Source organism: Zonotrichia leucophrys, chromosome 4, assembly GCF_028769735.1.
Source record: "Zonotrichia leucophrys gambelii isolate GWCS_2022_RI chromosome 4, RI_Zleu_2.0, whole genome shotgun sequence".
In the NCBI taxonomy this organism is placed as follows: domain Eukaryota; kingdom Metazoa; phylum Chordata; class Aves; order Passeriformes; family Passerellidae; genus Zonotrichia; species Zonotrichia leucophrys.
Window position 1 is genome coordinate 35,603,451 of NC_088173.1, and position 1,153,433 is coordinate 36,756,883.

Below are 1,153,433 nucleotides of genomic sequence, written 5' to 3' on the forward strand. Positions count from 1 at the left end.
AGCTGTGTGTTAGGGATTGTGTGCCAGAGGCTCTGAAAGCCTCCACACAGAAACAGTCAGCTTCTCCTCACTGAAACTGTCAGCTTCTCTGCAGCTGGAAGTGCTGCTCCTCGTGTCACAAAAAGCTGAGCAATGCTGAAACAATTAAACAAGCTGCCCAAGGGACAAACCTTGCAAAGAGGCATCCCCTCAGTCACCCCAGGACTTTCCCCATCTCTTGCCACCCCACAGAATTGTCTTTGTGCTCCACCCTGGACCTCTCTGTTGCAGCCAAAGCCTGTTGCACAGGGAGGGGACAAACGAAAGTATCCATCCCATTGGTATACAGGCAGATCAGGAGGGTCCCCTCCCATATGGTGACCTTAAAGCAAACCAGGTGTCTCTTACTACCTGGCTTAAACACCACTGGAGTGTAGAATGAAACCAGGTATAGACAGCTTCAAGTCCAGAGTTGACATTTTTGAATGCTAACCAAAAAACCAGCAGCACTCAGACTAGCCAATAAAAAGCATTACTAAGAGTTGCTTTTCTCTCCTAAGCCAAGTGGAAAAACCAGTGCCACAGAGTTGCTGATGATATATTTAGCAGTGAGTATCATCTCAATAAACACAATCCTTTCCCAATTAAGAAACACAGTCCCCAGTGAGGCTCAGCACAGACCTCGTGGAGCCACAGTGTGCATTGGTTTGAGCCAAGTGCTGGTCAGGTGTCACATCAAGCCAACTGCTACACCCAACAGTCTCTCAGTGCCCCCAACAAAAATGCCAGCATTAAACTAATTAGCAGTATGCTCTTGCTTTTATACATCCTCTGCAACCAGCAGGATAAAAGATAAATAAGTTGTTAGCCTCTCCTAAAGGCTTCCAGGCTATTTATTTATAGACTCATTTATAGGTGCCCTTCACAGAAGCATCTGACCTTTTCATAATGATTACTGAACCTCTCCCATAAAGTCTGTGCATAATGAGACAGCATTATAGTGCCCATTTTAAAGAGATGAGAACATGGACTGAAAGCAAGTAAATGAAATGATTTGGTTGTGGATGCAAGCTGTTCCACAGACACATGCCAAACAAAGCCACTAATGCTCCACCATCTCCTTTCAAAGCCACTCCAACTGCTCTAGCGCTGCTGGAAGAATTTTGTAAGGCTGTAGCAGCTACAGATCAGCACTGGACCCAACAAAGGCAGAAGTATGATGCTCACAGACAATCCATCCCCTCAAACACCGGCAGCACTTTCGGATCACTGCTCCTCTTTGTGGAAGGGACTAGGGTGCCCAATCCACCCTTTTGAGGCTGGCTTTCCTTGCAGCCCTCCTAAATTGCTTTTGGTGCATTACTCAAGGTGGGCCACGGTTTACTCTGCCTGGAAGTTAAGGCACATTGGAGAGTCAGAGCAAAGCTTCATTTTAGCCATTCAAACAAATCCATCACTTACAATATTTACCTTTCATTTGCCACCAGTGAAACAGAGGGTGCTGTACTGATATTTGCCCATAAGTACCAACTGCAAGTTTGATTCCTTTCTGCACTGCCATTCTGGAAATTTTTCAGATTTTTTTCCCCACTGATGAAGATGCCATCATGTCACCAAAAAAAAAAAAAAAAAAGCAAAGAAGCTACTGCTAGAGCTGCATCTAGTGACAAATTGAACCTCACTATTTCTAGAGGATTACTGGTTGGAAGCCTGCCTCCCAGGGCACTAAGAATCACCTAATGAAACCAAAGATGTGGGAAAACTCAGACTTTCATTATCAGAAATGAAGGAGGCACTTAAGATCAGCTGCAAATTAAGCACTGTCATGTCCTAATTTTGTGCTTTGTGCCACAGAAGTAGTTGACATCTCTGCTAAAAATTGCTCAGGAAATAGAAGAAACATAAGGGACCACCCTAAAAACTCCTTCCAATTTGACATTTATGCCAGAGTAACTTCTGTCCTGATTCAGATTTTAAAACAAATAACCAAACTATCTTTAAAGTCTCTCCACTGATGAAGAACAGAAGCATAGGCAAAACATATCTGTCTTCTGAAGTTAATTTGTTACCAAGTCCATTGAAATGTCCTCAATCCTGCTCTTGCCCAATGTTGAAGGGATGCACTCCTGATGAACATTTTTCTTTTGAGCTGTGCTGTAAACAACCTCTTTTCCTATACACAGCATCATAAAATACTAGAAATAGGTAAATCTGGCCCTTTACTTTTCACACCAAAACAGCTTCCAGTTTAGCATGAAATATCCCCTCTCCTGTCATGTCCCAGAGTGCCACATTTGAGGCATCCAGGGACTCAGCAGCAATGATGTTACAGACAGCAAAGAATAATTCCAGCAAAACACATCAGGCAGCTTGAGGGCAAACACTTTATGAAGGATTTCAAGACCTCATGGGAAGCTATTTCTCTGTCCCCATATAGTGTGTACATGTTATTAATGGATTTTTATCTTTGAAAGGAAAGAACAAGAACAATAAATGTACAAAGAAACTGAGAAGATTATTACTTTAAAAGTATAACCAGGTGATCAAAAGCCCTTTTGAAAGGATGTCTTCTGTGAGATAGCACACTTTTCCTAAGAATGCCAGGCTCTGTCAGGTTGTCCATACAGTCAACATGGCAAATTCATGGTGGTGCTGACTGAAACTAGAGACAGGGATAAGAAGATAGGAGTGAGTTCTTCAAGTGTCCATTTCTTAAGGCCCATTTAAAGTCTCAGGAGATTGACTTCCATTCAATGCAAGCAGAATTTCAATTTTGAGATAAATTATGTGTTTAAAACTAAAAAAAATCTGTTATTTAGGTTAAATAAAGTTCTTTCAACACCCTGGGGTTGTCTTTTCTTTCAATAAGAGGTTTTTTTTTTCCTTTCAAAAAGAACCAGAGGTTTTAATTACCTTGTTTCCCATTTTTGTCCTGTAAACCAAACAACCAAAGAATGTTATTCATACAGTTTTGTTCTACATTAAGGTTTCGTACTAATGACACTTAAGAGCTGGGATTTCCATCCCATGTGGTTAATGACTGGATTTTATACTGTACTATTCTATATAAAACAGCTCCCAGGGGCATTACTGTACAAGTAACTCCAGACATCTGCGCCACATTAACTAAACCAAATTTTCAAGTAGCAGCTCAAAAGCCACATACAGGACACAGCCCCTCACCTTTCATTGCAGCCTGGAATCAGTGAGAGAAACAGCATCATGATCCTGGGTTACTTTATATTGTCTATAAAGTACTTGGTTTTGTTGCTTTTCTCTTCTTTTTTGGTTTTGTTTTTGATACTTTGAAGAAAGACAAGGGCAAGAGAGGGACACATATAAAGCAATTTTAGTGTCTGTGCCCTCACTGGGTTACACAAAGATTCAGTGCTTGCTTTCAGCTTTATTATTATTATTATTATTATTATTTTAAATAAGAAAAACCTTGCAGGAGACATGGAAACTGTCAGGATTATTTGTTCAATTGACATGATGCCTCTTGGGCTAGCTTCTAGTTTCAAGCTATCATTTTGGCAAATAAAGATTAGACTATTTCCCCACAACAGTGGTGTGCTAAGCCACCTTGTAGTGCCTGCAGAAATGGAGAGACTAATGAAGGAAGAAAACATCTTTGCTATCTAGACCCGATCACAAGTGTACCCTTTGCCAGGATGCCTGGTGAATATGTTGCTGCTCTGCGCTTTTTGCAGATTCTGGAAAGTCTCTACAAGCACAGGAGACTGTGCTGTAACAAGCAATATCATCACTAAAAGGCAGAGAGACTCTCCAGAGGATGTTTAAGAAGTGCCTGGATCTCACACTGAGTGACGTGATTTAGTGGTTCAAGGGCTACAGGGGCAATGCTGAGGGCACAGTTGCACTTCTGTACTGCTTAAAGCCTTGGATTTGGTGATCTCTTCCAGCCTTGATGTGTCCTGGGGGCATCAGGCACAGCATCACCAGCTGGGCAAGGGAGGGGATTGTCCTGCTCTGCTCTGGGGCAGCCTCACCTCCAGTGCTGGGGGCAGTTCTGGGCGCCACAATGTAAGAAAGGTATTAAAATATCAGAGATTGTCCATAGGAGGGCAATGAAGATGGTGAAGGGCATGAAGGGAAAGCCATACAAGGACTGGCTGAGGTCACTTGGTCTGTTCAGCCTGGAGATGAGCAGGCTGAGGAGAGATCTCAGTGCAGTTACAGCTTCCTCATGAGGGGAAGAGAAGGGGCAGGCACTGATCTCTGCTCTGTGGTAACAGTGACAGGACCCAAGGGAAAGGCCTCAGGGGAGTTGTGTCAGGGGAGTTTGAGACTGGATATTAGGAAAAGGTTCTTCACCCCAAAGATGGCTGGGCACTGGAACAGGCTCCCCAGGGAAGTGGTCACAGCACCAAGCCTGACAGAGCTCAAGAAGCATTTTTACAATACTCTCAGGCACATGGTGTGAATTTTGGGTTGCCCTGTGCAGGGCTGGGGGTAGGAATTTGATTATCCTAAGTGGGTCCCTTTCAAGTCAAATATTCTATGATTCCATGATTAAAATCTCAAAAATATTTTTGGTGGTTCTTAAAGGGTATTTATTCTACAAAGAAAGATTTTTATACTTCTATACTTTGCTTTTTTTCATTTACCTTGAGGAGACAGTGTTTTGCTCCAAATGATATGAAAGCCTGCCTGTGGGAAGTGGTGAGGAAAAAGGATGAAGCAAAGCAAACCCAGCCTTTTCCTACTTTCTAGATTTTCTGCAAAAGCCATTAAACAGCAGTAGCTGGTCTCCTGAGTCAAATAAGTCCAGGCTAAATCTTAACTGAGAAGAGCTGCCTTGAGCTGCTGTCACACACAGCAGCAGTGCAAACAGCATATCTGGAGGTGGTCACATGCTTACGACCTGAATTTGCTACACATTGCTAAATTCTACAAGCATCCCTTACCTCCATTTCAGCCAGCAGCACACAGAGGTGCCAAGCCACCTTTGCCTTTCCTTTGAGAGATGTGCTCCTGCTCTTGATCTCCAAGGTCCTTGCTGGAACAGCTGGGGACACCTTGGCTCATCATGGGAAATATGGACCTGTGCTGCACAGAAAAAATAGGCTGAGGGTTGGTGATGGCACAGTGTATGACAGACACCTCTTGCATTCAATGCACAGCACTTTAAGGGGGTGAGGAAAGCCACAGCTCAGCATCACCCCTCCAACCCAGGCTTGGCAAACTGCAGTACAATTACCCTTGCTATAAGGTTGGGTGAAGGGTTCCAACCTCCACCAAAGTGCTGATAAGTCTATTCTTAAGTTTTAGGCAGCATTGCAGTGGTCAGAAAGGTTTATTCTAGACCCAATATTTCACCTGTGCCAGAGCAGTACAGTATTTCTTGCTTGTATGAGCATTTCAGTGTGACTGACTTTGGGTAGCAGGGAGCTGAAGTCATGCCAGACCTGTTTCATTCTGACATTTATTTGTGCAATGAAATCCAAGGATCTTTTCTTTTCTCTTTTTTTCCCCTATGTGCTTCACTCAGTAGCCTCTCTGTGACATTGAAATCCATCAAGCTGCTGGCCCTGGTGTACCCATTAGATTGTACATGCCAACAGTGCCAGGGCTCCCTGATGGAGGAAAGACAGCAGTGAGAGAAAAAAATATATGTGGCCTGAGAAAGTAAATTTTAATTTCTTCCCCATCTTTCTCTGATTTAGAGTAATATTCTCTTGCCCTTAATCACGCTGTGATACAGTAAGCTCCCTCTCAAGGAGGAGGCAATGAATAAATGCCATGCATCCAGAGGCACTTTTCCTCCCATTCATTCAAGCACTGCAGGAGATGCCCAAAGCAGTACCTCTAACCTGCCCAATGGAGAGAAATGTCCACATAAAGAGCCATTTCCTCAATTAAAGAAAATTAGATGGACAATTAGAGAGGAGTCTCTTTCCTGCTCCTGATTACTGACAGACTCAAAAAGCCACACAGCTCCAGGGTCTCGAAGAGAAGCCAGGCAGCCCTCTAACATTTCCCATGCAAGCTCCTATATCTCTTTTTACTGGATGATCTCTTTTTGTGGTGGATCCTGTAATTTCAGAGCCTTCCTGCAGCTGCTGCTGAGTACCCAGCAGAAGGAGCTTTCCTTGGGTGTGAAAGAGAAAGTTCCAGTGGAGGACAGTGCAGAAGGGACCCCTCATGTGTGCTGCTGGAGAGAGAACAAACATCAGTCCCCACTGTCACAACTCCTGTTAGCTGCCAGCAGTTGCTCTGCTCGCTTACAAAGTGCCACAGAGGAGGGCAATCCATACAGGTAGCGTTTGAGTGCAGGGTGGCAATTCATTGCCAACACTCATTGCTCCAAGCACTACCACCTGAACCTCACCATGAACTTAAGCTTCTTTGACCAATTTTCAAGCCCATCCCTTCTAGGAATGCCACTAATCCTCACCTCAATAACATTCCCAGCTCTTCTACTACCATCCCTAGACAATTCATGAATTACTAACCCACTCTCAACCCTCCAGCTATGGTTTATCAACCTAGTCACAAAACAACTAATAATACCCCTAGAAAAAAAAAGGACACAAATGAGCCCTAATTTTAATATCCCTCATATTCTTCCTTCTACTAATTAATGTTCTAGGACTGCTACCCTACACATTTACCCCAACCACTCAACTATCTATAAACTTAGCCCTAGCCTTCCCCCCATGACTAGCCATCCTCCTAACAGGACTGCTGTGAGGCTAGAGGCTCGGCTGCTAATTCATCTGAGCCTTTCACATGCAGCTCTAGGTGATTTGTGCTCAATTCAGCTCGAACTTCATTCATAGTCAATGGTCCAAAATAATAGCAAGGTGAAATAGCTGAGAGCAAGTGCTCATTTCCACTGAGCACCATTAGCATTCCTGGGCTCAGCCCGCTGCAAACACACATGGCTTGTGTCCAGTGACACTGGGTATGTACAGGGCTGCTCCAGCAGAGTTCAGCTCTGCTCTTTTTCCAGTTTGAGACAGCTAATCCTAATGACACCCAACTCTCCACTCTCCTTAGGGCTGCAGAAAAGTCAGGCTATGATGGGGAAAGATGTAACACTTTAAATCAGAATACAGATACTCAAGCTTTTCTTTAGTTGCCATCAAATTAAGGGTCTCCTCAGTGCCCAGGGATATCTGCTGTCCACCACCTGAATTATGGTGTTTGAATTCTGGCACAATCAGCAGAGACAAAGGTGACAAAATACAGAGCAGGGTGGGGGAAGGAAAGGAACACTCTCAGGCAAGAGTTAAATTGAGCAAGAAGGCTGAAAACAGATAAATGAGATTTATCTGGAATAATAAACTAATGGGGAAGAAGAGAGGGGAGAAAAAATAAAAAATGAGCAGCAATGGGGTACACAAAAAAAGACAGAAATAGAAGGTGATCAGGAGGCACTGAAAAAGCTGAGACATACATGGAAAGAAACAAAGGAAGAGACAATTTAGAAAAAATTGGATAATAAACCATTCTTTTGACTACTGCCTTCTCCCTCCCTGAAAGCTATCTGGGGTTTTGCATGCAGCTCTGTTACCCTGACCTTGCATTTAGGCTGTTATTTTAAATTAAACACAAAATTTAAATCAATTATTAATTAATTTAAATTAAACACAAAAACTCACAGATATTACAGGGCACATTCTAAATACTCTGTAAGAAAATATCTCATTCCAGGCAAAGCACATCTGTTTGTTTGTCTGTTACCACAAAGAAGTAGTTCCAGTGTGCACAGCTTTCTGAGCACATGGCATTTTGCAGGGCCAGGCAGCTGGATCTCTTTACAGCTTGTGCAGCAGTGCTCCTTCTGGGTAGCAAAGCCAGATGATATCACTCTCCTTTCCAAGCAGCTACTGCTCTTATCTACCAAGGCAGAGCTGCAAACACCAGCCCCACCTTCCAAAGCTACTTTTATTAACCTTGTCCCATTTGCCAAGTTTACTCTGAAAGAATGACTGAGATGTGATGGAGAGTAACCAAAAGGCAGTTTTCAAGCCCTTTTTTATTATAGATCTTTGCTGATTGAGAAAACTCAGGAAGCAGCTCTTCCTTCAGCTGGGGTTTTTACAGAACTGCTCTTTCTTGTGCAATCCCTGCTCATCTTTCCCTGAGCTTAAATACCATCTTTCTTCACTGACAGAGACTTTTTGCTATACTTGGATAGACAAAACTTCTAAGAATTGACATGCTTGTCAGATTTGTTCAGATTAAGAATGACTGGGAAGGAAAAAAAACCTGAAGAGGATTACTACATGCACCCTATTTCCTTTGGAAACCAAGCTAAAAGCATTAAAGATAGGCTTAGAAAACAGTTACACACATTAATCTCTGATTGACCTTCCTGATGCTATCAAAACTGAGAGCAGTGAACCATGCGTTTCCCATTTGATTTGTTGTGGTTTTGTTCAATAGGTTAAAATCTAGGACATGTCTTGAAAGACAACTATGTGACTGGGGCAGCCAGAGCCCATCTGCTTGATGATGCTGTTCCATACCACCTGTAAGCTTTCCTCAAGCACTTACCCTTTCCCAGTGGCAGAGGGGCTGCCAGCTCCAAAGGGTCACAGCCCAGTGACACAAGTCTGACTCACAGAACAGGAATTGTCACTATTGCAAACCAAATTCATGGCTCCCCTGGCATCTCATGTCATTAATAGGGCTAATAAGGATTTGCCTGAGTCAGGTTCAGAAAGTCAGGGAAGAGTTTAAGGCACTTGCAGATGTTAAGTGCTTCTTGCACCTCACCAAATTTCTGCATGCATGATAATTCTGACCTCTGAAACAACAGACTGTAAACACAAGAATCCAGGGACAGACAGAAGGGCTGAAGCTGCACAAGTCAAACTCACCATGCCAGACACCACTTCTGTGCACAGGAGCCTGACAGTCAGCTCTGCTACATCTGCTGCTCAGCTCCAGCACACTGCTGCCTGTGCCAGCAAAGCACTTCCCAAATTCTGCCATTAGCACAGCCCAGGAACTGTGTCCAACAGGCAGCTTCCATGTGGGCATGCAGCTCAGCTGAAGGACTTTAACAGTGTGGACAAGGTCAAGTCCTGCCAGCTGGCCTGAGAACTAAAACCTGCTCTCTGCTACTGCTCAATCCATGAGTGCAGATGTTGCCCACAGCTGATGGAAGCCCTGACAGTGCTCACTTCCACACATGCCATCCACCATTTACTTTCTACAACTTGAAACACTGAAATGCTGTCCCATTCTTTAAGGATCACCATCCCATACTGACCTACCCTTTTATCACATACGTGAAGCTACCCAAAACCACACCTCTATCTGAGAAAATAATCTCTACAGTTGGTAGTTACCAATCCTCTCCCAGTTCCTCCATTTCCAAGTGAGGTGGCTAATGTTTTACAGCTGCTTTGTCTGCTATCATTGCCTCTATATTGCTGAATTTTAATCTGATTTGCACACGCAGGGGAAGGTTAGCTGGTTGTGGTTCAGAGGAGTAACTGCACAACCAAATACAGAGCTACACACCACTGGCTATTGCTTACAGAGAGCTCTAAGAAGTCATTAATCTTATCAAACAGAAAGTGAAGTATTTTGGTATGTTTCAGGAGAAATTCTATGATGCACCCATAAGCAAATGCCTGATTTCATAGCTCATGCAAATGCATTACCTCATGTAATTTCACTGTCCCAGGTGATATTTATACCATTAAGATGTTTTGTCTTTATTTTTATCATCTCTTCTGAAAACAAGTCATTATTCAATGAGAAGTAACGTCGTTAAAAATTTGTATTCCTGCATAGTTCCACCTCGTTGGCTGGCTTCACTGAGGTCTAATAAAACGTAAGTTTTCTTACTGTCACCATGCTGCTGTACAAGGTTGCTTCACTTCAATCAGGGTATTATTTTGGTGGGAGCAGTATGGGGTCTCACTCTCTTGACATCTGACTGCCTTTCTCATAGGAGCTTAATTGCTTCTGTGCACTGTAAAATTGGCAAAAGAATTCTAAAATGATATATCAAAGCAGAGAGACAGCAGAAAAGGATATCTGAGTGTGCCTGAGCTCATTTCTTCAAGACTTTTTCAGAAGGTGAGGAAGAGTGTTGTTTCTCAGTATCATAACAGCTTATACATTACACAAAGTCCTTACCATGGCCACAGGAGCCCTGCACAGCTCTTGGCTCTGTCAGTGTCATTCTGCACATCCAAACCACCACATCCCAGACCTACAGTGCTTTTCAACATCACTGATCATTAAGGGCATCTGCAGCATGAACTGGCTAGATTTTGAAATCAATGCTCAATAGGAATTCCCTCTTCCAGCTGAAGAATCCATGTGGCCCAAAAAACATGAGGAAAAGCAGATGCTAGGAGATGTGAGGGAGGACTTTGCAGTGTCCTTATCTCTGTCTGAAGTCACATGACAATAGGTGTTGAGATTTGAGCACTTTCAGAGCCGGGAGTTCATTTTCCAGCTAGCTCTACTGCATTTCAAAATTAGTTTTGTTTATCCTGGTGCTAACATGAGTTGTGAAAATGAGGTATGTACTTATCCAATTTCAGTGATGAGGCTTGTCAGCATGCACTCCAGGCCAACCCAGAAAAGTTGTCAGGCTGCAAATCTGTCTTACTGACTTCTAATAGCAAACTTTGCCCATAGTATTTATAATACTAGCTCAGCTATCAGAGAAAAAGCACATTTTTTGTCTCCTGAAAAACTGAAGGGCTCTTGGATTTTGTCTTCCAAAGGGAAAAACTGACAGATAGAATGCTGTTCAGGCTGATATGTAAACAGCCCTTCCAAAAAAATTTTGCAAGAGCAAATGTATAGAAACTGTACAGAAGAAAAGTGTTTCTGTTGGCTCTTCAGTCTGAGCCGTGGCTCTGTTTCAAGGCTGATAGACCACAGGAGAGCTAGATGCTCCTGGACTGTTTTGGCATTAAAGATGTGGCTAAGATAAATAGCCAAGCCCTACAGAAGACTGTTTCCACAGCTCACCCAGCCTGGCAGCTGGGCCTTGCTAAAACCTCAAAGCATAAAAAATTGGCTCAGGCCACCTGCCCAATCCAAAATTCAAACACTGGAACCAGCCTAGGCAATTAGGGAGAGGCTTATCACCAGGCAAAGGCTGTGTGCTGTATTCTTGCAGCAAAAAGAAAACCAGCTTTGTGAGGAGAGTATCTCTAACACTATTAATTCGTGGAGGGAGGAAGCCTGTGTAATCACCTTCTTAAAGAAAGGCAGGTCTGAAGCACTGAGTTTCACATTTTTTCAGAGATTCAGCAATAGCAGTTGCCCTTGGTCTTAATGAGGTGAGGAAGATGGGATTTCTCCAGTGCTGTCACAAGGGCACGGATCACTGACAATTCCTGTGGCCAAGCACAATTTCTCTATTTGAGCATTTTTAAAGAATTTTGTCCCCTCACTACCCATCCTGCTAAGTGCACGTATCAATGCTGCTGCTGAATTAATTTACAGTCAAGATCCTAAGAAGTTCAAAACAGTCAATGTTAGCATTTTAAAAAATTGAAAACCTAACATAAACAAGTAGACTCAAATTTCCTTTAGTTTGGGTGTGGGGGAAACCAGAACGCTTTTAAACCCGACCAAAATTTAAATGCACATATAAGCTATGAAGTTCTTGACTAATTCAGAGGGTAGGAGGTAACCAGAAAAGACAGAAGAGTGGGTAGGACGGGATTCTCATTCTCTTAAGCCATATAGAGATCAAAGATAAAATAGACCCCGAGAAGACAAATCCTGAAGGTCTGCTTGGAACACTTCCATTGAGCAGGGAAACACCTGGATTAATGTTGTCTATCCCTTTCTGTCCCTATGACTGCACAGCCGAGGAATGCCATGCTGACAAACCCAAACTCCCAGGGCACTGAGGCTTTCTCCAGCTTCTAAAGTCAAAGAGAGACAAAAATATGCTATGCCACAGCAGAGCAGTAGTCTAAGTAATACTATAACAGCAGACATCTTTAAAGGCTTTTTAATTTCACTGGTGTCTTTTCTATCCCAAGAAAAATACAAGCAACCTGATTGTCATTACTAGTGCTTATGTAAACTGCTCTCTCCCTCCTTTCCCAGCCATTTGGAAAGTCTTTTTTTTTTTCTAAGTATTCTCTATTTCTTTTGCTTAGACAAAAAAGAGCTGTAAGCCTGCTGCAGGAAAGACAATCTGCTGTGGGCAACCTGTGCCTCACTGCAAGCAGCAGATAAGAAGGAACAGCAGCTAGATTACAATAAAAGTTCATGAGGTTTCACTCATTCCCCAGGACACTCAGTGCAGGACCATGTTCCAAGAGGGAGAGCTGATGTCCTCCTCTGCACAGGAGGTTATAGCAGAGGAGCCCTGTGCAGCCACAGCAATGCCTGCAGCAGAGCAACATCTCATGTGCCTACATAGGTCCAGGTGTGATTTCTGCCTGGTTACTTCCACTGAGAACCTAATTCAACTCTATTTGGCACTGGCACAGCTCTCCAAAAAGCTCTGGGTAGAAAGGAGACACTGCCTAACTGGATGTGTTTTCATGTGCACTTTGCTTCATTTTATAAAGTACCACTAATGTTGAAGCCCAGACCCTGCAGCTCAGCACATTTAAATCCTCCTGTGGGAAGGCCAGTGACAGAGCTGGTATATCACCTTCTTGCTAATGGATAAAATCCATCATCCAAAGTAATTTAAACCATTCAGGATGGTCAGGTTCATCAAGACAGCAATGACTGTGACTAAGAGCCTATCTGAGGCAAATCTGAGGCAATCACACTCAAAGCTTTTTTTGCATTTTTGCTGAGGGAGAGGCAGAATGCCAGGATGTAGGAAACCAGCTGCCCTGGAGCTCCTGTCTCTCTCTAAGGCTCAAGGCTGAGGTTCTGGTGCCTGATTAAGGCACTTCAGCAAGGTAGCTGAGACTAAGCTGGACAGGCAATATTCTCCAACTTCAAAATGTTTGTTCACCAGCCTGCAGCAATCCCGAGAAAGGATCTGGAACTTGTATGGCCAGTGACAGCCCTTACACTGACCTTCTCATTGCTGGAGCTGTGGCTCTGCTTTTGTGTGGGTCACTGAGTCCAGCCCTACAGTCACAGAGAGCTAAGGAATCATGGAGCAATATTTTTTTTAGTCTCCATTAACCAATAACATGAGGCAACATGTTGGATACTGATAAGTGCAATTGCAGTTTATCTCTGGTTGAGCAGCATATAGAGCCTCCAGGCTTTTTGCTCCTTTTGCATTCCCCCTCCAAAATCAGAGAACAACCCATGGTCAGCATTGTTTGAGGTGGTGGGGATCAGCTCCCCTAGCAGCTCTCCTCAGCGGTTCTGGTTTTCTGTCTCCTCATGTGTTTTCTTTTTCTAAAAGGACAGGTAATTACTCAGGACCAAAAAATCTATGTCAAAACAATCAGTAGTGACATCTTGTTGACTCCAGAGAAATTGCTGCAGAAATTAGTCTGACTTCACTATTCTTCCTTTCCCTGTAACAAATGGGACAACCTGTGTAGACCCTGAGTGGAGGCAGCACCAAGCTGGAGCCCACTCCAGTCATTCCTGCGGGGTTTAATCCCTCTGAGATGACATTTTCCCCATGGGATTCTCCCTGTCAATGTCTCCCTGCCTTTCTCCTCCTTCCCTGTCCACAGGATGTCATGAGATCAAGAGAATTAGGGTCATAAACAAGCAAAAAAAATGCAAACCCAAAAACGTTTTCTTTCTGAACTTGTGAAAATACACACATTTCACCTTGCTGTCTAGCATATGTACAGAGGAATGGGGAGGGATTTTAGCAGAGAGCTTTGACAGATAGGCAAATAGATCTTTATCCTTCCTCTAAATGCTACTTCACTCTGCACTTTCTTTCCCCAAAACTCCTCATAGTCTAACCTAAACCAGTCCATTGCAAGAAAGGGAAGAGCAGAAAAGGAATTGTACTGGTAAATGTTAGTTTGGCAAATAAGCCAACAAAAAAAGTGTGAAGAAAAATATTTTCTCCTGAAGCAGGGGGGCCTGTTCATCATTTACCTCATGTGTTTACCCTTGGGCTATCATTATATTAGCCACATTTCCTGACTGAGCTGGAGCACCTGGTAACTATAGTAACCACATTTTCATATCTGCCCATAAATTCCCTCAGTTCTAATTAGGACACCCATTTATAACAGCAATAACAACAGAAATTACAGCAGACTTAGCACAGATGCAGTCACCTCTCTCTCCCTCATGACACAGAAATGACCCCTATCTGAGTAGTTCTTATACCATAAGATGTCATTCATGGCACAAAGCCTACTTTACTTGCCCCTTCAACCACTTTGTGTCCATCTGCTATGCTGCCTGTACCTTCTCACTTTCCAGAAAGCCTGTTCATCAGTCCTCCAGCTCAGACAAAAGCCAGCAAGCTTCACATCAGGCTGCATAAACCTGTTTTTTCTTGAGAGGAGAAAGAACTCACACCTTGCCTACAACAAAATCACACTCACAGCACTCTTGCCGATTTCACAAACAGTAGGTGGATATTTTTATAAGCAGAAGGCCTGAACGGTTCAGTTTACAAATTTACCTATGCAATCCAGAGAGTTTTGAAGAGAGGATAAACCATGTCATCCAAAAAAAATGAGAGGTAAATGATAAAGCAGCAATGTACAAGAAATCAAGACCAAGTAATAAACAATTCCAAAGTTCAATGGCTCAGTGTATTTCACCACAAATTATTTCCTTCTCTATGAAACAATAAAGCTTAATGAACAATTTGAAGCCTGCTGACATGATTTAAAAAGATGGATGGGCCGGTAGGTAGCTGAGAGTGTTTGCTTTATTGTTCACAGAGTCACTGCTCAGAAGTACATTTGTCTTGGAGTCCATGTGAATTATTGTCAAAAAAGTGACAAATCTCTTTCTCAATTTAGGCTATATCAGGTAGGCCTTACATGACTTGCTTTTGCTAGAAGAAAAAAGAATTTCATTTGTTTATTGGCAAAGATAAGACAATAAAGCCCATCTCTGCACAGGTCGAGCAGCGCTGCTTTGGCTTTAGATTTGGCAAACTTGATTCCATTAGAACTTTTTCTCTTGCTAGAAAAGCACACCAATTATTATAACTTATCCATCACTATCAGTTAAGGATATTTTCTCATGAATCCTTGTCCATTTTTCCTCTACATTCCCTGGAGGTTGAAGAAACTGGGTGAGAAAACACACTGGACCTTGGACTCCTTGGACTGTGGTTGCAAAAAAGCAGGCAGAGTTTGTTCATTGCATTCTATTTTATAGCTTAATCTGCTCTTTACACCAAGTAATAACAGCTTTCAAAGTGAACAGTGCTGTGATGAGAAAATGTAAAATTTAGTGAATTGCCAAAGATTCCAGTTATTTTCCCATTTAGTCATCAAGCACTGTTTAGAAACATGGATAAAAAACATGATAATGATGAAATTCTAATATAACCACAAAAATTGGTTTAAGATGCTGCCAGATGTGAAGCACAGTAAAGTTCAATGCCATGTATATGTTTTTTCACTTAATAAGTGAAAAGCAATTTCACTGCCAGACTGGATTAATTTTTGCCACCTCCCTCAGTTTGTGAGGTGCTGTTTGGGACTTGGGTGGAGGGTGCACATTGTGCCACTCGTCACTGAACCCTCATTTCTCCATCAATTTCTTATTTATGCAGGCTGTAGTCTGTTAAGAGAGATGGACATTTGCAGTGTGCAGGATGCATAATGAGGTTCCAGTCTCAGTGGAAGCCTCTAAAACTGCCCATCATACTTCTCTTACTGGCTCTTCCCATTTTCATCAAGAGGGAATGCTTTCAAGCTGTCAAAATCTTTCCAAATGACCCTACAGTAACCACTGTAGCCCAGAGTACTTCTTGGCTTGTTAAATATTAAAAATAGAATGTGAAAATCATGTTTAATTTGATTTTCCTAGTTAAGGAAAGCAAGTCTTTGACAGAAAAATAATTGCCCTGAAAGTAAGAAAAAAGAACTAATTAAAAGTGAGATTAAATAAAATGTTCCTATGTGATCTCTTTAGCTAGTTTCTTTTCAAAGACATGCTTTACCTGGCATAATGTGTGGTTTTCGAAACCCCCATGTAAGGTTAAGTATTCCTTGGTAGTTGCCTGGAAACAATGACAATGACAGTTTGTTCTCATTAGGGACAAATAGTGCAGAAATGCTGTTACAATTGTACTTCTGAACATTTAAATAAATTAATTTGTTTTTTTCTTTCCAGAGATGCAAGTTCTGAAATATTACCAGAAGTGCTGCTATGAAATAGATTCCAACTTACATGCATGAGTATGTACATAAATTCACTTGAAATTGCCAGTATTATTGTTATTATTATTATCATTATCACTACTATCATTAACTAGTGCTGAGCAGAATACAATCATTTTGGCTTTGGATTGCTTTTGTGTTTTGTTTTATTCCTGGTCTGTACACTACTTTGTAAAAATGTCCTCTGGAAAACAGGAGAGAAGCTTTCAAAGCTGCTGCTTGGAAAATCACCAAGAAGTGCAGAAACCAACCCAAAAATAGCTACCATGCTGGGAATTGGGAAGTTCTTCTCAGGAAGGAAAGCCCACAAGTTCAGTTCTTGCTTTGCAGTTCACTGAAACCCCTACTGCCCTGGGCTCACCTGGAGACAGGCTTTGGGGCTTCAGGCTCACAGCTGCCTGGGCAGGGCAAGGCCAATCTGCACAAATGTTCCAATTTAGGTGGCCTGTGGGGTCACCATGGATCCCATAACTGTGTCAGATAGCAAAGCTGTGGCCCCAGACCCCTGCATCTATTTTCTCTCAAGGCTTTCCTGCACGGCCAGGAGATGCCATGGTCAGTCATGGGAAGCACAGAGCAGCCAAAGCACCTTTACAGAAATCAATGACAATATGAATCATCACAGCTGCAATCAGAAAAGCTTTAACTAGTTCAAACTAAATGATAAAACCCAATACATTTAGGATTGGGAGGACAGCATCTTTTCTGAAAGTATTCCAAGCAAATATTTCATCATGGGGACAGAGCAAGTGGAGAGGTAAACATATTTGTGATATTTAAGTGCCATAGTTTGCAATCCTGCATGCTCATTCCACATTTTATCTGCAGCTTGCCTGTTACATAATTTTTGGCTTGGATTCATATAATCAATTTTGAATTGATCTGATGGAGGGGAATTCTGTGGTGCTACAAGTAGCAGACATCTTATATGTGGCCAGAGTCAGGAAAAAAATCAAGAGATCTACAGATCTTCACTGGAAGGCACTGCTACATTTAGTAACTACACTAAATTTAATGCTGTGTTTAGCAAAGTCCATTCCATCACATTAAATTTTCTTCCTTTTTTACAAGAGAGATGCAACACATTAAGAGGAGCAATTAAGAAAGAGTAAAAGGGGGAAACATCACATCATTGGGTTAACTTTTGGTATTTTTTGTTTTGTGGATTTTTTTCAAAAGGAAGACCACAGACCACATGAAAGATGATTGACAGCAGAGAACCATCTTCCTGGTTGGACAGAGCTGCATGAAGCTGCCATGAACACAGGTTAGGAACCTGTATTCCTGCAAAAAGGGAGGATTTATCCATTTTGTTTCCTAAACCAAGATAAATTCCACTTTATGGAAAAGCTTACAAACAGCTGGATTAGCCAACCAGCTGGAGAGATATGACCAGAGAAGAAGCAGATGTAGTAAACAACAAAAGAAGTTTGTCATCTGGCAATGCTGGGCATAAGAGAGGAGGGCAGACTCCATTTGGTTTAGGGAAATGAAGACAAAAGCTATGCCAGACAGGGAGGGATGCAGGCAAGATAAACATTGGCAAGAACACTTTCCACAGAGTTGTTTGTCTTCTCCACTGCTGCAAAATCAGTTTATAACCAAGTCAATAGAAATTGCTGAAAGAGAGTATGCAAGGTATTTTCCCAGAAGCATTATGTTTCCAAAAAGCATGGGGCATGAGGGGAAACTTTTGGAAAGAAAACATATTTTATCTTGATTAATAATGACTTTCAAATAGTTAATTTATATTTTTGCTCCAGTTCTGATATTCTCCTGAAGAGGACTGCAGAACTGAACATGAATCAGAGATGTAGGTACAAAAACTTTGTGGAAATAAACAACCACATGCAGCAAACTGGCTCATGCCTGTGCCCTCTCAGGCTGCTAGTCATCATTATGAACAGAAAATAGCTGTAAAGTTATCTCCTTTCTCTCAGTTACTATTGGAAATCACAATATATTTTCAAGCCCAATTCCATGCATGCTTGTCAGATGGCTATAAGGAAGATTTTTCACACAATGCAGAATTTGAGACATTTTCAAAGCAGTCATTTGCTATTCGCAATGTGTTACATTGAAGTTGCATCTGTCTTACATATCTGTATCTCTCCTCTCTGACTGGAAGACTGAAACTTTCTCCACAGAGAAATTGTAAGAAATGAATAAACAACATGTTCCCCTGACAGCAACCCCTGCTTATCAAGCAAAGTACTTCTGGTCCTACAGTTGCAATGGTAGTTTGCTACGATAAATTCTAGGCTCTTGCAGAGACTTGGCACAAAGTACCACTAAGATTTGAATCTGCATCATCTCACACTTGACTCATTGCCAAAAGCAAAATTTTTACCTGTGGCAAAAACCAGCCTCAGGTTAAGGCAAAAGGAGCTGCAACAGAACTGCAGTGAGAATATGCAAATGCCATTTTGCAGCATTTTACCCACTCCAGTGAGAATACTTCACTGCCTTGTACAAGACAAACAGACCAACCCACTCAAAGGAAAGAGTTCTTTGCCAATTTGAAAGGTGCTGTAGTTATAAATGAAAATTGTAGGATTGACTAAATAAAAAAAAAAATTGAAAGAGAACACATCCATAATTCTGTTAAATCCATTTTATGGCCTGCTCTTAACTCTGATTCATCCTGCCCAGGGACAAGCAATGGGTACTTTTAGCCAAGTGTATCATCATTGCCTGCAATCCTTTTCTTTACACACATTAAAAGCATACTTTTACATAAGTAACTAATTCACAGCCCTTTCCTCAGATTCAAAGTCATAAGGCAGATGGATGGACATATGTACAAGCGCTACTAACTGCTAATGGAGCCATTTGCACTCAACAACATGACACCAGCTTGGGATATTTTCTAGAAGAATTTATTTTTATAAATAAAACCTTGGCATCCTGAGACTGATATAATCCTGCTTTCATGAAACCTGCGTGAGACATTTAAAGGGACATTTCATCCTTCTCTGCTGAAATTTCAATAATACCCTTTCATCACAAAACCCACTATGCTGACATGGAAATTAACTATATGACTGAACTTCAAAACCCACTATCCTTTAACTCCTTTTTTTTTTTTTTTTAAACACGGGAGAACAGACTCCTGAGAGAGGTATTTGGGTTTTACTCAAGAAAATCCCTACATTGTCCAAAATCAAATTGAAATGGTATGAGAGTAAATGAGCAGGAAATGTAACAATGAAAGACCAAAGCATTAGAAGTCTTCTTCCAAAAGATGTCTCTATAGGAGGAATGGAAAAAAGTACATACCCATACATGCATTTTTTTTCAAGGTCCATCCCTATGGGTATCAGAGCTTTCCATATATGTGAAAGGACTATAAATTCAGAGCTTCAGTAAGAGGAATCAAGTCTCCATTAGGGAAAGAAAGATTCATGCTGGGGTCATTCTAGAACTAAACCAGGCAGGTGGTGAAGTGATGCTGCAAGAAAGCAAACAGGGTGATCTCCTATTTGGAGCATTAAACTGGCAGATAGATTCTGATTTTAGGTGATGGTGATGAGCTCTTTTCCCAAGGGTTACCTGCAACAAAGATCTGTTAAGGCTGTCAATGCATTAACAATCTTCACAGGAATTGTCTCTGCCTTTGGCATGTAAAGCCTTCCCTTTGACAGGATCATTGCATCCTGTTCATATATTCATTCAAAAGCTAAGAACTCTTTTCCAGGCTCCCATGTAAACATTTATAGCTAAGTTTAAAGAGAGTTTATTTTAAAAAATCATTCTTTCATAAATATTTAGAGTTTTTTCAACATTTACCTAGCAGTATCAATAAATAAGTAAAATTACTTTCCCCCCCAAAAAGAGATGATATACAAACTTTACAGTAGAGCTTTAGCTTATTTTTTCCATCCTTGACTTTTTAAGGATTGTTTACTTCTCCCAGGTGAAGCCAATATATAACTACAGGGGGAAAAAAGTGCACAAGGAAAATACTTTCTCAGCCATTGGGACTTTTTCACTGGCAATTCTCCTTGTGTTTTCATCTGTGAATTTTCTAAGGTAATGGCCAATCTGAAACCATGTGCTGAAGTAACAATTTCATGATAAAACTAATCTTTCCAATAAACATCTCTCTGAAACACTCCACTATTCATTTCCAAAGAGCCAGAAGGATTATGATAGTGATTTGGATATCTATCTTTTTTAAATTGCCTTCCAAGTCTTCCTTATTCTAATGTAATGCCCAGAGTCCTTAGCAAATATGAATTGCATCTAGAAGGGGAGGAAAAAACCATAGCAAAAACAAATGTAACCTTAGAAATCACTGATCTAAGTAGGTTCATTTCTTGTACTAAAAACCATTTGAAAACTAATCTACTGCATGTTCCTTCCTTTCAGAAAATGTAAATTGATCTTTCAGTTTGAATACCTGTCAAAGTACAGCCACTATAATGTTGATAAGTCATTTTGCCCATCAGCTGATAATGTCTGATATACTGCAAAATCACACATAGCTCCACAAGAACTGCTGGGCCAGTTTACTCCAAACCAGGGTAGGGGGAGTTCCCTCTTGGAGAATTTGGCAACAGCATGAGTGAGGAGTGCCTTTCTCCCACCAGCACCACCTAAGTGTTGTGTGAATACATCATAAGAAAAGATTATTAAATCAGTTGATGGAATTTCCCAACAAAGTCCTTCCCTTCCCTTAGAGGGAGGATATTACCAGCAGCTCTGAACCTAAGGATGGCAAATTTGCTGAAAAGCATTTGAGAAGTCACAGCAAGTGCTACTGGGACATTCTGGACAAAGTCACAATGGTGCTGCTCTACCATTGTGACCCACCTCAAAATACAATAACATTTAATATCCACTCTGAAAAAACAGGATAGCACAATGGATTACTTTACCAAAAAGGACTATAAAAAAAAAAAAACAACCCCTAGATATCCTTTTATTTCAACTACTTCATGTAACAGGCCCATTCAAGGTTGTGGTTTATGCCAGTTTCAATAAATCAGACACTGTTGTGAAATAAAAGGCTTTTGGGGAGGCATGGAAGGATTGGCTAACTGCTACCCTTTTTGCTTGTTTCTAAACTTAAGGTTTAGCACTCAGCCTACCCTACAATTTTATGTATTTAATGTAAGTTTCTAGGGGATGTAGCTTCCTAAATGGGACTCTTTTTCAGAAAATACTGAACAAAAGCAAAATTGCCTTGGATTTTAACGGAGCTGGGAATTCACTCTGTGAGCAGCAGTTTCCCCTGACTTTATTTTTGAAGTAATATGTCCTGAATAACCCTGGGGTGTGTGCTCCTTCCAGGAGTACTGGGAAAGCACAGCATCTAGAAAGCAAGAGCAACTCATTTACTAAGAGTACAGATCTCTGCTGAATACTCAAGATTACCTACAGGTTTAGTGAAACTTTCAGACCATCACAGCAAGGTGAGAAAAGTCACAAAAATTCATTTTCCAGATTCAGTACCTTATTTCTCCTTTGCCTTTTATTCAGGAGCCAGTCTTTCCCTCACAAGTGCCTAATTTTTCCACAAGCACTCGCTACCTCTGAGAAATTACTTTCAGACTATTAACTGTCACTAAACACTTAATCTCAATTATTTGTTATTTCAGTGCAACTGGTCTGCTTAATTACTTGCTTCTGTCTTTTTGTGCCCTCAACAGATGGCTGAGCATACTCAAATCAGGAGAATAACCAAGTTGAAAAATAACAAAACCTTTCTTCTTTTTATTTTAGCCAAATGAAGAGTGATGACATGTTTAAAATCACCACTATTTAAATATTTATAGTTAAGTTACATACTCACAAGACAGAATTTTGCATGAGCTTGTCCTGTTCACAAAAGCAGATGCTCTGCATGCAAATGCTTTATGCTGTGCTGAGGTTTTTCCTGTTTCCCAATACTACCTGTGAATCCTGAGCAGAAAGAGAAACCCAGCAGGGAGCAAAGGGCAAGTTTTGGGGGGCACAATTTCTCAGGCAGGTGCACAAAGCAACAGGTGGGGTTTTTTTAGCCTTGAGGATGACAGAAGGAACAAAGGAGTTGATCATACCCTTGAAGATTAAACTTTTAGCCCTAGAAACCAAATCTCACAGGTGTTGTTTGGGCCTGAGCAGATGCTGCAGCTCTGGCTATAGCTCAGGCATGATCAGCTCTGCAGGCAGAGATTTGTGTCACCACTCAGATACCCCTCAGTAGGGCAGAGAGCTGTTTGAAAGGACTAACATTACTCAACTTCTCACTAAAAAACACCTAATTTTTCCATTTCTGTCTGACTTTTTTCTTGAGTGGTATTTAGGGGTCTGGAAGTTACCTGAACACCAAATTCCTTCCCCTTTGATGAGGGAATACATGAGAGCTTCATAAAGGGTGGTTTTTCCTTTCCTAGAAATCACAAAGATCTCCTAAAAAGCATGCACAGTTTTTGTCTGACTGACAAAAATCCCATCCTACAGGACAAAACTAACATGCAAAAAAGCTTTTAAAAAGAAACAAACAAAAATAAAAACCCACTCAAACCAATGAGGAAATAAAACATAAACATTGGTGCTATTGCAATGAAAGGTTTGTGTGTGGACAAGCTACCACTGCCCTGCAAGGCAGTTTTGGAAATGAAACTTTTAGCTCTCAGTTGTTGTATCCTGTCTCAAGTGAGTGAGGAATTCAACTATTCAGCCAGAGAGTTATTCCATGAGGGTTGTGGGATTTTCCTCCCACTGCTCTGCTCAGGCTCCCTGATCTCATGCACTCACTCATTGATGCCAGTTGGGTATCTGTTCTGGTTTGACATTGGCACAAGGCCAAATGCCCGCATGAAAATAGACCTTCTCTGGTGTCTGCTGTGAGATTTTGACCAGGAATAAACAAAGCAGGCTCTCACTTGAAAAAGAAGAAAAGTTTATTAAGTAAACTACAAAAAAAATTACTAAACTACACACAAAAGGAAGAAAAAGAAAAAAACAAGGAAAATGAAACCTCACAAAAACACTCTCCTCCTCCTCCTCTCCCCCAAATTCCCAATACAATAAAATCCAAAATCAATTCTGGGTCCAGCACCACCCTTTAGAATGCTCAACTTCAGTTCCTCAAGAGGAGAGGGAGTCCTTCCATGTGTCGTGGTGGCCTTTTCCGTCCTTGTTCCGGTGCTCTCACCACCGGACCAGAATCAGGGCTGCTTCCAGGGTTGTCCTTCTAAGGAGGCTGTGTCCAGTTCCAGAAAAGCTCAATCTCTCACCTCTGGGACATCTGTCCCCCCCATATTTTATATACCCCCTGGGGCCGAGGGGTACCCACACTGAATCTTCTTTGGCTCTGGGACATTTCTCCCCCTGGACTCAGTCTCTGTATTCCAGGGAAACATAGCTCTGTCCATGGCTACACAAGAGTCCAGCATAAAATGCCACTCCCTCTTCTCCATCTTTCTAACATCTCTCACTCTCTCTCTCTGGTCCAGATCTTCATCACTCGCTCATCTCCTTCGTCCTCCTCCACTCTTATCTCTCATTTAGGAAGGGTTAATGTTCTGTGAAGTTTTCATTGTCCAAAAAAGGGTTAAAAACTCCTCCAAGTGGCTGGACTCCTGGCTGCACCCCCCCCACCATCTCCTCAGTCCTCAGCCGGGCTGCCTGCTACCAGCACATGTTTACTGCTTTCAAGGTAATGGCACACAAACACCGGCTGCACTCTCTCTGTCTGTCTCCAAGGTGGGGGGGGGGGGGGGGAACAGGCTGCCCATTGCTTCCCGGCATTTCTTTACTTCTTCCTTCCACCCCTGGGGGGGGGCAGGCCTACCTCTCCCGGGCGGGGCCGGGCCGCATGGCTTTTCCCCTCCCCCAGCCCAGCCAGCAACTGGGCCGGGGGAGAGACTCAACTCCTTCACCGCCGGAAATCCAAAGAGAAACTGCCAGGGGGAGAGCCCTGCTTTTACCCTGTGTTCTCGGAGGTGGATCCCATTGCCCAGTGGTTGGGCCAGATGGCAATGTTCAAATCTGAACACTCATTGGCCCCATCCACACAGCATCCCAGAAATCCTGTTTCCGGGTCAAACCATGACAGTATCACATGCTCTGTTTAATAATATGCAGAAACTGGTTTTGCTATTTGCTTTTGTTTACTTGTTATTTTGTTATTTGTCTGTTATTACAAAAGTCTAGCTTTTAGCCTGGCATTCTTTAGTCTTTCTCAGGTGCTCACTGCTTTTGCCAAATGCAGACCCAATTCCTTCAAGGAACACCCTTCTCCATCCTCTCCCCCCTTCTCCTTTCTCAATCACACCGAAACTAACATTGTCTCTAAGCTTCCCTCTGCTTTCAAACACAGTTTCACACTTTCTGTCTCAATTCTTTTACATGCTTGTCAATCCCATTTGCTCCTCAGCGTGGATAAGACCAAACTGGCTTTGCTTAGAAACAACAGGCTTTTTTGGGAGTTATACTATTTCCTGAATATTGTTCAGATTTCCTGCAGACTGAATTGACTGCAAAAGGCATGCAGCTATTTTTAAATCTTCTCCTTTTTTTCTCCCACATTCTCATCTGCTCCAGATTAAAACTCAAAGGGATTTAGAATAGATGCTTCCAGCTCATCATCCCAGTCCCTCATACTTTAATACCTCAGGTCACCTCTGTCAGGAGCTTGAAATGTTCCATGTTACGTGTTCAAGTTTAACTTCTTACTCTCAAAAACTTCTCTTCCTGAAATTCTAAATATATTATCTCTGTTTCTCCCAAACCTCAAATTTCTCAGACACAGAGCCTGAAACCTCCCGGTGGGAACATAACTGCCAAAGTTTTGTGAAAGAAACCAGGTCCTTAGAGAGTGGGATTCATCAAGCAGATCATTAGAGAGGGAGTCTGTAAGATATTTGGTTCCTCTAGCTGTGAGAGAATGGGTGCAATGCAGGTCTGGATGGTATAGCCAGCATCGCTTTCAGAGAAGAAAATGGGCTACTTCTTCAGTACCTCAACAGGCTCCAAGTCACACCTAGAGATAAATCTCTGAACAACCCCAAAGTCCAGAAAACCAGCCTCACCAGGGAATCCCTGCCAGGTGTGCTCAGAATGTGCGTGCAAGTGTGCATTTATGTACAGTACACACAAGGATGGCTGTGCATGACAGGGCTGTGCACAGGAACCAGAGTGAAGTTCAGTGAGTCAGCCCAGCAAGATGTGCTGAAAGGGATGAAGGAGTGGAAGGAAATATCTGTGCAATGAGCAGGAAAATGTAGGAGCTGATGTCTCTACACTTTTCCTATGTTTAAGTACTCAAAAATGGTGCCAGCACCGGCCTGTGCTTGCAGTCGTTTTCTCTCCATTCTTCTAAAAGAACTAAACAACCCTGTTGGCTGCTGAACCAAAATTCCATTTTCTCAACCACTCTTCACTGCCTGTCAGTCCATTAATACTTCCCAGGTATGACAAGAACTAACAAAACCTGGCTAGAGGAGTTAGAGGGACCAGAGTAATGGCCTCAGACAATGCAGCCTCTCATTTGTCTATACACAAAGTATTGTTAACCAAGCTTTGAGAGAGTGTGGGCTTTGAGACAATTTTTGAACACAGGGTATTCTTTCTGATACTGGAAGGAAAAAACATAAAATTCTAATTTACATGAGCAAAGGTAAAGGGATTCTGAGAAGGGCGTATTTACAGCACCTTGTGTAAAAAAATTGAGGGGAAAAGGCACAGCTGGCAGACAAAAGGAGATATGCTGCTGCTTTAACCTAAAAGAGACTAGAAGTTTTTGAGGTGCTAGTTTTTATCCTTTATGACTTCTCTCACACTGACAGGATGCTCAGGCCACCCTGTAAGCAGTTTTTGCTGCCCTGTGAAGGCAATGGTCCCCTCCTGATCCTTCCCAGCTGCCCAGCACTGGCCAGCACCTCTTCAGCAGTGCCCTGGCATTACCTGGTCTCCGTGAGGAATAAGAGGTTACTTGATAACATCTCACAAGCAGCAGATTAAAAGCGACCTGAACAACGGCCTATTATCAGGGACATGACATTTGTGGCCCTTTCTCCTGCATATATAAAGAAGATATTAATAAAAACAGGGCAGGGACTGATGTAATGCACAACAAATCCACTAAAATCAGTGAAATGAAGCCAAATGGGATGGACTGAGCATCTGGACCTTTTCCAGTGACTTTTCTTTTTGTTCATTTTCCTGTAAAACATCTGCAACAAAAGGAAAATATAACCTGAATACAGGTCAGCTGCCAAACTAATACAGACTTCCCATAAATGACTGGAAGGATTTACAGACATAATCTGTGTACAGCAGAACTCAGCATTGCCATGGAAACAATTACATTCAAGGAGCAAAATGCAATTGATACCATCCATTCGGAAAGCATTTAAAACTTGTTATGCACTTAGAGTACAAGGAAATTAGTTTGCTAATTAACACACTGTTCCCAGCCATTGTGATTTTTTTCTTTAGTGGTGAGAGTGGTATTTGCTGCTTTGCTTTCCCTCCTAATGCTACCTCCAACAAACACATTTAGCTTAAATACAATATTTCAACATTCGTTTCAAGTCACGTAATGAAAGCTCAAACTGCAACTAGTCTTTATCCTTTCTTTTTCAGCCAATGCCTCCAATAGATCCTTTTTAATCTCCCCTAATGTTTCTAATGTAATGAATCCCATATATAATGACATTATAATGGTTAGAAAGTGCTTATGCAAGCCTTCCCAAAAGAAATAGACTTCAGACTCCTTAAACAAAAAGCTCAAACAACAATAACAAACCCCCTCCAATAAAAACACCTTTTAATTAGCTGCAGTTCTCAGGGCACTGCTTGATTACAAATTATGATTTCTAATATCCCAGTTCTGGTTTTGCATGAGGTCAGTCACTTATTTCCCCAAATTTGCAGCAGAAGAGCCATTTAATGACCCCAAATGACACCTAGCACTTGGAAATTAAATGCTGCTTGCATTTTAATAGAAAAAAATTCTCTCCCTTATGACAATTTTAGCATAAGCTTCAAGAAACCATAGGCTACTAGGAGAGATGAATCGTGTGGATGGTGCTCTCTCTTCGTGCCTCCAAGAAGAGGGACTTGGGTGTATCACACCTGCAAAATTCCAGCATAGCCAGTGAACATACTTCAGGCCATGTGAATTCAGTGCTATCTGTAGCTCAGGAGATCTTGTTTCATTCCACTGTCCTGCAGGCATCTAAGCAAGCCACCTAAAAGGGATGTGCCTTTGCTTAAATGTCTCCTTGAGCCACTTGACAGAGATGGAACTCCAGAGAGCAATTCAGATCTCAGCTGGGCTCATGGGCTCTCTGGAGGTTCTCCTGTCTCTGCTACCTACAGAGAGACTGCCACATGATTAACTTCTGTGATGGGGGCTAAGTCCAACCTGAAAGACCACATTACTGAAATAAATAATATTGTCTCCCCTTCATTTTGTGAGAGACTCAGGCTCTGAGAGATGCTGGGAGCTGAGTTTTATTAAGCAAAGCAAAAGGAGCACATGTTCCCAAATCTCTCATCCCAATAAGTTTTGCAGGAATATAAGACCTGCTATCAGTCATTCAGTTACAAATACAGGTTTTTGGCACTAGCTGAAATGAAACCAAATCCCAAACTACTTTTATTTCTTCTTTTTCAGACTGCCACATCCCGTCCTGGGCAGAACAGTCTGCAGCAGCTTTTTAATCTGTGTGCAGAGTAACAACATGTTTCATTTCTTTCTTTCTCTCATGTCTCAGAGCTGCTGTCTGAGCGAGCATAGACCACTTCCAAGCTTCTCTCATTCATACACTGGTGAGCTGGAGACAGCTGCATTAGCCACAGTGCCAACAAACAGCACCCTTAGGGACAAAAGCACCCTTCAATCCTAAATGCTGGAGGTATCCTGTTAGAACAACACACCTCCTACCTGAAATCGTGTCCCACTCCTCACTACAGGGAAAGAAGCACTGCCATGGGTCACTAAACACACCACTTCCAGGGGTACTACTGGCCCCTAAATGTGTTTGGAATTGAATAAAATACTCAGGTCTTCCCAAAAGTCCATTTTGCATGCTGGAATCAAAAAAACATATCCAAAGTTAAACCTACACCTAAGAGTTTTGCTGGACTGAGAGTTTGGTGCTTAGAGCACTAAGGCAGTCTTTTAACAATTCCCAAACCAATTTGAGCTACTAGCTTCTAGGAAATGAGCCAAACTAAAATCCAAAGCAACAACCAACATAAAAAAGAAAAGTTCACTTGCTGCACTTGGCTGTACCACAAAGCCATAATCATCAAGGCAGCTTTCAGGGTTATACTAAAAGACAGGAAAGCAAATCAAGTTCCTGACCTGCACAAAATCCCCTTTTGATAAGAACTGTTTGCAGAATCAGGACTCAAAGCTAAAGAAATTCAGCTATTCAGTCTTAAAACCATAAACTTTCGAATAGCAAACAGAACTACAAGTAATCCTGCAATGTCTAACCATAAGATTACAGATTAGAAGCTTAGCACCAAACATGTGATTCTGCTTTGAAGAGTCAGAAAAGGTGGACTGAAAGTAGTCTAATAATTTTCCTTTTACCCCTGCCACACTGCAGGAACAGACAAGGATGATCTCCCACGTGTTAATTTCAGAGAATGGAGGAAAACATATAACCCCCCTTATAAAATCTTCATTTTCTGATTCATTTTGAATGTAACAGAAAATGAAGCTTGCCTCACAGAGAGACTTGCTGGTTAATGACCATATCATGATTGTCTGTTCCTCACTATACCTTGGTTGTGCTGTCTCGTCCCAAATTTATTCCAAGATCCCAAAAGTTTAATCTCCCATGGGGGATATTAAATGCAGTTCTCCATCCATCATGCTCCTAACCAAACAAAAATAAACAAGTGGAAAAAAAAAAAAAAATCCTGAACAAACCACCACCCCAACAGCCCCAAAATAGGACAATAATTTTACTTCCAGCCATATTATCCTTCTGCTGAGATGCTGTTCTTTGAAAGACAAAGTTTTAGCTAATCATAAGGCATTAGTTATGATCCTGTAACTCTCCCCATACACGAAAAACCCTTGAAGAAGACTAGAGCATATTTGCAATATATTGTGTCTCTCTTTGGGAGTCAAATGCTTCTCAGAGGTAACTTAATCACCAATTGTCCATAAACCTGGTGTCAAGTATTGCCACTCAATTTAATTTACTTGCCTACAAAGACTGCCTTCCTGGGGATATCAATATGCAAGATTGGAAACAGCTGGTGAAACCAGAGGAAGAAAACAGACAGAATGAGAGTACATTAGGTATTTAACTTGCTTATGAAGTACACTCATTGAAACTACCCAGGGAAGGCACAAACCCCAAACATGGAAGCAGACCTAAAAGAGAAAACAGCTAATACAGGAAAAAGGAGGGATGCATTTAATGCCTCAGCAGCTTGACCTTTACAGTAGAATAACCACAAAGCACAATATCTTGCCTCAGGGAAGAAATAACGTGAGCTCTAAGCACAACCCAATACTCTGACCAGGAGCCTGATGACTCTTATATGCTAGAAGGCTGAAAAGGCCATTACAGGTCAACCAAAAAGTCACTGAAATGTTTACATTTGACCTTGCCCTTGGGCTTACTTGCAGCTATGGGGCCTGAATATTTATTTCTCTGTATTCTGTAGCCTAGGGGAAAAAAACAAATTTCCTTGCTTCCATCAGTCTTATAATTGGCTGCAGCATATCCCAGAAAGGCTGCACTATGGGCTGCTCACTACACACATCCCTGCCAGTGGCAGCTGCACAAACAACTCAGAGGGAAGCATAGCCATCCAAACTCAGTGCCCTGGTCAGGGAATTTGCAACTCACCAGCTCTGTGGATTTCAGTAATATGTTCCCATCATAGGACAGAGGCAGGTTTTTAATAATTTTCTTCTCTCCCAAGGCAGAATTATTAGAGACCTGGAGCAGGGGCAGCTCCAGCTAGTGCTTTTAGCTCATCTGTAAAGCGAGTTCTGTGTTCCTCTGTGAAGACTAAATTAATGCCAACATGTCAAGCCTGCAGCAGCTCTTATTGAAAAGCTTCAAGGAAGGAGTCCTAAACTTCAAGGACAGAGAAATCATCAAGATTTCTCTAGCACCAAGAGAAGCTCCACCAGCCATTTAAATTTCCCCCTTTGCAGCTGCAATATGGTGCAAAACACACACCTGTTGAGCTCCTTACCGGTGTAAGGAAGAAGAATTTTCTGTTCTGACAATGGAATTTGACAGGAAGGCTGAGCTGCACTCACGGAGCCTGGCACAGGACAAGGGTGGGCTAGTTCTGCAAAGGACATATGGCAATAAACTGGCTCCAGGGCATGGAGGAGATAGAAAAAGTTGAGCACAACACTAAAAACATGTAACATGCCACCTGCTTTCTTGGGACAGGACTCAGGTTGATGGGTGGTGACTATTCTGCTCCCTCCTCAGCAATTTAGAAGAGTTAAATTTTTTAGGACAAGAAACATCTGGGAAAGGTTTTACTCAATTCCAAGAGGTGAAGAGATTGAGTTGATTGAGAGGTGTTCAGGTCTCCACAGCCTTCCTGAGCTGCAGCTGAAGGAAGCACTCCACCCATGGTCTAGTTCTCAGTGGTTCAACTGGACATGCAACTGAGTTTACAAAATTATCTATGTTCTCTTTCCTAAAATTCAGATGCTGAACCTCAGGTATCTGCTTAGGCTCCCTCTAAGGTCACTGAAGAAACAAGACAGGGGCATCCTCCATCCTCAGGTTGTCGCTACACACATTTTATGGCTGATCAGCACAATTTTCAAGGCACCAAATTGACTTGCAAGCCTCAGTATCAGGGACATCTTACAAGGTGCTTCAGAAAACAGCTCTCAAAGTAAAAAAATTTGTCCTAGCTGGATTCTGGCCAGCTTGATGTCCTCTACATGGCAGGAAGTCCAAGGGCAGAGTATCCTCTCCCAGGTAGCTGGTGAATTAATCACTCTACAGAGAGAAAGCAGCATTTATTCCTGAGGTACCCTGGGTTTTCATTTCATTCTCATAATCCCAGTATTCATACAGTCTCAGAGCTTCACACAAAAGGGACAACAGTGGTTGAAACACAGGTCAGTCACCTGAATGCTTTGCCTGCCACCAATCACTGCTCTTTGTTTCACTGAAGAAAGAAGACATCTTTACAATGAGACTTCTGGAATAAGTAGAAAAGTCTCACAATAATATTTTTTATTAACAGTTTCAAGATGTGATAGGAGTAAAACTTCTTCAGCATTTAAGCTGCAGAATACTCTATCCATAAATGGGCTGAATGGCAAGATATACATGATGAGATAGGTCTGAGGATATTTAAAGCTAGAAGGTCTGTAGTTATCACAATTATCAAGTTGACGACAGCAGGATGGAAACGGACAACTCTGCTTAAGTGGACACCATCTATTACCACCTTTATTCTGTGAGTTAAAAGTCAACCTGATCTGCCAGGGTGGTGCTAAACTAATGCACATCTAGCTCTTGAATATTTGAAAACAACCATTTCTCATATTATCAGCTATTGATTGCTCCAGAAAGTAGTTTGGTATCTCAAGGCACACATTTGCTGAATTAATATTTTAACTTGCTTTAATGCAATCATAGTCTCTTTACACAGGGGAAAGGCCCTTTCCTAGCCCTGTATACCAAGATCATGAAAGTCATCTATGCACAAGGTTACAACAGTGTCTGCACTCAGCCAGTGTCCTTCTCCTCCTCTTTCTCCTCTTTAACTATTTGAATTGAAACCATACCCTCTCAGCCAAAAACTATTGCACTTTCTTTGAAAGACTCAAAATATCTGTTCTATGAACCCTAATATTCATGGTTAATAGATATCTTCAGTTATCTTTTTAAATCATTTTAGTAACTAATTCACAAAGGTGGAATTGAAAACAGAAACACACAAAGCAAGCCACTGTTAAGAGTTATTAGAAGTATCAAACATTTGAAACCAAAGAAGAAACCTTAGGACTTAGGTCTCACTCCTGCTGCTCAGGATAGTGTGTTTGGCAACAGAAATTGCCCTGTCCTTCAAGAAGAATCCCTGTTATTCTATCAGAAGCAGAAAGGAATAAAATATCATGACAGCCCCTCTACATCTTCAAGAACATTAATTCGAGGTTTGGCCTTGGTTTAGGACTATCCTTGGTCATATCCCTACATCAAGTTTTTGTTTACCTGAATGTTCTTGAAACTCCTTCGCTGATTTTTGTCTTTTCTTCCATGTGATGCAATATGACCATGAACAGCGTCCATTGATATTTAAAGATCTTTCTTCCTCCTCATCATTTATTACTTGTTCAGTGAAAAAAATATATTCTTTGCTCTGTGAAGTAATGAATCCTTCACATTCCTATAAAATAAAACAAGAGCTTCAGTAGTTCTTCTGGCTGCTCCCTAAATTTCACTACCAGAGCCCATCTTTTATTCCTCTTCACATAAATCACCCAGCTGATGGCCGAACACACACTGAAGGCAAACAGGAGATAGGTACCACAAGCTTCCTTGCAAGCTGCCTGCAGCTTGGATCAGCCCTCAATGTTAGCTCACAAGTAACTTCTGATGAAAGAAAATTCAAACCTACTGCCACTACAAGTGGTATAAACACCTCCATTAGCCTTAGTTTCAGCACAGCAAACTTTGCCCATTAAAGCAGTGTTGGGAGACCTTTCAACACTCACTGCCCCAAACTATTCAAATTGTCAGAAGACCCTCACAATCTGTATGGATGTCTCTCTCAAAACCCCTGTCTCTCATCCAGCAAGCCTTGTAGAGGGCACTCTGTGTCTCTTCTGTGCTTGGGCTGGGCTCTGGTGGAATCGGCTCTGGTGGGCACAGTGAGTCCCACAGAGTCACAAAGCAGCCCTTGCTCGTGCTGGAGCATAAAGAGCTCAGTGGCTGCTAAACAAGGAAACACAAACATCTTAGCACTGCTTTTATTTAATTGGCTTAGGATAGCATAAACAGTCTGTGGGAATATATCTCAGGGTAAAGTTAGCAAAGCCTTCAGGCAACTATAGCCAACAAGGGAGGAACACAGCCCAGCACCTCTGCACTGTGAGGGATAACCCATTAGGCCAGGACATCAAATGCTCATTTTGCATTTCAGCCCTATCCTCCACAAGAGAGGGTGTGGAGAGCAGCCTTTGCCCACTGCTAACCCATGCTGCTTGGGGTTACCACAGCAAATGCTTTCGTGCATCTCTGCTCTGTCCTCACATCAAACTGGGGTTGTCTGGGGACTGAGAAGAAGAAGTGGCAGATTGCTGCCTCAGCACAGCCAAAGGCACTTATCACACCCAAGGGAGTATGATGATATACAATCAATTCTTCTCCAATATTTGGGGGCAAAGAAATGAAGAACAACGAATGAGAGAATATACCTTCCTCATTAATGCACACCTCAAAGTTATCTGTAACATACACTTGCATCTACAGAGGATAAACTAGACTTGCAATCCCTTCTAAGAGAGCAAGTCTCTAGGGAGCTTTTTCTTTTGTACTCTAAGTAGATATCTATGGGAGGAATCACTCTTTCATGCCTAAATGTTTTTGTAGTATCATTTTGCAACAGGATTGCCAGAGTTACATTATTATTGTTCCTGAATTCTTTTCTTTCTTTCCTAGAATATTCCTCTGGGCAAGCTGTGGCTTACTTTGGACTTTTACAGAAGACATTCAGAGGCAGAGGAGATAAAAATCCAGTTAACTTAACAGGCAGTAAAGTGTAGCACTGAAAAACAAGCCTTAAGGAATGCAATAGTTAAGCCAGCAGAAAACAGCACTGTTTTCTGTAGCAATTTAGGACCTTCGTAAAAGTCAAGGGAGTCTAATAATGTGCAGCAATGGAGAGGGATGTAAAAGCAGGACATCTCTAAGCCCTACAAATAGCCTCATCCAGCTCTGTGTTTGTAGGCAAGGTCAGCCTGCCAGGCCAGCCAATACCCAACCTCAGCAACAGGCACACACCTGCCAGGCAGGCTCCTGGCACTGTTTGCCACAATGGGGTGAGCAGTGCCATCACCCTCCTGGCCCCACTCCTGCTGCATGGATCCAAGCAAGGGAGGGGGAAGGACATGGCTGCACAGCCAGCAGAGCAGCTGAGGAACAGGGACCAGGAGCTGGGACTTGTTGTCCATCAAGTTGTGAGCCCATGACATCTGCCATGTCGTGGGTGATTAGAGTTGTATCCAAATCTGGCTTCAGCTTATCCACTTGAGCTCAGAAAAGATGGTTATTTTGGTGAAAGCATTTTGTAAAGCCTTCATGGTGCAAACAGGGATGATGTGGACATGCTAAGATACTTTGAAAGGACAGTATGGGTAGGCACAGCAGTGACATGGGCCTCAACAAGCCCACCCAGACACCCTTTAACATAAATGAAACCCAAACTACTAGGTAAAAGCTAACTTGGGCATAGATATATATGATGTGAAATCCAACACCTGTACCTCAGTGTAAACCAAACAGCAGAAGATTCCAATTTAGCTGCTGGTCTGTCACTGACAAGTTAAGTGTCCTTGAAAAAGTCACACCACTTTCCTAGACCTGTTTAAACTGCAGAGCAGGTACAGGCAAGGCAGTCTGCTATAATGGGACCTTGATCTTGACTGGGATTTCTGATGGCTCAATAATCCCAATAATATACATTTCAGAATTACCTGGAGTCATCCTCAGGCACTTTACACATTGCATATGTATTTATTCTAATTTAGGCACCTACATGTTAACTGTAGGTGAAGGCATCACCTTATGCTTTTATTACCCAAAGTCCAAAGAAACTGCACATCCTAAAAGCCACCTCATTGGATGAAAGAAGCTGAAACACAGAAGCTGGTAGAATGCCTTTAGCTATAAATCTGCATGGTAAAAACTGGTCTCTCTCTCCTCCAGTCTGTTCAAATTGGCTTTTATCCATATGCTGAGAAACCCTGCTCCATACACAGTTTGAGGTAAAACATCCATGGTAGGCACTTGGAGCCTCCAGGAGCATTGATAACTGAAATAATTGGCATATTATCACCAGAGACTCAGAAAAGTCACCTTCCAACTACAATGGGTTGCTTCTGACAAAAGTCAACTGAGGCACATCATATCATTGTTGCTCATTAGCTTTTCATTAATGATAAAATTTCTGATTTCAATATTTAATACACCTCAGAGATCACAGTGTATAATTTAATGTGCAAGCAGATAACTTGCTGATCAAGGCACATGTGGTACATGTTTTGCATTAAGGAAAATTATTGCACACTTTGGTTATTAACACACACACAAGAGAAAACTCTCTTCTACCAGCAAAGCATTGTCCTCTCCAGATTTTAGCTGAACCCTCTACATCTCATTCCTTTTGCATGCAGTATAAAAGCTCTGTCATCCCTACTTGAGCTGTTTTCCATCCTCTCTCCTTGCACATGCATCATTTCAGTATATCCTTGTTAATGGTAAAGCAGCCCATGCTGAGGTTCCTGTATCACAATGCCTCCCAGTATTAGCTCTCTCTCAGCAGTTTATGGCTCCATACCTGAATCCACTCCTTGCTTGGAACTTTAGGCATGAAGAGCAGTGATTTGGGCAGGAACTGTGCTTTGGGGATTTCTGCACTTTCACAGCCAGGCATAAAGGCACCTGGATAAATGGTAGATACAAATTGCTTTTGGACTGGGATATTCAAGACTTTGTGGAAATGGACATGAACATCACCGTAGAGTTTGGCTAGGGCAGAATTCCAGGTAAAAACCAGAGACAGCAATTCAAAACCATCACTTCACTCCAGGGAGCAGCAAAACCCAGGTAGCAAACCTCACAGTAATTCAAAAACTGGATGGGTAATTTTTCACTTTCCTGCTCTATTAATTCACATGCTTTTTTTTAGGGTGAGCAAAGAGCTTAGTCAATGGACAAGTGTTCCCAAGCACTCAACAAAATGCAGGGGAAGGAAGCAGGCTAGGGCAGCTAGTGCTGAGTTATAGCCCAGCAGCATTTCAATAGATCTCACTCCTATTATCTGGGCTATATAACTTACAACTGCTGCTGAACAGGGTGATAAACATTCAAAAAAATTTTATTTACACTGTAAAAATTGGACAGAATATCAGCAAGCTCTGGAAGTCCAGATAAAAGGCTAGTTTATTCCTGGAGGTAACATTCCTCCCCTAAAAACAAGGATTAGACATCACAGGGTTTATGCTGAAACCATTCTGCAACATTTTTCCCGATCACTACCCATTAAGAAGCAGGTAAGCCCCTGTGAACCACTTAGCAACTTTCCCCCCCCAAGTATGAATTTGTAAGATTTATCAAGACCACTGTATGCCTGAGATCCCAGAAGGTACCAGCAGCTTGAAGAGGTTTTTATATTTCCTCTCTGTCTTCAAGCTCAGTCAAATTAATAGGACTATATTGGCTCAGCCAATAACGCTGGCAGAAACTGAACTGGCCATTAATGATTTTAAACAGAAGCAGCCCCTGGGCTAGAAGAGGTCCCAGTGGAGCACTGCTCCAAATTTTAGCAAAAGGCAAACTTTTTGTAAATGTTTCACAAACTTTTTTTTTTTACCCTTTCACTGTCAATTCCCCCCAATTGCTCCCTGTGGGCAGCAGTATTCCTTACCTTCTCTCTGCGTGCAAAGTGACTGATCACAAAGAATTACAGACATATTGTCCCTTTTCCTTCTTTCTACTAAGATATTTGGGAAACTTTTCTCTCCTGAGGATAGCTATAACCGAATGTTCTTCACACATGATTTCATATGACTATTAATCATGACAGGATTTGTCCTTTTATTATCACACCACTTAAACTTCCTCTCCTTTTAAAGCCAAGGAAAGGCAATCTGTGTTCAGGAAAAAAAAAAAAGAGGAGAACCTGGCAACTCAGCAAGTATAAGAATAAAAAAAGGAGGGGGAATTAATTTCCAAAACCCAGGGACAGGTTTACAACAGCTCACTAGTCTGGATATTTCCTTTGTATGCCATCTAATTTTGGGTCAGATGAGGGGAACAGATCTGCTGTTCTTTGTTTCATATGCTGACAGTGCTGGGAAGCAGGCCCTAAGCTGTCCCACTCTGTGCCACCAGAGCATCCTACCTATCATATTACGAAGTCAGGTCCTTGTGTGTGGCCATCCCCTGCCCTCTCCTACCAGTGACTCCTGAAGATTTTGCTGTGCCATGGCATGGCTGTGATGCCAGACAGGGTACATTCCTGCTCTGCCTGGTTCCTGGGAGGGGAGAATCCCCCCTGTCTTGGTCTGACTGCTCAGGGTCAGGGGTTTCTCTCTCACCAGTAATGCATTAACATAAAAGTTGATTTTTCTAAAGTAAGGCTACGGGCAATGCTCCTATACCAGGCAATCTTCCCATAAACCTCAACACTCCTTTATTTGTGTGGGTCATGCACCCAGATTGAGCTGCCACAGAAGGAAATATGCCTGAGATGGCATGCCTCCAACCTACAATGGAAAAGACAGGGAAGCACAAACCTACATGTCAAGGCAGAGCTTGCTAGAACACTCCAGGCACACAATCCTGTCCTGGATTGCCAAGCAAATTGTATTCTATTTGCCATCTCTATGGCAGTTGTCTTCTGTTAAGTGGACAGTTTTCCTTATCTCTTCTACACCCAATCCTTCCTCCAGGGGGCAGCATCTGCTGATAACAGGCTATTGAATGTCACTGCATGACTGATAAGAACTGTAGCATTCCATTGTGAGATGCTCCGCCCAGAGGGAGGAGCCAAGCATTGCTACCCGGATATAATCTTGAGCTTCTGGAACACCAGCATGGCTTTTCCACTGGATTTCCCAGAGGAACAGCAGCTGCCTCTTCTTCCACTGGATCTTCAGAGGAAGACTACACCCTTCTACAGGATCCCTGCTCCAGCAGAACCACACCTGACCACAGGAACTGAGCAGCCACATTTCCAATTGGACTGCTACCAATACCCTGACCCACAGGGCGTCAGGTTGTGTTCTGACTCTGTCAGTGTTGTTTTGGTCTACTGCATTGTTTACTTTATCTTTTTATTTTCTTCCATAATAAAGAACTGTTATTCCTGCTCCCATACTTTTTGCCTGAGAGCTCTTTAATTTCAAGTTTATAACATTTCAGGGATAGGGAGTTTATATTTTCCATTTCAGTGGAGGCTCCTGCCTTTCTAGCAGACACCTGTCTTTCCAAACCAAGACACATATTTCTGTCCTGCAAGAACAGTGAGACTAGAAAACCCAGAGATCCCGATTCTTACCTGAGTTTCCGGCATTCAACCATTATAACTGCAGAGGCAACAATCCTTACCTACTTCAGGAGTAGCAGAGGGGATCTGATAAGTCCAGCTACATTTCAGACCAATGCATCTCCTGCCAGTCCTTCCTGGTTTTCTGGAATGCACCACAAGGATCATTTCCTCTAGCACACTTTGAGAATTGATGGAGGTACCTGCATTAAGAGCTTCAGTCCCTCTACCCTCTGCAGATTGAGGGTTACTCCAGCCCGCTAAATCCCATGGATAGATGTGTTACATTCTTCCCACACCTTGCTCAACTAGGAGAACATCTCATTTATTATTAGTGACTCTATTTCCATCCTACTAGGATGCTAGAATCAGAAAAGTAATTGTCCCACTACAGCTACCAAGGTCTCAAAACCAAAGTCCAGATCCATCCAAATATTCAGGCATCTACTTTCCACTGACCCAGCAGCAGCTTCATTCCTACAGGAGACAGAGGCACTGAAGCCCAACAGTGTAACCAGCCATCCTCCTGAGCCATCCCTCCCTCCAGCTGTGCCAGCTTAAGTTCAGTGTTTTGCATGTGTCTGCACAGCAGCAGTCTTCCAACTAAACCACTCTCCAAACCTCTTAAAGTCAGAGATTTTAGGTTTTGAAACCTTAAACGCAACAAGTGCACTTCACAACAGCTCCTGTGGGTATTATAAGAAGCAAAAAAATGCTTTTAAGCTCTCTTAAGAGAGAAGAAAATGACAATGAAATTGAGAGGAAATGGAGAAAAAGATAATCGTGCCACAAGTTGCTGCTCTCATCTCCCAACTACTTCCAAGGCAGCAGAGCCCAGGCAGCCGGCAACAGCTGCCACCCTATTAAACTTAACAATTTACAGGTGCTCAGAGGGAGCACTTGCGAGCAATTAGCCGAGCAAATTCACTTACTTCAAGATGCAGGGCCTGCTCTGGTGCCTGTGCCAAGGGGAGCGCTGCCAAGTTCCTCCCGACCAGGGGCTGGAGAGGGAATGCACAGCAAGCTGGGAAAGCCTTGCTCCGCACCAGGATCCTGCAAGGGATTTTACACGGGAAAGTCAAATGGACTTTTCTCACTCTGCAAGTGCTCTCTGTGTATGGAGGGGATCGGTCCAGTGCATTGAGCCTGTAGGAAGAACATCCCCTGCTCCCTCTCTGGCCTTCGACCTCAAAGCCTTCCATCCCACTGTATTTTTCCATGCCTAGTATAACGGCCTCTCCTTGCTTCTATTACTTGCCAAAAATGTTAATCAATAGCTATGAGCATTGCCTGGCCAAGACACGGCCACAGTGAGGCCACATATTATCAATTCTTTGCTTACTTGAGCTGGAAAGAAACGTGGGTAGTTTGCTGCCCACAGTCCTCTGTAACTCAGTGGAACTACTTGCATTTATTCCTTCCTGATGAAAATCCATCCCAGTGATTTAGGAATCAGACGAAAGAAAACTGGGATGATTGTTTCGACTGTGGAATAAATAAATAAGAACACTTCATGCTATGGTCTCTCTCTTTGTGCTACTCTTTCTCTTCCAGTTAATCTCATTATTACAAATTAGGGAGTTTCTCTTGCAGTCAAAAAGGTGTATTCTAACACATACAAAGGAAGTAAACAAAGTATTTTGCTTCAGATCTCAGCTGCAGTCAATTTATTTTTTGAGCCTCTTAACTTAAAAACCGTAAGACTTTGGTGTCTTTGCCTGTATCAAAGTCACACACAAATTGAAACAGCCCCTGCTCACATCCACTCAAATTCAGTAACACCACTGCTCTCATTTTGCAATGACCTGAAAATACTTCTGTATTCTCTTTGTTTCTACCTGCTTTATATTCACATCTTCCAATTAAACAGCAGAAGAATTCAAAGTGCCTTCTAATTGAGGGTAATCCAAAATGAAAGCTGGCTTGAAGGCTGAAATCAAAGAGCTGAACAGGATATCTTTACTTACACCAAACAGTCCCACGATAGCATCTAGGAGAAATGATGGCTTTTCTCCATAAAAGCCAGGGTCACACTTGCTGTATAGGAATACAGAGCCACAGAGCTCAGTGCAATAAAAAATGTTGGAGTATAATCCTCAGCTACTGAAAACTGGCATCCTACTCTTTGGTGTGTGCTCAGTGACAATGTTCCCAGTGCTCAGAAATATCCTTTTCCTCTGAGATTTCCTCAAGTTGGGCAAGTGTGGTGCCTGAGAGTAATATGAGAGGGACTGATGTTAGAAACTCCTTACTAAACCAATGTTTTATTTAACAGGATAATTAGAGCAAATATCACAGAGATTTTGGACAATGTTGCACATTTAAACCAGCCTGGAAACACTTAAATTTCATGTTTAAAATTGTCAGCACCCAGGGAACTGGCTGTGATGTTGTTTTAAATGTCTTTTTAGCACCTTTCAGAGGAGCCTGGTTCTTGGTCGCTGCGCAGTGGTGATTTCCTCAAGGTACAGTATGCTCCAAGGGCAAGCACCTCTCTGAAGCCAGCAGGGACATGGGCTGTTAGCAGCAGCAGAGCCCCCACACAAATCCATAAAGAGCCAAAACTAAGAATTTCATCTCCTTGAACTCCTACAAACTATGAAGAGGACAATGACCAAGACCTACATAAGTAGATGCCTTCATTAGACACCTGAAGCTACTGGATGGATCCAGGTGAGGTGCATGGGAACTGCTAAATTCAGCAGTAATGCTGCCTGGCTGTGGAATAACAGGAAAACAACAAGTGAAGATTTCTGCCCTTTCTGCTGTGACTTACTCAAAGAATTTTGGACTGCCTTAGCCATGGCCAACAGTCAGTCACATACTGCAGGAGCACTTCCATGTGCTCCAGCTCAATTTATTATGAGATCCAAAAATCCGATGATACTTTCTCATATTGTAACTCTTAACTGAGTGGTAACCCTGAAGCTTCACTTCCTATTTTCATTCTAGCTGCTGTTTATTGGCAGTATCCCAGCAAAAATCCCTTGCTTTATGACACACCAATTCATGCCTAGATTAAGCTTTAGGCCGCTTGAGGTATTACAGAAAGATAACATCCATTGAGAGATGTGTAGGATTAGTCACCCAATAAACAACATTTTTACCAGCTGAGCATCATGCCCTTGTCAGACTGTGCCTTGTGCATTGTATTCTCTAGTCGGCAAGTGCTTTTCTGGGATCAATTAGAAGCAGCATTAAAGGCAAGAAAAAAATCCTTACTGAGGAATTTCACCACTAGAAGGATTTCTTGGCTTCAAATCAGCTATGTTGTTAAAAACCAGGTATGCTTTAAGGAGACCAGCAACTCATATTATTTGAGTAGACATCCTCCTAAACTTAACTGGGCACTGCAGTTTATTGCAGAGCTCTCAATGCATGATATAATGTGTGTGCAAATAGCAGAGAGCCAGGAGAGGGTGCTCAACAATAAGCAGAAGATCCTGGACATTGATCAGGCCCTGCCAACAGGGATATTCGCACAGCGCCACTGACATGGTACTGACATGGAGAGCAAAGGACTTCATTCATATTTTCAAAGGGATTTTAATCTAGGTCTTCAAAAAACCAGTTTTGAATACCAGCAAATCCACTGGATAAGATTTTTAAAATGTGGGATTCTGCCTGTTGGACTTTAAGCATAAAGAATTAAGATTTCACCCAAATTTTGTGTGTCCTGTCAGCAAAGCCTATGAAAGTCTCAAGTCAGTCCACAGAAAAGATCAAGCATGGAGATCTTGAGGAATCTGAATTAGTGTAATTTGTGCTTAAGTTGCTTGAGCAAAAATATTCTGTCCTAATCCCCAAAAGTATGGAGATGCTCAAGGTTTTTGATCAAGCAAAGTTTTCACTGCTTTTCTTTTTCCAATTTTGAACAAATCACTGCCAACTAGAATAAATCTATGGTTTTCAACATTTGATAAACAAGGTGGTACTTTTTCAGTACAGGAAATATCACCTATTTGTAGGGAGTTTTTAAAATAGAGAAAAAAAACCCCAATTATTGCTTCTGACATTGAAATATCTGATTAGAAAGAATTACTACTATTATATTCATTGTCTTTAAAAGTTATTCTTCAGCAAGAAAGGCAGAACCTTAAATGTGCACACAGCTCCTGCAGGAGGCAGACAGGAACCAGGACTCCAAGTAAAGGTTATGTCTCTGCAATGTTGATCTGTGAGGCTGAGCAGGATGGGAATCTGGAGCTATGGGGTTACTAACAGCACACCTTTATCTTGCTAACTGCAAAGGTTATTTTGCTGTCTCTCTTGTTTCTAGCACAAAAAGCTATGGGGGATTATATTTGCCATAGCAGAATAAGACAGGAGGGGAAAAAAAACCAACAAAGGACATGTGAATTTATCAATTAAATTTGAAGCAGGACTTTTGCATGGAGTCTGCTGTCACAGCTGCTCAAAATGGAAAAATGGTAAAAATTCAGGCTCTCTGGACTGAGTAAATAACTATAATTTAGATTTAAACTACATAGGAATCAAAAGTTGAGTTTATTTTCTGATTCTACAGCCCTGCTTTTCCTCATTGTTTCTTCTTGAGCCTCCTACTGTTTATAAAATTAAAAAATCAAGCTGAGCTGAATGTCCACTGTCTTCACTATGATTGAATCTCTTTTTCTGTGCATGTGATTGACAGCAACACCAAAGAATGTTTTCCTTAGCTAACCAGCATCTGGCTTCATTTCATCTGCTTTTGCATGGGATCTTTCAGCCCTTGAGAAGAACACCACTGGGAATGACCTACTTGTTGGTAACCTCCTAGTAACCCAGACAGTTATTCAAACCAGTTCTGCCAGATAAGTGATGGAAGAGTTTCATCCATGATGCTTGGAAGATAGCTCTGGAAAATGGCAAAACACCACTTGAGCCTATCTGACAAAGTCCCTGTGCAAGGTTAAGGGTCCATCTGCATTTTATTGTCTGTGCAGGGGACATAGACATTGTTTTCAACAGCAGTTTTAACTCACTGTAACTTTCAAGTCCTCTGTGCCATCATAACTGTTTTATTTACATGTGTGGATAATAAGTGCACAGATAATATCGGTGCACTATCTGAACAGCATCCACCTTCACAGAATCTCATCTAATGACTTTTGAAGGCATAGACTGCAAAATCTGGTGTCTGTACCAGACTGTTTTAAACAGCATAAATAAGACCCAGAAGTGAAATAAGTTCCTATTACATATGCTAACCAGCCATTGTCTCCCAATTAAACCAGTTAAGGGTCAGGAAAGAAAGAAAAAATGCAAAACCGATAACTTAACATAAAAAACAAAACAAAAATCCAACCAACCCCCTAAATCCAAAATCCAGGAATACTGCATTCTCTTTAGTCTCTATCATTTTTACTTAAGGGATCTCAGCTGATATTACTGCTGAGTGTTTTAGGAAATCCAGCTATTTAAACCTTTACATATGAACTTCCTCATATATGCTGAAATATATCCCTATAAAGACAGTGGTGGTGGAGTGAAAGGCTGATTTCCACAGAGAAACATTATTATGCCTTACTCAGAGATAACAGAGCTATCGCTGGGCTAACAGTACACACACAGCAGCACAATTACACTGGAAACCAAGGGAGTCAGAGCTCCTGTTGCTTTGGCAGCCCAGTGCACAGGCAGAGGACTTGGAAACTCTGAGGAAGAGGGAACTGAAGGCCAACCACCCTTTTTTTTTTTTTCTCTGAAGAGTATCCAGAAACAATTTGATTCAAAGTGCCATCAACGCTTGAAGAAAGTTGGAAAAGATGAGGGAAATATTAATGGCAAGGCTGTATTTCAGCACCTGCTCTTGCTTTGCTTCAGGTGTATTTTACTGGGCTAAATGTTGTGGTGTGAGAAAAGTCCACAGGAGCACAAGGCCATACAAGGTCAGAAAAGTGAAACAGGGAATGCAATTTTTGAGCTGGGGAGAGCCATCAGCACAGAGTGTGGACATGAAAAACTGACAAGGTAAGATGGTGGTGGCAAGACAAGACTCAAGGAATGGAAACTCTGCAACAGCAAGAAACAACCCTGGTCCAAGGAGCAATGGAAGATGATGTCCCTATCCTACACCTTGGCCAGTAAAGACTTTGGATGTTTAACTGGAGTAGTAAATGGGTTAATGTTCAGACTGAATAGTTCTGTTAGGTCCATTAAGCTCTAAGGAATGCTTTATATTTTCCACTTCTGCATATCCTGTTTGTACACAGGGTAACCCAGAGAAAGACAATTATGACACATGCAAGAGAACTATATACAAGTTAAGCAGAAAAGACAAAAATATGCCAGACTCATAAATAGCACATTCTAGATTTCTTGATAACCTTCAGACTTAATCAGATAGCAACAAGTCAGCTCTGTATTTATATCTTCCTGGCAGAAGGCTGGATCAGTAGTAGATGGATATTTGCCATCTGTTTTCAAAATCTCTGAAGATCATCTTAAATACTCAGATCAACAGGATCCTTACCTGGTTGCTAATGTTGACAACCACAATTCTTTGATGCAAAGCTTTAATTGAATTAGATGCTTCAGCAGTCACTGATTCATCATTCTAATACTCAGAGCAACTCAGATGAAAAATCTGCACGTTTCCAGTCCTTCAGAGGTGGCTTTACTAGGAGAAGGATTCCGTCCATCCCAGAAGCTATTAAAGATACAAACATCATGGCACTGAATCATTTTTATGTGACTGCTGGAACACCAGCCTGAATTAGGGCTGTATTTACATAAATCAGTGTGGTAATGGTCTTCTCCACCTTCTTTTTTTTTTTTTAGTTAAAAAGAGAACAAGGAAGTGGAGGAAAGAAGAGAGATATTGAAAAAGAATAGGAGCTGCAGTGACATTTAATGGAATAATTTTGTGCTGCTACAAATCAGTGTCTAACCACTAATGACAAGCTATGCATATATATATATACAAACAGTTCTACTAAAAAGAAAACCCAACAACTCTATTCCAATCACAGTAAAACATTTAATATCCAATGCTTTCAATGCAATCATAAAAGCCTTAAGCCTTTCAGCCTTAATTTGTAATGCTGGACTCATTACTTATAAGTGCTCTACTCTTCTTATTGTCCTGTGGTTGCATTTCTGGGGTAGCTTTGCTCACACCATGGCCAGGTCCTTCAAAGATGACTCAAATATCAAGCAGAGGGTGAAAATTTCCCTCCTGTTCCTTTTACATACACTAAAAAAAAAAAATTCCAAAATTTGGCTTGCTTTCACTTCTTTTTCAAGGCAGGATAGTCCCCAGCAGCTCCACCTGGGAACAATCAAAGCCCAGCCACCAAAACTTCCCACTTAGGTATCTGAAAGCAGATGCGCTGGGCACTGAGCCATTTCCAAGTCTGGCCCACCACCAACTGCAGGGCTATTCATGGCAATATCATTCATAACAATAAATGTTTTTGAAGTGCTTCTCATTAAATTATCCACACAAGCTGATGGTAATTCCTCCGTGATGTGGAACAATGCTTTGCAATGCTAAGTGCAGTGCAGAGGAACATGCAGGCTTCACACAGATTTTTGTGGCAAGCTGCATGCCTTGTTTCCAACAGCAAGACTCTGAGAATCATGAGTCTGGGGGCTGAGGGGAAGGATCATTTCTCTAAACTTGTTATCTAAATTTCTAAATTCTGCCCCTTCTCTGCACAATTTTTTGTGAAAACCAAAAAAAAAAAAAAAAAAAAAAAAAAAAAAGCTCCAGCAAACATTAGGCCCCTAAATACCTCTGGTTTGGGCACTTTCAATAAGTATAAACAAGGAAGACACTATTTGTCACAGGCTCATGGAAATGAAGTGTGGAATTCCTGTCGCCTCCATCATGCCTTAGTCCTCTGCACTCAATAAAGCCCTATTTCAAGATCTTGCTATAGACATAAATGCTCAGCCTCATAGCATCTCTAGAGGGATGTGTAATGATATATGCTCGCATGAAAACCTCTAAATTCCTTGACTGCAAGGAGTTTTATAGCTTGCAAGTATGGTACTATAATATACTGCATGTCATAGCAGGATACCAGAATTTGAAGTGTTGCTACCAGCCTCGTCTAGCATAACATATTGGCCCTTAATCTGGTTCCCCCATGAGGAGCCCTACTATCATGTCCACATGTAATCAGACCTGTGCAGCTGCCTGCATGTTCTTTTTAATTGGATTGAAGTTAATCACAGTAGGATTAATTTGAAGAGATCAAGGAAACAGAGTGATATTTTGTGGAAAGCAGATGGTTTCTTCTGGATGGAATAAAGCTCTGAAAGCCATAGGAGGTGTTTAACTTCTCAGGTCTACCAAGATTAAAGCTCAGGGATTCTGTAACTTAAATATAATATATTTAATTACATTTATGCCACGTCAGTGAAAGAAACGTTTGGAAACTCTGTGGTTTTCAAAAAGAAGTGGCTTACTGACAGATACTGGCATCTGATGACCATCCAGCACTCCTCTGAAGGGAGAAATGAAAACACACATCCAACACTGGCATAATTATTCCCAAGAAAACTAAAGTTAAGCACTACTGTTTTCATGAGAACCTAGGGAATCCTGTCTCTCCAAATGGCATAATATGTGTCATCATAAAAAATTAAGCATAATAAATGGACTGGTAGTTCAGCACTGACTCGTGATTTTGGCTGTTTCCTCTCTGCCCTCCAAACAGTCTTTTACAGGAATTCCATATAAAAGCACAGAGTAAATACACATCAGTTAACTAGAACTTAACCAACCACCTAACACCTTGGGAACTTTTAAAAATCTGGACTTAAAAAAGTTTAAACATGCTTAAAGAAATATTCATTAACAAGCTGCAATTCTTTTTCCATCTCTTACACGTGCATATAAAATACGTTGGCACATTCCCATCCTCAAACACACACAGACATCCTGATTTCTCTACAAACTCAGACCTTGCTGAAGCACCATAATTTGCATGTGACATACATGTTAAGCAGGAAAGAAGCATGTCACTACAATGAGGATGCAAACTAGATGAAACTGAGCCAGGAATAGCCAGAGCAGGTCTGCAGAGCAAGGGAAATGGGAATCTCGGGAAAACACATACAGGTGAGGCCCTCAAACTTCAGAAAGGAGAGTTTACCAAACTTTCATTTCTAAGAGCACTGAACAGCAATGGTTACTCAACTAGATTTGCCCTTTGGAAACAGAACCTTGACTTACTTGAGAAGTCTGCCCACTTCAATGAAATCCAATTATCTTATGTAGTGCTGTTAAATAACATAAATTGCTAGTATTAGCAGGGTCAGAATACCATTAGGGTGAAATGCATTCCTTCATCCAAAACTTATAATCAGAGCTTCCACATGAAACTTTCCTACAGATGTGTCCCCTCATCTTTCACTTACATTAAGTACTGCAGCCTCCCTTATTATAGTAGATAAGAGCTTCACAAATGGCCACAATTTTGCTTTCACAAAAAAAAAAAAAAAAAAAAGGTATGAGGTCAGTAGTTAGTATTCCCTACATAGAGCCAAAAAATAAGAGAGTTGAAATGGCAGTGCCAGAGCAGATCCTCACCTCTTTCTGTGCCTGCAAAAATGAAAGAGGGTGGAAGAACAGCAGACTCTGGAAAACGAAAATGGAAAGTCACCTGTAGAGAAGGTGGCACAGCATCAAGACCACCAAGTTACTTCTGTACACACCAAGGTTTGCAGTGCACACCCTACTTACAGCTACAGATAACTTTACCCAGAGAAGGCTACAAGGAGAATTAAATCATTGAGATGTATTTTAATCTGCTTTAAACATAACATAACTATTCCTTTGCTATAAGCATGTCTCATTTAAACCCCGGGGTCTAGTTCTCCTCCTATTATATGCATTTATTAAACATTTCAAAATCTGCTAGTGCTGAGAGGCAATTTAGGGCAGGACCTCATAGTGATTATCACTTAGTGCAAAGGAGCTTATTACTTTACACCCACACTAAGGAACAGTCACTAGAGATATGGCAGAATTTATATCAGCTGAAAGTAAAGCTTAGTTATGGATATTAATAGATACACCAACATATTTTCCAGTTAGATTTACCTAACTACAAACTTGTTCTATTGTAAAGTTTTGCTTTTCATCATGTAATTAGAGGTGATATATATGATGCTGAAGGTAGTAACAACATTGTATATATTACCTTTTTGACATACTAAGAGATATGCTGCTAATAGCTACCTATATTTACCCTGCAATTGTTATAAGTCCTGCAGGAAAACCTTTGGTTGTATTACAATTTAATTACATATATGAAAAAGAATAATTAGGTGGTTACCTTGTAACTAAAACATAATTACAAGGCGAGTGTGCAGATCACTTTGGGTTTATCCCACAAACCACAGCCCTTCTACTCACAGTGCCCAGAGCAATTAATTTGGAGGGTACTAGGATCAGCAGCTAAAAACATGGTACTTCCACTCGGCCCTGGATGCAAACAGCTACTTCAGCTGCCAGCAAACATCCTGTCACCCCCAGCTCCTCTGTTCATTGGACTGCATGCTCTCTGGGACAGAGCGTGCTGTGGTAAAAACCTCTACTTTGCACAGCTCAAAGGCTGAGGACTCTAAACTGGCAGTTAAAATTTCCTTCAATGGTACCTTTCCATATTTATGAGTTCTTCTAAAATTGTGGCCCACAAAGTGTATCATTCCCTGTAAGTTGAAACAAACTGGAGCTGTTCCTAATGACAGTAGAGAGGCTTTCTCAGCAGATCTGCTTGTAGTCAGGCTGCAAAAGCTCTCAGAGCAGGATGAAAGAGTTAATTAGAAAAGAAGGATCAGAGTGAAAAAAAATAAGTAGAGTATAAATGAGTGATTAGGGGAAAAAACCGAGAGATCAATTTTATAAAGGGAATTGTATTTAAATGCCAACTTCCTCCAGTTGCCTGCATAATTCATGTAATACCTCTAGCCCATACATGTCAGTTGATATCTGTACCTGTTTAAGGACATTAATCACACACCAGAAAAGTCAGTTACTGTGTTAAAGAAAAGATTGGATAGATAATTAAAATAACAGATACTGAGCAGGAAGAACATTGACTTTGATGCCAAGATACCACAGACATAGGTGGATGGAGAATTTGACCTTCATTCTGTACCAGAAAAAAGCAGTGTCATTTTAGAGGATGATATTTTATATATAGTCTCTGGGCAAATTTTTTTTCTAATTTCAGTTAAAAAAATTAAAATTAAACTAATTTGAAATTAATAACTTTTCAAAGTTGATTTTCCTGAGGAAAAAAATCAAAGTACTTTTAAAAAGGAAGTTTCATAGCATGAAAATTAGGCATCCAGTGCTATTACAAGAAAATAAAATAATTGAAAATGTCCTTTTGATTTCTCAAAAGCTTTATGTTGAAACAACAACAAAAAAGAAAGAAAAAATAAAGAGGAAATCCCACTGAATTCAATGAGCATTAAGCCACACCTTTTGGGACAGTCAATGTGTCCCAAGTCTTGCAACACCCACAGATAAGAAAAATAATGATAAAAAGTATCTCTGTCACATTGTCAGTTTCTTACTTTCCACAACGCTCCCATTTTATTTGTCAAATACATGAGTTAGGGTGGTTGGTAGTGCCAGACCCTGAGCTGCCTGTACTCTCTGCAGCCTGGGAGTGGACACATGGCCTGGATATGCTGGGATGCTCCAGCCAGGGCTGGTACCCAGTGTCCTCAGAGGATGCAGCTTGTCCTGCAGCACCCCAATCTTCTCATCAGTGCAGAAAGCCAGCTCAGGTGTGTCTCAGAAGCAGGTGTGTTTCACAGAGCTCCCTAGGTCCTCGCTCAGCTGTTCCTACAATTTGCCATCTCCTGTGCCCTGCATGGAGAGCACCAGGATCTCTGCACATGTGCAAATACAATAGGACAGAGTAAGAACATTTAGTAGTCAGTTCTGCATGCTGCAACAAGTTGCTTCCCCTTGATTGCTCCTTTTGTGTTAAGAGCTTGTCCTTCACACATCTCCGACAGCTGAGAAATTCGCAGCTAATCAGTGTGCTAATGAAACGGTTGTTCTGTTAATAAAAATTTTTAGAAACTGGCAAAGAAAGAGGCAGGTTTACAAATGAGCCTGCCTCTTCAGCTAGGGCTGCCATTCAACTCAAGAGCCACAAAGCAGCACTTCAGCAGTGCTTCAACTTTACTACTTCAACAGTTCACTTCTTTCTCCGCAGGATCATAAACCAATTAAAAACGTTACAGGAATTTACCAAGAACAACCAAGTCAATCCTATGGTTATTATAGTAATAAGATCACACCTGAGGAGCCCAGGCCCCAGCTGGGAAGGGAGCCTTCTGTGCCATGGACTGCCCAGCACCCAGCAAGTGTCCCCTCTTCTGACAGGGACAGTCCACACCTGCTGGGGACTCACCTGTGCATGGTGGTGCTGCCCACGGAGCCCACATGGTGTTAGGAAAATTAATCCACAAACATCAGAGGTTCATGTCTAAAAAGGAGACAGAGGAGTCCCTTTACTTTATTTGAATAAAGGGAGAGCCTATGGGGCATTGCCCTGGGACCTCTCAAATTTTTGAAGGATGCAGCCTCCTTTTTATTCCAATTTCCTGGCTGCACTTCCCTTCTCTCTTTCCCCAATGCCTGAGGTACTTTACAGGTACAGACTTCCCGATGCGCCTGATAACAAAGATTTCCTTCTAATGTAGAACCCTCCCTTTTAATTTTTAATTCGGCTGGAGTTTAGGAGTTTTTCTTCCCATTGTGTTGTCATTACAGTGCAAGAGTTCTATTGTCATTACATTGCAAGGGTTCCATATTGCTAGAGTTTTGTACCTCCTTGATGTTTTCTTGCAGGCAGCTCCTCAGGCACTGACTCTTCCTTGTCCTCACAGCAGCCAACTAACTCCAGTTCCCCTCAGCCAACCAATCCACTCTTCTATAACACTCTTCTTATTATTTGCTACAGCTGCAGCCTGCTAACATCAGGCCTGCTCCTAATCCTTAATAATTGGCTCAGCTGCAACTCTTTAGGGGGTAAGATTACTTTCTATACTACCTTTATTTACTTATGTTCTATCCCCCTACACCACTGTTTCTTTCATCTTTCAATGTCTAATTTCATTTATCAGCAAACCTGAAGTTTATTAGTAAAAGCAAATATCTTTTTCCATTCATCCATCAGTGGAATCATTCCCATTGTTTCTTTTATCTCCCAGTGCTAGTTGTATCTACAAGCAGACCCGCAGCTTATTTGTAAAGACAAATCCGCTATTCCTCTCACCAGGATGCAGGGCAGACACATCACACGGGCTCTCTGCAAGCCCATCCAAGGCAGGCTTGGAGATGCACTCCCCCTGCTTGGGGTGCTGGTATTTTCAGCCTGCCAAGCAGGAACTGGGTCCTTCAAGCAATTTCGGGCGGTGTTGACACCAAACTCATCACAGCCACAAGTCTGAGGCGGCCAAGACAACAGGGGAGAAATGAAATTGAAGAATATGCATTTGCACTGTGACTGCAAAGTCCTTGGTGATTCCCTGAAGAAATGAGACTCCAGACGTGGGAATTGCTCCCTTGACTACAGATGGGAAAATTATTTTGGTGAATATCACAGCTGCACAGAGCCCAGCATCTTAATATTTAAAAACATGGGGGAGTAAGGGAGAAGCAAAAAGACGGATGGAAAACCAGGAAATGAAAAAGCCGTGTAACCACAGAGAAAACAAAGAGCAGGTGAGGGCAGCAGAAAATCAGTTTATGCCAAAATGATTATCAATGACTTCCCCTTTATTTTTTAGGGGGTTGGGGATTGTTTAAAATGCGTTGCTGGGTTTTGCTAATTCACCAGAAATTTCCTCTGTCTTACTGCCCTTGATGCCAGAGAGTCCCTGGGCAATGACAGAAAAGCTCATCTTTGTCCCACAAAGCAAAGCTCTCTCCTTACCAACATGGTTCCAGTGAAATCTCTCTCTGCTAGAGGACTTGACCAGGACACTCAGGCCACCTGGACAGCAAGATTTGCTGAGACTTTGACACATGTGGTATGTCAACCCCAGGCAGCAGGCATGTAGGACCAGGGAAATCCTATTCCCAGCCTGACTCCTCTGACAGCAGCTCATGAAGCATTCAGTAATCAAGGGACTACATGTCCTACCAAAGTCCTTTGGCAAAGAAAAACAGAATTTGTACTTGGTATTATTTCAGATGTGAAGTTATAAGCTGCTTTTGTGCAGTATTAAGTAAATAGTTAAGGACAAAGCAGTTTTTAACAAAAAGAGGTAGTGAGATACTCACGGATTAGCTTTGCACTTCAGCAAGCCTCAAAGAATTGTCTATAATATATCCCCATTCTCAGGATGTAGCTTTTTCTTTTCAATGAGCCTGTCACCTCCTGTCAGCATCCCCTCTGCCTTCCTTCATCCTCTTAATTAAGGACTGTGAGCTCTGCCTTTGTTCTCTGCATTCGGCTTTAAGCTAGAGAAATTAAATCGAAGGAATCCTCCAGAAGGCTTTGTACCTGCACATGAAGGTGTCATAAATAGCTTGTTAATGATTTAGAGAAGTGACTAATAAGTAGCTACATTGGGTAACCTTTCAGCATGCTGAATATTGTGCTAAGAACGTAATCATTTCAATAGGGGATAGTTTAGTACTGGTATGGAACCAGGCAAATTGAAACTCATACCAGCAGTGCTGTTCCCCTGGGTCTCTGTGACCGAGAGCCTTCCCCCCAGGTGTCAATACTGGGGCACAGCCAAGGATGAGGGGCAAATTAACTCAAGGGCCAAAGCCTAAGGCAGATGTCAGGCCTAAACTCATTAAGTTTCCTTAGCAGAAAACCCTGTGAACAAACCAATCCAGTCCAATACTTCAGCTAAAAATACTTGTCATCCTCAAGGAATGCCCCCTGCAGTGGTTTTAAGCCCAGCTGGAGATAAAACACCACACAGCCTCTTGCTCAGCCCTTCTGTCCTTCACCCCCCCTCTGATGGAATGGGAAGGAGAATCAAAACTTGCAGGTCAATGTAAGAACAGTTTAATGGCTGAAAAGAAAGTAAAATGCAATAATAAGGGTAAATAACGATAATAACAAAGGGGAAAAAAATTAAGTGATGCAAACACAATTTCTAACCATCTCTGATGACAGATCCCACTTCCCAAACCAAGATCAGCCACACTTCCAGGTAACTCCCCCAGTTTAGGTACTGGGCATGACATTCTATGATGTGGAATGTCCTTGTGGTCATTTTGAGTCACCTGTCCTGGACATGTTCCCTCCCAATTTCTTTTGCAAACCTCCTCACTGGCAAAGCATGACACAAAGAAAAAAAACAAAACCCAATTATTGACTTAAGATAAGCACAACTTAGCAAAAACCCATAGCATCAATACCATTCTCATTCTGAATCCAAAACACAGCACTGCAACATCTCCTGAGAAGAAGTTAACTCTATCCCAGCTGTGTCACTCGGATATTTTATGAAAAATCCACCTGAGAAGATGAGAACCCTCAGTTTCTCCATATTTTGCTGCTCTGGGATGTGATTTGGAGAATTGTTTACTCAGCATGTGAATGGTTTTTACTTAATGAACAATCCCAGGCCAGTTATGTCAGACTCTCTGAGTCTGTCATGGGTTTTTACGATCATTCTTTTTGAGCCTTTGGTCTGTCTCCTTTCTCTTTCTTTAGTATAGTTTTAGTATACCATTTCTTTTAATATAATATAATATAATATCATATCATATCATAAAATAATAAATCAGCCTTCTGAGAACTTGGAGTCAGATTCTCATCTCTCACCTCGTCCTGGGGACCCTCACGACACCACAACTCAGCTGAAACCAGGGCACCTCCATAACTAATAAGTACAATAAAAATTAATTCCTGAATTTAGTGCACCTATTCTGCCATTAAAACAACATTTCTTATCTTTCTTTGCTTGCAGAAGGTGCAACATCATAGCAATGCACCAGAAAGTTATCAAATACCTTATTTTCTAGCTGTTTCTGCCAGAAAACCAAAAAACTTCAAACATTGAGCAATGACAAGACCTTGGTGTACTTACTGTTCACATTCACGGCAGATTTTCAGAACTAAAGTTTAAGGCAAAAATGTAATTAAGCAAATAATAAAAAATTAACAAAATTACTTGTTTGCAGAAGATATATCCCTACACCCACACTCCTCAAACACATTCATATCTCATGCCTGAGGGGAATACATGCATTAACAGAAGCTTCATTTTTATGGATTTTGTGCATTAATTGGGACTGAAAAATGTGCTGCTGCGCCTGGCCACATACCAATTTGGGACATAGTGAGACTACAGTTGCACCAGCATATGGTTCCTGTCACTTCTGGCAGGAAAGTGCCCAGCTTTAATTGCTACCTAATAATATATTACCTACAAATTTGGTAGGATTTAGGATACTCATGTCTAAATCTAACTCTGTATAGAAGTAACAGAAGTATTCTGGGAAGAATGAGCCCACTGAGAGCTCTGTGTCTATGTCATTAACAGACGTGACACTGTGCACAAAATAAAATGTTCCTATGACTAGTGACAAGAAATCATAGTGCTTCTCTTTCCAGACAGGACAAGAAAAGGGTTTTTTTCAACCACAACTGCAGATTTTACAGCATCAGCAAACATGTCACAAATCCTTACCCTGAACCAGACTCCTTGCTCTGAATCTGTCTAACAATCTGTGACGAAACATCTAAATTTTTCCTTTTGAAAAGCTTATACGTTTGAAAATATCCTTGAAATTTTCTTCTTTTCAAATATTTCAAAAGTCTTATTCAAAACAACACAGTTCAACACGGACTTTGGCAAAACATATGTGTCAGGGAGAATTGAGGTAGAAAACATCTGAATATTTATTTCTTTGAGCATTTCCCACTCCCACTTTTTCTGGATCTTTCAGGTCACCTGCCAAATCTCCAACTCTCTTTCTTTTCTCAGACATTAACCTCAGCTGGCTAAATTATCCCCACAACTGTGCAGCCATAGATTAGGGTTTCCAGCTCACAGCTAATAGCTCAGTGGTGTTTCTGAATGTGTAATGGTTGAATTCCAAAGAGTGAAAAAAGCGATAATCTTCCTCTGGAAGCCTGATCCAAAACTACCAAAAGGAATGGCAGGACATTTCAGTGTTAAAATCCAGGGCACAGAATCCATTCCAATCTAAATATTGGCCTCAAGAGAAAGCAAAGTGAAATACTTTTTTTGGGAGACATAGTGATTTTTTGGGGGCTTTTGGAGATTTTTGCCTTGGGACGCTTACTTTGTTGTCTTTTTTAAAATTTATTTTCCTTGTAGAAGGGTGTTGGAAACCAGATTACAATTTCATGCTTCAAATACAAATATAAAACAGCAAGGAAGAAAATATTTGAGTTACAGCATGAAAATATCATAAGGGATTTTCTTCTTCTTTTTTTTTTTTTTAATTATATGAGCCTGGAATCCCATTTAATGGTCCCTGAGACTCACACACTCAAAGGCCACTGGCAATGTGCTTACAAGGCATGATACAGGGGCTCTTTTTCTGCTTGAGAATGTTGCTTGCTCCTTTGTTCCCACCCAAGTCATGTCTTACCAGCCTTGACTAACCTTCAGCTCTGTAACACTGATACATCACATTTACTCTCTGGTGTGCTTTGTAAACCTTGAGACCCAGCTATAAATGGGAAAACATGACTCCACTGTAATTTCTTCCATTTGTAGGAAGATGAATGTGTATGGCATCAATGTTTCTTGGCTCTCTGACAGCAGAGCTGTCACCTCCTGATCTGAGGCAAGTTTTAATGGCAAAAATCAGTAGTGCTTTCTGACTTGGTGCTCAGAGAGAAGCATTAGTGAGACAGAGCTCCAAGTACTTTTTGATTAGTGCATTTCTCCAGGCAAGAGTCTGATTGAGTAGTAATTTCCAGGCTGAAGCCCTTTGGACCAGAGGGGCATCCTTTACCCGTCAGAGTAAAGTCAGTGGCAACTAATTTCTTGAATTCACTGGGCTGAGACCTTTCAAAACTCTGCTTCATAGAACAGATACCTACAATCTAGTCATATGCAACAAACCAAACCCAAGAGCCTAATTTTGACACATTTTCTTATTATACCAAGACTTTTGCACCTTTACATTCAGTGATACCTGTGCTTTGTGGGAAAATAGCATTAGAGAGCCTATTTGTAGATTAATGTTTAAAAATACAAATGTTGTTCGCAGTGGAGGTAAAGAAGTTCCACTTTTCAGAACATACAATACAGAGACAAATCGACCACTTGAGGTCAATCTTACCAATTTTAAGAGAAAGATAGTGCAGCTCACTTCAGCCTACATTTCTCTCATTTCAGCAGCCATGGTACACAGCTTATGCAGACACGAGTATAGCTAATTATTGCTTGATGTGCCTTGCAAAGGTAAAATCCCTATGGAATTCCCTGGGAAAATAACCCTTTTAAAGAATAGTATACTGGTCCTTTTTACAAATTAAGTCATTGGAAATTGTAATGTCTGGCAAACACATGAGTTTTTCTGATAAAGGACCATGGTAACAGAGCAGACAAGATGTAAAATCTTTATTCTTCCCGGGGTTTTTTATTGTATTTTTATTTATGCATTTTCTAAGGTCAAATATATACTGTGCAAAATCCTTTACAAGCCTATTTAGCATCTGTTCCATACAGTCTGTAAGAGTCTGTATCAATTTCTTGCTTTGATGTATGTAACAATGCTTCATAGTGTTTACTGGACACATTTCTGAAAACAAAAAATCTATGATTCTACTACAAACATTTGTTTCACTTTTCTGTAAATAACAGCAGCTTTATACTTTCCTGTAACTGAATAAATCACTGCTGAAACCCAGAAAAAAAAATCAAACAGAAACAAACCACAAAACTAAATCAAACGAAATACTTACTGCTTTCTGTAGAAAATAGAGACCAGGGCTGGGTTTGTTAGTGAGTAGTTTGTTTTTGTTTTTTTTTTTTTTAACATTAAAATGGATAACTTAGGAAAAAATGCTTTTTTGGCTTTGTATTTTTAAAATTCTGACATGAAAATGTAGCCACAAAACCTCCTCTCACAAAGCAATTTGATTTCACTTAAAATTTCATCTTTGAGAGCAGTTGTCAGTATATTGTGAGAGACTGTGTAAGTTAAAACCTGCTGAAAAAAATATTAGGAGAATAAAGCAAAATTTCTTGCTTTTGTATCCTCCCAGCTTGACTGTATTACAGCCTGGAGGTGCAGGAGCTGTCACGTGAGCCTGTGTGTGCTGTGATGTGCTGAACAGATTCCTCCACTAATGAGAAGCCATGAGCACACTCCCATGTCCTGCTGCATTTTACTCAGCCTCATCTCTTTGCAAGCATCTCTTCTCATCATTTCTCAGCAGCAATTTCTTTCTTTCTCAGAGGAGGATGGAGACAGCTTGGTGGGTGTTTGTGGGCGTATGGCTTCTGAAAGCTGTATATTGTAGAGAATAACACTCAGCTGCTTATCTTCCCTGTCTCAGTCACTTTTTAAACAATATGAACTATAACTTAGGGAGGTACAAAGATAATTGCACAGAAAAAACAAAGAAAGCTGCAGCACTGGAAAAAGAAGATAAAAATCACAGACACTGAACATACAATACCTGAAGAAATAACATGCGTGCCTGACAACATGGACAAGTTATACAAGCCCCCCCCACCTCTGTCTGAACAGTAAGTAAACCCTGGGAACTTAAGGAAAACATCTAGAACCTCAATCCCAATCTCCTCCTCTCATCATTTAATTTCAGATTTGCTTTAACATCTGATTGCAGTAGATGATTTCAAATGACCCAGTAATCCCTGTGTGTTTGGGTTTTCTAGAGTGAGAAAGTACTGAGGGAAGCTACAGAAGGGATAGCTTCTGCCTTTCACGGGCCTTTAGCTCAAGCACAGGCTACAGGCATGAAACAAGTAAGCCCTCCTCAAACAATTATACAAGACAGGACTTTGAGTTCTTGCTGAGAGAAATGCCTGTTATAGGTCAGTCCTGCTATCACCCCTCTTCTAGGGAGCAGCAAAATCCAGTTTTTCTTCTACAGCCAAGAAGCCACCTGCCAGCACTGCCTTGCCTGTCACCCTCTGCTGCTTCCTGAAGTTTGCAGTTTCAAATGAGAGATTAACAGACCCAAGAAGATCAGCCTTCCCCACTGCTCTGATCTGAAGAAGGGAGTACCAGCCTGGACCAAGCTCTAGGCTGCTTTGCTGCTAGTTCTCAAAGCAAAAACCTTTCAGGACAGCTCTGGCACCTCATGGCTGGACCACAGCCCCAGCACTCTCACTTTGGGAGAACTCAGCTCTGAATTTCCATGGTTTTTGGGATGCATTTAGAGTCATTAATGAATTTCAAGGTTGTGGTTTGTCAGCACCCCTTTTTTGAGCTACTACACAGGATGGCATTTCTCAAAGCTTGCCATGCTGCTAGGCAGCTTTCTGACTGCCTCTCCCCAGAGCCTGCTTCCAAATTGGAGGTAGGACAAATATGTAGGGCAAATAAGAATTTTCCCATAGATGGAGGACAAGCAGGTTGAAAAAGATTTAGCTAGAGGCTGCCACAAAGGCTGTCACTGGGGATATGTGGCTGCGTGTGTGGTGTTAAAGCTGTGAAAGCTGAAGCCTGTTCCAGCATCACTGAGACGTCTGCCCTACAGCTAACTGGTGGCACAGGTATGTGGGGAAAATGGCTGAGATAATGTTCTCTGACACACCTCACCATGCAGTGTAAGATCTCACCTTGATTACTGGCCATAACACATCACAGCTGAGGTACCTGGTGGCTCATGCAAGCACTCCCCATTTGTTTTGGTTCAGAGTAACACAGATTCATTTAAATCATCCTCAGCACTGAAGCAGATCAGAAATTTTGCACAGGTTTTGGAGACACCACGGCTGTGAGGACAGGCATCCCTCCTGAAAGGATGAGAAAGGAAAGGTAAGGATCAGATAGTGGTACAACTTCTTCAGAACTCCCAAAGGACCCACATGAGTATCTTGTCTGGATCCTAAAACATCAGGGGCCAACAGTGTTTCAGGGACCTGGAGTTTGCCCAAAGAAGGGCAAGAAAGCTGGTGAAGGGTCTTGAGCACAACTGTTATGAGAAGCAGCTGAGGGAACTGGAGTAGTTTAGCCTGAGGGAATCCTGATTATATCACATTTCAACTAGGAAGTACTTAGCAAAACTCAACTGAGAGAGAGAGGGAATAAAGCAATAATCTACTTGGTGGAGACTGGCCACTACTGGCAATGAGTGATCTGTAATTCCCTCAGGCCCAAAGAGGCTCCATTTGGTGACAAGTTCCATAAGATGGGCTGGGTTTATTTAGCTTGGAAAGAGTCCTTGAGCAGTTGTAACTTCCAACTTCTCAGTCCGTCTTTTAAGCTTATAATGAAATCATTAAACAAGCAAGCAATTCCAGCCTACCTGAAAGACAGGAGGCTTCTTTTCTGCCTCCTCTCCTCAGCCCCTTCTCCAGAGATTGCTCCTTTCTTTCATTTCTTGCCTTTATGTTTCCTGGTGAATCACACTGTGAGAAATAAGTGGTTTGTTATCCCTTGTATTTTTCTTCTCAACTTTTCTTTCAAAGTTACAAGAACCACAGGAAAAAGAAAAGAAATCACAACAGCTCCTTCAGAGAAATCAGTTTCACATGTTATGAACTATAGGACAAGGTTTCAAGAGAGAAGGTTCTTCACAAAGCAAAGAACTTGCCATCTACCCTGAAAAAAGGAGGTCATGGTCTTTGTCTGTGAGACAGCCCTCACACAGACCTTCACAGAGAGAAAAGACCAGTTTAACCATCTCTCCATGATATTGAAAGGGAGAAGAAAAAGTTGTTTTACAGATCTGAGTAAGGATAAAATAAAGGGTTTGCCTGAAATTCAGCTAGGAGATACAGACTGGAATAACACTCCCTCCCTGCACAAAGCACCTGAAACTCAGGAGACCTCAGATGAAGAAGTGTTGACTTTGTTTGAACAGTTAGCTTTTCACAACTCTAGTGTCAGTTTTTCCAGTAGATTGTTTGGTGTTTGGTTAGGGGTTTTTTTTGTTTGGTTTTTTTTTGTTGTTGTTGTTGTTTTTTTGTTTTTTTGGGTTTTTTGGGTTTTTTTTAATGTTTGTGAACTTTCAGTAGTTAAAACATTCTATATAAAGAGTTTCCATGGCTGAACTATATAGTTCATAAAAAAAAAAAATCTCCTGGAATTTCTTTAAGCCTTTGCATGATAGTTTTTCCTCATTCTAGTCTAATACTTGAGGTTCTGGAAGAATCATAGAACACTTGTTCTCTGCCAGAAACTCATTTCACGGTCCTCCAGCCATTGCTTTTCCATCATGAAAAATCCTCAATTGCTTGATCATTCCCTGTGCTGAGGGTCTTCCATATTTTGATTGTCCTTGATATGTGCAGATATCCCTCTCCTAAAGAGTGAGTCATCAAAAAATGTCCTTTGGAACTTTTTCCAGTAATGTTACTCAAATGTAAGGCTGCCAGAAACATAGTGTTCAAGAGGTGGGAATCATGAATTTATAGTGCAGTAATAATGACTTCCACCTTCTTGTCTACTCCTTCATAATAATTCCTAATCTTACATCTGCTTTCAGTGCTGCTAGTGATCATTAAGCCAATGTTGAGGCACCACTGTCTGTTTTAACCCAAACATTTTCCTTTTGAAGGGCTAGAAGGAAGCTGGTGAACCATTGCTTAGTGAGCTGTTAGGGTGGGTTTTTTTCCCCAATATCCTCAATTTTGTTTTGTTTTTTCTTTTACACTGAGTTTGTTTTTTTTATTATCCAATTACCCAGAATTGTGATGATAATGAAATTGCCCCCCATTCACAGGTAAAACACAGAAGGATGAAGATTATACAGGGATTTCAACAGAACAGAGGGCAAAAGATGGGTCTGTCACATCCTCAATTTCCCTCAATGTGAGAAAGCCCTGTTCTTCTCAAGCTGCCTTCATGTGCCTGTATACCCTCAGTGTTTGAGGGGGGTCCACACAAAAGCAGCAATTTTTCTTTGCTTCCAGCAGTGGGAAGCATATATACAAGAGGGCAAAAAATCCCACATGTAAACACAGGGGTGGAAGATGAGATCCAAGAGATTTTAAGGAAGGAGGGACAGCCAAACAAGTCCTTAAAGTGCCAGAAATTGTTTACAAGGAGGAGGCTTTATGTCCTTCATGCCAAGATGTTCAAAAGCATCCATCAAAGCAGTTAGTCAAGCTAAATCTAAAGAACCACCTAAAACCTTGGTATCTTGTAAGCAGCTGGCTGATGAGAATAGAGTAGGGAGTATGGAGTATGGAGTCACTTGAGCCACAGGAAGGAGTCATAACTGGAATGGGGAGACCAGGAGAAGGCTCTGAAGGTGAGAATTTGAGGTTTTCTCTTTCACCTGGAGAGCAGGTGTGTGTGCACTGCCAGCATCCCTGGCAACGCTGCTGTGGGCTGGTATAAGATCCCCAACTAGGGAAGGACAGGAATCCTGCTCCTGCAGCCTGGCCATGGAGAGATCAGCAGCTGCGCTGGTCCGGTGCTGCTGCACACCTTTGTGAAAAATCATTAGCTATTAATATTGAAATTAATCTTGCTGCTGGGCCAGCTTCATGTCCAAAACCCCCTTCAGATACCTCACTAGAAAAGATGTGACAGCATTTGGGGAAGTAATTGAAAACACTGCGGCCTGGACACAGGTTTGAGAAGCATATGGGCAATATCCTGTGAATAATTTCCATTTATAGCTGTTATTTCAGACCAGATCTTGTCTATGGAATTGCAGCTTCTATTATCTCCTTTTCTCTCCTACCTTCTCAAAACTTCCCATCTGTTTGGCTCTCAGATTAACTGGGCATTTTACTACAATGGGCAAGCTCCTCCAATCTATTATCTTTAAAGGAAATTTAGTTAGTAATTTTGATTTGCTGGCCTGCATGCTAACTCTTAGTTTTCTGCTGTGTACTACATTTCCCAAAAAACAACCTGCTACATGCCACACACATGGAGACTCCCATGAGATTTCAGGATGTGCAGGTGCCTGTCTGATACAGATGCCAAGGAGCAACGACCCAGATATCTGCTGGGAGAGCAGCACAGCTGGTTGTGAGCAGTCCAGGAGACTTCTAGGGGGCGTTGAGGACCTTGTCCAGGTATTGGACAAGCTAACCAGAGGAGAAGCATTACTGGACCTACACTCATCAGTGTAGATGAGCTCATTAGCAGGATGAAGACTCTGATGTCATCTTCCCAGATTTTGTAAGGCCTTTTACATGTTCCCCCTTGACACCCTTATATCCAAATTGGAGAGTCAAGGGTTTGAAGGGTGGGCTGTTCAGTGGATATGGAATTGGCCAGACGGACAAAACCGGAGAGCTGGGGTCCACAGCTTGATGTCCAGATGGAGACTCGTGACAACTGGTGTCCCAAAGTGCTCTGTTGTTCTACAGGTACTGTCTATACCTTTATCAGTGGCACAGAAAGTGAGATTGAGTGCCACCTTAGCAAATTTGCAGCAGACACAAACACAAAGCTGAGCAGTACAGTTTACACAAGAGAAGGAAGGGGTGCCAGCCAGAGGAACTTGGACAATTTTGAGAAGTGGAAAATGAGAAGCTAATGAAGTTCAACACATGTAAGTGCATAGTGCTGCAGCTGGGTCAGGACAATCCCAGACAGTACAGACTGGGAGAACTCACTGAGAGCAGCTCTGCAGAGAAGGACTTGGGGGGTTTGGTGGATGAAAACCAACATGAGCCAGCAGTGCATGTGTATGGCCCAGAAAGCAACTGCATCCCGGGTTGCATCAGAAGAGGCAATGCCAGCAGGTTGGGGAAGGTGATTCTGTCCTTCTGCTCCACCAGTTCAAGACCTAACCTGAAGTATTACATCATGTCTGAGGGTCCCCAGCACAAGAAAGACAGGAATATGCTGAAGTAAGCCCAGAGGAGGCCATGGAGAAAATCAGAGGTCTGGAGAACCTCTCCTGTCAAACAAGATGACAGAAAGGGTATTGTTCACCTTGGAGAAAAAGTTCTGGAGAAACCTTACAACAGCCTTCCAGTACCTAAAGGGGTCCTATAGTAAGAGGGAGAGCAACTTTTTACATGGACAGAGAGTGATAAGAAAATGGGAATGTTTTTAAATTAATGGAGGAGATATTCCATTTAGGTGTTAGGAAGAAATTCTTTACTTAGAGTGTGGTGAGGCACTGGAACAGGTTGTCCAGAGAAGCTGTGGATGCCCCATCCCTGGAAGTGCTCAAGGCCAGAATGGATGTGGCTCTGAGGAACCTGATCTGGAGGGTGATATCCATGCCCATGGCAGGGAGGTTGGAACTGTATGATCCTTAAGGTCCTTTCCAACCCAAATCATTATATGATTCAATAAACTCTGCTACTGTATGGCAACTGCAGTCCAGAGTAAAACTGAAAGTAACATGTCACTGATTCTTGATCACAACCATTTTTCAGAGCTGAACTAAAGGCTCTATCCAGCAGAATAATTTCTGTCTTGCTTATAGGCATATTTATGAAAATGTTCCTTAGACAAAACCAGGGATGTTTCTGTATTTTCTAAAGAATATAAGCAAAAACCCATAAGCAAAAAAAGCTCTCATCCATATTGGAAATTCCTATCAAGGACACAGTCTAGCCCAGGACAGAAACAAGATTAGTAGCAGATTCTTATGTCTAGAGGCAGACAAACACTTGGTTGGAGAAGAGCCCAGGGGCTTAACTAAACTGACTGAAATAAAATAAAACAGTCTTGGGAGATTCTGTAAGTTGGGGCTAGACTCCATTTTGAACTTCCTGCTCTGATTTTTGTCATGGTGTAAAATTTATGTTGCTCTCATACTCATTGTCCTGGGAAAAAAGACTTTCATAACCAGAAGTGCCTTCTGCTACATCTGCTTCCTCTGGTACCACACAGTTGCCCCAAGCCTACAAAATATATTGCAGCCTGTCTTTTTCATCTTGTCTATGGGTTTCCTGACTAGGGAATGTGCACAGAGTCTGACAGAGTAAGACTTTGAGACGCTTTCACCACAAACTCAAGTGGTGCCTACATCCCAAGAGAGGGGTGCAGCACAGTCCCTTCCAGCCTGGGCATGGGCTGATTTGATTTTCTATGTAACACAGCCTAGAGGAGCCACTTATGGCCTGCAGCTCCAGACAATCATTAAGTTGTTAGTGGGTTGCCCCAGCATTGCACTAATTGATGATTAAAGTATATACAGCACATGGCTGAGGCCTGGCATGTGGTGAGGCCCATCAGCTGCTCTCCTCCAAAGCCGCACCAATTTTGTTACATGCATTGTTCCAGGATGTTAACAGCTGCCGTGTTTCCTAATCAGCTGGGGCAATCTACACAGTCTCTGGCTGTCTTTTACATCCAAACTCATTTGGTTTTCTGCTATGCTGCAATGCTACTGGAGACAACCATCCTTCAAAGGTGCTTTCCACACATATCATGTTCCTTCTTTACCAGTTTTAGATGAAAAGGGCAACACACAGCTGTATGGGCTAATTAAGAAAGTCCTTATATATTGCACTCAGCTTTGTTTCCTAACAATTCTCTTATCTAAGCCTGGAGATGATACAGTAAAATGTTGATAATGAGAAGGGTATCACTGAGCATGGGTTTGACATGGAAAAGATGAGATTTAGTCCTGTGTAATGCAAGCAGACACACAGGGATCTGAACACCAGCTTAACCCAGCACTAGTTGATCTTTTTACACACAGAACAGAGGAGGAACTTGTCACATTGCCGTGGGTAAACTTGCATTGCTATTTTATAGCTCACCAGCTCTGAAGGGATGTCTGATAACAGTGACCTCGGATGAGAGGGGGAGCTCTCCTTCATTCTGAAATACTGCCTAATTGGGGCTGGAGTGCCTCATGACATAGCCCAAGCAAATACATTTGTATCAATAAATGCTCACCCATAGGCAGATGGCTGGAATTGCACAGTGGGGTTCCTTCTTGTAATCTGCTGCCACTGAGCCATTTGAGTAGGATCCAAAACCTCTTCAAGGCAATAGGAGTTTTTTCAATTAACTTCAATAGCAGTTGGGTAGGATCCAGGGAATTAAGTGACCCTGGAGATGTATTCTGGGTGCCTGCTGATGCTCTCCAGGGGGGGATTTTCAACTCCTTTGGGGTTTTTTTTCAGGCAGTTCTGAAACAAGAGAATTTAGTTTACATTTTCCGAAATTTATACTGCACGAATGTCCTATTCCTGTTGAAGTGAGAGGAATTTTTGCCATTTATAGGAATTTATACTTATGACTGCCATTTACTCTACCCCAGGAATTTTACCAGCTCAGGAAACTGCTCAGATTGTCAAACTGATTCTTTCAGTACCAAACAAGCAAGGCTAAAAATAAGTACTTAATCATTGCTCTTGAAATGCCCCCTAAAACTTCCCTAGTATCTGGAAATGTTCCGCCACTCCATTTCTTGGGGGTTTATAGCAACCCTACCTATGAGATCTGTTAACAACAGCCTTTCCATTCCTCCCACGCTTGAACTATTTTAAGACATTCTGCAGTACAGCTCAAGTCTCCATAAGTTTTGTGTTAACCTGGTCTACACACCTCGGACGTGGAGTGTGGCTATTTCCTGGCTCAGGTTTACTTCTGACAGAACAGAAAGACTTACTAAGTACTGCTAAGAGCTATGTCATGGGCCACTGACAGTAATGCAGCTTTGACAAATTTATGTGAAAAAAAAAAAGCTGGGGAGAAGGCTTGGTCAATGGTGAGCAGAATTAAAATGGTTCTTTAAGGTGACAGCTACAAAAAGAAAAGTAAAGCACATGCTGAAGCCCAATTCCAAATTTTCCCTTTTTTTAAAGTAGAATACTCAGAATACCAAACTGAGATTTTTGGATTTACAAAGAGAAAATGCTTTAAAAATTCTCTTTCAGAAAACAAGAATTTGAGGAGGGTTTTATATTTGTTCTTGTCTTTGAACCTGAATGCATATACTGTCCATTTTTAATTTGTAAACCTCTGGAAAGCCTGCACAGTCCTCTGGCTCTGGCTGGAAATAGTAGGTCATGCACACTTCTTCCTCAAGTCCACCTTTGTTCTGTGCCCTTCAGAGAGGGAGGAACACTGCCTTGGAAAGAGACATGGGAGATTCTGTGGCCACAGACCTCTGGTAACAGGACCCCTACAGACCTCTACCAATTTGAGATTCTCCATCAGTTCAAGTCCCTTCTGCTTGTTGAAGGCTAAATATTAGCAGAATGATACAGAAGAAGTTAATTTTCTGTTTGCTGATGTCATCAGTGATCTCATAGTCCTGGCACACAAGTACCTCTGTACTGCTCCACAGAATCTGAATTTGAACACTCCTAGATGTGTGGTGACAGACAAAAAGGCCTAACTTTGTAAAGAGTCAAACACTAAAAGGAGATTCTTCTGGAAGGCAATTTTGTCTTTCGCTAGCTTGTCCAATCAATCTCACCCAATCTTCCAAACCACATCTGAGCTATTGAATATATTTCTGTGCTGTAAACGCAGGATAAAGTCAGCGTAAAAATCGAGCCATCAAGTTAGCTAGTTCAAAATATTTTTCTGCATTTTGTGTTGACTGGAATGAAAAAGAATTTATTTTTGGAGTACCAGATCACAGTAATAAATTTCTAAAACAAAACTCCTGCAAAACACAATTATTATTCAACTCATTTTAACAATTCGATAAACGCAGTGCAATGACTTCCGTTAGCTATTCCCCCAGCCAAGGTCTACTACATCATTAAATATTATTGAGCTGGGTCTGCCATTTTACTTGAAATTATGCGCCTGGCATTTTAGTCTATGGCCATAAATGCTGGAAATGTCAGTTATATAAGCATCCATCTTTTTCACTACTGTCTCCCATCAAACATTAATGGTAGGAGCTTTAATCCATTCTACACAGTCCCAGATATCTACATTTGCTAGGAAAGGAACTGTAACAGAGTGCACTGACAACTCACAGTAAGTAATTACTCTCAGAAATATCTCAGTAAACTCAATTTGCTCCCAGAAGTCTTTTAAATTATATCTCGTTAGAGTGCAATGTTTTTTCAAATGACAAGGTCACACAAAAAAGCAAAACTCTATTTTATCTTTATCAGAGCTTTACTCCCCCCACCATAAAACTGTTATAACACATAATTCCAACCAGATAGAGATATTGTGTTTTACTGTTGGAGCTCAGGAAAGCCATAAAGCAAGCAGAATTGTTGTTTACAGTCACAATAAATTTGGAATATCGTATAGCATTCTAGGTGAGGCAAACACATCTACTGATGTCAGCTGAGTAGGAAGAAGTAATTTTTTACTATTATTTTTTGAGCCTTGCTGATAAAATAAATTTATTTTGGAGTTACACTAAAAAAATTTCATGAATCAGAAAAGATTCATCTGCAGCTATATTAATATAGCAGAACATACACTTTATCTCACCACCCTACTTATCTGCCTTGGTGACTTTACAGCAAGAGGTTATAGAAAAGCAACATGGATTATGCAGTTGACCAACACTTCTAATTTTATTACAAGTCTTGATAGTTAGCATTCTTTCTTATAATCCCAGTATGAAGCCATGTAATTAGGAAAGTTAAAAAATATTACACCACAAAAGCGGCAATATGATCGCATTTTTTTGTGAGTACTAAAGTTGCATCTTGTATTAACAGAGATTTCAATTTAACCAAAGTAGAAGCAGCCAAGCAGACTCTTCATTAAGTACCTCCTTAATTTTGTTCCCATTTGAAAAACTACGCCCTTAAGTGAATTTGCACTTTTATTCTTAAATCCAAGTTATCTGGAACATTAAAAGAGTGCACCAAATTGAAACCAAGCAGCACTGCTCTATCTTAGCAAGCAACTACCTCCAAAGAAATTCTCCAAGGAGAATATCAGAGGATAAGAGTCTGTCAACACAGAAAATGCACAGCCTAGTTTGAGAGCCACTACACAGGGGATGGGATACACCACCATTCTGAAAGTCTTTCCAGAAATGTACCTAAATGAACACACTCACAGCAGAAATCAGAAAAACAGAAATAATTTTGGAAAAATAGATATCCGCATAGTAGGGGATTTTTGAGTCCTTTTTGTTCCTGAGTATATTTTACAGGAGTCATTTGGGAGAGACTTGCAGGAAATTTAATGGGCCTAGCAGAAAGACTGTCATAACAGTCAAGAAATATTCTAAGCAGCAGCTCCAATTCTATAAACTTCACCATCCTGCTTTTTAATTATTTCCTTTTTTTAAAATATGACAATCACAGGCTGAGAATTGCAAAAGGATACCTCTAACAGACAAGCCCATCCTTCCCAGAAAGTTTACCTTCTCTGAGCTCTGCCAGTGAAAATAGGAGCCAGTTTCTGACAAGGGATCTTCTAATGTTATATTTCCTTGCATTGCTAAGTCAGGACAACATATACGGGAAATACCTAAATTAATACCTTAAAGTAGAGACCACAAAGCTATAAGTTTAGCTTGATACTGGATTAGAAGGGCTGAAAAGGTTTCTGAGAGTGAGAAACCTTCTTCAAAGGTTTTTGAGAGTGAGAAAATTAAATTATTCAATTAAATTGCACTGATTTGATGGAAAGTGAAACGTGAGCTTTCTAAACACACCACAACTCCACAGTATGGTCAGTAACATGAGCTCAGGCAAAAAAGCACCCATCATCAATCCTTCAGGCTCTCAGTGGGTTTTCTGAACCTAGGTTTTGCTGCTCAGTTTCTGACAGCTATAAACCCATACCTCCCCAATGGGGGAGGCTGCAAGGACCCAAATAAAATCTTGTTGACAGGCCATGACTGCCTGATTGCCTCTTGCTGCTATGATGGCATCTGTTGATACTTGCTACAGGTAGTAAAATATAAATTATCTTGTTTCCTCAGAGCCAGTAGTGGCTGAAATAGAGGAAGGTCTGTGTATGCAGGGGAGGGTGGAAAGAATCAGCAGAGAATAAAAACTCCATCTTAAATGCATTCTTTTAGAGGTCTTAAGGGAATATAAGGGTGCCCACTGGGATGACACAGCACTATCTGTTGAGAAACCTTTTCAGAGTGGTTCTCTGGACATGTTAGCCAGTGAGAATTATGAAATCCTCTTTGAACAGGACAATGAGGGAGTCAAGAGCTGGGGTGAGAAAAAATTTCTCCTCTCCCAATATTTCTTTGATCTTCACTAAGGATTTCTGTCTATGAAGAAACTTGGGGATGCAAAGCCTCAGACAAGTTTTTAAGGGATGTATGTCCACACACTAAAAATATCCTGTGAGGCACCAGAGGGCAGCTGCTTGGACACAAAGCAGAAATCACAGTGGAACAAAGCATCTTGCCCGTTCTGAGCTATCTCTGGACATCAGGGCACAGAGTCAGACTTGAGACTTTCTGTCCTTCAATCCCTCACACATGACAGTGTCTATGGATCACTTGGTGCCACAGTTAAAGTCATCCAGGAGAAAAAGTTAGAAAGAATAGAAAATTAAAAATTATCAACAGAGAATGTATAGATATAAGGTAATTTCCTATATCCTTATACTATTTAGTCTATAATTTGCATTATCAGCAAATACTGTTCCAATCTCATCTCTGTTCAGTTCTTCTATGTAGAACAGCATTAATAGAGTAAACACCTCCAAGGATTAATTTTAACAATGTCTGACCACGCTACCCTGCTCATAGCTTGTCACTTGCTGAACTCTGTGCTGACAACTCAGCAATGATTCAGACTGTTCAATAAAACCTGAAATAGGTCAAATCTGCCCCTGATCTGCATCAGGTAACCTCATGAATTGAAGTTTACACCCCTGCAGATGTGGTCCACATGACTTCATGAAGAAAGCTGTGTCTTTTTATTCCAGACATAAATTTGGCTATCAGCAATAGGGGTGCTTTGATCCATATCAGCTAGGAGTTTGATCCCATGACTGCAAAAGACCTGAGCTAATTTATGTCACTGGAGAAAACTGGGGCAAATGCCTATACCTGTAAAACCATAGTCTGAGCTCCGTCTTTCTCCATCATCAAACATTTAAAAACCAACTCATAGTCTGAATTCTCTTTTTTTTTTTTAAATTTTTTGGCCCAGTTCTTTAGATAATACACACAAAGTGCTGATATATTTTAAGAAGGTTAGAACTAACTGATAAAAAAGTTAAACAAACAGAAATGGAAGCCAGATTTATCTCTTTCTCTAGAAATATGCCTTGTGTTTGCATTTGTTCAAGTTTTTTGCTGAGTTTTGACATTTAGCTCAGACCTTCATTGTCTTGCCCCAAACAAAATCAGAATTTTCCAAAGCCAAAACAAAAACAACACATTCAAGCTCTGCACAATGACTTTGGCTTGAGGAGAACAAAGGCTTTCATAAACCCCACAGCTTTCAGTAGAAAAGCACTAGGATGGAAAATTTTCAGCCAGCCCCTGCCAAATAACTGCATCCTTTCCTTCTGACATTTTTACCTGGCTGGTAACGCTTCACTCCACAGTGAATCCCATTGATTTTCTCTGAGCAAAGCAATGTCTGTGCAGTCAGCACTGCCAGACAGTGATGCCTGAGCCATGCCACCCTGGGAGCACAGGCAGGTAATGCCAGGCTCTACAGACTCATCAGGAAGGATTTCCTCTTGGTTTCTTCTCTGCTTTCTAAAATTGAAGATGAAGGGTTAGTAGCTCGCCGCTGCCTTAATTTATCCGAGCACAAAAAGCGTTTCTAGTGCTTCTAAGATTCTTCAGCTTATCAGACACATCATTTCTACCTCTGCAGGCTGTAATTTGAACTCAGAATAATGGGAATAATAATGACAAAGAGATATATGTGCTTCCATTTGCTTTTTCTTTATACTCAATTTATAATCAGCAGATTATCCAGAGGTCTTGGAGGATCTTCTGAGACTATCCAGAGGGTGGTGGTCTCTGTATCCTTAAATTTTAAAGATTTCTAGATCTTTAAAATCCTTGAGTGTTCAAAATCAAACTGAATTCATACTCTAAGAACTTTGAGTTAGCTCAGGCCCAGGTTGTTAGACTTGGAGCAGGACTCAGTGGGGTAAAATGTTATGCATTCTGCTCAGTTTAAGAGATCATCCTAGTCCCTTCTGCTTTAACAATGTACAAATCTGTGCAGTGATCAGCAGCATGTAATCAAGCTTTGGCTACCCTTCCTTATTCTCCTAGTTGGATATTTTATTGCAATTCTGCAGAGATATTAAAAAAAAATCCCAAAACCCAACATAACAGCAAGCCTGAAATCAATATGATTAGATGAAATACAAATGAAACAAACCAAATGACCAAAGCTGCTGCTTTTCCCCCCATTTTTTACCTTTTCATTACTCCTGCTCTTCTTATTGTATAGATTCCAATACAGAACTTTTCAGAACCACCAGAAAACTGAAATTATCCTACTATACAAAAAGCTCTGCCACAAAAGTCTAGGCTCTGCTGTTGCTATATCCCACTCTCAGATATCCTTGCACAAATAAGTCTTTCGACAGAGCATTTTGCCATCCTTTTGCCATTCTCACTGTGAAAATTACCTCCAGGCTTTCACCAAACTGAAGGATAATCAGAATTTTTGTGGGGCACTGATAACAACCAAACACAGTGAGTATTTCATGATGCAGTTTTGACTGTGGCTTGTATTTTACAAGTGCATGGAGAAAGATCACAGCCAACTTGTTGCCCTTTCTCACCTCTCTGCATTAGTCAGACAAGTCACTGTCTTCATGACCATGTGGTGGAGGAAATCTGCCACAGCCTGCAGCAGGTTTAGCTGCTGTGAATCAAACTGGTACAGGGAAAAGCTGTAATGGGATTATTTTTCCCCTGATTTTCCACTAACCAGCAGTGTCAGAGTCAGAGCAGTGGTCAGGTAAGTGTTCATGTAACCACTTTCAAACAAATCCCATGGACTTTTACTAAACTCAGAGAAAAAGCTGTTGATTCCTACAAAACTTCATCCAGATTACATCCCACCACTGTAACAGGATGCTGACCCATAAACCACTACAAATGAAGTTGAACTTGTGCTACTTTGTGTTGCTCTAGTTAAGAATGGGTTGTCATGACTTTAATGACCAATAGGACACACAAACCACCATAAATTTTAAAGAGAGTGATAAAGCCAATCTTTACCCTTTTAAATAATCTCCATCTTGACTAGCTGTCTGGTCTATTTTCTCCTTTCCAGTAATATTGAGGGGCCATAAACAGAAAGCAATGAGAATAGCCAGTAAATTAAAGTGCAGGCAACTGAAAAGGTCAAAGTAGTATGCTTTATTATTGTCTGCCTCTGAGTATGTGGCGTGGCAAAATTCATACAGCAGTCTTTCAAGAAAATAGAAACAATGAGAAATCAATCAACACACATTGGCTATACTAAAAATTATGAGATTAAAACCAAATTTATCTCAAAATACCTGCAGATATTAAGAAAAAAAATATCTTTTCTCTCTATTGCCTTAACAGATGGGAACTCAGAGGCAAACAATGGAAGCTTGCATCTATTTCAGCAGTGCTGCTGAAAAAAAGTGTGATTGCACCCCCAGCTGCAGGTTGCTCACTTTTCTCATGGATGTCCTGCCATGTATCAGCATCAAGGCAAAAATCCACAGCTCTGAGTGAGTCTGCTGTCGGTGATGGCTTTGTTGCATTCAGTTTCAACCAGTGGAGGAAAATGCTAGATCTCAAATGGGATCTCTTGGGTTTCTGGCCTATGCATCTCAGGAGTACCTGGCATGGCCAGCACTGGTTTTTGAAAGCTGCTTTAAGCCAGTTGTCATAGCAAACATCACACAGGATACTTTGGTACCATTAACTGGGTAAAAAATTCACTGCTCCCTTAGTGAGAACAGCCTGTCTGCATTAGGCCCTCAAAATGCAGCTGCAGAAGGACACTTTCCTTTAATTACACAAGCACATAATTAGGAAAAGGGCTAGCCAGATGAAGTGTATTTCCAGGAATCTGCTAATTTTGAATGTGACTGTGAGTATAAGTATAGAAAAAGAATTAGAGGGAGTTGGCAGTTTTGAAACATGTTATTTGTGATCAAGTCCACCAAACGCTAATGAGACACAATGTCTTGCCTGCAGCACAGGCTGATTTATTTTTTTGTCATGTAATTATATATTACTGTGGCAGAACATATTTTCCACAATGATTTTCTTTCCACCTATCTATCTACCTTTCATGGGGGAGTGGACTAGCAATTTGCAAAAACAACCTGTCTTTAAACAATGATAAAAAATAAGTAGTGTCTGGTCTTACCATTTCTCTTAAAAGCCTGACTAAATTTCAAGCTCACAAGTTTTTCCTAAAGTACGATATGGAAACTGCTTTCACAGCTGCTGGATTAATCACCACCATAATTTTGTTCTCTTACAGAATCAAAAACTGCTCTATTTTCATGCTGCAATCACAATCTTGTGTCACAAAATGGCACCACTATTGTGAGCATTCAAGGGTGTGAAATGGCCAGAGAAGACACCTGTGCCTGGTGAAGCAAATAAGTAGTGCTTACATCTCACTAGATTTCAAAGAGAAGGGAGTGTAAGTCCTCAGACACACCACAATGTCTCTTCCTTCACATGGAGGAAAAAAGGCACATGCAACTTTTATTATGTTGTTAAACACACGGTCTTTTGTCATACTTTGGTCAGATGCAGAGATAATGTCACCAAATTCTAGTCCCTATACAATGTTTCCCCTCAGTTATTGCTGTTACCGATAATGAAATATCATTCAAAAGCACAGTTCTGCACTACGCCTTGCTGAAAATGAACTAGCAATCTTGTCTCAAGATTAAATACTTTGGGGGTTTAGCTCAGGAGAAAAGCTGTCTGTGGAAGACACAATCCAAACCTGAAGGAGACACATCAGAAAGATAAAGCAGCACATAGATTTCTAGGGCTAGGAATATAAATCCTATAAGTATTATGTCAGAGGTCAATCTGACTTTCCTGTAGTCCCATTGCAAAAAGCCTTGACACCAGTCTTCCCCAGCAGGGGTCAGCTCCCTCTTGGCCCTATTATCCTCAAAAGTGCATCCAACAGGGAATACATCTATGAAGCTGCAGTATATTTTCTGGAGACTTTCACAAGTTTCCATTTGTCCTCAGCTGTCATCTCCTCATTACATGGAATACGACAGTTCCCAGAAAGGATACATCCCTTTACATCCAGCACTAGATGAAAAGCAGAGATACAAAAACATGCAGACCAGCACAGGAGGGTTAAGGTGAGTAGTAAGGCAATTGTCATTTTTGGGGAAAGGTACCAAAAGGCATTTTTGTGCTCTCTTTTATATCTTAAAACTTCTCCATGCATTCCATAATAATAAATAAGGATCATAGATAAAAAATATGAACTCTGGGTAATGCATGCTATCTCTTTCTATTACCACATATACCGTGATTATGCTAAAAAACGCATGCATGTAACTTTTTGTGATGAGGAATAACTATTCCCTCATAAAATTCTAGCTAAATTAAGTCTTTGCAACCTCTTATCTGAATCACACCTGAACACAAAACTGTGGTTTTCATGCTATTAGACCAAAGAAAATCTGGACTGATCATTACTCTAGGATCTGCCACTGGCTGGCCCCAGGTAACAACACTGGCCTTGCCACTCACCTTGTTAAAGCCAGACCTCTGCCTCTCTGCTCAAACAGATGCTCTTTCCAAACATCCCTTCTCATCCCTTCTTCCACCTGAAATTTCAATGCCTTGAAGAGCCAGCAGGGCTTTGCTGGAGCTGCTGGCTACCTATCCAAACAAATGAAAAGAATTATCATGGTTTGGATTGGAAAGGACCTTAAAGATCACCCAGTTCCAATCCCCTGCCATGAGCAGGGACACCTTCCACCAGACCAGGGTGCTCAAAGTCCCATCCAACCTGGCCTTGAGCATTTCCATGCATGGGGCATCCACAGCTTCTCTGGGCAACCTGTTCCATTGTCTCACCACCCTTACAGAAAAGAATTTATTCCTCATATCCAATCCAAATCTCACTTCTTTGAATCTAAAAACATCCACTGTGTTCTGAATAAGTGACCATCCCCAGCTCTCCTGTAGACTTTCTTTAAATATTATAACACTGCTATAGGGTCTTGCCAGAGCCTTCTCCAGGCTAAATAACCCCAACTCTCAGCCTTTCCTCACAGAGTTGGTGCTCCAGCCCCCTGATCATTTTTGTGGCCCTCCTCTGCACCTTTTTTAACAGGTCTATGACACTCTTAGGCCTGGGAACGCCAGAGCTGGATGCAGCACTGCAGGTGGGTGTCTCACCAGAGTGAAGCAGAAGGGCAGAACCAGGTCCCTCAACCCGCTGGCCCCGCTGCTGTAAATGCTGCTCAGAATGCAGATGGCTGTTTAGGCCCTGAGTGAACATTGCCAGTTAATATTCAGTCTTTCATCTACAGATTATCATTGTTAATAATTAATCATACATTAATAATTATTGTTATCAATATTTCATGATGCTGCTGAGGAAGGACATAGTGAGTAATATAAAGTCAGGGCCTGTCATGACTGTTGCATACATTTTCTTCTTTTAGGTTGAATTCTAGCAAGGTAATAAGGTGATAGGAGTAAGTGGTATTCCTAAATAAGTGATGAATCAACATCTTTCATGGGGTAAACTGTGCCCAGCTCTTTCCCTACCTATATGACCTATAAAATTTGCTTTATTCCCCTGTATGAAAAGGATTAGCTCACAACCTCTCTTCTTTCTGGTTCAGGATTGACAGGAGATCATCGAAGGCTGTGAACCAATAGGTCACAGAAAGAGAAAATCTGATGGGAAATTCTCCCAGCCTTAACAGGGTGGAATACAAATTCAATTCTATCCCAGCAATTAAAGCTTTAATTTTATCCCTTTGAAATCCCTCACTTGGTATTTGTCAGAGATTTGCAGAAAGTTACCTTCTTCAGACTGAGCAGATTATCAGAGGCTGCTAGAAAGAGACAGAACTTAGAGCATGGCTCCCAACAGAACTTCCTGCTCTTTTCCAATTGAGTTTCTTGTCAGTCTGTGACTTGTATTTATCTTCTTTTCCTGCTTATTAAAGCTGCCATACTTATGACTGAAAATACTAGGAAAGGCTTTGGTCTAATCAAAGTAAATCCCCTTTTCAATCTCCTTTGCATAGGCAGTTGTTCATCAGCAGAGAGCAGAGCCGGGAGAATGTGACTGAGGAAGAAGCAAAGAAAATGCGTTTGTACTGGCTTCCAGGAAGGTGATTTTTACCAATGTATTATATCCCACTGCAAGAGGCTGCCCCACTCCTCACAAGTTGTTTGTCCTTGCTGGTTGAAATCTAAATACCCAGACATCCTTACTGAAGAACCATTGCTGTATATATATATATTCCATCTGGGGCACCCTTGGGGTTCTCCAGAAGACAACAGGTGAGAAACAAACATGCTGCAAAATGCTTCTGTTGCAGACCAGGGAGGTGCCACTGCTCCCAGTACCAGCTGAATCATGAGGATTGCAAGGACACAAAGCAGGTAGGCACTTCCCAGAGCCTGCAAGCTGATGCATTTACGGACACATCCTGAAGATGTGCCCCTTCATGAATGAAAATTGGGTAAAAGAGCCATACTTACTCAAAAGAAATGAAAACTACTAATCTTGCTTTTATATTTTTAAGAATTTTTTTCAAAAGGTTCTGGTGTTGGTGAGAATCAAGGCTTTCCTACTGTGATTGGTGGCAGAATTACACAGGCATTTGGGGGTCTCTTCTGTAGTCCTCAGAAAAGAAGAACCAGCCTCACAAAGGTTTCTGCTTAATTGGAATCAGGTCAAAACTTTCCCTTTCTGGGTCAAACACTACTTTCTAATTCCAGATGTGAGATGCAAACAGTGCAATACTTCTGACAGCCTCAGAAACAGGAGTCTTTCATGTCATGACTTGGCTTCATCTGAATCATTCAGCTCGGGCTAGTTCAAGTAAAGGACAAAGCAGAGACTTGATCCCATACCCCTACACACACTGTCACAGAAGGCACAAAGACTCACTGCACATAACTATGCAGCAAAAAATTAGCAGTAAAAAACTTGAGCAAATCCAAAACCTGTCCACAAAGCATTTCAGTTTTAATGACAAGAATCTGTTTTGACAAATTCTCTATCACAAAAAAAAACCTGTCTGATAGAGCCAAGGCAGCAAAGCTGCTGTGTTTTTCATCATCTGAGATGTTCCCCTTCTGGAAAGCACATCTGCTGAGATAAAAGGATAATTCTGTTGTGTTGGTATCTTACAACAAAGATCTATGTGAAAATTTCCCATCAAAACCTATAGGGCAAACTGGGATTTTCATTAAATAGGAAAAAAAGCACAAATTTCCACTAGAAAAAAAAATCGCCCAAACCAAACACACCAAGCAGAAAACTTCTCAGGGGCTTTGCTACTCTAGTGTTTCAAAATAAAGTAAGTTCCTTCTCCTCCCGGAATCCCACTCTACCCTGTTGGCCAAGCATCCCAGTTGATCTGTCCATCTCACAGATTAGGGATTATCCCTTGGACCTCTCTCCAAGGGATAATCACTGAAAAAGTACCTCAGAGAAGGCTGCCAGCACAGAAGAAGAGGGATGTACAACTTCAGGAAGACAAAACCAAAAGTGGGAGTTCATCAGCTTATGTTTACTAGCATCATTTTAGATGTCTTCTGAGCTCATTGGAAAACTAATTCCTCTCTTATCCCTTCACTAGTTATTTTAAAGTTGTGAGCAGAATAGGTAGTGGAAAAAGTATTTCAAGCATCAGAAAAATGGACTGATAAAGATGTAAAGGGCTAGTGGTAGATTTTTTTTTTTATATGTTTCTGCCTTGGAGTTGGATTCATTTATGTGTTCCTTCCTGACTTGCAAGCAGTTTACTGCACTTTTCTATGCTTGGCCATTTATTCAGGCTGAGCCGAGTGCCAATTCTCCTTCTCAGTCCTGCATTCCTACATCACCTACTTCTTGTGTGAGCCAGTATCCACCAAGAAATGCTCCCTTATGAAAAGCAGCTTCATCCTGGTGTGCTCCACCTAAATCAGGGATCAACAAGGAACATTATTCCTCACCAGGACCTCACAAAATATTGTACAAAGACATGGGTTCATCTAAGCTTGTACATAAGGACCCTGTCTCTGGTGCTACTGCAAAGAATTGTGTCTGTCAGCACTTTTAAGGGGATGAAAATCCACCTGATGATCAATCCAGCACACCAGGCAGGGGACAAGGCACAAACCTGGGGGGAAAAGGGAATGACCTCTCTGTTTCTGCCCCCTTTGCAGGTGATGTTTGCAGTCAGCATCATTCTCTTGCACTCTGGCTGTCTTCAGCTCATCGCTTCCCCAGACCAGGAACTGCAGACACTGCATAAAAAAGCTCAGTGAATTATAATTTTTGCCTTTTTTTACATTTAAATGAGATTCATGTTTAAATCAGACTTTGGAGAGAGGTTCAAGGTTAATTTTTTTTTTTTTAAATCCAAATGTGGCTCTCCCATCCTTCATTTCGACCTGCAAAGATACCTCTGTTCTGCATTTTCTGGCAGTTCTGGCTTTATCTTCACCAGCTATTGAGTTGCTTTGGACGTACTTAGACTGTCGTCAGCTAAGAAAGTCAGCCTTAAGAAACAAACAAAAAAAAAAATACCCCCAAAACCAAAACCAAGACAACAACAAAAAATCCCCCCACAATAAAACAACAAAAAAAGGGAAACAGACAGATGAAACAATGCTGATCTTGGGCCTTTTTCTACCCCAGCCACTGATGCAAGGTCAGCCTATTCTGAGAGAACAGCTGTCCAATACCCACTGGGGGCAGCTCTGCCATTAACTATTTCCTGACTGGTTAATTTACCTAAAGTCACCCTGCTCACTGGAGGTGCTCTGCTGCATTAACCAAGCCCTCTGCTGCCATCAGCCTCTTGCCCACAGCCACCAGTCCCACACCAGTCTGGGCTGTGACACCTCTGCATCCATGTGCCAGCAGCAAGGATAGGGAGGTAAAGTCACCCAACCCAGCTGCATTTTCCTGCTTGATGGAAACCCTTTTGATTTGCCCTAATTTCCCTAGCAAGCCTAATGAGAGTATTTTGTTAGAAAAAGGCAGGAACCCGACCATCTTTCTCTGAAATGAAGAGGCCATAAATGGTGAACAAAGGATGTCCCCCTGCCCATGGAAATCACCAAGACAAGCTGCACATACAGGAATGCTCTGGCCACAGATTCCCTAACTCTGGGCCCTTACAGCCACTGCTGTGATGAAGGCATGGCACAGCAGGGAAAGTGTGCTGTGAAAGTGTGCTGCATGCACCAGATCCCTTGGATTTGGTTCAGCAAGGGAATAGATTTACTTTTGATTGCAAATCAGGCTAAATTAGGTTATCTCCTTCATCCTCAGTTTCTCTCCTCTCTGAGAAAATCTAATAGTCTCAAAAATAAAAGGAGAATTATGCCACAATCTTGAAAACTCCAACTGTATGGCACTGTCACAGGTCCAGATGGTTGCTGCTATGGCACATGGAGGACAGTGAGGTAGTTCAAGACAGCCAGCATGGCTTCAACAAGGCCAAGTCCTGCCTGACCAAAGTAGGGGCCTTCTGTGATGGAGTGGGACAAGGTAAGAGCTACTGATGTCACCCCTATGAACTTCTGTGAGGCCTTTGACATGGCTCCCCCATCACATTCTTCTCTGTGAGCTGGAGAGAAAGGGATTTGGTGGGTGGACTGTTAGATGAGGTCAAGTGCACCCTCACCAAGTTTGCAGACAACACTGAGCTGAGTGGATGAACAGCTGAAGGATGGAATGCTAGGAAAAGATATTATAAAAGAAAGGCCTTATAAAATCAGGCCTTGCTCTGCTGAATTAGCAACAGGCTTATAAGTTCCCATAAGGAAAAATTACTGGAATGAAAACAAGTTAACATAAAAAACTATTCTTGTAGAAACAAGACCAGCAAAATCAAGAACAAAACACCTGCACAAACAAGAAATCTGTCCCATATGAACCAGTGAAGAAAATATGTAAACATATCTAGAGAAAGAAAATTTGATAGACATATTCGGTAGCCCTTACCAGTCAATGAACTGAGTTTCACTGTATTGCTTACCAGTGAGGTTTAACACAGTGCCTTTGGATATTTCCTATAAATATGAATGATGTGAATAAAGAATTAGCTCTTTCTGCATGAAATAATAGTCATAGTAATAATAATATTAATAATAATGATAATAATAATAATAATAATATTGAATTAGCTTCAGCTAAAAAAAATAGTAAAGAATTCGCTTTATCTGCATGAAAAAAACTATGTCCCAACTGCTTATTAATGCAACAGAATGCCATCCAAAGGGACCTGGACAAAGCCAAGAAGTGAGTCCATGAGAATGTAATGAGATTTAACAAAGCCAGAATCAAGGTCCTGCAGCTGGGTTGGGGAAATCCCAGACATCAACACAGGATGGGGGATGTACAGATCTAGAGCAGCCCTGCTGAGAAGGACTCAGTGCTGGGGGATGAGAGGCTGGACATGATCTGGCAATGAGCACTCACAGTCCAGAAAGCCAAACGGGTCCTGGGCTTATCCAAAACAGTGTGGGCAGCAGGGAGGGAGGGGATTCTGCCCCTCTGCTCTGCTATGGTGAGACCCCACTTGCAGGGCTGCATCAGCTCTGGGGTCCCAGCACAGGAAGGACATGGACCATGGAAATAGTCCAGAGGAGAGACACCAAGATGATCAGAGTGATGGAGCACCTCTCCCATGAAGACACAGAGAGAATTGGTATTGTTCAGCCTGGAGAAGAGAAGGCCTTGGGATGACCTAATCATGGTCTTCCAGTACCTGATGGGAGCCTACAAGAAAGATAGAGAGACTCTTTGTGAGGGCATGCAGTGACAGGACAAGGGGGAATGGATTCCAACTGAGGAAGGATAAGTTCAGATGAGATATGAGATTTTTTACAGTGAGAGGGGTGAAACACTGACACAGGTAGCCGAGAGAGATGGTGGATGTCCCAGTTCTGGGCACATTCAAGGTCAGGTAGGATGGGACTCTGAGCAACAAGAACCTGTTGGAGATGTCCCTGCTCATTGCAGGGAGGCTGGAACTAGATGACCTTTAAGGGTCCCTTCCAATTTAAACCATTCTGTGACTCTTCTACAGAGACAGTCCTGGCTCAGCCACAGGGAGAGGAGGAGAGCTGGTGGCCAGATAATTTTGGTGGGTTATGGCAGCAAAAACAATGAGCACCTATGAATTAAACTACTGTAATAATGGATTCCTTCTTAGGTAGAGCTGAGCTTAGTCCAGCAAAATGAAGTTGCATAAGACTTAAATATTTAGACTGAAAAATGTGAATATCTGTGCTATAATAAAGAAGCAATTTATGTGAAGGGAAATTGCATTATGCTTATTCAAAGTCAAATTTATTTCTTCCCCTTCTTATTAAGGATCTAATTTTAAAAATCCCAGCCTCAGGTCAGGGTTATACTTATAGGGCTGACTTCATATGTGGCAGTGCAGAATTCAAAATTCCTACAAAATTCCTTGCTTCAGTCAATCAACAGCCCAAGTCCCCTGCTTGGGCCAGGATTTTTTTTTTATTTTTCTTTTAATTAAAAAATAGCCAGAGGGCACAGAAGGCTTAAATTACTTGCATAGAGAAAAATACTTCTCTAAGAAACCTATTAGGAGATATAGCTTGAGAGCAACAGAAGCCCTTCAGACTAAACAGAAGTTTAATTTTTTTAAGGTAATGGAGAGGAGGAGATATAATCTGGAGAGTTTTCTTCAGCTCATTTTGGTCTGTCATTTTCTGCCCTGAAGCCATAGTTGAGTTACCTCTGAGGAGATCAAGTGAGAGTGGGTTTGGGAGAAGAGTCAGTCACTTAGCAGAATTGGGGCAGGACTTGTCTGTGTGGATCTAGGCCAGGCTGGGTTTGTCCAAAATATGCAGACCTTGGATTCAAGTCAGTTCCAAAAATACAACCCAATGATAGCTATGGCACTTTGGTTTGTACATCAGCTGGCATTTTTATGGCACACGTATTGTTAGTTGGCATAGAGCACGTGCAAGCTCTAATGCAAACAAGAGTGGCAAACAACCTCCTCTGCCCCCTAAAAAAATAAAAAGGAAAAAAGCAAAATCCCAGAATCACACATGCCTTTTGGATTCCTGGAGCTGCACAGCTCTGAGGACCTGGAATCCCCAATGCCTGCAAGCACAGTGACCACAGGCTTCGGCATCCTGTCTGCCCAAGAGGGAGGTGCAAAAGCCCTGTGCCATCTGAACACAGACAGATTAGAGCCAAAGAGGACTATGATGATAATTTTTAGCTGGTAAATTGGGAGTCAGCAGCACCAGATTGTGTTGGGTCAGCTGAAGCCAAGGGCACTTCAATCACAGTCTGCATTTACAAGGGAGTAACAAAGTCCGCATTTACAAGGGAGCTGGGGAGTGCATAACTTTCCCTGGCTAAGCTGGCATGCATTTCCAGCAAGACAGGCTCTGACAGACAGGCTGTTCTGCAAATTCTGCAATTTCTCTTAGGGAAGCATCAGAATATGGCATACTCTACTCCACCCCTCCCTCTCCTAATTTCCTCCTGATATCCCTCATTTTCATGTAAATGACACAGAATCCTCCTGCACTTCACACAATAGTAGCAAGTCAGGAAAAAAAGTGCCCAGGAATGGTAGATTAGGCTCAGAATTATCCCTCCTTTGAGAGGCAATGACCGCATAATAGTTTTACACTCTAGTTAGGCTTAAAAGCAAAGCACGAATTAGAGAGCAGATCATTTCAGTGACCAGACACGAGGCTTAAATGACTGTGAATTTCATGCAAAAATATGGATATGCTCATTTAAATACTAACAAGCTGTTGTCTTGGCCTATCTGCAGAATAGCAAAGGGATGGATGAAGTCTCAAACAGCAGCTGTGACTTTTGAACTAGTCTTCTGCAAATGAATGAGGGAGACAGTGAGTGGGACAGACCGGCCTGATATGGGTAATACTGAAGGAAAACATAATGTCACACAGAAGGACGTATTTCTCCCTCATCACCAGGACAGTAATTTCTGTCTTCCCAATTTTCTAAATGAGGACTTCCCTAGCTTTGTGGCAAGAGCCCTCTGCAGATCCCTGGGCATAGATGAAGACTAAGGAGCACCAAGTCCTGACCCTTGTTTTGCTAAGGAGTATGAAGTACTCCTTCAGGTAAGCTGAAGAGAGACCAAAACAAAAGGAATTAAAATTTTGTGTTGAAACTGTTGCTTACGCCTTGTGACACTAATAGATTAGAGCAGACTCTCTTTGTCAATGTGTGGTTCAGCTTTTGTCTTATCTTCTCACGTGTGATCAGTTCTGAGTCAGCAGCAGGTGAGTTCCCACAGGCCAGGAGCACAGGCTGCAGTCCCAGGCTGGGAACATTTCCTTCCCACTCCAGCATGCTGGAACTGAGCAGTGAGCAAGGATTGAAGACAGCAAGGAGCTCACAAGCCAGGGTAAGCACTTACAGGTTGTGACTTTACCTGGATCTCACAGTCCGGCCCTGGACCAGGAACCAGTGTTGCCAGCTCAGAGAGAGGATGAAGTTGATCCAGACTGCTGCTGACACTTTTATTCCACTCCTTTTGGACTTTCCCAGTTACAGGCAGCAGCGTAGTGTGGACAGCACTGATGGCTGAAAAAATAAAAGAGGCTTGACTTCACTAGGTGTAAAAATATCTTGGCACAACAAACAAGAAGAAACCTTTACTGTGACCCTACCAAGACTTGTGTCCCCTTGCCAGAATGGATAATTTACACTGGATATAATCACAAGTAAAGCAGCCCATTAGAAGAAGATGAAAGCTACTACATTCCTTAAGTGAGTTCATGTTTTGTGCTACTTGCACACCAGTTGTCTGGGAGATGGAGCAGAAAGTTGGGTGATGGCAAACTTTAAATCTCTCTTTCAGGTGAAACTGCCACCACAGCAGCAATGGTTTGTGCTGGAACATTGAATTTCACACAGAGAGAGAGGAGCTGCACCACAAGCCCTATTCAAAGGCACTTGTAAGAAGCTGTCACCTTTTTATTGTTAGTTACCAGCTCTGATCTTGCCCAGTTGACCTTAACATTCACCAATGTATCAAAATAATATAGATCTGACCTGGCAAGTTTGATCCCGTGACTGCCAAAGCTGGATTCTCCCTCCACACCTCCTACTGCTAACAACCTCTGGGATATAAAGAGCATTTTCAATGCCTCAAAGAAGCTTTTTCAATACAGAAAAAAAGAAAAAGGATTTCTCAAGCTGAACACAGAAACCCTGCAATGGGCTGAAATGTCTTTCATTTATATGTATTTTTTAACTATGGCCTTTAGCCATCTAACAGACCCTGTACAGATGAGGTAAGCGTTACCCTTTCCAGACAGATACCTTGCCATCTCTCAAGCTCTCTGTGCAGTCTCCAGATCTTGCCTTTTTAAGGCCTTGAACCTGCTATACGGTGGAAATGAAACCAAGCTCATCTCCAAAAGCACAGGGCAGCCCCTTGTGCAAGATGAGGCAGAAAATGTGCTGGCAGCAGCCACTTTAGAGACCCATGGCACACACCTTATCAGTTAGAGAAGAAAATGATATATTCTGCTGGGTTAATTAGGAGATTAAGAGAAGGCAACGCAGTCATGTTTCCCTGCTTGTTTGAGGGAGTGGAAGCTGGAGAGAGAATTTAATGTGGGGTTTCACTGCAAGAGATAAAAGTGACAGGGACATAATAAATATAACACCTTCTGCCTGAGTTGCTGGGAATACAGCATCCAGGAAAGAGAGACAGAGTGGGTGAAGTACAAATCAGTCCCAATTCTCACAGCAATCATCGCCACCAGAATGCATTCATGTTGTGCCATTTTCCATCTTGTTATAATCTTTGTCACAAGAATGAGGTTATTGGACAAGAAGGGCTTTTCCATATTGGGTTTAGCAGTATTGCTCCCATTTCCTTGATCTTTTCAATATTCTGCAATTGATCGGTTTGCCATCTCAATTTTCCCTTGTTTACAGCCTCTGTACCTTGTAGCTGACCAGACAATTCAAGTAGATAAAGGACCACTGAAAAATCCCTGCCTTGTAGCACTCTCTTCTGCCAGAGTAATCAAAGATCAGGGGTCACATACTTCAGCTGGTGTAAATAGGTGTAGCTTGAATTATGCCAGTTAGGTTTATCCCCTGCTACAGGCATTGAGCAAGCAAAGTCCATTCTGCAGTCTTTTCAGTAGGTCTACAGAAATGCCAAAATAACTAAGATTACATAAAAAGATGCAGAGTTACATTACCTTGTTCTTTGTGTATGGTACTTTTGGAGAAATAAAAAATTCTCAATAGATTCTGCCTAAAAATTTTACAAATAATGAAGAAGAAAATCTTTAAGAGTTAAATTCTTTACAGCAATTGCTGAATTCAACTTTGCCTATACTGGATGCAGAGTTCTGAATCTCTTCTTGGCAGTGCTGAGTGCTTTGCAAAGGCACAGAATCCTACTTGTTAAAACCTGCCACACCTTAATGCTGCCATTCCATCTATTTCACTGGGTCTTTAAAGTACTCCTTCTGTCTGCAACTCCATTTTCCTCCTGTAAAAAGGAAATAAAGGTTTTTTTTTCCTCTTGTTTACCTACATAAGGAATTTTCCAGGCAGAGTCTCCAAACTCTAGCAAGCCTAACATAACACGAAGTCATTTCAGGCTTGCCCCATTGCAACCTGAAACCCTACCCACTACCAGTGTTAACAGGAGTTGTTAACAAAAGCTTCTCCTTTCAGGAGCCAGCACTGACAGAGCCCCTCTGGCAGCACAAACTGCATCCCCCTGCTGTGTGTGCAGCACCACAGGGATATCAGTGTCCTGTGAAAGCAGTTCTGCCCAACAAATTTGCACAGGGAGGGCTCTTGGATGCCACATCCTCACCAAAATTGCCGCCACAGCCCTGCGCACCTTTCAGGCAATGAGAATGTCATTTCAGCCCAGAGAGCAGGGGATCCAGAAGCTGCCCTGGAGCTCAAACCTGCCAGCTGATGTTGCAATTATCAGGCAGCTTGCAAAGACTGTATGGAAATTTATAGCAAAATAAGCAGCTGGGGAGAGCAAAGCACTCCCTGAGTGGGTGAGACACTTCTGCATTGATTGCATCCTGTACGGACCCAGAACAGCAAAGGTCATCACAGAGCTGCTCTACTGAGGCCTCTTGTATTGTCACTCTGCAGAAATGTGCTTTCTCTTTCCAGTCCTACAACAAAGTATTAAAAGGGTTACACTGTGTAGATGTACAACATCCTTTCCACCACAGGATAAAGCATAAATGCTCAAAAAATTACAATATCTTTGAACCTTCCAGATCAATCTGATTGAACCACATACATCACTTAAAGTTTACAATACACTTCCTGACATCAAAGGAGGGGGGGAAAAAAGCATAGCCTGTTTTTTAAGTCAGGCTGATGAGAAATACTGCTATGACATCTCCTCTATGCAGTTTCAATAATTCAGTGATTTTCTTTTAAATTGCAGTATTTTGTATATTTTAATCTCGTTTTATTTGGCTGCCTTTGAATTTGTTTCCAGGGAGCTCTTGTGTTAGATTCCTGCTGCTATTTTTTGGTAGTGGTGGTTTGGCATTTTAGGTTTTTAATGTCTATAACAAACCTGAACTAGGAATGATTTGGTGTCATATTAGTAAAATCAATTGCTTGAAGCAGATTCAAAAACCAAAGAATTACCCCCAAAAATCACCTCTTATCACTTTATCTGAGTTATTATGGACAATTTCTTTTCCTCTAGAGTGAACTTTTAGATAATTTTCTTTATGCCTAACCAGCTCACATCCATTGAATAGCAGCATATAATTTAGGATCACTGCAAAGACTTGCCAGAAAAAAGCTGCTTTGCTTTCTCCATCAACAATGGCTTAGTCACAGGGGAAGTCCTTGATTTAGAGGACTTATTTATTACACATATTTACCTCTTGTAGATCAATTTATCTGCCTTGATATCAGCTGGGCTATGCCGCTTTTCATAAAATCATGGAGTGGTTGGGTTGGAAGGGACCTTAAAGATCGTCTGTTTCCAACCCCCTGCCATCAGCAGGGACACCTTTCCCTAGACCAGGTTGCTCAAAGTTGTCCAACCTGGCCTTGGACATCTCTAGGGATGGGGCATCCACAACTTCCCTGGGCAATCTGTACCAGTGCCTCACCATTCTCACAGCAAATAATTTCTTTCCCGTATCCAATGTGAACCCACTCTCTTTTAGCTTGAATCCATTCCCACTTGTCCAGTTACTACATGCTCTTGTAAAAAGTCTCTCCCTGTCTTTCCTGTAGGCTACTTTCATCAGTTAAAGCTCAGTCCCTGGGTTTTCCTTTAATTTCCTAACAGTTTCAGTAATGTGCAAATTATACTAGAATACTAAAGTAGCACAGCTTCTTTTCTAACCCTGTGCAGCAAGCAGAGGTCACTAGGTAAGCTTTTTCTTCTTTGCTTTCTGAATTTTAATTGTGGTTATTTCACAGCCTGGGTCTAATTTCCAACACTAATTTATAATGAAATCTCTGTATTTTGCTTAGCTCCTGGCTTTATATTTCTTGCTTGCTGGGTTGCACTGGATATTGTTAGTGGACTCCCTGCTGAGAAACTCCACATAATTGCAAAAAAAAAAATTTCAGTGCCCTTCCCCAAGGGGTTTCCAGGTAGAGTCAGCTAGCATCAGACTTCTACCCCAAAATGAAATGCCATTTCTTCTTTTTGCCTCATTTTTGTTTAACACAGAGAACAAGCTAAATGCACGGACCTTAAAGAATACCTAAAGCTTGCAATAATCAAGGACCTCATTATAAAAAGAGAGTTGGCCAACTTTGGGATCAGAGCAGATTGCTGGAATAGTCACTAAAGGCAACAGGATGTATGATGGTGACATCCAGAAGGACCATAAGCCATTAGAGACAGTCAGCAGTCAAGCAAGCTGACTGCATGAGGCACCCAGACACTTCCATGCAATCCCCCACTGACAATTCCCTGTGTTTGGGTTCATTTGCTAGCACAGAGGCTGGAGCCAAACCCCTTCCCCATCTCCATTCCCTGTGGGAGCTAGGAGCAGCCAAAATGCAGGCAGCAGGGTCCTTTCTGCGAGCTGGGAGCTATTTGCTGCAAGAAAAAATATCACAAGTTGGCTCCAAACCAAGGACATTTCCAACATCAGCCCTGCAAACTTCACTTAAACCCAGCAAGTGCAAGCCCAACCATCACTTAAAAATGTTTTCCACAGAAGCCAGATAGGAGTTGTGGTTATTAATTGTTGCAGTGTTGTTGTGAAGGTCCCCAGGACGAGGTGAGAGATGAGAATTGACTCCAAGTTCTCAGGAGGCTGATTTTTATATTATGATATTATATTAAAAGAAAATTATATACTAAAACTAAAGAAAGAGAAAAATGAGACATCAGAAGGCTAGAAAGGAATGAAAATAAAAACCCATGAGACTCAGAGAGTCTGACACAGCTGGTTGTGATTGGTCATTAATTAAAAGCAATTCACATGGAACCAATCAAAGATGTACCTGTTGGTAAGCAACCTCCAAACCACATTCCAAGCAATCAGATATTTGTTGTTTACATTTCTTTTCTGAGGCTTCTCAGGAGAAAAATCCCAGCAAAGGGATTTTTTCATAAAATATGACAGTGACAAGGAGTAGCAATGTCACTGTCTAAGCAGGGATGAGATATCCCCTTCACCAGCCTCTGCAGCGTGACAGGGCTGCAAGGCAACCGGGAGCACTCGACAGAGCACGCAGCCACCTCACACGTCACTTGTTCCATCTCCATCATTCCTTCATGGGCTCTAAGTTAAATGGATTGTTGTTGGAGCTCCAGCCTAGCCATCCTTGCATCTGCTAGCCAATGGAATTATTCCCACAAGCAAGGCTGAGCAGCCTGGCTGCAGGATCCTGCCTTTTGCTCTAGCGCAGCACCACCATTGTGTTTGATTTATGGTTAATATTCCTGTCAGCACCACGGGCCTTTGACACTCCAACCACATTACTCAATTCCACCTACCGCTGCCAATAACAAGCGCTGAAGTTTCAGTTCCCAGCAGTTTGATATGTGAAGCTGAAGAATAGTTAGATTATCACCAGTTATGCAGGCAGCACATTTGACAGACTTGCAATGATGTTTTCAGCTGTCAGTTGTTGCAGCTACAGTGCGGAAACCACAAAAGGGGTATACACTGAATATGCACTGCAAAGACATCGACTTTGGAAGAGTCAGGCTTCTGGATAAATACTTTTTATAACATAATTGTGGCAACTCAAAATCATCACCTCTTTTGTCTTGGCAGAGAGGTGGTTTTCCACATGCAAATTAGTTATGGTAAGCTTGTCTCAAATCAACACTAAGAGAACGTTTTCAGCAGTGATTCTGTGTTGGAGCAAACTCTCACATGACAAATGTCTACAGCTCACCTCTGCAGGCAACACTTGTAACTGAACTGCAATATCTGGTAGATTAAAAGAAATAAATCTTTTCCCATTTAAAAGATTTGCCGATATAAAGGGAAATCAAAGTTATAGAAGTCAACATTTCAACTAATATGGACACATCTGCAATTTCTCAAGATGGTTATTGTTGGGGCAGGGGGAGAGGAGGGGCTCATGCTGCACATATATTGACTCTGATTATTTTAATGAAAGGGTAATATAGAAGGCTGTAAAAGACACACATTATCCTGATTAACAAATTCTTCAAAAATAGCATCATTTCTTTGAATACTACCTTTAGGGAACACAATCCACAGTTTGTTTGCCCATACTATAAAATAAATAACATTCATTTTTTACTGCTAGTCACTGTCTTTGCATAACACATGTTGGTAGGTTCCTGTTTCACTGAGCTGTCAAATGTACCCAACTACTACTTTCATGTAATTTTTTCCACTTGTCTGATAAAACTTGGAACAAATATGCAAACAACAGTAGCTCAGGGGAATTAACAAGGACACAGCAAGCTTCCCCTGGGTGCTCTGCTCCCATAAAATTATTTTGCAAGTATTAAAAAAACTGAAGCGTATTTTATTTGAATACCTACCAAGCCGAATATGGGAAGCTGTGTTTAATTTCTGAGCTTATTGAAGGCATAAACACAGATATTTGTCTTTGGTCCTGAAGAAATTTGGACCATTTCAGCACAGACAGTAGAAGAGCCAGAGAATTGCATAGTAATTGCCTAGCAGAGTATTCCCCACCCCCCCCTTCTGCTACTAATCCTGCAGCACAGAAGAGTTATCCTGAGTTAGGCATAACCAAACATTAGCACAAACATCCAGAGTGGCTGTGGGATTTTATTTCTTGGAAAAACTCAAAATTCATCTGGATAAGACTGAAGAAACCCGCATTTTATGACCTATTTTGAGCAAAGGGTCAGACCAGAGATCTCCAGAGACTACTTTCAAATTACATTATGCCCAAATTTTAGGACGATTTTGAACTCAAGAGGGCTCTCTGCTACCACTTCCATAAATGCTGGAGAGTCACAAATCATCCCCATCCCACAGTGAGCATTCCAAGACAGGTAGATAAACAGCCTGTGCATTACTCTTCCTGAGACATGTTTTCCCCTGTGAGGAAGTGCTCTGATTTGCTTCAGATACTCAGGAACAGAACCTTAGAGAAAAGGCCCATAACCAGCATTATCTCACATGCTATTTGCTCACTACAGTGTGGATTTTAGATTAGGACACTCCATAAAGGTGAAGGTAAGTTTCCTATTCCTAGTTTCATCCAAACTAATAAAGAATGGGTATTTTTAATTTGTGAATGATTGCATGCATTTCTTTAGCTGCTGCAGTGAAGATTTTTGCAAGAAAGAAAAAAAGAGGCAAGCTGCTTTTTCAGGCAGCATTTCAGGGTTTTTTCCAAGATTTTTCTTTTTGATGGTCATCAGAAAAAAGCCCACCAATTTTATCACAAAAGAACAAGGGAGCTTGGGGCACAGTAATAGAAACCAATGTTTGGGATTTTAGGTTTTGTGCTAATGGCTCTGCCACCCACAGCATTTTGACCAGCAGGCCCTGGGCTTGTGGCACCGCTCATGTGACTCCATCAATAACACACACAGTGGGAGATTTGCACAGTGGGGACTTACCTCTTAAAAAATAAAACCAAAAATCAAACAAGAGCAGCTGATGCACCTATTGATATTGAAAACAACATGAAGAGCAAACATGCTAATAGCACAGGCAGACAGGTGTTCAGCACAAAGAATAAAATAGTGCAGCCCTCTGTTGAGCAACGTGTATTCAAGATTTATTGATTCTATCTCTTACCAAATGAGAAATAAGTGAAGCAAATCAAAGCAGAAGCTAAACGGAGCAGAGCAATGTGAAACCTGTGCGGGATGAGCAGCTCTGTGCCCACTGCCTGAGGCAATCTGCTGCTGAAGGATAACGTGCCAATGCTAATCAGATGATGGGTTCCCCTTCCCATTAGGCATTCTGCTAACTCAACAGATAAGCATTCACTCTCCCATGGCTCCTTTAGGAATGCCAGCTCAACTTGGGAGGCAGCCCTGCTTCCCTTCTACATTTCAATATTCTTGCTATTATTCCTGGGTCTCAAGCGCAGTCCTGGAGATGCTGACACCACCACCACTCCCCACCCCATGGTGCTGAGCACCAGCCAGCCTGCAGCAATGCACTGCCAGCCTTCCAAATGCTGCCAAATGTCTTGCCCTTTCAGGGAAAAATATGGGATCTTGCAGAGCATGGGCTGCCAAAAGAGCGTGCGCTGGTCCCTGAATAGGTATAAGTTACAGCAGGGACAGTAGAGTATGCAGTGATCAGAAAGGTACAATTGCTTCTTTGACAGGCTGAAAACCTTTCCTGTGCTCAGAGCCCAAAAAGTCTTCAGGCAGCTTTTGTTGGTCACATGCATTTTTGTTTTATCCAGCACTAAGGCACTAAAAAAAACAAAACCAAACAGCACCAAAAAGACAAAACAAAACCACAACAGACAGTGGAGGAAACACAATTGTAGACTGTATCAGTTTCAAGGCCATGAATTTCCCAGTTCATCTTATTCAAAAGTAAATACAGCACGGTTTTCTGGCAAGGAAAAGAGAGGAATGCTCTCTTTGGGACATCTCATGGGACCACAGAGCAGGAAGACACAAAACAGATTTTCCCCATGTTTTATGTTGCCTGCTGAATGGCTGGGCTGGCTCAAAGATCCAAAGCTCTTGGAAGTCAGTGGTTTCCCTAAGGCTTTGAATACATCCCAGTAACTGATATGTAAAATAATGGTCCTGAGGGGGGAATGATGTACAGAGTAAAAAAAAAACCCTTCTGCATACTGAATAGGATTGATTCATTCTGGTATGTGCTCGATCATCTGCTAACAAAAATATAAATGTGCGCTTGTGTTTATATTCTCTATTTAAGAAGATATATTCCAGAATGAGTAATGTTATTCAACTGCCGAGTCAGACATGCCACTCACCATGTCAGATATATCACATACAAGCTCTGACACATTGCCTGCTAAATGAGACAGATTAGCTCTTTCTCTGAAGACATCAGCCTTTAACTGGCTATATTAACAACTGGGTCAGGCAGGCAGCATGCTCAAAGTTACCACCTGCAGATTCACAGAGATAATTTACTAAGTTGCATCTTCACAGAGTGCCTTTCCCACCAAAATCTAAAATGAGGTAAGCTGACATAATTTGCCTACCTGGAATCAAACTCATTGCTGTGCAACAGCCTTTAATGGAGAATGCACCACTTACGAAAATTTGGCTTTCTGGGGACACACTAAGTGTATGACTGGGTGAAGTCACTGTCAGAAAATGTTATGGTCTACAGTAGTTGCACAGGAATAGTATTTTTAATTTTAAATTTAAATCAGCAATGCTGATTATTACTGTTCAAACAAAGGAGACACCAGCCAAACTGCTCAGGTAACCAGGGATTCAGCACTATAAGAGCAGAAGTGCTCTCTCTAGCATAAGAGACCCAGCATCAGCTTTTTGTATCAGACACATTTCTGGAAAATTTATCAAGGAAGCAAACAAAAAGATTCCCCCCAGGCCAAGCAGAACTCAGACAGTTGGTCACTGCTGATGGCTGTACTACAGGGTATGGTACTTATTTATCCATGTGTTTAAATACCTATTTCCTTAGAGCTCAGCCTCAGACTTAGATGGTGCTTTAGTTCTTTAGGGAGCACAAAATTACCCACTACATGAGATGACCTGGGGTTGATTTATTGCTGATATTAGCTTTTTGTGAGTGAGATAAGGGGGATTATAGGATATTATTCCCCACTTACCTTTACACCCATTTCTAGCAGAGCCACTGCAAATACACCTTGGGAAGCAGGCAGAACGGAGAGACTAGGAATGAATAGGCTGCCCAGCACCTGTGTTTCTCAGTTCTGCATGATTACAGGTGATCATCTCCTTTTTTGTACCTATCTAATATAAACTACCTAATAAAGCATGCTTTCTTTGCTTCCCAAGCCACTAGCTGAAATTAACAGTTACTGCCATGCAAACAGGGAACATGGGACTAGTACTTTCCTATACATTACCTTTATCCCATTCAAACCATCCAAGAATCTGAGCTCTTCATGGAAATACCTGCCAGATGAAGCCCACCTGATCCATGCCAGCACACTCCCTTTCTCATGGCATCAGGAACTGATCATACCTACCCAAACAGTCCCACATGCTGTGGCTGTTGCTTTGTGAGGAGCAGGAGAGAGAACTGTTCCTCATCATCCCCCCAAGCAGGAGGGAACAGATTTGTAACACCTGGGAATTAAGTCACAGTCCCCAGCACAACCAGGGCATTGTTTTGATCTTGCAAAACCAATGAAGCATAACTGTATCTGCTGTGCATTAACACAATACTGATCATGCTGGAAACCATCAAGAGGCTCAGCTGAAAGGTGCTGAAAGAGAAACTGTATGTTCATTTTAAAGAAAACAATCAAATATATGCTTTTCGAGGAGACTACAGCCCTTGCTAAAATTTTCAGGGCTAGCACCAGGGATAGGACTACTCAAGATAAGATTGCACCAATGCTGATGGACCCATTTCACTCTCAACCCTGGTGTTTAGAGGGGACCCACTCCAGCCACCCCATCTCATGTCAGCAAATCTCTCCTAGGTCACACACAGCATCACCTGTGCTTGTTGCCACTGTCTGCATCTCATCAATTAATGATCAGCTGAGTTAATCAAGAGTGAATAAAAAGTTGCAAAATGGTCAGATCTAGAAGATACCTATGCCAGTTGCTCCCACAGAAAAGCATGGGAACAGGGAGAGGTTAAGCCCTTCAGTGCCTCTGTTTATACAATTGCTTAATAGAAGCTGAGCTCCATGGAAAATCTAATTCATGGTCTATGGTTTAATCTTGTCCATTTATTTCCTTTCAGCAAGTAATATCTCTTTTGTTATTTTAATTTAGTCTTTGAGGTTTAGTCTTTTACGTTAATTTTAATATTCACTCCATAGAAACAAACTGGTATGTCAGCTGTTAAGCACATGAGGTTCCAGCTAGAGAGTTTTATAGCTGAGGTTTCTCTAAAACACAGAACCCTGAATAGAGGCATAGTAAAAGCCATGCAGGTGAAGTGAGAGAATGGAGAGAATGCAAGAGATGATGACAGCACAGTTTTGTGATGAGGCCAAACATTGCTAACACAAATAGCACTTGCAACTGCAGCAAAAAACCAACTGCACTCTGCTTTTCTTTTCGTTGCTTTTGTGATATTTGGTTTCTTCCTCCCAACAGCAGCACAGTTAAAAAACTTCCAAAAATTCATTTTAACACCTCTTCCTTCCCAGAATGGCAGTGAAGAAAACACCAAAGTGTTTCCAGCAGCCTTACTCTGAAAGTAAGTGACTTTCATGGATGCCTGGCAATCAGCCAGTGTCAAACCACAACACCTGGTCACTAGCCCCATTTATCTTGCCTGCAGAATCATCAAGAACGGTCTACCATGTTCCATCCATTTTTGTTACAAGAGTTGGGGAAGGAATCTGTAGAAATGAAGAAAGTACAAAAAGGGATGGCACAGGTGCCATGACTTCTTTTAACACCACTGTTTTTTCAGTCAAACTACTTATCATAAGTCAACTTTCATGGCTCTAAGGGTGGAAAACTCCATAATCTTCCTACTGCAGAATTTGGCTATACTTTTTTACACTTTTTCAGGTGCATAAGACTTTATTTGCTTCACATCCAGAAGATGCAAGTGATGCTTACAGTTCTGCATCTTCATAGAGAGTTGCATAGCCTACTGCCAAAATGAGAAAACCCTTTCAATCCCAAATACAAAATTGTTGGCATTCCCACACAGCCCAAGAAGCAGTGCCCATGAACATTTTCCTTGGGTTTCACCATATATATTAGGAATGAACTGCAGGTCAAATAATGTAGCAATTCACTTGCCAGTTTAGCAGCTTGAGGCTCTGCCTCAGGGCCTTTCACACCAGCAGCTATTAACTACAAAGAAATGTCACCTGTGCTGGTCATTATTGTTAATTACAGAATTCCTCTATTCCAGCATCCCTATACTAAAAGCTTTTCCTATCAAACTCCTTCCTCCACCATTCAGGACCAGGTTACTGTGATTGTCACACTCATAGTGCACTGTAGAATTTTAGTTTTCAAAAAACCAGACTGCTGCAATTTTATCTGCACTGGCTGCAGTAATACCAACTAGACAAATGGCTAAAGCCCTGCCCATTGCTGTTTTGCACTCTCTTATTTTCCAGAGTTACCTGGGATTCAGGCTGCCCACAGTCCTGAGGTCTGCTCACCTGAGCCCATCTGGGGCAGATGAGAACTTAGGATCTGGTTAAAACACAGGATGGATGGCATTTATGGACTCATGCAAGACTTTTACTCAAATAGCAAGGGTGGCTTGAAAAGAAAGGAAAAGGGACAGTAAATCTTCCATGTTCAGAGCAAGCTACCTACATCTCATGGAGAAAAGTTTTCTATTCCATGTGATCTGTGAGCTGCCTAATGTGCTGTGCTTGTGTTTACAATACAAGCAGAAAAGGGCTGAAGCAAAAAATGGGATGAAATGCACTTTCCACGAGTAAATAAAAGCTGGAAACAGCCACAGGGTAGCACAGAGCCCTGATGCATACAACTACCACAGTAACTGATATCTGTTTCAATTTTGCAGGTTTCCATTAAACCAGGAAGGCCCCAAAGACCATCATCTTTCCTTAGCCAAAGACAATTTTGATTCATAGCTTTCAGCTCACCCAGATGGAAGATTTTAAAGCTCTTCTCACTCCTGAGCCATTTCTCCACAACACTTCTGCAGGAAGGGAACCAAAGTGGCTGCTACTCAGCAACATCTGCATATGCCATAAGCAAAAAATATCCTCCCACTTCCAGCAGGAATTGCTGCAAGCTGCAACTATCCTTACAGATAGTTATCCTTAATTGCCCCTGGAGGATGCACTCACTACTCCTTAGGTATCAGTCAGCAATTTAAATCCAAAGTTCTTATTTCATAAAAACTTGATTTGTTCTGGAATCTGTAGTTTCTTTAGGAAAAACATTCAGGAAACATGTCTCTTCATAAATCCAGTCTAAAAGGTCCCTGGGAGCTAATATGATTGCACATTGTAACAAATAATTTCTAATAATTTATGTCTATTATGACATATGGATATAACAGCCAAGGAGTTATCCTGAAAACTATCTGAAATGTATGTTCAGCATGCCCTTCACTTCTTGAAAGTTTTATGTGCTCTATTACTGTGGGGTTGGATTCAACAGGCTAAATAAAGCTTCCTCTTGGTTGTCCAAAACTGAAAGGTAAAATAACACAGGGGAAATAAGCAGTTCTTTTCTACACAGCAGCACACACAACATTTTTTCACTGAAAAAAAAAAAAAAAAAAGAGCTACAGCAGTCAAGCCTCTGGGTCATTCTCCTCTCTGTGAAAAGACTAGTTAAAAGTATATGTTAATGTTCCCTGACAATTTTTCTTCTCTTAGCCTCTCCCTTCCAGGGCTTTCATTATGTTCCCCCTTCCATGTAGTTTTAAAAGGTTTCCTTGTTTGACAATTTTGCTGAAGGCAATTATGTTACTTGCTTTCTCCTGAGCTCCATATACAACAGCAGAAGTGGTACACTGTACATATGGTTAAGATCTGTTTGAAAAACACTTGCAGATTGCTATCAAATCTTGCTGTGTGGCTTGTCATTTGTGTTTAGCAGAATCTGTGAAGGAGCTCTAACACTGCTGTGGGATAGTCCCTTGTTTGAAACTGAAGAGAAGTTCCTATTGTTCAGCAGAAGAGATGCTTCTGCATTAAACTGAAATAAGAAATACATATTTAGAAACCAGGAAGGAAAATATACATCTTGGAATGACAGCACATCTTCATTGCTTCATTAAGTGCTCATGAGACAAAACTATTCACCTTTCTGATGAGAAAACCTTTCTTCTTTTTGTTTTTTAACTACAAAAAAGGCATACTCAAGGTCATAAGGGGCTTCATCTCCAGGGCACTCCCCTCTGTGCATAAGAGTTTGACATTCACCTGCCATTACCAGACTGCAGTACAAATCCTGCTGCAGGATTCAGCTGCTGTGGCTAAATCCATCCATTTTGCTTGCTTTGGGCCAACATACAAGTAATTACACAAGCAGAAGAGTTTCTGACATTTCTGAATTCTTTCATTGAGCACATTTCTCCAGCATGTGGATCCCCTGGTGTACAGTTGTACAGCTGAGCTCAAACTTCAGGTTTTCTCGTTAGTGGGGCACTGATAAGGTCTGAATCCTCTACTTGATCTAATAGTTTCAGAAAGCATGGAGAAACAGCATGGTCAAGACTCCTCCTCTCTAAAATTAGGTTGAAATTAGCTAATAAGTTAAAACATTACCAAGGTGGAGCTGTAATAGGGGATGGATTCACAAGACAGCAGTGCTGTGACTTCAGAATGAGTCACACTCTCCTGCTGCTATCCTGTGACCATCCCAAATAACACTTCAAGGAGGGATTCTCTTTCTCAACCACCATCTCAAAATATCCATTCTACTGGGGAAAAAAACCACTGTACCTACAATATAAACACATCTTTGCACCTTTTTGGGAAAATGTAGTCAGTCAGAATCTTGGCATCACCCTGGTCCACTATAATCTCGCAGGTGGGAATGTGACACAGACATCCCCACCTCACCTCACTTGAGCCCAATAAAAAACCTGAGTGAATTCAAAAGAATTGAAGGAAATACAAGAACCTAAATTGCTTAATTTCAGAGAGTTTGAAATGATAAATTCAATGGCACATTAGCTTTTGTGTCATTTTTTGCTTCTTTTAAACATTTGCTTTGTCAAACTGGCTTTCCCTATCAAGGGAATATAAAATTATATGCAAGTCATTTAGGTACACAGTATATATTACCACAACACAAAGGACATTTTGAAATCTGAAATTGGATGAACTTTGCAAGAAAAAAGCCAGCTTGGGGAAAGTGATTTCTATGCATCACTGCCAAGTTTAAGTAATATAGTAATGACATGGGACTGGACACATAAAACACCATCTGGATAATTAAAATATACACAAAGGTGGTAGGCAGACAAGTAACATCTGAATGGTAACAGAGTAAAATGGTAAAAAAATTAACCCTTCATGGAGATTTTGATGTCAAAATTTTTTTTTTGAGACAGGTGTTACAGAAGAGTAGGGAAATCAACTTCTCTAAGACTTAAACCAGGTGCAGGTCACACCAACATTTTAGCTGCAATTCTGTAGTGCATTTAATGCTCATGTAACTTAAAGCATAGGCTCTGTGCTTGTAAATCCTCAAATTCACATATAATATGCTTAAGTGTTTTTCTTCACTTCAAACAAGTGTGTTGCTGTCTCTCCCATCTCTTGTAAATCACGCTGCATTTTCCTCATCTCTTTACATCAGTGTATATGTAGTCTCACATATGTTAGTCTCAGTGGAAGCTGGCCTTGCAATTCAAATGGTGCAACATGGCTCTAACACTATAAAATCAGGAACAGAATTATTACAGTTGATAAAAATTTTGTCAAGTTTCTAATAACTCAGTTCTCCATCCCAGACTGATCAGAAGGTGGCAGTATTTCAAAACATTACTTTTCAGTTTTACCAGCGGGGCATTTATTTTTTAATTGACTACTTGTTCATAATGAATTTTATTATTTCTAACATTTAAAGGTCAAGAGCTGTAACTTCTAGTGGCTGAGATGCAGTGGAAACAGTAACATGCATTAGGCTGCAATTTTGAAGAGAATCTGGTGAATCCATTCATATGGGGAGACATAGAGGGCTGCATTTACTTTCTAACTGCTTTTATTTGCCATAAAATATTTGTTAGATGCTTTTACAGAAACGACCACTTCTATGAAAGATAAGATAAGCATTTCCAAGGTGTCCAAAGCTTGTTCTTGTTTCCCAAAGTAGTCCCTAAATTCAACAATGTTGCTGGGAAATATTTTGCCTGATTTGTACCCTGCACCTTCCACATATTTGTATGAACTATATCCTTGGACAGTTCAAGCTGCCACCCTTTGTTTTAACAACAATCACACACATTATGAACTGCTCTTCCTAAAACTGAAAAGGTCCTACTACTCTCGTGTTTGAGCTGCCACTGCTTTGTCTTCTACCCCTGTACGACACAAAGTGAATTTTAGCAGCCACCACCCTTTAGCACCTCCCACTTTACAAGCACAGAAAATTCACACTCTGCAGAAAGACATTCACTGAACAGCTTCATAGCAAATCCAACTGTGGCTTGAAGCTCCAAATAACAGCTCTGGATCACCCAGCTAGTGCATTCAGCAAAGGCACTGCAAACAAGGTGTGAGTCCACAGTCTGGCTTCCCCATGTGCCTTCATGCTCCCCCAATGAAGCTGTCTGATCAAATTCAAAAGAAGGTGAGAGAGAACAGAAAGTCTGCCTCCACCTGGCAAGTCAATCAGCAAAGGTTCTTATAGAGGTGGAAAGGATGACAGAAGAATCTTTGCCTCCAACAATATTCTTCCATTATTTAGTTCTGCTCACTTTTAACAGGGTTTTGTCCATTAACTCTAGAAATACCATTCCAGAGTACAAAGGAGAGGGGGTAGAAGTTGCAGACTGAAATACAGTTGCTCTGCTTTCTTCCTTGTCTTTCTATCTGCACAACTACAGGAATTATCCAAAAAAGAGGAAACATTTTGTTGGTGATTTGTTGAGCCTACTTGCTGTGTCAAATCATCTGTGCCAAGATGTTTAAGGAAATTAAATACCATAAAAACCACTCATGAGACTAAAACACAGTTAAAATATCCAAGCCAACAAAACAGCAAGCTGAAGTAAGAACTAGGAACACTACAGTATTCCTAAATCAGCCTCAGATTGCCATAGACTTAAACTAATATTCCCCAGTATTCAGGAGGAATTTGTTTGGATTTACAAAAACTGTTTAAAATAATAGAAACAACTAATATTATGAGTTGGAAGACACTCACAAGGATCATCCAAGTCCAGCTCCTACACAAAACAGCCCCAAGAATCACACCATGTGCCTGAGAGCATTCAATTACTATGAATACAGATTGTCAGCTTCCCCTGAATAACACCGATCAAACTGACTATATTCAACATTTTGGGATTACCTGGAAAAACAACTTCAAATAGTGGATGTTGGATATAGTTTAAATTTTACTCACATTAAATCAATGCAAACCAGAGATGTTTAGTGGATTTACTCAATGTATACAGGAAAGGGAACTAAAAGGAAGTTCCATCCACCTTTATTTTGATAAGGGAAAATTAGGCAGGGAGAAATGGATTTAAAATGCTGAATGATTTACATCCCCAATCAACAAGAAAATGAAATTCTGTTTCTATTTCTTCAGAGCAATTAAGACTGCCAGCTGCCTGGGCACAAAAACCCAAGAAAGCCCACTATCTCCTGCTAACGTTTTATTATAGTCACTGCCTGACAATCATTTTTGTCAAAGAGCCACGTTCTGTAAACACTTGTGAGTGGTCTCCACTGCCTTGCTTTGCTCCTGTGGTGAAGCATGAAGTGAAACAGTGATGCAGGAGTATTACCACAGTTGCTTTCTCTTCTCTGACAATAGCCAGGCTTCTTTGGAAGGACCTCCGTGTTGGCAGGCTGCTTTTCATTACAACAAGGCAGCCAATTTTGGGTATCACATGCAGCTGAAAATTTGTGAGTAAACTGCCACTACTTGCAATAGGAACTGAAAAGGCTTTGACTTGCAGAAGGGAGTATCACAAGCCAACAGGAAATTCTCTTTTATTTAGGTGGACTGGAGAGAAAATGAGGGTTCATGGCCTCAAATTGGAGTGATCCTTTGTTCTGTTATCTTCTTATACAAAAGTGGGAGAGCCAAACACATTTCATTTGTACTCAGAGATGAGAGTTACCCCCGTGCTCAGTTATAGTGGACAAAGCTCTATTGAATTGCCCAGGACAAAAGCAGTTTGTATGAAGCACAGATTCCCCTTACAATGCCACCTGCTTTCTGAGGGGACAACTTCTGCAAGTACTTAAGCATCACTTTGCTTAGTGCTGCAGTGTTTAACTGGTGGAGGAGCTGACTCTTACTTGCACAGGGAAGTCAGGCACACAAAAGTCAAAGCCCTGTTTGCTTCTGCCATTGCTTAGAGATTTTCTGTACGGCCAAGGACACACAGCAACTTACCACCTCTTTCCATGTGCCAAGTCAGCTGAGTCTGCACCCACAGGAATCCCCAGAGCTCTACAGATACACCTTTAGGAACCCAGATTCATTAAAATCCACCTCTAAACGTCTAAATAAAACAAACCTTGTTAGGGGTGATGTGATGCCAAAAGCCAGGTGTGTTTGGAAAAGCCCCTTAGTTTCACAAACATTCTGCTTCATGCCCAGGGAGGAGTTAAAATCCTCTCTGCAGAGTAGTTGATGCTAGAGCGAGTTTTCCTCCTACTGGTTCCCAGCATACTGATTTCCCAGAGAGGGATGTGCTTGCCCTGGCAGGATGCAGACTGGAAGGAAGCAGCTCTGCAGTGGCTGTGCCAGGCGAGGCGCTGCCACACACAGCTTGACTGTGCTGACACCAAATGCTCTGATTCTCCTCCTCAATAGCAGGGCTAATAAAACAGCAAGGTGAAGTCTCTCATTACACAGGCAAAAGGAGGTAGGGAACATGAGACATCTTACTGGGTGGGCTTTCCTATTTGCACCTCTTTCTGTTTTACTGGGTTTGAGTTTGAAAATGGGTTATATTTTGCCTGCAGCAATTTCTTTTAATAACTGCAATTACTCTCTTCCATTGTTCTGACTCTTACAAGCAAATTAGGGAAATTCAAAGGCAATTTTCATGATTGTTTGTTGTCAGGGGCTTATGAATGGCTCTTCTGTTTCATTGGGATGTTTCATTAAATAAATAATGAGTGTGGCACAAGAGTCATAAACAGTCAGATAGGGATCAGTTAGTTTTAGGGACAGATGCCACTTGGTGCTTGGGTGAGCATGCAGGAGACACAGCAGGGCTCCCTCCAGCTACATATATTTAACAGCTTCCATGTTTCAGAAAGGGCAATTTTGCTCTCCTCACATGCGACTGTGCTTCTTTAAAGATCTCATTTCGCACGTTTCTCACACCCTACCCAGAAATCCATGAAAAGAGGGGGTAGTGTTGGGAGATTTCACCTCCCCTCTTCTCTCAGTGCTTGCATAGCAGGCAGAGAGAAGTTGCAGGCCACAGCAAAGGGCAACCTGAATAAATAACACCAGGACTTTGTGCCATACTGTGTGGGAAATAACATTTACAATGTGAACTTACAACAACAGCAAGACTACAGTTTTGGAAAAAGTCCAAAGTCAAAGCCACCAAAAAAGACTCAAGCAACCATTTATCCTGCTCAAAATATCATGCAAATATGTCACTAAGTGGCATTCATCAATGACAGAGGATCAAGAACACATGCCAAATCATTTCATGTTCAATCTGGCTGCAGGAAAGTGAATGTACAAGGCAAACTTAAGCTAATAACTTCCAAATGCTCCCCCATCTCTGAGTTTTTTAGCATAAAACAGGACTAATTCCCACTCCACTAATATGCATATATTCCTCTGATGACTGTTAAGACTAGCCAGGTATAAAAGACAAGCCTAATGTTTTTAGTCTGGTTTAGTTTTTCAAACCTCTGATCAACAGTAATCATATCAAGTGAAGTGGGAGAAATCTCAGTCTAAGTTACATAAAATTAAATTGGATTCAATACATCCAGCATTGTGCTGATGTCCTAGTGAACTGTAGGGACTCAACAGCATCAGGTATCTTAATAAATGTTCCCACTGGGCACTCAAAATTAGCCATGAGTCAGGCATCTGCATGATCCTGAACTTAAATCAGTTCTTGCTGAATTACTTTAGTACATACTTTTTAATGTTGATGAAGGCAGAGAAATGAGAAGTCTCAACAAAATACCTGTTACCTGGCTAACAATTCACATGCAGAATCTTCTCTGCTTATCTAGTATCATTTTTGCATCACAGATTTTGTGCAACCCACCTTGGCTACAGACAGAAATCAACCATTTGCCTCCTGAATGATTCAGCAGGGAGAAAGTCAGAGACAGTGCTAAAATATCTGTCAGACCCTGTGGTCATAAGGTGTTCTAAGAAGTCCTTCTTCACAGACACAGACTGGCAACCCATATAATACAGAGCTTCTTCTCAGAGATCTATGCTTATGAGAATTTCGAAAAGCCCAGGGCAAAAAACCAGCTCTGACAGAAGGAAATTAGCAAAGCTCTCCTCCATCTTCTTATCCCAAGGCAACTTGGGCCTAGTTCTGGAAATATTAATCTATTCTCAGTAGCTCTTGTCACATAAAGACTGTGGAGCATAACCTAAATAACCACTTTTTATAACTTTAACTCCAGTATTCTGAATTTTATTTATTTAGTGCCTTTGCAAGAGGCAACCATGTCCAGCTTGGTCTATAAACTTGCTCAGCCTCATGCCCTCCTGAACTCTCCAGGACTAAGAAAAATTTGCTTTTCACCCATTGGGAATAAAGGTAGAAGCTCTGTTCAGAAAATAGCTATATACGTGCTCACTCAAAATAGTATATAGGTTACTGATATCTCTACAAAAACAAAGAACATTTGTACAAAAAGGAAACTGATCTTGTGACTCCTGAATTTTAGCTATGAGGGTTGGAATCTCTCCTTGTAGCAGTATCTCATCACATCTCATACTCAGAGACCACAGAGACCCTACTGCTCACAGACTGAAGAGGTAAAAGAGCCCTTGCAACCTCTCTCTTCTACACAGCCATGCCAAGAGAAAGGTGACTGTTCATCAGGGATCCTTAAACTTTTTACCACTTAATTTCTAAACTTGTCATTAACTTTGAGATTATTCTCTACTTCTCTGTGTTATGAAAAAAAATTGCAGAAGGAAACAAGAAAATGAATTGGTCTGTCATTTATTCAATTTTTTTTCCCTAAAAACCTAAGCCCACATGAAGCAGAAGAGAAAACTCTAGACAAAAACCACCAAAAAACATCAGTAAAACTACCCAGGAACATTAAGATCATTCCATATCTTTGTTTTCTTACTCTCTGGTAAAATGAATTTATAAATTGAATGGAAGGCATAAAAATAGTCAATGCTTTCTAGAGCCATTATTGGAAACACCTAATGACAAACATCTCTATTAGTAAACAAAACCTGCAAGTCTTAACTCTGCAGCCTTATGCATTCTCATGTTGGCTTTCCCATCCCTGGTCGATAGAAGCTTGGATTATGATAATTTAAAAAAATTACAGTGTTTACTGTAAGGAATCATAAACAGGGGTAGAACAGAAAGAAAAAAGTAGGGCTGTGGAGCTAAGGAGAAATAATGACTGTAAGCAGCCTGGACATAACCTTTCTTTATTCCAAATGAGATCGTTGCCCGTTAAGCACAATTTTAAATGGCACGTGCCTGCCATCCCAATATGTAACATCTGAACTACTAAAATGGTACTTTCAATACAGAGCTTTATCTAGCAAAGGGTCTGATCCAAAGCCACTTTATGTAAGGAAATTTTCCTGCTGATTGGAACAAATAAAGCCATGAAACAAGGACAACCACTACAAGTAGACAGAAATCTAAGAGGAGATATAACAGTGGTAATCATCTACATAAAAGGTTGAAGGAAAAAGGAAGAGGGCAATTTATTCTCCACTTCCAAGGTAGACAAGATAAAAATAACAGGCTTAAGTTACAAAAAACCCCTACATTTCACAAGAAAGAAAAAAACAACAATTTGTTAGCAGCATGGCACTGGACTTTGCAGCAAGATGAAGCAACTCTTTCTTTCCCTACCTTCAGAACAACTACCAGACAGCTCTGAGGAGTGGCTGAGGCACACTTGGTTCTGCTTGGGCCCTGAAAGATCCCTACCTGCCTCAGTTCTGGCAATTCTTCCACCTCTGCAAACTGCAGCAGCGGGTTGCAGGATGAGAAACCCCAAATCCTTCCACGGTCACCACTACCTAAACCTCCGCTGTTTCACAGGGATAATGCAGTTATTAGCATGACTCTTATCCTGGAGTGTAGGAAGAGGATGATCATTGTGGAAAGCTACTGGAATCTGAGACAAGTGGGATCCTTGCCACCCCTGCAGCTCCCCCACTACACCCATTGCTGCTTCTGATAAAGCAGAGACGCACACACACACATTGTAGGAAAAGGTGTGGGATTAAAATGGACATTTGGCTAACAGTAAATGAAATAGACAGCAACATATTCAACACTATTCAGGAGATTTGGAGGCCTAATTCTGACTGGAAATGAGGCAGCCACTGCACAGTGCCACTTCTGAAAACAAGACCTGTATCTCAGGTGACATAGGAACCCTTACAAATCCTATTGCACTTTTAAACTAAAATAAGAGCCAATATACTGCCATTCATAAGGAAATTTTACATCTCTTTTTACAGTCCTACTTGTCATTTGGGTGCCAAACATCTAGATTTCATAAAGAGTTGATAAAGAGTTAATGTGCATGTTAGTATATAGTAAATCAGTTGTTACAGAGTCCAGCCATTTTGCAGGCTGCTTCTAAGTTTGGCCTGCAGCCATCTATGGCACCTTCAACTGATGAGCTAATAACCTCTGTAATACACACCATCCTCTACTTGAGCCACCTATGCTTTCAATCTATCATTTATTACCTTTTCTAAACTATAGATAGACCCTTAATATAAAGAATGACCATTTTATGTTTGCTTGCCTGAATATATACGAGCACTCAGCCACATCATTAAAATAATTTTACTGCTAAGGCATACCTAATATTCCAAACAGACAGAGCAGAATTTAAATTAGGAGGGGAAAAAGAGATGGCGATTCCTTACAGAAAGGTTTGGAGATGTGACAGAAAAGAAGAAAATGGATTTGTACAAAATAACAAGTCCAAAAAAATGTGAACTTTATTGGAAAGTTTTCTGAGCTTTGATAGACTCTCAGCTTGCTTTTAGCTTTAATTATGGTTTTGCATTATCCTTGCAATTTCTGCGCTCTCCTGACCATGGGAGCAAAAGTATGGAAATACCACCACTCACATACCAGGTGTTTTTATGTCAATGCTAAAGCCTAAAAAAGCCAGGTTTCTATTTCATAAGAAAGTACACTCTTCCTACTTCCTAATTCTAAACTGCATCAGATGAGGGAGAAAACGTAATTAAGGCAACTGAGAACAAAAGAAGAAGCAGCAGGTTGTGTTAAAAATCCTAATCAAATACATGCACGTACCTTTAATTTTTGTAAACGTTCAGGTCTGGAGTCGTGGGATAGGAGAGGGAAACCTCTTTTGTTTTCTACAAATATATGTCTCATTTCATGATTAGAAAGAGAGGTCCAAATGCATTACTCAGAGGGAATAAAAACTGTTCAATGCCCTCAGTGCTTTAAAATGGCACTTTCCATAATCATGGTGCATAAATATCTGGGTAAGCTTTGCAACCAGGCACAGGGACATGAGAACATGGGAGGGTACTACTGCTCAGAGAAACAATGGACCCTTTTTTTGAGTCTCCCTTCACCCACCTCAACACAAATAGTCCTTCATTGCAGCTGGGATATTACCCCATATTCATGACACTTTTCACTTAAATTCAGCTTTATGCTAAACAAACACTGCATTTGTCCCCAGCATTTACAGAAAGATTTTCATCTTACCTGAAGACCAGCCCACAAAATTCCTTTTTTTGGGTGGCATAGTGGTGGTGGGCATCCAGCTATCCTCTGGTGGGGAAAGGGAAGCTCTTTCCTTTCACCTCTGGCAGTCTTGGTGGGAAACTCAGCAATTTAACTTGCTCTCTTCTGTGACCCCCTCCACCCTTGCAGCTGGAGAAGTGCCAAGCCTGAAAAAAAAAGAGAAAAGACATTATTCTGAGAAAGTGAGAGACACAGGAGCTGCCCCAGAAGCCCTTGGTGGGGGCTTGCATGCCAAGTATGAGATTTGACAGTATCTCCCCTTTGCCCTTCAGTTTACCACCTGCTCTGCTCTGCTGGAAGGATTCAATTCTTTTGCAAAACACAAAGCTGTGAAACTTCAGAAATTAAATCCATGCAATGAGATCCTCTTGCCTCCTTTTTCACAAAGCTGTCAAAATAATGATGTATTCATGGTGTTTTACTTGATGTGTGAAACTTCCAGCTCACAGATATGAATCAAAGCATTCTGTGCTATTTATCCTCTCAAAAGGATTTTGAGCCGCTTTCTTTTAATAGATAGAAACTATAATTTTAGAAGGTGGGTAGTGAAACTTCTCTTTACACTTGAATGGACAGCTCAAGGTGATAAGGGAAGTGCTTGGGAAGCACAGCAAGCAAAAATGTTTTATGTCCTGTTACACCATGGCCATTCCACAGCTTGCCTGATTTAAGGGAGAATTTGAGGAGGAAGAATGCAGAGGATATGTGCATACAGCCATGTATATCCAGCTTTGTTCTCCTCTGGGAGAGGCACACTAATTGCTACGTCACAATCCAGAGCAGGGAAATGGCAAATCTGTGCCATTCTTTTGTGTCTTTGTCTCAGCCAGACGTGGCACCACAAGCTCAGCTGTGCTGCCCAGCTTTACTGCACTGAAGCAGCCATCCCCTCCAAGGCAGTGGCTTTGGGACCCCTTTAGCTCACAGGCAGGTATTAAACAAGAAGCACTTCAGCAGAATTGGTTCAGCCTGACCTTGTTAGTAAAAGATCTGTTTCTGTTCCTCAACGACCTTTAAAACACATCAAAAGCCAGTTAAGAGTTACACAGGCTTTGTATGGAAAACATACTATTTCTTAATTTATTTATGCCAGATTAGAGTAGGAAAATATCAGGCCAGGCATACAAAATGCATGATGAATTGCAAAGTCGGGCCAAAGTTCCCCACTGGGTAAACTGGCCCAGACACTTTGACTTTTTGGACTTGGATGGATTTATAGTCAGCTCAAGACCAGACCATACTGCCACAGAGATGAGAAGCCATGAGAATGCTTTTCCTTTTGCATTTTCTCTTCTGCTCAAGTTCATCACCACTGTAAACCACATGTGGGACTGCAAGTGTCATTTAAACAGCGTATGTTGCAGGTGTCATTTAAACAGAATTTAAACAGCAACTCAGATGAAGATGGACTGAACCAGGTTTTGGGTACCACTCCACTGTGGATTTGTATTACAGGACTGAATAATCAAACAAATTGTACTCAAAACCTATAGAAATCAATCAAGAAGCTTCTTTGTTGGGCAGCAGGTTGAACTTTTTTTTAATGTCTTTTATAGAATTTGGACCTACTGAGCTTCAATAATGACAGAAAAGCCTACAACATCAATGATTTTAAAAATACCTGTCATGTGACTTTTCTACAAACTACTCATAAATGTAAATATTTTTGCCAAATGTGCAATTCTTATCAACAATTTTATATTCCAGAAAAATCTTTTAACACAGCTGTAGAAGATGCAATGCTTTTTCTTGAGATTTCAAACCTCCTGAGCAACCAATTATGTTGATTGAAAATTGGTTGTTTCCTTCACCAATTTCCCACCAATCAGGATAACATCACTGCACAGGTTCCTAATCAGGATTCATTCAGGTGGATGCAAAAAGGTTTATGAGATCTTCTCTTGGATTACTTTGTGCTATTCTTTAGGATAAGAGGCTTGACTTTCAAAACAAAATAAATCAGCTCATAAGAGCAAATTATATAGGAGTGATATAGAGAAAAATGTAATGCACTTACAGGAATAGTTACCCAAGGATAGAATCTTCTGCAAAGCATCTCCTTAGTGCAACCTTTTATGGAACAGTCCTGTAAAACTGAAAAGAAAAAAAAGAATCTTCATAGGACTTCTCAGTCACATCACATCCTTTGAGAACTAAATTCCACCTATGGAATTTTACACACAACAGAAACATGCCCATTTATTTCCCCTAATTAACTCTGTTGGCTTTGTATTAATTTAAGTAGGATCTTAATGAATGTCATGAAAACCGTACATATTTCCTCCCTGTCTTCAGAGACTCGAGTTTAACAAAAAATCCTAGCATAACATTTAACTTCAGACACAAGGGAAACTACTGAAATGACTGCTCAGCTTCTACCTGAATTTATTGGTGCTCTTTCAAATGCCAATGCTGATGGCTATTTTTCTTTCATAAAAGATGGGGCAAATATCTTGACAAGCTCCTGGAGCTGGTAAGCAGCTCCCAGGCATGCCTAGGGCAGCAGACCAAGTTAATTCCGTGCCTGTCATCAGACCTTGCAAAATTGGATGTCATGCGCTGAAGCAAGTTATGGCATCTGCAGGGCAAATTCCTGCTGGAGATTGTGTTTTGCAGCAATGTGACATGAGACACACTGGGAATTACCCCCAGTCTGCACCTTGCATGCTTTTCAGTCCCTCCCTTTGTGCAGCTCCCAGTATAGAACCTTTAGCAAATTCATAAGCCCATATGACCTTGAATTTTTGGAAGTTCATTTCTCCAAGTATTCCCTCTCTACCAAGATTAAGGGCCAGGCACTGATATTAGCAGTCTGCTATTTTCTAGTGTTATTAAGTGCAAAAGACTTGATTGTTTTTCACTTTTTCAGCTCAATTTAAGACTACCCAAAACCAGCAGTAAACTTTGACAGGGCAGGAATTACTGACTCCTTCTTGGAAGGCACTGTACCAAAATGGACATGGAGGGAATTCCTTATAATGAAGATATCCTCAGTGGAAAATCTATTTATTTATTGAGCAAATTAAGAAAAAAAATCCGTTGGAATGCTTTAATGATGAACCACTTTGATTCATGCTGTGCATTTTTTTGTATGATATTCTCATATTTGATACTGGTTTTTCTCTTCACTTTCTGTATCTAGTCAGGCTGTTGCATGTTCTTTTTTATTTTTTTTCTTTTTTCTCAACTTTAATTAACTTGGCAATCCTTTTTTTTTTTTTGTTGTTATGAAATATGTCCCTTTCCTGTGAAAGCTGATTAACAAAATACAACTTGAGGAGTTAAAGACATAATCTAAGAAGTAGATCACAGGTATGAAAAGTATCCAGACTAGTACACACACATACTGACAGAAAATTAAAAAAAGATTAAAGAAAGTATTTATTATCCCCTGGATGCCAGGTATTATAGTTAAAGTACTGACAGCATAACTGGCCTCTTGTTATCCATGGGAAGGCAGCTCGTTCTCCTCATTTTGAGCATATTTATCAGAGTATTCTTTATTCACTGCTCAAAAGCAAGGTATGAATAAATGTATGGATGTACATCAGTGTCAACACTAAATCATTTTCAGCATGACAGAAACAGTATACCCACAGAGCCATCCCCTGCTTTGGTTGGCATGACAAATTTTGAAAGGCTGAATTTCAGGGCTTAATAAGAAAAGAGAAACTGTGAGAGAGCAGAGGATGAAAAAAGGGAAAAACCATCTCCAAACCCAGTAATTCTCTCTCTCTGCAGAAGCAGCTTTATAATCATGCATTTTCTAACCACATGAACACCTCCCCAGGAGCAATGATTACATATGCCTTTTTTCTTTTTTTCAGCTGGAGCATTTTGAGACTCATATTGAGAACATGACCCTAAAGCTGTCAGTTGACTCCTTCCACCCAGCACAGTCCCAACGCTCTGCAGATTTACAGAGGCTATCACTGCAAGCTTACATTGTTGATTAGTAGGGACAATTTAGGCTGATAATCTTACTTCATTGCATTCATAAGGACTGAGTCATGGGGGTCTTTTCATCTGCTTTTCATTTCCAAGAACCTGAGAAATTTTACCACATTCAGTGACTTAATAGATGATGTGGCTCAGAACTACATTCCACAACAGCAGAGCACCCTGGAGATACACTCACTTGTCATAATATATAAAGCTTCTTCCAAATCCATTGTGCGTGGCTTTACACTGTTCACTGCAGACCTTGAAGGAAGAAAAGACTCTTTTCTTGTCTCATTGCTCCCATGATGACGTTTGAAAGCCGGCAAATGAAATATTGGAAAGGAGTCTCGGAGTTCTGTTATATATTTGTTTTGCTCTAAGAAACAGAGTGGAAAATGGCTTCACAGAAAGTTACTTCAGAGCAGAATTATGAATGCTATTTACAGAATACACTAGGCATTAATATTTGACTTGTACAGGTATGCTTGCTAGAAAAGAAAGGTACACATCTCTTGTACAATGTTAATCAATACAACATCCCAAGATATGAATTTGCAGAGTGAGACACCTGTGCAGAAATAAAGAGGAGCTCAGCTACCAAGTTCAACTGCAATGAGAAACAGATCCCTGACAGCCTGGCTGACCAGCTCTTGTGCCTCAGCATCAGGCACTCACATGAGTTTCAAATCATCTGTAAGCAGGCATGCAGTACTAGGCATCCATAGTCTCTTTTCAGGGAAAATAAATTAGTGAAGATTTTTCTGCTTGGCCGCTTGAGTTTTCGTCAGTCTTGGCTTTTTTGGGAGTATAATTAGAAAACTCAAAAAGAATATTTTTAAGAAGATTTTTTTTTGGAAGTGAAATGAAAGAAACAGCTCTTTCCCATGTATTTTCACACATATTAAGCACACAAAATTGGGGCTGTTGTCTCTGTCTTTTTTGGTTCTATTACTATAAAGAAATGAAAATGCCCTATCTAGCAGCAGCATGAAACTTCTGAGTGCTGTTAACTCTGCAAGAAACCTCCTTCACTTATGATTGAATGATATACATAGATTTAACCTCCATATATGGTAGTGCAGAAGCTGAGTGACATTTTCATTTTATATCTGTGAAATTCGACAAGAGAGGCTCAAGTTAGTCTACATATTTTCTAAATGCACTTAACTTGGGCATTTCAAGAATGTAAAATTCCCCTTATCTTTAGAATTTCAGAGAGCATCTCATCCCCAGTATTAATGCCTGCTTCTCCTTTCTATGTGAATGCAACCATTAATATTAAATGACAGTAGTGGTTAGGAACAGACAGGGGAATTAATGTCACTCAGGTGATGTTATCTCCTGAACACTGTTTCACTTTTCAACACTCAATGTGCAATCTCTGCTTTTCATGTTTTTACTTCCATTCATATATGGTGTAAATGTATGCATAAGTCTGATATTGCAAAAGTATAAACTGAACTCTCTCCCCAGCCCAGAACCCTGCTGTGTGGGACCCATTGTATTGATATGCACAGCTGGATGACTGGAATACAGACTGCCATGAGAATAACATGGAATAGCCAAACCCACAAATGATATCCAAGAATTTAAGGTGTCACACCCCTGCTCAGTGGCTGGCAGTATGACAGCCCTCCTCATCTTCCCCCAGTTAGCTAAAATACCAAGATATGGAATAATGGACACAAGCAGGAAACCAAGAACACCAGTTTGTCCTGTTGCACACTCGGCTGAGATCTCAACTGGCAGTGTAATGGTGAGATCTCCAAGAAAACTCTCCATCTCCTGCCTCTGTATGAAGCTGTAATGTCTCTAAAAAAATATGATTTACCCCCTGGTCATCAATCAATGAAAGATACTTTGGAAGCAGCCTGTAGACTTGGCAGGACTAATTCTGAAACTACAGATGAGCAGCCCTCTGTTCTCCCCAGCCAAGCCAGAGGCACTTACTTTGGTCAGGGCCTTAATAAATCTCACCTTCTTTCACACACCCCAAAACTGGTTGCCATGCTTCTGCCTCTCAGAGTCACTCCCAATTGTGACTCTAACCAGAAAACATTTTGGTTCTTAGATGCCAGCTAAGAAAACACTTTGGTTCTTAGATGCCAGTATTTGCATCCCCATGCATATGTTACAGACCATCATGTACCAAGCTAAGGGTCACCATCACTGAGAGTTTGTGAAAGCATCCTTACTCAGTTGTAGAACTTGTAATTCAAAAAAATGTCATTCTAAAATATTACAACATACATAAAGAGTGCTCAATTAAAAAACCAAACCTATAAATGTAGCAATTTGTCACAATACTCATATTTTAATTGGATTCATCTGGGGTTTGTAAGTAACCTGAAAAGCAGAACACTTTAAATTTGATGATTACTTTTCCAGAAATCAATTAATTAAGGGAAAAACAAAAAACCCTGTACAGAAACCTTCAAGCCAGCAGACCGGTGGGCTGTACAAAGGCACCACTGTGCTCCATCTCCAGCACACTGTTACAACCTGTGCCACGATTCCATGGGTGCCTTGGTTTGCACCCACGGAAACAGACAAACACTTGAGATAAACACCAGTGTGCACAGCACACAAACTGTACAAACACACAGAAGTTCCCCCTCTCTCCTATTTTCCTCCTCTAGAATGTATTTTCAGCTGGTATTTCATACACACTGCTATATATGTGCAGTGTGTATGACATGGTGACATTTGCTTCTAACAGCATGAGACTTTTGTTCTCATTTTGCTTACCTGTCACTTCCTCTTAATCATGCAACTGATGCAGCTACATCCTAATACAACTAGAAGGCACTGCCAAATGCTTAATAATTTGCAGACTTCCCTCCCTTCACTGCAGTCTTGGAGTGCAAGTGGCGCAGAAGAAGCATGCTTGAACTCTCTTGACCTGGACAGCTGCTTGAATAATGGCTCAAAAATTAACACCAACTAAAAAAAAAAAAGTGTTGAAGGCAAACTTTTGGCATGTGTCCTTCTTTGTTCCTTTGCAGATTTCAACTATCTTCTTAAGAAAATTAATATAGAGTAGAATAAAATGTAAAGATGAGAAAAAAAGCACAAAATTGTGTATAAAAAAACTCCTTTTGTTCAATGCACTCACAGATGAAAAAACCTTATTTGATGTTAAGATAATTTTAAGGTTCTAAGTAATGTTCAAATGGGAATAAACACAGGTCAGAGTGGTTACTGTATTGCCTTTAGCTCTGGAGCATCAAATCATTGCCCATTATGATTGAGCCAAGCAATGACAAACAAAAAATTCTCAGTTTTTCCATACTTACTTGCACTTAATTCAGCCCAGAAAATTACAACCAATTCAGTTGCTTCTGATTAAAATACACCATGATCAAAGCTGTTCCCAAAAGTTTTAGTTTGAAAATTTCCAAGTCTGACACTGCCACACAAGCACCCAGCTTCTACACCTGAAAAATGTCTGGAAAGCTGTGTTTCCCCAGTGCCAGTGACAGCAGCTGTCCCAAAAGCCCCTTGCAGATGGCCTTCCCAGGTGACACACCAAACCTAACACCACAGTAGGGCCACCCTTATGCTCTGAGCCTGCCAGTGGATGATAATCCCAGGGACTCTCCATACCTTTTTTCCAAGTGTTTTGTTTCTTTTCTACAGATATTGAGGATACTGGTGACAAATTCAGAACCTGCTTCCTGTAGCAAGGAAATGTCACAGAAAGTCCCTTGAGCAGTATCCTGAGACCATTCTTATACCCCAATCTACTGCCTTGGATCCACAATGAGCTTGGGCACACAAAATAAGAGATGCCTCACAGATATGATCCCATGGGAGAATGAAACTAAGGCCAGATGCCTAGAAGGGTCAGGACAGGTACAATAAAGTACATTTCAAAAATGTCTATTCACTTATGAATGTTACTAGTCACATCAATGCATTAAATACAATCTCAGTCCCCTAGTCAAAGCTGGATGTCAATTTTTCTTCTCCCAGGAAGCCAGACCTCTTCAAAGCAAGGAATCAAGCATGTGACACCACGCAGTCAGGGACCCTGCAGCAATGGAGGCTGTAGGGCGACTCAGGTAATGCAAGCACTTGGTAAAATTTCTCTCTATTCTTTTTTATTTCCCGACATGTTAGTTTGAGTTTCCAGTAGAAGAGCATCAATGGCCACATCTGAAACATCTCCTCAGGTATGCTAAATGATGGGGAGCTGGAGGGGACACAGCTAACTCCAAAGTAAAAGGTTAAAAGTGCTGTTGCACCTATCAGTCATGTCCATATGCAATTGCTGATATCAATCTCCACTGAAAAGTGGCTGCAGAGGACCACAGGCAACATTTCCAGCAGCAATTGGTACTGTCAGCCTTGTCTTGGCTGCTGCAAGACCTTTAGGAAGGCAGTTAGTGCAACTGCATCAATGCTTATGGCATTTTATCAGCTTTAAAATGTGTTCTGGATAACTAATCATGCTAACAGAGAAAGTAAATATATGGAAGATTGATCAGACTTTCACAAAAAAATGTGTGGCCTCCTCCACAGACAAGCCACCATCAGGCAGTTTGAGAAGAATCAAACACAGCTACTGCCCTTCTGCCATGAGCCTTGGCAAAAATGGGATCAAAATACTTCTTTCTAAAGCAAAGCTCCTTCCTTTACTTTCCACTGTTGTTTTATCCTCCTTTGCCATGCTCTCTTTTATGGTCCTTTACTTTTCAATTAAAAAGACTTCTGTTCCAAGCAGAAGGACGAGACACAAGTCCCACCAGACGAGGCACAAAGCCCAGGGTGCAGCAGCAGGGCACGACAAGGGCAGTGCTGGTGACTGGAAGGCAGACATGGGCTCAGACTTGGGCCACAAATGCAGTGTGCCTCATCCCAGCCAGCGCTGAAATTTCACCTGGCCCTTTGTGATTTGGACAAATTTTTCTTCTTATGCTGATAGCGGTTATGGGACTCTGAGCAAAACCAAATAAGCAGCTAGAAGGCTTTCCTGTTAATAAACCTGACTCTTTTTTTCTTGCTATTCTGATGCCACCCGAACACAGGCATGGTTATAAATCACAGGGAAATGTGCTATTAATCAAGGAGCAAGGATGTTCTACATGAAGAATGTCCATGCACAGGTAGAGCAGCCTCTTGTTTTATTTGTAGCTTCTTCCTCATAAAGAGGGCAAGTGAAAGGAGAAACACACAGTAGGCGAGTCCTAAATCCCAGCCCCAGACTTTTCCAGTTTTCTCTCTCTAGCACAGAAATGGAGCACACAGGAGCACTTTTCCCACCACTGATAGGTGCCACTGACTAGTGGCTCTTACAGTCTGATTAAGGGTGAAGGTGTGCAGTGATTCCCACATACCTGGAAGGCCCTTTTGCATGGTGCTATTGACATAAAGGACTGTGGTTCATTCAAAAGCAAAGCTGTAAGCAATCTCTGAAAGACAGAATTCTCTTCAAGTCTTTAAATGTTTTGTATATGTGTGTGTGCATCACATGCGGCTCTACATTTAATTCCAGGCACTTTTTAAAATATGCTTTTAAAAAAAAATAACATTAGTGGTAGTTTAGATGAGAACTTTGAAGCTACCAAGGCACATTTTAACGGCAAAGACATCTTCTGCAACTTTATATCACTCTCTAAAGTACACCTTTCTATTTTGTTGTCAATTATTCTCTTCTGCTTCTTGGAAGATGAGTAAATGGCTTTGGTGATTTATTCCCAAATGCATTTATAAAACCTGTCCTGGTAATAAACAACAAAACAGGTATTTTCTGATGTCAGCAAATGCTTATACTTATCAAAGGCCCAGGAATATATTTTTCACTTTTCCATTCAGAAGTATTAAAAACTATACTATTACTATTATTTTTATTTCACATAATTATTTCTAAAATATATAATGTTTAGATATCTGTCAAACAACTGGAAGTTAATTTTTCATTTCTTGATTGGGAAAGCATTTCATACCCATTCCAAATATATTCACATGGATGTACATAGTTTTTATATTAATCCTTGCAACTGCTTCTAAAATACACTTTTTGTCTCCTCTCTTGACAAAGAAGCCAGAATATGGTTACATGATAAATTTTCTTGGCATTCACCTTTAAATCTTACTGAGCAAATTCTAATAAAGCTATTTGTTATGAGGTAGTTTACTTTGCAGGAAATTTCATATCTAGTTGTATATCTTTCTGAGACTGGCCAAAAAATCTGAAGCCTCGTATGGATCTTTTAATATAAACTCAGTGATAGTCTAATTCAATAAATATTTAGCCTGCAGTCATTTTCTTCTCAGATTCTCTCTGCCATGAGAAGATTATATTTAGAAAACTGTTAAAATATGACTGACATTTCAAAGAATCCTTAAAAATATATTCATCTATATTAACTGCATCACATTAAGACAAAAATGAGCTCATGGCAAGTGGCAAATTCACCATCCTCTACAACAAACAATTACAGGAGTGTGGAGCATCTACAGAAAATCACATACCCTACAGCAAAGCAGGATATTAGATTTGCCTGGTTATAAGTAAGCCATCAGCTGGCTTATGGCTACACTATTTATGAGTTATGCTGTCTTTCAAGATACAACTCACATTTTGCTTAATGCCAAATGACACATTCAATTTAAATCAAGATATGGCAGAGAAAAATCTGCCCCTAGTAACTGACTCAAGTATTTAATTTTTTTTTTTTGTGGGGGTGCTTCTTATTCTGAGTATGGGGAATTTAAAAGCAGTTCAAATCTTTCATTTCATAAATCTGAGATTTCTTTACTTAGGGTGAAGGAAAATCACATCACTGTAAATCTCTCAAGATGAGCTATCAGATCTGCAAGCAGCCAGGGGAAGGATTTATTTTTAAAAAAGGGATGATTATTGCTGATATCTGTGCTACAACTGGGGAAAAAATATTTAGGGATGTGCTCACTTGTAGCACTCTCATTACCTCTCTGTCTGTGTTCCTGGTCCACCAGCATCAAGGCTTGTCACCAGCTCGTCTAAAGAAGGACACCAGACCAGAAAAGAGGGATATCAAAAATAATCAAGACTGCCTGTATTAAGAAGAGACTACAGATACAGACAGCTGAGCTTGGAGGGAAAATGGCAGAGGGGTATTTTAAGATTCTTGATATTCTTGATCTGTAAGATCAAGAAGATGAGTATGAAGCTGCTTTTGTTTGCTGCTTTTCCTATCAGCCAGATGGAGGCATCCAGGGAAATGACAATGCAGCAGGTCCAAAAGAAACAAGAGGTACTCCTGGCATACAGCAAAATAGGATATTACAAAAGCTGAAAAACAAGTGAATTAAAAAATGGATTAGCCAAATTTCTGGAGTGCAGGTCTCTTAGGTACTAGTAAACACATTGGCCTGGTTGTAACCCCTGGTCTAGGCTGATCCTTCACTAGAGACAGCCAGAAGCTGGGAAAATATCCAAGGGATGGGTCATTCTCAACATGCTCTGCTTGTTAAATTCCCTCCCTGAGCATTTGCAAGGGGACCTTGCTTTTAGGGTTTTCTGTGCTCTGAATGTGTTCCAGGTGGTCTGCTGGGGCTGGGTCATAAATTGAGATATGCATCTGTCCTCCTTGCTCATACCTTTAGTGCTTTCCATAACAAAAATTATTTCTGAATCTGCTTTAAGGAAGCAACTGGCCCTACTTCTGTGCAAACCATTCTCACACTTGTGCTTCTAGTTATTAAAGTAAAAAAATCCATGGAAATGCACTGCCTATATGAGCCCAAGAGTCAAGAAACTGTCCAGTGGCCCATTTCTAAAGTCACAGCTGTGGCAAATCAAACCTGAAAGATGCTGCAAGAAAAGAATCTTTGGCTGAAATTTGATGAAATTCATGTGATCTGATGAAATTACCACAGCACTCCCAATGAACTTAAGCATACAAGTTAAAAGGAAAAAAACAAGTAAGGAATACAAAAGAAATTTTCAGTGTTTTTGTTGTCACTGAGATTTGTCACAATTACACTTGAAATTCAAAGTAGACAATAGGCAGAAACCTTCCAGTTTGTATCAAGACTGAATCAAAAAGCCATCCAGATTTATTTTTTTTATAATGTCACAAATCTCTTTCAAAGTTTTAAGCACCGTGTGCCTATCAGCCATCTGCTAGTGTTGGATAGGATGAGTAGGTAAATAAATATTTTAGTGGAAATTCAATTAGTGGCTTGTTTTACCCAGGCAAAATAAAATATCTTCATAATACCATGAAATACAGCCAGTTACAATGGGCAACAAGCAAATACTTGCACTTAAGGGACTGTGGCTCGATTCCATTATCTGCCAGGACAAAGCTCCTGCTACTGTAAAGGAAGGAAACACACCAAAAAAAGAAAAAAAAATCAACGAAACAACAAAAAAGTCACTGCCTAAACCCCAAAGAAAGAAAGACAGACAGACAGACAGTTAGTTGCAAAGAAAGAGTGCAAAGCTGGTTACAGTCCTGGAGCTTGCCTTGGAAGTGAAAGGAGATTCCAAACATTACCTTGAAGGAATTATACAGGATTACAAACACATCAAAAGCACAATCTGCTGGAAAGGAGAGAAAAAAAGATAATCAAAATAGTCTGAGAAATGCATTTTCTAAATCAAACCATGAAATAAGTCCAGTGGTAAGCTATTCCAATAGATCTACTAGGCACTTAGGGGAGTACATCAGCAACAGAAACACACTCACAAAAGAATATAGGTAGGAAGGGGTCAAACCTTAAATCAGTGCCAGTACATTGACTTTGGAGGAACATGACTGATATTAATCATTATGAGGGCTGACCCAGAAAAGCTCAGTAACAGCTGAAGAATTCCCAGTAATTCTCAGGAATCCTGGCTCCATAAAAATGAAAAAGATCAGGTATTGCCTATAGAAAATGTGTGTTCGAGAGCACAGGGCACACACAGAAACCACCCACGCCATCAGGCACATGCAGCATGCACAGGGAGCACAGGCTCAGGAAGAGGTACAAACACAAAACATCCACTTGTGGGCGTGTAACACACACAGGGGACGCAACTCACACCACTGGATCCTGTGTGAAAATTGACAGCTGCACATGTGTGTGCTTCCCATATTCTCCAATGCCTGCACTGACAGGCATTTTCCACAGATAAATGCATTCACTTTAAGCCTGCTCATCTAAATGCCTTCTTCTTTCTGTTGCCCTTTGCAGATCTTCAGACAGGGGGTACAGACCCTCAAAGACATGGAGATAACTGGAGGAATACTGCCAATGTTTCATATGGGGTAAATGCATGTGATCAGCTGCTTCCACCTCTGTACCCACAATGTCACCCTAGCAGTGTTACATTCCACCAGAAATCATCTTTTCCTTACATGCACCAAAACAGCTTGAAAGAACAGGCTTGCTAAGCTAGCCACTGTTCTCTCAGCTCTTTCTGTACTTCTTCCATGCAGGTCAGCAAGTCTCAGCCACTCACAATTTCATGTAAGCTGGTAGTTACCATACATTTTTTGTGACGAGAAAACTAAAAAGAAGACAGGATATCCATAACTGAGGACTACTCTCACTTGAAAGGCACCCCTCGCGCCTGGTAAAACAGATATCGAGCACATCTTGTGACAAAATTCATCTGTGTCACTTCTCTAATAAAAATACAACAGTTGCACAGTTCATTTTACAGCGTGATTGATAAATCAATCGAAACGTTTCCTGCAGAGCTAATGGCGCCTCACACAACTTCTTCAAACTTTTCCAAGAGAAAGTGCTGATGCTACCCTGTCTGCTCAAGGAGAGGACTAAACAAGTTTGGCAATAAACCTGGACAACCCAAAGAAAATTCCAGCAGCAGACAAGATCCTTGAAGAAGCTTCAGCCAAGTGGGTGTGCTTGCTGGACCTAGTGGGAATCTGGGTCTAGTCCCTGGCTCTGCTGTAAACTTCTTTTATGACCTTGGCTAAGCTCCCTCAGCAAGCTGTGTTCTCAGTTGGTAATGAGATGCTGAAATAGGAGGCTGAATGTCTGTTGTGACATGATCTTGCGTGCAAAGCAGGGAAGAAGAATGAGAAAATGTTTTCTGCCTGGAGTATCCAACTGTACCATGAACTATCCCTTGCAATGTGCAGCACAGAACACATGTTGAGGCTTTGATGCTGGTCATGGTCCACTGACTGTATTTTAATACAAACAATAATGAGCAAAAACCATTTTTCAAAGAGTCTTTTTCTGGTTGAGTGTAAAAATTACAAATGCAGTAGACAAACCCTCAGTGTTCTTTAAACATAACTATAAAATTACTTTGAAGTAGGAGAGAATGGTTTATTATTTCAAAGTGGTGCAGCCTTAAACACTGGGAAAATATTCCCCATATTTCCCCTCATTCTCTATACAATGGTATACAATGGCAATGAATGTCATAAATCTCATTTTAAATCTAGTGGTATGTACACATAAAAAGCGTTACATTCATTCCAAAACCACAAAAGATTGCTCTGAATGAAGCTCAGGCTAAATATATTTATATGCAGTGATAAAGCCTTATTCTACATTAAAATCACTCTGACAGTTTATGAATTCAAGGTTTCACCAATGTAAATAGAAGAAAGTCCTGTTATGATAAAAACAGAATTGAAAATAGAGCAATGATGGAATAAAACTTTGAGGTAAATTAAAGACTCGATAAAAGTCTTCCATCCTCAAAGAAAGGTACAGTGACAGCAGTAAAATTGTAAGTCACTTCATGTGGCTACATTTCCTGAGAAACTTTTTTAATGAATTATCCTTTGAGAGTCATAGTCAAGCGCACACACATAAGAAAAGATGATATTAAAGAGGAAGGTAACATGGTGTTGCTTTTCAGTATTGCTGCTCATGGTCTTTCCTGTGTGATTCCTACTAAACAAAAGAGCCACACTGCTCAGATCTCTTTCAGCTCTGAAAGGTGTTGGTGTGATCCTAACAAGCTCAGCTGACTGTGGCAGGCTGCCAAGGATGCTTGGCCAGCAACACAGCCCATGGTGAGAAGAGCTTGAGATCTCAGCAGGCTGCCTTTCTCCTTTTCCCTTAGCCCATCTCCTAAGACCTGAAGTGCATAAGACAGAAAATCACACCAAGCCACACTGACACTGAGCCTGAAGCATTGCCAAGCAGCCCCTCTGTGCAGCCTCAAGTTCCCACCCTTCCCAGGCACAATTCTTTTCTGCCCTATATGCCACAGCAACATATTTCCACTCCCAGTGCTCTGATCCAGCCCTTACTTCTGTAGCTGCATCTTCTCTTATAATGAGTCTTGACTGATCCATTGCTGGTTGCCAACAGCTGGTCACCTCAGACATCCCAGTACTCAGACACTTTCTCTTCCTTCTCTTTTCCCTACAAGTCACATTTCAGCTCAATTCCTTCACTTCTCTCTGCTCTATCCAGCCTATGATCTGGGCTGCTGTTCTAACCCCTTCTTCAACTGTGACCACTGCAAGGGTTTTAGACTCAGCTTTCTTACTCTTTCTCCTTTGGACTCTTTTTTCTTTCTCTTTCAGCAGAAATCCCCTTCCTACACACTGCTATTCCCACTGGAAAAGCCTAAATCCCCTAGACTCATATAGGACAGAGAAAAGATCATAGTGTTCCCCAGAGCTTAGGCTAATCCACATCTGGTCCTTCCCAAGAAACATCTGTCTACACACAGAGGGTAGGGGAAGGGAACTCTCTACTCCCAAATCTGGTATTTGCTTATTCTGCACCTTAGGAAGAGATGGCATGATAGAAAACAGATTTCATTTGGAAAATAAAAGAGCTAAATACTTCAGAGTAGCAGGTAGCCCAGTAAATAATTCATTGATACTCTGTGATGCCCTTGTTCCAGGTGAATTCCCAAGCTATGATTTTTTTTGGCCCAGAGTTTTTTGGCCTTCAACTACCCTTTAATAATCTATAAAAAATGAAACTCTAACAAGAAAAAATGACCAGAATAATGAAAATCAGGTGACCACAGCTGGACTCAAGATCTCTTAACCACATGCGCTGGTACCAATAATTATTTTTCTTTTCCAGAAAAAAATCCCTTCCTACTGAAAAAGCCATGCTTCTGGAAAAAAAAAAAAAAAAAGAAAAGACCCAGAACTGTCTGACACACAGGCCATAGCTGGAAAGAGGGAGCTGGATTTTCTTTTCTGTTACCTTTATAGCCATTGCACAATCTCTAGGCTGAGGGATTCAGGCAATGGAGCAGAGCATCAGAAGTGTCTGCAAAAGGAGTCTGAGGAGACACGTGAAGCGCAGAGGGGAAAGTAGAGAAAAAGTAAGAGCAAGAAGAGTGGGTCGGAGAAAGAAGTCAAAAATGAAGACAAAGAACTAAGAACAATGCAAAAGCAGGCAGATAAAGGGAAAGAGGAGAGGAGCAAGACAGAAAATCCATCTTGCCAGAAACAAACATTTCTTATCAGTTATAGAAAAGTGGTACCTCTGCAAAATCCAATTTCAAATGTCAGAAAAGAAGTGATAGAGAAGGAATGAATCACCTACATAAAGGTACAAGGTCCTTAATGATTGAAATTCAACACTGGGAGGTGCAGAGAAGTCTGAAGGACATGGGGTTTTGAAATGAAGATGGAGATAGCATTAGGAATGGGAAACCTTTCATCACTTGGGGTAAGGTAGTGAGTAGACTGAGCAGCTCTGAAGCTCCATTCATACCTCCCCAGGTCATGCAGCTGTAGTCTGACTGCCAGTGACACTCTCCGGTGTTTTTACACACAAGAAGCAGATTAGTGACCTCAGATTAATACTAAATCCCACCTTGCTGGTTTAGAAAAGCCAACTCCTATTCCTCCTGTTGCCTTAACAGATATATCTACTTGGCAATGTCATATTCCAGGGAATCTGGATTCAGTTCATACCCTGTACCTCGTCTCTGAAAGGAGATAAACCTCATAATTAGGTTCTTATTAAGGCCCTTAAAATATGGTACTTAAGGGCTTCCCTAAGGCTAGGATTCCATTTCAATATTTTCAGGTTCTTGCTTGTGCACAATGAATTGTAGCTGTATAGAGAGTACACTACTACCCAAAAAGGGATGAATATTAATAGGAAGGAGAGAAAAAGAGAGGCAGCCTAACAATAGTCACTGAAATTCTTTGTTACATATATCCAAGGCAGGGAAAGCAGACCTTCTCTGGTGAACTCTACATACAAGAAAACCAAATAGCAGAAAATATCAGCTCAGAGAATTGGTGGCATACAGTAACCAAATGTAGAACCAACAAAAAATAAATAGAACTTAATACACAATTTATCCAATGACAGAGGTTGTGGTTTGGGGATTTTTTTACAAAAATAAATAAGTCTGCAATTTTATGTCTCATATTTGAATCTAGATGAGAAAAGGGAGGTATATTGAATGGAAATCACCCCTTACAGAATCAATCTGCATGAACATTTTAAGACAGCAGGTAACAGTTACTTGGGACACAGCTACACAGCTTCTGAACCAGCTATAAGATCAAAATATATCCCCATATAAGAGAGATGAAAACTTTACTGCCTACACTTCAAAACTCATAACACCAACAGTGTGCAGTTTGCTTTTTTTACCCCCTTAAACTAGTTGAGGGTTTTTTTTTTTTCCTTGAAATAAGCAAAACAGCAGAAAAATCTACATGTGGCAAAAATCCATGTCACCACAGCATAGATTGCTGAATGGCAGCAAACTGGCTGCCTGCCGTTCACAATAAATGCACCATCTGCAGGATGCTGGAATATCTCTTCTGGCCTAATTTTTGGAAGATGCCTAAAAAAAGGGACAGCACAACTTGGAACAAACTCTTTGTCCTGTCCAAGTGGGATTTTGCCTGTGGGGAAATTCTGTGCTCAGCAACACAAAAAACTTCTGGCGGCTCGACAGACACCAGCAAGGCAGTGTTACAAAGATGACAGCCAACTGTGCCCTTTCATTGCTGGGCCATCATGTAACACACTATCTCTATGTTATTTAAAGCATGCACAAAACACAACTAACACAGAGCTTTCTGAGACACTGATGAAATAGCATTTGTTCCTTTCAAAGCTTCTTTGACAAGACAAGAATACTTCATAATGGGGAGGCTGTCACTATGGGATCATGGCTTTCCAGAAGTGTAAAACTCCCATTTCTGAAACTGCAGACCTGTCACATACCAGACTTGAAATTTCATGGCAGTTTATGTTGGGTTTTTTTTCTTTTTTTTTCTACATTTTGTTTTAAGGAACAGAGTTCTGCTCTTCTTTTGCTAAATCCAACCCAAGATTTAAAAATCTTATGTTTTTCACTTATGACCCAAGGCTCTGCCTATTGTGAGTTTTAATGAATAAAGCAGATGTTTTTCTGCCAGGCTGACAGGGGTTCATTATTTTCAGGGCTTTTAAATAGAAAGAAGAAAACCACTAAAACAAAACAAGCAATGTTTTAAGTTACCCAAATATGTAAAATGTTTGTGTGAGCTTTTAAAAGTTTTATCGCCTTGGGTCAGACTGGAATAATCAGGGAATTTAAGCTGTGACTTGTCACCAATTTGGGCAAATGTGTCCTACTCAAAATGACCATAGTGCTTGCAATTTTACTTGCAGTGGGACTCAAGCTCTGCAGTGGCACTGGATCAATTTACATCAGTTAGAGCACTCACTCTCACTGTGGATATGAGCAGCTGCCATTCATAAACTAGGGGAAGTGCCCACACTTGAAAGGAGGCAGAAGGCAGGGGTTTTTCTCAGGAAACACAGCCTCATCTAATACATTTGATGTCCTATTTTTCAGTCTCCAAGCTTGCCAGCAAGTGACAGGAACCATAATAGTGTGTGACAAATTACCAGAATCAAATGTGGGCTTTGCTGAGTGTTATGACACAGTAAACAGGTTACTCTTAAAGCTGTAGTTTTAATATTAACTAAACAAACTTATCTAAAAACACTTCCCATCCCTTTCAGTAGCTTCAGATGCCTTCAGTCTCCATCCACCTTCTGGATACCTGCAGGGCACAGTGCAGCTGGTGGTTCACCAAAGCATCACCTGGGTGATGCATGATTGTATCAAAACTCTGGTTTACAAATAGTTTCCCATGTGAGAATTATCAGATTAGGTGAGCCAAAGGAAGCCCTGGCAAAGGAATTCCCTTCAAGAGAATGCCAAAAGAGAGCATGTGCATTTACCTTCCAATACATGTCCTTCCTACAGAACTCCAATTAGAGTTCCAGAGAAAATTACTCAAACAAAAATCAAGGAAGGTCTCAGTGATTTAGCCCTGACACAGAACTCAGCACATCACAGATGAGGGAATAAGTCCTGCCTTGGCTCAGCCACTGTGGTAGAATTTTCCACTAACACAAAGGCAAGTGAGTAGCATCAAAGCTACTGAGGTGTTTGGTTGGAAAAGCACTTTACTGCAACAAGAGAATCAAGTCCTATGAACTTCTTAGCCCTGATGCTGCCTATAGCCCAAGATTAGTTCTCTAAAGGTACCTTGAACTTCTTACAAAGTCAAAGAAACTTGGCCCAAGAGCTGCTACTGCTGCTACTTTGCCAATAATAACAACTATTTTCTAGTATGAGTGCAGTCCTGCAGTTCAGGTTTCCAAATCCCCCAATCAGTGACTTTCTAAACAATACTATAATCTACTATAATCCCCTGAGAGTGCCTGCAGGAACAAATATTTGAATACTTTGAAGCAGAAAATTTCTCTTTATCCACTTTCTAAAGCTTTCTAAGGAAAAAAAAAAAGGTCTGGCAATCTGTGACTGAGGAAAGCATTTTGCCTCTGGCTAATCCAGTTTATAGAAAAGATGGACTCTTTCTGATCCCAACTTCTCCCATGGATTTGTTAAACTAGCCTTTTATTTTCTTCCACTTTGGCAGAGTGCAACTCTAGAAGTATTCTTCAGGCTCCTGATAAAGTAAACTTCTCCCTCTTCTCACTGACTGATCACTGTAGCTAATGCCTCTCTAATAATTTTAAAGACAACCTTGTCATAGTGAATGCTGTCATAAAGAATTTTCCCAGGATTTTTTTTCTACTGAGAAGTAAAATTATAACCTAGAAGGATGATTAAATCTTCTCTCTTCCTAGATAGCTTAAGGTAATACCAAAAAGAGATACCCTAAGCTAGATTTCTGTTCAGCCTTTCAGAGTAACCAAAGCAGAACTTATTTTACTCAGCAGTTTCAGAAAAGTAACATATTTCTCCTAGGAGGTCTCTGTGGATTTCTTGGTTTCATCACAATACTTGTCTGAAATTATTCCAGGGTGCCACAAGCACAGGACTGAGCACATAGAGTTCCAGGGAATCAATTCAGAAGCTGTAGCAGAGAGCAGAATGACTGAGGGAGATTTAGCTCTTGTATAAATTAGCTGGCCTAGGCCCCTTCAGTAGGGACTGGAGACACAGGCTCCTCATCCAGTCCTAGCTTAGGGTGAACTTCCTTCTGGAAGAGTCTTCCTCTGTTTTTTCTCTCTTTTTTTTTTGGCCCACAGAGGGCACATGGGGTTAGATAAAGCACACACCTCACAGAACTAATCTTAAACTAGATAGATCTTCATTTTACAGCCCAGCTAGGTTGTAGAGCCAATGATGGGCTTAGTCAAGAAACAGCATTCCCAAGAGATGGAAGCAGAGATGAACAAGCACCATGAACAAGAACAGCAAGGGCCCTTTGTATTCATTAAAAAGCTATGTGTGTTTCAAAAACAGCAATCTTCTTTCTGGAGGGGTGTACTAACAGTACATTAGCTGGAAGTGGACTTCAGTACCTCTACCCTCTGCTGTTTTAGTCTTCAGTCTCTAAGAAGCTTGGCTTAAGAATCAAAATTGCTAATTATCTATTCCTACATTCAGAGAAACTTCAAAGCAGAATAAGCATCTTTGTAATAACAATTTACAGATAGCATTCACTGTGGATGTCAGGGACACTAAATGTCAGGGAGCAAAAATATAATAAACTCATCTTTACAGGGAGAGAAGGAAGTAGAGAGATGCAAGATCAAAATCTGAGTCAGTTGAAATGGCAGATATTCGAAAAATATCAATTATTTTTCTCAGGATATATTATGTATATAGACTTTTCCTACTCATGCAGGGGTTGGTGGCTTTAGGGAGAGCAGTTGGGTTTACTTTCCTCAAATTAGGAGTGTTCTTCATTCTGGAGTAGACAAAAACTGAAAGAACTTGCAATTTTTGAGAACTGGAAACCCTAAAGGGTAGCAAGAAAAGCACTTCCATAGATTGACAGTTTTTCTGACTGCTTGGCGGTGGGGAAGGTACTAAAACACCTTTGTCAGAAATATGTGGAGCAACTTCAGGAGGGTAGAACTGGGGGGAAATTAACACTTTTATCCTTAGCCAAAATAAAAAATTGAAAGAAACAACAATGAAATACCTCGGATGGACAATAGCAAGAGCCTAGATAGAGAAGTAACAGTGGGTTTGCAGGACAAAGTATTGGCCTTAATTCCTCATGTCCTTCTCAGTGACACATCTAGAAGGAGAGAGAGATAGAATGTGTTAATAAGGGCTTGTATCTGACACCTGGGAGAAGGCATTCCACTGCCACAAATTTGGCCAGCTATTAGATACAGACTGGAAGAAAGTCTTATGTATAAAAAAAACTTCAGCCTTTTATTCAGGAAAAATGTAAACACCAAATACTACCCATAAAATCCCAGAAGTTTAAAGAAGAAAGATAGATTTTAGTTGGGGCTGGAGAAGGAGTTAAGGAAGAAACAGAGAAAGAAAAATCAAGATTGGTTTTCAATTTGTTGTAATAATTCCAAAGTTTCCTGCAATGGGCTTTATGAAAATACAGGGTTTTAGCAGGAAATTTCCTACCTACTGAAGTGTGATCAAAGATAAGCACCATTTTACAGATGAAGTCCACATTAACAAAACAGTTGGGAGAGACTGTGAAACCAGAGGCTGTGAACATGAGTGATGGAGGGAACGATTTTCAAAATCTCAAATGGAAATAATGAGCAAAAGCTCTCAGATGAAATTGAGACAACCAATGTAAAAACTGAGTTCCAGGGAAAACACACTGATAGTGAGCTGAGACACTTTTTTTTCTCCAACTTGATAGCCCCAGATGAGCACGTCTTGGCGATTTCCCAAAGTCCACATTGAGAACAGGATCTGCTAGCAACTAGCAGGCTCAACTACACCTTTTAATCTGTTAAGAACTGCTTCAAGACCTCCAGTTAAGTTGTGGATGATCCATCATGTGGTGCATGTAACACTGCAAGGAAAAAGACTTAAGAAGCACTATGGAGAGAACAATCCTACACTAAGAGGGGTGAAGAATGGGGCAGTCAATAAATCCTTTCCCTCTGTAACTTTTGTAATTAAGCAGAACACATTGCTCATTCTTGTGATTCAAACATAATCCTGCTGTTGTCTTGACCGTACAGGATTTGCAGATTCTAACTGTTTTAATGACAATGTACCAAAGAAAGGTTTTTCTTTGCTTTCACAGACAAATCCAGAATCCACATCAGGAGGGAAAGAATCCAGTGGTGTGTGAGGGGTTTTGGCCTTATAATTATCATTCCAATTCTAGCATATTCCTTTGTTTGAGTTTTAGTGAAACAGCTTTAAAGCCAGAGCTAATGTGGAGGGGAGGAAGGAGGGGGATGGAGAAAAGGAGAACTCACTGCATTTTCAGCTGCAGAGAGAGAAGCAGAAAACTGTCTAACACCATGCAGCTTCACTGACTCCAATATTTATTTGCAGAGATGCATACATCTATTAGAAAGCATAGATAAAACCAGAGAATGGCAATAGTCTGCCTTTTGCCAATGAGTATTTACTTGTTATAGCCTTTGCTAACACGTTTGTAGTAAAAGCAAAGCCCTAAAAACATACCTACCATCATATCAATGGTTCTCTTGAACTCATTTTGTCCAGCTTCTCAAGATCTGAATGAGTTCTGCCTTTTCCTTTTCTCCCCAACTTTCAAAAGTGCCAAGTAAATCTGGGTCTTTTTTGTTTTGAGGATTTTAATAGTCAGGCTTCCTACGTCACATAGTGCTGGGATTCCCACAGCAGCAGCTTGCCAGAAGTCTGCCCAGCTCCATGAACTGTTTCCTACTCTAAATCATTGTAGCATCATCAACTGGGGATGGAGAGGAAGAAAAGGTCTTTCTTAAATCATCCTGAAGCATGTCAAATGCCAGAACCAGTGTGTTTGTGCGAGATTGACCAAGAAATGGTAAATACCAATGTGCTTTAACACCTTCTGTGGATTCCTGCAGATGTCTCTCACTACACAGAAATTTTAAGATCTGTTTACTGGGAATTCCACTTATAGGATAGCCTGTATATATAGCCTGTATACATATAGCCTGATAGCACACATAATCCACAGTCAGAAGAGAAAAATGCCTTCATTCTTATCTATGCTTGAGCAGAAGTGTAGAAATAAGGATTTTCCCTTTATATTTTTCCGTCTATACCACAGAGATGGCAAGTCTCCTCAGTGAGAGCCAACAGCTCCTTCTAACACCTTTGGCCAACCATATTTTAATGCCCCTGATTGTATAGCCCTGATGCAGCTTAGAAAACTAAATGGTTATAGGCCATATACAACTGGATGACAGGCTACTCCTGGGGCACAGACCAGGAATTCTCCATCTCTGCTGATTTGTAAGGCAGCTGAGGACTGCTGTAATGGAAAACACTGTTTTGCTTCTAAAAGGCATCAATAGAAAATGAAAGATTTGATACTTTTGAGAACAGAGCACTCCCCACCTGCCACTACCAAGGAGTTTGCTTTCTGACGTTCAGTTGTTTAGCAGCTGCACAAACATCTTAAGTGAAATGTATGGCATTATTTTCTCTTTTGAAAGTTGGCTTAATCTGATCAATAAACTATCACAGTTACAATTCACAGAAAAAAAAGTGTCTTGAAGCAATATCACAAAGTGATAGGCTCTTTTAAGATCTTATGCCAGATTCTCCATGTAAAAGCAGGCTGAAGGCAAATACTGATACCACTAAAAATGCTTTAGACAGTCAGTGATCCTTTTACTTGAAAGGTAGATGCAAAGAGTTTCTGCTTAGGGAGGGCTAAAGTGCTTAAGTCTTATTAGGGAGCCTCCAACTTTAGGTAACTTGGCTTGAGAGAGCTGTAAGCAATTTTTGGAAGCACTGAAAAAGTGATTAAGTGTGGAAGGAGAAACATGTCTTCTGTTGTGATGGCTCTGCAGCCAGCAGAATGTGAGGTAAAAATTCTCACTACTGCAAGAAGGGTTTCCCTTGGGAACATCAGTGCCCTCAAGCTTCAGAGGACCAGGACACTTGCACCACTTCCACTGCAAGCCAGCACCTGGCAGTACTTGCTGTAGAGACTACTGCAATAACACTTGGGAGGCTCTGGAAAAATACACAGAGTTGAGAAAACACCTGTTTCTTTAGCACAGATGGTACTAAAAGAAAAAGGGATCTTTCACTGTTGATTTTTCCAATGCTTGCACAAAAAGCCTCCAAGTCCACTGCTCTGAGCCTTATTTTTCTGTTCCTCAGTGCAGAGTAAATGGAGTACTCTCCATGCAGTGCCACTGAACAAACTCCCAAGTCATATTCTGAAGACATCAAGATATTTTATATGATGACTAAATTAAACCTAAACTTAATTTTCTTTCTCCTGTGCCAGCTGCTGAGCCCAAATCTCCACAGCCACAGAAGGTAACATCTCAATTGAAGCTTCTCCTCCGGGAGCGTTGCAGACAGCCATGGATCATGGAGGATTAATCCTAGTTTTCCTACCAACACTGCTTTTATCCATTTCCTCCCTCCCAGCTCAAGAAGTCTCATCCTGAGAGAAGAGATTGCAAACTCTCCGTTCCTGTAATACTCTTCCTGTGTATTGGTACAGCACCTAACACCTCAGACCTCAGCTGGTATTCGTGTTCATTATAACTACTACTCAAAGTTTGGCTGATGGACTGCAGAAAACTGAAAGCTACTTTCTCTTCACCTGAAAATATCCTAAATCTCATGCAAATGAGGGACAGATATATTTGTTTATCTACAGAAGCAAGGACTTTAAATTCCAAGAAAGTGACAGTAACTCAGATAATACACAACCACCATCCAAAATTATGGGTTGAGTTACTGCCATTACTCTTTCACTAATCTGTAATATGCAGAAACTGTAAATTTAATGAGCTTCATAATTATTTTGTTCTTAAAAATTCTTCCTTTTTGATAATGACATTATTTCAAATGATATTTTTTACACTGTGTCCCTAGTCAATCATGTCAATTCCCTGAAAGATGTACCTCTAGTGAAATAGTAAAATCCAGAGAGAGGATGAGAAGCTGATTTATCTCAAGGACTTTGCACCTTAAATAGTCAGTAAAATATTAAACATCCCTATCAATAACAAATGGACTGTATTATAAGCTTCCTCATAACTGGAGTTCTTAGGAACAAATTGACATCTTCCTGAAACAGTGTCAAGAATTTCATTTAATCCTTTTTATAGCAGTGACCATCAATCTATCTTAATGTTTATTGTGGAGAAAATAATTGTCTTTTCTTTTTGGCAATGGTATTTCATTATAGGCACTAGATAAATAACTACAATTCAAAGCAAAATAAGACGAAAATGTGCCTGCATTTTTTCCCATTGGTTTCTTTTCTTCTTCTTGTTTAATTTAATGATGAAAAAAATTATAATTAAATTAAGGTTGATTCTTATTTAAATGCGCATCTTAAAGCGAAAGCAGAGAAATTACTTTCTTTTTCAAAGTTGTTATATCCCAATTGATCTTCCACACATTGGCATTATTATCTGATTGTGAAGATATATGCATTTATCAAAAGCTAGAGCCATCTGTCTCAATTCTATGTAATTTCATTACATATTCATCATTTATCTAGTCTGACTATGTGACATGAGACCCTACTGACTAGCAGTTCTATACTTATTATCATTTCATACTGTGTTTGGATGGACACAAGGCTGTCGACTTCCATTAATCCACTTTTGATGTAAAAATCATCATCTTGGGATAAGCCTCAGAGATCCTGCATAATCAGGCCACACTGCTGCCTAAGTGCAGAGGCACCAACATTTTTATAAAAAAGCCTGCAGCATTTATTCCTGCTCGTCTTTTACAACGTGCAGATGTTGCCCTGCAGATGTGTTGGGGGAATGGAAGGATAAATCCCAGCAGACCAGCACACCTGAGTGTGCAGGAGGCACACAGTGCCCAAAGGTGACAGTCACTCTGCCAAGCATGAATGTGGGCAGGAGTGAATGGGTGCAAGGAGTGATTTTCTAACTTCAGTCACAGTTGCTGGAAGGTGCAGCATAAATAGAGAATAAGAGTGGAATCAACCCATTGAAAAGCCAAACTTCAGCCTATCATTAACACCAAACTGCTTGGTCATTTTGGAGAGGACTTTGCAGAACCTGTTGTCTGTGCAACAATATTTTGGAAGCTTGACAATGTAACCTGCCATCTTCTTAACCTTTCTAGTCATATAATGCAGACATTCCTTTTGCTCCTCGTGTCCTTCACGTGCTGTGAGCCAGGTTCTCCCTGGGCACAAACAGCTGGCACCAGCTGATAGCTGGGGCTGCACATGCTCCCCTGCTCATCTACTGCACTGAAACAAAGAGATGACAGAGAGAACCAGGGCAGTTCATTATTCACATGAATGGACCTGAACTTGGATTTTGAAAATTAGGTAAATTTGAAAATTAGGTTAAATTGATGGTAACCACTGCACAGGCAATTATTTGTCTATCCACATGGATTTACTTTGACTGTATCCAATTCCAGGTTTCCAACTATTTCTGTGAATGTTGTAGTGAGCAAACTACCAGGCAAGAGTATGTGCTTAAACACACAGATATTGCAGAATACTAAGGTGGAATTTGGTGTTGTGAAGAGGAATATTCTCTGGAAATCTCATTTTAGAAAGAATCAGGCCCATCCTATCTAGAAAAACAAAGATAGGCTATGATTTGTCTGTCAAAAGGATATATATCAAAACATATCTCAAACTGCACATTAGGCTCGCTTGAAATTTATGAAGCATCCACAGGGATGGTAAGAGACAAGATTTTATTCCCAATGGCTAACTCTCAGCTCTGCTGCTTCTCAGAAATTGGTTTTCATTGCTGTTTTCCCATCACTTAAATGGGGATGAGAGCACTCACCTTCATCTTTAAATTGCTCTGATCTCTACCAGACAAAAAAGTTCTGTATCACAAATCAACAGCAGTAACAGCCAGCTCAGTTACACGAGTGACAAAGACTGATTAACTCATGAGCAGGAAAAAAGGGCTGCAGTTGACAATGCGCCTTGTCACTGACCAGAGGTCTGCTTGAGCAGCTCAGTGCACTGAGAAGGAGCCTAAACTCCCAGAACAGCTGTTGAACCCACTGGCCAACCACTTGTGCTGGATGCAGGGATTTGCACACAGAAAGAGAGTGCATAAGTGCACATGTGGTAAATTCACATCCCAGCTGATGCAGCCTCACCATCTTCATGCACATGAAGACCTCATGCTGCCAGTTTCTTACCCAAGGAATCAGAATATTTTAAGTTAAAAGGGACCCACCAGGATCACCTAAGTCAAACCCTTGGCCCTCCACACATCAGCCCCAAATATCACACCATGTGTCTTGGGGCATTATCCAGGTACTTCTTGGAGTCTGTCAGGATGCTGCTGTGACCATATCCCTGAGGAGCCTGCTCCGGTGACCAACCATTCTCTGGGTGAAGAACCTTCTCCTAATATCCAGCCTAAACTTTCCCTGACACAACTTCAGGCCGTTCCCTTGGGTCCTGTCACTGGTCACCAGAGGATCAGTTCCCTCTTCTTCGCCTCCTTCCAAGGCAACTCAACACATTTTAATATGTGGAAATCAGGACCAGGAAAATCTAAGTGATGCTGAAAAGAGTGATGGATCCTGCTCCCAAACCACAATGTGGGAAGCCACATTTCAGCCCCCTGAAAGCATTAGGTCAGCAGCGAAAGGAAACTCCCATCACTACATATGCTAGATGGACCCAAAAACTAGGATATGGGTTCCGTGGAGAAGAATTACCTGATCATGGACAAGTTGGCTGCATGTTGTGGCATGTGATCTGACTTGATATGAAGCAGTATGAGGTGTCTGATCCCAGAGCTCAGTCAGAGAAGACAGAGCTACAGGGTGAAAACCAGCACCATGCCCAAAGCAAACCGATTATTCCTGCGGGAAGCAGTGCAATGCCATGCACAGTCCTCAAGATCTAAGCCTGCTAATACATCTTCACATGTCAAGGGTCTCAGGGCTCTCTAGATCTATGGCAGCACTGCTAGGAGACCTCAGCTTTGCATCAAGCTCTGGCAGCAGAGCAGACAACACCAGCCTGGGGCTTCTGAGTACCACAATGCACTGTACAGCCTACAAATGCTATAAATCACTTGGATGCTTTGGATGGGTAAGAGTTTTCTCACCCACAATCTTTCTAAAACCAACTTCCTGACCACTGGAAGCCATTAAACACTCCATAACATCTCAAATTAACTGTAACAGTGTGTTCAAGGGCTAGTTTGGATAACTAAAGTACTTTTCCTCTCCGTACTGTGTAGGGAAAATGTTTCTTTCTGTGTTTTCTCAGATTGATGCAGGTCCACTGAATGGCCCTATTCTTCCAAATAATGGTTGCCTTTACCTCAGCTCTTTAGGTAAATTTTCATGACTGAGCAATTCCTCCTCTGCTCAGAAGGGGCTCTGCTATCTTTTCAAAGTACTTCACATTTCCAACTGTGAACAAAGCATGTTCTAACATTTAAATTATTTAACTCAATGATCTGGTTCACTTCAGTTTATCCCACTTGTGCCTGTGAATACACACTGCATATAAAATGTCCTTCCTGTACCCAAGTCAGAGATTCTGGCAATGAACCCCCCTGTAACTGTGAGCTTTTGTCACATGTCGGTCAGAAGCAGGAGGGGAACATGTGCCAAGCACCATCAGAAAGTTGGTAATTTGTAACTGCAACTGCTACCTCTTGTCTTCAATTCAATTGCAACCTAAAGATTTCTTTTTCTCCTTTGCCAAGTGTCCCTGTTAGTTCTGATAATTATAGTGAATACTTCCTAAAAAATAAGCCACCTACACAAATCTGCCCTCAAAATAAATGCTGGGAACACATTATAACATGTCCCTGTCACTTCATGGGTATCTGTATCATCACTAGATTTATGTTCTAATGCTACATTATTACCTATTACCATAGTTGTTAAAACCTTACTTTTCATGCTAATGAAAATGATGAAAGACAGGGGGTTTGACATAAATACTGTAATAAGAACCATATTAATGTGACAGACGATTGCTCCTCTGTGACAGACTATGAAATCCTGTGCAAGAGTTACAGAAGGTTCATTTACATGTCTGCTCATCTGTCTCTCCCTACAGGGAAGCAAGGGACTCATGCTGAACAGAATGAGAATCAGAGGATGGCAAAAAGGCACAAATGGTCATCCTAAAAAGAAATGCATCCCAAGGCATATTTTTCCTTTCTCAGGTGACCATAAGCAAAAATGTAAATTACAGGACCTAAGGTCAGACACCTAAGACCTCTTTTCAGGCATGTAATTACATTTCTCCAGGCAAAACTTCCAAAATTTAGGACAGAAGCAGCACTGCCAGTGAAATGGGATTTGTGCTCCTAATTCTGTTTCCAAGTTGCAGCATTTTTCTTCCACTAATTTGACACAAGCGCTACCACTCCAATTCTTCCCACAGTTTCAGAGGTTGCATGTATGTTCTCCTTCTGAGGAATATGTGCTTACTATCCACAGAGAGAGAGCTGGGTAACAGGCAGAAAGGGAGCCAAGGCAGTTTTATATTCCCAAGCACAGATGATCAGGAGCAGGGCACTGAAAAGCAAAGTGCAACCACCCACTGGCCATCTGCCTCCCGGAGCACTGGGTTTAGTCACAGAACACACACAAAGATCATCATGCCCTACACCAGCGACTCCCTTTTGCTGATCACACTCATGTTTTTTGGTCAGTTGTGTCCCCACACTGATTTCAGCCCAACCACTTACTTGGATTTGAAGATTATAGTTTTATTCCAGCTCACAGTGCTCCTGGATCTGCTAACACCACAGTAACTGTGACATTGGTGCTAAATTCATACTACCCCATCAGGAGACAACAATTCTCCCTATCCATTCAAAAAACCCCCAAAAATAAAAATCCAACACTCCATAAATTAAAGACAATAATAATCCAGAGTTCCTTCTATTTGCTGTCCACTAGTGAAGCATTTTAGTTACAGAAACACTTATTTTCTTTTTAGAGCATCTCTCCTTGCAAAGGGAAAGAAAATAGCAATCACATAGATAATTTATTATTAAAACTCTCATTTACTGATAACATGCAGACCAAGATTGCTTTTCCTATTTTTAACAAAGTAAACATGGTATCTGTTAGAGGAACTCTCTGAAGGCTCTTTGTCTTTTCACATCTTTGCTGTCTCTCTATTCCCTCTTGCTTAATTTAGATTACCTTACTCCAAACTTGACCATATTAGCATACTTTTCTACACTTCAAATGTTTGTTTGTTTGTTCTTTGGTCCTCCTTGGGCAAGTGGCTAGGACTGATTTCTAATTCATTTTGAAAGGTGAATTTACTATTTTCCTCAGTGAGAAACGTAACTAGAAAAATTTTAAAAAATAATTAAAAAAAGGTTTTCTTTCATCTGTTTCTTATCCTTGAAAAAACAAATGAAGTGAAATTTCTAAGGCTGATTGTGGCATCACCTTTCACTCTACAGTTTAGCACATTTTGCTTTAGCAGCAGTTCAAAAGATCACTATCCTACATCTGATGCCTTCTGCTCGCTACAAATATCTGCAGTACAGCAAGAAGTTAAAAACATTAAAATATTGCAGCACACAGGAACCCCCAGACCCCATAAAATCCACACTAGCATGCTTAAGCTGAAACAGCATCACAGAAAATTCCCACATTCCATTTTCTGTGAGTATGTGAGAATTTAACATGATCAGTTAAAGCTGAAATTTAAGCTTTTCTAGTTTTCATCTACTTTCAACCAAATGTGTCTGTATTTTAAAGCTTTCCTCTGCAGGGTGGCAGGTCTGAAATTTCAATGTGAAAAGGGGCAGAGGCAAAATATTTAGCAATAAACTAGCAGCCTCTGAGGTTCTAGCAAAACCCTCAAAAATATCACTGCAGTTATGAGATGCCATACATTGGTAAACAGTGAGAGACAGAAATTGGCCCCAAAACTGTCAGAAAAAGATGGGTTTTTTTCCTGTATGGCTTACTAGCACAATCTGCATGAAATCAGGTAGGAAAGCCTAATACCAAGGGCCTGCTCTTTACACCAAGTGTGCAGCAACTCTGTCATGAAGCAAGGATGGAAACTGAGTTTTGAAAATGCTTGCTCAAGGTCACAGAGAACACCCTCACATTTTTCACCCATCTCATTGTGCAGTGTTTAACCCATCAGGCCATGTGCCCTGCAAAAGGAGTTGTGTTGATTGTGTTAAATATTGTATTTGTGTGGCACCTTTGTTTCCAGTCCATTTTTTCTGAGTACAGAAGAGACTGTCTTTCATGTCATGAGCTTCCCTCCTCTGTGGGATGCTGCAAAGTCAGCAAGCCTTGATAAAGCTCTGAAGTAAGGACCTTTGCATGACTGCAGGGTTAGTTTGGGACTCCTGACTCTTGTGCACTGGGGAACGGAGCCCTGACAATGATTTATTTGTCAGTGCACTACACTGACAGCCAAATCAGACAGGGAGCAAGTAAGAAATAAAAGGGTAGAGTGAAAATATTTGGGATTGAAATTGTTCTGAAAATTCCTCATAAAAAAAAATCAATTACAACAAAAAAAAAATATGTTGTGTAGTGGCTAAGGCTACGTACACTGGCCTACAGCAAGGAGCAAAGTCATTTATCTTCAAGACAGTGATCACAGAAAAAAATAGGAGTGCCCTTTCTTTTTCCCCACTTGAAAACCATAAGCAAATTGAGTTGCTAATTTGATTTCACAACTTCCAAGAAAACACTTCAATTACTGGCCCTATAAGTTTGTGATACCAATTTTAAAGCAGCTTCCAAGGCTCCCTTCTCAGACAAATTGAGTCATGAGTTTAAAATTACAACTCAAAAAACCAAACCAAAACCAAACAAAAAACAACCCAAAACAAATAAGAACCCAACCACCTCAACAAAACCTAACTGAAAAATAACTTCAGAAAATAGCAGAGAGGAAAACTGGGGCCACTGCAGACTGAGGCTCAGCTGCTCTGAAATATTTAACAAAGCACTTTCTCAATTTTCAACCATTCTGTGAGCCAACAACCCTTTCTGGGAAGGTACTGACTGCTCTTTCAGACACAGATCTGACTCTCTGCTTATACAGATGGGGAAATAGTGGCTGCTTTCACCCTCTGGAAAATTAGCAATAATAGAAAACCTCTTGTCTTTGTGGGAGAAGCAACCCAGGCAATGTGACTTGTTGCAGACTTCATCTCTAAATGTCTTTTCAGTGTTTTCACCCTTACTGCTGAACCAAGCATGTGAAGGATGTTTCTGCTCCAGTCAGCACATTGCACGTCTCTGCCAAACCTCTTAACTCCTGCTAGCCCCCTGCTTACAGTCTGGAGCTCTTTAGAAAGAAAAAGAACTCTGAATAACGATGTTCTGATTTTTTTAAAAGCAAAATATGGGTTCTCAAAAACTAATAGTACTTACTAGGAGCTTTACACTATTTAACTTAGAAAAAAAGTTGTCTTCTTAATTTTCAAGCAAAAGACTTACAATGTGTAACTCAATGCAGCAGTTTCTACTTCTCATTACAGTTCTTCTTAAGTTAAAAGTTCAAATACCAACAGTGTTTATCCTTCCCAAGCACAGGAGCTTAAGGCAGAAGTGACCCATGAAAGAACCTTAAATGAGGTTTTGCCCTGAAAAACAGTCACATATAATCAGGATCTTCTTATTGAACAAATTGGCTCACATCATGTATTCAGACACACCTGCTCATTTCATTATGAAAAACTGATTTTTAATCAGTATTCTCTGAAAACTATTGGCACAACTCCCTGGGAATGAACTACATAGTCTTTCATGGAATCACACAAAATCCTTTGCATTTTTCTATCCATCTTTTTGCTGCTGACTGTAAGTATCCTAAAATTACAAGTTAGGCTGTAAAATTAGGAAACTCGCTTCACGAAAAACCAATGGAATGAAAAGCCCACACAATAACAACAACCCTAACAAAAACAAATAAACTTCCCAGTTTCCCAACACTCAGCTCCATCTCTTACAACTATGAAAGTTCAATATTTCTTCATGAAGAACAAACCAATTTTAAAGGTGCTGAGAAAAGAAAGAAGCAAAGAAGTAAAGCCCTTCTTTCTTACATTTTTTCCTTTTTAAAAATCTTTATGTTCAATAACAGGTGATTTCCAAGCATCTCTTTGGAGGCTGCAGACTTTGGTGATGTGATTCAGAAAGACAAGAAAATGGATAATAATTTGTATAGACTCTATGGCAGAAGAACCATGATAAATCCATGAGAGAGGGGAACACCATGCTCAGAGCAGTGCATCCCCAAGGAGGCCTGATCCCCAAAGAGAATCTGCTGATTCTGAAGCTACATGTGAGTGTGGCACTAAACAAGTAACTTTCAAAGCACAGGCACTTTTGGTGAAGGAAAACCAGCTCCTGTGATGTTGCCTATGAAAATCCATGAGCTAAGATAACTCCTGTAGGTAAAGGACTTGCTCTGGTATTTCCCACCTACAATATTTCCAGCCTTAAATGATGCTGCAGAGACAATCAGGTCTGAGCTCAGCATTCCACCAAAGTATAGTGCCTAAAATAGTAGGCCAGGCATTATATACCCAGCAGACCATGGAGAAGAAGCAGCATCTCCACAGGGTCTACTGGCTTTCAAGTGGCATCTGAATACTTTCCTCCCTGCTGTGAACAGCAGACCTGGAAAGAAAGCAAGGTGGGATGGCTCCAAGCCTCATTGCCCTATAAACGCAATTTGTAGTAAATTCTACTGAAATAAACACACCCAGGAGCTGTGTTACCTTTTACAGTAGTTTTTTTCTGTGCATGGAAATACTGTAAAATAAACCTTTTTTGATTAGAAAACCGTTTATATAAAATTACTATGTTTATATCCAGGTCATGACAGAATAATGCATTTGACTAAAATAGTTACAGTAAATTTTTACACTATAAAACGTTCTGCATATCAGAAGAACTGTAAGTTTCCTCCCTTTCATATTTGTGAATGTCAGTGTGGAAGCTAAAAAGCAAGCAATCTGAGCAGATGTGGTGTTGATCGGGCTCTGCTCATTCTACAATTTCACACTTTGCTATCCTAAGTCAGCTGGGAGCCTAAAGAAACAGCCTTAAAGCTGAAATTCCTTCAGCATGCAGGTGTATGGCATGTGGGATGTACAGTTCTTGTGTCACGTTTATTTTTTTCCTTTTCTTTAAATAGCAAAGTGTTTGTAATATGTACACACACACACAGAGAAAAGCCCAAAGAGATGCAAACCCTTGATGAGCAATATGAAATAATTTCTGTCCAAAGGATCAATGAGCAATTTCAGTCAGCCTCACACAAAAATGAGAAAAAAGTGTAGTCCCACCGAGTAGAAATATGGAAATATCCCTGCTACTGGTGAAATAACTGCAACAATACTCTTTCCAGGCAGCAACACAGCTTTCACATGACACTTCAGAATTTTAATAAAGATAAGCATAGTTAACCTGCACAACAATTTACATTACATGTACCTAAACTTTCCAACACACAGTCTGATTGCCCAGTGCTGTCACTACAAAAATGTAGCACATGAACTTACTGCACTCTGATAAATGTGGCCACAGAACATTTGGAAAATTCCAGAAAAGTGATTTCTTGTCAGGATTCTTAGGTTGGCACTGCACTGATGGGAGTTTACAACTACCAGACAAGCAGAGATGGTGTAGACATGGTGCTCACCTCATTTCTAATTATTAGGGCATTTTGGTGACCTGTCTCATTTGCTTCCAATAAGCTAGAGGGAAATAAATAGAAACAGACTTCAAAAAATCCCAGAATATTAAAATCACTGTTAAATTATTCACTGCATCAAATGAGATGATGTGTCAGAATAAAATCTGTGAAAACTGTACTTTGGTTTGGAAAGCATTACTATTGTAGGGTTAAGGAGGAATTCTCTATCTTAACATTTAATTAAAATTAATGGGAAATGTTTAATTAAATTAAGAAACGTGAGAGAATTCCCTTAGGCAACAAGATCTGTGATTACAGTGTTGCAGTAAGACTAAACAAGGTTTAACAAACTGCAGGGCACGCAGGGCCAAAGCCTCTGGACTATTTTTAACATGTTATAGAACATTGGTAATTACAAATAGGAAGTGTTAAATATACTCATGCCAGGTTCACATGGGGAATCGCATTGAACAGCTTCTGCTACTACGGGGTGATGCTCACTCAGTTTTAGGAAAACACCCACCCACATCATCAGCATCTGGATTCAGACTTGGGAGACTGGAATTCCTACTAAGACCCTGGGAGCAGGCTTGACATTACTATGAACAAAACAGATCCAAAGAGAGAGTCCACCAGCTTCCCAACACTCAGATTCATCTCTTACAACTATGAAGGTTCTATATTTCAAATTTATGATTCCCTACAGTGAAGACTATACGTGCATTAGAGGTAAAAATGCCTAATATCGGTGGAACGGAAAGCAAATTGTGAAATGTTTATAAAGCAGTTTAAAATCTAAAATCTAGATCAGTTATTAAAGAAAAAACATAAAAAAGCATAAGCAAGCGCATTATAAACAGATGGATATATAACAAAATCAACAGCAAACAGAAAATTTACAGATCAAAATATCTGATCAAAAACTTCTTGCATTCTCCTTTGGTCAAGTAGGTAAGTTTCCCCTGACATAAGCTGATAGAACCTCACTAACACTACAGCTTTCTGTCCTCAAGTCCTGTGGATCCCATACAGACCCAATGTCATCTCATCTTCACCCCGGTACATGTTGAAATCACCTGGAAGCCACTAATTTTTGTGATGACCAAAACCACCACGATGTAAAATACCCAACCCAAACAAAAATATATATCTGAAACCTAAGCAAAACATTTACCCAGGTAAATACACATTTAGCACAGAGATGATCAAAGATTTGTATCCCACTGAAACACTGTACAAATGAGTGCTCTACAAACTAGGGAAGTATTGCCGAGCAAAGCTATAGCTATGAATCCCTTGATCCATTAAGGGCAATCATTCACCTCTCCTTTCACCAGAATTCTGCCTTCTCTGTCCTTTCACAAGTACTCATAAATCACCATAACACCAAACAAAACCCTGCTGCACTAAATGCAAAGATAACAAAAGGAAAAGCATTTTAATGAGACCCATAATTATGCTGTAGTGTAAAATTCCTGAAAATTCTTTCAATTATTTTCCATTCGCTCATCTTCCTCCTGTGGTCTGTTTGGGGCTTGGATTTGGTTGTTTTGGCTGCTTCCCCTAAACAGTCTGCTGGAAGGGCCTCCCAGCTCTGGAAACTACATCCTTTTGATACAGGAACCTATTTAGCACCTTAGCACGAAGTGCTAAGGTCAGCTGACAGTGCACGAAGGCACCTTACTCAAATGGAAAAAAATGAGTTCCAGTTAGTTCCTTTTGGACGGATAAATACAGGTGAAGCATGTGGAATATCTGAAAAAAATTGTAAAGTGTGTTTGATTATCTAGTTCTGTGTTCTTTTTTCCACCTCCTCCTCTGATTTCCTACCTGCTTGGTTTTTTCTTCCTTCAGTGCAGTATGTAAATGAAAGAGATGTTAAAGCAGTAAGGCTACATTCAGCTTTCAAAAGTACTTCACTTAAAAAGTGGTAGATTGTCTATGCAGGGGAAAAATATCTATCATCTTTAAACAAGAATTTGCAATCATTGTCTCTGGTTAAAACCTTACACTGAAGAGTTACTTGAATGTACAATAAGCAGGTACAGTTATTTTGTAACAATAAGAAGAAGGAGAATTAAATTTAATGTCTGCCTCCAGCAAAAAGATCCTGAAGTAGCACCATTTTCTGCAGAATTACAACAGTTGCAGAACAAACTCTGCTACTCTAAAGAACAGATTTGCTTTTTTTCTTTTTAAATAAAAACATAATCATTTGTGTTCTTCACCTGGACACAGGTATTCTTCATTCTTTTGTTCTCACTCTAGACCACATTCAAATAGGAGGAAAAGTACAAATGCCTCTTGAACTTGGGACAACAGGTTATCAAGATCACAGAATGTCCTGCTGGATTTGAGCATGCAGTAATACTTGAACGACAAACTCACTTCACCCTCAGAAACTCTCTTTTAGCTATAAAGTCCGAGGAGCAAAAAAAAAACCAAAAAAAAACCTAAAACAAAACAACCCAAAAAAACCCCACCCAACCAAAAAACCAAAACCCAAAAAGCCAAAACAAAAACCATATTAGCAGGCCCATCAAGACCATCCACAAGGATGTTTGGTACCTCCAGGTCCTTTGAGTTTGTAGGATCTCATCAGAACACACTGCACAGGGTAGCTTTGTCAAATCATCACTTACCTTAAGTCAGACACTGTTCAAACATTACAGCTAGGCCCCCAAAGCACTCCTGTCTAGATCAGGGGTACCCTGTGTGTTTTTAGGGTGCAGTCAGACCCCCCCTGACTCAGTGCAGGGTTACATAACACGTAAAGCAGAACAAATTCTCCACAGGTTTCCACAGCACAGACCTGAGTTTGCTGCCATCGCTTTTGGCAGCCTTCTTTTTGACTCGTGCATTCCACCATCCCATTTTGTGACTTGCAAAATAACCTCCCACCAATACATAAACAGCCATGGTTTGTGCAAGAATTGTGTGCAATAAATTTTCAGCCTCCATGTCTGTCCTGCCTTTGGTGCCTACATGCCCTAGCTAAATGTTAGTTTTGAGACACTGTGCCAAAACTTATGGAACTGATAAATTATTCTACTGAAACAGCATAAGACAGGTATGCTGTCCTGATGGTTCAGGATACCTTTGGGGCACTGTGCTGGCTAGAGAACCATGACTTAGTCTCAGCTTTGAACTAATTTCATATCATCTCCCCTGCATTAGTGGGAATCAAATGTACTTATTGTTCCAGCTATAACCAAGGAGAACTGCTGCTACTTCTTGTCACACAAACACTAAACTCTAAGTCATGGTAGAATCTGTTCCAAACACACCTCTCATTTAAAATGCTCTTATATTTCTATCCCTATTAATAGGGATCAGATTTATAGATGGGTGGGGTTTTGTCTCATGGCAGTGTGGGGCTCCTGAAAAGACAGGAGAAAGCAGCAGCATCTTTGTAAGAGGAGAGGTCTGTGCCTTGCCTCATAAAACCTTGGGTTCCTAAAGCATTAACTTTCTTTGACAGCGTATTTCCGGTTTGCGCAGCTTTAAGCTTAACTGTCTGTCAGAAAATTATATAAATCTGATTGCCCCTGTCACAGCCAGATCTGCTTTAGCTCTCAACACTTCCCATAAATGATGTTACTTATGCTTTAGAGATGGAAGTGGTGCACTGGCAGTACAACCAGCATCTCATAATGGAGCCTGATGCAGCTCATGCCAGCTTTGCACAGCACGGCATTTCCTTGGGAACACAGTAACTGTGCAAAAGGCAGAAACAGACACCCAGAACTCAGGAGAGTGGACCTGGGTGGGGTCAGGAACCATGCAAAGCAGGAGGGAGAGGTTGCTGAAAGGCCCAATTTGGCCAGAGAAGTGTCGTTGTAAACCCAGAACAGCTCCATCTGCCTAAAAGGGGCAAATTCCTGGAGAGGGATCAGCTGGACTAAAGCACATTCCTGTGGTGGCCACGACACAAACCATGGCCTTTCCAGCTGCTAGGCCTAGAGAAGACCTCCACATGTTGGCTGGCACAATTTCTGCTCTGCAGCAGGATCAGACTGATGGAATATTTGTCTTTCCAGGTAAAGTCAAGGTATGCTCGAGCATGTACATAGATCACACTAGGAGTGTGCCTCCCCACTTTTTACAATGTTCTGCTCTGTATTGGCAGCTCTTGGATACAGGAACCACTCAGTACCTGGCCCTTGACTTCTTCCCCCATCCTCTTCACAAAAATAGAGCAAGGCTCCAGGAAGGTCCAATTAGCTCTCCTGCCTCTGAGCCAAATGTTTATACACATTCTCACAGAAAAGGTCTACAGCAGAGAACAGCCTTGTTCATGTTATAAAGACAGAGTCAAGAGGGGGAAAATAGCAAGACAAGATCTAGAGTAGATTCATGCAAAATTTTCCATGTTTTCCAAAACATACAACAAATGTTTCAATTGAGGTTCAAACTATTTCTTTTTTCCCCAATGAGATCTTAGGTCCTGTTGCACATATATGTTTTGACAGCCTTTAATGAAAGAACCAGATGTTACATTTCTACAGGGTCTTAAATATTACCTTATGTAGGCCCCACAAATCAAAAAATCTTGATAAAAACCTGATTGAGTGACATACATAGGCAGAATGATCAAATTCAAGACTTTTTGACTGATGAATCTGTTTGAATTTGTTTTGAGGTTTGTCTTGTCAGAGGGGCCATCACATAGGAGAAGTCTCCTTCAAACAAACAAGTTAGTGATGAGAATTGCCACACTGATAACCATTCTATGAAAGTTTCTTTCTAGGAATAAAAATAACATTCATTTTTATCACATGCTGTATCTTTTAGCATAATTTTCCATCTTTGAGCAATGACTTGAGTATAAAATAAAACTGCTAATTTGCTACACTTGAGTTTTTACTCTCACAACTGCCTTAAGCCATATCTGCTGAAGCCTGTATTTTGCATATTGGCATATGCAAGGTATTACTGTACTGGTTCTGAGGGCTGTAAGTGCTCAAAAATGGTTAAGGTTCCCCAGTGACAAGCAATACCACATGAATTCTCCACATGCTGGCAGAGCATCTGCTAAAACCAATTAGGTCATTACTCAACCTCTCAATTTTTTTCTTTAAGATGGGAGAAAAAAATATAAACCCTAAAAGTTTCCCATATTATTCCAATAAAGCCAACTCTTTTACCATATAAACCCAGTGAAATTATTGGAATGATGCCTGTCAACAAAACCTTTACATTAAAACAAGGATGAATAACATCAAGATGGCATGTAGGTGAGAAAATATTTCAACTCAAGACTACTCTACTCATTTTGAACAGGTTCTTGGACTCTTTTTAGGCTGTATTTAATCCTGTAAGTCCTAGTGCATTTGAGTGTAATAAAACTGAAACCTTGATTGTTATCTGCATCTCATTTCCCCACCTTAATTTTGGTCTAAAAATAATAGTTTAGAGCTCTAACAGCTCAAATATTTCCCCATTAGCACAAAGCTAATTCCTGAGCTCATTCCAGGGGCAATTAAGCTGGAAAAGCAATTAAGGTTTCAGAAATCCCTGACAGTGGGAAAGGTTCAACCTAATATGCAAAAGTACATGAAAACAAAACATATTTCAGGGTTATTAGAAGAATATGGCCTCAGACTGTGGTGAAGAGCTCACAAAAGCAGATTTATTAATAGCCTTGCTGTGGGAAGTGCGTTCCCACCTCAGGTGTCATGTAGGTCCTGGAAAGCAAACTGTCAGCTCAATGCAGAGTTAGCCCATGCCACAAGGTCAGCTGAGGAAATTTCTTGCTTGAGAGCAGCTCTCTGAAATGCCTGTGCATTGCCTAGATCATCCATTGAGCTCAAGCTGTGCAACCTGCCCAAGAGATCCTATCCTTTTGCAATGCTGCCCTACAGAGGTTCCCTTCTTCAAAAGACCTTGCTAATGGCACAATCTTCTGGTCCTCAGACCCATCATCATCATCTAAGCTACATCATATGAAAATTATGGGGTTTTGCCCATTCCTCCCACTCTTCCTTACTCACATGCTCCTCCCCCCTGAGGAGGATGAGATAGGAGGGTCTGGGAAGAAGACTGGAACAGAAATGGGTGGGGTTTACGTCAGAAAAGTCATCTGTATTCCAATAATCATCTGCATGATCTAAGAGTGGGAGCAGAAATATGAGGTCTACAGGAAAGTCCTTGGGCACCTCACACAAAAAGAACTATTTTTTTCCCCCCTGAAGTTTCTAACACCTACACACAAAATAATTGACCTTCAACCTCATGTAAACTTCCTCACCAGTCAGACTGAAGTAAATTTGAAGGCTGGAGTCAGTTAAAGCCCCTTTCCTTGAACCTTGCAGTCAGCCTGAACTTTCAAGGTAAACTGAGATGGCCACGTGAGTGAGCTTTTTTGAAAGTGTCAGTATTTCTCATTAGGAGCCAGACTAAGAAACCAGTGAAATATGCTCCACTCAGCACTTTTGCCCTTCTGTAGTAGGCTCCAGCCAGCTCCTGGAAGGGAAGATACAAACACCAACAAATCAAAACCAGAAAGACGAGAGCAGTTTTGGACTTCGGCTGCAAGTGGTGAAAGCGTTACAAAGCACAGGCAACAGAGGCATGTAGGATCAAGAATTCCTCATAATGAATTCTCAACACATCACAAAAATGAAGAGAGGAAGTTTACCCCAACCCAAATCACTCAGCAGTTCAGAAAAACCAAGTCTGTGTGAGAAAAGAAAAATACTTGCAAGAGCGGTGGTTGGTTTTGGTGATTTGATTCTTTGGGTTTTTTAATCAACAGAAGCAGTCCCAAATCCTAAAACCTTTGCTGTTGGTGTCAGTATTTGCTGGTGGTTCCCTCTGACCAGAAACTGACCCAGGCCAACCAATATTTTTCCTGGATGCCAAGCTGCAGCAATTTTCATATTGCTGATGCCGTATTCCTTTGCTGGCTCCAAGACTGCTAAAGGCCCCTCCAGAAGTAGGCAGTTATCATCTAAAAATAATCATTCCCAGCATGCATCCTTGAATTGAGCCATGTTACAGCACATGGCAGAGAAGGCAGATGCCATCTGTGAACCCAAGCCAGTTCATGCCAGCTGAGCCTCCAACAGAATTGCAACTCCCTGTCCCAAAACATGACACCCTGTACTGCAGGGTTCCCTTTGCAGCACTCATTATAAACAGTATTTAAAAACAGAAGAGAAAAGCTTATAGCCTAGATGATGGCATATAACAAATTAGTTGTGCTTTTCATCTTCTTGTTATATCTTTGCTAATTCAGGAATCTTTGCTCCTGGCACTGCTGTGCACAGATTTAAAACATTCAAGCACATGCATGTGCCATCTCTCCTCATCTTGTTTGCAGCTAAACTGCAGCTTGCCTTCCCATACCTATTAGCCTAAGAAATACAATCAGCAGGAAGGCACCTCCATGCTCTCCTCACAGGAATAAAGATGTTTGAACAGCTCCTGGGTATGCATGGGTGACCAAAAAGTGCAGATCGTGTTGTCACTTCTTGCTCAAGTCAGGTTCCATAGAAATGACTTGAATGAAGATGCCAGCCTGCTTGGCAAGGATAATAAAATTGATGAATAATGATACATCTTGTGTGATAGCAATTTCATTCACTGAACAGATTTGACAGTACAGTGAGGTTATTATGCATTATTTTTAGTACTAGAAATCAATAGCACTATTGTCCTTTTCAGTTCAATTTGATTTAGATGAAGCTCAGTGTGCAGAGAATAATGAGGAACACTGCCTCATATTAAATGGAAACAGAAATCATGTTCTTAGCAGGGTGTGTTTTATGATAAGGTGATTGTTCTGTGAACAGCTTCTTATTTCAATATTTTGGATGTTTAAATAGTGTGTGCTCGAGACAGATGGAAATCTTCTAGGCAATATATTTCCCCTGCACAAAGATGACAAATTCTTCTGTGAGGAGAGCTACTGTCAATATGGTTCTCAAAGACTTCCTGTGGAGATGGACACTGGACTCATGAGGGAGGAAGACTCGAATGGAGAATAATTTTGTCATGTGGGCATCTTTCCTAGCTTGAGTCTGAGTTCCTTGTTCTAGCAATGGCTTGGGGAGCCTGGGGCTTCCATCATGGGAATGAGTGCCCCAGTCTATCCTAGTGCCTCATACTCAGTGAAGAACTCGGCAAGCCTGTCATTTTATCTTACTGAAGAATGGATTTTTCATAAAATCTCTTAAATGTCAAACATTTTTTCAAGGCAGAAAAACTGCTTTCTCCTAATCAAGGGAAGCAGCAGGACAAATTTTCCTTAGAGAGCTCTGTCAGAGGACTTCAGTTTTCATCTGTTGATGCAAGCAGTTAAAAAGGTCACAATTCCTCCCTCCACAAAATAATGCAAGTTGCCTCCTTTTCTCTCATGAACAAAATAGATACAGTGTCTTTGTGCTGTAATGCTGGGTGACAAATTGCCCAATCATACCCAGATTTTCTGAAGTTCTAGAAGATTTACTTGTCTCCTACTCAGCCTTTGGTCCTGCCAGCTTTTGAAACTGCACTTGTGCTGTACAAAATTCTGCTCTGCATGAAAAACAGATGAATGAAAGGCCTCCTGGTGATGATTGCACTGATATGGCTTCTATTACATTAGGTATATTTATTAAATTAATTAAATGACAATAACAGCCCCCTGCCCCACTGTGCATTACTTCAGGGCTGACTTCCTAGGTAGATTTCCTGAAATTATTTCCGAGGTAGCTTCTCTACCTAAGTTTATAAAGATCCAAGGGAGCCTTCTGACATCTGAGGACATGTGGAAGAGTGGCAGGACAAGCAATGCTTCTGCCAGAAGCTAACTGGATGTGACATATCATGCCACATAAACAGGGTCACCCAACAACATGCATTGACCTGCTCTGCCCATGCAGCCCAGTCAAGTGGCAAGGGATGGCTCTAGTCCATAAGCTCTGCCAAGGACAGCGTGAGATGAGGGGATTTCCACAGACATTGAAAAAGCTGCAAAAGGAATAAAAGTTGTGGCCAGAGTTAAAACTAGGCTGGCACCTTGCATTCAGGGCTCCCCTGGAAGTGATTTAGAGTGAGCTGCAGCACTCATTTCTCATGTTAAACAAGCAGACCCCTTGTGCCAGTAGATGGCACTCAGTTAATGACCTTCACACACTTATCAGGGAATTCTGCAGTATTCTGCACAATTTCTGCAGTAAACACAGAGCCTGCAGCTCTTTCTGTCTGCTCTGGGGAAGAGGCAGCATTTTGTTGACAGGAGACACTCAGCTCCATCCTTCACTCCACACAGGATTGAAGTTCAGCTCCTCTCTATACTGTCCTAACCTGTGCTGGTTGATGATCCCACCCATTTGCAGCCCATTCCAAGGCACAGACAGGAGAATTCCCTGCTAACCAGCCACCCCCCTCCTCACATATCCATCTGCAGCACACAACTGATGCAGGACCATTTTGTCTTGAAGACAAACAGAAGGGTGGGTAGGGTGGACTTGAAGAAGTTGTACAACTACTGTTCAAAGGAGAAGGTGGCAACTTGCAGAGTAACTCTCTTCTAGACAAAAAAAAAAAAAAAAAAAATCACATCTGAAGAAAATCTTGGTTCTAAGAGCAAAGCAGGGTGCTGTAAGTTTTGAGTTACACATGGCCACCACTCAACAGCAGCACACCCTGAAACCTCCATCTCTCTTTTGCAAGAACCCAGGCCCCACACACCAGCAGGGCAACATCTTGGCAGGGCTCTTTCTTACTGGAATCCACAATCTACAACAAGATTTCAGTTCTGCCACACAGATTCAGAACAAAACAGCTGATCCTTTTGAAAACATGACACGTAGCCAGAGTCCTTCACTAAAAAAAAGCAAAAAAAAAAGCTTTGCCACAGACATACTCTTCAATAAAATTGTCAGTTCTACCAAGGCTTTTCTCAGACACTCAGCACACTGTTGAAGGACAACTTCATGGCAATTTTAATTCATTGGGATATTGAACTTGCAACATTATGATATTCTTGCTGACATCATCCTAATTAAGACCACTTTTTCCCTCCTAAGAGGCAGCCTTGACTATGGGCACCAGCGGATGCCTTCAAACAGAAGGCATTTCCTCTGAAAACAGCATTCTTGTGTCACAGAACAGCAGCCATCTCACTTGTTTGCTTACAACACCTTTCTCTTTTGGATTAGAAAGTAGCAAAGGATCCTCCTTCACTTTGATCCCATTTTGCCATAGTATCATGCTTTACTTTCGTGTTAAGTATGTAGGACAGGAAAAAAAAAAAACTAAAAAGGAAAAATGAAAGAAGGCTCTTGAAAAATAGGACACCGTGAGTGCCTCCACTGGAGTGAATATAAACTAGACACCCAGAGGCAAGAGGGGGTGACAGTTTCCACATGCTCATGCTTTCTTTTTGGTTATCCCAATAAATAGCCTCACTTTGATGTCCTTCCCAAGCTGAGGTGCCCAATAGCAGACTGCAAGCTGCATCTCATCAATTATGACAGCTAAATTCTCCTTTAAGGAATAGTCACAGAACTCAACTCAGGGCACACAGAGCTGAAATTCCAGATCTATCACAAAAGGATGAGACAATTTATTGATTTCTCAGTTTGGAAAAAGACAGCCCCCAACCAGAAAGCTGATTTTTCTCCATCAGAGACTGAAAACATTTGCTTCTGGTAGCTATAAAGCTTTCAAGTAATGAGGCTTCAGGCTGCATTACCAATCATAATCCATTAAATGGTATACTTAATATAGGATAAAAAATATACAGGCATTCAAAGGAAGTTTAACAAAAATCTAACCTATTCAGAGTAACTGAAATTCTGCTAAAGCTTTAATAAAGCTTGAATTTATTCAACCCAAGTCAGTGAAAAGCTACAAACAATGTTGTTTAGAGCAGGAATGAAGAACTTTTTCCATTAGACAGCAGGTGCCTATTCGAATTTTCCACTGCTGTGAATATATGATTTATGGTTGGAGTGACAGATTCAAAATTTGGCCTGGAGAGTGACTGCTGCACATGAATTCCACTTTGGAGAAGTAACTTCAAATTCTTAGTACTGGCAAAGGCTCTCCCCCTCCCTCAGTCTGCCTTCTGTGCATGTGTAAAATGCCCTCTAATGAGCACAGATTAGATCACAAGCTGAGCATGTCAACAGCAAAATTGTTGTGAAAAGGCAAATGTCTAAGACAGAAAAAGGAGGCAAGTCTCTGTGGTGCAAATCCTTATCCTTCTTCCCTGCTCTGCACTAGTTTTAGCACTGTGTCTACTTTTTGGAGCCATAATGCAAAAAAGCTCATCACCAATATCAAGCAATCCAAAATAAGTTATTTAAAAAGAGTTAGAAAACTTGCATAGAAATATGCATCTCTGCAGATATTTTAGTAAGAAGCTATTTTTTCATATGCATTTTTCCACAAACATAAGCATAAAAAATGATAAGCCAAAAAATTCGGACATTTTATACACAAACACTAAAAAAAAAAAAAACAAAAAACCCCAAAACCTCTGCATCTGCCCATAAGAACACAAGTGCTTGACCATACAGAAAAAGACAAATATAATTGGAACATCACTATCAAACATTGCAGTGGACCATGAGGCTGTTAAAAAAAACGAGTTGGCAAATACAAAGAAAACTGCTTCTGGCGTTCCAATAAGAACTTTGGATTCCAGAGCCCCTTTCTGGAGAAGTTACTTCTTTCTCCTGTGTAACTCTGTGGCTTTGTCTTTGAGATACATGAGGGCAGGGGCTCTGTAAACACAAGAGAGCACAAACCCCAGGTGTTTTTACAATTGCTTCTGCAGCTGTGCAAGCTGCACTGAAGTGGTTGGTCAAACCTCAAATTCTGGAGCAGTTTCAGCCTTATTTTCTCTAAGAGTTGCTTTTCACTTCTTACTTGCTATTGATTTTGAGTGACCTTAGTGTCCATTTGTGAAAGAGCAATGATGCTTCTCATCCCACACCCATTTGAAATGGCTGATATCAGCAGGCTTTATACAACTGTAAAGGAGATACATTGCTGGGAGCTTTTATTTGTGGATTTGTGCAGTCAACCAAGTGGCTTTTCATGGCTTCATAATGCCCCTCTCAAAAATTATTTGGGACTGTTTGGCTGTAAGAGCACATATGCTAAACAGCAGAGCAATTTGTATAGACCTCTGGGCAGTGTCAGAGTGATTTAAGAGTGCCTGGGTGCCACACAGAGCTGCTGCTGAGCAAATGGACCTTGATGGTGAATCTGGCTGCACTCTGGTTTTGGGAACCCCTTAGCTGCCCCTAAGGTATAACTGGGATAAAGATAGCTCTGTGCTCTCAGCAGCATTGTCTTTGGCCAAGCAGTATCCTATTTCCCTGCCTTCCCTCCAGTTTCAAGCAGCACCAAGCTGAGAGGGGCTGCTCCATCACCCACAGCTGGCACATCCAGCAACAGGGCAGCTCTAGGCAACAACTTCAGCTGAAGGAATCTGGGGCTTGTGGTGGTTTAACACCAACAAAGTACCACGCAGCTGCTTGCTCACTGTCCCCTCACATACACCTGTGGAGAGGAGAATCAGAAAGAAAAGGTAAATCTTATGGGGTGAGAAGAAAACCTTCACCACACTTTGCCCCACAATGGAAGCATATATAGGAGGGATAGCCCCTTTAAGTAGCTTGTAGGAGCACAATGAACCTTTTGGTTTAGTTCATGGAGCCCTTTAAATTATTCACTGAAATGTTTCTGCTCCCTGCCTTCACTGGCTGTAGGACACCAGCCCTAAATCCATACCTGACATGGGCAGTTCTGAAAATGTTCTGTTTGCTAAACTTTTCTAATGAATGGCTTATATCCTTTGTCCCACTGCAGAGTTTCTGGTACAGACAAACTTTTTCTCTTAGTATGTCAGGCCAAAAGCTTGGATAGTGAGTTTGTCTCAGAAACAACTGACTTGCAATCTTCTTTGCTGAAGGTTATTTGTACCTACTGAATGCAATGTCCATGTTGCAAAATTTGACAGATGAAACCTGTTATGTTGACTTTTTAAAATTAGTTTTCTAGAAGAGGTTGAGCAAGCAAAGAGGCACTTAAATTAGCACTTCACTGAGCTAATATACTACAATTTTACTGAGGTAATTAAAGACAGAACAATCTGACAATCACATTAAGGTCATGAGTAAAATCAAATCAATACATCAAGAAGTTCAAGTGATGAAATTATCAACAGATCAGGATGTAAAATCTAACAACACATACAGGCAGCAAGGGCTAACTTTTTTGTTCGAACCTTCCTTGGAAGAGGGCATAAAAATTTCTTCCTAGTTTGAAGCCTAAACTCCATTTACAGCATGAAGTTCACTGACCTGATTGAGGAAAAGCAAAGATTGAGGGTGTTTATGTCCTACAACATGACTTCAACGTCAGTCTGGTCTAAAGTTCTTGCAAGCAGCTTTAAGCAAGCACCATGTTTTAGCCACTTTTCTGCCTTCTCTCATTCCCTGAACTGAATCCAGGAAGTGTTTTAGAGTGCTGCATCCTTGTGGATGGACTCTTTTATAATTCTAGCAAAGCCATGAGCTCCACTAAACTCATCCAGACAATTGCAAAGAACATCACTGATAAAAGAATGACCATACTCTGACTTCTACTATATGTCAGAACAATTTCTCTCTACCTTAACAACTGACTTCTTGTCCTGTCTGTGGCCTGCCAGACATATGTCCCTGACTAAAATATGCTTTGGAAAATATCTAGGAGGAGTTCTCTTAAATACACCCCTCTATGCTGGGAAGTTCTGCAACCTCCTACTCAATCTCTCCTCTCTTCTTCCCTAAGGGATCAAGATAATTTTAGGGCTACATTCATTTTATCATCTTCTGATGCATGGGATAGACTGTCCATTCTTTCCAATAAAAGTGAAGGATAATTATTTTCTTCTTTTGTACCACAACAAAATATTTTAAGCCGCACACAGTGCAGTTTCCAAGCAAAGGGTATGATAGCTGATAGTTACCACAGAAGTAAAAGTAAAACCTTGCTAGCACTGAAAGCTTTGATTTATCAATTTTACTCCTTGCTTGCCTGTGCATCACTGACATGATTTTCATATCCTTGCCTTCCTTTCTCAGAAGTAACAAAAAGCCTTGCAACCACCACAGCCCTGCAGTACTGATGCCCTGCACCACTGCAGGCATAAAGGCATTCATTGCTTTGCACCAACTCGAGATGCCAAGTCAAGACACCAAATAAGCCTCCGTGAAAATGAAGGGGATGGACTTCTGCAGCTATTTTCTTGTGAGAAGGAAGAAAGAGGGACCATAGAAGAGTGTGTTGATGAAGGGGGTGTTTGTCTGTCCTGGTCATTCTGGTCATCTCCTTCTTATAACCCATGATTAATAAATAAGGTACAAAGCTGTTTGAAAGTAGTTCACAGAAGAAACAATAGATTAGGTAAGACCAGTGTGCCCACAAGTCCAACATCTTGTGTCTGATAATGACCAGTCACAAGATACTCAGAGGAAACTGAAGAAATACTGCTGTAGACAAGTTTGGCTAAATTTATATTCTGTAAAAACCCTCCTTTTTATCCCAAGTTATTTTTTTAACCTTGAAGTGCAAGGTCAAGTAAGTCTTCCATGATTAATTCTGCACTGCTCATAAACTTTTCATTTTTAGGACTCAGAAAATCTCCTCCTTTCCCAGCACTCTTTTTAAGTCTACAACAGCTTAGTCTGGTGCAGATCAGAATGTACTCCTTATTCTTAAACCAACTCACCCATTATTTTTGGTAAACCCCTGCATTCACAGTGGAAGCCACTATCTCAGAATACTTAAATTCTTAAGTCACTTTCTGAATGGTGTGCTGTTTCCTGAATGCATTAGCACACAGAGAACTGGTAGTTGACTTATATTGTCTGTCATGCAGACATTGCTGTCTGCTACAAATATACTACAAATTATGAACATGCCTGACTTCTAGATAAAAAATGAGGAATTAATCCGATGAATGGCAAGTTTGGTTCATGTCACGATGCTCTTGGTGTTATGATCCATCATATGAAAGATTAAACAGAGGTATGCTATGAATCAGATTCATTTCAGTCAGGGATCATGATGCAAATCTTTTCACTGAATAACTGTCCCCTGCCTGCACTGCAGTGGCTTTCTGTGCTTGGATCTACTTGCTCGGGTCATGTTTGCATGTCCTGTTTCTGATCACATCACAACCAGCTGTGTAGCTAGCAGACAAAGCAAATGCTATACACCTCCCATTGACTACAGAAATAACTGTTCCTTTCAGCAAATCAAACACAGGGGCAACAGATATTAACCCTGCAAGTATCCAGCAGAAATATTTTTTAATTTAAGGTGGGACAGGATCATAAATAATTCACAAGGAGTTATGACTTCATATTATCTGAGTAATATATCTGGGGGAAAGGACTAGAATCAGTGGTGTGGGTTATTCCCCTCTGAGATCTGCAATAAATTTCTTACATTATAATCTGTTGTGAAAAATATCCTGGTTGTCACGCTCCATACACTGGAGGCATTCTAAGTGGCCTGCCACTGACTCCCCATTGGATGATAACACTGTCCAAATTTCTCATCATTTCACACTTTCACTCCATAGCTGTGTGCTTGTTACAGCCTGCTGCTATAAAAGTGATTTTTAATGGAAAAGATCTGACAGAAACTTTATGCTTTCTTGACAAAATTTTTATTGGGCTGAATACTGGAATATTACTGACGTAGTTTTGGACAGGCAGCTATGAACTGGGGAATTGCTCTGGGAAGAAGGTGTGGAGAAAGCTTTTATTACTATCCTTATATCCCTGAAATGAAATGTCCTCAGAGCAGAGGAAGGAGCTACAATGCTGCTATCAGAGAATGCTATGATCCCCTGGGGCTTATCACCACCTGCATTATCAGGAAGAAGAGAAGTCACATATTTTTTCTCCAGAAGTGTAACACCCTCCCCAAAATTTCAAGACCCTTTATCACCATAATACATAACTGCCTCCCAGCCTTGTAGTCACCCCAGCTGCCACTTTCCGAGTGGGAATTGGGCAGAGACTAAAGAGTCCTGAACACATGGGCACACACCCCTTGCCCTCTCCCCAGTGAAAGTGGGATTCAGTTCCTGTTGTACCTCCTTGCCCTCAGCCACCTGGAGTTCCAGTGCAGGGCTAAATCTCATGCTCTAAAGATAAAAACTGAAGCCAAGGGTGAGGCCAGGCAGCACAAACTCCAAATTACTGACAATCAAAATCCTCTCCATGTCTTTGTCCTCTCTCCCCACAGCCACATACACTTGCTCAGTTCTTTGTTCTGACCAAAGTGCTTCAGAACACCAAAGACCAGAAAAGACCAAAATCGGGAAAAAAAACCCTGGAAGCAGTAGGGTTGTAGCAGTCATTGGTTAACTTGCTCAGCTGCAATGAAATGCTGCAAACAGCAGCACCTCAAAGCATGCACGCTTAATTGCAGTCAAGCTAAGTAACAAACCTCTGAGAGTTAAACCCATTCCTTATCATAGTCTGACCTTCAGAAGTTCTGACTAACTCCAGCTGACTTCTGAGAAGTAGGACGTTATTTTAGTTTCACCAAGAAAATTTTAATGTAGAAGTCTAACATTCATATGCAGCCCCAAGATGTTAGGTCTGGATTTGTGGAAGTATTTAAAGGCTTAAAGATGCAGATACAGACAGCAGCAGAATTTTGAAAAATTCCTAAGTACCACATATTATGAAAATCCTCTGAAAATCACACTGGCTAGATATCTCCATCTTGAAGTTGCTAATGCTGAAATGACCAAAGTTCACTGTCCCTCAACACTCTCCTACAAATACTGCTGAAAATCTGGCCTTAAGTAGCCCAGGGCTTTTTAAAAGACTTAGAGAGTTTGATTCAGACACTGAGAGGGATTTACATGGCTATAGGACATGTAGGTACTTTGCTGTCTTAAATCTGGCCCTTGGTGTACATATTGCTCTTTTCCTGTATTTTTAATAAAGTTGTCCTTTTCTGTAGCTACAAGTGGGATGAAAATGCCAATGCCACTTTTGCTGGCATCTGTAAGCTGAAAAAAAAAAAAAGATAAACACTTAAAAGAGCTTTTTGATAAAGCCAGATCGACAGTAATTGAAATTATGTGCTTAATCAAAAAAGTACTGCATAAAGCAGCAGACTGTATAGAGGCCTCTCACTGTTCATTAAGTATATGTTGACCTAGTAGAAATCAGTATCTATTGAAATAAAGATTATTAAAATTTATAAGCAGAATTTACAACAGCGAGCCATCCCTCGAGGGGCTACCCACTTATATATGAAAAGTATCTTTCACCAGCAGAAATATTTCAGAAATCTCACCTAAGAAATTAAGAGCATGCAAGTCTATCCCTCAATTCAGAATATGACTTTTTGGTCTAAAGACTTCTAACATATCTCCTGAGACTGGCAAAGGACTCATTCGCCTTGCTACAGCATTGGCTCAGCTTTGCAGGGTAAGGATGACCCATGGCCATTCAATTCCCTCCATGTGGTTCAAATAGCAAGAGCACAGTACAAATTTACTTGAGGAATCCTAACACAGCTTCCAAAAGAACAAACCAAAAAAACCAAACCAAAACACACCACAAAAAACAAACCAACAAGCCCCAAACAAAAAAAGCAAAACAACCCAAATATCCTCTTGCTAAATTATTATTTCCCTCTTATGCACTGGCACAAACCTGTTCATCTCACATGCTTTGCCATACTGTGTGTTACAGTAACATAGAATTTCTGGCAGGTACTAGAGGCACTTGTTTGTCAATAGTCAAGCTACTGATATACTACATTTAGTACCTATAAGTAAACAGGGCTGTTTACTGCACTAAAGGAATTTTACTGCATTGAAGGAAAATTCTCAACTGCACACTGCCCACTGGAAGAACTGAACACTTTGGGCTGGCTCTTGCTGCCCCTAGTGGCCCTAAAAGCTGTGACAGCAACACAGCATTTGCCTTGTCCAGAATAAAGCCCTGCTCACTGGAACAGCAGGGAAAATCAACAACGAGATGTAGCAGCAGCTGATCATGTCTGAAAAGCCTTCACTCTGTGTTACAGCACTCCATGGGTGTCAAGCCTCCTTGCAGTGAGTTAGTGGTGTGAGGTTTTATGGATACAAGCAGACCAGTCAGGCAGCAGCCCCTTGGACACCTGTCACCAGGAGCCCAAAGTGGTGAAAGCCCAAGGCCCAGATTTGCTTTCCTGACAAGCTGTGTCACAACAGTTGCTTCATGCTGCCAGCATTTATGTGTCACTGGCAGGTCTGTCTGGAAAACAAAAATTCTATTTCATCACAAACACTCAGGCTCTGACATTTGGTTCTGTTGCACAAACAAGAGGATATGAAGAAGTTTCATGGAAAAATTCTGAAGCAACATGCGAGCTAAACATGCTTTTCCAGATTAGCCAAAACAACTTCCTGGGATATGAAAGACAAAAAAGAAAAACACACAGCACTACAAATGCAGCTGAAAGCAGTCCTGCTGACTGTCCACAAGCCACTGATTCAGCCACTTTGTCCCCATTAGTGTTTAAGTATCCGTTGTGTCCATGAAGAAGAAACCCAGCAAGACAGACTGCAATAAAGTTTAAAAAAATTCAAGTCCCTGTTCCAAATTATAGTAAGCAGATGTTTACCCCTGGCAGCTGTGGGTAAGAACGCCAAGTAAATAGCTGTGCAGAAAGGCTTTTCTCTTACTGTCTCTGGCCAGATACATCATATTGGATCTGGCCTTGAAAAAATTCTGATTCTGAGTCTCATCAACCCCTTGGATTTGAGAGAGGATTTTCTCCTCTTCTAAACACCAACTGGAACCATTAAGAAATGTCACTTAATAGACTCAGAAGCAGTAAGGAAGAGAAACCAAGGCCAGCAAAAATCTCAGCAGCAATATAAAAAGAAAAAGAACAGCAATTCAAGGGAATTTATGTTTTCATTTATTATCATAGTACCTTTCTCTACTCAGAGGGAGATTGAAAATAAATGGCATGCTCAAGTGAAATACAGAATGGATCAGGTTTTTGTGCTGTGAATATAAAATTGTGTCTGCTTTAAAGTAGTCTGGGAGAACTAAAGCTTTAGATGAAATTCTGTTTTCATTTTCACATGAAGATCCTGCTACAATGGCAAGAGGATATGCACTTTGGAGATCAGAGAAGACAGCTCTAGGGTGATTTACTTGAAATGAGTTTACTCACCCCTCACCAGTCAGCCTACAGCCAGTCTACGGGCTGAGAAGTGAGGTACATTAGAGAGTGCTGTCCTGATGGGCTCAAGCTACAATGCACCAAGGTACAGAACCCCTTACTTAATTCACAGATGAATCAAAAACTGCTTAAAAACATGGAAGCAACTGCACAGATATAGACCAAACATCTTCCTCAGAATCCCACCTCTGACAGCAGCCAGTGTTGATGATTAAGAATGTAGATGTGGGCACTTACTTTGTCTAAGAGAGTTTTCTCCTAGTAATGGCCATGCACAATTTAAAAATTTTCTCATTAGGAGGTGACATGGGGACTACACTCTTTACTGGTCACATATTGACACAAATTTCTCTAATACCAACTCCATAGCATCCTGAGGCAACAATGTGCATGCAGCATAATTATAACCTGGTCTAGAGAAAACCTTCCTTGTATTTGGTTTTGTCATTTCTCTTCCCAGCTGGTGAGTCGTAGTCAAGTCAGTCTTTTGAAGGCATTCAGAATTGCATGGAGCCTTTACCACCTGCTCAGCCAGGTTAATGCACTAGGTGAGGTTATTTGTGCATGTTTCACAGGCTAAAGTTCACCTAAACACCAGTTTGTCTGTCAGAGCGAAAGGGCTGAGTGGTGTGGACAGGTGACCTCTGCAGACCTTTAGCTGTGGGCTAGCTCCTTTGGGACTAAGGAAGAAGCTTGAGACAGCAGGGCTTGGTGTGAAGGGGCAAAAGGTCTCACACTGGTTTCCCATTGCCTTACAGCTTGTGTTTTTGCGGCCCATACTATGGAAAGTGTGATCTCTCTCCTCCTCTTCTGCTGGTTGGCTGAGTCACTCATTAATTACCCTGTTTCTGCCCCAGAATAAAAACCTTTGCCCTTTCATGGCTTGCAAATGCCCTGAAACACATTCTGCTGTAGAACCAAGAGGAGTGAGTCAGAAAAGGCTGAATTTGATGCCCCTCCAAGGCTTCTCCAAGAGCCATTTGGCGGGAAAGTTGACAGGTTTTCAGGGATAATGGCAACTGTTGCAATGACAATTTGTGTGCACCACTGGCTGAGTCATTGGCTGGCCATTTTCATTTACTAATGCTCAACAACCACTTTCTAAAGTTACTGAGTGTTATGTTGTGTTGTTGGAAAGTTTAGTACATGTCATCATGCCATGAACTCCTGGGTCAGGCTTTGTACTGTGATAAGAAAAGGAGCAGCTCAGAAACAATCAACACAGGCCAACAAATTGAGTCTGTAATGCTTTGAGGAGAAATCAGCCCATACTGAGCTCTGGACTGCTGTGACATGACACCTGCTGAGATCCTAAAAGACACCATTTTGGGGGATCTGTGTCCTTCTGCCATGACCTTCTATGTATGAAATCCACAGAAAGGATTAGCAATCCCTAAAACACCAACCATTAGCAACAAAAAGTATAGACTGCTTGACTTGTGTACAATAACCCTTAAAACCATGCTTAAAGGGATGGACATCCCAAAGACACTGTGCTCCTTAAATCCCTGCAATTTCCAGGGCAAGTCTTGCCCCAGTACATATGAAATACCACTAAGATTTTAACTTATTTTTCCCAGGTAACTTCATACACTTCCTCTCTCCAACTCTTCTCCACACCTTGCTCTCCTCCTCACCCAAAAAAAGCTTTTTAGAAGTTTCATTTCTTAATACAAACTACTACTCTTTAAACACATCTTAGTTTTAAGTGCAGAGCCTCACTGGGTGGTCTAAATAGATGTAAATGGAAAGAGCAGGGCAGCAGGTTGGGGAGGGAGGCCTGCAGTAGGGCAGTAGGTCTGGCAACCCCCATGCACCACCCCTGAGCCATACAGAATTTACTGAGTCTGGAATAAAGATCTGATTACCATGATACATAGCCAGCTGTGACAGGACACAGGAATACAGGAAAAGGTACCTATCCTCAGGACTGAAGAGAAAACTGTTGTTCAGAACCACTTTATTAATAACCCCAGAGCACCCAGGAAGAGTCAATGGTCTTTTTACTCCTATTCAAAATTTGGGTTCTATTTCACAGGAGTAAGAAGCAGAAAACAGAGTGTAATAGCACAGACTAACTTTCACCTCTCCCACACTGCAGCAAAGGTTGCTTTCCTCAATTTCCATTTCAGAAGGCATCCACAGGACCAGCTGGGCTTTCTGCCTCATTGTGACCCTGAGATGCTGTGGCTGATTTAAGAAAATGAGAATGATGTGTCTTTGTGCAGCAGATCAATAGCAGAACAGAAAGCCCAGACCATTGCCTCCCGATCCTAGCAAAAAAAACCTACTGGCATTCTCACTGGCTTTTCCTCCTTCATGTTTCTGCAGAGTTGTAAAGTCCTTGCACTGATTCACATCCATCTGTATTTAGGTGGTTTTTGCCAGCGACAACTATTTGTGTTCCAAACCACAATGCTTTGCACTGAAGAAGGTATGTCTGGAGTTTTTTATATGAGCAATCAAAATCCACCCTCATACTTCTACCAGATAACACTGACTGGAAAGTAAACCTGGTATTTTGATATGCTTGATGTGTTTGTTTTTATAAAGCCCACACAGACGTACATGGTAAATGACAAAGAGAAAGTATTTTCCCCCTGCTTTCTGCCAGGTAAGCAAGACTTCCCTCTTCCTCAGTAAACAAGTTGTGTTATGATCAGCATGGGAAATGCATATATGGGTTTTATAGCTTTGGTGATTTACTTCCAAATCTTTTGTTATTACATTAAAGTATTCACTGCAAGATAGAATGGTTAATATTTGTGTTTGATATGCTTGCTTTGTCTAAATTAAAGAACAGTTTGTTGATTACAATTTCAAACTCTGCAAATGAAACTTCACACTCCTGCAAATTCATCTCCAGTTGTTATGAAAATATGTGTGTTTCACACACTATACATACAATAACCAGACATTGTATAGGAAAAAAATTCAGACAGGTCATAACTGAGAACACAGTCCAAAGTAAGACTAAATTACTAATACAGTTAAATACACCTATCAATTATATTAAAACTTACTGAACCCACCTGTGCATGAGCAATTCTTGAAATTAGAGTAATTTTAGAAGTATTATAAATTAAGTTGCTTTAAGGAGCGAGGCAAGTCACTGTCATGACCAGCTGGAAATAGTAGTATGAGCTGCCATTTCACTGGCTAGAAACCTAAAAGCAGCAGATCCTACAGGGCAGATCCTATCCTCTGCTGTCCAGAAGAAAAGGTCTACCTCCTGCTCTTGTCCTGTCACAACACCCTACACAGAAGATCTATCCCCTAGCAGATGTCAAAAGAAATTTCATCCCCGTGCTCAGGCTCTGACCCTACAATGAACTTTCCTTACCTGTTTCAAGTCCTCCATCACCAGATGCTGGCTGGGAATGAGATTTTAATGAGGTCTGAGCCCCTCTGTATGACAAACTGTCTTTCAAACTGTTACATGATAAATGTCATTGTCAGCGCTCTGGATTACATTCCTTAAATTACATGACAAAACCAGGCAGCATGGAAGGAAGATGGTCATATCTGTCAATATGTGTGTGTACAATTGAGTCAATCCTACTGCTTTGTAAAATTTCTTGTTCTGATGGGAAGGACAGGAACCTGAAACTATAAACATCTGTTTGTCTTGCATGACTACAGATATGGGGAAAAAACCCGAGAGATATTAGAACCAATTCTTATTTGGGTGGTGGAATAATGTGCATAAAAAGGCCTCTGTTTTAAATCCTTTTTTTCATGGATGACATCCATCGTTTAGGCCATAATTAGACTGGAGTTGCACCTCCTGCTCCCCTGACTATTCACTCACCAGGATTTGCTGTGGTTGCATTCACATTCATTTTCCACTCCCTCTCTATGGATACTTCTGGCAAGTGAATTTCCTGGCAAGGATATTATGGAAGCAGCAAGTTTTAATTTAACATCAGAGAAACACAGACAGAAAGTGCATTTTAAACTCATAAACACTAACTATGCATAGCAGAAACTTGCTTTAAAGAACTACTCTCATTATACTCTGAACTCAGTAAAGCGCTGAGGAACATACCTGTAAGCATTTTATGAAGTCCCTTTGAGTTCTTTGTTTTAATATTTCCTGAACTGGAACCTCCATCTGGGGAGAGAAACAATACCTTGCTCTAAGTGATGTGCCTAATAAAAATGAATCAGCACAGCTTGCATTTTGATTGCCAATTACTTGCAATCAACTGCTTAGAAAAACTCACAGGGAAATGCTTAGAAATATTCATTAAAAATATTTGTGAACAATTTCAAGTTTATACCAAAAAGAATATAAATAAGTTCAATTGAATATAGGAAAGAAAATGTAAAATTGTTGCCAAATCAGCCATGAGGTGAGAATTCAGGTACTTCATTAGTTTCTATTCCACCAGTGATTTACTTAGCTCTTACTGTAAGGCTATACAAACTAAAAATTCACCTTGCTGTTTGAATCTCTAACACTGCAATTAATACCACTGGCTAGTTTTGGAATATGTTCCAATAAAATGTTTTATTTGAATGCATCTATAGTCACCATCAAAAAACTTCATTAAGCCTCAGTTACAACTGCTACTCAGAATTGAAGTTAGACAGAATGTATCATAAATACTGAAGGAAAAATTAAGCCTATAAAAAGCATGGCAAGTAATAGAAAGGGAAGCAAGATAAATATTCAAAGCAATTTCCATTTCATGCACACTTCTGAATAACTATGAGAGTGGAAAGCACCAAAAATGCTAAAACAGCCATTAAAAAATAACTCTGACCCTTAAATCTGGCCCTCAATCAAGCTGAAAGAACATGCTTACTCAGCATCTTTGTTATGAGAGGATATTTAAAAGGTTCAAAGACAGAAACATTCAAGTTACAGTGAAAGATGAGAAGCTTTGCAAACCTAATTCTCTTTTGGGTCCTAAAAATCTTCCCCTGCTTCTTGAAAAGCTGGATAAAAGATTAGGCAGAAATTAAAAGTTAAATTGCCCAGTTGTTCCAGACACCTCTTGTTCAAAATGCATTTTTGAAAAAAATTAAACTTTTAAGGATGAATTTCTTATTTCATAAGAATTGTTGCAATTCCTTCAAGGAAGGATAAGAGAAAATGGAACATCTTCATGGGCTTTCTAAAGTCTGAAAAATAGGGGCTTTTTCTTTCATGGAAAATGAGTACCACTCTGCTCAGGGATACTGGATGATCTATTAAAATCACTGTCTAAGCAAACAGCTGCTGGAAGTGTGTTTTGTTCAGTGGTCATTCCACGTGAAAGTCACCCCATCAGCTAAACTGGCAGCCTGGGCTCCCCATCTGCTGTTGCTGATTGAGCAATGCTTACAAAACCGCCTCACTGGCATCCAGCTGTGCAGATTTTAGCTGACCTTAAGGGCACATCTCCTTTCTCTCCAAGTTACTAACAGAGATCAGCCCACCACCTATTCACCATTGATGGACAGAGAGGAATAATTTGTTAAATGTAGGGATGGGACCTGTGCCACTACCTCGGAAAGGATTTTTCCAATGGATGCACAGGAGGGGTGATGTTCAGATGTCTCTAGTTCAATCACAGAGTAGAAGTGAATAGAAAGATCAACAAAAAGGTTTTATTGCTGACTCCTAATCTTCCCATTGTCTGCTAAATGTAGCAGGTCATAGCACATCACAGTTCCTTGTCATGCCAAAACGACTGTCAAATTCAAGGCATATTTTACTACAAAAGTCAAAAATACTTTCACTGCTGCTCCTAGTGACTTTCTAATTGTTGTCTTACAGTTTGGCACCATTTATTCTTCTATTATTTCTTTCCTAAGAGTAAAATACCATTTGTATTAAGTAGGTGACAAAAATGTTAACTTCTTTTAAGGAAGAGAATGAAATTAGGAAGAAAGTGAGTTGCATAATGGCTGTATTATTCATGGGAATGCATACCTAATTTATATAGTGCTGCTAGTATGCCACCTAAATTTGCTGTAACTCCAATTAAGCCCATTTAAGTAATGAAAAGAACTGCTCTACTGTGTCTGGTTATTAATTTCATGGTGTGTTTTACATATCAGAAAGAAAAACCATATCCCTAACTAGTATGGTCATTTTACAACAATTACTAGCAAAACTTTCCAAGGTGCAAAAGTCCTTCCAAACAATATTACTTCTAGATCCTGTGATCAGATTTCTAAGTACTGGACAGAAGCTTTGGGCAAAAATATCACAGATAAATTAAATCTGCATGAAAGTATTTAGCTGTCTGTCTGGAGGAGATGGAATTTTTAGCCACATTAACTAGCCCCCGAGACAGAATTTTCTGCAAAAGATCAAGTCTGGAAGTGTCCCTATATTGGAAATCCATAAAATCAGGTAACAGCTTTGAAAAATTTAGGCACTTGAAATCCCTTAGAAAATAGAGAAAAAATAATTTCAAGTTTTTCTAACAGGATTTTAAATGAGGTTAAACAATCTCAGTTCAACACAACGAATACCTCTCATACTTGGGAACCAGTTTTGGAGAAGGGGTAACCTGTGTGGTTTTGAAAGGTAGTATAAGCAGAGTAAAAAATCATTAAATGATCTATTAAACCAATGTTAATTTCTGCATTTTAACCAGCTGAAAGCAGGCAACTCCCACGCTCATCATCACAATCAAGTGGCATAAGCCTGTATAAGATGAGGTCCAATCTCATCAAGGACAGAGAAGAACTAAAAAAGTAGCTGCAGAAAGAGTGATAAGGAACTCTCCATGAAGCTAATGACTCCAGCCATGTAGGAACTCAAGCAGCTGTTATTTGTATTAGTAGTATTCACTCACACCAGCATTTGCAACTCTATTTTCAATCCATTAGTTCATTGCTAAGTCTTGTGCAATTAATTCTCTTTTACTTTCTCAGCTTCTTGTCCCTAGAACTACCTTTAGCAGGCCATTTCTCCTCTTCCTAGCTACCAATAGATAAAGTAAATCTATTGAGTACAGTTAACAACAACGTTTTGGAAAGCTTGAAACTTTCTCTACCAAATATTTCACCACAGTAAATATGACATCCAGCAAGCAGGGGAAGGAAGAAGGTAAAGATAGGATTGATGGAGTGGAAGCTAGTTATGCAAAGAGTTGGGATCTTCCCACCTGCATGTCTTGTCCATTTGACTCTGCTTAGACAGCCCAAGCCCTTCCAGGAGGGTCACAGGAAAGGGGGATTTGAGGGTCAGCGCTGACACATTGCCAGCCCTTATGTTCCTCAGGGAAATGAAGTCATCAAAACCAGAGAGACACAGGCATATACAGTCCTCATTGCTTAACACTTGATATTCCTGGGTCACTACTTTTCCTTGTTGGTAGGGTAATTTACAGACACTGAAATTGTCAAGCAGCAAGTAAGAGCAACTTTGAGTTTTGGCGGCTCAGAGGATGACCTTGGTACTTGACATTTTATTACCAAAAAGAGATGAGGCAAGCCAAGGAAGGGGAAAAAAAATCTCACAACATACCAGACCATATTGGAAAAGACTCTACAAGTCCACATCCTAGATATTTAGGAACTGGGAGGCTGAGAGGGCAAAAATGGATGTATGCCATATTTTTCTAGACCTTCTAGTGTGCAGAAAGGCTCAAGTTGTCAGGTTAGCTTTCAGTCTTACCCACTGTCCTCAGAAAAGTGTGTCCTCATACAAGGCACAGATATGTTTCTGGCTAACTGATTAAGATTCCTTTCCTGTAGTTCAAACCCTCCCTGTCATAAATCATTTAGCTTTGTTTTTCTCTTGTCCCTTCAATCAATGTTTGTGTATGCATGCAATTCTCTCATTACTTGGGTAGAGAATTATGAAAAAAGAGCTTTTACAAATCAGAGCCAGTGTTCTCAGGCATGATCTTCCGCTGGCCAGGTCCCACAGCCTTCAGTTTGTTTTTACTGGAGCAAGGACCACCTCCAAAGTACTGCAGTTTATCTGTGCCTGGAGGGGAATTGCTCTAGCCCTCCTTTCAGACAGGTTGGCAGGCTGAGATAGGCAGCAATATCAGGCATACCCCTCCAAAGAGGGACTCACAGAAAAAAATCCAGCTCTTCTTGCACTACCTTCCTCACCCTGCCCACATAGTGCTGCCCAGTGGGTCAGGAAATACAGTACCAGTAACAGACCATGGGCTTTGTGTCAAGGTTGCCAGGCCACAGGAGAGAGGCATTTCTGGCTTCCATTTTTTTAATGAATCTTCACTTTTTTATCCATATAATAATATTATATTTTGTCCATATAAGAAAAATAATTTTAATGAAAATTAGAGGATAGCAGAGCCAGCTCAGAAGAGGATGGGATGACAAATATGGATACAGCCCATCAAGAATGTGATCATCTTAGAACAAGGTCAAATGCCCAAATCTCCCAGAGTCTGAGTGTGAAGCTGGGACACAACAGCTAAGAAGGGTGATCACAGCCAATACATGAGCATAAGACCAAAAACACCTGAAATTTCAATGCTCAGGGCCACAACCATGTGCCAAGAATCTAAATGACATTCCTTGTCCACTTCAGATATTTAACCTCTGCTGCTCCTTTGGCTGGGCTCCAGGCCTGCCAGCAGCATGGCAATGACTGAGACTGCTTCCATCATCTGCTCTGCTAAGCCACTGTTAGCAAAAGTGTCACAGGACAGATGAGAGGGCAAGCTCAAAAATATGGTGCTGCAGTCAAGTGGTCACTGCAATTGCAGTTGCCAGAGGAAACAGGTTTAAAACAACACCGTCACAACCACGTGGCCATCAAATGCCTTATTTTGTACACATAGGCATCAAAAACTGCAGTGGGTACCTTAAAGAATTAATTAACAAAATTCTGCCCATATTGCCACACCTCCAAGCATCCCCAGTCATTCCCCAGATATTGCTAGCCAAGAGAAATGAAAGGTAGGGATGACTGAAATATAAAGGGGGAAAAAAATCCTAGTTATATATTAAATGCTGATTAAAACTCACACTCTAGTAGTACGGGAGTGAAAGCTAAGGTCAGTCAAGCTGTTAAGAAATGTGATTGTCTTACGTTTGTGCCAAGAAAACTTTAAACTAAGCAACACTACTTTGTAGAGTATTAAAGAGAGGCTGCAAATCGGATACACATGTTCATCACAAGATGAATGGATTATAAATAGACTTTTAAGATGGCAATAAAATCATTCATTACACTTTTAAAATGAAAGGATGGAGTGAAAAAAGCAACCAATGTAATAATTGCTATGAATATTCACAGCTGGCAAGCAGCTGGATTTCAAATGGGCTTTCTTTCCCAAATGCCAAGAGTACTTAATTCATTGCTGTGAGTGCCTTTGTGAATTATAACTTCTTCAAACACTGTCTATTAGGGTGATATACACAGCCCCTGCACATTCTGTGTGCAGAACACTGTATTAATCTGTGAAATAGCAAAACAGAGAGGATGGCTATGACCTACATCATCAGAGCCATTTCTACAGGCAAAACATTGATAAAAACATTTCATCAGAGATAAACCCACTTCTGGAACATTTCTGGAAACGAAGTTGCTTGAAACCAAAGGTGACCTCTAGTAAAATTAAAACCCTGCACCCACGCTTTGGGAAAAAATACCTTATTTGTGAAGTCTGTGATCCTGCTGCATAGAACAATCACACACAAACCCAAATTCTCACTTGACCAAAGAGAACAGGATTAACTCAAGCCAGCAAAGCCTCAAGAACTTACAGTGATGTTTTCTCTCCTTGCATTAAATGTCTTTTTACATCTACTGCTGTAAGTATTAATCAGTGTCTGTAAATGTGAGTGGTACCCAAAATGTATCATCTTTCTTCCTTAATAGCCTGAAATAAGCTCCATGTACCTGCTGGCAAAGGTCAGTCTTGCAGCAGCAGGTGCAATATCCCCAGGAGCAGAGTTCCACTGAGTGTTCTGGATAAGCAACAGAACAGATGGCTTTGGGCATCTCTAGACCTAAGGAGTCTACAGAGTCATCTGCCACAAATAACATCACAACTGTGCTGCTGTGGCTGCAGTGCTCTGAGAACACAGGAGCATGATAAAGTTTGCAATTACAGATCTCAAGATCTATGTCCATACTTTCCAATAAAACTCCCCCATTCTTTTTCTGCTGTGAAGGATAATAGATTTAGCTGGCCCTGAACTGCATCAGTGCTAAGATCAGAGGAACTCTTGTGATTCCTTCCAGTCCTAATTTCTGTGAATCTCTGACTTTTAAACCACACCACAGAATACAGCCTTAGCATTCCAGGATGAGGAGCGTTTAATAAGGCGTAGGATTCCGAGGTTCTAAGGAAAAAGCAGCCCAGATCAAAGAATTACACCCTCCTACTACACAAAGTCCCTGTGGGCTGATATAGGAAAGTTACTGTGGCTGCTGAGATGATAACTGAAGGGCAGGGCAGGCACAGGCTGTGCCTGTGTTATTTCATCAGCCACAGCAGGGCTTGGGCATCTGTGTTCCACTGCAAACACCAGTAAGAGCAGCAGCTGCCTTAAAAGCTCTATTTAAAAATAGAGCATACAGACGCATTTGTAGTGTGGCAGCACAGTATTTTCAGGAAAGATACCAAATATAAAGCTATCTTTGAGGAATAATAAGACCCCAAAATAAAAAAGGAGTAAAGCGAGTGAGGCATCATCTGAAACCAGAGCCTAAGTTTACATTTATTCAAGACACCAAAAATATCTCTTTTTTTGATTGCTAAAAGCTGCCCTAAACCAAATAATTTGGGTATTGTCCTTAGAACCTTCTAACTGGTGTAGCAGTCCATCTGAATAAAACAATATGAATTTATCATCACTATATTCAACTGGGAATCTTTGACCCAAAACTACTGAGTGAAATTACCATCATTTTCATAAAGAATTCCATCTCTGCAGGTATTGAGCACACAGAGACACACTCAGAAGCAGACAGTGTACTCTTCATTGTTGAAGCAGAAGAGCCTTGTGGCATTGCCTGTTACTGCCTGTGGTATTTACACATTCATTAGCATTGTTCTAGGGTGCCCTGTGCTCTTCTGCTTTTTCCTTGCAGGGCTGTAGCCCGTATCCCCATGCTGCTGGTGCAAGAATTACAACACAGGCAGCTGACTTGCTCACATTCACATGAGAGGACTGCCTGAGCATGAAGCTAAACCTGGATCTCCAAACTGCAGACAAGCATGCTAATGCTGGCTGGCTTCCTTCCTTGGTAACATGTTTGTGTAAAACTTTGTCACTGAGCTGGTGTGGTGATGGGAATTGCTGCTGTGTTTACATATACCTTGGGCTATCACAGTTTCCCTGTCTGCCCATCAATCCATTTCCTGGATAAGAAATGGTTTAATATCTGTTCTGCAGCAGAGATAAAAGCTCCCAAATAATCAGAATGGAAATGCTTCTGTGAGCACAAGAACAACTCTGAGTTACCCAGAGAAGAAGGAAAGACTTTCTGTAGAGTGCAAGACTCCAGGACTGAGTATTGAAAGTAAAACAGTAAAGACAAGTGAATTTAAATTTTTTGGCATCTCAGAGCTAAGGGAGAAAGGCAACAGGTTCCCAGACAGCATGAGCCATTGGAGAGCACTAACACCACACTGCTACAGTCACTTCTGGATGCATTGCTTTCCCTCAAGGTCAGCTTGGATATGGCTCACACTCTTCCCAAGCCACCTTCCCCAGGATGTACTCTCACAGGATTCAGACTTCCTGAGTCAGAGGTGCATATATTAGCTCCATAAATTTCTTCAGTTGTTACTTTTAAAACCACATAAACTTTCAGCATTTATGTTGAGACAAAAGTCCCATGGGAATCTGAGTAAGACAGTCCATATGATGTATGAGAATCATGGCAAGAGGAGGGAGTTTTATTTTTCTGTAACCTAATTTGTAACCTCCATGTTGCAAACAAAGCCTTAAAAATGTTACCACAGAGGCTAATTCATGAGCTTTAAAAGGACTCATCTATTCTCTATGGTAAAATATTATCCTTAGCTGATTTTTTTTTTAAGTTTTAAACCCAAATTACTCCAATTTTCCAGTTTCTAGCATGATACCAGGCAGAGAGCCTTTGTTCCTAATACTGTTTCTTAACTCTGCTCATGCTAGTCTATACCCTGTGGTATGTGGTAGTAAGAAGGGAAAAACCAATTCAAAGCTGAAAATACATCAAAAGCCATATACAGCCACAGGATAGACAGAAATCAACAGAGTCCAACAAATTGTATTTGTACTGTCAGAATTTTCTTCAAGCTTAACTCTATTTGGAAATCTTACTGAAACCTAAGTATGAAACACAGTCTGCTCCTCTGTAAGACAGAGCTGTATTTCATAGTAACATTTTTCCTATTAGTCACTAAGTTCTTTGTAATCTACATAATTTTTACAGCATTCCTTTTTTTTTTAGCCTCAAAAGCTGACCTTAAAAGTGACAAAAACACCTGCTCTGGTACTTAAATGATACAAATTTAGGTATTTTCTCTTCATGGATCCAGCATCAAAACAGTTCCCTCTGCTTACATACTACATGTCAGTAAACAGAAAACTAGAAGAAAAACACATACTTTTATGCCTCTTTTATATCATTTTCACAACTGAATTTCTTAGGGGCTAGGAAATCTAGGAGCCAAGCAAATCAATGTTATGACACAGACCTTTCAACAAAAGATAGTTTGAACTTATCCTTCAGGCTCAGACACATTTTTTAATTTTCTTTGCTAGAGAAAACTGAAGACTGACCATTCCTGTGTTAGAAAAGACAGATTTTTTGTGATCTTCTGATGTACTTTAAACTGACAGTGCACATACATGCAGCAAGATGTGAGGTACAGGTAAGCAGCTGAGACAGCTGGCTGGTTGCTTACTTGGGTTTGGGTTTTGTTTTAAAGAGAAAAAAATGCTCCATCAGAACAATTCTAGTCTCAGGGTCTTGCAACAGCAGCAGCCCAAGTTATGGGTGTGTGAGCTTTCCTCAGGTTGTTTTTGGTTTTTTTGCTTGAGTGTTTATTTTAAGGAAAACAAGCTCATTAGAACAGCTGACGGAAATTAGCACCATGGCAAGTTCACAGTGGAAAGTGCAGGTCAGTAAAGCAAATTCAACCTGACAAGGGAATCAACAAATGATCCAGGGAAAGGTATTTTCTCAGCTACAAGAAGAAATAAAATGCTTTGTTTGGAGCATTGGTAGCACAGCTATTTTGGTGATTAATGAGACAGATGAAGTGTGGTGAAGCTTTTGCAAGGCTGAAAACTTTAACTTCTTGATTCCTGCTAATTCAGTACCCATAAACACCATCCTCTGCATGGAACCTAAACTGTCAAAATACCACTGAGATGGATGGCTCCTTTGGGCAAGCCTCAAACAAGGGAACTCTGGCTGGCTGGAGACTGGGAGACTGACTGTGGTCCTTCTAGAAACCCTTATCCTTTCTGTTCTTTTAGAAAGAGAAAAAATATCCTAAAAAAACACCCTGCATGTAAAATTCTGCTCAAGGAAAGATGAGCTGTGAGTGAGAGATATTAGATCTATTGCTTAATACAGCATTGGAGAATGTTAATGCATGGGACTTGGGAAGGAACATGCACAGAATACAAAGAGAAGCACAAGACTGTTCAGAACACCTGAGGATATTTTTAAGGGCACTTCAGCACTGCATAGATTATGGAGGCTCTCTTCCCCTGAGCCTCCCACTGATAGATTATTCTATGCCAGAAGGAAGGGGGACACACTATGAACACTGCCAAACATTCCATGCCTAAACCAGCATGGTTTATTTAGAAATTTAGACTCCTTGAGCTTCCTACACAGTCAATGAAGTGAGATTTCTGCAAAAAAACCAAAACAGAGTGTTTGTCAAAGTTCCCTTTACAGTCAAAGGAGAAAAATTACCCTAATTTGTTCACAAGAAAACCAAACTAGTTGATTAAACCAAGTGGTTTAATGCAGTTAAACACTCTGCAGTTCAACACACAAGCAACTGTTTCAGCATACACATCTGGGAAGACAAGAAAGGAGCTCAAATATTTCCAAACAGCAGGACAGAACATGGTCCAAGGTAGACATATCAAAATATAGTGGTACCACAACTTCCAACTTTTGCTTGCCTTTTCATTGGTAATAACCCTTCTCTACCTTTCTAGGTGGGATGGAGAAGGCAAAAATGTACAGCTTTGGTCATTTCCAGCTGAAGCACCCAATTCTCTTCTCTATATCAGTCTCCAGCTCTAATGGCTGGTGTACAATAGGTAATTGCTAGCCAGGGTGGTACTTCCAGGAGAAAGTCCATAATACCACCAAGAAAGCTAAACAGGACAAAATAATCCGCACATCCTTTTAAGATTTATGAGGATTGCCTCTAACACATGGTGTGAAGACAAAAGTAGAGATGACTGCAGAGAAAACATTTGTCTTCTCTGTTGCAAGCTTGTCCACTCTGAATATTAAATATGGATAGCTGAGCTCTGTTTTTATTTAGCAACCTGCAGGACATCTGCCTAGTGCTCTTTAACATATTTAACCTTCCTCAATGCTGCAGATTTGGAAAGGCAAATCATGTTATAAGTGTGCTCAACTACAGTCATGTCCTGTCAGAATCAAGAGTCAACTATCTTCAACACATACTCAGTTGCTCCACTTGAGTGTATCAGTTACATTTCATCAACTCACACTTTTAAATGTCCTTAGGCTGACACTTTAATCCTCAACGTGGACACAGTGGTACCCAAATGGGACATGCAGCTCCTCATTTTAAGGGAAATTAATCACCAAATGAAAACAGAAGTGGTTTCCAGACTCAAAAGGCAGTCCATAATTTGTTGCGGCATTGTTCTCAGAGGTGCATAAATAAATTAAAAATACTTCATTTTTAAAGGAGAAGGGTTAAATTTAAACCTTTAGCCCCCATAGGACCTCTGGAAAGAGACAGGTAGTAACATCTAGCAAGTCACACCAGAGCACAATCACTCTGAGGAGCACTAAAAGATGCAGAGCAGATAAGATCAAGTTCTACATCAATCTACTGTTTGGTAGGTCCCAAATAGAACATAGAACAAAGTCCCCCAAGTTAACAAGCAAAACAAGAGGAAATAAAACTTAGGAAGTAAAAAAAAAAAAAAAATTTCAAAATTCTGCCTTAAACCTTCTCTTAGTTCCAATATGAAGCCAGTTTTGCAATAGAGGGACTGAAATTACCTAGAAAGATTAGGTAGACCCTGGATTTAACAAAGAAGCAAATGAAAAGGAAAAGGGTGCATTGCACTGAAGAGGTCTGAGCTATTATCAGAACTTTACTAATGGCAGATACGTGATCTCCCCCCAGCCATTTCCCTTTCTGGTTTTTGTCTTCTTCAGTTGATTATTTATTAGTTGATTTTTTCTCCAAGACTGGGCTTGTGTTTTTTCTAAATAAACAAAGCAATTTGCAGTAGAGTGCCCTGTTTCCTTGCAGACTACAGACCCTACCTTAATAAACTGATTATATATTCATATTAATGAGAATCTGTTTTATCTGCCTGTGATCTCTGCACAATGGGCCATGGCCCATTCCTAATGTCACCCACACTGAAATAATAAAGCAGATATCCTCAGCTTTCAAAGTAAGAACTTCAAAGGTGAGAAAGTAAAAGCATGATTTTCTAATGTAATCAAGAAACTGCACCGGAAACAAAAATTATGTAAATCAGCAACTTTATTCTGCATTAGCAAATGAGAAACTGCAGACTGTAGAGGTTTCTGGAATCAGCTGGACTGTTACTCAACTGACTATGAGCAGAACAAAGTCCTAGCAGCTTAAGAAGCTGTGCTTTAGGAATCAAAAGAGAATTTCAGAACCAAAAGAGAGGAAAATACTTCCTGCAGTTGGTTTACCTTTTCTTTTTGTCTGCTAAAAAAAAAAATAGCAACAAACAGCACAAATTAATAATGACTGACATGTGAAATTAAAAAAAAAAAAACAAAACAGGAACACTAAGAACTGCCAGTGTGTTGTTGATGAGTTCAGTAGGGGCATTTCAAGATATGAGATCCCTAACCAGAGCAGAGGGTTGCTGAAGATCAGCATTACCTGAAAAACTCTATTACAATTCTGCATCATAAATAAAAACAAGACTATTTTCTGCAGAGAATCTGACCATGAAGAATTGTTGCTTTACATGCAAGACAATCTTGTCTCCTTAGCCTAACTTAGGAGTTAAAAGTCTACTTGCAATAGGCAGATACTCATTCCAGCTTGCCAGTTTAAGCAAGAAATCAACATTTGCCTTGTTTTTGGTAACCACTTAAACTTCAAACATTGCACTTCTCCAGAGGTTATTGTAGCAGCCAAACTGCACCTCAGCTTTTAAGGAAGCCAGGGGAAGTTCAGCAGTCCTACTCTGTGTGTGATTCAGTACTGCAGTTGCAGAGACTTCTCTCCTCAGATGAGTTTTTCTTCAGTGCTTTCTTGATGCCTGCAGGGTGCTTCTTCCAACAATCTTCTGACTTTCCTTACTCCTCAAAAGAAATTCACCCAAACACAAAGCCTTCAGTTCTCAGCAATTCCTGCAAAGGGACCCACAAGATTCTCTGAGCATCATGTGGGTGACCAGCAGCCCGTGGCCTTTGGTTCATGTACAGGCATTTTGGGGTGTGATCTCTTCTTTTCTTTGTGGTGCTTTGCCTGGAAGCCACTGAAGCCATTGCAAGCTCCAAAGGGAGGGAGATCTGAAATACCTAATAGCAATTCTTAAGCACGGGCTTTACTGCCAGACAGAAACACTCTCTCTTGGTCTCTTGCTGGTTTTCCTTCACTACTCACTCTTGCTTGCACACTTAATGTTTAACACCTTGCAAAGTGTGTGGTTGCTCAAAACAGCAAACGCTTTTATTGGACTTTTCCTCATTTGTAGGTTATGGCATTTTCTGTTGTCTGGATTACAACCAGTTCTTGAACCAGGGAAGATCCACAGGGACAGAGGTTTCTGGCAGTTCTCACATATTTTCTTATTGTTTTATAGTGAGCCATGGGTTTTGGCAGGGCCAGAAGGCGCTTGAACTTTTTAAAATGTTGTATCTAAAGGCATCATATTTGAGAATACGATTTATATGCAAGTGTCCTAATAGGAGTCCACAACGTAGGCAGCTTCTGTCATTCTGTCCTTTCTCTTAACATCTGCCAACTTTTCAAAAGCATTCAGAAAATAGAAATAACTATATTGCACACAAAAATCCATTACAGCCTCCTCCTGCCTGTAAGAGTGTGGTAAAGTTAGCAGAATTCAATTAAAGTTTATAGTGCACTATACCAGGAGGGTGATTTTGATGTAATCACAGACAAAATCAGCTAGGAAGGTTGTCATAATGGCATCAAAGACATGCAGAGACAACACAGCTAAAGAAGGATTTTTGCTGTGCATTCCAGATCTAAAATACATCTCAAGCTACCCCTGAAGGCCTCTGCTTTGACCTATTACCCTGATAAAGCCACCTCAACAGCAGGAGGAAATATTCTACTCAGACTCTGGCGTTTTAGATGCTTTGTCATAAACAAAAGGAAATCAAAGACAGAATTTTTTTTAGATTTTCCCATAAGATTCTCTGAATTAACATCATGATTCTGATGTAAAAGATTTTAATTAAAGCACCATAAATTAACATCTAAATTCCCTACCATTTGTGATAAATCTCATTAAAAATATAAGGCTGCCTTTTGTCTTCCCTACTACCTCCTGGATTCTGGCTTCCTGTAGTCACTGCCAGAGGAGATAAGAAGTATCCCTGGACATTTTTTTCCTCTGCATCAACATGTAAAATATCTCTTCAGGTCTTTTCAGGGACTTTGCAGATTCAGGGATAGCAAGATCAGAGCCATATACAAATGATATACACAATTAAACACAACCTTCAAAGAGAGGCTAAAACACCATGGTGATTTACTGATTATTTTCAAAAGTAATAGGTCAGACATAGATGGCATTTTTTTCCAAAAACACAAGGACAAAACATAGACAGATTTCAAAGAATGCCAGTTTCTAGTGATGTTGCATCCCCTGATAATCTTGCCTCGCCACATGAGGACTGTTTGGGACTGAAGGTCCACGGATAAGACACCTACGTGCATATAAATATGTGAAAGAGCTGTGCACTGGCAGAATGATTTCCCACAGGATTTTTACCTATGCTTTAACTTGAATTCAGCTTCCCAGTGTGACATAAATGTTACCAAGGTCCCCTGCACAAGGAGGCGATCAAACACATGCCTTTGGGGCAGAGGGAATTAGCCCTGGAGTAACACCCAGAGTATCCCAAATGAGCAAGAGGAGCACAATGGGCTCATGCCCCAGTCTGTGTGCTGTTTGCTATAAGAGCTCTTGGCCAGTTTATCTGTTATATCAGCATAGCAGAGTTCAGATTTTTCTAGAAACCTTTAAATGGTTCAATTGTTTTGGGGAGGACGGCAGAAGATCAAGAAGATGGATTTTATTTCTTTTTTCTTTCATAAAATCATGAAATAGTTTAGAAAGGAACGTTTAAGGTCATCTGGTCCAAACCACCTGCAGTAAGCAGGGACATCTTCAACCAGATCAGTTTCTTCAGAGACCTATCCAGCCCAACCTCAAATACTTCCAGGGGTGAGGCATCTAAAATCTCTCTGTTGCTCTCCTGAGCAAACTGTTCCTGTGTTTTTTACCACACACGTCATAAAAAATTATTTCCTTACATCTAATCTACATCTACCTTCTCCCAGTCTACAATATTACTTCATGACTTATTGCAACAGGCCCTACTAAAAGCTTTGTCTCCATTTTTCTTACAAGCCACTTTTAGGTATAGAAGGCTGCTGTGAGGTGTCCCCAGAGACCTCTCTTCTCCAAGCCAAACAACCTCAACTCCCAGCCTGTCTGCAGAGTAGAGGTGCTCCAGCCCTCTGACCAATTTTGTGTCCCTCCTCTGTTGTCATTATAGCACCAGAGTTCTATTGTCATTACATTGCAAGGGTTCCATATTGCTAGAGTTTCATACCTCTTTGATGTTTCTCATAGGCAGCTCCTCTAGCACTGACTCTTCCTTGTCCTCACAGCAATGAAGTGACTCCAGTTCCCACCAATCCATTCTTTTACAGCACTCTTCTTACTGGCTATAGGTGTGACCTGTTAAAATCAGGCCTGCTCCTAATCTCTAATAATTAACTCAGCTGCAACTCTTTAGGGGATAAGATTACTTTCTATACTACCTTTATTTACCTATATTCTTTTCCCCTACACTCCTCCAAGAGGTCACATCTTTCTTGTACTGAGCACCCAGGTACTTTCTTGTACTGAGTACTCCAGGTGCGGTAGAGGGGCAGAATCCCCTTCCTCACCCTGCTGGCCACACTGCTTTTGATGCCACCCAGGATATGAAATCCACTGAACAGTATATACATCAAATCTCTCCAGTTCAGAGAGAAGGTTGATAATATTCTATTTCTTGCCCTCAGTTTCTGGAGCAGCAAGGATTTATAAGAATTTTTTTAGAAGCATCAGAGCCACTCTGCAGCCCATCTGTTCAGAAGATAAACATAACACACTGAGTTGGGCCAAAGGTCTGTCTGGGCCAGTCTCCCCACACTGACCACTACCAAAAGCAGATGTCAGGGTAAAAGGGAAAGAATGGATCAGTCATATGTGGTACTTCCCCCCACTAAGAAAACTCTGGGGAGCCACTTGTCTCCTGCATGAATTATTCAGCCTTCCAGAGAAACCATGACATTTTTAGTACTCATAGCATCCTTTTACAAAGGCTTCTAAGGCATAATTAAACCTCACATCAAAACTATATCTGTGTTTTTAGAACCTGGACCAGAGGTTCTGTCATCTTTCCCATAACACCCAGTGTTTCTTCCCAACATCATACTCCGAAAAATTCCCCATCAGGCCCTGACCATTCTCTGAAACTTTTCCAAGTCGCATCATGTTCTTTTTGAGATAAAAGAACCAAAATGACATTTCAAAATGAATGCCACAGTTTTGTACAGTACCATGATTTTGTTTTCCTTTCTATTCTACTTTTAAAAATGCCAGTACTGCTGGGCTTTTTGACTTCTGATCTGATGTGTTCAGGGAACTCTGCCATAAGCTCAGGTCTGCCTCCCAGGAACTTAATGGTCAGTCGAGAACCCATCATATAATACGTGAAACTAGGGTTGTTTTCCCTCCATGCATCACATAACATTTATCTACGTTTAATTTGATCTGCCCATCTACTGCCCAGCCACTGAGTCTCATAAAGTCCTTCCATAAATTTCAGTAAGCCTTCATCTTTACTATTCTGAATAATGTTTATTGATAACACTAAATCATATCCTTAATAACAGTTCTTCCCTTTTCCATTTCATTTATGAATATATTGAGAATGAATAGATGAATATGAACGAGTATCAGCACTGATCCCACCACCAACCCTTTGGAGCTCCACTGGAAATTTTTTATTACTGTGAAAAAAGACCACAGAGTCCTATTTCCTTTTTATAATTTTTAAAGGTTCCCTTTGTGTTGCTAAATTAAGGGTCACGTATGTAAGCCTTACATGCTATAAGATTTCAGATCTTTCTGAAAGGACTTGCAGACATCATTTCACCCCACCTTCAAGTGGGGAGAAAATAAATTATTCATTTTACCTTAGTTATGAAACTGTTTGAGGCTTTTTAGTTGTTTCCTGAAACAAATCAATTAGATCTAAGAAAATATTTTCTAATTCATCAAATAGAAATTATACTTACTTAAACCTCCACATGGAGCTTTTTAAAAAATAAATTAAACCCACAAAGCCATGAACTGACATCTTGGCCCACATCTAAAATTAACTAATATAAGACCGAGGCAGTCTGCAACTTCAGCAAAGACTTGTCTTTTTTCTTGTGTGCACAGAACTGTTCCTTGCTTCCTTTTTTACTGTGCTTCAAGGTATTTCCAAGTGCAGCATTGAGTTGGATGTTACACAGTAAAAAAAAAAAAAGCCAGGCTCAAGAGAAGCATTTATCTCAAGAGGAGTTAAAAGAAGATTCCCATATATCAAAACATTTCAGCAAGGCAAAAATTTACATTGACCAAGGCAGCAAAGACAAATCAGTCTGACCCTCCTCCTCCTGTCCCACATCAGGATCAATGCCAACAGAGCTAGAGCAGATAGAGCTCCAGCTGTGTAACTGTCTAGGGTTAGGGAGATTTTCCTGACAATCCAGGATTTGCAGTCATTATGCTCAACCTCCTCCTGCTATCTAATTGTTATATTCAGTTCACACAGAAAACACGTTATCTTCCATGCTTACATGAAAACACTCATCGTTACATGACACCAAACAGCTAAACAGTGGGAAGGTTGACATCCCCCTCCTCTCCCATGTGTCTGGAGCCATCTCAAACAAGCACCTCAGCCTCAGCAACAACAGCACTCAAACCTGGGGGGTTGGAGGGGGTTTCATCCAACCTGGTCTAGTGGAAGCTGTCCCTGCCCATGCCAGGAGGGCTGGACATATATGATTTTTAAGGTCCTTTCCATCCCTAGCCACTCTGTGATTCTATGAGATGCTAACAAGCACCTATTTAATATCAAATTTGAAGGAAGCCCTAAGGGATCTCCACACTGTAAGCAGCAGCAGGAACACAGATAGCTGCACTTAAACCATGTTCCTGGGTGTCAGCAAGGGCAGTCCAGTGCAGTGCAGTGAGGTTGTAGCCAGCAGCACCACTGAGAGGGAAGCCAGAGAATGATCAGAGTGATTTTATGGAAGGCGGATGCCAGGAACTGTCCTGCAGTCATGAGAAAGATCACAAATTCCCCTGTAATTTGTCCTGATGTACATATCAGCTACCAGCATAAGACTGCATTACTATGTTGCGTTTTTGGTTGTGCCAACCATAGTCCCAAAGGACTGTGTATCAAGTTACAGCCAGAAGAGTGCAAACCTTGTCTTTTACCAGTTTCAAGACAAAACATCTTTCCTTTTTATTGCCCTTCATCACAAAGTCAAAAAGAAATATAAATAAGTTCAAAAAGTTTTGTTTGAATTGGATATGTGCAGCTTCAATTTCGTAACCAAAATAAAAAAAAAAATGCTGATTGAAATTCCCCGGCACTTGTTTACTCTGAGGAAATTGGGTTCGATTATCCTCTCGCTGGCACTACTCTGAACTCTCAAGTAACTCTGTTGAAGTCAATGGAGCTGTACTTAAATATATCCTCTGGGAACAAATTAGATCGGTGATTTCCATAGCGTGCAAATTTCCAATCTACTTCTACACGATTAATCATACTTTTAACATCTGTGGATAATTTTTTCTTCCCAAACTAACCATCGTAGCGCTGGCCATTACTAGCCTTTCACAAACACCTTTTAGACAAGTTTCACACCTACAGCTCATCAACGTGGGAGGTGAGATATCACAGGCTCCACAGAACCTAGGTTCCTGAGTCTTTAAACTCTGAAAATCTTACACTGAAAAAATCATGTATTAAATTAATGAAAAGTAACGGCAGTTCTCCTAAGGTTCTTTCCCGACCCGTCACTGTCAGATTTTTAATATATTATAAGGGAAACCAGAAAATTTCAAGGCAAGCATCAAAACTGTAATTAAGAGGAAATGCATTGGTTATTTATAGCTGACTATTCCCATTTAGTAGCCTATACTAATTTACTTTTTATTACATCAATCTCTTTTTGTTAGGAAAGAAAAGAGAAAGTTAATCTTAGCATTAATACTATCAGATACTGGGGAGGGGAATAGTTATAATAACTGCATCTCTGAAGATGGAAATAATATTCAACACAGCCATGTGAATACATTCAGCAAATTAAAGATTACTGGCCACCTTCAGCATGGCAAGTGCCTATATTTAGTTGCCATTATGTGCTTAGATTGTGCCATCTTGGTAAAGCATTGAAGAAAGTTTTGTTTTGATTAGAAGAACATTCTTTTACAGTCTGCATAATCTACCATTATATTTTGCACCAGTCCCTTGAATAATATTCAAGCACAAACCACAAAATTCCATAATTTTTTTCTTTTTTTTCCCTTTTTCCCTGAAAGAAATAACTACACCTTCCCTCTCCATCTATATTCCTTCTCCCACCAGACAGCTAATAGCCACATCTATCCTTTAAGGAAAAAAAAAAAAAAAAAAGCAGGAGACTGTCTCAGAATATCTTCACACACCTTTCCTCTTATTTCCCCTCTCTTTCCAAAGGCAGCGGAAGGAAAATAAATATGCCTGAGATTAATTCTTATCACCAACCCTGCAGGGCTGTCATTTTAGGAGTTCCCGAAGCTATTTCTTCTGGCTCTTCCATCTGCAGACTCTGGAGGTGGCAATAAGGAAAAGGAAAAAAAGCCAAAGGCTTATTCACCAAACAGCAATTAAATATCAAGTGGCAGTGCCTGCCATTACTCGCAGCACCTGGCAGCAAAAGCTGAGATTGCAGCAGGACAGAGGTTTGCTTTCCAGCTCCTAATTGCTTTCTACAAGCCTTTCAGAGAGTGACAGAAGACTGAACAGTAGCTGGTACCTTAACCCCTTCTTTCTAGCTGTAAAAGCCCTCCTCTTGGCTTTCTCCTCCTTCTCCCCTCCTCTGGTTCTCTCCATGGCTTTCCCTGCTCATGCAGGAAATCTCCTCTCACAACCAGGCTAGGGCAGGCACTGATGCCCTTCCATGGACTGCCAGGCTGTACCAGCCCCTCTCCAGGCCTGGCATCATCACATGTGCTCGAGGAACCTCAGCAGGAGTCTGGAGATCCTTCTGCTGAAGGCAGAAGCCAGCCTAACACATCTGTCACATCAATGCTTTTCATAGCTGCCCTAATCCTTTGCCACGAGAGCCCATCCGTAGGCCTGTGTTTCTATCCTAGGCTGAGGAGGTAAGAGAGGCTACATCTTGCACATCTTTTCCCAAGCATCAGGATATGCAGCTCTGACACTTAAAAAATGCCAGGAACTGTTAAATCCCTCAGTAAGACTGCTTGACTTGAGGAGAAAAAAAAACAAGACCCATAAGTCAGAACCAAAGGAAGACAGGCAGGGTTCAACAGAGATCCTGTGAACTGATGTCACAGCATTTCACTCAGTCCCAGACAACTCCTCTCCATCCTCCCAACACAACAGGTTCCCAGCACTACTGGGCACAGAAGAATCTTCCTTCTGGCTACTGGTGTAAGCCTACGTGGGCTAAATGCTCTGCAGTAGTGGTGGTGTAAGGTGGAGCAAGAGGTTCCCTCTTCACTCTTGAAGCAGGCTGAAACGGTCTGAGGTTTCATTTAGTCATCAGCAAGATCCTGAGAATTATATACTGCAGGGACAAGTAAATGAAATGGTTAATTTTGGGATAAACCCAAAATGAAGAATTCAGTCTATCTGTGCTGGGCATTTCTGTTGGGAAGAGAAGACAGGGGTGTGGGAGGGCAGAGGGGAGAGAGGGGATGACATGGGTGCCATTCAACAGCATCTGTGTTGAATGGTCCTACAGATGATCTGCAGGCCTGGATTGTCTGGCTGAATGTAAGCTGTCACATCCTGTCTTCTCCACTTGTCTAGTAAGCAGGACTGCCTGCTCTTCCTTGGGAATATTCCAAAACCACTTTGGGTGCATCCAAGAGGAAGCAGGCAGTAAAGGAAGGCAGGGCTCAAAGCAAGAGTTGGGCATGGGAGCAAGACTAAACCACAACGGGGAAGTTCCAATGGAAATTTTCCTGCAAACAAATCCAGATGTCAGCCCTCCTCAGGTACCAAACATCAGATTAGGTTCAAGTACATAAATAACAGTCATTCTCCCGAGATTTCTCTCTGCACCAAGATCAATTTCCAGTTGCTGTCATTACTTTGCTGCTGCATCTGAGCAGGACAGTCAGATTTTTAACCAACTCTGGCCCCTAAACAGAAAAAAAGTATCTGCCACGTGATATGTATTTCACTTTGAGAGTGCATATTTTGTTCAGCATTACCAGAACTGGAAAATCAAGATGGAAATTTATCTTAAATAAAGTCTATACCAAAGTATTTTTATATTTTCCATAGTTTCAAAAACATCTGGGTGGCTTACATGCCACTTCAGAAAGGTTAAATGAATAGGGGAATTTGAAACACCTCAGATTTCTTCCATTTTATCTCATCTCCTTTATCATCATTTCTGCAATGACTCCAAAATCCCCCTGACATTCAGAAAGTGCTCAAAAGGGCAAGAAATGTTTTAAGACATCACTTCTTGAAAATCAATTGAAACCGAGTGAACAAATGCCTTGTTTTAGCTTGGACAGTCATTCAGAAATGTTCCTGGCCACAACTCTACTTACAGATTTATAATCCAGTACATTCCCAAGAATGAGCATAAGCAGCTGGTGAAATCAGATTAGTCAGGCTCACATCTCTGCTTCTCATTCCAATGGTATCACTTGACCATGACCTCTAGGATGGATGTGACAGCTACATTCAGCCAAACAATCCAGGCCTGCAGATGATCTGAAGGACCAGATCCTCTGAAATTCATTAGCCAGAAGACACTATCTTTTTCCCCCATGCAATTTCTGACAACCCTTGTGCTATCGCAGACACTACAGAGAAGCAGATACCCCAATATCTCCTTTTTGAGACAACTTGAATACAATTCAACATCTAAATAAAATCTCCCATGTCACTCAGGAGAAAAAATGTGGTGAAGAAAAAGGAGGAACAAAAAAAAAAAGAATAAAAAAGCCACACAAAACCCACCACAGTGAAAGAATGACAGCAGAGATGTGCTTCCTTACAGGAAAGCACAAGCAGCAAAACATATGCAACCACTCCAGATTGCAAAAAATGTGTTCTTGTTTCACATATTAGATTTAACATTGAAAGTTAAAAAAATGGACTGAATGCAGCTTATGGAGTTTAACAATCTGAGGTAAGAGCTAAACAACTGAAAATCACATGCATCCATCGTCAATTCATTAAAATAAGCTATTACAGCCAAACATTTCCTAATCAGATAATTAGTAGCCTCTAATGCAATTAAGTTTACACAGCCGGCTAGCATAATTAAGACACCACTGCAACAGAACCATTATCACAGAATAAGTGTCTTTTGTCTGATTTTTATTTTTCTTTTGAATGCTCTAGCCAAAATTCAATGTCCAAGGGAAACATGTAGATTCCATTGAAATGCTAGATGCATTTCCATGGGAGATCAGAGGTTATTCTCAGAGTGGAAAATGAAAAAATTCATCCAAGTGATACAGGAATATTTTAAAACTTTATTGTAATCAGGCTGTTCTACAGTTTTGTCCAGGCCGTTGGCTGAATTTACCATCTAAATGTCTGCCCTCCAAAGAGTTGGCATCTCCTCTTGGGCCCCACACCAGGGAAAGTCTTACAGTGCTAGGAGGCAGCCCAGGGACAATTTATGGAGCAGCTCCTTGAGGTGTGGGACCTGCAAGCATAGAAGCTGTGTGTGCAGCTAGAGAGCAGACACCATGAGCATCACATTGAGGGCTAAAATTTACCAGCAAAAATCTCCCCACACTAACAGCACACAGAAGAAAGCAGGCAGCTTCTGCCACCTGGACACATGGAATACCACTTTACTCAGTTTCTGAACTGAGGAGCACTACTGGGATCTACAGTAAAAAGGGAATTCTGTACACAGCCTCTGGGCTGATCAAAGTTTCAGGTCCCACAATTTTGTGTTCCTGACTTTCTCACATTCCCAGTGCTTCCCATCTATCAGATCCTTGCAAATACAATCCACTGCTGTGCACAGCCCCCTTCAGCCTGGGCTGCAGATTCACAAGCACAGCTGGCTCTTGTTCTAGTGATTAGTTCTGGACTATATTTTTTCTTCTGTGCAAGGACAGCATCTGCATTTTAAGACTTGTGTTCCTCTCAAAGGTTGTTTCATGGTGCATCAAGACAACCTACTTACCTCTGACTGACTAAACGAGGAGAAAAACCCTCAAAAAAGCAAACATGAAAGCCTGCATATTCTACAGAAAGTTTTCTTTGAAAGTCAAATCCTGCAAGGTCCCCAGGCAAACTGAATATTTGTATTCAAGTCTACAACAGCATGCCATAAAACAACCAACCTCTTTCACAGAGTTTTTTTGTTTTGTTTTTTTTTTTTTTTTGTGTGTGTGTGTGAGGGGAGAGGGTCTATTCCTGAACCTGAATTCATTTGTCTACACCTAGACAGGTAGTATACCAAATATTTGGGGAGATGGAGCCCATCCTACCTACTAATGTTGTCAGAAGGTAAACTGGCCCACCTTGTTGCAAGCCTTCTGCCCAGAATCTCTCTGGAGATGGACCTGTAAGGTGCAGCAATCTCTGCTGAATGTGGAAGCCAAGATGCCTAGCCTAGAATAGATGCCTTGCTGGCCTAGGTCTTAGGTGACTTGCACACTGCTTCAACACAGGAGGACACGAAGACTGAATTAGGGCAGGTGGCTGGTGTAAGGTGGGCAGAAGCAGCCTTGTTGCAGAAAAACACCCATGAACTTGTACAGGCGTCTTTGCACAGTGACAAATAAGCATTATTGTCCTATTGACTATTTGTGAAAAATATCAACATAGTTTTTACACTGTAGAACTATTGAGGTTTATTTACATCCCCGAAGAGCTGAATCAGGCCCAGCTGCCACCCATGACAGTGCAGTTTAAAGCTGTGGAATGCTGTGCAGTGCAAAAGGAAATAAGTTGGACCTTGGTAAAATGCAGTCCTCAAAAGGAACCAGAAAAGTTGTGATGTCATTGGAACAAGGGGAACCCACAAACAACCCCCTTTTTAGCATTTTTAAGTCACTCAAACCCAAATGAGGTGGAACTGAGCTGGATGGAAAATAATCACCTTTTGTATGGGTTGTCACATGTGTAGCCAAAACACTAAAAAGAAAAGATTTCCACCAAGGAAACATTTGCATTGGATTCACAGCAAGAGATGGGACCAGAGTTAAAGTGACATCAGCACCTGCAATTATTTAAATTTAGACCAAAGTAAACCAAATTAAGCCACACAACGTAGTACTCAATAGCTTTAACATAGTTTTTCTTGTATGGCACTTGAAAAGCTGAATGATCAAAAGAGGAAGATAGGTCTTGTGAACTCTTGTGAACATACAAAGATCTTATTCAAGAGGCTGCCTAGATGGAGGAGCTCTCAAAAGTCACTAAACTTGCCTATCTTTCCTTCCCTGAAAAAATCTAGCTAGGCTGGGGAAATCTCAATGACAACAGGACAATCCTATTGTTCACTAGGAGAAAATATAAGCACAACTTACATTTTTTGTATAATTCAGAGGTCTTATGAATGATGGGAAATGAGCATATGGATATAAAACAGCCACCCAAATCTTTTTCCATATCATATTTTCTCTGATTAATACAGGAGAGATACAAATCAAGAGCAAAGCTCCTCTGATCAGCAGCAAGGACAGCATGCTCCTGTCAGGTCTGCTGTCGCTTACCACATGTTCTGGTGCTGAGTGTGGAGAAAAGAGTCACCCTTTTCTACAACAGCTGGCACTGTTCTTGCTAGAAAGGGCTCATTTAGGGACCAGCATCTGAACATTGCCTTGGAGGTCAGGTGACTCCTTCGGTGGGGCTGGTACACTTCCGAGAAGAAAAACTACCAACAAAACGAGCAAACAATAAAACCCCTAACAACCTACCTGCCCCAAAACAAAAAAAAAACAGAGCTGCCATAACTACTGGGTTAGTTAAAAACAGCAGGACCCTAATGAGAGTTAATTTCATTCACTTTGTTCTGGCTTCATTAGCAAGTGTGTAGAAGGATGGCAAAAAGCCAACAACTTTTCAAGCTGTGTACCTGTCTGTAAATCTGCTTCTTCTCTCCAGGAGCAGGCCTCTCCTACTAAGACAGCTTTCTGTCCTTGTGTTCCATTAGAACTGATTTGTTGGACAACAGTAGCTGTGGGGAGCCTTATCCAGCCTGCTTTGCAGCCCCGTAGCTCTTTTGGATATTAGCACAACAGGGAGCCAATAGAGCCAAACAGCAGATCTCTTGCTGACATCACTACTACCTGCTTGATCAGACTAGAGAATCCCCTCACCACCATTTCTCCAGCCAACTTGGTTTTAACTCTTCAAACTGTCTATTTAGGATCTGTTTTGGGGTGTGGAAGGGACAAAACACCACAGCTGTCTTCCTTTAGTCCTGGTATTTGTCAGCTCCATTTTTCCTGCAAGCATGATTTAGGTGGGCATTCCTCCGCTGGAAGAAAATTCCAGTTGTCAGAATTTACAAGTCTCAAGAAGACAACAGTGCTAGTTAAAATGAGCAGGGGCCACAATCTGCATTGTTTCTTTATCTGTGGAGTTTTTCCTAGGTTTTTTCACCTGAAACTGTGATAACTTGAAAGAATGTGCACATTTCATCTGGCCCAGTGAGTAACAGAGATCTTCTGTGCGTTTACCAAACCCTCAGCCCTACAGGAGTTAGGGCACATCTTATGGAAAAGAGCCAACCTCTATTCAGAGATCACATTAAAAGATTCCAGAGGGAAATGCAGCAAAGAAAGGAGGAAAAGCTGTTCCCTACCCAAGAGGAATGAATGCTTGCTTCCTGTTTCCTCCTGCCTGCAAAGGGAATGCAGGGGATCTTTAAGCTGATTTCTCCTTTCACCTATCTTTCCATTGACCTCCCCAGGACCAACGAGAGGGCACAGAAGCCCTTCCATTATCCCTTAACACAGTGATTTTCTGAACCATTATTTCCCAGATGGGCTTCCTAATTTTGCAGCCTGATGCACATGGCAATGGTGTTTTACACTTTTCCATGCTGCGGAAGCAGTGGCATTTACTTCTCCTTTCCAATTACCTCTTTCTGCTAAGCAGCATTCTCTAAGCCTTAAATGGTATAACCTTCACCAAATAAAGAGCACTTGCAAGTCCAGCTCCTGATTCCTCCAAAGCATACAACAACTAATGCTGCTACCTAAGTTCTAATATTGATCTTCTCCCTCTAGCTAAATTTGTAAATAAGAGACTGGAAAATCAAGATTTTAACAGGTGGGAATAATTCCTCTGCATTTTTGTACTTGTTTTCCTATCTTTTCTCTCATCTAGCAAAGCATCTGACAAGGATATTTTTTTAGTATTTCTTGCTTCATCTCAGCATGTGGCAAACTCCGAAGAAACAGCTGAAGTTTCATGTGAGAAAATGTAAGCAATGTTTCAAACACATATTGTGTCAACACCTTCCTCCGTCTCAGTAAACCTGGGCTAAGGCACTCAATGCAAATCATCTCTCAAGCTGCTGAAAGAACTTTAATATGTTGACTGCAGTGCAGGCTTCCTCAGATTTGTAAATACAGATTTGTTATGCTTTGTTTTACTGCGTGCTTCAGAGGGAGCGTGCCCACATGCCTGCCAAATAAATACTACTGCTCCCTCTCATACAAACATTGAGAGATTAAAATTAATTTTGTTTCACCCCAAAGGATCACAGATGCCTGAATGATTGATTAGCCTCTTCACATTCAAATCCTTTTTATATTCAAAGAAAAATAAAATAAGTAGCTCTAAAACCTCACAAAAGCAGGATCCTTTACCTATATGAGATTTTGCTGCCCTATCTCTCCCGATCAGGTTGGGTATGATAAAGTTCCTGACCATGTGTAGCTCTTGTTCTGACAAGACAGCTTGACAAATCCAATCATATTCACAGGAGTGTGTGTGACACACAACACCCACAGGAAACAGCTCTCAGGTCAGAGACAGGGAAAAGCTGCAAGAGCAAGCAGGCAAGGTTAGGAAGAAAACAAAGAATCATGTTTTAAGGTTGAATAGGACTCAGCAAAGAGTTAAATTTGATTTCTAAGCCCCATCCATGCTTCCTTTACAGCAGACTTGGAAGAGTGTGCTGCATTACAAACAAACTTCGGCAGCAAGCCCTGAGCCCCTGCAGGCTGCCCTCCTAATAACAAGCACTCTGTGAACTTCCCAGCCTGCCTTCCTGCAGCGTGCTCCCATCCACATCCTCCAGTGCCTAATTAAAGTAGCTGGGCTCCTGCTGCCCTCTTTTCCACTGCAGAGACATCAATTTGGAAGTCATTCTCCTCCACCACATCACAAGCTCTCAGTTATGTCTCAGGAACATTTCATTTTCCAATCCCTGCCCTTCAGCTAACTTTGGTTCTAAGTGGCGAGCAAATTCAAACGCTGCTGAGGGAGCAGGGAGTCAAACAGCCTGTGCAGCCAAATGAGCCCTGTATCTGTGGCAAAGATAAGCCCTGTATCTTTGGGAAACTGCTCCCATGTATGGCTCAGGGACCTGCTGCCATTCAGAAGGGGGGTTTGCCTTCCCTCATCCTGCCTACACCTTTGGACAGACCTGTCACCCTCTGATCTCACAGCAGTCTGTGTTTCCAGTATTTCTCCAGGTTTGCTGAAAGGCAGGGAGCAGGCAGGCCCACATCTGCTCGTGTGGTACCAGGCTCTGGATTAATCATTTCAGCAAGGATGGTTTTGTATGGTGCAGACCTTGCAGGGGCAGACAGACACACACTGCCATGTGGTCAGCAGCTGTTAAGGTATCATGGCTTGCTTCAAGAAACATTTATTTCTTTTTGCAACCAATCTGGTCTGTTTTAGCACCTTTAGTCTGAGTTGGAGAAGGCAGTCAGTGTCACCATGTTGTCCCCTCCACCTTCTGGATGACAGTACAGCTGGCCAGTTACTGAGGGCTGGATCTCACAGTGGCAACAAAATGCTACCAGTGCTTCTGAGAAATGGTGTGGTTCATAATTTTCAGAAGGGAATAGAACTTACTTGCCACCTTCCTGCATGAAACTGCATGCGCAGGAGTCACCTTAAGGCATTTTCAAGCTAAAGCTAAAGAATTCAAGCTAAAGCTAAAGAATTCATAGTTTAGCAGCCTCTTTCTCATAGAAATGCTCCTTCTGGGCCCACAATTTAAGGTCCACATTTTCCAAAAGCGCTTAAACACTATTTTTCAGGTTTTTCCCTGTGTGGCAAATTCTCCTCTCCTCACTAGGCCTGAATATTTACCTGCAGGTATCTGAATAATCAGAAGAGTGAAACCTACTGCACATACTCAGGTTGAAATCTTACTCCAGACCAGGTGGGGAAATACAGCTGCAAGCCTCAGAATAGATTCCTCTGGCAGTTTCTGGATTAGAGTTATTAAATTATGTCTTAGGGTCTCTACTTAATGAACTGTGGTGATATATCTAAAAGGGCATTTTGCAGTGGCATAACTTCAAAACCCAAAACATGACAATAAACAGAAAACTGCTATGCCACAGCATAGAGTGACAGAAGATTATCAACTTGACTTGCTTTGTTCTTTCCCCCGGTGGGAGGGATTCCACATACCCCGGGTGGTATCCACTTAATAAGTAAACAAACAGGAGTACAAAGGGGTTTGATTGAGCTACCTGAAATTGGAAGGATGCGCCTCTAACCCTGTGGTTCAGTGCTTTAGTTGCAGCCAGGAGAAAAACTCCCTTTGATTCTAATGGGAACTAGCATAACACTGATGCTGTACAAATCTCTTCCTAGATCTTGTAATATGGTGACTGCAAATCATATAAAATCTGCAGATCCAGTATGAGAGAAACTGCACTACATAAGGCAGTCTTTTATTCCATGTGTTTACAATACCAAAGTATTAGGATCATGTTTTCAGTCCAGGAGTTTCTGTTAACCTAAGTTATATGACACAAAATCATTATTTAGAAATCACACAGCAATTTGACACGGGTAGGAGGGGGCTCAGTGTCCGCCTAATGGTCTCAAACAGCATGAACAAGAATTGATGAATAGGAATCATTAGCTTATTAGTTACACAGCATTTCTCAAAGCACCAAGGAACTCTACCAACTAAATGAAGACAGCAGACTATAAGACAAGGAAAGGGAAAATAACGAGTTTTAAAAAGAAATTTAAATTATTCAGAGAAATCTCAATCCTGCTGCCTGCAGAGAACACCAATTACTACTGGTTTGCATGCACACAGCACACACATTCTTGTCCTAAAACAAAACATGTCTCCCTCAAACTCTGTCATCTTCTTCGGCTAATGCCTTATTCTGTACCACCCCAGTATGTTCAAAATTATGGGCACACTTAATTGCATTACTGCACAGGAATTCAGGCTCCAAAAGAGAGATTTGTCTCATACAATGATCTCAATGCTCTGAAGGAAGAAACATTCAGAAGAAGCAAGCAGTGTCAATGATTGTAAGTAAAAATTTCAAAAAAGCCCAACAAAATACTTTTAGCATAATATATCCCCCTCCACCCCCCCAATGAAACAGAGATATCTGAAATCAAAAATAGGCACAACATTATCTTCCTGTTTTGGACTACAGTGTACAAATATATAACCCTGGATTGCAGGAAAATGTTTCCAGCTGAATCCAGGATTTGGAGTCTTGGTGTAAAACTGAAAAACAAAAAGTAAAAAAGCCAGTTCACCAGGTCACAGCAGGAAGAAATGCCATTGTCCCAACTCCATTATAAGCAGCACAGGGGCATCCAACCCAGCAGAGCTCAGCTGCCTGACTGGATCTCAGTTCTCAGCTACTTGCTACCAGCCCTCCACAGGCAAAGAGGTAAGATCTATTTGGGTCACCTGCCCCAGAGCAGCTGCAGTGGCACCTTGCAAGCAGGGCATGTAGGTGTCTTATCCTTGGATGCTTCGTGGCCGGGGAGATGAATGCACAACCTGAGTTTAATGTCAGAGGGAACAAGGGGGAGAAGAAAACCTGATAAGCAATGCAGCAGATGCAGAAGGATGGTCTCCCTGCCAGAAAGAGGAGATACCCAGCAGTGCCTCCCACAACAGGTACCTGGCCCTGAGGTGGAAGCCAGAATCTGAGCAAGAAGAGAAGGCAACAAGCAAAGCTGTGAAAGCTGCCCGCACCTCCACTAGTTTGCCTCCTAGCAAGGGCTCAGCTAGTAATTGATTTTTTTGGTTGAATAACTGGACTGGAAACCTCTGAAAGTGTTGGTATGTGAGAGCAAGTGCACAAAGATGCTGATCCTAAAAAAACCCATTAGTTTTGCACTAAAAATATTTCTCCTCAAAAGTTAATGTAAAAAGTAAGAAAATATTGAGCTTCATCCCAAAATTGCCTTGTTTGCTTTTTAAATTAAAAACTAAACAAATTAAACCTTGAGATGAAATAAAAATATTTTGAAACTCAATGCCATAATCTTTTGTTCTGAAAATATTCAAATCATGTGGGAATATTTTTTTCTATTTATGTTTGCATTTCTGTTTCTGATAGTCCAGAAATGTCATGATCTTCAAAAATTAAACTGCCTAAAACACTTGCTTTGTAGTTTTCACTTACTTAAAGCAGCATCAAGTACAACAGGTAGATTGTGTGAGATAGCCCAAAGAGAGATGAAGGTGCATGATCAGAAACCCTCCAGGCTCCCTCCTGCTGAGACCTCTCCAGTGCCAAACTCCCAGTGCCTTCACTCATGCTGACTGCAGTAACCAAGGCAGCAATGGCAATGACAAAACAAATGGTCAGTACAGGGGAGAATTCTCATTTCAGGCAAAGCTTGGAGCATCTAAATAGAGCTCAGCATGTGCTTTGTGTCTGCAGTCTTAGCACAACTGCCATTCTGATTTCTCATAAATAGTCTAAGTGCTCACTTTCTCAAGAAATGTATCAAAGGCTGTAAAAGAAGGTGCTAGAACACTTAACTGCCAGGGCCCAGGCAAACCAGTATCATTGCAGTGTATATAAAAGTCTCCTGGGGGATAGGTTGGACATAAAAATTCAGTTGGATCATTAGGAGCCGATGATTTAACCGAGAAAGCAGTATAACTCTCAAAGCTGGCAACAGAAAGGCATAAACTGAGTTGGAGGAATTATTTAATGACTAGTAGACCAATAAGGGAGGTATTTCATTGCACTGTAAGATTCTCCACATCATAAGGAAACTGCAATTTATAAAATATGAATTGTTAGTGTTTTTCTACCCTGCAGCTAATTCTGGTCACGTCAGTGGCCTAAAAATCTTAAGAAAAACAAGCACAAACTGAAGTCAGAGGAGGCCAAAAGCCCTGAGTATTAAGCCTCTCTGGTACCAATCAGAGAAGAAGACTTTGGGGCCTGTGTAAGCTCTCTGTAATTTTGCACATATGGGAACTTCTTTGCCCCCTATAAAACCTGAGGATGTAAAGGACACCAGTGTCTGGCGCCTGAAGGTGCATTCAAGTCCCCAGAGTCACTGGGATGAAAAATTGTGCCTTGACTCAACCAGAGCCTTGTATCTCATTAATCTGCATCCCAGGACATCTGTTCCAGTTTCTTGCCCAAGCTGTGCTGCATGCACACCTCAGCAAGCTGGGCCCTGGGTTGGTGCCATGCAGATGTACAGTCTGGGCTGCCTCACCTCTTGTCCTGGGCTGCAGGAGATAAGAAGTGTCTGCACTACTCTTCCTCAACTTCCCCATCCCTATGCACAGAGAAACTGGCACTGCTGCAGAGCACTGATGGAAAAAGTGAATGAGGTACAGGCTATACCTAGTGCATCACACTTAGCACATTTAATTAAGACAAAATTATAAAAGCTGCCTTTTTCTTAGACAGCTGCAGAAAATAAATGCTCAGTCAGCTCCTGGTGGCTTTCAATGTGAATATAAACCCAAATGTCACTTTAAGCCTTTGACAATGCTACCCCAGAAAAAATCAAGTATGCAAACACATAAAAAGGCCAAATAAACAAACAAACAAACATCAACCCCTCATTTTTTTTCTCCCACCTATATATGTACCAAAGATTAGCAGGACATAGCAGCATTTTCAGATCCTGTCCTTTTTCTCTCTATTCCAGAGGACCAAAGGAAAGAGCAATCCCAGTGGCAAGAGCTCCTGGGTGGTAAGACAATAATGAATTCCCTTGCTGCTCACACCACAGAATGAAAGAAGGATGCCACAAGAAATGGGAGCACATTTGGTCATGAGAGCCAAGTAGCCTAATTTGGCTACAAAAAATCATGCTGGAGTCCTTGGTTTTGGAGCTCCATGGTGATTTCTTAGTGCCTGTGATGCTGTTAGGTTTTTCCACGGCCCCTTTTGAGCCAGGTCACTCTCTGCATGTACATTCTTGACTCACAGCAATGGGAGGCACATTGAGGAAGCTGAATGTTATCCGATGGTGTGAGGGGGAAGTTTCAAAAATGGCCAGCATTGATGCACTGAGTCCTGTTGAAGTTACTCTGAATTTCAGAATCAATTCACTCATTAAGGGAGATGAGCGAATGCAAAATGGAAAATGGTTCTCTGGGAAGAAACCTTGGACACAAGACAGTCAGACTACCAAGAACTAGAATATAGTCCCTTCTGAGCTGTTATATTTTCCCCCTGTCCTCATCAGGGAGGATTCTTGGAAGAGAATAAATTGTTCCTAAGAACCTTAATGGGAAAACCCAAACAATTCTCTTTGCAAAACACGTTTGGTTCATACTCTTTCAGCCATGCAAACATTTAATGAGTTCTGTGAAGTCTTCATTCCTGGCATTTTGACGCTACCAGATGCAGTCTTGGTAATTGAACCATGACTTAGATTCCCAGAAATCAATATTAAAATGGGAATCATGTGAGCACTAGAGAGACCACTAATGTGAATAAGCATACAGAGCACAAAATTACCAAAGTACTAACAGCAATATGCATGTGACAAATATAGATCTTGGAAGATTAGATAGGAATATCTCTATTGCTTATAGGAGCATTGATGATGACAAGTCTAAATGGAAAGGTTCATTTTCTACATGGTCCTTTATGCTAAATGTGTCTGTTTTGCCATTTAGTCAGTAGTTCTCTTCCTAGAACTGAACATTTTTATTTGGGAGCCTAAAGCATCATTAAGGACTGTATGGTTTTAATTCTCTGCAGACTGAGATGCTACTTGCTACCATTCAAAAGTCAAATGAGCTAAAATCAGAAAAAAAAAAGATGGGCATTTGTTTTTTACAATAACAATGAGGATCTTGCCATGTGCCTACCTGAAAAAATATGTTTCTTCTGGATGGACTTCCTGGATGTTTACAGCTTCAAAGGTGGGCATGCTTCTGTCCAACATTGATTGAGAGGTGCATTCTGCCAGGGAACTTTCCTGTTGATTGCAATGGGAATTGTTATCAAAAGACTTCCAGTTAAAATAAGTATCGTTAAAAATGTTACTTTTTAACATGAAAATTTTTCTTTTTAATAAACTTAAAAAAGGATAGGAGAAAAAAGTTTATGAAAGTTTTCTGTAAAACATTTAGAGGTACTTCTGTTAATTCAAAACAGTCTAAACGGCAAAGATTGTTTTAGAGTAAACAAATGCTTAAATTCATTGTTATGACTTTGTTTACTGAAGTGGAAATGTCTTGTACTTCACAGGAACAACCTATTAACATTTGGAACAATAATTTGTTGCCTTCCTTAAAAATCCCCCAAAAAAATCTTTAAAACAAACATTAGGGTTTTTAAGTACATCCAATGACAGTAGAACTCCATCTTCTGCTGGAAAATATATTTAAGAAATGAAATGCACCTGTTCCTTTAGACTATAATTTGATATATCCACGTGGAAAATTAAAAATGTCACTCCTGCCTCAGAAAGGCATATATTGCTATTATCACACATTAGGATTGAGTTAGAATCCCAAAACTCCCAGTCAAGACCAGACCACACAGTAGAAGATTGTGCTAAAATACAAAATTGTACATAATTCTAGTACAAATTTTATGGTGATTTGCTGCTAATTTTTTCCTGTGCTACAATGTCCACAGGTTTCTTATGTTTGTTAAGTTTGTGTGACCAAGGGAAAAACTAAATTAAGTCAGTACCTAACTGGAGTAAAAATCTCTTGACTCAGCAGTTGTTTCCTGTTTACCTGAGCTACTATATTGTATTGTAATTTTTTCAAAAAAACATCATTAAAAGGGATTTCCTAGTTTTTTTTTTCTAAATGATACAATGGAAATGGCCTCTGGTTTTGGCTGGGCTAGGGCTAATTTCTTCGCAATATTTGTTGTGGGGCCGTGTTTGGGATTTGTGCTGGAAACTGTCAATAATTCAGTGATATTTTGGTCGCTGCTGAGCAGCTCTTGCACAGCATCGAGGCCTCTGCTGCCTCTCACCCCACCCCACCAGCGGGGAGGCTGGGGCTGCACCAGGAGCTGGGAGGGGAGCACAGCCAGCACAGCTGATCCCAGCTGACCCAAGGGATAGTTCATCCCATATGGCATCATGCTCAGCACATAAACTGGTAGGAGCAAAGGACATTTGGAGTGCTGGTGCTCTCCTTCCCACATAACTGTGACATGTAATGGCACCATACTTTCCTGGAGATGGCTGAACACCTCCCTGCCCATGGGAAGAGGTGAATGAATTCCTTGCTTTGTGTGTGCAGCTTTTGCTTTACCTACTAAACCACCTTTATCTCAACCCACAGGTTTTCTCACTTTTTCTCTTCTGATTCTCTCCCTCATCCCACTGGAGTAGGAGGCAGTGTGCAAGCAGATGTGTGGAGTTTGGTTGCCAGTTAGGGTTAAACCACAACAAAAAACTCTTCAAAATAATGTGAAATCTCACAGCTAAAGGACACTTCAGTTGTTAGTTATTAAGATGACACTCCAGGTTCTGGAGCATCAGAGAAAACAGCTAATGATTTAGTTTTTCCTTATCATGGTCTGACTCTGTTCTTATGGTCTGGTCTTACAATTAATTAGCAAATATGTTTGAATGAGAGGAAAAGCACCTTCCCGTCCACATCTGCTGGATGCAGCCAAAAAGCACCTGGATGTTGCAGACTTTGAAAGGCTTTTTAACCTTATAACAAAGACACTGAGTTAATTTGGCCTGGATTTTCACAAATATGTATCTACAGCTAGATTGAGAGGTGCCTTGTATAAAACTCCTCCAGCTACTCAAGACAGAGGACATTGCTGCCTGGGCAGGCTGTGGTACAAGAGTAAGCTCCATCACTGTGGTACAAAGTGCCTGGTGTAATCCCTCTCTGGCTGACCTAAGACAAGTCAGTCTCAAGACAGCATAGGTTTTGCTGCCTACCTGCTTCTCTATGCTATATTTTTTAGCATATTATACAGGGAAACTTTCAATTGGCTTTCATCATTCTCCTTTGGTGTTTGTCAGAGTTTTCTAATAAATAATCTTTTCTGTCTTTGTTTGCCCTAGACTTTTCTTTTCCTCTTTTCTATTATTATTTTTTTTTTTTCATTTTGGAGTGAGGGGAGAGCGGGGTGTGTGTTTGTAGTGCCTGGTATTCTCATTTTCTTTTGCTTTAGAAAAACTGAGCACAAAGAACAAAACATTATTACTGTAGTCAATTCCTTCAGTATAGCTATTACAGCTATCAAATATTTGCAGTTCTGATACAAATTCATTGCTTTTGCTGCAAGGAAAGATCAGGCCTTGCTGGAGTGAGATTGTTGTTCCTGTTGCTACATACTGGTACAGTGTGGTTTTTATTTAGTGATTTATATTAACAAGGAAGAAAAATGGGCTTGGAACTTTCCAGTGACCAGACTGAAAGGAACACAAGCTGAAATATATTTTATTATAATAGTATCAGCCTGGCTCGGCGTTGCTTGCCTACATTGTGTTAATATGCAGGCAGCAGGTGAACTTGAAATGGAAGCACAAACATCTCTCCTTCCTGTAAACTTTTCATACTTTCCACCACAGTTTTAACCCAGGATAGCCACTTTGCAACTGAGGAAAAAACAACCAAACAATGAACCCCATATGAATAATCAACATATCCACAAAACAAAGACTTATGGTTCTGTGTTCTCTGTCAACCCTTGCCACATTCTTTCCCTTCCTCTACCCATGGCAGAGATCTCTGACCAGATCCAACAGGATACACACCTTCCCTAGTTCTCTGCCATCTGTAAGGAATTTACAATTGCCTGTCTCAGATGCTGTTAGGATCACTTAGGATCACAGAAGGGTTTTGTTGTGAGACAAGAACAGAATGGAGGGCAGGGAGGCCTGGCTTGAGGCCTGGCTTGGTCTGGCTGGCACATCCCAGGCAATGCATCCAGACAAGGGTTCCCATTGTGGCAAATTGTGTGCAGGGGCCACCAGCAGTCAAACAAGGCACCCAAGTCATGGGACAGATGGCATCATCTACCACCAGAACCCCCCCATCTGCCTGGTCTGAATAAGAGTGCTACCCAAGGCTAGGGGAAGAGGAATGAATCACTGCAAAGAGCCCACAAGGAAAGGCACCTCAGCTACCATGCTGAGGCCAGCTCCAATGGAATTGAAGGCAATTCCAGCAGTGGAAGATTGCTCACAACCCACCAACTCACAGAAACCCAGCGACTCAAAAGAACAGAAAGACTGAGGATGGGACTATTTAGCATTAGAAGCAAGAGAATAATTTCACCAATAAAATAAGAGAAACATGCTTCCTTAACTCTCTTGTTTGCTGAAAGGTATAAATAGTAAAAAGTTCTTCGCAACCTCAGAATCTCCACCACTGAGAAGCCCAGGGTGAAGAAGGACCAACAGGATGCCAATGGATCTGTGGGTGGTGAATACCTTCTGCTTTATCTCTGTCTCTCTGTTTCTCTCTCCCCCTCCCATTTCCTATTTCTTTCTATTTCTCTCTCACACATTTTATTGTTAAATAAAATCTGTACTGCTGACTTTGGCATATGTTCTCATTTGCACCTTTATTTGGGTAGAGACATCTCTCAACAAATCAAATCACTTTACTCTCAAGTCCAGATATTCCCCTCCATACTGTTGCAGAAATCATAATCCATTTGCCCTGCTGAAATTTAAACACGCAATGCTGGCGGAATTAAGACAAAAAAATACCTCAAGCTGTGTGACAGCAAGAACCATAACCACAACTGATGTGCAAAGAGAGTATCGCATGTTCTCACATTCAAATTTGCCACAAGTTTCTCATGCCTGTCAATCTTGTTTTGATTAGAACAGCTTCCAGGGCAGTCCCTGAAGCATTTGTAAATGAATCCTTCAAACAAACAAATATCTCACTGATGCCAGTAGTCCAGTTAAGTCCATTTCTCCTCTATGGGAATCTCTGTGAGCTCTCAAACAACCCAAAGCCATGGCAACTCTGACAAGACCCACATGAAATCTCTTTTCCAAGCTGTTTTGGGACTGAATAAAGGATCAGATAGATAATAATATTTTAGAGCTTTAATCAAAAAACAGAATAGGAAGTGCCTGATCAGGGAAGATTAATTGGGTTATATCCAGATTATACAGCTGATGCTGGGGAGAAATGAATTGTGCTAACACATGTGCTGGGAACATTCCTCCTGCCCTTCCTTGAGCAACCAGACATAGAAAACTCTTAAAGGTGTTTCTGCAGCTTTCTACAGAGTTGGATCTGCAGGCCTGAGTAAAAGGAGGGTGCTATAAAGAAAATTTAAAACTTCATGAAATTCCGTTCTGGAGCAGACCATAAAAGTAGAAATGGTGAGGGTGCAGTCCTTGACAGATTAGAGCTGATCACAACATATGAGGAGCAGAAGATTTGAGACCTCACCTGGAACTGCATCAAAGAAAGAACTTTGACACCATGAACAAGGACTCAGCACAGTTACCTAATTATGTAACTCAGTTTGGAATAAAATTACCTAGTTGACTGGAGCCTCCTCCTGAGGACATGCTTCAGGTTGGTTGCTGCCTACCCCTTCTGCCCAAACCGTTTCCCTGGCAGGTGAAGCTGTGCTGTTGCAGACTCTCAGAGTGGTCCCAGACAGCACAGGGAGGCACAGGATTAAGTTGCTGCCCCCAAGATAATTGCTCATGCACCAGAACATCATATAAATAACAAAAAAACATGCCACCAAGTTACTTCTCTTCTGGCAACCCAGGAGCTTTGCTCATGGTTCTGAAATCCATTCCAAATGCCATGTAGACTTTTAAGGCACTTATATCCCTCATTGGACATCACTCCTGATGCATATTCAGGACTGATCTTGAAATACAAGCCAAAGCTTATACTAGATGTGAGCCTAGATATTTGTACATTCAGACTGGAACCTCTGAAACCACAAGATGAACTGAACAAACTGTCCCATTCCAAAGTCTTCTACATATTTTATCTCTGGTACTAGACATTCCATAAATACATTAGAGTGTAGAGCCATATGCATGCAGCTTGTAAACTACAGAGGAAAGAAAGCATTAGAGAAGGACACATCCTTGATCTCTGACCCAGTCCACCATTCACTGGGCTGTTTTTGTCCCTAAGTAACTTTCAAACTCCCAGCCTTGGTCTCTACCACAAGTTCACAATTTCCAAGTAACCTGTAAAAACAGCACACAGAAAGAAAAATGGGATATAAGCAGTGACAGGAGATGAAAAGTATGTGGTGCACAAATCTAAGAAAGGATGGTCTAATGTTCTAATACATTATTCTTCTCTGTAAAATCTAAATAGTAAACTGAGCATTTGTGCTAAGCAACTATGAAACCATGTACTACCCTAACAAAAAGATGAGCAAGGTGGCAGAAATTTAGACTACCTAGGGAGGAATACATTGTACTTGTTGTGTTTTAGTGGGTGCGATTAACTTTCAGATTGGCTGAAAACTTAGTTTGCTGGAGGCTGAGGAAACACATGTATCAAGCTATCCCCAAAACACAGAATTTGCATGTTTGTACAGCATCTTGACTAGAATGGGTAAATGACAGAAAACTGTATTCATCAAGTAGGAGGGAAAAGGCCTGTTTGATACACAGAAATTCAGAACACCCTTAAGATTGCAACTCAAAGCATACCATTAATGCAGGCATAGCAAGCACATAAGTAGCAACAAAACAATCCATGGGGATATTGAGAAGGAAATCTGAAAATGCCAGGATTTTTTTATTATTGTTACTATTCAGTTTCCTAAGCCTTCAAGTTACTGACAAAATTTAATCCCTTAATTAAATTAGATTAGGTGTTACAACTAATTTGGAGAATGCAATCATAGGAGTCTGTCAGAAGCGAGGGTTTATTGCTGGCCAAAGGACTCACAGGGAAGGAACCTTGCTTTGCTGGAATTACACAGCATCTGCAAAGTGCCAACAGAGACTGTATTTCAGACTTCAACACATCAGAGTAGAACACAGACCCAGCACCATGTCCAGGGCAAGTCTCTCATCCCACCATGGGATCTGGTAGTATAACTTTAACTGGTCAAAAATCATGGCTGCTGATTCTCTGGAAACTATTTTCCACAAATACTGTTTCTATTGCATTTACTCAAAGCCTAAAACTCAAGAAAACTTGAGGAAGGTAGAAGCTCCCTAGGAACTTCAAATTGATTAGCAAAATGGATTTTCTGGTTCCCTCTAATTCCTATCACAAAACAAACACCAGGATTTCTATTGAGAAACTAAAATAATATTGGACAGGGAGGAAGGTGTCCACAATTTCTTCCCCGTATTGATTATTGTTCAGAAAAATATTCTTTGTCAAAGGCCCCAAATCCTCAATGAATTGCTTTTGATTCACCAACATTTCAGTGACTGCCAGACGCTTCAAACTTAAGAAATCAACACTTTCCAGTAAAACTTCACTTTTCTGTGGAGGTTCTGGCTCCCCAGAATTACAGAGGTTTTTGTGAGAAAACGTGATGAAATGGCTCTTTGATGCCGATCAAAGAAAATCGATTGGTGGATATTTCTTACTGAGACCACTAACAGAAACACTATCAAAATCCATTCCAACAGCTTCAGACACAGCAGAGAGACCAAGAGCTAAATAAACAGGCCACGAGATTCCCCATTTTCCTTTTGCAGAGTGCAGCACGGCACAGCAGCTGTCTTGTCCTCGCTCGCACAGTCCACTTTGCCTCTGTTGTTTGTGTGAAAGCAGGGAGTGAACCTGCAGGTCTGTTGTTCCAGCTTTCTCTGCGAGGAGGAAATTGTTTGACAGTGCCATAAAGCCTGCAGCATTTATTTTATGTCTGCTATCTACGCTCCACGCCTCTCGGTTAAAACAATGACTGACCTTGATAACTAAAATATGTTGGTGAGAGTAACATGGTTCAATCAATGACCTCAAACAGAGCCCTGGCAAGAGTTACTTCATATGCACAACAGACTAAAGGGGTAGAAAAAATAATGACATAAACCTCCAAGTTCTGCCTTTTAAGCTCCATTCCAGAATAGCACATTGATGTGCCTCAGAGATGCAGTGATTAGATTATCACTAGAGAATATGGTATTAGTTTGGGGAGTTGTGCAGACATTATTATTTCTTTTATGACAGCAGTTAAGGAGTTCAAATCATGCACTGTGAGACTTGAAATGGTGATTATACAGAAAGAAGGAAGAAGAAAAATCCCCACCCAGGGAGTTTACATTCTAAATGATTCTCAGATACACTAATTATTAGGTTGCCTGACATTTAATCAATCACTGAACAATTTAAATGCCTGACAGAAACGAAATATCTGTCTTTGATTTAGTATGAGCTGATTTCTAGCAGGAAAAACTTAAAACTGAATAAACCAATTATTATTCCCATTACCTCATCCTGAGTGACTCTCTGGGATGATAAAGCCATCTTATTGGACTTACAGCTGAGAAATAGACTTCTAAGGCATAAAGTTCTCCAGATGGATGCTTTTGGGGAATTAGTTGAATAAGAAAGATTTAATCCATCCAAAAGTCAGTATACTTAAATACATGATGAACATAAAAAACTTTCTGCTAATCCAAAGTGACAGGTACTAATAGGGTACTTAGTAGATTAATAGCTAGCAGGCTATGTTTGGGACCATGCTGTTTATTTCTATCGTATGCTTGAACGGATGCAGAAAATAAACCCAGTCCCTTAGGCACATTTAATTCAAGTGGACAAAAATGCATGATTGTACATCTAATCAGGCAATTGAACCTGTAAGTTTATCTTTAAGATGCCAAATTCCTTCCAGCTCTTGGGAGAAAAAGTCATAAACCAACTCTGGAAGAACTTTCTAATCACTGCATGTGGGGGTTTGCTGGTTTTCATTGCACTACCTTTTGTCAAAGGGAATTTTTCAGCTTCGGGGCACTGTCTTTTCAGGTCTTAATTAATATTGTGCACAGGTGCCATGCAGGATAATCACAGTCAATCACACAAAGGGTTATGAGTCTCTGAAGGACTGTTATTAAAGACAGTCACATCACAAAGCTATAGGCTAGAAGGATGAAAGTGTCACACACTATCCATTGTGGTTGGGGCTTCCCAGGTCTTCAATCTTTCCTTCTACAGAAGGATCAAATTTATTTAACCAGAGGCCCAATCCTTCAAAAAAATGGGGAGATGGGCAAAAATGCCTGAAAAGACTCTCTCTCACTAACACTCTTCTTTGATGTACACTGCAAACAGTGCACTTGATGAACAGAAGATATTCCTCACACTCCTGCAGTATTTTTGCAATTACAGTTTGGATGAAGATAGAGTCCAAACACCAGCCTCTGAAGTCCCCCAGGTTGGCACCAGAATTTGCAGGGGACTGGTGAGTAAAATGTAAAGGCAATGGTACTCTCTGTGGTTAAGAAAGAAGCACCTCTCCTTTTCTCTGACTGCACATTAGGATTCCAAGTCTAAGACCCTGCACCACTTACAGCACATGCTTTCATATGGTCACACACTACAGAAAATATTCAGTACAGCAATTTCTTCAAAACTGGCAGTCTGCTCCCTGCTAGCACTGCAGCTTGACAGACTCCCCCAAAAAGACTGAGCCAGATACTGCAAGATCTTCCATATTTATAGAACTAAATCAGGCTTCCCCTGTTGTTGGAAGAAGAGTTAGTGGGAGGATGCCTAGTGCATCTCAGCAAGCTCTTCGGAAACTGCAAGGATCAGTCTCTCTAGGCTGCTCTGCTCTCTGGCAGGCTGCTCTGAACAGCTCTAAAAATCCTTGGGAAATAAAGGAAACCAACATCTTTTCTTTTCTCTAGGTACCATTTCGGGTCTTCTGTTCTCAAAGGATATTTTTCTGCCTGCTAAGAAAGTTTGTCCTTGAAATCAAACTAACAGATTTTCCATGCAGTGGGAATTCCTATTTCAGCACACTCTGAGCAGTACTCATGCAGTAACACCAGAGGATGCAGAGAAGACCAAAGCAAAGAAATGCCAAAGATCATAATAACAACCACAAAAAAAATTCACCCTCAAAATCTCATTGTAAGCAGAAGCAACATTTGTAGCAACACACCAAAAGTTTAACTACCCCAATTTTCTGTATCCATAAGTGGTGAGCAGAAGACATATTAAAGGGAAAATACATTCATTTGTTAATAATTTAAAATGTTTTAATTTGCGCTGAAGAAACTGAAATGGAAGTAGTAAAGGCCTTATCTACATTAGGATTCCCTCTATGGTTCTCTAACATTGGTGCAACCATTGCATGCTGCCAAGGGTACATTTTTAAGTCGTGGAATCATTTAGGTTTGAAAAGACCTGTAAGATCACTGACTCTGAATAAATATACCAAGGTGGAGATCACAAATTGACCAAAAAAATCTATGCAAGATGCTTCCTAAAACTAGAAAAGGCATAATTGGTTTGCCAAGGGTCATGCTGGAGATACAGGATAGATGAAGGAGTTGAGCATTTTTTTTTTCATAGGTACTGTTATACTGCATTGCCTGCCAAATCATGTCTCCTTCTCAGCCATAATGGAAAAGTGAGATACAGAACCATAAACAAGAACCGTGGAACGTGATCACACTGCCATGAAAAGGAGCATGAGGATGAGAACCTCTTGACTTCTGTCAACAGAATCAAAGCAACAGTAAACTAACAAGGAAACAATAAGGCATTAACAAGTCAGGTATGCCATGCTTTCCTGGGCTTGGGTTTTTCAGGTGTTTATAAACTAGACACTACATAGACAAAAAAAAAAAATCAACAAAACAAAATAAAACCAAAGAACTACCTCTGAATATCTGCCAGATTAGTAATATGGAAGCAATTCTTTTTGCTTACACTGAAAAAACAGAGGAGGTAAGTAAAGAGCAGAAAAGGTTTTCCGACAGGGTCATCAGAGTTCAGGCATGAGCAAGGGGAAAGAAAGCTCAGTTCCTGCATTAGAAAAGCAAAATTCTCACTGTATAGAGCCACAAGTGGCATAAAAGTATAATAAAACAAAACACAGCTGAGTTTTCATCAGCTAGTATTAACTAGAAAAGAAAAGCAAAGCTACTCAGGAAAGCTTTTCTATTTGCTGGACATAACACAAAGAAAGTAGTAAGAATTGCTAGTTAAAGAAAAATCAAACAGTCAAACACCTCAAAGAAAACAAAACAAAACTGTGACTGTGAGGGAAAAGTCTATTATTTCCTTTTTTCAGTAGATACCATATTTTAATCATCATTTCAGGACAACCCCAAATTTTGAAAATTTGTATACTTAGTTCATGGAGGAGAAGTAAAGACACATATACTCTTAAGGAGGTTGTAGCAGAACTACCCCAGGTATTTATAATCAACAGACTCAAGACTCTGGAAGCAAACTCTGTCACTGAAGTAGAAGATGCAAAATTCCATCTCAGCAGATTTCTACCTCCATGTTTCTCAAATATTTCTCCTTACAACGAAGACTATGATCATTTAATCCAGTGCTCAGTGTCTAAAATCTAAGTTGTTGAAAGGCATCTTTTCTCAACTTCAAAGGTTAGATTTATTTTTTCTTCAGAGGGTCCTACATTTTCATCAGTGAACTAGAGCCCCCCAAACAAAAATTTACTTACAGAATGTATTAACAAGGAGTTTCCAGGTAAAACTGTAACAAATTCCAAACACACCCTTAAAAATGTATCATTTTCTGCTGCCCCATGTTCAAGTGCACACCACTAATCACACGCAAAAACCTGCTTTTGCAATTTCCGGCTAACAACCGTATTCTAGCAATCTATTTGTGCAGATGGGCAGACAGGATGGGGTTGCAGAAATGCCCAGGACTGTCTGACAAACAAAGATTTCTATAAACAGGTGTGTGCTGATTTTTTCTTTTCATGGTGCATAAAATGAGGGAAATTCATGCAAAAATTAAGGCAGCCTGTTTTGTAAATCACACCTTTTAGAGTCCAAAGTGTGAACAGTCCTACTCCACATAGAGGCATTCATCACAAAAGATTTGGAAGGAAAAAAATTCTGTAGGTGGGAGAGGTTTCTATATTTGCAGATCTAATCTTAGTGCAGCTGTTTTGCAAGAGTTTTCCTACATTTTACTCTTGCTTCCAAATTACCTCATAGAAGAAGAGACTTTCTTTTTTCCTGCCTCATTGATACACCATGTTTTATTTATCTAAACACATAGGAAAAAAGCACACCACCTTTGCTAGAAGATGAAACTCATCCTCTTCCTTCCAAAAAAACTATTTGGTGAAGGGACAAGGTATCAATTGTACCATGACACCACCTCAAAGGAAATCAGCAAGTACAGCTCCTCCTCAATGATAATCCACTCAAACAAGGACTACACATTAATTAGGAAGAATTAAATATGTTCTAAAGAAACTTGGTCCAAACTGCCAATTAAATGCAACCTGAGCTTATTAACATTTTCACAAAGCTAGGAAAAATTGGTTTCAATCAGCTTTATTCACCTTCACAGTCCTTTTTCTGTTTTGAGTTCTGGCCAGAGATGAGAAACAAAGCAGCAAAAATGCTATTAAAGGGGCAAAATGCTGTTCTTGCTGAATTTATAATACACAAAGGGTTCATTACCTCAATCACTCTCATTCTCAAAATGACCAGTCTCTACCAGGCCATACCAACCTTCTCTCTAATTCTAATTTCTCTTAATTTAGGGAAAGCTTTGATATAAATCATCAAGCTATAGCTCCAAGTCTCCCTCTACGAGGTTTTAAATGTGGGAAGACAAAGAAGAAAATTGTTCTAGTACTTCCTGATTGCTTTTTAAAGCAATTTAAAAGCATTGAATGGTCTCTATTACCAATTCCCACAGAAAAGAGTAAAGCACTAGAACTACAGCTCTACTTTCCTTTCTTTGGGCTAGAGAGAAGATGTCAAAAGAGTGACTGGGCATCTCTCACCCTAGGGGCATTAGGCAATGCTAACACCTCTCCTATGGAAATGAGTGTAGCAGCATTCTGCTTACAAAGCTGAGAGACGAAACACATCTTTGTGTTTTAAGTCTATAGAGATCAGGAACTCATAAAATCTGTCCCCCTGAGTAACACAATTTCACTCACTGAACCAAGAAATGGTATCGCAAAAGAATAAAACAGAAAAAAAAATCCCCTACAACTTGATCTGAGAGATTTTTCACATGCAGAATCTTTTCTTTTAGTTCCATAAATTCTGTTGCTGAACATCCTCACTCCTCAAACTTGCTCCCTTTATCAACAGGGATTTCTCCAACATGAACTTCTAGTCTCTCCCTGAATAGTGGCAGACCTGTGCCTTGACAGAAATTTTCTGTTTCATTGTCACAGCACAATTCCAGCTGGCAAAGCGTTCAACTAGCCACAATCACAGCTCTGCCAGCTCAGCATGACATTGTTTTCTCCTCTGTCTGGAAAAGCTGGTAACGGACCAGAAAATGGATTGATGCAAAATAGACCAAATCCCAGCATAAAGAAATAGCAAACATTAATTAGATCAGAACAGCTTAAATGTTCTCTATACCAGACTGTAAATTTGTTCATAATTTGATTTATTACAATTTGTTGAGGAAAAGTTCAATTGCTGTGTGTTCAATCAACCTTGGATGGTCAATTGTTATTATCTCATGTTTCCCTTCATTGTCTGTTACACTATTTGAATTGTCTTCAAAATTAAACACATCTAAAAATGTCTAAAGCCACCCAAACCCAAATACTATCAGAAAAGTAAAACAAACAACCCAAACAGTTTCACTTTAAAACAGCCTGGGAATCACAGCTGCATGAATCCCATAATGGGATCTGAGGCTTAAGAACTACAGAACACATGTTCAGGGACCTAGGTCCCCATTGATCACTTACATGACAGGATATAAGAATCATGAAGATCAGGTTCTGCTGCTAAATGCAGCTATCCCAGTTATTGAAAAGATGAAGGGGTTGTAAGATCGCCATAGGCTTTCCTCAGAGGGATCCACTTGTTTAATTGTTTGAAGTAGGACCACTTTTTTCTATCTTTAGATGTTTTTGTGCAGAAGAAATAAAAATAACTTCCTTCAAACAAAACAAACAAAAAAGGTGATATAATAATTCTATACATGTGGTAAATTATTGATGTCACAAACACATTTCCTAAGAGTTTTTGCTATTCTTCAGTGCTTAATTTGTGAGGATTTGTCAAAAAATGAAACACTTATAAATCTCTGATGAGTTCTAAGTTCATCCCCAGAAAATCAGACATGTCCCACTGGCTAAAACCCAGGATTTTTTTGCTTCACAAAACATTTTACATTCCTTACACCAATCTTATGCAGACTCTCTGCAAGCCAAAAAGCAACACTGTGAATTTAAATGGCCCTGGAAGTGATTATTGCTTTTTTTAATTGCTGTTCCACAGCTGGAAATCTTACCAAGGTCACCTCAGTAAAATTATCCAAGTGACTGACAAGAAAAACAGAAAGAGCTAACTACAATAACTCCAAAAAAACCCCACCCTGAGAAATCTCAATTAAGTATCTCAATCTACTGGAGGTACTTAACATAGCAACAGGCTTCAGGAACTCAGAAGACAGAAAAACAACACAGTCTGAGGGGAGAGACTCAACACAATAGAAACTGGCAGGTGATAGCAGCTTCATTAAAGACACAGCTAATTTGTATTCAAGTGTCATAGTAATGAAGCTATCCTCCAAAACTTCAGTCAGTAACTCCAGTAAGGTTTGTACAGAACTTCCTAACCTGAAAATTTTGCAGTTTGACTCATTCCAAAGCTCTGCATGGATTTTCTAACGATTTCCTTCTCTAGGAGCATGCCATATAGAGACAAAAGCAAAAAAAAGATACAACACAAAATTTAAGTGAACTTTTTTTTTTACTTCACTGTAACTGCATTTCCTTGGAGTACCAGCAACACAATGCTTCCCAGTGCAAAAGGGATTTAAACATACTAGAGAAAATTAACCTGTTATACTTACATTGAAAGATAACTTGCTTTTTCTCATGAACCATATACTGTTGTCATCATATTGCAAAAGTTCTCATACCTCCTCACAGTACTGACTCCATCTCTCTTCACAGCACAACCAACAAACTCCAACTCTCCTCACCCAGCTAACCCATTCTTTTGTAGCACTCATCTTTATTGGGCACAGCTGTGGCCTGTTAAGGGCAGGCCTGTTCCTAATCTTTGGTGATTAGTACAGCTGCAACTCCTCAGAGGTGAGATTACCTTCTGCACTGCCTTTATATTCTTACATCCTATCCCCCCACAATATACAAAATAACACTGTGCATTAAAAAGCAGTTCCTTAAAAGCTGAAGGCTTGAAGGACACTGAGTGCAAATGTTACATGCCCTAAGCACAGCTACGGAGTGGCAGGTCTGGAGCTGCCAAACATGCATAGAGTAGGTCAGCATTTTTGTTCCAGTGAGGAGACCCACAGTTTGGGTTCTGTATAATCCTGAATCTCACAATAGGGTTGTTCTACACACACTGGATGCATATTGCTCTCCCCTTACGCACCCCCTGAAGTCAGTGCAAGTCTTTACTCTTAAGTCAATGACACAGTGGCTAAGGCTGTGGGGCTCATCTCTTTGTAAACAGCTCTAGGACTCTGGCAATAAGAACAGAACTTGAAAGCTCATTGTGGATGGATTTGATAGCACAAACACTACTCCATAGTTCTATACTGTGTCTCTCCTTCCACTGGGGTTATCATATGATGATTATTATTAGGAAAATAAAGTCCCATCTCTGAAGCAGAATGTGTCCAAACAGGCTGTTATGATGAACCTTCCACAGGAAAAAGGTGAATAATTTCTTGGAACTCACATACTGTGTATCAGACAGGAACATATGAAAAATACATGTATCACTGCTGCGAAGAACCCTTTGTTTTGTGCCATGGTTTAAAAAAGAGCTATTTTTATCCAACCTAACTTCTTGCTTTTCCATTCAGTTTCATCATTGACTTGAGCCCAATTCAAGAAAGAGCCATGCCTATCTTTGAATTCAGAGGAAAGACTGCTCTGTCTGGAAGTCCTACTGCTCCTGCACGAGTGTGCCTTGCTCACAGCACATATATTCAGTTCATGTATCTTATTTATTCATTTGTTATTCTCTCCTGTTTTGACCCTTATTGCTCTCTGGAGGCACCAAATGTACTTGCAAGAGAAAATAAGTTTCCACAAGAAAGGCAGCAGCAGCTCTGGGTTTCTAGGTCCCTGACAGAGAATTTAAACCTACCTGAATCAGATGTCTAGTGAATTCTGTAACAAACGAAGTGAAACTGTTCATGTTCATTCCTGTTGAAATACACGTCTAATTTAAAAATAGGATCAGCCTGATCTTTGGATCGTCAGGGTTGTTTAGAAGAAGCCTCCCTTGCACTTCTCACTGCAAATCAAGCATTGATTTCCTTCCTTCTTTAATTTTTTTATCTCCCTCTGAAAGTTACTTACAATCAAAATAATAAACAAGTAAAACTCCATTACTCTGGTCTCACTCAAAAAATCAGACAGAAGAAAGGCAATGGGAAACCCAAGTCTTTGGTGAGACTGAAATTTCTCAACAATTTCCCAGTTTCTCAGCAGTAACTGACAGCTAAGAACAAGTATTCAGTGACATTTGGAAAATAATCTGATGCAACTTCACAAACCAACCAGCTTTTCAGCCTACCATTTAAAGCCTGTTGAAGCCAGTGGGATCGAGTTGGATTAGTGGAAGACATTTAAATCTCACATGAGATTAGCTTTCCTTTATTTTGCAGTTCCATAAACACTCAGGCAGCCACTTCTCTGATCCCTGCAACAGGCATGCCTTATAGAGGGGTGTTGGTCTCTTTTCCCAATTAATAAGTAGCAGGATGAGAGGAAAACTGCCTCAAGCTGCACCAAGGAAAATTTAGCTATTGGGAAAAATTTCGTCAGTTACCATCCCTGGAGGTATTTAAAAGACATATAGATGTGACACTCAGGGGTGTGGTTTAGTGATGGACCTGGCACTGTTTTGTTTATGGTTGGACTCAGGGACCTAAACAGTCATTTCCAACCTGAATTATGACATGGTAACAGATTGAGCCAGCTGCCTGGCACCCCTTTTACACTATTTTTCAAAGAGCTCTTTCACAGTTCTCCCTCCCTTTCGAAGGGGCTGTTTTCACTGACAGGGAACACCCTGAGAATGACACAGCTCATCATGCTATTCACAGGCATGGCCAACATGCCATGTCAGGTTGGTTTTGCTCTGTGAAGCTCAACTCCAGCCTCCCAAGACCTACTGGGGAGTGCTTTGCTTCAGGATTTGGCACTGTCACAGCTCAGGAAGCCAGGACTCAGCAGCAGTATCCATGCCACCAAAGGAAACAGAGAGCCCTAGCACAGACACAGAACCATCTACACAGTGCAGCTACAGGAATAGCTTGGGCATGGATTTGGCCAGGCCAGTTAGAATTGCGCCAAATATTTTCAGGACACAAGTAGGGCATTATCAGGACCTGTTGGTGGGTTTGATGAGGCTGTCCAAAATGGTGAGAGAGGAAGATTTAGCAAACTGTGAACTGAGCCATGACCCTCAGATTTACTGTTATGCTTGGGAGTACACCACAACCTATTTTACTTAATAACAGGGACAGAAAATGAGAACAGTCAGCTGTTGCAAATTTTGACTCCAAGACTCTAGGTGTGAGCAAAAGCCCAAGAAAGGGGTCTGAAGTCATCACTGCTATAGCTGTAGATTCTGCACCAATAGAGTGCAGAATCACTTGCTGGGATGGGCCTAGCCATCCACAAATGCAGCCATATAAGTGGGGTTTTTGGCATTTCTCCATGGTCTGCTGCAGTCTGAGCTGACTGCAGTCACCCAGCTTCTTCATGCACTGGATCTTTGTGCAGATCTGGGCAGTAGCCTGGGGGGAAATTGTGTTCTGCCCTCACTGACACATGGCAGGGAGTAGCCAGGTGCAACCCAGAAGCCTCCCAGGCCTGGTGGAGCCAAGGTCTCAGGTATTTCCTAAGGCAGTTGCGAGGTCCATGAAACACACTGAGACATTTTTCTGCCTCTGCCCAGAGCCCTGAATGCTGAGATCACAGCTCTGCAGCCAGCTCTAACTCATCTCTTCATCTCACAGACCCTCCCAGCCAGCACACTGTGCCGCAGCAATAGCAGGGCCCACGAGCATTCCTGACCAGCACTCATTTTTCTTCAGAAAGATGCTGGAGCATAAACATCATTCAACATGAGCAGCCTTTTCTTTCCCTTCCACAAAGAGGCATTTAGCTAGGCTTGGCAGAGGGAGGTAAGCCTCCGGGAAGACATTATCCTGACAGCAAACACTGGTGACTGGCTTTGTGTGTATGTATGTGTGTGTTTGGCAGACTCTGGATGCTAAATAAATATGGGTTATTAATAAAGTGCTAGCTGGAGATGGAAAATAAGATTGAATGCTTCGTCTTCCAAGAGCTGTTTCAGGATCTTAGGGGGGAAATAAAGAAGTAAGACAATGGAAAATGGAGAGCCACAGGGGAAGAAATGGGGTGGAGAAGGGAATTCAATAAAGAGGAAAATAGCAACAAGGAGGCGGCAGTAAATTTGGTTGGTTGTAAAAGAGGCTCAAGCAAAAAAAGGGGTAACAAAATAGCACTGGTATAAACAAAATGTCAACCACCTCTTGCCCTGCTGTGATTCAAAACACCATATGAAAACACACTACATTGGCCAAGAACACTTTGGGAAAGTGGAGAAGGAGCAGGAGGCAAGCAAATAATCCGAAATGGAAAAAAGAAAATGCGAGAAATCCAGGCAAAATGTGCCCAGAGAAGGAGCCCCCATAACACAGGGGGCTTTAAAGTGCTGCAGGACTCTATAGAAATGAGAAGAGCCCCAGAAGGGCTCTGCACCAGCCTTCACCCCATTGACATCCTACTCAGCCCAACCACAGGTTTCACCTTCTCTTCTGTGCCCCAAGTCAACAAACCAGCAGGTTTTCCTTCTACTTCGCCATTTTTATGACCTAGTCCAACTTACACACTGCACATCATCCCTCCTAGGAGCTAACCACGCCATGGTTACTTCTGTGGCAGCGCTGTACTGTCAAACAGTCACACTACAATAACCTAACTTTGCAAATTTCTAATAATAGCATTTAGTACTACAACAATCCTTAAACTTGGACTGTGTGGATTTTAACCTAACAAGTCTTTACATTTTATGCTTCTTAATTAACAGCAGGGCTACTTTTCTGGATCATCACATGGTACACTGCTATATCTATCTTTACATAGGTGTAATTTCCTTTTATTTTTTTGCCAAGCAACAAAGCACTTCATTAATTAGGTCTCTTGAGCCTACTTCTCTTCTACTTGTGCTACAATAATCCTAAAGCTGTCATACAATTAATAAAGACTACAGCTCAGAGTTACTGTCATATTTTTGACCATGGCTATAGAGTGTTTCAAATTTGGCTGCTTAGACTTAATGGTGCCAGTGAGCAGTCTTGATTTTAGAGACAGCATCTACAACTCTCCTGGTTTTAGTGGCGGGTTTGCAGACATAAATAATACAGAATCTCCATCATTTACATTCTTTTTTTATAGGAGTGGAGACTCTTATCTCCGAGGGCTCCCGAAGCCTAACCTGCAGCTATTTCTTTAATTCTCACCATCATAAGTCACCAAAAACCCTTTATTTGGAAAAGCACATCATCACTATGTTTCAACTTTACTCGTGCAGGCTTTGATCTATCACCTTTGTTCTTCAAGATGAGATAGAGATTGAAACAATCTTTCAACACAATGGCATCAGAAAAAGACCACATTTTAAAATAAGCCTATTAATTCCACACCACTCAATTCACACGTGACATAGGTGGGCTCACTGCCTCATTTTACAGAAATCCACACATGCTGCCTCAAAGAACACTGATTCAATGGGCCATGAATAACTTATCTGCATATGCACACGGAGGCCAGGACATGTGGGAGGCCATGTTGTTGCTTCATACACTGTGAAAAAACTCCATAAACTGGTCAGCTGTGTTTGTGTGTCAGGGAGATGCCACAAACCTATGCCAACCATCCGAATTCAAACTACTCACTGCCACCCAGCAAAGATAAAGGGTATAAAAACCTAAAAGGTAGGGCAGTAGGAAACCTTCCTACTGCCAGCCTTACTCTGGAGCACCATTACCAGCAAGGGCTTAGTAAAAAACTGTTCACACTCCAACAAATGCTGTTCAGAGAGAGAGAAGGTATCAGTCCTTTGCCTTCCCCCTCACAGCAGGAGTGCATAATACCCCTGTAAGGACAACACAAAATGGGGCCCTTTTTAAGTGGCTTTCAGCCTTAGATCTTATTTAAGCACTGATTTCTACCCCCATTACTGATGTTTTCTTCTTCTCAGGTTTGAGACCTTTGCATGAAAACCCTATGATTTAATTTTTCAAGCACTGTATGATGCAGTATGTACTTCATGGCTCTTAATTTAAAGCATATTAGTGGGTGCTTATAGTAGGCTTGTGGAGAAATATGAGCTGATTTTACAGAATTAGGTGAATTTGCACCTATTTTGATAAATACATCAGCTGAAATAAAATATATTAATAAGGCAAGCATTCATTATCCTGTGCCAGCTAATGAGGTGGTCATTTGTATTTCAACTAGTTGTGTCTATTTATGACTCAGAAATCAGTTTTATGCATAACAATTCTGTTTGAAATGACATCAAAAGCCTGAAATCAAGGCATTGCTGCACACAGTGTGAAGGCGACAATGACAATTCTGTTTTGTTTTATTATTCAAAGAAAGAATTTCCAAGAAAAATGCCACTGGAGGCTAAAACACTATTAGAGATGTCTAGCATACAAAAAGCTCAATTCTGTGAACACTAAACAAGGGGCTCTGCAGAAATAACTGTTAGCTGCAGAACTGACTTCAATCTTTCAGGCAAAACACTTGAAAAAATTTTGCACAAAAAACCAAAACTCTCATTGACAAAGGATCTCTTCTGCAGGCTTTACTTACAGTTCTGTCCTTTGTCCAACACAAAGACAATTTCTCTCTTCAACAGACAAGGAAAGAATAGCTCAAAGCCCATGAAAAAGAAAATCTCCCCCTCATCTCAATTAAGTATCAGGGTACTTCAGCATCACTATGTATAAATATTTTTGAGCCCCTCTTGTAAGTGGCATGAAGGATTGCAGCTAGTCTTTGTGCAACAGCCTTGCCTTCCTTGGTCCTTTTTCCCTAGAATCATCTGTATTTCCTGATGGGTGAAGGAAATCACCATTGCAGCTTAGAAAGCCACATCAGCAGCCTACTCACTCCCCATGCTCCTGCAGCTGCTTTTCCTTGGTGCCCCCCTCTTGTTTTTTAGGGCTGGAGGAATAGGACAATATCTCCTGTTTTTCTCTACTTCTGTTGGTTTGCTCTTTAGGAAGGGAAAGAAGGCTTTTATGTGTATTTCTCCAACCCAGAATGGGCAGCAGAGACCTGTTATCCTGCAAAGTCCAGGCCACAGCAACAAGGGTGAGTGTGGAGTGCCCCAACCCACCATCCTGTTGAGCACTCCCTGCTTGCACTCCTGAACAGAGCTAAGAGCAAACACCCAAGTGAGGGGTCTGAGCCAGGCAGGTAGCCACTCCTGCAGGGAGGAGAAATTCTGCTGGAGCAAAGGGGTTATTGACATGAGTATAGTCTGCTCCTGTGACACAGAGCCTGCAAAGGGAAGAAATGTGTGAGACCACTGTGCACGTCACACACAGCCATTCTCAATTACCCTCACACCTGAGGACAAGCTGCTGCCATCACCAAAATCTGTTTCACTTCAGGCATTTTATGTTGCACTCTTCCTGCCAAGCAGTTCCTGCAACCTAGGGATGAGATCCACTTTCCTCTCTTCCCTTTTGTTGTGTTTTTTTTTTATTATTATTAATCTGTTTACTTTAAAAAGCATGCATATCCCACAGAGTGACATGCAAGAAAAAAATTAAGAAGATTGCTGATGCAAGACATCCTTCTTCCAGGTATTCCACCTCAAATTTCATCAACTTTGGAGCAGATGCTGCCTGCAGTGGAGAGCAAATCTTCAGATGATTCATGGCTGGGGATTTCTAGCTGCCACTGCTTGTCACCACATTGCTCAGAGGAGCTTATAAGCTTGCTGAAGGCAATAAAAAGCTTCCTAAACCCTGCTCATTCATATAGTTTCTACTTTGGTAGCATGTAAGAATCTACAGCCAACACAACACAAACAGAATGAAATTTTCTCTACACTTTAGCAAAAGAGTTTTTGGTGTTGGAATTCAAAATGTATACCAAAGGTGAAAAGGCTTGGTATTTGCTCAAAAGGATTCCCTGTCTGGAAAAGGATTGGATTTCTTTGTCAAATCCATTCTCTTTAACGTGCTGTGGCCTAACACTATTCTTAACCAGCAGTGCTGTTTCTTTGTAATAAGTCTTGACTTTAAAAATCTCCACCTATGCCTGTGAAGGAAGCACAGCCTGATGGAGAAAAGCTGGTGACAGGCTCATGGAAGAGGAGCCCTGCATGGCACAGAAGGCTCAGCCCAGTCAAATGCTGTGTCCATGCTCCCCAGAGCACACCTGTCCACAGGGTTTATCCATGCAGACAACACACAAGAGACCAGGAATCAAGGGCAGAGGCAGAAGCACACTCATGCTGAGTGATCCCCTTGGTGGAGTCTCCCCTTGGAGACCCCGTCAGAACAAGGGATCCTTTGAAAAAAACAAAAAGAACAAACCAGCTATCAAGCTCACTGCTTTGCATATCTCAGGGGTCTGATCCAAAGCAACTAGTGGAGCCAAGTCAACCAGCTGCCTTTGAAAAGAGGTATTATTTCAAACCCCCTGGGGAAAAACATGTTCATCCCCTTCATAGTGATCTCAGTAGGCAACTGCCAGGGCAGCTGTTTCTGCTTATTCCTCCCCATTCCCCCAGATATACTGAAACCTTTACAAGCAAGTAGGTTCTCCCTACTGATGGGAATATTCATATTATGAAACATATCTCACAAAAGAAGGTTGAACACGAGAAGCAGAGGAATAGCAGCACCTCAAAACATTATTCCTGGGAAGAAGAGCATAGGCTGTATATGGGCTCTGCACGAAGCTGTATCTCAGAGTACAGAACATCTTGGGATTACAAAGACCATCTGTTTGAACCCAGTCAGAAGTTAGAGCAGACACAAAGGCCAGGCTTTCCTACCACTATAAAAACCTCAGTCTGTGCTCAGGACTCTTTTAAATGCAAAATATCAGCTAAAATATGATAGCAACACTGATCTTCTCTGTACCTTTAATCAGCTAACAGAGCTTAATTCTTTTACCTTCAGTCTTCTCTGAACCAAAATGACAGCCTCTCTTCCCTAATCCTGGGTACTGCTACCCTTAAACAACTGAGCCCAGCACAATCATCCCGCAGCCACATTCTATTCTCCTCTCTGCTGCACTGCTGGGTGACCTACAAATTCCCAGCTTCTCTGACCCTGGGCCACAGAAGCTTATCAGGCCTAGCCCTGTGTACTCCTAAACACAGCAATGCAGTATGCTGAAATCTGTACCTATCCTTCTGCTCTGATTATAAAACCAGCTTCTCTAAACCTCTGCCTGGAGTTCTGACAGCAAACACCTCACAAAACACGGTCAGTGGACCTCTGCCATAGCAGCTTCCCATGAGAATGTGCACCAAAAAATTTGGATGCAAAGTAGCAGCATGTGACCTCTGAGGCAGTGCCTGTGCAGTGTTATCAGAGGGATGGTACCACTGCTTACTGTGCCAACAAATATGTCATTCAACAAAGACTCAGCAGAAGAGTCTGCCAAGTACACCCACTCTCAGAGCAACACCACCAGTACTTTGTACAAGATATTAGATCAATTGAAAAGAGTGCTTTTTCTTCATGTGCTTCCTATCTCAGTCTTGGGCTTATATCTGCATTATCTGATTAAGTGACTGCTAAATAACTCAAGCTGCCAATATAGGCTCAGGAAAGGTCTTTATCTTGATCTGGAAGTGTTGAAGTAATCTCCAAATATGAATTTCAACAATGAAGAGCATTATTCAAGGCATAAATGAAGCTGTGTACTAAATCAAATCTAGTTACATCTGATAATGTAAAAAGAGAAAAATCTTCAAAGAAGATGCAGCAAACTCTCCTGCATATTGTCTCTTCTTAGCAGTACTCAAAGCAGGTAACAAAACTCAGTCCAGTCCATGTTGCTAGTGAGGGAAAACAAATTATAGGAAAAGGTTTGTACGCAGAAAAAGGAATTATATCCCCTCAACCACTCTGAATCAGTTGTTTTCTCCACCTAGGGAGAGCAAGTCTCTAAATGTCAAATCATCTTCCAATGCAGGCTGGGAGAGGAAAAATCCCTAAACTCTCCTTAAGAATATGAAAAAAATTCTCCAGAACATAAGTTAAAATATTCTTATTACCCATAAAAATGCAATTCCCTTTGAAAGAGCATGAAATGATGAAACACTATTAAAATATTAATGGGGCACTAATCTGGAAAACAGTTTCATTAGGAGAAAACAGCATTCATGGGAAAAAAAGTGTTTCTTCTTATTGCTCATTCTGAAAGGAATTGGAAGCACAGCTGAACAACTGGTTTTGAAAACATTTGCTCCACACCTAGCCCTAAGTCTCTGCCTGCAAAGACATGGGAAAGCATTTGTTCTGTTTGTGAAAGCAGAGTGAAGCTTTTATCCACACATTTTGGCAATGGTCTCTGGTTACATAATCATTTCCATATGCTTATCACATCTGAACAAGAGCAAAACAGCACGGTACCAACTGGTTCTGTTTACATTATGATTTAGCCTTATTTGGGGTTTTTTGGTGGGGATGCTTGTCAGGGGCAAGTGAATGCTTTTCAAAGTACCTTCCACTCTCTAACACCAAAATCAAGGCCATTGCCAGTGGGAAAGGCAAAAATGTGGATTCATTAATAAAAAAAAAAAAGGTTAGAGCAGCATGAACAGAATGCTGGATAATATAGAAGGAACTGGCAGTTACACCAATGTTTACAGAGGTCTGACACAGCTCATGGTAAGACTTTGTTTTCAGTTACTTACAGCATTGAAAAATTAACTGGTTGGCCAGCAATTTCCTTTGCTTGGTGTATATCCCAAGCTGGGAATTTTTTGTTTTGTTTTTCTTGGGAATGGGGCTTCAGAGAAAAGAAAACCTGTTCCATTGTTTCTAAAAGTTGGAAACATTTTATTACAAATCCCACATTTGTTTCTTTTGAAAATAAATAAGCAAATCAGATTTGAACAACTTTCTGACTGAGCTGCAAGGTTGGACCTCACAATTTTGTGGTTCAAGTTCTGAAGATAAGAAGTTTTAATTGATGTCACAGGAAAAAAGATCCTGTGAAGTAACATATTTGCTTGAGTTTTAGAGAAATTCAGCAACATCTTGTGATTTTCACCCAGCATTCATCACTGCCCTGTGGAATTTTTGTATTTTGTAGTGATATATATAATCATAATAAACAAAGCTAAGAAAATTACGAACACACTTTTGAGTCAAGCACTCAAAATCTAAACAGTGCAAGTTTAAACTTCTTAATGCAACGCTTGATAAAGCCCTTTTGTGACACTGCCTTTGCTCTACAAGGTACTATTACAGCTAATTTCTGTTCTCTAGGACTTCTGAGAGCACCACAGGCAATGTTTGCCACTGTGACAAGCACTGAGGACTGCAGTTAACCCATAAGTCAGGCTTTAGGAAACAGCAGGAACTTGAAGGACTACAGCTCAACGACACCACAATAGCTCAGGCCCAGAAATACACTCTTTTCAAACTACCCCAAAACAAATCCTTTCCTTTTGATTTTTCCCCAAATAAAATTATAACCTAAAAGGCACTATCTCAGAAAGAAAAGACTTTGATTCTCAGCACAAATAAACACAGAATTATGATTGTCCAGACTCTGAAGAGCTGAGTGTAAAAGTCAAAGCATAGCCAGGAGCAGAGAAGTGCTCCTGCACTGTGTAGCTTGGATTTTGGAGGTGACCACAGAGGGAATGCTCAGGTAATTTGGCTGTGTCAAAGCAGGAAGAGGATAAAATGGAATACCTCACTTACTGCAAACATTGGCGTTGCCACCTCACTCAGAAGTGAGGTAACACCTCAAAACACCTTTTTATATAAATCCAAATTATACCACCCACCTACCACGCTAGGTTAACTTCAGATGCTCTACAAAACAGATCATAATCCACAAAAATGATAAAATATTTTCTATGCAAAGATGGTGAAACTGAGCAAGACAGCGGTTTCCTAGGGCTAGGCAACATCAGTAGACTTCTGACATGGAAATGCCCAGTTGATCCTATAATCAGCTCAGCCTCACATAAGCTTCAAGGAACACTTAAAGGGCTGGACCAGCTCTAACATGTGGAAAAGTTCAAATCACTGCCATGTTTTCTCCAGCTCCCATCCAGCTGGGACAGCCACAGCAGCAAGAGGTACTTTCCCCGGACTGAGCACAACTGGATATAGAAATAAGTAGCAACAATCAGATACAGCTACAAATGAATTTCCTTCCTGTGCTCTGCTCTGTTAACATGACTAGCAAAAAATTTTGGAAAGGATTAGAAGTGTTTGCAAAATGTTTTACACCTAATGGCATACATCTCCTGCAGCTGTCTTTATAGGACGAAATAAACATACAACCAAAATCTTCTTCATCAGTCTCTCTGAGAAAGCATTTTTCCAGTCTGAAAAGGGAAGATCATGTTGTCTCTGGAACATATTTTCTGTTTTCATGTACTCCTAAGACAGTTCTTAGCACTGCACATAAAAGAACAGGCTGAATCCAGCATTGCTGGTGCTGTGAACTAAGCAAACATTTTGGGGATTTTCATTTCTACCAAGCAAAACCACTTAATTATGGCAGCAGAGGTAATGAAGAAAAGAAAGCCCATTATCAGAAGGCTGAAATTTACTCAACTGGAGTCCACACCTGCACTGGAAAAATTCCAATGATCTGCAAATTGAGAGGGTTGTAAAGTCAATACTAGAAAAAAGCACAGATGTAGAAAAAAATAAAAAGAAGAGAGACAATCCTCACAGAAATTACTCAGTTATGTGAGAGAACAGCCCTGTTCCAGAAAGCTGACCAGCCAAACAAACCTGGTGATAGAGGGAAGAAGTGCATTGCTAAAGGTTAGAGCTCCAGCCAGTGCAGAAGAGTGACCCTGGGGCTTTTAGTTCCCAAATCAGTGATGCTGATTTGATTCCATCAATTCATATCCAGAGGAGAGGACTAGAGCAATAGTTTGCATACTGCCTGCTTGTATAATCTACTGTAAAAGGTCTTGTACATGATACATGATTGAAATGCATCCATGTACAAAAAGTATTGTGTGAGAGGTCCATCAGGATCCATTTGCAGACCCACTGCACTCCTGGGAGTGCTGCTGCTCTCTGGGGCTCATATCAGGGAGGTCACCAAGAGACTGGAGGATTACAGAGTGCTGGTGAGGGACTCTGAATTGCAGAGGGGGCTTTTTTATCAATCCTCCCAATCAGAGGGAAGGGGCTTGAAAGGGCCAGTCAAATCTGGCAAGTAACAAATGGATATAGGACAGATGCCACAGTCAGGAGTTCAGCCATGGGACTTCCTTGGAGAAACCTGGCCTGTTAGGGGCTGATGAGGCCCCATCTGTCAGAGAAGGGAAAGAGCATCTTCTTTCATAGGCTTGCCCAGATGGTGAGGATGATGAGATTTAAAACTACAGTTTCTCAGGAAGCTGAGCTTCATCCCATCCTACTCCTACAAGTATGATGTCTGTGACAGTGAAAGATGCCCAGAGCATGGAGATGATCACAGGTCAGCAAGGGAGCACCTGAAGCACAGCCCATTGGAATTTCAGCAGCTCCAGGCAGTGAGTCAGCCTCATCCAAGTGCCAGCTTACATGCCTCCATGCAAACACATTTAGCATGGAGAATGAACATGAGGGGTTATAGACGTGCGCACACCTGCAGGACCACGGCCTCATGGAGACATGGTGGGATGCCTCCTATGGCTGGAGTGTTGGAATAAAAGGTTATGGGCTCTTTAGGAAGGACAGGCAGAGGACACAAGGAGGGCATGTTGTCCTCTATGTCAATGACCAGCTGAAGTGCATGGAATTCCACCTGGGGATGGATTAGGGGCTGACCAAGGTCTTGTGGGTCAGGTCTGAAGGGAGGGCAGGGACAGGTGACATTGTAGTGAGGAGCCGCTTCAGGCCACCCACTCAGGAAGACTGAGCAGATGAATCCTTTCCAGACAGAGAGGAGCAGCCTCATGTCCACCAGCCCTGGTCCTCCTGGGCTACTTCAGCCACCTGGATATCTGCTGGAGGGACAATGTAGCAGGGCATGAGCAATCCATGAGGTTCCTGGATGCACTGGAAATAAATTCCCTGTCCGAATGACAGAGAAACTAACAAAGTACAAAGCCTGGGAATAATCATTATCACAAGTATACAGTGTTTAAATAAGAGCCAAACCAGCTCAACCAAAGCTGCATGAGTAAACATGGATGGAAGGAATGCAGTGAGAGCTGTGTCCTGTTTGACAATGAATTCCCATACACATCACTGCACATGGTGAATGTTTAGTATTGGAAGCAATCTGCTACAGAGAGAGGAAGAAAATCAAAAAGTATTGACACTCAACAAGTTCAGAACTTTCCTTCCTGACCTTGGTACCACAAGCCAAGGTAGACTTGGGAGCCAAGCAACAGAGACCAGAACCTTTCACAAAGGATCTTATAATAGGATGAACTAATGCATCCTAACATCTCAGAATGCTTAAAAGTCTGGCCCTTCAAATAAATACAACAAGAAACTGCACATGTCCTTATTAAAATTAAACACATGCTACACCTTAGGGAAATGAGGGTGCTGGAAGAGGTTAATACACATCCTTCAGCAGTCAGAGTGTTGTGACTCCTCAGCTGCAAAGGCAGATGGCAGATACCTGCCTCTTGTACAGTCAGCCCAAAGTGTGTTCACTGTACCTGAAAAGCCTCAAGTTCCTACACAATAAGCCAGGCACAGGTCAAGCTCAGCATGATTAATGAAAAAAAAATCTGCAGCTTTTCCCTGACTGTTTAAACATCAGTCTTCAAAGCCCTGTGCTTTCTACCACTTTGTTAGATCCATAAAATAACCACAATTAGGCAGCAGACATGTGAATAGCCAAACAGCACCATTCCAGGTAAAAAGAATCACACAGGTTTGGTGGAAGAAGCGAGGCCCGAGTCACAAAAACTCAACAATTACTGGTGCACCCTTCCAAAGGGGTAAAACCAGCACCTTCCATTTTGTAGTAGATGGCAGAGACAGACCTCAATTCCCAGAAGTTTATTGTGAACTGGAAGAAACTTCATTCATGTCTATGTATCCTGGAAAGCAGGAGCTTTGATAGGGACTTGTGGTGCTTCTCAAGTCCCTTCCCAGGTGATGCTTTTTCTGCCTGTACTTTAAACAGTGTTTATTTAGACATTGGTTGACAATGGCAGGGGAAGGACCAACTGAGCCTGCCTTGCTTTGCACAGAAGAACACTATGATCTCCCATGAAGATATTTGAGGGGCTTTCCTGTACTATTCCTTATTCCTACACTTCCAAATTATCCTGTCTCAAAAGTGCCAGGCTCCTAAATTAAACCCTTTAAGGAGATTATGGAGACAGGAACTACATTCAGCCCCTTGCCCTCTTTCAGAAACCTAATTAAATGGATGAAACTTTCTTCCTTCTCATCTGTGATGGCAATAGCAGGGAATTTTACACTATTAGTTCAACATTTCAAAACCTTTTGAAACCTTTTTCGTTTCTCATTTTTTTTTTCCCCAAGTAGATATTATCACAAAATCATACTCTAAAACCTTACTGCATTTTTCTACTATGGTTTAAGGGAGGCAATTTTTAATAAAAATGTGCATTAAAAAAAAAAAAATAAAATCTCTGCACTTGTCATATCCAGCAAACTTCACATTAAAGGGAGAAAGTTGAAAAAGACTATTTCTGCCAGAATATGGAAAGAGTGTTAAGGCTTCCCTCCTTAGCACCGATGCATGTGAAAATAGAATCAAAATCCTGAGCCTTCCTGACCTATTTGAACTATATAAATGCCCTTATTTTCTGTTATGGAAACAAGCTACTGTTCTCCTTTGTTTGGTGAACTTACATGGAGGATTCATTCTCAAATTGTTTTATGAACAATTATATATTCAATATTCAATATTTTTAGGGCTTCATGCAAGAAATAGTTCCAAGACTTAACATTCCACAGAGACTCCTCTACTTTGAAACTATCCATGATTTTTAGTTTCATATAATTAATGTTTCTTCATTTCAAGTCAGTTACTAATATGAAAGATAATTTGTGAAATTAGGCACTCCATTAAAAACACTGTTTTTTCTTATCTCTCCCAGGATATCAATACTAAATTCACAGTCAAATGTTCTTTCCTTTGTACTTTGATAAAATACTCTATTCACCCTCTTAGATTATTCTGGAAGAAGTATGTAGTAGCAGTTCACTTCAATGCTACTTTTTTCTCTAAATATTAATTTTTCCTAAACAAACTTACAGAAATAAATAGACATTGAAAAAAAAAAAACAAACTCGGCAAAGAGCACAATAGAGGATCACTTAAATGTTGCTTGAACAAAGACAATTAAACCAAAAAAATAAAACATTCAGGGGTTTCCCATCACAGTAAAAAATAAGTATTTTTCATAAAACATTGCTTTTGTTACTTGCAGGTTTCATCAGTGTGGGGTGTCTGAGTGACAAGGAGAAAACTGCAGAGCTCCAGAGAAACAAATCAATAGTCCAATCCCCAGCAGATACAGTTTCCATGTGCCTCAGGTAGGGATACTGAATTCTCCAAATTAGGACAGAGCTGCAATTTTCTGCAAGAGTTTCATGGGCTTAAAGCACCAGGGCTCTCGATAGTGTTCCTGAAGCAGAACACTCTTTTTATAAAGACAGAGTATTTCAAATTTCAGCTTCTTCCCAGCCAGGGTGAGTCTTTGCATAATGATTTCTGTTTCTCTGCTTTATAGATTAAGTTGTGAACAGTATCTTAGCACACTGGGAAAAAATGCATTTTTTCAAGCAAAGCATTTGACCTTCAGTTACTCATTTTCTTTCAGTAATTTTTAGGTTTAGACAATATAAGCATTCTTTAAACCCATATAAGCATATTGAGAGAGGATATAAAGGCTGTATTCTGAACCCTGCTCTCTGTGAAGTCTGCTGTTCCTGGAGGGACTTCAACTCTTTGGCATCTAATGTCACCAAAACCTGATAGTTTTCTGTGTACTGCCTTATAAACTGACCAAACCAAGCACAGGAAAGAGCACTTGCTGACACATAGTGACTAATTCTTACACTTGGTTATTTATTAGCACCTTCTTCACTGAAGATTTAAGCAGATTGATGGTTGACTCTATTGGTTGCAATAAGGTGTATTATAGGAATTTCAACAAATTTCAGTAAATGAGTTTGCATCTAATATTCATCTCCTTTTTTGTTTTGAAGTATTGCATATTGAATCAGCCCTGGCACTAATGGTAAAGCTACCTTTATAAAACCTGACAAGACACACAAATTATTCAGGAAAGTAGATTCCATTTTCAGGTATGACTTCAAATGACCTTTCAAGGTAAATTTAAACACAATGTGAGTAAACATCTAATAATATTTTTTTTTTTTCCCAAGGAAGCAAGGAGTTAAGATACAGGAAATTTTTCAAGCCTCAGATGAATGTTTAGACAACCCTGAAATGCTCAAAACCGACTGTTCAGAGTCCAGATTTCTCTACAGAAAACTGCTCTAAGTCCTTCAGTGTCATTTTCCACCCAAACTGTCAAGTTATCAAGAAGACTCCCAGGAAGGTCTTTCCTATTCCTGCATTACCCCCTGCTATGACTGACAACCTAGGCAACAGAATAGAAATTACTTTTCTGAAATCCTTCAGAATTCAAAAGAAAATAATTATCAGTAATATAGGGTGACTCCCAGCTAGCTCTAAATAAGTCAAAATACAGGAACAGATAGGGCAAATTCTACTCCAGGTGATGCAAAGAGAGAGTGCCCAAATAGGTGGGAAGCTTCTGACCTCAGCAGCAGCAAGGCCACAGCAAAAACACTCAGCTGAGTTTAGAAGGGATATGGACACAGCATGAAAAGGCCTGAGGAAGGCAATAAAAATTAGGTATGAAACAGGTAAGGAAAGTCTGCAAGGATACACATGTCTAGGCCACTGCTGAGATGTTGCTGAAGACACAAAAGGTTGCTGCAAAGGAAGTGACCTATTCACCACAATCATGGGAGAAAGGTCAAGAAACCACTGCAGAGATGTATGAGGCCCAAGGGAAAACACAGCATCAATAAGTAAATTAAAGCTCTTCAATAGCCAGACTTTGAGCTGGGGAGTTTAGGAGGCTGGTTCAGACATTCAAATGTGCACAAAGGCAGGAGGAGTGTTGAAGAGACTCGGAGCAGGAGAAAGAGCATGGATGTGCAAAGACATACCCAAAGAGCGAGCAGTGCAAAGATAGATCCAGCAAATCAGGTCCAGACTTCTGTTCTATAACATTTTCTGCATGTAAAAAGCACAGCTTAAACAAGAAAGTTTCACTGGATTGTGTAAGCAAATCCTCTCAAAAATCAAACCATAAAAACATTTGAAAGCCCTTTGTTTACATAGCACTGTCCCCACACTAATACCATTGAGATTTACAGTCCTACTGAGCATCCCTCATTATTACAAAGGGTTTTCCAATTGTGACCACAGGCTCAGTTTGTTCTGTTAAATATTTAACCTTGGACAACAATTAAACTGCCTTTTGAGCTTCTCAAGTTCAGAGTGAAAGTGAATTGTTCTGGTGGAACACAAATAATTAGGTCAGGAAAAGATATCACAGTGAATGCACGCTCCTATTTACCATGCCTTCCTTGAATAGCCACCTCATTTAATAACATCAGATTTAGCATTTCCTAGTTATAAGCACTGTGCATGCTGCCATATGCAACATTTCAGTACTGCTCACTCCACCACTGGGCATGGCCCTGTGACCTTCCTGCTTGCCTACTTTATTGCAGTTCTACTGTTCAACAGTGATGCTAGGTTTTTTTTAATCCATTATATTAAGGTTTTCCTAGTAAAATCCTGCTATTAACTAGTCTTTTTCCACAGCTTCTGTACTGTAGATAAAGTAGCAAACTGTCCATTAAATATGTCTGATATTGCTGTTTCCCATCTTTTCTTTGTCACTTTTTCCACGTTTTGCTAACACCATCAGGTTAGTTAGGAAGTGAAGGTATGAGTTTCAACCCGTAGTCTCTCAGTCGAGGAAGGCTGATTTGTGACAGAGCTCTTAACTGTGACTTGACAAATTCAAACCAAAGGACCTGCTTGTGATGGTGATAGCAATCCACTGTCAAACACAAAGAAATCAGTGCAATGGGGACAAAAACTCCATGGATGTAGGAGAAGATATTTGGACTTTTCCAGGTGAGAAGCTACCTTGTAATTACAGGCAGTTTATCAAGATACAGCCTTGAATAGAAATAGTGCATCTGAAATGCACACAGAGAAACCAGAATTTATTTTGGACAATATAGTTCAAACATCTAGATGTTAGTCTGTCAGCCAAAGCCCTGAGATTGCCAAGCCACTAAGTATATAAAACACAAGTTAAAAGCCAGCAGCTCATGCTCAGTGACCACAGTTCTCTAACCTTCTCATTCCTGCATTCCCACTGGGGACAGCTTTCCCACCGTGCAACAAACATAAATCTTGCACGTCCCAGTGGCTGAAATGCTTAGGCTTGTCCTCTCAACCCATTTGGCATCATAAAGTTAAGGAAGCATCACCAGATGATGTCATAATCACCCAGGCCTTTTCAAGGATTGCAGAATTTTAATATATTGGTATACAAATGAGTAGCACAGGCATACAGAAAACATTTTGAAGACCCTAGGGCATAAATACTCATAAGCTAATAAACACATGCTGTAATTTAGTTAGATGACACATTGACGTTTCAGAATCTAGTTTTCAGCAGTGGTAGTGCTATTCACATTGATATAATAGATGCAATATTTCCCATATACTGAGAAATCCAGAAAGACTAATGAGCAATTCAAGCAATGCTCTGAATCAGGCCTAGGACAGACATACAGATCACTTTCATTGTACAGAACCTCCTCTCTAAAAAAAAAAAAAATTAAAAAAAAAGAGAAAATTTTCCAAGCTTTAACCTACTGAGAGACACAAAAAAGTGCATCCAAGCTTTACCTCACAAGCATAGGAAGGACATGGACCTATTGGAGGGAGTCCAGGGGAGGCCACCAAAATTATAAGAGAGATGGAGCATCTCTCCTGTAAGGAAAGGCTGAGACAATTGGGATTGCTCAGCTTAGAAAAGAGAAGGCTTCAGACTGACCTATTTGCAGTCTTCCAAGAAGGCTGAAGGGAACATACAAGAAAGATGAAGAGTGAAAAGAGCATACAGTGACAGGACAAGGGGGAATGGCTCCAAATTGAAAGGATGGGTTTAGATTAGATATTAAATTCCTTACTGCAAGGATGATGGGATAAAGGAACAGGTTGCCCAGGAAAGTTGTGGATCCCCCATCCCTGGATGCATTCAAAGCTAGGCTGGATGAAGCTATGAGAAACCTGATGTAGTAAAAAGTCTCCCTGTCCACAGCAGAGGGGTTGGAACTAGATAATCTTTAAGGGCTCTTCCAATCCAAACCATACTTTGATTCTGTGATTCACTTGCAATGCCAAAGTAGTAACATCACCCAGGTACGGTGCCCACATTTCAGGCCTTGGTGATGAGAAAAAGTGACATAGTAAAAGTCAGCAGCTTCATGTAACACTGAGTATGATATTTAAATATAATATTTCTTTTCCTTGCTTGCTCTTAAAATAAGCCTTTCACTAAATTAAGAACTACAGCTACAAGCCAGATGTATTTTCTTCATTAACATATTTTTTTCCATTGAGAGAAAAAACACAGGGCTTTACTTCCAGTTGTTATTTTTTCCTTACACAAAATCATGCCTGGAGAAACAATTCAATCACTGCATCATTGTATAGGGGTGTTACTTTTATTAAGAGATTTCTCAGAAGTCTGGTAACATTTATTGTTTAAGGGTCATTCCTTTACATGCAAAGTGCATTAATCGCCTACTCCAACTTCATCATGTTCAGAAAAATCACAGCTGGGTAAAATCCTCAGCTGCTAAAGCTCTTTTGTAACAAGATGTTAATTACTTTATTTTGTTGAGGGGTGAAAGCTTAATTAATATGGATTTGTAACCCCCCATTTGGCACTTTGGAACAGAATTTGTAGTATTTCTTTCAATCATCAGGGAGTCAGGCTATGCCATACACTAGGGAGTAGCATAAAACAAAGGCAGAATCCTTTTGGAAGGCGTGTAGAAGTAGAAAAATCATACAGAAACAGAGTGGTCTCCAGTACTCCTTTCCTGCCTCTCACAAAACCCATATAGAATGTGGATGTACACTTTGGATTACACTCTCCACAAACATAAGTAGCTTGTTTTTACTGTCTTAAGAGAGTAGTGGCAATTTATATCCACTCCATGTCTGAGCCAAATAAGGGTATTGAATGCTACCTGTATTTACCCATTCTATAATTTTCTCCCTTCATCTCTTTAAGCATCCTCTATGCAAATACAACAGGAAACTACCTTATTCCCAAGAAGCCACTCCTTTACTTTTTCACTTCTCTTGACAGATCCATTAGTGATCAGGCAGAGTTTACCCATTATTAGCTGGAGGGTCTCAAGGGAATAGTGTTCTGTGTGATCATTCCACATATAAATCCTGACAAATGAACTCTGGATGATGCCATGGCTGCCTTTTTACTGGATTTGCTATAATCCTTATGCTGTCTTCTTCATGTGTTTAGTACAAAATTCACCTTTCAACACAAGGACATTAGAGGTATAAGGAGGGGAAAAAGATTTTTAAAATGAGCACAGTGCATAATGTTGGATTTCAAGCGAAGAATTTACATGCAAGTCACACATGAATGAATAATAATAGAAAATGACTGCTGGCCATACTGTTTGCATTCTTGGGGGTTTTTTGTGGGTATTTTTGCTGCACACCCTCAACAATCTGTTGCCCAACTGACCACAAGACTTAATATTTGGTCAACAGGGTGAACACTGGTGCCAGTGGAAGGTACAGTGTCACATCCAGGCAGCCTAGAAATGCCAGAAAAACTTAGTATGACTTTATACACCTGTTAATTGTGTTTGCACCCTCTGTAAACATTTTTGTACTCTTCAACGCTAAACTGCCCACGTGTAATCTTACTCTTATTAGCTGTTTTGCTGCCTCCAAGGAGTTCTGTTCCTCCACATGGAAAGATACATTATACTTTCAAATGATGACCAGGGACAGAATACAGATGCCACCCCACGCAGACAGGGTAGCATTATCTCCTGTTTTCTGCAGCTTCAACTCCCAAAAAGTCCTTGGTATGAAGAGTAGGCAGGAGAATTTTTCTTTATAAACTGAATTAAGTTCAGCAAAAGGGGCCAAATTACATAAAACCAGGACTGAGTGAATATCTTCCTCATTTTTAGCTGAAAGGATTTCACACAGGTTCCTATCATTCCCTGGAGAGACTAATGAACCTCATTGTTAGGAAATCTTACTTGACATTTTCTTTAATTCTCTTTCAGCCTATTTCTATGAGTTACTTCACCTCAGCACAGCCCAAAAAGCAATTCTTGACCTTTCCTCCACATTAAACTCTTTAATTTCATTTTAGAAACACTTTTTCAGAGGCAAGTTGACCTCTGGCAAACATACACACACAGAGAATCAAGCCTAAAAGCCAAACACAAATCATTTCAGTTGAAAGCGCAGTCTGTGCCTGACTGTAGGTTCAGACCATCAAGCCTCCATCCTCACCAAAAGCACAGGTTCTTTGAGGAACCATGACCCTTTCTCACCTGGCAGCACTGTGGGAGGCGTGTGGAGGGTGGATTTGCAGAAGAAAACAAGAGAGCGAGTCACCTGCACAGCACCATCTATTTAATGGGAGTATGAATTACTTGTTCAGGACTGTAATAAGGAGGCACACACAAATCCTTTGAAAAACAAGATATTTAACCATACCAAATACATTTTGTTTGAGAAAGCAGTTAGATGGAAGAACTCCAAACTGCTATAATGAGCATCACAGTTTGTAGCTCAGAACTGTGCATCTGGGTTATTTAGCTAAAAGGCAGCTGTCTGAAGTCACAAATGGACAGACCTGATCAGAATAGCTGTGTCATCCCAACCAGCACAGAAAGAACTAACATCTGCAAAATGAGAATTGGTCCCTTATTTTTTATGGGTTCTTTTTCCTCGAGTCTTTTGTCTTTTCCTCGCAAGAGACAATTTATCAGGTTTGTTTCATGTCAAATAGAGCATTATGAGCTATATCATGAGACAGCAAGTGCAGCATAACAACCACTTCTGAACATGACCTTTCTCATACAGGTACAATTTATAATGTATACACAATTTAAGAAAGTTTTCTGGAACTCATACTTCAGAAAGCAAAGGTGAAAAGCGTCACCATGGATAGCAACTCTGCTATTTTTAAAGAATATATTTTCTGTGATAGATCTATTCTACCTTAACTGAACCCTGTGCAAGCTCCAGTTTTTACCAAGTCCATGTGCTCATTTCATTAAAAAACATTTTTATTTAAAAATATTCTTCTTTCCCTAGTATTCTCCCCTCAAACCATCAATATTTCAGGATGAAGACTGTATTTTTGTTGTATATTTAGATATAGTACCTGCAAAAAGGCATCCTTGTCACACATTTTCCCTTACAGTACAAAAAAAGCAGTGAAAAGCCTCACAGCTTTACATTTGGTGCTATTCTTCAGTCCTCTACCTAGACAAAGCACCTGTTTTGAGACACTTTCTGAAAACTCCTTTTTAATGAGTTTTCTCATTTCTATTTAAAAGCTAAACACTAGATTGGTGATTTATTTTTCCCTGTGTTAGTCTGCACGTGTGTGTGGGAAGGGTAGTTTCTGTGGAAAAAAGGCCACCAAATAATTCTGCCTCCAAACACTGGAAGTTTATAATTTGAAGTAGAATCTGTGCTTTACTTGGGGCTATAGCAAGAATTTTCTCTCTTAACACTCAGCAGAGTAGTTGCTTACCATTCTTATTAACCAAGACAAAAAATGCTGTCTTGCTATCATTCCCTGGGTATTCCATGCAGTTTCCCATTATCATGGCATTTCTTCCACCACAGGCTCTGTGATCTGTGTATCTCACAGATACTCTGACTAGCTGCTACAATGGCTTTGTAGGGATTTCTTTCCATTCTCAGGAGAAATTTAATCCATAAAGATACTTCTTGATAGCTCACTTGCTTCACTGCAAGCTTTCCTTAACATGCAACTTCACTTCCAAAGAATTACCTGCTCTATCATTTCTATAGACTTTATACCTAAAGATAGCAGTGTCCCATTTTTTAAAATATTCCTCCAACTTTCCAAAAGAGCTGGTATATCACTTCCTTTAATTATAACAGGTACTTCCTAGTCTCCTCAGGAAGGCCACATACATTTGAGGTCCTGTTGGTTGTGTCTCTGTGTCCCCATAAATTGAGACTTCATCTTTTTAAACTTTTTGTTATTTTTTCTCTTATTCTTACCAACTTGTGTCCTAGTTTTGTCCAGAAACTTTAACTTCTCCTTGAAAAGGTGTTTCTCCCCTCAACAAGTCTGCACTTCTTAGCTTTTCCTTGCCTTTGGTTTTAAAACTCTCTTAGAATGTTTTTTTAATTTCCATTTCAAGCACTGTCTGTCTGGCTCTGAATTGGCTCTCTCCCCCCATATGGCCTCTATCCATTCCAATTTTTTTCCTAGTTTTCTAATGGATATGATATTCTTCCGCTATACTATTTTTCTTTGAGCCATGACCTGAGATTCCCCAGCTCCATCTGTCCCTGCACATGACACGGGCAGCATGGCAGAGAATGCTGTCTCATAGACTCCTGTTTCAAACCTACAACCTAAAATCATACTATCACATGCAAAAATTCATCATTTCATACAATGGGAACACACTGGAAGCACAACTCCCAGCTCCACTACAACATGACCCAAAATCTGTGCCTGCCATGTTCATACACATATCAAGTGAGTCCTTGCATGCACAGCTCACAGTGGCATTAAACACCCTGGTGCCTGCATCCCTCATGGATTCCCAGTTTAATAACTTATCTCCTTCCAACAGCTGAGATTTGTCTCTGGGTGTGTGTCCACATTACATGGTAATGTCAGACCATCATCCTGAGCTGTGGTTACTCGGGCAGTCTCCTCCTCCTCACCTGGCTGCCTTCTTTTCTGGAGAATTTATTCATTGCCACCAGCACAGGACCTGAAAGCTGAATCATCTGAGGGTTGGACTGCTCCATGATGCCTTCAGGTCTCCTTCACATGTTTCTCAAATTCTCTGAATTTCTCTTGTTCATCTCAGCTAAATCAGAAATATTCTGAAGGCCATGAGCTGCTGAGCACTGACCTAAAGCAAATCCCATCTACCAAGAAGGCAGGTTCCATTCAGGATTGTAGCAGTCACCCAATGCCTTGAATGAACCAAATTCATTGATATTTCTTCATAAAGTAGTTTTACTGCAACTAGGCAAATGGAAAAGTTCAGTTCAACCACTTCATCTTTCATTAGTTATCCTTGTGATGCCTTAGGTTTTAGCTTTTATATTTTTCTGATTCTGTGCTGCTTTGGTGTGCAGTTCTGAGCTTCATATTAAGAGAGGGTAAGCTATCTTCACAGGGTAGGTAGACAAAACAATTCCTTCTCTAGCTGGGGACCAAGGACAAATGATCCAAATTTCAGGCCCAAGAGCATAAACAACAGTGGACCAAAGAGAGAAAAACAAGGATGGACTTGATAAACTAAAGCTATAATTGGACAATTAACTCCAATATGCAAATGGACCAGAATTTATAAAAGTGAGAGAGCTCATGACCAGTTGTCCATTTTGTGACTGTCTTGGGTGTAGCCCGGGCTGGATTCTTGTGCTGCCCAAGGTGTACCCACTGAGGCCTTTTAATAAATATCTAATTTATTCTTTAACTCCATCTAGCCTCTCTTTTAGGTCGGCCTTCTGAAGACATCACTTGTCAGGGGTTACTTGTAATCTCCTAATGGAAAAGGTGTTGCTTCTCCATATACATCACCCCTATTCCTTGCTCACAGGATTTTATTCTTTTAAGGGTGCATCTTTCCTTTCTGAGACTGTCACCCTGAGGGGAAGTCACATGGCCTTAAGAACAGGAATTAAGTGAAAATTTCTCAGATACATATATTTGTGGTCTCCACAGCAACGGAGTAATCAAATCAGTGCCCCCTGTGCTATTTTGAAAGGACACAAATACTGCTTGAATAATATGTGTCTGTACATTATGTGTGTAGAAAACCACGTTTGTTTGGTTTGAAATCAATGCTCCTTTAGCCTCCTTTCTTCAAGATAATTAGTCTTACCAATAATACCAAAACCTCAACCTCCTTCCTTTGCCTTTTTCGTTTAACTGCTCTATTCCTACTCTCAGGTATGAATGGAGTTCTTCCATAAATCTTAACATGCACAAGTGAAACAAGCCCCATTTAAATCGGTCCGAATTCTCCAAAGAAGAGAGAGTTTTGAGGTCTGGCTCATTTCTGCTAATATTTTCAAACACACAAAAACAGGAGCATTAGAAATTATATCAGAAATCACATAATGAGTAAGGTTAAATTAAAAAAGAAACTTTTGAGGGAAGTGTGGGCTGGGATTCTTATGACAGACAAATGTCAGTTTTCACCAGAGAGGTGTTTGATGAATTTTTTACCTTATCTGCTAAAAGCATAAAATTAACTGTTCTGCTCAGAAAACTGAGCATAAAAAAATTACACATGATTATTAAACCTGAGATATTAGCTAAAGTGAGAGATAAAATCAAAACACAGGGGTCTTTAAAAGGAACTATTTTTGTCGTATTTGAACATATTTTAGATGGATAAATGCAATTGATATAATTTACCTAAAAGAGGAACTCAGTTTTCAGAAATTTGGAATTCTTGCCATTTCGGTTTCTCTGGTTGGCCAATGGAAAAAACCAAAACAAACCCAACAAAACAAAGCAAAAAAAAAAAAAAAACAAACAAACCAAAAAAAAACAACAACACAACAAAATAAAACAAAGGGACTCAAAAATCAATAGTCCTTCTGTCAACACTGATCTTAAACAGTGAGAGCAATGATCTTAAACAGGAGAGCTGGCATAGTGTGGAAGTAAGCTGGTATACTTAAAAGTTAGTAGATGCCAAAAGACTTAGCATGCAAGAAGGAACACTTCTAAAATTACCCCTTTCAGGCATCAATATCACTGCTGCATGGCCTTGCTAATCTCTCCTTTCCAAAATCACAGTCACCTACTTTAGATCACTGCAATTAGCACCAGATGTTCATTTACACGTTCAGAGATCCAGGTTTGTAAACTGAATACTTCTGTGCTATGATAATGTCATTTTAACACCCTTAGCAGGCTTCTTGTTTCCTACACCTCCCTTTTTTAAAACCTGCTGATAATTTTATTCCAAAAATATTATACCCAGAGCTCTAGAATAAACTTCAGTGTTTAGTGATAATTGTTGGTGTGACCCAGGTTCCTTAAGGCAGGTGATCATCATCACAACACATCCTAGGTACCAAAAACATCTACTCACAGCTGACAAATATAAGACAGATCTGGGAGACCTGCCCTTTCTTGGTAGCAAAACCTACTCAGATAAAACAAACTCTCTCTGTTACACATGTCAAACACTTCTCTGCAATCTTGCATAATCATAAGGCTGAATCATATTAATTTTTCAAGTTACAAGAAGCTGAAACCTCAGTACAATGCCAGGGGCAGATTTTTTTTGGCAGAAGACACGAGTGTTACTATTTCCAGATTTCCTACAGGCTGAGTCCTGGTGTGCTCCAGCACTTCTGCGCATTTTAGGATAAACTATTTGTTTCTGTAAGATTCTAGGCTGAGTGTTTCAGACACCCTTTAGTGGAAACTGAGGATGTTGTCTCACACTGCATCAGAAGGTGTTTTCATATAATTTAAGAAACCAATTAAGACACTTCTCAGTTGCTCTGTTAGGGATTTTTAAAGTTTAGTTTCTACTCTTCATTTTTTTAGAAGTCTCTTCCAAAAGCTCATTTCCCCTACCTCTTCAGACATTCAGTGACACAGAAAGCCCCCAGCTACTACACTGTCTCATGGGTAAGTCTGCAGAGATTAACGCTGGGCAGTACAGAGTAGACACAAGACCCTTTTAGGTCCCTGTCAGCTCTAAGATTATTGACAAAAGCCAAGGTCCCTTAGTGGGGGCCCTTGTGAGGAACAGTTCACAATACCCATTTCTCAAATCAACACATGAAATGACAGGTATTTGATGACAGCTTTAGGACATAAGAAGAAACTTTACAAAATCAACAACTTCAAGTTTAACATCATATTCCAAGTACCTCATATACAGAAGAGGATGTTCTAGAACTGTCTGCACACAGTCATGACAAGAGCCCCTCATGCTTTGGATTGAGAGGTGTGACTGGAGTGGGCATTAAGATGAGCCTCAGAACATCTCAGTATACAGAATATTCAGCTCTCTTGATTTGATTCAAACTACCTCTAGGAATCAAAAGTGAGTTTCACTCAGGCCTGGATAGGAAATAAAGGTTTCTCAAAAAAATAAGCAAGCTGAAGGAGCTCTCTAGAGAGCCCCAAGAATTACCAGCCTGGGAAGTCAGTCACAAAATTAGATGTTTGTAGAACTGGGTATTTCTACCTGAACAAGGAGACACAAAACATACAAAAGGAGGAGAGGGTTGATGATCCACCACACTCTTTCAAAGGTATGAAAGTACAAAGCTAAAGAATAATGTGGAGGTTTTCACTACAAATAATGGGTCATGCTACAGTAGTGAAAATGTAGGCTTAATATCAGTTGAAACTTAACGTTATGCAATAATTTCATAAAAGAAACAAGAAATAGGTTTCCTGACTGGCACAACTAAAATTAGACTTTACAAAGGATCTTCTCATCAAACAAGCTCAGCACTTGAGAACTCCCAGCTGATCTTCTGGAAAGCCACAAAAGCCAAGTCTGAAAATGCTGGCACTGTTTAATTACTCTCAGCAGGGACTGCATTGTGCAGGCTGGCCCCAAATGTAACTATCCAGCCCACACAAAACTCACTTCTCCAGTGTTTTACCCCTATAAAGAAAAACAAAACACTCAGTAAATTGTGTGATGGCACTGTTTCTTTTTCCCATCAAGATGCTGACTAAGTTTGATTAAGAAGAATGTGTGTGCGATGGAGAAAAAAACATCTGCTATAGTTTTAGATTGACTTTGCAATAACCTGTTCAGTGTGAAGATTATAATGATGAATTAGGTAATTCATTGCATTGAAAGCATTATTATTACTGAAAGTATCTTCTCAAGAGAAGCCAGCACTGTGAGTATGTATACCTGTTATTTTAAGTTTTAAACCAACGCTGGCCAAAAAGATGCACCTTCTCAAGGAGTTGTTCAGATGCATCACTCTTTGCCTTTGTGGCTCTGCACACAGAGGCAAAGAACACAAGATAGAACGTGATTGTAGTAAACTGTCCCAAAAGTTTGATAAAAATAGCAGGAAAGGTCTAAACCACAAGCGCTGAGTCCCATGCCCAACCTCTAGCAGCAGCTAATGCCAGGCTTCTCAGAACAAAATGTAAGGAAATTTTTTGGATGGATATATAGGATGGCATCTTCCCAACTTTGAATAGACAGATGATGATACCTGTTATAGAAGTTCTTTCCCTCTTCCAAGTGTCTTGTTTACTATTTTATCTTACCAGTACACAATATTGTTATCCCCACAAAGCCCCAGTTTGTCTTTAATTCTGTTAAAAATATTACCTATCAGCTTCTTGACAAAATGAGTTTCATAAGGGAAATAAAAAGAAATTACTGCCTTTATACAGGGTTCTGCCATGTTTGTTACAATGGCTTCCTGTGTCAAAAATTCTGCTGGCCTATGCACAGCTTTATAACAGAGAAGAAAATCTTTCCTGGAGGAGGTAAATCCTCTCTGGGGAGATGCTGGAGGTTTTTCAGCGGTCAGCTCCTAGGCTGCTCATATCATCTTCCTGGCACAATGACAAGCCTATGACAAGAAGAAATCAGTCTGTGATACTCGTTTTGGGGGCTTTTTAATCTTGGAAAGCAAAAGGCTTAGAGCAGTTTCTGAATTTTCTGGGCTTTTTAAAGGTAGGTATTTCCAAAGATGGAAAAGCTAGGTGTGTTCATGCAGAACCAACCCTGTGATGCTGGACCACAGAAAGGTTGTTACAACCTGCTACTTTGCATTTATTAGGAGCACTTTTATCACACACACACTAATGAAAAAAGGCAGAAGGGCCAGGCACTCTTCAGATAAATAGGTAGTAATTTCAAATAACAAACCAAAGAAACAATTAAAAGGCTTTGGCAATAAAAGCTTAACAGATGATGCACCGACAAACCACTACAATTACAAAACATATTTTCAGCTAATATGGTTAGCATAATGTAGTTTGCAAGCATTAATGTAATACCAAACTGGCTGTAAATCACTTTATCAATTATTGAACCACAATAAAATATTTATAAATGGGCTCTTATTATCAAATGCAACTGTGATACTTTTAAACTGTGGCAAATGTAAAGGAATGTTCTTATTTTTTTCTTAACAGAAACTTGTGGAGTGTTAATAAATGGTTTGGCTTTAAATCATGCTTTGCTTGCTTTGCATCCTCAGTAGTTCTGCATTAGTGGAATAACACAACTGAACACTGACTCCATTTTTCCACAGCCTGTGCAATAAAACAGTCCATTTATTGATGTGAATTAGAGACATCATGTATAAAAAGTCTAACTGGTTTAAGAGATTTCTTCCATGGAGACAACTGGGATTGAGGACACTGCATAAAATTGTCAAATGATCTTCTATGAACTCTTTTTTGTCATGTTACAGTAAGAACTGGCCTTAAACCATGCATTTTTATTTAATTTTGGGGCAGTCATCAGAACGAAAAGAACATTTTTAATTAAATGTGTGTCTGAAGCTAAATCCAGTTTCCAGAAAAGCCAAGTGTTTGGCAAATAGCACCCTGAAAAGCCTTACTGGGTCCAGGGTGCTTCCCTCAGCCTATCTGACTATCACCTGACAAAAAAATTCACAAAGCAAGGATGCAAAGTACACAAGGTAAACCTGGACCTTCATTCCAAAAAGGAAACTTTGGCCAGAAGTCTGTCTCCCAAGAAGCCTTTCCAAAGGCTCTACTGAAATTCCAATAAAGAACAAAATCATTTTGAAGCCTTGAGAACCAGCACCACTGTCCAGCTACAGAAGAAACTATTATCAAGGGAAAATGATAATAGCAGCAGTTAATCAGGTGTCTCCTGAGTCCCTGAATGGAAATCACATGCTTCCTTTTTAATGCTACAAGGTTAAAATGTTGAGGTTATTCTTTTATAGCACAAGATGAAGAAAGCAGAGCAGCTGGTATTACATCGCCCTTGATGCTGCCGACAGCAGGACAAAAATGAACTACATTACCAAGCTATACTCTTCCAAGCAAGAATTACTGTGGGTTTTAGTAGGAATCTGCTGATGTTTTCAGCACAGGGAGTGTGACAGGGCTTTACTTATCCTTCTCTCAAGCCAAGGAAAGCGTATTTTGGTTCATAAGGAGGGTATGCTAGGAAAGAGGGCTGAGGTGCCCAGTGATACACAGGTAAGGAGCCACTATAGAGATGCAGGTCTGACAAACACCTGCAGTCATTGGCACACAGCCACACAAATTCTTCCTGGGAGGGTGAAGCCTTTAGCCAAAGTTCAAATACTAATCGCAAGGTGACACTGCCAGAAAAGGTGTTGCTGAGAACTACCTTTGCTGATGCCACTACAGCCACAAAATTGCAGCTGTCAGAGCACTTCTGAGCTGTAAGCCACCTAATCACACTCTGATTGCATAGCCCAAACATCATCTAGAAACACTGAAGTGCTGCAGACAGCCTTGTTATACTTCATAGAACAAATTGCTAAATACAGGTCTACTTGATAGGGCCAAATCTCTACATTAGAAAAGCCTCTGTTACACTCCTCCTGCCCTCCCAAATGCCAGATGAAAAGCACGGTCCTCTCTTACAGAGGCTCAGGAAGCTCTCTGAAACATGGGGCAGACATTGTCTCTAATTTATGCCCATTTGGCTTATCAAAAAAAGAGAGCAGTGATTTTACTGAGTGCTGGTTTTGTTCAACATTTCCTTCAAAGCATAAAACCTTGGAAAACCACAGTTGATGTAAGAAGACATATCTGAGGTTGTCTGTTGCAGAAAAATGCTGCTGTTGAGCTACTGCCAGCAAGGTTCCTACAACCCACCGCATCAGCAGCCACCTCTCAGCACCTGCCAGCTGAGCTCGGGGAGGGTCACAACAGGGGACAGGGCAGTGTGCAGGAATGCTCCCTCTGGAAAAGAGCAGCAGTCAGCAGTCTCTGAGCCAGCCAACAGAAGGGGTTACAGATGTGCATTTGTCCTGCAACTTCCCAACCAGCACAGGGATAACTGGGAGCCTCTCTCCAGTACAGGTCCATCAAGTGATTCTTTTCTGAAGGCTTTCCCTGGCTCAATTGGCTGTTACCAACCCAAACCAAAGCCTGGGCTGAGGGAGGTGACAGCACTGTCACTGTAAACTCTTCCCTGCAGGGAGAGCAGCAGCAGATCACAAAGCTGCAGGAGATGGATGAAGGGAAGTCTGTTCAAGCACAACCAGAGCAGCCTAGCCCTGGCAGGATTGCCCAGCCCATTCTGCCTGCCAGCTTCTGGAAGGGTGTCACATCTGCTGGGTACATCTCACATTTGGGAGTACACAAATCTTATGAGTAAAGTAAACCTCCTGTTATTTTGTGCTTTGGAAAAGCTTCCCTTAGTGTCCCCCATTACAATCTCCAGCCAAAGAATCACATTTTTAAGGGAGATAAGCAAGGCAAGCACAGAAAACACATTTATGGCCACTTCATTTGATCTCTTCAACACTGGGGCTAACTCAATAATCCTTCAGTTTTGTTGCTAGACAACAACATGTTTTTCAGAATACCCCTCAACATGATCAAATTGTGTGGGTGATAGTGAATTAACCTTGTTCCTAAGGTAAGTTCTTCCAATAGTTCAGAATCTTTGGATGAAAAACCTCTAAATGTATTTAGCTTTGGTGTCCAGCCACTGAATTGTCATATTTAGACAGCACTTTCAAAGCACACAGTTATGAATTAACTTGGTTTCTACTGAAAATCATCCTGAGGCAGAATGGCCACACCTCTCTACCAATTACTCCTTCTCCCAGTCTGTACTTACACCTGGGATTGCTCCAACCAAGATGCAGCACTGTGGAACTTCTTGAGGTCAGGTCCCTCTGAACAACGCCCCTTCCCTCTGTTGTGTCAGCAGTTATGGTAAAACAAATCATTGCCATTCTGCCTTCATGCACTAAATGGTAAAATCTAAACTTTTCAGGTAATTTCACAAGAGCTGCAGTTTCTCTGCAGTGGCACAGCAACCTCAGGATGGGAGGCATAATAGCCCGGGACAGCAGGACAAATGTAATACCCGTACATTACAAGTGCAGATGTGCCCTGCCGCTCTGCATAACAACTTTCACTCAAGCAACCTGACAGCTGAGCAGCTCCCAAAACAGCCCAAATCACCAATGCACAGCGCCTGCCCAGTTACAACAAATGGGCTGAAGACATTGAAGTGTCAGTGTCATTCTTCATACAGAGAGTCTGCAGCTGACACAGCTGACACAGGTGCTTCCAAGACATGTTTTCAGTGACTGCCATCTCCCCTGTCATTGTTTGCCCTTGCCAGCACAGGGGGTTTGGGAGAAGGCTGATACCTGTCAGAGAATGGCATGCTGCTCATAAGCCCCAGTCAGAGATTAACCCACCCCATAATCTTTTGATAGCTAACTTGCTGCTGCAGTGTCTTCAGGCTTGTTGTGGGGAAAAGTAAACCAAAACAGAATGGGCAGGGAGCATACTGCCTACCACTACAAGGACAGCACCCATCCAGCCTTTAGCTTGCATCAAGAAGGAGATTCTCTTTAGAAGCTGAAGACTTAAAAAATTACTATCCTTGCAGTTCATCTCCTTTTTATTTGGATTTGCTTGTTTGTTTTTTTAATTAAACCTCTGGTCTGAAATCCAACTTTTTTTCTAATACAATATTGTTGTTCCACAAGCATCACAAAAACAACTGTCTGCAATTTCCTAAGTGGAACAAAGAGTCCTTTCATTTTCCTTTAACCACTTCTGCAACCTTTGTTGAAGAACTCATTACAGAAACACTTCTGAATGAATGACAGGACCTAATAACATTCTTCATCTACCACCAATACATGAGTGCGACTAACATTACTTAATTTTTCTGCAATAGTAGAGAACCCCTGCCACAAAGTTATGCTAACTCAGCCTGGTCTCCTCTAGTTATTACAGTGACACTTTAAATGCAGATCTTAAATAAACCTAACAATTATCTACTGTTTACCTAACAATGGCTACATGATAGGCACGGTACACAGTAAAGACTTTGCATACTTTTCACTGCAGAACAGCCCCTGCTTCACTAGACAATTATTAAGTCAGAAAAGTGGCCTTTTGTACTTAATGAAAGTACAGGAGGCAAAAAAAACTGATTAAGCTTGGTATTAAAATGATCCCAGCCTAGTGGTTTTTCATTTTCTACTTCTACTTTTACTTTTTTTTCCCCTAGCAGCTAAAATAATTTTTTTTTGTTTGTTGGAAACATTTTTTTTAAAGAGTTATTGCTTTGCCTCAAATGCCTGAAGTTTAGAGAAAAACGCCAACAAAAAGCATAAGTTTAAAAATAAATCCTTTGGAAACCACTGGTGCTTCAAACAAGCTTTAACTCACAATCTGGGAAGGAACCTTGGTCACCTTTCCTTTTCTCTAAGACCTATGTAGAAATGTTCTGGCATGGACAACTCATGAGGGAGGCATGTGGAAGTGCAAGGGCTCTGCTGCACCCAAACTTATTCTGCACGGTGATGCTTAAATCCAATGTCTCAGCTAAAAAAAATAACATGCCATTGAAAATAAGTCATCCCACTTCCTAAACAATAAACATTTCTGAGAGAAAAGATGTGTTATACTTCCCATGCTTCAAACAACTCAGTAATGTTTTAAGTACATAAACAAAGCTTTTTAGAATGCCAGTATTGAAGGCACATTTTCCTGGCTCAGAGTAATCCCATTTCTTGTCTGCTCATGTTGTGATAAGTCTAAACTGCTCTAAATTAGGAACTCACTGTGCCATATTTATATGCCTTGGGTTGGAAAGTCTATAATAACCCTTTGAAAAAGAAATACATACAAGTTACTACATATGTGAAAGAAGCTTTGATTTCCCATTTTCTTTCCAGTCTTTCCCAGAATACCATTTTCTCCTCATTAACAAGTTTTTATCCAATTCACCTCACCTCCTACCCTTGACACATTGCTCCTGTTTCATTAGGTATCTGCTACCTTCATGTTTTATATGATAAGAACACGAAACAACACTTTACAAAGAGACAGAAAAAGTACTTCCATGAATAAAGAAACCAAAATAACATCTGTAGCAACCCAATGTCCTATACAAATAACAAGAGACTGACCACTTTGAATGTTAACCAAGAGAAATCTCTCCATCCCAACTGGCCCTTTTTTTTGTTTGGTTTTTTTTTTTTTCTTTTTCACTCTCACTCATCTACAGGTAGATATGGCAGGATGTTCATTAAAAACAGAAACACTGATATTCAGCTACTGATATGGCACAGGGTGGATCAAGCATTCAGATATTCAGAGTTTGTGACAGAACACTGTTAAGGAAACTTTGATACACACATTAAAGACCACATTCAAAATATTCACTGTTCCTTGTGGATCACAGTCATGGATGTTATCCATGTCCAAGCCCTCCCACTGTCACTAAGCTGACTGATCCTTAGACTCTTCCATCCAGGTCTCACTGAATCTCTGAAATGCCAAGCAAGTACTTTTATAAACCTAGCTTTATTCCTTGAACTATCATCAGCACCTGGAAATCAGCAAAGCTATAACATAAGTAAATCTACACTAAAACTCTTATTATATTCAAATGCCTTATTCATAAAGCTTCACAGTGCATTCTAAAACCTTCACATCACACAAAAAAAAGACTGTTCAGAGTTCCTCAAGCTGTCCTTCAGCCATGCTGCCACTCTGAAGGGTTAGATGTGTTTCAAATATACAATGTGTAATTGTCAACAATCAAAATTGTTATTAAATTGGTTTATGAACAAAGAAGCCTTGAGACCATGCAGCTTTGCTTTAGTGTTAAAACCAGGTCTGCATGAATACAGAATTCTTCACAGAAAACAGCACATTACTGGAAAGGAAACAAACAGCTAACACACCATAAAGGATGATACTCCATTGTCCCTGCTTGGATTGTGCCTAACAGCTGGAGAGCAGTCTTGTGGAATAAAGATAATTGTCTACCAGCAAAGAAAGAAGATGCATACAGGCAGCATCCACTAGCCCTACATGTCTAACTGTTGATTTCCCTTTCTCTCACTGTGTAAAACAAGAATATAATTGATCAACTCACTTTTGTGTTCAAAAAAGGTGACAGAGAAGAAGAGAAAGTAGGACTGTATGGAAAGTCAAGTACATATTAAGTGGGTATTACCTTTGAAAGCTCGAGGTGCTTTTGTTTTTAAAAAGCTGTGAATTCTGAACACAAGTGACTGGAAGTAAAGCAGTGCCAGCTCAAGGAGTCACATCTATGCTGTGGTCATTTCAGAGCCATTTTCTCACAACCTAGAACAAACAATTCTGTTCCCACAGCTGTTAAACCACAACCTGCCTGTAAAGGGAACCTTCCTGTCTGAGCATTCAGGATCTACTCTGTCAGTCACCTTCCCATCACCAGAGACTGTCAGTACTGGGACAGAGACCCCTTCACCATGGGAGGCTCCAGTGATGGGTGCCCTGCCTGACTCCTGCACTCCTCACACACACACACAGTCAGACAGGCTTCCTTACTCTTTGTTAATGGGTCAGTGACAGGTCTTGGCCCCTTGCCATGGGCTCCAGTCACTTCCTGACATCCTCAGACAACCTGCAGCTCGCACTCCAGCTGCACATTGAGATATCTGCACAATGTGCATTCCACAGCAATGGAATATTCCAGAGCAATGGCCCAGCCTAAGGAACTATGCCACCCACAAATGTAGAGCCCTGGACATTCGCAGGTCAGCTTGGGACAGTGGGGATGGAGGACTCTGCATCTTAGGGCTCTGATACTATTAGATGTTACAAAAGGTGAGTCCAAGAAGAGATGTCCTACAAGAGAAAGCAGGAAAACATGACATTTAAGAACAAAGAAAAAAAAGAAAAAACCTCCTTTCTTGTAAAAATGGTAAAAGTGGCATAGACTATATTTAAGTATTTCAGTAATTCCTCACTGCAATATGGGCCTTGTCACTGTCCTTGTTCTTAACATTTATCTTGTTCCAATCAGGAATACAAATATAGATAACTGAGAAAGAAGTTAAACATGTGATCTCCCTTTAAGACTTTATCACCCAGGATGCAGAGCAATTTCTAATGCTGCAAGACCTTTGTGATGTGAGCTTTAAAGCCCTATTTAGCTTTTCTAGCCACATGCTCCTCAACACTAGAAAAGCCAAGCACTCTACAGCACTAAAGCAGATATAGTTCCAATATTATTTTGAAGCAGAGACTTCTAAATATCCTTCTAGAGTAACAGCCACATTGTACATTTCATTGTGGCACCACTCCACTTGAGATTACCTTCAGAGTCTGCCTTGCTGACAGTATGAACAGTACCTCTTCTTCGCAGATACCTCCATGCTGCTATTCCGAGGCCTGTGTAAATCTCTAGGTCTTGTTTCCAGAGATGCAGATTTTACCCCACATTCCAGGGCCTGATGGCTCTAGGTCTGTACTAGCTCCTTCCACTTCCTTTCCAAGAAGGGTTTGAAATGCAAATGGAATGAAACCCTCTGTCCTACACCTTGACCACCGCAGCAGTACCTCAGAATCACTTTTAAATCTATTTAGTGTAAAGGGCTGATGAAATGGTTTAATATCTCCTGGTTTATAGGGCCATGCAGCACAGAATACACACTTAAGAGACATCCTGAGCTCCCATGGAAAGAAATAAGCCCAGACAGTCATGGAATCTGCACCAAGGCACTCAGTGGAGCACATTGCCCTAAGTGTCCTGTCCAAAATCACACAGATATGCACTAGCCACAAGCACATCTCCAGACCTTCCAAGATGCCACTCCTATTCAGAGATGCTAAAGCATCTCATGGAAGCGTTCCCTCCAGGAATCATCGTTCTCTATTGTGCAGCTTTCAACTCACTGACAGTTGAGAGAGTCTCTGTAACACAGATAAAAGCGACAAGGTCACCCAGGCCTTGATGTGAATCCTGTAATGAGGCACAGGGATGCCAGTATGCTTTCTTAAGGCTATTTAAGAAATGGAGATAATCAATTATCGTCAGCTCTGGAAATTCGGCCGATACAGAGGATGAAAGAAAACTGCTAGAGAAGCACAAAGATCTCCACTGCACTGTTTTTCAAAATTCTTTGAAATAGTTTCATTAGAAGTGGTTTTTTCTTTTTTTTTTTTACTCCTATAAAAACAATGAAATTCCAAATACTACTTCTTTAAAGACAAGATGTCAGCATTGATAGGAGATTAATCTGGACATTCAGAAGTAAGGATACTTGCAAACAACTAAAACCAAACCAGCCACTTTTCACAGTAAAACAGGAATAAAAGAAAGGGCTGCAGGCAATTGGGCATTGCTAAGACATAGAGAAAAATTATTGCCACGTTTTTAAGATATGCACCTTAGTATAAAAAAAAAAAAAAAAAAAAACACCAAAAGCAATGAAACAATCCCAAGAAAAATCTGCTTTAAATTCTTTTGACATTTATACAAAAAAGCAAAATAAAAATTTAATCAAGGAAGGAAAAATGCCAAGGGTGATTCCACCATGACTAAATCCCAGGTACACATCCTCTTTGTGGTATACCCCTTTCTTGTTGCAATGGGTAAGTAAAAATGGAGTTCAATTGAAAGCAAAACAAAAAAAAGCTTTCTGAGGTTTTGTTAATTTGCAAAGCTCTCTTTAAGTTGGTCTGTGTTCTCACAGGAAGTTTATTTTAATGTATGTTCAATATGCGGAACTTGTATGTATGATGCAAAAGTATTAATTCCAGACTATTTTCCAATTCTTCTTAGCAGTGAAAACAAATAAGAAATAAGAAAAAAATAGTCTATGGTTTTGCTACCCTCCAAGTTGTTAAGATAAGCAGGCACAAACTTAGCAAGGCAGTGGAGCTGAACCCATTTAAACTGTCTCAAACTCAGCTCCTCATACACACCTTAGCCAGTGCAATTGCAAGGGAATGTTTCAAAGTGGCACTAAAAAGGAAGCACATTTCTGTGGTAAAGCCAGCCTGAACAAGGCAATAGAATTCCTGATTAACACTCCTTTGAAAGAGGTGCTGAGGATTCCCAGACCATATCCAGGACAGAAGGTATTTACAAATAAGGCCAACCCTTTTCCTGAAACAAACATTTCAGGACATCAAGGAACTCACTGCATTTGGAAGGAAAGTTTTAATGCACTAAAATTTACAGATGCTATCAAACAGAAACATTTTTCCTGTATAATTCCTTTCGCAAACACAGAAAACTGAGCATTTTGATCCACCAAATTTCCATGTACAAGCTGAACAGGGGAAACTATACCAGGACAATAGGTTGTGAGAAGTGCAAGATAAAATACAGCTTCATTCTTCTTGATCATAAAGGCTTGACTTTGCTGTGGTCTAAGCACATAGGTGTCACCGCCCAGTGAAGAGCCTGACTTTTTAGTTGTTGAGCCAATCAGCTGCAGCTTGGTGCAAGTTTTTCCCAGAATATTTTGGCAAGCAGACTGACTGTAAGCAGCTCTGGTCACTCTGCTGTCAAACAAAGCCTCCTGTGATGCTCCTCTCAGAAATGACAGAGTCCTTTTTGGAGACTAAACCAGTGCTTGTTTTTATCTGCAGTGCCAACACATCTGTCTTGGACCGAGCAGTCCAAACTGAGCACTCTGGACAATAAAGTCTCACGATGATCAACAAGGAGAAAATCAGATAGGTGTGCCATGTTTAATGAAAAGGCAAACAGCAAACAAAAATTTTTGGAAAATTCTTGATCACAATTACCCTATTTTAACTACTCTCTGATGGTCCTCAGGCATTTAATTCCTTTAGGTTCCTTGAGAAATTCCAGCAGACATTGCTTGAACCAGATCAATTGGCATATCTCACCAGAATGCTGCAGCTCTGCTGAAACCCTCATCCTGCTCTTTTATTCCTTCAGAATGTGATGTGCTCCATGAGTGATTGCAGCTGGGCAAAACATAGACCTGCAGGAAGGGACAGCTCCTCCCTGCCAGCAGCAAAACTGTGTGAACTCAAAGTTCTCCAACAAACTGCAAAACCTGTTGGGAACTGAGGGTGGGTCTGTGAGTGCTTAGCCCAGACTGATCCTGAGCTCTCATCCCTACTTGGCTGATTAAACACAACTGGATCCTTCACAGCTACTTAACTTCACCAGGATAGAGTGAATAAAACCCAAACAGTCATTGTGTTTTAATGCATAAGGTTTTGAGAACTAAACTATAAGCACAGAACAGAGCTCCTTTATTTTGGGGTGCCCTAACAAGCAAAAAAATTGACTTTTATAAAGCCTTTGCAATGGAAGAAGAAAGTTACAATACATCAGTTAAACAGAGAAAGAAACATTCCTTGTTTACTCTAGGAAGAAACAGGATTAATGTGTTCTAACTCATGATGTCAAAAGGGAAAATTCATAATTCATAAATTCTTATAAAAATTATCATCCCATGATAGATGTTAGCTTGTAGATGACAAGCTTTATTGCTCAAAATCCTCCTGAAATAAGACATTAAATTGATATTTAGATCCAAATCTGTCCTGTTTTGCATGCACTGTTTTATACATTAAATAACTGGTTTCACTGCCAGTTTTCTTCCAAGGATGGTCTTTGCTGTTCACAGAATGTCACACCTTTCTTTTCATATAAATACCATGTAATTTTTATTTATTTTTGTTTTCACAGACATTCTTTTCTCTATTAGAGCTGCTATGCTACATATACTCAAGCCTTTCTTGTTAGATCAATCAATATTTTATTTACAAGAAAAATGCCTTATTTAAAATGTGGGAGAAGCAAGATGATTGCTGAAACATTGCCCATAAATAAACTGCTGAAGAAGCCACCTGAATAGGAAATTTTTCTCTGTGGAATGCTGTTCCATGAGGAGTGCTGCTGGTGTTGTAACCAAATTCAGTGGATGAGCATGACTTCACACAACTGCACCTGCCTTAGGGGCCTCCCAGCCTGTATCATAAGCAGTGAAAATCCATCTGCTCCAACTAAAACCATGCAACAACCAGCATGAAGAGCTACCTTGGCATTTTCCTTACAGCTCTGCAGGAAATAGTGTTTCTACCCTATGACCCTCTTGAATTTAGATATCTTCTGTCCTGTATCTGAAAACAGCATGGATGGTTTTGAAAGGGCCTTTTTTGTTTCGAGAAAAGTTGTTTTTGTGAGAAGGTGTTAATGATGGGGGGCAGGGGGAGATCAATATAGAAAAGAAGAAGGAGAAAATAAAAGAGTTAAAGAAAAGGGTCAAGATGTATTTCCCAGACCAGCAGGTAGCTTAGCTGATGACACATTCCCTTTCATAAGGCAGTAAGAAAACTCCTATGAATTATGTGCTATGACAGCATGTAACTTTCCTTCCCATACCCCATACAATTACCTTACTTCTTTTGACACTCCAGAAGACTCGTTAGTTTGGGCTTGAAACATTCTTTGGAGCTTGAGAAACTTCTCATCAAAAGAACTTTCAAAGACAGTACCTTCCAGGTGTCAATTCAAAACCATCTCATCAGAAATTTTCCAGTCAGTTTTAATTCTGCTACCTTATAGTGCCGGGAAGAAATGATGTAGACATTACTGAAATCAATTATGCAAGATTAAAGAGTCCACTTAGTGCCTAGTTTCTCCTTCCCATAAAGGTCCTTTGTTGGAAATCAGGTTACTTCCAACTCATTTCTGGAAGCTGGAAAGATGGAGTTCTTTAAAACTCTCACTACCAGAACTTTTCTCTAACATTCGGCCCTTTTTTTTCTATTTTTTGTGGTTGTTTCCTGCATCTTCTCCAGTTTTTCTGCCAATTTCCATGGTACATATTTGAGTACTTAAATGAGAACTTAAAAGGAATTTGTTATTAGGGAAATTGAACAAGGTTTATGTTTAGGTAATTGTAATTAGTAAAGAACTTTGCATTAGGTGTAACTTAACTTAAGCCTTCCAATGTGCTGCACTGCAGTGCACTTCTCACCTTACAAGTACATCCCTCCACATTTTCCAGTGTTTACTCAAGGTGTTTCATTAGCTAGCAGAGAAGCTCTTGGCACCTTTTGAGACACAGCTTTGAATAATGTGAATAGTTTACATTGGAGGATCTGCTTTCTCCAGATTTTAATCTGTTTGGTTTTTAAGATCTGTCCTACTTTTTTCAAATGTAGCATGTCTTCATATTTGTGTTCAGACTCAGTACTGGGAGTCCTGTTTCAAGTATTTATCAGAAATTGTGACACAGGAAAAACTATACTCTGTTTCTTAAACCAGTGTCTCCCTATTCCATTGCCCTAGTTTTCATATCAGGAGCAGACTTTCTAGAACTCACTTCCTAATTGTTGGATTCTATTTGCAAGTAGCTGCATGAAGAGGATTATAATGAAATATTTAAGAAACTGTAAAAGTGCTGATGAATAGTGCCATTTCCCCCTCTGAACTACTACAGGCAAACACAGTTTTTGATGCACAGGTTCCCCTTCTGGCTGGGGGCAGCAGTAGACCAGGAGAAGCAGCAAGGATGCTTTTCCTACACTTAGCATAACAGGAATATCTCAGCCTCTCTTAGAAGGGAACAATTGAACAAGAAGTGATGTTACTGTCTCCTTCATAAAATATTTTCTGATATCAAGGGGCAAGACACAATTGAATAACGAACTGAATTACATAGGATGTGGCACCTGTGCAATTCTGTAGCCTGGTCTTAAGAACTGAACTCTCTTCTGTTAGAGAATGTAGTAAACCATGAACAAGCAGGAATGAGTGGAAGATGATTTTGTTGATGATATTCTGCAGGAAATGGAGTTAGCAGCATCTGAGAGTACCCAGCAGTGAATCCCACTGCCTCTGCTCCCCAGATTTCAGCCAGAACCATAAGAGGGGCTTGTAGAGGTAACCTCATTTCACTTGCTAAAAATATTTTCAAAAATACTGCCTGAAATTTTTCAGGGCTTTACATTCCTACTTCTGCTTCTCTACTACAAGCAGTATGTTTCCCTTCTCGGTGATTTGATAAAAGGCTCTAATCCTGGTGGGAGTTTCAAATTTGCCAATGGAATGGAATACTCACACATGCAGTTCTGTTATTCTTGTTGTCTGCCCTGTCTCTGCTATTCTCTGAACACTGTGTGAAATCTTGGGAACTGATCTAAAAGCAGTTTGTCTTTGGAAGCAGCAATAATATTAAAAATTTTGATCATTAGGATGCCAAATGCTTTTTAGGCAATTTTGGATGATCCTTGTGCCAACAGGTAAAAGGAGCACTGCTCAGTAGAACGTGTATTCAGCTAGCCTGAGTAGCAACAGAACGTCTAGGGCTTGAGAGGGAGATGAGGCTCTGCAGAATGGTGTTGCAGAGCAACCTGAGCAGATGTCACCTGAAAAGTGAGGACTCTGGGATCTGGACTTGTTCTGTAAAACATCAGGTGCTTAGTTAAAACCACTTGAACGAGAATCAATGCAGATAAAGAGCACAAATGGTGTGCTGAATCACCCTCTGAAATGGCCAGAAAGAAACAAGACACAAAAAGCAGCTCAGTTTTCTCTATGGTAATGGAAGAATGAGCAGAGCAAAGCAGAAGTGCTCCCACTGCTAGCTAAAGCAGTTAAGAATGCAGCAATGGATGAGTAAAGCCTCAGCTCACTATCCAATCCTCCAGAGACACCTTGGTGAGAGACAATGCCCTGCTGATGCCTGGCTACCTCAAGGCATCGATGGTATATTTACCACAGAGGCACAGAGGACTCAAGCAGCAGGGTCTATATAGCTCAAAAGCATCAGCCTCAGAGCTCTGGGAAAAATAAAGGATCAAGATATTCATGTAAAGAATATTCTAATATCTATATTCTTAGATTAACCTCAGTATATGATAAAAGTTCAATATATTTTTCTTTTCCACAACTCAGGAACTGAGACTCTGGGAAGGATTCCATTGACAATTCCTTCTCATTTTCTCCACTGCTGCAGTAAATGGCTGTGAGAAAATTAAGCTCAAATGGTAAGTTCCTCTTCAGGGCTTAACTCTGTGGAAGGCCATATCTTCCTATGAAAAGGAAGCCTCTCTGACATCCACAGCCAGAAGTGTTAACATCTTTCTCCCCTCATTCACAAGATAAAGAGCCCTACAACCTCTAAATGCATTGCAAATGGACTTCACTGTTTATGCTTTATCTTTATGCCTGGAGGAGAATGCAGGCCACAGCATCTTGGTGAAATGACCTTTAAAATCTTATGCTGCAGTGGAAAGGAGACAAGATGCCCCAAAGCAAAGCTTAGAATCCTCTGGCTCAACCTCTAAAAGTTCACCGTGGCAGAGGGAATAGAGGGCAAGAGAGAGTGCAGAAATTTGCAGGGGAGCTGGGAAAAATCAACTGCTATGTCAGGATGTTCAAGATGGGCTCCCCACCACAACATGAAATACAGTGGGGGATGTTTTGAGTGGGCTTGGGTTGAGAATATAACTTTCCTCACAGAAGATGAAGAAACTTCAGACAGAACTGTTTGTTCACCGAAGTATTTTTCAGGCAGCCAAACCCAGGAATTAAAATCCCCCTGAAAGTGGAAAAGACTGTGTCCCCCACCAGCCAAGCAAGTGCTGTGCTGAAATGAAACCCTGTAGGTTTGTACATGAAACCCTGAGGGAAGCTAGGAAGGATCTAAGAGGACTGAGTGTGAAGTGAGGACAGTTTTCTGAACTGGGTCAGTCCTGGACATGAGAGTCACAGCTATACTTCCCTGAAGTCCTCAGGGAAAAAGAAAGCCATTACTTAAAGAAGCAACATCTTTGGTGCTTGCATTCAGCCGGCAGCTTTTTGTAATGACATTTTTGGGCTCTGATCCCTGAATTACTGTGAAGTTTTGCCTTCAGCACCTAAACATATTAAGAGGCTGTTTCTGTGACACAAGGCAGCTGAAGGCTCCATGAAGGACATCAGGATTTCAGAGGGCTCGGTGCAGAGATCTCTCTGCAAAATAGGACAGAGACTTCTATAAATAGCCCTGGGCAATCAGAAAGCTTTGGCCATTACATATGTTCTCTATACTAAGTCGTCAGCAAAGGTTTCAATCAGCATAAACCAAGGTTCAATAAAGGGTTGAATCAAAGGCCTAGCCCTATAAACAGTCAATTTTGTGCCATGAAAGATGACATTTATTGAACTCCTATTTCTGTCCAAGCAATCCTATGGTGCTTGAATTTTAATCCATTTCTCAACGGATGATTGGAGCAAGCATAAAATAAAATGTCTGAATAAAACAGAAATATCAGTCATCAAATCTGCTGTCAAGGTTTCTTGCAGCCAGTGCAACCACAATAAAGCTGAGGGTTATGTCAAAGTACACTGGAAATTTGCTGCAGCCAAGCCATTTGTAAGCAGTGTTGTCTAATAATGGCTCAGGTTTCTTTTTCACCTTACAGAGGACGGTTTCAGAGCGTTATTGCAGTGGCATAGACTTTGTTCCCTCTGTCACTGTAAAGCTCCATTTGTAACAAGCAAGCTTAGAGTCTCTGAGACCATTTTCTACTGAGAGTTGTCTGGCATTTTCAATTTCCTATGGAGATGTGATCAAACCAACAGAAGTTGCCTATAGCATCTATTTCGCCAACTGACTCTAAGAGGGCTGCAAAAAAAAATGTAACATGTAGCAATCATGGCACAAAAAGATCAGTGACTGAAATATTTGCAGCTCTTAATAACCTGCAGCATTCAACACCCTCTCAACTACAGTACAACTGCATTATCTGTCCTGCAGAAGCATTGCACACCCACTGCATATGTCCTTTATACTCTACTTTACCCAGCTTTAGGGTCAGTTCATGGGTTATTCATGCAGCCCCACCAAAAGCACAGACCTACCAAGCTTTCAAAGTGGGACAGATTTCTAGAGATGTCTCTGCAGGGTCTGTGGAAAATCCTGCTCCAATTGCTGTGACTCTGTAGCTGCTAGGAATTAGCACTTGTGAGTAGGGGTCTGTTTGGACGAGGCCGGGAGCAGTCAAAAGCTGGGCCCAAATACTGCATCTTGCTTTCTCTCCCTGAGCCAAAGAAAGGCTTTCCTCAGGATGTTCATTGCAGTCTGCTGTAATGGTGCATGCAAATCAAACTCAAGTCATCCATCCCTCTCTCCTGAAACCTACTCCAGACACACAGGTTGTAAGAATTTGTGTCTATTTAGCGCAATACAACAACAGGTTACTGGAAAGCATGAGTGCATCTGATGTGCCTAACAGCACCAGCTAACCCTGGCACATCCTTAGGGAGACCTGTCAGAGAAACTCTGCTCCATCACTCTCATGGGCTATTTCAGGGCCCAACAAAGAGGCCTGGAGAGAGCAGTGCCTGCACAAAAGGCTCTCGTACAAAAAGGATGCCATGGGCCTCCCTCCTCTTGCCCCAAAACTGAAAGAAAACTGACCCAGCAGCGCCTATTGGGTTGGACAAGCCCAGCAGAAGAAGCTGCCTGAGCAACACACAAAATGGCACCAACCAATCTCTCTCAGCTGTGCAGCAGAGTAAGAAGGTAATGATCCCATTTCAGGAATACCAACAGCAATTACGCATTTGACATCAGTGACATATCAGACCCTTCAATTCAAAAGGCAGCACCGATTGCAGACCCCTATCATTAACAACCTGGAAGTTATTAATCTATTTAATTGCAAGTGTAGCTTGGTGTCTGAGGACAGGACTTTGATCATTAATATTTGATAAGCACGGACTTGTTCATATTATGTTTTGGAGTCAAATTGAATTGTTGAAAATTGATGGGCAACTCTTAAGCCATCTCTTGCATTGCCTAAGGGAGTTTTTTTACCCTCCAGTCTTAATGTCCTATCTCCCAGCTCTTATCCTGGAACAGCATCCTTGCATTAACCTAGTGCAAGATCAATATTTCAGCATTCATTCTCAGAAATATTCTTGCTTATCACCTGACCCTCCACACCAGAAAAACCCCAAACTAACCAACCCAAAAAAGAAAACCCCAAACCAACCACAACAAACCAACAAAGGTCAGTTGAACTCTGCCATGAAAAAATACACCTAGAGTAAACACAATTCAATTTTCAAGCTCCAGCAGATATGAAAATTCAGCATTGGATATGAACTGAGATTAAGATTCAGTACCACATAAATTTGTATTAATCAAGAATAAGTTAACAGGAAAATAGCAAAGCAATCAATTGTTAGTGTGTCCTTATGGGAACAGCCTTATATAAACTTTGTGGAAAAGGTTACAACAGACCAGCAATGAGTGCCCTGTAGCCTGTGATGTTCATTCAGAAATCCAAAGCAGCAAAGAAGAACCACAGGCAAGGAAAATCTACATGTGAACTTTTGAACTCTCCAAGTAGGCACTGTTATCAAGGGAAGAACAAGTAAGGATTTGATTTTCTGGAAAACAACCAATTTTCATATGGGATTGAGAAATTTCTCATTTCAAATAAGAGAAACAAAATTGAGTTCTGAAGCTATATTGCAAAAGTCAGAGGTAGAACTAGGACCCAAATATTAAGACAGTATTGACAGAAGCCTTCCCTTTTTAAAAAACCATCAAAAGGTGGTACAAATATGATTTTCATCTCCTTTCTTTTTAATGTAATGACCACCTGACTTCCCAGTTGCTTGAAAGAACCATTACTTCCTGCATTTTTTATCCTTTTATTATTTTACTGCACCACATGGTTGCACACATAATTAAGGATTTAAATAATGAATAGATATTAGCATTATGTAAATCATCATCATCATTTTCCATTAATGGGAACTGGTGGTAACTGCCTGTGAATCACAAGCATTAGAAGTCACACAGACTTATACATTTTTAAATTTGAAACTATATGCCTATTATAAATTACAATCAAAGCAGCTCTTTTGACTACCCTTAGATTGTTCCCAAGTCAATCTGTTGCACATCTGTTAGCTAAACTTTACGTCCAAGGCCCTTAAGAAAATATGGAATATATTAATATCTTGAATTAGGAGAGCACAGAGTGCTCAAACTGTGATTATCCTAACCAAAATTAAAACCTCCAAGTTAACATTATGTATGTCTATTCAAATTACATTTAGCTAAGGTCAGTTATGAAAAACAATTGCCATCTCACCACTTACTGCTTTCATCTGTCTTTTTTAATAAACTCATTACTGAGCTATAATTGGAGCGGTTCACTTAGGCCAGGTCTGGAGAGCATTGCTTTTCTTAACTCTTCTTGCTCTGCGTATTTCGTCTGTGGCTTGGGGCTTAATGCACTGACACTCCAAATAATGAATTCAACAACCAGGCAAGACATCAAAGTCTATTCTGAATGGTACACTGCACGGTTTTCTTGTTCTACATAAACCCGTTTTAATACCAGCGTCAATAAAATATCTAAATCAGCAGCAGAGGCTAATAGGACACCCTTGTACATCCCCCTGGAGCACTCAAGAGTCAGCAATGAGGTTCACTGTGCAGCCATCCACATGCCTGAGATATTAGTGATGACTGTTCTTAAGCTGCATTTCTTGTAACATAATTTCACAGTTTATGGAAAGAGACCAGAAAATCCAATGCTAAAAACACTCCACTGTTGGTGAAAAGATGATTTGGAGGACACAGTCTACAACTGGAGGCTGGGCACCTCATCTCCTCTGTCTCTTCAGCTTCTCCCAGCACAACAGTGCTCCTGCTCTGTAGGATGAGACTGGCTGTGGAGAAGTTCGTTGGGAGATGTTCCATGTTCCACCTATGCATGTTTACAAATGCTACTGTGGACATACTAATATTATTCTGCTTAGAGCTCCTTCATGTCTTTCAGAATTTTTTGTCCCTGCTACACTTCCTCCCCATTATTCAGTCTATTTTTCAAATATCAAAAACCAAGATCTGAATATTTCTAAAAACACACATTTCCTGAATATCAGACTATGAAATTAACTTATTGTTAAAAGAAATTATATCGGTCAACAAGCAGGCAAGTAGCAAAAGATTTGCCTAACCTGTGTTTTTGCTGAGAAATGAGAGAGAAAGTAAATATTAGTTTGGAGTGCTATGGCAAGGGTAACTTGGCTGTATTGTTCACGACATGTAATGCCTGGCTGCAGACTGATATGAAAAGAGAATTGAGATAATATTACCTGTTCAATGGCATACATGATATATGTTAGTGCCTCAAATCTTATCTCAGATCTGCTTTGATAAAGCAGGACAGCATTTTGAAATCAGAGCCACAAGAACCATTACAACAGCACTGAACTGCATTACTTGCTGAAACAAACTTCTTGCCCATCAACTCAGCAATCCAGTACTACTACAGGTAGTACTACAGGTTGGCTTTATACCTGTGGCAGATGGACTCGTCTACATGGCATCAGAAAAAGAAATAACACCCAGAGAAATTAACAGGTTGAGCTAAGGAAAAGCAGATATTGAATGCTGGGTCCTAATTTAGGCTGCTGCTTCTCCTGACAGAACTCCCATACCTGATGCACAACAAAACACCAAAGGCAAGTTAAGCAATCATGCTCCAAATGTTACACAGGATTGACTGCCAATAATGTGCTAATTCTAATTGGGAATATCAAAACAAACATTTGCAAAATGTCATTCAATAAGCCAGTGCTCCATAAGCCCCTACTGAGAGTTAGGATCTAGATAGTTAAGACTTTCCAACTTAGTTTAGTTCGTCCTGCTTAGGTGAAATTGCCACATTAGTGATTTTCAGCAGAAAACAAAAGCAGACAGATGGTAATTCATAACTTTGGACTTAAAAGAAAACCCAAACAGAGAATTTTAGTGGTTTATTCAAAACATAGGTAAGCCACTTGAATTATTAAAACCCAGAAGATATGACTGAAGGACAATCTATAGTGTAGGCTGTCACATTTCCTGATTCCTCATAAAGAGGTTTGTCCCCTTTCTCCTTTTTGTAAACCTTTCAGGCTTTTGTCCACAAAGATGGTGAGACTGGGCTCTGTGTGTTTAATGCTTCCTTTACCCAACACATATAGACTCAATACTCATGGTAGAATCTATCTGCTCTGTATTGACCACCCCATAAAGAACATTCACAATAACTTCCACCAGTCCAGGAAAAGATCCTGTAGGGAGGGGACAACCCCGTCCATTTTATTTCAGAAATGGACTGGGTTTTTTTCTGAACAGAAACTCTGCTAAGAGAACAACTGCAGTTCTCACTTGTCTGCAAACTCGTAGAGTGAGAAAAAAAAAAGAGGTCTTTGGCTTCCACAAGATGTAAGTATCTTAAATGTCACTGAATCCATGCCAGAACACAGCTCCAAGGTGGCCTTTGGCTGCAAGAGGAGCAAGATCAGTAAGTGGCCAGTCCTTTCAGAACAGTCCTCTTGAGATTGGCCATTGCCCTTGGCACTGGTCCCAAATGAAAAAGAGAATCAGCCCTCTCCAAAAAAAAAACAGAGGCTGCTTCAGCTCCAGAGAAAATCTCATTATCAGCATGGTCAGACACATGCAGGCAGTATGGAAAGTTCCACTTCTCCTGCAAAGGAGAGCTAATGGATCTGCCCTGAAGGTCTCCTGAGGGAAGAGCTGTTATGAGAACTGGTAATAGTCACAGCCACATCACCTCATTCAGAGGGTTCCAGTACTTCTGTTTCTGGACCTGGAATTAACCCAGGACAGCAGAAATGGAAAAAGGAATGTTAATAAACCTGTCATCAATATGAGATGCATTACTGAGTCCAGGGAGCCCCACAGCAGCAGCAAGGGCCATCCTCCCCAGCATCATACATCTAAATTGACCTTTCCACACATACAAGTTAGGCCTCAAAAACTACAGCAAACAGCAGAAAGAGAGCAAAAGAGGTCAAAACTACCCACCAATGTTAAGAACTCTGAAGTAGCAGGGGAGTTGTTAAATGAAAATGCTTGAGCAATCTTGGCAAGCAGACTCAGATACCACTATACAGAGGAAAGAAAGCAAGTTTGGACTGGCATTCAGCTGAGACATTCCCAATATTGCATGGGACTAATAATTTTCTGTATGAATTTTTATTATTCCCTCAGAGTCATGGAAAGAATAAATATGAGGTTTCATTTCACTTTAATGATTTTCAGAACGAGGCTCAGAAGAGAAAGTCAGAAAGCAAAAATTAGTGTTTAGTTATCTCTTGTAGTCTGCTCTGTGATACTGCTTCTAATCCCCAGTTCTGGTGAGGAGTTCTGTGAGCTAAGTCATCAGCTTGGAGATGGAAAGGGCCTGCCCCACGTGTCATCTGTTAGGTGGGCAATGGACAGGCAACAAAACCCAAGGGATTAAACTTGTCAGCAGCATTTGGTGGATTGAGCACACCATGGAGGATACTTAGATTGCCTTAAAGTGTTTCATTAAGAGCCCTGGATAAGTAGAACGGGAAAGACAATAGTATTTAGGTGACTTCAGAGCAATAAAATCAGGATATAGGTAAACCAGATTTTTCTTTACACTACCCAGGTACTGCAAAACTACTAAGACCAGCTGAAGTACAGATTGTAAATGGAATATTAAGGTTATGGTTTTAAATACGCCTATCATGACTTTTGGTGAGATCAGAAGGTGTTTAGTGATGGATGAGTACTTATCACTGCATCCCTGGACAGCACACAATCAGGCAAACAATTAGGTTCAGTCCTCCCTGTTGAATGTGCACCAGTGGTAAGTGAAGAATTCATAGAAACAAAGTGAAGTCCCTTAAGAGCTGTGAGAAAAACCTCAGCTGGTGACAGAGAGCACCACTCAACATCTTTTATATTTAGGACAGCTCAAACCCAAGGCCTTTGAAGATGAACAAGTAGATTTAAAAAATTAATTCATTTCACACAGAATTACTCAGATTATTTTCACACAGAATTATTCAGATTACTTTTCCTCTAACACCAGCGAGTCCAAAGTCTGAGTAATTCCCCATAGTCCAGGAATCTCTGGGACAATTTTCAGGCTCTGAAAGATCACAGAAATTGGAGGATATGGCAGACTAGGAAGGAGCTGAAAACAACAACACCCCTCTCTTCCAATTTCAGTGCCTTCCCTTCCCCTGCCATTCCCTCTGGCAGGGGCATGCAAACAATGAGTGTGGCACATGCAGCACTCAAGGAAAGCTCAGTGCACTGATGGCTGCCTTTTCCACAAGCCAGATACATGGAATTTGATCTGATGGATGCAACACATCAATGGACGGTTTGGGTTTTTTTTTGACTGAGTTGACAGAAACAAATGAGCAGGTCATGTATTCAATCTCTCAGCAGCACAGGAACGCTTCATTTGCTATAAAAGTCAAAAACAGTGACCTGGTTAAAGGTTAAGTGTTTTTCTAAAGGTGAAACACTGACAAAAGCAAAACATCATTTATTTTTAATTAACTACCAGAACGGTATTTGATTCTTCTCTAAGCACAGCACAAGCACACTGTATCTGCTTATCTCTAGCAAAAAGGTATCACTGCCTTCAAGTAGAAATCTAGTGATCTGGAAAGTGTTCTGCAGGCAACACTGAGCAGAGTCACTGCTGATGGAGGAGCCCCTTGTCCTCTTCCCAACCATCTCAATTCCCCAGGGTGAGCTAGGCACAAGAGTGGCGACAAAAAGCATTCCACGTGCTTAACTAAGAGCTTCCCCAACTTTGCTCCAAGGCCATCTCTGTGGCAGCTGTGTGAGAGTTAGGGCCAAGTGGCTGAGGTCAAGTCCCATAATGGGGCAAGGGCTGTCAGGCTCTCACATCCCAGCTGGGTGGATGCTCTAGCACTAAACACAGAGGCAGGACCCATAAGCCAGCAATTTGCATGTGTCCAAGATGAATCACCTCTGACAAGAGATGCCAAAAGGTTCATGTTTAAAATCACCAGCTGCCCAAATCTGCAGGGACACTTGCAAGATGGGTACATCTCACACTCAGTCTCTTGTTAGGGCTGGTTCAGAACTTGGGTCTCCCTAACCCCAAGCCAGTCCATCCTAGTGCCTGACATTCAACATCTGGCTAAATTTTGTCAGCCCTGAATTTCAGAAGCATTTATCCCTCCAAAACACAGCCAAAGTAGATAAACTAATGAAACAAAGTAATATTTTTGCAAATCGGTATTTTCTATTTCACTAAATATATCCCAGACTGCTCAAACTGTGACAATCTCTTCAAATGTTGCTTATATCTCCTTGGGAGAAATATCATTTTATATTCTTGTCATGAGGCAGCAGATTGTGACTTAGACCTTGAAACTCTGCAGCAGGCTAAAAAAGCAGGGTATTCAGTATAGATGCATAGGCATATGCTCAAAACTCTACCTGAAATTCAGACTCAACCAGGTGATGCTCAAAATTACTTTTTATAAGTTTAGTATTAGAAAATATAAGAGGTAATTCACTGCACTATACTGCATATTGGCCACAATACTGATAAAAATCACAATGGCTTTTAAAAAGGGCCATTTTCCTTCTGTTCTCAGCATTCTAACAAAGAAAATCTTATATGCAGATTTTGATCTACATCCCACCTAAAACCAGCTGCAGCTTGCTATCCCTTCTTATTAAGAAAATGCTGTTCTGAAACTTGGCATTCTTAAGACAGAATATAATTTTTTTGAGAAGTGCAGCATCTTGAAATCTCGCAGAACATTCCCATCTTTGAGCATGAAGCAGGGGACATTTCAAGTCCCACGATGCAAGGAGGAACAATCTAATCTAAATTTCTGTGACAATTTGCTTGCATTCAGACAAGATGATTTCCCTAATTTTGTCAGACCACATGAATACATGAAATGAGCAGAGACAGACAACAGCTCACATGAATATTGCAGCCACAACCTGTGATAAAAGGTGTCCCAAACACATCTTTGTCACTGGCTGCATTCAATTTTAAATATTTTTCCCCTAAACAAACCTTGTCTCTTCTTCTCTCTCCTCTTATTTAATTAAAGCTTCTCTTTTATAAAATCTTCAGATGCACCAAGGAGTACTCCTCTCTGGTATTTTATTGTCGAGCAAGAAACTACTCTTGGTGGTTTCCCAGATCTCGTGCCAATGTAACCATGGAGACCTTGCCAGCTGCTGCAACATCTTGAGGAATTTTGTCTCTCTTACTATCTTCCCCCGTAGCAAAATCATTATCCAAAACTGACTGCAAGATTTTATTTATTTTTGAAACACTCACTAACTTACATGCTCATTATGCCAACAGCTGGATATGTTGCTCATTATTAAATAGCAGTATTTGCTATTTATGTAATAAGACCATGCAGAGGAAATGCACAGATGTTATCAGGGAAATGCCTATATTCTAAAATGTCCAAGGGGTAAGACTCCATTTCATAAGACACCCCATTTTCATAAAATAGTACCTAAAAATAGAAATGCTCAGTTAGCTGAAACAAAATGCTGCCTACATCCACTTTCAGATGATGTCACAGCCACTGAATGAGAACAACACAATCTCTCAAGTCAAGGGACACAAAAGTATTGCCAGACTTACACTTAACTGGTGCACCTACAACCAAAGAAACAGGTCCTGTTTACCACCATCTCTTTTCAACATTCTTCATTTGGTGAAGGTCAGAAGGAAAATTCAAGCAGGATGGTAAGAGGAAATAAAGTTGAGGAAAGGAGAAAGAGCACCATTTATTCTCTTAGACCTTAACTCTCATACTTTTCCTCTCTTTCTGTTACAGATGTCTCACCGAGAGTCTGATCCCATTACAAGGCAAAGAAAGAGAAGAAATGGAGAGGGAGAGTGAAGGGATTAGACAAAGAGAAGTTGTTTCTTACTGCTCACCTACTGTTCCACATTAAGGGCATGTGGAACCCAAACCACGTCGATCTTTTTTAACACTTCTATAAACCACGTCGATCTTTTATAACACTTCTATTAAACAATAGCCGAAAGTACAGTGAAGAGCAGAACTCTAAACACCCTAGCAGAAGCTAGTCGGATCTTTGTTTGGATGATGGACAACAAGTTCTGCCCATTTCTCTAGTGCTGACCAGTTAGAGTCAACACCAGGTGCAGAAACCAAATTTGTCTCTTTTGTTGCTGTTATCTTAGCCCCTTAAGAGGCATTTATTTCTAATTCCTTTCAAGAAACATGATCATGCTTCAAGAACAAGAATTCCTGCAGTGTTAGCCCATCTCACCTATTTTGTGTTCTTTTTCAATATTTAATTTGAACAAAGGCTTCAAAAGCATTCTTTGTCTCAAACAGCCCTAAGGAAAAATAAAGCTAAAAAGCAATATTGGCTGATTATGACTTATTTGACCCCTCACATTTCAAGCACTGGAATGATCTTTTTTTGACTTTTTGTATTGCACTTATAAATAGAGGTAGCAACTCTTTCTAACAGGCACTGAAAAAGAACAGAAAAAAGCACCTGCCCCCAAAACTCACTAAAACCTCCTTACCTACACCTAATAACATCTCTCCACAGCTTGGCATATTTTCAAATACAGTCCAGGGAAACTAATCCCTCTGGCCTGTGGTTTGAGAACCAAGAGAATACAGATATCTTCAGACCCACTTAGAACACATCAGAAAGACAGTGACAGGGAAGGGAGAGAGCATTCCAAACACTCTTAACCAGTCTGTGGTAAATGGGAAACTTTTCTGGCATTGCTGTGCCCATGGATATTGGCAGAAAACAAGGGAAGTGGAGAGTTGCATGGGGTGTAAGGAAAAGACCTGTTGGGAAGTGTTGGCAGCCTGAAGAGCCTGTCAGGATATCTTAGTGTTTGGAAAAGCTGAAGGCAATTCCACTTAAGTGAGACCAAAACCAACCAGCTTTCAGCCAGCATTTCCAGTCAGGCATGCCACAGAATCTGCTGGAATTGCAAAACACTACTGCCAGATCAAGACACTCCAGCTTTTACATATTGTTTCTCGCTAGATATTCCCCCATTCCCACGTGGTTTTAGGCAGACTATAAAGTGCACAGCTTCTGGGGCTTTTGGAGCAAGGAGGAGCTTCTCCTGCACTGTGCAGTCCAGTGAATGGCACTGTCATGCAACAGCCCAAAAATATAGGGCTGGGTATCTTTTACAGGTAGTGGAACATTTTCTGGAGCCCTAGTTTTACTTTCAGAGTACATGAAGATACCTAGTTACTGCCAGTTTTATGTGATAAGTTTAGAACCTATTCTAATGCAAGATATAGAGTGTTCACACTGTACTAACATGCTGCAGTGATGTAGAGCTGTCCAACTTAAAGCAACCCTTGTTCTACTTCAAAGCTCTCAAAAAAAGCTGAAGTACACCTGTTAAGTGCACAGTAGCTTGTTAAGCATGGGCAATCTTTGCTGAAGTAGCTCTCTGCCTGTATTTTATGATGTCCATGCCAGTCAGGAAGGAAGAAAGGGGACACTACACCTATTTTTAAGGGTCACAAGGAGAATGTGCTAAATAACAACAGCTCAGAAAGTTCCATCTCTCCACCAGCCTAGCCTATTTCACTAATTCATTAGTGAAAAACTATGACAGTGGTGGTGTGAACAGGTCCCTCATGCAGATTGATTAGGGAACTACAGCAGTAGCCTCAAATTTTGAGTTAGCTCCTCCTTCCCATTCCTGCCTAAGAGCTGTCATAGGGTCTGGCCAGAAACAGAAGCCATAAACGATCCTCACCTACCATAAACATTATACCAAATGAAGTTGTGTAATTGCTTTGATGAGACTCTCTAGGTTTAGGGTAGGGAAAGACCTTCATCCACATGGCTTTACAAGTGGAAGAGAGCAGGCAAACACCTTTCAACAGTTCAGTCATGTCCTGGATGTGTGTGCATCAGGGCAACCAGGTCACCCTTCCAGGGAGAGGAAAATGTAGTAAGAGACAAGGGAGAGAGAAGTCAAAAGTGAATGCTAAGAGAGAAACAATAATCTGGAGCAAAGGATGAGAAATTGAACAAACCCCTCTGAGCATATTTTTCCTGCTCTAGCCAAGCATCTTTACTGAAGAGAGAAAGAGCATGCAATAGGAGCAAGCTTGCTGCCTTGCATAGCCTGGCTCCATGTTTGCCAGGTGGACACAGGGACAGCCAGAGGCTTACCACAAACACCTTTCAAATGTGATCTTGAAGTAGGTGAAGTAGGCATATTGTTTCTTTTCCTTTCTTCACTTTTGTCACTATGAACACCATTTACAGTGACTGTGCCCCCTTTGCATTTCATTAATATACACATATTTTCTTTATATTTTAACTTGGCCTGAACTAAAAGTTTTGTGAAGGCAAACACGTTTGTCAGTGTTTGGTGACCATTCACAGCAGATATTCAAAGGAGAAACAAATTATGTTGAGATGCATTAGCAATGAAAGCTCTCTGACAGGGAGTGGGGTATCAGATAGCAAACCTGAAAACTGAGACTCCTAGGAGAGTTTAAACCCCTTAAAATCATTGATGTGTTTTTAGCATAAAGGGCAAAAGCCATACTTCCACTGTAAAAGCAAACAAATACACACATTAAAAAAGCAAACAAAACCAAAGATACAACAAACCAACAGAAACCAAACAGGTCCTCTAAACACTCTCAGCCTGGGACAGTCAATTTTCTACTATAACAGCTTGTTTTTAGAAGGAGAGTAAAGCAAGCCACAATTTTCACATTTCAATGAAGGCAAATGCTTCATTTTAACTCACCCTGCTAACTCGTGAGATTAAAAACTGCTCTGGCATTGCTGAAATTTTCAGTGGGGTTCACTAGCTTAAATTAAGAACATCCTGCCTTCTGCACAGCACCACCCACCTACCCCAGTGTCAGCAATGGGAAGAAGCCATTCTACTTTCAGAGCTCGCGTAAATGGGCTTCTCACAGTGCTCATCTGCAGCCTGCCGGGCTGCTGATCCCAGCAACTTCAGGGAGCACAAAGCAAGCACAAAGCCCACCACTTGTGAAAACCTTGCCTCGTGCAAGTGCACACAAAACTGTTGTGATTAGCATAAAGCAGCAACTTTCACATTGCCCATGTCTCCTAGGAGCGGCCCCTACCAGTCACTAATGTAGTACAATCTGGGAATTTTTTTCTCATCGGTTCGTAGAATCCACAGAGCACAACTTGAGCTCAAATAATTAAACCAGAATTAGGTTAACATGGTAAATCTGGTGGGGTTTTTTTAATTGTGAAAATATCAATTGTGTAATGTCAAAATGTTTAGAAATGTGTTTGAGCAAAAGATTTTTAAAAAATCAGAAGAATTTGAGAGAAATAACTTACATTTTCAATGACTTTTTGTTTCAAACCTCCTTTCATTTCATTTTCAAAGATAAAAAGGTAAATTAATTTTAGGTTGTCCTAAGACAAAATGCAGTTTGTCCTGAAAATAATAACACCTTTCTATTCAATTCAGTTACTTTTTAAATGGGTGCAGATATGACAACAAAAGAAACTGGGGTTTTTTTTCCCCAGTATGAATAGGAAAAGAATGTGTCAAGTATGCCAAAGCCATCTGAGCTTTCTTGAGTTAAAGAGCAGCTATGTAAAACATATTTCCAACGTATAATAATTTTATTTGCAACAGATGATAAAGTATTAATCAGACTTCAGGAAGAAAACAGAGCTGAGCTCCAGATCAAAATCTATCCTGAAAGAATCAGCACACCCTCCTTCAGCAGACTTCTGATTTTGTATCCCTTTGGAGCATGTATTCTCCAGGTGTTTATTGCTGAATTCACAGCAAATGAACCCCTCATGTGTTCTGTCCAACTTCCAATCTTATTTTCTACCTGCAAGCTTTCCCCAAGTGATCACTAGCTCCAAACACTGCAGTGCTTGAGTTTAATGGCACTCCAGCTTAACAAAACTCTTCATGGTCATTAAGACAAAATGACTGAATTAATTCAGAAACTCAAGAGCATTCAGCTGAACTGATATTAAACCTCAAAAATACATGAGCCAAAGTCCATTTAGGAAAAAAAGAAGGCAAAAATGAGTAATAAGAAATAGGCACAATTCAGTTTTAATCTAACTAAAGCAGCTTAAGAAGAAAACACACTAATGAAGCACTTAATGACTAGTTAAAATTATTTTAACAATTGATGAGTTCAGAGAGAATTTAAAAGATAATTTCCCATCAAAATCCTTATGTGAAGTCCCACCTCTACCTATTAAGTCCAAGAGTTTGGGTTGAGTTACTCTGCAAAGCCACATCACAGAAAAAAGACAAGCAAGCAGCCTAGGGAAAGATAGCAATCTGCCTTTTATGCACACACAATATGCAAATGGAATCACTTTCAAAGAGGCATAAAATTATCAGACCAGTTATTAAGCCCAGTTCTTCTCAAGCATCACCACAAGACTTACCAGGCTGAGGATGGCCCAGTGTAGAAATTAGCCCAGACTCCCCCTCCTTCCCATCCAAATCTCACAAGCCATAAAATTTCTCCCAACATGGTATTTAAAAACTTTAAGTACATAAAAATTTTAAGTAGAATGTGACATAGAATTAAAAAGGATCAAGAATCACTAAAATCCTTGTAATATCACAGACTTTGTCAGATGGAAACACTAAAATAACTCTAGAAATGAACCAGGATTCAGGTTACAGAGAAATCTTGCAGCCAATTTCAATTTGAACTTATAACACCCTAGGGCTTTTTGAGGATACATAAGATAAATAAGATGTCCACTCCCACTCCTTTTCCAGGTGATGCCAATATGCAAATCTTTCCAGGAAGGAGGTGGGGTGTAGGAACCCCTGCACTTTAATGATGCTCCATATATGTGGCTGCAGCATGCTCAAAATAATCCAGTCAATTTCTGCAAGTCAACTCACACCCTTTCATTCAGGTCTGAGCCCTGAGCAAAATATTGACTACCTCCTCCTGTACACATTTTGTTCTCTGCTGTTCTTCCAATAGCTTAAAAAAAAGTGAAATGAAGAGGGGTCAGAGGTCTACCCATACCTACTTGGTGCACTGGGTTAGCAAGTGCAATACCTGTTTCCATAGCAATGGAGAAATCTGACCATTGCTACAGCTCATCCTTGATGCTACCTATTCCCAATGCCTGATTGTTCACGGCCAGATGAGCTGCAGGTGGTTTGCAGCAGGAGCAGAGGTCACTCACCTGAGATTCCCAGTGCCCACCACAGCCACTGAGAATGCAACTCTTACATGGTGGCTCCAGATTTATTCCCATCAGCCAAAACCAAGGACTTGTTCCTCAGGCCCAACTTTTGCCTTTCTTGCATGTTGCATGGTAACCTTTTTTTGTATTTCTCCTGAAAAGCAGGCAGTTCCTCCAATCCTCAAGCACAACCCTCCTGTCTCTAATTCTAGTCATGTTATGAAGAGTAAGTCTTCTTCCTAATAACCACAGGGCCTGGAGTTTTGCTGAATGTGGTTAGCTCAGCTCTGCTTAGGCAAGCATCCAAGAATCTGGACTCTAGGTATCATGAAATAGGCCCTGAGGTGGTGTGTTTGCATTAGAAATATGTTCTATTACTTCACAGTATGAGAAACGCTGCTCAGCAATTCAGCTTTTCATCTAAGCTGGCCACACTAAAGCGGCAGCTCTGGTACCTGATTCTCAGCAAGATAATTCCTTTACAGATGTTTTCATGGCAAACTGATTTCCCTTGTGTTTCACTCCAGTTACAGTCAGCATTGTTAATTTATTTTTCCTTCTACAAGGCAATAAACTGTTGCACATTTTCCCTGGAAGGGAGAGATATTACTGATTTATTTTGCATAATGGGAGACTCTGATACCAACCCTTGATACAGATGAGCAAAACCACCGCAGAATCTTGGAGGAATCAACACGGCAAATTGCAAAATATCACTAGCTTATCACATGACAAAAGCATCCTCTGCCTTAACTTACATCCTTGGTATCTTCAGAGCAATTTACTTGCACTATGTAAGTACTTTAACTATGTTTTTAGAGAAACCATGGTGTTTAATGTTTCATAATTGCCACCTGTCTGGGATTCAGATTGAAAATATCCAAGTTACAGTAGCTATTCATAGCATAGTTCCATGAACCTATGGATTTGCCATGGTTGCAGCATACAGGTGCCAAGGACATGTAAAGTGCTAGCACAGATGAAATCCTCTCCCAAGCATAGTTACAGAAAGCCAAAGCTTCCCAGGGTCTTGAAAGACAACAGGAAAAATGACTTTCCAGAGGACCTTTTACTTCAGACAAGGCAAACTGCATAGAGGAAAAGCACTCTTCACTGACTAACCAGAAATGCCTCTATTTAAAGCTCAGATATTTATGGTATCTCACAGAATAATGAAATTCTGAATCCCCTTCAAAATCTCCATGTGTACTCCAGGTACTGAACAGATGAGGCAATAAGAGGAATTGGGGAGGAGGGACTGATTTAAATTATGCTTGCTGCTAAGACAGGGTCCCTTTTCAGCAGTAGTCAAGTCCTTCAATTATTTATAATTATGAGGAATTGCTATTCTAGAATATCACACAGAACTAAAGATGTGGGACCAGTCCATATGCTCTGTGGGTGGAAGTCACTTGAAATGTTTGCATTGTGGTGACACATGGTTAAATCTTTGGATTCACAGAGTCATCCTAGGCCTGCTAGAAAGCAGTCAAGAAGGAAACACAGCACCTGCAGATGAAATATTTCCTGGCAAGCACATGGTAAAGGGCTTCTCTCCTGTGTGCCTGCTGTGCCCTGCTTCTCAGATAACAAAATACAGGGGATAGGGAGGTTTTCACAACTAGACCAGTTAAAAATGTCTAAAGTGTTTTCAAAATTAATCAGAAATAAGAGAGAGAGAGGTTTCTGGTGTTAGAGTATAATCCAAGCAAGACTATTTCTTCCAGACTTTCCCCTTCGGATTATTTGCAATAGGAAAATAACAACAGCAAGAAAATTGAGAACAAAGACAACAGATGACTGAATCCAAATCATTAATCTGACAATATTTACATATTTGTCAAACTATTTTGTTCCAAAAATCTAACAAAAAATTCCAATACCTCACAAATTTAATTTCCCAGAAAAATGATTTTTCAAATAGAGTATCTGACCACTAAACCAAAACATTGTGTTCTGCAGAAGATAGCAAAGACAAAATTACTGATCTGTTCAAACAGAGATTGTAGCGTTATAGTGTGGAATTCAGTGTCTGAAAACAGTAAGATGTCTGAATTCATCAGGAAAACTCACTGCAAAGTCAGATGATCTTTAGACCATCTATTTGAGGAGTCATGTAGGCTTCATCTGGGCAATTCACCCAAGAGTTCTGACACTCAATCTACTTGTTCCCATAATGCTAGAGTCACAGTCTCTCATGTATGTCTCCTTGATCTTCAGCATAATCAAAAAAAGTGGTAAAATATGTGCCTCTTGGAAATTAGAGTCACTAACACCAGCATGTGACATAAAAGAAGCAGGCAAATTAAAAAATTGGCTTTTTTCCTTCTCCAGTTTTATAAAACAAATAGTTCAAAAATGCTCAAATACCTTTTTGCAAAGGTACTGGTACAAAGACACTGCCTTCTGTTTACACACAGTGAGCCAAAGAAGTTGATTGATCTCATTATAATGTGTATTTTCTTGCTCCATGCCCTAAGGAACAGAAGAGTATGCAATCACACTGTCTGTCCCTACTACCCTGAATAAGATCTCAGTCCATATTAAACAACACCTGGGAGAGGTTTCAGAGAGACACAGATCTGCCAGAGGGCAGGAAGGCCCTGAAGAGGGATCTGCATAGACTGGATCAATGGGACAAGGCCAAATGTGCAAACTCCAGCAAGGTCAGGTGCTGGATCCTCCATTTGGTCACAGTTTGATTCAATGCTAAAGGCTGGCACATATGTCTGGAAAGCTGCCAATTAAAAAAAGACCTGGAAGTGCTTTTGGACAGTCACTGAGCATAAGCCAGCTGTGTGCCCAGGTGGCCAAGAAGGCCAATGGAATCTTGGCCTGTATCAGCAATGGTGTGGCCAGCAGGAGCAGGGATTGTCCCCCTGTACTGGTGAGGCCACACCTCAGATCCTGTGTTCAGCTCTGGGCTCCTGACTACAAGTAGGACATTAAGATGCTGGAGAGAGTCCAGAGAAGGGCAACAGAGCTGGGGAAGTGTCTGAAGCACAAGGTTTAAGAGAAGTGGCTGAGGGAGCTGGGGTTAGCCTGGAGAAAAGGAGGCTCAGGAGTGACCTTATCACTCTCTACAACTGCCTGAGAGTGCAGGGAAGTGGTGTGGGTCACTTCTCCCAAGTAACAGGTGACAGGACAAGAGGAAAGGGCCTAAAGTTGCTCACGTTTACATTGGTTATTGGGAAAAATTTCTTCACTGAAGGGATCATCAAGTGCTGGAACAGGCTGCTCAGGGAAGTGGTTGATTCAACATCCCTTGAGGTATTTAAAAAGCTGTGTAGGCTTAGGGACAACACTTAGTGGTAAACTGAGAAGTGCTAGGTTACTGATTGGACTTGATGATCTTAGAGGTCATTTTCAACCTAATCAGGAATATGGTTCTGTGATTACCAGGTTTGCAGGCTTGAATTATTTAAGCAGTCTGCATGAACCTCTCAAATATGCAACCTCCAGCTTCCACTTAAGATACCTAGAAGACAGATGGCATCCTTTGAAGCAGAGTTTTACCCCAAACCAAGGGCACCATGAACATAAAATTCTGTCCCACAGCATCCCCAGACAGATTAAGGATTCTGTGCTATCAGCACTTCACAAAACAGTACTGAAGGAGAAAAGTAACATCCAGGTCTATAAATTTCCCTGGTTAAAGAGAGAAATGAGAGTAAAAAAGAGCAAGGTAAGTGAGCAAGCTCAGAGATTAAGCAGTGGAAGAGGGCAGAACTTCTGCCTCAGAGATTTACCATGAAGAACATGGTGCATATCACAACTATGTACCAGAGCCATAATCTCTATGAAAACTGTACCAGAAACAGCTTATCCTCAGAGAATCTTGGAGAAGTAACATTTTGTGCAAAAAAAGTAGACCAGGTGTTCCAGATGCCCATGAATTCCATTTAAGGTGACCTTTCACTGCAATTCCCAGGTAATTTCTTTGCATTGTGGGAATTACGATAACTCAGTGTTCACTGAATTTTATGATGAGCTGAGTCATGAGAGGAAGACTTACAAGCAGTGGGAACACATTCAAGCAGTTATTAGCTGTCTAGGAGAAAATTTGATCAATAAGAAGATATTAAGAGGATTCCCTATGTTATGTTCCACTGCTCCTTGTTCACTTGATCGACCACCACTTTACTTTCCCACTTCACCAGCAGTGCTATTGCTACTTGTTCAATGTAGTGTTTAAGCAACATGCAGTACTTCAACGTATCCAACCATTTCATGCATTTTATAGGAGTGCCCCATAAAAGTAAACCAAAACCAAGACTACAATCCTCTGCTATCATGGGTTCTGATGAAATCAGAATCAGCTTTAATAAACTCTGTGAAAGGCAACCAGCAGGCTCAATAACTCATAAGCAAATAAAATAAAAATAACACTTTCCACCAAGTTTTCATGTTGTTTCCCTTCTAATAATATTTTTTCTGTGAAAAGAAAAAGGGTGTGGGCAGGGAGCCTGAGAAGAGAGTGTGCCTTCTTTTAATTCATGAATGCTTGTCAAACTGTGTGCTATCCTAGTAAACCCTGCTGTGCTTTGTGTACCCAAGGCTTGCAGGATAATCTGGGATGGAACATTCACTATATGAAATATCAACATCTTCTGCCTTGGAGACTGGGGTGGTACGCAGGTATCTGGAGCATTCTAGAAGAATCAAGTTTACTATTTCTACGTTAAACTCCTTGTGACCGCCTCAAAGACTGCAGCTCTTCCCTCTTCCTCTTGAAAGCTTTTTCTTATGAGTATGACCTGTATGAAAGTTTGAAGCATTACTTCAGGTTTCTCCTAAAGCACTCCCACAAAATTCAGTGCAGCTTAGTTGTCTCATAGCCTGGACAAAATGGCCTGTACTGATGAAGAGAGCAAGGTCCATAGCAAGCTTTGAAGCCAAGAGCACCAAAATGCCTCCTCTTGCTGCTTTGCTGACCATAATACATTTTAAAAACAAATACAAATCAGCAGCAAAAGCAAAACCACTCAAAAAGCCACAAACAACCCCCTATACCACTGAACTCTTGTCTTGCACACATTCAGTTGCACAACACAGTCCCCAAGGAGATGCTAATTCAATAGCTGGCTCGATACTGCCTTAAAAGCATGGCATGGAGCCAAAGAACATAAATTCTGCCTCCAGGTTTAGTGCTATGCTGACATGGTTGTACTGCCTCCAGACTTGGTGATAGGTCTGTCAAATCTAACTCCTTATTTCTGCTTCACAACTTGTGCACAGAGAAGGTGTGTCCAGCATCTGCCAAAACACAGTCATACCAGTTTGATTTTACTTCTGGTGAAATATTTCATTGTTCAATCAAGTGGGTGCAAAAGAGAAAGTGTGTGTCTAAGTGCAGTTCACAAATCAGCTCGAGTACATGTCTTCCAAGCTGGAATGAGCCAATTTTGACCAAAATTCATGGGCAGACACTCTCCTCTGAGACATGACTACATTAAAGAGATATGTAGATCCCAGGACTCCTGCATCTCAGCTCTCTCCCCCTTTCCTTTTGCTCCAGTGAGGTTATTATTTCCTTATGGCTTATAGCAGAAACAAATCTCCCCACTGGGTAACTAGAAAAGTACAGTCACAGACCCCATTAATCTTCTTTTCCCACCCTACGCACTTTTGAGCAGAGCCGTGCATAATCTGCACAGCTCTTGCAGAATCTCAGAATGAACAAGGTTGGAAGAGACTCTCAAGATCATCCAGTCAAGACATCAACCTAAAGCCATCACAATCACCCCTGGAACATATCCCTGAGTGCCACACCCAGGCACCTGAATACTTCCAGAGACAGTGAGTCCACCAGTTCCCTGGGCAATTTATTCTAGTGCATAAACACTCTTACACTCTTGCAGTGATGGTTTTTTCATTGTTGTTGGGTTTCTTGGGGGTTTTTTGGGTTTTTTTTTTTTTTTGACAAAATCTAATCCTAACCTCTCCTGGAAGAATACAAATATGGAAGTGAGTTTCTCACCCTGTATCCCAGTTCACAGTGCAGCTCTGCCTGACCTGATGCACTCAACACCAAAGTTTATCAACACTTGCGTGAATCCTAAATAAGAGAGCAAAGAGCAGAAGGCAGCATATGCCCCCGACACTACTAAACACAAAGAACCTCCTTGATTGCAGGCCAGAATATTTTGCTCTCATCTCAACTCTACATTCAGCTACATGCTGAAAGAAAGGGCTGAATGCTGGCTCTGCCCTGACAGTGCACCCACATCACAACAGCTTCTTCACTGCTTTTGAGTCTCACACAAAGGATAGGAAGGAATGAGGATCTGTGGCTCTGCCACTTACGTGACAGTTCATACCCGCATTTGCCTCCCTGGTAATCTCAGCTACTCCTGCTCACTGGGGCTGAGAGCCTCTCTGCCATACACAGACACAATCCAACCTGCAGCAGTCCTCATCTCTGCAAATAACTTGGGGAAACTGCAGCTCAAGGAACAGCTTGGGAAAGGCACTCCCCAGAAACATGGAGAGCCTATCGCCAGCTGGAGGTGTATGTACAAATCACAAACAGGACAGGATTGCTGTGGAACATGCCTTGAGCTGTTTTATTTTTCAGCATCAGTCTCGTTACATGGTTATGACAATGGGAAAACACCATCAGCTCACATCCCAGGCACCAGACCAAGAACTTAATGTTACAACTTATAAAGTAAGTTTTTGGACCAATCACACAAAGCAAAAGCATACTGACAGTAGTTCTATCCAACCACTATAGGCACACGTACCTTTAAAACCATTGTTTTAAAACAACGCTGGCTTATTTCAAATACAATACCTACTGGTAAGCCTTAAAATACAATGCACAGAGCTCCATTATTAAGCTTAGAACTTCCTAATATCTTGCAAGATAAAGTTTTTTGTAGCTTAGGGAATTATTCTAGACAAGCATTAATACACAGACCATTGTTCTATTTGTCCTTACTTTTCTACCTCTTACATAATTTTTCTGCTGATCTATCTCATGGGTACTGCTTAGCTGTAATCACAGTTCTGCTGTGTTGAGGCCTGCCTTTTGCAGCTTTCCCAAAACCCTCTGATTTTATGGATTTCCACAGAGTCTTGTGATCTTTAGTGTTTGCACTGAAGACCAAGCTCCTGGATTTCAGTTCCACGGGAATCTGAGCTTTTCCCAAAAAGGAAGCTGCTAGTCTGCCTAATTGCAGGGAAATCTTGAGGACATATTTTGAAGCTTGAAATGTCAGAGAAATTATAAATAAATAAATGGCCTGAAGGAGGATGAGTTTTCATTGGGTTCATATGTTGTGTCAGTCATCTACTTTAGATTCTATAAGAGCAGAGAATAAAGAAATGTTTGATTAGACATTGGGAAACTCTGACTAAACAGGTACATAAGAAACAAGAAGTGCCTCCAGAAATGCAAATAAGGCCACATGCAGCCCTGCCACATCCTGTAAGCTCCAGCAAAGCTCAGGAGCTGGTCTGGGATGTGGAGAGTCAGGGACAAGCGTACGGAAGAATCTCGGGCTGTACGGTTCAATAGGACACCCCCACCCTGCAGTCAGACCCGTGCTCCGTGCCCGGCCGCACCCAGCCGGACGTGAGCAGAAGGAAATGACGCTGACTGCCCAAGCCATAAAAACCCTTGTGACCCCTCAATAAATGCCATTTGCTGTCCACCACATTGGTGTCAGGAGCATATGGACCGAGTGACCCGGGGCTTTGGGCCACCATGCCGGACTTAGAACCAGGTTGCCACACCTTGAAGACGACACTGGGATGGCTGTTACTCAGGCACCATGTAACAGATGAGTGCTGTGTACCAGGGCTCCCAGAAGGCAAAGACAGTGACACTGGGTATTATTAGCACAAGGAAAAACAGCCTTCTTTGAAAAATGTGCCTCTCCCCTACTCAGTAATCAAGGCATGGGTGTGCAGTGCGTTTATTTGATTTATTTGGTTTGTTTTTTTCATTTTGTTTGGGGATTTTTTTGGCAGGGCGTGCTAAGGTATTTGCTTGGGATTTGGAGTTTTGGGGGTTTTTGTTTGGGTTTGTTGTTTTTTGGGGTTTTTTTAAGAGAAATTGTGAACTGCAGTTCAAGATCCAATTAAATTTTTGCAAAATTCTGCCTACATTATTGCTACCTTTTCTGTTTCACTATTCCTTTAACTGTGGAAAAATATCTTGGCAAGTCAGTGAGCTGGAGCTCATGATTTATTATTACCCATGTTTGGCAATTATGGGATCCATCCCCAGTTCAAGTGCTTCAGCTCATTTCTAGTAGCTGGAACTCAGAGCCATTTGAGCCAAGAGAGTCCACTCATATTTAGTCTAGCAGTTAAAAGAAGTTCATTCTTCTGAGTTCATTCACCAAACTGATAAAAGCCATCCTGAATGTTCAGAAATACCTAGGTTATGAATTTCACTGATTCAGCTGCTGGAATAAATTCATTTCCCAGTCTGAAAAAGGTGGTTTCCCTCATTAGAAATTAAATGCATATATATAAAATTAATTTATTGCCCCAAGATAATGTTTTTAAAGCACAGAAAATCAGGAAAAACAGAATTTTACTGGAAGTTAATTCTATCTGGCTCAGTTTTCCTTTTTAAGAAGTTCTGGTTTTGATGCAGAACTGACTTTTGAACTAAAACCTGCTCAAAAAGAACATAGTGCTATATCATCTCCATTCTTCTGTGTCAAAGAAACTGAAAGTTGTACTTGAAAAGGACAATGAAGACAATGAAGAGTTAAAAATATGCACCATTTCCTGAGAAAAAGTGTAGAATTTCTGTAGAGAATAAAGCATAATTGCCAGGCATTGATAAATTGTGTAAGAAACGCTATTGATGATTCATACCAGTAGAACTTGCTGCTAAATAAACTCTGACCTCGATACTCCAGAGACCCACTTAGAACATCCTGCAAGACAATGATGTATTTCTCCACACTAACCTTTGTTAGTAGTCTGCCTCTTCAGCTCCTTGAAACAAGCTAGCTCCAATTAAAGAGGAGAAGTGGAACGGTTTCATGCATTTGTTTTAGTGACAGGACACACAGAGGTTATGATGTCATAGTGCCAAGAATATTGGGCAAGAAAAGCTGGGTTTGGGTTTTCTTTAAATTTCAGATATTTATTATTGCAACACTGCAGAAAATATTTCCTTCTTTATGGGAAAAAAAAAAAAGAAAAAGGTAGAGCTGTTAGAAGGAGGGAGAGGAAACAGCATTAGAAGCTGAAGCATAGAGCTGAAAGGAGGCAGTTGTGGCCACTTTCCCAACCAGTTCTCACCATGCAGAAACAGGGACATGATTTCACTTTCCACAGCAGCTTAGTTGCTGAACTAAAATGTGGAGAGAATACAAAATTTCTCTGAATTCCAGGTTGTTAGGTCCCCATCTGCATCGGAAATTCACATACAACACAGTTTGGATCTATCCCACCCAAAGGGCAACTCCCAGTAGAGTCACCAGAGAAGAATACCACGAGATGGCAGAGTCTTCAAGGACAACTTAAAGAGAAAACTGAAGTCCCTCCTGATGAAGGCACTGGGGAAAATGAGAACAGAAAAAGACCAGCACGGTTTGGATGCTGACCTGAACTCTGAAGTGGAGTGAATTGAAAACACTCTTCACCACGGAACACAAATACAGCAAGTGCTTGAGAACCCCACTAAAAACATCACAGAACACTTGACAGCACCAAAGCAAACCAAAGCTTTCCCAACGGTCTTTGTACAGACCTTTAGTACAAAACACCAAAAAGCCACACCATTGCCAACAGAACAGGAGAGGTGCAGAGTGGCACCTATAGCCTGTGTCACTTTTCCTTTGAAACTGGAAAATTAATCTATAAATGTCTGATTAGATATATTTAAAGTCCTCCATTCCTTGTTTATTTCTGAGACAATTGCAGAAGAGAGACAAGACTTACAGTGGGGGAAAAATGTGAAGACTTTTAGACACACTTCTTAATCCCTGGATCTGTGTAGCAGGGAGAAAGGTGGAGGTAGTGATTCTGCACTCCAGCATGTAAACTTCATCTCTGATGAACAGAGACTCCATCCTTTGAGGAAGAAGTTCCTGAGGAAGCAAGCTGTGAAACACAGCCTTTCATCCTAGAGCTTCAGGCAATTTAGGATCAGGATGCAAAGAACAGCCAGGATGGACTCAGTGTCGAGCAGGGAGCCCACACAGCAAGTAGAGCACAGGCAATCCAATCATGCAAGTGAGCAGCTAGGGAAGTGTGCCATGGTGCAGTTTGCCAAAGGAGATGAAACACAGAGGGAGGCAGGAACAAGGGAAGAAGCAACTGCGATGGAAGCAGATGGGATATAGGGGATGTTTCATAGGGTAGCATGAGAGAGACATTAACATGTTTGAAAGCAAAGAGAAAAGACAATGACTGATGGAGAGAAGCACTGAAGGGATGTAGGAAACAGCATGACTGGTGAGAAGAGGGAGCAAGCAGAGTCGAGGGATTTGCTTTCATCCTCATATATGCTGAAAGGAAGTCTCAAAACATTTAGTTTTTCCTGTGAGGGAAACTTTGTTCTCCTATCATATCCAAAAGGGAAAGCAAGCCTGGTGAGGAGTCAGTTCTGAACTTCCCCAGTGTGCAAGGCAATCTGCTTCAGGCTGGCTTCCCTTTGTTTTTAAAGCCTGAGCAGCATCCTGCTACGCCTATGACTATCAAATAATGATGACAGAATCAAATCACAAATGAAAGAACGAAAAAATCCCTTGTGCTATGGCATTTCCTTTATGAGTAATTGGTGCCTGCAAATGAGGACTACTTGCTGTATTCCCAAAACACAGGCAGTCATTAGCATTTCGGGTTCTTGCCTCAGTTGCAGTCAAACTGAAGCAGGAAAAACTCAGCTCTGGGAGGAAGTGATGAAGTTAACTGACAACTGTTCTCGTTACCTTGCTATTTGTTTTTTGAGATTGGTCCTGCTTGCTATTAAAAATGAATTTCAGGTATTCAGGATGGATTCCACAGTAACTCTATTTGTTTAAGTGAAATAAATGAAACTCTCTTTCTCCTGCAAACATTCAGTGATGAAAAAGGCCAAAAAACATTGATTGCTTGTTTTACATACAGAGCTGTAGCATGCATAAACAATAATGAGCAGTAAATAAAAATTTCTTCCTGGCTGCATAGAAAAAGTAATTTTAGCCAGTTGAATACTAAATCTCTTTCCTCCACCTCACAAGTTTTGCTTTTGTTAAGGACACTGCAGGAAATTTCATTATGAAATGAAGTTGGTAAATGAAACTTCAGCTACTAGTTTCTGTAGAAGAGAACCACTGACCTCTTTGAACCCAAAGGCTCTTATTACAGACACTAATTGTTGCTCTTTCCTACTTTCCAGCTCTGCTGTGCCATTATCAGAAATTAATTCACCTCATTTGTCACTAGCCCTTCTCAGAACAGACTTTTATACATTGCTGATGGTTCAAAAGCTGCTGCAGTAGGTTTCCACAGTGACTTTTATGTCTTTAAAAGAAAAAGTGCACTTGAGGAGGAGTACATATAATGCACAGAAACCTACTATTAAGCACAGACTTTTGAGTAATCTTCCCCATATTTTAAGGGATTGTGCATTTTCCATTTCACTTTATCATAATCTTCAAATCTTACGGGCTTGTGGGTTTTGCACTCATATGTAGTAAGACTTCCCTATGTTTCAAGTCTAGAAACAAGACAAGGACCAAGAGTATCTCTAGCTCTTAGGAAATCATGTCTTGTTGAAACTCCATGTTCAGTTTAAGATGCAATATTACAAGATGCCTATTTTTCAATAGGCCATTCAATATGTTTCTATTTCCACAATATTGTTACTTCCAGTATATATTATTGTGTATACTTCACTCATGAAAATGTCCTGAAAAACTGCTGGGAGTAGTCCAAATGAGTGTGGGAGAAAGGTTGAAAATGCATGTTCTTTTGAAGAATTTTAATCAGGATGCAGGAAGACTTTCAAAGCCTGACCTATAATAAAACCAAGACATCTCACCAGCTGCATCACACTGGTAGTGGTAAAGACAAACACCACCACACATATACAAATATAGCTCAAATAAAAAAATAGTACATTTTGTTCTGGTCTTCGTCCTTAACTCCACCCTCTAATTAAAGAATTCTGTAGACCAGAAAGTGTGAGACATGGACTAGATTAATTTTTTCAGAAAGGTGCCACAGTATTAGCATTATCTACATCCAGATCAGCAAGTTCCAAAGCCTCCCAAGTACCTGCTTTATATCCCTAATGCAGTCTGCAATGTCCTTGCCTAAAGTACAACATCCCTACAGCAACCTGAACATATTCCCCCAATACTCTATGCACCTCAGCTGCCTAATGTCAGAAATTAATGTTAAATAAGGGTTGGACATATTCATACCATATAAAGTGGGCAAAAGGTAATCATTTCTGTGTCAAAAAATTGAGACAAAACTATCTTTCATGTCATATCCTTGAATGTACATAAAGCAAGCAAGTTTGCTAACAGAAACCCAGAGGAAATGAAAACGATTTCAGATAATCAGTAAGATACAAAGGAACTTCTACTTTGACATTAAATTAATTACATTGTCCTGCCCAAAAGGGTCTGCACAAAGCAGCAGATGCAGGAGCCATTGTAATCCCAAGGAAATACAATGGGGAGATTTTTCTCATATTATCTATGACTTTGCAATAAAAATGCACCACCTTTGAGGCAGTGTATATCTTAGTACCTTCTATTTTGGGGAAATAATAACAGAGTGCTGGACCTCTTAGAGAGTCAATTTAATATAACACAAAAATTATTATACTCACAACAAGAAGAATCTATAGAGATGAAATAATGAGGCACAATGCAGTGAATTACAGACATTATATTAATAGTGTTGACATTATTTGTGATAATACTGTAACATGCATTTCACAACATCATGCCCTAGTTTATTACAACAGAGAAGTGAATCTAATAAAAGCAAATCAGCTCTCACTGGACCTGAAAATATTTTTCATTCCCCAAAGGAGCACTTCAATCCTTCAAATCTTCTCTTTAAGGCTAGATCAAAATCGCTGTTAGGAAAGCTGGCCAAAACAGTGTTGACAGCTGAGGAAACGTTGGGGGCTGGAGTTGGAAAGCAGAGATACTTGGTGGGTTTCTATTTCTTTTTAAACTGGGTTTAATCCTGAGTTGAAAACAATCTTCGACCTCACAGAAAAATAACATGTCCACATGAGCTCCAGCTCCATGCACACACACACAGGCAGGGCTGAGGATTTGTGCCCCCGCTATATCAATTCTACAAAGGTCTGCTGCTATCTCTCAAAGCTGCCTGCCCTTCACCCAGGGACCCCAAAAGTCCTGGAGAGAAAAACCAAACAACTCAAGAGAAGCAGGGTAATTTCTTTTCTACATCTACTTCCAGTCTAAGCCATAAAACACAGAGAAGGCAGCATGGCCAGTAACAACAAACAAGAACGTTTGTCTGCAATCTCAGAGAGTTTTGAAGTGGCTTTGTAGAAGAAGGTCAGCCCCTAGTGATACTGGTCTTACATCCCTACTAATGAGGCCATTCATATGAATTTGGTAATGTTTGTCCCAGAAGGACAAGCCAGACTCACATGGGGACTGGGTTTCACTGCAGCTGGAGTTTTTACTACCAGAGACAAGGGAGTACTCAAGTAGATAAATGTCCTTCTATTATAAATCTCTTTCCTTTTTGGACACAGTCTCAAAAAGAGTGACATGAAAGATTTAATCCATATGTAGCTATGGAAACAGAGGTATGATGTTTCTTTTCGTAGCAAGAAACAGCACAAGGACAGAGAGAAGACAGTAACCTGGTCATGAGTAAACCTACATTTGAAGAGAAGGCAGGGTATGGTCCCCCCTCTTGCCCTGCTCCTCTGGAAACATGGTACAAGGCCAACACAACAGAGTGCAATGCATCGACTCCCCTTGCATCTCTGACTAGAACAGAAGTGGGGAGAGGGGGAGGAAAGAAGAAAAGATACATCTGGAAAAAGAAAATGCAGTGAGAAACAGATGCAGCATGGCCTGGTGGATTTCCTTTGTCAAGCGTGCTCCCTTGTGTTTTCTGACTAAGCCAATTTATTTTTATTCATTACAGAAAGAATAGAGAAGACTCCACAATTATTCACTAGATACAGACATGGAATAAATTGATCTTTCCACATCATATCACTTCAGACTTAAAATACAGAGAGACATGTGATTAAATCAATATTCTCAAAGGAGACAACACTCTCTAATAGCTGGCTTTAATAGTCATAATTTTGCAACCCACTGTGCTTTGAACATAGCAATGAATTAGCCACATCAGAGACAAGTACTCACACGAAGAAGGTAGGCATTAGTATATCATGGTCTTTTTTCAGCTGTGGAAACTGAGGCCAAGGGTTTACTGGCAGCATTTACTAAAGAAGGAGGCACTTAAATACCATGATGCCCCTAAGTTTCAGTTTACTCTTACAAGAATACATGTCTTCTGAAACAAAGGATTTCAGGAAACAAAGACTAATAACCCAATTTCTGTAAGGATGATTGAAATTACTCAAGATAGAGGGAGTCATCTGAAAGGTAACAACTTCTTTAGCTGTCTAGTACTACCAGGTACACTGTTAACATCTGTTACCTTTAACAACACACCTGAGCCCAGGTTTGCCCCTGCTTTTAAAAGCATTGCTTTGTCTCATTTGCAAGACACCTTGCCAAGCAGCACTGGACACACAGGGTTTACGTATCTGATGGAGGTGCCTGTTGGTGAGGCTTTCTAGTGTCAACACAGAGAAATAGGTACAGCCTGAAATCCTCAGTCTTAACTCTGAACACATCTTAGGCATGTAAACCAAACAAGTAAAGAAAAACATCTACTCTACACCTTGCAACAGGGAAAAATCCCAGCTGTGTGCATATGCAAGGTTTGAGAGAGAAGGAGGCAAGGAAGATATCATCCTGGAAATTAAAGAGCAACTCAGTATAACAGGGGACTGTAACTCTCAGGTGATGATCTCTACACCAGCATACCACATTTCCAAGCATCCGCAGAGCAGGAATGACTGCACATTCCTCTTCTCTGTCAGTGTCTTGCCCTGTAGTGCTCAGGGACCTTGCTATTCTTATGGTAATATCTACATGATGTACAAGCACTTCTTTGTTCCCTAAAAGCTTCATGAGGGAAACATATACTGTCTGAGCAGCAATCAAATCCTGGAGGTCTGTGGTTGCCAAGGAGGAACATGCCAGAGATGCCTGTCCTCACTGTGTCTAGGCAAGATGTCATATTACTAAGGTCACAGCATTTGCTGAGAGAGGTCTTGCTAGGCACCTTTCTTGATTAACCAACAAAGTCCTTCCTAGAGGCATCTGAAGTAGGAGCACTGCCTGTGAACTGAAACTGGATTTATCTGCCTTGCATTTTTTGTCCCTTATCTCCACTTGAATTATGCATTCCAGTCCGGAGCTGCACTCTCAGAGGCTATTCTCCTACTGGTTCCTTTTCTAGGCAGCTCAGACCCCATCTCCAGTTTTAATAACTATCAGCATGAGACATTTGTGGATCAGGACGTAAATAGATTTAATGAAAGTGGCACCAGAGCAGGTAGATTCCAGAACAGATACAGCATTACCAGAAAATTTATCTGAAACTTTCTATAAAGCTGACAAAAAGAACAATAAAAGTCAGAAAAGCCTGAAAAGATTCTCAACCGGAGCATCTTTACTACATACCACACTGTAAAAAATTTCACTATCTTCCATAGGGAAATGTATTAGTAAGAAACAGGAAGATTACATCTAGGAAGATTTTAACTATAATACAGGAAAGCAAACACTTTTTGTTCTTGCTTTGTCTTTTAATCCTGAGCTCAGAGCTGCATTTTTTAGCAATGCAGTTTATTTGGGAGAATTTTAGGTTAGGATACACAGGACCCCAGTTCTCTCCTTGCTTTGGGCCCAGTGTAATGCTTGCCTTGGTATTAAATACTTCCTTGGTCTCTTGTTTCCATAGTATGGCCTTCCTCTTTATCTTTTAACAAGGACCACGATAAAAGCTTCAAGGGTTTAAGACAGATTCTTTTGGAAATGCTGGTGTTAGGATTATCCTGCTGAGACATGCTGAAATTAAGCTTAAGAGTTCTATTATCATTATGGTGCAAGGATTCCATACCACCAGAGTTTAATACCTCCTCGATGTTTCTTGTAGGCATCTCCTCTAAGCACTGACTGTTCCTGGTCCTTGCAGTAGTCATCATCTGACTCCTGATCCCACCAATCCACTCTTTTATACCACTTGTTCTTATTTGCTACAGGTGTGGCCTGTTAACATCCGTCCTGCTCTTAATCTTTAGTAATTGGTCCAGCTGTAACTCATTGGGGGATAAGATTACATTTCATACCATCTTCATTTACCCATGGTGTATCCCCCTACAAAATTACAATAAGGAGGACATGACAGCCAGTTCAGAATTCAGGCACAAATACCAGTGACAGTACTCTGAGCTAATCATATAATTGTATTGTTAGTAGTTAATCCCAGATTTCTGGTTTCAGAAATTCTTGGACAGGAATTCTGTCTTCCCTAGATATGAGCATCTGGATGATTAGAAGGGAGGCAGGGGCCAGCTGTGCCACAAAGTGGGGGAGCCATTGTGAATATCTTCAGGAAATATCTGCCCTGTGCAGACATTTACCTGTGACAAATAATTTACCTATATGAGAAGAGGTTGGTGTCTGCAAGCAAGCAGTAGCAGACAAGAACAAGCAATAGAATCACATTTTCAAAATGAAGTATCATTCATAAAAAACAATCTCCAAATTACCTATCTTGTAAGTCCAGTTTGATCCTGCATGTGTTCAATTTTTAATAGTGCAAATAAGTTTCCAATACATCCAAAAACTCTATATGTATTTCCTGGCTTTAGAGCTGAAATTGTTTGAGGTTTTTCTAGTGCCTGATAGCAAATGAAAGCAGGAAATGTTCTGTAATCTCTGCAGCAGTGAAAGATCCCACTGAAGGAGCCTGCTGCTATGTCATGGACATTTGCAATAATCACATTTAGGAAGGGAATGTGACACCACTTGTTCAGAGTGATTGAGCTGTTGCAGAGGTTCATGCTAGCTAATTAATCACCAGGACTGCTGAAGGGGAAGAATCTTTTCCAGACAGATTTCAAAGCATAGCTGGAACGAGCCTGAGAACTTTTTGTGCTTTCCCAGTGTGTGTGCAGAAAGCAGCAAATTGTGAGGCTGGCATTGGTCCTTGGTGTTCAGCAGTGGGCTAACAGTGAGGCACTATTCTGCTGGGGCTGGAAACCCCACCCCAACACTGAATAAACAACACTCTGCTGTGAATTTCCTCTGGAAAAAGAAAAATCAAGACAGAAAAATCATAGTAAATATCACATTATGAAGTATCGTGACAGGTAATCTGTGTAGTATTTAAAATATTGTAAAATTCACAGCTCTTTTTAAAGGTCCTGTTTGTTTTTTCTTGAGAAAATACATGGATTGACAGCTCCCTGTCATTACTTTAGATACGGTCTTGTTTTGTTATCATTAGCAATTAGGTGTGATGAGCACATTCAAAAAAATCTTAGAAAACACTTTTCAGCTCTTAAGGCCCTGATCCTATAAAGCTGTATTCACATGCATGATGGTAAGCTCACAAACAGAGCTTCTCTGTGCAGCAGAAACAGCAGTAATCCAGTTTTCAATACATTCCTATAGGGTAAAAATACTCTTCTTCTCAGATGACTCAAATTCTGCTCAGTAGGGGTTTTGAACTGCAAAAACTGAGTGTGCTTTCATCAATGCAGTAATAACAAAGCAGGGAAAACACTGTATCAAAGAGGAAAAGAGAAACAAAGCTTTCTAGAAAGGATAAACATCTAAGCAACAAGAGTCTGACACCAGCTCAGCAAGCTGTGTACAACCTACAGCCCTCAAAAAGGCTGGACTGCTTGGAACTTTTTCCATTATCTTGCAAATCCAGAAGGAAGTTCTCCTATTGAATTAAGTGGACAGCAGATTAGATTTAGCACTTAGCAGACTACTCATTCCATACTCCATGAGACATCTGCTACATTGAGCCACTAAATCAAAACAATTTGCCAAATCTAGTAAGTATCAACAGAGATGCAAAAAAGTAGACCAATTGCCAAAGCTTTGGGACTCTGATGTAACTGTCTTTCCTGTGATTTCAGGGAGACTTTCCTGATTATTCCCAGTGAACACACATGTTCTCGGCCTCTCAGTCCTCCTTCCCCCTTGCTGATACTGCATTCATGGACTTCCTCTGAATTTCCCTTCTGGCAGTTCTTCCTTAAGAACACTGAATTTTTAATTTTTTTTTCTTAGATCAAAATTTCCTATGACATCCCAAAGTGGAAATTTCCCCTTTCCAGATGACCACTGCTGCTTCAAAACAGACTCTACAAATTTTGATTATGGAAACAACATGTCTGATTTTTCAAAAAACACGACAGTGTTTTCTCAAAGAGGTTCACCCTGTCTGGGGGCACATCAATTGTAATTGTTTTTTATTAAACCACAGCACAAATATCTCAGGGTTTATATTCTATTTTGGATTTAAAATACTCTCCCACATTGGAAATGGGAAGAAGGTGGTGGGGGGGCAGGGAGGAGTCCCTATTCTGTTGCTCTTTCCTCTTTCTTTTCCTTCCCTCACTGTTCTGGGGTGAGGACAATTTGCCCTAAACCAGGACAAATAACTAATACACATTGTTCTGCACCATTTTCCAATGGTGCAGGAGGACCATGAATACCTGTTTGCTCCTGAAGGCTCCAGGAAGAAATTAGTATGCCAAAAGATATATTTACCTGAAGGCTAATTCCAAGGAAGCATTCTTTCTCAGGGAAGCAGTAAAGATTGTGCCTGCTCCAAAAGGCATCATTACATGCTTCAGTAACTTTGTTACCCTGAGGTTTGAAGGATATCATCTTTAAAAAATTCTCATGCCCATATCTAAGTCATTTTCCTAACTGGCAAAAGACATTTGCTGTTTCAGTATGTATTGCATTCCATAGAAGGTTAAGCTGAATTCTTTCTGAAGAATTCTTTCTTTTCCCCAAAGAAGCACAGATTTCCTTTACCCAGGCACACTGAAATGGCCACCCAAGTGGAAAGACACTACGTAAGTTATTGATCTAACTCAGATGAAGCAGGTTCTCCTCACCCCACAATAATCAATCCCTTCATCAGCTACCAGCGATTGCAGGGAGGAGGATGGGAGACACTTCTTGATTTCACTCACTCTCTGGGTACAAGGGGATTATCTTGCACCAGTTAGGTACAATGGAAAATACCACACTGGATTCAACCCTTGAACCATCTGTATGAAAGAAGAAAATGCACAGGAGGGCTTTCTGTCCTAGCTCCTTAACCCTACTCCTACAAAAGGCAATTATTTTAAGTGTAATCCACCTTCTGGGAGGAAGAGGAGGATTATCTGTGTTGCAGTGCACAGACAAGGAGACTGAGGTAATGGAACATTCTATTTGGTTTCCACCAAAAAAGCTGTAGCATAAGAATGCTCTTGGGGAGAGGTGCTATCTGTGAAATGTGTTTAAGATGCGTTTGAGAATGGTTACAATCACATTTCTGAGCCTCCTGCCAGTGGCAGCTATCAGGATGAAATAGTATCAGTGACACGAACAGCATGACAGCATTATGTAAGAGATTATGAAGCCGTTTCAAACCTGCTTTGATACGGCATTAACAATCAGCGGGAAAAACTTTGTTTAATATTTCAACAACATGTTTAAAAGTTAAACACTTTCATTCCTCTGATGGTGCAAAAGCCTGAGCAGCACAGAGACAGGAAAAGGAGGAGATATTTCAGGTCTTTTGCCTACAGTGTAGGACTATGACAGAAATCTTGTACAAAAACATCCTTGCATCCCAACAAGATGGCCAGAATCAGCAGGAGACCTGATTTGCATCCATTTCCAATGCATTTCTTTATGGGCACACAATGTTTTCCCTTTCATTCTCAGGACTTGAAAATAAAATTTGGGCCTAGGCAAAGAAAGCAATTTTATAGACCTCAAATAGGGACAGGGAACCTGTCTCCAGGCTCTGATATCTTCTGAGCCTGGGGCCCAACCATGGACAAAATTTATTTCCTTGAGAACCTGCAGTTCTCGTATGAGAAGGACTTACTCTACCACCTCAGGAAAATCTGCAAGACAGTAAGAGGGCAAGGCATCATATTAAACCCTGGGGAAGATGGGACAAGAAAATGTACCCCTTGAAACATATCGGAGACAAATCAGTCAGCTCCCTGCTTAGAGACTGTGAAACCATAAATCAGTCTGGGTGAAAGCGAGAGTACCATCATTCCTTTTAATGATTCCCTCTCTCCACAGACACACTGGCAATTCAGGGCAAATATTTAATTCCCTTATGATGTTAGAAATTCTTCCAAATATCCTCTGCATTCCTTTTAACTCAAGGCATGCTTCCTGTTCCAAACAACCCTTTTCTTTTCCAGCTGTTCCATGCTTTCAAAATGAAAGCACAGAAATACTCTGAAAATGCAGACAGACTTTTAGAGGAGTAATGATGGAAGTAATGAGGCTTAGAGGGAAGCTATGAGTCATGGCAGTGCTCCACATAATTTCCTACAAATGCCAGATATGATGAGAACAGTTAATTCTGGCCGTCGTATCTGCAGCCTCATCCAATGTGTGAGTGATGGTGAAGAGTATCCTCATGGTATCTTTCAATCAACAGGCTTTTTTTCTGCCCCATCATCTCTTTGGACTGATCCCCTCATTCTAGATGACAAGTACATATTCTCTGAGTATTTTAACCATATGAAAGGCAGTATCTGTTTCAAAATGGTGTCAGACATTTTTAAGTACCCAGAGAATACTCATATTCTCTGAGTATTTTAACCATATGAAAGGCAGTATCTGTTTCAAAATGGTGTCAGACATTTTTAAGTACCCTGATAAACTGTATGACATTTTGAAACCATTAGACTGACTTCCTATCCAGAATTTCATAACAAAACGAGAGTAACATACAAATAAATATGTGGGATTTTTCTGTTGTTGTGGGTGAATAACAATAAACCAATGACCCTACTCCATCAGTAAAGTTTACCACTGTCAGGACACGTTATCATCTTGGTATTCAAACAATCTTTGGAGATCCTTTTCTGTTCAACAATTTAGCATATCTGAAAAATTGTTTCTCTCCTTGGCATAAATCTGGCAAAGTAAATTCATGCTATTAACATGAAATGGTCTGAATTTGTTTCATTACTGTTACCACTGGAATTGTGATTACTAGAACAGAGATCTACCTCCCGCAGAAAAGGTCACAGGTCTGAAGTCTAGATACGAGTGGGGATTAAGGAACACCACTGCAAATATTTCCCTGTCATTTACTCATGGAAACACAGCCTCATCCTTTCAAATGTAGCTGTCATACTTTATTCTTGCACTCTGTTAATCAAAATCATCAGTCACAAAACCATGATCACTTTGTTGTACAATTAACCAAGTTTAGATAATTTGGGTAATGACTGCTGTATTATTTGGGTATTGTTACTGCAAGGAGATATGTGAACAGTCAATTTTCTACTGAATGTTTAATACATTTCTAATAGGCTGTTTATGCAGTTTTTGATGGCATACTAAATCATCCAGTATTTAACTGTGGCACAAAGATTGATTCAGCTTTGCAGTGGGTGTAGAACAACTGAATCCAAGCAAGAGCTGAAAAATGTCTAAGTTAAGATGTAAGGCTGCCATGCTAGACCTTAAAAGAATGTGGAACCTTTTCCTATAAAACTAAGATCAAGCAGGGTAAAGCCATACGCTGGATCTAGAGAATGAGTCATGGCCAGGATTCTTGAAGTACTCCTGCTCTCTTTCTTTCTCTCCCCTCCCAGTCTGTCCATTTTGGGATACATTTTACTTTCCACAAATTGAGCTTATTTTGACAACATGCCAAGTAAGGCACAGGTAACAGTTAAAATATTATTAAAAAAGAAAAAAAGTAATTTCTGTGTTATTTGGCACTTCCTACAGTGCCTTTAGCTACTTCTCTCTCAGCTGTGTAGTTGGATGCAGTAAAGATGACACCAGGACAATGCCCACGTGGCACTTCACAAAAAGGAGCCCTCTCTGAGCAGAAAGGGATACAGTCCCTGGATACAGTCCCACCCTGCACCCTGCCCCAGCCTGGCTGGCATCCAGGTAGGGACACAGGCTATCCCAGCATGATGCATTGCCCTGGGCTCAGCACACTGTAATTACCATCACACAGGTTCTACTCAGCTCCAGGTAAAACTTGAGGAGAAATCAGTTATGCCTTTTTTATGTCACATGAGCAGGAAAAATGAGTGGTTTCAATCTCCCTCACTGCCTTGCTGGTCAAGATGATTTTGTTGCTTTCCACCACCTGCATCTCTCTACACCTTGCCTTGATATCCCAAGACAGGAGCATCAGCCCAGACACTCAGCTAGAAGCCTCCAACTTCTTCCATCTTTCCATCCTGATTGTATTAGGAGCTCAATGCCTCAATAATTTCCAAAAAAAGTTTGGTTTTCCGCTACTTTTCAAGAACATGTAGTGACAGGAAGGGGTGTAAAGGCTTCAAACTGAAAGACAGTAGGTTTAGATTAGATATTAGGAAGAAATTCTTTACTATGAGGGTGGTGAGGTACTGCAACAGGTTTCCCAGAGAAGTGAATGTTCGCCCCATCACTGAAAGTCTTCAAGGTTGGATAGAATTCTAAACAACCTGGTCTAGTAAGAGTTTTCCCTGCCCTTGAATTACATGACATTTAAGGTCCCTTCCAACCCAAACCTCTCCAATATTCTATGATCCTAATGAAGAAAGTGCAAGCCCTCAATCAGAATTAAGGAAATCCTGATGCAGCAGTGTTCTGTGCATATCACAATGTTTATGTGCTGCCAAAAAACATCACAATTCACTCGTACAAGGGCCACATCCTGAGAGATATTTAGATACCAGACTGTTGGCTATTTATCAAATGCCTAAATATCTGGAAAAAGATACCTACCCCTAACTGCCAGGGCATAGACACTAAGCTGTATAGCTAGCATTCCTCCTGATTTCACTAGGAGCTCTGTATAGTGAAGCCTTCCCTCCTCCACTGGCACATTTTGTATTTCTCTCCTAGGGAGCTGAATTGAAAATGTCAGTCATCCCCCACTACATAAAAACTTTGACATTCTAGGTTTAGAGAATGCACAGAGAGAGTCAGTAATTATTTATTCATTTATGTATCTTTTATTTTTCATCCTTTGATTTCTGAGAATCACCAGCTAGATTTCCTGGCACAATAATTATAAATACTTCATGATAGTGTATGAATGTAAAAATTCTATTTGAAGTTTTGATGAGAGTCTGTGATGAAATGTTGGCGCATTGTTTTACTCATCTAGGGACTTGGATGCTACAGTAATTTTCAGAGCATAAAACTTCTGCATTTATACATTACTTCCCACTTCTTTCCTCATTACTTATCATTCACTTTTTCAGCTCAGAGTGTCATCTCCCAGCAGATAATTCCACCAATGTTTTTAATGTGGCATATACTCTTTAAAACTAGAAGGAAGAGAGCCAGACGAGGGGACATATACTTGGCAAGAATACACGCATATGAAAGCTTATTGCAGCACTAGAAACATCAAGCAAATGACAAGCTGAAAGTTACCTGTACCCCTGACAAGCAGAGAATGCTGTACAGCACAGGAGGGAAATGTAGCCTGCTCTGCACGCAGCTCCACAGAGGAAAAGAAATGCAATTTCCAAGACTAAACTGCTGTTTAGCCCTGAAAGTCACCACAAAGGTCTATACTTTTGTTTCCTACATTTTCACCTCTAGTTTCCAGAGGCTGGATGACAGGATTGTTAAATATGTGACGCCAAAAATCCAAAACAAAGTACTTTTTGTTTAAGTTGCAGCTGCTGAAGTAGAACTGAAAATTTATCAGCAATGCAAGGCTGGTTTTCAGTTCTGAAATTCAAGTTGGAGAAGCTCAGGCTGTGGCTGGAACTGGTGTCTATCACCTCCCCTGCATGCCTCTTGCAAAAGGCATGCAAGAATATTGAGAAGAAAACTCATCCTTAAAGGAGCACCTTGGACTAGAAAATTACAGCAAAACAGTGGCAACCCAACAGCCTGGCAAATGCAACATGGAGCAATCTACAGAACATGAGAGGGAAAAGCATACACAGAATATAAACTCCTAATCTTTTGTCACTGAAAAATGCATGCAGCAATTAACTCTATGCTGAAAAACCTGTAATTCAAAGATAAAAAAGACTAAGGTTTTAGTCATGAGCCCTCTGACACAGCTGAGAAATATATCAGAGAAAAGATAGAGCAAGACAGTGCTTAGCAGATGCAGCTCAGGAGGAAAGCAGCAGAGATCAGATGGGCAAGGAGAGCAGGGTCAGAAACGGAGCCAGATCTGGCCCTGCTGCTCTGCAAGTACAGCTCCAGCTGAACCAGGACCAGAGGTGACTTCCCTGCAAAATAGGAAAACCATTTACTGCCTTGCACACAGTCACCCATCTTGATTCAGAAACAGCCTTTTGAAGAGATGGAGCTGAAGCCTGAGGTGAAGTGAAAAGTTCAAAAGCAGCCCATGTGCCTTTTCTTTCCCATTCCATACTGAACACCCATTCATCAGGCCATTAAAAATTTGCAGATCACACAGGCAAACAGCTTGAAGTAGGGATGCAGAAGGATCAGGAACATGGGCCTCTGAAGTGGTTATATCAAAAGCATTGGCAGCAGTGAGATGCAGGAGAAGGAAATGTTACCTTAAACAAGGGCAATGACAACATGGATTTCAGGAAAAGAAAAAAACCCTTGGTTTTACTTCATCCCTTCAAAAATCACATCAGTAATTCTGAGGCAGGGACCAAAGTGTATGTGTAACTAGCTTTATATTTCTTCCCACTATTAGAGATTTTATTAAAATTGTCACCTAAACTTAGTACTTAATGTCTACATTTTACTCAATGCTTATGATTTGTTTACAATGGTGGCACTTTCAAATCCACAGGACATAGTGAACAACCAATAAAGAAACTTTCATCAGGAAGGTACCTAAATTTGCCAGAATTCAGGAAGAAAGATGGCAAGAAACAGCTTTGCTCACTTCACAAATTACCATCTCTTTCTGCTTCTTCCCTGAACTGATCTACCTCAAATGTGCTTTTCAGGCTTGACTCAAGAAAAGATTTCCATCACATTTAAATTAAAATAATAAAAACAGTTCCTCCTTTGAAGTCTTCATTAGCATGCATTATATCAATTTCCAGCATGGAAGTGACACTGACACTTTTAGATTTTCATTATGAATGTCACACTCAGAAAGAACTAAAAACCACAATGAGTTGATTCAATTTGAAAACACTCTTTAAAAATAAAAGACAGAAATTCTGATGAGAATGGTGAAAAAAACAGCCAAATCTTGATGGGAGAAAGTGCCATGCAGAATGGAAAAGGTGAAAGCCTTATTAAAAGACCTTTAAAATCATACAGTTGGTTGCAATTCAGTTGCTTTCTGTCTGAGTCATGAAAAGTAAACACTCAATCCCATATGCATCAAGAGTGGAAAAATCAGAGGCACTTTTCCTTATAAAGCACTTGATTCACTGGACCTTTGCATAATTCACTGGAAGTCCAGAGGATATCCAGAGAAGTGTCACTCAAGACATTTTCCATTGCCCCATTTGTAAAAAAACCCTTACATGGGATTATGTAAATTATGTTAATATGAACACACTTATGTATGAACACAAACCTGTGCCATTTCTGAGGCCCATATACTCCCTCACATTTTTTATTTTATGAAGAACACAAAAACACGACTGCCAAGTTTTCAAGTTATCAACACTACAAATGAGCTTTTTCCATTTGATCATTAATAAAAAAATAGAAATGGTAATAAAAAATAGAAATGGTAATGGACTATATGTTAGTTTCAGCCCATTTAAAAATACCTTTTACTTGATGCATTATGTTTTTATATATCCCAGTCAAATTAAACAGAGGCTGGCAACTGCATATGGCAATCTGATTAATGCCATAATATGATTTATGTGCTTCATTTTAGTACATTGGGTCATTCTGATTTTTTAAACATATTCCTACAGATGTGAATGAGCACCACATTAAATTCTGTCTCAGACAAAAATCTCCCATTGAGATTGAAATGGCTGAACATTCTCATTTAACGGGGATTGCTTAAGGGACTTGAGTCAAATATTTTTTTAAAGTCAGCCCAACTGCCATCTAAAGGAATTTCCAGAAAAGGCAATACTAGCAAATAGCAGACATTTTAAAGACGCTAAATAGCCATTAAACTGTGCATGTAGCCACATGAAACCTGCAGAGGATACAGATATTTTTCAGGCCTGTCAGTCTTCTGGGGCTACACCTATTTGTACCAAAGCCCACTGACATCAGTTTATCCCAGCTGAGATTTTGATACAGGCCCCAGTGCATTTTCACATTTGCATGAGCAGCAGAGCTAAAGATCATGCATTGCAGACAAAGGTGAGATTCCAAATCACTCAGCACTGAAGATCAGCTAGCAAAGGCACAGAGGCAGAACCTCATTGTATTTCTTCCCCCCTACAGCAGGTATAATAGCACAAGATGAATCTACTGGGTCAAGCATCCCCAACCAGTTGCAGCTATTTTTTGTACTAAACACATGCAGGAACCTGTCAAGAGGGAATGCAATACCTCTTTTTACTGCCGAGTTCTTGGAATTTTAAGAGAAGTAATAGCTTGGAGTAACGGAACTTTTTTTTGCTATGAGATTCTGTCAGGATTATTTTTTAAAATTTGTTAATCATTACTCTTTTTAACAAGTCCACAGAACTGAATGAAAAGGAATAGTTTTCTAGTCCTTAGCTTGGAGTTTTCAGGTGTCCCTAACACTGCTTCTCGTGCTGAATGGCAAACACAATTAAGCCATTACTGAGAGCTGTGAAAACACAGCTCACTAGTGACTACTTGAATCATCCAAATACTTTCCCATTACAATAGTTTCAGAACTAACATGGGAAAGTGAGCTAAAAAGAGAGTAGGAATGGATTATCAAAATATTTTTTAGAATTCTGAAAAACTTCAGCAAGCCTCTCTAATCAGGGGATGGAGGGCAACAACAAGCTAAAAATGCATCTAGACCATTCTGTTGGCATTTTTTATTTTACAAATACATGTTTTGTTCAATTTCAGATATTTCTGTTTTAAAGAATGATCATGTCACATTACCTTTAAACTATCTTTGCAAAAGCTTCCTGTTTTATCTCTTCTCCTTGTAGTTTTATAAATGTTTAGGCCTACCTAATACTAAAGACAACTCAATTCATTAACCTTAATTATAAGGGATTGGAGTCAGGAATTAATTTATTGCTTAAGTGTACACAGTAATTATTACTGATGTTAAAAAGGATATTTAATCACTAAGAGGCTCCTGTTGAATTATTGCTGGCAGCATTGGCACCAGATTACCAAAACTGTGTCTTCAAGGTTCATCAGGATCACACAGACATATGGGTTTTTTTCATCTCTTTATTTTAACATTTTTCACTTTCCCTTGTCTTGTGAGCCAACAGAAATTTTGGCTCCTTGCTGCTGAGATGCCACTGCCAACCATCAGCAAAACCATCCCTCTCTCCTTTAACTGTTTAAATTGTATCTGAGCTGGTTTCCTAATTCATTCCCTATCACTAATAAAATTATTTATTATTCCTATTTTGCTTTTCAATGCTTTCTCCTCTAAGAAACTCAACACATAAAGTAGTCAAAGCAATACAATCTTCTCTCCAGTATATGTTATTTTGGACAGACTGGTAAAAGTTGTGATCTCATGCTTATTAGACATATCTGGGTTAATTAAAGGATCAAGAGACGGTGGTATCAGGAGGCACGACAGAAAGTTGTTACAGCTGCAACACGTGCAACGTGTCTCAGCAATGCAGCATGTGCAATGTCTCAGCAAGACCAAAATTTTGGACTGCTGACCAAACAACAGGTTACTCTGATACTCTGCAGTGAAGATCATCCATCAGGAATCTACAGTTCACCCTTTCATTCCCTTTCCTCTGTCAGAACAGGAACAACTAGAAATAAGATCATTTCTTCCAGGCCTTGGAGCTTCCAAAGTGTTTATAACACAATCATTATGACATTGCCTTTTTCTGTTCATGAGAGTGGTGTAATATATATCCATTTCAAAAGGCATACAAGAACAGAACTTCACATATCCTATTCTATCTTGTCTAATTTTGCCTAGGAGCTTTCTACCTAATAGATACACAAAGCTGTTAGGTTCTAGAAAGCAGTCTTCTTTTTGTCAGCTCTTGTTCTAAAAAGAAAACTCAATCAATCCTGAAATCAGGATGTGTGTTAATATTCTAACGCAAAATTAGGAAAGTGCATTGTTCTTATGCAGTGTAGAATTAAGGGTGAGGTTATTTAGGGAGTGTGTTCTTATAACAAGAAATGTTCCAGCTCATTATTCCTCCATTAAGTTACAGAAACAGTTAAAAAACAAGAATTATTTTTTTACTCACCTGTGCTTCATAAACTCATTTGACTGGTAGCAAGCTGTCTAAAATGTGTTACAACAAATAATGGTAAGCCACTTTACAAGCATAATTATTATATAGCATTTATGGATTTTTTTTCCCTGTGAATAAGAGGTTGCTTAGTTGTTTTATTTTAAAAAATCCAAAAAGTATAAATAAAAAATGGGTTTTAATATTTATGAAAAATCAAAATAATAGTCTTTTTGATTTATATATATAAAGAATTCAATGCTAAACTAAATCTTGCTTTTCTTATTATTCTTTAACTACTTCGAAAAGCTCTGTTGTACTGAGATAATTTTTAAATTAAAAAATATCCTGATTAATGCAAGCAAATAAGATATTTCTAAAATCTTTCCTTCATTTCATTTCTATCAGCTTAGCTCTCTAGCCAGCTCAGAACATATCTCTTCCCTTTTGGGGAAGTAGAAATACTGGATTGTTGCATTCAGAAGCAGAAGATCTAGGAGAAAAGCCGTAAAAACCATTCAGGTTCTCAGTCTCATTTCCTATTCCCTGGAGACTGAGGACTTGTGTATTTTATCTGGTTTTCCTGCAAATACATGACACAATTTCTCAGGAGACCATGAAATGGCTTAAGCCATGCCTGTGCCAGCCACAGGAGGAGACTGCTCTGTTCTTATGGGAGTAAGAGAAAATGGAAGCCCAGGCCAGCTACTCCTGCTTCTGCTGTCAGAAACATTGTTTGTGGAGGCTTTAACTGCTCTCTTCTCCCACTCAAAACCAGATCCAGTTTGCTTCCACTCCATCCTGGCAACATCACAGGCCAGTAGCATGATTTTCACAAAATTTAGAATAAGCAAGGAAGGCAGTGCAAAGGTTGTGGCAATTCTCCGGCCAGAGTCAGCCCTTCCTCCCTGCACTTTTGCTGAACTTGAACCAATATCAAGCTTAAGTGCCTGGCTATGAACATGATATGTCTTTGGCAGACAAGTTATTTTTCTTCAGTCTTTTGGAAATTAAGCAGGGCTTTTTTATTCAGCCTAATAAAGATATGCCAAATCAGAAACAAAAATATTACTCCGGGGCAAATAAAAAACCCTAATTGCTCATAAAATGGCTTCTTGCAAATAAATAAATAAATTTGAAAAAGAGAAAAAAAGAAAAGAAATATTTTACCCAGTGGATTCCTTCTTTCTATGGTTTATGGGAAACTGAGCAAGTCAGTAAATCTCAACAGGAAGCAGAAATCACAGAGAGTAAGAAATTCTTTGCTGCAGTGAGTTTCTCACAAAGCCTTCCAAGCTTAGGAACCAGCATGTATATGGTATTCCAGTATTTGCCAACATGCCTCAAAGTCTGCATAGGTATATTACAAAATAGTGCTTCTCTATAACTGTGTTTTTCCACCACAGCCAGCACTAATAGAAGAGAACTGTTAATAGACAAAAAATATGAGATCACCACCAGTCTACTATTATCTTACAATTCTACTAACTGGTTGTTATCAAGGTGTGTATTTCCTACACACTACACAGCCAGCCTGTAATTTTTGAGAATGCTTTTTGGGAAAACACACACTTGGCAAGGCAGTCCCACTAGATCAGCTCCCAGAAGTGATTTATTCCTACCCATCTATGCTCACTCCTTTTCAGACTCAGTGAGTGCTAAATTCAGGAGAACACAAAGATACCTTAGAGCTTCACAATGGCACACATGGAAAAGAGGAGTTGCCTCCCCTTAATTGTGTTAATTAAGCATTGAAAGGAGAACCACGTGGCCTTCAAGGACACATTACCTATAAATACATAAAAACTCAGGAAATGCACAGTGCCTAAGATAAGGAAGCCTGAAGAAGGTGATCACCATCTCCTTCATCTGATATTTTTTCAATCCACCAATCATGGTCCCCACCTCCTAAGTGACAAACAAGCTCATAACATTTGTCAGACCCTTAGAAGCTCCTTTATAAAGTTTAGAGACTTCATCCACGTTACAATTAAGTTGTGCTGGTGCTTAATTACATTCCCTGCCAAAACAGTGCCTGCCTTATTCCTAGCTTCTGGCTAGTCTGTGTTCTGCAGAAACATGTAAATTTCAAATTAGTTTTTTTTGTTGTTGCCAAGTTTTTTTGTCTTCCATATGTGAATGAATAAAATGCATCTATTTAACTCGCAAAATGGCTCCTATTGGGATAATAAAATCTCTGTATCAGCTGACATGGTGACCTGTAATTCCAGTGTTGAATTGGACATCCTGGATGAGGACAACACTCAAAAGAAGCAGCCAAGTTGTGGGGAAGGAAAAAAAAATTAACAAATGGACTTGATGAAAGCTGCAAGTGATATAATTTTTGCACAGGTCCTAGTGACTCGGAAATAAGTTTGATTAATTATCTTCACTTGCCAATATTTTTAGAGAAAGTGTAAAGTATGCGCAGAAAGTGTGCAGATTTTATATAAATGCACATACTTGGCTGTGTAAATGCTGTCTTTGTCCCCCACTTAAGAATGAAGGCGATAGCATCATCCAATCAAAGGAAGAAGCAAGAGCAGTTCAAGGGGAGAATTATTTTTATTGTAAACTTCCAGAGGGAATTAACCAATTTTCTGTATTATGATAGAATCAGCATATTGTAGATTGAACCTGTAGATAATGTCAGAGCAGAAGAGACGCTTTCAGCCTTGTGTGCCTGCTGAATCTCAAACACAAAGGGCTGCCGTGCTTCTGTTTGCTCTGCAGTTTTCTCATCAATGTGCACATTATTGGACCTTACTGTGGTTGCAATGAACACTTCAGCCTGGCTGTTGAAAGAAGTGAAAATACCCCTTGGATCTCATGGGATGCAGAACTTGGCAATGACTGTCCCTCACTTCAGTGCATGTGTGATGGTGAAAGAACAGGAAGGAAATGAGATCATGGTCATATTCAAAGAATTTTTTTGAGCATGGATATATGCCATGCTGTTTAAAATATTCAGAAAGTCTTTTATTATTATTATTATTATTGCTATCCTACAATCTAATGCTGAATATGATTACTTCATACAGAAAAGAAGTTGGCAGGGAACTGAACATGAAAATAAGAGAAATACTGAATATATAGGAAAAGCAAGAGAGAGCTCATAACCTTCAAATCCTGCTTCCCTACATTCAATTAGCATACACATTTTAATATGTCTCCTGCAATGCTCAGGAAAATGACACAGTGCCCTTCTGGATATATTTTATTGAAATTGGTGGTTTCAGTCCTAGATGTAATGAAATAGGCATTAGAGATGATATTTTACTCTTCGGGTTTGAATTAATTTTGAGAAAAGCAGGTGTGAATGAATAGGAAAGAGGATGGTACAGAACTACTCACACAGAAATCACCTAAACCTAGCATACAGGTAAATTTGGTTTCACTGCAGAAAGGGGATGCCTCCTAGTTTCCTACTGGAGTTTCTGCCTGTTATCCTGGTTTCTTAAGAAGCAGATAAGGCAGACCACCCCAACTGCTAGTCTTGAGGGCACTGAGATAGGTCCAGTTCTGTAAGGCTGGAAATACATGATGCATTTCACATCCAGGAGGCAAAAACAAAAAAAAAAAAAACCCACAAAAAAAACACCAAAAAAAAAAAAAAAAAGGAAAATAAAATTGAGTAGCCCCAGCCTCGGGGACTACTTGTTAATTACTGGCCCCAAGACTCAGGTGTTACAGCTGTCGAGAACCCATTCTACCTTCTAATTTCAACTCTGGTACAACACACACCAGCAAAGCTTCCTTATTTAATCTTCAGTGTGGAGTGAATCTGTAATTAATCTTGAATATTTCACTCATTAATTATCTTGATCATTCAAAATGAAGCAGTGCTTTTAACTTTTCATTACTGTATGTTGTTGTTCCTTTGCTTGAAGGCTGGACACCTGTTACTGTATTTATCAAACATTCAAAGACACATTACTAGACTGTGATCAGGTTTTCTTTGAGGAAATATAATTCATAACCAAGCATGTTTTTAAATAATAGCTTGGTTTTCAGGTCCTTAGTTATCTTCCTCACAGTTCTCCTCAATTTTCTCACTGATTCTTTTGCTATCAACATGAAAATCAAAGATGCATTCCAGCAGTAGTCCTAACAGCAACAAAGCACAGTTTAAACCTTGTACCCCTGTGGTACAATTGATCTTTATACACTTGGAATTCATGTAAGTATCTTGACTCATAACCACTGTAGGGCATCCATCATTCAATATCCCATTCATAAACCATCAGAGTCCCCAGCTACCTTCTGGAGATCTGATGTCCTAGGACAGAGCCCCCACCCATGTATGTACAGGGAGCATTCTGTGCCTTTTCACAAAATTGTGCTGTAATGCACAATGTTTGCAGATCTGGAATAAGCTGCATGCAGCCTGCTATGATTTCCACTTCTTTTTTATTTGCTATTCCTTTAGCATTAATGTCATCTGTAGATTTTATCAGTAAGGATTTTAGCTTTGTTTGATGAAAATGTCATACAGGCAGAGCCAAGGACTAACTCATCCAAGCCCCTACCCAACAATCTTAGATTTACACTTTCATTATAAGTTGTTTAATATCGACCATATTGATATTACTTATTTCTGCCTCTTAAGTAAAATGTCATGCAATACCATGTCTGTACTCCATCTTTTCTGCAAACTAGATATAGAAACACTTTTCTGCTTTTCAGAGATATGAGAGTCTGTACTGAAGCACTTTGATACCATGACATTAACAGGCAACAAAGAAATGCAGATATCTGCTTTTAAACCACATCCATTCAACTTTCTCACAGGAAAGTAAGTGTTGAAAAGCATTTACTGCCTTAGCACAAGACTTCACTGCTGGGAAAACAGAGTGAAGATATCATTATTTTTGAAAAGTCAGCCCCAAGAGTTTCTGTAAAGAAAGTCCTGAAATCAGAGAGACCAAGAACTGAAGGTAGGGCTCACTGCTAGAAAAGCAGGCGAAGACCTTGTCATGTCAGAGTGCAAATACTGGGGGAGAAATATAAATATGTGGAAGGCTGGGGCTTAAAAACAGGTATGAATGCAGCAGGCCTGCACTAAACAGCAGAGATAATTTTTCAGTCTGGAAACAAATTCTTCAGGTCCTGGATTCTTGGAGGCATACTTTCCAGTATGCCCTAGTTTGCCCAGCTGAGGAAAAATAAGCATCAATTCAAATCCCTTGGTGTTATTGCCTGCTGAAACCAAGTCTTTCTACTGTAGCCTTCAGAGAGAATCCTTAACAAAATGCACAGTCTAAAGCTGCATGGATGAAGTTTCAAAACTGCTCAGCACCCCACAGCTCCCTTTGTTCTCGATGGGGAAGCTCTTCTCCCTTGTTCTGATGGGGAAGCTCTTCTCCCTTGTTCTGAGCGAGAGCAGCTATGAGCACTTCCAAAAGACTAGTCCATAATCTCAAAACCCCTTCAATTTGCAGGATCAAAAATAACTTCTGCAATGCATGTGAATTATAGTGAAAGGGGTGTAATTCACAGCAAAGCTGGGTAAATTATTTATTCATTTATTTATTTAGTGTTGCCTCTTAAGCAAGTAACAAGGCAGTTCTTAGTACCGAGAAACAAATTGCAATAAATAGAAGTAATACTGAGACACTACAATAATAGAAATAACTGAAAAAATTTTTGAAACCTTTGGGTTTTTTTCTGAAATACAGTGTATAAGCTTGCAGAATTGCTTCAAGCATAGCAGTTGTTTACTGAAAGAAGTGATTACCATAAAAAGACTGGGACATTTCTAACATCTGAGGGATTGTGCAGTATCCTGTCCCTGTAATAGAGACACATGAGAAAATTCTTGCAGTCTCCCTGATCAGCAGCATCAAGAAGTCATGCAGCATGCTAGCAATATACATGGGAAGAAAACACAGGCCCTTGTTCTCTGTCCCCTGATAAATCAATAATTCTAACTCTGAGAGGGCATCATCTCCCTGAAGGTTCAGAAAGGCAGAGATGCAGGACAACAAAGCACGTTAGGAGAATGTCTAGAGTCATCTTTATCCCCTGCAAAAGCATGTCCAGGCTTTTCCTACAGCATCTCTGCTGCCTGAGACTCTGCATCATACCCAGGCAGCACAAGCTCTTATTGTTATGGTGTTTCACCTAACGCATCTCATCTAAATCATCCCTTTTCAAGTTCAGCCTTATCACTGCTTGTCCCATCAGTGCAGCAGCCTTTCATAAACCTGCAAACAGTTACAGCTCTCCTTGATTTTCCCTTCACAGGGAAACCCTTTCCCTTCACCAATGGCAGAATATTCCTTCTCCACAGTTAAACACAAGAACCTATGAAATAAATGGCAGAAGATGCAGTAGGTAGGACAAGGGTCTTGCTCCTCTAGGTCCTGTGATGAATATGCTTTCTTTGTGTACTCAGATACTAATATTCAGCTAGTGTTTCTAGATATCATTTTAGCAAAAAATCCCCAAAGCGTAGATTGGTGTTTCACCCTAGCTGAGAATCCTGACTGGCCTCAAATGGCTGAAAATCCTCTTTAGCTCGTGATAATACACAGGTCCCACTCCCACAGAGCACTCACAGAAAGTCAGGCAGAGCCAATATTTCCTTAGGAAACTGATTTTGTTTCTGCTTGGTTCCCTCCAAAAATTCCAATACAGCCAGTTTCTATCTAAAATTTTCAAGCTAGAAACCTTACACAATAATAAAATTGGGAGGCGAGGGATGTGGGGGGGGTGTGGAGAGGAAACAATTAGTTCAAGAATCCACTGTATAATATGCAAGGTATGTGAATAAGCATGCTAATCCTTTCCTGGATTTCTTTTGCAGGAACTCAGCACCAGCCTATGCAAATGCACTGTAATTATTCTTGTAGTCTACAAAGAGCTCAGGTGTCAGTATCTGGTAGAAAACCTACAGAGCAGGTAGCTGTGATTTTTCTCTCTTGACATGTTCCTTTTTGCTGAGGATTTTTTTGTTAATTGGAAATTTCTCTGGTGCGGGAAAAATGTTTTAATCAGGCATCAATCTTCAGCTTAAAGATATAAAGTAGAAAAAAAATGGATTGTGAAACTAAAGTACTTGGACATGATAAATTTCCAAATAGGACCATTCAAGGAGAATTTATGAGGAAAGATTTATATATTTAACTACCTTTTTAAAAAATTAAATAATATATGTCTTCTGAACATCTTGCTTTTCCTTCTCACCTAGCAAAATAATCCACGGCATATTGTCTGCACATTGTCTCTTATCTTGCTATGTGGTTAAGGAGAGTTATGATTTTAAAGACAGTTTCTAGGTGAATTTCCAAAAAAAAAAAAAAAAAAAGGAAAAAAGATATCAGTTACCCTCATAATCAGGTCTGTAAAAGACAGGTACATAGATTGCACTGTATTGCATGAGACAATCTTGCTTTGGGCAAGAAATCATGCTTGACATTCACAGCTTTTCTTCTATACCCAGTTTTATAAAATCACTTTGCAAATGGGGTTTTCCCGAGTAATTTATGGCAAGAAGCTCACAGTCAATTCTGGATGCTTTGGAAAATTCCTCTAGCACCACCCATATCTTCATCAATCAAAGTGGCTTTCAGAATCTCCTGCTCTCCTTACTTGTTCTGCAGCAGAGATGCTAACAAGTGGCTAACAAGTGGCTAACAAATTTAGGTTTTCCTGTGGCTGCCAAGATACAACTTCACCTTTCCCCACAGTAGTTGGATTCAGGGAAATCCTTTCACCAACACGTATAAAGACAGGTAGCCATACAGAAGAAGAGGAAAAACCATGTGATTTTGTTTTCCTCCTTAAATACAGCCCAAATATTTGTTTGACACATGGAAGGACTAGAATATTATATATGCTCCAACAGCATTTTGGATTCTGGGATGAAGGAATCTGATTACCATAAAAACAAATGGGCTGTGGAGCTCCTCAGGCTGTGATCCTGATAAGAGAGCTGCTGCTCTAAGGAAGCCAGACTACTCTCATAAACTAGATTTTATCAATTCAATTTTTTTTTAGAAACTAATTTGATTTTTCTTTTTCATAAAAGATGAGATCATGGAAGTGACCTGAAGCTGAACAACAATGATAAAAGTGTAGTCATCTGTTGACAGAAGCTCAACATGGCTGAGAGAAATGTAGCAGTGCCAAGTACCAGGGCTGCTATCCCCTTGTCATGCTGTTCTAGTGCCATTACACATTTCCTACAGCAGATGACAGAAGCTGGAATTAATCCCAAGAAGCACCGGCCAGGCCAATGGACATGACCTTCAGATCCCTGGTTAAACTAAAATAAGGGAGAACAAAGGTGATGAAACCATATTCCTGGGCAGGTCCTTCCAAGTGCTCCTGCCCCTCTGTCCCTTTTATCCCTTTGAGCCTCTCCTTCAGCATCAAGCTCAACAAGCAGCCTAAGCATGGGCTACAAGGAGCAGCTGAGGGCTGGCAGAAAGAAATGCACCTCAGGTGAAGAGGTCTGCTGTTACACATCAGAGCGGCACAAGCCAACCAGAGCATTTGGATTCTGGGATGAGTGTCCCAGAATGGCACATGCGGCTCAGGACTAACACAGGGAAGGCACAGTGATCTTCCGAAGGAAATTGTCAATCTAGAAGACACTACAACATTCTGTTTGTATAGCAAATCCATGAATTTAAACAGTAAATCTGGAGATGAAATACTAAAGCACACCTCTTTGTCTTTGGAGCTCATTTCCACAGTCTGCCTTTGAAGTTCTAGAGCCAGACTTCAAAGATATACGAATGCAAAAATCCTATTCCTACTTGGGCAATTTTTAAAATTTTACCTTGTGACAATTAAATGAAATCTAGGTTTTGTGATTCTCTGGAGCCCCCTTTTAGAGGCAGTATTTCCAAAGCATTTAAGTAATTTAAGAACTTGGGTAACTTAAGGTAAATAGCTTTTGGCAGAGCTAGGAGGCTTACAAAGCTTAGATTCCATTTGAAAAACCCACCATCTCCACACAGCAATCTGTTTTGATCACTATCAACAATTTTCTATTGTTAAATTGCCTTGTCAAAAGTAGCAAAATAACTAGCTTTGCAGACAAGGCACTGCACATATCAATCATTTCAAATTGCTGTGCTAATATTTCTGCTCAATCTGTGTAACTCACCTCAGCATAAAAGTGTCTCTGGTTGTAAGGACAGGGTAACCAGTGCCAGGAAATCATAAATGTTTGTGAAGAAAGATACGCAGATACCCAGGGGTTGAAGTTAATCCTGATGAGATTTGACACATTGACACAGCAGAGAGCTGAGAATATTTTTCCTAACATTTGTCTATTTGTTCATAAGAAATACAGCAGCAGCTCTGTTTGCAGATGTGCTTAATTTATTTAGATTTCTTCACCTGTGATAGAGACTTACAAAAAGTTCTTATTTGGAATAATGAACAGATGTAATAAGTCAGCATGGAATAAAGCTGTAAATAGTGCTCAATTCTCAGATAACATGTAAATGCAAAAGGAGAGAGTGATCAAGTTCTAGAGAAGTTAAGCAAATGCATTATTCAGTTATCTGTTATTTAATTCACCCTCTATTTTTCCTCACCTCTTCCCAGCAACTGCTGGATCCAAGAGTTAATTTTGACACACATCCCCACCAGAGAGAGGAGCACCTGACTGCTGTCAGATGGAGCTATCCTGTCTGGGGCATTTAAAAGCTCCCCATGAGGAACCAAGGAGGTGTCACCACAAGCCAGCTGAGTTCATCCACTGTGGATGTGTTTTGCACTAAGAGAAAACTCCCTCAGCCACAGAAGGAGCCCTGACTGTTGGCTTAGGTGATGTGGCCAGTACTGGGGGAGATCAGTTTGGCTCTTGGTGGCTGAATGTGCTCCCTGGTTCCTGCAGTATCAGCTGGGACCATCTGCTGCCACCATAGCAGAAAACTGATGGGTCAGTTCCTGGGGCAGGGAAGAAAGGAGCATGGCTTTTCCTGTACTACAGCTCTTTTCCAGCTGCTCTTCAACATGCCTCAATGTGAGTCTGGAGTGTACACAGGGAGAAAATGACCTCTGCAGTGCTTCACTTATCCTGAAAATTGTTAAAACTCCCTACTGCTTTGACTGCATTTAAAATCAGTGTACCACTTGCATTAATAATGGAGATTTTTGTGTGCTTTCACAGTAGAAGTATCACCTCACATCAAGAACAACACTTTCGTTCAGTCTTGCTACAGCGCCATTACCAATTTTCCAATGCATCAGAATATCATCACCAAACCTAATGACTTAATCTTACTTTCAATCTAACACTAAAGCATGCCACGTTTCAGAAAACTCAGCTCTCCCACAGCAGTTTTTCTCTGTGCCACAGGCCTAGAGGTGCATTTCTGCAAGGCAGTAAAGGTGCATGCTTCTAATCACTCCATGCACCCTTCTCCTCCCACCCACTAATCAAACTAAGAGAAGAGAACCTTTGCAGACCATCTCCTGGAAAATAAAGACACACTTCAATAAGTCTGCCTGTGATGAATGATGCCTTGGGGGATTCCCACATCCTATTAAAACTTCTGTGGCTTCTAAGGAAAGAATGTATAAAGGGCAAACACATATATGATACAAAATTATAGAAGCTATTCAGGCAGGTTTCCATATATCTGAGTTATTACTACACTTGACTGGTTTTTGGTATTACTGCCCATTTCAAGTTGCAAGTATTATTGTAAATTATTGTAATAATTTGCCTGTAAAATATGCTATGGGACAAATCATCACATTTGACCAAGATCAGCTGTGCTGTGTTTCAGAGAACAACATGGAATAACAAAGAAAGGCATCAAGGACTCCAAACTTGTCAGGTTGATTTTACAATGAGCACAGGCAGCTGGCCACGTCAAAGATGCAGGCCTTGTACACCAGGCAAAACAGATGGAATTGAGACACAAAAATATCCTTATCAAACCCTAATTGGAAATTTTTCTGGATCAAGTCAGTTCTCCCAGAAATTTGAATGTCACAGCAGAATCAAAGTCTGATTTTAGTCCCTTCTTTGGTTGTTTTAAGGCAGATCATTTCTAACAGTAGATCATTAACACTGTACACAGAGGCATATGCTGACACACTGGACAGAGCAGAAGGGCTGCAAAAGTTGGTTTCAAGGAAAAAGGAGGTAATTGCATCAGCTTCAGCTGGACCAAGGTTTCCATCCAATATTGAAGGGGTTGCACTCAGAATTGATGCGTTGTTACAAACACCTACTACTCAGGTTTGGGTACTTCAGAAACGCTCCACTCTACTCAGAGTATCTAAAATTAGTAGGACTAAATACAGAATTACTATAAAGCTACTATATAGTGCCGTAATATAAAGCAGGCATGCTTCAGCAACAGTTTAGGAAGATTGGCTTGCTGCCCACTGTTTTTACAGCGAAAAACACATAACTTGCTTCACCCATAAAGTGAGCCAACAAAACTCCAAATTTTAATCTACTCAAACAAAACCATCATGCAGAGAGCTGCAAGAAACATCTTCTCATTGACCCACACACAATGAAATTCACTCTGTTTTAATCCAAAGAAGAATTCAATTCTATAAAAACACCACATTCCAACTAGTGCAGTCTCTTGTGTTCCCTGTGCCAGTCCTACTGATAAACCTAGAGCCTGAAATGTTTCAACTTTTCTTTCTGACCTAATAACATTTACCCAAAGCTTAGAGATTTTTTTTTAGTAGGACAGTCAGCTGAGAAAGTCAAACAGCATACTCTTGATTTTCAAGAGGAATGAAAATGAAATGAAATGAATGAAAAACATTTTTAAGATAAACTATGGAGAAAAATAATTTTCTATGTGCCTAGAGACCTGTGCCTTGCCAGTGGATCCTCTTTGCCTGTGACACCAAGAGAAAGCAAGGATGCTTGGGTGTCCCACAACACAAAAATCACTATGAAAGGCCTTCAAAACATATGGAGGGAGAACAACTGGAAATACTGAAGCAATTAAACATTAAGTACCTGCTGTTAAAATGAGAAAGTCATTGGCAGCAGGACTTATGGGCTCAGTTGTCAGTCAGGAATCCACAAGTTCATTAGGAGTAAACTTGAAAGCAAAACTAATCTTTTCACCCTCTCTGCTGGTATAAATGCTCCCTTTCCCATTTGATTATGTACAGTAACAAGTGGTTTTCTTCCCTAATTATCCCTGCAAAACACTTTTGCAGGATGCTTTCTTTGGCATTGTTTGATATTTTAATAGTACTTTTCAGTTTTTCTTCTTCTGTTTAGTCTATACTATTAGATTAGATAAGCATCTTTATGAAGGGTTCTCCAAAGTTGTTTTTTCATCCCTGGCTTTTCTCAGCACTTTTAAGTACAATCTGATACAAAGTAAAGGGTAAGGCAGCCATTGATTATAGCATTATTACCACCTATGCCATCTCCATAAAGAAGAGATCTTAACAAGATGACCAAAGGTCAAAATTGACAGGAGGGGCTCTGCTGTGCTAAGTGTGCCCACACATGCAAGGGCTAGAGAGCACACACTGCTCACCTGTAGATTTACCAGCTATGCTGCTGTAAAAATGAACAGAAGATCCCAGGGCAGCAGCCTAAGAAAGGAAAAAAAGACATAAAATTGAGGCAGAATGAATAAACTAAAATATCTGGAGTGTTGGTGCTAGGTACCCACACCATTTTGTTCTTTCCTTCTTGGATCCTGTTTCTGACTGAATGTGCACCTCCCTAAAATCTGAAGTACTATGGATATCTTGGGAGAAGCAGGAAGAAAGAAGTCCAGAAAAAACATGCTGCTTTATTTTACTCCTCAGAGCACATAAGGGGTTACACAACCCCTGATGCACCAAAAGCACTACTCCTTTCACATCAGCTGTAAAAACTGCTGACCACTCAGCACTATAGTCCAGGCCACGAGACACACTGAACTGACAAAAACCTGCTGGAAAATGGTACTTTACAGCTTTTTATTTACTGGGCTAAATCCAAATGCATGCAAACCTTTGTAGCAACACACTTGAAATCCAGCAGCTTTATATCAGCCAACTGCTCCATTTTATGAGACCAACAGTATTTCCAACTAATAAACGTGGAGTCCTGGTACCAGACGAGGTTAGTGCTTGCACAGCAGGCAGCTCAGGGTACAGAGGCTGTTTCTGTGTGAGGGCACTGCTGACCTCCTCTCGGGTGGAATTAACTCCGCAGCAAAGCCAGCGTGTGAACCTACCAAGAGGTGGCACTGGAAGGACACTTTATGGAAGGAGCCAGGAAAGCTTCTGCTCCACGGAAGGATGCTGAGAATCAGCCGGCACACAGAAAAAACCTCAGGAACAGCCCGCGGTTCATCTCCTTCAACAGGCAGCCTTTCCACCTCCTTCTACAACTTCATCACACTAAGCCTACTCGCACAGAGCGCCACACACCCCCTCCCAAAAAAATATCATCAGGATTGTTTTCCTGTTTTTATACACTGCTGAGAATGAATTGAAAAGAATAAAGCCACTAGAAAACGTTCACACGCAATTCAAAACTGCTACCAACTTTATGACTCTCTGCAAATCTGTGACAATTCCAAAAACCACCAGGAAGAGCAGACTTGTTTTTAGAGAGGTTAAATCTACCACACATGGGGATCCACAGCTGCCATGGAGAAATGCTAGCAATCTACAAATAACAAAAGAAAGAATAAAAAATTGTAAATAATGGTATTAGAGGAGTATCTGTAATACTACATATGGTACAGCACTCATGCTTGTAGAGTGTATTTTCACATAAAACTATGCACAAATCTATAAATACATTATGTAAATTCAATTTTAGACACTTTCCCAGTGAAACACTTTAATACTACCCATAATAATATGGGCAGTAGTCTTGAAATAATACATTGGATATTTGTATCCTGGGGGAAGTTTCAGAGTCAAGTTTTTCTTACCAGCAGGTATAGAGCAGCTCTCATTTTACTCTCCCTCTCTATCCTTCCTCAGATTCTCCACCAAAGGAAAACAGCAATTTCTGGTTAGCCTGGTTTTGTTTGTTTCCACCCATTTCAACAAACCAATTTATCACAACATATTTAAGGTTGAGTGGATTTATGCACAGTTCAATTCATTATTAAGTAACAACCTGCTGCAGGTAATGTACTCATAAGTAAACCTAGGTGTGTACATTTACATGACTGGAGTCTAAAATTACATTACTCAAGGCAAAAATTTGGCTAGGTACAATCTAATTGCCTGTAATATCTTCTGCATATTAAGCATTTGAATTATTTTGGGTAGTTTATTTCTGAATAAAGGTTTTGTGTGCCGACTTGTGTGCAGTGGCCCAATCAATCCCCAGACATATTATAAGATGGAAGTAAAAAGGACTTATTTTAACTGACACTTCACATAAGCTTGGTCATTCTGTTTCATTGGAAAAAGCTGTAACAGCATTTACAGAGGTTTACAGAATATTGTACAGCTCTGGAGTCTTTAGGTGCCTGCAGAGGTTTACAATTCATCCCAGCCAAGAATTACTAGATATTTTATTTGTAAATAATAGCATGTCACAATTGCAATGGCACAGTTTTGAGCTGACATAAGTCCATTATAATCTACATCTAAGTTGCTAAAGGGCATCTAATTCTGGTTTACTGTCATTGGGCAGAAACAGCCCTGTTGCTGAATTAATTAGCTGGGGAAATTGAGGTTTATTTGTTTGTTTTTTCTTCCAACAGACATCATAGTTTAAAGAAAAATTAAGATGCAGTGCAAAAAGATTAAAAACCTCATAAGTATCTGTATGTCAAGCAGCTGAAAACTCACATTTGTTTTGCCTTTATGAAGGCAAAAAAATATATCTGCGAAAAAAGTTGAACTCACCAATTTGTTCCAACAAAATGTTATCAGAGTCTGTCACATTTCAATTACCTGTGTAATCAAATCATAAATGAAAATCACACAGCATTCAAAATACCTCTAATGTTCCAAGTCAAAATATATTCTTTATAGAGAGAGGCAACTCACATCGTTATGCTTCAAATTGATTACCACAAACAGTACCTATAATTAGATATAACTAATGCAATTTAAGGAAGAGAAAACTAATATTTAAAGCTAAACACTGAAAGTAATCTTGTTGCCTTCCAGTCAGTTACTATGCAGAAAATGCACTGTCTCACTAATTTATTATTATTAGAAACATCAGACTCTTAATCTATTCTAAGGACTTAGCAACTTATTTAAGGTAGTATTTCCCAGCTGTATTTCAAAACAACAAGCTTGTTTGATTTTTGCTGAAATAAGAAGCACAGAACTCCTATAAATAGATGAACCAGAAGAGGTGGAGCAGGAGACAGCTGAAGACCACTGCAGTATAACTAATCAACAGGATCTCATTTTAGCTGTCCACATAGAAACAAGCAAAAAAAGAGAAGGGTGAATTAAAAAAAAAAAAAAGTATAACTTTTGAGAAGTGACAGATGTTATAGAAACAAAGCAACATTTGGCATAATTTCAGCTAATGGATCTTAGGATCCCCAACTAATGTTTGCATCAGACAAATGACAGGACTCACAAATGTGCAGGCAGCATTCCATAACAATGCCCCCCTCCAAGTCTTTAGAATTCTTCTCTAGCATTCTCAGATCATTATTTTACACAGTTAGGCCTTTACCCACCCACAGTTTTCCTTCTTACAGCAGGCACTCTAGGTCCCACTACCTACTTGCTGACCTCATCTTATGTTTTTATCCACCCAATAGGCTTCCATAGGTAACAGCACCACATGTTTACTGTGGAGACTCATACCACAGCTTCCTCCCCTCCCAGTAACTCCAGGGTGAGCACGGGCTTTATCCCCTGAGCTGAAATATCAGGCACACATATTTCCCAGTAACTACTCAAGCAGGAGGATGGGCAGAAGTTCCCCACCACTAGGACAACACTAACAGCATCTACTAAGCGTGAAGGTTTCCTGCTGCTCTTAGCCACCTCCCAAACCCTGCAGAATTCTCTCCTTGCCCTCTCTCAGCCATGCTAGGAATAATAGCAGAACAAGGAATCGCTCTGTTCTCCTCTGAGCAGCAGCTGCTGTTGCTACTCCCTGCTGCCTCCCAAGGGCTTTTCTATCTGGTAACAAAACACAACACATAACCCAAGGCAACGAGGCAAATAGAGCTACCTCAAACTGCAGCTCTCTGAAGCAGCAGTACATGAAATTTCAGCATAACCTCAAGAAGCGAGGGTGCTTGCCCCAGCACACAATTTAGCTTCAATCACACAGAAGAGCCCCACTGATGCTTTGTACACATTTGCAACGTGGTATTTTTCTCATTTATTGCTAGATGATGGTAACAATATGTCCCCTCCCACACTCTAGGAGTCATCATCCCTGTCGAGTTGCCCAGCGACAGAGAAAAGTCACATAAATATCATGTACCACTAGTTACCATGACAAAAGGAGCCTGAGAAGGAGGCAGAAGGAGGTTGGTCCTGTACTTCAGACCTATCCTGGGAAACCTTGAAAGGAGCCAGAACTTAGTCAGACTAGATTCACAAGACTGAAAAAACACACTACTATGTTATCAACGCACACAAGAGGGTCTGTTCGTGCTGGCACCATGAGAGGTCTGTTCTCCAGAGCTAAGCTCCAGCTCAGGGACATGGGAAGCCTCCCCTGCAATCTCCCAGACTACTTGCTGTGTGTTACACTCATTGCTGGCTGGTGGGCCTGAGGCACTGTGGTTTCCAAGGTGATTTGTGGGCTGAGGGCCTTGCATGTACAAGCAGGAATACCAGTCATTTAAGCTTGCCTTATTTGTCTCAATTTCCAAGTCCTGAAATACAAGCCCACGATGCAACAGCACCTCGTATTGAGCATGAGTCACCCGCCTATAAGCAAATGGTCCAAGATCACTTCTACAGAGGCCATTAAACAGCATCTCCCAGGAAGTAACTCACCAGTGTGACTAATTAAAACTTTTGATATCACACGTGATGCCTAGTTTTGTCACTGCTTATAATAGCAACAACATTCTGAGTAGCGTGTTCATAATCTTTATTTAATGACCAGTATGGCACGTAGAGCCCTATTCCCACTCAGTAAGGAGTGGAAGAGGAAATCTTATTACAAAGAGGACTGTCATATGAACAGTAGTGAGCTCTTGTAAAGACACAGAGCTCACTTTAAAGACCAGTTCTACATCACCAAGAGAAAAAGCTGTGCTTTTCCATGCAGAGCTCCACATTCTTTAAAATTTAACAGGAAAAAATACTACTGTGTGGATGTTTAATCTGTTCCTTTGCACAAAGTACCCAAAAGAAGACTGTTTTAAAGAAGCAATCTGCATTTGGCAGCAGGACAAACCATTCATTTAGAAATCCTTCCTATTGCACCCACATGGTCTGATCCAGCATCCAGGCTAAGGTATTTTTCTGGAAGTGTTTAGAGGTCCCTTTTTAACTCTGGAAGACTAAACACCTGACAATCCAAAAAGCAAAATAGCTGCAGTGGCAGCAGCAATTCTGCAACCTTTACTGTAATGCGAGCTGCAGCAATTTTACTCAACTGACCCACAATTTCACATAGTGCCATCAGCAGCTCTTAGTAAACACCACTTGCCTGCTGCCAGGCCCAAATCTAAAGCCTGCCAAGCCACAGAGTCACAGAAGTATTTAGGGTGGAAAAGACTTCTAAGATCATCTAGTTCAACCTTTGACCGATCATCACCTTGTCACCAGACCATTGCACTGAGTGCGACATCCACCCATTTCTTGAACACCTCCACGTCCTCCCTGGGCAGCCTGTTCCAATGCTTAGCAGTCTTCCCATGAAGGAATTCTTCCTGAATTCAAGTGTCAGCCTGTGTCATACAGAGTTAAGAGCAGAAAAGCTGACATACAAGAGCATGTACATTTGTGTTTGCATGTGCATGTGTGCACAATGTTTGAGAACCACAGATGTTGAGAGGTACAGATTCACCCTCTGTGCTCTCACTTCAATGCTAGCCTGGGGCAAAGCGCATATGAAAGTCACACATGTGAAAATCTGTTAGAAAGCTCAAAAAGATATCTTTAGTCCTCTCCTATTTAAAGGCATCTAAAGGTTGCACATTTAATCTAAGTTCTTGCTTCTACTAATGTATCAAAAGTGTTCAGAAAAGGAGAATGCAAGAATGCCCTGCTGAATGAAACTGGTAGTGGATAAAAACCAAGATTCACTATGAAGCCTCTCAATACCTCAGTTCCACTCTTTCCCTGTGTCCCTGTGGCAGGAGGTAACACAGATCTAAGCAGGTACTGAGCAAGTCAACTCAGTATCCATCAACAGCTTTTCTGCTGGGCTGGATTCGATCCCATGGACAGCAAAGTAAGAAACAGAAGAACACATAGGTACAGCCCCAAACTGAAAATCCCATTTGTTTTCTACCAGAGGAAAAAACCCAAAACAGCACAAAACCACAAAGCAGCACTACGCACATACATATCATCTAAGAGATGATGCAAAGATATGAAAAAAATTAGCTATCGTGCACTGATATGAAGAATGTAACCAGAACTCTGTTCAATAAGAAAATCTAATTTTCTCTTATATAAATGGGGTGCAGAGGACCAGCCATGGAAATGTCCTCTGAGAAAAAAAATACATTGGTATGAAAGACAAGAAAGCTACTGAGGATTATTATTACTTCAATACTTCATTTGATGGTGTTACCACTGAAATTCTTAGGAACTGTAACTTGTCAAATTCCAATACACTTTGTCAATCTTGTGAACAAACCAACCTTAATCTAACTGAAGGTCATCACTCAAAAAACCAACCCCAAACTAGAGATTGCAATTAGGGACTATAGCCAAAGAATAAAAGCCAGATGTGGAGAAATTAGCATTATGCTTTTACAGCTCCCATGTTGATACTCAACAGCTGATATTGAGTTTTAGTGGACACACCATTGGTTTGTTAATAGCAGCAGTCATAAAAGCCCTAATGAAGCCCCATGAGCACCCTGGCCACACAAGATCTTGTATTCTTGCATCAGCACCTTGGAAAAAAAATCACATCTTTCCTCTATGATCTGCCTTTTAATTATTATTTTGCTGTGGAGGTTTGGTTCCCATTTTGTTTTCTTCCACCTGTCACTACCCTTCACTTCCAGTATTCTGACATCTTGAACTGTCAAGAGTCAATGTGTAAAAGCTCTCAGACTTGATTGTCAAAATACTGAAACAATTTTCTTGTGTTTATCTTCTTTGCTCTCTGAGTGTTTGCAATAAGCCTGCTTCCAGATTCAATGTTTGTGTTTAAGAGGCTGTAGCATTAGCTAGAAAGTTTCAGAGTGCAATCCTAGTGGTATTACAAACTATGAAGCAAGCACAAAAGAAATAACAGAGCTTTCTATAGTCATTTTTTTGCCATGTAACTTAGGAACAAATACTTTTTCTCTCACTCTCTCTCTCTCTGAGACAGTTAATTAAAAAAGCATCAGAAATTGCTTGCTTTTCTTGTGATGGATTTTGTGCTCATGAGAAGAGACATAATGCTGGCGCTGCTCTTTAGTCTCTGGGATGTTAGTCTGCCTAAGAGGCCATCCCAATTCCCAGTTCAACAGGCAGGTTTGTAAACTGGACAGTGGCAATCCTTGTTAAATGGAAACATTCTCAACACAGACCAGCTCACAGTCACAATGGCCAGGTAACATGCACACACTCCATGATTTATGTTAATTGCAGCAAAGCCTCAGTGGTGTCAGGCCCTAAACCACAGCATGGGGCTGCAAAATGCACTTAAGATGTTCCTGCCTCCTGAAGAAATCTAATAATTAAATCAGTTCATGTTTATATGTTAGTGTGGAGGTAGAAAAGTGTTTGCATTGACCTTCTCAGCTGGTTCATCAAATCCAGCTTTCTGCCACTGTAAACACAGTGGCATTAAGTGATTCAGCTCCATTTAGAAGTGCCTTAGCAAGACTGTTGTCCCCTTTACACAAACATACTCACTGGGAAGCTGTTTTAGAAGCTCACTCCCCTCCTTCTGCAATATCAAAATTTCTACCAGCTTCCAGTCTAAGCTAAATTTTTAGGCATTTATGGGCTTTTCTCCCACTACCAGCTGCTGTCAGAGGACTTGAGTGGTTAATTCCTTTCCCCAGAATTTATCTCCTACTATTTAGATCCTTTTTTTGTCTCCATATCATAATATTGTTGGTTAGAAAGTCAGTTTTTCAGTTCCCTAAAATGAGGACATTCTTTCCTTCCAGCCCCCTTGTCCTGGAATCCATCTTCTTTGATCAAGAGACCAGCATAGTGTGGGTGCACACACTTCCCACATCACCCCCTTCTCCTGTGTTTCTTCTGCAATTATATCGTTTCTGGAAGAACAGAATGGTACACTGGTGGAAAAGAAACAGCCTTCAATTGTGGAACACACTGTGCAATTCCTACTGATCACTGATGATCTTTCACTCCACCAACCCTTCCCATACATAGCTAATGTAAAGAATCTTGGGCTTTTCATTTTGGGACAAAAGTGCCTTGGTTAAGGCTTTTGGATTAGAAGTGAGAAAAGGGCTGGGAGTGGATTCCTGAAATAAAGCAAAAGAAGATTTGCATTTTTAAAAAGATAAAAAGAAGCATCTTGAAAAATCTCCTTTGAAACCACTTGCACATGGAATCTCTTGCTGAATATTTTTCCGGAGTTGTCTCTGCACAAAGAAAGCAGTGTACACATGGACTCAACAGCACAAATGCACCTTTTCTTTGCATAGCAGAACTGAAGTCGAGGATTGGATAAGCACAGATAGGTTGGGTTCTAGCCAGGGAGATAAATCAGAGCATAGATATAATCTAAGTTGTCTAAGTTATGTAATTTATGATCACTTTATTAGAAAAGTATTGTTATCTGCATTCGGCTTCTCTGGAACCACAGCCCTCAGCACAGGATATAAATGTTAGCTGCTTCAACCCATACCTGAGAAAACCACATAAGAAGGTCTGACTGCTGGTTTTTCTCATTTACCAAAATTACAGTGGATGTGTGAAATGCTCTTTTTTCTCCATATGAGCACTTTAGCATGCAGGAACCCTTAAGGTACTCCTCATTTATCCACTGACACCACAGCAAAATTTTGAACTGATGTCTCACGGAGACTAGAAACTGAATACTATTTACACTGTACAGGCACAGGTTCATGAGCCCTGCACTTTGTCTTTAAAGCAAGCACTCCATTTATCCAGAACTATGGAGTGTTCAGTTTCACACATCTATCAGCCAGAGTACAGGCTGCACTGAAGTGCTGCGTTTTCTGAGATAGGAACATTTTGATGAACACTGCACGAGTGACTAGTGGGATCACCTGTGTGTCCAAACAGGATGTACAGCACTCCAACTCACATCTCATTCTTAAGGGCAATCACAGCCTGTGGAGGGACCTCAAGTCACTACTCCCACCTCCTACATGGCAAACAGTACAAGTGCTTAATATGTTTGGTTAAATTTTATCATGAAGGCGAATACAATATCTTTATTCTTGCCTATTTTCAGAACTCTCCCTTGCATCTAATTTACCTTTTTAGAAAAGAAAGGAATCTTCCTTCCCTAAGAGTGACTGAGAATGCTCTGCAAGAAAGGATGATGAGAGACCAAATAATCAAGGGAGAAAGTCTGACTGTGGCATGCAGCACAATTTCATGTACATCCTGTAAGGATCTCAGCGCCTTGTTCTGTCCTTAGCAAAACACAGCCATAAGGACCACAAGTCTTCACTTATTATGCCCTTTCTAAAAAAAAAAAAAAGCCAATCAGAGAATTGCAGGACATACCCAACCTAGAGACATGATAAAATAGGGTGGGCTCTGTCCCTCTATATGTGCAATGTACTCAACTCCTCTGCCAAAGCATGTGGGCAACATACTTTCAGTGCTTAAGGTGAAGAAGTTTTTCCTAATATCAAGCTAAGATCTCTATTGCTTCCAATTAGATTAATTACTTCTTGGTTTAACCTCAAAGAAAGATTCATTTTTCATTGTTCGTTGGCCTTCTCTTGTGAGTTCTTTATGCATGGGAAGAGCTTTGTTTTAGACTGAGCAAGCAGTTTTCTCTTCTTAAAGGTAACATTTACGGCTTATAATTCTCAGCAAAAATGATAAGGAATCACCATGGGACTCTAAAGATGAATCTCCATGCTCTCAGGAATACCTAAACCAGTAACACAAACAAATTCACACTTTTGTCAAGTAGAGCAGATTAACTACAACTACCTCTCACACCTGACATTAACCACTCCTGTTAGCATTCCAGAATATTAACAACTGCACTTCCTGCATCACCTTGTTACCTGTAGTAACAAATATGCAAATAAAGAGATGGTTTTCTCTCCTCACTCCATATCACAAACAGTTGTGAGATTCCAAGGGATCACATGTGTCTGAACAGAAAACAAATGTCTGAGTGCCTTTAAGTCAGACCCTCTCTGTGACTTCAGGTAATTGTTTTGTACCACTCATCAATTTACAAAGGCAAAAAACAAAGCAAGAGCTTCTTTATAAAAGGAGATCTGGAAAGAGCATGGCAAAAATTGACGGTGTGGCTGCACTTAAATGCAATTTTCAGAAAGGAGTGCTGTAACAACTCCTTCAAAATAACCCATAGCTGACCACTCCTTAATACTTGTCAGACAAGATTCAGAGCTAGCAGATAAGTTCACTTGGCCATTTCTTACATTTACTATGTATCCACAGAATGCATACTAGCAGATGTCAGGAAAAATATGTTCACCAATAACTAAATTACTTTTTTAAACCCAGTTCACTTACCTGTCTGAAATCAAAATAAGGCTACACAACCTCCACATTTGCAAACTAATGAGCTCCCTGCAACTTCAGTCCCTTCTCCTATTGTTGCAAAGATTTCTCTGTGGGCTCCATTTAGAGAGCATCAAGGTAGCTGTGTGAAATAGCCAGCAGTCATGCTAGAGAAAAGCTACATCCATTTATTCTGCTGAGAACAAGTAAATTGGCTGGGAAGGTGTCAAGTGTTGAAAAATTATCCACAGGAGTTTCTCCTTACTTTGAAGAATGCATTAGTCATTTGATCGAGGTTTTTAAAAACAATGAGATTTTTCAAAAGATCAGAAATATACACATTCTTCATTTAGACACAAGACATATAATCCAAGTATTTGAATGAAATTAAATCAGTTCTCGGTGACAAGCCAGATTCAATAATCTGAAAGGCTCTGTCCTGTCACCCTTTAGAGCTAGTTGAACAACCATGGAAAACAACCCTGGAAAGCAGCCCTACCCCAATTACATCCAAACTTGAATTAATCCACTCACAATTTAGCAGCCGAGGTTGCCTCAGAGCAGGGACCAGAGGGCTCTGAGTTTTTGTGCAGTTCAAAAGGCAGGATGTTCTGGCAGCAGGAGCTGTTAGACACTAGAAGATGACCTTGTCCCAGTCGTAACCTTTCCAACTTCCCACCTCAACAGCAGAAGCACTACAGAAAGCTGAAGCCCAGCTATACAGCAAACTGTGGCCCTGGATTCTGAGAGGCTGAGCAACACCCACATCCAAACCCAGGGAGGAGACAACATTCATTCCCACAAGTGACAGCTTTTCAAGCTTCTGTCCTTGTGACACATCTGTGAAAAAACTGAGAACTGCTATCCCTTTTACATATGGGGCAAATGACACCAAAAAAAAAACCCCAAAAATTGTCCACATGTTAGGATCAAGAAGATAGATAGACTTGATAGCATGACTAGTACACTTAAAAACCTTTGTGGAACATAAAAAGCAAAGGTTCTCACATGCTGTAGCTTTTCTGCAAGATAATTAACAGAGTTGTTCACTCCTTGGCTACTCACACATCACTCACTGACAATTTCCCACACAAAGTCCAAGCAAAGCACCTGCAATCCATAAGAAATCTGTGCCAAAGCAAGGGCAACTGCCAATATCCCAAGGAAAGGCCATAAGTATAGTGCTGTCTTTCCATGCAGCTCAAGTGTGTGCCAACAGCGGAAGGTTCCTAGCTTGGAGGTCTATTTGTAGATCAGTTCCAAGAACAAGGCTCTCTCTTGACCAGGATAGTCTGTGTGCGGCTCCAGGCAGATGAATATAGCTCATATGACAGCAGTTTCACCTCCTGAAGCCTCCTATTTTCACTGCAAATAAAATTCACAGATAAAAGGCTTGTAGTTACAGCTTGATTTACGAGGCTTGATTTATACTGATGGCACTAGAAAAATCACACCGCAGGTGTTGTGCGAACTCCTCAAAAGGGAAAGGTAAATTGAGACTTAAATTTGAGGTGTTAGCTATAGAGCAGATTTGGACACCTTTCCCCTTTTTAACTGAAGATTGTTAATGTCAAAAGTTAAGCAGCTCATCATTAAAATCAGAATTCTAATCTGGCCTCCTAACCACCACTGATATAAAAAAAGGCAGGCAAGAAACTCTAAAATGCACTTTGACTCCTCATTATTATAATGCAGAGCATTTAAAGGCTAATTTCTCTCAAAGCACCACAAAGATAGGACCCCATCATTGACACAGCAGAGGCCACTCAGGTGGAGGTTCCATCTGATCTGTCCAGAGCATCAGAACAGAGAACATAGCAATAATAACCAATACTTTGGGAAAGTTTACTGTGGACTTCAGCCTGCTCATACTACCCCAAGCAGATGGAAGACCATTTCTGTGTGGATAAGATATGTGAGATGATGAGCAAATCAAGATCAAGTTCAATAAATGGGCTTCATAGTCTATAACTTGGTAATGAGTAGTACTGCTAGAAAGGCCTGAGAACTGGATCTGAAGGACTAGACATGAGAATCCCCATGGCTATGTTTCTAATCCATTTATATGCTCACACTCTGTGTGAGGTGGTGCCTAAGGACCAAAAAGCTTCCTGCAGGACATCCCGGTGTCAGATGGACTGCATGCAGATCCATCCCCATGTGAGCGAGCTCCCATTTTCACAGTGGGATCTAAAAGGAGGCAAGATGGTGTTTTCAGTGCTGTCTCAGATCACAGACTTTGGAACAAGAGTCCAGTTAATTTAAGAGCCTTTACACCATTGAAAAGCATCTAGCTAAGAATGATTTCTTAGATCACTTCAGCTGTGGTTTGATTTTAACTAAATTAGTACTGTATTTCAAATACAGAAATTCACTGCCCAGTGCCACTGCCAAGCACAAGAGAGACTTACTCAGGGCGAAGATAATTATCATCACAACAAATCCTACAGAAGATTTCCTGAGGCATTGCCACAGGGTAATAAAGTTATAATCACCAGCAGTGATAATTACAGCTAACACAGGATTCCAAAATGCAAGCATGCCTTCATCTAGCCAGCATCACCAGTCTCAGGTCATTGCTATTGACAGAACATGATAATCTGGAAGAATTAAGACATTTCAACACTGCTTCATCACAACATGCTTGAATTATTTAGATCAAAACAGTTGCAGCCTGTAAATCATTTTTACCATAAGTCTTCTAACAGAAAGGATTTTATTATCACTAGTTGACATATGTGCAGTCTCCAAGGTAGGAGAGCAGCATACAACAAGTTGCATCTGTATCCAAGCTATTTCAGCCCTTGTTTAGCATGTTTTATTCAAGCCCTAAGTTTCCAGAAGTGTGATAACAGAAAGAAGCAGCCTTTTCCAGTTCTCAGAGAAAAAACACTGAGGTATATGTTGGTGAGAGGTGGAGGGGGAGGAGGGGTACATCCCACCTGTGGGAATGCAATCTTAAACATCAACAAGTCCTCAATCAGTCATCTGTAACCCATCATTCCTGATCACTGATTGCTCCTAAGTTACATGGCATACAGAGCACTTGATAACAAATTATGCCCTTCATCTCCGAGCCAGAAGTAGAAAGACGTCAATAAGTCAGCATCAGTAAATTTACTACAGAAAATATATTTGGTCCCTTAAAAATGAAGCCACCTTATCCAAGTTTGAACAGTATCTGAAAAAAAATCTGCCATTTACCTAGTTCAGTTAAAACAAACAAACAAAAAAATCGCCCAAAAAACCAAAACAAAAAAAACACAATAAAAAACCCCGCACATACACTGCAATAACAAACCATTAAAATTTTATATTAAAAAACTTACATGGCTATTGAAGATATACAATTAGATTCTAATAACTCACGTCTGAGACATGGATTGAGTACTACACACCCCCAAGGAATACATGTCAAAAAACATATCATATAAAAAATTGACTGAGATGAGAATGAAGAACCAAAACAAGCCTGTCGTTCCCACTCCTGGTATTGGAATGCTCAGCATTTGACCTCAAGAACTGGGAGAGGGCCAAAAAAAGACTTGCCTTTCTTTCCAGTGCCATTGGCTTGGAAATCCCCATTTTGCTTCTCAGAACCAGGATCACCCTCTGGATGAGGCAAGAGACTGACACTGAGCTATGGAAAATGAAAATTTTAGTCGTGTAGCAGGCAGGACTCGAGGGCATATTCAGCCAGAGACTAAGGTACCTCTATGACAACCAGTGGGGACAGAGGATCTGCCAGCTCTTTGTAAATGTCCCATTTAATACTTCAAACCTGTTGATTTGGTCTGTTTACACTCAGAGGATCCAGAAAATCCAAAAGGAGTGTATCAGCATCTAGAAAAATACTATACTGACTCATGACCCTAATGGAGGGGAGATATGCAGACTGTGTTGAACATCTTTTTATTGCAAAAGAAAAGAGGCTGATATCAAAGAATGCAAAAGGATAGGTAGAGGTTCTGGGGTCCAAAAGGCCTCCCCCACCTTGAGCCTGAATCAATGAGCTCTTTGTAGGCAGTAAGGGTCAATTAGAGCATGTTAACATTTCGATGCTGGAGCATTCTGGTGAGTGAAGGAGACTGGGGGAAAGTATCAATGCCTACCCAGCAGATCCTGTACTTCCAATAAAGCAGGGGAACAAAGCAAAGAGATTTTAATAGGCAGCAGGGCCTCACATTCAGTAATAATGAGCAGTAAAGGCCTGTAAGTAGTGTCACAATACTGATGGTTGGAGCAATGGGGAAAAAAAAAAAAAAAACTTTGCAGCCATTCTGGCAACCTACAAAATGTACAATGGAGACATTCAATTGCCTTATGAGTTTATATATATATATATATGCAAGGATGTCCTTTCCATTGTCAGGATGCAAGTTAATGCTCAAAAAAAATTTTTTTGAAGTCTGTACAAGTTATAATTCCCACAGGAAACAGCAGAGAAAGCTTAACTCTGTTTACTAACAGACCAGACCTTGTGTGAACCTGAGACTGACATCCCAGATCCAGTTGTGAATGTGGCAATCCCTCTGGGGGATGGGCTTCAGAGAAGCCAGGCAAAGCAGGGAACGTGAACTCCACTTCAAGCAGAGCTCAAGCCAGGAGCCCAAACAGTGAGGGTGGATCAATACCCTATTAGGCTGGAAGCGTGTGAAGGATTGGAGCCCTTGATAAATACTGCCATGCAGTAGGGACTGCTTGGGGAGTATCAGTCTGAATTAAATACTCCTATTTTACCAGTAAAGAACCTTCATTCTCAGGAATATGGACTGGTACAGAAGTTAAGAGTCATAAACCAAATAATTATGAATATATACACATACACACATACCCCACCATACCATTTCTTACACTTTGACAGCCTCAGTTCCAGAAACAAATGCTTATTTTACTGGTTTTGGATTTAAAAGGTACTCTCTTTTTTTTAAATCCCATTAGACAACAAAGAAAAACAATTTTTGCCTTCAAATCAGAGAGTCACATAATGGGAAGAAAGGTGCAGCTGTGCTGCACTATGCCACTTCATGAATTGAAAACAGCTCTACTCTGGTGGGTAAGGCATTAGCAAAAACACATTGCCACTGGAACAATGGCAAGGTTACAATAACAATGTAATTTTGTTGGAATATGTTGATGAAAGAAGAAAAATCAATTGGTAGAAATACCAAAATGTTAGAAAACAAAACAAAAAAAAATCAGAAAGCTGGAGAACTCCAAATCAACACATTCTCAGAACTGCTAAAATGATGAGATCCTTCTCAAAAAGTTACATGAATAAATTCATGTGGGAACAGATGTCCAAGGAGTATCAAATTTTCTGCAGTTTAATGGGATTTACATCCCTCTGTAGGCCCCAGTCTAGCAATAAGGTAAAGACCACGATTAAAAATTAAAACAACAACAAAATTTTTCAAAGTTGCACCTGGAAATTCAGATCAAATGGGTAGATGTCTGGCTGACTGCCTTGATGAGACCCACCTAACGAGTCAGTGAAGGAATGAGTCCCTTTGAAGTCTTGTAGGGGAAGTCATATCCAGCTAAAACATTGGGCAATTGAAGCAATCAAGTGCATGTTAAAGGGGAAGGAATGATAAAAGCTTATTTGCGGTCTATTTTGCACATTTTATCATCTTTACCTGGGTAATTCAGCCAGCGAGCCCCTGGCCATGCCAGTACACAATATTCAAGATGGAAACTTTATATCCACACTTGGAGAGAGGAGCCACAGAAAGAAAAGTGAAAACAATCTTACATTGCTCTGGTGCTTATGCAGGCAGCTGTAGGGCCACTAAAGACTATAATGATGCACCAAAATCTATCACAAAATCAAAATCTGTATGTTTATTGTGTTCTTTCTGGTTACAGAATTAACTGTGGTTTTTTTTCAAACACAGGGTGTGACTTCAAAGAAACGTTCTATGGATATGTTCATAAGTTTTGAAGGGGAGAATTTGATGTCAGCTAAGGTTAAAAATCCACAGAGAAGTTCACTGTAACTCTGGGTTGGTCCTGAACATGACAACAGTGTACCAGAGCAATGGAAGAGTGAAGAGTCCCCAGGAACAGAATATTATAAATCCTTATTTCACTGACAATTAATTGTTCAAATAGACTCAAGCAGAAACTGTAATTGAGTATATGATTAAATAATAACTTGGTGTTAGCTGATAGGATGAAAATATAACCTCTCAAGTTACCCAGATTATTGTAATGCTAGAAAACACACATGCAGGGAAATTTATATATGGAAATAAAGCACAATGAACCAGACCAAGCCCACCACATGCACATAAAGCATTTAGTTATATAATTGTGAGTGACCAGACACCTCTTTCTGCATTATTCATTCTTTATTCCCTTTTTGGATAAAAGGCTGCCTACTTCCTAGAAGGCCTGCTGGCAGCATTAGATGCCTGACACCCTATTCTGCAGGCTGGTAATTAAACCAAATATCTCAACTGCTTTTGTAGATTGGCTCTTGAACACTGGGTGAAAGAACCCTGCTTTAGGGACAGCAGTATTAACTGGTTGCCTGTTGTTCTATTCAGTGGCTCCATCAAAGCAAACATCACAGTTGGATACCTCACTTTGGTTCCAAATCAAAGAAATGCACTGAGAAAAGCACCAGTGGCCAGATCAGGTTGGCCAGATTAAAACAGGAGGTCAGAAATAGAGAGGTTCATTTTTCATAAAGCATTGTGTGATGTTCTTGTTCAACAGGAGCCAAAGATGCTATTTTTTGACAGCTACCAGGAGCACTGCATGATTATTTCAATTTCCAGAAAAATTTGGAGGATGCACATTTCCTGTGTCAAAGCCTGCATTTCTGGGTATCCTACTAGCAACAACTGCTGCAAGAGCTCAGAATATGAAGGACTGGGAAGAACAAGGTGTCAAGCTTCGCCCTAGTCCTCCTGTGGTCACTTCACAATTAAAAACACAAACCAGATACCAACAATTATTTTCTTTTGCTTTTGTTTTGCTTCTGAAAAAAAAAATCTGCTAAATCAAGAAATTACTTCTGATTCTGTTTTTATACTGAGCTGTTAAAACTGCTAAATAGTTATCTTGAAACGTTTGATTTTTTTTTTTGAAATATAGAGATGCACTCCATATAATTTCCAAATAGCTTGTAACTCCTGAATCACATTCCTCCCACCTATTTCAAAGTTTATTATGTTCCAGGCTTTATACCAAGGTCATCAGTTTGCACACAATGTAGATGTTAGGCTATTTTATTGGCATTTCTGAATGGAAATGTCTCTTGACTATTGATTTGCAAACTCTTGAAAAATCTATACTTTCTTTAGCAGTTGAGAAGCAGAGACAATATGGTTGACACAAACACTTTATAGTGTCAGGTACACACAACTATCATTGTGGAGAACTGTGTTTCAGTGGCTTTCAGTCTGGACTTCATTCAGCACAAATCCTCTTGTCTCTATGCCTTTCATGTGTTCAGCATTCCCTGAAACCATTTACTTAAGTGCCTACAGAAATGTAAACAAAGCCATGAAATACCTCAACAATTACTGTACCTGACCTTTAGAAAGCTATTCTTCTAAATTAGAGTACTCTTGAATGAAGAAATCTTGTGACAAAACATCCAGTAGGGATTAAAAAATGTCCAGAATCAGAGATTCTACCAAAGTCTTTGGTAAATCATGCAGTGTCTCATTACCCTGCAGTAGAGTTCTCCTTTAAAGGTTTCTCTATTAAATGTCTCACAGAATTCTACAAACAGCACCAGTGCTTGGCATTACCATTCCAGTTTGCCACGAGTCACACAGCTTGGAATGTGACTGTGCTGGCCACAGTGACCATGCAAAGGGTGCATGAAATAAAGGGGTGTTTGAAATGAGCTTATGAAACACATGTTAAATTACTGACTCTCCATATGAATCTCAGAGCAACTGAATGTTCAGCTCTCGTACCTTGCAAGGATCAAAGATTATCAGGACACTCCTGAAAAATTTCATACTCACAAGGAGACCCTTAAGTGAAACATGCAATTGCCAGCTTCCCAAAGTGCAGCTGTCAGTTCTAGAAGAGATGGTTTTGGCCTGCTGACCCAGGAGAACAGCCTCACTTACTACTTTCATTTCTTAAGGAAACTCCTTCTCCATCTTTTTATACCCTCCAGCCTTCCTTTACCCGTCTCTTTCTTTCCTTTCCCTTGAAGAATTTACCTATCCACTCTGTAATCTTAATTTTTGTGCAGACAACTTGTGCTTCACAATTTATTTCCCTCTGTGGAATATGCTACTAAGTAGCTAAGGCTAGGGACAAGAACAACAAATAAAAGCTCTGCGAAAAAAATTTATCTCGCTGAGAGCAAGGTAGAAAACAACTTCCATTCTAGTCCAGAAATCTCTTCCACTACAAAGCTAGGGTAGTTAAAGAAATAAATAATATTAATAAATAGTCCCATGCATTTGAATGAATGAAAACACGGGTGAATGCAATGCCACCTTTAACATTAATAGCAAAATAAATATTTTAAAAGCAACCCTCCTGAGAAGTCAAGAAAACACTAGGATCCTGGTGAGTAAGTGATCCTCTATGACACCCACAGAAATAAGTAGAGCAAATCCCTGGATCTAGCTGCAGGGCACTTCATAGCTGAACAACCTTTCCAAACAGAAGGGGATTCAGTTACCCCTTGGGTTCAGCTGTGGAACACCCATCTGTATCTACAAACTGTCAGAGGCAGTGAGCTTCAGTCTCAGCAAACATCCTGATATTTTGGTTGATGCCAGCACTTCAGCTAAACCAGCATGGTAAATAGCAAGGGTTTATGCAAGTAGAAAGGAAAATGTATGTCTAAAAACAGCAAGTGAGCTCAGGACCTGCAAGTCAGTCAGCACAGCACCTCCACTGAAACCTCCACACACTGAATGTTACAGATGGACTACCATTGCTCTGTGGTAGAGGGATGGATTTAAGCACATGCATTAAACATTTTGTTAAGCTTCAGCCTGACCTGCTGAGGTGTATAAACAGACAGCTTCCACTCTGTTTAATCCATTTAAAATATGTCTAACACTTTCAATGCTGTTAACTCTGGTCTTCAGTTGCATCACTCAGCTCCAGTGGCTGAGCCAGCACTCAGGGTCCTACACATATACAATTGTCTCTGCTAAGAAAATGTAAGCACAGGAGAGCCCAGCTGGCCTTGGGAGTGCAGCTGGGGGGAAGTCTGGGGGCCTAGAAACCAACCTTTTTTCCTATTGCTGTGTGCACACAATTCCACCACCACCCCTCTGATTACTACACAAACCCCCTTCTATAATGGGTTTACTTTATATCCTTCTCTTTTCCCAAGAATTCTTGTTAAGCAATCTCCATGCTCTTGTAAAACCAGAGCACAATCTGGTTTCTGTCACAGAAATCACAGTGCAGAGATGGATTTGTTTTCTGTTTTGTCTGTGTTACCTCTTAGACTATGCTTTGTCTTCCTACAGATACTTTAATTTGGGTTATAATTAGACCCTGCCTCCCTACCTTTGTGCACCTTTTCCCAGCTTCCTTTTCTAAGTGTGAGATCCTAACAATATTAACATTCTCCTCTGGAGCCTCTTGAGATCTTAGCAGTAATTTCATGCACCAATAACGTTTTACTGAAAATAAACAGACCTAAAACATGGGTAACCTGGGAATAATCAAGAAGCCACACTTGTCCTGATGCAGAGCCAGGCTGCCTGGTGACCTCTGTAATTACATCACTTATTAACATACCCCCAGCCAGCCACTTTCCCTCTGGGTGATGGAGTGAATACCTGTCCAGCCAGGCAGGCTGAAAAGGTGTGACTGACAAATCAATGAAATCTAATGGGATGGAACCAGGTGCCACAAAGATTTAGGCTCACCTGTTTTGTTGTAGGAGCTGATGATCAGATTCCAGGTCCTGCAGCAGGAAACTGATTTTTTCTCTTGCACAGCTATAACATCATACATTTCAAAGGATTCAAGGCATCTCTTGCATTCCTACTAATGACAGGTCAACCCTAGTAATACCATTCTGGACACAGGCAGGTGAGTCTCCACTACTGCCTAAAATAAGACAACTATTCCCCTTAAAATCACTGATGTTTCCGTAGCCAAATATCTGTCCACAGGCAGCAAAGAAACCTTGGTCATGTGCCAAGGAATGTGCAAATGTCAAAATAATGTATTTAAGACACAATCAAAATGAAACACCACACACATATACACAACAACACACCATGCCCCTCAATTTTAATCCTGCAAACACTGAGACAGATGAAGAATTGGATAGTCTTCTGTCTTGGTACATACAGTAAATCTCTTTGCAATAGCAAAACACTTCCAGGAATCCTTACAGCATACATGCCTGGTGGTTCTTCTACAAATTACAAAACTTGGCACAAGTGCACACAAAGAAAAAAAGCACAAGTTAGCTTTTTAATTTCAAGACCATCTTCCTAATTGCAACTGGAACTTCAAGGTGCCAGAGATCCCTGAAACAGGGAAACTGATTATTCTGTGGTATTTGGAATCTTGGCTGCTGGCAGGTTTTTAAGAAGTTTTCAAACAAATGTGCACCAAAAATGCCTCACAAATATATCCTCTCTCAGATAGGGGAGAAATAGGAGGAAATGAGTAACCAGCCATTGAGATTCACGCCTGAATAATTTTTCTGAAATTCCATGCAATTGCCAGAAAGAGAAATTTAAAACCCTAGATGTGCAATACTTATTTTCTCAGAAATTACTCCTCGTTTTCCTAAAACTCAAATATAATACATTTCAGTCCTAAGCATTCATGTTCTGAGGATTAACTTTCTATTCTAAGGTGGTCTAATAGAGAAAGAGAAGCTACACCAAAATTCAGTTCATTCATGGCCTTATAAGACAAGTTGAATCGTCCTCTGGGACTGATCTCTCCTGTTCACTGGCTTACGCCAAAATCTACCTGCAAGCACAAAGGATCTCTGTAGGTCTGACTAAGTCAACAGGAAACTGGGAAAGGTTTGTAGTGCTAAAAGGCAGAGAACAATACAGTACTCTCCATCTTCAAGCAAATTACCTTACTACCCATAAAATATTTTAATTCAATTCTGTTTCTTTGGTCTTAAACACAACAAAGTCACTTGTCTCAATTTCAGCGAGCAGCTATATTTCTGAATTTGCTGTTAAACTAAAACAGAGAGAGTAAGTTTGTGGCTTTCAAAGTTGGGTTTTTTCCCCTCATTTTAATGGCTTGTTGAAATCCACAAAAGAGCAATTGTTTGCTCTCATTATGTTTCAGTCTTCAATTATAGCATGACAGAGGAGCAATCTTATTTCAAAATTACCTTTTTAATGGGAATAAGTCAATCTCATAATTTATTGAATTCTCAAACTTCAGCTACAATAGCAAACACTGTACATAAGTTAAATCAGTAAGCTATATAAAACCACAGAAATGTAATTAGACAATTTCAACAGTTTTTCTTGTCAAGACAATGGAAAGCATGCAGATTAATCTGGAATTATACTGAATTTTGTTGTTTAACCTACAAACAACCTCATGTGATTGAAACAGAGAACTCTAGTCTATGCCTTGAAGTCAACCTATGACAGACAAGTTCTTCAGGAAAAGCTGTTAAAATAGCCCTCACATCCAAGCCTTCATGGATTCATTCCCATTGGCACAAAATGGATTAATAATAATTTCTCCTTCTGGACTTCTCAGTTCTTATAAATACCACCATCTTGGGTACTAAAGAGAAACCTCTAGTCTGTCATTTTGGCATTAAGGATTCCAAAAAGATGTCAACTTGGCTTTGCCAGAGAGTTTTCTATAACCCTAAGCAAACTGTTTTATCTTTTCTTCTCTCTTTATCACAGAGACTTAGATTGCAGCTGCTTTAGGAAAGAACTCCTTCTTAGCAGACAGAGTAAGAGACCCTCAACTTAATTTGATCCTCTAGGCACCACTGTAATTACAAAACAACAATAATCAGGGGAAATTATCAAATAATTAATGTGAAAAAAAACCCAGAGATGCATCTTATAAATTATTAAAGTAGCTGCAGTTATTAATAACTTCCTAGATTATTGAAACAAAGCCAACAATAAAAATCAAATTTATTTTTGCTACCCCTTCCTTCTGTTACCATCACCCTGTAAGCCTGAAAACTAGAATGGCACATTTAACCTAAGTGTGGAAGCCACCACTGCCAAGTGTTCCCTTTGCACAGAAAACCTTGCAGGGGAGCTTTTCCATCGCAATGATTTGCAAAGTCATAACAATATTTCTATGTTAAATTTTATAGAAGCCAATTTTTTATTACCAAATGTAAATTTGGGGCCTCTATTACCTGCCACGCCGTCTTAAAATAGTTCCAAGGTTATGCTGTCATCCCATAACTCTAGAAATTTGTAACCCTAATTCAAGCATTGGAAATATAACACAGAATGTACAGCAAAAGAAACAATGTACCACTGAGCACAATTTTCTACTACAACAAGCTGGGGAGTGTCTGAGCAGAAAATTCATCTTTCATATTGTACGCATCAGTAGCCCATAAGTGAAGATCTCACTTCTATCAAATGCTTGAATGATAATGGCTCTTGTGGAGCCCCTTTTGAAGTGTCAGAAGAGAACAACAATAGCCAAACAACTAGCTTTGGGACTTCAGAAAACTATCTGGAAATAAATGTAACAGAGGAACCTACTTCTGCTCCCAGTCACTTGGCTCACAGTGTACCGTCTTGGCTCCAGGTCCTCTACCCTCAGCTTCATGCATGAAGGACAAAGCAGCACTCCTGGAAGATGCAACTTTCAATCCAGTACAGAATAATAGCAACTTTCAATCCAGTACAGAATAATAGGAGAAAGCAGCAATAAAACTATAAATCTCCTTAGTTGCCAGATATTAAGTAGAGCAGGGAACTTTGCTGGGCTTTGTGTACCAAAACTGCTAAAAGGTCAGGAACTCCACGGAAAATACTCCACAGAAACAATGTCTGGTGAGCAGCTTGTTAAAGCTTGAGTTTTGCCAGAGCAGGACAGCCCTTGCACTTAGCATTTACAACAGAGGGGACCAAGGACTCAAGACTTGTCTTGCACCACAGCCACCGCACGCAAATCAAAAGCGCAGTTCACAAAGCATCCTCACCTCTGTATCACACAGAAATGTGACTCCACTTGGTGGGGAGACAGCAAGGCACACCAGAGAACTTGCTGGCAAGCACAAGGTTCAGCTAATAACTCATAAACAGGATAGCAATGGACTGCAAAGGTCTAAATAGCAATAAAGTAACAGCTTTATTAAATACATTGGCCTCTGGATGTTACCCATCTTTGCATGGTCAAACAGCATGTTCTGTGGCATCTTAAGAGCTCTATCTGTGCACAAGTCTGAAAGAGATGGCCCATTTGTACACATTTCTCCAAGGCAGAAAAAATGTTAAAATACTAAAAAGAAAACCAGGTGAAAATGTTTGATAAGTTTCTGTTTTACAGAAATTACTGAGTCAAAATCCTTGGCTGCTACACTGGGGATGGCTCCACTATGCTCAGCTGCCTAAATTTCATAACTGTACATAAAATATGCTCAAAATGGACCTCAGAACAGCATCTCTGCCTCCATCCCAACGCAGTAAAAGTGTTATTAGGTTGTTTTTCATTATCATGCAAGAACTCTAACTGCAGGAGTAGGAGGGCCAAACCCTGACCACCCACAAAAACACAGGGAAATCTCAATAAACAGAGCACAGGAAATGAAGCAAGGGAAAAAAGCTCTGCTCAACTGAGCAGAACTTAGTCACAGTAGTAAGAGAACCTGCAATCTTACATCAGAAAGGCACTCTTTCATGAGTTACACATGAGGACAAACCTCTGTGTTAACACCACTGTTTCCTACAGCATCAAACACGTAAGAGAAGGTAGCTAACAACAAAAAAAAAATCCATGCAGTAAACTCTGGGCAGAGACTTGTTAGCAAGTCTAACATTAGATGTACTGAAAAACAGCAGTGCAATTGTATTCCCCATGTTTTGCTTCAGTCTGTGACTTGGCTTTAATTTGTGGGCTGTGAACATCCACCCATGAAATGGCACACATGGTGATATCACCCTTTTCCCTGGAGCTGCTTTTCAGGACTAGGAGGAAAATAAATCACAGTAGCATCCATGTCATGGCTCTTTCATTTTTGTCCAGTAGAACCTTAGTGGCATGAAGAAGAGAGCATGAAGGCCATGATTTGGGACACTACATTTTTATATGTATAATGTTTGGCAACCATAAAGTTTTGCATGATCTTTAACAGTGTGAACCTCATTTTCTGAACGCTCAGGTTGAGCCACCTTGTCAAAGAGCAGCAACTAACTCAAACTTCTGTGTTGCCTAGAGACTGCTGTTTGACACCACAGCAGAAAATAAGAATTTGCACAATCAAATAACTGAATTGAAACAATAAATTAACATTTTTACTGATTTTAGCATGTCTGTGTCTCTGACTGTATGTCAAGTGCAGGGTGAAGATAACAGTGAGTTGCACTCGTGGATAATTTAACTGATTATTCAGTATTATTGCAGGAAACAACACTGGAAATAACTTTTATAAAATAAAGATGCCTTGTTTTTATAGCAAGATACAGGTGGAGTAGAGAATTTACAGGGACTGATTTTGAGCATGAAGAACAACCAACAGCAGGCTGCTACCAGTTCTGCAAGGCTGAGGCTGAGACTGCTCAGGCTGAGACAGGATTTCTACAGGAAAAACACTAAAGCTAGATCATTCAGCTAAAGCCCAATGACAAAATATGTATAGAAAAGGACAAAAGATCAACATAAACCCATGTAGAATTGAGAGTTTTATAATGAATTAGCATTAGTTTTGGGAATTTATCAACTTTTACCTTTTTTTTCCCTTCTTTCCTGTTTTAATCAGTTTATTAAACACATGGTTAATTCTCTGTATAGGGAGACAAAAACCACACATATCCGATGAGAAGCAACAGCTGTCAGGAGGATAAGCCCATAGTGCATGGAACTATCATGCACCCACAGGGATGGAAGGGACCTCTAGGAGTTACAGGGCAAACTTGCACCTCAAGGCAAGCTCAGTTTTGCCCCTGTCATTCCTGATCAATGTCTCTGCCTGACTGGCAATTAAAGAGCAGCCACAGAGACTTCAGATCCTGAGCAGAAAGTCTAATCCCCTGTCCTTTTCTGTTGGAATGCTTTTTCTTAATCTTTTCTTCCAGAAATGTAAACAAATTCCCATGTTACCCACTACAAACCTGGGGTATAGTGAATGAGTTTCCTCCTTTATTTAAAAGGAAGATTATTTCAGATATGTTGATATTCTGATAATCATCACTAGCCTTAAAGTGGAGAAATTTACCTGGGAGCTGTAATACATCTCCCCAGAATCCCAGTGTAAGATTAAGGAGGCAATGAAATAATAATTTCTAGGGAGTGTCCACCCTATTTAAAACTGCAATATTTTCACTATTGTTAAAAAAGAAATCTGCACAACAAGGTTTTGCCTCTTATGAATAATGCCCCTTATTTTCTGGTCAGCATAAGATCAGTTAGGAAATTTTTTTCCATAAGACAAGATACATTTATACTAAGAAAAAAACAGAGCCATTTCATGCTACAAACATAATGAAGCCAGAAGTTTTTGTTCTGCTTTTAGCAACAAATGCCCCAAAAAGACTAAACATCTTTTGCTATTTGAAGAGATCTTTACATCTCTGAAGACAAATTTTCATTGGAGACAAACAGGACTAGCCAACTTTCTCATCTGAAGGAATAAAAAAACAACAATGGAAAATCCTCAAGAGAGGCAGATCATAAATAATCCCCCTGCTTGCTTTGCTTTCACTGCATGTCTCCAGGGGGTTCAACCAAACCTCCAAGACTCTCTGCAAATTCAACGTGAGCCTTGGGGTCCCCACAATGTGTCTACCTGTCACAGCAGAGGCTGAATCCTGCATTTCCTCCCTGCACCGTGCAGACCCTGTGGTGACCTTCCCTCTTCTCAGCAGCCTGAAGTCTTCTAGCTTTCTCTCAAGGAAGATGAGTGTCAATTCTTTTTAAGGGACTGATTCATGCATGCAAGGAAAGGTAAATTTCTGTATGCATTTCTATAAGCAAGCTCTGGGTAAGGGAAACGGAGAGGAGGATTTTCTGGGAGGCTTACTGCAGATCTGAACAGAAACAGAGCTAAGCCAGTGATCTCTGCAGCACAAAATCCACCAGTGTTAATTGTAAAACATAGCACCAGTAAAGCCAAGAAAGCTCAGTGAAGATTAAAGGAAACCATTTTTTAAACCACACTGTCAGTTCTCAAAGGATCTAACAAACCTCAAGGCAAACAAGCAGTCCAAATTCTGTCCCTCTGGAAAAGTTAGAGCAGCAGATTCTGGGAATTTTGTCACATATGTTGTAAAAAGACTAGCAACATGTCTCAGACTTGACTTATGTCTACACAGAAATGGCAACAGGCCTTGTTGGGCAGAGCTTTTGTCTTGAATCATCATCAAAACTCTCCAGGTCCAACTGAGTGGTCCAGAGCCAGAAGTATTCATTGCTTAGATGAGGCCTTTTCCCTCAAAAGCATATGCCTGGCTTATTGAGCCAGACCCCATTCCTCTGGGGGATGGAACAGAAGAATCCTTGTACAAAAGCAAGAAAGAAAGACAAGCATTTCCATCTTGAAGTAACTCTGCTCAGAAATACATTTGCGTGCGAGGATGAGCTACATACACATCACATGTACAATTATCCTCAAGAAGCAGGAATTCAAGAAGCCTGCTTTTGCAAAACAAATGTGGAATAGCATAATCCAGCATCAAGAACAGCTGTGCAACTGCTGGCCCAGGGCCACAAAGGATGGACACCCAGCTCTCCACTTGCACCACCCCAATGGTCCAAGTCCAGGCACAGATTGCATCCACTGCGTCTACAGTAAATCTCACTGGGACAGGAGCACCTATCACTGAGACAATACAGGCCTTTAACAGCTTTAGTAACAACATTTCTGCATTCCAAATGACAGAGCAACATTCCAACAGTGCTCAACATGAAAACTGGAAGCTCTTATAAAATTTTGCATTGGGAGAAATGGTGATAATCAGCTGGTCCCCAAATCAGGCCCAGTCAGCCACTATGGAGGGGAGCATTCCCAAAAGAAAGTGCACTGCCTTCTGAATGGAAGAGCTTTAACAATTTACTGGCATAGGAAATGCAATACTTAAGGGTACTTACTTACAGCCTATTTGATTTAGAGATCATAGAAAACAGAAACTTCTGTTTCTTTCCTAATATGACCCTTGACCAACCTCCTAACTGCATTTTAAATTTGAAAGAACCCTTCTTTCAATTTGACACCAAAATGAGGCTATGGTGATTCAAGATTACCTTGCATTAAGTGGAAATTCCAGATTAGCTTTCAGTCAAAAATACCGTGGGACTGTGGTTCACAGTTCTACGCTCAGCTTGCAAACATACTCTGGAAATATAAGACCCTAAACAACAGATGATATGGCAAAGCTAGTGGGTGCCACATGGCGAGACACACAGCCGTCAAGGCAGGAAGATGTCTCATAAAAAAATTTTTTAAATGTAGTACCAAAAATTGACTATATTTATTTCATACTCCATAGGATTTGGTTCAATTCCCAAATGTTGCTATACCAATAAATCCTCCTTTCCTAGGAAGCTGCAGCAACACAAAGGACAGAGGAAATGACACATAAACAATCTGCGTGTTGACAAGAAGGCAATTTTGTAATATGTTGTTATTTATGGCCAACACTCCAGCAGATGGAAGATGCATCAAAATGAGAGTTTCATTTAGAACATGCAGGCCTGGGAGAAGTCTCTGCAGGAGATGTGCACCATGGGAAAACGTGATGCACTTCACAGCTAGAACTGTGTTACAATGCTTGTGGTGACATGCTGCAGAGCAGGTAAAGACGCAACAGAGAGAGAGTCTTTTAAATAGGTGGCAAAAGGAGAAGTAAGATGTGAGACCTTATTCAGAAGTGCACACACCCTGAGCAGCCCTCCTGCTTCCTGAAGGAAGCGGCATATCCCATGACCTGTCCTGCTGGAAGTCCGCCCTTTTGCTCTTTTTGCCCCAGGACTGGTGACATCCCTCACTTTTATGGGCTGAGCTGCCGAACCACCATGACGAAAAGCAGCTGGATGACTTGGCCCTTGCTCTTTCTGCTGACCAGATTTGCATTTGTCACCCCACCACATTCATTACACTTCCCAGGGGCCTCCTGCCTCGGGCACTGCTGTGAGCACATGGTGATACAGTGCAGGAGAGGAATGGACTGGCCAGTGAGTGATTTCCAGCCATAACTCTCAGCACAGCACACAGCTCCCAACAAATGCACTATTTTAGCTGCATCGCTTTCCATCACATTAGCTCATGCACAAAAGGGGAAAATAAGTTAACAAGGGAAAAATATTTATGCCTCCTCCTCTCACTTCCCACTATTTCATTTCATTTCATTCTAAATCAATTTGGAAGCCCTGCTGGCATCAGGGCCCTGGAGTGCTGACAGCCTCAGGGAGCTTTCACTATCTGAGAGTATAATTCTCCGTTTTCCTCTTGAGTGGCAAGGCCCCTTAGTCATACCATGGGACACAAGATGGAGCAAAGCAGTTTTAGAGCAGCAGTCTCTCTCTAATAACTGATTTATCTTCCCAATCAAAGCTGAAGTTTAGGAGTTTCCCACACACTGAGGCATCCCCATGCATGCTAGGGTAATAAACCCCTCACCTCCCTCCCACACCCGCTGGCAATTCAACTCCTCACATCATGTGACTATGTTCTCCAAGGATTAAGTTTGTGGTTTGGCTTCCAAAGCAGTTAAATGCTATGAATGTGCCTTTTTGCCTCCCTCTGCTGACTCTGAGCTCATTAGCCAATTTCCGTTGCCTTTGGCAGGGAGGAAGCGCCCTCAGAAACATTCATGTTTTTTGCAGGAATTAGTAGGAGAGCAAGTGAAAATAGCATGTAACACCCTGGCTGGGAGAAGACTGTACCACAAATTCTCCCTCTGACCAAGCCCCAGCAAACCTGTGTGGAGTTGCTCCTCAAAATACAAACACATAGGAAATCAGGGTTCATTGGCTCTGCTTCTCTCTGAGCTATTCCTTTTTTTTTTTCTAGGATTCCTACAGCTTCATCCAAACTCCATGAAGCTCACCACAAATCCTGCCTGCAATTTTTATCAGTATTCTCTCTGCCTGGCAAAGTACCAAGGTGTCCTCCCTTCCCAGCACCTCACTGCCTGAAGAACAGGGATATAAGCACCATGTTCCTGCAAAGATGCACGTAACAGGGAAGAGATTCAGCACAAGGGGTCATATGGACAAAACAAGGGGCAACAGGCAGAGGTTGCACAATGACAGGTTCACATCTTGATGCAAGAAATTTCTTACAGTGAAGCAATCAGCCAGTCAGTGGAACAACCTCCCCAGAGATGTGGCAGCATGTCCATCACTGGAGGTTTTCAAGGTGGATGGTCTCATCTAGGCTCCCCTTCCCTCAAAGCGTTGGACCAAATGATCTTTCAAGGTCCTTTCCAAACTTTTGTAATTCCCTAATGCCAAAAGAAAGGGTCTGTCCATCAATATCCAATCCCTCACACATCCCTAAACACATCTCATGCTGGGACAGAAACACCATAAGGAGGTTGGGGAAAAAGGCAGGACTAGGGAAGGGCTTCATTTTTGGTGATGCAGGTGGCTGAAATGCACAACAAATTTCAGTTTCAGAGGTTATTTCTGGAGGTCATACCTCAGCTCTGTTATGCTAAGAGTTGCTAGACAACAGTGTTCATATGAATATAAAATCAACTACCAAGCAAAAGAAGTCTAAAATATTGTTCTGGTTTATCTAGGAATATCTGAAAATTCAAATTCAATTTAGCTAACAGGCATGTCCAGATAAAAGTAGAAATAAAAGTCTTCAAACAAGCTACTTTCAAAATTAAGCATTTTGATATTTGTTTCCAAAATGTTTCTCTTCTCTGAGAAGTATTTTCTTATTGGTTTTGGTAAAATGCACAATTTTCCCTTTCCTTCCACTGACTGAAACAATATTTCACCTAATACTTTTTCCAGGTTTTGATTGGCAAAAAGGTTGCACTTCCTGCTTCACAAAAAATAGCAAGAATAAAAATTTCTCCATTCAGACCAATGAGTGGCTTAGGCATTTTTTTTAACAGAAAAGAAATCTGCAATTCTGTGTGAGTTTTTGTTTCTTTCCATACAGCTCTTCACAACTTGGCATAGTTAAGCTGCAAATTAGGCTTGGAAAAGTTATGACTTCTGCTTTGCAAAAATGCAAACAGGACATTTTTAGGTCTGAAACCTCAGCAGGCTTAGCTTCACTTTAACTGGAGTTAGGTCACTGTCATTATTGAGACTGCAAGGATACAGACACGGCCAAACGCACGAGCTATAATAATCAAACTGAAATGAAAAACTTACAACGTTATGATAACAGCTAGAGTGGAAAATACAGACATCACAGCTTATTAAAAGGATTCATTAAAAAGGTTATTTAGAAAGCTTGCCAAAGTTGTTTTGGCAGTGAACACACTGATAAGCACCCTTAAGGTAAATTACAGCAACGCTGCTGATGTCAAAGACTTTCTGTAGAGAGCACTGCCTGATGGCAGAGCAGGGCACCTCACCTGGGCTGCTTGGAAGAGACATCAGCCTAAAATATGCCTAAGAAGTTAGCACAGAATAGATGGAACAATACTAAGGTAGTTTTTTGTTTGTTTGTTTTTGTTAGAAGTCCCTTTTTCCCTGGGGATGATTATTAAAAGCCTTATTTTGCTAATTATAAAGGTTAACCTAATTTTAAACCCATGGAAATTATTCGGGATTAAATTTTGCAAGCTACCTCGTCTTATTATCCTGCACATCTTGATAGCCCTGACTGCTTTGTCTTTTGCAAGGATCTGGAACCCAGTCACCACCATGCCAGGGCCCTGGTTTCAGCCAGCCCACACAACTCACTTTTTCCTTGGTTTTCCTGCACCAGCTCCAGAGGCACCTGCTTGGAGGAAACCAGGCAAGTCCATGTGGTGCCTGCCCCTCTCAACCTGTGCCTCTCCAGGAACAGTGGCACCTGGTGGCCCACTCAGCCAGGGTCCCCAAGGTGGTAGTGCACAGAGCAGAGCAGCCATGGGGGCCACAGGAAGTTTTCCCAGGTGGCAGGAGTCAGAAAGCCTCATTCCCACCCCCTCAAAACGGAATGAATAAATAACTAAAACCTTGCACACGTCCCCCCTTAAAACATTCTTTTTACACAACTTCTCACCAACTCTCTACAACCACCTCCATGATTTTTCATAACTTCCCTATCCTGGGAAATCTTAAGCATTGAGCTGTGGATAGGGAAAACCACAACAACCAAAAAAGGCTCTAAATCACGGCTGAAGACAAACCAATGAGTGAGTTACTCACTTTGAATCTTCAGGCATTGCAGCAGCTTCCATGTGTGTAAAACAGCACAACACTCACCTACATGTTTAATAGAAATAAAAATACATCTGCCAGCTAAACAACTAGAGAAGCAGACAAACCAACATATTTTAATACAAACAGGAATTTAGCTGCTTTAGCTATTTTCACCTCAAGGATTTATAACATGCCCTGTCCCCCAAGTGTATTTCCTTCTCCAATGTAACTGTTAGCCAGAATACTAAAAAAAGTTTTACCAAAGCTTTTCAGATGAAAAAATCAGAGAGGAGAGAAGGTCATGCTCTGCTCATGCACCCAGCATCTCACATCAGGCAGTGAGCTAGGTTGCTCCTTCCCCATCCCCTCTCTTTTGTTCATCATGCCTGCTGTCCCAATTTTTCACATTTAAAATGCACAAGGCAATTTTTGGAGGCTGAAACCAAGGGCCAGGATGCAGGGAAAGCAAACTGGTGTAAATCCAGAGGTGTCATGGAGCCGTGGTGATTTACACAGGCTGTGCCCAAGGCTCGCTTTGCCTCCTCCGAAGCGCAGCACTACTCGCGTGACCATAAAACAATAAATAACAATAATAAAAATGCCCTGCACACATTCTGACTTGAATAATTGCTTTCCGTCTCTTTCTATTCCCCTCAAAGTGGCAGCAGGACACAGCTACTCCCATTACTTGCTTTGCTAACCCAAAGAAAACCAAGCTCTTAAAGTCATACATCCTGAGAAACATTAGAAATGTGTTTACACAACAAAGCAGAGACATCTTGGCAGCAAATGCCAACGTCTTTGTGCTGCCTTGCAAGATCCAACAGAGACAATAGCAGCAAAGCAGGTTTTGGTGCGTTAGCCAAGTACTAATTTCTGAGGGAAACCAGGAAGGCTTTCAGCACTTGCTCTAAATCTCCACCTCTTTCTCCTCCACATCCAGTGCAGAGCCAGTTTGTTGCCTCAGACACCACTAAGTGCCTTGCTGGCTGGTCACACCAGACTAGCCTCCTTAGCGACCAAAACAGATATCCAGCTCGCTGGGAGCATTTGCACCTTGGCTGTGGGCATCTTCAGTGGCTGCTTTACCTGTGTCAATGCAGTACCTACACATTTGCTTGGGCTTGCTGTGGTCACACTTATTTTGTTACAAAGAGCCAAAACAAAACTGCCAAAAAGGTCCAGACAGAAAAACCACTGGCTGCCCTGTCCCACAACAAGTGCCTCTTTACACAATGACAAATGGTGACAGAGGAGTCTGCTGGCTTGCTGACTTCCAGCTGTTGCTCAAGCCTGTCCAGGGTCAGGAAGACAGAACTGGTATCTACAGCTCTAGAGGTCTAACTTTGGCCTAGGACATTCACAGCTCCTCTAATCCTTTCCCTTCTTCTGACACAGCTTACTGACCCAGCCTCTCCTGTAAGTGCAGACATGAGCACAATGAAAGAAAGAAATTAGTGAAGACCCCTGGGAAGCAGAAAAGCAAAGACAGTCTAAGTGCCAGAGATTCATGCATGTAAAAATCACAGAGAAAAAGGAGATGGGTAACAAATGGTGCTATGAGGGGAAAAAAACTTGAAATCCATGCAGATTTATACATCTGGGAGATGAAAGGCAGACTGTCAGACAGGTCTGGCCCTTCTGTTTATCTCTTTGATAGTGCTTTTACCAATATCAACCCTAAGGTTAGTGGTAAAGAGCTTAGGAGCTCCTCTCAGGGAATGTGCCACACAGATTAAAACGAGAGTGCAGAACTGGAGGAAGAGGGCCTGGAGAAAAGATAAGATGAAGAACAGAAACCTGCTGCTTCAACAGGCATGTGTGCCTGTGTGGTTTTACCTGCTCAGTGACATGCTGTTAAATTTCCTCTCTATCTTCCAGAATGGCAAAGTCCATACCTATGCAACCATGACAACAGCACACAAACACAATTATCTGCACAGTAAAACATGAGCCTTAAGAGACTGATGAAGTCTGATAAAATCCTCTACAACGTTTTCAGCATGAGTCTCTTCAGCCACTGGATCACCAGTATGAAGTCAACAACGACTGTATGTTTGGAAAAATTTTAGAGGCTCATTCAATATTGTTGGGAACAGCTGAAGGGTTTTTGGTCTAAAAGAATGTCTAAAAGAAGCAAGTAAACAGAAAAAAACCAGCCAGTAATACTAAGCTATCACTTCCCTCCAAACTTGGAAATATACTGACATTTTTGGTATTGTCATTATAGTTTCACCCTGGTATAAATCCCAACACCTGGAATAACTGCATTTATCCATTCACCATCACCTGCTGCCAGAAAAAGTTAAAAAATACACTAATGGCACTTAGCTTTGTTTTAATACTGTAGGAAAAACAAAAGCCACTTTCCCCAAGGTAGGAAACACCACAACAATTCAGAGAGTGCAGTTTTCCCTCTGGCTACAGGACATCTGGCAGTCGTGGTTTTAAGGACTTGAGCTGATTTACTGATTGCTCAGGCCTGCCAGAACCTGGTGTGAAAGTACAGCTCTGCATTAGGCAGAAGTATGTAGAGCCAGTCAAATACACCTCAGAGACGACCCTTTGAGGACTCTTTGTGGGAATAGCTTTGCTAGGCTGTCTGTAATGAGTTATTCTTGCTAACCTTTATATTGCTTTAGCAATCTAGAAGCTCTGAGCAAGATCAGGGCCCCACTAAATTTTTGCACAGCATTCTCAGGCAGAATCCCTGCTGCAAACCTCTCTGGCTGAAAGCTTGGCACGTTTCAGTGGAGCCAAGGCACAACTCTGACCCAAGCAGAGAGCAGAAAGCCACACAACACCGTAAGCCTCTAGAGGAGACATAGAGAACAGAACTCCAGATTTTGCACCCTGCTGCACTGGGACCTGCAATCCTGGCAGACCAGGTTCCTTCACAAGACCCACATGCTGGGTCAGTAGGGTGACCCCTGTAATGGCAGCTTTGCAGAAGAGCAGCACTGTGCAACACAGGTAATTCTCATGAGCACAGAGACATGAAGTCAGGTACCAAACACCATCTGCCCCTGACAACTTCCACATGATAAGTGCTTCCCAGCAGGGCAACTCCAATGCCAATACACACCTTTTGCAGTAGCTCACTACAGGGTGCTTTACATTTTAGTGTCTCTGTACAGTAAGAGTTACCATGGCTTCCAAGATCCTATATTGCTGTTTTTAAATTTCACCATGTCAACTAAAACTCTAGAAGGGATTGTTGTGCTTCTCAAGGGGATTAGAAGTCCGTGCTTTATGACAATAATTATGTATTTTTTCCTGCCATTGGTATACAGTGAAATGCAAATCAGAAATGGCAACATGCACAAAATTGCACTTTTGGGTTTTCAAGTCACCCTGATTATTTTTCATGCCTTGTCATCCTTCCAGATAAACCATGTCACATCCTCCTCTGTAAAATTTAGCTACCATATACTGATAATTTTATACTACACAAAGGAAAGGTTGTTGTTCCTGTGACAATAGAGTGAAAAAAACTAAATGGCGATTCCCAAGTCTATGTAAACCCTTCTCATTCATCCCCATATCACTTCACATTTGAGGCACAAGCTTACTAAGAAGATGCACTTATTTTAAAGCCAGAGAGAGGCTGAAGGAATGTACAGGCTTTACTTGCAGGGCTAGGAGATTAAAGCTTGGGAACTCAAGGAGGGATTTTCAAAACAGCTCAGCTTTGGAATTGCTCTGCTTTTAACACAGCAGTGATAAGACTCCCATTGTCTACAAAGTGGGAAGTGCTACTATTTGACTTGGAGAAAGAGGATCAGTAGCATGTGATTTAAAAATGCCCAGTAGTTTTGAAGTTCCTGGTACCAGGAAAACGTGTTTTACCACTTCTTACACAGCCAGCAGGTTGGGAAATGTGGATTTGGGAGGGCTGCCTTGTTTTAAACATGAAAGCTCAGAACTTCACTGAAACACCTGCCTTAAGAAGATGGAATACTGAGCTGACCTTCAACTACTGAGACATCATACAATCCAGAAAGTCAGCAACCATAACAGGGGACTGTGATGGCTCACAGAAGCTTATCCTCTTCTTCTCCTCAGTCTTCTTTAAGCTAATTCCAATTGCTATGCTCTGGGAATAGAAAAAATCTCCTCTGTATGAGAACATTGTGACATTATATTTTGTCCTTTACGTTATCTTGGGTAGAGACAAACTAAATGAAAAGAATGGAAAAGAAATGTCCTTAACATCTGTGTCTTTCTGGGATAAAGACTTTCCTCTGCTTTTCTAACCCAAAAACTTCTTGAGATGAACCAACTCTATCTGTTGCTGAGTGCCAAAAAAGAAAAAAAAAAAACCTTGTAGAAAAGTTGAGAAAGAGCAGCAGAGCACTGTTAGCAGCAAGTGATTTTATACTGTAGCCAACTGCAGGGGTGGGGAAAATCTTTCAATGGCAGTGTGGTGAAGAGAAGATCAAACAAATTGGTAGGAACAATCTTCTTCTATTCCCCGCTCTGTGTCCTATTACACAAGGATGGCAAACCTTGATCAGCATAAAAAGATGTAATAAATGGAGGAGCTTCTGCTCCTGGAAAAGCTCCAGGTTAGCTGACTTGGGGAAAGGTAATAAAAGAAGCCTATTTGTTTTGATATGTTAATCCATCTATCCAGTTTCTGTGGAAGATCAAAGACAGATTCTGGTCCAGAAAGACTAGTGGACAAGAAGGCTTATCAGAGCACAGGAACTGTCTGACAGAAACAATTCTTTTAAACCACAAACTCAGGGAGTGTGGAGCAGATCAAAACACCAATTTGCATCTGGTGAAGGTGCAATTTTGCTCACTACCACAAGCACCCAGCTGTACCTTCTGCATTACTGGATGGCAAGGGATCACAGACCCCCTCCCAAGGGGTCCACCAGAGGCTTCCATTTGAGCTCAAAAATGCCTGAGAGACTGAGTCCACTGGTTTGGCACCAGTGGAGAGGATCAGTTCACAGAAATGAGGGATGTTCTGGCAAATGAGCTTTATTTATCCTTCCTTCTCCAGAATGGATGAACTTAGGCACACAGTAAACACCTGCAAACAGCCCTAACAAATGCAACAGATGTTCTTTACAGGCAACCAGGTTCACCCAGAGCCCAACTTGAAAGAGCAGGGCCTGAGCAGACAGCTCTGGATACCATGCTCTGCACTCTCAGAAACACAGAGGCTACCACAGATCATGGTCCATAACTTGGGTTAAATAATATCCATTCATATGGTAAATGGATCCTGTTGTGGCTTCTGGGTACCTCAAATTCCTGAATGAAAGGTTTGCTTTCTTCCCTGTGTTGTTTTCCCCTGCCATATCTTTACAGTTTTTTTTCATTGTTTGCTTAAAAGGAAATGAGCCTAAGGCTGTGCTTGGTTTCTGCATATTTTATTTGATCATACTGTACTTCAAGTATTACATGCCTTCAGTGACATCAGCCCTCAGCAGCTCTGCTGGAGCTCTCTCACACAGAGAGGACAGATTCACTGCCTCCTGTATTTTCAAAGGAATTTTTCCTCTCCTTTCACTGAGAATTATGCAGGAAGCTCAGCAGAACCCTCATATATTCTGCAGAGACCTTTAATTATAAGTTTCTAGTAGGTTTCCAGCTAGTACATTGTATCACCCAATGACAAAGTAAGAGAACTTGGTGTCCCTTTGCCCTCCCACTTATACAAAACCACTTTGAGTAGTTAAATTAACACTGTATGTCTGCCCTTAAAGGAGTGTTCCATCTTTAACCCTGAGGTATGTGCATTCCCAATCTTGTCTGGGCAAGCCTCTTGTTCTCACCCTAAATGAAGCCCTGCTCAGCTTTTCCCAGTAAATTAACGGCATTTTTCACATGTGATACAGGATTCTTTTAGCTTGTCCCCAATGCCAAGAAAAAGAAGCCTACTGTACCTCATTTAATGTGGATTTAGAGACTAAGTATTTGCTTTGATACACTACCATATGAAATCACAGAATTAGAGACTAAATTTTTGCCTTGATCCATTACCATTGGAGATCAAGACCATTGCCGAACAAGGTCAGTGTGAATTCATTGCTAAGGTTAAATATTGATCTTGCCTTTTCCCCCCGCTTTTTTCTGTCAAACTAGATACTTTTACATAGCCCTCACATGGCAGATGAAATATTTCATTTCAAATGTACGTGTTTGAATATAGTTGGTATCACATGGGATTTCTGATTTAGTGGAGGAATAGAAAACACAATACAAAATAATACAAATGTATCCTACACTTTGCAAATTATAGCAATTGCAATGCCCAGTCCAGTCACAATTCCAACATGACTCCCACTGTTGATGTCCGTAATAGGCTGGCACGACAACAGCATCCCTGATCATCAGGAAGGACAAGGTGGGTTGAAGCCATTTAAAACCCATTGGACTCCTCAACATTCTTTTACTAGCTGTCTAGTTTTTTAGTGTATGTTGGGCTGAACTACAGATTTGCTGCAAACCCCCACCCCTGAAGGTGATGGTTCCCTGCAGGGGGATAAACATCTTTTAATGACATCAGGGAAAAATTCTGGAAAAATGGACACACAATACCTGGAGCTTTCAAGCAAACTGATAGGGAGATCAAAATCCAGTGAAAAATAAGCAAAGGCATGAAGAACAACTTTGGAGGAGACAGAGGTCTAGGGACAAAGGAAAACAAACACAAAATCTGTCTCTTATCTTTTCCAATTTCCAGGCACAGCAAGAAGCTGCCTCTGCCTTGAAGGCAGAAACAGCCACTCTAACAGCAAACAGCAGAGTGGTTAACACTAAGGAACTCCAAGTTAAATCCAACTTTCAGGAGCTCTTTGCAAGAGCATGCAGCTACAATTGCACTGTGGCACACATACATTAAATTGAGACCTTCAAATTATTCATGTAGGCCAAAGAGATGAGTTTAAGAGAGACCAAATAACAAGAAATTCTAGTAGAGACCTAAAAAGAAAATCACACTGCAGGATGCAAAAGTTACATTAAAATCCAAAGTATTACTATTAGCAATCAAAACTAACAGCTAAGACACTGACACCTAACTGGCTTTTAAAGCAAGATTAATTCACTTGCTAGATTCAGATTTATTGAGTCAATTTAGACACAGCCTGCTTAGCATCAAATAGAAATCTAAATCATCATTTCATCTTACCTGTTGGTGCCAAACAGGGGAGCAAAGATTAGTCCAATCCTCTGGAAGTCCAAAGGAGACACAAAGCTGGTAGGGAAGCAAAATTCTATTGCTGGAGACTTTTGCTTTATGAGACCTTTGTTCTTCAGCATCATCAGTACTGACCTCACACCATCAGACACTGGAATGAGAGCTGGTCAGGGTTTTCTTCTGCTGCTGGGACCATCAGCTGACCACCTGAAAGTTCAGGTGAAAGCAATCTGCAGGAGCAATGCCCCTGATGAATCTTAACCCTTGTTGGGATCACCAGCTGATGACAATCAAGTTCAGGTGAAAGCAATCTGCAGGAGCAATGCCCTTGATGAATCCTAACACTTGAGAGGTCTGGAAGGAATCTAGTTTAACTTATTTAAAATGCAGGGCAGCCTGAGATGAGGTAAAAATAAGATTTCATCAGTCCTGCTTATCACAAGTTACACATCCACAAATAAGAATTTCACTGGAAGATCTGATGAGCCTTGTTATCTGGATAACTCTAGGCAAAAGAGCTGTGCTAGAAGTAACCAAATTCTCAAGGGCTCCTCTTGTCTGTTTTTGAGTTGAAATGACCTGAAATTGATTTCCTTTTTACATTATTGAAAAACTTAATTCTGTATTCAAAGTGGAAACACTGCTGGTTTAGGAATATCTTCCAGGCATAACAACAGGATGAGCTGTAGCCTTTGGGAACTGAGCACACCTGGAAAAGCAGCATTCCCAGCCTCCATCCCCAACCACTTTTGCTTCAGCTCCATGGGGAAGTTCCAGACATGCTCAAAAACTCAGAGAAGAGGTGGTTTATTCCCACCTTCCACTTTTAACAAATTAAGTTCATTTGACTAATTTTGTTTTATTTTGTTTAGTCATTTAATTCCTGCTACTCTTCAAGGGGTGAATTTCTTCCAAAAGTTATGCATTAGGCAGAGTTTCTGCAGGAAAAGGAAATTTGATCTGCAATCCACAGACACTACTGCTCAATACCAAGAAGCAGCATTTTTCCTAACAAAAACACTGTTCAGTTGAAAAATCGGGCATTCCATTAAGAAAAATTAACACATGGTTTTGGTATAACTAGAACAGAACTATACCTAAAAGCTTATCTGTATAAAGAGTGCTAATGTTATGGAATTATATTGTTGCCATCACAGAGTTGAATTTCACAGTATGCTTGTTGGCCAGTGCATCCAGAGATTAACTATTTCCTCATTTTGTGTACTTTGCAGAGACTCAAGCTACACCTCTTAGGTGTAGGTTTTACAAGGAAGCAGAAGAAAGTTTTATTTCCAGTTTATTAGGAAATATGAAAAAGTCTAGTTTTAACAATAAATACTGATAGAAATAATATCACCTGCTGAGAGCAACTAAAATTGGACTAAAGTTCTTAATCAAGCACTAGAACTGAAATTTTTCTTGATACCCAAGCTAGGCCTAATTTGCAGGGTTTGAAAAGAGCAGGTAAAACCATATGGAAGAAAGAAAAGTGATGAGAATGACCATGACATGAAGGGGAGGATAAAAATGGCATCCTAGTAGCAGCTGACAGTCACATACAATACATCACCCTCTTTTTTCCTTCAAGCTGTCCCAATAATACACACAAAAATGACTACAACAGAAATTCAGGATTAGAAACATATGTACCATTGCCTTTGTGTCTTTGAACACTGCAGCATGCAGAGAGCACAACATAATGTTTTCTCCTGCCCTCTTGTTACAGAGCCTGCACTGAAGTGAGTTCTGTGGGCTCATGGTGTTGCTGCATCAATCCCTGCATTAACCCTGAGGGTTAATGTGCAGAAACTCCCAGGTTAAGCCCTCCCTGTCTCATTCCCTGATGTCAATATACAACAGAGCCATCTCATGGCATCTAAACTTGAGTTGCTCCACGGGTGGATGAACAGCATGAAGCCCTGTGCTGGGTCTGAACTCAGCCTCACACTTTTGAAATTCTTTGGGGCTTCAGAAACTCTCTGATGGATTTAGATCTCCAGCTTTCCTGAATGGTTTCAATAATAGCCATCCAGAGACTGCAGTCAAACTCTAAGGCAGCCTCTGTTATGCAAGGGCAAATATTTTGGGCAGATTTTGGATTTTAACACCAAAAATTTACATCACACCTACATGCATTTGCCAGTTCTACTAAAGTGTATATGGCTCAGAGATGCTGTGTTAAAACATTATCAGGGTGGGGGGGATAAATAATTATTACTTATCTTTTAAGATTGAATTATTTTTACTTCAAGGAGAAAAACACAGCCACAATGGAAAATCTGTCTCCAAATGCTGCAATGTGACTACAATCTCTGAGGTCAAGTTGGCCCTTCCCAAAATAATTAAATTCTACATTCACATGGAAGGAAAAGTTATTGACCTATGGCACAAGATAAAGAGGGCTCCTGCATAAATGTTTTTTATATTGTGAGCACTTAGCAAACCCATACAGCAACTTTGTGCTTAGCAGTGTAACTATCTCTGTACAGCCATGCAAAATAACACAATTATCTTTGGAGGTAAAGGCGAACTGTCAGCTACATCAGGGGAATTGCTATTAATTTTCATTATTAAAAAAGCATTTCTCTTCACCAACATATTTGATTTTTCAACTCAAATTGGAAATTCCTCTTTGGAAACCACTGCTGTCAATAATCTTTTTAATTAATAGTATCCATAATACAATAATTTCTATATTCTATACCTTAAATCAACTGAACCCTTACATGTTGCATTTGTTTCACAACATGTTAACTTTCTGGTCAGGTGCTCCAAAAGAATTTAAAGATGAGGAGCACTACCCTAAGAAAAGCAACAGATAATGCTTTAAGGTCAATCTTCAAGCCACAGTGTGGAATGAATTTGGCATCCACTGGATGTCAATGGAGGTCTGCTTTTTATCTGTATGCAGGAGATGGATGTGTGTTATTTTAAAACTAGATCTCATTACTGATTTTATTAGGATAATTTTGCAGGTTTTTAGAGGGGATGGCTCTTTTCCCAGTATTATTATTCAGTGCCTTCTGGTAGCTGATAGAGGGAGCTGTTATCACAAAATGTCAAATGCCAGGAGTGCAGAGACAATATCCATTATCTCTCTCACTTCCACTACAGGACAGATTCAACAAGTTTGGTGCTCAGTCAGGACTGGGAAGTGCAGGAAATACTGAAGGTAGTTGCAGGGATGGCAGCAGTGAGACCAGCATGATGAGAGAGAGATTTTGCAGTGAGGTGGAACATGCCAAACTGATGCTTGGAAACCATGAGAAGTATCATGTTTAATTAGCGTGGCTGTGCAAATGATGCAATGAGGCATTTGAGAATGAATTTGAATAGCAGTTGATAAAAATTAGTGATCAGGATGTCTGCCATCCATCAGAGGCCCAGGAGAGGGGTGCACGAGACACGTTGTCATGTGCATCAGATATGTCCACATGCAGAAATACACACTGACACAGGGTGCTGCATGAGATGGTGGAATAACCAGTTGTAGGGAAAATCTGGGCGGCTGCAAAGTGGAAAGGTGAGAATGGGGCAGGACCCTGTGGCACCTAGAAATCCAGTGGTCCCTGCGACACCAGTAGTTACCAGTGTGACAGAGCCCAGCTGTCTACCGCAGCTTATGATGGAAAAATTCAAGGTTTCACAGAGTGTCTTATAGGAAATGCACAGTTCAGGGAAGCGAGGGATAAACGATGAGATTTGCACAGAGGTAGCTCAATGAGGAAATTGCAAATTGCTGCTCTGCAGAAATTTCCAAATGGTAAAGGTTTCATTATTCATTCACTAGCCAAAAGCAATGGCCAAAAGCTGGCAGACAGCACCATCCCATTGCTCTGCAAGGTCTGCAAGTCAAAACAGATAGTGAGTTATTTGGTGAGGGAGGGAATATCTTTATTAATATTAAATAAATTACACCACACCTCTGTTAGAATTCAGCCGATGGGCAATGTCCAGACCCAGCTACAGTGATTAAAAGACCTCATTCATATCTAATGATCACACACAGTAATAATCTCATTGTAAAAGGCAATCAGACACTTGTTCACTCTTCTTATCTCTGCTCCACATTTGTAGTTACTAAGAAAGGATCTGCCTTTGATCATCTTTTCCTGCGCTGCTCTTTAAGCCATTTCATTAAAGGGCCAGAGTTTCCTGGATTAATGGCCATTTGTCATTTCCCCAAATCAATCTTGCCTTGAGTCTGTTGAGACCTTACAAACATTTCCTCAATTTTTTTTTTTTTCAGAATTACAGTAGTTACTAATGCTGTGCTCAGATGAGGAGGTTTTATTTAAAAAGACAATAAAAAAACAAAAACAAAACAAAAAACCCTCCCAGAGAAGCTTCTATTTTTTTGTTGAAGGTATGGAAATCTTAACTGAACTTTTATTTCAAAAATAAATAAATGTATTGATTGACTCCAGTTTTGTCTGCAAATTTAAGAAGTCTTAATTCTTTCAACTTTTCAGTCTGATTAATTTTTTTTTAGTTGCCTCCAGAGCCTGGTCTCAGCCCATCTGTCACTGTTGAGCTCTTTACTATTTCTATTTCATTTATGTCTACCACATCTGCTTTTTAGACTCAAGCCTGACTGGTAAACTTTTTTTAAAGAGCCAAATATTTTAATAAAATCAGTACCATGCTCAAACCTCATTTTTTTGAAGGGGGGAAGACTGCCACCTCCCCTGTTTCAGGGAAGCAAAGCCATTTGGTTGTTCATAAAGGAAATTCAGTTGTCCATACCAGTGGGGGGCTGAAGTTCAGTGCCAGAGCATTTTTTCAGCATTCAGATTTACCTGGGAGCTGGTACTGCCATCCTAGGCTAAGGAGGAATTTTAATATTTAGCAGGGACATGAATTTTGATTTGAGGTTTGTGGCTTTTTCTTCTACGGACAGAAACAACTTTGCAGTTCTTCAGTGGCACAAGACTGTGAAGTGCCATTGGTCATCCCCATCCCATGCCAAGATTGCTTCCCATGCAACTCCAGCATGCTTGCTAAGAGGCATAACAAATTTAATACAAACCACACAGAGACCTCTGACCCTTTTCAATCAATCCATGCATTCTTATCCAGCAGCTATAATTTACTCTGCTTTTACGGTGGTGGTCTAGACATGACAAGACACTAAACATTCAGTAATTGTGTCTGAGCTCTTGGATACTAACACAAAACAGTTCTCTTTAGGCAGGTAATTCCTTTGCACATGGATTTTCAGAGCTGCTAATGTGTTAGTCATTAGGGTGACACTAGAGACCTAACTGAGGCTCTCAAAATGGTAATTCCAGAGCTGCTAGGCTATGACTGGTATCAGCTAAGACTATTAGCAGGCCTTTTTCCTAAGCAATGAGATCCAGGCAGAAACATTCACCATCCAGATGAAGATCCTGCAAGTGACAGGTATTTCTCACCTCTCCAGATCAAGTGGATGTGTAATTCCTGTGTAGTTTGGACAGCGGGGAGTGCCAAAGGTGTAGCCTTGGTTTGACCTATCAGGTTCATTATTCCTGTCCCTAACTGGAGTAAAAGCACAAATGCTGCTGCTAGCAAGCAGTAGAGGGCCATCACAATTTGACTTGCCCCTGGCACCCCTCTTTGGTGAGCTTGTGCCACAGAGGAACCCACACACTCATCACATTCAGTGTGAACTGGCCCTCTTGAAAAGTGGCCTGTCAGGAGAGTTTGCTCCTGCTCCACCTCACCACCACATTCTGGTTGTCTAATTAGATACCTCCAACAAACACAGCTACAGTTTGTAAATGTGATTGCACTGCTTTGATTTTTCCTGTTTTAATAGTAATTCACCTGACTGACTCCTGTTCAATGGAGAGGCGTACACAGGCCAGGCTTCATTCAGCTGGGGCGGCTCAGTTCAATCAGCATTCAATTCTCACAGTGAAACCTTCCACAATTAGGACCTGCAAGATGAAACTGTGATAACAAATGGCATTCTTTTTGAAAGAGGCCTGAAATGCCCTACCGGCAAGGCAGAAGGCAGCAGAGAGCTGAGGAATAAAACCTCAAAACAGCCCTTGTTAAACCCACAGTGATGTAGCTACCGTGCATCTTATTGAAACAATAAAAGCTGTTTTATATGGATCCAAAAAACCAGGGGGTTCAAGGAAATGTTTCTCACAGCTGAGTGGGTATTTCCCAGTACTTGTTGGTTTTATTACCTCATCTGTGTCCTTAGCTATGAGCAAAGCAGTGCTGAAAGCTCCCCATTTAAAGCAGGCCATAGCAAACAGAGATTTACCATCACTCTAAAGCTTGTATAAATTTACTGTGGGCACAAGCTCAACAAAAGCTTACAAAAGAGGTACCTGTGGCTCCCAAATTAAGCCCATTTTCTCTAATTAGCCTCCTTCTTCACAATTTTCCTTTTTCCTCTACTCTTAAAACAGGGAAAAAAAAGCAACGGCGATACTGTGAAGGCCATAAAACCCATGTGCTTATACTGAGCAGGGACTTGACATGTTGGAGTTTTGCTGGAAGAGAAGTAAAAATTTCAACTGCAAAATGGACAAGGGAAATTGAGTGTTGTGGTTGACTTGGACATGGTTGTGAGAAACCTTAGCCATTTGCCTAACATTAATTTCCTCCTGGTTATATTCTGAAGGAGTTTGTCCTCTCCTTGGAAGTTAATTCCCAGCATAACTGTTCATTGTTTAGAAGCCAGTTTCTTTTAACTCCTCCAGCTGACAGAGCAAAACCTCATTTGATCCTTTAATCTGATGAAATTTTTACTGAAAGCAACTAGCACAGAAGTAGTTTATGGCAAATGCTGTCCTTGCTAGGTTACCATTGCAAAGAGCAGGGACAGGTAATTTGTTTGTTGATGTTAAGCAACTGCAACTAAAATACTTCTTCTAGGACTCTTCTGTAACAGAGGAGCTCTAAGCTAATAATTTTAACAAGTAGACTAAGAGTGAATGGTTCTAGTAATTACATAATTATTACAGAGCAAAGAACATGGTTCATGTACCCAGAATTAAATCTTGACTCTCCACAAGCTCAGTTCATATAGCCCTGCTCTAAACTCTCTTTACAGCATTGAGAGAGTGTGTACAGAGAGTGCAAGGTGAAAATCCTCAGTCATCTTTGTCTCCCTGTTTGAATTCCTCAGGACTAAGAGCATCTCATCTTTCCCAGCTCTGTCACACAGGCAAAGGATACCTGCTGCCACTTCCCTGGGGAGCATGAAGCATAAATTGGGCAACCCACAGCCTGTGCCAAGCAGCAGAACTATCCTATCCTTTCTTTTCAGCAACTTAAAATTCCAAGCAGTTCTCCTGGAAGACAGTGATATTTAGGGATCAGAGAGCTGTGGGTGGGGGGAAGAAATTCCATCTTAGGCATGGACATTCAAGGAGTTTGTAGTTTCTAAATCCAGATCAAAGGGCCTCATAAAAAGTGCTTCAGATCTGAACAATGGCCCAAGTACTGCACTAGGAATTATTCCTGGGTTTTATTTAGCTGAGAAAGAGGCATGTTTCTCTAGAGAAGTACACCAATGCCTTAGACAGATCCTGCTCCTGAGGATCTCAGAGAGGAAGTTTTTCTTCATCCTCTTGCCTGGCAGATTTATGTACACTTAAATGAAAAATTCCTTTCTGTTGGGTGTGCACTGCTGTTTGCCTCAAAAGAAGGGTGAGCATGGCCATGGCACCTGGACCTATTAGCACATCAGTTCTTGGCAGGAGTTCTGCTGTCTGGAGAGTTCAGAGCCCTTCACCTCCCCTCCTTCTCCCCCTGGGGCAATCCTGCAGCTAAGCACAGGGTGAGAGGTCACTCTCTGCTGACCATATTGCTCTTGGCTGGAGCAGGGTGGGAGGGACAGGGATGTCCAGGGGGGAGAGGCATTAACCAGGGCAGGCTGGCATGTCTGAGTGCAGCACCTGCAGCCCCAGGGGCTGACCCAAACACACTCCCAGTCAGCCAACAGCCATTTGTCTCCACAAAGCAGTGAAAAAGCATCGTGCTTTCAAAGAGTCCCCTGTCCTGACTTAATTGCAGCAGGGGAAAAAGAAGTTCTACCAGAAGGACAGGCAGCTGAACCACTCACAACTTACAGCCTGCAGGGATGAGCCTGGATAACCAAGGAGGCTCTTTCTGCTTCTAAATACTCATTGATCTATTCACTGCATGCTGAAAAACTTCAGGCTTTTATTCTGTACCAACAAACCGTGCTGTCATTTAGGTTGCAGCAGATATTTATCCCCTTCCTGCCTCTCCTCAAAGACATGAATAGTTTTATGAATGCAAAGAAAATACCTGTGAAAAAGAAAAGGTCTCACCATCAGTGGAGCCCAAGCTGAACTAAACAGAGCAGGCCTGGAAAATCTTCAGTTCTCCATAAAGATATCATATAGAGGCAACACACATGGAACACAATACTTGATGGCTTATTTGTTTTAGCAAAAAAAAATTATTATCAAATTACTTTGAAATGTTTACACTGCATGTGAGGTTTTTCTCTATTTATTTGTTGTGTGCAAAATGTGGTCATCTTTTATCTTCACACAGAAATCTTGATTTTTACCTTTATCCAAAGTTACCAACTCTAACCCAAAAATTAATTCAGTGAAAGTGCTTAATAGGACAATAGCACTAAATTCCTTCAAAATAGCTCGAGAAAATAAGGACTATTAAGACATGGGAATGATGGCTCAGATAGGGTTTAAGTGATCATCTAGTAGTTGCTAAGCCTAATTTAAATACAAGAAGAATATCACGTTTCATCAGCTTCCATCTTCAGATTTAAGAGCTTCTCAAGTCCTCATTTATACCTGAAGTGTCACTGGCACATACATTAAAGCTGACAAAATCCATTTACTGCAGCAAGCTGTTCAAGTTCATCTCCTTATTTTCTCCAATCATGTTAATTTTCCTTTAGTGTTCTTTGTTTATAAAAAAAGAAACAAACAAGCACTTTGTGTTTATTAGTCTGAAGTTCTTCCACAAACATTTATGTGCATTTAGGAGCTGCACTTGTGAGCATTGCTGGCATTCAGTCCAATTGTTCTTTAAAATTGCCAGCATCTCTGATCCTCTGGACAGTGCTGCCCCCCATCTCACAAAAAACCCAAATCACCAGCCTTATAAAATGACCTGCCCCAAACAAACACTTTTCCATAAAGGATGCTCAAAGTCTTATGAAGCCTGCAGCCATTTGATGTATAAACAGAAAATTAAATGAGAGCTTTATCTGAGGCTCCTAGGCATTACTGTTCAAGGAAAGACATGCATCCTTTCTCACCCTCCCTCAGCCATGGGAAGAAACTCTGCAGAAGACAACCCACACCTTTTCCAGCATCCTCATTATAATCCTATTTTTTTTCCCTAAGAAAAGTGGAACTTTTTCCTGCTCCTGTCTGGGAAGCAGAGACAGCAGCAACCAGCACTGGTTTCCTGCCCCTGCTTGGGCCTCAGGTCCCATGAAACACATATCCTAACACATCTGCCACCTCACTTACATGTGTGTGAGTCTGACCAGCTTGGAAATATGGGGAAGGACAGGAGGGAGTCAGACATAGAAAGAAATGTCAAAGCAGCCTCATATCCTCAACACACAGATTAAAAAAAAAAAAAAAAAAGTATTTTTCAGGGGCTTTCTCATTAGGGAAAGAGTATTTTCCCCCAACTTAGGCAGAGCCCTCAAAATCCATTTACTTTTCAGAGAATCACTCAGAGTGGTCACACCAGCCCATCCCAACAGACACATGAAGAAAAACAAGGAAACTTCTTAGATAGTGTCAATTCATCACTGCATCTTAACCCCCTTGCTAGATAAAGCACAGCACCTCACAACAGCAGAAATACTGGGCTGTGTCCCTCACTGGTGTTAAGGAGCTGCCCTCTGGTGATTTATGCTGGCTGTCCTTGCTCCATCCCGCTGTATTTTCAGTGCTGTTAAGAACACACTCCTGGTAAAAAGCTTCAGAAATTCCCTGTGGTAACATGACTATTTCTCATTCAGCTATATCCTATCTGCAGGTATAAATCCCACTGTCTCTGCACCACCACCCCACAGCCATCCCTGGAATCCCAGTACCCCCCAGTACCTTTACAAGAGTCAGTTTTCCTTCTTTTGTTCCTTTTTCCCTGTAGTCTCACCTTTGCCCAAACTCACCTGTCTCTTGAAGGGAGCCCTGCTCATCTCTCCTCTGTCTTTCTTTGCCTCTTCTTCCTTGGGAGCTCAGCAATCAGGTGAACTTGAAACTGGCTCATTGCTGGAATTTTTCACCCTCAAAGACCTGTAAAGTACATTAAATCTTTTCTTTTAATTTGGTGGTTGCACTTCTATGTGAATGAAGGCCTACAAGGGACCTGAACAATGGGCATCTCTGCCAGCCATACCTCATACCATGCATGGCTTTGAGCAGAGACCTAACTCTAAAACCTTATACTACATCCTAGGTCTTATTATTTTACTTAAAATAATGGTGCTTTCCTGCCTTCTCTATCACCTCTCTGCTGTGCATCTTCCATAAAAATCTTGGCTCTCCAAAACATTCATTTCTGTATCAAGCCTGAGCTTGCCCCTTCCTCTCACACCACAAGCCTTGCTGGGATCTCTCTCACTGTCAGACCACATGTGTGAAAACACAGTTTGCTTCCAAAAATGATGCTATTAGGGGACATCTCCTCTCACTTACAAGAGGAAAGAAAAATTAAACAAAGTCCACCAAATGAAGGGATTTTTTGCCCCTTAACTTTTTTCTTTATTTTCCCAATAGTTTCCTTTTTCCTTTACTTTTTTTTCCCCTTTGCATTTATTCAGGGCTCTTCTCTTCCTGCTGCTGTCTTCAAAACTGTTATGCTCAGATCACATGTAGATCTATCTACATGTCTGAAGATAAGCACCAACAGAAGTGCTCATAAAATCAGCACCCTGATGAGATGAGATCATTTCACACATGCTGTTTGTTTCCTGTTATACTCAGGAATTTACAGTGGCTGCTGGCCACTATAAATACTGAACCATCAAGACAGCTTTTTCATATATTTCACTGCAATAGTCATTGCTGCATTTTTGTCCTTAGAGTAATTTGATTTGTTGTAATCGATTTGGGTGGGTTTTCATTCTTAATTAACTGCTGTTATGATGCAATGATGCAATCCCTCTTCACAAACCAGAGGCCAGAAATGAAATTCAGAACAGGGTAATAGGAAGGGGATGGAGGAGAGCCTTACCTGCAGGAAGGTGAAGCAGTGAGCTGAGGAGCCAATTAGCCACGCTGTTGATTGGTGTGCTCTCATTAGTACTGTAAGGGGACAAGCTCAATCTTCTCAAGCTTGTGGCCAGCACCCTGCAAAATTTGTAAGGCTTAGTAAAAAGGACACATATCAGTAAGAGCTCCCCAGTGCTGTTTTGGCAGACCCCGCCTTTTGCTGGCAGCTGGGCAAATCTGCCCATCACTTGGTCAAGTAGTGGAAAGCTGAGCGATGGGACTTTACAAACACACATGCACTGCCACCACTGCAAAATCCTCACTTGCAGACAGAGCCCCCAGCTGCTCACAGATGCACAGGGCAGAAGCATCTCCCACCATCAGTCTGCCAGTCAGGCCAGCCCTGATTACCTGGAATTATGCTGTTGTATCTCTGCTCTTTTTTTGTTGTTGTTGGTTTGTTTTCATAAGACTATTAAGACCACTTAAAGTTTCTTAGCTGGAACCCTTTTCCATTGCTAATCTTGATTTTGGGAGTGGACTAAAACCACGCTGTCACAGACATCTTTTATGAAAATCCTTTCCTTAGGACTTTTCCTCCTGAGAAGCTGAGAGGCCTCAGGAACAAAATACAAACAATGGTTATCTCCTGCTGTGGAATGCAACAGGTGGATCTGTGATTGGTCTCATGTGGTTGTTTCTAATTAATGGCCAATCACAGTCCACTGTCCGGACTGTCTGTCCGAGCCACAAGCCTTTGTTATTATTCCTTCTTTTTCTATTCTTAGCTAGCCTTCTGATGAAATCCTTTCTTCTATTCTTTTAATATAGTTTTAATATAATACATATAATAAAATAATAAATCAAGCCTTCTGAAACATGGAGTCAGATCCTCGTCTCTTCCCTTATCCTCAGACCCCTGTGAACACAGTCACACCATACAAATTCTTCCAGCATACATTAATTGTGAGTGTTATTTCAGAGATGCCTTTTGAAATTATTGTTGTACAAGTCAGAAGGTTCTGTAAGCTCAGACTTGAGATGAAAAGACTTTATTGGCAGCACTCTAAAATTCTCCACTGCTTTTGCAATGCTGTAGCAGCTGCTACTGTATAGATACAAGGCGTGTTCTGTTAGTCTTTTCCTGGTATTTCTGCTTCAATCAGATAACAGTAAATGCAAAAACACCTATGTATACCACCTGAGGAACTAAACCAGGTATTATTGATCATAAACAGCACCTAGTTCACCTTTCTTTTTTTTTTTTCCCTCCCCATGAAAAAAACCAGTCTCCATGAAAACTAGGTGTTTCAATCAAACCAGAAAAAGGTGTGCATTTGGAAATTATTTTTTGCATGGGTTTTGGCACCCTGTGGTTCAAATGCAGTGGGTTGTCATTCTTTACTGCAGAAAAAGCTCTAAGCTAGTTTTTATGAGGCACCATGGTCAGGATGTTCATGATACCACTGACCTCCCTCCCTGCTCCTGCTCAGGAGTCAGGAGTGGCTACACAGATCCAGCCAGGTAATTTCTGTATCTGATCTTTCCTGTTTACCCCAGAAATGCAGTTTCCATAGGGTAAAAGAGTATTTATAAATTAATTTCTTTGTGGATTTAAGCCACAATATTTCTGTTTCCCACTAGAACATTCTAATACACCATTTTCCACAGGGGAGGAAAATAATCTTGCTAAAAAAAAAAAAACAAACCCACAATACTTTTATAATCAGTCCTAATAAATAGCTCTGTGCACAATCTTCCTTTGCCTAGAATGTATAATATTGTGGAAGATTTTTTTGTCTAGTTTCAAGCAGATAAGCTGAGCTGAGCTAAGATAATGGTAAGTTCTCTAAAAATCACAGCCTCCAGGACATTAGCAATTTTTTATCTTTTATGGGGCTGTCCAGGTGAGGAGTAGACAGTTGTTCCCATCTGAAACATTAATGGATTTGCAAGGAAGAAATAATAACATTAACAAACTACTCAAGGCAATGTGTTGTAAGGAGCATAAACAATGCTTTCCTCTTGGAAAAATATATTTCTGATCCTGGGTTTCAAAATGTGGCATATCTGTGAAGGAGGCACAGAACAAATAGAGTGCAGACACTCTTGCCCTGTTTCAGACCTGAAAAAATGCTGTTTAATTAAAAATTAATTAATTAATTAAATTAAAAAGAGGAAACCCTTGCATCTCCAATGAGAAGCTGATCCTCTCTTCTTATTTCCTTTTGCCTCTCCAATTCCTTAATAACAGATGGCCACAGAGGTGTTAATAATATTCCCAGCATGCCCAATGGCAATCCTGAGGAGATCTATATGCTGCTATTTACATTAATTGGCAACATTGCCCCGATGGACAAGCTATTATCTTCCTAAGCTTTAGTTGTCTCTGTCTGAATACTTATCTTTATCCAGCCAGTAAAGTCAAGGTCCCACTCTATTGTTTTCTTCCACAGAGGGTGATTTATTTGATAATGTGGTTTCAAACACAATCTCTTCCTAAATTATCCTATCCATTCCATTATTTCTTTTCTATTATCCTGGAAGTCCAAAAGGCTAGGTAAAAAAATTAAGTGCCAAATTCACTGTAAGTTTAGGAACTCAGACTGACATCTCTAAATCCTTTTGATGAGATTTTGTGATGTCATTCTGTCTTTCCAATTAACTTGGAGTGGTGTACTGGTGATAAAAAGATTTGGCCAGTATTTGTCTTCCAGATATTGAGTAAATACAAGTCTCTCTACTTCATCGACACTTAGTCTTTGTTGCAGAAGTAATGAATATTTTTTTATTTGATAAAGGTCATGCTTACTTTCTTTCCGTGCCACAAGAACACATTCTGTATGTGTGGAAAGTGTCATAACTGAAGAAAAAATAAAATAGTCTGGAAAAGGACTAGTCAAAAATGCTCTTGGGGAAAGCAGTTACATTTATATTATCAGGACAGGCAAGTCTTTTAATGCTGTGATACTGTCATAGCAATTCAAACCTAAGCCACTTTATAAATATTAAATTCCTAAGGAAATGGAAATTCATGGTGTACTAGTTTCAGAATGTTACTTCCACCTGTCACTTAGATCCTGAATGAACAGTCTCTGAACAGCAAAGGACTTTTCCAATATTAAGATGTAGGTGTCAGGTATTTCCTTGTAGCTATGTATAAGAACTTCATTTTTTTTTTTTTTTTTTTTTTTGTTGCTCTGCTTTTCTCCTGAAGGATATGTAATCTGCTTTCCTCTCAGCATCATTTTCTGCTCACAAGAAGTGAACTGTGGCCCTGTTCTGCTGTTGTGTATCTCAATCAACATCTAACACCTAAGAATTAACAGAAATTAATAAAAATAACTCTCCTGGCTATTCAAGGAAGAGCTGATATTTGAAGCCAACACTCTTTGTTGACCAGTGCTCAAGGCCAAAAAACAAACCTGTTTTGCCTGGCTAGCATCATAGCAAACAGGCTGGAATGTGTGGATCCTGCAACATTGCACCTTTGGCACTGTTCACTAGACTGTGCTCAAGACAAGCCATCACAGAACAGGCAGAAAGGCTGGCAAAATTCAGCTTGAGATCTCTGCAAAAATACCTGTGGCATCATCCCAGAAACAGCCGTACAGAAATGTCCTTTTGTTGTCATATGTGTAGAGTTACTCCTGAGGAGACCTCTGACTTGCCTGAGCAGCATGTGAGCACCTGCCTGAAGAACAGCTCTTAAAAGTCTCGTACAACTCATGCCTTTTACTAACACAGTCCCCGGGTGCACTTAGTTTGCCCCTTTCACATATTCACCCTGAAGGACTTAGTCTATTTATCTGTGTAGTGCTGAGTGAAACTCTTTGTTACTGCCTTAAAAGCTGTGAAATAATGCCTTACTACTTCTTGTCTGGGGTGAGAGCCTTTCTCAACTTTCAGACAACATTTTGCAGACAGCCAAGGAAAGATCTGTGTGCTCAACATCTTGTAATAACTTGAAATCTTTGCCTCGAACCCACAGCTTTCTCAAGAGCAGGGTCACTGTACTGAAGCAGAAGAGAGCAAAGCCCCAAGCTATCAAGCAGAGTACAAGCAGATTAGGAAGAAATGAAATTCATCAATACAGTGCCCTCTTGGTCAAAAGTTCACTGAGAGAGAAGGGAGCTGTACAATGCACCCATCTCCTTTTAATTGGCTTGAAGCTGCTTCCTGGCACGCTCAAGCAGATGTGGTGTCAATGGAAGCCATGCTAAGGCAGAAACTTTTAATTATTTTAAAATAGTCCACTTCATCTTTAGGAGCTGTGGTTAGGACTCAACAGAGAGAGAGAAAGAGAAAATTAGAGAAAAAAAAAGAGAGAACAGGCTAATCTTTTCTGGAATAAATCTCTGAATTCACTTCCAAAACTCTTGTGTCCAGCATTATTAGTGCAAAGGTAAGTTTTTCAGCAGCACAAAGGAAGAAATAAAAATGCTGTGAACATTTTTGAAGCCATGTATATTTGTGGCTGACTCATTGTGTGATTACATGGGATTTATTTATCTCCTTAACTCAAAAAATTGCATCTGTCAAGAGAGAAGAAAGCAGGCAACACAGAGCTTATAATAAACCACAAAACAACTGGCTGTGGATTGGATATTTGAACCATTAGTTATAAGGCAGAAGTTAGACTGGAATACTGTCACATACATATGACAACTATTATTTTTGAGCAGACATAATCTCCTAGATAACTGATGGACAAACAAACAGCAGCTAAAACAATTAAACCTGTTGCTCACCATGAGTAGGTCTGCAGTCGATAACATGGGTTAAAATTATTTTCATTACCTTCAACCTCCCAAAGTATTGTGTGGGGAAGCAGAGAGGGATGTGCACTTTTGCTGAAGTACAGTTGCTGTTCTCTGAGCCTCTTCTTCCCTCTGAAAAGGGCTGTGCTAAGATAATGGTAAGTTTTCCAAAAATCAGAGGAATGATTCTGAGGGGCTGCTACCACAGGGCAAAGATGTGTTGGCACTCTGAGTCCTGGGTGGCAGGGAGAGTCCAGAAGACACTTAAGTAACTGAAAGAAAAAAGAAAATGTTTGAAGACACAGAAAAGAACTTTGCAGTTCTTTTTGCAACCAAGAGGCAACTAAAAAGCTGCTGGCCAGAAAGAAAACCCTATGCAACAACACTCTATACAGGGCAGAAATGCTTTTATAAACTTTGTTGATTGAATTTTCTCCTACATCTAACAAAGCCTAAAAGCTGAAAATAAAAGTCCCAGGATGTGCCTGGGATCTGTTCCTTTAAACCTACAGTTCTGGAAGGTTCTTCTCATCTTAGAGATGAGACCCTTGTGGAGTGGATCACAAGCCCATGATATGTTCAAATGGCAAGTTTTAAACTTTGCTGGAGATACCCCATGTAATGATAAACATCATGTAGTTCTTAGCATGGACTATAATTTGTGACTAATGAGGAGTTAGTTAATAAGTGTTAAAAGGCAAAACCAACTTTCACTCCACTATGCTGTTAAAAGTTCTTTCACATGCTGATTTGTCATTACTCTCAAATATTTTATTGACCCAACCTTTTCGGCATGGTGAAATTAAGTCACAACTGTTACCCTCTGGCAGAATGCAGCTCCATGTCCTCCTACATTGTTCTGGTACCTATAAGAAATAGAATGCAAAAAAAAAAAAAAAAAGAGATTACTGTTGGCATAACTTACCTCCTCCTGGTGATAGAGGGCTTTATATTCTTGAGTTCAAAAAGAGATTGAGACTAGCCCAGTGAACTTTGACAGATCCCAACCTGCCTTTGTTTTCAGTCTTGTGAAGCAAGAGTGAGATCAGAGGAAATACTTATTGCTAATAAAATATTGATGTATTACAATAAAAAAAAATCTGGCCAATTATGAAAAACAGCCTGCTTGTTGTGTTTTTGCAGGGCTCCTCTTGGTACCTGTGCCCACTGGGATTTAGTTTAGCACATCAAAGTGTCTGTCAGGATCAGCATTTCTTCAAAGTGCTAACAGGATCAGTTGAACACTAATTCCCATTCGGTGCACATGTGTGGAGCATGCTAGAAAAACATTTCTCATTAAAAAAAAAAAAAGACAAATTTGTGCTGGAAGGGGAAATAAGACAGAAAAAGTAGGAAAAATCCTGATGGCTAGAACTTAAACAACCTGACAGAATTAATGACCAGTTGTTACAAAGTCTCCACACATTCTCTCACATGACAAATACCTTCTTTTTAAAGCTCGAAAGTTACCTGTAACTTTTGGCAGCATGATGTAGCCCTGTACCATCTCAGACAAGTGTCATATCTGCAAATGTCCCCAGAACAGACACCTTCAGGCAAGCCCTTCTGCACTCTGCAGATCATCTTGTCCATCCAGATGGAGGAGAAGGTGCTCTCCTCCTCATGGGCTCTCTATCCTGACACCACATTGAGTAGCCAGCTGTGCTGAGGCACCCAGATGGGTCTTGGTTGGTGCCTAGGTACATCCAGTGATGCCTGAGCCCAGACTAGTAGCCCACACATCTGTTCTGAGCACAAACCTCCTTGCAAAGACAGCCCTGGTGGCATGGGGGAGACTGGGCTAAGAGCAGCCCTGATGTGTCAAGTGCAGGACATCCTAAAGCATTCAGAATTAGGGCACTGCTTCCCACTAAAAAGCTCATAACCATCCTGAAAGCTGAACTGCTCAAGGCTATAAATAACTGGTTTCCCTTTTCCCCCGTGACTGTTACTGCATTTCTTCAAGCTTCTCAGTTTAAAGTAAGCACAGACAAAAACAATGCACTCAAAGGTGCCAAACTGTACATAAGGGAAAGGCATGTGCAAGAGTGCAAGCTATTCCTGCAAGTCTGACAGACTCACACAATGTTTCCCTCAGTTCAATAATAAATAATCATAATACTCAAGGCACACGTATTACATTAACAAGGGCTGGATGACATAAAAAAAAGATGCTCTTTTTTTTTTTTTTTGGTTGCTGAGACTTAGTTACACAAACTACTTGCCAGAACTGACAGCTAGAAAGGATACGGAATGCATCTTCCTGGATCTTGGGGGCCTTTCATCTAATTTCCAACTACTGCAGATGCCTCTCGTTTCGCTGCTCTCTTCTTTTGACCCATTTAAGTTGATATGGCTTCTGGAGTTATGGGATAAGGATCAGTAGGGTAGATGGAGAGATTGCAGCTGAGTGAGGACCTTCTAACCCAGAAGAAAATCCAATAACTTGACCAAGGTGCAGCTAAGGCCAGAAGTCTGAGCAATAAGGATGGCCTGAGGGTGTCCAGTGGTCAGGAATGGTCAGGGATCTTCAAAATCATCAAGCAAGGAGCAAGGCAAAGAAACACTCTTGTTAAAGGGAAACCACAGAGAACAAAATATAACTGAGTCCAAAATAACACAGATAAACCAGGTGTGAGGAAGAAAAAGCCTTCAGCAGCAGAAAGCAAGAATAAAGACAAATAAAGACAAGAATAAAGACTAATCTACAGAAAGGCAGCTACAACCAAGTAGTGGATTGAGAAGCCCAGAGAAATTGCTCTTGCCAGGGGAAGTTTTGTCAGACTTTTAAATGACAAGAGAGGCAACATTTTAGGCTCCCAGGTTCATTGTTCTCTCAGGTTGTGGAGCATTGTAGATCAGGACATAAGCAGATGGCTCCTGGCCCCTTTGGGCAGAACATCTGTTATCCATGACAGCAAAAGTATTGACCCGTCTGTGACAAGACTGTGTCACTGGGTGAATTTCAATTTACTTTGAATATTCACTGAAGGCAAACACATCATAATGTACTCTTGTTCTTGTCCCACATCTTCTCACATTCTTTATGGTCTCAGAGATCCTGGCAGCATCCAGTAGTTGCTGCTCCCAATTCATCTTCCTTTCCTTTTCCTTCTGGCTTTTCTTCCAGCTCTGGAAATCAGTGCAGCCATTTTCTTTCGCTCCACACACATGGCTTTGCATTTTAGACAGAAAACCACACTGGCATTAACGTTGAGTTTGTTTTATTCAGCTGTTTTCCACTCCCATATGTACAAAAAGCTGCTTTTAATTCTCACCTCTCATTCTAATGTTTATATATGCCTCTGCTTTTCTGATTTATACTTGCTTTATGACCTTCTGCTCAGTCAGAAAGTTGGCAGGTATTTGCTGCATTCCTATGAGGAATATTTCTCTTATCTTCAGCAAAACTGCACTGGAGATTATCTGGACTGCAGGAGATTTTTATCTGGATTATACCTATGAACATGCTGTCCCTGTGAAAGAAATGGGAGAAATTTTACTAGTGCAGGACCACTTTCTGGGCCTGGATTTCTCAGTCAGTTTCAGAAGCTAATGAATAATGAAGACTTGCCTCAAACAACAGAGGCCAACAGGTGAGGAGGAGAACAAATCAGAGAGGGAGCGAGGGAAGCAGGAATAGTTTTGCCTTCAGAAATGAATGCTGAGAGTAATATCGTACTCTGACACTTTACTGGCCACAGCTGGAAAACATTCTGCTGCTTTTTAAATATGAAAGTCATTGTATAGTTATAGTTCATAATCATGCACACCTTACATTTTTAACATTGCCGGGAAGACTGTTTAAATGTCTCAGCACAGAGGGAGTGTTTGCCATAATACTGTCTCCTGAAGAGACATAGCCCACAAAGATCAGGATGGTCTTTGCTGCCAACTGTCCTTTTAGCAAATGAATTCCCATCTGTGTGGGGTGAGGGCTGTGCTGAAGAATTTCACAGAAGGATCAGTAGATAATTCTCTACCAGAATTACAGTTAAATAAAATTTGGTGTAAACTCAGTCTGTCCAGCTTAGACACCAGCTCCTCAGTTTTGCTAACTAGTTTGCCATAGTTATCATAGTTACACACACGCACAGTGCTTTGTATAATTTTCTTTAACTTTTTAAATTACTGAGAACAAAAATAGTACATTAAAGTTCAGATTTTGCACACAGAGCTGCTAACAGTAAGGCTTCCCTACTGATTTCATGCCATTTATGCTCAGCTGTCCCTTCCATGCTTTTATACAAGAAAGCATGAGCACTATTGTACACTAAATTTAGATAATGCTTTGAATATAAACCTGACCAGACAGGAAGCTTGTAGACATTTCATGGTAGGTCTGAAGGTCTTGAGCCATAGTGTGGAGCATGACCATACTGCCCACCAGGTAACTTTTGTAAAAATGGAATCCCATCATTGTGGGTTCCCTCACCTTCACACTAAACAAAATTTAAGCTCTTCCTGCATGCAGCCTTATAGCTACAGCATTCATCTAAGTCTTCTCTCTATTCTTTAGTCTGAATCAGGGCAATTTTTCTCTTTGGATGACTGCAGCTCAGAGGGTAAGGGTATGAACCTGCTTCTTTTTTTTTCATCCATGGTGTGCTGAACCCCATGAGTTTAAGAAAACAAATATGTGGAAACATCACTAAAAGCAATACATAGCTCAAAAAAGTTATGATGTGGCATACATCATATTCTCACAGCAACTAACTCAATCAGAAATGTTCCTACTGGTCCCCATATAGTTTGGCTGAGGGCACCTCCTGTAAGCATCAAAGGTGGCTATTGAATTGCAGACCATGAAACAATTTCTTTGGTACAGCACAGGTGCCACTGCAGTAAATCAGGATATCTCCATGCAATTTCACCAGTTGTGTACCTAACCCAAGGTGTCCCTCTATTTCTGTTACTTATTTAGCCAGAAGGTGAAACACAGATATTTTGAGGGTGGAGTGTATATTATATTAAGTATGAGTAGCCCACATCCCTTGGGTATTCACCCAGTGGCAGATTTGTAATTTCAATTTGGAGCTGACCCAACTCAGAAATTTGCCTGGCCGTGACTCTCAGCTGGGTTCCCTATTTCAGTCAAAAGCAGCTACACTCTAAAAGCCATCCAGATTTGTTGGGAAAAAGACTTCACGTTCTGCCTTAAAATAAGTAACACAAATGGAAAAATACAGCCCAGGTCTTTCATCATTTGTTCACGTTGTACAGACAGGAGTCCTTAGCATGCTGGAGCAGAGCTTGGAGTACCACGGTTGTACAAAGTCAGAGTAAATTAGAAATAAAATGGATAAAATCCCCTCATAGTTCACTGTTAAAGAATAATCATACAGCATCTGCCTTCATGTCTATAGCTGCATTACAATGAAGGACACAATCAGTCTCTCAAACATACATTGCTAGCTTAGCTTATCATCTCCTACCTCTCAAACTGATCCTTCTGCCTCTATTAAGTAGTTTTCCATTGACATTTTCTGTTCTTTTTCAATACACCAGGAGCTTTTGATGACATTGGCTGTTACAGGACTTTCAAAACTCCATTTTTTTTCATATGAGGAAAATCTGACTTTCTGCTATCTTTTCTTCTGCATTTATCCTTGCATGGTGCAGGCTTTTTGAAAGGAATGGATTTCTCTTAATGGATTTCTCTGGAGTTCCAGTCTGCTTCTGTAAAGCCCAGAAAGTATAGGTTGAGAGGAAGAGGAAGGTATTGCTGAATACCTTTTTTTGAAATTTACCTTCCCTTAGGGTGGGGAAGTGAGATGAGCTGATATTGCTGAAATATTTCTAAAACCTCAGGGATACCAAACTTTGCATTTAATGATAGGTTTTAATGGGACCTTCTACCTGTGAAGTACCTGTAACCTCTCCTTCTAATTTAACCTTCATTTTACCTCATGTATTTATTTATTCATTTTATGTAGCTGGTTTCTCTTTAACATCACCTATTCTGAGGAAGGTTGTTAACCTGTTATAGATCAGTTGAGTCATTATGCCCATCCTCACCTGCTCTTAATAATATTGCAATTCTGAAATTGGTAGTAAGTCACTCTAGACTTCTCTTCCCAGGTATTCTCTTCTGCCATGATGCTGTTACAAAACTGCCTGGCTGCTTTCAAAAAGTCAATATTTACATGTTGGATTACAAAAAACAGAAGGCAGGGTTTCCATAAGAAGCCACCCCATTCCTCTTTAGGCTTACAATGGCACTAAAAGGAAAGTACACAGGAATTTTCCAAGGCTGTAGTTCTTCCCCTCACGTGCAGTGCTTACAAGAACAGAGGCCCTTACTCTTGTTGAGCTCAGGTGTTGTTAGCAGTGAGGGCCAGCTGGCACTCAGGAAGGACAAGCGTGGCCTGCAGCTTGCATGCCGTGCTTCTCTGAAGGGCTGGGGCACTAAAACCCCCAGCTCATGGCATTTGCTGCAATCTGAAATGCAATACCTCACATGCTGCTTTAAGGTCACAATCCGCAGACAGCAAGAGTCACAACTCCTTTAGTGATGATTCCCTCTCTGTGCTCTAGGTAGTTTGGTAATAAGCCTCTCTTCTGGATTGTGATGTGTATCAGGGAGGTTGGACCAGATGACCTCCAGCGGCCCCTTCCAACCTTAAATCACAGCATCTCAGAATCAATAAAGTGCTGATAAGTAGGAATCGAAAGACTGACTCAGAAATGTGAGATGACCAGTAAAGACATGCCTAAATACAGGTATATATTTAAATACCCACTGGAAGCTGAGCCCACATATTTGCAGTTAGAATCTGAGCTGATTAGTACCCATAACCATGTTAGATTTTTACTAAGGAGGAGCCCATAATAAGCTCCTCCTTAATGCTGTGGCAAGGGACTAGCATACATTCACTTCTTATTCAAACATTTTGGAAATTATTTTGATTCCAGAACTAATTAACTGGACTATATCTTAATCATTCCTACTAGTATCACACAGACATAAGCAAACTACCATATGATTCCCTACCAGCCTGATATATTTTCAATTTCAATGTAACTAAATAATTGCAGTACCAATTAGTTCAAATGTAAGTAGGAAAAAACATTGGATGGAGACATCTTAATTTAAATATAATCCATTAAGTAAAAACTGCTATTCTAATTAGTGATAATGTAGCACAATTAGGAAATAAAATTTGATTGGTACATTGGAATTTAAACTTAATTAGTAACTGCTATCCTAATTAGTAAATGCAATACGGTTCGAGCAGCGTTTTGTTGGGGGAGAAGTGCATGTACAGTAGAGACGATGGTGAGGAAAGAGGCGCTGGGAGAGCTGAGGTGGGGACTGTGGAGCTCAGGAGTTCAGCCAGTGTCAAGCCCAAAGTCCTGCTTCTGAACCAGCACTGACCTCAGAGCAGAGGAGTTTGATCCCGCTCAAAAAGTTGATGTGAGGGATGGTTTGCTGTCACCTTTGGGCAGTCTCTCCCTGCAGTTAATTACTTCCACTGCCCAGATGGAGTGTCTCACTTTGACATCTACAGTTTTCTGTGGCCAGATCTGGACTGGAAAATTTTGATAAACTAGGGAAAGTAGATGTGGAAGTCAATTAAATTGAAGAGCTCAGCATTTTGCATTAGGAAAATGCAGAGTTGTCCCAGACATAAAGGCACTGCCATACCATGGGTCTGCACTCTTACAACAGGGAGCATACTGGAGGAAGGACTTGAGACCTAGCAGGATCTACAGTCTTCTTAAAAAAATATTGTAACATTTCTTTCAGTGAGAGAGGGGAGGTGAAAAAAAGTTTTGGCTGTTGTTTTCATTGAACTCACTATAATTTCAACCTCTTTTTCCTGGAAAACATTTCACCTAAGCCCCTTATTATGTACACATACTTAGCACCATTCTCCATTGTATTACATTGCATTTATTGACACTGGATTCTGTCTGCTGTTTTATCAGCCAGTCACTTAATGGCTTCAACATTTCAATGGCAAGTTTAGATTTGTGTTTCTGGATTAGCATGAAAATACCAGGAAATTTTATTGTTTCCTAATCACTCCTTTTGCAATCACCTATGACTACGCAGAACATGCCAGGTTCATGGTTTAGGAGCATTGTATAGACTGCCATTACCTCTTCACTTTGTTATTTATCTTTTAAGAGAAAAAAATGTATTTGGAATAAATGAATTGCAAACAATTAATAGATAGGAACAAGATAAACAAATTAACTAACCTTTTTTCTCAACCCCTGATATCTTTAAAAGACTGGCCAGAGAATCTCTGTCAAAAGATTATAAAGAAATCTGGTACTTTGTATTGATATTAATATATACATAGCAGACAGCTTCAATAGATTTGTATAGTAATGATTTCTTTTTATAAAAAGAACTGCATAGTTGTTTTTTTTCCTAACTGGATTAATTTATCCAAATGCCTACTCATTCCATTCCTAATTACAGTTTACACCAGATGCTCCAAGACTTTTACTTCAAAAATATTTGTTATATTTACCACTTTCCATCCCTATGGTACCAAGAGCTATTTAAAGAGTACATGAAAAGAACAGAGCTGGTGGGTCAACACTTTCATACTTACATTCCTTGACACCTCTTGTGTGAATATTAGCTAGCTTTTGCAATTGGTTACTATTCTTCCTGATAATTTACTTGGAAACCTTTTCCATCAGTAATTTAATTAGATTTAGATTGTCAAAAAAGCACCCCAGAAAGAGATGTTGCAATATGAGAAATCTCTCTCACTTTACTCAAAATGAATTTTTTTGATGCCTTTTTATTACATAGTCTGATCCTCTCTGGTTGCCCCTGACTGTGCCTCAATCATTTATTATCCTTCAGTACTGACAACAACATCCCTTTTTCTGATGTATGTAGGAGGTGGAAAGTGCATTTAGCAGGCTCAGCTCCACACCCAACCCCATCTCCTCCTTTTTTATTTCCTCCATGGCTCTTCTTCTTAGGGTTTAGCATTTAACTTTCCAGAATTTGGGCATGTCTTTTTGTGTGTATACATTGAGCATTGAAACATAATTTCTAGCTTTCCTCAGTGGGTTTTTTTACTGCACTGTTTGACTGTAATCCGTTTAAATTTTTTTTCCTCATGGGTAACACACAGTTACTCTGAGCTTCTACTTAAAGCATTATTCTGTAATCCAAGAATTTGACCCTTTTGACTGTTCCTTTTATGTATTTATTCCTTTCTGGTTTGCCTGGATGGCTAGAGAGTAAGCTTTTTCATTCTTCCACATGCGCTTTTAATTCTCCCCTTTGAAGTTAAAAATGAAGCAGTACATTTTCGGTTCCTGAATGCAAAGGTGGAGAAGCAAAACACCAGCATGCATCTGCCAAGTAAAATGTGGATGTTTTCTCTGCTCAATGTCCTCATAAATGGGTTACGCAAATATCAATCAGGAATTTTATCAGGATGACAAGATTGGCTTTGAAGTGAGGGTAAGGACTACTTAACCATGAATGTTTCCCTGCAATGCTGTTTTTCTGTAATTTTACAAAATATATGAGGGCAATAAACACCAGGGGAGAAGGAAAAGCCTCTCATGCTGAGGGTTAAGGCTGGTACAAGAGCAAATACGTGGACCTAAGTAATGAATAAATTAAGACTGGCAATTCAGAAGATGGTTCATGTCTGTGAATAACAGATCTCCAATCAGAAGAGCAGGTTAGGAAAATGCTAACTAGTTTTAATAGGGGGTTCCTAAATCCTTGGATAAAATCACAAGAGTCCCTTTCTGTGGCAGCAAGAGCTTAATTTGCTAACTGGAAAAGGTGAAAACTTTCCTAGGTGGTTCAGGACATTTTTGTGCCCTTTTCTGTTAGAGGATCCTCCCGTCTGAAAACTTTAGTTGTTGCTCCCCAGCTTGAAAGACAGCTCAAGATCTCACTCCATTTTGGCAGTGACTTTGGCAACATAATTTACAGGAAAAAAATCCAAAGGTTTCTTTTGTTTGTACCAAATCTACTACTCTATAACCTCATTTGATGTTCTGGACTCCTGAGTTATAAGACCAACCAACTTTCCCCTCTCCACCAAACTACTTCTAGAATTTTCCCATGTGTTTTCCCCCAGACACCTTTTTTTTTTTCTCCCCCACACCAAGCAGCCTTGGACCATTTAATCACCCCTTAGAGAAAGCTGTTCCACACTACTGAAATTCCTTCTTGCCTTGCTTTGGAGGTTGCCCAGATCTGCTAGATCATTTTTGAGCTAGACAAACAAATTTCATGCAGCACTCAAGATGTAAAAACACCATGTATTTAAACAGCAGCCTGGGGGGATTTTCTATTCACTTTTCCTAATAATTTTTAGCATAACTACTAACGAGGACTGAGCAGATGTTGAAGCTCTAAAACCTCTTTTCTCACTGGCAGCAGTGACTTTAGAGCCCGCAACTACATGTGTTAATCTTTGAAGGTTTTTTTACCCCATGCTGTTGTTTCCAATCTGTTTTTAACATCCTGCAGAAAAAAAGGCTTTGAGTCACCCCAACTGGCAAATTGTCATCTGCAGCGTATCAGTCCCTCCCTAATACAGACCAGAAGCCATTCACAGACAGACAGCTGCACCCACCCAGTGCTCCAGACAGCTTATCAGCCCAGATTTGGGATGTTTTCCTACTGCAGTACCCACTCAGATTTCCATTCAAGAAAGTCACGCCAGCATCTATTTAATACCACTCTAGTTAGCTAAATATTTAAGCACAAAGCAACCATTACACACCTAACAAATCTTGCTATTCAGCAGGATTTCTGCATTTGCTTGAATTTAAGTATAAACTTTGGCATTTTGCTGAGTGGAGATGCCTTCTTGAACAAAGCTTTTATCAAATGAATTAACCAAACAAACAAAGGAGATTTCCTAAATCCTGGGCTTTCACCTACTGGAAATGGGTTAAGTGTGTGCATGGCTTAAGAAATAAACAGATGCAGGAGTTGTCCATCAGAATTATTTTCTGCCAGCAAACATAAACACTGCTTTATTTTTCCTATGTGTGAATTGAATTGTATTATTAGTGCTTCACCTGAGTCAAGCTTCACTGAGCAAGAGACACAGACCAAGGGGAGGTCTGGAAGAGAAAGGCAGCAGCAGCAGCCCACCAAGCACACACATGCCATTACCAAATTTGAATTGAGATAAACCATCAGCATTTCTCTTGAGAATGCCTCTCTGACCTTGGCTTACTGCCACAGGAGTCCCTTGAGGTGCATGCATAGCCTATGAATTGCACTTACGGTTTTCAAAAAAATGTAATTATTGAGCTTTAGATTTCCTCTGGTAAGTCAGTAATAAAGCCTGAATGCTGGCCTGCAGTTCTGCTTGCCCTTTGGCTGAGAGAAGCAAGAGCCATTTAATCTGCCAGCTTGTGTTTTAACAGGGAACTGTTTCCTTCTGGTCATCTTGTACTGCCCAGGGCATGGAAAACTGCACTCTGCTTTGGGACCTAGTTTGGAGCAGGGACAGAGGTCTCCTTACAGGATTTCTGAGTGCTGGCACCATGGTACAGCTGCAGTAGACACAGAAAACACAAAAATCATACCAAAGGAGAAGGTGTTGCTGTGACTGGCAGCTGGAAGTTTGCATTGGGTTACATGTGTGCATCCTTGAACAAGCATCAATAGTTTTACCAGTACTGTATAACAGTACTGTTATTTCCAAAATCCTCTCCAAAGTCCTTTTTTACTGTGCATTTTTATAGCCTCTAGTGCAACAGGGTTTGAGCCCCTGATCTCAGCTCTCAGGTAAAACCATGATTCAAAGGCCTGATGGGCAGCCAGCAGGTCCTGCCAAAGTGGCAATGCTTTTCTGCAGGCTGCCAGGGAGACCAGGGGCACAGGTAAGTGGGAGTAAGAGGCTCACTTAGAGTCACATCATGGACTAATGCTCGAGGGAAGAACATTGCCTGCCTGCTCTGGGCTGTACAAATTGCATTTCTGCTACATCTGCATGAGCAGAAATTAGAGTTTGCCTCATACAATGGACCTGAAATAAGCAGAAGGGCTTTTACCATTAGGCTCTAGTGGGTGAGTAGTATTTGTTCCTAGAAAATGATGGTCATGCCCTCTAAACACCCTTTACTATAATACATTTTGATTAAGCATTCTGATAAATCCCCTGATGAAGAGGCAGCCTGCCCTCATGCCACACTAAACACTGTGGAACAGCTCAGCTAATTTCAGCTGTCAAAAAATTAACTGCTTAGACACAGCAGTCACTGGGGTATGCTGTGTTCAGGAGAGATTCAGGGCTCAGGCAGGCTTCATTTCCCTCAGAGCTACCTGCCTCACCACAGGAGAGGGTGATTCATCCTATCCTAAAATAGGTATGTAAACCTGGGATTTGCATCACGCTCTGCTAATGCTTTTCTCTCCTCCTCAGCTCCTGATGACTCTCCTGGGAGCCCAGATATTCAGCACTGACCAGCCCTGGGGCCAGCAGGCTGATTTCAGATAAGTGCCAAGCAATGAGCTTTTTCCCATCCCAAGTAGCCAACCATCTAAATTAAGGAGTAGATTTTCAGAAGAGAGGTTTGCATCTGTCAGGTCTGCTCCTCTGTGCAAGACAAGTGCCATCCTTCCTTACAGGCAGGGCTCTGAATTGCATTTCAGACAGGATTTTCTATCCTCATCTCTGCCAAGCCACGGGGGGATGTTCTCATTTCAACATACAATAGAGTGTGGCTTTGGCATGTTCTGTGCACAGCGTATTTGACATTTTAATTGATGCCATTTGTTAATTAAGAAGGATAAATGATGACAGGGAGAGAGGAGGAGATCTTATAAAGAATGAATAATAACCTTGTTCAAAAGCAGGTAATGAGACACTGGGTTAAAATTATGTAAGCACTTGCAAAAATGTCTAAATGTTTTTCAGAAATTAGGTGCTGCCCATCTTTTCCTTATCGCAGAAATGTCGGGGAGTGAAATTCATCAGCTACTTACAATGTGTGCTCTGCACTGAAGGGTTTTCTAGCAGAAAAAGCTGTGCAGCCCTGAGTTTAGCAACAGCTGGTCCCCTGCCAGTGTCGAGTGGAGGTCACCATTCCCTTTGTCTCCACCTGCCATTGCCACAGCTATCCCCCAAGGTCACATCACTGCCAGGCTCAGTCTGTCCAGGCTGGGCTGGCCCCAGGTTTGCACAGGAAGATTCCAGGCAGCAGCAACAGCAACTCCCCTCAGCAGTGAGGAAGAAAACAGAGGAGTTGGTGGCATGATGCTCAACACCGATCCCCTTTTCAGATGCACCAGCAGCTGTGTTTGGGGCTTGTTTTGCCTAAATGCTGCCTGTGTGTTATGCAAAGCCCTTTAATAGAGGAGAACAGAGCAGAGTCTGTTAGCCAGGAGAGCAGCTCTGCAGAAAAGCAGGTCCAAAAAAGCCTCGGGTCTAGCTCCTTTCTGTGCAGATGCACATTTAAGCAGAGACAAAAGGAAAGACCAAGCAGAGGCTGGAGACACAAGAAAAGCAATTTTCATCATCTGATGTAGAGAGTACAGAGAAAAGCTGTCACATCCAAATTTCCAGTGTCAATCTCTGGAAACAGAAAACTCCCAAGCTAGCTGTTTTGGACTGAGAAGGGCTTTTGACATCTAGCAAGAGACAGATTTCATCTAGACTTTCCTGTCCAGTTTGAAGTGGCATTTCTGTCTCCTGCTCCTCTGCCCACCCCGACAGAAGCACTGATACCAGTGTCAGCATCTGTGCAGAGCATACCGTAAGTCCCTATATCCAACAGACACCAGGAAAACTACAGCTGTGGTAGCTATTTACTAGGGTCTATAACAAGTATATTCTGTGTGTCTCCTAGGATGGAAGGTGAGAGTTTACAGAGAGTTTCCATGTCCAGGAGCTCAGCAGCCAAGCTTCAATTTTGGAGGAGGCATCAGAGCACTCAAAAGGTGCTAATTCCTTAATCCGACTCTCCTGCAGAATCTGGGTTACACCTTGAACATGTCTCCTGCCTTCCCCAGCTCTCAGTTTCCTTCCGGGGGTGAGAAGGCAGCAGTGAGCATTACAGCAGCCTTGTCTGGACTCTGAGATGAGCACCAGCACTGGGGCAGTGTCAGGGATTTCCACACAAAGGTACGCTGCAAATTTGCCAGAAAAGTCCATTTTCAACCTCTATTAAAAAAAAAAAAATTCTGGAAATTTTGGGGAGGTGATTAATACCAGCTCCAGACTGGTGCAGGCTGATTGTTTGTGGGTTTTTTCCTATTTATTTAAGGTTGTTTACTCAAAGCACTCATTTGTTTACCTTGTTGTTTTCCACTCCTTGCATCTGTTCATTTGTTTAAGTATGAGCCTCTGTGTTTTCCACTTCTGTTCCCTCTCATTACAGCGGAGCATCTGCTTAGCACTTAAAAAAATAAATCAAAAATGATCTTATACCATGGAGTAGAAAGTTTTTGTAAACTATGAGTGAAGAATGATTATTGTCTACATAATCCCTTTGATTATTACTATTCATTTAGACTTCAGTCTGACAATAATCTGCATGACCTTGACAAATATTTCTGGGGAAAAAAAGGTAGGAATGCAGCCTAAGAGAACATCTCAGAGAATCAGCCCTCCCTAAAAATCAAGGAAAAAAAGACTATTGCCTTCTCTCCCTCTGCCAGTCATTTTAAATCCAGTCTTGAGATAAGGATGCAAAAGTTTACATTTTTCCCTGCTAGCCCAAAATCCCAAGAGAAGATGAACCAGGCAAGATGTGACCCAACTGCAAAACCTCTGCAGAAAGTTCAGATGGGCATGTTTGTGCAGTGTGTCACAAGGAATGCAACAACACTGTCACCTTCACCAGCCCCCCACACCTGGCCAAAACTCTCATTTCTTCCTTTACCAGCAGCTGCTGAGGGCTCTCAGAGTCCTGTGCACTCTTCCCTCCCTGTAGGAGGGGAGCTGGGGAAAGCATCCCCACTCCCCTTTGCCTCCCTGCCTGCACAGGCAATCTCAGCCCTCACTGGCTCTTCACCATGAAGAATGCCATCTGACCAAGTGACATTCAAAGGAAATTGTCCTGCTGGTTAAAGGTAACATGCAGTAGCTGTGGAAAAGATATCACGAGTACATGAGGGGTGAGGTGAGCCTGTGTCCCCTCGCTGACTGGCAGCTGCAGGCAAGAGTCATTCATTCATGTAATCAAGCCCCATTCCATGACAACGCTGGGGACTTTTGCACGAGTGATTAAACCAAGCAGCAGATAGATGAGCCTCTGTCGGGTTTTCCAGCAACTGCCTAAAATGCCTCTAGGTTCACTTTTAGGTCTAAGAGGTGATCCTGGTACCAGCAATCCGACTCTGAGTTCCCTTTCCCCATCTCTCCCTGGTGTTACTGCCATCCAATAAATCTTAAAAAAAGCAAGCAAACAAATTTAAAACAACCTCAAAAAACCTCCCACAAAGCAACAATATTGGGACATCATCACATTAGGAAACCCAGCACCTATGATGAAATATTCAGATAAAAAGCAACTGGGTTGAGTTGAGGGTGGACCAAAACCTTGTGAATCAAAAATAAATTCTGTGTGTGCTTCTGCCTGTTGATGCAAACATTTCTTTCTCCTCTCACCAGACACAAGAAAAGGAAGAGTTTCTACAAAACAAGATAATACTTGTTGCATAAAAGTACTGTTCTTCTAATTAGCAGAGATATTCATAGCAGTGAGTGGAAGAAAGCTTTTTCCCTTGCTCTAGTCTGCTGTAAAGATGTGCTATCATTTAGAACATCACTTAATTAAATACTAGAAACGAGGACACTTTGGAATTGAATAATTCTTTTCTCCAACAATTTTTTCCAGTGTTCAAATATTGGTCGAAAAAAAAACCCTAGCCTTGTCACAGTCATCTGGTAGTTAATTGGTTTTTTATTTAGTTCAGTATTAAAGCATGAACTTTGAGGAAAAAATTAATTCATTGCTCTCCAGTGTGGACAACTGGCAATGAAAACAAGAAAAGAAAACAACTCCAAGCCTTTTTAAAGCCCAAGATCTGATCTTCGTATCACCTCTCATCTTTTACAAAACTCTAGCTGACACGGGAAGTACATCTTTTCTCTGTTAGCATTAAAAAGTAAACTGAAGGTAAGATTTTTCAAAGGCACTTCACTTCTTGCTGCTCTCTTGATTCCCATTGAAACCACTGGCAAAATTCTTTACTCCCTGCCCAGAGACCAGAGCATGCCAAGCACATCTGAGCACCCCACACACACAAAAATCAATAAATGCTGGTTTGTATCATCAGGTCAATGATGTGGAGACCCAAAGGTCACCTTGACCAGCCAAATCCACTGGGGGGACTCCTCCCCTCGAGTTGCCTCTTTAGCCCCATCACACAGCTCTTCTCATGGGCCACTTTTGGGGAAGCAGGAGAGATCCTGCTAGTGCTGCCTTTTCCTTTCAGCTTTGCTCCAATTCAGACAGTGGTGGAAGAGGATTAGCAGGATTCCTTATGGAAGGAGAAGGGAGTGGTGGGATTACTCCGGCCTGTCACTGCACAGGGCAACACCAACCTCCATGCCAGGACTGGACAGAGCTACCTGGGGCCAAACTGGGAGTTGGAGGGAATTGTAGGAGTTGGCAGGGAATTTGAGGGCTGGCTCCAGGAGCCATCACTGCACTTCTTTTAGCAGGCATAGGCACAGGCCAGATCAGTTGGAAAGTGATAACAAGACTTGTATTGACATCAGGAAGAAAGGCTTAATACAGGGGATAAAGGACAAAGACCATCTCAGGCATATAGGGAAGCTTGATTTTATAGAGCAGCTGCTGTCCCCATTGTCCCCTTGCAACTGTCTTACACAGCTGTGTCACAGAGATGCTGGTCCCCATCCCACTGATGCTCCTGTACCAATGGTGTCCTGCCAGGCAAGGGTGGCTGAAGGAAAGTCACATGTGTGAGACTCTATTAACTGGAAAAAACCCTGACAGCACATGCCTCTACCAATGTGCTCTTAGGAGAAAGGCAGCTTGATAGGGATTTTGGCCCAGTGCTAAAGCCAGGTTAGCAAAGAAAAGATAAGTCTCAATTTCTGGACCCCTGTGGATCACTGTGATCATTAAAAACTACAGCCTACCTTGTTTTATTTGGCTGGTTATCATACAGCTGCTAGCATGGACTGGGGACAGCACTATTTCTGGTGAGAGGGAGTAAGGGAGGGACAGGGATCAAAAAGCTGCTGCAGGATCAATGGAGAGTTAACACACAAGGAGAATGCAGTCTCTTCATTAGCACCAAATAAGAGCAGTTTTGAAACACATGAAACGCTTTGCTGCACCATCTGTTTTGTCCAGCTAAATTCTCACATTAATCATCTTTATTCCTTGTGAGTAATTCCCTTATGGGAAATCTACTGAGCATGTTTAAATTTATTAAAACTATCAGAGTTTATTAAGAGTCCACATCCAGTGTCTTCTGCCTTACACACCTGACAAAGGGGAGAGAAAAACAACTGCAATCACAAAATGGTTTCTCTCATCTCTGTATCTCCCAGTGTTATTCATGGCAGTAATGGGTATTGGTTGCAGTGACATTTCTTGCATGCCCACTGCAGTGTGCCAAGCACCATGATTCTCCAAAAAACATGTGTGAAAACCTTGAGAAGAGATGCAGATGTGGTTACATCTGGTGTAAAGAGGAAAGCTCTCACCTGCTCTCCCCTTTAACACAGACAGATTTACCAGCCAGCCTAGGTAGGCATCAGCCACTTGATCAACTCTGGATCACATCTACCAAGACAGCAAAAAGAGATTTTGCCTTCATTACTCTCTGCAGGTAACCAAAGGGAGGCAAAGAACAAGGCTGGCAGCATGAGGAACCAGGGAAAGTTTGATACATGGCAGAACTTGGCACTCCAGAGGTCCTCAAGATGTTCATCTCTGATAGGACAAGGAAATACTGAAATGGTTTCCATTAAGTTTGTGTTGCAGCTGCATGAACAGACAGGGAATTTTTAATGACCGAGGAGTGACTCATTTTTCTGGTGTGAATCATCACACTATCTCAGTTTCCTCACTTACATTAGGAATACCAAAACATTTTTTTCTTATCTGTAACAGAAATTATGTAATGTATATAAAGGGCTGTCAAGACTGCAAAATCCAAGCCCCTTCTCTTAAGCCTGTCCAACCCACAAGTGCTGTCAGAGGAGGAGCTGTGCTATCCTATCAGCCACACTGGCAACACAAACCCATCTCACAGGGACAGTAACTGCTTCACCACACCCTTGGCTGAAGCAAGGGCACTGCAGGGGGATGGCTCTTCCTGCCCACTTTGTACCGAAACCAGCAACCTCTGTGAGCTGCCACATCCCAGCAGGTCCCCAGCTTTTGTTCCCCCTAGGCTGTTGGCCTGATGCACAATTTAGTAAAGCTATCTCAGCTTGGTTTGCGTGGTACAGAGAAATAGGAAACTTGAGCACAGCCAGTTCTTTCCAGCCAAAAGCAAACACAGAGGCAATTATCCCAGCAAAACTCCCTTTGCAAGCTGAACACACTCCATCCAGGCAACCTCTTTAATCTCTACTGGCTAGTTACTCCCTGCTGAATAAGCTTGCTTCTCCTTGAGGGGGTTGCCAGCCTAACTCAAGTCATGTGCCTAAACTGGCAAAACCCACTGAAGCGTAAACAGTCCATCCAGGGTGTTCAGAGACACATTCCTGGGTAATTGGCTTCCATAATGATGCATACACGCAGGAAACACAGGAAAGCTTCCCCTCAGGTTTGCTCAGAGTACATACAGCTTTTCACCTGTGATGAATAATAAAGAGCTTGTCCTTTCATTCTCCTGCCCATGAATTAATCAGGTAAGGAAAAAGGGGGATCTGGATGAGTGCCATGGGCTAAAGGATAAAAATCCCAAGCACACACACAAGGAGCAGGGACATGCACAAGTGCCATATGGAGAGTAAACAAGCTGTAGTGACCTTCTCGGGCTTTATCAAGTATTCATGGGAAGCGGGCTCATGGGGACACAAAACTAATAATAATGAACCCACCAGCATCCTGGCATGTTCTGGTTCTCCCTCCTGGCAGCACTGGCTCCCTGTTTGTGTGCCAGATGCCTGTCAGCCCAGCCTGCCTGGTGGCCTTCAGCCCTGTGCTGTTACTTGGAGCTAAAGCAAAGGAGACTGCAGCCACGTAGAGGGTTTCTTTGTATCCAGGCCTTTTTAAATAGAAAAGGGCAGACAGTGTCAGACCTTCAGGGAGAGCTGGTAATCCATGGACTCTGCTAATTTAAAAGGTGAAGACCAGCACCTTGCAGCACCAGTGTCGAGTTTTATACTCTCGTGCCTTCAGCACAGACCTTGGGGTTTTTTTCCAGCCTCTGAGGAGCGTGGTCATTAGGCACTTTCTGGAGATCAGGGACAGCATATGTTGCCAAGTCAGTGACCTCAGACATGAAAGGAGTCATCTTATTAGAAGCCGGCCATTCAACCACAGCAAATTACATTTCTTAGAGGATTTCAGCCTTGAATTTTCATTTTACAATATATTTCAAAGGAAAAATGGGACCTCCTAAACAGATAGCTGGAAGAATGAACTATGAAAGATGGGATGATTTTTCTGAAGGACAATGATCCTTTTAAAAGCAACACAAATACACTGAGTGGAAGCGATCCAAATTATGTTGATGTGACTACTTAAGAAAGCTAAATGCAGGCAAGTCTTTGCATCATCAGTGCTTTCAGTTTTAATCTCTCAGAAGTAACAAGAAAAAATGGCAATGTTGTCATTTCTTGAAAGATAGAGGCAGTATCTTGATTTTGGTATTCTTTGCTTCTCTTTGAACTGTTTTTTTTTTTTTTCTCTCCTACATACTTCAGATCTCAAAAAAGTTATTTCAAAATAACAGCTGTAATTGCTCAGAGGTGAGATAGAAAGGAGGCAAAGAAGACCTGTATAAAGACTGAGGGCAAGAATGGCTGGACAGCCTCTATAAAAACAACCCAGTCACCGATAAAAAGAGAATTGGAAGTTTTTGAGGGCTTGCATGCTGCAGAAAGCAACTCAGGTCAGTTGCAGTAACTACCTGAAGGTGAACATTACAGCCATTTCAAAGAGATTTGGTGAGCTCAGAAAATATTTACAGCTATACAGGGGCAGAGCCAAAGCCTTCTGGAGCTGCCATCTCCCCAGCCCTGCCCCAGTGGGCAGCAGGGGTTTTCCAGGGTGAACAAACCATTCTACCACACAGCTGCTGATTTGGTTTCCCCCCTATAATTTCAAGTGACTCTTGTACCTCTCACTTTCTCAGGCTATAAAGTGTGCCTGTGATAAGTTAAACAGTGGTGCTGTTTAATGCAGAGATCTATAACTTGTGCTTGGGTGGCTGGGGGTAGGGTGAATATGTGTCATGGGATAAACTGCATTTCTCCTGTACTTTTAACCATCTCCCTCATGCTTAGCCCATTAATCCAATATATATGGACACACTTCTTATATTCCAGGCACCCGAACAGGTCCTGCTGCTAATAAAAAAACCCAAACCAAATAAAGAAACAGGGATAAAAGCAATTTTTTTTTTCTTTGCCATCAAATGAAACTGCTTCAAGAAAACCACATTCATTTGTGTTTTATTGGTATTACAGTGCTGGGAAATGCTGAGTGAATAAGGCCAAAGAGGAAGCAAAACAAAACTCAGCCCTTCAAATACCTGGAAGGGCAAAGCTTGAGGAGAGAGGCAAAGAGAAGGTGGTAGGAATGGATGGAGATCTGTGAGGTTCCAGGGATGAATGGGAAGACAAGGACAAGGAGGCAGCTGTACACAAGAGGCAGAGCAATAACACATGAGTGATTATGACATAATTCTAACCCTCAAGGTGTTTTGCTCTTACTCATTACACACAAGAATTTTTACTCATGAGCAGGCACAGGCACTCAGGCACGTGTCTGCATCCCAGCTCAAGACCAGCATCCACCACCTTGCCAGAAGCAGTCTCTGCCTTCAGACTGGCACACCAGCACTCGTGTTATAACAACATAATGCTACAATTCCTTCTTTTGTCCAAACCATCTCCCCTTTCCCTGCACCAGGGGCTCCTAAACACAGAGCTGTATCGCACCTGACCCAGGGGAACACGACATTGCTTCAGTTTTAATTCAATCCAACCTTTCCGCTTGCTTTGGTGTTCTTTGCTCAATGTCACAGCAAGAGCAGCTTCCTGATTGCCTTGCTACATGTTTATAATTAATTTCTCTCAGGAGGATTACAGCCAATATTATTACCAAACGCATTTCCTAAGTATTGAAGCAGGATTGGTTCCAAAAAATACATGTGATTTATTTTCTCCCTAGGGAGCAGACATTTGTAAGTAGCAGATTACTGACATGCCACAACCAGAAAGCAAAACATAATAGCAATTAATACAGCATTGTGAAAGAAAGCCTGCCTGCTGCAGAGACTCTCAACAGCAGCAAGCTGACAGCACCCGTGTCACAAAATCTGTTGCAGGACTCAAAATACCAAGAAAGATTAAGAATAAGAGTGTGGGATTTAAACTCCTTGCAGCAGAGACTATCCTTTTATTCTGCTTTTGAGCAGCACTGGGCAGGCAGAGGTCCTGCCCTACAATGGGTGCTACGAGCATCAGCACTAGGGATGAGGGATAACACACACTCATATTAAACACTGTGGGTGTTTCAGAGGAACCAAGGCCTTTTGATGGGATAAGTTTCAGAATAAATTTCAAATTTCTCCTTTTTTAAACCTTCTTTTTTTCAGAGAGAAAAAGAAGAGAGGTATTTTTCTTTTTTTCTTTAAAAATTCATGAAGTTGCCCCTCTACCCCTGCGTTCCATACACTTTCACTTAAAATTCCCTTAAATGTGTGACACAGTAACTTCAGCTGAGATTGTCCTGAGGCAAAAGTAGCTTTTCCTGGGAAAATTGGCTTCTGGAGAATATACCTTTGACCAGCCCTGAAGGAATAAGACAAGTGGCCATGGCATGATTTTAAATCATTCCTCTCTTAACACAAATCATAGGAAAATGTGTCATGGTCCTACACAGTTCAATGGTCACTTAGCCCTATGCTTCCCTGATGAGCTGCTCTGTGAAAGGAGTAGAGGGGTCTTGCTTAATCAAAAAACCACTGCCTTGCCAACGCTACAGGTGCTTGCCAGAGGCAGCTCTGCACACACAGAGAGAACCACAGCATTGCAGCAAAGCTTCAGCTCACCTGGCCTCGCAGCCAGGTGTCCCCTTCAGCACAGCTCCAGGTCACATCCCAGGCTCTTCAGTGACGGTCCTCCAGGAACCAGTTTGTGCACAGCTCATCTCCTGCCCCAGGGCTGCCTTTATGTCCTGGAAAGGGCACTGCAAGGTGCCTGTGGCTGACTTGGTGACCCTGAGCCCTGTAACTCTACAGCCTGTCTCCCTCATTAGCTCCAAAGACAGCACAAGGATGATGACAGAGCATGGGGGCAAACCAGCCACCCTGAAACCCAGAGCAGCAAAAAGCCATGCTAACGAGGGCTGGCAAGCCCCTGCCTGTGGGTGATTTGAAAATCAATTCCTAATTGCCCCTGCAGGTATGACCTCAATTGTTTCCCAGACAAAAAACTTGAGATCTTGTGCAAGACAACTTCTTTCACTGAAAAATTACCAGTGAAGATTTTCAGCTCTTCCCAGCAACCCATGGCCAGCAAGGTTGAAAAGGAATAAAGAGGATCTGCCAGCGGATGGGAAGATCCCTCCATCCCCCTTAATTTATTCACCCACATGTATAAACAGCACTTAAAACTTTACTATGTGAAGAGGGTAGCCTGCAAATGTTGGTAAAACATTTTTCAAGGCACAGAAAGAAGAAAGAATCAAACTTTTAAAAGTGTAATTTTCCCTATTCCACTGTAGCTTTTACAATTATTTCTATGGGTAAGCATGGGGCTGATGATATTTGGGGCTGTGCTTGTAGAAATTCTGGACATTGTTGAGATCTTTTCACAGATATCCCAGTTATTGCAGCATGAAAACTTTCACTTAAAGAAAGTGTTTCTGCCTGTGAAAACAACTTTCTGAATCTTGAAATAACCATGACAATAGATACAGAAACTTTCCACCCATGCTTTCCAGCATAATGACCTACAAGGTTTTTAGAACCTAATTAATAATGTTTAAGTGTCAACAGCCTTAACCTTTTCAGTGCCTGACAGAGAATATCCCCCCGGTGCTGGCAGCCTGTGGTTGCCACAGTTGCCTTTGATGAGCCATGCATTTGAAAGGATGGCATGCTACAATTAACTCTGTGGGTCTGCACTATGAAAAGAAGCGCTGGGATGGCAGGAAAAAAGTGAACTCTTCACCTCCAAATTATACTAGTGGGACTGATTATGGTAATGCCAATTTAATAATACAACAGTAAGCTTGTTCTTCCCCTTTCCTGACTCAAAAGTCCACTTTGCTTCACAGTGTCTTTATTTTGATAGCAATGAACTTGGAGCCTGGCTCTCAGCCAGGTTTGTGAGCTTTTCCTATATTTTCTTTTTTTTTTTTTTTTTTAAAGTAAACTTCACTCAGTAATGAAAGTAAAGCCTTGATAAAATCATGACAACAACGCAGCTTTTTTGTATAGCACTGGCTACCATCAAATTATGGGTATTTAACTGGAGAACTTCTGGCTTTTGGTCTTAACTCTTACAGTACTAGCTGGGAAGAGACCACTTTATTCAAGTCTGGTTCTTCATCTTCTCCCATTTCCTTTTCAGCTGGGATAGTGGGTCAGGTGGACCTATTGTCTCACCTTTTATGACAGTTCTTTCACTTTTCAAGACAGGACAAAAGTCACAGGACTTTTGATTTGGCTTAAAAATTTTTCCAAATGCCTCAAAGTTTGCCTTATCTTTTCCTTAGCTTAACTAACTGAGAAGATTTTCCACTTTGTGATGCCTTGGGTTATGGCACAGGTGTGCATTCATTTTGTACTACACAGCAGTGGCTATAGCTTATCAGAAGTGCACAAATGTAAATGCTTCCCTGTGTAACCTATAAAGTAGGGGGAACTTGACATCCCTAAGGACAATTTAAAAAGAAAGATTTGTTAACAACTCAACTGTTTGCCTGAAAGCCTTAGAAAGATTAATTTCTGTGTTGTTTGTGAAGGCAGAGCAAGAGGGTTTTGCTTGCTTCCTCAGCACTGTAACCCTGAATGTCTCCCAGCAGCAACAGCACAGTTCTATATTGAAATTTGAAGTCATGAATAGCTCATGTTTAAAACAGCAAGCTGGTCCTCCTGGAATCAGGAAAACAGGGCATGATTTCAAAAATAACACATTTTGGGTTGTCTGAATTATTGGTCTTCGACATGAAAATTTTGGAATCATATATTTGATGTTTCCTTCCTACAGTGTAAAAACAGCCCCCTGGCTAGCAGAACCCCTAAGCTTTGGGTCTTCCTACCTCCTGTCTGCACTTGTAGCATTCCTAAAAGACCACAGAAACATGTGGGAATCCTTAAGGGGGAGGTAGGTTTTTAAAAGGTGCCTCTGGTGGATATGACTGCTGGTCTCCGCTCTCCAAGTGGTAAAGCTATTTTTGCACTGTGTTCCTCTGACTTAGGTTCATAATTCCTTGGTTTGTTTTTGTTTTTGGCTCTTTTGGGTTTTCTTTCACCCTCTGGAAAATACTTGCAAGGACAGGAGAATGAGGCATGTTCTGTGGGTATCTCTGAGAGACACCTGCACTCTTCTTATCCTGGGCTGACTTCATTAATGCTTGTAACACCCAGTTTATTCCCTCATTTATAAGTGAAGGGTCACTTCCCTACATATTCTCCAGAGAGAAATACTATTTTATTAATTTCTAGTTGATTTTATATACTGATACCTAAAACTTACTCTAATTAGTCTCAGCTTTAATAAGAAAATGAGTCAAAATTCAGCACGTTAAGACAAATTAAGCTGGATCAGTTGCAATCTATACCAAGCATGTACATTACCCCATATAGACCCATCTCATAACCATAACTGGCTAATCTGATTGCTTGAGTCCAATTATTTTAAATACTCCTGGCAATCAATAGAGATTCATCCCTATAAACCTATTTGACCCCTTTCCTCAGTGAGACATGATTACACACATAACAGTCCTCTATTAACCTTTGACAGAGGCAGGAATTAGTGATCAAGTCTGACATACAAGTGGTAGAAAGTTGCCAAGCAGTCTCAAAAACATCCATCTTCAGAATGAACCCAACACTGTGGCCTCCTAAGAGAATAGAAATTCACCTCACAAAGTGGATACTAAAAGATAAGAGAGGCTTCATTGATCTATCATTTCTCCCTACTGCACCACTGTTAATTGCAAATGATAAAAGGAAGAGCATTCAACATAAGCAAAGCTTTTCAATATTAACTTCAATAAGTGAATTAGGCAGCAATATTTCGCATAAAATTAGAGATCACTAATGGGTCAAGAAATGCAATTCATTCTCGCTCAGGGCAATCAGAACTCTCTGATGATAGACCTCTGCAACTTACTGGGGGCCTGGTAATTGCTGCCCATTACTGCAAAAATCAGAGCCTGACCTCAGGGATGAGCCAGACCAAAATCTTGGGATGAACCACACCAAAATCCTACTGGATTTCAGTGGCATCAGGGCAGCAGCCCCCACCAGCAGTCCCATCCTTTGAAACATCCCAGTCAACAATTCATCCTATGCTCTTGAATAAGACTAAGTCATTTAAACTGCTTCCAGAAGAGCAAGGGGTTAAATCCATCCTGAGGCTATCCTGTTGAAATAATGATAAATCTGGAGCAGTATTAATTAACAACTGTGAGAGATTCTTTTCCTATTAGCAGTAAAAAACCCATGACTATTCACAGGCAGCTGTATTTCAGCAGTAAAGGTGTAATTGATATTGAAAATTTCCAGTTAGCTTCTGAATCTCTTAGGCACTGCAAAGCTCAAGGGAGAGAGTAATTCTCTTTCTACAGGGGAAGGCATCAAGAGCAGCTGTGCAGAGGTCAATGAAATAAAGCTAGTGGAGAAAGAGACACAAAGCCTAGAGTAGTAAATATAATCTTATTCCCTATCCCAGTGCAACTTGGTTTAGTATCATGGGGGATTTGTCATACCTGATTCAAAGGTCCAGTGATGCCAATAAAACAGCCTTAACAGAAGCCAGTGTATCATGCTTTGAAAAAAAACCAGAAACACCCAGAACCTGTGAAAGCATTCAAAAAACCCCCACCAACCTCTACTTTCTGAGAAAAAGAGAAAGAACATACCTACAAAAGTATATTGCAAGGTAGGAAAATTCCATCACAGTCTCCCCCACATTCACTGTGCTCATAGAGGTTCTCTGAGAGCTGTTACAGAGCCCTGGGGGAAATTCCATCACAGTCTCCTCCACATTCACTGTGCTCATAGAGGTTCTCTGAGAGCTGTTACAGAGCCCTGGGTGCTCTGTGTGTGAAGAAATGGGTGCATGCCTGGCCTCAGCAGGAGGGAAGTGCTAATCAATGGTATTGAAAACAGCTGGAGCTGCCAAAGCAGTGCTTGTAACAGCTGAAGGCTTCTGCTGGTGCCTCTTCTCCATATGGCCATGAAGGAGGTAAAGGAAGGTTGGAAGGTTTTTCTAATTAGATTGGTGATGACACCTGTAGAAGGACTTCAGTGGCACATATGGGGCAAGTCTACACTGATTTTGTGCTTGATTTGGCTGTCAGAGGTGAAAAGCAGCTGCAATGTATATGTTCATGAGTTTTACATTTTGAGGTTACCTGTAAACTGGCATGTTATGGCACTGAGACAGTAAGGTCAGTTCTGTGAGGAGAAACCATAGGAGAAATATTAACCTCTAAGGTAAAAAAAAAAAATTAACAGAATCTTCCTCACATTTAAGTGCGCACTTTAATATTTGGGTTGGGCTGTGAACAGTAAATGAACAGTAACTTGATCCAAATTATTTTCCTCATCTTGCACAGATTAGATCCTTACAGTTCTGCCCTAAAACCAGCTTGATAGCTCCCACACTTGTTGATGTGCAGTGAGCTTGCACTGTCCTTTCCAGTGCCCCAACCAAGCCTGACAGCTTTTGATCTTTAAACTCACATCATCCCGTAATGTAAAGGAAAGCTATTACTCCTTCCTTACACAGCTGAGAAATTCATGAAAAAAAAAAAAAAAAGACCAAACCCAAAAAAAGAAATAAAATGGTAGGCTGTCAAGTATTTTTGAATTGATGGGAGTTAGACCTAAACCACTGGGTGAATTCAGACATTAAAGTCACCTACTGTCCAGTAGTAATTCCTACTAATTTACAGATTTGAAGGGCTCCCTCCACACTTGCTCTATTTTTTTTATTTTTTATCCTGCAGTCCTGGATTTGGACTGAGCGGAAACAAAGAGTGGGACACAAAGAGTGTGCTGCTGTGTTTTAATGATGTTGAACTCCTGGAGCAATTGTCTGGGACCATGGCAGTTCTGGGATACCCTGGAATAGTTCCTGCCATTTCCATCCAGGAGAAGAAACCATACTAAATCTCTGCAGACTAGGGAAATGCTAAATTTTTTCTCTGCAAACACAAGGGACTAAGAGGTGCTCCATCTCACTTTTTAATTCTGCAGATATTTTGTGTCCTTAATGCTGCTGTTTAAAATATTCAACACCATGCTTTAAGTATGAACACTCATGTTGTGCTTGCAGACCCTTGCAATAAAACTGATGGTGCCCTCAAAAAAACCTCATCTAAAAGTTTATTTCCAGCAGTACTTTAAAAAGCAGGGTAACAATTCTAGAATTCTGCTGTGAAATAATTACGTGTTTTATACCTTTTATCTTCCTCTGACGCTGATCTTGTGGGCTTCAACATAGTGGGGTTCTCTACAATTGAGTGGCAGGAATATACAAGCATAATTTCTCTCCAGCTCCAGCCATCTAGATCTTATAACCTGCAAGAGTGGCCAGTTACATTTGGGATGGTCACAGAGGTATCCTTGCTGACGTTCAGAGAATGTGTTGTTCACCACAGCAAACTCTGCAGGACATCAAAGAGCTGTTTTACATCCACCTGTCTGGTGCTGTTTTGTGTATATGACTAAATCCCCGATTAACTTCTTACCTCCCGTGTCTCAGTTTCATCTCCCCCTATTAAATTGTCTCCGTGCATTTAGTTATGATTTCAGAAAAGTCTTTCAAAATGGGATTTTTTTCTTTGGAAATCAATTCTCTCACAACGGATCAAGTGGGGAGAGCAGGCGCAGGATGGTGGGAAGTCTCAAGGGAAAAAGAACTGAAAGAACATGTTTAAAAAAAGTTGCTTATGAAATTCATTCATTTCATACCTGACTGCTTCTCTTCCAATAAATAATTGCAGTATGCCAGAGACAGGAAAAGGTCTCGTTATATCTCTTGGCTCTTCAAAACACAAAACCTGCACAGCACAGACATGATTCATAAGGGGCTTTAAGGCAATGCAAACACCTTGGCACAACAGGATGCTCAGCAACATGGTTGGAAGCATGTGTGGAAATCATGACAAAAGCACATAATGAAAGCTTCCCACAAGTGTGTGTGTCCCCACCTCCAAAGCGGATAATAAATCCCTTCTGCAAGATCTGTGTTCTTCCCTCCTTGTTTGCACTCTCTCCCCCACTGCCTCTCTTGGAAAGGACATTGTGTGTGGGCAAGACCAAAGGTGCCTCAGGAAACTGTTCTTTCACATACACTTGTGGTGTTTTATCTCTCCCAGTCCTGCACATTTGGTTGCATTTTGCAGCTTTCAAGAACTTCAGAGAGAAAGGCCCAATACCTCATCCCTCTAAATAATGCAGATTTTTTTTTAAGGTAGTTTGCTTTCAAACTGCTTTGCTGTTTCCTTGTGTTGTGTCCCTCATCCTATCACCAAACTGGTAAACTCTTTTCCATCTCATGTAGACAGATTCAAGTACTGGGCAGCAATGTCCTAGGAAGTCCTAGGATGTACACTCATTATTCCATGTTTTTTGCAGCCTGCGGCACTGTACAACAGCAAATAAGGTGACCCAAGTTGTCTAGGGCATTTTACATATAATTAATCTCTCCATCCATCTTTAAGGACTTTCCTTCTCCTCTTAGCCTTCATGTGTCTGCCTATACATGAGCAATGACTGATAGGGATCATTCCTGAATTGTATTGGTGAAAGGGAAAAGAAAATCAGGCTCAAAATCCAGTAGGTGCTTTGGGCTCTCCTGACAGGCACTGAGTGCACACCGATTTTATTAGTGAGTCACACATCTCTAACCTGCTTTCCACTAAGTGGTTGTTTTAGTATGTTTTGACCCACGAAAAAATGTCATATAATTAGGAAAATGATCAACTGAAGTGCAGACACAGGTGTCTCTGCTTGTTATTCACCCATGCAGCATGATATTTAGATGGGAAACAGCAGATGTGTGTGAGATGCAGCCTGCAAGAGCCCCAGCATCACCATGGAGGAAAATCTCAGGAACAACACACAGAGGTGGCTTGGTCCCACCCTCTGCAGAGACTTTTCTTCTCTCTTAGGGATCCAAAGCCCCAAGGAAGGCACCTTCACTTCCCTCCTTGTATTTCACTTTGGAGACCAATCAGACCAAACTAATCTTCCTGCACATTGGGTCCTTTCTAGCACATGCCCATGACATTTCAGGGATTGTACCAGGGCAATGGGCCTGTGGCATTCTTACACCATCCTGCCCATGCTGAAATCCATCCTGCAGTTACTCTGTGACTGCTACCTTAGCCCACCTCCCTTGGGAATAACTGACCACTCTGCTCACAGGACAGAGAAATGCTCCTGGAGCTCCTCCTGCACCCAGAAGGATGGGTTCTCAGAGCTGGGAGCAATACTCTATGATAACTAGTGTAACAAAAAAACAAACTGATTTTAATCAAACTGTATTAACTACACTAGGGAGCTGCTTGGAGCATGAGGCTTCTGGCCCATACAATATCACCAGTCCCTTCCTGCTTCCTTCTCAATTTCTTACACCACAAAATTAATTCCTTTGGAAAGAGGAGAGAATTGCCCTTTATACTGTGTTTTAAAGATGACCCTGTGATTAAAAAGCAGATCTTATTTACTTTCAGATCCCAGCAGGTTAGAAAGCTATACAGTTTCCTGTGCCTTGTCCATGTTTAAGTACCCAAAGAGATTCTATCTAATCTTGTAAAGTACTAAATAATGGGTGAAGAATGTAAGGTGATGTCACTTTTCAAACCTGTAAGAGCGGAAATGAAGATACAAAAGCAAGATTCAGCAGCAACTCCAGGCTGTCTCTGACATGGTCAGTGCAACTTCTCCCAGTTCCCAAGGATTTTCCATTCTCTTCAGGATGAGAGCAGCACTCCCAAGTAGCCTTTCTCTGAGGAAAAGGCATTTATTTCAGAGCTGCTTTTGTCTCCTGCCTGCAGAGTAGAGAGGCAGTGCTCTGTTAGAGGCCACTAAATACAAAGAGGAGGGATGGCTGCACCTTGAACAAAAGACACAAACCAGGAGGTGGCAGATGCACCAGTTCTCCTTCCTGGACTGTGTCCTTCTAACTGTGGCATCTGCTGTCAGCAGGCATCAGCAGAAGCTGAGACGAGAAGTAACATGGAATAGACTTCATTTATACCCACTGTTACATATTTGAAAGGAAAATTTGGTCTGTTTCTCTCATCTCCACTACCAGCAGAATTTCTGTTGAGCTAGCTACGAATTTCAGACTGCTTCTTTAGCATGTTCCTTGCCAGCATCTAGGAGTCCCTTCATCTCTCCTTTAGCTTCATCTTCCACTTAGCTCTTTGAAGAAGAAAAAATAATTCAAATGCAGCAACTCCTGCTTTGGACCTACCCTACTTGGTTGATGCCCTGGGGCCATAAAGGGTGACAGAGTGATCAGACAACAGCAAAGCTGAGGATCAGATTTGAGATCCATCTTCAGCCATACAAATCACCTTTGATGTCCCACAAATGTTCTCCCCCGAGGCATCTTTTTTCTCCAGAGCACTTCCAAGATGCTTCACCAGCTTCCTTAGAGCCTGCAGTGCTTAGCCCCTTTGGGGAATCACTCTCTATCAATGATACTCCTCTTCCCTTATTCATTCCTCCTCAGAAGCTGGTTAAAAGGGCAGAAAAAACAGGGGAACAGGGAGCTGGAAGATCTGGCTTCCTGGTCTCAAGTCCTGCAGTGTCTGGACATCAAAGGAAGGGCAGGTCAAGCTTTGTCTCCTGAGCAGCAGCAGCTCCCATGCATTCTCCTCCAACATAGCTCACTCACCACCAGTCTTTGTTTCTCCATGACTTCTTTCCAAATCTGCCATCACATCAGTGTATTACTCACTGAGCCACTTTAAATGAGCAATTCAGCAGATTATACCTGCAGAAATCTCTGAAGAAAACTTTTATTCAAATTTAAAGGTCATTTTATTTATATAAATGCAGAAAACTTTCAAAGTAGCACCTGGAATCCTCAGTAATTGTGGATAACATTTCTAGTGAGAACTACATTGGATCCACACAGGTTACACTTCACTACAGTTCAAAACACCTCTGTGGAAAAGAGAACAATCTCAGAAACAAGCTGTTGAGTGGACTTCAGGGAGAACACTTGTTCAGGAAAGAATAGATCAAACTTTTAAAACCCAGACCCTGATGCTTCCTGTCAGGAATGCAAATGTGACTGTAATTGGAAGCTGTCAGCTCCCAGGTAACAGTGGCAAATTAGGGTGAGGAACCAAGGTAAGAAAGTGAGGTTATAAATGGAGACACACTTTGCTGTCGGCAGGCTGACACAGTCATATGTGAAGGCTGCATTGCAGAGCACTATTTATAACAACACTCATTTGGAACAGCGCTTAACACTATGCCAGGTAGATTTAAATTTAAGAAAAAAAGAAAATGGTAGAGGGTGTATTTTTTCATTGAGTTTCCTTCAAGTCTCATTTCTTCCCTTCCACCCCCACTGTGGAATTTTCCCTGCGACTCTGCTGTCTTGTTCCTTGGTATTGGACAGGTGCCTTCACACCCGATTTCAGTCTTTGCCCTTCCCTTGTTTACGCTGTGCATAACACAGGTCCCACTTTTTTTTTCTTTTTGCAGAGGCAACAAGAATTGAAAATGGAAAAATGGCTCATTTTCCTCCAAAAATCTGTTTTAAATATACATTCTCACACTTTAGAGGTTTGTGATTTAAGCTAGAGTGTATCTTACCAAGATCTGGTTTTCTGAAGGAGGATCAGAGGGTTTTCATGAGGCACAGATCTGTAGGAAAAAAAAAGTATAAATATCTTCTCATGCTGCTTTAAGCATTTTTTCTCAGTACTTGGCCCAAAATAAGTCTGTCCATTGTATGAAAACTACTATGGATAGATAACCTCTGAATGCTGTTGAAGATAAAGAACAGGTCAGCAAACAAGGAAAGACAGACTTGAATGGGCCAGTCACAGTAACACTGTGGGTAACACAGTTTGGTGGTGCTACCACTCAAACAAAGCCATCTCTGTGCAGGCCCAAATTGTGCCCCTGTGCATACACACCACACTTTTGGCTGCACACCAATTCCTCTCAGAGGTGCCTTGAACTTTGCACCAATCACCTGGGGAGCCGAGAGGCCCATGGGGTACAGTATTATTAGATGGCTGATATTAGGTTAGATGGTTTCCACTGTTTTGGCCAGGTCCAAGGGCTCCCACACCATCAATGCAATGCAGTCCTACCAGTTTAGTACCAGCTTGGCACTGCAGTGTTTATGTGAGGAATGAAGCACTGGAGATGGGTTTTATTACTGGAATTTATTGTGGGGAACAGAACCCTCTTCCTTCTCGGGTGGGACCACTGTCATGTTCAGCCTCCTTGTTTATGGCTGGGAAACATCTCAACATGCTAAGGCTATAATATTTACAGAGAAAAGCTACACAAAAATTTATTAACACAGTAAAACACCAATTTCAGGGTACATTTTATTAGCAATAATAACTACTAATCAGTTAACTTGCTATTTCATATTACAAGACCTGCATTTGCCATCCACTGTCATCTGCTCCCTAAGACTGCCATAGGTCAGCAATGCAACTCTTGTTTTAGATGGTGGCACACATTTCTCCCAATTTTCATTGATTACGACTAATTAAGAGTTTATATCATAGAAAGACCAGATAAAATACACTTAGAAGCCATTCTAAAGCTTATGCCAGCAGTAAAATATTTCAAATTAAAACTGAAGAATATTTCCCACAATATATTACTGGTTATGTTTTTGGGCTTCCCTGCTTTAAAGAAATTTATTAAGCTGGAAAATGTCCAGCTTTGAGTCATTTTTATCCCAGATTAGTTATATGTAGATAATTATGCAGCCAGAAGGGCTTGCAGATGCATGTCCCCATGAAATGGCTAAGTCTCTTTGCAGGGTGACACAGCAGTAGCAAGGTTTATGGAAAGGAGAAAACTCTCAGAAAATAAGAGGGAAGATTTTGTCTTGCCCTGCAAGTGTGTGCATCTTCTACACCCCAGCTGGCCACAATAAACTGGTCAACACTGAGATTTCACCTTAGGAGCCCGCAGGAGACCCAGTGTGCATTTCTGACCCCTGCACACTTTATTTCATTCCCTCCTGCTCTGTGTTAATACCTCAGCCAAATATTTAAATGAGCTGGGGCTGACAATGTGGAAGGAATAACACAGCTGTGGTTTCAGGGGATTTAGCAGGCAGGGGCTTTGGGGAGCTCACTCTGTCTGGCATGGAGTGTCGGCCCATGGAGAGGAGCGCCTTGCACCACTGCTTTGATTTTAACACTGCTTTCACTGGGGGAGGTGAGGGCCCTGGGGCTGTGCCTTTGCCTCTCTGTGCACTTTTACATCTCAGCCTCAGGCTATCATTCTCTTCAGGTGGGACCTGAGCTACTTAAATCCTTCAATGGCTTCTAAAAACCATAAGATATACTCAGCACCAAGGTCTCCACAAGCTCTCTTAGGTTGAAGATCAGACAATGGATGGTATGATAATTAAAGATAATGGCAGAGTATATCTTGAGTCCAGATTGTTCTTCCTTGCCTTTTTTCTAAATTGGTGATTTCATGTCTTTTTCTCTCTGGGCCAGGCACATGACATGAATGTTTCAATAAGAAATTTTGCTCACATGTTGCATGTGCACAGTCCCACAGGCTGAAGGTATCTCATGAAAAACATCCTCACTTACTGTTTGTTATCACTATATGCCAATTTCCTGTTTAATTTAAAATATCTCTTCCTTCCATATTGCATAAAACTGCAATAACCTCTACCATTCCTGTTTTGAACATCAAAAGTCACATCAATTTCTGGCAGCTTTCCTTGGTTTACTGACAATATTTAAACAGTGCATATTCTATAGCACTTGCTGTTACTGAGTTGAGTTTCAAAGTGTGCAGCCCCTCACATCCCCCTTCTTGGACACAGTGCTAGAGGAGAACACAGCCTACAGGATCTTGGGTTGTGGTCACATTTTCCAGCAGCTCTCAGCAGGTTCCTGATCCATCATACAGCCAAGGGTAAGCACAGGTTAATAAATAAGTCAATCTATCTCTGACCAGGGTAACACAGAGTGGTTCTACCTTTTTTTTTTCTTGTTGTTGGGCTGACACAAAGCAGGAGGATGTACTCACTTACTTTACCCACTACACTAGGTGTCCCAGGCAAAAAAGTAAATTATGGGATATTCCTATAGTACTCACCCCATGAATGTTCTGCACTCAGGAGTTCTGTTGTGCAGGTTTTGTGAACGGCTGTAACCTATGTTATTTTTCCTTTAGAATTGCTTGTTTGTATTTCTGCTGAGCAGATTTTTCTAAGCATCCTTTTCTTAGAAGTCTAAAAAATGTTCAGGCTATATGTACTGGTGTGTGTATGTGGATAGACTGGGAATGCTGCCATAGTACCATCCAGGAAACACTTCATGATTACATTCTTTCCAGTTCCCCCAAATTTACAGTCCATAACACCAGAAAATACACCACCAGCAGCTTCCACAAAGAGGCATTTTGTGCCTTGCACTGCCATTGTGATACTGAAAACTGCGGCCCTATGGCACAGTCCTGAAGGATATTTATCTACCAGACTCCATAAAATTACTAGTTAGAATTGCTAATTGTTATCATGTGGAAGACACTTAGAAGCCATGGATGGCAGTATATTACCAAAAAATTAAAATTCAAACTCAAAATTGGTACAGCAGAGCTCAAATCCATCCATTTTCTGATGCGTTGCAAAACAACTCACTCTGCTTCAGAAAGGCTTCCTCCCCAGGAGACTCCTGCCACCAATACTATAGCAGAGGAGGTCAGACTGGAAGGAAGCATGAAGCAGGCAGGAAAAGGTGCAAGAATCCATGTCCATGTCTATTCACAATGAAAAGGAAGCAGATTTTTCTGAGCATAATAACAACACGTGCTGGAGCCTGTGCATCCTGACGTGGGTGAATGTACCTTTGCAAAAACAGGTGAGAGCCTTTCCAGCTATCAGGCCTTTCTCACAGCAAAAATGATTGCTCTGGCCCTCCAGTGTCACCTCCTTGGAGCATCCTGCTGGGAAATATCATTAATGCAGCAGCCCCACTGAGAGAAAAACCAGTGTGGATTCACCACACATGGCCAGTGCCTCAGTGCCAGGCACTTCGATATATCATTGACTGCAAACATCCCCTTCCAGTCTGATTTTTCCCTGAAAGGAATCATTATGGGATCTCACTGTGCATACCCTTGCCTGTCTACCCAAGGGTTTTGAACCTCTCTGGCAATTTTAAGCTACACACAACAAATGGATCTCTCACACACATTTAGCTCCTCCACGTGTGTGACAGAGTTGGATTGTAGGTAGGGAAAAATTCCTCTCTCCTTAGCCCCTGGGGTAATGTCTAATGAGTTTTATTAAGCATCAGCATATCTGCACAGGAAAAAGGCAGTGGAAACCAGGCTTCCTAACTCTCAGCACGTGCAAAGGAGTCTGGTTTAATATACCTATTTGCAATGGTCTGTCTGGGCAGCCTGATCCTGGAGGGACTGCAGTGTCAGTGGATTAAGTGTGCAGCACAGGTCCTGTGGATTATAAAGATGCTCAGCCTCAGTGGATGGAGATCCTTAACTTCTGCACACCTCCTCTGGCTTTCTCAACACACAGCTGCAAGTCTGGGGTTTGCAGTGGGATCACAACTAAGATGTTTCTAACAAATCCCTAACGCAATGCACAACTGGTGTTTATTCTGCCTGATCTAGCAAAGGGCTTTGCCTGGATAAAAGGCTGATTGGTTCTGATGAACTGTCTGCACATACCTAAATAGAAGCAGGGGTCCAAGGCTGTGCTTCTGAGCACAAGAAGTTTCTGTGCACTTTAGAGACACTCATGTTGCTCGTAGCAGCAACATGTCTGTGACTCTGGAGAAAAAGCCAGCTAGTTATATACAAAATATCCAAATGGTGGAGTATGAAGATGATGGGAATGTAAGGCAGGGTTTATCAAAAGTCTATTGCAGACAGATGCTGTGCAGTTTTCAGCAAATACTTTGCATTTTGGTTCTCTTCAAATGCAGCTCTGTAAACAGTGAATAGTCCCACTGTTAATGACTGGCTTGCTGTATTTATAGAAAGCCAGATGTTATTTAGCTATGGTGGGATTTAACAAGCAGTCTAATAACTGGGGGCTTTTTTTTTCCCTTCTAATTCCCAGCAACTAAATCAGTAAAGCTTTGTTGCACCAACAATCTCAAATGAGAGGGCATCTACTCAAGGTTCAGCAACACCAACATGACACAAGACAAGGAGGTGGTGCTTTTTCTAGAATAAGTTATGCAATTTGGAGAAAGAAGACCCAAGTGTAAATAGAAACAAATGTTCTAATCCTGCAGTGATTCATTGTAAGATAATTAATCCCCTCTCTGACTCTTTCCTGCTTCCTCTGAATAGAGGCAGTGTTCCCACAAGAGATACACAGGAGCATCAGGCACATTGGGGCTCTACTATTGACAGCATCATTTGACATTGCTAAGACACTGATAATAATAATTTACCTCTTTTCACCAATCCTGCTGGTGTGGTTGCTCTTCATTTATTTGCTGAGAAAAGGATCTGAGGCCCCAGCAGCTCTGGCCAGCTGCTGTCCATTTCATGCACTCTTCTTCCAAGCAGGTAGTGCCAGGACTCAGAGACAAGGAACAGACAAGGGGGTAGGAAAGTAAACAAATGGACAGCAGAGGAGAAGTGGTCCTCCTGATTCATTTACCCTACACTGAGGGGGAAAAGGAGCAAATAAAATCAAAGGTCTGCTGGCTCTGGTCTAGACTGGTTAGATATTACATTAAATGTTGATGGCAAACTGATGAATACGAGCTAATAGTGCTCTAAATCTTAATTCTACAAGACCCTTCACCTTTCCCATCCTTAGGAGAGGTGGCAGCCTCCATGCTGCAGGAGCTGCAGCTGCCCATGGCACCCAAACAGCATTTGCTGCATGACCTTCCTCTCTTCCTCACACAGCACCACTGAACTGTAGTGCTCTCCTGAGGCCAGGGCCAACTCAGGCATCCTTTCTAAAATGCCACTTCTGCCTGCTACAATTTCATCACTTCCTTTAATAGTGGGAAGAGCTGTAGCTCTTGCCATCCTTCTACCACCCACATGGAGCAAGAGGTTGTGGTTCAGTCACTTTTACTTTTGAGAATGCACTGACAGAGCACTTCCTCTACCTCCTTCAGGATGACAGTAAATTTACCTTTTCAGGTGCACACCTCAGCCTTTTGTCCATCTCAATGAGCAATCCTGCTCTGGTTGAGAAGGGATTTTTATTTTCAAAGAGCTAAAGTTTTTAAGGCAAGGCTTTATCTCCATTTACTGGCATTTGCAAGGCTCTTTCATTTGGTGGGTTTTCTTTTGTCTCCTCTAGAAAGTCTTGCACAAATACATTCATGGCATTTTGTCCCTGCCCTTAGCCTTGCCTGGAAATATTGCTGCTTTTTCTCAGTCAGCTTCTGGCTGGGTATGTGAAGAAATGGAGCTACCTCTTTCAGAACCTGAAGCTGATTCCTTTCCTTTGCACAAGAAATTTCCCAGCAGATATTAGCACAAGGCTGACAAGGCTGCCTTTCTTTCTGGGTTTACTTTGAACAAAGCAGAAATCCATACCTCAAATCTGTGATATATGTGGCTCACACTATCAATGTATTAGCCTGGATTTAAAGAAAATACTTGATCACAGCTCCCAGGGGATCTTGAAGCACAAGCTAGGAATGATAGGCCATCTGTCCCCAGATCAGGGAGAAACCTGGTGACAGGAGCTGTGTTTGCCCTGCTGCCTTCAATGTCTCATTTTGCATCCTTTCTTTCATTACACTCTTTCCCTCTGTTCCTTCAGACTCCAGCACTCAGGCTTTTGTTCACTCCTGAGGCAGGTAGGGTACGCTGGCGCCCCTTAGCACACTACCTGCACCCCATAGGAGAAGGATGTCAAACAGCAGCCAGTCTCTCTGGGCTCAGAAGGTGCAGTACTCCATTAAATAGATTAAATAAATTAAATAAATTATGTGCTCAGTCTGCAGGGCAAGGCACTGAAAAACAGAAACTAAAAGGGAGCAAAGCAAGGAAATGTAGATGTGGAGATGAAGAGCCTGCTGCCCTGCCCCACAGAACAGTACTTTCCTTGTCAGGCAGCAAGTCACCTTTGGACAGCTCCATAACAGCAGCTATTAGCTGGATTGTGCTCCTTATTCTCAGCCTTCTCTCCCTTCAAGCTCAGCTGATTTTGCCACTCAGTGCAGAGGAGTCACAGGCAGATGAACCTGTTGTTGTTAAGAGCCCGATTTCCAATCTTGAAACCCTCTGTTCATGCACCTACATCTGCACTTAGACCTAAAATTGGCACTTGACACCCACTGTAAGAGGTAAGTGCTGACAGGCTTTCTGAATAATCAGTGTGCAGGTGTTTAATTGCTGAGTTAAAAACCTGATTTTGAAAATTGAGCTCTAAGTATCTGTATTTCTGTAACCAACTCTACTATCAACTTCAGACATGCATCATGGGAAAATAGTCTGGTTATGAGGGCCTCTCCCATCCCGTTTTCCTCAAGTGCCCTCCCCTTTCTGCCTGCTCAGATGCAGGGTTGAAAATGGCAAAGGGAATAACCAAAAGCAACTTAAAGTTCTCATCACTTCTGCTTCTGAAAGTCTTCCCATGGATTCCTGTCCTTCCCAGCCCATGTGAAAACTTGGGAGAAGCAGGTAGAACTGGGGTTTATACCTCAGTTACCATTTCAGTGTTGTTTTTCAGCTGCTCTAAATGGCCTCTTTTTGTTGAAAGACTGCAGATGGCATTTGAGCAACCAAATTCTTTTTTTCTATTTCAAAGACAAAGCCTTGAGAACACTCCTGGTTAAAATCAAAGCTGGAGGAGGTCAACTAAGAGTGAAATACAAGATTTCTAATGGCAAGAACCAGTATAGCAGCAGACATGCCAGACAACACTGTGACTTTTCTTCTTTTGAATTCATATAATCAAGACTATTGATCTTCATGGAAATTATGTTTTAGGTAAAGAAGCTTTGCCAGGTGCATTGACAGGAAGAGCAGAATTTTGAAAAGGGGTCAGCAGATTATACTGGTTCTGTTCTGGCTCATTTTAGCACTCCACTGTAAAGAAAAAATTGTTCTGCCCCAAAAAAATATTTTAAAAGAAACAAAGCCCGTTTCACCATTAAACAGCACAAGATTTCCAACACTTCTCTGGAAGAAAACTTTAGGATCTGCCTATGAATGTTGGTTTGTCCAAAGATAAACTGTCTGGAGACACTTACTATTAAGAGAAAATGTTGAGATTCGTGTTACCCAACAGCTACTATAAATAAAGCAGGGGAAAGAAAGGGATATTTTAGAAAGGAAGTTAGTGATGTAGGTAAGAGTGTTCTACAACAAAACCAAAACCATCTGTACAGCTGAACGTGATCTCAGGACAGAGAAAAAGCATTTTTGTTTAAATATCTTTTTCAAGAAAAGGAATCAAAACAGTTTTGCTGGCATTGAGAAGGCACATTTGGGAAAAACTAAACTCCAAGTGCTAGAGATGTGAGAACATACATTCCTGAGCATCTTTGCTGAACATTCCTACATCAGACTCATATTTTGGATGCTGATGGATATCATAAGTCTGTTTTTGAAGTTGCATAGTTGTAAGTGTTTTGGAATTTTTTTAAACTAAGTACTGGCACATTATTGGCCATTGCTGGCCCATAATGCCAATCAGCTGCTGGAAAACAACATTCTCCTGTTTCAGAATTTGCCCTTCCACCCACACACAGGCACATAAGTTTAACAGCTACCATGGCAGTATACACTAGGATTTCAAAGGCTGTAGATAATAAACATTCTTGGATTCATTACTCACTGAAAACAAATGGTTTAATTTACATACTTAGCTTTACACATGCACTTAAACATACCTGAGTGGAGCAAGACCTCAGGTTTCATTTTCCAAGGCCCCTGCAGATGGTTTAAGTTTAGGGCAGGAATATTCCAGCTGCCAGGAATATTTCCTCTTGTTGCCATATAAAACTGTCTCTCCTTGTCCCATCCACCACAGAGAGCAGCTCATCTCCTGTCTCTTCACAACAGCCTTCATACCTGGCCACACAGCACATCCTAAAGACAAGGCTGGAGAGCAAAACATGGGTCCAAACTCTGATCTCAGTCACCTCCTTAAGCAGCATAGCTATTACCTAACACAAGAACTTCTTACAGTGGAGTGTCTTCCTCCATCGGACCATTGTGTGAGAGTAACCATACTGACTCTGTATTTTATATTATTCTCTTCTGACCTTCTCCTTTCTTTTCAAACAAGGAATTTTTTTTCTTTTCAAGAAATGCCCTTCCAGTGCCACTGTATCATGCTTTACTGTTTTACACAATTGCCTTTGTAAGGAACAGTCAATAAAACCAATACAGACATTTCTTCCCATCCTGCATTGCTCCTACTCAAGGTCCCAAAGGATTTCCTCATCCCCACATCTTGACTAGTCCTTTCAACAAATCACAGCTCCCTCCTTTACTCTTTTCTTCCTGTTTTGAGCCTGGGCTTCATCTTTGAAATGACTCCTCAGAGTCTCCCAAATGGAAAAATTCTGAATTGTCTCACCAGGAAGTGGCAGATGTGTTTGAAGGAGAAACCAAAAAATGAATGGTCCAAAGATTTGTACTGGTCTTCCTTGACATCTGAACAACCCTTGGGACAGAATCCTAATTCCAACTGCTAGCCCCAAGATTTTGTACCTTCTCCCATGAAATAAATAGGTGCAATTTCATAGGCGTCATGCATCTGACACTACCTGTGCCTTCACAAAGGACATGCAGGGAGCTGCCTCAGAAAGTGACAGCAAAGCCCTGCCCAACCTACTGGTCATTGTCACTGCTGTAATGTCAATGGCATGGGACAAAATCCAGCTCATTTATCTCTGATTTAGACACACAGCTATGAGGGACACATGCAGCCTCTTAAAAATAAGTAACTCTCAGCCTTGGAGATGAGGTACAGCTCTCCTACCTGGACTGGGACATCAAGGCAGTCTTGTACACAAAGTCTTTTGAGCCCTAAAGGCTAAATTCAGAGTCCATTTTCTACGTTTTTTTCCTCCCCTTTCTAAATAAACTGTTACCCTCTTTCTCCCAAGCACCACCTTCAGGTTTCCTCACTGCTGCACGCTCCTGGCAGCATCCATGCTCCCCAAGACAGACTTGAAGTGTTTGTCCCTTAGCCCCGAGAAGGTAACTAATAACTCCAATAAGCAGTGAGAGTGCAGTGTGTTTTTTACAGGGCCTTGTTGCTCCTCCCGCCATTTCTAAAGTTATTTTAATACAAATAGCAAACATATTTCCTTTAGTAACACAATGCATCCTATTTTGATGAAATATGTACTCAAATTATTCCAAGTTTTTCAGGAGCTTCGTTGCTGTTTATTTTCTAGTAATTTTCCTATAAGGAATACAAGTCTGCTTTATTGTATATAGCTCACTCTGCATAGTAGTTCTTGTTTAAATTTAGCTTAGTCTTACCTCACACCCATTTAACTTTTCTGAAAGTTTCAGAGCAGAGATATCACTTATTCTCTTTGTTGCTTACACAGATACACGTCTCTAAGAGCAGCTCAGTGAAGACTCAGACAGTGGCTAATTCAATCTTCTGGGTCCTCTGGAGCTTTGATGTGTTGTCAGAGCAATGGGAAAGCCATGGCTAATCTGAATTTGGTAAGGGATTTAATATCAAGCTTAGATGAAATAAATCAGATGGAAAAAATATGGCATCAAACACACATGGTGGGGTGATCATGGGGGTTAATTGGCAACCTTTCCCTTTGATCCTGATCCAAGCATCATTGAGCCTAAAAAACCAGATGTTTAGTTTGCTACCTTAGGAAGAGGCATGGGGTATGTGCAGTCATAAAAAAGAAGTCATGATTTTTTAAATACTAACTACAATGCAAGAACTTTTAAAACTTTCTTTGTACAAGTCTTGTCAAAGACCTTTCAAATCAAGCAGGCCACAGATGAGGTGAATTTAATTGATGGTTTGGGTTGTGGGCAACTTTTCTACATCAAAGTTCTCTTTGGATAATAAAACATTGACTACTTCCATTCCCTTTGGTTCATATTTTTTTAATTTTAAAACTTCACTATTCTTGTCAGTAAGAAACTTGTTTCAGGCTCACATGTGGGATCACACGTCTAATTACATTCTGAGGACAGAAATGCAGGAAGAAATTCTGCATTGTGGCCCACCAGCAGCTCTTCTATGCCACAATCCACACACTGTGGTGGGATTTCCCCTCAATGTCTCTAATGCTGCTCAGTTTTATTTTTCATGCCTTCCTATGGGCAGTAGTTCAGTCATTAACACAGTGACTTGTATTGCTGTATAGGAAGAATGGATATTTATGATGGTAGGATGGGACCAAAAAACTCTGGTGTACATATCAAAAACTGGCAGAATAGTTTGAGTTGAAAGGGACCTTAAAGATAATCTAGTTTCAAAATAGGGGAAACTACCAGCAGCTTCTCAGAGAAGCCACCCCTGTAGCCCCTTTGCTACCAAAACCTTGTCATACAAATTAATCCAGTGGGTTTCTCTGATCCATCCAACAAGGCAAGCTCAGTAACTATAATTCCAGAAAATACATCAACTAATTCTGTCTCCAGAAACAGGGGAATCTAAATGCTGCTTTAGATGGCAAATTCTACCATGTAGCCTCACTGCCAAACTCCTCCCCTTTATTTATACCTGTTCCAGAGACCATACTTATAAGAATTCATTCATTTCTTTAAAATGCACAAATTGAGGCTAATAACCTATTGTAAGAAGACTCCTACAGTGTATCTCCAAAACAAAACAATTGCAAGACTTTTTATGGTATATTTACAAAACAGGTCATAAGAGATACAAAAGAAATGCTCAGCCTACATAAAAATGTCTCCTAGAACATTTCAGAGGTCTGAACACATGACACACAGGGTGGAAGCCCAGCCTGTTTCTGGCATGCTGCAAAACACTGGTTATAAGATCCCCTCGGAGAACTCCCAGACAATCTGATAACAATCTGAGCTTCTGGTGCTCATGTGAACTGAAGCACCCCAACCCTTTGATGTTTTCTTATCATTAATTAATTCACCATCAATGTTAATTGCCTACACAACACACAGAATTGACAGTACATCGAGGACTCAGCCTGCCTGTTTTGTAGCTGGCTAACTGGGGATGCAAGTGCTTTGCTGCTCTCATTACTATTCTTGTCAGGCCAGACATGAAATAAAAGCAGTGACACTCTTCCCCCCCCCCCCCCCCCCAAACACAGTCTGTTGTGGGTGCAAGTCAGATCTGATAGCTACGAACAAGAGAAAATGGACTCAACTGGCATCACGACAGAAATCCACAGACAGTATTTTTTCCCTTTTAATTATTAGCTTCAAAAGATAAACACTGACATTAAGGCAGGCTTAGAAGATGCAGCACAAAACCTTTGTACAGACTCACTGTGGGGACCAATTTGCAAAAAATTAATACAAACTGGAGACAAAATAATAATATTTGACAGATGTAAAGCAAAACCATCCTGAAACAAAGAAGAAAGGACAAAAGGCTTCTTCCTTCACTGCAAAGAAAGTGCATCATTAGCACCATGAATCACACCAAAGTTAGTCCAGGCTCAAGCTGCTCCAGCAGCTCACCAGCCAGCACAGTGACCCAGTGTGCCATACCCCTGTAATTACAGTCTGCACAGCTCTCACGCACTCCAGATGTGCAGCTCTCTGTGCTTTGCCCAGTGAGGTGATGGCATTCTAACCCACAACATGTGTTGTAGTGTGTTTTTATGTTTTATAATGGTTTTGTCTTTGTATTGGCTTATTTTCCCCAAATGGTTTACCCCAGATTGTATCCCCTCCCTCTACTTGTGTAATCCCTTTCTTTTGCTGAGATCATCCCCAAATCCCCACCCTGGCTCTCTGTCAATCACTCAGAACCCCATCCCCTCCATCTAGAACCTTCCATCCAGGACGTTGAGTGATTAGCCAGAGGTAGGGGTCAGCCTTCCAAGTGTTGCTCCATACACTGTCCTAAAGGTCCATTTCCCAGTATTTATACCTTAATGTTTCTCATTGGTCAGTAAAATGTTATCTACTTTAGGTTTCCACCTCCCTTTAAATGTAAGCTTGGCACCTTTCCTGGCACTGTCAGCAGGAGGCCCCCTGAGGTGTGGGAGCTCCGAATAAAACCTTGGATTAACCCCTGCTAAGAGTCGGCCCTTTTATCCTCTACCGATGTCTCTGGTGTCTCTTCTGCGGCAAAGGTGACCAGCCTGGCTGCCCTCAGTACCCTCAGGGCACCAGAGAGTGTCCTCCCACTGTCGGCCATCTTGGGGCTGGCTGGGGCTCCTGAGGGGCTCCCAGAGAGACGGAGACAAACATGCACATCCCATGGCTCATGGAGACAAACATGCACATTCCATGGCTCATGGCCCTCCTGTGTCTTCCCCGTGCTGAATTGTTGGAACATGGGACTCCACAGCAGCTCCCCATTCCAAACTCCTCTCTGGCAGCTCAGACTGAAGGAAGGCTCTGCTCCTGTCCAGACCCGGCTGATGTTGGGCAACCCCACAGCTTGGCCTCAAGCTCCTTTGATTTTTCCAGCAGTCTCAAATCATCATCCCCCAAACCATTTCAAGGCTTGGCCATCAGAGACTGACCTAAACCAGATAAACAGGTTTAAACAGGTTTATCTTGATCTGTATGTTTCACTAAGCCTGACTGGGTGCATTTACACCGTGGTTGGTGGTTGCCTTGGCTGCATGAAAAGAATGAATGCCTGGCAGCAAGAGGTGAAGAGAGGGGAGGGAGCCCAGGATGGGGGAGTGAATGGCCTCATCCATAAAGCTGCAGCTGGAGCAGGATGTGTGAGCACAGCCTGGATCCTGTTTTGCCAGCCCTGTGCTCAGCCATTCCTAACTCAGCATGGCAGATGAATAAAGCAAGCAATACTGAAGCTATTTCCTTCTGCAGAGATTGCAAAAGGTTGGCAGCCTGATTCTCTCCAAATAACCAAGTCAATCTTTTGCCTTGGGAAGCAAGGTTTCAATCTTTCTGGAATCTAGGAGTCTAAAATCCCACTAATGTTTGTGTGCCCAGTGGCAGGGGAATGCAAGCTTCACAGGAGATTTTGACATCTTTTATCTGTTTCTTTTAGACTCCAAGGGAATAGCAGAGATACTTTATGGCATAATCGACTTTCCCCTGCTGTGAGAAAGGCACGGCAAGGCAGGTCCAAGATGCCCAGAGATCATCAGGAAAGCTGGTTTCAACAGCTAGACAAGCCAGCACACTGTACTTCAGGACTCTGCTTGAATATACTCTAAATGTCACAGCAGCTGGCGCAGAGCTACTCAAAGGCCTCATTTTCCTGGAGAAAGGCAGTGTTTCACACAATCACCTGGTAAGCTAGCAGCATTTTTCCCAACTCCAGAGAACCTGAAGACAGGTTTTCTGCCTCCACTCAGTGCAGAGCAGATCTACTCTACCTCTGTGCCAGTCCTGTCCCTGTTTGACTTTGGGTTTTTCTAAGGCTAAAATTGCAGAATCTCTCTGTTTCTCCCCTATGTCATCCTTAACACACAGCCAAGAAGCAAACACACACTCATTGCCATGCTGCCTTCTTCCAACACCACATTTTTGGGAGCCAAATGTGGCTCTTTGCAGGACCATCCCTCTTACCATGCCAATTGCATGGGGAAGGATATGAGGGGCCACAAAAATTTCACTAGACATGTCTCAAACACCTTGACATGATTTTGTTAAATTAAATCCCTGGGCTGACTGCTGTAAGCTTCAGGTTTGTGACACTTTTCTCTACACCTTTCCTGCTGTTACTAAATCAAGTTTCCAGATCATTGTGCCAGTTTCTGTTTAGATGCTTAGGAGGCCTTGAAGTTCTATATATTTTAATCTATCCCAAATTTTGAGGGGGTTAATCTCATCTGTAAACCTTGCAGCCCTGAGGCTGGAGTTACTTTGACATCCCACTTGTGGATGTTCAGCAAGTAGCCAATAACTAATTGCATGCATTTTCCTCAGCCTAGAAGAAATCCCAGCTTCAGCTTGACAGGCATTATTAGCAGAGGTTTTAGGCATACCTTTTGTCCTGCTTTGGTTTCAGGCTTTTATCATCACAGTGCCACTTCGGTCAACTGGTTTGTATCTTCTGCGCTGCAAACAAAGAAGGTGATAATTTGCAATGTTTGCACTTAATTCATCACCTGTAATTGTTTGCGTCACCTGAAGACCGTGGCACAGCATGGCATCAGTTTGTCCACTCTTGGTTAATATGAGCCATACATACACTGAAAGAAATACCTGTGAGCATTTAATTTGGTGGCACAGTGTAATTTCCTAAGTGCACTCTGAGCAGGAGACGGGTGATCCTTAACCTTTTCTTGCAGCAGCTGCAAAGCCAACATGTGCCAAAGCACGTGAGAGAACTCTGCCCCAAACAACACAACAGCCCAGGCAAATATTGAATGTTGAGAAAATTCAACTTTGTCTGAGTGCTGTCTTCCCCTTTTTCCAACATATGAGCATCCAGTGAGGAGTCACTGCATCCTTCCAACTCCCTTGTCCCCCATTCCTACACATCTAAGCCAGCCATGGACAGATCAGCACTCCAAGTTCCTGGGCAAGGAAGGAGCAATTAGAGCTACAGCAGTAAGCTGCAAGCCCTTGGAGTTTCAGCTCTAGACATGAAGCTGCATCCACAGGCAGGATAGACAACCTGCACATTTGGACATAGTGAGAGCCCCTGGCTTGAGGACCAGGGGGCAGAAAGCCATTCTGGCAGGCAGACTGAAGCTTGCCTCCAGACAGAGTGGGTACAAAAGGGAGGAGGACTCAAGGAAGCTCAGAGTAAAGTCACATATAAAACAGACAATTTTTGAATCTTAAGCAAACAGAGCTCCTGTTCACCCACTTACTCTGTTTAGGAGCAGGAAACATGCATATACTGTATCAGCGTCTGTTCTGAGAAATACCTGTGTGCCAGATCTGTAGCTCCATAAGAATGAAAATCTTTATTTACAACTCAGTCAAAAATGGCACTAAACCCAAAGTCATTAACTGCCTACTTTCTGGTCCATGCTGACAGAACCAAAACAACCCAAGAAAACCTACAAATCCACAGAGGTTAGCTCCAGCCCAAGTGACTATTTGCTGGATCAGGTGCTGTCTGTCCTCCTAAAATGAGCACAAAAGTGATATCATGCTCCCCAGCTGATTTAAGGGAACTCTAACTTCATGTATGGCAAGGAGATCCTACAGCATTCAGGTTTGGTACAAATGAGTGAAGTCACCACCATACTTACCTGCCAAGGCTTGCTGTAGTCACAGAAATAGATGATTTGGATTTCCAGGAGGATGCACCTGCTTCCCTTTTTTGATTAAATATCTCACATATTACATGCCTGAAGTTTGTGTGCCATGATTATCCCCTTTTGGGAGGTACAGTCCCTTACAAATAGGTATCATCATTTGAAAAAAAAAAACAACCAAACTTGAAAAGCCAAGGTTAAGTGGCACAGAAAGGTAAAATGCCCTCTCCAAAAGCATCCAAGGAACTGGTAACTGTGCCAAGTAATTGCCTGTCTTCTCTTCTGCCTTATGCTGCCTTGCCGCATGAATTAGCCATCTGGCCTTCCCTTTCCTTGTGCTTTGCTATGCCAGCAGAGCTCAGCTCCTCCATGTGTGCAGAGTTATATTTAGAGAGAAATGACTTCAGCCCTGTCCAGCCAAACAGGCAGGAGCAGGGGTTTCTGATGCCTTGCTCCTACAAAATTAGACAGGGACAGCAGAGCTGGCCCTAGCACTGGGCATGCTCCACTTCCATGGCCTGCAGCCCTGCCAATGCCTGGAAAAGAAGGGTGCTGCCTGATGTGAAAGTAGATAAAAATGGGGGAGGAATGGCCAGAAGGGGCAGTGGCTGTCGTGTGCTTTTCCAGAGAGCTCTGGGGAGGAGGCATCTGGTCAGCCTCTTGCTGCAGCCCTCAGTGTCTACAAGCAAAGCATCCCACCTGCTCTCAGCATCTCCACACAGTCAAAGTCTCTCTGAACAGTAGCTACCCACTTGGGCTGTCTCATGGTGTCACTACACATCTGCCCCTGCCCTGGGAGGGCTTTTCCTGTCCCTTAAATCCTGCCCTTGGGCCCTGTCCCTCTCCATCTTCCTCTTAACTTATGCAGAATGAGCATTTATTCCTGCAGCCTCTCTCAGCTTGTTTTCCTTCCCCTGCTCAAAGCTCTGCACCCCTTGCACTTCACTCTTAACGGGGTTTGCAGCTTTGCTTTGGAGCAGGAGGGATGGGGAAGGATAACAGAGCAGGTTCCTGCCAAGCCAAGCACAATGTACACAAAAGGAGGCATAGAGATGGCAGAGTGCATTTGCAAGCCTGAGAGACTCCACAATAAAATGCCTTTTCTTCTTTCTTGTTTTGTTTTGTTACAGGGAAATACCAACTGGAGCAGATTCTCCTGCAAGTTTTCTGTGCTCTGTTTGCTGACAGATGGATATGTCTTGATTTTGAAACCCAAAGACCACAAACAGCCTCTGAAAGGCCTTTTCCTCCCATTATATCCAGCAATCTTCTGGCTTTGAAAAACACTTGTAATCAGAGAGGCAGTTGTCAGCAAGCACCAGTTCAGGTGCTGAATTACAGCCAGTGGCCCTTGCAGGCACCTGCCCTTCCTGCTGCTGGAGGGAACATGCAGGGCATGACCTTGGCACACCACTGGTACCTGCCAGGGCCTCAAGTGTGTCTGTAGAGGGGGAATTGCTTGTTTAAGGGTGCTAGGCTTGAAACAAGGGGAATTTCATGCCCAGGGAAGGACCAGTGTGATATTAAGCACATGGTTTTTGGACAATTATCCTTGCTTGGGATTCACAAAACTCCCTCATTTGGACATGGGGCCAGGAGTGACTTCTACTGGGATTCTGCTCCCCATATGCTGCCTCTTCGTGCCTTTTCCTCCTGTCTTTGAAGTGGTCTGTGGATGCTCTGGGAATGGGTATTCTCTGTATTCTCTGCCCAGAGATGTTGATTAGAGAGCCATTTAAATGCAAGATGTGCACCTCAGTGTAAGCAGCACCTGGCCCCTTCCTGGCAGCAAGCAGGAAATGCCATGCTTCAACATAAGTAACAAGAAAATTTTAAAAAGTTATCCCTGGTTTTCACTTTTTGTGCACTCTTACCATCACAACATACTAATGTAAAGTGTATGAGCTTTGAAAGTCACAGCAGCCCAGGCTATGCAGATGGGTCTCACTGCACTAATTCAGGCTCATCTCGTGTCTGCCAAAGATTTGTCAAGTCCCTTTTTCCTTAATGCTTTAAAAACCTCCAAAATTAAGGAAGTAAAATGCAAAACCACAGCAAAGTAACAAGTACAAAGAAGGATTTATCCTTTTCTTAATCATATGCACCATTCTTTCTCTTTCCTTTTAATCTCTCAGGCTCATCTGACTGCAAAACTCTAAAGGCTACATTAGCCTAACTTGTTCTGTTGTTTCCCTTCCTCTACTCAATCAGCAGACATAACTTTCCTCTGGAGCAGTGAAGCTTTACAAGCTTTTGAAAAGTAATTCCTAATAAGGATAAATGAACAGGCTGCCTTCTCTTTCTCCTCGGGCAGCTCCCAGGGTATCTTCAGAGGAGATTTTGTGGGTCTGAATTCAACACACCACCACACCCTCTGCATTAACCCCTTCTCTCAGGAGCCTGGCACAGCCCAAGTGTGAGCAGAGACCACATAAGATCCCAAGGCTTCAGATCTTACCACTAAACCATAAGGACCCAAAGCCATCAGTCCCCCCAAACCTTCATGAGTTTATCTCCTGTAAGCAAGGCATTTGGCTCCTGGGGAATTCTCACCCAAAACTCTTGCTTGTCAATAGACAATATCAATTTTCTTTTTAATCTCTTTGTCCAACGCTGATGTTTTTGTTCTAAAAGCTCAGAGAACCTCCTTAATTAGTTAAAGTCTATGCACCAACATTCAGGACTTAAAAGACACCCTCTAACTAATTTGTTTTTTTTTCCCTTGAGGTTGCCAGGCAATATAAACCCACATTTCTCTTGAAAACCCAGGTGAAGATGAGTTTAATGTGAATGCACCCCAGAAGGCACTAAGCCTTTTGCCTGCTGAAGACTGGGCTGGCTTAAAAGCCCCTTCTCCACCATTCCAAGAGTTTCTGCTGGGGAAGATGCTCACACACCATTCCACAGATGTGTTACTTGCTCTCAAATGAGAGTATGAGGATCATCACACAACTAATATTAACCAGATGTTCAAAGCATGATGCAGGTACCCTCTGCTTCCTCAGAGACCAACACAGCTCATCTGGGGAGATGGCAGCAAATCCTGAGTAACCAACAGGCAAGGGTGCCATGAAATCCCCTTCCTGAAGATGCCCGAGACTGAGAGCTGACAGAAAATGAATTTAACTTTTTAATCAAAATGAAAGCACCTTATAGGATCTTTTTTCCTACTCAATTATGCAAACAAAGTAATTTTTTTTAAAAGGACATTAGGTTACTAGTGGGTTTTTATTTTAAAAACCTATCTACCTGATATCACAGAACATCACTGCAGAAAGCATATCTGCAGGGTCAAATGGGATTTGAAATCTAAGTAGCAAAAGCCCACTTCGACAGTTGTTTTCACTGAGCTGCAAATTGATTGACAAATTATTCATTGCCCACTCAGACATGTCTATCCTTCAGAAAAGAGAAGCAAGTGCAAAGTATTCTCTGCTGATTTTTATCCCCAAAACATTTTCCTCCCCAAAAGTGTATTGCATTCAAAGAACTCCACGAACAGAAAAGTAATAAAATACCACTTCTGCTGACTTGTATAAAAAAACCCTTTTAAAAGGTTCAAATTGTGATTGTAGAACTGAAATATTGCTAACCCACAAGCAGTTGGGAAAAATACATATAAATTGCAGTTCAGTGTTTTACAACAATTATATTTCAGCTCTTAAACTGACTTGCAATCCTGACAGATTTACTGCACATTCAAATTAACATACCATAGCTGAATCTTACTATTGCCATAACTTTTATTCAAACAGTCATATTTCTAATGGCAGGAACTATGCTTTTACTGTTGGATAATTTTTGCTAAGTAAAATAAATACCCTGTTAGACTCAGGCTTTTCCCCATAACTCAGCTGGCAACAGTGCCACTCAGCACCAAAAGCTAAATTGCTCTTACAAAGAAGTTGTGGCATCATGTATTTTTGCTCTTTGGGGGCTGGAGGCAATAGTAATTTAAGAGTGGAAAGAGGTCTGGGAGTTAAAACCATTACCCTGTTCTGGCCTGGGGGCCATTGTCTACTAACATAAAAATGAGTGATGTTTCTGGAGCACCTCAGTGGGACCCCACAGGTTTTTGATCAGTTCAGCACAGTGCCACCAATTTTCCTTTTTGGTCAAATTTTGGGTGTAGGCACAGTGTTGAATGCAATTGGGTTATGGCAATACACCTTGTTACCATCAGCGAGAGCCAACTCTATAACCAGTCATGCTCACAGATGTACTTAACTCCAATGGTAAAGGGAAAATGCAGGGTATTGTGCCTGGGAATGGGCGAAAGCACAAGTGTGGAGAGTGACTTCTAGTATGGACTATGCACTGCTGTGAGTTTATCACATTTAAACATATGCCCATTTAGTTTTCCTCTGAGCTTTTACACAGCTGATGTAAGCTCTGATCCCTGTTAACCTTTTGCTCTGTCCCTGCTCCTCACAACAAACTTTGGCTTAAGGATTTGGCTGCTCTCAGCCTACAGACCAATACTTGTAGTTGGAGATAATTCTCACTATAAAGACTTTAAAAGGTATTGAGGTGCAGTTTCATGGTAATGCCAATTTATTTTTAAAAGACAAAAATGCTCACAAAACTTTGAAAAGTATGCCATACCTATGACAAGCTGAAACCTTCTATGGCCCCCAGAGAGGCTACCTGAAACAAAAGTTAGACAGAATTAAAGGAATAAAGGAGGTATTTATTAAAAGGCCTTCAAAGGATATACCTTGGGAAATACAAGAGCCCAGCTGTGTCCATCTCACCCAAGATGGACGACAGATCACAAGTTTTCGCACTTTTATAAGTTTTGGTCCATTTACATATTGGGGTTAATTGTCCAATTACAGTTTCAGGTTGTGCAGTCCCATCCTCCCAGATTACTCTCCTCAATTTGCTATTGTTTACACCTTTTGGACCTGAAGCTGCAATGGTGTCCTTGGTTCTCAGGCTGGTAAAGGATTATTTTGTCTAACTACCCTTCTCTTCTCTGTGAAGAGAACTTGCTACCATTTTATATGAAGTTCAGAATTACACAATAAGGCAGCACAGAATCCAAAAAATGTGAAAGCTAAAACTTGAGGCATCATTTCAACGGCGGGGTCAAAAACTAATATTAACAGTTCACCTGGCCAGAGCTACCACACAGTGATACACATCACACAAAGATTAGTGGTTTGACATTTCAGACTGAAGTCATGGCTCACAAGGCAGAGTCTGCTCTCTTCTTCATGAACCAGCTCAGCCACACCCTGCAGCACTTACACTTCAACACAGTGAAAATCTAGGCCAGTATCTGGAAGGATGGATTAAGATCTCCTTTGTCTCCATGTAACACACAGACTTGAAGTCAGCAAATCTAAAATGCAGGTGACTTTCAAAACTTACTGCTTAGGCACTCAAGAACTAAAATACTGAGTATCATCAGTTGTTTAGCATGATTGATATGTTCCAAATGAAAAGAGATAGCTTTGGGGTTTCAGGTCAGGTACAAATGCATCCAGTTTCTCTATAAAAATAAAATAGTACTACCATGATTTGACAGACACTGTTTCTATACCTGCAATCAAAATGGGCACTTCCTCAGCTACAAAGTCTTCCTTTGTCTTCACTGCTAAGAAGCATCACTTCATTACCTTGGGCCAATGCTGAGAAAGGGGAATTTATTATTAAATTCAGAAGATGACTTCATTATAACCTTGCTGGTCTGTTGATAGTTCATACATAAGCTACCATAGGCATACATCAGCCAATTTTTACCATTTGTCAATTTGGATGTCCCATATATCAGTACAGATGGGAGAAAAAAGTTATTATGTCCAATGTCCCTTGCTTACACAAAAGTTCATACTGAATTTGATGTTTCAAATCACACACTTGACAATTTTATTGTTGTCAGTGATAAAGGAAAAAGCTCAAATGAAACCAGTGTCCTTTGCTGTCAAACACAAGGGTATCTCATGTCTTGAATGCCATCACAGGCAGGAAATTGCCTGCCCTGGTTTCAAAGAGAGATTTCTGGAAGAAGAAGGGAATGACTTCTTGACAAACTGCACTCTTTTTGAAAATTGTCTGTCAATCAAGGAAACCAAATCTCTGATTAGATGTTAACTCTTTCAAGTTGTCCCAATGTTGTCCACACAGCATATTTAAGTTTCTATATGCTTTCTTTAGGACAACATATTTTTATATATGCTTTCTTTAGGACAACGATATTTGTCAGACAGTTTAGTCTCAAAAACATTATCAAAGTTTTTCAGCCAAAACCTTCAATTTACCAAAAAAACTCCTTGTTTGTTTTAGTCACCATTTATTTATCATCTCTTGTGCCAAATGTGTTCATTCCCTCAATGCTCAAATAACCCTTTGATTTGATTCAGAAGCCTGTGAAGAGGCCACAACAGTATTCACAACTCACACCACACTTATGGAAACATGGGGTACAGGAGCCAACTGGCAAAGACAAAACTCAATAGCACAAGCCTGGACAACAGGAATGCTCAGCAGGGGGGCTGTGCAATAGCATCTTAGCTTAAAAAAACCCAAATCACACAAAGAAAGAGGATCTCAGCACAGGGAAATCAGATGATACGTGTTTGCTTTGTGATTGCAAAAGCACACATCTCCCATAGGCAGCAGCTGGATCAGTTTTGGCAAAGCCCCTCTCTGAAAACCTGCCCCTTTTGTTTAGGAACCCCACAGCTCCTGTTCCCAAAGATGTGGGGTTTGTTATTTGTTTTTGTACACTACCTAGAGGAAAAACGCTAAGACTTTCACCAGGAACATCTCTGGGCACGACTTCAAAATAAATTTAAGCGCTGAATATAGAAACTGTGGAGTTACAGAAGAGAAAACAGGGAAGGTCACAGCAGCCCTTCCCTCTCCTCTCTGGGACATCAATTAGAGGACTGACAAAACTGTGTTCCAGGGAAGTAGAAGGGGGATTTTTTTTCCCCCCAAATTGCACAAGATATTATTGAGAAATGTAAACTTGAAGGTAGTACTAAAAAGAGAAGCATGTCATACAGTGAAATAAGTTAGGATGTTGCCTACAGTAAGATGTTAAAAAAGTCAAAACAAAATCAGGGATCAGACACTTGTGCTGCACTTCAAAGCTGCAACAACAAATACTAACAGGGTTATATAACCTTCTGCTTCAGGATTTAAAGTAATCTCTATGATAAAATTAATATAAAGGTCAGATTAACCAGTTTATGCCCACTCCACTCTCTCCCAAGGCAACTGGATAAAGTATTCAGAAGACTCTCAAACTGCTGGGAGGTAACTCACTAAATCTTTTCACAGCATGCTCTGGGTCTGATTGGAAGTGGGATTTCAGCCCATGCATCATTTAGCTGCTTTTGCAATTTTTATCTGAGTTGCTCTCTACTCTGAGACCACATCTGGCAATATCTACAAACTCTCTCTACTCATGAAAATGTGATGAATACCAGGGTTTGCCAAGGAGATTCATATTAAATCTAACAGCTTTATAATAGTCAATACCCTACCTGTCAGGTCCAAGTATTTTATTAAAGGCCATACTAATAGCTTTTCTCTAATATTACAATATTGAATTCCATAGGTGGGCTGCACCATGAAAAGAGAGAATGTCACCTTTTCTATTTTTGTAGATAAATAAATGCATACATGCACAGGGGAAATTACATTAGTCCACTGTGCACTTTTGAAACATCACATCTCTCCTGACACACAGAGTGCCATTTATACCTGGCATTTATACTCCTCCACACACTTTGATTTCTGGGCTGCCTCTCCATGTTTCCCTCTCTGCTGAATCTGGTCTGGGACAACCTCCTACTGAAATTGCTGTTTCATTCACTGTCAAAAATATTTTCCTCCACTTCCTTTCCAGTAGGGTAGCATTACTCTTGACTAACACCAGCTGCTGACTGCATGCTTCTTTGAAGCATCCTGAAGTGGTGATAGTGAGACAAGCATGGGATGGGCACAGCTGGAATCTGATCCAGTTGGACTATTCATTATAGGGACAAAAAGTCAAGTGCCATAATTTAGGCAGCAGCACCTTGTTTTATCTCCTAACCAAGTCTCTCATCACAGCACCTAATCTCACACTACTGCCCAACACAGTTAATTCCTCCCATCTCTGACCCTTCCTGGTAAAAAATATCTGGTCCTCCCTTGAGATTACATTGCAGACTTCAGCTTCTCCAAAAGGCTCAGATTTCTCCCCAAAAGGCATCTCAGGGAAGGAGCAACCACTTGCAATTGATTCTTGGGTCATAAACACCCCAGTACATCATATCATGCTCATAAGCAGAACAACTGCTCCCTACAAACCCAGGACAAAGAAGTTCCTACCTTAATCTCTGCTTGTTTTGCAGGCAGCAGAGCTAAGGTTCAGCCACTGGACTGTAGCACTGGCTTGCACTCTCTCACACCACCAGAAGCAAGAGGAAATGCAGCTGCTCTTGAACTCCCCTCACTGCCATTAAAGGCTCACTCAACCTGCATAATTCCTGTTGGAGACAAGTACATACTCCTACAGACTCACCTTCCTCCATGAGTTATTCCCCAGCACCCTCAGCCATGGCTAGAGCCAGAGCTTAAGTGGGTGGTATGGGTGGACACCACAGCTGGAGATCCTGGTGAAACTGGAATAGACAATTAGGTGCCCATTAATTAATGCCATGGTGCCCTGATAACTTTCTACACATGGTGCACAAGCTTGGTACAGCTTGGACATTGTATTTTAAAGCCTAAATAGGGCAGGAGATGCTGCAGAAGCCAAAGTTTCAGGCTGTAGCAGAAAAACAGTGGGTGAGATCTAGGAGACCACCTTTACTGTGGTAGTGGGTGGGTCCTGCCACTGTCCCAGAGCAAATTCCTTGCCACAATCTGGCACCTAGGGCAATATGTGTGGCTCCTCCTGTCAAAACCATACTTTTTCTATGTAATACAGCCATTAATTCAGGGGGTTTTTTTGCTGATGGTCAGAAAGTTCTTGCTCATTTCCACCAGACACAGAGAGCATGTAAGGATGAGCAACAATAGCTAGATAAATTAGTCATACATGGAATATGAACAGTAAAAAGAAAAAAAGAATAAATGTCAAGGGTATTTTTTGATGCTACAAAGGTGTGAGTCCTGCCAGCCCCTTCTTCTTTGGAAGAATTTTACTCCACAGTGATCATAGGCTTTGCAGAAATAGTGTGTTTTGAGGGGAATAAGATGGGAGAAAGAGATGCTTTTTATTGCAAATTGCAGCTGAGTCGTGCTAAATACTGCATGCAATGGTCCCAAATTGTCTCCCTGACTGACCCTAGTGTGAATGGCCTGCCTGACATAGGGCTCATTTGGAAATGCAGGTGTTGAAACCAGGCAGGAGCACTAAAGGTTATGGTTCCTGAGCCAACAACAGAAAGTGCCCCATGACACAGCCCCTCAGAATGCTGCCCCGAAGCTGGCAGAAGGAAGCCTGCATGTTTTTCTGTAGGTACAACATGTGCATGCATGCAGGTGAGTATATGCACATGTGCGTGAGTGTGTGCACACATCATCCTCTTGCGTTACTGTGAAGAGCATGAGAAATAACAAGGCTTTGAGCCATCAGTCCCAAGGAACAGAGCTGTTCACCCTCTCTGCACTTAGGGAGGGACAAACCCCTGTCCATCTCCTAAGCTGTCCTCTCCAGTCAACAGCAAAATGGAGACCCCTCCACAGGGAGGCTTCAAACAGAAGCAGAGAATACATAAACTAAATACAGGCCAATGCTCCTTTTCCGCTCCTCACCCTAAATGCAACAACAGAAGGTTTAACTGAGGGCAAGCCTCCTCCTTGTGATGCAGTCCTGACCCCAGAAACAGCTGTGCCTGGATGAAAGGCAGATGTTTGCTCCAGCCAGCTGGGGTCAGTGATTCAAAACAGCTGCCCACCACCAGCAGAGCCCATGGGAGTGAGCAGAGCAAACCTCCACAACAAAAAACCAGTAAAAATATCCAATGAGTAGACTTCCCAAGGCTTCCAGCAAGCCTTGGTGCTGTGCTGGGTCTGCCCTCTGCTTTTGATGGAGCAGCAGTGGGTCCTGCTTCTGTCTTTAATAGGGGGAAGTGGTTTGAGTTGATTTTCTCATTTGTATTCACACTCAGAAGCAAAAAGCAGATCTGTTCTTCTGCATTCACATCAGGTATCCAGCCAAACCACTGTGTGCCCTTTAGATGGATTAATCTACCTGCTCCCAGCACTGCTCTGCAATTCCCTCTCTGCCTGAGCTATGTGGTATTCCTCATCATGCCACAGGAGTTGTGCTCCCACTTCCTCTGCTGTCTGAGCACTCCCATTAGACTGCCGGACACAAGAGAACAAAAGCAAAGAGCTGTGCTGGTGCTGGAGGCCTTTTTCCTGATGTAGCCAGCAGGATTAGTTGTCAGCATGCTCCCAGGCCACCCAGCCCCAAGCTGATCAGCATGGTGTGCTCCTTCCTTCTCCACTTCCAAAAGCTAATGCCAAATGAGCCATCAAAACTCACAGGAAAATTCTGAATTCACTTTGCAGCAACTAAATCTTTCCTTGTTACTATGCTATATAGAGAGAATAATTATTTCTGAAAGGCCTTTTCATACTCCATGGAGTATTAAATAGGCAACACTGGATTTCCCTGAGTTGAAATTGCTTCCTCTGTCAAGGTAAACCCTATGCTCAGCCCCCCTCCATCTCATCTTCATTTTGCTGGCTTTAGCAGGCTGTTTCTCCCTAAATGAAAGTGTCCACTGTAACTAAACCAATCATCCATCTAGAGGTAGATACCTGCATTTATTTATCTGGATCAGGAGTGCTGTAGATAATGGGTCATTAAAAATTACACTTTTCGAGCCACAGGTATCATGAGCCAGACTGGCAAAGAATGAGCTTTTAGATAAGAAAGGAGGCTTAGGAGGGTCAATTAGGTTAAATTGGTTTGGATCATCATCCTCTGATACACAGGCTTTATTAAAGCCTGTAGTTGGAGACAATAGCTTATCTTCCCTTCAGCACAATTATTTTTAAAATGTGGCTGTGCAATTTGGGGATTGCCAACATATGATATCCACTACCAACAAATCTGAGATTATCAAACATTCGAGCCCATCAGATTACAAAGGCAAAGGTCATTTTGTAGAAAAGATAGGGAGGACAAAAGCACTGTTCTTCTGTCAAGCTATGCTCAAGCCTCTGCAGAGCATGGCTGGCTTGTGAAATAAAACACTGCAGGTCTGAAAGGAGCCAGTCAGCCGTGAGTTACCTGAGCCCTGCAGCTGAGCCTTCCCCTCAGCACTCAGATAGGGTTTTCCTAGCCTGAAAATGTTTCAGTGGCTCCAGCAATACCACAATGCAATCTCCTGTTATGAGCATTTGCTCTGGGGAAGGAGAGAGAAACCCCTCTTAAGTCTTTCTCAAACACATTTCCTCATCTGCCTTTCTAGACATCTGTTTCTAAGTAAAAGGAAAAAATATGCTTGCAATGAAGCTGGCCACTGAGCCCAAAGCCAACAAGATGCTCATATGGTTCTCTGCTCCCGAGTGCAGAGAACAGTCCTTTTTTGACAAGACCTGCAGGAGAAGGGTTCCTCTTTGTTTTCCTACTGTCCATCATCTGGTTTTGCTGGAGGGCGCCTCACTGCCCTTCCTCTTCCCTGCTGAGCCATGGATCCCTGCTCTGTGGGATCTGGCAAGTGCATTGCAGATGATTTGCTGTACCTCTCTGTTTCCAAACACCTGAGGCCAACCCTTAGGTATTTCAGACAAGAGGGAAGCCAGATTGCTTGAAGGGAAGCATCCAGAATCCCATCAGAATGAGTACACTGCACCTGGTGATCATCAGCAGCATTTTTCTTGTTGTGCTGTTGCTCTCACACCTCATCTTTGTGTGACAGGATTTGTAGGAAAGGCATGGGAACTGGGAGCTCTCGAATCCCAGCCTCATTTCTGCTCCCTGCTTGCCATTTGGCTCAGAGCAAGATATCCATAATCTCACACATCCGCTCCTGAAGGCATCACCTGGACTCATCAGACATCTATGTTTATAAATAATGGCTTCCACACACAGTATTGTGTGGTTTGCAGTCAGCACCACAGTGAGCTTGGAAAGGACAGCTCAACCCTTCTAACACATCCAAGGAATCCTGAGGACCACTGCAAAGATGCCTTCCAAATAAATCCTTGTCCTTGGAAAGAGATTCTAGGATGGGCTTGGAGAGTTTCCTGTGGTTTTATTCATGACATTCTCTCCTCTGCCCCATTTTTCACATGCACTTTTAATATTGGGGGAAAAAAGATTACAAAGATCTATCTTTTTTTTGTCACTAGAAAGTGCAAAAAAATTGTTGAAGTCTGCTCCCTATTTAATTAATCCCAAATATACATGCATGATATAAAGATCAGAGTGTAAGAAAAATATCCCTTTTTTAAAGAGAAAGCATGCAGTCATAGAACAAGTTTTCTGTAATAAATGTCTGTGTTTTTACCATATATTTTATAATCTGTCAGATACATCTTACATGTATGTGCAATAGGCACACATTTAAAAAGAGAGAAAATGCATGCATTTTTTACCCACATTTAGCCTGAAGTGGCTTCATTATTTATTACTTCAGTTTGCTGCTGCTGTGATTGAGAGCTGGAGAAAGGGAAGCCTCCAAGCAGGGATCATGGGAATATAAAGGGAATTGGCACTCACAAGTTGCTGAGAAAGTCTTGGGCTTGTGGCCTCATTTTGACTCCTATCAATGCCAAGTGTAAAATAATAGTCCGATTCAGAGCTAAATACCATCTAGATTTCCCACTGAGTCCATTAATTCTCCTCTTTTATTGTGGCAGAAAGCATTAAATACCTCAGATTAGAATCAGGGTTTCATGCAGGATCTGTATTCCAATTACACAGCATCCTTTTCGAATTCAAGACATTGTATTGATTTGTTTGGGGGTAGGGGGGATTTTTTTTTTCTGCCAACTTAAAAGAGCAATTTATTCTTTCTTTCTTTTTAGATCAAATTGCAGATGTTTTTGTCAAGCTGCTCCCTATCAGAACTGGTGCATGAGCAAGGAGAGTGGCTGCTCCTGAAGGAATATGTGAGTAATGGATCTATTTTGTCTGGTCAAATCACCTCTCTGCAATCTTTGAGGATTATCATCACCAAAGAGCTCCAAAGTGACACCTGCTAGGCACTGTCTAGCTAATTATTTGAAGCTCTTCTGTTTCTGCTGAAGCTTTGGCAGCCAGCCTGTAAAGTATGACTCTGAGCTGTGTTTCTACAATATAATGCTTCTAGGAATGAGACAAACTGCTTTTTCTAGCCAGTGCAAGAGACATTTGCCTCTCTACCACCACGAGCACAATATTAAGCAGCTGCTCAGCACTGCTTTCTGAAGGCATTTCTGTCACTGATCAGCAGAATTTAATAACATCCAGATTTAATCCCTCAGACTCAAACTGGGCTCCCAGCAGAGGCACAGGGTGTATCAAGGGGGTATTTTAAAATTCAAGTTCTCTCACAGGCAAGTGAGCAGCTGGAGCTATTTTGGGTTGAAATATTTAGCCAGGGCCAGATGAACAGAATTGACAGGACAGTGCCAATTTCTGCTTTAAAGTTTACTTTTTTTCACTTGGTGCTTCACTCTTGTAAGAAGCCCAGAAAAGAGTTCCCTCATCAATCCCTTTTTTTTTTTCTCCCTTTCATTTGGCAAACTCACGGTCTCATTTGAGAAATTCAAAGAGAAGGACTAGTTTGGCTGGAAAAATGAGCTATCTAGATGATGCTCAGAATATCAAGAAACAGCATCTTTGGGGAATATCAGTTTCTGTGAGGGGGGCATCATTCTGTAGCATCAATGAATTTCTCAGCAGATGGGAAGTTGCTCTGAGTTGTGTAAAACAGCAGACTCACCCTTCCAGGCTTTGTGGTTCCTGCTAGGAGGTGAACACCTCTGAAGATGGTCAATGCACTCAGTGTTGTCCCAGGCTCCTAAGCTGGGTGCTTCCAGTGGTGGTGAGAACCCTCCACATCTTCTGTTCACCTCATCCTTCTCTGCCCTGCTACAAAATAAATAAATAAAGTCATACTGACACCAAAGTAATTCAAAAAGACAAATGGCCATTAGCTACTCTTCATAAAATTACTCCTGATTTGTGGTGGAGGATGCTTCCTAAGGTGGGTGGGAAGAAATATGGGTTATGCTGAATTAGTCATAGAGATTTGCATAAAGCCCAATATGTATGTTACCAAGAGTTGGTCCTATAGGACAGATGGTATCACTGCTCCTGCTTTATTTTTTGCCACTTTGACCCACAGCATCCTCTCTCCAGCCTTCATTTTGCAGTTTTGTGCTCTACTCACCGCTTCCACAGTTATGCTTCAGCCCTTCCGAATCCTGACCACTCCTCAGCATTTGCTGTCAGCTCCCAGCTGAACCTCTTCACCCAAATCTCTGTTTCTCCAGCCTTTCAGGTGACCCTGTTTTGGGTCATGGTCTTGTTCTCATAGCCATCTTCTTGCTCAATACACCTGGACTCCTCCCACCTAAACAAGGAGTGTTTGCCAGGTTGGACTGGACTTCACCTCACCTGCAGCATACTGTGAAGAGAACTCTGGAGAAACATCTCTCTTCACCTCAATGAACATATAAATAAATTCCAGAGTGGTGCTTTTTCAAAGTTTATTTTAACAGTGAAATAGTTTGCAAAGCTGACACTCTCAGCCAAGCAATGGCTGTTCCTTTTCACTGCTTACCCTGCTGGAAAGAACCCTCAGCCTCGGGTACAGTGCAGGGTTTTGTACCCTTTCCCCCCTCAGCTGAAGCTCCTTGGCAGAGCAGAGCAGAGCCAGATGTCCTTTTTGGCTTGAAAACAGGCTTCCTGGGGGAGGCAGACCAGTCCACAGGCTATTTTTATAGGAAGGAGATGTGGAACTAGAGAAGAATAAGACATGAAACACCTCCAAGGTACCACCTGAGGAAGATGTATTTTAACCTGAAAAAATGATCTCATTTTTGTTTTTTAAACCCACTATTTTGCTACTTTTTCCTTATTTTTGGGAATCTTAAAGCCTACCTTAGACACCTCTTCCCTTGCTATCAGTGGTTTGGTAAAGTCATGCCACAATTTTGACACCCTTTGAACGTAAATGAGAGATGCCAAGAACCTACCTCAGGTGTCCTTCACTTGCCATATTACTCCATAATTATTCTTAGAAGAGTAAGGTGACTTCTCGTCACTCAGAAATAAGCAAGGCTGTAGGTTTGGTTGGCAAAAGTAATTTATCCTTGTTTCCAAAACAAATAAGCAAATCTGCATACTTTTTTCGTAACAGTACTGAGCCAGAAGTTCAGCAGCTGGTATAACTCCATGGTTTTCACTGGAGCTGAGACAATTCCCACTGGCTGAGTAATGAATTGTCATGAGTGAATGAGGAGTGATCAAAGAAACATTTGGTTTCAGTAACATGAGATTACAAGTGACAGATCCTCATTTGGGATTTTTTTTTCTCTTTCAGTCTCAGCCCTGCATATGGGTAGGGAGATTTTAGTCAGAGATTTCTGGGCTTTTGCAACCATTTATTTTTTCCCTATGAGCTTGTGTTCCACCTGCAGATAATGGTCTCTGAAAATTTTCCCCCAAAGAAATAATAAATTCAGTATTCAAACTCATCTCAGCAGTAGATGGCACTGCAGGGACTGAAACCTGAGAGGGAAAAACCAAGACTCAAATTTTGCTCTCAGAAAGGACTGTCAGGATTATAATTGCAGTAAAATATCCCATACATGCAGGTTACCCTAATAAGCATGTATTGATTATAAATTGTTTCCATAATTGCAATTTTAATGCGTGGAGTTTCTAAGGGCTTTGCACATGCTCTGTTGTGGAAGAAAAAGGTTGCATGACAGAGCAAATGGGAAGCCTACTAGCAATTAAATTCTGATTTGTGTATTATTTATCACAATACATACCTTATGGTTAAGCTTTTTTGGAGCATTTATCTGGCTTAAAAGGTAATGAAGGAGCTTTCTATTGTGGGAAGCATTTGATTTATAGCCTGCAAAATATTGTTGCTCTTACATAACAGGATTACACTGAGTTCTTTTCTAGGCATAATCTCTATTAGGTATTGTTATAAAATGCTGTTATACTTTCTTTAAGGCATGAACAGGTGTAAAAGTCAGATGGACAGAAGCTGTTAACTGAATGTGCTGTATCTCTTTGAGAACAGCTGAGAGAAAAAAGGGTGCCCACGATCTAATCCCAGAGAAAACAAGGCGGCTTCCCATTATGAAGGTGTGCTCATCCCCTCCCTCACAAGAGACCTTCATTTGATTTCAGATTCAAGTGATTCATCATCATCTGGTCTTTAAAGCAGGCCTTTCTCACAGCTCAGCTCCAAACCTGCAAGGTCCATTTCCAACAGAGTGGGTAATTTTGGGGTGATCCCAGTCATACCGATGTGCTTGTTGGTGGGCTAGCAAACCAGCTTCTCTATCCCATGAGAGCGTTTCCTGCTTGGATACTTCAGCAGTGCACCTAGAACCCAGGAGCCAGAATGTACATCAGGGAGGGCATGCGCTTGCTGCCAGAGGGTCTCGGAAGGGCAAAGCCAGGTTTGGAGATATAGATAAAGGGGTCTCACAATCTGACTATACTCAGGGATGTGCATCCTCCAGAAACCTATAGCAACCTAAGAAAGCTTTTGTTTCCTTCTTATCAGTTGGTGGGGACATAGCAGTGATTTTGTTAATAACATCCGCAGGAATCTGACACCGTCCATCTTGCCACTTCACCCCCAAGAACTGAATTTCTCGAGCAGGTCCCTTGACTTTGCTCTTCTAAATGGCAAATCCGGCTTCCAGGAGAATATGAATTATCTTCTCTCCTTTCTCAAACACTTCTATTGCCGTGTTCCCCCAAACAATGATATAATCAATATATTGTAAATGTTCTGGAGCCTCACCCTCTTCTAGTGCAGCCTGGATCAGTCCATGACAGATGGTAGGACTGTGTTTCCACCCCTGGGGCAGCCGGTTCCAGGTATACTGCACTCCCCTCCATGTAAAAGCAAACTGAGGCCTGCATTCTGCTGCCAGAGGGATGGAGAAAAACGCGTTAGCTATATCAATGGTCGCGTACCACTTTGCTGCCTTGGACTCCAGCTCGTACTGCAGTTCCAGTATGTCCGGTACAGCCGCACTCAGTGGTGGAGTCACTTCATTCAATGCGCGATAGTCCACAGTCAATCTCCATTCTCCGTCAGATTTTCACACGGCCAGATAGGGCTGTTAAAGGGCGAGTGGGTTTTACTGACCACCCCTTGGCTCTCCAGCTCTCGGATCATCTTGTGGATGGGGATCACGGCATCTCCATTCGTCCGGTACTGCCTGCAGTGCACTGTTGAGGTGGCAATTGGCACTCGCTGCTCCTCTACCTTCAAGAGTCCTACTGCAGATGGGTTCTCTGATAGTCCAGACAAGGTATTCAATTGTTTAATACCCTCTATCTCCACTGCAGCTATTCCAAAAGCCCACCTGAATCCCTTAGGATCTTTGTAATGGCCATTACAGAGGAAGTCTATGCCCAAAATTCACGGAGCCTCTGGACCAGTCACAATCGGATGTTCCTGCCAGTCCTTCCCAGTCAAGCTCACCTCAGCTTCCAACAAAGTCAACTGTTGTGATCCCCCCGTCACTCCAGCAATGGAAACAGGTTCTGTCCCCACATGTTCTGATAGCATTAAGGTACACTGTGATCCAGTGTCAACCAATGCTTCATAGTCTTGTGGCTCTGATGTGCCAGGCCATCTGATCCACACCTTCCAAAAAACCCAGTTCTCCCGTGCCTCTTCCTGGCTGGAGGCAGGGCCCCTCTAAGCCAGATTGTCCTTTCCTTGGGCATATGCCTTAGAAGTTCCTTCAAGGGGATCGGACATGTCATCGTCATCATCATACTTAACATCTCGGCTACGAGTGACCGGAGCTGCTATCTTTTTGGTTATACTTTCTCTTTTCTTCAAATCACCCGTTGTGCCAAAGCAGCGGTGAGTTTTCCATCCCATCTCCTCATGTCTTCTCCAGACTCACGCAGAAAAACCCGTAACTCAGCCCGTGGGATGCACCTTCTCTCCCCATCAAAGGAGCGCCGGCGTTGGACACCAGGGCCTCTAATTTGTACAGCTGAGATTTGAATAAGATCCTCCTTAATCTCTTCCTGGAGTTTCTTATGATTCTCCTCTATTTTGTCCTCTAGTTTCTGCAGTCGGGTTTCCACTGCTGCAATTCTGGCATGAGTTGGGCCATGCACAGCATCTGCATACGCTCTAAGCTTCTTTGCCATATCGAGCACAGTCTCATATGTATCATCCCGCTTCATTATTGCTAGGGCAGAAGCGTATTCAGGTGGCCCAAGTCACACAAGTTTCCTCCACATTACAGGAGTGCATGGTACCAGGTCCGGATTCCTAGTTGTTGTGTCATCTGAGAAAATGAGCTCTGCCACCGCCATCTCTCTCAGGCGTTGGATCCCCTGTTCTATGGTCTTCCACCGTGTCTGCTGCATATAGAGATCATCCCTACACAGGTACCGTTCTGCTACGCTTCTTAGGACCCGTTCCCAGAGGCTGTGAGGGTTAGCCCCCCTCATCACACCTTGATCGATGGCAGGATCATGTGACAGGGATCCCAAATGACTTGCTTCAGTACCATCCAAAATCATAACCTCCTCTGCAGCATCCCAAAGGCGGACTAACCAACTCCAGGTTTGGAGCCTGGTGCTGGAGTTACAGGGACCACCACAGCTGAGGGCTCCCTCCACATGAGTGCAGCTCCTCTGTCAGGAGCGAAGTCTAAAAGGTTTGTGCTGGGGTCACATCCACATCCCAGATCAGCACCTTTGTCTCCTTTATCTTCCATGGCTTTCCAGGGGGGGAATTCATACCACAATGGCCAAACCTGTGAAGACCTAGGGTTGAACTGACAGATGTTTATAGCTGAGGAAGCATAGAAACTGCAGCTGTCATTAAGGCAATTGCTCTAGCACATCTCACTCCAAGGATGCTCTTCCATTCTTTTGGTTTCCCTGGGATTTTAGGGTTTGGGGCAGAAAATCAACACTTCCATTTGGATCTAAAAACCTCAAGTCCAAGGAGGAGCATGTGTCTCCTTTGCAAACCCATACGCAAGAGCAGAAGAAAGGATAACTACACTTTTCTGTATCACAATTATCTATGTAAGTATCAGGCTGTGCTAGTTCTTGGTAAGCAAGCATTTGCTCAGAAGAGGTGGGGTAAAAGATTAAAAAGCTGGAAGTACTTCCTCATACATAAAAATTAAAAAGATCGAGCAAGACATTTTTTCAGTGGCACAACCCTGCCTGCATTTGCAGCTGCAACACGTGCGAAAACAAAAAGAACCACTTAGGGCAAACTTTTCCAAAATAAGATAATCTTATAAAATATGCACTGAAACAAAAGGAAATTAAACCAGTGTGCTTGCTAACGATGTGTGTGCCAGCAGCTCGCTCTTCTAGGTGCTGCTTGCAGAAGTCACTGGAAAATAAACAGAAAGCAGGGATTAATCCTGCACCAATCAGGGGTTTAGCTGGGCATCCCACATGCACTCACCAGCACCACTAGGCTGAATTTTGGGGTTGCAACCAATTTTGGGGAAGCTCATCTCATGCCTACACCAACATTATCTATCCCTTTGCTGCTCATCCTCATTTCTGAGGAGTGAAGGGCTGCTCAAGGAGGTGGGACATTTGGTACCAGCTAGGACATCTAAAGTAGGCAGTTTATTATTTCTTCTTCTGTTTTTTCTTTGCTTTTCAGTCTGTGAGCTCCTGAAATTGGGAAACAGCATTTTTGTGTTACAATTATTGCTGTTATTTAACACAAAAAAAACCCCCAAAAACAAACAAAAAACCCAACCAACCAAATGGCAAAACAAATCACCAAACATCAATCTGAGCACACACTGGTAACTTTTGTCACCCTGCCAGCGCACGATTAAAAACAACACAACACAAATTACCTCTGAAAATAACTTACCATTTCCTCTTCAATCTTTTCATCTCCTTTCACTTTGTTTTGGTTGAAAAGCAACAATAGAATGTCAGAGGTGGGAGGAAAGACATTTTCATAACAGAATTGTGGAATATGCAGCGGCTTGAGGAAAAAAACACTTCTTGCCAGTCTCATTTCTATTCAAAAACTCAGTAGGCTTTCCTATTTTTATGTACACATATACATGTACAAATGTGCAGGTGGTGCCAGCATAATTTTATCTGCATTTACAGAGCATTTCCTACTTTGCCTTTGTCATCCTTGTTGTTTATAAATAATAATCATTATGCCAAATTTTCATTTGAGAAGCAGGTCATGCCAGGAATATAAAGATGCTGGCAACTCGTTTACCTGTGATCTTAAAATAAAAACTGAAATGTTCTGCCCTTGAATTGTGTTGTGTTGCAAGAAGAAAAAGAGTGTAGTGTTGTTGCCTTGTTTCAGTTTTGGATTTCCCCTGCTTCCAGAGGAATAAAGGGACTGAAGCATTAAAGGCAGCTGGGTAGCACGCATTACTGTTGTTGCTCAAAGAACAAAACCTTTCTTTTAAAAGATTTTAATGTGTTTTACCTGCTTCCATCCATCTCCCACTCTCTTGTTCCTCTGTCTGCCCTAAAATTCCACAGTAATATCTTATGCAAAGGGAGCGTTACTAAATATCATTTCAGAATGGATAAATTCCGCCAAGATCTGGAGCAACACACGGGGTTTCCAGGTGTGGAGATTCAATCACTTCTTTTGCACACATTTATCAGTCCAAAACCAAACCAGGGCACTCAACTGGCTGCCAAAACATCAACTTGGAAGTTTTCATATCTATATTCATATGTAAATACATGTGATAGGTATCTTTACATATTAAATGTAATAGATTACAATTTCTGTAATATATATTATGCATTTTATTTTATAATACTGAACACAGTTTTCAGGTTAGCCATTTAAACCCAAAAATTTTCATTTCATGGAGCCCTGGACAGAAGAAATGACTGTGAAACCATTTCTTTTTTAATTTACAAAATTCTACCCTGGAGAGTTCTTTTTGATTTTAATGGGGTTATTCCTGATTTACAGGAGGAGAGGGAGGTAGTGGAATGTCCAGGGTGGGTGTCCCTGGTAGGGTGTTCCTTACTGTCCATGGCACATCCTCCCTATGGAGCAATGGGGAGAGGGAGAGGACCTATTGGGTGTATGGGGAAATAAACAAAGCCACTGACTTGGAATTTGCTGGCAGACATTTTGGTGATCTGCTTTCACTTCTGGTGATGTCCTTTACACAATGTTATCCGTGCCTGTTCACATGCATCCACTCCTTCCCCTTGGTAATTGTGATTCAAGGTGACTTCAGCACAAATCAAATCCACTTCCAGCAGCACAGTCTGGTGAGTTTAGCAGTGATGGGCCAGATGTTGGTGTGGGTATGACACTAACAGCTGTGAGAGCCCCAAATCTACCACAACACCTGGAAAAAGCATTGCAATCTCCGCATGGGTGCTGGCAAGCACAGACCAAGAGATATTCTCATAACCCACCACTACTCTGTCCCCATGACTCATCTTGTTCCCCCTTCGGTGGGAACTGTTTGAGAGGAGCCAAGACAAACGAAGAGGATCTAATTCCTAGAGAAAAAACTAGAATAATGTGCTAAGCAGTGCTTAAACACTTAAAAATACTTTTCCAGATTCATACATGCCCAGCTAAGGAGCAAGCAAGAGTTCAGCCCAGCCATAGGTGCAGCACTAAAAAGCCAAACCATGGGGACTGGCAGACTCAAAAGGAATTGCACATGGCATCCCTGCACTGCCAAGTCCAATTCTGGTGCAGACAGTGTAGCCCTCACACTAATAAGGAGCTAGATAGCAGCTGAAACAGTCCACCCCAAATCTGGAAAGGCAACATCTTTAATATATTTTATCCACATGAATATGGATATTGGATTTGCCTGAAAGGCAACATCTTTAATATATTTTATCCACATAAATATATAGCTAATAATAATACATATGATAAATGTTAAAATCACTTTAGGAATCAGCAACAATTCAAGGTGAAGGCACAAGCAAAGCAGGTAGTCAGATTTCACAGTGCCCAGCTAATGGTCCTGTCCCACAGACTCCCCTATAAGAGCAGATGGGACTCTCTTCTGCCTTGAATGACTTCAGCTTTTGCTGACAGTGAGTGGGGATTTTACCACTGATAGCAAACAGGAATCCAGCTACATCACTGTACATCAGCTTTTACTAATCTTGCTCATGCTGCACTCAAGTGCAAGTCCTCTCCATCTTATTTCTATAAGCGCATTGAAAGGCACTTAATAGAGCCAGAAGGTCAGGGCTCTTTCAGCACTGACCAGCCATCACAGGCCCTCACCACCCTACTCACAGAGGACTGCAGATCCAATTTTACATAAGATGAATGGCAAAACACTGAGTCTTTGGCTTATCAATTTGCCTCATTTCCTCATGTCCCTGCATCTGTAACAAAGCAGGGGATAATACACCTTTCCTGCATCCATCACCTGCTGGCTCTCATGGCTCTTGCCCAGCCTATCTAACAATCCTGGCACCCAGCCTCCCCTTCTCTACAGTGGCCTCTTTTGTCACTTGTCAACTAATTAGACCTCGCAGGCACATTACCAGCGTGGGCAGACAACAAGGCCTAGAACAACTACAGGTTTTTCATTTTTTTAAAAAAAGCTACCAGATGTTTACTGAGTCTTATCCAAAGGGATTTAATGGCAGCCTCAGCATGCTCCCAACAGAACAGCATCTGCAAGTCTCCAAACACTGTGATTTCATTAATTCCCCAACAGGCTCAGGTTTCTACCTGGGGCCCAGATTTTTCTTGTTTTCCTCCAAACATTGTGACAGATATAAACAGAGGGGGATTGCCACTCATGCCACTTGGCAGCTAGGACATTTTGCAAAGTTTTAGTGCATCGCTGCACTCCAGCATCATAACCCTAGTGAAGAATGCCATTGAATTTTGGGACTGGCAGGATATTGAGTCTTTTTATGAGTGTTGAATTGCACCTGCAGGATGAGACTAATTGGAATTATCCATTAAAAAAAAAAAGGCTAGAAACTAATATGAAACAGGTTATAATCACTAAAGGATGTGGTGGTGAAGGAAGGAAAGGGCACAAGACACATGGCAAGGCTATGGTCTGTACAAATCCTGCAGTCTAGCTCATTAGCAAGGCAGTTCATCTCCACTAACAGTGCATTATTGCCCATTACTGTGAAGAAAGACTGGTCAGCAAGTGATCAAAAAAGAAAGATAAATAAAGGCACCTATCTGTAAAGTTTTACTGCTGTACACCAGTCATGTGCCAAAGCTGTGATCCCAGGTCTCCTGGCCATTCCCAGTCTCTAGGAATTTAACATTCTCTGTGCTTGGACTGTGAGCTTGGACTGCTCGGTGTTAGCCACTGCAACACATCACAGATGATTTATGAAGCTAAACTGGCTCAGGAAGCCCCTGTTAGCCCACAACAATATTCACACCTCTGTTCCAGGACAGGGAGACTGAGACCAGGCAATATCTGCTGCAGCAGGGCCCAGAAAGCTGGAACTGCTCATAAATCACTGCATCAAGGGAGAGGCCTTTATCAAAGCAACCTTTTTGTCTCTCCTGTATCTGATAGCCACGATTCTGCAATAAAGGCAGAAATACGGCTGCCTTCCACAGGAATTTACTACAGGGAGAAATCAGGTGGTAGGTTCGATACAAACGTGACAGATATAACTAGCACTCAGCTCTGTGCTGAGAGAGCTTGACCTTACCCCACAGGAAAGGAAGGCAGGGTAGCTTGTGTTGTTTTCCTCCTATTCCTCACCTGTCACTGCCCTCCTCATTGCCTCCCAAGCTCCCTTAGATTTTACATATATAGCTTTTGGCACTTCTCTTTCCTCCAGACTTTTGTCCAAGAGAAGGAAGGGAAATAAAGTACCTCCCAAAGGAAGGATTGCCAGACAGCTTGCTGGAGACAGAGATCTGTGATTTCTGAGACTGGCACGAGACAGAAAGAGTGGTGGCATCCTTAATGTGAAATGTGCATGCAGCACAGGAATTCAGGGGGCCAAGAGGATGCAGCTAGGTTCAGGCATACCTTCCCAGTGGAGGACTGATGAATACTTTACTGGGATTTTTAATTAACTTATTACAAGCTCACGGTGACTGAAAAAAAACCCACAACCATTCAGTGGCTGAAACTAAATTAAAGCTTATCTGCACATCTTTCACCTGATGCAGTTTGATAACAGGTGGGATACCCACAGTAAAGATGTTTTCCTCTCCTTTGATAGTCTCCCATAATTTCCTTCATCTCAGCACCTTCTTTCTGCTTGCCTGTGCTCCCTTAAAGCTTTCTCCATGCAGAGCCTCTGGCAGCACAGTAAACCCTAGAAAAGTAATATCTATAGCCAGAATGCATTTCATACCCTGCTGGCAACTGAGCAGAATGTTTTTCCACCACATCTGTAAGACACAGTTTGCAGTACTAAAGAGAGGGAGGTCATCTACAGTCAGGACATTGTGATGGAAAGTACACATTTTGATCCACAGGTGCTCCACAGACCTGTGTGTCTCCATGCAGGTTTTCTTGGAAAAAAGGCAAAAGCTAAGATATGGGACACTTTTGGGCAGACTGTAGGCAGACTGAATGAATCACTTGCTTTACAAGATGATTGAGTGGTAAGCATGGATGGAGGGAGGGTCAGCAGAGCAGTTGGGTCTTGACATGGTGCATTTGATGCTTTGTATGCCAGAGGAGGAGAGAGATGATCCCATGGGTTCCTGGAGTGCTGTATTACCCAATGTAAACCAGGCCCACAGTGTCAAAAAGCCAAAACAGTGCCCACCCCATGCCAGGGACCAACCCTGGCACATTGGGGTGTGACCCAGCTGTGCTTAGCTTCCAGCACAGGACCCTGGGCAGCCCTTGGCCTGGCAAAAAGGCATTGCAGGAGGCTCAAGCAGTACCAGTGTTTTTCTCCTGTAAATGCTTAGCTGTTGTTTGGGGACCAGCTCCTGGTATCCCATTTCATTTAGAAGTCAAGACACACTTAAGCACTGCAGGCTCAAGCTCTCTTCTTCAGAAGAGGTTGTGATGGGAACAGCAGCTTTCAGTGCCTGAAACTGTCTAGGAAAGGAAATACAAAGTCTTACTTTTCCTCACTCTCTGGTTTGACATCTTTCCTTTTCCTTTCTTTTCTTCAGAGACTGAACCCTGGGCTCATTTGTCACGCTTGAAATGAAGGGATCTTCAGAAGATCATCACAACCCCTACAAGTCTCTTTGGCTCCCAACACGATTTCTTCAGCTGATGGACTCAGGGCACACTGCAAACAGTCTTGCAGTGGCTGGTAACTCTGCACCTACCTCCTTGAAGACACTGTGGTGCTCAAGGAGCACCTCTTCATCTCTTCCACTACTAAAAAGTGCTTATGTGACAGCTTTGCAAGGAGAGCAGAATGCAGAAACCAGCAGGCTGGCACTAGCAGTTCATATTCATCACACAAGCTTTACAAATGCAAGGCAATGGCAGGTAAGCAGAGAACTGGAAAGACTGTAACCTTTTCAAAACCTAAATCCCTCTCAGCTCACCACTGGCAAATATCTATCTCTGAATGATGACAAAGGAGCACCTATCCTCCTCTTCACCAGAACAACATTGGAGCAGATCTGGTTTCAGACATCTAAGAGCACAGGTGCTCAAGGATCTACAATCAGTGCAGAGAGGGAGCACTTTCAAGGGAAATTGAGCCCAGCTGGCTTTGGACCCATCTCAGGACAGCACTTTAACCCTCAGGAGGGCCTGGTCTCACCACTGGGTATCAGAGTTGGGACATGGTAATCCCCTCATATGCTCCCTACCTCAATAGGAGCTGGAGGGTTCTGCAGTTCTTGTAAGGTCTTGATACTTCATCCACCTGCCAAAGCAAACAGGCTGAGAGCCTTGCTCTTCAGGTTAAATCAAGAAAAAATGAATGTAAAATTGACAGCAATAGCAATTTCAGTAGAATGGTGTATTACTAGCAGCGTTATTGCTTCCACTGCCTTTATTAGAGTGTATACACAGTGTGCAATAATGTAATTAGATTTCACAATGTGTAATAATGATTTTTATGCAATGCAACAACTGTGCATTAGAGAGGGGAATTGGGTCCCATTACAGAGCCAGCACGAATCTTGGGCCAATACTTCATACCTGACAGTGCATCTGTTGGGTCTCAGGTCTGGGCTATAATCCAGTAAAAGCTGGAGAACAGCCTAGTGCAGGGCTCTTTCCACTGTGACTCCAGAAATGCCTCTGTGCTTCCTCCTGCCCCACACCCTCCTGCATGGGCAGCATCACCAGAGCCCAAGAGAACCCAGTGCATTGCTCCTTCATGACAGGAATGCTCACAGGAGAGGACAACCCCTTTCTGTAGAGTAAGGAACATCTTTATCTGCCTTGGAGAAAATTATTTAGGAGCTAAGGTGTAGCCACAACACATGAGCCTACCCAGGTGGGAAGAAAATCAGCAGCACAGCCTGAGATGAATGAGGGGACATGAACCAACACAGGACTGGGGACTACATAGGGCCCATTGCAGAGATAATAAGGAGACAAAAGGCAGAGGGATATTAAAAGTGCTCCTGATCCACAGATATTCACTGCTCCCAAGTGCAGCTGCTGATGTGTGAGTGGGCTGACAGAACCTGGCACATTTTACCCATGAGCACAGGTGGGCCAAGTCATTTCCAGCATCACGTCTCCCACTTCAGCCCCTGATGACTGGGCTGGAGCACTTGTGGCATGAGCCAGAAAGGGCACAGTAGTGGCCACTCAGCATGTGCTGCACCACAGTGGCAAGCAGCAGCAGAAATGCAGCTCTTGGCCCCAGCACACCCAGAGCTTGGCTTAACCCTGCCTGGACAATGGCACCCCAAAGCATTGTGACTTGCTCTTGAAATCCAATTGTGACAACAAACTTTTGATGCCTTCAGAATAAATAATTATCACTTTCCCTCTGAGAGGACTTGTTTTAAATGCCACTTACTCTGTCTCTGCCATTAATGAGCACAAGTTGACCCACTTATTCTCAGCTGCATTTTCCACAGCAAATCATGACTTTACTGCAAAGGTACAGAATATTAGAGACGCAATTTCATTGGCAAGATTTTTTCCGTTAATATTTTCCCTGAACATTTTTTCTCCCTCATCTTGCTAGAATAGAGAATTGCTCTTTTGCAGGTCTATTCTCACTGCTATTCCCTTGGCTTGAGTGAAATATATATGAGATGACTCAGAGTTTGAACTCTCAGTATATTTTTCTAATACAAAGTCTCTGTGTGTCTGGGGAATTAAAACAGATATTTAATTTTAGATAAGAAATACTGGTGACATCATGCCTTTGATTTCTTTGCTGGATATCCGTGCAGCCTGCACATGGTGAAGCTGTTCAGCCATAACAGCCTCATTGCTTTTAGGGAGCTGCTCAATATTCAGCAGAGGTGCAGAGCAGCAGGCAGCCACTGGTCCTCACAGGTGGGGCTTAGGGGGAGCACACCATACAATAATAAGTATGTAAGGCTAAATAAGGATATTGCATAGAAAACCAGGGTCTCCAAGTCTCATTTTTGTGCAGCTGCTGTGCCTCAAGGACAACAAAGTTCTAAGCAGGGCACATTAGCTTGAGGGTCAGCTATTCTTACCCCAAAGCCACCTTCCAGATGTTGGTTTATGCCCCCTCAACACAGACATAGGAGAGGTTTAATTTAGCCTCACCATCAGTGACTTCAGCTTCCCACAGCAGCAGATGCTGGCAAGTGCATCCAAGCAGAAGGAAGCATGCACGTAACAGCTTCATTTTTAGCTTTACAGATGAAAAAAAAAAAAAAAAAAAAAAAAAAAGAAAAGGCATGTCTTCATCTTATTTTGAAACATGACTAAAAGCTCATATGCATGGAGGGAAGCTTGAGAAAAAAAAATCAGACTCCTGCAGCAACACCTTTTAGTCGAGACCATTTTGATGACATTACAGTGACAAATATCCAGCCCTTCCTACAATTTTATACCTTCCTACACAGCAGGTGTTTTCCAAGAAGATCTAGGAGAGCGACTAGCATGGATAAACAGGGTGTAAGAGAGGAAATAAAATTTAATTGCTGAGACACGAGTCAAACTGCCATACTTGCACATCAACAGAAACACTTAGCATGTGGGGTGTCTTACCAAGGGGTCCAACAGAGTCATCATTCTTCAGAACTCCAGTCACTCTTGAAACACCTTCCTAAAGTTTAATCTCCAGTACAGCCAGGAGTTATAAAACTGATACAAGCAGCATCATCTCCATCACTTCGACCTGCATGAAGGAAATCCTCCTCAGCACGCCCCCTTGAGCTTGTTAAGGGCTTTTTATGCAACATCCACAGGTGTTGCTGTTACTTCTCCAATTAGGGACCAGAGTTACACCCAGGTGGGCACAGAGCTGATTAAAGCAGCTCCTAGCCTTCATACCACATACTTATGTCATGTTTACTTTGTTTCCCCCCCTAAACTTTGTCAGGTGCTTCTCCTACTTGCTCTAAAAGAATAACGAACAAACCTGTGGAGTGAGAGAATTTGGTTTGTTTGGCCTGCAAAACAGAAAGCTTAGGAGTAATGTAATAGCAGCCTCTTGTACCTGAGAGAGCCAAAAAGAAACATGGAAAAGGACTATTTGCTGCCACCAGTTCTGCAGTGATGGGTTCAATGCTTGAGAGGCACAGTAACCCCTCAGCATCGCTCTCTTATGATCCCATGCTCTTGAAGGTACAGCCCAGGGTGCTGACATGCAAAGTTCACTCCCCTTTTCACACTGCCAGCTGGCAAGTGATATTCCAGGCCTACCTAATACTATTGTAATTTTTTATGTTAATAAAATATGGTTGGAAAAAAAAAAATCACAGGTGTGAAGTATGGCTGAAGACTCAGCAGGGGTGTTTCTGCAGTTCCTCAGGGAGCCAGCAATTCCTTCTGACCCTGAAACCAGAGCTTGTAGGTGACAGGCTTCTCTTTTTTTTTTTAACTTTTTTTTCCCTCTTTCATTCTTTAAACTGTGGAACAGCATAATATCTTACTAAAGCTCATTGTACATCACCTTACTGGTGTATTGGGTCAGGGAGTCCGTGGGTTAATCCCGTGATGGGTAATGAAACATTACTTATAACTACATTTAAAACTTCACCTCTTCATTGCTCCACATAGTGCCACTTGCTGTATAACCTATGGTGAACTGCAGCACTCAATTCACCTCCTCTGGACACTACTCATTATTTTATAGGTCTCTAACATGACACTTCTTCTGTGCCTTTGCACTAAAAATATTTCTAAATGGCTCCTAACAGGAAAGTCTCTGCTTTCATTTAATAAATCCTTTATGACTCCTTATTCCTTGGTCCTCGGGAGAAGCAGCGTGGTCCAAGGAAAACATGTGCAATCGATTGGGAACCTGGGATTAAGCCTCCCTGGAATGTTATACCTTTAAACACTCATGGAAGCCCAGCCACTTTCCCAGCTGCAAGGCACAGTGAGCAGATGTTTTCCTTGTCCCCTCTGACCAGGCTTTCCTCAAGCAGGGGATATGGCCCATGTGATTGAAACACAATTTACCTGGAACTGGGATTTTCTTGTAAGAAAAGGCAGCAGAAATCACCACACATGTTCATAAGCTCCTGCCTCTGCACTGGCAGGTGGCTCCTTGTTGTTTTGTTAAACCTCCAGCATTTGTAAGCATTGGGGTATTTATGTTGACTGTGACATACTACCACTCAGATCTCCTGTATTAGGGTTGCATTGTTTTTATGTGAAATATTGCAGCAGCTAATTGCAATTACCAGAAAGCATATACAAGAGAGCTTGTTGATTGCCAGTAGACAAAGACACTTTGGAAATCTTGGATTTTGCTATAGATGAAAGCCTGTAAATTTTAAAATAGAAACCACGTTATCGTTTACAATTTCCGTTTGCGAACAAATTCTGCTAAACAAAATTGGCGGCTGATTAAGTAAACATTTATACATAAATAAAACAGTGAAGATCTCTTCAGTTGTTGAGATGCAGCCAGTTCAGTCTCTCGTAAATAATACAGTGATGAATTCTGGCGTTACAGTGCATGATAAAGCTACCTCGCCTCAAAGTCTTAGGCAAACTAATCCATACGCATGAATCAATCAGTTCATTTCAGTCATACCAGCGTTATATAAATGTCACCAAAATCAATGCCTGAAAGATATAACAGATTAATAAGTCCTCATGCGGTACATCTAACTGGGATGCAAACCTACAGCAGATAACTTCAAGCTGAGCACAGCTATACAAGTAGTTTGAATAAGTCATTTTAATAGAAAACTCAAGGGCAGGCCTGTAATGAGCAGGCGTGGATGAGAAAAATCTGGTGCATTATTAATTTCAGACAATGCCGAGTTCTTTTTCATAATGTACATTTTATTAATGCTTTCTGTGATAGCTTTTCATACCGGTTCACCACCAGGAGTACAGTAATTACAATGTATTAAGATTCATTCCATGCCTGAGGAGTAAGGAAGTCCAGTTACGATATGGAAAGCGAGTGAAATGTCAATCAGTATTGACTCAGGGCTGGATTAAATCAAAACTCTGCCAGGTGGGTTTGGTAACAGCACCTCCCTCACGCAATCTTCAGTGATTATCTGCCTCCCCCTCCTCACTGCTCATCTCCATGTGTCACCTGTGTGCCATCAATATGGATGCAGTGGATGGGATTCATCACTTTTATGAGGACTTGGGGTTGGTCTGGCTCATCTTCACAACTGTCAGTTGTGGGGTGTCAGCCTCTTTTAGGGTTGGAGAGAGAGAGAAACTTTGAAGGTTATTATAAACGCCTCCTAACTCCTAACTTCTAGACATAAAGGGTTCAAGGTATAGGATGATGGGATTGTCTGGGAAGAGGAACTAATAGTGAGTGTTCCAATGAAAAAAAATCCCCCACTCAACCCAGCTAGGGGAGTTCTACTTTCCTGCCATCTAACAAAACCAGGGAATATCTTCTTTCCTGTAATTGCTGCCCCTAAGCTTTCCCTATGCTGCACCTCAAACCTCCCCAGGGTCAGGAAGCCTTGGGTTCAGGATTTAGCATTGCCCTTTGGGGCCCTAGAAACCATAGAAATGGTTTCTATATTTCCTCATATCTGTGAAAGATCGTGAACTTTCAAACATTTTGGAGTTACTTGTTTTGCTTAATATGGCTGGCTTTCAGCACATTTCCAGCACAAAGTCAGGGTGTGTTACTCATATCTTTCACTATTTTTCTCCCTGGAAAAAAAAATTAACAACCTTCACTGGGGAGGAAACCACATCCCCAACATGATGGTCACCTTGCCTGGGGACACTATACAAACCTGGAGAAGTGGGCAAAGGAAGAGGTGTCCACATGTGGCAGATGAAAGCACAGTGCCTCCCATGCACTGGTTTGATAAATTAAAAAATGCCCTGATAAATATATAAATCACTTGGCACTGGCAGTTGTTAGGTGTTAATGGCAACACACACAGCTGGATGACAGGAGGTGTTCAAGTATTCAAGTGGAAAAGACTCCCTGCAGCTCACCTTGGACCACTGCAAGCAAATTACCACTCTGGATGCCCACATCCCTCAGGAATTTGAGGCAGCTTCCAATTTCTGTTGATTGCCCACTGCCCATTCCTTGCAAAGCTAAAGGGGCTTTGGCCCCACTGCTATGCTAAACAGTTGTGCTAAAAAGCTATCTGGCTTTTTCATGGGGAAGACACTTCACCTTGGCACTGCTTTCCTGCAAAATGCTAAGCTGAGGAGACACTTCTATGTCCAGAGAAAGTTATTGGGGGTAACTTTCAAAAATATAATGTATGGGCTTTTTCCTAATTTCAATTTCTAATTTCATTCTCTTTTCCTAATTTCCCTGCACTGCATGAATCCGAACAGACTCAGAGTAAATAAGCCTCATTCCCTGGCGAGGTGCGGACACTACTCTGCACTCCTGCTACTGGAGCTGGACCCAGCAGCGTTACCTATGACTCCTGGAACGTGTTTGGGTGGATAAAGGGCAGTACAACACACACATCCATTTTCTCTCCTCTCTCATGGACACAGCTACACAGACACAGGGACCTGCAGTGGCTGGCAGCCCCCGAACCAGACACAGCCTTGCACACGCATTTGCACAGACAGAGAACTGCACAGACAGGCACTGGCTGACATGGACACACAACATGTCTAGGCATGCCTCCATTCACCCAGCCAAACAGTTGGCCCAAAGCCATTAATAAGCCTTCAGGGTTTGGGTTTTTTTTCTTTTTTTTTTTTTTTAAACTAATGCTAAAAGCCTGAGGATCACCACGCTGATGGGGTTTGCATCCCTCTGATGACTTCTGCCCATCCCACCCTCCTCCCTCCCACAACTGCACCAAGCAGTCCAAGTCCTCTGTGGGCTGTAGCTGATTATTTACATCAGCGGAGACCATGGGACCGACGAGTTCACCCTGCTGACAGCGACTAGGGAGAAATGTCTGCTGAATCCTCTGCTGGACGGGTCCATCCTCCTTCAGAGCTTGGCTGCGAGAGCCCACGCCAGCCTCCAGCAGGCAGATCCCATGGGTTCCCATATATCCATCCCCAGCTGAGCTGATTGAGAAACGCTAACTTCAAGATACTAAGGCTCTTTTTTTTTTCCCTCAAAAAAATATTTCTATTTACACAAGACAATAAAATCTGAGCAGCTTTCCCCCAAGAAGCTTTGGCCAAGCGGAGCTGCTGCTGGACACATGCGCCAGTCCCTATTTACAAGCAACAGCTTCGCTTGACAGTACTCTGCTGGCACGTTCAGCTTCTCCTGGTGTAAGGACTACTTCTCTGTCCCTCTGGGTCTTCCCTGGTTGGCTCTTCACACTGACAGGTCTGTATTTACAACAGCAACCTGGATCCGGCAGGTTCCCCTTTCTACAGCCCAGCCTGAGGGCACGGAGAGAGGCCCAGAATGGTGGATCAAGCACACTCGGCCATTTTTAAAGTGTTATCAAGTCGCAAAGTCAATGTTCTGAGCAGGTGAAACTAATTTCTTATTACAAAAGACAATTTTCACCTGCTCTGCTCATCTTCAAAAAACAGACGAGCGGCCAAACACTGAGGGCCCATCCCAGGGTGCTGCCATGCAGTGGGAATCTCAGCTGGCTGCTCTCTCCATGGGGATGCGAGGGTTTGGTCGAGGCCAGCTTCTCCAGCCTCTCCTGTAGCACGATCCCAAGTGAGGGACGGGGGGCTGAGGCACAGAGGAGCTGAGGTGGTGCACTGGCACGGGCTGGCCGGGGCAGGCTCAGGGTCCCCAGGTTCTAGATGACACTGTCCTCCATGGTGACTCGCCTGAAGACCGGCTCCTGCTTGGGCGTCCTGACGCCTTCTGTGAAAAACAAGGGGAGAGCAGGTAAATCCCCGGACCCTGCAACCAACAGCAACTATTTTCAAGACCATTCCCATCCCCAAACAAAGCAGAGGATGCCTTGATTGCCTTGAAAAGGAAGGCTTGCTCAGGGAAGTGAGTGCATTTATGGGTGAGGATCCCATGGCGAATCTCCTCCCACCCTTTTTGCTGAATTTGTATGAGCCAGTAGTTTGTCGTACAGCAGCATCAGCCACTGCTGCCCACTGCTCTGCAGAAGAGTGACACCGTGGTGTCTCTTTGCTCCTCTGTGTTTTCCACATCACTGAGCTGCAGCCACCAGTTTGTGTCAACACAACAGGGCTTGTTTGAGCAAACTGCATTTTTTCTTGTGTCCCCCTCACCCCTTAATAATAAATATTCAGTATGAATGACTTCAGAGTAAACAGATTTGTTTTGATATCAGACATTATCTGAAGGGCACTTTGCATCCGAGTGCTCTGCTTTACAGCTGCCTTTATAATCACTGCAGCCCAAGGGGGGAAAGCATCTCCTTTCACACACTCACTTCAGGAGGACACAGCCTCATGCACTTTGGGGTGAGCTCATGCAGGTTTTTTTATAGATAATATTTCAGGGAGATATTTAGGTAGGCTAATCACATCGAAAAAGAATCAAGAGTTATTCTGGAGATATTTTCTAAGCATAAATAATTTCACTCTGTTTCTCACCCTCCCAAATATTTGTTGGTCTCTATGGCATCAAAGGCAAAGTGGTGGGGGCAGAATCAGCAACATTTCAGGCACCTCCCAGCTTGGCCATTTAGGCTGATCTTTTGGGGTTTTTCTGAGGAGGAGGGATTTTCATCCTTTCCTTGTTGCTCATCTACCTTTTCTTCTTTTTTCTAAGTAGTAGGATGCATTTTCTCCTTTCATTTCCACTGCTGTTAGCTCAGTGGGCTGCTTTGCACTGCAGTTCAAACTGCCAGCAGTGGAAAATGCCTGGGTACACAGTGTGTAAAGAAAATCAAAAATCCCACCTATTTAATATGTAGCACTCTTCCTGGCTGATATCAACAGCAGCTTAAGCAATGAGGCCTTTTATCTCTAAGTTTGAATAAGCAAGCGAGGAAGTGTGTAAGGGGAAGGTGACCAAAGGGCAGTGCTGAGGTGTTTGCACTGGAAAAAATAATCCTGTTCTATTTATCAGGAAGGGACCCTCTCAAAAAAAACCCCAAAAAACCCCAAACCAAAAGGCTGCTTTGTGGCAAACCATTTAAACTTATATATATATTTAAGGTGAGGAAACCAGGGACTGACCAGAGTAGGCACCCGATAGCCACAGCAAAGATTTTAGCTTGCCTCAAATATGCCTTCCATCACACACGGTTCTAATTCCCCATGATCTTGCACTTCTCTCCAGCTGCATGCAGAAAGCACCTGGGAAACTCTTTTTGGCATATTTCAGCCAGAGGACAAAGCCTTGACAGAAATTTGGGGCTTTTTCTTTTCATACCCCCCCCACCCAAAGTCCCTTTTTCCACACCCCCTTTGCAGCTTTTGTGCAACCAAATCCTCAGAGATGCTTGGGGCACCGTGCTTCTGCTTCCCAAGTGGAATCCCCAGACATCCTCCACCCAGTTTGTTGACTGCTTGGTTTTCACCATTCATCCCCAAAGCCATTTTTCAGTGGATATTACCACAGACTCGTGCCCACTGAAAGGTGAAGCCTTTGCTGCTGGTGGGACACAAAGGCTGCAGGGCCACTGTCTGGAGTGAGGTTTTCTGCCACAGGGACCCAAATTTAACTCTGCCTGGGATGCCTCCAGGAGAAGATAGGCTGAAAAGAGTTTTATTATTGCTGTAATTTACCCACCAAGCACCCTTTGCTGGAAATGACCTTTCCAAAGCTGTAACACAAGATGCAGTCCATTGTAAGTGGCAGTCTGAGATATTTGGTCATCTGTACAAATATTGCCAACACACCAGCTGAGGAGGTTGTGCAGCAGCTATGTTTGTGTCTTCAAAGTTGCTGTTTAGGGTTTTAAGCAGCACTGCTAAAATACCAAGCATTTGCTTCCAACACATAATAATTGCTCTCTATACCAATATTTTTGTTCATTTATTGAGGCTTTAGCTTGGGTTTTTACATGTGTACAGTGTATTTAAGGAGTAGAAATATAAGAAAAGAAAATATGTGGAGGGTAAAGAAATGAAAAGACAGAAAATAGTTAGGATTATTTCTTTTTCTTCTTGGCATTTTCCTGAAGAATACTATCACTATCTGTCTGGTGTATCGAACACAATAAACAGTAGGCACCTGTAAAAAGCTATTTTGATGTGAAAAAGGAAGATTTCCAAGCTATCCTGGCAACTCTTCATATTTCAGCTTTAAATAGACTGCCTCTGCTGAACTGGGATGACAAATGATCTGGTGTATGATCCATGCATCCCAAAGCCTTTGGAAGAGCAAAAGTGGCCCTAAGCCAGCTACCTGTGCTGAAGGAAATGCCCCTCATTCGGGAAAGGGGAGTGCTGCTGCCTCCAGGGGTACTGCAGTGCCCTCCCCTGACTGCCTGCTAGTGTCCCCGCCCAGGACAGGCACTGAACAACCCATGGGAGCATTAACGCCTGCCCTGGGAGCACCAATCACAGATTTTACCTGGCTTCAGCTTCACACTGCAGGATGTCCTCCACGCGTTACCAGAGAGCCCGCAACAACATGACATTTATATAATGTTCATGAGCCCAGACTATTTAAACCCTAAAATATTCATTAAATGAAATTTGCATAGAGTGTAGCCGAATGCAGCAGACAGCTAAAAATAAAGTACTTTTCTTTCTAAAGGTAAGGAGGAGATCAGGGTGTGACAGATGACCAAGCTTGTGCTCTAAGGCTTTCCTGAGACAGGTCTTTAATAAGATGAGCTATCTTTCAATCCTTGTTGACTAGGCAATTCTGCAGGGTATTGCATTCTTCATAACCTAGTGAGATCAAAGGCACATGGGGGTGTGACAGAGAGGCCAGCTGCTCAGGGAAGGGGGATGCAGGCAATAGGGACAGACAGACACAAAAGAACCCCCAGGAGCTCAGTGCCTCCCCTCATCACCACTGTTTCCCCTGGCCCTCTGAGGTATCCCACTGCTTATTACCTGGGGCAAGGGAGGAAGGAAAAATATTGGTAAACAACCACAGATATCAAGGAATTAAAAGCAATCAACAGGCAGAAATGAACAGGACCATGGTAAGCACTACTGCCTACACAGTGCCTCCAAAGCTGTGATGAATACCCCCCATTCCAAGCAACCCTCCAGCCCACATGGTCTTTCTTGGCATGTCTTTTGCCTTGTATTTCTCCTTCATGTTTCAGGGAGATCTTACAGTCTCTGCTGGCTCTTGCAGAAAATGGGTAGAAATTGCCTGCTGTAGTCAAGGTGTCCTTAAGCAGTAAGCTTAAGATGTGTCAGCCCTCTATGGAGTGGTTTGCAATGGGATTACACAGGAAAAATAACCCAGTCCTGCACAAATTAGCAGTGAGTGAAAAAAGGCATTCATAACTTGTAAAGCATCCTAAGATGGTTTTCAGGAAAATGCAAAGCATGGAGCCTTGAACTTCTCCATCCCACTCTTCCCACCTGCAAGAAAGGCTTTCTAAAGGGGCAACTCAATCAATGGATTAACATTAACAATCCTCACTCCAAACATGCCTGGCAGCTCAAGCTTCCCAAAGGTGGCCCTGTGTTTCAGAAAATGGTCTGTGTATCAGCTGATGTTCTCATCAGCTCAAGCACTACCTATTTGCCTCTATTTTGTCTGTTTTCAGCTGAAAGTGGGATGCTTGTTGCACTTGAATGATGAAGCTTTAATCTTCTCCCTATAAGCTAAATCTGGTTTGATTTTCTTTCCTTTGTTTTGTTAAATGGAGCCCTAGAAAAGATCCCTTGAGTACAGGCCTGATTATCCCCTTCAACCCAACCTACACAGTTATGTGCCCCAAGCATGAGTATGGATTTAACATCATAATCACTACTGCATTTTCATCAAGCTTTTTTCTCACATTCTTGCCTTGGCTCAGCATTAAGAAATGCCTTAGAAGTTTTCCAGCTCTCCCTCATACCCCAGGAGCATTGCAGGCACCGACAAGATTTTCACATGCTGCAGTCTGCACAGAAGAAACTGCTGCCAGTCACATAAGAACTGCACATAGTGAGCTACTTATCAACAAGCACCAACCCTCACTATGCCCATAATCAACTATCTGACACAATAAAATCTGTTTTCAAGGGGAAGAAAATGCCAAAAATAATCTGCGTCTTGCTCCCCTTCATAAAACATCCCCACTATATTACAGTCTTAAACCATTTTTGGCTTAATAAAATTAATAGTATATATTTTCCTTCTATTTTGTGATTCAGCTGTTTCCCAAGCCATAAGAAGCATCAACAGTGAATCCTGTGATGTCAGAGCAGCCTGGGAGCAGAAATAATCAGCTTGAAAATAAACAGCATTTTTTTGCAATCAGAGTGCTAATAGGCATGGGTAGGCTGGCAAAGAGAAGGGATGGAGAAGAGGGGAAAAACGCCTGCCACACTGATAAACCTGAAATACATAAAAGGGCTGGGGAAGAATGACCATTTCTAGTAAAAGAAGGTAAAGATTTTTCAGTAGGACAAAACCATCCCATAGCAAATCCACCACAGGTTTGTTCTTGCAGTGTCAGAAACACTGGTAAATGCTGTGTTCCTCATCTGCCTCCCACTTTATCATGATATTTGCTAGGGTGTATCTCACCCTCTGCATGCACTCAATTCCACCATACCCCTGAAAAACTATTTTTTGAGTCTAATACAGTAAAAGAGTTTTTATTTTCCCCAAAATATGAGGTACCGCAGTTATTTAAAGCCTCAGCAGCCTCTTTTGGGCTGCTGGATGAATTGCTGCGACCACACAGGTGTGAGTAACCTGCCGTACCTGCAACAGTGGATCCACCATGCACTATCCACTTCCATAGCTGCTGGTATGGATAATAAAATGAAACAGGGAGGCAGCATCAAGAGCAAGAGCATAACCTGGCTGGCCAGTGCTACTCTGCTATGAAGTCAGGTGATTCTCCACTGTTCCAATAGGAAACACTCCCTTGCTGAAACCTAGACCTGGCAAGAGGCACTGCTGCAATCAGTGCATGGTCCCACATGGAGTTTCTTCCCCAAGATGTTTTGGCCGGAGTGGCTGCAGGAAGGACTCGGGTGGCTTGAACCACAAGGCCATGAAAATCACCAAATACGACCACCCCTGGTTCTCTTGCCCCACCAGACTCTGCTGAGCAGCACCGAGCAGCACGGTCCCCGTGCGAGGACAGCCCCAGGATGGGGTGGAACTGCTCCACTGATCTGCTGCTGCTGCATTTATCCTCCAGCACTGGGAATATCTTGTTCCACAGGTGCCTCACCCACCTGCTCCAAGCCTTTTGGCTTTTACCCAGCATGATAGGACTTGGATAGGCACAGTTTAGATGGAGGCAGCACCAAGCCCCAAAGCCCAGGCCATGGGAGGGCTTTGTGAAAGATCACTGAAAATTCATTACCAATTGTATCCAGAGGTGGTTATTTCCCCTGTCAACCTTTCCAGTCTATTTTGTGGCTTCCTGTATTCCTGACTGCACTTAAGGGATTTGGAAGGGGAGGCTGGAGGAGAGCAGTGAAGTGCCAGTGGGCCATTGGCAGAGGTGGGGCGGGAGGGACCCTGTGGCCAAGGATGGTGAGGGCGCTTGGCACATGCCCGGAGCAGGAAAATAAAGAGACAGCAAACAACGACCGAGAAGGCCTAACGGGGACTTGTTTTACTCTTTGACATGCTACCAGCAGTTTTTAATCTCAGAAAAACCAAATTAAAAAAAAAAAAGAAAAGAAAATTAATAAAAGAAAAAAATTACAATGATTAAAAGATATGACACGTGAAACACTATACTCAAATCATCCATGTGTCGTCAGCTACTTTATACAGTAGGCACAAAACAGACCTAGAATCACCTGCAACAAATGTCAACCAGTGCTGTTCTTGCCCCTAAACAAATACCACCAGCCTGATTTTTCTAGTCAGCCACAGCTGCATAACCTTTGTGCTTAAATTTCTCAGCTTAGGCCTCCTTTCTTCGGCATTGCTCACCCATGCTGTAAAGGAGTGGAGACTCATACTGAAGACATTAATGGAGAGAGGAAGAACAACGACAAAATAAGAGAGATTAATTGTACAGTACATACATACAGTATCTTCTAAATCGTGATCAGTTGTTTATTGGTTGGCAAACAAGCTTCACTTTTACAACAAATATTAGTAATGAGGTCATTCAACTGCTGAGACCGTACAAAATGGATCATAAATTAAAAAAAAAAAAAAAAAAAAAAAAGAGAAAAAGAAGAATTCATATTCCGTGCTGCTAATTTACCTCCAGAAAGCCTATGTTACTTAAAAATCCAGTCAAATAAATAAATTTCCTGTTAGGAAAAATAATGAACAGAGGACTTTTTTTTCTTTTTTTTTTTTAATTAAAAATCACTGCAAAGTACTTTTTAGCTCACTATGCGTCAATCTATTTTCTTCTTAAACCACTGCAGTACAAGTGCCTAAACCGGGGACCAGACTGAGCCGAGAAGGCCCTTTGCTCCTCCAGGGAAATGGCAGTCTCCTGTAGAACCCCCACTACAACTACAAAACCTCTCCTCAGTCCCTGGATGCGACCCGAGGGCCTGGCTGAGGGGCTGTCGGCCAGAGATGCTCCACAGGATTATCGTCACCATCGGGTTGTGCACTGACAATGAGGAAGTTTGCCCTGCTCTAGTCTGCCAAAAGGTCTGCTGGCAACATGCCGGCTGAAAAAGGTTATACAGCGAGGAAATTAAAAGACTGCCTTGGCTGAAAAGAAATGGTGATGGTGTTACTAAAAATGGTCCTTAGAAAGTGATGTTTGGGGTTTTGTTTTCTTGCCCAGTGAGGTTTTTTTACTGGGATGGGAAGGGGACAGAGAGAAGGAGCAGTGGACAAGGCAAAAGAAAATAAAAAAAATAAAAGAAAGGAAAGTTATGAAAAACCTTGCTCCTACTGGTAGACAAACTTACAAGACCAGCACAACAGAAAAAAGTTCTTATTTTTTTTTCCACTACATTAACAGGGACGCAAGTTCTGGAGGAACAGAAAGCAGACTATATGTGCAATGCTAGTATCTGTACATTACATAGAAATTGTTCACTTCTCTTTTTCTGCCATTAGTTTTTATCATCCGTTAATACAGCAAAATGTAAAATATGCCTTTAGCACAGGATTCTAGGATTCCCTTCCGTCTCATTAAATTTGTTTACGTTTTGTTTGCTCCCGCAGCAAAGGGCGCTGCAGTGAAACCAAGTTGTGAGTGACCATAACCCATGGTGTGATCTGGATTGGTAAGAAAGAGTTTTGCTAGCTTGTTTTACGCAGCGCTCCCACCTAGATGCGTCATTGCTACTGGTTTCAAATGCACATTTTTGGCCTTTTTTTTTTTTTTTCCCCTCTTAAATCAGGTCCTTGGTATTAAGAGCAACACAGCATCAAGGATTGTTTAAACAAACACGGCATAACTTGAGAAGGCCACGAAGTGTGCCGTTATCTATCTCTTTCATTAACATAATGAAGTCTGTCTGGAGGGAAGAAGGATGGGAAGATAAGGGGGGCACAGCAGTTACTGTCCTCTCCGGGCCGGCCTAAAAATTCCAGTAAAAAAAGTCTGAGAATTTCCTTTTGAACAGCATGAAGATTTAGGAGTACACACAATATTACCACTGTTTGGATTAACTCAGAACAGTAAACCGAGTGTTACGGAGAGGCTTTTAGTTGTCTTTTTGCTTAATTTTTGCTGAATCTTCTATAGACTAGTGACCAAGTGAGCGGGTCCTTTTGCATTGCCGTCCGGAGAGGTTCCCTCTTTGTTTGGCGGGACTATAAAACCGTCGCTGCTGCCTCGACCTAGCTGGTAGTAAGTGTGTAGCTGATGGACGTGGTTCCTGGAGCCAAGATTGGGCATACTTTTGTAGTAAACGTCGTCGGCATCGCCACCGCCGCTTTTCGCTGGTGGAGGATCGGTCTGGGTGCTGGCGGTGACGCTTTCCGTCATGGGCATGCCAGCCAGCGCGGGCATGCTGGTGTAGAGAGAATCCCTGTTGGGCGACTGCAGGTCGTCCGTGTGCTCGTTGGTCAGCAAAGGGAAAAAGCTCTCGCTGTTGTCTTGCGGGATGCGACGCCGACTGTAGAGGTGGGGCTGGTGGTTGTCTGCCGAGTACACCCGGGGAGGCAGCAGCGGGGCGTCCGACTCCTCGTGGATGAGCTCCAGGCCCAGGCTCTCCTCGTGGGTGAAGGAGGTGGCGTCATCCAGCACGATGGCATCGTCCTCGCTCCCGCCGCCCACGCTGTTGACGAGTTTGTTCATCAAGTTGCGGCTCTGCTCGCTGGAGCGCTCATGGTTGTTCAGGTAGGAAGGGATGTAGTTGGAGGTGAGTTCCTTCAGGATCTTTTTCTCGAGGGCATTCTCCGTGTGGTTGTACCCACGGTCAAGGATTTGCACGCAGTTGCTGAGGTACTCGCCGCTGGCGATGCTGTAGCTGTTGCCGTGATTACCATTCAGTGGTAGAGTATCCGTGACACTTGTATCCCTGGCATTGTTCAGAAGCCCCTCTGAAAAACATTACACAAGAGAGGGTGACTTGTACAAACAGGACACTCATGCGGGTGTGCACACTCAAACCCCCTTCCTAGGCTGCCGCAGCTGCTGGGGCTGGGCAGCAAGGAGAGCGTCGCGGCCAAAATGGGAGGGTGCAGCTCCATCTAACCAGCTGGTGGTCCAGGGCTTCCCAAAAAAAAAAAAGGAAAGCACTGTCAAGTGTGTGACTTGATGTGGCAACATCCAGCTGGAAGGATAACCTCTCCAGGCCAGCATTCTCCTACAGCTCTTGCACTCTATGTATTCCTGAGGGAGCTGAAAAATTCATGACCCTGGGCTGGTCCCAACTGCCCTGGCCCTAGGAACTTTGGAGGAAGGGGGAAATTCCTCCCAGCTAAGGAAAAAATATTTGCAGCCCAGGCTAATCACTACCAAAACTTTGTTTGGGAGTGTATCCTTTCTAGAGGAAAAAAGTCTGCTCTCCCCTTTCGCTGGGCAGGCTGTCAGGATAAAGACATGACTGAATGGCAGGATTCAGGGAGTAGCAAGGGGGAGGCACAAAGTGCTTCCTGGCCCAGGATTTTCTGGAACAAGGCTAAATGCTCTACCTCTTCTGGCTTAAGGGCACAACCAAAATTATTTACTCCACACTGGCCAGGTGGGGATTTTCTAAAACAATTCATGTTGGAGGCAACTGTTCTGGGGTCTTGTGAAGCCTTTAAAAATTGCTCCTATTCCACCTGCAAAGTTAAAGCAGTGGGTTCAGCAGAGGGTACAGCAAGTACCATCACTGCCATGGTAAAGGTGGGCTCATGGGAACCTGAGAGGAGTAGCAGGGTCTTGGGGTGTCCCCGCTCTGCCTATTGCATCTCTACAGGTGTTTCAATGCTGACAGCATGAGGCTGGAGCTCAGCTCTTTCCCAAAGCACTACGGGAGATGGCAGGGAAGTGCTTTGAGAGCAATGCCAGCATGGGTGGGGGCAAATGAGAAGAAAATCAGGCCCAGCAGTTAAGCCACCATGCTTTCTTTTTTGGGATCGCTGCTCTCCTTGGAAGGAGAGCAGGCATGGGGACGTATGAGATAACTTATCGACCTCTCAGCTAAGGACTTCAGGCATTGCCAAAAACTGGCAAGCAACTCCCAGCAAGGCACAGTGGATCAGAGAAGCCATTAAACTGACAATTTCAGATGAACAGTTGCTCATACCATGCTTAGTACATGGCATGTGTACCTTCTGAAAATACAGGATTCAGTCTATATCTGCGATGGAGTAGTTGCTGTATGTCAAGGGCTGGAAAGCGCTACTGAAGGCTTCTTCTTGCTTTTGAATGAAATGCCCCAAATGTGTCGGTCACCTTTTGGGTTTCTGAAGCTTAGAGGGTGCTGCTGTATCCTGGGTTTCCCAGCAAATGAGGGAGCTATGCCAAAAAATCAACTAGCCATCACAGACATAGAGCAAAGCCGTTGATTTTCACGGTGAAAGATCTCCAACCGAGTCACGATGCTTGGGGAAAAATGAAAAGTGAGCATTTTTGGGGGAGGGCTGTATTTAATGGGTGACAGGTACAACAGCATCTGTTTGATGGTTACACTGAGTAAGGTATGCATTGAGGCACTGAGCACTGTGCTCCTGCTGCCAATGCATAGATCTGGGGTTTGGTGCAGAAACAAAATGGGAGGCATTGCAAGTGAGAACAGAGTGGGGGCTGCAATGAAACACACCATATAAAAATGTCATGACCTCGCAAATAAAAACACAAAGTTGGGGAAAAAAAAGAGCATACACAAGTAAACAATAAACTATGTGGGTAAACGATACCACAAAAATGAGAAATAAACAAAGGAAGCATCACCTAATCTCATCTATATATATATATGTAAACATACATATATATATATACATACATACATTCACACGCATACACATATATATACATGTCTATTCATAGTCTTTTGATTTCAAAACTGTGAGGTTAATTTCCTTTATTAACTACATCATCTATATGTGATGCAATAAAAGTGAACTAAAAAAAATTACATTTGATATGCAATGTTTAGCTTTACTCCCATACTTGTCTCTCTGTAGGGCTCTAAACGACAGCATGAAGAAAAGGAAAGAAAAAACAACAAGTAAGCTTACAGCGACAGTAGGAGAACATGAGTAAAAAGCAAATTGATGATATGCAGAAAAGAGAGTTAACGGAAATAATTTCCACTGCCCAGAATACATGAATTTGTTACAAGGTTTATTTCAGGTTAAAAATATTGACATTTTAGACAGAAAAAAATATTTTACGCGCAATAGTCAATAGTCTACATTTTTATTTTAAAAAATTATCACATTTAAACTGTTTTCCAATGCCATTATAAAATGTTCAGCGTGCAACACAAATGAAGAAATAATGCCAGGAAATTTAGGAAAAGTCTAAAGTTGGTAACGGTCATGCTTGAAAAGACAGGCATTGTCAATGTCACTTCCAAAGTCTTAAAATGAATGGCTTTACTTACTGTTAGGTATAATAACCCCTGGTAGCTGAAACTGAATTCTGTTTCCTTGCTAAAAATGTTTTGCCGTCCATCTTTTGCAACAGTGCTTTGTAAGAGTATGACTTTGCTCATCATGGGGCTGCTGGCATTTTACAAACTTTGGTAAGTCTGATTTTTACTTTAACCAAACATATGGCAAACTACATGGACTTGGCAAAAAAAGAAACAAACAGAAAAAAAAAAAGAGGAATAGTAGTTTGAATAATGGCATTGCTAGAGGAAACTATTAAGAAAGGCTTAAAACAAGAAAAGTCAGAGAATAAGATGAAGAGGCAGTGATAACGCTCAGCTTCCCACTCCTCAGCTGTCTGTTGGATTTTAAGTAGAGCTTGCTAATGGTCATTAATGCTTGTGGACACCTTCTCTCAGAATTAATTCTGACCAAAGGTGTTGGGATGTTTTCCTGCTTTGGAGAGACTGAGCCAGTGTATGTCCCTCAGTTTCCAATTACAATGAGCACTCGGCCCCTCACCTTCCACCTCCTCCTCCCTCTACACTCTGTGTCCTATCAAGGAATTGCTTATGTCACTGGAATTTGGCCTTTTAGGGTCTGATTCCCCACCCCTTTTCAAGGGTAAGTTTGAGAACTTCCTGCCCCTGGTGATTGCCTGCCACTAATGTGGCAGCTTTGGCTTAAGCAGAGACAGTATTTTAAAAGACGTATCTGGGGAGGGGAAAAGAAACAGGTGGAGCAGATCAGTCCCTTGTTCCTTCGGGTGTCCTGCCCCATCCATGGCCAGCACCAGAAGTGGTAAATGAACATGCAAAAGAAAGTCACGGCCTTAGTGATGTGGAATGAGTTGGATGGTGTTAGCTTGCAATGCTCACTGCACGCCAGCCACAGCCAAGGCACACCCAGAGATGATGACAGCATCTACTTTTACAATGCACTCTCCTGGCTTTAGCATTCCTGCTGGTGCAGCACCCCCAGAGGGCCACCGAGACCACTAGGCCTGGTTGGTTTTGCTACCCTTCATTTCTGCCACAGGATCTCCTAATATTCACAGTTTGTAATTGTCCAGGGACCTAACCAGTTTGAAAACTAATAGCTATAGCAGTTCTGTGGTCATTAATTAACTCACAGCCTCCTGAAAACAATGGGTTAGTTTCTGCTCCCTCTGAAGTCAATGGCAAAGCTCCAGGAACTTAAATGGGACCAGGGTGGTCCCATTCTCTTTCTTCACTTCCCATGGATGAAGCCTGGACAGGTTTCTCTGTTACTTATCTAACTGTTGAACAGCATAGCACTTGCAAAAAAATTATGCTGTTTTTGTGGAATAACATTCTGTTAGCTCAGGTAACTGTATCAGAATTTAGTATTAAAAATTTGAAGACCATAAAATTATTAAAATAAATGTAACACACATATATGCCCATATTGCCTGGGCAGAAGCACCCAGACCTGAACATCAGGATTCCTCTTAAGGTGAATGCTGACTCAGCATTACCTGTTGCCATTTGATTTAAAAGACTCCCATACCTCAAGGTTATCATGCAAGAAACTAGTCAGAACATCAAAGCTCATTTCCACACTTGCAGTACACTGAAAATCTTAAAACTCAGAGCATTTCATGTTTAACAGTAGCCCCTTTTCAAAAAAAAGCATTCTTGGAAACAAATTTATTGCACAAAGTTAGCATAGTTTTGGAAATCAATAAACAGCAAAAAGGATAAACATGTGCAAAAAGGAAAGCATGTGCTTTCCTTGTGCTTTGAATGCAAATGCCCTACTGATACAGTTCAACATCTATTTCTGCCATAAACAACATGCTGCCATAGAGTACAAAGGGGGCTTTCCTGCTTGCATTATAACAATCATTATTTTCCCTCTCTTGGATATCCTTTACTGGGAAGTGATGCCTTCATTGAGAGCAGAGAGCTGACAGAGTGCTGGCATACTTGCACTGGAATGCAGAGCTACTCTGCAGTGATTCAGCCACCTTAGAAGGAAGACCAAAAAAATATTCCCATGCAAAGGGCAGAGCAGGATGGAGTCACCAAGAGACAGGAGCTGTCAGAGCTCACACTCCCCACCTCCTCAGGCCCTACTTAAACACATCTGCCTCTCCCTCACAGAAGCACCAGGACATCAGCTTACAAACACTGTCCCTTCCCACAGAGGCCAGAGCAGAGACAAACATGTAAGTGACAAGAGAGTGATTTCCATAGCAGAAAGCTCCATCAGGTACCACTGATTCTGCCTGTCTCTTTTCTGTTGCCAAAAGGAGGATATCAAATGTTATCTAGATTCACTACACCTTCTTTCGATTATTTTTTTTCCCCTAACAACACAGATAAAATGTATAAATGCAAACGGCAAAACATTTCTTATCTCAGCTCTGCTCTTTGGAGCTGGCCTACACTTCTTGCTTCAACTGTCATTTTTCTTAGAGATCAAGGGCAGTTTTGTTTCATTTTGCATTTTACTCCCTGTGCAAACCAGTGCCCTGCTGGCCACATTTCTGCAGGCCATTTCAAATGAGAGCAGCTTTGGTGGCAAAGGCCAGTTTAGCTTCACTTACCTTCAGTGGTGCTCCTGTTTCTGAAATGAATGGTTTAACAAGGAAATGCGCTGACAACAAAGAGAGGAATGGATGTGTCTGACAAAACACACACACACACACACAAGTCCAAAACAATACAAAAGCAAGGAGACTGAAAAAAAAAAATCAAAATCAAAATACTGTGAATGCTTTGAGAAAAACTGACAAAAGTCTTTCAAAGTGAATTGGATTGCTCATGGAAAAATAGCATCTGGAAGATGGAAAGATGCATTGAAATGAAAGGGAGGGGAAAGGATCTTTTTTTTGTGCCCAGTTCCAAAAAAAAAAGTGTGTGTGCGTGGGGAGAGAAAAAGTAAAAGGAAGAAAAAAAAAGAAAGAAATGGGCCAAAATAAGCCACAGAAAATGGAATTCTCACTAGAAAAATTAGAGAGAAACTCCAGCACACCTTGTGCGTTGTACATGCTGACAGAAGGGTTGTTATAGACCGCCGATTCCCCGAGCAATGTATTATAAGGGTTGTTAGTGCCATGAGGACGAAGCAGAGCATTGGTTATAAGATGATTAGCCATGGCTCCTGGAGCAGCCCGATAGAAAGACAGAGAAAAAAAACAACAAAAAAGGTCAATCAGGCAAATGTGGTATTAAAAAAAAGGGAAAAAGAACATTCAGAATGACAACAGTTGAAATAGTCCTGATTACAAGCAGCCAGCTAATTAGACTCGGAAAACTGTATGCCACTAAAGCAGAACAGATGTTACTGACGATGCACAAATCCAAACCAACGCAAAAGAAAATGTATCAGAAAGCGGATAAGCTACATTTATGGTGGTTCCCCAGTTGCTTGGAGTGTAAGCAAGGCTGCGCCCACATGCTTGCTACAAAGAAAGAAAGGAAGATGGCAGCCTACACAATGTGGGGGGAAAAACTCTCCGGAAAGTGCCAAATGAATAAAAAAATATATATATATAATGACTAACAGACAACAGCACATTCAACTCCCACCATGTGCTAGGATCTCTTTTGCCAGACCTTCACAACGCATCTAAATCAAAAAAAGCAGAATTGAAGAGAAAGGATGGAGAATGCAGCCTCTCCAAAGGCTCTCAGCATTTCTCAGACAGCAGCTGTTTCTCATGTCTAAGAAGGCCAAGTTTCACTTCATCTACTTCTCTGGCATCACCATCAAGAGCATCACAACCACCTGAATCCATCCTGGAAGATGAGAGCACTACAGCTCTGCCAGGCAATTCTATCAGGAACAAGAGTGGCCATGAAGTGCATGTCTAAAGGACTTCTGTGTGCCCCACAAACACCTTGTTTCACCACTCCAGCACCTCTTTGCTGCTGTTTCCAAGCACTCAGCCAACAGTTGTCCTTTGATCTTTGGTTTATTCCCTTGGAGACGCAGCCTCTGGACCTGTGCTTTTTGGGATCATCATGGCTTGGCAGGTGGCTGCCATGCCCATTGCAGGCATCAATCCAGCAAGCAAAGTCTCCCCCTACCTTTCAGCTGACCTACAGGATGAAAAAGCCTTAAGCCATTGCTCTGAACCTCATCTAATCTCCAGAGATATGACAGAATAAAAAAAAATGTGCCCTTCAGGGCCATTCCTACTAAGTTCTAGAGCAGGAAGGATGTCCATGGTTTTTAATCTCCAGGACTAAACTGTAAAGACAAAACTTTTCCACCAGGAAAGTAAGTCATCGGTGGGGCAACTAGAGCTGGTTAGCACAGTACTGTCAGAGGGCTCAGATCACCTGGCTGCCACCAACATCTGATATCCTCAACCCAAAGCAGTAACTGAAAAGCCAATCCTCAAAACCAGTAACTCTTTCAGGAATGCTTTTACCAGTGTCTGAGGCATGGAGACCCCATTTGCCTCTTTCAGGTGTGAAGGTGGCTCTGTGCCAAGGTGAAGGCTGTCTTTGTGGGGCATGTAGGGCACTGGGTACAATCTCTTTGCATGGAGTTGCTAAGGATATACAAGCCCTGAGGACCTCTGGCTAGTACAAATCCCCTTAGCAGGGAGTTCTTTGAAAGCTCACACGTACTTATTGTTTACAGAAAGGCAAAAACTGGTCAAACCTCAGGCTAGGTGGAGGCTACCGTGCTTGTATGCAGGCCTGGGATGACATTTCCCCATGTCTCTGCAGGTAGAGGAGGGAGCAGACAGTTTCTTGCCTCTCCCCCTTCAGCCCCCAGCACTCCCCAGCCCCAGGCGTATGGCATTAGCAGGTCACTGAATCAGTCTTTTGAGCACAGGACAAAGTAGAAGGCAGTGTTGTATGGGGGCTGCATGCCAGGGAGGCTCCTCGACACATGCAGCTGGAAAAAAACAACTTGTTTTCTCTCACCTGATATTTTTGTCTATGCTGATGGAAAGCAAGATGAGCTGCTGTGTTTGAAAATAAGGAAACAAAGCTGTCTCCTGTAAGAAAACATTATATGAACGCTTAACTAAGTAACTTTGAATGTAACTAATAGGTAAATGAGTCAATTCTTTCTTTCTGCTAATGTGTTTTCTCTCAATCTCACATTCATCTGGGATGAGAGACTGTAGGAACAATTTCTCTTCTTGCGCTAGTTTTATACCAGTGAGCACTAAGGCCATTAAAATTGTTTCTGCTTTCATCCCACTTTTAATCAAGCCAGGCCATAAAAGATTCAAAAAGGGGCTCACTTTTATACAAGTAATGAGAAAGTCCAGAGTTAATGCCAGCTATAAACTCAGAAGTGATATAATCCTCCCATCTGAGATTTAACCCAATCTCCAACTCAGTCCCTATGAGAATTGATATGAATAATATACCCATGGTGGGCTTTTGAGCACTTTAGCTCGAGGTGTCTTTAAATGCCAGTTGCTAGAAAGAGCATCTCACCAATATATCCACACTGATCTTGTCTAGTGAACCCCAGCAGGCAGGAACAAGCTGATCCCACCAGGGCTGGGCAGGAGAAGCTGTTTTGCACGAGCGATGCTCTCAGACTGTGACAAGAAAAAGGGGATCAACCTGTGTAAGCACTTAAATGTAGGTTTGGCTTGCTTACATTTGCCATTTGCCAACACGGCAGGCTCTGGAATGAGCTGAATTCACACAAATATGGCTCTTTCAGAAAACTTTTAATACATATCCATGCTTGACTAAAAACTTGGCAAAAAAAAGTTGAAAATACAGAATAAGTGTGTAATTTTTGCTCTCAGATGTGTAAAAGATAGGGCTTGGTACTACAGCGACCCATTCCTGTATGCAGCAACCGAGCAAAAATACTCCATCTTCTGCTTTCGTCTCCCTTGATTTCATTAAGATTTTTTAATTTACTGTTCAAAATGCCACTTTCAGTGGCAGTGCTGAGTAAGTCTACTTGTGCAAATCCAAAACAAACCCTCAGCCAACATGTTCTGATATTTTTCAATACATTCAGAGACCAAACTGGGCCCTAAGCACTCTGCAGCTTAGGTTCCTATTGTGATGAAGTGGCAAACTTACTCTGTGCATGACACAATAAATGTAACTTTGGCATCTTAAATACAAAATTCCATGTACCCTGTATTCATAAATTTGGGCTCTTGTTTCTTACTACCTGCTCTTGAGTTGCAAAATTCCCAGCCTAAAAGGGTGCTGAGAGAGGATTGCATCCAGGCTCCAAAAAGCTCACGGTTAAAGCTTTTGATAAAACAGTAATACACCAAAAAAAACCCAAAACAAAAAAAACTCCAAAAAAACCCAGCAAACCTCTCATTATTTGGTTTCTCTTTCCCAGGAGAAAGAATGAAAAATGTAATACCAGACATACATTTAAGTATCATCCTGGCTTTTTCATACCACTTTATCATTGCTATAGCAACCAACGGGACTATTAGGAAGAGCGGATTAGGTCTGCAGATGAGGCAGGAGCAGAAGGAGCAGGTAGACTATGGAACTATGACCTCATCTGCATGATAATAGCCTTGCTAATAGAAAGCCAACAAAACCCCAATAGAGTAAGCACAGGATCATAGCAGCATGCTCTCCCAAAACACCATGGGGGACAGCCAGGAGAGTTATTCTGAGTCCTGTGTGCGGGTGTGCACCGCTGGGGCTGCAATACAAAGGTCAGTGCATGTCCAGGGCCCCAAAAACCAGAAAGATCAGGGTTGCAAGTGCCTGCTGACCACCTGGAATCTCCTCCCTGTCAGAGCACTCTTGGGAAGGAATCCCTGGCAGCCATTAGGCCTGGTGTTGGCAATGTGCCTAATATCTTCAGCAGGCAGCAGTAATCATCACTTACTTTTATTTGTTCACTTACTGCTGGATCCTTGGCTCTCAGCATCTGCAACACAGACCTCTCCCAGCAGACCCCATGGCTCTGTGTCATCCATGCTTTCCTACATTCCAGCAACAGCAGCCCCTATATAGATCCCTCCTTTGCCTGATCTGCTGCACCACCTAAGGCCAGCCCACAGCCACCACTCTTTATTTAGTTGGGGGAACTGCCTTCTATCCAGCTGTGCTGAATCACCTCCAGTTCTGCTAGTCAAAGGCACCCTACTGAAAGCAAATGCATTCTGTCTCCAAACCCCTATCATGCTGTATATGTGTGGGGGCATGGAAAAAAGATGGGCTCCAATCCACAGGTTCACCTTTTTTTACAGCATGATGATATCATCCCAACCAGTAAACATTTAACAGCAGAACTCACACCTCTATAAAAATATTCCCTGCAACCACATTGGTACAACTACAGTCCCGAGTCTCCTTGTTTCCACTGGTATTCAACCAGAGTTCAGAGCAAAACACAGCTACCAGGTCAGCTCTAATATCCAAAATCACATTCAAATTTGGGTTTCTGGAAAAGCCAGTGCTCAGCTCAAGGCCTCCTGAGGCTAGATTTCCTCAAGTGAAGGATTTGCAGGCTGTGGTCACAAGCAGAAAGAAATGATGGTCTTTCAGAAGGCAAGTATTTGCTGGGTAACACGCAGATGCTCCTGCTTCTCTCACAGCACCGGTGATCCTCACGATCCAAGCACCACAGATCCAGCTGTGCTACATTTAAAAGGCCAGGAGAAGCCATGGCCTGTGCTCAGGGTGCAGGGGGAGATCTGGAGGGTTGCACTTTTGACTCGCAAACTAAGAAAAACTGTTAGGAAAACCAACCAGGACAAAGAAAATGAAAATCCCACAAGTTTTAACATCACTGTAACCAGACACAAAGGATTCAGATAGCGACACTTAGCTGCTTTCTGTGGCTATGAAAGTAGGTATTATTTTAATGACAGTATGCAACCAAATGGAATATTTTTCTTTCCTTTCTAAGGCAGAAATTGATGTCTTTGATGCAGGACAACACTGAATGCAGAGATAATTTGTTGGAAGAGATTTGTTTAATGACTGTATGGGAAAACTGCACCTTGTTAAACATAAGCGTGGTTTATTCACTCACTGAAAGCAAAGGATGAAAATTATGATGACAAGCACATGTTGCCAGACTCTAGACTGCATCACTCAGGAATAAAATTCAAAAAATTTCTTGTGGGCAGCTGGCTGACAAAGCCACACAGGTTACCTTGAATCATCTGCATAGTCTACCCAGCTGGAAGGGAAATGGATTCAACTGCTCCTCCAGATTTTCTGAATAATACTGTTACTCACCACGGCTCTGCCTGGCTGAAAGGGTTTGAGCAGCACTGCTTTAACTGGGATCATCTGTCTGCACAGGCAACACTACCACCATGTATTTTCCTTGACTTCCGGTCTTTTCAATTGCATACCAAAATATTTTTGGTATGTGCATTTTAGCAGGGGACTGGAGAGATTCCCCCACTACTGAGCAGATGTGACAGAAGAGCAGTTTTGCTGAGAAAAGAGAATGGACCAGCTTACAAATTAATTGGATGAACTATTCAATGCTTTAAAAATGTCCATACAAAATCAGTATTTTCCAAATTAAATGCTTTCACTTTTTGTTCCAGAAGAGTGGCTGGTATAAAAGCTGACTTTGACTTTTTGTATTATTTCAACTTTTTATTAGAGTAGAAAGAGAAATAATTTAGAAAACGCACATCTGCGTCATAACAAAACGTTTCATTGCCTCTGACCCAGCAATTCCAAAACTTAGATTTTCTTGGGCTTTTTTTTGTTTGTTGCAGTAGGAATTACATGTACTGCTGTGTTTTCAATCAATCTCAGTCCTGTTTCCTCCTTGCTTTGCCAGCAATGTGGCTCCCTTTCCTCAAGGTAAGGGCACAGTGCTGTACTCCTGCCTGCTCTGACCCCTGGAACACCCAACTTTTCTTGTGGTTCACATCCACCATGAACCAGGTCCCTCAGCTTCTTGCACACCGTGTCCTTGATTTCAGACTGCCCTGCAGGGACAAGTGACAGCTAGGAAAAATTTGGACCACTCCGTGAAGGTAGAACAGTTCCTGAGCTATCAGGGGACATGGTTTAGCTTGGACACAAATGATGTGGTAAGAGCTCAGTCTTCCTCTAAGTGTGCACTAAAACAACCCCATAACACACTGCCTTACCCAAAGTGCAGTGAATAGCTCAGATTTGAGTGTCACTGGAATGGCCTCTCTGCAGTGATTTCAGTTTGTAAATTCTGGCTGGTTTTGTACTTCACTCACTATTAACTTATTCCATTTTGCTCCCAGGGAAACAAAAGTAAGTTTTTAGGAGTCAAAGCTCTAGTTTTCTTTGAGCCTTTCCTTACCAGCACTGTGTTCTTTTCTACAGGTAGAGCTTTCAAGTATTTAATGAATCCTGGTCTTCTATGTGTTCAAAATTTGTTCTTACAATAAATGCAATTATGACGAGCAAATTCACACATTTGCTGGAGGACAACAGGTATTTTCAGTATTTTTCCAAGTTCCTTCCAACAAATGCTCTGACATTTAGATTTATCAAGCTCTGTTCTTATAATAGCCAACAGGATTCAGTTGATAAACTTCAATAAACTTCCCTATTAAATTTCTCTCAAATAGGTTTGTTGTCACTTGCAGCATCTAATCTATTCATTGTGAAGCTATTAATACTGACTGCAGTGAAATGGAGTTTCAGTAAATGAGGTTGTTAAGCTCTGGGCCATCTTCTGCCACACGAAACATCCCGTGCTTTTATGCAGAGACAGGGGAGTGAAAGTATTTCTTTGTCTCTTTTTTTCCCCCTTCCTTTCTTTGGCAATGATTTCAGATGACAAACCTTTGCTGGATTATAATCTGCAGGCCATGTTCAAAACACACAGCTAGTCCACATCCATTTATAAGTATTTGCTCACTTGTTAATAACTTTTTCACTGCCTGGAGCAGAAACATTGTTCCAGGATGGGACATTTCTTTATAACACCACTACCCCTTACAAGGGTTTACACCACATCGTATCTTGACTATACAAACATGCATTATCCCCAATTGTTCCTGTTAACTTCTCACTAAACCTGAGGCCTCACCCAAGATGTGCAAAGAGCCCTGCCTGTGCTGAAAACTGGATCAGGCTCCAGGAATCTATAAAAGCAGCTAGGCTTTCTTCCTTCCTCCTTCACAGTCACCATATTAAGCCTGCTCTGCAGCAATACTCTGCCAGATCTAATACTCCCCAAAGCCTGCTCTGATTTCAGAAATTGCCTTGCCCTTACTTTTCCTCTTTAAAGCTGATCCACCTAATGACTGAACTTCCAATTATATGGCTGTCAATCCTAAAATCAAAGCCAGTTCATAATATCTCCCAGAGGAAGAATGTCATGTCACTCACTGAAATCACTGCAACAAATCTCAGCTAACTCAGTCCCAGGAAGCAGAGAGGCAAAATAAACCAGGAGAATATCAACAATGGGATTAATTTTGCACATAGGCAGAAATAAGAGTTAAACTCCCTAAGTTTTGATCCCTGATGCAGAAAATCATAATTTTTCTAGCATAAAATCTACAGCTGATTGAGGGGGGGGGGGTGAAGATAAAAACCACCAGAAGCAATTTGCTAGTCCAAAAGGCTGATGACTTTACCTTACAAAGAGAAAATATTCCTCAGCTGTCACCTACTTGGAACTTCTCTTTACTTCCTATGTGATTATCAGGATGGGTCATTTTGAGGCCAGTTGCTGACATTTAGCCAAACCAACAGTTGCTTAACAGGGCTGCAGAGATTTCTTTGGCTTACAAACAGCAATCCCTTGTGACAGAACTGGTGCAAAGGCATGTGGATTACTCCCTCCAAATACACCCTCCATCTGGGCAGAGGGTTCCAGGAAGGGGTATCCATGGGGTCAGGGGAGGGTAAGTGTGTCTGCAGGAGTCACAAAAGGGAACAGAAGCAACAGAAGGGTAGGGGGAATGAAACCAAAGAGCTTCATCAGGAAAATGCCTAATGGTGGTGGGGACATGGAGAGGTAAAGGAACAGCTTCCTGCAGTGGGTAGACTGGAAATTTTGAAGTTCTGATATAAATGGACTATGCTACTTCTTTTGCAGGCTGTGCCTGGAGGTGTGAGCACTAATACAAGCACTCAGGATGCTGGGACAGTGAGCACCCTTGAACACCAATCTGCCCACTGAAGAGTAGGATTTGAGCAGCTGTGGATGGATGAGAAGCTGGAAAACAGGTCACAGACTGCCTTTGGATTAGCAGGGCAGTGCTGTCAGGGATTCTACCCTGCTTTTTACCCCTTGATTTCCCACAGAAAAGCAGCACCTCTAAAAACCCCCTTCTCAAGTAGCAGCCTTGACTTCAAAAAAATTAGAAACTGAACAGCTAATCATATTCCAGAGGGGAAGAGACTGGCACTGCTGCTGCTGTTTGTGGCTAAACCAGAGGCCTCCAGGCTCCAGGACCAATGGACCCCTCGACACACAGAATAAATTTCCCAGGACTAAGGGCTTTGCAATGTGAAGGGTGATGCTCAAGGGCAAGGACTGCTGCATCCCTCAGGTTCGTGCTGCAGGTTGCCCCTGCCAACTCAGCAATGGTCAGCACAGACAACATTAGGCACTGACACCTCTCAGCACTCTGCACAAAGGGACAGGTTGGGAGGAGAGTGCTTTGTTTTAGATTGGAAGCAAGGACAGCGAAGAAGTGAGATTTGCACATTGACAGATGATGGTCTCTGAATGGTCACTGAGGCTGCTGTCCCTGCCAAAGGCCAACACAGGTTTAGCTTTGATAATTCCTCTGCATTTACATCCATCAAACCCTGAGCATACTGAAAACAGAGCTCAAAGCTTTTAAAGCATCTGCAGGGAGTATTCAGTTTTAAACAGATGCGGCTCTTGCTCCACACCACATACCCAGCTGTGCAGTGATGGTTCTCACAAGACCAAAGTGTCTGCACAAGATGGACACTGTTCTTCAGCCCAATTGTCTTTGAGCTGTTAAGTGCTCAGAAACCAAGAATAATGTGCATTTTTATATGCATGAATATTTTGGTGAGTTCCCTTCAAGTATCTACAGATGCATTCATGAACAAAGAGAGCAACTGCAGGCACCTTGGACATCCTGTGAGTCCTCTGCACTAAAACTGCTTACCCTAGAACCACAACTGAAAAAAGAAATAATGGGGAAAAAAGTGACCATTAACACTGCTGCCAACATGCATGTTCATATGGCCACAACTCATTAATTTAAAATGTGTAAGTCCCCACACCCTAAAATGATCTCTCTGAAAGAAATGACATGAAAGCTGACTGACTTAACAGGAGAAACTGGGGCACTGTTTGCTGCCAACTGTAAAAAAATACAACAAATGCAAAGAAAACGGAGGAAGTATTTATTCTCTAATATCTTCAAGCCACAAGAAAAGCCGTAAGTGTTAGAGTAGATAAGAAGTGTGACAGACTGTGATAGATCATTTAGTGGTGTCCTCTGAATATCCTACCAAGATGAGCAGAGGCACTTCCATCTCTCCTAGAGAACTTGGCTATTTGCTTTACATGCAACGTAAATTTAGCAGAAATCTCTGTCACACTGGTCTCATTAATCCATCAAGGAGCAAACAAGCATCTTGAGAAAGGCTGATGCATGACAACAGTAGCACTTCCACTGTCCAAATTTCCACCTTCTCTCTGCTTTATCTAGGCAGTAAACGGTCAGCACTGGCAAATGGGTTATAATGAGCAGCAATTGCACTTGGAAGTGTACCAAGGATGGGCTTTGAGATCCCTGGGGAATCCAAATTCTGCTCCTTCCTTTTTTTTTCTTTTTCCTTCCTCCCCTGCTTGCCTATGCTTTTTAGCACACCAAATTCCACCCTGTTTTCACTGCTGTATTGGCCAGTTATGTCCACACCATGGCACCCACCATCCCTGCAGACAGCTAAACTGAAACTTCTTGATCTCACAGCACTGAGACACATCCAGCAGCCCTCATCTCTCAGCAGAAATGGCAGATTTGGTGACCAAAACCTGACTTACTGCAGTGTCTCAGGGCTAACCTATACCTCCTGTCTTCCAGAGTGACAGTCTCCTACCAAAGGAAGAATTTACTTCTACTGGTGTTTTCTAAATAACTGCTTCTGAAAAATGCAGGAAAGTAAATCCACCTGAAAACAATTCTGCAACACATACAGCTGTCCCTGCTGAATTCACAGTGCAGATACGATTTCAGCCTGGAAGCCACAGCTTAATTATAATTTTGGGTGGGTGGAAGGAATTTGATGGGAGATTTCATTTAGGAAACAATCAGGTCTCGGTTGGGCTAGAAATCAGGATATTAATGTTCTTCATTTTAATTTTCCTCTCTGACTCAGATTCCCACTGTTTGAATTTGAGCTCAATTTGTTCTGTTCATTATGAAGAAATCTACATGAATTTGACATTAAACTGCTTACCTCTGAAAACAGTAGCAATAATTTCCCTTTTTCCTGTGTGTGTTTCAGATTAAGTCTTTGTGGTTGACATAAAAACACAGAGGAGAAATAATAAAGCAAAGGGAAATCAAGTATTTATTCTGGAACGCTACCCAGAAGAGGAAACATGCAACAGCACTTATGCATTGGGAAGAAAAAGCAAGGGGGAGTGACAAACAATAACCTCATTTCCATATCCCATTTCAGCCCATTTGCATGGGAGCAAACAGGGAATGAACACAGCTTTCCTAGTCAGGGATTATATCTGTTGTGCAAATACTGGGGATCTGAAGGCTTTGTGATGGCCCTGATGGGGTTTGATGGCAGGGGCCTTCTCTCTCATGAATGGAGCCTTAGGGCCACATGGATGAATTTGTATTCAAGACTTGTCATCCCTCAGGAATAGCTGGCAGGGGTCCTGGGCTCCCATCTGCAACAGCTTTTGAGGTCCTTACGACCCCCATAGGCCTCGGTGATCTTGATGAGATCCACCAGGAAGGCACAGCCCTGCTGGCTCTGGCCTTGTGGAACTTGGACCTGTCTTGTAGCTCAATTTCCAGCCCTGTCTCTGCCAGTACCTCCTGGTGGTCTGGACCAGGCTCATCCCCTCACCTTGTCCAGGGCTCCTGCCTTAATCCCCTGTGGGCACAATGAACCATCACTGAGGGTTTGGGTGGTGCTTGACTCTCCCTCAGCTCCCAGGTGCTCTCCCTCACGACACAGCTCCGCTCTTACAGCTCCCTGCTGTTTCTTTTCTTTCACACTACTGGAGCAGCAGGAAGTGCCTCCAGAGGACCTCCATGGATGAGAGTGATGGGGATGGAGAGCAATATATATATATATATAAAAAGACAAGAGTGTACATACTCATGTTTCTATTCCAGGACTGCTATTGGGATAAACTATTAAATTTGCTGTCTAGTTTATAAACTAGGACTGCTATTGGGATAAACTATTAAATTTGCTGTCTAGTTTATAAACTAAGAGTCAGTGCATTACAGCAGGACAACAGCACTTGACCCAACACAACACACTTCTGGAGCAGTTTCTATTCTCTATGAAATATGTTAGCTTTACCCCTGCCCCAGTTATTTCTCTGAAGAGGGAAAAACTACTCTGTGCTAACTTGAATTGATATACACAACTCCATCTGAGCATTTTTGTTTTACAAAACACTGCCTTGCACCAGTGACACAGCCCTTTGGCTCTGCTGCTCTTGAGCCTCCCCAAAACAAGGCCCTTCTTGAACAGATAACTTCCACTTTTCCTCGGGAAAAAAAATCATACCACCACTTCCCTTCCCCCAGCTTGAAAACCTGTAGAGTAACAAAGTACCATATAGTTCATAAAGATTTTTTTTCTCACCCAGTTGTCTCATATCCAAAGAGAGACAGTAATTACTGTATTACCTCTCACCTAAGACATGGATAAAAATAGGCTGGTGTCACATTGCTATGACTGCTTGTTTGCAAGGCTGGCTGAGCTATTCCAGAGCTTTTTGACATTAACACTCCAAAGGTGCAAACAGACCCATCTCTCACGATCCTGAGGTGGCCAGCTGCATGCACCCAAAGCTCAGACAAGCTCTGTTGCTTCTCCTTCATACATTCCACTTCTGAGCCTGCAAAGCACTGAACTCCAGCAAACAGTCCATCCTACAGGCACTCTTTCTGCACTACTTTTTCAGCACTGCATCCCAGTGCCTGCATTAAGATCACACACCAAACACCCTGCAGGCAAAGGGAAACTTCTTTTTCCTACTTATGAGGTAATCAGCTTGGTTCAGCTTTTACACCTCTGAAGTTTTCAGCACTAGGAAAATAAATGCAGAGCACAGGTTGGATGTGAAATACACAGAAAAAGTATGCAGCCAGACCCAGGGTGTGAAAAACTGGACAGAGTTGCAGAGTGGGAATGCAAGGAGCAGAATTCCCCCTGGATCCTGAAACTGAGACCATGATCATGGGCTGGACAGGCATGCTCTTCATTCGACAGTAAAAAAGGAAATCCATAGCCAGTTTCTCTTCCCTTCCTCCTGATTTCAGTGATATAACAACCCCAAATTTACATCACTACAAAGCCATAATGAGCAGCAAGGGGAAACAAAGGCAGACATACTTTTTATTAATCAATAATTATATGCTACCTTCAGGAAATAATCTGAAATAGTCTTATATGCCTTAGGACAGAATAAAGTTCTCATTACAGACCACATTACATCAGGCATATTTGGGGTTATGCCTGAAATTCCTGGTGTGATAAATTCAAATAAGTAACATTATGGTCAATTACCTTGGCAGGGAGAAGGCAGAATAGAAGATAAAAGAGAATATGAAGCTGAAAGAGCCATAAGCAGTGTGTTAGCTGCTAAATCAGAAAAGGACATAGCTGTATGTCTAAAGGAGGCATGCACTAACTCAGATACTATATTCCAGACTGATGCCCAGCAGGTTCATGAAGGAAGAAGGGATGTCACAGAGAAAAGCAGGTCATCATACAGGAAATATGGATAGCTAGAGCAGTCTTGCCTGGAATGTTACCATGTGGCAGGAGGCTGTGAATATGATGAATGGTATCAGGGAAAAACCAGGTTTCAGTGAGATAGTACCCCAGTTAGAGGGCCAGTTTCTGCTCCCCAGCAGAAACATTAAAACTCAGTGCTGGCCCAGGACATGGAGAAATGGAGTTAAGCTCCAAGACCTGGATGCTAGGACAATTCTGGGGACAAAGGATCATTTTCTTCCTGTTTTAGAACACAGACTGCTCTTCGAAGGCTTTGGGGAAATTGCCAGCACATATAGAATGTTTAACTTGGGATAATACAGATAATTTTGTGCAAAAAGTGTCTAGGCTGGGAGGGCTGGAGTGGGAGTTTTGAACAGAACTAAGACCCTGTTGTATCAATCTCAGGCAAGGAAAGCTACTGACCATACAGTTCAAGGCTCACATTTGAATCTTCTGAGTCTCAACAGCATGCTTGTAAATAAAACATTAATGAAACAGCTCCTTTAAAGATGAATATATATGTAAATATTAAGAGCAAGACAAGCACTGTGAAAAACACATTGCCTCACTGCTCTGTTCTGACTGCAGTTCTCTGGAGAGTTTTCTTTGTGGAAAGCCCTAAGACCTCAAATGTTGCTTTTCAGCTGAAATAAACAGGATAAAGGGAGAAATACCTGGAGAGAATACTGTTGATGTCAGGTGTTTTTCCATGTGGAACTGACCACCTGCTGCTTTGAAAACGTCATCTCCCATAGACATATTTTTAACCTCCACTTTGCAGATACTTCTGTTTACCAGACAAAATCCCCCAAAACCCAACAACTTCAAATATTGTGCCTGCCTGTGTGAAAATGAGGGAGGATGATCATAGAACTGTAAAACTTACTCAGGTCACTTCAGTGTTCCACCTAAAAGGCTTCCCATTCTAAAACCCTTATCAGGCTGTTTCTGCAGCCAGTAGAGAGATTCAGGCCCTTCAGGGGATTCACCTCATCCAGTGTTACACTAGGAAAATATCTGGAGGAAACATGCTTTGAAGATGCTTCCCCTGCCAGTTCATTGCCCAATTGACGTTTAAATAACAGGCACATATTGTAACAGGCTCTCACCACACTGGGATGGATATTGTCCATTTGAAATCTCTTCACTTGTCCCAGTTGACACACATACTTGCCTCTTGGCACAGAGAAAAGTACACAACCATAAAAGGAGAGACACCTTTCTTTTGGTAACAAAGCCAGGAGATCCTGTTTGCTAAAACACAGTCCTTGGTAAATCAGCTGCATCAGAGAGCAAGTTCAACTTACGTGCTAACTAGAGGAGCAAACATTTCATGCATAACAGATTCTGGTTTGCCACTGAGACGGAGCAGTGGGATGGATGGCTGAGGGAAACTGGCTTTTGCTGGAACCTCTGCGTGACAACCAATTCCCCCCTCCATTAGACTCAAACTGGTGCTCTGCAGTCCTTAATGCAGAGACAGAGAGAGATGTGAGGGTGATGTATGTGGATAAATCAGGCGTTTGCAGTAATGGAATGTTATAGTCAACTTTATTAATGCATCTTCAGTGCAAAGGGAAAATATCCTGGCACAGAAAAAGACCAGTGAGTTGAAGAACACTACAGCTCCATGTTAAACTGCCTTCCTCCTTTGCACTGATTTGGGCAGTGTGTATAATGCTCAGAGAACAGAATCATGTACCCCTAGTTCCCCCACCACTCAGCACTCAATATTACTCGACACAGTCAAAATCCTTCAAGCCTATCCTCAGGCAAAAATCACCCTAAAATCAGAGAGAATAAAGACTGAATAGGAACCAAAGTCCCAACTCAATTCTCAGTACAGCTTTGCAGAACAACCATCAGGACTGGAAATACATTTGGTTTTTATCATCATGAGAGAACAGCTAGGCCCAGTAATCCAAATTCTACCCTCTCTTAATTTCACCATCAACTGGACAGATAACACAAAACAGAGTCTGGCATCTGGTTGCTGAGGGTTAATTCATGAAGTAGCTGTATGGAAGAGAAAGGAAACAACCTCTCAGGCTCTTTTTCTTGTATTCTGTTTCCTACAACTCTCTGAAAAACACTTGGTTTAAAAAAGCTGTTCATATTTCCCCTTGTGCCAGACACCACATTTTGTTTGGCATATACATTTCTGATAGCCTTTCCTCCACAGATGTCTATAAAGTTCACATCAGTCACTTCTTCAAACTAGGTATATTAACACCAACACAGACAATTTTGTTCCAAGCACAGTTTTTCCTTACGTCTATGTTCTGCTGTTCACTTTTGCTTCTGTAAAGATGACAGTATTGCTACATATGCAGGACAATCAGGACTCCTGTGATGCTTAACACAGGCTGTACAGTGCTGCAATGGCCCATTTTCACTGTCAGCAACGAGGCCTGACACGTCAGCAGCTTCTGGCACTAGCAGCTTTCTGAGGGAAAGGGGAGATTTCAGCTTTATTTCATTTCTCTCTTTCAATTTTTCTAACTTCCTTCCAGAAATGACAATTCTTAAAAACGCACGTGTAGAAATAAAGAAAGAAAAGAAAAAGAAGGCAACAACCGCCATAACATCTCCTCCCATTTATCACTGTAACATTTCTTGGGTGGTAGAACAGGATCCAGTGACATTTGGGGTGAGGAGGAAAAGGCAGGGGACAAAGAGGCAGTATATTTCAGACTCCTTAAAGCCATCAGAAGAGTTAGAGATATGAAAAACCATTTATAATTACCTCTGTTGAGTGAAGCTGAACTGTTTATATCTCCAGTAATAAAGGAAGACTCGGACTGCTTTCGAACTGTGTCATTCCACATCCTACGAATCCGGCTCTGAAGAGGGATTGAAGCACAGCAGGCAATGAATTTTTAGCAGCTGCAGAGAGGTTTCTTTCTGCCTCACTAAGGATGGCTACTGGCATGTCTAGCTCAGGATGAGACTTGCTTCTAGCCAGCTGTAAGCAAGCAGTTGCTGTTTTGTTGTAACCTGCCTCATGCATGTCAGACCCTGCCAGACTTACTTTGTAACACAAATGCCTAGCTCAAAGAAAGAGTGTAGATTTGAATTGCTACATCTTAATTTAAAAAAAATAAATCATGCATGAGAGAAACTCAGACCCCATGCCAGCTGCAGGTTTACCAATATAGCACCAAATAATGGAAAAATAAACACAGAAGCACGTGTGCTTCTCAGACAACTTGTTTCTTATTTTTTGTGAAGTGTAACAGAAGACTTGATTTGTGTCTTGGTGTCCCTTAATGAACAGAAGTTTTCTATAGCTATTTTCCATCTTGTGGATTTTAGGGGGGCAAAAAAATTCCCCGCAAATGAATGACTTCTGTTCTCATACTGAAAAATCTGTGATGCTTTTGCCATCTGTGGTATAGCTTCTGCTACTGGCAAAAGTGTCCTGAATATGTTGGCCTTCTGTTTTCTTCCTCAAATATGCTGTGAAGTATCTGCCTCTGTGGCATTTACATCACTGTCTCACTCCTCCCCAACGAGACCTTGCAAAACATATCAAAAAATCAGGCAAAATGCATCTTGTGAGCAGTTCAATCCCAATTCCTGCATGAAAGTGACTGGAGAATCCAGGTGTTCCAGGGAAACTCTCCCTCACCTGATGTCTGTGACTCTGATGGACGTTTTCTCTAGCTGTGTGAAGGTGATGGTAGGTGGTATGGGGGACTGGGAAACCTTTTTCCCATTGTGACAGACCAAGTTTTTCTTAAGTGCCAAAAATCCAGTGGTTTCTCTAGTGAGATTTTAGCCATGAGAGATTTACCAAGGCCTAATCATATGGTCACAGACTGAAAAGTCCTGGATTACTCACTAACCATGGCATAACAGCATCTCCTAATAATGCATTAGCTCTCTATAAATGGAAGTACCATGTGACATGAGACCCATGATCTTTCACAGTAATTATTTTTCACCTGGACATTTAATTTATTCTATTTCTCTGACATGATCCATTGTAGATTAATTATTCTGTTTTCTATGTGCTTCTCAGAGAATAAAGGGGTCTTTGAAGCTTTCCTCCTCATGGTCTTCTCTATTTAAAGTTAGGACCCAATGTTTTCAACAACTTAGGCTGATCTCCATCTATTCTCCATCACCTGTGTGAGGTTTCTCCTGGCTACAATAGGCCTTAGGAACTTCCATCCTTTCAAGGACACGTTTCTGCAGGCAAAATAAGACTCAGTTCACCCTCAAAAGGGCTTGTTCTCTTGTGCTGGGACTGGTGAGAGGGGGGAACCATTGAAGTCAACCCTTCTTAGAGAGGAGGGCACCAGCACAGCAGCTAAGTTTTGTAACACCAGAGGCTTTCAAATCAGCCACCTAAATGCTGCTGGATATTTTGAGTTTTGGACATTACTTGGATTTGATGGCCTGCTGGAGAGAGGTTCTATATTCTATTGCTTTTATTTGCTCTGCATAGCTACCAGACCTTTGAAAACACCAAAGCAGAGCTTTTGGGTGACATCTTGGAAACCACTGCAAATAAATAATGATTTGCTCCAAGACATAAGTTGCAAATTAGGTTTTCCTGGAAAGTTATAAGCTGTTACTCGCTGCATGTCTTTTATAATTTAATAGTGGAACTGTCATGTATAATTACTTCCATTACTAATACTGAATAAATTTGTGTTTGGTTTCTATTGATTAAGAAATAAGTTTCTTCATTTTGTATGAACTCTTCATCCATAAATCTGCATCTCTACACACAAGTTAGCTTCAAAACTGCTAAGTGTGCAAACTACACAAAACCTGAATTTTCAGGTGAACAAAGGCAACAAATCTAGTAGCTTAGTGAGATAGTCTGACCCCAATGGCTTGCCCTAAGAGGTCTATAAGCTAAGGCAAATTGTGTGAGGCACAAAACAGACCAAACCACTGCATGTCAGACAGCCAGCTCTTTCACTGGGAGGTCTGCTACAAGACACTTGTAGCCTTTAAATTTTTTTACAAGAAAAACACTCGGGGCTTATAGCATCATTCTTGTACATGTTAATAGTTAATAGTGACAACCTTCATCTCATGATTAAAGGATGTACTGGAATGTAGCACAGCTGACAAAATGCTTCCACCTCCTGCTTCCCATGGAGAGCAGGCAGGATACCTGAGGTGATAACTACCAACCTGCCTCTGGAAGGCAAGTCTGCACTTTTCATTCCCAACAGAACTATTCAGAAGGTTCTTGAAGAGGCACTTAATTGCCAACACATCTCAGGGGAGACCACTGTGTTGAGTTCAGGTCTGGAAGTGAGGGAAATCTCTGCAGGTGCACTGGGGAGTGGCCTAGGGCAGCTCCTTTGGTGCCGAGAGGAACTTTCCTCCCAGAATAGCTGAGAAGGGTCTTGGCATGGCCTTGGGACACAGACAAAATTGTGGGTTACCTGTGAGCCTGTGGAATATCTTCCAGGTGTCCTTGACCCCGAGGTTTTTCCTGAGCCGATGGAGCTGTCTGTACTTTTCCCACTACAGCAATGTGTGCGCAGGCATTTCCCGTACTCCTTACGGACCTGGCCACGGAAAGAGCAGAGGTGGTGAGCAGGCAGCCCCTCCTCCAGCCCACTGCCTTCTGATTGTCAACACAGCCCCTGGTTTTTCCTCAGTGTTTGGCTGACACAAAACCTGTTGCAGTGTGTGGGAAAGCAGGCTGGTACCCCTTGCAGCTGAGCTCCTGGCTGAGGATGCCAGAAGAGACTTCAAAGCTGCTCATGGGCACCAGTCAGCTACAGCATCCTCTGAGGAACATCAAAGGAGCACAGGAGAAAGTGCAGGTACACTATTTATGACTGAAAATTAATATTGTTGTAGATTTGATATAAACTAGCATATTGGCTCATCAAGGCACTAGAAGTTATTGCTTCTGGCAGGGGACTAAGAAAGAAGAATTCCAAGAGAAACATATGAAAGCTATTGATTTTTTTATTAAATAAATGTTTCTTGCAGTCAAATTGAAATTTGAGGAAACAGTAGAACCAGCAGCATTAGAGATTATATTCCCAATGCTCAAGGATGGCTGGAGCCTGCTTTTCCACAGCACTGTGCAAGCCAATCATGCTTTAAATGGGCATTGTAGTCAAACCCGTGCCACATCCTTTGCTTCAGAGGAGCTACGCTGACTTGTGCCAGGACAGGATCTAACCTTCTACCAAGCTTCAGGTGAGACTTTTTAAGGGCAGCAATACCCAGAAACCAGATGGGACAGGGATAAAGGTGAGCAGACTGTACTGAAAAAGCCAAAAGAGGGTCATGTTTCCCATTGACACAGAAAAAGCCCCCAAACCATCATGCATATCCAAAACACCAGTTGCAATTCCTTGAAGCACACGGTTAGCTGTACAGTTTTGCCAAACTCTCCATGAGCATTTCACAACTCTGTGAAGCAACTGTTTAAACAGCAAATTACAGCTTTTTCATTAGGCTCTTCCTTAAGAGCTTGAGACAAACACATACCACAAGTGCCCAATGTGCTCGAGTGCCTAATCAATCCTTTGCTGAGAGAAAATAATTCAATTGCTTTAATTAGCCACCCACTGCTCGCCTCTCTGCAGCACTTTGCCGATTTTCCAGGCCATGATAGATAGGAAAGGAAATTTTTTTTTTCTCCCTTTAAATAATACCTCCCTCAGCTCTTAGGTCAGAGAGGTGCATCCACCCCACGTCAAGGTACCAGCTGCATTCTCCTTCCCTCTGTGCAGCTGTAAATCAGGAACAATTCCACCATCATCAGTGGTGATTTAAGGGTGTAAATTGGCTTAAGACAGAAAAGAGAATGGTTCTGTCATGCTGACTGAGAACCCCACGGGCAAGGAGGCTGTGGAGCAGTGCAGGGATGCTGGGCTAGGGACTGACCCTTTGCGGGGTGCATTGGAGCTGAGAGGATGTACCAGTCAGAAGAGTGCAGAAAAAAAAATTCAAACTCCTCACAGAGAAGCACCTGCAGATTTAATAAGCAATGGTGATGCTTCCTACACTCTTATTATCATTTTGCCTGGAAACTTTCCTGCTGAAAGGTTTGGGATCATCAGCAGGAAGTTGCATCTAGATAAAGCTTTAAAGCTTCTTAAGATGGACAAATCTGAGATGCAACAACAAGGATAAAACTCTTAACCCCAGAAGTCTTCCTTTGGTTTCAAGAATGCCACTTGCACACAGCTCTGTAGATTCTTACAAAGGCATCACTTGCAGAGCTCACTTTTTATAATTTTGATTATGTTCTCATGGGTCAGATCTCCCTTGCCTGTATAGGAAAATGTGAGTAACAGAGGAGCAAGCCTGTGGCTCTCAGATTGAGGACAGATCTCAACACAGACCTGACTTTACTCAATAGCTATTTCACCAAAAGTTACTGGTTACCCTGAGAAACTGGCACCAGTGTATCCACATAAAGTCTTCCCTACTGGTTCAGTAAAGTTTTGAAACTAAAATGCAAATTATCAGCAGACATGCACAGAATTGGAGAGCTCTGTATAACAAAATTTAAGTAGAGAACAAAAAGGTTCTTAAAAATACTTATTACTGATTGTCAGAGGCTGTAAATTTGATCTACATAAACACCGAATTTTCATTCTGTTGTGTTTACTTTTTCCCCCCTGGAGTTTATCTAAGTTACTCCACTGTTATCTTGCAAATGTTAATTGGGGCATACTTCAATTTCCACCAAGAAGCACTTGCTGTGCTTGCTTTGAGGAAGATTTCTACAACACTGCATCAGACCCAAGCAATACAAAGGCTAATGAACCACTGCAGAACACAGGTCCCTCACTTCTCAAAAAAGCAGGGGAAGCAGCCCCTATTACATCCCATCAACCCACATATGCTGCCACGGAAAGGGGCAATTTCCTGCAGGGGCTGCAAATGAGGATGTAAAGCTCCACTTTGCCGTGAGCACTCAGCCACAGGAGCACTTTCTGGATGCTAGTGGATTCTCTCCCCTCTCATCCCCACTGGCATGCAAGGAAGGAGAATCTGGCTGACAGCAGGGAAAGCCCTGACAGCAGGACCCTGCAAACTGACAGCTGCCTTCTCCCTTGTCTCTGACACATCTGCCAGGGCCCTGGCTGCTGAAATGCCACTGCCACAGATCTTTGTTAGAACCTCATTCCCCAGCACCTTGCTGGTTTCCAGTCTAAATACCACCCTTATTAGGTGCACAGAGATAAATCTGTGTGATAGGAATTCAGGGAGCACAGAGGATGCTGTGCTGTGGTTGTTAGGCAACAAAACACCTCGTTACCACCTCTTGCTGCTGGGAACCATCATCTTACCTTTTTCTGGAGGACACAATGGAAAATGAATATAAACATTCCCTGCAGAGAATTGAATATGGTGAAGAGATACGCCATGATGACTGTGCTTTCATTAATATACATGAGTCCGAATGCCCAGGTCAGTCCTAATAGGCAGAGTAGGGCTATTGCACCTATAACCCAGGACCTGTCAGGAGAAACAAAAAAAAAAAAAGAAAAAAGGAATGGGATTGGTTTTTCAGCTACACAAAAGAAGGCATGTGTCTACAGGCAGGAAGATTTTGCCCCTGGTTTTAGCAAGAAGAAAATAGCATTTCAAAATAAATCATAGGGAGCTTTTGTCTTCAAGCTGAATGCAGTTTACAAATCTTCAAGCTTGAGGAAATACAAGGAAATGGAAGTGTTATGAGCATAGAAATTTATCATAACCAAAGCACATTTGTAACCACAATGTCTCTTTTTTAAATATGTAAAAGCAGTGTGCATGTAAATGACATGTAGATGTTATTTCTGCAAATGGAGGGAAAGAAAATAAACCAAATGAAATGACAACTCTGATTGTCACTTTTTTTAGTGTCCACTGGTTTCACAGGACTGCCAGCTGGATTAGCTTCTTTATTTACACTTAACACCAAGACACATGTTTTGCTGCATTTTAGCTAGTCTCCCATATGCCTGTAAGCCAGATAAACAGCTACAGGCAGGTGGGCAAGCCTTCCCTGCTTGCCAGATCCACTCCACACAAGGACGTTCTTTGCTATGCTGCTTCACACTTCTTCCACCCTGCAACGAGGGGAAGTGTGTGTACTCGTACAGGCACTCACACACTACATTTGCTAACGTGGGAGCTGCTGCCACACTTCTCCCTGGAGAAAAGGAGGGGCAATCCTTCTTCACATGGGCTGTACAACTAAATCATCACTTGCTCCACCTCAGGCGGGCAGTGGGAGTAGAGGTGTAGTAGAGGTGTGCTCGGCCCCAAATGTTGTTCCAACAAACAGGGGGAGCAGGAGGTTTTTGCTTGCCTTCTCCCACTGACTTTCTACCTGGACAACAGAGCTGGAGACATGGGATGGCTGCTGCATCTTAGGGGTTTTGGGTGTTTCAAGAAAGCTGGAAGCTCTGCTGGGATGGCAGGTGGAGTATTCCATGTTACCCTGCTAAACAACATTTAGTCATCTCCTAAATTACTCTTTCAAAGACTGATCTTCAAACACCAGGACAAGAGAAGAAGTGTGAGAAGCAGTGTAGGAACTCTGTCCTGCTCCTAGCCTAGTTTTCACATGATGCATTACCTACAACTTTAAAGGAATTGCTGCTGCACAGGGGAGGGAGTCCACTTCTAGCTGGGAAGCAAGCAGCACCTTGAATATCTGCCCTTTACCTGAAGGCTTTGGTTTTCTTCTGCCATCCTCTGTTACCATTAGGTGTAACACCATAAAAATGAATGCACTGATATCCAATATTTGCACCCCTTCCTCCCTGTTTAGCCCTTCTATATCCAAAATGAGACAAGACTGCAGCGAGCCAGCACCTCTGTTTCCTTGTCTGCCCCAAGGCCCCCTGAGGTGCTCCAGGAGGTTCGCAGGGACAAAGACCTGCCTATGATTCCAAGCCCCTTCAGCCTGGGTTTGGGCATGTTTGGGCTCCCATCTGCTAAGCAGAGCATGGGGCAAGGTGGAGAAAGATGAAGCAGCAGCAATTTGGGGGGACAAAGCAGCCCTGCAGAGGTCAGACAGACAATCTCAGCTATGGAGACGCCATGGCAGCTACAGCCTTGAATCCTTTTCCTTTTAGCAGGGCTTGTCACAAACAAAAGCATACCAATGTTGTATTCAAGTCTTTTGTTGTTTGTTTTTTTTTTCCCTTTAGGTATTAGAATGAAAACACAGCATTAAGTCTTCCACTGAAGTTTATAAAATATGTATTATTTAACCACATGACCAGAAGAGCTCCCTAAGGTAACAGCTTATTAAGATAGTTCTTTAAAAATCACTATTATGGACCTAGCAGACCAGAACAGCTCCTTTGAAGCATTTCCAGTCAATTCCACTAATAAATATTTAGCGTGATGCAAATTGAAAATACACTCTTACAATCCTTCAGAAAGGTAGTCGCTAGATAAAGTTTACAGCTTTAGTCACTTGGGATATTTTTTTCCCCAAGATTCCACCATCAGTGAGAGCATGCTATTGTCCTAGTTGCATACCAATTAATAAAATACAAAAAATTTTCTTTTTTACCAAAACAAAAAAAAAAAGAACAAATTAAGTGGAAACCCCCCCCCTTTTTTTTCCCCCCAATTTCCTCTTTTCTCATCCCCAGATAAAAGCTTCCTGCATTTCCAGAGTCTTTTCAAAATTATTCCCTGGAAATCAGAAAAGTATTCTGCTTTAAAGCATAGCCCATTCTTGAATCTGATTAAAAAGCCTTTGGGTGCAGATGTGTGCAGGAATGAAACAGTTATTTAGTGAAGATATGCTACCTTCAGTGATGGAAAGGAATCTGTGGGTTAGAAGACCCCCAACAGTGCAAACTGCACACATTAACAGTGTTGTGCCTCAGAAAACAAGACCTGGTGATAAGAGGATGTGGAGATTACTGTGAAAAGCTCCATCCCGCATCCGCAGAAAAAACCAGAGCCAAGCGATGAAAGAGAACATGGGAATGGTGCTGAAAGGACAAATACGAAGGACTCTTCACCAGAAGAACAAACTGAAAGTCTACTGCAAAGTTGATCTGCTTCTATTTTGTGCTACTGCACGTTAAGTTTTTGGTTGCAGGAGAAAAAGCATGGGTGCCCTAAGGTATATAATTTCTAGGCATTTTTGGCTTTCTTCACAGGCTTTTTTTTGGGTTTTTTTTTTTGGTGCAGCTTGAGGTTTTTATCTTGCTCTTTGTACAGACTTGCTGCTGCTTTTCCATGGCTTTTCTTTCCTGTAGTGAAATTTTATTGCAATAAAGAGACAAAAATTTTTGATGCCTTTGAAAATCAGTGGTTTACAATTAGGGACAATTAGGAGGTATTCCAATGAGTAAGGAGCTACCAATGCACACAGATTTGCTTGGACTACTCCCATTAACTAGAAAGGGAATCATGGGGAATAGCAGCCATGCACCTTTTTGAAAATTTGCTTCTGTATTTATACTGCCATAAAGCAATCCCAGTGACAGAGCACAGGGGATCAGAGGCTGGTATTGGTAGAACAAGTCTGTACTATGCAGGATTAAATTGGGAGCTTTCACCCTGAATTTAAGTAACATCCAATTAAAGAATATAAAGCAAATAAGGTGACAACTGGTTGGCAATACACATGCAGCACATTTACTCTGCACCTTAGCTGTATGCCTGACCATATTCCTGCACAGTTTGCTCTTCTGCCTCAAAAGCGAATGACAGAAGCTTTAATGATTTTTCAATATTGATCTGACAGCTGGTTCATGAGACCACACTGATAAATGAAATTTATCAGCCATTCAGGTCATTCTTACTTGATGAAGGGTCTGTTATCCTCATAGCTAAAGAATGCATAGACATAAAGACAAGAACACCAACATTAGAAATATAATGACATAGAGAATTGAGTTTATTGCTAGTTCCCCTCCCTTCTCCCACCAGCCATCACCAAAACCAAAGGGGGACTGGCACCAGGTGTGCCTGGAACACACCAGCCAGCCTGGCTTGCTGTCCCAGGGAATTGAAACATGACTGGGAATGCTGGCTTAATGCACAGAAGCAGGCTGTGTGCTGCAGCTACCCCTCCTGGCCACCATCCCACAGCTATCAATGGACTTTGAAATATCTTCCAAATGTCATGGCTGTCACTGGAGAAGACAAGTTTTGAAACCCCAGCATAGCCACCACAGGCAGCTTTCATGTGTTCAAGTGGCAAAACTGAAGTCTGTGCGGCTGGAGCATGTTACAAGAGTATCTTGACTGCCATTTACTTTTCCAAAGTGGAACTTCCAAATCGCCACATTATGAGTCAGACTGCAGCATTCATGAGGTAATGGGATCAGGAACTTCTAAAGCCCTGAGTGACACAACATGGACCTATTTGCTACCATTTCATGGGGCAGAGCAAAGAAAGGCCTCTGCCCAGCAAGGGTGAAAAGCAGCTCAGTGCAGCGATGAAGAAACCAAGCTGGATCACTCAGCTCCTGCCACTGTGGGGACACAAGATTAGCTGCAGTAATTTTCCATGGGGACTCTCCCTGTCCTTCTGGGACAGGCTGTGTGCCTAACCCTGCCTGTGTGGCAGGCAAAGTGCAACAACTCCCAGGACTCCTCTCCCCACTGGCACAGAGGTTTTGAACCTGAGATCCCTCACAGAAACCCCATGGGTGCCAGAGATGGAGGATGGCTCAGTATGTTCATCTCATTACCCCTGGCAACACAGCCAGGGCCAGTCCATCCTGCTGAGACCTCCTTTGGTCAACACTGGCAACCTGCAGCTCCCCTACAATGCAATTAAATGAAATGAAGATATGACACAATCTGGACTTGTCAGCCCGGCAGCGTGGGCAGGAGCAGGGCCTGGATTTCTATTACTGTGTTCACAAACATGCAGGTTTTATGGTAAAAACTTTATACTGAAAAGCAACCTGCACAAGATTATAAAAGTACAAAATTTGAAGGGTTTTTTTATGTTGCTGTTACTGTCCAGACCCTCACAAAGTTTTTCAGCAACCCATAATAGCATTTCTTCAAGGCAGCTGAAGGTTCCATTTTATCTTTTGTACAGACAAAATGTAAAACTGGTAAACTCGGATTACCTTTGAGCTTGAGGCTAACACTTCAAAGCAGCTCAGGAGAAAACCACCAAAAAGACCTTAGCAGTTCTTCCCCTATTTCCAACATGGATGTGTCTAGGCAAACAGGTGACTGTGAGATTTTCAAAGATGCCTAACTCCCAGTTTAATTCTCTACACACAAGGGCCGTAGAATTTAGTGTCTTGTAGCTCTCATGAAATACAATCCTTTTCATTTTACCAACTCAAGTGTTGTAAGAAGCTTAACTCTTGTGTTAGCAACAATTTCTGACAAAAATTACTTCAGAATGTTTTGGTTTTTTTACCCCTGGTGAAGTCTGTGAAACCTATCAATGCTGCAGAAATACTGTGTCATTATCTGCAATACGTAAAACCCATCACTTAGAAAAGAGAAAAGCCCTGGAAGAGCCTCAGTTCCCAGAAAAATGGAGGTGCTGACTGTAAAACTGAGATTGTATTCACTAGTAGTAAAGGCAAGTAATTGTTGAAGCAGAAACTGTTGGAAAATTTAGCCTAGCACAGCCTGAGATGCTGCATCTGAAGCGCTATCTCCAGATTTGGTTAAATCCATCCAATAGCTGGCAGTAAGGGATATAGCCCACTGCATTTAAATTATGTGACCCTGCTCCCCCCACAGATAAGGTCAGACTAGTACCCCCAAAGAGGAATTTATCCCTTAAAAGAACAGGTATTTAAGGTAGGCAGGGCTTCACCATTCCCTGCAGAAATGCATTTCTCTACAGACTGCAGAGAAAACCTGAATGATGGCTTAGGTGGAGGCTTCACTTTCAAATACCTGAAGGTAAAAAGCTGATCTTTAGTGGCTGCATTATTCATTGAACCTGTGAAATCTTACCTCACCTCCCCTGTGTTTCTTTGCAGCCCAGATGATGGATAGTGGATGGTCTACCAAGCTGTATAAATACCTAATTCATTTTCTAATCTTAAAAAAGCCCTTACTTTACCTTGGGGCAAAGACTTCTTAAGGTTAATTACACATCATGTAAAACTCTTTCAAAATCTTATTTAAGTTAGATGTCTTTCAATTTCCCAGAGTACCTTCTCCTTCACTGATGAGAAAGGATTGTTCACATTACTTTCTACATTCCTATATTTGGTCTACATGTCCGGACCAGTACTTTTTTTAAAAAAGTTGTTAAAATTAGCTACTTATATCCTTGTTTAGATGCTTAAGGAATTTCAAAATCAATTCATCTTAAGCTCAGGAACCCCTTTTACACTACCTATCCTTTTAAAATCCCAAGAAACACCTTTTTGTCACCAGGAGACTGAATTGCTGGGATACACGCGGACAGCCCAAAACACTCACAGACAATCTGCAACTTGTATTACATGAAGCAAATTACTTTCATGTACCTGGATTACCAATATCATAAAATGTTAAAGCTTTCACTTTTTCTGCAGCAGGAAGAGTAAGTCAAGAATTTACCTTCATATGAAGACTGGCTCTAAAATGCTGCTGAACAGAGAAAGTCTGTTTTCAAAAAGCAGCTATTGAGCTCTCATTTAAAAAGAATAATGGCTGGTCTTCTTATGCTTTGAAGAGCTTTTTTTTGTTTGTTTGTTTTTTAATGCAACAAACTGAAGTTTTGAGCCATATTTAGAGTAAACCTAGGCCTTTAATAAGACCCTACATAACTAATTGACTTTACATATTATAATTTTGTACAACCCTTTACAGTTTAACTTTACTTAACTTGAATTTATCACTCTTTTGACAATTCCAAGTATTTCCCTATGTCTGTGATAATAGGAAAAGGCTCAATAAGCACATGGACTGATGCCTTGGGCCCCAAAATAACTGTTTGGATAGGAAGGAAAAACACCAAAGTGAGTATACAGGACCTTTAGTAGCTGTTAGGGGTGATGAAACCCAAATAACAACAGATGGATGATGTGCCCCCACAAAAGCATTCAGAAAGGCCCGTGGAATTAATTTTAACATGGTGCAAATAAAGCAGAGAGGCAGATGTTTCCTGCAGGCAAGCAGGAGGGAAACACAAAATAAAGTGTGCTATTGTGTCTCCCCACTGCCTGCCAATATGAAGTAGTAGAGATGCTTTACTTTCTTTTTCTTTTTCTCTTTTTTGTTTTTTGAAATTTCAAGGATTAGAAAAGATTGATTTATTGAAGAAGCTGGAAAGTCCAGCACTCCCCTCATAAAGCAAACGGGTTCATCATTAATTAGTGAGGGAGCATCTTCATGGCAAGAAAAATCAATAGCAAGCAATAAAAGAGTGCTTAAAGGATTTTGCCTTTGCATTTCGTGACAAAGTTACCACCTTGATGGCATGAAGCCAAATGACTTCCTAATCTCCTTCCTTAGGCTGCTGGTGTTCATCACACAGCCTTCCAAGTCATCATTTACCAGTCCCATCTTCTGGCTCCCACACTGTCTCTGACAGTAGGTAGCCAGTCCCCTCAAGACATCTGTATCCATCTCAGGGGTCAGTGAGCCTGCCACAGCTTCATTTGCAGGAGAAACTCCTGCCTTTACATGCCTTGAAGACCAGGCAACAGGGTAATTTTATATATATTGAAAGCCATAGCCGCTTTTGATTTCCATCACTACATCTGCAAATGTTAATCACACCAATGAGGCCAAACCTTCCTTGGCTCTGTGTGATGCCTAAGCCTATGATTTGGGGCAACCAGTGGCTAGACTTTTCTGCCACAGGCAAAGCATCATCCCTTTCCTCTCAACTCACCCAAGGAAGTCATGTCCTGCTTTCTCAGACTTGTCCTTAATTATTGCAATTGGAAAGAGCAATTCTGTTAAGTTCATCTCATTTTCTGTAAGTAATTAATTACCCTCAGAATTGCTTACCCTGTTTATTTCCTTCCTCCTCACTTTGCAAAGGCATGGCACAATTATTCAAGCCACACTGATGTGTAACCACATATCTAATTGTTTCCACACTATATGGATTCAGCAAAGCCTTTAGACACATTTGTATTATCCAAATAGCACCAGCAGGGCTTGCTGACAAAGTGCTTAAAATGCATGGCCTTTTAAAACAATAATCATGATTTATGGGTTCACAGAAAGATTGTAGGTATTAAATATCTTCCAGGACACTCTCTCAAATCAATAACCACTGATTGATTTTTTTTTTTTTTAGATCCAGAAAGGACAACACCTGTCAGTGGGAAGATTAGTGCTTTACAATCACCATTCAACATTAACACAACCATCACAAAAACACAGGTAAATAATCAAACCCCCAAACCAAAACAATCAGATATCAACCAAACCCTCCTGTGAAAAACTCAAACAGCAGCAGACTGCAACAAATGAAATCAGATGCTGCCATCAACATCTCTGTGGGAAAAAGGCATGCAGACAAAAGTGCAGTCTCAGATGTTTTTCCAGCACTGGCAGGGTTTCTGCCTCTGAGGTGCTCATAAACTCGGCCCTTGGGCAAAATATAAATGTGCCATACCTTTTCTTGGTAGGAAGCTTGTACGTAATTTGTTCTGTGCCAACTCCCAGTGGTTTTTCTGGGTTTGCTTTCTGCTGCCTGCTCAAGTTTGCTCATGCAGAGATGCAGATGAAGGTTACATGGGAGCAGCACTGAGTTACCAGGAGACTAAAAGGCAGGGTGCTCTCTTACACAGGATCCAGGGAGATGTGAGACAACTCTTGGCTTCTTCAGCCTGATAAAGAGGAGGCTGAGGGGAGACCTCACAACTGCAGCTGCAGCTTTTTCATGGGGGGAAGAGGAGAAGCAGACACTGATCTCTTCTCTTTGGTGACCAGTGACAGGACCAAGGGAATGGCCAGAAATTGTGTCAGGGGAGGTTTAGATTGGATATCAGAAAAAGGTTCTTCATCCATAGGGGGTTTGGACATTGGAACAGGCTTCCCAAGGGAAGTGGTCACAGCACCAAGCCTGACAGAGCTCAAGAAACCTTTGGAAAATGCCTTTTGGGTGTTCTCCTGTGTAGAATCAGAAGCTAGACTTCAATGATCCTCAAGATACTCTATCAATCTATGATTCATTGACCATCAGGCTGTGAAGACATGGTGCTCTCTCTAAAGGCCATATGAAACACAGAGATCATGGCTTGAGCTCTGGGACAATGAAGATGAGGGAAGACGTTTCTAATGCCCAGCTCAGTACTCCACGGCTGATATCTAAACTTTGCAGGGGGGGAGGTTTTCCAAAGGAGGAAAAAGCTATTCCTCCTCTTCCAAAGTGTCCAAATAATTTGGTTATCCTTGCAAAACACTCCTCTTAAGATTTTTGGTGACAGAGAATGTGCTATCTGCATGTCCCAAGCACTCTTTAAATACACTTGCTTCTCATCCAAGTTTATCCAGACCAAACATTGGCTTGGGAGTCCTCTTGGTTCCCTAGGATCAGATTATCCTCTCCATGGATGATTCCTTTCCAGAAGCCATCCTGGAGCTGCTGTGCTCTGAGCCTGCAGTCCCCAAAAGTCACAGGAGTCCAAAAATGCTGCATATAGTACAGCTGGGTGGTAAGGAGAGATTTTTCAGTGTCCTCTTCCTGAACAGCCCACTCAGTTAATCTTTCTAATTTTTTAGTAGGGCTATATGAAAATCTTTTTAAAGAGATTTAAAAAGATTTAAATCTCACTCTGTACAGGCACTGTTATTTTATTTAAGTTATAGGTGATGTCCAGTCAGGACATGGGTGCATGAAAACTTCCTCTCCACAACTGCTGCTCCTAATAGGGAGTGCTCATGTTGCCAGACTCTCAGCCCTTACTCCACGAATCTGAGAACTCTGAAGATAAAGGAATGGACCTTTTGCACCTAGACGCTGTGCTGGGCAAGCTCCCAAGAACTGGACCCTCTTATTATACAATGTCCTCCCTCTGCACTCCCAAGCAACCACAAACCCAGAGGTAATGAAGGATTAAAGTGTTGCTGGTCTGCAAGTCCAGTCCCCTGAATGAACACAATGCAATATTCAGTTCCAGACCCTTTGTCATCACTATTTCCAAGTTGAAGAATTTCATGATTAAACAAGGAAGATCTGGAAACCAATAGAGGATCTTAAATCTCCATAGAAAAAGCTGGAATAATCCTTATTGTCTCCTACTTTGTTTTGTTTCTAAAATGGCTAGAACAAAGCACAAATTAATCTTCCATTAGTAAAAGCATACCTGCTACAAATTATTGTTCTTCATTGGTAATGTAAGCTCTTCATATCAAAGGAGGAAAAAAAAAATTTTGCATTTTCAAAAGCCTAACTCATTCCCCACTGCACCAAACCCAGGATGTTTACTTTTTTCTGCATTTCAATCAGCTGAGTAAATAAAACTAGACTGGTAAACCTCTGTTCCTGCCAGCACAATACCGCTGTGTTGAATCAAGGATTTAGCTTAAACATTTCTGCAGATGATTTTTGGAAGTTCTATTTAACCTTTGTTTTCAATTTTCTACCCAACTCAGGATTTTTTTATGGCTTAAGCAAACCCACAGGACTGAAACAACAAGCTAATCTGGGGGCTGGGATTAGTCATGTCTCTTTAAATAAAGTACATATGTTGAAGCACGAAAAAGAGCAGATAATCACTTACACCCATACAACATATGGGGAGAGCGGGCTATGGCAACAGTTTTAAAAGAGGCATCTCTTCAAAAGGGGCTTCTCAGTTTTGTGCCTGGTGCTCCCCATCCTTCACCTCCCACAACCTGGGCCAGACTCCCTGAAAGAGCCCAGACTGAGCTTTGCAAGGTTTTATATAGTAATAATCAAGGTTAAATCTTTACATTTGGCTCCTACTTTTGGCTGTTAAGTTGTGCATTCTGAGATTCATTTCTTGCAAGCCTTTGTGCAAGAGACTTCTATGGAAAAATACTACAAAGTAGAGGAGTACGTTGTGAGTTTTGTTTCCATTCAGAAACTTGAGAGAACATATACAATTTTGTTTAGTCTTTAATTCAGGGCTGTGTGCCTTTAGCCATGGCCATTTGAAACTTCCATGGCAGACAGTATGCTGAGGAGGGCTTGTTTTGGTCATTTGAGGATTGATTTTTGATGGCTGCAATGCAGGACATTTCTGCTTTGTCCCTATTAATAGGATTTGAGCATGTGCTCTTGTGAATGTGGTCACAGTGCCTAAAAACAGTATCTCCTGTGTCCTCAGAATAAATACATGTTTTTCTAGGGAATTCCATGTTTTTCTTTTTCAATTTCATTTCATTTTTAATCTTCCATTGTGGAAGATGGGATGGGAGCAGGTTTCCACAAGAGGAAGAAAACTGCAGCACAACTACAGTGATTAATGCCAGGATTAAACTATCTCAAGGTCCCTAATTAATATAGCGCCTCTTTTGCAACAAAAGGTGCTCCGAGCTAAGACCCTGGGCCTCCCTGTCTGAAGGAAGGAAAATTGAATTTCCAGGATGACTTTCAGGTGAGTTTCTACTGCACTAAATGAGTTTTTCCAACAAACCCAGGAGTACAGCCTCACACACTCCTCTTTGAAGGGGTCCCCACATTTTGTGCTTTCTAAAGAGCATGCAGGTGGTCTATGGCACAACCCAAGCTAGGCCCTGACTGAAACAGTAACACAATAAAACGGGACAAAAAGGGAAACAAACTGGCAAAGCCCTTTGCCTCTTGCCTTCTTTCTCGTGGGTCTGCAACTGCTCTTGGCAGCTACAGCTGATGTGTTGCTCTTCCAAAGTAAACAACATAAAATCTAGTTGCCACATACTACAGCGTAGAAGAATGTCAGGAAGACTGGTCTGGCCTGGGGAAACACTAACAGACTCAGCTACAGCCAGGCAGCACCAGGGAGAGAAGGGATGGATGCCTGTGGGAACTTCAAAGGAAAGGTCCTGTCTGTAAGGAAGAGAACATGATGGCTTCTGGACTCTGCTGAGAGAGAACCTCTCCCTTCCAGCCACTTGGAAAAGTCCTCTGTAACTTCAGGTGCAGCAGCTGCTTGGCCCCCATTGATGAACCCTCTTAATTTGCTTGTAGGACCTGAATTTTTTTAGCTGAATGACTTCTCTCCCCTCCCCATTTTCCAGCAGTTTTCCATGTCATTAACACAATGAGAGCTTGCAGCAAAGACAAGAGCTCAGATTTCACTAGATACCCTCAAGAGTGCATCTGGATTACCATCAGTGTAGCTTTTCATTTTTTCCCTTCACTATAACCATGATGATTTGAATGAGCAGTATTTAAATGGCTGCAGAACAAGCACTGCACTGCCATGCATTGCAAAGGCTTTGCCTGAAACCCTGTTTTGCACAGAGAATGGTGGTTAAGCATCTGGAAATGGGGATGGTTTGTTGTGCTGCAGCATCTGGCATGGGGTGGATGGAAACCTGGTATGCAAGGTGCTACAGTGCACACCTGACCACCTGGAAAGGAGCTGATGGATGGATAATGGAAGAGCCATGCTGGACTATTTAAATATAATGTATTTTCTGTTGTCACATAAGGCTTCCCACAGGAATGTGAATACGAAAAAGATTCAGTGCAGTCTTGTCTGTGACAATCTGAGACATTTTGCACATCCAGCATCTTCCCAGCACAATAGAAAAGCACGAAGGAAAGCCTCTGAGCTGCTCGGCTCCAGAAATCACTCCACACAGCAGCAACCTCCAGTGAAACAGCCTCACAGCTGCTCCAAAGAATTCCAGCTGCTAACACATCCTCATGAGGAGCCATCTGCTAGCAAGAGTGCATCAATACTGTGCTGATATGCCTACAGCCTCCACCTCACAGGCTACAGGTGCACGCAGCACAGCAGGCCTTCGCCATCCAAAAAGTTTATGTAGTCCCTGGCTTGAAAGATGAGCCTTCCCTGCAAGCTTGCAAAGGCTGAGGGAATCAATCTTCCAAAACAACATCTTCCTGGGTACATTTGTTGATAGTAAATTAGTTTGTGCTCAAGAGCCTTTTTGTGCACCCTCTGCATCCCACTTTCAGCCTCAGATAGGCCAGGAGTGAGGTACGTGTGACGTGGGCAGAGCTGCCAAGGACTAAACAATGCTCCTCTCCGTCTCTGCTCACCTGTGTTTGCCAACAAGCCACACACAGATGAAAGAGCAATGGCCACAGTGGACTTCAAGCACCCAGAAAAAGCCACAGTAAAAGGCTGGGAAGAAAAATCCCCTCCCAGCGTGTGTTTGGGGAGGCATGGTGAGAAGCTACACACACCACCCCAGAGGCAGCTTTTTGGGGTCACTTCATACTAAAGAGATCTTTAAAGGGCAGAAGAGATCCCCATTCTGCAGGAATCCTTAAAAATTCTGTGTAAATATACTGAAGAAGACATCAAGCAGAACTTCTTCATAAGGGCCTAGGTAAAAGCATGCTACTTTTGGGGATGGTACCTCTCATGAAATGGAAGCCAATATCTTCCTGCAATCAGTGGCAGGCACAGAAAACTCTTGCAGCTCTGAACAACATATCCCACATACACAGGCTCACATCTTTTCCTGGCTACATGCCTCAAAAGCAGGACTAGAGCACAAATCTTGCTGTCTCAGAGGGCACAACCCACTGAACTGGCTCAGTACCAACCCTTCATATAGGGAGAATGCCACTGGCACAGGGTGAAGGACCCACATATGTGGCTACCCTACTTCTCTCCTGAAATGCTGGGCTAAGCCAGAAAAGTTAACAAGGACAAAAATAAACAGCTCCGTACTCAACAAATCTCTTGCTGGGTAACCCCTGGGTAACCAGTGCCCCACTGCAGGAATGTCACAATCTCCCATGCTGGCACAATAATCCAGGGACTGTTCCTGAAGGTTAGGGAAGTTTATTTTTACAACTTTGCACAGTGCCTACAAATCTATCAGCCACACAACATCTGGTTCAGGCACTGCCCTTTGAATGGTTTTTCTGTTGGTGCAGTAATTAAAGGTATCCCAGGTGACACCTGATCCCTTATCAAGTTCATTAATTTAAGTGGAGTTATTTGGCTATTTTCTATACTTCATAATGTATTTCTAACCTTTAAAGTGACATAGGCAAGGACCAGATTGCAGGGGCGCTTATTAACAGCCTATTAAAATATTTTATGGCCTTTATTTTTACGTTGCCATAGGGAATCAAGTATTTTGCTGTTGTTAAACAGGCTCAGGATTTATGTTGCGAGAGCTTCACCACAGCCTAACGCAGAGTAATGCTAGGAAATGAGCTGGGAGAACAAGCTCTCATTCAGCTCTCCATGTGCTGTAAAGCTGTCATATGCAGATGGCAGCAAGGGGCCCTCCAATGCAGGCCCTTGGTTTGGTTTGTTTTATTAAATATAAACTGATAGAACAAGACCCAAGGCTCTGGGACCTGGGTGCCTTTTTACTAACCCTGTAGACCCATGGAGGGTTGCTCAGATAGGATCTTTGTGGTCCCCTGTGAAATAAATATTCTGTGGCTTTTTATTCCAGAGCTGCTGTAACGCATCCATGTTTTGCAACTGACTTAGAGCCAAAGACTTTGCAGGAATTCCACGATCTTACCTCCAACAAGACTATGATTGTATCTAGAGGACAACTATGATCTTACTGAAAACTTTTCTCAAGATTGCAAGCCCCTTCCTCTCTAGGAAGCTCCCCTCCAAAGGGAATTCCCCTCTCTGTTACAAATCTGTACTTCCTCCTAACTCAAGCACACCCAACACTGAGACAACACATGTCTTGAATTTAGAGAGTTAATGATGTCCTGCTTAGGTATTCAGAAATTACAATCAAGTTTGTTCTGAAATGCTTGGTTTGATAAACTTCCTGGGGTGAGCCTGGGGTCTTCCCGAGTTTATATTATGTTGCTCTTATTTTCTCAAGCATAAAAAGTAATTTGTAATGAAGCAATGCATTTGGAAGAGTATCAGCAACATACTTAAAAGTATTTTAATTGCTTGTGTTTTCAAAACGTTTTAATGAAGTCAAATCAGGAATAGACACTCATCTGCCAAAGAGCCTATAAAATATTTTACAATGACATTATAATTGATGCAACTGGTTGTATAAATTCCTGGCATTTTAAACAAAGATACTAGAGATTAGCTCAAGAAGATTATTCAGTAGGCATTTATTATTTCTGCTTTAATTATAAGGGTTTTGTTGTTTTTCTTCCCAGTTTTTAATTTAAATGTCATACTGTAAGATGATTTTGTGTGGGTAATCTAAAAGAGACTGCTCTCAGCGAGCAATCCCACAGCACTAGTGCATGACAAGTAGCCATATTAATAAATACTATTAAATGTACCATGCCTTTAATGCCTCATCCAAGACCAAATGACAGACTATCTGGGATCAATCCTGGACATCCAGGAGGGATTTCTCCTCTAATTTCATTTTACAGCAGAGCAATGGCAGGAAGATTGAGGCTTCCTGCAGAGCAGACTCCCTGTAACCCGGGTGAACAAGGGCTCTGAGGGTTTCTGAGCTCACTTGGTCTCCTGCATTTGTGCAGACTCCAATTCCCTTTCCTCCCAACCCTTGAGGGAGAAGCTGCACCTAAGACACTAAAACTTCACCCACAGGACCATGCCAGGTCATGGCACACCAATGGCACTACAAGCTCTGCCTGCTGAGAAAGCTTTTTTGGGGGGCCTTGACCTGGTTCAAATTAAAGCTGCATTTGCAAGAGCAGCTCAGCAGTAAGAACAAAAGCCTTGCTGAGAGCTGCCTTGCAAGTGTGCAATTCAGACATCTTCTAAAGAGCTCCCCTTATGCCTCTTCTCCCTCTCCTACCACGAATGAGAGAGGAGAACCCACTTCAAGCCGTGCTGCACCACACTCTCCTTTCCTGGGTGAGCAGTAAAGCGCTGACTCCCAACAATTTCCTCCTCCTGAAGCTCATTAGATGGTTTTATTAATTAGCAGGCTCCCAATCTTATCATGCACTGCACCTGAAATCTGGCTTGAGTTTTTGAAGAGAGTAATTAAAGCCAGAGGTAGTTGAATAAACAGTCACTGACAGAGACTAATACCCTACCAATATAATGAAGCAGCTTGCTAGACAGTAAGATGCCCAGGCTCAGATGTTAACCCAGTGCAAGGGCAAAACATGCTTTGGCTGGCAAGCACATCCACCTGCTGATGTGGACACCTCCAGGAAAATCCTGGATAACTTTGCTGAAAGCAATATCAGACTCCGGGGGAGAATTTGGGTCATGGAATCTGTCAGGGGCCAAAACAAACAGAAAACAAGTAAGGCAGCTGCCCTCAGAGCACACAGAAGTAGTAATAACCAACTGTTTCAACACCTTCCCTGTAGAGACTGCAATAATTAGCTGGTAATTATTGGGCATAATTTCCTTTACGTATACTAGAAGGTTACCTGCTTCAAGGACAGAAAATGTAGCTTTGCCTCCTTCATGCAAAATTGAATGGAAAATGCCAACAATTGCAGCCAAATCCCAGTATAGTTCTTCATCATCAGCCACTTGGTGTCTTTTAGAAACCACTCTGCGGTGTCATAGCCCAAGGTATTATCCCTGGTTAGCACTGCTGCTGCCAGAGCTGGCTCCCCCGTTTTGCACCTCAGAGGAATGAAGGAATAAACAGCAAAAGACAGAAACAGGGAGAGAAAAACCACTTACTTGATATTGTCAAGACATCCAGATTCAGGTTTCAGTATGGCAGTATGATGAAACATTTTATAGAGAGCAATCCCAAGGAAGATGACATTAAGCTGTAATGGAGGGGGAAGAAAAAAAAAAGGATTATGTGACACAGCACAACAGGGTGGGGAGAAAGTCAGCTCCTTCTCTGTAACAGATGGGTTACTGTAGGAAATTAGCTCATGGTACAGCTTTATAGTGACTGAATGACAGAGAATTTCTAAGAATTTTATAAGGTGACTTGGCCTGTAGATTACAGGACCGGCGATGCCATAGCCTTACCACAGCTGTGGCACTGCTGATACAAGGCTGGTTCTAACCTCAACTGTACTGCTTCAAAGAGCATTATGGAAAATCAAAAAGAGTAAGGGCTTCTCTGTGTCTGAGATGCGTACAGTTGTGAAAAGTCACTCCCAGCATCTTACTCAGCCAGCCCCATTGTAATGAAGCAAAAAAGCATCTTTTTTTTGGTGAATACACCTATTAAACACATCGGAACGGGGCAGGTAGGCAGGGAAAGCACAACTGATTGTACTTTGCACAATGCAAAGTTGAAAAACAAAAATAAAAAATAGTTTGATTTTTTTCTGTAAAAGATGCGATGGTGTTTCCATGCTTCAGCGCTCACAAGGCGGCCAATTCCTGGAAAGGAGTTTCCCAAAAGCCCAGTCTAGGATTTGAGACATAATCAAAAAGGGAAGATATCTTTTTATGAATGAATTGCTTAAGGGGGAAAAAAACCCCAAGAGTTGTAGTAGGTGGCATGCCCCCCTTCCTGATGTGGAAGGTTGCTGAAATGGCTCCCAAGTTGCAGGAGAAGCAGAAGAAGCAGAGACAATGTCTGCATTGAAGTCAGAGTGCCTGGTTTTCTGTGCTAGCCAAACTGTAGCCTAGTCAAAACAAAGGATGGTTTATTTAAGCCATATTGTAGCGATTAAAGTATAAGAAAACTCCAGCTGTCTCTGAAGTTGGGTTCTCTACCTTGTTGCTGTGTTAGCTGATATGCTGGCAATGTGCTAAACATGAAGTCACACAAGTTTCAACTTCTGCTGGTTAGGAAAAACCCTCAACAAACTTTTTTTCCAGTTTGGACTTTTCTTCATCCCCCCCTCCCCAGCTCCCAGATTTCCCTTTTTTTTTTTTTTTTGTTATCAATGCAAAAGTTCACTCTGGAATTCAAAAAAGGTGTAAGCAGTGAGTGGCATCAAAACAGTTTAGCACTTCTAAATGTCCAGTGGTAAAAACCAAACTCTGCAAGTGCCTGTTCTGAAGCTCCCTGGTCCATTTTGATCAAGTATTTTGCAATGCCAAGAGCCTCTCATAATGAGGGTCTAATTGCTATGCCAGGTAGGGTCAGAGAAGAACATGCCTTCCTCAAATTAATCTGTGTAAATTAAAGATAAAGAGAAAAGGGACAGCAAAAGTTTTATTTCTTGACCTGAGAGATGGAGTAGTTAATTAGGAGTTCTTACCATAATTATCAAGGTCGCTGGTCCTATAAAGCTCCAAATGAAGTAGGTGTCAAGTCGGAGCCAACATCTGTAATGAAACACAGGGGAGAGAAGGCATTCAAGGACTGCACCCAGGACATACATCAAGAGTGAGAGAGTGACAGAGAAGAATGTGAGCTGCAAAACACGCCGGTGGGAGACAGGAAATATTACATTGCTTGTTCATTTAAATGCTGAATTATATGCCCAATTTCTGACAGCGCTATTGATGGAGTAAGATAATTACCTCTAGAGGAAGCAGGGAGAAAATGGCACAAGGCCTATTTGCTAAGGCCTTCTGCATCTGTTGGAAAAACTCCTTAAACTGTGGGTTTTTTTAAGGAAGGGGTCTGATGAATATCCACAGAACTTCTTTGCTTTGTGCTGCTCTTTGCTCTCCAGCTCCTGATGCAATGCAAGCTGTATGTCAGCTGTCAAGCAAGATGACATTTCTCTAGCAAGTACATCAGAGAAACTTTGGTGCAAATAGGAAGCATGTATTGGATAACAGAAGGCTGAGGTTTAATTAGGTTCAGCAACTTCCCCTTTAAAGTGTTTTATTTCCCTGAACCTCCTGAGTATTTTGTTTCCACTAATGTTTCCAGGGTTGCATATGGTCTGCGCTATCACAAGAAGTTGATTCATGGCATAAAACTAAATTATTAATCGCTTAATTTCAACCGCATTTAATACTCCCCACATTTTTTAAAGCCCCTGGGAAATTACATTTCCATTCCTAGTTCATTCCAGGCGACAGGAAGATAAAATGGAAGTGACTCGTTACAAGACAGACAAATGTAAATTTCAAGAAAGTTCCACATGATGTTTAAAATAATAATATCTCGTCGTCTTTGCAATGCTGCAAATCACAGTTCCGTTTATATACAAAGGACTGAGAAAGCATAAAACCACTCTTCTACTAAACATCCGACAGAATTTCATGATTAGGCAAGTGACAGGAACTGTATATATGAATTTATCATGGTGGTGGAGATAGCAGTTCTCACAAATGACAGCTCTAGTGTATGTGCCTAATGCTTTTTCCCTTCCAATGGACTTTGCAACAGGCAGAAAGGTCTGTGCCAGCAGCCCCATGGGAGATGATCAGCAGGAGATGCCTGATGAGAGAATAAAGCATGCCCTGAACTTCTGTGGCTGGGAGAAGCCAAAATACGAATAAATTCAAATATGCAGAGAAAACTTCTCACTTCCCTTCCTGACCATATAAATTTCAGGTCTCATCAGCATTGGATATGTATTGATATACACACACACTCATAAGGCTATTTGTCACGAATTAAAATACTGTCACTTCCCTAACTGTCACCCCTGAACTGCCTCTGCAGTTGCTCATCCAGAATCCTCACGTGATAGCAGCAAAATCTTAATGCAAGAGGCAAACAGAGGCTTTCAGAGCTATTGCTGGGAAATCTTGTTTCCTCCCTGGCTGCTGAAGTTCAAGGTGATTTAGATGCAGCTGGTAATGGAACAACATGAGTGACTCGAAACTACTTGAGTCTGATTCCCTATAGGAAAAGGTTTATGCCATCATGACATCTGTGTATCACCCATAATGCTATCTGAAATGTCACCCAATTGCAACTAGATTTGACAAAGGAATAGAGGTTTCAAGGATAATGAAGTCCCTGTAAAAAGTGCCCCCCCATTCCGAAACAAGGATGTCTGCATAGCAGCAGCTCACATATTTACACGGCGTTTCAGACTTTATACCTACCCCATCCCCCTCAGGAAAAATGAGTAACTGGTGCTTATGCCTCAGCTGCTGCATATAAATCACAGAATACGCAGCCCCATCACTTTTTTTCTACTGATAATGAGTGCTGGTGTGTGGGAGAGCACTCAGAGGGTTGTGGGGGTTTTGTTTTTTTTTAAATGAAAATATTTTGAACTTTTTTTTGACAGTTTAATATTCAAAACAACCCCTAGCCCCTGCTGCCCAGAAGTTGAGAACACTGTATTTTAGTCACCATCAACTTAGTTTTCCTTCAGCATAAAGAGTGACCTGGATCTTGGAAAGAGGAAAAACATAAACCCTCTCTTTACTTCTTGAAGCACGGTGATCACCCTTCAGTCACATCTGGTGCAGCTGGTTTTGAATGAATATAGATTGGGACATGGGGAAAAACAGGGAAAGCTGAAATTCAGGATGAGCATAAAGCTGTGCCAGGCTCAGCAAAGAAGAGCAAAGCAACTGGTACCTCTTCCAGACAGCAAAAAGAATGAAATTTTCCACCCCACTCCCCTAAAATATCTGCCTCTTCATTTGTAGAAAACAACTGAGGATGCTGTGGATGAGAAACAGCAGAGGAACCAGGTCCCGCCATCAGGGTAAGCGGGGTCCAGGCATGGAGCAACAGGAGCCCCAGGAGAGATGCCTTCACCTAAGCTGAAGCACAGCTTGTGAAAAACAGAGAAGGCTTTTTTTGGCCTCTCTGCACACTTCAAAGAATGCAATGTCATTTTTTATTTGTTTGAATGGAAAATTTGCCTTTCTGTGAAACAGTGTACAATACTCAGCCTTGGGGGACTTAAAAAAAATGGGGTTCTTGGTGGTCATCAGGAAGAGATGAAACTCTGAACCTGTTTAAGTCATACCTCATTAAAAATGCAAATTAAGACCAAAACATCAAAACACAGGCATCCCGCCAACTGCGTTGTGGAGCTGTAAATTGCTAATCAGACAAGTACCACACTGAGCTTTTCTTGCCTTAGAAGACAAAAACCCACGCGCACAATGAGCTGCATAAATGAGCTCCTCCAAACAAGGAAGCAATCAGGCAACTCACTTCCCAGAGCTGCTAATCTTGGGCTGCTGAGTTACTTGTGACCCTCCACGAGCAGCTGTGCTGTGAGCACGGACTTGCCACATTACGAGTTTAGGCTGTGCTGCCATTGAGCAAACTGAGCCTTCAGGGCTCAGTGCAAGGCAAGGGATTATCAGGAAATGTGCGTATGTAGGGAATACTGCTCAAAACCCCACTGCTTCTTCTAGGAGTCACCCCAATGCATTCACTTCTCGTGACAAGCTCTGTGGCACTGCTCTCCTTCACTTTTTAATTTCCTCCTTTTCCACAGTGGCAACTCACAATATTCACCTAAGGCTTTGCCCAAGTAATAAAGACTACAAAGAGTTTACTCTATTTTCTGCATGAAGAGAAATCAAATACTAAACTATCCCCGGTGTGCATTAAATATAACCAATAAACAATCATTAGCTGCCATTGGACCATAAAATTTGAAGAGCCCTAAACATATCATGTTGTTCATGGGAGCTCAGTGGTTTGTTTCATGTGGCTGTACAGCCTCCTTGTCAGGGTGCAGCAATGGGATATGCATGCACCAGACATGCCTTTCAAGGGTGCAATATAGGTTCTGCTTAATGGAGTTCAGCATCCACATAGCTCACGCTTCCTCCTCCAAATGCTGGCAGCAGCACTGCAAATAAAACAAGTTCAGTGGAGCCACCCAAGACAGAGCACATTGTTAGATGCTATTTTCTGAGCAGCATTTACATGCATGAAATGTCGGCGCCTGGCTGATGGACTTGGAGGCTGTGTACATACACAGGGCTTTCATTTTGCTTTCTGACAGCTGGATTACTTACCATGTATATCCTGCTTTATAGCATTCCAAAAGGGGGGAAGAAGGGGGGAGAGACAAAAGAGAGATCCTTGCCATGATGGATTTGATCACCAGTGAATGAATATACCTACAAGTTTCTAAAAAATATTGAACAACTCAAAGTCTAGCTGCTTTCCTCTGCAATTTGTGAGAGGCTTTGATACAAAACCCATGAAAGTATGGAAATATGGAATAGTTTCTTGCTGCTGATTTGGGATGGCATGCTTCTAGCACAAGTCTTCTCAAAGGCCGCTAAAGCCATAATTGAGCTTTTACTGAATTTTAGATGCAAGTGTAGTTTTCAAACACTAACTACAAATGCAAATACTATTTTCTATACTATTTTCTTTGCATTTTGCAGCATTGCCCACCATGACCCTTGACATCATACCCATTGAGGAAATGGATGGACTTGATTAACACATGGGATAAGGCAAATTATTTATTTTTTAATTTATTTTTTTAAGTACAGTACCAGTATCTTCTTTTTTGCAGCCTAACTTGAGCTGTGGCCATTTCAGACCCAGCAGCTGAAGATATGGCCTGCAAGAAATAGTAACCTGGAAGCTTATGAGAGCACTGCCAGAATCTCTTTGGCAGTGGGGGGGAACCACACTGTCTACAGTGGGGTTTCCTGCTTTTCATCTTCATTTGAGAGATTAGAATCAGAATAAGGTGAGATGCAACATTTCTGATTTATCTCAAACACAGTTGAGCTAGCCTGAATGGGATGATCTTTTAAGAGACTTTTTGCTGCTGCTTAGTCACAAAAGCAAATTAATCTCCTAATATAAGGGGTTTGAACTGTTCTAAAACAAACAAACAAACAAGCAAACAAACACAAAGAACTAGGAAAAGGATCAATCCCTATCCTTGAATTAATTATAAGTGTATAAGAATATCTTTATGGAGTAGCTACTCCAAAATGCCAATATGAGTAATAGGACATGGGATACTTCAAGAAAACCACAAGCACCAAGTTATGAGTAAAGCAACAGAGGGAGGAACAACTGCCTGTTCCTGGCTATGTAATCTGGGAATGTGTTACAGGAGGGTTGGATTTAGAAAGGAAAATGAAATCAAGAAAACCCTAGACTGCGTGTTTAAGCAAATCATTCTGAGATGTATGAATGGTGGCACCAAATGCCAGGCAAAAAACAAATAACACTAACAGCTCCATAAGTCCTGCTTAAACAAATGCAGTAAATAATGGAGGGAGGCAAGTAATATATTCCAGAGGATGTTTTACAAAACCTGGCAAAACCAAGCAACTTCTTGCAATCAAATTATGCATGCCTGGCATATAATTCACTACAAATTCTAATCAGTTCTACCCTTCTAATAACATTATACTGAAAAATACATCATCATCCATCAACCAGATGGAGCATGATAGTTATACAAAACATATTGTATGGTTTTTATTTTCCTCTGTGAGAACGTGATAAAATTGTACATTCTGGAATTAAAAATTATAAATAAATATTTTAGATTTGCAAATCCCTGTAAATATTTGTTTGCAAAATATTATATATACATGTTTAATCATTTAAAATACCACTTAGTGCTGTGGTGAGGGAGACATATTTTATTGGCACACACACAGGACTGCTGCCTCTTCAATGCCAAGATAGCGAAGTGTTCGTCTTCAGGGAATTTCAGCCAAACTTTCTGCCTGCACCTTCCATGCCATGGAAACATTTTGGCAACCAAGGTCTATTTGCAAAAGCCAAAAGGGTGAACAGTGTGGAAAGTAGCCACAAGATACTACACTGTAAACTGGACAGGTTAGGACAGTGCTCCAGCAATGGCAGATGTGCTGTCCTTTCCAGACTACTGGAATATGTTTGAGGCTTAACGTGCCTGATGTAGGCCACTGTGAAGAGCAATGTCCTCCACAGGAACACCACAGTTAAGAATAAATTTGTCTAAAGGGACAAGGCAAACTGTTTCCATACCTGATTTAATAGGTGCTTATATAATGCTCAAGAGGGGGAGTGAATAGAAGAGCTTGTTGGGGCAGGAAGCAGGTGGCAACTGATGGAAAATCTCCTTCAGAAATGGCAATCAGCTGTTGTGTTACCTATTCTTTGCCCTCTAGGCCTGTAAAAGTCAGTCAAATTACTTTGGATAAATTGGTAGAGATCCTAAAAAACTTACACCCTCCTACCCTTATCTGTAGGAGATTTCCTTTCCTTTCCATGAAGTGTGACATTTATACAAATTCAGGTCACTGCTCTCCTACTCATGGGAGGAACACAACACAAATATCCATCTGGGAGCCAAGCTTGCCTGCTGGCATGGTAATGGATCATGAGCAGTTCCACTGCTCTACAGATCTGCTTTTTCAAAAAATAAAGGTTCATATATACAAATAAGGTTTCAGGCAAAAAATCTGCTGTTGAACCTAACAGAAAATCAAATGCTGCCATGGCCTAACCTGATCTATGCCAAAAAAGAGCTTCAGAACCAACAATGGCTCTTTACTCTATATGCCTTCATATTGAGCCCTTAACTCAGTTAAAGTGAGACTGAAAAGGCAGACTGACTGAAAGGGAAGAAAAAAAAAAGGTCAATAAAAACACACTGTTAATCCTATTGTAGCAAAGATGGCAAAGAGAATCAAACATTCAAATCTTCCCCTTGTTTTCCATTCAACAGTGTTGCATGATAATCTAACTTGTGCTTTCATAGCAGCTTCAGCAATGTTGAAAACACTTAAGAATACTCGTAATGATAAATGATATAGCTGCTCTGATTTGCAAAGAGCCTAATGCTTTCCATAGTCACCACCTATTTTGCCTGCAGGCTCTGTTAATTTGATAGAACAGTTTTAAAGAAAGAGGAAGAAAGCAGTACCTTCATCCAAATATGAAATACTCTTTGGTTAGAGAAGGAGGATCTTGCTGATATAGTACCAAACTGAAACTAGGGACAGTGACCTCTGCTGATGTTATGCAATGATGTGACAAAATTTTCCTCGACTGACTTCCCTAGAAAATACCTTTGCAAATCATTTCATAGCGGGGAATTTGTCCTGCAAGAAACAGAGATAAGGCAAGGCACGCCTCCTGGCTGAGTTCTGCCTGAACAATTCCTCTGGGCTCCCCATGTCCATTTGTTGCCCCCACTCCCATCTCTCCTGAGCAGGTCCAGGCAAAGCCACGGTCACTCACACTTTGTCCGTGCCGTAGCTCCGGTAGTCCACGGCTGCCGACACGGCCACAATCAGCGCAGGCATGCCGTACCCCACCAAGTAGAAATACTTCCTCCGGGAGTGCTCGCTCTCAAACACCTCCACCAGCATGATGTACAGCTGCACACCCTCCAGGAACATCCACGTGAAAGCTGCCAGGAAGAAGAAGTGCAGGAGGGCAGCAAAGACGGCACAGGCAATCTGCGTGAGGATTGAAAAGAGCAAGGAAAGCTGTTTGTAGCATGATTAATTAATGCAACAGTCAGGAGTACTCTTACTTGGAGGCTTAATAAAAATGAGGGTGTTCTTATCTTCCCTCTCCAAAGAAAGAACTTTTTTACACTTGGAAAATACGTGTGAATTGTTTTAAAATAGTACAAGCATATATAAGTGATACTAAAAGATACAAAGGCAAGCACATACACAATCATGCAAATAAGCAGATGAAGATGTACACAATATAAGCTCATTTTTACAACCTGCTTATTAAACATACACACACATTGACAAGCAACACACATACAGCCCCTGAAATCACGGCAGGCATCAGCATGTGAATCCCAGTTATTAACCAGGGGCCCAGCCCTTTGAGGACTCGTGCATGGCATGAAGACAGTGCAGGAATGTTTTTCACTGGTCAGACACAGCAGATGCACTGAGACAAGAGCCTGTGACAGAAGCAGAAAGTGCTTTGTCTCTTACTGGCTGGTCAGTCCGGTTGATGCCGATGAGGAAGAGGAGCTCAGCCACGAAGAGGCTGATGCACAAGTTCTTGTGAATTGTGTTGCGGTCGCTCTGCAGCCCACGGAAGAAGCAGAAGGTGAAGATGCAGATCAGGAGGCAGACCAGGGAAAGCAGGATGCCAACCCATGTGATGAAGTCCAGGAGCAGGTCGTGGACTGCATCGCTGTGCTGAAGGTAAAACAAAAAAATCTCATCAGGTGCATGATGCATGACTTCTAATGCACACAGAGTGAGGTCGTCTGTGGCACAAGGCATGAGTAGCAAAAAGATTAAATGCACCTAAACTTGAACCTTGCAGCAAGAAAACTGCAACCTGAAACACAGACTCCAATGCATCTTGCAAGCTGCAGGTACCCTGAACAGACTCAGACCCCAAAACCTTGCAGAAGCATAATGCTGCTGATGAAAATACTGAGATATCAGGGCTAGTCTTGTGTGCGACTCAATCTTGCACAAGCATGGCAAAGGAGTGCCTGGACACCCAGTATACAGAACCATTGAACAGAGTGATTCAAGTGTAAAAAAGCATTTCATGCTAACAACATCATGTCCAACAACTGCAAGTCCATTACAATCATTTGCCAACAGTGAAAAAAGATTCTCTTTAAATGTTCAGAGATGTATGAGCTCGGAGGCTTTGGAAAGAAAGAGATTGCTTAAATTTTTTTTTCTTTTTTCACAGGGGAAGGAGAAAGGAAGTTTGATTTTTCTTTTTCAAACCCTGGAGTTATATTTTAGAGCTCCTGGGAAGTCAGATTGATCCTGAGAACGTTACCCAGAAAAAAAAGACAGACCTTTTAACACAAATTTGCTTTTAAACTGTAACAGAACAGTGATTTTAAGACAGCCTGGAAAGTGACTGATTCCCTGTGATGAACTTTTAACATGGATGTACTTCAAAGCCATGCAAACAAAGCCAGTGCAAAACTAGGCAAAAAAGTTTTCTGAGAGTCAGGATAGGTGAACCTTGGCTCTGCTGACAAAACACTGCTGCATTGCTCCTGAGCTTATACTGGATGACTCTCATAGAAAGAGGAGGCATATGATGAGACCTTCCTGGTGAGTGCATTGCACTTGCCTATTCAGGCTGTAAAACTCGTATGTAATTCCCCAAGTTTCCACCAGATGTGGTGAAATTATAGATATCATTACTTAACAAAATGTAAATAAAACACAAGGAATACATGATGAGCCATGAGAAAATTGCTTGGCTAAGTAGTTAGAGTCAATGACCTGGGGAACCGACTGGCTGGAAATCTCTGGGGGCATTTCACAAAGACCAGAGTAGCTCAAAGCCCAGCTTTGTGATCCACCAGATTGTGTTATAAATGGTAATCACATTCTCCACTATTTCTGGCATTTTGATGACTTGGGCATTACGTAGGCTGGCAAACACAATAGTGTCACACTTCAAAAAGCCAGGGCAAAGTGGAAACATTTTTCTCTCCATGGGATAAAAGCTTATGACAGATGGAGGGAAAAGGTGATTAATTTATCCACTTTCTTTGCCTGCTTGCCAATGATAAAGTTGCATAAAATGTCAGGCCTTTCCCGATATACACTCTGCTATGTCGGCACACACAAGAAACATCTCAAACCTTTCAGCTCTTTGGCTTTACCAGCATGAGTGAAAGGCATCAAACGATAATGAAAGACGGGGAGTGATTCTCTGCTCCATCCCTTCCACGCTGGAAGTTTTGTCTCCAGGAAGACTTGGAAGTGGAGAGATGGAGGGCTCCTTTGCCCAAACCCCCTTGCATCTCTTTCCAACTATTTCCAATACCTAAGGAACTAGAGGTCGCAAGTCCAATGGGGAGACAAGAAATCATTGTGTGCTTTCTGTGGCTCATGACAGAAATGTCTATTCCAGCCAGCTCATCCAGCAGCGCCCAGAAACCTGACAAGATGAAGCACATCATTTCCCTGGCAGCTGTGCATTGCTTTATCTCAGTGTCATTCCAGATCATCCATCCCTCTTAACTCTGCGGAAAAATGTTAATGCAAACCTTGCACCTTGCAAATCATTCTTTCTTTTGTCTGAGGCTGCAGGGGGATGGCAGGAGAACATCTCCCTGAACAAGCCCTCATCTGATTAGATTGGCCTGCCAGGCTGAATGGACCAAGAGCTCTTGGAGAAGGCAGCTAATGCAGGTGGATGCAGGGAGAAAGAAACCAGGCAGACTTTGGCCAGATGAACACACCCCACCCAGATGGGGCCAGATTCATCCACCCCAAGACAAATTTAGCATGGTGCAGGGAAAATTCTCCAAGGGCTTCTTCTCTCATTGGTTCCATCTCCTGCACCTCTGATCACAATACCACAACTCTGCTGAATTTAAGACATGATGCAGGAATTAAAGGTGGTTTTGCTCTTGGAGAGGGATCCTACCATCTAGGTTCTTTGCCTTCTTCAGGGAAGGGCCGCTTGCCCAAGAAGCTCACCATGTTTAGCAGTAAATATGCTTCATTGCTGCATCATTATTATTATTATTACTATTAGCACTCTTACTGCTTTTCTTTTTAATATTAATCATAAAGATAATACCGATTTTATGTAGGTAACACTCATCCCTGGAGTGCTGGGAAACAACCATAAAAACAACTTCTCCATAATTACAAACTCCCTCCCCAAACTCAACAAACTCACAGAAGAACAAACAGAAAGGAATGATAACAATGAACTGGGAACAAGAGCAATTTTTAAAAACACCTCAGGCGAAAAAAATATGATTTTGTAGCTTTTCTAGTAAAGTCCAAGAGAAGAAGTGAGCTGAATTTTAAAGCCTGGGTACACTCCAGCCTGTTTGAGACGCCAGTTTCAGGTGCTACTGCAGAGCAAAAGGATCAGGGAAGACTTGATAAGCACTGGCACCCTTCCCATGGCAGTGCCAACTGCTCCCTCAGGGCAGGCACATCCAGAGCTTGTACATCAGCAAGTGCAACAAAAGGCAACTTGCCTTTTGCTGGAGACTGAAACCTGTAAATTACTACACTGTTTTATCAATTGGAAAAATATGGGAAAGGGAACAACAGTGGTAATCTCTCCCAGTGCCATGAGGTTTTCCTTGCCATCACCTGATGGCTGTGTGACAAACAAGGAGCAGCATAATCTGGCTCACACAGCTAGTATATGAAGTTCCAGGGTTAAAAATGATACAGGGCACACCAAGATTCTGTATGTAGGTCTCAGCCTTCAAGCCTGTTTTCTTTACCACAGAAAAATGCAAGAAGAGCAAATTTTCTCTTTACCTGTCCAGCACAGTTCAAAACTCCTTGATTGAGGATAAAACAGCTCAGATGTGCATGGTAACCACTGTGTCACAGCATGGTGAAGGTTGGAAGGGACCACCAGTAGGGTCATCTGGTCCAAGCTCCCTGCTCAGGTCCAAGTGGACTCTGTGCCACTGATCATGACCCTCTCGGACCTGCCATTCCCAGAAGATCCCCAGGAATATCTTTCCAGCACAATGAAAGCCCTAGGGTCTCTAAAGCATCCAACATACACCTGAGACCACCAGTGTATTGACTACAGTCACCTCTTGCTTCTCAATGATCCTCCCAAATACTTGGGCAACCAGCAGTGCCCATGAGAAATACCAGACTTCAGTCCAAGAGACAATTCCTGACAGCATCAACCAAACAACTCCTTGCCCAAATGCAACATGGCTCTCCAGACTGGAGCTACGTGGCATAGCATGCAAGACACTGAGGTTTGTTGCCACTGAGCTACACTCACTTCACAGAATAGGCTGACACACAGATTATTTTTAGCAGACGAACAACTTACTAAGTTGTTCTTTACAAAAAACAACACACTTCAGTGACAGGGTTTCTATAGTAAGTATGTTTTTTACATTTATGATTTAGAAAATGCAAAGCCCAGTGAAAAGAGATGTCTCTGGCTTTGGGATAAAGACCTGTTTTTTTTCCAGTGGGGCTAAGAGCAGTAGGAGGAGAGTGCTGACAGGGATTTGTGCAGGAGGAGTAACAGGAACACTGGTAGCAACCACAGCAGGGTGAGCAGGCAGCCCCAATATTATCCAGGCTGGGAAAATCAATGAGCAGTTCTGGCAGTGTCTGTATACCACAGCTGAGCTAATAAAAACAAATCCCAGGGAATGTCAGCTTATGACAGAATGGCTCTCCCTGAGATGAACAGCCATTTCCTCCCTTATTAAAAACATCAGCAGAAGAAAACAGCAGCCAAACCAAGCTGCCAGCAGCAAAGGACACATTCCTTTGCCTAATCTGTCCTTCCAGGAATGGGAGAAGTAATATCTTTGGGGATGGAAGAATAAGCAAGCAGTAAATAAAAACACAATGTCATCAAACTAGCTCAAATATGACCGCTCTGTGCCTGGTGGGAGCTGGCAGAGTACTGGGCTGAGCAGAAACCCAAGTGGGACAGGTTTGAACTTCTCTGCCTTGCTGATGCTGCTTCTTGGATTTGTAGGTCTTTGGAGGCATGCAGTGTCTCTCTGACCTTTTTGCCCCATCCCTGGTGGTGAGAGGATTTACTGCTATGACCTGGCTGTAATGCTTTGCTGGCTATGTGCAAAGGGTTACTGAAGAGGCAGATGGTTTTGCAGATGTGTCAAAAGCACCAAGCTGGGGTACATGGACTAGGAGGAAACCCCAAGGATTCCTGAAGTGTAGCCGAGCTGGCTAAAGGCATCCCCTGCTGTGGCTATGAAAGCATGAGAGGCTTCAGGGGAGTTTTCCCCTTCTGTGGCCAAGAGGACGATGAGCTGAGGGGATCCCTTTGCTTTAGCACCCATCCAATCCATCTTCCCCAAGGATGCACCCAGGGAGGTAGGCAGCTGGGCTCCACAGTGAATACAGTACCCATGGACCTGGTGCACATTTCCTCTGGGCTCTGCAAACGTGATGTGATCCTTGGCACCATCAGGTCCTAACCCAGGAATAAAGAGAGCAAAATTCCCACCTGAAGCCTCTGTGCAATATTAATGTCTTCTTACTTTGGCCATTCACAACAAGGCTCAGATCCCTGAGTGTTCCTACAAGGTGGTTTAGTCATCTTTTCTCTCCTTGCCTTAGTCCGTGAAGCTGCCTTCATATTCTGCAACACAGATGAGCTTCCTCCTCTTCTACCCTCCTCAGCAAGATCAAGTCCTCCTAGCAGAACTCTCCCCCACAAACTTCTCCCCAGAAATGGAACAGCCTTTCAGCGACTGCCAGAAGCAGCAGCCATTCTAAGTCCTAGAAACCTCTGTGACCAGAACACAGATGTATGGGGACAGGTGTGCATAGAGAAATGGGTACAGACCTCATTTCACCAAGTGTCACAGACACTACTGCAGACACAACACGTGGCAAGAGCCCACTATTTCCCCTGTACTCACCAACCCCACTGCAACTGAGAGCCAGCTAAGGTCAGATTCAGTTGTGGAGAGGAGGTGAGGCTTAGGAATAATAATTGCATCCATCATGCTGCTCTCCCATGATGGCTGGATTTAGGCAGCTCTGATTACTCACATGGCATCCCAACCCAAGAAATGAGCTACAGAAGTTGTGACAAACATGGTGTAGACATCCACCCAGCCAAGCTGCCAGAAATGTGAGTTTCTGGAAAAAGCCTGGTCACAGTGTCATCAGCTTCTGCTGTCAAAACAATGGTCCTACTCAGCCCAGCACCAAGGGACAGCTGGGATGTGGTTCCACCACAGCACGACCACTACCTTTGCTTTGGTCCTCACATTCACCCTGCTCTTGGCCAGAAAGGAAGGGTGCAGCAAGACACAAATCAAGGCTTAGCATTTGCCAGTGTGAGCTACATAACGTTTAGAACACAGGATCAGCCTGCAATAACTTCAGCCTGCTCCTCTATTGCTTTAGGCAATGGACAGTAGTCATTCCACTCAGACTTCATACATTTCTATTCCTTTCTCTCCTCAGCTTGCCTTATGCTTCCACTCCCAAAATGATTAGCACAGTGTAACCTTTTTGTGGTAAAGAAAAACACCTGAAACTTTCCTATTAATTGCAACAGTAAAACACCTTTCTTTTTTTCCTCCTTTCTATTTGTATTTAAAAAAGAAGAGTAAGATCTGGCACTCACTACATACTGATAAGCAACATTTATCTACCCTGGGGGTACCTTTGCTTATTCTGGTTTGGGTGGTTTTTTTAATTGCATTTTCCCACCAGCTCTGAACTTGTTTTCTGGCTGCATAATTTTCCCATGATACATTTAAGATGCATCTGCTATAATTAGTATGATGCAAAGCACAAGCTTATGAAAAACAACTTGTAAATTTTGAATAATTCTACAGCAATTACATAGGTAGGATGGCTTATTTAATGATGGGATTTGTTCCACAGCATGGGAGCCACCACATTTTTTTTTCAGTGGCTGGAGGGGGACCTGCAGGTGAGAGTCCACTGCTCTTCCCAGAAGTTATGCATCCTGCTTGCATACACAGCCAGCTCTTGGTCATGGATGCTGTTATTTTACTCCAGTGGGTGAATAAAAAACTCTGACCCCAACTTATTTTAACAGGCAGAAAGCATCTTCAAATTAAATTCCCCTCTTAATCAGCTACTGTCCTAGTCAGACCAGAATTGATTCCAGCAACTCCTACTCTTCAAGCACACCAATAAATCCCTGCTGCCATGATCAGCTGGTGGCATTTTCTGTCCCTTTGCACAAAGACATATTGCTTTTTCACCTTGGAGAGCCAGATGGCCATCAATCACCTCTCCTCAGCCACACTACCTTGCAGCTCCACCTTGCCACACACACTCTGCTAATAATTACACCTCAGCCCAGAACTCCCAGAGCGGCCACTGAGACCCCCTCTGGAGAACAGGCTCTTGTGCCATGTTACCAGGCAGGGACATCATTCACGAGCAGATGTGACACTTGACAAACTGGTGCTGGTTTTTGATTAGCAGGACTATGATGTCTGCTCCACATGATGCCCAGTTTTCAGTCTCATTAGGCAGGGTGCTGTGGATACTCTTTAAGGCAAAGGACGTTCCCTATGGATCCAAAAATTCAAACAACTGAAGTCAGGAAACTACAAATCTCAATCATGGGAGAAAACTGTTTCTGTTGCAAAACTCCCAGAATATTATTAATTATTTTGATAGATCCTGGTCATTGCCAGAACACTGGTCTTAGAGGTCTTGCAGAAACATACCACGTCATTTCCCCAAGGATCATTCCACCTCCAAGAAGACTAACAGGCCATGGAATGACTGAGGAATGCCTTTTTGAACCAGCCACAAGATTAAAAAATGGCTCAAAAGCAATATCTATGAGGAGTGAGCATGAGTCAATGAATGACAACAACCCCCATGTTTTTAAACCTCCACTATTCCAAACTAGCAGATATTGTGCTGCCAAGACTTTAAAATCAACTCATTACTATGGCATGAAAAATGTCACATAGGCCACCTTCTGTGCCAAGAGCCACATGGTCACCTCCACCATGGAGCGAGACCGTGCCACCAGGAAGAGCAAGGTGACAAGCAGCTGGCAGGACAAGTTGCAAATGTCTGCATATTTATATCTAAAATATGCGCCTGTGTTATGTGGGAGGAAACCCTGCCCTGCCTTTGCCCTCAGGCCAGGATGATCACTGAGGTGGACATGCCAGGAAGCTGTCCGGTTGTATCGGAGTCAACAGAGTGGAGCCAATTTGGCTCCTACAGCAATGGTACTTTTACTGCAGCCAAATGATAAAACATGACCTGAAAGTCTTGAGGGCAGTTGTTAACACCCAGGAACGGCCACTAGCTAATAGCACACTGGCTTGGCACTCGGGAATCTTCCAGCTGCAGCTCTTTCCAACCTGCAGGATGAACATGGGCGAGGAAGGGTCTTACATACTTTTCCTGCAAGCTGAGATAACAGCAGCTCTACTTGTCTCACGAGGTTTGGAGGGAAGTGCAGACAAGGCTGACCCATTTGCAGTCTGAGAGGAGGCTTGTTGAGCACTGGGCTGTATCTGCACCACGCAGCAGAGATTGCCCCCATTCACACCAGTGGAGCGGATCACTATCGGCACTTCCCAGCTGCAACCCCTGACTTCAGTGACTCAGGCATATCTGTTAATTCCAGGTGGGTGATAATGAGCCAAACACACATTTCTTATGAAAATTCAAGCAGTTGTAGGGAATTGGCAAAACCAGACCTGGGCTGCAGAATGCCATTAAGCTGTAAATATGTGCTCTGAATAGGCCTTTTCTTCAGGCATCTCCCAAGACAATGGCACAAACATTTAATGGCATATTTCCTGCACTAGGACTGACTCCAGCAGAATGAAGTGGTTACCACAATTTGCAGGAGCAACAGATATATCCTGCCCATCTCAGCTGGACCCAGCTGTGGTGTGAAATGTGCCCCCAGGCTCTCATTTCTTTTTTTGCAGAACTTTTGTCATATATGATGCTTATTTAATACATATTTTATTGCAGCTCTTCACATTCCTCTTCAGATTATTAAGTGGAACAGAAATACACAAAGCAGTGACAGGGGAAGACTACTTGAGAAAAAGCAGTTTTAAAACCATAACAGCTTTTGTGGTTATGCTGGTTATGGAAGTGAATATGGAAAGTTCTGCCTGCATGGAAGATGCCAGTTCCATATCTAGATCAGAGCTGTGGATTTTGCTGCTGTGCCAGGCACATGAAATGGAGACACCACAATAAAGAAAATGACTAGGCCAAAATCTTTTGGGCATCAGGGCCTTCTCTTTTTTTCCAGCAGTTTAGACTGTTCTCAGTCAAACAGCAACTTCCCTGCTCAGCTCCATTAGTAGTATCAAACTGGTGCCACACATTGACCCCTTTTCCTGCCCAGTGCATAGGCAGCCTGGGAATCTGCAATGCCTACCTTCACTTCCACATGTGCCATCAGGACTGCAAAGTTGGTGAGGTGGTTGCAGGAGCACGTGGTGTGTGTCTTGTTAGTTGTCAGGAGGCGACAGCCCTGGGTGGACCAATACCCTGTCATCGTACGCTTCGTGTAGCTCCAGAACGAACAGTTTGGGTTAAAATTTTCTTCTGACTGCTGCAGGAAAGAAGTTAATAAATGCAGTAACAATGATAGGCTCTCAGAGATTTCTAAATGCACTATTGAGGCTCTTTGTAACTCTCACCCTTTAATTTTAGATAAACAATTAGCAGTGGTTTATACGTCAAGTATTACTTGCCAATACCAGAGAAAGTTAAATTGTTGCTGCACTCTTTGCTAATGCAAACTTACTTCTTTGTTCTTGATTAATTTCAGACATTGACTAAATCCAGCTCTTCAAAACCAGACTGCTTCATTTGCATTGCAGAGCAGAGAAATTAATTGCTTTAAGCAATCAACTTTTGCAACGACCGAGCTTGGCTAGCAGGAGGACTAGCTGTCCTCTTTCACTGTAATTCCACTTCCCTCTAACATCCCCTGCCACCATGATAAAATAACATTATGGTCTATTCTAATTTATTGGTAGTTTTTAATTACAGAATGATGCGTGTCAGCAACCAAGCAATGGGCATCAGCTCAAAGGAGACACTTTCTTTACTTCTATTAATGCAATGTAAGAGACACCTTCTCCATAAATATCACAAAGTGCAAAGGAACAAAAGTATAATTCAAAATCTAATCAAGGACTGCTGGGGGCAGTCAACAGCAGCCAACTTTTGCATCATTTCATTTCAGAAACAAAAAAATAAAAAAAAGAGAAGTGCTTTCTGAACTCACACACCTTGATGTGCTTGACAGTAAACACCACAGGATCAGCCAGGTAAACCTTATTGCTGAACTCCTTATTTATTGCTGCCGTGATGACAGGGGAGTTGACAATGACGGAGTGATTGGTCGACATCGCTTCTGTTCCCAACTTCATGCTGGCATTCTCCGTGGAGAGATAAGTGCCCAGGTTGTTGTACAGCACAAAAGCCACCCTGATCTCACCTAGAAGAGAGGTAAGAGGTTAGACAGCCAGGTTGAGTCACTGGGGTGGCTTTTTGTTTCTCAGATTGCAAATCTTTTCTCTTAACCAACTTCAAAACTGCGCTGAGAAAATGTGAAAGGACCAGGATGTGGCACATGAAAACCCATCTCTTGCCAATTCCAGTGAGCACCAAGAAGTGCAGAAAGCAGTCCTTGGATAAGAAGGGCAGAGCTCCTTCTTCCAAAAGAAACTTTTATAAGCAAACAGATGAGCGGAAGACAGACAAGGGAGGTGGGCTTATTTTTGGCATCAGGAGGTGTAACTGGCTTCAGAAGAAAAGAGGCCAGGTGGTCCATTTCCCACCTGACATCACTTTATTCTCCTGGATATACCTGAGAAACATGTTTCAAGATGACATGCTGCACAGATGCAGTATAAAACTATAATTTAGTCTGGTAATAAATTAAGACTATCTCAGGAAAATGTAGGGACAAATCTGAAAGAAGAAATCAAAACCATTCCAACAGAATTCCAATCTCATTTGACAGGTAAAACAAAATTTCAGACATTTCATTTAAAAATATTTTTTCTCTTAATTTGGCAATCAGATAATCAGAAAAACACCATTAGAGAGCCTGCAGAAATCTGAGTCAACCAGCCAACTGTTTTTAACTGAATCCATCCAGTTTGCCTTCTGTTTTGCACATTATTTCACAGTCTATAAATAAGAATGGAATGTGATTAGTTTGCCTTCATATGTATTAGTTGTGGAGAGATATGTTTTTGTTTCTATATGAATCACCACAGCATCTGAGGAAGGTGAGACACTGATGACTCCAAAGGTTCCTCCCAGCCTAAATCCTTTTATGATAATTCCATTTGCAGCTCTTTGGTGACCTCTGGGCATGTGTCAAGCTGGTGAAAATTGATGGGGTTCTGCTTTGAACAGAACTCCAGTGATACTGTGTCTCGAAATACAAAACTTTCCTTTCGTTGTTGACAACAAATAGCAAAGTCCTGCCCTGTTGGAGTTTTGCTACACATCTTGAGTTTTAAACTGCCTCTAAAAGAGGTACTTCTCCTCCATTCCTATGTGCAAGCAAGACAATGGCAAGACTTTGTGTCTGAACTATCAGACTGAACTTTGTCTAAAATTTTTATGTTTAGATATTTTAACACATCTGGTCTGGTTGTAATGCTGCCCTATCATTCCATGGTTTTTTGCTTTACACAGAGGAAGGTTAAGCACTGGCACAGATTGCCCAGAGAGGCTGGGAATGCCCCATGCCTGGAAGTGCTCAAGGCCAGGTTGGATGGGGCTTGAATAACGTAATCTAGTGGAAAGTGTCTCTGCTTATGGCAAGGGGGTTGGAACCAGATGATCTTAAGGTCTCTTCCAACCCAAGCCATTCTATGATTCTGTGTTTTGAATGCAGTGACCAAAACCTGTATATGAGTGTTGTCCCTCGCACATAGATTACATTTTAAAGGAAATCAGGAACAGGAGCATGTTGGGCCCACCAATAGAAACCTATAAGTTTAAGGTTGGTCTGCACTGAGGCTGTAGAGATCAACAAATGTGTCTGCTCAAACTCCTGATCTGGAAATAAATGGCTTGGCAGGATGAAGACTGTTTGCATATAACATCATCTAAAATTTATGCTGCACCAGGAGGTTCATAAGATACAGAAAGGCACTAAAGATTTAGACTCATAACAGTTAATCAACCTTTTCTGCCATGTTGGCTCATTATTAATATTTCCTGCCATTGTTTCTTCCCTGTACTTTTTCAGATATTTGTATGGTGCCCTGCTGTGAAGCAGTTTACTCAAATGAGCCTCTTATCCCATCTGAAGCCTCCTACTGCAGAAATCAGCACTTAAAAGCACTTCTCTGGATTCAGCACTGTGCCCCAGAAGCCCCCTAATTTGAGGATCTGATGCATTTTTACCATCACAAAACACTTTTGAAGGCTGTGAATCACTTATCAATAGAATACATTCCCAGTCAGCCAATGTAGCTTGCAGTCAAGGGCATGAGCAAATGACACCACTGTTAATTTAAATATTAACACAGCAATTAATACTTTACTTATAGTGGTTAAACACAAAACAATGCCTAAGGCATGGCTGCCTCATGAGGCTGGAGTGGCCTGAGGTGCCAGACCTACCATTTCGACCATTTTGCTTCAAGGTATTTGCTGACAGCTGAATGGCGCTTCCATGGCCCATGTTCTGGGGAAACTTCAGATCCTCCAGATTCCCATCTGTGCTCAGTCTCGCAACTTCCAGCTCTGTGCAGGAGAGACAGACACTAAGAAAAAAATCTCTGCCGAAATGATCTTCAACACGGTATTTCAAAGCTACAAAATGGTGTTCCAGACCAGCTGAGAGGAGGGGAATTAACTTACAATGCTGCGTGCTAGAATGTGTTTGGGCTCCTATTTCTTTTTAAATCTTTGCCCTGAAGAAGTTTTAAATTTAATTAAAAAAAAAAAGCGCGCAAATAAATTCTACTCTCTGTGGAAGACAAAAGACAACCGGTTCTTGTAAACAAGAACCTCAGGATATTAAGGACAATGGTTAAAATGAAAATCTGAGAATACTAGTTCTTTGCCACTGGCGATTGGTACTTTCTGTAAATGTTATCAGTGCTCAGGATCTGTATTCATGGAAATAGAAAGAAGAGTTGTTCTCATTTTACATATGCACAGTGGGAGTGCTGGTGCTTTCCATCATGCTTGTTTTTAATTAAAATCAACAATCAGCTGAATAAAGACACAAATTTGTATGAAATGAAATACAATTGCCTTACGATGAACAATCCCCCTGTGAAGCTCTGCTCTCGTTGCTCTAGCACAGATTATACCCTCAAAGCCGGCAGTAATAAAGACAGGTCAGGCGCTCATTTTCCATGGGATTTCAAGGGTAGAGAGCTGCCTTACTCCTTTAGGCTCTTTTGGAAAGACTTTGAAGTCCTTCAGACAGAGGCCCAAGACATATCTAACGAATCGCTCCCCAATTAATCTAGGGACCAAACCAAAGCCGGGCTTCACAGCCTTTACTCTTCTACTGTCTGCTCCCAGTACTGATGGGATCTGCCCCTTACGGATGTTGTCAGTGTTCTCCCGGACGATGTCTGTCTTCAGCAGGTTGTCAGCCAGCACGAAGGCGCTGTCCTCCACCGTGTCCAGCAGCTTGGTGGCCGCGCGCTGCTGCTCGCTCGCGTTCAGGTCCCTCCACGCGTTCAGAGCCTGAGGCTGCAGGAGGTTGTTCACCGTCTCCACCATGGCCTGCAAGGTGGGAGGATGGAGTGAGAAAAGACTCCAGCAAACCTAAAGCACCACAGACCTCCGACATATGCTCAGTCCCAGCCTCCACACACATCAGTTTACAGGGGGATGACAGCATCTCCTTCCCCCACCCGTTTGGGAAGCCTGCAATGGAGCAGGACAACTTTTATACCATCAGATGGGACAGGGAGGAAATACTGATATTATTATAAATGCAGGCTGGGAATGGTGCTTTTATGCTTCCATAACCATCAGCTCTGGACTTGGAAAAAGGAGGAATTAGGGCAGGTGGGGAAGGAGGGTAGGAGGAAGATGATGGTTAAGGAAACAAACATGCAGGAAAAACCCAACTGCAGCACCAGAACTCAAGAGCAGGGCTGGGGCATGCAAGGAAGGTGTTTGGTATCTGCAAAGGCTACACTCCCTCAAATATTTCCCAGCACATAACTTCTGGCAGGCAGCCATGAAGACACAGAGATAGCTGGGTTACACCACTTCATCCAGAGCAGCAGCAGCATGTGCCCGTAGAGATTTAGATAAGACGCTACATCTCAAATCTCTGCATTCAGGAAGGAGCCAGCCCTGCGGAAACTGCTTCAGTCCCTCCTACAGTGCACCTTCTGCCCTGGGCTGCCACACAAAGAGCTCTCCCATGGATAACTTCCCACAGGTTAATCTGGATGCACACACAGGATCACACAAAACTGCACTGGTCTCATAACTGCAAAATTACTGCAGTAGAATTTACCCAAACCGAAGGCTTTTCTCCACCTAAATCCTCTGCTTCCTTACTAACCATAGCTGACTCAACCCCTTTTCAGTGAACATTTTTTAATGAGACCAGCTGTACCAGTTGATAGAAATGATTGTGCAGAGGAAAAGGATAAAAAAATAAGCTACTTTGATCATGCTTTCTTCAGCTGGTTAGGGTCTAGTCACCAGGCAGGCCGACCCCACAGAGAAACACCTCCATGGCCAGCTAAGGCTGACTGCAGAAATCAACCTCCCATTCAACTGCTGTTTGTAATGATTTTCTTTATGCTGAGTACATAGGCATCAAACTCACTTCTCTGCTCTGCAAGCTGATGACAGTCCCATGGGACTTCAGCATTTTCCAAGCCTCAAGTGTGCCCTATGGGCTCACTGTCATGGGAATACTTCATTATTTATTCCTGATACTGTTGCTAAACCCACGGGTGGAAAGAAGCTGTGGCATAGCCCATTCTCCATCAGAGCCCTCAGGAGGAGGGCTACAATGGCAACACGTGGCACAGAGAATCCTGACTCACTCACCAGTCATGGTCAGATGCAAATGAGCAACAGGAGGATATGATCACATCAAACTAGAATTTATTGCTATATCCACATGACCTTAACAAGCATTTCAATTACAGCAAGGTTTGAGGAGAAAAAAGGCAGCTAGAACTGCCACTGTTGGCGCTTTTAAATCCCAGCAAAGATACCTTCTTTGAGTATGGAAGGTTTCTCACACCATCAGGTTTCCTGTTGGGAGACTGCGCCATAATTGGGCTCCTCTGACAGCACAAAGCTCCTACTTTCACAGTTACATTTATTCATGGTCAATTAACTCATTTGTTCTTATGCCAAACCTCTCCTATACCATAAACAAAACAACACATTCATTTAAGTGGAACTTGATAAGCATAAAGCAATTTTTTAACTGATTGTTAAACTGATTTTCCTGAATAGTCTAAAAATTACCTTAACACATTTGCTATGCACTTGCAACAAGCAGGCTAAAATTAGTAGTCAATAAGAAACAGAAAAATCCATAGCATTTCAATCTGATATTTTTCTGTGTTTTAGAGTTTGGAAGCCTGATCTCTGCAGCTCTTAATAAAATTCTGTAGTATATTATGGTAGCTTATCTCTTCACAGGCAAAAAAAGAGGTGGTGTTCTTTCCCAGTGACCAAAAAGCTTGATTATTTTGTGGTGCAGCTTCTATACAATATGGTGTAAAGATCTTTTATGCCTGGAAAGCAGAAAATGAGGATTTTTCTCCCCTTTCAATGTTATCACACAATTTGCCTTACCTCCATTTAGCTCAGCTCCTACCATTGTCTTAAATTCTCTGCTAAAACAACATCCTGCATACTTTTATCAATATCTGAATGGTGGAAAATGTCTTTGCAGCAGATCCAGCTCCTGGCTCTGGACAGAAAGGTAATGTCTATTCATCAGAATATGAAACAGATGCTGAAATATTTGCATTACAGTGAAACATCTGCTGCAAAGACCTTACCTCAGAAAAAACTATTTTATCTAATGCATTAGTTTTTTTTTGCTTTACATGTGCACATATGTGTGCATGCAAGTTTGAGAGAGAACACCAATTAAGCCTAATGTGCTGCTTCCTGCACCATGTGCACTCCCCACCAAATGCTGAGCATCCATCCTCTGGAAGTGATAACCTGAAACCAGCCACTTCACATCACTTTGGGTCTGGGGTCAAACACAAAAGCTTCAGGAAGATTTCCAAGGGCTTTGGGTCACGTCCTTGCCATGCATCTGAGCAAAGCTGGTAGACTGTCTTTGTTGGCATTACATCCGAGATTAATTTAGTCCCCAGCTTTTCCCAGAGGGTCATTCCCCTCACCTGTCTCAGTGCATTAATCAAGTGTTCCCCACATTATATTTCTGAGTGCAGCACTTCATTATGGCCGAGTGCTGTGGGCTGAAGCCAAGGAGATGAGGTGCTAATGAAATGTTTGCATTTTGGACAGGAGCTGAGGTAGGTGTTTAAATGAAACAAAACAGCTGTTATAGCAACAGTGCCTTGTGAGACAGAGATGCCAACTGGGAAAAGTTGGGCAGGGGAGTGGGAGTTGTGGGAAAGCAGGCACACATGACATGGATAGGCCTATGTCTTTACATTTAAGCTGGGCCTTTGTGATTTACAAGGGTTTGGCACCTGGTCCATTGACTCTGTGGTCTGATGAAGCTCCAGCATAGAAGAAACAGCTGTGCCAAACTTCCAGGAAAACCTCTCAGTGACCAGCTGGAGGAGGTTTAGCCCTGAGAGAGAGCCTTCCAAATGCAGAAGGCATGGGATAGGAGTGCTTGGGAGCTGATGGCTTGATAGGTTTTACCTGAGATCCCTGGGGATCCTGATAAAGGTGGGACTTTCAGAGGGAAAGTTCTGACCTAGTTTCATCTCACACCACGTCTAGCATTTAATGTGCAGCCAAGTAGGGAGCCCAGATACTTTCCAGTTTCTCTTTCCCCATTGAAAGTAGAAGAAACTACCCCAAGGATTATCTCCATTTCACACAAAACCACAAGAGACCAAACCCATCCATAAAGAACCAAACATCTGTTACAGGATGCTGCATGACCTTGATTGAAGACCCTGTCCTTGCTTCCCAAGCTAAAGAACTACATCTCCCGTGGTTTTCTGCTCTTCCTCTGCCTCATCCCTCTTCCAAATGCAACTTATCTGAGATTCTTGCAAAATAAAAATGTGGGGCTTGGAGCTCAAACGTACCTCAACACCACACACAGCACGGCACCAAACCAATGCTGTGATTACTTGGACTTAAAGAGTAGACAGCACAAGCACACAGATGCACCAGGAGAAGGACAAAAGTAACTCAAATTAGATCAAGAGAAAGCTTTCATAAAGCACAGCTCGCTTGTTTGTAGGCTAAGATCAAATGAGGGAAGAAGAGCATGTTAGAAGGGAGCCAAGAGGGCAGACTTTCCGTCTTTCTGTGCTGAGATACACAGCACAGCTTTATGCTCTCTGTGATGTCAGGGTATCTATACATGCAAAGCCAAACCCTCTAATTATCAGCCTGTAAAGAGCAACCATCCTGGGTCACTGAATTTTAGACACAGTGGACCTTTCATGTCCCCAGCAGTGACTGCAACTGGACATCAAGAGAAGAGCAAGACCCTGCTGAGCACAAAAGACAAATCCCGTGATGGTGATGCCTTTCATTATGTGCTTATATAGAACCACAGACTGTATGTTCAATGCAAATAAATGTTAATAAATTGCAGACAGAGGTTTTTCCCAAATAAGGGCAGGTGCTCGTGGTTTCTTGGTTCTATCCCGAGGTTACAAAGAAGAATCAAAATATAAACCTTCCTTCTTAGACACTTACAAATTGGTATTAAAAGATGCATTGTAAAAAGGAAATTAATTAGAAGCCTTACAGTAATTATGCATTACTAAAAGGCCAGTTGTACGTATCCCCATTGATTTCCTTTGTGACAGCTGCTACATTTCATTAAACTGAATTTTGCTTGTTCATTTATTCTTCTCTTCTCTTCTCTTCTCTTCTCTTCTCTTCTCTTCTCTTCTCTTCTCTTCTCTTCTCTTCTCTTCTCTTCTCTTCTCTTCTCTTCTCTTCTCTTCTCTTCTCTTCTCACCTGGCTACGTGGCACACAGTTAAAACCTCGGAGGTTTGCACTCTGTATATATCCAATGATACCATATCTGTTTAATTTTCTCTCACTGTACCAACATCCAAGACACCACTTTTTGATTAAAAAGAATTTTGCAATGTAAAATCTCTCTTTAAATGGGACTCAACACTGAAAATCACTCAGAGATGTTAGAGGTACTCAGATCATTGCCAAATTTGGCACTAGACTGCAATGTGCCATGGTGCTTAAGTACAGCAGCCCTAACCTTAGAAAACCAGCAGCTTTCCTAGAGTTAGGATCTCTTTAAACCTTTTTTGTTCATTTTGGCCTTTTGCTGAGCAGCTGATAGAAGATCAAAAATCTCAACAAACCTACAGCTGGAGAAAATACTGCTTTATGGCAAGTGAATACCAGCAGGTCCTACAGGGAATATTGGTTGAATCCTTCTGTTGAGTAGTTTTCAAATATGCAGTTTGTCCTTCCTTACAAAGGAGCATCTCCTTAAGAAGAGACTAAACACACTTTATTTAGCATGAAACTTGCATCAAGGACTTACCTCCTATAGCAGCTTTGGGAGAATAAGACAGTGGAACAGGGCAATAAAGTACCACTTTTGCAATGACATCTCTAATTAAAACATCTGGATTTTATAACCTGTAAAGCCCTGCCTCATACTGCTGACGCTTCCTTGATCTCACAGGAATATCTCATGCAGCACACTTTGAAAAATTAGAATATAAGGAGCTGCAGCCACGTGGCTTTGCATAGGCAGGCTAAAATCGTGGCTGGTGCATGAAGCAAGCAGTGCTTTGGTACCCCTGTGCCAAAGGTGTTTGCCAGCACAGACTTAGATAAAGAGATTTGTTCACTCTTCCTGAAAACAGCAGTGCTCAACCTGCAGAGTGCAATCACACAGGCACAGCCTCAGGCCATGCTTAAGGCCTGAGTTTCTGGTCCTGCCTGAGGTCTCCCCACAGAGCTCCAAAACAAATGCTGTTGTCTTTATCTGAAAAATGCAAACACGTAACCCACCCACTTTTTATAACAGCTTGAGGTTTTGTGGCAAATCAGCAGAGAAAAAAAAGCACAAAACTCCTTTCAGGCCCACACTTCACAGTGAAAATGAAAAACCCATCAGAGAGCAGATGCACTGAAATGTTGATATGGTACAATGATCACAACGTTATGCTCTTTTTTCCTTTTTCCTGACTGGAAAGCAGTGGTACTTGAAAAAAGCTTACTTGTGTCCTTGCTCAAGAATAGCTGGTTTTGCTCTGGATTCGTATTAAACACCCAGTGCTAAAACAAACCCTTTCCTCAAGCTATCAATATTTGCAAGCCTCCAAACTAATTGAGTTAAAGGCACAATCAATGCCATTGACCACAAATTCTGCCAGCAAGTTCTGCTGGAAGTTGTTTGATTCTTGCCTCTGGCCAGAAAAAGCACCAGTATAAGAGAAAATCCCTTTAACTCTGAATGTACTTGGTAGAGTAGGAGGAGAGGACCAGCATCAAAGTATGGATGTGGGAACACAAATACTTCTGGAAAGGTTACTGCATTAAGAGGGACCAATTGAGGAAATGACATGTCTTTTTGGAGTGGCAAATGAACAGCACCTCAATCCCACTACACAGGGTTAATCAATCAAATGATTACACTCATCCACTGTGTGGGACTTAAGGACAAAAAGAGATGCACATGTCACTTCTTCAAGCTTCCTAAACAAGGGAAATGTCATTTGGCTACATGATGGCTTTAAATCCTACTTCTTAGCTGAAAAGTGCCTTCAAATCTGTTTGACAAGGCTCTTCACTCTTGGATGATTTTTTTCCTTGACATTTATTCTTTTAATTCAAAATCAAAATTTGTCTCTGGTCAAAGCATCAGTAAGCACAATGGAGACAATTTCTTAGAGGGAAGCCCAGCCACTGTCTAATGTTTTTTAAAAACCAACACTGTCATCACAAAACTGTTGTAACATTCAGTGGAATGGACACACATATTTAGACTGAAAGGAGCTCAGCCACAGTGAGTGCTTGAAAATAAATAAATCATTAGAATATCTACTGCTAATCTTTGCTTCTGTCTTCAAAACTAAGCCAGAAGCAGTAGCCTACATCTGGCACCAGAGTGGTGATTGGCAGCAGATGATATCAGTTTTGGTGAACTGAGACAAAGCCATTGCAGCTCATGGCAAAGGCAAGAAGAGAACTTCCCACGACCATGCAGAGGAATTTCTAAAATTGCTCCACAAATTGTGAGCAAAGGCTCCCAAGAGAGAGCATGCAACACTCTCTCTTCAGCTACACAGAAAATGTTTATGCTGTGGCTACAGTAACTGTACTGACTCAGAAATGGCCTGAATTCCAGCAGCGCTGAGAACTCACTGTAGTGAGAAGAAAGGCACTGACCTTTATTAAAATTAGGCCATCTACAAAATGCTTAACTATGGAATTAATGGTCTATTACTAGGTATGCAAGGTTTGCAATCTTGGCCTTGAACTACCAATAATCTCCTAATGGGAGCATGCAAAAAATAATAGGCAATATGAGAAAGAGAACAAGGTTACAAATTACAGGTTATGGTTTTGCTTTACTTACTATATGAGGAAGAATATTTTAAGGTCAGAAGGCATCCGTAGAACTGACATAAAAGGAATTGATTGGGAAGAAGGAAATAACATACGATCTATTTCATCTAATGAGATCTTCCCCGCAGAATAGGCTGAGAACTGCATTTATGAATCATCTGTATTTGCTGCCCTACTGTTTGGGATTTGAAACCATACAGGCAACTGCTAGAGTAATTACACCAGGGAAGAAAGCAAGGCTGTTGCAAGAAAGGAAAATGCCTCTGACAGGATATCCAGAGCCTTCAAGAAAACTCCTGGGGAGTCTGTGAGGCTCATTCTTTCCTCCAGCGGTTCAAATCAAAGGGACATCTCCCACTGCTCCCTATGCCAATTTACATTCAGACTTTTTACCAGGGACACCAGATACCAGGAGCGACTCAGACTCAAGCAGAGAGTAAGCACAGAGCAACATAGAAAACACTAGATGTTTTTTTTTCTCAGTTTTGCCATGTGAGAACCTAACCCATAGCTGTAGCTGAGTTGTAGGTGGACAAACATGGGGTCACCTTCCTTTTTAACATTTATGCGATGAATTTTGGAGTCTGGTCACAAACTCAAGGCTGCTGCTTTGATCCTCCTCTCCCTTAACAACAGGCTCACTGCAGCAGAAACATGCAGGGTGAGGATTTCTAGTTTCACTCTTGCTGACACAAATCAAGTGCAGGTTTCTCAAGCTGTGAAGTATATTAAGTTCACAGAGTTTTAACAAAGGACTACCAAACCACTGAACCTCACTGCGAGTCACACTTCTTTCAGATGTCCTTTTAATTATATTAAATGAAAGTTTTAGGCACTTTGATGCTGATGGGCAAACATCTCGATCTCTTGAAAAAGCAGCTAAAAGTACTCCCTGTAGCTATAGTTAATATACAACATTGTATGCTCACTGCTAGCCAATTTATTCCAGCCACTTTAACAACGATACCTCGCCTGACAGGCTGTGCAGAATAGCATCAGGAGTCAAGCAATGCACAAATCATCAGAGAACTCTCAGAGCTGTTTGACACACACTGCAGAGCTCTTTGTCATACAGCCAATTAAGTGACCAAACAAGGAACTTGAAAACCTTCATTAATTTGCCTCTTTTTTATACAAATGGAGGTTAGAGTCTTTCTTGTCAGAGGCGCAACAAGAACGCAAGCAAACACGGCATAATTCAATTTGTGCTCCCTCTCAGAGTTGCAAGTTTCCTTCGTTTAGTCTTCATGGAAGCTGTGACCAATCATGCAAGCAAGAGAGAAGTAGGACAAACAGAATTAATCCACTTTAAATAGTACTGGCTAAGTCCCAGATGCACCTTTTATCTGATGAGAACTACTAGGTTAGCAAAGAAAAAAAAAAAATAAAGTCTCTTCTGCTCAGGTCTAAACCTAATGCCTTGAATCCTCTGAGGAAAGCCTTTCAAATTTTGCTTAGTGCAGCAATTCAAACAGCACATGTTTCAAACAAGAAGTGTTCAGAAAACTTCCAGGAGAACCAGAAGGACAACTCTGCAACCTCCTGCCATTGTCTGCTACCAGGAGCCTGCCGTCCTCTCAGCGCTGGCTTCATGTGTGGCTCTGATGACACCACACCCAGAAGCTCTTGTAATTACCAAGGGGGAGGTGGCACCTCCATCATTGCCATTTGCTATCCAGACCAGTGCAGAGCTACAAAAGAGGGCAAGTTGACTTACAGGGCAGCTCAGAGGATGGCAGGAACCAAGAGCAGCAAACTCCATTAGATGAGGAAGATGCTGCAAGAAGCAACCCTCTGCTGCCTCCTTCCACCCTTTCCACAAAGCTGCCATTCACACTATCTGTTGTATTCACCAGCCTCTGGCTTTAAAACCACTCACACTGACTTTATAAAATAAACCAAAAGAATGGGAACCCTGTGAAGTTTTTGTCTTCCAAGATGCTCATCCCAAACGCAGCATGCAACTTCACAGGGAAGAGGCCTCTGCTTTGGCACTGCAGGGAAATTCATTGGCCTCCTGATGCCCCAGAGCTGCAGCCCACAAATCCAAGTGAAGCAAGCAGGTGAGCCCAGACTTTGCAATCAGATGCATGAACATGATAAAGAGACTGCAAGCACGGGTGTGGTATGAGCCTTTAATAAAACCTGTGTTTCCAGCTACTAAATCAGCAAAATTCTCTAATTTTTTCCCCATGTTTAAGTTTTCTGTTTTAATACAGCCTCACTTACTACATTATGTGAGTACTTAGCATTTTGTTTTTCTTTTTACTAGCCCACCTCTGTTCCTAGAGGACAGGGGAATTGCATCCATGGCATTTTATGCTGGGGAGCTGAGAAATACTGAGCACATGACACTTACTGAGGGGCATGAAAGAAATCTGTGACACTAAACCCAGTTTCACAATCCCCAAAAGTCAAGTAATTTATGTTTTCTACAACTCCAGTGCTTCAGTTTAAGGACAACAACTTTTGGAAAATGAACAAACATCAATTCTGAAAAAACTGAAGAAAATTCATACCAGCTTATATCACAGACCAGCCAGCAAACCAAGCCATGCTAATCCAATGCATCACCTATTGTGATTCATTCTCCCACATTATGACTTTTCCATGCCCTTCCCAAAATAGACTGGAAGAACTTCAGAAAGGTGGGCAGAGGAGATGTGGATGTCTGTTCTCTAGAAGGCCAACCTCTTTGCCAATGGAGCACCTTGCTGAGTCCACTCTGCCACCTTTTTATACACCTTGCTCAGCTCAGTCTCAGCTGACTGTTCAGTAGTATCACCAATTAAAACTCACTTAGCAGTTTCTTGCTATCACCATGACTGAAAAATCTTTCAGCAACTGTCCAGTCATTGTATTAATACATGTTCATCATGCCACCTGCTGAGCTGGTTCTTGCTGGATTTGTGAGACTAAAACAGATAATTTACCACATGTGAAACTCAAGAAGCAGCATTTGTAACCTCTATCTGCAGTCAATAAAATCCTTGAGCTTTTAACTCAACAAATACTGTGAAAGTGAACAAATTAAATCCATGTTTGTTTTAAAGGCACCCAAAGAGATGAGGTGATAATCTGATAATGCACTCCCAGTTTTATGTTTGAATAACTTGCAAAATTTCTCCATCCACTTTGCATATCTATTTATAGTAATTTATTTTGGGCTTAAGAGGGCTTTACACATCAATCGCTACAGGGGCTCTGTCCTGGCTACTTAAATTGGTTAGCCCAATGAAAACAGTAAGACTGATTTTAGCAATTATTATCTTCTCAGGTCACCCTCCTCCTTCCAAAAAAATACCTTTCCTCAATGGCACTTTTGATATTCACAGTTCCTGGACATCTCCTGCATAAACTTCATACTGCACCTTCCTTTGTCTAGGGAGCACAGAATTGAAGGTACACTTCCAGCCCTCTGAGCCAAATTCAGCCAGGGATGCTCTTCACAGTGATGGGATCAGCATGAGGAGATCATGTCAGCAAAGTTGAACACTCTATTGCTCTGCCATCAACGCCACATGTCCCAGCGACTTCCCATGTTCCACTGACTTAACAAAGCCCAGGGGGTCACCACTTAAGATTTGTTGAAAAATCTCTGTCAAATTCCCTCAGTGAGCCCAGACATTTCACTTTCTGGTAAAGGATGAGTAGCCTGTAACAGGACTATCTGCAGTCACATCTAGTTGCTACTACAGACAACCTCTCCCTCACTAGATTTTTCTATGACTTTAGCCACACAATTTTCCACCTGGAACATACTGTATGAAAATATGTCGAGATACGTTACTTTACCTCCATTTAGTACAAAGAAGAGCTGAAAAGGTTCAATTAGGTCATCTAATTCATTCTTCAAGCCCTCTTTTACAGCACTGTCCTCTTCAATATATATAGCAGATTTGTCCATACCCATACTTAACAGTTCAAGCAATGAGTTTTCATCAGTTTTTATCTACTGAAGAAGTAGATGCATGATTAATGCTTAAACATGCAAGCAACCTTTCCAAGTGAAAGGAAAGGAGTCCTTGAAATTAAGAGTAAGCTGAAGTTTTTGCAGAGTATTCAGGCTTTATTCTATCAAGGCCAAGCTTTCTGTAGGGTGTATTAAACTCACCAATCGCTACTGTTTGAAAAAAGACAGAAGAGCAGGAGTGTGCATTGGCTCTGTGGAGAATGCCTGTGCAGCCAGGGGAAAGGACAGCTATGGATCAGGCAGCACACAATGTCCCCAACAGGACTGTGCAGAGTTAAAGCAGCCTCACCATGTTTCGAGGGGTACCAGTACACAAGGCAGCTAGCTTGGGAGTGAGCACTGCACTGCAAACTTTCCTAAATTCCATCAAATGCCTCCTAGTTGCTTTCTCTGGGATCCCAGATAAGGGATATGTAATTCCATAACTCATCTTTATCCATCAATGTATATGGAAAGGAACATGTGACTTTATCTTGTGACATTTTCCAAAGGGAAGACAGCCTCCCAGCACAGAGGGGTACTGTTTCATTTCTAACAACCTAGAAATCCAGATCATCCAATCCCATTTGCTAAATGAAATTTGTGTGCACAAAATAAAGTCAGTACAGACTGTAGGAAGTGCAATTTTGCAGGAAAATGCAGGTACAGACAGCCCCCTCCAGAAACACAAATTCATTTATGCACGCTTCACATATGCATATAAATAATGATCAACCACCCATAAGAACAATACCAACATTCACAAGCACAAGACAGAGATTAGAAGGTAAAGCATTCACATTTCTTAGAGCAGCATTAACTGTCCTACAGTATACAAATAGATTTATATAAAAAAAAACCAAACAAACACTGGAGCAAATACTATAAGGCAAGGTGACAGGATTGATAAGATAACTTGAGGTCCCACTCCTGAAAAGCCCACAAGTGTGAACTTTCCAGAATGCTGGAGCTTGACTTTGTTCGCATCAAACACAACGTAAGCCTATGAAAGTCAGGCCAGACCTGGGTGAACTTTATGGGATGTTATGTTCATCACCCTATGCACTGTTTGCAGCACTCTCCTCCTTCCAACATCTCTCTGTAAGACACTCTGCATTTCATTACAATCCTACCTCCTCCCTCCTGCTTAGTGCTGCCACTTTGAATTGTTCTCAATTTATAAGTGTATAAGGGGAAGAAGGAAAACTAAGGAAATGCAGGTGGCAGTAGCATGAATGACATGCTGTAAGTAAAATCCAGTTGGTCTGGAGACACCTCTGTGAGCAGCAATTTTGTGTTCTTTACTTGCACATCTCTATACTGTCCTGCTCATTCAGTCGGCCAGATGAAACTTGTCAGATCTCTCTTGTGGTTTTTTTTTCACTTTCTGATTCAGAGATTTTGTCCCAAATTTTTGTCAAGTCTGAGAGAAATGGGGCAGATCAGTGAGGTAAAAAATGACATTATTATCCTGTAACCTTAACCTTAGAACTTGCTGCCACAAAGGTAGTAATAATCAGATTATTCACAGAGACAAGACCCACTTCACAGTCATTCAGTCAAACAACTGGACACGTGTATTAAAAACACAAGAAATACCTGGACATAGGCCCTGCAAGAGCGCTCCCTTTTCTGAAGCTGAGTCCATAAAGAGAGCAGATTAAAGACGGAATAGAAAAAACAAGTTAGTGACAGAACAAGGGAAAAAAATAAAGAAGAAAATGCCTGTGAAAAACCCCTCATTTCTCTCTTAAACAGCTCCTGAAAAACCAACCAAACTAAAGAAGTGAGCGTTAGTCAGCAGTGGAAAACTGGAAGGACTGGCTCCAGAAATGTGGATTAGTCTCTTTTCAGTGAAGTGAAGCACACTGGCAACTTTGCAAGAGCAGCTGTTAGATGGTAGAAGACTGAAGTCTAGTAGAGATACTCAAGACATGATGTTTTCCTTACAGCTTGGAGATCACACATGACATTTCCATGTCAAACAAGGTAGGAAAAGATGAGGCTGATGATTATTTGCATAAGAGGAGCATGGGCTCTGCAGTCAGACAGTGAAATATAACCAAGCTTCAGATGAGCAGGACCAACCCCAGGGAACAAGACTTGGGCAGGACTGCACACTGATACAGCCTGGACCTGCATAGACCCACCCTGACAGACCTGGCAGGCATTCAGCAGCAGTGAGCTGGAATTGGTGAGATCTGCGTCACTGCAATGAGAGCTCAGAAAACCAGGCTGTTCAGAGCCACTGGCTTGGCTGGGTTTGTTTTTGCTGATGTGCCTGGCTGGAAATTGCACATCAACAGAGATTCAGGACAACTTGTGCTCTCAACACACAGCAGTGCCATCCCATTAGTGCAGCTGAGAGCCAAATTTGTCCTCGAGAGTTTTGAGGCTCTGAAATAAACAAAATACACCCAGGTATCATGCAATGCCTAATTTCAATTTCTAATTCATCAATTTGGAACAGTAGAAATCTTCCTCTGGGTAAATCTGGCCAGTATGAAGACTTTACAGAAACAAATGGAGATCAAAGAAAGCCTTGCTGAAAATTACAGAGCTATCCACTCGGGGGTCTTCCCAGTCTGAAATGGAACAATTATCACCTTAATTAAGCCTGATCCATTGGAAAGCATTAAGCTTTTAGTGACAGAAAAGTGGTTCCTGAAAGATGACGGCTTTTAAAAATTCTGATTATGCCAGTTTATTTCAATTCATTCTACATCATCTTGTAAAAAAACCCACCAGTACAAAACAGCACAGGTGATTACTCTCGGATCCCCAGCACATTTCCTTTAATGATTAAAAGGATATTTAATAGCTAGTGCTTACTCTATTTCTTCTTTCTGACTTAACAGCACTAAACAAAATTCTTTGCAAATTACTTTTTTCCTATTTTTTTAAATACTCTTGATCAGTGAAGGGGAAAATGGAGCAGTAACTCTGCTGCCTTTTGTTTGCCCAATACTACTTCCAAGTTTAATTCATGCATTCTTAAATGAACACAGAGCAGTTGCTCTTCTAAAGAATTAAGTGGGGAATGAGAGCAAGTAAATTACTGAGCCTGTCATTTGGATCACTGAGTCGCATCGCTGTTTTGCAGGACTTCATGTGGTCCAGAATTTTAATGTGGAATGCAATTGATTTGTATGTGTTGCTTGTGCAAAGCGGATGGCGGGGGGGCGGGAAACCTGCAGTGGGGACCCCAGAAGTGACAGCTGAGCTGAGGAGCTCTGCCTGGCCCAGTCTTCCCCTCCCCTCAGTAACTCATTCCTGCCCCCATGATACAACTCCATTTCATGTAACTGAAACAAAAATCATAAAATGAGATAAAAACAAAGATGAAAAATATGTGCTTGCAAAGCTGAATTGACAAATGTTGTGTGTGGCTGGGATGCACCCAGAAGAACAAGCAGACTAAAACCATGAAACCTGTTAGTAAGTGACATTAATTGCTGGCTTCACCTAATACTGTCAGACATCACCATCATTTCAACAAAGAACCACGGTATGATTATAACAAATAATGTTATGCTGATGTAACAGTTAATACAATTATCACCTAGGTTGTTATAAAATGGCTAGAAGCAGCACTAATTAAAAGCATCAAGATAACCCAATTCTCAGCACATGCAAAGCACATGAGATGCAGGAGTTCAGCTCCCATGCGACTGAAATCTCAAACAACCCCGAAGCCCTTTGTATTTAAAACAGCGTCAGTCTACAATAATAGCTTAGAAGAAAAAAGACCACGTTACATCTCTGAAAAACATTTTTCTTCATAAAACACCTAAAAAATTTCAGGTTTAGCTGGGATCACTTATTCCTCATGTAATCTTGGGACCAAGTTCTGTTCATGCTTACATGAATGCCAGAACTGTCAGAGCCTGATATGCAGGTGAGAACAAAATTCTGTGTCTTTTTTTAACTGGGTGGCCAATATAACCACGTGCTCATAGACACCAGGGTCCGGTTGCTCTTTGTCCTGACAACCAGGCCCACACAATTCATTGTGATAATCCTAGGTAAGTCCTATCCCATGTGTTTACATGAGATTCAGTGCTGAAGAGGGCCTTTCACTAAAGAAACCTTCAGCTTTAAATGTGTTCTTACAGAGCCCACAGCTCATGTTGTCTCCTACAACTGGAAACTTCTGGCACCTTTAGTGCTATGTAGCAATTCCACTCACTTCTGGAAATGACAAAGGGACTAATAACTCTTCTTGAGCCGCGGGCACAGAAACCACCCTGCTGCCATGCAGCCAAGGCGCTCCTGGGGCCAAGTGACAGGCTGTGACTAGGAAGGCCCCGTGGCTCTCACCTTGTTGAGGCTGCGTGCGGCGCTGTCCTTCCCGCCGGGAGTCAGGTTGCGGAGCTGCACGTCCAGCAGGTTGACGAGCTGCACCATGGCGGACACGGAGTAGGCGATGTCCCCGGCGTACAGGTGGTTCCTGGTGTGCTCCGCCAGCTCCCGTGCGATGTTGGCGGCCATCTCCCCCGACCGCATCTGCGGGGCACAAAGCAGAGGGAAAGGTTGTGATTTATTAAAAAAAAATGGATACTGATCTAGTACCAATATCCAGCTGTGATGGACAAAGACTCTCTAACAGTTTAAAGCTAGAAAGTGTATGTTTGCTGCAATGCCGGACAGCGTGCTGGATAGCTCCCAAATACACACCGCCATTTACAGGGGATTACAGAGTTCTTTTACCTATACAAGTATTGAATATCCAAAATACAAATGCATATTCATAACTTTGATACAACCCATTTCCCACTTAGTGTGGTAATTACTTCAAAAGCTATTAAGCATGCGTAGTTTGTTCTCAAAATGAGTCAGTGGTCCCTTTCATGGGGAGGGTCCCAAAATGAGGAAGTAAATGAAGTCTTCCTTGTTCTGACCTTTCTACCTTATCAATGCAAATATGACAAATGAACTCTTGGTAGAACTCCCCTTCCTTGTCTTCAATTGGTTTCAGAACAGAGGAGGCCTACAATTGTCTTATGTTCCTAAAGTTATTTATCAGTTTCTATATTCTTCATTATAAACCCAGCTAACCAAACATTGTGTTGACAAGCAATCAATTATTAGTTAACTACTAACTCTTCACTTCATCAAGGCCTACCAATTTCTTTTAATTAACTCCAATAAAGCTTATCTCTAACTGAAATCTTAGCTCCTCTAAAATCTTTAAATTCCTTAAAGTTTATGTCTCACCACCTGGCTGCTGGTGACAAGTCACTCCAGTGCCTTCCAACCCCACACCATTAATCAGCTAAACTCCCCTCAAGAGGAAGAGGAAGGAAGACGGAATAGAAGCATTTCCCAAGAAGTCAACTACAACAAGATGGTTGTTGTGGTTTTATCATGAATAGTTTTTTGAGTACAGTTTTCCCAGTCAACTACAGTGGCTTCAACAATTTCTTCTCACTAGGCACTGTTTTCCATGGGTTTTCCATGCTAAGGAAGGCTTTAATTAGCTTGTCCCACTGGCTTACTGTGCCACTTGAAAAAAACCAATGTGAGTAGCCTCTCCTATCAAGAAAACGCAGTTTCTAATTCCAGAATTTTATGCAATGGCAAAGGGATGATTTTTATTACAGCTTCTGCACAGAAGAGTTCCTTGTAAAAGGAGCAAAAAAAGATGACATAACCCATAGAAACAAGAGCAAAAAGTTCACTATTTCCATCTTATTGATTTAATAATCAGGAGCTAATTTATCACTTGGCATCACTTGCCACACTAGCCACTGATAATGAGGCTAGTGACTCTCAGCACCTGTAAAAGCATTCCAACTCTAGAGTAAAAGGCTCAAGCAGAGGTCCACTAGAAGGGAAAAGCCAGCAGAGAGGTTGGCTGAATCTTCTACTGAAAGACTTGTATCATCTAGCTGAGCCACAAAACTCACAAAAAACCTGCAGGGAAATTCACTGTGTAATTATTTGAGAAAATCTCACTCTTTCCCTGCTTTTCCTACTTTTTTGCTCTCCCTATCTGGTACCCCTTTCCTCTTCTGTGCCATGGGGTTTTGGGACAGGGCAACTGGCCCCGTGTCCTTTTCATGAGCAGCCCACTACAAAAATACCACTGCAGTTTGCTGGTCTTTTATTCATTATCTACCAGTCTGTGATCTGGAATGCAAACCCACGTGGAATATGCCTGGGACAAGGAGAAATTATACAGGATGACACATAAATGAAGTTCCCACTTCTCTGTCAGACTCAATGGCAAACTCTGCTGTGCTTTTCATATGAATTTTCAATTGTCTTATCTACCAACAGCTAGAAATCAGATATTTCTCTTGTTCCCTCACTTTCTGGTGCTTATTATAAAAGCAAGATTCTAGGGAAAGATTATAGGCTGAGCTTCTACCTCTCTGTAAATCAATTAGCTGAGTTATAAATGAATAACTTATTTCCATCAATTTGACAGCAAAAGCCAATCTGATTTAATGAAATCTAACTCAAGATGTTCATATGCTTGTCTTCAGGGAATTAACGCATATGATGATACAGAGAAGATAAATAAAGGAGATAATATGTTGTTCTTCCCATTAGAGCAATGATAAGATATATTCAAAAACTGAATTATTTCTTTCTTGTTACACTGAAGGCTAATGTCATAGAAACCAGATCCTATTCTTACAGCTGCCTGCTCTCCTAAGCAGCTGAAGGGAGCCACACATCAGCACAGAGGCTGAATTTTGACCTCTGCTGCTGGCTCTCAGAACTTCAAAGAATGACTGCATCAAATCCCTTTACATAGAGAAATCAATTTCAACCTTTTCCTGCAGTTCATTGCTGAAGCTTAGCATGTATCGTGATACATTGTTTGTGTAAGCTCTGCAGAAAACTGTGGGAATTCAAGATATTTTTTACAGATACACCACAGTAAAACCAGAAGCCCCACTACCCAATATTTGACGTTTGCATTTTCCCTTGGACCACACACCTAAGCAAACTGGCACACTCAGAGAAAATGCAGGTCAGCTGCTACAAAGGCAAGCAAAAGAGTTTCCTTTCCCTTCAGGCTGCTGCTGTTCCTATCTGTCTGCAAAACCAATATAAGCTGGTCACTAATTATCTCTTTTCCTTTTTTCTTGGACTCACCCTAAAATTGCAAATTTGAGGAATTATATGCGGCCAAATAAACACAAAAAATAGGCAGCAATGGAAGAAACGCCCGAGAAAAAGGCAAACTAAAGCTCAGTCTGTGAACTCCTGGGACACAGAAGTATTTATCCAAAGTTATCTTACACACCCAGGTTTCCTGAGAACACATATTGGCCATTTTTCTGGGAAAATGTTTTTGGCTGGCAGGTAATGAAACTACATCCTAGGGCTGACAATTCCGCACCTACACACAGTCACATAGAATGTGCACTGTCTCAGCAGTGCTGAGACACTCCTTCCACTCTGGCATGAGAGGGATGTCTAGGATGATGGCTGTGTGACACATTAATGCTGATTTCACCAATTCTTGGGAGCTTTTTCCACTGAAATTGAAGTGTCTCCTATGCAGTGCTGTCAAACCCAACTTCTCTTATGAGTCCCAAATGGACTGAATACTCCAGATAAGTATCTGGTCTCTTATAACAACAGGACTGAACCCTTTTCTTTTTTCTTTTTTTTGGTTAATTCTACATAATGCTCAGCAAAGCTTACTGCTACCCAAGAGGATGCATTACTTACTTCCTTCCTATAAATTACTTCTCCACATCTTTCTCTTCATTACTGCCACATGAAAGATGAGCTCTTTATGTTATTTCTCCCAAAACATGTAATACTCTTTAACCCAGACACTGACATAGTTACATATGAATACAGCAACAACCCCTGGAGGATCTCCATGGCTCAAGCTGATATTGAGAGGCAAGTAAGAAGCAGGGAAAATATGTGTAAGTATCTGACCTTTCTACTGTGAGGCCTGAGAATGATAAAAGGAATTAAAAATAATACATCTCTCCCAGATATGACACTGCTTTTTAACATTTTCTACCCTGATTATGAAAAAATTAAAATTAAAATCTAAATAGGATTCTGGGATAAAAGAAAACATTCTGTTCAAACAAATTTGAAACCAAATTTTTGTTTTCTGTGGTTTTTCGGCCTATTTTTTCTTACCTTTTACAAACATTAAAACTAGTCTCGGAATGCTAATTTAAAGGAGCGAAAATATGTTTCTTGCCAAAAATGCCAACATACAAAACACAGTTTTATAGGTGTGCCAAAAAAATTGTTCCCCTTTTCCTTTTGAGAGGACAGGATTCAGGCCAGATTTACAAATGATCATTGGCACACCTGAAATCCCTCTGTTTAACACTCTGCTAACATTTTCCAAGTTTGTGCCACTATCTTGCACCTTTTTATGAGTGAAAGGACTCCGAAATAATAGGTTTTGGAGAGGACATATTCTCCTGCCTGTTTCATATATGCCAACAAATAGAAGAAGGGAGTTTTGTCTGGAAAGACAAAGAAAGACCTATCTTTCTCAGAAGAAACCCAACTGCAAAAGAGGACATTAGAATAAAAATGAGAGTAATTGCAAGAAAGTAAGTATTTAGGGAGGAAAATTCAGATGAAATAAGAAATATGCTGAGAAGTGAGCAAATTAACTAAAACACCAAGAGTCATAAAGGCACAAGTATTTTCCTGTAGCCTTCTGAAGAGACAAACTGATAAATAAAAAAAAGATGGCAAGAAAGACCAAACTTTAAAAACAGTACAGATGGACTGGTCAGGTGGAAAGACCACGAAGCTGATGCTGTTTTCTGGAGGAACAAACATCTGACAGGTTTCACCAGGCACCATTAGCTCCCAGCAGTCAGGTAGCAAGCCTGTAAGAGGGGCTGTGGGCTAACTTCTGACACTGCAAAGCTTTCATGGCATTTCTCCTTCCCTGGCAGGAATTTCAATATATGTGTCTGCATTCACAGAAAAGAGTCAGAGCATATCTACCATTCTTTCCTTTTTTATTTCTGAATCACAGAAACATTTAGGTTGGAAAAAAAAAATCTCAAAAATTACCAATTCCAACCTATGACCGAACACCGAAATGTCAGGTAGACCCTGACATTGAGTACCACATCCAGCCTTTCCTTAAACACCTCCAGACACAGTGACTCTACCACCTCCCTGGGCAGCCCAGTCCAGAGCCTAATCATCCTTTCAATGAATAAATGCCTCCTGATGCTAAAACCTAAACCTCCCCTGGCACAGCTTGTGTCCTCTTTTCTTTTTGCCAGCTGTCTGGGAGAAGAGACAATGCTCTCCATAGATTACAGCAGACCTAGAGAACACTGAAATAGTGGCTATGAAACTATGGTATTGAACCAACTTAAACTGCAGTTAATGACCCTTTAATAAGCCACCCTCTGTGGCATCTGCTCCATCCAATTCATGATGGTGCTCTGAAAACAGACTGCCAAAAGCAACTTGGATGGAGGATTTCATTATGCTGTCATCTGGACTGCAACTGCACCCTCAGAACTGGACACAACAATGTGGGGATGTCTACAATAAAACCTTACTCTCCCTGTAACACACACCCAAGTAGATCTACAAGACCTCAGGAAGGTGCTACAAATCCTGAGGTTCACCTGCTCTTTGGGAGTACACAATCCAGGCCACTCAGGAGGGCATGTGCTTTAGATTTACAGATTAAAGCTTTCTGTGCATTTGCGAAGGGCACAACTTTTTCTGTTCTGCTACAAAAGAGGCCTCCTCTCTCCCAGAGGTTTGAAGCTGAGCATAGCAGTGCCTGTCCTCCCAGGCAGCACCCACAGCTAAAAGCTGCAGGAAGGAAGAGACATCTCCAGGCAAGTCACACACCGCACTAAGGATGGCACTGATAAAAGCAAGAAGCAAAACAAACAGGCTGAGACTGAAAGTGTGACCTCATGATCAGGATGATGCAATGTATCCAAAGCTGACCTTTTTGCTTCCTGTTGCTGCTTGACTCTAGAAATAAGCCGGGTAGCAGTGCATAATTCAATCGCACTGGCAAGTTCATTCTCCCGCTCCGTTACGAGGGCATGGTAGGCACCAACAATAAAGTTAATGTCAGGAGGCCAATGAATTGCTGAGGAGAACATTTGTTCTGATCTTCCATCAAGCACAATAACTCTAATGGAAGCTAGGAAGCGGCTGTAAAACCTAATACCATGATGCAAGCAGGCAAACACCCAATCTACAGTCTGAGCACAGCGGGAGAAGGAGAAGAAGTAATCATTCTTACTTCACTACACAGATATGAAAGCAAGCACAGCATTTCCCTGCCATCCTTTCTGGCTTGGCTGAAATCCCTCCAGGGATCCCATCACCGTTCTCCCTGAGCAGTTTGGATCCTGCAGATGTCAGATTTTTGGGAGACAAAGCAGATCAGGAATGAAGACACTCTGAGCAGGTATGAGCCCTGGCTGACAAAGAAGTATTTTTACCCATTTTGTCAGCTGTGCTGCAGCTGCAGTGGGCTGAGTGACCAGGAGAGCTGGGGATGCAGGGTGTAACCAGCCCTGCCCTCACAGCACAGCTGGCTTACTGCTCCCTCTAGCTGTCCCCACAGCAGAAGGAGGAGAAGCTGGTTTGACTTAGAGGCAGAAGGCTCCATTTTCATCTTCAGAGAGGTGCTGGAGCAAATCTGCAAGCTTTGGGAAGCATCCCATTCACAGCAGGGATGCTAGAAACCAGTGCTTGATTTATGGATGAGTCAGTCTCCATCTTTAAGTGCAGTGATGATTTTCAAGCCTCTTGCTTGGGCAGGGAAACCAAATGGCTATTGGTTATTTCATATGCAATTTAAAACTGTATTTACTGTAAGCATCCTACTGAATCTTAAAGGCAGGACATACCTATCTGCCAAAAGATGAGTTGGTGGGGAATAAGACTGGCTGAACAGAGAGCTTTGGCTAGAATACAAAAAAAAAAAAAATAAGGAGAACTTATGGCCTCTGGAGAAAGGACAGATAACAAAGGAGGACTACAAGCATCTTGTGAGGTTATACAGGAAGAAAATTAGCAGGGCTAAAGCTCAACTAGAACTTTGCCTGTCTGCTGCCAAAAAACACAATAAAAATTGGATATGAGGGAAATATAGTGACAAAGAATGAGGAAATAGTTGAGGTGGTAGTTATTGCCTTCTTTGGCTCAGTCTTTAACAGCAAGACCAGGGTACCCAGGTTGTCCTCAGGGTACCCAGCACCCAAAGCTGGAAGATAGGGACGGGGAGCAGAAGAAAACCCTCACAATCCAGGAAAAAAATGGTCAGTGACATGATACACCATTTACACAACCACAGATCTATGGGGCTGGATGAGATCCACCCATGGGTACTGACGGAACTTGCAGAGGAGCTTATTGAGCCACTTTCCATCATTTATCAGCAGCCCTGGCTAACTGGGGGTATCCTAGTGCACTGGAAGTTGAAAATGCAATGCAATATCATGGAGCAGATCATGCTGAGTGCCCTCACGTGGCATGTGCAGGATTTGGACAGGATGGATTGATGGGCCAGGGCCAATGGTATGAGGTTCAATAAGGCCAAGTGCAGGTCCTGCCCTTGGGTCACAACAACACCATGTAGCAGTACAGGCTGGGGAAGGGTAACTGGAAAGCTGCCCAGCAGAAAACAAGAGACAGCTGTGTGCCCAGGTGGCCAAGAAGGCCAATGGCATCCTGCCCTGTTTGAGAAACAGTGTGGATAGCAGGGCCAGGGCACTGATTGTCCCCTATACTGGGCACTGGTGAGACCACACCTCGAGTGCTGTGTCCAGTTCTGGGCCCCTCACTACAAGTAGGACCTTGAGGTGCTGGAGGAAGTCCAGAGAAGGGCAACAGAGCTGGGGAAAGCTCTGGAGCACAAGGCTTATGAGGAGCTGCTAAGGCAGCTGAGGATGTTTAGTGTGGAGAAAAGGAGGCTCGGAGGGACCTCATCCCTCTTTATAACTACTTGAAAGGAGGTTGTAGCAAGGTGGGTGTCAGTCTCTTCTCTTGGTAAGAAATGATAGGACAAGAAGAAACCACCTGAGATTGCACCAGGAAAGGTTTGTATTGGACATTAGAGAGTGGTCAAGAGAGTGGTCAAGCATTGGAACAGACCACAGGGAAGTGGCTGAGTCACTATTCCTGGAGGGATTTAAAACATGTGTAGACATGGCACTTAGGGACATGGATTAGTGGTGGATGTGGCAGTGTTGGTGAATGGTTGGACCCAATGACCTGAGAGGTCTTTTTCCAATATGAATGTTTCAACAACTGTAACCCCAACACAAACCCCTAGGTGAGCCTTGCAAGGCTTTCCCCTCAAAAGTCACTCCTAAAAAGTCTCGATGTTTTGTAACAGCCGTCATTGAGGTTGGGTCACATATCTCAAGATCCCAATGAATTCCCACTCAGGCCAAAAACTTAGATTCAGGGTCATCTCATTGATTCCCCAAGTCCTTTCTACTGACTGGAAGAAGAAGGCATTTAATGCTGAACGTAACTAAATTCCTTCAGGAAAAAAGAAAATAAATCTAGTCCCAGTTGTAACCTGCTGGGCATTTCTCAAAACTTGCCTTGTTCAATTTTAGCCTACTTTGAAAGCATGTAACAAATTAAATGGGGCCCATTTGTTACGCAAATGATAGCTAGGGTTTCAAATAAAATAAGCCTAACCTTGATGGAGATTTCATCAGTGCAGGCTATTATTTCCCTCTGCTAATGGCTAACGGCCTAGTCATCTTCACCAAGCAGCAAGAGGTCTCCCAGCTGCCTGGGTGAATTATGGCTGGAGTAAGTAATATTAACCCCTCCAGGGGAAGTACATAGGTCATAAAACAAGAGCTGCACACAGCTGCTAATGCCAGCAAAGGCAGCCTGTGCTCATCAGCTTGCTGGGTGAATGGCAGGAGAGGGACAGAAGGGCTTTGTAGTGACTGTGCCATATCACAGCAACCCCACATTAATTGATGTTTTCCTTTGTGGAGGGATGGGTCCTGCACAGGACCAAGGAATGGTCTTGCACAGACGAAGCAAGATAGGGATGACCAGTGCTAGCAATTCACAGATTATTAGGTCTCAGTTTAGATGGGGGGCAGAGAGGAGAATGTCCAAGTGTCTTGTCTGTGGAGTGACCCCATCCCACTGACCAGTGGCTCTTTGGGAGCTCTGTGTCACTACTGTGCAGCAGCACAGCTCACTTGCAACGCCAGGACTTGCTCACTCTGGCTAAAGGAGTGAATAAATCCCCACAAACTGCTATAATAAAGATTCAGCCCACAGACTCCGTGGCGTAAACACACATCTGGTCTCTGTTTGTAATGAAATCAGCTGAAAGCACCATTGTGCATTAATAACAAAAATGCTCAACATATTGCTACCAAATAAGCTCTGCTTGTCTTGAACTTCTATTGTCACATGTTAATGCACTCTTAACACTGATAAATGATGAAGTGCTAGAAAACATTCATCAAGGGACTTAAAAGTCAAAAGATAGGCATTACTGCAGCATTGTTTTCTATTCCACCAGTTCTTTTATAATTTGGGCAGAAGTTAAAAACAGAAAGTCAGGGGCACAAAACAAACATTTCACATTGAGCCTGCCTTTCTTTGGTAAAGATTTCTTAACTATGGGGTTTATCCAGTGCTTGCGTGACATGAAAAAATCCTTGAGGATGCATGAAAGGGCGTTTCCTTTTTCAACAATTCAGTACTTTCCATATGTCCACCCACCTCCTCCTCCTTCTTCTTGCCACGAACAAGAAATGTCATTCATTCTAGTTTAACTCCACTCTTTAGTCCTTCTTCTTTGCCTTCCCTTACCCTTTCTGCCTTAATTTCCATGAGACACTTGCTTTCTCCTTGAAATTCTTGGCTACTCTGCATGGTTCGTGCTTTATGTGTGACTGTTGATTCTTTTGGGTTCCTTGTGTGAGAAAAGCAGGGAGCTGAGCAAGCTCACTGTGCAGACTCAGAGTGGTCAACACATGGGAAGGGTTTTACCTTTTGAGTGATGTGGTTGATCCAGGGTGAAGAGCAGTTGCTAAGATCAGGTCCTTGGGGTTCCCAGATACCATCAGGCGCGAGACACCGGAAAGTTGCAACACCTGTAATAGGAAAGTTGCTGTGTTCAGTCAGACTGGTTGCATTTTGCCCCTGGAACCCCATGTCAAAGGCTTTTGGAAGCTTATTAGTGCTCAGGTCTTGAGTAGCAGACTTCTGAGTCATCTCAGTCTCCCATCATCTCAGTCCCTTAAGGGCCCTAAGACATAAAAGACCCATAATGTTGTGCAGGAATATTATTTCCAATTTGGCAAACAGCAATTACAGACAGAGGACATGCAGGAAAAGTGCCAGGTACTAAGAAATCAGAAGCAGATCTCAAACACTGAGCCAACACCTTGAGTGGTCTGCCCCACTGCTGGTGATTAGGGATCAGACCCTGTGCCTCATCATCCTTGCAGCTTTATGAAGATTTTATGTCTCTGAATCATCATTACAACATTTGGGTGGAAACACACAAAAGTTTGAACGCTACAGATGCCAAGATATAATGGCTGGGGTTTACTGTCAGCCCCCAGCTGTCAAGAGGGACTTTGGAAGAGAGTTTTGTTTGGGAAGTGCTGCCCAATCCCTGCTGGAAAAGGCAGCAAAATGCCTCAGACCCCTTTAGACAAAGAGAAGTGCTAACATATCACAGCTTTGAACAAGTTGCGTGAATCACTGAGACTGGAGATGAGAAAGGCTTATTGGCCATTCCGTATCCATAAGTTGGGCTATTGTCTTTTCCTTAGCTATTTTCATCCTGTCCTTAGCTCTTGTGCTTAGGAAAGGACTCCCTGCATCCATCCTTCATTTTCCGTCTTCTCTTCCTTTTTACAGCTTTGGTTCAGAATACCCTTTCCCCTCTCTGGGAATCACATCAGACTTTTGGCGTTAGTTTTACCAAGCAGGGCTGGAAAAGACAGCAAAAATATTCTTTACCTATTCTCACCCCTGACACCTTTCCATGCTCCTCATTCCTTAACATATATTTTATCAGTCTGTCCTCACTAAATTCCAGACTGAGTCAGTACTCATATACACAGGTGTGAATGGCTCTTCAGGAGGGGAGAATTAACACTGAGTCTCTCCTCTACAAGCCAGATCCCTTTAGCCCTCATTTTCAGGCAATTTCCTCCACTTTTAAGATTTCTTCTTTGAAAGAGAACTTTTGGGGCTGGACAGCAAGACTAGCATGAAAAATAACTATTTTTAGAAAACTGCATTTGTTAAACCACAGCAAACTGAACCGTATGCCAAAACCCATTCTAAGTGTGATTATGTTTCAAATTGAACAGAAAATTTCCAAAAGCAACATTTTTCAAGAAAACAATTGTGGGAAGAGCAGAAGAAAAGGAGCAAAATCCAATAAGCAATAAACCATTTTGAAAGACTTGGCTTTGTTTCCCCGCCTCCAGTTTCCCAGTTGATCATACTGGATGCTGGCTGCAGTTAAAAAAAATCACTCACATTGGTTCAGGAGCTTGAAAGTACAAGTTTTGTTGATTTCCTTCCCTGTCCCCTCTCTTAGCAAAACAAGCAAAGAATTAGCCACCAACACATCAGTTAGTAAGCCTAGGGGCTACAAATACAAGCAAAACCAGGTAAGGCTCATCATACACAACTTCTGGAAGCACAGGCTCTCCCAGCACATTCCCAAAGGGTTTTTAGCACTGGTTGCACACTGACAAAGTGTTATAGCAAGTGAAGACAGCCTGCTGTGTCCCCCCACCCCCTGACTCACCTATGGAGCCCAAGGGACAGGGCTGCTTGGCCAGCTGGCCCTGCCGAGTGCGGGACCACATGATGTCGCGGGCCTCCATGGGGTCGCAGCTCTCTGCCCCGGCTGGAGGCAGCTGGGAGGAGGCAGGTGGCAGGTGTGTGGTCATTTCATCAGGGACATCAGCCATGGGGGATGGCGTGCTGGTGCTCCTGTTCCTCCTGCCTGAGGCCGACGTGGTGGTGGTGCGGCCTGTGGTGCTGGTGGCCATGCGCGGTGTGGTGCTGGCAGCAGTGCTCCCCGGGCCCAGAGCCCCCGAGGTGGATACTCCTGAAACCAAGGCAGAAATGGTTAGAAGGAGGAAGGGATCCTCAAGTCTAGGTCCTGAGGATGTCCCCTCTGATGGCTGCGGGGCTGTGCAGGGTGTAACTGGAGCTACGACCAAGGCAAGGCTTTCTGCACAAGCCGCCTTTCAGAGACAAGCCAGAGCAAACAGTGAGAGAAGCACACAGAGGGGTAATGATCACTGCAGCACAACTGATTTTCCAAAAGCACTAGCATCTGATGAAAATAAAGCAGCACTTTATGCCTTCACAATTTTTATTCCTGGCATTTTAATGCAAAAATCTTACTTCCCATCTTCTAGGGAACACCTAACAGAGAAGTGCTTTTAATTGTTAAGTGCTGCTGAAGACCCGGCTGGTTTGGACAGAAAAATGTTTTCCATGGTGCCATAAAAAAAAAAAAAAAGAAAAAAAAAGGCAACAAAAACCAACAAAACCCAAAACCAAACCACAAATCTATTCCCAAAATCAAAAGTGCACAGAGGGATGAACACAAGGCTGCACTCTGGAGCAAGCCATCAATTTTCTCTGAGGTTCGTGCTTTGCTGCACCATCCCAAGAGCAATGCCTGGCCCCTTGATCTCAAGGCCACGTGACACAAGCAGAAAAGCATGTCAGCCCAGCCAGATCCTGGAGACTTTAATGCTCAGTAGGCTAATTCATTGAAAACCTGCAATGAGCAGTCAAGCAGCAAGAGGTGGGAAACCTGCTTTAGAAGTGCATTAACCCACGTATATCCTGCAATAGCTGCACCAAGTGTTGAGTGTGTGGGGAATACTGAGGGATGCCCACCTTACAGATACCTTATTTAACCTCTTATTTAGTCCAAGGTGCTTGCACAGACTGGAGCTTCACAGGGATCTGTCTATGGCTTGGCCTGAAACATCAGGTGGGGGAACTGAAGCAGGCTGCCCCCAGCTGTTCTCCCATCACCCCTGCTATGCCATGTCACACACAGCTCGTGGAAAAGCTTGCTTCTTCCATCTCCTTTACCTCTCTCAAAGATAAGCACCCTCCAGCTTCTCTCAGCATAAAACTTGTTCTCCAGTTGAGTCCCAGATATTCACAACTGCCCCCTCAATCCCTGTCTGAGAAAATTTTCGGGCTGACTGTGAAATGCAGGTAAGGAAGCAATATAAAAAGGCTTGTTTTGATCCATTTTCACTCTGATTTCCATGCTGTAACACCTCACTACCATCCTGTCTCTACCAGGATCCAAAAAGCCTTCAGTCACTGCTCCATGTCCAGCAACAGGAAATGGAGTTTCTACACTAATTCACCTGAGCACCAGGACACTAATCTGAAAACAAGTCTCCAACACTCAGTGATCAGGTTTTCCAGCCTTCTCCTGCCACCTCCCTTTCACCGTGAACCCTGAGTTTAAATGAATTCTGAAAAATACAATGCAAAAACCATGCAGATCCTGCATGTTTGTGCAGGATCTTTTCTCTCAGATTTCTTCCAGTTTCTGCTCAAAGCTGCACTCGGTCACCAAGCAATGATTTCCCCCTGATGTTACAGGGAGGACTAAAATTTGTAGAGAACTTCAGCAAATATTACACTTTTACTGCAACAGGACTTAATAAAAGTACATTTTATTTCTTCATAATATAGATTAGTCTGGTAGATAGCAACCTGTAAAATGTTTCCCATTTACTCTTACAATAACAAGTTATTTTCCTTCTGCAAAACTACCTATGCCATGCACAAAGGAACTGAGTAGACACAGCAGATAGCAGACACATAGCAGTTTCAAAGTCAAAGCTAGCAAACCCTGTTTAAAATAATTCTTACAGTCATGTGTGAGCGCATAGAAACATATAGTGAGCACCCTGGAGCTCCCCTTAATCCACATGCAGGAGATCTGCATTTTTAAGCCTAGTTTTCATTGAAAATCATTGAATATCCCACGGCATGCTGGTTTTGGAATAGCTCTGGCAAGTTTACTGTAGCAGATAGGTACATAGGATTTAATGGCATTTTCCTTCAGCCATAAAAAAATGAGCTGTTTTATCTTTCATAAACCCCCTGGCACCAGTGTCAAAATCTCTTTGAGGGCTTGTTCTTCCAACTTTTTTCTTGTTCCACTGGGCTTTCTTGCTGCTTTTGAAAATAAACACATCCGCCATTTACATAGGACAAGTTGTAAGGCGACATGAAAGAGCTGCCTCCGAGTTGCCTAACGGAGTGAGACGGATGGGATACCACTGAGCTGAGTTCAAAGGTTTGATTATTCAGAGTCAACTTGGTAATGAGCTCCAGCAATCATGATCACCATGCTAACACCACCCAGTTTTTCACCAGGAAGCACCACTTGCCAATTTTGCTCACACAACCGTGTGCTTCAAAAACCAAGTTAATTGGTAAGGAGGTAAAGAACAGGGGATCAGGATCATGTACATATAAATGATTCTCAAATCCAAGCAAAACCATGAAGAGACTGCAACCTGTGTAAAAACACCTAAATCCTGCAGCACAGAACAGAGATCAAACCTCTAGATTAACTCAGGCTGCCAATAAACTGTGAATTTTTAACCTGGGGGAAAGCAGCGCTGCAGCACTGCTTCAACAGAGGGATTCTTCAAACAATGTTTCACAACACAATTTTTGCTCCAGGACAAGCACCTTTAAAAACCACCAATACTACTACAACTAGAAATGTAGAAACTTAACTATTTTATTTTCACTGTTTGTTTTACCATGCATTGCCACATCAAGCCTATAAAGTTTTTGGATAAGACTCAGTTTTTATTCCTTACAAATCCAAGACTGCTGACTTTGATTCCATGAAGCAGGGCGCTGCGATAGGAATTTTCAGTGCTCCCAAGAAAGCAATTTATGGCTGTGGAAACATTTCTTCCCCAGAAACACCCCAAAGTGATACTTCACTTTTTTCTTTCCCGCTCTATCTAGAGAACTGGCAGTAATAGCAGAAGACTAAGTTTTGCCATCATTCAGATTAAAGCTGCAGCCATAAAAAAAACAAACCCCAAAACATTTCCAGCGTCCGCAAGGGAGCAATTGCAACTCTCAGAGGAGCCTCTCTCTACTCAAGGCACATTTGACTAGCAAGAAAATAGAGATTTTTAGGTTTTTCCCTTCTCTTTTTTATTTCCCAACCTCCTCATAGAGCTCAGGCTTGTGGAGGCAGATTTTTGCTTGGTGGAAGGAAAATCATGACAGAGATTTGTTCATATATAAATAATGGACTGTCTTTTCCTCCATTTCTCTCTGTTCCCCCTTCCTGAAGTGGTGACATGACAAGTGACCAGCACTTTGTCATGAAGAAACTCCACCACGTGTCATAATAACCACAATGTGGTTCAATGCTCTGCTCACCTCGTCCTGGTGCTCCCAGACATAGGAGACTGCTTTTTTTGTTTTCCTATCACAAAAGCAGCTTTGATTGCAAGAAAGGCTATTTGCTACCTTTTCTCTCATTTTTCTTAAATTTTGGCACCTAGGTCTCCAGCCAATAACCCGGTGTACTCAATAATACTTAATCAGAGATATCATGCACTTTCTGTCCCATGAGTGAAGATAACCAGGTGCCCCTCGAGCAGAAATTGCTGAGAGGATTTCCTGGGTGAGGCTCCCTGGCTTTGGTGGGGTAAGGGATGACAAGAGACATCCATCAAGCCGTCCCCCTGGGGTCACAATCCAAAGGTTCAGCCTGCAGGCTGCGTGCTACGAGCCAGCACTTGCTCACGTAATTGGAAGGAGAGGCTGCACTCCAAGTTCCACGCTCAAGGTCCAAGCAAACCACGATGACTTCACTCTCTGGCGAGTCCTGCATTCCTGAGCCTGACGCTCAAGGAGAAGGGATGGGGTGCTGGCAGCCAGGAGGCCCTGCCTGCTCCCTGTGCTGCACCTAAAGCAGGGCTGGACCAAGTGAGCTACAACTAATCCAGCAGCCCAACAGCAGCAATGCTAGCGTTCTCTTGTGCATGTCCAGACTCCATTTATACATGTTGCTGCTACACAAAGGTAAATGGAGCACTGAAGGAGTTGGGAAGGCTGCAAGAAGCACAAAATCTGGAGGTCCCTCCCTTTCCTCCCTCCCTGTAGTTTTGCCCTTTTCATATTTGGCGACCACATCCTTTGCTTACAGCATCCCTTTTATCATTTCTTCCACTGAAAGATGGTGCAAGTTTTACATAGCAAGTAAGAAGGTTTAGGCATGCGTTGAAAGAAGCATCACAAAACCCCACAAACCAAATACAATTGGAGGATTATATCACAGCTGTTTTTCTCTTCCCTGTCACATAAACGCATCTCATGGGAATTAATTTTCTACAGGCATTTTCAAACACATTTCAGAACATCTTCTGAAACTCCCTAGAAAAACAGTAATATTTGAAAGTAAATATATTCCCACTTTCTTTTGCCTTTTTTTTGTTTTTGTGTGGGTTTTTTTTTTTTCAAAGAACTCCACGTGAGGTAACAGAAGAGGATGATGAAAAGAAGCACCTACACAGACAGCACCAACTCATTAACACACTGTTGGATTGCAAAGTTACACTGAGCCTATGTTAAAGACATCACCCTGCAAAACCTTCACATGGTAAATGTCTGCTGGAAGACCAAAAGCCACATGCTGGTGCCACTCCAGAGCTGCGAGCCAGGGAACCGACAAGGTGAGATTAGCCCCTAAATTATGTACAGCTCCTTCCACGTGTTTGAGAGCAACTATGATTTATTTTTACTGCAGGCGAAGGCCAAGTCGGCCTCACATCAAACATCTGAACAGTTCTCCCCTCCGCTCACACATGCCATTATTTTGGGAAGCTGAGCCAGAATCCTGCGTGTGAACATAAGTTCACACGCTGCTTTTGGGGAAGTTGGGATTGTGGAGCTTTATTTACTGACACTGACAAAAGGCTTGCAAACCCATTGATGGAAAGATTACATATGCAGTGGCCCCAGAGTGCTCAACGTGGCACGTTGTCTTCACCAACACAACTGCACACAGCCCTGTGCTGTGAAAAAGTCGCATCAAGTATGATACACAGCTCTTCCTTTTCCTGCCTCTTAACTAACACAAGGGAACGAGGGAAAGCAGAGGAGGATGCTGCATCTGAGAGATCTGAGAGAAGGAACAGCCATTCCCTTGTGGACAGCTGACAAATGGAAAAATCACTTCCTGGATTTTCTTTTTTTCCTATTTCTTCTAGCAGGAGATCAGTTTTTTGTGCCCAAGGCTACTCTGCCCACATATGAGTGCTCTGCTGGGCTCGTGCAGATGCTGCAATGGATATGGGCCATATGCTGAGCTCCTGTGCTGAGAGGAAGCCTACAGCAGCAGTCCAAGACATGGTGCAGACTCGGTTGTTTCAAGGCACTTCAAGCTGGAATCACTTAACACACTGGGACTTTCCTCTGAGTCTCAGTCGCAGCACTTAACATAAACAACCAAGAATGAGAGCCAAAGTGAGAGAAATCAGTACAACAGGCTCAAGCTCACTCAAACTGCTCCAGCTCGTCCTTTTCACTGCAGCACCACTCTCAGCAATACACCCAAAAAGCCACTGAATGCATCCATTTTCAACAGGCAAAAGGTATGCAGACCAGAGCCCTTTTGACTCAAAACTCTGCATTTCTGACAATGATCAACAGTTCATTCCACATGCTGGATTGCTACAGAAAGGCTGTTCTGTCAAAAACATTGTCAGTATTATTGCATATTTCTAGGTTTTGCCTGAAAAAAGTAAGAACCCAAACAGCAGCCTGACTGCATTTTCGTGAAATATCAACTTTTATGCTTCTGTAGGACTTTTGTGGGGGTGTGCATATGTCAGCACTTAATACTTTTTCTGTCTCCAAACAGCTCTTAATGTCAGGTCCCCAATTTAGCTGTCATTTGAATAAAAGAAGATACTTCTTTATTTTCTTCTTTTTTTTCTCTCTGACCCATTCTTCTCCAAGAAACTACTGGATCCTGCTAAAAATATGCAACTTCAGAGACATCAGACAAAATTTTAACTGTTATTTTGCAGCACATATCTAGCAACACCAGGAGATGAATGGGTACAGCGCAGGAGCATCACCTGTTGTCTTCACCATGGTCCTCTTCTATCAGAAGACAATTCCAAAAGTCTTATCTCTGGTTTCCTGCCCAGGACCTCTGCCAAATCCACCTTTGTGAACCTCCTGTACCCTCTAGCAACCATCCAGTGAGGGTATTAAAGCCTTATTGCTTGTTCCAGGCTTTGCAACTGATTCTGAATGCAGAAATTTACCTGGACCATTGTGCACAAGACACAAAAAAATGGAGCATTTCTTTCAACATCATGCTGCAATGCTCTTAGAAATGCACATGAACTATGCCCATAGGGAAAGATTACAGAAGAGATGATCTAATAGACAGTAGATCAGGATTTATTATAAATGGACAAATCTAATAGTTTTTAGAGTTCAGTTCAAGGGCTATTTTTAGGCACTCTAGCTTCGATTCACTCTGGTTCTCAAAAATACTGTCAGATGTGGTTGCAGTTACTTTGAATTTCTGGATTTGAATGTATAAAATCTTATTTTCTCTTTTTTTTTTCTTCTTCCAATCCACATGTGGCTTCGCACAGGGGAAAAAAAGAAGCATACAATCTTTTTTTTAAGGACATACCAGCTGTGTGTTATTACTGGATGTATGGAGTGAACTTCTAACCTCCTAAACAATCACTGTCCCTTGGCATGATTCACATCCATCAGAGCCAGTGGTGCAGATCTTATGCACTGTCTTCCAACCTGAATCCTTCAAACTCTATTAAAGAGAAGTCTGGAAGGAATTCCCCAGTATCCCATTGTTAGAGAAATCACTTTTGATTTGAGTAACAGGTGCTGTCAGTTTTTCATTCAGACCACATTAGGGTGCAGACACGTGAGCACTGCGTATTCACAGCTTTAAGAGATTTACTGGCTCAGACTGCCAGCTTTTTTGGGTTTTTTATCTTTTAATTAATTAAACCATGTATGCTCTATCTATGCATGCTGAAACATACCTTTTAGTTTCTAGGCATAAAAAGCAAATGTGTAGCTGGTAAGAGAGAAACCAAATTTTTTCCATCTGTATGGCAACGGATGCAGCTTCATCTAATGTGTGTTTCCCACTTTTTGCCTGCACTTTTCCATCTTTAATTGAACAAGTTGTGTGCACTGTGCAGAGGCAGTGCCAGATGGAGCCAGTCTCTCTCCAGCAGTTCTCCACCTCTGCATTTGCAAAGAATGGAATCGAGTGCAGGAATCATAAAGTGACTGTTCACGCCCCAGCATTTTCTCATCTACCCAATCAATGTGACGAGTCCTTTGCAGCCAGGCAGTCAGCTTATACCACTGTCCAAAACAGCTACAGCTACAAACACAACTCAATAAAAGAAAACCATCATCTTCAAATAGTCTCTGTTCAACTGTGTGTGTAATATCTCCAATCTAGATGTTAGTCAGCAAGATGGCCAATTGCATTCAGACAAATGCCTTGGACTTTCTTAAACATATCATAATCTGCCTGTGAAATGGCTGGTTAGTTGCTTTCCAATTTGTGAAATGGTTCAAATGCTGTAAATAAGAAAGAAATTGGACAGCTTTCAAAAAGGACATATTAGACTTTTCAATTCTCAGTATTCTGTGCTTCCAAGCTACACTCCTGTGATCTCTGTAGTAATATTCAGAACCTGATTGTGTTATGCTGCTACCTTGAGGAAGGGGCACAGTACAATCAAGCCCAAGAAGACAATCCACTGGAACTACAAGAAATCAGCTCCCTGGCCCCACAGCACACGCGTGTGCAAGGGGTGTCAGGGAGAGATGGATGAAAATTTGCCTGGTGCCACTTTCTCCTCTACAGCCTGGCAGATTGAAAGCAAAAAGGCTGCTCTTTGCATTACAATTCACCTCCCTTTGCACCACTATCCCTTGGCCCCAGCTTCTCTGGGGCTCAGGATTTGAGGTGCCTCCTGTATGCAAACACATTCTGAGGGTGGGCTGGTCAGCTGAAATCAAAACAAGGAAAAGGAATAAACCATATCAAAGGTGGAGTTACAGCTACTCATAGCCTTCTTCCTCTAACCCATGTTAGGATTGACTTCATTGGCACGCAGATCATATTGCATCCCCAAACATGAACTGGAGACCTGACAGCAGGCCCTGCTGGCTGCACAGTACATGTTACATCCATAATCTAGAGCAACAGGATTATAAACCTGCCAGCACAACCTCACCTTGTGCCTTTCACCAAACCCATCTATTTCCTCTTCTTGCTACCCACTAGCTATTTCAAACCTGTTTTAAAATCCAAAATCCATCTCTAAAGCCACCAAAGGTGCTTCTTCTCTACAGGGCATTTGCTCTGCTCAGTCTCTGACTGCATTGGCTTCTATTTTATTTATTTTTTCCATTTACTCTTGTTCCTGTGAGGAAACCAGCCTGAACTCTGGAGAGAACTGACCACTGAAATCACCAGAAATACAGAAATTGTGAGATAGGCTGCCTTTCCTCATCTTTTGAGCATGTCCTGGTGCACCTTGGTATGGATGTGCTGTCAAGACCCCTCCTGAAAATCAGAGGGCAGGCACAGCTTCAGGCCTCTTGGCCACATCTTGGTTTGGAGCTCAGGTTAGTTCAATCCTGTCCCCAAACTTAGCAGTGGCTTGCTTTCTACCCCTGGAAACACAGATGGAAAGGAGGGAGAGAAGAAAGAATCCTATGCTAAAAAAACAACTTCGCATAAATCCTAGGAAGCTGACAAAACTCCCTTGTAAGAATGTCAATATTCAGCTACTTTCAGAAATAAAGCAGTTTCCCTGAAAAAAAAAAAAACATAAAATGCTGCTCAGCTCCCTTTCTAAACTCTTTATCACTTATGTAGAAACATCAATATATTGTAAAGCTCAATTCTAATAGCTGTATTCATCCTGGCTCAGGGATCTGCCTAAACAATGCTTAACTACAGCACTGGTGTCTAAATTTGTTTTATAGATATCTGACTTATGCAGAGGGCTCCAACAAGGAGAGCACATTAATATTATGAAAAACACATTTACTTCAGCAAAGCAGATTTATAACAAATAAATAAACAGTGCCATATACAGGGTGTTTTAAGGTGAAATGAACTGGGTAGCACTTTCAGGGATCTCCAGTTTTCCTAACAGACTTGAGTACAGGACACAGGCAGCTTGGTGCACTGTCCATGCGGATATCCTAAAATGCCTGGCACGCAAGGAGCTCTCACCCATGTCCCAGACGCTAATTTTTCATTTGAGGGAGGTCACTGAGGTGCTGGTAGCAATGGTGAATATTCATTCACATGCTCAGCATCTCAGATCTCCACCCTGAAGGCTCCAGAGCCAGAGGCATTGCCATGGCCAGTCATCTCAGTTGAAAAGTCACAGCAGAAACCCAAGAGGCAGGAAGGAACAAGCTCCAAAACATCAGAAAAGGAGATTTTCCCTAGGAAATTTTTCTCAAAAACATTAAGGGCTACCAGCTCTCATGAAGTCAGCTTTGGCTGAGCTGTAGTTTCAGACTCTTAGCCAAAGGGCTGATGACAAGATGACAATACATAATCCCAGGACAGAAAAACTTTCAACATTGATTTGTAGCTTTACATCTGTCACCCTTCAGGTTATTTTTATTATTGGATAGCTCAGACCAGCACTTTGCAAGGTCAGCATGTTTTCCTGTGTGAAGCCAAAGAATATACCCATTGACCTTTTAAGACTCATAATTGGGCCCACAAAAGAGAAAAGACATAAAAAACTTACAAGAAAGTGAATAAGAGTAATGAAAAGCAAGTATTTTAGGTCAAAGTTGTATGCCTGCTTCCCCAGGTTTGGCATGTGGTTTTTACATACAGTCATGTGCTAAAATTTACATGCCCACGGGAATTACTGGTCCAAACCAGAGGCACCAAAAGCACAGATGAATGTCCAGGTGCTTCTGTGCCAGATTAGGGATTTTCCATAATGTACTCTTGGCCTGGAAGCCTAAACTACACCTGATCCACTTGGGCTACCAACAAAAGCATTGCAGATCCTCACAAGCAACAGCAGAATCTCAGGAAGTTGGGAACTGGCAGAAAAAAAATTAAATAGGATGACAGAGAAATGAAAAAAGCAAATTGTATCCTTCAGAGATTTTTAAGCTGTGTAATTTTCTTGCCTTTTTATAATATATACATCCATAAAATGAAGTACCTGATGCCACAGCAAAGCATAAATTTCATACTTTGAACAAAAGAATGATGTCTCTCATAAGGAAAAAAAATACACATATTCCACATGTGAAAAAAGAGGAGAGAGGGGAGAGACAAAGAAAATGTGAACTGGTCCAATCCACATGCCTTAAAAACATAACTGCTAAATAGCTACATTTGTTTTATAGACAAACACAGACATACAGACTTAACTAAATGTGAATGCATTTCCATAGGACAGCGCAATTCAAAAGCATAACAGAAAAACAGGAGGGAAAAAAAAAGTCAAGCAGAATGTATTCAATTCTGAAATACAGCATAGATGCATATATCCTTACAGATGTTTTCTTACTTTCAATCTAGGATAAAACTACTGCTACAGTGCATGGCCAAAGAGATGCTATATGCTTCTAGCACACAGCCTAAACCTCATTTTACAGCTCTCACAGGTAACATAAAACAAATGCACCAGTCTACAGTGATTATTAGTTTTCCTTCTCTTCAATATCAAATATATTCAAATGTTTTTGTTTTGTAAATTTTTTACAGCAGACCACTTAGTCCATGTGTTGAGACCTGAGCCTTTCAAATTCCATCCATGCATCAAGAAGTTTCATGAATTTATAGGGAAGAAGTATATTAGTTTTTCTAGTCATTGCAGTGCTTCATAGGTACTAAAAAACTCAAAAGCCCTAATATTTTACATTATCCAACCAGAACTCTCATCTTGTAATAATACCAACCAAAAATCTAGCTCACTTATGTCATCAAAAGCAACTCTTCTTCCATTATCTTAAATATAAATGAGAAAAACCATACAGCTGAAGCAGACAGAATAATTTATAATGAGAGGAGATCTGTCATGCCAGTAATACTAGAAAAAAATTGAGCATAACCTTGAACTCATTTGGAATTGAAGGAGAAAACAGACTTTCTAGTGTGGTGGTCAGGCTCAAGATGAAAAGGGAGGAAGAAGGTGACCTGTGATAGATCTTCATGGTCAGCACTAAGCAAGTCAAGAAATGCTTAAACTTTTAAATAAATACTGGGCACATTTTGTTGCTTTTTCTCTTTAGAGGCTAGAGCCTAAATGACCATGGTTCAGACATGGCATTCATTGGCATGGCATTCAACCTGGAGATGGCTCAGCAAAATACAAATTCCAAGTGTAGGCACTACAGTGGCAAGCAGCTCATCCACTATGTTTAGCTGCCACAGAGATTGCTCCAAGGCAGAGAGAAATGTGGTTTTACTTGAAGAAAAAGGGAGAGACTTGATTTAGGAAGCTGAGTCAGCCAGTTTACAGACAATAAAAGGTAGCATCAAAAGCCATTCAATTTGTCCAAGACCCCAGGTGCTCTTTGGAGGTGCAGGAGCCTACAGGTTGGTGCAATGTCACTGCCTTCAACATCTCCATGCCTGAGCATCGGCTGAAAACTGTGCCATCCATCAGCAAGCAGCTTCTGACTTTGCAACCCTGAAAAGCTCAGTGTCTCTTGCAGCAAATCTCCTGGCTACAGAAGAAACTGCAAGCATCTCAACTATTTGTTTGTCTGTCCTTGGGGTGTTCACTTGATGCTGGGGAAGGCTTAAGCCTTTCCACGGACAACCAGAAAATCCGGAAGTACGGCACAGATGCTAAGAACAGAGTAGTGGGAAGAAGCAGGGGAAAACTCCACCTCAAACAGCCAACCTGATGTCCTTATTTCCTTCTCTTCCTGCAGAGGACATAATTCATCACAGTCCACAACACACTCCTGGGAAGAGCTGAGACGTGCCAAGGATTACAGTAAAAGAAGAGGTGGACAGGGAAGGCTTTGATCCTCCCGTGCTGTTGCATGAGGAAATTATTTGCTAATGCAGAAGAATGAGCCCTTTTTTCGATCCAGGTTATTCCATGAGGAATCTCTTTCTGCAAAGCCTGAAGCTCAGACAAGGTATTGGGCTTGAGGGACCAGCCTTCACATCTTCTGTGCCAAGCTCAGCATGTCCACGGTACACTTCTGAGCACAACATGCAACTCCCTAATCCTCTTGGCAGCAGTCACTCCTACAAGGTCAGTCCCCCTGGCCTACAAGATGCCTTTCCAAATTAAGCTGTTATTTTCCCTTATTAAACATCAGATTTGAGCTAAAACAGCATCACTGATTCAGTTAAACCCTCACTGTCTGCAGCTCTTGTTGGGAACACAGCACACAGAAATCTCATAGAGACTGAGATGCCTGGTCAAACAGACTCCAGTGAGTTGTAACTAAGGGAGATGCAACTTTATTTTAGCAACATGAATCATTTCAGGTCCAGGGACAGCAATGTGAATCGTGCTTCCTGACTAAGCTTTTGTCTTCAGTAATAGCAATGTGCATACTGCAGTGAAGACTCAAGAGAATCTCTAAGAGCGGCCAATAGACATTGCTACTTACCAGGGCACCCTGACCCGACACTTGTTTGCCACAGATGGCTTTCATGCACTGGCAGCTGCTGATTTATGTGAGGATAGGGATGTTTAGCTCCAAGAGGAGATACTATCCACTGCCATTTACCACCTCTGAGGGAAATGGGTAGAAATTAGGAGGACAGTCAGCCCTAGATCTGGCCAGTTTTAAACAAGACTAAGCAGTCATTGGATTTAAAATCTTCTAAGCAACACAGAATATGTTTTAACAAAAAGGAAACTTTAGGTGTGTGCAAAGAAAACCAAATAAAATGCATAAGGAAGGGACTGAATTTAAAAGCAGATATTAGATTTCTTTTCTCTCTTGTACGCAAAGCAAAGACTGTTCAAGGATGTTTAGCAATCTGTTTGGCACCTGAGGTGTGCAGGATTCCACCAGAAACACAACAGAATATTATCTGTCCATTTCTGTCAAGCTGAGGCAAGCTCACATTGTGGTGTCTGCCTAAGTGAAAAACAAAACCATGACAGAACTGACCCAGGCTAGCCCAAGAGTATGATGGATGGGATGGGGCAGAGATGAAGAAAAAGGGAAAGCAGATGCAAAGGGTGTAAAATAAGAAAGAAGCCAAATGCAGGGACCAAGCTGACTTAAAAATTCCTTCCCCTTACAATAAATTGTTGGGCCTTTCTAGGTTGCTTTTTCCTTTTTGATAGTATCTAAATCTTAAAACCAGCCTGACTGGATGAAAGCAGTACGAGTTAAGCCAGCGTTACTGAATATTTTTCCTTTGGAGACAAATTTCTTCGCAGGGATCCTCCAAGTGGTGAATGCAGTGTTATATTTCCTTCATCAGCCAACAGAAACATTGCAGTGGTGAGGCCAAGCCCTTGCAGGTGAGAGGAACCCTGCTGGAAATTCAGGCTAACATTCAGAAAACCTCCAGTCTCCCTCTTATCCAGATTTCTCTCCCTGCACATCAAATAAAATCTCATTCATGTGGAACCTGCCTTACAGCTCTCTGGGCACAGTGCTGGTTCACCTCCACTAAAAGGGATCTTAAATCTTTTCTTTTAGCTCTTTTCCTCATCCCGGGTCAGTTCCAAAACTAACCCCTGCCTGTCTCACTTGTCATTGCCTACAAACCACTTCTACATCTGCCCCTTGGGTAATGAGCTGCTCCTTCCAGTTTGATTTCTCCATTGTCTTCCATTTGCTTTCCTTTCCCAGAAAAGGAAAGAGAACACATTCTCACATTGAGCTTTCCTCAGCCTCATGCCTGCTTCTCAGCTCTCTGTTCCCTTAACTCCAAAATGAAGGATTCTCTCAAGGTAAACAATTTTGGGTATCTCCTTTACTTGACATCTGATGCTACCCCACGACCTCCCTCAAATTCCAGTGGGCACGACTTGCAGTGTGGGGTGGCATCTTTCTGGCTGATGTGCCACATCCCAGTGGTAATATTTGCTGAATTACCATTTTCTCCACCTTTGGAGAACCAGAACCAGCAGGGAAGTCTTAAAGTCTGGTTGCAGGGTGGAAACTTCATTCATTTCCCCACACCCAGATGAACTACTTGTGTTTGTGTGGACCTGTTTGTATATATACTCTTCTTCGTCCTCCACAAAACAGATTACAATTAAAGTTAGCTGTATCTGATCAAACAGCACATGAAAAAGGACATCAGAGCAAATTTGCACTCAAAACACCTATCTCATTATAAATGGCATTCTTTTAAAGGTTTGCGTATTTTTAAATAGACAGATTGAACCAAAATTGATACCCATAAAAACATTTGTGATTTGACCTTCTACAAGTTATCTGTGCTCAATCAGAACTGCAGGCAAAAACCTGTTTTTTCCAATGATAAGCAAGCATACTAGAAAAAAAAGTATCTTATGAGACACAATTCTCTAATAACCCAACTTGAAGTCAAGGGCATCCTTCCTAGGCCAGAATACATTTTATTGAACAAAACTTTCTAATTAATTGCTGACAATATAACAGCTGTGTCAGCAAAATTTTCCACACTGCCTGTCTCTCCTTGCCACTCTGCTATGCAGCAAGATGGAAGCACAACAAAGCCCTGATTAAACCTTCCCTGTTGCAGGGCATCCTCAGTTTTCTCAGTGAAATATGTGCTCAGTCCCTGCTGTCCTTGCTGGCTGAGGTTAGGCCATCTGCAGCAGGCGTGGAAATGGCATGAATGATGACAGGTAATGATTTAGCCAACATGACCCATCATTTGGGCAGCCAGTCAGAGGCACAGATAATGATTAGTCTTACTACATTCATGCACAGAAGCTTTAGGATGCAGCAGGAGCAGCTGGATATTTATTCCAGGCCTACAGTCTTGGAGGCGGCATGAGGTGTGGGGGAAGAAAACATCACCACACACCTGGCAATATCACAGCTTCCCCCAAGAGCTCTCAGGTAAAGAAGGGCTCATTTTATTGCCAGGCTTGCAGGCCAAGGATGGAAAGAGCCACAGAGAGCTGAAGAAGTATGTGACCTCTGTAAAGTGAGACAGCTACCCCCAAATGCTGTCCCTGAGAACATCAATAAGCTGAGACAGAGATGTGCCAAGGGAGAGAGAGTCAAGTGTGTGCTCCCTGTTGGAGCTTCTGCTCCATGGGTCAGTGAAGGAGCTTGTGAAGCAGAGACAAGTTTACTTGCTTTTGTTGTTTGCAATTAGTCCCTTTGAAGTGTTACCTAACCAAATAAAGAAAATTGCCTGGGCACAGAATATTGTGGAAACCACTGTCCCACTGAGAGCAAAACAGCAGGGGGATGCAAGGGGATTGGGCTGAGCTCAGTACAGACTGAGCCCTGCGCAGCCTGCGCCATTATGAGTGGGTCAGGCAGTACTTTGCAGACTTCCCTTCTCTTCACTTTTGCACTTCATTATTTTCCCCATAGGAAAAAACAATGCAAACACAGTGGGTAAAACATTTAGGTCAGGACTTTCATAAACAGGATCCCGATGTTGGTCTCTGAACAAGTGACCTGATTTTAAAAAACACTAAGAAAGCAGTATCTCCCACTGCCTTAAACAAACACTGGCCTTTTCACTATCAGGTTATTTAGGGGTCTCAGCCTTACTTTCAAATCAAGTTTCATATCATATCACAGGCTCAGTACTGACTTAAGAGTCCAATCTAACGAAGGGAGATCAGATGTAAGATGAACCCTAAAAAACTAAGACTCCCAATTCACTCAAGCCAGCTGGGAAATCCTGAGTGCACATTAGCAAGCAGTGATTGATGTATTTACATCACACCTCAAATACCTATAATATCCAGTAAACCACAAACATCCTCCTCATACACCTCCAGGAATGCTCGATTTTGCAAGGTGCTTTTCCTAATCTCTGTCTGAGGGTGTACCTCTTCCTTGATGGCAGAGGGAGCCCAGTGGATGGTTTAGTCCATCAAATTTTAAATAGCTCAGGATGGCTTAAATCCCTCCCATGGCTTGCTACCTCTGTATGTGTCTCTTTGCATTTGCTGGACAGAATTAGAAGTAGGGATAGCCTTTATTACGGTCAAGTTAGATTAGTGCTCGTGGTTAGAACAGTGTCTCAGGGCTAAGGAACATCTGCTCCAGATTTGCTTTGAAACACCCAAAAAGAGAGCCTGTGCTGCCCTGTTTCTCCCCGCTCTCTGGCAGAGAGCCCTGCACCAGCCTACGTGTACCTTCTGCCTCCCACATCACTGTTCAAGTTCCAAACTGACTGTCTTTGGTGCTTGGGGGGAAAAAAAATCATCTCCTTTCTTATCAGCTTTTGAACAAGTTTCATTGCTGGAAAAACAACTTCTATCCATGTATCTCTGAATATAGAGGACATATTCCATAAATCTCTGAAAAAATACTATATGAAATGGAGCATTGATGGGTTTTGCATCTGAACTGAGGCTGATACTCTGAAGCATTTTGCTTTGCCTTTTTACAGTAAAAACTGTATCAATTATTAGCAATAATACAACACATAACTTAGGGACGTGGAGTACCAGGTACCAAACTTGTTAACCTGGCAGTGCAGAGCATGGCAGTACATAATCCCCAGCTGAGTACAGCTTTTGTATCTAGACTTACACTTAAGAGCCTAGCATGGATTTAACTCATTTCACAGCCAGAGACACAAACTTTTAAATCCTCATTTGCTCAACTTCCCAGCAGACAGAAAAAAACCCCCCAAAAAATCCACATGAACACCAGAAGATGAGGCAGGACTAACAGAGGGATGAAGCATTTCTCCCAAGCAGTGCTTACCTAACAACAGAGATCTGTCAACCTCAGGCCACATTACAGAGGAGGACAGCATGTGAAATGCATTTTGCTATACAGCACAGAGAAAATGAAATAGTATATTAGGGAGCAAATGCTGCAATAGCACAAGAGTGATCCTGGTCTATCTCTGTGCCCCATCAGCTCAGCCCCAACAAGGGCTGAATCTGACTTAATCTTTCACACAAACACTGCCAAACATTGTTTCAATTGAAAAAGGCTTAAGGTGAGATTTACTTTTTTCCAGAGAAGTTCCTGCAACAGCCACTGTCAAGACTCTTGCATGCACTAAAAGATGACAGATACTAAATTATGAAGTGTGTTATATTTCTTCTCAAACACAAGTTTCTTGAAAAAGACTTGCATCATTCTAAATTTTAATTCAGCTCTTGTTTGTCTAAAACAGGCATCTTGTTCCTCTGCAGCCCCATTGTGCTGTAGTTGCTGAGGTTTTCCTAATACTACACAGAGACAAGCTGATATTTTTGTATACTTATGAAAAATAGACCAAGCTTTCTCAAATCCTGTTAGTGTTTGTCCCCTCCCTGCATCAGGAGCACATCCTGGTGACAAAAAGCTAAGCAGAGCTGAAGGTACAATGCTACAGACAAAGAGCAATAGGAAGGAAATCTGTAACAGAAGTAAATTAGTCTCTTAATGAAAAAGGACCCTGTTTCTGAATAAATGTCCTCAAGAGGAAGGAAAATCTGCAATGAAAACATAAGTTGTATAAAACATAGCTAATTTGCTAAATTGCCTCAGAACAGACTGGTATTTTTTTCATGAAGATTTCCATGGTGATACCAGAGTTCCTCACATAAAGCACTCCAAAAGCCAATAATATAATATCTGCTGCTTTTACACCTCACTGAGACACCTGGCAGACAGCACTTCATGACCTATACTTGTCTTCCAGGTGCTGGAGGTGATGATCCAACTTTTTGGCTGTTTGATGAGAAGAGATCCGTGTCCAGTTCTTGCTATTTCCAGTTTTGTGATTTTTCTTTCAGCTGCCAACAAATTTTCAAACATATGATATGCCACAGATCTTGTGGCTTGGACTTCCTCCAGCACTTCACTAACATCTGCCAAATTCCTGTTAAATCCAACACTGGTTGATGAGCACTTTCCAATGGTGTGAAACTTAATGCAAGTAACTAGTGGAAGCTTGGGAGCAATTAAATTTTAATCAGAGGTAAGTTCAGTTTTCAGCATTGTGAGTTATCTCAAGTGTCTAAATAGCTAATATCTATAATAACCCTCTTCTCCTCTTGTGATCAGCAGCACGGAGCCAGAGAAAGGGAGAAAAATAACAGCTTAAGAAGTGCCCTCCCCAAGAAAGCCACTCACTGTATTAATAACCTATGCAGTCTTTCTCTTTGACATGCCATCTGTATTCCAAATTACTCAGTCCTGTTTTCCAGACAGGTCCAAGCGTCTGGCCCTCTCCTGGCTGCCTCTCCTCAGCCTCCTGCCCAAGATGGGCTCTCATGCCCAGCCCTGAGAGCAGGCCTTTTGTCTCTCTGCTCTTCAGTGTGTCAGGCCTAAGGAGCAGGGATAATATTCCTTTTGAAATCCCAGAGAACTCCCTTTCACCCTCCTTCCAGCACACACCAGGTCCTTGATTGCGAGGAAACCTGGCTTTTGCCTGCTTTCTTGGCTTCTCCCTCCAGCTGTGCCTGGAGCAGTGGGACACCCCCAACACTGCTCCAAATCCCTTCTCCCCGTGGGCTGTGAATTTACAGATCTGCTGCCAAAGCGTGCCTAATCCACAGCCTCCCCCATGCTTGTAAACATGCAGGACAGCACAATGCTTTCCATAAAAGAAACCAAGCCTTTCTACTGCTTGGTAAGTGACACATGCAAGCTACAGTCCTTTTACTATACTGCCACAGTAGGCTCAAAGCTTTCCCACGGCTCTTCCAAGTTCAAAAATCCCCTGTTGCCAACCTAGAGCTATTCCTTTATGCACTCCAACAGGACCAACATAGCAAGCAGAGCTCGGCACCTCCCAGGCTGTTCTTAATGGAAAATGTAAGCCCCAAAACAGAGCTTGGTGGCTGAGGTCTGGGAAGCATTCAGAGAAGGAGAAGGATCCCTGCAAAAGCCACTCTTTGGTATGAAATCTTTGTTAGACAGCGGCCACACCATCAGAGCCAAGCTTCAGGGAATCACAAAACACAGCAGTGGGCTCCCTGGCCTCAGATGGCTCCACAGAAAGCACAAGAGATAACAGAAGCTGGTGAATTTTTAAAATTTCTTTGTAAGTGAAAATATCCTAAACACCCTCAGCATGTGCAGCCTGGGGAAGTTAGATGAACAGCTGCCTGGAACTGAGCACTAATTCATCCATTTTGCTCTCTGTTAATGAATACAGACAATGGAAAATCAGTAGATGCAAAAACCCCACAATTTTTATGGATTTACAGACTGATTTTCTGTACCTCATCTAGTCATTTTTATGCCTGTGCAAAGTGATGGCACAGTTGGTATAAAGTACCACCAAATTATCATAGGGATATTTTTACCCTCCATTTCCACTGGTATGGCAAATGGCTACAGGTGTCAAAGGCAAAAGAAAATGTGCTTTTTAGCAGAGAAAAGGAATATTCAGAACAAAAAATGAAATGAATTTGCTATCCCCACTGCTGTCTCCAGATAACATGTGTGGATATGCACTGCTTTGTCTACAGAAAACCATATTTACCTCTCTGTCTCTGCCTCAAATGTTTTACATTTAAAGTAGTGTGCGACCACCAGGAGCTATTTAGAAAAAAAGCAGGAGGAGCATCAGTCCCAGCTGCAGCCCTGTGCTGGAACAGCCTCGTTCACATTTCTTACCTGATAGGACATGCACCCTGCTGTGCATTTCTCTTCCTACATTACAGCCTGCAGCTCAAATCCACCTGGATTAGTGACAAACTGCACTGGGCTCAAGGGGGGATTGAGCACAGAGTGAACAAACCATGCTCTGACTTGCACAGCTTTTCCTGGATTCTGGTTGTAAATTTTTTTAACCAAAAAACACTGTGTAGGGTAAGAGAAACATCTTCATAAAGTCTGTGTGCAGCTATGAGACAATTTTCTATTTTCAGTTAATGGCAAATATTGAGGCCACAGTTATTATGACAAGACAAATATTCCCATGTGTAAATGCAAAATCCCTTTGAAGCTGAATATATACACCAAATCCCAAGTACTGCTAGGAAGAGGGAAGGGGAAATGTCATTTCCTGCCAGCCAGCGAGGATAATGCAGTCCAGCACAAAGCTATTACAGTATGCACGGTTGAATAAACTATCCCCCTTCAAAAAGTATACACAGAAACTCCTCACAGTGCTTCGCAGACTTTTAAAAGCAAGAAGGCACCAGGAATCATCTGCTCTGACCTCTGTGGGAACCAGCTGGTACTGTTCCAGCCCCTGTGCCAAAAACTCAGGCTCTGGGCCTTGCACCACTGTCAGATTGGTCCAACTGCTGAATCTGCCTGCTGAGAAAGCAGCGACTCTCAGCCAGAAATTGGCTTGCCACCCTTTATCTTCGACAGGGGCACTCAGTGCACTGAGTTACTGCACACCTACACCAGCTAAACCTCAGCATTATTAAGCAGAGCCCAACAGACTCACTATCGATCTCCTTCAGTGGCATTTCTGCACGCACACACACAAAATCCACTGACAAACAAGCAGCCCCACAGAAACTGTAGGTCAAGAACAAACAGACAAAATCTTCCCTTTAAAAAGAGGAGAAAATCCCACCACACTTCCAGGTGAAATTAGCTGTGTCTATATTAGATATCTGGAATGCAGTGAATACCGCCATCTCCAAAAAACCATGGCAACCTGAAAATCTGAGCAATTTTTTTTCCCTTTTTATTTCTTTCCCTTTTCTTTTCTTCTTCTTTTTTTTTTTTTAATGGTTCTTCACACTGCTGAAATTCCTGTGTTGTTTTTTAAGATAACAGTGTGGTGCCTTGGAGGCGCCAACGTGGAACGTGGCTGCTGGATGAGCCATTAATAATTTCAGGGCTTTGGGAGATCTTGCACCATGTTTCTTTGGTTTTTTTCACTCAACTGCATTTAATCAAAGACTGCAGCTATTCCTCACTCACAGCCAGTATATCCATCTGTGTGCATTCACCTTTGGAAGTTTTTTCTATCTAAGAAATAGTCACATCCAACACGATGATGTGTTTGGACAGCCCTTTTTTAGTTTTGTTGTTTTCCTGTAGTGCTATATAACTTTCTTTTCCCAATATATTTTTTTTACCTTTGTCCACTTAAAGGTGAAATACCATCAAACAAAAGCCAAGCAACAACCTGCATTAGGGCAAGAGCCAGGACAGAGAGTAGCAATTTACAGCTCTCTGCCTGAAGCAAGGGTAGAGATTACTGCCATTTAAACCCACTTCCACCTTGCAATCTCCACCATTTCCTGCTACTTTGCAGCCTGGTGTATTAAAAACCAAGACACCAGAGCCGAGGTCTGACTTGAAGAGAAGCCCATCTCATTCTGCTTGGGAATTACATCATATTTCAAGGCAATGTACATCTTGCTGTGGACAAAATTAAGTCCAATAAAACCAATTTCCGCTCTGACATTATTTAAACATGGCCACAATCAAATTGAGTAGAAAGCCAAATGAAAAACCCGAACACTAAAGTGATTTCATAGATGAAGGCTGAAAAGCTCCACTGATTTGAACCCCTCCTGCTAAAGACGGATGCCCTGTAGTATATTATGGTCTGTGCACTGTAAAATTCTGTGGATTTTTAGCTACACTCTTAATTTTAAGTGGATCATGTACTCTACACTCCCTTCTGCAACAGCTTAAATCCCACCATCCGATTATCTTTTCCTGTAATACCACACTTTCCAGAATAGCAGCACACCAGCATTGTGAATAACCCCCAACAAAAGAAATTTAAGGACAAAAGAAGCATTGAGGGATGCAGCCTCAATAACTACGCAGTTGTTCATTCTTGCTTGCGGCTGCTACTGGAACTGTGTGAAGTTCCTCTGCCTTTAGAAAAGTGCTGCATGAAAAACTCTCAGTTATCCAGTCAGTAATAGCAGCTTCTTTATAGATTTCTGACAAACTGCATTGGTCTTTATTGGACACAGAGGAAAAAAAAAATCTTAGTATCTTTGGACCTAGTAAAAGTTGCCTATATATTTGTTTCTTTATTCTTCACCCACCTAGCTCCCACAGAAATTGCCCATCTCCTGAGGTTGCAGAAGAAATTTTTGCTAAATCCTTTCTGATCTCACAGTGATTTGCAGTCCCCAGCTCCAAACCCTCTCATCTAGCATGGTCTCAAACCCACCCCCTTTGCTACTCACCCCAGCAACCCTGACAAGAGCCTAAGGAAACAAAGCTTAAGGAAACAAAGCTCACAGCAGATGCACCCGTGTCATTTACATACAGGGATGTAGGTACAACAAACCTTTGATCAGCAAATTAAACGTTAGGATGTGCATCCTCCTCCCTGCCAGCCAGGCAAGGCAGCGCATGGGGAAGCAGTAGCTGCACTACCACCCTGAGGACACAAAGAGCAGAGCCAAGGCTGCATCTCAGCCCTGCCTACAGATCGCAGGGAGTGTGCTCCATCCCATTCCTTTTCTCCTTTTTCCCTTCTATTTCTGCCTCCCTCCCTCTTTTTTTTGGGGGGGTGTGTGAACAAATGATAGCTCTGTGAAAAAAGAGAACAAAGGGAAGATCAAAGAAGCAGGTAGCTAGATCATTATGTATCCCAGCTGGGACAAGAGTTTAAGCCTCCGGAGCTTACTTGCCAAGTTATTTTAGAGTTATGCCAAGAGCTGTGCCCTCTGAAGCTTTCTGGCATAGGAAGTGTTGTGAGGCAAAGCAATGAGGTTTCCAGTGCTGCAGGAGGGATGTCAGGCTGCAGGAGCCATCAACTACACAGGCATCTAGTTAATTCAAGTGCAATTACGGTCAATAAAAGTTGCTGTTCCTCACATTTCTTTGGCATCCGAGTCCAAGACATGCAGGTTTATGTACTGAGGCACTCTGGGGCATGTGTGTGTGTGAGGATTTTGGGGCAGAAAGTGGGTTTGCTAAAGATCCAACAACTCTGAGGTGCCCACAGAGCACTCTCTCCCTGTGCTGCACCACTCCAGGGACAGCCAGTGCCTCTGGGAAGAGGCCGTATGTGGACAATATATTAGAGAAATGGGGGTCAAGAAAACACCCTAGAAATACCACCACGTCCCTGATGGGATCTGGCTGTGGAAAAACCCCAGGACTGTAAGTGTAGTTTGGGTTCTTCACTAGGAGCCCCTTCTGTTCTGCTTTTTCTACCTCTGTGTTTGGAAATGCTCAAAGGCACAATTTTGATGGATGGGAGAACCTTGAGGATCGAGTTCCTCCATTCTCACTGCTCATACACTGTGCTCTGTATTTTCCCAGCACCTCTTGCACAACTGAATGCAACAGCCTCTTGTTTTGTCCTGTGCTGCTTTTTCACCCACATTTTTCTTCTTTTTCTCTTCTATTAATTTTATTTTTTTAAGGCTTGTAGCTTTGAGCTACCTACAAATGAGGGTAAAATGCTCTGTGCTAAGATGTTTTCCCTCCTTGCCATGCCAGTGTTCTCTTAAAACCCAAACCCACGCCTCTGGAAACATATTTTCTGAATCTAATTTATAATTGTCTGTGCAAAGAGAACAGAAGGAAGATGTTAATTTCACTAGCTACTGATTGCAAAAGTCAATACTCCTTGAGCCATTTGTGCCATTTCTCATCTTGACAATTCTTCTGAAAAAAATAAAATGTCAAAAAGTGCAAAATATCGTACCCGTGTGTGCAGATTTTCAACAATGGTGCCTAGAGAGACAAAAAAAAAAGCATTTTGAAGTATAAATCTATTTCTTTTCTGCATGAAAAGGATAGGACATGTATTTCTGTCATTAGCTGCTGATTTTGGAAATATTTGTACATTAATTATGCTGTGACAGCAATAATTGCCCAGCTCTGCAATTGCCTTTTCTCTTTCCCTTCAAACCTAGAGGTTCTACAGAACCAAAAAACCATATTCCATTACTCAGAATAGTACATGAAAATAAACAGCCACAAGGTTAGGGTGTACCACAGTTAAAAAATCACTTTCTACAGAAACTAGATATATGAGTGAGTGCATGAAATGATTAATTATACAACCAGTGCAAGGAAATGTAAAAATAAAATCTGGTCTCCCAACAGCAAGCAATGGCTCCTAGGCCATGCCCAGCTTTCCCGATTGTTTGGAAGGAGCAGTCCTTTATTAAAACCATGCCACAGGAAGGTGGAGGACTTTGTGGGCAGAGCAATGTCTGGAGATGGGACCGACCACATTACTCCTAACAGGACTACCCAAGCTAGAGGGATCCTGCTTTAACTATTGGGGCATTCTGTCATTCCTTTAGGAATCACAGACTTTATTCCTCTAAAAGCTGTTTTAGCTCTTGCTCTTGTGTTCAATTCCATTTGCCTGGGCAAGCACAACAAGCAAGAGAGACAGACTGACAGAATGTGGTGGGCTGGTCCCCACTCCATCACTGTTGCCTGCTCCCTAGCACTTCAGCTCAGCAGCAAAATTTAGTGTTGCTCCACCAGTTCCTTGCAATATAAACACTTTTATGTGATTAATGTGTGCTCTACAAAACTACAGCAAAACCAGAGGCTTCAGGTACTCCAACCACTGTGATGGCAGCAAGCAGGAGAGCCAGTCCTGAGCAATGAGGGCAGGCTGTGACTGTGCATGCAGAATGCACTGTTCCATGGGGACTCAGGAAGATGGCATTGGATCATGTTAAATGTCTAGGATCTTAATTTTTAGTGATTTCAATGGGCAGGTAAGCATCAAAAAGAAAACAGTGGTCATTATGTATAAGTCAGGTAAGAGTTTGAGGGCCTGCCTCAGCACAAAGATCTCTTAATTAAGTGCATTAAGTGAGCAACCAGCACAGCCCAGGTGCTGCAGCAGAACCTTCAGCTGCCCCCAGGAACCATTTCACGGGAAGCAGCAAGCAGAGGAGAATTGATACAGGAGTCCTGCACCTGAAAGCAGGGCCTTGAGATTTCACTGGGAGCAAAAAAAAAAAAAATCTCTTCCCACTTCCCTGCCACTCTCCTGTCTGCAGCCTTTGTTCGCTCCAGTAATGAACACCTTTGTACAAATAGCTGTAGATTAGAAAAGGAATTAACCTCCAAACAAAGGAGAAGCTTAATTAAGCATTGCACTAAAAGAAAACAGAGAGGAAGTGCAGGTTTAAAAAAAAAAGACAAGACAGCTGCACAGACTCAATTCCATTTTTTCCTCTTGTAGGTCATTTTACTCAATCCAATTTCCTTTCTGTATTTGCACGATTTTGTTGCTGAGGCACTGCCCATCAACAGAAGGGTTTTTCTTGCTTTGCATTCACTTGTGCCTTTTTTAATGCTTTGCATTACAAGCCCTCCATAAAAAAATAAAAAAAGGCAAAACAGATTTAAATTAGACTTTGGGAGCATGCCATTTCATATCCTTCTCCCCAGAGAGCTTCAGCTAATTAAACAAATGATTGCAAAATACTCACAATGTCAACCCTGTCAGCTTATATGCAAAATATCTACGCCAAGGAGTGGTTATATAACCAAACACAATGTGAGGAACAATGTCCTGTGAAGATAAACACAAACCTTAGGCTGTGAGGGGACACTTTTTAAAACCATGGGTGGATTATGGGGAGAACATGGACTTTTAATATCCTAGCCCATGGCCTCAGGAGCCAGCAGGCACAGCCACACCAATCTGAAAGGGACAGGAGTTGAAGATTTGGGTAGCCAGGATAAGGGGACTCCAACACATTCCAGAAATGGATGAGAACACTGAGCTGCTTTTGACATTTAGGCTGAGCTCTATATTACTGCTCCTCCTGGACAGGGTAGGAGTAGTTAATGATAATGAAGTAAATATCTGGATTTTTGCTGTTAAATTGCAGCAGCTCAGAGCAAAAGCTGGAAAGAAGCAAGCAGATAGAAATAGGTGCCTGGAGTAGGAAAGCAGGAATACAAATGTTATGGTGATTAGTCTGTGCATAGTTGCTGGAAGCAGTGAAAGTCTCAATTGTCTAAAGCTAAAGGATTTGAAATTTCTCTACACATAAAAACCTTCTTAAAATTACTCCCCTCCCCATTTTTTCCATCCCATCTTGCCTTCCTCTACTCTAAGCCATGCAGCTTGCCCAACAAGCCCTCCATGTCCATTCTCTGTGCACAGACCCTGCTGTCTGTTTCTACTCTTTATTCCTGCTGCTACTCTTTATTCCTTCCATTTTCCTCTTTACAACACAGAATGAAGCACAACCTGACTCTCAGGACTGAGTTCTCCATTCCCTCTCACCCCTCCGTCCTGCTCTTGTCTCAGACTATCTTTAATTTGCCCAAGAGACACTTCCCAGGCCAGGTATCTTAGTTTCCAGAAGGATTTTATCATCAGGTGCATGCAACAAGGTCTAACATAAATAATTGTAGCCTTAGCTAGGAAAAGGTAATATTAACTTTCCTAAAGCTTTTTAAGGGTCACAAAATCACACTGCACAAGGCTGGAGCAAAAAGGACAGGGAGGATAAGGGAGGAAAGGCTGCTGTGCTCATCATGGCAGGGTCAGAGGCTGAAGCTGATGTTAAAAAGCACTAACAGAGTTGGGATGCTGGCAAGCATGGATGGGTTTCCCCGCCCTACTTGAGGACTGCTGCTTGCTGTAGTTCTGGCAAACAGGACTGATCTCAGCTGGGTGGACCTGCATGCTCAGCACCCCTGGATTTAGGAAATGAGATTAGCAGGGGATAAGCCTCACCCACCTGACCCAGGTGAAAACCCAGCTCTGTTGCACTAAATGTTTGAAGGCGTGAGGCAGCAGTACAAGGCAAATATTATCTATTTTCAGGTGCCATGACCATGATAACCCTGAGAATGCTCCTGAGGACACTGTCCTGGCTCAATCAGTGAGATGCAAGGCACAGCAGAATTGAGGCGAGCTCCTCCCTATCCAGTCCTCCTCTGTGGCTGCTTCATGTCTTGGCAGCAGTATTAATGAGAAAACAGTTTTGAAAGGGGAAACTCAGTTCAGAACATTCCTTTAGGAGAAATGCCAAGATCCTTCCTTGTTTATTTTATTTGTTGGGTAAACATTTTCATAATGCTTATCAATACAGTCTGTAGAGTGTATTTGTTAAAATAACCAGCATGGACATCAGTATCTTGCCCAGGACTCTGGCCTTTTCTCTGACTCCCTACACTGGAGCTAATCCATCATTTGCCATTTCACTTGGTGTGTGGTGCTGGCCACACTGCAGGCTCTTAGTGAATCAAGCTAAATGAATGAGAAAGTACCAAAATCACATAATAGGCACCAGCACTGGAAATGGTCAGGAAATAGGAATTAAGGATGAATGCGCTGTTTACATGATCCAAACACATTAAGGCGTGAGGAAGCTGTGAAATTCTTCACTGTGCGTGTTTGGTTGTAGCATTCAGCTTGCTTCTGCCAGACTCCCTCTTAGCAGCACTGGCTCCAGATTCCAACTGCTGAGCAATTTTAAAGTTCAGTGAACAAATTGTTTCAATTGTTTGGTTTTCTCCCATTTTCTGTGCGAATTATTCTCAAATTCAAGCTTAGTTTTTGCTTCTAAATGTGAGCAACAATCTGAGGAGGCTCTAATCAAAATGGTGCATTAACTTCTCCCCTCATCCCAACTTCTTCAATGTACATAACCCAGCCTGCATAGTTATGGTCACAAAATATTAATATAATGTACCTCTTCCTTAGCAACAGCTATAATGTCAGGGGAATGCAGCCCATAATAATACAGCTTGATCTAGAAGCACAATAAAATATAAATAAGCTTGTTCCACTTCAGTGGCACACAGGATTCCACTGTGAAGGGCCTTCATGAATTTAGAAACCTCATCTTCTTTTTACTCTCCAACACAGATTATTTAGAAGAAGATTTATGGGCACACATTCCCTTTTATTCCTGAAAATGAAATGTAATTGTTTACTCAGTAACAGTGTTATTTTGCTGCATGTCTGCTAGTAAATTTGTGGGCATAACAGTCACACACACACTCATCTGTGGGAAGCAGTGTTCATAATGAGATAAACATGAACCCAGGACTCTGAGAAAATCTAAAGGGGAGACTGCCATGAGAGCATCCATAGTTGTGGTCATTTTCTAATGAATAAAGCCCAAACAATTTTCTCAAAAAAAAAAAAAAAATCAAAAAACCAACAACAAAACAAACAGCTGCAGTGAATTACTGCTAATTACCATGATTAATCTCTAAGCCTTTCCCTGTACCTATCTGCAAAAACCCCAGTATCCCAAGCTGGGTAAGGGCAAAGTCTTCTTCCTGCCCCAAGCCCAGCTGTTTTTCTCCATCCCCGAAAGCTCCTTGGCCAACAGCCCCACAGCTGCTGCACCCTCACGCATGCTGGCCCTCCAACCCTTATAATTACAGCTAATCAACCTTTCTATAAGTTCTTACAAGCAGTAAGATCTTTCAAATACTGCTTCTTGTGAGCTTTTGAGGAGAACAAACTACATCAAGCCACTCTGAAGGCAGCAACAAACCATTTGGAACTAGAGGATAGCAGTCCTTCTCTTCTGAGCAAACACTGCGGTTTTCAAGCCAAATTTACTTGGCTGAAAATCATAAAATATGAGGACTCTTACGAAGGAGCCAAGTTACAATCTTAGCATGGTGTTCCATAATCAGTAAATCAGTATTTAGTAAGCATTTATTAAGGCTAGGATTTCCAAAAGCATTTTTTAAGAGTGAGGTACACAAGTCACAGGTATAACTTTCTCTCTTAATGGATTATATCACATCACTAGGATTCCTTGCAACAAACAAGACACAAAGAAAAGAATCAAAATTCAGCAATTCACTTTGAGGAAATCCAGGGGCCAAAAAAGCCTCAAAATCCAAACATTTTATAAAACATAAAATCACTGTCTCTGGTGGAAATCTCTCATTTCTAATAATACCTTATTCCAAGGACCAAGTGCTGAAAAAAAAAAAACTGCTTACCTACAGAAAATCCCAGTTCACAGCTGAAGAGCCATCAAATAAACACAAAAATCTTTGACTCAATGCTGTCAAGAGTACTACGTCTGAGCCTAACATGATTTGCTTGTATGGGAAATCATCTGCCAGCCTTTCTACAGCACTGCTGATTAACTTCTACAAGAACATGGTAAAACTGTATTTTTACATTTTACTGGAAGACAGACAGACTACACCACTGGATAGCCCAGGTCTTAAGAAGTTGCTGTTCCTAACTTGTCATTAACTAGAATGTTTTTAACCTTTCTTTTGAAGGGTTGATTTGCTTTCTGTGAATACATCATCCACGTAGTGAAAAACAACTGCAACAGAAAATCACAGACTTATAGAATAGTTTGGGTTGGAAGGGACTTTAAGGACCATCTGGTTCCAACTCTCCTGCCATGGGCAGGGACACCTTCCACTAGACCAAGCTCCTCAGAGCCCTATCCAACCTGGCCTTGAACAGCTCCAGGGATGGTACATCTACAGCTTCTCGGGGCAACCTGAGAATTTGTTTCTCACATCTCTTTCAGTTTAAAGCCATAATCCAAAGTCCTTTTGCAACAAGCCGTGATAAAATCTTTGTCCCCATCTTTCTTGTAGGCCCCCTGAAGGTGCTGGAAGGTCTCCTGGGGGACTTTCTCTTCTCCATGCTGAACAAACAACACCAACTCTCAGCCTGCTTTCATAGGAGAGCAGCCTCAGACCCCTGCTCATTATACACTATAACACATTGCAGCAGTATCACATATTATAATATTAATAATAAAAATGTATAGAAGGCAATTTTGCCAGCCTGATCCTTTGAATTTGTATCTATTTGTGAATATACACAAGCTCTCCACTGAACAACTGGCAACACACACACATATGTTTCCAGAAGAATCTCTAGAAAAATAGGGCTTTCATATCCTCCATCCTTCCAGGTGATGATGACACAATTCAGTTATGTCACGGAGCCCTTCTCTAGACAGGCCCCCACATGACACAGTGCAAGAGACAACACAACACACAGCAAAGGATGCAGTGGCAAATCCTGGCTTTCCAGGGGCTGAGCTCCTTGTGGCAGGGGGCTCTCACAGGAAGGGCTACCTCCCTTCATGTGCCTTTTTAACATCTCTGGATGTGTAAAATGAAGGCCAGTTATGCCTCTCAATCAAAGCACTGCAGACCAATCCTAGTCTCCTTCACACAGGCATGTGGCTTAGGAAATCAGTGAACCTGAAATTTGATCTCTCCTATGATTTATTTGCCATCTTCTCCCATTACCCAAATACAAATATAACAGGCATTTTTCTGCAGCCCTGAAATGATTCAGAATTAATACCAGATGACAAAATGGACCATGTACCAGGAGGGGAAAAGTTACAATAAAAGCTCCTTCCCATTAATGGGACCATTCATTCATATGCCCACTATTCCACAGGGGAGCTGGACATAAATTATGTATTTGACATCTAGTTATAGACGATTATATCTGACATAATGAAGTTATAATGGAAGGAGTTTGCACATTGTTTGGTTATTAAGTGCCCATTTCTTGTCCCTGCACCAGGTGCAATGGTGATAGGCCATACAAATCATCCAGAAGAAATGCCAAAATGGGCTCCCTTACTGATAAAGCACCACACATGTTTATTAATTTAACAGCTTGTCTTATGTCTCCCCCATCTGCTCATTTAAAACAGTTATTTGCCCTATAAATATTTCAGGAAGAGAAGTGTAGCCAAAAATTAGTCTGGCAGAAAAGGAAAAAAAAAAAGTTTGAGAAAGGGTCTGATGCTGCATGCAGCACTACACTCTTTTCACATTGAACTGGTTCAACAGCTTTTTTTCAAGCTGGTAATAGGACATTCACTTTAGATTAGTGATGCTTGAGGGTGCACCACCATAGCTGACTCTACTTTCCAGCTGTTGCCACTGTCAGGTGGGTGAAAATTTCCACCACTGATGGCAAGTGGCAAAACCCAGTGCAGCAGAAAACAAAAGCCACTGTCAGAAGAATCTCCTGGGTGCCTGTCCATTGTTATAAATTACACTATAGCATTGGCTAGTGCATTTATGTATTAGCTTTTGCCTATCATTATTAATCACAAAGATTTTGATATGGTGCAATTTATATTTCCTTTTTAACTGCTTTTCGGTACAGTGCAATTTTTCAGTCTATGTATGCACCATATAGCTTATATGAATAGTAGTTTGATAAATATATTATATCTTAGGACGTAGTATAATATTAAAATAGATACTATGTGATGTTAAAATGCTTTTATGCACATAACTAACTCAGAGAATAGTGTAAGATAATTAGGTGGTTTCTCACATTTGTGGACTATCTTATGATAAGATAGCAGTGACAAAAACCAGATCACCACAAGAAGAATTTACCGACTCTTCAGGGAGTGTGAAAACAGCAGGATGTAGCCATGAGAAGAAATAAAATACACTGATTTAATCTGAAGGATGGCATGCAGACAAGTCCAAGGTTAAAACCAAGCAAAAGAATTCATGGAACACCTAAACTCACAGGAATATCTGAATATGCATATACTCTTATGAATATGCATGTACCCCCTGTAATGTAACAGTGTCTAGAGAACACTGTTTTAAGCTAATGGTGTTGTTTTTTGCCCATCACCAAAAACACCTCAGTGTGGGTGTTTGTTCCTTTTTATCCCTTATTAAACTTTTAAAAAATCTCAAAGAGTGAGCTCTGTTTCTCACATACATTTTGAGCTTAATCAGGTCACACAGTGGCTTCAAATGGCCTACAAAGAGTAACATTTCAAGGCATCTTTAAATCACAGTTCAGGCTGATCTCCATAGCAATACTCCTTTACAAGACAGTGGCTAGCTGGTAAAAAGAAGCTTCTTAGAAAGTGCCCTTTTATAATTTTTTTTTCAGATAACTAAGAATAATGGAAAAGGTGTTAAATATCACTCAGAGTGTTCTTCTCCCCTTCCCCAAAATCCTTAAATATTTTCAAGTGTAAATACTTTGATCAGTTTCCACCAGCACACGGGAGTTGGCACTCCTCTTTGAGAGACTTTGTTAGCTCCAGCTTTCTGCTAGAGCAAATGCTGTTATCTTATAAATAAACAGCCATGCCCCAAGGTGCTCCTGTGCAGTGAAAGCACACATTCCAGAGGAATCAGAGCAACAGTTCAGCACCACAGTGAAAACCCAAACTCCTTCTGACTGTGGAGAGCTACAGGATGCAAGCTGGAACCTTACTGATGGCAACAAACAAACTGGAGAAGTACAGGCTGGCTGCAAGATTTCCAGGAGCTCAGGTATGATACTTGTTAGCCCCATACATGATATCGAATGACAAATTAAATATGGAGCATGGTTCATGTCCAAAGCAGCTGCCTGCCCTAGGAACATCAGTGTAGTCCAGGAAGGCACACATCACAGAACAGACCTGAGCCACAATGGGAGATTTTCGGAGAGCTCTGCATAAAACTGAGAAAAGCATTGTATCAGAGCTCATCCATCCCTCCACCATTTTCAGGACCAAAATAAGCTCCGTATCTGGCAGCAGATTCCTGTATCCTTCTGCATCGACACCTACCACTCTGCCCAAAACCCACCACATTGCAATGTTGATCTGTTTAAAGATGGATATCCAGCCTTGAATGAGGCTGTCTATCACAAGGGGGAAAAAAAAACAAAACCAAAATCCAGAACTCAAACAAAAAGCGAACAAAAGGCAAAGGAACAAAACAAACAAATCTCTGCAGACAGATTCAAGAACGGACTTTGAAACAAGGCAGCTGCAAATTCACAGTACACGAGGCTTGTAGTCATTGCAAAACCTTTCCACGGATGGTTCAGCTGTGGTGACAGTCACCTCCCTTCCACCAAACTGGTGCAACACGAGTTTCCTGCATGCCTCTTCCACACTGCCTTCCTAAAAGCCACATGGGATAACAGGATGGTCCTGGCTTCCTGCAATGAGCACTCACAGCACATGTAGGAATGAGGGGGATGCTCTAGTGGGCTCAGGGCAGCCACAAAGGGTAAGTTCTGAGAGATGTCATCCTTGGAAAAAAGGCTGAGCAAAACCAAAGAACATGACCAAGAAAGAGCAGGACACAATACAGCACCCCAGAATTGCATAGGGAAAGGGGAATGAGGGTCCTGAGCACGGGACACCCCAAATAGTATTCCCTGCATGATCCTTTCTTGGCTTAAAGGCATCAAATTTTCCTCTCCCCTGGACTCTTCCACCTGAATTATGTGAGGAAAATAATATTGCCTTAAGAAGCTGGAAACATATAGTTAACCCAGAAGGAGCAGGATGAGTAAAGCAGAGGGACACTGTAAAGGACTCCTGAGCTGAGAGAATGCCTTCCCCAGGGGGACTCCAGCAGAAAATGAAAAAGTCTGGAAACAGAGGGTGCCTGGCGAGCATTGGCTCACAGCAGGCAGTCCAGGACAGCACTTCTCTCTCAGTGCTGGACCAGAGAGGGAGAGGCAGGCAAGCTGGGGTCTCAGGGCCGGGTGAGCACAGGATGTGTGACCCCAAGTGTCAGCTTGAATTAAGGCAAGGAGTGCCACTGGGCCTTGCTGCCCTGCACTCCCCTTCCTCTGGACCTGGGAAGGAGGGCTGGGGATGTGCAATAAGCCCAGCTGTCAGATCCTCCTACATCATCTGCAAAGCCATCGACCCTCTCGGGACCTTTGGGAGGGGAAAAACAAATAAGACCCAGAATGCACACTTACAAAAAGCCTACTCTATTTTTGGTTATAGGATTTCACTGTGCTTCTGTTGTGTTCAGGAAAGGTTCTCCCACAGAGACTGCAAATGCAAAGGAGGGAAAAATGGCAGAATGGATCCAGGTTTTGAAGAAAAAACCACAAAGGGACATCTCCCACTGCGATGGAAAAGAAAGGTGCAAAACCAGCAAATCCTCTGGCTCTCTGATATGCTGTCTAAGGACTAGGGCCAGATTCTGTGTTGATGGAATATGAACCTGATAACTGAGGTTTACAGGAAAACCTCCCACAGTGCCTTAACATGGTGCCACAACAACATCCCTGGCTAGAGAAATCTGCACAGAAGGATAAGAATTTCCAGTGCCTCCTTTATTTGGTATTTATTTCTAGAACTGGGGATCAGTCCAAAGTTTTGCTTATCAGTTAGTGTTTAGGAAATGTACTGACTTCAAGCATATCAATCTCCAAGATAACCACTCTCTGGACTTCAGCTTAGAAGGAAACCTTTACAAAACATCAGCTCAACAGGGCAGGAGAGTTTCTTGGGCTGTCTAGCTTTAAATGCCAGGCATACATTTCAAGTTCAATATGATTCCACATATAGGTTTAAGATCTACTTCTACACAGCTTTAAAAATTGTTTTAGTGCACATACTTGGTGTGTTTAATTCACCTCTTTACTGTGTTTTAGTACCTTGCAGAATTTGAGAATTTAATTCAATTTTAAATTAAATAAACATTTTATATAATTTATTGCTATATATGATAATTCTATAAAATCCCTTTCTAAGCCAGAGTATCAGTGTGACTCATCTATGAAACTCCTTGCTATTGTCAGTAACCAATTTTAAACACTGGTTTCATCTTCAGTCTGTGATATCACAACCTAAGGTTTCAGCTGTGCCTGGAATTATTCTGTACAAAGAGGGTGCAAACACTTGCATAAAAATCAGGTAGTCACATCCAAATTGTTGGATTGAAAGGAGGTGTAAAAATGGTAGTTAACAACGCTTCATACACGGAACTGAATTTACAACGGCCTCAAATTAAAAAGCGGGTGGGGACTAAGAGGTGTCTTGATGAAAAATGCTGATTCAAGGCTTCATTTCTATTCAGTGATGTACAGTGTCATTACTGGGTGGCTGCACAGAGCAGTGGCTCAGAGTAATTACCCTGTAATGCACAGTGACACTAATGTACTAGTAAACTACTGCAGTTTATACTCTATTCACCACCAGAGTCAGGACTCTGAAAGGCAGGTAAAAATCCCCTGCATGCATAAACAATGTGTGTAAATGTCACCAGTGATAAAATTTTTAAAAAGGAAAAGGAAGAGGCAGTTACAAATAAATCTGTCAGCTGAGAATTGCAACTGCATAGACCCACAGGAGCAGTAAAGCTGTATTTTTTTCAGAATACAGGAAGGAAAGATGCTTCTCTTAAAGCATCCTACCCAGGTTCTATTTCCATTTATTACAATTAAAACTGTATGGTGGCTGTTTCTTTTTGCCACTCTGAGTGCAAAGTTGGCTTGCACCAGGTGCTCAGCTTAGTGCAAGGGTAAGCATGGAGGGGAAATGAAGAGCATCAAAGGAGCAGCCAGAAGCATTAATGGTTTATGCTGACTGTCATAATGCTGCTGTGGTTTTAGACATACAACTACAGGAAATGTGAGGAACACAAGCTTAAGGACAGGTGTTTTTGACTTCTTTGTTTAAAACAGCTCTTGTGGATGAAGCTTGGAACATGACCCAAGCATGCCATAAGGTGTCAGAAAAAGCCGACAAACAAAAAGGAATTATGAGCCTAATATACTTATGGGGAAAAAATTATTACAATACTCTAACGGATTTTGGATGCTGAGACTAGAAATGAGGCAGCAGGGCTACACATCCCACATCCCAGGGCCAGAAGAAAGCCTTGCTCTTCCCCCAGGAGACAGTACCAATTACCATGTTTTTAACAGCCCCTAGTCACCAGCTAATAGACTGATGCCTCCAGAGCTGGCTTTCTCTCTGGCCTTTTCCTATTAAGTTACACAAGAGTATTCAAGTCCTTTTACCAGCACACAGCAGCAGTAATATCAGTTCTTCTACCATGAGCAGCTCCTTCTTTAAGATCTCTCAACCAGGGGGGAGGAGGCCCTGGTGGAAGCTGTCAGTGTAGCAGTTTATGTTGGATAAACTCCATTTTACCCTCTCTGCAAGCACTGCAACTGTTCTGCCTGACCCACTTTGCCCTGCTCCTGGTGGCACTGCCATTTATCTTGTGGAGGTAGCTCTGCCCTCATGAACAGCAGATCACTGAAGAGTTTTGTCAGTCTTTAGCTCTTTCAGCTTGGAGGAGGCAAGACACAGGTTCTCTGTCCTGCTGCTGTTCCAGCATCCTTCAATATTCTACAGTCTGTTCAGATGCCAAGGCAAGGATTTACACTGACCTATTCTATGTAAGCTCTGATTCATCACCTCAATGACAGACTAGAGCAAGAAGGTCCTGCAAGTCATAACTGTCTCTGCCTCACTAGAGTGCTCGGCCATAAAAGCAAGGTAGTAAATTTTACCACAGAACTGGAGGTTTTCAAATCACTTAGAAGCAGCTGATGATCTCAAATGCACATGTCAAATCCCAGGGTACTTAAAGCTGAACGTAGGTTGTGGACTACCAAAAGATTGTGCACAACCAGCCTGACTCATGGCAAGACCAGATTTGGAGAGAGAACTGTGAATCTGGCATCCTCACACCACCCAGCACGTGGTTCCACCTCACATTTTTCAATTAAGAGCAGTTAGGGAAACGTGCAGACACAAACACACACCAGCAGCCTTACAGTGTTGTGGCAGAACGGTGACAATCACCATACAGGTAGATTTGGTACTCTTTCTGTCACTGTAGCACCCTTGGAAGAGTGGGAAAAAGGGAAAAAAACCCCAAACCTAAGGCATAGAATATCTCTATGCTATTATACTTTGGCTGTTCTCCTCCTTCCCTTTTCTTCCACAACATTCCCGGAGTTTGATGTTAATATCCAGTTGCAGATAGACCAAGAAATCCCTTCATAATCCTGTACAATTTTTGCTTTGCTATCATTTATTCCAAGAAGAACAACCTATTTACTTCAATATCATACCTGAATATTGGCCAGTCTAACCAAGAGGAGCAAAGGGAGGTGTAAGAAGTCTGCACCACCACATATGCTTGCTTTGGAGACAATCTCATTTCCCCAGGCCTCAGGGGCAAACACTGGGGACTCAGCACTAGGGAATGATCGTCCAAATGGGGCAAAGAAATCAAGTGCTTGCATTCATACTACTTTATTTGCACCTTTCAAGCCAGGTACCTGTCTTAGCAGGGCTATTCTGGACTAACTCTGTACAAATTGGCTACTAGCATCACTCCCAAGGGCAATCAGCCCACCTAAAATTTAATTCATCCTCTGTAATGAATGTCCTTACCAAGTCTAGGAAAAAACCCCTCAAGCAACAGCAATGAGGACTGAATCTAGGCTTGAACCACTGTGCAACCTTTACTCACCTGAAGGGCAGTGGAAATCTGCCTTCTTGAACTCTGCCAGCAGCTGCCTGTGCCTTTGCACTGCCATTAAGAAGGAAAGGTGCAAGACAGAGGGCAGGACCTACAGTGTACCTGTCCCTGCAGGAGTGAACTAGTGGGGAGAGCAAACCACCCTGTGAAGTGATGGGATGTTCAAAGTTACGCAATGGGACACATGGGACACGGTCAGCCTATGTACATCTCTCCTGCAGGAATTAATCTGCTCCCCTAATTAATTAATTCGTCCTTGGATGGAGTGTGACAGTTTGGCCATGGAGGCTCGGTGAACAAGTGAGTGATAACCACCCATGGCTGTGGCTGGTTTGTAATGCAAGAATGGAGACTGTCCCACTGACTCACCCTTGGATGGCGGTCTCTCCAGATCCGAATCCAGGTGGATCGGTGGGGCAATGTAGGAAACCTGCCCGTGGTGAGCCTGCCCTGTGGACAAATAAGTGGTTTAGTTCTGCTGTTTCCTACAAAGATCTATCAGGGCTACAGTCAAATACACAGCATTTGGATTCAAAGCAGTCTCACAAGTATTTTGTTCTGTGTGTTTTTCACAATGAACTTCCCATTTGTGGAGGCACCTGGTGACAAGCTGAAATCACTTCCATCTCTCACTTCTTTCTTGCAGAGAGGGGTACTCTGGTGAACTTTAGTTACACCTGCTTTACCACTACTACATATACTTTACACCATGTTCTCCTGAAACGTTTTTTCTCTCTCTCTATATATATGCTATGGAAGAGAACCCAATTTCATACAAACCCATTCAATCTGTTAATCTCACTTCAGGAGGGAAACAAGTGTTCCTATGTCACAGCCATTTTAGAAGGAAGCATGGCATGAAGCACAATCCCACCTGTTTTTCCCACCTGCAGGAGACACACATATTTTTCAGAGCTCAGCATTGCTTTGACATGAGTGGAAGATGTTTTTGGTTCTCAACATCATCATGCAGTTTCTCAGTTGCTAAAGACTCAATCCTTTTCCAACAATTTGGAGGTAACTATATCAAGAAACTTCTATTTATAATAAAAACACTTTTTTATAATTCATCTATTTACTGTACCAATTTACAGGGTTGTTAATCTGTTCTTCTAAACATGGAAAGTTAATGACACATAGATTATGATAACAGTTAGAGTAACCTTCCCATTTCAAGTAATATTCGTTCTGCAATAAAAGCAGTTGATTCCTCTTAAGAGACACATTCCAAATAATTAATACAGCTCCCTGTTGACACTTGCTGTTGTTGCTCCAAGCAATTTCCAAGCTAGCGTCACAGGCAGAGGAGCAGCAGTACAGTCTTCAGGCTTCTTTGTAATGACATCCAGGAATACCACAAGCACAGTATGCTGGTACACATAATATGTTGAAAGCATCTCTTCAGGGAGATAAAATATTAATGAGAAAGGGGAGAGGAAAAAAAAAAGAAGTGTATCTGAATGTGCAGGTTATGTTTACTGCTTTACACTGAGGATGACTCAGATAATTTGCATTATTAGCCATTACAACAACTGGACGTAATTCAGGTTTAAAATCTACCGACACATCATAAATTCTGTATTTGCTTTAACATGGGAAATTTGCTTCAGGCGAATCCATAGCAAACAACAAGTCACTCTGCTTTCCTCTCCTCGTTTACATGTTAAAAACCCATTTGATGTCATTAGTGAGCAAAGTCATCATTTAATAGTGCTCGGTTCTGCAGCAGAAACAAGCAGCCGGTCTTCTCTCACTCCGAGCTGCTCAGTGTGCAGGATGATCAGCGCCCTTATAACACAGAACAGTCTCCTCATTTGCTGCATCAAAGATGCCACTGAAATGTAAAACAGCTGAGCTTGGCAGGAAACTCTGGAAATCACCTAGCCCAGCTCAAGGGCAGCAAGAGCCCATAGCAAGTGTCCAATCTGATTTCCAATATCTGTAAGGACGGAGACTCCACAATCTCTCTGGGCAATCTGTACCAGTGCCTTACCACCCTCATAGGAAAAGAAAAAAAAAACCAGAAAAGCTTTTCCATTATCTGCCTGTAAGAAGAGCCTGGCTCCATCTTTTTTATTCCCTGTCATCATGTACTTCTACACATCAGTAAGATCCCTTGGATGATTTGGTCCAGGCTGGATACTCACAGCTTTTCAGCCCATCCCCACAAAGAGATGCTTCAATCCCTTTATCATCATTATGGCCCTTTGCTGGACTTGCTCTGAGCACAACTGCTGACACATGGGTTTAGGGTTTTTTTTGTTTGGTTGAGTTTTTTTTAATCACCTGTTTTTCCTGGGAACAAACCAAAAATAAAGAATTATTCTGGAGGCTTAAAGGGCTACACTGGAGTAAATAAGATACACCCACATTACATGAAAGACTAAAACACATCTGTAAGTTTGTTTAGACATTCGCTACAATTGAGTAATAACTATGGAAGCTTATTATTGCTTTATTAAGGCTTTTACTTTATATGGAGGAAGCAGTAGCATCAAATGCTCTCTAGTGATAAATGAAACAAGTTGCAGAAAGCTTTTATCTATTTGCTGCTGATGCAAAAAAAAAAAAATAAAATCAGACTTCTGTTACTACTACTACATACTGCTAAAAAAACCCCCAGACTTCTGTTACACTGCACACTTCTCTCAATGCTAATAAATCAAACTTTGGGTTATAATGTTCCTTCTCCAAAAAAAGCTATGCAAACAATTGTTGTGATTCATTTTCTGGGCATGAATGCCAGTTCACTTGTTCTTCAGACTCATCAGAGTGTTCAAACTGGAGAAACAAAGGGTCTCTGCTATTACCTTATGAATATTTTTAATCAGCAGAATCACATTTTTGCTTTGGTTTTACCATTATTGCCAGTGGTGACCTTTGAGACAGTTGAGGGAAGGGAGGCAAGGGGAAGAAGAAGCAAGGCCTGACAATGGGGCTGGTGCACAAGTACATGGTCTCCTTGGCTATAATGGCATTAAAAATGCTGCCAACTCACTCAGTTGAAAAAAAAATTACCCAATGTACCTATGAAAGGTTTTGAGACTGATATCACTGGTACAGGTCAAGCTGATCTCAAAGACTGACAGAACAAGCTTTCCCAAGTGAGGCTGACTCCCAGTCCCTGTGGAGTGAGTTCTGCAGTTTCAGGTGCTTACTGTAAGCCCCAGTCCTAGCAATGAGGGACTCCCTCTCTTCAGTTCCAGCTGCTGCAGAAAAGCACTTTAAAAAATGGATGTGAGAGCCTTAAAAATAAATAAATAAATAAAAGGCAGAAACACACCAACACTCCACAACTGTCTCTCCAGTCCTTCAGTTGTTTTCTCTGCATATTGAGTCTGAGCTGACAGTGATGCAGGAAAAAGAAAGAGACTTCTGATAAACTAACAAAGGTCAAAATGTCTCTGTTGCTGATGGGAAGTTAAGCACGCCTTGTATCAGAACAACTTGCATGGCCTTGTCCCAATCCCACCCTGCCTTTACCCATCTGCTCTTTCTGCAGCCAGCTCCCAGGTAAAAAAGTAAACAGCAATCAAATGTAATCACCAAAGTAATGTTTGATGAAGCTGCCAATTTTGCACCTACCAGCTCAGGTTGTGTTCTGTTTCCTTCACCCCTCTTGCCTGAAGAGGCCTGTGCCCATGGTTCCCTGTGAGGGATAATGCTGGAAGACAGCTGTGGATCATCCCTGACCTGCTTTTCTCGCACCAAAACATAGGGATGCAGGGTGGGCCAACACTGCCTAAATATCAAAAATATCAATCCCATCTCAGGTGAGACAGGGCAAGCACAGGTGTGGCACAGGTAGCCACAGACCAGCAGTCTTCATAGGAGCCAGGCCACCTGCATGCGCTGTGACAATGTGAAAAAAACCCCCATGTTTGGTAGAAACAATTTTGGGAGCAACAATATGGATATGACCTTCAAAGTCTATCTGGTGACATGCCCTCCTCAGGTAGAGGAAATGAGAAAGATGTTTGTGAATTAGAAAAAGTGCTTGACTGGCCATTATTTTCGGGTCTGACACTTAACAGATACACTGCATTTTAAAAAGCCAATAACTTAGGAGAACAAAGATAATGTTTTGTGAAGGCTGAAGGAAACATAATAGCTTGGCCTAAGGGATTTTTTTTCTTTCCTGTTTTTTTTAAAAAAGGGATCTGGATGGTCATAGACAGAAAATAAACATCCACACATCTTCAAAAATCTGCCCCTAAGTGATTTAGTCATCTGTAGCTGCAATGATATAAAACTACAGAAAAAAATCTGCAAATGCATGGGCTAACCAAGAAAAGTAGCAACAAAGAAGTCTCATGTGTGTATCTATTGAAATCACTTCCTCTTGATCCTTTTTGGAAGCATACCCACTGTTTTTAGTACCTGAGAGAGAAGGCCTTCCTCCTTATCCTGGACCGAATTTCCAGTGCTGGTGACATTTGATTTTTTTCAAGTACAATGCACACTGTCACGTGTGCACTTGGGAAACTTTTCTGACTGGCCCCTGCTTATTTTCTACCTGAGATTTTCCAGTGCACTACCAAAGAGAAAACCTGAACAGAAAACATAAGACTGAAAGATTCAAACCCCCAAAAGCAAAGGAAAAAAACCCCAACATTTACAAGGCTAAAAGGCCTTTTAAAACATTTGGTGACTTGTCTCCTAAAGCCCTGGTGATGCCATGGAGACAACCACAGTCACCTGAACGAATGGCTCTCCCTTTTCCCTGCTACTCCTTTGCTCAGTGCCCATGGTGGGTATGGACAGTTGTGCACGTGAAATGCAGTTCTGCCCCACACCTGACTCACATCCAGCAGCAGCAGTGAGAAGCCACCAGGAGATATATTTTTTTAAACAAACATCCTTCAGACTCTTTGTTCTCAAGGGATGAGAGTCCCTTTTCTTTGCTGTCCTTATCCAGAGGTGATCACTGCAACACATTTTTTTACTGTCATGTCAGATTACTCAGATTTCCACCCATTTTCCAGCCTATTTTAGCATTCTTTTGTCTTCCACAGGTTCACCAGTTCCCAAGATCCTTTTTTAGACAACCTAGTCAGCATTTCATGCAGAGGATTTAATTTAATTTCGTGCTGGTATCTCTGATGACCCGTGTTCCCAGGTACTGCCTCTCCTACACCCCCTCTTGTCTGCACCTTTGAATGCAGGCACCTCCATGGATTTAATCCCTCATCTGTTTTGTCCAAGTCCATTTGCTTGGATCATTAATTAGGTAATACCATGAAACCACATGTCCATTCCTGAGCCTTTCATTTCAGTTCTTCATATATTTTTACTTTATAAAAAAATAACAATAGGATGGACACATACTAGGTATGCAAAAAACATTCTGAGAAAAATGCTTGGAAAACATAATGACAATTTTACTAATATCTCTACAGATAAAATATTCTTTACATACTGTGGCTTTTCTCCCCATGTAACTGAAAATAATAATTTTTAAAAGCAGTCTAGTTTGCGATGATTTGATCTATAAACTACAACATTACTTTTTGGGAACATTTATGTAATTCTGTAAATGTGAACATGATTTTTAAAACAATCCAATTTATTCACTAGCAAAAGACTACATACACTTTGTTGGAGTCTAGGATCATCATTCTCATCCTCTCTCATTTTCAAAACTAGTTAATTTTTTCTTGTCCTTTTTTCTCCCCTCTTTTTGAATCCCATAATATGTAGGCATATATAAAAACATACGCAAAGAGAAATTAAAAAGCTGGTGGGCTTGTTAACAAACTCTTTTGACATGCCATTAAACAAATTTAATTCAGACCTATTACTCTGCATATATTCAGAGTTCTCCGGGCAGCCTTTTTGTCTGCCTTTCATTTACAAAACACCATTCCCTCACTGCCCACCCTCTTCCATTTTGCATTAAAAGCCTTCTTTTTAAATAAAGCTTTTATAAAGCCATTCTCTTCCTCAGACGTGTCAGAGTTAGCACAGATTCTGTCCACTGCTTCATTTATTCATGGCCTTTTATGGAGTCTCTCTCTTTCATCTGTACATCTCTCTTTCATCTCTCAATGCCCTTTTAACTCCTTAGGGTAGCAGCAACTCACGCTCTCCCTGCTCTTCCCTCGCTCCCACGGTCATTTCCCTGTGCTTCCCTCCAAGCCGTGGATGCTTCTGAGTACAAGAAAACCCTCTTTTCCAGGAGGAGCTCTCTGGCTACATTTCCCTTGCCATTTTGCCTCTTGTATTTCATACCAGAAACTATTTAAGCAAGCTTAAAGGCACTGCAGCAGGACAGAGGAGGGTACTTGCAGTGCGGCTTCCATGAGGGACAGCTGGCTCCTGTCACACCTGCCTGCTGAAAACAGAGGGTACCAACACCAGTAGCCTCAGTGGGCTATGGCTGAGTTTCCCAGAGCTAAAGCAAACTCCAGGCTCAGTCAAAGTAGCTGGAAATGCGAAGACGACCTTGGCTGCGAGGAAGAAAGTTCAGAGAAGAATGCAGGGAAAGGGGTAGACTGGGGAGATGTTTGGCTAAGTCCCTGTCACGCATGCATCTCATGCTTTAGAGAAAATGCAAATCCAAAAGCAGCATCTGGCAGCATGCCTACATAAGGAGAGGTTGGCCTAGACTCTTCTGAGATGTTACTATTCCTATTTTTAATTTGTCACAACAAACAACGCTAACCATGAGAGGAAGGACATCAAAGTGACCCTTTTTGATGACCAAGCTGTCCCTCATGTGACAGCCACTACCTGGGAGCACCAAGGATAGGTTTGAGCTACAGGAGAAAATAAGGACTAAAATAGGAATGGGAATGGGTTAAAGCCAAAGGAATGGGTTAAAACCTGAGTATTAGAGCAGGTAAAACAACCTGAAGCTTTTCACTAGTGGCAGATATGTATTTTCCAAGGAGTATTTAGGACTCAGAAACTCATACTCCAGCTGAAGTCAGAGGTGAATGAGCATCTTAAAGTCACACCAAGATTCCTCATTTTGATGTGCGATCATCATAATTTGTTTTTGGATGAACCTCATCCTTCTATTAAGGACTTCAAAACATTTGAATTTAGCAGCACCTTGGTTCCAGTGATGCTCTGCATCCTGCAGTGCACACCCCAAAACCTACACTGTGCTACGAGAGCCTGGTAGAAAGGCTGGGAAGAAAGAAGAACTAAAAAAACTGGGAAATATTTCACACGTGCCATGATAATTAAACTGTGTTAAAGATCTCCTGTCTCCCCTGTCCCCCAACCATAAGGCAGCAAGGCTGCATCCAGGCCTGGCTTGCCCCAGTGCCCAAAGCAGGACCTGCCCTCCAGGGCTGCACTTTTTTTGAGCTCATCTCCCCACAGGCTTGCCCAGCAGGCTAAAGAAACATGACATGTTGAATTTTCCCTCCCCTCCCAGATGTGCTCACTGTGCTATGAAATACGATTTATCAGCCACCTGTACTGAAAAACATGGGAGAGGAGGAGGATTTTGGTGCAGAGGGAACAGAGGGATTTGGAGCAATGCAGTCCTCAGAGCCCTGGAACAGATGACAAATATTGGTCACAAACCACCCAGAGCAGGTTTAGCAATGGCAAATACAGCAAAACCAAGAAAGATGTTTTTTAGCCACCTCTCAGAGATTGACTTCGATATAAAGAGCTGAGTGCCTGCTGTCCTTACTCTGTTCTTGTCCCAAAGTCAAACAGGATGTTCCCGACCTCCTCAGTGGGTCAAGTCCAGCCTGTTCTGCCCCAGGTGTGCCTGAAATGACTTGGCATGGAGAAGTTTAGGGAAAATCCAGCCAAAGCCATCCAGTCTATCTCCTGCAGAGGCAAAATAATTCCTTATATTGCTTTGAAAAGTATCTCCTTGGGGCTGTCCACCTCACACTATCAGATGCTGAGCAGCAGATCCCATAATCAGAAGATTTTGCTTTATTTTTCCCTTTCTTTCAAGGGAAGGAATATTGCTGACTATTTCTTTTTTTCCCCATCTCTTCTAGCTGGGTGCAGCTCTTAATCAAGGCTGCAGCCTCATGTTAGAGTGAACCATTTCACAGCACTCTCCTCTCCCCTGTGGCATGGCCAGGCATTCCCATCTCCTCTCCTGGAGCAGATCTGGCAATTAAGGCAAGCACAGGGCGAGGTAGAGCTGATCTGATGGAAAATGCCCCACTGAAAACAATAATGACTTGTTTTCCACTGGCTCAATGAGCAGAACCAATTCAGGCTGCTGTGGCAGCAGTGCCAGATCTGAGGCATAGGAAAGGGGAAGAATAAAAGAGCCAGGGGTGGGATGAGGACAGCTATCAGTTTAACCACAACAAAAAGCCACAGCTGGGAACAGTGGTGGCATTGTATCTGGACTGCCCCTCTAGTCCCACACCAGACTCTCTCCTTGCCCCAGGGAGACTCCCACCAACTGCAACCTTCCCTCACTGCCTTTCAGACAGCTTTAAATTCACCTGCCAGCATAATTTAAAGAGCAACTCCAGGTCAAGGGGTTTAATGAAAGCCAAATGCATTACAGCACACAGCTCCTCAGAGGCAGAGCTTGGGACACAGCCCTGTCATTCTCTTACTGATGCCACTCTTGTTCATGCAGAAGGGGGAGCAGTGGGGGAGAAGAAGAAATCAGGCAGAAGCTCTTGCCATGCTGGGCTTAAATTTCAGTGGCAAAGCATCCAGGGGGTTTGTCAGAGAAATCAGCTGAGATGCTGGATTATGAGGTAGGAGACATGTCCAGAGCAGACAGGTAGATCTGTGAGTCACCAGCCTGGAGACAGTAATTGAAGTGTCTCGTGGTTTTAGATACTGTGTGATGTGGTCCAAGAATTTGTCACTCTCCCCTGCCTCCATTTGTGACAGCCTCCAGGAGATGTCCCCTCCAATTTTGTCTTTATTTTCCAACCTTTATATCTCTCCATTTTCACACTGTACCTCCCCAGTACTGCCTGTACTTCTGCTGTGAGCCCCCATTTCATCACAGCCTGATTCCCTGCCTCTCAACCTGCATCCTCCTGTCCAGCTTCATCAGCTCCATCTTCCATTGCTATGTGGCCAATACAGCATGCAAACCTTAAATCTTATCTCCCATGGGTCTCTGTGACTATTCCTGCCTGAGACTGCAGCCCAGAAAGGGCTGTCAGACAACAAAGCATAAAAGCATTTTCTTCTTTACAGGTATTTTTCATCAACTGCTCTCCTTAAGGAAGTGCAAAGATGAATAATCTGCTTTCCCTGTGGGTCAGTGCACCCCAACTGCATTAATCACTTCTTTTGATCTGCATCAGGAGCCCTGGGACAGGCAGTGCTGCCTGCCTGGCCCTGCATTCCTGCCAAGCCCCAGCAGTGATGCAGTGGGACACTGCAAGAGGGGATAGATTCCATCTCAAAGGGAGTGATCAAGCAGCAAACGAGATTAACACGACATGATTTGATGAAGAAATGAAACAAGAGTGGGTATTATGCTCTGTGACCTAAAAGAACAGGAATCTAAGCCATCTTGTCTTTCCTTTTTTATTTTTTCTCTTTTCTTCTTTCTTATCTTTCAAGATAATATAAGGTATTTCTCAGCATGAAGGACATGACTGCCTGTAGAGAGATTTTGACAACTCCCCTCTGAGTGCTAAAATGCTGTCAGCTGAAAAACTGAGCTGTTTGGGCAAATTGATCCAGCTCTGACAGACTTCCTCTCTGTTTTCATGTTTTCTCTCTCAATCAAATGCCTCCTAAAGAATCCATGTTTCCAGTTCAATGTCAGAGAAGAGGGGAGAAGAGGGGAGATCACCTGCTTTTGCTGCACCGCTCATCGTTAACCTAGATGGATGAAGAAACCTGTGAGGAAGAGGAAGGTCTCAGAAGTCTCTTGCACCTCCCCATTGCGCACAGACACAGGGTTTGAACACAACGGTTTCCCCAATTCACATATATAGTGACTGCATATGGGCTTTCTGCCTGCCACTGAGGACAGAGTCAATACAGTTTGGGTGCAGGCATGAGCAGCAGAGAAAGCTGAGATTATAGGCCTGAGTTTCTCTCCAATGCCAATAACAGGCAAACTGCTGGATCAGCCATCCGAAGAAAGCCTTACTGGAGTTTATTTTTTTTTAAATAATCATTAGGAATAATTTTCCTCTTCCTCAGCCCAAAGAAAATGAAATCAAAGCATTTTTAAACCTGGTCCCTAGCTGTGAATAAATCTATAACCTTTCTGCATCAGTGACAATTCCGAATACAATTTTTGATGGCCAAATCCTGGGAGCACTCTTACCACTTTACAGCAAAGATTAAGCATGCTCCTGTCACAGTCAGTAAAAGAGCATCTCTTCCTATCACCTCGGTTGGGAGCTCCAGAAATCTCCAGTCCTCTACAGTGAAGCAATGCCAAGCAGCCCAAAGTGCTTAGCAAAGACAATTTGGTGCTTTGTTGTTTCTGCACTCTTTTCACCTTTGCATATAACACAGTTTTATAACTCAGTGACTGCTGTTGTGCTTATAGGGTCTCCCTCCAGTTTTTTGAGCTAAGTATCAAAACATTGTGATGTTCATTTCTCCTCTTTACCGATCTAAAGAAACCCATGCTCAATGTGGCCAACTTTCTGTTTTTTAAGACTTCTGAAGCAGAATTACTGGTTTATAGATTCAAAGAGATTTGAAGTCTCTAGCTTATGAATTTTACTTCTAGTAAAGTCAACTATGGACTTTATAAACTTCATTGTGTCCCTTTTCATTGCTTGACAAAGTCAGGAATGACACAGAAGATTTTACTGTCAGTTCCCTTCATGCTGTCATTCTACAATTATTTATTTCCTCACAGCCAGGGAATAAGAAGTTTGAAATGGGTCAGAAACTGCAGAACCTTCAGAAACCAGCCCACAACCTTCTGAATAACTGTGCATGGAACACAGGTTTATACAGCCAACATCTACAGACCAGATGTTTCATACAAGGTCAAATATAATTTTTTAGTATCAGATATTCTGCATTTGGGACCTGCATTCCTTAAGGCCTTTCAAGCATGTCTTGGGATTATTCTTATCTTAGTTCCCATGATGTTACTGTAGGCCTTTGGATGACAGCTTTGATTATAAGTTTGCCCACTGCCTAGAACAATAAGCTCCTGATTGGTACTCCTTGAATAATACAAATTAATTCTCGCCTGAGCCTCCCTCGCCCTGGATGAATCATGCTGGATGTCTGCCTTCTGCAAGGGCAGCAGACAGGTCTGCTGGGGCACTGCTCTGTCTGCCAGCACTGGGGCAAGGGTCCTGAGGCACTGCCAGATTCCCTGATCCCAAGGACCTGGCTGCATACGTGCAGGGGAAGGGGCTGTTACACTACATCACTTCTGATCTGCCTGTCAGGCCCCCCAGAAACTACAGGAAACATCCAGCATGACTGAAAATGAGACCACAGAGTCTGAAAACTATACCCAGAAGGTTGTGTGTTTCAGCCCAGTTGAAAACTGTTTCAGCTTGTTCTGCTTCAGGCTCCTGTTCTTTGCAGTAAAGTATGCTGCTATAAACTTAATAGACAGCTTTAGCTTAGAGTATTTTCCTTTACAACAGACATTATTCAAATTGTCCTTAGTCATACATTCCATCAGCTCTGAAACACCCTTTAGACTAGAACCCTTTAGTTGCTTTAATGAATGTACAGATTTACATATTCATATATACTGGCCCTGACCACCACTTCAAGCTAAACTTCCTCTAACAGGCTAACCCTTAACTTTGCACTTCAGTTTCTTAAATAATCTCTTGACCGAAGAACTGACAAATCCAAGCTTCAGTTACGTGGACAACCTGGCCTCTTATCAGGGACAAGAAGCTCTCTCTTCACCCTCTTGTGACCCAAGCAAGAAAGGAAGAACACTCCTATTTCTGATTAGGTATCTGACCCATGTGGGATTCTAACTTCTGCAGAATTAGCCTCACACTGAACCCCAGTAACGACCACCTCATTGTTTAGGAACGCAGGATGGATACATGGTTTTTTTACCTTGACTAGAGGAAGAATAGAGCAACCCTGCTCAATCCTTCTTTTGTAGGGTTACATCTAACAGCACTCAGTGGCTTTGGGGATACTCAGAGGGAGGTGTGATTTCTGGGTTGGCACCTTGGGATTGAGTGCAGTCTCAGTAATATCAGCCATTCCAGCTCTGATTGACATGACAGTTCCAAGTAACATTGGTCAAATGGCTCGGTGACCGCTACAGCAAGAATTGTGTGTACACAAGCATCTGATAAAAGAGTATTTTGCTTTTGGTAACTTGCATTACAAACTAGCCCACTTGCTGCAGAGGGATTCTAATACAGCATAATCTGCTTAAAGAAAAGAAATAGAAGAAATAAAGACAGAAAATTTCCAGTGTGGAAGTACTTCTGACCCCACCATGCCATAATCTGCTTAAAGAAAATAAATAGAAGAAATAAAGATAGAAAATTTCCAGTGTGGAAGTACTTGTGACCCCATCATGGCAGTGACACCTTCAGAACAGTGTAATTCAGCTTTCTAAATCTAGCTGTAAGTCCTCAAGCAAGGCAGCTGAATACTAGGCAAGCCTCAGCCAAAGGTTCACCTCCCTTCCACAGCCCCTGTGGATGGAGAAGAATGCCGCTGATGGAGGTGGCTGTGCTGCTCCCTATGCCAGTCTGCCCTTACAAAGTGTGTTAAAGCTCCTTGGCACAGGTTGCTTCTCTGTGCTGGAGTTCAAGCTTTCATTGTGCTTTTCCTCCAGGGAAGTCCTAATTAGAGATGGGGTTTCCTTCTCAAGTTACTGAATTTGAGGAATCATGCTGCTGTTATTTACAGGCAAATTAAACAGGAGCAAAGATGGACAGAGGGGAGGAATGGAGTGGGGGAAAATGTCCTGGGGTGCGGGGAGGAGAAAGGAACCCATACCCTGATGCATCCACAAAAAGGACAGAACACCTTCACAGAAGGCTGGAGACCTTGGCATCCAATCCTGAATCCCTGTGGTCAGGGAGCAAGTCCTCTGAAAGCTTTTCCTTTGCAAGATGCCAGACAAAAATCTCCAATTAGTTTCATAAAGATGAGAAGCCAGATTGAAAGCTGCCTGTTATTTGACACAAAGGTGGCTTTCTGCTCAGGATAAGCAGAGGTTTAGAAAACACTGAAAGATTTTCATTAAGGTGTGGGAACAAAAGAAGAAAGAAAAAGTGGAGGGCAACAAAGTATCTGTGCAGTGGATTGAGGGCAAATGCCTACACTACCTGCTTCATAAGATGGATGAGCAGGGTTGCAGGTTGTCCCTAGGTACCCAGTCAAGCTGATTACAAAAGTTACAAATGACTGGAACAAGCTTAGAGCACCCAGGACAGCTAAGAAAAAAAAAACAACTGTGAAAAAGCCTCATTTTTCAGATGTTTGAAATGACATTCTTCAAAAGTCAGTGCTGGGAAGACATTTCACGTTCAGTCTCAGGCATGCACAAGTCAGGAGCGGCAGCCCTAAATTCTGCAATTACATCCTAGGACTTTTAAACCAAAGGAAAATAAAGCCCACAAGAAATAATAACTATTACAGATTTAGGCTTTTCTTCACTGTGCCTCAAAGTCTTCAGGACCCATACTTTAAGGCTTCTCTTTCCACTTAAAAATGCAATATGACTTTTACACTTTTCAACAGAACTGAAAATCCTGTGATCACAGAGACTCTGGATAAACCATACCTGAGCTCAGCAATGCAGTCACTAGCACTGACAGCCCTGAAGTTGCACTTCAGAGGGCAAATTGTAGAGCTGTCTTTGTGAAAATTTCTGTATTCTAGAGGGCATTTAGAAAATAAAAGCAGAACACAGTCCCAGAAACCCAAACTCCCGGTGGTGATCCGGTAACAAAGTCAGGCTGTCGGATTTGGCACTGGAGCAGATGAGCACCCATGTCCTACCAGCTATGCTGGGATAACCTCTCAAGGAGGTTTGGGATGAGCTGGGCCTGGGAACACCCCTGCACAGTCACAGCACCTGGGCAGCTGCAGTGTGCTGGGATTCACAGCACCCTGAACCAGAGCCAGACGTTTCAGCTGCTCAGGGTGTGCACAGGACACACACACACAGATCTGCTGAGACAGCTTGAGGTGTTCAGCAGGAGAAATCATATTTGAAACAGCGAGTCAGGTTTTGATTAAACTGGCAATTAAGCAAGCAAGGAGCAGCACGCCCTGGGGCTGCAGAGATGACAAGACAAAAGACCAATTCCTTTGGTGGAGCAAATGGCTGCAACTTTGCTGCCTTCAGCAGGGCTGCACTTTTCCTTGTGAGCTGTGGAGCCAGCCCTCCCCAGCCTCAGACAGGACTGTGATATAAATAGTACTGAACTGCATTCAGCTGGGAAGAAGCCATGGTGCAGGGAGGCAAAAACTGACACTCTACAGGGATTTGCAATGCAGCATTGGGCCAGCAGCAGCACCCATCTTCTGTGCTTCTATGGATTCCTCTCTCAAGCTGTTGGTAGACTTCTACGAGGGCAAAAAGGTAGCCGAGCAAATACCTGGTGCCACCCTCTGCCCACCAGAAGCTGGAAAGGGTCTTCAAGCCTGTTTATAAAATTTAGCCCATTTGTGATGTTTTCTGAATGAATATAATACTTTTCAGTGAACTCATGCATCTTACATTTTCAATGGGCACAGGACAAAGGAGAACTTCATAATTCTGTTATAATCTCCCCAAGCTGATGATCATCTACCAAAATTTCATTAAATAGGAGGTCTCCAAGATGAAGAACTTAGGGTCATTTTAGGTCAGCAGTCCTGCTGCTCAAATTTTAGCTAAGAAAATTGTCAGAGGCAAATAATTGCATTGGAAACATCAGAACTGATCAGTATGTTTAACCAAAGGATAAGCTGCAGACAGTGATTGTGTAGACAAACTTTGATATTAGCAAAACCTGTGTGCCCTGGTCCACATCTAGCTTCAGATCAAAGGTCCAGAATTCAATTTAAAATACCATGAATGCAGCACTAACATGCATAGAGAAAAGCAGGTGATAACCTTACTGTGGGGTGCAATGAAATAAGAAAATATCATGACTGTCTGAAGATGACTTAGAACGCTGGATAACTGCTGTCATTATATTCCAAGAGTTCTATTGTCATTACATTGCAAGGGTTCCATATTGCTAGAGTTTTGTACCTCCTTGATGTTTCTCATAGGCACCTCCTCCACCACTGACTCTTCCTTGTCCTCACAGTCACCATCTAACTCCAGAGCCCACCAATCCACTCTTTTATAACACTGTTCTTACTGGCTGCAGGTGTGGCCTGTTAACATCAGGCCTGCTCCTGATCTTTAGTAATTGGTTCAGCTGCAACTCTTTAGGGGATAAGATTACATTCTATACCACCTTCATTTACCCACACTGTATCCCCCTACAGTTAACAGTGAGCATCCAAGCACTGAGGTGAGACTCTGGTTGGAGGAGGAGGATCCCACAATATGAACTGGAAAAGCAAGCTCTTAGAATGGCAGAAAATGCAGAAAGAAATTCAGCCCAGCTCAAGAAGATGCAGGCCCTGGATCGGTTCCCTGGAAAGATAGCCTGGAAAGGCACCAAGGGTGATTTTTAACTGAAGTCCTCTGTGCTTAGCTCTCACAAAAAAGGCCATACTGACAGTTAACTCCACTGGTTACCTCTCTCTCATCCCTCCACCCCGGCATGTGACATTTTCCTGCGTGTTTCAGCTCCCTTTGCTGGTTTGCTCTCAGTGTGATGCACCCAACCATCAGAAAACCTGGCACAGGATGCACTCCCTGCTAAATGCCAACCCCTCCATTCCAGCCAGGAGCTGAATCTCAGCCCATGCATCTAGCAACACAGATGAAACACAGAGCTTCATCTCAGCAGACAAATAAACACTGGGCAATCCTAGTTAACTCTGGATATCAATCCTATCCCAGCCAGGGTGAAGCACAGAGATCTGCTCCCTGTGCACAGCTAAAGCACTGATTTTTATATAGACAAATATATCACCACTGGGCACAGTTACAAAATGTATCCTAACATGAGATTTATGAAGATAAAGACTCCCTTCCAGAATTTCAAATAAGTAAATCACCCAGTAATTTGCTTGGCATGATTGCTCCTTTTTCTCCCAAGGCAAAATGCAGGATGTGTGATTCATCTTATTACCCAGTGGTCAGCAAACCTGAGACTCCTTGGGCAGTTCAGCAAGCACTGCCCAGTCTTTCCAAAATTTCCCACTTGCAGATGAAAGTTATGAGCTATGAGAAAGGGCAGAGAATGAAACAGACATGATATAGCCATAGGGATAGCTAGAAAAACAGGGAATATTCCTTGTTACATGCCCTCTAGGTAGATAATCTACTCTTTCCCTGCTCTGCCTAAAAATGCAATGAATCGAGGATACAAGGCTCAAATCAACAGCACATCATTCTGGAAAGGCTGAAAGGCCATAATGTCAGTTCATACCAGAAAAAGAACAGGTCAGAATAACCTGCTCACCAAAGGAAATTATGATGTGCAAGGATCTATTTTTATTATAACCTGGAAGAAAAGACTGAAATGTATAAAGGATTGTGACTTTCACACAATATTGACTCAAGGGACATCAAACCTTTCATTTCCATAAAACTGCCTTTTCTTTTTTTTTCCCTTGGACAATACTAAAATGTTCTATGTTTAAATGCACAGTTTTCTACATCAAATCCCCAGGGTGGTATAAAAAAACCTTCAACCTTCAAAGAGAAGGAGGAGGTTGAGAGCAGCAATGCCCCAACTATTGCCACCTGGCCAACTCCTTTCCAACCTGTGAAAATCTGTCTCTGAATTTTCATCAGGCTGATGCTCTTTCCCCTTCAAAGCATGTCTGTACTTGGCAACATCTGAGGCTGCAAACTACTGCCCAACAAATCCAGTCTAACCCTGTCAGAGTTAGAACTGAGTCTTTGCTTCACTAAAAACTACACGAATTGTTGCCTAATTCTGGAGCCTCTCAATTCCCTCACCATCTTGCTGCCCCTCTCTGGTCTGGTCTAGGCCTTTTTCCTCTCCTGCTAAGCTTGGTATTGACCAGCTGATGCTGTCTGACAGAGCCAAGGACCTTCACTGCTCTGCCAAAGCCCAAGTAGTCTTGCCTAGAAAAGAGGATCCCATCAGACAGAAAATAGATAAACTGATAGAAATATATCAATTCCCTATATTGCATTTGGAGTGATGTGAAAAATCAAATTAATTAGGTCTGCATAATATCTTGATGCCTTGAGTCAGGGAAGCCTATCAAATGTTGATATCTATGTGAATTGCTTCGGACAGCTTCATCCAAGGAGAAAAAACCTTTTTATGTCCCTGTCTTCAGTGAGAACAAATGTGTATTTAGCATGAAAATCCTACTTTTTCAAATATATCTCATCAGCACACAAGTATCTATCCATCTATACATCTACAGTGTGCACAGCACTACTGTCAATACTGCTCCCTGCAGCAGTAGTTTCAGACAAGTCTGCACTCAATGTTTGATTTCAGATACAAGAAGATGAACAGCAAATAGACCTACATAAACATCTCAGAGATGCAGACGTGGCTTTCACCAAGCCAGCAGCCACCTCACAGGTCCTCCAGACGCCCAAGAACCTCCCCATAAAAGTGAGGCAATGTTTTTCTGGGGAAGAGTTGCTTCCTGGGGACATGGCCACTGACTTCAAGTTGGGCTTTTAATCTGCTAAAATGGAGGAACAGGGCTAACCTTGACCTGGAAGCCCATGCAAAAAGCACCAGTGTTTTTTAATAAGTAATGAAACCAGGCATATAAAAATCTGGGTAGACAAGACCAACTTTTTCTTTGATGCTCTGGAATTGCCTAAAATATTTTCCTTTTTAATAATGGGATCCCGTTTTCAGGCACTCAGTACAACAAATTTTATGCTGTTAATAAACACATTTGTCTAATGAATATCTCTTGGTAAGCTTGCCTGTAATTCAGGAAACCCAAGTGTAGCCAAGATAAAAATATGCACATACTAAAAGCTCAAATTGAAGAGAAAAAAAAATCAATTGAAAGTTAAATTACCCATCCTAAATTTCAGTATAAAGGCTACTAGAAATACTGAGCTCTTGAACTTCAATTAATCTCTAGCAATTAAGCCAGAAGGGAAAAAGATTCTTCAGAGTATCAGGAAGAGTGGGGGAAAAAAAAAGGAAAAAAAAGGCTTCAAAGAGCTCATATCAGCTTTGGTAGGGACGTCACCATTGCTTAAACTCCCATTCATGGCTCTGTTGGGCTGATTAACTCATGCTTGTCTTAGACTCCTCCGGGTTTCTTTTTTCCAGGCATCCGTGTGTGACTGCCTGCCTGTGTGTGGCACACATTTTCCAGCTTCACTTCTCAGGGATTAATCAGCAGAAGTGCTTGTCATGGTTAAATAGTTTTATTTAATTTGCACTGTGTGAGGATATTTGGGCAAAAGGGAAAAATAATCAAAATTTAATTACTTTCTCCCCCTTTATAATGAGAAACAGTTGCAGTCTTTGGAGACTCAGCTGGGAATACAACATTATTTAGTTTTATTCTTAAATATGCAATAATAAGAAAAAGTAATAATTGAAAAAATCAATAATCAATCTCTTGCAGTAGGAGAGTGACAAGCCCAGCAGAGGTAAAACAGATTTGTATTATCAACAACTGAAGTTTATAAAGATACTGAGGGGACAAGAAAACACCAACACCATGTCAGGAAATATCCAAGGGACTTTGTTATAGGTTTCTAAACAAACAGAAACTTTTACTAAATGCCTCAAAGATGTCACTCCAATCAGTCATGCCAGCTATGGGAAGTATCACCTTTAGTGGCTGGCCAGAGTCTGTGCCTTGCAAGTTAAAGGATTTCCTAAAACTTGATCCCCTCTCCTTTCTTCTAATTACAGGCAAAAATATTAATTTGTTTTCTGTGGATTCCCAGTGGAAAGAAAGGCTTCATAAGCCATCCTCTTCCCTTGATTATCATCTTTCCTTACATATTACCTATCAGAAAAGGGTCCAAAGGTTACGAGGGAAGATGAATTAGAGAAATGCACTGATGCACGTCATATTTTTGATGATTGTTCCTCTGTCATATTAAAATCACCTTTCAAACTGGAGTAGGGAGAGGACAGCCAGGCCACTGTAACAAGAGCTTCATCTGGAGAGGACCTGCTTTTACAGCTGTGGCTCTCCTCACTAAAGAAAAGACATTCCTCACTGCTAAGTGTTAACCAGCTTTAGAGGGAAACTTCACAGCACTTCCCCTGCCCTAGAAGACATCACAAGGAGGAGATTTAATGAAACACATAGGGGCCATGGTTCAACAAGGTGATGCCTGCCATGTTCAATTCCAAATCAGGTTGTCTGGAAACCCACAGCCCAAAACTCCCACTGGCACTGCCTCATACCAGCTAGCCCCAACGAGATTTTGCAGCAATTTTGGCTAATTCCAATAATTTTTCTTTGTTTACAGCTGATGCTTACTCTGCCAAGAACATTGTGGCGATGACTTCCAAACATGCACAGGACCATTTTGGTCACAAATTCTGCTGTAAAGGGCAAGAGAGGACTTTCCTTAGCCTTCCTTGGTACATGCCCATTTAAAGGGCTCCTCTCTCCAATGAAAAGAGGGGGATACATGCCTACCCTCACACTGCTCAATCTAACAAAGCCACAGCCTTAATAAAGCCTCTCTCAAGTGGTTACTCACCATCAAGAAATGCCTGAAGGTGAAGTTTATCCAAAGTATTGCAAAACATGGGGTTTGAAGGAAAAATCACATTTCAATTAGAATTAAGGCACTGATGAGTGCAGGAAATTTATGTCTGCATATTAAGAAAATCACAACCCCTTTCCACCAGAATTTGCCAGTGTATTTTGCCATGAAAAAAATAGTGTTAACAAGACTCTTAACACAATTAATTAATTACTCAATTACTTCTTGTATCCTCTACAGTTCATTTCCTTGCATGATCAACATAATTTATTTTTTTTCCAGAACACTCCTTTAAAAAGAGTATGGGAAACAAAAGTGGGGGTGAAAAGACAAGTCAACAATCAGAACACCCATCTGGAATTAAGTCATTCAATACCTTATGCAAAAACTGCTGGAACAAGTTTTTGCCCTTTCCCATGGACAGATGTTTTCATCAAGGAGAAAATTAGAACTTGATGACAAACTCCAAGGTTTAAATGTCACTCCCTAGCACTTGGGTTCAAACAAAGATAGAAGTGGCCTTAAGAGAGCAGTATGCAAGCTCTTCAGATTGGTAATTTTTTTTACTTAGAAAGCAGGGTTTACACACACATTTAGTGGCACTCATCATAAAGTACACATCTGAAAGTAAAGGCCTTCTTGATTTTAGTGCCCAGAAAGCTATTTTCTCATTGCTAGTGAATTATTCGCTATTTTGGTCTATTCAGGAATTTCCCACTGCAGTAACAAGTTTCTAAAATCTTAAAAAAAAAATAAAATAAAATATCAGACCTACCATTAGCTCCCATAGAAGGCAATCTCCAGAGCACTGTCTGAGCATGGTCCAAAGAGTACGACCCAAGAAACACATTTTTACCTTTTTATGGATAATGCAAATAGACACAATCAAAACATTTATAATGCGAATGTTATTTTGCCTCTTAACTGAGGGAGAGAATATCCAACCAAGAAAAGCACTCAGCGAAGTGAGGCACTGATTATCTGGGTGCCTTTCTGAAGGTACACTTCAGTTAAAGTCAAGTCATTAGGCTCAGCAGAAGAGGAAGCGGATGAAATCCAATCGAATGCATTACAGAGGTCAGACTAAATGAGCTAATGGTCCCTTCTGGTCTTAAAAAATCTATTAATCTAATTTAATTCTCTGTTCTACTCCTCATACCAGAGTCAATTTGAACTCATTTATATGAAAAAAACACATTACAGCGGCCTTACACAACAGTGTGTTCTGACCATGCAGTTTTAGGCTACCCAAAAGCTTCATTTACTCCCCACTGAGCTCAGGAGGAGGTTTGAATTATCCATAAAGAGAACTTACATTTACAAGCAAGGCACCAGCCACAGGCACCTCTCCCAACAGGATGTTGGATGAATGTTCACCTCAAACTGCACAAATCAACCAGAAACTTGCCAGAGCACTCTCCACCTTGGCTTGGTTTTTTGGGCGATGGCATCCTTCACTCAGCCTGATACTTGCCACAGAGAAGAGCACAACGCTTTCATCAAGCAAATCTGTTCCAGTCATTCCGAGGATATTTCTTGTGAATAACTTGTAACACACTCAATATTGCATCGAGAAAATACCTGGCAGTTACTGTCCAGTGAGAAAAGCAAGCATTTATGAGGAGAAGGCCAGAAATATTCACTGATGTTAATGCTACCAAGGTACTCAATATGCTCCTATCAAGCAAATATATTTTACTATCCCTCCTCAAAAAAAAAAAAAAATCCCTAATTTTCCTTTCTCTTTTTTCTTCTTCATGCAGTTTTCCCTCAGTATTTCCCTCCTCCTGGAGCCTCCATGCTCACATTAACATCACCAGTCATTTGCTTAATTTGGCAGTACAAGAGTGCAAAGCATCACATGAATCCAGGCTGATCGACCTTAGTTAGCCACAGCATCCTCCAAGCACGCCTTGGATAGAGGGAATAATTTAACACAGAGGAGCAGCTGAAGGCCAGCACATGGGGGCTCACAAAAGCTTTTCTTCACATGGTACGTTGGAAAGATCTTAGGAGTGGGATAGGGACTTCATCTCTGCTGGCATGCCTATACTTGATGTTGCCTTTACTTTTTCTCTCTGCCTGCAGCTTAGACAGCCCTTTCCCTGTCTCTGTCCCAAACATCAACAGATGAAAAAGAACTGCAGAGCTGCCTAACGCCTCATCTCTCCAGTGGTTGCGTTAATTTATTCCAGCCATTTGAGGGAAGCATGAATGGCACCCCAGTAAGCCAGCTCAAACTGGTATAAAGGCAGCTGATTTCCCATCTTCTGTCATGGCCAGTGTATAACTTCTATACTTTTTAGCTCTGAAGTTTCTCTGGGGTTTTTTTCCCCCTTCTTTTTGAGCCTCAAGCAGGTGGTACTTTGTGAAAACAGACCCAAGGAGCTACGTAACATAAAACAGCCGGTTTGCCTCTTCAGTGCCAGTCTCTTCAAACTGAATCCTGTATTTCAGTGAAACTTCCCTTAAGTCCTGTTTCCTCTCAGCACATTTTAATCAAGCAAAAATCCTATTTACAGTGAAGAAATCCCATTACAGCGAACAATCATGACATTGTTTTCTTGGACACATCTTGTTCACCCAAGCCTTTATTGCCTCCTTTGCCCTCCAATCATGAGCACACTCTTAAAAAGTAACCTTTTCAACATTAAAATGTAAGGCAGATATTGCAACTTAAATTCATATGGATATTCACTATTTGTTCCAGCTTACAATTTATATATTTTTTTGGATGCTTCAGACACAAATCAGGATGTCAAAGGGCCTCTCACTGGCAAAACGCAATTCCTTCCAGAGCAAACTGCAATCCACTGCAGACTCACTCCTGAAGCCTCTAGCCCAAACTCCCACCAGCTTCAGAGGATTTATCTGAATAAAAGTTGAGCTGAAACTCTTCTGGGATTTTGTCCCAGAAAGTTTTTCATTATATCAACCTTTACTTTTGCACACCTGGGGGACTCCCCTGAAAGAAATCAACACTTCTTGATTTTTTCACAACTGAACTCTCTTGCTTTTGCGTAGTTACTAACAACAAAATCTACTTTGAGATGGAGTGCTCTGAAGTGCTTACTACTTTTTTCTTTCCTTAATCTGTGTTCCCCTTTCAGGGGCATTTCATAGCCCTTCATGGCTGGTCCCATTTCTCCCTGAACATGGAGGTCTTCAAACTAGCTACCAAGATTCTTTTTGCTCCTCCAACCTAAATTCCCTTCCTATCAGTAATTGATCCAATCCAACCCTACTGTAAGAGTTCAGCTGGATTTATGAGGATAATGCTGACCCTTCCATTCCTCATACATGCCTTTGGGTACTTCTTATCAGCACTGATATACCTCTGGAAAGCTGACTTGCTGCTGGATCTGAAGGATGGGGACCTGCCAAGGACAGCACCACAACTGCCTGAAGTCAAGGGAAGGCTCTTTAAAGCTTCCCTTTAAAGGTTCAGTAATTTTGTAGCTGACTCCTGAAGAGCTTCTTGCTCTTCTCTAACATGAGCATGAAGGCAGAAAAAAGGGCATCCAATGCCTCCCCTAATTGACTTGACTATAAAGCAGAATACGGCAGGGCATCAATTTAAAAAAAAAAAAAAAAAAAAAAAAAAAAAAAAAAAAAAAAAAAAAAACAAAAAACCAAAAAAAAAAAACAAAAAAACACCACCAAAACCAAAACCTGGCATAGCAGCACTGCAGAGTGGTGCTGGTGGCATTGAAGAAGTTAATTAGCAACACTGAACTAGACTTTAGGAGACAAGTCTTAATAAGTGTTGCTAAAAATACTGCACTAGTCATTTCCAGAACAAACACAATCAGTGGCAGACGAGGGAGGAGAGCAATCCAGACCCGTGAGTTACCGTGGTGGAGGTATTTTCAGTGGGGAACAGGAATAAAGGCTGCTCATTTCAAAAACACAGTAGCAAAAAAACCAAATCCAGGATAACATGTCCCAAGCCAGGCTAGTGGCTCTGCAGCCAGGCCACACCAGAAGTGCAAGGAGCAGAAGGTGTTTGCATCACACAGGGTGTCAAGGTGCACAAATATAACCTGCATGGAGAGGGTAATGTCTTGAGAAAAAGCCTGGCACGTTATTATCTCTGTTTGGCCTGGGATGAAAGAAGCTGTCAGAGCCAACAGCTCAAAAATGGAACATCCAGGAGCCTCTTCTTGGGCTAAAGCCCCAATCCCCCCAATACTGCACACAAGCCAGCTAAATCTGCTGGCCAAGGGATAAATGATGGACTAATCACTAAAACAATGTTTAAAAACTCAACACTGAAAGGCTGTCTCTAGTACACAATGCAGTCCCTTTCTCCTGCAAAAAGCAGCCTTAGACATTTGCTGTGTGTCACCTCTTGCTCCCTGCTGCTGGCAAACAGCTCTAACCCAAAGTGCTGGCACATTCACAGCTGGGTTTGGTGCTAAGTGGACTGATAAGCCATGGTTGATGTCAGCATGACTCAGTGGCCTCGAACTCAATGAAATAACAATTAATCACTATTGAGGCTGATTCCTCACGTTGAGAAGCTCGCTGCAGAAGAGGAAAAGCCACCATCCTTCACTGGCAGTTAATGCTTTTTTCCCTATGCAATCACCCCCCTATCTGCATCCTATGCTTGCTGCCAGAAACAGCCGTCTCAGCTTTTCAGACACGTTCTTGGCAAGGTCCTTTCCCCCTCATGGTGTTTGACAGGATTATGAAGTGCCGAAGCCTCAGGCCTCCTTTTGTTTTGAAGCTTGAAAGTGAAGCTTTAGCTTAATCATTTTGTCCCTTCCTGCCCTTCCCCTACTTCAACCATCCTGGCTGCCCACCAGCCCAGTCCCCAAGCACTCCCATGGGAACAAGCCCCCAGCCCACGGATATAGGCCATGGCAACAACTGACCTCCTATGAGGGTACAGCAGTACTCCAGTTTAGCTCATGGATGGGTTAGGTCTGCTGTTCCATTTTCTCAGAGTGGTTTAAACAGGTGACTCAGAGCAGGAGCAGTAAACTGAGGAAGAGGAAGGCTGCTCCAACTCTGGTAAAGTTACCCGCTCTTCTGTGGTAGTTTTATTTAGGAAAGAGGAGCAACCACGTATTTATTCGCACTGAAGAGACACTGAAGTTCATCCCACTGCACTAACCAAACAGTATTAATATTTATGACATGCTCTGCAGAGGGAGAATTTTGAAGCTGAGGAATACTGCACTTTTTAAGTGGTTTTTTTTGTGAAAAGGTAGACAAAAGAGCCCAACTCCAGCTTTCCAGACAGAAAGCAGAAACCCCTAATTTCAGAAGTCTAGTGTGGTATGATTCTTTTTTATCATTTTCTACTCAAACACTGCTTTACGAAAAGGGCAAATTTAAAACAGGATAAAAATTAGGAGACAGACCAGGCCTCAAAATGGAGTATGAAAGCAATACTGTCCCTTTGAGTTTAAGGTACCATCTGCCCAACAAATGTAGGCTGAAAGGCCTGCTTTGTTGTAAAAGATGTTCTGCTTTTTTCACCTCCAAATTCAGACATCCCTTTCTGCCTGAGACAGCAAAAAGGGACTGAAATATTCATTGCCTAAATGGAACATGAATATGTGGGCAGATATTGGTGGATAGAAGTCAGGGCTGCAGTCACACTACACGTTTAGCAGAAGCTCCTGAAAGCAAGAGCTTATCTCTCTGAAAGCCTCCAGCAACACTGCGCAACCAGCAGCTGTCACTGTAAAGCAACGAGCAGGAACACAAGTGAGAGAGGCAGGGATGCTCCTACATGGGAGGAAAGCAACTGGAAAGTAAAAACACAGGAGAAGCAGCAATTAAAAACTCAGCAGCTCCTTAAAAAATGGCCTTTTGTCCACCAGGAGGACTGCTCATCAGAAAGATTCAGCCAGCCTTTTAAAATGCAGCCCGGATTCAACTTCAGAGATACCAAAGGTGGCTTATCACAAGGGGTTCTGGAAGCGACAGCAGCTCATATCCTGTGCACAAGTGGGATTTAAGATCCTGCAGCCCTTTTGGTGCATTCCTGGACAGGGAAGCCGGGCGTCAGAGGCGAGCAGCGCAGGAAGCAGCTCCAGCCACGTGTGAGCACATGGCAGCCTTGAAATGTTCAAGCTCCTCTGCCCACTGCCCACATTACTCAGCTGTCAAAGGAAAGGCCTCAGATTTATGATGTGAAAATTACATTTTAACGAGGTGTCATATGTGTTTAAAGTCCTTATTCATCACCATACTGCCACATCTTTTACCCAAGACACAAATGCACTTAATTAGCATATTATAAGGACAGAGTGTTCACCTTATCCGCATTGTGAAACTGCTTCAGGAAGAAAAAGCACAGAACAACCCAAACATTCTGACTGAATAAAATACTCGCAATCACACATCAAGAGAGCATCCCACAATACTTGACAAAATGTGGAAGATAAAAGTGTGACATGCACCCTCTGGGATTCTTAAAATATCAGAGATATCCATGTAATTTCTGTATCACATTTGATTACCAGAATGGCAGTCCACAGTGTTAATATGAAATGTGCAGAAGACACTTAAGCACATTTAGGCATTATTAGAAGTCCTACAGATTATATCAGCATCTTCCTTATGTACTGGGCATATTTATTTATTAACTTCACACGTCCATGGAACAGCTCATATGGCAATACTTGGGTTTCCTGGACAAAATTTAAAATATCTTCTCAAAAATAGACGGTCTGTGTGTCCCACGTCACTGGGAATGGCTGCTGGGACATCCAAGGCCAAAATATGTAAAAAGGGATCTTTAACTTGGTTCAAGTTCTTCCCTGTACTTCTCTATTATGGGGTGAGCTACAGTGCCCACCTAAGCACCCAAATGTTCAGCCAGCATATCCCGACCTCTGGCAAGAGCTGCCAGCACTTGGGCACCTAATGAATTTAAAAGACAGAACTTGTGGTCTCTGTGATGCCCAGGAACCCCTGGCTGGTGTCCAGGCAAGAGCTGTGCCTGCCCAGGGAGGTGCTGAGGCACAGAACTGGGAGATGTGTGCTTGCATGCAGCACAGCACTGGGAAGCAGGATGCGAGCACTTCACCTTTTTGGAGAGAAAGGCTTGTTGGTATTTTCTTGAGTTTATTTGCACAGAAGGTATCGTGAGTGATAATTAAAACAGGTAACTCTGGTGAATGTCAACTGATTAGGCTGCAGAAAATTTTCATCCTGTCACTACAGCCTTCTGTTTCCCTCTCTGCATAAGTCTAGTAGGACACATAAAAAATAACCTGAATACTGTTCTGGGTTTAACTTCTTGAAGAATGAGAAGAGATGCAGAGCTGTCCTTACTAACACTTCACATTCACAAACTCAATAGAAGCTACAAACAAATAACCCAAAACCTCAGGAGCATTTATGAAGAAGCATCCTCCAAAAAGCTCATTTTGAGGCCAAACAGCTCAAAGAAAATACACTTCAAAGGCTTTTGGTATCTTCAAGTTCACTTCTTGAGGGCAGACATTAATGATAGGTTTCTTGGGACTTGCAGGCACTGAAGCCTGTTTGCTTTCAAAACCACTTTTGGGATAAATGAAAACCACCCCAGACAAAAGGGGAGAAAAAAAAAAAGAGCGGGGTAAAACCTTAAAATGCAGCTTTTCTCATTTCTGAGAAAAACGAATAGTTGGGTTTAATTCCATCAAGAGCCTTGAATTGCTTCAAGATCAGCTAAACTCAGCTTTTAGCACTTCAAAATATTTTGTTTTCTCCAGTAACTTCAACTGCTGCAGAAGTTGAGCACAGAAACTCCAGGATTTGACATTTACTCTCCCCAAGGAGTAAAAGCCCATTTTTTAAAATAGTAAGTGAGAAAGGCTCTGCAACAGTGAAGGTCTCAAGTATGTTCCAAACCTACATGCACACATCTTTAATTAAAAATCACAGAAGATGCTAAGACACTGTGAACAGCAAGAGGATATGAGCCCCGCCTTTCCTATAAGTGAAGCAACTCCTGTCAACTCCCAGTTTCGCAGAACAGTTTGGAAAAAGACTGAAAATGCTTGATTCTAGGTGAACTGCAGTCCCCAAAACCTGTATTTTATTTCAGATATTCCTGAAATGTATGATGCAAGTGATTTCCAATAGGCTACTGGCTATTTAAGTAGTTAAGTATTTCACTTTTCTTGTTATGATCAATTTTTGGTTTTAAGAGCTCTTCTAAAACTTCACCCTTAATTGTTTTTTAACAACCCATATGTTCAACCCATCAATTTTACAATCCTTCTTTTATTTTCTAATTAAGCTGATATTGTTTACAAATTTTGCTACTCAAATTGTAACACCATGGAAAAATGCCTGCATTGAACATGGCTCTAGTACAAAGAAACACTGGTGATTTTTGAAGAGAAGAGACACATACCCAGAGTCCACTCCATTAAAAAAAAATCAAAAAAAACCCAAACAAAAATATTCTGATTCTTCACTGCTTTCCCAGGGTTGTATCAGCTTCAGTTCTTCCTCTTTGGTGGAGGGGCTGGGTTTATATCAACCAGATATTTAGTGTTACGTGTAAAGCAATGCAGCATGAAATTTGGTGCTCACCCAAAAATGGGTTGCACTGAACTTTGAAGAGAAAGCACCATGCAGACCTGGTCTCCTTGCTCCTCTCTGCAAAAAAGCCTGATGTCAAGCAACTATTTGCTCACCTGTCCAACTGAAAATCAGTGCTTCTCTCTCACTGATTCATCAAAACTTGTTCCCACTGATCAGGCTATGTGGGCAAGGGAGCAGTAAACTCCCTTAGGGAAGTTTTTTCTCTTCTCTTTGAAATGTCTTGGCCCATTCAAGTTTTCTCATCAAAAAATTCAGCTGCTGTCAGAGCAGACCTCTCAGAAGTCCTCTAAACTTGTAAAATAGTGAGGTAATGGGATCCTTATGCAGTTTTGCCAGAAAGGAAATCCTGATAATTCTCAGAGAAGAAAACCACAGGTAAAATTCAGCCTTTTATCCATATTACAAAGCTTTGTACAAAATTTGCACACAGGGAATGTCAGAGAAGGCTCACCAGATTCCCTGACACCTGATTAACTCTCTCATGCCCACCATCCAAAGCTAAGAACTGCTTCACCTTCCTGTCTGAGGCACTGGGGGATTCTAAATTCTCATCCAAACCAGAGTGAGGGGCTTCAAACCAAAGTGGCACAAAGATAAACCAAATCCTCACAGATAGACCAATACCTGACACACTTTCAGCCCCCTACAAGGTTTTCACCTATTCACTGATTTTATCATCTTACACTGCAAAAAAAGGGAGAAAATTTTCCTTTTTCCCCTATTTTAGGTTTTTCACTGATTAAAGCTTTTTTTTTTTTTTTGCATCAAGGATGCTATTACTGACAATGGTTACCACATGAACAAGCACCAGCAAAGAGTCTGTTATAATACCTGGAAATAATTCACCAAAAATGAGAGAAACTCTGTGAAATGGAAGGGATGCAATTGATTTCCACTCCTTGGGAATAACCAATAGCTCACAAATTGCTCTGCTTCACTCCACCACCCAGAAAGTACATGCTTGTCATTAAGTCAGGAGAAGGAGAATTATTACTTTATTTTTTACTCATCTGAGATCTTGCAGAGGTCAACATCATTGAAAATATCTCTACTCCTTAACAGTCACTCAGTTCTTGCTCATCTGCTTTTTCAAGTTTTTCTTCTCCCCTTCATTACATTTTTATTAAAAAATCACTATTTCACTGCTAGTTTACTACTTTTATTCCAGCCCTCCCCAGATTTTCATACCCACAATTTCTTTCAGCATCTCTTGATCCACTTTCATTTTATATGGGTAACAAGCTGCACACAGGAAAAGAAAATCTCATCAACAGAAATCTTTTCACTTCTCTTTTGCAATGTAAAGCCCTGAATCTCCTCATCCACTTTCAAAAGGAAATGTTTCAGAAAAAGCCATGTTATTAGTTGAATACTTTACTGTCCAAATTATATTAATTCTGCCTTTTTTCCTACTTTTCCAGCCTTTCAAAGGCTGGAAGAAATACCTGATACTATGACTTCATCAGTACAGTAACAATCATTTAAAACCACTGAGCAAATCCTGTTTGGAAACTCTTGCAAATCATGCAAGGTTGACCGCAGCGCAGGCTAAGTTTGTTATTAGTAAAGTGGCAACTTTATAAATGCAAAATGATGATGGAATTCCCTTATATATAAGGGAATATACCTAAAGTAACTACCAGCACGTTTCTAACAGGAAAAAAGGTGGAGAAGCTGGGAAACCTCTGGGGCCCTGATGATCCCCTAAGATAAAGTATAGTAAGTCACAGTAAGTCATGAAATGCTTTAAAAAATAAAGAGAAACTTTACAGAAAGTAAAGCAAGAATTTAGAGGATTTTGTGGATTCTCCTCCTGGCTCCACACTAGTGGGTGCATGCTCACAGATTGTATTAGTCTGAGCTTCTCCAAAAAGACAAAACTCCCCCAGCTTAATGAAACAAAGTAATTTAAACTGACAGGCAGTTTTCCTCCAGCTGTTTGCAACAACAACATCTTCTACGCTTTGTTTTGTCAAAATTCCTGCAGAAGGGAAAATGATCTGATCGTGTAAGAAAGAAATTAGATTCTGAATAAAAGACTGCTACCCCTGCGAACAAACGCATGGGCATTTGGAAACTCTTTCAGGCTACTATGTGTAGATACTCCGTCATTCATTTCAACTAAGACCAAAAAAAAAAAACAATCTGCACATGTTAATGTCTTAATAGCCATTATACATCTGTGGTGGGGCTTTATATGCAGAAACTCAACCAGATCAGTAAGACAGATGTGTACTTCAGCTTTTCACAAAAATAAATATTAGAAAAAAAAAAAAAAACCAGAAAGATTTTTGGTTTGGTATTAAACCCCTTACCTGCTCTGCTGTCCAGCGGGCCAAAATCCAAGGAGTATTTTACAACGTGATAGTTGTTCCATACATAGAGGAGGTTGTCTCGGGGATTATAATCCACAGCAGCAATGTACTGGTAGGAGTTTGGAAAGGGCACATCCACCATGCTATCCTTGCTTTGGTCAGTGTTATATATGTAGTCTATTTTATTCCCTGTGGCTTCATTGTCGTCATCTTCGTACACAGACTTCACCACATATAAAATCCCACAGATCATGAAGGCATTGGAAGCTGACCTCTTGTCATAGGCAGTATCCCACGTCCCTTCGATCCTCAATGTGTAAGGGTTCAACTGGCTAATGACAATTTTGCCATTATTCTGTTCTGTTGCATAGATTACCCAGAGCCCGTTCTCGTCCACGGCCAGGTCGATGTCAGACTTGCCACCCCAGCGGTAGGGAGAGGTGTCGTGGTAGTTGGCGTTGGCGATGATCGCCTCTCCGCTCTTTATCCGGGTCCGCAGGTCGAACTTGACGATGTTCCTGGTCCGCTCCTTGTTGAAGAACAGAGCCCCATCGTACACCACGAACCCCGTGCCGTCCACACGGTGCGGGAGCTTGTAGGTGGTGGTTGGCCTGCCGGCGATGAAGTCGTCCTTGGAGGAGTACTCCGTCAGCGTGTCCGTCCGGTACGGCGTCCAGGGCATGTAGTAGATCTTGTCAGAGGCCTGCAGAGGGTCCTTGCACCAGGCGCCCGACTGGTGGTCAGACTCGAATAAGTGTTCGCTCTGGTAAACTCCCTTCAGCAGTCCAGGGCAAAGAAAAACTGTCGTAGGGGAAAAGAATTTGAAAGAAAAACACAAGTTAATGGCAGTTCAGGGGTGGCTGGCCCAAGCATCTCAACAGCTTCTAGTCCCGGAGCAGAGGACACTTGTGATGAGAGGAAACCCAAGAGCAATGCCTTGGAGCTGGAGACTATCCTTCCTGCCCACCATATCTCTGGAACAAAATCTGCTCCATCAAACTGGGTTTTTTTCCCCCCCTGCTTTTTCTATCAGCTGTGGCTAGTTTTCTTATTGCTTTTCAAATCTATTTTTACAGGTATACTTACTTGGACCACTCGCTTTTGTAAACTCTGAAATGAATATGTGCCCCCAAAGGATTTCTGGGTTTGTGTTTCCAAATTATATTCTGCAGTGAATCTGTACCTACTAGGTGAAGGGCTAAACTCCGAGGGAATTGATCCAGATATTTATTTGAACAGCCCACAGAAGAGTGGCCTAGAAATGGAAATAAGATAAAGAAATTCCCATCCTTACAGCCCAAGTGATATTAAATATTTAAAGGATACCAATAGCAAAGCAGAGGTGAATCCCTTAGCAACTCGGAGGAGCATTTAAAGCAAAGGGAGTGGGAGGGGGAACACCCATCTGGAGTATAACTAGGAATGAGACTTTCCAAGCTGCTACAGGACACATGAAACATGCAGTCCACACAATTAAAAACGAATGACATATGGATGCTGAAAGGAAAAGACAAGGAAGAAAGGAAGAAAGGAAAGAAGGAAGGAAAGGAATAAAGTTTGCTGGAGAGGAACCCAATGTCTAGATTTTAATCAGTTAAAAAATGTCCTGTTAAATATAGTAGTAATTCAAACTTAAAAACATATACCTTCTATTGTTACATGAGAGGAGCACAGAGGAGCAGTTTGACTAACTGGGATGCTTTGCTGCTCAGACTTCGGGACAGGGGGGCTGTCAGGGGCCAGGGCACACCCAGGACCTGGGAAGAGGCTCAGCCACTGCCCGGCTGGCCTCGGCCCCACGGGAACACCACCAGCCAGGGGCCAGCCGGCTGGATGGACGGATGGGGAGGCAAGAGGAGGGATGCTGCGGAGCAAACCTGGCCCTGGCCATGCCCACCAGCACCCTCCTGGCCTGGAGGCGCTGCACACCCTTCGGGGGGAGAATACTGGTTGGTTATTTGGAACGCTGATCTCCGCACAGTGACCGTGGCGATGGGATGGGCGGCAGGGAGGCATGAGGAAGCATCCCACCGCGTGCTTCCGGCAGCACGGGGCTGGCAGGATGGGATCCCACATTCACACTTCCTGCTCAGAGCATAATTGATTATTTTTTGTAAATGCAGAAATTGGTAATGTTGTCTGGAGAGCAAGACAGGAGGAAAATCAGATTTAATAGCCAGTATAAAATTATATAGATCCATTGGAGTCTAAGTAACCACGCAGAGTTGCTGAAAAAAGGGGGCCATTTCCAAGAGGCTTTTATGCCATAATTAGATATACTTATGCACATACATATGTATGCACACCTTCCAAATTCTTTGGGGCAGGAAAATGAGTTCTCTAAGCCTTTGAATATAAATTTAATGGAAGAGAAAAGGTGGCACCAGTTAAAAACTTTTCAGCAAACGTGAGTTATCTGGTGAAGTTGAGCAGCAGAGATACTAAATAAACTTTAACAAAAAAGTAGTGAGAATTAATGACAAAGTATTTCAACTAAAACGTTAAACTGTTAAATAACTTAGCCTATACATAAGTAATATATATATATAATTTGAAAGGTATTTAATTACCTTTTTGTTCCACTTCTATTGTAGAGAGAGAGGTAAAGAGAGAAAGGAGAAAAGAGAATAGATTAATGGTACTGTATTGGCCAGGTACTTTTCTTTACCTCTTTCATAAGAAAAGGAAGATTTATTAATTTACTTTGGTATGTGAACATTTATATATATATATATATAAACCTTTCCTCTGATATATACATTGGATAATAAGCAGACAAGCTGAACAAAATACAGATAAATTTTAACTTGAGAAAAATCTGGCAGAAGAAAAAAAAAAAAGCCCAACACTTGGGATGTAATGAGCCCCCTGGACTCTACCTTGTCAGCAGCAACCTTGGACTAGTTTCATAGAGCAAAATGAAATATCCATTAAGTGAAATATGATTGATACAACTTTATGTATACAATAAAAATTCCATGGAGAAACTTTATATAATATACATCTTCATACGTTTTGCCAAAATCCTGTAAAACAGAGATCCCTACCTAAAATAGGAGAATATTAACTTATGACGTGGGAAAAAAAAACAACTTAGGAGAGTCAAATGAAGCATGTCCGTGGATGCTCGTAGAGTCCTGTCCTTTGTCTTGGAGAAACACACTTTAGTAAGAGTTGGAAAAAAGCACTGGAAACATTGTAGCACTTATAAATAAGATCCCAAAGATTCACAGTGTTAACGAGACAAAAATATGTAAGCGCTATTTTTAAAGCCCAACCCCAGAACGTGCTGGATATTTTAGTGTGAATTATTCACCATGCATCATAATGCTGCTGAAGAGACTGGACAAAGCCCCTTTCAGGTGGAATAAATAAATGAAGTGCATTTATTAATTCCTTAATACTCAGTACTAGTTTCTGTACCTAACAACCTCCTGGCAAGAAAGTTTGGGGGTCCTCATCCAAAAGCCTCCTGCAGCTGTGGCTCAGGCTTTGACTTCTTCCAGCTTGGTGGGGACCCAGCAGCCTCTGCACCCCCAGCCCTGCAGTTTGCTGGCTCCATGGGGCCTCTTGCCCGAAGGTGTAAGACAAGACAGACCCCATGAAATAACAGAGGGAGAACTGAGAACTTGCCAGTGAACCAGGATGGCTTTGACAGCTGAGAGATCTCTGTTTGGAGAAGTGAGACAGGAATGCGAAGGTGTGCACACATGCTTTGGTTTTGTTGCCCAGAGTTCACTCCAGCCCCCTCCAGGCCAAGACACCTGCCAAGTGTCCTCTGGTGTTGGCATTGCACAACTCTTTGCATTCAAAAGTCTTGCTCATTTGGATGGGAAATTGCAGGCTTGGAGGAAGAACAATTTCAGGGCAGGGCTGCAAATGCTCTGGCTAGACATGTGGATCTACACGTCCCTGTCCAGAGAGGCATACAGCTGGAGCCAACTGCAGCTCCCACAACGAGTGTTTCCAAACTCCAACAGCCTTTTTACCTGGGCTTTGATTCAGGCTCCTTTCTACCTCATAACAGGTTAAGGTTAAAGGCAAATGTTTCCAACATGTGGCTGTCAGGGCTCTAGGGAGCAGAGACAATGCATTTGAGTGCAATCTGGTTTTGCAAGGGAAGGAGCCAGCAAGATTAAAAGGCTCCAGACACAGCAGTCGGAGAAACCCACACACCACTTGTTCTCCCCATCCTGGGCTGTGGCTGGTCACAGTTAAGTAAGGTATTCAGAAAAGCATTACATGTCCCTGGCAAAAGCAAGAAGACAATGTGACAGATCCCCAAATGTATGGCTTCTCACTGATTCCCCTGGCTGATGGTATACAGTACCTCTGGCAGCAGAGAAGGCTGTAATTTACATTTCCAAACATGCAAAAGCTTTTGTAATGCATTCAAACAACAGCATGATATTGTAAAGCAGGGAGAGAGAAGCTTCTAGAGGAGATAATATATTTGTGACCAGCTGATCTGAGTGACCTGAAGCGTTGATTACCCTTATCCTGAATAGCTCATATGTGTTATCAACACTCAGTGCCATATCCAGTGCCTCTCTTATAATTCCAAACATGGATGGGTTTTGGTGACCTTCTGAACGGTGCTTCATTGTATGTGTCACAAACACCTATTTTCCCTCTGCTAATTTAAGACTTAATGCTTTTGAATTTCAATAATTATTCAGCTTACATTGGGGTACCATATTTTTCAGACAGGTTCCATGAGAAGCTTGGAGGATTTTGATCGTTGAACAATATTAAAATAAAGGGTCTAATTAGAGTGTCTGAGTATCCCTTCAGTTACACAACATACCACTGCAAAACTGTCTTCATAAAGTACTGGTAGAATTTTTTTTAATTTTTCCCAGTTACAGACAATTTTACATCTCTGTAAAATGTACTGTACATGCCTGTACCAGTCCACAGAATTGAAGTACTGATGACAGCACAGGGTGTACCTTACCTACGCAGATCTACAGAAAAAAAACAGGCATACACATCTTTTATTCTTATACTGAGGTCTTCCATTCCTGCTGCCACTGCATGGATGGAGAACAAGGTTATTTCACCCTGATTCCCTACAGTGGTTGCCAGTGCCATTGACTTCAACAGCGTCAGGGGCCAAAAAGAAATCAAGGACCACTTGCTGTGTCTGAGGGGAGTTACTAACAAGACTTTCCACATACACTGGTTTTCTCATGATTTTTCAGATGGAAGGAAAACTAAGGACAACATACAATCATGAGCGACTCTACAGCCTGTCCCCAAGCAGACTCCTGCTACCCGCTCAAAGAAATTGCACAAAAGCATTAATTAACTGTTCTTACTATTGCTGGGTTGAGGCACTGAAAACACACTCTGGCACAATTAACACTTGAACAACATTAACTGCTCATTTTCTTACCACCACACTGAATTGCACTCAACTATTTAAGGCACAAGCACACGGTGGCAGAGACATATAGAGAGCTGTCTCCCTGGCACTGCTTCAAACCCACACAACAGCAGCATAAAACTCCTGGAAAAAAAATACATGAGTGGGGGAATGTTAAAAGGCAATTGCAAAAGCAGTGCAAAAATGTGTGCCCTGTACTTAGAAGTTGTTTAATTTTTCTTTTTACAAGGCAGATGTTTCATAGTGGCATAAGTGACATCTACTCCCTGCCCTTGTCCTTCACAGATCTGATTGATTTAACGTACTCAGACTAATAATTAATACACTCAGCACTAAACACATAGTTAATGACAAAAGAGAATGACTAAAAACCCCAGGTTTTTGAGGCTGGCCTTAGAAGCACAAGCTGCAGTCATGCTGAGAGTGTTTTTCATGCCAGACATGGCTGCTGCATCTCACATCCACAACCAACTTGACCACATGCATAGGCAGGTAAAGCTGAAAATCAGTTTATGTGTTTCCCCCTAACACAGCCCCATTTGTGGGTCCTAGGTTGAACAGGGACATTTTGTAATATCCTTGTTCAACCTAGGACCCACAGCAAAGCTGCAAATCTAACAAGGCACCCCAAAGCATGCCCATATAGAGCCTCTGCTCACAGGTTAAAGTGCTCTTCTTTTTTGATGGTTGAGTCCTGGAGTCAGAGGAAAAAACACTAGGCACGTTGAAAATTCAGGGCAGCAGCAGACCTGAAATAAATATACCTAAACCCAGGGAATGAAAATCACACAATCACAAAATGGTTTTGGTTGGAAGGGACCTTAGAAATCATCCAGTTCCAATCACCCAGCAATGGGCAGGGACACATTCAGCTATGCCAGGTTGCTCCAAGCCTCATTAAACATGAAAATACTTAAAAAAAAAAAAAAACAAACCAAAAAGGATTTCAAACCCACTCAACCCCCACATATGGTTTTCCAGAAGAAAAGCTAAGAGAGCTAGCTTGGCATTTATATGACATGCTCTGGCAACCTGAAGTTCAACATGCTGCAGAAGTACCCATCTCTGCTTCTTTTTCTTCTCCCCACACACAATTAAAGTGACAAAAGAGACCACACAGCCAAGTTCAGCGCTCACTCTGTGCAGCACAGACACAAAACAAAGTACATGGCACCACTTCTCTCATCCACCCACTCCTTCTAGGAAAGCCTGGAGTCCCACTGCAGCACAGGTAGGCGGTCACCAGAGCCCAAACGCCTTGATAATGGGAACACAGCCACATCCACTGCGGCTGCTCCACCAGCACAAAGTCAGATGATATTCTGCCTCTGCACAAAGGAAACCAAACAGCAATACAATGGTCTTTGGGCTCACTGCCTCCAATGCAACTATCCTCCCTAGAGAAGACACAAGGAGCAGCCTTTGTCCACAGCCTCCACATCAAGTTGTCCCTAAGTCACAGCTAAACTCCAGTCCTGTCAGTCCCAGTGAAACACTCATTTTCTGAGCTTCCAATGTGAAAAGTTTGCAACAGGGGAAAACCTCTTGAGTCTCGGCTCAGGAGCAAGTACAAAGAATGGAAGAATTAGGTTTTCTAAGACTATTTTACAAACACATACGAGTAATGCTATTTTTCCATTTTTTGCCGCCAAGTCTTCCTTTACTTTGATTCTTCTTTTTTTCCTCAACATGACGGGTTTTCTAGAACACATTTAAATGGAGAACAGACCCCATTAACATTACTGGAATTTTCAGTCCAAGAGCAACCTGACACTTGAATGTAAAGCACTCAGACTTTCATTCTTCAGCCAGAGGAATCAAGAAATTATTCTTATCAAGTATATCACCATGAATTATCTTCCCTGTGGCTCACAATTTCTCTTATGAAAGAACATTCAACCTCGAGCCTCTCCGATAGAGTTCTCTACCAGACAAAAATTATTCTCCAACCTAAGCTTTAAAGTTTGCTCAGGTTTAAACTTTTACAGTGGTGGGAGAAACTTAGTCTGTAACATTATTGTAAGGTCTCAGTAAACAGAGTACTTCCTTCTTCTTGGCTGTATGTGCGCACAGTAGACTGCCTCCTGTAAAGCTGGGGGAAAAATAATGGATTTATTGCACAGGAGACATGCCTGCATTTTACAGCAAATGAAGAGTTAATCCTTTATTTAATAAAAGGGAAGAATAATCTCACTTGCTTAACTCCCAGATTACATTTTTCATATAATATGCAAGCACCAGAAAACGAAGGTGCTCTACGAGTACTTTGAGCTACAATGGCTTCATGTAACACATTCCTGAAATTATCACCTCCTAATTAATTCTGCTGTGAAGTACAGAGATTGAAAATGTCAATAATCTATGCTTTCATGAACCACAGCCTAAATTAGATCCTTAAATATGGTATCTATAGATCTGCAGAAATCAAAGCTGTCATTTCTCATAAGTGGATTTTTTTTCCTCCTTAGATTTCCATTCATCTGATAAATTTGTGAAACCTTTCAAACCATTAATTTGGGCTTCCTTAAAATGTCAGTGCTTTCAGTGTGCTTTTTAATACATAATAACTAAGTTTAAAAGATGTTCACTAAAATAAAACTAAGGATTATTAATGTTAAAACACCTGTCAGTGTAACTTAAAGTCATCAGGACCCAGGAAACCACTAATATACATTAAGTCTTGTCCACTACAGGTTTCTGTGAGATGAAAAAAGTTATGGCTTCCTACAAAATTGCCTTGTGTATTATAGATCAAACTTCAGGCTATTTTGGGAGAAAGCCATCATTTTGTTAAGACATTCACATAATGGATGACAGGCATCAGAGGCTCAAGCTCTCACATGGACTCTCCCACAAAATCCAAGTAGTAACAAATGCTTTACCATGGCACTGTCCCCTTGAGGCAAATTTTCTATAAGCTTTAATATTATTACCTCATTCCCTAATTTTAGTTACAAAAGCACACAAAAAACATTATGCCTTTAAATATTTTGTAAAGGGAGAACCAAAAATCTCTCCAGCAGAAAGCAAATAAAACTCAGGGAATTCTGAGTTTTGGGATTAAACAGATCCATGCTGTGTGCCTGGCCCTGAAAGAGGAGCAAACAGCGAGCTGGTTCTCAATGATTTTGCAAACATTTGGATTTCCTGAAATTCTCTGAATAATTTCTGTTCTTTCTTTGCCTCTCTCCTCTCATTATTATTCCAGGTGGCAGTCACAGCGACTGGCTTCTCTGAAGAAGCAGACATTTAATCAGCTTCAGCAGATACTGAATGTGATTGTGCTGCACTTCTAAATGTATTATTCCAAGAGATAAATATTTTTTTCTCAAGTAAAGATAATTCACTTAAGATATAATGAGTCCTGAAATATACTGCACTGGAAAGAAAAGAAGCAGCAGGAATTGTTATATTCAAAGTTCATCTTCAGAAGGAATATCTGATTTTTTAATGCGTATAAATCTCTTTTGTAGATGAGATTTTACGTTTAGAGCACCATTTCAGAGATAAAGCGACCTGAAAAACAAATTCATCCCTGAATTTGGAAAACAAAAAAGTTGTTCATGCTATTCAATGTGTTTGCTGGAGCACTGGCCACCACTCACTACCCTCACAAATAGAAAAGTTGCTCTCAACTTGTTGTTCACCAGAATTTTCCTTTGAAATTCACCAATTAAAAAAAAGCAGCAAGATGAGCCAGCACGAGAAGGGGGGGGGGGGAAGGATACAGTACAAGTACTGTGCAAAATTCAGTTAAGGCTACAGGTCATTCAGCCAAACTTTCCCTGGCAGTTGGCCTGGTATTGTTCCCAGCACAACAGCAGATGAGTGAGCCACCATTAAATTACAGCAGAATCAGCCACCTGGACATCATTCTTCCACAAAAAAAAAAAAAAAAAAAAAAAAAAAAAAAAAAAAAAAAAAAAAAAAAAAAAAGAAAAATTGCAAAAGAAACAAAAGCACACTCCAGAGAGGGAGGTAAGCACTGCAGGGCTGACTCTCTGCAGCACTCATTCTGTGGTTCTTGCTGCCAGTGAAGAGCCCGATGCTGAGCACCCATCAGCCTTTTGCAGCCAAGGACAAACGAGATGCAGAGATCCAGTCTGCCCAACAGAGACATGAATTTGACCTCATCCAGGCTCTAAGCTTCTTTATAAAATGGGAGAGAGGCATGTGCATCTGTGCATTACTTACAGCACCAAAAAAGGATAGCTAAGCTTTTCCACAGAACATCTATTTAATAGTACCCTTCTGAAAAAGGTCTGGGGGCAAACTGAGTATCAAGATGCTGCTCCCCTCCATCAAGAAAGGCCTCTGTGCACATAGAGGTGGACCAAGAGGTGCTAGCAGCGGGGTTTGATGCTCCAGGGATGCTAAGTGTGGTTTTTCATGGAAGGAAGGTACATCTAATTCCCAGTGCTACCATCTCAGCCCAGGAGTGCTCAGAGACAGGGTATGGAGAGATGGACTGACAGAATGGTTAAAGATCCACAACAAAACACCTGTTTGGGAAACAAATAACCTTGTCTGGTAAAATCTAACCCCAGAGAGCTCTTGTAATCAAGTTTGAGTCTAGGTCTTACTCCCTTTGCTCATTCAGCCATTGTAACTGGGTCAGACAAATAGACCTGGATAACCACTCCACTTGTTCCTCCTTTTGGGATTTCAAATGCACAGGAATATCACATGGCAAATGCAGCTAACTAGGAATAATTATTATTTGCATGGGTTTTCAAAATATATTTCTTGCCTCCTTACCTGACTTTAAAATGAAAGAAATCCTCAAGTCTCCTAAAGATTTGTCCTCATCCAGGAAAGAGCTAAATCTGGGATGTCAAAAGCCTGACAGAGCCATCAAGGCAAACATAAGATGTCTTGCCTTAAGCAATAGGTGGGAAAGGAAAAATATCTTAGGTGGGAGAGCACTGAATTAAAGCTCCGTGTCTTTTAGTCCGATCTCTCTCCAAAGAGGAATAAACTGTTTGTCACCCTGCCAGCTATGAGACTAGCTATAAAATAATAGATTCCACAGGCCCAAATGAGGCTAATCATGATTGCCAAGGCATGTCTGAGCTGTGAGAAGTGAGCGAAATCTGATGCTCTTCAGAGAAAACATTTATTGAAAAGCTCTTTGCTCTGCAATAAGCCTTGGCAGTTCTCTCATGTCTTGGAGTATCTACCATATTTCTCATTTGATTGCAAGGCATATTGTTGACAGCAGCTGCTATGGCTGAGTTTCCTTTAATAATGCTTTGGTAGGTAAAACACCACTTTTTAGCTATTGAGAGAATGGTCAGGAAGGATTCTGTATCAATTGCCTCTGTCAATAGTACTTATCCTTAAGTGTCTCCAACTGGATACTGTAGTAAACTGCCCATCAAAATCAGAAAAGGATTTCCACAAAGGCAAACAAAGTGACACGTTTGTTTTACCCTCTACAAACTGGTGAAACACCCACAAAGTAACTGGAGAGGGGGGATTTCACTGCAACCCCTTTGGAGGGCAAGTGAAGAGCAGGGGAAGGAGATGTTAAGGCTTCAGACCGGTCCTTTGGAACAGATTTTACAATCTGGTGTAAATTTTAACAACATCTGCTATTTAAAAAGAGAAGATGAAGAAAGGAACCAAGGCGTGCCTTCTAGAATTTTTAGGCTGAAGTAATTAACACCAGTGTGCTGTATGTGTGTGAGTGAGCACATATGTGCACATATGCAGAGGAGTGGCTTCCAACATTTTGGGATTTAAATAATTAACCCAAGCGTGTGTCACACGCACATACGCTCACATGTGCAATGCAAAGATGCTGGCACAGCTCACACTCCGAGGCACATTCCTAAAACACTCTGAGAGAAATTATTCTGACACATCCCATCAACAGACTGCTAAAGCAAGCATTGCAGAAAACTGCTTGGGAGCCTTCACTTTATCTTCTCTTTTGCTTCAGCCCTCAATAGTCAGAGTGAACCAAAGCTCAGCTGAGAGGCAGATGTTTCAGAGGAGATGATGTGCTGATGAATTGGGAAAGGCTCCCATGCTTTTTCCCCAGCTCACGCTCCAGATGTGCTGGGGGATGGGAGGGATTGTGTGCACGCCTTTGCAGTGTAAGACAGGCACAGCCACCTCCTCATGGAGCAGAAGGTGACACTGAATGTCGGGGTGACCCCCCTCAACACCCCTCCGTGCTGTGCACCAGCATCCTCCTCCTCACCGGCTTCCCTCCTCTCCAAGCACTCTTAATCCCTGCCCATCCTCCTGTATTTGGGGAGCTGACTGAGGAGCAGAAACGATGCCACGAGTGCCTACAGTGCTCTGGGGACGGCTGTGACAAGCCAGCCTGCCACCAGCTGGGGCTGCCACACTCAGGCACCAGGACAGGCTGTGCTGGGGGCATTCACTGAAGGCAGCACCAGGTAAACCCATTAAGGGAGTACCCTGCAGCTAATGTGTGCTCTGAGCCCAAGTGTGAACAGAAAACCCTTTCTGGGTTTCAGAATTTGGCTCCCCACAGCCTGAATATAGAACTAAGAAGGATAACATTGTGTTTTATGCTTATTTTTAATGAATAACATGCTGATATAAAGCAGGAACGTAGCTGGAATGAACTGTCATGTTAAAGGAATACATCTGAGACCTTTAACTTGCACAGGTATATTCAGTGAAGTAAAAATATTATTCTGCTTGGGAGAACCACAAATTACAGCAATAAAATATATGCAGTGAATATGTAGAAATTTCATACTATTTGCAATGAACTGAATATTAGGCACTGCTAAGACCGATCATTCAGCAAAAAAAGAAATACTTTATTTCTAATTTAAAGTATAGGAATTTATGAAGGTTGAGGGAAGTCTTTTGTGTGCTTTTGCAACAGCTTAACTTCTAATGTATTAACTGTTCAAAAATTAGGATCCTTGAGGCTCTTGCACATTATTTACTGTGCACATGACTGGTCAATGTGTGGTGCTCTCTCTACTTCATAGCCAGTGCAGCTATTGCCCCACGGCATCAACAGATATTAAAAAAAAAGTTTAAAAAATCTTGCTAAATGAAAAAAAAAAAAAGAAGTGAAATGAAACACACTCATTTTGGTATGAGATACTTCAATAAAACTGTCTACTTTGCTAAGGCTTAGCTTTTATGTAAAACAACACTTCTCTTGCTAGATTCAAAATGGCAAAAAGAATTAAGGGTGAGGTTCAGTTTTCAGTCCAGCTTTTAGTAATCTGAAAATAAGAAGCAGTGTTAAAAGCAATGCTTAACAGATCTAGGGGACAGAGCCAGATGCCAAGGCTATGCCTGCTTCACATAAAAATGCCCTTTCTCTCTTGGAATCTCTTTTGGATAATTTAGATGACGCAAAGCCTCAAAAATCAAATTATCCCATTGCCAGAAGTTCCCAGAGGGCATCAACGGGGCCATGCTTATATGGTGACACAGAGGACTTGGCTCTTTCCTTTCACTGCATCCCGTTCTCTTCTGCACTCAGGAGGACTCATCCAACAGATCTGATGGGATTGTGCCATGGCCTGAACCCACGCACACACAAGCACAGCTTACAGCATCTCCTGGGAGAGGAGATGCAGCTTCCCACCAAATTCCTAAATAACTTTGAGGGTGAGAGAGAAAGGCTTTTGAGAAGAGTTGGACCAATAAGACATAAAATGAAAGGCTGGGGAAAAGGGGCTAAAATTTGAAGTGAAACAGGTTAAGGAGCATCACCATTAAGACCAGTATGGAAACACAACCTAGAGAGCATCTGTCAACACCCATCTTGACCATCAGCCACCACAGTTCACTGCTAACCAGGTCTGATTTTTCCATGTTCACCTCCCAGACAGAGGACAGCAGCAGGATAACAACCCATGTGTTCCTGGCAGTGACAACACAAATTCAGATCATACTCAGGCACAACCCAACAAAGGTTTAGTCAACTGTTTGGCCTCAGCAGGCTTGTGAAAGCCTGGGATGTTGTGCATCTCCCTCACAAACTGCGGGCAAGATCAGTGCCTTGGGTGAGGAGCTCTGTGTAGCCTACCCCACTGCCAGGAGCTCACATGGCATCTTTCACAAATGCATACTTCCATAAAAATTTCAACAACTTTCAGTGCATTACTATGTTCTCTTAGAGATAATGCACAAAATAGAAGAAATAAGAAGAAAGTTCTCGTGACAGCTCAACTTGGGTTGACTGAGGTAGAAGATCTCATCTTTATGTTAGTCTAAATTAGCAGAAGACCAACCCATTTTTTAAAAAGGGTTCTCTGATTTAAAGAAGCAGGTACTCAAACAGCAGTTCCACAAAAATTGCGGTCCATATCTCAGTTCAACACCAATGTTTGTGATAATAACAGATTGTGTGTAACCCGAGACACAGAGACAGGATGGAAGTGTAGGTATTACTTTGTCTCACAGACTGCCCTTCTCTGAAAGCTCCAGGGGGAGTTGCTGGGGACTCCTGGCTGCTGGTGCTGTCTCCTCTGGTGCCACACTCATAAAGAGAAAGGAAAAAAGATGGATGGGACAGCTCTGGTGCTGCATGTGTTGTCAAGCCATGGGGAACCTTCCAGGAAAGGTTACAGCATTGGTCTTGTCGTGGCCAACAGGCAAGAAATGCAAGTGGGAAGCAGCCAGCTTTGCTGCCCTCTGGATCTTTTGGTAGACCTGCCAGTTTGAAAAATACACCTTTGACTGATGGTTTCTGGACCTCCTGTTCCATGCAAAGAGTAGGTGTCACACAGCTCCTCCCTTCAAACTCGAGCAAGTAGTATTTCCATTTTACACATAAGGAAGCCAACACAAACGCCAATACCTTGAAACTCTGACAGAGCAAGGAGCAGTAGCCTGGGACAGCTGGTCAGGAGTTTAATTCACTGTCCATTGGTTTACAGCAATTCTTAGTTCACAAACTCTCTAAAGAATATTATCACTCAAGTTTTCAGGATGACAAAAGGGGAAAAATCATGGATTTCTGCAGTTTTTCCCAAGTCATGCCACAAAGCCAGAGGAAAACCGGACCAGGTGTTTGTGGCACAATTTGTAGTGAATTAAGCAAAACCAAACTGTGTTTGACATATGCACAGCTGTGTGTGAACACAAGGACAGGGAAAATATGTTCAATGAAAAGCTAAGATGACAAGTCTGGTACATCAGAGCTCTTCAGAGATCTGCCTGTCCCACAATAAACCTCCATTTGCTAAACATATCTCATTTCTTCCTGAAACACAGGTGGGGCCAGAGGAAAACATTCACAGTATTAACAGCATAGGCACATTTAAATATCTTTCTATTTTCTTTATATTTTGAGGAGGAGGACAGGGCTGGTGGTGAGAAAACTAAGAGTAAGTTAAAAAAAAAAAAAAAAAAAAAAACCCACCAAAACCAAAACAACACCAAAAAACCCACTAAAACCATATACCACTACCTAAATAGATGTTTTAAAATCATCCAGGATTTCCATCCAAAGCCACATGCCCCTTTGGATCAGAACTGTAATTCTGTCTCAGAAAACTTATCTCACTGCTTACAATTCTGGTCATCTCTGGCTGCATCACAACCAAATATAGAGGGAAAATAACAGCCAAAAGGAACAGGCTTCATTTTCCTAAAGAAAGGCATGAAACAATCACTTCATTACTTACAGTCACAGGAAAAAAACTGCTAATTTAAAAACTCCATACATATTCTCAACTTGTCATGTGGATTCCCTTAAGCAAAGGCCGTGAGAAATAAAAAGCATTTTGTTCATACTTGCCTGAAGTTAGAAAACTAATGAAAAGACTATATGTAATGTAAAAACTTTCTAAAGGATTGGGGGAGAAAGCTGGCTTTTTCATGGCTATACCTGGTGTTTTGCTCCTCTTAATCCCATTTTAAAAATAAGTAACACAGATGTTGCCAAACTGCATATCTGAATGCTCCTGGTTTGCATGCTGGGATTCATAATTTAGTCAAAATGGTGGATCAACAAGCCAGTGATAATATTTCCACTGTGGGTGACACTGCCATGATGGTAAATACACCAGATGAGGAAATGTCCTGTTCCTTTTGATGGTATTTATCCCAGCAACTTCCCACGGCCAGAGCAGAAATAGACAGCAGTCCACTAAGTGAGAAAAGACTGTTCTCCCAATAGCTTGCAAGCTAAACAAACAACACAGTCAAGGTTAATTAAAGATTGATTAATATTTCCATTAGGGAACAGTGGCAGGAAAATATTATACACTTTGTCCAAGGAAGCTGCGACAGAGCTGGGAAATGCTGCCAAAATGGGCCTCCTGTGCTTTAACCATAGTCCAACATCAAGTGTGAAAACCTGCAAGCATAAGGAGCAAGCACGGATGCTTTCCTCAAGGGATGATCACTGCAAATGCAGCTGTCAGCATCCTTCCAGTGTGCTGTGTGCAGCCTGGCAAGGTCACCTTGCCCAGGTCTTTTTAAGGATGGTTGGCAGAATACAGCATGGTGGCCTCCCTTTAGACAGACAGTAATCAGGTGTAAGAGAGAATTTTTCTTTTCCTCTAGTCTCACAGGGGCAGTGTTGTGAACTCCTGTGGATCACATTTACTCAGGAGAGAGGATGCAGGCTTTGAACACTGATGTCTTGTCAATGAACTCTGAGCTATCTTCTCAGCTGTGCCACTCATCTGGGGGCCTGTCTGCCACCAGCAGAGTCTGCTGGAGAATATCTGGTCACAGGGAGACAGATCTCTCTCAGGAACTGAGGTGGTTTGTTACTTTACAGAACTGTTTTCAGGTGTAGGCTTGCAAACTGGCCAAGCCCTTCCTGGTGACAGCCTCCCCATGGATCTGACTCTATGCCTGAATTCATCAAGCAGCAGGAGGGAGCAAAGTGTGTAAGAAATGCCCCTCTGTGTCCCTCAGAGGAAGCAACATCAAAAGCTGTTTATCTTCCTTTGAGAGCTGTGCCTGGCCTCAGTCTTTCCAAAGTTAAACTCCCACTACAGGCTGCACTTAGGAAAGCCATCATTTTAAAAGTGGTGCACAACACAGCTGCTCCTCTTTTACACAAGTCAGATCCCAAGAGGAGTGTCTGCAGCACAGACCATGGCCTAAGGCCCCCTTGCCTTCTGGTCACACTTCAACCCTCCATGATGCTGGCAAAGGCTCAGAAGCTGCTCACCCCAGCACCCTGCGGTCAGGGCAGCTGTCTTTGCTTGAACCTGCTGGTGGTGCCCATCCCACGAGCAGGGATAGCCAAGGAGGTGACAGCTTCATCTTCACCAGCATAGTTACCACCAGTGAACCATTGCCAATGAGGTCTGAGGCAGCTGGGCATAGGAACAGGGATGCTGCTCAATGGGCACCAAATACAGGCAAACAGCAGGAGGTTGGAACCACAGCCCTCCTACAAATGGTGCATGGCTGTCACCATCCTTTCTGTCTCTAACAACAGAGCGCCAGGGCATTTGGTGCTCTTACTGATGGCCTTTCTCCCCAATTTCTGATGTCTGCACAGCAGAAGGCTCCTAAGTTGCAAAGTAAAACAAAACTGGAAGCAGATTTGCATGTACACACTTGCTGTAGAGCTACTCCAGACTGGCAGATGCCATACTGGGAGAGGAAACATGCCTCATGGCCACTATCAGAGCTGCACTAGCTTGCAGTGGCTCTGAATAAAGGCCTTACTGTTTCCTTTCCTAGCAATGCCAGCACAGGCCAAGGATCTCAAAGGTGACACCTTCAAAAACACACAGAGAAGAACCACAAGAAAGTGGAAAACACAACAGCAAGAGCTGGAGTTCAGGATCACTGAGAGACCACACTGGGATGGCATTCACTGCAGGGAAGAGCAAAATGAGATGTTGAGGTGCTTAAGGAATATAAATGCCAAGATAGACAGGCACCAGTGGGGCACAGTTATGCCCTTTGTTACGTTCTCAGCTTTCCCTGAGCACAACGGCAAGGGCAGCCTAATGCAGTGAGGCGTGTGACATGCACACAATGGCTTCAGAGTCACAAGACCCTCCACTCTGAATTTTCCTACTTATAACAGCAGGAATCTACCCATTAGATTATACAAAAAGTCATGTAGTGTAAGCATGCTGTGGGGACTGAGATAAAAATTAACACCAAACTGCCTCCCCATTCTCCTTGCTGCCCCTGCTTCTCCCAAGAGACAGTGAGATGCAGTTCCTTCCAGGAAAGGTTTAAGCAGCTCTGCAAAGCACATCTTGCCTCCCCTGTTTGTATTTGGTGTGCAGAGAGGACTCCAGCTCTCAGCAGGGCAGTCCTTGGGGAGGAGCCCCAGGTGTGGCTCCACACTCCAGTTTTTGTTGCTTTCTTTGTTAACAAATCCAAAGGGGACTTTGGGTTTTTGTGTGCAACATGGGCTTTACAGAGCAGGTCAGGGAAAGCTCCTGCTCACAAAGTCGAGGGTGGAAAACGGCACTGCTGCACACAGTATCATCACACCTGGGACCTGAGTGTGGAGAATGCTGAGCTTGTTGACTGTAATCGCAATTTTGCTTTGTTTTCCAACCTTTAGCCACAAAACAGCTACGCTTCACGAAAGGAAAACTGAGATGGAAAAGAGAGGTCATCAGGTTAGGGCATAACTGGGCTTCCTCCTGCACCATCAGTATTCATCCAGGTCACACCTAGCCAACACAGAGTTTGCAATCATGACCTTCTCTGGAAATTACAGCTTTGCTTCCCTGCTAAAATGTTTTATCCAGCAATAATTTTGCAGCTCCATGAAGCATTCCTGATTAGATTTTCAACACTGTTACACATGAGGTCTCTTGCACAGAACAGTATCCACACAGAAAATGTGAGGATTGCCATTCAGCAGTTTTCACTGCACATTTCCAAGGAAAATAGAAAAATTGTATTTATATATAAAAAATAATTTTGAAGTGCTCAGAAACTCTTCAAAAACAAGGCTTTTCTCTTTTTTTCCTAAGTGCATTTAAGCAAACATATGTACAAATGAAGCTTTTTTAAGAATAAAAAGTATCTCTAGCACCACACACTCAGTAACTATAAGCCACAATTAAAATCATCTTTAGCACCATCACAGGGTATTGCCCTGCAGTTTTAGGGCAAACAAAGAAGGAACAGAAAGTTTTCAACTAGTCCAAGATTAGAATTGGAGATGGGAAAGATGCAAACCAAAAATTAGTTCACGTCAGGTAAAGTCCTCTACTGGACATTTTAAACACAGCAGGGGAAGACAGGAGGAAAGAGATACATTATGACCAAACTAATCTAAACAGGAATAATGTGGAGTTTATTTACTACATTTTCTAAAAGTAATATCCAGCAGATAGAGGAATGTAAAGTGAGATCTCATACTCAGGGAGTAGAAATGCAGTCTGGAGCACCAACATTACACTGGAAAGCAAAGACAATGTTTCCTTCCAAAATCCAAGACAAGGCAGTGAGGTCATCAGCAAGAAGAAAAAAACAGGACTGATGAACAGCCCTGCAGGTCTTGCCTTTCCCTCCCTCCACCTCATATTGCAACACTCCCACACTAAGAATGAAACATCTACATGTCACTGGTCCGTATGTCCCACAGAATTACAGAAAGTTTGTCATTCCTTAGAATGATACATGGCAAGTATTCCTCATTGGTATCAATGAGTTCCATTTTTTGCAGGGAGGATTAGGATCAAGGATTAGCTTTTCTGGATAAAAAGAGATAGTGTGTTCAAAAATTCTAAATAATTACAACTGAACCTTAAATTGAAAATTTCCTTTTTTTTTTTTTTTTTTGTAATCATCAGTTCCCTTGGCAAGGCTTACATGCCAAACATGCTATTTTTCTCACTCATCTTTTTGCAATTATGCAGTTGCCTGAGCAGGCAGGAATAGTGCAGGCAGCAGGCAGTGTCCACTGCAGAGCACCTCGAGCAGGATAAGCATCAGACAATCAGACACGGCTGCATTAATCAACTCCTGCAGACTAAGCCTTGCAGAGACATGACCGGGTTTTCAAAAACACTGAACTCCTTCTGTGTGCCCAGCCCCAAATATTCCCAGCTTTTAGATCAATTGCATGTTGCAGGGACACACAACAGAGTATGTGGATTTCCAGCAATTCTTTGATATCAATTCTTAAGTCCAGGTCAGTTAGGGTTTGGGGTCTGGCAGGCCATGATGTTGGAAAAGCTCTGCCATCAGGTACTGGGCTGCTAAGAAAACTTCACCTCTGAACAATCTGATTGGGCAACTCCCTGAGAAACTAAACCAAATTTTGTTTGGATTTAAGCTAAAAATATGGCTACAAGCAGTGCCAAAATTCCATTTTCTGCTCCATCCCCACTTCAAAAACCTGCCCAAATGGCCCAATAGGAGCATCCACTGGTCCAAAATTCAGGACCACATAATGGATTCTTTCTCAACTAGAAAGATAAGTGAGTGAAGCCAAGTTTCTCTGTGTGATGTCCACGGCATCACAGTTTGCCATGCTTTCTCAGAGCTGCCACACATCACCACAGAACTGTCTCCACTGCAGCACTGGGTGAAGAGAGACATCAGCCTGATGCTACATTTTAATTAGTTCATGAAAGAATTTTTTTTTTTCAAATAAAGTCTTAAGTCTCTTGGTTTAGAGCAAGAGTATTTGCATTTTTCATTTATTTAAATGGAACTAACAAGGCACCAACATAATAAAACCTAAAATCAAAGGAAAAAAACCCCAAAACCCTGCAACATTCATTTTCTCTTAGGGACCTTCGATTCAACATTATTGTAGCACATTGTCTTTGGAGCTTTAATGCCTACACTTTTATAGACCAAACCAAATCACTCTTATTTTGCTTGACAGAAAACCTGCAGTTGGTGAAAAGAAGGCTTTAATTGACTTATTTTGCTTTATGAAAATCTATGTCCCCAAATTCTTTATGCAGTAAATTGAATTTTCAAACTGATGTTTATCATATGTGCAATTGTTTCCACAAATGAATTTTTAAACAATGATACTGGACAGACCACGCAGGCAGAGAGCTTGCCTGATGTTTTTAAAACTAATGGTTGCAGTAAAAATGTCAGTCTGAAAAGGAAGTAACAATTTTGTCTTCCCCTGCTAATTACATAGGTTGGAAAATTGTGTTAGGACATTCATTTATGGCCAGCGTTAATCAGGAGTCATACAGCTGTAGGTCAGAGCAATTATGTGCATTTAGAAGCAAGTCCATCATTTGTGCATATGATTTTTCTTTGTTAGTTAAGAACAGTTTTGCAGTGAATATATACCGTCAGTCTCGAATAAAAGCATATTTCTTCTTATTTTTAGATCTATTACACACACACAGTTCATTTTGGGAATGTCTGAAATTCAGCGCGGCAGGCTGTATTTAGAAACAGAAGTTGTTCTCAGTTTGATGCTTTCTTACTGATCGTTAACTACCACACAGCTGGCAATGAAATCAAGCCCCCAGTTGTCTTTTAAATGCAATAAACATATAACTGGGTCAAATTATTGCTGTGAATCATCTTCAGCCACTTTTGCATCGTGTAATTTAATAGGCATTTGTAGAAGAGCTGACACTACCACTCTCTTCTCATTCAATATTGGAAAATTTAATTGGCTACCTATTTGACTTCAGGCAAACACTGACATAAACCAGACAAACTCTCCCCTCTTGACCCTATTGATTGTCCAAAGACAAACACACCACTGGTACCACAAAAGCCATGTGAGCTCTAAGTTAGGCTAATTCTGCATTCCTGAGAGGGGTCACTCTTCGGGACTCTCTACTGGTGTGATTAGAAAAAGGTGGTTAAAAAAAAAAAAGTTTTAGTTGACTGATTAATTGTAAATCCAATGCTCTGCTAGCCAAAATCCTCCTGGCATGTTCCAGGAGAGCCTCTACTCCTGAAATGTGAGGTCACCTGCAAAGAACAGTGTTGGGGTTTAAGAGGCTGAAGCTTGTAAAGCTACAGTCACAGCTGTGCAGGTATATTTATGACAGAGTAAGCGGGAATGTGAGAAATGAAGTGGAAAGAATAAAAGGGGAGATGAGAGGTGAATTTTCAATAAAAACCTCCCTGAATTCAGGCAGAGGGAAAGGATAGTGATAAATAATCTCTCTGGAGATAGCACTCATCTTGACACTACTTAATGGTATCCATACACCTAATTTCCATGGACTGTGATATCATGAGAAAGACTGCAAACCTTGAGTACCTGGGGCTCCTTCCCACACATCCTGAGTTCCAATGAGACTGTCATCCTGCTCAGATTTATGCAGCCCACAAACTGCATGGCATAGAGAGCCAGTGCCACACTAAATGCAGTAAAACTCAGCGCTGGGCCAGAACCATCACAGGAAGGATGACCACAAGTTGGAGAGAAGAAGGAGAAGGGTGCACCTCTTGTGCATCTTCAAGCAGCACATTTGGGTAGCAGGAGGTGCAATTCTTGCCAAGGTGGCCCTCAGTACCTAAATCTGCCTTTTCCTATCCCGAGCTTCAGAGCAAAAAACATTTTTAAAAAAATGCCTTAGGCCTTGCTTAACTGTCACCACACTCCCACACAGGGCCCACAAGGCATCAAATTCTACTTTAAAAAAGGCTGTTGCATTGGAAACTTTTTACATACAGATCTGGGCACAAAACAAGGATTTTGTCCCATATCAGCAAAGAGCACTGCGGAATTCCTCTAGTTTAGTCTGATAAAAGTGACACAAAGTTGATTTCTTCCCATTAAAATAAATATCACGAGTACTGCTTTAAAAAAACTTTTTCGTTAACTTTAGAGCTTTGTTTTGATTTATTTATTTTCTTTGCCTGAAGAGAAGGTTGTGCAAATGCTGCACTGTTAAGGGAAAGAAGTCCAAACTTTACATAAGGGCTTTTTGCCCAGTGTCTCTTGGCATGCTTCCTTGAGTTTGAGATTGCTTTGTATGGTGAAGTATTACAGAGTAAGATAACACTGTGTTATCAAGGCAGTAAGGAAGGGCTTTGCACTAAAGAAATTCAGCCAAAATTCCTTTTCAAGGAGAGCAGAGAGCGCATTTGAATAAGCACTAAATTCAGCAGGGGAATAACTAATATGATTGGTTTTAAAGACACAGAAATGAGTATTTTGCTGTGTTATGAATGTTAAGTGAGAATTTTAAAAAACCAGAGCAAGAAAACACACGCTTTCTACCCACAGTTACAGCCAAGATGATGTAGCAATTTTATAAATCAGAAAATAAACAAATTATTGTGATTCTATTTTTGAATGGCTACTATCACAAGATACCTCTGGCTCATTTGTTCTGGCAATGTGTCTAGATTCTGCATCATAAACAGCAAATGTTTTTGTAGCAAATTGTGTAAGAGCAATGAAGATTTTTAAATGGACTTCTCTCCACCAAATTAGGCACCAATCCTGCAGATGCTTACACAGTTTGTTTCCAGATAAGGCATGTACATAGAATTTTATATCTATAGCAAAAATAGGCACAAGGTTAAGGGGAATTAGTTTCCAAGACTTTTGGTCCAATTTCTGAGGACTGCTACAGTTCATCTGGACTGCTCTTCAAGAGCCAGGCTTTTAGCCCCAAAAGCCTTTCACCTGCTGTATTTAGAGCAATTATTTCAGTTTTTAAAATACTGGATGTTTTAAAATAAGGCAATGCAACAAATGGGGATTAAAAGAAAAACTGAAGGAATACACAGTATTTTCTGCAAAGCCAGGTGTCTGACAAAGCACTCATCAACATCATCATGATATATACCTTGATCTCAGGCTACAGCCAGTTCTTTGCAGCAACATTGCACAAACTTCTTGAAACTTCAAGTAAGAAGTTTTGCAGAAATTCCCTGTCCCATGAACCCTTGGGAAAGGCTGATGGATAGTTGTGCTGCAAACACAAATTTCAGACAGGTGCAGCTCCCAGCAAGCTGAGAAAGAGTAGGATCCTCTTACACCGGAATTGGTGTTTGCACACAGTTTTCCATTGTGCAATATTTCACTGTCTTCGTTTTTTGGTTATTAAAATAGGATGTTATCCAACAAGTGGAGGGGAAGACAAGGTCAGGGATTTGGTTCCCATCTCAGAAGTGGCAGTTAAAGCTGCTGAGCAGCATGTGTTTCTTGTTTGAAATGTTTATTCTTATAAACAATAATATATACCATCTGTTGCAGCCATTCATAATTGATAAGATTTGGGCTGTGTTTGACTGCAAAAACCCATTTCCACATGAGTGTAGATGTTCAGATGAAAAAGTGTTGCAAAGCAATTTGTTTGAGCTTTCTTACCACACATAACACCAACAATGTACAACTGTCTCCAGGCACTCACATGGGGCTCTGGAAACACCATTTATCATTTCACTGGGAAGCATCAGCATCTTCCCATGGCAAAAATGATTTATCTTCAGTTGGAATGGCCATCTAGAGTCCAATTGTTCAACCACTTTAGGGCTCACCAAAAACCAAAGCATAATATTAAGGGCATTGACCAAATGCTTCCTAAACATTGATAGGCTTTGGGTATCAAACACCCCTCCAAGAAGCCTCCTCCAGTGCTGGACCTTCTCAGTAAGGAAATTTTCTTAATTCCTAATGCCAACACTAAGCTTCCTCAGGCACATTCCAATGTGAACCATTCCAATGCGTCCCATCACTGGATGCCAGGAAGCAGAGCTCAGCACCTCCCTTTACCACATCCTTTCCTCAGGAATCTGTAGAGGGTAACAAGGCTGTCACTGGAACTCTTTTTCTCCAAACTTTGACAAATCCAAAGTTCTCAGCGGCTCCTCACAGGAGCAGTCTTCCATCCCTTTCACAGCTCCTTTGGAAGCACTAGAGCACCTTAACTTCCTTTTTATATTGTGGGGTCCAGAACTGCACACAAGACTCAAGGTGGAGGCTGCATCAGTCGTTAGTACAGGAAAATAATCACCTTTTTTATTCAGCTGGTTATGCTGTGTTTGATGCACCCCAGGATGGAGATTGTCCTCTGGGCTGCCAGGGCACTCTGCTGGCTCACACTGAGCTGTTGTCAACCCTCATCCCCAGATCCCCTTCTGCAGAGCTGCCACTCCCCCACAGCAGGCAAAGAATCCAGCAATTGCTCTTGTCCCACATTTTGTCCCATTGCCTGATCCTCCAATCTATCTGTACTCCCTCTGCAATGCCTCTCATCACTCAAAAGCATTTAAAGCAACTCCCAGTCTGGGATCATCAGCAAACTTGCTATTAGTGCAGTCCCATCCTATATCCAGATCTTTGATCCACTAGTTAAATGACCTTGCCATAGAAGAATACCAAATTATTTAAACAGGGATCTGCCTATTTGAACCCAGGCTGACTGTGTCTGGCAACTGGGCTATTCTTTAAATACCTGTCAATGGTACCCCACTATGATCTACTTCGTGACTTTCCAGGAACTGGGGTTAGACTAACAGTCCTTCTTGTATATTGGAATAACACTGGCTACCTTCAAGTCAACAAGGAACCTCCCCAGACTCCTAAGATACTTGGTAAATGATCAAGAGAGGTCTTGCCACAACATCTGCTAGTTCCATCAGCACTCTGGGATGATTTCTACCAGACTTGTCAACATTTGGCTGATGCAGCTGGTCCCTTACAGTTTCACAAAAGGGAAGCCCCTGCTCCCACACACTTATGGTCCTCCACCTGAAAGGAACAGAAAGACCAAGGCCTACCAGAATTATTAAAAAATTAGGGAACAAAACCCAAATAACATTGAATGCCTCCACTTTTTCTTTATCTCCATTAAAGGGGTGATCACCTTAAACAACTATCACTTCTAGTGCTTTCTTTAGACCTTCTCTTGCTATTAAAGTACTTTTTGAAAAGCTGTGTGTTATCAGCCACAACACTGGCTAGTTTCAACTCTGATTGAGATTTGGCCTTTCCTGTCTCCTCCCTGCATGCCCAACCCACAGCTCTGTGACCTTCCTTTTACCAAGGAAAAATGTGAATTATTGTTTTTGTATACTCTAAAACTGGTTTGAGACTTTGTTAGCCACCTTACTTCATTTCTGAGACAAGAAATGACCAGTCCTCTTTAAGAAAGAAACACTTTTCTTTTACTCTGGAAATCTCTCCATATTATCATCACTGCACCATGAATTTCTCCCAAATGTGAAGGCTCAGACTCAAGCTGTTTAATAGGCAAGGCTGCACTGATTTAAATACTGTCCAGTTTCACGCTCTGCATCCAAATTCCCTCCAACTCAACAAGAAAATTCCCAAGTGTTTCCGTGGGCTCTCATCAAAGGCATGTGCTGAAAGACAACTACTATACCTCTATTAAGACCATTTAAAAAAAAAATCAGAAAATACCGTCCAAAATTTTAGACATTATTTTAACTTAAATATGACAATTGAATCAGGTCATATTTTTAATGGATTCTATTAGAAACAGTGACTTTTTGTTTTCAAAGTACCAGCCACAGAATGCAGATTTGTCACTTTCTGGTAATTACTAATATCCTCCCCCACCAGAGTCATCTGGAACATATTTAATTATTGATTTCATTGGAAATGTACACGGCACATGCTCACTCTTCTGAGTAAGTCTTTAAATGGACAAAGGCCTGTTTGTTTCTCCTCTGAAACCCCGGCCTGAACACATAAAGGACCCCCCAAATTAGGCTTCTGCTAGTTGCATACACCATATATAAGATGCAAACACACAAGCTGACATCCATCAAACCTTTAAGCACATGCCTGGCTGGGAGTGTCCCAGTGGTGCCAATGGGAAAGGCAGAGTGAAACCAGGGCTACAACTGTGCCTTGTACAAAACACCCACGTGGCAAATTTATCCCTGCTTTACAGCTTGTGCCTCTGCATCTCATGCCATGGTCGGCATCAAAGCTGGCTCAGGTGTGCCCGTGGGAGAGGAACATCTTTTTTCTGTGCTGCATTTTAGTAGCTGCTGCCTCCACACCTTCAGCTCCATACTGATTACTGACTGAAAGTCTTTCCTGTTTCAGGCGCTGCCAAACCTGAGTGTAAATACCCAAAGCAGCAGAAGGATACAAATGTGATTATATCGAAGCAGGAGTAATTTCAGACTGTGATAAGGAAAAGACCACCAGTAGAGATACAGTGTAATTTCATACCAAAGAGAGTCACTAGCCATTCCATTCTGCCCTCCCACACGAGGCTAGACTATGAAACTCATTTATCTTACAATTTCAATGTTTGGAGCCATGTCTTACTAATAAAAAAAAGATCTCCAACACCATCTGTACATAGCTTCCTGATTTTTCTTCTCAAAGTCAAATACTCAAGCTCATGTCTGCATTTGCTCCATGGACTTTACATTCCTTCCACCCCTTCAGTTTTGATGCAGAAATGTGGAACCATCTTTTAGGGCTGCATTCAGAACAGCACTTAAATGCACAATTTGCTGCTTTAAATAGTAACATAGGTGGAATGACGCCAGAGTGTTTCCTATACAGACATTAAAGGTAGATTTCCAGGGAAGCTCAGCTTTCATTAGGGCACCTAAATATAATAGACTCATTTTCAAAATCCCAAGAGCACAATAGTTCCTGTTCTGTTTAGCAGAACCATTATTTTGCAGATCTGAACATCTGAGGTTTTTGGAAGCTTTCAGGTGCGTGAGTGTGCATCTGTGTGGTCCTGCAAGCCATTGCAAGGGATGAAATGGAAAAATGCAAGATTATTAATTTTTAAAGAAATAAAAAGGACAAGGCCCCGACGCCGCCTCTCCTGGGATAAAAAGAAAGGACTCAGCTGGATTACATGGTGACATGCCAGCCCCAGCTGCACCAGCATGTGCACTCCAGCAAAGGACAAGACAATAGTTCCACTCACAGACACTGTTCAAGACACACAAGAGAGAAGAGAAAAAAAAAAACCCAAAAACCAAAAAAACAAACCAGAGTTAATGAGGTGCAGGTGAGTAATACCTTCATAAAAGCAGAGAGAGAAACCAGGTAGACGTCATCTGCAAGGTAAATTAAAATTATACATCTCTGAGGATTATCAGTGAAAATTGAGATCTGGAAGGGAATTTGCTTTTGATATTGGAAGGGATAAATACCCACTGTAAATCTTTTTATGTGGGCTTGCAGAGCGGAACAGAGAAATTAAAGATAAATGAGATTAAGGCATTTTTTAAAACTACATTAGACATTTTTAAGTTACCCATGGAGTGAAAAAGGACTTTGGAGGAGGAGATTAGTTTAGACCCTCAGCAATACATTCATCTGTGAAATCAATTGGAATAAATCTTTTTTAATCTGAATTGGTCATCATTCCACTCCCCACCCCCTCACCCCGCCCACCTCCCCCCCCACCACCAAAAAAAAAAAGAAAAAAAGAAATAAAAAAACACACCTCGAAAAGCCTTTTAGAATATTTCTGCATAGTCTGGCAATCAGCCCAGGTAAATGACATGCCATGACTACTTTTAGATAAGAAACCTCTGGAAATAAGTTGCAGGACTTTGTTTGGTGTTTTGTTTTTCAAAAGGATACCCTGGGGGAGGCCTTTTTGCCTTAGTCTTGACAATTCCTCCCATTTTACTCCTTCTGGAAACAGAAGCTAACAAAAATCAAATACTATGCAGTCCATGTTTGTCTCCTTTGCCAGAGTTGAAGTGCATACAACCACAGTGGTTTCATGCAGGCTGATATTGTTAAAGTTGACTGGAAATGTTGTTAGGAAGAAAAGTGGAGGAAATGAGGGAAAGAAGTAATACATTCAGATGTATTTGGCTCTCTTCCTGGGAGCCCTTTTAATATAAAGAAACTCAACGAAGTTGTATTTTTAGATCTGGAAAGATGCGTTTTCGTCTTTCACACACTAAAGGGATTTGCCTTAATATACTCAAATTTCCCCCCTCCCTCCTCCTCTCTCCTGTGCTAGAAGAAATGAACTTCAATCCTCAACTTAGCCACTGGATACACATATTCTGTTCTCCCTATTGGCCAGAATAAAACCCAATAAATGTATTTCATTTCTTTTGTGGATTTATAATAGCACCTGGCAAGGATGGTCTTAATCTCCTTACACTGCTTGCACCAATGAAAGAAACCTTTGCAATACTTCTTATAAGATAAATTAAAGGAAAATAGGAATAAAACGTGGAAATATAAATATTATTTCCATGAAGATGTGTTATAAAACATATGAAATCCATATCAATATCTCCAGAGGGTGCTGGGCATAATAGCACAATTTAGGCAATAGGTTATTAAAAATGGAAAGAAATATATATTTCTCTAAATGATGACAGACTTGTTCAGAGACAATTGGGAAGTGTGGGTTTATGCTTAGGCAGTAAATTGGTGGCAAATATCTACAAGTGTCACGTCAGAAAGAATTGAAAAACACAGTTTGGTACAGATGACTTAAAGCCAGTGGTGTTCTTCCCTCTGGTGCTCCAGAAAAGGGTTTGCAGGGGTCAGGCTGCTATGTTTTGTCAGCATCTTTATTAAGGTACAAATCTATTTCAAGCACAAATCTATTTCAGATACTACAAAGATGTCTCACTATTTAGATATGGAACCATCAGCTGAAAAGGTGGGAGGACTGCAGTCTATTACTTTATTGAAGAATATCCCATATTTTCATTCTTCTTTCTATGTAGTATTGACTACAATTCCCTTTTTGGCTGAGACAGTATCAGTTATTTACTATGCTAGAAATGGGTGTGACAAAGATGAGATTTTTGAAAAAAAGCTAACAAATTCAGACAGCCTCAGGCTATCAGGAACCTGACCCAAAGTTTGCTGACACTGAAAGAAAGTTTCCCTGCAACTGAATGACCTCTGATTCAGACTCAAAGGCCAAAGGCAGTTGGGCAAAAGATTGAAGCACCTTTTAGTTTAAATGAGTAGAATCAAACCAAACCCATACACTTTCTCACTAAAAATTCAGCTGCTATGGGTCAGTATTGGAAAGGAATAAATAGTGCATAGAAGTCACACAAGGAATTAAATTACTCCCTTACATTCATAATCTTCATAAAATAACTTACACCACGCATCACAGTTTTCCACCCTAAACTTCCATAATAAACCAATTATAGAGGCCCTCAGGAGAACTGACAGGGCTCTATATCAAGAAAAACAGCCTATGTGAGAAACACATAACAGACCTACACTAAATTCTTTGACTTATTTAAAGTCTGGTTCTCCACACTACAAATTTTCTGAGAGTGATGTGATGGTGGGGGGAGATGTGAATTTTGCCTCTTGTGCTCTACCACAGAAAACTTTTTATATTCTTAAAAAAAAACCCAAAACAATTTCTCCCAGCTGTACAAGCTTCAAAATATAATAAAAATATCAACAAATGTGCAATCAAGCATCTCATGATCATCTGAGAAGTTCACAGGTTGCCCAGGCTGTACCACACTCCAGCTTTCATCCATTGCAGCATCTCAGACCTAAAGGAGATGAGCACAGCACTGTGGTGACTTTCCTGATAAAGAGAGCTTGTGCAACTCAAACACATATGGGAGCAAAACCTGTTGTTCATGGAGATTTCCAGAACCATTGCGTGTTTTAAAGACGGAATGCATCAGAGCATGGAGGCATTTCAAAACTTCAAGCCTAGGACTAGGGAGCAGTGAGCTGGTCCAGGAGACAATCAGCTAAACACTCAGGAGAGAGCAAGAGAAAAAAATTACTTTTCACACAAAGGCTCATGTTGTCATGGGTGGAAGACATGAAGAAATGTTCCTCTACCTAGAGAAAAGGGCAGCGATGACAGAAGCCAGCAGGAGCTGGCTTTTCATGGAAGCATGCTGGAACTCAGAGATGCACCCGGTAGTGATGGCCTTCCTACTGTGGAGATTGCCTAACATGTATCTAACTTATCCCCACAAGAAAATCCATTATGTTCAAGGCTGACAGCACACCTTCAAACCAGTATGTATTACAGACACGCTGGAAACCATCCAACTTCCTTATTTTAAGCCAAACTCATCTCATATTCAAAAATTAACCATGTTGCCATTTATTTCAGCATGCCCTACAAAAATGCTCATTTCCCTTTGTATCAGGCTACTTCAAATTTTTAAGTACCTTCATTTCCCCAGCTCTTAGCTTTCCTTTCCTTCTTGAACATTATGCATGCAACTATTCAGACAGGTCAGCCTGCAGGTTTGCAAAGGCCCATAATATCAGCTTATTTTAACTAAGAGTGCTTTCCAGTGAGCTGTTGTGTAGGTGCACTCTCCCCACAAACATCCAGTAAAAGAAGACTGATAAGGGAAGAAATATATTCTTTATTTCTGCCTCTCTAGATTAAAAAAAAAAAAAAAAATTAATGAGCAAGCTAGCAAGCAAAGCTGGGAATTTCAGTGAGTACAAAAAAAATAGGTTTTTTTTAGTCCAATGCCAGGAAACGGTAAGCACTGGAAGAAAGGCAATTTGTTAGCAGGAGACAAAGATTCTCTGTTCAGAAATAATCATAATGGATAGTTATATCTGCTGTTAGGTTTTTGGTTAGGGGCTTTTCTTGTTTGTTTTTTTCTTTGGTTTTACTTATTCTTCCCAACCCATGCACAAAAATAATATATTTAACAAATCAAACAAAGGAGGTCTGGCTTCAGGTCATTACTGGCCAAAATGCCAACAGTCAGGCTTAATCCCTTGGGAACATTTGCCATTTTCCCTGCTGGGCCTTGAGGGACCAAATTCTCTTGGGAGAAAACAGAAACAAAGCAAACATAAAAACCCAGGGCAAAAGAAAACAGAGAAACTGCAAGTCCATTTGTTTAACAAAACACAGCCCTGCTCTCAGTGGGCAAACATTGCTTCTCTACCAACGGAGAAGGCAACAAGAAAACACAGAGGGACAGCCTAGAGGCCACATAATGGCCTTACAGCACTCCAGAAATAATTAAGAACTGTGTTCTTGGGAAAAGTGGTCTCATTAAACTGTTTTCAGATTGCAATTTTGTCCCATCTTCCCCCTTCTCTCTCCCTTTCTACCAACAATCTTAGAGCAATGAAAATATCAGTTTGCTTTCTAGTGCTTGTATTCTCTTAAAAATGTCATTATTCAATTATCTGTCTATTCACTGGCCCTAAGGTCCAGCAGAGCAGATATTGTGTGCCTTCATTTAACGTTTTTAAATGCACTTCAGTCCACTTGTGATACAATAAAACTTTATTGAATTCTGTTCCCACATCACACTTACTGTCCCTCACTTTTATTGATATGTGAGCCCATCTACTCTTCTATCAGCAATAAAAGGAATATTTCTAGCAAGGCTGTGACCTTTTCTTCCATCACTACAGCAACTGGGAAATGTGATTTCAGGTTCCATGTTTAAAAAGAAAAAAAGTCCTAAGAAAAGAAAGGATAAAATATGCTCATGTGCTGTGGTTTTTTGTGGTTTTTTTTCTCCCTTCCTCTTGTTAGTATTAAAGAAGAAGGAAATTCTCTGTAAGCACCAGAGATATGTGGTGCCTTCACATTAGCCCACACAGAAAGAAACAGAATGGAAAGAACAATTCATCCTTCCCTAGAAGCCACGAGCATTTTTCCCTTGCAAGAAACATCCCTTTGAACAGATCTCCCCAATATCAAAAGCTGATGGAAGGCTGGTGGCCTGGGTGTGAGGCAGGTTATCATCACAGTGGGACATGCCATGCCTGAGGCACCCTCCTGCTGCTGCCATCCTTTCCATCAATGCAGCAATGGGCTTGTCCTCATTGAGTCACTACCCTTTGCCCTATCCCATAGCTTAAATTTTCCAATTCCCTGTTTAAAAAACAGACTGCTTCTGAAGGACAACAGTGCACAAGTTATTTTGTGACTTCCAAAACCCAGAGCCTAAAGGAACTGGGAGCTCAGGATAAACTGGAAAGTAAAGGTAAATCTGAAAACTGAAGGTAAATCTGACTCAGGTACACCTAAATCTTCTTTTCAACACTGTGCTAGATCCTTGGGAACCTGCAAGGTTGTCTCTACAGGGAAATGAACAGAAGAAAGCATTTCAAAATACCTCTGGTGCTTTCAACTCATACCATTTTCAAAACCCAAGTAAAAACTAAATGGAGACAATCCCTAAAGTTCAGTCTAAGCCAGCGGGAAATAGCTGTTTGCATGCTGGAACTTCCCCCTCTTCTGATCTGGAGTGCCACCTGTGAAGGGCAGTGCCACCATGTCCTACAGAGCACATGTTCTCAAGAGAGAAAAGGGAGCCTCAACTGGGCTGTTCACTCCACTCCTCCTTCTCCAAAATACCTGCAGAACCACTAAAACATGGACGGCTTGAGTGTCACGTCCATACAGAGGCAGCATTAGCAAAACCAAAGGGTGGGTTTGGGTTTCTCGCTTTATTGATAGAAAATGTGTGCCCTGGGTTGACTATATGATGCTTTTATCCCCAATCGTCTCATTCTGTTTATGTTGAATAATAAGTTTTGTACCTTTAAGAGTGTTCCAGAGAGTGAAGGGGGGAGAGAAGAAGCAGCAGTTTGTTTTCAGACACTGCACTCACTCCTCCACATTCCTGCTCCTGGATTATGTTGTCTGTGGATGAACAGACAGCGGGACAGAGCTCTTCTTTTGCTTTTTAGTTAGTTTTTAGCTAGCTGAGGCAAAGAAGTTCCCTGGACTGCTTTTTTTCCTTTTTCTTTGGACCTCTTGAAACTGCTCTGGACTGAACACCCAGCAGAGCACCGGCAGCTGAGGCCCACAGGGCCAGGCCCGGCCTGCGACAATTCCAGCACCAGAGGGACTGATCAGAGACTGAGTGAACCGAGCTTCAACCCGGGGACGGGGTTTTTCTCAGTTTGTCATCTCTTTTAGAGTGGCAAGGGGTCTCATTGTTTGACATTGTTTTGGTTTTATTGTTTAATAAACAGGTTTTTTCCATCTTTCTCCAAGGAAGTATTTTTTTCCTCCTGGACCAGTTGGGGGGAGGGGCCGATTGGATTGGCTTTTCCCACCGGAGCTCCTTTGGGGGATTCTTCCCAAAATTTGCTCTAAACCTGGACAATGTGTCTAATGAAAGTGACAACTAGCTGGCCAGTTCTCCCAACACCTCTGCTCCTCCAAAATTGGGCTCTCTTGCTGGCCACTGGTATCATGTACAGCTTTGGATAAAACACTTCTTTCTGCACTGGCTCATGGGTAAAGCAGGAAGGCCTTTAGCACATTACAAAGGTGAAATAAGAAAAAATTTACTCCTAAATGTACTGGCACCATGACAACAGGATTGTACAAGCACCAGAAGATTATAGTGAAGTGTTTGCAATAAGAGTGTTGACCTATCTTTAAAAACCACCTCCACCACTGCTGTTCCCATTACCCAATTAGCTCTGTAAAGGGAGAAGGGCAGAGGGAAAGAATGCAGCAGGAAACAACAGGGTACTGGATCAAGGGGACCCTCACCATGTCAGGTTTCTCATATTCACACACAGCACAAAAAAGCTCAGTCACCTCTCCACTATGAAACAGGTCCACAGCTCTGGCAGTGGCAGACTGCAGGTTTGCAGTAGTATACAATCAGTGAAAAACCATGGAAAATCTCTATCTCAGTAATTACTAAAAGCAAATTCAATTCAAGAAAATTGGAGTAGTAAAGTATTAAATATTAAAGTATTACTACTTAAAGTATTAAGTATTTCAGAAGAAAAGGGGCAGTACCTAAAGCAAGCGTTAAGAGAAATACATGCCACATGCTAAGGCCTGCTTTGAGAAAGACAAAACTATTTGGATGATTTTTTCTGATACCAGAAAAATAGGACAACTGATGCCACTGAAGCCTGACAAATTAGGCTTGCTATCTTTTTACCTGCTGATATCACCTACATTTCACTGTCAGAGGGCAACCTAAGAAGCCCAGATGTCCTGGAATGATTGTCCATTCTAGTAGAAGGCTGCTGCTACCCAATAAAGCAACTACAGGATCAGGAATATATGAGGAGAGGACTGGGCTATCTGCATAATCATCTCTCATCTTGTCCACATGGTGAGAGTAACTGCAGGCTCACAAAACTCTCCTTGTCAGGGGTATCTAGTGAACACACAGGAATGCAGTGTGTGGGGTAATGAAAAGGAGATTTTACAATATATGAGCTATTGAAGTTAGAGGACACTTAGATTTTCCCCATCTGAGAGGAAAGGGAGATGATTTCCTCTAGAAAACGATATAAGCTAGTGGTGGAAGAATTAATAAATAAATAATAAAATCTCAAGAGAAACAGACTAATGAATGGAGATTTAAATCTTCCATTTTTCTTTCTTTGGGGGAGGAGATACACTAGCTATACTATACTGAGCACAAGTGCCTAGTGTCAGTCCTAACAACATCTGTTAAAGATGACTCCCAAACCCTCTCGTCTTGAGATGCACACACCCTCCCTTCTGCTGCTCAGCCAACACTTGGGTAAACCCACTCTCTGTCCATAAAGAATAATTTGAAACTCTGAGGAGCAACCCATCCAACCAGACAAAGGCAAGCTGGAATTGCACACGAGTACAACTGCCTGCTGAAATATTAATTCCTTTATGGTGCAGCTGAGGTGCTCCTTTAGCAGAGGGCCATATGGCAGAGCCCATCACTCCCAAAGGCTGGCTGCACAGGGGCATGTGGGCTCAGTGACAAGAGCTGACCTCTGACTGTAACAGGGCAGAAAAGAAGGAACAGATTTCATCCACCAGGCATGGCTTTGGTCCAGACATGCCTTTGCTGACCTACCTGCCCAGAGGTGAAACCTTCCCCATCAATTGGGTGGCTTTCACTTATGGGACACTCATGGGGCCCACATGGGGAACATCTATCTAGAACGTTAATCTGACCATTCTGAGGGAAGAAATAGAGGTGCAGCAACAAAGCCAGGCACAGACTAAGGCAGGAAAAGAATAAAATGGAGCTCTAGTTTTCCCACTCCATGCCAGCATTTGAAGGGACACGGTTTGCTTAAACACAACCTAGTTCACTGCTGCTACACTGAATAACAATACATGAAGATTTGACCCAAAATTTCCTAGGTAACACACAACAACAACTTCAGAATACTAGATCCTATTTCATCATGTGCCTGTCCTTTGTCTCCCCCCAGTAACTCTACTTGCAGAGGCCCCATACTTGATTCATAAAGAAGTGGAGGAAGCAGCCATCAAAGCTCCTACCTTAATTGCAAAAGCAGCATGTCAGTTGTCATCCTTCTCCTCCCTACATTCAGATCATTAAAAAATACTCAATCCCTACTGTACATTTATTACTGAGCAGCCTCTCACAAGAGCTATTCTACTTCTTGTACACAGGGCCAATTAACACTTTGGGGTGTAATACTGACATATTGCCTTTCTCACAAGGCACCACTATTCCTCTTTGTTTTATGTGCAACAAAGGCTGTGGAGGGGTACCAGGTAATGACTACTGCTTTACCAGCCCAGTCTCTGGAGGGAACAGCATACCCTCATGCAAATCATAAATCACAGGGAAACACAACCTGCTGTGATAAGTTGAAACCAATCTTCCCTAACCCTTTCCATGCACAGTGTTGCTTCTGAAATGAAAAGCCTCATTTAGAGTGGAATAACTCTAAACTATAATTTGGAGTATATTCTGCTTCATAGGGTAGATCCTAAGCCCTGATGTCAATCTTTCCATTAAACATGAGTTTAATAGCTCACCCCATAAAAAGTATTCCATCACTGCATTTAGAAGCTTCACAGTTTTGTTTAGAAAAATCAAATTTGGACACACTGAGACTGCTGCCAGCAGAGTATCTGAGTCCCTCAACAGAGAGGTCCCCTTTACTCAGAGAGGTGGTGCTGGAGTTTCACAGAAACCAAAGACCACACAGCCTGTTCAGGCTGTGGCAGCAGGCAGGTGGCCACCTCCTGCCTGGGGCATGGGGACCACCCCAGGGGCTGCGGGCTCTGCTTTCCCCTCTGCACAGGGTGCCTGCCATTGCTCAGCCACGTCTGCTCTCCTGCAGCCCCTGCTTGAGGCAACAAAGATGGTCTCAGTCCCTGAGCCAAACTCCGGGTTTCAGCAGATTGATGCCTCCTGCTGCTCTCTCAATACAACACTGTGGGTTGAAAGCATACATTCCCATACCTGCTTTATTATTTTGAGAGGTGTGCTGCAATAAGCGTTGGCCTGCTCAAACAGAAAACCTGGAAATGGTGCTGTTATTCATCACTCAGCTCTCTACAACTGCTAATAAAAAGTGCACTTTCCAATACTATCATTCTTATTTCCTTTTTCATGTACGCCCTTTTTGGCAGTAGGGCCTTACCTGCATGTAACAAATTTGGTTTCTACAAAAAGCAAATTCTGAGGTACACAACTTTTTGTAGCTCTGAATTTCCCACTTGGCACATATTGCTGTCATCTCAGGTGACTGGCTTTCTACCCTCAAAAATTCAGTCTAAATGGCTTGCCTGTAATTTGCCTTTATAACTTTGGAAGCTTATAAATTAGTACTTTTCTACCATCAAACATCAAATTACCCAAAACAACAGCTTCCTACCTCCTTGGTGATACAATACTGTTTAAGGCACTTATCAAATGCCATCAATTACATGGACATAGGTCAGTCAAAGCACACTGCTGTATGATTACAAGCATAAACCTCTGTAAAGAGAAGCCGTAAGCCAGCAATAGTGCTTCATTCCTCTGGTCGGCTTTCTCTAATGGGGTTTCCCAAGTGTTTTCCAGAAGATGATATGTCACTGTTATGCTGTACAACACGGGAGACATTATTAGGATATTTTTAACCTAAGCACAAACCTGACACAGAGAACAATTTTTCATATCTTATCAGCTCAGTCTCACATGATGCACATGGGCTGCTTTACTTGCCCGTGAGCAACAAGAGACAAGCTCAAGGCTGTCCCAATCCCCTCAATAAATCTCTACTGAAATAACAAGTGCAAATATATCAGGATACATACTGTAAGGGACACACTCATACTGCACTTCCAGGTACTTGTAGGTCCCGGGGCACGGGTCTGGGAACACATCGGGGCCAGCAACAACCGCACACTGGGTCCGATTACTGCACCTGGAAAGCAACAGAGATGAAGAGTCAGGAAACAGACCAGACAGAAGGACAGGTCAAGAAGCTGAGTGGCCCCTGCAGTGGCAAAAAGATGCAGGAGCAAGGACTACAGCATCCCCTGGGAAAGCTCAGCAGTGAGCATGCAGAGACTGATGGCAAACACCAACATCTTCATCAGCTTATTACCAAAAGAGAAGAGGCATGGTGGCACAACCCTTCCCCTCCAGGAGGTATTTCTTTAATACTAGCATCCCCACAAATAAAATGCAAGGACTAAACCAACAACAGCAGCAAAAATAATCATTGCATGTTTTATAGCAGACATAACAATATGTTTTGCAACATTTTTATAAAGTGTTCTCACAAAACCAGTTATCTTGTATAACACTCTTTAAGCCAAAGCAAAGACTAGAAACAGCAAGACTTGAGTGGGAGGAAAAAAAATATCACCAAATAAGCTGTCAAAAAACCAAAACAATGTTTTCATACAAAGCCTGTTAGAGAAACTTCCCAGTCTGATCATTCACAAGACAACACCCTTGCATTAGGCACAAATGGCTAAGCTTTATTCCATCATTCTGCCCAGCATGGATGCACCTCCTGAAATGAGGTACTTTTTCCAAAAAGCTTGTTCTTCATGAAGAAGACAGAGAAGGAACTGACCCTGCCTGCTGCGGTGAGCATCGTTCAGCTTAGAAGAACATACACAGAGGCTGGGTGCTGCAAGATGCTCTTCCTGAGGCTAATACAGGTCCATGGGTGACTGACTTGTGCATGTGTAGAAACCCACATTTGCCTCTGATTTCATGGGACAAACACCTCTAACGTACAATTGGTGATGCAAAAGTATTTAGCAAATAGTGATTCCATAGAGAAAAATCATCTGCTTCTTTGTTTGTTTAAATTAAAAAAAAAAAAAAAAAGAGAGAGATATTATTAGTCTTTGATTTTTCTGCTTCTGCGTGCCAGAAAGAGACCTCCTAAGAGCTAGACCACTGCATTTATTTTCTTTAGGATTCTGCCTCCTCTGACATGAAATGGGACCCCTGACCCTTCTGCTCTTCTGGCAGAAGCTACATCCAGCACAGAATTCATTTAGGTCTGCAGTGGAAATGCTTCGTGGTTACCTGAAGCTACAGTTTGTCAGCCTTAATGCGGATTTTATTTGAGCCTGTAAATTAAAATTGATTCATTAGCAATTGCCTTAAGCTCCATAATTTCTTTAATTTTATGGAAGGAATAATAAGAGCGGATACGCTTGCTCATCAGGCTGTTTTGCTGGATCCCAGATAATCCAGAGGGCTGGGACATTCTCCTGTTTTCTAGCTGAAAGACAACAGTTATCACAGCAAGTGACTAGTTTTGTTATAGAGACAGAAAAATAATTTCCTTAACAAAAAAGATAATGTCCTCACCCATGCTGGGATATCACAGGTAGCTCAGACGATGCAAGTGGGCAGTTTTCCAGGAGAGGCTTTGAACATCATCCAGAATTTCACTTTCAACAAAAATCCTTTGCTGGGCACAATGTGCCTTTCAAAAAGCAATTTCACTGGTCTAATCAATAGTCTTCCTGGCTGAAGGGACAGCACTGGCCACATTACACAGAATAACAGCAATGGATCAAAGATACCTTTCAAAATCACCAGTAAAGATCCAGAACTAGGAGGAACTGGAGGTGGAGGGAGGAACAAACACATTTAGGGCTCATCTGTGTTGTGGTTTTTTTCTGTTTGGAAGGCAGCGTTTGCTTTGAATGGTCAAGCATTTCTTTGTGGTCCCTTCTTTTTAATGCAAGAACTTGGCTACATAAAACAGAAGTGAAAACACAACCTGGAAAGTTGTCTGTGAACAGCACAGTTTTAACCTCCTCAAATACATGCTACCTTCTGCAACATCACCAAAGAGACTAAAAGCTTCATGATACAGGGGTCTGAATGGGGAATGCAGGATGTACAGAAATGCAGAAGCTTTTCCCCCCAACTCTAGGACATCCTGAAGCCCCCCTACACTTTCCTGGAATGGGGGATGGCAAAGCCTACCAAGCACAGGAACTTTCAAAGAAGGTGAGATCAAATTGTCAGTGCCACCTTGGGGAGGAAACACAGAAAACGAAATGAAAAACTCTCAAAATCACAAATACTATGTAGTGTCAGTAACGCACAAAATTAACTTTAAAAGGGTTCATATTAAAAATAAACAAACAAAAAAAACAAAACAAGAAAAAAGCAGAACAAAAAAAACCCACCCAAACCAAAAAACAAACCCCAAAATGAAAACCAGAAGAACTCAACCTCCTCTTTTTCACACTCCTTTCCTATGGGCAGCAAAACTGAATCTGGCACTTGGCATTTTGAGCTTCCTTTTATCACCCCAGGGTGAAACACGGAAGTTTCTCATTCCAGCACGCTTAAGGGATGATGGCAATTTACACTAAAAACCACAGGAAAAAACCTAATGCCTGTTCAATGAACTATTACTGTCAGACATCAGGCTATGGAAATTTTAAGGGGAGAAAGAAGTAAAAACCACTCATCATTAGAGCTCTGGTTGCTCTGCTTTTGCTCATGCATTTTATCCCTTTTACAACAGCTTCTTGGTCCCTTCAGCTTTGTCATATTTCTTTCCAGACAGATTAAAGGCCCAGGTGACACTAAGTGACATGCAAAAAGTGACATGGGAAAGGAGATGTGTAAAAGATGATGAATCTGTAGCCTTGAAAATCACAGGGAGAAAACCCATAATGTATTCCTGCTATACTCCATTTCCAGCAAACCAGGCCATGAGCTCTTCCTTGTAAATCACAGGATTTTACATGGAATCTTGGGATTTCCTGGCACCTGGGTCTTGGCAACACTTGCTCCAAACTCCTAGAAGTTGTGAGGCTTAGCAGTGGGTATCAGATAATTTTATGTTATTAAAAAAAACAGCTTCCATTTTATTAGTTTGTCCAGCATTTTAAAAACAAACGTTGTGGAGACACAAGAGAACTGAAGTAACCCTTCAAGTGGTTTAAGCTCACCTTGTTGTTTGTTATTATGAAATCTGACAAGAAGTTTATAGCCATCTTTTTGTGTGTGTGTGTTGGTTTGTTTTATGCATCATTCCTCTTTCCCTGGTACATCCTGAAGTGCAAGGTGGGCACCTGAGTAAAGACACTGCTTCTCAAAGACTCTCTCCATGTCTTGTGCCACCTCCCTAACTGCTGCTGGGATTTGTAGACTCTTTCTCTGAACCAAAAGTGTCCACTCAGCTCAGCAAGACTAACCAAGAGACCAGAAACCAAAGCAAAATCCAGGATCAGCATTTGCAGCCCAACTTGAGACACCAATTCCTCTCTCTTCCTGTATGTTCAGGAAAAGAGAATATTCTAAACTCTTCTAGAAGTCAGTCCAAGGTACTTGGCAGCCTTTAAGCATCCATCATCTCATAAACATAAGTTCATGTTATTCACATCTATGTTTTGGAGAGGAAAAAAATCACCCTACTGGGAAAAGTGCAAATTGTTGCAAGATTATTTTTAAAAAAAGACAAAAAAAAAACCAAAAAAAAACCAACCAAACAAAGAAAAAAAAAAACCAAAACAGAAAGAAAGAGAAAAAAATGGGGGGGGGGGGATCCTATGCATTCTTTCCAGCTGTATTTATTCCTACTAGTTAAGACCCCCATTTTCTCTTTCTATCTGGATATGTGGAAAAGTGTTTAATCTAGAAGTGAGGTGTCAATTCAGTGTAACAAATACACCATAACAGAAAACATGGATTATTTTTGCAGAACTTCTCCCAGTTCCAGTGGAAAATGACTTTCAGGAGTTTTAATGTGAAACAGGAATAGTATTTCATTTGTCATTTGCTTTGCATTTATAGCAGTGGGACTGAAGGAAACACTTGAGTTCAGGACCAGCTGCAGGGATCAACTCTGCTTACAACTCTCTGTTCAGACTTCAACTAAGAACAACACCAAAACTTCATTCCCCTTCAGCAAACTTCCATTTCTTCTCCCTGGAAATATTTTTATGATTTGTAAGTGACAAGGTCATCTTGTGACAACAAAACAGAAACACTTTAGATGTAAACAGCTGCTTATTCCTGCTGTGATATCTTTAATTTTTTTTTCCAATGCTGACATTGTTAATATATTTAGCAAGAGATCAAGAAAGGGGAAAAAAAAAAAGTTTGGCAGTTTATTTTCAGGCTTTCCAGAAACCTTTAAAGCATAGACACATCAACAACATCAGGCTAGACGTGTCTGGGGCAATATGTTTGTCAGAACAAAAACGCAAAGGCAGCATAAAATAAAAGATCAATTTCAAACAAAAGCCTTTCAGCATTAATCATGGCAGGTGCAATACCAGCAAGTCTCCCAACTCCCCATCTAGGTGGGAACCAGACAATAAAAGCAGGTGCCCAAACCATGGAGGCAGGCACCTGCTGTGCTAGGGACACCAGGAGAAGAGCAACGAGAATGCCCAGCTCCACCACAAGCCTAGAGTCTCAAACGCTGATTTGATCCCAACACACCCTCCTTCTCCTAATCCTCCAGAGACCAGCCCTTCAGAGATGAAGCAACAATTCCTGCAACACTTAAGTTCCTGTGAATATGGCACAGTGGAAGCCACTACCTGGGGAGGCCACCTGCCTCCTCTGAATCCTCAGATTGTCACAGTCCAAACTGGTGTTAAAAACCATGAGGATGGGAAAATTTCACATCCACACACTTAGATGTACAGGGCAGGTACTGAGCTGCCACATCCAGCCCCTGCTCTGCTAACACACCCTGCTCATAGCTGTGCTACCCTCCACCTAGAGCAGCTTCCAACAAGGAAGCTGAATGCCCACGTGTGCCAACCAAACCACTCACCTGTGTTTCACAGAGTGCCTTGTTTTTTTGGCAGCCAGTGCTCTTCTCCCTGCCCTCAGCTGAAACACCTACTTTACACAGACTTTATTTTTTTCTGCAAAGACAAGGCAGCCATCGTGTGCCCAGGCATGCTAATATAGCCAAGACATCAATATCTAAGCCTCTTCCTCAAGGTCTATTATGCTTTTCTAATGGTTTTACAGTAACAGACAGACTTAATTCATTATCCTTCATGGCAATGCTGCAAGACATGCTTTTCCTTCCCTGCAACACAAAAATCTCCTCTCTGGATGAGTGCTTTAAGAAAGAGGCTGTCACAGCAAATAAGTCAGCCAGGAGTGTGTTCTCCCCTGTCAATATATGATATTTCCAAATTAGCCCTTTAGGAAGAGCCAAGGAAAAAAAAAAAAAAAAAGCTCTGGAGAAGGTAAACAGGAAGCAAAGAGAAATATCACTAAAAAGTGGAGCTCACATGATGGGTTGGAAATAAGGGGTAAAGGGAAAAAAAAAAAAAAGGCAAGCAGAAAAGGGAGGCAGTGGAGAACAGAACTCTAAGCCCCCAGAAAAGACTTGGGTTCAGCACATTTGCTTTCAGTAATGCACTGCACAAAACCAAAGCTAAATCCCCCACCTGTTTAGCTTCCAGAAACAAAGAATTCCTCAACAGAATCTTTTTCTGCCTCTGCAAAACCTTAAAAGCAAGGCATCTAATGACAGGGAGATGAAAATCCAGTTTCTCTAGCATTTTTTTCATTATGAATGGGCCTTTTTATTGATCTTTCAGAGCACTGAGAGGCTGGCTTTCCAACCTCTGCTGCGATATAATTATCTGCAGTGTTTAATGCTAGCACAGACGAGTCCCACTACACAGTGCATTTTGTTGTTTTATTGACAGGTTTTAATTATCCAGGTGCTAGAGCTGTCAGATAGGCTGCTTCTTATGTGATCAAACTAATACAGGATGAGGCAGAGCACTCTAATTGCAGCCTCACCTAGTGCCTCTGTGCAGAAATGCCAATGAGATACATTTAAACTGCTATGATTATTGTAAAATCTTATAAAGTTTGATGGGAAAAGGAGTCCTCTTTCTATAGCTCCAACCTATTTCATTCCCCTTGTTATTATTGTATATTGAACAAAGGAAAATTGAAGGAAAACAAGCCTCCAAAACCACCCCAAAACTCCAGCCAGCAAAACACCAGAAAAATCTTGCACAGCCAAACCAAATATGAGCTGCAAAGGTCACCAAAGGGACTACCTTGATATGTTATAGAGAGCCTGGGAGCAAGAAGGAAAACAAGTCCTGGAAATAAATTAAATACCAGTTTTACAGACTTAAAACCAAAAAAGTAATTGCAGTGTTTCAACTCATTGATAAGGTCCTTAAAATTTAACAAGAGGCATTTAATAGCAAATTCACAAGATTTAAGAGTTTTTAATAAAAATTTGGGGCATTCCTGAACATGGTTTATCTGCTGAGCTGCCAGGCACACCCCAGGCCAGTAATCTGAGGTCTAGAGCAGGACCTGCCAGCGGGGATGATGTGATTCATCATCAACCTCCAAATGAGAGCTCCCCCAAGCAACAAAAGCTTTTTCCTCTGTGCTTCATCATGTAATGTCTTTTACATTTATAGTTTCCTTGGATTCCTTTTGCCCCATCTCCTTGCAATTACCACAGTGAGGGATGGAGGTGGAATCCCCAAAGGCAATGAACGTGCAGGGCACAGGTGAGCCTGGCCAAGTGCCCTGTGCCCATGTGCAGCACCCCTGCAGCTACAGGAAACAAGTCTGGCGAGAGAGACTCTCATCCTTAAAGCAAGAACAGCAAAACCACAATGTGCCCCAGCCACTGGGTGTACTTGTACAAAGAGTTTGGGTCAGCATGGAAAACAGATCTGCACTGAGCACACCCCAAGCAGTCACGGTGCTGCTCCAGCTGCGGGGAGATGAGGACACGAGCAAGGCCAGGTTTGCAATGCAGGCTAACATTACTGGATGGTCCTCAGGGCTAATCAGCACACCAGCCAGGCCTTAAGATTGTAAAGCTCATCTTTTAAAGAACTACATCTGCCCTTTTACAGGTACTCTAGTTTTTCCAACTCCATAAACTTCTGTAGCAGCCTAATAAAAAAGCACTTTACAAAACACTGTCGGGTATCTGGAGAGGAGAGCTAACACCTAAAACAAACCAACCAATAAAAGGCTCATCAGTTTAGCCAGACTTAACACTAGTTAAAATAACTGTGAACAGAAAACAATCTGGTTTTTAATTTGGGCTAGGAGGTCAAATTAAAGGCTAAGGGAGATCTGGGCTGAATTTCAGTTGGCACTCCACATTACTTTGTCTTCATTGCCATTTTAACACAAGTCAATGTGAGTTAAAACCCCATTTTTTTCTTCTTTAGTGCAGCTACCCAGAGCTGGGATATCCAGAGCAAGCTGAAATAGGTTATTTTCTGTACAACAGCCCTAAAGTGTGTTCAAACCCTCAGTGTACCATTACCTGCCTGTCCACCGAGCCTGCAGCCCAGGGAGCGATGTCCTGCCTGACATCAAGGTGCTGCAGCTCTGTAGCACTGTGAGGTACCAACCTGCTGCTCAGCACTGGCTGAGCAGGAAGAAAATTTGACCGTGAACACTGAGAAACCTTTTAAATACATGAAGAAAAAAATCATAAATAAATGTTCCACCCTATTTCAAAGGAAAATCCGGTATTACTTTCACCATATCACTCTTTGCTAATTGTCACATTACTGCTGCCATTTACTGTCACCACCCAGTGCCCCCATCCCAGGCACTCAACAGTTGCTGCAAAAGATAAAACAGAAATCAGAGAATATTGTCTCTAAAGGGGCTGAAGTAATCAGTATGCATGGGCTGGAAGGTTTAACATATTAGCCTTTCACCTCTGCAAATAGGGTTAAAGAAAGGTTTGGGGCCAAAATAATTTGTACTGCACTCCATCTCAAATTTGACATAATAACTGAATGAAACCAAAATGAACACGTCCAAACAGCACAGAAGGTCAAGGCTGGGCGACTCCCTGATGAACTAAAGAGTGAACCAAAGGCACACAGGCAGTTCTGCTTCTATAACCTAGAGCAGCATCTCTCCTCACTGTTCGTGCCAATAGCATGGTGCTGAGGTGATTTTTAAGAAAAGGTTGATAGATTTTAGTTTAGGTGGCAATTGGCCCTCAGCCTCTTGGTGTGGGGGAAGGGAGGCAGCAGAGTACAGTAAGCTTTCTGACCAAACGAAACCCAGGATCAACAAGTGACAGGTTGTGACTTTAGCACCATGGCTAAAGCAGTTCAGAAAAAAAGACAGTATTAGTAAAGTAACAGCCTCCATCAGCCTGCCACATTGTGTGCTATTAATACAGAATCTGTTCATGGTCCCTGATTTTGTACAGCACCTTGTGCAAAGGAGACTTGGCCCTCTCTGTGCCTCAGGCATTAAAGCAAGGCAAATAATAATCAGAAACAAAACGAATTTTCTCAAAAAATAATCCTGAAATGAACTAAGCATGTTATTCAATATTCAAAAGTGATTTCTTTTTTTATTTTATTCCAACACAACCAATGCTGCCTCTTTGATCTTCAGCCCAAAGCTTGAATAAAGGCAGTCTGCACTTTGATTCTAAGCTCCAGAGAAATCACAGTGTCACAAAACCTTCATACGCTTCCCAGCTCTGCATTGCCCAACAGATTCAGAAGCAAAAGCTAAGGAGGGGAAAAAAAAAAAAAAAGCCAAATATCAAATGTACTGAAACTGCAGTTGGGAAGTTGCTCAAAATGTCTAAACATAGCACTGAACACTTTTTGGCTGCATGCAGCAACACAGAAAGGGATGGAAGGAAGCATTTTTAAAAACATATGTCCAGCAGCTCCAGAGAGGGTTTCTTACACTGTGCTCAGCACTAGGCTGGGCAAAGTCTGATCACACACCTCTGGCCTCTCACACCCCCATTCCTTCCACACTTGTCCTCCCCAGGGCAGTTTTCAGCACATCCATCCATCCATCCATCTATCTATCTATCAATCAATCATAAACTACACATACCCACCAGCTCTTCTCCTTCCTCACCCTCTGGTCACCATCCCAAATGGGACACAACTTGTTTATTACATACCTAATCCAACTTTAAAACACAAGTTTAAAAAACCAGAGATTTGGCTTAAAAAAAATTTGAGAAAAAGTCTGATAGGAAAAGGGCCTCTGAACATCTGCAGGACAACAGCTGGTAGGAACAGAGGAACAGGGCTTCTGCACAACCTCAAGTTTTCTTTGTGACTCTGTGGAAAATACTTTGTTAGTAGAAGATTCACTATTTCATAATACAGAGCCCGCCTGAGAATTGAAGAATTAAACTCGCTGTACGTAAGACAGCTTCCTTTGAGGAAGCTAAACACAAAGGCCAAGTTTTCCAGAAAGCCTCTGCCTCCCACCAGGGCTGGATTCCTCCAAAGAGCTCAGTTCCTCCTAGAGGAGCTACAAAAAGGCCCAGCTGTTCAGGCATGGCTGGGACTACTCAATTCTCATGAGGAGCAGTTGAAGCTGACAGTTATTAAGCGTTTTTCAGGCAGCAGGCTGTGTCACTAAGTGCCTACTTTGGTAATCTAACCCAGAGAGTTCCATAGGGGAAAAAAAAAAAATAAGCCTGTACAGGATTGTATGGGAGCCTTAGGTGGGGCAAAAACTGGGAAATCCACATTCCAGAGCATAGAGCATGTCTCTGGCAAGTCAGCTTTAAAATATGTGACTGATGCTGCTCAGACACACTAGCTGAAGTCCAGGGAGATGGATGAAAGGGTGAAGATGCAGGATAAATTCATCAGATGTCTCCATAAATCATTTCTATAGTTAACATTTGTTCTCTGCTTTTCATTACTTACATTTCTAAAGCCACTGGGTGCCTTGCTGCAGTGGATCTAATAAAAAGGAAGATAAATTTTAACATCCCTTTTTGAAACATGTTAAAATGATCTAGCTTTCTTTTGAATGTTAATGGCAAGCATTACAAGAAATACAATGTCTCAAAACAATTCACTGGGGCTGGAAGAGAAAGCAGAGTCTCACTGTAGCCTGGAAATTCACAGCCATGGTCATCACCCAACTGGTTTCAAAGATTTTATTTGTGACCCTAATGTTTTGGGCACCACAACCACACCATCCCACCCCAACAGGTTTCAAAGATTTTGTGACCTTAATGTTTTGGGCAGCTTTGTCACCAAAACCTGCCCTTGCTTGGCACAGACTCTCTGACTCAAGGGCGAAATTCCATACTTGAGAAGGAAATATTTTTGGAGACCGGCAGTTTGGAAAAGAATCTGAGCTGCCTGACAGCTGTTCAGAGACATGGGATGCCAGAGGGATCCCAGCGTAGCATACAGGATTACACCCATGCACACACACAGAAAATCATTAAAGTTTCTGTCTCTGAAGTTTCACACTTAATGAAAGAAAGCGAGGGAGATATCTGGAGAATTTTTGGGTTATACTGACAGCTAAGGATCCTCCTTTTGCCAAGAGCACACCCTGGGAAGCTCACTGGCAGTGATGGGGGGACCCACAGAGATGCCAGTGTGTCCAGGCAGAGGGGGAGCAGGGAGTGATTCCCTCCAGTTCTCCCTGCTCCATCCCCGGGGAGGTGGGGAATCGAGCAGAGAGCCAGCCGGCTGTTGGATGGCTGGAGTTGTTCTACAACAGAAGCAAGGACCTTTATAAGCGAGCTTAATCCCTTGCAGGTTAAACAAAACAAATGACTGCACGAGTGAGCAATTAAAGAGCATTCCACAGCCAGCCCTGGAAGAGCCTCACCATTGATTAATTAGGTTCAAAGGGCCAAGGCTAACCTCACAGTCCCCTGAGAAAGAGACCACTTAGCCCCTTCTAAAACAGAAAAAAAAAAAAAAAAAAGGAAATAAAATATCAGCATTCCTATTTAACACTGGAGCATTAGTTAAACAGCTGCTAGAGCAGTGAAACAATTACTTGGGACTGATCTACATTCAGCTGTATTGTTTTATTACATTCAGGAGAAACTTAATTAAGCTTCTGTTATTTAATAAAAGCACTGTTTCTGCCATGCAAAGCCCTCAAATTTGTCCGTGGGGTTTCCCAAGAGAGCATAGCTCCCACTATCACATTCCTCCTGCCTGCGTTTGAAGGCTAAGGGGATGGAGGATATTTTCATGCATTAGTGCTCCTAGGGGTGCTCTAGCTGTCTCTGCCAGCTGTCACCAGAGTGGAGAGGCCACAGCCACTGATACCTGCCCTGTTATCTTAGGGGACCTAGTGGACACCTGAGCAGCATGGTCTAATCCCAAACACATCATGGGATGGGTCTTGAGTGCTTCAGCATTGCCAGGAGGAAGTCATCAACTATTCGCTCTACTGCAACAAGCAAAAAAGAAACCTGTTCCTGGAAAAAACAAACAAACAAACAAACCTAGACATGCTGCTGGCCTCATAGCTGCCCGCAGGCATGATCCATACCCTAGGAAATTCAGAAGGTGAACAGCCCTTCACAGGCACCATGTACCATTAACAGGGTCTGAGCTGGGCAGCAGGAGTGCACAATCAAGGGTACTCCTGTACTAAGAAAACATGTGAAGAGTTTCACCAGCTCATGCCACCAGAAAGACCCCCAAATCATCCACCCAAAGGCTGCCTGGAATATTAAGGTTCTAAAAGACTGAAAAAGATTTGCTGAAAGGACCGTGCCTTACATGTGACCCACACTCATTATCTGTAACTCTGCCCAATTTCTCTACAGGATTATCAGCCACATGCTACATCCTAACCACCCTCTCCCTAAAATGCTTGTCTTGCCCTCCTTTTGCCCTCACACAAACAGCTCCTCTGCTGTGACTCACCAAAAGATCCAGTTTTGAGGAGAAAAATCTGTCCCCAGCTTTGTGAAAGTAATGAAAACAAGCACTTGAAGTGCAAAGAGCCAGACAAAAACACTAACCAGCTGCTCTGACTCTCTGGACTTTCACTGTGGATGCTCAGACAAACTTTGGTGAGGTAATGGGAAAATTTCTCCCTGGTGAGGGAGAAAACCCACAAAGTGTCACTTGCTGAGCAGAGGCTATGGCTTGAGCAGCTTTTCAGCACTGGCACCATGACCAGAAAATGACTCCTGAACACACCGACTCACGCTGTGCTCCCCAGCCAAGAGTAACTTGCCAATTGGCATTTGGCCCTACTGAACTCTGTGCTGGGCTCCTGTGACCCTGGAGTTGCTCCTGGATGTTCTGACACATCCAATTGCCCATGTGCCCTATTGACATTGATATTTCTAAAGCTCCCTCTTCCTTCCAGGAGACAAAGGCACGGGTGCAGAGGTGACAGTCTCGCACCAAGAAGCAATTCCCCCAGCCATGAGACACTGGGGCCACTCCATCAGCTCAGCAACTCACAGCAAGCAGCTGTTAATAATGCCATGACACCTCCCAGAGTTTAAAATCACATGAGGCTCTGAAGTCTGCACTGTCAGGACCATCAGTGCCAAGCACACTGGTCTGATGATGCTTGCAGCTACTCTGTCTCTGCTCTCTGAAGTAATTCACTGCCACAGACACCATTCTGTGGACCTGAAAAAAAATGGATTTAATTCCATGGACAGCTGTAAAGACTTAGTTTCCAGTCTGTAGCAGAACATCATTATGTTGGTGAAGTCCAAACCTTTTCTCCTTGCAAGGGGCTCTGCTTTTTCTGAATGGCGACTTAAAATCCTGCAGTAATTACGTAGTCCATATTGCAGTTTGGTTGTAATAAGGGAAAGTGGGGAACAGATCTCAGGTGCTGAAGAATGTGCAATCAGGGTTGAGGACATCCCAACTTGCCTCTGGAGTCAACAGAACTCTCCATATATTCACTACTGCAAACCCTGATTGCAGTAAAATAGTATCTGAGTGACCACATTTTATTCTCTTAGTTAGCGTAAGTTAAGACGCAGGTGGCATCCAAATTCTTCCTTCTTTTCCTCAGAGCATCTATCAAAAGTTAATTCTCTTCCAAATGTTGAGAAGATGAGGCTTTCCCTCCCCTGTGCTTTTGGCAGACCTCATCTCACTCCAGGCTTTTTCAAGTGTCATGTATAAATAGCCAGTGCCCCTCCTTGTACTGAATCAGCCAGTACAGACCTATGGATAGGGCTGAGAAAGTTCAGCGTGAACAGACAGACAGACAAAACCTAAAATATTGACCAACTAAGAAATTTCCTCTGTCCCAGCCAGTCTCATCCTATGTGTCACTCCCTATAACCATGCAGCCTGGGAAAAAAGACACTTTGGTTTTCCATCTAATGGCTACCCACCTGCTACTGCCAGGGGCTGGGGCTTGATCCTGCAGCCTCTGCCTTTACAAATGCTCTGACAACTCTCTCAAAGCACCAGCGAGCCTCACCTCGCTCATTCCGACACAACCGAGCAAATAAATAATGCTATTTATGCACTGCAAACCATTTGTCAACCCATTTGTCATTTCTGATCTTTCACTGCTCATGCACTAAAACTATGTGGGATTTTATTCAAACCTCCCTTGCAGGTGTGATGAATGCTTTATTTATACAGCAGCATTTCATCTCGTGGAACTGTTACTATGCATATACAAGCCTCCAAGTCCCTGTGTGGTGCAAGCGGAAGGTGTAAAGACAGATGACAACTAGAGGCAGCGCCGTAATTAAAGCCACGGGGGGAATCATGGATGGCTCAGCCTAAACTGGGACATGCTTGCCAGGGAAAACACACCACTTCAGATGAAGCACTCACTCTCCATCATCAGGGAAGGGGAAAAACTTGGATCAGTTCCCAAAGACCCTCTTAAAGGTCAGCGTGACAATGTCTGTCCATGCCCAGCTTATCAGAGCACCCATGACATGAGCAAGAGCTCTGCTGGGGAACACATTATCTCCAAGCAAATCACCTCCCACTGACTCCCCCCGCCAGGATTCTGGTCCAGGACCAAAAAACCTGGAAGAAGACATTCCTACAAGCAACCAGTTATCAGCCATGAATAAATTCCCTTGGGTGGTGTCTTCCAGTGGCCAAAAGCCCACAGGAGTGGCAAAAGAGCCCTTATTGAGATTTCTGTTGTGATGCACAGCGACCTTATAGGGGACATTTCTGCTCTTCCACACCACTGGAAGCATGACACTGACCTCCCTGCAAAGTCTTTTAAGAGCCACAGAAGAAACACATACACATATATATGTACACATACTGCTTGTATAACTATTTACTGGCCTGGGAAACCTGCTGCCCAAACCTGCTGAGATCCACAGGGTCTCTTCTGGAAGCAAAGCTCTGTTACAATGAAGGACGTCAGAACCTCTGCCTGGTTTCTACTTTGCATCACAGCCACCACAGTAAGGCTTGACTTGAGCTCACTCGTGCCATGCAGCACACCAAATGGGTCCCTGGCTCTTCATAATCATTTGATACAAGCAGGGCTGCAGTAAAAAGAGCAAAGGATCAGCCCTGAACTGATCCCTTTGTCTTCTGGGAGGAACTTCCTTGGCAGTTTTTACTGTGTGAGCAGAATCTAATCAGCTCCAGAATGATCTTCCTGGCAGCTCCTGGCTGCTTCAGATAAATCTGCAACATCTATTATCAATCCTTGTATTTTTGTGGGTGGGGGTAAAGTAAAGGTGAGAGAAACAGCTGTGGACCAATTTCAGGTACCTTGATATCAAACCACTCCTTCCATTTTATTTTTAAATTTCAAGGGGCGGGGGATTCATACAAAACTGTATAAATAGGCATCAGACTCATGTTTATTGCCTAAGCAATAGAAGATTAGAATTGACAAATGGAGAGGTTTTTGGAGACACAGATGCTACAATCATTTTAATATAATTTGGATTTCCAAATCAGTAATTACTCTATCACATATTTATAATTTTGTAGATGCCACTAGAAATGCTGATGTCTTTTTCTATGCATAGTAATGAGCAACAACAAGGGCTGTTAATATAAAGCCTGTAATGTTTGTATTCATATGTAAATAGGTTATGTAAACGTTTTAGACATTTCTCACTAAAACACTGAGTTCTAATCTAAGTGGCTCCATTCCTAAACTAGAAAATCGCACTCTGCATAGAAATTGTTTACTAGTCTGTCAGCAAAGCCGCCAAAGCAGTGAGCTGAATTTATAGGGGGATTTTCATCTCCCCATCAGACACAACATCAGAATAATTGACAAGGTATAAATGCCCAGACAGATATGCAGGTTGTTACTCAGAAATTTGCTTGCATGTGATGTCATACATATTCAGCACACGTGCACCTTCGGCATTACACATGCACAAGCACAGACACTGTTTTTGAGCACTGAGGAATGCAGCAGTGCTTGATTTAATTAAACTAATTTAGTTAAGCTGATACAAACCCTGGTTAAGTGCGACAGAATCAGTTTAGTTTCTACCTGCTCCTAATTGACTTATGATCAAACTGAGTAAGGTACATTAAAACACCAACGCGTGTCTCCAAGCAGGAGTAAATTACACAAATTTAAACCCACAACTTCAGTTAATTCCAAGTGATGCTAGGGATGGAAGTGAAAAAGAAAAAAAAAAAAAAAAGAAAGTAGTCTAAAACACTTCAGGGCAACCATAGGATGGTTTTCACCATAGGATGCTATCATTTTTCTCCCCTCTGCTTCCCCTCAAGCTGCAGTCTGCATTTGTCCCAGATGGTGTGTGGGAGCTTGGAGGAGTGGTCCTTGGGGCTTACACAGGCCATTTGTAACTCAGCTGGAGCATGGATACACCACCACAGCACTGTCCTTTAGAGGAGCTGCTGTGCCTAGCAAAGCCATCTCCTGTCCCTCTCTCCTCTTTGAGCACCATAACATTAACTTGCATTAACTTCAGTGATACCTGCTCTAAACTCCGTAATACAGAAGGGAATTGCATCTTGAGCCTTTTTCCTTCTCTAACAAAACATATCCAGCCTCATCCTTTTCTCTTCTTGATTGTATATATTTGCAAAGATGATGTAGTGCCAGTAAAGGCTTTGGAAAGACAGGTCAGAGATTCCCAGGGCTCCAGTACAGCACATGAGTAACTCCTATTTGTAGAGGAGACAATAGATGTCTTCTCTTCATCAGCAAAAATAAAATGAAAATGACAACAAGGATGCAAACATCCTGCTATTGCTGCAGCAATTCTCAGCATCTTCTACCATCTAGGCATAGTATTTTCAAGATCAGTTTAGTTCTTTCCTTTTGATGAGGCTGTCAAACACTGCCAGGGGCAGCTACTGGTGTTTTGACCTTGCTCTGTTCTGCCTTCCCTGCTCCTCCTTCATCCCCACTTTCCCTTTGTTCTACTTTGAAGCACTCTTACACTGCTCAGGGAATGGTATTTACAATGAACTAGCCAAAGTACATTTACATCTCGTGCAATCACAGCTTTGCTCATCCTGCCCTCTTAACTACTGCCTTCAAGCAAGGCAAAGTAACATCAGTCATGCCAGGGAACAACAGGGAGAGAAAAGCTCGACATCCATATCCAAGCACTTGAATTATTGTTATTTCCCTGGTGAGCCACAGTGATGTGGGATGACCTGTGACAAACAAGGCAGTTTCCAGTGGAAATTGGGGGCAGGGGAAGGCAGATAGCTCTACAGGAAAAGCATAATAATTTCTGCAGGCCACAAGCATAGACTCTATTACGCCCCTGCCAAGAACAGTTACTCACATGAGTAAAATTAAGAGCACTGCAGACCAGGTGAGCAAATCCATGCCACTTTGTTTCCAAGGACAGAATTTCATCCTCGCAAGGCTCTGTTTGTACAGTGGAATAGCAGTATCGATTCTAGCAGTTATTGCAGTCCCCCAGAGCAGGAACACTGAAGTGAATCAAACCCCCTGTAGTTTTGCCCCTGTGATCACCTTTGTGCTAAGGGCTATTGGGATGCCCAGTGCTAAGAAACTGGGTCACAGGCTGCTTTAGATTTTTATTCCCATTCCTCTTGGATGTGACAAATGGTGAGCACTTTCTAGTAATGCTGTAAGTGCTAAAACATGGTTGCACCTAACAAAAACATGGGAGCAAAAGACATTTTCCTGCTCACCTGGAACTTGTTCCATCAAGTGAAGTTTGCAAGACAAGAGGAAAATGCAAGCTCTTTGTTCCTGTTGGAGAACCTTCATCTGTAAATTTTAGGCAGTAAAAATGGGCCACATGGCACATTTGCTCAGACTGGTGGTCTGACATCACTGTGTCACTTAAATATAGCTGTACACTGATCAAACCTGATCAGATTTCTCATTACATAACCTGTTCCAACAAGGACAATTGTTTTCACTAAATCAGCCCAGTGATCCCACTGGGGGACCAAACTTCCCCCTTGGTTTCAAAACACTATCCCTGATGAGTTTTCTGTCTACCTGGTAGACTCTGCAATAGCCTTGATGCTCAAAATGACTCTCTGAAATCAGGGAAGCATCCAGGACCTTTGTGCCATCTGAGAGTGAGAACCTTGTCTGGAGGAGTCAGCCTCTGTCCAAGAACAAAGCCAGAAAATCACTTCAACTGTCTCTGTTAGAAGTACCACAAATTATGATGAATCTAGTTTAGTATTTGTGTTTAATAAAAACAATTTTTGCTTCATCAAAACCTCTTTTTGGCATAGCCATTATCAAACCAAACCTATGCAACAACCTCATGAAGTTAATGAGGCTGGTACAAGAGGGCTTGTTGCTGGTAGAGCTTTCTTCATCCTCTCTGTAAATCCAGTCACCCTGGAAAAATAAATTATTTACTGACAGGTCTGTGCTGAAATTAGGAGTCCTATTGGTATGGCACAACTTCTTCCGATGCTGTTAACCAGCTGCACTGGCAAAGCATCCAGGGCAGAGCAGCCTGCAGATCCGTGTCCACTGGTGTTTTCTAAGGATTCTGCCTCATGTCGGGAAAATCCTGTTCAGACTTAGATTCCTGTGGTGCCAATATATCCTTAAATATCTGCTCCTAAGACTATCCCTCCGCATTACTTCACAGCATAATTACAAACGCACAAAGCTGGAGTATCCCTCACCACCCACTCCAAATCCTCTCTCACACTGCCTGCCTCTTCCCATATTTCACTCCATTTCAGGCAAATCCTGATTACACCAACACAAACGGAATTGGACAACTTTGTTCAGATGCAGCCTGAACAGACTGAGCATTTGTATTCATCAAGGCCTCTGCTTGACTTTTTAATTTTATTTTTTAAATATTAAACAAGGAACTAGGAAGTTTGTAATTATTTCACCAATTAAAAAAAATACAGTGCACAAGGTACTAAGAAACTCCATTCTCTCCCTTTTACAGATATTGCTGCTTTCTTGCATAAATGGTTCTCCTCCAGTATGTGTTTAGGTCCCTACTGAGCGATCCTAAATCCACCTGGCTGTGGGTAGAAGAGAAAACATGAACAAAAACTGAACAAGGAAAAGGTTCCTAATTTCATACCATAATTCATAGGGCTGCAAGGAACATTTGTCTTGTCAACTCATCTGTTTAATCAAAGAACTTTAATCAAACTGCAGCTCCAGAAACCACAGGTTAATGTGGACAAACAATAAGAATAATTAAAGCACTCAAATAATCTGTAGCTTGTCTGTCATCAGCTCCTACGTACACTGGAGGTTCGAGATACTTTTATCTTGCATATTTAGTGAGCTGGATCCTTAGCAGGACTCAGTAAATAAAGATCCCATGGAACTACTGCTGATCCCTGATGAATGCAGAGCTATTACCTCCAAAGGCTGAGCTGTTCCAGTCTCCATGTTTCTTCAGACACACATGCATCCACAGGAACAACCACTGCATTGTTTCTTATCAATGCAGTTAAATACAAAGGGTTGTCACAGCCAAATATTTCTGAGGCACTGTTTTCCCTTGGAAAATGATGAACTGTCGAATCAAAACGCTGTGTGGGAATATGTTGATTCACACTGCCATTTAGGAAAAAAACTTTCCAGTTTAAAATGTGTTTTATGTGCTCTTATTAAAATTAATTACATAGCTTTGAAAAGCAAAATATTCTGATTCAACAAACATTTCTTTCAGCTGAAAAGTCAGTCTTCTGGACAATTTACAAATGTTTGATCTTGTGTTGATTCAGAATTGCTTACACTGTCACTGCAATGGCAGAAATTCCTGTAACAGTTGAGAGTGCTCTCAGCAAAAGCCAAGTAATACAGCCCTCTTTCACCATCTTCTAGGCTATCTCAAATTGATGTGAGATCACTATATGGTTCCTCAGAATATGTGTCTGTATATTTTTGAGAATACTACACAGCCACTGATCCTCACCAACTCACTGGCCAGCCAGAGCCCTTCCTTGGCCCTCAATTCTGGACACTTCTAGGATTTCTGAGTAGATTCACGGGCATTAAAATGCATAAACAAACACACATGAGACATGATTGAACTGCAGCCTAGGAGAAAAAAAGCCAGAGACAATCCAAGCCTTTTGCAGCCTGCAGGCTGATGAGAAAATAAAAAGAATTCAGATTGGTCCAACTTCTAAGATCAGCGGTTTGCACACCATTTCTGAGGCACACCCTGCTTCTGCTGGCAGCTTTATGAGGGAAGCCCCATGATTAGAATACAGCATTTGAATTCCACAGGGCTGAGGGGAATTAAATATTTGTCTGACAGCGGAGGGGGAAGAAGGAAAAAAATAAAAGTGAGCTAAAGGAGCTTCTTCCTACTCTGCAAAGAACTTGAACTAGTACATGCCTACCAGGATGAGGGAGGATGGAGAGGTTCAAGTCTCAGGGCATTGTTTATTGTGTAAGAGAGGCCCCTTGTGAAGGAACCTGCAGGAAAATCTATGAGGAAGGGTAAAACAGGGCTGCTGGGCACAAAATCCTAGATGATGTTACTACAAACAAAATGAAAGTCTATGTGTTGTTACCCAAGAGGTATTTCCCACGATGTTAAGGTTTGGAAAATGGAGAAGTGGTCACTGGAAAGGTGAGAAAATTATCAAGGTCATTTTTACTAAAGCGTTAAAAGCAAGAATTGTACTGGCAGAGGATTAAAGTCTACATCTCCCAGTAGCTCAGAAGATCCAGAGGGACCAAAAAATCAAATCAGTGAGATGCCCCCTTAGGGATGTTGGAGGGCTGCAGCACGCACAAGAAGACAAGGAAATCTTTCTCAATTTGCCCAAAACTGCACTCGTAATCAGCAGGACAGACATTTTAGCTTATGCCTCCAAACATCAAAACTATGAATTGGTGGTGAAACCAAAGCATAAGTATAGACAGACTGCAAACTTTTTAAGAATAAGGGTTACAACTGTTTGGTTACAAAGGTAGTAATTTTATATTTTTCTCTGAAGTTTATCCTTCAGTCATTCTTGTGAAATGGAAATGTGCTGCCAGGACCAATTTATTATCTAACACATTGCAACAGCTACTGCTGTTCATTAGGAGATGCTACAGCAGTGTTTACTCAAACATTCAATAAGAGCAATTTCACTTCCCACCTTAGATTGTTTATTCAGGTACACACTGCTATTGATGCTAGCAGGCATCAAGTTAAAAATCACACATTAGAAACATAAGCATCCACCTGTTTTACCCTTGTGTTTTATCACTGCAGATCAGATAAATCAAAGCAGTGATTTTTTTCCCCCTTTCTTCTGTGTTTAAGCATATTCTACTGTATGTTGTTTTTACTTAGGTCAGGAGATGGCTATATAATACATTAGACATTTGCTTTTGCAGACTTGGGAAGGAATTTAATCAGTACATGAATGAGGCTTAAAGAAACAGAAAGCTTCCTAATGCAAATGCAGCTGTGACTGATAAGAAGGACAATGGACAGAAATCCTTGACTTGATTAACTTAGTGACCTAGAAAGAGGGATGTGTCTCATTCCAGCAGGGCAGAACAGAGAAACACTCATTAACTGTTCCTTTTGGCTGAAAGGATCCGCAGCACTCACTTCCGCACCCAAAGGAGCCATTCACCAGAAACTTGGACACACTAGGGAAGCCTTTCTTTTAGCTTCTGGCTGCACAAAGTCGAACAGAGGTACAGACTTCACATAAATAAGTGTCTTTCTCTCTCCCCCTCACCCTCTCTCGCTGCCTGCTTTGGCTTTTCAGATGGTTCAGCTGGTCCTAAACCACATACAGTAAGAAAAATTATTTCAAAAGGACTTGATTCACTTTGATGTGTTGTTTTGTTTTAATGGGATGACTTTTCAAAAGACAAGCAAAAACTCTTAACTATTTCATATCTGTGCACACACTATGTACATCTGCCTGGTAATTGTACAGGAAAGAGCAGAACTCAGCAAGGCTAATCTTAGTAAGACCTTTAATAATACTCCAGATATATCTTACACCTTTCAAAACCCTGTGGACAGCAGCTAATTAAATCTCTCAACACTGTTCTGGTACAGATGGGTTAAGAGTAGTTATCTGTGCTTTGCAGGTGGAAGGAGAGAAACAACATGGCATGCTGCAGAATTTAAAAGCTACAGTCATTTCCTCCTCCAGCTCATGGCTCTAAGTGCAAACCCCAAAACCCCACAGAGCAGCCCAGTTGCGTGAGAAAAAGGGGTCACAGACTGCCCTGGGGGAGTTTAGGCACAGAGAGAGAGGGGACACGAACCCAAAAGCTGCCTCCTGACCCCAAGGACTCCTGCCACAGAGCAACAATGCTGAACAGCACTGACATTTTTCCACAGAAAAGAAATGGAGCACAAAGGTCTCATAAAGAATCAATTAGATACTGCAAGAGAATGCAAAATAAAGGTGGGGGACACACAGAGAATATCAAATGGAGAGGAGAAAGGCAGGAGCATGTTCTCCTAGGGCTGGCTCATGTCCCCACTCCAGCTATCAATGGCCTGATTGGCATGCAGGAGGATGGGAATCCAGAAGTGTAACAGAGCTGGAAAGGAAGCCAGGTCTTCCTTATCTTGCCACGGTGGTCCCATTCCTCCAAATAACAGAGGTTTGGAAAATTAATTAACATGCTGAAAGAAAGTCTGACCACAAGAGCAGATTTCTAATTAGCTGTTGATAGTGCTGGCAGGCTGCTTCAGAGGCAAGGCTGACTCCACTGGCTGCACACAGGGTATGGGGCATGACAGAGCAAAAAGGAAACAAACCTGGACACACTTACTCCAGTAATTCATGGATAAGAGGACAAAAGGAGCACATTAACACTGGCTGGTGACATGGTGGACTTGCAGCATATCACCAAGCGCTTCCTGATTAAAACATTTATACCTTACTGCCTGTATCAGATATGCATCTTTCCTTCACTCATCTCCAAACAACAATTTAAAAATAGCACACAGAGTCATGAGAGCTCACCTAAGCCTCCGCCCTGCTTGGATAGTATCATTAAGCAGAGCTCACACTTGGCTAAGGATTGAAGGCAGATGTATTGGGGAAGGCAGCGGCAATGCCAGGACTCCTCAATGGATGGCGCTCTTCCACAATCCTGGACCGGCAGTATGAGAGTTAAATATTTCTGATCATCAAAAGGGCAACAGAGATCTTCAGGAGCATCACTGCTGTGTCTGATCCCAGAGAGCCAGCTCAGATTTCCACATCAACTTGAACCTTGCCATTCCCACCAGCAGTACCGACCTCTCCCTTCCAAATGTTTCTTTCTCCTCATAACGGAAGTCTTCTCTTTCGGGGACCCCAAATTCAGGGGTGTCCCCTGAAGCTTAAACATGCTTTTCCAACAAGATTGGTAGGCACTGAGGGCACAGCAGGCCACAGCAAGCGCCAGGCCCTGAGCACAGAGAAGCTGAAGGCCACCTCAGCAGAGCTCAGCGCAGCTTGCAGGGCAGGAACATCTCGAGGGCAGAACAAGGTGTGCGAGGGAGCGGGGCCAGCTCAGCAGAGCACAAAGCACACAGAGAAAGCCAAAAGCCGCGAGTCCTTCCGGCAGGGATAAAGGAACGGGCCAGAAGGGGATCCCCCTCCTGAAGGAGGAGGTGCCAGCTGCCCCTGCCAGACTCTGGCACACCGTGATTGATGGGGGACATGCGAGATGCACAAAGGAAAGGAACTGCCAGGAGAAGGAAGAACCAGCTAATTTAGCCACAAGAGACTAACACAGCCAAAGTTGTGCTAGGGTCAGAAGCCAGACAAAAATTAGGAGCTTTGACTTGACAGGAAGATGCTTGGCAAAGAGAAAAGACAACCCAGTTTCTTCACAAAAAGTCCGTGGAAGTGGAGGCTGCTAGGAGGAACAAAAGGAGCATTTTTTTAGGGGAAAAAAAAATCCAATCCACCACAAGGTGTAAGGAGAAAGGAGGCAATGAAGGAAATCTGATCTAGAAAGGGAGCAGGGAGTAGAGTGCCTGACATGCAGCTGGAAGGATGAGTTAGTTAGTGGCAAAAGAAAGGGCCAAGAGAGATTTATGAGTTTGGAACAAATCACTTAATTACAGATGGAACAAATAAAGCTTTCACCTAAAATCCACTTCTTAATGCATCTCCCAGATAGTTCGGTGTGTGCCCTGCTGATAAGGAGATAGTTTAAAATAAAAGCACAAATCTCCGAGTATCTAAAAACAGCAATTTGTGGGTCTTATCCTGCTGGGAAGACTCATGTGACTACAGGCAGCCACATGCAAACCACTGGTGTGTAGGGGGCAGGAGAGGCAGAGCAGACCCTGGGAGGAGCAAAGCTCTAATTCCAGGGAAGCAGCTGGCAAGGGCATATGGAGGCAAACACCCAAACACACTACCACAAATAGACCCTACAAAAAGTAGCCTCCACATAGTCACAATTAGGGGCACAGGCCAGGCCTGATTAGAGAGGAGAAAAAAAAAGAAAAAAGCCTACAAATACAGCCTGAAACTTAGGGCACGGAGGGGGAATCATTAGTGCCCCAAGGAAAATTCAAATTATGTTTAATTCAAAGCAAATGAGTGCAAAATTGCAGGAACCTCTCTAATCCCATCACTGACACCTTATTTTTCAGCCACTTTATCTAATTTTTTTAATTTCTTTTTCAGCAGGATGAGAAAAAAAGATTTTATTAATTGAATTAATAAAATCCCTTGTTGACTCCAGTCCATTCTGGGTGATAACAAATCCTTTCCAGATGGATTGTAACTTCCATTTAATCTTTTATTTCTCTACCGATCAGCAACCCAGAGGGCATGAGAACTCATTTCTAAGCATCCCTGGCTTGGTGCTATTACACCAGGGGTGATTGTAATAGCTCTTTAAGTGGCTTTTCTCCATTTCAAGACCACATTCAAAGTCAGTTTCCTTCAGTATCCACATATAAACAGTGAATCGTGCCCCAGCCTTCATGGGGCATTTGTTAAAACCTCTTTTTCCAAACCTTATCCAAAGATGTGAAGAATCTGCTTACATTAAGTCTGATTGAAAAGCTGAAAGCTTAGATTTGGAGAAGCACTGTGTATTGTACTGTGTTGTATTTACCAACACAAATCATGCTTTTGGGGATGCTCAGTGTAATCATGAACGTATGTCTGCATGGCTAAACCACTGACTGAGGCTGCTTTGTCACATATTTTAGAAAACAGTATTATTATGATCAAAACTCACAGGAAGTGAGTGAAGTGACATCCTTATAATAATAATAATTAAAAAAAAAAAAAAAAAAAGGACTGGACAATCAAGAACAGAAAATTCCATTTTCGTGCAGATCATTAACTAACCTCTTTGTACTCCACAGGATTCCCAACCTTCAACTGAGCCATTAACCAGGCTCCAAAATGATGATAGCAGCTCTCTTCCCTCTTTTCTCTCTCTCTCCCCCTGCCCCACACAATGAAGACCTCCATGGTCAAAGACTGAGTGAAAGCTCCTCCTAAGCCCATCATGGATAAGGTGGAAAGAGCCATACAGACAGCAGCTTTTCTCAGCTGTTTTAAACAATATATCCTTTTATCACCACTAATGCTGTCCTGCATCAACTTGAAAGAACAAACTCCTTCTCTGTTCAATGATAGTTAAGGGATTAAAACAGAATTCCCTCGCTGTAAGCGACAGCCACACACAATACAAATTCCTCAACCTGAAGTAAACCCAAAGAAAACATTTCTTTAAAAAGAAAGGATGCATGGGAGGTGGAGACGCTGAAAATCTCTGTCAAAAAGGAATGTTAAAGCCATTCAGCTGTTGAAAACAAACGAATAACAGTTTATTAATGTACAGGAGAGAACATGCGTTTAAACTTTAGCCTATTTTTCCAGGAGCTGTGAAGGGCCTTGGGAGTGCTAATGGCATAGCCCAGAGAGATGACCCCACATCAGTGCAAGGCCTTGCTCAGACTGCCCATTTTGGGCTCCCCAGCACTCCCAAAGGGGAATATTCAGCAAAATAACAGTGAGGGGACTCCCAAAGGCTGGTGCAAATAGCTAGGAGAGAGGCATGAAAAGGCTATCTTGACCTTTCATTTTGCACAAGCTGCACTTTATCAGTACCTTGTGCAGCTGGATCAGTACATCTCAGGGGCTGCAGAATGGAAAGGAATGTCCTGAACCACAAGCCCACATTAAGGCACACTTCATTAGGTCCAGGTTTCAATGCAAAAAGAGAAAAAAAATTCTGTTCAGACAAGTCAGAAAAGAAGCCATCTCTTTCCACTTGGTATAACCATTCCAAAACAACTCCAGTTCCATTAATTTGCCTATGTTTAACTGCTGTGTGCACGAAAAGCAAGTAACAGCAGCCCTGAAAGCCACAATGAACTGCTAGGTTAAATGAATTTTGACTCCTCTATTTAGTGGTCACCCAACCCTCCAGTGAGCCAATTAAAATGTGTTTATCTTAAGGACTAATAAAGAATAGCCTTGATAAAATAAAGAAGGTTTATATTCCCTAATTATTTTTGTCTTTCTTCAAATGGCTTACCTGTGCTTATTAAAATACCATTCCTGAGCACCTACAAGTAGACAGCTAATGATTTTAACAGGAAAAATATTTCAACCACCATTGTTCAAATGTTGACCACATCTGTACAAAAATACATTCCTAATGAAAGAATAATTTTACTGAGCAATATGTACAGGGATATGCTAACACTAAGTTCCTAGTTTCCAGAATAACTACACTTATCATATTATGTATATTAATGCAGACATCTTTTTCAAAAAAAAACCACTTAAAAATACACACACATAAAACCACGTAGATAACACAGAAACACACAGGTGAAGCTGCACAGTACAGGCACAAAGGATCCAGTAATTTACACAAATGTTGGGTTTAAGGTGCAGGTAATGAGGCAACTCCCTTTGACAGAGCATGCAGCTGATTTTCTGAGCAGGAAAGAAATGAGCAGACAGTCATGGACATGAAGCTGGAAGCTCCCTACACTCTCATTGAAACACTGCAGCAAAGAAATCTTGGACAGAGATACCTCAGTATTCAGGGCAAGGAAATTGTCAGTGCTACACAGACTGACATTTGTCTTCTTTTTAATTCAACCACAAAAATAGCTCTTTGGTTGAAAAGTGGAAGCAAAATTCAATACACCATCCACTTTAAAAAAAAGTTTTAAAAAGAAACAACAGCTATACTAAGTTACAAAAACAATACTAGGACACTTCTGATGCTAGGCATCTGAAGAGAGTGCACCTAACCAAAACCTAGCATAGATTTCTTAACTGTGGAAAAAGCTAAAACAACTTTGACACACCTCTCATACTGTACGTTCTTTGCAAAGTAGCTCTCAATTCCCTCTCCTCTTTTGGCTGTCAGAATGAAGAACTGGGAAGCATTTACCCAAAGACTGGCAGAATCTGTCAAAGATTTAGTGGTGTAATTGATAGGAAATCTAGTGTGTTTAGACAGCAGTGATTGACATCAGCCTCTACAACACAGCATGCCAAAATTCTTATGCCATTACAAAATATGTCCAAAAAAAAAAAGGAGTCCAAGTTCTGGCAGCTTATAATGGCAGCTTGCTTGGATACGACCAAAAGTAACTTCATCCAAAAGATACAGAACATGGATCTACTCGGTGACATATTAAAAATGAGAGTGTGGCCAGTAATATGTGAAAGACACTGAAACAGAGACTGGTAAACAGTGGAGCTATACTGGGACAGTGGCATCACTGTCACTAAAGGAAGTGGAGAATATCATGTTGTTCAGATGGAAAAAACCCCGAGGAGCTGGGTTTAATAACAGTACAACTACCTACAAAGCTTTCCAACTCCAGTGAGTGCCAGATCATTAGTATTCTTGACTCAGACTGATAGTGAAGAGAAAACTGGAAGCTGTTGAGCAGAGCAACAAGAAATAGAATAAGATCAGGCTCAAACCACAAGGTGAATTTTAATATGCACTCCTCGCCCAATGGGAGTTTAGTCAAGAAACACAAAATACAGCTGAAATATTTAACAAAGTATAGCTCTCCACAAAGGCATCTGCACACTGCTGTCTTGCACAATATATTGACAATTGGAATCACTCAAAATCTGCTTACCAAGTCTCCTGACAAGCCCTCAGTGTTCAGCAGCTCAAACTTACTATATAAAGCAGTTTTCTAACAAATATGAATTAATATCATCATCAAATGGTTGGAAGGCTTCAAAATAAAGACTGCATTCACTAACACTGGTATGTGCAATATATCTGATGCAGTATCAAAACATGCTTACAATTTAACTGTTTAAAAATTTTAGATTTAACTTCCTTCAAGACTCATTTCCTGTGATATATACACAGGTCTAGCATGAATGTTCAGCTTTTGTATGCAAAGCTATGTTGCATTTTTGCTGGTTTTTTGCTGTATGATTTTTTCAAGATGTCTCTAGGCAGACAAAAGGTTTACAACTCTGAGCTCCCCAGAAGGCATCTGAGAATATCTATTGGGAGACAGGTTTTCAAAGATCAAGGAAAAGAAACTTCCTATCCCACAACCCAAAAATATTAATGCTCAACTGAATTCTCTCTCTTGGTTTTTGGCTGGCACACTTAACAAGTGCAGTTGTTACCAAATTTCTCTCTGCCTCTGTCAAGCTGTCACCCAGAAAGTCGGTAATGCCAATGCAAGTTTGTAGTAGCAATGATATAATAAACTTTAATGGTGTAAAGGATGTATACAATTTCAGGCAAAGTCCTTTACTACATTTTTTGAGCAACTGTTTGATGTAATTTTTTAACAGGCTGAAAGAGCTGAGGCTGTTCATTTTGGAGAAGGCTCCAGGGAAACCACCCAGCAACCTTCCAGTACCTAAAGGGGGCTGCAAGAGACCTGAAGAGGGACTTTGTACAATGGCATGTAGAGGTAGGGAAACAGAGAATTGCTTTAGGATGAAGATTATTAGATTTCGATTAGATGTTAGGAAAAAATTCTTTAGTGTGAAAGTGCTGAGGCACTGGCACAGTTTGCTCAGAGAAGTTGTCAATACTCCATGCCTGAATGAGTCTTATACAGAAGAGCATACACCTACTAAGATTAGTACTATGATGATAAAGAAACTCAAATTAGTTATCAGTGAAAAGTAGAAATTGTTTTTTTCCAATATCTGCAATACCTTAAGAAGAATTTTACAAAAAAAAAAAACCCACCTCTGCATTGCAAAATGCAGTGTAAAAATATTATTGTAAAAATCAAAATGGTCAAATACTAAATGCTTTCATCAGCTTGATGATGAAAGAAAGAGAAGGGAAGAAAATGGCCAGTTTGATAAAGGTGGAAACAAAACCATGAACTGGAAACTTCACAAAGCTGCTCCAGGGCTCCTCTCCTCTCTGCAACACTAGGATATCATTAAAGCTGGTACAGACCAGCTGCCCTCACAGAAGCAAATGATGGCCCTGATCCTGCAAATAGCTTGCGAGTGCTTCCAGGACTAGAGTGGATGAATTGAAATAACTTACTTTTTTTCTGGCTTGTGACTGCAGGATCATCTATATTCTGCACAGAAGACAATCCATTGCAGGCAGGCAAACAAATTAGATGCTCTTGGGCTTTGCAAGCTGAGGCTGTTATTTATCAGTAACAACTGCAGTAATTACGCTGCAAATGGCCACCTGTTTAAATTACTCAGGTATTTGTGGTCCAGGCAGACTACTGGGAAATCTGGGCACATGGAGTTTTAAGGAAGAAAGTCCATAGTTCAGTAATTGAGTTTGATCTTATTAAATAGAGAGAAATCCTTGGGAAGAAAACATAAACACATGCAGATTGAGGGGGAACCAACACATGAACTGGTTACAACAAGTGGCACATCCAATGTATTCCTCTGTGAAGCAGCAACTTGACTAAGTGGTTTAACTGCTGATCTTCCTTCTGCCTCCCATCCCTGTTTGCTCCCCTCTGTGCCCAGCACATCTGCCTTAACTCAGAGCTGCTCCTTGATGTGTTCTGGCTTCCTGGCCTAAATTTAAGTTATACCATTTTGTTCCACATTTCCTTGTCGCAATGCGTTCAGGATTTACCGTCCCACTACTGCTCCCAAAAAGACGCTGTCAGATTTTGTGCAGAAGAAATCTGCACACAAGTTATTGAGACCACGTCTCAGATCTGCCCTGAGAGCAGCCTTTTGGGAAGGGATTCTAGGACAAACTTCTGGGAAGTGATTTAAAAGGATTTCAGTGCATGCTTGTTGAGTAGCTGCTTCAGAAACTTCAACAAAAGCCACTGGATACAGAAATTAAGTTCGTAACTTATGGTACAGGATGCATTTGCTGTCTTAGTCTTAGCACTGCACACATTCCTCCAAAGGGTGAAGCAGGGGGATTCCCAGTGCACTGACAGGTGATAATGGAAACATGTTGCATTTTCCCTTGGGTTGGAGGGCTGGTGGATTTTTCAGGATCAGTGTAGCTTGATGATTACACTTGGTATGTTATCATCAAAATACTGTGGGGATTACAAAGGCTTCCTGTGCTAGTCCATTTGACAGTGTTGGCAGTCTGCAAAGTTGTGGTCCTTAAACGAACTACATTACATTTACTACATAACTCAGGGAAATAGGAAAACAAACTGATTCATAAAAAGAGGGACATGAAGAGTTTTTGCACAAATGACAGCCTGATAGGATATCAGCTGAGGATGGAGCCTTAAATAATTAGTTTAAAATTCCAAAGAAGATGTGACAACCTCCTTACTGTATTAACAACTTCCATTTTCTTGCGGAAATGCTGTGATGTGCCCCAAGAAGTTCTTGGATACGGAAATGCTAAGCCTTTGCTCTCACTATTATTAGTTAGTTTTCTTAGACAAAAGCTTCAGGGCAAACTGCTTTCCACTGCTGGTACCCACATTTTACTCAAAGGGTTAGTGATCATGTATTTGTTGCCAACTCTCTGTCAATTTACTTTCCAACTAATTTAATACATCTTGACTCTGAGGTGTTTTTTATTTTCTCCCCTGCTGATATCACAATGTCAGAGATCAAAAGCTCACTCCCATCTTCCAGCTTGCGCTACATTCAAGTAAATTACCAGATATATTACAGAAAATTTGCAGCACTCATCCAAACACTGTCACAAGCAACCCAACAAAGCTCTGAACACTTTGCAGAGTCGGGGGCACTGACAAGGCAGGGCTGGAAAGCCAAGCTAACGGACCATGAAAATGTGTCTCCTGTACCTAGCAGGCACTTACAGATGTGTGGGCTGGAAAGAAAAACCAAAATCCTATGGGATAAGGGGGAGGAAGGCTGGGGGATGGAGGGTGGTGTTAAGGGAATAAAAGGGAAAAAAAGATACAGAGGTTTTCTTTTAGCTTGGTTTAATAAAGCTAGTAAAGAGATTTGTAAAGCTTTGGCAGGTCTACATGGTTTTTAACCTGTTCTTGCCCACACGTGTGAAGAAGGCCTTTCAGAATGCTCAAAAGAAAATAATGAGCAAATGTCTAGTAAAGACTAGGTCAAGCATTTCTGGCTCACCTCTCTAACCCTTTCAGCACAAGCTAATCCTCCTTTGGCACTGAAATAAAGAAATACAAACAGAAATCCCTTCTGCGTTGGCCGCCTGCCTAAACTATAGTGTCTGTAAACTTTCATTGAAAACCCTGTTGGAGTGAAAATTAATTCACTGAAGACAATTCATTGCTCCAACAAGTGACTCTCTCATAACAAGACATACCTGACAGCTCAGCTTGATGACCTATGTCAGAGGAAAAGACACATGTATATACAACACATGGAAACACACACAGAAAATGGGGCATGCTGGGGTCCTGACTTGAAGTTTGCAAGAATACATCAAAGTATGAGACCCATGATAGGGGTGATATTATCCAGGGAAAACATTACAGGAGAGAATTTATTTCAATTCCATCTTAAGTGCTCTCTAGTGCACACCAAAACCACCCCTCTCTCCAGCATTCTAGCACAATTATTTCCATGCCTCTGGGTAATTAGCTCTGATATCTTAGAAACAGTGAGAGAAATTAGCTGTGTGAAGGGATTAAAAGCCAGCACCGTGGGTTGGATCAGACCCTGGGTCCCAGGATATTCTGAAGAGAGCACCGCTGCAACTTAAACAACAGTTAGCAAGAAATACCTTAACACTGACACAAACAAAGAAACTGTAATGCAGAATGTACAGGCTACCTGTTCTGACCATCAGAAAACAAAACAGGGTGAAAGCTAACTGACTGAAAAAGTATAAATATCTGTTTATTTTAATCTAAAACATTACAGAAATGAAAAGCTTGCTAGTTTAAATTGCTGTCACATTAAGTCACCTGGAAGACAATTCAAGATATCTAGGCTTCCCTGTCCCCCAGCTTAAATGCAATTGGTATCTCCAAACAATTTCAGAAATGCTTTTGAATGAGCCAAAACTCACTAACAAGAAGGAAATCAAATGCTACAAAATCACCATGGCTAACCCAAATGGACTGAAGCAAAAAGTCCCAGGTGGCAAACCACCAAATGCAATTTCTGTCCATTTCCCAATCATTTCCCTTCCATACATCTTCCAGCTATTCAACTGTACTACCTAATAGATGAAATATCTGCATGGATGAAAAGTGATTAGTGTCAGAGGAGTTCCTCTTTAGGGGCTGAAATACCCAGTGCATTTAAGAGAGGGAAAAAAAAAGTAAAGGGTAGGACAAAAATAGAGTCAATCATATAGGGTGATGGATAATTTATTACAAGGAGTTTCTCCTGCTTTTCTGGAAGGACTGCAATGTCAACCTCAAGGATGAGAAAAACATCTCAAGGGACGGATCTTGACTGTTACTGGGATTACAAAGACAACAGCTTCCACAGAGTGAAAGCTGTCAGGTTACAGTAGGCAACCAAGGGATAACCAAAGGTATTTAAATTAGATGGTGAAAAACTTATTTTTCCTTTCATCCTTCTTACTTTTCCCCTCTTTTACTACCATGACTGTTGACATCACTTACCATCTCACCCTTTCCCATTGTGCACTACAGTGGCAATACAGCAGGCAGACCTGCCAGTTGCACTGAAACTGAAATGGTGACCAGGAGACTGCTTTCCATTAAGTTTATATGTTTTTTCCCCCAGTCCTCTTCCCAATAAACAGTAATTTTGTGCATATTGCTTGTGTAAATCTGAAATATCCAGCCCCAGGTTACAAACAGTGACTGTTGCATTTCCTGGGCCAAACTTTCCAAAGGGCTCAGCTCCTGTTCAGAGCTGATAGGTGAACCAGCCCATCTTTAAAGGATCTGGCAAAATCAAGTCTCACTGCTATTCCCCAACAAAGCTACTTTTGAAAATTACATGCCACCTTCTCTTCAGTTGTCAAAACACAACTCAAACCAATGCTACCATTCTTCATCCAGAATCAAGGCTGTATAAACTGTAATTGCCAAATCCCTCAAAACACTAAAGAGTCACATGTTTTGTCACTATAAGCACACAGCAAAAAAAGGTTGGGATTAGTTGGATTATTCATCCATCAGCCTCATTAAGAAAAAACAACATCAAAAAAGCCTTAGAGACACTTCCTGAACACACAGTAAAATTATGTGTGAGTCCATTCCACAGCTAACTGCATCCTTAACTACTCCTGTGTTTTCCTAAATCTGCTGAACCCATTTCTGAGTCCCTATAAAAAGGGAACTAATACCAGGTGTATTATGCAATAGAAAAGAGCTGAAATTAATCTTAAAAGCATTAACAAAATATGGTAAGCAGTAGTGGTGAAAGCAGCCTGACCACAGAGCCAGAAAACTCAGGCTACAAAACCCTCCTGAGATTCTGTCCTCTGTAAATCAGAAGGTTATTTGAACTCGTGTTGATGCAGCCTGACCAGTTTTAATTGCCTGTTTTCTTTCATCTACCAACTCCCTTGATATTCCCTATTTTTTTAAATCTACACACAGTCCTTCTACACCTCCCAGGTCAGGTATTTCAAAGCCTCCTCCCCGAGCAGTTTACCACACGCCAGAGCTGAGGCCGTGTGTTTCAGCAGCGAACACTGATGCAATGAGAAAGGTTATTTTACCCACGGCTCCTTGAGCATGTGAGGGAGCCTTCTTTTCCTGGGAATGCTCTGTTGTCACCTTGGCTGCAATCCTCCATTAACGTGACACGGGAGACAGTGATAAGCTACAGCTCCCACTTCTCTTCAGCTTTTCCTCAGAGAATTAGGAGCTCCGCATTCTTGATAAAATGACACAGAATATGTTGCTCGAGAATGAAAGAGATTTTCTAGCCTTTGATTGCTGAAAGCATGCTTGATAAATTGAATGGGAAGGCATAAAAAAAAAAAAAGGGGAGGTAGCTGAGAACAAGAGATGTTAACAATGAAGCTCTTATGTGAGGAGGATTCAGGTCATCAATTTTCCTTCAGTATGAATCAAATGCTGTTAGCAACATGGAATCGGCTCCACGATAAGACGCGCAGACACGCTTGAGAAATTTAATGCTTTGCCCCTCGTTGCAGAATTTACAGCATTTAATCGACCAAATGGAAAGGCAGAGGCTCTTATCAACTGGAAAGCAGGAGGCGTGACAGGAGAGCAGCCTGGGATAACGAATGCACAGTGAAGTCATAGGGATGCCTGCGAAGCCACTCCAGTGTCTCGGCGATGCTGAGGTTCTCGGAGTTAATTAAATTACATCTCCCTCATGGACACAATCTAATTTGGGATGTGATGGAAGTAAGGGTCAGCCTCCATTCTCTTCCATGCCCCAGCGGACACAGAGTATCACTGAGTTAGATGCCTGATGATCCACATCAAGGTTTGCATCCTTACCAGTGAGCGCTTCTGCCTTCACCCACAAGATTTCCTCCTCTTCTTACTCAGATCACCTCTCCAAGTTCCTTTCTAAAATATTTTCCTAGAAACCTCTCTCAGCCACACTGTGGACTTCCATCCTTGTAGCAGGGCTTGCTACATGCCTTGGCTCTCTCCTTGCTCTCTAAATTCAGTTTGCTAGTACACGACACATAGCAGGTAGCACCTGCAGCAATTCCCTCACCTCCAAAGAAACCATCCAAAACAACAAAACCAAACCATGCATCACTGTACAAGATGATCCATTTGTTCATCAGGCTTTCATGCACCTTTCTTCTCTCTCAAAGGTGCTTACAGTATCTTTTTTGAATCAAAATTTCTCTAAGAGGCAAAAGTACTTGTCAGACCAAAGAGCTAAGTAACACAGATGCAAGCCTTTATGTGCAGAAAAAATCACAACAATTAATTAAAATTAAGACTCTACTAATATAGACACTGTCATTCTCCTTCATTATCTTTTAAATGTTGGTAAAAAATGATACTTTGTGAACTTTACAGATTACCCAATATGTTTCTTTGGCATCTATTGATGTAACCATGCATTTCAATACACAAGGTTGTCACAAACATCCAATTTTCTAGTATTTCTTCAGAAACAGAATTTTATTTACTGTTCACAAGTAATCTCTCCCATATAAATTAATACTAAAATAAATCTATAGCACCCATTTCCACATCAAGCAGCATCTAAGCAGAAAATAGAGCAGAAAAAGAAGCTATTGGCAGTAACAGTTTCAAACAGCTATCAGTATCTGCTGCATTCCTTAACTGAGAAAAAATTTATTTTCTTCAGTTTTTTTTCTAAGAAAGCACACAAGAAAAAACTGTAGGAACATAAGAAATGCCAGAGGCTTTGGCCATAGAACTCTGCTCCTGCTGCCCTGCTGAAATTCTCATTTGCTCAGTCACCCAGCGCAGGCAACTGAGGTATACAAGTATATAACAATGAATTACCCTTTCTGCAACTTAATACTTGACCAGAGCAGGTCTCCAGCTTTCATTTTAGGGCAACGAAGAATGAGAATTATTCAATGACCCACACATTGCATGCTTCTGGGTGGAGCTGGGATGAGGAGTGGAGGGTGTGGGAAGCTGCCCTCCCTACCCTGTTGAATTTGTAAATGGCATGTTTGCATGGGAGAGGGAATCAGAGATTTTGGCCATGCCACCCACTGTCCCTCAGAACTGCTGCCTGTGTGCCTCCCAAACTTCAAACCAGCTCCACTTCACCATGCAAGAGAGCAATTTTGGGAGTCTATACACAAAAACAGAAAAGAAAGTGGCTCAATTTTGAGTTCTCTGTAAGTGCCACAAAACACCTGTGAGCAAACTGCACACTGTACGATTTTCAAGACCAAAGTGACAAATTCCAGACCATATTACTGGGGGCATAGAGGCAATTAAACAATCACCCAGAGATAGAGATTATCAGAGAGTCCTGCTGTCAGCAGCAATCAAAGGAATCAAATACATCTGCAACAAACAGGAGCAGGAGAAGCAGAAAGATCAGTGACATCAATTGATTTCAAAAAAACTAAAGGAAAAGCAAATGCCATGGACAGGCAGGAAGAGATCTCTTTCTACACATAACAGATATATAAACCTTAAAAACCCCAGGTGGTGCTCACACTGAGAAAAGCAAATGCACAGAGCTGGCAAGGAGAACATAAACCTCTGCTATTTTCCCCAAGGATGCCCAAAAGCTCAGAGACAATATCAGGACGCCAAAAAAAAAAAAAAAAAAATTTTAAAAATTGATAAAAACATGTCTAATTTTATATATGGTGAAACAGGAGGACAGAAGTAATCAGAGGAGGGGAGGCAAGAATTTCCTCTGAAGGCAAGTTTTACTGTCTTTACCTGCCTCAGGACTACTGAGTCCTAAGCACTCCTTCAGCCTAATCTCCATAAAATAAGTATGGCCTACTGAACACTCAATTTTGAAAGAAAAGTTCTTGACAAAAATTAAAATTTATAGTAATAGTACATATTTGCATATAATATAAGTGGAAAAGTCATGCGCAAATAGCAAATGAGTACCTATGTGACCTGGTCTAACAAATCCAGATGAAATAATTCCTCCCATCCCTCTATAAAATCCTTGGTCAACAGTGTTGCTGGACACATCAATAAAGCATTATACCATCCTAACCAGAGGATCAGTTCTACTCCAGCCAACCATCTGAAAGCTTTTCTGGGGGGAAACAGCCCTTTCCCCCTACCCTTACGTCTACACACACTCACACCCCCAATTATAACACAATTAAGTTCTTCTCTGTAGATGTTCCAACTTCACAGCCGAAGTTCCTACAGCTTAGAGTAGAAAGCCTTCCCACACCTACAGCTTCAGCCTTCTTACAGGTATGAGTAATAAAACACAATCTGAGAAACAGCCATTCAGGATAAATTCTCTTCTGGAAAAGATGAAAAATTCATTCTCTCCCCAGAGCAAGCTGAAGCAGTCAGGAGCATTCATGTCTTTTTGCTATCAACTCAATTAAGCACGCAGTAAGGATTGCAGGGTAAAATGTAGCATGTATTTGCATGCATGTAAAATGCAGACTCAAAGAGTCTTAAAATGCCCTTATAAATACAGCAAAAATAGACCAATAAAATATTTTGTAATGACTATTTATGTTTGTATAACAACTCATTATTTCAATTCTCCGCATCAGGGATTTCTTGTTTCTTTCCTCTACCCCTTAAATAAATCTAAATAAATTATACATTTAAAAACAGGCTATGCATCTATAACAACAGAAACAAATTTCATTTAACATCCAGCTGTCAAAGCCAGCCCTTCTGTCACTCTTTATTCAAGTCTGTTCTACATAATTCATGTCATCTTAATTATTTCCTTCTCTTTCTGGGTAGGATGGCACTTAAGGACGAGCCACTTCCAGCACAGTCATTTCCTTTGGAGATGATATGACTGCATGCCATGATCACCCACAAAAAAAAAAAAAAAAAACCTACACTGATATTTTAAGGTTTCCAGGTGGGGAATGATGTATGTGCAGATGCTATCATGATGGGACCTCACCTAATCCACATACTACACAATAAAAATAGCAATATAAATACATAATACTGAGTTTTAACACAGACACACTGTGCTATTAATAGCCTCCCTTTTTTCTCCTTTAACTCCTGTATGAACAGATGTTGATAGAGTTCACGGGAAGCAGAAGACAGAAGAAGAGAGCATTAGCTCAAACCAGACTGGTATATTTTTTCTCTTTTTTTTTTTTTTAATTAAATTCCCAAAATTAAAAATTTTTAAGTCTCAGCCAAGGTCCTTGCTTTCCTCCACCACTCTGTGCCAACAGTCAATTAGCAGGATTTACAAACAGACCTTTAATCACAAGTACACTAAAATATGTCTAAAGCAGTACAGGCATCATTTTAGAATATCCTATCCCATTTGCACAGGATAAATAATTAAATTGTTTTAAGCAGTCTAATCTGTTAATGCCTGAGAGGCCTTAATTTTGGCTACTAAATTTCAAGAAGCTACTTTTGTCAATTCAATATAGTTAATAGCCATAAATCAACTTCCTCACCCTACATGACTAATGAATTTACTACATGATGGAGAAAGCCAATTCCTCGAATTAACCAGGTTTCACTGCATAGTGCTCCTCATCCTCCCTACAGCCCAGCACATTTCTCTGCCCTCTCTGTGGCCTCCTGAAAGCTGCAGCAGGGGACTTGCAAACGTGATATTCTGGATCCTGCTAACATCTGCTTGCAGAGATGACCACCGTGATTCAGGAAATGTTCTCAGTTGAACTGAGCTACTAAATCTCAACAGCGCTTTGCATTACCCCAGACCCTCCAGAATCAGGTTCTCCACGCTCCAAAAACACTGTTAGAAACATCATTGATCACACCCAGGCTCCAAACAAACCTGGGGCTGCTTCCAGTGCACGCAGCCCTGTACTTTTCACCCTGCTCTGCTGCTCACCTTGCCTTGCACACCATCTCAGGTTACTCAGAGCCTCAGCAAAGCATGATCATTTGCTCAAAGCTGAGCTGAAATGGCAGCAAAAGTCTCCACAGTCAGGGCTGTTGCCATCTGAGAGCACAGCTCAAGGCCAGGAACACAAACACGGATTGATCTGCCAGCACCGACAGAGCCACATGCACAGGCCAGCAAAAGCCAAGGGACTCACCTCATTGGGAGCTGGGAAGACTGAAGGGGCTGGACACAGCCACAGAACAAAAGCACTGTGAAACATTAACTTAATTCCACACCAGCTGACTGTGCAACATCAAAGAAATCCCAGCTATACGATGCTCCCCAGCAAAACACAGATTGCCTCTTCAGTGCCAAAAGAGGATTTTACCTACCCACCTGCTTCCCCACATATTGCTGGCAGTAGGAAGACACTGCCAATAGGAATGCCCTCCCTGGGGATGCTGTCCCCATGGGAAGCACCTCCTGGCGCAGCCACACAAAGGCTGTTTGGAACACAGACACCTCCAAATCAGGGTACTCTGACTTCACTCCAGGGCAGTACAGGACCTACACCTCCACACAGCCTAATAACTGTCCCTGAAACCACATTTAAAAAAAAAGGACATAAGGATTACTTAGAAATAAGCAATAATAGCATAGAGCAAACAGAGTGATCACCTGGGAGCAAAAGGAGCTGAGAAGTGCCTAAGAAGAAAGAAAAAGTCCAGCAGAAAGTAAAGCCAGGAGAAAACGGAAAGTATTAAAGCAAGAGTTACAGCTATCTCTGATGCCAAATAATGAGATGATAATAACATGATAATCAAATGAAAAGCTTGGACAAGAAGGAAAAATTTAGGCAGCTGGAAGTCAAAAGCTAAATTCGTGGGCATGTTATGAAGCCAGCTCCCTTGGACCCCATTTGCCTACTGTGGTCTTACACACAGTGGGCAGCAGTGGGATATACAGCCACAGTGTGAGCTCATTGATCAGCAGTCATAAAAGCTTGGAGGTGCCAAGCTGGAAGTCATGACACCTGTATGGGATATTAAGGCAGCAATTTTTCAGCATGATATGTGACATAGAAGCATGGGCTTAACAGATATACAGGGCAGCATAACTTTCTTGCTTTGTTTTCAATTTTGAAGAAACCCAAATGACCAACATCTACATCATAATGCAATTTGGATTTGCTAGTCTGCTGCAATACCTTTGGGGTCTTGTGGGTGTTACCAGCTCCTGGTATCAGCTCTGAAGAGACTGTGTGCTGCTTCTGCTTCCTTCTTGATATCAAACCAGTTCTGTTCTTTGGGCAAATGCAAGGCAAGAATTGTGCTGTTTTCTCCTTAAAAAAGTCTGTCATTTGCTATTTTTCTGTGCACATGTTGCTGTACTTTCTCATATGCACATCCTTCTCTACATATATGCAGTCACTCTAGATGTATATACAAACATGCCAAATGTTGCACATTAAAGAAATGCATACACTTAAAACATCATACTGCATCCTGTCTATTTTGCCAATAGCCATCTGGGAGAGGGAAGGAAGCACAGAGAAACACTTCATGTAACCAAACTAGACTTTGTACACTTCTCCAGAAAGAAAACGTTCTGGCTACTCTTTCTTTTGCAAGTTAACCATTTCTGCAATAGCTTTGCCCAGATAAAGACAACCAAGCTATGCCATACAGCAACCGACTCCAACAGACCACCACCTTTATTTTCAGTGTATTTTTAAATGCCACAGAAGACAGGACAGGCACATTTTCATAACCCTTATAAAAGATATACCCTGCAAATGTCAGTGTCTTTTTGTTTTTAATTTTCCTGTGTGGTCAATTTATATTTGTATTTTGCTCTAGTTAAGCCCTCCCATGGACCACCAACACCTGATGATGGCTCCTCTCACAGAACAGGGATTTCAAAATTACCCAGTGTTTACTTCAGGGCCTCATACTCACAGCTAAAACCCTTCAGCCATTCCTGTAGCCAATGCTAAACACAACTTTAAATTAGCACCACAGGCACTGCAGCTTTGTTTATCTTCTTACTGAGCAACACTGGACTGTGACCAATCTGTCCTACAGATTTCCTCCTTCCTGTAATGCCCCTAATAAAATTTGTGATATTCAAAAAGTGGTATGCTCTTGGATTTCACATTCCTCTTTCACATCTGCATTATTCCTGCTGAAACAGTGGAATGAAATTATGCATGGAAACTCTGCTGAGAGTTTTCCTCTTCATGGAAGAAGAAAAATGCACTACACGCTCAGAATTCAAATCAGAACCAAAAGGGCCCCAATTCCATATACATGTTATCAATATGGTGCACATTTGGAAATCACACAGTATTTGCCAAACTTGAGGGTGGTCCCCCTGGGAGGAAGGGGATTAATGTGTAACCTTGGGTTAAAAGAGGTTACACAATCAGGACTTCCCCTACCAACAGTGAGGGAAAGTAAATTTATGGTGGAGATACTCTGTTGCTGAAATGCAAGCAAACACTGGAAGAAACTAACATTATTAAAATACATGAATTAATTATTTTATGCAGAAGAGCCCCAAAACACAGATTTGGCAGGTATACTCTTCAAACTCACTTATTTATTCATTAATTTTAGTGGCCCTGCTGTACTTTGTGAATATTCTCCATAACTCAAGCAGACATGTAAGAGAGTTCCCACATATTTTAATACATATTCTGGAGTCTCAAAAAAAAAAAAAAACTGAACTATGCATCCATTTCCATGGGTGCATATTTGTGTACATCTCCAAAGATGACAGCTGAAAAAGGGAATATTGGGCTTTAATCTCTTAATTATGCTATTTTCCCCCTCCCCTCTTAGTGCATTAATTTGGCAGTAAAGGTTTCTGCTCTCAGCAAAGTCTGAGACAACAAAGCTTCTCGGAGCCCTGATTTTTGGCACCACCTCACTCCTACTTTATGCTTGAGGCTACTTCCCCTCTGACTGATTCTTAATTTGAATAAGCTTTCACTGAAGACTGTATCAGAACTGCACCAAGTTAATCTTATTAAACCATATGAGTTTAAAAACTCATAGCTTGATGTCAGGCAGGCTGTTTCCAAATTGGTATACTTAAGATCCAAATTAGATCATGAGCAAAATATTAAAAGGCACTAGAGCCATTTAAGAGTGAACTTCCATTTTGAAAAGAAATTTCTGGACATTGAGACCTCAGGACTCATGCCAGTTCAGTGGGAGTCAGGCTCCTGGCTGCAATGGGTGCTTTTAAGTGCTTTTAAATCTTTAAAATTTAAGCTATGGAGAAGGGAATAAAGGAATTTATTTCATCTATTGTCAGTACAAGCACAAATACCTGGGTCATTCTGAAGGATTCTACACCTGTATAGAAGGTTTCTATACCAAACCAACGTTTCCTGATAAAAAACATCTTTGGGGCACACTGTGTCAGCTGGCATTGAATCTAGCTGATGCAACAAAGTGCCTTTTAAGCACTATACAACAAAACCTCCATCCTCTTTCTCTCCCTTTACTCTATTTTATGGAGTACTTTTGGTTTTTAAGTGTTTACAACTTCACTATCCCTTCAGCCACCTCTGGGCATAGAAGGCTTCCCCCTCACAATCAACAGACACTAGCGAAGTAGTGATTATGGTGCTTGGCTCACCAACCCATGTGGTTTGCAGCAAAGTAGGTGGTGGGTGAGCTGCCCTTGACTTCCAGTGATTCGGTGAGGTGAACCACTGGGTGCTTTTACCATCTGGATGCCATCCAGGCCACAAAAATGAGGAGAGACCTCTCTCTCTGAGCTGAGATTTCCTGGAAGGCTTGTACCTCCATGCTGACTTGAGGCAGCTCCTGTCACATGCACAGCTACACAGGCTCCAAAGTGTTCTCTGGACTGCAGCCCACCACAACAGGCACTACCCTGCATTGTTTGGTGCCTGCCTTTAACTCTTTCCATCTAGCTCCAAGTGCACCTAATCAAACAAAATTGATTTTCCAGAGCTCCGGCTAATCCACTGCATTGAAGGTGACCTATACTCTTTGTGTGTTTGTATCATTAAGGGGTTCGGGGTCTTTTTAAGGTGTCTTGGATATTAGATACCTGTCTTCAGCTCTCAGTAACCTTGCCAATAATTAAAAAGGGTTTTGAGGTGTATCTGACACTGGCAGGCTTAGGTTTTTTAGGAGGTGTCTTCTTTGCTCCCTGTAATATCAATGATGACAATGACTCATCTGCATTTTTATGTGAAATTTTCCATGACCCATGGGAAAATCACATGGGATACCAACTTGAGCACACTTCCAGTCCACCAACATCAGTGACAAGGTTATAGTGCTCCACTATGTGTGACTAAGACCCTGAATGCCTGTAACAAGCACTATCCTTTTTCCAGAACTAGCCTTGCTGCCTCCTGTCACAGACATCTTTTATGAAAAATCCTTTCCTTAGGATTTTTCCTCCTGAGAAGCAGAGAGGCCTCAGGAACAAAATGTAAACAATGATTACCTGCTGCTGTGGAATGCAACAGGTGGATCTGTGATTGGTCTCATGTGGTTGTTTCTAATTAATGGCCAATCACAGTGAGCTGGCTTGGACAGAAAGTCCGAGCCACAAGCCTTTGTTATCACTCTTTCCTATTCTATTCTTAGCTAGCCTTCTGATGAAATCCTTTCTTCTATTCTTTTAGTATAGTTTTAATATAATATATATCATAAAATAATAAATTAAACCTTCTGAAACATGGAGTCAGATCCTCATCTCTTCTCTCATCCAAAGACCCCTGTGAGCACCGTCACACCCTCCAACCTAATGGACACTGATATTTTACTCCACACATTTGCTAGTATCCAGGACCAGACTTTCCTTTTCCATCAGTACTAGCTGGCACCACTGTAATCGTTTAAGTGGAACAATCTGTTCCAAGCAACCAAGAGAACTAATAATTTATTAGGAGCAGAGCAGGCCTTTTAGGGAAGGATGCAATTGTATTTGTGTGGGTGTAATACTCGAGTCAAAAGGAACATTCTGTGTAATTCAAAGCCACTTTGGAAAAGGAAGAGCGGAAGCAGGCTTTACAGAGAGAAATGACCTCAAACTCTCAAATTCATCACACTTTTTTTTCTCCCTCTTCTGTCCTTTTGGGTTTGCTAAAAATGAAGGGTATTCAGGGAGAACAACAAGAACCTTCACACACTTGTAACAAAAATCCATACCAGCTCCCACAAGAAGAAATATTTGAAAGATCATCACGTTCTCCCTTGGAGAACAGAAAGGTTAGAAGCCATATGACAAATGAATACAAGCTAAGGAACAGAAACGGCAAAGGTAGCTTGGGTGCCTCTGTCTCCACAATGAGGAAGGATGGCAAAGAAATTAAGAACTAACATTAATTTTTGACACAGGAAGCTATTATCCTGCTGGACTTAGAGCTCCTGCAAGTCACCATGACCAGGGACTTTATGAGACTCAGAAAGGATTTGACCATTTATACAGACAGCAAAAATACAACATTACAATTACAGCTGAAAATCTAAAAGGATACTAAAAATCTTGGGCATTGGAGTGAAAGGCAATCTCTAACTACGAGGGAACAAGAACAAATAAAGGCATGGGAGTGGCAGAAATAGTCCCTGCCCACTATGGAATGCCACATCCTGCCCTGAGGGAGGCAGGACAGCAGGCACAGGGGCAAACCAGTGACTGCATGGGGAAACTCTATCCCCATTCTGGCATCTTTCCTTCTGGCCAGCTCAAAATCCTCCCTCCTTCTCTTGCATTAGTTTTATAGTTCTCTATTGTTGTCTTGCCCATAACTCAGTCTTCCATTCCTCACAGTGCCTCTGTGATAAAGTTTTTCCCTTCCTTGTCACCAGCCCTACTCTGGGTAAAAGCATGTAATATACTGCCTGCTACCAGCTGCAGCTCTCGGTAACAGACTGAATGCTGAGGCCATAATTCAGTCTGGAGACTCCACTATTGCCCATAAACCACTCCCTGTCTCCCAGTTTACGATGTCAGCAGGACTCAAGCTGAATTAAGGCTTCTACTCAATATAACTGACACCAATGTATTATCTTATACATAATGCATAGAAGATGGCTCTAATCAAATTCCATATCCTGCCCTTTCTTTACATCACAAATGTGGCCTGGCATTTCTTATGCACTCCACTTACTGATACATAAAATCCTTCTCCTGAATTACAATGGGCAGCAAAACCTGTTCTTGGGTCACCGCTTCCAGTAACTGTCATTCCTTCCCTCTTTTTCCCAAAGAGGTTGAAATAAACTTCAGTTTATCCCTCTAACAAAACTCACACCTAAATTTAAGGACCACATTGAACCGATCATCCAGGAACACTGCCTGCATCAGTCCATATTTTTGATGCTGGCAAGCAAATGGTTTGTGTCTAATGGGCAACTTTTGCCTGTTTGCATTTGGTATCAGCAGAGTGATCACACATAATGCACAGCCAAGCTGTGGATGCCAAACTGCAAGCGTGCAAAGGTGAGGGAGGTCTGCAGGGAGCGCTTCCAGCCCTGCAAAGAGGCACAGAAACCCCAGGCACACACGCAGACGGTGTGGTGTAAGCCAGTGCTGGTTTTACACATCTTGGAACGGAACATGGAGCTCAAGCTCCAAAGATTCCACAAACGATGCAGTCAAAAGTGTGCTGAATGAAAGCTTTGAAATGTCCTAGAGAATAGACAATCCCCTGTGTATAAACCCAATTTCGACCTCAGGCACAGACTAACTGAGCTCTTTTGTACATGAAGAAAGAAAGAAGCAAAAGAAAGTGATATAGATGCATTACTTCAAAGCCATCTTACCTCACAGTCCTTCAGACATCATTCCTAACCAGAAAACCAACCAGAAAAGAAGTGTGCACACATCTTTCTAATCAAAAGAAACTTTTGCTTTGTTATCTTAAGATAGTATAAGTCCACTTAGCCTGAACAAACCTCACAGACTATCTTGCAATGCTTTGCACAGATTTAAGCCTTGTGACAAGAAGACCAAGCACCTGAAGGCCAATTCCTGTGAGAGCCTCACATGACTGCCACTTTTGGGTGGATGGAAGATGCAGGAAGACTGAGCAAAAGCATCTTTGATGTTTAACACTTCAGCTGCTTAGGTAATCAACAGGAGGTGCCACAGGAAGCATGCAGATGTCACCATGTTTTCTGAAAAATCCCTTCCCCAGGATTTCTTCTCCTGGGAAGCTGAGAAGCCTCAGAGAAAAAAGAAAATAATAGTATCTCATTTGCTTCTCCCTGTTTTGCTGCTTTGGAATGTGGTTGGAGATTGTTTATCCAACAGGTGAATTGCTTTTATTTAATGACCAATCACCGTCCAGCTGTGCCCAGACTCTGGAAGAGGTCACGCATTCTTAATTAGTATCTTGTTAAGCCTTCTGTAAGTATCCTTTCTCTATTCTTTAGTACAGCATAGTATAATACAGTGTTCTTTAATACAATATAATATCATAAAATAATAAATTAGACTTCTAAGAACATAGAGTCAGATTCATCATTTCCTTCCTGCCACGGGGGACCCTGAAATACCACATGCAGATGCCTGGCTCTAAACCTTGCTCTTTGGGCACTTTGGATAATGATTGCATGGTACAAAACCTGTTTCAGCCAAAGCAGAGAACAACACCCAAGAGCCCAAAGCTGCATCTTCCCTGAGCACCCTTCTTGTGGATCCAGGACTCTGCTGCCAGCAACACATCCATCCTTGCCCAACCCTTCCTCCCACGTTAACAATTGAGCTGATGCTCTCAACAAGCCTCAAACACTCAGAAGAAAAACAGATGACAGGAGTATGTTTCACACAGGTCTTCTCCCACTGGAAAAAGCTACGTGTGAAAGGCTGCCAAGGGCTGGCTGGTTCCTTCCCTCTGACAGGCTGGAGGTGGCCACTTTCACACTAGTTAAGTAATAAACCTGGATTTCTCCTGCATGGAATTCAGCACATCATGTGCTCAGAGATTCTGAGGCCACTTCAACGTATGATTTACCCAAGAGATTATCCTGAGTCTTCTCTCTCAGTTAAGGCCAGGGTTGGGGGGAAACTGGAAAGAAACACAACAAAATAGTTGGAAAAACTGAAACTTAGAGAACAGCAGAGATTACTTTCTCCAGCATGCCCACATCAAGGGAGCTTTTCCACAGGAGCATTGGCCACAGAAGCTGCTGGTTGCATGTTGCTTTCCCAGTTTTTTTTTTTTTTGGATTTTCCCAAATGGCAATGTGCTGGAGTGACATGGTAACAGCAACCAAAACCCAAGAGCTACAGCACAATACAACCATCTATTTATTTATTTATTTACTGTAAGTGTGGTGTTTTATAGCTGGCCACAGTTACCAACTGGTACCCAGGGAGGTCTAAAGCACTATTTTTGATCTACAGAGCCTTCCATGGTTTGGAACCTAATTACCTTCAGAAGCTACTGCCTCCTCCTCATCTGTTACCATGGCAGCTGCAATGATCTGAGAGGTTTGAGCTGGCAAACCCTGATTTCCTAGGGTACCAGGGCAATTCCAAGGGGCTGTCACTTCAAGAATTTACTCTGACATCATTTTCAGGAAAGGAAGAGGCAGGATAAATTAAGACTGTGTAGGCTGGGAAGCAGCAACCTATTTTAGAATGATTCTACAGCCCAGTGCACAAAACCCCACTAGGACTTACTGTTGTTGTTTGGCTACTTTTGATTTTTTTTTTCCCTGTCTTAGTAATATAGTATGGACCCTTGTCCCAGGGTCAAGGTTCAGGTGAAATTAACAGAATTCCCTTCATTTTAAAATCTTTACACATGGTAAGAAAATAGATGATTTAACCAAGTGGTGAGGCTTGTTTTCTAACCTTCAAAATCAGAATCCAGGGAGCACAAGTTTCACTATTTCCCACTGATTTCTGCTGGTTACAAAAAGTGTTTAACTGAAACATTAGTATTTTTCCATATTGATGCTTTTCACGTGGAGATCTCAAAGCGCCAGACTCAGGCTTCCCAGAAAGCCTAGCTTCTTGTTGCAGCATCTCAGTCCTTCAGAAATGTACTTCTCATGCCATCTGTGTGGTAACAAATTTAGAAAAATGAGTAGTATCTTGGCAGTCTTAGCCAAATGTGCTCAGGATGCAGAGGAGGGTGGTGGGGGGTTCCTACCAAATAGGGCATTCAGTATCTGAGTCAGAGGTGATGACAGCATCTAAGCAGGGGGCTGTTTTCTAAGAAATATGCCATTAATTTCGTAGAGCCTGACACAACTGTGCTGCAGTTCAGCTGAAGCCATCCCCTTGAGTCCTGCTGATGGCCTTGGCAGTACAGAGCCGCCAGGCCTGAAGCTCTCCTGCCCTCTGCACCTTCCTAATGAGCTACTTAATACACATGACTCTACAAGAACATCCCAATCTAGTCTGTTCAAAACCAGCAGCCATTTTATGAATGACCAACGTGAATGATCCTATCTGTAAAACACAGGTAATCCTGCCTCTTTATTTCCCAATGCAAGTGCAGATCACTGACACTTGAGAAGTGTCTTGAAAATCACAGGAGATGATAACATCAATAACAGCACGCCTTGAGATGCAATATTATTACAATAATAATGGCACTCATTTCAGAGTCCTGCATTTTTCAGGTCATCAACCAAAAACATTAGCAAAATAGCCCTTCAGGAGATGAAAAATCTTTGCAGTGTAATGCAAGCTGCTTCATTCAATTTATTTATTCTCCCCTACACTGTGCAAAGTGCCTGCTACCATCCCTCCAACTACCAAGAGAATTGTGAGTGCCCTTCTCACATAAAAGGATTAGGCCTTTGGATGAAACAGAAGGGAAATCTAAGAGCAGCTGACCACAGTCTTACATTCCTGCAGTCTTGCACTTTTTCTATTTTTTTTCCCCTTTAAGTCTTGACCTGCAATTCTCATCAATGATGTCAACACCGAAACCACAGGGACAAGCCATGCAGATCAGACTGAAACCTAAAGGAAATTAGCTCAGCTAAGCTACTGCAGGCCCAGCAGGACATCTAGTAGCTCCCAGCTGTGCCTCCCTTCAGGGAAAAAGCCAGGAGATAGCTGAGCAGCTTTCAGCAGCCCTCATCCCCAAGCCAGAAGTGGTAAGAGCAGCATACAAGAGCTCTGCATGGCTCTGCTGTGGCAAAAGGCAAACGCTGCCTACTTTGCAAACTGAGCTCTCTGGCTGTTGAGAGAGATGAGAGTTCCCCAGCAAGAGCCTTCCACATCTTCTAGGGCAGAAAGAATTTTGCTTTGATCTTGAGAAAAACTGCTGAGACCTGTGAACATTTATCCCGTCTCTTCTGCTCTGCCTGCTGGTTTTGTCATTTTGCCTCGTTATTCCATCCCTCCTTTCCTTCCTCCAGAATAAGAGTAGCAGATGATGGTAGGAGTAGACAAGGATCCAAAAAGCAAAAGGAAAGCCTTGCTCTTGCCTTTAGAGTACAAAATCCAAGTGCTCTGTGTATGTGCACCTACACGTCAGGTACTTCCTACTGTTCCTACTGGGACTTCCCTCTCCCCAACCTATTCAGCATTTGAGGTTAAAGTCTACAGAAAAGAATGTTCCAAACTTCAAAGTTAAATGCAAAGGTGGTACTGACAGCACAAAGTTCTGTGAACATACATGCAAAAACCTGATCCCCTCTTCTTCCTTCCCTTGCTTTCAACCCAAGATGCTTCCTTGGTGAGAAGCATCAACAGGAAATTCAAGAGAGCACACCAAAAGCTGTATTTTTCCCTTTTTCCTTTAGGGTGCTTTTAATATATGTGTTAATACTAAAAAAACAAAGGCAACTCTTACAGGAATAGGAGGCCACTTTTCCCTATTGCTCACAGAGAACCCTGGCTGTTGGAATGGATGATATGTTAATTTCGTGGCACAGTCACTCAAGAGAGGGCATAGAAGTCTCCCATGGTACAGTGCACACAATTTACAATGGGCAGGGTTAAAATTTAATTAGTTGTTACAGGCCTTGCAAAGATGTTTCTCCAAAGCAAACATGCTAAAAAATAACTTTTTTTCTAATCACATCAGAAAAACTTCGTTCATAAAGCACCCTTTCTGAGCTACTATGGACAACCGCTTCTCGGATTTTTGAAGGAGGAGCTGGCAAAATTAAAAAAAATAAATAAAAAAGAAAAACCTAAAATAGGACTCAGAGATTTAATGTCCTATAAAATAGCTCCCTACAAGCTCTTTAAATGTCCTTTACTTCAAGCAATACTCCCAAGATTGTAGAGAGTTTCAGGGCAGTACTTGCAGCAAAAACTCCTTGTGTTCCCTCTGCTTAGGGGGCTCCACAAACACACTGTAAGATTTATACATTTCCCTTTCAAAATAACCTCATGTAGTCGTCTGCAAAAATTAATTTATATAAGCATACAGAAGAAAGGAACATGTTAGCTCAGGCTGTTGGGATTTTGATATTTTTTTTCAGGTTTATTTTGATGGGGGTGGGCTGGGGGAGCAGTCACTAATATCTACCATAAATCTGCTCACTCACAGCCTCAGCTCACACAGTAACACCACCTCTGTCTCACACACACTTTCCTTCCCATCTTTCCCTCTCTCCCTGCCCACAGCCACGCCAGAATGAGTCTGAGGTGGCTGTGCAGTGTTGCTGATTAAAATTTGCCAGTAGTGAGACAACTGACTATGGAGCCTACAAGGGGACTGTGTATTTATGAATGCAATAATTAATCAATGCATAATAAGCACACACTGCAGATACCACTCTTCTTCCCATGCACAGACAGCTTCAATCACCATGCAGGTTTCACTGTCACGACAAAATTCAGTTCCCAGCAGCTGCTCCCCCAGCCTGCAGCATTAGCAGAGACAAGCTCACTGTGTCAGAGCCTGCATTCATCTGCAAACCCACCCAAATACTGCTAGATTAATTAATTTTGAAGGTAGAGGTTTTCAGAAGAAAATGCCATAGTTAGTGCCACAACTACTAGGCTGTCACAATTTTCCTTTTAAACTACTTTTTTCAGAGGCTCAGCTGTAAAGTGTACTCAGAGCTGTGAGCTGACAGACTGGTTTGCATCTTAAGAACATATTTCATTTTAATGGCTTTATTTTTAAATTGTTTCAACTCTCTGAATTAATGGAGACTTAAAAAAAGAAATGAGACTGACAAAAACGCAAAGTAGAATATTTTATCCTTTTTTACCTATCTTTTGACGCCAGAATTATATTTATTTTCAAGAAACTCAATAGTTCCCAATAATAGGACTGCACATCTTTTCCCCCCTTCAGTGTCCATCCTCTTCAGCACCACTTTCTGCTGCCTACATGGAAGAACAGAGATATTTTACCACAGAGATGAGCATCCCTGCTAACTCTTTGCTAAGCCATTTGAGCCTGCAGTGATGATACCTGGAGGTGAGTAATCACCAGAAGTTTTCATTGCAGTGCCACAGGCACAGAAGACAATTGTGTGCCCTCCCTGACCCAAGGGCCAATGTTTATTGCAGACTTGCTACATGTAGGGACTGACCAGAAGGTTGCAGAGCTCTGCATTTGGCTCGGGAGCTGTGGCCTAGAGGACACTAATAAATATATATATAAAAAAAATTAATTCTTTGTACTCTGTAACAGGCCAGAAAGGGGATGACATGGCTTTATTCTGCCAATATGCAGAGGATTAAGGGTTTCTGCTTGAAGCCACTAACAACCTGAACAGGAGAATTACAGTAATTCCACTAAAACCACACAGAATCCAAGGCACTGGCTGATGGCACAATGTTACCCTTCCCACTTCTCTCAAAAATGCAGCTGGCACAAACCCTATAAACAGGAATTCAACCAGCTACCCAAGGAGGTTCAACTTAAAGAATGGTCTTAAAGAGGAGCCAACTTATAGAGGAGCCACATGCAGCAGTGGGGACATTTGTCACAAGACTCCTCAACATTTTGAGACCTAAATACTCAACATGGAGCAGTTTCTTCAAGGAAGTCAAATATAGCAGTTAGCATGTGAAACACAGCTGAAACTCATGTTGCTCACACCAGCCCATTTTAGTGCAAAGCATTTCACAGCAAACAGCAGCAAGATGCTTCATTAAAACCCTGCACTGCTTTAAGCCATGAGGTCACTGTTAGGACCCAAACACATGTTGTCATGACATCAATTAGCAACACTTTGCCTATGCCAATGCCATTATTAATACCTTGAAATACTAATCTCTATTACTAATTAACAGTCAAATGCACTAAATAATTTTTCATGCATTAGGAATGTATTACTGAATTCAATTACATGTCAAGAGCTGTGACTTATGAATCCTTCCCACAACACCATTTGTGCTAGAAAATATCCTTAAAAATTCAGTAACATTTAAAAGGTTTTTCATAAACAAGATACCTCTATATTGGAATAGGCTGTTAGGCCCTGGCTCTGCAAGCAAGACAAGATTCTCTCTACTTGTCTGACTGTATCTCAGTTACCACTTCCATATGCAGCAGCCAGGCTTAACAGCCACAGTTATTATACAGAAATTCAGCAATTCATCAATGAGAATACCAATGCTTGACTTGAAATTCAGATCTCCCTTAAAACAAAGCCTGGCAACACAAGGAAGGATGCAGATGCCTCTTTGTGCCTTCAAAACTGTAAATGTTATTCTGAACACAAAATATTGATTGTTTCAAGGAGATTACTGGCCTTCTGTTTGAACACAGCACAGGAACTAGTGAATATGCATTTTGAGAAAGATTTCACTTCTACATTCATTAAGAGCCTTGATATTTAGGTATTTCAGAGGGAAAACTGGGACACAGAGAATCAGGATGACTGATGAGCAATACTTACAGGAAATGTTATTTATATTGCATGATGCTAAACCAACTTGGTTAAATCCTCAGTTTAGCAACGATAGCTGTAATTCTGTGCACATACATCCACACTAAGCACCTTCATTTCCTCATGCAAACACACGCACAAACTGGTGTGTACCCTCCGGATTAAAGAAATCGACAGTCAGCAAACAAAGAATATTAAGCACTATACCTTTGAGTCATAATCTTATAGGCATCTGGCAGATAACAGCGGATATTCTCCATCTGAGCAGGATCAGAGTCGCAGATTTTATCGTCAGTCCTGCCGTAGTTGGCACTTTCGATCATGATCACATCTGTTCCCGGGCAGCGCAGCTCAATGGGGTAACTCTCGCAGGACAGCTCCCTTCGGACCACAGCCATGGGCACTGGGGCACGGCTGAAAGCTGCAGGGATTAACACACAAACACAGTCAGCACCGGCTCTCCACGCTCGGGCTAAAATTAAAAGCGGAATCACGTTCAGCAGAAGCTTCACCCATATGCTGTGCTGAGATAGTTTCGGTACTGTTCAGATAAGAGCTGCAGGAACGGGGTCTGGTCGCTGGCTTGCTGGCTGCCCAGAGAAATCACTTGATTTTGTCATTTTAAAAACAAGCTATAGATCCCTTTTATACAGGGCTTTCCAATCCCTTATTGAAACAGGTAAATAGCAACTATGGCATTGTTATTATTTCTTCTTACCAGGTGAAAAACTAATTGGCTTTGATATATAAAATTACAGTCCTGTGTTGTACTTGAACAAGCAAAGAAAATTTTATGACAGCAAGCAATCCAAGAACCAGGATCCTACCTGCTCAGCAAGATTGCACTTGTCCTACAGCAGATGTAGTAACATCTGTATTGCTCCTGGTCCTTTTCTTAGCCCTTAGAAAAAGTGATCCTAATGGCTTTTGCTGTAGCCTGCAGCATGTCAGGGGATGGCCTGCAGGTTCTGGCAACCATCCCAAAGTTTAGGCCCTGCAGGGTCCTACTTTCCATGGAAAGGCCAATTTATGGGACACCAGATGATTTAAGTTCAGTCTTAGCTTTGCATTGGATTTGCCTAGATAGTCAAATAGCTGGCAAACACTTGTGAAATTAAAGAGCTCTCAGAAATCTTACCTGTTTTAAAAGAAATCCAGGCTACAGTTTGCAAAAGAAAAAAAAAAAAAGAAACACACTTTGAGATGCCTTGAAAACAAAGCCCTAAAGTATTAGTAAACAATGCCACTTGACAACAAGCAATTGTATTTCCCATCTCTACAGCCTCTTTGATGCAAAGATCTTAAACAGCTTGACGAACGTGAATATATTAATCCCCAAATATCCACATGAAGTAGCTACACATTGTCTTTCTCAACTCAGCCACAGAAGAGCTTTGCAGCTTCCAGAAGATCTCATGGGAAATGCATGGTGATGCTAGGAACCAAATACTTGTTTCCCAGCCTAGCACACCAGTCACAAGCTGAAATAAAAGCTAACTCCTTTTCTCCTTTTTTCCACAAGAATGAAAGGAACTATAAAGATTTCTAGACACATGGATGATGTGCCCTCCAAGTGACATTTGTACACTTCCAACCACAAAAGTCAACATACAACCCAAGCCTGTCTCTATGTGATGGTGAGAGGTTTAAGCCTCCAGTAGATCCATGGCCCATCTGATACCAGGCATCTTTCAACAACTCCCTTTCCTCTTGCCCCCATTATAAAAACACTAAAATATCCACCCTCCCTAAACCAAAAATCCCATCCAATGTTCTGCCGGTTTGTTCCATAAAACTTTGCCATGGTACATTCACACCAAGTCTGTCTATGGAAAATAAGATTATACTGCTGTTTCTCAGAATACCAGTTGACTATATCAAGGCTGCCCTATCTGTCAGCAGCAATCCAACACACTGACTTCCATGAATCCTTCCATTATTGTCAGTTGTCTCATTTATCTATCACTGGACAGATTTTCAGATCCCAATTTCTGTAAATCTGCAGGGATTACTTTGATATCAGACCCTCCCTGGTGTGCCAGAGCTGTGGACTAATTGCCAAGCTCCCAAGACAGATGTGTGCTTATTCTTGAATAATAGCTTGCACAATTAGCACAGCTTTAGGGTTTGGATCACTTGAGATCTCCTCCTTCCCTGAGACTGGAGAAACAGTTCTGCCCTGGGCTCATATTGCACCACACATTTGCGTAATGCCATAAATTCTCACTGCCACCATCTTCTCCTGTTACTAGAAGAGGAAAATGAGAAGGACAGTTGTGAACCTCTAAAGTGCACTGCCTCACTCTTACTCTTGGCTTGATACCACTAGTCAAAAAGGTCAGTGGAAGAAGGATGGGACAATGTTAGATACAAGATTTGATAGAAGAGATAAGCCAGCCAGAAAGGCAGAGTCAGCAGAGCTCAGCAATTTCAGCCTGCCCTAAAACAACTTCAAGAGGTATTAAGTTTGCTTACAGGGGTCTGTCCACAGAAGCCTGCAGCAGGCTCTGCTCTGTCAAACACTGGACTCTGTGGCAGAAGGCCAGTGCTGACCAAAAAACTTGTGATGCCAGGATTCTGATTTTGGACAAGAGCTGTGGTGAGCTCTCCTCGCAAGCCTGTTCTGTGCTAAACCTGAGCAGATTGATGCCATGGGAGGCAGAAGGTTTCTAGCAGCTTTTGGCAGAATGCTGAGGCCAAGGGCCCTCCCTCCTCCTGCCATGTGCTTAGATGACTCCTGTTAACTGCCAAAAAAATGACAAAATGAGGTTTATAGGCAATATTAGCTGTTTGGAGCTATGGTTTTGCCCAGTCCTTGGGCAGTTTGGATCATTTTCTCTGGAAGGTTAACACAGGCTATACAAAGGGCAAAGAGAGTTGGTAATACTTTACTTTTTACAGTTCCCACTACAAAATACAGAATTTCTGAGCCACACAATTCAGAAAGAATATTTTTGCTCTTAATTCCTATGTTTTGGGGTGTTTTTTTAGTAAGTATTCTATATCAATTGAACACATAAGGGCTGAGGAAAACCCTGCTTAAAATCACAAAAAATTAAATGCCTGAGAATTAATTATAAAAACGTGGTGTATCTGTCAAACAGCAATACTGTACAAATGCAGCTAACCTTAACTCTTGTGTTATGCTGGAAATAAGACATTAAGAATTGCTAACAGCAATTTACAAAACCATTAAAAATATTTCTCTACCTCAAATGAGAACACATTTATAGTACCATGGGTGTATCTCCTGTACATGAGACTTTACAGCATTGATTTACTAAAATTGGATGCATATCAGTTCCAAGGATGCCCTCTAAACACCCCAAACCAAAGCTGAACACCCCTTCCTCAAAATAACAGCTCATGTTCTACTCTCCAGTAAACAATCTCTAGACAGATGCAAACATTTCTGAATGCAGCTTTAAACTTCCTGGAATTCACCTTTTTGCCTTTCACATAATCACTTGACTGCTTGCTCTAAGGAGGACAGCTTTCACTTACAGACACCTCCCTGTGGTATCATGGAGTCAACATTTACATTTATTTTCTGGATAAAAGGCATAAAAAATTTAACACCCTGGAAAAACCAGAAGCAGCTGAATATTGTAATAGAGCATGATCTGCTATCGTGCTTTCTCCTAAAGCAATAGGCATGTTTTCCATCCTGCCATTGACCACCAAATCATTCACTTTGCATGGTGTTTTCTTCTACCTCACTATCTGCAATAAATATTCCAAAGGGAGATTAGAGCCTGGCTGTTTATCTCCTTGTAAACACATCTTTTGTTGTTGTGCCCCTATATGATAATCTTACTTAATCATTTTTACTGGTTTTCCTGTAAGGAGCAAAGATGTTTTGCTTTTTGCTGTGAAACAAGATACATCAAAGCCCATCTGTGAAATACACAGCACGATTGTATTAATTCTTTAATACACTTCTCTCTTCTTCGAGCAGCTCCCTATCTTCACAGTCTCTCATTGAGCTCCTTATTTAATCTCCTAAATAAGTGACCTAATTGTTGGCTTGAAGTCAAGAGGAGCTGATGGCAGCTCACTACTTTGAAAAACAGGTGTCTTTTTCCAAGATCCTATGTGCAGACAGCCATCTAAATACAGAACTTAAAAAGAGTGTTTTTCAAATTCTTTAACGTTTAAATGTGTGCCAACTCGAGTTTTTTAAGTGCAGCCATTCGGTGGAAAATAATCCTCCTGAGCTTCTGCAGGGCAAAGTGAGAGCAGAGGGTGAAAAGGCAACAGATAATGACAGGATTTTATCTGGGCGATTTAGAACTCCTTTGTCTCTGCTAATTTCAGGAGCTGGAAAATTAAGTAAGTCATCAAAATCTTGTGCTTTTTCTCCCCCTCGCTTTTGACCTCAGAACATAATTGCCTCTTGTCATGCCTGCAGGGCACAGGCTTGTAGTTATCACTGTGTGCTTAATCAAATGCCGAAATAGCCTTTAAATTATGTGTTTCCTTGGCTGCTAGAGACTTGTTGAGCTCTGTTACATTTAGAGGCATGATGGTAGTAGATGTACTTTTAAAAGATAAGTGTGGGTTGATGCTTTTAATTAGGTTTTATATGCAATTTTCCCAGCAAAATCATGTTCTGAGCGAAAATTCAGTGCATATTTAAGGGCCGTGAAACAAAAGCTGGAATTGTAGAGATAATTATTTTCACAAGCTCTCTATATGAGTTGGTCTGCCCAGCTAAGTATCTGACTTACTGTTCCCAAGTGCAAACAGAGCATGCTGTGGAAAGAGGTTTCCTAGTAATTTGGAAGAATGCTTCTGGGTTTGTAATTTTGCAGTATTTAATACTCCCACAGTTCACCTTGGCTCTGTGGGGGGAAAACCTTAAAGTAATAATAAAAAAGTCCCCCTCCTCTTATTCTCCAGCCTACTCAGGTGTGGGTAGGAGCGGAAATCCCTTCCAGTCAATGAGTCAATGGGCTCTGTAGGGCTCACTCCACTTTCTGAAGTGATTTTCTAAACCAGGGCCCTACTTTTCCCTATTAGGATATAAAGTCTCCTTAGTGCACAAATTGTTTGCATGCAGACATTGCTCACTGTTTCTTCTCTGTCTCCATTTCCCTTAATCCAAATTATGCCTGGCCTCTGATCTCAAGAGCAATATTAGTAGAAAGCAAAACCCTGAGTTAAAGATGGTGACAACAAACATTTCTCAAGCATCCAATAACCCCCCCTTCCCAGTATTTTCATAAATATCAGCAAAGTTCTGACAAACTTAAAATAGCTTGGCTTATCCCAAGTTCTCTGAAATCTTATGATTAATATACAAATATGGAAATACCATTCTTTCTCCCCCACTTTCTCTTCAGATGCTGAAAATAAAAAAAAATGGAAAAAAATGAAAAACCACAATGTCTTTTCTAGAGAGACAGGGTGGACAAGCCTTTCTTCTACTGTCATCCTGCAGTGGGGTTAAAGAAAGGTGCATCCTGCAGACAAAGGCTGGTGCCAAGACATTGCAGCAAATGCTTGCAACATCCATACCCAGCTCCCCTGGGGAAGAATGGAAGACTGAAGGCAGCCATTGTGGCTGAAGAGCTGAAGCCATCAGCAGTGCAAGGCTGGACATCCCTGGTCCCCATTCCCAGCTCTCCCCTGTGTGCCTCAGCTGATTGCTGTCTCATCTACTAAAATGGGAACATGATCTTATCTCCCCCATTAAGCACTCTAAAATCTGCCATGGAAAGGAGGAAGAGAATTAGATGCATCCTCAGAAAGTGATGCATGTGGCTTCAGCTCTGGTTTCCACACACGAATCAAAGACCCACATCCTCCTAGATTGTCTCGGGCTTTCTTATTTTATAGATGATATCAAAAGCAATTTTCAACTTCCCTTTGGTCACCTTCACCTTGATTCCCCCTTAGCCAGCAAACAGCCAGCTATGAACAGACCTCACAAACTCAAAGAGCATCTTTTTACATGGTGGGATGGAGTATACAACAAAACCAAACAGAAGAGAAACAGAAGGCTGGGCAACACCCTAGTCAAAGCAACCAAAGAAAAGCTAAAAAACAGAAAATCCTCATAAACTTCCCTGTGCTGTTTATGTGGAGGTTGAGGTCAACTATCTTCCATAAATTGCTTACTCTATCTCCATTATAGCATACAAGGGGCACCTGCTAGGGATTTTCTCCCAGATTCCATGAGTGAAAACAGAAGAGGATGTTCATCTGTAAGTTTATATCTGATGCCCTCTCCCACAATTAAAAGGATTCACAGAAGGCTGTAGCAAACATGGAGAGGATTTTCTGTAGGGATTGCCAAAATTCACACACAAACAGTGAATTTTCTAAGGTGACAACTATGGATACAAACTATGGATACAAAAAACTTCAAAATCTAGGCAAGTCCTAAAATAATTGTCTCTGAAGCAAGCCTCTGTCTCCATGCATAAGCTTCATGGAAAGCACCATTTATTTCCATGGCAGATGTCTTCTGCATTTCTAGGCACTCAAGATTTCAAAGCAGGGATGGACAAACAACTGGCTGTTTCCACCACCCTCTGGATGCCCAAAAAGCCCAGGGCCAGCAGCCAGAGGATTGAGCACCAGACAGCTGCATCCTGGGGTAATTCTACTGCTCACTCTTCATATCACCAATACTCCTCATCCCCTTGCCATGCTCAGCTGATAAATATCCAAATATCCTTATTCTCTGCCCTTACATTTCCAAACCCTTACCCAAGTAAGGAAGAGCTTTTCTTATGAGTAAGAAGCATTAGATTATCTTAGAATCTCTCAGTATCTTCCTAGAGAAAAGAAACTCACAGGCAAAGAGTACTGCAGAAGATCACCAGAAAAAGACAACAACAGTGAAGTGGATGCATTTGCACGCAGGGGCGAGCGTGAGCAAGGGAAATCGGTCATTGCAAAGCCCTGGGAGAGAAGAAAATGAAGTGATAAAAGAACAAAACCACAGAATCAATATGGTAGCTCTGAGTGGAGGAGTTTGACAGGAGGAGGTGACTGAGGCACCGTGTAAGGACAGCCTGAACCAGGGAGACCCAAACCAGGCCTGTGGGAGGAAGCAGAGCACCAGCAATACTGCACTTCCTTTCTCCTTCTCCATTCCCACCTCCTGGCACTCAGGGGCTGCTGCCTCATGGGAAACTCTGAGAACTGCAGAGTTTTAACAAGGCCCCCTCCTCACTTATCTCCCTGCCATGGAGAGGTGAACACCTCTGCAGCTGACCTCTCCACCAGAGCAAGGCGTCACCAAGGGTCACCACCCTCCAGGCTGCTGAAGGGACAGGCTCTGGGGTAAGAGAGAGCGTTGTTGGAAGGAAAAGGGATCCTGCTTCCTGCCCAAGACAAACCCTCCTATCTCCAGCCATGGCTCTGCTGCTGGACGTGCATCCATCCAGCTCTGTGCTTGCTGCAACTCTTCATGAGGCAGGGCAAGTCAATAATTCACCAAGAAACTAAACCAGCGGGGGCAGAAGGGAAAGGGGGGATTTCTGCTGGGCTCATAGAGTTGAATCAGCTCAGAAAAGGTTAGCTCAGGTCATAGGGAGAAAGCAAGATTTTCAGAAGGAAGGGAGGCTGAATTTAGAGTGCTTTTCAAAAAAACATGACAACCTACCTTCAAATCAGAGGTCAGGAGCACAGTACCAGCCTGAGCTAAATGTCACTTTAATGAATTTAATTAAAGCAGAAGCAACAAGTTGAGAACAACAGACAAACAAAATGTGGCCTCCAAGGGGATGTTGAATGCAAGTACATTAATATTTAGGTCCCATCACAGGAAAAAAGCTATTCCCAAGTATCTTTTCCTTTGCAGTGGATCATCTAATTTGTAATGAAAGGCACACATTAAATAAAAATGTTCTTTAAATTTACAGGCTTCTTTCATGTGAATTACCTTTCAAGTGTAGGAAAGCTGTGCACAGACAGGGAAAGTGTCAGAGTTTAAAGCCTTGTACTGTGGTGCTTAATTTCTGTAACCAACCCTTATGGTAAACTTGCCCTCCAGCCTAACAGTGACATTATTAAAATACCTGGCTTTTATATCCTGGTCCATAACATTGAGACATTTGTGTTCTCAATAAAAGAAGCATTAGGTTCTGAGCCACAGGGACGAGTCCTTTTTACAAATCCATACACCACACATTTCACTGGGGTCCTTAGTCATGAAAAACATGCCATGTAGTTCTTATCCAACTCAAAGTTACTGTTGTTACAACAGGCACTCAACTGTCTCCAACAAAAACCCAAAAAACCTCAAAATCAGAGAAGCTCTGACTTTGACATTGCTGAACAACCTTGGTATCTCACATTTAATACAGCACAAATTAATGTGGTGAAGTGAGAAGATTTGAGTAATAACAGAATTTGCTCCATTTCAAATTACTCCAGTGTAGGTTTTATTTGTTGCCATTAGTAAGGTTAATCTTTAATCTCATATAAAAACCTTTATAAACCACCATAACAGGTATAATCATAGAGCCAGTTAGATAAATGAGCATCAAGGGTTTAGCCTAAGAACATTAAATAAAAAGAATCTGATCATAATTTTCAGATTTCATATTATATAATAAGTTCATTTAAAATTACAGTTTGTTTTTGTTCCCATTTTAAAACACTAGCTTAAATTCCTACCCTTTCTAAAATAACACAAAGCTGGAATAGCTTTCCTGTTACCAGCAGAGCTATTTTAGGTTTGCCATTAGAATGGGCTTCAGCAGGATTTAGTGGTGGCCTAGGTAGATATTTCCCAGGTATTCTTCTGCCTCTTGTACCACTGTGAACTGGGAAGAGGCAGCCCTGGGCAACAGGAAGCAGGACGAGGATAATTGCAGCACGCCAAGACACAAATGCATTCCCAAAAGTTGGAGATGAAACACAGCCCAAGTTTGACTTTTATCTCACCACAGGAGAAATAAATGCGGGCAGGTGAAAAGAGAAGTGGGGAAACCCCAAACATAAAACCACAACAAAGTAACTAACCGACCTCAAAAAACAAAAAGTCAGAAATGAACCAGGTGAACTCAGCAGGTTCAGCAATTCTTTTAAGGGTGTAGGAAATTAGGTTGGATGAATCTGGAGCTTTGCTGAAGAGCTGCAAATAATAGACTCCTACCAAGAAATACCTTCGCAAAGTTAAAGTTTAATTTTGATTTACAGCTCCCTGAAAAGCCTCTGAAGGGGAACATTAAAGCTCTTGTAGAAATATCTGCATTATTACAGAAATGATGAAGAGCAGAGTGGAGATTACTTTGTGCTGTTTACAGACTTGTTTATCAGAGCAGTAAATCTATTTTTAAGTTTGTACTGCCTAGAGAGGAGAACTATGTGAAATGCTGAAAACCATCCAGAGAAAAAGACAGGCAGACAAAAAAGAATTTCTACCAAAGTATTAGAGCCTGACGCTCAAATATCTGCAGAAAAATCTGGGGTCCCAAATATTTACCATTTAAACCAACTGCTTTACATCAAAGACCAAAAATGACACCTTTAGCATTCATTTTACAAGAAGTTTCCCAGACCTCAAAGACTAGCCATCTCAAAGAAGTTCTATGGCTAAAAAATAGATCATTAATAACTGATTTTTCTTTGTGTTTCAGCCATCACCGCTCCTTTGAGTCTCTGCCATGAATAGCAACAGGGAATTTGTTCTTTCCACTAGCCATAACTGTGAAAGTTTTATATAGAACTCTGAGACTACCTTAAGATCCTGACTTCTCAGAATTGGAGTTCATTATTTTTTTAATATATATGCACTTCTTACACTTTTAGAAAAGCATGGTGCATATGAAACAGGCAAAATGGCAAAACGACATCTGGGGTCCCCTACTGAATTTTGAAAAACAATGGGCACTTCTTAGTGTAAATTACCTGTGAGTTATCTACAAAGATAACCCGGTCCCCAGCTGCTGGATAAGGTTTTCCATAGCATGCCATAGAGAGCTCCACCTCAGGAACACTGGCATGAGATCCAAGATCCTTTTTTTGCTGATACACTAACAAGAATTACAAGTAGGCTGTGCCAAGCCATTCTTTGCAGTCCTCTAAATCATGACTCCCCAAACTCTATGACATTTACTCCCCCTCCTCCTTTGACCTCAAAATATCAAGGATTTCACCTTGAAGTTACTAGCAGCTTCAAAGAGCTTTTCAGAAGCATTCACATTCATCTGAACAGTGGCCAATGTTATTTACTTCCCCTCAGTCTTAAAAAAAAAAAAAAGGACAGTAGGAGAATTAGATTTAGGGAAATAGCTGAAATATGCACAGTTGCTCCAGGTAGAAATATATATCTGAAGTAAAAGCAGATTTTCAAGGAATTCACATATTTTTGTCCATAGAATCCCTTTCTCCCCAGTAGAAAACAGCAAAACATTAAACTAATTAATTATCTCCAGAAAATGGTTCACCTTCTAGGAAGCACAGCTATAATCTTGAGTGATGAAGTTTGCTATTGTGCCCACCTGCTCACAGCAAGCACTGTCCTTAATTATTTTCCCCACCTAACAGAACCCGTGCAAATATTGCTCCAGAAAAATCACATAGCTAGACTTGGGTGTGTGCTGATATAATACTTACATGCACACAATACTGACCCCATCTCAAGGTGAGTCACAAAACAATAATTTAAAAAATAAATTCTGAAATAATGCTCAGCTATAGACTCCCAGAAATGCCCTGGACATATCAACTGCACCCAAAAAAGTCATGTGAACAACTGAGAGCTTCTGGGCTTTGTAGTAGGGAGGGGACGCTACCCTGTGGTACCATCAGGACTCCCATTGCAGATTGGGGCAGCCAGACACAACAGCATGGCCAAACTCACCTTGCTACATTTTAATCTGCAATAAACCACTCTGAATCCTGCCCTCCTGCACCCCACCAGCTGTGGAGGTGTCCCAGGATGCAAGTTTCTATCCATTTTCCACTCCAGCCCTCAAAGGAGTTCACAACAACCTAACAAGAATTTTAAAAAGCAGCAATAACAAGTGTGAGTAGTCACAGAGACATTGTGCTCAGTTAAAAAAAAAAAAAAAAACAACAAAACACCAACCTCATACTGGTTGAAAGCCAGCCCTGCTTTATGGAAGTCCCTAAAGCACTGGATATCATGATTCACTACCTGTTCTATGGGAAACCGTAGGGCTCCTGCAGACACCCATGTGCACAACTGAACAAAATGAGGGTCTGTGCCCCAAAGGACACTTTAAAGAGAAGAAGAAATGTGTGCAGGTTAGGAACAGGAGCTACAGTGGCACACAAAAGGATAGTCATGCAGCATGAGTTAAACAGGTGCAGATGCTACACTTGAGGGCACAATGCTCACCAGTTCAATGAAAATATGGCTGAAAAAAAATTATCTAAGTTGCTTCAGGAGAAAACCACTGCAAACAACTGTGATGGATGGAAGACTCCTTCTTTTTTGGACTTTTTTTTTTTTTAACACAATCACTAGACTTGTTTCAAATTGTCCTCCTTCAAGAGGTAGATGAAAGAAGTAAATCTTTTGCTGATCTCTCTGGCAGCAAAAACCAGGATATATTTGCCCAGTCTAATCAGAGAGAGATAGTGAGCCCAAAGGCAAAGAAATATATCTTTGACAAAATAACCTGATGAAGGAGTCCATTCCTCCTTCCCCTATAAATAAGGTGTTAGAGAGAGCAGGACTTTTTTCAAGCCCCAGCACTGCTGTGACACGAGAGGATGCCTATCAGAAGGGCACAGAAAGGGGTCTTGGAAAACCAAGCACTTGGTAAATCCCCTGTGCTGTTTGCCCCTAAAGGGTTTTGAAGGATTCTCTCAAGTTGAATAAAAAAAGAAAAAAAAGACATCCGAGAAAGGTTTCCAGAAAACTTTCTGGGAGATAATTAATTAAATTTCTAATGTAATTATGTTGCAGTACATTTAAGTGCACTTTCTAAACAGAAATTACTTATAGCTAACAAAGAATCCATTTCAAGCACTTTTTCTTCTATCTATAATATCCATTTCCTTTTGTACCTGTTTCAAGCATTGTTCTTCTAGAGTTATTTATACTTCACATTTAGAATTTTCTGTCTTTTCTAAGAATAAAATTGTTACATATTTCCATCATCTTGTGCTCCATTTTCATATTTGAGGAAAGAATTCTGCTGCCACTGTCCCTCCAAGGGAATTTTTGGAGCACAAGGAACAGCCTTCATAAAATAAATCAGATTTTGCTACTTACAATTCTTCTAATGCCCCCCATTATTCTATAATAAAGGTCCTCAAACTGTAGGGTAAAAAAAAAAGAAAACAACAGTTTTTCAAGGGGTAAAAACCTGGGCAAAACACAAAAGGTCACTGAACAAGTTTATGGTTGAGCCAATCTTTTTGAGGCACTGTAATATAAGCCCTTATTGATTGTGTTGATCACAGACAAAAAAACCCCAAACAAACAAAAAACCCAACGAAAACCACAAAGAAAAAAAAAATGACTTCCATAAAAAACCAACAACAAACAAAACCAAAACCACCAACATCAACAAACACACAGATGTCTATGAGCAAATAACCACAAACCAATTTTACTTGGTAAGAAAAAAAGATCACAGTCCTGACTTGTAACACAAATATTTGAGTGTTTTAGCCAGGATAGCTCCTCACAGGTTAAAATGTTTCACACAAAATTAAACAGACAGGAAGATTTAAGATTAAAAATGCAGACAGTAAACTGAGAAGTCTGTTTCCACATGACAAAATCCTCAACTCTGCAATTATGAGAAATGCTACTTTTGTTAAGTAGTCTACTCTCACTTACAAAAAATTAATTTAAAAAAACCGCAGCAGCATAGTTAACAAGTACAAATTACAGTTTGGAAACACAAACATGCAGCGCTAAAAGCTCAAAATACAAACTAAATAACTGTAGACCATCAAACTAAAAAAAAAAAAAAAAAGGCTTGCAGAATTTTTAAAGAACCATCAGTATTTTTAAACTTGTAAGGTTTGTGGGTCAAAGACAACCAGCTATCAAGCACAAACTGAACTCCCTACAAATATTCAGTAACTCTCCAATCTGTATTTAGAAAGAGGCAAACAGAATTATTCATCATTCACAGTGATAAAGGGATGCTTTCTGTTCTAGCAGATATTTGGAAAGATATTAATAGCAAAAAACCCAATATATTCAATCTGAAGAATGGGAGTTTTTAAGAAACTCACAACCCTCTTAGGAATTAAGAGGTTTAGTTTTTTAGCTTGATTTTGGGCACTTTGCTACTAACAATCTTTAAAAAAAAAAAATTAGGGGGCACGAAACCAGACCATAAGTCCACTTCCATGGAGGAAAAATAGGAAAAATGCATTAGCTGCCGCTCCCCAAAAACTAATGTAAATGTGGAACTGTCATCTCAACCAAAGCGTTTCTGGAAGTTCAGCAAGAACCTCATCAGTCCAAAATCATTCAACATACTTCTCGATGATCTGAGAGAAAATAAACTCAGAACTTGCCAAATTTGCAGTCAGTGCAAAAAGTGATGAAATGTTAAGTAATGACACAGACCTTGTCAGTTTGCAGATTGATGTACAGACTACCTGAGCAGACCGTGCCTGAACACAGACCAATCCAAGTCCATGGAAGAACACAAGAAGTGCTCATTATGTCAGACCACCGGCCTGCAAGCAATAACTCTGAAACAAGACTGTTTCCATAACTGATAACAATTTGAACAACACACAGCAGCTCAAAGGGCAAACACGATCTCTGCAAGTATGAGGAGGTGAATAATAAGTAGAAGTGGGAAGGTGAAATTGCCCTGCATATGGTGTTAATGAGACCATTCACTCTTGGAAAATGTACATATTGAAAATGTACACAGTACCCTACACCTCAGAGGGTTTGTCAGAAACTTTGAAAGGGCTTGCAAAAGAACTTAAAAAAGTAAAAAACAAAAAATCAAGTAGAGCCTGGAAAGCCAGTCTAACGAGACAGCCACCAAAATTACTTAGTCTGTTTAACTGGTCTAAAAGACTATTATTGTCTGCTGGTAGCTACCAAGGGAAGATATTTCTCTTTAATCTACTAGAAAAAGGCAAGAAAGATGCAAGATCTGGAAGCTGAAGTCTGACACATGGAGATAGAAATAAGGTAATAATTTTAACCATGTGAGCAATCTACCATGAAAGAGTTTACTTATATATGTGTATTAAAAAAAAAAAAAAAAAAAATATATATATATATATATATATATATATGAGATTTGTTCCTTATCAGCTAAAGTACCTAAACAATGACTGAGTATATTTCTGGAACACACCAATGCCTGATTCACAAATTACTGGGTGAGGTCTCTACTGTGCAAACAGTCTGGCTTGTTGATCATTAGAGTTACTTTGTATTTTAAGGATCTATGTAGATTTGGGAGCAAGAGAACAGGAAGGGGGCATTTAGCTGCATGGAACTCACTGAATTTATTAACTTAGAGTAAAAAAAAAAAAAGAAAAGAAAACCTAAAAAAGACCCCACACTAAAAAATTCAACGACAACTCCCCCCAAAAAACCCAAACAACACAAAACCTCTCATACAGAGCTGCTGAGCTTATCCATAATGAGAAGGTTTGTATACTGCCTTTAGTGGTTGTAAATAGAAAAAAAAATGTTTCAGGATGGCTTCTTTGAATGCTCAGGAATAATAAATGGCAAGGAGGAGGAAGGGAATTGCTTAATGCAAACCAACAGATGGGATTTTCAGTCAGAGGCTTGCTTTGTTTTCATAATGAACCATAATCTGTGAAATCTAAAACATTTTTTATTTGCTGCAGTGAGACAAAGACTGCAGTAATGGCATGTGAATTACTTTCTCCACCCTTTGTCCTTACAGAAGGTAACAATGCAGATGCATTGGACCTGGAATAATCAGCCAAAGCTTAGAAGGATGGATGAAAGTGTAGGTATGGCACTATGTCTTTAGTAGGTTTGTCTGTCTTGGGGTTTTTTTTTTGTTTGGGGTTTTTTTTTGTTTTTTGGTTTTTTTTGTTTTGTTTTGTTTTGGTTTTTTTGTTTTTTTTTTTTTTTTTTTTTTTTAAGGTCTATGTTCTGCTGGCAGACCTGTCCCTGACAGGCAAATCAGCATGCATATATATAGATATATACACATACACATCATTCCTTTATTACATCCAGTTACATTATACACTCTACCACAAAATGGACAGGTAAGCAATTCAATGTTAAGGCACCAAGCCAAGAAAAACTTAAGCTACCTGGAAGCCTGGAACCGCAAATAGTGGCTGCCACATATATTGCTTATTATTTTGCTTAAATCCAAGATGCAGGTTTCAGAAACATCAGACATCTACTTGTGGCTTCTCAGCGCACTTATATTCCCATAACATTTTGCAATATAAAATAGTGACTTCTATTCATACATATTTCCCCATGTTATCAAGTCCATCTTCATATTAAAAATAAATGAATTTTAACTGTAAGCAGCTACATATATAAGCACTCCGCTTCAAAGCCATACTTCATTTTTAAATAGCAGCAATCAATACATACACTATATAACCTAAACAAATTTCTATTATGAATTCCTAATGGATGCATGCTTTGGTCATTTTTATTACTAATATATTATTGATTTGCAGAATACATTACCACCTTAGGCATTGGGATTTGCTGAAGTCCTTACATTGTGTTTGTAGTTTTAGTCAAAATATGAGCCAGAAGTCAATACCCCATTTACCACCAGCACAGCCCCACTACAGAGTTAGATATTTAATTATGGTCTGACTCTTACAGTGGAATCATAGGTCTTACACTGGCACACATAAGTCATAGTTATTAATGTAAAATTATCCATGAGGCCTGCCTGCCTGTCTTTCACTCCATTGCCAAAGCACTTTGGGAGTCACAATTTGGACAAAATTTGCGAAAACACTGGCAGCCTAACCTTGCAGATCCCTTGCAGGGCAGAGCTTCTGTGAAATCAAAGCATCCACTTGGGCTCCTTTGCTCTGAATCAATGAACAGTTTCTCTTTGTTGCCATTCACATCAGGGAGCAGTGATTGACTCCCGCAGTTGCCCAGGAGAAAGGAACCAAACAGCTTGCTTTGATATGAATGCTAATAGCAGCAGACAGGGAGAAGACAGCATGCCAATCAGCCCCACCACTACCTCCGTACACAGGCTGCAGATAACACGTCAGCTGCTACTCGGGAAGGCTTCAGAAGAAGCCTGGAATGAGATGGGCACATCATAATATTGTTACAGAAATCAAATCCAAAGTGTTTGTTTACTGCTACAGGCAGAAATGAGGAGGGAGAATAAAAGGCTTTTGGGTTATAGTTACTTTGGTGAAACCATGCCACGTTGCTGGTTTGCAGATCTACGTGACAGAGGTGCAACACCACACGTGTGTCTTGCCAGAATATTATCACACCTTGGTCAAGTCAGGCTTTCTGTCAAAAGCCAAGCACAGGAATGGCAGAGATGCAGTATCACAAGCATCGCTGCTTTTTCAGCTGCTCAACGACACAACTCTCCTGTAATCTCTAAATAAGTTACTTCCACGGAAAATCCAAGGTAACATATTGCTTTTCTGGTTTTAATATCTTCTAAGAGATGGATGAGAATCCATCCCTTGAGGAGAACAGTCTACAAAGAGCTTCTCTCCATTTCCTCCTTGTTTTGTTTTCAAACTGATGCATGTGAGGACAAAGGCATAAAATACATACAGAGTATAAGCGCTTTACACCCTTTTTGCAGAAGAACAAACAACTGCAACAGAGACAACAGTAATCAAAAACACGCCTGAGAAAATAACAGCCGCAAAAAGCAAAAGTCATATCAATTGCTTAGGCCTCTCTGCACACAGAAGTTAAGTGAGGTGAAGCGAAAAAGTTTAATTCACTGAGCTGACTAGAATTAAACAAATGAGCCATCTAAAAAGTGGAAGATCAGCTCCTAAAAACCTGCCTATAATGCACCTTGTCACACCAACTTTAAACTGCTTTTTCACCCACTGTCCCATTCCTTACCTAAAGGCAAGGTGCTCACCCCCTCCTCCTTCATTTCTTTCTCACACAGGGATGCCAGAACATGCCTTGCAGGGGACACCAAATGTGAGCCAAATTTAGAAACTATCTCAGTCTTGGTCTTCATTCCAAAACCAAAGGGGACAGGAAAGCTTCAGCAGTGTGTTGACAAGTCCCTGAACACAACACATCCACGAAGGGAAAACATCACATCAGTCTTCCCTGCCTTGTCACCACCCAGCCATATCTCTCACTGCAGCGATAACTTGGAAGATCAGCCACAGAACTATGCAAGAGGCCATCCTAGCAGACACAAAGCCTGACAGATCCAGAACACACCCAGCAGAGGCTCTTCCAGACCAGGGTAGGACTCTTAAGAAACAGGACATTTTGGGGGGGGGGGGGAAATCCCATTTTTACAGCAGTACAGGAAAAAGCTTCCAAAGGCTCTGCTGACAGACATGAGACATTTTATGAGCAGTCTTTTCTGCTTCCACCCTTATTCACCACTGGCAACAAGAAAACAGGATCAAATATAAAATTATTCTGATGCCTGTTGATGAATCTGTCACACATGGACACAGTTCTGGAAATTATCCTTGCTTCACCTCCCCCTAGGATGGCTTGTGTCCAGGACCCCTAGGTTATAGAGCAATTGCCATTTCTGTGAATGTTTACTGCATCACCATCCCTTTTAACACATGCATGCAAAGCATGGTGAAGCTGGTAAATACTCAGTGCTTATTTTATTTCTATGTATCTTGTGCCAGGCAAGGACATGACAAAACTTCATGTTTCTAAAATTAAACCGTATTTATTAGTAGAACTCAACAAAGAGGTGCTGCAATTTTACTGAACTTTAAAGCCACAGGCAGGAGTTTGTGGCAGTTGTTTAAATTAAATGTGTTATTTATCCAGATTCACACTGAACAAAGCACTATGTAAGGCACACCAGAACTGGAAAGCAACATTTAAACAATATCTCCCCTTCTCATTTTTAAACACACAGCCAACACTGTCTCCACTGAAATATCTTCCAAACAAAACAAATTCCTTACAAAGATTTTTTTTTATTTCTTTAAATGCAATTTAAAACAGCTATGCAAAATAAACAAACAAAGAGAACCTACAGGAAACCTTTCATTCCAGCCCAACAAAAAAGCTTAGCTGAATCCCACACAGTGGTTTGGGAAGGCTTTTGGGTTTTGTTTTGCTTCCTTTCCCCCACTTTAATTATTTTGGGAAGGGTACCACAGCAGAGAGACAGGAGGCAGGAAATGAGGACGCTGGAGTTTATCAGTAGTGGAGAGCTCGGCTCTGTTGGGTAAACCTGCCCTTAATCTCATGGTCCCACCTCTAGGAATGCACAGACCTTGGTACAGCCCTTCCCAGTGATCCTTTTTGGCAGCATCTTGGTGCTCTCGCTATATGAATGCCATCATCTGAAAGCCCTTCCACCACAGGTGAGGACATTCAGATACACCACAGTACTCCTGAAATCAGGAAGCTGAGGGACTCGTCCAGGTCAGGGACTCATCCATAGCATAACCATGGCTGGTTTTATCACATGTTAAGCAGTTGTATTTTCTACTTGGCAACAATAACAGCTCCTTTTCTGCATCTTCCTTAATGGCCTTGGACAGGATAAACTCCTCAGTTAGCTAAAACGCTCTCCTGATGCTGTCAGCCACACACCAGGGATGGGGCAGTTTCAAGGGATGTGATTTCTCCACCAGCAGTACTTTATCCTTCAGAAGCCACACAGAAGCATGGATGGAGGGAGTGGGAGACAAGGCTGAGACAAGAGGTTTCTTTTTATTTTTATCCTTGCATTGCCCTGTAGACACTCAAATCCTTCAGTTACGTTCTCACATTACATTCAAATACTGGACAGGGCCCAGATATCTGCTCTGCCCCCTGCTCCAGGGTTGTCCTAGGATTACACCCATGCCCTGCCACAAGTGGTACTGCTGTGTGTCAGCTGCATGAACCTCCAGGCAAAAACCTCTCCACTTGCATGGGCTTGGTATCACAGCACACTTGCATTTGCCTGCAAGGCACAGAATGATTGCACTGTATCTCACCAAGGCTTGGTCAGATTTCCCTAGGCTTGTATTTTCCACTTATCAGCGTGGCTGGGATTATACAGCAGCTGGCCTGGCAATCCAGAGCAAACTGAACAGGCTGTTGACTCAGGGCATAGCTGTAAAATATGGCAGTAAAATGTTTGGCAACCTCCTCTAGCACCACACACAAAGGGAAAGTAGGTCCCTGCCTCCTGCACTCTGGGTTCCTGCAGCCCAGGTCTGCTTCTGCATGAGGCTTTCAGCCCTTCACTGGGTGTGAGTCACCTTTCTCTCCACCCTCTCTCCTGCTAACCTGCATGCATGATGTGGATTCAGTGCTAGGGAGTCTTTAATGTCCCAAGAAATTATGTGCTGGAGTGAGAACTGTCACCCCTCTAAAGGAGTCAACACAGCCTTCTGAGAAACTTTGGCTCTGGGCAACAGGAGCAGGGCATGGGTGTAATCCCAGGACAAAAAAACAAACCCTAGGCAGCCTTGGGCACTGTTTCCAGCAGCAGCTTCCCAGTCCTACATTCAGTGTCACCGCTCTCCCAAAAGCTGAGAAGGAAATTTTACACCTGTTTTCTTATCTTTATCCCCCCAGGTCGATCTGTGCACAGACTCACACCCACCTTTCTCTATCACCCTACTCCTGCAAGGGAATTTTGTTCAAAATTAAAGGGTTTTTGTGCTTTTGAGATCTTGCATACAGCTCTTTAATTTAGCTTGAGGGTGAAAGTGGTGTTCTTTTTCATCTCCTTTTTATCATACTCTTGCTTGATGTCTGAATTGTTGTACAGAAATGTACAACAATTCTGCTTTGAGCAGGAAGTTGGGACTAGAGATTCCAGAGGCCTCTTCAAACCAGCTTGGATATAATTCTTGCCGCTTGTGCATCTCCCTGGCACCACCACACCTTATGCTTATTTTTCTCAATCACAGCCCAAACCCAACAGCTACTTCAGGAACAGAATTAGTAAAGGTAAAGCTACAACTCCATCACACACCCAGGCTATTTTCACAGGCTGCCTTTCTCTTGCTTCTCTCAGCCTGGCTTCTTTCCTCCTCCTAGCAGGGAGGTTGCTATGGAGATTTTTTAAGAAACAAAGAGAAAAAGGGATACAAGAAACACAAAGCGTGGAGAAGGGCGTGGAAGAGAAAACAGATGTATCTTTTGTGTTAATAAATCCATTTCCCCCAAATCTTTATCTGGTAAGCCACTGATGAAGAGACCAGACCCTCAAACACTCCTGCTCTGCAGCATATCCCCCATCACATGGCATAGGGACTTGGCAGTGGTGGCAGCCCCTGTGAATGGCACCCCAGCAACAGAGGATGCTGAGCAGAGTTACACTCATGTGTGTCACAATACAAAGCAGTTACAACAAGCAGTCAGAAAGGACCTTAAGACCTTTTTCCTCCCTTTTAGAGCTGTTGAGAATTCTTTAAGTGATCACTACAGGCTTTCAACACTTTCTCCAAGATGCCCATGTGGCTCTCAAACCAAAAGAGATGGGTGGGCAAGACAAAGGAGAACAGACAAGTCAAGGAAAGTGAAGAAAGAATAAAGAAAAAAAGAATTCTGAAAATACAGCAGCAAATAACATCAGCTCCATTCACAGCAGTACTCAGGGTTGTTCAAAGATCCTGCCATCATTTATCATCAGCATGCTAAGAGGATGAAGAGAAGCAAGGTCTAAAAGAGATCAGAAAACAGGTATTTGTAACTATACTGATTACTTCACTTTTCTCAGATTATGCCTTGCTTTAGTTTCCTCAAAGCAAATGCCAGAGTGTGGCTGTTGTTTGGTGTTTTCTGAACAGGTTGGTTCAGAAATTCTGAACTTCTCTGGTTACTGACCTTGTTATCTTATTTCCATCACACATGCTGATAGGACTACGTAAGGATCTTAACTAGAGCCTGAAGATAAATGCAGTCCCCAGTCAAGGCTACTTTATACACTTATGCAGGCTCAGTTCCCACAGTGTTGGGGCACATCTCTGGTTGTTCTGCCTGCCATGCAATGAAAGACAGCTCAGTGCTCCTGTCCTCACCCTACAAACCATGGTCTGAAGGGATTATGGGCCAGCTCCACAAGGAGCAGTCAGAAGAACCAGCAGGACCTTTGTGTCAAGGACTGACATGGGACTTCAGCCAAAACCCAATACTCACTCTGGCACTGCATCTTCCCTACAAGCCTCAGTTCAGCAGTGCTGTCAGCATCTCTGGTTGCTTCACTGCTGCCATAGCAGTACACTGGCACCTTGTTCCCACTCCTCTGCCATCTCAGGGGGCTTCCCGACTCACAGAAAAGAGCCCAAGCATTTCATCACTGGTCATATGGCAAGTCAGTGCAAAGAGCAGGATCCCCACCTTAGCTGTTTTCACCAGCTGACAGAGCTGGAATCATTTGGGGAAGAAAAGTGACTGCTCTGTCTCTCCCCCTGCCTCCCTGACAGCCCTCAGGACTGCTCAGAGTGCACAGAGGCAGCATCCTGCCACAAGGTGTGCAGGTAAAGGAGCCCACAGGCACACAGCCCATTATTAAGCAGCAAGTGCTTGGAAAAGACATCAGAGAGAAACAGAAAGCTTTCACATGTCTAGCACTGGTAATAGTATGAAGAAGGTCAGCAAGTAATAGGAAACAATTATTCAGTACTCCTCCTAATACCACAAATGAGGGAAGTGTCAGAGAACTACCTGCAGATCCAAGGGTCAAAAATGAGCACAGTGATGTATTCTTGCACACAGCTTACAGTGTCTTTGAGAACTCACTGTAGTAGGATGGTGTAGAAGCCAGAGACACTCAAAAAGAACTAGAAAAAATTCCCATGGCACAAGGTCCATCAGTAGCTTTAACCTGACAGTGCAGATGTTATCTCCAGATTAGAAAGTCTCTACATCACAAGATCACAAATATGCAATTGTTCTCATACTTCTTTTCCCTTCACCACATCTGTTGCTAATTACTGCTGGAGACAAGGCACGGGGTAAGCAAGTCTTCAGCCTGACCCAATAATTTCCCTAAGGATGTTCTCACTGCTTGGAATAGAAGAAAGAGTAAGGTGTCCCCTGTCATCTTCTGAACAAAAATGAATGATTGTGAGAAAGAAGGGGAAATTAGAGCTAATTAACCTCAGCTGACTTTTAATACCCATCTATTGTGCAGGAAAAAAACAAAAGGAAAAGGGAGAAGAACATGTGCTGTTGTTTTCTCCCCTGCACCCTACTGCTCCATTAAGAAAGATGTAACTACAGTAGTGTAAAAAGTTATATCCTGAAAAAACATATTTGCAAAGATTCCACTGGCCTACCACACTTTGCCTGAACTCTGTGCTAAAACTCTTGTTGAGTTCAATGATATCCCTAAAGGGAGGTAGTAATGACAGCAGAGGAGAACACACCCCACATGCCCATCCCTCAACTAAAGCTAAACATCACTAAGGGAAATATTCAGCAGGAATCCTACACACACTCTGCCTCTATCACTAATAGCTAATGATTCAAGCAGAACAAACAGCTCTGGTTGCTGCTTGCTCACACCAAAGCCAAGTACAATCACAGGAGCACAGCATGGCTTGTCATCCACCCAAAATCACTGGGAACAGGGGCAGGCTGAACACCTCAGCTCCAGAACATCCTCAGACTCCACTGTGGCATAGCTAGTCTTGTTATACATAGGAGTGTGACTTGTACATATTGTTACATACAGGCCTGCATTTGTTCATCCCACCAAGTCACTGCCCTTCAAGTCAAGAAAGAGAGACTTGGCTAACAATTAACTTCCTAACTGTTTAGTAAGAATAGTAACAGAGCAAAAGAAAGACACCCTATCAGTACAGAAGAAACTGCAGGTTCAGCTCAGCCCAGACTAGACACCAGTATAAGAATATATCTAGGATATATATATATATATTCCTATATATATAGAATATATGTAGGAACCCAGCATACTCAGTATACTAGACTTTGCTAAGCTACCATCTTCCAGCTCCCACAGGTGGGTGCACATGGCAATAGGCAAAGCCCAGTTAATCCAAACTCTATATTCAGATCCCAATATATCCCACCACAAGAGCCAATCCCTATGAAAGTGGGCTCTTGCTCTGCTTCCCAGTCACCAAAATATCTTTCCCAATCCACACCCTGCTTCCAACCCTGCAGTAACCAACAAACAACCTCTAAACATCTTCCTCCTGTATGTGGACCAGTACTGTAGGGGTTAATTATAAAATAAATATTGATAAAATCCAATCTATCCCACACCCAGGCAGATGGTGCAGCTGTCAAGCAGCTCTGTCACTGCATAAGAAGAATTAATTGTGCTACGGGCCCTACCGTAAGCTCTCAGCAAAGTTACACTGTAACAGTCAAATTAATTTCCAGACTTCATTTTCTTCTTGCCATTTCAAATTACCATTTAAAAAAAAAAAGATACAATATTTCTGGAATATAATAAAACACTTTCCCATGATCTTTAGTACAGTTCTATTAATACACATCACTTAGCTTTTACAGCTTCGACCAGCAAGCTTCATGTGAGATCCACACAATGATTCAGGAAAGGTTTGCCCTCACTTCTTCATACATACCACAGGCATTTTTCCACCACATTTTAATCAAATCTGCAGGTTGCATATAACTAACAAGATGTTACTTTACACTGTCATTCAAGATTTGTCTGCTAGATTATGGGAAAGAAGCTTACAGAGTGGCAGAGATGTGTAATGCCATTTTGTGTTTCAAATATTTATATATATACATATAATGAAAATAATGACCCATAGTGAAATACTAGGGCAGCCGAGACAGTCACAATAACAATCAATTTCAGAAAGCAGCTAAAAAATTCCTCAAATAACAAAGTCAATTCAGAACCATCAGAGGAAGAAAATCACTGAAATAATTATTTTCACACACAATAAACAAGTCAGCCAAAGAAACCTTAGAAGAGTCACTCTGCTTAGCAGAAGTTGCTGAAATCAAGTGATGTACATCAGCATCCAGCTGAAAATAATATCTAGGCCTAAATTACTGGTTACTTCATAACTCTTTTTTCTTACATCCTACTATAAAGAAAATGGGAATTGCAGGTTTCAGGCTGCTTGAAATTTCTGCATAATTGTATTTTAGGGCACTGAAAAATATGTACTTTCTAAAAAATAACAAATATTATCTCTGAAATTTAGTGCAGGGAATGGAAATACAGATACTAAAAAAAAATCACAAAAGGTAAAGCAAGAGAACTGCTACCTTCTCGCCTGGTCCAGGACAGCATTACCTATTCCAAGCATCCCAAATGATCAGACCATTCTGCCCATATCTCCTTTCAGGCAGTGAAGTTTAGATGAACAACACCTCACTGCTCATCTGCAGTGCACTCTGCAAGCACTCAGAAGCAGGGTGAGGACAAAGTGAATCACTCGGGGGCCAAAATTGTATCCAGGAAGAAGCCAACCAAAGCTTTAGCAGCCATCCCACAGATGTTTCAGGCCAGTGAACTGCTGATCCACTGCTGAGACCAACAAGATTTGGAGGGTGCTCAGGAAATGTGGAACTGCACAAATTTACAGAACAGGGTTATTGTGCGCCGAGGCGAAGAGACGTAACAAGTGCTCTAAAAAAACAGAGGTTTGTTCCTCTTGTCACTGTATGCTCACCATTTTACAGGGAGACTTAAAAAGACGTAGAAACGATGATAAAAGCCTGTCACATTTCTGCTGAAGTGAGAAGTGAACATCTGTATGTGTGCTGCTGCTCCCCAGGCCCAGCGGCACACAGGGGTAGCCCCAAGGCTGACAAGAAACCACCTTGAACAGTTGGAGAGCCCAGCATGAGCTGGAAACCCCATCAGCTGCAGGAGCAACACTTTTTTTGGGATAGTCACTGCTGCCAGGCTTTGAAGCCCCCACCCAGAAGAAGACCCAGTGACCAAGGGCTGAGGAATCAGCCTTCCATTATATTTTGACCTGCAAACGAGAGACCATGGCTGAGGGCAAGCCCTGGTTCCAGCAGCCAACCAGAGACCTGTTGGTTATTACAACTGGATGTATTTCTGCTATGTTAGAGCTCTAGACACACCTAACAAGTGGTGTCTTCTTCATAATGTGTTATACCTCTTTCTGGATGGGGAAAAAGAAGGTAGGAAAAAAAAAAGCAGCTTTTTCTGAAAGAAGCATGAATGTGCATCCTCCAAGGTCTGCCATGTGCACAAATGCTTCCCCCACAAAATAATTTGTTAATTATGCATATTGCATGTGCGTTCCATGCCAAGCAACAATACACTAACAAAAAAAGTGTGCTACTGTTTAACCAGATTTCATAATTTCTCTCGCTCCAGAAAAAGCACAAAACACTACCTGCTTTACATTTAGTTTAAACCCAAAGCTCTGTGGTTTAAGTCACACTGTTACTTAGTAATACCAAAAAACTATAAAACCCTGGTAGAATCTACAGTTTTATTCTAGCATAACATGCACCTGTTTTTATGCTTTACTTGACACACAGGTGTATTAAGAAATTATGCTTGTCAGGTTGGTGTTGTTCACTATGTACAGCTCCCAGAAGCACTGGCTGAGAATGTTCTGAAAAAAACTTGTTCTTTCATCAGAAAATGGTGATCTGTCAAAACTAAATCTGTTCATGAGAAGAAGGGAAATTCTGAGAAGTCTTTTTGGAAGAAGGAAAATGCATACAAAACAAAACTTCAAATTGTCAGAATGCCCGATTTAAACATCTTTTCAATAAAGAGATTAAACTAATCCTAAATGCTTTTACATTTTCAAGTGCTTCTTTTTTATTAACTTTGAAAAAAAGTTCAAATTAAAATACAGTGCTTCCAAATGCTGGAAATCCAGTATTTTCACTGAGGAGTTCTCATGCCCTTTTCCCCACTCCCAAATTATACACTGATTATATTGGAGACAATAACATTCCAGTCAGGATGGGAAAATTTTCCTCTGTTTTCCCCTTAAAATTATTTTGGCATGATCAAAAAAGCCTCTGGCTTTTCTTAGCAGATAGGGAATCTGTACTGTCACAGTGATGCACACAGTCACACTCTACTAAGTTCCTTTAGGATTAGGATTTTATGGAACAAACCATCTCTAATGAATGTTAAAGATGAGAAATAGGAGATGGTGTAAGAAAAACAGTCATGTTTGTCATAAATTCCAATTTATTTGAGAACATCAGGAAAAAAATATTCCACTGCCTACAGCAAAATCTTGCCACAAATCATACATTTTAGAACTCAGCTGAGGCATAGGAAGAGAGAATCTAATTTCTGTTTCTGGTGAGCATAACCTCTGACAACAACTGCAACAAAACAAAAATCTGGTCTCAGGTGAAGCCATTACGGCTACAAAACCATCAAAACCTTTTTCCTGTGAGCTAAAATTACCACTGCCATTTTTACCCCATGCTCCTGACATTCAAGACATCTGAAAAAAAACCAACTTCCCTTCCAGCTCCTGTCAAACACTGACTCAACAGGGAAAATCTGAAATGCAAGCACCTACCTGATCATTCTCCATCAAAACCATATGGAGAAAAGACAGCACTACCAGGAGATCTTGCAGAACTGTTCTCTTACTTGAATGTTTGGGGTTTTTTTCCATGTCAAATAGTTTAAATATTATTTTGGGGACTTGCCTAGTTGGAGATTTGTGGTATGGGGTACACCATAAAAATCACCATTCAAAAGGCTGCCAATTTGGGGAGCATGAGTTGTCAGAACCATGGTGATCATCACACACTTTATAGCCTGGAAACAGCTGGATTTTTGACAGCCATAGTAGCAACTCACTGTGTTGTTTTTAAAACAGGAAGGTGAGACGTGGCAAAAGCAGAGCTGATGGGGAGTACCTGAAGACCAGGTTCTGACCTCTGGGGTCACAGTGGGCTGTGACATGGGAGCTGGCCCCTGAGAGTGACAGCAGTGGGCAGCTCCAGCAGGTCACAGTGGCTGAGCACCCAATTGTGCCTTGAAAACCTGAGCCCTGGGTTATTATGGTTACTGCTGACAAACTGCCCCCACAGCCGTTATTGCTTTTATGATGGTTTTGAAGATACAGTCAGTGCTACTCATGTGATGAGCATCGTGTTAAAGATGTTTTTAATAAGTGCATGGCTTGATATTCCTGCTGCTTACCTCCCTTTTGGCTCAGCCACATCCCCTCCAGCTCTGAGACTAGTGTGAATCTCCAATGCCAGCTGTGCTACAGCATTCAGTTTGAGCTGACTCCCCTGCAGAGTCTCCCACCTTCCACAGGGAGAAAGTTTCAATCTCATCTGGGAAATGAGATCACCCACTACTGCAAGCTTTGCCTCATATTTTTGCAATGCCCTCACTGCTCTGCACTCGGCCTGGGGCGAAGGCCAGGCTGTCAGCTGAGCATAGAGCAGAAAACTGAAAACTCCTGTTTTTATTAACAGCAACCTGTTCACTAATCACCACCATGAAATAAAAAAAAGCAAAGGGATTTTAAACTTTATTCAAGATCTACTTGGCATGTAAAATTACCCGAAGCACAAATATCAGTTAATATAAGTATATCCTGGCTGCCACTTGTGGAAAGGTAGATAAGCCATAAAGGTCCTCTTAATGTCATTATCCCCAAAACCTGCATGTCTCCAGAGCCACCTGCAATTTCAATTCTTTAAACAACATCGTGCAATGGCTGCAGGAAAAGCCAGCAAGTGTGATTCAACTCCGACAAGCAGCTTGGGTTTGTTTGTTTGTTAAAAAAAATGAAGAAAAAGAAAAGGCATGTCAGGGCTCCAATTTTATTGTCTCTGTAATTTCCTCATTAAATGTGCATGGCATATATACTGGAAGTCTGCAGGTTTTTCAGGGTTCTTTCACAAAACAAAAACAGAAAACAATGCCTCACTGCCAGTCCCCCGAAAAAAAATGAGCCTGTAATGTGAAATTCAGCACAGGATACATCTCTCTGGGTTTTTTTTTGCATGTTATTGTAAGTAATAGTTCTTTGGGCAAATAAAGCAGTTGTTGCTGCACAATTTAATGGCATTTACTTGAGCTGCACAAGTGTAACTATCCACACACAAAAAAATTTAATAAGCCATGTTTTCTACAATAGAGAAGATAAACAACCACCTTTCCTCATTCTCATTCACTAACAGGAATTTTTGAGGTATAAATATAGCAATAATTTTGTTACCAGAAAGGTAACGCTACAGCAGGTAAACCATCAAAAAGAGCATTTCTGTTCCACAGATTCCTGAGCAACCAAATTCTGCAGTCTGTTTAAAGCTGGGCAATGGATGAAAAGGATACATTTTCTTCCTTGCTATCTCTGGAGGCAGAGCCCGCCACCTCTGTCACTGATTGACTGCTGAGCTGGAAGAAAACATTTGCACGTACCTCTGCTATAACACTGGCATCACAGCAATACCAAAACCCACGCACGGTTTATAAACAGTATTTTCTAAAGTTAATGCTCTGTTGAACAACAAACACAGGTATCTACCAAATTACCAAAGTTCTAACATGATACTTCTACTCTTCCCACAGATTTCAGTGTCAGCTGAAGGGCCTAATTCCTTCTCTGGATCTAGCTGTGGCTCCCTAAGAACGCCCGGCCGGGCAGGAGCAGCGTGCCTGATCAGCAGGCAGCGCGTATTGCCTGCGCACAGCTCCCCTTGTGCTAAGGGACTGCAGCTGGAAAAACCTGATAGATGCAGAGAGCCTCCCTCCTTCCAGGCGATGTGCCCAGCATCCCTGAACGCCCTCTCCAGCAGTGCCAGCTCCAGACAGAGCAATGCTGGCGCTCACATTAACATACCCAGCAGTAAATATCCAAGCCCAGGAACTTTGCAACACGCTACCCCCTCCTGTTGCCCCAAGCACACCTATAAAATGTTACATCCCCAAGTTGAGCCCAAATGCCTACCCAATTAATGGAGCTGTCATTTATCTCAATGCTTTTGACATTAATATGGCACTTCAGCATCCTGCCAATGATATAATGCCAATAGGATCAGATCTTGCTAGGCAGGGATGCAAGGAACACCGTCTCGTGATTTTTTCAAATGACCTTCAGTATTCCCCCATATCCTGGCTGTTTCATCAAAACTATAAAAAAGACAAAGTTTCAGTAAAGGCAGAGCTGTTCTTTTCACATTACTATCACTACAGCTGCATTGCCATAAACATCCACGGCACCCTTCCCAAGCAAATAAAGGTGACACAGATGGATGTCCCAGAGAACTTAATTCCTGACATACCTCGAGACAAAGAGCCACAGTTCAAGCATTCGAGGGCAAGGGGTCACCCTGGAGACATGAAAAGAAACTGACAGAAAAGGTAGAGAGAAAAAAAGAAGCTATCCAAGGGGGTTTTTGCACAAAAGGCAGCTGGAAAGAGGAGGGGAGTAGGTAAGAACGAAGAAAGAAATGTTTCAGTGACATATAAAGCAGGAGAAAATAAGAATCTCTACCAAAATGCGGGAAGAAAGAGAAAGCCAGAGCAGAGACTCATGAGAAGAAGCAACTGTTGTGGAGAGCATCCTCATGTGTCTTGCTCAAAATGTCAAGACAATCTCAGTGCATGCACGGCACATTTAACTCCTGGCACAGAGGGTTTGCAGCGACCTTGAGTGGAGAGATCTGCTTAAAGGATCATGAGCTTCCAACATTTAGAAAAGTGCTTTGGAAAAAATACAGACCAAGTCCACTGCATTCCCCTTCTGGTTGTTAACTCCAAGCCTCATTCCTGCAGCTCTTTCTTTACCAAATTATTTACTAAGTGCATTAACATAAATGGAACTGGAAGATTTATTTTTAATTAAAAAAAGAGGGAAAGAGACCTAAGCACACTGTTAATATTGCCAATGCTTTTCATGACTCCATTAAAAAATAAATTTTAAGATTCACCTTTAGTAGCTATTGTAATAGAGCTATTTTTCATCGACTCAGTGAAATTCCTTTCACATTCCTTTTACTAGGAAAATTGAATGTAAAAGCACATCCGATTTTTTCTAAAGCAGATACTTCCTCCAATAAGGAAGCAAAACAACTAAATTATTTATCTGCCATGTATAGGAAGAGTGAAAAGAAAATTAAATCATTAGCTTTCTTCAAAACAGGAAAAGAAAAATCTCTCATGCAATAGCTGTTTCTTCAGTTATGAACATTTTGCCAATTGTAGTCCAAAGTACACAGAAAGTTTTCAGGAGAAGAGGACGCATTTTCTGCAATTTCAGAATTGAATTTCTCTGCTTCCCAGGTCTTCATGCCCTGCCTAAGACATCCCAACAACTAACATCTCTCCAACACTTGGAGAGTACCAAATCTCTAGGATCCCTGATCCTGAGGGAAGAGGTCAGAGCCAACCTACTGGAGAACCGCCTCCATGGATCTGACCCAGGTATTAAAGTCAAAAGATCCATACTGTGTGTTAAGGAAGATAAACCAGAGAGTACCAAAGAGATGCATTCTAACTCCCATTATCTCCATTCATTCCCTGGGACAGTCAAGAGAGGAGCAGCCATGGTGGGTGCACTGCAAAGCTACAATAAACTGCAAGTTTCTGAAGCTTCTTCCCAGTAATCCAGGCTTCCCAACATTCACCATGCATATAAACTGCTATTTACACCTATTCAGAGTGCCTCTATGTCCCAAAGTGCCAAACAATGAAGCCGAGGCTTTGAGCTAATCCAACACTTGCTGTACAAAGGAGTACTAAACTGTAAGCAACTGCAAAAACCTAGGCAGAATAAACACCTATTTTCCCCCTGAAGGAAGACTTGAGTAGCAGAAACAAAAGGCTATTACACTTTCAGATAAATGTACAAGGGATTACGTTTTCCTTATAAATATAAAACAGAGTGAAAACATAATTTGTTTCAAGGATAATAATTCAAATAAGCAAATTTAGAAATTCTGTTTCATTTGATACCCACGTCTACATTTCACTGCAACCTATTAAACACAGAAGGATAAAACCTTCTATTTCTCAAGGAAGTGAAGTGTGAAAACATTCAGGTTACATCTTTAAAAAAAAAAAACACTCTCACATTAGTGCCTTCATTTGTTTGGTGGTATCACACACTCTGTACTTCTCACAGCACCAGCAATTCGAACAATGACCCAAGAATTTTTAAGAGTGCATTAGCAGGTGTGCCAACACAGAAGACAGCAGGAGCTGTGCCCCAGGGAGAGAGAGAGGATTCTGCTGGCAAACCCAAAGGGTGACAGGTCCCCCCCTCATCAGAGAGTGTCCCTTGGCTGGATGGATGCCAGTCCAGCCCAAGGGACACGACCCAGGCCACCAGTTGCTCTCCAGATCATCTTTCCTGGTCTCCTTTGGGGATTTTGGTTCAGTGCCACTCAATGCAGTGTCAATTGTCACACCGAGGTCCCAGAACAGCTGTCAATCAACAGCTGCAGGGCACAGCTCACCAGGCAGAACAGAGCACAGCAGAGCAGAGCAGGGCTGCTCCGGATACCGCTGCTCATACACGGCGCTGGAGTGAAACCCAAGGATCTCCAGCCTGACATCACAGTTCTGCCAGCAAACTGAACAGGACAGGACACTGACACAAAGAACAGCACGTGGTCATCCTCACACAAACTGATATCCTCACATGGGTTTCAGCAACAACTTCCTGCCAGCATCTAGGTAAGGCAAAGGGCTTAGGACAAACCAAGGACCATATCCTGTAAGTTAACTGGGGACAGCTAAATTACAGTTAGAACTTAACAGTTCTCTTCCTGAGAACAGCCTGGCCACACCATCCACCTGAGAGCTAGAGAAAGTACTAGTACAGTCAAACAGGAGTAAGGGCCCCTGTCACCACAGTTCATTTCCTGAGCAAAGCGTGCATCTGACCCCCACTGTAGTCCCTGAAACGTGTCCAAACATTTGGACACCACCATGGCAAAGGCAATGTAAGACCCTGAAGTACACAGGATTTTGCTGCTCTCAAAATAGGGGTGATCTGATCACTCCTGGCCAAGAACGAACAGGTAAGCAACATTTACAAGTAAAGGATAGAAGAAGCTGAAGACAGTTCTCAGAGAAGGCAGGCAAACTAACAGTCTTACCAGCCATGCACTCAGAGCATTTATATTCTGTTTATACAAGGGAACTATTTTCAGCAGGACTCATTATTTAAAATCCTTCACACACCCCCATGCAATGCAGCAAGAAAGGTTAAGGTTTCATTCCCCCTGGTGAATTCTCAACGTAATTTGACAAGGGTAAAGCACTGTTCTTGTTCATCAGGTTAAATACAGACCCTGTCACATCACTGGAGGTGCTGCGGACATCAGGCTCTCTCTCCTACGGTCCACTGCACGTTTTTGACATTATATCTTCGTGTGCTCACGTTTCTTGCAAGTGATGGTTTGCAACAGCTTTTATAAAATGGCAACAGAGCTGATATTTGTCTCTGCTTCCCCAAGCACAAACTATACCCACTTCCCTCATTGCATGCAGATAATGTGACCCAGAGCAATACCTCGAAAATTTGGAATAATGGCTGCAATCCTCAGAGTTTGAGGAGGACTGTGAGATTTGAGCTGCCCAGAGCTCCCATAAAAGCAATCTAGCAATGAGACTACTCTGCTTCTAGCAAAGGATGCTTTATAGCACCTCAAAGGATGGAGGTGTACAAGGTTTCTTGTATCCATAAGTCATGTGATCTGCCTTGTCTAAACCAGTAAGCAAAATCAAATCAGACCAAATCATACACTGTAAGTGTAAGAGCCAAACAGAGCCCTTCATCTCACATAATGCAACAGCAGTGCATGAAAAGCAGGAGTGCTAGTGCAGCCTTTTCAAACACATTTTCACCCTGCACAGAAGGCACAGGTAGGAACACATCACCAAGGGCTCATTTCTGCAGATTTCTGTAGCATGCCATGGGGAAAGCAGGTATGATGGCCTGCTTGCTTCCTGCCACCCTAAGCACATATCTCCATGGGTAAGCCTCCTGTACAGCCCCAAAAAGTGCTGGAAAAAACATCATCAAGGAGATCAAAGATCAGCACAGAGCCAGATCCTCATCCCAAAATTTCAGCCTCTCCTGACTGCCCTTTGCTCTCCTGAGTAGTCTGCTTACACAGCAAAGCCCTTGTGAGCGTGCAGAAGAGGAGGGGAGTCCTGCTCACGCAGGGTGATCCCCTCTGTACTTGAAGTGGGAACAGCAAAAACAGTAAGACAGACATAAACAAGGCTGCATCTTCATCCAGCAGCAGCAAATTTGACATTTCCAAAATGAGAGGTGGAAAAAAATTCTCATCAAGAACGCATCAAGACCCAAATCAGTGTGTAAGGGTGGCTTCAGTCTGGCAATTATCCTGGAGGAGCACAATGTCCAGTCCCCAAAACCACAAGATGTCACATCAAGATGTCTGCTGTCACAGTTCCTTTGTTCCCATCACTATCTAACCCAACAGAGACAGAGCTGAGTTGGGCCCTTCTACACACACAGCGACTGCACCTCCCCAAAACTGCAGGCACACGATCAGGTCTGATGAGGTCCTGGGAAAACACACAGGAGACAAGGGCTGCCACCCTGTTACTTGGCATTGGGAGATGCAGGCCATGTGTGTTTCTGAACAGTCATCCACATGTGATTTCATTAACTGTGTATGACCTTCCACAATAATAACCACAATCAGTGGTGGCGTTGATGTTAATTACTTAAGTTTAAATACAAAACATAATGAGATGATGTGATTCTATTTTCAGACAGTTTTACCCTGAACATTAAACATTATTCAGCTTATTAAAAAAAAATCAGTTTAGCACAGTCATCTTAAGGGACTTGCATGTTTTAATCATCAGTTTTAATTAGGCTAAAAAGTAAAGTATAAATCAAGGTCCTTTTTGAGACACTCTCAAAAGGCACCAAAAAGGCTCCATTCTTTATTTGACTGAAGTGCACATTATGTTAAAGTGTTAATGAGAACAAACAAGAGTAACTGAAATCAGTCTCCTGCTAATTTTCATAATTTGCAGTAGAACACTTTTCTAATTAATAATAGACTTCTAGAGACATCTATGTTGACAAATACACTCAGGCTGCACTCCTTTACCTTTCTGACATCTTTCCTTTGATGCTGATGTACAAGGTGCTTCCATACCTTTTTTTCCTACAAGCTGGTTAGCATTAAAAACCTGCATTTTTCCATGAGTCTTCTGATAGCATCAGACTGTCACACTGTTTGTGAGCTACAGATATTTCAAGACAGAGGAGGTTAGTAACACCAACACAATTCTACATTCAGATGCAGTCCAAAACAAATGCACTTTGCAGCCAGCTGTACAACAGAATTTGGGAGAAATAATACACTAAAAGAAAAAGGATATTGTTATTCAGATTTGAATTTTTTTGTGTGTCTCTTAAAAGTACAGCTTAGATGTACTGCCTTCGTGCCAGGGGCTATCACTTGACACAACAGTCCGAGTCACCCAAAGCTACATCTCATGTATCATGTGGACAAATGCATTTGGTGCTCAGGGATAGTGGAGAATATTGATCATACACTGCCGACCATGAAAGCCTTTGGGGCCTTCTCCTGCACTCCATACATTCTTCTGGCTAGGTCACTCTGGCCAAACTTGTCTTATAATAGGTGTAGAAGAACATTTAGAAGTGAAATCTGAGCAAATCATCTCATAAAATGTGAAACTCAGAAGATGAAGGGTCTGCATGATTGGTGCCTCATAGTAAGATGCAAACTGTTCTTGTGCTTGTAAAACCTGTCCTGCTGTACATACTAGCCTAAGCAGTCAAGACTGAAAAACAATCTGCCTAGTAAGCCAAAAAATTTAAAAAAAAAAAAAGAAAAACAAAAAAAACAAACCCACAAAAAAACCCCAAACATTCCTGTCTGCTCCTCAGGTATATTTGATTCTAGCTACTGGCAGTTATAATCTATTTCTTGTCTTCTAGTGTGCAACTAGAACTGATGAAAGAGCTGCCCTACAATCGCTACAATTGTATGTTCTTCTTGCCTTTGCTCTTTGCTCCCCAAAACCTGCCATACATTGACAACAACAAATGGAATCAAACACTAGTAGGTGGAGGTGTTCCTTTGCTAAACCTTTACCGTATGATGTCAAATCAACTGAAAGTATTAGAGTAGTCCTTTAATTTCTTTCAAAACCTTGTAATCTCCTTCAAAGCACATCACTTTTCCTGTTTGTTTCAGCCTGTTGAGCCCGTTCACATTTCTGCCAGCAGCCCCTCAAGGAGCAGCAAGAGTGGCAAGCCAGCAAGAGGGAAGGGGCTCACTGAAGAAGAGTGAGAAGACAGCAATGCAGGAAAAGGCAAGGAGCATGAGAAGTGACTGAAGGCTTAAGAGTTTTGCACAAAACAGCCCAGTCAAACCAGCTCTGCAAGGAAGATTTTTCTACTATTTAAGTACATTCACTATCAACCCCACTTGTCCTTTACAGCCGAAACCATTACTCAATATAACTCAGGTTAAAAAGATGCAGGCAGTGCCTCCAAGGAAGTCTCTCTCCAGGGACCACAACCCTTCCCATGTAGCTCTCACTGTTATTCAGTTAATGAGTAGTGTGAATCTCCCAAGAAGCAAACAGGAAACCAAAACAACTCTGAGAGAGAACTTCATAGAACACCAATGTTTGTAGTCATCAAAGTCAAATTCTTATTTGTTTTAGAGAGGCAACAACTTTAAATCACAATATCAAAAGGCTCCCTGCATTAAATTTTAGGGCAATGCAGATTTTTATTATTTTTAAACACAAGCTGACAGGCTAAGGTAATCACCTATTTCTACAAAGTGGGTCTTTTAAGAAAAACACTACATATCATGAAGCATGCCAAAAAGTATCTCAAGATATATCTCAGTGATGCCAAATTCAGTGATGCAGGAGATGATTTTTTTCTGCCTAACACAGTAATTTATTGTTGTTGTTTTTTGGTTTTTTTTTTTTTTATTATTTAAATACTTTAGTCACCTAAAAGCAGTCCTGAAGTCATTAAGTACCTTCTGGAAGCTTATTTTGAAATAATCCAGAAAAAATTAGGCTAAAATATTAAAAAAATAAAACACACACACACAAAAAAAAAACCAAGAACAACAACAACAAAAAACAACAACACCAAAAACCTAAACAAACAAACAAAACAAAAAACCTACCAAAAAAAAAAAAAAACCACCAAAAAACAAACACCCCAAAACCACCCAAACCCTAAAAGGCAAAAATTAAACATTTCATTTCATTTGGACTCACAATGAAATACAATTTAATCCAAGCTAGTTTTACTCAAGAGTTCTCTTCTGGTTAGAAGTGTCCCTCTAAGTTAGAAAATTGATCTCCCATCCCAAAATGACTGAGAAGAAATCACATTTTCTTCTTATATTGCTCAAAATCTGGCCTGGCCATCAAATACTAAAACTCCATTTTTCATGTGCATTTTCTTTTTTCCATCCACCGAGGGCAAATGAAAGATAAGAGGTTTCCAGGAGCCCTCACAATGACAAAGAGTTTTCTTAACAAGCACATATTGAATGTCTCCACCAAAACTCAGACAACAGCTGGCTCTGATGGGAAAAACCACGCTGCAGTAGGAAAAATGTCAAACCTCAAAACAGAGGGGGTTTTTAATTAGTTTTTTTTTTATTAAAATAATGAGTAAAGTGAATTATTTCTTGTGTGGATGGTTCCAGTGTTTTCATAGTGTCTAACATCAAGAGCTGCAGTAACTATTTGCATCTTAACAGGGATCTGTGAGCATACACTACTGCTGACAGCAAACCTACCTACTAAATTAGCTGATCCAAAACTAGGGAAATACTACTTAATAAAATCCTTTAAGAGAAGGATTTATTTAAATATTTTTCCTAGATTATTTTTCTGGATATACCCAAAGAGCATTCTCCATGGAGGTCAAAAAGAGAGCAAGGAATAGCTTAGACCTTAGCAAGCTCTAGGATGCTGTGAACAAGGTCATGTTTAGCAGATTTTATCTCAGCTCCTTGGGAAAGGGTATCTCCTGTACCATATGCCTCTCCCATCTCTAGTGATGCACACAGAGACCAGCTGTTGCTCCTATTTAGACACCATTCTATTCACCAGGCAAAAAAAGCATCACCTAGAGCAAGGAATGATGCCAGGAGAATGTTATTTTGAAAATGACTGCCTCCTCAATTTATCATCATCCAAGAGCAGCCAGAACAAGTAGGCAGTCCATTCTGAAAATAAATGGATTAATCAACGAAAAAATAAATCCTCTGAGGCCAAGTGAAAAGGGAGAGAAATTGCCAGGGCATCAGAGTTTTTACAGTCGCTGTTCTTTGCCTTCCCCACTCCCTGGAGACTGACACAGGAGAAAGCAGCTGGTGACCAAGAAGGGTCCCACATGAAGCACACCCTGATGTGTTCAGAAATCAATCCTCACACAGAGGACAGGGCAGTGCCCATTCCTGCTGAAGCTGTGCAGCATCCCCAGGGGTAGATTTACAGCACCAGATTTACAGCATTCTTTGTTTCCATCCTGTAGCTAAGCAACCTTTGGGAGGCACTGCAGCTGCAACCACAATTCTGAAAGTTGATCGTACCACCATCACCACAAAGCGATTGGAATAGCAACACCTGACTGACAGGTACAGACATTGGCACTAGGAAGATTAAATTAAATGAAAAATGAAACATACTAGAAACTACCCAGCCTGCCAAGACGCTGTGCTAGATATTCCACAATTATCCAGCAAGTTGTCCCTGGCTGTTAAGACTTTAGAGTACAACTGTGATAAAGCTAGAGCACCTGAGCACTGTGGGATATCTAGTCAGATTCAACATGCCAAAGACACTTTGGCAAGGCAATTTCCCTTTTTTTCGTTATAACCTTTGTAGATTTAACCTTGTACCAGCAGCAGAATTAAAGGTCAAAGAAAATAAAAATAGCACAAGATACAAACACTCATAGTACCTAGCATATCCATAAGTTACTGTGCAGACCACATGTCTGCATTGCAAATTGATTGATACATTCTACATATGTGAAATTTAAGGCACTCAAGTTATGATCCAAAAGAATACAAAGGCAGTCTCAAAGAAAACACAAGAACTAAAGTATCGGCTTACTGCTAATTCACTGTGCTGCAAACTCCTGCCTAAATGCAAATAAATGCTGTGTCCTTTAGGTCAGGTAGATGAAAAGTCTTGTACCAATAAAAGGCATCTGTCAAATTTGCAGTATAGAGATTAAAAGCATTTGAAAGGTAAATCTGAAACCCCAGACTGAAACAACACAGTGCTTTCATTTAAACACGTTACTCTGCGCGGTTACTATAAAGCTTTTCACTCACAGTGTAATTCAAGGACCATTTGGATATTCTGTTTGGAAAAAAGGTGTCAAATTAAGGAAAGCGGTGTCAAGTCCAGAAACTTTGTGAAAATGAAGCCCCATCTGTAATAGCACCCTATAGGCTTTTATTTCAACAGCATTATTATGTAATTGTACTGGTGCCATAGCATTTGCCTCAGAGACCCCCAGCTCCATGACAAGGCTCCCCCAGCATCCCTGCTCCTGTCACCCCAGATGCTGGTGACAGATGACAGGCAGGCAGCAGCTAACACGGTGACACAGCCCAGGCTGGGATGCTCACGGGAAGCACACGGCTGTACCAGGTCCCCAGGCAGAACCTGCCTGCTTGCACACGTTCTGTCACCACAAACTCCAAAAAACTCACTTCCTTTTCAAACCAGGACACATGGACAGCCCATTTCCCTCACTGCTGACTTGTGACATGCAAGGCCAGAGAGGGCTCTGGCTGTTGGGGACAGCTCTCCTCAGCCTTGCTAATGCAGAGAAGTTGGGCCAGCACATGCCACCCACACAAGGAAGCAGCAGGCAGTGACAAACCAACTGCGTACCAGAAGGGATGATTTTTGGTTTTGTTTTGTTCTCCAAGGGTACTGGACCTAATATGAGATCATGTAGATCAATCTTGCAGATCATGTCTGCTGCACAGTATCTCCCTAACCACTTTTAGCCTGTTCTTCTCTTTGGAATTCCATTTGGCAATAAAGGACAGAGAGAATAATTCAACTTATGCAGGTTTCATCAAAGTGAGAAGCCTGCCATTGGAGGAAACATCCCACACTACCTTCCACAATATAGGAAAGAATCCAAAATAGAAATCTGTCTCTTACTTATTTTGCCCATGAAACAAGCTGTCTTTTAGGAATGATAAAGTTTATTTAACCAGTAACTTACTCAAAGGCCACAACAGAAATCTCTACAGTTTTCTGCAAGTATGGATACTGGTAAATTTTTTTTTTACTTAAGAGGTCTTTCTGCCTTGGACACAGGTATGCCAGACATCCTGATGTCAATGTGTGATGTGCACTGAAGTTGCAGGAAAAGAGTTAAGATCCTTTCTTCCTGCTAAAGGGATAGATTGAAAGTGCCACACCAACGATCACAGCCATCGCATAACCTCCAAGTCAAGTAGTAAATTATTTACTACTGTCCCCTATTTGTCCCCTATTTGAAAGGGAGCCAATTAGTTAACATCCCATCAGTTAATACTCAGCAAGGAACAACACCACGAGAGGAACTGGTCTGAACAGCACAGCTCTTGAAACAAAGAGTGCTTTTAAACCGGATAGTGGCTTGAACACAGAGGTATCTTGCTTCACTGAACATCTATTCCAATACACAAGCAGCTACATTTGCTAGCAAGACATCCTGTTGACACCTATTCAGTCCTGCCCTACTTTGGCACTGCAGTCCTGTGCCTTCTGCAGGGTTCAATCAAGGGCTCAGATACATTCAAAGGATTATAATGTGCTGTATTTGAGGGCATCAGGCAAAAGCTTTGTTTCCCAGAAGAACATCTGAAGGGCAACAGCCCCTCGAGGGAGGACGCTGCAAACAAAGTTACCCTGGAGACAGTCTCTGAGGAACAGTGACAATTCTCCCCAGACAAGATGATCTGTTGCCTTGGTATTTTAGATAGGGGGAAATGGGGTAGTGAGTTCTCCACTCCTTGTTTGGGAAGGGAAATGAAGGTGAGGGAAGGAAAAATAATGCTAGAAAATTATTCCAGGATCTTTATAATAAGAAAAGCCCATCACTCCCTCTACTATACAATAGCATCATTTTACTGTCAGGACATAAATAGCTTTCTCAGTTTCTTGGCATGACTTTATCTTAGACTTTGCTTTCAGCCCTGCAATCCAATAAAAGCAGAGCTCAGTCAACCTCTCTGCTCAAGAACTGAGCACCCTGGATTCATGGTCTTCATTTTGCCAAGCCTTCAGACACCTCTCTTCTTCAGACAAGGAGTCCAACCAGGAGAAAGCACCACACACATGAAGCCATGAGAACTCACCAGAGGCATCACAGCAAACTGCGTCAAAACAGATTTTTGTTTAGTATTGTCAAAGCCAAGTATTCTGCTTTATGAACAAACATTCACCCAGGCTTCCTCGGGAAAAAGACTTTTCATTACTATTATTTTTCAGCTCTACTTAGCTCTTTTCCACAGCTTTAGCTGCTATTTCTATTGCTTTCTAGGTAGTACAGCTATGGTTACTAACCACTTCACATATAATGCTCTAGAGGTGTAAGCATTATTACTATATAACCACCAATGAAGGTATCTATAAAAACTAAGGAACATGTGACAGCTCTGCAGCTACCACTTCCACCAGATACTCAAATAGCCATATCCCACTGCAAACTACCGAAAAAAACCAAAACCAAACCAATAAATAAATAAAACAAAAATAAAAATCACACACTGCAGTGAAACATTATAATGGACTTGGCTCCTAAAATGGTTGTAAGTCTAACTCTCAGAGAGGTTCACAACCCACGGCTCCTTTTGACTTATGGGTTTATTCTTTTTAACTCAATGCATTTTCATGAGTGCTAAAGAGACTGATCTCACCTCCTTGTATCAACTTTTCTGTGCCCTAAGCTTCTCACCATAATAGCGTTCCAGAGTGATATTGGATACACCAGCCCTCCTCAAAAGTTATTCTTGATTGCATTTTGCCAACTGGCCAACAAGGGATAATGAAATTCAACATGTAAGCACTCCCCCAAGAGCTGGAGAATTTCACATCTGTCATATATTTACTATCCAAAAAAGAAAGGCACTGTATTTGTGCAAGGGCTAGGGCTCTGAGAAACAGGGCTGTCACCAGATGTTCCGCAGCTGAGAGTCTGTGTAGCCTCAAGATGTGAGGCTAATCAGTGCAGGCCCTAAATAATTAAGTTACTATGCTTTGCAAGAACTGCTGGCTGTTTAGAGGAGAAAGACCACAATTCAACATCCTAGTGGGAGAAGGGCAGAAAGAGCTCATATATTACATAGGTGAATGGGGGACAGCCAGCATTACCAGGGCAGAATGCACAGGACAAAGTGGGAATCCACATCAAGCCAGACATCAAAATAGAGCAGTCCCACCTTCTGGGGCCTGTTAGGAAGATTTTGACACCAATGCCACAAATCAGAGCAGAGAGCAAATAGTCTAAGCCATTTGGGTTTCTACTAAACAGCATTCTCAATCCTGTTTTCAATTAAGATCCTCAAGGACACTGCACAGAGACTATAGGTTCATCCATTTTGTGCCTCATCTCCTCCATCTTACTGTCTTCCAGCTCTTTAATCTTAGGCTCCTGTGAATTCAGGTATGCAATCTGAAACAAGGGCTGTTGCTGTCAGGATGCAAGGACTTGCTTGCAGTGCCTCACAACAACTGCTCTGTGTCTGGAGGGCTGGCAGTGCTGAAGACACACCAAAACAGCTTCTTACAAATAAGAGCTCTCAAAATTTAGGCCCAGACTTGTTGTTTTGTTTTTAAAGGTCAGTAAGTTGGAGCTTTTTTGCCATTATTTTTTATGGCTGATACAGTAACACATAACTTCCAAGCACTTTCATGACCAGGGCTCACAAACGCTAAGGTGTCTGCTGGTGATAGGAATTCATTATGTATTTGGCATTTGGCCATGAGGCCATTTTTCCCCCCCCAAATCAAATTAAGGAAAACAACTAAACATTATTAGATTTTTTAGTCCTCAGAATTCCCCCAGAGCAATATCTAATGGTAAGATTTTTAATTGCACATGCCTATAAGATTACAAATTGTGATGACAGGTTGCATTTCAAGTCACGACAAAGCCATGGAGGCATGTCAAATGTTCCTAGCATTATTCCAAGTTTAGAAAGACCAGCTCACTATGGGTTTATGCATATATACAGTATAAAAATTACATTTAAAGGATATAAACACACACAGAAAAATAAAGTCAAGTGGTCTGGATTTTCCTACAACTCTTACAAGTAAGCATTCTTGCTTTAAAACATACTACCAATTACAAGGACACAGAACTGAGCAGCAATGCTGGCAAAACACAGTCTGAGGTGATAAACAGGGCTTGGCCATGAGTCTGTCTTTCAGAGTGGCGGAATAAAGGGTATTCCTGTTTCCAGGAACACCTGCCAGCCCCAGTGCTGCCTGCCCTGGCCCAGCAGAGGAGCGGACACGTTGGAGGGAGGAAGAGGATGCCTCTAGAGAAACGCACAGCAAGCAGCACTTGGCAGGGTTAGTACCAGCCCCTGGCTTTGTGGAGCATCACCATGGCTTTCCCTGCCTGCAGAGACACTACCACATGGATTTGCTCATCCACACCCTTGGCTGGAAGGGCGCTGAGCTCCCAGCTCTGCTCCAACCTGACAAAAATAGCACAGCCAGCCACACTGCCTTGCTCATAGGCCAACAGGCACATCTCCCCTCCACTGCAGAGAGAAGTGCTGCACAAGACTGACATACCAAAGCCAGCTTCCTTTTTGTCATCTACTCCCCTGATACTAAATCAGCCCTTACTGCAGCCTCCAGCACTTCAGTAATAGAAACAAGACGCTGTGAATGAAAAGTTGGAGACAGATCTTCAGCAACAAGAGCTGCAGAGGGGAGAAAAACCCTAACATCCTCATTTAAATCAGCAGCACTGATGGACTTCTGATTGTTCCTAGAAAAGCATGAAGGGGATCAGCCTACCAAGAGAACAAGGACCAAGCACAGTGCTGTAACTCTCAGAGCAGGGGAGCAGAGAGCAATAGAAATAGCAGTCCACAATCCAGTGCAAGCACTAAGGTTTGAGAGATTAGCCCAGGGTACCTCTCCTCCATGTTACACTCCAGCTTTCCCCAAAGTAACCCCTCTGGGCTGAGCAAACCAGATTCAGAGTGCATTTACATGGAATCACTGACTTGCCATGGGATTTGGATGAGACTCCAAAAACATTTAGGGGGGGCATGGGTTGGACTTTAGGACATGGGATGGACTCAATGATCTTGAAAGTCTCTTCCAACCCACTGATTCTGTGATTAAAGAAACTCAGTATTAAAATGCTATATTTATTTATGGCTCTATGTTCGGGAGATTTAAGAACAGGTGACAATTTGACTGAGCTTCTAAAATCCATCAGGCATCTCAGTTTCCATAGATTATGGTAAAGGAGGGACTGACAACAGCAAAACTACACATTCCTAGTCCTTACCTCTTCCTCTGCCTATTCTAATGCACAGACTGTCTTTTTTAGCACCTGTGAGTCTTACAGGAAACAAGCTTACACCTCAGGATGTGTAACAAGGCACCCACCACCATCAAGCACTGCAGAAAGCAGCCCAACACAGCAAAGCACAAGGGAATATACAGAAGTATGTGCTGCTGTGATTATAATTGCTTGAGTTTATGGGATGCATTCAGTACTGCACTGTAACTAAAAACCCACCAGCCCAGGCCCACGCTTGCCACAATGGGCAGATTGCAGCATCTGTGTGGTGTTGGCCAAAAACCCATCACACATCCCACAGCCTGGAGCAGAACCACGACAGAACAGGGATCATCCTGCCAGGCCCTGGGAGGAATATTCCAGGGAAGCTGCCCAGCACAAAACTGTTTGATGAAATCGGGGAAATTCCAAGTGAGGAGAATCTACTGAAGGCTCTGACATGCTTTTAATTTTTCCCACACCACAGCATCTTTCCCAGATGAGTTGCTCATTGAGCAGCAGGAAATGTCTTCCTAATTCAAAAAAAACCACATCATCAAACATATCCAGTGCAAAAAAAATCATGATCAATAAAGGAAACAACTGAACAACAGTAAATATGCCATGGGGTAATAAACATCAGATGGTCTAAGATTCATTTAACATGGTGGAGTTGATAAAATGGATATTAGAGGCATCTTCTGGGGAATCCGCAGTTTCATTTGCAATAGAGAGCTGCTTCTTGCTGTTTTTATCTGGGCAAAGGGTGCTCTCCCTAGCAGGAAAACAGCAGGCATGGCCAGAACTCACGGGAGCAGGTTAGCAGCAGCTGAGGAGGCGGCGCAAGAATGCAGGTGGCCATAATTCATTCCCTCACTGTCATTCTTTTCTCATTTTACCTCAACATGCCCAGCTTCAATGTATGAGAGAACTAGGGCCAGAAAATTCTCCAAAGTTTGCTTTTTTTTAATCCAACTCCAACAGTTTAAGCTTAGCTGACATTATTAGAAAAAGAAAGGAGAAGTAACAACCCATTTGTGAGCAATCCCACAAATTTTCACATCCAGAAAGGAGGTGTTCCAGCTGCATGGAAAGGAAGGGCACAGCAAGCTTTTGCACTTAAAAAACCTGGCCATGGCCTCCACCTGATCAGCTAAAAATGATGTCTCTGCCCTAGCACTACACAGCTGCTTTGTCTGTAAAGATGTCCTTAGGTCCTGCACTTCTCCATTCACTGGGGGAATGGATGCATGGCCTCACCCACCAAACCCCTTCAATCAGCCCAGAACATCAGGATCTCTCCAACCCTTGACAGCTTCCTGTTTTCATGAAAAGGAGCTTTATCTGGAAGCTTAGCATTAACAAAGTAGACAGGAATCAGCAATTAGCCAAATTAAGATAACGATGCAATAGGTAAAAATAAGTAGGCAAAGAGTGGGCAGTTATCTCCCCTATTGCTGAGGATAAGGAAAAGGAAGCTGCTCACTTCTGCTGCTCTTTCTTTACTGCACCAGCCTCATTTGACCTCAGCTTTTCCCAAAAACCAGTCCTTTTAAAGTATCTTGCATATCCAGGAAGACCCAGGACAAAGTGAATTCTCATGTGTAGAAACCTGCAGATGTGAAAATATTCCTGGTGCTCCATGGCACCTCTGGGTATTGCCTAAGGGATGCCTGTACCCATATTAGTCAGCTCTGACACTACAGTTTTCAGTCTTGGTTCCTTAAGGACTATTAACTCCAAAAGAATAGAGAGATCTTTCTCATGAATAATGGGAAAAATCAGGTAAGCTTTTTTGCTTGGTTGTCTTTTTGGTGGTTTGTTTTTGGGGTTTTTTTTGGGTTTGGTTTGTTTTTTTCAAGCATTTGCATCTAATGCCAAACCACAGTAATTGCATCACTTTCATGGAAAACCACTGTGGTTTTTCATTGGGATGCTAATCTTAATACCCATATCCAGCAGAAGTGAAACAGCTTTGGCCCCATCGATATACTGATGAGTTCTAAGTTGCTGAGAGCATAAGTAAAATTTATTTAGGAGTAACTGCCTTGAAAGTACCCATTTTTAATAGCAATCCCATATTTATTCTGTGCTTAGCTATGAGACAAGGACTAGTGAGGAATATAGGGCTACCTAACAGTACTTGCTAGCCAGGAACTACTACAAAAGAGACAGATCTGGACCAGCATGGTTGGATAATTTCAACATCTTCCTGAATTCCAAGAGCAATCCAGGCAATACCCCAGAGATCCTGTCATTTCAAGCACATGGCTTCTCTTAATTCTTTCAAAACAATTCATTTGTTTTGGGAAGAAGGTTTTAGTCTGGTAACCTTTAAGCCCCCTTAACTGCATGAGCTTTGACTTTTCAATTTTTAAAAAAAAAGAATGCTAAAGGTTTGTAGAAAGACAAAGGAAAAGGAAAATTAAGAAAGACTTTTAAGGCATTCATGGTCCTTTTGTTTCTCCTCTCCAGTACCACCCAAACTGTTTTCAGTTTGGTTAATTCTTTTCCCCAACACATCAGCCTGATCCCTTTCTGAAGCTCCTCCACAATGCGGCCACCAAACCACCTTGTGTATTTGCTCAGCACTTGCTCAAAATTACCAAAACCCAAATGCACCAGACATCACATGTGCACAGCCTGAACTGGGAGAAGATTGGAAGCTTCAAGAGACCGGCTGCAAGCTAAGGTTTCCAGATCAAATCAAGACTAGGTCAGAAACAAAGAAACCTAATCATTCTACATAGCAACTGCCTGGCAGCTGATACAAAATGAATACTTAGAGTAAGGTCAGCTTTCTTAGACAGCAGGCGTCTGCACCATGACACCTATTCATTACCTAGGGTTATTAACTACACAAATATAATTTTTCAGGATTTAACAGAACTCCTTATTGCTATTTACACCTCTTTGTGAGAAGCTCAGCGTTGCACTTTTCAGTTCTGTTTTTTAAAAACTGACTTTTCTTAAAGAAGTTCACTAATAAAAACATTTTTACAATCACAGTAAAATATAATAGGAATTAAATTATGGTGCAATAATTCACACTTGACTGCACAGAGGCCATTTGGCCTTCATCTTTGTATCTGAATGTGCTGGGTGGGAATTACTGCACTGTAATTCATATGCTGTCACATCTTATGGCTTGGCTAACACTTGAAAAAATCAGAGCTCAGAGTTGGTCACTAGAGAACAGAAATCAGTCTTGTCAGGAAATTGTTACAAATGACAGAAGCATCAGATATTTCAGGCCTGAAAGGTAACACAGCTTACCCCCTCCTGCTGCTACGAGCACATTTTCTGTTGCTGCAGTTCATTAAGAAACACACACGTACTGCTGCCATACACCACACGTGTTAAAAACTGTCAAATGTTTAGGATGGGAAGGCACTAAAGATCACCCAGTTCCAACCCCCTGCCATGGGCAGGGACACCTCCCACTAGACCAGGTTGCTCAGAGTCCCATCCAGCCTGGATTTGAACTCTTCCAGGATGGGGCACCCACAGCTTCTCTGGGCAACTTGCTCCAGAGCCTCACCACCCTCACAGTGGAACTCTTTTTGGCCTTGTGGAATATCACAATGTTCCTGTGGCCCCTTCTCTTGGGTTTGTTCAGATCCCTCTGGATGGCGTTCCATCCTTCAGGCATGGCAATGCATCACACAGCCTGGTATCAACAAAAAACTTGCCAAAGATGCAGCAAGTTGATCCCTTTGTCCGTGCCACTGATGAAAACATTAAATTGCCCTAGTCCTGATATGGAAACCTGGGAGGAAAAGGTCTTGTTTCCTCCCTATAGGAGGAAGATTCTTTGAGCAGACACTCTTGCCAAAAACTGAAGAAAAAACCCCACATTATGAGAAAACCTGCTTAAAATCTCCCTCCTTATTTACTGTGAGATTTAGACATGAAACAAGTGGGTCTGCACACAGGCCTTTGCATTGCATAATGGCTTAAACAAGAATTAAATAATGGATAGTCTTAAAAAGGTTGAATTTCACCCTCTATCAGTTTATAGATTGATCTGTCATCAGATGGGGAACTTAATACTCTCAATTTTAGTGTAATGCTGCTAATGAAAGCGCTGTAGTTTATACAGAGAACAGCCACCCCCTTTTATCAGGAAAAGCCTTCCTCGATCACTTGTTCCACTATGGAAAAGGTGGCACGGCTGCAGGTAATACAAATTGCCAAGAATAGCAAACATTATAAATATTTCAAGGATGATTAATCTTTAAAACACTGAAGTTAGGCAGAAGCCTGGAAGTCAACTTGGCTATTTCACAACTAATAAAACATGTATCTTGTATTTCATTGTGACTGTATAAAGAGTATCGTAGTAAAAGGCAATTATCCACCATTCACTAGCTAACATAACACTTGTACAAGTATAAAAGAAACACAGTATGTATTTTAAGCAGTGACAATATTTTCACCATATTAAAATAGTACTGAGGCGAATGTTCAGCTCACATTAAACAGCACTCTGTCACCAAAGACCAGCCTGCTAGCATCATATATTCCCCCAAGATAGATAATGCAGCTTGCTTTAACAGAATCATTGTCACCAGGCAACTACCAGTGCTGTTCAGTAATAAATATTTCCACTGTTCCCACAGAAACTGGCTCGGCATCTGGACCTGCTAATGCCTGGAGAGATCAGGCTGACCTTGGAGTGCCATCCTTTCACAAGGATGCAGCCCTCGCCACGCCTGTCTCCCAGAAGCATTGCAGAGATGGAGCAGGAGCTCAGAGGGCAGCAACAGGACAGCAGACGAGGCTCTCTCTCTTCCTTGCAGCTGCAGTGACTTGAAAGGACTTCAAATTTCATTTCCTACTCGGCGAATGATAAATTAGCTCAGCCCCATCTCAAACTAATTCTCATATGGAGAGACAAAATGGCATCTGTCCCTAAATGCAGGAAGGTCACTTCACAGCTACGTTACAAGACTGCATAAATGAATTCTTGGAGGCCACCAGGTTTTTTTAAGTTCAGAAGTGGGCCAGCAGCACCTGCAGTCCTGCCAGTTTGGTGCTGTCAAGTATCAGTATTAGGCCTTGAGCTTTGTAACAATACCAGGCTCCAGGACTTGACAGGCTTTGTCTGAACTACAACCTATTTTAGCTTAAACTTAGCTGTAATCTCCAAAGTTATTTGAGAAACTTTGCTGCACTTGCAACTTCCCCTGGGATCAGATAACTTCTGTCTAGTCTGTCCTAGCTGCAATGTCAGATTGTCCTGGTTTTGGCTGGGATAGAGCTCATTTTTTCTTAGTAGTTGGTGCAGCACTGTGTTTTGGATTCAGTATGAAAATACAGAATCACATTCATATACGAGGCTGGAGGGAAGCAGGAAAGCATCTCTGTGGTGCTTAGTTGCTAGCTGGGCTTAAATCATGTCACCGATGCCTATTGTTTGTCCTGTAATTTCAGCCAGGCTTTGGTTACATTATTGTTTAACTTGTTCTGACTTCAGTTTTGCTTAGTTTTGGCCAAGTGTGTGTTTCTAACCCAAAAATCACATCGTATATCAAGGAAAATATTAAGGAATTTAAGCAATCACAGCAATGACTAACCCACCCCATGGATCATCAGGAGAGAACAGTGTGCAGCCCATTAATAAATACAGGGTTAAAATATATATGAAACAATCCCAAGCAGCTGCAAGACCAGGAGGAACCAAACCCCAGAACTTTGCCCAAGCAGGATCCAGGATGCTGACAGCTCACTCTCATGTCACAAGCACAAGGCAAGAGCTTAGCAGCAAAAGAAACAGGTAGATAGCCACACCTGTTGATTTTATTACATTTATAACAATCTCCAACAGAAACTGGGCAATTTGGATTATTTTACTTAATTGGAAAAAGAAGCGATTGTCCTTTTTTGAATTATTAAAAGAAGCAGAGTAACAACAATTAACTCATTCTTTGCTGTCCATCATATAATTAGGCATGCAGTACAATCCTTAAAAAGTAATTTGCAAATAAATAATAATAAACCAATCTGATAGGATGATAAAGATCTTTCCCTACAACAGGCCTTCAGCTCTCTTCCAGAGCCTAAAATATTGCACTTGTTTGGAGACATGCAAAATTTCACCCCACAGCGATCACTGTGCTATCCTTCCCATCCTGCTCCTAACAGCATGCAGCTCTGAATCCCTTTATTTCTATTATTATTTTTGTCCAGCAGTCTTAAAGTCTTAAATCTCAGCTCTGAGCCACACAGGAGCACGACAGCAATGTGACAGAGCAGGTGCACATCTCTCCAGGCTTGCAAACTGAGCTGCTGCCTGTCATGCCCATCTCATTTCAAGTGAACTTTTGACACGTTCATTTGTGGGTGAAGAGAAATCTGCTGTTTGGGGTCAAGGGGAGGAAGGCTGAGGAAGAGAACAGCTGCTCATTCCAGAAAATGCCTCTTGGAAATCCACCTGCCACAGGGAAAGAGGATCCGTTTGCTCAGGTGTACGTGGGGGGAAACACAAACCAAGCAGCACTTTCCCAGGGTCCAGACCTTCAGATGCTTTGGAAAAAGCTTCCAAAGCGGGGCAAAAAGAAGGCAGGGGTGCAAAAGTCCTGTCCCCTCAGCAGAGCCCTTGCAAAGGATGAAAAAGGCTTTGCTTTTATTGTTATTGCTGATGGCTTTATTTTATTCCTTGGTATTATTTCAGTTTATCTTGTGTAATTCTCTGATTTTGTATAACAGGTTTAGTTTTAGGCAACAAATGGATTTACAGGCTTTGCTGTAGCTTAGGAGTGGGGATAGCTTTTGGGGGGGCTTCTACACTGCTCCAGGTTGTGGTATTAGTTGGAAGCTATTTCCCATTCAAGTCAAGGATAACAGTAAAGAAAGCAGCCACTACACAAATCTATTATTATCTTAAGTATTTCACATGGTTCAGTTTTTTTGGTGAGCTAGGATTCAAAGCAGTCTGAGCAAAACCAGACAGCACTGTGCCTGTGTATTTTGGATACAGCAGATTAACATCATCACTGAGGAAATGCAAGGACACCTGACCTTTTCCCCTTTTATGATTTCTACAGCTTATCAACAAGATGACATTGTACCAGGGCACTATTCTGGAAGATTACTTTTCATCTTGCAGATCACTGAAGTATACACCCTTTGACTCCATACCTGTCATCACAGCCCAAGACACACAATCTATTCCAAGAAATGATACAGCTAAAGCATAAAAAAAACCAAAACAACAAACCAAGTCCCCCCAAAAAAACCCCAAAACATCAAAACACCACCACCACCTCTCCAATTTATGAGCTCACTGGTCTAAGAAATCTGTCAGTAATGCAGCTACCACTATGGATGAAGAGGCTGTGTCAAGGAACTCAAAAAGGGAATGAGATGTAGCAAGGTCAGTCTGAAAAAGTAGCTCATATCACCTCCAGCAATCACTACAGTACAGGAGTCATTCCATACAGATCATGAAAGAGGAGCTCAAATGCTTTATTCCTATTAAGCCTAAATTCTGAATGCTTTCTGCATACAGAGAAAAGGGATTACTAAAAGAGAAAATTTAAAAGAAACAAAAAAAAACCCCCAAAACAGGGCTTAACTAGGCTATTTTTATAAGGAAGGTGAGGCTGTGGCATGTGTTTGAACAGCATGCCACAGTGCTGAGATGGAAGCTGCATCCTGGCCACTCAGAGATCAGAACAGGGAAAGCCAAATGAAGTTGTTTGGCTCAGACCAAGGGTGTTCTCACTGCCTTGTTCAAAGGCAGCCATCACACTGTCACCAGCAGCTGATCAGATAATGTGGGTGTTGGGTGGATGGGTGATGGTCAAATTTACCACCACAGCAAACACCCTGTACATTTAGTCTGCAGAGGAGCATAAAGGGTAGAAATATTTCCAGACATAGTTCCTGCACCTCTGGCATTTGCTCATCTGTACTATAATATGACTCCTAGGATACTTGTGACATTTTCATTTACTAGGGCTATCAGGCAGGACATTCCAGCTACAGTGGCACTGAGAATCTTAAAAAAAACTGCCAGAGGCATATTTAAACTAATAATTGCTTTCACTACTAATACTACTTAATTATAAAGATTTACAAAACATTTAGCATTTAACTTTCCTGGAGAGGTTTGGAGAGCACCTTTCTGAACAGCTCTCTCATTCCACCCTAATTGGTCAACTCAGTTTAAACACTCATTCTAATTTTCAAGTCAGTGAGGAAGAGTCTTGCATAAAGAACAATAGTACAGATAGCCTTTGTCCCCAAAGGTTTTGTAAGGTTGCATTCTATAGACATGTTCATCCAATCATATTTTTCATTTTTTTCATCACCTTCTTTCCTGTAAAATTTTCTTCCAGTGTTTTAGCACATGCACAAAGGATCAGTTGATAAGCTCAAAAAGCCTGATGAATATTTTAAAAGCAAGGGCCCACAGCTTACATACAGGGAGTCATGTCATTTACAGACATGCTTTCACTGGCCTTTAATTAAGATGAGATCCTTTGGTAGAGTTCACCTTCCATTTAAGCATCATAAAAATCGGGCAGACAGATTTTATAAAGCTCTGCCCTGAGCATTTAGTAACCATCACTGCTAATGGGAGCTCCTCAACCCTTCAGCACTTGTGAAACCTGGCAACTTACTCCTACAGCATACACTTGGGTTTCTCATATCAAAAGAACCCAACAGGCCTCAAAATCTTATTTCAAAGAATTGCAGGTGTCACATTTCACTTAAGAGTTTCCTGGCTAATAAAACAGATCAAATTTTTCTGCTACAGCTCTTTGTTAGATTTGCATGGCCAGGTTTCGGGGAGGGAGGGGCTGGTTACAGGGGTGGCATCTGTGAGAAGCTGCTTGAAGCTTTCCCTGAGTGTGACAGAGCCAATATGCCAGCTGGCTCCAGCACAGACCCATCACTGGCCAAGGCTGAGTCCATCAGGGACTGTGGTAGAGCCTCTGGGATAACATATCCAAAAAAGGGGACAAAGCTGCTGCTTTGTGAGAGAAACTGCTCTGGAGACGGGGTCAGTGAAGGAAGAGGGGCAGGAGGTGCTCACTCCACATGCCAAAGCTGGGATTTCCCTGCAGCCCTGGGAGGTGAAGCAGCTGTGCCCTTGCTGTGGCTCTGTGGAGAGGGAAGCCCAGGCTGGAACAGGTTTGCTGGCAGGATGAGCGATCCCATGGGAGGAACCCACGCTGGAGCAGGGGAAGAATGTGAGAGCTCCTCCCTCTGAGGAGGAAGGAGCAGTAGAAACAAAATGCGATGAATTGAGCACAGCTCCCATTCCCTGTGCCCCTGCACTGCTGCAGGGCAGGAGGCAGAGACAACTGGGAATAAGTTCACTTCAGGAAGAAGGGAGGTGTGGGGGACAGTGTTTTTACAATTTGCCTTTATTTCTCCTTACCCTATTCTGATTTGTTTGGTAATAAATCCATTTTTTTCCCCAAGAAAAGGAAAGTAAAAGTATGTCTAATGTAGCAGCTAAACTCAGAAAAAGAAGCCTTTATGTGTCACCAGAGTTCTTTGTCTCAGTAGCTAAGTCATAATGTAACCTGGGAATCTCAAAGACATGAGGTGCAAGCAGGGAGAGAAATCAACATCCTGTAAAAAAACCCACACCATTAGGAAAAGACAGACAAAATCCTTGCTATTTTCTCTTCTCTTCCCTTCCCCCAGGCACATTTACAGCATCTCTCACTCACCATGGGCAAACGGTGTTAAGAGCATTGTGAAGAACAGCAGCTGTGATGACCACATGACTGTGAAGGAGAGCTTGAAAGTATCCCAGCAAACAAGGGTTCAAATAAAAAGATGAGTGTCCTCCTGTGCTTGCTTCCAACACTTCAACTGTTGTTGGCCTTCAATTCACATCCAAAAAGGGGGAAAAAAACAAACAAAAATCATAAGAAAAAAAAATCCCACAGCCAGTATCCAGAGTCTGAGACCTACAAATGAGAAAGGAAAAGAAAAAATTGCAGTTAGTAAAACAGTAAGATAGATGTTTTCAATCAAGTCTTGCTGCATTTCTTTGCTGCCAGCAGCTGTAAAGGCAAATGTGTCCTCCCCATTCCCTGGCCCTTCAGATGCATGCACATTCCTACATAAAACAGGAATTAAAACTTATGCCTGTGCAGAGAACCAGTTGGTGGATAACCAGCGCTCTGCCTCCTCTCTCAAAAGAGGGCCCCAGACACAGTTTTGAACAAAAAGGCTGAGACTTTTCCCTCCCTTTTGCATTTCTGTCGTGCCTCCGACGTGGATGCTAACGGCAAGATAGCAGGCCAGGCAGTGGGATTAGTAACATAGCTCGGGAGCATTTCCACTGATGATATGCCAGAAAGCCTCTCTTTGTTTGGGACGACCTGTATGGCTTTTAATCACTGCATCTGGACCAGGCTTTGAACCCAAGCACAGCCCAAAGCCACCCTTATCCTGCAACCAGCTACTTTCTACTCACTGCTAGTCGAGCTCTGCAGTTATTTATTGTATAGCTCAATTCCTCAATTTATTGAGGAATTAAAAATAATGGTCCCGTCCATCCCACGCACTCACAGGAAAGCGCGGGGAAATCTGAATCCGCGCTCGAATAGAAACATTCGCTCATTTAACTGGAGAACGTATTCCAGCTTTCCATCATTTTAATCTCTCCAGAAGGGGCTAGATGGCCACGGTGACTCAAACTTGGCAGGAAAAAAACAACTACACAGAGTTAAACTGCGGCAGCAGTTTGAAACTTAGCTCCCCACTGACTCTGAAATGATGAGGAAATATGAGGAATTGAAAAGTACTTTACATATCTGTTTAGAACTCCTTAGACTCTGCAGTCTTCACAGTACTGGTCTAATTAAAAATCTCTCCAAAAATCTCTGATCAACAGAAGTTATTCTTCTCTGAGCACAGAAGCTGTTTTTGCCAACTTTTGTTCTTACCCAAAACCAAGTCTGAGCCAAAAAGCTGTATGAAAAAACTGTGCTGCATGCCATTGTGATGCGGGTATATTTCTGAAAGTCTGGCATGACAAAGTGGCCTTTGTTTTGCTTCCTATCTTTACTGATCAACTAAATAAAACCCCATATTGTTCAGAACCAAAGTCTATAAAGAAGCTGCATTTTTTTTTAATAAATATATCTTGCACTGCCAAGATTTTATTTTCTCACTTGACTCTCCTCCCCAGTCTGTCCCTGCAATTTGTTCACTCAAATGTAGCATCTAGTTTCCATAGTTTTTTTCTCATCTCTGTATCTGGGGTTAGTAAAAATCCAAGGTCAATTTGAAGTCAAGTGGCTTCTTTATGGACATCCTTAAAATTAAAACTTTGCTTGAGCTGAGACTAATCAAAACGGTCACTGATAATATTAAAAGTTTGCTTTTCAGATAGGAAACAGCCTCATGAATATTTTAAATTGTACATTCTAAACAGTGATCAAGTTTTCCATTTATATTTTAGTAGGCTACCAGTACACATCAAACTACAGCACTGCCATTATTTATGCATGCTTTTTCTATAGCATCCTCTGTAAAGTTTTAAAAGTGAGAAACTTTTTGTGCTACAAAATTTGAAAAGGCACACAGACACAGGTACACTTCCCTGAAGCAAAAGCTCAGTCAGGCAGTGCAGGAACAAAGGTTTGTTTTCAATTTTTATTTGTTTAAACTGAATCAGTTCTGAATAATCTAAGCCTGTTAGAAAGAGATAACATTATGGTGCAGTAAAAGGGTTTTGAGTATAACTGAAGAAGCCACAAATTAATTAGGCTCTCTATCCCAGAGAAGGGATAATTGTCAGCAAAATACTTACACACAGTCCTTTAATTTTTTTTTATCTGTCTATACATTCCTGCATTACAGAATTTGAGGATTTTTTTCCCTATCATCTCATGGGCTGAGGCTGAATGAGCAAAGCATTCACACACCCTCTGCAAAGTCCAAACACTAATTTTTGAGAACTAATGTCTTGGAACCACCAGAGCCACAAACGCACACTTTATCCTCCCGGAAAGTACATTACTGAGTCACAAAGCTCCTGTGCAAGAGAGACAACAGGACTAGCTCATCATTATGCACCATTTACTCCAGTTGTAAATCTGACCAAATACTCTCTGCCCTGCCATCCTTCCTGGCAGAGGAGAACACACCAGAGATGTGACCTGTCAGCTGGTGTCTGCACACCTTGGCTGGCACAACCTTGCCCTTAAATTTCTGCAAAGCCTTCAACTCAAGCTCACACACAAATATTACCAAATACACAATGTGCCTGGAGACATGCCAGCTGCGTTTAACAACACAGGGCACCACTAGATTAAGCAAGTGCATTGGAAAGCTGCATAATTCTGGGTGGGTTTGTATTCCATGTAATCAAATAATCACAGCATGTTTGAGAACTGGGTATCAGCAGGGAAACAGCTACATAGGAAATGAGTGGACAAGCCTTATTCTTAATGGTCACTCAACTCCCACAAGCAGCAGAAAGAGGCCTGCAAAACAAAATTCACTTCATCATTAGATTACCTCCAGGTAAAGAGCAGCCAAGGAGAGAAACAAGAGAAAACACTTCACTATCTGTGAACTGTAATGCAGAGTGTTACATTTATTGATGCAAGAAAGGGATACACAATCAGAGTGAAAAAATTAAGAGCTTGACTTAAGGGGTTTGGACTTAAACCCCAAAGATGATGCAGCCTGCATTGATTTGAGAGAAAGTTCTTCTGCTCACTGACCTTTATGCGCAAAGGGCTGCCCCTGACACCTTCACAGACTCATCTGCTGCATCACCCAAACCAGAACTGCGTGCTGGCAGCTCCCAAAAATCCAGCTCAAAGTGCTACTGACAGAATAGGAGAAAGCTAAATAAAGGAAACCAAGGCCTCATAGAGAGGAGATGAGCAGTGAAGTATTCATCAAGGCGTTGCTCATAAAAGAGCATTATAGATACACTGACAATCTCAACATCTACCCAAGTCTGTTCTTCAGCAGTTGATGTCAAGCAGCACATGGAGCATTTTCTGAGCTCATCTGTCGGCAGTCTACAGGGAGGGTGAAAAAGAAAAGGAAACCAGTTCATGTGGTGAGTGAACAGATAGGCTGAATTCAAAGCAGAATTCAGAGCAGAGCAAGCCAAACCTGTCAGAACTCCATTTGATTACTGCCTTCCTCCAAACACAGCATTTGCCCCTGCACAAAGATGCTCCCTACCCTTCTCACAGGGCAAAAGCTGTTCCACGTATCCAGCATTTTCTAGGCAGCCAGGGGAGGGGAGAGAGTCTCTTACAAAGGGGCCCATAAGCAAAAGCCAGATAAGAATGCTGGGGTTTTCTTATCCAGTTTTACTCACAGCAATTTCCTCCCCACTCCTGAAAATGTGCAAAGCAAAACTAAAAACTTAAACAAATCAAGGATACAAGGATTGCTTTATATTTCTTTATAGAAAAGATTCCAGCACTTATTCTCCCCCTCTAAGTCAAAAGTCACCTACTAAGTTGGAAATAAGTGTGATATTTCAAACAAATACAATTTAAATTCACTATTTACAAGGAAATTTTGGAAGTAATTAAACTCCTTGAAGCTGATGGCCCAAGCTGGAACCATGGGTGTAATTCCCCATTCTCAGCATCTGCTACTTGAGATTATTTCAGGCAACATATTCAGAATTTTGTTAAGAGAGGGAAGAGAAATAACCCAGCAAGAAAAAAATAAAACATGCAATATCTGCAAAATTAAATTAACTGCAATTTAATGTTAGAAAATTTCCATAAGTAAGAGAATGAGCTGTATTTCCACTCCCATTATGAATAGCTAAACAAAAAAAATTTCTTCAATACATTTGGCTGCAAGATGTTTGCAAAACACTTTTTTTGTTTTGTTCATTTTTTGCAACATTGCTAAAAAGAAAAGGTTCTGCTCCTCCAGTCTCTTTCCACCTTTATCCTGTTTCAATTCATTTTCCCTGTCAAGTATTCAGGATGTGTCTCCCTGGTCACTTTGTGGTGGCCGCAGCACAGCCTGCCCTGTAAAAGGTTACACAGACATTACCAACGGTGTAACACAGGGAGAGCAGGGCAGGAGCAAGCTGCATTCCTGGCATTTCCACACACACTTTCACTCATAGCCACTCACTGAAATTATGCTACATGGTCATTGATGGACACATTTTTTATGGGCATTTTTAAGAAGTCAGGAACACGTTTCTGAGATCAACTGAATTGCCTGTAAACTTTTATCTCTGTCTGCATTCAGCCCAGGAGATTGTTCATCCTATACCACAAATACTTCGGAAGTCAGAGCTCTCACTGAGCTCAGAAAAAACCACTTTTGTTTCTCAAAATAATGAGAGTTGTCCACAGCTTTTAGCTCTTATCTTTCAAGTTTGCCAGATGTGAGGACGCACTGTGAGAGAGCCAGGGAGCCTTTTTAGGGTGACAGGACACACCAGCTTGTGGGTTCAAACTGCTCACACCTACACGGCCTCTTTCTGTACTGCAGACCCTGCTTCTGCTCTCACACCTCTGCTGAGGCTGTGGACCCTGAAGGAAATGACTCAACCCTCTCACCCAGTATGTGCAAAATGACACGGTATTTCTAAGTCACTTCTTCCAGGAAAGACTTAAAATGAGCACTTGCACCTCTATTGCACTGAATTGCCAGTTTTGCCACTGGATTAATTTGCCAGTGGCAAATTTGCCAATAATTTGCCACTGAATTAATTCCTGTACATTAATATTCATTTCATCCATCTTGTTTGAGAACCCAAGACCATTCTGCTTGTTATTTCCACCCTAATACCTGATGTAGCACTCTGGAATGTAATTTTAAAAGCCTTAAAAACACACAACAATGACAACAAGGTCTAATAAGTTAGTGTTTATCCTGGATTCTCGGGTATCACTGCAGTGCTACTTATACTTCCCCGAGGAGAGAGGCCAGGGCAGCAAGGAGCCACTTTCAGCTCAAACCAGGCTCATCAACCACCTGTTTAGGCTATAATTCAAAGTGACAAAGAGCTCTTTAGATATTCTGCGGGATTTGCTGCAAAATAACTCTCAAGTGTTAACTGAGTTAATTCATTTCAGATTAATCAAGCCTTTGATGAAAGCACACCCAAATACAGACCAGCTGAATATAGTAGGTCTTGGGGTTTTTTTCTTGTGTAGGTGAAATAGAGGCTTTTGTGCTATTCCAGAGGTCAAAAGGGGAACTTCAGCTATCAGCTGCTTTTTGGTTTTCCCATTCACTCCAGAATCAATTTCAGCAGAAAATTATAATTATACTAACAGTGAAGCTATTCAGACATCTTGTGACTACACATGGAAGGATGGGGGGAAGTAAGAGAGAGAGAAAAGTTAAGAGTCTTGAAAATATGGTCTAGAAGCTTAGAAAGAATGTACTGAATTGTACATCTGAATATCACAGCTACTGAATGTTCCAGACTTTAAGTGCCTGCTGGTTATCCTTGGCAATATAATTCATCACAGATTTAAGAGGAAAGTACACCATTCACAAGGTCCCTGCGTGTGTGCAAATATATGATAACACATGCAAAATTTCAAAAGGTGCAGAGTATCATGTGAGGATGTGGTAAAATATGCAAATGTTTGTATTGCATTACCACCCCAGATCAACAGGCTTTCTGAAAACTGATTACAAAAAACTTGGTACTCTCGCTGGTTAAGCACCACCTGCTAAAGCAGATCACAGCTGGCAAGAAGCATGTCAGTCCCTCCACTCCAAACCCATCAGGGCAAAAGAAAAATCCCTGTAAGTATTGGGAAAAGCTATGCAGCTCTTCACACAATCTGCACAGCACCATCAACTTCTGACCACCTGGAACAGTTCTATGTCATCAGCAATCATTGCAACAATCTTCTGAAAAATTTCGGGGAGGTGTTAAGATCTTTCTCAGAAATTTTTTATTCCTACATAATACACCCATCTTCCTCAAATGTTTTAGTTGATAGCACATCTTTATAGAGGGAAAATAATGCATAAGCAAGCACTCTTCACAGTATTGCCAACAGTTATGATTTCATTGCAAAACTCAATATGTGGCAGCTCCTTGCAGTAATAAAAATTTCAGCTTTCTTTTCAAGTAAATTTCTCCTTGCAGAGAGAAGCTTAAAAATAGGACCCAGATACAGCTCAGAGGCTCAGTAAACCGGTGGTAAATAAACATAATTCAACATATTTGGTTTGAAATTTGCATGACTTTTAATCAAATCTCATTTTTTGTGGTTGTTTTTTTTTTTCCTGTGAATGTTAGAGGATGTTGAAAGTCTGGGTCTGACAATGCTCTCACAATGCTTATTTGCATTCCATAGAGCCTTCGGCAATTCTTCTGTGACAAATAAAACACGTGTGGTGCGTGCACTGAAAATGCAAACTTATCACCAGGGTCAGCATAATTTTAATTTCCCTTTGCTGCCATAAACTCAGCTTATGTTTTGAGGCATCACCTCTCCCACACATCCTGGCCCCATTTCTTCAAGAGCCTTACTATGACTGTAATTGTGATGGCCCAGATCCTGCACTGGGGTCTTGCTTTAACGTGAGCAAGTGACAGCCTTCAAGGAGAAGATTAGCCAATGGAAGTGACAGAAAATTCCATGAGAGTTCAAAGAGGGGAAGCGTAGTCAGATACTGGGACCAGAGAAGGACTACTCCTAAATGCCTCTGGATGCAGCCTTTAAAATACTTTTCAATATTCATTTATCCTCCCTATCTCTCCCTTCCCGTTGTCTGCTTCATACCACCTTTAATTTTCTTCCTTTCCTCTTCCTGGCAGGAAGGGACCTCTGTAACTTGCATTGCTGCAGACTGACGAGCAGCTGCAGATATCCATAAAGAAAGTTCAGTGACATTTTCCTCCACTACATGGATGGGATTTTTTGCTGAGGTGTGCAGGGAGATGCCATTTCTCTTTTGCCTGAATCCATCAGGAGGCAGCCCAGAGCTCATATTAGTGGCCTCCTTCCCTCCATGCATCAGCCAGGAACAGCTGTTTGCTCCCCCAAAAGCTGCATTATGTCAGAGAAGTTTCTTACTTACAAAGGTGACAGTGGACCACTTTTTGTGAGCCCTGCAATTCAGAAAAGGAGGCAAGGGCTGACTTGTGCCCACCCTGGGGCACTCCCCTTCACAGCCCAGTTGGCCCCACAGTTCTCTGGCTACCAAGGTTAAAGAGCACAGTTAAAGACATCAACAGCCACAGAGAACTGAGCAATGCAGAGCTGAAGCACAAAGCCTTGCCCCCTCTCTTTGATGGCTTGTTCCATGGGACCTGACAGATAGCAACATATGAACCAAAAATACCAGGATCATGACTGCACTTCTCGTAGGAAGCCATATTTCTGACAGTGCTGGGTTTCCTCAGCCTCTGAGTTACTCCAGCTCCACTCACTACTTGCAAAAAGTACTGTATGCAGGAATAACACAGGGAAAAGATACCACTTGATTGAGGAATTGCAATGAAAACAGTCAGAAAACTGAAATGTACTTCCTGTATGTAAAATGTGCACCCACCGCATTTTTTATCCTGCTCTTGCTTAGTATTCTTTCCTCAAATGGACAGTAGCAGATATGACTTGTTTTACTCTAAGAAATTGTAAATTTCCTTCACTTTTTGTACTGATTAGCAAGTTAACAGGCGGTATAAGGAGGGATAGTAACTTTTCCCGTTGAAAATGTACTGCTCTTGAAAGACACTAACAACAAGAAACCACCTTACACATACTATGCATACATGCACAATATCAAGAGGAACAAAAATCGCTAGTAAATGAGATTAATGGCAAAAGCCAGATGAATAACACCTTTTTAAAGGAGAGTTATCTAGGAAAAAGATAAGTTTAATTGTCTTTCAGATCTGTTATGATGTAATAAATGTCTATTAATGTTTAGCGGCAAATTGGCTTTTAATGATCATTGCTATTTTTAGCTGGTGGGTGACACGTAGTTTAAATATAAACCAGATTTATGTTTTGCACACCAGGACGACTTTCTCAGATGACTCTCCTTGATTTAACCTCTTCACACCCCACAAGACATTTAATATAACTTTATTTCTAATAGACTGTGAGCCAATAGGATTGTATTTGCTACTACCGATGTTTTCAATGAGAAATAAAATCAATGAGGTTTATGCTGAAGATAAGTGTAAGTGATTAGTTAAGTGTAAGTGGCTTGGAAAATATTAGGAGGGCTACATTATTCAAGCAAATAATGCAAATTAAAAAAGACTCTGGATTGAAGTAAAATCTATGAAAAACTCCTGACCTTGCTGTGTTGGAAAAAAATCTTAGCTAGAATTTGTTCTTTTGGGACTACCTCAAAAATGAGCATTAGTAGGTGAGAAATTTCGTCACATTTTTCAACACAAAACAGTCAACCTTAAACAGTCATACCTACAAAGAAAAAAAAAAAAGAAAAAAAAGAAAAAAAAAATCTTCTTTTTAGACCTAGAAACAAAGAGGAGCCCAGTAGGTTGCTAGGAGAAAAATAAATAGCACTTGGTGTCGTATAAAAAGAGCAGGGCAAGCGGAGCAAAGCCCTGCATACACTGCCTGGGAAAGCAAGGCAGGAACACAGAGGCAGCATTCTGCACCACTTTAAAAAAAAAAAAAAAAAAAAAGAAAAGAGAAAAGATATGCATACAGAAGAATAAAGGCTGCATCTAAATTTCTAGGTGTGGTATTCTCGAGTGAGTTGCGTACACAGAAACAATAGCAAAAGCAATAGGGCAAATTAGTGAACAAAAAGTATTTATAGTTCCCTAAAGCAAATGTCTGTGTACTAATAACCAATAGCCTGTTTTTCCACATTTTACTATGTTAATGAATTCTGTCGCACATTAATCAAGAGTCGAACCTCTTTGATCTTTGGAGGGGAAATAAAAAGAAAAGAGATTTAATTACTGCACTCATTTTCTGCACAGATACTTTTGTTATTACTTATATTCTACTAACAGAGGCCACCATCTCACCCAAAGCCTAGTTATGAAAGGTCTTGGGCATTCTCACAGTAAAAAACAGCTTTCTTCCTCCTTACCCCTTCTTCTTCCCTCATATTATCCAAACAACAAAGAATGGCATGAAAACACTCTTTTGCAGAGAACAGAGCTGCAGAGAGAGAGGGGCTGGGGATTTCTATGTGTGCCCTTCAACTCTGAAATCAAGCTTCAGCCAGTTAGTGGACCATTTCCAGGCAACTCTGAAAACCAGTCATAAATACTCAACATCTCTTTAACCCCTGCAGAAGCAGCCCTTCAGAACTGCACCCAATCCACCCCTAAGGAAAATACTCCTCAAACACAAGCTGAAAGAGTGCAACTTTTCTCTGATCTCCTTCCTAACGAGGAGCATCGCACCACTACACGCAACAGTGACTTCAAAACTGAAAGGGCCACTGCATTACAGCTGAGAGTCAACACTTCTCCTGGTACTATAAAGAAAACATTTTGTATGAGAAGCTCTGCACGGATAAAATATTTATACAATACAGATCACACACACTCTCTTCCCCTCTGAAGTGAAAGGCCAGATATTTCCAGCTGAAACTACAAGAGGGATCTTAACTAAACAGAACAATTTAAACCTGGATGGAATTTCACCAGGAGCTTCCAGCTGAAGCCTCCGCTCTCACATCCCAACTTGGCATCATCACAATATATATATGGTAACCAGCTCTTCTCCAAAGTGACTAGCACCTCAACTCTTGCAAAAAGTAGTTTTAAAAGCCAAAAACTTGCTTTTTGAAAAAGAAAAGCAAGTTTTGCATAAGAAAACCTTACTCTAGTAAGCATGTGTGCTTTTTTAATGGGTACTATCAAGTTTTTAAACAGTAAAATACTTGGATGAGTGGAAGGCTAAAATTAATTAATTCCTTGAGTGCTTCCTAGCAGAAATTAATTGTGAGGACCATCAGGACAAACGTGCTTTTGAAGAGAATTGTCTTGGGCGCTGAGTAAGGACTATGAGACACTTGTCCTCTTTTCACGCCTCATAGCTGAGGATGAGTAGCAACCACCTAAAGAGAAAATGCACCTGTTGTGGAATTGGCCAGTATAACATGTACCTGCTCCTGTAAGCCTCAAACATATTTCCTAATGACCTATTACACAGTAGCACCCACTGAGAGGGCCACCAGAAAACTGAAAGCAGGCTTTACTACAGAAAGTTATATTAAGTCCCAGAAAATGATGCAGTCATGTAAAGAATGGGAAGGGGAAAATCCCAAATTTAACCCAGGAAATCCTTCAATACCTTTTCCCTCCAATTAAACTTGGGAGTCCTACTTGACTCCCTCTGAAATCATGGGATTGCAACTTATCTTTTAGCTAAACTACTGCAGGATGAGAGTGACTGCATTCAATAACAATGCTCTCATTGGTAGCTTGTCCAACTGAAGCAGCAATCTTGCAAAACATTTACATTTTAAAGTGTGCACTGAATTTAGAATAATCAAGAAAGGATTCTAAACATTTAACTCAGTCACAGCTATCTGGCAAAATCAAATACCATCTAATACGGTCAGACTGGCTGTGCCACTAGAAAGTCTGCAATGAACTTAATTATTCAGCTTCCATTATTTATAAGGAAACAGCAAATAACCTCATTTCCATGTATCTGAGTATAACAGCTGTAAAATTTGCAGTAACACCTTTATTTGTGGTACCAAAGTCCATTTCTGATTTGGCTCTTAATGCCTTGCTTTCACCCAGATAAAAAGTGAAATGTCTCAGCAGTCAAGGAGTAACATTTAATTGCAGGAGTCATATTCAATTCCAAAGAAGATATTAAACACCTCTGGCAACTATAAGGCAAGATAATTAATCAGGTGTATGGGCCTGTCTCTTGTGATATTTTGCATGGGACTCTGTAAACACAAAAACGTAGCTATGCTTGATAGACAAGAATTTGGGGGGGGAAGAGGGAGATTTTGGTAACTCCTGAAACGTTCTCTGTTAAAGAAAAACCCCATTTCTCATTCCTCTGCAGGAGAACGCTTCAAAAGCACTGATGCTCTAACGTCAGCTCATCTGAGGTCACTGGCAAAGTCCTGCTGATTGTTGAAGGAAAATGTACAATCAAGAGAGAGCTTTTGAAAACATCACCCTAAGCCTAGTAAGCAGCAAAAAAAACCTTTGTTATTTAAGGTCATAGCTGGAAGTGAAGCTGCAATAAAGTACTTCATTTGATTATCTGAAAGGCAATTCACTGTAAACAACAAACAACAACTCTTTACTACACCTTTACTTTGACTTATTTTACTCTAAGTGGACTAAACACTGCAGTTTATTAAACAAGGGGATAAATGACAGAGAGACATCAACCCTAAATATTTTGCTGAAGAAATCACTCTTCTGTTCATTTTGTTCTCCCTATAAGGGAGATTCACAAGGCTAAAGCAGAAACACTGGGCTTCAAAAGTAACCAAAATTGGCAAATTGTGCAGAAAGATAGATAGTGTCATTGTTTAGCACTTGGCATCAGCATGGATCTAAGCAAGCAAGAACACAGATTGCCTGTGATGAGAAAATCTATCAAATGTAAAAGAGCCAACTGATGGCTAAAATTCTAACATTAAGGTCCTTTCATTCATTGCTTACCTTCCATTTACATCAATTTCATTTCCAAAGCAAAGGGACCCCAAAGAGGCAGTGCTTGAATTGAAAGAGAACTGTATTTCAGCTAAGAGCAAGACCAAGACCTTCTTACCAAGATCCAAATTTACACTCAAGGAAAAAGCTCAATATCTGAAGTTCATTTTCCCCAAAATAACATTTTTCCATTTGAGCTTTGCCTATACTGGTTACAGAAATATGGAGAGAAGACTCAAATTTGTTTTCTGAGAGCAAGGAGGGGTAGATTGCTCCCTGGCATCGGTGTCCCTTCTGACCACACAATGCAACAGTGCCTTTGCCCAAAGCTCACTTGCAGCGCAAACACAGCCAGTACAGCTCATACACAATCCCACAGACCCAGGGCCCAGCCAGGGCTGTTTCATTATGGAAGAAAACAGAAATAGCATTCCTAAATTGGATGCGATCACCAGGAACAATTTAGCATCCAATGCTTCAAAATCTGCCTGTGAAAAGCCAAAGCACTGCATGCCAGATTTCAGGCTGCAGATAGCCTTAGGGTGAGAGAGCAGGCCAGTCCAAACAGGACAGTTTGCTATCAGAAATTTATCAGAGTTCATGCATTATTTCTTCCTCCTGCATTGGGAATTAAACCCACTGTGTGATGTGGGGCTCAGACTGGCAGAGTGAAGGGGGGGACAGATGACCCAAACAAGCACCTTGTCACAGCTAGAGGGAGAAAGCAATGTTTGGCAGAGAGCTCCACTCATGTCACAGGTTGATATTCTCTTCATCCATGAGGGGCTTGTTGACTGCCACAGTCACATATTGACAGCAGGAAACAAAAATGCCTTTTCATGCTGATCAGGTTGGGAAATTTCCAAGAGTTTTTCCCTCCCTTCTACCTTGATTTTAAAAAACTCCAATATTGAGAATAATACAGTCCACTCCCAAACACAAAAAATTCAGGTGGTTTTGCAAGCCTGAAACTTTTCAAGACCCATCACCTGAAGAGGAAGGAGTTAATCAACTCAGAGACAAGGAAATCATGCTGGGTTGTCCAGCAGCAGAACTGAATTTTTCTCTGAAGCACCAGAAGTTTGTGGGTCATATGACTGGGTATGCCAGGACTTCTCAACCAACCTGCACATATCAGGGAAATCCTGACAAAGTTATCTTTACCTCCTCCTTGAGAATTAAAATTATGTAAGCTCTCCCTCCAGAACACAGAAGATAGAGATTTACTCTTACCCAAGCATTTCTGATCCAAATGACTTTTTCTGAATTTTACATTTTCCTAAAAATAATTATCAATTTCAATATTTTATAAAAATTAGGTTTTCCTATTACCAGGTTAGAAATTGCTTTTTCTGATAATGTTTCAATCCACGGCACTTCATTTTAAGAAACTAAGTACTAAGGTGCTCTTAACAGAAGATTTCAGTTGTGTTGAAACATTCTGGCTGATACATGATTTTGATTAAGAAAGCCAATTTGCTGGAGAAAATAGTATCCCTGGATTTTTTTTTCCCTCTCCTCAAAATTGCCAATAACTTGAAGCAATTTTCCCTCTACTCAGAGAAGATACATGCAATGTGATGACTCAGATCACTGTTGCATAAAATGGTCAGACCACTGGGCAGAATTCTGTGAGCTGAGAGGAGAACCAGGAGGAACCACCATGCTGCTGAAAATGAGGGCTGCTGTTGGAAAGCTCTCCATGTCCCTGATTCCTCTACTATTTCTGCTGTGCTTTCCTCAGAAAGAGGGCAAGTGCCTTCTTCCTCATCCTCCTCCAGTGCAAAATCTACACACGTTTTGAGGTCAACTTTTTCCTGCCACTAAATGTACTTCAGCCTGTACATGCTCCACCTTTTAAACACTTAGAGCCTCCACCCCACAGGGCTGAGGCCCAAACCCACTGACTTTTCCCTCAGAAGGGAGTTCAAGCCTTTTATTACTGTAAGGTGAAACTGAGAGGAACCAAAAGGTGGAGAATAGCTGAGGACACAGACCTCCTGAGAATTCCCTTTATAATTAATTAGAAGTTAGCCACAATTAAACCAGAACAGCTGAGTCAGTCAGTGGGGCTGCTCCCTGGTGGCAAACTCACAGGTACCAGCAGTAAGGATGAATGCAACATCCTCTTTGGTCTTCCCCACCAACTTCAGCATTCCTTGTGCAAAAGGCACCAGGGAAGAGAATCAAGGGAGTGGAGCATGTTCCAGCACTGCCACCCTCCAGTGCCACACAATTAGCTCAAGCTCTGTTCTCTGCAATACTCTCTTGGGTTTCAGCTCCCCCTACATACTTTAGTTTCCTACCTGCCATGAAATACGTTCAGACAAGTGAGGTGCCAGACTGGAGTCTTCTTTCTCTGACCTAATCTGGGCCTTGCTATTCCCATCCCCAAATGACTGGAACTAGAGAGGAGAGGAAGAGCCTTCCCTACCACTCATGGCACCCCTGGCCAAGCAAACACTATAGCTACAAAGCTCATGTTAGGAATAATTGGGAGTAAAGCTCAGGGCTGTCTTTCAAAAAAAAAACTGAATCCTGAAATGGTTCGCATAGTACTTTGGATCCACAGGACTTCCTTGTGCCTCCCTCTCCCACAGCATTCATGCTACCTTTCCTTGCAAAAACAGCCAGCACCTCTGATTCATTTTTGACTACTAATCTTCCAGTGAGCAGCAGGCTTTTATACAGTTTAAGAGAAAATGTCAGTCAGGCTGGTTCACCCCACCTAATGAAATCATTGTCACGTACAAAGTTTCAGAGAATACCTGCAGACCACACTTAAGACTAAACCAGGACTTAGCAGTCCTCATAGCTCTTCAGTGCCTCTACATTTTCTCACTGTAATTTAAATCAGCAAAGTTCTTGTGAAATGGAGCAAGCTCCAACCCTTAAAACACATTACTTTATCTTTTAACCACTGAGTGTCTGAAAAGGTTTTCCCCACATTAAGGAAAGGGACAAAGAGGAATGCTCAGGAACACCACCACATGGCTATCCGAGGCAGGACAGAAACAATTGTAGGGATAAGCAGCAAAGCCAGAGCTCATCTTCACAAAGCCAGTAATTGTGTCCGTAAGGCCAGCAATTTCAAAGGCAGCCTGCATGAAAATCACTATGAAATGAAAACATCAAACTTGTGTCTCTGTGGTGTAAAGCAAAGCCATGCTGCATCCACCGTGAGAAAATTAAATCAATACTGTTCAGGGGCAATATCGGGAAGCCACTAACCAAAGGAGCAGCAATGTGAACTTATTGATTCTGTACAGCTACACTTCCATGCTTCTTTCTTCACTTTCTGAAACATTTTCATCATCTTGCATTATGTAAAACCAGACAGTGTAACTCCCAATTAATATTTCCCAAAAACATGAAGTCAAAATCAGACAATTACAATGACCCTTGGTAGCATTAATCGTTTGTCAAAACATATTAAGAACAAAAATTTATTTTAAATTATTCTGCTTTCTTTAAATTATCAGGCTGAACCCTTAGTTAGAACAACCTCAGGCAACTCGGTAACGCTCCCTGGATGGGTTTGTGACAAGCACTGCCTGCCTGAAAGCTGCTCCTGCTGAGCACACAGTAGTGCAGACAAAGCACACGGCTAAGTGGGGACAAAACTAGGCAAAATTAATGCCTGGGCTTATTTTATTGAGCATCCAGAGATGGATAAGCTTGTCAGCCACTGGAGACTTGCATGTCCCTGTCTTCCTTCCCAGCCAGGTGAAAGGCTTCTGGGGACATATTTACCTTCCTCTCCCTCCCCCCATTGCTCCCCTGGTCTCAGGGTGAAAACCAGGGCAGGATTAGAAAAGAACTGGAGGATAAACACATCGGTAAAACAATAAATACCAGCTAGACAGCCTGGAGGGTCAGGAGATGTTTAGGAAGATTACAAGTTCAAAGACCACAGCAGCAGCAAGTACTGACAGATAAAATGCACTGCTCTTTCGGAAAAGTATATGCAGGTTGCGCACATGTATGTTGTGAATAGATACAGTTTTTCATACAAAACTTCAAATTTTAACCTTTTTTAATGATTTTTTTTTTCCCCAAAGGTCCTGGAACATGAAAGCACCTTACTACCGCCTTCCTATGGCAGAGTGCAGCCCCACAGGGTGCTGAGGAGCAGACCTGGTGTCGGAGGCCTGCAAAGGGACTTGCTTAGCAAGTCAGATATTGAGGGATATTGGCAGAAGCAGTGAGGATAGCAAGCCCTGTGCAGTCACTGTGGCCACTGCCTGGTCTTGCTCCCTCCTGGTGGAGAGCAGCAGCACCTCTGGACACCAGGACATTCTTTTTGGGGCTGCACACCATGCCCAGGTGGTGTGGGACCCTCCACCGCCAGGGTCCCTCGCCCCTGTGGCCACTCCTGACCCCAAGGCTTTCCTCTGATAACCCTCAAGGAGACATTCTCCTCCCCAAAGGGAGCACACTGTGCTCAGCCCCCATGGTGACCCCAGTGCTGAGGCTCTCGCAGACCCAGATCCCTCATGTTGCTTTCACACCCCACTCCAAGGCCTATTACCTTGACCAAGAGGCCATTAAATTGCTAACACAGCTTTTGGGCCAGGCAGACAGGAACAATGATTTGCAGAAGATTCTTTATCTGAGACTGAATGCCTTGAAGCCATCACAGAGCCCCAAGGTGCCCCAGGAAGCCAAAAAGTGTGGGGAGAACAGGGCTGCTGTCCTTCAGCAAGCGAAGGCCACAGACTGCATTTAAATAGTCAAGCAGCACCTACAGAGGTACTCTAAAAACAACACAGCCTTAGCAAAAGCTGGCCCAAGGTCTACAAGGCTTCCCCTTCTCCTCCAGAATAATCAGATTTTAAACATACCCTTCAGAGAAATGGTCCAGTCATTAACAGTAACTGTTTCTTATGTGCATCAGTAAAAGATGTAGTGCTACAGAGACTAAATGGGACTTACAGAAAAGAAGCCATAAATCTTTGTCAGCCTCTCAGAAATGAACACTTAATACAACTAGCTTGGAGTACTTCACTTCTCACTCAGCCGAGGTACCAATTATGGCACCACTATGATATATTTTAATCACTGTTGTGTTAATGGCTCCCACGATTTATTTTATCCCCTCTCTGCACTAATGACCTGTGCTCAAAGTCTCATGATTCAAATACTTCCCCCTTCCAGCTGAATAAAGCAATCTCTTGGATTTTGACCTATGATACTGCTGACCTATTCGAAGACATATGAAAGGACTTCAGACACTTACAGGACCTACAGAAAGTTTGGGTCAAAATACAGTTACAATGCAGCCAGCAGTCACTTGTTTCCCTTTTCTTGCCCCTAATCAAATCCTGTCTTCCCTTGCTTTTCCTCCATCCCAGCATCCAGAGCTTTCATTTCCTTATCAGCATTTCAAGCCTTTCTTTTCATGTTGTAAAAGTCAGTGTAAAACCAACACACTGCTTAGGGCCACAAATAGAGAGCTGCCCACTAAGTCTCCCTCAGCACCCCTTGAGTTACTAGTTGGGATTAATTTAACAAGCAGTTTTACAACCTCAAAGGGGGTTCCTATCACATTCCATGGTAGCAAGAAGCCTCCTCACTCCTACAAAACTTGGCTCACCAAAACCAGACCAGCTAGAGATATCCTGCATCCCTCCATCCTGCATGTGACAGAAACATATTGCTTGGATAATGCTCGTAAAGCGAGGGGATCAGTCACAGTGTGCAAAGTGATTTGGCCAGCCTGGGTTCCTCCACGTGGGATCAAGGGTCACCCAGCAGTGTTAAAAAGCAGTAAATCAAAACATCTTGAAGAAATTTCTCCTGTCCTACCTAAGCCAGGGAACTTGCTGCCACAAGAGGGTGATGAAGCCAATTCACAAAAGCAGCAGATGTTTATATCCCAGTCCCTAATCCTCAGGAGCTCACAAAATCCCTCTGACCAGGTTCTCCTGGAACTATTTATCAGACAATCTGGCAATCTCTTTGCTGCTCAGGATCTAAGGAAATGAGAGAAGAAAGTCTCACACACACAAGAACTCTCACATTTGTTGCAAGAGCAAGTTGGCAATATGGAAGCAAATGGATTCTAACTAGTTTTTGCCCAAGAAACTTATAACAGAAGTCATCCAAACAAGAGCACAGAGATGACTTCTGTGTTAAAAACTAAAAATAAACAAGCTGTTATTTATCTCCCTCAATTTCCATCCCATCACCTACCTACATTTTTTCTTAATTAGATTTTTTTTTTGTTAAACAATCTTCCTGCTATCTAAAGCAAAAGTGACTTTCAAAACCCTTTTTCTTCATGAAGATGCAGTGGGTTCAAGGCACAGCACATGGAACACCAACTAAATTCAAAAGCCTCAAGGAAAATTCCTTAACAAACACCCCCAGTGCCCCTTCTGCATGAGATCAGGTGTGTTCTAGTGTCATGGTTTTATATCCCAGACAACAACCAAGACCCACACAGCTGCTCATTCACTTTCTCCTAAGTGGGAAGGGAGAGAGAATTGGAAAGTGAGACAACTCATGAGTTGAGACAAAGACACTCGAACAGGCAAAACAAAGGCTGTGCACATAATCAGAGCAAAACAACTAATTCATTCCCAGTTTCCCATGGGCAGACAACTGTTCAGCCATACCCAGGTAAGCAGGATGCCATCATGCACAATGGTTACCTGGGAAAGGAAGCACTCTCACTCTAAAGTGTCTCCTCCTTCCCTCTCCTCCCAGCTCTATACGCCAGGCAAGATGCCATATGGGATGAAATATCCCTTGGGTCACTTGGGATCAGCTGTGCTGGCTGTGTCCCCTCTCAGCTCCTCATGCACTCACAGCCTCCTCATTGGCAGGGTGGGATGAGAGGCAGAAGAGGCTTTGGTGCTGTGCAAGAGCTGCTCAGCAGTGACCAAAATACCCCTGAATTAATTATTAAACAGTCTCAGTACAAATCCATACCAGCTACTGTGAAGAAAACTAACTCTACCCTAGTCAAAACCAGCACACACACCCAAAGGACCCTAACTGTCCTCCCCAAGTGGCAAAATCTCCCTCAGAAGTGATTTTATCTTTGGCAGAGCACTGGACAGCAGGTACCTGTGACAGCAGGTACCTCCTGGACTCTGAAGCCCTGCAGCGCTTTGTTTATGAAGCACCACCATATTCTACATGATCAGGAGCCAGTTCCAGGGCTGGATCATGGCAGTGGCTGAGCAGGGAATGGCCCCATGAAACACAGCAACAATTTTCATGGGGAATTGCCTTTTTACTCTCTGCCTACAAAGTCTGTGCCATATGGAGAGCTGGCAAAAGGGAGCGGACAGATGTCTGCAGACATTATAGTTGCTATGTTAACTGCCTGCGAGTTTATTCATCAGAAGGTGATCACCCTTTGTTCTGGTAAGAATTTCACTTTCTTTGCAGCTTTGAGAGGTTGACAGCAAATCACTATTACACAGTCCTCAAAAAGTACCAGGTGATTTGCAGCCTTGATTAAAAGGCATGGTTCTTGACCTCAAATACCAAACATCAGGCAAAACCCACAAAAGCAGAAGAACTAAGAGGTTACAGCAGCAGAAAAGGAGATGAATTGAAGACCCTCTTATCTTATGTAGGCTCTGTGCATGTTTGCACACTCAGGAAGAACAGCTGGATGTTACAGTGGTGCTCAGCTATACAAGCATAAAAAGTGCTGCTACACCTAGAGAAGCTTCCTTTTCTGCATTCAGACAAAGGGGAAGTTTGGAGCATTTAGACACCACAAAAACACTCCCTCTTTTTAAAACAGGGATTTGGATGTGCATTCCATAGTAAGAAGAAAAATCCCATCAGAAAAAACTATTTACTTTCCATCAGTGTTTCACAGAGGCTGAGCTCCCATGAGATGCCCTTTGAGTCAACCTGGAGTTCATTTCCTGTGGACTACGAAGAGCATTAAATGCCCATGTGGTTCTTGGAAGGAAGCGAACAAAATCATTTAGAAAATCCTTTCCAACATTAAATCTGCTTCTGGAGTTTGCATTCTGTAAGCAACACTTCCTGTGAAGGAGTAGCCATAGGCAGTGCAAATCTGCAGTCTCACAAGCTGAAGATGGAAGTTCAAGTGAGAATTCAGCTCACAGATGGGCACAAAGCCCAAAACTTATCACACTGTTTGGAGGCACAGAGAGAAAAAATAAAGGCATCTTCACCCATCATGAAGCTGAGGGGAAGCTACACCAGCATCATCCTCACCTGAGCATTGGATAGACTGCAATAGTGAAATCACGGACATTTGGTCTATGGGAGGAGGGAGAAGTCAACTATTCCTTTTTCCTGGAAGGCAGGTTCCAGACAGAACTTTCCAACAGCACTTAATAACAGAGAAATCTCAGAAAATAGATGATAGAGTAGGTCGGCAAAAGGGGAGGGAGCTGATAGCATTTCTCTCAGATTGGCCACCAACATGCCTACAGTTTAGACAAGCTGAATTGATGGGACAAGGCCAGCTGTATGGTGTTCAACAAGAGCAAGTGCCAGGTACTGCTCTTGAGTCACAACAACCCATTGCAGCACTGCTGGCTGGGGAGGGAGGCTGGGAAGCGGCCCAGTGGAAAAGAACCCACGGGATATTGGTCAACAGCAGCTGAACACGAGCCAGCTGTGCCCAGGTGGCCAAGAAGGCCAGTGGCACCCTGGCCTGGATCAGCAGCAGCGCAGCCAGCAGGACCAGGGCAGGGATCGTCCTTCTGTACTGGGCACTGGTGAGGCCACACTCCAAATCCTGTGTTCAATTCTGGGCCCCTCAGTACAGGAAACGCATCGAGGTGCTGGAGCGAGTCCAGAGAAGGGCAACACAGCTAATGAAGGGTCTAGAGGGTAAAGCCCTATGAAAAGCAGCTGAGGTTGTTTAGCCTAGGGACAAGGAGGCTGAGGAAAGACCCTACTGCCCTCTACAACTCCCTGAAAAGACATTGTAGCCAGGTAGGGGTTCTTCTCTCCTCCCAGGTAAGAAATAACAGGATGATAGGAAATGGCCTCAAGTTGCATCAGGGGAGTTTTGGAAAAATTTCTTCACTAAAATGGTTGTTGAGCATTAGAACAGACTGCCCGGGGAAGTGAAGTATTCCTTGAGGTATTTAAACAGATGTGTGCAGGTATGGCTCTTCAGGACATAGGTTAGTGGTGGACTTGGAAGTGCTAGGCTTATGGCTGACTCCCTCTTATATGTATTTTCCACCTGATTCCATGATTCTATGCAAAGAGGCTTCTCTTCAGCACAGGACACCTACCCACTACTTTTCCCCAGCTGCTGTGAAAGAGTTATCAACTTCTACCCAGTCCATGGCTGTAGAAGACAGTGCAACAAAAAGACTGCCTCTGTAGAAACAGGCTTCATTAAGTCAGACAGGTAGGAGGATGCCAAAAAAAGATATGTCAGACAGGTAGGAAGACATACACACACACAAAAAAAGGAAAGGAAAAAAAGATGAAACAATTGCTCTTTATGTAAGCACCAATGTGTCCTGGCACTTAGTACGATGTAGAAATGATTACTCACCTCCTTGGAAGAGTTTATCATTTACAGTGGAAGGGGAAAACAACTTTAAACCACATTCAGGGAAATGAGAGCTGTACAGTTTAAGATTTTTAAAAAGTCATTTGCCAGTCTATCATCTATTTCTTTAGGCACTTGATGAAATCTCACCTGCCTGCCTGTTTTGTTTGGGCTTTTTTACCAAAATTCAGGTCAGTCACTGCCCTTTATTCACAGTCCCACAGCCATTCTGAACACACACATCAAAGCATCACCCGAAAAACTGAGCTGCCAGACACCCCAGCAAGGCAGGTCAGGTACACAAACATTTTTCCTCCTTTTTTTTGCCTGTGTAAAAGGCCATGCTCATTCCCCCAGAACACAAATCCCGGCCACCTGCAAGGTGGCAGAGAGAGCAGACAACCAAAAGGTGCCATCCCATGGTGTAACCAGCACTGTTCCCAACACAGAGGTGGGGAACAACAGGTCACCTCCTGCAGGAGCTCCCTTCAACAGGTGCCAAGGATGGCCAACACCACTGGCACACACAGCCTGCCCTCCCCTCCCCGCTGCCAGCCCAAACCACGCCTCATCTTCCCAATGCCCTTCACAAGAGGTTTGTTAAAGGGGTGATTCTCTGAAGGAAAGAACCCGGGAGCAAAGCAGAGACTGTGATAATGAACTAAGTGCTCACAAGGGCTTTATCTCCGCAGGGGAGGGATGTGTTGGTTTTAAATTCTCAGGCAGTAGATGATGAAACACCTCTCCCTGGGGTTTGCTGACCTGCAGTAAACAGCGTGCATCTACGCCTGCGTCTTTTTTTGAAGTTCCTCTTACTTTAACACAGTTTTAAAGGAAGCCAACATAGACTGTCATTAATGCAGAAACACCAGAGTAACAAATGCAAGGCCAAACTTAGTGACTTTTCTTGCTTGCTGCAACGCCTCCACTCACCTGCTTATAATATATGCACAGAGAAGCATGGACATGGGACAGGAACACAAAAAAATCTGCAGCATCAAAGGACAGGTTCCAAGAGCTGGAAACTCCATGCTTGACACTGAGCCAAGATAAAAAATTAAAAAATAAGAGTAGAGCAAATGCTGCCTATGTTATCTTGATTCTCTGGGCTTTCTCCACAGTGCTGTCATCCCCTAATGCACTTGAATTGCTTGTTTTACATACCATTGCTCTCTATTACTGTTTGCCTGAAAAATTAGGATTTATATTTTTTTGCGCAGAAAAAAATACACACACACCCCTTAAGGACTGACTGGATTATTTTTTTTTTATCCTTTAGGTTTTTCAAGTGTGGAGAAAGCAAGATGCCTCCTCTTACCAGAATGCTGATTTTTTTTTTTTTTTCTCATTAAGCTGTGCTTAAGGCCAAAACAGTCAGTACACCCAAGTACCACAAAACTGCCTTAGACAGACAAGGATTTAGCCTTAGCAGACATTCTTTCATAATTTTCAAGTGCTGTGATATGGTCTCATCCAAACTGCACTCAGCCACAACAGAGAAGTACTCACGGATATTAATAAATGAGGAACTGAGCTGCAAACACAAAACATTTTCTTGGACATCATAGGCTTCCTTAATTAGAATAATAAATTTTAACATAAAAAGTGCTATTTGCAGAGACCAAATTGCTTCTACTGTGATCGAAGAAGTAGAAAATTATGGAAATCAGGCTGAAACAGAAATGGCCTGCAAGCAGAAGAGCAATGCTGCCTGTGATAGCAACTTGCTCATAAACCCGGCATTAGAGCTTCACCTGTCCCAAACACCCTGCTCTGAAACAAGACCTCATTTTCCTTGGTGAATCTGTACACACACCTAATTCCATGGTCAGCAGGACCTCATTTGTTCCCTTGTGAGGTTTATCTCAACCTGCTCCTTCCTGCAGGACAGCAGCAAATGTGTGCTGCAAACCAAGGTGTACCAGCACAGGATCTCACAGCCCACAAATGAGGCACCTACCTAGCTGCAGGTACGGCCTGTGGGAGAAAGCATGCTAAATTTCTCAATCAAGAACTACAACTAGAAGGCTGGTGCAAAATTCTACACCAGTCCCCCTGCCTAGCTTCTTTTAGTTACCTAAAAGAAAAGCAGACAGCTTTTGTTTATCTGGTTATCAGTCAGTTTCAGTCTATGGTTATTACTACTAACAAAAGTGCTTTGTAAAAATATTACCATTTCACAAACATAAAAAGCCCCACAGAGCTAAATAACAACCATAGAACTTTATTCTTTCTTTAAAAAAAGTACAAACAAAACCCCCACAAAAACCACCTAAAAACAAACAGTATAATACCACATTTCAAAGTCATTTGGTAGAGCTGAGGGGAGGAAAAAACCGAACAAACCCAAAGAAACAAGCACCCAACTAACAAACCTCCAGAAAATACAAGATTATCCGTAGGAAGTACAGGGATAAGAGTCAGAGAAGGAAAATCCAGCATCCTCAGACATGCTCCTGGCAAAGGGACTACTGTAAGCCTAATGATAATGGGAGAAGGAGGAAAGGATTCCTTGGCAGGGTTCTGCCCAAATATATGTAAGGGTTATAACAACATATTCTTGAGTACAAGGAAGGGTAGGAATAACAGCAATGCTTATGGACTGCCTAAAACACAGGCTATAGGAATCCAGAGAGAAGCAGCTTGGAAAAATAAAAGAATTGTGCTAGAAAGCTAAAACAAAAAAAAACTAGTCTCTCCTAGCTGTAAAAAACAGTAATAGCTAAATCCAAAGTACCAGGCAAAGAATTGTCCATTGATTACATTTTATAAAACAAGGCACTGAGGCACAAAATGGTTTTAAAGGTAGAAACATAGAAAAAGTTAAGGGACTGGTGGCAGACAACAGAGGAATTCACTGGCTATCAATTAATCCACTAGATTATAGCTCCTCTTACTCCACAGACATCTTGCTTGGAGTTTATTCCTTGTTCAGATTACTTTCCAATATTTCTGCTCCATTTTTAAGCCCCTCACAACACACACACTGCCAAGAGCCTATTGATTTCAGCAAAATGGTATGTAGAGCAAGAGGGAAGGTCAGTGCTGCCAGAGTCTCAGCTTTGGGAACCTTCCAGGTGGAAGCACAACCATACCAAATTTCTTCCTGCTTGTGCTGGTCAGGTTGTTAAAAGCACTGTGTGTGTACCATGTCATAAGGCCCCTCTGAAAGGGGGAAAGACAGGTCAACAGGATTGTTTAATGTGGACTCAATAGCTACAGAAGAGAGCAACCCTGCTGGAAATGGGCCATTGCTGGGAGCTGAGTTACAGCCACCATTATTTCAGTCCCCAGAGAGCTCAGCAGGCCAGAATACAAATTAAAAGATTATAAAAAGCACCAAGCAAGGGGTTTTGTTACCATGTCTGAGGCAGCACTCTGCTGACCTGCATTTAGGTTTCACCACAAATCTGAAATTCGGCTCAAGCCCCCAAGAAAAGTTCAGGGAAGTGTCAGCACCACCCTAATAATGGCTGTGACTTGCGATAATCTGCTTGCTTTGCTCTCACGGTGCCAGCAGAGTATTTATAACTTCAGCTTGAAGCCAGATGTAAATGGGTGATTTTGAACAGTCTTAACTCCAGCCCTGATGCTCACAGAAAGCATTCAGAGCAGCAAATCACAGTTCTCCAAGGGAAGAGAGGGGGCACAAAAACCTAAATCCATAAGCATGTTCCAGCTCTCTAAGTTAAGCATCACATCCAATTTGAGTGCTTGACATATCCTGCCAAAAGTAGAGCTTTCCTCCTACCCTGCTTGGTGATGAGAAGTGCCATGGAATGGGAGGGGCAAGGCAGGAAGCAGGGATTTGGGAGCCTCTGTCCTGTTTATGTCCTCGTCCAGCCTCCATGACGTACTTGTGCTAAAGCTTGTCTTTTGTTTAATGTCAATTTTCCAAAGAAGAAATGTTCTAGTTTACTTAGAAGCCTCAAACTGACTTCCTGATCTTTCAGAAAAGTACTTGGGACCATCAAGAGAGACATTGTTGACTATGACTCAAAGAATTTACTTTCATTTTCGGGTTTTCCAGTTGCAAACCAACATGGTTTCTCGGGGATTATTTTAGCTGAGTGAAGATTTCAATCCTGGCTCTGCGCCCCACTGCCCTAGGTGGTGTAACATCAAGTAGCCAGAATCTTCAACCTCAATGAGCTCACAATTTCCATATAAAACAGCTGATGGCAGGACACCAAATAATTTCTAGTGACTAATCCTGCCTTCACACAAGCACAGGTCATCAGAATAATGGATCATTTTCATGACTGGGCTCTTCACAGTCCTGACTCATTTCAAGTATGACAAGCATCAGTATAACAGCTTTGAATTTGTGGTCATGAACCCACCAGTTTCCAGCAAGAGCAAGATGTCTAAAGCCTTATCAGTTTTAAGGTAAGACAAATGCTAAAAACAGACCTCTTAATGCAGTGCTTTCCAGATCAGAGTGGAAAGTTTCTGCTTTTGATATTCTCCTCCAGAGTTTTTTCAGAGGTGTCATGGTTTGAGCCTGGCACAGAGCCAGTGCCCCCATGAAAATGCCCCACCCTGGTGTCTGCTGTGAGATGTGACCAGGAATAAGCAAAACAGGCTCCAACTTAAACATAAATAACACTTTATTACCTAAAACTACAGGAAAAAATAGGAAAGACTATAAGGAAAAGAAAAAAAAAATTGAAAACCTTACAAAAACCACTTTTCCTCCTCCCCACTCCCTGACTTTCCCAATCCAATACATTCTCTCAAAACAACTGCTCAGCCTTGGCCCCACACGTTAGTATACTCAAACTGCAGTTCATGAAGAGGAAACGGAGTCCTTCTTGTTCCATAGGCTTCTCGTGGAGACACACTGAGACCCTCGTGTGCTTCCCTGTCACTCCGGCACCGCCCGGAAAGTCCATTTGCCGCTTGTGACACGTTCCTTCCATGCTCAGTGCTCTCACCACCGAGACATGGCCAGAGCTGCTTTTAGGGTGGTCTTTCAAGGATGCCTTGTCTCACTCCAAAAAGGCACAGTCTCTGCTTTTGGGACAACTGTCCCCCCCATATATTTCCAACCCCCTGGGGCCGGGGGGTCCTCACAAATGAACCCTCCTGGGTTTGAGGCACTGCCTCCCCCTAAATGCAGTCTGTGTCACAGGAACAACTGAGTCCATGGCTGCAAGAAAAGTCCAGCTAAAAGGCCACTCCAAATCATCTCTCCCCATCCAATCATCTCCACAATCTCCGGGCCAAAGTCTTATTCATTTCATCTCTCATCTCCCTTCTTATTCAGCTTCGAGGAGGATTAGCATTTTCGCAAGGCCCCAATCATGCAAGAAAGGGTTAAAAGTTTTCAGTCTCTGTCTGTCCTGGGAGATGATACTCCCACACATGCTGCTGCTGCGGCCGGCCGGGCTCTCTCTCTCTCTCCCCCCTTTCTCCTCCTGGCGGGCTGCCATCACATTCGGTGCCGCCGGCTCTCTCTCTCTCCGGGGGGGGGGGGGGGGGGGAAAGGGGCTGGCTGCCCGATATCTCTTGGGCTCCCCACCCTTCCATCCTCGAAGCCCCCTCTGTCCAGGCCCTGGCCCCAGGCCTCACCGCTGTCCCCTCCCCCGCCCAGCAGCAGCGGGCCGGGCGGGGGAGAGAGATCTGACCTCCTCGCCCGACGAGTCCCAAAGAGGAAATGCCAGGGCAGTGCCCTGCTTTTAACCCCTGTGTATTCTCGGAGGTGTGTCCAAACCCCACTGGCTACACCAGGTGTCAGTATGAAACTCAAAACCTTCATTGGTTTGACCACAGCTTCCCAGAATTCCCAGCTCCTTCCGGTCAAACCATGACAAGAGGATCTGTGAAAAGTGACTGGTCTGAACAAAAGAATCCTTCACAATTATCTAGAAGCCTTTAGAAAAGGCTGATGTTAAATGTCACATTTCATGCTGCTATCTCACAGGCCTCAAGGAAGAACAGAGCTTATGTCAGAGTCTGTATTTGTTTTTCCTTCTGCAGAGATGCACACATCAGTGGGAAAGCTTCTGCCAGAAAGATACATTTCTTAGGCAAGATAGCAACATGAAAAGCAGGATGCTTTGAAGATCTTTCGCTCCCTTTTAATTAGAGTTTCAATATATCACTTGGGGTAATAAAACCAGATTATTCCACCAATATTCCAGCTGATCTGGGTTTAGAACTCAATAGCTCTCCTCAAAACCAACAGGATTCAGAAAAATCAAGCTGCTGAATGCAAGCAAAGGCTGCAGAATCTGGCTCAAAGTGAATCAGTAGAAACAGCAGCCTCTCACTTGTACAGAATTCATTTGATGATAACACCACTGTCACTGTCCTGCTCAAAAAGACCAAATCTCTGCTAAAGGACACCGATGCTCTGGGAGACACCTCAACTGAGCCAGGATTCAGAACTTCCCAGTTCTCTGGTGCTGCTACCTGTCCTTCCCCACCACCTCAGAGGAATCTGCATTACTGCACACACCTGGCTCTGCAGCTGCCCTCTCTGACTGCTGCCTTTCCACCTGGGCTGCCGGTGTCTGTCTAACCTTGCTGACAGGACGTGTGACTAATCTATTGGTTTGCAAACACAACCAGACTTGCAGCTCTTCCCACAGGCTTTTACCAGCGTATTTTGGGAAATGGCTTGCACAGATGGCAGCAGGTTGCTGGAAAACCGTTTAATCCTCCTCCATGTGCTCTGGAGACAGCATTATTCTTAGAGCTGGCAGCACTGCCTTGATCTGTTGTACCAAACTGCAGATGTATCAGCCTTGGTATTATTAGACAGTGGCAGTTTCCTCCAAGGGGGAAAAAAAAAAATCCAAAACCAAAAACCCTACAAACCCGTGCCAAGGCATTTTTACTAAGCATTGGTCAATATGAGCACACACCTCCCAGCAGGAATGCCAGAAAAGCCCTGGGATGAGCAGAGATGGGATTACACCACAGTGACAAGGGCTGGTCTGCAGTGATTCCTTCCAGACACTTCCACAGACAGCAAGGAACAGAAATGATGCTCAACAAACAGGGGTCATATGGCTGCAGCCCATGACAGCTCCTGCAGCAAACACCTATTGCTCATCTAGGGACAAACCCCCTTCTGCCATCAACCCCAGCTGGCTTGGGGACAAAGTAAGCCTCTTCTTACCCAAAATCCACATGAAGTCCATCAGCTGGCCATCTGTGAGGGCCTGGACCCCATCCTGCAGCATGAACACACACAGATTTCCAAAGCCCAATTATTTTCTTTGGCTCAGACAACATGCCACAACATGGCTTGTGATATTTTTCCTCCCTAGGGATGTGTCTCAGCACTCCAAACCAGCAGGAGCTAATAGCAAAGCACTGATGCCCATTCAAAACTATACTGCAGCTCCTTCTCCCCTGGGGATTCACTACCATTGTCCAAATCGAGGGAATGTCCCATAAGCAAACCAAAAAAATAATAAATCTCCTTGCAAGGAGTAAATTTACCTGTAAAGCCTCCGTCAACATCCTGAATTCAGAGACACTGAGTAAGTGTTGGAGATATTTCAAATTCCCTTAACCCACTTTTAAGAAGTACAGCCTGTTCAACACTGCAAAAAAAACATTTCTTTCAAGAGGATCCTCAAGTCATCTGTCTGAGACTCTACACCTGGGCCAAGCCACCTGCAGCAGTGTGCCACGAAAAGATGAGAGGATCAGAAAGCAACAGCATAAGGAAGCAGTTATGACAGAACAAAATGTCGTGGCACAAATGCTGGACATGTTTTAATTGCCATCTGGAAACAGCAAATTTTCTTCTTTTTTTTTTTATTTAACCAAGCAGCCTTCCTGCCCTAAAAACCCAGCCTAGCCAAAGGCATGCATTGGGCACTCAGATGACTCACACCCTCATAGCTAGAGAAGTACCTGTGTATGAGAGCACATCTGGCTGAGCCTCTTTCTTCTGAACTGCAGCCACAAAAATGTTGCAAATGTCAATGAAATTACAGGAAAAAAAAAATTCCAATCAAGAGAACGGGGGGGAAATGGAGCAAAGGCTACATTGAAAGCATCATATCAGAAGACAGGCTTTTTGTCTCCAGTCAGACCTGTCCTATTCACTACTCATGTCTGGTGGAGCGTGCAGTGATGGAGAGGATTTAGAATAGGGCCTATATATTGGAGTGATTTTGTCAGCTTTTAAAGTGCAAAAAAATGCACATAACTTGTTTCAATTTCTAGACTTTAAATAAGATAAACCCCATACTTTCAGAAATGCAGGAGCCTCAAGGCACAGACATATTTCTGTCAGAGGTGCAACTAACATGTCTGCATACCTGCAGGATGCTTAATCAACCTGACTCAAGTGCCAGAAATTGTGACAAGGGAGTCTTGTCCCACCACAGCTTTACTGCTATCGCTGCCATGATAGACTTGATGAAAAGTAGGTCTCACACTACAATTATAATTACAATTCACAGCACTAGCATGTTTGTACTTCACAGACTTTCAATATGCTTTAAGCTGATACAGAATAAATCTTCCTAACTAATCCCAACTTTAAAGGCGTTTAAGTGATGGAGAAACCTCATTTTCAACTACTTTTAGTGGAGCTGCCAGTCCTGACAGGCATGCAGCCACAAACTGAAGGTGTGAGGGGCTTTGTCTGCTCTGAAGGCAAAGACATCAGATTCCCTCCTGAAGTGCCTGCAGCCACTGCCATTTTCTGCCCAGAGCTCACCTTCATGTGCTGGTACAAGAGCTACAATGCCCCTAGGGCTGACTTGCTGGCAGAGCTGGCAACCCCAGCCAGTGCCAGCAAAGAGAGAGGAGATCACCTCCATAATCCATACAGCATAAACCCACAAAAACTCATCTTAAAAAAAGATAAGAAATAAAAAAAACCCAAACTGGTTCCTAGATTACATAGGCAGCATCCAGCAAGTTGCTTCGGGTACCTTAGTGATACATCATAGGGAGCTAATTATCTTCTGCAATTTCCTGCCTTCTTAGCATCAAAAAGCATTCCACCTTGGGCTAAAAATGTGACATTGCACTGTAGATGTCAATCTCCTGGCTGTATAGTTAGTGGTGACAAATCTTGCAATACCACCTTGTACCCCTGCTCTCACAGGCTCATTTCCTCTGCTGCACCATCTATTTTTTATGGAAGATTCTTGCATTTTTCTGTTGTCAGTATTTGATACACAGCCAGGTCACAAAGATTAATCTGGTAATTTTATTTTCATGATTAATTATCTCCTGATAAGCAGTTTTTTTCCTCCACCTTTCATAAGAGCAGTTATTGCTCAGCCCTGCCCTTAACTCATCACATCAAATTTGATCTCTTTTGTCAAACTCTGACAAGTTGAGAGTAAAGTCAGAAATGAGCACTGCCTTGCTGCACATCAGCTAAGCTTAGGGACAGCAGAGATGGAGAACTGACAGTGTGTCTTGAAATTAGCTCCAGAGTCCCCATGGCCACAGGAAGACATCTCGCACTACAAGGAGAGAAGCTCACATTAGCTGGTTGTCCTGAGCCTCTTCCTTTGGCACTGGTGAAAGGATGATGAGAAGAAACAAATGCAACCACCTGCTCTGTAAGAAGAGAAACTCCTCTTCTTTCTTGTCCCACCTCCCTGCTTCAGAGCCTAAAGGGATGCTGCTTCCAATGCCACATTGCTGTGCCATGCCTTCAAAGTGCCACTGAACCCTCGCTCTGATGACAAAAGAAGAAATTGCCAGCAGGGATTATAGCGCAGACAGCAGTGGCCACAAACAACCTAATTTTCCCCAGAGGCAGCCTGTGTATGCTTTTTGTTGTTCAGAGCCATCTGCAAGAAACTGGATATTTGCAAACAAAAGGAGATTAGGGCAAGACATTAATCCAGCATCTGCTGCTCATTCATGCTGTCCCCTGAAAGAGTGCCCAGATAAAACATTTAAGTCATAACACTCGGTTCTGAGCGGCTGGCAAATGAAAAATAAAAAAAAAAATTAAAAGATAGAAATTAATAGGCACACAAAGTTGTGATATTACTTCTTATACCAACTAAGTCCGAGGAGGGCAGAAACACTGCCTGTGGAGCTGTTAAGAAAAAGGGAGATTCCCTTTGGGGAAGGACAGAGTTCCCTTGGCTGTGCCCACCCGTGCACCAAGCTCAAGCAGAGAAGACAACTGTCCAGGAACAGGGTGGAAGCAGAAATGGCAACAGCTTGTCCAGAAACCCCTGTTCTGAAAAAGGCCTCATTTCTTGAAGCCTACCAAAACAGCACAACAGGGCTATTGTTCCCAGAGTTGGATGGCAGAGACTCCTGCTACCCTTGGGAATTGTTGCCGCCGTTGGATGGAAGGGTGCAGCAGAAAATCATCCACAGCCTTGAAAAAAAGATCTGCTCTGTGCATCACTACACAAGACAGCAAGGGCATCAACCCAGCAAGCTCACTTCTACTTTTTATTTGTTTTTTTTCATATTCACAGTAACTATTCAGCTGTCAGTGCTGCTTTTCTAAGGAAAAAAAAAAAAAATTAAGCTTGGGGGAAAACATCCAGTTCAGAAACACAGATGAAAAGCATTTCATCTCTGCATATTGTCTGTTTTTCTACCAGCAGCCACTTTTCACAGAGGATTCTGCCTGACAAAGCTGATAACCACTCACTGCTGCTCAGATTTTGGGTCTGATACCTTTCAGATGTAGCTGGCGCATTTGGCGTTCAAAGGCATCGCACACGTGGCACCACCTGCATCCTATGCCTTGGGAATCCAGAGCACTTTGCACATTACAAACACTGACTGTCTACCACTGCCAACTGATGCTTTCTATTCAGGCTTTTTTTTTTTCAGCTTAATTTCATTTACTTTAAGATGGAAAAGAGATGGTTCATTAGAGGCACTTCCCACAGCCTACTTAAAAGCACTGATGAGCTGACACACATTTCCATAGGTTCAGGTTTCATCACTTCACCTCAAGTTGAAGCTTTTTAGCAGATAGCAACAAGCCAGCCCAGTAAGAGCTGCCTTACAATGCCAATCCCTATCACCCTATCCCTACCCACAGCACCTCTGTAACCTGGAGAATTTCTGCCTTAAGTAGTTCAGGAGCACCCTGTGCTCTGCAAGCCAAACCTTCCTGCCACCAGCATTCATTTCAGTTACACCTTGGAAAAAAATAAATACCAATTTTGTTTTCAAGGGAAAAAACTGGGTCAAATTTCAGACAAGAGACCTGGACAGTTAAGACATTCAGGCAGTACCCTCAAAAGAAACACTTCTTAGTAATTTCTGGAAGAGACTTGAAGGGGTTTTAAGAACATGAGTTTCAAATACATGGAAGAGCTGAGAGCTGGTGTTAGTCAGTCCCACCACTGCACGACAGCTAGGGCCAGGGGACAGTGACACAGCCTAGCGGGTCGGCCAGCTGGTGGCACACGGTGGGGAGACACACAGGATAGTCATGGGAGCAGCTTGGGAGCAGGAGGTAGCTTACTCCAGCCTCACATCGCCACCTACTCTAAGTGAATTGGCTGCAATTCCTGGAAGAACTGCCCTCCAGAGCACACCATCATTTCCCACCTCCCTCTTCCAGCTCTGTGAAAGCAGCCTAAGCATCACTCTCCACCCAAGCAACCTTTTGGCATCCAAGTGGCATTAAAGCCACCCTTGCATTGTCATGCCATTAGTTTAAATCAGTGCTACAGCCAGTTCCCCGATCAATGAAATGCAGAAACATGACTGCAGGAAGGAATTAGCTGCTGTAATCCCATGATTACATAAATCCCTTTGGTCAATCAGTTATTAATGACTGTTATATTTATTGGGGTTTATAGCAGACCTACAAACCTGAGCCATTAGAAGTAGACACCAAAAAGGACACTGTAAAAAAGCTGTTTGATTACTGACTCCTCACGGCAAGTGCTGACAGAATACAAATTTGGCTCGTTCTCCCTCCTGTTAGTGAGCCTGCTAATGAGCTTGCCAATTAAGAGCCAATCTGAAGACCTTGGAGGGGAAGCTGTCAAGAACATGAACTCCCATGCCTCCGAGGAGCAGCTGCAGGACTTGTGTTGAGGGCCACCTTCAGCGCTTCTTGCTGACGCCTTTATCTCCCACAACTCATCCCCCTCACCCAGGAAATACAAACACTTGTCACACACACATATTATGTCTTCTAAGGCATGGACATTGAAAACAAACACATGCTAAAGACTAAAAAAATCCGCCCTTGCTCCTGGTCATTGCAGAGGTTTTACTAGGCGAAATGCCAGAACTGCTGTGAAAGTACAAAATCTTTAAAATAATAATAACAATAATAATGAAAAGAGTCACTAATTACACATCATATTGCCTATCTAATTCTATTGGGATGCATTTTGTATTTTTGCACATGTGTATTTCTATTTAAGGAATCAAGCACAGCTTGAGCAAGAGAATTTGGGCTCTTAGCTCCATTTGGATATTTCTGTGTATGTTCCTTCCCTTATAAGCAATTAACTTAATATAGTTAATGAAAGAAAATGCAAAAGCATAGATCCTATACCAGTCTACAATCACTGGAAACAAAACTTTAGGACTTTCAGTGGCAGGGACACACTTCAGTCACAGCAACACAACAGGACAAGGTGCAAGCATGAGAGGGCTGCAAGCATCTCAGACAGGAGTTAAATCTTTAAGTCCAGTACATTCATTTGACTACCTTGCCCTGCCATTTAAGCAATCTCCTTTCAGAACCAGTCAATGCTGCATTTCTTTCTACTTTTCTTCCGGCCCAGTCCTCGAGTAGTTAAGTAACAGCGGTACCTCCAACAGAGAGCTTTGACCAACTCACTTTCCTCCTGAAGTAAGCCCTGGCGACTGCTCATAGAGGGTAAATTTTATTGCAATGCTCATGTTCAAGAGACTGTCAGGAAGAAAACAGGAGCAGGACTCTTGGCCCAGGTTTTCTTCTGGATTTTTCCATGCCCCATTTAATTCATCACACCACATGAGCAGTAACCCTTTGGAAATAACCTTTAGCAGAAAGCTCTGTTACCTATATAAAGAAATGCCATAGTTTCTCTAAAACTGTATCATTCCGCTCAAAGTAATTATGAGAAAGCTGGTGCTTAATGAAAGTTTGCTTTAATATGACTTATACTATTCATAAGTTTGCTTTGGACAGCATCCAGGTTTTTTAAATTAAATATTAGCAGTCTGTGAGCCTATCAAACAAACCTAAGCATGTCAAGTTAGTATTTTAATAGTGTTTTTTCTTCTCCTCCCAGCCTAGGTTTGGCTTCCTAATTGACTTGCTGCTTTAAAGTCAGTAAACTCAAAAGTCTGAGAAGAAGATGTCACACTTTAATGGTTTAGGAGTGCACGCTTTGTCTGGGTGATTGATGGATCAAATGTGTGCTGAGGAATGCCACAATGTTTCTTTCATCATTTCTGCTTCCTTCACATGAGGCTGAAAACTGGACTGTCACTAAACTTCTTTGCTGCTAGATCAACAACAACAATAAAATCCTCATTCATTATAAATGTAAAATCCACCTTGGCATCCTGAAGGGCTGCTACTGAGCTGACATTACTGTGTGAGCACCGACCAAGGCATACGTGAGAATTCATCACCCAGGATGCGTCTGAATCTACGCACCAGGCATGCTGGGCTCTCCCTGGCTCATTACATCCTTTCCTGGCTATAGCCAGCCCCAACCTGCCTGGTGAATGAGATATGGAAGAGCTGCTGAGACACGGCAGCCAAAGGTCCTTCAGAAGCACCGGCGATAAATGGGGTAACATTCACAGGTGACTGGTAAAGAAAGACCGAGGCGTTAATCGAGGGCTGCGCATCTGACAAAAGGCACAAATGTAGATGGAGAGCCCTTATTAAAGCAATATTAAGTAATTTTCAGAGTGCTTTTCAACTGCAATCATTTTACTTTCAGTCCTGCCTAATCAAGTAAAGGACTGCAACATTTCTGATCTCAAGATGAGGGCTGAAAGGTAGAGAAGGCTTCCAAATAATGTGTGTGCTCTCCAAAGTGACTAATACAGACTACACACATATTTGCACACATCTATCAAATTTCCCAGTGCAAGAACAAGTTATTTCTGACTGCAGGCCCTACCAATGGGATGTGAAAGTCAGGCAGGTTCTGTAAAGCATTGACATCACACTTATTAAACATTTTACATGTAAAGCTTAGTTAACAAATCTGCTGACGATGCAGAAGCCAGAATAAAAGCCTGCTCCCTCTCCAGAGCAGGGCAGCTCTCCCACATTAAAGGGGAGCAGAAAGGTATTGAAACTCACTGAGATCAGGTAAGGGGGTTGATACAAATGTGGGTACCATCAGAACAAATCTGCTCGGTGTCCCAAAGAGAGGACTGCAAGAAATCTCTCGGGACATAGAGTCCAATGTGCTCAAGCACAAGCAGTCAGAGGAAGAATGGGGCAGGAGGGATCAAGAGCACTGCCAACACCCTCAAGCCCTGAAATAGTAGAGGATTTGTTAAATCCCAAAGAGCAGCCCTGGCTGTATTTGGCAAAGGAGGATAAAACAAAGCCCTGGCAGTGCTGCAAGTCTGGAGAGGGTTGTAGTTCCCTTCCTCTCCCCACATCTGGAGGACACAACTCAAGATGACAAGCAGGGCTGAGCAGTCAGGTACCACAACTTTTTTGTGCCCTCTCAAGGAGCCACAGGCCCACCCACAGCTGAGGCACCAGGAGTTTCAGCAGGATCCAACTTACACTTCAGTTCAAAGTCCCTTGCAAACTTAAATGGGGTTACTGGGTACTTCATCCAATAAAATCCTTCATGCCCTCCCTCAAATGAAATTGTTTCACTGCAGTAGCTGTATCTTTTTCCTTTTTTTTTTTCTCCCCACACTATCCTGAAGAAAGAAAAATGTGCTGTGCTTTATCCAGTCTTGTGCTGACTGCATTACATACCAGCAGTGAGGTGCACTCACAGGCAGCAGCTGTGATTTCTCCTCTGCTCTCCACACTTCTAACTTGCATCAACACTCTTGTGTATCTTTGCATTTTAGGCATACCTCTGAGACTGCTCATTTATCTAGAAATCATCCCCACCATAATGACAAGCCAGGAATGCCATTTTTCCTCCCTTGCTCTATAGAGAGGCAGAGAAAATGAGGCACTGAATAGGCAGGGACATGCCTCAGCTTTACCTTAGGAAGACTCAAGGCTGGGGCCACCCAAAAGCACAGTCCCCCTCTGCTTTGGGCGCTGGGCAGATCAATCCCACCTGTGTCCACACTGCAGTGCTGACGATATTTTACTCAGCAACATGCAAGTACAGCAGGGATTCAGCCATATCCAGGGACAGCTTTGCTGCCTGGCCACAGCCAGGGCCATTTGCAGAGGACAGTTGTGCTTTCCTTTGTTCCCCATCTCTTTTCTTCAAACCCTCCTGGCCTTGCCTTGCTTCCCCCTCCCATGCTCTGGCAGGGATGCTGAATGCTGATGAGACAATACTTGATACATCTTCAAGCACTTATTTTCGGGCAATTAACTTGGCATCATAGAAGCACTTAAGAAACCTGGCTTTCCGGAGTGGGAGACAACTGACTAAAAAGCTAAGCAAAGTAGTAAATTATTGTCAAATGACTTCAAATTACTAAAAAAGAATGGGGGAAAGGGGGGAGGGGGAAGAAACCAACACTTTGATAGAAAATGCTTGCTGCTGTCAGGGCACATCTGAGATCTGACAAAAAAAGCCAATCTAACAATTTCAGCAACCATTACGGTGAGTCCAATAACTGGCCACTATCAGTCGTGTCTAAAACAATTGAGTTTTGCCATTCAAGGCTGGATGCTTTCTTTTCTGACATGTCCTGATTGAATGTCATCAATGCATCCTTGGAAAAATTAGCCCAGGCAAAGCATCTATCTACCTATTTAGAGCACATTACCCTAATGTTCCAAAGGCTTACCAATCACCATGTGGTCTTTCATCACTAACTCTGCCTGCTATAATAATGCTTTTCTAAATTCAGAACCTATTATCAACATTTTACTTATTTACCTGGTCTTGAATTCAATTCAGGGGGGCAGAACCACAAACCATTAATTCAATTTTTCTTAAACCAGAAATTTTGAAGTTTTTCTTTGCGGTGTTATTTTCCTGTTCCCAAAATGACACTTCAAAGATGTATTTGCCTTTCATCCCTTAGATGCCAACATTAGCAATGGGGCATGAAAAAAGCCAGTCTGGCACATGCCTGAGCATTCCCTCTTGCTGGGCACCTGAATGTTTCCTCACGTTCCCTAGCTGGCATAGGGAACAGTGGGGATTTTTTGTAGATCAGAAGCATGTTGATTTTGCAGACACAGCTTCAGGTTTAAAGTGAATAAATAAATATCAGTCTTCCCGTGCACAGTTTACAGCTACCTTACAACATTTTAAAAACTTTTTCCACTTTGTAGTTTATCCTACTGGCTATTGCAGCCACCTCCCCACCCTGTATGCATAGCGTTGCTGCCAGTGAGTAACATCCTGGAGCTGCAATTCCAGTGGAACACACTGCTCCTGCAGGTACAAGGGCTGGGGGTGCTTTCAGGAGCTAATGGGAACAATGTAGGGACAGGCAAATAGGGCAGTAAATTCCTATTTCCCATGCTTTCAAAACCCAAATTAAAAATGTTTTCTTTCACCTCACTAAATTGACATAATGATGTAAAACACCAGCATACGAAAATCCACAAGGTGCATACAGAAAAACCTGACCTGCCACCCTTCTATCTGCCAGCTCACACAGAGGCAGAGATCTCAGACACCCAGACTTATTCCCATTAAATATTCAGTGTTATAAATCAAGCCCTCCCACCTTATATAAACACATCACAGCTCTTGCACAATAACATCCTGCTTGCATACATATACATTATTTCCTCAAATGAAAAAAAAAAGATTCCATGAAACATTATCTGTGCAATCCTCTTAGAAGAGTTTAAAGGAAACAGAACCTAAAATAAAGGCAGACAATATCCTTAAGAGGAAATATCTTTAAGGCAGATAATTCAGGTGGGACATACAACACTTCCAGGGCTCAGGGGCAAATATGAAGTCACAACTCTCTATGTAACACACACCAAACCTAAAGTCAGGACATGCAAGAGATGGAGAACAAGCCAAGCAGCTCTTCTTTCCTAGCCTGGTTGTTCCTTTCTACAAATAAACACTCTACTACCGCCTGGTATGAGCTGGTGTCACTGCAGAGACACAACAGGGGAAGGAAAAAAACACACCTGTCTTTCTGTTTTCAGTAAGAAACTAATTTTATGGGTAAACATGAACATTTAGATCAAGGCTGAATTATCAGCTGCACACTAAGCAGACGAAGAGCATTCAGGAGGCACTGTTACACCCTTCACCTTCCTCTTGCAGCTCCAGCCCTATCTTATACACCTGGGCTTCAAGAGCACCAAACCATGACAGGGCCCATTGCAGTCCTGCTTCCCAGAGTATCCAACACACCAATTCTGCTGCTGTGAAACACTTTGTAACTACAACAGGTTGGTTAGGTTTCATCCATCAGTTTTAAATTCTGCAAAATACAAATTACTTGCTCTCCTGGACTTCCCTCACACTTGTGGGCATGTCCTTATCTTTTTGCTTAACTGAGAACACCACACATTTCAGCCCCAAAACCATCAAGGGGAAACCACAAGCTACTTTTAGGCATCTGTTATCTTTTGATTGACATGGCCATCCTAGGCTTGACATGCCATTGTCTTCAAGCACCATCTATAGTGGATGCCCAGCCCAGAGCACCAGGATGGGACAACCATTTAGCCATAGCCCTCCACATGCTTTCCCACACTCAAGCAATCCCAGGACTTGAAATTAAGCAACACAGAGTTCTGCATGGAGGTCTTTCCAAAACTAACTGTCTTCATTAGCACCAATTCAGCTGCAAAAATATTAGCCAGTGCTGCATTAATGCCAAATGGGCCCTGCAAGCACACAGGTTTTGTTAAGAGAACCAGAGATATTTTAAAGGTAGGGTGGGCTTTTTGCTCTGCTGTTCTGGTTTTCTTGGCCTTTCCATCCTCCCCTCTAAGTTCAAAAGCTGGCAGCAATTTAGAACAAATTACTGTTTAGAAGGTATGCACATGCAGATGTGTGTGTGCATGCACATAAACCAGGCAACTCTAAATTTCTCTTAGGGAAAGAATCCCACTGCAAGGGGCTGGACTCAGTCCTTGATGCTCAAAATGGGGCATTTGCTAATTACAGTCTCAGGCAAAAATTACAATCAGGCAGACGTTCCTCCAGAAAGAACACAGGAATCATTCTATTCCAAAAGAGAATAGAGTTTGGAGATGCTGTAATCTCCCTGTCCTGGCAGCCCAGGTAGCACCAGACCACAGACTGGAGCTCTTCTCTGTAAGAACCTACCTTGTCATTGCACCAGGCAGGGGAAGAGGGATTTCAGGCCTGGTCTTCAGCACTTCAGGCCTTTAAAAACAAGCAGCCTTCAGGAAAGGCAGGCAAGAGAGCTTCCCTTTTGATATTTACATCACTCAGGTCTGTAATCACCCTACAAACTGCCCTGCCTACATGTGCCAAATGCCACAGCTGCTCTCAACTTTTCATCACGGGTTTGCCAGAGGACCAAGCAAGCCAATACTTCTTTTCTGCCTTTCTTCAAGGCAATACTAAGCCACACACTTCTCTCTTCTCTGCTCACATGTATGCCATGAAGCTGGATGAACCAGCAGCATGTGCTGACATATGTGATGCTCAAACGTTACACAGATAATAAACACACTCCATTTCATTAATTCAGGATTTCTACCTGCTCAGAGAGATGCATTTTGTCAAAACCCAAGCTTAAATCACTCAATCTGCAGTAAAAAAGACTACTGAGACTAAAAAATTCTTTGCTGGCAAAACCAAATGAAATGGAGCAGAGAAGGACATAAATCCACAGAGCCTCAGAGCAGGATTAAAAACACCACTTGCCATCCCCACAGGCTTTGTAACCCTCATGAGCCTGAGAGAGATGGATTTCAGCATGTTAAGATCCTAAGAGAATACTGCAAGAAATGGCATGCTGTGGGTGGTTATATGATCTTCTGGTTTACCAGAGAATTTTGTGAACTCCCCCAAGCCTTTCATGGCAGATCAGTAAAAATTATTATGGACATCCATACTTTGCTGTGGATTTTCAAGTCTCTCAACCAGCAAAGACAAGTTCATGGGCTTTACAAGTACTGCTGACTGGCCTGTCCACCTGTTATATTTCATGAACCTTGAAATGAACAAGTAACTCATGGAGAACATAAAACAAAATTTTGTCAGAGCAGTTTGTCAGCTCAGAAATCTCAGAACACAACAGGCTCAAGGTGGATTTTAATTTCCACTGGAGGTGTCACCCATGGGGTTTACGAGGTTCATCAACCAACTAAGACCCACACACATCCTGTAGTATCAAATTTGCTCACGTTTGGAAGACTCCACCATAATCAGAACAGAGGTTCCAATCTGCAAAAACTTCTATCAGCAACAGAAAAAAAAAGGAAATCTATTACATATATTCCTTCTGTAATGCCAGGGAACTCAAACTCACTGAAGTACATACTGAGAGAAGCCAAAGCCAGAAGATAAGGCCTTTGTCTTAGATGTTGATACAAAAAAGGAAAAAATTGCAACCCAGCACTTTGCAAACTGGCACCCAACCCTGAAAGAAGTCTCCATGTACTTCTGCTCAATGAGAAAAGCAGGAGCAGACTGATGTACACTTAAACAGGGCCTCTGTGAATATTAAAACTCCTTTAACATTGCTGTACTGATGAAGGGCTTGAAGCATTCTCAGAAAAGATTAAGCTTTCTCCTTTTCCCAAGCTATTCCTTGGTCAAGAGAGAAACAGCTCACATCCCCACAGGGAAAAAAGCCCTCTAATTCCCACCTCCTTCCTCCAGGAACTGGTCTGGAGAGGAAAACAAAATTTAAAAAACAAATATTATATTCCAATTGCTTCATGGTTTTCCTGCAAAGCTTTAATAACTTCCTAAGCTCAGTACATCTTATTCAGAGTATCCAAATGAAATTTCAAGAAGTTCAGCAGGACTTCTAATTGCACTGTTTAAAAAGGTTTCCTGTCAAGGGCCCATGCCAAAAGCAGGTTAGATACTTTCAGATCAAGAACATTTCATGGGTAGATAGAGATTTAGACCCAAAAAGCCAAAGCAAGAGAGCACACAGACTTTCATAAACTGCGGCTACTTGGTGTCTATTAAATAAACACTTGGGTGCAATACAGCACATAGTTTTTAATATCCTTGCTGTTTTGCTTCTCAGAAGCGTTCAAAACATTGCTCATTATACATCTTTGTGGAACAGGCAGACTGGGGCTCTTCACATCTTTGTGAGCACGCACATCTCAACAGACCACGAGTCTGCACAGCACAGAGGTGTCAAACGAAGAAAGAAATAGACTGCCTCCCAATGAAGTTCAAATAAGGAAAGCATTTAATTATGCATACTTCTCCAATGCTTTGGAAACTGCTTTTAAAGGAGAGAAAGTGTCATAACTCTAAGGTATTTACTCTAATGAAAACCTATGATTGTTCAGGCTGTTTCCAATATATTCAAATAAAAGAAGACGGGTTGAGATTTCCCCCCCCCTTCAAGAAGAACACTCAGGAAATGACATCCCATCCAACCCTTCCCCCTCATCTTTTTGTCAGCAAATCCTATAAACCCACAAAATGCCCGGAATTAAACGCTAAGGTTGGCAATCTGTCATTGACATATGTTCCTGCCTTTTTTTTTCCCCACCAAGTCATGAGATAAAGCTGCAGTTTCAGCTTTAGCAGGGAATTTCTTAGCACCAGTTAGTATTTGGTGGCTTCAGCTCTCTCCCTTCCTCTCCTCTCATCAGTGTGATTTACTTTGCTATCCCACAAGCCAATTTTTCCAAGAGTCACAACCCAGCTTCCAGAGACTTGGAGGCACTGTGCACAAGAAGCAGCCTGCTCCAAAGGAACACCATCAGCTTCCAAGCATGACACTGGGCAGCCCCATGATACACTGCCCCAACAAAATCATTCCTTCCCTTTGGGAAGCCCTCAGCACAAGCTGTCCAAACATTATTTACGATTTCAAGTGTTGCCTTATTTATGGCTGAAATTCTCCCTGTTCGGAAGAGAGAGACTGAGTAACTTATTAGGAATGTTCCTAGGGAATGGGGGAAAGGGGGAAATGAGATCAGTCATAACTCCAGAAACATTTACAGCTTTTATGCAAAATTTTAAATTGGAGCATTATCAAAAAAGAGGGAGGAAAAAAAAAAACCCTAACCCAACCCAAACAACCTTAATCTGGTAGTTTGCCAAGCTACAGGTGGGTTTTGTAAGGAGGGAGAGGATTCCAGCTTTCTTGTTTGGAGAAGAAAGACAAGCATAACTTCTGGGAAGATTAAATACTTGAAGTGGATATATTTACACAATATGTGGGAAGTGTGAACAGATGCTACATAGGAGGCCTTTCTCATGACAGCATCTCCAGAACACAAGACAGTTTTTCATTTGGATTCTGTTTGTGTGGTATGGTGATTTCTTCACAAGACACAAAAATAATTTTTTGCAGAGCGTTTTACAATTGGAAATACTGGCTTCAAAGGCTTTTCAAATGAATCTATTAATAGTTTTTTTGGTAGTTAATAGAAATAATTATTGTTGTCTTCCTACCAGCAGATTCTATTACAGACTGACTGTGTGAATACTGAACTTAAAACCAACATGTGTCATTTTCAGCGGTGGTAAATGCAACTGTTCCTACTGACATCTCTCATGGTTACAGATGCTCCATACAGCTGCAAACTCAGCCCACACCCTCACATTCCCAATACTCTGGCCCACAATTTGCTTGCAGGAGAGGTTTTTAAATCAATGGCACAGAGATTGCTTCAGGCCAAGTTGCCTTGGAATAGGAAAGGATTAACAAAGCTCACCTGAGACCAGATGGGGAAAGAAATCAATGGGCAAATTAGGAAGAGCAAACAGGACACACACCACCAGAACTTTCTGTGTTTAGCTGGTGTTTATAAAGCAGGGCCCGCATCAGTAATGACAAAAGAATGATATCATGATTTGTTTGGGTACAGCTATAGACAGCCTCACTTTGTGAAGAGCTGGCAGCTCCCAAATAGCTGACTTCCAGAGAGTTCAGTTAAATATAACCCTGCTGCCCGAACCACAAATAAAATCTATTCCATTTAATGTGATTTCAGCTAAATCTGAAGAGTTAACAGCCAAAGAGCTACATATTGATTATGCCACTTCCATGCTGATGAAAACGACTTTGAAACAGCACCCAGAATCCAATATTTTCCTTAATTCCATTAAGTTCTGCTACCAAAGGCTTTCTATTTATTTTCACTATAAAGTACCCTATTCACAGGTATTCCTTCAAGTTCCAGGTAAACCCAGTCATTTACTGGCCCATACAAAAAATACACACATACAAACATATCCCCATGCACACAAACGCTTATTCTTCCACATACACTCCCCTTTCAATAGCTTTAGGGTAGAAAAAATATAAAGGATACTGAATTTGTTTCAGTGGCTCAAACCTGCAAGGAAATTGTGCCCACTACCTTTTCAGGCTGTCCCTTAGACAAGAGTTAATAAAGGCTTCTGATGGAAGCACAGTCATTCATGCTGCTTTATAAGAAAACAGAGAAATTGAAAAGGAAGAAGTGATATGCACATGCATTAATACCATTTACACCAGAGAAAATGCCTAGCTAGATAACCTCTTCCACTTCTAATGCTTCACAGTGATTTAGCTCTCTACCCTGAGGATTCGTAGGTAGCTAGGCAGGCAGTTTTAACACTCTCCCCTAGCTCATTAAAAATATCAGTCAGGGGGGTCTCTCTCTCTTCTGAAGCTGACTGGAACATAATCCACATTTAAGAAATCAAAACTGCTTCCCACTGAGGTCCACGTGGTGCCTGTCCTTGTGCACAGTTGTAACTAACTCTTAAAACTGGAAAGATATTTTCTTCCATCTGTCACTGCAGAAAAGCTGAGAAGGGGAGGGGATATCCCAAGATGGTCATAAATCAGACTGTGTTATTTGCTGTACTTGTATCTTTAGCTAATTTTTAAAAAAAATCTCATAACACGCTCTTCCTCTGGATACCATAACTGGGTATCATAGTCATATGCATATAAGGTTGAGCTATGGAAAGGGTAAAAAAGAGAAACACTGAAGAAAACCACACACCAAATTGACAACTGAGGTCCATGGTTTAACTTCTCAGCTGTAGTAGCAGATTTTGATAAGTGATTTTTTTTATTTTTACTTGACGGGGCTCCTTAACGTAACAAGCAGCAAAGGCAGGAACGAAAAATCAAAGAAACCTTTTATTACACTCATGAAAATAGCTAAGGTGTAATGGCTCATAAACACAGTCCTGCCCACTTCTTTCATCAAACTGTCGGCCAGGAGATGCCCTGAATGTTTGCTCATTGTTTGCTCTGTCAGTGGATTTCAGCTCCACCAAATTCAGACTGAGAACCACACTCATGACAAAAATAATATAACTGCAAGAAAAAACAACCCAGCAACTCCCCTTAGGTACGAGACAGTACCTAGACAGCTGCAGATGAGAAAGCCAATGATCCCGCCTCCGTACAAAGATGAACAACCTTCTCCCTGGAGAAGGCTTGAGCCCAAGAGACAGCTAAAACCTCCTCTAGTTCTGATGCTGTCCTCTGCATTGCCTGATCATCTTCCAAAGGCAAAAGGAGAAAGCAAGTGTGGTAACATTTATCACCTTTTTTATCCAGTTTCAGTATCAAGAGAAATCCAACTGCAATGTAACTCCTCACAATCACCCTTGCCAGGAGAGCACTCTTCACTTCCTGTAAGGAGATGCAGAGCTTCTCATGTAAACTTTAGCAGCATATTTTAAATTTTTCAGATTTCCTCCTATAGAAAGCTACTTGCTCCAGTAACAATATGAAGCCAATTTGCATTTTATGTTCACTTGGCTGTATTTTCCAGTCCTCCTACCACATTTGGAGAATAGGCATATGTGGAAGGGAAAAGCTGTGCAGTGCCATAATTTTTGACTGGTTCATCAGCCTGACTGCAAGTTGCACAAGTAGAGTTGCCTAAAATGGTGGCATCTAGATGAAAAAGAAGTCATGATTTAGTGCCAAATTAGTATGCAAGCAGCTAAGCATGACTAACGCCGGGCTCAAGCATAATACTCCTGTCTTCACAAACCCACGAGCTGCCTTAACCTTTCTATACAAAGAACTGTCAGGAGAGACACTATCAACACAAACCAAGTGTGTAAACCCTGCAAATCACACGAGAGGGGGAAAAATGAGCTGCAAGAAAAACAAGGTATAGACATATCATATGTTAACCATTCAAAGGAGGAACAAAACCCCAGTAATTATGTGTTAGCTAGAAAGGTTGATCTCAAGATGGACCTAATCACCAGCAAGAGCTTCACTGGGGCCAGATGTCCCAGAATTATGCCTGCCCCCACCACCCTCTCTCTTTCTTCGCATAGAAGGTAAGTTGGGATCTTGGAAATACAAAAATTAAAACACAGCCCTCTTCCACACCCAGCATCTCCCTCCTCTGCTCCACAGGGAAAGCCTTCCCCTTCCATGCTCTATCACCCATCAGGTCAAAATAAAAAAAAAAGCACAAAAACAATTTTTCCTTCATTTCCTAATTTTTTTCTGTACAAGTTACAGACATGAAACAGCACCTACCTGCAGCTGAGAACCAAAATATTAAAGCAACATTCAAAGCTACCCCAGACGGAGTCCCAAGCAAAACTTTGAAAAAGTCAGGGGGAACAACTGCTATGAGAAAAATCCCTCCTCCCTCTTAGTCTGAAGCAACAAAGCAGAGCAGCACTACTTCCTCCAGAAATACCCCTCAATTCAGCACTCCAAGACATTAATATTTTGGCCAAATTTTCAGCCCTCTGTTGTGCATACTGTCCTCCCTATAATGCAAGGCCTCAGGTATACGGCATAAGTCAAAGCTGGGAGTACAAATAGCTGGGCAAGAGCAACAAACAATCAATCACTGAATGCAGCTCATTCTTAACAAGGGTTTCCTTTAAAAAAGGAAGTTCTGAAACCCACATGGCTTTTAACTTTGGTTTGGCACACAGACAGCAGCTTAGTTTCTGGTCACTTAAGCAATGTGTTCCTAAGATCCAGGCTCGCTCCCAACATCACGTTGTCTCTGTTCCTCAGTTCACACGACTTCAACTCAATAAGCAGCTCCAGCCCTCAGCAAACAGATGCCACAGGCTGAGGATTGATCTCAGCTTGCATCCAACCCCAGGGTCCTCTCTGAGGAGATGCCACAAGGAAAGCTGAGTGGGTGTGAGGGAATGGCATACCTGAGTTACCAGGATCAACATCTGGCTCATAATTCTGCACCACACTTTTGCTTCTTAATGCTCTGATTTAAAAAGTGCCTACTTAGGGGTCCTTAAAGATTTTAAAGTATGGGAGGAGGGGAGGGATGGGATGAAACACTACTTGTAGCATTTTAAGAACTAGCATGTTTCCTCCATAATCATTCTCTCAACTTCAGGGGGACCCGGTTTTAAAGACAAACACAGGTTACTAATAATTCACTGGGAAAGCCCCTAAGAGAAACAATATTAAAGATACACATTAACTTAGAAATAAAACATTAACCCGTTCTGCATGGGCAGACCAGACACAAATTGCAGGAGAGGGTCCAGCAAGAAGGTGGCACCTTCAGTGGCCACAGTTCAGTGAAGATAAATGAAGGTAAGGCAAGGAACAGCATAAGCTATACAGAACTGCACACAGCACCACCAAAAGGACAGCAGTGTCTGTCCTGTGCTGCATTAAGCTTCCCCGTGGCCTTTAAAACAAGTGATCTTCCATTTTCTGAATTAACATTACTACTGTTAGAGCTCCTGCCCATGGTGATAAACCAGATTTTGTCTGAGCTCAGAAGCTGAGCTGACCTAGGTTTGGCTCCTGCTTGGGTGGAAGAATAGACTGGCATCCTGAGTACCAAAGGCAGAAACTGCTGTTGGTCAGCTCATGTGTGCTCAGCTGTGAAAAGGGTGAGCAGAATCAAACAGGGAGCTTTTAGCAGCAGACAAAGACTGGATGAGAAATGCTACTGCAAACACCATTAGTCTCCAGGTCTTTATTACAGCAGTGTCACTCCTTAAGTGCCTGATGTCATTAGAGTTATGCCAGCACCAAACCACCACAAAAAGAAAAGACACAGGCACATGAACTTTGAGTTTTGTCTGTGCATTCCTGAGTTTTATAACTTCTGAGTTTGCCACACCATGAAGCTGCCATTTGAGAGATAATGCCACAGTGCATGAATGCTGGGCACCAGCTCAACTCCAAGCATGACTTCAGAGTCCCTAAGCTGGTCTCTTGTTAAATAAATCACACACAGACTCATGCTGAGTTGCCTCCCTGCTTCAGAGTCTAAAACAAGATACCAATTTGCTTAATGTGCAAAAAATTAAGCCACTCTGAAATTAATTATAAACATTTGCATCACTTTGCTGAAATTTATTGACGCAGCAATTTTAGGAGTCAGATTAAAACTCCAGCCTGTCCACTTAAATTTCTCTGACTTAAGAAGTTAATACCTTGTCATATTACAGGTGACATGCTTGCCTCATTCCTCTTTGCATAGCATTAACTGCTGATTTTCTTCAGTGCTTTGGTTGGAAACAAAATGACCTACATACATGTTTGGTGTGAACAGTATCATGCAGAAACCAAACCCAAACACCCTCAATATAGAAGAGATGTGATGAGATTTTTCTTATTTTAATATTTATATATGTGTGTATGAATATATACACACATAGAGGGTAGTTTGCTGGCAGAATGGTTTTTTTTGGTTTTTTTTTTTTTTTTAGGGAATAGTTGGCCTGGCCTCTTATGTACCAGGAACAAAAGCTAAAAAATGTTCTTGGAGCTTTCCCCTAGAGAAAAAAGATAAGTTTCACTGCTGTATTCCACTGTGTTTTTCCAAATGGGATTACACTGTATACTTGTAAGTCTACAAAGCTAGGGATCTTTGTTTTCCCTTTCTGCCTCAGTAGACCTGCCAAATTCAGATAATTCTTTTCTCCCACCTTTTATCCATCTTGCCTACCTACAGCTGTATATCTTTCAAGATGGAAATTGTTTATAACTAAGAGGCTCTCACCTTCAACCTCACAGTTAAATAAGCACTAGGTGCTCTCCTTACATTTTAAACTAAAAAAAAAAAAAAAACTTTTAATGAAAATTTACCAAGAATTAAAATATTCCACTAAAAATATTTCATGATGGGTTTGGAAAAAGGAATGGGAGAGTTCACTGAGGGCTCATCTACACTGGAAAATAGCATTGTGTTAAAACATGATGCTTAATGAGTGCCATTAACAGCTGGTGTCATCTGGCACTGTTCCTATAATTTTTTTTTCAATAATACTTGCACAGATTTCCACCAGGCACAGGCCGCCTTCTCAGTCTATAAGGGAACAGCTGGCTGAAATCACAAATGGCCTCTAAAGGAGGATAAAATACTTTAGGACAGTTCGAACAGAACTGACCTAAACATGTTCCCTCAGAGAAAAAAAAAAAAAAAGGAAAAAAAAAGTGAAATATTTTCAAAATGCTTTTCCAGACCTAAAGTTTAGCCAATCTAAAACAACACCAAGCTAGGAAGAAGACTCTCCTGTGCCTGCAAAAACACTGGATTTCCAAAAGAGAAGTGCTACAGAAAAAAAGCATCAAGCCAACCCAGGGTTTACACTCAGTGGCTTATATATACAGAGTATACATAAGGTGGCAGCACCTGAAAAGTGACCCATTCTGCCATGTGCTGGCTTTGGGTATAGGATTTCTGTCTGTGTGCAACCCATAACCATGCATTTCTCACCTTACCTCCTTCCCAACACATCTCCAGTTCAAGACAGAGCAAGTGTGGGGAGAAGGGCAAAGCACAGTCACCGCCTTTGCAACTCTTGTAACATTAAACAAAATGTCGTTCCCATGCTACTCTGTGAGAAGCTGTTGAAGACGAATGAAAATAGCACAATGTTTCTTGGCTTGGTTGCCCCCTCCCTCTCCAATTTTATCTCTAATAAATTAGATTAGGAGCTTGAATGCAAGCAGTTTTGTTGGAGAAAAAAAAAGTTGCCGGTATTGTTACTTTCTAAAACATGTTTATCCAGTCCTAGCAAGTGGTGCAGACAGGTCATGACACAAAACTTCAGCTTGGAGCCCAAAAAAAATGGTCAGGGAAGGTTCTGATACGTGCTGTTCACAAGTACCAGAGCTACAGGATTTCCCTCCTCCTCCACTGAAACCCTGGCTACATTTTCCCATACCTTATGAGTCAAAATCACTTTCTCCACATAACAGAAAAAAATTCTCCCTGAGCAAGGAAAGCCCTGCTACGTGCACAAGAACAACCACGGTGGATGTTTAGGTTACTTAAGACAGGCATGTTTTTCTTTTCCCTGTGGCAAAATTGTTTAAATGCATATGAAACAGTAGATTGATTGTCGCAGGTAAAAAATGACTGCTCCTTTTTCTTTCCTTGCACTAACTTACAAGTCATAAAAAATAATAAATTCAGACTTATGTCCTGATAAACAAAACCGCAGCGGAGCATGGCATAATTTCTCCTCTTTTGCTGCTGCCTAACTCAGCTTTCTTAATTCAGGCCATATTTAATCTACGTGTAGGAAATCCACATTTGTTTCTAATAAGAGAAGGAAAGTAATGAGATGTCAAGGAACAGTTTCCTTAGGCCAGAGAGACTTCAAAGGTGAGTCTGGCAGCTTGTCCTGCATTTATTGTTTGCGTCAAGCTTAAGATTTTCTAAAGAGCAACTGCCCATTTAAAATAATTATAAGCTGCAACTTAAACCCGAACAGCACATGAATGTATGATAAAACACTTACACCATCATCCAAATTGCGACATCAGCCCTATATCAGAGAACACATAGCTCCAGATGCTGGATTAAAACAATAAGTACAAGCTGAAAATAAGCATATAATTCTTTCAGCTAATGCAGAAGGGTCATGCTGCTTAATGCAAAAGCAACATTAAATGAAACTATGGACTACATTGCCTCAACATATGAGCTACAACCACAGACACTTCTGGTGTGCCTATCAAGTATGTCTGTCCTGCAGCAAGAGGCAGAACCCCCAATAAAAAATTATTTCCACTGAGGGATTTTTCTTTTCTTCCTCCTGATTATTATTCTTTGCCAAACTTCTGAGTTATAGTAGATCTGAGAAAAGACAGGAATATACATTAAAAAAAAAAAAAGACACTTTGCTTATGCCACAGAACTGCACTGCTCATTCATGCTGAGTCTTGCTTCTCGTGAAGCCAGGGCAGAGACCTGTCCAGGAAGGGGAAGCCCTTAAAAATGAGGGCAGCAGCACAGAATAAGCATTAGAATACAAGTTTAATACTAAAAATCAAAATTAAAAGGATTTTAATTTATTTTGCACCAATAAATGCAAAACAAAAAAAAAAAAACAACCCTGCAAGGTCCACAATACACAAGCACTGAGGCAGACGAAACTATAAAACAGGCAGCCAATCTGTGTATCACAGGCAGCACTGCTAAACACAAAGCATACCTTCTAATTGATTCCATTTTCTAATGTGTCTGTGTGCATGTATTTATGAACACATACACACTTTATTGTTTATCATCTCTCAGCACACACTCTGAGTCAGCAGATAAAAGGAAATATGTTTGAGCGGTGTTTAAAATGACACCCTTTACAAATGAAACCATCTAAATCCGGTGTTAGAGAATTAATGAGCTTCTCATGTAAATCACACATAATTTACAGTGGAATTTGTTCTTGTGCCAGCAGCCACTTGCACTGCATAATAATGAAGGCAGGGCTTCAGAGACACACGGAGCTCCCCACAGCCTGTTCATGTCCTGCCTCTGCTTTTCCCTGAGCAGCCAGAACACCATAAACCCTTTCAAAGTGCAATAACATGAGGCTTCAAATAACACAGTCTTCATCTTTCACTTCTGGCTGAGAAATGTTGCCACCACCAGGAACACTCCTTTTAAGAGCTATTAATTCACATTTTAAAACATTTTAAGTTTGAGCATATAGCCTCATTTTGGGTTGAATATCTGAGACAAACACTAAACCTTTGTGTAAGGCAGTACCTGTATTTTAGGCAAAAGGAGGAGCAGTAACAGCATCAAGGAGTGGAGAGGTTCAGAGAGAACCACTGCACACCACACAAGAGATACAGCCAGTGGTCAGGGACTCAGTGCCTTACTGCAAACACATCAACTTAATTTGACCTACATTCCATTTCTGTTGATTGAGAAAGCCTCAAAAACCTTACACAACCAGCCCTGAAAAAAACCATTCCTCTTTTTTCTGATAAGAATTACCAGTCATTAAATCCTTGACTCACTTACCAGCAGCCTCCTCTTGCTGTGCCCAAGTAGGAGCGCTCCAACAAGCTGCTGCAGAACAGGATCCCCTCCAGCACCCAAGATGGGAAGCACCTGAGAGGAGAAGAGCTAAATACCCCCTCCCCAGGCACAGCTGATTCCACAGCTGAGACCCATAAGGCCTCATTCCCGACTAACAAGGCAGGGCTGGGAGCCCAAATTCAGCCCTGATGAGTAGTGAAACTTCCCCACTGTTTCCCTGAAGCTGACACACCAAAGCAAAGCAACTTCTTGGTCACTGTCATTTTCTTTGGTTTTTTGAGGACTTATGTGCTGTGTGTGTTTGAGGGGTGCTTGGAGACCCAGCAAGGCTCCCAGGATGCAGGAATGAAAGCAGCAGTGATGGAGAAGCATGGAAACACCCGATTGTCCTTCCCTCCCAAAGCCACAGATACAAACCTGCATCTGCACCACCTACACAGCCTCTTGTAAATGTATTTACAAGGGCTCCCCTGTCTGTCTCTTTCTGTTATTACAAAGCATTCCTATTTGATGCCTGAGCAATACAAAAGGACATTCCCCTATTCTTTCCTACCCCTCTGCCCAGCAGCCACACAGAAGAGCTCATTAATAACACCACTCTCCCCCTAAGCCCTGGCAGAGGGAGCCCATATTATAAAACCTGGAGGGATCACACTGTCACGTTGTGTGACACTGTGCAGGATGAAGCAATAAAAGCAGGATTTTCTTTTCTTCCTTTTTTTTTTCCCCTCTCAAAACAAAGGACACATTCTGCTTGAGGATGCTGAAGGCTCCCAGTGGCAGCAACCATTGCTGTCAACAGAAGTAAAAGAGCAGCAGGTCAGGAAATATGCAAGTTCTTAGAGTCCAGACAGAAGAGCATTCTCAGGTACTGCATATTACCCCTCACTGGTGTTTTTGCTGCTGAACGTCCCACCCTTAAGTGTTGGCTGGGACATTTCTTACTATTGGACATTGATTTTAGCAGAGCTCTCCACCCTTCTGCCCTCACTGCAAATGGCATTGCCTTTCCAATCCCATCCAGTTGTCTTCACTCTTTTGAGGTTTCTCTGCCTCCTTTGCTCATTCCAAGCCTTCTCTGCCATCCTGATTGTCAGTAACTTTTATCAGTACCAGTCATTAAACATCCAGCTTTGAGACAAGACCAGGTGCCCGGTGAAACCAATAGAACTCAGTGCTGGGAGTACAAAGTAGGTCTTATTGACACATAAATGATGAAGTACCCCCACATCTTCAAGTGGAGCCAAGATTTTACCTCAAGTCCCTGCTTCTCAGCCTAATTATTGAAATAAATGAGCATTTCTTATTTCACTATTGGTTCAAAAATCTGATGTCCAACAGACATGAAGGTACACCTCTTTTGTCACCACCTTGTCTATTTCTTTGGGGTTTTTTTCACTTATTTGGCCCAGCAAAACCTCTGGAGGTTAACAGTGGTGAATTCCACTCTGCGAGAGTGCATACATGATGTTCTGTGGCTCATTTTGCACAGCAAATTTGGCACAAGTACGCCTGAAATTTCACTTCCATTGACCTAAAGTGCATCGACATCAAACCTTGTGCCAAGTCCTCCTGGAAATCCTACAAACCCATCCTAGCTGAGCAGAAACTGAACAAACTTCTTCCAGCCACCACAAAGATTTTCTTCCAGTTGTGATTTCATAAATGTATCACACAGGTTGGAAGCAAAATGTCCAGGCAGCCCCATAAGAGACCATGAAGTGAGTCCCATGCTCCTCTGAAATGCCCATTAAATAAAACCATATTAATATTGGCCTTTTTGCCCATGGGTGGTCAGGAAATAATGAGTTAAAGCTCTAAGTAGCCCTGACTTCTCATTTGCTTATCTCAGTGGTCATTACTGGTGAAGACGGAGACTCCAAATGCATCCCTGTAATGCAGCATTGGATGCACACTTACACATTGTCCTACCCCTACGAGGGATTCATGGCAGACAATTAAAGTGCAATCTCCCGCCATATATTCACAGATTTCCCCCCTCCATAAAATAAAAACAAACAGTAAAATAATCCCTGTGAAATGGCACTTCATGAACAGAGCTGCTAAAGGGGGAACAAGCACATCCCTTTCCCTCCTTGTCTTTGCAGCCTTTCCTCGGGTCCCATCCGCTCTTCATTACACATAAGTAAAATTAATTCCTGCTCTTGTGTTCCTACTAATGAAGCTTCTCGTAGCAGCCCAGAATTACAAACATTTACATAATGGCCTAATTTTTAGAATCAATTAGGAATTTTTAAGGAGTCTTTCCACAGCCAAAGCTCCGCAGCGAGCCAGGTGCTTTGCACGCCTCCCTCACAACTGCAGGTGAACTTCCTTTGACTTGCAGAAGACAGGCAGCACTCCCTTGGCTTTAAAATCCATCAAATTACAAATATAATGACATTGCGTAGGCAAATTCATGGCCTTGAAGGTTCAGCAGACATTTCACCAGATTTATATCAAATTTGGGGGCGGCGGGGGGACACACAAGCATCCCAAAGAAAAAACCCCACAAAAAACAGCCTACCCCACAGCAACAGTGAAGTTTGTTTAAAATAAAAAGCACTTTTTCTCTAGCTCTCACAGATTTTGGAGTGCTACTTTTTTTGAGTGCTTCCTAAGGAAGCAGGAGCAATGCAACCACTCTTTTTGGGTCTCTTTTAATTAGCTTCACTCCCTCTCTTGTGCCTCTGAAACCAGGGGCTCTTTTCAATCATATCTGAAAGAAGGGCCGAAAGATAAATTTGATTTCTTTATGATTTGTGGACACTGGCAGCTGGACAGAGGAAGAGGTGCCAATCAAACTGCTGCCTAGGGAAAGTCAGGTAAAATTCAGCTGTTGGACACAACTTGAAAGTGGATGGGTGACTAATTAGTAGAACCAAGTAAAAAAAAATTAAAAGCTAATGTTTACCAGAAAATGAAAACAACAGGATAAAACAGAACAGGAACTATGACGCACTGCACACGAAGTCTCATGCTGAAATCAGCTTGAGTGCTGTAACCCAACTCATAAAACCAGGCTCCCTGCAGCTCCAAGTGATGATGTTCTGTGCTGGGAAGCCTGGCCATGCAGCTCTCCCCTCCTTCCAGGAAGGTTTTAGCACAAAAACATTTATCACTATGCAAGAAGCAGCTGAGATGACATTTTCTTCCTCTCCCTGCTTCTTCCTGCTCCCATTTTATCTTCCCCCTTCAACTCCCCAGGGACACTGATGGCCTCCTCACTGTGGTCTTGCTTACACTCTGCTGTAATTCTGCTTTGAGCATGGTCCCAGCAGGTTATTTAAGCTCACCAAAAGCCAGGGTGCACCTGGATTCCTAAGGCTGTGCTTTACATATACATATTTTCCTCGCTGTACCCAAGAAGGGGCTTATGGAACTCACAGCTCCACAGAATGTTTTATCCCTTCCTTTCCAAGCACTCACGTTTTGGTTACTGCAACATCCTCTCCTGTGGCCTTGCAGAAAATCATCCTGACACATTTGTTTTCTTTCCAATCGCTGCCATGAAGATCCTTTCTGCACCTTGTTGCTCTGACCACATCCCACTTCCATGTTTTTCTCTTGCGGTTACCTCTGTTTCACACATCCAGAATAAACGCTGTGCTTTTAGCTCCAGGCTTTTTTCATGGCTTACCTCCAACCTGAACATCACCTCTACTGCCTCCACCAAGATGTACTTCTACTCTGCTATGGCACCTTTTCCCCTGAACTTTCATATTTGAAAACCAAACATGTTTTCTCTTATATTGGCATGCAAGCAGAGACACTCATTGCTGGAAAACTCTCTCTGGTCCTTCCCTAAACCCCTCCCCTTGCTGCAATGCCAGAGATAGACCCCACATCTGTTTTTACAGTGTCAAAAAAAAAAAATCACTCCGGGCCTTGCGAGTGTCACTAAAATCAACATATGCATCTCCACTTGCATTTATTTGGTGGATTTTTAAAAAAACACCGCTTTCTGGCACGCTGAGGCTGACTTGTAGATCACTGATGGGGATCGCTGGCCACAGCCCCCCTACACCCCATCTAGGCTGCCTTACAATGAGGGGGCTCTGGGGCAGGTGTCCCATCTCTGCTCTGCAACCATAAAGCACAGAGCACATCTGGTTCTGATCCATGCCTGGGCTTCCCAGATGTTACAGGAACCGGATAATATTTGAATAATAACAATAACATGCCCTGCTGTTTGTTTTACGGCACCTTTGCGGTCGTCAGCATGCCTTATGGGTTACTGCAATTTGCTCCTTGCTATCTCTACATATCAGTGTTGCAAGAGTCCTAGAAAGCCTGATTTCCCATAAAATCACTGAAATCCAGGGGAAAAACTTGAGGAGAGCTGGTTGGCATTCCTAGCAGCTCTCCTCCAACACAGTTTCATATCCTTGCTCTCTCCCAGCTGGCTCACCTCCTGCCCTGTTTATTTTCAGCAGAACGCAGGAGGAGCCCAGATTAATGGAAAACAGGGATGTTTCTGGCTTTCATCAGAATCCACAGAGTTGTGACCAGCACGGACAGAAGAAACCACTTGACAAGGGGTTTGCAGGACAGCAAAGCAAAGTGACAGGGATGTCTGTAGGAGTGAGCCCAGGAGACCAAAGGGCTGCTTCAGCAAGGGCATCATCCCTGCATCCTCAGGGAGCAAAGCATCCCAGGGAGAGGAAAACCGGCTTTATGTACCTCTGAGTTCCTCAGGCTCCCTTCAAAGCAATGTAAGGAAGTAATTTTAGGAAAGGAAAAAAAAACACAACCCTCAGACAGTTAGACATTTAAATTATTTTCTCTCTGCACACTGTGTATCTTGATGAGCTATTTGGCATTCCAAGCCTTGTGTCTGCAAAGAGAATAAAGGAAGACAAAATGTTCTGCAAATGTAAATATACAACTCTACATTAAGCTGAGTATCTCCTGATATCTCTATATAAAATGAAAGCAGTGCTTAAATTCTAGTTTTGGAGTACCTGAACCACACAGAGGAAAAGCAGTTCTTAAAAAGATCTATTATTGAGCATTCTGCAGGATGACACATCTGCTTATTAATATACAGTAGGCTGGGAAGGCTGTGGCTGTGAGTGATGGATTCTCAAGTACTGCCTGTGTACATCAAATCAGATCACTTTTTGTCACAGGAAAAACACAGGTCTGGGAAACTGAGAGCGGGAGAGAGAAGTTTTCACAACAAAAATATAAGAGTAATAATTATTAGCTTCCACTGTTTCTGCAGACAAAAGGGCAATCACTTTAATTCTTCTGCATCTTGGCAAGCCTCTTATTTTTTAACTCTAACAATTAGCATGCCGAATTAATGTGAACCAGGATGCAATTACTGCAGAGCCGGGAGGGTGAGGGGAGAGACAGGGGCAGAATGACTGCATGCTGAAATTATTTCACTGTAAGGAACATCTCAGTGAAACCAGCTCAGGCACACCAGTAATGGAAGTAAAACACCATGGAAGAAGAGATGTGAATCTAGGCCCTCCACTCCCTGTCCTGTATATGCTTTGTGTGAAACAGAACAATTCCTACATCCCTGTCATGGATTTTATATTTGCTACTGCACTGCTGATAGGAACCAATATAAAACCAAATGTTTCTTTTTTGTTTCCAGCTGATGTCCATTTAAGACACACATACATCTCATGCCACCAACACCCTCAAATCTTAACAATAGGTTTTCCACAGCTTTTCTTTTTTAAATCAAATATTAGGCATGTGTGAGTTCTACATTATCTTGCAGTTGCATAAGCTTCCAGCCAGGAGAAAATTACCATCTTCACTGAAATAACTAAGTTCTGCTAGCAGGTTAATATTCCTATAATTTTAAAAAGGTTTCATAGGAGGGAAAATAAAATCTAAAATCAATTTTCAGAAATTAAGATAAAAATCCATATACTTAGTGGTTTTGTTCCCAACTACCTTTTCCCCATATTCATGTTTCTCATACAAACTCTTACAAATGGACCCTGTTGGCCTCTGAAGGGGAGGGGACATTCAGTGCAGCACAAGGCAGTCAGAAATAGAGGACAGCCCGGAAGGAGGGAGGGCTTCAGGATTAATACATTTGGGACTCTATATACACACAGGTCACATGGTGATTTTTAACCTTCTTCAGCCTGCAAAAAATTTTAAAATGCTTCAGTATAGCTCTGTATATACTTTAGAAGAGGTCCTCAATGCCCTCATGGCCATAGACTCACCCAGGTCAGAGTGGTGGGGATGTGTAAATTTGCAGTTGGGTCAGGCTTGCTCACAGAGGGGACAGGGGTTTGTTGGCAGCTGCTCAGGGTGGACAAACCTTTGGCCTGGGCTGTAAGGGTAATTTTGCATTTCCCTTCTCCAGCACAGCACATACATATACATTACCCACATAAGCATGTGCATGGTTATGTAAACCCTCACAGCCAAAACACTCGACTCCACATCCGTCTTTCCCTGGGGAGCAGATGAAAGAGCGTGTACAGATGTGCACTGCTGGAAGCTATTTGGAAACCACAGCAGTAAGGGTGATACCAAGAAACAACCGAGGAGAGAAAAACAAAACCACACAAAACCAAGGCCAAGCAGAGCATCCACCTGAACCAGTCAGATTGATCAAACAGATCTGCTTTGAGTTAAAAATGACCTTAACTGGGGTGCTATCAGTCCATATATGGGGACACATAACACATTTTTTTTTTGTAGTGAAAGCAAGTTAAGGAAGAAAAAGCATGAGAGAGTTCCTCCAGAAACCCTAACTGTGAACTTCCCGGCACAGCAGCAGCTAAGCCCCTGCCTTAATCATGCATGTGTTTTGCATTATTTTTTATTGACTTTTCAAACTCATAAAATGAGAAAATAAAAGAAAATCTCAGTGACTAGCCACACAACCAATCTTTCTGGTCCTATAATCCCACAGACCTCTACAACACAGTTTTATTTTAAACACCTGGGTAATCCTGCTGAAGTCAGGGAGATTACTCATGGTTGTGGAGTCAAAGACGTGACTCACCGGGTGTCCCCACTGACAGACAACGAACGATTCCCACTGAGACCCTCTTGAAACACACAGCCATCATGATAAATTTTTTTTCCACACTTTTTTAAGGGAAGAGCTAAAATAAGAAGCAATGCAAGCATGAGACACATCGGCTGCTCATCTCAAGCCTGTGGAAAATCAGAAATATCTCAAAGGCAACTGGGGAGCCAGGGATGAGATGAAATGTTAATGAAACCCTTGCCTGACCCACAGTCACACTGTAGCAGCTAAAGCCATAGTGGATTCTAGCAAAAATGAATATAACCTGCAGCATCTTTACAGAGACTCTGCAAAATACAGGAAGGTCACTGACTAAGTAAACATCAAACGAAGGATTATCTTAATTTATAAAGAAGCGGGACCAGGAGGAAACCAGGCCAGGCAATTTCCATCTCCACTGAGGTAGGATCATATCTACCTGTTTGAGCTGAAGGGAATCAACTCCTTCAATAATAATTCCACTTAAGGTCAGTAACTATTAGCCTGATGCCCTGGAAGCAACACATATTTCCCAGATACCTTTTTTCTTTTCCTTATTGCTTATCTACAGTTCAAGTGTGGACTTCTTCCAGCCGTGATTATTGTTTAAAGTCACACGAACCCCGGTCTAATATTTCAAGCATCCAGGTTTGGCTTCTTTAATTGCAACTTTCTGTGACTTCATGATTTATTCATCCCAGGATGCACTCAAAAGTCTAGCGTATCGCTGACATCCCCACGCAGCACACTGTTAGCTTTAAAATTTCATAAACCACCATGTACTTGACAAGTTGAAAAGTTAAAAAGGGTTATAAGGCAAGGGGAAAAAAAAGCATGCTGAGCTCTGATCAGCTCAGCCCCCAGAAATCCAGGCTTTCAGAAGTGCAGCACACAGTTTGGTATTAAAAAGGGAGACTCTGTTACAATATTGTCTTTATGGCCCACATTTCCCCATTCCTCAGCTGAGCTAAAATACATGTCTCCTCTTTAATGAAAGCCATACTTACCTTCATGAAACACACTGGCTGTTAACTATCAAATAGGGTCTCTGTCTAACAATAAATTAAGTCTTGCTTGCAGATTTTTTCAAGACCTTTGAATAGAAAATGGCTTGTGAGGCCACTCACTCCTGCATGGCCACATCAGCAGCTAGGAGACACCAAAACCTGCCCTTCACCCCCACACAAATCAGTGGCCACCTACACACCGGGTTCAGAGTGCTCTGGGGAAAGAGAGGAGAAACCCTGCACATTTGGAAATGAGGGGTCTCTTAGTCCAAATGACTATGCAAGATGCCTTCTTTAAAAGAAGCCCCTTTGCAGAAAAGAAGTGCCCGCAAGTTCTGTCTGAGAAGGTTTCTGTGAGGGTAAATTAAAGTTCTCAGCCTACAGGCAACAGAAGAACATTACAGGCATAGAGAGACAAAACTTCAGACAGAACAGAAATAAATGCATAAATATGACTTATATGTCAATATATAATACCTTAACCAACATCACAGGCATCAAGTTGTGCCCTATAAAGACCAAGAGACCTTTTTTTCAAGTCCACTGAATTATCCCACCAGCTTTTGTATGTTCCCCCTGATGCCTGGAACTTTTGCTATTCACAAAGCAGGTTGCTCTGAGGAGCAGGCAGTAAAATGACAAATACAAAGTAAATGTCTTTTCATCTCACCAGTGACGGTGCAGCTCTCTCACACTTGCCTGGACTCCCTCGGAGATGAAGGGGCTTTGGCCATATACATGGACCACCACGTGAAGGTTTAGAGGATGACAAAACTGCCTTTCAGTCGGTTTTTTAAGTCTATAAACAGCACTTTGAGAGCTGCTTACATTTCTGTTGTCCTGTGAATGGATTTCTTCAATGGGAAAGCAACAACAGTCATTCACTTTCATCCCAAACAAAACAAAAGGACCACAGCTAAACCAGAAACCGTTTGTGTACGGCACCAGAATATTTGATTACCACTTCTGAAAATATACCTGCATAGCATGAAAAATCTCCCAGTGGACCACACTGCGCTGTGTTTTTATTTTACAAATGCAAATTGAATTTAAGCAGCTTTTGCAAAGCCTGTTTTGTTAAGAAAATCAGTCAGCAATGTGATGTAGCCCTGCCTCTGTTTTGCCTACATTAGCAAGGACAGGCTCCAAGCTGCAGGATGGGGCAGGGGGCAACAAACAGGCAGGCAGTGATTTGGTTTCTGCACCAAACCCAGAAATTAGGCAGGCCAGGGAGAAATTTCAAGCTCAGTTAGTGAACACTAAGCTTATAAGAAAACACATATTATTACAGAATGGGCTGCAGTGGGCTCTCCTTGAAAAGCGATGCTGCAAACTCAAACAGAAATATAATTTAATAAAATGCAGTGAGATTTAAGCAAATAATAAAACCCGCTGTGATGAGAAGACTAAATGAAATTGCTTTTTCTTGTCCATTATACCTTTATTTTTGATTAGGGAAACAAAAGCTGGGAATCAAAATGTCAGGCTTTTTCATCCCCAATGGGTTCCTATGGATACTGAAAAGGGAGAAAGTGCCTTGATCCTGGCAAAGATAATTAGCATAACTCCAGTGTGAAAAACAGGTAGCAGCAGTCACACAGCTCACACATGGATGCAGACTTCTGCAAAGACCCTTTAACAAAAAGGCAAATATTATCCCTAACTTGATTTCTAAAATGAGTACACAAAAACACATTCATTTCATGCACTTCCCATGACACTTCATTACCTCCCAGAAAATTATATGCAGTGGCTGTCTTCTCTTCCATGCTAAAATATACACCGCACCCCATGCTGGCTCTTGTTCCTTACACACTGCATTTTGAAATATGGAGTAGAAACCTCCTCAGGCAGAGAGGGTAAAGGAAATGTATGATTCAATAAAGCTAACTCGCATTACATGCAAAACTCTCCTTGTGCTACGCTCCCCAAACTCTTACCCTCTTTCTGCTGAGGCCATTAAAGCTGTTAAGTTGTGTTTCTGGTAATTTCCGTCCCCATGCTTCTCTACCAAGAAAGAAAAGGTTCATAGAAAATCTCTGATCCTTCCTGAAACAACACTCACTTGCATCTGCCCAGCAGCAAGCCTGCTGTCATGAGCACTCTCTCCATAAATCTGTCATCCCTGGTCTACTCCCTCCCAGTGCCACTTGCATGGAGAAGCAAAGCATGTCACTGGGTTACTCTTTTAATTACCCTTCTTTGGATGGCAGTGACACCCAGAAGGCCAGCCCCAGCTTTGTCAAGTATTTCTTCAGTCATCCCCATGTGAAGTTCACTAAAGTAGGAGAGTCTGTTTTCTCCTCTTTCATGCCAAAAGGTGACTGTGTTGGTGGCAGTGGTAAAGGACAAAACATATCATCAGGTCACCCTCTAGACTGCCAATACAACTGTCTTTCACTAGGACCACCACAGCCTATATGGATAAGATGATTAGTCACTTCAACTCTACCAGCCATTATTTCTAATTAAAAACCAACCCATAAATACCTATTTTATCACTAGATCTGTAGGGTAAATAAATTCAAGTGGTCAGTAAAAGACTCGCAAAGGAAATTACATTTAAAAAATTACTTTTCATTTCCAAGTGTATCTTCCTAATTAAAATGGCTGTTTCCCATACATATCCCAGCAGCACAGTCTGCAATAATTTAAAGAGTCTTTGAAAGCACAATTCTCAACAAATCCATTAAAGAAACTTCTTACCATCATCTGTTCAATGGAAACTAGAGCATTTTAATATTATACCACACTTCTCAATGTTGACACTTTACGGCTTCTCTGTCTCCCAGCCAGGCAGTGAAGAATTGAAGCACGAGCAAAAGGAGAAACATGCAAAATGTGCAACTTCCTGAACAGGCAACTTCATACGTTCAGATTAATTACCCTCCAGTGCTGATGACAGACACAAATCTGTATGGGTAATTATGTCAAACCTTCTTTCCAGGAACATCTCAAACCTAAGGGATTCTTGGGGCACCTTGGGGCTCTCCTGGTAAGGAAGAAAAAAAATTTTTTTTTTAACAAGTGCAAAGAAGCTGCTTAGAAGGAACCCCCCAGGGAGGGACTGCCAGGCCAAGACACAGTGTGTGGTCGGCACAAAAATGCAGATGTTAATACCCTTCTAATCATCACTTCACATCTAGCACAGTCATAACTTACTCTATATACACAGAGCTGTTACACAAACTCCTCTGCCTTAGGAGCCCCAAAAGGACCCACTCCACAGAAAGCAGAGCCAAGTCCTCCATTCCTAATGGAGCATGGGACAAAAATGCAGCCCTGCTCCTTGGTACAGCTCCAGTGACCAGGGCAGAAAATGGGACCAGAATCCAAGGGGTGTTTTTCACCTTGTTTGAGCTTCCAGAGGAAGAAGCAGATGGACTGTGCTGGGCACGGGCAGTGTTTACACTGCAAAGGAAGGAAGGAAGAACGGTTCAACTGAGACATGAAAAAAGGCAAATGCTGCAAGCAAAGCATAAGCTGAACTGCCATCTATAAATATTTGAATTATTCTACGCAATATTTCAGAACATAACAAACAGCACTGGGATTTATATTAAAATGATCCCTCTGTGTTGTTCCTGTATGTGTGCATGAATCATACATATTCTTCTTTAGTTGCACTGCATATAAAATTATAGATCATATAAAAAGCTAAGGACCAGGGTTTCAGAAGTGCTCAGCACACATTTAGATACTAGCTGTCAGCAGGGACTGCTGGAGAAATCAGCTGACTTTATTTTTGAGGACAGCAAGGGGATGGCAGAAACCACCATCACACTCTTGAATTTTGCTGATACACAGCCTGGATGTGAAAACTTTTCCAAAACAAGGCCACTGTACTTATGCTCTTAAGTGTGTGCTAAATGCACTTGAGAAAACCTGACCCTAAAACAGGCGATTTTACCAATGTTGATTCTGCCGAAAACCACAACAAAGCCATAACTTAACATCTAGCCCAACTACAGCACACTTGAAACACTCATAATGTGCCATATGTATTACTTGTTACTTATTCTTTAATATAAACACTTAAAAAATTAATTACACGCTCTGTCAGAGCTGTCTAATACATAGGTAATCTCAACTATAAAACACTGCTGTGCTCTTTTCTGTAATCACCCCCACCTTTTGAAATTACCTTCAGATGTTTGTTAAGGGACATTAATGTCTCTGAAATCCAGCAAGAGGTAAAATGTTGCACTCAGCTCAGTGCCATGTATATAATTCCTGCACCATTAACTGGCAGCCACTAATTTTATCCTTAAATGACAACACAATTTTATGGGACTTTTCCAGAGACCAATTATTGTAACTCTTACTACTTTGGGAGGACACAAAAAACCCTCAACTGCCTCAAACCAGTCTATCCTGAACTGCAGTTCTTCAGCTCACATGGTTTTTATAAGGCTTTAAGGGCACTGCTGTGGGGGTTTACAGCGTGATTCTCCAGCTGCCTGCACGGGCACACAGCGGGAACAGCTCTGGCAAACTCGCCTTCAGCACCACTTCCACCGAGATGCAAAGATCTCCTTGGGAATCACAGGCAGCCAAATGCTGGAGTGTGCTGCACAAAGCTGCACTGGACAACAGGGCATGGGAAGGCTGGCTTGGATATAGAGTCACGTGCACTGAAAAAGGAAGATAAAATGTGATTTTAAGTAAAACCTAACAGATGACCTTTCTAGCTTGGGATCTGTCAAAAATTATCTCTACACCTTGGAAATTATGCAGGAGGAAATGAAGACAATGAATTTAGCGAGAGGTGTTTTCCCTATTTCATTAACTGCAGGGTGATTACCAATCAGTTGTGAAAGTTATTAAAGTAATTTGTAACTTTAGGCATCTAATGGCATTTATGCAGGAGGGAACTGGCAATCAGCACTACCTAATTCAGCTTGAGGTGTTTCTGGTTTTTAATATATCATAAGCGAATTATGCCACATTTGAATCTGGCTCTTAGTTGGCACTGTTAATTTCCACATTTTAATTTGCACTGATGACCAAGGATGGCGTAAGACTGTTTCTCACCCTCCTTGCCTCCCCTTCTTAACATATAGTCAAAGAAACTGCTCAACTCCCTGTTTTTCTCTCGAATAAATAAAATTCCTGCTGGATACGCAAAATTTCTTCTAAAGAAACAGAGACCTGTTAACTAAAATACTTTGCTCCTACTCAACTGGGACTCCGTAATTCCCTCATTTGGAACAAGGTGCAATAGAAACAAACTTGGATCAAAGCCCAGTGAGGGGCTGCCGTAACAAATGCATGTGCTTTATTCCACAACCAAGTTGAGGAGACTTTATCACTTCCTCCACCCCCTTTTTACCCTGTGCAGACAGACTCTTCCTCATCATCAAGCTGAGGCGTTACTGAAGTTAACTGAAAATTAAAGCACAACCAGCCAAACAGTCCCCTTTTACAAAATCTCAACTAATTAATGTACCAAACACAAAATGTGTATGGCAATCAGTTAGCCATTAATGGGTTTTCTTGTTGTTGTTTCTGAAATGTGGAATAATTCTAAAAAAAACCCAAATAAAATAGATACCACGTAGTTCTGCCTATTTGGTTCATAATTGTCCATTACAGGCTATTTCCACCTACAAGACTATGTGCTGGTATGTTCTCAGTTGGCGCCCTTTTGCTAAGAAATAACTGAAATCTCAACTGTCTGACATTTAAATATAATATTGACTTTTGAATTGCTATTTTAATGGCATGTCTAAGCAGCATGAATAAAAATGTGCTGTGCAGAAACAGATCTATTTCCACCACGGAAAAAAAAAACTCGAAGAACTCAACAAAAATCCCCACTCCATAGGACTATTTTGACTGCAGTAATCCTATAATTGTCTTCTCCACTTTCTAAGATTTTTTTTTCCTTCCAGGTGTGACAGTAAATCTGTCTTTCTCTCATCATTTTTACAGACCCCAGCCTATGGGCATTTGCTGAGGTATGTGTCTTCATTTCTGACACCAAATACTGCTGCATTTTTGAGGAAGGTTTTGGGAAAGAGTCAAGCAATTCTACATGTTTCTGCATCCTCACAGACATGATACACATACTCAAATAAAAATGAAAATATCATCTTTTTTTGTTTGTTTTATTGACTTGCCACCAAGCAGCTCTTGGTACAAACAGGGAGATCTGCTGGCTCCTGATACCTCTGCAAAAAGGTATCGCTTTTGAAGACTGGCTTCTATGATTTAAAACCTGAGACCTTCAACTCTTGCCTCTCTATAGTCAGCAGGTTTAGGTATCCAATCTAAAAGCAAGGTACAATTAGTGCCTGCAAGATGTTGGTTAGGGATGGAATTCACAGGAGCCTTTCTCCACACAGGAGACTGAAAAATCATCCTTGTGTTCTGGCATTTTCCAGGCTCTGCCACCTACCTCTCCATGCTGAGGAAGAATGAACACAATTTTTCCCTTTAAGGGTTTTCACTCTACATTCACCAAAAAAATGCAGTGTTACTGCAGGAGAGGAAGGTATGGTGGGGCAGATAGTAGGTTGATTTGAAAATGACTGAGAAAGGTTTTTCTCCTTACTTATAAGTCTCCCTACTTTAAACTTACTGAAGTTTAAAATTTGAAATGTTCAGGTTGGCTAATCCCCTCTGGGGCTTTGCATTACTAGTTAAAGTTATGACAGCAAAAAGACCTGGATTAGAAGTGGTTACAAACTTCAGCTTTCTGGGAGATAAAATGGATGGGACAGCACCAGGGGAAAGAAATTTCATAAAAATTCCAGTTTTAATAGCATGACACAGGTAATACTGCAAATCTACTCTGCTGTTTTGACTTCTTTTTGGGGTGGGGAGGTTTATATCTGCACTTTAATGAGCAGTGAATGAATATCTGCATGGGTAAAAAATACCCACAGGGTAGCTCAGTCCTGTGAGTAGGTAGAAAGGAGTTATATTGGGATTTTAAAGAAAATCAGTGGCTGTCCCTGTTGCAGGCATGAGGGAACACTGCACTGCAGAAGACAGAACAAGGGAAGCATCCTTCCAGCTGTAACACCAATGAATCAGGACATGACTAAAGGAGGGACAAACAAATGTGTAGGGGTTTTTCAGCTCTAGTGACACACAGCAATCCTGATCTGTAACCCAGCGATCCACATAGCCTCTCTCCTCCCTGCCATTGCATTGCATCATGAAAACCACTGAACCAAGTTCACAACCTAACATGGGCAGTTCCAGTTATCCACCAATCCTGTCCTCAGGGAGGGAAGAAAAAAAAAAGGAGAGAAAAGCCAAACAAAACAACAAACCCAGGAGACACAGGTGAAAAAATACTGGGGAAAAACTCAAGAAATAATTAGCCTGTTTTCAAATAGCTATGCATATAGCAGTTATGTATGTATTCCGGGGGGGAAAAAAAGAGGCACAAGTTGTCAGACATTCATTTGGGGCATTTTCTAAAGTGCCTTTTACTGCCTTATACAGCAGTAGTTTTATTTGTACATTGTGTTGATTTACAGCCGTCCCTTCTAAAAACAAAAAAAACCAACCCTGCCTATTCTCTCCAAGAAGGTTTAAGCGTTTAAACCTGTCATTTCTTCAGAAGAATTATAAATTGGTCTATGAAGCCAGAAAGAAATAAAAAGGGGAAAAAAAAGAAGTCTTAAATGGATAAGTTGTTTCAGCAAGCTCTCTACTCTTTTTTACATTACATGAGAAATCTAATTAAATGCTTGAAGGGGGAAAGACAAAGTATTTCTCAGGATGACTATATTTGACCTTTCTTCCTTCAAGGTGACAAAAAAACAAACAGGATGCTAATTATTTTCTCAGCTTGAATTTGCACTTGGAAAGAAAAATCAAGTTTTGCTTAGCTAAGACTATAGGGAAAGCTGTAAACTCTCAGGAACTCTATAGTTCATCTTGACTTTGTCATGGTTTTTGATGTCCAAAAAAGCATTCACTCGGGACACCTTCCCCAAGGTTAGATTTGGAGCAGAGCACAAGCATCCAACTCCTGCCAGCTCTACTCTGACCTGCACAATTGGAATCCACTTGGTGCAAAACTCAGTATGATCAGCACTGGGTATACATATGGAAGAACAGCGCTGTCAAACATGCCTCTGACCAGAGGGAAAAAAAAACTTGTCTCATCAATAAGGGAATGGAATAATTGAGCCTGGGTTTTGGAAGAGCCCATCTGAAGACATGCCTTTTGGTTTGGCACCACACAGCCCTTGATGCAAACCACAGACTGTGGTCACCTAAATGACTGCTTACACCACACTCTCTGGTTAGAAACCCCCTGAGGCTGACCCGGCCATGTCTCCTGCACCTGTCCATGCAGCCATGTGGGCAGCAGAAATTAGAGTTTAAGGATGCTTTTGAGTAATAAAAAGGGCATTTTCTCTCCCTCTCTGACCTTGAACTCTATCAGGGCACACATCCCCTTCAATCCTCTTCAGGGAAATCCTCTTCAGCCTGTTGAAGATGATGCCAAACCTCCATCATCAGCTTGAGAGTGGGCCAAGACAGTCCTTTCAGTACTTAAAACTTTCAGAAAATTAAAGCCACCAAAAGGAACTCTGAAAACCTGTGGGAATGAGAAGTCCAGGTCCAAGACTCTTCCCTTGTATAGGTGTGCTTCAACACTTCTCACAGTCAATCCAATAGATACATTAATCAATTAAATGGCATTAATGGTATATTAATGGTATTGGGAGTTGCCACGACGTTCTACTTGCAAAGCTCTTGGATTGTGACTATCCTGATCATCACACAAAATCCAGGTCCCTGCCACACATACAAGTGAGTTTTTTGGTGCAAAGTAGCACAAATACTTGCTGTGACAGGAAACTCCAAGCCAAGAAAGGAAAATGTTCCCTTAATAGCTCTCAATGTCTACATGGTAGAGGTATTTGGTCACTGTCGTGAAAATTTTCTAATTTGAGCCGCAGCACCAGGAGCAGATTTGCTTAATACAAACGTCGTGGATGTATCCACCTGTTCACCCTTCAGCTGAGATGGATATGCAGCTTCTAGGAGCCATGTCATGGGTTTTGAAGAAGAATAACTCACTGGAAAGAGTGAAGAAGTCCTGCTCAGGAAAACACTTGCACAACATGACCCAAGCCTGGGCTACTTGAGCATTGAGTGAAAAATGAATCAAAAGCAACAGGTCAAGGCACAGTGAGAAACATGTGGAAGGATATACAAACAAAAAGCCTTTAAGAGAAATCAATGCCCCAAAGAGAGGTAAAATTACCAGTGGTTCTCCCAGTGCCACTGTTTTTTTGCTCACCTTACAAAAGCTCGTGAGCCATATTTTGCCCAGGAAGGCAGGGTTCAGCAGTGAGTTTAAAAAAAGTCAAGTCGAGGGTCAGGAAATAGCTCCTCAAAATATAATGTGCTAGATGCAGCACAGAAAGTGCTTTTAGAGACATAAAGAAGGGTTATGAAGCAGATTCTTTACAACATGTTGGGAAAGAACTTTTGTTTTGTGAGACTGCACCAAATACTTCTTTTCCTCCTTGTTCTGTGCACTGGCACTTCAGCTACAATGAAAAACAATCCCATGCACCTTTTAATATTTCATTGTTTGAATCAAAAATGGCTCTACTATGCCTTAAACGGACAGAAGTTGGTTTTTATCAGGAGATACTGCAGCAAATCTTTTGGAAATCTTTTATCAGTGTTCCACTTTGCAACATTCCCGCTGTAAATTTTACCGTGAGGAATTCATTACATAATTGGATGTGGCTCTACCCAATTTATTTTTGCTTCCTGAGAATCCAAACATAATTCATGATTCATGTATAAATTATATCAGGAGCAAGTGATCTGAGTGCAAACTGCATATTGCATTAAAGAAGACTGAGCTGCTAACTTCAGGGTGTAATATTTTCATTTAAAATGGAGAACAAGTATGGGAAAGACTTTTGAGCTTCCCTCAATATGTCAGAGAGTGAAACACAGCAAGCCCAGAGGGTGAAGCCTCTGTCAGGCAAAGACAATGGAAAATAAAAATGTACATTAGTAAGCATGTAATTTAAATGCAAACTTCAGTTATACCAATCCAGAAAATGTTAATCAAGACAACCAGCCAGCAGGAGCTGGCACTGCAGAGAGTTATACATTGGGGTGTTGACGAAGATATTCTCTAATTTCTTTCCCCTCTCTCTCAGCAGGTGAGCGTATTACCCAAGATAGCAAAAATAACAGGAGTTTCTAAATGCTAAACTCTCATAAAAGATTTTACACCCTTAAATCTGACTGGAAATCATGATTCGCACTTTCAAAAAAGCAAGATGAGGCTTCCGACTTGGCCTTTCTCTCTACCTTGTTTTTTTTTGTTTTTTTTCCAGAATGGCAAAACTGAGCTAGCTGGAAAAGATCCACATGTTTTGACATTTAATCAAAACTCCAAGAAGATAAAGCATTACGCAAAAGCAAAATTCCCCCCAGGAAACCTACGTTATTTCAGAGACTGTGAAAACAAGTCAAAGCTATCTAGGAAACAGTTTTCCATCAGCTGGTCCACTACAGTCCTTCTGAAAGGATTGAAATGTTCTGTTTTCTCCTCTAGTCCATTTTCCCTTGATAGAAAACCTCTTTGCTCATCTCCCAGTGGAAGTCATAGGGCTGGAAAGGACCCAGAAGAAGCAGCCAGGCAGGGAGCTCAGCTGGCCATAGAAAAGTCATGCAGCACTTGGGAAGGACCACCCGAGCCAAACTTGCAGGTTTTAACAGTGTTAGATTCTTCTGCATGATCTGCACTAGAAGTGACCTTCCTTTTTTGATTTTTCCCATTCTCCCCTGAAAAAAGTTGACATTTTCTGCAGCAGCCAAATCCTCTTCCCATTCTACCTTTCCACTGCTGGAGACCAGGTTCAGCTCACACACTTTACAGCAGCCCCAACAGGACAGGGCTGGAGCTGTGGCAGAAATGAGTATCTCCCACCAGAGATATCACAGCCCATCACCAGGGAGCACCTCCCTTGCCGGGGCCAGAGAATCCTCCCATTGGAACACAGGGCCTACAGAATCCTTGGGATGGCACATTATCCTCAGGTATGACTGAAATAGACCCAGACTAGAAAGAGGAAGAGAAAGGCAGAGGAAGATTACAATGACTGCGTATTTGCGGAAGGACTGAAAAAAACCTAAGAGGGCCTTAGAAGAGGCAAGCAATAATCAGCAACACTTTTACTCAAACTGAACCTTCAGTTTTTCACGGAGCTGCCATCACTTACACCTGGGACCAAGGAGATTTGAAGAGAAGGGAACTATGGATGGGAAATGAGAAGAGAGGAGATAATGACCCAAATATTGATGCTGATGGAAAAAAAGAGACTGGGAATACAGGCAAGTCTCACTACAGGGAAGCCCATGGAGGATACAAAGAATTAATGCACTATATATCTGCAGCTGATGAAAAATAGGTTTAAGTATTTTAGGAATTCATTCCTAAGCCTTCTTTGAGGGCCTGATTCAGCATCTGCTGCACTCAGCTCAGCCATCTAAGTGCAAAACCACACACTAGAAAAGAAGTTACTTGTGCCTTTGTAAGACAGAAAGAAAGCATCAGGCTTCTTTTACCCATAGGAAATTCAGACTAGCCTTCCTGGAGAAACCCAGCTACAAAGATACTGACCAATCTTTCCAGAAGAAGAAAGGACATTTTATGCACTTACAACCCTCGCCTATTCTGCTCCCAGCATTCAGCTCTAAAATACAGCAAGGTTTTGACAGTCAGTCACCTAATGCTACTAGGCATCTCTTCATAGCAAATTATTTCCAACATGGATGTGAAAAGATCTTGGTCACGTTGTTCTCTAGACTCATATGGAGCAGAGCTGAGCTTGCAGAGTCATTAAAATGCTAAAATGCCACCACAGCTAACAGGGCATAACTTATTGTTATTTTTAAGTGAATACAGAAGTGCTTTGACAAAGCAGTTCCAGGCTACTGAAATACCAAAGTCCAGTAATGGGAAAAAACATCCACAGCATCATGGCCGTGGGCTGGCTGTGAGGTCCTCTGCTTGCTAAAAACCAAATCAGAAATGTGCTGCAACAAAGGAGAAGAATGGAGCTCACATCCCACGTTTCAGAGTGATTTTTGGAAAGCAATGGCAATTGCTATGAGCCACGTCTTCCTACATCACCAGTGGACAATTATCCACACTTAAACACACAGACACGCATACACACGTAAGAAATATTCCAGTTTCTTATTTACAAGCAGTGGGAATTATTTCTATTCTAAATTAAACCTTCCTAAATAAATGTAGAATTACAGAGGCCTGCTAGGAACACCAGCGAATAGCTTGACTTAGAGTGCTTCAAATGAACCAAATCATGGCACTCAGATCATATGAAAGCAATTTTTCTGCGGAAAATTGGTTTTGCAATTCTCAAGCTCTCTGTAATAAAACTCCCTATAGTGTATTTGTGTGTCCACTGATTCCAGGGACTGATTTGGGCTATATGTTTGCAATTATTTGGTAAGGATACACCAATGACATAACTTATGACTATACAGGCTAAGCTCACCTCTTAAAGAACAATGCTTGGAAGTGGGTTTTTTTCATATTAATCCTCCACACACTTTAAGTAATTTATGGTTACTTAAAGTTTTACAATTCTAAAAATTCTTTGCAGATTAAACCAGATGTTAATCTTAATTTCCAAAAAGTGTTCTTGAACCCAACCGAGAGATAGCACCATTGATTAATAACCAAATTTTCTGTCATGTCATCTTTGAAGGATAGTTAAGGAAAACTCCCTTGTGAAATGCACTTTTGAAACATTACTGATGTCTGGATTTCTTTGATTTTCTTTGCTCTCCTTTCACCGCTTCCACTCCATAAAAGCCTTTTTGCATCCTTCAGAAATTGCGTTATTAAAAAAAAAAATTAAATGAAGTTCCTAAATAAGTCTGGCCCTTTGACTAAAATTACAATTAACAAGCTATGGGACTGAAATCCATCCCCAAGGCAGATGCACAAACCCAATAAAGTAAACTGGAATAGCTACTGTTGACCTCAAAAGCACCAGAGTTTGGCCACGGCAAACTTTACAAGAATTATGTAAGAAGTAAGTCACTAGACACCCATCCAGAAATCAAGCAAGCTATTCAAGGTTTACCCTCGCTATATCTTTTAGGTAATATGAGAATCCACCTTAGCTATCATTAGATTGGGAATTTTTATGGCCTCAATAGTATCACCTAATATAAAGCAAAACATGTGACGGCCAGCTATTAAAGAAAGAGCATTAAATATTTAGATTGCTTTGCTGGCTTGTAAAATAAGCCAAAATTAGTGCCTGACAGCATTCCACTCCAGCAGGACATTATTTTAAAGGTGGCTATAAGCAGCAGCAACCTCTGCAGCTGGGACACGGGCAAGCGTTCTGTTTGGTGGAAGACCTAGGAGTGTTGGCCACCGACATACAAATTTACATTCTGGAATCTGACACCCTCTCTCCAGTCACTCAACTGTTTACCCTCCTCTTTGTCATCTCCTCTAAATCCTGGCAGACACAGAGCATCTGCCAGGAGGCCGTGCTGACATCAGCAGGCAGGTACCATGGAAGAGCTGCTCTGATCCTGTGATGGCTCCAGCCACACAATGGAACTGGCACCTTCCTTGGCGTGCTTGGAGCTCGTCAGCCAAACGGGAAAATGCAGTCTGATTAGAGGCTGCTTTTGCAGCGAGTGCCAAAATAAAACTTTCGCCTTCCAGAGGGACGCAGATTATTTATTAGTAATTATTTCTCTCGAAAACCCTCTTTTCCAGGAAATCATCTTTTCTCTCTTCACTTCAGAAAGTTTACACACAGCTTTCCAGGATGTCACTAAAGTGCGAGCAAACTATTTACATTCCTGCCATATGTCTATTGATACCCTGCAGCTGTCTATCTAATTTACAATTAGATACCAAACTCCTGCTTACATAACCATTTGCATGCTTCCCCATTACATGTTTTTTAACACAGTTAAGCAGATGTCATTTTTTATTTTTTAAATCCAGCTTAATTTTTCTTTACTTAAATTTGTCCATGTCTACACATTTCCCCCAGGAAAAGAGGAGATGGATTTAAAAAAAAGCATTCAATGCCCTGGGTACTGGTAGGTCATCAGAGAGACAGCACCACCTCCAGCTTTGTAGGTTTTTAAGACAACAGCAGTATGAAGTCATCATCAAGCTGTCTCATGCAGACAAGGAGACTGGACCAGTAACTCCACAGATCCCATCCCACGAGCTTTCCCGTAACTTCCAGATCCTGCCCTATTGGCACAGAGAAGGAAACAGCATACCCTACTTCTTTTACCTTCTAAGAGGTAAGAGCCAAGCCACACACAAGAAACACAGCCCTCCTGCCTAAGAGACTAAGCCTAGTTGTGCTTTCAGAGCTCTACAGACACCATAGGCATTAAAACTCGAATTCTGTGTGCATCCATATACCTGCTCTTAAATTCAAGCCTGTGCTGTGACTGACTTCATGAGCTGAGCAATGAGAATGCAACAGCAACACTCCTTAGAGCCATGCTACAGCACCAGGCACAAAGTGACCCACCCATGGGAACAGAGACTGCACTTCCACTGCCTCCAGGGTATTTCTTGGGTATAGATTCAATATTCAACCTCCAAATGCACCCCAAAAACACCTTTTGCAGCTCAAAGGGAAGATACAACTGAGATAATAACTCCATGTGCAGGTTGAAAGCTGGAGCACAGAAAAACCTCTTGGGAAACTGGATGAGCACCGGGCTCCTGTGGCTGTGTGTGCACACGGCTCCTATAAAGGATAAGCAAGTTTGGAATTCTCACTCATTTGGTATCCCCCAGCATCCCTCCATAATTGTCATGCAAAGGAGGATGCAACCTCAGCAAGGCCTGGGGAAAACCTCAGCATATTTGTCTCTGCAATGAAAGGCTGACAGGTATTTTTCTAGGGCTCCAGGGGGAATCAGGGAAAAAAAATTAATTTCCTAATCCAAATAAAAGACTTGGAGATTTTAATTCTTTCTTCCCTTCCTGAACTAGCATTAAAATTATATACACACATCAGAAAAGAGCTAATCAAGTTTTCCTTTCTGGTGAAACAGCATTCTAGACAGAAAGTTATTTTAGATTAATTAAAATAAGTTACATTTGATGAAAAGAAGTAGTCTTTCCTCTTTTCCTATTAAAATAGAGTAAGAGTTACAACTCTAAATGCAAGACATTGAACACAAAAAAAATATTATCAATTCCGAAACTATCAAGAAGACATCCTGACATTTTCCAAATTATTTTTGTCTTACTTCCACTCAAAAGAAAACCCTATTAAAATTAACGAGCTTTTACAAGCAATTTTGTTTTGAAGAAACAGCTTTTTCTAAGAGAAAATTGTTTCAATGGATTTTTTTTTTTTCTGTTTTGATCACTAACTAATTATTTGAAGACACTAGAGTTCTCTGATCCTGGACATATGACATGGATTATAGTGAAACCAGCTGGAGATTAAATTTCTAACTCACATATGGAGCTCATGACCCTCTTTATGAATCATCACACCGTTTGTTTAATATTTAATGCAACTCTTAGTTACTCTGAAGAAAACGTTGAACAACAGGGGCCCATAAAATTAAAATCACACAGCAAAATCACAGCTACTTGCAAGCCCTCTCTCTTCTTTGGGACTTCATCACAAATCTGTCTGATCTAGGTTCATTAAGTTTATTTTTTCACTCCCGAGACGGTAAGATATGATGGAACACTAAAATTTCATATAAACATCTTTGATTATAGCTTGCAAGCCTCAAGACATCCAGCCTTGCCTTTCATGCAAACCTAGGCATGGTAATATCTTGAGAATAAAAAGAAATATTTCTGAGCATGCTCATCTATTGAAATCTTAGGAAGAGCGGGAAATTAAAACTATGCAGTTCTAGATATAATTTTATATCTTAAATGCATAGATCATGGACACTGGAAAAGCAACTGTCTCAGTCGTGGCAATCTCTATTTTCTTGGCTCCTTAACTCACCATCATGAACAATAAATTCAGAAAACTATCAGTAGGATCTCAGAGAATGCAAGCCTGCCATCAGGAACATTTTATCTACCTATTTTGGCAAAGCTAAAAGAAATATACTCTTTCTAAATATGTCTGTGTAGCTTCCAGAAATTGCCACAGTGGTAAGTGCTATTAAATGGCATGTGTGAGAAGTTTAAAGCTTGACCAGCACCTGCTCACCTGAGCAAGGTCAGCAAAGCCAAGCCAAAACCCAGCTCCCCACCTATCAACCTGAATCTGTCTATTGCTAAAAGACCTGTTACTACTCAATATGAAGACACCTCTTGTCTTCAGCTCTCAGACCAAATCCCAGATTCACATCCAATGAGCAGAATCTCTTTTCAGACATGCTATTTTCTGGCATCAAGCATCCCTCTGCCTTCCCTGTTCCATCAGTGCTCCCACTCTGACTTACCCCCAACATACCAAAAAAAATTACACTCATTCCCACACCTAGATGCCTGCTGGACTGAGACAGAATGAATCAAGTCATAAAAGGCTCGTGTGGTTCTCTGCTAATACTTTGGCATCAGTAGGCACAATCTTTTAAAAGCTCCTTGTAATGTAATGCCTGGTTGAGTGGATTCAGTGTCTGGAGTTGCGTTTTCGCTCAGAAGTGGAGCTCCAGACGAGTCTCAAGGCACAGGCAGTGTTGATTGCCTCATGCCAGAGTGTGTTAGGTGTGCAGCTGGGAGATGCTGGTGATTGTGCCAGCTCTAAATGCTGCTGCTGCCCTGCCTGTGCAGAGCCAGCAGCAGGGGATGGGTGAGCACTCCTCATCCTCTCCAGGGCAGGTTACTGCAGCCCATGCCAAAGGCTGCTGATGCTGCCCTGAAGAGAAGATGGAAGGCTTTCCCACAGTCATTTCTGCAGCTCTGCTGAGCATCTTCACACCTACCTAAGACAACATCAGCATGGGCAAAATGTTTTTTCACATGCAAAGAGCCACCCGTGTAGAGCAGAGCACTGTGCACCTCCAAATGTGCATGTGCTGCAAGTGGTTTATTCATTTTCCAAGTGAAAAGCATGCAGCTGCAGCCCTGAGCTCTGCACAGCCTCCATGCCTCAGCACTGAGCATCCCCACAGCATCTGCCTGGCTGCTCAGTTACTGTCTCTGCAAGCTTGAACCCATCTGCAGGGGTAGATGTGGAAACAGAAATCCCAGGCTGCCCATCCACCCAAGTAGGGCAGCAGCAACATTCTTCCACTGAAAACACCAAGCACCCGCTCAGTGGAAAAAACAGGTAACTAAAAGAGATTTTTCTGCCATGAAAGCACCTGTTGTGCTGTGCTCTGCTGAATTATGTATGTAAGCACAGACCTCCCAAGCCCAGCAACACTGTCCTTGCCATCTCTTGTGGCTCTGCAGTTTGCATAACTATTCCAGCAGCACCTTCTTGTATGCTCCCCAGCAGAATTAATTAATGTTTGCACAGTACTTTGAAGATGAAAGTACTAAGTGACTGCTAAATATCAGGCCAGATTCTCAGCTGGTTTAAAAAATAGCATTTGCAGTGCAGCATCTGGGCCAACAACCACCCTGGCTCATTAGAGAGACTGTAGCAAATGTGGAGGAAAAAAAAATTGGAGAAAAAAAAGAAAAAGAAAGCAGAAAAAGAAGAATGTATGCAGAAACACAGCACTGAACTAATAACCTTCATGCCTTTCAGAGTCCCTTTTTCTGCAGAAGAAGAGTACAAATCTGCAGAGCCACAGCACTGTTCTCCTTCAAACCTCCTTAAAACTCACCTCTGCTGAGATGCCTACAAATCATTCAGCACTGATTAGCCAGCTGATGTACTGTGACTTCTGCACATTACACTTACCATAACCATCCTGCTCTTAATGCTGGCCCACCCCATCTGTTTACTCAACCTGCTGCTTCTCTTTCCTATCCTCTGCCTTAAGCATTTGCAGGTTTTTCTTTCTTTTATTTGGCGTCAGGCCTAGCCCAGGGATACACTGACAAAATGTCTTCAGTCTTTTGCAGGATCCATACAATAAGGACATGCAAAAGTCATTCTCAACAGGTTTAGACCCACTTACTCAGTGTGCTCCTGTATAAAATGGTAGATGTCATGGAAAGCAACCCATGACATTTAAGCCAACCACAAGTTATACATAAGCAGCTGTGCACTTTTACAAAAAGCATTGCGTTGCTGCAGTTCAAAGGTTAAACTTCCTGCTTATGCTATGTTATTTGTTGGGGTTTTTTTAGTAGCAGAAATTGCTCTTAAAACTGTAGATATGTGGTCCTAGAATAAAGAGAAAGAGAGGAAAGGAGGCACCTGCAGACTGTACTTAATGATGTCAGAACACCACAGCAGAGGGGAAAAGCACTTCCACCAGCTGGACACGTGCAGGATGAAGCACCAGCAATGAGTAATATCTGAGGATGAGGTATCAGAGTGAGTCATCTCATCAATCACACAGGGACCGATCCTGCGTGACTTGGACCTGGTCACACCTCTCATCATGGCCCCCACATGATCTGGGGGCCAAATCAGGCTCACTTCAAGAAACACAACTCCACTTATTTCAGTGGGAAGTCACACACACAAAGGGTGTGGGTACTCCTTCCATGGCCTCAGCAGACCTTATATTTTTGACTTGTTCACTAAATCAGTCACATGTACCATTCACAGAGATACAAGAGGAGAGCTCTCAAGGTTTTTCCCATATGCAATTCACTCAAATGCCTAAAAAGCACTTAACTGGTAGGTATTTAAATTAAAACATTACACCAAAAATAAGCTTCCATGCTGAGATTCCAGCAAGTGCCACAAATCCCAAGGACACTACCTTCCTAAGAATGTAATTTAAAAAAAAAAAAAAGGTAAAACCAAAGAGAAAACCAGGCCCAGTAGCCTCAAGCTTTTCTCCTGTACTCCCTTGGTGCAGCAGTACTGATCAAAACCTGAGAGGAGAGGAGAGGATGCCCTTACCCATCCGAAAACAGGGAGGCTGCCCATGTACACACTTGGCCAGTAGCAGAGACTCAAGCATGCATCCACGTGAGTTAACTCCCAAGCCTTGTGCCTTGGGCAAAGCTGGATATTATTCCATCTGGTTGAAGATCTTTCTTGCCCAAGTCTGCTTCATGCTTCTGCTGTCTAAATGAAGCCTCTCTCCACTGAGAAACATTCCTTCTTGCCTCTTCAGCATGACTTAGGCTGAGGCTCTGCACTCATAGCCCTAATCTCCAGAGAGCTGGGATGAGATTTTCAAAAGCACTTAGTGTTGACCTACCTCTGCTCCAAATCAGTCTGATCATATTAGGTTAACTACATTTAAGTTTGGCCATGTATATTTTGTAATAATAAACTTACCCCAAAGAAATGCTGCTGCTTTAATACAAGATTACAAGACCTGCAACTACATTTATGCATCTCAATAAGGAATCTGATTTTTCAGTTTCAGATCTGTGGAATTATTTTGGAGCACGTTGAATATTTATTGCTGGCAGAACAGAGGTCAATGCAATTATGTCCCCTCTAAATTGAGTGCTAAAGAAGTACTGCACTGGAGACCTTAAGGCTCAAAACTCCAAAACTAATGCTTAAAATTTATAAAGATCTCAAACCAGCCAGAATGCACTTTTTTTTTTTAGCATACATGAGTGGCTCTAAACAATGAAGATCTAAATACTAATACAGGACTTTATCTTTCACCTCCTCCTTATTTTTTTCTTTTTTTCCCCAAAGAAGTGCCAAGCAGTGAGTGTTTCTAAATGGTACAAGAAGTGACTGTCAGCTGTCACCAGCTTTTTTCCAACACACAAACACTGGAGAGCCATTTCTCAACTTAGTCCATATGGCACCTTCAGAAAGACCAGAGTAATAGCTGAGGAGTTTTGGCCATGAAGCTCATACAGTGTAGGACTAAATGTACTCTTACAGATGAGATGGTTTTGGGGTTTTTTTAATTAGTATGTTGAACTATCTTCTGCTGCATTTTCTCTTTTGATATATATATTTTTTAACCGAATCCATAATTGGTCTATCTAAATGATTGACAGCAAAGGTGAAGGAACAGTCTGTTAGTCTTGACTGCTAGAGTAATGAATAGAGAAACTGACATGTTAAATTTCTTCACCTCCAACTGGAATTATAAATTATAGACTTCTTTTACATTATCATAATACCAAGTTCATCTTAAAAATAGAATGATTCCTTGGGGGTGTATTTATAGTGAAAAAATACATATCTAATGCGGTACTTAGCATATCGTCATATTTTAATAAAATTGGATTGATTGTTCCAATTTTGTTCTTATTTTTGGAAATTAAAAAGCAGAATCAGATCAACTTACATTTTTTTACAAGATCCATCGTTTTGCTCCTGCAGGACATTCTAAAATTTTCAAAAGCTCTCTTTAATTTAACATATCCTTCTGCTCTCCCTACAGCTACTTGGCACATTGCATCTCCCTAGTTTGGCCAAGGGCCACTTTATCTGAGTCTGTACAAACTTTGCAGGGAGTGGAACCGAGATCTGAAGAAGTCTGTGGAAATAAAGCTTCTACCCCATAAAACCCCCTTAATTCAGCCTTCATCCCTAAGCAAACAACTTCTGCGAAACAAATCATTGTGTCCAAATGAATCAGTTTGTGTGAAAGCAAACACAGCCCATCAATAAAAGCAAAGCAATAAACGACAGGGAAATGTCTCCTAGCCAGACACAGCACATGCGGACTCTCCAGTGTATTTTGCAGGAGAGGGAGGGGAGACAGCTCTTTAAACTTCTGTCTAAATTAGACTCAAGTTCAAATCATGCTGGTACAAAATCTCAATGCCCAGCTCCTAATGCTTTGGCTGCCTGTGGAATGCAGAGAAGACAAAGATGATCTGCAGGGTGGGATGGCAATAGGAGGGGGTTTCTGGGGAGGGGGTAGATGCAGTCACTCAGGCCCCAAGTCCTGTCCTCCACCCCACAGGAGGCCCAGGCAATAAAACTCTCAATCTGCCCCAGATTCTTGACAGCATCTATGGTAGAGCTCAAGTCACACCACAGCAGGGGCAGAGGGAGACACCTTGGACACAGTTCTTTCTGTTCACCTGAGTTTTCCACCCTTTAATGTATACAGCCCTGCTGGTAATGCTGCTTCCTACTGACATTTCTTCCTTCCACAGGAAAAAATCAGCCTCAAGTCATCTGCATGATGAATTCCCCTTCAGCTCTCATAAGTGCTGCCTGCCATCAATTATATTGGTGTGCCTTGAACTTATAAAATATTTTCAATTTGCAGAACAGTTTTGACATGGGGAGAGAGGAAGGGACAGTGAAGAACAATATGCTTCAAATAAAATTTGGCACCATTCAGGATTTCTTTCACCTCAGCAAAAAAATCCTCTAAGACACAAATATATGTATCTTATTAAGTTAGCAGGATATCTTCCCCTAATAGTGCAATTAGCTTTCACAGGAGATAGGCCCATGTACTGTCTTGAGAATAGACTCTCAGGCACATATACCCATGTAATATCAGGCACACTTCTCTCAAATTAAGGGAAGCATTTGTCATTTCCAGTGCTGACACTGAAAAAGCAGTGTCTTAAATGCTGTATTAGCACAGACTCCCAAGGGACCTCCTGAGCAGTGCCTTTCAAGGAGAACAGCCCAGCACTGACTCCTGTAATTCCCTTTTCCCTGCCTGAAGGAGAAGCACTGCTGGGGAGCATCCTTTGCACAGGAGGAGGCAGCAAGGCCCACAACACTGCAATGAGCTTGTTAACAAGTCACAGCTAAGACATCTGAAAGAATGTGACACTTTACCTCCTGCAACCACATCAGGAGCCTCTGCAGCAGTCCTATCCCATCCTGAACTCCCACAGACATCCAGAGCTCATTCCCTCCCTCTGTTGCTGAGCTCAGTACAATGTGCACAGACATACCCTGTGCATCACCTACCACCCTGCACATCAGGTAAAAACAACTTTGTTGTACTTCAATTATTGCAGGCTTGGTAAATTGTAGTCCTTAACCACCATTAGTCTGTTCCCCATCATTTAACATGACTATCTGCCCTCTCCAAACAGATTTAACTGACTATTGTATTAATATGCTGTATTCAGCAAGTGGGGAAGAAAAGGCACTATTCTGGTAACCATTCCATGTTTGCCACCAGCTACATGATACCCAGTATCACCCATGGGTAAGTGCAGACACTCTTCAGTTGCAAAGAAGCCACTAGAGAAAAACTGCAATGAAACCACAGCCACCCTATGGACTAAAAAAAAAAAAAAAAAAAAAAAAGCTGGCTAATACTGCCACACCATATCCAAGCACGCAGTGCAATGTTCTGTTGCACACTACCAAACACTACCAATTAGTATGAAGCTGTTTTGGTGATATCAGCACAGGCTCAAAATGCCTGATCCCTCCCACTCCACAAACACTACACAGTGATGAAATCTGCTCTAATAGCTGGGTGGCAGCAGTTATGTTTGCCATTGGCCGTTTCTGTAACCCAAAGAGAAGCTGCATTTCCAGAGCACGATTTGCATTGCAGATGGGCAAAATCACCTTCTGAGGGTGTTCATGTTTGTCAACCAACCAGGACAAGGCTCTTCATGCAGTTATCCTGGCAGAGATGCATCCTCACCCAGCTGGAAGCCATCGGGGATTCCCCTGGGCTAGGCTCCAGGTGGGGGACAGGAGGACAGCAGTAACAGCACTCAGAGCTGCCTTCCAGCTTCTCTTCAGCCTACACTGTTTAATATCTGGAACATCTAATAATTATTATTAATTGCACTTAACAGCAAACTGTAAAATAAATGTGAGGAATGCACAAACAAACTCTGGCACACCTGCAGCTCAGCCCCTGCTCTTCACGTGGTTCCAGCTCTACCATGCAAAGTTTGAAGCATCTGTTACAGATATACTACAACCAACCTTTGCAAAATCCATCAACCTGCAAGCCTTGGTAACAAAACCAGCCCAAGAGATGTAAGCAGCAATCTGAAAAGATACTCCCCAGGAATTAGATTTTGTAAACAAACATTTCAGCTAATTGCTTTCTTGTTCTCAGTGCAATGAAGGCCCCATTTAGCCAAAGCATTTGTCTACAGAGCTTAGTTTCTTCCATCTAATGAACGTTGATCTTGTCTTAGCTTCGGCTGGTATATCATCTGAGTCAACATGAAATGCTAATGGAGAGAGATGCTTAATATCATTTCAAGTGTTTAAGTTACAACTGCAGCTATTAAGGCAAATCCATTTTACCTGTTCTTCCTCAGGCTCCCCAATGAGACAGATTTAGAAGTTTCCATGGGGAGAAGTGATTCATAGCAGCTACACAGATGAGAGAAAAAGCCTTTCACCATTAATTATAGCCAGCGTTCTCCAAACCCAAGCTGGTCATTTCGCCGGCACAACACATAATTAGCAAGGCTCATTTTATTTCGTTGCCTTCACAAATTAGTTCACTTTTGAAAAAGCAAGGTGGCTGCCTCCAGCAGCAGGGATAACCACGCCAACCAGACAGAAAAATAAGGCTTTGTCATCCACTTGTAGCCCATGGCAGAAAAATCCAACGGGTCCTCTGGTTTTCACTCCCCTTACTGGCTCAATGCAGGAATCAGTGTTGCTCCCTGTGGCATCCCAAACAGGAGACTTTGAGGTGCACCCATTTAAGACTATCACGGCCAGTCAGGTGAATGTAGTTCTTTGGGCAGTGAGAGAACCTTCCTCTATTTCAGCTTTCCAACTGCTCACTCAAAGTGCAGGACCTGCAATAGCCAGAGCAGTGAGGAGGAGAAGGATGCTTCCTGCTCCTCACCTGAAGAGGAACTGCACTGGGTCCATCCCCAGTGGCATCTTCACAGAGTATGCTCTAGAGACAGTAATAGAAGTAATAGACAGTAATAGAAGCAGGGGATGATGATGTGTGAGAGATGCTGGACTCACCAACACAGAGAACGTTCTCAGGCACCACCTGCATTTTAAAGCAGGACTTTTTCCTTCTTTGCTCAGGCTGCCCCCAATCTCTTTGAGGAGCAACTTCTCCACAGCAGAGGCTTCTGGAGGATGCACCTGCCAAGATCCCAGTTTTGAACTAGGCACCCAAAATAATGGCTGGAGCCCCGCTAGACAGAGCATGCTGCTGGAGGCTATTGTTGAAAATACTACAGTTATCCTCATGCAGATTTTAAAAGGCCACTATTTATGCATGTAAATTCTGAAGGGCATTAGCAGCATCACTGACACACGATGACAGCCAGCCCAGCTTTGGGAAGGGAATAAGCAGCAGCAACTGCCTGAATAATTGATGTGCTTTTACTCTGCCCCATGGCCCAGTTATTACATTGCTCACTCTCTTCAACTGCCTGTGGTTTCTAAATTAATTAGAAATCTTAATGTCATGGCCAGCCAGTTAAAAAAAAAAAAGACACAGAACAAAAGAAGAGAGCACTTCTCATGCCCTTGAGCCTTGGGATTTCTTTCTTGGTCTGGCCATGCAGGAAGCAAAGGCACAGTCTCAATTTCTGCAGCTTTGGACCCTACTCACTGATGCTAACAGCAGCACACCATTAAATCCACTCCATCTGCAAAAAGCCCCCACTGCACAGGGGTGAACATCCCCTTCAAGGTCCCTGCCTGTGTGAGATGGGGCAAAGCCTTTCCTAGGGGCTGACTCATGCACAGAGCAGCTCCTGTGTCCTCTGCAATGAAATACATCTGATACATCCCTAGCCCAGCCATAACAACCAAGTGCCGTGCACCACCAAATAAAAAGATACCACTGCAGTCTGGAGGAATAAAAGAGCTCATGGCTGTTCTGCTCACATAGCTGACAAATCTAAATGACTCTGGGGGATCCTGTTCACAGGATGATTTTGTGTGACTACCTGACCTCACAACAGAGACGAACAAATACAACAATGCGAGTGGCCATTTTTTTGCTGCATATATACCCTTACCTACTTACAATATTGCCTATGTGAAACTTTAAAACAACACCTATAGCTTTCTAGAAACCTAGTGGGAATAATTCCCATGTTTGAGCCACATTCCAATAGCGTGGGTAGCTGTGTTTCAAGGCCTTGGAAAGCATGTAGCCATGATGAATGTTGGCATGTTTTTAATCTCTTATTTGCAAAATAGAAATACTGCTTTTTCCAAAAATCTCTTTACAACTGTCCCAAAAGCATAAATAAACATAAATGACTGAATTTGTATAGATAATTTTAAATTGCATGGATAACTTAGACTAATATTTCACTCTCTTATAAAAGAGGAGTGAAGCACCAGTGAGACTCAACAGTATGGCACAGCAGTCTTCCTCTTTGGCAAAACATTGTGGCATACTGTAATCTGCACTGCTTTTCCATTATTCCCTTTAGAAAATTCAGTATTTTAAAAAAATATGATTTTTCAACCTTTCTTTTTGACCTAGATAAACAGACTTATACTCAGAGCATTGAACTGTCTGACTCCCAGTACAGTTATCCTACATCTCCTATAAATGTCAAGCATCCAAACAGGACAATACCACAGGAGAGAAATGAGCTGGTGATGGTGACAGAAAGCATTACAGAGGTTTAAATGACACTAAAAATCCAAATGGAAGTATCCAACAAAATGAATCACATTTGTTCGCATGTGGGAGATAGTTCTAAGCAATTTGACCCCAAATACAGGACAATGTGGTTCTCCAAAAGTTTAATGCGTTTTGACTTAGCATTAATCTGCTCCAAGAGCTTCCTCTTCTGTCTGCTCTTTTTCCTCTGCTGTCATAATTTTGTACTAAATTAATGCATGCAGAGAGCATCACAAGAAAAACACACAAGGTTCCACGCAAGTTGCAAATTTAGGCCATTGAAGTATTTTTCAACATGCTTCTTGAGACTACTCTTCTATTTGTAGGGTGGAAAGATGGACTTTCAGAAAATGGTAATGCTGATACATGGAGAAAGCAGAATTGTTCCACCCTATGATTTGCCTGTGTTTCTCATCTTGGCTTCATACTGCCTCTAAAATGCACGTGCTAATTATCAGCAGTATGGCACTGCAGATGTAGTGAACACAAGATGTCACTCACATGCATTTCTCAAATCCAAGCAAAGAAATTAAGTGTCTTGTAAAAACATGTCATTTGTTCACACTGAAAGTTTCCTGACCCCAGCAACATCTGCTGTGTCCCTCTCTTCATATCCATGTTTTTAAGTCTCACTGGGCTTGCTTTGCTGTACTCAGTTTTACAGACCTTCACATTATATATTTATTTTGTTCTTCATACTTATATCTACTGATAGAATTTTTACTTTTAATTCATTATAATAATTACAATAAAAACTTACTGAAAGGCTCAGATCATGTAGATTCCTCAGCTCAACCCCAGTAAGAATCATGCCCAACACAGACTTGACGGCAGCAGAGGTGAGCTCCTCTTCTGGATGACCACACAGCTGAAGGAATGTACCAGCTGAACCAGGAGCACCACCCTTCAGCGTGGCCATGCCTGCCTTGCCCAAGCTTTCCTCCAAGGAGGAAAGAGTGCAAAACCACTCAGGGCGCTGTAGGAGTGCTCACCTCCCAGCCTTGGAAAGAAGGTAGAAGAAAATACAGGAGATGGCAGCAGTACGGAGCAGCACAGCTCTGCTCACTGCTTTTTGGAGCCTACTCTTTCAAGATGCAGCCCCTGGCAAAGTGTCTCATCAAAGTTTGATGAACAGCATTTTGTTTAACACCAGCAGCTGAGCCACAGCCCTGCCGAGCTGCGCTGCACCAACAAAATGTCACGACCCAGGAGGATGGAGAAACTGGATTGCAAGAGGCAGGCTTGCAGGCAGCAGAGGAGCTCTCAACCTCTGGAGCAGGGTGCAGCACCCCACAAGCCACTCTCGGGCACTGAAACACGAGGAGGCTGCTGTAACACTGATCCTCACTGAGCCTCCTCTGACACTCGCCCAGCAGGCTGCAAGGCTCCACCAGGCAGCCCTGCAAACACAGCCAAGTCTGCAGCCCTTTCCCATTGGCACATACATGCCTTGATATCTCTTTCCCTCCCTTTTACCCTTTCCACTTCTGTAGGTACTGAAAATATTCACAGTATGCTCTTCCCTACCATTTGCTTCAGCGTCTTCATGCTCTGCTGCTTTTGTTCCCCTGTTCCCTTTACGTAAAGGAATATTCTCATGAAACAACTGTGCCTGCATAACTGAAAATACACAAAACCCATATGCAGACACAGTGCTGGAGGCTCATGCAACGTGATCAGGTCTAAATATTTTAGCACAGCAAACAAATGAGGCTCAACAGTATGGTCCAGTAATTACCTTTTCTTGTTCTTCAGGTTTGAGAAATCCACACGTTATTTTTTGCAGAGTACTGTATTCAACATTTCTGGAAAAAAAGAGAAAGAAAACAATTAAAAAATGTTTATACTGGCCTCTGAGGACATATCAGGCACTCGTGAACTTTCTGCTATGCATTTACCAGAGGAGAGAGCAATGAACAACTGATTTTGGTCAACAGAACTGATTTTTGAAAAATAAGAATTTTTAATGTCTATGAAGCAGATTTCTGCATGGGAAAACAGTAGTAACACATACAAAACAATGGTCAGAGGAAAAACTGGTGGACAATATCACTGCCAATAATTAAAAAAACCTTAGAGATGTAAGTAGATATCCAACACACATGCAGGTATGTGAGTATCTCTTCCACAACAGGCTCCAAAGTGATCTGGAGAAACTATTGTTAAACTAGACAATTTCTCAGAGGTTTTTAGAGGTCACTGCACCAGAATAAAAACCATCTAGTTTGAAAAGAAGTTAAAATAAATTATGATTGCAAGGATGGTAATTCCTTTTCCTTGGCAGCTACAACTTAAAATTTTTCTGTCCCTTCACATCTTCAGTATTTTCTTCTAATTACAGTGTTAGATGCTAAATATAACATTAATTGACAAAACAATGAAATGGATGGATCCAGGTCAGCCTCCTGGAAGTGTTGGTTTTATTAGGATTAATTGCACATGAAAAATTGCTCCTCACAGTTGAGATTGCCACAAATGAAACTTCAGTGAGAATCAGTCTTGTCAGAGTCAAGATGGATGGCACAAGACCCCAGGACCTCATCCCAACCCAGTGAAACAATTAGAAAATATAGTCAAAAACCCATGTAAGGGAAACATTTGAAAGGAAAACAATGAGTCCTGCCTGAATTTTGCTTCCAACATCATCTACAAACCCAGCTCATTTTCTGCAACCTATAGGGGAGGACACAGCTCATATTTGAAAGGAGCGTATTGAAATGAAAAAACTTTAAAGGCTGATGAAAAAAGGACCCAGTGTTAAATTGGGGCCAGTTGTTCCAGCTACAGCAGTGAGTCCCCAAGCCCTTCCCAGCCCGGGCTCTATTACAGCTTTCACTCTGCTGCCATGGTTCCACACCCTGGACCACCCTACACCTTCAGAAATTTCAGACCACAACAAATGCTCCTGAGGCTCCAGTTTCACATCTGAGCCAATCCAGAATGGTCTTGCCTTAATTTTCAATGACAGAAAAAGAAAATTGCACCCAGCTCTAAGCACTCCTCAGCAGATCCTCCCCTGAGAGCACGAGAAGAACGAGGCCAAGGCATCAGTCCCTAACGCATAATTCATCTTATTTATGTACTGAAGGAGCAATTGCTTGCATTCAGCAACCTTGGAAGTCAGACAAGTAAATTAAAACTTAAAACAAGGCTTGAGACTCCAGTATGCATGCTGCTTTTTGAGTGATTTCTCTATAACAGGCAAGTATGGATGCTCTGGAAGAAAAAGAGACCTGTTCCAGCTTGACTGTCAGCAAAATTGCCTCTGTAAGCAATAAACAGGCTTTGGATCACCTAGGAAATTTACAGGCAAACTGGGGGTAAGGCCAGTTATTATTCCTCACCGTACAAATGAAAAAGTCTCTAGATGTAAAGACTATACCCATTTTTAGCCTTGGATTTTGACCAAATATATGCAGTTTCAGTAGTATAGAGCAGACCAGGCAACACCTCATAAGGACATCCATATACTTTATTTCCAGGAAAAATGCAATTTGTTTAGACTACTCTACTTGTGCTTTATAGCAAAACCTTTACCTGGTTCCAAGAGGCTTTTGGAGAATAATTCTCATTTGATGGCAGCAGTACAGAGCAGACAAATTTGCCTGGTTTGAAGAAGTTAATGTTTGTTACCCCATTGCCTTGCAATGGCTTTTAAAATAAAATTAAAACAAGATCTTTGTTTCATTTATGATGCCCCACATTTCACTTCTGCTTGAAGCATAAAGGACTAGAGATAGCACAACATACTGTGGTTTATGGCTTTTCTGTGTCATTTTAGGATTCAGCACATGCTCTTCTCCCAGCTCACCTTTATTTTATCATAATGTGAGTGCACTGACTGGTAAATTTTTCTTGCCTTCCCTTCCCAAATGCCAAATGTGTAACCTTGAGTTGGCCTCTGCCACATGCATATTTCGATGCAGATCTAAAATGCAGACTGGGGAATTCTTGTTCATATTAAAATAGGAAGGGAACCATACAGGGATTCCTGCAAGAGCAAAGATCTTGCAAAATACTTGTAAGAGAGTCAACGCTCACTGGCAGTGGCGCACTGCAGGAACTACAGGGATTTGGCATTAGCCCTAAAACAGAGAATAAACACACTAAAGAAAGAGGCATTGCTCTACCTCTGACTCCTACTAATACTCAGAGCAGTGGAGCTCCTGCCCTTTATGCAAGGGAACCTTGTTTTGATCCCCTTTACTGCTCTCCAGATCACTTGAGTAACCAGCTTGCCCTCAAAACCTACAGTGCTGCTCAGAAAGCATTGGCTGCTTCTTCCCCAGTTCTCCCCTGGTCACACTCTGCTTGGACAATTTGGGAAGTGGTCTCTCTCAGGCTGCTAAGGAGAGGGGAAATCACCTCCTTCCCTTGCTTCATCCCATATTACTCTGGAGCTCTACCTTCCAAGTTTACTGCTAAATGAATAATGGAGATACTTCAACTTAGCACATTTTTACTAACTTGATGCTGTTGTTGATGTGGCTAAAATATGTCTAAATCCTCTGCTATGGTGAATAACACATGCACCCAAAGAGGACAAGGGCACATTGCATCACAAGATGCCACATGAAGGGTAATTAAACTGCAAACTGGCATGCTGTTGCACCTCCATCCCAAACCAGAAGCTGCTAATAAGGAGAGCAATGATAAACACTTTATTTTGGCAACAGCAAAGGCCAGGAGGAGAATCCATCAAGATGGGATGACTCACTCTCAAGGATCTGTCTCCACTGCAAAAAGCCAAGCAGTCCAATTTCTGTGTAAGTGCTCACAACAGAGGGACCCACAAAAAAGAACATTAAGTTTTAGGCAACCAGTAGGAGGCTTCTGAAAAAGCCTTGTTTGCTAAAATGTACCAAGCACCTCGCTTCTGGCTGTACAGAACCAGAGGAGTGAGCACCCAGTGCCAGTGTCATGCTTTTGGGGATGAAAATCCACACGGAGCAGCACTGCCTTGCTCCCGGGCATCAGCATCTCTGCATCAGCCCAAGGAAACCCAATCAGCAGCTTTCACCCACGGTGATTTAATTAACAGGCACCCTACAGATTTCCCCAAATCCTCCACACTGACACCCTCCATTACCAAGCTCTTTTGATGAAAGTGATTAAAGCTAACAATTATAATTTCTTTTAGAGATGCCCCTAGAGGCTTTGGCGAGGCTCAGGCTTCATTGTTCACAGAACACAGCGCAAAGAAATCTCTCTCCTGAAGAGCTCATCCTCCACAAAGACAAGGCAATCAAGGAATAGCAGAAAGAAAGGCAAGGAGATAAAAAATTTTTGCTCAAGGTCAAAAAGCAGGCCCCTGACAGAGCTAGAACAAAACTCACCTCCTCTGGAGTACTCATAAGGCCATGCTGAGTCTCAAATACTACACTCATCAGCTAATGCTCTTTATTTATCAAGAGCAGGTGAAGTAGTTCAGTGTTACTTGCTGTTCTGGTTTTGATCATGCCTTTTTGAGGTGGCTCTCCAAGCAAAGCTAACCATGACAGTGAAAGGGTTACTTCCCCTTCACGTTCCAAAGAAATGCTTCCGATACTTTTTCATGCAGATTACTGACAAATCAATCCCCCTCAAATTTTTTATTCTTCCATCAATGCTCTCAACCAAGAGTGATTGCTCAAGCACCCTTCTCAACCTTGCACTTCCAATTTTTTTAAAGAACGGTCAATCTCAATATGCATAATTATAATTGCAAATGCATCGTTTCATCTTGCACTCTTCTGTTTTAATGGGATTATGTACCGTCAAATCTCTACAGTAACATTTAAAGTAAAAATGTCCTACGTCATTCATGTGTGGCTTAGATATTTAAAACATTAATATGCAACATGTGGTATTACAAAAGGTTAGATTTCTAACTACCTGGTTCAGTTATGACACCATAAATCTGATGTAATCTTCACTGATTACTAGAAAAATCTTTCCAATGCAGTATAACTGTAATTTGATAGAACTTCTTGACATACAATTAATCAGCAAGAGAGTGGTTCTGTTGTGCTTTGTACAGGGACAAAACAAAGCACAAGTGTGCAAAGTGAGTGAAGCTTTTAGTCTTTGCAAACAACTTCAGAGCATAAAATATTAAAAGCAATGCTAAACTAATCTCTGGCAAGAAGTGCAGGCAATTCACTACAACTCATATTACAAATGCCTTTGGTTTACCATTTAAAAAACATTAGAGTCTACCATTATGGTTGTGTATCATAGTGCTGTACATTAACCTCTGTAATTTTCCAACATGGTATATTGCAGGAACACAAATTAGGCTATCTGGCGAAAAAAAAAGCTTAAAAAGATGCAATATTTAAAGAGAGCAGACAGGAAAGCTCCTTGCTCCTTCCTGCCAAAGACAGCAGGAGAAAGTCCAGTCCTCTTTTCCTCAAAGCAAATGGTAAAATCCCATTAATTTCCCCTGGAACGGACAGATCCGCAGCATCTGGGAAAGGATTCAGTCTAAATACATCGCAGACATAACAGATGAATGATTTGGGGGAAAGGGGTCGCCTGCTCTCATTTTAACACTTCTGTGTAACAGGAACAGAGCAGGTCATTTCTGTAAGCTTGAAAATGCTTTGTGAGCTTTCAGTAGGATTTTCCCTTCAGCACTTTTTGCCTTCTGTCTCCATTTTCTTCTTGTTCATACACTTAACAGCTTTAAAATCTGTTGAGTGTACAAGATGCTCAAAGACTACACTTGATTTTTTACTGCTGTAGGACCCACATGGATGAAATATTGTTCTCTTTAGGATTAATAGGAAAACATTTACCTTTTATGTTTTTTGGAACAATTATGTCTTCTCCACTAAAGAAACAAACCGTAAGCTAAATTTTCGCTTCCACATAATATGGAAGTTTTTGTAGCAAGAAGTCTATTTCAGCTGCTTGAAAATAATAATAATAAACTGTTTCTCATGTTAGCAAATTATTCTAATTTCCATTATGAAATTCATCCACTCAGAAATACATCTAATAACTAAACCAGAAAGATTTCATTTGGTTTTGTTACCATTTTCAAAGACTCTTTTTTTTTCCCCTTGGTGGGATAAGAGACTTCTAAAAATATGAAAAAGAAGGAGGAGAACACAGCCCAACACCAAGACAGCAGCACTCACCCAGGGCATGTTGGAGTCCTGCTTCTTCTGTACAGGATGCAGAACCCATACTCAAACCTTGCTGCTTCCCCTACGAGGCCACCGACTTGCTGCTCTCACTCCTATAGAACTACTTGGCTCCTTTCCCTCACTCTCCCCTTCTAATGCATCTGAAGCTCCATCCAAACCCAAATGCTTCTGTTAAATATATTGAGTTTGAGGAGAGAAAGGTCAGCTTCATTTTGTCTCAGCTGGCTCCAGCTCCCAGGACCAATGGGTGCAGGGGTTAAGCGAGACTTTTTGAGCCTGTCTTTGAAGCAGAGAGAAGCCTTTATTTCAAGCTGGTATCCCAGAGATTTATATTTTTTTCCAATACATATACTGGTTCCAAGTGGTTTTTGAAGCAAGTAACCAGGCAGCTGTGTGAAACCCAGGACCCGGTATTGGAAGATCCAGAGAGCTCCCTGCAACAGCAAGGCATTTAATGAGAGAGGAGAGGGGGGCCTGGAGCCCTGCCAAATCTAATCCTGGTTATACGTGCCACAGCTGGATTTCTTCAAGTAGGGGCTATTACACTGGCACACTGCTGACCAAAATCTTCTGTTTCGTGTAAATTCTCTGCAAAGACCTTAGGAGATAAAACTGATTAATCCTAATTAAAATGAAAATCAAGGAAATGACACAGTCTGTTGAATCTACTTGATGAATCAAAAGCTTCCCTCATTTCTATGTTAATTGTCTTTTTACAAATGTGCAGCCCTCTCATACTCACAGAATAATGTTTTCATATTTTTCTTCACTTGGAACATCGCAGGACAGATGTTACAAAGCAACCAGAGAGCCCTTCTGCATTATCAGGCCCCTGCAGAAGTGCCTAGCTGGGTGCTGACTCCTTTTTCAGACTTCTCATAGCTTTAATTTAAAAAAAAAAAAAAAATTCCAACCTGCAGCAGTGCAGCAGCCCAGACACTGAAGGTAGAAAGGACCAGCACCAGGCAGGACACAGTGCCTTCCAGGATGCTGAAAGGTGTGCAGGATGCCCCATTAGCACTGAGCAGGGAATGTACCATAAGTTAATTTCAACCAACACAAACACACAAAATCCCTGCTCTCCATTTGCATGAGTCTGATAACACTTCCACGAAATGTCGCCACTGGAGTTTTTTATCAAAAGCCTGCTTGCACATAACACCGTATCACAGAGAGGACATTTGGGAAAGCAATCAACCTGCAACGACATTCTTGAAGTGCAGAAATGCAGAACAGACCCATTCAAGGACAGTTCAACTTAGGATGGGAGTGATTTAAAGAGGAATGAACCGCACACTGTTAACAGCAGCCAATTAGGAGGTGGAATGCATAAAAAGGTCTCTATAGCCATGTATGCGACACATTAAAGAGATCCACATTTCCTTCGTATTCAGTCAAAATCCCATCTTGCTTAAACTTGTAGTGGGGCAAAACTAACCTAAGTAGTAAAGGCACACTGGACAAAACCCAGAATCAGCTGCATTACTTGCTTAGACACCATTTATTGTGGTTACACTTTATTATACAGTAGTAAAAAATTACAAGGCAACATCCTGTGTTATTTCCCGCTGGGATAAATGATACAGATGTACTATTAAACCTCAAAACCAGCACCAGTCTGCCAGGCTACATTCCATTTGTGTCTTTATAATGTGTCAATAGGTTGACATTTAAGCCTTCTGATGGTAAAGCGAATTATGTTACAGACATTTAAATATGCCATAAAATGCACTGCACAAACCTATAACTCTCCTAGTCTTTACCAAAACAACACACACAAATCAAAAATCTCACCAGACACCAGCATCTAAACTTAGGACATATTGGTTTCCTTTTTTTCCATGCTAAATTGATTTTTGTATTGCTGTCAGCCCCAGCTGACACTGGGAAGGCACTCATGAAGGTCTGCCACAATTTGCAGCCCAAGGGCATCCTAAACCGTGGAAATACATCAGAAAGGGATGGTCCTATAGAGATCTCACTGCAGGTCACACACTTCATGTCAACTAAGACATTATCTAAGCATGGTCAGTGGGGCTGAGGGTTTGAGGGACATCAAGTTCAGTAATTCTGATTTAAAATGAGTTCTCTCTCTGCTTAGCCACCACCAGCTCCTTTAAAAAAGCCAGCCTGGTGAGAAATCAAGACAAAACGCTCATAGACTGGCTATTCAATGTCCTGCTTGTGAGAACTGTCAAGATAAAAACACCAGCATATAATGGATATTTTAGGCCCATCATATTTGTGTATTAATACCATTCACCCAAGATTATTAACTTGAAATTAGGCCCTAAGATATGCAGGTGGCAAAACCAGACTGGGGAACAAAAAAATTCATCCTTGGGGCCAGATGGCCAAAATTTAAAAGCCCATCCATGGCCGAACTACACAGGCTGTCTGGGCTAGAAGCAGATTGGAGTAACTGGAAGTGGTGAATGGGGATGCATAAACAGCAAAACACTATGGGTTTGGTCTAAAACCAAAGAAGCCCCAAGGCTGTGGTTGAAGCTTTTTTTGCACACATCAAATTCCTCAGTAATATAAAAGATAAGTAGGCAAAAGCAAAAGAGGAGTTTGGAACTGTGCAGCCTGGAAAGGGAAGCTGGAAGGAGGGCTGCACGCTCCAGTTACTATCCCTCTAGCAACTGGCATGTGAGGATAAGGAAAAGCTGCAAACACACCAACTCCATAGTATTCTGCAGGGATCACATCTTGAAATTATTGTAATTGGAATAAGGGGTACTGATGCTTCAGGGACTTGCTTAAAAAAACACCCTTAAAATAAAATTATCATAGAAAACAAGTCTGGGGTATTTTGCCTCTGAGAACATTTAGAGCTTAATACATTAGAAATGCAGCTGCATCAGATACTGCACTAGGATTGTCCATGATCAAGCTGCAGGCAGGAAAATGCCAGGCTGAGACACTTCATTACAGGGCTTACCATCAAAATGAGATAGAAAGTGGCTGCTTCTCCACTCTGACAAGTTTCTAATTGCATCTAGAAATTACCTTCTACTTTAAACTTAATTTCGAAATTGTGTCTAATAGAGGCTGCTCAAGATGAGTTTGTCACACTTCTAAATAATTATTATTAATGTGACACTACCATCTTTCCCTAGAGTTTACACCACCTAAAGTGTCATTGAAAAAACGTCCTTATCATTAAACTTAGCACCAAATGTGACTAAAATGCAGAATTATCCTGACCTTTTTTAATTCCAAGTGGCTTAGTAGTCACAGTCCTCCTCCAAAAGGAGGCCCACCACCTTTTCTGTTTTGGTGACGTTAGTGAGCTTCTAGGACAGAAGAACACCTTCCCACATCAGAGCACAGTGAACACACAGGTCCAGGCTTAGATGACATTCATAACCAAGACTAAAAAATATTAACAGGCTGCATTGCCTCAAGACAACACAGTCCAATCTAAAAGTCCCAATATGACCAGATTTTCAAGAGCACCTTCTACAAGCTCATTCTATGAGATTTGCATCCTGTCAGGGAAAACACCACCAGAGAAGATTGCCAATTTTGCATCATTGACAAAGCATGAGCCTTGGAAATTCTGCATCATCAGGACCCGAAGCCACCAGAAAAGCAGAGGGTCCCTATGCAGACACCCTCATGAAATCAACTATCCAACAATCTGCTACACAAATACAGTGAGAAACCTTCCGGCTCATGATGAAGATCTTAAAAAGGAAGGAAATAAAGGCTCCTGCTCCTTCTAAAGCAGAAAATAATTTCCCAAAAAGAAGGGCTCCAAGGAAACTACACAGTCACACCTTGGAAAAGTTTTCTTTTGATTTTCTACAGGGCAACCCATCCCACAAGTTTTACAGACCCATAAATGCAGCTAATTTGGACGTTAAAGAATCTCTGTAAATGTAACATAAATAAATAAAAAGTAGCATGAAGAAATCCATGAGAGGAAAAACGTTAATCAGTGTCTCCTCACACAGGTATTACACAATATTAGGGTTCAATCACCTTTACCCTGCAAGATATATATAAGACATGCAAGATATATAAAGACTAGCATATAAAGACATCTCTGGCTACAGTTTCTTTGGAACTGACTTCAACCATCTTTGTTTTATTACCTCAGATAGCATGATGTCATCAGAAGCCTTTTAATGTCTTTTAAGACCTTCACCAGTTTTCTTAAATTATTAGGTGTGAATATGTGCATGTGTGTGGCATTTCTTTATTCCTGCAACCATGTGATAAACTGCAGTGCCACAAGATAAATTGCATTCAGTTTACAAATCTGACCTCCTCACTTGAACTCTGCCTGCTAATCCATTTCAGCTGGGACTATTTCTAATATGCCATACTTCCGAACAGCTTTCAAACAGCTGTAGGGGCTTTTTTTTTTGTTGTTTTTAACGTGTGTTTCAAAATGGATTTCACATTAGAAGTGTTTTCTTCTTTGCACCAGAAAGTGGAACAGATTACAAGCAGACGGACCCTGGCTCCTGACAGCTCCAGGATCGAGTGTCAGACACATCCCAAGCCAAAGGGGAACAAGAGCTGCTGTAAGTGTACAGGAAACTTTTGTGGCATGGGGTGCTCCTGCCTTTAATGGTGTACCTCCAACAATATCTGCCACACACCTGCAATCCCAATAAAATCCTCAGGAGTTATCCTCCTGCATCACCCTGCAACAGCTTCAATGAAGGTTTAGACACTCAAGCCTGGCTTTCATATGTGTCATGCAGGTGAAACATCTCCCTATCATACAGGGCCCTCAATTAAACCAGGTGCTGTGCCACTACTTGCTCAACTCCAGGCAAGCAATAGGGTAATGCTCCATTTCCACAAAAACTTCTGGAATTCAGAACAAATGCCTCAAGTTATGTGCCGTTATGCAGAAAGGGTAATTAATAAGCAAACCAATTTTGGGTTTCCCTTTGGAATAGATGAATGTGTTTTAATTGTTGTTAGTTTTCCAGCAGCAGCACAGAAGCATCTCTCCCTAACAGACATTTTTCTCTGTATGTTTGAGAAGTTCACTGCTTTTCAACAGCTTAAATTATTTAAGTTTTTTTTAACTTTCTAAACGTCCTTTCTTGGCTCCACACTAATTTTTTTTTAAAAGGTAAATGATACAGTCTTGTTCGCAGTTAGCCAGCATAAACAAATAATCTCTCAAATCCTCTCCCACAATTTTTCACAGAAAGGACAAGAATAAGTTTTTTAATAACTTGCTTAAATACCCGTGACAGAAGAGTCCCCCTGCTGCCAGGCTGCCACTGGCGTGTGCCATGCCTGACCAAACAGCGAGACCGCTGCTTCCCTGGCCTCTCCTTGGATCTCAGACAACATGGATGCTCGGGTAGCACCTCTCATTTCAGCTGAGGGGTGCATTTCACTAAGCAAAGCAACCAACTGCACAGTTTAACTATGAGCTGAACTCTACATGTGCTTTGAAATACCAGGACCCACCAGCTCATGCTGCCACACCATCCCTAATTCAGGGTGTAAACCTCAGCATTACTCCTGCATGAGGAAAACAAGCCAGCCACCTTCTCACCTCTCAGCCTCAAACAACTGAAGTCCTAGCAGCCTCCATCAAACTTGTGTGGATGAAAATTAAGGATGTGGTTAAGGGCCCTTGCCAGACTGGGGTCTTGCTGTATTTTTTCCAAAGAAGTTTGATGGCATCAGATGTATAAACATGACTGGCTTAAGCAATTAGACCTGCATTTGCTATAAACTCCGCAATCAAATATTAATTTCATTTTGCAATGTCATCAGTAGTCTGACATGAGCAAAAGCAAATTAAAAATGCAGGAAAGTATTCCAGGTAATCATATGCTTTTTTAAGGAGCTAAATTACTTATTTAAATTACAGAGACACACTGAATGGGACGGCTGTGAAAAAAACCTATTGCAGGAACTGGCAGAGACACTGGTTTCAAGTAAATCAAAACTTCTGTGTGATGATACTTGATAACAAAAGCACCAATTAACAGGGTGGGGTTTTTTTACCCATTCCAAGCCCACATCATAGATATTCTACTTCTAGAAAACTGCACTCAGTTGAAGCCAATAGTAAAAACTTGACTACCTTCTAGGCATATTGGTTTTGGCTGATATCTTTTCCACAAGCCACATAAATTATTAACCCTTTTTCAAACTGAAAATAAATAAATAAATAAAGACATTAAGAAAAAGTGCACTTAAAAAGTGCACTTTCCTTGGGTGAGCCTTTAAGGGCATTCTGCACATGGAGGTCTCAAAGGAGAGCACAGTTTCATTCACAATTGGCTTGTGTTTAGATACATGAAAGGAACAATCAGGTCTTAATATGATGAGCTAAGCACTGCTCAGGATTTCCTTAATATGGAAGAGATGATCTTACTAATGGTTTGACCTGAAATGAAGAAGGCAGACCTCTAGTAATCAGAACAAAGAAGTGCTTTAAATTTCCCTTTTATTTTTTTGCATTAACCATTACAGAGGTCATTTGGTCAAAAAGCCTCAGCAGCTGAACACCACAGAGAAATGCATCTTCTGAATCTGCTCTCTGCTGAACCTCATTCCTGCTGGTGCTTCTTCATTGATATGGACAAGTATAAACAGAGAGACAGTACCCAAAGCATTTCACCAGAGCAAGAACATTGGTTGAAAAAGCATCAAGTGAATGACAACAGGAAACTAGAATTGTTTAAACAGCATGAAGAACAAAAAAAAAAGTGCTAGTCAGTTAGCAGAATATTTAGAGACAGCATGCTTTCATCCAGTATTAGATTCACCAGTAAAAACCCTGAGCAGAAAAATTAAAACACATTTGGTTAAGTTAGGATTGAGAACCACTCTCTTGATTGACTGGAAGTGCTGGTGAGACACTAATGACCTAAAAGGAAAGAAGGATGGACAAACCCATGGCAGGTGCCAGATGTCAGCGGCTGCTTCACACCAGATTGCTGGAGGGGACCATGAAAGCTGAGGGGAGAACCACCCTGAAAGGCAGCCTGTACGTACATGCGACCAGCATCACAACTCGTGCTCAACATCCTCAAATTTATTTGCTAGTTTATTAGCTCAGACATATTCACACCTATTCCTACATCTGAAACAAGTGACTCCACTAAAGCACATCACATTAGGGTGATAAAAATGATAGCAACTGGTCTGAACCGGGCTACCAGCAACCTCTGATGGCTGATGTACATTTTTCATGTTCATTCTGAACTGTTCTAAGAGGTCCCAGTGCCCACAGTGCTAAGCAAACCCTGAGGAGTAGATGGTCCTTCAAGGTAAATTCAAGCAGCTGCTTGCAGAAGCCCATCTCAAACCCTTGCTTAGCGCCAGCAGCACCAAGGAGCTCTTTCTAAGTCCTGTCTCCACAGCTTCTGGACTGTATTTCAGTCATTCACACAGCACCGGCAGAGAGAACATAGCAAAAAAACTGGGCTTGCAGCATTGAACAGAATGTAGTATATAAAGGAAGCTGACAGGAAGGTGCATTTTTGCTGAGCAGTATCCGATAAATAAATTATAAAGGACTGTAACTGCTAACTATTAAGAGACAGATTTATATGATTGCTAAAGCTTTCATAGTTGAGGAAGGAATGTCTAATAAAACAGCATAGCTGTGATTTAGCACGGTGTTTAAATTCATCGTTACATATATTTTGTATTTCCGACTGGTCTTTGCTACCAAGTCGTATATTGGCTTTGCCTGATATACATATCCTTTTTTGCATATGTAATGAGCTTATCAGCTTCCAGGAGAAAAGGCAATTTTAGAGCTATCTTCTCCCAAGGTTCGCACTTAACTATGCCAGATGACTCATCCTCTGTACTAATAGACACAGCGAATCCAACAAGGTGAAAAATGTTAAAGGCTGAGATTCTGCATGGCACAGTAGGAGGATGAAGAGCACAAAGACATTAAACTGAGAGGGACTGTCTTACCCAGCAAGGCTTACTGGGAGTGGAGAGGAAAAAAAAACCCAACAAACTTCCTCATATATTTATATAATTTGCTAAGACCTTATAGGTCCTTGCATGTCAGGCCTTGATCATCCCAGATACATAGGCTGAGGTTCCCCAAATTGGTCCTAAAACCTTCAGTCACCTGGATAAAGTGGCCAAGACTCCCAATACAGCTTTGAACATCCACAGGGGTTTTAGGACATCTGGGGAGGAGCCACTGGGTGTTTCAGCACATCTGAGATTTGCAAGGCTGTGTTTTCAAGCCTAGTTTTGGGCAGCATTCCCCAGAATCCTGTCGCAGCTTCTCCCATTTCCAGGCTGGAAGGGACTTCTGGCTCAGCTGCTCTGGATTTCTGTGTAACACCAGCCAGAGGATTTCAGCTCAGTGCTCCAGCCACAGTGAGTGCAGTCACTGCTGGTCAGTCTGTGCCTCATTCCAGAAAGAGGGAATTTAGTGGTATCTCCTGTTGCAAAATTTGAAGGGTCAGGGGAGAGCTACATCTCACTGTGTTTGCACTCCTCGCTGTCATCATACACATTTTACCCTAGCCACAAAAGCAAAGGAATCTGCAGGATTTGGTGCTGCAGTTACACCACAGAACTACATATGAAGACATCTCAGTTGAATACTGCAACATCTCTTCCTCAATGAAATCTTTTCTCCATACTTTTCATAAATATTAAATAAACAAAACCATAAAACCACTACAAAAACTCTTTGTCCAGTTGCAATGTTTTAAAAATAATACCCAAACCATGTTTTTATTTGATTTAATTCATGCTGAAGCCCAAGTGAACATTTAGGCAGCATTTATCATCCTCAGAGCACTGTGCAAATTCAAGTTAATGCATGATTTGTGGTCCTGCTCAGCAGGCCTGCAGCCCTCTAATTCCTGAGTATCTACATCCTTCAGCCTGACTTGAGTCCTGCACCCTGGTGAGCCAGCAACCACCTGAGCACTGGCAAGCTGCAAGTGTTTCACATCAGCAGCAGCTCTGGACACAATGCAATAAAACCCTGCTGCTGTTCATCCCTGTTTCATAGCAGACCCCACCTTGGCGTCACATCTCAGCTAAGATTTAGTTAACATAGCTCATAAAATACTATTCTATCCACCTAAATAGCAAAGAAAAGGGGGGATAATGCCAAATAAATAAAACATTTTGTAGAGAAGATCTTCTGGAGCATTTCAGCAGGTTGTCTTTTTTTGCCCAAGTAACAGAGGACTTATCCTCAAAGATGCTTAAAAGTTAGCTTTCTTTCTTAATCACAGCACTTTGGAATAATCATAATTGTCTTGCACATTGCTGACTATACCAAGAGGAATACGGCAAGGGATATGAACCAGAAAGGAACTGTACATCTCACATCATCAGGAATTACTAAAATAGAGGCTATATTAAAGGTAGAGAATTTAGTATCACTGCAACACAGGAAACCGAGTTTCTGACATCTGCAAAATATTTGTCTTTCCTAAATTGTAGCATATAAACCTATGCCCAGGTGGGTTCCCAATCCAGGGGGTTAGGGAGGGGGATCACAAAATCAAGCCCTTGTTAGAAAGACAAGAACATAGAAAAGCAACTGCATTCCCTTGAACTGTGACAAACTGAAGGACACTCCTGCTTTTCTGAAAGCACTAATGCTGCTGGTATTTCCCATGGGACTTGAACTAGACTGGGTGGAAGGCAGGTGTTGTCTTATACATCAAGAGTTCTATTACCATTATAGCACAAGGATTCCATATCACCAGAGTTTTGTACCTCTTCGACGTTTCTCACAGGCAGCTCCTCTAAGCACTGACTGTTCCTGGTCCTTGCAGCAGCCATCTGACTCCAGTTCCCACCAATCCACTCTTTTATAACACTGTTCGTATTTGCTACAGGTGTGGCCTGTTAACATCAGGCCTGCTCCTAACGTTTGGTAATTGGTTCAGCTGCAACTCTTTAGGAGTTAAGATTACATTCTATACCACCTTCATTTACCCATCCTGTATCCCCCCACAGGCAGGCAAGGCACAGGCCCTGTTTCCAGGAAAAGGGTAAAATTAATCAAAGGGTTAGAGAAACCATTTGACAGTGTTGTGCTGCAATCAGAGCCATACTGCCCTGAAGTTGTCTCTGGGATATTTTTAACAGAATTTCCTGCAACAGCAGGAAGTCTGAAAGCGCTTCAAGGCTTCCAGGCCTTTGAAGGCAACCAAGAGGTTTGGCATTTTTGACAGCAGGCAGGAAACCTCCCAAATAATGCCCTGTGTTCATGAGAGTTGTCACAGTAGGATTTTGCATGCTTCCTGCAAGTACCAAGCCTCAGCAAGGGGTAGCAGCACAGCCAGCTTTCCAGGAACTCAGATATCAACAGGCACAAGGAACAATGCTGCTGGGTGCACCTGGTGCTCCTCCCAGCTAGCACAGTGGTTTCACCTTCATATTTTGTTGGGAACAGAAGGTGAAGGCGGGCAATTTGGCTGAACCCTCAAAAGGGAAAATATAATTGGTTTGCAGATATTACATAGCAATGATCCTTTTCCTCCTGTTTCCTCTCCTGACCTGCACCATACCTATGCATTCTCACCCACCAATGTTTCTCAGGACCCTCTGAAGTCAAGAGCAGCGGTCCTCACATAAAAGCCAAATCAGGATGGGGATCCGTATCTATCAGTCAGCACTTTTCCTGCTATCAAAACTAAAGAAAACCCAGAAACTATGCACACACAAGCAGTGAGGAAAAAAATGCCATCTCTCACCGCAACAAGAAATGGACATTTAACATTTTGCTTCACAAGGACACGTGGAGGCAGGACTCTACATTGATCATTTCCCCTGCAGAGCAACTTCCTAGGATGCTGCAGTGCCTTGAAAAGCAGCTGGCACAGGGCACAGAATAATGGAAGGTGAGGTGTCTGCAGCAGGTTCATACCCACAGCAGCAGGGATTGCTGGCCCCACTCTGGCACTTTCAACACAAGGATAACTAGGCTTCAGCTTATCATCTGTTCCCCTTGCCTAAGGCCAAAAATATGCTACACTGCTTGGTGAACCCAAGGGGGAGGCTTTTATAACTACATTATGCCTTAGCCTGGAAATGAGACAACACTGGGAACACATACTTAGGAGGGAGGACTGAGCAGACTTTCCAATTCCTTCACAACAAAAAAATCTCCATAAATACCAGTAAGGCATAAAAGAGAGAAAGCAGTGGGACCCCAAAACACAGGCTTGCTTCCAGAGTCCACACGAAGTTTTTATACCTTTTAGGTATTTCATTTCCCAGGGAGGAAGAACTGGCACAGGGAGGCAGCAGCACTGCATTCCTCTGCAGGGAAACTGGACTCACATAACTTCTCAACTCGACTGGGAGGCAGCCACAGAGCCCCAGCAAGCTGTGTGGAGCCAGCTTGCATCTGGAACCAAAGATGCCTCCCCTCCCCAGGAGAGTCACCATGGCAAGGTCAGCAGGCACTGCTCAGCCAGGCTTCCCTTCCTTCCTCCGCTGCGCATGGAAGTCAGCCAAAGGCAGCTTCAGGCCTTGGAGAAATCAAGAACCCCAAGTGCCAGTTAGTTTTTTTTCACAGGTAAATAAGAGCAAAGTGCCCAGAGGAGATGCTTGGCCACTGAAGTGTGTGGAGTCATGGCACGGGGCTGCTCTGTTTACTCCAGCCAGGGAGTCCCTGCAGAAGGTTGGATGCTATTTTTGAATCCTGCAGGCTGATGAACAAATTCCTGAGGCAAGGAGCCTCACAAGGGACTCCACTGCAGGAAAACGAACGCAGCTGTGCAAGGAAAAAGCATATTCAGCAGAATGTGGCAGGGCTGGGAGGCACTCAGAGCCCAGCAGGCAGAGCTGGCAGCACCCAGCGAGATGAGAGAGGCAAGCGCTCGGAGGCACAGGGCACTCAGCAGCACTTCAAAGAATCACAGCATCACGGAATATCCTGAGCAGGAAGGGACCCACAAGGATCATCCAAGTCCAACTCCTGGGCCTGCACAGGACTACTGAAGTGGAAACCTACCAACTTCTCTGCTGCAGTCCCTGGCAAAGGGAACTGATCTGTGACTCTGGCCTTCCTAAACTGGATGCTCCCATGCGAATGATGCTGGCTATTTCTCAGATGCCTTTTCTCCTTCCTCCTGAATGGCAGTCTGCACTGCCCCTTTCCACTCAATGCACACACTGCCAAGAGTTTTCCGTGAAAACCTGAATTGTCTTGAGGAAGAAGGTGCTCAAAGCATTTGTGCCTTCCCAGTCAGCAGCAACATCTTTCTCTCTTTTGGGCACCCCCCATCCAACAGGAGTGTATCTGAGAAGGTGAAGTAAGAGCTGAACTTCCAGAAAGATACAGGAAAGCTGAAGTGAGAACTGAAGATTTCCATTGCAAAAGTTTAGTGCACATAAACCCACAAGTGAAGTCAGGGGAGCTGGTGCTTCAAATAAACAGAGCACAACACACTCTATGAGGGCAGGTCTGACCCCAAATCTGAAGCCAGCAGGTAGAGTTCTCCAACCCTGACTTCCCCATCTGCAGAGTCACCCAAGCAAATACACAGATAGACAGACAGATATTTTGCAATAGTCAGGAGAAAATAAATTCATCACTGCTTCTGTAGCACAGCAATACATCTAAAACAAACAGCACAAAGGAGTCAAAATTGCATTAACCGCATCCTCAGTATTTCAACACTTTGCTGGTATTAAATATGAGGCCAACAGCCAAGGGAATATAAAATACTGTAAAAGGGCTCACTATATATCCACTTTCCCTTCTTACACCAGTGGGACAGGGTTCAGGATGTGAAGTTACAGCAGTGTGGAATTACCAGGGGACAGGGTTGAGGTCCCCACAGTGCACTGATTTCAGGCTTTCTTCAAGTTCTTGAGCATTTGGCTCTCAGGAAGTGTTTCAGAAAGGATTTACCCTCTCCTGCTGAGCCGGTTAGGCTTGCTGAGAGGGAATGATTCCAGAAAAGAGGAGACATGATTACTTACCTGATTTACTTAAATTTCCTAGTGAATATACATATATATATATACACATATTTAGATGCATATATATGTGTGTGTGTGTGTGCACGCATGTATATTCAGAACAACTGACACACCATGGTCTTAGGACTAGGAAACATAAGGCTTTTTAAAAGGATGAACTGTTGACTTGACAGGTACTATTCTAAAAAATTAAATCAGAAAATATTTTAAATATTCTACTTCCAAGTCTGCAATTTGACACTGAGGTTCTCATACCCTGATAAAACTATTTGGTTTGGGGTTTTTTCTGTGATTCCAGGAGGAAAACACAGAGCCACAAACAGCAAATCTTTGAAGAACAGAGGAGAAACACAAAGCAAGCCATGCAAAACCAGACAGCAACCCTTCCAGTCCACATTTAGGCGGCATTTACAACTGCAGCTGGTTGGGAAAAAATAATAATTAGGCAATCAGGTCACTTTAAGGATAAAGCATGGCCCTTTGACTATACACTACACACATCCTCCTTCTTGCCAGACACTTAACCTATCTTTGAAGGCTGCAGAGCGCTGACTAAAGAGAAACACAGTATTTCACTATTCACTCCAAATTATGCTTTTTGCGTGCTTACTGGATTATTTTCAAGGGCTGCAATAAAGGCACAGACTGCCTAAAGGTTTACACTGGATTTCTTCACCATCTTGCTGCATTTAAGGCCAGAACAAAATTAAGAGGTTTTTATTTTTCCTTTCTTTTTCATGTTTGGTACAACTCCACTCTGACAATCCAACAGCATGTTGTGTTGCCTTGGGCAAGGATACACTCTAGTAGGTTAGGAGAAATAAACTGCACAGTAACATCTTATAACCATCTAAGTTGGTTTTTGTATTCAGATCTTAATAAAAAGAAGTTACAGTAAGAATTGAGAGCAGGACAATGATGTTCATCTGCTACAGCAGGTGATTCCAGACAATTTTCCACCAAGGGTAGAAATTCCACCATTTTTCCTACAGGATTTCCAACAGATCTGGAAGGGGTCTGGCTACCTCATGTCCTTGCCCAAGAAGGGGCACCATGAAATGATGAGCACCTTGCTAGAAGCCTCCTCGATGCAGTGCCACAAGGAAGTGCTTCAGCTAGCACTCAGGAATGAGAGGCAGCAGCAGAGCTGCTGAGGGTGGCACAGCATGGAACACAAGGCATGGCCACACGCAAGTTCTTCATGCTCCAGGAAAAAAAGGACAGCCAAAGTGCGGAGCATCAGCAAGGATGCACCAAGAATGCTGTTTTTTGGTGCCTTTGCCTGTCACAGCACAAGCCCTGCACACTGAACAGGCACGCAGCATCCTGGCTGACTTGTCCTGTGCTTACAGAGCCCTCTCTGCTCCTGCCCTTTGAGGGCTGCACTTGCTTCCTGTAGCCAGAAAATGAAGTGACAAAAAAAAAATCAGTAAATTTAAGACTCCAACATTCCGACACAGGGGTATTAGAGCAAGATTCAAAACATTAAAATCCTTGCTGAAGGATAATTTGACCTGCCTAACCACACACTTTCTCAAACATTTATAATTGTTTCCATGGGGCAGGGTGAAAAAAAGAAAGAAAGCATGAATTTCAATCATTTTTAAAATTCATGTGATTTTTTTCTTATTGGAATTACCTTGATCATTATGACAAAGACACTTAATTCCAGGAGAAGGAAGAATAGGAACATCTACTTTAAAAATAAAATTACAGAAAGGTATGTCGCAAAGTACCATTCTAAGTATGAAACATGAAGATTTTAAGCTTAAGCTCACAGGATCTTACGGTTACACTTATCCTTCACAGGCATACAACATGGATTTTCACATTATTTGCAAGGAGTTAAAGAAAAATCTGTGATTCAAAATAGGGAGTGGGGGGAGACACCAAATTTTCTTGATGTTTGGAGAGGTTCATGTGTTTACTACCCTGCTTTCCACCCACAACAAACACACGTTTTAGCAACCAACAGTTGGAGAAACAGAAGCTGCCAGTGAAAGTCAAATACGACATGCAGAAGGCATCTCATTTTTTTTTCCTTTTATGCTAATTCAGAAAAGAAAAGCTTCATCCTTTAGACCCTGGGATTAAACAGGTATCTCTGAATCCCTCGTTATCAGATAAGCTGCCACCCAGGGAAACCACAAAAGATAAGGATACAATTTTCTCTTCAAAGGGACCATGACCCTTCCTCCTGTCCTGAGTGGAAGGTCCCTGGTGCCCCAGGCAATACCCAGCCATGCCCTGCTCTTTGCTCTGGCCTCACCATCAAAGTCATGGAGAGAAGAGCTGAGGAATTTGCCCAAGTGCCAAGAAAGGGCAATGTGCTGCCTCCCCAATGCACAGCAGCACCTGTGGCCACTGGAAACTGTACATCCCTTTCATTGCCAACTTCCCACAAAGCAAGCATGTGTTTTAGCTATTATACCAAATTATAAAACACTGTTTATTAATCTCCAATCCCTTTTACAGATGATACATTCCTGAGAGTCACTGGAGCCCTGTTGGTCATGGTAACTGGCAATTTTAGAGAAAGCAAAGAACCAGATGAATTTGCTTTTAAGAAGATTATTTAAGAGCCACTCAGTCTAATATGTTCTACAAGCATTCCCCAGCAAGCCTAATTGCAGACTTTCAAGCAAACATTTTGGCATTTTGTTCCAGTATATCTGTTCAAGCCAGGATGCAACAAAGTTTGTGGAAGCTTCAACAATGGCTCCTGATGGTGGAATAACACCTCAAACTTCTCAAGGGCATGCCAGGTTAGGTTTTTTGCTACTCCATTAAATTTTTAACATAGCTTCAGCAAATAATGAGTTTACAGACTGGGACTGTTCCCAAATCAAGGCACCTGCAGACAGTAATGAAGTAAAAATGCAAAATGCCCATTAGTGGAGTAAGTTACACATTACCCATCAATCGTTGCAGAGACTGACAGTCACAGGAGACCGTTTCAAAGCCAATATGGGAACTGTACAGGCAGGAAAGGGTCAGGATGGCAATAGTGATACAAAGCAAAGTGGCACGTGAGCTATCATTCATTATTTTACTACTACCAGAGTACCCAAAAATCCCAGTGGAGTCTTAAGCTCCAGCCCGCTAAGTACTGCACACAGGTAAAGTAAAAGCCCTTCTGCCCTGAACAATATACATTCAGTAAGTGTGAGGACAAAGACCATGAAAGAGGCAGTGGTGCTGTCCCTGCGGTGCAGGTGGCCAAGCAGGGGAGGAGGAGGTCATGCCCCTTTTGCAAGGTCAGATGAAAAATCAATGGCGTGCAAGCACAGGTCACCTGAATTGCAATCTGGAATCCACTGCAAGGCCAGCCCTCGCCGCTCTGATGTCTGGCCAGCACTGCTAAATGCTGTGCTTAGGCACTTCCTGCATCCTCCTGGAATGCTACCATGAGTTGGGAATTCAGCAGGGAAATCCTTCTGAACACCCTGTGAAAAATGAATGTTTCAGAGCTGCGCTCTGAGCCTCTCTCAGGATCTTCAGACCCAAATGATACGAGACATAGTGAAAGAGACACCAAGTGCAGAGGAATACACATCCCTTGAGGGACGCAAAATCTTGTGACAACTAATCAAGATCTCCCCAGTTACAAAACTCTGTCCCCACTTGAGGTTCATTCATTTGTAGCAAAATTACCTAAAAATAGGAAAAGCTCCATTTGTAGAGAAAAAGGCGGCACAAGCCACTAATAGCACAGTGATCCACAACAGAAGGAGAAAGAAACTCAACATTGTAGTGCTCCCTGGAAAAGCTGATCCTGGCTCAGCAGGATGGCTGGCTAGGGGAAGAGCAGAATGAAGCCCAGCAGCATTGTCACCCCTGGCCCCTAAATGCAATGTTCTCTATTCCCATTAACTTGCACAACTATTAATATCCCATTACTCTCTGGAACAGTGGAGGATGGTGAGTCCTGATAGTTCAGGGATTTGAAAATTGACCCAAAATCAGTAAAGTTAAAGCCTTACCTGCTGCAAAAACACTTTACAGTAAAAGGATTTGAGTGGCATCTCTGTAGCTGTTCCCTGCACTAACTGTAGATCAACTGGGTGTTTTATACACTTTGGTGAAAGGATTTTTCCTTGCTTCTCAGGATCATCATAGCAAAGAGAATATACCTCATCATTTTCCTTCTCTGTCAATCCCAGCTATTTATCACAGAGGCTAAGAGTTGACTCATCAATGGGATAAGGATTCCTAATCTATCAAGAATATATGCCAACAACTAATCATTAGATCCTCTGTAAGCCTATACATATTTACTTTTGACACAACACATCATATAGCTTTTTCTTTTACTCAAAAATCATTTCTAGACTCACACTGCTCTTGAATGGAAGAAGAGGGCTACAGAAGGAAAGATGTTTAACACCAGAAGAACCAGAGAGTCTGTATCAGCTCCTCAGACAACTTAAATCAACACAGGCAGTGACCTGATTTTGGTGGCACTATGCTAATTTGCATCAGCCGAACACCGAGCCAATTATCAATAGATTTAGAAATAAGCAAGCAGATACAAAAAACTCATTTGGCATTGAAAGAGTGGCTGTAAGAGGCTCTTACAAAGGTTTCTTACTGAAGGTTTGCTTTTTATGGCCCCACTAATGAGTACCTAGCTTCCCCACAGATTCTGAGTACCAAGTGCTTGTGGATACTATGGCACAGGGCTCTTCTTCATGGCTGCCAGAATGGAAAGGGTTTGTCACATAGATGATTTTCGTGCACATCCCAAGGAACCAAGCTGCTTGAGAGAAGGACAGAAAGGGTTTAAAGCAATGATGTACCTTTCCCCCTTCACTCACGTTACCCATTCTCCACCCTAGCACCTATCCTGCAGAGTTTCAGCTCAAAAAGAAGCTTGGTCACCCAGACTTGTTTATTTTTATTTTTCTGGAGGAGATGATAATCCAGACTCAAATAAGAAGATAACTTCCTTATTTAAACAGCTACACATATTCTCAGCCTATTTCAGGAGCACAGGGAAGATAACACACAGCTCCACTTTCCAGGCTTACCATGCTAAGAGGATAAAGAGACAACTCTTGTTAATACTTGTGCCTAGACAGTAGAGCATTATGGCTTGGATTCACAAAGGGATTTAGAACTCTAAGTCCCACTGAAATCAGGAAATGAATGGGACTCAGGGTCCTAAGGGCCTTTGAGAGTCCCAGTCTAAGTGCCTCCTCCTTTTGAAGCCAATGGGAACAATGCCATGGCATTAAACAAGGGCAGAGCCTGCCCACGAAGCTTTAACTCTATTAAAAGACACAGGGTTATCTGGTGACAAACAGGCACAATGCCCCTGGTGAAGAGACTTTGGCCCGAGTGCTTTTAAAGCTTCCACTGCGCTCCATCAAATGGAGCTGAAGCAAAGTCCATACACGTCAATGAGAGCTTTGCAGTGAGATTAAGATTTCAGTCCAGGTCCTCAAGTCAGAGGCAGAGGAGTTGTCACTGGGAAGACAAACTGTGCTATTAGCAAGCCTGGACCATGCACTGTTACTGCATAAAGCTCTCTGTGCAGTAAGGGAACAGTGCACAGTGGTGCAGTTTCACCCTTTGGTTTTCCACAATTAAAGCTCGGCATGCCCTAATCCACACTAGCTTTAAGAACACTCCATGAAGTAAATGCAGCCATGGTATTTACACTTCATTCATTATTGCTATTTTGAATACATTTTTAATAAAGATCAATGGCATGTGCTCCTGTAGAATGAAATGGGGTTTCCCAATACAGGTCACACCAGCACTACTGACATTTTCTACACTGCTAAGGGGAGAAAAAAATCCAACCCACCTTCTGTACTCCTGAACACAGCATAGGAGAAATAAACAGCATTCTCTAAGCAAGTACCACATGTTTAAATATGATTAGCTGCTACTACACTCAATGTGCTGGTATAGTACATCCCTTTTGCGGATACAGCACCAGAAAGCTTCATAATGTAAGATAAAGGTACACCATGAAATAACCTAATGGAAATCACTGGCATGGTGAATACCTTTAACCAGGCACTTACTTGAAGGCTGCAGTTCCTCTTTCCTGTTCCAGCAGATCAAGAACTTCTGTATTGAGGCTGATACACAAACTGCTAAGTGCTCAGCCTCATCTGTGGCAACTTTTTGTTCTACTTGGTCCACAGCATATACCCAAGAGGACCATGAGGCTCTTTTACACAACTCAGCATTTTTGACAAAAGGTCTTTCCTTAAAAAGCATACCTGGAATCTTCCAGTGTGTGCTGTAGACAATTTGACATGGGGTCAAAAAAGATACATAATCACTGCAGCAATGCTATCTCAGGAGCTAGAACATGTAGCTAAACCTGCCCCTGTTCTACCCAGTCAGGAGGAGTGAAAGAAAAAAGTAGTTTTTTTTTTTTAAAGGATATCAATAAACACCAGCACTTCATCTCTGCTCAATTTAGCCCTTTCTGGAATCACAGATAACTCCTGATGGCAGTTGTCCAAAGTGTCCAAATTCAGACAGTCTGATAGCCCTTTCAGTAGGGTTAGTCTTGGTGGAGACAATAATCAGGCCTCCCACGACGAATTTCATTCAACGAGCGGTGCTGATTACGGGAGTGGTTTGAATCATCACACTGTATTGATCAGAGATCAATTTTCAGCTTGAGGTATTGTGGAGAACATATAGTACACAGCTAAGCTAAAGGCAGGGAGTAAGGATTCAATAGCCTACCCAACCATGTCAAATAAAAGCCTAAACAGATAGATGCTACAATCTCTGCCCCCTGAAGCCTGTGGTTTTAAAGATACAGGCTATGATGAAATGGAGCCTGAGGAACTATGCTTCATCGTTACCTTTTTGATGCATCATTAAAATTACCATTTGATCCCTCCACCCCAAATTTATTTCAGTGAATGTGATTTCACATTAAAAAAACAAAAAGACAACTTGCTCAAACAGCTCTTCCTTTGATCTCTTTTCTCCTTAATCAAAATTCTCTGAGGCAGGTAATGACAACCCTTCCTGCTGCAGGTGCCCCAACCCCCAGCAGTGCAATGTTTCCCACCTCCACCCATAGGAAGAGGAACTACAGTGCCAGATACCACAACTTCCAGCTCTGACCCCACACCACCACGATCTTTGCAAACAGGAAACACCTAGTGATGCCATGCTCCCTGAAAATCCCCATGCTGCCAAGCATTGCTGGACACTTCTGGCTTTTCATGCCTTTAAGAAAAAAAACCCAAAAAAACAAGGAGGTAAGGAAATACAATATATCCTAAAAATAGTCAAAGAAAGAAAAAGGTGCTTGAGAAGGGATTCCTTTCCCAGTTATGCTCACTGTCATGTATATTACAAGATCACCAGTTGTGCAGAGCATTCAAAGAGGAACAGGGGCTTGATCCAGCTCTGTGGCAAAGAAAAGGAAGTCAGGGCCCATTTTAGGACATACAGCTGCAATGGCCTCTCTGCCAAGTACCAGTTCTCAGGAAAACAGCTTTCACTTAGAGAAAACCTGCACCAAAAGTAGTTTTCTCCCTTGCTCCTCCAGGCCCCAGTGCCTGGTTGCATTCCTCAGGAGGATGCTGGGATTCAGCATCACTGACACAGGGAAGGGAGAGAGTCATTGGGGCAAAACCAGACATGGAGCCTTGAACAGGTGCTCCCAAATCTCCACAGGCACCTTCTGGATGAGAGAATTTGCAATGTCTATGCAAATGCAGCAACTCACAAGCCAGTTTGGAAGCAGAGGGCTTTGAGCTGGACAAAACATGTGTTTTACTTGCAGGGGGAGAAACTGAGAATCAGGAACAAGTGTGGGACTTGGTCTGTTTGCACTGAAAAGTTACAGCTTCTTAGGGTGGTTTTTTTTTCAAGTGTGCAAGGGTAGAGAGCTCAATCTTGTAGAGATCAGGAATTCTTGACTTTTTTTAACAAAGATTTTTCTTACTCATCTATTATTTATAGAACCTACTTGAATATTTCCACAGGGCTCAAAGAACAGTAATACAGTGTGTCTTTTAAGAAGGATGAGAAATTTGAAAATGGGTAATCTAGAAATCACATTGAATCACAGGAAAAGTGAATTTAGCAGCCACCAAATTGCTTACAAAGTCATTGAATACCACTGCGCTGTAACAAGCTGTGGTGCAGCAAGGAAGGACAAATTCCCAAACTTCTCCACCAGTCTATACTCAAGCCTTACACAGAAAATAAAAAACCAAGAGAAACTCACAGCCAGAGCAGGTTAAATCCCAATCCTTCACAAGTCAGCAGCTCTACTGGGTTGACTTCCCGCATCCACACACAAAAAGCAGAAGCTGACACACATGGAGCATTTCAATGTTCTGCATAAGATCCAACGGTTTCCCTTTACTCTCTCATTTTATGTTTTCTTCTTATGTTCTGTAAGGCAATTAAGTCCTCCTATTTGCAAAACTTACTTTTTTTTTTTTTACTTTTAACAGTTCTGGAGTCTTTTTTGTTTTTTCTACAGCCTTATTCCCCTTAGTCTTAAGTTAAATATAAAATCAAACCTAATTTGGTCATGAATGGGTAAAGAAATACAACAGTGGTCTAGGGAAAACTACATTAAATGATCCCATGCAAACCTAGCTGTAAGACAAGAACTAGCAACAGGAATTAAAAATAGGGAGATGTCAGAGGACGGTTTTGGGTCTTTTTTCCTTTTGCCTATTCTTCAACCTGTCAAAAAGCAAATGTAAGTCAAGGACCAAAATGAAGTAACTAGGGTAAAAAATAGTGCTGAATGCTTGAAACAAGACAGTGAGTTCAGTTTTAAGAGATTCAGCTTACAGATCCCTCATCTACATAAGCCCTCAAACAATGATGTGTTCTAACAGGGTGAAGTGCTAAAATGCATCTGAGCTGCAAACAGGGGATTGGTATCCTGCAGTGACAGAAAATTACTGCTGGATGACAGGGCCTGCAAAGTTAAATTGCATTGCCTTAAAGGAGAAGAAGATAAGAGTACTGCTAGGCAATGCAGGCTGCTATACAGTAGAGCATAATGTGCTCACACCAGGATCACAGGTCTCTTATTATTCTGCTGTTGTAGTGGCCAAGGCATGCCAAATGAATTAAGGAATTTCAGTAACTTAGAAGAAAAAATAATTTCAATTTAATAAATCTATACACGCATATATACATATATATATATAAACATGGCCTAGGGCTTTACAAATCACAGAATTCATTAAAATATTAAATAAGAAATTTACCTGCTATTTTTACAAGTTGCCCTCTGCCCTCACAAATAACAGAGAATGTTCTTGTACTATTCTAACCTCAGCCAACTACACCAGCTTTTTAGGAAGATATTCCTGTGCCTTTATTTTCAGCTCCTCCATTCTGCAGTGCTCGGTGTTATTGGGCAGCACTTTCCTAGGGCTTCCCCCTTGTATTGTAATGGATCAAATATTTGGATTCTTCTGCTTCTTACTATAACAAGCATCTTTAGTTATCTACTTGCTTGTCTCAAAAACAACTACTTTCAGTGTGCACAACAATTTGCCATCAGAATATTTTGTTTAAATACTGCACATTTGTCCTTTAAAAATAAAATCTTGTATTTTAAAAAAGCTGGACATCTAAGAAGTGTGACTCACAAGAGTCTGCTGGAAAATCACTGAGCCATGCCACTCAACTTTGTTTCTTATCTCCTGAAAAGTTGATCCACAGTTGGACATTGCAGCTACCTGGCAATAAATTTTAAAAATATGAATTTTCGTTTCTGTAACATGAAAGTCTCTGCTAATTGAACAAATTCAATCAATAATCCTGCAGACTGGCCAAAGCTTGCATGAAAATGAAAAGGACTGAGATAAGACAAACAATCCAACACAACTCCTGTTTCTACATGAAGAATTTACTGCCAGTCAAGATGTCAGCACTCGGGGGCACGTGGAGATTGCGAAAAAGCCGTGATTGCTCCACACACACAATTCAACAGATTCTTCTTCTGGCTGTTACCTCTGCACCTTCCCCATGACATGATTTACAGCTAGTCTGATGAAGCTCAGCCAGCTAGGGCTGAGATACAGAAACAATCTGGTCCATGGCCGAGGAGCACTGAGCACCTCCAAAACCTGTTCTGCGTTAACCTCTGTGCCTACTGATGGATTTCAGTGCCCCGGGCTTCAACTGATCAAGGGTCTGTCAATACTTCCCTGGAAACAGCCTCCCGTCCTGCAGCACAAGGGCTCATTTGAAAGACCTCGTGTTGATTGCTAACATGTGTCCTCACTTACAATATTTTATTTCATGGTGAAATTCAGATGCAGTTATGATTTTAAAACACTGTAGCTAGCAGTGGATTTGAATGGATAAGCAGACTAAGCATAGTTAAAAGTCCCACTGGGAAGTCTTAAAATGACTAATTTTTGAATATGCAAACACTTTCATGTCACTCAATCCTGATAAACTCCAGTTGCAGGAGCCCACAAGATGAAGGCAATCTGATATTAAACAAAGCCACTAACTGCAAGAATAGTAATTCAGAAAGGATTTATACTGAGGAATTTATCCTGTGCAGGTTTCCTTTCAAACACACTGCCGCTTGGGCTCTCCTTCTTTTCCAAAGACCTCATATATTGTTGTTTTGTGACCACTTTACTCCCCTATAGTAGTTTTTGACATCTGCATTAAACTACCTTACATATTCCCAACTTTTTTGCACTAAGTAGAAGAAAAGGAAACTATTTCTCCTGACACACACAAAGTCACACAAATAAAAATACTATTACAGCTGAAAGGAAGAATTTGCTGCTTGCTTTGTTTGCATTTAGAAAGCTTATCACAACTGAAAATACACCTTGCCTGGTAGTACTATAGACGTGCTAGTGGCGATGCACAGGATTTGCAAAATTATTTCACTCCAGCTTAATGCTGCAATCAGAAGTAAAAGAACTATCAGTAGCTTGAAAGGGTAGGGGGTGATTCCAGACATAGCCTCCACCAGGAATGCAGGCCAACAGGGAGCATTTGGAGCAACCACCCCTCAGAGAGATTTATTACCAAAGTCAGGACACAGAACCAGTTTGGTTATTGACAGGCAGGGTGTGTGTCCTACATGCTGCTGTGCACAGAGGAGGTCACACCCCGACCCAGCCGCACACTCAGATTGAGCAGCTCTTCCAGAGCTCTCATCCTTGCCCTCGCTGTCACATTATTCTAAGTATTATGGATGATAAACCAGGGGCTGCTAAGCTCTGACTGAGCCTTCCACTAGCATTAACTGCCTTCACTGAGACTGGGGGAGAAAACCATCAGATCTACACCATCAGGAAACGTGGCAAGAGGCAGGGGATGGCACAGATATGGCCAAACATGGCATCTTCTCCTCGGCATGAGAGATGCCAGAAAGCCACACAACCCAACAGAGGGGATGTGCCTCCAGCATCTCCTCAGGGCAGGAGACAGGACTGATTGCAAAGCTTAACATCACGGAGTCCCTGTCAGTACATCCGTCCCTGGATGTCAGCAGATTAAATAAATATGGCCACAAAGGTCTGCAGGTTAAATGGAAAGATGTTAAGTGCCCCGGACTGCAAGAGTGGCATGGGTTTGCTCCTTTGAAATCTATATGTTTAAATTTTACTTCCTCTCTCATTAGCCTGATTTGAGACCACCACCAGAGTGCTATTTTCTCATTTGGCCAAATGCACATAGACCATTTTCAGAAATGGTTTTTGTCCTTGAGAACAGACACACAGCATCTTTTCAGGGTACCTGCAGCTCACAGAGATCACACACAGCTTTAGAAGCAACTCAAACCAACAGGTTAAGAGCAGTCTAAGGAGCCAGGTCTCAGCAAAGGGTCATCCAGCACTGACTGAGGACATTCTGAGCTCACGGGTGACCATCAACAAATCAGCAGGAATGTGGTCAAACCAAGAGTACTGACAAAGCTAAAATCGCCATTATTGTGCTCTGTTGAGGAAAACAGACAGAAAGTTGAACTAAAATGCCTTCCTAGTGATTTATGGTCAAAGCTCATACACTCTGGTCTAAGAAAAAAAGTCTGCTCAAGGTTTTAGCTCAGTTTTGTCCTTTGCTTAAAAAAATAAACAAGTGCTTGAATGCAAATAGTTGACAATGAAAGAAGATTGATCAAGCTCTTAAATTTGCACAGGAGTTCAACAGAGCTACAGGATGCAAAAAGGCAAACCTGCTTTTCTAGCGTTTAAAATACATTAACCCAAATAATGACTCATTTACTCCTTGATTACTGAAAGATGATTATGCACATTGAAGCATTTTGTGAATCTGCAACAATAAAAGACTATGAGGACGTTTTAGAGAAAGTGAGACAATTATCCTTCCCCCAAACTTATTTAAAAAATAAGGACTTTTTCTCCAGAAAATTACTTCCTCTCTGAAAAAAAAAAAAATCTTCCACCTGGGAAGATAACCTCATGGTCAGCAGAAGGATACTGGAGAGAGGAACAGTACCTCTAAAAATATTGATAAAAAGAGTGAGCTCAGGTACTTGAATGTGAACATGGCAAAGGTGCAGGCCCCACAAAAGTAGGGGGTTGCCACCTGAAAGTACAACTCCTGCCAGGCAGTTTCTAGATCATGGTACACGAGGTGGTATTTCAAAATAGTGCTCAAAAGAAAAGTCAAAAGAAAATTATATCCAAGATGCCAGATTAGCAAAGATACTAACAGAAGTGTCCCTTTCCTTCCTGAATGAAACAAGCTAGCAAAGACCACCAGTTGTGCCAGAGAAAAAGGACTTCCTAAGAGCAAAGAAGCAGAAATATGGGAGAGCTCAATCCACACCTACACTATGGCGAAGTTTCTCAGCCCTGGCTGCGGCATGGAAGGCACATAGAGATCCAATGTCAAAGCAGATGCAGGAAAGCAAAAAAAGGTTAAAAGTTCATATGAACAAATTGCAAAAGTCAAAAAGTCAAACTGGTACTTCTTAACTCTGCTGGTATCTAGATGCAAGGTAGGTAAAAGGAAAAACAAGTGATTTGGGCAAGTAAAGTGCAAAATACAAGATTGAAAGAATTTTCTCTGAATTACATGAAAACTCATGGACTGAAAAAATCAAAATGCATCAGATACAGGAGATCTAGAGACATCAGAGTTTGAGTTTGGAGGGGCTGTTCAGAGGAGGATAACCTGGTTTGATGGGTCACCAAGCACACTACGGCCAAATTAATCTGGATACACTGCAGAGAGTCTTCCAAAAATAGAAGCAAGGCCTTCAGCTCTTACCTCTTCCAAAGGAGAAGCAACTAGAAATGCCTCCCTGACATGCAAGAAGTGCTCTGAGAGCTGGAGGAGGCAGGCACCATATGAGGAGATATCACTGAGACTCAGAGCTGGGGGAAATCACAGAGGAAAATAACCATTTAAGAGCAGCTGCTCCTACGGCAGAGTGGCAGCTCTCCCCTTCCTGGAGGACTTTGCCACATCTGTGTACAGCAGGAACAGCTGCTGCCTTTGTCAGGGAAAAGGGATGCTGGAGTGCAGGAAACCCAGAGAACGTGCTGCCAGCCCTGCCCCAGGTTCAACCATTTCTCCAGCAGCTCCCAGCTTGCTGGCATTGAAAGCATAGCTGTTGCATCACACTGTAACTGAACAGATATGGATTTTTACACAGTCTTCTTTATATATCTTTAAAGAGTGTATTTCTGGAATGCTTATGGCATATCCATTCTAGTAATGAGACTGCAAGATAAGCTATTTGCTCCCACACTCATAATAAGTTTAATTCATGGGAATGTTGTTGCAGCTTGATACTTTGCCAGTCTGACACAACACATCTTTGTAGCCCCAGACCCCCTCAAGGACCAAGAGTTGCTCAGAACACCACAGCAGGGACCCTTAGAGGGCAAATGGAGAATCCTACTTAAATGACCTGATGGACAGGTAGGTTTTGGGGTACAGGCTTCAGGAGGAGTTGCCCACTGGAAGAGAAGGGAGAGGCTGCAGCCCCCATGCCTACCTGCCTGTCCCCCTCCTGGGGTGGCACAGCTGCAGGGGTTCCCGGCATCCAGACCATCATTTCCCAGCACTTTCCAGGCTAATGAGTCTTAAACAAAAGATTCAGCTGCTCAAAGGCTGGTGGCTAAAATGGAGCCATCAGCAGCCTAAATACTCACCAGGCTCCTTCTATAGGCAGCAGAGATTGAGTAAATAGAGTCAGGGGAATTCAGAGAGTGATTCATCTTGACCCAGACAGAAGTGTCCCAAAAGCATGTACAAAAAGCAAAGTGCTTGCCAAGAGGGCAGGCCAGCAGAAATGATGCTTGTCCTCACAGCCTCTGCATAACTTGTGTAGGTATTGCATAAAGATGTAATTATGCTTCTTCTCAGACTTCTGTTTAATTTTGCGAAGAGGGCCCCAGCAGCTGAACTGAGTAAAGCAGATGAAGGGGATGAGGCCTCACCCTTCCCGTCCAGGCTGCATTCCCGACTTTGAAAAGGGAGATGGAACACACCTCAGCATGCAGACAGTGTTCACACAAGGCTCTGCCCTGCTCAGAGCTCTCAAACTGCACCAGGGTGCTGGATACGGTCTAGGAACCTATGGCACAGACAGGCATCACTTCAACTTTTTAGGAAGCTCAAAGTAACCCAAGAAAAAAAAAAAGATTGGGAAATCATAGAATCATTAAGGATGAAAAGTTCTCTAAAATGTATGTAAGTCCAATCATTAACCTAGAACCACCACAGTCACCACTAAACCATGTCCCTCAGTGTCACATAAACACAGTTTTTAAACTTTTTACGGTGATAGAGATTCCACTGCTTCCCTGGGCAGCCCATTCCAATGAGTCACAACCCTGTCAGCCAACAGATTTTTCCTGATGTGCAATCTAAACCTCCTCTGGCCATTTCCTCTTGTCCTGTGACATGTTACCTGGGAGAAAAGACAGACCCCCTACCTTTATACAACCTCCTTTCAGGTAATTTTAGAGAGGAATAAGATCCCCCTTGGTCTCCTCCAGACTAAACAATCCCAGCTCCCCCAGCTGCTCCTCATTAGAGTCATGCTCCAGACCCTTTCCCAGTTCTGCCACCCTTCTCTGGACACACTCCAGCACCTCAGTGTCTTTCTTGTAGGGAAGGCCCCAGAACTGGACACAGCACTCGAGGTGCAGCTTCACCTTTGCCAAGTACAGACAGACAATCAGACAATTCCTGCCCTGGTCCTGGTGGCCACGCTGCTGCTGATCCAGGCCAGGATGCCCACAGCCTTCTTGGCCACTTGGGCACACACTGGCTTGTGTTCAGCTGCTGTCTCCCAGCATCCCAGGTTCTTTTCTCCCAGGCAGCTTTCCAGCCACTCAAATTCTGCAAAGGAACTTTCCCCATCAGAATCTATTGCCTCTGCTTTTTTTTTTTTTAAATGTCTTTCTTTACTGAGCATATTTAGCTCTACTGCAAGACACATTTAGATTTGGTCATGAAGACTGCAGCCCATCTCACTTTACAATATGCCTTGGGTATTCTGGGGAAGTATAGGAGGGGATTTTTAATGTAGGTTCATAAATGCTGCCTGAAAGACCTGCTAGAAGGGCCCTTTGCCTCTCTCCACTGGTGAAGCCCAGCACTGACTTCACCCAAGAAGAGCCATTACTCACAGCACTGCTCTCACTCTCCTCCTGGCAAGCATCAGAGGGGAAAAAAGGGCATTTCCAACCTTACTGTATGAACACAAAGAAACTAGACAAACACTCTAAAAGTTAAGATTGAGCAGAGAAATGAGTAAGAGGTGGAGCCGCCAGTGAGTGACTAAGAAATACTTTACAAATAATCAGGCTGAAGCTGCTGGACATGGAGGCTGGGGCCCAGGCCACCTGAAAGTCATCAAAACCATGCCCTTTTGAGATGCTTCAGCTATGTGAAAGCATAGGCTGAGCACCCTCTAAAGAGAATGAAGCAGGGAGGTGTAGAAATAGAAGGAATAAAGCTGGGAGCCAAATTGGGGTGTAGGGGGTGTGGAAGGAGGGAAGATAAGGCACTTTGCTACATGTCAAGTTAGGAATGTGGCTCACAAGGCCTGTTGTTTGGGTTTGGAGTTGCACAAGAGGTTAGGAAGCTCAGATCAACACCACCTCCAAAAAAAGGCCAACAAAACATGTAATATGTAAATAACTGCCAGCTGTGCTGCCACAGAACACCCAGCTAAGAGGGGGTTCACTTGAGCTAGCAGCTCTTCAAGGAGAAAAGAAAACACAGCCTCTTCACCAAAGGTGCAACACCTGAGGACATTTTCCATTACTCAAAAGAAAACCCAAACCAAAAACCACCAAAGAAACAGGAAAAAATAGAAGAAAAAGAAATAGACAAAGACAGGGCTTGACCATAAATATGGAGTGGCCACAGCACGGCTGAGGTGAGCTACAGTGGAGACTGCCCAGATCAAAGCTCAGCTCCACCTTGGAAAGCAACACCCTCATGTCCAAGGCACAGAGGAGGTGGCAGGGTACAAGGAGTTCCTGTTGCTGGACTAATATCTGAAAACAAATTACGTCCTTTGGAAATACAAGCTCTGTATCCTTCACCAGGAAGAACAACAGCTACAAATACAATTTAAACACTTTTCTTCTCCCTTTCTATTTTTTGCTGCCCAGTGTATGTAGGAAAAGGAGTGAGGCCAGCTGGACGGGACAAAAAACTTGTGTCCAGACAGTGTATTCATGCTCACAGAGAAAATCTTCACCAAACCTTTCCAGACCTTGTCTTACAATTGGCTAACACCAGCCCCTGGGAACATTTGTTCACTTCCATATAGTTCTCACACTCATTTAGAAAAGGAAAAAAAAAAAAAAGTAATAAAAATGAACTAGTTTATTTTTTTCTACCTATCTCCCATAAACAATGACTTCCTCTAACAGACGGAACTGCTTCCACAATCAATAGTGGGTTTCAGTTGCATGTGGTACCATCTGTGTAGGTGGGAAGAGTTCAGCAAAAGGTGGCAACATCATGCACAGCCTGTCTGATGTATGGAAAGCTATATATCCCTGAAAAGCCATAAGGCGGCTTCCCTTTGCTCAGCTGAATCAGCATGCAAATTTCACTGAGATGAATGAGGCAACGGCACAGGCAGGGTGTATCACTTCAGATTTCGGGACAGAATGACATCTGGATAAAGCCATCCTGGATTAGTCTGCTACCAGGCAGATTGCAGCACAGATACCTTGCACGATGGGATGCTGATATTTGCATACTGCATGGGAAGCCAGCTAGCGCCCTGTTTGCACAGGAGATGGAAGGAATAACCCTGCCTCACTCTGAAAATTACATTCCTTATCCTAACTACAGAGAAGGAATGAAGCCTCACACTAATATTATTATTAGGTTCTTGGATGCACTCACTTGAAAAAACAAAGCAGTTGCACTAAAAGATACACATTCGCTCTGCTGGTCACTCATTTGCAATTCTGCTTCCACACCACAAATAACCACTTTGTGCTTGCTGGGCTGTGTTATCTCCGCAGCTATACACATATATGCTAATACACCTGCAAAGGCATGGCAGGTGAGCATCCCAAATTCTCCTGTCAATATGAATGGAATACAGAAGAGGTAACTGAGAAACAAAACGTATTTAAAAAGCACCAAAAATTGGGCAGAACTGAAGTGTTTGGTCGCATCAAAAACATAATTTCCCGAATGGCCAGGTTCATTCCAAAACAGACACTGAGCAAAACCAATCACTGACTTCAACACAGCCATGTGTCAAAAAGCAGAAGATGGCAACATTGTTCTTCACATGCAAGAACCTCTATTTATTATTTTATTATTATTTTAATGCAGAAGCAGTTGTCCCAGTGCTTATTATTTGGCTGAATGAGCTGAAGTGAGACTCCCCGGGCAGCTGCTGACATAATGAATGATTGTGTGGTGAAGCCCAGAATGTGAATGATGAAGAATTTTGAAAGGCTCTGGAATTTGTGAATAACAAAAGTAGCTACAGTCCCCAAAATCTCACCATTTGTTCTCAGCAACAAAGGAGGACTCAAAGGCCTTTGTTTAACAAAATGATTCAAAAACAGGATACGAAAGGAATTAGGGGTTATCTCTACTGGCATAATACACCAAGCAAATTGTGTCCCCAAGTAGGAAGAGTTATGAATGCATTCTGTGAACATATTGTTAACTGAATTACTACGGTACTGTTTCTTTTATCCCTTTTCCAGTACTGCTACCACGGTTCCTGTGTCAGTAATTCCCAAGGTCTTAGGGCCTTTCAACCCAGACTCTGCAAAAGGGGAGCTGCTTATTCCACAGGAGACTTTGGTCCTCCAGTGTGCAAAGGGGAAGCACCTGACCATACAAACCCGTTCCCCTCAGGGCTTCCAGCACGATACCTTGGCATATCTCTTCAGCAGTATTAAAAATACTGTACTACTTCACCAATATTCAAAATAAGTGCAGTTGCAATTACCTTAAATAAATATTAAATTAAAAAAAAAAACAAAAAACAAAAAACCACCAAACAAACAAACAACAACAAGAAAGAAACAACCAAGCATCACAACCTTTTTAATGGTCCCCAGTATGGGACAAGATCTTGATGGTGCAAGGCACTGGATGGGCATTGGAAAAAGGCAGTCATGCTCCAAAGCAGCTTCCTTCCCCCTCAAGGGGGAAGAAGCATTCCAGTTTTGGAGGACTTACTGTGAGTATTATATAGGAGCTCGGTGAAAGACAATTGAACCTGATGAAGATTCATGCCACACTGACAAGTGCTATCCAAACAAATATAAATTCAATTAAAAGACTCTGTTGTGTGAGCAATAAACTGAGAAGTGTTCTGGATCAAGGAGTGGAAAGCCAGCTCACCCGTGAAGGTTGTCAGGCATGAGAAATTAAGACAGCAGACGCGAGCAGTGCTGATGCTGAAACCAAAGGCGGGCACCATAAATCAGAAGGACAGCTCTCCTGGGCAGGGGGAGGAGGGACCAACACCCACTCAGGGACACATCCAGATCTTTTCCCTCTCTCTCATGCTTGGGATCATCAGCTGAGGGACTGGCAAGGGTCTGACCTCCTGCAGGCTCCACTGCTCGCTGGATGAGCTTCACCAAAACCCTGCCGTGACACACACATAGGGATAACATCAAGGACTCCTGCACAGGATGATTACACTGGTTATCTTTCCTTGCATTTAGGCATTTGTTTTATTAAATCATGCACTTCCTACTGCAGCAGCCAAAGTCAATAGTACCTGGGGTGTCTCTTTTGCCAATTGCTATAATGCTGTAGCTGCAAGCAGTGCAATAAAACCTGCTTCTGCTACACTGACTGCCTCCAGTCGATGTGATTTTGGCAATCCTTTCAAAGGAACCAGGCTTTCACCTTGGGATGCTACTCAGACCTGGAAGAAAAAGTCGCCCTGACATTAATTTTTACAGGTGCCTCATCAGCTTATCCTGTCTCTCCAAGGAAACACTGATTAGAGAACAATAAAAATGGAGCAGAAACCCATGGCTAAAGAGCATCTTCAGCTCCTGGCCTCCTTTAGTCCCCTGGGCAGTACTCAGAGAACAAGAGGGATTCATCAGCATATCTTTCTAAAAAATTCAGTGCACCTTTGCTGACACTGGGTGCTAGATATAATTGCTGAAACTTATTTTTTAATGAATGGTGAAATCAGTACTAAATATTCCAATTCTAGGAGCTGCATCAGAATTTAAAAAAAAAACCTCAACCACGTGACTCATGGTAAAAAAGATAACAAGATATGACAGCCACATTGAGAAGTTGCCTAGAGAACATAAGGTGAAGAAAATCCGCTATCGAATTGTCATGCCCAACATGAAATAAAGCCCCTACAAAACAATGCAGGGCTGAGGTGGCTGGAGACTTATGTTTTCTGAGTAGTGACATCTCCTGAAATACTGTTTAACACCTGTTATTAATCCTGCTGCCTTGGCACATTTACACCATTACTTCTTCCACCTCAGCTACAAATTTAAGGGATCACACCTGAGCCTGGCATTAACCCATGTAGGGAGCACAGTCAGAGTTCACCCATCCTGTAAGTTCAAAGGGAAGCCTGCTATCCAATTCCATTCTTATGAAGACTGACTGACATGACTCTGCTTGACAAAGCAAAGCCAGTTTATTACAGTTTACCAGTAGTTAAAGGTCACTACACCTGTACAAAATTTTCCACTCTGACCCCTTTGTACCAGTCCCCTTTAGAAACACAATCCTCTGATTATTCTTCTCACACTAGTAATGTCTTTTGTTATCTCTTTTGCCAGTAAAGTCCTTGGTGCACCTTCCTTTGTCAAAGCAGTGAGCATCAGAGGGTCAGAGTGACCAGACATGATGTCTTCACTGCTGCTCTTGCCTTGAGTTTATCTCTCCCTTGGCTTTCACTGCACCAGGGCCAGAAGTTCTTTGTGCTACCCAGTTCAGCTTCTGCAGCTGTCTGATCTCCGACACACTCTGTTTAAGAAAACTCCTAATTCCAGTCCCAGATCTATCATCCTTCCCTATCCACCCCACTTCAGTCTTTTTCCTTCACAAATGGTAATTTATGGACAAAGATACACAGCATGGCAGTGACTGTATTTTAGCTGCTAATTTCCATTGTCTTAATCTATTAAGCCTCCAAAAAGGCAATGGAGAAACAAAGTTTTCACTGTTTGCTTTCCAAAATTTACAGAATGGTAAATAAGCACATCAGAAGTACTGAAAATAAAAGGACCTGACAGAAAGTCAACCACTAAAACATGGGAGAAGATGCCCCCAAACAGAGCTGGTCCTCCCAGCTCAAAATTCTCCATTTATTACTGATTTTTTGCACTGGGCATCACTTGCTCCACACCACCCTTTTATGCTCTTACCAAAATTCAACAGAGATTTCATCATGCTGAAGCAAAAACATGTTGTCTTACACATCAAGAGGTCTATTACCATTATAGCACAAGGATTCCATATCACCAGAGTTTTGTACCTCTTCGACGTTTCTCACAGGCAGCTCCTCTAAGCACTGACTGTTCCTGGTCCTTGCAGCAGCCATCTGACTCCAGATCCCACCAATCCACTGTTTTATAACACTGTTCTTATTTGCTACAGGTGTGGCCTGTTAACATCAGGCCTGCTCCTAATTTTTAGTAATTGGTTCAGCTGCAACTCTTTAGGGGATAAGATTACATTCTATACCACCTTCATTTACCCATACTGTATCCCCCTACAAAAACATCTCTCCACTTGGTTCTGCCACATCAAAAACAGAGACCCTAACAGGCCATCCAACAAGAGTGTCCTAAGGTTCAAGGACTGCCTTCAAAGCCCTGACATCCTCCAAAGGAATGCTGCATAGGAAGAAAGCAGTGGAGCCACGCGCTCTTGGGAAGTGCATCTGCTCTTACCATGTCAGCACCTTCAGCATCCCATCTGCACAGTGACAACAACAAGAATGCCTGTCCCAAAGAGACACAGAGGAAGGTAACAGAGCCAGCAGCAGCTTGGGGAAAAAGCAAGCAGAGTTGGGTGCTGGTGACTGGAGAGCACCCTTGGGCAGGAATGCTCCTGTGCCTCTTTTCCCAGCATCACCCTGCCAACATACAAAAACTGGGTTTAGTCCCCGAATTTTTCAGCTGCTTCTGATCTCAGTGAACATTAATGTGTGGACAATAGGCTTAGCCCCCATGTCCCCACTGCTGTGCCCTGTGCATGACCTTTAATTGGCAAGGGACACAATGGGAGACAAGGGCCAATTCAGAGCCGCTCCTGCCGACCATGTCACTTCTTATTTACTCTTGCCAAAGCACAAGCACCACTTGTCTCGGGACAAAAAAAAAAGGGGGGGAAAAAGGAAAAAAACTTATGAATTTACTTTGTTGGAGCTCCATAGGAAGATGTGAAAGATTTGGGCACAAAAGGAAGCTCCAGTTGATCCTGGTACCGCAGTGCACAAGCAGTACCCACAGGGCAGAGGGGGAAAAGAGATGCTCAGCATGAAGGAATGCTCTGGCATATACTTTATTTCTCCAAGATATCTAAGGATGGTATTTTTACCTTATGCAATAGGAGTCTATTAAATTTTATGCTGTAAATTGAACTCTCCCAGTAGACTTCAGGAGTACTAAAAAAGGAGTATCTCACTGGTTTTCCACTCTCTTTTCTCAAATTTTACAGCAAAATAAAGAACAACAAGAAAAGGAGCTCTGCTCCCTGATGAAAACAGTAGATTCTACTGCACTTCTTTGTGTTGGGAGTCCTATTCCCCAAGCCCCCTGGTCCTTTCTAGCTCTACTCCCCTGGCATCTCTAGACACTTCCCCTCTGCTCCCTCCATATTTCATGTAGAAGATATTCCATTCAATTTAATAAAAATGGAGAGTCCCCTAAGTGGGGGCTGTGCATAATTCAACTCTGGTGCTCTGTGACTGCATCTCCTTTAGAACAGCCATAGGCTAAATGAGTAAGAAGGAGCAATTTTCCCTCTGGGAGACACAGCACCTTTCCTATGCCCAATCAGCATTTTATTATGCTGGTTGCAAAACGCATTTTGAGGTTTGGAGCACTCTCTGAAAAACTGCAACATTTGTTCACATATAAATAAAACTTTCCCAGAAGTAATACAATACTAAACGAGCTATCATTTCTTCAGGTGGGTTGTTTTTCTTTTCTGCTGATGATTTTTATGCTCGTGGTGCACATTAAAGGTAGCCTCACCAGACAGGTATAGTGCATTAGAATGGAAATGTCAATATGGTGAAACAGAATGTGTCACATTAAACAACATTATTATGTGTATTAATACTCCAGGAGGCAGTGACCACAAGATGCAATGCAACAACAACTTTATCTGTCCATTAATAAAAACTTGTACTTCTAGCAAGTCAGGTGTCACAGCAATGCACTGTATAAGACCTATTGCTGGCAAAAGGAATGGTCATTTATAAAAATGTTATATTTAGAACTATGTGTTATAGTTACACCACAGGTCAAGAAGATAAATTCTGGAAATAATTTTGCCTTAAAAAGTGAACGTTTAAAGTTGCTCATCCCGTACAAACACATTGCTTAGTGCTTCTTAAATTTTCAAGATTCTTATCATAATGATGCCTCAGCTATGCACGCTTGGGACGCTAAAACTTCAAAATGATCAAGTGAACATTCCTTCCCTGCATGTCATCCCAAGCACCCACCAAAGAGGTCAGCCTGGAGGCCACCAGGGGGTCAGTCCATGCACAGCTCCAAGGTAAAAAGCACTTAGATAAATTAACCAACACAACACAATCATTATTTCACTTATATATCTCACCTAAATTCCCACATTTCTAGACTATTTTTCCTCTGGATACAAATTATTCCTAGTTAAGACATTGAAAAACAGACTTCTATAACTCAGCCTTAGTTACCTGAGCTTAAAATTTAGAGAATTACAATTATGTCCAACAGACAAAAACTCCCTACCAACCACAGGCTAGAGTAATCGAGTTAAATGAGAAATGCCACAATCCTTCTGATCTCCAAAGCAGGCAAGGGTTTATTTAAGCCACTACCAGTACCCACTAGCTCTGCCACTACTAGGATGGGAAAACAACACAGTGCCATTTCCCAGGTGGCCCTGAAAACAGACGTCCTCACTCAGTGCCAAGGCTGTTGCTTGGAGCGGGTACAGCAACAATGACCTTAAAATCTTGTTCCTTTGATCCTCCTTTACCAAGATTGCTCACCCACACAACACCATGAGCCAGCTATTAGGCTGACTGGCCCAAGGAACAAGCTTTCTCTGCCCCTCACCTCCTCCCTATCCTCCTGGATCATGGGACAGAGTTGTGTGCATATCCTAAATATCAGCAAAGCTGTTTTCCCAGCAAAGGGAGGTTATCAACAAGGTTCTCTGGGAGGTTCTGCTCAACAGTTCAGCATGATTGAGATCACAGCACCTCCCTCCAATATCTCCATAATTTCCTCCTTTTCTCAAGGTCTGTGAGGGCTGCTGAAATCTTAATGACCTATTCATCTTGCCCACACGTAGGAACAAAAATATCTAAAGGAAAGCATAAAATTATTTTACTACAAGGCTGCATGAAGAGATGCAAACAGGACCTCTATTCTACAAGGAGACTGGAGTCCTGCTTAAGTGGCTTTTCGCTTACATTCATAAGCAATGCAAACAAAAAACCATCATGCTACTTAGGAAACCACTGTCTTACATTTTTTTAGTATTAGTAAACAAATCAAATTTTAAAAAATAACTAAAAATCATCAGATTCACAGGTAGAACATTTAACTGCAAGATAAAATTCTCCAAGAATTTTTTCACACATGAACAACTAAGACTAGATGTCTTGAAGGGGAGAGGCTCAGGCATATGAGCATCTCTTTCTGGTACCAAAACATTTCCTAGAAAGCCAAGGAGACTGATCCATTGATAGGAAGGTGGCAGCTTTTTAAAGTGTTTTATTAGCCCTTGAGGAAGGGCAGACCAAGAGACTCTTTTACTTTCATGTTTTTTCTCATGATACCCCCAGCCTTGGGAGGGGAATGAGCCCTCAGTTTCTGTTCATCCAGCTCAAGTAATTATGCTATAAATTGTGGAGGGCTCTTGTATCACATAGCAAGCACACTTTCCATCACCAGCACCACATTACACTAATGTTACAACCACAGACACAATTTCCATGGCTCAGGGGGAGCCAAATGGGAAGGGAACCAGGGCACCTACATGATTCAACATATCACCGTGCCTTGGCTCCACACCTGTAAGACAACAGAATGGGAAAATTCCATGCCAAAAATTCATGAAGTGATCAGCTGTGACAGCAAAGAGGGTCAAAATATACAAGCAGACAATAAAAGGCTCCTCCTGTATCCAGGGATGCTCAAATTTCTGTTTCACAGTAATAGTACTTCCTCATCAGTTGCAAGTTGTTCTGTTGACACTTCATGAGCAACGTTAGGCCATTTAGAAACATGAATTAAACACTGAAGCAAAATTAATAAATTATTATAAATTATAAATAATCAGACATTTTGACAGCTATCATACAACTGCTACTAAATGAGAACCCATCCCTAAAAATTAGCCAAGACACAGTCAAGCAATGAGCAGCTGTTCATGTTTCCATTTTGAGCAATGAACAAGTTTTAACAGGGTTTGTCTGACAGAACCATCATCATCTACTATGTGAAAGTGAAGCAGCTTCAAACCTGATACATGCCAAAACTCAGATGCCCAGCTCTCTTCACAGAAAACTAGACAGTAATAAGAACAGGACCAACTGGTTCTCAAATTACTCACAAAAGGGGACTGTATTAAAAATGAAGAGCTGTATTACTTCTTAGTAAGGAAAACTACAAGTTGAATTGCATCACTTATGCACCAGGATAGCTGGATAAATGCAAAATATATTAAAATATTGCACTTCATTTGATAGTGGAGAAAAATAAGAAATGCTTACCTGCACAGCTAGCATCTTTTTACAGATTGCCTTAGCACCATCCTGATGATACATCACACATAAGTTTAGAAAACTACAGACCTAAGCAAAGATTTACCGTATCATCACTTGGGGAGTGTAGAGCCATTAAAGTTGAACACAAAAAATGAAAAGGCACTTTGGTGCACACACCTCTGTCTCCAAATGGAGCAGGAAGCGCAGCTGGGGATCTGCCAAGGCCGCCAACTCCTCCGTTCACCCAAACAGACTAATGACAACCAGAACAATCTTTGGAAAGGTCAAAAACAACCTCACCCAGTAAAGCTCTTGCTGCTACAGGCAAGGTACATCAAAACCAACAGATTGATTCAAAATTCTCCCTGCTATAGAAATGGCCAATACTTTTGGAGACAAGATACTGAACTCAGCTAGAACCACACCTGTTCCAACTCAGGACAGATCTTAGGTCCATGCTCAGATGGAGAGCTTTACCTTAGGAAAATAAGAATTAAAGCTAGCTCCGGAGGGACACATTATCCTTGGCTCCCAGGGCAAAAGAGATGACGTGAACTCATCACCCACCTTAGCAATAAATGCAATAACCACCCTTAGGAATTCACACCAGCTTGGGATCAATTCACACTCTGTTTTCTAAATCCAGCATGTAATTTAGCCTCTGCCAATATGACTTCATTTTCATATTAAACTCAATGGCATTTTGCTACTTAAAAACACATTTAAGCTATCAATTGATATTTCACAGGAAATCAAGATTGATACCACCAGACAGTCTGGAATATAAACCAGAAGTGCTATAAAAATCACTCACCAAACGATTACTTGAGACTTAGGAATAGTTAGGAGAGAAATCAGGAATCTCATTGCAGCAGCAAACAGCCTCTTTGCAGAGATGTTTGCAGCATCCCACAGCGAAACATCAAGCCAGCAAATCCTTCCTGAACTAATCGTGGCTGCTTCCAACTTCAGAGCCCCCTTCTTTGGAGCTGGCAAGACTCCTTTCCCAAACTTCAAAGCTCCGAGACCTCAAAGATGCTTTATAGGGTTTACACTGGCCCACAGACCTGATGTATGGGGTTGATACTGGCCAGCAGCCCACGGATTCTCACACCTGGCCGACAGACTCCTGCAAAAGCTAGGCTTTGCTCCAGAAGCTGCAATCTTTGCAACCGTTTCAAAGTAAGTATTTAACTCTCTGAAAGTTTTCCCCTTTGAAGAAACCTCGTGCAGGGACTTGGAGAGGTCTGGAGGATCTCTGTAAATAAAGCTGGTGAGAGGGGGGATAAGTGTGTATGTTTGTTTAGGAGGGTTATGTTACATCTTCTACACCACCCTGTATTTTAAGGCAGGAAAATCTGCTCAGAAATGCCTTCAGAAAGAAGTAAAAAAAAAGATTTTTGAGTGTAGAAGAGCTAAATTTAGCAGGTGAATCCCTCAGCTTTTCTACAGCATCCCAAAGCATGCTAGCTGGCAGCAGTATTCAGAAAACAAACCCTTAATTCCAATATTTAGGGTCTAATGATTGTTAAATACTCCTAGAACCAAAACAGGCTCCCTAGGTTGATTTTTTTTTCCACTTTTTATTTCAGCTTGTTCCAGCATTTATTATTATAGATTACTTTTAATCGCAAACCAGTAGGAAATTTCAGACCCCCTCTGGATAGAACACGTGACGCCAAGGGCAGTATCTCATCTGTACACCTCTATCCCAGGAAAGCAATGCCTCACAAGTATTTTTACAGGCACTCAGAACTGTCTGTAAGTTTAAAATTGTTGCCACACTGAGACTGTGATTCCAGGTAAGAATCCAGGGTAGGAACATGTCTAGCTTTAACCCTGGCTTAAGCTAGACCAATGAACTCCCATGGAAGATAAATGGAAATGGAAAATGGTAGTCATGCTCTGTACCACTACTTACTTACAGCAAGTACTCAGCTGTATTTTTTGACTGATCTAACATTAGAGGCAGATTTCAAAGGACCCATCTCCCATCCAGCCTATCTTTAATGGTTTTTTGGTTTTTCTGGCTGGACCCCATCAGCAGCAATGGAAGCTGGCAGAAAGCAGACAGCAAAGGATAGATGAGGATTGTTTTAAGGAAGAGTTATTTTCACCCAATGTAACTCTCCAGCAGACAACATTCCTGCTATGAGGCACCGTCCTGCCTTTTGAAAGTTCATCCAGCTTTTCTCCAAGGAAACCCTTCTAAAACCCACTGCTATGAGATTTACTGCTGCTGCTCCTGCCCCAAATGTATGGGTTAGTACAAACAAAACACTTCAAAGAAAATAAAAACATCCAACCAAACAAACAAAAAAAGCCAACCAAACAAAAAACCAAAACCACAAAACCACGCGACAAACCAAAAATATTTTTAAAAAGAGTTGGAAAAAATGTGTGCCAAGATCACAGCTTCACCTGAAACTGAAATCAGATTTTTCTGCATGCAAAGCATTACAGACATGTACCTTGACAGACAGTCAGCAGTAGCCAAGCTGGAGGCAGGTTTAGCCCTTCCCAGCATGCAGGATGCAACCAGCCCTGCAGAAGAGCCTTGGATCCCTCTCAGTGTGAATTTATTTTGATAGCCAGATAAGAATTGATCTGCCTGCTTGCCTACGGAGTGATAATGCATGCTGTATTAACTGCAGAATGCTTTTCTTCTCCTCACCCTTTGTAATTAAGATTTCTGTACCACTTGAGGGAAGCACACCTTCTTGTGGGCTGCCTTACTTTCAGAAAAATGTAGGGCCTCCATGGTTTCTACTATGAAACAGAAAAGGCAGTGGAAAATGATCCTGGGCCAAAGGAAGTGAACTTTAAGTTACACATAGGAAACCTGCAATCATTTCAGACTATCAGCAGCACCTAAGCAACTTAGAAAAATAAATGCCCACAGCTTCCACTGGTGGGTCTGCCGCTAAAACTGCTAAATATGATTTCTCTAAGTCCTTCACTGACATAAGCACACAAATCCCACTGACTTATAAAGTGCCCTAAGTGCTACCAGAAAGAATTTTAAAAGGCGTTTAGGCTCCTATTTCACCCTGAAATCAACAAGAATTAGCCACAGACCTTCAAGAATACTCCCCAAGGGCAATGAACAATTAAACTTTCATGTTATTTAAAGGAGATTTTTTAAACTTCATGAATTACTGATTAGTCAGTTCCTAGCCTGTTCTGGATGAGAAAGGAAAAACAAAAAAGGAGAGATGGAAAAAAAATAAAAAAAAAAAAGAAAAACCCACATTTTCTCTTTTTCTAGCAATGCTTTTCTTTGCACTACTGATTTTAAGAAACATAACGGAAGAGCAAAACTCGGAAGCAAAAAGTAAATCAGTAGAAAGGTTTAAAAAGCTCACTAAGACATAGGCCAAATATCTAAATTTATAATTTCTGCTAACTTTTTCACCAGCATATTCCAGGGTTTCTTCACTGGGTCTCATCAACACAGAAACCAGCAAGTCAGGAACTCCCACTGAAACATCTTCTTTCATAGAAGGAAAGGAAACACTGATTTCAGAAGATGCTGAGGGCTTTTTTTGAGATAAAAAGAAAGATACTGATGCAAGAATTCGCCATAACAGGTAGTGTTTAAATGGGGGATTTTGTCTTTGATTAAGAGGATTTAAATACCTGGCTGGGCAGCACAACCTACATGGCTCAGTCTGTGACTGCACAGGGAGGGCTGGAAATCAGCTCATGGCATCTACTGAGTGTTTCCCAACCTCCAGGACTGTCTGCAAACCCTGCCTAACAACTGGCTGCAGCACAAACAAATACCTCAATAACTCCTGAGATAAAGTCTTTCAGCTCCCGGAGAACTGGTTGGGTGATTGTGATGCAAACCATCACCGACTGAGGCGGTAAACACGGCGGCGCAGGGCTTTGTCCAGCTCTAAAACGGGACATTTAGCATTCCTGGCTAAATGTTTGCCCTGTGGATATGCAGGGAGATGAATGCAGGGAGATGAATAAAGTCAACAGCCCAGAAAAGCTCGGCTGGCTCAGAGCAGCACCCAGGAGCATCACCCTTGAGTAAACTTGGGAATGGCACAGCCGGATTTGTGCTCATCCTCCTCAGGCTTGGAGCAACGCAAAAGATGGAAAACTACCTCCTCCAAGGACTGACTGTGAATTTTAAAGTCTAACATTTAAAAATGCAGTGATATCACTAGCGAAAGCATGAAATAATTTACTGAAACAGTTATAAACTTTACTCCACAGAAAACATAAAATAGGAAGATTTTCCATAAATATTCTGTGTAAAAAACAACAACCGAAGCTATTTTGGAGAAAATGAAAACTGTGCTTTACTGCAAACATTTCTGATTAAACAATTTACTCAAAAAGCCTATTTTATGATAAAACAAAACTTAAAAACACTGACATTATTGCAAAACATATTTCTTCTGCAAAGCTATTAAAAGCTAGGTAGTAAACTTGTGCTCCATTTTATTCCTTTTAAGGTTAAACAACCTTTTTCTTTTAAGAGTAAATTGAGACTCAAAGTCCAAAATTGCTGCTTTTAGAATGCAAGAGTACAGTAGCTTCAGATCACAGTCCCTGTACCAATTTGTTCAGAATATTCTCTTTGATTCTGTTTGCAAAACTACCAACACACAACATTTTTATGTATTTATGCTCTGTACTCAGCAAGATCAGGGCTCGTGCAGGAGGACCAATTTGGGAAGAGGGAAAGGCAGAATGGCTGCGTTAAAGTCAAGAGGCGGAGAATTTGCCTCAGTCAGGATTTGTTGCAAGAGCCCTGCTACCAGTTAGCAAGGGACATTGCTTTATTTCTTGTTTCCCTTCCACTACATGAAGCTGATTTTTAAAAGGGTATGTACTGCTAGGCTAAGGGCGAATGCCTTAAACCTGAAAGAGGGCAGATTTAGATTAGATATTAGGAAAAAAAATCTTTCCTGTGAGGGTAGTGAGGCACTGGCACAGGTTGCCCAGAGAAAGGATAGATACTCATCCCTGGAAGTGTTCAAAGCCAGGCTGGATGGGGCTCTGAGCAATCTGGTCTGCTGGAAGGTGTCCCTGAGCATGGCAGAGGGAGTGGAACTAGATGATCTTTATTGTCCCTTCCAAACCAAACCATTCTAAGATATTCAACTTTTCTTGCTTTTTATGTGCACACACTTTTAGTATATATATATTTTTTTTTTTTAATAAAGACAAGTGACTTTCTCCCCTTCTCTGCTTTCAGACATTTTTCTGAAGGAAACAGTAAACTTCAAACAGCTGGACCACCACCCAAGAGCACACAAATGCTACTCAGGGCAAGACCCTGTGCATTAATTACAGACTGGCAAGCAAGGCATCCATTTGCCAACATTTAGATGCATTTATATGTGAAATGTACAAAATTGTTGGGCCAGAAGCTCCACATCAGCTTCTCTGCTGGCCCATGCAAAGCACTGCAGGTGTACAGAATGCAATGACTTTCCACCATGCAACAGGGCCAGTAGATATGGCCAGCCCAAGTGGCTTAATGGTTAATGCCTGGCTTTTCTACTCTTTGCTTTCACCCAGGGGCATTTAAATGCAGGGAAAGCACTTGTGCTGTGCTTGTCAGCTGGGAACAGGAAGGAGGAGTACAGTTTTGGCAGGACAAGGAGGGATCAGCCCCACAACTACTCGAGGCATTGCCCCTACTGCAGGCCAGTGAAAGCACATTTAGAGAGCCAATGCCCTACCAAAGCCACCTGCAGTGCCAGCCTGAGTGGCAGACAGCAGGAATTCCTCCCTTTGGAGGAACCCTCCATCTGTGCATCCCTGCTGGAAACGCAACCCCAGCTCGTGGCCACACCAGCAAGCAGCAAGGAGGCAACGCAGCAGAATTCACCTCTCACAAACAAAGAAATCTGATCATCCCCAGTAATTTCCTTAGGATAGATTGCAGCAGAAGCCTAGAGCAAAATTAACTGGATGTTCTGTCAAAGCCATTAGACCAGGACTGAACTCAAAGAAAATTATGTTCACTGATGCCTTCATATTTACTTTAGAATGCAGTCATTTTGACGGGTTCATGAGGTAGAAGATCTCATTTTATGAAGGTCTTAAGGGACAAAAGGAGCAGAAATATAACATGCTGCTGTCTCAGTCAGCAAAATGATCACAAAATTACTTTATAACTGACTTTCAAAACTACAAATCCAGTTATTCTGAGTAATTTCAGCCTTTTAAAAAAGATACATGGTGCTTCAGGTTGACCAAAAAAGCAACAAACTCAATAAGTATGATTGGGACAATTTTCCTTCCTTGTAAAATGATGTTTCTGCACATAACCACCTTCATCTCCTTCAGATCAAGAGCAACTTAAGGAACACAGCATACCAACCACACAACAAAGAACAGACTTCATTTGCAATCGAGCCACCAATTACCCCAAAACCTTGTCAAGATTCGCTGGGTACCAACCCAGGGTCTCCTTCACTTCTTTATTAATAATTTCTATCTGGAATTAGCAAAACACCTAAATTTCCAAAACTTTTAATCCCTCACATGTAACTACTTGCCTGCTCAGCATCAAAGGCATGCACTGGCCTCTCTTTCAGGGCAACATCAGCACCAGTGAGCAGCACAAGTGATTTTCTGTGCTCTTTTGTCAAAGAGCCCTGCCAGTAATGCCAGGATGGAGCTCTGGAAAGGCTCCTCCTCCCTGTGGCACCAATGCTACCCCAAAAGGTGGCCAAACACACAAACAGGGGTTTACAGAAAGCTCGTAGGAGGAACTGCCTTGGAGACAATCTCTCCTCTGCAAGTTCAGTACACTACAATTAGAAAAATATTTTCTGGCTGCAATTACTTGGTTCCCCAGCCCTGAAATTACTACAGAGCTCTAAACTTGTTTGTATGCAGGAGGTGTGCTGGGGAACAACAAAAACAGAGCTGTCCCATGTTGAGACTTTCCACACTGCAGGAAAACTTGCTGTGAGCACAGCTGGGTGCATCCAGCACAATGGTAAAAAGGAGAGAGTTGGGTTTTTCAACTTTTTGCCTATTTCCACCTGCAGTACTTAAAAGGTGATGCCCTTAATAATCATTTAAAAAATATACAAGTCCACTTTTTTCTTTAATTATTTTTTTAATTTCTGCCTCCATCACATTTTAATTTTATTTTCTACTCCTTGCTTTTTGTGCGGCCATTTAAAATAAAACTCTCTGCTCTAATTTGAAATGCAAATAATAAATACTAAATAAATAAAAAAAAACAACAACAAAGCTCCCAGAATTTAAGGAAACTAAAATTGGGGAATTTAATTAATTTTAACCCCACTGTGCTTGCTAGAATAAGAAACACCCAGCTAAATGCAACAAAAGCAGCATGGTCTGACTGCTGACTGCAGTTAATGCATTACATCTGTATGAAGAGCCACTTTTTTTGGTCTGTCCACAATATTTTCCCTTTCTCAAGCCCCTTCAAGGGAAATCCTCCATCATTACAAGCTGAAGATTCACCTCAGGAGTGCAGGGAGCGGCTGGAGCAGCATTGCCTGGGGTCACCCATGGCTTTCAGGGAAAACTAGAGGCACCACCCAAACAAGGGCAGGAAGAGCTGAGGTGGAGCAGAAGCCTGGGACCCCTGACCTGGCTGAGGCACACACAGCAGAGATGCTGCTGGTTGATGTGTGAGGCAAGAAGGAGCTGTTTCTGCAAGCCCCAGCAAGCTCAGGAATTTAAATCCCTTCCCAGGAATCCATGTCACATGGGCCTGGCCCTGCCCTGACGTCAAGGACAACCTGAATTAAACGGGGATGAAATAATTAGGCAAAACACATCTTGTAAAATTATCAAAGTACATCTGATATCTGAAGCACACAACGTTACAATAACTGCAACATCTGCATAACCTGTCAGAAGCAATAGAAATAAATGAACATTTCTGTTATTAGTGCTGAAGTTATCTTTAAACCCATTAAAATTACCATAGCCTCACACCCAGGGAGCAGAAAGGTGCTTTATGACATCTGCAGAATTACATAAGAAATCTGATCGAGCTGGTAGATACAGCCTTTCAAGCAGGCAGAAGGCTCATGAAAAATTATTATTTCTGGACAAAAGGAAGGAAAGAAAGGAAAGGAAGGAAAGGAAGAAAAGGAAGGAAAGGAAAGGGAAAGGGAGAGGAAAAATTATTAATTCTGCATTTCCACTTTGAGCAAAATTAAATCCCTCGTCCTGAGGAAAAAAAAAATCTGATATAATATTTTTTTTTAATTAGTAGGTATGAATGTGGCTCACTAGAAATACATAAACTGGAAAAAATAAATAATAAAAAGGAAACTCAAAGCAAATCTTGTGGTCAGATCAGAATACTTGGGTTTGTTGTAATTAAGATTGATTTTAAGGGATAAATGTTGGTTTTGGCATCCTGTCTCCTGCCCAGAACCATACATACACTTCAAATTTCTGACTAATATTTGCATTTCAAATTGCCCAGAAAGTGATATCATCTCAAGTTAGCTCTCTGGGACCTGCAAAGCAAATAGGTAAACTTGAGGCTCCTAGAGGAAGGACAGAACTCCCTGAAAGAGAGAACTGTGTCCTGCTCTTGTTAGTTTTGCACACATGTATAGGCAATGCACATATCCAGGTGTGTAAAGGGCAATTTTACCACTCCAAGCTGAGGAAGTGGAAGATACATATACTCTTGAGTATATCTGTGTATATATGTATGTGTACATATGAGTATAGAAGCACAGAGTACAATAGTATATCATGTATATGAGTGCATATTGTATATATAGTAATATATATGTGTATATACATTATATGTATGTATATATCTATTATATATGTGTATATATATTATATATATGTATATATATATAATATATTTATGTGTGTGTGTATATATATCTATATATATCTACCTATATCTATATATTTAATCTGCATCAAGTATAGGCCCTAAGGTGTCAAGTCAAGGTCCACCCACCCTGACACCCAGACAGATCCAGCCCATGCTGAGCCAGAGTGGGACACTGCTGCTGTTCCCCATTTAAGTGAGCACTGCAAGAGGCTCCTGCAGAGCACAGCAAATCTGTTCTCCAAGCACTGTTTTGATGAATGCCAAACAACAGGAGGAAAGCGTGGCCAGCCAGGAGCACAGGGAGGCAGAGGATGATTTCAGTAGCCCTCCTCTCCTGACCTGAAGCCAAACACCACCTTCAATGTCCCACACTGGGATCTGAGCCGACTCTCCAGTGCTGCAAAGCATTAAAAGCTGCTAATCATGAAACTTCTCCTCTACCAGAGGAGTCAAACACAGGTAATTCATCTCACCAGTAAAATCACCCAAAAATAAACTAGGACTGGCTGCAGTCCCATGAGACTGCCAGAGCTGCACCTGTCTGTAAAGCAGACACACCCAGAGCTCCATATAGGATACACCTGAAGCTCTATATAGGACATACCTGAAGCTGAGCTCCTGCCTAGCTGTTTATAAAACTGAAGGGCAAAAAATTCCAGCAGACCAGGTGTGAACCAAGAAGTGTGCTTTCATTACTGTGAATCTTCTCTCCTCCACAGGCAGGATTCTTGTCTGATAGAAAATAAAACAAGGGAGGGAGAGGATGGGGCAAAAGAAGCTCTGTAGTGCCAAAAGCAACCCAAGTAATACAAGTAACCCAGCTTTGACTTGTAAAAATGTAATTTTTTTTCAGGGCTCTACTCTTTGCAGTGATTCACAGCACTGCTCCTTTCACAGTCAGCAGCAGGCAGCTTGCTCACCAGCTCTCTCAAGCAAATTGGTTTGCTCCTAGGGGCAAAAGCAAGTTCTCTTCTGAAGAAATCCCCAGGACTCAGCTTTTAAGGATTATTTTCTGTACTGAAACTGTTTATTATCTAAATAAATTTCAGGGATGGCTACACATCCATCCCTCCCTCTCATGACCTAACTATATTTCCACCTGCAGCTAGGACAGTTTGGGGTGCACGTGCGGCACACAGGCTTGACAAAAACAAGCCATCATCCAGCACTTTATAGTTAGAACTCCTGAATGCAGCTTGTGCCATTGCCAAGCTCTTCCTTTTAATAATGCATCTACCGTCTGATGCTGCGAAGATTTTCCAGCATGTAATTAAAGTCCAGGGAAGTCCTGCAGGCAGCAGTAAGATGAAACTGATACAGTGCTATGTAAAGTCTAGCATGTAGGTTATACAGTTGGTGGGTATATATAAATATATATATGCATATAATATCTTCATTCCTTTACACACCCATGCCTTCTCAACATATTATTAATAGCAGCAGAGCTTGGAGTGCTGCATACGTAGGAACTCTGTTGATGTAACATTTTGCATGTTTATTCTCAATGGATATTTGTGATTAACTCTGCAGGGCATTTCTTTTGTATCTCTGTTGAGAAAATATTATTAAATGGTAATGGCCCCCCTTCTTGCAGGTGGCCTGCAGATTTTGTGTGCTGTTAAAGGATTAGTTACAAATCAATCTGGGAAACCGAGTAAGGACAAGGTTCAGTAATTTAATGAGAGCTCTGATAGAGTCCTCCTTTTGAAGTTCTCCTCTTTTCTAAGGAACCTGGTGACATCAGAGGCCAGAGACTGCAAAATCACTCATAAAAATCTTACTGAATTCTTCTGTGAGGTCAGTCACTCACCTACAGCCTAGGTGGCAAAAGTATTTGATTCCTGTCAATTGCAGCCATGACCCTGGTTCATGTGAATGTTCCTCTGTATAACTCTTGAAAGAATTCTTGAGAAATTAGTTTGCTGTGTCAAAATTTAATGTTCAAACTTTCATGTTACAAAGAATAAAATCACAATCCTCACTGCCATTCAATGAGACCAGTGAAGTTGATTTACCTGTGTTTATATAAAGTTGAGCACTAGCTTCTGATTAAAACTAAAATGATAAGAAATGAGCTGAAATGTCAGCCACCATCCCACAGCTCATCTACAGCGTCACAGATTAGAATTTTAAAATGGGGTATAAAGAAATGTCTGCCTGCACACAGCATGAATATGGAAAGCATTCAGATACCAAATCTGTGTTCTCAGCCCTTCCTCCAAAATTCTGTAGCTTTTTCATTAGCAAGTAAATAAATATGTGCAAGAGCCACACTGTGCTCAGCAATGAATAAATGACCCACAGCAACCCAGATAAACAAATCTACATGCACATCTTCTCCTCCCTCCCAGAGACAGTTATTATACCCTCTTTCACTGACTCAAGGAGAATAAATCCAAACTCCTACAACTTAATGAAGGTAAACTATTGCAGGGCTAGAGATGCCAGGTTTTGGCTGTGTGCCATGATCCAGAGTGCCCAGCACTGCACACTGGGGCACCTCCATCTAGCACAGCAGCCCCTGTTTCTTCCCCAAAGCTTAGCTAAAACAAGACAAAGTATGCTCCTTCCAAAGACAGCAAACCAGTCTCAGAGGTTCTAAAAAGCACTTGTAATGAAGAACTTTTCAGCCAAAATCTGTTTCTCATACATTTTTTATTTATTTTTGGTATCCACCATTTCCTGGAAGTTTAATGGTCCCAGTACTGGGCTGCATCTGCTTCTCCTCTAAAACCAATGGCAGCATATTTAATGATTTACTGTAATTTGAACTAAGCATGGCTCACAAACCATGCTGTAAATTTAATCCCTATTTCACCTAAGAGACAAAATAAAGTTTGAAAGAAACTGCTCAGAACAAGGCAGACCTTTAAGCAGCTCTGCAGTTCACTGAATTTGGTTACTAAAAGAAGATTAAAGTGAGAACCAAGGGGATAAATAACTAAGTTAATCCCTATGAGCTTTCTGTGCAGTCAGTCCTGACTTCCTTCCACCCCACTGGCATTTCAGGTGTTCAGTACTTGAAAGCCATGAAGCAGCCCCCAGGAAAACCAGGTGAGTGATTCATAAAGTAATAAATGCCTAAACACAAGAAGTTTGGGAGTCTTTTCACCTGTATTTGGATGTCATCATTTTTAAGATCCATAATTAAAAGTTTCCCAGGCAGTTACAAGGTGAAGCAGCCAGTGTGCTGAGATTCCCCTGGGACCACACAAACCTAAGTGACAGGGCAGATGAAAAAGAGTCTACACTGGAAGATCCATGATAAAAATGATGATAAATTGGAAACAAGAGGGTTTTCACCTGGTGCAACAGCATAGTATGAAATTTGCAATTTCTTTCATTCAAACTCTATCCCAGAACAGCAAGTAATCAAAGTATAAAGAGAGGGTATAAAACAGGCTTCCTCAGTATTCCAGAGACCTCCTTTCTTATGGTGAGTCTGTAAAGAATCAACATTAATAAGGTCCCAACTGGAGTTCAGATTCTGGGAATTAACATGCTATCAATAAATAATAAAAGCCGGCACGAGAGGAGGAGAAATTTATGGCCTTGTCACTGCATGGAAGGGAGCAAAAAAATCATAATTAAGAGAAAATTGGATACTGCTTGCAGTACTATCTTCAAGAATAAAAGCACTCCTGCTGATAGAGCTGAGATCTGCTGGCTATCAGACAAAGATGGGGACACTCACTCTTTTATTTGCATCATTGCTCCTTGCACCAAAATACTTCAGAGAGAGCTTAGAGCAGGGTTTTGCTCAGCATGGTAACACATCCTAAATGAACACAGAGTGCAATAAACCTCCACCCACAGCACTCTGGCCTGGCCAGACCTCAGCTGTGCCGCACCACACACTGGCAAACCCTGGCTGCCCAGACAAGCAGTGCACAATGCTCGCTGCTGCCTTCAGTGAAGCTCTCAGTGAAGCAAGTGTGACTCAGAGCCCACTGTTGCCAAACTGGGACACCTCCTGTGAAACTGCTGCTTTCCGTACATTATTTTTAGCTTTCTAATTATACAGTTACCAAACATACCAGGAAGGCTGAGTGGGTCCCTCCTTAAGTGGGGGTAAAAAAAAAAAAAGAAAAAAAAAAAAGTGGCAGCAATATGAACTAATTGAGATGGTTTCAATAAAGGAAAGAAAAAAGTGACTACCAGCATAGGAGGTGATAAGACACCAAAACCCACAAGTCTGACAGAACAAAGAGCTCTGCAAGAACACTGTTCAGGTAACACAGTAAAAACACAAGCTGGATGCAAGACTCCCGGGGCCAGCTCTGCACTACTCCCCACCCACAGAAAGCATGGGCGACCTGAAAATTAAACCATAACCTCCCCATATATCCGGGGGCAGGGGCTGACATTTCCAACCACCTGGTGAGCTGTCAGCAGCCAGAGGAATTGGTATAATAGACTGTCTATCAGCAGTTAAGTTGTATCATAAGCTAGTAGTAATATCCTATGATGGTGCCTTTTAATTTATTTTTAGTGCTGTAACACCCAACAGCGCAGGAAGAATACATTTCCAAATGGGTCTGCTGGCTCACAACCTCATTGCATTTCTTCTCTAAAAGGGTTATAGGCTGCTGGCTTCAGGGTAAGGAGGACTGAATATTTACAGCACGGCAATTGCTGGGGATAGCCTGAGCCTCTAATCACTCTGACAGGGGATCCACCCTTTGTCATCACAACATGAAGTCTGATTGCTCCTTTCTTGCAAAGTTTAGCCACAAATATTAAAAATATGGATTTAATGCAGTTCAGATGCCTCATGTGAAGTCAAATCTAAGAGAAGGGTCCTGTCTGATTTTCAGATTTCCACTGCAATGACTTATTTCAACTTCTACATGGCAAGGCATGCCTCCAGGAAGCCTAACAAACCAAATGCTAGGATTAATCACTAGAGTTTTCAACATTTTCCTTTCTCCACTCCTGCATGAGTTCACAGACCATGACAGCCTTGAGTTCACACTACATAAATTATCTTCATATCACCCAAAAATCACAGAAAATCATTAAGTGCCATCCAGTTTTTTTCCTCAAAGCTCTATCATACGAGTGAATTAAAAACTCACACACAATGCTGCTACCCTCTCTCCCTCAGAAGGCTCCTTCCAAAGCCAGGATTTTTATTGAAAACAAAACCAAATTTTAAAAAAGGCAGTGCAGGCTGCCTCTGCTCTGAACTCCCTCCTCTCCCCACCAGAGTCCAATAGCCTCTCTTCTCATCTGCCTGTGATGTCCAAGGAAATTCTTTCTATCAGCTTTAAGACAGCTGGATTCACACATAGCTATTTCCTACCCAGGAATTTGTCAACAGGAAAGAATTAAAAAAAAAAAAACCAAAAAAAAAACCCAAAAAAAACCCACCAAAAAAAAAACCACAATAAAACCACCAAAAAACACCAACCAAACAAAAAAAAACACCAAAAAAACCCAAAAACCAGCAGTTGCAGAAGGACCTGTCTTTGGAGTACAAGGCTGAAATGCACAGCACATCAGAACATCCAGACAACACAGCAGCTCCTCCACATGTGCTCTCATCTTGCTCACCTGAAGCTCTTATTTCTTTTCTTTCTTTTTTCCCCTCTCCACTTGAAGGTTACTATTTCTGCAGGCCATTGATGTGCAGTCAGAGAAAAGGACTTTACAACACCAAAAGAGAAAACCAGAGCTGGAGAAAGGTCACACTATTACATGTCGGGAAGCTTGTTTGGTCCAGTTAGGTCCTTCTCTGACTGCAGGTGGTAATTTTACCTTTCCAGACAGCAGTTTACCTTAAAATAAAATAAAATGTAGCAGATGTCACCAGAAATTGCAAACTGTCAGAGTTCCCATTCACACAGCCTCTGAAAGCAAAGGCTTATCACACCACATGGCTGCCTGAATTTCCTGATGCAATGACATCACTGGCAGCATCCCTAACTAAAATGCCAGCTTGCATTCATCCCACTGTCACACTCAAGTTATGGGCCATCTATTTCCAATGGCCAATTCATTGAAATAAGAAAAACCTCTAGAGTAAACATGCATTCTATTTCCAAATCTAACCTAATTTAGTACTAGCTGGCTTCAAATGGGATGAAAAGGACACGGCTGCTATTCCTAAATGCCATAAACCAGTTGGACTGGGGCCACTGGGAGGCTGGTAGGATTTCATCCTTCTTCCCACTTTGCTGAACCAACTTTGAAGGCACTGGGTACACACTAAGAACCAAATGTTTTGTGGCAGCCCTGCTCTTTCAGGACTAGCACAGGTATTAGAACTGTAATAGGAACCAAAGAATCACCAGACTGCATCTCCATCCATATCTTCCAGAGGCCCATGTCTTCTCCCAAGGAGTCAATGCTCAAAGACACCACCAGTCAGTGCTTGGCCCCCATCACCATCTGGGCAAAGGAGGCCAAAACACTATTAACAGGTTAGCAGAGATAAGCAGGATAGGAAAGCTGGCAAGAACTCTCAGGGAAAATACAGAAATACTGAATGCACTTTAACGGCAGTAAGAAGCATCTCAAGAGGACTGGCACAGGAAATCTGCTAAGCTTCTCTGTAGAGAGATTTCATCTTCTTTCTTGAGCAGTCTATTTTCAGACAATTTCAGTGACCTTACTTAACAGAGATTATGCTGTGTTTCAATTAATTTTTACAGCATTATAATTAATATTTTGGTGTCTGCTGGAAAGCACGCTGAGCTGTGTAAAACCCACATGTGCGGCGAGATGACAAGTGCTGTTATCGAGGCGGAAGGAAGGAGATAAGAGCCCTCCAGCCTTGCCTGGCAGGGCACAGCAGCAGCACCCCTCCAGCTGACTGCTCCTGCGAGGGCTCAGCACACAGAAACGCAGCAAAGGTCAGAGCTCCTCCTCAAATACCCCAGTAGCACTAGGGTGGGATATTTTCCCAAGAGAATGGATTTCCACACGCACCCACATCCCAAGCAGAGCTTCTCCTCGCCACCTGCTCAAATAACTGAGCCCCAGAAGGTGAAAGCAGCCAAATCAGCACAGCTTATCCACATGCAGTTTATGTAAGTGCAGCCTTTTTTTCCCACTCAGAGAGCCAAGCCTTAGCTCATCTGGTCAGATACACTAATTCCTCCGTATGCTGATCACCTCCCAAGTAAGCCATTCTCACACCACTACACGGGCTTCTTTTTTGCAGGGTTCACTTCTGTTTCATCCTTGGGTTTGCAGGAGGACAGAAGACTTTGCATGATACCCCTCCTCCAGATCTCTGCTCCTGACACGTTGCACCTCCAAGCCAACTTCACCACCCTCATTCACACTCAAGAAAAACTGAATTCTATACACGCACATTAATAAACAAGACTGAATTGATGGGACACTGAAATAACTGGAAGTTTCTGGGTATGCTGTTAGTTCAGGAGCAGTGCTTTCCCTCAATGCAATACCAAATGCTCCATTTTGATTTCTGCTGTTACTGATTCAATGAGTCCCAGCTGTTGATGCTTGTACCAAGCAGGATTATGGCACAGCCTTGCAAAAAGATTCACAAGCACATCAGCTCCACTTTTAAAAATCTCAAGCTTAAAACAAAAAATCTTCCTAAAACTCAGAACAATGTGACGACAACTGAACTGAACTGTACATCATGAAATTGAGCAACAGTGCAACATTTGAGCACAGCCACCAACGCACATTCAATTAATCTAAATCTTTGTAAGAGATTTTGGTAGGATGCCACATGGGTGAAGTACCACCAGCAGCATTGCTAGAGACTGTTCAGAATGTTCTTCCAGAATTTGTAACAATTCAGGAGTGAGGGAAGACACACACGGAAAATTCTAATTGTGACAACTCAGCAGTGATGATTTGTGACTGAGAAATGATCTGGCACAGAGGGTAGGAAGTCCAACTGCAGGAAGGGGTTAAGCTCTCTGGAAGGAGGAGTGCCAGGGAGAGGAGGACTTCTTACAAGGGAGAGAAGTTTCCCTGGGTGGTAAGAGACAGTCTCAGCAGGGTTTTGTAGCCATCCTGGAAGTGAAGCCTCGGGAGCTGAGCTCAGGGACACCTTTGGGCTGGGGGTGTCCTGGGCAAATACTCTTGGGATTGCTGCTGGAGGCAGTTTTGGCATTTGCTTGTGATGCATCTTGGAAGACTCCCTGTGGAATCAGGTATTTCAGTAGGACTCTGCACATATCCTTAAACACGAATGTGTGCTTAATTTGTCTCAACAGGCACCACAAAAATTTCCTACTAATTTTTTGTCCTGGGTTGACTATATGATGCTTTTATCCCCAATCGTCTCATTCTGTTTATGCTGAATAATAATAAGTTTTGTACCTTTAAGAGTGTTACAGAGAGTGAAGGGGGAGGGAGAAGAAGCGCGCAGTTTGTTTTCAGACACTGCACTCCTCCACATTCCTGCTCCTGACTGTGTTGTCTGCGGACAGACAGCGGGACAGAGAGCTCTTCTTTTGCTTTTTAGTTAGTGTTAGCTAGCTGAGGCAAAGAAGTTCCCTGGACTGTTTTTTCCCTTTTCTTTGGACCTCTTAGAACTGCTCTGGACTGAACACCCAGGAGAACACCGGCAGCTGCAGTTGTGGCCCACCAGGCCAGGCCTGGCCTGCGACAATTCCAGCACCGGAGGGACTGATCAGAGACTGAGTGAGCTGCTGCTTGAACTCGGGGTTTTTTTCTCAGTTTGTCATCTCTTTTAGAGTGGCAAGGGGTCTCATTGTTTTGATACTGTTTTGGTCTTATTGTTTAATAAACAGGGGTTTTTTTCCACCTTTCTCCAAGGAGGTATTTTTCTTTCCTCCCGGACCAGTTGGGGGGAGGGGCCGATTGGATCTGCTTTTCCCACCAGAGCTCCTTTGGGGGGATTCTTCCCCAAATTTGCTCTAAACCTAGACAAATACATGAATTGGCGCCCAACGTGGGGCTCGAAAATGTGGAAAAAAGCCCTATTAATTGTGTGTCTGTTGTTGTTAAAGCAGTTAGTAGCTATGCTGCTTGAACCCCTGATGTCTCTGGTTGAGAACGCCTCTGTATGGCTCTGGGCTCTAGACCTTTTTGAGGTTTCAATACCTTTCTGGTCATTAGGATTATTGTCCTTAACAAGTAATTTTTACGGTAGAGGGGTACGGATTGGAATAGCGGTTGTGCTGGCCTTGGTGATAATGATTTATAAAGCGTTCAAAAAGATACTGACCTCTGTTTACAGCATGTATGGTTTATGGTTTCTTCATCCTACCCTGCATCCCAATTCCAGTGGTATGTTTTGGGAATTTATTAGTAACTACACTCAGTCTGTTAGAGGAGGAGCTAAGAATGAGACTTTCCAGCCTTCCCTTTCCCTCTTCTCCTTTGGATCGGTTATGTCACTTTTTGAGAATGTTCAGTTTCCCCTGAATGTTAAAGAGACCATCTTTCTGGTATTTAATTTGGTAAGTTTCCTCTATATGGTCTGCAGCTTCTCTAGAATGAGGGCTGAGATATCCAGAGGAGCTGGTGAGACCCCTGATCCAGAAGCAGATGCAGGCGTGAAAAATCCTGAGTGGGGTGGAGAATGGGAAAATATAGGCCAAACCCTGAAGGAATTTTCTGATCCTGTAGACTGGGATTTCCCACGGGAACAAATTCAGAACGCAGCAGAGGTGGGGAAATACCTAAAGGAGAAGTGCCATGACGATTCTAAGGAGAAAAGGCTAATTGCAATAAGCTGGGCCCTGGCCTATGCTTATCGCACTTTGTTAGATACTGTTGGGCAGCAGACAGAGGCAGGGGGGCAGGGAGATAAATCAGCTATCCCAGTCACTCAAGCTGTAGCCAACAGCCCAGGCTCAGAGCCAGCAGCTAGACCAGACAGTGAGCCTAAGCCAGCATCTAAACCCATGGCTGTTGCTACCAGTACTAGAAGTGGGAAACGCACGGGAAAAACTGATCGACCAGTGGATGATGATGATGATGATGGTGATGATACAGGAGAAGGAACCTCAATGCCTCCTGACGTAAAATCAGGAGTCAAAGCAGCAGGTGCAAGATCAGATGCAAATATTGAGTCTTATTCCCTGAAGGACCTTCGTGGCCTAAGGAAGGACTACACTCGAAGGTCTGATGAATCCATAATTAGTTGGCTGGTCCGTCTCTGGGATGCTGCAGGCGAGGCTACAATTTTGGATGGCACGGAAGCCAGGCATTTGGGATCCCTGTCACAGGATACTGTCATAGACCAAGGAATGATGAGGGGGGCTAACTCTCAGAGCCTCTGGGAACGGGTCCTAAGAAGTGTAGCAGAAAGATACCTGTGTGCAGACGATCTCTATATGCAGCAGACTCAGTGGAAGACAATAGAGCAAGGGATCCAACGCCTGAGAGAAATGGCCGTGGTTGAGATTATCTTCTCAGATGATGTAACAACTAGGAACCCAGACTTAGTACCATGCACGTCTGTGATGTGGCGAAAACTCGTACGACTCGGGCCACATGAATATGCCTCTGCCTTAGCCATCATGAAGAGGGATGAGAGGGGTGAGACTGTGCTTGACATGGCAAGGAAGCTCCGAGCATATGCAGATGCTGTACATGGCCCAACACATGCCAGAATCGCAGCGGTGGAAACACGTCTTCAAAAATTAGAGGACAAGATAGAGGAGGGTCACAAGAAACTGAGGGAGGAGATTAAAGAGAGCTTTCTCCAAATCTCGGCGGTACAGATCAGAGGTTCTGGTACCCAACGCAGACGTTCCCCAGACGGCGAGAGAAGGTACATCCCACGAGCTGAGCTGTGGTTCTATTTGCGTGATTGTGGAGAAGACATGAGGAGATGGCATAGACAACCTACCTCTGCTCTGGCACAACGGGTGAGACAACTGAAGATTCAGAGAGGAAGTTCCAAAAGGGAAGCAGCTCCAGTGGCCAGTAACCGAACTGTCACATATGATGATAATGACAATATTTTTGATCCCCTTGAAGGAACCTCCAAGACATATGCCCAGGGAAAGAAGGATAACCAGGCTTAGAGGGGCCCTGCCTCTAGCCAGGTAGAGGCTGGGGAAAACCGTGTTTTTTGGACTGTGTGGATTCGTTGGCCTGGCACATATGAACCACAAGAATACAAAGCTTTGGTTGACACTGGTGCACAATGCACATTAATCCCATCGAGACATGTGGGGACAGAGTCTGTTTCTATTGCTGGTGTGACAGGGGGATCACAGGATTTTACTCTGGTAGAAGCTGAGGTGAGCCTGACTGGAAATGAGTGGAAGAAACACTCTATTGTGACTGGCCCAGAGGCCCCATGTATTTTGGGCATAGACTACCTTCGAAGTGGGTATTTCAAAGACCCAAAGGGACTCAGATGGGCATTTGGAATAGCTGCTGTAGAGACAGAGGGTGTCAAGCAGTTGAACAGCTTGCCTGGACTGTCAGACAGCCCATCTGCAGTAGGTCTCCTGAAGGTGGAAGAGCAACGAGTGCCAATTGCCACCTCAACAGTGCACCGCCGACAGTACCGAACGAATCGAGATGCTGTGATCCCCATCCATAAGATGATCCGAGAGCTGGAGAGCCAAGGGGTGGTCAGCAAGACCCACTCACCCTTCAACAGCCCCATCTGGCCTGTGCGAAAATCTGAAGGAGAATGGAGATTGACTGTGGACTATCGTGCATTGAATGAAGTGACCCCACCCCTGAGCGCTGCTGTGCCGGACATGCTGGAACTCCAGTACGAGCTGGAGTCCAAGGCAGCAAGGTGGTACGCCACTATAGACATTGCCAATGCATTTTTCTCCATTCCTCTGGCAGCAGAATGCAGGCCTCAGTTTGCTTTCACCTGGAGAGGCGTGCAGTACACCTGGAACCGATTGCCCCAGGGGTGGAAGCACAGCCCCACCATCTGCCATGGACTGATCCAGGCTGCACTGGAAAAGGGTGAGGCTCCAGAACATTTGCAATATATTGATGACATCATTGTGTGGGGGAAGACAGCAGCAGAGGTGTTCGAGAAAGGGGAGAAAATTATCCAGATTCTCCTAAAAGCTGGCTTCGCCATCAAGAAGAACAAAGTCAAGGGACCTGCTCAAGAGATCCAGTTTCTGGGAGTGAAGTGGCAAGACGGACGGCGTCAGATTCCCACCGATGTCATCAACAAGATCACAGCAATGTCTCCACCCACCAATAAGAAAGAGACACAAGCTTTCCTAGGCGCCATAGGTTTTTGGAGGATGCATATTCCCGAATACAGTCAGATCGTGAGCCCTCTCTACCTGGTCACCCGTAAGAAGAACACTTTCCACTGGGGCCCAGAGCAGCAACAAGCCTTTGCACAGATCAAGCAGGAGATTGCTCATGCAGTAGCCCTTGGCCCAGTCAGGACAGGACCAGAGGTGAAGAATGTGCTCTACTCTGCAGCCGGGAACCATGGCTTGTCCTGGAGCCTTTGGCAGAAGGTGCCTGAGGAGACTCGGGGTCGACCACTGGGATTTTGGAGTCGAAGCTACAGAGGGGCTGAAGCCAACTACACTCCAACAGAGAAAGAAATCCTGGCTGCCTATGAAGGAGTCCAGGCTGCTTCGGAGGTAATAGGCACTGAAGCACAACTCCTCCTGGCACCCCGACTACCCGTGCTGGGGTGGATGTTCAAAGGCAAGGTTCCCTCCACTCACCATGCCACCAGTGCTACATGGAGCAAGTGGATTGCTCTCATCACTCAGCGCGCCCATATAGGTAAACTGAATCGCCCTGGGATTTTGGAGGTCATTACAAATTGGCCCGAAGGTGAAAACTTTGGTCTCTCTGATGAAGGGGAACAAGAAGAGACACGAGCTGAAGAAGCTCCACCATACAACCAACTGCCAGCAGAAGATACACAATACGCTCTCTTTACTGATGGTTCTTGCCGCATTGTGGGAATGAACCGGAAGTGGAAAGCAGCTGTATGGAGCCCCACACGGCAGGTGGCAGAGGCCACTGAAGGAGAAGGTGGATCAAGCCAACTTGCTGAACTCAAAGCTGTTCAACTGGCCCTGGACATTGCTGAGAGAGAGAAGTGGCCAAAGCTCTACCTTTATACTGATTCATGGATGGTAGCCAATGCTCTGTGGGGATGGCTGGAGAGGTGGAAAAAGGCTAACTGGCAACGTAGAGGAAAGCCAATTTGGGCTGCTGAAGAGTGGAAAGACATTGCTACCAGGGTAGGGAAGCTGCCTGTGAAGGTCCGCCATGTAGATGCCCATGTACCCAAGAGTAGAGCTAATGAGGAGCACCAAAACAATGATCAGGTAGACCAAGCCGCAAAGATAGGGGTGTCCAAAATAGACCTAGATTGGGAACATAAAGGAGAGTTATTCTTAGCTCGGTGGGCCCATGATGCCTCAGGCCACCAGGGCAGAGATGCCACCTATAAGTGGGCACGAGACCGAGGGGTGGATCTAACCATGGACAGTATTTCTCAGGTTATCCATGACTGTGAGACGTGTGCCGCCATCAAGCAGGCCAAGCGACTGAAGCCCCTCTGGTACGGTGGGCGGTGGTCCAAGTACAAGTATGGGGAGGCCTGGCAGATTGACTACATCACACTGCCCCAGACACGCCAGGGCAAGCGCTACGTGCTGACCATGGTGGAGGCCACCACTGGATGGCTGGAAACCTACCCTGTGCCTCATGCTACAGCCCGGAACACCATCCTGGGCCTGGAAAAGCAAGTTCTGTGGAGACATGGCACCCCTGAGAGGATTGAGTCAGACAATGGGACTCATTTCAAGAACAGCCTTGTCAACACCTGGGCTAGGGAACATGGCATTGAGTGGGTGTACCATATCCCCTACCATGCACCAGCTGCAGGCAAAGTAGAGAGGTACAATGGACTGTTAAAAACCACATTGAAAGCATTAGGTGGGGGATCTTTCAAGAACTGGGATCAGCATCTGGCAAAGGCCACCTGGTTAGTTAACACCCGAGGCTCTACTAACCGAGTCGGCCCTGCCCAATCTGAGCCTTTGCAGAGAGTAGATGGAGACAAAGTCCCAGTGGTACATGTCAGAGGTTTGTTAGGGAAGACTGTGTGGATCAATTCTGCCTCGAGTACAGACAAACCCATTCGTGGGGTTGTCTTTGCTCAGGGACCAGGTTGCACGTGGTGGATAATGCAAAAAGATGGAAGAACACGATGTGTACCTCAGGGAGACCTGATTGTTGGATAAAACCTGTATAAATATCACTGTTTCCTGAATGTTATTACCATTGTCTGTGTATAGTTGTATAATGGATGTATCATGTATGTACTTGTAGAGTTAGAATTTATATTAGTTTTAGTAGTAAGCAGACGATATGGGGATAAGGGGTGGAATGTCCTGGGTTGACTATATGATGCTTTTATCCCCAATCGTCTCATTCTGTTTATGCTGAATAATAATAAGTTTTGTACCTTTAAGAGTGTTACAGAGAGTGAAGGGGGAGGGAGAAGAAGCGCGCAGTTTGTTTTCAGACACTGCACTCCTCCACATTCCTGCTCCTGACTGTGTTGTCTGCGGACAGACAGCGGGACAGAGAGCTCTTCTTTTGCTTTTTAGTTAGTGTTAGCTAGCTGAGGCAAAGAAGTTCCCTGGACTGTTTTTTCCCTTTTCTTTGGACCTCTTGGAACTGCTCTGGACTGAACACCCAGGAGAACACCGGCAGCTGCAGTTGTGGCCCACCAGGCCAGGCCTGGCCTGCGACAATTCCAGCACCGGAGGGACTGATCAGAGACTGAGTGAGCTGCTGCTTGAACTCGGGGTTTTTTTCTCAGTTTGTCATCTCTTTTAGAGTGGCAAGGGGTCTCATTGTTTTGATACTGTTTTGGTCTTATTGTTTAATAAACAGGGGTTTTTTTCCACCTTTCTCCAAGGAGGTATTTTTCTTTCCTCCCGGACCAGTTGGGGGGAGGGGCCGATTGGATCTGCTTTTCCCACCAGAGCTCCTTTGGGGGGATTCTTCCCCAAATTTGCTCTAAACCTAGACAAATACATTTTTTTAACAGTACTCAAGTGAAAAAAAAAAACCAACCAACTTCTAATATCAGGTATCAAATTGGAAATTCTGGCCTTACCAAAAATACTATTACATAACCAACTCAGTCTGACACTCCTAACTGCAGGTTACATGTATTTGTTTGCAGATGAGTTATGAATATTGACTCTGGGCTTGAACCTCTTCAAATCAAGATCCATTTCCAGGACAACCCTTTATCTCATTGTTGGAGTTGTCCTCCCCCAGACCACTTCCAGTACTACCTGGCCTATACAGAGCACAGGAGGTGAGGCAGCAGCTGTGTGGGTGCAGGTGGGGAACCATCAACCCAAGCAATGACAGGTGAAAGAAAATTAGGTGTAGCCTAATGAGCAACATAAGCAAGTGCAGACACTGTCCACTTCTTTGTTTACACACACAACCTTCCTTTCAATTGCAATGGTGTAATAAATGGAAGTATTCAGGACATTGCAAGCAGGAGTAACATTCACTGTGAGCTCCAGCTTTACTTTTTTTCCCTCACTCTGAAATAAATTAGATGTGCTGCTGATAGAAGAAACTGGTTTGCATCTTTATGAACATGCCAAACAGGAGAAGTTAAATTTAGTGAAATGCAGGACTCCAACCAAAATGTTGTAAAGGTTTTGTCACGTGCTTTCAACAATCAATGACTTCCTTGCCATCACATTTAGAAGCAACATGAAATATGTCTTACATCTCAGGTTCAGAGTGACAAAGGAGTCAGACAAAGCAAAGACGTGAGGTCAGCTCATCAGGTTGCATACAGCTGGCTTGCTCCTACCATACAAGGTTTTGTAAAACACTTGCCACAAACCAGGGAGATGCGTGCAAGCACAGAACAAACAAGCAAACACAGAGCAAGTAGGCACGAAAGGAGCATATACAAGTCAGTATTTTTTGGCAGAAGTTACATATAAAATGGAAATAGTTGAACACCGCTCTTGAAAGCCAGGGGGGAGAAAGAATCTTATAGATTTTTTATAAGACTCTTTTGCTGCCATAGGAAAAGAAGTGATATCACACAGTTGATAGCTATTCCGACCATAAAGCCAGAGACAACTAACACACTAGTACACTTACTGCAAGACCTAAATTCTCAAAATATTAACCATTCTTAAGGCCTTCTTAAAAGTGGATTTAAAACAGGAAGGAACAGAAGAAGAGAACAGGAAGGAAAAAGAAGAGCAAAGTTGGCCTTAGGACTGAAGTACTGATCCTGCCACAAGCAAGAAACAAATGCCAATCCTATATATTTTCATCTCCCCTCTCATGAAATCATCTATGCTCTTGCATTCATATATTTCAGTGACCTCTTAGAACCATAGAATTATTTAGGTTGGAAAAGATCTGAGATCAAATTCAACCCCACTACTTCTCAGGGCAGCGTATTCCAGTGCTTTATAATCCTTTGGATGAAGGCTTTTTTTTCCCTAATATCCAATCTAAACCTCCACTGCTGCAAATTCAGGCCATTTGCTTTTGTCCTGTCACTTGTTACTTGTGAGAAAAGACCAGAATCCCACCTGGCTACACCCTCCTGGCAGGTAGTGGTAGAGAGCGATAAGGTCAAACTACCTTATTTATATATAGATATATACACACCTTATAATGCAGGTCAAACTGACCTGCATGGGTCAAACTACCACCTCCAAAGGAATTTACATCCACAAGGCAGAACTCAAGAGAATTTAGGATTCCTGACTGTGTCTGCATCTATCCTGTTTTCCAAATGATACACACTCAATGGGGACTTGAATTCCAGTGGATATTTCAACAGATTTCTCTAAATAAATAAAAATACTATTGTTCCCACGTCTGTTCAACCATAAGTCTACTAACTCCTATTGTCTTTTATCTGAAGGATTGCTCTGCTATGACTGGTGAAGAGTGGAATGGAAACTTCAAGCCAAAATCATGCTGAAGGCTGATCTCCATCTGCATATTTATACCTTAATATAAGAATCCTTCATTATTGGCTTCACTGTCTGTTTAGATTGAATTGGAATGCCTCCTCTGAGCCTCCTTTTGACCACATTGAACATCCCCAGCTCCCTCAGACACTCCTGTGCTCCAGACCCTTCCCCAGCTCCATTGCTCCTCTTTGGAAACAGCAGAAAGATCCATGAACAAATTACTGTGAAAGGCAGTATCTGCAAAAGGCTTTCCTGCAATACCACTTAAAAACGGGTGACATTGCTTTACAATTCACTAAACAACATATTTACTCACAGGCTGACTACATATGTTGTACTTAGATGTCACAGCAGATTACTCACTAATTACACTAGGAAAAACCCAAGTAATTACTGCAGACTCCTTCCTCTGGTGCAGAAGAGGTCGGAGACATTCATTTACATGACAAATGATCACGCCTACGAGTAGCACTGGCTGCTTCCAGCACAGAAGGACCCCTCCTCCGAAAAAGTGCCATTAAATAATCTTTTTTTTTTAATCACACTAAAAGCTGAGGATGTATCAGAAATGCAGAGACTGAAAAAAAATTAGGAGCCCTCGCTGTTAAGGAGTCAGTTTGTTTAGGGCAATGGTGCAAAAATCAAAATGTTTCTTAATATTTTATCTGATATTTCAGGCTGATAAAAACTTCTGCTACTGAATGAAGGAAATCATATCACAAGGGCTGATATTCATCAGAAATATTTTGAACTGAATATGTGAACTGCTTTTAACTGAGTTTAAATCGATAACACCACTACTGTGGTTAGTTTTATTGAATTGTACATTGGAATAATATAATCTCAATTATATTATGATGACAGTATTACCCTCTCCTATGAGCTGTATTTATTCAGCAGGAAGGTGAGATGTGCCACCTCTTCATTTGACAAATCAGACACACCACTGCTCTTAATACTATTTTATGGAATGATCATTGCAGGTTTACACTGCCACATACGCACCAGGCTCTTCTCTCAAAAAGCCAACACCTTGAAAAAGCTTCATTTTTGATGGCATGTCTTTTTCCTTTTAGAAATAAAGCACTGTAGGGAAATTCAAATGCAACTACACAAACCAGCACAAACCAGCATATGTTAAGTGCCTAGGATCCTCCATGGCTGTTTCCAGAGATCCAAGCAGGGGCTTGGAAGCAAGAGAAGGTTTGTTTGCAGGGGGTGGTTATGCTTATAAGCATTATTTATACATGCAAGATGACAGCTAAATCCTTCTTGCTTCTCCTTGGTGGAAATGCAATAGGGGAGCAGCCCAACATCTGCTTTAAGCATTTGAATTTTTTGTTACCTGTAAATACTCAGCTGTAAAGTGGGAGAGAAAAAAATACTAATATGGATTCAAGGCTCATTTTTATGTTTCCTCTCAAAAGATTTTCATTTTTAAAGCATCATTTCATAGTTTAACTTGCATAACATTTGTCTTTTCGTCTTTTAAAACTCCAATAGAGTTTAAAACCACAAGGAAGTGGCAAGCAGAAATAACTCATCATCCTAAACCAGCACTTGTCAGAGGTGAATTTCAGAGCACCTTGACAAAGGTCGTCAGAATCATTAAGTGCATTTTACTGGGGTTTAGATGCAACAAGGAGACCAAAGCCAGGAAGAGTGACGCATGCACACAGGGCAGGAATAGAATCCTGCTCTCCTACCCGGCCATGGGAGCACTGCAAATTCATTCTATATCCTAACATTATGACCATTACCACAGATGGGCTGTACAGAAGGCTCCCTTTTTCCCCCCAAGCACCACTGACCAGAGAACTCTCAACCTCCATTCCTGCAATACCTATAATTAAGTACCTTTTACTTTCCTTTGATGTACCAAAAAGCAGAACTACTGAGTTTTGTGTATTTGCTTGACTAACAGTAACAGAAATCACCATTGTCTTCCATTACCTTAGCAGGATTAAAAAGGACTTTTTCTCCCCTTTGCATGGATACAATGCTACTGAATAGATTTCCCCACAATAATCAACAACCAAGTTTTGAGTCCCTTACTAGCCAGTGATGTTCTCTTTCCACTAACTTGGAGTCATGCTTTTCTTTCACCAGCAGGAAGGGAAAGGTCTCATTCCTCGGAGACTGTAATCCAGATTACATTATTTCCTGTACCTGGGTCCTTCTGACCTGTGATACACACAGAGTCTTGCTTCCTCCTACATTCACACACAACTCCTCCAACATAAACCCTCACTTCTGCAAACAGGCACTAAGGCAAGGCACCTTTGTTCTTTAAATTAAATTAGGCTGAAGTGGGACTCTAAGAGCCCCAAATGGCACCTACTTCAATTAGGTCTCTTCTACTCCAAATGCCATTCCCAGAGACATCCATGTCCACACACGCTGCTGCCACTGCAGTGTAGCCAAGAAACTATTAGCACTTTGCAGCCTTCAATTTAAGAGCATCAGTGTGTGACAATTAGATATATTAAATTCTGTTAGGCCAACAAAACTTGTGATTTAGCTAACAGAACAATACCAATAATTTATATGTATTTTTTTAAATTAGTGATTAATCCGCTAGACTTCATGCTTTGATCATGGTACTTGTGGGTTTTACTTTTCCAAAAAAACCCATTACAGATATGCAGGCAAGTGCCAAGTTACACCACTACCTATAATTTCATTCTCCTTGCTGCCAAACTGAGCCTGGGTCTTTTACTATGCGTACAAATGCTAATTACAGCTCAACACTAATGCTAATCCTGACATCTGCTAATTAAAAGATCACATCTTCTGCAGAGTCAGCAGTGCTATTCAAATGAAAACATTAATCAGTTTAAAATTTAAAAAAAAAATCAATCAACAAAGCAGGAATTTTAGTCCTTGGTTCAATTAATATCAAAGTGCAAACTGGGAGTACTCAAGAGCAAGTGTCAGTACATTCTTTGGGAATAGCTAATGTTCGGTGAAAAGGAAAACTTTCAGGACTGTGGGATTTTTCTGTTCTCAGTAACTGTCCACTTCCTCTCTTACACCTTCGTTAATCCTCCCTTCTCTGCAACCAGAGCGCCTCAGAAACCCAAGACCAGCCCACACCAACATCCCACAGTCAAACCAAGGCAAGCACAAATATCTATATGTGTACACTCCAATACCTAAGAAGTCCCACTCCAGCTTCATGGGACCATCCTCTACAGCTGACACATGGACCTACAGGATCTGGGTTGTCATGGACAGCTGCAACCCATTAACACACTCACTAACAACATCTTGGACAGGACAGTCCAGATTTGCTTCCCATTTCAGCACACACAGTAGGCAGGGAAAAAGGATAAAAAGCAGGATGCATCCATCCCATGAAATAAACACTGAGATCATAAAACCCCACCAAAAGGTCTACACAGGGCTCCTCAATTCACCCATTCCTACCTCAAACCCTGCTGCTTTACATCTTGTCCCCAGTCCTTGTTTTTCCTTTAAGGGATGTCCATCCATTCCTCCTGGAAGAGCCTCCTGCACGGTATCTTCCCTCTCTCCATGAACTGAGCTGATGCTTTCCAGACCCAGCTTCCAGGTTGCTTCTTTGATTTCCTTCGTGCTTGGAAACCATGGTGCAGGTGCTCCACAGACATACTTTGTGCACTGCTCAGAGTTCAGATTATGAGGACATTAGAACCAGAGAGACTACCCCAATTTCCAAGGAAACCAGAAGAAAATTGAGCTTTTGAAGAGATGAAGAGAAGGTGCAACCCAATGGCCTCCCAACAACAGCAGTCTCCTACAGACCAATCTTTTAAAAACCATGTTATTAAGTGCCAAAAGGACACCTATTGGTAAAGAGGAATGGGAAATCACCTCAAAAAAAAAAATATAACCTTGCCTTAGTGGGGCAATACTCTTGCAACCCTCCAAAAGAAAGAAATTCCAGTATCAGAGAAAGCCCATGGAGCAACAGCAGCTTCCAAGGCAGCACTGGGCAAGAAGAAAAATAAGGTTTTTCATTCATTTAGCATGCTGCTGCTCAAAATTTATTTAAAATAGGCTGCATTAATTTTGCTGGAGCTCAACAGGAAAAAAAAAAAAAAGCTCTTTAAATTTTTTATACAAGTTAATATTTGTATTTATGAGGAAACCAGAAATCAGGTTTACTGCCTTTTTAACAATGTTAATATGAAAATGCTTTTTTGTAAGATGCCAAGGATTCCTCCCTTCTCAGCTACATGTCCTGCAATTGCCATCTTATCTGCACTTTAAAATTTCCACTCTGGTGAAGTCTTACACTGTAATACATCTTTAGCTAATAATACACTGCAGCCAGTTATAAATTAATCACATTGATAAAAGGTCTAACAAAGTTACCAATATCACTCTGTAATGCACATGCAATATTACCAAGTCTTATTTGAATAGAATAGGCAATTCAATCAAGAAAAAATGTGACAGAGACTTCCGACTGCAAAAGAATCTTAAATCATTAATGAACCTAAGAATTTAATGTATGCAAATTAAATTATATATGCATATTTCAATGGGCTAAAAGTTTATGTGCATACTTTACTCGGGAATCTGCCTTGTGATACGATTAGAAAGAAATGGTGACAATTCAGATTTTTTATTACTTTGGACTGTAAAGTGTTCATATAATTTATGTTCACCTAAAAAGGTACAAAACCCCATCAATTAAAGCCAGGCTGCAGATGGTAAAAATAGACTGCAGCCCCACTGAAGGTGCTATAAGCACTGCCTCAATACATCATTTGAGGTTCAAGTCTCACTAGTCTCCACTTGTAAAAAGCAAACAAAACCTGAGATTATGGAAAACCTGGCACCAGCTTGCACAGAATTCAAAGAAAATAATTTCAGACCTCTCCTCCTCTGGTAATCAAATTCAGCAGCAGGTTCAAAAGTTACCAGGGCATGGCATAGAGGACACTGACCTGTACAACCATTAAATAAGCTTTCTCTCCTGGCAAATCACTTTTTAAAGGCAGGAAGGGAATATGTGATAAAATATTAATCTTATTGATTGTGCTCTAAGGAAAAAAAAGGTTAGAATCTGATTGCAGAGGATATGACAGCTTGTGGCTACTAAACATCTCTTCAAAATTACTATGTTGGATTTTTCCCCTTTTTAGTAAAAGAGGCAAAAAAAGCACTCCCCTAATTAAATGTCAAATATTTTTGACTTCTGAAATCAACCCACTATTTCCTGCTATAAGCCATTTACTGGGAAGACAAAAATCCAGGCAGGCAATAGGTCCTTCAGGAAACATTTTTACCCTCAAGCACAAAAAATTATATTGATAAAAATACACACATTTATGTTTCCACAGTGAAAAGCATCCCTTGGAGCTCAAGGCAGCAAACAAGAAACAAGATGTCATTTTCCAGTTTGAGGTAAATTTACTAATTTAATACTGACTCCTTTTTTTATTCTGCTTTTTCTTTTTCCTTTTTTTTCTCCTAACAGACTCCCAAAGGAGAAATCACAGCAGAAGGGAAGCTCTGAGGCAGATGTTCCCAATGTGTGGTACCACGTCCAGCTAACACAGAAATGGCACCCACGGAGCCAAAACTGAGCAACTTCAGCAGGGGCACAGCAGCAGCAACTTCTGCCAAGATACTGAGCCCTCCCCATCTGAGGTGAAAATCTGGTTTTAGGCTCAAACCCCAGAAAGCCAATGCTCACCTAAAAGGAAGGATTTGAGCCCTATTAGTGCATCTGTATAAAAGCTTTGTTGAATTAAGGCTCTGCCCGTTTACACCTCTTCCTGTTATCATTTCTCCCTGGGCTATCACTAAATCACATAGGATCTAATGACCTAATTAAAACACTTCTTAACACTCACAGTATTTTTGATGCCAGCTTTCAACACAACTAATGGCAAATGAAGGTTAATAACTGGTAATTATCATACCCCTTTTAAAGATTTTGTTTTTAAACAAAGGAGTGAAAATATAAAAATAAATTACTGCAAGTAAAGAGCAAACATACATGCAATTCCTGAACACTGCTAAAAACCATTCACAAGAACAGCAATTGTGGCTATAAAAGCCAAATATTAAAAACATTCAATGCATCCAAGCAGGATGAATCTTAGACACTGCACATTCTCAGAATTTCAGCTTTAAAAAAGCCACCTGTAGAAAAAGCTATCTAAATACTAGTTTACTGATATAGAAATCAAAACTGATATCTTGCCAAGATACAGCTATTGAAGTGCAGCTACAGCTACTGAAGTGCTTCCTGTAACTTTTCATTGTTCTGTAAACAAGCTGCTTCTTTGCCTTTCATATACATCATGCCAACCAATCCCCATGGCCCATTTTTACTCATAGAGCTTCAAACTTACATGCTTTAAAAAACAAACAAACAAAGGACAATCTTTAAAGATGTAAAAACAAAAACCTCCCACCTAACATGACACTACAGAAGCCTGAGCAGCTTCATGAGCAGTTCACATTAACAGCTGCTGTAAAACCAGTGGGAACACAAGCCTAATATTAAAATAATATTTGAGCTTTTCCCAACAAGAGATGAGCAGATTTGCAGAAATACAAAACAGCATTCAGAAAGGAGCCTGTGTTTGGACTTGTCTATTCAAGTGTGTCCTTCAGTAGGAAAGGCTGCTCACAATGCAACACCCCAATGCCATCCAGGCTCAATCAGTTCTTGCAGAGGCAGATGCTAAGTTGCACTGAGCAGAGCCTCTAGTGTATGACAAGCTCTAACCAGAAATGCAGCTTTCTCCAGTGAAAAGATTTGTTCAGAGTTCAAATTCACAAATATCAGGAAAATCACTGAAAATACAATTCAACTGAGATAAAATTAAATATTATGTTTAAATCCCTTGAACCCTGGCTAAGTCAGCAAGTGTTGCCTAGAAGAGTAACAGAGATTATTGAATTCACACTTAGGAGCTTTACAGATCTATAGCCTTCAAACTGCTCCAAGATGTTTTTTAATGCTAATTAATTTTATTCAAGATGAACACACATGTCTTTGTGACCCCTGAAGGAAATTTTGGGAAGAGGTCTGTTCAAAAGCACTTCACTTGGCCACTGAAATGAAGGGGACAATGCTGACCTGAAATAATTACAGGTGTTTGATGCACTGATAAACTCCTGGCAAATGGAGCAAAGTAAAAGGACTATGCTCTAAACAGACAAAAAAATGTCATTAAAAAACTGTCATGAAACACACATATCTTTTCAGAAGACTATGGAAGGCATGAATATACTTCATAATCAGTGACTTGAGACAAAAGGACCAAGATCAAGGGCTACCAAGCAACCTTGAACAGAACATTCTCAATTCTCTCCTCAATGAGAATTGTTCATTTCCAGCTAAAGTGGCTAAAACTTTCAACATTATTCAGTTATTTTTCTTTTTTTTATTTTTTGAGGTAACGAGTCATACAAAATCATTCATTGGATCTAACTCCATATTGCTTTCCTCCAATTTTTCAATTAGATCTGACAATTATTACCATAAAGCACAAATTATTTTTAAGCTACACTGAAGTAAACACTCAGCAACATCTGCTTTGCTTTCATTGTTTATTAAAACTTATTCAGAACAACAGAAGTTTTAAATGCTCCATCACTAGTTGTTACTCTGAATTTAAATACTTCAGTCAGCTCTCCTCAGAAAAAGCAGCATACACCATTTTCCATCAAGACTAAAGAACAAAGAAATCTTCCCTTGGTCCTCTGAGGAGGGCAAAATCATCCAAGGGCACCAAAGAACTTTACCAGCTGATAAAAAAAAATACAAAAAACTCAGCCACCATTGTGAGACTGCTACTCTATGCTCCTAAAATCCCCATCTCAATCCAGTTCAAAAGTCAGGGCTGCTCAAGGATTCAGTCACCTGCTTAAAACATCAAAACCAACAGTGTGGAGAAGAAACCAGCACCAAGTAATTAGTAATGGGGGAGTGAATTTAGTGCTATGTATCTGCAATATTGATGGATTCAGGCATGTGCCACGCATATATAGCTCTGCTTTGGAGATGCAAGATGCAGTTTGCTCCCTCATCTCTCTTTCTCCAAAGTTCTGTGCAAGTTTCAAAAGGAATTTACATGATGATGAGGTTGGATTCTGTTAGTTTTCACTGGATGATATTAGAAACAGCAGGAAGAAAGAGAACAGAACACAATTTGGTAAGCAAGTTACCATATATATATACACACATCTAGACAATCACAGTATCATCAAGGTTGGAAGAGACCTTTAAGACCATCAAGTCCAACCATCCACCCAGCACTGCCACTGTGACCCCTAAACCACTAAATCATCACCCAGCAGCAGAACCAGACTCCTCCTGAACACCTGACAGTGGATCCCATCAGGGCCCACAGACTTGTGTGTGCCTAACTGGCAGAGCAGGCCACTGATCATTTCCTCATGGATTGTGGGGACTTCACTCATCTCCCCATCACCAACTTCCAGCTCTGAGAGCTGGGTATCCTGGCCCTGACACTGAACACTGCGCCAAAGAAGCCATTAAGTCCATGTGCATGTATGTACACATTCCTACTCGTACTCCTGTGTAACACACATCTATGCCTATGCTCAGCATTCCCTAGGGCAGGAGACTTTACCAACACACTGGACACTGACCTTCAGATCACCTAAGACTGGAAACAGGAAGGTCGAGAGAGATTCCAGCGCCGCAGAGCAAACACCATACACACTTTGAGCAGCTCTGCCCTGTCCCACAGCTTGTGCTATCACTACGCAGCTACACAAAAATTAGCAGTTAACCAGCCAGCAAGCTGATCCCAGGTGGAAACAGCCCAGCAAGATTACAAATTCAACAGAGATTTTCAAATTAGAGCTTCATTTCCCAGCTTGGTTGCCCATACAGCCACAGAAACAGATGGGAAATGAAGAGGGTTGATTTGGGGGTGGAGGGGAAGCAGTCAAAACTTGCTCTGGAACATCTGTCCAAACTGCAGTTCTCAGGGAATCAAAAAAAGGAAGATAGAAAAAAAATTATTTTTTTCCTGAGTTTCTGAAGAGACAAGAAGGACTTACATATACTTATTCATAGGACACAGCTTTGTTAGATAAATCATTAATTTGCCAGAAATCAGGAGCTTAGGGCTGCATTCTGGGAAGTTCCTCTCCCACCCACTGGCTCACCATCCCAGGGCACCTACCCAAGGGATGCCTTCCCACACAAGTCAAGGCAGACACATCTCCCAGCATCTGCCTTTTCAGACTTTTATGTTTGCAGTCCTTGAAAGAAAAAGGGAGAGCAGAGGTGCAATTGCTCAGGTTTGCAGGTTACTCCATGTTCTTGAGGGAAAAAAGTCTTGGAGGTACAAAAGCCCCTGCTGGGAGTCCCACACCTACCATACAGAACTGCACAGGAACTAACAGGAGGAATCACTTGTGTGCCACCACTCTTGCATTTATTTTTGTGGTATTTAAGGTGCATGTCTTACACCAGCTGAAGTGAGAGCTCCTCCTGGGCACAAGCTCTGTGAAGATCAGGGACCATTTCAATTCCTCTCCATGCTTCCTGATGGATCAGCTTTGCTCTGCCAGGTACCAGCTTATCACACAGATTCACATTTGAATTGGAGATGCACTGCAAGCCAAGGAGAGTAATTTCCTGGGGTGGGATTCACCTTCTCCATCTTAAGGTATCTGCAATGTAAATGTCTCTATCTGAGTTTGGCACCTTAGGCTCCCTTTACAGTCAGTGAAGAGAAATAATCTTTTTAGGATGCAATTCATCTGACATATTTTAAGGGTCTACATGAGAAGAAAAGAAATCATGTCTCAAAAGTGCCTGCCTCTTTCCATTAGACAGAAGGTCAGTTTAAATTATTAGCTTTCATACAGACATCTCAGACCTGATAAACAAAACTTACCTCATCTTTTCGCTTTTAAAAACAAAACAAAAACAAAAAACAGTTCACAAAAAACAATCCCAAACAAACAAACAAACCCACACAAAAGCCCATCCCAAAAAAAAACCCCAAAATCAAAACAAAAGACCACAAAAGCCAGACACACTGATCCCATGGCAAAAGTGGGAAGCAGAATAAAAGAATAAAGTTATAAAAACACCAATTAGCTATTCAAACAAGGCAGAACAATGCCTGCTTCCTGCCCACCACACTTCAGCACTGCAATAAAAGCTCACTAATGAGCCAGTTAACCACACCAGGCTTATTCACTGCCTACAGCAGCGACCAGCTGACCGACCACCAAACTTGTCCCAGTGGATGCTCCTCCCCAGCTGCAGCTCAGCCCAGCTCAGTGTCTGGGCAGATGCCACGAGAGCAAGGCAGGCTGCTCACTGGGACCTTCTTCTAGATACCTGACCAGCTCAAATAATTTTGTTCAGGAAGAGAAAAAGGCAATGTTGCAAGAGTGCCATACTCATCAAAAAGCAGCCAGCAGAAGCTCAAGAAATTTGGAGCCAAGGTTAGTTGTGAAGAAAAACTAAGCATTTGTAACTAGAAAAATATACACAGGCAGGATCCAAGCATCAACCACTATTTCTGAATAAAGCAATTTAAAAAAAGTTTTCTATCTTTATTCCTTTCATATCTTAACTGTAACAGGTATTATTTCTGAAACAGCAACAACATCTAAGACATCTCCAAAATTCACAGGCTTTAGGACATTGTGATTTTGGTGAAGTTGCTGTATACTTGCAACTTCCCACTGGAGTGTTCAAACATCATTTTTAATCAGTGGCATACTCAGAGCTGTCCAAAGTGAAAAGACATGAAATGATAAAGGTCAGCACGTGGGCTGAAGGAAGTTCAGCAGATGAATCACAGGGCACAAGGGAATTATACCCTGTCACACTCGTACAACTGAACTCAATTCTTCTGCTGCCTGGTCCTGCAGGCAACAGTCCTGTTAATCATTACATTATAATATACACACAATACATAAGAGGTGCATAATAACCTCTAAGTTATCAGGTACCAGTAAAATAAAAGTGACGAGATATTGTACTTTTAAATGAAACTTTAATTTCCCCCATATTTTAGCAATATTACAAGTCACCACTAGATTACTTTTCAAATGTGTCTCCACATTGAATGAAGCAGATATTTTCAAGCCTCTTTAAGCTGATTCACCCTTTACTTTTTCAGGCAACCTCTTACATGACTAATGTGCAGGAAAATTCAAGTCCACAACATTCAGCTCTCAATTAGAGGCTATTTTTAATTAGCTACAAACACTATATCCAAAGACTGTATCAGCAGCAACTGGCCTGAATCAACACAGAGTTTTTGAGGAAAACAAACAAAGCAAGCCCACACAAGAAAACCTCATCTGGCCCTCATCCAAGCACGCAAACTAAGGGACATTTCCATATCACTCTGAAGATTTCAGTGCACTGGACAAAGCCAAATTAATAAGGGAAAGACAGCTTCTTCTCAGTTTAACGACAGAAACTGCTTCTCTGCCATACCCTTACCTGACAAGAACAATATAGAGACAACCACAACCAAATCATACCAATACGAAAAAACAGGAAACACATTTTTCACTGGTCTCATATCCTAAAATGTAAATAAGATGAGAACTGATCAGCAAGGTGGTGGGAAAACTCAAAAGGGAAGGAGAAAAAAAAAAAGGCCCCATCCATGTCTTCATAATCTCTTCAGTGCACCCAGAAAATGGAGGCAACCACAACGCTGCCTGCTCATCCTCCTCCATGGATGAGCACACACCGACACCGCTTTTGCCATGATGTGACACCAGCACCCAGAACTGAACACCAAAGGGCAAACACTGCAAGGCTACATCAAGACTTCACAACGTGATTTATTTGTGGCTCCCAGCAGGTCTTCCCAGATGATGAAGTATCTTGCTAGCAGCTGAAATCTTGATACTGAGACCACAGACCTGCACTGAACAAAGCGTTGCTCCTGCTATTATTTTATCCCATCCGGCTCATGAGAGAGGTCCTGATTAATTTAAATAATTGCTCCTTGTTACAATAGCACCAGTAGATACACATTGATCATCTTTACATACCCTGGATGCTGGACATAATGAGTCTGGAAATGAAAGTGGAGAAACTAAAGAAAATGGAGTCTGCATCCAGCTAGGAAAAAGCTGGAGTAGCCAGGAATCAGCCCCTGCTTTGCTGGGAGACACTTTGTCAGGACACAAAAGGATCCTCTTTTCTCTCTCAATCAACAGAAAATTAGCAAGGAGGCTGGAAACTTAACATAATTACACATCAACCTTTGAACCTTATTACTGCATACACACACAGGTTTAACTGTATGGCTGTCATTAGTCTCTTACTCCCTAACACAAATTAGCCGTGTTAGGCAAAATTAGGCAAAAACTCAACAGGAGGAGAAAGCAAGCAATGTTACCAAGTGCAATAATTAGTATGCACTGCAGCTGGACACCTTGTGCTGCCTCCAACATGGGCACTATCCCCTTCTCACAGGTTTTGTAGCATCTGGCAAAGAGGGTTCCCTTGAGCTCTAAGGTGGAACTTTCCATTCCCGGTGGGATTTGCCACCGAGAGTGCTGGCACATCTGGGATCTTCAGCCTCAACATCCACACAACTGTAAAAAGTCCTCAAGTTCTGCATAGCTGACTTCCAGACAGGAAAAAAGGACTATAAAACACCTCCTGCTCCCATGCATCTTTGCCAGTGGCCACCACATCTCTCAGGATGGAAGCATCACTGCTGCTTTCACAATATGCACAAACCCCACTAGCACACCCAGGACATGTGGCAAGCAATTTTCTTTCTAATTTTAAAAAATAGGTTAGCTTTAGGAGCAACAAAATGCTACTAAAGAATGCCACCTCCCTTTTTTAAACAACCACCTGAGACATTTATCAGTGGTGGATTTTTGGCTCATTATCGAGTCCCACCAAAAGTTCAAAATTAGGGGAAAAGCTCTGCAGTACCTACATAAAAAAGAACAAAAATTTAAAATATTACAACAAGATATCATTCTAAATTCAGAAATAAATTATCAGACTCAGCTCAGGAACAGATACATATGGAGTTACTCGGACCAAGTTAGCTCTGCAGAAGAGCAGATGTCAAGTAGACTTCAGTCCAGTGAATTTTCCATCTTCCTTTTCCTGTCTGACTTGTAGCTTAAGGAGAACATAATGTGACCATTACTTTTCCAGCAGGCTGTGCTTTCATATGTAAATTTTATCTCCATAAAGGACCATGTTGAAATGTTTGGGGTTTTTTAACGCTGGATTATAACCTGGCTTCCACACAGGGACCCAGATGAAACAAAGCCCATCTGAGCACCTTACTGAGTTCCAACCAGAGCCAAGAACACCTGCCGTCCTTGTGCAACCAGTAAAATGGCTAAAAACCCAGCTCTCCTTGCCCTTACCCTTCCTCCTTTGTCTGCCATCATCCCAGGATGATGATTTCATGGCAGGCAGTTTCACCACCCTCCTGCACCAAGCCAGCCTGGGGACGCCATCTAGGATGCTCAAAAAGAATCAAGTTTGCTGGTCTTTGACCCATGGCTCTGGGCTTGCAGTCTCTGCTAAAAAGACAACTCCTATCCAACTGCAGATGTATGGAAAAGCTCCTTAAAATATGATCATATCATGCTTACAGGCCATACTCCTCCACAGCATACCATATACACCAATCACCTTGCAAGGAGAAATTATCCCTGAAGCTCAGGCAAACATGCAGGGCTCACAGACACAGGAATTCCTGTACTTCACATCCAGCCTCAAAAAACCTGCATTTGGTATCTGTTGGGATTAGCTGTGCAGTAGGACAGAAAAAATATATGCATAATTCTAAGTTCTTAGAAAGTCCTGAGAGCTGTCCATCTCCTAGGAAAAACAATCCCCTTAACCCAAGACCAAGAAAGGTGGGCAGCTGGAGCATCCTAAGTTGGCACCTCAAGACACCATTAAGGCATGGAACTCACATCTTCTCTCAACTCCTATAAGGAAAGGTTTTGGGTTTACCTCTAGAAGGAGGAATCACTTAATCACCATCTAACCTGATGTAAAGACAGCTGCTCTACAGTGCAGGGAAGCAGTGGGGCAGATCAGGATTGATCAAAACCCAGTTTTGCAGCAGAGGCTCTCTGGGGCTCCTTTCCTTTAAAAGTGGAATTCCTCCTTCTTTTGCAGGGGAAGGCTAAGTCACTCAGAAAACTCACACATCCAACCTTCAAAGATCACCACAGCCCACTACTGAAAGAGAAAGTTTAAAATAATATACTTCCAGGTACTCATGTTCTCAGCTTCATATTGGGAAAAGCAAGTCATGTAGCTGTGTGTCAGCACCTGAAAAACCTGTGCAGTTCACACATTCAATGAATTTTTATCACAGTGAGCTGTATGGAAAACAAGTAAGTTGACTGTTTTGTTGGAAAAACAGATATATAGCACTGTATGTCCAATAATGTTTCAAAATTGAAAGCTCCTGTGGAATATTTTTTCCCTGGTGAAGGGAAAAAAGGGTTCCACAGTAGCTGTGCCAAATAAAAAAGCATTGTGCTTTCAATTGTCATGGTTTAACCCCAGCTGGCAACCAAGCCCACACAGCTGCCCACCTGCTCCCCACAATCAAATGGTTCACACTGAAAGTGAGAACACTCATGGGTTGAGATAAGGGCAGTTTAATAGGTAAAGCAAAATCTGTGCAGGCAAGCAGAGCAAAACAAGGAATTTATCCACCACTTCCCAAGGGAAGCAGTATCCCAGGTAAGCAGGGCTCCATTGCACAAAGTGGTTACTTGGGAAGACAAAAAGTCACCACTCCAAATGTCTTCCACTTCCTTCATCCTCCCCCAGCTCTAAATGCTGAGCATGATGCCATATGGGATGAACTATCCCTTGGGTCAGCTGGGATCAGCTGTGCTGGCTGTGCTCCCCTCCCAGCTCCTGGTGCACCCCCAGCCTCCCCGCTGGTGGGGTGGGGTGGGGTGGGGTGAGAGGCAGCAGAGGCCTTGATGCTGTGCAAGAGCTGCTCAGCAGTGACCAAAATATCCCTGAATTATTGACACAGTTTCCAGCACAAATCCCAAACACGGCCCCACAACAAATATTGCGAAGAAATTAGCCCTAGCCCAGCCAAAACCAGTGCACTGATGATAAAAACATGTAAGACGAGAATATTTACCCACATTTCACATCTTCTCCTTGTTGGACACAAGAGGGTAAACATCTGGTGGTGAAGTCTCCCTTCATCTCACTGACTTGGAATTGTCATAAAACATAGGACTGCTTAAGGGCATCAGCACTGATGACAGGAGTCAGCTACCATCAACTACATCAGCACTGACCACAGGAGTTAAATCCCTGCTTGGGGATTTGTGAGTTTTGATTTCTTTTACTTCTACAAAATTTAAGCATCTTAAAGCTCTAGCTAAAGGATAAGATTATTGATACAGAGCTAGATATATACGTGTATCACTTGATATGCCAAACCATATGCCAACAGGGAAGTCCTAAAGTGTGTAAATCTTGATCTGAGAGTAATTCTCGGCAGAACCAGGGACTGAATCTGCAACATGTGATAATTTCCCTGAATTCTATTCTCACACCTGTGCTCTTGTGCTATCTTCTCCCCCCAATCACATTGCAAAACTCTACACAAAAAAAATAAAAAGTCCAACCCCAGAACACGTTGCACAGCTGTCTCACTGTCACATCTATTATTCAAGAAAGGTCTCATTGAATAAATGTCTGTTCAGAGGCTCTAAACAAATTTCATTTCTGAACACCACTGTCTGCAGCCCAGCAAGCCATTTCACCAAGATAAGATCACACATTTAATCAAACGCTTCAAAAAAGAAATACACACCAAGTTTGCTTAATAACGTCAAATAATAAAAGTGCAGCACTAGCAGCATACTAATTTTTAGAGCTCTTTCTTCTTTGAGGTTGTCTCAATAGTCAAGGTCAACCGTACATGGGATTTCTTCTAATTAGGGCTTCTCGTAATGGAAGACCTGCCTACTCTCACCACTTAGCCATGGTTTTCCCTACAATGAAGACATCTCTCTTTCATTTTAAATTAAATCACTGCAGCATCCCACCCAAGTACAGAAGACAAAACTGCATAACTCTGCTAATTCAATAGAGGACGCAAATGAAAGAAACAAAAACCACAACTTTGTGGTCAACAAGCAATCATCCACACAAATATCTATGGTATAAAAGTAAAAGTGATTTACAGGAGGAAAAAAAACCCCAAAATGTGATTATCTGCTTGATGTTTAACTATAGCTCCTACTGCATTACAGCACAGACCTATTTTGAGTTAGAAACTGGGAGTGGACTTGCCATCCCTAGGCCAAAACATACTTTGCTCTTTATTTTACTGTAGTTGTAAGAGGAACCAGCTCAAAAATCCAGCATTATCTTACTACTACTGCAAAATACATCTGTATTACTACAGACCAGACCTAAACACTAACTTGTCCATTACTCTGTTTATTACTAATTACTTATTTATGCATTTAAGTAATCAACTTTACCACAATGACGACTGCTGAAACAGGCTTCACCCCCAAATTACGTGAACTTGGGATAACTGTGGACTCTTGCTGTGCTCAAGCCTGCAGCTTGAAAAGGGTCAAACAAAAGCTGGCATCCTCACCCTTACAGTCTGGCTCATAGGTTATGCTGGGCTGCCCTTTGCTTCCTCGGGATGAGGAAGCAACCAAGCATAAAAGCATTGGAGAAGACAACCCCCCATCTGCTGCTGCCAAATCTTAAGACAAACAGTGAGGCAGCTCCGAGATATATTCCACACCATATCACATTTTCTCTGTCAAAAACATCCCTGCAGACACTGTGGAGGTCCAGATTCTCCCCTTGAACAGGAAAATTGCAGCTTAGCTTAGGCTGGCATAAACAACTGCTTGAGTCTATTGGCAAACATCTTTCTACATGTTTCCAACATCTTGAGTTTCACCCAGGGCCTCAGCTCCACTGCAAACACAGGGCTGCTCAGTTGGGAATATCCTCATGTGCTCAGTGATGTGTGCCTGTATTTCTCACCAAAACAAGGTTACTTACATAGGTATCATTCCCTTGTTGCAGTGGATATTGTCTACCACGACTTCAGCAAGGCTTTAGACACTAGCTCTCACAACATCCTCACAGGCAAGCACAGCTAGTGGGGAAAGGATGAGGGTACAGTGGGGTGGATTGAGAAGTGGTAGAATAGCAGGTCCCAGACGGTCACAGTCGCTGCACAGGGTTCATCTAGAGGCCTGTCACTGTGCTGTCCCCCACAGGTCAATACTGAGCCCGGTTAATCAGTGACTTGGACAAAGGGACAGATGCCCCCTCAGCAAGCTCAGGGATGACACAAGGCAGGGAGGAGTGGCCAATTCCCCAGAGATGCGCAGCCCTTCAGCAGAAACCATCTGAAACCTTCTGAAAATCAGCAAAGGCAAATGCACGGTCCCACTCCTGGGGCAGAATAACCCACACACCAGCACAGGCTGGGGCTGACCTGCCAGGAAGCAGCTCCATGGAGAAGGACCTGGAGGACCTGGTGAACAACAAGCTGTCCACAAGGCAGCCAGGTGTCCACGTCTTGTGGCCAAGCAGGCCCATGGTATCCTGGGGTTCATTAGGAAAAGCATTGACAGCAGGTCAAGGGAGGTGATTCCACCCCTCCACTCAGCCATTGTGAGGCCTCACCTGGAGTGCTGTGTCCAGTTCTGGGCTCCTCAGGACAAGAGGCATGGAGCTCCTGGAGTGAGTCCAGTGGCGGCCAAGAAAGATGATGAGGAGCCTAGAGCATTAAGGAACTGGAGCATTTATAGAAGAAATTCTTCACTGTGAGGGTGGTGAGGCAGAGGCACAGGTTGTCCAGAGAGGCTGTAGATGCCCAGGCAATGAGTGTTCAAGGCCAGGCTGGATGAGGCACTGACCACCCTGGTCCAGTTGGGAGGTAACCCGCCCATGGAAGGGGTTTGGAATGAGATGATCTTTAAGGTCCCTTCCAATCCAAACCATTCTATGATTCCATGATCCTGCTTCTGAGATACTGAGATATAAGTAACAGGCTAAGAGAGCTGGGCCTGTTCAGTCTTAAAGAGATAACTGAGAAGGGATCTCATCAATGTCTGTGCATATCCAAAGGGAGGTGTCAAGGGGATGTTTCCAGGCTCTTCTTAGTGGTGCCAAGCAAAAGAACAAGAGGCAATGGGCAGAAACTGAGGCACAGAAGTTCCACCTGAACATGAGGAAGAACTTTTATTACTGTCTAGGTGACCCAGCACTAGAACAGATTGCCCAAAAAATGAGTCTCCCTGACTGAGGATATTCAAGGACAGTCTGGATGCAAACCTGTACAATGTGCTCTAGGATGATCCTGCACCAGTAGGGAGGTTGGATCAAATGACCCAGTGTGGTCACTTCCAACCTCATCCATCCTGTGATTCAGCGATTTCAGCCCCCCTTTTGAGTATCAGTGATGTTGTACAGAACAAGGCTCCCCACTCCTGCAACTGAAAGACCTCGCACAGACTTTAGAAAGACTCATTGCAAATTGGTGACCTACTTAAGGAGATCTATAAAGTGCATTATGATTGTAATTGTGGGTCCCTTGTCAGAAGGTCACAAGTTATCCCTCTATGCAGCATAATTGCTATATTTCAAATACCTATCAGGAAGAATTTTACTCAAGGAAGTATATGTCATTTTGGAGTTGTACCAAATAAAGCAGCAATTGTAACATTACATTCTTCTTAAAAAAAAAAAAAAAAAGACACAGACATTCCACACACCTGCATCCATTAAAGATAATCCAAAATGACATTTTCTTCAAGAAGTCTGTGCTGTGGGAATTGCAAGTGCAGTAGTCACATCATAATTTCCCTCGGAAGGAAGTGGGATAGATACATCAAATTTTCCAACTATTACAGCTTGTGATTGCAATATCCAAAATCCAAAGGAATGACATTTTAGATTACATACACAGTTCCAACAAGCTTTAGCTGAGAAACAATGTCCAATATAGAAATCTGTGGTCTGCTGGAAACAGGAATGGCTGTTCTGTGGATACTCCAGATAAGCCATCTACTACAGGATTACAGACCAGCAGTGTGTACCTCCAGATAGACTTCACCTTAAAAAAAAACATTCAAGATAGAATCCCAAAATCTTTTGTAAATGCAGGGAAAGAAAGGAGTGAGACAAAACAAACAAACAAACAAACAAACTCAAACCAAAAATGCAAAAGAATGCAGCAACAGAAGTGGAAAGTAAGGATTCACATTACACAGCACATATGGGTAAAAAAACCACAACATACATCTTGCTGAAACAAAAACACCCAAACAACAAAAACCTGTGCCCTTTGAAGTGAGTGGTGGGAATCTGCACCATTTTGAAATCACAATGTTTCAGTCAGTAACACACACATGCAAGGGCAAAGCAAAAGAAAAGGAGTTAACATGATCTCTGAAATTCTCAACTGTCTCCATCGGTGAAATGTATTCAAAAAGACAGCTACAAAGGGTGCTTTTTTTATTTCCTTCAGCAGTCTTTGGAACAGAAAAAAAAAAAAAAAACAAAATTAAAAAAAATTGTGGGGGAGAAGGAAAGGGGAAAAAAAAAGAAAAAAATCCAGAGAGCTACTGAAAATGTTCTTACAGGGTCAGCTGTCACAGGAATGCATTTGAGTATTCAAGGTACCCACCCATGCAGAACATCAAAAACTGGGCTTGGGTCCCTCCCCTATTCTCACGGGCTTGAGCCAAGGCTTGGTTTGTGACACTGGCAAGGCAGGGCAGTGCCTCTGCAGGGCTCCTAAAGAGAGACCCACTGATCAAACAGAACAGGGGCACTGCTGCTGCTTAGGGCCTCTCTTGTCTCCTGGTGTCCTCCAACATAACACACCGATTTTAGCACTAAAAAACCAGTTAACAGCTCAGCAGCTCCCATTACTGGGCTCTTCTGAGCTCAACTCCCCATCTAACCTAGGCCTGCCCAAAATTAGTATTAGCAGCATACTTGTAGCTAACATGCCCCTTACTCCTTGCTCAAAGGAAAATGTTGACTTTCCCAAGTATGCTGCAAACAGCACTTCTGCAACACACTGAAGCTTCTCTTCCTCACTCTGAGGGCAATGAAAAAATCTCATTAAGGCAGGCTTGGGATCAGCAACTTCAGAATGGAAAAAGCCTGCTACAACAAATAAGCAAGGACCAGAACTGACTCTGATAAAACATGTGGTTGCTCAACACATCTGAAAATGGGGTTGTTCTATTTTGGTGTTGGACTATTTACCAAGCAACTCAGTTAAAATTTTACAACTGCATGCCCCTGCACAACTTATTGTCCATTACTGCACCTACCAAAAAACAACCAGAAAATAAATAGAGTTTCCAGCAAGACAATAAAAAAAAAAAAAAAAAACAAAAAAAAACAACTCTGTGAATCAGCACCATCATTTCACAAACAAAACCTGAGTATGCACACACATGGACATACACATATGGGTACATTTATGTTTTGGGTATAGGTGCAATTCTTAGATTTCACCTAAAGCCAAAACTCTGTTTCATTTCCCCAAGTTTGACAAAAAAATCAGAACTGGGTCTGTTCCCCAAATCATAGTATTTATATGTCTATATATGTGCCTGCCCATGATAAACAGATGTTCTATAAAACTGCATTAGTCAGAACGTTCCTATTCCCCAAACTTTAAACAGTGCTCATTGATGTAGTGGCCTCACCTCTGTAAGTGGATTCTTGGTTTCTAGGGAGTGGCAAAGGGACTTACTGTAAAAACTCATATATACTGTGTGCAGTGACTCTCACAAATGAATTACTTGCCCTTGGTATAAAACCACTAAGAGTCTTACCCAAAGGGGCCAGGTTTAGACTAGACCTCCTTTCAGAACAGTGCTGTGCAATGCTGACACCTTTGAGCAGGACTTTGCAGTAGGGCAATTCAGAGCTAAATTTTAAGCATCACTACAAAAGCACAGAGAGTCCTATTTAATTTCATTTTAACTTTGGATCGCTGTAAGAAAACACTCATGTTGGTCTTTTGTATTTATGATACCCTGTTCTAAGTTTTAGAAACACACAGCTCCGTTCCAAAGTTCAAAATCAATGACTCTACCTGATATAAATCAAAGCAACTGCAATCAAATCAGTAAAGCTCTCACAATTAATAGTAGCAAAGCTATAATCCAAACTACTCAAAACACTGTGCATAATATTTCAAAGCTGCTCCCTGACAGGTACCCACTGTAATGAATCGGAGTTGTGCTACAGACCTCTGAAGCATTAGGTTTGTAGCCACTGAAATAATTCCTGTGTAATTACTCACATGTTGACTAACGTGCTTTAAAAAAATAATTTTCAAAAATCCTGGCAGAGTGAGCACCAATGGATGCTCTGTAAAGGTTTATTACTCTTAGGCATTTAAATGAAATCTACAACTTCATATTGCCTAACTGGGACAGCTGCCAAACTCCTCTTTGCTTTTTTCAGAATGGCGTTTATTTCATGACCCTTGAAACTGAAAGCTGTCAAGCCTCAAACAAAAGTGTCTTGATTTTAATTTTGGACTGTTTTCACAAACACATTTTAGAAGTGTACACAGATTTCTACTCTTCCTCTGTGTTCATTGCTTTGTTTGGCCTGAAATGCCACCTCTGGCAAAGATATTACAAAACAATTACTAGAAACTTGATGCTGAAGCAGGGGAATGGTGTTGAAAAGATACCTCATCTGAGATTCTGGAGCTTCTCTTCTGAAGATGGCACATGTGAGATTCTTGAGCATCTTCCCCTCACAGGGAAGCCAACAGAAGTGCTCCACTGACTACATTGGGAGCTCCCATCACAGACGTAGTAGTGCCTCCCTCGGATGGGAGTGGGCCTGAAGAAGTAGAGATTACAAGCTCAAAAAGGGAGGGGGAAAAAAGACTCGGATAGAGGAAAAAAAGGGTTTCAGGCAGGCTGAAAAAATCCCACACTGAGCACCACTTATTAAGTAAAACTGGTCCACAACACTATTAAAATGACATTTCCTGAAAAGACTAGCTACCTTGCTAAAGTTACAGATGCTTGGTGCAATGACTGGTAAAAGCATCTGCCTTAGAGGCAAAATCAGAAGGCTCTCTAAAAAGACTGCTGAAGTAAAAGCTATAGTGCCAAGGTGTCTTCAGAGAAGTTGTCTTAAAAATGAACACTTAGCTTGCAGACAGGAATTTCAGACTGCACTGTAGAGATTATCTAGTGAGGAATGTAAAGCAAGCATTACACTGCAAACCTGGAGGCCAAAACCAGGCAATGAGATAACGTCCTAGATAGGATCACATCACAGATTTGAGTAGGAGGTGGTTTCTTTGCCATTAAAGTAGGCAAGAATTAAAAGTAGATGCTTAAAAGCAAAGTTCTCCTTCTACTTCATCAGACTGTTCTGGGAGCTTCCACTGACACTGAGCACGAGGATGAGATCAGGGAGTGCTGGAGCATCTCAACACCTCCAGAAACAGGACATACTCACATGCATCCCAAGCAGGGATTAAAGAGCCTCGCATTAAGTGCTGGTGAAGAGCGTGACAAACATTTGGCAAGGCAGGCACGACCCCAGGAGATGAGGCAGCCAGAGGCTAGCACATCACACCCCCTCACTGGGACAGGTACATTCCTACAAATACACCAGTGCATACTGAACTCCTGCAAATGACAATTTCTAGCTCTCCATCCTGCAACTGAAAGCACTGCCTGAAGACATAGCAGAGACTGAAGTGTGGATGTACACTCAGAATTTGGCATCATGGTGCATTTTTCATATTCCCATCCCAGCAGGAGGGCATCTATTGAATGAGAAAAGGACCAGCAGGGAAGAAATGGGCGTCCATAAACATCTCTCCAGAATGTCGATGCTCACCAGCACATCCTACTCCAATAAGCAGCCCATCAGAAGGGGCAGACAAAACCTTCTTTATTTTGCAGGGCTGTCTTGATATTTCACTACAGTCCTCAGCAACCCATCAATATTGTGATGTCTATCTCTCAGATGATCGCCACTCCAAAAAAAAATTAATTTTAGAGTTGTTCTTACAAACCTCTTGTGATATGCAAGATGCCTCTAGGGAATGAAAATCTTTATCAAAATCACTCCAATTGCAGCATTCAGCTGTTTCCAAAATCACCAAGTAATAGAATTACAACAGGAAAAAAAATAAAAGAAACTTATTTAAAGCATAGAAATCCTTATTCCTATCCTCCATGCTTTAGCTTTTCTCTGATCCATTCTTGCTCCCTGAATTCCATCTCTTTCATCAATCTTTAACCCATCTTTTATATTGTGTCACACATTAAATTGCTTCCTAGTCAATCTACACCAGTCCCAACACTATTAGTATTAAAATTATTAATAAATCACCCATTCCTAGGACTTCTTCATTTACAAAGACTTCCCTCCCCCGTGTGCATGAATAAATGTGTTGATGATGCATCCACTCATGCTCTGAATGTGAAAACCCTGACGGCAGCATCAGGCCCTCCAGCTGAGTGCTGCCCAAAGCTAAAGGTCATGCACATTCCTGTTCAGTCCTGGCTGATCATTCGCTCTACCTGCCTCTAAATATCTATTTATTCATATTTCTAACAGCCCTGCAACGCTGGGCTGAGACATCCAGCTCATCAGTCAGCTGGCTGGATGTACATGCCTGCATTTTCACCTACAAACCTGCTTGACTTCCCTCCCACCCAGCAAAGAGCACCAGCTTCATGTTTGCACCAGCCGGCACTGGGCAATTTGCTTTCTGTTTCAGGAGGAAAAAAGCCTTTCCTGCAATCAGTGCTTGCACAGGCAAGCTGAGCACCTCTGCCACATCACCCCCGACTGGGAGGAAGGACGTGCTCCCCATGGCACCCCAACCTGGGGGATGCACAGCAAACAAAGGAGGGGGGCGGAGGGCTGGATCCGGCAGGGCACAAGGACAAATTCACATATCCCAGGCTAACACATAAATTACTTCATCTCCGGGGGGCACCAAGAAACTGAAACACCAGCTCCCACTCTTGTCACAAAAACACATCTCCACGAGGACTCGGTAGCCTCAACTTAATAAATGCCATTAAAATCTCACTGCCTGCAAAGCAGCACTCAATGTTTTCACTATCATCAATCTACACTGTCATTTATCTTGTTCTGGAATTCAATGCAAAACCAAACATACCTTCTCCTTACCACCCCAAGAAGAAAAGGGAAAATGCATACTTATTCAATGACAGAAATTATTTGGAACTCACAGGTGAACACTAGCTTTACAGAAAGTTCAATCCTTTTGGAAATAAACATACCAGAGATTTCTACCCACTTTATTTTTTGCTAGCAGGTAACAAGACAGCAGTCACTTTATAGTAAACCAAGCCTAAATAAGGAAAAAGTACTCTTAAAGAGCAGGAACCAGAGCAGCCTCGACCACAACAAGGGGGTCTGACTCCTGTTCTCTCAGAGCACTTTAATCTTTAGGAAAAAAAATACAGCTTTACCATGGAGCCCTAACCTGAACTTTGTCACCTAACATTGGCATGGATCTAAAGTGACAACTGCAGACTTTCTGACAGCAGCCCATTTTAACCTGTAACACCTGGTTTACTCCCATGAAAAGCTCCATGGAAGAATTCTTCCTAATGAATGCACAGTAGAAGCCTGTTCATATTGCAAACCCCTGGAAATGATGATAAATGAGCTCTACAAAGCACATGCTACTACTCAATACCAAGCAGGCAGCATTGGCTGTGCTCTTAAGAGGCAGCATTCCACAATGAAAATGGAATTTATTTCTTTTCAACTCCAGGGAAGATTTCTTTTCGGTCAGCTTCGAAAATTCTGATCCTACACTCTGGAATAATGAATGCTATAATACAGAGAGAAATTGCAGCCGGCAGACTACCTCTCTGCCTTATATCAAGAAACAGATGGCATTTTCGCCTTTTCCCTTGCATCTCAGCCTCCCTCTAAGCAGCTGGCTGCCTGGAACCAGAATTGTGAGAGTGGAAATGGCAATAACTCCTAAGGAGTGATCTAAACAGGAAAGTAAATACAATAGACATGGGCTGTTTTGGTTAAAACGATAATGAACTCCACAGTTGACAAGCAGAAACAATACATTGCTGTTGGCCAAAATACGAGTTGTTTTAACTACCGCAGAGAAGAACCTCATGCCTATCAGGAAAGGGAAAGAAAGAGAGGCTCCTTTCTTACCTCGCCACCCCTCAAGCAAGACCACACATCTGCCTGTCTGTAGGGGAAAGGGTAAGGAAGAAAGCCCAACTAAATGTATCGGAGGTCAGCGTTACTTCCCTGGACAACTCCAGGTGCAAGTCTGCTGATCAAACTCAGTCCTGGAAGACAATCCCCCAAAAACCCAGGGCACATCTCGGGGGTAGTGTAGCTACATCTTCATTAGCACTAAGGTGCACCAGCTGGAGGTAGGCTCCTTAAACTGGGAAACAGGGCTGCTCTCCGGCTGATGGTTCCTCCCCGCCATCAGCCTTACAGCCGGTACCTCCAAGTTACGCGGTCAAATGATTGCAAGGGGAACACAAATAAATAATTAAGGGAGCAAATAAAACAAAAGGTTAAAAGGAAAGAGGCATTAAAAATGCAATTCCAGCTATACATACCGGCCCCTGCTCAAAACAAACGCCAGCCCTACACTGATAAGAGGCAGCAAAGGCAGCCTCACGGGCAGGAGGTGGGAGCTCCGCACATCCCTACCTACACCGAACGCTCCGCTCCCCGGCTGCACGGCAAGGCGAAGCTCGCTCCCCGCGTCTACCTGTAACCCGGGGCTGCTGGATTCACACCTCTGCCCAGCCCCTCACATCCAGCACAGGCAGCCCCCGACACACACCCCCAATTCGGCAACATGCCCCCTACTCATGCCCCCCGATATCCAAGAAAGCAATCGCTTCTCGAGGCAGCCTTCAGCGATTAAACAGCAACGCAGATCCAAGGAGGAGCGGGCATGAAGACGGGGAAGGGGGGGAGAAGGGGGGAGATGGAGGAAACATAATGAAACTCACGAATTCCTCAGTGTAACACCAGCAAACCCCCCGGTCCAACGTGGTGCCTTCCATAGAAAAAGACCAAGAGATAGCAAGAACAAAACCTATCCGGTCCCCTCCATCTCCTCACTGTCTTTGCCACCCTAGCTGCCCACAGCCAAACCAGGCTGGAGCCTACAAGGCATTTCCAAACAAGATGCACATCCCTCGTCTCCACTGTCGCCCAGCATGCAGACCCAGAGAGATGCTCCCCCGTTACCTGGAGGATCCAGCCCCCCTGAAGACAAACTACCCTTATTAGAGCATAATTCAATCCAAGCGTGCGCCCAGGGCGGCCGGCACCCTTCAGCCCAGCGCAAGCGGGCAAGGGAGCAACTGAGGGCCAGGCAAGGGCTGCCGAGCATCCATCCATCCGCTCCTTAGTTACCTTTAGTCACCTCCGGCTCCTGAGATGCGAGTCCCCATCAGATCCTCAACAACCTGCAGCAGGGAGCTGCTGCCACGATCCAGCCATTAAAACCAGAGGTGGGAGTAGGAAGCAGACCTGGCCACAGTACCAAAGCCCCCAGGCAGGAGGAAAAGGGCGCCGGACGAGAAGCACGGACGTCCCCCTCAAGCAAGGAAAATTTAAAAAAAAAAAAAATTTTAAAAAAAAGAAAGAAGTAAAAGTCTTTCCTTTTTTGCCGTGTTCTTCTGCTACACAAGCTTCCTCCCGGAGGACGAGTGTGTGAGGATGGGGGAGGCGATCACTCCCTCCTCTTCCCCGCCGTCGCCGACCCCTCTGGACGAAAGCCCCGCTCCGATTTACCTCCTCCAGGTGGGCAACTTCAGAGCAAGGTGATGTCTCCGGAGCCGGCGCCACCGGCCAGCCGATTCGGATGCGGCAGAGTCATTGCCTGTGCTGCTGCTGCCGCTGCTGCCGCCGCTGCTGCTGCTGCTGGGGAAGAACAGCCGCTGCCGAAGAGACCACCAAAAAAAAAAAAAAAAAAAAAAAGGAGAGAAATCTTCCACCATCCCCCTTTCTCTCTCTCTCCCCTCCAGCACCAGCCGCTCTTCGCATCCGCTCCCCTGCCCGCGGCCCCTCGCTCCGCCGGGGCTGGGGGACACAAAGGCGCCCGCGCAGAGGGAGGCGGGTGGTCCTCAGCCCCCCGCGCTCCGCAGACACCCTGGATCCTTCCTCCTCTTCCTCCTCCCGCTGCGGAGACCGCCAGCCCCGGCGCGGCGCGGCTCGGCGCGGGCGGGCGGGCGGAGGGGGCGGCTCCGCGGGCGCGGAGGGGGCGGCTGGGCAGGCGCGCCCCGCGCGGTGCTCAGCGGGCGCGGGGGGGCCGCATGGCCGCCCCGCCGGCTCGGCACGGCTCGGCTCGGCACAGTGCACACGCTCCGCACACGGGCAGCGCGCTCCGGGCCGGCGGGACCCGCGGCATCCGCGTCCCCCGCAGGGCCGGGCCGGGAGCGAGCAACGGGGCCCGGGGAGGAGGCGGCGGCGGGCGGCGCGGCGCTGCTGCCCTGCCCGGCGGCGGCCGCACGGAGCCGGGCGGGCGGCGAGCCGAGGGGCGGGGGAGCGCCGAGGGCCCGGATCTGGGTTGCGCGGACGCGGGCTCCACCTAGCAGCCGGCCGGCACCGCACCGCACCGCACCGCCGCGCCCGCACTGCCCGCACCCGCTGCGGTGCCAGCCCCCGGCCCGCACCACCTGTCCCGCAGCCCCTCCCGAAGGATCCCACACCGCCCCGCTGGACGCTCTGCCCGTGGCTCCTCTGCCAGGTAGCCAATGGCAGCCTCCACACTGGGCACGGACCTCGCCGCACACTGGATCTCCCACGTCCCGATTGGCCGCTTGGAATTTTGTGCCCATCCGAGCGGCCAATTGCAGCCTGCCTTTGCGGCACCGATCCATCGCCTGTGCGGTTCCCTCAGCCGCGATTGGGTGCTCTGCCCGCTGCTGCCCTCCCAGAAAGCCAATGGCAGCTTGTGTTTCCAGCTCAGACCCATTCCCCGCTAGATTCCCCGGCTCATGTTTGGTGCCTCAGCCTGTTGTCCCCATCCAAGCAGCCCAAGACCCTACCTGCTGCTCAAGGATGGTCTCCCTGCTGCCCAGCACAGGGATGGGGCTCAGGGCAGCCTGGCATCAGCTGGGGCGGCAAGACACACTCTGTCCTGGCACCCTCAGCAGGTGGGAAACACGAATCCCCTTGTCTCCTGAGAGTCAGGAACCTGCAGGAAAGAGAAGAACCCTCCCTTTGTATTAACATTTGTAATCTTACATGCTTACATGGGATCTCTGGAAATAATGGTGCTTGACTGAAACATGCTAAAAACTTCCCTCACAAACCAAATTGTTTGTTTCATTTTGGTTGGTGAGGGAAGGACCTAAACAAATGAAGCTCTTTTAACAATAAAACAAACAAAAAAGTAGATTTCAGAAAATCATAGTTTTCTAATTGCCTGAGTGCAACACACCACACTTTATCCCAGTTACCAGACCTACCTGAGGAGCTGCTGCACTCCCAGCTTTGACTCTAGCCAAGAGACCTGGAAGGGCCCATATGAGGCCTCCTGGTCCAACCCAATGGAAGATCCACTCAGTTAATTATCCTGCTCAGCTTTTTCCTTAACAAGCTTTTAAGTATCCTCAATGATGGAGACTTTGCAAGGCCATTTTTTTAAATGGGATAAGGGAATTAAGTAACCTTGTTTGTTAACTCAGACCATGAGTCAGGAAGATGCTCACACATGTTCCTAGCTGAATTGCTAGTTAGGCAGGCACAGAAATATGTATTTAAGGTTAAGAACTGCTATTCTGGATGCATTGATGTGCAGTGGAAAATTAGTACCAATAAACATAAGTGCTGTTTTCCCAATAATAAAATCAAGGCCCATTCACTGACACTGCAAAAATAAAGAAAGAATATCGACTGTGGTCAGGGAAGGGAAATCTACAATTTTTAATAAATCTATCTCAACCATTTCCAATAGATCTCTGCAAAGTCTTGTTAGAGAACACCTGTCCTTTTGCTACATGGCTTCAGAATATCCACATGTCCCAGTGAATTATGCTTAATCTTCTACAAGAATTTGATTTAAGAAAAAGAAGATTTCAAAGCAATTAAAAAGCCGTTGTTCTTTGGACCTTGCATTTGACTCACCAAAATTATTATTCCCAGTGGAAAAAGTCCTTGGAGAATCTACTGCTTCATCTTTGGGAAAATCCTTTTTGTAACAGCCTTTCTTCCAGGGTCTGCACAGAGGGGAAAAACAAAAAGCGAAACAAACAAGCAAAACAACCACCAAAACTCCACAGAACACTAAACAAACAAACAAACAGTCCCACCCCCCAAAAAAAACCCAAATCAAACTAGCAAAACCCCCAAATCTTTAATACTGCATCTGCTGGGATGCTCAAAGATAGGAGATTCTTCAAGATACAATTACCTCTCTGATAATATTCACCATTCACCATACATGCTCTGGAAATGAAACAAAGCCCTACAAGTTGAAATTAGATTTCCTCTATATCTTTAAGCTCTGTTTTAATGCAGAGATGAGAATGAAATCAATGTTCAGCCAGTGAGTAACAAAAAGACAAAAAACCACTAAGCTAAAGTGTGGTGGTGTGGGGTTTTTTCTCCCCTCTAATAGCATTGCATATAATGAAGATGGAAAAAACCCAGTAAATTGTGGGGGGAGGCAAGGAAGAGCTTCAAAATGCCACCAGCCTGTTGCGCTGTTGGTGCTTTTTAAAATCATGTCTCAGACTTAATGCTGTGAGTCAGCCCAGAAAAACTTAGACACAGAATAGTTGCAGTAGGTTGTGCAGTTGTCTCCAGAGGCAACAGCAAGATTATTCTCCAAAGGACATTTTCCCAGTACTTTGTCCAGCAAAACTTGAAATGTGTCCAGGGATAAGGTTTCCACCAATTCCCTTGAGTGATTACTCCCCAGTCTCATATATCTCACCATTTGGAAGATTTTCCTGCTGTTCAGCCTACATTTTTGCATTTCTTAATTTCATACTATTACTTGTGGTTATGGCCCAAATTAATCAAAGTACTTCAACACATGCTTAAATTTAGCTATGTGCTGAAGCTCCACTGAAATCATGGACATTGGTGTTTTGCAGGGCTGATGGATCTGCACATGTTTTAGCACTGTGCTGAATTGGGACCATGCATCATGCAAAATAATTATCTTTCTCTTACATATTTTTTAGCCATTATCCTTCCCCTGCTTAATTATTGATTAGATAAGCTATATATTTAAGCTACTTAATCTCTCCTTGTGTATCACTCTTTCCAAGAGTCTGATCATTTTTCTTTTTCAGATCTGAATTCCCTGAAACTCTTCCGTGTTTTTTGAGGACGGATAATGAGGTATTGCAATTTAATGACATATCCCAGGTGTGATTACATAAAGAGCAGTTATTCTGTGCAGTCTGAGGATATAACTTACCTTCACCAGCAACCCCAGAGTGCATTGATTTGTTGTGCTGCTCTATCATTTTGTAAGACTCTATAATCTACTCCTATTCTTTTCCATATCCATCACCCCAGCATTCAGATATTTTTTACTTGCATAGGCAGACAGCCTTCAGGCCTTGAAAGTCAGTGTGGTGTTTTACATTGGGAAACCTGTAACAGAACCCAATTGCAACCTTAGAGAGGTTTCCAGAACACTTTCTTCAAAAAAAAAAAAAACCAAAAAAACCAAACTCTCTTTCAAGTTGTATTGTTTGAATCTGTTCACCCAGGATTTTGAGTTCCCAATCAATTTACTTCAGGAGGATTTGTCATACATACCAACCTGGCACCGTGGTGTCTGCATCATTTGTTGCTCATTATTCCATTATCCCCCAGGTAGATGTGGGGCTTTAATGATAATATCATATTATTTTGAGATGGTTTAAAAGTGGGTTTACTGAGTTGTAATTGACTGTGATTTTGATTATTTTATTTTTTTCTTTCTTTTTCTGAAGATATGTCCTATTTGCTTTCTTTCTTTCTCTCATATTTCCGTTAACTTCCATAAACAACTGTCACTGAGCCATTACATTCTGTAATGAATTACCTTATTGTCAACGATGCATGTCATCTGGATCAATTCATGGATAGACATTTCTGTTTTCAGCACTGTTACCAGTTGTCCTACACAAAACATACAATGTTTACTTTACTTCATGATCAAGTATTATGGTTGGTTTTCACCATTTTTTTTTCAATCTGAAGTACTGTCATGACAAAACTACATGACTTTTTAAAAACAAATGCTGTGGAGTGATACAAATAAACATCACTGACTTCCTCCTATAGATTCCAGCAAAACTCAGCTTATCTCTGATAAACCCACATTTCCATCATAAAATCCCAACAATTCAAGCAGATGGATAGATAGATGATAGATAGATAGATAGATAGATAGATAGATAGATAGATAGATAGATAGATAGATAGATAGATAGATGATGGATGGATGGGGACACTGAATTAGATCTCGACAGACTCCACATTCTGTGTTTTCTTCTCCCCCATCATCATCTCCTCTGTGGTCCTGGTTTAGGAAAGTACTGTAAGATCCCTCCCTGCAAGGGAAGCACCTCATGTTTTTGCATACATCCACACTCATTTTTAGGTATGAAATTCGGTGGGATTGATTACACTGGACTCAAGCAAAATTCCAAAATAAGGAGCAATTCAAAAGCAGAAATCAATGACAAGGCTCATATTTAGTCTGACTTTTTTAGTCTCTTCCTCCTAATATGTACCTTAATTTTTCTAGGTGCAAGAATAACCTCAAAAAATAACAGAAGACCCCCTCCCATATTACATAGAAAATGCAACTGATAATGATTTAATTTTGAAAACATGGGCTGTCAAGAAAATGCTTTGCATTTAAGAGATTATTTAAGCCTTAGCATACTGGTCACCCATAGTAGATTTGCAGTGCCATGGCACCAGCAGAAAGGCCTAAAGGAGAGAAGGTGCCATGGGATGGCTGGTCCCATCTAACTTTTAGCTAACATATTTCCTGGCAGCCTGTTCATGTCCAATGCCTTGTGCAGCAGAAGATGGGGTCTCAGTCTCTCAATATCAGTGTGCTGGTTTCAGCTGGGGTAGAGTTAATTTTGTGCACAGAGGCTATTATTGGGCTGTGTTTTGGATTTGTGCTGAACACAGCAATGATAATCTAAAGATGTTTCTGTTATTGCTGAGCAGGGCTTGCACAGAGCCAAGGCCTCTTCTATTGTTTGTACTGACATGCTGGCAGGGAGGATGAGGATGCTCAGGAGCTTGGGAGGAGACACAGCCAGGACAGGTGACCCAACCTGACCAACGTGATATTCCAGACCATGTGGCATCATGCTGAATGTATAAAGTGGGGAGAAGAAGGAGGAAGGGGGGACATTTGGAGTGATGGTGTTTTTCTTCCCAAGTCAGGTGTGCTGGGGGACCCTGCTCACTCGGAGATGGCTGAACACATTGCTACCCATGGGAAACACTGAATTAATTCCTTGTTTTGCTTTGCCTGAGTGTACTGCTTTTGCTTTCCCTATTAAACTGTCTTTATCTCAACCCACGGGTTTTCTAGCTTTTGCTGTTCCAATTCTCTCACCAGTCTTACTGGTGGGGGAGTGAGTGAGCTTTTGCATGGGCCTTTGTTGATGGCTGAGGTAAATGATGACAAACAGAAATATGCCTGGTTTTCTTTTGGTATTCCTACTCTTTTGGTGGGTGTCAGTACTGTTTCAGTGTTTCCTGAAGCGGAGGCAGTGGGGACATGGAAAGAGTTCCTGGCATAGATAGGGTGTTGCCCTGAAAAGTGCAGTATTTAGTCCAATTGGAAATGCTGTGCAAACCCAGTGTGGAGCACTGGTGGTGACTGGTGGCTTAGACACGGATTGCAAAATGGCCATGCATAAAGGCTGTCTGAACTGTTGACTTGAATCTGTCTGTAGTCAAGGTAATAAGGCAATTAGACACAAAAATCATTAATAATTTAGCTTAATTGAAACCTAACAATATAGACTTCCTCTGCAATTCCAAGTTATTTCAACTGTTTGGAAACCATGGCCTGTCTCTGTTGTTCTAGTACATATGTAATGTGAGAGAAAATAAAAATTGTCACTAGAATTTCAGTTTAAAGAACTTGTGTTGCTTTTTTTTTTCGTTAATTTGAACCCAAGAATTTTCAGAGCTAGCTCTGATTCTATTTTCAAATAAAGGCTCTTTTTGTGTGTGGATAAATTAGGCTGTAAGATGTAATTGGCTGTTGTAGAGCGGGGGTGGGACTTTGATGCAGAAGTCATGTTGAAGCAGATGGGTGTGCTGAGCATGCTTCAGCCAGGCTAAATGGGAAGAGCAATTAAATGCTCTTCCACATAGTTATTGCTGAAACAACAGGAAGCAGAAATAGCAGAGTAAATAAGCTGTGCCATCAGAGAGGTTTCCCTGGAGCTGACAGCAAATTTGGAAGCAAAGGGGTTTGTTGCTTGCAGCTGCAGGTGAAAGTCACAAAAGTTCAGGGAAACCAGGAAAAATCCCAATAAACAGCAAAAGCAATGGCTTAGTTGAGATGGAGAAGCAGAATGATTTTTAGGACCAAAAAGGTGGACGGTAATTTCTGGGCTGCTTGTTGATTTACTCTTGTAGTATTCAGGAAAATCAGATGTTCTTCAAAACCAACAACACACACACAGATCTTGGTGCCCATACTCCTTAGGAAACCAATGGACTGACCTTAAATGATCTATAGGGCACTTGAAAACATTCACTGCATGCTGCAATTTAGCCTAACTCCATCAGCCAGGATCATGGAGCCTTGAGGCACTGGAAGAAACCAACATGTCCCAGCCATGAGGAAGAGTGGCAAATCCACCACTAGCACCCCTCATAGTGTTACCATGAAGGATGAACTGCACTGATGTCCAGAAGGTAAGGTGCCAGTTCCACCCATGAGGAAGAGTGGCAAATCCACCACTAGCGCCCCTCACAGAGTTACCATGAAGGATGAACTGCACTGATGTCCAGAAGGTAAGGTGCCAGTTCCACCCATGAGGAAGAGTGGCAAATCCACCACTAGCGCCCCTCACAGAGTTACCATGAAGGATGAGCTGTACTGATGTCCAGAAGCTAAAGTGCCCGTTCACATTGCTTGCTGGGATGGAGAGAAGTTTGAGCTATTGGGAGAAATGTTGTGCTGGCCCTGGGGACTGCTGGGCACGGTGCTTTTGCAGTACTATTAACTATTTTGCAGATACTATTAACTGTCTATCCTGTAACGCTGATATCATCTGTAAACACTTATCATACCTATCTCCTGGCAAGCAGGATAAGAGAGAAAAAAACACAAGGGAAAATACCACTCTTTTTGCAACTCTGTGGGAGGATTTAGAGCCATTTGGGAACCAAAAGTAGGAAATTATCACAGCTGAGAAATTGGTGTTTTAAAGGTACTCTCAGAGGACTTTGACTGCCATAGTATAAATTTAGTATTCATGGTATTAATGGAAAAATTCTAAACTGAACAGGAAATTAACTTTCTTACTTGAGGTTATGCTGCAGTGGTAAAGTGATCCTAATTATTTTTAAGACTAAATGCTATTGCTGAGGGTAAATCAGGTTTCAAAAAGAAAGAAATCAATAATGCAAAGATAGATTTTGAAGATTTCAAATAATAAAACTAGGTAGAGTGGTTTGTGTCAAATACAACAGAAAATCCCTTCAGTGAAACGTGCATAAGGCTCAGTCTTGAGCCGATACCTCATGCATACAATTTAATGAATAAAAAACATAAATTAAATAAGATTGGGTCAAAACATAGACAAAGGGATTATACCGAAAACCAGAGCTTTAAGAAATGGGTGGTTGTACAGACACATGCAATTGATCCTTTTGGTCTTCTACATGACCTTTTTGCCTCCTGGACTCTGTTGCAGAACTCAGTAGAATGATTTTTTTATTAAGTTCAGTTTTCTTTTAACGCATAGCAGCAGTCACTGAAATAATGGCTTTTTTTACCCCCTACTGTACAGTTGATTGGCACGTCCTTGTTTCACACATTCATTTCATAAATCTTTTAATGCTTCCTCTGATTGAGTCACAGGAAAATGATCCAAGACAAATGGGCAATCTGATCCTCAGATAGTTAGCACAGTGCCTGGCAGCTGAAGATAAAGCAAACAAAACACCAAAGTGTACCAGCAGAGGCACCCAACAGGAAGAGATGACTGAAATGCAGTAAGGGCCATAGGACTCCCACCTGAGGGCTGTGTGAAATGCTGAGTAGTCCATTACCAAGGTACTGATACCATAACAGTGCAAAAAGGGTGACAGTGCCAGGTAGTCTTGAATGTTCCTAAGCATGGCTACAGATGTACCCAGTTAGTTTGTGCTCATTAGGGCTTTAGAAGAAAGGTCTTGCTGAGACAAATGCTGAAAGGGAAAGAGGAGCAAGCAAGTTGTACCTAATGTCTTTCATGAAGGATAACAGGATGGACTATCAAATGTTGTCAACCAGCACACAAGAAAAGGGGGTCAGGGACCTCACCTATTCAGCCAAATGGAAATCAGATAGCAGTCAATATCTGGAGAAGATTTCAAAAGAGGTTTTCAGGTGCATAATCTCAGCAAAGACCAGCAGGAATTGTGTTCTAAAATCCATTACACAATAATCCCTACTTTTGCATGGCTACAAAGAATAACAAACATATGGTGAGGTCTATAGGTAGTGTGGCACTAGCATGTGTAAAATGTGTAGTGGGGCATATCTTAAAGCTTAAACTCATCACTTGGTAGCTTTGGCTGAGCAGGAGTTTATTATTCATAACTCTAAAATCCACCCCATCTCATTTCATCGTCCAAGCCGTACAATCAATAATTCAAGTATGAATTTTAAGAAGATTTCCAAATTAAGCCAGACACCCTAATGTATAGGACATACCACACCAATTAGTATACACAACAGCTTCTCAGTGAGCCAAGATGAGAGCAGCATAGTGATTTGGAAAATATGAATATCATTATGGTGAAGAGATGCTTAGAACAGTAGGTAGGGAATAAGGTGCAAGTGCTGGAATTGCTTTTCAGATGTGACCCTCAATATATTTTGGGGATTTGTATCCAATGCCAGGCCCCTGTAAATTGATTGGCAAATTGATGTGTCCTGGATCACCAGGCTCTTTCACAGAACACAGCTCAACCCCTAAATATCATTAACATTATTAGAATATGAGAGCTCCCAGTTACCTGTGTCATCCAGTACACCCTTTTTGTCAGGTGCATCTTACTCAGTTTTAGCTTGTTCAAATGATCTGTGCAAGGAGGGAACTGCAGTACAACTGTTTCTTGAAGTGTTGCTTACCTGGTGCCACATGCTTGTTTGTGACATTTTCTGGGCACTAGATGGCCTGGATGTGGCAGTGGAGAACATCATCAAAAATAATGCAAACAGAAAAATTCCTGCTTCGTGGTGGTCAATCCAGGATGCCTATCATAAATTTAAATCTAGGTTATAAGTTACCTGCCTTCTGCTTTTTGGAGCACTGACATAGAATAACCTTTTTTAATGGGGCCCATAAAGCTCCTTGTAGTTTACATGTACTTACATGTTGGAGATCGCAGGCTTTTGTGTGCAAAGGAGGGAAGGAGGGAGGAGTCATCTCTCCCTGTGAAAATCACAGTCAGTCTGAGGGCAGTGTAACATCACTTGCCCCACATTGCTCTCTTTCAAGTTAAAATAGGACAGCACTGTGATGCCCTATTTTAACAACATTTTTTGTTGTTTTGTTTTTATTTATGGTGGATTTTTTTTGTTGGATTTTTCTTTATTTTATTTTGTAGGTTTCATTGTTTGCTTTTGTTTTGGTTCACCCTGTTTTTTTCTTTTATTTATATGGTTTTATTTACTTTTAATTAGTTTCACTCATTGCCTTGTTGGCTTTGTTAAATATTAGCTGTCGACACCCATGTTTTTCTGTATTTCGGGTATTGGACTAAGGATTCCTGCTAGGACGGCTGACCTTATTGATCAGCTAGTTGAGGTGTTGCCTTTTTTACTTTAATGTGGCTGTCCTCTACCTTGGAGGGTTCAAGACAGTGGGGTTGCATGCTCCTTGGTGTCCCTCCAAGGACTGACATACAGGTGGAGATTCTGTTGCTTGGCTCTGTTACCAAACACCTGCAAACTGATGGCTTTTCTTTTGCTGACTTTGAGCATGCCCCTCTTACAAATTCCTGGCTGTCTTTTACACCTTTGAAGACAAGCATATTTACTTTAATGCGGGTGTTGAAAGGGAAGTACCATCCCTAAAGAAACAAAGCTGTTGTTTTATTCAGGAAGGGCAGTAAGATACAGCCCTTCCAGTGGGGATCCACATTTTCCTCTTTGGCTGTGTATCCCACACCCTGGGCTAACAGAGGCTGAAGCAGAATAGTCCATTCAGGCTGCAAAGCTGATCCTACACATAAAGGCTGAAGGGAATGGAATGACCAAGGCAGAAACCTGTGTTTCACCTCTTCAGGCCGTGTCTTTACCCAGCTGACCTTCATGCACAGTTTTCCTGTTCAAAGAATATTGGGCAAGGTGAGACCACCCACTTCATTAAGCTGGATCTCATTGTGTGGCAGACACCAATACCTCAATGTTCATCAAAACCAGCCAGGTTTTTTTCTGTAGTATATAAATGTTAATGAGTAGCATATATTTCTATAGATGTGCTAGCAATTTCCAGAGGGCACTGTTAGTGCTGCTGTTGTATCTCTTTTTCTGTCATACCATACAGGTTTTCAGGGGATCCCATTAAAATCCAGCTATCAGTGAGCTTTGGATGCTATTAATGTGTTTTATAAAACCAAATGGTTTTGAGAAGGTGCATTGTTTATGTTTGTAGTGTGCACAGTATTGATTTATATTTATTTTTATTTATTTGTTTCTATTATATTTATATTGGTTTTCCCAACAATTTTTTAAGTAATTGTAATTATGGTTTCTGTGTCATTGCTAGTCATGTGTGTTTGTATTATGCTGCATTCTCAGTCTGGTATTTTCAAGAAGTGGACAAGCAGTGTCCACAATGATACAGTCTCCTTCCTTCCTTTCTAAGCCCACCATGCTGGATCTCCTAGCATGTGCCTTATGGCCATTAACAGCCAAAAAAAAGTCTCAGGGGAATTTTTATTTGGACTAAGATTGCAACAAATCCCCTATTACTCTCCTATTGTGATGGAGCCACTTGTATTTTGTAACACTTGCAGAATGCCTGGTGCACAACTTGACAGCCTTTTAGGTTGCACCTCTTAAAGAATCTCCAGCTGTATTGTTATGATCATAAACCGAACTACTAATAGTCTCCAAAAGCTGACTGCAGTTCTTATGCTCTGTACTTCCTCCCCTCTATCTTCATTTTATCATCACCCATACAAAGAGCCCATTCCTTTGCAGCCGTAATTAAGCTCTCAGTTTCTCTTTCCAGTCCTTCTCTGACAGCGATTATCATGTCTTATTTTTTGCAGTTTCTGAAGCTGTCAATCCTTCCCAGGAGCCATGTTCAGGTTCACAGAAGCAGGAAGCAAGCACAAAAGAAAGTCCCAGAAGTCGGTCATCATTTTAGAGATAAGGTCTGATCAGGGAGACACGGCTGCTTAGTTGGGGAAGATTTAAAAGCAGCATATGGTTCATGTTCAGGATATAAACAGCTTACACACACACCCTGCCACCACACACGTGCTCCAGCTGTCACCCTAAGCACACATTGCAACAGCAGCACAAACACTTGTGGTATTTTTCCTCAAGTACTCTTTCACCCATTTCAATTTCAAGAACTTTCTTGACATGTGGAGAGTTTTGGGTTTTTTTCACAGTTAGTAATGCTTTCTGGATTTCTGCTGCACAGCCTGATGATGTTTCTCCCTTGAGGCTATTTAGATGTTGAACACCATAAAAACCACCCCAGTAAAGCCAGGTGAAGCTGCAGCCCACCACCCCATGGACGTCTGGCATCTTCTGTGTCTGTCTCCATCTAGCTCTGTGACTCTGACTCCCAAAAGCTACCATCTCCTCTCAAGTCATGTCTGTCCATAACAAGAGTCCTAAACCACTTGCTCATTTATCAAGGGAAAGTAGTCCCATAGCTTTCATCACCTTTGTCATTCTCCTCTGAATTTTCATCATATTTTGTTTGCAGGTGAAGGAGCCAGAGTGTTCAAAATGGGGATGAACTCTGTGGTTGTACTGGAGTTTAACAGTATTTTCTGTTCTCTGTCTGCTCCTGTAAAACCTCCTATGATTTCACTCAGCATTTCCCATAATTAAGCTGGTGTTTTCATGGTCTTGCTCCTGGAAGTTACAGCCAGCTTAGAGCTTACATTGTTCACTTGAGTCTTGGATTGCTTTTTCCAAGGTGCATAACCTTAAATCTATTTCCAATGGGTTGCACCTATCATTTTATTACCTAGCTTCTCCACCTTCAAAAATAACCTGGTAAATCGTGGGTCAGCCCTTGTTTTCATTAGCTTGACCAACTATTTTGTTTTATTGGGATCTTTTCATTTTAACAATTGGCCCTTTTTAAGACTGTTTATAAACATGGGGAACAGCATAGCTCATAACACACAGGTTTTAGGGACTCCATCAGCAAGCTCCATCCAGACCAAGAGCAGCCATTAACTCCTACAACTTGCATTCTGTCTTCAACTACTAACATATGCAGGCACCTCCCCTAACTGGAGCAAGTTTTTCCAGCTAAATTAATCCTTCATTTCCATTTGTCCCCAATCTACTTTTAAAGAACTGGAGCAGGTGTATTTCCCTCTATGCTAGTCCTAATAGGACATGCAAGACACCAAAAGGTAGAAATAGCAAAACCAAGAGTGTGATATGAATTTTATACTCAAAATAAACACAACAATTTGTCACATAAATGATTGCCCTGCTATCATGAAATATTCCCCTATTCTCTAAGAACAATTAACTACACAAGGTTTACAGTACTGGAAGGCATTTACTTACAGACAATGTAGAATAATTTGCAGACAAGGTTGATTGCACTGGCAAGGTTTAACTGAAAAATAAAACAGAGATACACATTGATTGAAGCTATCTAAATAAAACATGAATGGCTTCTAATGAAAACAGCAGGCAAAATAGCACTTTGAGGCCTCAGCAACAACGTTTTTCTCAGTACGGGTTGTGAGGTATCCAGAGCAAATAAGGTTCCTTGAATCATTTACTTATTTATCACCTTAAGACACATATTTTCAAGTTTATGGATTTATGACATTACCTTTGGTATTATTCACCCCCTCACCTCTAAAAATTTAGAGTAACAATTTGACAGATTAAAAAAAAATAATGCTAGTAATAATCAATGGGGTGCTGTAGGTTATGTCAGAAGACCTGCTGTCTCTCTGTAACACAAACAATGCACCTCACCATGCAGCACCAAAAATCACCTTTTGCTCTCCCTGCCACTCTCCCTAGGAAGCAGCTCATCAGCTGGGGAAAACAGGTCCATGCTTCCTTCAATCTTCACTGCTGTTTCCACTGACTTTTGTGGAACTACTCTGATTGTCTGGCTACCAGTGCCTGGTGATGGATGGAAAACTAATCTGAGACATGCCTGTGGTTCTTCTCAAGTATGAATGGAATATTTTTATTCATTTGATGTAATGGGCTTTTATTTGACACCCAGGCATTTCAGTTCTTCTGTAGTATTCCACTTTCTTTGACACTGGCATGCAGCTCCAACAGATTTCATTATGTTTCTGTTTACTTATGCTTTAGTATCATTAATGAGGATGTTGCCTAAGTCAAGACCTGCCAGTAATCTCTGTGTATGCTACCTGACAGTGCCTCTCTGTTTTATGTGCAGTCATTTAGCACTACCCTGAGCCATGGACATCTTGCCAGCTCCCAATACACTTGAGAGCAAAGCTGGTGAATAATTTATTAACTAATTTGTGTCTTATGTTCCTGCATGAAATACGTATCAACAGCCTGATTGTTACTGATTCGTTTCTTACTTGAAAAATTCAAGGAACACTTAATGCAAACATGTTTTAGTGTGTGGGTTGTTGGCAAAGTTCATTAATACAATCGAGACTAATACTTTCTCTGATGTGATTCTGAATATACCTATATTTATAAAATGTCCATGGAGATTTATTCTTTATGAGATGTGCCAGAGATGCCACATTTCTTTTACTTTACCTGTTCAGAGATAACTCTGTTGGTACTGGCTCTTTCATTTTTTTTAAGGATTTATTTCTGTGTGAAGCGGTCGTATCTCTTACTTTGGTTTTCCTTCTGAAAACGAATCCCATATTCACCTTTCACTAATATACTGATCAGTCCCTGGTTTGTTTTCAGTTTTCAGTAGTAATTGCTATAGTAGAAAATCAGACTTTTTTTTCTTGAAACACCTCTCATTGGGAAATTGGTTTTTATTATGTTTTTTAAAAGAAACTATCTATTCAATCATTAACTGTTTTGTCCTTGTTAGAAAGCTGATTTTAGTTTAGCAAACAAAATGTATTTTCCAAGGATTCTTCAGAAAAAATTACAATGTTACCTTGTTTTTCCCCTCTTGTATTACTTGGGTGGGAAGGTGGGAGGTAAATCATCATAATACCTTGAGATATCCAGAACCAGTGATTTGCATATGGATATATTACTGTAATATTAATACAAGAATTTCTTAGTTCCCAGGACTCTTCCTTAAAATGTTTTTTCTCCTTCGTGTTCTTTTCAGTCAATTCATGCCCTACCTTAAAAGCAAAAATTTGCTGGAGCCTCTATAATATAAACTGATACAATGCACACAGGGAAAAATACATCTCAGTTTGAACTCTGTTACACTCAGCCCATTTGGAGTTGCCCTGCACTTTCAGGTTGATGCAATATTTTTATTTTATCACCTTAGAGTCACAAGCTCCTAGGAAGTGGGTCTGTCATGGCAAGAAAGAGCTGCCTCTCACAGGCAGGTGGAACAATTCCTGTACATCAGCCAGTAACCACAGCCCAGCCTTCTGCTGAGAAAAGGACTTTTCATTTCAAGTGCCTAAGAGCAGCAATGTCGGTGAAAAAGGTTGCTATAAAGTGACAGATGCTTCACCACCAGATCGTTCAAACAGGATGAAAAATAGCAGGGGAAGAAAACCCCAACAAAACATCAAAACAAAACAAAAAAAAAAGTCTCAACCTAAAATCCAAACAAACCCCACATTTGAAGCACAATGTTGCACTACTTCAGTGTATGTTCTATTTTCAGAAGGCGCTAAGGAAGCTGAAGCACAATAGGCAATGATTTTTACATTATTCACAACAAAAAGTATTTGTAGAATAATGCAAATACTCAGCAGCAGCCTGCGGGCTGTTGCTGAAGGGTAAATGTTTACAGGAATGCTGGGTGTGAGGCTGCACTGGGTTGGCATGGCACAGTTCCCAAAGCAGAGGGGGTACAGGGATGGCTTCTCTGAGAAGCTGCCAGAAACTTCCTCTTTGTCTTGAAGGAGGGAGTGGTGGGCAGGAAGGTGTTTTTATGATTTCACAGAATCATAGAATAACAGAGCAACCTAAGTTGGAAAGGACCGATGAGGATCACCAAAGTCCAGCTCCTGGCTCTGCAAAGCACACCCCAAGGGTCACACCATGTGCCTGAGAATGTCGTCCAAATATTTCTTGAACTCTTGTGACCAGTTTCCTGGGGTGCCTGTTCCAGTGTCCAACCACCCTCTGGGTGAAGAACCTTTTCCTTATATGCAACCTAAACCTCCCTTGACATGTCATTCCCTTGTCACCAGAGAATAGATCAGTGCCTGCCCCTCCATTTCCCCTGTGAGGAATTGGTTTTACTTCTCATTATACTTTTCTGATTTTGGTTGGTGAATGCCAAATTGATCAGGCACTTGAAGAAACTGGGAGGCAGCTGTGCTTTGAGAAACATGGGATGTAGGAACAGAAAATCCAGGAGAACCCACTTTTTCATGACTAGGGAAAAAGTTTCCAAGACAATCCTATTTTCCATTGATAACTTACTTGCTTAAATGTAGAGTTCAAACCTGACTCTTAAAAAAACCAGCTAAAGCAGCTGTGGAAAAAAGACAAAAAATAAACATCCACCTCCATAGGGGTTCCTACTCCAGTCACCAGTCATCCACACAGGAGCCTTAGGAAAGGCCAGTGGAAATGGGCACATGCTAATGTACACAGGTTTTAAATTTTTTTTAGAAATTAATTCAAACTATGTTTAAAATACATGTATTGTGAGCTATACATATATTTAAACTACGATGAAATTAAAAAAAAAAAAAAGAAGTGGTGTGATTTTGTATCTTTGATAGTCTTTTAACTGCCAAGCTCCTCCCTTCCACCCCACAACAGTATGGGATAGTCAGCCTTCCCACTTACTGAAAGCAGTGATTTTTTTTTCTTTGATCTTTTTGCAAGCTAAGGCAAAGCTGCTTTTCCTGGCATGGGGTGGAGGTCCAGGAAAAGAGAGGCTCCCTCACATTTGCTTTGAGACTCTTGGAGAACTTATAAATACTTTGTGACTGCTCTTAGAAAAATATGAATTTAGCAACCACCTTCTTTGGGGATGGATCCTTGGCTTGTGCAAACTGTCAGAGCTGAGTTGAAATCAGCTACTCAGTGTGGCATTTTGCTTCAGCTCCATGCTGTAAGTCATTAAATCCCAAACTGAGAATGGCTGTGTCAAAACCCTTGAACCACCTGCTCAGCCAGAAAAGCAGCAAAGTCTAAGGATTTAGCTATACTAGATGCACACATGAAGATAATTCTGGGAAATTAAAATCCTGCTTGAGTGAACTTATGCATTTTTGATTCTGGGAGGAAAAGAGGGCATATAAGTGATTTGTGTGCAAGACCTATTGCCTTTCAGTTCACCTGGGATCACCACATATCATCCTTAGCCATGAAAATCCTCCCAGCTGCCATAAACTGCTCTGTATGTGCACACCTTATAGTGTAGCTGCAAGTAACAAAAAGCATCCTAGAAGGGGTCACATTTTTATTTTTTTGGTTTGCTTTTGGACCATAAAGTCACCAGAAGGCATGGACAGCAGGAAGAGGGATTGATGTTCCCTGTCTCTTCTAATCGGAGAAGTAGGAGGCATCAAATGAAGCTAGGCAAGGCTAGTTTTGAAGCAGAGAAGGGAAATCCTTTTTCACAGCCCTTGGCATTAGAATGGAGGACTCCAGGCCACGGAGCTGCTGGTGACTCATGCACATGTGAAAAAGCAGTGGGGCACATTCAAAGACAAGAACTGCTTTAAGGGTTGTCAAATGCCAAGCCTCCCACACCAGGTGTAGCAATGCACCCTGCAGCACCTGTGAGAGCCCTCTGGTGAAGTACCACTGTGCTTGCCCTACCCATATTTCATTGGGGAGGATACTGGAGTGATCAGCTGATCCACTACCCATTTTCTTATATTCTGATTGTTTTATGTTGTAGTTCTGCAATACTACTCCTACACTGTTGCCTGCTGGCAAATTGTTTGTATGGTGGATGGACAAAATCACTGAATTCTCTGGAGAAATGAACTACAAATTAACCATCTTCTGCTTGTTCTTTAGCTTGCACTTGAGTTTTGCCTCTGCATTCAGTTATGTCTGTTCATGAAATTTACCCAGACTAATGAGTAGCCTTGTGTTAATGGAAGCTTCAGTTTTCTGTGGATAAATTATTTAGGGAGAGGAGGAATGGAAGACTGTTCTCTATTGAGGACTAGGACTTTAAAAAATAAATATAAAGAAAAATAATTCAGGAGTTATCCCGGCAACAAAAGATTACTTGATCAAAATAAACACGCCTGAAGGAACAAAACATTGTAGAAGCATCCATAAGCACACCTATATTAGCAAATTGAGACAATACACTTCTGTAGGAGGCTAATGTAAAGAAGTATGTTTCCCTTGTGAAAAAAATCTGTGATAATATCTGCTTGTTTTACCATTTTTCAATCAATCACTTTTTAAAATGTGTCATTCCCTATCTATATGGTTTATTCAGGCTGAAGTGTATATGTAGTCCTAATTCTATCTCCATTCCCATGGCAGTGAAAAAATCATTATCTGATTATACCATAAGTTGGGAATTCAGGTTTCAACTTGTTTTGTTGTTTGAGGGATTCCTTTTGTTTTTCTTCTTCTTTTTTTTTTTTTCCTCTGTGGAGAGATCTTCTTGTTGCCACAGCCATGCAACAAGAGATGATTCATTCTGGATGGGAGAAATCAGCTTTGTCATGATGGCAAGGGGAAGAGCTTAAGTTAGTATAGGAATTATATCTTGCAGGACTTATATTTTATTATATATTTGTATATTATATTTGTATATACTTTTATTCTATCCAATCCTATGTAAATGTATTATGTATTTATGTAATCCAGCAGGATTTAGATGACCCTAATTTTGCTGATGGTTACTGGATGTCCCCAGATATTACAGAGCAGAACTTCACCTGGTTTGGGAAGCCATTGCATAGCTGACAGCAGAGACTTTGACAAGTTCTGGTTCGGCCTCAAAGATTTGAAGACTCTCTGGCTTCTTTTATGCAGCACAACTTCTGCTTTACAACATTTTTCCTTGGTGCAAATAGGTTCTTATCCTCAGGTAATCCAGTAAATTTTCCCGCTCCTCTGAACTTGCCCAGAAGTGGCACAGCATTTAGAAGGAGACACAATTGCTCAGTAAGGGAAATTAATTATCCATGCCACCCATTCTTGAGTCTTCCAAAAAGAAAGAGATTAAAGTACAGTTGTTCTGTGCAATACCTGCACTCTTAAGAATAAGAGAGATTGCAAGTTATTTGATTTAGCCCACCTATGGTAATGACATTTAGTTACCACAGAGAAAATTCATGCTGCATTTAGTAATTCATAGTCCTGATTGTGAAAACCTATTCCTTTGTGTTGTGATGAACTAGCTTGGGAAATCAGACATGGGAGTCATAAAATGGGCCTGGCATGAAAAAAATATGACAAAGTTGGGGTCAAGTCCTATTTAGCTTGTTCTCTTCAAATGAAGCAAGCATTTATCTGGTAGGAGTGATCAGGCTGACATGTAGTAGACTATAAGAATGCTAAATAGAAAAATTAATGAGATTATCACTATGATCTCGGATTTGTAAGAATTATAAGGGGGCACCTGTGTGACACCAACTTTTGGCCTGTTTCCCCTCCTGAAGGCAGGCTGAACTGGATTAAATGGGAATTGAGGAAATCCAACTCTGAGTATTTTTCAAAAATCTGAAGAGCAATACACATAAGCACAATTTCATGGTACCAGCTCTACAGCTAAAACAATGCATTTCATCATGCCAAGCTCCCCTCTTGAGGCAACTTTTGGAAAGTGATTGCACCCAGCAGATTAAAATCCCAAGGATACAAGGGAACTAGATTGGAACTAGAAGTTCTTTTTGGTCCCATCCAACCCAAATCATTCTATGATTCCATATGTTTTGCAACCTATCTGAAGCCTGTGATGTACCTTGCTGCTCAGGCTGTTCCTTGAAATGAACATCAAAGGATTTTTGAGGTCTTGCCACTTGGATTCAGCCCCACAACCTGTCTTAGCCCTTTATTTCAAATTCTATCATACCATGGGTTTTTAACATCTACACCATCTACTACACAAGAATAGAGGGTTTTGCCTAATTTCCTGGGTTTTATAATACCTCTCTGCTCAACTGGCCAAAAGACACATATTTTATTTAGAGTGAAAGTTTTCCTGTTCCCGTTCTTGCCTTCAACTAATAGTTAGACTAACACCACTTCACAGTGACCATGGTGAGCCTGTATTATGGTCCATGTATTTTTTAAGAGGCTGACAAGGAACATCTGTCCAGGCAGGAAAAAAGCTGTGGAAAAAGTTACGGGGATTAAGTTTTCTGCATTTTACATTATAATGACATTTCCAATCACTTGAGAACCGCATGATTGCCTTTCATAGCTCCTGGGAATCTTGACTCAGTGAGTGAGAAATGTACTCTTAAATAATGGCACTCGTTCTAGATTTTCTCCTTAAGAATGCACCGGACCTTAATGAATCAGCTTTTTCATGCAATCCCAATCACTGTGTAAGTCTGCCCTCTGACACTGCCTGCATGCAAATCCTTCATGCATAATTCTCAGCACACTGAATTCTTTTGGTGAAAAGTCTGCAGGTTGCTGTCATTGCCAGCATCTCTCCTGGACTGCAACTTCACTGCCATTTTGGCTGGGCTTTTCATTTGGTTTATTTTTCCTGTTGATCCTGGGTTTTTGGCTTTCTGATACGACATCATTTGTTACCAACAGCAACCATATTCCTCCCAACATTGAGAAAAACATCTCTTGAAAATGGAGCAAGGAGAGGAAATGTGGCCCTGGTCATTCTTTCAGTCCTTTGTCTTGTACTTTAAAAACATTAATTTACATTAACATATGCAATTCCACAGGCAGCTCTGAGCCTTATCAGCCTTATGAATCTTATGATTGACCATGGCTCTGATTAGAGTTTGGGCTATGCAGCTGAAACACACAGGTGAGCCTGACTTTTTTCGCATACCGGAACAAAAGGACTCCTTCCTTTCCTTCCTGTCGGGGGAAACTGCCAGGAATAAGCTGCTTTGAAAATGTGGTTGTCTAAAGGCTGAACCAGGGAGATAGCATTTTTTGGATGATCTAACTCCAGTTATTACATCATGCTGGCACAAGAGGGGAGCTAAAAGCTAGCAACAAGCTAGCATTTAAACCAGCTATAAAACCACAGAAATGCAAGGTATAGTCTTTGAAGTTTAACAATGAAAAACATCCGATTCCTACTTTTATTTCCTGCTTTTATACAGAAGACTTAAATTTTATATGAGATTGTTTTCCCATTGCACATTACTGCTCCTGCACATTTCCCCAAGCAGTACTGGTGCCTCTGCACTGCTAAACCCATCAGACTACTGAGAACATGGGTCTGGAACAAAGAATGATCTACTCTAATTACTTTTAGGAGCAATTGTACTTAAGAAGCCATGTATTTATTATGAATTGTTATGTTTTCCTTTATCCATACATAATGAATTTATTACAGTTGGGCAATTTAGTACACCCTTGTTTTCAATTTAATTGGATTCTTTTTAATGCCCACATTTAACCTTCAAGTTGAAAGGTTTGATATTCCTTTGAGAGTTGTATTTTCCTTTTTCCATATTCCACATTTATATCTCTGTCTCTGTTGTGAAAGTTTTGTATGTTCCAGGTGGTTATGAGGCTAAAAAACAACTAATTTATGCATGCAATAAAATAGCTTATTATAAAAGCTTGTCAAAAACATAGAACTAGAGTCAATGTATTTTTGAACTTTGAAAGCTACTTTCATGTGGAAAAGAGTTTTAAAATTTTAGCTGAATGCAAAGTCATTTTCTGAAAAAAAATGTCAGATTTAAAGATGGGACATTCTACTAATTCTTTTTTCTATTTCCTGCTTTCTAAAGATAAGATGACAGCAGTTTGAGATAAAGCCAGAAATGTTTAGACCAAAAAATTGAGGGGAAGCAAAATTCCTAACAATGTACTGAAGTAATTTTTTTCAAAAACAATTATAATCAGATATCAAATCATTACAGTATATTATTAAAATGACTATTTTTTCTTTCAGCTAAATATTTTTAAATCACTTGAAATTTAGAATTGCTAGATTTAAAACACACTGAATGGAACAATAAATTATTCCATTGTTTCAATACCTCAACAGAGGTCAGAATATATGTCCATACTGACAGTTCCAGGAACTTATTCCCACATCCTCAACCAACTTTGTTGTTGCTGCTGAAATCATTGGGAGCTGGTTATCAAAGTACCTTGGCAAATGTGCTTCTTAGTGCTCTTGTTAGTGCAAGACTACTTTGGATATTTCTGACATCTTCCTTCAGATTTGTCTACATAATTTGGTTGATGCATTAAAAAAATCACAAACACTTAAAGCATCTGGGATAAAAATTATATTAATCTCATCTCTTTGGTGATTCTGCAATACATCTTGCTTTAGTTATGTTTCAATATGAATATTAAATAATTAACTTTATTTAAGTTCTATTAGCCTCTAGATACAAGGGGGAAGATATATTAAGACAATGGTCATAAAACTGTATCAAAAGATTCATGAGATTTTATTGATGCTGTGTTTCTTCTCTTTTCATGATCGAGATTAGAACATTTCAATCAGGCAATCTACCAGCTGTTGTTCATATTTCCAGCAAGAGGTTTCCAAAGAGCTGAAACTTTTAAGAGTTTAGGAGGTGGCAGGCCTATTCAGCTTCACTGATATGTCATTAAATGCAAATGTCTACATTAGTACAGCTTTAAAGTTCAAAATTCAAACACATAATTCATGAAAACTGAAAGCTAAAGTTCCCACACTGATGTTAAATCAATCGTACTGCTCAGATTATGCTCATTCAATTGTACATTGAATTGCAGAAACCAGGCAGTTGAATTAATATCTGCACACTCTGGCCAACTTCAGCACAGAGCCTTAGCAGCTGAATTAACCAGCTCTAACTCTCTGAAAAGTGAGCCTGGACCAAGGGGAAGGGACACATGCACATATGAAGATAATTCTGGGAAACTAAAATCCTGCTTGGGTGAATTTGTGGGACTAAGAATGCACAGATGTGTAAGACTGCAGTTCACATCTGACTTTGGGGTTCTACCTGCTCTGAAAACTCAAAGAAAATGTCCCTAATACATTTCTCCATGTCTTTGCCGAAAGGTTTTGTCCTCCCTTCTGCTTAGACACAAAGCAGTTCAGACAAACAAACAAACAAGTTTGTAGCAACAAAATGCCTGAGAGATGGGTTTTGAGACAGGAATTTTATTTCTTTGGTCTTGAGCCGGCAACCTGAGCCTGTCTAAGCATTTCAATACACGACCTGTACTAGGCCCTGAGGGCACTGGCCATGCACCTTCAATCTAAAGGACAAACTGACTTCTGCTGCTAATTTAAATCACAACAGAAAGCAGCTAAAGAGTTAGGGAGGGTCCTGTCATTATAAGGAGTCATGCTATTTTGAATACCCCAATTTTATCCCACCCTTTCATGTCTATAAATTATTGCTGCTTTCTGTGTCCTCCAGTCCTGCAGCCTACTCCAAAATTCACATACAATGAGTTGTAGATATAAACAGTAGTTTATTTCCTTACCAGAAATTGGCACTTTTGGTGGGAAGACTAATACAGCTTCAGTCAAGTGTCAACCAGAAGACTCAGTCTATTGCTTAAACGCTGTGCAATAGTCTTGTAGGCTTTTGATTTGCACCAGGGATTTATTAGTGGGTGTATTACACACCGCTCACACTCATCCTTCCCCACCCACTTACAGCTTCAAAGAATTGAGTGCCACATCAACAAGGGTATTCACAATTCCGTACTTGCTGGACTTGAGCTGTAGGATAGGGAGGAAAAAGAAAAAACAACAACCCAACCAAAACCAACAAAAACCCAAACCAGACAAACCTGTAGTGTAATATTACCCAAGAGATGGTGATGTCAGCCTGTTAAGCTTCTTGCACAATTTTATAAGTGAACATTTTTGTTCTTGTAAAACTAAGCAAATTGTTTTCTGGATTGAATATGGTCCATTCATTTTTTATAAAGCCAGTGTTTCATTTTTTGCTTCTGATTTCTGATTATTCAGGCTTTGCATTAAGCTGCATAAATCCAAGTACCATTCTGGTTTGACAAATTCTTATTTTGCTTCACCTTCACTGGAATGGATCTTTTCTGCAAAAATATTTTACATTATGGAACATTAAACAAACGTAAAAGTGATAATTGATTCACATATCACCAAAACAAAATATCAATTTTTTTATACGTCAAAGAAGCTCTAAGTTTTGGTTTACCAAATATTTCTTATTTTTAGGTGAAATTCCTCCCCCCAAAATGCTATAAATTCCTGCAGAAAAGACATGCAGAAACTCTATGTTTTTCAACTAACTGACTTACAATATTGCAAAACAGTGAATTGTGTGAATAAGGCTGCTGGTTGGCAACTTAAATTTAAATGTAATATATTTAACTTGCAATTTTCTACTGAAGTTTAGGAATTTTATGTTTGGTTACCCAAGCAAATTTAAGTGTGCTACACAACTGCTATCAAAATTGTGGCCAGTGTTCATAATTCCAGTGTCAAACAGGACCAGTGTAGGCTGCAGTTTTCTTCTCTTGAATGTTTTGGGTTGTTTTTTTTTTTAACTTAAAAGCAAATTTGTTTTGCTTCTGGCCTATTTAGAGTTTGCTTTTCACTATTGCAAAGCCCCTGGGAAAAGCACATACATTTGCATGGGTGTAAATATAATTTTGCACTTTCACATGCATTTTCCAAAGGAAATATCTGGGTATTTGCCCCAGGACTGGGATAATACTCTCTGTAATTTGGCTGCTAAGCTATGATAAGGACAGTCCTTCCAGCCCTGGGTGTCCAGGGGGAGCTGCAAGAGGTGACATCCCCAGTGTTGCTGGAGGCTGGTTAGGGAAGCAACCCAAAAAATAGCCCCAATCCCATCTCAAGATACAGGAGTGTTCACTAACGTCAAAAACCATAATCACAAGGAGGAGAAAAATTATAAAGCAATTACAATGCTCTGTGCAACTTGAATTGAACTGTGCAGGATGTCTTGTTACTCTATCCTTACCCCTTTCTTCTTCAAGCCATAGGGAAGCATACAACGAAAAGTCAAAGTACTTAATTTTATAAAGGAGTGCACTCCTTCCAACCTCCAGTTCAAGGCCTAAAGAGTTTCAAACAGTTAGAAAAACAGGTAAATCAAACCTCTTAAAAGAAATCATGTTTTTTGAGGGGCCATCCTATACAATCTGTTTGCAAGTGATCCCCCAGCAAGAAGAGGCTGAGATTGTTACAGAGAGTGGCAAACAAAAAAAATAAAAACAAAAAAGCCCAACCAACCAACTAAACAAAAAACCCCACCAAGACAAACCCAGAGCTCAGGATTTGAAAAATACTTGAAAGCTTTCTGCCTGAGGGCATGAATCTCTGCCTAATTAATGAGGAAAATTTTCCTAGGTACAAATTATCCACTAACACTTTTGCTCTGCATTTTCTTCTATTGTCATCATTTGCATCCTATTCTGGATGCCCCATGGGCATATGGGACCAGCAAACAGTAATCTAAAATGGTAGATTACAGCATTATTTCTGCTAAAATCCTTTCCTTTGTTAGTTTCCTAAATAATCTGCATGTTTATCTGCATCTTGGTGCATCCAAAATGGCAATTTTCATGCACAGGTTTCTGTATATTACTGTCTCATGGAGGCCCATACAACCTCAGTGTTCTCAGGGTTATTTAAAAATAGCAGCCTCATACAGACGTGGGGTATACATTTCAGGAGGTCACTTTTTGAAGACAGACAATGAATGTTGAATGAGGAATAAACAAATACTTGGTCAAGGAAGCACACTGAGGACTTCACAAAAATATGGACAGTAAAAGCCCCTAAGCTCCTCCAGGAGGTATTTATAGACAATTTAGGCAGGAACGCTCTTCTGGTTTGCATTCAAGTTCAACAGCAGCATTCCATAAATAGGCTCTACAGACAAAAGAAAAGCATAGCTGAAGCCTAAAGATAGAAAGCTGTTCTTTCAGAGTTGCAGATTTTTTATCATTAGCTCAGTTACAGTAAACCTTATTTGGGTGACTTGCAGTGGCAGAGAGGTGACAAAGGCAAACTCCTTGATGTTCAGTGTCTTCGGAGCGCTCATACAGCTAACACACTTTAATTCTCTACTTTCTGCCTTGTTTATTGGATTCTTTTAAAACTAGATGCTTTTAAAGATAAAATTGCTTCTTTTGTGAGGAAATATCATAAAGACAAGTGCTCTGCATTAATTCACAAACCAGCCCCACATTAAGATACAAATCACACAAGCCCAACAGGGCACATCCTCCCTTCAGTTCTAGCAGCATTAATGTGGCATACAAGAGTTAATTCAATTAACTTCATCTTTGCAAAGAAAAGAACATGTGTTGGCCCAGATACCCACAGAACCTCTGTGGAGTAATGTCCGTGCTCTCTTCAAGGCAGGTTGCAATGATAATTATATTGTGGTGGGTTGACCTTGGGTGACTGCCAGGTGTCCACCAAGCTGCTCTATCACTTATCTTCCTCAGTTAGAGGAGACAAAATACGACAGAAATCTTCTGGGTTGAGTTAAGGATGGGGAGAGCACTTGGAAATCACTGTCATGGGCACAACAGATTCTGGCAAAATTAATTTCTCCAAGCTCATTGATGAGCTCTGCTTTGGCCAGCTTTGGGGCCTTCTTGGAGGTATCTGGAATTTTCTGACATGGGGACAGCTCCTGATATCTTCTCACAGAAACCACCTCTGCAGCTCCCCTGCTACCAAAATCTTGCCATGTAAACCTAATAAATACATAAAAATCTAGCAGGTCCCAGTTGAAAAAAAATCTCCAATCTTGCACCAGAAATAATAACCTGAATTTCTTATGCTCCCTGGCTAAATGGCTAGTATGTTTAGTGGAGAGAGTAGGGGGACCCAGGCATTGAGTTGTGCATTTTCCAAAAGATATCCTGGACACAGGCTGTTTAAGTGTCAGGAAGGGCCTGGACAGCAGCAAATTGAACTGTCAGATGGGTCTGGTGCTGGAGGTAGTTCTCTAGTGTGTGAAGGACTTGGAGTTAAGTCCTTAATCTTCTACAAGCAGTCCAGTGTGACCTCAGCAGGCCTTAGCTGCCCATCTGGAATACAGGATGCATAACACTTCTCTGCTTCACGATGGTGCACTGAGAATTGTTGCATTAAAAGTGAACTGTGAATTGTTGCATTAAAGGTCAGGCACGTGGCACTAAGGTAAAAGGAAACCTAATTATAGAAAGCTGAAAATACTAAAGGTAAGAAAGAGTTTGCCTGTACTATATTTCCCCACTAATGCAAGAGTTAGAGAAATATTTGATCAAAGATCTATTCTAGAAGATATTACATAGCAAAGACGAGGATTTGCGTTGCAGATGTGACGCAGCAGATGGTGGCATGAGACAAAAAGGTATTATTATCTCAGTGTTTTTTCTTCAGATTCATACTCTTAAAAAAAAGCTTTATCCGTGCGTATATCAGTGTTAGAAAAGAAATATGAAAGAATGGAGGATACTGCAAAACAAATGTGTTTACCCAAATATTACCAAATATTTAATAGAACTAATCATATAATCATATGTGTGTTTTATTAAAGTAGATTGCCAGCTGAAAAGTAGCCTTTGTTAATAAGATATTGTCAAAAGGTCAATAAAATAGCTCCCACCTGAGAGTCCTGAGTGTGCACACTGGAACCAGTGTACCTTTATACAAAAAGCAGTGCTGAAAAACACATTAAAATCTGAGATGTGTGGAAAAGTGGGAGTCAAAGTGCCTAAACTTTACTCCCTGATATTCTTTAGAGCACCAACGTCCATTTCTCTGCATCGTACTCTACAGAGCTGTAAAACAGCTGCAGTGCATGTCTCTCACAAGAAAGGTTGAGACTCCAAGTCAAATAGCCATGGACTTTGTGGGGAAAGGCACTTTGTTCATACCAGAATACATTTTCTTCTAGAGCCCTCCTAATTAAGGGCTTCCTACTTTTTTTTCCTGAAGGTGAAAGCTTGCCTTTCTTTGAGTCACTGGGAGTCTTGCCATGAATTTTAGCAACACCAGGATGTGCCTTCCACGTACCTGCACTATTATCCTTTGCTGCTCTTTCAGATACCACTGAGCACAAAACTTGGTATCATAAGCTTCAGAAATGGAAATCAAATTTAAAAGCCCCAGCAGATACTGCAACCCAGTCATAGAGATTGACCAATGGCCCTCAGATGGGGGACAGTACCTGAGGGGAAAATCAGATGCAAGTATCAGCAGCTGCCCCTGAGCTGTCCCTGCTTAGGTGGGCTGGAAGAGGGCTGAGCTGCAAACATCCTGACTCTTACCCACAGCTGCCTTCAATCCTGATACTCCCCCTTCTGCTGCAGTCTTGATCTAATTAAACTGTCATCACACTGTTAAAGTAATGCTTCCTGGGCATTTTATGGAGCTTGGATAAAGTGGAAAAGGGGAAAATGAAGGATTCATTGAGTCCATGACACAAGGAATCAACACAAGGCGTGTTGCTATCTAATCCCACTGTAAAGTTAAAATAGATTTAGAAGAGATAAGGGAGGGAGGGAAAAAAAAGGAATGTTTTTCATGATGAGTTAATTGCCTGACCTGTTTTCATAGGGGGTCATGGTCAAGCTTGAAATCATGGCTTTGAACGTTTTTGTGCTTAACAAGGAAGAATTGTATCAGCTCATAGAGAGGAGCTGTGAGCTTTGATCCCAGCAGTGCTGCAGGGGCTGTTTGCCTTGTGGGGCACCAGGACTGAGAGGTTTTCCCTGGGGTAGATGAGTGCACAGAGGAGCCATGGCAGTGCTCGCTGCCCAGGCTCTCCTGTACCTCTGCCACTACAAAGCACATACAATAAAACCACCTGCTTCCATGATTCCAGAAGGAATCCTTAAGGAAACTGAGATTTTACATCTTTTCCCCTTGACTGTATTGCTTTTGCCCCTCCTACCTGTAATTTCCTTATTTTTTCCTGGCCTTGTACAATGAATTTGTGTGCAAACACCTCAGAGTCAGCCAAAACCTAAACTACATGATTTGAATTTTCTTACCCCAGTGGCTTCTTTTACATTTTTAGGGTTTTTGTTTGCTTGTTTGTTTGTTTTTTGGTTTGTTCTGTGTGTGTGTGGGTGGTGGTTTTTTGGATGTTGTTTTTTGGTTTGAGGGGTTTTTTTAAGATTTCAAGCTGTTTTCAGTGCTTAGTACATACGTTCCAAGAGCCAGTTCTCAGCACTTGGTAACTCCACATCTTTTATTTTCAATTGTGGCCTCCAGTTCATTTCAGCACACCACACATATTTGTACTATGTGTTAGTATACATAGTATCCTATGAAGGAAGTGTGGAGCCTGATGGTGTTTAATTAGGACTCCAGCTCGTGTTTTGCATGTAGCAAAACTCCCTGTTACAAACTGGCTTTCCTCTGCTGCATCTCCGGTACCAGACACAACTGGAACCGCATGGCAGCAAAACACGCGCAGCACAGGGGAAATGGCCAGCTCTTGTTGGATAGGGGTACTCCTGATAAGGATAGGATGTGTGCATGGAATGTGATGTGCCCTGAATAACAATAACACCTTGTGCATATGCCATGGATGAAGAGAGGTTTCTGAAGGATCATCACACATCTTCAGACCCTGGGTTGAGCTAATGGCTGCTGCTCTGATTACTGTCATGATATTGGTTTTTTTACATCTTAGGGAGTTATTAATAACTGTTTATTTTCTAGGTGGTAACTCCGTGGAGGTTTTAAACATGCAAAACACCAGAGCTGCAAGAATCAAGGGTGCTCACACGAGAGCCTTACCCAATATCACACATGCGACAGCTCAGGCTTGAAATGGCTGCAGATAAAACATCGGGAGAGAAGGAAAGCAGAAAAGCAGATCCACTGCCATTCATGGGAACAAAGGTATTTTCTGCCAGGTACTTTTGTGAGAGCTGAAGAGATCCCTTGCGGATCAAACGGAGCGCGTCTTTAGGGAATTCTGAATGCACTGGTGTGTTTGCAGTGGTGGCGGCCAAGCCGTCACAATAAGGTACCCGTTGTTAGCCTGCCCTCAATCATCAGAGCCACCCGAGGTGCCTGTGTGTAGCCTTTTGGTTCTCACTGCTGTGATGTCTTGTTACTTAAAAGAAAGCTACTGAAGGGAATATGACTGCCAGAAGAATAGCACGCTCTTGCTTCTATTCCAACTACCACAGCGCACACGAAAAAATAACATTGTATTAAGAAAGCAAGAATTAAAAACCTAATAATGTGAAGAACAAGCTGGAACATATCCAACAGAACATTTCTCTGTCAGAAGATAAGGTTTAGCTAAAAATCAGAATACACTTTGGAAACGTGTCAATCCTGATAACATTTTTCTCAGAGGCCAGTTAACTCTCCAGTAATTGCTGGAATTGAAATACCATGGATTTTTTTCTATGCTCTATTCCTATTGATTTTGAAAGTTGATTCAGCCTGTTTAACTTGTTTTATAAGCATGCCTCTCGTATGAAATGCTCCTGGATTACTGCTGCTGGACACAAATACAAACATAGCCTAGCTTCCCTATCTGCCCTTCCATTAATTATTCTGGTCCACTGCTTTGCATCTTGTATACGTATGTAGGCTGAAATAAAACAAATTAGTAACAAACAGATCACTCTGAAATTAGAGAGGAACAAATCAGAACTTGCTCCCTGGAAACTGATCCAAAGATACCTTATCCTAATAGTAAGTTTTAAACTTTTGTTCTGGATTTGTTATGGGTGTGATTTTTAATCACACTTTTTCTCTTTTTCTGTCACTCAGATAAAAAGAGGCTATTTGAAAAACTTAAAAAAATATTCCTTCCTTGCTGCTTCAAATAAATGAAAGTCTAAATTTTTGACATGAATGTTCTTTATGGTAATTTTTAAAAAAAACTTAAAGCCATGAAAATGATACAGAGACAAAATGTATTTGGCTCACTGAATGTCTTTGAACAAGATGTGGTATAGTTTTTCAGTTCTCTGTGACATGCAAACTTTATGGAAAAGTATGGTCTCTATTTAGCCAAAAGTCTCAAAATAAAAAAAGCAAAAAAAAGTCACCTTGAAGTCAGACATTTACCTAAAAAACAAGACCACAAATGTTTTTGGTATTACTGTAACAGCAGGGGATTTGTGTTGATGTAGCCAGAATGCTCTACAGGAAAATCTGATCCTATCTTTAATGTTCCTATTTAGTAAACACATCAAGTAATATTCTGAATATGCATCTAATGGCTTTTATAACCTTTTACAAACTAATTAGAAAATAAGCACTACCTGGAATTAGGCAGTCATAACTAAGCTGGGGAAATGCAGATATGCACTAGCTCTAAGCAGAAAATTGATGTGCTATCTTCAACACTGAGATTTTTCCTTCTGTTGCACTTTGGGCTTGTCTGTTTTAGCCTAAGCAGCCAGTTATGAGCACCAATCCCACCCTGAGTGAGGAAACCCAACCTCCAAGATGAAAAGTTCCCAGTTTCCAAGCCACACTGGGCCTTGGTACAGCACATTACTGGGCCAATTCACAGGACTGAGTACCAGAGATTGGAAATGGTCCTTAGCAGCAGAATTAAGTATGTTCTAGCTGGTCAAGAAGCCTTGCATGTTGCTTGCTATTGAGGGAAAATTGGGAATCATCCATGGGAATCATCCCCAAATTTGTCAAAGGGTAATTATTACTAAATTCTATTTATATTAATGATTATATTAATAATTACATATTAATAATTGCTACACACTAATTGCCTGATAATTAATTGAAATAATAGATGTGAATTGTTCTACATTATTTAAATAAATTATTATATAGAATTTAAAGAAGCAATTGTAGATAGAAATATTTTAAAAGCCTGGACACCAGCAGCTGATGCTCTGTCTGGCTTCATTGGCAGGACCTGGCTATCCAAAGGCTTTTTCTTCCTGGGGATTGCTTGTGCATGGCTCAGTGTCACACTGAGGTGGGCTGGGGAGAAGCACTTCAGGACTGCCTGCGCTGGGGAAGCCTCTGCCAGTGTGGTGTCCACAGTGCTCCCTTTGCTCCCTCTGCTGGACAATGCCTTTGAGCGACTGGAAATCATCAGAGTCCAAGCTTGGCCTCTCTGCCAGCACTGAGGGCACCCGCTTAAAACACCTTCCTGTAAATTCAAAGGGAATTTTGCCGAAACATTTTTGCTAAGGAGAGAGAAAGCTGCCTGCTACCAGCACGCACACGGGTGAAGGAACTCTTCTGGAGTTCTCAGCCAGCAGCAAAAGGAGAGCCTCCAGGAGCAGCTGCTGCTCAGATTCTGTTTCCACAGCTCTGGGGGTAGCTTGAAGTATTTCTGCTATCCTCATTAGCGGGAGCATGCAAAATACTGCCTACTCTTTCTTTGCAGGGGATGTAATAGAATTTAGGCAGAAAAACTACCTGGGAAATTTGGGAAAAAAGGATGGGTGGGGAAGTTGAGAGGGATCCCTTTCTTCCCTGCGAAATTCCTTCCCAAGCTGTAGCTGACAACAGGACTCGGAAATTTCCTTTTGAAAAGCACGTTTGTGACCTGCCTGGTAACGTTGGGGACCAGGGTAAGATGATAAAGGTGATCTACCTTAAAAGTGAATGCAAGTGTAGGATGGTGGAAAGGGAGCCACTTTAGCTCTTCCCGGGTTGTTATGATATAAACAGTGCTACTTTAAATAAAAATAATGCTTTAAATTGTCTCATAATCTGGTGTATAGTTAATCTTTGCAGCACCCCTGCTAGACAGGAAGCTGTTACAAGTCCAGGTCTACAGAAGATAAAAGTGAGGCAGGAATATCGAGAAGATGGTGCTGTGATTTGTGATTTCAGACATCCTCATCTGCTGTGACCTTTCAATAAAACCAGGTGATGGCTCATTGTGTCTCTATTTATGAGGGCTGCAGTGTTTTCCAAAGTGCTAAGACCACATGGCAGTGAGTGCCCTTTGTCCAGCAGTTTAGGACATGGCATTATTACAAAGACTCACTGCCCTTTAAAATAAGACAGCTAAGAGGTAGCACTAAAACAATGCCAACAGTTTCAAGTGGAAGTCAGTGTCTCACAGCCTCCCTGTAACCCATGTCCCTGCTCAAGCATTGCAGCCCATCTGTTCCATCAACCACATGTTAATGGGAGACATACTGTGCCTGGGAAAACCAGGACACATTAAGGACAACTTGACATTTCCAATTCAGAATTTCCTCTCTGATCTTTAAGATGTCTTTGGTGCCCTGGTAATTTTGAAATTAGACAGGGACTATCACAAATTCTTTCCTCATTTTCCAATCTAATTTCACCACAAATATTGCAGTATTTCATTTTGGGAATGTAAGCTGTAGTGTGTACAAAACTTAAACTGAGTGGTTTTTGAATCAAAAGCTTATCCTTACAAATAATTTCTGTGGGACAGCACGCCAGAAATCTCACAGTAATCTGTGTATTCAAGCCTCACTTTCAGAGGAAGGGACACAGAAGAACCAAGGGCTCACTGGGGGCCACTGGGACTTCCCTAAGACCCAGCTCTGGCCCTGCAGCTGTGTCCCTGCACACCCACCCTGCTCTCTTTATAAAGTCAGAGTCAGTCCCACATCCTACTTTAATAACTATAGACAGAAGGTACACAGAGGCTGTTATTGCCTCCACTACAACCACAGTGGAGACTCAAACGATGCAATCCAAACACTGCCTGAAGTGAAATGGACACACTGAAGAGGAGAACCGGCATAGGGGCAGGAGGGTGGGTAGAAATAAGAGCAGCAAAAAAATCACTTTGAGTCTGGACCGCAAAATGAGAGTATCACTGAGGTGGGAAGGGCAGAGATGGCTGATAGGTGCAAGGGGATGGAGAAAGGTGTGTTCTCCTGGAGCCTCCCACCAGGGCACATTCCCCATCCTGCTGTAGGGTGCAGCCACTGCTCCTCCCAGAGCCACCATCAGATTTGTCCATGTCACCTCATGGCTGGGTCTAGTCTGTCTGGCAGGTTGTGTAGTCTTGCTGCAGGCTTTTTTGCAGGACAAAATCTGCTTCTAAAGCAGGATGCACTCCTAAACTGTCCCAGAAGGGGGGTGGGAGGCAGATGCCTGCTCTCCCTTGAGTCCTCAGGGGCACAGGGAGACTTCCTCTAAAGGCCTCTCCCTGGAACTGATCATGATATAGAACTGTGCTCCTTCATTGCTCCTCTCCCATTTAACTGAACTTCCCTAATCTCGCCACACAAGGGAAAAAAAAAGTAATCTCTTTAATCATTGTGATGGTTGTGGCACAGTGTGATTATAAGGCAGGATATGGATGTCACAGATATTGTAGGAGACTTACATATATCTTGTGGACAAGATGACACCAATAAAATTTATAAGCATGAAAATCCTGTCTCTAGAAGCCTCACTCTCACCTTCCAATAATTCAGTGGAACTCCAGGCTGTGTGTGTGTAGCAGCGATTATGGAGCAAAGGCTTTGTACCGCAGGAGTGGATGAAGACAGAAGCTGTACAGACATTTAAACGTGCCTGGACAATCTCCTTGAGAGATCCAGTTTGAGATTTACTTGATTTACAAGAAACTGGAGACAGCCCCAGGTAGTGATTTACAAGATTTTTAGAAGATTGATAAAGCTACAGTATCCTGGGCTATTGAACACAGCAGCAGTTTTTGTCCCAGGCAGAGGATTACAAGTAGGTTTTAATGAGTTGTTTAAACATTTCAGCATTTTATTCTTTTTATGCACATAATTAAATGAGGAAATAAAAGACAAATACAAAGTGATCTTAAAAATAAAGAAACAATATGAAAGGGAAAGGAAATTATAGAGAAAGAAATTATACAGCAAAAAATAATGGCTAGAACAAAGCGATCCCCATACACAGATAAATTATCTGGTGTATTTCATCTCTTTGTACTTGCAGGCTGCCTGTGAGTAGATCATGACTTCTTCAGAGCTAATAACACTTAGAACTCCACTAATGAATTACTGATCACTTTCTAAGCTTCATAACTTGACCTCTTCTTTTTTCCCCCTTTTTTTCTCTGTGTGTGGAAAGTGTTTGCTCTTCCAAGTGCACCCCAAGAGAGCCTCAAAACTCTCTGCAACACGGTTTCCTGCATCCTGTAAACATCTGCTCTAATGTTTGCAGGCATGAAGTTGCCCAAGCCTTGTTTGATGCTTCTGCATCTGAGAGCACTCTGGCTTTGATACCCAAGAAAACACAAGTTGTAACTGGGGCTTTTCACACATCCAGGTTGTTTTTGGTGGCTCCCTCCTGTGCCGTGGCTGTGGTGACTGACAAAGTGTCAGCTCATCCCCAAATCACTTTTACTAAGACATTTCCAGGGAGACTGGAAATGTCCAGTTCCCTCCTTCCACAGGCTCTGTTGAAAATTAAAATTCTGCTGCCTGTCAGATTTGCTTAAGAGCAGACAAAAAGGTCCAGAAATTTTGGAGAGAAAGAGAACACAGACAAACTGCATGACTGCCTAGCTTTTCTTTCTACAGGAAAGTATAGTCATAAAGAAATTATCAAATTATCATCATCATTAACCACTTGCAAAGGAATACTTAAAAGGAAGAGGCTGAAACACAGGCATTGCATGAAAATGTTCTCCTCTATCTGGCATGATAATCAAATAAAACTTCCCATAACTTCAGTGGAAGCGAGTTGGCAAGGCAGGCTGAATGTGTCCCTTGGTGCAGCACAAGATGCAATTACAGTATGCAGTAAAACTGGTAGAGATGAAAACCAAATATTTTCCTCACCCCAATATTAACTTGAGTACAAAAATCTGTGGTGTATTTCTCTTCTCCAGATATAATAATTTAGGAAACTGCTGCTAAACATTGTCAAAAAGACATTTTTTCCCCCAGCTGATCCACTACAATATTGTAGAACTCTTATTTGGTGCCTTTCTACAAAGCCATGTGGATTTGTTTTCAGTGATTTATCTCTGTTACCTAAGAAGTCAGCGCTTTAGCTCCCACTATCATAACAGTCTTGAGCTGTCTTTTTGCCTAATTGGCCACTGATCTTATAGCCATTCTTGCTGCCCGTTGTGCTCTGCACTCCATTGATGTCAGTGCAGCTTTGCTAGGGTGCAGAAGCATGGGTTAATAGCCCCAGCTGCAGGATTAGAGTTTATGGGGCTCTCATATGGAGGCAGTTGAAAAACACCAATTATTTTTCATGGGAAAGTTTTTCATCTTAAAAAATGCCATTGCAAACAGCCTTTTTTGTTACCAATGAAAAATGAAACTGAAAACAAAAAAGACTGACCAAAGCAATAAAAAAGTGCATTTTCCCCTATCTTGTTTTTCTGTAAGATCTGTTTCCAAAAAACAGGGAAACAAGAATGATGCCTTTCCAGTGAATGCCCATTTCACACAGAAAGTCTTGTTTTGAGAGAAAAGTTACCAGATAGCTTCTCTAAATAAGGCCACAGGACAGCTGTAGGGCACAAAGGATCTGGACCAGAGTCACATTCAGCAGTGCAACCAGTAATCCCTTTAGCTCTGCTCTTACTAAACCACACTGCAGTGCTACAACTATGGAAAGCCCTTGAGGAAAACAATAGCTTCTAAAATGCCTCTCTCATGTCATGTGAGCCTTTTTTTGGCAGCCTCTCATTAAGACCTGCCCAGGCCCTTTCTTGCTTGGGTTGCAGGTTTGGGAGAGATCACAGTCAATACTTGCTGCAATTTGATTGGAAGACTATCAGGCTCAAAGTAATTCTTTCAGTGACACTCTCAAACCTCTGAGATCAAAGGTGCTGACTGAAGTTGGTTTTCACATCGAGATTACAGCATTATTTGATTTCATAGCAGTGTAGTCCCCAGAGAAGACATGAGTTGATTATGCAGTAGTTCCAGGAGTGCCTCAAATCTCCCAGGGAGAGATGAATTCCATAAAACCAATTTTAAAGGAAGGACAATTGACCCTAGTGGCTTTTTTTTTTTTTTTTTTGTTAGTGGCGTGGTTTTTTTTTTTTTTTTTAGGAAAACTGCAAGTCCTATTAAGATGCCATACAAATAATTGAGCCTGACAGCCTGTGGCTTCAATAAGCTCTCTGCTGGGGGTGGGGGAAGTCTAGAAGCCAGCTGAGGGCAAGGCTGTGGATCACAGGCCCCACACTCTCATTTGAAAGGTACACTGCTAAAACACAGGCAGCTTATGAGACTCCAGGGAGCAGCCTGCAGAATTTTGCTGCAAGTCTACAGACAGTTCATGTCCCTTATACAGTGTGGGATAGAGGTGCAAGTTTATGAATGGAGACAGCAAAGAGTGGGACTTGGATCTGTTTAATAACCACACCACAACTTAGAAAGCCATGTACAGACAGTGTTAGGTCAAGTTAAAGATCAGTAAAGGATACAGTCTAGCAATGAAGGCTTCCAACTGCTGTATGGCAAAAATTACAGACACATACTTCCTATTGTAAGATTTTCCTTACCAGAAGAATGAAAATAGCATTTCCCCAACCAATTGTTGTGCCATCCTGTGGGCACAAATTTCTCTGCAGAAAATGGTGGGTAAGACAGAAAGAACATCCAGCCCACACTAGGACTTGTTTATGAGTCTATGGATCTCTTCTTGGGCAGGCAGTCATGGAACAATACTTCACATTAGCAGAGGCATTGCTGCTTTTAAATCTTTATTCTAGGTTCTATTTCTAAATTGCATTTAGAAATCCTTGTTTAAAAGCAAGTATGTAATACACTTCTGCATTGTTTTTGAAATTGCTTTGATCATATATTGTTTTCAGAACATGAGGACAGGCATCTGGCCTGGGGGAGTAAAATGGCATAAACAATTTCTTGAAGTTAAAAAAGGCACAGTAAAGTATTTAAGGAGGAAAAAAGTACCAAATGCATTGGTCCTTGTTATTCAAGAGTTAAATGTTGTGCAATTATTCACAGTAATTAATATTGAAAAAAAGGAACAGATTTTAAATCTTTCTTAGATGCTGGGTCTAAAATTGAGCCATCAGCAGAGACTGCATGGCAGAATCCCAGGTGAGTTGGGCTGTATGTGCAAAGAATTACCAACTTTCCTATTCCAGCTAATAAACAGGAAAGAGATCTGTTTTCTCAAAGGATGGCCACCAAAATTCTTTTCCTAAGCAACACATGAGAAACCTAACATCTGAATATTAGTAGAGATGTTAACTGAATGCTCCTCAGCACATCCACATATCCAGCATCTCAGGCTTTTGTAGAAATAATTACAAAATGTGAATTTGTGAATCACAGAAATTACACATTATACTGTGTTGAAATTTCTTTTAAGAAACAAATACTTTGAAAGAAAGGAAGTGAAGCCTCTGAAGGAGTATAAAAAGCATCAGGTGCTTTTGCACTTTAACGTGTTAAGAGCTTATCAAGTCTCTTTTTCAAAGAACAAGATCACTTGAAAGCTCACTGGTCAGTGAGCTATTAAAATCAAAAGGAGTAGGAGGAGTCCAATGACCAAGGTGGCATTACTCTCAGGTACAGGCAGCCAATATAAAAAATAACTATTTTTTCCCCCCCAAAGACAAAATGCAAAACAGATTTGAACTTTTTCTTTGGTAGCAGTTGCCAGCAGGATAATCTTATATGTGAGACCCAAGGCAGGAGAGGATAGCAGACAGACAGTTTCTTTGGAAAACAGGACAGCAATGAAGCAGCAGAAGAAATAGAAAGAAATAGAAAGGGTTTTCTTACTGTATATTGCTGAGAAGCCTGTCTCTTGCACATAGCATTGGAAAATTTAAGAATTCCCTAATGAAAATGTACTTAAACTGAGTAAGCCTATAGACATGTGAAATCACCACAAGACACTGTTCCCACCATGTCATTAAAGGAAAGATGTGGTCTCCAACAAACATCTTGGCTAAAGCAGCACTGGCTGCACAACAGTTTGGAGAAGGCACTAAGTGATGAGTCTGGGAGCACAAAGCTAAAACATAGTTGCATTTATAGCAGTCTCATAAATTGCTCTTTTCATAGCCAAAAGGGATTTTTTTTTGGTCCATTTATTTGTTTTCAAAAACAATCGAGTCCTCCCCTGTTATCACCCAGCATGTGGCATGTGAAACAATCATTAAGTAGAGTATTTAAAAATAAACATTTTCAACAATACATGTACTTTATTAAGCCACAAGTGGCACTCTGTCAATGTGTTGATTTTAAGCCAGCAATGGGCAGCACCGAAGCACTCAGGATGTGTCTTCAGAAGCAACTTGACCAAAAAGAATAAAGGTTTTTAGTTGTTATTTTACCTCTGCCCCACAGCCTACCACTGCTTATATTTACTATCTTCAGTCTTTCAATGAGTTCCCCTTTAGATGAGTAATAAAGGCCTGCCTTTCTCTTCAAAGTAATTCAAAACTGTGGACACATTATTTCCTTGGAATTTTTTTCCTGTGCTGTAGAAATCTATTGGGGTGAATATTAAGAAATTCCAATTTCCTTTCAGAAAAAAAAGGCCAAAATTTGACCTTTCTGTCTTATTAAATTGTACTCTGGTATCTCACCTCTTCCTAACCTTGTTCCTCCCTGGCTGCCCAGCTCCATGGTGGCTTTTCCCTAGAGATGGTATTGTGGAACCAAAGCTCTGGATAGTTCACTACCTCAGAAATTTCTGCAGCCAAGTTTTGAGAAAGGCTGGTTTGGTGACATATACAGTGGAATGGAAATCACATATTACTGATGAGGATCTTTTTTTTTTTACCTGGTGGCACCAGGAGATGTTTGCAGAGACTGACAGTGTCTGAATACTTATCTTTTACTGCAGGTATGCCTTGAAAAGTCTTGATTTTGTGTCAGCTTTGATTAAGCATGGCTTGTCTCTCTTACATGAGACTTTGTGACAGATTTTCTGTCTTCCCAGCACGCTTCTTGTAGGTGTTCTCAAAACTTGGTGGCTCTGATCATCTCTTCCTTTATTCTTACTGGTAACATGGATGAAAACATCCCTCTTTTATTTTGTAAGGCACTAAGGAAAATGCTCATTTTCTGCTTAATGATTACAGGTGGAAACATATCCTACAGGGAAGAAATCTCAGTCCCTTGCTTCCAACATATTTTCTTGCTATATTCCTGTATCACTCTTTTCTCCTGTCCAGGAAAGAGAAATGCTCAGGACAAGAGGTCCAATCAGCTTGTTTATACCAGTGTCCACAAAGTTAAACTCATCAAAGCAATTTCCCAGAAAAGTGCTAACAAAATAGAATGATGACATGTGGGATCATGACAGCAATAGCCACAATTCAATAGTTTACTTTATATTAACATTTTCATATTTTCCCTTCCCTTCAATAAAACTTTAGGAAAGAGCATGAGTAGAAGAACCAATAAAAGTTTAGCCAGATTTCAGTTTAGTATAAAAAAAGCTGTATAATTCTGATGAGCCTCTGTGACAATCTCAGCAAGGAGATGCAGCCCTGAGGGGCATTTTAGGTGACAGCTTGGGGGAAGGCAATGTTATATTTTCTCTTCAGTAATGCCTTCCAGCTTTTCCCAGCTCCACAACCCCAGGGCACGGTGGATTGAACAAATGCCCCTTTTGGACCCCATACCATGTCTGGTTTGCCCAGATATGATGAAAAATGCTTGCATGGGTGACCTCTGGGCTGCCTACAGGGCTGCCAGCATGAGCTACAGGGCAGGATGTCCTGTGCTCTGACACCCAGGAGGGCAATCCTTGCTGGAGCTGCACACACAGTGAGCAAGAACATTGCTCCAGCAGCTTCGGATGGCACCCTTGTTTCTCCCCATTTTTGGTAGACACTTTCCCTGCTTTCCAGACTGGGAAGTACTGGGAGGACGTAAGCAGCCCACCCTCCAAGAATTCAAATAGCTGCCAGAACTGGTCCCCAGTGATGCCTTAGAGATGTGAGTCGAGCAAGGATGCAAGACCAATAATCCCAGCCTTTCCCTCCTATATTTCAACTTCAGGTTTTGCACAAGTGTAGGTATCAGCTCCCCACTCAACAGCAATCTGCATTTACTGACTGCACTGGAGCTCAGGAACAGACCCAGGATTTAGCCCTGTTTTTTCCATCACTGTATCAGCTGACTCAGAATATTGACTATAGTAGCTGAAGAACAGATTTATACATGTCTGTCTCCCCACTACAAATCAAAAGAGCAAACTGGTTTTGCACCCTGCAAAAACGCAGCCCTCTCCTGCTGAAGCCAATTCACAGAAAACACTGCATCAAATACATTAAGGAGGCTGACAAAAACTATTTAGTACAGATGAAAGGTGGGTCTAGCAGTCTGTCTTTGATTTTGACTCAAAGCATGCATTTAAACTGAAAAAAAAATCACATTTTCCTTTGAGCTTACACTTTAATATTTTCTGCCTTACAAAAAATGAATGGAACTAATAAACATGGCAATATGGGGAATTCAGATTTTGATGCTTTCCTCTGCAAGAAATATAGACACGTGTCAAAGCACAAACAGAGGCACAAGTTAAACCTTGGAGAGGTGATACCAGCCTGCTTCCTGCTCCTGATAACAGGGATGCAGGAAGGAACTGCTTCCTTACACAGGTTGCACTTTTCAGGGACTTCCACCCTGGACTCTAGTTCCTTGCTGGGAATAGACTTGCCAGCATTTTGCATCACTTTGTGGTGGATATGGACTGATGACTTTCAGGACATGATGCAAAATGCGGTTGCTATTTCCTCAGGCTACTGGAGATCAGGAAAGATAGAGTGCTGACTTAGATGTGATTAGACATCTCCTGTTTATCTTTCTGGCTACTTTTTTTCTGATTATGAAGATAGCAGAAAATTTGTTAATTTAATGTGCATCTGGAGCAGCTAGAGGCAAGGGCTTTCCCCAGCGGTGTGTCAATACCGGTAAAGAAATTAAAAATATCAGGACTATGATGCATCATGCAAAAATAAAAACTATTTGATGCGCTGCAGGTCTGATCATTCAATCCAGACCTTCAGCTTTACCTACAGACACCTTTGTTTGTCTGTTTAAGTCACCATTCCAGAAAGTAAATGGGGGAGAGAGCTGATAATTGACTTTAACTCTCTCTCTCCGTGAGCTGCCCAGAGTGGCCTGGTAGCCAAATTGCTTGTAAGCTTGTGTAGTTGTGAAAGCTGTCCCAGTAGGTTGCAAGACTTTAATTTAATCTCAGTCCTAGCCAGATAACTAATGGGAAGTGATCAACCAGTTAAAGATGTTTAATCATATAGAATACTCCGAAGTTATTTACAGCTATGTGGCACTGAGCTTCCTACCCTGGCACTTAGCTCTCCAAACATGTTCACTGTCCAAATCACCCAACTGCAGCAGATGGGTAACACTGCCCAGTGCCCACCAATGGTTCTGAAAAGCAACCTAGTCAAAGCCATCTGCTTTTGATCATTTTGGGTAGGGCGGGGTTACTTAAATCCTCTTGCTACATTGCCCAGTTTCAGAATTATGTGAGGCAGAATATATGTGTGGTGGCACTTACTCCATAATAAAAAATGTTCTGTTCTAACCCTCTAAACAGTTCCAGGGGTGCAAGTAAACGTGCATGCATATACAAATACATTATATGGAACTGCTCTGCAAGAGATCCATGGCCACCTTCCTTTTCCTCTTTCCACTGCCCCCATTTCGGTAGATATTTAGCTGCTGAACATTACCTTGAGACTTTGCTTCTGAAACAGAAACACCTTCCCTCTAATACTGCTGTTCCAGTCCACATCCAGCATGAAACAATGCTGATCCTTAAAATGTTACCCCCTACCTCCCTAAAAGATGAATAGAAAGTTTATTTTGGTCAGAGAGGCACTACTAATATTTTCTTGTATCACAGAGCACAAGCCCTACACCAAATCTGCACAATGGTGGACACAATTTTAAATGATCTCCTGTTTTTTCACCTGCTGTCAGTCAGCTGTTCAGCAGCACAGATTTGCACCAGGCTCAGAGGTGTTAGCTCTCCCCAGTCTAATTGTGGTGACTTGGCACCCTTTTCTGCTTCCTCCAAATCAATTCTTCAGAAAACACACGGATGACTCAATGAGAACACCAAACCACATCCTGAGACTATTTGACCTGGCAATTAGCAAGCACCTCTATGAGGAGTGATGGAAATACTTATTTTCAAGAGTAAGGGATAAACCTCCACACTGGTTAGTGAATAAAAAGGAAGTTGACAAATAAGATGCTATTAAGAAAAGGTTAAGGTAAGGTCTTCCTACAGAGAATTGAACTAGGAGCAAGCTTGAGATTTGGACAAAAAGTGATGTGGGAAAAGAGAAAGTAATCTACAGAGAAGACTTATTTTAGTTTTCATATTTTAAATTCCTTCCATGCATGGAAAAAGGGGGAGACTTCTTCCCAAGGAAAAAATGGCTACACCCAGGAACAATCAATGAAGAACAACAAAAAAATGTGTAAGGAATTATCAGTGTATAAGAGGCCAAGTCAAAAGGAAAAAACAAAATTAGCATGTGAGGTCCTTATGGATTTTAAAATATAAGATTGCAGAAAACATGTCATCGCAACTTAGGGAATCTTAGCTTCATCTTTAAATGCCCTCCTTCCCCATCCACAAATTTCACAAAGTACATGCCTGCATTTTTTGCTAAATCCTTTTTAAATGTACAGCACAGCCTGTCCAAGTCCCACAGAAAAATTCCAAATGTTGTACAGCAGCTGAATGCAGAGCTTCCATTTAACTCTGCATTGTGGACTCCTCATCCCCCATGGGGAGTTTAATATATGGTTTCAATTCCAAACCAGCATCACTTTAGGGACATCTTCTGCCTTTATTAATGCAGCCCAAGAGATGATACCCCATCTATTGAAAGCAGCTTTAATAAAAAAGAGAGTATTTTCAATAAAAAAACTAAACAATTAATTGGACACTTTTGAACACAGGTATATTATACCCTCATCACAGGGTGTTAGCTCCTTGATTTTGAAACTGATAAATAGGGTGTCCTTGTATTCTTTAACCATCCTCCAGGGAAAGCAGTTTGTAAAGTGTAAAATTGCTCAGGCACAAATATTTATCACAGATCCAATAAGATTTTATGTGCCTTGTAACTACAATATTACATGTTTTATGCTCCTTCAATCTTTGCTTTAGACTACATCCAGTTTATTCAGTAGAGATAATTTCACAACCAGTGGAGATCTGTAAACAATATTTTGTTACAGCCCCATGAATGCTAGCTGCCATTATTTCCCCTGTAGCTTCAGTGAATCTTTATTCTTCCTGAACATGCATTGTTCATGTTCAAAAAATGCCTGATACAGAAGGCATAATTATCTTCATTTTTATGGGATTTGTCATGTTTACACAGTTTTCAGTCCATTAGAGGCTAGCCACCATTATAATTTTAAGTACCTGGCTAGTTCATATCGTTCAGTAGATGCTGCTTTGTAGAACAGAACATCTTGTCCTTCTTTAAAAATATGGCACAGTGTCACAAAAGCAAGGTATGCATAAAGATAGGCTCCATGCTGCCCCTTTGATATAAAGGCAGTTAATGGAGGTATTAAACAGTGCAGCTTTATGTGTGCAGCTGATTTACTCCATGCAAATCAGTGCAAATCACCCCTTGTCTGGGAAGCGTGGCTTGAGTACTTCTGTAGCTGTTGGAGTTGGGGTTCCCACACCCAGGCTCCAGTCCTGGAGTTTTACATTCACCACACAGGCTGTGGGTATCTGAAAAGAGCAGTGTGGCACTAAGCCACCACTACTGGACCACTCCTTTCTCTCTGGTGTGCCAGCACGAAGAAGGAGCTGAAAATGGGAATTATTGTGACTGCAAAATGAAGCCAGTGCAGTCAGGGCAGTGGGATGAGACACGTGCTGAAGTGGCCATGCTTCTGGCTGTTCAGCACAGTCTAACATGGACACATTCCCTACCCCAATAAGGAAACTGCTACATCCCTTCCAGCATGCTGGGTTGGGAAAAATGGTGGTCTGTGTTGCTGCATGAGAGAAGGCTGATGCTTGACATTGCCCAATTGCCATTTTCTTCCATGCTTTTTCTTTAGAGTTTTATGCCTCTGCCAAGGCTGTATTTCTCCTTTTGAATCCTTGGATGTGCTATCTCTTTCCCTAATCTTACATATCATTTAGCTCATGGACTTTATCATATCTTAATGGCAATTTGTGAAATCAAGCAAGGTCACACAGCTGCACTGCTCCACATGGAGCCTTGGATAAGCCAGCTGAAACCAAAACTGAGAGTTGGAGAGGCTGCTTGTTTTATCCATGCAAACTCAGTCAACATCATCTGTGCTCTGGCAATAGCTGTGTTAGCTTCCAGCTTCTGCTCCCTTCCCCACTCTCATGGCTCCCGTGCTGCTTCAGCAGCCAGCTAAACAGAGCTCTCCCCCACTCTAGTTAGGAACAGAGGTATTTTCAGTTCAAATGACCTTTGTTTTATAACAAGGCAATAGCAAGTAGCATTTGCTTAGGTGAAGGTATCTTAACTGCCTCTGACAGGCTGTGCTGAGCAGATCATAAATAGGCCTGCCACAGCCTGTAGGCAAAGGCACCATCTCTGTCTGACAAAGAGGCAGGGCACAAACCAAGCCAAAGCTGAGCTATTACCCCTGCTGCTGGCAGCAAAGCACGAGCAGGGCCTTGATGTGTGTGCAGAGCTTGTTACAGAGCATCCCTGCACATGGCAGCTTCAGGCTCCTGCTCCCAGATCCATAGCAAGAGATTTCCCCTTGACTTTCTCAGGAGCAAGTGTGACTTTGGAACTGTGGTCAGCATGTCTGGGTAGCCGGGTGCCCTGACACAGCAATCTGCAACTTGTTTAAACATCCTACAGACATGTTCTGCATTATTATTTATAAAGATGGCATATTCAGGGTATTTCTAAAATAATTTGGAGACATTAATTCCCTTGCAAAGCATCCATTAACCGCAGGCTATTATAATAAATAAGTGGCGTAATTATCGGACTAATTGTCCAAAAAGCCAAAACAGTAATTTTAATGAATATTTCTGCTGCTGTCTTAGGCATCCCACTCTGTCTGGAAGCCCAGCAGCATCACAGCTCCCTGGCAGAGAAGAACCCCCCACAGTTCCTTTTGCTTTGGGCTTTTTCACCAGGTCTACCTTCTTAGCATCCCTTTCCACGTGGCTGTCCTTACGTGCTTCAACAGCACTTGTCCACCATCAATAACTCAGCAGCAGCAGCAAGTGCGTTTTATTCCCATGGCCTTCTGCTGCTTCCCACATGCCACAGTCTGTTCCTCCCTGGCTCTGCCTTCCTCAGCAGAGGGAAGAGGAGGCATTTCAAGCCAAAGAAAACTCATGGTGTGGCTGCCCTGTAATCTGAGGTGGGTAGAAAGAACAAGCAGTATTTCTCACCCTCTTTTTATGGCCATGGTCACCAGGCACTTCAGTTGCTATCTTGGTGTATGTTACTCAAAGAAGAGGTGCTGAATGACTCAGGGGATAATGATTTTTCATTGTCAAGTGATCCAGCACTATGACAAACAAAGCACTTCCATCTTCTCTGGTATTTGATTATTGGCTTCTTCCAAGTGTGCCCAACAGGGCCATATTAACTTGTAAAGAAAAGATGGTAAGACTCTCAAATTTACAGGGAGTTGGACAACTCAGTGGGAGGGGAAAGGAACACAGGGAAAAACAAAATGTAGACGTGTCCTGCTGAAAAACTTGGCAGCCTGCCATAGCCACAAGAAAGTAGAGGAGATGAGGAAGAGGAACAAGTTATAAATTGGAAGGGTCACAAAGCTGCAGATAGCTTGGATTTTTCATAAGATGCTGTCACTTGGTAAAGATGATTGATGCTCCTAAGGTTCTTAGACAAATGTTTTTTGAAAAGAAAGTGAGAGAGAGGTTAGACTGGATAACCTCGAGAGGTGCCTTCCACTCAGCACTTCTGTGGTTTAAGGAGCTGGATCACAAAGGACCAGAGACCTTTAGTCATACACAGGTATGTGAGAGAAGGATGAGGACAGACATGCAGAGGATGGAGAACAAACAAGAAAGCAATGGATGGCTTTGCCAGGCAAAAAACTGGAAAGTAAAAACGGAGCAGCCATGGAAACTTTTTGCAGCTTTCCTCTTTTCTCCTGTTTTCAGAGGCAAGTCTACAGGTGACCTTTTATGTTATTTATTTAAAGATAGCAAAATACTCTTGAATTGTCAGCAGATGAGCAATTGTGGAGGTATTCAGCTTCCTGTCTGATGTCAGGTGGCAAGGATTGCTCACCTTCCTCCTCCCTACTAAAATTAGTCATGAAGCTCCTGGTGACTTCACTGAAAAGTAGTCTCAGCTTTCAAACACCTGAAAATCTCCATCCTTCAATACCCTGGTAAACTTAAGGTATAAAAAGGCTAAAAAACTACAGAATGGCACATTTTGAATTTAGAAAGCATGAGGTGTTTTTCAAAGAAAATATAACCAAAGACATTATTTCTTTCCTGTTGGGAAAAAATCTTAAAACTCTGTCTGTCTACTGCTTTTTCTTCTTGTCTTAAAAGCAGCATTCCCTACCATCCACACACACACATAGAATGAGCACTTTGTAAGAATATTGTCCCAGGATCCAATGGATAAATCCCCATGAAAATAGCTGGTTTCTGTTGGAAAGGTTCTGCGGGAAATTTCGGTATTTTCCAAGCACTTAGGTGAGACAGGAAGAAAACACCAAAAGACTGCCCCAGCAGCCTTCATCCATGCCACCTAGTCCATCTATTCCAGTTACAGAGGTGACTCCACAGTGGACAGGTCAGGGACATTTTAGCCCATTGAGGCTTCTAGTGGGGCAAAAGCAAATGGGATTGAAAAACCAGATGAGTTTACTGATCCATCAAATTCAATTTCCTGCAGATCTGAGGAGCTGAGCCTTGATAGCTCCTGTGTATGACACCTTCTTCAGACCTGAAGCAGGCTAGACACATCCTACACACACTGACTGGCATGACAGCAAATGGAGATCATATTATGGTTTTGAAGGGAAGGAAAAATGCAATGCTGATTTCCATTTCTTTTCATCTCTGATGTTCCAGAACATACACATTCATATAGCCAAGTCCTCCAATGTATCACTGGGCAAAAAACCAAGACTGAGAGGTTTTGCTAAGCCTGTTTTCACAATTATGTTCCTCCCTCAACACAGACATGGAGATGGCCAAATTGAAACTGAAGGCTTCAGAGGTATTGCCAGGTCTGAAGAGTTGAATAGATATTATAAAACAAAACCCAATAATGAGTATTATTCAAATAAGCCTCCTCAAAACAACAACAACAAAAAAACCCCCTCAGATCATATTAACCCTTAAAAACATTTGTTTCTGTTACTCAGAGAGAAGGAACATATTTTTACATTTCCAACTTTAAAAAAAAAAAAAGCTTGCTAAAATGCAGTATAAAACTTTAGGTAACACATTCACTGTTGTCACTGGTGGTATCTGCAGTTTGGTGTAGAAATCTTCCCTCTGTGCTATCTCAACTAAGGTTTCTCAACATTTCCCAATATAATAACTGGCTTTTTTTTGAACATGTTCTCCTCTACAGGATTGGGTTCTGTTTATATTTTTGAAAAAAAAACATATTTTCAATGAGATAAAGGGTTTCAGCAGTGTCTCAGCAGCAGCAGAGGCACTGAACTGGCAGGCAGGATCACTGCCTGCCCTGCTTGTATTTTTAGCAGGTTAGATTTGGTCTGACAGCACATAATGTTGTTGTTCCCAGCTCCTTGGCTGATTGCTTGACCTGGTTTCTAACCCAAGTAACCTTCCTGTGTCTCCCTCCAGCTGAGCAACAAGGACAGTATGCTCTGTGCCATCTATGCACACCATGTGATCCATTTTGTCAGGCTAATAAATACATATTTAGGGTAGAAATTTAACAAGGGACTGCTCATATTTTTTCCATATTGACCAGTCTCAGGACTACTTACTCAGAGATGTTATAAATACCACATCCATAATTTTTGTGCCATTGGGGATAAACTATCTGCTGTCAGTTTTGCTAGAGGCTTGTGATACTGGTGGATTACACTGGTGATTCATCAAGTGGTATTTGGCTGCATTTGCCTTCCATTTTGCATTGAATTTTTCATCATCTTTGTTCTTCAGAGGCAGAGACTTAAATCAATGTTCTTCCTGGACTGGACACGTGAGCATCTTTGAACAGCCTGTACATAAGACCCTAAGCAACCTCCTGTCTCTTCATGTTGGGAGCACAGGGAACTCTAATATTTTCCCCAAGCTTTGGGGATTTTTTAGGCTGGTTTTGGTAATTTTTTTCCTCCTTTTTCCCTTCCCCCATTTTACTGGAAGTCAAGATGCTGTGGGAAAGGCTGGGGACGAAGACTGAAGCCAGGAGGACAAATAGCAGTGAGTTGGGGTAGATGAGAGGATTGGCAAAGCAGAAAATTGCTGTATCTTTCATAGATAAGGCAAATAGAAGCAGCATCAAAACTGTTAAGCTGCATATTATTCATTTTTATATGCCGCTAGTAGTTACATTGAGCCCTTCTCAATCACCTTCCATATTTTTAATACCTTCTGGTAATGTGATAGCTCCTGATCACTCCCTTAACCTCTGCAGACCAGAAAAAGCAATATTCAGAATATGAAACCATTGCAGTTTTCAAGAAGTAAAATGGATAAAATTTCAATAGGTAAATTTGATTAAAAAAAAAAAAAGGCAGTAAGGTGTTCCTGTCATTTCTTCCAAAGAAAGCAGAATTTCTGTAACAGGAGGAGGAATTTCCATGTTACAAATATTCTGAGCCTGCAAGAACTTCACTGTAATGTTGGATACTGTAAGCTCAGATCTCTCAGCCTAAACAAATACATGGCTATATTGAATAGACAGACAAAGAACCATAGCTTTCAGGGAAACATCCTGTATCTGAGATAATAAATCACAGGGAAAATATTAAAAATAAATAAGGACGATATTGAACTTTTACTCTTCTGCTTCCTTGCTATCCCAAGAAAACCAGGAGGAAGTTGTCCCTCATGCAGTTCTGAAAACCAATTTGAGGTAGGAGGCAGCAATGGCACCCATAGTTTGATCAGCCATGTACTCTATGGAGCATTGCAGAAGTGAATGCTAGAAACCCCAAGTTTTTGCTGAGATGATTCACTCCTGCATTACTGCATTTTTATCCTGTGTATCCAACTGATTTCAGCATGAAACTGGAATACTTCAAAGATGACTCAGACCCACTACTTTAGTTTCAGTGGAGATGGCATGGAGACATCTAGGAAAGGAAATTCACAATTTAAACTCCTCCTGTCCTTGGAGCAAAACATTGATTAAAAAATAAGGCTCTTTCTGAAGAATTCTGATCAGAGAGTAGAGGTTAATGGCTAAAAAACATACCTTTAGAAAGCAGATTAAATGCAGCCTTTAGAAGGAAGTGTGCCATCTCCTCCAGACATGATGGCAGGGTACAAACACAGCAAGATGATGGCAGGAACCTGACATTTAAAGTGTCGAAATAAGGGTGGTTCCAAAGCTGAAGTTGGCATTAAGAGGCTCTGGAGTTTCAGCATTTTATGATCTCCAAGAAACTGATGAAAAGGGATTTGAGAATGTGTTTCACTTCACTCTTGCCCTTCATTACATAGCATTAAATCATTCCACTAGTCATTTTCAGAAGTACCAAGAGAAAGATATTTTCTATTTTGTGCGTATAAAATAATTCTTCCCTGAGAACAGCTTAGAAAAGCTCATTTCTTACTCTTGCCCATCTCTAGTGCTCTGTTTACACTAGTTCACAGGGCAGCAGAGCAACTTCTCTTAATTCTTGCCATCTCATGAACCCAAAGAACTAATGATCTCTCTTGTCTTGTAAGAATTGTTTTGAACAGAACTAAGCCATAGTAACTAGAGGTCTTCTATTTCTTAGAGGGTTTTGCCCTGTGTGGAACGAGCTATTGCAGAGACTGCCTGAAACAAGCATTAATGTATAAACCCTAAAAACACAAGCATCAAACTGCATGAAAGCACAGACAGCAAGAAACTGCTTTGAAGCTTCAGCAGTTTGACAGCAGAAAAAAACATTTTGAAGTGACATTCCTGTTCCCTGGTGTGGTTTGCAGAAAGCCATTGAAGAATTCTAAGCATTAGCACCACCTGTGTGGTCTTACTGATAGGAGGAGTTTTATCCTCATTTGGGGAAGGAAGAATTAGAATAGAGCTGCCCCCAGCAGGAGGAGGTGCCTTCCAGTCTTGGCTGAAAAGTCAGCATAGATGCTTCAGCAGAATCATGACCTGCCTGTTTTACTGAACACTTTGCCATGTTTGGCAAAAATATATCATCTTGTCAACAGGTCAAAAAGGGGAAGAGGAGGAAGAAGCTACAGTAGGAGTCATAGCACGAGCTGACTCATGGTATCTTCATCAGCTGCATTGTCTGGATCCTGTTATCCTATCTGCTGAGCCCCAACAGAGCCAGCACACAGTGAGCTCTGCTGGGAAGCCACACACCTCTGCAAGAGCACAGTGAGATTAAGCAGGCTGGTTATGCCCAGGGAATCACTTGAGGCTTGTTGCAAAACCAGTTTATTCTCCTGACTGTTCCCAGCGAGTTTCTCCCTGGGGACAAAGCACTTAAGGAGCATATTTTATGCATCAGAGCCATTGCAAAGTTGCAAGGGATGCGGGATACCCTCCATAAAAATCCTGGACACTGTCAAAAGCCTGAATCGGGGAGCCAGCCTCTATTTCTTGAAGTAGGACAAAGCCGCCTTTTGCTCCCACAGTTACCAAAGTAACACAATCAAAACCCTAGAGCTGAAATGAACCCTCATTTGTCAGTGACCTAAGAGACCAGGTATCATAAACAACTCAAATCCCTCAGATAATTGTTTCTCTAACAGCAAGCAACAAGTGATGAGAAACTGCTAATAAATGCTCACATTTCCACTTCTACTTGGAAAATAGCTCATCAGAGAAAGACCAGCACCAACTCCTATGTGAAACCTGTGCTCTGAGCATGGCAGGAAACCATGAAGGTGGAGGAAGACTGGAAAAGGAATAAATGGCACAGAAAGTCCTCTCCATCACTGTATCTCCTTATCAGACCTGCTGGGATAATTCAGGGGTCTGTGGGACTTGCTGCAGGGGCTTCATGGCAGAATTATCTGAGCTGACAGCTTAGTCTATGCATAGACTGTGCTGAAGGAAATCAATTACAGGGCAAGAACAAATATGAGCTAATGTCTTATCTGTGTGGGCTGTTGATTCATTGCTAGGTCATACACCAAATATTTTAGGCCCAGTGAAAAGGTTGATAGAAACATCTTCATAGAGCTGAGTTTGATTTTGCTGTATGCAATGCCCTCCACGCTGGACATGGTCATTTGGAAAGGTTAAGACATCCCATAGTGAGAGTTTAACATACAATCTGTACTCAGCTCTAGGACACCCTGATCAGACAGAGCAAACACAGGACACTGCACACCTGCTCTTTAAAGAAATTGATGCCTTTATACTGTAACTTAATATGTGTGGCTCTGTCCTCTGGTGATTGACCAGCTTGAGACTCTCCCTTCAGAGGTAAACAGCCTGAGGGCTTGGTAAAGCTCTTGTGGTCCCAAGATGTGGTCCAAAACAAGGCAGGAAATATTTCAGCCAGCTACCAACATAACCAAAGTAAAATAGAGATTGCTTTAGGGTACCAAAAGTCAAACTTTTGTCTTTAATTATCCATCAGCATTATTCCTTGCCCTCTTTTCCTGTAGCTCTGAAACAAATGCTATTTAACTTCATTAATACTGGAATGATGGACATTTACTGCATTCACACCTACCTCCACTGCAAATAAAGGAAGTCAGAGATTTAAAAGCATTCCTGTCAGATCAGTTGTGAGGTCTCTTGTCCCTGTTACAACTTATAAATTTTAAGATGGACAATTCTCATCTCAGAAAGCCCTACAGTTAAAAAAAAGAAAAAGGAAAAAACTCCAGTACTCTGAAGATGCAATTAAGAATGCAGCAACACAATTGTATTATGCAGTTAATGCTCCAAAGTGTACAGTGCTTCGATTCTGACCTTTTAAAACTCCATTAAACTATGTAAATACAGTATGAAGGAATGTGCCCTGGTCACAAGCAGTTTGTAGCATGGCTTGGGTGCCATACTGCCAGTGGGCTGACACTGATGAAGCCTCTTTATTGATCTGCACAGAACAGACCCGCCATGGAAATTGTGTTATGGTCCCCCTCCCCCTTTATTGTAATATCTCTTTGACTTCATCCTCTGGGTCAGCAACACAACAGTGCAAATCCTCTTCCCAAATAGCTAACTTAGAAACTGAATTAACACATTTGCTATTAAAGCTTGGCTTGTTCCCACAGCCAGGAGAAGGACAAAGGAACAAAGGGATGCTTATGTACATCTCCCATGACATCGCAGCTTTTCCATGTTTAAATTATCTGCCTTCTGCTCTACTGTAGCAGCTCTTTATTTTGTTTCTTCACTTACACATTTATCTGATGCATTAGGAAGAATGAATAGTTTGGCAATCAAAGGACCAGATGCAGAAGTGGTCTTACGAAGCAGCTGAATTATTTCCTGCAGATAAATCACCTGGGCCATGACCTTTTCTACCCTCATTCACCCACCTAACTTCTATTGAAAATGCTCACTGTTCCCAAATATTTACCAGATAATTGATGGCAAGGAAATAAACCAACACTTCTCCCAGATTACCATGCTACCCCTGATGCAACACAACAGTCTCAGAGCGATCAATTTATGTGTGCAGATTTTTAAAAGGGGAACAAAAAATTCTCTTCAAACTTTGCTATACAAAAACACTATCAGGATGCCAAAGGGCCCAGGCTAAACAGATTTCTTTACTCATCATTTGCTACAATTGGTTTCTTCTCAGGTCTTTTTGGTAGTACTTTAAGTTTCAGCATCCTTCCTTGGACAATGAACAAGTGAGTAATCCAAGCATCAAATATAAAAAGTTTGATTTCCAGACCAATAGTTATATGGCAAAATTGGACCCACAAGACTAAAAAATGAATCTTTAATTAAGGAAAAAAAAAATAAAAACCAAAACCAACCCTCACTGAAAGTCTCGTCCCAAACACAGGGAGGTTGACAAGATTTTTTAACAAAAAATTTTAAGCAACTTTTTTTTGCTTTAGGCAACATGCTTTGATGAAGCTGGAGGGGATATGAATCATATTTAGACAGAGCCATGTAGAAATACACTTAGTGTGCAATGAGTGCACAATTGGACAAACTAAAGCTACCACAAGAATATTCTTGCATATAGGGTGAACTCAGCCTTCCCTGAGAATCCAGAACCAAGAAGAGAGAGATCTGAACTGCTTTCTGTGGCCTTACATTCAGCTCACAGCTGGCAGCATAGGTGAAGCATAAACAATGCTGAATAGATGCTATCAGACCCTATCTGGCTTGGAGGAAATTGGTAAGGACACAATCTGCATTCATCCAGGTCTATATATTAAGTGTGATTTTGGCTGATCTCTTCAGGATAGCAAACATGGAATGAAATCTTTGCTGTGTAACAGACCCAAGAGTCCTCCAGCACAACACCCCTCCACATCCTCTTTCTCTGACACGTAGGAAAACTTTGCCAGTGTCATCCTAGAAGGGACCTCTGTTGGAGCAGTAAGGGAGTGGAAGAAATAAAAGCCAAATATACACAGAAAGCTGTGGCCCAAACAAGGTGGCATCAAAAAGTTGTTCCTGTCAGGAATAGCTCAACCTGCCTGCAGTGAACACAGCTGGGAGGACACGTGAGTGGAAGGAGAGGGAAGCGTTTCCAGTTTGGATGTGCTCCCAGGATTTTGAGTCATGACACATGTAGCTTGCCAAAAGTGCTCCTGCAAAGGCTAAAGAAGGGGAAGGTGAATAATTTTAGACATTTTCTCACATTATTTAAGCTCACAGCTGAATTTGGTTCAAGCTCCTGTGACTGAGAGGTAGAAGCCCCACTGCTGCTGCTGTAGCCATAAAAATCACAAAGCCCACCCAAGGTCCATCCAAACCCAGCTCAGTCATGTGGGGGCATTTACACAAGGCTTTGCTTTCCAACACTTCCAAAACACAACCAAAGCTACACCAGAGAGGCAAGAGCTGAGAAATGCTTTATACAACCTTTTCTCACCTCCACCACTCAAGACTACTAAAGCATTTCCACCAGCATTAGATCCTGTGCTAGGGGCTTTGCAGAGCTCTTTGCTGACTACAAATACCAATGTAGCCTTAGGCACATCTTTAGCACATTTCACAGTCACCCTATACCCACAGAAGCACTTCATCCAGTCCATACAAAGCTCCTACAGCAAAGAGCTAGCAGCTTTTCCTCACCCTCCCACCCAGACTGATATCGAGCACACTCCTTTACTACCATAGAACAGATACCACCTAACTTTTCTAGCCATCCTTCTTCTAGCTGCATAATCCCGTAGACCCAACACCAGAAACTGTCCTTGATTTAAGGGCTGCATTTCTTCATCCTGCTAAAATCACTGCTTGACCTGTGGTAATGCCCTGCTGCACCTCCCTAGTGATCTTTTTGGGCAAGTTTCTTCACTGATTCAAACCAGTGGGGCCACATTGATTTCAAGAGGGCTCTGCTGGTTTTCAGTGTCAGCTGAAGACATATTTCCTCTAGCTGCACATTGCTCAGTGGCTTTCCCCTTTTATAGTGGCGAGTTACAAAGCACTGTTTGCAATTATGCATTTCTATCACAAGGTACAGATAGGATATTAGTCTTCTGAGGCTTTCCCTCAGTCCCCCCACACTCCCTGCTCAGTCCTTGAAAAGGCCATTTGACAATGCAGTATTAATCATCTGCTGTGCAATAATCTTGGAAAAATGTAATATATTCTGGCAAATCACAGGGCCTCCAGAGGAGCTGCCTGTCTGCGAACAAGCAGCTCCCATCCATTACCAGGCAATGACAAACGCAGCTCCCCACTCATTTGCCCCATCAACATGCAAACAGCGACTCAATTCAATTGTGAGAAATGGGAGGAAATGATCTGTATTAATAAATGGTGAGAGCATGAGATCATTGCATTTCAGAAAATAAGATCAAAACCACTGCACTCCCTTCGTTGTCTCATTTGATACCTTCCTCTTGCTGTTAATGCAGCACTGAGAGTAATTAAGCTTGTGACGAAGTTTCATAATGAAGTCACATCACTCAAAACAATTAAGACAGGAATTTTGTGCACATTGTCATCTGCCTTCACTAGTGTTTAAAGGTCAAAGAAACATTTCGTTAGGAAAAAAAAGATAAGGTAAAAAAATAGATAAACTGCAGTACACTCTGTGGGCATGTCTGAGAACAATGAGTGCAAAGAATAAGGGTTCAAGCAAATGAACACACAGAATCCCACCCACCTGGATGGCAAAGGCTGTGGAAATGACCTGTCATGCTCCAATTGTGTCTGGAAACCTTAATCAGAGGCAGAACCTTCATATCCTACCTGCTATGAGGAGATGTGCTGCCCTGGTCCCAAACTGCTTATGGTCTGGTCACACCTGTAGACAATAAAAAGAGAGGTCAAAGAAGACTTCAGGAGTAGTAACCAGGTGAAGATTAGCAAGAAATGAACACAGATAGCCCCATTGTTACTGAAATGAGAAAGCTCTTCCAGTAGGAAAAAAGTCACCAAAATGTAAACTCAATTGCACAAAAAATGCGCCTTAAATTCTGCCAACTTCTCTGGTCCTCCTTCTCATTATGTTTCTTGCTGGGAAGAGTGGTAAAAATGCTATCATGTGAAACTTGTTCTCACCAGATTTTGCTTATTTGGTGACAGGTTTCAGCATGGATAAAAGAAACAGTGTTGGAATCCAGCTTTAAAACAATTCCTCATCTGCCTTTATCAGCATACTTTAAAGAATGTAATTAGACTTCAGCAATAATACCCTATTAATTATAGCCACAAGCCCCCTCAGATGGGCAGGAAAGCATATTCATCTTTACTGTTCCTGAAGTGCACTAAGTGATGGGAAATATGTGAATTTATGGAGCTCTTACAAATAGCTGTCAGATGCACTCCTACTTATTTTTATTCAGCTGATTTTGTTTCTCTGGATGAATTTGGGAGAAATTTACTCTCAGGAGGAACAAAGTAGCTTTTTCTCTCAGACAGCCTGGATGTTTGATTAGATATAGTTATCACCTGGTGTTGATGAGCCAAGGGGAGGGGGAAATCAGGCTGGTACAGGACACAGCTGGGGAAGATTATTTTCAGGTGTGTAGCAGGCTGAACAAGGATCACATAAAAACATACATGTCTTTATCACTTTTTCTTAGGGTGTGCAAGGTCCTTTCAAGTCAGGAAGCAGAAAATGACCTTTCCTTGAGTTGGAAGTGACATGTTTTGGAGTGGATGTGACTCTGCTCACTAGTGCCAGGTAGTTTCTGAGCAGTGAAAATGCTATCACCTGCATTATAGTTATTGTAATTTACCATTGCTTTATGCTGAGATCCCTTCTTGGGCTATTTGCAGAGGGCCTGCTGGGTGCACAGCCTGACCAGTCCAGATGTGCCATTTTAAGAGTTGCTTTTCACAAGGACACTGCTACCATCTCAGCCTGCACCTCCAAACTGGAGAGGAGAGGCTGGGAACAAGTCACTGCCATCAGGGCTGATCTCCATTTCCAAAGACAGTGTAATCAATGCTCCATTGCTTGTATCTGGCAGTGAGAGCAGGCAGACATTTTTTTGCAGAACACTTGTTCCTCAGCAGAGAATAACAGTTTTTAAAATAAAAACATTTCATGGGAGGATGTCAATTTTAGGGGTTTTTTTTGTTTTGTTTTTTGACAGGAAAATGTTTAAATGAGCCATTTCTATTTTCTTGTTTGGTTTTGGAAAGGCATGAATGTTTCATTTCAATAACGTGAATGCATTATGTTTCTACTTTTCCAGTTCTGTTTGTTTCAGCTTGCATGGCATCATTAAATATGAATGATAATATTGAATTTACACACCTCCTTCATTACATGTATCCAGCGTATAATTTTGCTAATGAATTATACAATTCAACCATTATCAAAATGAAATATATTTTTATTATTGAATGGGAGGTTTCCATACTACTTGAGGGAACAGTGTTGAAGCCATCTAGATGAATAATTTCTGAAAGTTGAGAATTCATTTTTACCAGCATTTTTGGTCTGGGACCTTTCTGTGAAAGCCACTACTTCTGCCAGTGGAAGGTGGACTGTTTCTCTCAGGCCAGTTTGAACCCAACAGAATGTACAACTGCCTGGATTTTTCCCATCATGGATTGATTCCTAGGACTCCCTCAGCAGAGGATTTGCCTTCTCCTCCTCCTCAGTGTGTACATATGACCTGTGAGGTGCCAGCTGAAATTTAGGGTACACAAGCACAAATACAGAAAAGGGGTTGAACAATAATCCATCCAATATGTTGCTGCTCCTCCCGCTGTGTCCCTGAAAATCAGAGCTGCTCTGATTGAGGTACCTCTTGAATGGATTTGTAACATGGGAAAACTTCCAATTTGGGGGCATTAATTATGCAAAATTAATAAAGTGAAGACAAATGCATTCATCAGCTGACTGTTCAGTCCAAAATGTGAAGAAACACAATTCCTCTCCTCTCTAATAAAATGAAATCAGAAAATTACTTAAAATACTAACTTGAAATTCCACAGTTATATGAGCAGAATTGTACACAGAAGGGGAAGAGGTACACAGCTCCTGGTGGTTTGAGTAAATTCTCTTATTCAAATTGAGGGAACATTGTAGCCCATGCTTTGGAAATGCTGCTTAGTTTTACTGTTTTCAGTCTTCTTCACTAACTGCTACAAAAATAAAAGGCTATTTCTCAGTAATATCCTGACCTTTTTCTTTATGACTGCATTTTGATTACACACAATATTGTCCTGTAAAATTGCATATCCTAATCAATAAGAACCACTAAAGCAATTTCAAAGTATCATTTAAATCCAGCCCTAATTTGATTTTACCCAGCATCTGCTTAAGCATGCCACTTAGCATGTACTTTGATTCCAAAAATTTGATCTGTCAAAACAGCATTCTGGAGGACTATTTTTACTGACTGTACCTCAGTAATCCTGCGTCACCAGTGCTCCCTTTACAAGTGAAAGGATTCCTTTCCCTCAGCTGCTTCCCTTGATAGCAGTCTGGTCCTAGTGAATAATTGGTTTGTTCCTTTTCACACATCAATGTGAGTAATGAATTTCCACTAAGTCTCACGACTGCTTCTAATTGCCTTGTGAATGCAATCACTGGCATGTTCTAGGATGCTGGTTCCCTCCACATAAGATCAGGAATATCCTCTGCTTTTCTCCACAATCCTATTTTTGACTTCCTTGATCTGACTTCCAGGGCTGGAAAGGGAGGCTATTGCCATCCACATCTCCCTAGGGACGGGAGCAGCTGGTCCCATGGTTAAATCTGGCCTTCAAGGAGTTAATGTTATTGCCACCTCTGCTGATGTACGAGCCACGAGTTGAACAAATCCGCTGGTGATGTGTGATTCCTGGTGTGTTGGTTTGCCATCTTATACATCAAGAGTTCTATTATCATTATAGCACAAGGATTCCATATCTCCAGAGTTTTGTACCTCTTCGATGTTTCTCACAGGCAGCTCCTCTAAGCACTGACTGTTCCTGGTCCTTGCAGCAGCTAACTGACTCCAGATCCCACCAATGCATTCTTTTATAACACTGTTCTTATTGGCTGCAGGTGTGGCCTGTTAATATCAGGCCTGCTCCTGATCTTTAGTAATTGGTCCAGCTGCAATTCTTTGGGGGATAAGATTACATTCTAAACCACCTTCATTTACCCATGCTGTATCCCCCTACATTGGTTGATAGGACAGGATCAGGAGCCTCCACAGCCAAAATCAGAAGTGCTTCAGCTGTTTTGCAGTGTGCTCAATTAGTAAGTAATGTATACACCAGAAGCCTCCACTACACTCTCCCACTGCTTTCTTCATGCTCTGTAGCTAATGGGAGCAGCAAAATGCATGTCAAGGTCTGAAATAAGCCTCTGGCTTTAAATGATTTTGCACCAAGGACAGATAACCTGACCCAGCTTCTCTTTCCTTAGTGTTTCAGGGGAAGCTAATGATTCTGAGCACCTCAATTTTTGGACATCAGACTTGATGCCACCCTCAAAGGGAACGGAAAAGAGAAAGAGCAGAGCACACGTCTCCAAACATTAGACCTCTTTGAGGCATTTTGTTTTCTGTTTCAACAACCACTTCTCACTTTCAAAAGACTCAGCTATGTTTTTTGACAAAGTCATTTTTCAGTGTAGCACTGCATTAAAAAGCAAAAGAAAAATATGAACATCTAGGATGTTCAGAAATCTTTTATCATGTCTAATAATAAACCAAGGATTAGTTTTCTTGTCATTCAGCTAAATATTTTGAATTGCAAAAGTTTCTAGCTGAGTTTGTTTTCATGTAGCTTTAAAAACACAACCCAGATACTTCTTTGGAATGCACAGGTGAGCAACTGACATTTTCTAACCTGATTGCAATTATTTTGGAACACATTTTATACTGCAATTAATTATAGCATGGGTCAAAAACAGAGAGACTCTAGAGAACCCTCACCTCTCTAAATTCTCCACTACACAAGTGTTATTTATTTTGCATTTCACTTTTTGTTTCGGTTGGTTTGGTTACTTTCTTCCTGCATTAAGCAACTTGGAAGAATGGCTGAATGCAAAAAAAAAAACAAAACAAAACACCTTTTAAAAGGGAAATATTCCTTCCAAATCTACAGAAAACACTGTGCAGCTGAGGTGCCCATTTGGGTATGTAACAGTAATCTCATTAAAGATAATTAGGAGTTAAAAAGCCCTCGCTTACTGTTCCATGTAGGTGCTGTATCAGTGTGGGTGCTCTTCATTTGTTTACGTGCAAAGTAAAACAGGTTAGCTTTTTTCAGCTTCGATGCTGTAATACCTCTTCCTGAGGTGTCCTGTTTCCAAAATGGATCTTTATGCGATCTGGCTTTTGGTGCTGTAATTCTCGACCCTGCTTCCCCTCACCTGCTGCATCAGCTTGCTCGGGGAATTCAGCAGCAGTCACATCCAAAAGTCATTTCTACAACTTTATGTATGGGCTATTGTTGTCTTAGATGCCAAGAGTTCTATTATCGTTATAGTGCAAGGATTCCATATCAACAGGGCTTCGTACCTTCTCAGTGTTTCTCATAGGCACCTCCTCTAAGCACTGACTGTTCCTGGTCCTTGCAGCAGCCATCTGACTCCAGATCCCACCAATCCACTCTTTTATAACACTGTTCTTATTGGCTACAGGTGTGGCCTGTTAACATCAGGCCTGCTCCTGATCTTTAGTAATTGGTTCAGCTGCAACTCTTTGGGGGATAAGATTACATTCTATACCACCTTCATTTACCCACACTGTATCCCCCTACAGCTTATTGCTGCCAGTCTTTGACAGAGGGCTTAAAAATCAATGAACCACCAACTCACACTCACCAGGAATCCTGCACTATCCCAGGGCTATATTCCTTGACTCATGATGGCATAACCTTTTTTCTCTGGGCAACCTGGTCCAGTGCTTCACTATCCTTTGATTAGTTCTTTTCCTCTTGAAAAGCCTCCAGAAGTTGGATACAATTTTCCCTGTCTTAGTCAGTCTTTTTTTGATCCATTTGGTCTCCTGGACTGCTTCTTAAGCATTTGGTTCATAATCTTTCAGTGTCATGGCGAAAATATGACAAATTCTTTATCCCTCAATGCTCTTCTGCCCTGACCAGATATCTTTTTTAAAGTCTACCTTTGCACAGCTGGAAAATGTGAGCTTTGGGCAGAATTGGTTTGTCTGACTTACATGGTATAAAGGTGAGCCTAGAAAAATATAAGTAGAACCTTTCTTCATAGGAAAATTTACTATCAAAACCCTCCTAATGCTGTGCAAGTAAGCTCACTTCAAACATGTTTGCTGAGAGGGAAAAAACTCAGAATTGTAAATTTTATAATTGTAATGTTGTCAAACCCAAATGTCAGTTTTCATTCTGAAAAGCATTTCATGCTGCATTCTATAATAGTCTTTGTTTTTTGATAATGTTGGTGAAGCAGACAAAATCTCCACTATTTTGTTATTTTCTTTCTTTGGTTTTGTCCATTTTCCTGAGCTTGACAAGCCTTTTCAGCATTTTCTCTCGTGGAGAATTTTCAAATAGTCAGCTTTAAGTCTTGACTAAAAAAAAAGGTGGATGTCAATAATCTCAGAATCCTGTCCTTCTCAAGGAGGAGCTCACTAGAGCAGTAAATCACATTAGATGATTATTTGGTCCCCCTTGCCTTTAAAAGATATTAGTCTATTAATTTTAGGTCAGCTCATCATTTCTCCTTTAGACTTTAGCTTCAGTTTAATTTACCTTCCTTTTTTCTTGTTGATTTTAGGTCATCCCTCTAAAATGGACTAAAGCTACATCTATTTACTTTCATCTTCCTTCTTTGCAAATATTTTTCCTCCTAATTTCTTTCTGTGACAGCACTCCACTTTGAGTGTTAGTTGTTTTTCAGGAGAAATCAGGAGCTGCCCCATCTTTTTCTTGTTGGACATTTATTTCAGGCAGACTTCAGGCAAGTTCTTTGCATTGTTAGCTGCACCTTGTAGCATTATCATGATCATTCTGGCAGACAGTTTGTTACCTTTACTGTATAACTAGGAGATTAGGGAAAGTAGGGTGGAGAAGACTCACAAGGCAGCTATTGTATGTGTTTCTCCTAGAGCAGTTCTCTGAAATTATCAAAATATCTGTCAAAAGGTTATTAATATTTTCTATGTCTCTTTTGCCCAGTGTTTTATGTATACTTTAAGTCATGAACAACCTCACAAGAAGTTTGCATTCACAAGAACCAAGTCTTAGTCCTGTACCAAAGCCAGCTGCAAGAGAGCTCATATCACAGCCATAAGCATAGTGTTACTTTTGATAGCTCCTCACAACTTATACTGCTCTCAATAAATCATGCAAAAAAAAAAAGTCCATTCAAGATCTGAAAATCTTTCATTGCACTGGTTGGTAGCATTGCAAGTCTGCAGCTCTCATCTGTCTGATCCTGCAAGCTTGTCATACCACAGCAAAGTATTGGTCATGAGCACTTTAAAACATTTGTGCAAGCCAGCTGGTTTGCATATGGGAAGTTATGTTATTATTCAGCAACACTGCGATTTTACAGTGCCTGGGAGGATAGCAGTGTGCTTAAACATTTCTGGTTGCACTGGTGGATCACTTAGCTGTTGTATAATCTTTACATAGCTCCACATAATCTGTTAGAACTAAATTATGCCATGTCTTCCTGCTCATATTATTTTACTTCTAGTAATATGTCTTTCCCATGCATTTAGAATCTCTAGAGTTTGCAGCTGAGAGTTCTAATTAGGTGTGTCTACAACTCTGGAAAATTGGTCTTCCATCTTATTTTCATGTTTGGATTCAATTTGCTATGTTGAAACAATTGCTTTGCTCTGGGATCTATCAATGTTTTCTCTTTCAGGGTAAGAGAGGAACTTGGATCAGTCACAAAAAGTAAATGACTGTGAGTATCTTGCATGAAACTTACAGTTTGCTTGGAGATTCTTGTGTTTGTTCAATGCACAGGAACTCACACAGAGCAATGCCATCACATATCTTTTATGGGCCTATTTTTATACATGGTTTTGTTCAGGATGTGAAGTATTTTGCACAGAAATTTAAGAGCTCCTGCAGCACACGCTCTGTAATTTCAAGGCCACCTAGGATTTCTTTTTTGTCTTTCTTTTTGGCACAATGCACACAAATGTTTAGATATCATCCTGCCTGTGCTAGTGTGAACTGGTAACATTAGGGATTTTAGTGGGTTGGTGGTGTTTTTGTTTTTTTTTCTGGAAAAACAATACAGTGCTTTTTCCAGACACTAGGTTAATTTCCTTTTCCTTTCCCTGCCCTGTCCTCAGCATAGCCGGACAGGTGAAAGCAGAGCTGAGCCTGAGGCACCTTAGGGTTTAGAGATCTAAAAACCATCCCTGGCAGTGCTGAGCAAGACAGGCTGATGCTTCCCTGCACCCCAAAGTAAATTTAAATGTGGCACCCAGGTTCATTTTTTTTCTTTTCTTTCTTTCTTTCTTTTTTTTTTTTTTTTTTTTTTTTTTTTTTTTTTTTTTTTTTTTTGCTGTGGTCAGTGTCAGGGAGAGCTGTTTGTTATGGAGGTGTCCAAATTGACTCCTGCCAGGCCTTTGACAGAGGCAAAAAAAGCCTCATTTCCTGGCTAACCAGGAAAGACAGAGGCTCTGAATACATTTATTGTTAAAACATGCTGTTACTTGGGTTTTGAGCTCATTTGTGCATGAACTGTCATTTAGTTTTGCAACTGGGCAGTGACTATGGAACTGACCTAAGAATGGGTTTTCATTGAAGGTGATACAATATGAAAACAAATAGTAATAACAGCCACCAATGCTGTTGGACTGCACATTTAGCCTCTGAGTGCCCCAGAATTATACCTTGAGCCAAATGGAGATAATGCTTGAACATTCATGGAGAGTTCTTGGAAATGTATGAAAGTCTCTTTCCACAAACAGCTTGCTTGGTCAGGAAGTGTGTGAAAGCATGTAGTAATTTATGAAAATAACCTCCAAATATCCTGATTCTCCATCCCTTTCTGAGCCCTAGCACTGCCAGGGGATGTCACATGCTGGACGGAAGATGGGATCAGTTCCTTTGTCTTGCTGGCCTTCACTGTTACAAGGATGCAATACTGAACACATAAATATATCTAATCAGGGTTTTTGGTGCCCAGAGCATCATGAGGAACAACAAAATCCCAACAGCCTGAAGTGGTCACACACAGAACATTCAGCACCTACAACAACCTCCTTCCTAGTGCACCTCCCATGGGAAGAATCCCTCCTTTCCTATTTCGTCACACAGATGGCATCTGCAACTTGGACATGGCAATCCAATCAGCTGAAAAAAACTGCCTTGAACACTTCCAACTGGGCCCGAAAATGGCTGCCTTGAACACTTCCAACTGGGCCCAAAAATGGCTGGCTTGGACACTTCCAACTGGGCCCAAAAATGGAAGTATCACTTTTTTCTTGTTGTTGCCTTCAGCTGATACAAAATAGGTGCACGCATTGGGACTCTGGCTGCTAAACTCTGATGTGAGAATCTGTACTGAGCACCTGCTTCTCCTTAAGTAGTACATCTTGACAAATTACATAATCAAGAGCATCACGATCCACAATGAGTCTCACAAAGATTGTCATGTTCTATACACCCAGCACAGAAGTGGGAAAAAGAGAAAGTCTTTTAAGCACAAAGACCACGGCAAGCTGAAGTCCTGTGCACTTGGCAATCTCAGTAATCCACATAAAGTTAAATAATGACAGGGTGCATGCTATAAATCCTGCAGTTTGTGGTCTTGAGGCCACATGTTGGGCATTCCTGGTATTTTCTGCTTTAAAAGAGGATGAAGATTCTCACCTCCTGCTGCCTCAGTATCGGGTGACTGCAGGCCTGCACTTAGCAGATCCAGAGAGAAAACAGCAGGGTCTTCTGAGATTTGTGAGCCTGTAACAACCTCTATATCATCACAGTGCTCCCCCAAACTTGCTTGAACAGATTTTCCAATCATTGCAGGAGTCCAAGGGGATCCTTTATGTGCATTTTATTAAGCAGTGAATAAAGGAAGAACATGGCTCACTCAGTATGTACCTCGAAGGTGTGAGTGCTTGGCCTGCCTGACAGTCAGCTGCTTGTGCATGCAGAGAGCAGCTTATATTCACTCTGAATGCTTCTGTTAGATAATAAGAAAAAACATTGCCACATGTATGCAAAATGCTGCTCTCAAAGACTCCTCACTTGGCCAAATCTGAGCTCGTTTTCACCAGGATCCCCACAGGGCTTTCTCAGCTAGTCTGCCTCCCTTGCCAAGCTGGTTCTGCTGGCAACCAGCTCTTGCAAACTTCCTATAAAACCTCTTACAAACTGAAGATTAGTCTAAACACCAGGAGAAGTGCACTCTTTCCCCCTCTAACACAGCATGTATTCACGTTTGCAATAGGAATTATACTTGCTCTATGTTTGCTCTAGCTCTGCAGAAAAGTTCCAATTCAGGAGGAAATAACAAAAGTGCTAATACAAAATGTATCATTCAAACACACTGGTGATCTTCACTCCGGGTGCCAGTAGCATTGAAACTGTGATAAATACAGTTGCATCTCTCTCTATCCATTGGATAAAATTGTTAAGGCAAGTGATCCAGCTGATTTGCCGTGATTAATACACCTCTCAGCATGTTTCCCTGTCCTGAATCACAAGGATGGTACAAAACCATACTGCTAGTGCTGCATACCTTTCACAATAACAGCTTAATTCCCCACCCTCCATGGGCCTAGGACACTGGGATGGAGATCCCACCGTCCCAGACTTGTTCCATGGCTTTCCCTCAGCTGGGGTCCACAATTCTTCTGCTCCAGAGAGCCAGCCAGATTCCATGAGAGAATATGTCACCTCACCAGCTTCATGTTAAAGATGACACATAGTCAGGTAAGCACTCACATGCTTTCTTCGTCCAGGTTTTAGATGAGCTGTTTCCATGGAAATAGGTTGTTTCTGCTTATTGATGCCTGTATTCTGCTGGAAACCCTTGCTTCAACATTTTTTTTTTTTTTTTGGTGGGAATGGCTGCAGTACACATCTTGAGGGCTCCTTGTCCTTAACTTTTACTTTTCCTTCTGATTTTATATACAAAAAGTTTAGAAGATCAACCACTGATCGACAGAAATGATTTGCAATGCATGTAGGGGTTTAATGAAAAATAGCACACAGCATTAAAAACACATGCTGCTGATTTTAATAGCAGCACATTAGCAAAGCAGGTTAAACATTTTTGTCTGCTTCTTCAATTTATCTGTTACTTTTAAGAGTCCTCTTCAGAGAAAATCCTTTTTAAGAAAAAAAATATTAAGTTAATAGGAAAAAAAAAAGCACTTTGTCAGAAATTATTCAGGAATGTCTTAACATCCTTTCAAAAGGTAACCATTTCTCTAGGAAAAAAAAAAAAAAAAAGAAAGAAAAAGAAAAAGGGAAGGACTTGCTTTTTCTTTCTTATTTCCCTCAAGGGGACAATAGCAATCTTTAACAGGTTGTTATAAGAGAGAGGGAAGAAATTCCATTGAAAAATATGGCAAGAAAAAAGGTATTTTCATCCACATCTCTTCACTTGTAATGTAACAGGACTGCAGCAGCAGGTGTGTTGCTTCACAGAGGCAGGACCAGTTATAGAATATATACCAAAGAAAAGAAAAAGATACCAAAGAAAACTATATGGCTTCTTCCTTACTTTTTTTGCTATCCGTCTTATGACTGCATGTAATTTCTTGATAGTGGTGAAGAAATAATAGCAATAACAATACTAATAATACTACTACTAATACTGCTACTAATAATAATGACAATAACAACAACAACAAGTTTTTCTACTGTAATCTGGGGAATCTCTTAGAGGAAACTAGTGAGCTGGGTCTAATGATGCCATTGGGAAGAAGACTGGTATTGTTTTCATTTTACACATGATGAAAATGATAGATGAAGTGTTTAAATGATGCAAAGGGAAAAATCAGTTTCCCTCTTCAGTGAGGAGGTTTGGCATCAAATATCTCAAATAAGATAGTTTTGTTATACATGAGGAGGCTGCATTTGGGGAAGAAGTGTTAGGTCCTTGCAGGACAGCCCCCACAGTTCTCTCTGGAGCAGTTAAGTTAACAAACTAACTAAATTCATGAGTTTGGCTGTGCAGAGGCACAGATATGAAATGGATCCCAAGACAAGCACTGTGCTACAACCACAGGTATCCAAACCTGCAACTCCTTGACAGGGGAGATGCCGTGCAGGTTTTGTCATGAAACAAAGGGATTTGGGGATCTGAGTGCTTCTATTCAAATAAATGTATTTGTTCCAGAGGAACAGAGGTGGTGTGATGATACATTGTAGCAAAAAGTACATTGCAATTACATTGTGATGCTCCCGTCATAGTCATTAAGTACTCAGATTAGCTTCACTGTCTCTCTCAATTGCATCAATTAGAGCTCTACATTCAATTTTCTGGGGTAATTTTGTTGGTGTGGCATGATGAAATGGTGCTTTTACCTTCCATATGCTAATTTTCTTACTTGTATTTGTACTGCTCCCTTTTATTAGCTGTAGTCATCCTCATTACTGTTGTCCAGGCCTTGTCCATGTTATAGCCATATTCATTTGCCTCCTTCCACTGTGCAATGAACAAGCCCTGGGTATCTGATGCAGCTGAAAAATCAAGCACAATTCAGCTGTGATTTCTCCTCAATCTGTACTTCCTGGCCCCATCTCCTCTTTCACTTTGTGGAGATTTCTTCAGCCACATCTGAGCATCGCCAGAATAAAAGTGGAAATGTTTTGCTGAAAGCAGCTTTTGAATACATGCTGTGAATTTATCAGCTCTTCTGTGCCAAACCTCTTGAGGTAAAACTGATCCTGCATGTGTAGGATAAACATTCCCTGTTGACATGTTAAGTTAGCAAGCCTGCTGAGTTATCCTGGGTTATTATCTTCCCCAGCACTCGAGGTGGAGACTTGAGGTAGATGCATAGCTCCACATCATTAGCCTTCACAAATTTGCCATTGCTCTGTGAAATATTCTGTTATTAAAACATGAAAAGCAAAAGAAAAACAACCCAGAAAAATCTACCTGGACAACTGTGTTTGGAGAACAGAGGATGTGAAGTTTTGCATTTTTCTGTGGCAAGCAGACAAACAGTTTTCTACATTTATAAATCAAAACAGCAATATTTGTAGCATCTGCTTGGCTGTTTTAGCCATCATTATAACAAATGACCATTCAATCAATATAAAGAGCAAGTATTGTCAGCTTGGCTGCAGAACCTCTTTCTATACCACAGATTAAAATTATTTGCTTTTCAATGACTCCTTTGTGCCAAGGATTTGAGCTCTGCTAGAGAAGCTGTTTTGGAGTGTGGGGTTGCTGCAGAGCAGATGCTGGGAAGCTGAGCCCCAGCTCTGCTTTTAATTACATGGGGACAGACTTTGGAGGTTACACAGCCCCTCCTGTCTTGGGTTGCTGCAGCTTGGCAGCACCCAGGAGCTGCACACAGGACCTATCCTTGCTGTATTTTCTGATTGTGCTCTGATGAACTCCAAGCATGTTGAAGACAGAAAAGTATGTAGCAAGCTGGCTTTGTTAGAGGTGGCACTGATTTATTTCCCTGTGAGAAGCTGTCTGCAGATCATTACTTGAAGTTCATGTTATGTATCTGAACTGCAACTTGTACTTCCAAACCTTAGTGAAAACACACTGCCTTCTTTCTAAAATGTGTTTCTATTTTATTCATTCATTAATATTCCCAACAACTTTTAAAGTTAGAATATAAAAGGAAAAAATGAAAAGGTTTTTCAACACTTTTCTGGTTTTTTTTTTCATTGTGATATTCAGATTTAGTCAACAATAAAAGATTAAAGGTGTGAATGCTGTGAAAGAACAGTTTTGTGAAGCTGCCTGACAGGATTTGTAAAGCAAGAGCCTTTTTTGCCTTTCTCTGCTCTCTGATTTATCTTCAGCACTGATGTATCAAAGTTGCCCAAGTCACCTTTTTTTATTTTTTTGTAGACTGAGAGAAGTCTGTGTGGATTTTATTCTCTCCCTTAGCTTAAAACCAAAGATCTGCTAAGTCTTCATGGTAGTTAAGGACCATCTTGCCCTTGGTTTCAGTGAATTAATGGTATCAGTGTTAGATACTCCTGCTCCTAAATATCAGTGAAGTGATGTAGGGGAGATCAGCCACCGGTCTGGTTTGGTCCTTTCCCTCCTTAACCAAGAGATAGACAGGGTTATCCTGAACAGACAGACCTGCTTAGCCTTTGCAGATGCTGGCTCAGGTTCTTGCTAGCACCCAACATCCCATTTGCAAGTATTCTTTTAGCTTTCCTACATGGTTGCCCAGGACAAAGCAGAGCTTGAGTCTGATGCTTCAGATGACTTACTGTGGGCTTCTCAGCAATCTGAGCAAACTGAAAGTGGGCCACGTAAAATGTTGCTCTTAGCAGATATTATTTACAGCCGGTCTGACAAGATGAATCCAAAGTATAAATCAAACTTTGGAGCACAAATCTCGTTAGCTGCCATGTTAGTAAATCAGCTCACCTAAATAATCTTGAGCTTTTGACAATGATGCAGCCTTCTGGATTGAAAATTCAGCTCCTGCTTGTGCAGTGAACTTGATCTGCTGACATTTCAAAGGACTGAGATCCTATTTCTGATGGTTCAGTTTATTCTCAACTATAAACTATTTTGAGCAGCAGTGAGCTGAATACAAGCAGTTGATGTTCAGGTCTTTCTCCTCTGCCTAAGCAGAGTAGGTTAGGGAAACTGTGTAATTTGTACATGTTTCCCAGAAAAAACAAGAAGCAAACATGGTAATGTGGGGAGACAAATAACACAGTGCACATAAAGAATGTTCCAGGGAACTGCTTTTATGTTTGTTTTAAATTTTCCATTTGGAAAGAAAATCTGATGTTTTCAATCCATACCTCCAAGCTTATTCCCAGAAAGAAAAGCCTGTGCTAGAGAGAAGTGATTTCTGCTTTTCACTGAAGGTCTGGTATTGTTTGACAATAAATTGTGTTCTATACAGCTTCAATTACTAACCCACTCAGATCTGACAGCCCTTAATTATCTGAGACATGATCTACTAAAATCTACATCTGGAAACCATGTCAATTTTTGCTTTTGGCATTGGAAAGTCTGACTTAATGTTAAACACACACTCTTAAATGCAAAGCTTTGGGAGAAATTAGTACAGCTGAATACCCTTCTGCAGATTAAATGTTAAAATAGATTGCACAGGCCTTTTATTTAATAATTACAATGTTTCACCACATTTCCATGTGCTGTACTCTCTCCATATATCTATTGGTTGATTTTGTGTCTCCCACAGATCTGATGCTTGCTCTTCTGGGATCCTGTCAGCACAGCTGTAATGCAGAAATACTCCCCAGGACTCAGAGCCTGGCTGTTTTGTCACTTCTGACTAGGCACACTCGAGTTTCTGATAGATTTGCCTCTTTTCCAAAGCTTCTCAAGTTGCTTAGTCTTCAAGTAGTCATGGAGGAAAAAAATATGTACCTTATGCATATAGCTAGGGATTTTGAAAAACTAGTACCCATTTGGTTTAATGAATTAAAACTTGATCTCAGCACATCTAAAGTACTAGCTAAACCATCAATTAATAGATTTTCTCATCAATACATTGAATTATCTCGAAGGTGGGTGCCAAGAGGATGGTGCCAGATTCTTTCCAGTGCTGCCCAGTGACAGAACAAGGAGTAATGACCATAAACCAAAACACAAGTTCCACCTCAACATGAGGAAGATTTGCTTTACATTGGGGCTGGCAGAGCACTGGAAAGGCAGGCCAAGGAGGTCATGGATTCTTCTTCTCTGCAGACATTTAAAACCCACCTGGATGCATTCCTGTGTCACCTGCTTTAGGTTACTCCCCTCTTGGCAAGGGGGTATGAGTAGATGATCTCTAGAGGTCTCTTCCAAACCTAATGATTCTGTGATTCTCTGATTTGAGGGCTATTGATAAAAAACGACAAAACCCCCCTAAACTTTCAGAAAAGCACATGGAATAAAGTTTTCCAGTCTATGAGCATTCTGAGTATTTTTTTCTGTAATAAGATGCTAAAATGCATTCCTGGACTATTCACCAATGGCTTGGTCAGCAAAATTTGCAATTGCAGAATGTGCCTTCAGATTGAGGGGTTTTTACCCCATACTTAAACTGGTAAAGAATTCCAACAATTTCAGAAAATAAAATTTTTCTCAGCTTAATTAGACTAACATTTTTAACAGCTTCTCAGTTTATGTTGATAACTATAATAATGATAACTATGATGATGATGATATCATAATTGTAATAATAATAATAACAAGCAATAATAATGATAATAACTTGTTTTGTTGTGAACATGCCTGCCATGCTGATTAGACCATTTACTGATAAGTTCAAACCCAAGTGGCCAATAGTATCTGGCAGTGCAGATAGTACTGCAGTGTGGAGAAGAGCTATCATACAAATGAAAACCATCAAGTTTGGCACTGGATGCTCTGTCCAGCCTGTTGAAACCCAGTGAGCTTTACTGCAGAAATCCTTGCAAGACTGGTTAGAAAACAATGCAGAAGAGGGAAAGGACGGGGCTCTGCGTGTGATGTAGTTACAGCAAACAACTTTTTTCTTGCTCACCACATTCTTACTGAAACTCCTAAAAGCCTTTAAATATTTAAACAGAAGCAGAAGAGTTGAGAAACTATTTTTCTCAGGGACCTACTTATGGCAACAAGAGGTTTCTGAAGGTAAATCTAGACAGGCACTTCCATCATTATGAAGAAGTTGAAGGATATCCTGGGAGTGGTAGGAACACCAGTATTGAAAATTGAACATTCACAGTGTCTTTCTAACTCCACAAAAAATTTGCTATGAAATAATTATTTGGTTCACTCCAATATTCATTAAAGTTTGCAGGGAAAATTCCTCAACCTGCCCCAGTTCCTGGGCAAAAATGCTATTTTGGTGGGATGTTTTGGTAGCTCTACACCACCTGTTTCTGACCATTCTGTGGTCCATCAGGGCAGACATTGTACTGCTTACTGCTCCAAATGTCTGCCCAAATGCTTTTTTCCTTATTTGGGATTTATACATCAGGTTTTACACATCACATCAACCTACCAAGGTTAGAGAAGTCACACAGAAGGACAGAACCAAGCTACAAGATTTTGTGCAGCAATTAAAGCAACTTTATTGAAAAATGTCAGTTGCTATCTTTGGTGACTGAATAAACACAGAGCCATGCTATTTGTAATGTTCAAATTCTATTTTGCATTAATTCATACAGGCAGTTTTTCTAGTAGCAACCAAAAAAGACAGAAGTCAGTCCTAGTGAAAATGTGATCTAACTAAAAGGCAAGTGAGATATTTTGAAAAAAAACACCTTAAAGATTGTGACTATCCTTATTTTCCATGAGAGTGTTGTTGGTTCATATTTTCAAATTGGCCCTCATAGATTAATTTTAAGTGAAATATGTGATATTAATATGAAGCGAAGCCATATGTTGGCAGGAACTAACTTTTAAGGTAAAATCCCACATATTGCAATGAAAGTGCAAAAAAAATGTCATCAGTGTGTCAAAGAAAATATCTACCTAAGATCCAACATGCAAAGCACATTTCTTTTGTAGCACTCAAGCACAAGTTTGATGGTATTTATGTTCACCCACAAAAAGACAAATCAGGGCTGTGTCATGTTTCATGGCAGTTAATGCTTTATAGTGAGGCCTCAAGATTGAAATATCCAAGTGTCTTGAATTAATAGTGACGGTGTTATCTTCTACTGTTTCATATACTTGTTTATGAAGGACATGATTTCAATAAGATTTGGCACTCCCACAGACTTTCTTGCCCTCTTCTGAATCCTGGAAAACTGCTGATATTGAATCTGTGTCATGGCTTTTGTTTTTGTAGCAACAATTTGCTGTCCTCATTGTGGATTTGTCTTCATTGCAATCTCCAGCTAAACGGAGGGTTTCTTGTTAAAGATGAGGTTTCTGAAACAACAGCAGCCAAACAGTTGAGGGAAAAACACCTGAACTTCATTTGGAAAAAAAAACTCTCTAAATCTTCTAAAGTTTATTTTTATGAGATATTATTATTTACTCATTAAAGAAACAGAAGAGTTAATTTGTATCTCATTGATAAAGAGCCAAATCAGCTAATGATTTCACTTGAATTCATCTGTGAATCGTTTTGTAAAGGGCTGATATTTTCATGGTTCCTCCCTTGTTAACATCTTAAAACAGGGGAGGTCAGGTTAATTTCTCTCTAGTCCCTAGATAGTATCAATGAAAATATTGAAAATGTCCTGTTTTTTCAAGTCCAGAAGCTATCCTGAGTTTTTTGGACAGATCTAATTCCCTTCTGATTCTTCCAGTACCTTCCTCACTTGCTGGTTATTTTTCTCCTCCCCCTGTTTACTTGCAGCAAAATTATTCCTGCTTCCTCCCATCTCCCTGGTGAGCATAGATGTAAGGAAGTCATTGAGATTTCTGCTTCTGTATGCTTGCCCTGTCTTTCAAAGCCCTCAGTGTTCGCTCAGCAAGATTACTGCTTTCTATGACAGCAGAAGTTTTATTTGTCTTCACAGCTTGTGCTGGCCTGGTTTCATTTTCACTGGTGGTTGGCTAAGGCTGTACCTTGTATTCCCTGACTGACACGAGGTTAGTGTTTCATCCACAAGGTTATTGTCTTCATACACACTTATTTTCTCTATCAATCCCTGTATTTCCCTGATCACCGGGATTTGTTGTTTACTATTGACAGTAAAAGCTTTTCCTTTTTTTTTTCTTTCCTGTGCTGGACACCTAAAAAACTGCTTCTGAGGGCTCAGGTCTCCTTTCCTCTGCCTTATTCCTCTTTTCTCTAGCAGGTGGTTTTTACCAGTACAAACTTTTCTGCTTTTCTTCCAGATTTTAATGGTTGAACTGGACACTGGCTATCCATTTTGGAGATTACCCTGCTCTGTGTTTCTGGCAAACACAGACTGACATGTGAGAACCTCACGGAGTTATGCAAGTGTTCAGTTCTACTGGTGCCTGACCTGTAAAATATGATTCTCGTTCCCTATTGCTCTTAGCTGTGTATCCATATTGAATTAGGTGGTTTCTGCAGACAAAAGGGAACAAAATATGGTGACAATCAAATAGAGAAGGCAGAGTGCTGTTTCCTGTCCTCCTGCCAGCTCTTTCCTCCCAGCCAATGGCACTTCACGTTTAAAAGTGCCAGAGGCATTACTCACTCCAGCAAACATCCTGGGGTTAATCACACAGTGAGTGGACAGGATTTTCCCTGTGGGGTTTGATACAGTTCAGCTTGAACCATGTGAGGTGATCTACAGGGTGCCCTGGCTGCTGCACACCTGCACTAAGGAAAGCCATGGCTGGGCTGGGACTATGCAGCACGGACGAGGAATGCTTGTACCATCTAATACCAAACACTGAAGAGAGGGGATTGACAGGAAAACACATTTTTATCAGGTGCATCTGCAAAGGAAGAAAGGAGGAAAACAATCTCATGCTCAGGATAACAATCTCATGTCCTGCCTTTTCCCTTCAAAAGCTGGACATTTAGTTCATCATTTCTGTAACAGTGTAGAAGTTAGAGCTATCAACAAAGATGCACAGCAGAGTGGAGAAGGAGAGCTGAAAGTTTTCCCTTTGAAAACTTTCTTAATAAATTGGCAAGAGGCTGTTTGAGCTGGAGTAGCTGAGCTGCTGAAAATTTTCTTCTAGCAGAAGAGAATTCAAGTCCCAGGGACTGGCTGTAGCAGGAGAGGAAGCAGAGAGGGTGGCATAGCAGGCAGAGAACTCAGGTGGCACAGGTTCAAGTGTTGTCTGTCCTCATGGAAATAATTCTAAGTTTTAAATGAAAGAATTTCTGAAACAAACCCGGGACACTGTTTCCAAAAACCGATTCTTAACAGCAAAGTTGTAAAGGTTTTCTTCCGCTTTCAGTTTTACACCTTTCTTCCTGCACTATTTAGGCGACCTAAGTATTCTTCCTAGGGTAAATAGGGAAAGCCATCAGAAAACAAGATCCACCTTTGCATCTCCTGGATTTCATTCCTCGTGTTCACACATAAAGAAAGCCATTGCACAAGAAGGGTGAAAGATGATTGAATACTTGTGATCAGCTTAGAGGTTAAAGGACTCTTTATTGCAGATGTCCTTTTTTCCCCTCCCCAGAAAGTAACGCAATATTTCCAAGGTCTTCATCTGTAAAAACAACAAGAAAAAAAATCAGCCACAGTTACTTGTAACTTGGGAGTACAGCAAATGTCCACATCCAGCTCATTTCTTATGTGATGGCTCATTTCCACAACCTTGCCAAGTACCCACTTTTGGCTGGAGTGTTTAAAATGGTGACTCCAATCTGCATCTGTAGGTATAAGCAAGCCATACACTAACTCTGTGTGAATAATCTGACCTAGCAACTGGAATATTTTTTAAATTAGATGGACTCAATATTTAGCTTCTGGGCAGTTCATTTTTGATTTACTCTGAATCCACAAATTGATCTGTGAACAGCCATTGCTTTCACAGAGGGATTTGATTTGTGGAATTATGGGCTAGATTCATCATACTGATGACAGATAGATTTTCATACTTTGGATTTTATTAATGGCATGTTCTTTGCTTGTTAACATTCAAAGGAGATCAATCACAAGGCATTCTGGTGCTATTGAGTTTCTATGGAAAAAGGACACTATATGTTGAGGGAGGAGTAGAGGTCAGTGTGTATCAGTCTCAGAGAAATACAATACCTTGCTAACAGGAAATAATTGGAAATGCGTCCAAATTTCAGCCAATTCATGAACATCACTCTTCCCTTGGAAAAATCTATGTGGACTGAAATGCATTACTCTCAAAGCTTTTTTGTTCACAATACCTTTGTTATCTCCCACCCCCATCTAAGAGAAAAAAATGTAAAATTTGTGCAAATATACCTTTACCAAGCACTCCTGGTGACCAGTCCTGTGCTCAGGTTACTAACCCCCAGTGCTTTTCTGCAGTTATGGACTTACACATGTCTCAAAAGCCTAGTATTCTACTTATTCTCTGGAAAAATCAGCTGCCACTTCTTTGAGCATGCATCATTTAACTCATTGAACCTGTGCCACAGCAATCAGTACTATTAGGGGAAATCGTATTACCTTTCAGTAAAGTTTTTATACAGCCCAGGATATGCATTTTCATTATTTCTGGAATTCAATACTGTGGTTTAAAAAGTTACATTCTCTATAAAAATAGGTAACTGAATGAACTGCATGGAGCTCTGTCCAGCTACAGAGCAAAGAACTCCGAAGTTCAGCAGGACTGTTTAGTGCAAGATCCCTGGAATAACTACAGAGTAATTTTCAATACTGTTCACTCTGGGTGAACTCGCTGTTACAAGAAGTAAAAGCTTCTCTTTACTGACCCAGCCAGCCCTAGTTTTGGGAGCTTGTGATGAGGTGAAATGTTTACTTTGCTGTTTGCAAATTCTTCAGAGCATGGGATCAGTTTATTAACTTCAACCTCCAGCCAATTCACAAGAGCACAGGAGGCACAGGACCCTGGGAGGTTGCCCTAAAGAATGCAGGAGGCTGATTAATACATTGTCCTGGCTTTAATGTTAGCAAGTTTCTTAGCAACAGAACTGCTTCAGATGATCACATCCCTCATTTGGGAAGACTGGAGTATTTAGTTGTCCAAAGGACACTTAAAATAGATTGGGGGGAACAAGATGGCAAAAAATAAGTTGTCAAAGACAGGTCTAGTTCCTCTGCACAGTGTTCTTTTAACTGCGCCATTGATTTCCCTTTTGGCCTTTTTGAGAAACAGAGCCATCATTTTTTCCCATCAGACCTTTTGCTCCTATTGAGACTGATGCCTTTTCCTTGCTTATTGATTCCCATTGAGCGAACAGAATTCTGACACATTATTTGGGAATTGCATGCATAATTTTGAAGGGAAAGCTGGAAGCAAAGAATAGCCTGGTACACAGAGAAAGTGGAAATACATAATAGGTATTTTGTGCTTGATCAGAGGCAAAGGAACAGATTTTATTTCTCACAAGTTTTTCTGTACCTCAAAATTTATACTGCAATAAATTCTATTGGATGTTATACAAAGAACTACCTTAGCAAGTGCTGTGGAAAAATGATGGAATCTTTGTTTTCAAAGACGTTAGGCTGTCAATTTCAAGGCATTAGTTATGGAAAATAGAAGTGCATTGGGCCCTGTTTGAGAGTCACCTTCCCTGGAATCAGGAAAAAGCCTTGAGCTCCTTGAGCAAGGACCCTGAAAAGCTGGCTTGATGGGATTTATCTGTGCAGACACATGCAAATGAGTGTTTGACTTTGTAAACCTGACCATCTATCAACTGAATACCCAGAAAAATAGAAATTTGAAATATTATTTAATTTAGACATATTGTATTTTAGGAGGTTTCTTTCCCATTTTGGAAAATGCAAGTCAGGTAAATTCCTTATCCTTTGACAAAGGCTGAGAAACAACATGTAGAACATAAAATAAAGGTGATTATTTTGTAAAGGCATGGTTGCAAACAGCAGGACAGGTTTTCTAAACCCTCCAGTGCAGAGGTAGCTCTGATTCTTTCCAGAAATCTGATGTAAAAATTCTGTTTGCTTCATCAGGATCAGACCAGACCCTTGCTGGCTGTTTTCAAAATCCTAGCCTGGGAAGTCTCTATTTCTTTTTCTCTATGGGAAAGAAAATATAAAGGTGCAACAAGAAGCCAGTCACACTTTCCACAGAAAACACAATTTTTCATGGATATATAGTAACTGTAAAGAATGCACCTTCCAGGGGTCAGGGGTTGAACTTGGAGTGCTGCAACATTTGAGGCTCAGTGAACTTCCCTGAACTGCCATTTATATGGTGGCATCCATAATTTCTCCAACCTTTTTTGTGCTAAACAATACCTTTACTGTTCACATTTCTCCTTAGAGATGTACATTTTTATTAAAATATGAACCTGATTTTACATATGGTTTCAATAGAAGGTGCTATGTGTATTATTCTTATCTCCTACTATTGACACAAAATAAATTTACACTAGCAAAGACTTCCTTTGATGGGAGCTATGTGACTGCAGCCTCAGGAGTGCATCAGGTGGCAATGAAAATGCAGATCATCCCAATTCAGACTGAGACCATCTCCCAGGCTCATATCAGCCTCTGCAGTCTGGAGTTCTGTGGGTGTATTGCAGGATTTGGGATGTGCTGAACACGACATGTACCTTACCTCACAAGTTCTCATTTGGCTTTTGGCCAAATTATACTGTAAGTGGAAAAACACTCAATTAGATGAAGATACATCTTAATGAACTGCCTGCTGCACATCACCACTTGGAAAAATCTTATGCTAGACACTTGTTAAAAAATACAGCTTCACATATGGCAACTTAAAAGACGGTCTTTTTGCTCTGTAGTGAGGAAGGGCTGGGTTCTTACAGGCACTGCCTTCTCCAGGATCAGTCACATTGCAAAGGACACATGTAAACAACCTGAGGATGGGATGAGCCCTCTGCAATTCCCCCGTTAGCCCTTGCCCTCCCTGTTGGTGCAGGTCAGGAAAGGTGCACTCCAGGCTGTGGCAGACTTGTTTGCTCCCAGCTGCAGGAGGTTCACAGGAGGGGAGAATCTCATGGTGCTCCCAACCCCTTCAGAGTTCCTGAGCGCTTCCTGGAATCTGCAGAGGTGGATTGCATCACCCACCTCTCTGTAAATAGCAGTGCCTCTGTCAGTGTAGTCTGCAAGCACTGTGGGGTAAACAAATGTTTTATCTTTTTATCAAGTGTCCTCTAAGTTCAAATTACGTCAGCATGTGATTCATACAAAAGCAGACAGAAGAGAGAAATCCAGTAATAGAAATCCATCCCTCCTCCTCTGCTAAGGCACAGTGACCTTTATGAATATCATGTTTTACTACCTTTATTATGTGGGAGAAAGCTGCAGTCTTCTTTCATATCTTATTTAGGAAATTCTTAAAGAAAGGGAAGATTAAGGATGAGCAGCAACCTCTAGAATTTACAGATCACAGGTCAGCTGTCCTCTTCCCCCTCAACAGAGATCATGTGGACTATTGTTTTCATTTCTTAGATTTGCATTAGATAGAATAGATTTAGATTAGATAGAATAATTAGATAGAATAGGTTTGCATTCTTATTTGTTCCTTTCACTTCTGGATATTCATTTTCCCACTGCTATCTTGGACCTTCTGCACAGAGCTTCTCGTTACAGTTGAGGGGTTGCCTTGCCTGTTCCTGATCTCAATGATCCCTCCCTGGAGGTAAGGGCAGGTCTGAATCTCCCACAAGTAAGAGGAGGAAGAAGAGTGAGGAAGAGGAAGGACACCGAAGTTTTCAACTGAGACTACCCAAAGCTCTTCCAGTGTTTTTGACAGTGCTCAACTCTAGCAGTAGTCGAGTCACAGCAGAGCCTGTGCCAGGTCTGCCAGGGCAGCATATTCCTGATTTGTAATATCCATATTCCAGCCAAAACTCTCTGTGGCCATCGTCTCCTTCATCTTCGAGTGCTATTCCCCCATCCATGTTTTCTCAGAAAAAAAAAAATAGACTTTGTGGGCATTTGGGTAATTTCTTCCTTCAGCAGACTGAGTGGTGCATGTGTTTGTTAGGTTAAATTGTATAGGCCATCAATTCTCCTCCCTAAAAGGAGATATTAGAGTGGAGACTATTAAATAAGAGAGTTACAATGATGGTCTCACTGAGCTCCTTTAAATGCTTTAAGTGGTTGCTCTCATACACTTCTGATCACATTTTAATTTCAGTTTCCACCACTAGACTGAAAAATTCTTGCTTGAAACCTGAAGGGATCTTGGATTTTTCCTTAGGACCTGCAACTAAGACACAGGCTCCTTTTATTTTCATGGTTTATTGGGTTTTCTTGATAAGTTTTTTGCAGTGGTGGGGCAGGGTTACAGGGATATGTTCTCTGGGAAGCTGCCAGCAGCTTTCCCCCAAGTCCAACAGATCTCCTTTTCCTGACCCACGAGATTTTCTTAAAAATTTCTCTTCATCTATTTGAAGAGGGAGAGTGAAAGAGCAGCTTTGGTGGGCACCTGGCATCCAGCCAGGGTCAAACCACCACACAGCTCTAGAAGTGATAAGCCAAGATTAAACTTGTTTGTTCAACTTTACATAGCTTAATTGTCTCAGCTTTTGATTTTGTGCCTTGGTCTGACTGCCCAGATCCACATGACTCTTCATGCCAATCCATTTCATCTGGGGACAGAAGAATCCACAGCAGCAATGGATTAACAACGCCCTTATCTTGTACTGTTACAACCCACAGCAAAGCTTCCCTTCAGCGTTACCAAACTTCTGCAGACATGAGCAGAAAATGCAGGCACACATGGGAATATGTAGGTATAATATTAAGTGTCTGAATTGTAGATTATTCAAATAATTAACTCAACCAGCTACTTGGTGATCTACCTTGAATTATTAAATCTCTGGAGATGCATGCAGAATCAGATTTAAAATGACAGGTATGCCTAATTATAATAATTGCCAGGAGAGCATTTTATTACAGTCTTTTGTGGTCTATTAAGTGATAAACTAGTTAATCAGCAGAAGAAGCCTTTGGTGAAGTTGTGTAAAAGACACTAGACTAGAAATGTTTTATGGTTTAAAGCCTGTGGCTTTGCCATTGGGACTTTTAGAGGGTACTGATGGAATTTATACAGTGTCAAAGGAAATTGAAAGCAAGAAGGCAGAAAGAGGTTCTCTATGCATTCATGGGCCATTGGTTGCAGTGATATTCAGAGTTTCTGATATCTGGTATCTCTGAACATCTGCACAAGTAAGTTGTTGCTTATAAAGATGTTTTCCAAATAAGATGCATACAAGAATAAGCCTGCTGTGACCATGTGGCTGTTGAGACTCAAAAGACTTCTTGTGTGGTGAAGTAGAGAAGGTGTGGTCAATTTGGGGCTTAGGGATTTCCAGAATCACTCAAGACTGTGGTAGAACCTCTGAGGACCTTCTGCAAAGTGCCTCACTGAAACCCCTTTCTGTGGTCTGGGGATCCAATAGATGCTCCTGGAAATTTGAGTCATGTCAGACAATGAAAGCATTGAAATGAATTTGTGCCCCTAGATAAGTACCACAACACAAGTATCAATTCATTACAGAAAAAAAAAGTATTACGGTGATAGGAGAAAAAATACATTTGCATCAGGAACATAAGTACTTTCCATGGCATTGCTTCCTATGCAGGACATTGATCCTGCACAAATCTCATAATGAGAAAATCTTCTCATTAAAACACAAATTAGGAGAGTTGTATGAAAGGCCTGAAAGACCTGGGAAGAGATACTAGTGTTCCTTATTGTCTAGCACATCTCCCCTTTATCCATATGCAGTTTATTTAGTAGGATTTAATAAGCTCAGTACATTTTGGTTCTGAGATTTAAATAATAGAAATAAATATACCCTGGAACACAACAGAGATTGTAAGGGATTTCACACCCTTAACCTTGTAATCCTTGATTATTATAATGTGGATAATAAATTGGCTAATTTTGTCTACAATAGGGTTTGTCAACATCTGCAGGAGTAATACATTTTGAATTAGAATATTCCAATTAATGCATTCTTCATTTAATTTTATTCTCTTTTTCTTTTTGCAGAGTCCTAAAATTTATTTATTTAAAGATTATTTTAATTACTTCATTAAGCTCTCAAACATCATCTGATTTTTTTTTTTCCTATTTGGAAGGGGAAAAAAATAGTGTTTCCTACATCTGAGCTACGATAGGTCAAAGAGAATTCTCCTACAAAACAAAATCAATGGCATGCAGAACTAGTAAATAATATGAGATAAATAATCTAGATTTTGAAGGTCAACAGCATGCCTGTGGGAGAGAAAAATGTATGCAAGGATTACCGTTCAAGTACCGTGCCTGTTCTGGAAGGTCTGGTTACGGATGTTATTCTCCAGTGAATTCCCAGAACAGGGAGCAGTGATGAGTTGTGCCTCCCCAGATGACTCTAATTAACAACTCAGTAGTTGCAGATAACTCTAATTAATAACTCAGTTGTGGCTACAGGAGCGAGTGCAGTAGGTGGGCAGCGAGTGACAAACGTGGCCTTACAAGAAGGCGGCCGCTGCAGCCAGACACGAGCTGTGATGGGAGCTGGGAGGAAGCTGGGGGAGGAAAGGGACAGGGAGGAAATCAGGAAATCAGTGCTAGGAATGTCTCCAGCCTGCCTGGGCAAGAGAATATTGCTGAGTAAAATCCCCTAAAAAAAGCTCATGGTCTAAGCTTGGCTGTGGGGATTGATCAGCCTTTTTTTCCTCTGTCAAAGAAATTGCTGAATTTTAATCCTGCCTGCAAATGTCTTAAAATTATTAATGCTGGCATTTGCATATTTGACTTTCATATGTGACTTGATAGGCTTTGAAACTCTACTATGTCCTGGCTGCAACATGAAGACAGCGGAAATGAATGAAAAAAGAGAAAGAGAGTGAAATAATGTGGTGGTGATGATGATGAAATAGAAAAGAAAGTGTTGGTTTGGGCAGACAGAAAACAAACTTTTATTAAACCAAAAATCCAAAAGGAAAGAGTAGACTGTATTCATAACATGTTGGCAAGCTTTAAAGTAAATGAGTTCTCCTAGGGCTTCAGATTGTTGATTTTTTCCCCCATTTTGAATTATGAACAGCGCTCCCAAGTAAAAAGTGGAAAACTCTACTTAAGAAAACATTGAAGTACTTTGATGTTGCAGCCTACAATTTTTTCCTCAAAACATTTTGTCAACTTCAGCCCAAAAATTCATGAAATCACATTTTTGAGCTTTTTATCTTCTGAAAAGAATTTGCCCAGCTGTATTTTCAGACTTCAGTGATGAAGAATACATCTACATCCTTCAAGTCTCAATGCACGTTTGCTGAATTGATATCCTAAACTTTATTAATGCACTGCAGTTGCAGCAAGTTTCAGGCATCCACCACACTGTTGTATTCCAGAAAGCCCTCCTGGTTATAACAGTTTCTAGGGATAGCAATTCTCAAGGAGGCCCATCCAGAATTGGTTTTCCTCTATCTCTGAGTTTCATTACATCTAGATTTTCCAGTGGAGATGTGGGTCTCTGTCAGATGAATTTAGTTTACTGAAAACCAGCTCATTTTAAACTGCCTTCTGCAAGGATGACAAAGAGACCATGGATTGCCCTATGGCTGGCTGCAGTACGGAGGACAAGTGAGATGAGCAGAACAAGTCTGTGCTTCACTTTGACGAGCTGTATTTAAGCACATGTAGGAGCTATAGGAATGGAGACATCCCCTCTAGCATAAGAGAGAAGATCAGTGTTTGCATTCCCAGCTTTACCATGCCTGGTGAGTGTGACCATGCAGTTGCAAGCTGTACACACTGCTGAGGTGGCAGCAAACAACACACAGCCACTTTGATAGACAAGGCTACTGAAGCCTGAGACCTCTCCTGAAGCTGGCTGGAGCAGATTTAGATAGAGCCAGAAAAACACTGCAGAGAATCCCACCTACTGTGGTCCATCACTGAAAGAAGAGCAGAATATCTCCATTTCACACATCTTCATAGGAATTTGAGAAATGGAGTGGGTGCCAACACATTGTACTTCTGAACATTTGCCTTGCTGTGATTTAAAAAAAAACAACAAAACCACCAAAATGCTCTTTGCTTTGCCTCCATCTTTGTGCTCAAAGATAACATTTGAGCCTGCCAATTTCTTCTAAACCTGTTCACACCCTTTCATTATCCTCAGAAACATCTTTATTTGCAAATTTTTAGAATGCATGAAATTATACACACTTGATTTTTGCTAATACTCTATACCTGTATTTTATCTGCCAATTACAGCAAATAGAAAATCTAGACAAGCATGAATGCAATAAGATAATGTCTTTTAGCAGTAACTAATTAAACCATAAAACAAAACATGTTCTATTTAAGGGATAATGTTCATGGCACTTGAACACATCAAGCAATAAGCTGCGTTTTTAGTTGATTAAATGTCAGAGTGAATCTGAAACATCTGATAATTGCAAAAATAATTTCATGCAATATACTAATAAGATGAAAAGATACAGTTTTACATTTTGTGAAGTCCAGATGAGAACACCCTGGACTTACAAAAAGAAGGAAATATTTGCTCCATAGGTGTCTTGGTGAGCTGTGTGGGTGAGGACAAGCATCAGCTGAGCCAGGGGTGTTATATACACCTGTGACAGCATTCTTCTGCTCCTGTACTGTGCCAGGGCTTTCACAGGGCAAAAAGCCATACTAATTTCAGCATGGATGGCCTTGGTTTTGAGAAATAAGAGATCATACTAAACACTCCTGTCAGTTACTGAAGGGAGGGCATGAAGCACATTATGACAGTGTATGGACAGGTCTAGCTAATAGCTCTCTGCATCTTAAATTTCTTCTCATGATTATAGTCTGATAAATTAGGCTTTGAGTCTTCTTCTGTCTCAGTCTCAAGTGCTACTGAGAAGGTTCACCACAGAAAGCTGACTCTTAATCCCAACATGAAACAGAAAAGTCCTTATTGCATGGCATTAGTTTACAAAGTCTCCTAGGATGTTCATTCTTAAGTATAATCCTTGTCAAAGATCGTGTGTGGAAAGGAGACGTTTCATTTACTTTTCTGTTGCAGAACTATAAACAGCGTAGTGATTTATTATAAACTTGCTGTCCTTTCTTGAGTCCCAGATCTCAAGTTTCCCTGTATAAATATTAATGGCAGCAATCTGTTTGGTGTAATGTGTAAGCTGTTGGATCACACAGGCCCACATTTCCACATTTTCTGGACCCGACCTCATTTGTTCACACTCGAGATTCCGCACCCTGTTGCGTTGCCGATAATGTCAGACTCCTTGGAGAGGGAATGCTGTGCACTCTGGGGCTCACGATTGGCTCTCATCCTTCTCCTGTCATCAAGCAACTCTATAAAGCGTCTTGAAATGGGAGAAATCTGGCTAACAACATCTCAGTGCCAGATAATTATCAGATGGTGACTACCCACGCTGATTACCACTCAAATAAGAGAGGGAGTTTAAAGATGAATTTGTGTGTTTATGTGGGGGTTGAGCTTGGGGCTCATCTCTGCCCAGGCTCCTCAATAGGAAGTGCAGGTATTACATTTCCTCTAGCAGGAATGCTAACTGAGAATTCCTAGCTAGGGCATGGAAAAAGAAAAAAATGGGCCTCAGTCCAAACTGTTTTAAGAGGAAGGAAAAAAACAAAAACAGTGTGTTTCCTAACTTGGCTTTGGTTCATGTTTAACATCAAGGGAAGCTATTGCTGCTGGAGGCTCTGTACTGAAAGTTGCATTCATGCAAGCTGCACTGTCCCCTTCTGTTGCCTCTTGGCCAAGTGGTGTTTCATTTCTGGGCTTATAGCAGTTCAGTATACATTTCTGGAGGGAGGGTCAGGTCATAGAACCCAGCCTGATGCTTTTTGCTCACTTAATGGGTAAATGCTCTGACTACAGACTGGAGGAAAGAAATGGGAGATACAGTTGGAGTCAGGTAGGAAAAATCTCAGCCAAGTCACCATTTAGCCCTTTAAGGATTTCCAGCTGCTCAGTGCTTTACTTTACAGAAGAAACATCAAAGAACATTGCCTGTCTTTTTAGCTGAACTCCTCACAAGTATGGATGACTGTATTTTTAAGTTATCCTTCTGATACAGGGCACAAATTTTTAACTGAGACTTCTACTGATGTTTTACCAAGCTGCAGCATCTATCAAGGGAAATCAGAATATTACTGACAAAGGTATTAATTCTACACCTCAGATTTTTAACTAGATGAACCTCTATTCAAGCTGGATTCTTCCAATCAAAGCCACAAGGGGATCTGTGGACAGATGCAGAAGTGCCACCACTGTACCTTGGCCCTATCACAAGGGAGTTATTTCATAGCTTCTACTAGTACAAGAGCATTCAAGCCTCATTCCAAAACATACCTGTAGTACCTCAGAGGTGATGTGAGTCCCAAGCTCATTGGAAATGTCACAGGTTTTATATTAGCACACAGAGGAATTAATCCTCATTGTCTGCACAATTCTATTATTCTATTGTTTGAATGATTCCCTTGTTTGTAATGTTAGTTAATCCTATGCTCAGTCCTTTTCTTTTGGGTCAGTGGGTTTATCTTGTTGTGTTCTCCTGCTGGAATTAGCTGATTTCAGCACAGTTCCTGAGTTGTTTTTCCCTGAGGATTCTTCATATCCATTATTAGTGTACCCCCAGCTTTGTTTACTTCCTCCCAGGTCTGAGATAACACGCGAACAATAGTACCACCTTTATCTTATCTCTTATCTGAAGCTCCCATCAGATGGCCAGTAAGAGTTCCAGGAATCCATGGAGGCATATTTGGGTCAGGGGAAAGAAGGGGGAACAGGGGAGGCAGCTTTGGTGGTCTCAGATATTCACCACATCTGTCCCATAACTCGGGGTGATCTTTCCTTAACACGCTTTGCCACAGCAGGAATTTGTGATCTTGAGAGCGTTTGAGACAGGCGATTGTGAACTACTTACACTGGGGAGAGTAGAAAAAAGCACAAAAAATAGTTTTGTGATGGATCAAGATGACTGTCTAAATAATCACAATATTAATGATCATTTTGGTTGGAAATATGAGACTGGGGATTCATAGGCCAAATTTGCCTCAGTGCAGTTGAAACAGGGATGCAATACATGGTACTGTTCCTGTGATTTCTGTATCAACATTAAAGAAATCCTGCTGACACTGTGCAATTAAGTACCATGTTGGCAAAACTGGATCAGGACCATTTTTATTATCTTTACATGTGGTTATCTGCATGTTAAGATGGTTAAAGCCATTATATCTCATTTCAAGGTGCATTATGGTCAAGACACAGGTCAGGTTTCTCAGCTGACTTCAGATGACATTCCAATCTCTGCTAATTATACGCTTACAACATTTCCCCTTACACAGCAGTCAAAAACTTGGGAGTATTCTTTCAGTTTATGAATTTAAGATTTTAAAATCTAATTTATTAGGGACTTCTACTGGCATAACTTAGTTTATAGCCCTATTAGCTTGGGGTGCTTAAGTGTTACACAAAATAACAGTAGCATTCAGACAGATTTCTGAGGTGCAGAGCCATAAATTTTGACAGCATTTTATTTGATGAAAGTAAATAGTGTCATTTTCCACTTTATGAACTCCATTTGACATACACTCTGATCTTAAAAAATTTATTGCATTTGAGAATGGAGAAGATGGGCTGCTCAAATTCTCCATGACCAATAATTTATCAAATCTGTCTCCATTTTTTCTACACATACAGAAGCCCGTTCTGCTAATGTCCTCCAGTGTTTAAAGTTAATGGGCTATATTTGGGATATTCTATTATCTAAGATATGTGATAAATATTAAGAATTAAAGATGCCTTCTGAAAGGGCAACAGAATTTATTATTAATCAAAAGAATAAATCAGTTTTTCCTCTGCTATGTCAATCCTTGTCTATTTAAAGAGGTTGCCAATGTTGCAGTTCTCTCATCTTGTTATTAGTGGAGTTCCAGATGTTTCTGTTCCTGAGGGGTTTTAGAGAGTTTCAGTGCTTCTACATCTCACTCCCTGGAAAAGGGAGAGATGTGTTCTCTGGTTCAGGGCTCAATGCTCCATGTTGATAACAGAATAATGCTAACTTAGAACACAGCCCCATCTGCACTTCCCACTGCTCCAGCCACCAGTTTTATCCTCTTAACATGATGATAGCAAGCAGATTCCTCTGTGCCCATGGTAAGCAGAGGCAGCCCTAATTCCACAAATTCACTATCTCCTGATGGGCAGAACATAAGGGTCATTAGTTATATGAGGCTCATTAGTTAGGTGGGTCTTGCAAATCACACCAAAAGACTTTGTTGGAAGAATGATGGGGTCCATATAAATGGGACTGCTGGGAAACACTACTGGATTTCCAGCTGGAAAGACTTAGCGCCTGCTGTTTCTGGAAAGCAAGTTGAAAATACTACTGCTCCACACAATGTGCTTCTCCCTGTGCATCCAGGTAGAGGATACAAGACCTTATGAACCTTTTATAGAGGCAACACCTTTGTGAAGAAACACTGCTTTGTGTTGATGATACTTTTGAAAATAAACAGCAGTGTTAGATGAGGGGGACAGCTGTGAAAGTCAGGTTTCTAGATGGTACTTCATTTTTTTTCCCCAAAATATAACTGTGCTCAGTGCTCCCAGCTGGCTTTTCTGCCTCAGGAGAGAACACCCTCACATTGCAACATGCTCCCCAGCCAGGGTTAAGCTAAAATTCTCAAGTAGGACGAAAACAAATTTCCACCTGTAACTCTGGTCTGTTCACAGATCACCATTTAAAGAGATATTGTCCCATTATCCACCTTCAACACCAAACTGAAGGAGGTGCCTAATTTTTTAACACTGAAATTCTTACTTGAGTAGATTTAGATATTCTACTCTAGCTGAAGCCACTGATGTCATACAGAGATTTTAATCCTCATTGTTACCCATGGTTTGAAGTCTATTTACACCTGTATTGCTAAACTAAAATAGCATGAGGAAGGGTAGAAAATTAGAGGAAGAAAACAATGAGAGAATATTAAATATAGTCTCAAGTCTGATGCAAAGACCTCGTTGTGGAGATAAAACACTTTTGTTGTTTTGCTGTATATTTTAGGAGAGAATAATGTCTTAATTCTGGGCCTGTAAACATTTGCCTTTGAGATGTTTAGAAGCCTTGGTCTCTGCCACAACATAATTATACAGCACAGAATAATTATTTTACAGTCAATTAAGTACACTAAATGTGCATATTTAGGAAACCTGATTTAAACGTCATCTGTATCATGCTGCATCTCGACCATACCACAATTCTTCCATCTGAACCAGAGACCAATTACTTTGCTAATTAAGCTCAGGGGTTCAGCCAACTTCTGAGGGAGTGCTTGAAACTTTTGTTTTGTCATAGAAATGATGCCAGCCACAATAACAGGGCTTGGCTCTTGGTTTCTGCTGATTCCATAAAGCCAAAGAGAAATTTCTTCTGTAGAGTTCCCTTTTATTAGTACTACAGCTCAAGCTCCAAATAGGAAGCCTGAACACTAAATTTTTCTCATGCAAAGAATTACATTTTTCAATCATGTAGTCCATAAAACCCAACATTTTTGCAGCAGACCAAATTCATAGCATGCACAGGTATTCAGTTTTTGATAATGGCTGAATGATGGTTTATGAAAGCTCTTATTAAGAAAAATAACATATTCATTTAGAAGACATCTAGTGTTATGGGAATTTCTCCAAATCTTATTATAATATTAGAAGGATGATTAATATTATGGCACACATAAAATTCTTTCATCTTTTCTGGGACACAAGTTCTTTTCAGTCTATGACTGACTGTGAAGAGGAGAAGGATATCACTGCAGGAAGGAAAGTGGGTTTTGCTGATTTTCCTCCAAGCATTTTGACTGCACTTACTTACATAGAGAATGTCTGATTTGGTGTTAGACTAAGGCACACAACGGACTTCAAACCAAAGCAGAACAAGAACAAACCAAAAGACTGAAATGTTATTAGTACTATGACTACTACTACTAGAAAAAAAAAAATAGACTGAATCTTTTAAATAAATGTCAGTCCCAAACTGTCTTGCCACATGGACATCTAGTTCTTCAGCACTTCCTCTAAAAATATTTCATTAAAAAAAAAACAACTTTTAATGAAACACCTTTCCCCTTCCCTCCACCTCTTCACCTTATATGCTTAATATTTCCTAGGTTTTTACGCTTATCCCTTACAGTAGGCAAATACAGCCATGAGCAGTACAATACAAAAGGCCATCAACCACTTGGGGCTGTTATATTTAGCAAGGCAGATGCTCCCTTAGTAGCACTTGGCTCCACTTAACATTGAAAATACAGCTGTATTATGGGAAAGGAGAAGGAAAATTTGTAATAGTACAAATCTCTCACCCTGTTCTGTGATCAGTCACAGTAAATCTCTCTCTGAAAATCTCTGTCACATTAGATGTTTGTGAAAATATAGGTATCACTTTGTCAGGCATGTCAACAACAGATGACAAGGATGATCTTTTTTTGATTTCACTGGGATGCTCTCAGCTTGCATAACCAAAGACTGGTGACTCCTTTCAGAGTGTCTGCAATGTTCCCTCACTTTTAGCTCCTCAAACAAAACATCCTTTTCTTCATTCAAGTAACAAATGGATTTAAGACATTTTCCTGAAGCAACCTGGGCTGTCCCTGTTTTTCATCAGGGGCTTAGCAGTGCAGCAGAATGAGTATTCAGTGTGATGAATTGGGTGTGGGGAGAAGGAAAAAGATGAATGAGCACAGACACTGTCAAGGCTTCTCTGGTAGAAAATGTTAACGATGTGCTTGGAGTTTCCTGATAAGTCTGTCAGATGGCCCATTACTGGAAAAAATCTTCCCTTCTGACACCATGCTGATGTGATTGTGGAGGCAGAAATGGGAAGTAGTGGCACTTACAAAATACAAATTGCAGGTGGTTTTTCTGTCTGGGGTTCAGATAAGGCACTGAAGCAAAAGTTTCTCTGCTTTCACTCTCAGAAATGCAGCCGCTGTACCTAGGCATGAACAAGGTGGAAGGGATTGAGCAGCAAATTAGATAGATTTTTTGCAGGAGTACAAAATCAGGGAGTTGTGCTCCTTCCTGTTTTATTAAGCTACAGTATGAGGGAAATAAGATCATGAGCCAACTCATTGGACTTGCTGAAAACACTTCATAATTACTTGCAAATTTTTTAATGTAAGTTAAATATTAAGAGAAGCTTTGAATCCAGTTGCTTAGGGCAAACATCTCCCAAAGCTGAGCAAAAAAAAAAAGGAGAAAGGGGCCAACCCCATTTGTTGATTTAGGTGTGAAATTATTTCTACATTCTTTTAATTTTAGGCAAAAGATTAGCAATATCTGTCACAGATTGCTGAGGACTCTCCATTAACTCCAGAGGCCAAAGCACTTTTGCTTTGAGTGGATATGCTATTTCTGCTCTGTAACATTAATTCTCTACTCAAAAGCAATAAAATTCCTCTAGTTAACCTTGAAATAAAACCAGATTGATTATTTCTGACATGTGGTATTGAAATCAACACCCTGCTGTGGAAGAGGTGTTGAAGAAGGGCCTCTATCTTAAATGAAATACTGCTTCCCTTGTGTAAGGAAGAGATTAAAATCCCAGAAATGCAAACTCTGGCAATTTGATAATCAAGAAAAAGAGATAGCAGGGGCTTGACCTTTCAGCCAAGCACAACATCTTTTCTAGCAGTAGTATTTGTTGAAATGCTGCCAATTACTAAAGACTAGCCATTGCTTTCATCCAGCTGCCTGCCTGCCATCCTTCAGTGGAGGCAGTGTAAATACTGCCTGCACAGGGAGGAGATGAAGTGAAGATGGATGACTGCTCCAACCCCCAGTCCATGCTAGAGCAGAATTGTTCCTGGTGTGGAGGAGCCCTTTTGCCTTTGCATGGACACAGCCCAGCTCCAGCTCTTGGATGGAGCCAGTCTGCAGGCAGGAACACCACAGCACTGACCTTACAGGGTGAGAACAGGTGCTGTCCATTCAGATGCAGGAGCACAGCATTCCCATTCCTGCTCAAGAGCAAGGAGCAGCAGAAGGAAATCCCAGACACCTGCCTGTGTAAGTGCAGGAGCAGCTCTGGAGGAGCAGCTCTGGAGCTCTACCATGCTCTTAGTACCTCCAGAGAATGGTAGAATTTTCTCTCTCAAAGTTGTTTTGGTGGCATTTGAAAATCTTTGCAATGGTGACTCCATGAAAAGACTTTGTCTTATAAAAGGCTATAAAAGAGTAAACAAGACTCTGTCCTGGGAAAGCAGTCAGAATTGTCCCCATGTGAGCTGCTCAGAGGGCATTTTTAAAGTATAAGGCCTTAACGTCAGTGTGCATTTTGTAGAGTCAATGCATCTTTTCCAACTGCTAGAGCACAGCCCAAACTGCATCAAAATGATCAGAATGATCAAAATGATGCTTTTTCTCATGGCCATGAGAAATAAACTCTGTCAAAGAAGGACTTTGCATGTAAACCAGTTCCAAATCTGAACAGTTGACATTCACCCAGAAACTCAGGGAATGAAACTTTGCACAGCAAGTGCAAAGAAAATCAAAACTGAAATAAAACTTGGACAGTATTTGGCAATTACAGTTTCACACAGACACCAAACATGAAAAAGATTGAGAATTGAGTTTTCAGAATCAAAAAAAGGGAACTGATAAAAAAAGGGAGCTGATAAAAAAGGGAGCTGATAAACTGATAAACCTGATAAAAATGGAGCTAGAAACACAAGGATCTGTGGAATTTATTCTTGTCCTCAGTAAGCATGATTTTTAACAAAACAATTTTATGCTGTGGTGTTTTTTCCCCCACAGGACACCACACTCCTCCAAAGCACAGGAGGGATAATGTCTGTGGATGGATCAGGCTTGTGGAGTGAAGGAGTCTGTTGTTTGTGGGCTTGCCTTCTTCAATTTGATTAAAACCTTGCCAAAAAAATTCTGGCATCTCTGTACTTTACAAAAATTGCTCCACCAGATGGTTATTATTCAGCTTGTGGGGGAGGCACTGGGGGAGTTGTTTAGGAATCCGGAACTTTTATGTGCACATGTCACCAAATTAATAAGGACTGCTTCTCTCGGAGAGGAGCTGGATTGCAACGGTGTAGGGCTGGAAATAGCAGTGCAGGGCTGGTGTCTGCTGCAGTTACCTTGCTCTGGCTCTGCTCCATCAGCGCTGTGGGATGTGCCACACGAGCATCTGGGAATAGGAGAGGGTGTGGGACATGGAAACTGCTCTAAGGATATATCCTTTAAACAAAACAAGCTGTACTCAGGATTCCGCCAGACCAGGACACCTGTGGGTGCTGACTGGGGACTCCTGCAGGGATCCCTGAGGTTCCCTCACTTCTTGACAGTCCCCTGCTACTGGATGAAAGTTAAAATGCAAATATTTCCAAACTTGCTTTGGCAAAGGAGAGCTCAAACGCGTTTCTGGAGTTGGGCCAAAGGTCCAACTGTTCCACAGAGCCCAGTGAGGAACATGAAAGTGCAAGAGTGTTACCCTGCACATGGGGGATATAGCCAGGAGCTGGTTTCTCTAAGATTAGATTTACATAACCAACATTTCTGCTGAGAAATTCCCCAGTGTCAGATTTTGTCTTTCTTTCTTTTTCATTTCTAACACACTACAACACATTTTAGCATCTTTATTACTCAGATTTTTTCTTTTTTAAATTGCAGGAGGACAGGGAGAAGAAATTAAAGATTAGAATTTTCATACTAAGGTTTGAAAAGACTCATCATCTCTGCACATAGGGGAGAATTTGTAGGTATTTTTTTACTCTGAGACTGTTATTTAGGTGGAGTTTCTAGTGAATGAGTTTCTAATGAGTCAGACTAGTTTCTTTAAGAAATTCAAATACTGCATGGTCTGTATGTGATCTCTAATGAAGACAATTTTCTTAGCTAAAAAAAAAAAAGAAATAAAAGCATTCTAATACAAGTGGTCAATGCTATCTTGGGAATATGCAGGCTATTATTTTTAATGGCTTGTGATGAGTGCAGAGTTGTTTCCTTGTATTCCTGTGACAAAGACATGCAGTCATTCTGTACCTCTGCCCACAAGAACAGTGACCAAAGATTCATATGGATACACTGCCATGTGCTAACATCTTTATTCATTTCTTCAGGTAGTTGCACCAGAGCCCTGTTTTAGCTTGGCTCAGTGAACAGGAGCCAGCAGGTGTTGAGTTTGACAGATTTGTTTCCAGCCAGGCTTTGTCTGTTTTGGAGTCATGCACTGTCTTTTTTCTGAGTCCAATTCTGAGCCACTGAAGCCAGGAGTTATATCTTATCTTTAACCATGGCTCAGGCAGAATCTGTAGGATGTTGTGTCAGAAAGGGATCTAGGTACTCCAGTAGCATGAGCAATTATTATTTAAGACAATTGATTTCTGTAAAGAGGCTGCTCCCAATTGTGGGTGCTGAGTGCTTCTGCTACCTGCACCCTCAGTTTAACTTTGCACAATAATTTGAATAAATGTGTGTATGGAGGGTGGAGTCTTTAAAAGTGCTCATCACTGTCATGAGTCTGCTGGCACTGATGTCAGGAGCAGGGTCCCTCTGGAATTCAGATAGCTGATGCAGGCCAGTGCTAAATGCTTCTGAAAATCCCAGCCTTACAACCCATTTATTTGCATGAATCCATTTCCTTGAAAAATGGAAAACCAAACAGGAATTTTAGAGGCATAATGCTACTGTCATCACAAATCTTGCACACTCACCTAACATATTTCAACCTAAAGAGTATAAATATGCTCAGGCTGTACATCGAGTGCTTGGATATCCTGATTAACAAGTGAATGCATCAGGGCATTCTGCTTGGCAGAAATGTGTTGGCATCTCTGACATGCATCACTTGCTGAGTTACTGGGCAGTGTCTGCAGCTGAGCCTCTGAGCAAGAACATTAAGATGAATCTCCATTCCTCACTATTATCTCATGACAAGTTTAATATTCACACAAAGAAACTAGGGTATCACTTTTTGAACTGGCAGATCCCAAATCACTGCTTACCCACTTTTGCAGAATAAAGGCCCAAAATGACCCTGCCAGGATATGTAGGACAGGTAGTTATCGATTTTAGGGGCTGGTAAGCATTCATCCCCAAACCTCAAAGGGTGCACATTTTCCTCTCTGAACTCTGGAAGAAAATTGAGATTTTAAATGCATGGAAGGATAGAGAACTGTTATCATAAAATAAAATAAAATTTTATTTTATAGCAGAAGACAAATGATCAACGTAGGCAGGAATGAAAGCACACACTAAAGGAGCAGAACCACAGTAGCACCAACTCTGTAAAAACATGTGATTCTTCCATATTATGTGTCACACACATGGCTTTATTAAGAACATTGCATAGGCTCCTGAGCTCAAGCAGTACCAGAATAAAAGGCTGTCAAAGCAAGAGGAAAGGGAGGCAAGGTTGCCAGTGGATAGCTGCAGGTGTTTGTCTAAAACTGGAGGAGAAGCAGGAAGAAAAAGTCAGGAAATGAAAGGAGAGAGAATCATATGCTGTGGCCTACCAGAGTAGAGAGGGAAGCAAAAAGTTACCTAAAATGTGGAAAAAGGAAATACATTTGGTGAGTGGAAAATAACTGCCAGCTGCAGACTTTCAGAGTGAGTTTTAAATATTGCTGAGAGTACATTGCTCAGAAGTTAACTGAATCTTCTGGGCATAAAATTTCATTTAGCACGTTGCATTAAAGTGCTGCAGCTTTCTGCAAGAGTGGCAAAGTTTCTTACACAGGCTTGTGTGCTACACCTCTTGTGATATTTGGCAAATTTGTGCATAAAGGAATCTGACATGCATCTCCCAGGTTATTCCTCCTTCCAGTCAGGCAACTACATGTGCATAATCAATGGCTAAACTTTATATTCTCTTGGCTTATATTTCTTTTGTACTTTCCTTATTAGATCAGGAGCAAATTTTGAAATAGCTAGAAAGTATTTTTTCTCTGCAAAAGTTTTTCCTCTGCAAAAGTCTCAACCAAAAGCAATTTATTTTGTTTTCATAGCCCATTGCAATTTATAGATATATATATATTTGATATATATATCTCTTGCCATAAACTTGATATGCTTTGATTAAAAATATAATTGGTGTAAGTTTCCATTTAACTTAAAAGCTATTATCAATAGGAAAAATGTTTTCTCACACAATTTCTTAACCAAATTGAAGAAAAATTAGGTTCTTACAGTAATACAGATTTGGCACAGCACTTGTCACCCTGATGGACTTCAGACCTGGAAGTCAGACCTTACAGGGAAGTAGCTGGGGAAATATTTAACAGCTAACCAAAGGCAGTGGATGGGTTCAGGTCAGAAATATAATCTTTGAAGTGATATAAAAGAAGACATTTAAATATAAAGATATGACTTTAGTTGGAACCTCAACCTTGGCACAACCTTACCTGAAGGTGGTTTCTAATTGTTTAACATGCCACAATTCTTTTCTGAGTATTCAGCAAGTAAGGTACAAAGACAAGCATTGTATGAGGGCTGTTTCCTTGTTATTCAGAAATGTTCCAGTTCTTGTTAACTTTCCCTTTAAATGTGTATCAAAGAGTTAAATATCAATGAAATGCCTTTCAGAAAGTCAGAACGGATAAAAAAACAAAGACCTGCTTGGATCTGAATTTTAAATGCATGATAAAGCACTGATGGATGTTTTATTAGGGTTTTGGAGATTTTCTTACCTTTTTTATTTTTGGGAACTGAGAAAATCTGACAAGAATTTTAGCTGGAAAGTTTTCAGAGGCCTGTTAATTTACTGCTCTGTTTATCCGTGCCTTCTGTGTGCAGCTGCAGAGCATTATTGTGTCAAATGTATTGAAATGAGGCACTGATTTAGTTAGAGAAACTCTGCAGGAACTGATGAAAGCAATCTCTTGAAAAACCAGGGAAATATGCTTCTCCAGAGCTCTTAAAAGGGACATTTTGACAATGCATCAAGCAATTTGGAAACAGAAATGAAAACCCACCAAGCTGCTGGTTGGTACTGCCTCGGTCATTATCCCTCTGTAATGTCATAACATCATAACTCAATACTCTCATCTCATTCAGAATCCACTCACATGTGTTTAACCTGAGGTCTGAATTTAGGCCTTGCTGATTTCTCTGGGAGTTAAATCCACACCTAAGTTCACAGCAATATGAGAAATACAAACATTAATTTGAGATGCATCAGATGTGGGAGAGGGTATATGCCGTGAATATGCCTGTTGGGCTTGACAATATTATCCTTGCACTGCAGGGAACCTGGCACCTCTGATCCTAACAGTTTCACTGGGAATTAGACATTTAAATAACTCCAGAGAACCAAAACAACACAGTGCTAAGGTGTTTAGGCAGCTAATGGTGCAATCTACACTGCCTGCTAGGATTTCCAAGATTGGTAATGTACTTAGTTTCAGCTGGTTTAAAAAAATACCCAAACATTGCAATTTAATAAGCCACATACCTTCTAGCAACGACAATGTTGTTTCCTTATAAATGCTTCCTTATTAAAATGTCCCATTCAAATAAGTGTCACATGATTTGTGTAATAACATGTTGCACATCTGTTCATTGTAGCTCCATTTGGATTAAGGGAATGTGAGACACTGTGCAACACTTGCATTATCTTTTCCCATTGTTTTCTGGTCTGAAAAAGCTGCAAAACATTTGAAAAGAAGTTAATCTAGGTGTCTAGTTTTCATAGTGTGTAGCAGAGGGTTGTAGTAGTGCTTTAGCTGGGCACACATGGTCACTGCTTGAGGAAAGAGCAGGGAGGGACTGCACTAAAATGAGGAACTGTCCAGCTCCTGCAAGCAGGCACCCCATGTCCAGTGCATTCTGGTGCCTGTGTGTTAAATATTGCTGGAGGTTTGGTGTTTTAGGAAGAACTCACATGGATCTTACATGTTATCCTGATCACAATCAAAATCTGAACAAATGCCAGAGTGCCCTTTTATTTCCTCTTCCTTCCTCGCCAAATATGATAAATGTGAAGGTTGCTCTGACAGGCACTCTGCCATCTCTGAAGTTCCAAGGAAGGAGAATTCCCTTTGGCTTTGTGCATCCTGATGCCTCTCTGCAAGCCCCTGCCCACAGCTTCCTGCTGTCTGAAGGGTTAAAGTCCCTCACACTCTTGACTTCATGTAGGCATAAAAGTTTTACTTGTCAATATAAATAACCCTCTAAAAATCCTGTTAAATTCTTTTCCTCAACAATTTCCTGTGACATTGAATTCCATGGACTGATAATGTGCTACTTTAAAACACTTTCCCTTCTGTTCATTTCACATTTTCTGCCTGTCAATGTAATCAACTTGTCTCTTGTAATTGTGTTATGGGGCTGGGACTGGCTATGGAGGAATACCGGATCTCTTTCCCCTGAACTATTATTTTGGGTGGTCATTTTATACTCTTCCTTCCTAAACTAAATAGCCTTGGTTGTTTTAATTCAAAAATTTGATCTCTCTTCCACTCTCTTATCCCCTGTCCACCCAAAACTTTACCATCTGTGGCACACAGGAGTTTGCATTTGAGACAGACTACCCTGTGCACAGTATTAAGGGGGGAAAAAAGTACCACCAAATCATAAAATCCTAGTCTGTTCCACTATTTCCTTTAGCAATTCTTGCAATTTTTATAATTTTGCCCAATCACTTCCTTGTTCTGAAATCTCAGCAGCACGCCAGCCTGCAAATGATGAGTGCTAGATCTGTTCCTGAAATACTTTGGGCAATTTAGATCTCTAGGTAATTTAGATCCCAGCAGTGTGTGAAAAATAATTAGGCTTTTTCTTGCACTCCATATCACTTCACATTTATCTAATTTAAATTGTAGCTGCTACCCAACCTCATTGCTGATATGTTTATTCAGTCCTGTTTGAGTGTAGATAGCAGCTATCCTAGAGGCTCTTGTTTTGTTAACAGAGCCTTTCTTTAGTCCCCAGAGGCAGAGCTAAAGGGATGATGGGGTTAGTTTCAAATACTAAAGGTGAGGTGTTAGGTAATTGTTTGATCTCTAATTTGCCTCATATAGAAAATCTGGGATATGTGCAATCCTTGCTTGTCACAAAAGTGTTACTATCAATATACCTAGGGAAGAATGTGTGAAGTTTTATTGTTTGGTTGGTTTTTTCTTTTTTTAACTTTTCCAATTTTTTTTTTTTTTTTTTTTTTTTTTTTTTTGCTAGTAGAACTGTGACAGGACAGTTGTTAAGTCTCTGTGAACTGTTTGACCTAATCTTGGAATCATGTCTTCATTCACACTCACTTATCAAAACTTCTGGTGAGGTTTCTTTGAAGCTATAGAAAAGCTGTGTTTGGGTTAGAGGAAAAGGGGATGAGAGTGACTAAGGGATAATGCGTAGACTGGCAGTGTATGCTTCATTTCTGTATTAACTGAGTGAAACATGGATGTTTTAACTAAGCTTTTTTTCAGACTTTGTATTCATTGGACCTTCAACCTAAAACATCCACATGTAGGTGCAGATGAATTTACAGTAAATGTAATGTCCAAATGAAGTAAAGTGTTGTAAAACTACCTCAGTGTTTTTCACATGGTCTGTTACCATAGCATCTAAACAATTGTGGCATAGCAGCACTGGCAGCTGGTGCTAGCTTTGAGAATACTTCTAAATTCTTTAATAAGAAACTTCTGGATTTTATATTAACATTTCAAGACATTCTTATTAGCACCCACCTACCTTTTTTGCTTGTGTTCAGCAGATTTTTGCACAGACCTGACAGGATTCTGTTGTCAAAAAAGAAAGAGAAGCACCAAAGGAATAGCTGGTTTTCAATCTGGGGTGATTGGCACTGCTGCATGAAATACATATTCACCAGGCTGTCCAAAGAGCAGCAAGTACCCCAATACAGTGCTGTGCTTGGTTTAATTGCCTGAGGTACTTATTAGTGTCATATTCACCATCAATGAACTGAAGTGCCTTGCTATGTTAGCAGTTTGATCATTGATAGTGAGACAAACTGGTGAAATTTGTGGTTGGCAGTATTTAGTAAGCATTTGATGCAGATTAGGTTGAATGACACTGTTAACTTCAGAGTGTCTCAGATTTTTAAAGAAATGGTCATTGGAAAGAAATTATGATCTGCTGAGATGGATTGATATAAACTGTAGGTCCTTCAGAAGCCTTGCAGATCCTAAGGTTACATCTCTTTCTTCAACTCACCTTCCCTTGAAAGCAAAACAGTCAGATTTTTTTGTCTTATTTTATCCAGAAAATCTAAAACATGCAATTTAGGCATATTAGGTACTGTCTGAACATGCAGAAAGCCTGAAATGGCCAGAATGGGCTGCTGGGCAATGTTTCAGTCAGTCAGATTGTACAGACAGGACAACAGGGCAGAGCTAGACGCTCTGTGTGGTGCCAGTGTTTTGTAGGGATAACACTGCCATAATCTGTCATGGATAACAGTGTGGTGATTGAGCTGCTTGTGCTTAGCTGCCCATTCCCTTCACTCTGTCCCAAGAGAGCACCAGAAGAGGAAGCTCTTGGCTGGGAAGCTGCTGAAGCAGGAATAGTTGAGCCAAGGCTGCAAGAACAGGAATAGAGAGCCTGGATGTAAAAATGAGCAGGAAACTTTTATTGTCCTGTTTTGACTCTAGCTGCTGTAAACTAAGAGAAATTCAACAGTCTTGGTCCAGTGATTAAAGCAAGACCATCTGGATAGAAACTGACTCCCAAACACCAGTGCCAGCTCACACATCTTTAGTAAATATTTGTGGATGGATTGCCCAACTCATCTAAGATCTGTATTGGAAACATTCACTTCACTGGAACTATAGGAACTGCTGAGCCGAAGGAATTTTCTCCTGCATTTTCTTTTTTTTTGTGTCAATTTTTTCCTCAGTCCTTCTGGTGGACTTTTGAGAGTTGAGAGCTTTTTTTTTTAATTATCAGAAATTATTGAAGAATTGCCTTTTCTTGTGAAATTCCTTGGAGTTTGTAGCAATACCACCATTAAACATTTTCATGCCAATGGGTTGGAAAAAGAAACCTGTAAGTCTCACCCTGTGAAGGAGCAACAGTTCATTTATTTAGAAAAAGCTGACTGGAAAGGGAATGTTTGATAAAAAAAAAACTAAGTCCTTGTATTAACTACAGGCAGCGAGGGGAGTACCATGGATATTTTCAAATGGTACATCCCACCTGCCTTACACAAAATGGCATGGTCTGCCTCTGCAGGGAAATGCCTTCATAGTCTAAAGAGGGAGTCTGGTGACAAGCTTATCCAAAATCCCATGTGGGACTGCTAGAATAACTACTTTAGGATAAGAATGATCATTTAAATATTCAGCATAAAAATGTGGTGTCACAGGGTTTTTCTGGAAACCACCATTAGCAGTGCTTAAAACACAGTCCTTATGTTGTGATTGGGCCTACAGACAAAGATCTAGAATGTCTTTGTCCACAAAGACTACATTGAACAGGGTGATGGAACTTGAAGGAGATGCTGCTTCTCCTGCCTGCAGGACAGAGAAGACTTCCTTCATAAACCACACAGCCTAAGCCAAATTCCCCAGGAGCAGCCTGGTTTTGACGTGTGTTACCTGTTCACATACCAACACCACGCATCATGGAGGCCTCCAAGACTACCCTGAGAATGTACAGCACAGAGAGTAATCCTCAGAAATGCAAACCAGTCAACTCCTTTTCATTTTCACACATAACTCCACGTTCTGTACCTGACAGTGAGGGCACAGCTGCCTCATGCAGAGGATTTTGCAGTATGTTAGTCTTGCAATGAACCACCTTGAAAAAGATATTTTAATGTCTATTCCATCATGCTCCTGCTTACACTTAGGCTGTACCTCAGACTATAGAAATGACACCTTTATCATCTGGATTCTTTCCCTAAGTCCACCACAAATGCAGTACAAGTCCCTATCACCTCTAACAGCCCTCCAGCCCTCAGTGTGGATCTTTACTGAGCACTACAGCAGCACTCTGAGGGACAAACATACATTAACAGATTTATAGCACATGAACATCACCTGTAAGCACTGCCCATACATCTCCACCCTTACACTGCCTTGTCCTCCACTGGATCATTACAGGACCTGGAGCTTTCATATCCAGTGTGTAATATACTTTAGCAAGAACATGGAACATCCACAAGGAAATTGCATGTGTGAAACCAACCAGCACACAAACACCAGGATGAGTGAATAATTGATGGAAAACACTCAAAGATCTGAGAAAGATTATTTCTTACAAACCTTTCATTTACAATTTTTGAAGGGAAGCCTAGGAAATGCTTCAGAATAAATATGTGCAAACTAGTACTCATAATACTATTGGAAATAAGGAATTGATTAGAGAAAATATTACTTTTATAGCACATTTTGTAGCACTTCTTGTTTCCATGACTGCTATTTCTCTCAAGTTCAATTCATGATCAATCACCCCTCTCCTTTTCTCATAGGAAATACATATTTTATAATCTGTTTTGTTGCAGATGTTTTTGAGGTACCTGGTGCATTTTCTGTGAAAGGATCTAAATGATTAACAAATTCAAAATGGTTGTTCTCAGCCTCCATGAAACTCCAAAGACCTCTGCTTTTCTTTCAAACTTGAAGGAGAGCCTGTACACTTGAAAACTCATCTGTTTTGGCTATGCCAGTAATTAAAATAAAACCACCAAAACACAAACCTCCTTCTGGTTCAAATCTTGCCTGGCTTAAAAATGCTCTTTAGAGTCAGTTATATAAGATGCAATTTAACACATGCAAGTCACAGGATCACAGATTAGTTAAGGTTGGAAGGGACCTCTGAAGATCATCTAATCCAAACCCCAACCTTTTAAACACTCAAATGTATGTAAAAAGTATTGTGTAAATGTTACACAGTGTTTATTCATCACACCATTCAAACTGATTTTAATCACCAGAAATTAGACTTCTTCCCTTTGCAAATATTTCTGAACATAAAAACAATTTGCTAAAGTGGATAAAGCTGCCTGTGGCCTGTGCTTTTAAATAGAATGAAAATACACATTTTTCCCAGTGGTTGCACTTATTTGCTTGGTTCTGATCCATCTTACTCTTTCTTCTCTGTGGTTTGTTTCATAACTAAGAAAAAGTCCAATATAATCAACTTGATATTATTGTAATGGATTGGGTAAAATGTATTTTGATTTTTTGTGTATTTTGTAGCTGGCAGATGTGCTCAGCATTTATCTGAAGCAGCTGTGGGTACAAAGGTGGGTCTATCTGTTGGTTACTGTTTACTTGAGGATATTGGGGATGGCCTTGGTGGTAGCACTGGTTCTGGGTTGTGAGATGTGAGGCTTGGCAGACAAGTGTCTTCTTGTCTCGGGGCAATAGAGAAACTGTGGGTATAGGCTCCATGGTGGGAATGCCCTGTCTTGTGCCTTCATAAAAATGCTTTTCCTGCCTGTGTTTCCCTCTGTAGAGCTATTTGTTTGAGTGATTTGTTGGTACTTAAAGAGCAGGCCAGTGTATAATGCTGTCTAATGTCATCAATTTTCTACATTTCAAACACACTTGGATAAACCTTTCAGGGAATAAATATAACACCAAAGCCCAGCAGTTGCAGCTTAAATCACTTGTACACAATGTGGTCTATTTTTTTCTTAATGTATCTGCACTTGCTGTGAGGGAATTGGGCTAAATTTGCAACTGAGAAAGTATTCTGCATTACATTTACAGGTTTCACAGCCTTGGGCATGGGAGAATTGGAATTGAAATACTTATTCCCCTTCCCATCTCCTGCGTTGACTGAAAGTTTGGTTATCTGAAAGAAAAAGAATATCATTAATTCAGACAGTGATGAGTGTTGTTAGTTGGCACATCCAAGTCCAGAATATCAAAAAGATGAGCAACATATAAGTCCTCCTGCCCTTAAATATGGTAAAACTTAAAACATCCCTGAACTGTGCACTGTACCAGCTGATGGCTGGGATGAATCAGAGCAACCATATGGCAGGGAGGGAGTTGAATGATGAAGCATGAGGCTTAATTTTCTAAGCTTTAGAAGGAATGTCAAATAGTCACCAAAATAAATAAATAAATAAATAAGTAGATAAATTGATGTTGGAAACTGTCTGAGTTCAAGAGAATGGTGCTTTGAGTTGGCTACGTGCGCAGGCATATCACACAAACACACCCAGTGTTTTTGAATGCTGTGCTCATCTGCTCTTTTGAGCAGCCTGTCGAACACATTGGGTATATAAATATCCTGCTCTGTGAAACAGTCTGTCTGCTGCTTATGATTCCAGCAACGACAACATGAGCTGGTTTGTTGTGGCAGGGTCACCTCAGCTGCAGTGGTAAAGCAAGGGGATTTCGTGGCGCATTTGGGATTTTTGTGCGTAGGGAGGAATCGCTGATGTTATTTCATTGAGACACTTGAGTAGAATATTTCTGTGCCCCTTCATTTAGACACAGCCTTTGTTGGTTTAAGATTACAGTGTCCCTTTCAGAGCACTTTACTGATGCAGCAATTTCTGGGCTGCTCTGTGGCCAGCTATCTATTAAAAACCTTAGGTAAGGTAAGGCCTGTGACATTTTGTTGGCAAATAAGAGACAGACATTTCCAGCACGTGAGAGTAAGCAGGAAAAAGAGATTAGTCTTTTGATGGTTTAGAGCTCCTTGATTTGAACTTTAAAAGAGTCCTATCTGTTCAATATCTCTTTAAAGAAATAGCACTGGATTTATCTCTAATTTCACGAGGATCTGTAGTCCTTCCTATTAGCTATTTCACTTTATAGAAAAAGCCTAGATGTACCTCTTTGCAATTTCTCTGAGTCCTTTTAATATACCTTGTGCCACACTGAATCAATCACACTGATGTTGCTGAAAGGGAGTGAGGATGGCTTGTTTTGCTTATTTCCACAACCAGGGAACATGCTCCCTGAGCCTGCAGAGCATCTCCAAAAGCACTCCTCTTCCTGCTAGTCTCACAAGTCACAATGAGGAAAAAACACACTTCCCACTTTCTCCCTGAAACTAAGAAGAGCATGTGGTGCGATGTAAAAATATTTCCAGACATCCATAACATTGTACTCTTAGATAATTGCTTCTTTTCTCAAATCAAAAGCAAAATCCTAGTGTTTGGGTTTTTTGCCCCAAAGCTGTTGTGTCAGCCAAAAATTCTGTTTTAGAAGAAGTATACTCAAAGCAAACTTGATTTCTGACATGTTTAATTGTCCAAATGTCCCCTGTTAATGTGGACTTATGTATACTGTGGACCTCTTGAACTGCAGGAAACAATATATTGGAATTAATTTGGGGGCTTTGTGGCATTTTGAGGAACTCTTGCGATCCAAAGACTCATCTTTTAATTTCTGCACAGCATGTGCGTGGCGTTTGCTACCATAAAGAGGTCAGATGAAGTCAGTGACTGTGTGGGGGAGACTTGCTGACAGCAGCAGTCACCAAACAACTTCCCCTGCTCTTGGTCCGCTGCCCTGACAGAACAAACCTGCACAAAGAAGAGGCAGACGGGTTTGTTCTCCTCTCAGAGGGCCATTGAACATGAAACGAGCTCCTAGTGCCATGCAAAAGTCACAGACAGCACAACTGTTCTGAGGGGATAATGGGGTTTTTGTAGTCAGCTCTGGGCTCCGTGCTGTTTCTGCTGACGGAGCCCCGCAGTGTGGGGCATGGTAAGCCTATAGCAATATCCATAGCCCCAAAACAGAGCATGAACCTGTGACCTTCCCTGCCTTCCCTGCTGCACAAAAGCCACCTTTCTCATGCAAATGGGCCTCTTTTGTTTCCTGCTCTTAGCAGCAATGATGTCATATATTCAACCATCTCTTATTTTCCAAAGTGTATAAAGCGCTGGTGAATGAAAGATAGGCAGGGGCTTGAAAAGGAAATCTCAGCAGCCGGTCAGAATTAGAGTCCAGCTTTATTAAATATCGTGTGTTCACACTACCTTCATGTGCACCCCTTTGGGTAATTGTTAGAATGTGTGAAGGTAGAAAAATTGTCACCTCCAGACCACTGGGGTCTCTAAAATTATTTTTTTTATTTTTATTTTTTTGGGTGTGTGATTCAATATTAACTAAATTTTCTCAACCAAGATATAATGTACTGCTTGTCAATTCCAGTTAAAATCATGTGGTTTCAATAGGAGAGACTCATTGCAAGTGTTCTCTTTTGGCACCTAGCTGTACTTTTTGATTTATTAAGACAGGATTGCTTGCCAGTTACCACTGTAAGTAAGACCATATCCAAGAAAAAAAAAATTACAAGAACCTGGAAAGCAAAACCTGTGGTGTTCAATTAAATAATCTTCCTTTCTTTTAAAGGAAAAAATCATCCAGGAAATTCAGGAAATATACAAAAGTCTTTTGAAAAGCAATTTAATTTTAAATTGAAGCTGAATGGCTAATTACCCACTGGTTAAAATTCTGCTGTGGTAGGTTGACTTTGTTGTCTTGCTCTTCAAGAGGGAATAAGAATCTGAAAGTTGAGCAAGAAGAAAAAAATTGCAACATTTGTGTAACATTTCTGTAATACAACAGGGGATTTTACAAAGCATTCCCTTGTTCTATATGCCAGAATCCAGCCAGAATTAGCATGTTCTAAAAATAATAAGAAAATCTGTTAATTATTTATGTCTGCTTACTTGACTATTCATTAGGATGTGTTTATTGTCACTGCAAAGACAAAACTCAAAAAATCGCTGCTACCAAACCTGTTCTGGTATTTCAGTTTGTTACAGCAAAAAATGGACCAGAGCAGGCAGAGGCTGTAGGGGAACATCTTTTTCAGCATGCAGGGGAGAGTATGGAAAACAAATAGAGGGCAGCCAAAGATGTAATAAACAGAATTTATGAACCAATACATGTACATCAGTTGTATTTGTTAGGGCTCTGAGCCTTCAAAGATTTATGTCAGGGGACTACTTGGAGTACATAAAGCCTTTCAGTATCACTGCCTGTGTTATCTCTGGGTGTTGAATTCGGATGTTTAGGTGTCAGTTGCAGAAATGAAAGAACTTATCAGTGTACAGATAGGTAACAAACAATTTTATTATTTTTTTGTTAAAAGAGTGCCTCCTGTCGACTTACACTTCTTAAAGGTAGGTCAGGTCCTCAGCTGGCACAAAGCAGTACAGCTCAGCTGAGGTAAATGAGTCTTTCAGTGCATGCAGTGATCTTTTGCTGCTCAACGAAGGCCTTCAAGGCAATAGACAATACAGCAAATGAAATTCCTGTGCCAGGAAATACCAATGGAAATAATATATAAATACCAATCACCATGAGAAAAATAAAGTAAGAAACCCACGACACTGGAGGAGACTAAATCAGAAGGGGATAATAATATGCGGATAGTGAAGATAGATTTTTTTTAATAGTGCACCTATCTTGTCAAAACTGAACCTGGTTCTGAGATCAGTAGTCACCAGTGTGAGTTCCCCAAAGATTCACATGGGGAAGTATACCAGGTAGCCCCCTAAAACATGAGAGAATCAAATGCCTGTGAAGTGTGTACCGGATGCCACAGAGTGCAGAAGATGCAGATGAATATTAAACTTTTATTGCCCAACAGAGCTGCATACCCATCAGGCTATCTGCTTTTCCAAAAGGTGCTGCTCTACATTAAAGGATATTTTCCATTTCTTTTTTATGTTGTTGTTGTTTTGGGTTTGTTGTTTTGGGTATGTTTTGGGGTTTTTTTTCACTTTATGCAGCAAAGCCTGTAAGATTCTTTGGACCAGATAAAAGAAGCTGAAATCAGATGTGACCTTCTCTTGTCATGGTTCAGGCAGTTGTCCTGGGTAGCGAATGCTGAGTGATGTACAGCAGCTGGGGAATGGGTGCAGGCTTTCTAAGTGAGGATGTTCTCTTTTTTACAGTAAACCATCACTGCATAATACCATGAAAGTGAAATTTTAAGAGCTTATGAAGTGCACTAGCTTGCATGATTTCATGTAATGATTCATTCAGGAAGTGTAGCAGTTTGTAAAGTGTAATGTTTAATCTGTTGATTACTAGAAAGTATTCAGTTAGATTACAGAAAATATTAATGAATTAATACTCTTTTAAAAATCTTGCTTAATGTTTACTCTTCAAGCAGCCACACTTTGAATGTTTTACATGATGCTGAGCTTTAGACTTTGAGTTGTGTTCATCAATTGCATTTTTTATCCCCTCCAGTGGATGCACTTGGAGAATAGGGTCTTAATGGAGGGCAAGTGACAGTTTAAGCTCTAGGTCCAACTTAAATTCATATGGTTGTTGAAAATAAAAATTGAAAACCCAAAAACAAAGCAAATCCCAACTCAAGTAGCATGCCATTTCTTTCCAATCCATTTGTCACCATTTCTGATGATTGGTATCCAAAACAATCATGGTAGAAAACAATTGAAAGACATTCTTGCAAATGCTGAATACCCATCTGAAAGACTCTGTTCCATTTATTCAGTCATGATCACTGGTAACAAAAGAAACAGTGTCCTCTTAGAACTTAACTTTCTGATAAAGATATGTTCTGAGGACGACCAGGCTAAGGTGTTTACCACTGGAAGGAATGAATTTTAAAATTTCTGGACAAATGCCTGTGATTTATAGTGACTGTGCTTTGTTGATTTCAGAAATCCTTTAATTATCATATTCAGTGTAAAATGAAAGGCTGAGCAACAACTACAGCTCAGAAACCAGAGGGTGAAAACCAGAGGAGAAGGAGGAGAGGCTGTCAGCAGGACCTCTAAAATGCCAAGTTCTAAGAGCTGAATGCTCTTAGAAAGCTTCCTGTCTCTAAGGCTAGACCTACAAAGTTAGATCTCAGAGAGGTCCAGTACCAAAACAAGCAAACAGCATCTGCCCTATGTCTTGTAGTTCACTAGAATCTATTTTTCCTGATTTTTGTGTTGTAATTTTAATTCAGTTGTATGTAGTTATTTCAAAACCATGTATATTTTGTTACATATCCTCTGTTATCTAAAGCTATAGTGTAGGGGAAACAAAAGGAAAATAAATGATACCTAATAGCTTCCCAAGAAAACAGTCAGTGTTTTTACAAAAAGGAAAGGCAAGACAGAGACATAAAACAGAAAACAAAGATTTTTATGATGGGCTTTAAAATAAGAATCATAAAAGTGATGATGGGAGCAAAGAAGTCAAAAAAGTTGAACCTGAAAGAGAAAACAATATTTAGGAATGACAACAGAGAGGAAAATATGTCAAGGTCATATGAAAAGGATAAACAGAGAAAGACAAGGAGACAGGAAGGTTTTGTTTGAGCACAGCAATTTCTATCAGAATTCAGGCAGATATGCAAAGAATAAGAAAGAAATGCAAGAACAAAACAAATAAATACAGTAACTAGAAAAGCACAGATGTGCACAGTTGTTTTATCTCTGCTGAAACTACAAAGCAAAAAGAGGGCTTTTGAAGAACAGTTTTTTTTAAAAAGAACAACAGAAACCTGCCTGGAAATTCATCTGACTTGCAGAAAGTTTAGAAAGGATAGTAAAATAAACTGTGAGTGTGTTTCTGACCAGTCTTGATCTCTGGCAAGAATGTATGCCTGCTTTTGCTTGAAAACGTTGCCTGGTTAAATCCTTATGCAGTAATAATTTTCTGTATATGAGCACAGAAGACTGAAAATCCTGATATAGAAATGGAAGCTTGGTATTGTTTATCACTTGCTCTAGCAAACCAGAAATATTTCATGTTATACTCAGCTGAAGCGAGGATGCTACATAAATCTCTATGCATTTCCAGAGTAAAGGAAGTAGGTTCCAAAACATCAAGGATACACTGCCATGTGTTTGGAGCTTGTGATCACATTATAAGGATGCAATTTCCAGGCTACTTCTTACATTACGACACAAAGAGCAAGCTTTTCCCTTTTCTTTAAGAGTGCAATTTATGACAATCCCCCAAATAACTTTGGACAATTGCCTTTGAATAATCTCTAATGTAATGCCTGGCACAATGCTGATTTTACATCTATTGGAACAACACAAGGAATACATAATAGGCTTTCTGTGAAACTATGAACGATAGCTTCAGTCATCTGGAAATTGTTGTAAGGCTTATATTTGCACTTCTGATTTTCCTAAAGTATTCCCATCAAGCATTCAGTCCAAAATTTCAGAGTACAAGAATAACCTATGTACCTTGCTTGTCTGTGTGACATGTCCAGAAACTTATTTGTGTCTTTGGTTTGGTTTGGTTTTCTTATTTTTCCCACAGGGAAAACATTTCAAGTCCTGTACCAGCAACAGGCATACTAAATAGTGTGTTTCTGCTACTGCACAGCCCATCTCTTTAGCACTTCACATGAAAAGTTTCATCCAAGTCCCTGGGTGCTGTGTCATATCCTGAAACATCACTCAGCAGCCACTGCCTCTACCTGAACAATTCCCCAGACTTTTTGTAGCAAAGACTTTATTTTCAGGTATTGAGTTCCCATTTAAACAATGCACAATGCTTATTTCTGTTTCAGCAAGATCATTTCAATTTGGGCAAATACGTGGCCATATGTGTGGGCCCTAAATTATTAATTATCTTCTGTCCAAGCAGTACTGATCTTCTCTCTTCCAAAACTATTGGTGAGATTATTGTTTGCTCCTGAACAGTCTGAAGTCCAGTGCAGACAGGATGTAGAAGTATAGTCTAGGAAGCAGAAGACAGGTATGAGAGGGCCCTATCCCAGGCAGGAGTAGAAAACAGCAGTCATTTCCTGGCTAGAGCCATGCCATGATGGTTGTGTTTATTGAACAAAGCCACTCTGTGGTTGAGAATTTTTCAAAATTCCAAAATTTTGTTTGCAATGCCTCACTGTTTCTCAACTTAGTGGCAAAGTTCACACTGATGTTTCTTCTGTTGGACAGTTTCTCCCTTGAGAATTCTTCTGGAGTGCTGAAGTTTTGACTATCTGCTTCAGTCTTTAGTTCATCTGAATAATTCACCCACACCTATTTTAAACAAAGGTTATTTTGTAAAGGATGGGTAAGCAATGGCAACCTAGCCTCAGACATGTTATTAGCACAGTTGTTTATTCCCCTTTGAGCACACATCCCTGGAAATCAGATGTGGATCACATTTGCTGGGCTACACAGTATCAAATCTGAATTTCCTTTCTCTTTGCATCAGCAATCCTGATTTACAATGAAGTTACCCAGGGCACCCGAGGGGACAGGCAGGGCTGAGAGAAAAAGCCTCATTGAGAAGGAGCTATCAATTAGCAGACACACATTTACTATTCAAGCTGCATTAGAAAGTAATTAAATGTAAGCGGTCCTTCATTCAAAGCTTCAGGGGCAAGTAAATAAACTTAGTGGAAGCCACAGCTATTAAATGAAGACATGGCATGGGCAGTAAACAGCGGCAAAAGACTTACAGAAAATAAACTCTTTCATATTAGGCTTGGGGAGGGGGCATTGCAGTGGACTGAGCACAGAAACCTTGCCCTAGACTTTGGAGGCTCACAGCATTGTGCAGTTGAGTTTTGTTCTCAACAAAGGGCTGGGGTTGTAAAACCACAGTGAAACCTCTGCAAGCTGACAAGACTTATTCTCTGGGCACAGGGTGAATTTTTCAAGGCATTACAAGTAAATTATTAGTTTATGTGTTCCAATGAATTAAACTAGACTACTTAAAAGACAGGGAAGTTTCATGGTGTGGGCATGCATAATTAGAGCAGCCATGCAAGATAATTTCTCTTTGCTGAGGCCAGTGGAAGACAGGGAAATAAACCATGGTGTCATTACCAAAGTGATTTGGTTTAATCTGGGCCAAAGGTATTCAAGAGCTCTTGTTGAAATGACAGTGGTATTGCATGATATTCCAAAGGGACAAGTTAAAATTTCATTTGTGCCAAGAGGATGCACTGCCAAGTCTTGGTGTGTTTAAGCTTTCTCATGTTTAACGCTGAATTTGCTGGGCTTGTTCATTGGGGATGATAATGAAGGAAATTAATGTTTTGTTTCACTTATTCTAAAGCACATAAAATAAGTTGGAGCTCTAGCAGCTATTGGCTCATATAAAAATTTTTTGAGCCCTTAATGGGGGAATTATTTTACCCCTTGCAGTGAAAGCTAGTACAGAAATATTTTTCATGCAATAATCACTCTTGGGGTACATCTGAAGAAATTTGTGGGGTTCAGCCCTCTGCCGATGCTGTTTGGCAGAAGAGATTTGGTGCCCTAGGAGAGATTTTTACCTTCAAAACTCTTCATGGGATTGATCTTAGAATATTTTACTCATTTTCATATTATATACACAACCTAGATGTCCTCTAGGTTCCCTTTGTTATCAAGGAAGTTTAGTAGGAGCCTATCTTCAGAGATTAATTTATGCATTTCGCTAGGACTGACTGTGAATGAATCCATTTTGTTTCAGCCTGGACAACTTATTTTTTGGGCAAGCAGAAACTGAGCTAGAGGAAACACACCCTTGTTCTCCATCTTCCTTGTGAAAGAAGCACAAGACATTTCTCTTTCTTCCTGATGTCTTTCCCTTTTTCTGAGTGCTGCTTCTACAAAGAAGGCAAATCTCCAGGAGAAGCACCTGTATTCACACTCAGGTGTCACTCCAGCTTGCAGGATCCTTACACAACATGCACACATCTGACAATATTGGGTCATGGGTCCTATATTCTCTTCAGCACAGTTATATGTACATAATCTTATTGTGTTCTTTATTCTCCTTTTTATCCTGATTCCAAAACTTTATTCATGCTGAAAATATTTATTTTAGGACTTCTCCCTATGGCATTTGCATATATACTGGAAAATTGCCATATCTTTATTATTTTCAGATTTACAATTAGTTTAGCTTTTGTCTGATTTTTTATTTAATGTGGATTCCTGTCCTTCTGCAGTACATTTTATCTCTATGAAGCCTGATTTCAGCATATTTTCACCCTTCTCCATAATTCTACAGAAGCAACAACCTTTGTTTTATTTAAGATGTGTTTTCAGCTCTGTCTCAAAATTGGATGCTACTTTTCTTTGTGATCAGTGCAAGAAGCAAAAAAATCTCTCATGCTCTTTACTCTAGTCCAGTATTGGCTGAATTTTTAAGGTTTCTCTTGCCCTCAGAGCTTTCACTGTGTGATTTGTGATCTGGCAATCTAGTCCACTGAGCACTGAGCTTTGTTTCCAACATGTTGAGATTGACCTATCTCTTTTCTGCAAACTGACACCACTTTTTTTCTTCTAAGCTTCAGTCAATGACATCTAGTAATATTTTCTGTATGCCTCCTCAAAACTCCTTGGGCAACTAATGTTAAATTATGAGTGCTGCAAACTCTCCATCTTTATAGTAACGTGTCTTGTGTAAATGTAAAGTCCCTGGACTTCTGTAAAGGCTTTAGTTTCATGTACAAAACTTGTTTCCCAAAGCTGGTGTTCTTTCTGGTCAGGCAGGAAATTTTGGGACCCATATCTGATAAACAGAATTGTTCTTTCATACCTCAGCTAGGCTGTTAAACAAATCCAGGGGAACTGCCTTAATAATGCTAGATTTAACAAATCCTCTTTTCTCTCACCATCAATTAATTTTCATACCCAAACAACCAGTGGATTTCTGGTTAGTGGATTTCTGGTTAGTGAATTTCTGGTTAGTGGATTTCTACAGCTGCACTGGAGCTTCTCCTCACCTCCTGCTCCCTGGTGGTTCTCTTTCTCATGATTAGGCAGTGTCTTTGTGGTAAGATTTAGGGTTTTACCACACAATAAAAATGAGTCCTCATCAGAGCAGCAGATTCACTAATAAAAAAACCAACAAAAAAAATGTAAAAGGTAAGAATGTGGCTTTGTCTCCTAGTTACTCTGATTAAAACTGGTGCTGTTGTTAGTGGATTCTGGGAATAAATTTCCTGGCAAAAAGAAAGAGGAAGATATTGTGGGAGTTTTCTGGCCTATCCATGTAACTTACTGGGACACTACAAGGCCTTTGACCTTCATACTCCTGCATGAATTTGGGTTAAAAACCTCTGGGTGGTTCATCTTTCCAGAGCTCCATTATGCAGCAGCCCCCAGCACTGAGTGTGTTCAGCAGCCACAGAGCAGCACAACACCATCAGGGAGCCCACAAAGCTAAAGCAAAGAAAATCCTCCTTCACTGTCACTTGGTAGAGGTGATTACCAGAAGTTACTGATTCCTTTTGGCTCAACCCTGCTGCTGTCATCAATGTCCATAGGAAAAAAAACAGTGGAAAAAACCCCAAAGCATAAAATGTTGCATCTGGCATTTCAAAACAATGCTACTAAAAAGCTGATGGCAATTACAATCTTAACATTACAGCCATAACTGTGCACATACCTCTACCTTAAACAGAAATTACTAGCACTATGAAAGCTCAGGTATAAATATCAAATTCCCTGTGGTTTTTTATAACCTTTTTTTTAGGATTCAAACAATTGTTTCTTTTTATCTGAAATCCTCCAGGTCTGTGATGCCTTAAAATGCTTAATATATTTGACATGACACATTATTCTATGTCACTCTCTATTGCACAGGCTGCTTCTTCAACTGGTACGACAAATTGTCACAGGGGGAGAGGCATCAAGAGGAAAGGAAATATGCATTTTAATTTCACCAGGGTAGTCAGGATGTGAAGCAAAGGCAGGTGCATTTTATGTGTGGCAGTCTGCAAAAGTAAAATCTTTTTACTAGATAGGGAAATGGAAAATTTGGGGGGTGGTTTTCCCACAGTCTGGGACATCTGGGGTTTAACTCTACAGGACAAAAATATCTAAAATTAATATTCTCCCCAAAAAGGTCCCATTTTTTTAGGTGTGCTTAGTGCAGATAAGTGGAAATTTTTAAGAGGCAAACTGCCTGAAAATGCATACATGCAGAGTGCTTTTGAAAGTGGAGCATCTTTTTTTTTTTATTTTTTTTTTCAACTGAAATAATGCATGCATAGTAGAGCAAGGCAGGTAGATGGGGTGACAGGGATGCCTTGTAATGAAGCATAAATCAGGAGCTCAGTGCATCTGGATGGGCTGTGGTATCTCTCATGAATTCACTGGCAACAGGGTGGCATATAGGGAGTGAGAAACAGGAAATCATCAGCAGGTTTTGTTCTGTGATTTGCCTCAGCGACACCACGACAATATTGGCTGCATTCCCACAGGGCACAAATAAAGCAGCAGTTCAGGAAGCCTGACGTTAGTTCGCAGAAATCTGATGATACCCACCGAATTTCCCACTGCTGTGATAATGCAGCTCCAGCCAGCTGCTAAATTTCCTTCTTGTAAATCCTTTCCAAAGTATAAGGGAAAAATATCCACAGTGAGCAGAGTCCAAACCAGACCAGTCTCTTCCATTCTTCAGCCTGCAACATATCCAGCTGGGCTTTGCAGTTGGGATTGAAGAAATTATGATTTGTCCGAAGTTCAGGATTCCCTTGTCAAACACTTTTAATCACCTTTTGTGCCTTTGTGCATCCAATAACTTTCAGAGGCAGGAGTAGACTGAAGCAAGGGTGGTGCTGCCTCTATTAGAGAGAGCATTTGGATAAGCTTTGCCATATCAGCCAGCAGTAAACCTCATATTCCTTGCCAGGAGTTTGAGGGAAACTTAGGAAGAAATCAGACAGTTATGCAGAAATCAGACAGTTATTTGCTGCCTAAATTTCTCTGGCCCCACACTTTCACGCTGAGTATTCATAGGCACTATGAACATATGACCATGACCTACAACTGAGTGGGTTAAGCTTGAGATCTGAATGTGATAAAGATGAAAAGGAGCACTCTTATGTAGTCTGAATGGAGTTGGATTTATCTTTCTGGTCTCTGCACTAGCTTTTCTCTTTTTTTTTTTTTTTTTTTTTAATCTAGTTACATCTGTTTTTTTTCCCTCACTGTACCATATATATATTCATTTCTTGACTCAAAGCTTTCATGAATGATGGTGACTTAGAAGAAGAGTTGTTAAATAATATAAACTCATGAATTTTGGATATGGAACATTCAGATATTTCTAAATGACATAGTTGGGTTTTATTTCCAGCTGAAATTTTTGGCCATTTGGAAGGAGAAATGCCAGTTTAGACACACTGGCTGGCATTGCTGGCATCCCATCAACTTGCCAGATCAGCAGAGCTCTGGCTTGACTATGGTCATGCAGAAATTCCAGTCAAATGGTAACTGCATTATAATCCATTTTTGGGATTTCCTGTGAATGTAGTGCTCTCAACACAGCAAATCAGATATTTCACAAAGCACCGAACTCAAAAGGACAAAACACAAGAACATATTTCTAGACAGAAAACATTGGAAGAATATGTGTGTCTGCTCTACAACTTCACTGAACTCCAGGATCACTATCAGCATGCATTGGAAAAGCAGCAATTCTGCTATCTTTGGAAATGCACAGGAATATTCCAGGCAAGTTACTGAAAGAGAAGGATTATAAAATTGTTGTGCTTTTTAGCAGGTCTGAGTGCAGGACTGTGTTTGCAGATGGCAGGATCACTGTTCAGTGTGAGCTGTTACCCACCATATGTCTAAAAAGAGCCCTAAATCCCTTATCAGGCCTTAGATTATTCACTATTTTTGCCCTAAAATTTATATTTTCTCTTTGTTAAGAGCACATACTCAGTGCATGCACATTTGCTACCTTTTCTCACTGGTATAGCAATCTAATATCAAGCTTTGTAAAAATAATGATTTATGAAAGGTAATGAATGCTACTTCAGCTTTAAAGTAAAATTATTGCAGCAAGAATGATATTTTTTTCAATTTGTCTCTTAAATCTGGGATAAAACTCCATATTCTCACTTGAAATGGGCATGCAAAATTCCCAGGCAAAATGAAAACAATCAAAAGTCAAAAGAAATGGCTTTTCACTTTGAATGATGGAACTAAGAACAAGTGTGCCAGTGTCAGGCTTCATTGGGAAAAACAGAAAATATAATTTGATATGAGAGTGGCCCATCATATTGCTTTGTTAGTTGGTTTTGGTTGCGGTTATTTTTTTTTAATTTGGAAAGTTAGCTTTCCATTTTTAACATTCAGAAAGCTATTTCTGAGAGAGCACAGTAATGTCATAAAGATTGTTTTGCAGGTCTACTCTCACCAAAATATATAGCCAGAAAACACTACTTCATACTGCTAGTTCAAACACTGTTTACAAAATTCTCTCCATCTGTCAAATGAAAACAACTCAGAACAAAATAGATTAGAAAGTAAATAGTTTTAAATATGCACATGCATACATTCTTCCATACTCCTATAACTCTGCTGATTATCCACAGGAAATCTCCTTGTGTTGTAAAGTGTTGATTTTTTTATCAGCTTACTATCTCGTGTTTTCCAGGTGAGACACTGTGAGATGGACTTTGAATTAATTATAGAATGACAGATGTGCAGAAGACAGGCTCTAGATTAGATGTGGAGACCAGGAGCTGATCGTGTTTCAAATCAACTTAGATTGTCACGTGACAGTAGTGTACTCTGTGCCTTGACAAACTTATAAACAAGCTGGGCATCATACACACAGCTGGACATTTCACCCCAAAATCAACTCCCTCAAAAGACCCCAAACTAATCCAATTCAACTCCTTAATTAATTTAAATATAAACTCTGCATTCGGAATACAGTCATTTCATCCCAAGGTGGTGGTACTGAAAATGTGAAGCAACTGAAGTTAAAATGTGAAGTAACAGATGGTTAAAATCCAGGCAAAAGTTATTACCATAAATCCAGAATAATCCTAACTATCCTTTCTCAGACTTTGCAGAAGTGTCCTTATTCATTTTCAGCATGATTGGTACAACTTCCAGTCTAAGATTTTCCAATACAAATGGAAGAAAATTATTGGATAAGGTTAAAATAGGCTTTAATGACTATGAAAGCAGCCTACAACTACACTGTGGAAGAACAATTTGCTATTTCTTCAAAATACATACCAGTCTGTCTATCTGTCAACGCCCTTAACATAGAGTATATATAAATTTGTGTATCAAAAAGAAGTACCTAAGCATTTGCTTCTGACAGGTGCTGAATGCCTGACAGAAGAAGCTCAGAAACTGTCAGGATCCTCCTCAAAATAGATGATTTTCACAGACAGCAGAATAACTGTGAAAGAACATTCCTAACCTCAAATAAATACCAGTTTACCAACTTCACTTTCTGATCTGAATTGAAACAACACAGCATTGTTTATACATAAGACATGTCCTATAGTTTTTCTAATTTTTTTGTATTTAATCTTTGGATTTATAGACAAAAAAATTGTTAAAGATTAAGTAAAATTGTTGTTTATTTGTGTGCTTTTATGTGCAGTTTTGCATAACTGAAACTGAAAAATTCTCATTAAATGCTTATTAATTTGCATCTTGTCCCAGAGTTAGGATTTGACTGAGATGCAATGAGAACATTTCTTTTGACATCAAAGTGGTTCAGAGGAAATCTCTGCCTAACCAGGTAGGGAAATGTCTCCAAACTTCTGCTGACCCTCTGTAGTCTGGACTAGAATCTGATATTAAGTTAACGTCAATTATCTTAACAGATATTATGGTATTAAACAGTACAGATACCTATACAGAACCCTGAAGGACAGCCTTCATTACTGATCCCCCTCTGGACACTGAGGTGTTGACTGCTCTCCTGATGCAAACATCTATCCAGTTCCTTATCCATCACAGAGCCCACCCACCAAAACTATATGTCCACAATTTAGAGAGGAGGATGTCATACCTGACAGTATCAAAGAAGTCCAGAGGGATGGCATCCATCATTTTTCCCTTTCCCACTGATGGAGTCACTCCATCACAGAAGGCCACAGGGTTGGTCAGGCAGGACTTGCCCTTGGTGAAGCTGTGCTGGGTGTCTCAAATCACCTTCCCATCCTCCATGTGCCTTAGCACAGCTTCCAGGAGGAGCTGTTCCATTTAAATGCTTTAAAGTTGTCTTTGCAGTCATTTTACATGTTTAGCAAGTCAATTCTGAAATTCAAAATAGCTTTGTGTGTGCATGTATACTTGTTTTTTGTTTGACTATTTTTGCAAACTGTTGGAAATAAACTTCAGATTGCACTGACATATCATGCAATTTATGCAGAGGAAAGTACTCAAACATTCTTTCTTTTCTTCAGACGAGATAGTGTTTATTACAAAATATTGAACTCTCTGTGTGTGAGATAAGGTAAAAAAGAAAATTCACATAGCTTAACACATTCTCCACCAGATCTTAGTGCTTAATTTTTTGGAGATTAGCATATAAACACAAATGTAACAAGACACATCATTGCTGAAGGCTACTAACATTTCTGCATACATGAGAAAATTAACTGGCACCACAATAACTTTGTTGGGGAGATATGCCCAAGGAACTCCCTGCACATTTGACTCTGAAATAAAAGTGACTTTATTCTAGAATGATTATTCCCTCCTGGAAGCAGAGTAATTATTCTGGAGTAAAATTGCTTTTATTCTGGAGCTGAATGTCTGCACTGGGGAGGTATTCCAGAATAGTTAAATTATACCAAAATAGCAATAATAGAAGTTATTACAGAACAGCTCTGCTGGTTAATTTCCCCCGTGTAGAGCAGACCAAAGGTTGTGTTGCACCAGAATGTATCGTACATAATTATGTGAGTGATTGCTGTAGAGTAAAACAGATTTTAAAGGGAATTACTCCCTTATAAGACAACAACTCATACTCCTCCTTCATCTCCCTCTTCCCCCCTGCCCCAAATAAAATCCCAGTTAATTAAGCCCTGCAGCTAAGAAATTTGAAAATAAAAAATAAAAAATAATTAAAAAAAAAAAGGAGTAAATTCCAGGGCAGGACAGCAAATTATTGCAGCCAACCCCATCCAAACTAGAAGAAACATCTACAGTTGGCACTATGCTGTTTACTGTCTCATACATGTGTCACTCACACTGGGTTGTCCTCCTTTCCATTCACAGTGACAGCTATCATCATCCAGAAACAAAACCCTCTTGTGTTTGTTCTTCCTAAGCTGTGGCTGTTTCAATGGATTTCACTTTGTGTCCTGGAAATTGCCAAACCCCAGAGTACACAGTGTGAATCTGCCTTTCTGAAGCAAGTCCTGCACTTGGTGCCCCATCCTTAGCTAATGAGAAATGGGGGAGGGAGGAAAAAGGGAATTCTACCACTTAAAAACAGGTACTTCAAGGCAATATGGTGAAATAAACTAAAGGTCTGTACATATGATAAACCTCAGCTTTGTTGGAAGTCAACATGATAATGATAAACTTCTGGGTTTTGTCAAGCCTCTACCTCCTATCAGGCTTTTCTTTGCCTTTCATTCCTGTGACTGGATAGTTGGGTGAAGTCCAGGATTTGGACTTCATTAAAACTAAAACTCTTCCACATAATTAGGGCTGTGCACCAATTCTTGAAGTAAGAAACACCCACTTGCACTCTGTTCTGCTGTGGTGTACACTGGATGTAGATCAGGGCCCCTGACTCCTCAGGGGTGTAAATGAGCAGCACTCCCAAGGGCACAGTCCTACTCTGTGGAGGTCTGGCGTGGCTCTGGAGGCCTCTGAAAGATTTATATTATCTACACAGAAAAACAGGTCAGAGTAAAGATCTGTGAGGGGAGAGGTGAAGGGGAGCTGGGTGGTGTCTGTGCATATCACAGTGTGAAATAATCTTGCTGCAGCAGGATCCCCCTGGGTCTGAGAGCTAAGTGTTTTGACGGGTGTGTCTGTCTTCCCTGCTTGTATTCTGACATGGAAGCTCCACTTCCCGTGCCAAGCAGTCTAATGCTTGCAGACTATCCAGCCTTAAGCCCTTATTTTATGTGCTGGCAACCTGCTTGCAGTATGTTAATGTTTTGTTGATGCTGAGTCTTTGCTGGCTCTCATTAGTTTTAGTAGGATGAAATCTCACTTGTGAGAGATAGACAGTGCATAACCACAAAGATGATGCAGGTTTTATTTTAGAAGTCACATTCTCATCTGCTCCCAGCTGTTTTTCAAGTAATTGGATTAATCCTGCAAGGCCTAAGACCCCAGGACTTTCATGATGTCCCCAATCTGTTGTGTGTTTAAAACATGGACCCTGAAAGGTGCTTTGTGGCTTGGGGGCCTCTGATTTTCAGTGGTGAATTGAGTGCCCCTGTGTGCTGCATTCTAAAACTTCAGAATAGCTAAGAAACAGAGTAGAAAAAGCTAGTTATTCTTGAGAACTACAGTTATGTATAAGAACTACAGTTCTTTTGCCCTGTAAAGAGGTTATATAACTTTCTAGCTTTCAGATGCCTGACTTCAACACTGTAGTCTGTCAGCCTGTGAAAACAAGACTTGGGTGATCATGCTGTCAGTCCATGTCTATTTGTCTGTTGTCCTCTGATAGCTTTTGTACATGTTGATTGATGTCAGTGAAGGGTGACTGAGGAAGCCAAAGTCTTACAGATGCACAGCAGCACCCAGGATGGGCTGGTCTGTCAATTTATGGTGCCATAAAAAAAAAAAAAAAAAAAAAAAGCAGCAAAGTTTTACGTGGTGCATTCAGGAAATTTTCAAAGGCTTCTGATCAAATGAATCAAGTGAGACCTTCAAGAAAGGAAGCACATTATCTGACCCAAAGGGAAGTGGTTCATTTATTCTAAATGAGAGGGCCATTGATCCCTTTGGAACTCCTGCCCATTTAGAAGCCTGATAAATGCACAAATCTGCTCCATAGTTCATGCTGAATTACACTTCAAGTTTTGCCCTCTTTGTATTTGTCTCACCAGCTTTCTGAGTTTAAAATGTTGTGTGTGCACATTCCTTTTCCAATTCTCCTCCCAGAAAGTCAGGCAAATTGCACATGGGTGTTACCAGCAACGTTATGACATAATATTTATCAAAAATAAATTACCTGTGTTCCAGCTTTGTCCATTATTTCTCACATGATTGTTCATCAGTGTGATAGTAACAGAGAGTACTACTGTAGAAAATGCTCACTGTTTGGCTCTCCCACTAATCTGAGCTCAGGGAATTTTATAGTACCTTTATGTTCTGAACAAAGATTCTATTTCATCATCAGAATACTGCTTCTTCATTTTAAGACTTTGACACAATTGTATTCAAGTTTACAATTCTAGTCCTGTCTTAGGAGGCTGTAAATTTAGGGTGGCAACAACGACTTCAGCTTATTAAGTGTCCTTGCTACGTATACATAATACTTTTGGGTGGTGAGGCAGAGATAATAGGTAGGAACTCATACCACTGCAATCATACATTAAAGTGATCACCAGATTAAAAGCTGACACACTACTAAGTCATGACAGAGTAACAAGCCAGATGAAGTGAATTGGCTCCCGGCTCATGACCTTGCCTTAGCCTTCACAAGAGAAAGGGGATTCCTGGAGGTCTCACAGTGGTTCTCCAGCCTCTATTCCTCATTGCCCTTGTGACACTTTTTCCACCGCATTTTTTTGCTTTTAAATAACAAACTTTTTAATGTTTAAGAAACACTGTTTTACGAAATAATTATTAAACTTTAAATCAACTAAATAATAGCTATACTGTCTACATTTAAACTCCTTGCCATGGAAAAGCTGAGGTGAATATTTTCTGTTTCACTTATAGTATATCTTCTGAGAAACTGCAAGTCTGTGATGCCCTAGCCTTTCTTTGACAAAATGTAATGCATGCCTTTGTTTAACACGGTTTTACTTCTCTAGTTTTACCTTATCCCATCCTCAGTAATTGAGGGTCTGAGCAGCCACTTCTCTGTACTGCCACAGAAGGGTTAACAAAGAGGAAATGCTGAATGTGGTCTGCTGGTTTAAGCTCAGTGATGGCTATGCACACAGTATGGTGCTACTGATGGTATAGTCAGACTGGAAAAAAATCAGTGTTTCCCTACCTAGCACCTCATTTTGGGCTCCTTTAAGCTATGGGGTAACACTGAAATTTCTTTACCATTTTATACTTATGTGACATGCTGATGCCAAATCAGGATAACTTGAATTACCATTGTGTGCCTAAACCTCCCACTGAAAAGTGAGATCTCATAAATTCAGAGACTTAGATTACTCGGTCTGCTATGACCTTTTACTATTGTGTTGGGGTGACTTTATGATGCTTGTATCCCCCTTCATTCTGTTTAGCCCAGAAATAAGTTTTGCACCTTTAAGACTGGCTCCAAGAGCAAAAGTGGGGAGAGGAGAAGCGCAGAGTTTGTTATCAGAAACTGCACTTGCTCCCCCACATCCTTCTCCTGGCCTGTGTTTTCTGCAGCACAGACAGTGAGAGGAGCCCTCCTTTACTTTTAGTCAGTTTTTAGCTGGCTGAAGCAGAAAAGTTCCCTAGACTGTAGTTCTTCTTTTCCTTAGAATTGTTTGAAACCACTGTAAACTGAAAACCCAGAAGAGTACCAGGAGCTCTCACCTGTAGCTCATCAAGGCCAGGCCTGGACCATGGCATTTCCAGTGCCAGAGGGACTGATAACAGGCTGTGTGAGCTGAGCTACAGCCCATGAACAAAACTTTGTGAATTAGTAATCTCTTCAGAGTAGAGAGAGGTTTTATTGTTTAACATTGTTCAATTTTTGTGCTGTTGAATGCTTTGCTGTTAAATAAGCAGGTTTTTTTCCATTTTTCTCCAAGAAAATCTCTTCCCACAAGACTTGAAAGAAGGGCCACTTAGATTTACTTTCTAGAAGAACCCCTTTAGAAGTTTTCTCCCAAATTTGCCCTAAACCAAGACAACTACGACCTCCAGTACAAAACAAACCATATTGTTCATACTTTCACTCACTGGACTATGCCTTTGCAAAGACCAAGCAACAGCCAGGAAAGCAAAACAAGAGGCTTCCTGCTAGGCATTCTTCTCCAACTATTACCCCTCTATCCATAAGCCACAGGTCTGAGGACTTTTGGGTTCTGCCCTTTAATAGCTTCTCAGTTAGCAAAAAGAGATTTAAGTAGGACAGCTCTCTTCCCAGGACAGATTTTGACGGATACCTGCACATTAAATGTCAAACAGAAGAGAAATTTTCTTGCTGGGGTCATTTGATATTGTACTGTATTGCTCAATGCAACTGCTTATCTGGGGTTCCAGAGGTTATTTGCTGCAGGGAAGGCTGAGAATGTCATTAGAGCACCCTGCCCTGAGATAACCTGCAGCATATCATTAAACCATCTAATGACTCTATGGCCCATTGACCTCCATCACTCATTTGTTAACAATGTTTGTTATTTACAGGCACTAGGGAAATTACTGTTGAGTTATTACTCAACCTTCCCTTGCTGCTGCCATCACAATACCTGGTGATATCCAACAGGAAGAGTGTAGAAAGCCAATAAATTTGTTTTGAAGATATGATCTGGTGTGGGTATGAATGAAGTTTGTAGAGGCACTTATTGAGTTCCCCTTGTTGTCATCACCCCCACCCCACCAAAACTAGTATCTCACTCTGGTCACTGAAATAATGTTTTCACTAAGCCATGCCTTGCCATCTAGCTTTGGGTTCCACTGGATGACATTTTCTCTTAAAAACATGTTATGCAACAATCTGGAATGGAGATAAATCCAGTGATAGAAGAATACATAGAAGCTGAATGCACAGATAATTGGTACTTGTACTGAAAATGTCACTTAGCCCCCAGATTCTTAAAGTAAAGCAATTGGGACTCTTAAATTGCTATCTTCTTCTGCAGATGTGAAGTATTTGTAACCCCTCATATTACAATATTTCTTCCATTAAACAAGGTATTTCCAAAGGCATTAAAGGCTATTAAACAGCTAAACCTTACTGGAACTGAAAGGTACCAGCTTGGATTTTTGTTTAGTTATGAGATTTTGGAAGATAAGTGAAGAAAAGACAGTTGTTTATTTAAACTATTTTTCAGTTAATATGCAATAAACAAAACTGGTGGTGTTTTCAGAAAATATTAAGCTTTCCTAGTGGTGAAAAGTCTATTCAGCAAGTTAAATTAACCTGCTGTTTTTCCCAAGTATGAGCAATTGAACTTTCTTTTGCAGTAAATGAGGGCTAATGAAGAACGTGAAATACAGATGGAATAATATTCCAATCACGTGCTTGCTTGCAACCTCACAGAGAGGGGTATAGCTTTCACTGCCTTCAGTGAATTATGACAGTACAGAACGAGGCATTGTGTACTGCTAGAATTAATTAGCATTACTGGCTCCATTTGAGAGTGACCAGATGTCCACAGCCAAAGCAGGACACCTATCTCTTTGTTGCCAGCATTTCAAAAGGACAACAACGTGCAAATCAAGCCAAATTATGTTTTTACAGCAAAAATTACTTCAGCTTTTGGGATTTTCCTTTGCAAAAGGGAGCAATAACATAAACAAGTGGTGTTTGTGCTTGAGAGAGTCTGATTTTGTCACCATACCTACTGCAGTTTTCCTTTTTAAAGCAGGGGTGAGTTTGCAGGGTTCTTCAAAGTCTCACTTGTTATTGCTTCTTCAATTTCACTTCTTCACCATCTGCAAAACAGGGTTAATAAATAATAATATTGTAAGTGTAACAGTGTGAAATACAAAGGAAGATGTCTGGGTATAGATCCAGCAAGAATAAATAATCAGACCAGCGAAGGACATTCAGGGCATCAGCTCAAATCAGTCTATAGAGTACCACAGTTTAAGGATAGTATTAACAAGGCATGGTATTAAATGACTAAATAGCATTTTACAAAGCTGAATAAAGGTGCAACCAAACAGAAGGTCAGTTTTTGCCATCTAATAATACAGAACTGATCATAATCCAGGGTACAGCAGCAGCCGGGAAAAGCTTAGCATGATGACGGACAAATGAATTACCGCAGCTTAATGACATCAGCAGAGCTGCAGGAACTGACTGGAGCAGCCTCCTTTGCCACCAGCAAATGCTATCTAAAATGCATTAAACTAATGCATTAATCTAAACCACAGTGATCTCGCTACACTGCACTAATTCCATTCAATTTTGTGTCACAACCCCTCCAACTTTTTGCTAGGTTTTATTTAAGCCAATGCAGGTTTAGTCACTGACTTCAAAACTCCAGATGCCCGACACTGGGATTCAGTGGAGATACTCAATTCAATGTTACCTTTGTCAGATTCCAGAATAAAGACCCTCATGTTCAGATCCATCTTGAAGAAATACTGGCTCAAAGCACTCCCTTCACTCTTTTTCACTCTGGTCGGTCACTTAGTAGGAAAGCTCTCTATGGGTGTCTCTATTTTATTGTTGATCTTCAAGATGTACCATGATATGCAAGAACCAAGTTCCTCTGAAATATTTTTTGCAGTGAAACTGCCACCATACCCCTCCATAAAGTAATGGTACTGTTTTTAAGCTAGGAAATATTCTGATAATCAGTCCCTCCTACTTTTGAGTACAAGTTTGAGAAGAGGACCCAACAGAGATATTTCGTTTGCAAGTTTATCATGAAGATTTCAAAAGGCACAGAATCATGGTCCCTGCTAAGTCATTTAAAGGGTTAAGTTTCTTAGTGTACAAAGTGTTCCTTTTAATCTGGGATAGTCTTGCTTCATCTCTCAGCCATAGGAGCTCATTAAGACTCCTCCTGATCTGTTAATAAGCCACCTATTCAGATCTCTTTATGCTTCCAAGTGTGAAACTGCAAACTCATTTTGAATGGAACACTGGCTACTTTCTTGGTTATCTTCTACATCTGTGGTCAGTGAAATCTTATCAAGAGTGGACCTGTAATTAACATGAAGAATAAATGGAGTAAATGACTTTCATGCAAGCAGAAGCCCTGTGAAGTAGTGAGATGGTAACAGCACAGACCTTCCCTGCAAAGGACCAGCACAAGGATTTCTTTGTAAACATGTACTTGGTGTAGCACCTTAGAAATAAAATGGCAAAGATGTGATAAGGGACCTGTCACCATCATATTTTCTGAAAAATCCCCTTACCCAGGATTCTTCTCCTGGGAAGATGAGAAGCTTCAGAGAAAAAGGAAAACAATATTATCTCATTTGCTTCTCCTGTATTTTGCCATTTTGGAATGTGGTTGGAGATTGTTTATCCAACATGTGAATTATTTTGACTTAATGACCGATCACGGTCCAGCTGTGTTGGACTCTGAGGAGAGAGTCATGAGTTTTTATTTATTATCTTTTAGCCTTCTGTCTGTTCCCTTTCTCTATTCTTTAGTATAGTTTAGTATAGTATTCTTTTATATAATATCATAAAATAATAAATTAGCCTCTAAGAACACGGAATCAGATTCATAATTTCCTTCCAATGATGGGGGCCCCAGAAAATACCACAGGGACCATTTTCTGGGAAGGCAAGTGAGGCATAATTTTGTTGCAAATGGGTCTAACTGAGCTAGTGAGCAAGACAGGAAGTGGACTTTTTGAGAAAGAACTCACGTTCTGCAAAGAAGGAGTTATGCCAAAGTGAATGATCCTAGGCTCCTTCTGTCTTCAGAAAGTGGACAGGCATGATGAGGAAACAGCAGCAGAGAAATAGGACAGCACAGGATAGATAGTACAGATGGGCTTCAGATCAACCATGTATAGAATCACTTCTGTGGACTCTGTGCCTGTTTTTAACTATCAGGTGTCCTTTGAGGATCAATTTATAAATCTGGAGAACCCGCAAGATATGGGAGGTGAAAAAGGTGTGCTTAAATTGCTAGACCATGAGGGTATGATAGCCCTGGACTTTACTTGTGGGTCAATATTGCAATATAATCTTGTGTCTCCCAGGAAATAATCAGGTGGAGTGGTCATAAAGGATGTGGAAGGGAAAGATGGCACTCTGGCATTCTCAAATCAAAGCAAGGCCTGGGACTGGCTTCCTGGAATTTGAACACATCAGTCAGGTAAGCTTGCAAATAGGAAAGGCTTACTAAAAACTGTATGTCAGAAATCTTCTATTTAATAATTACCTGCAGACTGTGACAAAACTACTTCTTGTCTTTGTCTCAACCAAGGAGGCTAACAAGTGTGAGGCTGACCAGTCAGGAGCCCAGTGAGGGGTCCAAATCCAAGCCACAGCAACGTGACAACAAATGATCATCTTTTAGCTGGGATTTTATCTGTATTGGATGTTAGCTCCTCTGGATCACATCATTAAATGCACAACAATCTGCTTTTCAACAGTACACTTAATAATTGGAGAGTGTTGATGCTCACTGTGCTACCAAACTTCTCTTTGGTATCGTTCACTACTTTACTGCTTCCTTGGTAGTCCACAGAGGTGATAATTGTGTGTAGAGTGGGTTTTCTTAGGGTTTTATTTTTAAAAATCTTTGTAGTTATTGTCTATTTCTGTTACAGCTTTTACGGTGTTTCAGTGATGGCTTGACAATCTTTATTTTCAAATTGACAGTTCCGATAATGATGTACTACTCAGGAAATCTGTAAATCTTCTGGTGAATAAATCCTCTGTATATTTTTGTTTAATGTATTTGGCAGCATTTTAATGGATTTAAAATTACATTTATTTTTTGTGATAGTGTGTGACAAGGGATGGATTCCAACCACTCCTTTCCCAGGAAACATAGCCTTATTACTTGATGCAGAAATACTGCTTTTACATATAGGCTACTTATCACAATTTAAACTTGCCCTCTGACAGTGATTCACATAAACCTTGTGTGCTCTGTGGCCAAACTGGGAAGCTCAGCAAGCACTGAGTATTATCAGATTCTCATGTTTCAAAGGAAAATATATGGATTATGATTAAATTAAAGCTGCTGTTCCTGTTTCCTGCTGTATCACCTTAATATTGCCCAGTCCAAGAGCATCTCCCACTGTGACCCACATGGAGCCTCTCTGTCTGACATAATCTACTTTTCACATGCATCTAGCTGCAGCAGGGGAGGAGGGAAGTGGGAGGAGAAGGTCAGGACACCCAGCATCTCTCTGCTCTTAGGCATGCCAGGGCAAGATTTTTCTGATGAGTACTAATAATTCTAATTTGTAATTCAGATCTGGTTTTGTGTCTGCAAGGATATCCTAACCTGCTCAAGTGGACTCACCAAGCAAGCCAACATCACAGGCATATGTCATGCGAAAGGCAATGATATTGCCAACGACAGGATTGCACAGGATTCCATTCCATCAAATTCTCATTCAGGTCTCTTAAAAATCATTCTCCATCTTTATGTAATACCCTTCTTCATACTGAGAGACTGCTGTGAGAGGCTTTGAAGACAGTGGGGGTCCGGGGGTTGCCCACAGGATTTTTGATTAGCTCCCATAAGTTAATCATGAATCATGATTGCTTCTACCCACACTTACCTATTCCTGTCAGAGCTACTCTTAGCAGCAGTTTTGTGCTTTTCTAGCTTCCCACAGAACTGAACTGTCATCAGGGAGACATGCAGTCCTTAACAGACCCTCTTATCAAATGAGTGACCCTAATTTCACTACCACAGCAAATGCATTCACTGCACAGCTTCTTTGTACGCCGTGTTCCATGGGAATGCTGGCCTGTTAGTTAGCCAGCATGGACCAGTCAGCACATATTAAATGGGCTTCCATGCATTTCTCTCCCATCCCTTCAGTGACTGTGCATCCAAGGGGTACTGCCTGTGTATAACCATGGATGCTACTAACATGTGGTGGCATGAGAAATTCGGGACACAATTTCCTCTCTCCTCTCTACCTGTGGTTGCCCCATCGTCCCCACTGGCCTGGGGCCACCAAGGGAAGAATGTTCCATCCAGATTCCTGCCAGTTTTGTTCACCAACAAAAAAAAAACCCAAATCAAAACAAAAATCCCCAACAAAACCCCCAAACAAGTGAATGAAACATTTTCATTCCAAAATGTTCCAGAAAGGGCATGGGAAGTGGCAATACTGCAATTCAGTCAGAAGATTTTATTTTACATTTGATGCTTTTCTCTTGTGATTTAGAACTGTCTGTCCTCAGTATTCCTTCATTTAGTGTGTGGGTGCAAGGGCAAGAACCCAGAAAAAATCCATTTTTCTCCCCTTCTTTTATTCCTCTTGGTGAACTTGCAGAACCATTTTTTGTTTGTTTCTTTTTTAAAAAAGAGAAAAATAACAAAAGTGGCAAGGAAAGCCCTTCACTCTCTAATTTGAGCAAAACAGGTGTTGGCCTGTTTTTATTCCAGTGAAGTAAAGTGTTGTTACTGCTGAACAGAGTGACTTTTTCTGCAAAATAGAACTCTGATGTGGACATTATACCAGCATAACTAAAATAGAATCAGATTTGTTTTCTCCTCACTCACAGTAGCTACAACTGCCAACTTTTCTGTGCAAACAAGCCATCCTAGTGTCATACCTGGATTGTGGTTTTGCAGAACTCTTTGAGACAGCTGTCCTTGCCCATTAGTTTCAAAGCATTTCTGTGGTTGCCTAGACAAATATACAGTGGGGTGGCAAATGTAGTCTAATCTGGCTGTAGTGCCCCACTGCCACTAAATTCAGGAAATTACACAGCGTTGAAAACCTCTGGCTTGCAAATACTCTACCAGAGACTCTGGTGAATGCGAAGTCCAAGGGTTAATTTCAATTTAGTAGAGAATTTTCTGTTTAACATGCCAGAAAAACTGATGGTAGTAATGGCCTGGATGTTCCCATTTTTATCTATTCTTTCTGTTTCAGAGTATTATTTGCTCTGTTTTCTAGGTCAGATGATAATAGCTTACCAGGGAGATGTTAGTGTGGAAGAAGGTATTATACCATAAAAGCATAGAGTCATAGAATCATTATAGAACTATCATAGAATCATCATAGAATCATCATAGAACTAACGTAGAATCATAATAGAATCATCATAGATTCATAGATTCATAAAATGGCTTAGGTTGGAAGGCCTTAAGTATCACTTAGTTCCAACCCCACTGCTGTGGCAGGGACACCTTTCACCAGACCATTTCACTGTATCATATTTCTCCTAGATATACATCCTCATTGTGTTTTTTCAGGGACTGGGGCTCATCATGAACTGCCTAGTTTCAGTGTATTTTTGGTCTTTTTATTTTGCCTAAAGCTCATTTACTCTTTTTTTTTTTTTTTCAACAATCTGTTAATATTTCAGGATTCACACTATCAATCCTATTTTCCCAGACAGAAGTTAGCCGAGGATATGGTATAAACCATATCAAAACTCAAATAGAAACATCATGCATGGTAAAATTTGCTAGAATACAATCATCATTAAATCATCCATGAAGTTATATTGAAATTATTTAAGAAATTATAACTTTGATGTTATTAATTTTGACTTGAGAGAGACTAATTAGAACTTGTTCTCTTTGTCACTATGATTGATACTCTATTGTCTTGGCTGAAAATCTTCTGTTGGAAACACTACAAAATATTTTGGAGAAATAATAATAAGAAATGAAATAGGGGGTGAGTAATATCAACTCTGCTAAGTTTAGTGATATAATTTCTCTCTCCCATCAACAGCTACTCATACAAGTCATATCTAAGGAGGTCACAATCATGTGATTTGTTCCACTGAACACAAATCTTTGATTTTCTGCTGCTACCATAAATTCCTTTGCCCTGTATTTAGAATAGTGCTGTGAGCAATTCTTCTCTTCTAGAACAGATTGTGAGGGCTGAAGGGATTAATATTTCTTGCAAACAGCCACCCATTGTTGGAGGTTTGTTTCCTTCCTCATATCCTGGTATGGATGGAAAGAGAAGTTTATTCTTGGCAGGACTCTCCACATGGTCAATTTTTTCCACTTTCCCAATAAAGGCTTTTGTCTCTGTGTCTAGAAATGAGAATAGTCTCAAAACTGAGACAGGCCATTATGTAATGAGATCAGAAGGAAACTCTTTCCCCTATGCTTGTAAGCTTCAATTCTGTCTCTCACTAGTTATTTTTAAGGTGTGTATCCTCATGACCCAAGGCAATCCATAAATTGTACATTACTAAAAGCATTGAAATGGCTTGAGATAACAGACTTTCCTGTAACAAGAACAGAATGAAAAAAGATTTCCAAGAACTTTTATAAGTTCCTGTATTATTATTTTATTATTCCATTTCATCTATAATGGCACAACCGTGAGGCAGGAGTTCAACTGGAACTGTTTGGCACCTTCAGGCAGGCCTTTCCCTCTGCCTGGAGAACTGGACTCTTTTTGCTTAACATGATTTTTCTATGTTAATGTTAACGTTAGCCACTTTATCCAAACTATTCCTTTCTCCTGGTAATTTTATGGTCTGTGGACAAAGCAACCCACCATGCCTGAGCAGGCTAAATTACCTCTGTAATTTTCAAAATTCCTTGAACAAGTGTCCAAAGAGTGTCTAGCTGAGGCAAAACAGAAGTTCTCAGAAGACAAAACTTAGATTGACAACATGAGTCCTATCATAAAGGAACACAAATTGCATTAAGAGTCTTCCAGAGTATTTTAAAACTCTTATTATTAAATGGTGTTATTTACTTTTGTGAAGTAAACTTACTTGTCAGTGTTTTATACGTGAATTAATATGAAGAGCGTCTTCAAACATGTGTGGTATTTTTGTAAAACTGGTGGGATCATTGAAAAAGCTCCTGTTTGCCTTCCTAATTCTCCCTTTGCTGCCATTTAAGAGTGGTGAAAAATGTGCTCACTCTAGCTTGGACAGAGATAGTCCAAACTAATTCTATGCTTTCTTTCCAAGTAGTTTGATCCAAAAATCCATTGAGGTCATTGATGTTTAAATTGGTGTTGGCCTCCAATGGAAACATATAAGAGCTCATTTTGTAGCTTCAGGCCTTGTGCTAGTACCAGGCATAAGTGCTATTTATCCTTTCCATGCATAGAAATCCAGCTAAAAGAAGCACCCAATTATTTTGGTCCAATTTTTCATGGTCTTCATGGAAATGAAAGAAGGGAACAAAATCCACTTATTAAAACTGGCGCATCTCCATTTTACTCAAATGGGTCACAGTTCATTTCATACATTCCTAAAAAAAATATACTTCTGTTGGGACAATAAGCAGGAATAAGATTTATCATTATCTAAAATGACGTACTTGTGGATGGACACCAGTTTTAAATGTACTTTTAGCATATTTTTCTTCTAAAATATTAATAAGTATGTTAAAATGGAACATAACTTTATCTTCTTCCTGGACTGCCACAGTATATTCAAGATGACTAAACCATTCCTAATTCAGTTCTGCATGATTCAATCAAACACATCCAATTAGAATATTAGATGACAAAATATAAAATAAGTTAAAAGATTTAAAGAAGTCACACTTCCTCCTCTAAGATTAGCCATTGGAGAAAAAGCTTATTAAATAAAACCCAATTAGTGACACAGTAAAACATTCCAAACAAAATCCCTAACTGTTACCAAGTTAAATGTTCAGACCTTGCTACAGATGAGTAGACATACTGCTCTGGCATGGGTTTCAAAATATAATTATAAATGTCAATCAGGGAGTCTTTATGTTTTAACACTTAAATTTTTCACTGTCTCCCTCTATCCCTCCCTCTCTCTCTTTTTTTTCTTTACATATTCAGTGATCTTATTAAGTAAAGGGTTTAAGTGTTTGAACCCATCACTGATATAATGGCCTCTGCTTCTCATCCAAGCAGACTTCTTGCAACCTATACCTGGATGTGGAAGAAGAATCAGCTCCTTCCTTACACTGCTTTTTCTGTAGTTCTTGCATAATGAGTGTCTTGACTACCTTTACTTTTTCCCTAAACCCTCCATTTCTCCGTTATAGTGAGAGCTGTGGGTTGTTTCTTTCATCGAATAAATATTCAGAGGTCTGAAATCCAAAACTTTATAAAACATGACTTAAAAACCATGGCCTTGTAAGTGCACTTGTAAATGTCTTTAGCCAGTGTGTGTGCTGTCATACCTTTGAGACAAATTCCTTTCTTTTTTGGATTTGATTTTAAGCTGAATTTGTTTTACAAGAAATGCTGGCCAGAAAATAAGAACTACATTTTTGTGTTACTGTTGGGGCTTTCCAGTGCAGCATGCTGCAGCTGGGTCAGGACAACCCCTGGTTTCAGCACAGGCTGGTGTATGAGCAGATGGAGAGCAGCCCTGCCCAGAAGGACTTGGGGTGCTGGTGGAGGAGAGGCTGGGCATGACCCAGCCATGGGCACCCCCAGCCCAGAAAGACAAACACATCCAGGAAGGACAAGCACCTGTTGGAGTGGTCCAGAGGGGACCACTGAGATGACCAGAGGGATGGAACACCTCTCCCATGAGGAAAGGCTCAGAAGAACTGGGATTGTTCAGGATGGAAAAGAGATGACTTCTGGGTGATCTAATGATGGCCTTCCAGCATCTGAAGGAAGCCAATGAGAAAGATGCAGAGCCACTCTGAGGGCATGCAGTGACACGACAAGGGGAAAGGGCTTTAAAATGAAAGAGGGTAGGTTTAGACTAGATGGTGGGAAGTTGGGAAGAAATTCTTTTCCAGGCACAGAAACAGATTACCCAGATGAATTGTAGATGGCCCATCCCTGGAAGTGTTCAAGGCCAAGTTGGATGAGGCTCTGAGCAACCTGGACTGCTGGAAGGTGTCCCTGACCATGACAGGAACTAGATGATCTTTAATGTCCCTTCCAAGCCAAGTCCTTTCCATGCCATAATTCTATAAAATTTGTCCTTGTTCTTCATTAGAACAAACAGTTAAAGAGAGCCCAGGGTGTGTGGGAATGAGGAAATTCAGTCTACACTCCAAGAGCCCATACTCGGAATGTAGGATGAAATAATTTCTATCAAGAAGAGAAATTATAGAACAGAGATATATCTGAAGGTATCACAACAGTTGGAGCAAAACATTCCCTGAAGTATTATCTTTTTCTTCATTTTTTCTTCAAATCACCAAGATTTATATGCGAGAGCTGGAACTGTGACTTTTATAAAGCTTTGAAAAGCGTTTCAAGTATGCTTTTATGAATATTTTTGTTTATTTTTAATTTCACTGCATAAATAGACAACATTTTCTAGCATTGTCAAAAAGCCATTTAGGCAGGATATTATTTTAGTGCTCTGTTTCTAAACTCAGCTATATGTCAGAGATTGTTCAGACCTTCTTAATGCTGACTGTAATTGCCATGATGAAATTTGTGGCTGTGTCCTTTGAAATAGGATGGTTTCAAGAAGAGGAGCAATGATTCCCTCCTGACATAGGAAACCACAAGCAAATATTGCAATGATACACACCCATTATTGCTGACTATTTGTGTCAGTGTTCTCTCCCTCACTGCTATCTGTACAATAAATTTCCCTCCTTTAGGTCACAAAAATCTGCTCTGGTGAAATGTTACAGCTGCATATTTGTCCAGAATTGTCAGAGATTAAATCTGGTTAGATTTAACTTAACATCTTTAGAGCCACAACAGCAACCTCATAATAGATATCATATTTGGACTGCATTTTTGTTATTCTTGGACACAGCTGCAATGATCTTGGTGAAGGGCTACAACTAGGTTGGGCTGTTCAGGTGCCTTCCAGCCCCCTGTTCATCTGGTGAGATAGAAAACTTATAAACTGGTAAACATGTCCACAGCATTAAACAACTGAAGATTATTTCATATATGTTCTCATTCCACCTTTGAATTGAAGTGAAACCTTTCAATGCTTTTCATCTAGACCCCAGTAAAAGAGGCTTCCCTGAGGACTTCTCTGTCCTCAGGGACTAGAAGATTAGATCTGCTCTTCCTTTTCTCTTCTGATGGAAAGTATCCAGTTTTGCCTCTCAGTCTGTCCTCCATGTAAGATATCTATTAGGGATCTTCTGGCTTTTTTTTTTTTTTAATAAAAACAGGTTTTCCAGAAGTTGTTGTTGGGTTTGTTTTGTTTTTAATTTTGTTTTTTTATACATATATGTGATTAATCCTAGTTCTGATGTGTCACAGGCAGGCAGCCTTCTCTTGCCTTAGGTGATAATACACAGCCTACTTTTCTTCTTTTCTTGTGTTCTCTCCACACACAAATACCAACAGAGCTAAGCCATTGTAAACAAGAGTGTAGGAACAAGAGCCTTGAATAACCGCTGAAGAGGAAAGATTTACTGCTGAATAGATGTGCTGGCTGCCAGCACTGAGACTCATTTTTCAGCTGTTCTCCAGGCTGTTAAATTATCAACAGGTGTCCCTAATAGGAGAAGTGGTAGGTTGTTGATGCTGCAGTGCTGATTCATTCTCACCCTGGGTGCACCAGCACACCTTCAGAGGGAGGTGCTGTGGCAACAAGGTTGTGGCAGGCAACCTGCAGTGTCTCTTCTTCCAGACACCATTGCTGTGCTCTCTGAATCTGCTTCTCTCACAGGTCCCACTTTTACAGTTCTATTGGCATCAAAATAAGGCACTGATAGAAGCCCATCACTGAGAGGCTGGTTATTTGTTTTGGAGTTAGTCTAAAATTTCAGGGAATCCATGCTAGGAGGCCAGCTTCTTGCTGATTAGATATACAGATTAGCATAACTCTGAGTTTAAGTTAAGAAATCTTATATCACTTAAAGCAGGGAACTGAACCTAAGTTTCCAATTGTACAGACAAGTGTCTGTTCTTACAGTCATTTAAGTCGCTTTCACATATAACATTGAAGGCTCTATTAAATTTCTCTTCACAAACAATCTTCAAATATGGATGTCATCGAATCATAGAATGAGAGCATAGCAGAGGGGCAGAATTCCTTCCCTTGCCCTGCTGACCATGGTGCTGTGGCTATGTTTGTCTTTCTGGGCTCTGAGTGCCCATTTGGTTGATAGGAACCTGAAAAATCACCTCAGTTGCAGTTCCAGGCAGGGACACTTCCCACTAGACCTGGTTTCTTAATGCCCCATTCCCTTGAACATTGCCAGGGATGAGGCATCCACAGCTTCTCTGGGCAGCCTGTTCCAGCATCTCACCACCCCCACAGTAAAGAATTTCTTCTATATATCTAACCTGTATTTTTCATCTTTCAATTTGAAATATATTTTGTTAAGCAAGATTATTACTTTCAGGATAGCCTCGGGCCATACACATATCAAAGGAAAAGAAACTGTCCAAATGGGCTTGTAACTAACACAAGCCAGTATCCAAATATGCTAAACTTTTCTGTGAACATGAAAGAGTTGTCTTAACCAAAAAAGGCAACTGGACTGCAAAACAGGCTCCTACTGATGCTATCTACCTGTGTAATAAATCAAGTAACACTACATTATCTCATGGTCTCTTCTTGTTTAAGAAGCAGATCTGTGATTGTGACACACTTTAGGAAAACCATGGCATCACCCCATTACACTCATGCTTTAGATGATAGTTGATTACAGATCTGCAGCCTGCATGTCCAAAATCCAAGATATCAGTATGAGGAATTAGTCTCATATGTAAGGTATATGTGAATATATGAATGGTGAGAATGTTACTGTGCTTTAAAAAACTGTTTTTTAAGGAAGGCCACTGCTGGCAGGGAAGCAGTGGCAGTGTGGGCACTGTCTTGTAGAGCTCAATCTGATGATTTATCCATTCAGTCCTGTATTTGCCCTCAACAGCAGCTTTTACTTTCTATTTCACAGGGAAATAAGGCTAATGAACAGACAGTCAGACCCATATCCCTTCAAAAACACTTTGCTGTTGATATGGTATAAAACCCTGAGCATTTTCCATATCCATATCTTCAAATGCTTCTGAATTACTGATTCTAACAACACTTTGTAGGAAGGAGTTTCATAAGGGAATGTGTAGGATGGGAAAGCTTTTCTCATGATCAGCTTTCAATTTTCCATATTTAGATTTCAAGTCTTGTTTGTGAAGAAGATTTTCTTCCCTTTACAGCACATTTGGACACTGAGGGTACCTTTATGATAGCAGATTTTGCATTTTTATTTTCTAAAATTAATAACATGAATGTTTGACTCTCCTTAAAGAGACATTTCTTTACACTTAGTTAACTCCCAGAGGCAATTTCTATCTTTGGCATATAGTTCTTTGTGAAGAACTACCTCTGAAGTAGCATTTTTAGTACAGGCTTTCTTAATTATCTTTAAATTATTGTAGCTGTGCTTATCTTGGGTTGGGGGAACAGTCCAGCTTTTTTTTCTTTTTTAAGGATTAAATAGCAAATTTAAAACCTATTAAAAATACAAATTTTTCCTACTGCATATGTTACTTTGTCAATATTGAATTTCTCTTCTCATTGCAGTTCCCAATTTTTTAGTTTGTTTATGTGTCTTGGAAACTGATAAAGTCTGATATAGACAAGGGAAGGTGAACCTTTTTCTCATGTGATGGTTTATTCACTTTTTCAAATATTAAAAATGTTTGTTCTTCTTTAAGGTGAGATGAGTTTGTGTGGTTAACAGTAATTTGGTCTTTTCACTAATGAAGAGGACTAGAGCTGGCTTCTTTGGAATTAATACAAAGACTGGGCAAAGAATGGATTTTACATTAAATTCTAAACAAATACATGAACATGTTTATCTGATGAAGCTAATTTAAAATTGGATGCAGTGTTCTAGACGTAGCATTAAGCATCAGTATCTTTTTAGCCTGAAAAAAAATACTGTTATGCATCTTCTTAAAATGTTCTTTGTATTCAACCCCATTGAAAGCTCTAGTGTCAAAATGGGGCAAAATTACAATTTTATTTTAATCTAATGTATAATTTACAGTAACTGTATTCAGATCTCAGAAGTCACAGTATTTACTGTACATTAATCATCACCTCCATTTCTATGCCATATTTTCAGTAAAAGCAGTCAGTTTCTATTCTGTTGGGGAGGGCATTCCCACAACTCAGCTTACTTATTTTAAATTAAAAATTATTTATTTCCTGGATTTATAATACCCAAGTTGAAATAATTACAGTGAATCTCTGATGTTTGCTTTGTCTCTTCCTCAAGTTGTCTCAACACACTTTAAATTTTCCTGTTACTTTCAGGAATTTTAGCTGTTAAAAATGCATTTTCAGGGATCAGATTTCTATTTCAGTGGGAATACAAATATTTTCAAGGTGGCTGCATGGCTGATACCACGACGATTGTCACTTTCTGGAAATTTTTAAACAGCCTTCCACTTTCATAAACATATTTGCTCCATGGGAACTGTTGTTAAGAGATTTCAGGGCTGGAAAGGCTTCAGGCCTCCAAAAACTGGGATTGTGGTGGGCACAGAGTGAACAGTTCTCTGAAATGTCTGTAATGTACAGAACAGTGGTGCCATAAACAGACACAACAAGTGCAGCTGCCAATACTCAGCTCTGTGCAACTTTGCCACATTTTAAGGCCTCCAGCCAACACTTTTGACAGCAGTTTGTCTCAACCTGATGTTTTTATTACATTTGCCTTATATTTAAGTCACAGCTCAAATGATTAATTAAATTAGGGAGGAATTAATTCTGTGGTCTTTTTTTTTTCTCTTTTTTTTTCTGTTAAGTCTTATCTGTTCCCAGAAAAACTGCACTTTGTGCCTCTGAAGAGAACTTACAGCATGGCTGGCTGGTCTCAGAGAGATATGTTTCAGGCAACATTTGTGTCCAAGTTTAAAGTGTCTGACAAATCTGCCTTGGAGTGAGCTTAATAGAGGATTCCTTGTGTGCTGCACTGCAATCCCCTGAGGACTCTCCCTTTCTGGGCACTCACAGGGGCAGTGCCCTAGGAGCAGCCAAAGGAGGGGTGGCTGTATGAATTGTGCATCTGCCCTCCAAGTGGCCAAAGAGAGGCACTTTGCCATGCAGGGCTGAACAAAACTTTCCTGGCTACTCCTCCACAGGGCTGCCAGAGAATCTCTGGCAACTGACGTGGAAAGCAGAGAGACTTTAATCCTTAATTTCCTGATTTGATTGTGGGGAGGGACAACTGGGAGATGCAGAACTAGAGGAGCAGGTTGTACCCCTCTCTGGTAATGGCTGCAGTGATGAGCTGCAAGGCTAGATGAAGAATTGCATAATTGCATTTAACATTTCTAATAAAACCTACCCAGACTATTTCCCTCACAGTGACTTCAGCTGCAGCTTCTTTCTAATCCCTTTTCTCTCCCTCCAAAGCTCACTGAGGCCCAGGACGGGCAAAATCTGCTCCTTGCCCAGTAACAGAACAAAAGTCCAAAATGCTAAGGGCAGGGATTTCTGACAGGTGGTGGAAGTACACACCACACCCTGGTACACTGCATATGATTTTGACCCTGTCAGCATCAGAGATATTGGTTTGGTATGTTCACACCGTTACCTATTAGCCAGATGTCAAAAAGTCAGAGCTGTCTAAAACATGTTGGACTGATAAATTTTTGCCTGACTGCAGAGTCTGAACTGATAGTAGCAAAGGCACTCGATGATTAGGCAGAGGGACACATAATAGCTATAACTGCTTGAAATTCTTTAAAATAGATGAACTGTAAAAAGATGGCATATGCAGAACTCATAATGAGACTTATGTAGAGTAAGGAATCTGCGTGCATGCGTTTGGAATGTTATGGCCACTTTGCTGGTGTCTGCCACGTGGGAGTAGCATATGAATTCAACATTTTCTATCACACCACTTCATCACATATTTTCTCTGTGAGTTTCTATGTGTAAGTATATTTATGCATCTGTATCTCTCCCTGTGTACCTCTATCTGCAATGAACATCTCCAGAAAAGAAGCATTCCTATTTTTCTAGGTTTTGAGGGAATTGTCCTAGCTATCCTGCTTACAGGAAAGACTGAAATGATCATATACAAAACAATGCCTGGATCAACTTTATTCTATTTAGATTCTATGCATAAAATCCATCCAAATCCCACCTCTTCCCTGTCTACCTGGATATCAGTTAGCTGATGACTAGTTAAATATTTGTCAACTTGGCTAGTTTAATTTAGAAATCATTTCCCCTTAAACCTCACACAATATTTATGCTTCCAACCCCAATGATTCCTGTATTCTGTCACTACCAATCAAGCTCACTGAAAAATCATATTTTTATTGCTTCCAAAGCTGACAGTAAGATCTATGTTCACCAAAGAGAAAGGTTAAACAGTTTTTCATTTTATTATTCTTTTCAGATACAATGAAGCATCATGAAAACCCTAGCAGTCATCAATGCTGTCATGTTAATTAATTTAAAAAAATAATTTTTTAAGGAAAAGCAGAAGATATTTGAGAAATACCTAACAACACAGTATTTTCATTTTGTCCTTAATTGTAACAGACAGCTGCTACTTCCTGTTTCACTTTTCAAGGATGTTTTATTTTGTTTGGGGATGAGCTGGAAGTAAAATGTTACCAGGTCTGGAAAAGAAAAGAAGTGAAAAACCTTTCAGTCTGGGAATTCACCTGTGCAGTTAGAAACACTTCTTTTAAATCTTTTGCATGAAATGAGTAGAGGATGTCAAAGGAAATGGAAGTTTGTTTCAGCTATTGGTATGAGAAAGTAGATGTGAACAGCATTAAGATAGTGTACAGAAATACTTTATTTGAAGATAATAATTACTCATAGATGTTTAATACCTTGTTTTAAGTTCCAAGAAGTCAATAGGTTGCTTATAATTGTGTGTCACATTTCCCGCTGACATTTTCATGAACACATGGTACGTATGCTGCTCTTGTTGGTAGCATGACCTAAAATATCTGCTAACCAACTATTAACCCCTCAGAAGCATTTATGATTCTCTTTGCAACATGTAGTGAAAGCAAAGAGAGCACAGTTGCCGTGTGAAAATATATATGAACTAAAAATTCCAGTGCCCTGTGGGGGTAGGTATTTAGTGTCAGTTCTTTCATCCATTCTGAACATGTTCTTTTGTCTCTGTTTTCAGTACTAAGGAGACTAAAGGCAATCTCTGTTAAATAACATCCTGCTTAAAGATACTAAGGAGGGTATTTTCTCAGAACATTACTGTTTTTTCTGTAAAATGAAAGTTATTAACTGATTTATTATTGTAAGAGAGAATTTCAGAATGGTTGGGGCTGAAAGGAACCACTGGAGGTCATCTTGGTCCAGCCCCCCTGCCTTAGCAGGCTATTCAGGATCTTTTCTAGACAGGAATATCAGGAATATCTCTGGAGAGGGACACTCCAGAGGGCTTCTCTGGGGTACCTGTGCCACTGCTGTCACAATCACAGTGAAAATAATTTTCCTGTTTTCAAAGGGTAAAAAACTCCCTGTTGCAGTTTGTGTCTACTGCCTCTGGTCCTGTGACTGAGTACCACTGAAAAGAGCCTAGCTCCATCTAACTTGCACCATTCCTTCAGATATTTGTGCATATTGATATTGATTAGGTCCCCATGAAAATAAAATGCAGTATTTTGGCTTTTTAATGGTGATTTCAACTTGAAACAGATAAATTTTAAAAGATGCCTATCAGTGGCCTTTGTCAGTAGCATGCCTTTCAACAATGACATCTGAATGCCAAGCCTGACTTAATTTTGACAGAGAGTTTATTTATCTCTTTATGCCTTCTATTTTCTTTTGTTCTAGCTACTGCCATTTGTTACTTCTGTAGAAGCTGACCTACAGCATTTATCTCTTTCTGCCCTCAGCAGTACAGGGGTCTGTTGGCACACTGGATGTTTTATTCTTTGAAACCTTCCCCTGTAGCCCAGCTCCCCTGTTATTCTCATTTTGGTCTAACCCATCCTATGCTTGGCTGTGCTTCTCACAACGTCCTGATTTTCTTGCCCACTGGAGTTTGCAGGATGCAATCTGGGGCTCTGTCTGAGCTTCTCAGGGAGCAGCAGTCAGCACTCAGCTAAAACAAGACCCAGGTTTGTTCTAGATTTTGTTTCAGCCTTTTAGAGAATCAGTCCGTGCTATACCGAACATTTCTGCTCCTGGTCTCTTCACGGGCTGAGCCGTGTCCTCGTTATGGTTGGCTGAGCCTCTGAAGGGTGAAAGAGCTTCACCCTGGCAGCACCAGTGATGAATTTTACAAGGAAAAATCACCTGTTCTGCTGTTTCTACTTCCTCTCCTTTCCATTAAAAGGTTTAATCACTTTTGTCCTTGTTTCCAGAGCTTCTGCTTCAGTTTGTCCTGTCCTCTGAATTGCTTCTCTCATTTAACTGTAATTTGTGGGGCAGGCTCACAGATTCCACAAATCCATTCCATACCTTTGTTCCTATTTCTGTGCTATTTTCGTAAGGACAGAGTACTGAAAAATAATAAGAACAAGGTTTAAAACTCACTAACATTCCAATTATTCTTCTACAAATTTTTATTTTCTTCTTCATTACTTTTCCTATTCCATCCATCAATTGCTTGATATTCTATGGCGTTCCCTTGGTGTTTTGGCTGCATCATATGGAGCCCCAAGCTAAGGATCTCTAAAACTTATTTGGAACTTGTGAGTTCTATTATAATATGTAAATATTTAAACATTAAGATATTTTGCATAGCTCTGAGAAAATATTTTCATATTCAACATGTCCTAATTTCTCCAAAGTAAGAAAAGTGCATCTTGTTGCTTTTTTAGATGTCCTTTCCTTAGTGGGTGTAAAGGACCTCAGAAAAAGGCAGATGTATAAGCCCATGCTTTATTTCTTTTAGGCCCTGGGTAGCCAGAAGAGTGCATACTGTGTGGAAAGTGATGGATGATGGAAAAGGATTGCTGATTCATAGGAAGGGTGGGAAACCATAGCAATTCAACTAAAGCCAAATGATGTTGGGAAAAACAGTTTTCTAATCGGGTCTGGACATGCTTATTGTAAAGAGGCATTTCTGAGTGGAAAAACAGCCCTCTGCTTTTCGTACAGGAAGTGGAGAAAAGAAAAAATGAAAAGAAAGAAGATTTTCATTTTATTTTACCCTGTAACATATTTGTCTTTGGTCCATTCACTACTTGTTTGTTTGTTTTGGGTTTTTTTACAGTTTATAACATGATTTTCATTCTTTCTTCTCATATTTATTCCCCTCAGCCCAGCACAGTTAATGGAGATTCTCAGTATTTCCAGTTTCATTTCAATGGGTAGGCTCGGTGGAACAAAGGATTATTCAAAATAATCAGGGTGGACAGATTCTGCCCTGGCACTTTTCAAAGGATTCTTTCTCAGGGTTAAAGAAAGAGAAATATTTTGGCTGACTGTCTTCTTTAACTTCTGCCTACTTTGTATTTGATATTTGGGAATTATCCCAAATGCTGTCCAGTTCTCTAAGGGGCTGCCTGAATAGGAAATGCCTCCTACATAAAGCAGCGTGGCTTTAGGGGAAGAATTGCTGCTTGGTGTGTTGATGTGCTTTCTGCTGATGTAGTGGGGTTCAGTCCTTTATAACCGTCACTTTGAAATTTTTCTGTGGACTACTAATAAAAATGGGGATTGGGGAATACTGCTGATCCCACTCCAAAACAAATATTCCTACAGAGAGGACTAACATGCAGTTTGTTTGTATCTGCTTGGAATTTAAAGAAGGTGCACTGCAAATAAAATGGCAGTGGATTTACTACTAGAGGGGTTTTCACTTCTGTTTTGCCTCAGCCCTACAGGTAGTGGTACAAGATTTGCAGTTGTTCCAAATCTTTCACATACTGATGCCAACTAGACTGACCTCCTTGACATGCAGTGAGAATGTTTTTCATCACACAAACAAGAGTAATTTCCATTTCTGCATTTTAATTCTTTCTTCCCTTTTCACTATGAAATTCTCTCTTCCTTCTATCAGCAGTAAATACTAGTTCTATAGGGTTAAGATAGTCAAGCACATGCATATAAATGGGTTGGTTTCTTTGAAATTTTATGAATCTCTTCCAGTTCTGTACCTTTTTGTTAAAAAATATTGATAAAATTAGGCTCAGAGTTTACTGGCAGTCATTGATTCTGTAGCCAAAGATGTGGAAGAGTTAAATTGCAAGCACAATTTCTTTATCCAAGATAAAGTGGGTAAGACCTGCAGGTTCACACTAGTCTCAAAAATTAGGATTTGCCATTGACTTTCCAAATGAAATAACTGTCCAACATCTCAGACACAAACATTTAGACCTGTGTTTCCAAAGGGTTTCAGTGGTATATCAGATTAGCCCAGTAATTAACATTGGAATTTCTGGGACTGCTGTATGTGTTTTAAAATCTATCTTCCACATAACTTTTGCAGAAGCATTAGGTTTATTCTCCTTTTTCTTTTTCCTCCCATACATAGTAACATACTTGCTGTTATATATTAACATATTTGTTGCTGCTTTGGAGCCAGAGAAGGTTTGTTGTGTGTTGTTTTTAAAAAATATTGTTGCTTTGAGATATATAATGTGACTTTCAATCTGGCTTACTTGTTGTACTTCCAAATAAGGAAGAGTTCTTTCTATTCCCTTGGGAAACTGCTTAATTGGGATGTATTACAAAATGTATTGCGTAATAATAAGGACTGTTTATATAATATGAAATACTCACAAGGATTAACCAAACCTACCACAGTCCCAATAGAAATAATATCAAATATCTTCAGTTCAAGGACATATGTGAGGCTAGGGGGTTTTGGTTTGGGGTTTTTTTAATAGTGAGGATGTTCTTTTGTTGTAGGGTTTTGCACTTTTTTTTTTTTCCTTTTGAAGGAATCATCTTCTTCCTTTCTACTGTATAAAATGTCCTCCAGATAGGCAGAACTGTACATAAATTATTCTTTCAGGTAACTGTTACAGCATCAAGGCTGTCCAGGAAATTGCACTGTCATCTGAAATGTTCACCGAGTAATGGGCAGCCATTTTCTCAGAGAAAAAGGTCATAAAGAGATGAAATAATGATAATTAATAACAATTAATGTGTCAGGCCTCTCTTGGGATTTTTAACACTGTGATCAAGGGCTAAAAGGAGCTGCTTGGAAGGAAAGATTTGTGGCAGGAGTCCGTAAACCCCACAGATATTGCTTCCAAGAAGGTGGATTTCATCCCCTTCTGAGGCATAAAACACTTCACATTGTTTTACTTTGTCAATAATGAAGTATTTGACATCTATTCAGACACTTCATATGCAAAGCTTTTTTCTAATTTAGACAACTCCCTTTAGTCTTCCTTGGTCAAATGCACCAAATACGGAAAACAGGGGCTTTCCAACACAGAGCTTTTGAAACGCAGGCATTTAAATATCAGCTCTGCAGGCCTTGTCAGTGAGCTTTCTTTTCAAGGATGGAGATTTCCATGTGCCTCACTCTGAGCTACATTTGCTCTTCCTAGAAAGCAGGAAACAAGCCTGCAGGTTCTGCTGGTCATCACGGATAGAAGGGGAGCTGGGCAGTGCAGAGATCTGGGGACAGAGGGGAAGGAGAGGTGCCCTGGAAGAGGAAGAAGCATGGATGCATGTGTTTAGTGCTTCCTGGCACCTGGTACCTGCACAAACCAGTGCCAGGGCTGCAGAGGAGGAGTGGCAGCGTGGGCAGCTGGGACAGAGCAGACAGCAGGGTCAGGGGACAACTGTGGTGGAAATCTCGCTGCATTCTGTTCCCACCCTGTCTGATAATGAATGCCAAGCATGTGTGTTAACATTGCTGAGCTAATTATCTCTTGGCACTATGATAGCAACAGTTTCCAACCTCATGCTGAACTGTGTGGGTTTGCCACAGCCATGAAATTGTATCAGACAAAGAGAAATTCAAATTTCCAGGAAAATCAAGTGTGCATATAAAAGTAAATCCCAGCAGGGTTGAGCAAAGCATTGGGCTTCTCTAAAGCTAGCCAGGGGTACAAAACTGTGTACATCATCACTTTGATTTATTCAGATCAAAAATGAACCAATGGAAAGCAGGACAGTGTTGTAAGTTATACTTGAAGAATATCCATGCCTGGAGAAGCCAAATAAATTGAATACTCAGTCTGATTTTCCTCTCCAAAGTACTTCAGTGGCATGAGACAAGAATTCACATTCATGGAAAACTGAGGGATGGGAGAAAGCCCTTGGTGTTGAACAGTAATACCTGTCAAGTTCTAGGTGAAGAAGACTTCCTTATCTTTTCAGAAAAGAGCATCCTTCTTTATCATCCCTTGAGAAAGCACTAGTTAGGTTTGAATTTTGAAAATTTCCTGACCTTAACACAGCCATTTCCTGAAAGAGGAAAGAACTCAAGAAACAAAATTCTGTCTTTCCAGCAGCATGTTCGTTCAGCGAGTCTTTGGAAGCGTGCAGTAAACATGGAGAACCTTTCACTTATAAGAGCTTCCCACTGGGTATTATGGATTTCAGTCTAAAGCTAACAGCTTTTGAAGATCCTCCTCCTACACTCTGTTCTTGTTTGGCAGCCTCTACTCTAGTCATATGGAACAAGGGATGGTATTTCAAAATGTTGTGGTTAGCTTGTACAACTCTATTGTCCATCTTCTGCACGAATGTTGCAGCAACATTACATATGGCTGCTGTCTAGGGGGCTCTTGGGAATTCAGAGTCAAAAAGACTCTGCCTTAGGCTATGAGGTAAAGTTAGAAGAATGAAATCTTGAAACAATTTAACCAAAGAATTTTTGGCATATCCATACAGTCTTTTGTTTGATCTGCAGCTTTGGTAAGAAGAGACAAAATAATAGGAGGATGCAGGAGGGTAAATAATAATATAGAAAAAATTATAAGTGCCATTATTTATTTATATTAGTAGCTCTAATGTTCATTTCTAGGTACCTAATCATAAAAAGGATAATGCAGAATTAATTGAGGTTCAACAAGAATGAAGAAGGGTATGGGGAAATGCTAGTAAAAAGGATGGTTGAATAAATTTAAACTTACAGAGAAGGTGTGTGACTGCTGCAATTCATAATAATGCTGAAACTGCCATTGATCTTAATTGAACAAAATTAATGGCCAAACCAATCAAATGTGACACAATGAAATCATAGAAAATAAGAAAAGGATATCATAAAGGGGGAACCTGCAAGCGCTGTGCAGAGAAGCAACTAGGAACTGTAGACAGGAGCAAGTAAGCTTGAACCTTCTGATAAAATGAATGTTTCTGCATAAGATACACATTAAATTATGCTTCTCACAACCATCAGAAGCTTGAAGGCCTTCAGCCTTTTCAGGGACTAGGAGAGCTATGGCCTCCTTATTAAAAAGCCAAGAACCTGAGCTGCAGCGGCATTTCTAAACAGCATCAGTTTGTAAAGGCTTCAGGCCTCTTCCAAACACTCAGAACTTGAGGCATTCGACATCTTCTTCGAGGCAGATGAGGATAAATATTATTAAGGTTCAAATTCTATCTCTTTCTTTGTGGCTTCTTGCATGGTAAGGTGACAGTCCCTCTCAGAGGAACAGGAGTTCATGCTGGATGTTCTGGATCTGCCAGGAGCTCTTGAGTTTCTTCAGACTGGTGGAGGAAAACTCCCCTGTCCCATCCTGTAACTCTTTCTTTGCAGGGCTGATTGGTGTTTTTGCTCTTTGTGCAGTCACATGGTGCCATTCTCCAAAGCTCCCCGTTAAAGCCAAACAACACAAGCTCCCGTTTGTGTTTCCAATTACACACGTGCTTTAAATCACCCCTGGCAGTCACAGAGCCGACCCCTGTCTGCACCTTCAGACACAGGTGAGGCATTGTTTGATGTCAGCTTTGCAGGCTCCTGCTCAGCAATGCACGGGGGCTCTCTCTGCCCACGGCCATGATTAGAGACAAATGCCTATTTCCTATCCAGTGATCCTAAGACAACCTACAGTAGCAGGTATGTTTAAACCAGATTGGGGTTTTCCAGGGGTTTGGTGCTTTTTGGCTCTTGCCTTGACACTGTTTCTGTCTTTGGTAATCGCTTTGTCCACTTCATAAATGTGGTTTTTAATGGTGAAATTTTTCACCTTTAATAAGTGGGATATGGAAAAGGAGGCATAAACAGTAAAAATTAGGACGGAGTCAAAAATTGGGTAAAGATGATTGTTTGGAAAGCATTATCTGGAAGAAAAGGAACTGTGAGGAATAAAAAATACGACTCAATCTGTATAACACCGTGTCCCATGTCAGGCTGGGCAGCTTCCAGAAATCCCTTCCAAAGTAACTTTTTAGTCGATGCTGTGTTTCATCATGTCAGAGAGTTGTTGCATGGGCTTCATGGCAGCATGGATAGTACCCAGGCAAGAGGACAAGACTTTCTTTATCACAGTGTCTTTATATTCCACTCAATTTAACAAATCAATTTTTTTTCAACTTAACCTTACTCATGAATTCTGTGACTCTTCACAGAATTACAGGAGCAGTATCATATCACTGATGTCAAGGAGCTCCAGTTTCAGGTTGAATATCTATTACCCCATTTTCAGCATTTCTGAAAATAAATTATATCAATAAATTTTGAGGAGCTAAGGCTTGGTATCAGATGTGGCAAGTTATAATCACTCAGCGTATTTTGATCATAATGAGAAAATTCAGTGCTCCTCCTGTCACTGCTGCAAGGGATCAATTGTTCTGACAGATGTACACACTTAGGAAGTAGGAGGAATGAAAATGTTACTAACATTAATTAGTGATGACTGCATTTCACCATAGGTGGATCTAAACCAAGCAAATTCCTGAGATGCTTATGCTGGACTGTCTTTTGCCTTAAAAAAAAAAGTTCTTTTTTAGTCCCATGAAACACAGGATGATGCATTTGATTTATTATAGCAGAGCCTTAAGTTTGTGACTGCTACTTGTAATCAGAAACATTGTTTTGCTTTGATTTTCTTTTTAAAATAATATTCTGTGTTAGGATCAGGTGACTGATGTGATTCCAGTTTAGTTTGACTTGTCAGATTGTGTAATGTAACCATAGGATAAGTGTAGGAGATGCATGACTGGCTCTGGCTGACTCAAAGCTGATTGTGCCAAGGGAATTTTATAATTGTCTACTAGAAAAAAGTGAATTTTCAAAAACATTACCCAAATTTTAGCTTGGCTCTTAAGTAAACACATTTATCTCTAAGCCAGTTACATGAATACACTCATTTCATTCTACCTGTACTATAATTATTTAGGAGACATCCTCAAATATACCAAATCTGTTTTACTGTTGTTTCACACTAAAAATACCAAGTCTTCTGACAGAGAATTCCAAGGGTTAGGAAAGGATTTTATAGCATTTCTTCCAGCATTTTCTACCCCGAGTCTGGACTATGTGAGCAATAACGCCTCTTGATTTTATCATTTATAGATTTGGCTCAGGCTTTTATGCAACTTCCGAGTTCATCTCTAAATTAAACAGTTGTAGTCTTTTCCTGCACAATGATCTATTGAGCATCTCACTCTTTATCGATGGTTTTCTTTACTATTTTTTTTCTTTTTCCCTGTGCTGTGGCAGGATGTGTCCCGTCTCTTTCCCCACGGCAGCCTGCTTTATCTGCAGTCAATGGAGTGAAGTGTAGGGTTTTTCTGCCACCATTAGGGTGGGAGGCGTACCTGCAGCCGCTCGCAAACAAGGCTGGAGGGGGACTTAAAAAGGCAGAAGGATAGGGACTGAAGAAGCAGTGTCTTTTTTGTGAACAGTTTTCAGAATTTTGGAACCAAAATAAAAGAGGCTACAGGCCCTTACTCTTGCCCTGCAGTGCAGGATCAGGGCAAAAAGGCTTCATTGCAGGTAAAGTAGCAGTGGGTGAGTGGAAACTAAAATACCCACTTAAAATGAGCAAAAAAAATTACTAAGAGCACTGTGTTTGCTCCTATCTGAAACAAGAAGGTAGCACTAGGGCAGATTATCAGCTGAGATTAGGAAAGCACTTTGCTGGTACTATTTAGGAAGCACTGTATAGCTAATGTAAGTGTAATATCATATCTAATCCCTGAACACAAGCTGAGTTTCCCATCCTTGTAAGTTACCTGGCAGAAATGGCCTGCATTGATCTCAGACATCTGAGTTCATGGTTATTTCTAACGTATCAGTAAGGCTTGCTGCAAACCGAGTGACTCCCTTTCGTCACCCAAAATCTGTGATGTAATAAATCCATGAGAGGTATTTCCAGGGTCCTGTCTTCACTACAGCCCAAATCAGCACTCTTCAGAGTAAACTCATGCTTTCGCCACTACCCTTTTTTTTACTATTTTAAGATGATTTTAAAAAGTCACCTTTTCTTTTATACAGATTACAACCAAACACAGGGAGAAATGTCAGTTTGTTGGAATTTATTTTTGTTAAGTCTGTTTTATATTTGTTTTCATTGCAATGAGGAATCTGTTTTCATTTTTTTTCCCTCAGGCTTTAAATGCTACTAGCATTTTCTCAGAAATCAGTATAGATGGGTCTCAAGATTCTGAGATTTGTGATTACTAAAATATGAAGAAGTCAAACACTGTTAAATTTAAACTTTAAAGGAGGTATGCCTAATACTGCAGCCCAAGAGATACTGGATGAGATCAATTGTCCATCCTGCCCTGTGTCCTGTTTTCTTCCAGGAGCAAAAAGAAACATTCAGTGAAAGAACACTGAGGTACAGAATTAGTATTAGGTTTGAGTTGTATGTCTAGCATATTTCTCCCACTGCTACTCTTGAAGAGGACTTGTAGCTCCCCTATAATCTCTCTCCCTGGCAGTAGAAGGATGAGGCAGAGGAACCTGCGTCTCACTCAGCTGCTTATTGATTCTTGGACAAGTCACCTAACATAGCTCTGCCTCAGTTTGCCCACCTGGAAAATGGCAGGGATGATGCTTTGCCTTTGCAAAAATATTATGGGTTCTGCAGTTAAGGGGAAAACCAATGGATACTCATGGTTGGAGCATTATCCTTTGTTTCTTTGTCTCTTTGGCCACCTCTGAGTCTCTTGTGTGTATATTGCTACATATATGTCCTTGCCCAGAAATGCTAAGATTTTATGACAGGAAAATTTTTGGAAAATGTTACTGTCCTTTTGTAAGGGTTGTTTCCTTGCCCAAATTTAACAATAATTGGCCATTTCTTGCAACCACTGCGATGACTACCCTTCTCAGACAATATATAGTGAAACTAGGCCTACATGAAAACATAAGGACTATGGAAAATGTCTTTAAGGGCTTGTCTTTCTAAGGTAATGGCAGGAAGCTGATGCCAGTGAGAAATTTCTATAGTACTTCTTTATTCACTGAAATGAATCAAAATTCTCAAAATTATGCCTCTTTCAACAAAAAACGAAATAGCAGACATGATCAATTCCCTGTTGTGTTTTGGTTTGGTTTTGATTGATTTTGTGCATTTGTTTGGGGCTTTTTTGTTTGGTTTGTTTGGTTGTTTTTTTTTTTTTTTTTTTTCTTTTTCATTTTAAGTACTGAATTGTAAGGACAATATAGGAATACAGGCAAATCCTTATCATATCCAGTAGTGTTGCACCTGCCAGCTAAACTGTACAGTCCCTTTCAACCCAAACCATTCTTTGGTTGCCAAATTTGGCACTAAAGCAATGCATGTAAAGAAGACATGGATGCTCAGGAGGTCTGGCTGTTTGGGAGGTTTCTCAGAGTGCAGAAAAGAAGCTGTGTACATTGACTTATAAAGATTTGTCATTGATTCAGAAGGCAACTCTTCCTTTTTTTCAATGGGATGATAAGGCAAGACTGCCTTGAGGTATGTAGAATTATTGGACTAGAAGTGGCTTAAAACTGCACAGTGAAAATATTGCCTTGAAACATTTATGAATTTGTTTGGTTCTTGTTCTGATGCTGAGGTTCTATGAGATTTTTATAAGGTATTAGTGAAATTACAAGTAGTATTAATATGGAAGTGAGATGAACAGACAAGAAGTAATATTTCTCCATGCAATAAATACTCCTATATATGTGTATGTACTGGTACACATATGGCAATATAGTATTTTAAGTTAGTATGAAACTGAAAAGGTACCAGAGAGTGTCTCTGAGGGGATATAACCATTATCAAAATGATACCTTTAAAAATGTGTGTATACTGTCTGCCAAGGACAGGATGCTGTGAATAAAGAAGGGATAACAAGCTGTTAGACCAGCTTTGTGAAACTGGGTCTTTGATCCCAGTAATAAAGGACACCAATTTTACCTCTTCATCCTCTTCATGTTGCCCTTTGATTTTATTGAATAATTTCAATAGGGCTAGTCAGAAACATTTAAGAAAAGAATCCTTGTGAATGGGGCCCTTCCAAAGAAGATGGTTAACAGCTTATCTTATGGGCTGCTTGTCTCCCACACTGGTCAGCAGAGATGGTTTGTTGTTTTTGTAGCTCTCTCTTATGCCTGTTTGTGCTGTGTACACAACAGGTGCAGCTGTGCCAACAAGGACAATCTTATATTCCTGAAGTAGAAGATTTAATGAATTGAAGATGTTTAAGTGTTTTCCTCTAGAGAGAAAATTTTTATTGAACACCTTATTCTAGCTCTATCCACCAGGTAAGTAGCATAACAGAGAGAAGCTGTTCTTAGCAAGGAAAAAAAAAAAAAGAAAGATGAAAGCTCCTAGCTGTATCATCATAATTACTTCCCCAGAAATTAGTAATAGACTACTTACTACTATACTGTACTTACTTACTTACTACTATAAGTACTACTACTTACTACTATAAGTACTACTTACTACTATACTGTACTTACTTACTTACTACTATACTGTATATAGAGTCTGCTTTCAATTTTCTTTCTTAGAGATACATATATTCTCTGTAGTAGTTATCCAGATTTTAGGAATTGTTTCACTAAAAGGGAAGCATCGAATTTGGGACAGAATTTACCTTGTATGACATTTATCTTAGGACTTTCTGTGTTGCAGCTGTATTAAAAAATTGCTTAGAGTATGCATGAGTATCAGGATTAGAAAAATGCCAACAAAATATTTCCTCTCGTGACTAAATAAAAAAGTTTAATATTGGTTTATAACTGAAGGAGAAACTCCACAGTAAATGAGGAGTGGAGCCACAATTTAAGAACAGAAATTTGAGATATTTCAAAATAAAATCTGATTTCTCTGATTCAGAGGAAACCATCCAATCAAAAACTCATTCACTTTACCTCATGTGTACTAGATGACTCCACATAAATTCCTGTCCTTTTGGCCAGCAATGTCAGTAGCACATCTCAATCAACTTTAGGGTCACACTGTCACAGCTTCAAATTTTGCACAAAGCAGTATAGAGTGAAAAAGCAAATGAAAACGTAAGAAAATGGCAATGCATTTTTTTTTTTTTTTACATCCTTATAGATTTGTACAGTTTTGAGCAACTATTCTAAAATCATCAGGCAAAATCATTAGCATTGCTTTGCCTCTCAAGTAACTGCAAAGTCTATCAAGCACATATGTGGAGTTCAGGCTGAATATAGTGAATAACATAACCTTATGTAATTTCTGATTCTGTAAACACTCACTGCATGGAGGGACTTGTCTAGTTTTTGGGTTTAAAGGGAGATAGCCTACCAAACTATATAGATCATACTCTCCAGACCACATTAACAGTGTCATTCATGAACTACAGCCATCTATCCAAAAGAATAATGAATTCCTAGGGGCCAAATTCAATAGTGCAGAAACTCTTGGGTAGTAATGGCATCACATCAAGGTGAATTTTTCCTCATTTAGCTAAATATAGCTAATTGAAAAACTGTGAAATATGCATGTAACACATGCATATTTAAATTTAAGAAAGCTTTCAAATGATTTTTGTTTACAACTTACTGCCTTTTCAGTCTTCCACTCTTTCTTCTTCAGAAAATAAAAATCCATGGTCAAATTCCAGGAGACTGAATGGTGACTGTCATGGCTTTGTGTGCCTTTTTCCACCTTCTCCTGGAAATTACAATGAAGAAAGATAGAGCATGATGCACAGACTTTCCAGGAGTCTGTCCATAGATAAGAAAATAGAAACAATCAACCTTGCAGATAGCAACCGGCCTGATTCCAATATCCTTGGAAAAAAAACATTTTCCAGCACAGCTGCAGTTTTCCAGTGAAGACATTTTAGGCTTTTTAGATGGAAACTTTTAATTTTGAACTGCACATGCATAAACATTAGAGGGACTGTAATTCTATCCTCAACAACCAGGGGAATTTAAGAAAAAAAAAACAAAAACAAACCCCAGACAAAGCAGAAAAAAAACTTAGACCAAAAAAAACCCTGAAAAAGCCCTCCAAACAAAAGCCCCAAATACTAAAGAGAGTTTTGCATCCCTAAATGTTCTTCCCACATTCTTGCCGCCGCATTCCACATGTGTAAGGCACCATATCTCATTGCAAGTTCAAAATTGTTCAAGGACAAGAATCCAAGGAGGTAGGAGCAGAGGGAAATAGAAGCAACTGCCTGTGTTCTCCTTACCTTGTAAATATACAAACGCTCAGGGTTTTGCTTAACAATAGCTGTCTCTACAGGTGGCCTAATTCAATCCTCCTAAAGGCCATGTGAATTGTGGAAGATGCAGCTTTTGCAGCATAACTTGAGCTTTGGAAATGGTGGCAAGGCTTTTTTTCCAAAGTAGCTACTTGTCAAAAAGTCCCACAGACTAAAAACTATATTAGAGATTTTAATGGAGGACATTTTTGGAGGAATGCCTATTTTGCAGAACGAGTTTCAGAGATGATGAATCTATTCTGTACAAACCACTAAATAATGGAGCAGAAGACCTGCCTTTTGTAAAGAAATTAGAGAGAGCCTAAAGGTGAGATAGCAGGAAGCTCAATATATTGTGTTACATTTTCTCACTGTTCTGTTTCAAATTTCCATTGCAGTAGGTGCAGCTGAAGTGGAAAACTAAGTTAGAAGAAAAGAAGAGAAAATAAATGTCATCCATTTTGAGGAGATGCATCCTAAACTCCAGGAGAAAAATGGAAATAACTAAAAGCAAGTACTTGAGTATGTTCACAATAGAGAGATGATTTTTTATATAGAGTGTATGATAAAAATCAGCAATGCTTTAAACCATGAGAAAACAATCATGCTCTTCTCAGTATAACTAGTTTATCTACCATAAATCTCGATAAAATAACACTTGATTGAATAAATATGGAAAATATTGAGATAGGAACTATTCAGACCATAAGAATAGACAAAAATTGGAAAAGGACTTTCCAATGGTTGCTACTTAGGTAGCTTTTTTCAGAGCCACACATTTCCTTCTAATTGCAGTGAGCAGGTGACTTGGTGGGATCATGCTTGCCAGCCTTCTACAGGAGATATTCCTACTGAACTCCTATTTGAACTCTTAATTTGACAGGGGTAGAAAAGGGAAAAACAAGTGACCATGGCTACTAATGAAGCAACTTTCAAAATTCCCAAACTCTCTGCGGGGATGAAACACTATTGAATTTATGTACTTCTGCAGTCAGTGATCACATGAAAGAAATTTTGACTATTTATGCCACCTAAGATGAAGTCACCATGATGTTTTCAAAAGGTTTTTTGTAACCTGACTTTTGTTGACCAGAGTAAACTTTGTAGAACAATAGATGAGCAGAGACAATGTTTGATTCCCTATTTTTATTGCCTCATTATTTGCTGCTTAAGGCATACATTTATTGTCCTAAAGGGTTCTGTACAGCACAATGCAGATAACATTAGGAGTATTTTTCCAAACCGAAAAAAAATGTTGGATGAACTGTATGGTGTCTGGAACACAGAATGGGCAGATTAACCTGTGCTCAAAAGAGTGGTAAGTACAAGCTTATCATCTCAGTCTTTCTTGTAATCAACAGAGAAAGCACTAAAACCAGAGTTTGATTCATTCCCTTTCAACAGAGATGGGATGAATCACCATCTGGAGGGTTAATGCCTTTTTCTGTCTAAAGTTCTAAAGTTAAGGTTCAGGGAGGTAAATCCCAGCCTATTCAGATTATTTTGAATTACATAATAAATCTTTTATTTGTCCTTCAAAACATGGATTGAAATGACCTTGCACACTGTGGTAAAAAGTTAACCTTAACATTTTGATGAGCACTCTTTCGTAACTTCCACTGTCTGCGCAGGAGACCTTCCCCAACACGTGTACATTCATTGCCTCCACAGGAGTTTCATCTGTTAAGTTTGGAATGACTGTAGGTGCCAGCAGTCCCAGTCTGCTGATGATTCAGAGCCTTTTTGGCAACAATCACCCAGCCACAGCTTGTTAGACAGAGCATCCTTGCTCGATGACTTGCATGCCACATGTGTGGTACGTGCTAGAATCTGCTGCAGCGTTTGCAAGGTGGAAGCTGCTCAGAGCCAAGCTCCTCATCCTTGCTTGCAGAATTGATAATGTCATTCAGTGACACCAGCTGGTGTTCTGGAAGGGGATTACAGAATGCAAGTGAGTTCCTGCAAGGTGGGAAAGAGTTCCTGTAAGAGCTTTCATTCTTTTCCCAGTTTGGTCTAGATCTTGTAAGTGTGATTTCTTTTAATGAGTTCTAGAGGTGCCACCTTTCTCTTGTCTTCAAAACTGGCATTTTGTATGCCAAAAAGTTATGGCAGTCATACAGCATGCATGTTCTATACATTTATCCCAAAGAAAGAAGTAACTAATGATTTTAACGAACCTTTTCCAAGTACTATGATTGTGTTGGGAAAATACAATCCAGCTAAAGCCGTAACAGAAACAAGGGCAGTTGTGCCTTCTGCAATGATTATGAATTTTCTATGGCCATTATAGAAGCATGGAAGGCAAACCCAGTCAAATGTCCTTTTCAAGAGATAATTTAGGAAGATAACTTTCCTCACAGTGGTCTTGATAAAATATCAGTCAGGAAATTTGAATGTGGCCAAATGTCTACTTATCACCATTTATTCTTTGGACTAGACTCATTAATCAATAATGCAGAACATGTGTCTTGGTATGGTAAGATTCCATCTTACTCTTTATCTCAAGTTTCAATGTTTGAGTTTCCTTATAACACTTTATCTGATGTCACCATAGATAGGTTTGAATGTGGCTGTGGAGTTTGGTGGTTCTTCTCTGGTCTCCAACTTCCTGCTTCAAGCAATTATTACTATGCTTCTAAGTAACTTCTCATCTTCCATAAAAACTAATTCTTTGATATTATATTTACAAAATATTTTGTTTTGTATGTATCTGAGGAGAAAAGAAAGATAAAAAGGTATTTCCATTTAGTCATCTGAACATGAGATTTCCATTGAAGAGTCTAACCCACAAAATCATAATATGTAAACACTGTACATATACTTGCTCCCCCTATTCTCTGTGCTCTGAAGTATATAAATAGTAATAACTGATTGATCCAGCTGCCCACCTATTCTACAGCATTTCCAATAAAGCTGCAGCATCTCAGTTTTAACATTAAGAATCTTCATGACTTTAAGTTGTATGACTGCCTTGTGTTGCTCTTGTCTCAGAGGAGTGCTTTGTTACTCAAGTTAGATGGTTCCTCACAGTTCCCTGTTTGAAATGCTTCCAAAGGATTTTGAAGACTCAAGGGGGAAATTATTTCCAAGCTGCTCTAAGAAAACTCTTCATATATGACATTATGATTGGGTTATAATGACAACGCACTTCAGAGCTGCAGTTTGACTGCGAATCTGAGATGCACTCAGAGGCATATTCTATACATTAATATACCAAGCTTACAGTAGATTTGCCTTAGATTACTTAAAAGTTGCATGAGTTGTTTTTTTATTTGAGGTTGCTTATTTGGCAGAGAGCTTCTTGGCTTTTCTCCTGCTGCTTAATGCCAGGGATGGTGTGCTTAGGCTTCAAACCCTCAACAGAATTGCAGATATTGTGAAAATCACAGAACTTTCACAGAATTGTGCATGTAGGAACAGAAATTCACCTAGTACTCTATTACTGAGTTTTTACTTCAGAAAGCCTCTTGGACCAACTCCTGCAGTGGAAGGGCTTTTTGCTATAAAAGACCAACAACCTAATGACTAAGTGGAGATAATTAAAATCTTGACTCAGATGACAGCCTACTGTCTTTTCTTACAGGCACATGAGTGTTCATCAAGGTCAATGGAGATACAACAATTGCAAATGTTAAAAGATTTAAATAATCTGGGACCCGTGATTTGGTTTCATTTCTTTATATACCATTCTTTCTTCTCTAGGTATGTGAGTCTGCCTGGTTAGTCAATTTTGGATTACTGTTTTTTCTTTAGAACCAGGGTTGAGATCATTCAACCCTAGATCTTCATGATCCTATGTTTTATTTGATCCTGACTGGTTTCTGTCAAATCCAATAATGAGACACAAATACCATCTTGTGCTTGTAGACAGGAAAAAATCCCATTCAGACGAAACATTTGGTGTTGGAAATGCCTTGTAGTGAATGTGTGCATGACATTGCACATCACCTTCAGCAAAGAAAGAATTTGCTTGGACAAATTTACTAAGTTGATCAGTAACTCTACAGTTTCTCTATTCCTGTGACTTCACAGGAACTCTTACAACTGTATTTCCTTTAGCAGTTTTGTAAATGAATATTTTTATTTCTTTTATACTAATATGACTTGAGGTAAGCATAGTGTCAATGTGATTGTTTACCCTTTATGGCAACCCATGATTATAAATGTAAGTTTACAGTGCAGTAGCAGGACAGGTTGTACTGGATCAATATACTTTTAACTGGAGTGCTCCAAAATAACAAAATCAGCTTCCTCTCCGTGGAATTTTACCATTTTTGTCTTCTTGGCATTGCTAATATTCTTTTAGTTGATCGAGTATTCACCTCAGTTCTGTCTGAGTAAGTAATTAGCAAACTGTGCATTCCTTAAGGCAAATAGGCTTCCTCATCTTCAGCACAGGCTGGCTTGAAGATAAATGCAGAGAATAGCTTTACTGTTGAGAGGAGAGAGCCAGGCAAGTTCCCATTATGCAGGATGTTAGCGGGCTAAGTGCCTCAAAACCCAGGATCCCCCAGCATTTTCTATGCTTTATTGGTCTGATATTTTGGCAGCAGGCTCTGTGGAGCAGCACACCTTTAGTGGATCTGGATTCTGCATCTTAGACTGCCTGTCCTGTTATTTTCACAAGAGTTTCTGTTGCTCAGGGGGAAATGATTCAATGTTCCATTCATTTCTGCTGATACCCTGAGGATTTTAGCAAAGCAGGAATGGAAAAAACTTTGAGTTTGCAAAACAATGTAAAAAAATGGCAGAGAAACCAATGTTTCTAAGCAATCCATTCCAGGAACATACAAAACAGTTTGTCTAGTGTCCTAGATAGATGTTGTATCTTTAAATAATGAATAAAGCAGTGCTTAAATCCTAGTTTTCATAGTGAGTAGAGAACTTTCCTTGATAATTCCTTGAATTCCTTGATAAAGATGCTTTTGAGGAAATGGCAACTGAAAAGACAGTTCAGAAAACCAATGGCCATTTTCCCTACAGAGAAGAACAATATGTAGAGGGTCTTCTTAATTTTTTAAAATTTATTTCTTTTCCATTACTGTTTTAAAGAATGTCAAAGAGTAGGTCTTAAAATGCCCAGAAGATGGGATCAGTGCTTTACAACCTGCCACATGCACTTATCAAGGGCTGAGTGCTTCAGAAATCCACTTGCTCAGGACACAGGGTTAAAGAGGTTTCAGCACTATTTCCATTTTTGTGCTGGGAAGAATTACCAGCTTAGTGACTATAGACATTTTGTCATTTTCCAATGCACTCACAATATGCCCATTAATACTAATGGGAATCTCCCACATGCTTAAGAGATGGAGGGTCTTCTCTGTATGTTCAAACAAGCAATTCCTTGGTCATTCATTATTCTGTTTCCACTGCAACAGGAAATTTCTATTCAGTAAATGCTTACCTCAGTGATAGTTTTGAAAGGATTTATTTGATAACTGGAAGGGGTGAGGTGGAGGGAAAGAAAAAGGAAGACAAAGAAATTTTGGCAAAGGAGGCAAGGGGCAAATAAAACCAGGATGCAGGTTTGTTTTTTTTTTTTTAATCTAACAATTTCCTATGATCTACTATTTTTGCCATTTTCACTAAACTCAGAAAGTTTGCAATAACCTCCTCACAACAGTTTTATCAAAAAGGGAAAGCATGCTTCCAGCTATAATGTCTGATGGACAGAGGGCATCCCTACGACAGCTCAGCTTTACTCTTTGTGGGGAAAGAATAAAAGGAAGACAGGGAGTAAAATGGAAATTTAATTTCACAGCAGTATTTGCTTGCCCAAATCCATACAGCTATAGCTTATGCACTCAGTAAACACCTCTTAAAATACAAATGCATCTACAATAATGGTATGAAATTTACTCCTGCTGGAAATGTTCAATTTATGGTCAATATTTTTCCCTAAATCTGGAAAGTGGTAGCCTAATTTAGATGAATCTGGGGAAAACCTCAGCAGCAGAAGGATCCACTTGTTCAACAGACTTGTGGGATTTTAGCCCTACATTTTCTCTTCACCAGGACTTGGTGTGCTTGAGAGCCCACTGACTAGGCTAGGTGGAGAGTCTTTTCAAGAACAGACTGTCCATCTCTTTAGGGCCTGATGTGACCAGCCTGCCTCTGCATCTCATGCCATGGCACTGAGGATACCCTGCCTGGCCAGATAATTTCATAGAACTGCAATTCAGTCCTCTCTCTGGTAACACCAGTCTGGCCACATAAGGTTAGGTCTCTGTGAGGTTGTTTCTGGTTTCCTGTGGCTAGTATTTATTTATGTTTAAATATATGCCATTGCTCCTTAGTGGTACCTCATCAGTGCTTTGCATGAGGACATCTCACAAATGCAAGTTGTGAGACTAAGGAAATCCATGTGTCCTGCCTGTTTAACAGATCCCTTATCTTCACATGGGAAGACTCAGGGAGAATTTGAAAATGTGGTCTCTGAGTTATATTTCTGAACAGCTGGTGGTCATAGAACCACAGCAAATGATTTGTGGAAGGTGTTACCTGTTGGATATCATGGTAGAAATGCCAGGAACCGAGTAAGGATGCTTGACCTGCCCCTCCTCTCCCCAAAAACCTGTGTACTGCTCAGGAAAAGGGCTTTCTGCTTCACCATGTTGTGAGATACTACCTTCTCCTCCTTGTCACAGCAGTGGGGAAGCAAGAGTGACCGTCTTCATCCTCCACTGTGCTGACAAACAGTAGTGGAGGCAAGGCTCAGTGCCTAGAAATTAATAATGAATTGCAAGAAAAAGTGAACAGCAGCCTGGGCAGGTGGAATAGGATGTTTCTGTATCTCAGACTTCTGTCTCTGGTATCTGGATAATGAGAAGAGAGGCCTGAGAGACCTCATTAGATGACACCAAACCAAAAATTCCCATGGGGAATTTTTTCATACCGTGTTCCTCAGGAGGGTCTGATGGGCTGGGGATTAAGGCCAGGGAGGGAAAGGCAGACCCACCTGGAAACTCAGAGGGCAGAAACCTCCCTGGAGGTGTTGAACTGCTGGACTGCTGACTGCTGTAGGATGAGTTTTCTCTGTCTCTCTGTTGCAGCTGTGCCCTTTCATAAGTAATTAATAATAATTAAGACAGGAAGAGGCACAGTGATTAGAATGCCTGGTATATTCATCTGGGGTGAAGGACAGTGTCAACTTTTACCTCTGCCTGATTCATTACTGAGATCTCGGTGTGGATTTCCTACATTCCTAGGCAGTTGTTTCTCTACTCCTTTTGCTTGATAGTTTTGAGCAAATGTAACTGGTTTGTTCCTTGGTATAAAATCTGGAAGTCTTGCTTCCCAGACAGATATTCATGCTCATGAAAAAAATGGAGAATATGACATTAAGTAGTATTACTCGAAATCCAGTGTATAATACCTATAAAAATATAAACTTTCTCATACAATGTCTGAGCTTACAAGTTTAAAGGGGATTTTAACTTCATTTTTATTTGCTTGCATATAACTTGAAAGTCAAACATTACAAACGAAAAGTTGTATCAAATTAAATTGGATGGTCAAATTAAACAGAAGAAAGTTTTCTCAAAAAATGAGTTCTGGTCTAGTGGAGAAAGTAGTAGAGAAAGTACATAAACACTAAGAGCAGTGATCCAAACCCTCTGAAATAAAAACAAAAGCTGGTGTGTATAAATGTTTTATGGAAGGGTCTGAGTGTGTGTGTTCTCAAAGAAGATGAGAATATCCTATACTCTATCCTTGGATATAGTAGTATCTATATAACTATAACTACCCTTGGAATAGTAGTAATGTTTGGTAAAATGCTTATGGAGTTGGAATCTGAGCAGTTCTCCAATAATCCTGCTGCAGAGGACAACTTTATCTATACTTATGTGTGACTCAAGGGACACTGGTAATACTCTACTCTTTTGTGATGTTTATGAGCATTTTATTAATATTTTAGTTGCAGTTAATGGATGTTCCACCAATTTTCCTCACATGTTAATAAGCATTTGCTAAATTTTTAATTTCCGTGGCTGCAAACTGATAAATTGTTTCTAATAAAACCCTTCAAAACCATTCCTTTTTATCTTTCACAAGTTTCAAATATATTTTTAGACACAGTGAGGGAAAAGAACTTTGCAAAATTTCTGTATTTTTCCAGCGGAACATTTTCAAGTTGTTCATCATTTACAGCTCTCCTTTTAGGGGTGAAGCAATAATTATTGCTTATAGAACTCCCATAGGAATATTTTCACTGGCTTAGATTGGTGGTCCATGTAGCCCAGAGATGCTCTTTAAAGTGGACACTTGAGCCTGGCTGCTACTGATGCAGGCACAACTAAGTTCACTCTCACAGATGAGGTTTTCTGGAGATATTTAATTTTTCAGACTCACCACTTTGTATTCTCCTGGTCTGCTTCTTTCTGCCCTACCAGATGCTCCACTGGTGGCTGCACACTCCCACGTATTTGCTGTATTTATGTTGTAAACTCTTTAAGTTGAAAGAAAAGTAGGAAGGATCACACTGTCATACAATTTAGAAACCTCAAAAATGTTTTATGGAAGTCTCCTCAGACCACCTTAATGAATACTAAGCAGGAAATTCAGTCTTGGGAAGATAGATGCCTTCATAGTCTAAAACACATAGTAAGCTTTCTGATGATCTAAGAGAATTCATTTGTGAGTGAAAGATTTTATGTCTTTTTTTAAATCTAAGAGAAAATGTCCACAATGTTCTGTGAAGGGCAGACAAAGAAGGAAAAACAGTGGATCATTTGCTATTCCAAGTAAATAATTTTTTATCATATTCCACTGAGATGAGGTGAATAAAGGTCAGTGTATAGTTGGCTTTAATTTTGCTCTTGTCTTAACTTAGTCTAGAAAAGACTCTGTGAGGTGTTAGAAGAAAAAACTCTAAGGCTAATACACTGCTGAAAGGCACTGCTGTTCTTAGTGGTCAAATGTGTTTCAAATTAATTTTGTTTCAATGTATTGATGCTTGTATATTTAATACTACTTAAAAATATCTATGCTTTGTCCATGCCAAACACACTAGACTTTTTTCCTTCATTCTGAATTTGAACACCACAATGTAAAATTGGTGGTGATTACTCACATATGGGACCTCAGCAGACAATCTATGGTAGAAATTGTTTTAACCTTTATATTGCTGCATTGATAACATCTATGACTGATGCAAAAACCTGTCTGAGAATTAAATGATATCAAATAATTTCACTGTGGTTATTTGTCCCTGTTCAACTTTCTACTCCTTCTCTCTCAACCTTCAATGCTAATGTTCCCTTCCCGAACAGGCTGAAGAAAACCTAAAAGAAGAATCCTTCAGCTGAACCACCTTTGCACTTTACTGTGGGCTTACTCTCTCCACGGCAAAGACCTGTTCCACACAAGAGGTCTGTATGGAATCCAGCAATTCTGACGAGGTTTGTAAAATACTTGCTGTGATTTTTAAAAGTTTTAATGCCTGAAGGGCCTTTGTTCTGCTTTGGCTAGATACTACTACTTAAGGAAGGAAAAGAGTCCAAAACCACACAGGGTAATCTTTTCCTCCAGGAATATAAATTCTATTCTAACAGTTGCTTCTCAGGAGTAACTCAGCCTTGAGTATTAACTAAGTCAGAGCTTGGAGAAAAATCCACTGATAGTGTTGCCTCACTCTTCTGAAAGTTTTATCTGAGCTCAAAAATGCAGTGTAGCAAGTCTGCTGAAAAATCAAAACTTGTCTGCAAGCTACGAATTGGAATCAAGAAATGTTTCTGTAATATTTTCTTCTGGTACCTCCTGTAACAACCTCAGTTGAAATTCACTCATATAAATAAAGGAATTTAAATATATTGCAGTGAGTGCTGGCCAGATAACCTGTGTTTGAAGTGTGTGGGACAAATGTGCCTCAAATGCGCAGGCATACCCACAAACCTATGTGCACACACAGTAAATGAGTTTTCTTTTCTTTTCTGGAACAAAGCTCTTTCAGCACATTGAGTTCCTTGTGTCAAAGTGAATTTTCAAGTACTAGTGGTTTAGATAGCACTGACCATATCAAATAGTGTTGTTTGATCCTGTCCATTATGAAATCTTTAACATCTAACACCAAAGTCAGCTTTCTTTCTTTCTTTCTTCCTGTGTGCATCCTCCATGTGTGTCCGTCCTTGTAATGAACTTCTTTGGCTGAGCTTCAGCACTTCAAATCAAGTTTAAGAAAAAGAAAGAAAGAAAAAGAAGCATCCACAGACAGGCAACAAATCTGGTGAAGGAAGGATCTAGAGAACAATCTTTTGAGGAGCAGAAAAGGGAACTGGGATTGTTTAGCCTGGAAGAAAGGAGGCTCAGAGGAGACCCTATCACTCTCTATGACTATCTGAAAGGAGGTTGTAACAAGGTCAGTATTGGTCTCTTCTCCCAGGTAGCAGGCAATATGACAAGAGGAAAAGGCCTCAAGTTGTACCAGGGGAGGCTTAAACTGGATATTAAGAAAAATTTCTTCACCAAAAATGTTAGGAAGCATTAGAAAGGGCTGTCCAGAAAAGTGGTTGAGTCACTACCACTGAAGATGTGTAGGTGTGGCACTCAGGGACATGGTTTAGTGATGAACTGGGCAGTGTTAGGTTGGACTCTGTGATCTTGAAGGTGTTTTCCAACCTAAATGATTCTATGATGCTGTGATTCTTTTCAAATCAGTCACATTTCCTGAGTTAAGAGACAAAGCTACAGCTGGTCTGAGCTACAGCAGATTCAATTCCTCACCTTTACAGTTTACATCAAGCTGCCTTTGCCTTCATCCCATGTTCCCTTGTCTTGCAGGTATGGCAGAAGACATGAATTTAGCTCCTGTACCAACCAGCAATTACAAACCCTTACTTCTGCTGAGACTCTTGGGTTTGGTCCAGTCGAATTGAGGGGACTCAAACTGGTAAGTTTGCAATAGAGATTGTTTGGAATCATGTCAATGGAACCATTAAAATATAACTCAGAGGGTTCAACTTTTACAGGAAAATAGAGTATTTTGCTGGAATACTTTCATGATCTCCAAGGCATTTTTCCTCAGGAACTGCGGTGGGTGGTTTCTAATATTGCTGTGGATGAAGGCACACACTACACATAACTGAAGGTAATAAGACATGCTTTAGCATGGTGAGTCTCCCTTACAGCCCCCACAGACCTTCAAGCTGTTCTTTGGAAGAACTAAGTTATGTATCCTATCTCTTGCTGCTCCCTACTATCGCATAACTACCACTACAGAGGCCAAAATATTCAGGTACTCCAAGTGCATCAGCTCAGCTTCCCACAAGGATAACCCCTAATCACTGCTAGTGAACAAAATCAGGTGACTAAAAATCATGTGCCAAATGAAAATTGTTTTGTTCATGGAACACAAAGACACTCTGTGCATGCTCTGCTAGTTCCTGTGGTCCTTTGGTCATGACAAAAGTACATGAATAATTTACTCAAATTTTCACGGGACCAATGTTTACTTAGAGCAGCATCTAGTAGATTCCTATTTTCTCTATTTTTCTATCTGTTTAACCTGCTGATATTTCAATTAGATTGTCAAGCATGGGAGGAAAATGGATTCCCTTCCCCATGAAGACATACTTCTTTAGATATGCTAATAACTTAGAGAAGTTTATAGTACTTCTCCAGTTGCTAGAGATGTTTATTAATTTGTTTTATCTGGGCTCCTTCCTCTGTTCCTGCTTCCTTGTTACCCATGGGAAAAGTGACTACCTTCTTGTCACTTCTGTACTATTAATGCTTGCAATACTGGAAGAAAAAAAAAATCAGTGTTTTCCTGGTCTTTCTTCTCTGCTGGAAAAAAACCTTTTTTTTTTTTTTTTTTTTTTTTATTTTTTTTTATTTTGCCCCTTATATTTCTTTCTATGACATATCTCAAGAACATATTTTTGATTCTAGAAATGGATGTATTTGAAATCCAGCTGGAAATTTTGTCATAGCCTAACAAGTTGATTTGGGTATCACTTTAATATCTATGAACACAAATGTGTAAAAGTCAAGCTCCTTTCATAGGAATCCTAATTTGTATCTTAACACATTCTGTGGCACATTAATAGTTTAGATTGTACTTGCCAGGTAACAGAATTTCTTTTAGTGAAATCTTAATTTCATTACATATATGAAAGAATATATTCTTCTGTATTTATATTAAATTTCTTATGCAGTTAAAATTCTTTCCCAAAAGATTTATTGAATCTGTGGGCTATATTCTGCCTTTCAGTCATGGACCCTGTAGAATGATAAATCGTATTTAAGATTCAGGCAGAATCTTATGAGTGGAAGAATAAATGTTCATATTGAAGCATGGGCAAACAGGATCTCCTTGAGTGTGCAGCAGCAACAGTTTGGGTTTCTGGTACCTCAGTGCCCATGCTGGGAGACAAATTCTGTTGTCAGAGCTACCTCTGTTATGGATCTTTTTTTCCCTGCTTCTGACCCGAGGAAGGACACTTGAGAATCTTATGAAAAAATAAAAGGAAAAGTGGAAGGAAGTTCTAAAATGTAAGAAAAAAGTGTGCAATTTTGTGTGATGGGATTTCGTTTTATTCTGGATCTGCTCTACCAAAAGGACTGAAAACATCAAGGGATTTTCTCCCTGCAAGTGAATACAACTCAAATTGTCACAAAAGGTTTCAGTTGGTGTCCACATAAGGAACTGGTCCAAGATAAAGTCTGAATTTTCAGCTAGTAAATATTGAGGGCAGCCAACTTCTGTACCACTCTACAATGACCTGTATCTTAAGAAGAGTGTGGGGTAAATATGAGCAAATTGTGATGATGCTTCACTTTCTTGTGAGCACTGTATGTTCTGCTCAGTGTGCTGCTCATCCACCTTGCGAGGATTAGTCTGTGACTTTCTGCTAAGCTCTGAAAGTACAAAACAGGCCTTAAATCTAGGGTGAGCTACACAGGTCTCCTCTCTCTCCCCTCTGACACACACAGGCTATGAGAGAACATTTAACAATCTAGCTTCAGCAGAGCTAATCACTCCTCTCTGCAGGGAAAGTCAGGCAAGTTTCTGTAGCTGTAAGTCAGCGTCGACACCAGCCATCTGGCTCCTCAATCTTTCCTCGTTAATTGGCACTTGCCTTCCATTAATTGTTCCAAGGCCATTTCTATTTTCCATTAGCCCCTGCTCTTAAGCAGATGGTTTGAAACAAGTATATTCAACAATACGAGTAAATTTACAGGCAAGCAAGGGCTGTAGGGATGGCTGAAACTACCAAAGAAAATGGTTGCCTTCACTCTGATGTGGACATTAATATTCCAGTTCCTTTGGACAAGACAGTATTTCTCGATCTCTTTAGGCTTCTTGTGGCTGTGCTATACCTCCCTGTCATGAGAGCTCTGCTTGTGTGCTAGTCTGAATTCTGCCCTTGTTTTTGAATATTATCAGAAGCAAACAAATTCCTTACTAAGTGTCTGAACTTGCTTAATTTTTATAGAAACCTCAAGTACCCTTTTGCAAGTAATGATATCTACATGAGCAGAGATAATAGGAAGTGTTCACCTTCAAATATATTGTCATTTTCAGAGAGCAGAAAACAGGGAAATGTTTTCATTTGCATTTTTTGTTTCCTGCTACAATTATCACTGTTTTTACCAGCTTTACAAACCACTAGTGCTTTTGCTGCAGTTGTTCCTTCATAAACCAAAATGCAGATCAGCTGAAATCATGACATGGTTAAACTGAAGGTAACAAAATTCTTGATGCAGTAGCAGATGGCTAATCAGGCAATATCACTGCAGGAGCAAATTATGTGCCACTGGCATCAGCACCTGTAGCTTTGTACCCAGGCTTTGAATAAGAAATGCCAAGCAGTGTGGCTTTAAGTTTATGTTCTCACTGTAATCACAAGATAGACATCTGCAAGTACAGGTTCTGCTCTGAAAATGCAATTCAGTACTCAGGTAAAAGGGTTCGGGTGCAAATTTTGCCAGTATAGGTGTGATTTCTTTATTCTTTCATTTTGGGAAACAGAAGTTGGATTGTAGGACTGCTACGGGGAAGGGAGCAGGAAGATTTTTGTGAATATGTCTGTCATGGGAGTTCATGATTCAAAGAGAACTGAACTATTCATATGGCCATGGTCTTGCTAAATATGAACGTGGCTCACAGCAGAAGGCCCATCTAGGCCAGTATTCTCCTCTTCCTCCTGGGTGCTACTGATCAGCAGCAGACACTTAAATAGGAATATGAAAAGTGAGAGGAAAGGAGATATTCTTGCAGGGATCAGATGAAAAGCTGCACCACTTCTGTTGTTTACTTGCAATGCACTGTCCTGTGTTGCATGAATATAATTATTATTTTTGCTCATTACTATTTCTGTTTCTTTGTCTTCCAAGTTTTGCTTGTATTGTGTTTAACACAATAGGGAAATACACACCAGGATCTGATGAAAATATAATTGTCTTTTGGAAGAGCCCTGTATCCTATTTCTTCATCTAGGTGTGCTGTTGCTCTGTTGCTAGTCCAGCTGGGATACAGGAATATTCATTGAGTTATTTTCAACAGAGAAGAGACAAATTAATTTTCTGCTACAAAAATCCAAATTATTGATGCAGAAAAGTCATTTAAATACTGTCCCCATCTCATCTGTGGAGGAGGATTGGTTACTGCAAACACAAATATGTCACATTTTCTCTCCTCATTAAAAATCCTGCTCTTGAGAATACACGTGCGTAAACAGAAGGTAGGAGTTTTCCCAAAGGAAATAAACCAAAACATGGGCCAGATCAAACTTGTGCATGTAGAATCATGGAATGGGTTGGAATGGAAGGGACAATGAAATATCATCTATTTCTGAACCCTTGTCAGGAGCACATTCCACTACCCCAGCTTGCTCATAGCCCCATCCAACCTGGCCTTGCATTTGGCCTTGTTGAACTTCATGAGGTTCACACGGGCCCAGCTCAAGCCTTTTAAAGTCCCTCTGAAAGCCCCTTCTCTGTATGGAACCAACTCCACCACACAGCTGTTGTCACCTGCAAGCTTGCCAAGGACGTCCTGAGTCTCATTACCTGTGTTGGAGATGAACATATCAAAGAGCTCTGGTCTCAGTACAGACCCTTGAGGAACCCTGTCTTTATCTGGTTTCCACCAGTGCATTGAGCAGCTGACTTTAACTCTTTGTATGAAGCCTTTCAGCTAAGTCATTATCCGTCTAACAGTCCATCCATCAAACCATATCTCTCCAATTTAAAGGTAAGATTTCTGTGGATTGCCATATCCAAGGCCTTACAGAAGTCCACGTAGATGGCATTCACAGATCCTCTTCCCCTGCCCACTGATGCTGCCATTCCATTGTCAGGCACCATTCACTCTTTGTGAGGCCCTGTTGGCTTTTTCTAATCACCTTCCTGTCTTCAGTGTTTCTGTTCCACAGGCTCACAGAAGGGAGGCTGACAGCCTGGTAGTTCTTTTTTACTTTTTCTAGAAAATGAATGTGGGTTTTTTTGCTTCTCCATTCACCAGGGACTTTGCCTGACTGCTGTGACTTTTCAAATACGGAGGAGAGTGTTTTGGCAACTATAGAATCCTATTCCCTCAGGGCTCTGGCACCCAGGATCCCATGAACTTCAGGTTCCTCAGGTGGTCTCAAACTGATATTCTCCAATGATGGGAGACAATAGGATCAACCTTTCCTCTTCACTGCTAGGGTGAAAGAGAAAAAATATATTACTTGGACAAGCAGTATTTCATTTTGACACTCTCTGCAAGGTCCTTTCCAGCTCATTACATGCAAATCAGAGCATTCCTTCTTTATCCTGTTCCTGGGAAACTCACTTTCTGTGTACCTTGCAAGGTTGTACTATAAAAATTGCAGTGCATGATGATACAAGGACACAATCATGATGGTGTTAAAAAGGACCTGAAGAAGAAAATTTGTGGGTCAGGATGAGAAAGGTGAAGTTATTTTCAATGGGACACAGAAAACTCTTCTTGGAGTCACTTTCATGCCCACTGAGAGGATCACTTGTGTTATAGTTGTTTTTCCTCCATTTATTCAGGCTCGAGTTAGATGAGTCTGAGAATAAAAAAAAAAAAAAAGTAGAAAGGTATTTATATATTCATGTACTCACTCACAGACAAGAATGTTCTTATTGATGTGGTCTCATCTTCATGTGCCATTGCAGAAGGGCTTGAAGTGTCATCATCAGAATCTTAGAAAACCACCACCCAAACAAGGCAGTGCCCACTCCAGCTCTGATCTCTTTTAACCACTGATACACTCAATGAATTTTTTGCACATATGTGTGACATAGTTTGTGTTGCTGGACACTTTGTTGCTAATCTGCCTAGTTTACCTAGGGATTGGTGAACTGGATTTATAATGAACATATTTTTTCCTCCAGGAAGGATGAAGACATCAGTGATGGCTAATCTGTATTTCCTCACTGACTGAGATGCATCTCATGATAACATTCTGAGGGATGAGAGATTGCTCATCTTAAAAAAGAAGTGATTCATGGTGCTTTAGAAGCAACTTCTACTCAAATTCCATGCATTTTCAGAAAACTGACACCCTCCTCATCATGTAGAGGTGTGAAAGTATGAGTGCATGGTGATATCATAGCTCTTTCATGAGCCAGAGCAACAGGTGATTGCTCATTTTTGAAGGCTCTCCATCTTTGCTCTATTAGCAGCACACATCTGGTGCTCCACGAAGGGATTTCACATGGAGAGTATTCTCAATAAATCTCCCATTCTTCTTGGTAGCAGCAAGGTCCCAGTTTAAATGCTGTTCTAGTTTTGGGCTTTGCTGTTCAAAAAAGGGACAGGATGTGGTAAGGGATGACAGGTGTGTAAACACCTGATGGAGAAGGCGAAGGAAGATGGAGCAGGAGACTTCTTAGAGGCATCCAGTGGCAAGACAAGAGGCAATGGGCACAAACTGAAATATAGAAAATTCTGTGTAAAGAAGAAAGTCTGTCATCCTAAGTTTGATTGAACATAGGGACAAGCTGTGTAGAGAGATAGTGCAGTCTCCATCCTTGGAGATCTGAAAAAAAGTAATGGATGGAGTCTTAGGCAACCTTCTTTAGCTGACCCTGCTTTGTGTAGGGGAGGTTGACTAGATGACTTCAGAGGTCCCTTCCCACCTCAGTTATCTTTTGATTCTGCAGATGGTTTTGGGCATTCTTTTTTTGCCAATGCAGGTGTTAGGCCTGCATTTGATTATCTCTGCCAGCCCTATATATATTTCTGTTTTTGTTAGATCTGTGTGGCCATGCAGGTATTGTAGATGAATATGTCTATTCTGGTGAATTTTCCAACTCTTTGTACCCACAAGTTACTTTTGGTGTTCCTTTGTTGTGATGATAATAGAGTTGTTTAAGGTCCTGAAATACCTAACATGAGTGCTTTCAGTTGCCTGTTTCACCCCAAGGCCATTGTAAAGTAGGAACAAATATCTTGTGTTTGGCAAATTAGAAACTGTTAAAAGGGTGAACATGGTGGCCATGCCCTGAGCTTGCTCTCTCTTTGTGACTAATACTGATTGAAAGTGATAAATGGCATATGCAGCTGGAGGAAACTCTTTGTGAATAATGACATTTCTCTCTTCCACAAATCAGTGTGCACTGTCCTGGTGCTCAGTAGGAACAAATATCAGTCTCCACTGTCTCAAATGCGATTCTAGGTTGGCTGCTTGTAATAATTCCCCTGCAGATGACAGCCTTTAGGACAGAGACTAATATCAATACACTGAAGAACTGAAACTTTTTTCATCTTCATATCCTTCAAAGGCATTGAATCAGTTGGTGTCAGTCAGCCAGATGACCAGAATGGTGTGTCATCAGAGATGGTTTCCAGCTTCAGCTGGTGCTGCAGGAGCAGATTGGAAACAGTGTTTGCTTGTGATTTGCATTCCGAGTTAAGGAGGCACCACGCTGGCTGGAAGCCAGCACACTTGTGAGGTTCTAAGGGCATGAGAAAGGAGGGCTCCAGCTAATTCCAGGATGGAACTGCAGCACGTGGGGTTGTTGAGTCCTTGAATATCCATATTTCCGCTTCTCTGCTTTGCTCTATTTAAGTAGTTTTCTGGGCTCAGCATTATTTTGCAAGTACTGTGAAGGGTGCTTTTTATCTGACATTGCTTTTAGCATGGGAGGGGAGGTAAACTGAGGTCCTTGTGCCATTTGATCTGCATGGCACTGCTCACTACCAGAGAGACAACTACCTTCCAAAGAGGTAGTGAAGTGCTTACATCTCTTTCTTGACTTTCATCTTCTGTTATAAATGCCTTGTAGTCATGGTTTCATTATAAATGACATATATAAATCTTTCACAAAATGCAAACTGAATTTGTCAGCTCACAGTTTCCCCATTAGGGAAATTAATCTATAGTATCAGATTGACAGGGAGTAAAACTAATTTGTTGGATGTGTAAATTCAGTCCAAAATTTCATTTTGATCAATTGAAAGATTTCTGTTGGTTTCGGTACACTTTAGTTCACACCCTTTAAACTGTAGCACACTGATCTAAACATCAGGGCATTCAGGTGTCTATCTAGCTAAAGTAAAGAAAACAAACCACATAGTGTCATTATACATTATCACATAGTTATTTGTTGCTGATCTTAAAAGAACTGATCTGCATTTGCTCAAGATTTTATATGTAAGAGAGAAAATACATCCCCCAGAATCTGCTGGCCTGAAAAAAGCTGATGAAAAATGATATCCTCTAATGAATGAAAAATATTGAAAATGTGATGAAGATTACATGTATACTGCATGATAAACAAACTCCTCCAATTATTTTGGAGGGCCTAACTGCATAAAAAGAGGAAGATAGATGTTCTTGCTAACACCCACATCTTACTACACGAAAGGCAAAAGAGAGATAAGGTGGAAGACTGTGAATCCTGTACTTTAATTTAGAAGAAGGGAAGGAAAAGACAGGGGACTGCACATCCAAAAGATCTCGAACAAAGGTGGAGTCACTGTGAAATATAAAATTTATAAAATTCAGTAATGATACACAGGAGTTTGAGCCAGGTCCAAAGAAACCTATTTCAGAATCTTTATCAGAGGAAGTAAGATTAATAGGGGTGATAATTTGTATGAATTGCAAAAATTTGTTTTCTTTGAAATTATCAGCAGTTGGATTTTTATGGTTAAGTATTATATTTGGCATCCATTGAAAACTCATTAATAGAAGTATGGTTTGAGGAAGATAAACCTATTCAAACCCAAGGGAAACCTGCAGGAAAAAGAGCCTAAAATGCTGAGTAAATATTTAACTGAAAATTTAAAATATTTCCATCTTCAAAAAATTAATTTTTTATTTCCAAAACATTTGAATTTGACACTCTTGAAGTGCAACTTCCAATCTTTTGCTTTTAAAATGTTATTCTTCATTAAAAATTGTCCTTGTAGAAAACAAAAGAATGTCCAGATAATAAGTAACCCATGAATGTAGAAAATAACACCCAGGGTGAGGGTGAAGGGGAGAGAGGAGGCACAAAGTTTGCCATATCAGATATTATCAAGTACAAAAGCCCTGCAACGAAAATACTCTGGGCCTAATAGAGAATCCTTTGAAGTCAGTGGGAGTCTTTTCATTTACTTCAAAGGGCTTTAGATCAGGCCTTATTACAACAGTATAAATAATGCAGCATGAGCACAGAGAATTGGGACTTGGCACATGGGTGTTATGAAATCTGGAATATTGACTCATTCTGCATAAAATTGGTCATAATAACAATGGTTTGGAAAAAGAAATCTCAGACACAATTAATCTAAGTAACAAAATTATTAAAGTTGTTAACTTTAGAGTTAATAATTTTGATTGGGCTGTTAAGTTTGGTGGTAGCAGTTTAGTAGGCAAAGAAAAGGTTTCATTTTTGAGTACCCATAGTTTCCATTCTGCTGCACATATTCTTAGGGGAAAAAAGGTTTATTTAAAAAAATGGCAGTTTAGTCCAGGTTTTTAAATGCTGATTTTTTCTTATGCATTCTACTTGTAGATTAGTTTAGCCCTGATTCTCAGATTATTTAATGGGACATTTGTGGAAAAAATTGATCTTTTACATAAGAATGAATTGTAGTGTCATACCATAGAACTGAGCACTTTGTCTATTCTTTTACATTGGTCTTTTTGATGAAATCTTTCAAATATCTGTGTTTTCAATCATTACTTCATATTTCTCTGCTGTGCTTCTCCTACTTTTAATAGTAACTTCATTTGCTTTTAGCTTTGTTTTCACTATTGCATTTCAGTGCTGTGCTATTTTGCCTTCGTATCAACACAAATTCCATCAGCTCATAAAGGAGCTGTGATTAAATAATAACTGAGAGTCTCATGAAGTATTCATTAGTTCTCTGTATGTTAGAGTCACACTGTGGTACTCCCACAGATGATAATTTGAGAGGCATGGAAGGGGTATAACCTGCACATCACTATCAAATTTAGCAAGTGCAGAGAGAGCAGAATTACAGTTCCTTGATACTAAATTGTGCCCTGATTCAGCAAAGCATTTGAACCCATGTTTAATCTTGTATGTACACCTTGATTCTGTTGAATCACTGAGTAATGCAGATTTAAATTCTCTGATGAATATGGAATGAATATATACTTTAAAACAAAGCATGTGTGTTAAGTCAATTTATTAACTCAGTTTTCCATGGTGAGCTATCCCCTGGAAAGGCCTTTCTCCAATTTCTTTTTGGAAGCCCTTTTTTATGTCTGGCTTATTTTTTGTGTTGCTTTTTTTGTTTGTTTGTTTTTTTGGGGAGCTTTTGTTTGTTTGTTTGTATGTTTAACCTTCTTACTTTTAATATCAGAATATAAATTATAATAGAGCTAAATGCTGTCTAGTTGATTTGTATGTGTCTCAAGGGTTTGGTAAAGAAAGTGTGACCTTTATTCTAATTTATGCAGGGAGAATGTCTCAGCTTAGACTGCAATAAAGTTTTCAACCCCTTATGATTCTTTTTATTACCTTTCAAACTCCTTTAGGAATCAAGTCCATGTGCTTCACAAACCCTTCCTCACTCCAGGTGCCTCACTGGAAATCAGTTTGTCTTTCTGCTGAGGATGTTTTTGACCACTGTCTCTCAGCATATCCCGCTTTGTCTGGGTGGACTTTGATTTCCCCTGAATGTACACATTTCTCAGGGGAAGCACATCCTCCCTTGCAGTGAACCTCAGCACGTGTCCATGGCCACTGGCCTGAGGCAGATGTGAGAACCAGCACCACACTTGCCAGTGGTGCTTCATGAGCCAATGCTGGCTTCCTAGAGAGAGGGCACAAAGCAACACCTATTTCATATCCCAGTTGACAACTCTGATGCTGCTCCTTCAAGTAAGTAACTGGATCCACATTTATCAGTGGGTAATTTAATTTCACTGGACACGTTACTGTTTAAAATCCCAGAGCTGGGTTGAGTTGCTTGAAAGATGGGAGCACCTGGATGGATGCAGCCCTAATTTAGAACCCCACTGAACACATGGATGTGAATTTGTTTTAGATTTGTTTTGCGAGTTTGTAATTAAGGGTAATTAATGTATCTTTATCTTTTTGCTCTGAGAAAGACCAAGCTTATTTGAAGCTTATTTTTATTATGAAATAGATGTGATTACATAACTTGTGTACTCCTACTTTAAAAAATACTCACATGACTTCTACTGCTTTACAGAAAAAAGTCCCCTACCCTCCTCCAAACAAAACAAAACCAGAAAGCTCCTGATTTCCCACTGCAAATAACTGATAATTTCTGTCAACTCTGATCTATTGTAATATCTAAAAAATAAGGCTCGGGTAAACTCCTCTTCTGTTTTTCTGTTTATCTTCTTGTCATTATCTTGTTTTTCTTAATCTGTTTATTTTTGTTATTTTCCCTGTGGTCTTTGCTTGTATCTTTTTGAACAAACATTCTCTGTCCTGTCCTTGCTTCTCTTTTCCCACTCATCCCATCCTTTTTTTAACTTCCATGATTTTATTGCTCTTCCCTTCCACCTCATCTCCTCTAACTCCACAATCTCATTTCAGTAATGGCTGGTATTGCTGCTTTCACTCTCTGCCCACGTATCACAGTGGAATCAATTCATCAGGTTTCCTGATTGAAGACTCTTCCATCTCTACAAAAACTTTGGCTTGAAAGTGATACTATGCTCTATCAGCTGTAGTTGTCAAATCCTGGCACCATGACAACTGGTGGCACACAGGTTTTATTCTAAATTTCTGTTCACAGAAAGGAACCTTCATTGCAAATACAGTGTGTAGGTTTCAGGGGAAAAAATATCTCTTCAATTTTGCCTGCAAAAACTTTAAGTGCAGCTTCATTCATGTGATATGTTTAGGAAATAATAGATTAAGTTCTCCAATATGTAAGAATATGTAAGTATGGAAGGAAGAAGACAACTCTTTTTTCTACAGAAGATGACCCCCATGCTTCCTGTTTTTGGATAGTAGGGCCCAGGAATTAAATTGTCTCTCTATGCCAATTTTCAAAGTGGGTTTTTCTTTGGTGGCAGCAGGTTTTTTTTTTTTTTTAATCTCGTCACCAGATTACAAAACAAACTCTACTGATAACAAAAAAAAATATCTTCAGCTAATACATGAGTCCAGGAACTCGGGGTAAATAGTCAAGGATGAACGCCTTGATAAAATGAGGAGTTATCATGGCTGGTAATTTTTTCCCAGAATGAATTCTGAAGCTGTGAGTGGCAAATTAAGAAATAACAAAGAAAACTATAAAGCAACACATTTAAAGATTCTACACATTTGTCAGTATTGACAGCATTAACACTAATGTCAGCAAATGTCTCTGTCCTACAGCAGTTTAATCACAATTGTCACAATGAAAACCTCATATTGTGTTCCACATGTAACTTCTGTGTTCCACAAGGTGATTTCATAGATCACTCAAACTTCCCATAAAAACCAGGATCCTGCTACTCCTTTCAGCTGCTCTACTGCTCCTTTTCTGTTCATCAGAGGATTAACAGGAGAACACGTTTATTATGTCCCATTACCATTAACCTCTGTAGCCCCTTTACACCTGGTAACCACTGCACTTTGGAACGGGGGGTGTTTTCTGTCCAACACATGGTTTAGAGCTCTTTCTGTCCATGTTTTTTTCTCCCCGGTATATCCTGCTTCAACAGGAGTAGCTCAGTTTTGAGCAAGGAACCTGTGTCTGACAGTACTGCACAGGTGCTATTTTAAACTCCCTTTATTCTTCAAAACATGTAGAGGTTAATTAGCCTTTACAGCTGATTAAAACTGGATATGTTAGGAGAGGGCCATGATCAAAGAGCATGTGAAGAAATTTATGACTGACAGGACAACCTTCTATGACAACATTTGTTCTCAGGCATCTAGTTGCCCTCCTGACACTGTGTTTAGAATTCAGGTTAAGCATTGCATATCTCATTAAGAACTGGATGCTGGGCATGTTCTGCAAGAACATTAAACTTTAGGAGCAAATGGCATCCATCTACTCCATTTTCCCTCACTTTTACATCAAAAGATTCTCCCACTGTGTTCTTGCACCAACTCAAGTTCTAGATCTGGAAAAACTGTACTACTGTAGAATTCTACTAATTGTGCTTTTTTAGCTTTGCAAAATGTGACAGAAATGAGTCTCTGAAAAGTGCCAGAGGTAAAACCTGAGCACATTTGATAATAATAATAGTAGTAATAACTGGTTAATATTACATAACTTTTGTTTGTCCCATCATCTAGTGAGAAAAAAAATTGTCTTGTATCTCCTCAAACAGGATTATTTCCCCACTCTGCTTCAGTGGAAGGGAATGATCTCCAACAAGAAAAGCGCTTAGGGGATCAACATCATAAACAAAAATAATGTATTTATTCTGCTCAGGGTATTAGGGAGTTAACATATGTTCAGGAGGTCTTAGGATGCAGGAATCTCCTTGCTGTGGCACTCTTCCTAGGTAAGCAAGAACACTGTGGCAAAACAGCTTAAAGTGAAACCTGGGAAAGATTATTGCCTGTAGCTTTTTTGAGGGAGATGCTCTTTGAGCTCTCTAAAAACAATGGAGTGTCACTATATGGACAGAAATATATACAGAGATATGGAACATGGAAAGCATTGATAAACACAGCTGGACTAGTTCTGCTCCCAGGTCCAATCTAGTGTCATTTTGCCACCAGCAAAGCATATAAGACACTTCCCTTCTTTTGGATCACAGGGCTTTTCCTGACATAGTTTGTCTGTCTGTTTAGAAAGGTCTTCATAGTTCTTTCTTCCAAGCCTTTCATTCCTTAAATCCTTAAAATCCTGACAACCTCTTTCAGAAACGAGGTGCTTTGGAAGGATGTTGAGTAGGTAATTCTACCACCCGTGTCCTGAAGAACCACCTCCTTTAATTTGTGGCTTTGCTGTCCTCATTTGATACTCTTGATGCTTATACTGGAAGAGAGTGAATAATCAACCCCTCTCTAGTCTCTGTGTGTTATTCACAGTTTTTTATCCAACATATCTTCAGCTGTCTCTTGCCCAGGTAGAGAAATTCAGTCTACTCAGTTGGTCATTCCTTGCTTGAGAACTACTCCAGAGTTTCAACATCCCTTGTTACCTTTGTTAGACTTCGTCCAATTCCCAGATTTTATTAAAAGGATGTGAGAACTGTGGATATATATATTGGTGACATAATTATCTTTCCTGGTTCAATAAACAATTGTCCGGAAGATTATAATAATTTAAGTATTTCTGAAAATTGGCAGAATTTTCACTTCAGAACAGACTCCCAATTCCCTCACAAAGAACATCAGATGTCTGGCATGTGTATCTATGTATGCAGTTATATGAAAGTTACAATCAGAGCTCCAATATGAAAGTTACAATCAGAGCTCCATCCTTGGAAGAAGTGTGGGAGATTTGTGGTGATGGTAATGGAAAATGGAACAATAAATGTCCTCAGAGAAGAGACTCCATTTTAGATGCTGCTGCACAATAAAGCACAGTCTTCGTGTGAAGGTGATCTTTTGATCCTCAAACTTGCATAACACTTCCTTAGACAAGTACAAATATCAAGTTCTGGTCAGAAAGTGGCAGTGATGGATGTCAAATGGGTCTGGTGGTAGACTTGAAGTACTTATGACTCACTCTCAAAGTATTTCTTTAATATCTGTATGGTTTGAACCTGTTTGGAATAGCCAGGTAGTCCCTGACTGACTTCCAGTTCCATTTTTCATCTTTTTCCTTCAGCTCTCCAAAGCAGACATATTAATTAATGACTTCCAGGAAATAAACTGGAGACTACAATGTCCATGAACATTTCTAACCTGACAATATCTTTTCAGTGGCAGCTGATCGTGGACCAAATATTTATCCATATCCTAACAGAAGAGGATTTTTTAAGCTATTAATATTTCTCTCTCTCCAATTATCTTTCCAATACACCTTTCCCTAGAGCATAATTTTTTGCCAGGTCATTGATACTGTTCTGCAGAAAGTAGTACAGAAAAAAGATTGTACTTTGTATGCTGGTAATTGGTTAGCACAAGAATTTACAGTGATTTGTGTCATAATCTTTCTAATTTACACCTCCTACCTGCCTCTGATTGCTTGTAAAATCTCCAGTCATATTTTTCAGCCACTTTAAATAACTTTAATTTCAGCCTGCAGACACAAAGGTGGCATATCTATAATAGAAGTTCCAGACTTTTAATGAAAATGCTTTTTGACATAAAGACAATGTGTGATTTTGAGTAAGTAGCAAGCATATGAAGATCAAAAATTTTGGGTAGGGTCAGAAATGCACAAAGCATGTATGTGTAATATAATTTTTCCTAACTTAGACTTCAATCAGATTATTTGCATGCTAAGTGCCTTGAAGATGAAACACCTTTGGACTTTGATTTGCCCCTGGGCTGAAAGATGCAATCACACTTTGTTACCATGTAGAAACTCATTATATGGTGGAAGATCCTTAAAAAACTAGGAAAATGAAAAAGTGGATAAGGAAGTCAAGCTTATTTTTTCTTATTTTTGGTAGGTAGAAATGCTACTTTTAGATTAAAGATTTAAATTTCTTCCTAGTAGCTTGTGTGGGGCTATGTCTGGGATTTGTGCTGAAAATTGAGCCCTGGTCTCTTAGGGATGGCTAAGCACTTGGGAAATACTGAAGAAATTCATTATATATTGCTTGCTTGCACAGCTTTTGCTTTCCCTATTAAAGTATTTTTATCTCAATCCACAAGTTTTCTCAGTTTTGTCCCTCTGATCCTTTCTCCCACCATGTCTGATGGGGAATGAAGTAGCAACTGTGTGGTGATTAGTTGCCAGAGGACACCTTATTCCTTACCTTTTAGAAGAGGGAAAGGAGCTAGAGCTTTCTTTACAGTTTGATTCTTATTAGGAGTATTTTATTAATCCACCTATTTTTAGCCAGAGTCCAACAAAGTATGATGCAGTCATTAGCCAGTGATAGGAATTTTCTGCATTTTTCTGTGCTTCAGCAGTGAAGTGAACTTGACACAAATGTTCCTTCCCTTAATGCTTGATTTTCCTCATAAGAGAACTGGAAGATGATCCTTGTGACCTTTTTGAACAGGCGAAACATTAAATAACATCAAGTGGCTATTTGCAGTCTGACAATTTTATTAACTTTATCCTCTCTGTCTCCTGCAATCTTCAAATCAAATTGGCCTCTATGGGGCACTGCTAGAATTTCTATTTGAAATCAGAGGATTGGAAGAGGTCAGGCAGACATCTACCAAGATAGAACCAAGTAACCTAAAGCAATTCACATTATTGAGATGGTTTGACTTTTGGTCACATCTGAATAGTTCTGTTGGCAAGGAAAAAGAATTGTTCCCGTGAAACATTTTTGAACTGAGAGGAAATAACTGCTTATTTTATTTTGAAGAAACAATGCTTTTTAAGAAGATCATGGGACTGTGACTCGTGACTGAAGGCTTGGGCTTGGCCCTGCCCTCAGCCTTTAACTGTCCCTAAATAAGTTCAGCCTCTGAAACTCAGTTTTTCCCCTGTAGAAATAATTTCTTACTTTCAAATGCATCTTAAGGATTGGTGTCCTCATATGTGAAATATTGTTGGGTCCTTTGTAATGGTGACTGTATATTCAAGTGTCCCTCTTGCCAGCCTTGACAATTCCAATGCAAAAAGGATTCCAGTATCCTTTGCAGTTCTGGTGTGCTGGAACTCAGTGACTTGAAGAAAAATTTCCCTATTCCACAAAAGTACAGGGATGTCTTTACAGTGCCCTCCTAAGAAACTCATCCTGAGATAAATCCAATTGTTTACTCATGAGAAAATTTTGTGCTCTCTTGCTTTTATTAGGGGTCCTAAAAAATGTTTCATCTGAAAGGCTGAACAGCAACATTTAAATGACTGGGAAGCAATAAAATGTGGTGTGTGAGAGAGAAGGTGAGTTTGCTAAGCCTCCTCTCCATGCAGCACATCTCAGCACAGCTGTCCAAGAAAGCAGGCTGGGCTGACTCCAGAGCCGAAAAATGAGTGACTCAAAACCTCCCTGACAGCCTCCCTGACAAAATTTGCTCTGCAGTGTGTAGTGCAACACAGACCAGCCTGGAGCCACTGGACCTGGTGTGGGTGCTAGTGGAGGTGTTTTTCCTGCCCAAGCTGTCATGGGGATGAGGAGCCATGAGACTCCAGAAAGATGCTCTAAGCTACTGAAACAGATGAAATGGGGATAAAGGAGAGAAGTTTATTCTGTTTCAGTTGCTTGGGCTTATCTTTAACAGCCTGAAACACTTTTACTGTCATTGTATCGACTGGCAATACATGAGCACAAACCAAGAAATGGTCATCATCTTTTTCTAATCTCATAGTTCTTTACAATATTGCAAAAAACCCCAAGAAATGTGCTTGCATGTTTTTTGTCATGATGGCACATTACAATTACCTGGAATGTGATAGTTTCCCAAATATAGAGAAATGACACTCAATAAAACAATTAAGTTGCAACTTATGAATGCAGCTGAGCTGGTAATTGATGACTTAACTAAATTTGCCTAAGATTACAATGATTTGCAAGAAATTCCTTAATAATGTAATTAAATTGTGGTATGCTGATCAACGTGAACTTTATAACCTGGGGATATTCGTTTGTAGAAAACTATTTTGCTGTTGTTTCTCTTATCTTTGACCATTTCTTCCCAACATGAATAATATCAAGGTGAAATCTGTCATACACTGTGTACTTGATTTTGATTTTTTGTTTGCAATCCATTCATCTGCAGTTCACTTTGCAAAAACTACAGGTCCTTTCCTGGAATTAAAGTGTCTCTGATTCAGGAATAAGTTTAGCCTAGCAGTTATCCATGTTTTGTGTTTTGCCAGGGAGATAAATGAGAAGGGAGAGCTGGTGACAACTGGTATGTAAAAGACTGAGGTTCTTTGCCCCAGTCTTCGCTGGCAGTCAGGCTTCCCACATCTCTGAGTCCCCGAGCTCCTAGATGGGGATGGGGGACAGAAGTCCCTCCCACAGTAAGCAAAGAGCAGGTTTGAGACCAGCTGATGAACCTGAATAGCCACAAGTCTATGGAGTCTGATGGACACTCTTAACAATGGGCTAGCAAGAACCTAATGAAATTCAACAAGTCCAAATGCAAAGTACAACACCTGGGCTTTTATCTTCTAGCCGGTATCTTCTTGGAGGTTTTTTTCCAATTTTTTTTTTCCCCCTAGATGAGCTTCTATTGCCCTGGACAATTGCCCTGTAAAAGGCCAAGCAGTATGTATTTAACTTGTTTTCTTAGTTTAATTTGCCAGAACTCCAAACCTGTGATAAGCCAGCAGACAAGAATCTGGCTCCTTATTTCAGACTGTGGAGTTCTGCTGGAGATACATGCCTTGAAACCTTTGCAATAACGAAGTACACAGTCAGAAAGGGCTACCACACTTTGCTGAATACAGATGATTTCCTGAATATGCGTCACAGTGGTTAGAAAGCATGAGGAACTCTAAAGAAGTTCCTTTGATAGCTCAATCAGCAAGAGTCACATTTTGTGCCTAGGGAAGCTGAGAAGCAGCAACCATGACCCCAGATTTTATGAGGAGTAATCCTGAGACATATTACTCAGGAAATCCTGGAAGTGAAAGGGAGCCAGTGTTGACATCAGTATTTACTTATCTAGCAACAGCTCCTATCCATCCTTTAGTGATATTGACACTTTAGCTGGATTTTAGGAGAGCCTTTTCTAGGCACAGGTTCAGGTACAGTAGCTTCCCTGCAGATCCCTGTGTCTGGAGATGTTTTGGAAGGTAAAACAATAGGAAACTTTTAACTGACAGAAGGTGTACTGACACAAAATCATCTTGGAAGCTCAGTAGCTTCTTTCATTAGGCAAATGTCCTCCAAAAGCTGTATGACCTTAATAAACTGCTACGTCTATTTAGCACCTTATCTGAAGGAGTTTAAACAATTTTTAGTATCTAAAAGAGGCACTTTTGTTCTAATGCTTCTTCTGACAGTCACACAGCGCTATTGCATGGACAAAAACGGCTGCTACAGAATATTCTGTTTGTTTTTCGATTCCTACTTCTTTTCCATTTCCAGTGAACTCTGCTTGTGTCTAAATTACTTTTAAAACAGCTTACAGCACACCTGCTCTGTGGAATTATTCCCACCCCTTGCTGAGAAGGGCATTGAGATGCCTGAAGCCAGAGTAGAGTCCATGCACTCAAAAAAGACAGAAAAACAGAAAAAAGGACAAATTGTAACCAGTCACTAATGCTTCTCTCCCCCTGCTTTTTACCCATTACCTACGAGCTCTGGTTTCTCCTAATTTGTTTTCTACATGTAGTTCCCTCAGTTGTGCATCTGCCTGGTTCACTTCTGCTGAGGTAGCATCCACAAAATCTCACAGTGCAGTTTGCCTCTTCCCTGAACTCATTCTGTTTTCTTCTGAACGTCTTTGGCAGACTTCTGCTACCATTACAAAGTGTCTATTTGGTTTTCATTTAATGTTTATGGGCCTATTTGCTGATGGTTTGCTTCTGTTTTGAATGGGGCATCTCTTGCCCTTTGCTGTCAACACAGAGCTGAACACAGCAGTGGGACAAAAGACAAGGTGCTCTGGACAGCGAGGGGTCAGAGCTGCATGTCAGCTCTGGCAGACTTCTACAGGCTGGGTGAGAAAGAATGAAACCAAAGCTTCTGAATGGGCAGGCCCAAGGCTCTTTGTTGTGTTTTCAGCATTCTCACCGCCCTTAACAGCCTCTAGGCCACCACTGCATGGCACACACTGAGAAGGGGAATCTCTGTCACCCAGATCAGCTGCCAGGCTGCAGTCAAGGACTCAATGAGACTTGAATTAATGCATTTGATCTCTGTACTGTTTAACTTAAATAGATAAGAGACCAAGAGCTTTGGACCTTTAGAGGAATAGGGACAACTATTTCCTTTGGTTTACATTAAAAAGAGACGGGGGCACTATTTTTTCTCTTTTCTTTTCTTTATTTTTTTTTCCCCTTTCGAAAGGGATATAACATTTCAGGAAATTCAGTCATAAAAGACTAAAATGAACTCACAGAAGAGCTATGTCTGGAATTTGTAAAGTACAAAGGAAAAGGCAATTAGCTACCCAAATCCTATTGAAAGTCAATAGCCTCAAGCCACTTTGAAAATCCCAGCACATAAAACTCACTAAAAGCAAACTGTGCAGTAAATGTGAGTGAAGTAGGGAAGCAAAGAAAGGAACAGGGAACAGAAGATATCTGTTAGGCAAAAACAGGTGTGGAAGTACATGCCATTGATGCAGCTATGATGGAAGCTGCACATGCACTCAGATTTTTCTTCACTATCTCATAACACATGTCGTTGCAAACAAAATTTATCACTCTTTCTTCTGTAAGTTGCCTGTAAGTCTACTCCAGTCGCTAGGGATGTGTGTCTATGGGGAGCTTGCAAACTGCTCCCATGATTGTTAGTGGTTAACACTGGTAAAAAGCTTTTTTGTAAGGAAACACTCCTGAAAGGGAGTGACTGTGCAACTGGACTGCAAAAAAGCACAGAAATTTGTCAACCTGATGGTTCTTACCAGAAATAGGCATTTTCCAGCATCCGGATGGGGGTTTTGGGTTTTGTTTGGGTTATGTCTTTTTTAATGAGGTCCATCCCCTCCTGTGCTTTATAAAGCGGCATTGTCTGACACTACTTTTATCCATCTGTGATGCCAGAAGAGTTCCCTTGTTCCCTCAGTTGAAAATTGTGGATTTTGCTGTGGTAGATGGCAGCTGATATGATTTTGAGGAATGCAGGTTTTGCCAGTAGAGCCTAAGTCCTCCATAATCCCTGCTGGAAGCACATATGACTTTTGGTGGAGCTGAGCACAGAGGCTTTATTGCTGAATGATGTGTAACCCTCTATTAATTAAATAAGCAAACGTCCACAATCACTTGCCAACACATCATATTATCACGAGGGGTGTAGGATGTCACTTTTGTGCAGACCATCTGGAAATGAGAGCCGCTGCTTCAGCAGTTATCAAAATCTTTTCTCATGAATTTTAATTTCACTAATAAGTGTTACCACGTAATCACTAAGAAAGGTTTTGGTGTGATTTGTCGGCTGATTCCTTCAGAGTAGGACACAATCATTTCCAAATAGGATGCCTTTCCATGAAATAAATAACAATTCAGTCATAAATCAGCAGAATGGCAGTGCAGAAAATGCCTGAATTAGGATACACTCATAAAACCAAATCCCAGCATAAAAATGAGTGGTTGTTTCAGACTTTAAAGAGCTACATGCACCTCATATTTGATGGGAGGAGAGTTTTATTATGGGTCACAGCAAAAGGGTGCACCTAAATCTTTTTGCCCTGATTTAGGTGATTTGGCTCCTGCCTTTCCTCTGTAGTTTATTCCTTCCATGACTATTCAGTGAAGACACATCACATTTCAACTAATCTGCTTTCTATTAGACTAGGTAGATATGATTTTGTAATTAACCAGAACGTAATAAAATCTGGCTTATCATTAATCATGATTAGCTTAATATTCTATTAAATGAACTTTAAAATGCTTCCAGAAAGTGGAATGCACATCCAATGAATGGTAGAGATGCCTGTGAAACCCAGTTAGTAACATCTGGAATAATAACTTTGCCTTGTGTTGATGGACCATTTTGGATGCTGTTATACCCCACATGTGGCATCCAGGAACCACTTCTCTGATGTTAGCACTTGTTCTTTATTCATGCACCCTGTCTCAGCACTACAGCAATGGCTGTTTCCTTCCTTAATCTTAATGGAAGGCCTGATCCAAGACTTGCTGAGGCCAATGAAAAGCCTCTCATTTATATTCCTGCATTTTGGACCAGGTCCACAACTTACAGCCGGCAAGATAACAAGCATTCCTAGATCACTGAGCCATCATTTTGACAATTATGATAACATTTTTGTTTTTTTCAAAGCAAGTGACTTTCATGAATTATGACAGTGATTACAGTATTCAGCTCCTAGCTGGGAAATTCTTCTTGCAAAGGAAAAAATGTTAGAGCATATTTGATAAGCAACAAAAGAGCATCCTGATACACAGCCAGTTTGTTGTTCACAGATCTGTTGAGGAGCTTTGTCACCTGTAGGAGTGTTTAAAGATGTGGTGCTAATTCTTAGCAGTGGTAAACACCTGCAGGATGTGAGGCTTTCCCCATCACTTAAGAATCCATTGAGCTGTGCAATCTTATTGAATCACAGAATGGTTAGGGTTGGAAGGGACTTTAAAGATCATCTAGTTCCAATCCATTATCAAGGACAGAGACATGAATAGTAGTAATGGATCATGAAAAGAGGAGCCTTGGTTTGAAAACAAAGCATGGCTGTCAGGTGCTTGATACCTGTGTTACCATGTTTGGCAATTCTGCAAAAAACAATACCATGTTTATTCATCATTTGTTGCAGGAAGAACAAAGAAATATGAGGCTGTGTCCTGACAAGACACAAACCTTACAGCTCACCACACGTTATTTTTCTTAATTCCTATTACCATCCCATGTCACTCTGAAAGACTAGCAGTCCTTTCCTCAACTTTGGGCTCCCAGATACTTAAAGACCAAGGTATTATCCTAACCTTGATTTTCACAGTGGAATTATGAAGCATTTCCATTTTATTATTTTTGATGCTTGAGATAGCTTTATACGATACATATAATAACAATATAAATTATGATAAAAATATATCAGTAATAAACTAATTAATGCATCTGTACTGTAGTAATACATGGCATCCTGTTGTACTAAATATTGGACTAACATAATTAAGTTTGGTTTTCTACTGAGATTGCCACTCTTCAGATAAGCTAGTTGATGTCAGAACTTCAGCAATTCTCTGTAGTCCTCATCAGAAAGGCACTAAGGTTTGCTTGTTTCTCTAAACCTTATATTTTCTGAATTAATAAAAATTAATTCCCAATTATCTATATTGCTATTTTATTCAAAATGTTTACCTGGCAAGAATCGTTTTTCCTGGAATATTTGGCAACATATTCTGGTGTTCTTCCTTCTGTCCTTCTGGCCTACCAGATCCTGAGTTATGAACAATATAATTTGTTGGAAAGATGAAAATTGATATTTAAAAAATGGTATTTGGGCTTGATTTCATGGCTGTGGGGCAGAGATTTGTTTCCTTATTTTCCCATAGCTAGGTTTCATGACATCAAAGGTCATGTTAGAGAAATAGTGTCTAGAAATAGATGGGCAGTAATGGTTCAAATGTTTAAGGAGAGAAATGGATGCTGACAATGAATGTTGCATGTAAAATATGAAGGACACAAGTTTGTAAGAGTCAAAGTCAGAAGGAGTATAAGAATTAATTTTCAAAATTTTATTAAGCTTAACTTGCTCAAATTCCAGTTTATGAAGAAAAATTTTTCCCACAGTGGCTTTGTGTTTTCAAAATGGCTTCAAAATTTTTAGCTGGAGCAATCAACACTTGTGGCTCTGCTGACACATTTTGTGATGAGGAACAGAGGTTTGTTGACAGGGAGATCTTGCAGCACGGTTGTGTCCACAAACTCGGAGAACACGGAGATTTCTGGAATGAGAGAGTCAGACAGGGCCATCTTGGAGCTGCAGCTTGTGGCGCATGTGGAGCTTCCCAGGGAGAACCCATCCAGTCTCCTGCTCAGCTGTTGGCTCGCAAGGAATGTCACCCAACATTCCCAGCTGCAAGCTCTGTCTCACAGATGGTGCCACCCCCATGTTACAGAGAGCCCCAGGAGTGTGACAATAACTCTGCTGCATTGCCTGCTGTGGATCAGCTGGTGCTGCCACTTTGCTCAGTACCTTCCATATGGTGCCATGGAATAATCCCTTACCTAACAAATCCCACCAAGTCCAGCCTGAATCGACCAGAAAAAGATCTACCTGGGTCACTATCACACAAGCTGCTGTTACACAATTTTCCATGCACCACTTATTCTCTAAATTTCCTCATGGAGCAGGCAGAATAGCATGATAGAGGTCAGGGTAAAATGAAGCAGTACCTGTTGAACATCTCTCAAAACTTCCAGCCTGTATGGACCCATTTCACTAGCCCCTTGTTTTGGCTAACTCTACAGTAGCCACAGTTTCCAGCATTCCCACTGTCTGGTCACTTGAAGCTCTGCACTTAACAGGGAAGCAAACAGGGCAGTGTTTGCTCAGAATTACAGGAACAACTGTATTTTTCATAGACCATGATAATGGCAGTTGTGCTGGGAGACTGTGCCATTGGCATCCTGTCAGTCAAAGTAAAACACCTTTTTATCAGGCCTCACAGACTGAAAGAGAATTGTGGCCTCACCTCTCCCAACTGGCAAACATAAAACTGAAGCAGCCTTGGCATGTTACATATGTGGGAGATTGAACCATGATAAAGGAGGAGGACAGTTTCCAGCTTGGCAGGCCCTGGAGGCATGCATCTGTTCTCAGCCTGAGCCATCCAGTACCATCTCAAGCTCTGAATACTCCTTCTCCCCTGGCACCACAGGAGAAGCTCATTATGCAGTACTATCCCTTTCCTCAACATGTCCCCCAAGGTATGGAATGAAATGGCCAAGTTACTTTCATTGCAGAGGTAATTATCTGCATTTCATCCAGCAATGAGGCTTTAGCAGAAATACAAATGGAGCAGATTTGGTCTATTGAGCAGAAAAAGGAAAATGATGAAATGTAACAGCTCAATTTTGTTTGATACCCTGCTGCTGTTCCTCCATCTCAGTTTAATTCCAGCCTCAGTATTCCAATACAAACAGCTCTGTGGCTTTTGCTACAAACCAAGCCCTTACTGGGGTACTCAGCACCCTGGAGCTAAGGGGTCTGAGGCTTTTCTAAGACCCTACAGCTGATGTAGGGCATGGCTTAAGGGCTGTTATGTAACTTCACAAGTGCTGACCCTCATTAACACGATTGTCATTGCACTCAAGACTGCAGCAAAGGCATAATTAGAGCCTAGATTTTAGGCATTGGTTCATAACTGTTGTTGCTGATTGCTCTGTGTGCATATTCTGCCTCTTGTGCTCTGCATCCTCCATGTACCACTCTTCAGTGGGAAATGTTTCCAGTTACATGAGCAACTGACATCCAGGCACAGCCACGTCACATCCTGGGGACAATTGTAAGTCTGTTGTAAAGGCCAGACTTAATCTCTGTGCAAACTGCAGTTCTCCAGGTGTGGATGGCAAGTGGAATTAGAAATATATTTTTCATTTTTATACCTTGGCCAGGCCCAGAGAGGCCTCCATGTAAGACTGGGAGAGCATCAAGTGGACAGGGCTTTGGAACCTGTGAGCCACAGCAGACACATTGCAGACAGTTTCCTTTGCAACAGCCATGTGCCAAGAACATGCCAACAACCCTCTTCCATTTCCCATTCATAGAGCCATGCTTAAGCAGAAAAGTTAGAAGATTGTATAATTTTTATGCCCTGTATTTATTTTAAACTACTTTCTTTTTTAGAGCAGGTGAAAAATACCAGTTCGGAAAGCTGTCTTTGTAGTAATAAATAGTTCATTTGAGTATTTAGGGAAAGATGTGATAATCAAAGTTGAAATAAAAGTTTAGTGGCAAGTAAGATTTAACTTTAAAATTACATTTTATAATTAAATTTTATTTTGGCCCTGCTGTGAGCCAGAAAGCATGATGGAGTGTTTGTTATGGTCTCAGCAGAGCTTTCCTGAGGATGATTGTCCTGTACTGGTAGGAATGAGGCTGAGAGAGAGACAAAGAACTCAATCCTAAACAGGTTGGGCACTGATTGACAGCAGCCCTGTGGAGAAAGACTTTGGAATATTGGTGGCTAAAAGAACCATTAAGATGAGCTGGCACTGTGCACTCACAGCCCTGAAAGTCAAGTGTTTTCTGTGGTCATCAGGTCCAGAGAGGTGATTCCTTCCCTTGACTCTGTTCTCCTGGGACCCCAGCTGGAGTCCTGTGAAAAGCTTTGGGGTTCCAGTGCAGGAAATTCATGGATTTGTTAGAGCAAGTCCCCAGGAGGGCCATGAGCATGATCAGGGACCTGCAGCACCTCCTCCATGAGGACACTCTGAGGGTTGGGATTGTTTAGCCTGGAGAAGAGAAGGCTCTGTGAAGCCTTACATCAGCCTTTCTGTATCTGCTGAGGTACACACCCCTTAGTGAGGATCTACAAGAAAGGTGTGGAGGATTTCCTAGGGATTGTAGCAATAGGATGAGGGATAACGCTTTAAACCAAAATAGCATAAGTCTAAACCTTAGAATTAGGGAAGAAATTCTTCACTATGAAACTAGTGAGACACTGGAACACACCTTCTCCACAGCAGAGAAGTTGTGCAAGACCCATTTCTGGCAGTGTTCATGGTCTTGTTGGATGGGGCTTTGAGAAACCCTCTCTAATGTCCGTGTCCATGACCATGGGTGTACGAACTAGGTGGTCTTTGAAGGTGCCTTCTCACCCAAACCACTTACTGTGACGGTTCAATGATGATGATAATAATTCTTCCTGATCTCAGTTAGAAAGGTCCAACAGCAGCTGGCTTAATAAAACTGCTGTTTTAATACAATGGATTGAATGAATGAATTAATGAATGATAGATGGATGGATGGATGGATGGATGGATGGATGGATAGATAGATAGATAGATAGATAGATAGATAGATAGATAGATAGATAAGTATATATAGCAAGAAAACTTTACATCCTTTCAGATGCTGGGAACTCTGCTTTTTGGGCAGGCCCTGAGTGGATTTTCTCACACTGCAATTGCAGAGCAATTGGTGCATCTTTTTGGTTCATGGAGAGAGGGTTTTTCATTTTTGTCCATCAAGCAATTGTATAAAATTTCTTACAAGAAAACAAATTTATTTCTAAAGGCTGTTCAAATGAGAACTTCTTGCTAGGCTGTGAAATAAAGTCCCAGTTTCAAGCACTCATATTAGGAGGATTAGCAAGTGTGTAACTCCCTCAAAGAACCAGCTAATCAGACACATAGCGCTGGAGTAGTTTTCCTGATGGAGTCTTCTCTTTTCCTGAGTCTTAACACTCTAGTATTGAGCTACAGCACTGAAGTTTTGCTCAGCTGCAGTACTCCTTGATGTCCTGTTTTCCTGACTGCTTTCCAGTGTAGATTCATGTTTCATTGAATAAAGAATGCCATTGAAATACACTCCTCAAATTGCTATCCAAGCAGGCTACCCAGTGTCAGATATGCACATAGCTATGTGCTAAAAGTTATCACCTTAAAGCTGATCTGTGCTGACATCTGTGCATATATATTGTCTAAAGAGGGACACAAAGGACAAATCCAGCTCTAAGTGGTGATGCTGGACAATTTTCAGAGATCAACAAGAGTGCCCAACAAGAGCCAGTGGTCAACCCAAAGGAATAAACAATAAGTAAGTCCAAGGGAATAAGACAAAAGATTATAGGAAAGTTTAAAACTTCTTAGGGAGAAAAAGGATAAACACCAAGTCCTCCATCAGTAATAATTATTTACTGAAATTTTAACATTTTAATAGAGGCACTGTAGGTAAAATATTTAATGAATTTTAAATGTATTTTACACTGAGCAAGGTTTTAATTTGGTGTGTTGTTCTTATTTCTACTCCCTTTTCCTACATATTAATTCACAAGAAAAATTAACAGTTTGTCTTTCAAACTGAGTATATCTCTCCTTTTGGTGAAAAAAAAGAGAAAAAGTCAGGTCAGATGGCTTGGTACCCCAGTTAGTACAGTTCAACCTTTTTTTTTCAGAGATATGGGAAACCACACACACAAACAACAACAGGAGGAGAGAAAGAGTAAATAGTGCTCTTCACATGCAAGCCTTATTTGCAAAATCATACTGAGCTATGTGACAGACACAACTACAAAATCGAGGGGATGGTGGTGTCAATAAGGCACTAAATAAAAAAATTATTTAATCTGTGCACCTTTTCTAATATATCTTTCTAAAAATCTGCTTTCAGAATTTATAGTCACAGCTGTGAAGACAGAAAGTGCTAAAGAAAATGCAATTCTCCCTGACGATTGTCACAGGGCAGGCTGTGATAGTTTTAAATCACAACAGTGTAGGATGCAGTCATGGAAAAAATACAAATCTGATTAGATGCATGCAACAGCTTTGTCTACTTAATATCCAGACTGAGAAATTAGTGTTCATTCAGCAAACTGGTTTCATTCCAGCAGTGGGAGTTTTCAATTACTAGAGCTAGATCAGATCCAGGGATAATTTAGTATCAGCACATTTCTGATTGAAGGCTTTGTGCCACAAAGCATCTGACGAGGCTAAGAGGTTCTTTTCTTATGCCGTTTCCTCACAATTGATTTCTCTCCCTGCTTTGCATTTTCACAAAATTAATATTTTATCTTTGCTAATTTAATGCCATTCTTACTTCTGCTTATGTGTAATTTCTTTCCTCTTGGCAAAAAAAAAAAAAAGTCGTCACTGGTACAATTCGCATACAAGAAGACTGATATTGAAAAGGAGGATGGCAGAAAGACCGAATCTTTTCTTACAATTTGTGATTCTTCTCAAACCACTCACATTTCAATAACATCTATTTTGAGAGTCACCAATCTTCCTAATCATCTGACTGTAGTTAAAAACTTCACGAGTTCAAAGACAAAAACAAAGTATCTAAACCACCAAAAGGGAGGCATTCAGAGCTAAGACCTGTTAATATTTCTTATGTTTCCACTGCTCTGTCAGAGTGTGGAGTTGTAATTACAGAGCCTTATTGGCAGCACAGACTGAAAGTGATGTGCTCCTTAACAGGAACTGCACCAGAACTGAGCCTCCATACCCATAGGTTGGTCCTTGATAGTTGCTCAAAGAACTGTGATCCTGTAAAAAATCTTGTGCAGTTGTTCCCAATCCTGCTGCCTGACAAGAAGACATCCTGCCCAAACTTGCCAAGTGCATTTACTGAAGAAGCAAAAATAATGACAAGAGAAGCAAGGAACATGGCAATCACTCACCAACCCGATTTTGGTAAGTTGCCTGTTTTCATGCTGTTAGATTAGGGCAGCACTTAGCAAGGGGCTTGTGCATATGAGATGTGCAAATGCAGACTTGCCCTGCACTCTGAGCTGCTCCCCATTATCCTACATAGCCAGTGCAAGGACAAGTTGAATAGTGGTGGGAATCTGTGCCTGCCCAGCTTTGACCATGCTCGATTTTCCAGCTGCTCTCCTGGCAGCACAGCCCAGTCTGCTGTGGAGCTCTGCAGCAGGATTAACTATCAAACAGTCTTTGTAAACAGCAGCATTTTACTGTGCTGCCAGCCTCTGCCAGGGTTGTAGCTCTGCCACAGAGAGATAGAGGAGGTTAACAGCTAATTGCAGATAATTTTTAATATAAATATGTGTATACGTGTGCATGTATATGTGTACACACACATTTTCTGCCAGTTTTCTAGCTGCTGTTTTCTTTTTTATTACCCCTTTAACCCTTTTCATACAGAAACTGCCATGAGGAAGAAGGGCTGAGGGCTTGGTGTTTAACCTTGGGAGCACCTGAGAGGAAGGAGGTGAATGCTGAAGGGAAGAAGAATGTAATGGGGAATGCACAGAGGGAAGTAAAATACTTAGGCAAGCAAATGATTGAATCAGTGACTGGAACAACCAGGTCTCTGCTGGAGATTAATATGAATGAGATACTATGCTTCATTGACTGTTTACCTAATTTCTTTAAACATCAGTATTGCTTTTATGTTGCACTTGCCTAACTTAGCTGCAACTTGGTATTTAATCTATAAAGACATTATTAGCTGAATGGTGATTGAAAAGCAGCAGGAAGATACTCTGATTATGCCTTAATTATTGCCCTGCACCTGATTTTCACAGAGAACATGTATAGTCCCACCCTCCCCTGTTGCTCTCAGCATCTCGCATCTGAGTCATAACTAATGTTATTGCATGTGTCTAAGAAAAGAACTAAATGTGTTTCCACTGATTTCCAGAATAAGCTGTAAGCCTACAAAGCTTTGTTTGCCTGCCCCTCCTTTCTGGTCCTAGGCATCAAAAGGAGATATTTGGTTAATGGCTAATTAAACACTTCCATTGAGTAAGCCAGAGCTTTGTAAATCCACTTCTTCCTCCCTGCATACTGTTTGGAATCAGCTGAAAGTTTTGAATTTGCATTTTGCCAAGTTGCCAAGTTTGCATTGACACAACTGGAAAGTTTGAAGTAACTGAGATAAAGCAATCCCACAAGTTCTTAAACCAAGGAATATGAAGCAGAAAAATTCCTCAACTGTCCCTTCAGGTAGAGACTTGAAGATACATCCTTGATAATGAGGTGCCATGCTGGTTTTTTAGACCAGGTATCATTTAAAATGTAAATCCTAATGAATGCACAAAGAGCTATAGAAAGTAGGAGTCAGTGGCTTTTTATTAAATGAATATGCCATCTGCCTTTCTTATCTCCCAATGAATTTAACATTGCCATCTTTGTAATTAGCACTGACAAATAGCACAATCCCAGGAAACCAGACAGCAAGACATAGTGGATTAGTTTTGCATCCCTTGCTGAGCTAGCATGGGGCCACAACTTGGGCCATGTGGCTTTCTGGCAGGGTTATTTTTAACCAATATCTGTTCCTACTTGTGAAAACACACAAATATGGAGACCACAGTCATAGAATCACAGAATCATTAAGGCTGAAAAAGGCCTTTAAGATCAGCAGGTCTAACTATTAAGCCAACACTGCCATGCTGTCCTGGTTTCAGCCAGGGTAGAGTTAATTTCTTCTCAGGAGCTGTTGCAGAGCTGTGTTTCAGATTTGGAATGAGAATGGTGAAGATAACACACTGAAGTTTTGGATTTTTGCTAAGTTGTGTTTATCCTACATCAAGGACTTTTATTCCCCCTTGTCTCATATTCTGCCAGTGAGAAGATTTGCAAAAGAAACTGGGAGGGAGCACAGCTGGGACTGGTGACCCCAACTGACCTAAGGGATATTCCACACCATGGGATGTCATGCCTAGTACATAAACTGGAGGAGTTATCCAGCAGAGTGGCTTATCTAAGCTGGGGAAGGGTGGTCTGGCATCGGTCAGTGGGTGGTGAGCAATTGCATTGTGGATTTCTTGTTTTTCCCTTTTATTATTATCATTATTTACCATTATTACTGTCTTTTACTTTATTTTCAACTATTAAATTATTCTTATCTCAACCTACAAACTATACTTTGATTCTCCGCCCACTAGAGTAGGGGCAGAAAGAGTGAGTTGCTATGTGATGCTTAATTTCCAGCTGAGTTTAAACACGGCATTTGTCCACTGCTCATGTCTCCAAATGCCCCATTTATGTGTCTTTTAAATACTTCCAGGTATTGTGACTCAGCCATTTACCTGAGCAGCCTATATCAGTGCTTGATAACCTTTATCTGTGAAAAAAATTGTCATAGTATCCAGTCTAAACCTCCCTTGCTGCAACTTGGGACCATTTCTTCCCATCCTATCACTTGTTTCCAGGGAAAAGAGAATGACATCCAGCTCTTCACAACCTCCTTTTGGATAGCTGTAGAGAGTGATAAGGTCTCACCTGACCCCCTTCCCTTTAGACTCATTCATCCCAATTCTTTCATCTGCTTTGCATAATATTTGTTCTCCAGACCCTTCACCTTCTTTATTGCTCTTCTTGAACATGCTCCACTGCTCAATGTCTTTTTTGGAGTAAGTGTCACCCAGGTGTGTGCACATTACCACAAAAACCTGGGAACATCTTCCCCAGCCTGTAGCTACACCACACTCGTGCCAACATTTAAATCCCTGGAGGGGAAATCCATGTCTGTATAGGAAGGGGGACCCTTTCCAGCTCTTTTATTCCAGCTCCTTTATTTCTTTCCTACACTCTCAGCGAGGAGCACAACAGATGCAGAGTAAATGCCCCTTTCATGAGACCCTTATAAATGTAATGATGCTTCATAAATAGTCATGATACCCTTGTAAAAATTCATCAGTGGGAAATATTTGGCCTGAAAATTTGGAAGGGGGAGATAGTTGTCTTTTAAAAGACAAGCTTGTCTGCTTTGTTGAGAATCCTCATCAACTCTTTCTTTGCAAAGGAAATTGCTGGAAGATGAATTGGCAGTTTCAGCTCCTTCTACAGTGAGCCATTAGAGAAGGACTGATATGTTGTTAAAAGCGGACAATTTTTGGTGTTTGCAGACTGGAACAAGCAGAATTAGCATTGTACCTCTGCTTTGTAAGAAGAGAGGAAATGCCAAGCTATTTCTCTACATTACAGAGAACTTCACCTCGCTGCAGTTGTGCTGATCTGCACAGGAGGGAGACACAATTTACCACTCGAGGCCGTCACCAAAGCTTCCCTTGTTGCTTACATCCCTAGGAGATACCACTTGGCTACTTGCAAATGTTTAGAGATTCTGTGGTGGAAAAAGAAAACAAGCCACAAGGCTGCCCAGAAAATTGAAAAATACAAGTGTATATATATATATATATATATATATATATATATATTTAAAAAGAAATAATTTCAATTTGTAACTTCAGTCCTGCAGCTCCATACAGATTTCAAACTATTTCATCTGTTGACAGGTACACATTAAAATTTGGAGGGCAGTCTTTCTGAAAAATGTATTTCTAAGTCAGGTAAATACTGAAAACATGATTTTTCCTCATTCAACTTATAAGAAATGAGAAAGATATTGATATGTGTTCACTGACTCAAAAAAATTAAAAAAGGGTAGTTTAAAAGGGCAATTAAATTTTATATAGAAAATTAGTAGTTCCAACATAATTTATAGGTTTGGAAGTTTTTAATTTATAACGGGTTCTTTAAATATGGCTCACTTTGTTTTAATGGGCAAGACCTACTCCTTTTTCTTTAAATACTTTTCCATTGTTAGGCTTTTTTTCTCCAAGAAAAGAAATGAAAAGCTGAGATAAAATGAGCTATTTTGGTTTAATTTTTAAGCAAAAACATTCATAAAGGGCAAAAGATGACTGTTGAAATTATTTCATTTTGAATGAAATAATGCTGAGGCAAATCAGTGGCATTCAAAGGAACATTAGTTCTTTTGCAATAAAGGTAATTGGATGAAATATCATTGCCACAGGCCTCTTTTTGATCAAAACTCCTCCAAATAAACCAAACCACACAAATTTCCACCTGCTCTACCAAGATATTTTTCAACTTTGTTCAAGGGTCGGCATCTTGTCATAGCGGCAGAATCAGAAGGACACAGTTTTATCTATCAATTTTGTTCTGTGACCCAAATTATCAGTTTACATGATTGCTTGGCAACCACATCACCTCACTAGAACAGGCCAGGTTTCACTACTAAGAACCTCAGCCAGAAGCACACTTCTCACTGGCTATGCCAAGCTTTGTGCAATTCTCTGTGCAGAAAAGGAGCATCCTTCCTAACAGCTCATTTAGTGAAACTTCCAGCCAAGCACTTCAACACTTGCAAAGAACATAGATTAGAAAAGCAAAGCAAAGCAAACAGACACTTCTGGACTGGCTATGAAAGGAACTTTTACTAAGTCAGTGTAAGCTTGGAAAGAGTCATGAAGCAAGAGTGTTGTAAAGCAGGAACAGACATGACTAGGTGAGTTGTAAGATTAAAGAATGCTACAGAGCTGGTCTAGCCTTTCCAGAGGATCTCTTGAATCTTTTCCTGAGGGGTCAGCCACTTTTCATTGTTTGCCTTTTTTTTTTTTTTTTTCCCTGCACAGATAAACAGATAATTAGGTCAGTAGGGGAATCTTATCTGTAGAGCTCTGTGCTGGCATGAAAGGGACAGGCAAGGTTTTACTTGTAATCATTTTCTGTTCCCTGCTATGGAAAGGAGCCAAAATGCTTTTACCTTCTAAAGCCTGGACCCTCAGAGTCCAACGAGAAAATGTAATTTTCTTCTCTGCCTGACTAGGTGTTACTATACAAGCATGGCTCTCTTCTCTCTCAAAAATACAGCCCTGTTTAAGTACAGTTGTTTTTCTCAAAGTTAACTGCTTTCTTTGTCTCTCACTAATGAAATGAAGAATCACAGAATCACAGAATCACAGAGTCACAAGATTGAAAGAGACCTTCAAGATCATCGAGTCCAGCCCATGCCCAAACACCTCAACTAAACCATGGCACCAAATGCCACATCCAATCTTTTTTTAAACACATCCAGGGATGGTGACTCCACCACCTCCCCTGGCAGACAATTCCAGAACTTTATCACTCTTTCCATAAAAAACTTTTCCCTAATATCCAACCTATATTTCCCTTGGCGCAGCCTAAGACTTTATCCTCTTGTCCTGTGAGTTGCTTCCTGAGTCTCCTTTTCTCCAGGCTAAACACCCTCAGCTCCCTCAGTCATCCCTCACAGGGTTTGTGTTCCAAGCCCCTCACCAGCCTCGTTGCCTCCTCTGGATGTGCTCAAGCTTCTCAACGCCCTTCCCAAACTGAGGGGCCAGAACCGGACACAGCACCCAAGGTATGCCCTCACCAGTACCAAGTATAGGGGGAGAATGACCTCTCTGCTCCTGCTGTCCTCTGTTCCTGATCCAGGCCAGGATGCGTTTGGCCTTCTTGGCCCCCAGGGCACATGGATGTCTCCTGTTCAGCTGGCTGTCACCAGCACCCCCAGGTCCCTTTCTGCCTGGGCACTCTCCAGCCATACCCTGCCCAGCCTATAATGCTGCAGGGGGTTATTGTGGCCAAAGTGCAGGACTTGGCGCTTGGACTTATTAAACTTCATCCTATTGGACTCTGCCGTCCAACCATTCCAGGTTCTGCAGAGCCCTCCTGCCTTCCAACAGATAAATACACGATCCCAGCTTAGTGTCATCTGCAAATTCACTAATGAAGGACTCCATACCTTCATCCATGTCATCAATAAAGATATTGAATAGAGCTGGCCCCAGCACAGAGCCCTGAGGGACACCACTGGTGACAGGCCCCCAGCTGGATGCAGCACCGTTCACCACCGCCCTCTGTCGCAGACATTTTTTCATGGAAATCCTTTCTTTGAGATTTGTTCATCTTCTGGGAAGCTGAGGCCCCAGAAGAAGAATGTAAACAATTGTTATCGGCTGCTGTGAAATGTAGCAAGTACCCCTGTGATTAGTTCATGTTCCGTGTTTACAATTAAGGGCCAATCACAAGACCAAGCTTGAAGACAGATTCCCTAGACACAGAACTTTGTTATTCATTCTTTTCTATTCTATTCTTAGCTTAGTAGCCTCTGCAACTTCTTGCTTTATTCTTTTTAGTATAGTTATAATGTATTATATATCATATATCAATAAATCCAACCTTCTGATCAAGAAACAAGATTCTCTTTCTTTTCTCACCTGAAGACCTCATCAAGTCGCTGTAATAGCCCTCTGGGCCTGGCCATCCAGCCAGTTCCTAACCCAGCACAGTTCCTAACCACTGCTCCTGTCCAAGCCCTGGGCTGCAGCTTTTCCAGGAGTGTGCTGTGGGAGACAGTGTCAAAGGCCTTGCTGAAGTCCAGGTGCACAACATCCACAGCCTTTCCTGCATCCACCAGGTGGGTCAACTGGCCATAAAAGGAGACCAGGTTGGTCAAACACGACCTACCCCTCCTATACCTGTGCTGGCCATGTCTGATACCCTGGCCATCCTGTAAGTGCTGTGTGATGACACTCAGTATAAACTGTTCCATAACCTTACTGGGTACTGAGGTCAGGCCAACTGGCCTGTAATAACCAGGATTCTCTTTCCCACCCTTTTTGTGAATGGGTATCACATTGGCCAGCTTCCAGTCCTCTGGAACCTCACCAGTGAGCCAGGACTGCTGGTAAATGATGGAGAGCGTCTTCACAAGCTCATCTGCCAGCTCCCTCACCATCCTGGGGTGGATCCCATCTGATCCCACAGATTTATGAACATCCAAGCTGCTTAGCAGTTCTCTGACTGCCTTGTCCTGGATAACAGGGGGACCATTCTGCTCCCTGAAACCATCTACGCACCCAGGAGGACAATTGTCCTGATGACAAGACATCTTCTCACTAAAGACCGAAGCAAAGAAGGCGTTAAGCACTTCTGCCTTCTCCTCATCTGCAGCTACTGAGATCCCTCCCATATCCAGCAGAGAGAGAACAAAGATTGGTCTTCTTACCCTTCCTTTTGCTGTTAATATATTTGTAAAAAGATTTTTATCATCCTTTACAAAAGTTGCCAAATTAAGTTCAAACCGAGCTTTAGCCTCCCTATTTTTTTTTTCCTACATGACCTGGCAACCCTCTTAAGTACTTCCTCAGAGACCTGAACCTCCTTCCAAAGATGATACATTCTATTTGTATTCCTAAGTTTCTTCAAAACTTTCAAAACCTCATTGCCCATCCAGGCTGGACTTTTGCCTTGTTGACTCATCTTTTGGCACACATGGACTGTTTGTTCCTGTGCCCTCAAGATCTCACCTTTCCTGGACTCCTTTGTATTTAAGGGCTGCTTAAATGAACTCTTTGAATGTTTCCTAAACAGGCCAAAGTGTGCCCTCTGTAAGTCCAGTACACAAATCTTAGTGATGTTTCTCCTGATTTCACCAAATTTCAAGAACTCTATAATTTCATGGTCATTGTGCCCCAAGTGCCCTCCAGCCACCTCATGTCCCACCAGCCCATCTCTATTTGCAAACAGCAGGTGTAACACAGTCCCTCGCCTGATGGGCTTGCTCACCAGCTGAGACAAAAAGTTGTACCCCACACACTCTAAGAGCTTCCTGGGCTGCCTCTTTTCTGCTGTGTTAAGTTCCCAGCAGATGTCTGGTAGGTTAAAGTCACCTACAAGAACAAGGGCTGGTGATCCTGAAACATTCTCCAGCTGCTTATAGAATAGGTTGTCCACCTCTTGTTCCTGGAACCCAGACCTTTAATAGCTTGCCAGATCATTTCATTCTGGGGCAAATCAATGAAGTGCCCCTTTGAGATACTGAGGTTTCCTAGAAGTCTAAGGAAGCTCTGATTTTTCCAAAGGTGGAGAAGGAATCAGTGGATTCTTCTGACCCTTTCCTCACTGTCTGTCACAACAGGAGATCCAGCTCTCTCCACAGCCATCAGCTGGCAGCTAGGAACCATCTCATAGACGACATTCCAAACAAGTAGGACGTGCAGTTGGACATTATTTTGCAAATGAGTTTATCTGCAACAAAATTTGATATTTCAGAATTGTAAATGCACCAGAATATTCATCAGATGGATACAGAATATTTCATAGTTTGCTTAAAAACCCTCAGTATTCCACAAATTTTATCCACAAAGAGAAACATGTCTTGTGATAGGGACATCCAGTCAAAATTGCTCTATTTTCTGAAATCGGTGATTTGCAAGAAAGTGTTTATGAATATATTAAAGACTAAGGATTATTTGCAGACATTACTCAGTGAATAATTTTGAGTACCTTTGAGAAAATTGTCTTCACATTGTGAACACTTCACTAATGGAAAACAGCCAACATTTATAAATTAATTATAAATTATTTACTCAGCTTTAGTCACAGTCTTCTTGCAGAGGAAGAGGAAAATACTCTTTGAAGTGCTGTTTGATTTCTCATCTTTTGTAGTATTGGTGTTTTATCGCAGAGGTGGTTGTGTAATGATCATGGGACTTCTTCGATCTATTTATTTGGAGGATTCTCTTAGAAAACCTTTGGGCAAATCAATTAGGGTAAGCCCCACGCAAGACCTCCTACCAAAATATTGGCTGGCTGTACAAACCCCCTTCTTCTCCCAGTATTGAATTAGAGCCTCTAAATTGAGGGCCTAAGATCCCAGCTCCATGCACCTCATCAAGCTGCCTTGTCTGGTTAGGCAGGATACTATTTTGAGATTTTTGGCCTCCACACAGACAAATGACAAAGTACTTCCTGAAAAGAATCTCTCCTCTGCTCTGAATTTACCTCTGTCTACTTGAAAACAGCACTCAAATGGTGCTATTTACTGTTTATTATTTACTGTTGTTCAACTAAAGGCAAAAGTGCTGTCCTTGGACTATGCTCAAAGACCTGTACCCTGTGAAAATGGACAGAAGTGGTTCCTGTGGGCCTCAGAAGGGCACTTTGCAGCACTGCTTCCACTGCATGCACCACTTCCACCACTCCCACTGCTTCCACTGCTTGGATCATGAGCTTCAAGTCTTTCCTACTGGTCCCTTGCAAAGGCAGCACATGCTGCATGGTCATGATCCATGGCACTGCCATGGCAGGCACCATCAGAATATAGAATAAAAGAAATAAACCATCAGGATAAAGGTCTGAGTTTTACAGCCAAGTGATACAAAAGATGTGTTCAATAAATAAAATTATGAAGAAAATGAGGGATTTCCTGAAGGGTGCTTCATAATTTAAACAGACATATGTGCTGAGAAAAAAAATGACAGCAAAACTAATTGGCCTGTTTTGGGGCAGGATAGGAATGCTCATATTTATGCAGGGAACATAACTGTGTACATGTCCACCTACTCATTAGAGGAAATGAAACTTTCATTGACAGAAAGATTGTAATTACAGTATAACCACCTTTGGTCTGGAAACAATTATCTGCTAGGGGCAGGGAAGCGGCTTACTGGTTTTTTGCATTCTTCTGGGAATGCAATTTGAGGCATTAAAAAAAAATCAGAAAGTTTTAGAAAGATGTGCCTTAGAGTTTGCATATGCTAAGCAGGAAGAAGATATCCCATTTTTTCCTCTACCTACATGTCATGTTACAGCTATACAAAAGAGATGATAAAATGCCTGATCTCTCAGCCACAGTAACAAACCATCAGCCACAGGAGTGAAGCTACAGTCTCAGGGGCTGTGGATTAGTGTCACAATTTACCTGGTAAAAAGTGAGTGTCCTGAAGAATACAGAAGAGGATGAGATTCCAGCAGGTTTTCCCATCAGCTGAAGGCAGAATTTTTCTGCCTTGACTCTGTGCTCTGTAGAGCATCCTGCCTAATACCTTCCAAGCTGTGTGCCAGCTCTCTGGCCTTTTGATTCAATGTCAGTCCCAAGGGGTGCGAGGGCATTTATAAAGAGCCTTTCAACTCACAGGAAGCTGAGCGGATGATGTGAGCCTTTGAAAAAGTCTGGAGGCCTGGCCATGCATACTTATGTCTCCCTAATTTAGGGAACTCAGTGCACCAGATTTTGTAGGTAAGCCAATTTGTTTCTTGTCTAGAAACAGGTGCTTGGTTAGAGCAAAACCACTGACATAAAATGACTCATTTTTTAGTACTGTGAGCAATGTGACAACACCACTTGCCTGCGCTGTTACTAATAGAGGTTGAAAATCAGTAGGAATAAAAGCCTAAACTCAAATAAATCTAGATGTGATGCCTTGAAACATTAGGGGAGAATGCTCAGCTCTTATTCTTAAACCATAAATACAAATGAGAATGTTTCAAGCTTATTTTTTTTCCCTGACGTATATTTACATATATATAAGTGTTTCCACACTGTTTTATAGCACAACATTCTGCAACAGCAATTTTCACTGTGGCATTACTAAACACAGAAGGTCTGAGCAACCATGTGTATGGATACAAAGACACACACACACACATATATATATATGTAAAGACACACAGGTAATAACAGAACTCAAAAATTTACAGTGCCATCCACAGATATTTACTTAAGTAACTGAAATTACCACAGAAAACCAGCTAGCAGGAATTTGGTCTGCCCCAGAGGAGCTCAAAACTGCTTCTCTGCTCTTGAGAGCTTGGAAGTTGTCATTTTCACTGGTGCTCTTGGGTAGATCTTGTGGCATGTCACACAAGGCCAATCTGCCAGCCAGGACAAGGGGGGACAATTCCCTGTGTCCCTACCCATTCCCTAATCTCCCTAGTCCCAGGGACCACTTGCTAATTCCTGGGCAACTGTGTGGAAAGCTGACAGCCCTGTAGCACCCTGTATCTAACAAGAAATTCAGAAAGGTGAGGTTTAGGTGAAGTGGTCCTAGGTCATGTCCTCAGCTCACTCACATGGAATGTGTTGTTATGGGCACAAAGAAGAGAGAAAAACAAGGAAAATGGGAAGTACCATTTAGGGCAATGTAAATCACTGTTGCCTGTGACTTATTCTAGTGAAACCTCATAGAGCAATGTTCCACCAGCAAACACCTGGGATTTAAATATCACTTATGTTTAATTTTGCATCTTCTGGGGTGAAGGGCACACTAATCTGCTTGGAGCATTCTTCACCTGATTAATTTCATAGATTGCATCAGGTAAATGTAGATTTATTTTCCGATTTATATGTAAATTTTAAAGAAAGTTGCATTGTTTATGAGCTTGGAGACATGGGGTACCATTTTGTCAATATCTGTAAGTCACTGCCTTGTTTTTCATACTTCAGTAAAGCATTCTGGCATAGCTTCTACATTGTGTTCCCTTGCAAAGGAACAGAGAAATGTTTAAATATATATAGAATGTTAGTAGACTCAATGCAATAGAAAGCAAAGCTTTCAGATTTGCTTATTTCTGAGAGAAAACATATCTCATTTTTACATTTTGGTTTTGTCATGTAGGACAATATAAAAGCCTTTGGAAACTCAGAGTTCAAAGGGAAAGTAAAAAAGAAGCAAAAGCAAAATGTGTTTAACATTTATTTAAACACTTTCCTAGCACTATCCTCCACATGTTGGGGAAAGATAAACAACTGAAAAGCAGCTTTATAGCAGTGACCTGCAATGTTACTTAGGGGCTTCTGAGCAGAAGGAACTTGTCTTTTTCTCTCATATTACAGGTATTCAATGCTACAAAGTGCTGAAAATTATACCAAGCTCTATGGATACCAAACGAAGGATGCAAAAGTCCTGCATTAATTTTTCCTCAGAACTATAAATTAATTATTCTTTTTACTAGACCTACCAAGTCCAAAAGCACATCTTTTCCACTTTCTATCAAACGCTGTTTACACACAAAATGTAGAGTAAGAAATCCCATTGTTCCTAAACCAATGATTTGTCCTGCTCCCACGCTATCCTTCTGCAGTTTGCACATTAAAAATACTTAGTGGGAGGTTCACAATGCTGTATAACATATGTTTATATGTTTAACTCTTTTTGTCTAAGCTGCCCATCCCTAAAATTACCTTGTTGTTGTCCCTCTTCTCCCTTTGTTTTTACAACATTTTAAAAAATATTTATTTACCCTCTCTCACAGTTAGATTTGAATGGCATGACATATTTCATTATTGTTGCATTAAAGCTCAAAAAGTTAATAAATGTACACAGGGACAAAACTGACTAAGAAAAATGTGGTTACTATGGGAACATACATTATAGTTTAATCTGCTGTAACATCTAAAGAACCTCTAGGAAATGCAAGGAGACTTCCTTTAAAGTCAGAACTGCTTCAGCTGCTCTTTGCTTCTCTTTTTGGGGTCAGATTCTGAATCAGTAAATCCTTCTTCCAATTTCACCAAGAATGCTCAATGAGGACATTGGTAAAATCTGTCAAAAAGGGTTTGGTTTGGGTGGGGGTGTGTTTTTTTTCCTGATCCACACCATCTCACCTTCTTTGCAAATCAGAAGTTAAGTGAAGGACTTTTTGGGTTTGGATTTGAATGGATTAATTCCTACATTTTTTCTCTGTTTAAAAAATCAGAAGTAACTAATAAAAAAACTTGAGAAGCTCATTGAAAAATTAGAGACATGACAATCAGTGCAATTCAAGAACAATACCTCACTAGAAGACTAATGCATGATAAAAACTCTCCTCACAGGAAGACAGAGATCTGCAAAACACATTAAAGCAGCCAGTAAGAAGGACTTCCCAATCCAGAAAGGGAATCCAGTGTCTGGGTGAGGGATTTTGTGTTTCTTTGGTTGGGTTTGTTCCTGAACTGCTGAACTACTTCTGATCGATCTCTCTCTCAGATACAGCATGAAAGTTCACTGCCACCTAAGCTTATGAGATAAAGTTTCTTTCTTCACTTCTTATGCCTGAAAGAAGCCATGAATGAATAAAGAGGGATCTAATTTAGGAGAAGGGGATTATTTTACACAGAGTTAGGCTGTGAACCAGTGCTCACTAAGGTGTAATTTTAACAAAGGGTGGGTATATTCAAAAGCCACCAAGACTTTGAAATATGAATACTTGTTCAGTGTTACAAACAGAGCCATGAGTATAACTTCATTTAAAGGGACTTTTCTTTGCTAAAAAAAGCAAAGGGAAAACAACCCACATTCCTCACATATCTTGTATTGCCGAAGTTTTTCAATCTTTCAAAGAGAAAAGAAGACACTTGAGAGTTTTTGAAATTCCTTAACCAACATTTCTTCAGATTGCTTTCTTCACAAAAAGAAAAAAAATCTTTCCAATTTGAGATAAAAATTAGAGATCAATTATGAGAAGAATTAATTGCTAAGGATTTGCAAATTGACTTGTCAGAATATTTGAAATGTCTAAATTTCCATCCCATTTTACGCATAAGGATGATTCTACTTTATAGAAGAAGAAGAAGAATTGATTCGTTGTGGCTTTTAATTTTTTTGGTTTGTATCCTGAAAACAATGCCCATTTAAGAATAAAAAAATAATAACATGAAATCCTTACTCTGTAATTATAATCATTGGAAGAAGTATTTGACCTTCCAAGTTTATTAAAAGAGCCACATTCTCAAGCTTTTGAAAATTGATTTTATTACTAAATGATACATGTCTACTTTTTCTTACAGTCTTGGTTTCCTCAAGTAAATATAGTCATAGTTTCACTGCTGGAACCAGTGTTAACTACAATTTCAAAACAAATTAATGGCCATGAAGACTTTCCTTTATTTCCCAGAGTCCTTTTACATTAAGATGCTCTGTATGTACATGGACTTTGTCTTTATATAGGTAAATCTTGAAATACCAGCAAAAGAAAAATGTGTGCAGGTTCTCTGGCAGTCTGGAGGGAAGGATTCAAAATCCCACCACTAGGGTGTATCCCAGATGGCCTTTTCTCTCTCAGAGCTCAGTCCTGGCTAAAGGCAGCACAATTTAGTCCCTTGAGCAGCGATTTCCTGGGCTCGGTCTGCCTGCTACCGCACTTCCAGCTGCCTTCAGTCTGCTGAAACCCCACTTCAGCCATTTAATTTTGATTTTTTAATTTTGTCAGCCCACAGTTTCGTGTCCAACTGAGATTTTCTTCTGTTTCCATTTCCTAAAGTCTTCACCAGGTTCTTGTCCTTAGAGGGCTAGGAGAAATAATTTTGGGAGAAAATCACCCAGGAAAAGGCTGCTTCCAGCACTGACTGCTCATCAGAAGAGGTTTGCTTTTCCCAGCAGCCGGGTTCTGCCACAAG

At 41.4% G+C, this 1,153,433-nt stretch overlaps 1 protein-coding gene and 5 long non-coding RNA genes across 33 annotated transcripts; all 6 read right to left on the reverse strand.

Annotated features, from left to right (window-relative positions):
• Window positions 1-39,459: 39,459 nt before the first annotated feature.
• On the reverse strand, window positions 39,460-75,246 carry LOC135447391 (uncharacterized). 2 transcript variants are annotated; one of them, XR_010440088.1, is made up of 5 exons: window positions 75,137-75,246; window positions 65,425-65,660; window positions 59,903-60,005; window positions 59,214-59,390; window positions 39,460-39,521 (listed from the first exon to the last, which is right to left on the reverse strand). It is a non-coding gene; the product is annotated as an uncharacterized LOC135447391 (long non-coding RNA). The 2 variants fall into 2 exon arrangements; XR_010440089.1 differs by lacking the exon at window positions 39,460-39,521 and adding an exon at window positions 45,041-45,117.
• On the reverse strand, window positions 50,022-51,358 carry LOC135447537 (uncharacterized). Its single transcript, XR_010440189.1, has 3 exons — window positions 51,277-51,358; window positions 50,858-50,932; window positions 50,022-50,327 (listed from the first exon to the last, which is right to left on the reverse strand). It is a non-coding gene; the product is annotated as an uncharacterized LOC135447537 (long non-coding RNA).
• A 36,779-nt stretch (window positions 75,247-112,025) lies between the features above and the next one.
• Window positions 112,026-352,905, reverse strand: LOC135447392 (uncharacterized). 3 transcript variants are annotated; one of them, XR_010440090.1, is made up of 5 exons: window positions 352,725-352,905; window positions 198,924-199,033; window positions 166,016-166,081; window positions 165,779-165,851; window positions 112,026-112,145 (listed from the first exon to the last, which is right to left on the reverse strand). It is a non-coding gene; the product is annotated as an uncharacterized LOC135447392 (long non-coding RNA). The 3 variants fall into 3 exon arrangements; XR_010440092.1 differs by lacking the exon at window positions 352,725-352,905 and adding an exon at window positions 213,012-213,128; XR_010440091.1 differs by lacking the exon at window positions 112,026-112,145 and adding an exon at window positions 154,346-155,268.
• Window positions 352,906-358,524: 5,619 nt separating this feature from the next.
• Window positions 358,525-395,018, reverse strand: LOC135447393 (uncharacterized). The gene is made up of 7 exons (XR_010440093.1): window positions 394,894-395,018; window positions 370,141-372,146; window positions 369,455-369,536; window positions 368,711-368,942; window positions 363,933-364,048; window positions 362,869-362,992; window positions 358,525-358,654 (listed from the first exon to the last, which is right to left on the reverse strand). It is a non-coding gene; the product is annotated as an uncharacterized LOC135447393 (long non-coding RNA).
• A 52,003-nt stretch (window positions 395,019-447,021) lies between these two features.
• On the reverse strand, window positions 447,022-945,110 carry ADGRL3 (adhesion G protein-coupled receptor L3). Of its 25 annotated transcripts, none has more exons than XM_064711118.1 (28): window positions 944,309-945,109; window positions 848,399-848,465; window positions 761,229-761,471; window positions 709,088-709,108; window positions 708,157-708,370; window positions 655,982-656,091; window positions 621,322-621,336; window positions 618,752-619,552; window positions 588,560-588,640; window positions 550,653-550,958; window positions 548,870-548,973; window positions 539,210-539,395; window positions 536,489-536,527; window positions 523,769-523,952; window positions 522,831-522,953; window positions 520,472-520,680; window positions 519,610-519,783; window positions 510,708-510,917; window positions 509,986-510,206; window positions 503,150-503,216; window positions 501,657-501,748; window positions 488,811-488,837; window positions 485,337-485,505; window positions 482,457-482,582; window positions 479,792-479,888; window positions 464,171-464,299; window positions 460,746-460,763; window positions 454,641-458,686 (listed from the first exon to the last, which is right to left on the reverse strand). In XM_064711118.1, exons 3-28 carry the CDS (start codon window positions 761,281-761,283, stop codon window positions 457,881-457,883), a joined length of 4,584 nt encoding a protein of 1,527 aa, XP_064567188.1. In that variant the 5' UTR covers window positions 761,284-761,471; window positions 848,399-848,465; window positions 944,309-945,109; the 3' UTR covers window positions 454,641-457,880. The 25 variants fall into 25 exon arrangements, 24 of the variants coding, with proteins under 24 accessions (XP_064567208.1, XP_064567212.1, XP_064567196.1 ...); XM_064711116.1 differs by having other exon boundaries at window positions 454,642-458,686; window positions 519,610-519,786; XM_064711117.1 differs by lacking the exon at window positions 944,309-945,109 and adding an exon at window positions 885,546-885,564 and having other exon boundaries at window positions 454,642-458,686; window positions 519,610-519,786.
• A 3,279-nt stretch (window positions 945,111-948,389) lies between these two features.
• On the reverse strand, window positions 948,390-1,001,031 carry LOC135447394 (uncharacterized). Its single transcript, XR_010440094.1, has 4 exons — window positions 1,000,988-1,001,031; window positions 957,879-957,930; window positions 948,945-949,021; window positions 948,390-948,508 (listed from the first exon to the last, which is right to left on the reverse strand). It is a non-coding gene; the product is annotated as an uncharacterized LOC135447394 (long non-coding RNA).
• Window positions 1,001,032-1,153,433: the final 152,402 nt, after the last annotated feature.

Excerpts from the sequence above, each read along its gene's own strand:
- ADGRL3 (XM_064711116.1), bottom strand. The coding sequence starts at position 761,283 with ATGTGGTCATCACAGCTGCTGTTCTTCACAATGCTCTTAACACCGTTT. Across the intron at positions 708,371-709,087 it reads CTGGATTTCTTTTAAAACAG|CTTTCAGCCGTGCCCCAGTG; the intron begins GTAAGATTTCTG and ends TAATCCCTGCAG. Across the intron at positions 522,954-523,768 it reads GGAGAACACTGACAACATCC|AGCTGGAAGTTGCGAGACTG; the intron begins GTAAGGGGCAGA and ends TCTCCTGCACAG.